The sequence below is a fragment of the Hemitrygon akajei genome, chromosome 14 (genome assembly GCF_048418815.1).
Source record: "Hemitrygon akajei chromosome 14, sHemAka1.3, whole genome shotgun sequence".
Classification (NCBI taxonomy): domain Eukaryota; kingdom Metazoa; phylum Chordata; class Chondrichthyes; order Myliobatiformes; family Dasyatidae; genus Hemitrygon; species Hemitrygon akajei.
The window spans coordinates 94,319,953-95,437,997 of NC_133137.1; the positions used below are offsets into that span (position 1 = coordinate 94,319,953).

The 1,118,045-nt window shown below is 39.7% G+C and overlaps 7 protein-coding genes, 2 long non-coding RNA genes and 1 other non-coding gene across 36 annotated transcripts; 5 read left to right on the top strand and 5 right to left on the bottom strand.

Annotated features, from left to right (window-relative positions):
• The first annotated feature begins 17,194 nt into the window (after positions 1–17,194).
• Positions 17,195–232,028, top strand: lhfpl3 (LHFPL tetraspan subfamily member 3). Its single transcript, XM_073066650.1, has 4 exons — positions 17,195–18,012; positions 174,794–175,030; positions 222,359–222,384; positions 229,653–232,028. The coding sequence occupies exons 1-3, from the start codon at positions 17,610–17,612 to the stop codon at positions 222,373–222,375; spliced, it is 657 nt and encodes a 218-aa protein (XP_072922751.1). The 5' UTR covers positions 17,195–17,609; the 3' UTR covers positions 222,376–222,384; positions 229,653–232,028.
• Positions 149,558–161,149, bottom strand: LOC140738804 (uncharacterized). The gene is made up of 3 exons (XR_012101460.1): positions 161,044–161,149; positions 156,966–157,096; positions 149,558–151,558 (listed from the first exon to the last, which is right to left on the bottom strand). It is a non-coding gene; the product is annotated as an uncharacterized lncRNA (long non-coding RNA).
• Positions 221,106–259,061, bottom strand: LOC140738803 (uncharacterized). Its single transcript, XR_012101459.1, has 4 exons — positions 258,872–259,061; positions 243,073–243,133; positions 226,887–229,733; positions 221,106–225,311 (listed from the first exon to the last, which is right to left on the bottom strand). It is a non-coding gene; the product is annotated as an uncharacterized lncRNA (long non-coding RNA).
• A 444-nt stretch (positions 259,062–259,505) lies between these two features.
• On the top strand, positions 259,506–382,627 carry kmt2e (lysine (K)-specific methyltransferase 2E). Of its 10 annotated transcripts, none has more exons than XM_073066660.1 (27): positions 259,506–259,823; positions 284,873–285,057; positions 301,520–301,634; positions 307,985–308,214; positions 313,031–313,111; positions 313,202–313,260; positions 323,657–323,832; positions 329,067–329,105; positions 337,242–337,481; positions 338,929–339,059; positions 341,391–341,508; positions 343,803–343,912; positions 344,775–345,039; positions 345,193–345,291; positions 350,173–350,334; positions 353,825–354,193; positions 354,762–355,007; positions 355,349–355,499; positions 359,228–359,481; positions 361,344–361,400; positions 364,053–364,616; positions 366,639–366,943; positions 372,811–372,899; positions 378,235–378,378; positions 378,923–378,987; positions 379,740–379,840; positions 380,003–380,138. In XM_073066660.1, the coding sequence occupies exons 2-26, from the start codon at positions 284,987–284,989 to the stop codon at positions 379,797–379,799; spliced, it is 4,200 nt and encodes a 1,399-aa protein (XP_072922761.1). In that variant the 5' UTR covers positions 259,506–259,823; positions 284,873–284,986; the 3' UTR covers positions 379,800–379,840; positions 380,003–380,138. The 10 variants fall into 10 exon arrangements, with proteins under 10 accessions (XP_072922761.1, XP_072922762.1, XP_072922752.1 ...); XM_073066661.1 differs by having other exon boundaries at positions 379,743–379,840; XM_073066651.1 differs by lacking the exon at positions 378,923–378,987 and having other exon boundaries at positions 380,003–382,627.
• Positions 382,628–389,080: 6,453 nt separating this feature from the next.
• On the bottom strand, positions 389,081–590,387 carry LOC140738806 (SRSF protein kinase 2-like). 11 transcript variants are annotated; one of them, XM_073066662.1, is made up of 19 exons: positions 590,320–590,387; positions 590,101–590,161; positions 589,324–589,370; positions 541,658–541,721; positions 500,065–500,204; positions 494,266–494,374; positions 485,829–485,916; positions 476,516–476,603; positions 465,370–465,476; positions 454,175–454,340; positions 444,948–444,973; positions 433,549–433,786; positions 432,634–433,116; positions 417,669–417,769; positions 414,824–414,931; positions 413,094–413,163; positions 408,527–408,619; positions 407,870–407,962; positions 389,081–390,883 (listed from the first exon to the last, which is right to left on the bottom strand). In XM_073066662.1, exons 1-19 carry the CDS (start codon positions 590,333–590,335, stop codon positions 390,699–390,701), a joined length of 2,283 nt encoding a protein of 760 aa, XP_072922763.1. In that variant the 5' UTR covers positions 590,336–590,387; the 3' UTR covers positions 389,081–390,698. The 11 variants fall into 11 exon arrangements, with proteins under 11 accessions (XP_072922763.1, XP_072922768.1, XP_072922771.1 ...); XM_073066667.1 differs by lacking the exon at positions 589,324–589,370 and adding an exon at positions 570,428–570,485 and having other exon boundaries at positions 590,320–590,372; XM_073066670.1 differs by lacking the exon at positions 590,320–590,387 and adding an exon at positions 570,428–570,485.
• On the bottom strand, positions 457,109–457,215 carry LOC140739046 (U6 spliceosomal RNA). Its single transcript, XR_012101555.1, has one exon. It is a non-coding gene; the product is annotated as a U6 spliceosomal RNA (small nuclear RNA).
• A 10,760-nt stretch (positions 590,388–601,147) lies between the features above and the next one.
• On the top strand, positions 601,148–661,453 carry pus7 (pseudouridine synthase 7). Of its 2 annotated transcripts, none has more exons than XM_073066675.1 (16): positions 601,148–601,247; positions 606,323–606,814; positions 609,665–609,752; positions 610,669–610,770; positions 615,372–615,516; positions 627,368–627,479; positions 631,739–631,816; positions 638,573–638,701; positions 643,085–643,210; positions 648,137–648,198; positions 648,300–648,460; positions 648,860–648,986; positions 649,888–649,989; positions 651,680–651,809; positions 659,774–659,865; positions 661,008–661,453. In XM_073066675.1, exons 1-16 carry the CDS (start codon positions 601,240–601,242, stop codon positions 661,142–661,144), a joined length of 2,091 nt encoding a protein of 696 aa, XP_072922776.1. In that variant the 5' UTR covers positions 601,148–601,239; the 3' UTR covers positions 661,145–661,453. The 2 variants fall into 2 exon arrangements, with proteins under 2 accessions (XP_072922776.1, XP_072922777.1); XM_073066676.1 differs by having other exon boundaries at positions 648,303–648,460.
• A 3,982-nt stretch (positions 661,454–665,435) lies between these two features.
• On the top strand, positions 665,436–716,639 carry rint1 (RAD50 interactor 1). The gene is made up of 13 exons (XM_073066674.1): positions 665,436–665,793; positions 673,642–673,883; positions 678,988–679,161; positions 680,682–680,831; positions 682,630–682,786; positions 684,310–684,420; positions 686,249–686,474; positions 688,453–688,590; positions 699,436–699,635; positions 701,856–702,070; positions 706,600–706,780; positions 714,225–714,343; positions 716,241–716,639. The coding sequence occupies exons 1-13, from the start codon at positions 665,584–665,586 to the stop codon at positions 716,452–716,454; spliced, it is 2,337 nt and encodes a 778-aa protein (XP_072922775.1). The 5' UTR covers positions 665,436–665,583; the 3' UTR covers positions 716,455–716,639.
• Positions 716,640–729,540: 12,901 nt separating this feature from the next.
• On the bottom strand, positions 729,541–972,141 carry LOC140738810 (plexin-B2-like). Of its 6 annotated transcripts, none has more exons than XM_073066680.1 (37): positions 971,550–972,141; positions 901,441–901,543; positions 826,347–827,466; positions 818,334–818,513; positions 806,095–806,214; positions 805,650–805,750; positions 803,592–803,718; positions 802,977–803,136; positions 800,800–800,920; positions 799,792–799,900; positions 796,540–796,641; positions 796,358–796,453; positions 790,586–790,667; positions 788,440–788,615; positions 787,938–788,086; positions 784,925–785,030; positions 783,307–783,443; positions 778,039–778,227; positions 771,393–771,495; positions 767,421–767,621; positions 762,739–762,912; positions 761,680–761,816; positions 757,377–757,477; positions 756,633–756,862; positions 754,514–754,692; positions 751,519–751,585; positions 751,279–751,425; positions 750,347–750,503; positions 749,261–749,361; positions 747,796–747,880; positions 746,468–746,619; positions 741,824–741,984; positions 740,526–740,673; positions 740,277–740,341; positions 737,086–737,161; positions 731,084–731,158; positions 729,541–730,399 (listed from the first exon to the last, which is right to left on the bottom strand). In XM_073066680.1, exons 3-37 carry the CDS (start codon positions 827,451–827,453, stop codon positions 730,295–730,297), a joined length of 5,526 nt encoding a protein of 1,841 aa, XP_072922781.1. In that variant the 5' UTR covers positions 827,454–827,466; positions 901,441–901,543; positions 971,550–972,141; the 3' UTR covers positions 729,541–730,294. The 6 variants fall into 6 exon arrangements, with proteins under 6 accessions (XP_072922781.1, XP_072922783.1, XP_072922780.1 ...); XM_073066682.1 differs by having other exon boundaries at positions 972,012–972,136; XM_073066679.1 differs by lacking the exon at positions 971,550–972,141 and adding an exon at positions 971,424–971,543.
• Positions 972,142–1,019,030: 46,889 nt separating this feature from the next.
• dennd6b (DENN/MADD domain containing 6B) lies at positions 1,019,031–1,109,477 on the top strand. 2 transcript variants are annotated; one of them, XM_073066684.1, is made up of 20 exons: positions 1,019,031–1,019,221; positions 1,031,028–1,031,066; positions 1,032,848–1,032,890; positions 1,041,404–1,041,516; positions 1,044,414–1,044,494; positions 1,052,977–1,053,082; positions 1,055,281–1,055,360; positions 1,057,921–1,057,983; positions 1,070,716–1,070,771; positions 1,072,354–1,072,476; positions 1,075,629–1,075,724; positions 1,083,885–1,083,979; positions 1,086,451–1,086,516; positions 1,097,209–1,097,273; positions 1,099,100–1,099,189; positions 1,099,457–1,099,510; positions 1,101,609–1,101,718; positions 1,104,040–1,104,142; positions 1,105,431–1,105,505; positions 1,109,096–1,109,477. In XM_073066684.1, exons 1-20 carry the CDS (start codon positions 1,019,075–1,019,077, stop codon positions 1,109,216–1,109,218), a joined length of 1,728 nt encoding a protein of 575 aa, XP_072922785.1. In that variant the 5' UTR covers positions 1,019,031–1,019,074; the 3' UTR covers positions 1,109,219–1,109,477. The 2 variants fall into 2 exon arrangements, with proteins under 2 accessions (XP_072922785.1, XP_072922786.1); XM_073066685.1 differs by lacking the exon at positions 1,041,404–1,041,516 and having other exon boundaries at positions 1,019,090–1,019,221.
• The last annotated feature ends 8,568 nt before the right edge of the window (positions 1,109,478–1,118,045 follow it).

A 1,118,045-nucleotide genomic window follows, 5' to 3' on the forward strand; every position in this document is an offset into this window, starting at 1 on the left:
GTACTTTGATAATATATTTACTTTGAACTTTAAACAGGAATTTATTCCACTTCGAGCCATGTGCCGTGGAATGTCTTTTTGGAATTATGTTTTGCAGTTGGCTCTTGACTGAATGCTAAAATTGTATTTTACTTGGCAATTGGTGAAATTTATTGGTATTTTGTAATGCCATTTCCATCAAGGTTGTGGCAAAACATCAGATTCTCAACACCTTGGTTTGAATGTCCCACAAGCATATGTTGTAAGAATTAAGTAGAACTGCAACATCTGGATAAATCCTTTAACACACAAAATATTTATTCAGTGCTTCTCCTGTTCTTTGATCACACAATTTCCTATTCCAAATTGACTATGGATTGGAGGCCTTTTAACTTACATAGTTGAATTTCTGCACTACTTCAATGAATGAAACAACTATCAGATTAATAAGTATACAATAAGCTTCAGATTTATTCTCCATCAATAGTGTAGCCTGCTTACCTATTCCTAACAGTGATTTTATGCCTATGCACTTTAACAATAATCCTCTGCTTCCACAGTATTATTTGTGGTATGCAGCATTTCCAATTCCTTCTAAAGTCATGAAGGGCTCTTATTTTCCCTAATGTAATCTTAGACTGCTTATCTATTGTATACTGTTCCATCTAATATTGACTACTGCTGCAAACAAGACTTGTCTGCACTATGTTAAATTATCTCATGTTTCACTCTTTTCTGCTTTCTCTGGTAATTGGCATGTTTTTGTCTCTTACAGTAATTCTAATCACTTTTGCTGTTTTAATTCCTCTTTAAGCATGGTGATTTGCAAGGTTATTCACTCACCAAGCACTCAAAGCAATCAAAGACTTTAAGGTACCATCATTGCAGTTCCCAGCTGCTTCTTTAAAAAAAACTACAATATATGCATTTATTTTTTAGTCCCAATATGGCATTGCTTCTTTTTCCCTCCCATGCCCATTCTCATTAATTATAGTGTATGGGAAGGTGATTTGTGTTCCTTTATTATAGAACTGTTAAGTACTGCTTTAAATAAATTCCAGGAGAAAGCTGTACCGACTGTACAAGATCTTTGTTGCATTCGAACAATAGCTACTGCATATGGTAATGTTGCATATATGTCTAAACATCACATGTACAAGTCACTTATTTTCATATTTAAATAAAGATAAACCACAGGTAGAAAGTGTGTGGTGGAGAGGACACAAAGATTCTGCAAAGGCGTTTGAAGACATTAAGTTACTGGGTAAGAAGTTGTAGTGTGGGAACTTTCACTTTGGTGGGAAGAGTGGCAAACAATGTTTTTTAAATGGTAAGAAAACAATACCTGTGGATGAATATACTGTGACTGTGAATGAAGCACACAGAGATTTGAGCTGTAGATGTAACAGGTCTTTATTCAGTACAGTCGGGAGGAAATCTGGTAAAAGAACATCCTGGATGATCTCTTCATTGATGTCAGGAAGTGGGGCAGAGCACATGCTCCTGTATGTAATGAATGGTGCTGAGTTGGAGATGGTGAGAGCTTCAAGCTCCTTGGTGTAAATAGTACCCATTAGCTTGTCCTAGTCCAACCAAGTAGACACTTCGGCCAAGAAAGCATACTTCCTCAGAAGGCGAAGTACATTTGGCATGTCCCCATTGACCCTCACCATTTTTCATAGATGCACCATAGGAAGCAAGCTATCCAGATGTGTCACAACATGGCATGGCTACTGCTCTGCCCAAGACCTCAAGAAATTGCAGAACCAACCTCCCCTCCATGGACTCTGTCTACACTTCTGCTGTCTTGATAAAGCAGCCAGCATAATCAAAGACCCTTCCCACCCCAGACAGAAGCTTGAAAACGTGCCACCAGGCTCAAGGACTGTATCTATCTCATTGTTGTAAGAGACTTGAATAAACCACTTGTAATGATGAACTCTTAATCTCACAATCTAGCTCAGCATGGACCTTATACCTTATTGTCTACCTGCAACTTTCTCTGTAATTGTGACTGTAAAACTATATTCAGCATTCTCTAGTTGTTTTGCCTTTGTGCTACCTTGATGTAGCTACGTTTTGAAATTGTCCATTGCTAGTGAGGACAAAAATATCTTTGTCAAAGCCCAAGCAATCTTTTCACTTGCTTCTTTCACTATTCTGGAATATATTATCAGGCCCTTGGAATTTATCCATCTTAATACCTTTCAGAAGACCTATCACAACCTCCTCAATCTCTTTTACTCCACTCTCTGTCACATCTAACACAAGAAAAATCACAAACATTAAGCTGAGATTACAAACCTGGATGTCCTACTTTTTAATTCTCCATCTTGTTCCCTAAAATCATTTGCAGGACCTCATTCCTGTTTCTACCTTTGTCATTGGTACCTATATGAATCACAGCCTATGACTGCTCACCCTCTCTTCTCTGAATGTCTTGAATCCAGTGTGCGACATCCTTGAACCTGGTACCAGGGAGACAATATCTTGGTGTCTCATTTACAGCTTATCTATACCTTTTTCTATCAAGTCTCCTATCACTATCACTCTGCCTGACTTCATCCTTCTCCTCTTTGCCTCAATGCCAGGCACAGAGCCATCAACACATCCATTTGCTGGAGTCTGAAAGGCCTCACACCCTACTCCCCAAAAGGGTTATGGAAGGAAATGACCACAGGGGAACCCTGCACTGTCTGCTTTCTCTCCTTATTTCCTTCATGGTCACCTGTCTGTAGCTTACACCTTAAATGTGATCATCTTTCTGTGATGTCCTCATCATTCCAGATGATCATATGTACATCCAACTGCATTTCTAGTTCCTTAACTGAATCTATCAGAAGCTGCATCTGGGTATAATTCCTTAGGTGTAGTCGTCAGGGAAACCACAAAGTTCCCTGACTTCCCAGACTTGCAATGCCCTATCTTCAACATTGTCTACACTAAGTCAAGGTTCATGAATTAATAGGAAAAAATAAAAGCCTTACCTGCTCCTCTCTTGTGCTTTCTCACCAACGACTCAGAAATCCCACTCCTTCATTGACCCACTCTCACAGTGGCCACTCCAGTTGTCCTTACCAGCCTTTTAATGGCTGAGTTGCCTCACATTTAGCCAATCAGAAACAACTTTGGCCTCCCCTCAGGTGCTCTGACTTTAATTGGGCTGCTTCTATTGTTCAGGAAATATACCCAGCAAGCTGTCTAAGTAAAGGAAAATGAGGGGGCATCTGGAGGACTAAAGTATTCAGAAACTAAGTTGTGATGCATGAAACAAAAAGCAATTTGTAAATGAGGATATTTGTAAAGAAAACATAATTTCAATAGGGTCAGAAGATCTGTTCAGCAGGGTGTGTAAAGCATTATTCATGTTGGAATCTGTAATCATGTGGTAAGTCCAAATTTGTACAATCAATTTTACTTCAGTAGTTTCCTGGTGAACCACCATTTAGAAATGGGGCCAGTTTGTGTCAGATTTGCCCTTTTAACTTCAAGGAGATGCAGAGTATTGACAAAATAACCTTACACCTCCAACAGTGAAATAGATAGTTTGTGGTGATCATTTGAGGTACTGAAGGTGATCATTCCCACCCTCCCCCCACCACCACCACCACCACCAGAAACTGAGGAAAGAGAAAAAATGGGAACTTACCCTTAGGAAAAATTATATTTGAACAATATGTTGTTATTATCTTCATTCAGGGCTCCTGGTAGTAATCAAGAATTTTTAGGACTCACCCTTACCAACGAAGACTCTGTGTATTCTCCCGGTTTCCCCTTCCTGAAGACCACAATCAGATCCTTGGTCTTACTGACGTTGAGTGCAAGGTTGTTGTTGTGACACTGTTCAACCAAGATGAAAGGTATAAGATTTTGAAAAGGATTGTTGCTATGGATGCTGAGAATATGATTTCTCTTGCTAGAGAAGCTGAACTAAGAGACATTGTTCCATAACACTGGTTTAATAATTCAGTAGTGAGAAGAGGAAGATTCTTTTAATCAATAAGTTGTAACTCATGTAAGTTCCATACCAAAGAATTATAGATGATCAGCTATTGAGTTACTTGAAACTGAGTAAGGATTCACAGTGAATGAATATCAAGTGGGAAACTGAGCTTAGGGTACAGGATTAGCCATGAATGATAGTGAAGACACAAGGACCACTGTGCTTTATTATGTTTCTGTGACATAAGTTATTTGAGTAATTTTTTTAAACAGCTCTGTCCATAAGGTGAAGGTAAATTTGCAAAGCTGTTAGATAGGAATTTACAGATATTTTGATCAGGCTTCAAGAAAGACTAATTTCTGTCAAAATTGAGGAATGTTTTGGAGATGATGGAACTTTCATATGCCTCCTGCCCTTGGTCCACTTGCTGTTGAAGATGGATTCTTTTTTCATTGGCTAAAAGGCTGCTACCGCAGTTTCAAATTACAGTCCTAAAGCAATTAACTCTTCTTCCATTTGAATGTTAACAAGATGGAGATATTCTCTTCAATCCATATTCACACTTACATATCTCCGACCTTGATCCCATCACCTTTCCTGAAACCATCTGAGACAAATCAGGAAATGTATAACTTTAGCAACTGACAATCATCAGGATCAGTTTTCTTTCTTCTTGTTGCCAAAATCAAATCTTTAACCCCCTTCAATAACATTAACCTGAATTCAAATCTCCATTTATTTTGTCTTGACTTTTACAACGTACTTTCATAACTTCCTCTAAAAGATTTGATTTATCTAATATGCTGCAGGCTTTATCTTCAGCTAAGACATAACCCACTCTCTTATATTCTCCCAGGTTCCACTGGCTTTTCCTGCGCCCCTGATGAGTTCAAAATTATCATCCTTGGTTTCAAATATTCTCCGTTGATTCAGTCCTCCCCACTGGCAACCCAAAGTCCTCATACTCTCTATAAGTTAAAGTTAACATATCACAAACTCCAGTCACCTAAACAATATCTAAATGATTATAAATATGCCAACTTCCCACAATTGCACAAAAGCTAAAGCAAATCAAATTCAATCAGGAGCTTGGATTTTATCAGCAAAGGACCAGTTTGGTGGACCATATTAAAGTGATTTTTTTAAAAAAGCAGAGAATACTGGAAATGCTCAAGAACTTTGGCAACATCTCTGGAAATAGATTCAGAGTTAACTATGTAAGTGAGAAAACAAGTTGGTTTTAAGTTGCAGAGAGGGTGAGGGAAGGATAGATAGGACAAAGAGAATATCTCTGATAGGGTGAGATCATGATTTCTATGTGAAAATGCTATTGATGAAGTGATCTAGTTGAAGGATGACCAAGACCAGTTCAAGAAAAATTCAACAAAGAAAGTTAAAACCTGTAAGCTGAAACCAGTTAGAGTAAACACAAACAAATGTAAAAACTGAAAAATGTCGAACTTGTCAGGAATGCTAAGCAGATCAGGTTGTCCTAATGGTGAGAATGAAACTGAGCCAATATTACAGATAAATGACCTATTTCAGATTCTGATACAAACAGAGTGAGTTCCCTGAAACTTTTGAATTCAATATTGATTCTGGAAGACACAGGTGCCCTGCATGAAAGATAATGTGTTGTTCTTCAAGCTTATGTTGGGCCTTAAAGTCCGAGATAAATAAGTCTGGAAGTATGATGAAGAATGGAAGTAGCAGGAAAGAGGATATTCAGTGTCAGTCATGAAGACTGAATACAGATGACTCTTCAAAGTAGTTGCCCAATCTTCCTTTGGTTTCTCCAATGTTGAGAACCATATTGTACGTACTGAATGTAGTACACTCAATTGGAAGAGGTGCGAGTGTATCATTGATTCACTAAACAGGAGAAAAGGAAGAGGTAAAAGGACAGTTGTTGCATCTATGACCATAAGACTTAGACCATTTGACCCATCGACTCTGTTCTGCCATTTCATTATGGTTCGTTTATTATCCCTCTCAACCCTACTCTCCTGCCTTCTCCCTGTAACCTTTGATGCTCTGATTAATCAAGAACCTATCAACCTCCACCTTAAATAAATCTAATAACTTGGTCTGCACAGTGTCTGTGGCAATGTACTCCGCAGATTCAGCACCTTCTGGTTGCAGAAACATTTCTTCATCGCTGTTCTAAATGGACATCCCTCTATTCTGAAGCTGTGCCCTCTGGTCCTAGACTCCTCCATTAAAGGAAATATCCTCTCTACGTCCACTCTATCCAGACCTTTCAATATTCCATGGGTTTCCTCAACACTACCTGTCCCTCCAACTATCTTTGTATCGTCCGCCAACATGGCTTCAAAGCTATTAATTCCTTCATCCACATCAATGACATATAACATGAAAAGCAGCTTACCACTATTTACTGGAGACCAACCAGAAAAGGCTCCCTTTATACCCACTCTTTGCATCCTGCCAGTCAGCCAATTTTCTATCCAAGCTAATCCTATAATATTATGGATTGTTATCTTGTTAAGCAGCCTCATGTGCAGCACTTTGTCAAAGGCCTTTCGAAAATCTGAACAAACAGCATCCATTGATTCCCCTTTGTCTATCCTGCTTGTTACTTCCTCAAAGAATTCCAACAAATTTTTCAGGCAAGATTTCCCCTTCAGGAAACCATGCCTATTTTATCATGTACCTCCAAGTACACAGAACAGTCATCCTTAATAATAGACTTCAGCATCTTTCCAACCACTTAAGTCTTTCTAACTGGCCTATAAATTTCCTTTTATCTGCCTCCCTCCTTCTCAAAGAGTGGAGTGACATTTACAAGTCTCCAGTCCTCCAGAACCATTCCAGAATTTAGTGATGTTCAAGAGACCATTGCTAATGCCTCCACGTTTTCTTCACCTGCTTCTTTCAGAACCCTAAACCAAATGACTTATTTACCTTGAGGCTTTTCAGCTTCTCAAGCACCTTCTCCTTGGTAATAACAACTACACTCACTTCTGTCCCCTGCCATTTTTGCATTTCTGGCATTCTGCTGATGTTTTCCACAGAGAAGACTGACGCAAAATACTTACTAGTTTGTCTGTCATTCCTTTCTCCCCCATTACTATCTCTCCAGTGTCATTTTCCAGTGGTGCAATATCCACTCTCACCTCGGTGCTGTATCTGAAGTAACTTTTTGTATCCTCTTTTATACTTTTGGCTAGCTTACCTTCATATTTCATTTTTTTTCTCCTTATGGCTTTTTGTAGTTGCCTTCTATTGGTTTTTGAAAGCTTCTCAATCCTCTACATTTGCACTAATTTTTGCTATTTATATGGCCTCTTTTGCTTTTATGCTGTCTTTGACTTCCCTTGTCAGTCACGGTTGACTCATCCTCACTTTAGAACACTCCTCATCTTTGGGATGTATCTTTGCTGCACCTTCTGAATTTGTCCTAGAAACTCCACCAATTGCTGTCCTGCCATCATCCTGCTAATGTTGCTTTTCAATCAACTTTGACCAACTCCTCTCTCATGATGCATCCAATTTTAGCTTATTCTTCTTAAACTGCAGTGTGAATTCTATCATATTATGATCACTGTCTCCTAAGGGGTCCTTTACCTTGCGCTCATTAATCAAATCGGTGTCATTGCAAAACACCCAATCCAGAATTGCCATTCCCCTGATGGGCTCAACCATAAAGTAGGCATTCTACAAATTCCCCGTTGGGATCCAGCACAAATCTGTTTTCCCCAATATACCTGCATATTGAAATCCCCCCATGACTATCACAGCATTGCCCTTTTTCCATGGGACCGCTTCATCAAGCATCTCCAGACCATCTGCCACATTGATCCCCATTCCTGTTCCGATGTGTTGATCCATGGCCTCTTCTTGTGTCAAGATGAGGCCACCCTCAGGGTGGAGGAGCAACTTCTTATATTCTGTCTGGATACCCTCCAACCTGAAGGCATGAATGTTAATTTCTCTCTCAAGGAACAAATTCACCCCCCCCCCCAATCCCTGCCTCTATTCCCCACACTGAACTTTTACCTCATCTCACCTGCTGATTGCTCTTCCCTGGGTCTCTTCCTCCTTCCCTTTCTCCTATGGTCCACACTCCTCTCCTGTCAGATTCTTTCTTCTCCTGCCCTTCACCTTTCCTACCAATCTGGCTTCACCTATCACCTTCCAACTAGCCTCTTTTCCCTTCCCCCACTTTTTTAAATTTTGGTATCTTGCCCCTTCCTTCTCAGTCCTGAAGAAGGGTCTTGGCCTGAAACATTGACTGTTTACTCTTTTCCATAGACACTGCCTGACCTGCTGAGTTCCTCCAGCATTCTCTGTGAGTTGCTCCCATTTTCTATCTTCTGTATTTGAAATACTCCCATAAGAAAGGGAGTGGTTTGTAGATATAGTGCAGTGGACCAAGAAGTTACAAAGAGAAATGTCCCTTTGTAATGTTAACAGTGAAAGATAAGGCAAGATGTGTCTAATCATATGTGACAATCTTTTTTTTCCCAAATTGAATGCTTTATGTGTATCTTTGTAGAAGTGGATGTTTCTCTGATCTGTAAGAGCTCAACCTATGGTGCGGGAGTCTAGGACCAGGAAGAAACTTTTGATATCCTCTTTGATATTGATGGCTAGCTTACTTTCAATTTTCATCTTTTTCACCTCTATGGCTTTTTTAGTTGCCTTCTGTTGTTTTTTAAATTTCCCAATCCTCTAACTTCCCACTCATTTTTGTTCTATTATATGCCCTCTGTTTTGCTTTTGTGTTGACGTTAACTACTCTTGTCAGCCAAGGCTGTGTCATCCTGTCTTCGGGATGTATCCTGCGCCTTTCAGATTGCTCCCAGAAACTCCAGCCATTACTTCTCTGCTATCATCCCTGCAAGTGTCTCCTTCCAATCAACTTTGGCCAGCTCCTCTCTCAACCCTCTATAATTCCCGTTACTCCACTGTAATACTGATACATCTGATTTCAGCTTCTCCCTCTCAAATTGGAAGGTGAATTCTATCATATTATGTTCACTGACTCCTAAGGGTTTCTTTAGCTTAAGCTTCCTAATCAAATCTGGTTCGTTGCACAACACTCAATCCAGGATTGCTGATCCCCTAGAGGCTCAGCCATGAGCTGCTCTAAAAAGCCATCTTGCAGGCATTCTTCAAATTTTCTGTCTTGGGATCCAACACCAACCTGATTTTACCCAATCTACCTGCATATTAAAATCCCCCATGACTATCATAACATTGACAGAATTTTTCTATCTCCCGTTGTAATTTGTAGCCCACATCCTGGCCACTGTTTGGGGGTCTGCATATAACTCCCATCAGGGTTTTTTTACGCTTGCAAGTTTCTTAATTCTGTATAATCATAGCTGTGAGAAGTTGGCCTGGCGAGGACGTGAGGGATATTTGATGACAGATGTTGCCTTCTTCAGGCAGTACTCTATGTAGGTATTGCCAGAGGTGACGAGGGATGTGCTTTTAAGGTATTGGTCTGAGTCCACTACGTTCTGCATCTTCTTACATTTCTGTGCAGTTAAATTACCATTACAGACCATAATGCAACAGTAAGGATATTTTTAATGAAACATCTGCAAAAATTGTTAGAAGAAGATATTGATGCAACTTCCTTGTGATTGTTTATTAGCCTTTGCAGGCAGGGAAAGTAAATATTCATTTTATTAGAATTTGAGCAGCCTGCATCAGACTGCTGTTACCTTCGTCAGGCTACTGTTTATTAATTACAGCTCAGTATTCAACACCATCATTCCCTCAGTGAGAATAAACAAGCTCCAAAACCTGGGCCTCTGTACCTCCCTCTGCAACTGGATCCTTGACGTCCTCATTGGGAGACCATAGTCAGAGCAGATTGGAAATAACTTCTCCTCCTCGCTGACAGTCAATACTGGTGCACATCAAGAATGCAAGCTTAGCCAACTGCTCTACTCTGGCTACACCCACAAACATGTGGCTAGGCACCATTCAAATGCCATCTATAAATTTGTCAATGGCACAACTATTGTTGGCAACTTTCAGATGGTGATGAGGAGACATACTTAAGAACTTTTTAAAAGCTATTATTAATGCTTTTTGAGAGAGTGATTTAGATGCATATCATATTTTTACTGAGTTAAGTATTGTATGTAATTAGTTTTGCTACAACAAGTGTATGGGACATTGGAAAAAATGTTGAATTTCCCCATGGGGATGAATAAAGTATCTATCTATCTATCTATCTATACAGGAGTGAGATAGATCAGCTACTTGAGTGCTGTCTACTCAACAACCTTGCACTCAACGTCAGTAAGAATAAGGAATTGATTGTGAATTTCAGGAAGGGACAGTAAAGGGAAAACATTGAGGGATCAGCAGCAGAAAGGGTGAGCAGCTTCAAGTTCCTGGATGTTACCAATTCTGAAGATCTATCCTGGGCCCAAAATATTGAAGCAATTTCCAAGGAAGCATGGCAGCAACTATATTTTATTAGGAGTTTGAGGAGACTTGGTATGTCACCAAAGCCTCCTGCAAATTTCTATGGATGTTCTGTGGAGAGCATTCTATCTGGTTGTACCTCTGTCTAGCATGGAGGGGCCACTGCACAGGATCAGAAAAAGCTGCAGAATGTTGCAAACACAGCCAGCTCCACCATGGGCATTAACCTCCCTAACATCAAGGACATCTTCAAAAAGCAATGCCTCAAAATGGCAGTGCCTGTCATTAAGAACGCCCATCACACAGGATATGCCATCTTCTCATTGCTGTCATCAGGAGCCTGAAGACACCCACTCAACATTTTTGAAATAGCTCTTCCTCACCACCATCAGATTTCTGAATGGACAGTGAACCCATGTACACTACCTCACTACTTTTTTTCTTATTTTGCTCTCGTTTTACACTAATTGTTTAATTTTTTCAAATATATATTTCTTATTGTAATCTATAGTTTTTATGTGTTGTAATAAACAACATATTTCATGACATCTACCAATGATATTAAACCTGATTCTGATTCTGAGATCAGATTAAGGTGAGAGTGAAGCCTGCTCAGTTTATATCTGTTGTTCATAAGGTAGGTTCAGTCAGAACCAAAGGTTCAGCTAGAACAATGACCTAGAGCAGTGGTCCTCAACCTTTTTCTGCTTGTGGCCCACTTGTGACTTTCATTCACCTCTGTAACCCCTACCTCTGTAGTCTTCATTAGTTCCTGGAGTTTTTTTTGGTCAACAGTACTAATTATTCTAATGTTTCAATATGTTTCAACAAGTATAATTATATGTTAAATATAATGTTACAGGTGTATATGAAAAGCAAAACTATTTCAAAGCTCTAAATAGAATACTCTATATAATATTCTTTTAACCAGCAATAAAAAAAGTGTTCAATATTGTTACTTTGGGTATTTAGTGAGATCTTTGTGACGGATGCAAACTAGTGAGTTTTGAATATCTGGTTGCAATCTAGTTAAAGATAATCCAAGATCACCTCTTTTCACACCTCTTTTGACAGTTACAAGCTTTTGATATCAGGTGAAGAGCTTGACTAAAATCAAGACAGTGTTGTCTTCTCCCAAAGCTGTGGAAGCTTATTTTGATATGGTTCCACTGGTTATCCAGAAATTTTGCTTGCTGCATTTGAATTTTGCTTCTGTTGTTATATCACTCTGTGGCTCAATAAGACATTTCTTACAATGTGGTGTCAAGATCATTCACATTCACCCCATATGGATTCACCACCCAGTCTGGAATATGGAATAAGTCTCTAAAAATTCCGTATCTGTGTGCAGTTCCTGCCATGGTCAAGAAGTCCAATCAGATCATCATCTTGCAATTCTACATGTCTTAAGAGTGGCCAGTGAAGGAAATTGCATAAACTCACAATGTCCAATATTACTGCTAAATGCTTGAGTTTTCCAAGGAAAGCAGTAATAATTTCTTTATGTGGCTGAGTGGTGGCATAACAATCTCTTACTCAACATTAGCAAGACCAAGGAACAGATTATTGACTTCATGAGGAAGAAACCAGGGGTCCATGAGCCAGTCCTTATCAAAGGATTGAAAGTGAAGAGGGTCACAGACTTCAAGTTCCTTGGTGTTATTATTTTGGAGGGTCTGACCTGAGCCTGTCATGTAAGTGCAATTACAAAGAAAGCATGGCAGTGCCTTTATTTCCTTATGAGTCTGTGAGGATTCAGCACGACATCTAAGACTTTGACGAACTTCTATAGATGTGTGGTGGAGAGTATATTGACTGGCTGTATCATTGCCTGGTATGAAAACACTAATGCCTTTGAACAGAAGATCCTACAAGTAAGCACAAGTCCACCACTGAGCATATCTACACAAAATGTTGTCACAGGAAAGCAGCATCCATCATCAGGGACCCCCACCACCCAGGATATGCTTTCTTCTTGCTGCTGCCATCAGGAAGAAGGTACAGGAGTCTCAGGACTCACACCACCAGGTTCAGGAACAGTTATTACCCCTCAACCATCAGGCTTTTGGATTGAAGGGGATAACTCACTCAACTTCACTTGCCCTTTCATTGAAATGTTGGACTCATTTTCAATGACCCTTCATCTCATGTTCTCGATATTTATTGCTTGTTTATTATTATTATTATTATTATTATTATTATTATTATTATTATTATTATTATTATTATTATTATTATTTCTTTATTTTTGTACTTGAACAGTTTGTTATTTTTTGCACATTGATTTAATGCCTAAGTTGGTGCGGTCTTTCATTGATTCTATTGTGGTTATTATTCTATTATGGATTATTCCTTTCTTTTTTTTAAAAGATTTTTTATTGTGTTTTCAAGTAATTACAGAATAAAGGTGTATGAAAAAAATGTATATTACCCATCCCCCCTCCCCTTAACCCCTCCCCCCTAACATCCCTATAGAAAAAAAAGAAGAAAGAAAGAAAGAAACAAAAAGAAAGAATGCCTGGATATTGGAAGATCCCCACATGCTCCATGGAGTTCGTAATAACTTTAGTATATATACTTATTTCTTTCCCCAAATAACCAATTATTTCATCTTCGGAGCACGATTATTGAGTATGACCACAAGAAAATGAATCTCAGGGTTGTATGTGGTGACATGTATGTACTTTGATAATAAATTTACTTTGATATGAGATTGCAGCTTTTTCATTGTAACTATTTATTTGATAAATTCAGATTTTTTAACACAACTGACAGGTAAAATATTTTAGACTTAGACACAACCATTTGTCCTCCAAGCTGCTTATTACTTAGAAATGCTACAATACTATCATAAGAAGCAAACTGAACTTCCTTTCAAAATATGGTAAGTATCAGGGATGTAATGGAAGTTGTATTGGTAGATAGTGATGTAGTGGATTCTTGCATTCTTGCCTCTGTGCAGTTTAGCCGTTTCTTGCAGATGACCCCAATGCAATAACTGCAGCTTGGATGTCACGTTTTATAAGTATTATAATACGCACAGGTCAGTGGAAGGCAAACAGAACCAGCTTCCTGCTACGTACTCATTGATTGGCCTTACTCCAGACAGCCCTGCCCAATCTGCAGTTTGTGATTTGGGGGAGGATGTGGACCAGGATTCAGCAGGCCATCCTGCAGGGTGTGAATGGTGATTTGTACGTGTTCAAGTGGGAGAAGCGATAATGATTGACATGCCGCAACCTTCCCCCCCCCCCCCCCACGCACATTCACAGGCTAAGCTGTTCTGCTGCCTTATTTACATAATCTAGCATATTTTCCCATTCAATTCATTCTGGGTTCTAATTAAATTACATATACTCATTTATTATATATTTTAGTAAATTTCATTAAAACAGTAAACTTATCCTGGCCCATTCAGAAACTCCATTGACTCATAGTTTCTTATTTTTTTTAACTTGTGGCCCCTACAAAATCCAGCATGGCCCCTGGGGGCCAAGTAGCCCATGTTGAGAATCACTGAAAGGAAAGGAATTTCATGACCTGACATGCCAGAAGTTAAACTAACTGACCTGTATTCCAGGAAGCAAAGAAATTCATTAAGCCACACCACTTGAAGATGGGCTGTAAAAGCTCTGAGCATTGTTTATCACAGGCAATCTCGAATAAAAAGATTGTCAAATACTTGTCAAATAGCTGAGAAATTAGTACTAAAGTAATTTGTAAACTCAAGCCTGTTGGTGTTGGTTTACAGTAGTCCACTGAGTTCCCTATGTAACCTTGGATAATAATTTTTAGTAACTTTTGACTACTTGTGACTCAGCCGATTACATTTAATGAATTGCTATTTGTAAACGATAAATGTTGTTTACTGCATGGCCCAAGGTTCAGCATCTTACTTGACAGTGGACAACTGTGAATTAAATCATTGACAAGCTTGGGAATAACAATCAAGTGTTGACAAGCAAAATTAATTTTGGTTCAACCTGTAATCTATCTCAATTAGCATCCATTGATAGATCTCTGCTGAAAGATAAAACCACTTCCAGTTCATGGTTAGTACATAAGAGGAAGTGATAATCTGTTGAGTGCCTTAGTGCATGTTTCCCATTCGCTGTGTCAGCCTTTACACATTGGGGCATAATTGTACAGTAATGTTAGTGATTTTATGTGGCAGAACTGCAGGTGCAGCTGATAACAATTGCAATACCAATAGTTGTTTTATTAACTTAACAACACTAGTTTACAAGAGCACAGGGTACCTGAAAATATTACATTGGGGTATTATGTAACAGATAAACTATATCCCTTATGTGGCTTAATATATATTCCAAGATTTATTCAGCAATTTTGCTGCTGAACTTTGCTTAACAGTGTTTGATGATGAGCAGTTATTTGCTTGAACTTCCATTCAATCAAAACCACTTTTATGAAAATTACTTAAACCATCTTAGTTACAATGGGTGATCTTGAATCAATTTCCCTCAGATTGGTAACCCCAGCCATTAATTGATTACTGATTCCATGTAAAATTTTAGCCTAATACTACCTCATTTCATTGTCATAACTTTTTTCTTCGGTTGTTGACACTTGCTTAGCTGGAATTTAGATTCCACTAACATGTTTCTTAGTTTGATATGCTGCAAGAAAACACTATAATGCAGTTTTCTTACCAAAACTGATGTGATGTTTATAAAGGTTGTTCCAAATGATGCATGTGCATTCACATGCACACATTTATGTATTTATTTTGAGATATAGCACAGTAACAGGCCTTTCCTGACCAATGACCCCACATTACCCAATTACACTCATGTGTCCAATTAACTCACTAAATTGTACATCTTTCAGTTGCAGGAGGAAACAAGAGAACTCGGAGGAACCCTCACAGTAACAGGGAGAACGCACAAATTACTCACAGACAGTGGTGGGAATTGAACCCAGGTCACTGGTGCTGTAATGTGTTGCACTAACCTCTATGCTACCATGCCACCCCACTAAATGCACCATAGGTTGCTTTGAGCAAGTTATCCCGACTCATATGATCTCATTCAGATTGCTGCAGTGGAAATGAATTATTTGTGAGATTATAATAAATCAAATCTTTTAAGGCATGTCTTTATATTTTTGAAAAAAAATGATCTGAGTGATGATTATAATGGATTGTTTTAAATTCTTCAGTGAAAAATCTTCATTCCGTTAGAAACGATCATTGAGATTGGGTTTAGTAAGAAAGTTAATTATTATAGCTATTTAAATAGGATTCCTTAGAAATTTCTCAAAGCTTTCTACTTGGCAGGAAGTGCACGCGTAAAAAGGGATTGAATTGCACTTCAGTGAAAGTAATAATGGGAGCAGCTGTTTAGTTTAACATTTCCTGAAAGCCAGTTACCGAAGATTAAACATGAAAATTTATATATTGTATAAAGTGTGAAGTACACTCTTAAATTGTAATAATTTTATGAAAATCCAGAAGTATGATGTTGAATTAAAAGTGTTTGGATATTATTATCTTTTGCCAATCTGGTAAAGGGATAATGTTGATATATTGCTTAAGAGCAAAATTATAGGGAATGGTCATAAAGCAATCTTCAGGTACTCCAAGGGTAAATTTCAGTTCATGGAGTCACTGGGGTACACTACTAGTTATACACCCAACAGCCACTTTATTATGAACCTCTTGTACCTAATAAAGTGGCCATTGAGTGTATGTTTGTGGTTTTCTGCTACGGTAGCCCATCCACTTCAAGGTTCGATGTGTTGTGCGTTCAGAGATGCTCTGTAAACTCTCGAAAATCACGGGAGATCAGCAGTTTCTGAGATACTCAAACCACTCCGTCTGGCACCAACAATCATTCCACAGTCAAAGTCACTTAGATCACACTTCTTCCCCGTTCTGATGATTGGTCTGAACAACAACTGAACCTCTTGAGCATGTCTGCATGTTCTTCTGCATTGTTGTTCCTGCCACATGATTGGCTGATTAGATATTTGCATTAACAAGCAGGTGTACTTAATAAAGTAACTATTGATTGTATAGTGCATTTAACATATCAAGGAATACCTAAATATTTCACAAAGAGTTTCAAATGATGTTTTTGAGAAGCCAATGGTAACACACCTGCCTTATTTCTAAGTTCTTAAAACTTCTTACCCCATTCCAATAAATTAGAGCACAGCAATCTGGATGAAAACCCGAAATCTGAAGCATCAAAGGTGCTGCCTTTTCAGGCAAGTGATTAAATGAAACCTTCATCAACTCTGTCAGGGGAATATAAACAATAGCAATATTTCAGCAGTATCCCCACATTCTAGCCAATATTATGTGTCTCAAATCAATATTTCCATAAAAAAGATTGGTACTTATCAAATTTTTGTTTGAGAGATAATGCTGCATGCAAGTTAGCTGTTGCATTTCCTACATTGCCATAAGAGGCTATATGTTCTATTTTATTGGCTGTAACTTAGTCTGGGGAGTTTCTAAAAAAAATGCATACGTTTTATTTTTAATTACCAAAGAAATGCATTAGAGCATTGAATAATAGGTCGCTGTATTTCTTTCAGATGCTAAACACCTGTGTTTACCATCAGACACGGCATCGAAGGAGCATTGATATGGATATAGTAAGGTTGGAATACATGCATACACTAAAACTTAATGAATATATGAAGTAGACGGATCAAGGTTTAGAAATGGATTGCATATGGGAATCGAGACCGTTGAGGCTACAGCGTAAGCTCCTTGGTAACTGTTTATTTTTCTAGTATATTGCTAGAAAGATATTTATAATGATTATTTCAATGTCATGCAATGGCCGGTGATCGTTTTATTTTAGTTTTGCAGGAACTACATGTCCCACCATACAGCGCGCTTGATAATTTGTGCTTGTAGGCAGTGATGTTCGAAGAACCGTTTCACACCGTCCTTGGTGCCAGGGGCTTTGCAGATCGCAAGCCAAAGACTATTCTCCACGCTCCAATAATTCTTCAGCACCGGAGCATGAACTGAGTGGCTACCAGAGTGAGGTATGCGTCGCTGATCCACGCACTTTGCACCTACACAGTATGCTCTGTGGGAAGGAAAGAAAATCAGCCTGACGAAAAGAAAATCGGAATAAGAGGTTAAAATCACAGCCCAGAATCATAAACTCCAGAATAACGGAATAATGTCAGATTCGGAAAGACATCAAGTGATACATTTTGCACCAGAAGGTAATCTTTTCTTGTGAAGATTGAAGATTTTCTCTATTGAGTTGGGGTGACGATTTGGAATAGCGAAATGTTGCCAGCTCAGGAAGCAGCTAAAATTTATCACACTAATTATGTGAGGAACTCAAGAGCGATCGGTGTACTGTGGGCTATTTTCACCATTTGTTTTGCTATCGTGAACGTGGTGTGTTTCATCCAGCCTTATTGGATCGGGGATGGCGTGGACACCCCCCAAGCCGGTTACTTCGGGCTTTTCCATTACTGCATCGGGAACGGGCTCTCCCGGGAGTTGACCTGTCGCGGTAGCTTCACTGACTTCTCCACCATTGCGTCCGGGGCTTTCAAAGCCGCCTCTTTCTTCATCGCCACGTCCATGGCGCTCATCATGGGCTGCATCGCCTGCTTCGTGCTCTTCTTCTTCTGTAATACGGCCACAGTCTACAAAATCTGCGGCTGGGTGCAACTTACATCTGGTGAGTGAACACGCAGAGGAGTCAGCACCTAATCACTTTCTCAGTAAATCATAGCGTTGACTCAATGCAAAGATCTTTTTTATTAAGGTCAGCTTTCTTTGCCAGAAATTACAAATTCCTGCAGTGAGAACGTTCCTTTGAAATAAATTCATTTTTGATAGAACCTAGTTGTTTTCAGCAAGGTATTTTGTTTGTGGTCAAACTTTATTACATATACAGTAAAGGATATAACGGAAAGATAACCGGGAGAAGTAATCTAGCATTAGACTGTGCATATTAAAAACAAATAGAAACGCTAAAAGAGCTGATGTCTTATCTTGGTATATCATAATACATTTGGATTCCTGATAGTTACTGTTCTACAGTACATATCTGGACCACTTTAGAGATATAGTTTATCCGCTTCAGGTACATTTTCACGTTATTTACAGGTCTGGATCTTTATTAATGAGCCAAAGCGTCCTTTTTTCACGTACTTAACGCTGAATTTCAATGCATCTAGCGCATAAATAATAGAATGTTTATGATCACATTTGTACCAATTTTAATGTAAAATTTTAATCCGTTGCATATTTAACATTTTCGGAATAAAATCCCGATGCCTTGAGTGACACTTCAGTAGCAGAAAATCCATGGATATCATGTTTTCTAGTTCGAGTTTATCTGTTTGGATCTAAAGGCAACTCTAAACACACGAGTACCTGTACTCAGATGGGGAACTTCGAAAAAAATCGAATGAAGTGTTACAAGTGACACTCCAGGTATAAGTTTAAGAACAATTTATCTTGTTAAAACATAAATTGGTATGACCATTTGATTCAAACTCAAAATTTATAAAAATATTGCAGATCAAATTTGCATATCAAATAAACATAATCATAAGAGGCTAAAATTTATGTGTTATATTACATTTATTTGGTGCAACTTCCTTCATCTAAAAGTTGGCATTTCAATTTAAACGTGCTTAATTCTTAATTCATTATGCGCTTTTATTATTACAGCAGTATAATTTTTGAGTCAGATATAACTGGAATTAGTCACATCCAGATTAATTAATAAGCAGAATGTTCTCTATGGAAATGCAATGTGGCTCCTGAATGCAGGTAAGCAGCTGTACCAGCATTAACTGAAACAAAATGACCAGGGTGTATTGATTCCTGAATGATAAGAAATTTGCATAAAGTCTATAAATTATATGCATGTACAATTGGATGCTGAATCCACAAAAGCTGAAAAACACTTAATTTAATACAATGGGAAATGTAAAGGAATGCTTTGTGTTTCTGTGAGGATTTGTAAATAACAGATTCAGCAATTTAGCAACTACTTGGTTGTGAAGGCTCCATTGTGGAATTTTGTATTGTTCCCCAAAAGTGTCCAATGCTTTTTAAAAGTTAAGTTTTTTTTAAAAAACTTGACATTGGCAGCCAGGTCAGTGTCCAGGTATTAGGTATACATCTATTATCCTACAATGATCAGGCTGCTGAACAGGCATGGATAATTTCACTCACAACTCTGAACTGATCCCACAATCTATGGATTTACATTAGATGTTTGTCAGTCTTTATTTATATTTGATTTTTTTCATAAAGTCTGTTGTACTCTATTTTTCCTCTGAGTGCCTGCAACAAAATGAATCTCACAGTATCTGGTAACGTATGCGTACTTCGATAATAAATTTAATTTTGACTTTAAGAATTAAAGTAGTTGATCAAAGGATTGATGATGAATTAAGGAAAATAATTACTCCAAGAAAAAGTAGGTTCCAGAACTAACCACCTGCAATATGAGTAAAGGGAGAAACACTCCTTACATTCAGAGGAAGTAGATTAGCAGTTTGCTTACCTGAGGAGCTGTAACATGTAGGGCCATGATTTAAGAAGTGGGAATTGTTTAAGCAACTGTTTTTGGGTAGATGGACATGATTGCCAAATGGGAATTTATGGCATAAATGCAGTCAATGATTCTGATGCTACTGAAACAAAGGCATCACGCAGATTGTTACTCGCGGAGGTTTAGTCAAGTGAACTGCCCCCTGAAATATTGCTTCCTCCATAAAGTCTTTGTAGCTCAAACTCTTCCTGATCCATGTAGCTTCTGCTGACTATTAGTCATGCTGTACCCAAAAAGGAAAACTTGATTTGTGCTATAGCCTTAAAATTATTTTAAAATATTTTCACACCATCCCTTAGTGTTCTAAAAAGTGGCGGTCAGGTTTTCTACTGTCCTGCAATTTTAAGGTACACGACAAGCTGCAACTTCACTTTTTGTGTACCTTGCTATAGGCAGCAGCTAATTCATGTCTTGTGTCACTAACATGCCAATCCCATCTTTGTACTTATTGGCGTTTGAGCTGATAAGTGTGAACTTGAAATTAAGTGCTACTGCTTTCACCTTCACTGTCTTGATATTCCTCCACTCCCTGGTGAAGTGACATTTTTATATACTTAAAATCAGTAAAAAGCAATAAGGATAACATTCTTGTGCAGCGGAAGTGGTGAAAGAGATTGATGCTAATGGCAGCTGCATGTTGCAAATCACAAGAGGGTATGTGTTGAAGAGAAGTGGGAAGTGAGGAAGTTGATTGGACACCAGACTGTCAGTGTTGAGCTCTGCGGCTGGTTTAACTACAAGCACAACAGTAATAGTAATTTTTGGAGATGATCAAATTCAGCCTACAAGATTTTTAGACTAATCACCCTTATTGTTCTCTTAAAATTATGTGTGTTTTCTGTGTTCTTCTTGATTATTGCTTTGTGTGGTGTAAAGAATTAAAGCAGAAAATTGGTAAATATACAGCATCATAAAAAAACAGGTTGTGATATTAAATGTAAAGCTTCATCAAAACTCCTCTGCCAAAGCAGAAGTTCAGATAGTAATACATCTGTTTATTTCTACCATTTTTTTTGTTTTACTTAAGACTTAAGCATCACCAGGAGTATGAAGAGTTGGTCATATTTCCATTTTATTTAAGATAAGATCCAAAGCTGCTTCAAAGATGTCTCTAATCCTAAACTGCACTGAATATGTGCATTTACATTCATGTATTCCTAGGCATGATGAAGTGTCTTACCAATTTGTTTAGGTGTCAACACTATCTTCCACAACATAATTAATCAAGTATTTAATAAGTACGATCAGACTTCTGTCAGAATTAAGTTATGTTTGAAAAGAAATTTGAAAACAATTGAACATTGGCCTAGAAAATATAATGCGTCTGAATATATTTTGTTTGAAAAATGTTTATAACTTATTGGTAAGATAAAAGTAATGACTTAAATTATATTCTAAATATTTATAGGAAATAGCTAATGTACAGTTTCTTGAACAAAAATATTAGTGCTTATAGAACCAATTTGCATAAAAGAGAAACTATTTCCTCCATATATATTTAATTTTAAATATTCACAATTAAAGAAAAACAGCTATGTTAATCAATATGTGAGAGTAAAAACCCACAATTAGGAAACCCACAGAAGTAATTAGGAAATGCATGGTATATTCACAGTGCTGCACGGGTTAGGGTGTTAGCTTTTATTATTTGACGAAAGAAGTCAAGATGCCTTACCACAATTATATAGGCCCTTTTATATGGTCACAATTATATAGTGTGACTGCACCTGGAATATGTGGACAGTCTTCATTGCCTTAGTTTAAAAATAATGCACTTGCCACTGAAGAAGTGCACCAATGATTTCTGTCTACCTCTTTCACTCCCCTTCTAGTTCAGATCCAAGCCTCTGGTTTTTGTCACCTTTCCCATACCCCCAAATACATCTTCATCCCTCCCCCCTCCCCTCCCTCCCACTCCTGGTTTCATCTACATTATCCTCACATTTTACCCACTCAATTCCCCCTTCCACAACTTGTGTCGTCTACTCTTTGCCTGCGTCCTAATCGTTCCATTATCATCTTCCTTACTTAACAGATTCGCTATTGGTAGCCTTTGTTCCCACTTATCACCCTCCCACACGACTCCATCTGCTTTTTCTTGTCTGCTTCCTCCTTGCAGACCCCTGCCTCTGTCTCCCACTCTATTCCTCCCCACTGCCGGTCCACCACTCTCAACCTGGCCCTATCTGCCCCTCAGCGGTCAGACAGTCTGAAGTCACCTACTGGCTCCAGTCTCGCCCCTAACCCCCGCCCCCTAATCCCTCTTTTTTTACATTGACTACCTCTCCTCTCACAGTCCTGATGCTGGATGTTGATCTGAAACACAGTTCCTTCCCCCCAGATGCTGCTTCATCTACGGAGTTCTCCACGTGGAATGTTTGTTGCATTGATTTACCAGGCTGGTTCCAGTGATGGTGAGTTTGTTAAATGGAGAGAGATTGACTCAGACCACTTAGAAGGAAGAGAGGTGATCTCACTGAAACATACAAAATTCTGTAGCCGGCACAATGAGAGTAAATGCAGAGCCCTTCCACACGAGCTTCGAACTGGGAGACACGGTCTTACAGTATGTAGCAAGCCATTGAGCAATAAGTGAAGTGGAGATTTTATTTTTCATTCAGAGTTTAGTGTGATTAATCTTTGGAATTCACTATCCCAGTGGGCTGCAAAGCCTCAGTTATTGAATTAATTTAAATCAGAGATGGATAGATATCTGGATAGTAAGAGAAGCAAGTGTTATGGGGATATTGCAGGAAAATGGAGTTTAGTTAGAAGATCGGCTGTGATTTTGATGAATGAAAGAGCAGGCTTTAAGATCCAGAGAACCTACTCCTGTTTCTAGTTCAATGAAAAAAAATGTGATCTAGGCTTGAAGACTCCACCAAATTTTAAATTAAATTTAAAAAAGGAGTAATTTGATTTCTAGCTCAAAAGATGTAATTTGTCCTTCCAATCTAGTACCTTATCTCCAACTTAAATGAGAGAACATTATTTCACTAGTGATTTTTTTTCCTTTTCCCACAGCAGCCAGCCTGTACATTCTATAATTGAAGACATCAGCTCAAGACTAAATTACAGAACTAGGTTCGGACTTCATAAATAATGACTGGTGCAACATTCTGATTAATCATAGGATATTGCTGACAAATGCTTTCTGAAACAGCATGACTGATCATTTGAGGAATATATAGGGTAAAGCTCATGTCAGCTCTTATGGTTTGGAAACTGATTTTCACCCTTTCAGTCTTGGGAAATACAAATAATCAACAGATCATACCACTTTAATAACACTTTTAAGAAAAGCTAGATAAGCCTTTGATTAAAATACACTGAACAACAACTTCATTTTGAAAGTGTCTGCTTTTTCTGTGCATTTCTGTGGAAGTATCATGCATTATGATTTATAATCCTGTTATCAACACATTTTTGTTCTTTACTGAGTTACACAAATACTGTGAATCCAAAACAAGAACAATGAAAGCACTCAGCAAATCAAGCTTCCTCAGAGCATGAGGAAGAAATAGAGTCAAATTACTGGGTTAGCTCAATCTACACAAGGTGGCTCCAGCAGCTTCTGTTTTTGCTTTGAATTTAATTTCAGTGCTTAGTTTTTAAAAATAAACAACAAATTAAAATGCTTCTTAAATGTAGTGATTAAGGTTTTGCTGGTTGGTTCAAGAACCAAATGGTTGAAGGGAATGTTCTTGAACCTGGTGGTGTGGGACTTCAGTCTTCTTTACCTCCTGCTGATGGTAGTTACGAAAAGATGGCATGGTCCATATGGTGGGCTCTTTGGTGATGCATGATGCTTTCTTGAGGCGGCCCTTCCTGTAGGTATCACCAATACTGCAGAGGGATGTGCCCGTAATGCATTGAGTTGAGTCAAGGTTCAAGATTCTAATTTATTTATCACATGTACATCAAAACATACAATGAAAAACATTATTTGTGTTGAACAACCAACACACCGTGCCTTATCCTCCCTCCCACCTCCACACACATACAATCCTCCCAACCCAGGCAGATCATCTTCAGCCTCCAGCTTCCAGCAGACATTGGGTCTTCCCCAGCAGAATTGCAGAGATTCACAGACTTGGGTCCTGGCCAGTGGACTTTGACTTCTGAACTTCTCATTTGATTCTCAGACGTCAATCATTGGTATCGACCCCAAGATCTGCTGATCACTGAACATTAGGCCTCGAACACCAGAATCACCAAAGAAGGGACAGTGAACACTAGGCCTCAAACTCTGATCACAACGACTTTGTTCCTTCTGCCCGCATGGAACTCTGACTTTGAAACCCGCTGACCCATGGTGGGGGGGAGGGCTTCACCAGTCCTTGTCCATGCTGGGCTACTGCCCAACCACCCAACATCTGTCCATGTCTGCATTGCTGGCCTTCGCACATGGTGCAGAGGCTTAGACTCCAGTCTGACCTCGAATTCCCCCCACATCCCTGTCCCTAAATCCTAACCTGATCCCTAACTCCTCCCTCTGTCCCCAAAACTAATCCTACTAAAAATAAAAAAACTAATAAAAATAAAAACTTAATAAAAAACAACAAAATCTGAGCCATGACCTTGACAGAGACCGCATCGCAGTGCCATTTTGAAAAAAAAGATAATGTCCACTGCTCTGTGGCTTCTTTTGTCCCTGTGCATTCTAATTGCTGTACCAGACCATGATATGAACAGTCTCGATACTTTCAACAGTACATCTGTATAAGGTTTGTTAGAGTTTCTTATAATTGCATCTATATTATTAACAGCAAGAAATTGAAGCTCCTGATTTTCTTCACTGCTGATCCCCCATGTAGACTGACATGCTTGTTGTCCTTCCCCTTCCTAAAGTCAACAATAAGCCGAGAGGTAATGTTGCAGCTATATAGGACCCTGGTCAGACCCCACTTGGAGTAGTGTGCTCAGTTCTGGTCACCTCAATGCAGGAAGGATGTGGAAACCATAGAAAGGATGAAGGGGAGATTTACAAGGATGTTGCCTGGATTGGGGAGCACGCCTTATGAGAATAGGTTGAGTGAACTAGGCCTTTTCTCCTTGGAATGATGGAGGATGAGAGGTGACCTGATAGAGGTGCATAAGATGATGAGAGGCATTGATCATGTCAGAAGCTTTTTTTCAGGGCTGAAGTGGCTAACACGACAGGTCACAGTATTAAGGTGCTTGTAAGTAGACACAGAGGAGATGTTAGGGTTAAGTTTTTTACACAAAGGGTGGTGAGGGTGTGGAATGGGCTGCCAGCGACAGTTGTAGAGGCAGATACGATAGGGTCTTTTAAGAGACTCCTGGATAGGTACATGGAGCTCAGGAAAATAGAGGGTTAACCCTAGGTAATTTCTAAAATATGTACATGTTCGGCACAACACCGTGGGCCAAAGGGCCCGTATTGTGCTGTAGGTTTTCTATGTTTCTATAATCTATTTAGTTTTGCTTATGTTGAATGAGAGGTTGTTATTGCGGCACCATTCAACCAGGTGTCTTATCTCGCTGACTCATCACCACTTGTGATCTGTCCAACAACAGCGAATTTGAATATGTCTTTGGGACTGAGGCTACCCACACACTCATTTGGGGGTAAAGAGGGTAGAGGAGGCAGTTAATCATGGCCTTGAGGTGCACCCATGCGGATGATCAGCAAGGAAGAGATGGTGTTACCGGTCCTCTCTAATTGAGGTATCTAGTTGGAGAAAGAGGTACAGAGGCCCAGCTCTTGAAGCTTGATGTTGAGTTCAGATGGGATGGTTATGTTGAATGCTAAGGTGCCGTTGATGAACAGCACCCTGATGTGCATGAGCTCCTTTTGTCTAGATGGGCTGGAGCGGAGTGAAGCCAGATAAATCGTATCTGCTGTTGACCTGGTGTGGTGGTAGGCAATTGGACTGGATCTGGGTCATCTCTGAGGTATAGTTCATTCACGCCAAAGCAACTCAGTTTAGTTGATGTGATTGCCACACAGCGGTAGTTACTGAGGCAGGTCACCAATTCTTCATGGACACCCGTACAATAAATGTCTTTTTGAAGCAGATGAGAACCTCAGGCTATGAAAGTTAGCCACCAATAGTTTACAGCAGAGTTCTCTTCCTGTGATCTGTTTGTAACTTGAACCATTTGCAAATCAGATGTGTGGCTGCAAACTAAGTTCCCAGGCAACAGAAATTTTATTTTTTATTTTATTGGGAAACAGTGCAGAATAGTCCCTTCTGGCCCTTTGAGCTGCCCCATCCAGCAACCCTTATTTAACCCTTGCTTAATCAAGGACAATTTACACCGACCAATTAATCTATCAACCGATACACCTTTGAACTGTGGGAGGAAGCCGGTGCACTCAAAGGAAACCTACACGGTCACAGGGAGAACATACAGACAGCGGTGGGTAACAAACCCGGGTTGCTAGGACTGTAAAGCGTTGTGCTAATCACTACGCTACAGTGCCACTAACAGCTCCATAGTTCCTGACAAATCCATCCTGCCAGTCTCCTGAATGGCCGTACGTATGTATGAGTTGTATGTAAGTTAGGTATTTGTCATATGAGGAGGACCTGCATGCCTAAATGTTCTGTCTATGAATTCTTGTAAAAGTTTCAATTGCAAAAAATGAGACACATTATTACCGACATTGTGGATTGATAAAAAACTTGTGAAAAGCACTTTGACTCACCATAAGGAATTACATGAAATTAAGTCAATAAATGTAGTTAAAATGCTTCATATCTTATAGCTATCTTGGGAAGAGACAAAGTTCAAAGTAAACTTATTAACAAAGTACATATATGTCACCACATACAACCATGAGATTCAATTTCTTGTTGCCATACTCAATAAATTCGTAATAAAGTAATAACTATAATAGAATCAATGAAAGACCTCACTAACTGGGTGTTCAAATATTGTGCAAAAGATAACAAATGGTGCGAATACAAAAATAAGTAATAGATAAATAAGTTATAGGTATCGAGAGCATGAGATGAATGATCCTTGAAAGTGAGCCCATAGGTTGTGGGAATAGTTCAATGATGGGGCAAGTGAAGTTGAGTGAAATTATCCCCTTTGGTTCAAAAGCCTGATGATTGAGGGTTAATAATTGTTTCTGAACCTTGTGGTGTTTGTTCTGAGGCTCCTGTACCTGATGGCAGCAGCGAGAACAGAGCATGCCTGGGTAGTGAGGGCCTCAAATGATGGTTGCTGCTTTCCTGTGACAACACTCTGTGTAGGTGTGCTCAGTGGAGGGGAGGGTTTTACCTGTGATAGACTGAGCTATCTCCACTGCTTTTGTAGGATTTTATGCTCAAGGGCATTGATGTTCCCATACCAGGCTGTGATGCAGCCCATCAATATACTCTCCACCGCACGTCTATAGAAGTTTGATAAAGTTTTAGCTGTCAAGCCAAATCTTTGCAAACTCCTAAGGAAGTAGAGGCACTGCTGTGCCTTTTTCGTAATTGCGATTACATGCTGGGCCCAGGACAGGTCTGCTGAAATGATAACACAGAGAAATTTAAAGTTGCTGACCCTCTCCACCTCTGATAAAGACTGGCTCACAGACCTCTGCTGTCCTCCTCCTGAAGTCAATAATCAGCACCTTAGTCTTGCTGACATTGAATAAGAGGTTGTTATTGTGGCACCACTCAACAAGATTTTCAATCTCCCTCCTATTTGCTGATTCATCACCACCTTTAATTCAGCCTGTGACAGTGGTGTCATTAGCATACTTGAAAATGGCTTTTGAGCTGTGCTAAGCCACACAGTCATAAGTGCAAAGTGAGTAGAGCAAGGAACTAAGCACACAGCTTTGTGGTGCACCTGTGCTGATGGAGATGTTGTTGCCGATCTGAACTGATTGGGGTCTGCAAGTAAGGAAATCGAGGATCCAATTGCACAAGGAGGTATTGAGGCCAAGATCTTGAAACTTGGTGAGTTTTGAGGGGTTGATAGTATTGAATGTGGAGCTGTAGTTGATAAAGAGCATCCTGATGTATGCATCTTCGCTGTCCAGATGTTTCAGCATTGATTGAAAAAGCAATGGGATGGAACCTGTTGAGCTGGTTGGCAAATTGGAGTGGATCCAAGTCGCTTCTCAGGCAGGAGTTGATATGTTTCATCACCAATCTCTCAAAACACTTAATCACTGTGGATGAAAGTGCTTTAGTGTTAGCAGCAAAGTTCAAAGCCTCTCACCAAATACATTTTATGTCAGTGCTTCAATATCTGAAGCCAACTAGTGGATATACTGGTTATCATACTCACCCATAGAAAATAGAACCAATGTCAGAAGCTGTAAAATACCATCATTGATCAACAACTTGAGGAACTGAGTTATGGAGAGAGGTTGATCGGGTTGGGACTTTACTCACTGGTGCATAGGAGAAAAAGGGGTTATATTGTAGAATGGCATAAATAGGGTGAATACACAATCTTTTCTCTGGGATTGGGAAATCAAGAACTCAAACAGATAAGTTTAATAGGAAACGGGGGATAACTTCTTCTCCCAAAGAGTGGCCAGTTTATGGAAAGAGCTGACAGGAAATGGTTGAAGCAGGTACATGAACAATATTTAAAAGGCATTTGGACAGGTACATGTGTAGGAAGGGTTTTGAGGGATACGGGCCAACATGGGCATGTGAGACAAGCTAAGATGTCGGCATAGACCAGTTGGGGTGGAGGACCTGTTTCTGTGGTGCTTGACTCTATGGTTCTAACAAAGTATTCCTATGAAAACATCTTTCCCTCTTCCTTTGATTCTTTAACATTATGATGATTTCAAGGTCATTTTTCTTTCATAACATGGCTGAATAATGCTTTGATTTAAAATAGAAAATGCAACAAATAATCAAGCCAAGCAGCATCTAGGAAGGAGAAATAGAACTAATGTTTTGTATTTCCCAGCTCACATTTACTTCTTTAATCTGTACCTTTTTGCAGATGATAGATGTGTCTATTCCATCTTGATTGTTGTTGGTTTGCTGGGAAACAGTATGAAATACATTTTAAAGTACTGTGTTAATTTCAGAATGAAAGCATTGTTTTTTTTAGGATTTTTCTATGTAAAAATTAGCTTATTTACTATTTGATAAATTCTGCACCAAAAAATTGGCATTTTTAATGACCGGATGTAATTCACAGAACCCAGTTGAACTTGGTTCAGTAAACAGGCATCCACAAATTTAATCCATAGTTTGCAACTACATCAGAGCAGCAAATTTCATTTTATCAGGGACTCAACAGCATTGGTAGACTGCACAGAGATCTTGAGTAATCTAGAAGAGGTTCAGAGGGTTCATTGTTGGCTTCGCAGGTTAAGTCCAAGTACAATTTTGGGAGCTGGTGCTGTTGATGTAACTGTCATTGCTGATAACTAACTGATATAACTGGACTCAGAACACACGTACTCTTACGACTCAAGCATTCTTTTTTATTTTACTTGTGCACAAGGAAAACAGCATGGGCCTCTGTCACCCACGCTGTTCTGAGGTCTGAACAGAAAACTTTTTGTACAGAATTGTCTCATCGGTTAGGATATTGATCATTGTAAATTTGAATTCCTCACTCACAAGGCATTAGTGAGGCCTAATTTGGAGCATTGTGTGCAGTTTGGGTCACCTATCTACAGGAAAGATGTAAAGAAGCTTGAAAGAGTACAAAGAAAATTTATAAGGGTGTTGCTGGGTGTGGAGGACCTGAGTTATAAGGAAAGATTTAATAGGTTAGGACTGTATTCTTTAGAACGTAGAAGATTGAGAGGAAATTTGATAGAGCTATACAAAATTATCAGGGGTATAGATGGGTAAATGCCATTAAGGTTGGATGGGACTACAACCAGAGATCATGGGTTAAGGGTGAAAGGTGTAAAGTTTAAGGGGAACATGAGGGGAAACTTCATCACTCAGAGGTTTGTGAGAGTGTGGAATGAGCTGCCAGTGCAAGTAGTGCATGCAAGCTCGATTTCAATGTTTAAAAGAAGCTTGGATAGGTACATGGATAGTAGGGATATGGAGAGCTATGGTCCCAGTGCAGGTCAATGGGAATAGGCAGTTTAAATGTGAGTAGGCATGGACTAGATGGGCTGAAGGGCCTGGGTCTGTGCTGTACTTCTCTATGACTCTACGATCAATCACTATACACAATTTTTTTTGTGTGTGCCATACTCTGCCACAGGCTCGACAATTACTTTTTTCAAAGTGGTTGTCTTGGAGGAAAGATTCTGTGAGTGGGCCCCCATGTCCTTCTCACAGCGTAGTTTTTTTTTACAAGACTGAGTTGCGAGCTCGACACTCAACCCAGCACGGATGGAAAGCATGTCTGGGAGCGGCCCGACTGGGTTCGAACTCGGGAACCGTCGCTCCGGAGTCCGGCTGATGTCACTGCACCACCAGCCGGCTACTATACATAATAGAGGTGTTAACAGTCGATCAAAACTTCAAGCAGACAGCGGATGATATTTTGAAGTTAGTACAGACAATAGATCCTTAGTTATTGGTTATGATTCAGATCCTGCTGTTGTCTGTTTCCACACTCCCTATCGAATAAAGGGACACTATGTTTTAGGAAGGCCTTTCTGGAAAAGCCTCACTACAGAGGCCTCACTCCTCTGGATTGAGTACACATTGCTGCCTGTAGTAAGCAGAGGAGTCTCCAGGGGTCTTTCTTCAAAGATCTCCCTTTGACCACAACTGCCCAGGTTATCATTGTCTTGCTGCAACTTCCACACTCCCTCCTCTTTGTCCAGTAGAAGACAACATAAATCTTAGTAAATTTCATTCATGCTCAGTGACAGTTTAATCAGGAACTGTTGGCTGTTGATACCAGGGATGTACACATAACACTCCTGGCTAATAGTAGCACAAGTACTACCTCTCTTAGACAACAGAAAGTCTAGTGCTAGATGATTTGGGGAGCCACAGTGTGGATTGCACAATGCCATTGATATCCTGGTACACATGCTAAGGCTGTGTTGTTAGTCAGTTTCTTCAGTAGTGCTGGGGCCATGTTAATGGTTTTTCCAGCAGGTTGCTAGAACGGGAAGGTTCAGTTTCGGGAATGCTCCTTCGATGGTGGCCCTGCACTGTGGAACGTATAAGAGTGTGAGTGTGGTACTATGTAGCCCAGATAACAATGTATAAGAGTGTGAGTGTGGTACTACGTAGCCCAGATAACAATGTATAAGAGTGTGAGTGTGGTACTACGTAGCCCAGGTAACAATGTATAAGAGTGTGAGTGTGGTACTACGTAGCCCAGATAACAACATTTCCTCCATGCATTTGCTTCAGGCCAAGACCCCACTTTAGAAAGGGTGGCCCTGCCCTGTTAGCCACACATCCACTGGTAACAGAATTCAGAGGATCACCAGTGGTATACACGTCACAGGTACTGTTACCGAAATCTAGTCCTGTGCCTTGATGTTATAGTGACATACTTCACCTCTATTCCCACGTTTCAGTTTCAGAGTGGGGTTGTGGAGTTATGCAGTCGTTGTAAGCAGATTGATACTTTACCTGCCCTCCAAACAGTTGCATTGGCACGAGTAATTCCAATGGGTAGTGCAGTCCCCTGCTCCCTTTACAGTTCTAATGCTCTTACCGAAATAAAACATGGAATCAAACTCTCTACAATCGAGGGGTATAAATGCATTGACAATCCACCTTTGGAACGTATAGACGGTCTTTACAGCACACCCAGCAACCTGACGGGTTAGTAGGACTCATAGTCATAACTAAGGCAAAACTTTAGGACTATTAGTTTTATACTATACTTCTGCATTTAGGCAGAAATTAGATGTCCCGATTACCCAAGAATATAATGCATATTGGTTATTTAAGCTGTCAAATAGTAAAGATCAATAGTTCAGTCCGTTAATCTTTATCATCAAGGTTCTTCTGGCCACCTGCTCCCTGGTTCGGTGAGAGGGCTGGTGTAACCTGCGAGGCGTGTATTGACGTCGGCTTTCCTTGGACCTTTAAAGCGGTATATGTGGTCAGTAGCATTTGGAATGGACCTTACCAGCAGGGCTCCAGATAGTTCTTTCCTTGGCAGGCTCTCACCAGTACCCAGTCTCAGGGCTGGTCGGTCTGACACTCTGCAACTGGCAGGAGCTTCTGGGCTTCGAGTACCATGATGGGAACATTTAAGAGCTTGCATTAGTGCAATACAACTCTGCAGCATGTTTTCACGCGTATTATGGATGACCATCTGTTTAATTGAAAAGGGAGGAGCGATTGCCACAAAACTGTCTCTTACGCCGGTAGGCCTGCTGTGCAGTTTGGAACACCGCGCATTGCCGTGAGGGCCAGTGGAAGTGCTTCAGCTGGGTCTGGTCGCACAGTTTAGCTAACCTCCACTGCAGGGCCCTGTTCTTTCAGCTGCCCTGTAAGATTGGTAAGGGCAGGTGAAATGGTGCTTACACCATACGGTTCCTATAAAGTTCTTATGTAACTTTACCCATAAAGTGAGGACCTTTATACTTAAGATTTTATTTGAGAATTTATTCCTAGGTTCGGGGATCCCAAACCTAGGAATACTCATAATAAAAATATCATTATAAACAGTCACAGCATCATTTCTTTGAGTTAGATAACCTTTACCGATAGAGATAACAGACACAATAACAAGTGCATAATCACAGCCCATACATTTAGGTAACTACATAAAGTCCATTTGAAGATGTACAAATGAATTCCGGGGAAGGGCCCAGCTGCTGCAGATACAGATAGTGTATTTCAGGATTGTCTCTTGCAAATCATACAGTCGCTGCCACTTTTCTTGCTAAGGTCGACAACCTCCAATTTTCAGTTATACCCGTTATCCTTCATAATTTTGCACATGGTATGATTGAGTCCATAAAGTCTTTTTCAGTTACTGACGCTCAAGGCTGTAATTTTACTAGTTCATCAAAAGAATTTGGCAAGTCCTGGCAGCCTGATCACACTGGACTGCTATGATCTGCTTTTGCAGCCTTAGCAAAGAGTCAGTTCTTTCGTTTCCTCCAGTTATTTTATGCTTCCCGTTAGTACGTGCCGCATATTTTTATAGTAATCATTGTCCTAAGACATTGGCAAGCAGGAAAAGGCCCACAGTTAGTTCACCGTGTTTTATCGGAGAGGCGAGAAACCGACGTAGCTTCCTTAATTGTTAATTGATCATGCGCTAATCCTGAGACACAACTTGATACAGTGCACCGGCTGCAAAGATGAAGGCTTTTTTTTGTTGAAACAGGAAGGTCCAGCCGCTTGAACAGAACGGGAGGGAAGGGAGTTGTGCCCTGCCGCCCCAGCTGTTATGTGATGTGCTTATATCGCAAATTCATTAAACATTTCCACTAACTTTTTCAGCATCAGATCGGAAGGAAAAGCCGTCAAAGAAAAATTACTCGAGTGGCATTTTACAACGGGCAGAATTTAAATCGTGCAAGTTCTGAAGTAGTGTTCGGAACGGCATTTAAAGTAAACTGAGTAGTCTATGGTGCCAGTGATGGTGGAGGCAGAAACTGTGACCAAAAACACGAGAAAATCTGCAGAGGCTGGAAATCCAAAGCAACCCACACAAAATGCCGGAGGAACTCGGCAGTCCAGGCAGCATCTATGGAAGAAGAGTAAACAGTCGGCGTTTCGGGCCGAGACCCTTCATGGGGATCGTTATCAAAAGTTGTCTTAGCCGGAGGGCATGCATCTTCGAATCCAGTCTGCAAACAAAATAATACGCGGACATCTCCATGTTTACCTCTACCGTCCCATTTCCATGTTTGTTGTATCAAAGAACTGTGAAACCCATTTAGAATTTATTGCGCTTTTAAGATAATACTGTATCTAAACAACCACGCTGTTCGAAACAAAAATTGCCAGTCACCGGCGTACCATGCGTGTACAAACAAGTTTACAGTGAATTTTAAGCAGAAATTAATCTGGTAACGATTCTCCAAAATTTGGTCACTGTCCTTTGGTTAAATATAGTGCAGTACAAAGCTTTAAGTTAAAACAACATTCAATTTGCGCAGGATAGTTCGTGCAATACCCTTAAAACAGTGTACAGCATTGCCCAGAGGCTCTAGTGGAGCAGCCTGGGAGGTCTCACACAAGTATTGTTTCCATTTCCCTTCATATCGTTAATCCTTTGATGTTATAATCGCTTTTGACAATTTTTAGAAACGCTCGCAATTTTCCTTAACTCTCTCATCTTACACAATTAAAGGTATATGTTTTCTTTTAACTTAGGTCGCAAGTTATTTAAAATAACATTTATTAAGATAGGCGACCTCGCTTCTTGTGTTAATCCGGACACATTTGAAAACATTTACGCACGCGTTCTACATATTCATTAACATCATTGTTTCTTGCCTGACATTGTTTTTTATATATCAACCTAGAGTGCGAGGGAAATATTTTCTTAGAGCTCCTACTGTATTGGTTCAAGGCATATTAAAATCAACATTTCGCTCCACCCCTCCGCCTCCGTCGTGATATTGGGAACCGGGTCTGTGGCAGGGCACTAGCTGATGCCGGTCTCACCGAGTACTCCAGAGGCGTCACTTGGCGTGAGCCTTGCTAAAACGTGCCTGGGGAAGGCAGGGGTACGGCATTTAGTTCACACTCAGACTCTGGTGCTAATCGTTTCTCTTCCAACGTTGTTATACTTTGCCTGTTCTCTCAATGCCTTTTCTGTCTTTTAATCACTTTCTCTCCATTTTACAGAATTCATATAAACATTTTTGCATTTCACATCTACATTAAACACAGAGACCATCTTACAGTCTTCTCACATTATCCTTTCTCCAACAACATCTGCAGACAAGCACTTAGTCCGTTCCTTACACTTAGACCATAAGACATAGGAGCAAAATTAGGCTATTTGGTCCATCAAGTCTGCTCCGCCATTCAATCATGGCTGATCCTTTTTTTCCCTCCTCAGCCCCACTCCCCGGCCTTCTCCCCATAACCTTTAATGCGTGTCCAATTAAGAACTTATCAAGCTCTGCCTTAAATACACCCAATGAGCTTGCCTCCACAGCTGTCATGGTAATAAATTCCATAAATTCACTACCCTCTGGCTAAAGAAATCTCTCCCCATCTGTGTTTTAAATGGACACCCCTCTATCCTGAGACTGTGCCCTCTTGTCCTAGACTCCCACACCATGGGAAACATCCTTTCTACACCTATTGTTTCTATGCCTTTCAACATTCAAAAGGTTTCAATGAGATCCCCCCCCCCCCCCCCATCCTACCAAATTCCAGTGAATACAGACCCAGAGCCATCAAACATTCCTCGTATAATAAACCTTTCATTCCGGAATCATCCTTGTGAACCTGCTGTGGATCCACTGCAATGCCAGCACATCTCTTCTAAGATGAGAAGCCCAAAACTGTTCAAAATACTCATGGCGAGGTCTCACTAGTGCCTTATAAAGCCTCAGCATCACATCCCTGCTCTTGTATTCTAGACACCTTGAAATGAATGCTAACATGGCATTTGCCTTCCTCACCACCAACTCTACCTGCAAGTTAACCTTTAGGATGTTCTGCACAAGGACTCCCAAGACCCTTTGCATCTCAGATTTTAGGATTTTCTCCTGTTACGTACCCCGTAACTGGGTCACTTACCAGCAAAGATAGAGAGGTCCGTTGAAGTCTGCTGGTACTATTTTTAACAGTATTTATTGATAAAAATACACAAAAATAATATCAATACAACCATACAGATACTATACGTCGTCAATACTAAATCTAAAAGCGCGGGTATAATAATAATCAATAAGAAATAACTCTGTCATTGTCTAGGGGATAATGTATTGTCCGATGGAAATATAAAAGTCACTCAAGTTCCTTCGAGCTGCAGGCTGCAGCCTTTGGTTGGAGTCAAGAGAGAGAGTTTAAAACTTGCCCATTCCTTTTATGATGTCAATCCTTCGAGAGTCGTTGGGGCTGATTTCTCCTTTGCTTTAGCTAAAGCCGTTCTTCCGTGGTAAGGCCCACCAATTCCGAGGCAAATGGAAAAGGACGCACGTGGGCTTTCCACCGGCGTTCACTATTATGCTGTTAAAGGATTTCGAGCGTTTCTTCTGGTGCTTCTGAAAAGGGGTTGTTTCCCAGACCTTCTTTTATCCTTACTCACGGGGTCTCAGATGTCAATCAGGTTGGGGAGGATGCCATCCCCCCAACCAGCCCACGTTGCTCATTCCTTGAGGGCATCGATGAATAGCACAGCGCTCAATACACAATTCCGTCTCCAAGAGACAATGGCCGGTTCCCGTGGCTTTGAAATCGCTGAGGGCCAGGACATTCCAAACCCCCTGTGGATTCTGCGTCTCTCTCTCTCATTTCCTGGGTCTCCTGACCTGAATTAAGAGCGATCTTGCGATTCTCAAAAAGGAGGGGGCTTCTTTCTACCCTTCGGCCCCTCAGAGTTGGGGCGCAGGCGTAACACTCCCCATTTAGAAAATAGTCTACACATTTATTTCTTCTGCCAAAGTGCATGACCATGCATTTTCCAAATTGTATTTTATTTGCCATTTTCTTGCCCTTTCTCCTAATCTGTCTAAGTCTTTCTGCAGCCTTTCTGTTTCCTCAGCGCTACCTGCTCCTCCACCAATCTTTGTATCATCTGCAAACTTGGCAACTGAGCCATCAATTCCATCACCTAAATCATTGATATACAACATAAAAAGAAGTGATTCCAACACTGACCTCTGCGGAACACCACTAGTCACTGGCGGCCAAACAGAAAAAGATCCTTTTATTCCCACTCACCGCCTCCTACTGATCAGCCAATGCTCTAACCATGCCAGTAACTTTCCTGTCATACCATGGGCTCTTAACTTGGTACGCAGCCTTATGTGTGGCACCTTGTCAAAGGCCTTCTGGAAGTCCAAATATACAACATCTACTGCATCCCCTTTATTTATCCTACTTGTAATCTCCTCAAAGAATTCCAACAGGTTAATCTGGCAAGATTTTCCCTTAAGGAAACCATGCTGACTTTGTACTACCTTGTCCTGTGTCATCAAGTACTCCATAACCTCATTCTTAACAATTGACTCCAACATCTTCCCAACCACTGAGGTCAGGCTATCAGGTCTACCAGTTCCTTTCTGCTGCCTTCCTCTTTTCTTAAAGGGTGGAGTAACATTTGTAATTTTCCAGTCCTCTGGCACCATGCTGGAGTCCAATGATTTTGAAAGATCATTTCTAATGCCATCACAATCTTTAACGCTACCTCTTTCAGAACCCTAGGGTACAGTTCCTCTGGTCTGGGTGACTTATGTACCTTTAGGTCTTTCAGTTTTTTGAGCACTTTCTCCCTTGCAACAGTAACTGCACCCACTTCTCTTCCTTCACATACTGCAAAATCAGACATACTGCCAGTGTTTTCCACACTGAAGACTGATGCAAAATACTCAGTTAGTTCATCAGCTATCTTCTTGTCCCCCGTTATTATTTCTCCTGCCTAATTTTCTAGAGGTCCTATATCCACTCTCATTTCTCTTTTATTTTTTTACATACAGTACTTGAAAAAACTTTTACAATCCTCTTTGATATTTTTTGCTAGCTTGCTTTTGTTGGGCCAAGTATAGATTCTCTGAGATACTGATGCCCCAGGAACTTAAAGCTGTTCACCCTTTCAACCGCTGACCCCTCGGAGTGTGTTCTCCAGATTTCACCTTCCTGAAGCGATGAGGTGCAAAACATAGAGTTGGTTAATCAGACAAGGGTCGGCAGTTACTCTCATGAGTACCTTGTTATTTGAAAGTCTTCTACCCGGTTGTCCATTCCTAATTTCCTTTGGGAATGTGTTGGTGTAGTGTGCTTTTTTCAGCTACTGCAGTCTTCCTGGTTCAGGTATTCTGCTATTGAGGGAGCAGTTCCAGGATTAAACTGGGATTGTATATGAATTAGAGAGGTAATGTGCAGGTTGGGTTGTTCTCCTTGCCCTTGCCCTCACATTGTCAGGAACATTGACTTGGGAGGTACTGTTGGATAGTCAAAGCAATGTCCTCTGGCAGTTTGTACCTTGTATCTACCCCCTTCAGTGTGAAATCTTGCCCCTTCGATCTCCTTTAAATTTCTCACCTCTTACCTTAAAACTCTGCCCTCAAGTTTGAACTGGATTCCTCACAGTTCAAAAACTGTCCTTTAGCAGTAAGTACATTAGCCCTGAATATGCTTGATAATTCTGCATCTTCAGTGTGTTGGGACAGGGAATAGCCCTGAAAGAGATGACATTCTTTCTCAGAGCAACATACACAAAATGCTGGAGGAACTCAGCAGATCAGGTAGCGTAGAGGAATAAACGGTCAGTGTTTTGGCCAAGACCCTTTATCAGGACTGGAAAGGAAGGAGGAAGAAGTGAGAATTGGAAGGTGAGGAGAGGGGAAGCTGACAGACGATAGGTGAAATCAGGTGAGGCTTTCTCATTTTCATCTTAAGTGAACACCCTTTTTTTTCGGATATCTTGATCTAAATCTGAATCTAATCTAATCTGATCCCCACTCTCCTATCACATGGAAACATTTTCAGATTCTTATATTTTTATAAGATTACCTTACTCTTCTAAATTCTTTTATCCTAGGAATCAATCACAAACCTTTTCTGCACTGTCTCTAAGGCAATTATATCCATTTGTAATGAGGCCAAAATGGTACATATTATTTCTGGTATGCTCTCACTAAGACTCGCCTACTCTTACCCTCTATAAGTCTGGTTATGAAAGCCAATATTCTATGTGCTATGCTAAGGTCTTATTTCCCATCTTATTTTCCACATCTCCTATTTAAAGACATTCAGGTCTCTCTGAACACCTGCGTTACTTAGTCTCTCATAATCACTCTTCTAATTACTTTAAGGATCTGAGTGTTGCCAACAGAGTCAACATTTATTGCCCATCCCTAATTGGCCTTAAAAAAATGGCAGTGAGTCACATGAACCACTGAACCCTTTCTAAGGAAGGTACTCCTACAATGCTACACACACAACATGCTGGAGGAACTGGATCCCAGCATCTCCAGTTTATTTTGTGTTTACGACTCCTACAATGCTGTTGAGCAGGGAATTCCAGGATTTAAACTCAGCGGCCTTATATTTCCCAGACAGGATGGTGTGTGAGTTGGAAGATACCTATAGGTATTGAACTTTTATGCCTGTTGCTCTTGCAGGTAGTGTGTTTGGGAGGTGCTATTAGAGTAGCCTGGGCAAGTAATTGGACCGTATAGCAGTCACTGTGCACCAATGGTGAAGGGAATTAATTTTTAGGTTAGTGAATGAGCTGCCAATTAAGTCTGTAATTTTGTGCTGGACGGTGTTGAGAATCTCAAGAGTTTTTGGTGTTGGACTCATCCAAGCCAACACAGGGACTTCCATCACAAACATTTATATCTTGTAGATGATAGCCCTTAATGTGTCAACATTTGCAATACTGGCAGGATCCAGAGTCCCTTGTTGCTATTGGATTATATGGCGAGCACAGTTGACTTTCTGGGCAATGGTGACACCCCACCCCCAGATAATGATCTCAGTGGTGGTAATGCTACATATCCTGTGACATTTGACAATAATTCTCATCAGAAGCTATTAGGGCAAAGAGGTGAATTTATAAGAAACTTTTGAAAGAAGAGAGTATTGAAAATGCAGAATCATTTAGGAAGTGAATATGGGTGCTTAGGGCCAAGACATGGGTTATCAGTGGTGATGTAGCGAGGATATGCAAGAGGCTAGAATTGGGGAGTCATGGAGATATCTGAGGCTTGTCAGGCTGGAAGTGGATTAGATGATAAATTTCAGAGTTTAGGATTAAGTCATTTTTGTAAGTGGGTTGTGTTGACCATCTCTCGTCCACACATCAGAAGTTCACACGTGCCTTGCACAAGGGGCAGAAAGCGCACACCTGCACACCACATCACAAAGTACCCACATGTCCATCCAATCAGGCTTCTCATGCCTCAAGTATGAAAGTCTCAGTTTGGCTTCAACAGCCACCTCTGAACTCACTAAAGTGAAGTTCTGAAATAATTCAAAAAGTATACTTATTATCAAAGTAGATAGATAGATAGATAGATAGATACTTTATTCATCCCCATGGGGAAATTCAACTTTTTTCCAATGTCCCATACACTTGTTGTAGCAAAACTAATTACATACAATACTTAACTCAGTAAAAAATATGATATGCATCTAAATCACTATCTCAAAAAGCATTAATAATAGCTTTTAAAAAGTTCTTAAGTCCTGGCGGTAGAATTGTAAAGCCTAATGGCATTGGGGAGTATTGACCTCTTCATCCTGTCTGAGGAGCATTGCATCGATAGTAACCTGTCGCTGAAACTGCTTCTCTGTCTCTGGATGGTGCTATGTAGAGGATGTTCAGAGTTATCCATAATTGACCGTAGCCTACTCAGTGCCCTTCGCTCAGCTACCGATGTTAAACTCTCGAGTACTTTGCCCACGACAGAGCCCACCTTCCTTACCAGCTTATTAAGACGTGAGGCGTCCCTCTTCTTAATGCTTCCTCCCCAACACGCCACCACAAAGAAGAGGGCGCTCTCCACAACTGACCTATAGAACATCTTCAGCATCTCACTACAGACATTGAATGACGCCAACCTTCTTAGGAAGTACAGTCGACTCTGTGCCTTCCTGCACAAGGCATCTGTGTTGGCAGTCCAGTCTAGCTTCTCGTCTAACTGTACTCCCAGATACTTGTAGGTCTTAACCTGCTCCACACATTCTCCATTAATGATCACTGGCTCCATATGAGGCCTAGATCTCCTAAAGTCCACCACCATCTCCTTGGTCTTGGTGATATTGAGACGCAGGTAGTTTGAGTTGCACCATATCACAAAGTCCTGTATCAGTTTCCTATACTCCTCCTCCTGTCCATTCCTGACACACCCCACTATGGCCGTGTCATCAGCGAACTTCTGCACATGGCAGGACTCCGAGTTATATTGGAAGTCTGATGTGTACAGGGTGAACAGGACCGGAGAGAGTACGGTTCCCTGCGGCGCCCCTGTGCTGCTGACCACCGTGTCAGACCTACAGTCTCCCAACCGCACATACTGAGGTCTATCTGTCAAGTAGTCCACTATCCAATCCACCATGTGAGAGTCTACTCCCATCTCCGTTAGTTTGTGCCTTAAGATCTTGGGCTGGATGGTGTTAAAGGCACTAGAGAAGTCAAGGAATGTAATCCTCACAGCACAACTGACCCCCTCTAGGTGAGAGAGTGATTTGTGCAGCAAATACGTGATAGCATCCTCCACTCCCACCTTCTCCTTATACGCAAACTGAAGAGGATCCTGGGCGTGCCTGGTTTGTGGCCTCAGATTCTGTATTATCAGCCGCTCCATGGTCTTCATCACGTGCGACGTCAAGGCAACAGGTCTGAAGTCATTCAACTCCTTTGGTTGTGGTTTCTTCGGTACCGGGACAATACAGGATGTTTTCCACTGTCTGGGTACTCTTCTCTGCTCCAGGCTCATGTTGAAGATGCGCTGTAGTGGTTCTCCCAGCTCAGTCGCACAGGCCCTCAGTAATCGTGGGGAAACTCCATCCGGTCCAGCCGCCTTGCTGGTACAGATCTTCCTCAGTTGACCTTCCACCTGTGCAGCCGTAATCCTGGGTGTGGGCAAGGTCTCCTGTGAGTGGCTATTTTCCTGTGAGGGAAGTAAGCCTGGTGTGGATTTCTGCGGTGAGGATGAGATTGAGCTGTCGAACCTGTTGAAGAAGTTGTTCAGCTGGTTCGCTTTCTCCACATCTCCACTTCTCCACTACATATGTCATCAAATATAATCCTGAGATTCATTTTCTTGTGGGCATCCACAGTAAGTACAAAGACATACAACAGAATCAATGAAAGACTGCGCCCAATAAGATGGACAAACACCAATGGGCATAAGGCAACAAACTGTACAAATACAGAGAAATAATATTAATAAATAAGTAAGTAAGCAAAAAACGTTGAGGCCTTGAGATGAAGAGTCCTTGAAAGTGAGTTCATAGGTTGTGAGAACAGTTCAGTGATGGGATGAATGAAGTTATCCCCTTTGGTTCAAGAGCCTGAAGGTTGAGAAGCACTAACTTTTGCTGAACCTAGTCGTATTGGTCTTGTGGCTCCTGTACCTCCTTCCTGATGGCAGCAGCAAGAAGAGAGCATGGCCTGGGGTGGGGAGTTCTTGATGATGTTGCTTTCCTGCCACAGTGCTGGGTGTAGATGTAGTCAGTGGCAGGGATGGCTTTACCCATGATGAACTGGGCCATATCCACTACTTTTTTAGGCTTTTTCATTCAAGGGCCTTGGTGTTTCCATACCAGGCTGTGATGCAACCAGTCAATATGTTCTCCACCACACATTTATATAAATTTATCAAGGTTTTAGATGATATGCCAAAACTTCACAAACGTCTTAAAAGGAAAGGCTCTGCTGTGCTTTCTTTGAAATTTCACTTAGGTGTGGGACCTACAACAGATCCTTGAAATGATAACACTGAGAAACTTAACATTTCAGCCCCTCTCCATCTCTGATCTGTTAGTGAGGACTGGCTCACAGACCTTCGGTTTCCTCCTCTTGTAGTCAATAACCAGGTCCTTGGTCATTCTGACATTGAGTGAAAGGTTCTTTGGGTGGCACCACTCAGGCAGATTTTCAGTCTCCCTCCTAAATGCCGATTCATCATCAATTTTGATTCGGCCAACAACAGTGCTGTCGTCAGCAAACTTAAATAGGGCTTTGGAGCTTAGCCTCACAGTCATAAGTGTAAAGCAAATAGAGCAGGGGGGTAAGCACACAGGCTTGTAGTGCACTTGTGCTGATGGTGATTGTGGAGATGTTGTTCCCAATCTGAATTGACTGGGTTCTGCAAGTGACGATGTCAAGGATTCACCTGCACAAGGAGGTACTGAGGTTCAGCTCTTCAAGCTTATTGATTAGTTTTGAAAGGATGAGAGTATTGAATGCCATGCTGTAGTCAATGAAGAGCATCCTGATGTATGCATCTTCACTGTCTAGATTTTTCAGGGTTGAGTGAACAACCAATGAAATGATCTGTTCTGACAGTAGGAAAATTGGAGAGGATCTAAGTCACTTTGTGTGCAGGAATTGATCTGTTGATGTAAGTGCTACTGGATGATAGTCATTGAGGCATGTTATCACGGTCTTCTTAGGCACCGGTATATTTGAAGCCTGTTTAAAGCAGGTGGGTACCTCAGACTGCCGAAGTGAGAGGTCACAGGTCAGCAGGGGCTTTGAGTTTGTGAACGTGCCTCCATATTTTGATGGTCAAAGTGAGCATATAAGGCATTGAGCTCATTTGGGAGTGAAACCTTGTTGTTACCTATGTTGCTTGGTTTCGCTTTGGAGAAGGTGATAGAATTGAAGCCCTGCCACAGCTGTCGAGAACCCTTCAGCGAATCGTTTGATTCAGAATTGCCACTTTGCATGTGAGATGGCTTTCCAAAGGTTGTCGTTGGACCTCTTGTATTTTAATTCATCACCTGAACGCCACTGATCTGGCCCTCTGCAGATTGCAGATCTCATGGTTCATCCAGAGCTTCCGAATGGGGAAGACTCCGAATAGTTTTGTGGGGACGTCCTTGCCTACGACCGTTTTTATAAAGTCTGTGCCAAAACTAAAGCAGAATCAAGTCATCCTGAAGCATTATGTAAAATATCAAAGGAAATCAGGTTTACCTTCTGATTGGGAATTGTTCATATATGAGAAGCTCTTTTTACTTAAATCTCAGTTTGGATCTTGACAGGTAGTTGCTTATCTAACTTGGTTCCTTTGTTTCTAAGTTTTAGTATTCTTGCTTTCAGGAAAGCTAATTTTTGTGATTTTTGGACCAAATTTCTTAGTAAAATCTTCATTTGGACAGTGCTCAGTAATCAACTAAAAAAAAGTAAAAGAACAAAGATTGAGCTAAAATCTTTCATTCTCATTCTCTTCCTATCTGGTGAATTATCATCTTGTTCAGATAGCTGGAGATTAACTGGCCTAATTGCTTACAAAATAATGGACTCTGTTAATGACGTTCTTTCCTGTTTTGCTAATGGAATTAAAGCTAAACTGAAAAGATCAATAGAAGAATATTCTAGGCAGCCAAAAAAATCATTTATGTGGAATAACTAAAGTAGTTTCTTCTACACCGAAGAGATAATATTTGCTGTATTGAAAGGTAATGTAGAAATTCTATATTTGTGTGTAGAATAAATGTTATCATTTATAAAGAAGCAAAATGACCCACTGAGTGAAGAACGTTAACTGACAACCTCTCAATATGCTATTTAGTGTCTTTTCGATGGAAAAAGTGAGCATGAAGAGATCCAGTACTTTCTGTGGAAGGAGAGCAGTGAGGTCATACCAGACAGGCTCCAATGGATGGTAGGTCTGTCAGTCTGGAGGGATTAAATAAGTTCAGCTTTTCTCCTTTAGGGTTTAGAAGAATATGAGTTGAATTCTTTGAAATATATGTAATTCTTAAAGGGCTCCGAGGGGACTTTACTTCTTGGTAGGTCATCATTTCAATATAAGAGGTGAAACTTGTTTGCTTAAAAGGTGATAAATCTTTAGAATTCCCTGCTGTGTTTCTCTGTGGAGGCTCGGTTATTGATTGAATTCAAAGTGGAGATCACCAGGTTTCTGGATATTAGAAGAATTTTAGGATTAGGGCAGGTAAATAATTCTAGAGGTATTCTCTTCATCTTCACTCATCTGCCCCTAACGTGAACCACTGTGTCCATTGAGAGCACTTTTGAAATAAATACTTGAATGGGATTAGAAAACCAATTGAAATAATCAATATAAAAAGGAATAGAGAATTGATTGTTGTATCAATGCAACAAAGAAATTTGTATTAGTTTGTTTCTGGCACTTGGACTGTTCACATCTTGTGTGACATTTTTGATAAATTTTACTGATGCAAGACAAGTAGGTACAAGATAAAGCAGTGGTTGATTAAAGAAGGTTTTTGTTGTTTGAATTTGCTGAATCCATTTCAGATGTATCTTCCTCATCTGTCTTACTTTATTCCTTTCTAATATCTATTTATAGATATTCCATATGCTCTGTTAACAGCTGTATCAACTTGCCTTGCCACTTTCAAAGAATTAGGTACACAAACCTCAGATTTCCTTGTTTTTAAATCTGCTTTACAATGATACCATTTCATTTGACCTTTCCATTTCCTGCCTGTATCAAATTAAATCTGGATTTAATTTCATTTATATTATGTCAACTATATCTCTTCAAAATTCAAGATTTTTCATTTCTCAGTACACCAGAATAAAGGGAACAAAGTGATTTGTTACTCTGGATCCAATGCAGCATTAAAAAACAGTAAGCATAAAAATACAATAAATATAAAAGCAATCCAGTAAAACAGTAAATTGAACTTTAGTGTGGCCATACATAAGTAAGACTAGCTTACTGTATATACAAAGACTGATTTTGTGTACATAAAGTGACGTGAAGTGCAGGATAGCTGAACATAAGGTAACTCTGACGGGAAGTGATCAGGTGACAAAGTGACTCTTGGCGAGAGGAACACTTCTAGATTGCAGCAGGGCTTATGAAACCTGGGATGGTGGGGTGAGTGGGTTAATGGGTGGAGGTGTTGATCAGCATGACAGCTTGAGAGAAGTAACTATTTTTGAGTCTAGTTTTAGTTTGAGTCTGTTTTTGAGCCCACTATGTTTCATCTTCTCGCTAATATTACTGACCATTAGGTTTTTAGTCTGCTTTTTGTTGCATTTCATTTTAAGGTTCTCATTATTTTTAAATACTTCTGTTATCTTAGCTTTCCTCATCCCAGAAACTTCCTATGTCTGAGATAACTTGGTTTCTTCAGTTATAGCCTATTTATTTTATTTTCTGTAATTTTGGTAATTTATCTTTACTTCCTTAGCTCTAGAAATTGCTCTGTAAATTTCTCCACCTCTCTGCTTTCCTTTTAAGAGAGTCTTTAAAATATAGCTGTATACCTAAGCTCTTGGTCATTGGCTGTAATATCTCCTTGTGTATTTTAATGGATAATTTTGTGGGATAATCTTTGCTTTTCTTCAAATATGATGATTTAATGCAGCCTGTGTAGAAGATGAAATTAGTTTAATCTGTTTAGAAGCTTACTTTATACAATTAAGCCATTGGCAATCAGTTTTTTTGTGCAACATGATGGTGAAAATTAATCTTTCACTGCATTCTCAAGGGATTAAGAATAATTGGTTATAATTTATTTCTGCAAATATATCCAGAGCACTTCAACTTGTCAACTTCTTTATGTATATAGAACAATATTATTGTGTGGCTATGGGTATATTTACTCTTGGGTTAAGTATAAGCACAAAAATGCACTGAATTGTGAAAGTGGTGTTAAAGGTACTGGTAATAACCTTATTACATGCACAGTGAACTACGACATTAGTTTCTACTTGGATATTGGAATCAGCTTTAAAGCAAAATAAAATGCAATTACACAATGTAGTGACTGCAGTAAAATGGGTGAGTAATTATATTAAAACATGCTGCCAAAATACAATTTATTTCAATTTCCATGTAATTGCCAACGGCGAAAAGATTTCAAGCATTTTTAAGAATATTTATTTGAATAACTTGTAAATTTTGAATAAATATAATAAAGGTAACCTGGCTTAGAAATCCATGAAATATATTATGTTCTAATATATATTTGTATTTTATATGTAAATATATTTAAGATCCAAATAGGAGTAGGATTAGGCCATAAAACATCTGAGTTTGCTCCACTATTCAGTCAGGTTAATCCTGATCCCTATCAGCCCCTTTTCTCTCTAAAGCCCAGAGTCTTTAATTCCCTTGAAAATGTGAGTTTCTACTGTAAGTTATTCAAAAGACGTTCAGCCTTTTTAAATTAAGAAATGTTTCCTCATCTCAGTGCTATATGGCTGATCCCTTGCACTGAAACCATGTCTCTCAATTTTAGACACTCCAGTCGATAAACAATAGTCTGACATAAATGCCTTTACTGTCCAGGTACTCTACAGGTGAATGTAGGGCCAGGGAGATGGCATCCACACTAGACCCGTTTTGGTGGTAGGCAAATTACAATGGGTTGAGGTTGTCTTTAAGACTGGAGCCGATGTGTGCCATGGTCAGCCACTGGAAGCACGTAGATGTTGGAAACACTGGTAGTTGTTATTCTTATTGCTGGGTACCAGGATGATAGTGGTCTTCTTAAACAGCATGGAACGTCACAGGGGACGGGTGGATTTTCTGTTGTTGGATATCTTGATTGGCTGACACATGCAAATGATGCTAGTTGCCTATCAGCCCAAGTTTTCCTGCATTTGGTTATGCATTGTTTCATTATCTGAGGTGTCACAAATTGTGTTAAATATTGTGCAGTCATCAGCAAACATCCCTACTTTTTACCTTATGAGCAAAGGAAGGTAATTGATGAAGCAGTTGAAGATGATTAGGCATTGGGCTGTCTTCTGGAGAACTCCAATCACTACAACCATCTTCCTAGGTTTGATTAAAATCAGTAGAGGGGTTTCCCCCAATTTCCATTGACTCCTGCAGTTTAATTTTTTGCTCTGTTTTACTGAATTAATTGACCTTGCATTAGGCCTTTCATAATGCAGACTAAATGTGCTAATGATCATTTTTGAACACCATAATTCCAGTCTGAATTTAAGGCTTTTTCCTGCTTTTCCACTGTTAATAGCTATAAAAGAACTACACATGTAGTGAAGTACATGATGCCATGCTAATTAAAATTGAGTTGATCTCTGACAATGTTTTACATATACAATAATTTGTTCAGATTATTTCAGAGGTGCCTTCACAGTACGTTGTTACAAGTTTTTCTACTCTGGCTTGTGAAGGCATAGAAATCAAAGATATTGAACACTTTTGATGTTGAACTTGAAATTTCAACAAACACAGAAACAGAAGCAGAAAAAGTTAACATCACCATTGAATATTTCAGTTGAAAGCTGAATGGAAAAATTCACAGTGATGATCAAACCATCTTTCTAACCCGTCTTGAAACATCTGAGTGATCATAAGGGAACCCATTCTCAGAAAAACCACATGGTGGGCACGAAGTGGAAGAGCCTTTGGTGGAAAAGAATTAAGCTGCATATACTATTCAAACTTTTACTAGTTGTTAGTTGTCCTTTGAAAGTAGAATGATGGAAAGGAGGAAGAGCAGAAAACCGGGTGGCTCCATTCTAAAATTTATCTCAGAACACAATGAGATAGATAGAAGGAGTGTAAACCCTAGTGGGTTGTCAATAAAGGGGCAGAAATGGGTGACAACAACTTTTTTAGAGTAAGGTGGAACTTTCTCCTTTAAATCCCACATAATCCAATGCATATTTGTTTTTGTCCATATAGGGAATTACAATTTAGGATATCCTATAGTCAGTGCTAAAGGATAGGATGGAACACGACAGGCCCATCCACCCGAAACATCTGCGCTGAAAATGGTGCTGATTTAAACTAATTCCCTCTGCCTTTACAAGATCTATATCTCTCTATTCCGTGCGTAATCATGTATTCATCGAACAGCCACTCAAAGGCCGCTTCTAGTAAGGTGGTGGTGCTTTTGGATATAGTGGCCTCTCGAAGGTCCAACCAAAGGCATTCTTTTCCTTGTTAAATGTGTTTCTCCCCCCCCCCCCTGATCACAATACGGTGCTCAGCTCTAAGAGCTTCAGGTGTCGCGGGTCTACCCCATCAGTGAGCTGCTCCTTGATCAGAGGGGCCGGCTTGGGTGTCAGGGGAGCTGGCCTAGGTGTTGGAGGAGCCAGCCTTGGTGTCGGAAAAGTTGGACTGGGTTCGGAGGTGTGGGCCTGGATGCAGACCATGTTGCTGCCTGCTACTTGAAGGGATTGGAGTTGGTGTGTGCAGGCAGTGTGCAGTGTAACTGTGGATGATGTTCTTGGACGTTTCTCTTGAAATCACAAGATCCTGTTGGACATTGGTAACGTAAGATGCCGCAGGTCTGTTTCCCTTGTTTGTGGTGTGACAGGTGGCATGGGAGTTGCGTGGCCTCGGTTGTAATGAGGATGAGACTTCAAGCTGCAGGCTTACCCACTGCTGCAGTCCAGGAGAGAGACATCAGAGGTGGTGTAACATGGTGTCCGTGCTCAGTCGGGGGCTGGCCTCGTCTGTTAGTGCTGACTCTCCAGTGTTCGATCAGTGAAGAGACCGGCTGGTTTGCAGTAGCTGTACATTGGCGGGAATTTGCACAATCAATTTGCAGGACATGTCGCACAAGGACTTGGACTATATATGTGTTTTTTGTGTGACTATCTTTTTTTGCTTGCTATTTTGAATGTGTTGTGTATGTTCTGTACCTTGGCCGCAGAGGAATGCTGTTTCATTTGGCTGAATTCATGTATGGTTGAATGATAATTAAAAAATTTGAATTGAGTATTGTATTTGCCACTTCCTACCCCCCCCCCCCCCCCCACACAGCAGCCCATTCTAGATACCTATCACTCTCTGTGTAAAACAAAACTTGCCCTGTATATCTCTTTTAAATTTTCCCTTTAAAAGTATGTCCCCTGGCACTTGACATTTCTACCCTGGGAGAAAGATTCAGGCTATCCTACCTATGCCTCGTATAAATCATCCTATGTCTCTCCTCAGCCTCTGATACTCCAGAGGAAACAACCAAGTTTGTCCAACCTCCTTTATAGCTCAACCCCTTTAATCCAGGCAGCAATCTCAGAATCGGAATCAGATTTAATATCACTGGCATACACAATGAAATTTGTCAACTTTATCCCAGAAGTACAATGAAATAAATGATGAATAAATATAGAGAAAAAAAATTACATTAAATATATATATCTATCTATTAAATAGTTAAATTAAAATAAGTAGTGCAAAAAAAAGTAGTGAGGTAGTGTTCATAGGTTCAGTGTCCATTTAGAAATTAGATGGCAGAGGGGAAGAAGCTGTTCCTGAATCGCTGAGTGTGTGCCTTCAGGCTTCTGTACCTCCTTCCTAATGATAACAGTGTGAAGAGGGCATGCCCTGGGTGATGGGGGTCCTTAATGGTGGCTGCCGCCTCCTTGACAATGTCTTGGATACTACAGAGGCGAGTGTCCATAATAGAGCTGATTAATTTTACAAGTTTCTGCAACTTATTTCAGTCTGCGCCATTTCCAAGGTCTCTACATTCTTCCTATTATGGGGTGACCAGAATTGCACTCATAAAGTTTAGTGCGGCCAACTTAAGTTTCATATAGCTGCAATATAACTTCCATGGGCTCTAATTAATGAAGGCAGGCCTCCCAAATGTCGGGGCTAAATGAGATAAGAGTGGTTTACCATCACAGAGAGAAGGGTAAATAAGACAGGGGTATGTTTAGGAACAAGGTTCAGTAGGGCATTCTGGAGATGGAGGAGGTAGTGCGATCAGGAACAGAGGCAGGTGCATTGCCAGAAGCCGGGGAAATAGTTAAGTTTTCCTTGGAGCTTTGTACTGTGCTCAGTAATGAGGTAGTCACCATTTTTCACTCCTACACTCTGGCCCAGGCTGACAGGTTGTTCATAGAATGTTGTTTAGTGACAAGTGCAAGAGGAATGAATGGTAGGTGTTGTAGGTAGAAGGGTGGAGAGCAGAGGGCCAAAGGTGAGAGAGGGTAAGGCATGCCCAGTGCAGGGATGGACTACCTTTGCTGGAGCGCTAATATCCATGCAGTAGAGCCACTGCATCAAGTCAGTGCAGTAGTCTGTAATGCTGTCTTTCAAGCGAGATGTTAAACAAAGCTCACATCTGTTCAGAGTCATTACTCATTGCTCTGTCTTGAAGAGTAGGAAGGATAGGTGAATTATTAGAATCTTCTGCACAAAACTTTAAGTGGAAGGCCTGTATAATTCTCAGCATCCTTGCTTAACATTCCTAAAATAGGTTTTCTGGTCTTTATTATTTTGAGAAGCTCGATGTGTAAAAATTAGATGCATTGTTTCCCATAATATAACAATAACTATAATCCAAAAATCCTTTAGTAATTATAAAGCACTTGGCAAAATTCTGAAAAGGAAAACAGTGGTTGCTATGTTAACGTAACCCTTTTCCCTCAGTAGTGCATTCTCAATGTTCTCAGTTGTGACTTGTCACAGTGTCCAACAGTGATACTTAAAGTGACTAAATCTGATGCTTCATTTCACAGTTCATAGGGCCTATTTGTTGCAAATGGTAGAGCAACAAACAGTGAACACCGGAATATGGATCTGTGGAATTTGTGTAAAGGTGCAAATGAGGGAAAAAGCAAGAATTATGCACAGCAAATGGAGACCAACCAGCCCCTCCACCAAGAATTCTCAGTAGTTACATAAATGTTTGAGGTAATTTAGATTCCTTTGATCATCAGGATCAAAGCAGTTCAAAACTTGTATATTTTAATTATGTCATGCATTTATTTTCTTGAAAGTATTTGGAATGCATTTTCATGCATCTTTTATCTTTGATCCAAAACTATACAGCTGGTCTTAAGATGGTAGGATGTGAAAGAAGCAGGAGCCAATATTGTTTTGTAAGGGTGAGATTATCTGTTTTTCTCTTTCCTCTCATTTCTTCTGAGAAATGACTCACATCTAAATGCAGTCTTCCAGAATCAGATCTAAATGGCCATTCTTGAAAATAAAGTATGTTACAAAAGTCCAAGATGGCGGCATGACGCAGCTTGCAGCGGCCACTCCGGAGCTGATTATCTGTTATTTGTGAAGTGAGGTGCCGTGCGCAATCATAATCGATTGAAAACGGACGTGGGAGCACGGAGAAACATCAGGAAATTCCAGGAAGACCTTCTTCGTTGCTGCTGCTGCTGTGAAGTCCGGGACTCTGCTGGGAAGAACAGGCCCCCAGTCCTTGGGGTCACGTTGCCGATGGCCGTTGGTGGGGTCGTCTTAATATGCTCGGCAGAGGATGGTGCTCGGAGAAGCTGTGCCGGAGGGGATGGTCATCAGCTCGGAGGTTCGATGGACTCGGAGTCCTTTCGACGGACTCAGGTTGCTTTCAGTGTGTGCTGCGTCTGCGAGGCTGGTTTCGACGGAGCTTCCATTGTGTGCTGCGTCTGCGAGGCTGAGTCGGGCGGCGCCTTGGAAGTCCATAGCGGGGGTACTCCCTTATGCCGCCGCCGTGGGATGGCGAGTCTGTTGGGACCCTGGGGACTTGTGGAAGCTGTGGTGATTTCTTTTGAACTTACAGTCCTTTAACATCTTGGACTATTTTTACTGTGCCCATAGTCTGTTTTTTTTATCAATTATACTATTGTTTGCACTGTTGTAACTATATGTTGTAATTATGTGGTTTTGTGCAGGTCTTGTAGCTTTAGTTTTTGGTCTTGTTTTTGTCTGGTGGATTTGGAGCTCCTTTCCGAGGAATGCGCTAGACCAGTGGTTCCCAACGTGGGGCGTACACCCCACGGGGGTAATTTGATTTTTAAGGGGGGCAATTTGAGAATGAGTTATTAACAGTGAATTTTTTCTAGTAAGTCTGTGTGAGTATGAGTGTGTGTGCGAGTTAATACATATGTGTATATACAGTATGCATACATAAAAATACTTGTGTGTATGTACATGTGTAATTGTGTATGTACTGTATATATAGTGTATCACCATCATTACAACCATCAAAAGGCTTTCATAATTAAATTAATGAATTGACTGATGTAGGGAGGAACGAATGAACAAGTCCAAACGGGTAAGAAACTCGTACGAGGTCGCGCCAATGCTGCTTTTTGCAGTAGCTTTTGGTTCTTGGTGGTGTGAAGGTGTGTACATTGCGTCATCTCTTTTAAACGGTGTATCTGTCTTTGTATGCTGTAGAAACGAATCGGCATTGTTTTATTTATTTATTATTATTATTTTAATATCACTTAATGTTCTTTTTTTTACAATTTCTTAGTAATTTCTTCCTCAGAACTTTAACAGTCCTTTGGTTCTTTTATTTTTCTCTTTCATGAATGCCATGTTCTTTGGAAGCTTGTTTAAACCAAGTTAATGGTCTTTTAGGCTTCCTCCAGGTGAATAGGAGTTCACTTTTTGAATAATAAGAATTATATATCACCACAGGGGGAATCAGGATTTTAGAGGTGATTAGGTGGGGCATGGCCAAAAAAAGGTTGGGAACCACTACGCTAGATGGTAGCGTGATATTAATACGCAGCAGCCTCTCCGGACTCTGGATTGGGGATTGCCAAACGTTACGTGGATTTTCTGGTGTAGTCTGTTTTGTCATATGCTTTTGTGATATCATTCTGGGGGAACATTGTCTCATTTTTTAACTGCATTGCATTTGTGGTTTCTAAATGACAATAAACTGAATCTGAATCTGAATGTTCAAAGGTATTACAACCTTGCAGTGAATTTGCTCACAAACTTTCTAAATCTGCTGTTACAGTATATGGTGATAGCATCATGGAACCTCTGAAGATACAACTATTTCTATAGATTTCCTCTAACACACATGTACTCCTGATTGAACATTATTTCAGTTTTAAAATTTTCAGCCCTATTATCAAATTTCTCTTTGCTTGACCTTACCACTCACCAAGGGCATATCTACAGAAAATAGCACCTGTGGCAAGCACTGAAATTGCACCCCTGTCCGAACATCTGACACCCACCTTTTAGATAACTTTACCATAATATCATCTCAAAAATACAAGTGAAGCTCGTTAATCTTTTAATTAACAAATTATGGCACTACATGAAAATTATAACTGTACCTTCCTTGCTTTCACTGATGCAAATTGGTGTATGATGGGATCAAAGTCAGTTTTTTCAGTTTCTTCTCTTTCTACACTCAGCAGAGCAAGATCACAGAGTCTGCCTTGACCCATGAGGCTCTCAAATACAAAAGTATTAGTTTTAACTTACTGAATGATCTCTCACAGCTGGGTGATGGAAACTGCGATGGTTAGCATTATCTGAATAGCAATGCGAAGACTGGGGAAGACGCTCTCATCTCCATACTGAACAATAAATTCAAGAAGCTCTTCAGGTCTTGATATTTTCATGTTGACCTGCCTCGATAGCAACATTCCGCAATCCAAAATTTCTTCATATAGCTGCTGTCCATCAACATCAGAGCTGTAAAATTCGCCCAAATTTTCACACTTCTTCTTTAGGTTGTTACTGTTGGTGCCGTAACACAGTCCCCGGACATCGAGAAGGAACCCAAACTTGGCATCAGTGTTGTGCAAACGAGCGAACCTTTTGTCCATTTCTCTGTGAAGATAGTCGAGTGTTCCCTTCATAACTCTTTCCATTTCCTCCTTAGCTGTTAACCCAGCATCTCTCGCGTTCTCATCAGCCATTCATTTCTTTCGTCTCTGATGTCTTTCAACTTCAATATTCCATTTTTGATAGAGATTGACTCCTCCTTCGAGAGACTCACTGACTATCACTTCTCTTTCATCATAAAAATGATCTCAGAGGGCTTTCAAATCCAGGGCAGCATCGTAGAAGTTCATGCTAGGATCCTGCAGCCTCTTTTGAATATGGTCAATGCAAATGACTACTTTGTTCCAAAATCCTAGCAAAATCAGAAAATCGTAACTCAACATGCGGTTGTACAGCTGCCTTGCGTCACTTCTTGTTTCAGTGGTCTCATTTTCGTTGTCTATCATGTCCTGGAGAGCTTGAAGTATCTCCTCAAGGTACTTGTTGACGGGCTTCACTGCTTTTGTCCTTGCACTCCACCTGGTTTCGAACTGCAACTTAACAACCACAGGCACGGCGTTTTTGAGTTTTTCCCAGCGCTGTGTTGAACAAGACAAAAACACGTAGAGAGCTTTGATGGTTCCAAAAAATGTGACCATCATTGTATCCTGCTTGGCTGCATGTACATCCACCAAGCTGAGTGAGTGATTGTCGCAATTCACAAACACTGCCAGGTGGTTTTTCTCACTTATTCTTTGATGAACACCACTTCTGTGTCCAGCCATCACAACAGCGTTGTCATAGCACTGTGACGGACAATCTTGTAGCTCCATTTCATACTTCTCTCGCTGTTTCAAGATGTCTTCAACCAAGCTCTCAGCATCCTTCTGGCTTATCTGGATAAAACCAAGGAAGGACTCTCTAACATGGACTATTTTCCTCTCAAAATCAACTTGCACATACCTTACTACTTCTGACATCTGCTCAAGGTGTGCCTGATCAGGAGTCGAGTCGAACATGAGACCATAGTACTTGGCTTTACGAATGCTTCTCAGTAAACTCTGGCAAACAGTGTATGCCATCATGTGGATGAATTCTTTCTGGACACCCGGTGAAAGATAAGACATGAATCCAGGATGACTTTACGAATGAGTGAGGTGTTCTTTTATGACAGGGTCAAAGATGGCCTGTAGTTTCAATAAGCCAAGGAAATTTCTCACATTGGAGTCATCGTCTAGCTGAAGTGACTCCTTGTGTCCTTGCAAAGTCAGGTTCTGAGTCACAAGGAATTTTATGCAGTGAAGGATTCTCGTCAAGATATCACACCACTTCTGCTTTTCCTTCTCAATCTGTGACTGAAATACCGCGTCAGTAACTCCTCTGTTTCCAGCTAAATTTATTCCCATTTCTTTCCACCGTGTGAAGCATTCCCAATGATTCTTGGCATTTTCATGAACACTAATCCTTTCAGGTGCTTTCCACTGGTTGAATCCACTTTCCTGCTCCAATGAGGATTGATGTTCTGACCGGGAATAGAGAAGACAACAGATACAAAATGCAGACATTTTAGAAGGGGAATAGACCAGCCATGAGCGAGTCACTTCCTCACCACGACCATTTCCCAATTTCCTCTTGAACCAAGTTTTGTTCATTGACCGGTTATTTGTTGGTAGGAAAGGCCCTTCACTGTTCTGGAAATACTTCAAACCCAGCTTTATTATTTCTGTTCTCAATGTGTCTGGCAGAAGTGCTTTTCCAGTATCCTTGTCGATCTTCAGAAGTCCAATGTATTGCTGTTCAATCACTTCTGGTATGACAGTTCGAAGCTCTTTGACACCATCAGTGTCGTCAGCTTCAATCTCATCAGGTAAAATCTCGTCAATAAACTCAACATCACCACCACCACCACCATCGTCTTCCCCTCCTGTCATGCCCACGTTCTCTATGGTAGCCTCACTCTTAATTTTGTCATACTTGGATTTATCAGATTTGACTTTCTCCTCGGCTTGTGATGCATTTGTACTTGATCTACCTTCGGATTCTAACAAATTTGTAGCAGGTGCAGGTGACTCCATGCAACGTGTCGAACTACTTGTCCCAGGCTTTTCAAAGAAGGGCATGAAGAACTTGCTCAACTTCTTGGCTTCCTCCGCCTCCAACTTTTGTCTCTTCTGTCCTTCAGCTCCACTTTTCTTTTTCTTCGTGAAGAAACGTTCCATGGTCTTCTTACACAATGCTCTGAAATAAGGCCATTCTAGTGCTTCTCACCCATGATAATCAAAGACAGATCATACATCTGAAGAAAATTATTTTTTCACTTTCTGAGGATGACTTGTCTGACTTTAATAGAAACTACTCAGTGGCGCCCCCCCTTCAAGTCATGCCCAGGGCATATGCCATACCTGCCATACCTCAGATATGCCACTGCCGCTCACTATGTGTAACTTAGTAAAGGGCTAAAGTCCTTGGAAATATCTGGACTCCTAAACATCTCCAATTTGAATCCTAATGCAGGGTCTCAACACAAAATGTAAGCTCCCTTTGCCTCCACAGATGCTGCTTGACCCCAGCAGTTCGTGTTTCACTCCTAATTCCGGTATCTGCAGTCTCACTTGTGTCTCCAATTTAAATCACTTCAATGTTGGCATGCATGCCTTCACATTTACTCTGAACTTGGAATGTTTTTGGCATGTCCCCATCTCTTTTGTTCTTTGTAATGCTGTGATCTTAGAGTAAACTTCGATCATCTGTTGTAATATCTACTTATGTGGCTTGGTGTCAATTTTAGTTTGATAGAAGTTCTACAAAGCTCCTTGAGACATTGTAATATATTAAAGGATCTCCTTAAATGTAATTTGTTTTTGATGCAGGGGTTTGGGAAAATACCTTATTAGTTTGACCCTAATGTTTTTATTTGGGATAGAACGAGTCCATCACTGCCATCCCAATAAATCAACTAACCCAGAATTGCAGCAGCTTTCATTTTTTAAGCCAGTATCAGCCTGACATCATCCTAGATGCTAAGGCTTTGATCACACAGTCGTACCAGTGAGTCTTGTGTACTCAGGAATGCAAAGGTCATGGGCACATATGTATATAGCTGCAGTGCCTAGGAGTTTTGCACAGTACTGTATTTGATAATGTGGAGAGGAGAGTGAGTTTGTATGTCTGGTGGAAGCAGAAGATGTTGAGAATGGCGAGGGTGGGGTACCATGGAAGATGTGTGAGACAGAGTGCCAGGGTCATGGGGAGCTGCAGGTGGAGACACACCCAACCCTGAAACGCCAGGTGATGTCATTTGATTCCAAACAATTTGTTTATTGATCCTTACAGAAAGTCTCTCTGGTGCTTCCTGCTCCCTCCCCTCTCCCTTCCCCTTTTCCCAGCCATGATTCCCCTCTCCCTGCCCCCTTCCCACTCTCAGTCCACAATAGAGACCCGTATCAGAATCAGGTTTATCATTGCTCACATATGTCTGCAGCAGCAGTACACTGCAATACATAAAATAACTACAGTACTGTGCAAAAGTCTCTTGCACCCCAGCTATATATACTGAATGAGCCTAAGACTTTTGCACAGTACTGTATTTTCATTAGATTTTATGTACATCATGTTTTTGCTTTAATTATTTTGGATATAAAAAAATCATTACAAAGACTAAAGAACAAGCATTTTAAGTTGAAAGGGTTAAGTTTTAAAGAGTCCTGCCGAAGGGTCTTGGCCCAAAACATGGAATTTACTTTTTTCCATAGATGCTGCCTGGCCTGCTGAGTTCCTCCAGCATTTTGTGTGTGTTGCTCGGATTTCCAGCTTCTGCAGATTCTCTCTTTGTAAGTTTTAAAGAGATGTGTGGGGATGTTATTTTTTTGCCTAAGAGCAGTAGGTGCCTGGCGCTGGCTGCCAGGGTGGTAATGGAAGCATTTTAGGAGCTTTTAGAGAGTGGCATGAATATGCAGGGAATGCGGGGGATGTGGATCATGTACAGACAGAAGGCATTTAGTTTAATTTGGTACTTCAGTGCAAGTATTGTGGGCTGTACCTGTTCTGATTTTAGGAACATGAGTTTTGCTGACATAGACAGCATCTATTGCTCATGCTTAATAGCCATTGTGAAGGTGATGGCAGCCAGCTCATTGAATTGCTGCAGTCGTTCTTATGAAGATACTCCACCAGTGTTGTTGGATAACAAGTTCCAAAATACAGACCAAACAAAGATGAAGTAATCAGGGTGATGTGCAACTTAGATGGGAACTTCCAGATTCCCATGCGCTTGTAGCCCTTGTTCTTTTTTAGTGATAGAGGTCACGGTTTGAGAGCTGCTTTACTTACTGCAGTGCACTTGCTACAATGCACCAGTAAAGAATGGAATGAATGTTCAGCATCGCAGATGGATGGCAATCAAATGAGCTGCTTTGATCTTGTTAGACCTTCCCAAGTGTTGTTGGAGTTGCACTTGTTGGGACAGGTAAAGAAAATTTCATCACACTCCTGACTTGTTCTTTTGCTGTATCTGGAGAGGCTTTGGGGTGTCACTACAGAGTACCAATTCCCAGACCTGTTTTTGCAGCACATCATTTATGTAATTATCCCAGTTCAGAGTCCTCTCAATAATGTCCTACAGGTTGTTCAGGGTGGGGACTTGGTCGTTAAATTTCAATTTTTAAAATGGGAACATTAAATTTCATGGGTAACCAGTTAGACTCTTTCCTGTTGGAGATAGCTTTTGCCTGGTGTTTTTGTGGCATAGATTCTAAAAAAAAAGAGGTACATATATCAAAACCATTGTAATGTTTATGGGAGATAAATATTTCAAAAATATTTGATGGTTAGATCGCAAGACTTTTAACAGCCACAAGGCCGAAAGCAGCACCAGTGGGCACAAGAGCATTATGCAGACACACACGCAAATGCTCCCACTTACCCATAAATTTGATGTACACATCAGAGTATATTATAGATGAATTATGTTAGCTTGTTTCACAATTTTCTTTTCCCATTCTAGCAAACACACCCACACTGAGCAAATCTGTATTCCTTGTTCTTCTTTAGATCATCGATGGCAGCGTAACCTCTACCTCAAAAATTTAGGCAGTTTTGTTCCTTTTCCTAACTTTTACAAACATTTAATATTACTGCATTTGCCCTGCTATTGTGCGAGTTCACGTGGACAGTTCTAATTTGTTATTAAAGTGAGCATTATCATTATACTTTGTAGTATTTGTAACATGAACTATTCCTTGAAAAAATGTTCTACGGTTACTCTTTTGCTTGATCCACTCAGTTCTCATATTTATGCAAGCAAAATTAGATTGTTTCCAAACTCAGCAGTTCTGTAGTCACTATGTCTGCATCCTGGACTCAGGGGATCACTAACTATTTGAATCTAAAAGTAGACCACCGCGGAGAAGACAGTGGTGCAACATAAATCAGTTAATGGGACTTGGTTCAGCTCTTCTCAATTTCCATAACAAGTTGATATTTCTCATCAGTGAACCAGACTGATAGTTCCCACTTTGCATCCCCAACTCCACTTAAATATCAGTTTATTTGCCGTTAAAGTTGCCAACTATACTGTTGCTTACCTCCAGACTTTGTACACTATTGATTTTCTGGTTGGCCTTCCACTTCACATTCTCCATAAATAGAAGCTTCAGCAAAATTTTGTTGCTTACATCACAGCCTCTCCATCACTGAGCACATCCCACATGGAGCACTGTTACAGGAAAGCAGCACCCATTGCTAAGGACCAACCACCACCCAAGTCAGGCTGTCTTCTCGCTGCTGCCATCAGGAAGAAAGTGCAGGAGCCTCAGGACCCACACCGCCAGATTCAGGGACAAAGATTCTGGTCCCACACAACCAGAGGGGATAGCTTCACTCAATTCCACTCACTTTCAAGGACCCTTCATCTCGTGTTCTCGATAGTTATTGCTTATTTATTTATTATTATTATTTTTTTTTTGTATTTGCATAGTCTGTAGTCTTTTGCACATTGGTCATTTGTCTGTCTTGTTCGCCGCGTCCTTTCATTGATTCTATTGTGTTTCTTGGATTTACTATGTTTGCCTGTAAGAAAATGATCTCACGGGTTGTACATGGTAACGTATATGTTATTTGATAATAAATTTACTTTGAAGTTTGTTCCTGTACCATTTTCCATTTGCTCTTCTCCCTTTTGCTCACTGACCAATTTTATCTTCTTGTCCACCATTTCCTCGATTAGAAAATTCTCATCTTCATGGTCAGCTCCCACTGTGACCTCACTCTGCCCCTTTCTTCATCTCTACAATTTTCCACCAATTTTGTACAGTATTCTTCCAAGTAATACTAGACCAATCAGTCGGGTTAAGGATTAAGGATTCCAGTCCTGATGAATCCCAAAATGTCATTATTTCCCTCCATAGATGCTGCCTGACCTGCTGAGTTCTTCCAGTTTAAGAATTAACTGAACATGTTGTCTTGAGATAGAGATTTGGAGTTTGATCTGACCTGCTTTGAGCTTTGTATTGACCACTGATAATCTTCACACTTGGCAGACCATAAAATAACCAAATAACCATGAGACATTATGACAAGAAATTGGAAGAAAAGCATTGAAGAATGGAATAGATTGTTCATGGAACTTAATGTCCATGGACTAACAATTAAAATATTTTGATCACACTAAGATAATTATTATAATATGTAAGGGATATCTGTACAGTGCTGTGCTGTTTCTGAATATTGGATTAAAGGGAAAAATGGATCATGTTTTTAAAAAAAAATTAATGCCTTCAATACCATGCAGCCCTTATTGTTGGGGGAAAAGCTCTGTTTAATGAAAGTTGGCACTTCCATTGTATCCTAGTTAATGGACTATCTGACTGGCGGACCACAGTTTGTGTGGCTTCAGAGCTATGTGTCAGACATGGCTATAAGCAGCACTAGGGCCCCACAGGGGACTGTATTGACTCCCTCCTTGTTTACTCTGTGTACCTCAGACTTTAGATACAACTCTGAGCCATGTCATCTGCAGAAATTCTCTGAAGACTCAGTAATAGTTGGGTGTATAAAGGGAGGACGGGAAGATGAATACAGGGCCGTGGTGGAGGATTTTGTTGAATGGTGCAAGCTGAATTATCTGCAGCTCAACACCAGTAAGATGAAGGAGATGGTGATGGACTTTAGAAAGACCAAGCCTGCATTGCACAAGAAGGCCCAGAGTCACCTCTACTTGCTGAAGAGACTAAGGTCCTTTAGAGTATGCACATGTCCTACTAGTCTGTTGTCACCAGTACAATCAACACGATTGATACCAACAAGCTCAATACACTGAAGAGAAAGGCTGGCTTTGTTACAGGAATCTAACAGGGCACACTGGAGATTGCGATAGAACAAAGGACTGTCCAGAAAATCCTGGCAATTCTGGACAATGTTTCTCACCCTCTGCATGCCACCTTGGTTGAACAGAGGAACACTTTTAGTAATAGCCTAAGACAACTGCACTGCTCCAAAGAGTGCTATATGAGGCCATTCTTACTCTCAGCCATTGGGCTCTCTAATGTGTCAACCTTTAGCCAGGGAAGTAGTGAACCCCTCTTGTTAGACTGTTAGTGACCTCTGTTTACCAGAGCTCTCTGGAAGCTCTGTTTAGTTCTGTTTACCACACCCTGCTGTCTCAGAAACCCAGTGCAATACTACCATCACTTCTTATCTGGACAGTGTGAATGTGCACCCATTACTGTATAATATTACAGTAATTCATACACTATCAGTGTGTACTTGGAAACTTTGTAAATCATGTAATCTTTGACTTATAAATCTTGTTCATCTTAATTTTAAGGTAACTTATTTTTTATTCTTTCTTCCTTCTCTATTACTATTTGTATGTCTGTGTACTCGTAATGCCACCGTGACTGTATTTGCCTTTGGAATCAATAAAGTATTTATCTATCTAAATTTTGAATGTCTTTATCTGGGAACTGGTGTTTTATATTGATCTGCGGGTATGCAGGAGTTTCTACACAAGTAAAATGCTCATTTGTAGTTGTCTCACTCTGGATCTCCTGTGCACTTCACCATCATTCCCTTCATTTCCCAAAGGTATTCCTAGTTAAATTAATGAGGAAAATCTGTTTCTCTAAGCTTTTTCATTTGCTATTACATATTATATCAGATACAAACTACCAATGACAATAACATCCATCTGTTAACATTTCTTTACAGCCATTCCCTGTGAAAATTTCACATGTGAAGCTTTCATTTTATGGTAACAAATTGATTTGAACCCTGAAAGAAAATACACTAATGCGATGAGAAAAGAAAAGTTTTGGCTTTGCAGATTTAATTTTCAGAGGGTTTTTTTTGTGTAAATAATCCACATCCCAAAAGCCCTCAGTTTTCAGACATTTATTGGAACGCTGATGTTAGACTCACTGACCTGCAGTTACCTGGCTTATCTCTGCTGCCTTTGTTGAAGATACTTTGACATCATATCTTCTCAACAAAATAAATTTGTTGCACTGGAGGGTTGTGGAACGCGCTGCCAGCATAAGTGATGCATGTGAGCTTGGTTTCAACGTTTAGGTGAAGTTTGCTTAGGTACATGGAAGGCTATGGTCCCCGGTGCAGGTCGATGTGAGTAGTCGGTTTAAATGGTTTCAGAAAGGACTAGTTGAGCCAAAGGGCCTGTTTCTGTGCTGTACTTTTCTATGATTCTGACTCCATGTTGTATTTGATGTCTTTATAAATCTCTGTCAGAGTTCCACAGTCTCCCTCCTTACCTCTCATTTTAGCCCAGAGTTCTTCAGGTCTGGGAATTTATTCAACTTTAAGCCTACAAGACATGAGACATATGAGCAGAATTAGGACATTTGGCCCATCGAGTCTACTCCACCATTCCACCATGCTTGATTTATTATCCCCCTCAACCTCATTTTCCTGCCTTCTCCCCATAACCTTTGACAAACTTACTAATTAAGAACTTTTCAACCTCCTCTTTAAATATACCCAATTGCTTGGCCTCCACAGTTGTCTGAAGAAATCCCTCCTCATCTCTGCTCTAAAGGGATGTCCTTGTATTCTGAAGCTATGCCCTCTGGTCATAGACTCTCCCATTATATGAAATATCCTCTCTACATTATCTAGGCCTTTCAATATTCAGTAGATTTCAGTGAGATCCCCCCCCCCCCCCTCATTCTCCTAAACTGCAGCAGGTACAGGCCCAGAGCTATCAAATGCTCTGCATACAATAACTTCTTCATTCCTGGGATCATTTTTATGAGCCTCCTTTGGATCCTCTCCAATGCCAGTGCATCCTTTCTGGGATAAGGGGCCCAGAGCTGTTCAGAATACTCCATGTGCAGTAGAACCAATGTCTTATAAAGCATCAGCATATTCTAGCCCCGTCAAAATGAATGCTAACATTGCATTTGCCTTCCTTAGCAGTGATTCAACCTGCAAGTTAACATTTAGGGAATCCTGCATGGAGACTCCTAAGTCTCTTTACATTTCTGATTTCTGAATTTGCTCATTTAGAAAATTGTCTACACCTTTACTCCTTCTATCAAAGTGCAAGACCAACAATTCTCTGCACTCTGTTACATCATCACTTTGCCCATTCTCCTAAACTGAGTCTTCCTGCAGACTCCCTGCTTCCTCAACACTAACTGCCCCTCCACCTATCTTTGTATCACCCAAAATCATGGCCACTAAGTCTTAACTTCTGTCATCCAAATTATTGATGTATAATGTGAAAGTAATTGAGAAACAAAGCATAATTGATAGTAGTGCAGTCATTTGATCTAGCATTCCATCAGCTCTGTCTTTGAATTCTCCAATCACAAAGTCCTCCATAAACAACTCAGATGAAAATTTGAAGACCTCACATACATCATTCTTAGATTACAATCATGGCCCTTAATAGGTCAGTGATTTTTTTTTTGTCCAGTCTGTTTCAACAAGACATTAGTGGAAACACCAGGCTGGATAGCCTCTCATAGATTTCTCTTGAATTTCTACTGATCTCTGACTAGAGGATCCTCTGAGAAGCTTCAGGCATCTGCGGATAGCATCACTGTTTCTGCTAATAGAACTCCATCCTGAAGCCTTCTTTGTAACTGGCTGATCAATTGATATGTAGATAGAAATTGATTATTAAGAGTGTATTTCAGTTTACTGACTCAAATTGGTAATTGGTTTATTATTGACGCATCTCCCAAGGCACCTCCTGTGCCTAATAAAGTGGCACCTGAGTGTATGTTTCTGGTCTTCTGCTGCTGTAGCCCATCCACTTCAAGGTTCAACGTGTTGTGCGTTTATAGATGCTTTGCTTTTCTGTACAGTGCTGTTGTAATGCACGGTCATTTGAGTTACAGTGCCTTCCTGTCAACTTGAACCAGCCTGGCCATTCTCCTCTGACCTCTCTCGTTAACATGGCATTTTCACCCGCAGAACTGCAGGTCACTGGATGCTGCTTTGTTTCTTGCACCACTCTCTATAAACTCTAGTGACTGTTATGTAACAGGAGATCAATAGTTTCTGAGATACTCAAACCACCCCGCCTGGTACCAACAATTATTCCGCGGTCAAAGTCACTTAGATCACACTTCCTCCCCATTCTGATGTTTGGCCTGAACAACAACTGAACCTCTTGACCATGTCTGCATGCTTTTATGCATTGAGCTGCTCCCACATGTTTGGCTGATTAGATATTTGCATTAATGAGCAGGTGTGCAGGTGTACCTCATAAAGTGGCCACTGAATGCAGTGTTTTCCAGCTACTGAGAAAGTGCAGTGCAGCCAGACAGTAAGGTCATGATGAGGTAGATTGGGAAGTAAAATAATGAAGAATGAAATTGAAGTAAAAACATATTCATGGGTGCTCATAATATGCTGCTATACAAATGTTAGAAAGGCAACAATTAAAATAATCCAAGTTCATTCAATAGAAATTAATATATTGAAATAGATAAGACTCCTAACAAGCAGTTGTAAGCTATGTGTAAGAGTTGTTTGATTTCATGCAAATCAGTACTGTTGGTCTTTAGTAGGATAATGATAAAAAAATAAGATAAAAGAATCAGAATCAGATTTAATGTCACCGGCCTATGTCGTGAAATTTGTTAACTTTACGGCAGCAGCACAGTGAAATACATGATAAATAAATATGGTCAAAAAATCTGTGTTACATTAAGTGTTACATTAACTTAACTATTAAATATAAAATATTAAAGTATTAACTATTAATATAAAATAGTTCAGTTAAAATAAGTAGTGCAAAAACCAGAAATTTAAAAAGTAGTGAGTTCAATGTCCATTTTGAAATTGAAAGGCAGAGGGGAAGAAGCTGTTCTTGAGTCGCTGAGTGTGTGCCTTCAGGCTTCTATACCTCCTTCCCAATGGTAACAGTGTGAAAGGGCATAAATCTAACATATTATTCATAAAGAACAGACTCTGAAAGACTTTTGGACTTCACTAAAGCCTTTGTCACAAGAATCTTACTCTCAAGAGTCCAGACCTTTATATGAATCAATCTTCAGGATTGCATCTCTATCTTTGCTGGGTTTTCTGTATCCAGAAAATTTGCCACGAACACAGAGTCTGACAGTTTACACATTCTATTGTAGAAGAAACATTAGGTATAATTGAATAATAGCTGAAATTATGATCTGTATAATGACACCATTGTGCTAATGTGTTGTTAGTGTTTTAATGTGATGCTACTTGGTTAGCTAAATACAAATCTTTAATTTTTCACTGAGGATGCAGAATTTCTTTTTAAACCTGTTAGAAGAATGATCATGAAACCACCAGATTGTTATAAAAACCCCATCTGCTTCACCATCTCCTTCACAGGAATGATTTCTGTCACCACATATTTTCAAGTATACAGATATTTTGTTCGCTCTAAGCTGCTTATTGAAATGACCCAACAAGCCATTTAGTTGTTGATGTCTGATTGATGATGCCTGTTACGCCACTGGCATTTAGGGCAACAATGAAGGCCCTCCGTCTCTGGCAGTGTTCAGGGCTTCCTTCATCGTGTCAGAAGCTTCCTCTCTGTCACTATTGTCTGTCATTCAAGTCCTGGGTGGAGACTTAGGAATACTGTCGCACTCAGATGTAGAAGGATTCTTCATTGCTGTTTTCCTAACAGTTTTGTTTTATCAGTCAGGGTTGTTAACCCTGAGCTCAACCTCCCAATTTAAAAGAGCAGTGGACCACTCAAAGTCTGTCCTTTACCCTTTGTCCTGTTTGACACATGGGTGACCCTACCAAGAACCAAAGCATAAAGCCCTGACTCCAGCCAACATAGTTCTCCGGGTCATTAGAGACGCAAGGCTCCAAACCACAACAAGGTTGTGGTCCTCTTTGAGGAATTATTTGTAAGGTCATGGAACACAGAAACAGGCCCTTCAGACCATCTAGTCTGTGCTGAGCCATTGAAACTATCTATGCCAATCAACCTGCACCTGGACCATGCCCCTCCCATCCATGTACTTAACCAAATTGATTTTAAATGTTGAAATCAAAATTGCATCCTCCTTTTTTCCTGGTAGCTTGTTCCACGCTCTCACCACCCTCTGACTGAAGAAGTTCCCCCTCAGGTTCCCCTTAAAGATTTCACATTTCACTTTTAACCCATGACCTCTAGTTGTAGTCTCACCCAACCTCGGGGGAAAAAGCTTGCTTGCATTTACCCTATCTATACCTCTCATAATTTTGTATATCTCTATCAAATCTCCCCTCAATTTTCTACATTCTATGGAATAATGTTCTAAACTATTCAATCTTTCCTTATAACTCAGGTCCTCCAGTCCTGGCAACATCCTTCTAAATTTTCTCTGCACTCTTTCAATAGGAGACCAAAATTGCACACAGTACTCCAAATTAGCCCTCACTAATGTCTAATACAACTAGAAAATAATAACTCCGGCACTCAGTACTTTGATCTATGAAGACCAATGTACCAAAAGCTTTCTTTATGACCCTATCTACCTGTGACACCACTTTCAATGAATTATGGACGTGTATCCTCAGATCCCTTTGTTCTACCACACTCCTCAGTCCCCTACCACTCACTGTGTAAGACCTACACTAGCTGGTCTTACCAAAGTGCAACACCTCGACTTGTCTGCATTAAATTCCATCTGCCATTTCACATCCTATTTTTCTAGATGGTCCAGATCCTGCTAGAAGCTCTGACAGTCTTCCTCACTGTCCACTACACCCCCAATCTTGATGTCATCTGCAAATTTGCTGATCCAGATAACCATATTATCATCAAGACCGTTGATGTAGATGAGAAACAACAACAGACCCAACACTAATCCCTGTAGCACTCTACTAGATACAGGCCTCCAGTCAATGACGCAGCCATCTACTGCCACAATCTGGCTTCTCCCACAAAACCAATGTCTAATTTACTTTACTACCTCTTTAATGCCAGGTGACTGAACCTTCTTGACCAACCTCCCATACAGGACTTTGTCGCATGCCCTGTTAGAGTCCATGTTGACAGCATCCACAGCCTTGCCTTCATTAACTTTCCCGGTAACTTCCTCGAAGACTGTGTAAGATTAATAAGATGTGGCCTACCACGCATAAAGCAATGTCACTGTAATAATGTAAGTATTCACCTAAATATTCCAGCATCTCAAAAAAAAATGCATGGAAAGATGAGGAACTTTGTGAGACTTCTGGTTGGTTCTTCTGGTTCTGGCTTCTGGATGTATTGCCATGCTGCTGCCAACTTTGGTTGCTCCTAAGACATAATTGAATATGTGTTGCACATTTTCATAACTCCAAATTACCATCCAGTAGTCTGTAGCAAGACAAAGCTCTGGATAGTTTCTAGATGGCTGGCAGGCTTAGACTCATTTTGGCTATTTTATAAGGCAGAAGCATTATCAGAGCTCACTGCTATGCCTGTCATTGGATAAGAGGGAGTGGTATGCCTGATTCTGATGGTCACAGACTTGAGGCAGAATCAGATCGTGCTGAGGATTAGGCCCAGGATAATGTAAGAGTAGTGGGGTGGGGGAATCAGAGATAGATGCCACTATCAGAGGCCCTGGTGACTTGTTTGAGATCAGGACAATTTTGAGCGGGTGGTGTTTTTTGAAGTATGAAAGATAAGTAAGGTCTTGTCTCATATTGTTCTTGCTCTAGTGTGGGATTGAGAGTACCATGTTATTCCAAGAATGCTCAACAGGGTGACTCCTGGGACAATGTGCCTACAGTATTGCAGAAGGTTAGCTGTACAGGGAATTGTATTGTTTCTATGTGTACTTGATGGGGAAATCAGCTCAGTGTCTCAAGGGTAACTTAAGCTTGAAAGTACAAGGTGAAATTTTGAAAGTAAAGAAGAAATAGACATTATTGTTCCACTTCAGAAAAAAAATTTCAGTCTTGTATCTCTAAAATTTGAAAAAACACTATGTAGTACTTTTCAGTAAATATTGTAGATATTTTGCTTTAGATACAATAGTGGATGGAGTATGTTTAGTGAAAGTCATGTTTTTTGTTTGTGTAGTGGAGGTCAGGTAGTAAGATCAAGAACATCAGTGAGTTGGGGTCCTTCTTGAGTCAGGTCCTTAAAAGCCATTATTAGGTGTTAAAATGATTCTATTTGACTTCAATTAAGATGCTCCCAGGAATGTTTCAAAATTACAGAAAGTCAGAAATGAAATATGTTATTTTCAGTTTTCTCTCTGGGGACCCATTGCTTTGTACAGGCTGAATGCCTGATTTCAGATGAGATGTTTGTGCCAATCAGCTAAAAAAAATTGGGCTCAAAAGTCAATGAAGCAAAAAAAAAGACATCAAGTAAGACAAAAAAATGAAGCAAAATGGAGGTCTTTCCTTCGACCACAGGCAAATTCCTTTGCAATTCTGAATCCTGAGTGCTCATTTTGAATAGATGTTGTTCTGCTTTTCAAGTGCTATTAGTTTACATGTGAGAATTCCAACAGCATTCGACCTCTGTCCAGTTTTTCTACTAATCCCCTGATTAACATCACTATCACTTCATCACTGTGACCCAAGCAGATCAGTGGGTGATTTCACAGAAGATTTTACAATGTCCTTTTTTTAGGTGTGCCACCAAATCAGAGGGAAGTGCTAGGAAATTGATGCAAAGCTGAAATACAGATACGTGAACACAAGCGATTATGCAGATGCTGGTAAACTTGAGCAACGCACACAAAAAAAAGTGCTGCAGGAACTCAACAAATCAGGCAGCATCCATGGAGAGTAATAAATTCTGATGAAGGTCTTGGCCCAAATTGTCAAATGTTTATCCTCAACCCCCCCCACCCCCATAGATGTTGCCTGACTTGCTGAGTTCTTCCAGCATTTTTTGTGTGCTTCTCAAGTACGGATATACAGTCGGCCCTCCTTATCTGTGGGGATTGGTTCCGGGACCCCTCACGGATACCAAAATTCGCGGATGCTCAAGTCCCTTATGCAACCTGTCTCAATCCGGTGGACCTTAGGACCCAGTGGAACCCCAGACCTTATTTAACCTGTCTCAGTGCAGTGGACATTAGGACCCGGCGCTGTTCACAAAAATAATCACGATTGAAAATAAAGTGGAAATAATAAAGCGATCGGAAAGAGGTGAAACACCATCGGTCATTGGAAAAGTGTTAGGCTACGTTGGTCAACGATTGGATCAGTTTTAAAGGATAAAGTGAGAAAGGCTCTGCCCCGATGAAAGCTACAATTATTACTAAGCAACGCAGTGGGTTAATTTTGGGGTTTTGGGATTTTGGGTTTTTGATCCTCACATCAACCCGGCTTGGTGGAAAGTGCACTTGGGAGCGATCTGTCCCGAGTCCCAAGAACCTCCATTCCCAATCCCGGCGCTGAAACATACATTCTTAAGTGTTTTATATGCATAGAAAGGTAAAATATATACTATATACTAAAACAAACGTTTGACCAACTGACACTAAATATACCGAATGTACCTGTTCCGACTTACTTAGTAAGAGATCTTCCGATTTTTTTTGATCCTGATGCACAATAATCCATGCACATCCTCCAGTATACTTTAAATCATCTCTAGATTACTTATAATACCTAATACAATGTAAATGCTATGTAAAATGGTTGTTATACTGCATTGTTTAGGGAATAATGACAAGAAGAAAAAAGTCTGTACATGCTCGAACAACAAGCGCTGGAAGAGCACTTCCAGGTTTTTGCGATCCGCGGTTGGTTGAATTCGCGCATGCAGAATCCGCAGATAAGGAGGGCCGACGGTACGGTATTTTCTTTCCAACACACTTGTCAACCTCACTCACAGAAAGTTACAGTTCAGTTAAAATATTTTCTACACTTTATATACAAGGTTTATAAGTAATTCACAGTGTATGAAAGCTCCCCAATGCCACTGCTTCCTCAGGAGGCTAAAGAAATTTGGTATATTTCCAACAACTCTTACCAATTTTTATCAATGTACTATGGAAAGCATTCTGTCTGGATGCATAACGGTTTGGTATGGCAGCTGCTTTTCACATGACCGCAAGAAACTGCAGAGACTTGTGGACACAGCTCAGCACATCATTGAAACCAGCCTCCCCTGTATGGGGTCTGCCTATACTTCTTGCCTCAGTAAAGCACAGTAGCGTAGTGGTCAGTATAGGTGACCTGGGTTCAATCCCTGATGCTGCCTGTAAGGACTTTCTATGTTCTCTCCGTGACCAGGTGTGTTTCCTCCAGGTGCTCCGGTTTCCTTCCACTGTCCAAAGACCAATTGGTCATTGTAAATTGTCCTGTGATTAGGCTAGGGTTAAGATCAGACGGTTGTTGGGCAGTGTGGCTCAAAGGGCAAGAAGGGCCCATCCCGTGCTGCACGTCAGTAAATAAATAGACAAGCAGTCAGTGTAATTGAAGATTTGCCTATTCTGGACATTCTCGCTTCTCCCCTCTTCCACTGGCCAGGGGATAGAAAGGTCTGAAAGTGTGTACCAGCTGGCTCAAGGACAGTGTTTACCCCACTGTAATAAGACTATTAAATAGTTCCTTAGTATGATAAGATGGACTCTTGATCTCACAATCTACAGTACCTCATTATGATCTTACACTTTATTACCCAGTTTCCCTCGGGATCAATAAAGTATGTCTGTCTGTATTGTTTCCCTGCACTGCACTTTCCCTACAGCTGTAACACTTCATTCTGCATTGTTTTACCTTGTTGCACTTAAGTTCACTGTCTAATGATTTGATCTGTATGAACAGTATTCCAACAAGCGTTTTACTGTATCTCAGTACTTGTGACAAAATAAACGAATACCATTATCAATCTTGATGCTCCATCTTCAGTTGTGGAATCCTGCAAATCAGTGATTGGAGGGTACATTTTGACATTGGAACTTGCTTCAATAAATAATTACATGTTGAAATCTCAACCTTAAATAACTATAGTGTAAGCCCAAATGAAATTACCAGTTAATAAAGTTCGAGCCGCAATGTTTATAGATGGAAATTCACAAAGTTGATCAGTTGCTTCATTGAAAGAGTTTTTCACAAGTCATTAACCAAATTAAATCTGAACACAGAAATATGCAGTATTATTTCATTTCTAAATAGTGCACACCATTTAACATGTATGTGAGTATATATTCTATAACGAACAAATCCTGAAAATATTCATTAAACAAAAGAATCAAACAACAAGTTGAAACTTGGCTATCAATATTCAGTGTCTGTGTTCAGGTACTGTACTCTGGTGTAAGGTAATCTGGAGCCAGTGAGCGTTTTTTTTTTTGTCTATAGTATTGATTTTTTAATGGCTTAAACCCTTTAGTTTACTTAGTGTAAAGCAAGATCCTTTAACAAAATTAGAATATTAATGAATTTTTTCCCTGCATTCTCTTTTGTTTGATCTGTAGCTGACTAATTTTATGTTTTGTAGGAGTTTGCTGAGGGTTGACTCTTTTGAGCAACAGCACAATTAAAACTTCAATGGAATAGAAGCAAGTGGCCAAATGATAATTAGTGAATAAAATAACTAGAGAAACCCTGATCATGTAGAGACAGAATATAAATAATTAAATTAAATCGTCAGTATAAAAATAAGCTGCTCCCTTCTCCGGGTGCAACCTTGCCTACACATTCCTATAATATCACATAAAGGAAAAACTATCCTTAATGACTCTCTACACATTTTTACCAAATTTGTCATGACTAATTAGTCTGCCTGTTTTCAAGTTTATCCAAGAAGCTGTTCTAACTTAATGATAAAATACATTTGCATTATTCATTTTACTGTCTGTTTTACTAGGAATATAGGTGAATAATACATTAATAATACATCTGAAGTTATTTGGAACAAGAAAATGATGAGTTACTTAATCAAGTGTTGTTGATAATGCACCTACAATTAACCAATCTATTTCATGAATCTTAACATTATGAATCATGTAAATGATAGGATTTTAATAAATTTTACTTTGAACTTTAAACTTTATGGGTGGGATTAACAATGGCACATTTCTTATCACCGTGAAATATGGGGTAGCTTTGCAATGACACTGTACGCCCACAAAATTGTTTGGCTATATTTACGTCTGACTGTCTTGTAGCTTGTCTACAAATAGTACATTTGGGGGTGATTACAGTTATCTCCAATGGCTGATACATAGCATTCCATCATATCCTAAATGTTGTGAGCATCTCTAGATTTAATTAAAGTGTTTCCTTATTAACTTGTGACTATAGACAGGAGCAAAATCTTTCAGTTATCCCATTCCCTTTAGTCTGTTAATTGATTTAATGCTTTTCTGTCTCAATTTATTTACAACCTGCTCCACATTCATGTATGGAAGAAACCAATCAGAAATATCATGTTTCATTGAACTAAATGACGTTTTCATGAATTTTCATACTAATTTTAAAAAGACCACTAATTTCAATTTTCTTATTAATCTACTCATGGCCATTGATTTCAGTTTAAGCTGCATAAAAGTAATATCTTGAATCCTGAACAGTCACTGTTCTCACTTTCATGACTTTTTGATCCCTATACTTATATAGAAATATAGAAAGGTACAACACAGGAGCAGGCTGCTCAACCTACCATGCCCACACTGACCTTGATCCCCAATTCCATTAGTCAGTATCCCTGTCTGTTCACGTATCTGTTCAAGTGTCTCATAAATTTTGCTGTTGTATCTGCTTCTACCACCTCCCCGTGGCAGCACGTTTCAGGCTTCTAATGCCCGTGTTTAAAAAGTTGCCTTGCCAATCTCCTTTAAACTTCTTACCCTCTCACCTTAAATCTGTGCCATCCAGTATTTGACATTTTCACCCTGGGAGAAAGATTCTGACTATATACCATATCTTTGTCTCCTGTAATATTATTTATTTTAAGCAGGTTGTTGCTCAACTTTTGATGAGCTAGAGAAAGCAATCCAAGTTTGTTCAACCTCTCCTCAGCCTGTAAACTCCAATCCGGGCACTGTCCTGGAGAGTCCACTCCAATGTCCACATCCTTGCCAGGGAGGGGCAAGTAGAACTACACACAATAATCCAAATGCATTAAAAAACTAAGTTTTATACAGTTGCAACATGACTTCCCCCAATTTGTATACTCAATGTCACAACCAATATAGAGAAGCATTCTACGCAACTTCTTTATCACCCTATCTATGTGTGTTGCCACTCTAAGGAGGCTGTTGACTTACACCCCAAGATCCTTCTGTACGTAAGTGCTGCTTAGGGTTCTGCCATTTTCTGTGTCCTTTCTTCTTTCATTTGACCTCCTAAAATGCAATGCCTTACACCTGTCCAGGTTAATCTCCATCTGCCATTTCTCTACCCAAGTTTCCAACTGATCAAAATCCTCCTGGATCCTTTGTCAACCCTTTCAAGTATCTACAGCTCCACCAATTTTTGTGTCATCAGTTGGTCAGAAATTAAGTGGCAATCAGGAAGGTCAGCCATGAAATGTTCACAGCATTTAGTTCAAAACCAAAACCACAATTGAAATATTTCAAGAATATCAGACATGCCTGCATAATTTAGTATCTCCAACTATTAAGGCCACGATTCAAAGTATTAGACAACTTATAACTGCACAGAAAAGTGAGATCCAAATTGAAGATGGTCCTTAAGACAGATCTTAACACAAGGGATGATGTAACTTCTTAGCTATCTGTAATTTACATCCAAATTTCAGTTCTTGCAGTCACTCAGTTAAAGGTCAATCTCACTTACTTCAGATCTAGTCATTTTTCAGTATTTCTCTTCATGTCATTAGCTTTAATGCATGTTTCAACTTTTAAGCATTGTTTTTTGATTCAGGTTTTCCTGAGACTGATAAAAAAATGCCTCTCCATAATCTGATCCTGACCTCTCTCTCATCCACACTAGTTAATCCTCCAGTAACAGAATTTGATCACTGCTCTCTGCCAGAACAGTTTTTTGATTTGCAATACCTCATGAATTTATGTGTGTCCTGTACTGTTTTCATATTTCAATCCTACAGGTTCTTCATGTCACAAACAATTGCCACTTTGTGCTTGTTCCTGTGACATAAAATATTTTAATTTACATTAACATTCTTTCTGTCATTTTTTAAAAATCTCTGTTTGGAGCTGTTTAATGAATCACAGCTCATTTTCTGCCTTTTCTTACACCCAAGTCATTTTTTCTGAACACCAAAATGACCCGTGTCCATCCACTCATTTGTAGGTCATTATTATTTCTGCAACAAATGTATTCATTTCTGAAAACCCATCCCATCACCATGGGTGAATTCAATTAGCTTTGTGGTAAGCCTCAAACTGATTTTCCTTTAATTGGTTCCAGAAGTGAATTCTCTATAATTGCTGGTATTGTCTTTAGCTATTGGAAGCCAATTCATGACCTACATTACTTTGTCAAGCTCCTTTCCTTGAGTACCTGTCACCTACAATGGTCAGGGAATATTAGGCAAAAGCAAGAGCGTGTTTGACTGTCTAATCAACCATAATCATATCAAATATTGGAGCAGGCTTGAAGGACTGAATTGCCTACTCCAGTGTTTCTAGTTTCCCATGGGAGCAATGGAAGGTTAAGCTTCAGTTCACATCAGTGTCTCTCATAGCTGTCAATTTCTCAACTTTAGAGTGGCTTTGATCTTTCCATCTATATTAAATGTCACCTGAGCACAGCTAAATAATAAATACACGTTTCTGTCACGACAATGGAGTCTGCTGCAGGGTCTACTTGCCCCCACAGCCAGGCTGCGCAACAGGTCCGGCAATTGCGCACGAGAGCATCCATGTTCCACAAATTACTGTTTCATTATGGCGGTATTTAACTCCCTTCTTTCTGTTGTAGTCCTGTCCAGACTTGACCCAAAGCACATCAGCGTAACACTCCCTGCTTGCTCTCATCCTTGTCCGGGAAGGAGGGCTACTGCTTCGACTGCCTCTGGAAAGGAGCAGTATTTATTCAGCATTTAGTTATTGCTTCTAGCTGCCATGTTGCCATTTGGCTTTCAGCTTGAGAGTTTTAGTTAACGGCCCTGTTGACCTAATGTTTATTGTTTTCCTTTTCCTTTAAATTCTGCAACAGCTCTCATTAAAATCAGTGAACTGTTCACTTGCTTCAGAATCTCTCTCTCTCTCCACTCTTGGGCCATTGCTGAACATTCTGACAGTTTCTTTCTCAAAATCATAAAATTAATTCTGACCACATTGTAAACAATTTCATTCTCTTTGTTACTATTTAGATGTGATGTGTTCAGCAACAGCAGTCTGCCTTCTGTGTTGCCACAGAGCTGGTATATTCCCATATCTCATCCTCTGCAGTAGTTGGAGCATTTCAAACTGCCTTTCTACATTGATTGTAGACGTTTTTCAACAGTACAGTATTTCTTTCAGATGTTACTTTTTTTATAGTTAAAAGATTTACAATTATAAATACATCACTCTAAGTTTTAAATAGAATAAATACTTCCCTCCTTCTCTTGAAATTGTCTTCTGTTATAGTTAAGTGGTTTGTTTTCCACATGCTATAATGTGCAGACCTAAGTTTCCTAACTTAGTTCTTAAGTTTCCTGAATGACGTTAATACAAGCAGTTTGATGTTTATTTTGTATTCTTGATTCCCACCAACATTTACACTCAGTACGTTCAGTCAAAGTTGTCTCCTGATGCACCATCAATAACTCACTCTGAGACGTAAGAAGCGAGATATCGGCTTTTATTGACTGGAAGAATGAACAACACTACATCCTGGAGAATGAGGCCGGGCATCAGGCCTCAATCGCCTTTATACAGGGGTCTGTGAGAGGAGCCACAGAAGCAGTCAGCAGGGTTCTGTGGGAGGAGCCACAGGAGCAGTCCAGACAGGTATATGTAGTTCACCACATCTCCTCAATAAGATTACAGAGCAATCTGAGCATTAAGTCAATATGGAATTGGAAACAAGCTATTTTTCATATCTGGTGCTTCACTTTCAACTTGTAACATCTTTTTTTTAAATAAGTGTTGCTATTTATCTCACTTTATATCAATACTTCAAGAAGTATTTCAATGACCAACATAAACCAGTTTCCTTATTGGAGTCAATTGGTCTTCGTAAGTCCATTCATGAAAGTTGTTGATCCTTACATTGACAGGTACAATGCACACCTCAAGAATTAGTACTGACAGGATCACAAACCAGGTGTGAACCCACTCACTGCATTTCCAGGTTTCAGGCGTGGCTCTGTTTCACCATGTTGGTTGATAACTGGCTCACTTGGATATGGAGGCATTTGGAAATACACAAGCAGTACGTGTCTTTTCAGCGCCTTTGGGAAGCTGCCCAGGTAATCCAATGGTGTTACTTCCATTGCTAGACATGTTATTTATACCCATCACAACTTTTTACAAGTGCTTGCTTCAAAGATGTTACCAGAAGAATTTTGCTGGAGAGCTTCGCCCGTTTTTCTGCAGCTGTGGGATCGCAGAGGGTGAACTACAACTTGGGTTTTCTGCTTTCTTTCTCCTGGGCTGACCTTAGCTCTTTAGATGTCTGTTGACTACTCTAGTGAGGATATCTACACAGTTCATGTTTGTTGGCTGGAGGCACTAGTGTTGGTCCTGTGTTGCCTTTCGGCACCTGGTCACGTTATTTATTTGGGCAGAGCAATTCCATACCTCAAGAGTGACAAACCTTTTCGAGAGCTTATGCCGAAGTTGGCAATAACCTTCAGAAAAATTCTCATGCCTGCTATGGTAATTTCAAGCAGAGATCATCATTGATTAATGAATTAGTAACAACTATTATGGACTTTTTAAAGAAAAACATGAATCCTGACACTTGTTCTACTATTTATACAAGCATGTGAGTAGTTGATTACTGGAGAGGATCTTGTGTGCAGAAATCTGACCACCTTTTCAAGCTCTAGAAATAAACCCACTTAAAGTTGGAGATGAGTGGTCAGTCCAATATTTCTGCTGATCTGTTTACGAGACTGCACTAGTTTTAATCTTAGTACAGATGGAAAGAGAACCACTCTCTGACATCATAAAACTACAAAAGCTGGATATATGAGCTGGTTAATCCTACCGATCTGCCAATTCATTGATCTCTACACTCTCCCCCATGCAGTGACCACCCTACTTGAACAAAGATTTGCCTGCTGGGCTCACGAGATGGATCACTGGTCTTTGGAGAATAGCTGCGATTAGTACTGAAGAGTGAGTCTGCTACAGCTTGAAATAATTATCGTTCAATGGATCTTATTAATCCAAATCCCATTTACCCAAGTGATATTCGTCTTCTCCAAGTGTTTAATTAAGTTATTGGGAAAAATATGCATACACACGTATACCTTTAAACTTCATTAGTTTTACTGAAGGTGTATTTAATGAGTAATAATTAAATATGTTGTTGTATTTAAGTTTCTAAAATGAAATGAATACACACACTATGTGAGTTTTGAACCACATATTAACACAAAGAGAGTTATTCAGAATATTTTTGTGGTTATAGGCACAAGAACAACAAAATGGCAAAATTATTTACAGTTAATGGAGTGAGAGGTGAGATTATGAATTTGTAAATAAAACATTTTGTAATCTAAGTATACAGTGATCTCTGATGAATTAAATTTTTTTAACTTGAAATGTAAATTATGCTCTGTCTTATCAATAAAAAAACGAAACTCTCTCTTGAGTGTAAAGCAAGAGAGTTGTAAAGGCATTTGATAAGATACCCCATGCAAGGCTTCTTGAGAAAGTAAGGAGGCATGGGATCCAATAGGACCTTGCTTTGTGGATCGAGAATTAGCTTGCCCTCAGAAGACAAAGATTGGTTGCAGACGGGTCATATTCTGCATGAAGGTCGGTGACCAGTGGTGTACCTCAGGGATCTGTTCTGGGACCCCTTCTTGTTGTGATTTTTATAAATGACCTGGATGAGAAAGTGGAGGGATGGGTTAGTAAATTCGCTGATGACACAAAGGTTGGGGGTGTTGTGGATAATGTGGAGGGCTGTCAGAGGTTACAGTGGGGCATCAATAAGATTCAAAACTGGACTGTACAAATGGAGTTCAAATCAGATAAATGTGAGGTGGCATACGGTGCATTGGCCTTCATCAATCGTGGGATTGAGTTTGAGTCAAGAATTAATGTTGCAGCTATATAGGACCCTGTTCAGACCCCACTTGGAGAACTGTGCTCAATTCTGGTCGCCTCACCACAGGAAAGACGTGGAAACCATAGAAAGGGTGCAGAGGAGACTTAGAAGGATGTTGCCTGGATTGGGGAAGCATGCCTTATGAGAATAGGTTGAGTGAACTTGGCCTTTTCTCCTTGGAGCAACAGAGGATGAGAGGTGACCTGATAGAGGTGTACAAGATAATGAGAGGCATTGATTGTGTGGATAGTCAGAGGCTTTTTTCCAGGGCTGAAGTGTCTAGCATGAGAGGGCATAGTTTTAAGGTGCTTGGAAGCAGATACAGAGGAGATGTCAGGGGTAAGTTTTTTACTCAGAGAGTGGTGAGTGCGTAGAATGGGCTGCCGGTGATGGTGGTGAAGGTGCCGCCAGGTCCTAATGTCCACCACACTGAAACATATTAAATAAAGTCCAGGGTTCCGCTGGGTCCTAAAGACCACCGCATTGAGCCAGGTTAAATAAGGGACTTGAGCATCTGCATTTTTTGGTATCCGCGGGGGGTCTCGGAACCAATCCCCCGCGGATAAGGAAGGCCGTCTGTATATCCTTCTTCAAGTATGGAGACCAGAACTGCACACAGTACTCCAGGTGCAGTCTAACCAGTACCCTGTATAGTTGCAGCATGACCTCCCTGCTCTTGAATTCAACCCCTCTGGCAATGAAGGCCAACATTCTGTTTGCCTTCTTAATAACCTGCTGTACCTGCAAGCCAACTTTTTGCGATTCATGCACAAGCACTCCCAAGTCCCTCTGCACAACAGCATGCTGCAGTCTTTCACCATTTAAATAATAATCTGCTCTTCTATTATTCCTTCCAAAGTGGATGATCTCACATTTACCAATGTTGTATTCCATCTGCCAGACCTTGGCCCACTCACTTAACCTATCTATATCCCTCTGCAAACTCTCCACATCCCCTGTACAATTTGCTTTTCCACTCAGCTTAGTGTCACCAGCAAATTTTGCTACGCTACACTCAGTCCCCTTTATCAATGTAAATGGTAAACAGCTGTGGGCCCAGCACCGACCCCTGTGGCACCCTGCTCACCACTCTCCGCACCTTGTGGCACATCAGGCGGCAACCTTGCAGTTTCTTTAGTACTTGTCTGTTTTTTTTTACGAGGCCGAGTTGCTAGCTCGATGCTCAACCCAGCCCAGATGGAAAGTGTGCAGGGAGCTGGCTGGATTCGAACACTGGACCACTTGCCTTGAAGTCTGCTGTGGATGCCACTACACCGCCAGCCGGCATTACACTGAATGAAGCAGTTAGATATCTCTTTGTCTATCTGAATCACTGAAAATTACAGATGTGGCTTTGGTTTATAATTTGAAGTTAGAATAGAATCTCTTGCAAAGCATCTTAGAAGTCACCACATCATGTTAAAGACTTGATGTGAACTTTAATCAATCTCTCTCTCTCTCTCTCTCTCTCTCTCTCTCTCTCTATATATGTATATATATATATATATATATATATATATATAAGGCCATTTGGCCCATCGTGTCAGCTCTGTAATTTGATCCATTTTCCATTTCAGCCCCAATCTCCTGCCTTCTCCCTGTATCCCTCCTTGCCTATTTAGAGGTCTCCTGGATTACTAGTTTGGATATATTATGGATATCTTTAAGATCATGGCTGTAAAACATTAAGGCAGAAAATGTGCCATTTCCTGAAGATGCCTAGAAATATTAGAAATAATGGAATACAATGAATACACCTTGAATGCCCCAGCCCTGCAAATAATTCTATTTTTTAAAATATTTCATACCTTTTTACAGTTACACATTGCTTAGACTACCAAGTCCATGAAGAAGCTATAAAAAGATGATAGAAAAATGTTATATAGGAGGTTCAGTTATCCACCTGCATCTGTGACTGACCCCCAAGAAGAGCCTTCTTTAGACCCGAATTGAACAACTTCTTTTTATAGGTTTATGTTTTCTATGATACAGTGATCTTACCTGCATTTTGTGCACTGATTGATTAAAAAGAAACCTCAAGTCCATACAATATAATCAACCTAACTTCCTTGATTCACCTATGTTATGATTTTTTTCAACAAAAGATATCAATCATAGATAGATAGTTAGATAGATAGATAGATAGATACTTTATTCATCCCCATGGGGAAATTCAACTTTTTTCCAATGTCCCATACACTTGTTGTAGCAAAACTAATTACATACAATACTTAACTCAGTAAAAAAAATATGATATGCATCTAAATCACCATCTCAAAAAGCATTAATAATAGCTTTAAAAAGTTCTTAAGTCCTGTTAATCATGTGTGGTAATTCAACAGACAACATGTAAAAACAACTAAATGGGTAGAGAAACAAGTCTCTTTGAAAGGCAGGGTGGGGAAGCGAGATGTACAGAGGTGAGACAGAAACACTGAGGCCAGGAGAGCAATAGAAAGAGGAAAAGATTTGTGGAATCTCAACCATTCCGTGGGCCAAGGATACAGAAGGTTGGTTAATGCTGCCCATTTTTGATATTATGTTTCTAAAAATATTGTTGCTATCATAACTCATTGCTAAAGTAAGCTTTAAATTATTGTTCATTTGCTGAACTAGTGGACACTTGATTATACTAATGTAAAGTTGTGAATTATAGATTCCAGTGGTGACATTTTAGCAATAATTTCACTTTTAATAATTGAAATCATGTTTCCCACCATTAAAGTCATGATTATAAAAGTAAAACAAGGAATTACTTTTGGCCAAGCAATTTCCTCTCTCAATTTTTGTTCTCATGTGAATACAGTGTTCTTCTACAGAAACATCAGTCTCAGAGTTCCTCTCTCATTTTCCAAAACTCTGGTAAGAGAATAAAATACTACCACCTCTGATAGGATCAACAAAATCAATACTGCCTCAGAAAGAATCCTTTCCACTCTGTATGAATGAGTTCCTACTGGGGAGTGATTTTTGTAAGTATGAACACAGATAAAAAAGAACATCATTGTAGAAAACATAAACTCTTTATGTCATGTCCATGCCCTTGGGTTTTCTGTGAAGTGTCTTCCCTTTAGGCTTATGCATGTCAATATTACTAATAGCTGGTTGCTGATTTCAACTGGTAAATGATTTTTGCATTTTCAAGATGCACCAACAGGTTTTCTTGCTTTCTTCAGTGAAATGTGGGAGTTAGTTGGCTCAGATTTTAAAAATAACTTCTGTTTGTCACAGACGGGTCTTCATTAAGACCATACAATAATAAATTAAAAGAAGACTACACAATAATAAGAGTGCTCAAAAATAGGCATAGATTAAAAATCACATATATTAAATACTCTGCAATTCTAGGCTCAAATTTCTGCAAAGTTAGAGTTGCTAAGTATTAAGTTTTGAACAAAATTACTAGAAATTTTCAGAAAAGACAAAGGTTGGGATTTTCCACTTTACCTGCAATAAATCCTCGGCATTATTTATTTATTGTTTACTTACACAGTTTGTCTTCTTTTGCACATTGGTTGTCAGTCTTTGTGAGATTATATTCATTGATCATCTTTGTTTCACTGTGAATGCTTGCAAAAAAAAAGAATCTCAAGGTAGTACAGTATATGATAACATATATGTACTTTGATAGTAAATTTACTTTGAAATTAAATAAACAGACTGGTCTGCTGCAGTGGTGGGCTACGTTTGAGCTTCAAAACATAAACACTAATTATTAATATCAAACATCTCATGAATATTGTTTAAGGCTAAATTCAGATTTTTGTTTCCCCAGGAGCTCTCTCCTTATTTGAATGGTGACATGGTGCTGCTGGATTTCAATAGTTTGTTTCCCATTGTGTCTCTTGTTCTCAGAATGAAAACGTGCATCACCCTCTGAAAACAGTACAAATGTTACATGGATTATGGAACAGTGCAACATGTCTGTGTCAATCATAATGTCAGTCGACATCAATCCCATCAGCCTGCATATTTCCATATCTCTCTGTACTCTGCCTGTGCATGGATCTGTCTAAATCACCACAGACAAAATGCTAGAGGAACTCAGCAGATCAGGCAGCATCCATGGAAATGAGTAGATAGGCGACACTTCTTCAGGACTGGAAAGGAGGGGGAAGACTCTAGAACAAAAAGGTAGGGGGAGGCGAAGGAGGATAGCTGGAAGGTGACAGGTGAAGTCAGGTGGGTGGGAAAGGTAAAGGGCTGGAGAGGAAGGAATCTGATAGGAAAGGAGAGTGGAGCATAGGAGAAAGGCAAGGAGGGGTCCTTTGGGGAAGTGATAGGCAGGTGAGAAGAGGTAAGGAGCCTGAGTGGGGTCTAGAAGAAGAGGGGAGGGGAAGAGAAAATCTTTTTAACTGGAAGGACAAATTGATATTCATGCCATTAGATTGGAGGCTACCCAGACAAAATATACGGTGTTGCTCCTCCATCCTGAGGGTGGCCTCCTCTTGGCATGAGGAGGCCATGGACAGACGTGTTGGAATGGGAATGGGAATTAAAAGGTTTGGCACCAGGAAGTTCTGCTTTTGGCGGATGTAGTGGAAGTGCTGGTTGAAGTGGCCCCGCAGCTTACGGGACTCACTAGTGTAGAGGAGGCCACATTGGGAGTACTGGGCATGACAGACAAATCCAGCAGATTTGCAGGTGAGGTGTTGCCTCACCTGGGAGGACTGTGTGGGACCCTGAATGGAGGTGAGGTAGGGGGTGAACGGGCAGGTGTGGCAGTTTGGCTGCTTGCAAGGATAAATGCTGGGAGGGAGATTAGTGGAGATGGACAAATGAACAAGGGAATCGCTGAGTGGGATATCCCTGCGGAAAGTGAGGGATCACTGAGTGAGATATCCCTGCGGAAAGTGAGGGATCACTGAGTGAGGTATCCCTGTGGAAAGTGGGAGGTAAATATAAGTTTGGTGGTAGGATCCCTTTGGCGATAGCAGACATTGTGGAGGATGGTGTGTTAGGTGCAGAGGCTTATGGGGGTGGTAGGTAAGGACAAGAGGAACTCGTCACTTAAGGCAGCGGGAAGATGGGGTGAGCTTGAATGTACAGGAAATGGTGGAGGTGCGGGTGAGGGCAGCATCAACAATGGAGGAAGAGAAACCCTGTTTTTTGAAGAAGAAGGACATCTCTGATGTTCTGCAAAGGAAAGCCACATCCTGGGAGCAGATGATGTGGAGAAAAAGGAGCTGAGAAATGGGAATAGCATTTTTACGGGAGAGAGGGTAGGACGAGGTACAGCCAAAATATCCTTCGGTATCAGTAAGTTTATAAAAGATGTCAGTCAACAGTTTGTCTCCAGAGATAGAGACAGAGTGATCTGTCTAAATGCCTCTTAAATGTTGCTATCATATTGTATCCGCTTTTATCACCTTTCCTGGCAGCTCTTTCCAGGCATCTACTACGGTCTGTTTGAAAAAAACTTGACTTGATATACCACCTTCAAACTTTTCCCCTCTCTTCATAGTCCTACGTCCTCTTGCATTTGACATTTCCACCCTTGGAAGAAGACTGTGAATGTCTCAAATAACTTTATATTATTATAAAATTATATCAGATTATTATATAGTTTTATCAGGTTAACCCTTAATGTTCTGCACCATTTAGCTAATACAATCCAATCCAGATGAACTTCTTCTGCAACCTCTCCACAATTTTCCTATAGTGTGGCAAGTAGAAATCATCAAAAACAAATTCATATTTATTATAACAATGATAATCTGACCCACAATTCATTAACATTTTAATTAATGACCAGATTTGCAATCAGAGAGGTAAAAAAGACCCTGAGGATTTTGAATTCCATGTGTTTTATATATAAATGATTGTACTTAGCTTCCTTCCACGGCATCTCAGAGGTGTCACACTTGTACCAGATTGCTTCAAACACCGTATTCTGAAAACAGCAGCAAAGCACAAACTGACAGATGGAGAATTTGCCAATGAACAAATGACAGCAAAGAAATACATTTTGAAGTTAGTCATTTCCATTGGTTTCTTCTCACTTTTCATTAGTTTCTAAATTAAGAAAATGCAGATATATAACTCCTTTCAACAATAGTAATTTCCCTTTAAATAAACTCAAATTGTACCTATTTACAGAAAATAGACTTTTCAGTCTTAGAGACTACAAAGTTTGTACTAAACACTAGGAAAAATCTCTGTCTGCATCTGATAGTGTTTTATTTTGTATAGAGCAGTGTATTCACTGATAATATATGAACAGTGTTCTAAACCTTGCTTCAGTAAAAAGTAAAATTATCTATTATCAAATACTAATATGATTTATTGTTATCTTACTAGTCAACAATGAAATAACCTGTGACAACACATTTTTTTGCTGATAAGGAATATTTAGACCCTCTTGTCTGTAAGGTTTCTCAAACTGTTAAAGTGTTTTTTTGTGTGCTTCCCACGGGAAGGTTATGCATATTCTATTGCAGGTTTACTGCATTATCTACTATTTTAGGAGGGAAAGCATGTATTATTTGTTTTTATTCTGGATCGAAAAATAATCCTTAAAAATTGTATTCCTGTAACATTGTAAACAAGGTCACACTCCCTTTACTTTAGAGGTTAATTTATAACACAAGTGTGGTTCAATTTTATGCAATTACTGCCTTTTAAGTAAGGTTTGTTACTGGTTTAGTGCATGGAAGATTCTAATATCAAAATGGGACTGCCAAAAGAAATTACACACAATGGCTATGTCTGCAGCACTTTGAGCTCAAAGGTTAGACTTCCTCTGAATATGAATGAGTTCAAGCCTTCGTTGAAATCTCTGGAGATTTCCTCAGTGCAGAATAGCCTGCTGATGTAATCGGCACAGACATAAAATACAAGCAGTATGCTTTTAAAGGAAAGCATATGTGTACATAAATTAACAAGAATGCTGCTTTTATCATAATGTGCCCGTTCCATCATATTTAGTATTGAAACAATATAGAATAGTATCACACACATATTTTACAATTACAAGTATTCATTCCTGTTTACTCATATGACATTGCTAACAGAGTTTAGAGTATAGATGTTGATTCATTGATACACCCCTTTAACATATGCTGCACTATTCTCTGGCTGTCAGTGAATATATTAGCTTTGTATCTTTCAACCCATGTAACAGCCTGCAGAATCTTTAACAATGAAAACAGCATAATAGTTTCCAGCAGAATGTAAGGTTTCACTCTCCTTTCTAGAAGGAAAGTTTTGCATGAGGCATTAACAGGGCTGGAATGTGTTCTCATAACTTCTCTTTCCTGAGATCCACAATCAATGCCTTGGTCTTAATAATGATGAGTGCAAGATTGTTGCTGTGACACCACTCAACCAGCTGATCTATCTCATTCCTGTACGCCTCCTTGTCACCACCTGAGATTCTGCCAAGAACAGTTGTGTCATTGGCAAATTTATTGCTCAAGTGAAAGTTTCCAGCCAATTTACTGTTGAATACTATATCAACAAGATTACAGTTACAGTTTATGCATCGTCTAACCTTTCCAGTGGATACAAATGATCAAGTGAAAAGGATCCCTGGCTTTGTTCATATTGCAAGCTTCTGACAGGTTCAGAGTATTGTTGTTTACACACTTGTATCCCTGCATGCTCCATATGGAAAAGCAGAGTATTCATAAATAAGGACTGCCAGTCTTTAACAGTTCCACTAGTGTCCGAGGCAGGGGATCACTCAGGTCTTGCTGCAGTTTTCAGAAGAAATCTAGATTGTCAGTGCCCATTTGTTTGAGAAACGCCTGTGTTCTTAGAGCTCCAAAGTGGCATGCTGTATGGTGTATAAACACTCAGAGGTCACTTTATTAGGAGCACCTGCACACCTGCTATTAATGCAAATATCTAATCAACCAATACATAAAAACATGCAGACATGGCCAAGACGTTCAGCTGTTCAGACCAAAGATCAGAACGGGGAAGAAATGTGATCTAAATCACTTCAACCCCAGTTGGTGCCAAGTGGGGCGGTTTGAGTATTCCAGAAACTGCTGATCTCCTGGGATTTTAACAGTCTCTAGAGCTTACAGCGAATGGTGTGAAAAACAACAAACAACATCCAGTAAGCAGCGGTTCTGTGGATGAAAATACCTGGTTAATGAGAGAAGTTAGAGGAGAATGGCCAGACTGGTTCAAACTGACAGGAAGATGACAGTAACTCAAATAACCACGCATTTCAACAGTGGCGTGCAGAAGAGCATCTCTGAATGCACAACACATCACACCTTGAAGTCAATGGACCACAGCAACAGAAGACGATACTGGGCCCCAATCCTGTACCATTATAAAGTGGCCATGGAGTGTAAATTGTTTTGGCATGATTTGTAGTCAACATCAATCAACACTTGCTGGACGAAAGCTGATCAGAAAGGTCATGGCCCATTAGCATTGTTATTTTGAAGCTCATTATTCTTAATATTGATTGAGCACATGAAATTGCAGGATTTCCGCACAAAAATCCACTGCTGTTTAAAGAGATCATGACCTACTTACAGGCCAGCTGTTGAGTTGTTATCTTCTAATTGTTTCTATGATTCTAAAGTAATTAGTGCTTTTGTTAACCTTGTTTCGATTTTCCACTGTCCACATGGAGTACTGTGTCAAGTTTAGAAGGATTTTTTGTGGTCTTCAAAATCTATGCACAGCTTTTCCCAGTTACAAATACAGTAGTGAACAACCTCCCTGGAATATAGCATGATTGGGAGAATAATATAAAATTTTGATATTACAGACCAAATCAGTGATTTAAAGCAACACCAATCCCCTTGCAGTATTTATATAACTTTAGAGTCAATATCTACACCCCCAGATTGATTTAAAGAGCTGTGCACAACTCTAGCCTTCAATGCAAATCACTGCCTTGCCGTAGGACAGAAGTATGTCATTTTTAAATTTGTGGGGCATCTGTGGTTAATTTGTCCTACCTTTCTTTGACTAATTATCTTTTAACTTGTCTTCTCTGTGTTTTAAAATCCTTACACCATTTTTTGTTGTTCTCCTACATGCTGCTTCTCTACACGCATCCACTTCCTTTCATTGACATTTCGTGATTTAACCAAAAGTTGTTGAACTGCTCTGATTGTTTACTATGTTCTTATTTCAAAAATTAGGAGAGGTAAGATAGAGATAATTAGAGTTGAGGTTTAAACCAACCATGCTCAAATTGAAAACTCTTCTTCTTAAGAGGTCCTTTGGGATTGAGGATGACTGGCTTCTACTCTAGACCAAAGAGACCACAATTTTTTCCATGAGGGGCAGGGCATCCTTGGTGATACAGGCAGGAAGGTGGTATGTTCTTTAGAGTCATAGAGAAGCTCAGCACAGAAATAGGCCCTTTGGCCCATCTAGTTCATGCCAAAACCATTTAACCTGCCTACTCTCATCAACCTGCACCAGGACCTTAACCCTCCATACCCCTACCATCCATGTACCTATCCAAACTTCACTTATGAGTTGAAATTGAACTTGCATGCACCACTTGCACTGGCAGTTCATTCCACACTCTCATGGCCCTCTGCATGAAGAAGTTTCCCCTCATGTTCCCCTTAAATTTTTCACCTTTTAACCCAACCTCAGTGGAAAAAACCTGCTTGTATTTACCCTATCTATACCCCTCACCATTTTGTATACCTCTATCAAATCTCCTCTCAATCTTCTACATTTTAGGGAATAACATTTTAGTCCTAACCTTTTTGCCATTTCTGTTGCTTTTTTGTCTGCTTTAGATTGTGTAGATGTTCTCAATGCCATCAAAACCTTGTGGCCCATGATGCTTGGCAAGTGTTGGTGTAAAGGTAATTTTTCAAGTAAGTTTTTGGAACATCCTTAATTCGCTTCCTCTATCCGCCTGATGTGATGGACCTTGGCGTATGTTTATCTTGAGAATCTGGTGTTGGATATGCCAACCACGTGAAGGTGACAAAGTGTGATTAGGGCTCTAGAACTAGCAACCTTGGCCTGGGAAAAGATGCTGGGGTTGGTTTGCTGATCCTGCTACAGGGTTTGGAGGATACCACAGAAATGACTCCTCCTCAATGCATTGATATACCTACTAATGGCTGTTTAAGTAATGGAGGGTAGTAACCACTGTTGCCTGATAGGTCATGAGTTCCAAATGTGCTTTGAGATCCTAAACTTCAAATAACTTGATCCCTAGACAGCAATAGGTTACACTGAAGTACCATGGAGAATTTCACTGTCAGTGTTTGCCATGGTTGGAAAATGGAAAAAGGTCAAATTTTACAGCATTTTGTCATGGAAACTTGCTATCAGAAGTTGGTATTGTAGAGTAGGAACACTTTTTTGGAGGATCATTTTTTGCACATTTTGAGGTGATTTTGGAGAGGAAGTCAGCACCTACTGAAAAGAACACTGAAAACATACCTATAACCATGAATGTGCCCTTAACTCTATCCTTCAGCAAACTGTTACCAACCCTGACGAACAAGAAGTTGAGTTTATGCTAACTAAAAGACAATGGCTTCAGAGCCAATGGTTATAAAACTTTGCAGCGAGGACTCTCAGTCATGAATCCACAATGTCTTCACCTGCATGTGGGAAGAGGAAATGCTATAGTCGTGATCATCCAACTGAGCTAACTGTGTAGGGATCTTCTAGCTGCTGCCACAGAGAAACATTGGTGGTTGATTGATGTCTCTTTTCTTAAATACTGGGGTCATCTTGATCACTGTCCAATTACCAGGAATAATTCCAGAGCCTTGGAAGAATTTTGGACAGGGATAACCAGAGTATTCACTTCTTCAGTGGCCACATTTTTTTAGAACAAGAATATAAATAATTGGCTTCTTAGATTTATCTGCTTAATTTTACTAATCATTTTATTTTGTCCAGAACCTCAGTTTCATGAGGTCCTTAGTTTTCTGGTGGTATGCTCGCTGTGATCCTAACCATGGACTCCACAGCATATCCAGTCTCAATGCATATTGGTGTCAAAAAGGCTGCATCATTGCCCCAACAATTTTTTTTCAAGCTTTTCACTTCAATCTCGAATTTTATCTCAAACAAGCTTCCAGTTGGAGTGGAATGGGAATCTGTTCAACCCACGCAGACTGTACTCTGGAACCAAGCTGGAGCCAGTCTCACCTTTCTATGTTGCCTTACAATCAACATTCTTAAAAGTAGATCCTCACCCTTATCTCCGTTTCCTTGTTGAATCGCACATTCAACTTCTTTTTCATGTGTACCAAAAAAATTAATACAAAGGGCATAAGATGGGAGATGTATTGAAAATTGAAAAGACTTTGCCAAGTGTTGTCAAATGAAGAATGTACACCTTGTTCACTGTCTAATGACCAGGGAATAAATGTAAAAACCTATTATTTACGGCATAAGATGTGTCTCTTCACTTAAGTCATGGAAGGTAGAGATACTATTTCCAGAATATACCAGCTCTTTGTGTATATTTTTCCAATCTTGCGATTATGGATATTATTGACAGAGCCTGCATTGATTGGCTACCTCCGACTGTGAAAGATAGCCTTTCTCTTTTGAATTATTGCATTGTCACAAATATTCTCCCACAATGTTGTTTGCAGCCTCTCATTGGACATTTGAGGATTTTTAATTGAAACAGGTGCCACATCAAAATAAATCACATTTTAATCCCTTGTATATATTAGTGATCCATATTTTTATGATAACTCAATAGCCCTATGAGCAGTTTAGCTAAGTTAATTTTGTTATTTATATTCCTATTTTAATCAGATTTAAATTCCAAATTATTATGACTCATAGTTTCCTAGCTTCTGGGTTAATAGACTGGTATCATAACTGCCATCTGTCCATATTATTGTACTCTACAAAACTGAATTGTCTTTAATTCATTATAATAAATGCAGAAGTTAAGCATAGTCTGTGAGTTTATATCAGACATTGGTTACAGTTGACATGACTTAGTCAAGATGTGGGTATATATATTTGATGATACAGTAGAAGGGAGATAAACTATTTCAATGCAGGTTTTAAACATAAATATAAATGGATTGAGCAACAGGATTTTGGATGGTCTTGGATATCCAGACTCTGTGAAAATGTGAAATATTTAATACCTGTGTAAAAATGTTTCCACATAAAAAAATTTCAAGACAGAACCATTCTTAAAATAGCCTCAGCATATATGTTTCTGAATACCCCAAGGATTGTTGAATGAAACCAGTATCTATTTGAAGCTCTGTTTCTACTATACCATGTTTCGATTATGCGCTGCCCCAAAAACTTTAGAAGGTTTATGAGCAACTCTCTATAAAAAATACATTGATGCTTTAGGTCAGAATTGTTCCCATCAAAGGCACTAAAGCACAAAGGCAGATTAAGGAGGCTAAATAAACTTTGAAAATGAAAAGCAAGATAAAGTTATATAGAAGTTTTTGGAAAATGAGTCACACAACTTTGGGATGTGGGAGCTGTAGAATGGTTATCAGTGGCAGAGCAAATTATACTGGGATTGATGAAAAGGTCAGAATTGGAGAAGTACAGATAACATGGACAGTTATTTGACAGGTGTGAATTTCAGAAAGGAGGTGGGATGGGAGATTACAAGGAATTTAAATTAGGAGGAATTTAAAAACGAGGATGAAAATTTCAAAATCAAGGTATTGTGCAATTGGAAGTATGAATAGATTTATTTAGATTCATTTGTTCATTTGAAATGTCTTGTTTGTGCTAAGAATCAGCATAATGTAAGGATGTCACAAATAAGAGAAAATCTGCAGATGCTGGAAATCTGAGCAACACACACAAAATGCTGGAGGAACTCAGCAGGCTGGGCAGCATCTATGAAAAAAATACAGTTGGCGTTTTGAACCAAAACCCTTCAGCAGGACTGGAGACAGTGGCCTGCTGTTCCTTAATGGGGTCCTGTTCGAGGGGTAAGTAAGAGAAGGTGTCTGAGAGTTGACGCTGGGCCTCAGCAAGGTAGTGGTCAGTACGCCAGACTACTACAGCACCTCCCTTCTCTATGGGTTTGATAGTGAGATTAGGATTGGTGCAGAGGGAGTGGAGAGCTGAGTCTTCGGCTGCGGAAGGAGTGTCCTGCTAAAGGGTTTCAGCCGGAAATGTCAACTATACTTTTTTCTATAGATGCTGCCTGGACTGCTGAGTTTGTGTGTGTTTAATGTAAGAATGTGCTGGGGACAACCCACAAGAATGCTGCACATTCCAGCGCCAACATAATATGCCCACAATGCTTGGCAGAACAACAGAGAACACAACAAGCAACAGAACATCAACTGTAAAATAAGCCCCATTCCTCCCTCCCACCAACACCATGCTTGGACAGGCTTCTGGCCCTTCAGTCTCCAGTCTTCAACTTCTGGACTTCTGATCGACCTTTGGGCCTCAGTCTTCAGTACTGATCCCCAGGCGAGTTGATGACGGACCCACTGACACACCATCCTTGTGCCTCGAGCTCACACGGACATCTGATCCCGGTATCTACCAACCTGGGACAGCCCAACATTCACAGATGTTCTTCCTCAGAAGTCCACATACCTGGCCCTCGAATGTGGAGCAGAGGTGTGGACTCTGGAAGTCCTTTGTCCCATGCCCAGATTGCTGGCTTTTGAACATGGAGCAAAGACATTGGCCTGATTTCTAACTCTTCCACATTCCTGTCCCTAAACCCCAACCTGACCCCTAATTCCTCTCTCTGTCCCCAAAACCATCCCTACAAACTTAAAGAAAAACAACTAAATCTGGCCACGACCTTGATGGAGATTGCAGCCAGGTGCCATTTGACCAGAATAAGGGTGATGGATAAACAAGGATTGGCACAACTGAAGACACTGCAGTGGAGGTTTAGGTAAGTCACATCAAGACCATGATAAGTTGAATATTCAGAAGTCATCTTCTATTGTAAGCAATACATATGATTAGTGCAAAATAATGTGTTGTTTGTACACAACAGATACTATTTGCTTATCAAAGTGTTGTTTACATTGCACGTGCTTACTTCCCGGGCAAATTGGTTGGATGATATCGAAAATATATTAGTGCATGCCTTGAATGTATCAGTTTACTGAATATTTCATGGAAGCTCACACGACAAAATTAGCTTTGGCTAATCAATAGAAATAAATGTTTCTTATATGCTGCAACATCTGTTTGGCTCAGGTACTAACTGTAGTTGCGCACGTAGTCAACCAGCCATTTAACTCTTCTTTACTTTGCAATATGTCTGATCTATAGTGCTACAGATTTTCTGTAGCCCAAGTCAGTCTGTTTGGGGTATGTTTTAAGTTGGGCTCCATTGAATTGGCATCTCCATTGTAACTGATCACTGGCAGTTTCCAGATTTGTAAGTAAACAAACCTTTACTCTGCTCTCCCTGTAATTTTTACGCAATACAAGGAAAGATATTGTTTCTTTCACTTTATGAAAAAGATGTATTCATGATATATTCTTATAAGAGCTGATATCTTGACTCCCACTAAGCTTTGGTTGTATTCTGCAGAAATTCAGGATGAGCAAGAATCAGTCTATTCCAAGTTTAACTGTATTGTTCTGTACTGCTAAATGATTTACTAGCAGCAAACTGTAGCTACATTCCTGGAGGAATGCAGTGGGTCCAACAGCATCCATGGGGTGAAAGGAATTGTCGATGTTTCAGGTCGAAGCAGTGCACAAGGATTAAGAGTGGAGCTAGTACAAAGAGGAGGGGGGGGAACATTGAGACGGGGGTATCAGGTGATTGCTGGAGTGAGAGTGGGTATAGGATGGTGGGCAGATCGAGGCATGTAGGAGAGGATGAATGGTGGAGTTGGGGGATTTGCTGGAGCGGGTGGACGATAGGTAGAGGCAGACAGGAAGGCTGATGGAGCCAGGTGAGAAGAGGTGGGAGCTAAGGCGGAGACGGCGGGGGGGGAGGGCGAGGGTGTTGATAAAGCAGGAACACAGATGCTACCAATGCTGGTAAGGTAGGTGATATACGGTATGCAGTAGCTTTTAATTTAAGACATTGGAATGTTTACATCTTAGAATAACTGGTCTTGGAATGAACAAGGTTCCTGCTTCGAAATGGAGGTGGAATTAATTTCATGTGAGTCTGACTGCAACATAACTTCATTCTTAACACAGCAGGGCTGGTTGTCTGGATTTATCTTGAATAACATTGCATTGCTTCATGCCACAACGGTTTCCTTCATTGCATTCTAAAAGAATACTTTCCTTGCGCTAAAATCTCCAATGTGCAATGTACAGTAATTGTATGGCCCAGTATTCCAGAAGAAATCAGCAGAGCTAATATTTCAACCTTACCGCGAGGGAGATACCTGGAAGCAGCACCACTGTAAGGCCTCTGTAACAAATGATGCAATGCAGTCCAATTGGCAAGCAAAGTAATGCAGTATTTATTAGCTTTTCCCCGTTGAGCTATTCACATTTCCTTGTTCAAACAAGTTCTTTGCTAGTGTAGTGATTTTATGTTCGTTATAAAGGACAGATTTATAATCAAACCTAAATAAAAGAGCACATTCAAAAATTTGCCAAAGTGTAATGGACCAATATCAATAATTATGAAGAAAAAGACAGGTTTTTGATCTAAATATTATTTTTAAGTGTAGCTTGGAAATGAATTTGGAATTTTAATGTAACTGGCTCAGTTGAACAGATATGTAGAGAGCACTGAATGAAAAGTGTGGTAGATCTCAAGTGGAGACACTGAGATTTCATTATCAACTCTTAACCATAGAGAAGTTAATTGAAACCAACAAGATCTTAGAGAGATTTATAAAGTCACAAGGGGCATGGATAGGGTGACACATCTTTTCTGAGATATGGGGTCCAAAACTGCTCACAATTCTCAAAATGTGGTCTGACCAATGCCTTATTAAACCTCAGCATTACCTCCTTGTTTTTATATTCTAGTCCTCTTGAACTCAATGCTAACATTGCCTTTTATCTTTTTTTTAAACTAGTGATTCAGCTTGCAGATAAACCTTCTAGGAACCCTGCACTAGGACTTCCAAGTTCTTTTGCACTTCAGTTTCTGAATTCACCCCCACTTAGAAATTAGGCTATGCCTTTATTCTTTCTACCAAAGTGCATGTCTATACATTTCCCTACACTGCACTGCATTTGCCACTTCCTTGCCCATTCTCTCAATCCGTCTAAATCCTTCTGCAGACTCCCTGCTTCCTCAACATTACCTGCTGCTCCGGCTATTTCTGCATTGTCCACAAACTTGGCCACAAAGCCATCATTTTCATAATCTAGATCATTAACATATAACATTAAAAGCAGTAGACACCACCAGTCACTGGCAGCCAACCAGAAAGGTCCCCTTCTATTCCCACTGTTTGCCCTCTGCCAGTCAGCCAACCTTCTATCCATGCTAGTATTTTGTCTGTAATACCTTGGGCTCTATCATGCTTAGCAAGATGGCTCTTTGTCAAAAGTTTTCTGAAAAACCATGCGAGCAACATCCAGGCTCTTTGTCTTTCCTGCCTGTTACTTTCTCAAAGAATTCCAACAGATTTGTCAGCTAAGTTTTACCCTTCAGAAAACCATACTGACTTTGGCCTATTTTGTAATGTGCCTGCAACACCTTATCCTTAATAATGGATTCTAACATCTTCACAACCACTGAAGTCAGGTTATCTGGTCTATAACTTCATGTCTTTTACCTCCTTCTTAGATATTTAGATCTACCTTCTTAGATATTTGCAATTTTCAAGTCCTCTAGAACTATTCCAAAATCTAGTGATTCTTGAAAGATCACAACTAATGCCTCCACAATCTCTTCAGCTGGGGTGAACCCTGGGGTGTAGTCCATCAGGTCCAGGTGACTTATTTACCTTTAGACCTTTCAACTTCCCAAGCATCTTTTCCTTAGTAATAGCAACTATGTTCACTTCTGCCCCCAGACACTCTTGAATTTCTGGCATGCTGCAAGTGTCTACCATAGTGAAGTGAATCCAACTTGTCTCACTCCCCTAACTTTTCTTCATAGCCCTGGAAATTCCTTTCAACAATTTAACCCAGTCCCATTTGAATGCTATGATGCCGTCTCCATTAATTCCTAATTGATAACCACTCACTGTTTAAAAAAGTCTTCTCTGTTAATTGTTGGTTCCTTTATTACTCACTGTTATTCTGTGTCCAGTGGTTCTTAATCCTTCTGCCAATGGAAATAGTTTCTGGCTCTATTCTGGCTGGACCCTTCATAATTCTCATACCCATTGTTGGCAGAATCTCAGATGGTGGCAAGAAGGCGTACAGGAGTGAGGTATGCCAGCTAGTTGAGTGGTGTCGCAGCAACAACCTTGCACTCAACGTCAGTAAGACCAAAGAGGTGATTGTGGACTTCATACGAGGGAACACAAACCAATCCTCATAGATGGGTTAGAAGTGTTGAGAGTGAGCAATTTCAAGTTCCTGGGTGTCAATATCTCTGAGGATCTATCCTGATCCCAACATGTTGATGCACCCATAAGGAAGGCAAGACAACGGCTATATTTTATTGGGAGTTTGAGATTTGTTTTGTCAACTAAGACACTCAAAAACTCCTACAGATGTACCATGGTGAGCATTCTGACTGGCTGGGTCACCGTCAGTCTGGGGGGGGGGGGGGGGGGAGGGGCTATGGCACTGGATCGAAGTAAGCTGCAGAGTTGTAAATCTTTTCAGCTCCATTATGGGTACTAGCCTCTGCAGCATCCAGGACATCTTCAAGGAGTGATACCTCAGAAAAGCGGCTTCCATCATCATAGACCCCACCAACCAGGCCATGCTCCCTTCTCATTGTTACAATCAGGATGGAGGTACAGAAGCCCGAAGGCACACACTCAGAGATTCATGAATAGCTTCTTCTCCTCTGTCATCTGATTCCTAAATGGACATTGAAACCATGAACACGATCTCACTACTTTTTTGAATTTCTATTTTTGCACTACTTATCTGAATTTACCTATCTTATATATATATATTTACTATAATTCAGTTTTTTAATATTTATCATGTATTGCATTGTACTACTGCTGCAAAGTTAACAAATTTCACAACATATGCCAGAGATATTAAACCTGGTTCTGAATTTTAAGTACCTCTAGCAAGTCCATCTGTATAGTGTACACCAAAGATAAAAGCGACAGAGGTAAATTAAATTGGGCATTACTTCATAATTTAATCATGGAATATTAAAGCAGTCCATTATGATGCATTTGGGTCAAGTAGTTACTTTTTACTGCTGGCTAAAGAAATGTGGGAGCAAGTAAGATTCTGGAGGCCTCAGAATCTTTTATGACAGTATTCTGTTTTTTTAAAGATAGGTAGATTTTCAGTCACCAAACACATTTCAACTGAAAATCTATTTCTTTTAAATCCCTTTTATATAGGAAGCTATTCAATTCAGGTGATAGCAATGCTTTTGGTTTCCACTTAACCCTGAAAGGTAGCATTCACAGTGCACAAGTTAGTTTCCAATTTAATGGTTGACTGGTAAAGGATTGTATTTGGAGCGATATAAATCCTGAAGTGATTGCTGTTCACTGTCTAGCCCCAGTTGTTTATCCAGGAAATAATAATTCTGGTCTTATTCTCTTGTCCTGTGTGTTTTACTGATGAGACTGAACTATTATGTTTTTGTGGAGTCACAAAGAGAGGGTTTATGTCAGACAGTAAGGAAGTCTGCAAGTACCTGCACCAATTAAATAATCTTCAGAAAAATTCTTAAGAATATCATCTAAGAGGTCAAAGTATTTAGGTATTGAGACTGGTTGTACATGTTTTCAGGCTTTTGTACCTTCTACCCAATTGTGGGGTGGGGATGGTGCAGAAAAGAGAGCTAGCTATTTTACCAGGGTAGCATGAAATGTAGATAGAGCATTTGGAGGAGAAGCTGTGTTCAGTGATGTGCTGAGCTGTGTCTGTAATTCTCTGCAGTTTTTTGCAGTTACAGGCAGAACAGTTGCCATGTATCAGGATAGGATTGATAAAGATTGGTAGGAGTTGAAAGGGACAAGCCAGATTTCTTTAGACTCCTGAGGAAGCACAGATACTGGTTAGCGTTCTTGGCAGTGGCATCAATGTAGTTGGACCAGGACAAGCTATTGCTGATGTTCACTCCTGGGAACTTGAAGCTGTCAGTCTTCCCAACCTGTTGATCTTCTTGCTGTAAATAGGATGATATGGAAACCACCACTCCCCACCCCACATCCTGAAGTCAAGGTGCAGCTCTTAAAGCTTGCTGACATTGAAGGAAAGGTTGTTGTCATTACACCATGTCAATAGGCGCTCTAATTCCTTCCTGTACTGTGACTTACTGTTATTTGAGATCTGGCCCACAATGGTGGAATCATTCTCAAGTTTATAAATGAAGGTAGAACAGAATCTGTAAATGTGGTTGTGAGTATGGAGAGTAGAGTAAGGGTTGAGGACGTAGTCATGTGGGGTACCAGTGTTGTGACTGTGATCAAAGTCACCAGAGAGACATTGAAGCTGATGATATGGAAGTTTTTATTTATCACAGTAAGCAGCCATTCTTCTGGAGAACCCCTCAGTAGTCTCACAAGCTCAAAAGTACATCACATTTTTATGCCTGAAAGATGAATGGTAACAGTAAGTGATTCAATAAAATTTCAGTAGTTACAATGACATTGTTTACTTCAATACAATGCACACAAAATGCTGAAGGGACTCAGCAGGCCAGGCAGTATCTATGGAAAAGAGTATTATTGACGTTTCAGGCCGAAACAAACGTCGACAATACTCTTTTTTATAGATGCTGCCTGGCCTGCTGAGTCCCTCCAGTATTTTGTGTGTGTTGCTTGGATTTCCAGCATCTGCAGATTTCCTCTTGTTTACTTCAATACTTTGGGTTGACAATGCTTCCTATTGAATTGCATATCTACAGTGATGTGTGATATTGACCTCTGAGTACTCAGATACCTTTGCCGGGACAAACTAATTGACATGATGGTGAGAGTCTGGTCTGCAAGTTTCCTTGAACTTGATTATGGTGGTGGTGTTTCAGCAAGCTACCACAATCAGCATCTGGTGGTCAGCTGAAACCAATCCCAGGCTGATTTTCACTGATTGATTGTTTGTGTTCCAATCAAGGACTCCATTGTTCTTGGGTAAACCATTTAGATGGCCGTTCCGGAAGTGTGAGTTTGTACTGAGTTTTGAGACCGTTAGAGTTTTCCCCAATAAGGGTGATTTTGAATTCCACCTTGTTTTATTGTTTTGCTTCAGGTCTCATCAGTAGTTATAGACAAGCGAACACAACAAATTGTTGACAAGGTGCTGTATTATATTGACACAGCAATTACAGAAGAAGACATATGCGCAATTCTACAACAGCAGTAATCTCAATTTGAAGTGGCACAGCTGAAGTTAATTGAAGCGTTGATCAGCTGTTTATCAGTGTGTCCATTGACGTTGGTGTCAAACACTAAACAGAACTCATGTGAGTCAGTTTGTTGCGTCCATTTCAAACTTCTACCTTGATGTTGCTTTGGGAGTTATGTCTGAATGTCTTCGAACTACGAAGACATTCAGACATAACTCCCAAGCACTACGAAGATGGATTCTGGATCGAGTCTGCCAGTAAGGACGACTCCTGGAAAATAAGCACTTTGCTCTGAAAATTGGGTACTGCTGAATATGAGTATCATTTCAACTTCATTCTGCCCAAGAACCTGTGGGTCCTGTCATTTGATGAAACTGTTCCAATGCCTAACAAGCATTTCTAGAGAACAGTTGCCTTTCTTCAGTGTTTGCTACTATTGCCTCAGCTTCGTTAAACAAGGCACTGATGACTATCACATATGCTGGCATCGTTAATCGCAGATGTGAAAAGTTCATGTTGGGTAACATGACTAAAGCACAGTTCAAATGTCTGATTTGTATTCGGGGACTTTAGGCACTTGGTGATGCAGATATTCGTGAATGGGTCCTGGCCAGATGGGCATTTGTTGAACCTGAAACCTGATTCCAGCCTGCTCCAAGCTCAATGCAGTGTCCAATGCCCCAGACACCATCACTCAGGAGTTCTCCAAGTGTCCAAATACAGCTTGTTGGAGCTCTGGTGCATGGCATTGCACAAGGAACTACCAATGCAAGAAATACATTTGCAGCAAATGCCGTCACTGTGGTTACAAAGCCCTTCAATAGGTTCAAGGCCAGTGGAACACAAGGGCAAGGAGTTTCAAAATCCACAAGGAATTTAATGGTCACGTTCAAAGTGGGCTTTGCCCCCAAGAGACAGTATTTATCAACAATCAGATGGGCAAGCTACAACTCTACATGATGTAAGGTATTGCCATAATTTCCAAAAACATGTGGCAGTAACTTGGGTTCCCACCACTCAAGTCAAGTCATCATTCCATTTGCAGTGCTTTGGGTGGACCCCTCCAACTCACTGGCAAACTGCACTGCATGGTGAAGCTGAACTGTGATCAAGTCAATGGTGTGTGTTACCTAACAGACCAGCCAGATCTGAATGTCCTTGGCATTGACTGGATGGCCAAGCCTGATCCCTGGAGCGTCCCTCTGGATGAAGTCTGAATGAAGTCATTGGTCGTTCAAATCAGTTGACACTGTACAATTATTAGTATGTGAGACCACACAGCAACAACTGGAACAATGCTATACACCAGCGTTTCAAGAAGCAACACGCACAAAATGCTGGAGGAACTCAGTAGGTCAGGGAGCATCTACGGAAAAGAGTAAACAGTTGATGTTTCAGTCCTGAAGAGGGGTCTCAACCCAAAACGCTGTTTTTTTTGCTCTTTTCCATAGATGCTGCCATTGCCTTGCTGAGTTCGTTTAGTAGTTTGTCTGTAGTCCAACATCTGCCGATTTCTTGTGTTAGTCTTTCAAGAAGGCTTGGGTTGCGTCCGTCCAGATGCAAAGCCAGTCTTCTGTCCCAGAAGACCAGGATCATATACAGCCTTACCAATTGTGGAGCAAGAGCTAGGTTGTCTGCACAAACTGATGTGATCAAAGCTGTCAACTACTTGTGTTGGCTGTTCTTGGAGTCAATATCAAAAAAGCCAATGGCACAGTTAGGTTGTGTACAGACGTCTCAACTGGTGTCAGTGTGGGTCTGGAGACTCACCGGCACCCATTGCCAGTTGCAGCCGATATTTTTGGTGGTTGTTACTTTGCAAAGTAGGATTTGGCTCAAGCCTGCCTCCAGCTAGAAGGGGCAGAAAATTCGCAGGAGCTTCTCATCATTACAGCACATAGGAGGTTGTTTTCCTTCCTCCATCTGTCTTTCGGGGTGAAGGCAGCTCCTTCCATTTTCCAGCAGCTTGTGGACACCGTGCTGAGTGGTATTGATGATGTTGCTGCTTACCCCTATGACATCTCACTGTGATGTGCACAGATCAGACAGAACTATGCCAAAGCCTGGACCAACTTCTGAACAAGTTACAAGACTATGGATTACAATTTTGGTTAGGAAAATGCAGCTTTATGATGTCTTCAATCAAGTATCTGGGATTCACCGTAGGTGAGCACGGTCGTTGCAGACGGTTGGATGTATGTTTTGGCCTCTTTCTGTGCTGTAGTTGTTATATGGTTATGGTTATATTGGGCTGAGTGCAGGTAGGTGGGACTAGTTGAGAGTAAGCGTTCGGCACAGACTAGAAGGGCCAAGATGGCCTGTTTCTGTGCTGTAATTGTTATACGGTTATATGGTATACACTGGGATGCCTTTCTTAGACCGGAAGATCGACACAGTGATTTGTGATCAGTAATGAGAGTGAAGCGTCTGCTATAAAGCACCTTGCAGAATTTATTCACAGCAAGGATGATTACCAAGGCTTCCTTCTCGATTTGTCATTAGTTCCTTTCTGCTGCAGTCAGTGATCTATCTGACTGCATGCATGACGGCTTTTTCAGAACCATCAGGGAAGATATGAGATATGACAGCTTCCACCCTAGAGTTGGACACAGCCGTAATTACTTAAGCTCATGGTTGCTTGGATTGATGCAGGGCAGTTAACATAATCCCGTTGTCTTTACATTTGGCTGATGTATTTGTGAATGTTTCATGGTCACCATCTTGCAAAGAATATCTGTTAGCCTTTTGGCCAGCCTGTGCTCCTCAGACAATATTGTTTATTTGCAAAGTTGTGTTTTTAACTTTAATTTACTGCTTGCAGTTTACAAATTACTTGACGAACTGAAGACTGACTCTTTCTTGAATTAATATCTGCTATTTTCACATAACTCCAGAATTCTCCTTACCACCAGTGTTGAGGAATATTGTGGTGGAGACATTGCTCCCTATCCTTAATGATTGCAGTCTATTGGTCAGGAAAGCAAGGAGCAGTTGCAGGGGGAGAATTGAGTCTCAGGTGTGTGAGTTTGCAGCTGTATTGAATAGGACATAAGAAAAATACCCCGCTTTCACATTTCATCTTGCCCATTGAAGCACATCATTGAAAACATTAACTGATAGGTTTTTGTTTCGCATTTCACTTTACTGAAGAATATGTTTAACTAAGATATAATGATAAACAAATTTTTTGAGAAGGTGTGGCAAAACAATTTTTTGGGAGTATCAAGAACAAGAAAGTGTACTGTAATCTTTATTTTTCATATTGAAACAGAGTAAAATGCGACATTTGCATTAACAACCAACACAATCTAAGGATGCAAAGGGGTCAGTTTTAAAATCAGTACAGTACATGTTAAGAGTGAACTCTGGGAGTAACTTTTCACACAGGAGGAATTGAAATATGGGACTGAATGCCTGTTGAGTTCTCTCACCGCTAAGATAAAAATCAGTGTATTATTTTGGAAAATATGCAAAGTATATTTAAAATAATATAATAATTTATCTATAAGTAAAGATTAAAAATGATTAGCTGTTTGTCACATGTACTTTGAAACATACAGTGAAAATTGTCGTTTGCATTAATGACCAACTCAGTCCAAATATGTGCTGGGGACAGCCCACAAGTGTCACCATGTTTCTGATACCAACATAGCATGCCCATGACTTACTAAACCTTACTAATCCGTATGTCTTTTGAAATGTGGGAGGAAACTGGAACAGCCGGAGGAAACTTACAGGTCACGAGGAGAATGTAGAAACTCCTTACAGACAGCGGTGGGAATTGAACCCTGATTGCTGGCACTGTAAAATGTTACTCCAACTGCTACACTACCATGTTGCCCTATAGGAAGTGATTGAAAAGGAACTCTGTCTGTTCAGGTGATGCATCAAATGCAATCTGTGATAAGTGGAATTAATCAAAGAACTCGCTGTGAGGAATTAACAACTGAAGATGGTAAGAGAGGCAACTTAATTTCAGATGTGCTTCAACTGTGCATGTAAACGTAGATTCTTAACAAAGTCGGCATCAATTATCTTTTCAAGCAGCTGATCCCAATTAATGTCATTGTTATGGAATGCTAATTACACCAGTGATATAAAAGTTATTGGTTTTACATAAGCGTGTTTATAAGTTGGTAAAATATGTAAAATATAAATCATATTTGGTTATGATTTGAAAAAGAGCAAAGTTCAAAGTTGAAAGTAAATGTATTATTACATTCCCAGATACTATCTTTAGATTCATTTTCTTGCAAATATTTACAGGGAAAGAAGAAACACACTCAGTGGCCACTTTATTAGGTACAGGGCGTACCTAATAAAATGGTTGCTGAACGTACAGTAGAATTTTATGAAAAACCACAGTATACCTAAACAGACTGGGACTGACACAACATTGTACAAAAGACGGATTGTGTGAACAAATATATTAAGTACCTCCCTTTTAAAGGGAATTTTAAAAAATACTCGATTTACAATAGAGCACTTTTTTTCTGACTGCTTTTAGAAAATTATTCAAATGCACGTATTCCAGTCAAAATGGCTTCAAGATGGTCCTTCTGAAGGGAATGACAAAATTGACACATTGTGTGCAAAGCAGCCATGAGTTTTATTATTGCACATTGGATTAGAAACACATTATTTAGGTTCCCATAATAAATTAGAAACTGCTGTAAATACTCTGCAAGTCAGATAGTGTTCCAGAGAGATACAGATTGATCACCTTTTATCAGAATGGGTCTTCATGTTAATTCAGGTTCTGTTGGGATTCTGATGAAATGCTACTCAGGAACTTTGATGAAAAAGAATCATTAACCAGAAAGAAGTTATTCCATACCAAGGTGCCATGTTTCAGCGGTAGAGTGGATGGTCTGAGTCTGTGCGAAAGCTTTGGAAGCCTAGTTCTGTCATTCACAAAGCCCAAGACATTGGTAGATTGGCAGATGTCATACTAGAGGTATGATTTTTGCACACACAATCTTCCCTCTATTATTCTATTCCATAGCTGACAGAAAAAACAAGCAGTTGGATGCAGAGGTAGAAAGGGTTGGGTAGTCGGGACTGGATGTGTGGGTGGTTAGATTCAGGAGTATTAGAATAGACCATTGGCAAATAAAGCTGTGTTGTCTCAGTTACAGATCTCTTCTGTCTCAAAACTGGTTAGCTATTGATACTGCCACATGTTCTCACTTTCATATTATTCAGGATTGTGTGAAGTAATGCTGTGTGGCAAGTTGACACAATGTGTCCTAGTGTTGTAATAAAACTGTAAGACTGGAACAGAATTAGGCCATAAGACCATACGCTATAGGAGCAGAACTAGGCCATTTGGCCCATTGGGTCTGGTCTGCCATTTCATCATGGCTGATCCAATTTTCCTCTCAGCCCCAATCTCCTGCCTTCTCCCTGTATCCCTTCATTCCCTGACTAATCAAGAATCTATCACCCTCTGCTTTAAATATATATAACGACTTGGCCTCCACTGCTGCCTGTAACAGAGAATTCCACAGATTCACCACCCTCTGACTAATGAAATTACGACTCTGTTCTAAAAGGAATCACCTCTATTCTGAGGCTGTGTCCCCTGGTCTTACACTTTTCCACCATAGGAAATATCCTCTCCACATCCACTCTATCAAGGCCCTTCACCATTCTATAGATTTCAATGAGATCACCCCTCATTCTTTTGAATTCCAGTGGATACAGTCCAGAGTCATCAAACGCTCTTCATATGACAAGCCATTCAATCCTGGAATCATTTTTGTGAACCTTCCTCGAACCTCTCCAGTTTCAGCACATCCTTTCCAGGATAAGGGGCCCAAAACTGCTTACAATACTCCTAGTGAGGCCTCACCAGTGCTTTATAAATTCTCAACATTACATCTTTGCTTTTGTATTCCAGTCACCTTGAAATGAATACTAACATCGCATTTACCTTCGTCACCACAGACTCACCCTGCAAATTAACCTTTTGGGAGACCTGCACAAGGACTCCCTTGTCCCTTTGCACCTCAGTTTTTTTGTATTTTCTCTCCATTTAGAAAATAGTTAACCCTTCCATTTCTTTTACCGAAGTGCACTACCATACACTTCTTGACACTGTATTCCATCTGTCATTTCTTTACCCATTTTCTTAACCTTTCCAAGTCCTTCTGTAGCCTCCCTACTTCCTCAAAGCTACCTGCTCCTCCACCTATCTTTGCCTGTAAACTTTGCAACAAAGTCATCAATCAGTCACTTTTATCCATGCTTGAATCTTTTGTGTAATACCATGGGCTCATAGCTTGTTAAGCAGCCTCATGTGTGACACTTGTCAAAGGCCTTCTGAAAATCTAAGTACACAACATCAACCGATTCTCCTTTGTTTATCCTGCCTGTTATGTCTTCAAAGAACTCCAAGATTCCTCAGGCAAGATTTTTCCTTGAGGAAACCATGCTGACTACAACTATTTTATATGTGTTTCCAAATACCCTGACAGCTCATCCTTAATAATCTTTTCCAACATCTTCCCAACCACTGAGGTCAGATTGACCGACCTTTAGTTTCCTTTCTTTTGCTTCTCTCCGTTCTTGAAGACTGAAGTGACGTTTACAGTTTTCCAGTCTCCTGGAACCATTCAAGAGTGTAGTTATTCTGGAAAGATGATTATTAATGGCTCCGCAATCTCTTCGGTCACCTCTTCAGAACCCTGGGGTGTACACCATCTGGTCCAAGTGACTGAACTACCTTCAGACCTTTCAGTTTCCCAAGAGTCTTCTCTCTAGTAATGGTAACTTCACACAGTTCATCACCTCTGACACCCGGACCTTCCACCATACTGCTGGTGTCTCCCACAGTGAAGACTGATGCAAAATACTTAAGTCAGTTTGCCCACCATTTCCTTGTCCCCCATTACTACCTCTCCAGCATCATCTTCCAGCTGTCTGATATTCACTCTCACCCCTCTTTTACTCTTTATGTTCAGCCCATTGATTCTGCTTTGCCATTTGATCATAACTGACTGATTTTCTCTCTGAACCCCATTCTCTTGACTTTTGACAGCACTTAACTCAACTGGCTGTGCTTCAAACATACACAATGACTTTGCCTCCACACCTGTCTGTGGCAGTGAATTCCACAGAACAACCACCCTCCAGCTAAAGAAATTCATCCTTATCGCTGTTCTAAAGGGATGTCTTCATATTCTGAGGCTGTTCCCTCTGGTCCTGGATGCTCCTATTATCGGAAATATTCTCTCCCCACACCCTCTGTCTGGGCCTTTTGACTGCTCTGGGCTTGCTGTGGAGCACTCCTTTCAGCTGGAATAAATCCATCATTTATCCCTTGCAGAAAAGCTTTTGCTTAGGTTTACACTAAAGAAAAGTTTGACCCACGTGTCAGATAGAAATTGGTTTGCTGGGAAAAAAGATTGATGTAGTTAGATGATTCCTTGGGGAATGTCAAAGTAATCTGCTGCAATATCTCTTCACTTAGATCTTCAAAGCAGGTACCATAACCTTGCTACATTGGTTAAGACTGTCAGGCCCTTCAGGCATAGACTTGGGGCAACTGTCCTAGGGATATGACCATTGTCCATTGATTTCTGGACTGCATACTTGCCAGGAACATCTGAACAGAGATGCTCTGGTTATCGAATTTCATCTCAAACAGTTGTGTAATGCAGAACAGTCTTTTTTTCCAAGGACATAAGGTGAGTTGAAACCAGCTGCTTTTGGAAAATTATAAACCTGGTGAAAGGTTTCCATTGATTTACTTTGTACCTAAATCTTGCTGATATTGCAGTGGGAGAAGCTGACAGTGACTAAATACACTGAGATTGAGGATGATATGTTGAGGGATGCATTACTGCTGCTGCTACCTGGGCTCTTTGAGGAAAGTTTGAGTCTCTACTGCTATTGCACATTAAGAGATTATAATCATTGTAAACACACCCCTGGCTATTTATCTAAGGAATGTGTTATGTTTGTTCTTAATATTCTTAATAAAGACAAACTTGGTGTGGATTTATGTAGAACAATTTTTTTTTACTGAACTGCTGCTTAACCCAGTGCACGTGCAACCCAGTCACCATAGTAGCTTCTGGTTCTGGGTGAACACCTCCCATTGCTGACTGGGAACTGAAGTTCTTTACTGTACATACATACATAACACGTCTTTCCCCTTGAAAGAAAAACAAACACCATGTCTTCACAAACCTGCAAGGAACAATAATCCTTTCCAACAAAAATATCTAAATTCTATCGATGGTTTCTTTGCTTTCCTTTTTTCAAATTTTCTTCTGTTTGACATTCAGCTTAAATTGTAATGAGCAATTACAGTCCCTTATCCACTCAGCAAATGTCAATCCATCTCTGAGGTGGCTCAACAGTCCTTTTTGTTCTGCTGTTTGTTTCCGAGAATTCTGATCAATGTGTTTATGCTGCCACTTTTGGTGTACTGACAGGTGATGTATCAGAACTATGGATTGGAGCTTGTGGTCATAGATCCATGTGGTTCCTTCTCAGAGGTGTCCCTCACTCCGTCTGGATCTGGTAGGAATGTGGGGCTACTTCCTCTTGCTCATATCCTTGCATGGACCATGTGCCAGAATTGTGATCTTTGATTCGCACTTGATCGCCAGACTTCAAGACTGGTAGGTTTTTAGCAGTTTTGTTGTGATACTCTTATTTTTTTACCTTTTCCTTTAGTCAATTTGACCTTGTGTGCCCCTTTACATGTTAACAGATTTTTGTGCATTGGAAGGTTAGTGCACATCCATCAACCCATCAGCGTTTGGGTTGGTGAGAGGCCATTTGGTAGTGGCACACTTCAGTAAATCATTAATCTTTTGTGAAAATCCTCTCATCCATCTTGCACTGTCTTCATGAGACCCTTCACAACCTTGACTGTTCTCTCTGCTATACGTTAGGTTTTGGGTGAAATCCCTCAAAATCGGCAAAGGACTCACAGTTCAAAAATTGTGGACCGTTGTCTGATACTACTTCACATGGAACTCCATGCCTCACAAGTGCAGCTTTCAGCAAGGTGTTGACTGCTTTTCTAGATCTTGATTGCAGTGTTGCAACTCTGGGTAATTGGAAAAGTAGTCTGTTAAATAATATGACTCTTCCCATTGCAATCAAACAAATCCACTCCAACTTTGAAGTACAGGGTGTGGTGTAAGTGGTTCTGCTTGCTGCTTTGGTCTGTAGATAATGCAAATTTCACATGAAGCAATGGTCTGGCTGATGCCTTAGTTCATTCTTGGCCAGTATATCCCTTCACGAGTTCTATGTTTACATTTTTCCTCGCCGAGATGTCCTTCGTGTATCTTCTAGAGTATTTCCTTCCGTAGTGACATTGGAATCACAAACCTGTTCCCTTTGAAGACCATAACTTTCACTACTGACAGTTCGGCTCTGCATGCCCAATAATCTTGAATACACATCAGACAGTCATTCTTAGTTGCTGGCCATCCTTTCCATATTGTATCTTTGAGTTTTCACTGTTTCATCTGACCCTGCTGCTTGCCTAATCTGTTCTGTTCTATCAGGAGATAGTAGAAGGAAAGTGACAATCATGTCAACATAGGCCTGTATATCTGTATGAAGCTCTTGGTCACTCTTTTCTTTCTTGTCGACTGCTTGAGATGGCGTATCAGCAGCAAACATATTTTTTCCCGGTGTGTAAATCATCTTCATGTCATATTTCTGCAGCCCTATCAACATGCGCTGTATCTTTATGGGGCAGCCATTCAGTGGGTTGGACATAATAGAGACCAGTGGTTTATTGTCTGTCTCCATTTCAAAATCTCGTCCACAGATACACTGATGGAACCTTTTGCATGCATATGTGTTGGCGAGGAGCTCTTTCTCTATTTGTGCATAGTTGGCTTCTGCACTTGTTAAAGCCCTTGATGCCTAGACCACAGATTGCCATGTGCCATCATGCTGCTGCAGTAGTACTGCTCCAAGGCCGTACCAGGACGCACCAGCTGAGATCCTGGTATACCTTTCAACTGCAGCACAGGCTCTTCAGTTTAGACTCTTTTCAGCACCTGGAAACAGGCTTCTTGCTCATGAGAACAAATCCATTCATTTTGCTGCTCAAGGAGTGACCTAGGTGGCATTGACACAATTGACAATTGAGGGATGAATGTAACCAGGTAAGTCTCCATCCCCAAGAAATGTCTCACCTCCTTTTTGTTTTGGGGCCTCTCCATGCTTTCAATAGCCGACGTCTTTCTTGGGTCAGATTTCACTCCCTCCTCAGATCTCCTATGAAAATCAGTATCTTAACACCAAATTCACATTTTTCTTCATTTAATTTCAAATTGACATTCTGTGTTGTGTCAAGCACTTGTTTCAGTTGTGCATCATGTTTATCCCAGATGATGATGTCATCAATCATTGTTTCAACACCAGGTGTGCCCTCAAAGATTATGTGGATGGTTTTGTGCTAGGCCTTTAGAGCGGACAGAATTCCATATGGTAACCAAAGAAAGCAATATCTTCCCTGTGGTGCGTTAAAAATACACCGTCTCGAACTTGCCTCATCAAGCTTCATGTGCCAAAACCCAGATGACACATCGAGCTTGCTAAACCACTTGGCCCCTGAAAACTGGGACATGATCTCCTCCCGTGTTGGCAATTTAAAATGCTCTCTCGATGGCTTTATTGAGATCTCCTGGGTCTAGGCATACCCACATTGCTCCATTTTCTATTGCACAGTGACCAGTGAGCCCTCCCAGTCTGTTGGTTCTTTGATTTTCTGTATAGCGTTCATCTGTTCCACGCATGCTAGTTCTTGTTTAAGTTTGTCTCTAAATGCAAACGGAACTTTCCTGCTTGCATGGACAACAGGAGCCACTGAATCATCTATATGAATTTTGTGTACATCAGATAAACATCCGAATCCCTCAAAAGCATCTGTGTACTTTTCCATGTGTGAAACCACTATGAAAATTCTTTTCACCCAGTTGAGCGTTTCAAATGCATTTAGATCTAATATTGACAATCAGTAGCTGTGACTTTAGCTGCGGCCCTTTGTGCTTACAGCCCCCTTTACTGGAGTACTCTCTCCAGTGTAGCCTGACGCATTTTAACTTCACTGGGTAAATAATCTTGCTCTTTGCTGTGAGAGTCTTGTAGTCATCCATGGATAACAGATTCACTTGGGTTCAAGCTTGAATGGAATTACTGTCTCATTCACAGTCACTGGAACAACCCATTCTGTTTTACCAGCACCAGCGGTTTGAAGAGAATCCACAAAGTCTTCCTCCATTTCCTCATCAACCATGTGAGCCTTTCTCTTGGTAGCCCCAGCTTTGCAACACTTTGCAAAATGACTCTTCTTCCCACAATTATATGACGATCTCCACATTTGCTGTCTGAGTCTTCCTCATTGCTTTGTTTTGGGAAATGCCATGTGCACTGTTCCTCTGTTTTCACAGCATGCACTGTTGTGTTTGCCCTGTGCAGCTCCTTAGCTTGTGCTCATGCGGTCTCTGCTGCCCTACACGTATTCATAGCCTTTTTGAGCAATCAAATCTTTTTCACCCAGCAGTCTTTCTCTGAGTCCATTATCTGGAATTCTGCAAACTATTCTGTCTCTAACTAGTGAGTTTCTCAGCCAAGTATTGGTCAAAGCTAACACGTTGTTTCTGGTTACAGTAAAATAACTTGTATCTCTCAAACATGATGTTCTTATATGGGAAAAATGCTCCTCAAATGTTGTCATTAGAGTGTCCAATGTAAAGGCTGTCTCATCAATTTGAAAGCTGCTTTTGATGTCCAGACCATCTTCACCAATTACATGTAGAAAAACAGAGGCTTTCAATTTTTCATCAGTCCCTCCCGCCCCACTAGCAGCTAAATATATATTGAATTGCTGTTTGAAACATTTCCAGTTGTCAGTTAGATTGCTGGTAAACTGCATAGATGCAGGAGGACTTAGCTTATCCTTGATGGGAACTCTCGGCCTCTCACCTGAACCTTTCTTGGGAACTGCTGAACTTTGGGAACAACATGCTCTCTCGCCTCATTGGCCAGCACCTTTTGTACTCATGCAGCCTCTTAGTCACGCACAGTATTCATTTACCTTCCATGTTCAGACCTCTCACCATCTTCTGACACCATGTTGTGTTTGTTCTTAATAAAAACTTGGCGTGGGTTTTCATTAGAACATTTTATTACTGAACCCTGTGTGCGCGCTCAACCTGGTTGTAGCTTCCAGTTCCATGTGAACCTCTTGCTCTGCCCACTGGGAGCTGATGTTCTTTATTATGCACACATTATAACACAGAATGTATATAATGAAAGCTGAATCTGTGCTGCCATAATGCAAAAATTATGAGTTTTCTGAGAAAGATCATGTGTGATTTTCTTTTTATTTGAAGAGTCATTGTGTCAGAATCAAGTTTATTACATATGGAATTTGTTGCTTTGTGGCAGCACTACAGAGCTATAAATAAAAATTGCTACAATTTACAACAAACAAATAAGTAAGTAGTGCAAAAATTAGGTGAGGTAGTGTTTGTAGATTCATTGACCATTCAGAAATCTGATGGTTGTGGGCAAGAAGCTGTTCCTAAAGCGATGACCTACTAAACATCTGAGTCTTAGTCATAGGATTTCACAGCATGGAAAGAAGCTTCTTCATCCTAATTTGACCAGGCCAACCATAATGACCATCCAGGCTACTTCCATTTGCCTCCAATAGGTCAGTATCCCTCTGCTCCTTTCTTATCAAAGTACGATTGGTTTATTATTGTCACATGCACTGAGATACAGTGAAAAACATGCCTTGCATTTTGTTCATAACAGATCAAATCATTACACAGTGCATTGAGGTCGTACAAGGTGAAACAATAGCAAAATGCAGAATGAAGTGAAACAGTCACAGAGACAGCATAGTGCAATTAAACAAGGTGCAAGATCACCACAAGGTAGACTGTGAAATCAGGAGTTCATATTGTTGTACTAGGGAACCATTCAATTTTCTTGTAACAGTGGGGTAGGAGGGGTCCTTGAGCCAGGCGGTGTATACTTTTAGGGTACTGTATGTTCTAACCACTGGAAGAGGAAAGAAGAGAGAATGCCCAAGGTGGGTACTGTCTTTGAGGACCTGTTCAAATGACAATGTCCTGCTAGAACTTGATCCAAAAGTGATAAATATACTGAGGCGGAGTGACGTTTATCATGCTGGGAAATGCATTTCAACTGGTATTCATAAGAAAAGCTCCATGTGCATGCCAGGTTTGAAACATTTACAACCATTGCTGTACTGTCTTAAGTAGAAGTGCGGTTTGCCATGTGAAAATGTATTCATTATAGTTTGATACTGAAGATGTTCAAATTATCACACTTGGAATGTGTGAATATCATAGGGAGAATCAAACCAGAATGGAGAAGAGCATTACAAACACAAGAAAATCTGCAGATGCTGGAAATCCAAAGCAACACACACGCAGTGCTGGAGGAACTCAGCAGGTCAGGCGGCATCTACAGGAATGTCTAAACAGTCAATATTTTGGGCTGAGACCCTTCTTTAGGACACCTTAATAAGTAACATACACAATATACTGGAGGAACTCAGCAGGCCAGGCAACATCTATGGAAAATAGTAAACAGTTGACGTTTTGAGCCCTGATCCTTCATCAGTTTGTGTGTGTTGCTGTAGAAGAGCATTACAACTGTAAACTGATTATTGCAGTTTAGAAAGGACAGCCTTGAAAAATGGAATAAAACACCATATCATGTCTGCAGTACCAACATCTAATTTGTTTGGGCACATACTTGTTATTGTAAAACTCAGTGTTTCATTCCAGTGCCCTTCAACAAAGGATTAAATCAAGTCATCAAAATAAGTTTGCAGAATGAAAATAAATTTAAATGTTTTTTTGTAATTATCACTAGACTGGTATCTAGCATGACTAAGACCCATTTATTGTGGACTTCAAGAAGGGGAAATAGAGGAAAATTGCGCTAGTCCTCATAGAGGGATCAGAAGTGGAAAGGGTGAGTAGTTTCAAGTTCCTGGACTTCAACATCTCTGAGGATCTATCCTGGGCCCAACATATTGATGCATTAAAAAGAAGACACAGCAACGGCTATATTTCATTAGGAGTTTTAAGGAGAATTGATATGCCACCAAGGCACTCGCAAATTTCTACAGCTGTACCATGGAGAGCATTCTAACTGATGCATCACCGTCTGGTATGTAGGAGTCACCGCATAGGATTGGGAAAAGCTGCCTGCTCCATCACGGGCCCTAGCCTCCCTAGCACTGAAGACATTTTAAAGAAGTGATGCCTCAAAAAGGCATCTTCCATCATTAAGGACTCCATCACCCAGGACATGCCCTCTTCTCATTGCTACCATCAAAGAGGAGATACAGGAGCCTGAAGACACACACTCAACATTTCAGGAACAGCTTCTTCCCCTCTGCCATCAGTTTTCTGAATGGACAATGAACCCGAGAATACTACTTCAGTATCTTTTCTTTGCTTTTGCACTTCTTATTTAACTTAATTTTCTTCATATAACTATAAATGTGTGTGTATGTGCTGTGTGTATATATATGTGTACATATATGTAATTGTGTGTGCTGCTGCAAAACAACAAATTTCATGAGATATGCCAGAGATATTAAACCTGATTCTGATTCTGATAGCCACAGGTTTTCAATGATAATGAGAAATTATTCGAGCATTTCTTTCGTGGTCTGTGTGATAAAGCTAACTGAGTAGGGTGGATGTTGAACCCTGAAGATGAAGAATCTAAATTTGCTGTCCGCTCCCTCCCATTTGTTGTAGGGAAACCTAGGGTTTACAGTTGCTCATCTTTTTCCAGCATTGGATTAGCCATGTGCCACGGGTTCAGGCTACCGCAGACTCTCCATTCGTCCTGCTGCGTGTTTTTGTATTGATATCAGGTAAGGACACGATCAGACTTCACCATTATTTGTTTTCATATGTGTGAAATCGCAACATGTTTGAAGAGGTTAAATACTGGTAAGGAGGAGGAGTGGAATAAAAGTGTCCTTACATTCATGCTTTACGTAACTCTAATGGTGCAAAAATAATTTTACCCCTTTCATTGTGCATTGTGATGGGTTTCTTCTTACAAAATGAATATCTCTTAACTCTCCTATAATCTGTGCTGATCCAAAATTAGAATAATATTTCTATATATGTAAAGCATCTTCTAATCATCCACTTGCACAGCGTAATCAAAAAAAAAGTCTTAAAGCATACTTTGGCGTCAATTACTTGGTTTCAAGTTTGAGAGTACTGTTGGGATGCAGAAATAGACAATGGGTATACATTTTCAGTGAGAAATTGAGCACATCTACACAGAGCGCTGTCGTAGAAAAGCAGCATCCATCATAAAGGACCACCACCATCCAGATCATGCACTTTTCTCACTGCTGCCATCAGGAAGAAGGTATAGGAGCCTCAGGACTCACACCACCAGTTCAGGAACATTAATTGTCCTTCGAACATTAGGCTTTTTAACCAGGGGGTAACTTTACTCAACTTCGCTTGCCCCAAAACTGGACTGTTCCCACAACAGCCTATGGACTCACTTCCAATGATTCTTTATCTCATGTTCTCAATATTTCTTTCTTTCTTTTTTCCTCAAGCCAATTAAACCTGAGGTAAGGGCATAGACAAACACACTTGCTTCTCAATTGCTAGGAACTTTCAGACCATACTAGTGGTGTTTAACAATGTGGCTTTCTGGACAAATACTTAAATATTGCTGTGTAGACATAATTGTTTAATGCTGCCGTGTAGTGACTTTGAGATTATACCAATGGTAGATATTGCTATTGGGACAATGTATACCCTGTTCATGTTCCCTAGTCTTTCAGTTTCCTCTTTGAATTCAGCATATTTCTGGGGGTTTTCACGTATTGATTCATATATGTTAAGTGTGTTTGGAACAGTTATATCTAATTTTTCTTGCTGGTTTATCCTGTATTATTATATCCAGACAGTTATTATGGATTGTCCTATCTATAATAATGGATCAGTCATAATATAATTTGTAGGACTCTGACTTTGTAGGCTTGTATTTATAGTAAGGTGTGGTGTCTTTTATGAGTTTGTATTTTAAAGCAAGATTTGGTGAGTGATGTTAATCAACATAATTGTGATTGTTCTGTGCTACATTAAAAGTTTGATTGACTGGACTACAAGTCACTGTCCATTTGGAATTCCATGCCTTGATAAAACAGAAAGCAATCCTGTCATTTGCACAATTTCCAATCCACTTCAAACAGATGGTGCAAAAATAGATTCTGAATGCAAAATGTATGGAATTCCTTGAGCTCCACCAGACTATCCCACTTGCAACAATTTTAAGTATACTGCTGCAGAAATGTGTCATATCAGAATGTTGGTGCAGAGAATTCATGGTAAAATTTATGCATCTGATTTTCATCCAGCCAGATAGACACGACGTTAATGTACTTAAGAGGTTGCTACAAATAACACTGATTGGCTGCTAGAATTGGCCTCCTCGTTGATGAGATAGGCTCCTCTTTCAAGTATTAGACCTGCCTTCTATGCAGCCAGAGGTCCTCTTTTGCAGCTACAGGTGCTTTAAGGCAAAAGACAGAATGTTTAAGCTCTATACAAGTTAAGACTTCAAGTTTCTTTTACACACTGTGCTCATTAGTTTCATTGTTAAGCGGTCAGGTCACATGACTCTCCTATTTCAGAATATCACAGTATGCCTCTGCAGACTGATACAGAAATTACAGTATGTCCTTGCAAATGGGTATCCTGTAGATTATGGTTAGAGTTCTCAAAGTTTTTTGGGCAGAACATGTCTCGTGCAAGATCCGCCCATCAGTTCCAGCACTGATAGACTGATTCATCCATTCTTTAAGAGAGCTACAGCAACTCACTCCAAAAACAGCCTGGTAAAGTTTCTGGGTTATGTTTTTTAGTAGATTCATAAGGGGTAAGTTCATTCTTTCTATTTCTAATAAAAACACTTCTGGTGGCTAAAGGTTGATAAGTTATTCCCTGTTATACAATCTGCCTTTTTTGTCGTTACATCCATTTTCGACTTTTGCAAAATATGAACACTGAAATTTCTTACTTCAGTCTGGCTTTCAATCAGCGGACATAGTGTTTCTTGAAAATTTCAAATTCAAATCTTGTCTAATCTCTCGAGTCCTGCAATGTTAACTCTGACCTTTCACCTCTTTTTTATTACCAAGAAAATGTATTGTTTACCAACACAATGACCTTTGTTGCATTATGAATGGAAATGTAAATATTCCTTTATTTATATCTTATTGCGATGTGGACCGTGAGAAGAATGCAGGTGGGTTTTGGAGGGAGATATAACAGATGAAATGAATGGGCGAGGGCATGGCAGTAGAATTTGTTGTGGAAAAATGTGAGATTATCCACATTGGTACAAAAAAAGAGTATTTTTAAGAAGGAGACAGACTAAAAAGTGTTGGTGTTGAGATGCACCTGCATGCATTACATAAGTACATGAAATTTCGCGTGCAGGTATATAGTAAGTAATTAAACTCAACAGTCCAGGCAGCATCTATGGAAAAAAGTAAACTTGACTGTTTACTTTTTGCCATAGATGCTCCCTGGCCTGCTGAGTTCCTCCAGCATTTTGTGTGTGTTGCTTTGGATTTCCAGCGTCTGCAGTTTTTGTCGTGTTTGTGAAGTAATTAAATTGTCTGCTGGCCTTATTACAAGAAGATAGAGTATGAGATACCTTGCTTTAGTTCCACAGGGCCCTGGTGAAATTGCATCTGAAATGTTGTGTGCAGGTCTGCTCTGACACAAAACGTCTACTTATAAAAGGATATATTTGAGACAGAGGAATTGAAAACTGATTCCTGGGGGCAGTGGTGTTGTTATTTGAGATGAAATAAAGCATTCTGAGTGACACTCCTGAGTTCAGAAGGATGAGAGGTGATCTTGTACAGAATTCTGACAACGCTTGACATTTCCCTTGGCGGGAGTCTGCAGAACCAAGGGACACAGTCTCAAAAGAAAGGGATCAGATGTTCATAAGAGAGGAGAAATTTCTTCGTTTTTTGGGTAAGTGAGTCTTTGCATTTCTTTTCTGAAGAGGGCCGTGGAGGTTCAGTTGCTCACATTAAAGGATTTTAGGTAGTAACGGAATCAAGTGATACAATGCTAGTGCAGGAATGAAGCCCAAATGTAAAAGAAAATCAGTAATGATCTTAATAAATTATGGAGCAAGCACAGGTACCAAATGACTTACACCAGACTTACATTTTTGATGACAAGAATTTCCTTTGAATTTTCTTTCTACATCAAAAATCTGCGAGGTAGTGTGGTTGCCATAACTATTGCTCTGTTGCTAGGCTACATCATACATGCCAGCAATAATAAAGGTGACAAATTAACTAAAATATGTACCCTCCTGCCCTGCTGTGAAACAGAGTAGGCTGAGAGCACCATCAATCTATTGATCTTAGTATGAACATAATGATGAACTTTACTTATTGATAATACACTGTTGTTTAACAATCTCTTGGTATGCTAAACACAGAAGAGTCACAGCTAAATGAGACAGCATCTGCTTTGATGTCTGTAGCCATCAAATGATAAAAATCAATAGAACAGATTTTCTTTTTATTGTGCATATTATAAAGGAAAGGACACGTAGAGGTAAGAGAGACAGGGGAAATTGCACTAATGTGTTTAATTTCAATGGATGGGGAATTGGGCAGGTCTGGGGCATTCCCTGCCCAAAGCCCTCTATTCATCCTTCATGTTGAGTGGCTAAGCAAAGGGGAATTTACTCCACTATTTCTGTTTTACTCATTAAGTGCTTGCGGTTGTAAAATAAATTATAGTTCCTTTCAAACTGAATTTGGAGCCTGCTGAAGTGCTTTCTTTAAAGCACCAATAATTTTAAATTAAAAACAAAAAAAATGTCTCAACCTGAGGAGAATTGGTATGTCACCAAAGACTGTTGTAAGTATTTGTACAGATGTACCATGGAGAGCATTCTAACTGGTTGTGTCACTGTCTGGCGTGGAAGGGCCACTGTACAGGATCAGAAAAATCTGCAGGATGTTATAAACCAGTTCCATCATTGGCACTGGACTCCCCAACATCCAGGACACCTTCAAAGGTGATTCTTCAAAAAGCTGGTACCTATCTGTAACGTTCTCGCTCGGGTGTAACGAACCCGAATTAAACGTCGAGTTAAACCGGAGTCAATGAAAACAAGGTCGCAGTAAGATTAACCATTTACTGTTCACTCTTCACATTAACGTATGGTGAAAACTGTTGATAAAACAATACAAGATTGGTACAGTGTTTGTTTCCTTCTAAATATCACATTTACATCGTGAATACTTGCAAAGGTAAAACTACAATAACTACATTACATTAAAGTGCAGCATACAGTCAGAATCTACCTGCTCCATTGACTGCTTTAAATACACTTCAACACAAACTATCCTGACTCTTTAACTAACGAAAACATAAACCTTATCGACCGTCGTTACTTTTAACAGAATCGGCGTTAACATTTTAACTCAACATATCGATTATCTAATGACTTACAGCGTTGCTTTCACTGTGTTTTTGGTGCGTAGAGAACAACTGCTTGCGCTGAACTGCCACATGTGAGCACCCCCCACCCTTGCGATAATCCCAAACCGGTATTTTCCCACAAGACGCGGCGAACCCGGATGTGACGTTATCGCAGCCGCGATATATTACAGACAAATGAATTTACTTAAACAATCCTAACTTTAACTAAAAAATGCTAACAAATTACTAAGTGAAAATATTATAAACTAAATAACTGCCATAAAGGCAGCACACTATCATTAAAGACCCCCAGCATCCGGGACATGCCCTCTTCTCATTGCTACCATCACAGGGGAGGTACAGGAGCCTGAAGGCACACACTCAACATTTTATAAATGGCTTCTTCCCCTTTGCTGTCTGATTTGTGAATGGGCAATGAATCCATGTATATTACTTAACTATTTTTCTATTTTCACTCACTTTTTGAACTATTATTTAATATACGTGTGTGTGTGTGTGTGTATGAATATATATGTATATTTTTCTTTTTGTAACTTATAGTGTTTTATTATGTATTGCAGTGTACTGCTGCTGCAAAACAACACATTTCACAACATATGCCAGTGATATTAAACCTGATTCTGAAGTTTTTCATTAGACATGACAGAAAATGCACTGACAAAAATCTCCAGTATAACAGCCTGGGGAAAGGAGGCCCAAAGTTTAAAGTAAATTTATTATCAAAGCCCATATACTACCTTGAGATTCATTTCCTTGCAGGGGAAGAGGTGAACTTTTCTCAACAAATTTTAAAAACCTTGAAGAAAATGTACAAAAGGTTTAAGTGCTGAGCCTCTTCCGGCTTGATACTGATTGTCACCATTTCGTACAAATTTGTTTAACCCTGTCTAGGCCATCTGATCCCGTGGATTAATACCACACATGGCAGCATTGACTATGACTTTTCCATTAAGTTGGGTTTGCACTTGGACATGTAGTCGTTATGTTGCTGGAATCCCATTATAAAATGATTGCTGCAATTGGCATTGGGTTAAAATCAGGACTATTGTCAGGTAATGCTATTAAGAATTTGGGAAGTTTGAGAAAGACAGGCTAAATGTCAGCTAGTCCCAGACCTAGGGAAATATTTACATCAGTATTTCTGACATGGACCATCACTCAGTGAGATGGCTGGGAATTCAGTCTGTGCATTTGGTGGCCACTTGTCCTTAGACCCCCGCTCAGGTGGCCTTGGACCACCCGCTCAATAGTAGTACTTACAGCAGGTTGCTTTTTGTTGATTACAGCTCAACGTTCAACACAATCATCGTCTCAGTACTAATTGACAAGCTTGAAAACCTGTGCTTTGGTGCCCCCTCTGCAACTGGATCCTTCTTCAGTGAGAGACTACAGTCAGTGCAGATCAGAAATAACATCTCTTCATGCTCATGCTCATGCTCATGCTCTTCATGCTGCATGCTCAGTCCACTGCTCTAATCTCTACACACTCATGACTGAGTGGCTGTTGTTGTTGTTCGTCCTTCGGAGTCGAAGACGACCACGACTTCTGTCAGGTGGAGGGTTTGTGACTGTGGGTCCGGATGTAACTGGTGAGGCCAATTCGGGCCCTGAGAGCTCGCCCACATGTGGGGCACATGACGGTAAGTGCTGCAGTGGAAGTGGAGGTTGCTTGAGCCTTGCGCGCGGCGCATTTCCTCTGAGCCTCTGCAGTGCGTCTGATTTCTGCTGCATACGCTCCTTTAGTGGTCCTGCTCCACCAGGTTGGGCAGTCCAGAGCAAGCGATTCCCAGTTACTGGGATTGATGTTGAGGTCTTTGAGGGACACTTTGAGGCAGTCTTTGAAATGTTTCTTCTGCCCTCCAGCTGAGCGCTTGCCCTGGCTCAGCTCTCCATACAGTAGCTGTTTTGGTAGTCGACTGTCAGACATCCTGACGACATGGCCAGCCCATCTGGCTTGGGCTTTCTTTAGGAGGGCGTAGATGCTGTGGGTGCTAGCCCGCTCCAGGACCTCCGTGTCTGGGACTTTGTCCTGCCATCGTATGTGGGGAAGTCTGCGGAGGCAGCTCAAGTGGAAGTGGTTGAGCTGTTTAGCGTGTCTGCTGTAGACAGTCCAGGTCTTGCTGGCACAGAGGAGGGTGGTGAGAACCACTGCTCGGTAGACCTTCAGCTTGGTGGTAAGGCTGAGTCCTCTCTGCTCCCATACATTCTCACGGAGTCTCCCAAAGGCGGCACTGGCTTTGGCAATTCTGTTGCTGATCTCTGCATCTATGTTCACCGCTCGTAATAGAGTACTGCCCAGATAAGTAAAGCTGTCGACTGCCAGTAGCTTCTGCCTCTTTACTGTGATGTGTGGTTCCTGGTAGGGCTTTCCAGGTGCGGGCTGGTACATAACTTCGGTCTTTTTGGTGCTGATTGTAAGTCCGAAGTTGTCACAGGTGAGAGGCAGTCCATTTCTCGCTGCATCTTCTGCTCTGTGCTGGCGTTGAGGGCGCAATCATCAGCGAATAAGAGGTCTCTGACGACGGTCTCCTTTACCTTTGTAACAGCCTGTAGACGCCGGGGGATGAATAGCCCGCCGCCAGTCCTGTATCTGATGTGTATACAATCCTGACAATCGCGGAAGGCATCAGTCAGCATAGCAGAGAAGACCATGCTAAAGAGTGTAGGGGCGAGAACGCATCCTTGCTTCACACCGTTCGTCACTGGGAAGGCTTCTGACTCGTCACCATCATCCAAAAGTTTCACCATCATGCCATCGTGGAACTGCCGAACAATCATGATGAACCTGCTAGGGCAGCCAAACTTCTCCATTATCTTCCATAAGCCATCTCTGCTGACCGTATCAAATGCCTTGGTCAGATCGACGAAGGTCATAAAGAGGTCGCTGTGCTGCTCTTGACATTTTTCCTGGAGTTGGCGTGCAGCAAATATCATGTCGACAGTTCCACACTCTGCATGAAAGCCACACTGGCTTTCTGGGAGGAGACCTTGCTCAAGGTGTTAGAGAAGGCGATTAAGCAGGACGCGAGCCAAGATCTTCCCAGCTATGGACAGGAGGGAGATGCCTCGGTGATTGTCACAAGACTGGTGGTTGCCTTTCCTCTTGTAGATGTGAACTATACTGGCATCTTTCAACTGTTGCGGGACCTTTTCTTCGTTCCACATAGACTGGAAGAGCTCAGTCAGCTTCTGCATCATGAATGGGCCTCCTGCTTTGTAGACTTCAGCAGGGATTGCATCTGATCCTGGTGCTTTGCTACAAGAAAGTTGCCTGATGGCTTTTCTGACTTCTTCTTCTGTGGGGAGGTTGTCAAGGTTCAGGTTGATCTCCACCTGAGGTAGGTGAGCAATGGCCTCATCATTGATTTCAGCAGGGCGGTTGAGGACCTGGTTGAAGTGTTCAGCCCATCTCTCCAAAATCTGCTTTTTCTCTGTCAGCAGCCGAGTCCCATCTGCACTGAGGAGGGGGGAGGAGCCAGAGGACTGAGGTCCATACATAGCCTTCAGAGCATCGTAGAAACGCTTGGTGTCATGACTGTCTGCGTAGCCCTGGATCTCATCGGCCTTATTGCTGAACCAGACATCCTGCATCTCACAGAGTTTCTTCTGTACTTTCCGTCTTGCACTGGCGAAAGCATCTATCTTTGCTTGTGATGTGGGATCGTTCTGGTGCGCTCTGAACAGTTGGTGTTTCTCTGACAACAGTGCCTGTATCTCCTCGTCGTTCTCATCGAACCAGTCTTGATGTCTACAGATTGCTGGTCCGAGGTGTTTGAGAGCGGTAGAGTAGACCGCATCTCTGAAAGCCGTCCACTGCTCTTCAATGCTGGTGTGGTCATCCTGGGGTGTGTCAAGCAGCCTGCTATCTAGGTCTTCACAAAATTTTTCTGCAACTACGCTGCTCTTCAGCTTGGAGACATGAGCCTCTTTGCAGTCTTCTGACCTTGGGGTCTTCTCACAGGCAGGATGCGAAGTTTAAACTTGGACACTATGAGTCGATGATCCGTCCAGCAGTTGGCACCACACATGGCCTTTGTCACTCTCATGTCTTGCCAGTCCCTCTTTCTGGTGATGATATAGTCAATCAGATGCCAGTGCCTAGAGCATGGATGCATCCAAGATGTCTTGTTACGGGTAGGGAGGCGGAATAGGGTGTTGGTGATGACAAGGTCATGCGTAGCGCATGTCTTGAGGAGCAGCAGGCCATTGCTGTTACACTTGCCAATACCATATCTCCCAAGAATCCCTTCCCAGGTCTGGTAATCTGTCCCCACTCTGGCGTTAAAGTCCCCGAGGACAATAAGCTTCTCTGACTGTGGGACTGCTGCAATGAGGGTGTCAAGTTCTTCATAGAACTTATCTTTGATGTCATCTGGGTTGGTCATCGTTGGGGCATATGCACTGATCAGCGTTGCACTCCTCTTATTGCCAAGTGGGAGCCGAAGCGTCATCAGGCGATCATTCATGCCCTCTGGAAGCTTGGCAAGTTTACGAGCGAGGTGGGATCGGATGGCAAATCCAACGCCAGCCTCTCGTCGTTCAGTGCTGCTGCGACCACTCCAGAAGAAGGTGTACCCATGTTCTGTAAGCTGGCCCTTGCCTGCTAGGCGTGTTTCGCTGAGTGTTGCAATGTCCACATTATAGCGGGCTAGTTCTTTGGCGACCAGTGCTGTACTTCTTTCTGGCCTGCCAGTCTTGGTGATGTCAAGCAGAGTTTGCACGTTCCACGTGCCAAGGTTGAGCACCTTCACTTTTGTCTTCTTTGTAGTTCGACCGCTGAGTGGGATCCCCACCAGCCGCAGTGTGCTGGCCAGGGTAAGATGAAGCAGACTATGTTTGAGGCACCTTTTCTCGCCCCTTCCTCCATGGAGGTGAGCAGAGCGATTCCTAAAGAGGACTGCTCAGACACCCAGGGGGCTGCCGAGCTCCACTGCTGCTTTATTCCAGTGGAGAACGACCCAATGCCCTGGGCCACCTGTGTGCAGGTTTGTGACTACAGCTTCCAGTGTATCCACACCTGCTGCTTCGCCACTCGCCCGTCGCCACAGGACTTGAAGTTTTTTAGCGGAATGGGTTTGGAGTCGTGACTTGCGCTTGACTTGGATTAAAGTGAGGGAGAGTTGCACAAATCGTCAGCCTCACTCTCTCGTCCCGACCTATCTGTATCCAGTTGCAAGACGGAGTCGAGACGGCTGGAGATAAATCAGGATGCAGTGGATGACCAGCAGTGTCCTACGTGTCTCACTGTGCCCTGATTGCGCTCCACAACGCTTTGCTGGGTCCGCCTTTCTACTCGTTGGACCGCCGTGGTGGTCTCCTCCGCGTAGTCTGCTGAATTCAGTCTTCACATGCGTAGGTAGACAAGCCCTAACTCACTGAGGTTTTGAGGCCCATCTGCTACCCTCACCAGGTTTTGCCGGCCAGTCGAAGCCGTTGCCCGGGGTGTGGCCACTGTTGCATGCAAACAGCTACAAGGAACCACTGGTGAGAGCTGAGTGTCAGGTGAGGACCAATGCGGACGAACTACTCAGAAGAGTACGACATGTTCTCCGTCAGAGGTACTACCTCTTCCTGACACCCCATACACTGAGTGGCTAGGCAATGCTCAAATGCCTTCTGTAAATTTGTGATGGGACAGTTGTTGTTGGCAGAATCTCAGATGGTGATGGAGGAAGCATACAGACAATAGACAATAGACAGTAGGTGCAGGAGTAGGCCATTTGGCCCTTCTAGCTAGCACCACCATTCACTGTGATCATGGCTGATCATACACAATCAGTACCCCGTTCCTGCCCTCTCCCCATATCCCTTGACCCTGCTATCTATAAGAGCTCTATCTAACTCTCTCTTGAATCCATCCAGAGACTTGGCCTCCACTGCTTTCTGGGGCAGAGCATTCCACATATCCACCACTCTCTGGGTGAAAAAGTTTTTCCGCAACTCTGTTCTAAATGGCCTACCCCTTATTCTTAAACTGTGGCCTCTAGTTCTGGACTCACCCATCAGCAGGAACATGCTTCCTGCCTCCAGTGTGTCCAATCCCTCAATAATCTTATATATTTCAATCAGATCCCCTCTCATCCTTCTAAATTCCAGTGTATACAAGCCCAGTCGCTCCAATCTTTTAACATATGACAGTCCCGCCATTCTGGGAATTAACCTTGTGAACCTATGCTGCACTCCCTCAATAGCAAGAATGTCCTTCCTCAAATTTGGAGACCAAAACTGCACACGATACTCCAGGTGGGGTCTCACCAGGGCCCTGTACAGCTGCAGAAGGACCTCTTTACTCCTATACTCAATTCCTCTTGTTATAAAGGCGAGCATGCCATTAGCTTTCTTCATTGCCTGCTGTACCTGCATGCTTGCTTTCATTGACTGATGTACAAGAACACCTAGATCTCGTTGTACTTCCCCTTTTCCTAACTTGACTCCATTTAGATAGTTATCTGCCTTCCTGTTCTTGCCACCAAAGGGGATAGCCTCACATTTATCCACATTAAACTGCATCTGCCATACATTTACCCACTCACCCAACCTGTCCAAGTCACCCTGCATTCTCAAAACATCCTCCTGACATTTCACACTGCCACCCAGCTTTGTGTCATCGGCATATTTGCTAATGTTACTTTTAATCCCTTCATCTAAATCATTAATGTATATTGTAAACAGCTGCGGTCCCAGCACCGAACCTTGCGGTACCCCACTGGTCACAGCCTGCCATTCCGAAAAAGACCTGTTAATCGCTACTCTTTGTTTCCTGTCAGCCAGCCAATTTTCAATCCATGTCAGTACTCTGCCCCCAGTACCATGTGCCCTAATTCTGCCCACTAATCTGCTATGTGGGACTTTATCAAAAGCTTTCTGGAAGTCCAGGTACACTACATCCACTGGCTCTCCCTTGTCCATTTTCATAGTTACATCCTCAAAAAACTCCAGAAGATCAGTCAAGCATGATTTTCCCTTCATAAATCCATGCTGACTCGGACTGATCCTTCTACTGCTATCCAAATGTGTCGTAATTTCCTCTTTTATAATTGACTCCAGCATCTTTCCCACCACTGACGTCAGGCTAACCGGTCTATAATTCCCTGTTTTCTCTCTCCCTCCTTTCTTGAAAAGTGGGACAACATTAGCCACCCTCCGATCAGCAGGAACTGTTCCTGAATCTTTTGAACATTGGAAAATGATTACCAATGCATCCATGATTTCTAGAGCCACCTCTTTATCAAAGAGTCAGTTATCAAAGATGTGATAACAGCACATTTGGAAAGAGCTGAAATCATCGGACAAAGTCAGCTTGGATTTGTGAAAGGAAAATCATGTCTGACGAATCTTATAGAATTTTTTGAAGTTGTAACTAGTAGAGTTGATAGGGGAGAGCCAGTGGATGTGGTATATTTAGATTTTCAAAAGGCTTTTGACAAGGTCCCACACAGGAGATTAGTGTGCAAACTTAAAGCACACAGTATTGGGGGTATGGTATTGATGTGGATAGAGAATTGGTTGGCAGACAGGAAGCAAAGTGTGGGAGTAAACGGAACCTTTTCAGAATGGCAGGCAGTGACTAGTGGGGTACCGCAAGGCTCAGTGCTGGGACCCCAGTTGTTTACAATATATATTAATGATTTAGACGAGGGAATTAAATGCAGCTTCTCCAAGTTTGCGGATGACACGAAGCTGGGCGGCGGTGTTAGCTGTAAGGAGGATGCTAAGAGGATGCAGGGTGACTTGGATAGGTTAGGTGAGTGGGCAAATTCATGGCAGATGCAATTTAATGTGGATAAATGTGAGGTTATCCACTTTGGTTGCAAGAACAGGAAAACAGATTATTATCTGAACAGTGGCCGATTAGGAAAAGGGGAGATGCAACGAGACCTGGGTGTCATTGTACACCAGTCATTGAAGGTGGGCATGCAGGTACAGCAGGTGGTGAAAAAGGCAAATGGTATGTTGGCATTCATAGCAAAAGGATTTGAGTACAGGAGCAGGGAGGTTCTACTGCAGTTGTACAAGGCCTTGGTGAGACCTCACCTAGAATATTGTGTGCAGTTTTGGTCCCCTAATCTGAGGAAAGACATTCTTGCCGTAGAGGGAGTACAGAGAAGGTTTACCAGATTGATTCCTGGGATGGCAGGACTTTCATATGAAGAAAGACTGGATTGACTAGGCTTATACTCACTGGAATTTAGAAGATTGAGGGGGGATCTTATTGAAACATATAAAATTCTAAAGGGATTGGTCAGGCTAGATGCAGGAAGATTGTTTCCGATGTTGGGGAAGTCCAGAACGAGGGGTCACAGTTTAAGGATAAAGGGGAAGCCTTTTAGGACCGAGATGAGGAAAAACTTATTCACACAGAGAGTGGTGAATCTGTGGAATTCTCTGCCACAGGAAACAGTTGAGGCCAGTTCATTGGCTATATTTAAGAGGAAGTTAGATATGGCCCTTGTGGCTAAAGGGATCAGGAGGTATGGAGAGAAAGCAGGTACAGGGTTCTGAGTTGGATGATCAGCCATGATCATACTGAATGTTGGTGCAGGCTCAAAGGGCCGAATGGCCTACTCCTGCACCTATTTTCTATGTTTCTATGTTTAAGTACCCTGGGATGCAGACCATCAGGTCCCGGGGACTTATCAGCCTTCAGACTCAACAGTCTATCCAACACCGTTTCTTGCCTAATATAAATTTCCTTCAGTTCATCCTTTACCCTAGTTCCTTTGGCCACTATTACATCTGGGAGATTGTCTGTGTCTTCCCTAGTGAAGACAGATCCAAAGTATCTGTTCAACTTGTCTGCCATTTCCTTGATCCCCATAATAAATTCACCTGTTTCTGTCTTCAGTGGCCCAATTTTGGTCTTAACTATTTTTTTGCTATTCACATACCTAAAGAAGTTTTTACTATCCTCCTTTATATTCTTGGCTAGTTTATCTTCGTACCTCATTTTTTCTTGGCGTATTGCTTTTTTTGTTATCTTCTGTTGCTCTTTAAAAGCTTTCCAGTCCTCCAGTTTCCCGCTCATCTTTGCTATGTTATACTTCTTCTCTTTTATTTTTATACTATCCTTTACTTCCCTCATCCACTACGGTCGCCCCTTACTCCCCTTAGGATCTTTTTTCCTCTTTGGAATGAACCGATCCTGCACCTTCTGCATTATTCCCAGAAATACCTGCCATTGTTGTTCCACTGTCTTCCCTGCTAGGGTATTGTTCCATTGAACTTTGGCCAGCTCCTCCCTCATAGCTCCATAGTTCCCTTTGTTCAACTGTAATACTGACACATCCGATTTTCCCTTCTCCTTCTCAAATTGTAGGTTAAAACATGTAATATTATGGTCACTACCGCCTAATGGTTCCTTTACCACAAGGTCCCTGATCAAATCCGGTTCATTGCACAACACTAAATCTAGAATTGCCTTCTCCCTGGTAGGCTCCAGTACAAGCTATTCTAAGAATCCATCTCGGAGGCACTCCACAAACTCCCTTTCTTGGGGTCTAGTACCATTCTGATTCTCCCAGTCTACCTGCATACAGGAGTGAGATAGATCTGCTGGTTAAATGGTGTCACAGCCACAACCTTACATTCGATGTCAGTAAGTCCTAGGAACTGATTGTGGTCTTCAGGAAGGAAAAGTCCTAAAGTCCTCATCAAGTAATCAGCAGCAGAAAGGGTGAGCAACTTCAAGTTCCTATGTGTCACTATATCAGACGATTGGCAAGTTCCTGGGCATCAGCATCTCAGAAGATATGCCCGACATATTGATGCAATCATAAAGAAGGCACAAGAGAAGATATACTTCATTAAGAGTTTGGGGATATTTGGTAAGTTGTTAGAGACACTAGTAAATTTCTACAGATGTACTGTGGAAAGTATTCTGACTGGTTACATCACCTCCTGGCGTGGAGTCTCCAATGCTCAAAAAGGTTGTAGACTCAGCCAGTTCTATCATGGGCACTAGGATCCCCACAGTCGAGGACATTTTCAAAAGGTTGTGCCTCAAGAAGGCAGCATCCATCCCATCATTAAGGATCCTCACCATGCAGGACGTGCCCTCTTCACTCAACTTTCTAGCAACAGCTTTATCCTCTCCACCATCAGCTTCTGAACAGCCCACAACCCTTGGACATTACCTCGCTATTTTGCTCTGTTTTTGCACTATTTTTAAAAAATTTCTTATTGTAATTATTAGTAGTTTTCCATGTATTGCATGTACTGCTGCTGCAAATCAAAAAATTTCATGACATATCAGTGATGACAAACCTGATTCTGATTTTAGATTAGGAAGGTAAAAGTGAGTTGAACCCATCAACTTTTCACTCATGGTAGCAATATTAATGATAATAAATTGTTCAGTCAGAAAAATGGAACAGAATTATGACTTAATAATTACAAAGAGCAGTCATATAGTAAAATAAAGAAAGTTAGAAAGGGTAATATATTTAAGAAAAAAGGACACATTCATTTAAAAGAAACACATCCAAATATGAGTAAGCCAAAGTAATGTGCAAAGTATATAAAACATCATCAAAGAGTTTGTAACACACCCAACTCTCCTCATTTAAGGAAGGAACATATGAAAATGCAGTCTAGGAAGGCTCAGAGGAAGAAATAATGAGAGACTGTAGATCACATGCAGAATAAGAGATTTCAATATCAGGGTGGGTGATCATAACGGGAGCTAATACGATAAAGATTTTGATGGTTTAGGTGTAGGCTAAGTTTACTCCTATAAGGTAGTGAAAACTAGCTGACGTAATAGTAAAGTATAAAAAAGTCGATTCTTATTCCAAGCCATTTTCCTTTTCATTCAAAAGATTTTGCTTGTGTCTCTTTTATATCTTCTATCAAACATATTAAATCTCTAGGCAACACACACAAAATGCTGGAGGAACTCAGCAGGCCAGACAGTATCTATGGAAAAGAATACAGTTGACATGCCGGGCCTGCTGAAGGATCTCGGCCTGAAACGTTGACTGCTCTTTTCCATAGATGCTGCCTGGCCAGTTGAGTTCCTCCAGCATTTTGTGTGTGTTGCTTGGATTTCCAGCACCTGCAGACTTTCTCTTGTTTGGTATTAAATCTTTGTCCTGGCTACTCTCTCCAATTCCTTCATACTTTTGCTGTACCCCCCAAATTTGAATTCAATGCTCCTGTTGGGGGTTGGATGAATGTTTTATGCAAGTTCAGCATAAATGCTTGATATTGTTTCTGTTTCTCTGTAGTAATATCAATTGCTAGTTTTTACATCTTTATCTACCAAACTAAACATCTCTAGCTCTAATTTGCTTTATTAACGGCTTTTTAAAATCTTCCTTTAATCTTCAAGTATTTGTGTGAATGCACTGCCAGGATTTTCTGTTCTTTGGTTCCCTTTAAAAAATGTACATACATTGATTCTCAGACTTCCTGACAAAAAGCCAAAATGTTTCACTCCACAGCTGTCTGCTATGTGCATTCATCTTATAACAACTTCTCGGAGTCTTTCTTACTGTTTTCATCCCTTCTCCCTTCCCCCATCCCCCATCCCTTGCCTGTAATCAGAAAAGGTGCAATTAATCTAGGGGGAAATGCACAACACACTCTAGCTCAAAAAAACAGTCATTCATTGCAACTGTTTACTTGCCCTAACACATGTTTTACATTCATACTGCATTGCCCTTTCTAACCGATGGACTTCAGATTTGCTGATGAACAAATAATGTGGTACTTCATTAAATCCCTTTTAAATGTCAGAAAGAAACTATACATATTTGTTGAAAGTGACCTGGATCGATGTATGTATAAATTGAAAGGTAGTAAACTTTACACCATTATTTAGTAAGGGTACAATGTACAGAGAGCTAACTAACTGATGTTGTCTTTGTCAGGGTGTTTTTGGAGTTGGCACATATAGCAAATAACTTCAGTCATCAATCTTCAGATCTGAATATAATCTGTAGATTAAAGTTAAAATGTAGCTCTGAAAATGGGTTCCTGAGAGCCATGAACCACTGTTAATTGGAAACCCAGACAGTGCTGATTTGAAATTCATTTGGGTGTCTGTAGAGTGGGTGCAAAGAGATAGGTGCAAACGTTGTGTACGTAGTTCAAAGGATGCATTGTAAATATGGAATTGTCCTGTGATGTTTGGCATATAAAATGATGTGTAGTGTTGGGTCAAACAAGCTTCTTCCTACAAAAGGGACTTGATATGATGCCTGCTGTGTCTCATTTTGTTGAATAAAGAGATTACTTCATATCTACCAGCTACTCTCTCCAGTGACTTTGTTCAAGTAACAACAGTCATTTTAGGTACCTGGTTTCATACTTTCAACTAATGCCACTAAAGGACAGTGCACACTTGAGAATTAGGAGGAGCCGAGGGATAGATCTTCAGGAAATTTGGATCCAATAATCCAGAAATGGAAATGGAGTATCACTCATGAATCTGCTTCAAAGGGTTAAATAAGAAAGGCATATGGAGAAGAGATGTGGGAGGCGTTGTGCTTAAAAAGTTCATTGGTGATTATCTTCCAAAATTTCCTTAATGTTGGAATACACAGCAAACTAAAAAGTAGCATATCACCTATTCATAAACGAGGGAAGAAAGAGTACAGAATGTGGACTGTATTACGATATCCTAAGTTAGTATGACATCGTTGATTACCAAATTGCAGGAATTCATCATCCGCTAGAAAAGCACAATATAATTAGGAATTGTAGAGGTAATTTTCTGCAACAATAATTGTGTATGGTAAATCTATTGGAAAATTTTCAAGATCTGAAAAGCTGTGTAGGTGAGACTAACCAATGAATATGACCTAGCTTAATTTTCACAAGGCTGTTGAGAAGATGCCATAAAGAAGCTTGTTACATAAGATAAGGCTCACTTGAGAAGATCCAAAATTTGGACTGTAAGGAATTTGGAGTAGATATTGGGAGAGATTTTTTGTTTGTCCCCAGGTGGTGCGCACGGAAGGAAGTAGGTGAATGCATATTGATCCAAGAAATGGTCATAGACGGCTTTAATAGTTACTGATACGATTTGAGTTGTCACGAGCAGTGGCAGGGCAGTTTTTAAGAAAGATGGGTTTTAAGGTTAATAACGATATATGTAAGAAGTGTAAACTAATTCTGGCTTTGTTCTAGATATAATAATTTATTATTGACACTATTTTCTAGAACTCCAATGATGTTTCTAACTACGTCCAGGAGATTAATCTTGAATCAGAGTCATAGAGCATGACAGCACAGAAACAGGCCCTTTAGCCCATCTAGTCCATGCCAAATTGTTATTCTGCCTGGACCATCAACCTGCACCTAGACCAGGGATTCCCAACCTTTCTTTATGCCATGGACCCTTACTATTAACCAAGGAGTTTGTGGACCCCAGGTTGCCTTAACCTACACCATAGCCTGCTATATCCTTCCTATCCATGTACTTATCCAAACTTCTCTTAACTGTTGCACTTGAACCAACGTCCACCCCTCCACTGGCAACTTGTTCCACACTCATGCTACCCTCTTTAGATTCCCCTTAAGTATTTCACCTTTCACCCTTAACCTATAAACTCTAGTTGTAGTCTCACCCAACCTCAGTAGAAAAACCTGCTGCATTCCCTCATAATTCTGTATACCTCTATAAAATGTCCCTTCAGTCATCTACATTTGAGAGATTAAGTCCTAATCTATTCAGTTTTTCCCTATAACTCGTTCCTTATGCCCCAGCAACACCCTTGTAAAATTTCTCCGTATTCTTTCTATGTTATTAATATCTTGCCTATAGGTAGGTGACCAGAGCTGCACACAATACTCCAAATTAGGCCTCACCAACATCTTATATAATTTCAGCATAACATCCCAACTCCAGTAGCCAGTACTTTGATTTATGAAGGCCAATGTGCCAAAGCTTCCCCATGACCCTAACTACCTCTGACACTACTTTGAAGAAATTATGGATCTGTATTCCTAGATCTCTTTGTTCTCCTGCAGTCCTCAGTGCCTATGATGTGTATCCTACCCTGGTTTGCCCTCCCAAGGTGCAGCATCTTACACTTGTCTGCATTAACTTCCACGTGCTATTTTTCAGCCCAGTTTTCCAGCTGGTTCAGATCCTGTTGCAAGCTTCGATAGCCTTCCTCCTTGTTCACTATGCCCCAATATCTCGGTGCCATCTGTAAATTTGCTGATGCAGTTTACTACGTTATCATCCAAATCATTGATATAAATGACAAACAACAATGGACCCAGTACCATTTCCTGTGACACATCACTAGTCTCATCCCTTCAGTCTGAGAGGCAACCATCCACTGCCACTCTCTGGCTTCTCTCTTGAAGCCAATGTTGAATCCAATTTACAGCCTCATTGTGAATTGCAAGCTATTCAGCCTCCCATGTGGAACTTTGTCTTTGCTGCAGTCCATGAAGACAACGTCCATCCCTTTCCTTCAACAACTTCCCTGGTAACTTCCTTGGAAAATCTCTGTAAGATAGGTTAGAAACAGCCTAACCACTACAGAGCCATGCAACACACACAAAATGCTGGAGTAACTCAGCAGGCCAGGCAGCATCAATGGAAAAAAGTACAGTCAACGTTTTGGGCCGAGACCCTTCAGCAGGACTGGAGAAATAAAGATGAAGAGTAGTTCTAAAAGGTGGGAGAGGGGAGAAAAAAAAGAAGGTGATTGGTGAAACCAGGAGGGGGAGGGATGAAATAAAGAGCTGGGAAGTTGATCGGTGAAAGAGATATAGGGCCGAAGAAGTAGGATAGGTGAGGACAGAAGGCCATGGAAGAAAGAAAAGGGAGGGAGGAGCACCAGAGGGAGGTGATGGGCAGGCAAGGAGATAAGGTGAGAGAGGGAAAAGGGGTTGAGGAATGCTGTAAAGCCATGTTGACTATCCCTAATCATGCCCTATCTATCCAAATATTTGTATGCTTTGACCCCTAGAATACCTTCCAATAATTTGCCCACTACCCACAAATAATGTTCTATTATTCAAGAAGGGATCCAGGTATTATCGTAGAAGCTTATAGACCAGTGAGTCTCACGTCAGTGGTAGGGAAGTTACTGGAGAGAATTCTTAGGGATAGGATTCATGAACATTTGGAAAACCATACCCTAGTTAGGGAGAGCCAGCATGTTTTTGTGTGGGGCAAGTCACGTCTTACTGACTTGATTGACTTTTTTGATGAAATGATGAGGGTGATTGTTGAAATTAGAGCTGTGGATGTTGTCTACATGGATTTTAGTAAGGTCTTTGACAAGGTCACTCATGGGAGGCTTATCCAGAAGATTCGGGTTGCGACAGTAGCATAGCGGTTAACACAATGCTATTATAGGTCAGGGCGTCAGAATTTGGAGTTTATTTCTGATGTCAGCTGTAAGGAGTCTGTATACCCTCCTCAAGGAACGTGTAGCTTTTCTCCAGGTGTTCATGTTTCCTTCCATTGTCTGAAGACGTACCAGTTTGTAGGTTGATTGGGTTATTGTAAATTGTCCCATGATTAGGCCAAGGTTGAATTAGGGGCTGCTGGGGTAGCATGTCTCGAAGGGCGGACTCTGCACTGTATTTCTAAATAAGTGAGTAGATAAATAACTGTGCTTGGAATCAGTGGTGAATTGGCCGTTTGGATTCAGAAGTGGCTTGCCCATTGAAGGTAGAGGGTCATGTTCCAGGGGGCATTCTAGCTGGAGATCTGTGATTAATGGTGTTCCGCAGGATTCTGTACTGAGACCTCAGCTGTTGCTGGATGACCCGGATGAAAATGTGGATTAGTAAGCTTGCAGATGCTATGAAGATTGGTTGTGTTGTGGATTGTGTAGATGATTGGCAAAGAATACAGGGGGATAGATCAGTTGCAATTATGGGCAGAAAAATGGCAGATGGAGTTTAATCTGGCCAAATGTGAAATGTTGCACCTTGGTAGGTTGAATGTAAAGAAACAGTACACTGTGAAGGGCAAAACCGTTAACAGTGTTGATGAACAGAGGGCTCTTGGGAGCCAAGTTTGGAGCTCCCTGAAAGTGGCTGCGCAGGTTAATGGGGGGGGGGGGGGGGGGGTAGTGGTTTTAGAACGCATACCGCGTGCTTGCCTTTACTAGTCGAGCTACTGAGTTCAGAAGTTAGAAAGTTAACGTTGCAGCTTTATAAAACTCTAGTTAGGCCACATCTGGAGTATTGCATACAGTTCTGGTTGCCCCACTACGGGAAGGATGTCAAGAGTTTGGAGAGGGTGCAGAAGAAGTTTACCAGGATGTTGCCTAGATTTGAGTGCTTCTGCTATAACAAAAGGTTGAGCAAACTTGATTTGTTTTCTTTGAAGTGGTGGAGGGTGAGGGGAGATCTGATAGGGACTTATAAAATTATGTGAGGCATAGATAAAGTGGACAGACAGTATCTTTTTCCCAGGGTTGAAATGTCTAATACCAGAGGGCATGCATTTCCAGTGAAAGGGGATAATTTCAAAAGAGGTGCAAGGTTTTTACACAGAGAGTGAGTGTAATGTGCTTGGGATGTGCTGGTAGATGCAGATACATTAGGGACTTTTAAGAGACACTTAGATATGCACATGAATGTGAGGAAAATGGAAGGATGAGGACATTGTGTAGGCATAAGGGATTAAGTTTAGTTCACCATTTGATTACGAATGTATTTGGTTCGGTACACCATTGTGGGCTGAATGGCCTGTTTCTGTGCTGTACTGATCTATGTTTTGATGTCAGGCTCACTGGTCTATCATTTCCCTGCTTACTCTTAGACCCTTTCTGAAACAATGGAACAACATTAGCTATTCGCTCCTCTGGCACCTCACCTCACCTACGATTAAGGATGTTTTAAATACCTGCACAAGGGTCCCTGCAAATTTTGCACTAGCCTCCCATAAGATGCTAAGGGGCACCTCATCAGGCCCTGGGGACTTATTCACACTAATTTGCCTCAAGACAGTAAGCGCCTTCTCTTCAGTAATCTGGATACAGTCTACAACCTGACTACTGTTTTGCCTCAGTTTTATACAACCAGTGTCCATCTCCTGAGTAAATACAGATGCAAAAAAATCCATTGAGGACCTCACCATCTCTTTCATCTCCATAACCACGCTGATCTTCAAGTGGACCAATTTTGTCCCTTCCTGTCCTTCGGCTCTTAATATAAACCGTTGGGATTCTCCTTCACCTTGTCTGCCAGATCAGCCCCATGTCTTCTTTCAGCCTTCCTGATTTCCTTCTTGCCAAAGGTTCTGGAGCAATCCTGGATGTTTGGCATTTAAACTGTCATTTTTGGGTTTGACTTCTCTTTAAACTTGGATAAAAAATAATTAAGGTGTGTGGGAAAATGCAAGGCAGAATTAACTCTGATTCCTTCCCTCTACGTGACAGCTTTTCCTCTTTTCATCTCTTCAAATGAAAACTTGTGAGGGAACACCCTGTGGGCTTTCCTGCAGAGATTGTTATTTAATTGAAATTTTGAGTCATGTATCAATTCTTCACAACCTTCATCATCCTAAACAGTCTGTGTAAAAAATTACTTTTCCTACTGAACACACATGGGTTTTGAAAATTATGTGACTAGTGCAAGATAAAAATTAAAGGAACTAATATTAGTATAATTAATCAGGAATTATAAATAGGATGAACTGATCAGAATCAGGACTGTCGTGACCCAAGTTCTGATGATGCAGACAACAAAAATGTTGCTATCGCTGTAAACATTATTTAGTCCAAATAAAAATTGTATCAATAGAAAACAGCTTTCAACGAGAGATTTAAAAATGACAAAATTACATAGGGATGTGTTTCTTATTAGATTAAAAAAATCAGCAGATATTGCTGTGCAGTCTGCAAGAGACAATATGATCTTCTTTAGTTGTTTTTCTCTGTAATCCTAGCCCCCATACTTCGGTAGCTACAAGATTCTGAAATGTCGTCCCAATTGATTATTTTTGTGATGCCATTTGATCAAATTTCTAAAGCCAATGAAATAGGAAAACTTGAGGTATAGAGGCCTAGTGGTTAAATTACTAGTAATCCCCAGGTCTTTTCTTTTAATAGTTCAGCCCCCCACCCTGATAATTAGGGAATTCATATTTACCTATCTCTGCAGTATAAAATCTACCATTGGCAATGATAAACTTCAAACCATAGGTTTGCGTAACAGCTTCTCAGTTCACTGTTATCCTTCTGGGAAGGAAATCTAACCTCCTTAACAGTCTGGCCTATTATTGTGGCTCCAGACATACAATAATTGCCCTCAGAAATGAATTCCCAAGCTACTTAGTTCAAGAGATGCACAACACATTTTGGCCTTGCTACTGATATGCACATCCTAAGGAAGAATATGAAAGCTACAATTGGCATTCTTATAATAACAATTACTGCTGCAGATCAGCCAGAGCCTTTGGGAGCTCCTTGATGAGCTTGACTGCTAATCTGCAGGAACCTGTAATTTCACTGGTCTTTCAAAAGCAGAACATCTAAATTGCTTTCCGTCCTCACTTTTGCAATAAAGCATTCACACCTCACATTCCCCAGATGAGTTGCTTTAATAACCCTCCCTTGGTTAGGTTTGAGTTGCTTTAATAACCCTCCCTTGGTTAGGTTTACAGTACCCATGCAGTAAGCTTCTTTGTGTTAGATGAAACCTTGAGCTGAGAGGGTAGAGAAAGCCGGTATTGAAAATCAAAAGCTTGAAAGAAACTGGCTGGAAAATTAATTTCCGAGAAGTATTTTAAAAAAGTGAATTATTTCAGCATGTATTAGGTATTTGGTAGAAAAAGCTTATTAACTGCTGGGGTACTTCTGCTTTCCTGTTGCAGAGCAGCATTCATTTAAATTCGGTGAAGGCAAGTTAATTATTTGTAAGATAATAAAGTGGTATTTTAAAACTTGATGTGTTTCTGTAATGTTGAAGTGCTTCTTGAATTTCCTCTTACATTGAGAAAATAATTTTCTAATTATGTTGATTTACTAAAGTGTAGCCAAGGCAAACTGTAATACTCTCATATCATTTGCTTATTAAGTAAACCTCCTGCTTAGACTCTTTCCCTTGTGTAGGAGTTACACCGTGTACTTTTGGCGTTGATTTTTGTGATTTGAGGTAATCTATGTGATGTTTATCTTAACCAGGGCGTTACATATAAAATAAATAGCAAAATTTAATGTTTCTGTATAGTATTTTGGTAGGCAGCAGGAATATAGTTTCACTAGCAGATACAGTATCAATTTTTAAGTAACAAATTGAGAATGGAAATCAGAACAAAAGGCTTCCACTGTGAATAAAAAATGGAGGGATTGTACCAGCTACCACAGTACATGGAGAGGATAAAAGAGCCCACAGGCTTCACAAGTCCATTCATGGTTTAATGTTGTCATTTGAACGTGTGCATATGATTAGCACTATCACATCCAAACTGTTGAAGTTGCAGTTTCATTTAATCTTCAGAATGTGGTCTACAATATGCAAAAGCATTTCTCTTTCTGTACACCTTGGATTATCATTTTTGTAATTATTGAAATCCAGAAAAAATATCTGACCTGATGAGGGTTGTTCACCTGAAATGCTAAATTTGCTTCTTTTTCTAGAGATGCTATCTGGCCTGCTGGTTAATTACATAGTTTGTTATCATAAGTCTTGGGCGCGCGCACGCACACACACACACGCACACACACACACACACACACACACACACACACACACACACACACACACACACACACACCTTCCCCCCCCCCCCCGCCCCCAGGGTGACTGGAACTTCTCCACAGTTTGTAATAATGCCACACTGAAAAAAAAACAAATTTCATGACATATGTGAGTGATGATAAACCTGATTCTAATATGGGACTCTATTATGGACTGAGAACAGGAAGGGTGCAGGGAGAGGAGATTCATGGTTGGGAAAAGGGGAAGAAATGGGAAGCACCGGAGAGACATTTTGTAATGATCAATAAACCAATCGTTTGCGAATCAAAGGACTTTACCTGGTGTCTTAGGGCTGGGTATGTCTGCACCCATGCTACCCCTGCCCTGGCACTCCTTCTCTGCCATTTGTCCCACACCCCACCCGTGCTGCTTGACCCGCACCATTCCTATCATCCTTTGCTCCCACCAAATTTACAAACTCGCTCTCCATTCAACGTTGACAAATACAGTACTATGCAAATGTCCTAGATTTTAAAAAAATTAGAATTGATTTCTTACACAAATTAATTTAAAATACTATAATTAGAGCAAAGAAAGTCAAGGGAAGATTATATGGATTTTAAAAATTTTTGTAGTTTCTTTTTACAAAGAAGAAAAATATTTCTTTTGGTTGGTGAATTGAGGGCGATCAATTGTCATAAATAAAAGGAAGAGTGAGGTCAGGAAATACTTCATAACAGAGGTGTGGGAGTGTGAAAATATTTAAAACACTGTACAAAAAATACATTGTGTGTTTAAAAGTGAAGTGAATAATCAGTTGAAACCTTTGCATATATGGGCCATGGTAGAGGAACAAGATTTATGGAACTCAATTAAGGCTACACTTTCAAAGAGCTGATGGTCTGAAAGTCTGTGACGATAGATTTCTTTGGTTCTGTGTGGTGTGGTTTGTCTCTTATGGCTCAGCTGGTGGTGTTCTTGCCTCTGAATTGGAAAATTTTGGCTTCAAGTTTTGATCCTAAGTACAAAGATTTAGGTTGATGTTGGAGCAGTACGTTTTTAGAGATGCACCTTTGGAGTTTTTCTGATAAGCTTTACCGAGTATTTACTGTTTTTCTTAAGCACACATTAATGTTCCCATAGCACTATTTTAAAAAAAACAGAAAGCAATTCTTCATTAGCCCTAGTGAATACTTACCACTTAGTCAATTTAGTCAAATCTTGCTGTATCCAAATCAGTTGCAATAGTTTCTGAATTACTAGTGACTATGGTTCAAAAGTGTAGTACACCACTTTGACTATGCTAAATTGTATATGAAAGTGTTATATAAAAACAGATCTTTCTTTCTTTTTCTACCCCAGCTTTGATCAGTGGATTATCATAATTTGAAAATGGAATTGAATTTGTCAGTGGAAATTAATTTGTAATTTGAAGCTCCTCTACTGAAGTTATCTGCAGACATTAAAACAATTTATTTCATACATTTATTCATTCAGTTTAAAATACTTCCTTTAAAAGTTGCATTGGAATTTTAAAAATTAACTTTCATTTTATTCCAATCAGGAGAATATTCTCTAGTGTGTATGCTTGGGTTGGCTTTCTATGTTATATTCATGAAATTGGTTGGATTTGAATGAAGAAATATTTTGCTTAAACAAATCACAGTGCCTCTCCAGTTTACTGTCAGGCCTGATCCCACTGACAGCTCCCAGCCTACACATGCAGGCACCTCCCAGTCTCCACCCAGCTAATAGGATTCACCTGCCACTTATTCCAGGCACCCCACCTGCAGCCTATTTAATCCCAGTTCCCATCCACAGTCTGTGTCCACTCATCAAACCAGCTGCCCTCGGCCAGTTGTTGCTACCTTTCAATCTCCCTGCCTAAGGTTTACCTTGTTGCCTGTTGTGTTTAGCTTCTGTTCTCTCTTGTTTTGATGCCCCTCATGGCTTGTTATTTTGCAGTCTACTATGAAAGTAATCATTCACCGCTAAATCGTCTCTGCTTTCGGGTGAAGCATCCTCTACATTTCCTGACAATTACAAAAGTCCAAATTACTCAATGTAAATCCTGTACATACAAGCAAGTGACTTCAGCTGCTTATTTGCCCCAATGAATTGCTCTGGACTGACTTTCTAAATTTTAATGGTGACTAAACTTCTGCTTTGCTTTTTACTGAAATAGTGAGTTTTTGTGCCTGAAGAGATTGTCCTTCAGTTGAGGAAACCCCTTGCAAATGTACAGAAAGATCAAAATTGCTAGCATCAAATCAAATCACTTGAATAGGTTAGGACTTTGTTCCCTGGAGCGTAGAAGAATGAGGGGAGACTTGATAGAGGTATATAAAATTATGATGGGTATGGATAGAGTGAATGCAAGCAGGCTTTTTCCACTGAGACTAGGGGAGAAAAAAACCAGAGGACATGGGTTAAGGGTGAAAGGGGAAAAGTTTAAAGGGAACATTGGGGGGGCTTCTTCGCACAGAGAGAGGTAGGAATGTCAAATGAGCTGCCAGATGAAGTGGTAAATGTGGGCTCACTTTTAACATTTAAGAAAAACTTGGACAGGTACATGGATGAGAGGTGTATGGAGGGATATGGTCCAGGTGCAGGTCAGTGGGACTAGGCAGAAAAATGGTTCGGCACACCCAAGAAGGGCCGAAAGGCCTGTTTCTGTGCTGTAATGTTCTATGGTTCTATGGCTGTCCTTCTACCTGCATACAGGCAAAAGCTAAAGAGCAAGGCTCCAGAGATTGGACAAAGAGTCAGTCGAGGGAGGCAGAGGATTGATTCGAGTCAGTGGACAGGGCCGTGTTCAAAGATTCATCTGTGTATCTGAATGAGTACACCATGGGTGTAATGGACTTTAGTAAAACAGTTGAAGATGAGTGTGTCTCCAGAAGATTATTCAGAAGCCCTGGATGAACCATGAGATCCACAGCCTGTTGAGAGCCAGATCAAAGGCATTCAAATCCTGTGACCAAGAAAGTTACAAGAAGTCCAGAAACCCATCTCACAGGCAAGGTGGCAATTCCTGACTCAACTTGAATCAATGAAGGATGCTCGACGGTTGTGGCAGGGATTGAACACTGTAATCTCTTGTAAAGTGAAATCAAGCGACATAGTCGACAGCAGGGCCTCACTTCCAGGTGATCTCAATGCCTTCTACGTTCAGTTTAACTGTCAAAACCCGGAGGAACCATCAACAAACTCCCACAGCCCACAAAGATCCTGTGATTTCAGTCTCTGAGGCCAATGTGCGAGCAGCCTTCAGGAGGGTGAGCCCACAAAAAGCATCTGGCCCAGGCAGGGTACGTGGCCAAGTACTGAAGGTCCGTGCTGATCAACTGGCTGGAGTATTTACTGAGATCTTTAACCTCTCGTTTTGGCAATCTGAGGTACCCGCTGCTCCAGGCAGGCTTCAGTTATACTGGTGTCTAAGAAGAACATGGTAACCTGCCTCAATTACTATCGTCCAGTAGCATTTACGTCCACAGTGATGTAGTGTTTTGAAAGTTTGGTGCTGAAACATATCAACTCCTGCCTGAGAGGTGACTTGGATCTGCTCCAATTTGCCTACTGGAGCAACAAGTCCACAGCAGATGCCATCTCATTGGCTCTTCAATCAACCCTGGAACATTCAGACAGCAAATATATATATGTCAGGACACTCCTTATCAACTACAGCTCTGATTCAATGTCATCATCCCCTCAAAACTAATCAGTAAGCTCCTAGACCTTAGCCTCAATACCTCCTTGTGCAATTGGATCCCGATTTCTTCACTTGCAGACCCCACTCAGTTCGGATTGGCAACACCATCTCCTCCACAATCTCCACTAACGCAGGTGCACCACAGGGCTGTGTGCTTAGACCCCTGCTCTACTCACTTTACACTAACGACTGTGTGGCTGAGTACAGCTTCAGTGCCATGTTCAAGTTTGCTGATGACACCACTGTTGTAGGTTGAATCAAAGGTGGAGATAAATCAGCATATAGGAGGGAGATTGAAAATCTGGCTGACCAGTGCAATAACAACTGATTATCGAGGAGGAGGAGATCAGAGGTCCATGAGCCAGTCCTCATCAGAGTAACAGAGGTGAAGAAAGTCAGCAACTTTAAATTCCTCTGTGTTATTATTTTGGAGAACCTGTCCGGGGCCCAGCACATCAGTGCAATTATGAAGAAAACACAGCATTGCCTCTACATCCTTAGGAGTTTGCAGTTATTCAGCATCACATCTAAAACTTTGACAAACTTCTATGGGTGTATAGTGGAGAGTATATTGACAGGCTGCATCACAGCCTGGTATGGAAACACCAATGCCCTTCAACAGAAAATCCTACAAAAAGTAGTGGATATGGCCTAGTCCATCAAGGGTAAAGTCTTACCCACCATTGAGCACACCAACATGAAATGCTCACGCAGGAAAGCAGCATCCATCATCAGGGAGCCCCACCACCCAGGGCATGCTCTCCTCACTGCTGCCAATAGGAAGAATGTACAGGATTCTCAGGACTCACTTCACCAGATTCACGGAAAGTTGTTACCCCTCAGCCATCAGGCTCTTGAACCAAAGGGGATAGTTTCACTCAGTTTCACTTGTCCCATCGTTGAAATGTTCCCACAACCAATGGATTCACTTTAAAGGACTCTTCATCTCCTCTTCTTGATATTTATTATTTATTTATTTATTATTATTATTTCTTCCTTTTTGTATTTGCAGTTTGTTGTTTTTTGCACACTGGTTGAATGCCCCAGTCTGTCATTGATTCTGTTATGGTTATTATTCTAGAGATTTATTGAGTATGTCTGCAAGAAAATGAATCTCAGGGCAGTATATTATGACTTGTACGTAATTTGATAATAAATTTTCTTTGAACATTTATTTTGAACTTTCATTATAACTTCTTGAAAACATCTCAACAAATATGATCTTATGAAGCTGTGGTTTAATGTCCTTCTTTGTGTCATTGTTTGTGTGACTGGGTAGGTTGGTAAGTGATGAAAAGATGAATTTTGTCAAATTGAGCAGGAGTCCTTTTTCCTTAATCTTCCTCTCTCTGTCCGGTTCCTGTGTTGGATTTAAGGAACTGTTCGTATAAGGAAGTTGATGGTTATTTGCCCCTTTTCCTTGTTTAGCACTTCAAGGCAAATAGATCTATTGAGTAGCCGACTGGAGAAGGGAATCATCCTGCCATCCACAGTTCAGGGACTCTATGTGGGCATAGAGTCATAGAAGAGTGCAGCATATAAACAGACCACCCAACCCATCTAGTCTGTGCCAAACCATTTAAACTGCCCATTGACCTGCACAAGCACCATAGCCCTCCATACCCCTACCATCCATATACCTATCCAAACTTCTCTTAAATGTTAAGATCAAGCACCAATTGCACTGGCAGCTCATTCCACACTCCCACACCCTCTGAGTGAAGAAGTTTCCGCTCATGTTCCCCTTAAACTTTTCACCTTTCGCCCTTAACTCATGACCTCTGGTCATTGTCCCACCCAACATTGTGGAAACACTTGAATAAACAGTTCATTTCACCATGCCTGAGCAAAAATAGATGTCCCTGCTGTTTGATTAAATCCAGCAGTCATTAATCCTTTCTCTTAAGTTTGTGGTTTTAAATATTTTCTGGTATATGTTCTCCAAACAATGCTGAGTTAATCATATCATTCTGGTTGTGTGACAGATGGTATTTAGCAACTGTATCAGAACCTACAAGGAGGAATGAGATAAATGCGAATCTGTCTCAGCTGATGCAGGAAGAACTCTGAATAATGCCTTGCTCATTATATCAGCAAGCTGACTGGAACTGTCATTGTGGTATAACACAACAGAATGTATTACACATCCTGTCACTCAAGTAACCGAAAATGCAACTGTGGTTAAGAAAAGTGTGAGAACTGGTGATCAGTGTTATTATTACTTGACAAAGCCCACTTGTCCATTTAGGATATAGATACTGAATTATTTTTTTTAAATCCTACTAAATCAACATGAGATGATCAGCCATAGCATTTTGGTTGTGAACTTAGTGAGCGCTTCTAGATGCAGTAGTTGGGGAAACACCAAAGGCAGAGCACGTAACTTTTTGCTGGATGTGGATACTTGCAGTTAAAATTGTTTCTCATTCCACAGATGCTGCCTGACTTGGTGAGACTTCCTAACACTTTCTGTTTTTATTTTAGATCTCCAGCTTCCTAAAATATTTTGCATTTGTATGTTGGGGTTTTGGTGATATTTCCTGTCCTCCCATCAGCAAGCAGTGCTTACTGGGAGGAAGCACTTGGTGCTGTGTATGATTCTGTATGTCTGAATGTTAACAATGTTTTGTACCACAGGGGATGCAGGATCATAGAATTAACCATACTATGAAGCAGTAAGGATTCAACTTCGGTCTATGTTCAGCTAATTGATCTCAGTTGGGTCACAGCAGTGGGCTTATTAATTTGGCAAAATGTAAAGTTTCAGCCATTAGTCATTTTCCCAATGTTCAAAGCAGTGTTCGGCATCATGCTACTTGGGTAGGTACCTAAGACTGTATATAACTGGTACTAAAAGCATTAGGATAGGTAAGTCCCTGAGGCCATTCGAAATATACCCCAGGTTACTGGGGGAAATAAGGGGAGAGCTTGCTGTGCTGTTGCCTTTTGAGTCCTCACTGGCCACCAGAGTAGTACCAGTAGATTGGAGAATGGAAATGTTATTTCTTTGTTCAAGAAAGATAATAGAGATAACTCCTGGGAATTATACACAGTGAAGTCTTACGTCAGTCATGGGCAAACTATTGGAGAGGATCCTTAGAGGCAGGACTTACAAGCATTTGGGAAAGGGTCTGATTAGGGATAATCAGCATAGGCAGGTCATGCTTAACTTTTGTGAGGGATTGATGAAACAAATTGATGAAGGTAGTGTGGTGGATGTGGTGCATATGGATCTTAGTAAGGTGTTCGACAACTTCTCCATGGCAGGCTCAGTCAGTCAGGAGGCATGGGATCCAGGGAAAGTTAGCTTTGGTGATGCCCGATTAGTGATCGGGTGATTTGGTGATTTGGTGATCCAAATGATCCCCCCCCCCCCCCCCCCCAAATCCCTCCTCTGCACAAAAAAAACAAGCAAAAATAGAACAGGCACATCAAACCCCAGATCCCTCCTCCTGCACAAAAACTGAGCAAAACTGACCAGGCACATCCAAATCCCTCCTTCCATGCAAAAGAAATGAGAAGGTCAAGCCAAAAACACATAAATCTATAAGACTGAAAAAAAAAGTCTATGGTCCAAGTCCACGTCCAAAATGCAGAAAAAACCTGGGCAACAGTCTCTGGGCGCAGCCGCAGGCTCTCCCCCTCCAATACATAGCAACCTATCAAAAGGCAAGCAGCCGGCATTCACCCTCTGTGCTCACTTCAATGCTTCAATCTCCCCATTGCTTTAATTGGCAAACAATGAAATGAAGCCAAATATCAGTTTGCAGGCTGTCCTGCAGCCTGCCTCCCAGAATCCTCTCAGAGACTGCTAAGCATTGAAACATCCAGACAATCTCCAAACAGAAAAACACAGGTTTCAGCAGTTCCAGAATCACATTCAAGTTGAGAAGCAAATATAAAAGACATAAAAGTAGTGAAAAAGATGGTTTCATAATCTATCCAGAAGATGTCAACTAAACGATTTAGATGAAGAAGTGGAAGGGTGGTTTGGAAAGTTTGCAGATGCCACAAAGCTGGGTGTTGTAGTGGATAGTGTAGAACAGCCTTTGTCAACCTTTTTGCCCTGGAGGAACCCTTGAAATAATTTTCAGGTCTCAGGGAGCTCCTACATAAAATTATTGTATCTACAGTTCATGGTGCTATAGTGTGGTCAATAAGTTGTAGATATAATCATCAAAAATAATTGTCAATGCTCTTTTGAAAACAACAGTTAAGCTTAGCTTACTTTTCTTGAAACTAATCTCCTTCTTTCCCATTCATAAATTTTAAAAACTCATAAAGCAAACATAATAAATTTCTCAATTCTTGGTTGAACTTGTGCTTAACTCAACTGAAATGAGACTATTTCTATCCTTGATCTTGATGCTTGTTAAACAAGAAAAAGATTGCTCACACATGTAAGAAGTTGAACACTGCAGCAAAATGTTCATTGCTTTCCTATGAATGGCTGGCTACTCTTCTTTCACAGAAAACCAGAACTTGTCCAGGGGCAGGTCAGTAAATCTCATCGAGTGCTCGATCAGAGTGTAGCTCACAAAGTTCTTCCTCTTCTCTCAAGTTCTCAGGCTGAGCAGAAGATTCTAAGAAAGGGTCCCTTACCCAATTATACACTTGCGAGGATAAATGCTGTTCAATTTTGTTCTGCAGTTCTTCCAGGTGGTTTTTAATAAGACTTGAGACTTTCTGATATCTTTCTTCACTCTCAAGCCCAAGCAGCAGTGGAAACATTTCAAGATTTTCCTTTTGCAACATGATTTTTCTAAAGATTTCGTTTATTTTTAAATCCAAGAGTCTTTTCCCTTGAAGTCAAAACATTTCCTCCAGGGCCTTGCAGAGACTTGTTCAACTGGTTCATATGATGAAAAATGTCTAAGTAGGCAAGTTTCTGCAGCCATTCTTCACCTTCAAAGCACTCAGCAAAATCTGGTCTACTATTTTCTTAAAAGTACTTCCTGCGATTCACCTTTCAGCTCAAACACCATTTTGAGAACTCTTCCTCTAGTAAGTCACCATATTTCTGTATGTAGCAGGAAATTGGTGTGCCCTTTGTCCAGGTTTTCATGCAGTTTTTTAAACATTCTCAAGTGAACTGGTTCTAGAGATACTAAATAAATTGCTTCCTGAATCTTTTTACTGACTGTGACTTTGTTTTCAAAAGCTTTAATCTGTGTGTTTTGAGATTCCAATAGTCATTTAAAATAATCAGCACTTTTACGTGTCATACGGCTGTGATTTGTAGTTAAGTGTCTGTTTAATTTTGCTGGAGCCATTGCTAGATTTGTAATTGTTTGCCACAGACTATGCACAGTGGAATAAGACAACTTGGATGACCAGTCCACATAAAACCCATTGATATGTAGCCTTCATTGTAAAGGTGAACTTTTTTGTGTCCGTTATTACACGAGTGCAGAGAAATGACTCAGAAGATTGTAATTCTTTGTCATTAACCTTATCAGAATTGTCCGTAGGCCAAGGCCTAGATCCTCCTCTTCCATCTAAGACCTCCTCTTCAAAAACCACCACACTGGACTGTCTTTGGAATGAAATTTCCCTCCAATTTTCTACTACACCAGCAGAGTTTCTTCAATCCCATAAGTCAGTCAGCAGCATATAAGTGGAAGTTGGGGGAGGTAATTCAGGAGGGAGAGGTTGACATCACAGCCCAAGTTGGGTGAGTCCATTCAATGCTTGGAAAACGCACTTCACGTTCCTCAACAGCCTTCCATCCTCCTCTTTGTGCAATACAGCTCTCATATCAGCCTACCGCCCTCCCCTCCATGCCATACAGTGCTCACCAATTATCAGCAGCTCTCCTTCTCACGTCAAATCAACATGGTCCACCTGCACACTGCCATACTGAGCTGAGATTGTTACCAGGGCTGCTCGGTCACTGTCCGTCACTGTGAGCGCTAGCATTGCGTGTTGCACCAAGTTCAAAACCATTTTTTTTATCACGATCTGTTGCGGAATCCTTAGCAACCTCTCACGGAATCTTCTCGGGTTCTGCAGAAACCCTGATGTAGAAGGTTGTTGTAGGTTACAATGGGACATTGACAAGATGCAGACCCTGGCTGAGAGGTGGCAGATGGAGTTCAGCTTGGGAAGTGTGAAGTGATACACTTCAGAAGGTTGAACTTGTATAAAGTTAATGGCTCTGGATTTCCAGCATCTGCAGAATCTCTTGTGTTTACGATTTTCTGTTGCGTTCCTCCTGCATTTTGTGTTAGTTTTTGGCAAGACTTTTTGCAGTGTGGAGGAACAATGTGACCTTGTGGTCAAATCCTATAGATCCCTAGAATTTGATGGGATAGCTAAGAAGTCATTAGTCAGGGGATTGAGTTCAAAAGCCAAGGGGTAATGTTACAGCTCTATAAAGCTCTTGATGAACCACACTTGGGAGTATCGTGTTCAGTTCTGGTCACCTCATTATAGGAAGGATGTAGAAGCTAAGGACTACTTAGAGTGGATGTGAAGAGGATGTTTCCTATGGTGGGGGTGTCCAGAACTAGAGGGGACAGCCTCAAAATTAAGGAGCAACCTTTTAGAACAAAGGTAAGGAGGGTTTTATTTTTAGCCAGAGAGTAGTAAATCTCTGCAGACTGCAGTGAAGGACAAGTCCATGCATATATTTAAGGCAGAAGTTGATAGTTTCCTGCTTGGTCAGGCATCAAAGGATATGGCGAGAAAGCTGGTGTACAAGGTTGAGTGGGATCCAGGATCTGCCATGATGGAATGGTGGATAAGATACGGTGGATTGAATGACCTAATGCTGCTCCTACATCTTATGGTCTAAGCTTTAGAGAGGCTGCAGAGGATGCTGCCTGGATTAGAGAATGTGTTTTATGAGGAAACGTTGAGTGAGTTAGGACTTTTTTCTTTGGATTGAAGGAGGATGAGATGTAACTTGACAGAAGTGTGTAAGTTGTTAAGAGGCATAGATAGAGGGGACAGCCAGTGCCTTTATCCCAGGATGGCTTGGCTAATTTCAGAGGATGTACTTTTAAGGATATTGGAGGAAAGTATAGGGGTAAGTCATTTTTTTACACAGAACGGAAAGTGCATGGAACTTAGAGCTGGGGGTGGTGGTAGAGGCAGATTTATTAGGGATATTTAAGAGACCATGGATAAAAGAAAAATGAAGAGCTACATTCGAAAGAAGGGTTAGATTGATCTTGGAGTACGTTAACAGGTCAGTACAACATTGTGGGCCAAAGGGCCTGTATTGTGCTGTACTGCTCTATATTCTGTGATCTGCTGTATGTTCTAAGAATCAAACTCTTATTAGATAATTGCAGGCCCTTTTTACGCACCAGTCTTTGTAAATGTCCTGAATAGTGGGTAGTTCACATCCACAGATGTCTGCACCACTCTCTGCAGAGTCCAGCGATTGAGGAAGGTACAGTTCCCATACCAGGCATTGATGCAGCCAGTCAGGATGCTCTCAGTTGTGCCCCTGTAGAAATTACTTAGGATATGAAGGCCCATACCAAACTTCTTCAATTGTCTGAGGTGATTATACACAATCAGGAAACACTGCTGCTCATGGACTGTTTGTCCTTCTCCCATCAGGGAGGAGACCACGCCAGATCCACCCCAGGACCACCACACTCAAAAGCAGTTCCTTTTCCCAAGCAGTAAAGCTGATCTACACCTCCACCCACTAACACACCCCTCCACACCCCGTACCACCAATACCTTATCATTACTGTCAGTGTCACCTTATGTTCAGAGACTCCTGTGCCTCCCATCACTTTATTGACAATTAATCTATGAATATAAGCTATCTTATATATTTATTGTGTGTTCATATTATTGTGTTCTTTATCTTAATGTGTTTGTATTTGTGCTGCATTTGAACTAGAGTAACAATTATATTGCTGTCCTTTAGACTTGTGCACTGGAAATGACATTAAGCAGTCTTGAATCTTAAATCTTGAACCTCACTGTTGTTTCTTCAGCAGTTTCATGGCAATGTTACATTAATTTGAAAAGGCAGATACCTTGACTGAAAATTGTGGCACAGCATTTGAGGGCTGAACCCACAATATAATAACTTTGAGTAAAATGGGCTGCCAACTAAACCATATTGACTTACCGAAAGGCTCAGCAAGTCAATGAGATCAACCACTTATTAAAGTAGTTAAATTATGAGACCCAGGTAAAGTGAATCTCGGGCTTTTAAAAGAAGTGACAGAGGAAATAACACCAATTCTGTTACAGTTTTTCAGTCCTTTTTGTAAACCTATTATGATGAAGCACTGGAGAATGATTAAGTTGGTATTACTGAAAAAGGAACAAAGGACAGGCAGAGTAACTGCAAATGCTCATGCAGATGACAATCAAATTACCAGAGAAAAGTTCTGAGTAAATGCATGGAGAGAAGGAAAGATTCATCACAATTATTGTGGTTTAGCTAAGGAAATTTAATTGAATTTTAGGTTGATATAGATCATTAGATGGGCCCAACAATGCTAAATGGAATTAAATACAAGGAAGTGAGAGAGTATGCATTTTAGGAAGGCATACTCCTTCCTCAAATCATCACATTTTCTGGAACTGCTGTTCGGCTGCCTCCCATATCTTTGTAACATCCCAAAATGATGTGAGTTACATTCTTTGGATCTTGGGCTAAGATGCCCCTTTGAGGATTACAGATATCTTAGACTCAGATTGAAGAATGGTATCTTTTAGGATCCTAGTAATGATCTCGGTTCAATTGCATCTACATTGTATGTTTTTAATTAGGTTGAATTGGTAGGTATCGAGTTCCTCAGCACCTATCCTATCAGTTCCTCACAGGGCTGAGGATCCTACTACTGAAGTATATGAAATTTTTAACTGTTGAAATCTTGGGCTGCATCTGACAAGAATCAGTATTTTTGAAGGCAGTCAAAAATGGTATTGACTACACAAGTCAATTGTGTAGATTGGGGTCAAATGTGGTCAGAATCATATCCATTCTCGGCTGGGTTTTGATTATAGTTGATTTTGCTCAGAAAGTACTCTTGCCTGACAAAACAAGTCTTTTGACCTATCAATCTCATCTCTATTAGGTTTCCATTTACCTGTTATCAGATGTTCATTACTTTTAGAGAGATCATCAGCAACATTTTGTCATCAAAGTACCTACAGTTCCTTGAAGTGGAGTGGAGTACAGTTGTAAAAGTATTTCTAATAACAAGTATTTCTACAACAAGAATTGTCACATAAATCTCTTGTATTTGATTATGTGGCTGAGCAAAGCCATTCCCTGCTGTGGCAACAGCTTAGGCTCTGTTCTCAACTGCTGAAATTAAAAGGTTAATGTTATAAATTAGTGTTGGTTTTGTTACATTCGAATGCTTAAATCTTATAAAAAGCAATTTAAAAATTTTCAATGTAATTGCTGTTCTACAATAGCTTTCATTTTCTCTTTTAAATTTAGTGTATCTCTCCTTTATTAAAGTGGTTCGTGAGCCTTCCCGGGAGTTTCCGATTTCTGATCTTCGATTGTTGAATCTTTCATAAATTGCTAAAAATAAGCACGTTTGAAATTCATGCATGAAAGTCAATCCTTGTTGATGTGTTAGCAAAAACGTTCAAATGCAGCGACATCTCTCTGAAGCTCAGAGATTGCTTGCTTGTTGAGCTGTTGTTGTGCAGAACCAAATATGCTGAATTTATGGACAAGAGGTTTTCTTTTGGATGCCAACACCCTAAAAATATCGGTCACAAAATTACAACAATAATAATAACTTCCATTTGTATAGTGCCTGTGACACAGTGAAACAGTAGAAAAACGATGGCCAGTTCACCACACTGGGCACATCTTACTGAACTGATTGCAGTCATTGCCATTCCATCCAAAATCACCTTAAGCAAGTTTTGAAGCTGGCATCTGACTGTCAATGCACAATACAATGCCATGCCTTCACATGGTAGGTGGTAGGCACTCTTCTCTTCCCCCATGCTCCCAGTTTGAGTAGCTGTAAAAACTCTCAAAGAACTGTGTAATTTGTAAACACTTACTTGAAAAATATTCAAAATCCATTAGTAACAATCATGTAATAAAGTAAAATTATTAAAGGAATTCAACTCATTTTCAAATGTTAAGACCATAAGACATAGGAGCAGAATTTGGCCATTTGGCCCATCGAGTCTGCTCTGCCATTTCATCGTGGCTGATCCAATTTTCCTCTCAGCTCCAATCTCCTGCCTTCTCAAGCTATCCCTTCATGCCCTGACCAATCAAAAATCTATCAGCCTCTGCCTTAAATATAAACAAACACTACACAGTTTCCTGTGGCAAAGAATTCCACAGATTCACTGCTCTCTGGCTAAATAAATTCCTCCTCATCCTTGAGGAGTTTTTCTTTGCTTTCTCTGAGTGAAGCCTCTCTTTGTTGAAGCCTCAAAGGACTTAAGATCACCACTTTGACTATGTCCACAGATGATGGCCACTGCACTTTGCCCTGTCTTCCTTTAATTTGCTCTAACTAATCAATCCAAAATGCCAACTGATTGCTGGTCAAAGCTCTATTATGCTGCCATGACCTGCTCCTGCCTTTTATCCTCGGACAATGGACCTGATTGAAGTTATCTCCTCTCCAAACTTCCGATGTCTGGTTTGGCTGCTGGTCAAAGCTCTATTACATAAATACTAGATAAAACTAATGAATGAAACACATTTAAATTCAAAATAATACTTACTTAACTTAATCAATCCATTAATTCACCTGTACTATTTGGCATGAGGAATCTATTATTGGAGTGCAGTCGGAATGACAGTGGCAAGGATCCCTGCAGAAGTTTAGAGCTTTCATGTTCACATGGAGCAATTTGGGGTTTAAATTTGGTCCTCCCCATAGAAGGTTGCAGATTGCTCATTCGGTTGAATGTCACATGGCATGTCATGGAAGTTCAAGTACTAACTATAAAATAAAGGATTTTTTTAAAACTCTCTCGCTGTCATCGGCATGGCTAGCAATTATTGCTTAATAATTGAACCTGAAGTGGAAGTATTAAACTGTTACCTGAACCTTTGCCATCCTTCTGGTGAAGATATTCCAGGAGAATTAGAATTTCTTTGTTGGGATTACTACCCAGTAGTGGTGAAGGGTGGTTCAAAGGTCAAAGTAAATTTTTATCAAACTATATATGTGTGTGTTTGCCAAGTGGGTGGATTTGCCAAGTGTAGTGGAATTGCAGATTGTGTGTTTTTGGGCTTATTAGGGTATTTCCCTGGGCATTTAGGAGACTGGCAGGATGGATGGACAGATTTGCTGGCTACTGGAAGGCTGCACGATCTTCTGCCGGCTGGAACAGGACATTTCTGTGTGTCTTCTCTCCCAATCAACCCCACCTGCTTCCCGAGCCACGACAATCAGGTGCTGAGTCGAGCTAAGAGAGCTGAGTGCAGTGAGCAGACACATCCACTGAGTCAGTGAGACAAGCTGGTGACCACTCTGTGCTTGCCTCACCCTTTCCTTCCTACAAAAGATCGGCCCAGTACATTGCGGGTAAAACCTTCCCGACCAGTGAGACATCTAAGTGAATCATTGCCATAGACAAACAGCATCCATCATCAGAGATCCTCACCACCTAGGCCACGCTGTTTTCTTGCTGCTGCCATCAGGTAGAAGGTACAAGAGCCTCAGGGCTTGCACCATCAGGTTCAAAAACAGTTACTTCCCCTCAACCATCAGGCTCCTGAACAAAATGGAGTAACTACACCCATTCTGTTTCTGGTGTTCCCACAACCGATAGTCTCACTTCAAGGACTCATTATCTTGTTATTTCATTCTCGTTATTTATTGCTATTTATCTATATTTGCATTTGCACAGTTTGGTGTTCATTGATCCTGTTTACAGTTACTATTCTATAGATTTGCTAAGAATGCCCACAGGAAAAAAATTCTCAGGATTATATGTGGTGACATGTATGTACTCTGATAAGAAATTGTACTTTGAACTTTGTTCCCTTGTCACAGCTATTTCTGTGATTCCCTCATACTACTTTTATTCAATTCTGATTTATGAAAATGTTAGGTTACAAACAATTGGTAATGGAGGAAAGTGCTGAAGAAAGCAGGTGGTACTCTTGGCTTCAACAGACGGAACTGATTACAGGACACGAGATTCTGCAGATGCTGGAAATACAGAGCAACACACACAAAATGCAGGAGGGATGTCAGGCTAGAGCTGGACATGAAGTTGGTGAGATCACGGCTGAAATATTGAATGCAGTTTGGTCATTATAATATGGAAGGATTGTTATTAAGGTAGAGAGAGTGCAGAAAAAGTTCACAAGGATGTTGCTGGGATTGGAAGGCTTGAGATATAAGGAGAGGTTGGATAATTTGGCACTATTTTCCCTGGGGAAAAGGAAATTGAAGAGGGACATCATAGAAGTTTATGAAATCATGAGGGGCATACAGTAGTGCTGGAAAATTTGTGAACCCTGTAGAATTTTCTCTATTTCTACATAAATATGATCTCAAATGTGATCAGATCTTCATGTGTCCTAAAACTAGATAAAGAGAACCCAGTTAAATAAATAACACAAAAACATTTAACTTGTTCATTTATTATTGAAAAAAATGATCTGATAGTACATGTATTAGTTGGAAAAATAATGTGAACCTCTGGGGTAATGCCTTCTATAAAAGCTATTTGGAGCCAGGTGTTGCAATCAATGAAATGAGATTGGAGGTGTGGGTTGTAGAGCTGCTCTGTCCTACAAAAAAGACACACAAAGTCAGGTTACTGACAAAACCTGCTCTTCTCAAGAAATATCTGTTTATGTGCATCATGGCTTGATCAAAACAACTTTCAGAGGATATTAGAAGAAGAATTGTAGAAGTGCATGAAGCTGGAAAGGCTACAAAACCATTTCTAAAGACCTGAGTGTTGATCAGTCCACAGTCAGAGAAATTGTCTACAAATGGAGGAAATTCAGTACTGTTGCTACTCTCCCTAGGAGAGGGCATCCTGCAAAGAGCACAACGTGCAATGCTGAAGGAGCTGAAAAAGAATCCAGGGGTAACAGCAAAAGACCTACGGAAAACTCTAGAACTTGCTAAAGTCTATGTTCACTATAAGAAAAACACTAAACAAGGGAAACACTGCTCTCCAAAACAAAAATTGCTGCACGTCTCAAGTTTGCAGAAGACCACCTGGATGTTCCATATGCTTATGCTACAATGTTCTGTGACAGATGATGCAAAAGTTGCACTCTTTGGCAGATGCACACCAGTATGTTTGAAGGAAAAGGGGCACTGTACACCAACACTAAAACCTCATCCCAACGGTGAAGCATGGTGGAAGGAGCATCATGATTTGGGGCTGCTTTGTTGCCTCAGGGCCTGGAGAGCTTTCAATCATTGAGGAATCAATGAATTCAAAATTGTATCAAGCCATTTTACAGGAGAATGTCAGGGTCACAGTCTGTCACCTGAAGCTTAATAGAAGTTGGATAATGCAATAGGACAATGATCCAAAAGACGTGAGTAAATCAACAACAGAGCGGTTAAAAAAGAAGACAAATTGTGTTTTGGAATGGCTGAGTCAAAGTCCTGACCTTAATCTTGTAGAAATGTTGTGGAAGGACCTGAAGCAAGCAGTTCATGCAAGAAAGCCCATCAACATCCCAGAGTTGAAGCAGTTTTGTACAGAGAAATCACCTAAAATTCCTCCAGGCTGATATGCAGGACTGATCAACAGTTACTGGAAATATTTGTGTCACAAGGGGACATGGAGACTGGACCCCAATGCAGGACGCAGGCACTGAAGTACTAGGGGCAGGACAGGAATAACTAAAAGATAGAACAAGATGGGGAGACCATGGCATGCAACAGTGATCCTGGGGTTCAGAGAGTTCATGGCAAAGGCAGGACCCTGGCTAGGCTAAAGGATGGGTCTATGGGACAAGGAATGCTGGGAGGATAGCCCCGTGGGCGGGCAGCATTACTTCAGCGCAGGGCCTGGCCTCCCAGGCAGGAACACAGGGGCCTGGGCAGGATGCAGGGCACAACCCGTCAGGAGCGAGGGGTAGGAAAGGGTCGGAGTCCTCAGGGTAGGCTGCATAGCTCCTGGGCAGGGTCACCTCCCAGGCAGGAAAACAGGGGCCTGGGCAAGACACGGAGCACCTGGGCAGGTTGCGGGGCACCACCCGTCAGAAGAGAGGGGTAGGAAAGGGCCAGAGTCCCCCTGCCAGGCAACAGCAGTCCAGCCTGCTTACCCAACAGAGGCAAGGGATCTGAAGGGAGCTCGGTCCAGGGTGACTACAAGAACAGACTTACAGAACTAGATGATTAACAGTGGGTACTCCAAGCCAGGGTCAAAACAGGCGAACAGCACAACGGCGCAAACAAGGCAAATCAGACAGAACAGCAGGTACAAGACAAACAGAGGAACAAGACAAAACAGGTTAGGTTCGGTTCAGAGCATGAGCATGAGCCTCCCTCCAACTAGACTCAGTCCCAGAGCCCCTATATATACACCTGCCAGCCGATAGGTGCACCTCCTTAAGCCAAGATTATCCTATTTGGGCTTAAGGGGGAAAGGAGGGACGGCTACAAGACCCGGAGTCCAGAGTCCGCGGACCGGATCAAGACCCAGAATGCAGGCTCCAGACTGGACCATAACAATTTGGTTGAAGTTATTGCTGTGCAAGGGAGTAACACCAATTACCAAAACCAAGGGTTCACATACTTTTTCCAACAAATACATGTAATATTGGATCATCTTTCTCAATAAATAAATGTTTTTGTAAATAAATATGTTTTTGTGTAATTTATTTAATTGGGTTCTCTTTTTCTAGTTTTAGGACATATGAAGATCTGATCGCATTTTAAGTCATATTTATGCAGGAATAGAGAAAATTCTACAGGGTTCACAAACTTTCTAGCACCATTGTAGATAATGTGGCTTGTCACAGACTTATTCCCAGGAAAGGGGAGGATAAATCTGGAGAACATGAAAAATAAGTGAAAATGACTCATGTTATAATAATATTTTTCACAGCCTCAGACCAAACGTAAACTCTTGATAGACAGTGAAAGATTTTTAAAGTGCGGTCGCTGTAAAAGTCTTTTATAAATCTTAAAATTAATAAATACATACCCGTAAGTTACTGTGCTGATTTTTGGTTCATCTCTCCAACCTATCAGCTTATTGTACCACACCACAGTTGTTGAAAACACACCTGCAGGCTCGTCTCTCCCAGATAATCGAGACACATGAAGATGCAATGCCTGCCAATAGAACACAAATGGAAAAGCACATGCTAACGTATACTGCATTGCTAAGTACATTATGTTCGTTCAGGTATAATAGCATGAGCTGGCCAATTTATGAGGTATGAAGCTGAGCCTTACATATGTGCAGTTTGATCTTTCTTTGCATGAAGTTAGCAAGAACGTACCCAGAGCAATGGTGACAAACCTACAGCTGCATTAGTGGCTCCGGATTAGAGAACAGAGAATCAATCTATGCAGCAAGAATTGGATTTGTGTGATTATAGGCAGTGATAGCTGAAATGAGTTTAGTACTAATATCATTCTGGGAAACTCTAGTAAAGATTTGATGAAGGGAAGAGTTTGGGAAGGTGAGGGAAAGCATTTGTGAAACTTGCAAAGATTTTTAAAGTTTTTAAAAAATTGTTGGACCCTGGAAATTTTCATCATCAAAGGAAGTACATGGATCTTCTGCAGTGTGGTCCATGAAAAATCTTCTTCTTGTGAGCCTTCCACTAAAAGTTTTAGTTGCACTCGTGGGCCAGGATGTTATGCACCTCCTTCTGTGACATTGAGAAGTGTGGGATCTGGGACAGAGATACCTAGCAGTCAAAGATTGGGTTGTCAGATCAGGATTAGGATATGGTGCTTTGGTGTTTGTGGCTTGGGGTACTTGTTTGACATCAGTTGCACCAAAATGCATCAATGCATATAAAAATACTGAAGCAAGTCTTAACTGAAAATTTGAGCTATGGTTCCACTTTAATTATAAGCTTCCCAGCAACCTGGATTGTTGTGGATGTGTCCAAGGTTTCCATCTACCTCCAGGGTAGGTGACTTTCTTAAATTTCCATTCAGATTGTGCACCACACCACTGCCTCAGAGCAGATATCGTCTGCCCAAGCACCCCCATCACCTACCTGACCACTGGTCATGTGCCAAGAACATTTCACCTACCTATAACATCTCCTCAAACTCTAGCCAATTCTCGCTTCACTTGAGATAGTGGAACCAGCTACCCATGGACTTCTGGGGCTTGTAGAATATTGAAAGTCTTTCAGTGTGCCAATCCAGGAGTCTTGTGTTATATGATGTAGTCGGTGATGGTGAAGGACTTTTTTTATTGATCACTGCTTATTCGCACTGTTTATTTATGTTTGTAATAAATAGTAATTTTATGTCTGCTTAGTCCTGCAGCTACAAAACAACAAATTTCACATCATATAAGTCAGTGATAATAAATGTGATTCTTCCTTATTTAAGAACTGCGGAGATTGTTGATTTTCTGTGAAGCTTTTTACTCTTTGACGTGCTTTTCAAGCTTTGAGGTGGTACATTTTGGGAGGACAAACTCCAGGGCAGCGTACAAAGTAAATGGCAGGTTACTTGGCAGTGTGGTTGAGCAGAGGGATCTGGGGGTACATGTCCACAGATCCCTGAAAGTTGCCTCATAGGTAGATAGGGTAGTTAAGAAAGCTTATGGGGTGTTAGCTTTCATAAGTCGAGGGATAGAGTTTAAGAGACGCGATATAATGATACAGCTCTATAAAACTCTAGTTAGGCCACACTTGGAGTACTGTGTCCAGTTCTGGTCGCCTCAGTATAGGAAGGATGTGGAAGCATTGGAAAGGGTACAGAGGAGATTTACCAGGATGCTGCCTGGTTTAGAGAGTATGGATTATGATCAGAGATTAAGGGAGCTAGGGCTTTACTCTTTGGAGAGAAGGAGGATGAGAGGAGACATGATAGAGGTGTACAAGATATTAAGAGGAATAGACAGAGTGGACAGCCAGCGCCTCTTCCCCAGGGCACCACTGCTCAGTACAAGAGGACATGACTTTAAGATAAGGGGAGGGAAGTTCAAGGGGGATATTAGAGGAAGGTTTTTCACTCAGAGAGCGGTTGGTGCGTGGAATGCACTGCCTGAGTCAGTGGTGGAGGCAGGTACACTAGTGAAGTTTAAGAGACTACTAGACAGGTATATGGAGGAATTTAAGGTGGGGGGTTATATGGGAGGCAGGGTTTGAGGGTCAGCACAACATTGTGGGCTGAAGGGCCTGTAATGTGCTGTACTATTCTATGTTCATGTATATATCCAGCATGAAAATAAGTGCCAAGGTAGTGTAGCAGTTAGTGTGACGCTACTTCAGCTCAGGGCTGTAATGATTTGTAACTCCAAAACATTAAACTAATTAAAAGGAAAACCACAGAACTGGGGATAACGTGCTCACTTTTGTTCTTTACTTTAGCGAGATGTGCACCTGTGACATGGTGGCATAATGACATATGCCATTCACTTATGTGCTTATATATAAACAATGAATGATGTAAAAATGCTTGATCAATCATGTATATACAATATTACTCAAATATTAAATACAGAATACTCCTCCCTGCTGAGTTGTGAGCACCAACTCAATATAGAATACATATCAACTTATATACATACATATACATTATTACTTATTTCAGTGTACTGTATAATACAACTACTACTGTCTCTAGACATTCACAGCATTGTAGATTTTAAATTGTCCTATTCAGACCTAAAAAAAATTAATCTCTGAGAAGGATTTCTTACTTGTAGGATAACATCTTTCCTGTTAAGGGGGAGTCACTCTGCTTGGCAGGTGAGACTTGAGGCTGTGAAACAATCTCAGGTTCTGGGGCCTCCTCCGTGGTGGTTCTAGAAATTGATCCTGGGACACCTTCCTTCTCTAGCAATTCACTGTGCCAATGCAATGTAGGCCTCGCCCAGAGGTGGAGAGGCACTGCTCTTGGCATCTGCTGGACGTGTTGGCATCCCGAACAGTTCACGGCAAGTTGCTCACTCTGCTGATCTATCCCAGGCCACCAGACTAAGCTTGGACCCAGTGCTTTCATTTTGACCATGCCTAGATGACCGGCAACACTTTAGCTCTTTGCATGGATGGTACAACAACTCTCAATCCCCACTAATGGCAACCCTGTTGAGGGAAAATTCATCCTGGCACTGGTAAAAATGGGGGAACTAAAGTATTCACTGCATATTTCAGCCATTCTGGGTGCCATGTAGACCTGAGACACTGTGGGGTGTTTTCTGGTTTCCCTCTGGGTCACCTCCGCTGTAATAGGGAGACTTTTCATTTGCTTAGGAGAGAATGTGTCAAGAAGAGTGTCTTTTCTAAATTTTTCAGGTATTTCCTCTTCCACGGGTAAGCAGGACAACCTATCAGCATTTCAATAATTAGCTGTCCTCTTGAATTCAATCTTATAGTTGTGTCCTCCTAGAAACAGAGTCCATCTCTGCATTCGTGCTGCTGTTAGTGGATCACACTTCTCGGAATTGAAAATGGATGCCAGTGATCGATATCAGTGTTCTGCCTCTAGAGATGCTATTTGTTTTGTACAAACATTACTTACTGTTTGTAAGTGGTTTTTATTGTAATTTCCTGTGGGTTAATTCAGATTTTGACTTGAAGCACACACAGTAGAAAGACATCCATCTCCTTCCACTCTTCATTTATCCTTCAGACAGCAATACCTGTGAGTCTTAAGCTTTCTTAATATTGGTAAACATTTACAAGATGTGCTTTAAAGGAAGTATTATGCTTATCGTTTATCATTATCAAGCTGTCACTGTAGCCCAGTGATGCCCAATGAGGACAGTTACGAGTCCTGAGAAGGTGTTAGGGAAAATAGAAGGCATCGGACAGATGTTCAAGATTCTTGGGGTGGGGGGGGGGTGGTAAGTGGCACCCTAATTTGAGGCACAAGACCTGACCGACCATGTCAACTCACTGCTGTCATCAACATCCAATAGACATTCCCAATTTGTGTCAATTTTTAATTTTAAATTAGACCTGTTCATGATAGATAAACACTTGCGGCACAGTCTCTGTGAGTCTGAAGGCAGTGAAGCCTTGAATTCTAATCCTGCTAAGAAACAGAAACTATAGAAGGTGAATCCATACAATGTTACGTACCTGGAGTATGGGTTTATTCCATTCCCGTCAGATCAGCAACAACCCCATGTGTCTTATGAGCCATGAAACCATCAAAATTGCAGGAACACTTCCGTCAAAGATGCCCTGAAAAGGCTACTTATGGTATTACTCAGTTCAAGATGATGAAAGAAGAATTTTAAAAGCTTTGCACACTCGAGTCATTTGCCAAGAAAGCTAAAAATGACCTGGATAATGATTTCATTGCTTCTTACAACATTTCCAAAATGACAGCAAAGTGTGGCAAATCTCATACAATTGGTGAAAGATTAATAATACTTGCTGTATCAGAAGTGCTCAGCACTGTCCTCAGAATGGATACCAGTATGTTAAAATCAGTTCCTCTGAGTAATAACTCGGTGGCTCAACATATTGACAAAATGAGTGAAGACGTTGAGTATCAACTATGCACAGAGCTACAAAAAACAGAATTTGGGATATAACTGTGTGAGATGACGAGGCATTGCGAATGACATATGTACGGTTTATCAAAAATGGAAAAGTTTATGAAGAGATTCTCTTATGTAAAACATTAAATACAATTATCAGAGGAGAATCAATCCACAACAAGTTCAAAATGTATATTGAGGATAAAAGTATTTTGATTAGGAACATGATTTCTTGTGCAACAGATGGAGCACCATATATGACAGGTCGTCATGCTGGTTTAGTGGCATTTATAAAAAAAGAAATTCCAAGTCTGTTTGCAATCCATTGTGTAATTCATCGTCAACATCTCACAGCCAAAAACCTCAGCCAGGGACTTTTTTCAAGCATGACTCTTGTAATATCCGCTATCAACAGAATTAAAGCTCATCCATTAAAGAGCAGAATATTTTGTCGGTTATGCCAAGATAACGATGGAGTTTGAACGCTTGCTTCTTCATGCTGAAGTGCGTTGGTTGTCAAGAGGCTGCTGTTTAAACATTTCTTTGATCTTTTTGACACTGTGGTTGAATTTTTGCACAAAGTCAAGAGCTTGGGAAACAAGATTGAACTTCTGCATGGAGATGTGACATACCTAGCCGTTCGGTATGACAAAATGATCATTCTAAATATGAAGCTGCAGGGTGAGAATTTACTTTAATCCACACAGGAAGTGCAGTCTCCACTTGTATCAGAAAATTGGAAATAAATAAGTAAAACTTTGGGAGAAGAATGCTCTCACAGTTTCCCTGTATGGGTAGTATGGTGCTCTCTTTCACAGACGGTGATTTACAAGCGTACTGTTTATACCTGCAGTCACTGAAGAAGGATTTTCAGAATCAATTCAATGATTATTGGATAACTGACCCATTTCTATTCAAAGTGGAAAAGTAGGAAGAGAATTGTAAGAAAAAATGATCAAAATTTAGAATGATGAAGAAGCAAAAATGCTTTTGAAAAATGTTCACTCTTATGGTATGTGGTTACACCATCATATGAAGTTTCCTGGTCTTTGGAGAAGAGCCAAATTGCTCTTCATTGCATTTCCATCCTCCTACCATGTTGAAAGAGGCTTCAGTGCAGTGAACCACATACTCACAAAAACAGAAACTGCTTAGACATTGTTATTTCATGAGGACTTAAGGCTTTTGCTGTCACAACTTGAACCAAATATTTCAACTCTTGCTAAAACCCATCAAGCTCAAGGATCACGTTGATATTGAAACTGCTGTACAGTGCACAGATACTGTGTAAGCTAGGTTTAAAGACAAATAAAAAATTTAAAGCAGAATCATTTTTCTCATGTTAACATATAGTAGGCATGTTTTTACATTATGGGGGTGCCAAAAAGTATATTGTGCCTAAGAGGAGCATTCGTAAGTATGATGATGCTTCGGGGGGGGGGGGGCACTTTGACAAGTATGAAAGTGCTTTAGGGGGGCTTTGGGCAAAAAAAGATCAGGAAACATTAGTCCACATCATAGCTATAAAATGTTGTTTAACGCTGATCATGAGAATTATTGATAATATTAGTATATTCAGGTGCATGACAATTCTGTATTAAGTCTAATACATGTTTTATTTAACTTTCTGCCAGGTCACAAAGTTTTCTTGTTTAAAGCCCTGAAGAAAGTTTCCGGCTAGGGTGATTTCTGAGAAGGTGTTTAACTCGCTGCCTTGCTTTGTACACAATGCACTGCAAGGACAGTGGAATCAGTAAAGATAGTAAACTCTCTCCCATACTAGTTGAAACATTTTACACCTCAGACCAGACTCAAGGCCTTTCTGTCAATCTGTGCATAATTATTCTCTGCAGTGATAAAGGAACATGATGCAAAGGCCATGGGGTATTCACTAACACCACTCAAAGCATGTGACATGACTCCATCTATACTATAAGGCGAGGTGTCACAGGCAAGCTTCACTGGACGATGTAGATGTGTGAGTACAATGTTTAATATTTCCTTTGTCTTTTGTAAAGTCGTCTCACCTAAGAAATAGGAGCAGGAGTCGGCCATCTGGCTCATCGAGCCTGCTTCGCCATTCAATAAGATCATGGCTGATCATGCCATGGACTTGTCTTCACCTACCTGCCTTTACCCCATAACCCTTAATTCCCCTACTCTGCAAAACTCTATCCAACCTTGTCTTAAATTTATTTATTGAGGTAGCCTCCACTGCTTCATTGGGCAGAGAATTCCACAGATTCACCACCCTCTGGGAAAAGCAGTTCCTCTTCATCTCTGTCCTAAATCTACTCCCCTGAATCTTGAGGCTATGTCCTGTCATTCCAGTCTCACCTACCAATGGAAATAACTTTCCTGCCTCCATCTTATCTATCCTTTTCATAATTTTATATGTTCCCATAATATCTCCTCTCATTCTTCTGAATTCCAGTGTGTTCAGTCCCAGGTAACTCAATCTCTCCTCATTGTCTAACCCCTTCATCTCTGGAATCAATCTGGTGAACCTCCTCTGCACCATCTCCAAAGCCAGTATATCCTTCCTCAAGTAAGGAGACCAGAACTGCATGCAGTACTCCAGATGCGGCCTCACCAGTACCCTGCACAGTTGCAGCATAACCTGCCCACTCTTAAATTCAATCCCTCAAGCAAAGGCCAACATTCCATTTGCCTTCTTGATAGCCTGCTGAACCTGCAAACCAACCATGTGTGATTCATGCACAAGCACTCCCTAGTCCCTCTGCACAGCAGCATGCTGCAGTTTTTTTTTTACCATTTAAGTAATAATCTGCTTTCATTTTTCCTTCCAAAATGGATGACCTCACATTTACCAATGTACTCCATCTCTCCATCTGCCAGACCCTTGCCCACTCACTTAACCTATCTATATCTCTCTGCAGACTCTCCGTATCTTCTGCACAATTTGCTTTTTCACTCAATTTAGTATCACCAGCAAACTTAGATACACTACAGTCAGTCCCCTCTTCCAGATTGTTAACGTGTATCGTGAACAGTTGCACTGACCCCTGCGGCACACCACTCACCACTGATTGCCAACAAGAGGAACACCCATGTATCCCAACTCTCTGCTTTCTATTAGTTAACCAATCCTCTATCTATGCTAATACATCACCTTCATTCTCTGCATCTATGCATCACACTGCTTTGTCCATTGCCATTTCTTCCCAATCTGTAGTAATGAGTGGAGGTGGGTGGAGCACAGTAACCAGGTTTGGCAGGAACCTGTTATAGTAATTGACAAATTCTATAAAGGACCGCAACTATGAAATGTCCAGTGGCATCCACCACTGCTTGAATTGTCTCAGTACACTTGTGCAATCCTTGTGCATCAATGGTGTGACCAAAGTAAGAGATGCTTGGTATAAAGAATTCACACTTGATGCATCATGCTCTGAGTCCATAATCATCCAACAACTGGCTTGAGATTTTGGAGATGTTCCTAAGTCTACTTTGCTGAGGTGCCTTCCTCCAGAAAGGTTTGCAAAAATATGAGACCGTAAGATATAGGAGCAGAAGTAGGCCATTCAGCACATCATGTCTGCTCCACCATCCAATCATGGGCTGATCCAATTCTTCCAGTCATCCCCACTACCCTGCCTTCTCCCCATATCCTTTGATGCCCTGGCTAATCAAGAACCTATCTATCTCTGCCTTAAATACACCCAATGACTTGGCCTCCACAGCTGGTTGTGGCAACAAATTCCACAGATTTACCATCCTCTGACTAAAGTAATTTTTCCGCATCTCAGTTCTAAAAGGATGTCCTTCAATTCTGAAGTTGTGCCCTCTTGTCCTAGAATCCCCTATCATGGGAAATAACTTTACCATATCTAATCTGTTCAGGCCTTTTAACATTTGGAATATTTCTAAGAGATCCCTCCCTCATTCTCCTGAACTCGAGGGAATACAGCCCAAAGGCTGCCAGACGTTCCTCATACGGTAACTCTTGCATTCCTGAAATCATTCTCGTGAATCTTCTCTGAACCCTCTCCAATGTCAGTATATCCTTTCTAAAATAAGGAGCCCAAAACTGCACACAATATTCCAAGTGTGGTCTCACGAGTGCCTTATAGAGCCTCAATATTATATCCCTGCTGTTATATTCTATACCTCTAGAAATGAATGCCAACATTGCATTTGCCTTCTGCACAACTGATTCAACCTGGAGGTTAACCTTTAGGGTATCTAGCACAAGAACTCCCAAGTCCCTTTGCATCTCTGCATTTTGAATTCTCTCCCCATCTAAGTAATAGTCTGCCCATTTATTTCTGCCACCAAAGTGCATAACCATACACTTTCCAACATTGTATTTCATTTGCCACTTCTTTGCCCATTCCCCTAAACTATCTGAGTCTCTCTGCAGGCTCTCTGTTCCTCAACACTACCGGCTCCTCCACCTATCTTTGTATCATCAGCAAATTTAGCCACAAATCCATTAATACCATAGTCCAAATCATTGACGTACATTTTAAAAAGCAGCATTCCCAACACCAACCCCTGTGGAACTCCACTGGTAAACAGCAGTCAGCCAGAATAGGATCCCTTTATTCCCACTCTCTGTTTACTGCCGACCAGCCAATGCTCCACCCACACTAGTAACTTCCCTGTAATTCCGTGGGCTCTTATCTTGCTAAGCAGTCTCATGTGGCACCTTGTCAAAGTCCTTCTGAAAATCCAAGTACACCACGTCTACTGCATCTCCTTTGTCTACCCTGCTTGTAATTTCCTCAAAGAATTGCAATAGATTTGTCAGACAAGATTTTCCTTTCAGGAAATCATGCTGGCTTTGGCCTATCTTGTCATGTGCCTCCAGGTACACCATAATCTTATCCCTAACAATCAATTTCAACAATTTCCCAACCACTGATGTCAGGCTATCAGGTCTATAGTTTCCTTTCTGCTGCCTCCCACCATTCTCAAATAGCAGAGTAATATTGCAATTTTCCAGTCATCCGGTACAATGCCAGAATTTATCAATTCTTGAAAGATCATTGTCAGTGCCTCTGCAATCTCTCCAGCTACTTGCTTCAGAACCTGAGGGTGCATTCCATCAGGCCCAGGAGATTTATTCACCCTCAGACCATTAAGCTTCCTGAGCAATTTAGTCGTAATTTTCACTGCACAAACCACACTTCCCTGACACTCTTGAATGTCCAGTATACTACAGATGTCTTCCACTGTGAAGACTGATGCAAAATATGCATTAAGTTCCTCTGCCATCTCTGCATCTCTCATTACAATATCTCCAGCACCATTTTGTATTGGTCCTATATCTACCCTCAATTCTCTTTTAAAAAAACTTTTAGTATCTTCTTTGACATTAGTTGACAGCTTCCTCTCATAATTCATCTTTTCCTTCTGAAGGACCTTCTTAGTTTTCTTCTGCAAGTTTTTAAAAGCTTCCCAATCCTCTATCTTCCCACTAGCTCTGGCCTCCTTGTATGCCCTCTCTTTTGCTTTTACTTTGGCTCTGACTTCACTTGTCAGCCACGTGTCCTTCTTCCCTTTGAAAATTTCTTCTTATTTGGAATATATCTGTCTTGCACTTCCCTCATTTTTTGCAGAAATTCCAGCCATTGCTGCTCTGCTGTCCTTCCTGCAAATGTCCCTTTCCAGTCAACTTCAGCCAGTTCCCCTCTCATGCCACTGAAATACTGACACATTGGATTTTAGTTTTTCCCTCTCAAATTTCAGTGTGAACTCGATCATATGATGATCACTGTTCACTAATGATTCCTTAACCTTAAGCTCTCTTATCACTTCCGGATCATTGCACAACACGCAGTCCAGCACAGCCGATCCCCTAGTGGGCTCAACAACAAGCTGTTCTAAAAAGCCATCCCTTAGACATTCTACAAATTCTCTCTCTTGAGGTCCAGTACTGGCTTGGTTTTCCCAGTCCACTTTCATGTTAAAATTCCTAATGATTATCATGACATTGCCTTTCTGACACTCCTTTTCTATCTCCTGCTGTAATTTGTAATCCACATCCCAGTTGATGCTTGGAGGCCTGTTTACAACTGCCATTAGGGTCCTTTTTCCCTTGCCATTTCTTAACTCAACCCATAGACCCTACACCTTCCAATCCTATGTCATCCCTTTCTAATGATTTAATATTATTTCTTATACACAGGGCCACACCACCCCCTCTGCCTACTAACCTATCCGTCTGATACACCGTATATCCTTGGATGTTCAGCTCCCAATGGCAGCCATCCTTTAGCCAAGTTTCAGAGATGGCCACAATGTCATATTTGCCAATCTGTAGCTGAATTTCAAGATTGTCCTTTTTATTTCTTATGCTATGTGTATTCAAATACAACACTCTCAGTCTAGTATTTGTTGCTTTCTGTTTTAACTGCACCATGTCTCTATTGCCCTGTAACTCATGCCACTGGCTTTGATTCAGCCTCATCTCCTGTCTGTTCTTTCTATAATCTCTGTTGCACACTATCTATCCTGGGCAGAGGATATTGATCTACTTTCAATACTGGATTAATGGTGACCTTAAAGTCACCACAGATCCTGACAGGCCGATTCTTTTTGGCTGTTGGGACTACTGACGTTATCCATGGGTGCCACTCAACTTGAAAGAACTTCTTCAGCCTCTGTGCTATCTAGCTCACAGGCTACTTTGTCACAGATGGTATGAGGAACCAGATGGTATGGCATTTTCATTCAACATTATTTCACCCTTGGTACTGTATGTTTGAACTTTCCAATCTCTCTCCAGTAAGCTGCCTCATCGCCACCTCTGATTTGTCCAACCACAACAGTGTTGTCAGCAAGAGTGGAGGTGGCATTGGAGCTGTGCATGTGCCTATAAAGAGTAGAGCAGAGAACAAAGCACACAGCACTGAGGTGCACCTGCGTTGGTAATCAGTGAGGAGATGTTCAATGTAACAGTGACACTCGCTAAATATCAACAAAGTTAAAGAGCTGATGGTTGACTTCAGGAAGGGGAAGGAGGGTGACCATGTGCAAGTCTACATGGGGGATGGTAATGGAGAGAGTCAGCAGCTTCAAATTCTTGGGTGCTAGCATATCAGATGACCTCTCCTGCGCCCAGCACATAGATGCAATCATAAGGAGAGCATGCCAGCGTCTTTACTTTGTTAGCATATAAAGCGTTTACACATGTCACTGAACACACTTACAAACATCTACAGATGTAGTGTTGGAAGTATTCTGACTGGTTGCATCATGTTTTCGGATGGCAATTTGAATGCACAGAAACATAAAAAGCTGTAGAAAATAATGCTCTCTGCCCAGTATATCGCAGGCACTTCCTTGTCTGGAACTGTTAGCATCTACAGGAGGTTCTGCCATCATCTAAGATTCCCACAATACAAGCTATGCCATCTTCCCACAGCTACCATCAGCCAGGGAATACTGAAGCATGGCATCGCACACCAGCAGGTTCAAGAACAGCTACTTCCCTTCAACTCTCTGGTTCTTGAATCAACCAAAAAAAAAACCCCTAATCATTATAGTTTAGCAATACTTTGCAGTAAAATTAATGTTTTTGTTGTAATTGTATTTTCTCATAAAAATTGTGTATAATTTATGGTTAATTTATGTTTTTCTTGTGAATGCTGCTTCTGTGATGCTGTTGCAATTAAGTTTTTCAAGGGACCTGTTGTCGCGGTGTGCACTGGCAATACCTGAATCCAGGTGCAGAGAGAAACAGACTCCCATGCAGAGACGGAAAGAAGATTTTAAACATGGGAATTCCAACAAAACATCGGTGGCTAAACGGGGTGACACTACGAGACGAGTCATTCTTAAAACAAGGACCCTGCGATAAGTGCTAATCAGGAGTCTGCTTGAAATAATCACAGAACACAAAAAAAACTTGTGTCAGTCAAAATAAACGTAACAGAATTAAACAGAGAGCACAAGGGCTTAATGACTCTAATTAAAACAACAATGAACGAATACAGGTGCTCTAGAAACCTCAGAGCCCAACGGTGTACAGCTCACCACACAGGCTCATGAAACCTATTCAACATGTATTTGTATATACATGTATGACAATATACTCGACTTCAATTTTGACTTTGGCCTTCACTGGGGTTGCTTCTCTGATATGACCCAATACTTAGAATACACCAGTCCCAAATATGCAAATGACTTCACACCCACGGATGTCGTCTCTGGTGGGCATTTAGCTGAAAGTTTCCTGGCATCAAGTCTCATATAGGCTGCACATAAATCAAGAGATACGTTTTGTAAGAAAAATTGAGGAGGATGTTAATAATAGATGCTAGGGGAGACCAAGGCGTATGTACGTATGTGGACGTACATACGTACGTCTTCATCAAGAGCTTGTCTTCATCAGATGAAGAGTATGAGAGTTGGGACATCATGTTCCAGCTATATGCATAATGTTACTGTGAACTGGTAAATACAGAGCTGGTTGAGTAATTATTTTTATCTGTCTGTTTTAATTATCAGTACTTTCTATTTCAAGTAAAAATATATAATACGATTTATTTTTCCATTAGTTAAATATATTTGAAATACTTTTAAATAACTCTGATTATTGGAGAAGTTTACAAAGAGTTGAAAGGATATTGATAATAGAAACTGTTTAAAGGCCATCTTGGCTTCTAACGCTGGCTATCGCAGGATCCAGATCCACCCTCAAATGCCTAATCATAGCTTTAAACTGCATCACTCTTTACGGTGGCTAAACATTGAACTCAATGGTACAGAGGAGTTAAAAGAAGGCAAGTGCAGTCTTGGGAAAAGTTTGGGAACCAAGTGCAGTTAGATTATTGCTGTTTTTATATTGTGTAGTTAGCTAGCTGATGTTGATAAAAGTGACAATTTGTGGTTCAGAAAATAGGTATTTCAAAACAATGTTTTGAATAATACGAGTCTTTAACTTTTATTAAACTTCTTGAGCCTGTTACAGTTTCATTCATTGGGTTTTCAAGGAAGTATTTATGCAACCTAACTGTTTTGTTTTATAAAGCAACTGGGATTTAAGCGAATCTCTAAATGTGTTGTTGTTAGTGCAGTATTTGTTAAGTGAAGTGGAAAATCACTATGTCCAACTGAGGTGTAGAGAAATTCAGAAATCATAAAAATGTGGTTATCCTTTTGCTCAACTCATGAATACATCAATAGAGAGACCCATAACAATTACACTATTTCATGCCAAGACGAATTAGGTTTGGGCCTCACATAATATAACTATTTGACTTTTAGTCAGCTCGGTTTCCTCAAGGGAAAATTTTACCTAGCAAATCTGTTGGAGTTCTTTGAAAAAATAACAAGCAAGATAGACAAAAGAGAATGGGTTGATGTTGTGTAGTTGGATTTTCAGAAGACCTTTGACAAGGTGCCATACATGAGGCTGCTTAACAAGCTACAAGCAATGGTATTACACAAAAAATAATAGCATGGATAAAGCAGTGGCTGATTGGCAGTAGTCAAAGAGTGGGAATAAAAGGAGACTGCTCTGGTTGGCTGCCAGTGACTAGTGGTGTTCCACAGGGCTCTGTGTTGGGACAGATTCTTTTTAGATTGTATGTCAGTGATTCAGATGATGGAATTGATGGCTTTGTTGCAAAGTTTGCAGATGATATGAAGATAGGTGGAGGAGCAGGTAGTTTTGAAGAAGTAGAAAGCCTATAGAAAGACTGAGACAGATTAGGAGAATGGAAAAAGAAATGGCAGATGGAATACAGTGACAGGAAGTGTATGGTCATGTACTTTGGTGGAAGAAATGAAAGGGTAGACTATTTTCCAAATGGAGAGAAAATACAAAATCTGACTAGCAAAGGGACTTGGGAGTCCTAGTGCAGGATTCCCTAAATGTTAATTTGCAGGTTGAGTCTTTGGTGAGGAATGCAATGTTAGCATTCATTTCAAGAGGACTAGAATATAAAAGCAAGGATGTAAAGTTGAGACTTTATAAAGCACTTGGAGTATTGTGAGCAATTTTGGGCCTCTTAGAAAGGAGCACTGAGACTGGAGAGGATTCAAAGGAGGTTCACGAAAATGATTCCAGGTTTGAATGACTTGTCATATGAAGAGTGTTTGATGGCTCTGGGCTTGTATTCACTGGAGTTCATAAGACCTTATTGAAACCTATTGCATGGTGAAAGGCCTTGATAGAGTGGATGTGGAGAGGATGTTACCTATGGTGGGAGAGTCTAAGACCAGAGGGCACAGCCTCAGAATAAAGGGGCATCCTTTTAGAACAGAGATGAGGAAGAATTTATTTAGCCAGAGTACAGCTGTGGGATTCTTTGCTGTAGACAGCTGTGGAGGCCAAGTCTTTATGTATACTTAAGGCAGAGCTTGGTAGATTTTGATTGGTCAGGGCATGACAGGATACGGGGAGAAGACAGGATATTGGGGCTGAGAGGAAAATTGGATCTGCCATGATGAAACGGCGGACCAGATTCAATTGACCAAATGGCCTGATTCTGCTCCTATATCTTATGGTCTTATAGACCTAGGGACTTAAATTGATAGGTGGTTATACTATGGTTGGTGTTGGGCTATTGCATGGAATTCTGTTGTCCATACATCAATCAAGAACTGGATAATTAATATTTGAATGTATGTACTTGGGGCTTCAGGATCAAGAGGTATGAGTTTTCCTGCATTTTTGTCTTTTCTCAACTGGTCTTTAGCATTTTGGTGTGACTGAGATTGTCCTGTACTGGATAAGCACCTAAAGTTTATTTCTGATGATACTTTTTGGGACTTGTACTCCATTTTATGCATCTTTGATATCTTTAAATGTTCTAAGAGCCACCAGAGTCACGCAGCATAAGGACAGGCCTGTCGGCCCATCATGTCCGTGCTGACCGTCAACTACCTGTCTATACTGATCGCATTCACCGGTTCTTGGTCTGTACCTGACAATGCATTAGTTATTCAAGTACCTCTTTAAATCTTCTGAGGATACTCACTACAACCAAACTCCAACTGTCCTCTGAGTGGAAAAATTCTTCCTCTGATCTGCTGGAAATGTTCTACTCCTCAATTTAAGCCTATAGTCTTAGGTACTTCAGCCATATGGAAATGTTTCATACTGTCTAGTTTATCAATGCTGCTCGTAATTCTATGCATCTCCATCTGGTCTCCCCTCTTCCCCACCTGCTTCTATGAAAACAGACTCAGCCTATCCAATCTTCCGTCATTACTAAAATATCCCAATGCAGGCAATAGCCTGATTAATCTCCTCTTTACATTTTCTAGCACAAAATACAATTTCTGTAATGTGTCAACCAGATGTGCGCAGTGTATTCCAGCTATGGTCTAAACAATGTTTTATAAAATTGTACCAACGCTTCCCTGTCCTTACATTCCACCTCAAGTAATGAAAACAAGTATCCTGTATGTCTTCTTCACTGTTTTATCTAACTGTGTTGCATTTAAACAATCTTTGAACATACATCAAGGTCCCTACCATTCATGATATAGGTCCACTGCAAAATGCTTCACTTACACCCATCTGCTATCACCTTACCCATCTAATCAGCTGATCAAGACTACCTACCTCATGTTACATCACAAATTTTCTATATCCTGCTGACTGTTGGGAGGTATGTAGTATAATTGCAGCAAAGTGATTGCCTTTTCTTTATTTCTAAACTCTGTTTATAGTGCCTTATTTGAAGAGCAGTGGTCTCCTTGATCAACAATGCAATGCCCCTTTCTTTTGCATCTTCCCCCATCATGTCTGAAATTCCTGTGCCCTGGAATGTCGAGTTGCCGGCCCTGCCCTTTCAACCATGTGTCAGGGATTGTAAACCTGTCTCAGTGGTCCCATGTGCTAATCAACATTTGATCTTGATAAATTCAAAATAGAAAAGCTTCCACCATCGGATTTGTTTAAACTTGTGGGGACGCCTGTTTGGATGGCTTCAGATCAATTTTCATAATGTCAATAACTCAATAAAATGGTAATGTTTCTTTGAGCCTTTGAAAGTTGATATTGAACTTATGTCTGTTTTGCACTGGTATTTAAGCACCTACACACTCAAACAACGGTCAGAGGGTATTAGCCATAGGAGATCACCAGAGACATCGATGAGCTTTCAGAGCCAGTCGGATGCAGGATACTCCTGATCTTTCATTCAGGTTGGGCAGCTGCTGAAATCCTACTTTTTATAAGCTCTGATTAAACATATTTTTAGAAACTTTGTTCAACAAATAGGATGCTTGAGAATCAAATGGTGGAGCAGTCTTGACTGGCTGAATGCCTAATTCTGCTCCTGTGACGTAGGGTCTTGTGGTGAACTCAGTGGGTAAGGCAGAATCTGTGGAGGGGAATGGACAGTCAATGTTTTGGGTTGAAATCTTCCATCCAACCTGAAATCTTATTTAACGAGTTTTGGATAAACAAGTAGATCTTCTCTTAACTTTAGTACCCAATATTATCAATAATATTCAATGTTATTCCTATGTTAAGACTAACAAACAACAAAAGTCTTGGATTCTAAACCAAATTCCTCTTTTTAAAATTAATTCAACGGTTGTGGGCTTCTTAAGACTGATTTACATTTGTGTGTATGGGCTACGCTGCAGCCTATGCCGTAGCCCTGATTTTCACTTCTGCGTCGCGCTACGCCGTAGTGAGCACGCGTTTGGTGTGCGCCAAAGTGCTAGTTGGTGGTGGGGTTTCTATGCCACTGTGTTGAGTTTCTTCGTGAGAGACATGGATGAGGAAATGCATTTCAAACATTTTCGCATGTCAGCAGGTAGATTTGACAATTTGGTTCATCTGTTCCACATCGGTGTACAGACATGGTGGAAAAGAAGCAACCGGAAATTCGTAGGAGGAAATGCGATGTCACCAAGCGGACCAATCACAGTTGATGCGGTCTGCGTCGCCGTAATGCGTGTTACTTTTTTGGGGAGGTGCACGTCACCCTACGGTGTAGGGTACGCGGTAGCTACAGCGTAGATGTGACGCACATGTATAAATTAGCCTTTAAGCTGAACCAGCATTTAATTATCCATCCCTAATTGCCTTTGATAACATGATGGCGACTTGCCTTCCTGAACCACTGCAGTCCCTGAGCAATGTTGTTGGCAATTCTGACCCAGTGGCAGTGAAGCAATGGCGATATATTTCCAAGTTAGCGCAGTATGTGGCTTGAAGGGAAAATTCCAGGTGGTTATTATCTCAAGTACAAAATTGAAAATTGGAGCAAAAATCTGTGGATGCTGGAAATCCAAAACAAAAGAGAAAATTCTACGAATATTCAATGGGTTAGGCTGTATCTATGAGGTCATTCTCGTCCAAAGATGTGGCATGTTTTCATTCATTGCATCCTGATTTTCTCTTTCAGCCGGCTGTTTAATCTTGGGCTGCATGATCTTCCCAGATGGCTGGGATTCAGATGAAGTAAAGCGGATGTGTGGGGAGAAAACAGACAAGTATACACTTGGTGCCTGCTCTGTCCGCTGGGCCTACATTCTGGCAATTATTGGAATCCTAGATGCTCTCATCCTTTCATTTCTGGCATTTGTCCTCGGCAACAGGCAAGATGGTTTACTGCCAGATGACTTCAAAGTGGATGCCAAAGGTATGATCTTTCTCAGTCACATCAAACAATCCTTTTCTTCAAGAAATCCTATTAAATATTTAAAGCACAGTTAATTTAATATCCCAGATCTAAACAGCAACTTGCATAACTTTGAAAGTTAATTGCTCCATTAATAGTTCTGAATATAATACAGAAGGTTGAGAATATATATAGAACACTTATTTATGAATTTTATTATAACAATAATTGATTTAGACTTGGTAATAAAACTAGCTTAGCACTTTAAGCATTAGATTTTAACAAGGGATCAGTTAGAATTTGAAATGAATGCACCCTGTTCTGCAAGTTTATTCATGTAAAGTACAAAATATATTTCTGCATCTTCAGTGATATATTTAAAGGAATTTCTTTGTGTTATCACCTGTTTTGTAAAGTGAATTTATGACATAATTAGCGAACCTACCAAGTTCTTACAGTTGCATTGTAGGTTACAGGATTGCTTTTGCTGTGCTTCCAAACTATATCAGACTTCTTTAAATACTGATAAATGAAAAATGTTTAAATCCTGGCTTCAGTGGCCAAGGTTTGCACTGATTTCCTTGGAGTCAATACTGGAAATGTAAGCAGTCTGAGGAACAATTGTAGGTTTCTAATCTGTATTTTTGTGTTAGTTCTTAATTATAGTTAATAATTGCCAGCAAGAATGTTTTATTAAATATTATGAAGATTCAAGTCCGTCTCAGGAAATTAATAAATGGATCTGCAGGCTAATAAATAATTCTTACTATATATCGCTTAACATGCAAACTTATGTAGATATTTGTAACTATGAAATAAAAGTATATAAAATATTGAAAATACCCAACAGGTCTTGGTAGTAACATTTCAGGCAGTTGAATTGGAATTTTGTAAACAGACTGATAGGTCACTTGTCTAATAAATACAAATTGTATCACTGTTCAAAGCTAGCATAGTTTCAACTGCTAATCCTTGTTTACCCCTTTTTTTTACTAATATTGCTTATTATGCTCAAGATATGCTTGTTAAACAGCAGTTTAGTTGGCAGCTGTGAGAGGTCTTGAGATAAAGTGTGCTATCATTAGTATGTGTGTGGGTATAATGACATTTCTAACCCTTAGGCAAGGTTTCTATTGTAATTATAATGGCTCTAGGAAGCACCATCCCAGTGTGTGGACAGATACAAATCAAAGAAATCAAAATAAATGTACACTGTTCTCTGCCTATTACTTACTGCCTGATACAGGAGCCAAACCAACATATGCATGAGGATAATGACTTCAGCAAGCCAAGATGATCTATCAGGCAAAACTTTCCAGCAAGTGTTTGCTTCATTTGCATTGTTTTTGCCCTAAAGGCCTGGTTTTTATGGTAAGTGGCAAAGTGACAGTTCCTTCCCTAAAAAAAAGCTATCTACAAAGCTCAAGTCATCCAGGTATAGGGATTTCTCATTTTATGATCTTGGCTGGTGTCAGGTAATCAAGGGAATTCCTGGTGTCCAAGAAAAAGGATGCTGAGATGCAACTCATAACTTCGAATTCTCAGAGACAACAGACCAGGAAATAAAAGGCATAATTTTATCTAATATGTTAACATGTATATCGGATAGAATAATGCTTGGAAGAAAGATACAAAAAAAAACATACATGCAAGTCAAAGCAAAAGCTTAATATCATAATAACTGTTGAAAACCTGATGTTCATTATTCCTAAAATCTAAAATATTTTGCAATACTTATCTCAGGGAATTGCAGTCCACAGATATAAAATTACATTTTTAAACTATAGAGTTTGCCAAACAGTAATTATGATTTTGCATCCCATTAAAATCTCATCTTGAAATCATGCAACAAAACATTAACATTTTCAAGGTAATTTATCTTAAATGGCTCCTAAATAGTTTTAAATTCTAATCAGATCATTGGTTTTCCTTGATTACGTAGGAGATGGCTGCAAGTTGTGGAGAAGTCGTGTATCACCGACAGCACCTTCTGAATTTCCTCAATTCATTGTGCACCTCTCCAACAGTGTTGTGGATTCCATGATTCTTCCATTAATTAAACTGCAGAAATCAGTCATGATTCACTGTTATTTACTTTGCGGTTGTGGTGCAGCCACTTTTTCTGCTTTTCAGTTCCAATAGTCTTGCAGTGCAAGAAGTCACGTATGGATGAATATTAGAGGTAGATGAAAGTTCTTAATCCAGAAATAGCCCAGATAACGTTCCATTAATGATTGGGAACATGGCCTGGTGCACCTGGAACTTGCACTTAATTCCAGCAGAGTTTTCTTCACACAAGTTAGGTCATGATCACAGGGAAGAGAGGTTTGTAGATGAGTTGTGGAAAAAGGAATGGGTTGACAAATATGGACCTGGAGGGTTGAGTTAGGGAGAGTGTAATAATTCTTCTTCCAGTAAAGTTAAATGGTGGTTTGTAGATCTACGTAAGGTGCATTACCACTGCAGCTGAGCTAGATTGTGGAGCAAAGTGACAGGAGGTACACCGCATATAATTTCCCCTCCCCTCAAAAAAAAACTCAGCTAACATCAAGAAGTCTAATACTTGAGGAAGTCAAATATGCACTTAAATATGTTACAATGCCAGTGATGTCCTAACGTATGTTACACTTCGTCTGTCCCAAAGATCTCAATTTAGTAATTAGATGTTTCCTTTGTACCTCATAGGATCTGCATTCAAAGAATATATGCTGCACTGTTTCTTGACAAGTGCACTCCCTAATCTTGCATAATAGTTCTGAACAAGAAATTATTCAACCTAGTATGTTCAATACATAAATGTGTAAATACAACTTCTTCCCTCCTTTTTATACCCATTTCTCAATTGAGTTCCCACTATCCTCTGAATTTCATATAAATGCCATCCTTTCTTTTCCTTATCTCAATTTTGTTGCCACAGTGATCAAATAGACTTTTTAGTTATGGTTCTCCCCTTCCTTTTATGCAAAAGCACCAGTACATTTACATCCTTAATTTTTAGTGATTGCTTGGTTAGGAGGTCTGCCGCCTTGCTTCCTTCAATCCCAACATGGGCAGGGAGCCATAAGACTAGATCCTGCAGCCTTAACAGATGTTGTCCAATCTCAAGAAGAAGGCGTGGCCTACAGTTTTAATAGATGTCAAAACTGAGAAAGAATCAGAGCACAGAAATACTTCTCCAACCCGTTCCAAGACTAAAATGATAGCAACCATCTCAGATGCAAGTACTAATACTTTGTCTGATAACCTTTTCTTAATAGTCACCTAAAACTTTGGAACATAAACAGAAATAACTGAATGACCTGTCACTGGATCTTTTGAGCCATCTGTATAGATATGCAAGAAACCTAATATCTGCCTTGCAGACATTGCTGAACTCCCTGTACCACTGATATGTAATCAATCTTCATCTTGATCTTTTCTTGACGGCTTAAATTAACCGCAGGCAAAGGGAAAAGTCATGGAGGAGTGGCAGAAATGGGTTCACTAGGATAATCCAGATTAAACAACCCAAGGTTTGGTACCCATCCACCCAAATCTGAAGATCTGACAAATGAAGTGCTCCCAACACTCTACCAATGTTAACAATATTGGATGACCAACTTTAGGTCCTCCTACAATAATCCAATAAACCATGGCTATCTATATCCTGCGTAGATATAAAGGTGCTTCACCCATTTCTATCAGTAATGCAAAAATTGAGGATGATTTAATAGCAACACAACATAATCTCAACGCTTGAGCTTGAACTTTATCTAAGACTGCTGGTGATGCTGACCCATGAGCAACACATTCATAATTAATGACTACTACTACATCGACTCAGGCCTAGGGGGTCGGCGTCGGGCATAAAGACGGACTCTCCATTCCTCCCTCTCCCTCATCAGTGTGTTCAGTTCATCTACATTAGCCATGCTGCTATCTTCTAGGAGCGTGTTGACCATAGTCTTGGGAGGGCGCCCAGGGTTCATCCTCCCATGCTTGGGCTCCCATGTGATGACTAGGCTGGCAGGTAGCTCAGGGTGGCGTAGACAATGCTCTGCTAGTTGCAGTCTTCTCACCTCGATTTTAGTAGTGAGCATCGGTAGGTCGTCATAGAGCTCGACGTTCGTCATGTGCTGTTGCCAACTCACGTCAAGAGCCATCCGGAGCTTTCGTGTATAGCAACCATCTAGTGACTTTCGCATGGACTTGGTGAGTGTCCACATCTCACATCCGTACGTGAGAATGGACTCTATGACTGCTATGAAGATCCTCTTTTTGAGCCCTCTGGTCAGGTTCGACCTCCAGATTTCCTTCATATCGTTCATAGCCCTCCACGCCAGCGCCTTCCATATCTTTATGTCCTTCTCCAAACTCATCATTCTTGACCCGAGGTACTTGAAGTATAAGACTTCCTTAATTGTATCATTCTTTACGGTCTTAAGAGTACCTTCATCGCAGTTGAACGCCATGTATTCTGTCTTTTTAGCATTTAGGTGAAGTCCAAATTTATTGCACTCAATTTCCACTTTTGTCAGTAGCTGCTGTGCTTCCTCCTAATATCAGAGGAATATCCTGATATCCTGGTCAGAGAGCAGGACTGTGTCATCTGCAAAATGGAGATCTGTGAGCGTAACTGGTCTGACCCTTTTGGTTCATCCTGGTTTTATGGTAAAACCAAGCTTGTCATGATCTTTGGTAGCTTGATGTAGAGCTGAAATGGACAATACCTAGTTGATTTCATCCAGGAACACAGTCTCATTACTGCCAACTCACAACTCAAGAAGCGAGCTGATGAACTGTGGACATATGAAAACAGAGCCTCCCTCAACAGGAAGCATCTCGACTACATCCTTGTAAGAACAAAATGGTGTAATTGTGTGATCAACACAGAAGCCTACAGCACCTTCAGCTCGGTCAGTTCTGACCACAGAGTAGTGTCAATGCAAGTGAGACTGAGCCTGCGGCAACCCAAAGCCACAGGTCCCAAGGAGAAGATAGGCTGGAAGGCATTCTCCTCACAGCCTATTCTTCAAGCCCAGTGCACTGTGGAAGTGAGAAATCTCTTCGGCCCACTGGAGAGGGAGGAGGAAGAGACTGCCACCGACCGCTAACAATGGCTCATAGATGCACACACAGATGCAACAAAGAGTCTGCCTACTGTGAAGCGAACCAGAAAGAGCCGGATCTCGAAACGTCCTGACATTGTCGCAGCAAGAAGTGTGGTCAATGCTTGTCATACTGAACTTAGAAGGAGCGAAACAGAAGAGCTAAGAGACAAGTTCAAGACAGCAAAGAAGAATCTTTTTGCCACCTACGACCGACTGAAGGAAGAGGAACTAGCTGAGAGGATTAGAGGGGTAGAGGCTGCTAATGAAGACAAGCAGTATGCAGAAGCATGGCACCTAGTCAACGAGATCAGCAGATGGAAGAAGTCCCCATCAGCTCAGATAAGTGGTAGAACGGCAGAGGACTGTGTCTAGACATGGTTTACCCACTTCAAGAACCTGCTGGGCAGCCCTCCAATGATCACGGAAGAAGAGGACATACCCACGATACTAACGCAAGTCGACATCGACGACAGCCCATTCACCATTGAGGAACTGAAGAAGGCCAAATATGCACTCAGACAGGGCAGGAGCGCTGAATCAGATGGGATACCACCAGATGTCCTTAAGAACTGTGACCTGGACAACATCTTGCTGGACATATGTAATACAGCACTGATGAAAAGCAACAAAACAGAACAGTGGTCACTCTCAAACATTATCCCTGTCCCTAAGTCTGGATCCCTCACGAAGGCAGATAACTACCACGGTATCAGCTTGACCTGCATCTTAGCAAAGCTATACAATCGGATGATCTTGAACAGGATTCGCACCACCATTGACCCCAAGCTAAGATTCAATCAGAATGGTTTTCGGCTGAAGCGCACAACAGTAGTGCAAGTACTTGCTCTCAGTAGAATCATCGAGGAAGTCAAGAAGAACAACCTACCAGCTGTGCTTACTTTCATCGATTTTCGCAAAGCTTTTGACTCCATTCACTGAGGTAAAATGCTGAAGATCCAGATGCCAGACCACCTACTGAGAGCAATAGAGTCCAATTATACCAAGACCAAGGTGAAAGTTGTATCACCAGATGGAGAGACAGCAGTGTTTGAGCTCCTAGCTGGTGTGCTGCAAGGAGACACTCTGGCACCCTACATCTTTATAATCGTCCTTGATTATGCTCTACGTCAAGATAATTAATGACAGATCTGTTTAAAACAATATACTTTTGTTTAAGTGATCTCCTCACACCCCAATCACACCCAACTAAGCACCTGGGCACAATAAGGGCTTTTTCAGAGTTTTGCACCATTTTATTCACACACACCTTCCAGGTTAGCCTTGTGTTCATCCACATACATAGAAACTTTACCACTGACTCTTACTCATATATCTTGAGATGAATTGTGGGTGTAATGTTCCTTTTAGAAAAATAAATAACTTGAGTCTGTGCAACAGAAAATTTAAATCCCCACCAACATTCTCATTCTTCTATTTCATTAATAGATGCCTGCATTGCCATAACTATATAATTTATATTCCTGCTGTTCTTCCACACTGCTCCATCATCAGCATATAACAATTTGGAAATATCTGAGCCAACATTTAAGAAAACATCATTAATCATAATGTTAAAGAGGAGTGTGCTACACAGATGCCCCTGTGGAGTCCTATTCTCTATCTCATACTCCTTAAAGAATGTTGTTCCCCACCCCTTCCACTAACTTGTATCTTCCTGTCATATAAAATATCTCAAATCATTTGAACATTCTCCCATCTTTTCACGTTTAAACAGCAACCCTTGTGGCGATAATATATCATAAGCGTTTTCTAGATCAAAGTAAATTGCTACAACTGATTATGTATTAACTGGGGCCTAACAATGATCAAATTCCAAACTTAACACCAAGTCCATGGTCATTTTCCCTTCATGATACTCGAATTGATATACAGCCAAATTTTTACTACTCTCCGCAAAATAAGAAAGCCGTACTATAACCATTCATTCCATTATCTTACGTACATGTGAAGTTAGCGAAACAGGTCTATAACTGTAAGGATCTGATTAATCCTTACTAGGTTTCAACAGTGATAACAACTGCTAATTTCCAGGGAGGAAGAAGTTGTCCATTAACTCATATTGTATTGAAAAATTCCAAAACCAACAAGTTTTGCATCTGATAACCATGTAAGTATACTATAATAAATATCATCTTTCCCAGGTGGATGTCTGATTGCAGTAAGTGTCACAATTTGACAGAGGAGGTTACGTTTGAAATATGGCAGGGTACTGGTTATGGCGCATAGAGGTGCATTGGTGAATATTTTTGAAGGGACCCCACAAATTGCTTTATTCTGACATCAGATTTGACTTATTCAAATGGATTTATGTCACATCTTGCCAAAGAACACCTCATATTCATATGTCCATAAAATGCATTTGTTTGGAGTTCTTAAATATATTTAATATTTATCTGTCAAACTTTTACTTAATTTTTACTTAGGTGTGAGGTGGTTCATTTTGGTAGGTCAAATATGATGGCAAAATATAGTATTAACGGTAAGACTCTTGGCAGTGTGGAGGAACAGAGAGATCTTGGGGTCCCAGTCCATAGGACACTCAAAGCAGCTGCGCAGGTTGACTCTGTGGTTAAGAAAGCATACGGTGCATTGGCCTTCATCAATTGTGGGATTGAGTTTAGGAGCTGAGAGATAATGTTGCAGCTATATAGGACCCTGGTCAGACCCCACTTGGAGTCCTGTGCTCAGTTCTGGTCACCTCACTACAGGAAGGATGTGGAAGCCATAGAAAGAGTGCAGAGGAGATTTACAAGGATGTTGTCTGGATTGGGGAGCATGCCTTATGAGAATGGGTTCAGTGAACACAGTCTTTTTTCCTTAGAGCAATAGAGGATGAGAGGTGACGTGATAGAGGTGTATAAGATGATGAGAGGCATTGATTGTGTGGACAGTCAGAGGTTTTTTCCTAGGGCTGTAATGGCTAGCACAAGAGAGCACAGTTTTAAGGTGCTTGGAAGTAGGTACAGAGGAGATGTCAGGGGTAGGTTTTTTTACGCAGTGTTACGAACCCCGTAACTGGGTCACTTACCAGCAAAGATAGAGAGGTCCGTTGAAGTCTGATGGTACTATTTTTAACAGTATTTATTGGTAAAAATACACAAGAATAATATCAATGCAAACATACAGATAATATACGTTGTCAATACTAACTCTAAAAGTGCAGGTATAATAATCAATAAGAAATAAGCTCTATCGTTGTCTAGGGGATAATGTATTGTCCAATGGAAATATAAAAGTCACTTTAGTTCATCCAGGCTGCAGCTTTTTGGTTGGAGACAAGAGAGGGATTTTTGAAACTTGCCAGCTTTTCCTTTTTATGATGTCGATCCTTTGAAATTTCGTTGGTGTCTTCTCCTTTAGCTAAAGCCGTTCTTCTGTGGTAAGGCCCCAATCCCAGGCAAGGGAAAGGACGCACGCGGGCCCCACCGGCTGTCGCTCTTAAACGCTGTCACGGGATTTCTAGCGTTTCTCCTGGTGCGTCTGAAGGGGTTGTTCCCCAGACCCTCTTTTATCCTTACTCACGGGGTCTCAGATGTCAATCAGGTTGGGATGATGCAATCCCTCAACCAGCCCACTCTGGTCATTCCCTGAGGGCTTCAATGAATAGTACAGTAGTACTCAATACACAATTCCGTCTCCAAGAGACAATAGTCGTTATCAATGGTTCCGCCTCTCTGGGGGCCAGGACACATTCCAAACCCTTGTGGATTCTGTCTCATTTCCTGGGTCCCAGACCCGAATTAATAGCGATCTTGCGATTCTCAAAAAGGAGGGGGCTACTTTGTACCCTTTGGCCCCTCAGAGTTGTGGCACATTCGTAACAGCAGAGAGTGGTGAGTGCGTGGAATGGGCTGCCGGCAACGGTGGTGGAGGCGGATATGATAGGGTAATTTAAGAGACTCCTGGACAGGTACATGGAGCTCAGAAAAATAGAGGGCTATGGGTAACCCTAGGTAATTTCTAAGGTAAGGACATGTTCGGTACAGCTTTGTGCGCCGAAGGGCCTGTATTGTGCTGTAGATTTTTTATGTTTCTATGATAACCTCTGGAATCACTTTTTTTCACTGTGTAGAGTCACAATGGAAATAACAAAAGATTAGTTGCGTGGCTGTGCTCATTGTTCTATCAAGATTATTAATGTGTAGTGTTAATTAAACCATCTTTCTGCTGTTACTAAGCTTACCCAAGGAACAACTTCCATGCAGATTTCTGGAAAAAGTGATTTAGTATTCATGATAGGCTCAGCTCATCTATCAACTTATTAACACAAACTGCTTCTTTTGAATGATTTGATCTTTCATTTAGCAAAAATGGCAATTTTGTAGATTGCAGAGTTGGTTTCAAGGAATATTAGATTTTGTTTTAAGTAGCTTTTGTAGAGAACTGAACTGAATATCCATCTGTCAGCATCCTTTTGTGAATATATGATATATGCAGCTGATTCGGGTTAATTGGGACATATTGTGATCAGAATATTTTGGCCCAATTAAGTGGCTGCTCCAATTAGCCGAAGTTTCATAGAAATCATTAAAAAAGTATAAAAACTGAGTAACAAATTACGTATTTAAATGAAATATAGAACACATTAGAACACTACCAATACTACCTGCAGTGCTATAAAACTGTGTATAAGTTCCTAATAGTTATCGATGGAGGAATTAATCTGCGCTGCATTCTTTTCAGTTTAATATTCATGATTGGCTCAACTCATCAATCAACTCATTAACACAATATGCTTCTTTTGGATGAAAAATTCTGAGCAGACACCTAATGCAGATAATTGTCTGCCTTCATATAGTGCTTTAGATGATTGTATCCTCCAAACCTTCATTTTCACTGTAACATTCAGGATGATTGTCGATACCTTCAAATTCTTCATAATTTCTAACTTGTAGCGAAATCACTTCATTTTCACTCCTGACCACTTCTGGCATCTCCAAGTCTAATGGCTTGAAACCGCAGTGAGCAAAACAGTTCAGCATTATCTTACTGCTTATTTCTCACCAACTATCAGTGACAAGATCACTGCTTTTTAAACAGAAACACATGCAAACTGACACTATTTAAAAACTATTTGCTCAAAGCACGGTATTGTGGAATGACTGCGCTCCCCAAAATTAGAATATATCAGGACATGTGTATTACTGCATCTCAGTTGCAGCACAGCCCAATGTAAGCTTAGGGAACAGCACCTCATCTTCCATTGCCCACATTGTGGGCTCAAAAATTCAATATTGAATTTAATAATTTCAGATACTCTCCTTTTCTCTTTATGTGAGAGCCGTTCCATTCTGCTATAAGATTGTTCATCTGTGGTATTAACTCAGTTTTTCCTCCCTCAAGGTTACTGCCTGCTGTGCAGGGTGTTTCCACCATTTTTATTTTGGTGAAATTAATAGTAGTCTGTGACCTGAATGTTAAACGTTTCCCTTTCTAGAGATTCTGCCTGACCTGCTAAGTGATGAGACTCACAAATTAATTGCTTTTATTCTGACAAGACATTCTGCCTCTTGAGTAACATGCACAAAATACTAGAAGAGCTCAGTAAATCGGACAGCGTCTATAGTGGGGAATAAACAGTTGATGTTTCAGGCTGAGATCCATCAACAGGACTGTGGGAGAAGATCAGAATAAGAAGGTGGAGGGTGGAGAGGGAAGGGGTATAAGCTGGTAGGTAATAGGTGAGACAGGTGAGAAGGAAGGGATGAAGCAAAAAGCTGGGAGGCGATAGGTGGAAGAGGTGAACGGCTGAAGAAGAAAGAATCTGATAGGAAAGTGTGTTTTGCTTTTATTTTCCTTTTAATTTCAAGAGTAACAGCAGCTCTGGCCTGTGTTTCATTGCTATAATATTCCCCTTTGTTTTTTCTCTTTAACTGCCTCATCGATTAGTTAACTGGATAGCTCCAGTAAACTTCAGAGAAAGACTGACTTTACCCTATGAGAGATACTCCCTTTGCTTTACCTATTCTTCTCTATGCTCTTTGCATTTAAAACTAACTTGTTCTTTTATTTCCTTAGTTCTGATGAAGGAGCTTTGACCCGAAACTTTCTTTCCCTTTCCAAAGGTGCTCACAGAATCATAGAGCAGAGAAACGAGTCCTTCAGCACTCTGCGTCTGCACTGACAAACAAATTCTATGCAAATCTTATTTATTTGTCATATATTCTCATTAACATCCCCCTAGATTCTATGAGCTACATAAACACTAGGCCAATTAAACAACCAACCCTTGAGTTTAGAAAATATTCTGCTCCTTTATTCCTTCTACCAAAGAGCATGACCATACACTTCCTTACAAAGTATTCCACCTGCCACTTCTTTACCCATTCTCCTAATCTGTGTAAGTCCTTCTGTAGACTCCTTGCTTTCTCAGCACTACCTGCCGCTCCACCTATCTTTATATTGCCTCCAAACTTGGCCACTAAACCATCATTTCGAATATCCAAATCATTGACATATAACATGAAAAGAAGTGGTCCCAACCGTGACCCCTGTGGAACACAAACGGTCATGATGCGGTGAAATTTCTGTAGCCAGGGGGTGGTGAATTTGTGGAATATGTTCCCACAGGCAGCTGAGGAGGCCAGGTCATTGGGTGTATTTAAGGCAGAGATTGATAGATTCTTGACTGGACACGGCATCAAAGGTTATGGGGAGGTCAGGAAGTGAGGCTGAGGAGGGGGGGAAAAGGATCAGGCATGATTGAATGGCGGAGCAGACTTGATGGGCCAAATGGCCTAATTCTGTTCCTATATTTTATGGTCACTGATAGCTAACCAGAAAAGACTCCCTTTGTTCCCACTCTTTGTCCCCTGCCAGTCAGCCAATCTTCTATCCATGCAAGTATCTTTCCTGTAATACCATCGGCTCTCATCTTGTTAAGCAGCCTCATTGTGGCATCTTGTCAAAGGCCTTCTTGGAGAAAGAATTAATCAAGTAACAAGAGCAGCTTGAAACAAAGATAGTAAGTCCTTACTCTTCATATAGACCAGACAAATCAACTTGACTAAAGTAATTTGAATAATGAGTTTATTGTAACCATTTAAATGCATTTTAGAGATTCTAAAATTTAATTGGCATATCTTAAGTGCTTTATGCTTGAATGGAGGTTTATATTTGTCCCTTCTCATTGATTATTAAGAAGGTTTATTCACAAGAGTAGTACCAGATGACAGGAGAGTGACATTGTTGTTCTTTTATTCAAGAAAGGGAGTAGAGATAATCCTGGAAATTACAGACCAGTGGGTCTTACTTTAGTGCTGAGCAAACTATTGGAGAGGATTCCTAGATATGGGATTTATGAACATTTTGGAGAAGCTTGGTCTGTGAGGGGCAAGTCGTGCCTCACGAAGGTAGAGAAATGGATATAATGTGTATGGATTTTAGTAATGTGTTCAACAAGGTTCCCCATGGTGACTCATTCTGAAAATCAAGAGGTGTGGGATCCAGGGGAACGTGGCTGCACAGATACAGAATTAACTTGCCCACAGAAGGCAGAGGATCGTAGTGGGTGGAACATGTTCTGCCTGGGGGTCCGTGACCAGTGGTGTTCTGCAGCAATTTGATCTGGGACTCAGCTCTTTGAGATGTTTATAAATAGCTTGGATGAGAAAATTGAAGAATGAGCAACAATCATACCAGTGGCCACAAAGAGCAGGGTGAGCTCCCGCAATGACTGTCGCCCAGTGGCACTCACATCTACTGTGATGAAGTGCTTTGAGAGGTTGGTCATGGCTAGAATCAACTTCTGCCTCAGCAAGGACCTGTCCCACCCCAATTTGCCTATCGCCACAATCGCTCTACAGTGGATGCAAACTCACTGGATCTCCACTTGGCCTTCAATCACCTGGACAATAGTAATACCTAGACTGCTGTTTATTAACTACAGCTCAGCATTCAACACATTCATACCCTCAGTTTTAATTAACAAGCTCCAATATTTGGGCCTCTGTTACCCCCACCCCACTGGATCCTTGACTTCCTCACCAAGAGACCACAGTGTGCGGATAGGAAATAACATCTCCAATCTTGCTGACAGTCACCACTGGTGCACCTCAGGGATATGTACTTAGCCCACCGCTCTACTCTCTCTACACGCATGATTGTGTGGCTAGGTACAGCTCAAATGCCATTTATAAATTTGCCGATGTCACAATTATTGTTGGCAGAATTCCAGATGGCGACGAGGAGGCATACAGGAGCGAGGTAAGTGAGCTAGTTGAGTGGTGTCACAACAACAACCTTGTACTCAGTGTCATTAAGACCAAGGAATTGATTGTGGACTTCAGGCAGGGGGAATTGAAGGAACACACACCCCCTCATTGAGGGATCAGAAGTGGAAAGGGTGAGCAGTTTCAAGTTCCTGGGTGTCAGCATCACTGAGGATTTATCCTGAGCCCAACATATTGATACGATTATGAAGAAGTCACGACAGCAGCTATATTTCATTAGGAATTTGAGGAGAACTGGTATGTCACTAAAGACACTCATAAAATCCTAAACATTCTAGAAGAATGAAGAACATTCTAACTTGTTGCATCACTGTCTGGTATGGAGAGCCCACTGCACAGGATCGGAATGAGTTGTAGAAAGTTGTAAATTCAGCCAGCTCCATCATGGGTACAAGCCTCTCCAACATCAAGGACACCTTCTAAAGGAGAAGCCTCAAAAAGCCAGCATCCATCATCAAGGACCCCCATCACCCAGGGCATGCCCTTTTATCATTGCTACCATCAAGGAAGACGTACAGGAGCCTAAAAGCATACTTAATATTCCAGAAACAGCTTCTTCCCCTCCACAATCAGATTTCTGAATCAACAATCTCAGTATTATTTCTTCCGTCTCTTTTTACACTACTTACTTAATTTAATTTTCTTTTTTCTATATCCTTATTATAATTTATAGTTTTTATTATTATGTATTGCAATGTACTGCTGTTGCAAAATGAAATTTTCATGACATACGTTGTGCCAGTGATATTAAACCTGATGCTGATGCTGCATGGGTTAGTAAGTTTGTAGCTGACACAAAGGATGGTGGTGTTGTGGATATTGTAGAAGGTTGTGATAGGTTACAGTGGGATATTGATAGGATGGGCTGGGCTGAGAAGTGACAGATGGAGTTCAATCTGGAAAAGTGTGAAGTGATACACTTTGAAAGGTTGAACTTGAAGGAGAGTACAAGGTTAATGGCAGGATTCTTAGCAGTGTAGAGGAACAGCGGGATCTTGAGGTCCATGCGCAAAGATCCCTGAAAGTTGCTGTGCATGGTGATGGGATGGTTAAGAAGGTGTATGGTCTGTTCTTCATTAGTCAGAGGAATGAGTTCAAGAGCCACATGCAATGTTGCAGCTCTACAAAGCTCTGGTTAGACCATACTTGGAGTATTGTGTTCAGTTCTCATCACCTCATTATAGGATGTGGAAGCTTTGGGGAGGGTGCAGAAGAGATTCACCACAAAGTTGCCTGGATTAGAAAGCTTGTCCTATGGAAAAAAGTTGAAAGAGCTACAACTTTTCTCTTTGGAGTGAAGGTGGATAAGATATGACTTGATAGAGTTGTATAAGATGATAAGGAGCATTGGCATTGGACAGCATATGCCTTTTTTTCCTAGAGCAGAAATGGCTAATGTCAGAGGGCAGAACTTTGAGGTGATTGGAGGAGTGTATAGGATGCCAGGGGTAGTTTTATTTTATACAGTGTACTGGGTGCATGGAGCACTTTGCTAGGGTGGTAGAGGCTGATAAATTAGAGACGTTTAGGAGATTGTTAGATAGGAACATGGACAAAAGAAAAATGGTGGGCTATGCAGAAGGGAAGTGTTACAATCATCTTAGAGTAGGTTAAAAGATTGCAATAGTGTGAGCCAAAGGACCTATACCGTGCTGTACTGTTCTAAGTATTAGGAAGGAATCAAAAGAAAAGTGCAATAATTGTACCAAATCAAATATTGCAGATAGTAGCTACCGCACTTTGCTAATGAGTTAAGATACAGTACATTTTCTGAGTGATATAGGAGGATTATATTTAGAAGATGGATTTAGTACGGCCCTACTTGTTAGTGTTATCATCCAAATTCATCAAGGTATAATACTTTGTGAAATGTTACCTAAATTAACCCCTTTATGGCTGGAAGCTGATTGAAAATTTTCTGCATGCTAAGCTGATAGAATGTATTTCTTGACTGCTGGAGATCCCTTTGATCCAGGTCTTAAAGCATCATTTCTGCTGTTCAGAAGAATAAAAATGGGTGTTGTGGATCAAAATTGTGAAGTAAATGAATATAGCTGGGGGTCATCTGTCTAAGGCAAACAGAGTACTTGAGTTGCATCCAGCTGCTTTGGATCCTGAGAATTTCTTTTGGTTAATATTGGTCAGTTTTTGGACATTATAAACTGACTTTTTAAATATAGACCTTTTAGTATTGAGAAGTTATCATTCAATGCAAATGGGCTTTCAGTAATCAACTCCCATCACAGCCTCCTTCACCCACATCTCATCTCAATTAATGCTAACACATTGATTTAAAATGAACATCAAACAAAATTCAAATACTCTAGACTCAGAATAGCTGGAGGTATTGAGTCTCTAATAAGGTTATTTTTTGGCACCCTATTGGGTGAAAATTGTAGGTTAAGAAATGCAGTTAACTCAAGTGCTCAGCTCATGTTTAGTTAAGATTTCTCATTTCACATGAAAATATACACAGTGAAGTCTTCTGGCAGACAGTAAATGTATTCTCTCGATAAAACTATTTAGAGCTTCTGTAGGTTTTTACTGCACTTGCTTAAAACACGAGGCTCTGAATTCTCCCTCAATGCTTACAGAATATCATACATCATGTATAATTCAAATTGTAATCTCAATCTGTATGACAAGTGAATAAATACAAGTTATGTAAGTGATTAAAGGAAATAGGCTTAGAAATTGTCTTATTATGGGGTAGTTATGCAGTGTACCAACTGTGGCATTAGTTGTGGGCTCACTGCTGCACATTCATGGCATCCTTAAACTGTTATGTCACCGAGGAAAAAAGAATCAGTCCAGTAAGGCAATCTCACCAGCTCCATTATTCTCATCTTTCCTCAATCCAAGGTAACACTTGGGAAGAAAGCTGCTTCTTGCTGAGAAGAGGTGGGAGTGTGGCGGAGAGAGGTACAGTGTTCAGAACCCCTATTAATTTGCAGGAGCTGGGTGCTGGAGTGAAGCTGGAGAGAAAGCTGAGATTAGAAGATAGGGCCCTGGTAGTGATGTGTGGCCAGGATGACTGGTGCCAGAGAATTTAACGTTCAAAGTTCAAAATAAATTTATTATCGAAGAACATGTATGTCACTGTATACAAGCTAGGGATACCTTTCTTGCAGGCATACTCAGTAAATCCAAGAAATATAATAGAAACAATGAAAGATCATACCCAACAAAAAAAAACACAATGTCCAAAAGACAACAAATTGTGCAGGTACAAAAGGAAAAAAAAGCAAGAATAATAAATAAATAAGCACTAACTATTGAGGACATGAGATAAAGTGCTCTTGAAAGTGAGGCCATGGTTTGTGGGGACGGTTCAGTGATGGGATGAGTGACATTGAGTGAAGTTATCCCCACTTGTTCAAGCGCCTGATGGTTGAGAGGTAATAACTGTTCCTGAACCTGGTGGTGTGGGTCCTGAGTTCCCTATACCTTTAACAGCGAGCAGCGAGAAGAGAACATGGCCTGAGTGGTGGGGGTCCTTGATAATGGATGCTGCTTTCCTGTGACAACACTCCATGTAGATGTGCTCAGTGGCGGGGAGGGCTTTACCTGTGATGGGCTGGGCTACATCCATACTTTTTATTGGATTTTCTGTTCAAGGACATTGGTATTTCCATACCAGGCTATGATGCAACCAGTCAATATATTCTCCAGTACACATCCATAGAAGTTTGGCAGAGTTTTAGATGTCATTTCAAATCTTTGAAAACTTCTAAGGAAACAAAGATGCTACCGTGCTTTCTTTGTATTTGCACTTATGAAGGACAGATTATTTGAAATGATAACACTGAGGAGTTTAAAGTTGCTGACCCTCTCCACCTCTGATCTCCCAATGAGTTCTGGCTCATGGACCTCCAGCTTCCTCCCCCTGAAGTCAGCAATCAGCTGCTTGGTCTTGCTGACAATGAGTGAGAAGTTCTGTGGCACTGCTCAGCCAAAATTTCCATCTCCCTCCTATATGCTGATTTGTCACCACTTTTGATTTGGCCAATGGCACATGCGTCATCAGCAATCTTAAATATAGCATTGGAGCTGTGCTTTCCCTCACAGTCATAAGTATAAAGCGAGTAGAACAGGGGTCTAAACACATAGCCCTGTGGTGCACCTGTGCTAATGGAGATTGTGGAGGAGATGTTGCTAATCTGAACAGACTGGGGTATGAAAGTGAGGAAACCAGTTGCAGGAGGACAAAGTTGTGAAGTTTATTAAATGGTCTTGAGGGGTTGATAGTATTGAATGCTGAGCTGTAGTTGATAAAGAGCATCCTGATGTATGCAACTTTGCTGTTCAGGGAGTACCGGAGATCAGGATGTCCTCTGGGAGCATAGGAAGGTTGAGAGATGAGGTGCTCTGGCCTTGAAGAATTGGCGATTGGATTGTTGGGCTTGCACCAGTCATGTTTGGAGATCTGTGTGTGGAAGCAGAATCGGTATCAGTAAGGAGAGAGCCAAAACGACAGATAAATATGAGATTTACCTGAGTGGATTCTCAATCTTACTGTGAAATTAAAATAGATTATTCCAGGAGCAACCAACAAAGCTTTCACCCAGGACAGTGTAGATTAATTTCTCTTGCAAAGCATAGCATGGTAAATATCTCTATCTGATGCAATAATATGGAAGTTGTTTCAGGTTTGTAAGTGCTGCATGTGGGTGAAAGTACTCAATTGCATTTCTAGAGTTATATAACATGATCTTGAGATTGACATTATCATTGTTTCATTCTGTCCAAAGTGCAGTTTAATTGTGCATTATTGAAATAAAGTAAAATGCAATTGAATTTCTAGTCCCCATTGTCCTTAATCTGCACTTTCAAGATTTAAATGTGAGTTGTTCATGAGAAAAATAATGGGATAAACAGTTTGTTGTCCTCAATAAGTGTAGCAAGAACAGTGGACTTGTGCCATTTCTGAAATTTGGCTCTGTTGACTTTAATTGATCAATCTTGGATACTGCTCCTTGCTAGTGTAGTTAGCAGAAGCAGTTAAACAGTCAGAGAGCATGACACCATAGAAACAGGCCCTTCAACTCACCTAGTCTATGCCAAACTGTCATTCTGCTTAGTCCCATCAACCCACACCTGGAGCATAGCCCTCCATACCCCTCCCATCTGTGTACTTATCCAAACTTCACTTAAATGTTGCAATTGAACCCACGTCGCTACTTCTGCTGGCATACTTACACGACACTCTAAGTGAAGAAGCCTTAGATATTTTGCCTTTTAACCCCTAACCTATGACTTATAGTTCTAGTCTCGCCCAACTTCAATGGAAAAAGCCTATTTGCATTTACCCATTCTATACCCCTCATAATTTTGTACATCACTATCTAATTCCCCCCTCATTCTCCTTTGCTCTAGGAAAACAAGTCTTAACCTATTCAACCTTTCCCTATAACTCAGTTCTTTAAATCCTGGAAACATCCTTGTAAATCTTCTCTGTTCTTTTTCAATCTTATTGACTTTTTTCCTGTAGACAGTCGATCAGAGCTGGACATAATACTCCAAATTTGGCCTCACCAAAGTCTTATTCAACTTCAGTATAATATAGCAGTTGTGGACACCTTTCCATCTTTGAGTTTAAATGAAGTGTGAGAAGTTTTAAGGAAAGAGGACCAAAGGGATTAAAAGTATATAAAGTACTGTGCGCATATAAAAAATTCTATGAAACGAAGATGCTTTCAAAAATAATAAATAAAAGGTTTACTGTACTATAAAGAATAGTAAACAGTAAAAAATGAAATCAAATCAATATTTGGTGTGACCACCCTTTGCCTTTAAAACTGCATCAATTCCCTTAGGTACACTGTTGTATAGCTTTATCAGAAAATTGGCTGGTAGGCTGTTTCAAGCATTTTGGAGAACTTGCCACAGTTCTCTGCGGACTTTGGCTGTCTCACTTGCTTCTGTCTCTCCAGGTAACCTCTGAGAGCCTTGATGATGTTGAGATCAGGCTCTGTGGAGGCCAAACCATCAGAAGCCATCTGAAAAATCTAGGGTACCTAAGACTTTTACAGAATGTATACAGTATTCTGCAAAAATCTTAGGTACCCTAGAGAAAACTTAAAAGAAATCCTTATTAAAGTAGCTCTTTTAAATGGATTTCTGATGTTTTCTTTTGTGGATTTTCTTCATTCATAGATACCTAATTTGTATGTTGCCTCCGTTTTGGAAGCAAGCTGGACTTTGAACTGTGAAAGACAAAAAAAAATAGCTTTGTTAAGAAGGTCTTCATTGTACAGAACAGCAGTATATACTAAAATGGAGACACGGCTTTGCTGAGTAACATATGCAAGGGGACAGCTTGGTTTCGGCACATGGTATGGTTTGGGCCATGACATGTTCTTGGAGATTTCTATATGGTGTGAAAAGAGCATGTTTTTGGAAAAGGTTTCTTAGACTGAGGAAAACACATGGACTGGGAGTAAGTATAGACTGGGTGGATAACATTGTTAGGATGCTTATACTCAAATGGTAATCTGAGCTATATTATGAATAGTAACAAAGGATTCCTGTGGTCAAGAGCAGAACATATCAATATACTGGTGTTTCATTTATAGACATATTAAATGCTGCAAAACTAACAAGATGAAAACATTGCCCTTCAAAGCAGAATGGACATGGACAACCGTTACTTGGTACTTGATAGTTCTACATCCATACAATAATTCTTAAAGATTGTGTGGAAAATAGAAGCTTGTCTGGGATCAGAGATTTTGCTGAAATAATGTAAAGGAAGCTTTACTGCACTGGATTTGAATATAGTATACTAAAATCCCTGCCCCACCCCCTGACAACGTATGTGTGTTCGATCCATTCTCTGCCAGCTTCAGATAGAAAACAGTTTCCTTTTGAGGTCCATATGCTAAAATTTTGGGTTTGCCATGAACTCTAACTTCTCCTGTCTGATTTCTATGAAGTTAAAATCGGAGCATGTGATTTTTGTGAACGAAAGGAGACCTGCTGGTGAACATAGTATCAATAGGATATAGTAAATTAACTGCTAATCGAAGTCCACATTGAATCCTGTTAGTTATTTTAATTATAAATTATTTGTGGATATAGTACAGAAATAGTGATTGGCTAATCTTGACTAGTGGAGAGATGTCAGAGTTACAAGCTTTGGGAAGAGCCCGGTATAATATTTTTCATGACAAAGTTTGTGTTTCTAGTGTACAAAATTCATCAAACAACCATGTCTTATTTCAGAACATTACAGTATGCTAAGCAGGTCCAAGATAAGTTACTCAGAAATGTGAAGAATAATAAATACGAAGTGTTTCTTGCATAGCATCTTCATGAAAGCTGGAGAATTCATTGGAAGACAGGCTTAGAATGCATTAAAAAACTGAAACTATTCAAGCTCAGAGAATCCTCGACTTACTGAATTTTTTGTTCAATGATCATTGTTATTCCAAACATGAAAATGTAATAGGCAGCACTTAATTAGATGACTAGTAGTTTCTAAATTATCATCCAGCTGCAGGAGCCATAGAACTTGTCATGCAGAGTGGATTTCCAGCTTCCCTTGGCTTACTTTCTTCTGCTCATTTGAAAATCAAACTTAATACCAATACCAATCAAAACATCAATACCAATATATTGGAAATAGAAAAAGGGGTAAGAAGTTTGAAATGCTTTATCAATGTGTAATGAAGGTGTCAATTAAAGAACATAGTTCAGTCTAATTTTACCAATTGCTTTTTAAATTCATGAGGAATAATACTTGAGCATAAAGGTGAAGCTTTCTCCTGATACAGTCTGCAACAATTGTTGTATAAGCTGAAAATTGTTGCTTCAGCTGAGTTAAGTTTCCACCGTAAAAACTGTAGTCATATAAAATATCAATAAAGGTCTCCCTTGATGATCTATACCCCCCCCCCTCCGCTGACTGTTCCTGTGGCTCCTCCCACTGACCGTGGCTCCTCCCACAGACCCCGGTATAAAGGCGATTGAGGCCTGAGCCCGGCCTCTCTGTCTCCAGGATGTAGCATGGTGGTCAATTGCTGCTTGTTCTTTCTTCCAGTCAATAAAAGCCGATACCTCGCCTCACGTCTCAGAGAGTTATTGATATCAGGTAGTCACCCAAAGAATGTTGATTCAGCTTACTGATCCAGGCAGCAGTATGAGTGGTTCAAAAATTAACCTTAATATTGTATTCTTTTCTTGGGCAATGGAACATAGAGCTGCCAGTGTTTGCTAACTGGCAGGAGTGAAAGAGGATTTGTGGATCTCAAATGCTAGCAGGGACAGCTTGAACCAAATAACTTGCTTTAGTGCTGTACGTGCTACCTAATTCAAAGCAAACGAAAGATGTAAAGCTGAGAGGCCACAATGGTCCTGAGGCACCACAACTCAGTGTCTTAATGAACCGGCTGAAGGTGCATAGGCAAAGATAGCTGCATCACAGGGAAGGAAACCAGTAAAAGGATAGACAGAGTTGCATGAAAAGAAGTGGTCCCTCTCTCCTCCCCTCATCCCAGAATGACTGGCTAGAAACAAAAAATGAACAAACTGACAAGGAGAGACATAGTAAAAAGAAGAGGACAGGTCCTCTGAGATAGTGACACCTAGTAATTTAAAGTTACTGACCCTTTCCACTCTGATCCTCTGATGATTACTGGCTCACGGACCTCTGGTTTCTCTCTCCTGAAGTCTACAATCCTTGGTCTTGCTGACATTGAGTGAGAGGCTGGTGCTATTACATGACTCAGCTAAGTTTTAAATCTCCCTCCTATATGCTGATTCATCACCCACTTTGCAACAGCCCACAACAGAAAACTTGTATCTGGTGTTGGAGTTGTACTTAGCCACACAGTAATAGGTGTAAAGCAAGTAGACCAGGGGCTAAGTACACATCCCTGTGGTGCTCCTGTGCTGATGGAGGTTGTGGAGGAGATGTAAAAGTAACCTATGAAATATGCATTGAAAGGTCATAAAGGAAAATATTTGTATTTAGTGAGTAAGCAAGAAGATAAATGAAGTATATGAGGATTCTGTGAGCAGCTAACCAAACTAAACCTTAAAAAGATTAGTGTGATACTTAAGTGCAAAAATTCCCCTTATTGAATATTGCCTGTTGGCGGGTGGAATGGTAAAGAAACTTATGGAATGTTAGGCTTCATCAGTCTGGACATAGAATATAAGAGTAGGAAAGTTATAGTACAACTTTATACATTATTGATAAGGCTATACCTGAAATATTGTGTGCAGATTTGATTCACAGCTAACAAAGAGTGCAATTGCTCTGGAAGGGGTGCAGAGGAGGTTCACCAGGATATTGCGTGGAATGAAGTGTCACAGTTATGAGTTCAGATTGGATTTGTTCTCCTTGAAACAGAGAAGGCTGAGGGAGACTTAACAGTAAGGTACCAAATTACAGAGGGCATAGATAGAGTCAACAAATGTAAACCTTTCCTCATCTATAACCTTATTTAAGGTAAGGAGTAAGAAGTTCAGAGGGAACAGAAGGAAGACTTCTCTCATCCAGAGGGTGATGGGAATTTTTGAAAGCCCTGCCTGAAAGTGTGATGGAAGCAGAGTCTCTCGTGAGATTTAAGATGATCACTTGAATTTCCAAGGCTCAGAATGCTGCTAGCCAAATACGGGAAAATGGGTTTTATGAAAATGCTGGACATGCACAGATGTGCTAAGAGGCTTATTTCTGTGGTGTATGACTCTATGGAGTGGGTGTACTGGTCAGATCTTGTACCAAAATCCTTTGGCCTTGTCCTATTAAGACTCTTCATTTAGGAACAAATTATTTGTTTGAGACTCTGCCTTGGTGAGCTTCACAGTAGCTTCAAATAATTGCAGGAAGCATAAGAATTGGGAGCAGGAATACACCTTTTGAGCCTACTTCATCAAGCTTTTTTCCTGCTATAACCCCATAACCCTGAGCTTCCTTAACTTTAATGACGTGTACAACTTACATTTTTTGGCCCCCTCGTTAACTTATTGACATCACCTTGAAATTTCTGCTTCACCCAACTGAACTACTGTACTTACTGCCCATTACACTGCTGGCCAGTAGGGCAGCATTGAAGGTCCTCCATCTTTGGTGGTGTTCAGAGCTTCCTCCATCGTGCCAGTAGCTTCCCCTTGATTTTCACTACTGTCAGCCATGCAAGACTCAGGAATACCGTTGCACACAGATACAAAAGCATTCTTCACTGCTGTTTCCGTAACTTTTGTTTTACCAGTCAGGGTTGTTAGCCCTGAGCTGAACCCCCCCACCAAACTTGGAAGACCAGTGGACCACTTTTAGTCTCGCCTCTACTCTTTGACCTGTTTGGTGTTGATGACCCTACCAAGAGCCAAAGCATAAAGCCCTGACTTTAGCCAACATAGCACTCCAAGTTAATGAGACACGCAAGCCTCCAAAGCATGACAAAGTTGAGGTCCTCTTGGAGGAACTGACTGAATTAGTGAATATTTACTGTATTGGTGATGATGTTTATGATGTAATCTATTTATTGAAAAAGTAAATGGAATTTCATTAATCAGGTAAAAATGAGGAAGAATCACACTTCTGGTATTTATCTGGGAAAAAAGAGAGACCATTCAAGATTTACAATGATTTTATAACACATAATCCTGGATATAAAATAAGTCCCCATGCTTCATCATCACATTTGGAACAATAATACCAAGACTGAGTGTGAGAAGATCATTAATTCCAGCTCCAACATTACCCACTTAAGTACCTGAAATCTGAAAGAGGTTACAGGAAAGATAGGACAATTTTGGCACACACAAAATGCTGGAGGAACTCAGCAGGTTAGGCAGTATCTATGTAAAAGCGTAAACTGTCGATGTTTTGGGCCAAGACAACTTCTTCAGGACAATTGTAAGCTAAGCCAATAATTTTATTTTGCAGCACATGCAAATTTCTAGTTCTATGCTAAAAAGGCCTAGTTAAAATACAAAGCTGAATTTTATTAATAAGATGAGGAGAGAAATGGAATGGAACAAGAAGCAAATGAACAAACAGCAAGTCCATTTTGTAACTTAACAACATCCCAAAAGTTTTATTTTAACCACAATTTCTTCTGTACTCAAAAGGGAAATCCAAAGTCTTTATTTCTGGAGAAAGAATATACAATTGAGAGTAATCTTTAATGCATCTTTAATTTTAACTTTTTAAAAATTGGAAGAATTACATAAACTCGATCTCTAATTCTCAACACAAGTAGAACATATTAAATCACGTTTGGAATATAAAGCAAATTTATTAAATGTACAGTACATACAAAAAATGTAACAAAATATTATGAGCCACTGTGAAGATACATACAATAAATATGGGATCTTCTTCAGCTGTGCCACTATCTCTATGTTGCTGTTTTCTCTTTGTCTCTCCTCTTTGAGTCATTTCTCTTTACATATGCTTTTTTTCCTCCTTATTATTCTTTTTCTTTTAAGTTGGGAGTTGGTTGGTGACTTGGCATGATATGCAGTCAGGAAACATCAAGAACTGAATTTCAGATTCGTCAAATTATTCAGCAATTGCCAACAGCTTTTTTTTTAACATAGCCAGTTGAATGTGGGAACACAGAAAAGGATAAGGCCATTCTTTCTCTCTCCGTTAATTAGTTAGGGTGAATCACAAAGTTGACTTGCATTACAGTTCTATTTATCTGCCTTTGCTTTACAGATCCGACAAAGTACCATGCATCTCTGTAGTGAACATTTCAAATGACGTGCCCTTTTGGAATTAATTATTTTCACTACCCTTTGTGTAAACAACAAGGAAGATTTTGACAAACCTGTACTGTACATTTTGCAAATTGAGTTGCAATAGATGAAGCTGAATGCATACTCCAGATGTGTTGCACGAAATGACCCCAATCAAACTAAATCACATCCTGTTGTAGCATCTCAGAATGAAACTTTGACTGTTAATTCCTCTCCATTGATGCTGCCTGATCTGTTGAGTTCCTTCAGCATTTTGTGTGTTACTCTGGATTTCCAGCAGCTGCAAAATCTCTAGTGTTTATAAAGCATCCATACCATTCTGTCTCAGCTGCCTTGAGACAAATAATGATATCCCGTAAGCATTCTTGATCAGATTTAGTTTGTGTTTACTGACTTCATATGTTTTGAGCATTTAGACATCCAAATCTTTTTGCTTTTGCAACCCTCGGTTCGGTAAGCGGCTTAATCGAGGGGAAGACGGCCCTGGCCTGGCCAAGCTTGAGAAATCTTGTTTGTGTGGATGCTGCGTGATGTGTTCCCCTGTTCCAATTCAGTACCACGGAATAACAAGCAGTACACAATATGTAAAGGGCCCATTCTCATGAAACGGTCTAGTGCGCAACGTTGGAGCTCACCATTCCATCCATTTGTTCCCCGTTGACCTCCTCTGAGCATAGCCGACCCTCAGACCCTCGCTCCAAGTCCACCTCATCCGGTGGTCTACCAACTCTCTCCATTCGCGTCTACTCATTTCTCCCCGACAAAAGACTGCAAAATCCCTGCTCCCAGCCCCACAAGAAAGAACAATCTCCCTCTCATTGGATAGCACACATTCCAAAGCCTCCATTATCTCGAATCATAACCCAAACATTGCTGCTGCAGAGAAGCCATTACCTTAGCAGTGTAACATTACAGAGGGGCCATTACATTAGCAATAAAACATTACAGAGAGGCCATTACATTAGCAGTGAAACATTACAGCATGTTACACTTCTTTTGCATATCAATTCAGACCTCTATTAATGTGGACAGCGGGGTATTTATATATAATAAGCTATAATTACATTATCAGGTTATTATAATTCTGGAATGAGGTCACAGAAGCGACCTTGCGGTAAATAGATTTGAGGCCGCAAGAGGCTAGGAAGGGGAGATTCTTTGTTTATTTATTCCCCTTTCTTTAAGGAAAAGGAGGAACTGCGATTTCTGAGCCCTAAGATATACATTGATTTTCCTCCATTTCACCAACCCTTGTGGGTCTCCTAGTCCCACCTCATCTTGCTTTCCTGTATGAGAATTTTTTTCTTTTCAGCATATAGGAGGGAGATTTAATACTTAGCTGAGTCACATAATAGCACCAACCTCTCACTCAATGTCAGCAAGACCAAGGAACTGATTATAGACTTCAGGAGAGAGAAACCAGAGGTCCATGAGCCAGTAATCATCAGAGGATCAGAGTAGAAAGGGTAGGTAACTTTAAATTACTGGGTGTCACTATCTCAGAGGACCTGTCCTCTTCTTTTTACCCCGGTCTGTTCAGATTAGCAACATCTCCTCCACAGGTAATCCCCGTGCTCATGCTGGGTTACCCAATCAGAGATATCATCCTTGCTGCAGCTTCACGAGCAAACACGAGGAAATCTGCAGATGCTGGAAATTCGAACAACACACACAAAATGCTGGTGGAACACAGCAGGCCAGGTAGCATCTATAGGGAGAAGCGCTGTCGACGTTTCGGGCCGAGAAGGGTCTGCTGTGTTCCACCAGCATTTTGTGTGTGTTGCAGCTTCACGAGCTTTTTTTCACTTTTCTGTTCTGATGAATGGTCTGTAACTGAAATGTTGACTTAATTTCTCTTCCCCCAGATGTGCTGACCTGAAAATTTCTAGTAATTTCTGTTTCTCTCTCATCATCTCTCCTTGTTTCCTCATGGGAAAGGACGCTAAACTTTCCCTTAATGATTGGAGACAGTTCACACACTTTCTAGCTGTCAATGCCAAGGCTTGCTAGAATTTTTTATTTTGTATTTTTATTCCAATGAGAATGATTATGTTTGAAATTTGTTCATTGGATTTTCCCCTCAGCCCTTTTCCAATTGAGATTTTTACCCTGTGTATAACAAAATAAGTTTGAACAACAAAATAATTTATTTAAATTTTGATTTTGCAAAACATAATATATTAGGCCCAATTCAAAATTTATTATAATGTATTATGCACAACCATAAATATATGGTATTAGTTGTCAAATAATCTGTTACTAATTTCAGTAAAATTTACCAGATTTTTATCGATGCTCCTACCCAATGTGCTTACAGTCTCGTGTTTTTTCTCTCCAAAGCCTCAAAGGAATTATTCTCTTTTACTACAGTATATTTTGTAACATATCAAAAGCCTGTTAGGACTTGATGGACGTCATCGCTTCCTCTGATGCCACAACAATTCTTGATTCAAGGATTGATTTAAAGATGAAAAAGTTGACAATTTAAAGAAATGGAATTGCAAGGAAAGAGGCGGTTTGTTTTGGTGGTTACAGAGTATAAATCCAAACTGTAGAAAAATGTTTCTAGCATTAGTGATGTAGACATTGACAACACAATGGAACTAGGAAATTCAGCAGAGCAAAGAATTCCACATGGCAGAATTCAACTTATTTTTGCAATTGGGGTTATGTACAGGTTAAAACAAAACAAATTTGTGTAATTTTCTTCTTGTACAGGAATTCATATCAATAGCACAATCAGTGGTTTATCTGAAGAGCTTCATAAGTAAAATGTGGAGTATGTTTATGGTCTTATTCAAAGTAAAGTGGTTTAGGATAATCTGTAGACTCTCACTGTATGTATCTGTGATATTTTGTGTCCCATTAACTTTATCTGTGCCTTCAAATTTTCTGTTCATTGATTTTGATAGTCTGCAAGTTGGCCTGCACGAGCTGACATTCATCTCATTAGCAGCCTGAAATATTATTTGAGGACCTTTGCTCTCGAATTTCATCTGCCCATTTTGATTATTTTAGAGTTCTAACTCCAAGGTTGGGTCTGTGATCAGTACAATTATGATGTAAATTTAAAAACAGATAACGATCCTCAATTTATACTACGATTCTAAAGATGTATTGAAAGCACAAAATTATATATTTCCATAACAGATGGGTGTGTTTCTAACACTTTTAACAGCTTTTGATTTAACACTCTGTTTAATAATTGTGCCTTGATATATACTTAACATGATACTCAGAAACAGATTTCCTTTAAATTGTTAATAGCTTTTCAGAATATTTGTTACAGTTTTGAAGTATGTGTCAGTATAGTTTGCTGCACTTTATTTTTTTTTAAAGAACTTAAGGTATATTTAATTGTATTATGCCATTAGCAGATGTCAAATGACATCCAAAAAATCAATTCATTAATTAGAGATAAAATTCTCTAAACATATCAGAACTATTGAAACAACAACACACACAAAATGCTGATGGAACACAGCAGGCCAGGCAGCATCTATAGGGAGAAGTGCTGTCGACGTTTCGGGCCGAGACAGAGTCTCTAAATCATATTGCTACTAACAAACAAGAATGGAGATTTGACATTTTTCAAGGAAGTGTAAAAATTTGAGAGTAAGGAATTAGGTAATGCACTAGGTACTAACAGAACCATAAAATCTAACTTAGATACGTTTCACTTTCTGTTGGCATTTTCCATTGGCCACATATGACTTGTGAGATTTTGATTTATCTGCTTGTAAGTGTGGGTTCAGCAAGTTTACTTATCAAAGCTTGAGTTAAGAGTTATTCATCCCAATTACCCTAGTCAGCCACCACTTAGAACATTTTGCACTTCTCATCTTAAAATATTAAAAAATTGGTTTTATGATAGTTGGAGGATCTTCAGTGAAACAGCTGAAATTGGTTGCTCCTGGACACACCCCATTGTAATATTCTAGGACATGGATAAATATCCTCCATAAACATCTTTTTAGGTGAATGGCATGACTAGTTAGTTGAGAGTTTTCCTTTGACTCCCGATTTCAATAGGGCTTCTTAATACCAAGTTCAATCAAATATTGTCTCAATATATCAAGGACAATCCAAGTCAACTCTATCTTTTAATGTTTCTTTCTTTTGTCCAAGACTATAATGGTCTTGTCAGAAGCCAAATTCAACTTTGCTTGATCAGGTGATTGGCAAGCTTGACGTTGACTTTCATCTTTTGTTTTTGTGGATCTGTCCAGAGTTCTATGAACTGAAGATATCTGTGTTAAGGTCCTTCCACTGTTTCACCTCTCCTTTAATTCTCAGCCTCTAAATGGTGTGCTGACCCTACTTTCTTTGAGCAGCATACTACAGTGGCACTTGACTTGTAGTATTAATTCATGTGTTACATCCTGCAATCCGTTTGATATGCGTCACTGTGGGACCAATCCTGTGAAGTTGGCATTATTTTCAGTGGTATCGACCATTAGGCCTCCTCGATTTTACTGTTCTTACACAGTGTAACTCTGCAGAACTGGAGAGTTTGATCTGAGCTATCGGTTGAAACATCTAACGTTTCACTGATAAAATCTTTGGGGAAAATAGCTTCACCAAGTATTGTAGAGAGGATTCAATCTTACCTGTTAATCAGAATATAAAAAGATTGCAAAACCAGTTGATCAGTGTATTTATCTGATCACTTAATGAGCTATGCAATCTTAGAGCCTCAATCTTGATGTTTCTAGTTAATACCTCAACAGAGGTAATTTTTAGGTTCATTGGTTAGTGGTGAAAACTTTGAACTTGAACTTGGTATGTCTAAAGCAAGACAAGCAGTTTAGAGCTAATGTTTTCTCGTTTGTTCAGGAACTTTGACACTTTTTTGATTGTAGTAACTTGCTGTATTATCGATGTAGATCCTCTGGATCCTTTCAATATGTAACAATCGTTTTCTCTTCTTACCATCTTTCAAAGAATTTTGTAGGGTATAGAAATACATGGCAGCTTATTTTAGTATTTTGACTCGATCTATTTCTTTGGAATAAAAACCATATTGTGTGCTAAACCAAACAGCAGCTGATTATATATATAAAATCAGTTCTCTGCATTTGAGGATTTTAATTCTTTCCTCTTTCTAAGGTCCCCCTCGACCCTGAGCATAAGAAGGTCAAAGGATATTTTTCACTGAGATCCCAGTTGGTGATGCAGGGCAATGGTGCAGGAGGAGTATAATATCTAATTTCTTTTTCTTTCTGTAGGAATGTTCTTATCTTTTACTTAGTGCTTTGTGCGCAAGTTACCATGGCAGATATGAGCACTCACACAGCATCGTTCCACTCAATGACTGATACTTTTACATTCTATACTATCTGTCAGTATAAAATATTATGTTACAAAATCTCAAGATCAGGCCTTTGTGACGGTGTTTTCCAGAAGGTTCCACTTATGGAAGTATTCAGTGCAACCCCTTCTATCAATATAGCACTGCAGGTTCACTGTAATAGAGAAATAAGCCTGTGAAGAGTAGGCTTATCGTCAAGGCAACTCCAGGGTTTTGGACCTTTTCGGTTGAAAGCACCACTAGCAGCGTACAAACAAATTACAAAGGAAAAGCTCAGATTTTATGCAGGGTGTGTGAATAGAGAAGATTAAGAAATGGGAATGAAGGTGTAGCCTTGGAAAGGTTTTGGACCATGAGACCATAAGATATAGGAGCAGAATTAGGCCATCAAGTCTGCTCCGCCATTTTATCATGGCTGATCCATTTCCTCAGCTCTAATCTCCTGCCTTCTGCCCATATCCCTTCATGCCCTGACCAATCAAAAATCTATCAATCTCTGCCTTAAATATACCCAATGACACAGCCTCCACAGCTGCCTGCAGCAAAGAAATCCACAGATTCACCACTCTCTGGCTAAAAAAATTCCTCTTCATCTCCATTCTAAATGGACGTCCCTCTTTCTACGGCTGTGTTTTCTGGTCTTAGATTCTACATCATAGGAAACATCCTCTCCACATCCATCTATCGAGGTGTTTCAACATTCAATAGGTTTCAGTTCGATCCCACCTCATTCTTCTGAATTCCAGTGAGTACAAGCCTAGACCCATCAATCCTGGAATCATTTTTGTGTATTTCCTATGAATCTTCTCCAATGTCAGCACATCCTTTCTTAGATAAGGGGCCCAAACCTGCTCACAATAGTCCAAGTGAGTCCTCACCAGTGCTTTATACAGCCTCAACATTTCATCTATATTCTAGTCCTCTTGAAATGAATGTTAACATCACATTTGCATTCGTCACACAGAGTCAACCTGCAAATTAATCTTTAGGGAATCCTGGACAGGGACTCCCAAGTCCCTTTGTACTCAGATTTTTGGATTTTCTCTCCAGTTAGAAAGTACTCTATACTTTTATTTCGTCTATCAAACTGCATGACCGTACACTTTCCGACACTGTATTCCATCTGCCACTTTGCCCATTCTCCTTATCTGTCTACGTCCTTATGTAGCCTGTTAACTTCCTCAAAACTACCTACCCCTCCACCTATCTTTGTACCATCTGCAAACTTGGCCACAAAGCCATCAATTCCATCATTCAAATAATGCCAATCTGCCTGCATTTTGAAGTCCCCCATCACTATTGTTACATTGTCCTTTTGGCATACATTTTCTATCTCCTGTTGCAATTTGTAGGCCATGTCCTTACTACCGTTTGGGGGTCTGTATACAATTCCTATTGGTGTCTTTTTACCCTTGTAATTCCTTAACTCTATCTACAATGATTCAACACCTTCTGACCCTATGTCACCTCTTTCTAATGATTTGGTTTCATTTTTTACCAGCAGAGCAAAACCGCCCCCTCTGTCTTTTTGCCTATTCTTTCAATACAATGTGTATCCTTGGACATTAAGCTCCCAGCTATCATCTTTCAGCCATGATTCCATGATGCCTACAATATCATACCTGCCAATCTGCAACCGTTTGTCTACTTTATTCTAAATACTGCGCGCATTAGGATACAGCACCTTCAGTCCTGTATTCACACTTTCTGATCTTGTCGCCCTATGCTCAACCTTTTGATTCCTACCTTTATCTGAGGTCTTACCAACACCTACCTCCACAATCTCTCCACTAACTGTTCTGGCACAGTGGTTCCCATCCCCCTCCAACTCAAGTTTAAACCCCATCATGCAGCATAAGCAAGCCTTCCCACTTGGATGTTAGCCACCCCACCCCCCCCATTCCATTTCAGGTGCAAACTGTTCCTTCTGTACAGAACCACCTTCCCTGGAAGAGAGACCAGTGATCCAAAAATCTCATGCCCTCCCTCCCACACCAAATCCTTAACCACATTTTAAACTGTATAATCTTCCTAGTTCTGGCCTCACTAGCATGTGGCATGGGTGGCAATCCTGAGATCACAACCCTGCTGGTCCTGCCCTTTAACTTAGTACCTAACTCCCTGAACTCCCTATGCAGAACCTTGTTGCTCATTCTACTTATGTCATTGGTGCCGAAATTGACCACGGCCACTGGCTGTTCAGCCTCACTTAAGAATGCTGAGGAATACTTAAGAATACTTGCTTCACCCAAGCCTGATGAGCCAAAGCCACTTCAGCGCTGGCCCACTCACACAATGTCCACTCGGCTTGCTGCTCCCTTTATATTCACCTTTCTAATGAATCCTGTTCACGGATTGGGCACAGTCCCAACTCCAAAAGCGCTGCCTTTTTAATCTTCAGCCACCAACCTAAGTGAAAAAGTAGCTTCCTGTCACTTGCCCCCTCACTGAATGGACGCATTTTAAAATTTGAAGGAATGTTATAACAGGAATCAGTGTAGACCCATGAACACCATGGTGGAAGGCAAATGGGATTTGCCATGGTGGAAAGACACTGGAATGTTTTGAACAGCTTAATTTATGGAGAGTGGCCAAGAGAGCATTGGAAGAGATATCTAGAGGTAACAATGGCCAGGCTGAAAATTCAGTGGGAAGTGAGCTAAGCCAGGGGCTGAGGCCTTCAATGTAATACAGGTGGAAAACAGAGAGTCTTGACTATTATATTTCCAACAATATTTGATATTTGACAGGAGCAATTTCATTTACTGTCTCTTTTGATTAGTTTCTAAGAGATAATGTCAAAATGTAATTACATTTTTAAACACATATTTATGCCTTGGATCATGAAAATGTATGCGGCAAGCTTTAATGCTGTGACATAATTTCCTTTTGTAAGGAAAGTGAGTGAAGTGCATGTTCATATGTTGTTAAATAACAGCTTCTTTTCCTTGTAAGTTGTTAAGAATCTCTTGTCAGAGTATCCTGAACTTGAGCATGTACCTAGCATCACATTTTAAAGTTCAAAGTACATTTATTATCAAAGTATGTATACTATATACAAAGTTGAGATTACAGTCAACCACAAAACAGAGGAACACAATAGAATGTATTTTACAAACACCCAAGTGTGCAGAAAAATAACAAAATGTGTAAAAAGTAAAAGTAGGCAAATAACTGAAGTTCATGAAAGTGAGTCCACAGCCACGAAGCCAGTCCCAGTTGATTCAGGAGCCCGTTACTTGCAGGTCAGAGCCTCAGTTCAGCGCAGAAACAAGTAACTGCCGCAGAGCAGTGAGCTGAACACTGGCCTCAACACCCTGACCTTTTCAATCTGGCTTGGCGCTTGAATCATTCAAACCTCAGGTCATTCCCCACTCTCGGACCTGGGCCTTGCCACTTGAATATGCTCTCGGGCTCGGGCCCAGGCCCTGCCACTTCGATTCGGCCCGTACCCAACCTTTTTAATTTGGCCTGGCCCTGCTGCCTCAACTCTGCCTCGCCTTGGTTCTGCCGCATCGAATTGTCCACTCTGGCAATGGCCAAACATTGTCTCATTTCTCACTCTTGGGCCCGGTCACTGCCACCTGGATTCAGCCCTTACCAGCCACATCACAACCGTCCTGCACCTTCGAGACGTCAGTTCACACCGCAAAAATGCCAAGTCATACAGGTGGTTGAAAAGCTCACCTCTGAAAGGGAAGCTACAGACTGTTGATTGTATCCGAGCAAAAGTGCTTGTAACGCGCTGTAAGGTTTCACTACTAATGTAACAGTTTTCTCTGTAGCAGCAATGTTTGGGTTATGATGAGAGATAACGGGACTTTGGAATGTGGGGCTATCCAATAAGAGGATGTTGTTCTTTCTTGTGGGTCTGGAAGCAGGGATTTCACGGTCTTTTGCCGGGGAGAGATAAGGAGAGCCCAACTTGGAGACTACACCTAGTAAGAGGACTCTGCGGAAACATGGGGTGACTGCAGGGCCCACAGCAGGTGAGGCTAGGCCATCCCCCATCTCTGAGAGGGATACAGATTCATAGGATGAGGGCCTGGATGTGTGGTGTATGCTGCCTTTCGCTAACTCCACGTTGATGGAGGAAGAGACTTTAGCCCTTCTCCCGCTGAGTCAGGTGAAGTGAGGAGTGGGGGGACTATCTGTGGACAGCCTGGGTTGCAGCGGGACCCTGCAAGGGATGAAGCGGGGCTTGGCCACGGGACCGAAGGGTCCGAGTTACAGGTGGGCATGAGTGATAGGTTGGGGGAGGCCTCGCCAGGTAGACTGGAAGTATTCCCAGTGGTGTCTGAACCTGAAGAGTTCGGTGAGGGGGTACAGAGGTCTCAGAGAATTAGGAGACCACCAGATATGCACAGGCTTTTCCTACCAAGGTCCAGAGGGCATCCACGGTGGCCAAAGTGTTATGGAAGAAGTATTTCATTTATTCTGGCCTTCCCAGCGGATACATAGTGATCAGGTACAGGATTTTGAGAGCAGACTTGTCCACGTTCTTCCAAGGTGGATTCCTGTCGGGCCAAAATCACTGTTTAGTGCTTGCATGTAATTGACAGTGTGTCACTATGGATAGAAAGTATTTATGCTAAAGCCATACTCGACACCAGGTTACAGGTCACGTTGTACCGTTCATTTTACACCCAGTATCTGAAGCATTTACCATTGACCCTATTCAGGGCACTGGAGACCTCGGGGCTTCGTGCTAGTGATTATCCATACGACGGTTAATCGTCAGTGAAGTTGGAGTTCTCGGAGGCCGATGTGGGAGTGTCTGAAGTCCTTGATACATTAGTGCTGGTTTGTCCGGACCCTGCTGACTGGGTGCTGAGCAGGTGGTTCCAATGGAGAATCTTGACAGGCCCATTCCCATCCTCTGGTTTCACCCGGAAAACTGGTAGGTTTGGCATTTGACTCTCCACCACATAAGGCTCAGCCGCCCAGCGGGTCCGCCAGCTTATGTTTCCCAGGTAGCCCCAAATTCCTTTTGAGGACCCGGTCTCCAGGCAGGAGTTGGGAGAACCTCATCCAAGTTCACTCCGTCCGTCTGGAATGTGGGGCAATCCGATGAGAGGGATGTTGTTCTTTCTTGTGGGTCTTGGTCAGTATTGGTCAGCTCTTTATTGCACATAGAATTTGCATTTTTAACAAATATTTGCTAAAAAATTAAATTATTAAAAAATACAGTCTAAAATGCTAGTTTTATTTTTACATTTTATATATAATACTGATACTTTTTCACATGAGATTATACTTATTATAGTTCTTCAACATTTACTGATTTTCTGCAGAGTCTGCAGAAACAATCATACACACAAAATGCTGGAGGAACTCAGCAGATTAGGCACCATGTATGGAACTGAATGAAGAGTCAACTTTTGAGGCCGAGGTTCTTCTTCAGGACTGAGAAGGAAGGGGAAAGATGCAGGAATAAAGAGTGGGGGAGGGGAAAGACACTAGCCTGAAGGTGATAGGTGAAGCTAGGTGGGAGGAAACAGTCGAGGGCTGGAGAAGAAATAATCTGGTGGGAGAGGAGAGTGGACAGTTGGAGAAAGGGAAGAAGTGGGGAATAAAGGGTGGGGGGAGTTTGTTCACCGGAAGGAGAAATCAATATTCATATATTCATGCCATCACCTCTGCACATAAGTGAGTCTTCCTGCTGGCCAGACATTTGAATTCTAATTCCCACTCCCGTTCCAACGTGTTGATCCATGGCCTCCTCTTGTACCAGGATAAGGCCACCTTCATGATGGAGGAAGGTAAGAGCAAGAAGGTCATTGTCAATAAATGTAATTCCACTACAGATGGAATATTGTGAGCAGATTTGCTTTCGATATTATAGGAAGAATGTGATTAACACTAAAGGTAGTACAAAGGTGTGCATTTGGTGCTTCAACTTTATGCCAGTCCGCCATATCCAGAATGGTTACTGCTTGGTGGCAGGCCCCACAGGAATTCAAGCCAGATCCTGGAAGATCCATTCCAAAGAAATGAATTAATTCCAAAGAAATATGGATTATCGTGTTCACCTTGAAAACTTCCCCAGTGCAAAAAAAAAACTGCTGCTAGATTACAAATCTGGTAGAAGTGCTAAAGTTGTGCAGGGAATACCACCAATTACCTGCAGAACCAATTATATCCTTCCTTGGGCATGAAAAACAAACCTGGGCACAGTATACCGGGTGGGATAATATGGCTTGCCCTGTCATATTTATAGCAGGATTTTCTTACACCAAATATAGGGCAAAATATTTAGGGAAATTTCATAGGAATTTTTTTGCCATAATCATGATTATGAATTTTCTTGTAAAGATAAACACACAATTCATACCGCACTAATCATGTGAGACTTTATTTTATATGCTTATATGAATAATTGGAAGAATAGCAATTTTGAAAATTTTCTCAGAAAAGCTTCTGGAGAATTATTTACAAATGGGAAAATAGGTCTGCATGTACCAGAAATAAAGTTAAGCGAGCACAAATCCAGAATTGTGAGATACAGATTAAGGACAAATATCTATGTTTTGTGCAGGGCATTAAATTAAGAGCAGGCTTTACAACCTCATTGTTCAATAAAATCATGGCTGATCCTGTATCTTAAATCTGCCAATCCCCTTAGGCCTTGGTTTCCAGTGTTCAAAAGACAATCAGTCCTTGTTTTGATATATTCAGAAACCCCACAAGGTAAGAATTCTAAAAATATGCATTCCTCTAAATATAAAAAAAACCCTGCATCTCTCCCAAGCCCTTATGTTGAGACTATACCTCAAAGTTCTAGAATCTCCAGGCAGAAAAAATGGCCTCAGGCATCCAACTATTCAATCCCTCTCATTTTTTAAAATAAAATTATTTCGTTTTCCTTTCTTCTAAACTTCAGTAAATGCACTCTTCCTACTCAATCACTACAATAGTATGCCCACACTTCAGGAATGAAATCAATCTACCTGCTAGGTAAATAAATTCTTAATAAATTGCACTGCTTCTGAATTACACACTGTATCTGAGCCTCTGCACGTCAACATTCGCACATCTGCTTTCCCCACTGAACAGCAATTCCGTATTCTCTTCCTATCAAAATGACCCCACCCTCCATAGTTTTCATTAGTTGCTCAGGTTTGTTTGGGTCAGCTGTACTAATTATTCTAATACACAATCAATATTTATGTCTCAACAAGTATAATTACATGTTAAATATAATGTTACAGGTGTATGTGAAAAATAAAACTATTTCAAAGCTCTAAATAAAATACTTTATTTATAATATACTGTATATAATATTATTATAATCAGTAACAAAAAGTGCTTAATATTGTTACTTTGGGTATTTATTGAGATCCTTAGTGAATTAGTGAGTTTTTGAATATCTGATTGCAACCTGGTCAAAGATAATTGAAGATCACCTCTTTGCACAATATCAAGACAGTTACGAGCTTTTGATAGCAGGTGAAGAGCTTGACTAAAACCACATTCAAATAGATAAGAGGTGGGAATCTAATTAAAAATAACTTGGCTTTCTCCCAGAGCCATGGAAACTTGTTTTAAATATCACTGGTTATCCAGAAATTTTTGCTTGCTGCGTTTGTATTTTGCTGGAACTGTTATTCCACTCTGTAGCTCAATAAGACGTGTGTGTGTGTGTGTGTGTGTGTGTGTGTGTGTGTGTGTGTGTGTGTGTGTGTGTGTGTGTGTGTGTGTGTGTGTGTGTGTGTGTGTGTGTGTGTGTGTGTGTGTGTGTGTGTGTATATATAATATGTGTGTGTGTATATATATATATATATAATATGTGTGTGTGTGTGTAGTGTACCTTTTTTAACTAGTGCTGCTGCCTTCAGGAAGTCCTTTGACTTGTACACCAAGGCCTTTCTGTTCCTCAGTAATTTCTGGGGTCCTAGTAATCCTTTTAGACCCAAGATTACACACACAAAATGCTGGAGGAACTCAGCAGGCCAGGCAGCATCTATGGAAAAGATTACAGTTGATATTTCAGGCCAAGACTCTTCATCAGGACCCTTGTCTCAGCCCAAAACGTCGACTGTACTCTTTTCCATAGATGCTGCCTGACCTGCTGAGTTCCTCCAGCATTTTGTGTGTGTTGCTTGGATTTCCAGCACCTGCAGATTTTCTCTTGTTTGAGATCCAAGATTAGCTTGACCTCAGAAGAAAGAGGGAAATGGTAGAGGGATGTTTTTCTGAGGTCTGTGACTAGTTGTCCTTGGCACAGATCAGTGCTGAGGCCTCTGTAATGTATATTTGGGTGAGAATGTAGGTTGGACTGATTAGGAAGTTTACAGATAACATGAAATTTGGTGGAGTTGTGGAGAGCAAGAAAGGTTGTCAAAGGATTTCACAAGATATTTATAAATCAGTTGTAAATTTGGATGGAGAAATGGTAGATGGAATTTAATCTTGGCAAGTGTGAGGTGTTTGCATTTTAGGAGGTCAAGTTGCTTGGTTGATCTTGGTCAAGTTGATCTTATGGTTTTGCCACTGGCCTTGCAGAAGTCAATGTAGCCAATTTATCAACTGCATTACCCACATTGACAAACTTAGTTACCTTATTTAAAAACTAGTATTTGGTTAGACAGTATCTCCAATTAACAAACCCATGCTGAGTATTTTTGTTTAATTCCAGTATCTCCAAGTGCAGATAATTCCCCCCCCCCCAAATAATTTCCTGTGCACTAATGCTGGACTCTTGTTATGATGAATCATCTACTTAGTACCTCTGGCTGAATGTGATTGTGAAAGCTTCCATTGTTTTTAAAGCACTCCTATGATGGGCCTTGAATAGGCAGTGACGTTCTTGGAGCCACCTCCTCTTGTTAGCGGTTTAATTGTTTAGGTGTTCAAAGAGTACAGAGTTTTGATCTCAACTTTTAGTTATGAGATTGCTTAGCTCAGCCTAGTGCGGCTGATTTTAAGCACACAGGTAGTCAAGTAATAAGGGAATTTAAAAGTCAATCAAGTGGAGTGGGTTTGTAATCATGGGAGAAGGATGACAGATTTTCTCTCCTAAAATAGCTTTTTGTGACCTGCTAGTAGCTTTTATGGTCATCAGTGCTGTGACTAGTTGGTGTTCCTGCCCACCCTCTCAAACTCCAGGTTATCTACTGAAATGAAATTGCAAATCTGCTATGGTGGGATTGGATCACAAATCTCTAGGTTACTAGTCTGATAGTTTAACTGCTATGTCACCATACATTAGTCATTGTTGTGAAATGCACTGGCAGTTTAAATGAGGCAGAATTAGGAAAAGGGATTGTAGATAGCATCTTACTGCATATAAATGAGATTTCTTTAGATGTTCCTTTTACAGTGTACTAAAATGCTTTCTTTAAGGAAAACACAGTTTTTTTTGATTATCGACAACGTACCATTTTCATTTGTTAAAAACCTTATACCTCACTAAATTTGTGTGCTGAGACTGCCAGAGCTAAATACATCTTTTATCTTGTTCCCTGCTTTTGGTTAACAGCCATTTGTTATAAAATTAAGCTGTAAATTGGTCTTGATGCAATCATGCAATTGATCTTCACTCTTTATAAAGAATATGCAGGAAATCATCGGACTATTCGGCTCAACTGGTCAGAACTGGGGCTTATTCTCTACTTGAACCTCCTCAATTCCTGAAAATAGATTTGATTTTTAAAGCATATTTTCTAACCCTTTGTGGTTCATGTGTCCTTCTATGCCTCTTTTCTGATTCTGTCCAACGGATCAAAACAAATCTATTAAAGGGAAATATATATTGAAAAGCACAGATTAGATAAAAACCCTTATCTTTGGTCTATGTTAATAAAAAGACATCACATTTTGTTACCAACAGGAACAATTCATGTATGACATATGGAATTTGGATTCTTGAATTCAGTATATGAATATGAGTTTACTTAGATTGTCTTTACACACTTGTTTAATGTGAAGGTAACTACATACACCTTGTGTTAGCATTGAATCATGTCTTTCATTTAAAGATTTTAAAATGGAAGACTATGCCACCTTATGGCAATTATCAAAAACTACACTTCAATTTAATTCATTTTAGTAAAGATAGAGAATAATTTGATTTTGGAGCCTTTTCTTTGGCCTTCGGATCTCCCAAAGTCGTTCAGAACCAATAAAGCACATTTAAAGGATAATTAGTGTAGTTTCCTTAGCTGTGATGGCAGCCAGTAGTCGTTTGAAATAGATGAAGAGACATTTTGGTCTAAAAGCGTTATTTGAGGGAGAAACTATGGTCAAGACTCTGGAAAAACTCTCTTGCATTTGAATATTGCTTTGTATCTTCCATTTTTTGTCACCTGCATCTTTCATGAGTTCTAAAATATTTAATTAAAAAGCAATAAAGGGAACAAATATCGGAAAAGCACATTCTAAGGTATCCTAGAAGGCATATTCCAAGTTCACAGCCACAATCCCACACATAAATTTTTGGATTAGCAGAGATAAGAGGAACAGAACCAAAAACAAATGCCTTTGTAGTCATTCCTCCCTCACCACATTTCAGGGCCCCAGACAATCCTTCCAGGTGAGGCGACACTTCACCTGTGAGTCGGCTGGTGTGATATACTGCGTCCGGTGCTCCCGGTCTGGCCTTTTATATATTGGTGAGACCCAACGCAGACTGGGAGACTGTTTCGCTGAACATCTATGCTCGGTCTGCCAGAGAAAGCAGGATCTCCCAGTGGCCACACATTTTAATTCCACGTCCCATTCCCATTCTGATATGTCTATCCATGGCCTCCTCTATTGTCCAAATGAATCCAAATTCAGGTTGGAGGAACAACACCTTATATACCGGCTGGGTAGCCCCCAACCTGATGGCATGAACATTGACTTCTCTAACTTCCGTTAATGCCCCTCCTCCCCTTCTTACCCCATCCGACATATTTAGTTGTTTGCCTGTTCTCCATCTCCCTCTGGTGCTCCCCTCCACCCCTTTCTTTCTCCTGAGGCCTCCTGTCCCATGATCCTTTCCCTTCTCCAGCTCTGTATCACTTTCGCCAATCACCTTTCCAGCTCTTAGCTTCATCCCACCCCCTCCGGTCTTCTCCTATCATTTCGCATTTCCCCCTCCCCCTCCTACTTTCAAATCTCTTACTATCTTTCCTTTCGGTTAGACCTGACGAAGGGTCTCGGCCCGAAATGTCGACAGCGCTTCTCCCTATAGATGCTGCCTGGCCTGCTGTGTTCCATGAGCATTTTGTGTGTGTTGTTGTTTGAATTTCCAGCATCTGCAGATTTCCTCGTGTTTGCCTTGTAGTCATTATATTCTCCAGATTTTACCAGCATAAATTCCCTCTTGTCATCACGGCCCACAAACCCTTCATGCCAAACTTAATGAATCTGGTTGTTGACAACTTCTCTTGCTTTCTCATGGCTTTCAAGACTTTGGTGTCACCTTGAACAGTATATCTGAGACCCTGACTTCTAAACCCTAACAGCTTTGAGAGCTGACAAAACCCACATCCAGATTTGCTGTTAGGGCCTATAAATGTTCCTGAATGTCTTTGATATTGTAACACTTGAAAGCTAAAAAAAAATCCTAATCTGAGTTATTTAAAGAAAAAGTAAAATAAATTAAAAGCTTTAAAAATATTAAACAATGAATGAGTTTTCCCCAAAGCTCTACAGACCCCATTAAACTTAGCAAGGGTTCCTTAGTGTGAATGCTGGGAACCTTAGGAAGTTAGAGCTCTGTTGTTGGACTGTATAGGCGGTCCACAGCAGAGCATGTTAACATTAAATTGGCAACTCATGGTAAGTTTAAGACTCTATATTTGGCATTAAATGGATCAATAGTGTTTAAATGACATTTGGAGCCATCAGCACTTAATACTATTACTGGGCAATTCAGAAATGAATGTATTACATTAGAAAAGGCAAATCAGAAATGAATTCTGCACTTAGGATCAAGAGGGAGCAGAGAGCAGTTACCTTGCCGAATGATTGAGCACTGAAGATACGCAGGCCTTACCGCTCAGAGACTATTTTAATTTACAGTTTAACAAATCGAAAATCACCTGAGATAGCGTACTTTTCAAATGAATATTAATGTAACATGCAAGCACACAAAAGATTTTTTAAAATTATCTTCTCATGAGGTTTGGGTGCCACTGAGAAACCCAACCCATCTCTCCAGAGTTACCCTTTGAGATGGTGGTGATGAGCAACTTTCTTGAACTGTTGCAGATTTTCTGAAGACTCTGTCACAGAACTGTTGTGGGGAGCTTCAGAATTTTTGAGCTAGCGACAATGAAGGAACCGCAAGTGTTCTAATCCTACAGTGCTTTGACAAGGTGAAGCTTGAACTAGTAACACTTGCATGTGGCACTATGGGGGCTGATAATGTGGGGGTCACAACTGAAGAAACTCTGATGAAATGTAACTGTATCTTGTAGAGATACACACTTCGGCAATTCTCCTTTGGTGGAGAAGGGATTAAGTATTTAGAAGGATTGGGTACCTAACTAGTGGGCTGTCTTTATCCTGGATTCTCAGTGAATTTTGCAAGAGGTGCGCTCTTCTAAGCAAATATACTGTATTTATCTTCTTCTTGCTGTTAGAAAAACTGTTGAAAGGGGAGATTATCATATCAGTCTCTTATTTTTTATTTGGACTGGCACTTGTGGGGTGCAGATGTTACTTAACACGGAGGAGTTCTTGCTGCAAAGTTATCCAAGTCTTGCTACATGTGGATGTAAACATCTTCACTAGCTGAGAAGCTGGAATTTAACACACAGATCACTAGAAAAGATGCATACTTCAGACCTTACGGTGAAAGACGTGATGAAGAGATGGGGTCTGGAACATACTTCAGGTAACGTTGCAATCATGTGCTAGGGCTGGCCTCCAGTATTTTCCTTTAAACCACTAGTAAGAGGAGGCTGCTCCAAGAACATCCACATTATGATGGTGGATTCATGAATATGAAGGAAGGATTATACAGGGACAACTATCAATATAGTTGTGGTAATATGGAGCTGTGTTAGGTGGGTCAGAGAAGATGAAGGCAAGTGAATTTTTATTTTGTTTTACTTTAGCTTAGTAGCTGATTCAGCCAACAACATTCTTAGTGATGAGGGCAGCTTGGGCATTACATGTGCTGCTGAGCCATGCAACTCTGAGGGACTTGTGAAGACACCCAACCCCAAAGTAAACCTAGTTCAAGCTATCTTGTTTGCCTTTGTTAACCAGTGCTTCTTCCCAGTGTACTTCATTCTAAAGAACCACTATTAACTGAATGGTTGTAGATGACCAGAAAGAGGTAGCCTCGTCCAGATCTGACTGGATGCTATGAGAGTACAAAATCAGGGATTAATGTTGAGGTTGCTCAGAAAAATGCCATTTTCACTTTACATTCATCCAAAGGGTGTGGGCTTTGTAAGCTGAGCCAGCATTTAATTGAACCTAGTGAACATTAGTGAACCAGGTTTTCATTGGAGTGACTCTGATCTTCTAGTTAAAATAAATCAGGTTCTACTCAATTGCCAGTTTTTACCTATGTACCACAGGAATTCAGAATTTCCAAGCCCCAAACTTCCATTTAGCTGATTGCCACTAACAGGATAACTGCAGCTCCTTTTACCTAAATGTAGTTTCACGGTGGAAAGCAGATTTCTCGACGTCTGGCCCAGCCCAAATCCAACAGCAAAAGCTGGATAGAGAGACGAGCAAATAGGGCAGCACAGTGATAAGTTGCTGCCTCTTAGGTCCACAGACATGAGTTCAAAACTATTGCAAAGTTTGTATGTTCTCCCTGGACCTGCATGGATTTGCTCCATGAGCTCCAGTTTCCTCCATTGATCATTTTAAAATAACCTTCATGTAGCTGAGTAGTGGAATCTGGCGGAGCTGATAAGGGATTTTGGGAGAACTGGACACAGGAAAACCAGCTTCTTTGTCATGGGTAAATATGGAAGCAGGCTAATTACATTGTTAAATTATGTTGATTTTAATTAGGAATCAATTTTTTATATTTTATAAAAGTGTCAATATTTTTATTAATGGAATATCCGAATCCCCTTAACAGCCAATAAATCTGGGGAAGGGACTTAACCAACTCATAAAATGGTGGGAGGGATTGCTGGCTTTGATTGGAAAAACCTTTCTAACACAGTAATGAGCCCTGCCCAATAGCTGGGAAACAGCTTCCTGGTAAAAGGTTACACGTAGGGTTTTGCTCCACAAGATGTCTTTGTTTCTAGGGTATTGGTAAGCTTGGTATGCTCATTGGTCAGGGAAGATTCAGGCCATTATGGTCCAGCAGCTTATTATCTCATTTCATAAGTCATATGAGCAGAATTAGGCCATTCGGCCCTCTCAAACTACAGTAACTGCCTCCTTAGGTTCCTTTACCTTAACATTCCTAATCAAACCTGGTTTATTACACAACACCCAATCCAGATTTGGTGTTGCCTTTATTTATTTATTTATTTGGTTATTTAGTGGGCTCTGCCACAATGTGCTCTAAAAAGTTATCTTGTAGGCATTCTACAAATTCCCTCTCTTGGGATCCAGCTCCAACCTGACTTTTCCAAATTATCTGCACATTGAAATTGCTCATGACTATTGTAAGTGCCCTTTTTACTTTCCTTTTACATATATCTCCTGTTGTAATTTCATTCTTACATCTGGATACTGTTTGGAGTTGTATAACTCCCATCAGGATCTTTTTACCCTGCAGTTTCTTAATTGTACCCAGAAGGATTCTACATTGTCCGATCCTACGTCACCTCTTTCGAAGGATTTAATTTCATCTTTTACCAACAGAGCCACCCCACCCCTCTAGCTACCTGCCTGTCCTTTTGACACAATGTGTATCCTTGGAAGTTAAGCCCCCAAGAGTACATTGACTGTACCCTTTTCCTACATGCTGCCTGGCCTGCTGAGTTCCTCCAGCATTGTGTACATGTTGCTCAGATTTCCAGCATCTGCAGATTTTCTCGTTTGAAATATTCCCTCCTGCCTCCAGATCTCTGGCTTTCAAGTTCAATAATGAAACCACCGTACTATCAATCTTAGCAGTACAGTATATACATGCAGTGCTAGGCAGTGTGTCAATGTGTTAGGAAATAATAAACAGTCAGGCCAAATTTTAATATTCCTTTCAAGGTTGCTGCTTGTAAGTGAGTAGTTTGAGTGGCAGGAGAGCTGAATTAGTCCCACAATGCACTGACTCCAAGAAACACTTTTGACCAACAGATTCAACGAACTGGCCAACATTTCAGTTTGATCAAACACAACATATTAGAAGAAGAAACTTCTTAATAAAGCTAACAGATATCTTTTGAATTTGGGAGTTGGATCTGACTGTTTTATTCTTAAGACCGTCTAATTGATAATTTCGATTCAGTTTAACGGTTAATTGTCTGTATTTTAAGTAGCTCTTTATGTAACAGTTTATTATGTCTCTTAGTGGTCATAGTATGTATTTAAAAAGTTCAATGTGTACCCTAGTAGTTATATTGGTATGATTCTTGGTGTTGCATTATTTGAATAAGAACTATCTCATTGGTTGACTCTTATCTATGAGTTTGAATGGTATTTTTCTTATCCATGGGTATAAAAAGAGCTGTACCATGAGGTCAGCACCATCTTAAACTTAGCAATTCAGTCTCTTTGTCTTGTTACTAGTTACTGCTCCTATCGCTGTTTCAATCTTTGTTCTTTCAATGCTTAAAAAATGTTCATGAAGCAACAAGTTTTCAAAATTCAGAGTTCAAAGTAAATTTATTATTAAAGTACATATGTCACCATATACAAGCCTGAGATTCATTTCCTTGCGAGCATACTCAATAAATCCATAGAATAGTAACCATAGCAAAAATCAATGAAAGACCACACCAACTTGGGTGTTCAACCAGTGTGCAAAAGGCAACAAACCATACAAACACAATTAAGAAATAAAAAATGATGAATAAGTAAGCAATAAATATTAAGAACATAAGATGAAGAGCCCTTGAAAGTGAGCTCAAATGTTTTGAGAACATTTCAGTGATGGGGCAAGTTATCCCCATTGGTTCAGCTTGATGGTTGAGGGGTAGAAACTGTTCCTGAACCTGGTGGTGTGATTCCTGAGGCTCCTGTACATTATTCCTGATGACATTAGTGAGAAGAGAGCATGTCCTGGGTGTTGGGGTCCCTGGTGATGGATGCTGCTTTCCTGTTACAGTGTTCCATGCAGATGTGCCCAATAGTGGGGAGGGCTTTCCCTGTGATGGACTTGGCTGTATCCACAACTTTTGGCCTCATTCCTGACTTCAGATAAAACTATTATGAAAACATCAGAATCCAATATGCAACATGCTATGCAAACATTACTAAGTAAGATGAAGTACCGCCAATCTTTATTTGCACAGGAGTGATCTTGGTGTAGATGGCGACCAGTTTTGACTAAAATCTGATGCTACAGGCAGACTTTTCATTTGGGAGATACAAGAAAGAAGTCAGGGTCAAGCAAGTTTCAAGGTAGTTAATATGACAAGATAGAAGTAAAAAAATACTTATTTATATCACAACAGAAATACTTAGGTTAACATAACAACTAACATGTTCTTAAGTTACCCAAAAACACTTTACAATAAATGAGTCTTATTACATAGTAATGTAATAATGCTCAGTAATTTGTTTTCTAGATGCTGGTTGAACAATAATTATTGAACAGGCTATCATGGATAATTCTTCTTCTCAAATAATGTATTTTTTTGAAAAAGATCTTTTGCATTTAAAATTCAAGTTCATTATATCATTTAAATGTATACTGTACTTCTAGATTTTTCAATCCAATTTATAATAATGGCTTTGTTCTATCATCAATTTAGAACAGCCCTGTTGTTTTGGACTAGCAATGACAATGTTACTGCTGAAGTCAATAAGAGGTTCTGGCTATTTGTAATAATTTTAAAAGTACTATTAAAATTCAGGCTGAAGTTATGGGTAGGAAATAATTAATATTTTATATCTCCTTATTTTGCAGATGATGGAAATGCTTAAGTAATTAAGGTATGTATTTTACGATTTTGTTTCTGTAGGTTTAACCTCAGTTAGAAGTAAATATTGCACTATTTTGCATGTTATCCATGTGATTACTTTCAGTCTGAATGAATGACGGTCTCTATGCCTGGTTCACCATGAATAGAGTAATTGCAAGTGCAAGATCTATTTTGGTAAACTACTGGGATGTCTGAATGATTCATTCTGCCAGAAAACTTAAGGTCGTGTGAGGGCTAATTTGTCTTAGAATTTAAAAAAAAATTTAGGCAGGGTATCTTTGTATGAAACTTAAGTTTAGAACATAAAACATTACAGCACAATACGCTCTAGCCCACAATGTTGTGCCAAACTTTAAACCTATTCTAAGATCAATCTAACCCATCCCTCTTACATAGCCCCCACCCCCCCCCCCCATTTTCTATCATCCATATGCTTATATTTAATTATTCTTAATATTCATATCTGTACCACCACCCAAAAACTTGCCTCTGGAATGCTCTCTCATATTACAAATCTCTGCCTATCCACTCTATGCCTTTTATCATCTTGTACACATCTATCAAGTCACCACTCATCCTCCTTTGCTCCAAGGACAGTAAAGAGTGTTAGGATAGGTAGTATTCTGGAATATATTTTATTATTTGTTAATTGTGGTAATATTCCTTAAAAGTAGCTCACGCAACTTATCATCATAAGACATGCTCTCTAATACAGGCAATATCCTGGTAAATTTCTTCTGCACTCTTTCTAAATCTTCCATACAGGCCATTCTGAACAGTCAATCCACAATCAGGATTGATTGTCAGGAGCTAATAAAAATAAGGCGGGGCAAGCGGAGTGGCCATTCTTGGACAGCATTAGAGTGGTTATTTGGGGCTTTGGCTCTTCAGGGCTTCAATGAAGAGAGGAATCCATTAGAGAAGACAAAAAAGCTGTAGGTAGAATATTCTCTCCCCCCCCCAACAGTTTGTTTTTTCTTCTTTATAGTTATAGAACATTACAGGCCCTTCAGCCCACAATGTTGTGCCGACCATGTAACCTACTCTTGAAACTGCCTAGAATTTCCGTAGCACATAGCCCTTTTTGCATGGAAGTCGTGCCTAACAATCTTAGCGTTTTTCCAAGGTTACCAGAAAGTTGAAAGAAAGGCAGTGTATGTTGTTGACATGGACTTTAGCAAGACTTTTGACAAGGTCCTGCATGGGACGTTGGTCAGGAAACTTCAGTTGCTTGGCATTCAACATGAAGTAATAAATTGGATCAGACATTGGCTTTGAGGAAGAAGCCAGAGGGGGGTAGTAGTTGGTTGCCTCTGACCAGAAGCCTGGGACTAGTGGAGTGCCGCAAGGATTGGTGCTGGGTCTGTTGTTGTTTGTAATCTATATCAACGATCTGGGTGATGATGTGGTTAACTGGATCAGCATATTTGTGGATGACACCAAGATTGGGGTGTAGTGAAGAATGAGGAAGACTATCAGAGCTTGCAGCGGGAGCTGGACCAGCTGGAATTGAATGCATACAGGTGTGAAGTGTGGCACTTTGATAGGATGGGTCTTACACTGTGAACAGTAGGGCACTAAGGAATGCAGTAGAATAAAGGGTTCTGGGAATACACTTCCATAATTCACTGAAGTGTCTGGATGGGTAAATAGGGTCGTAAAGAAAGCTTCTGGCACATTGGCCTTCATAAATCAAAGTACTGAGTACAGGAGATGGGATGTTATGTTAAAGTTGTAAGACTTTGGTGAGGCCTAATTTGGACTATTGCGTGCAGTTTTGGTTACTTACCTACAGGAAAAATGTAAATAAGATTGAAAGAATACAGAGAAAATTTACAAGGATGATGCAGGCACTAGAGGACCTGAGTTATAAGGAAAGATTGAATAGGTTGGGACTGTAATCTTTAGAATGCAAAAGATTGAGGGGAGATTTGATAGAGGTATACAAAATTATGAGAGGTATAGGTAGGGTAAAGGCAAGCAGGCTTTTTCCACTTAAGTTTGGAGAGACTGCAACTAGAGGTCATGGGTTAAGGATGAAAGGTGAAATGTTTAAGGGGAATATGAGGGGAAACTTCTTCACTCAGAAGGTAGTGAGAGTGGTGTATGTGAGCTCAATTTCAATGTTTAAGAGAAGTTATTTAGGTACATAGATGGTAGGGGAATTGAGGGCTATGGTCTGGGTGCAGGTCAATGGAACTAGGCAGATTAAATGGTTTGGCATGGACTAGAAGCACAAAAGGGCCTGCTTCTGTGCTGTACATTTCTGAGTCTATCCTTCCTATAAAGAGGCAACCAGAACTGAATACAGTATTTCACCATTATCTAACTCAGATTTTATAGATCTGCAACATTATCTCACAGCTGTTGAACTCAATTACTGAAGGCCAACTCACCATATGCCTTCTTACCAGCCCTATCAACTTATGCGGGAACTTGAAAGGATCTATGGACATGGACCCGGAAATCGCTCTGTTCCTCCAGACTGCTAAGAATAGTGCGTTAGTCCTTTACTCTGCTTCAAATTCAACCTTCCAAAGTTGAATCACATTTTTCCAAGCTTAATTCTCCATCTGCCATTTCTCAGGACTGACTTTGTATCCTGTCAATGTCCCCCGTGTGATCACAATCTTCTACACTATTCAGAACACAACCAACCTTTGTGTCATCTGTAGACTTACTGATGCACCCTCTTCCAAGACATTTATCTTCCTGATGAATATAATTCATATCCCTAAGATTTAGCAAAGAATTAAGTGAACAGACCCGAGAATGCAGAAATGTCACCTACCATTGATTTTTGAAATGTGAAACAAAAAGTATTTGTAACCTTGACTCCGTTTCTCTCTCCACAGATTACACTTTAGCCACTTTAACTTGGTACTAGAAATACAACAGTAGCTTGGGGTTCTCAAGACCCACTGGAGGATCTGGGATCTGCAGGATTCAAAGTCAAAACACAAGCAATGAACATTGAGAAATATGTTGAGGAGGCGGTGGCCAGTAATCCTGTAAATCTTTGAGATCTGTGAGATCATAGCTGATTTGTCACCTAACCCATTATATCCCCTAGCTTTTCCCCATATATTTTCATAATTTATCAAAATTAACAATTCATCGCACATCAATTATTATTTGCTGGTCTTGCAAGTGACAACAGATTGTATACAGGTTCCTAGCTTCAGCCTTGAAAGCCAAGTTTTGCACTGTCCTTAATAACTTGTAAATTTTTAATTAAACCATGAAATATGTTTAAACTCTAGGTGATACAAATAATTTGTAATCTCTTCTTTGACTTTACCCCTAAGGAGTCCATAACTCATTCTGGATGCATTAATACTGCATTCTTACTAAGACCAAGATGGCCCTCTTGAGATATGGTGCTGGGTGTTACTGCTCACAGAGTAAGCTTGGACATTGAATATGAGTTTGTGTTGGGAGGGTTGTTGGTTAGACCAGAAAAATTCAAATTTTAATGGAGATCCACTGCATTCAGAAATGCAGATTGGATTTCAGACTAGTATCTTACCTACTAACAGCTCAGATTTAATTTTAAATTATCTGGAAGGTCTCAAACCCTGACTTTACAGCAGAGACAAGGCCATTACCATTTCTTTTGATACAGTAATTTTACCAAGTACCTACAGTTCCTTTTACAGACAGTATACAGTGCTGCCAGCATGAGCTGGTAGGGAAGGGAATGTATGATTTGTTTTGTAAATAGGTGGCAGTCACAATGGTTGCTTTTCCCAATGAGGTTTCAGTGTTGCTAAAACTACACTCATTCAGGTAAACAGTTAAGTATTTTATTATGCATATCAATTGCCACAATATGTCTAATTCCTGATCTACTCTTGTAGCCACAATCCTTATTGCATAGCCAATTAAATTTCTGGTGACCTGAAGAATTTGTCACTGAAAATGAATACATGTCTGGCTGTGGTGGTCATTATCCAGTACTTGGGATGTGAATGTTTTGTACTTACAAATCCATATCTAGATTTTGTTTCAATTTTGCTTCTTGATTAGTGCATATATCCTCATTTCTTCCATTATGAGAGGAAGATGACTGATGAAGTAACTGACATCGGTTATGTCAGTGATGCATTGGTTACTGCCACAAGGAACCTATCTCGTGAATGCAGATTTAACTCCAGCAAATCACAATTGTTCTCCTTAATGTAAGATACAAATCCAATCAATTGTTTTTAAAAAGCAAAAAGAAAAACTGTATGGTAGTAGAAGTACGCAGTAGGTCAGGCCTGGTCTGTGTTTTAGGTCAATGCTTTTTACCTTTAAGGACATTTCAAGAGATGAAACTGCAACTTAAATAATTTCTTCACACATACCATTTCTAGAATTTAGTTTCCAAAACTGGAATGACTTCCTTTTTATTCTAAGGGTTAAGTAGCCTGACAGAAGGAAGTTTCAATCTAATTAGTTGTAAATTTCTCAGCTTTTCATTTCTGCAATTTAACACTCAATTTTTAGATACACTTGTACTTCTCTTACCATTGCCCACTTACACATTGCATTGTTTGTATGTTTGCTGCTTGGCTACAATATCCAGGTGTTGTAGTGGCTCACAATAGAGGAAGTCCTTGTCAGCATCATATTAAAAGGAAAGTTAAGGACACTTGTTAAGTATACTATCATGAACACATGTAATTGCAACAGATTGATTGGAAGGGACAAGGTTAAATATATTTATACATACAACTCACAAGCAAGCATAGTAGATTTATCTTCCATGATCTAGCTATCACTTAATGGACACTAATAGTATCATTCCAGAATATAATCTATATCCATTACTTTCAAGACTTCATCCAATGCATTTTATCAGCTAAAGATGGTGCGTAGATTAAAACAAGAAAAAACACCCCAATTTTATAATCTGGTAGAATGAGGCTCAAGAGTTATTCCACCTTCCCTTCTGCTGCCATCAAGAGTCTTGCCTACAAAACAATGGAAGGGATGTGCACACGTTAGCCTGTGAATTGGTCCTCGATTCAGATTCCAGACTTCCCTTCAAATGGGAAGGGACCAAAGTCAATTCCAGTAGTAATTTCAAATTCATACCCAGTGGCTAGGTTCTATCCTTTTGTTTTTAAAAGTGATACAACTCAAAACAACAAATGTTGGAAGCAGGCAACAGACCAGTGATAGTGGAGAAAGTCCATGTTTTTGTTCAACATCATACATCATATCACAACAAAAAAACTTGAGCAAGGAATGACCCAGTTAGGAAGGAATATGAAATGTACTTAAAAGAATTAAAAAGATGGAGGTAAAGAAGATACAGCTTTATCTACATTGGAAATTTAACTATTCACCTTTGCAGCAAACACTTGGACACAGTGAATTGATTTTGTATGCACTTTCAGGAAAAAAAGTCACTAAAAGATCTTGTCATCAGTACATGCCTTGTCATGGAGGGGAGATGTATGCACATTGGCTGCCATATTTTCTACGTTAAAGCACTGCCTACATCAAGTGTTAGAGAGCAGCTGGGACATTGGAGGTTGTGAAACTTGTTGGTCTTCCCTTGGTCTCAATTTCAAAAAGACATGGAATACAGTGAAGTTGTTAATATTTTTTATTACTGATTCAAACAAGTACATTTGTATACATCTGTAACTCAGGTTGCACAGATATTGAAAGAGACATTTACAGACCTTAGATAAAAGCATGACAACTCAGCTCAGCGATGGAAATAAAATTTAACCTCCATCCTTAAACAAGTTGTATAGATATTGTATTGTCAATGACTGCACCTAGATCAGTTGCTCAGTGTTCCATTTAAAAAATCTAAAGTTTTAAAGACCGCCTGAAATTTTTATCCTTAAACATCTGTTTCAGCTTTTGTGGTTAATAATGTTGTCAAATAACATACAGTACATGGAAAGCTGCCCTTGATTAGAAAATTTGATGGATCTTATTAGTGGCAGGTGTGGTATATGTTGCATGTTGAACAATATTGATTATGCATTAAGTGTTTCAATTTTAAACAAGTGTGTATGCATTGTATAAATTACAGCTTTATCCCACTGCCACCCTTGAACACTTCACAAAAGTTACTGTTATGCAGATTCTGCATAACATTGTTAAAAAAGGACTTTGACAAAATAAACAGCAAACCTCCAGATGCAGTGGTTAAATGCATCACTGAAAGTATGAGGTCCAAATGATCAGTATCAGAATAGACAATTGACAATTACAGTGAAACCTCAAATTTCCATACTTCAGATCACAGCATTTTGATGTTTTGATATGCTGTGTAACCTTATGTAATACAAGGGAAGTGCAGATAGTACTGGGGATCAAGACAGGTCAAATGAATAAGGACATGGCTGATGGAATACAATGTGGAAAAAGTGCTATTTGTGGATCTATGAAAAGATCGGTGTCCTAGAGTCCAGGCAGCAGGCTGAAGAACAAGATATAACCCAGTCTTATAGCTCAACACTACCGATTGTTCACGCTGGAATAAAGTGGTAACAGAGTTTAGAAGTAAAAAGTCTTCTAGCTTGATCTCAATTAGTTTCTACAATGAATTGTAAAATGACTATTTTAACCAAAAATAAAACCATGGGAATACAGGGTCCTTGTTTCTCTCCAATCTCCCCCCAAAAAAACTAATTACAGTCGGCCCTCCTTATCCGCAGTTGATTGGTTCTGGGACCTCCCGCGGATACCAAAAAACGTGTATGCTCAAGTCCCTTATATAAAAGGGTGTAGTCCTCCCATATACTTTAAGTCATCTCTAGATTACTTATAATACCTAGTACAATGTATATACAGTTGTTATACTATATTGTTTAGGGAATAATGACAAGAAAAAAGTCTGTACATGTTCAGTACAGACGCAACCATCGTAGCTCTTCTGGGAACGCTGATGCCGCCTTGGCATCAGCCGATGCCGATTCTCCCATGATCTTTAAGTTCTGAGGCTGTAGCGCTTTACATAGCTAGCCAGCCATCCCTTACTAGCCTTAAACTCCTTCCTCTCGCTCACAACACAAGTGGTGAACGAACGAGACGCGAGGCGAACAATGCTCAACTTCTGGGTTTTCCCAATCCGCTGTTGGTTGAATCTGCGTATGGGGAACCCGCAGATAAGGAGAGCAGATTGTACTCAAATGTATTTTGATTGTACATTTCTAAAGACAATATTATTACAAACTACTTTAAAATGAACTGCTACAGGTACATCTTGAACATCCGGTTGATATGTAATGATCAATCTTTGTTTTCTTCTCCCCATGCTAACTTCAGGCAATTAAAACGATAACCGCTTATTTTATCCACACCAAATTAAAAAGGAAGCTCTACTGAAGATCTATCCGTCAACTATTCCTGCAAACCAACGAAAAATGGAGTAAATTGTAACAAGTTCAAGAGTGAACTGTGGATTTGCAAATGTGCTATCAGCTTGAATGCCACAAAAGATCAGTTACTTTGTTTTGAGTTAGAGTCTAGATATTGCAGAGAAACGCTCTTCCAGAAGAGAAAACACACCTACTTCGAGGTCAATTCTCTTAGATGAACAGTGCTGTGAATATTTTGTATACATACAGCAACAAGTTCAACAGATGAAGGTTTGAAATCTAGGTTTTTGCTCTTTTCCAATGATTGGATTTTGTATGGTTGTTACAAATGTCAGAAGATTAACTTCATTGTCTCTTTGTGTAAGTAACCCAATGGCTTCTAATATCACAAATGCATTTACATTACATCCAGTATGTTCTACAATGTAGTTGTATATTTTGGTTTGTCACTCCATGTCTGTAACCTTGATTTTGCTTAAAAACAATTTAGAGATCAGCCTACCTCAATGTATTGTGAAAAATGTACATTTAGACTTGTGACATATTTTGACAAATATTAGAACTTACTCAAATGTAAACATTATAGTGTTAAAAGTTATTCATGTTATTAATGGTATTTCAGAAACATCTATGTAAGCTTTGTAATACAATACAACCACAATTTAAAAAATTTCTACAATAAAAAAGTTTTATTACCAGCCTTAATACTATAGCCATATTTCGGCCCCTTAAAGAACTTCATCTAATCAAGGATGATGCTACACTTACTAGTGCAATAGTTAAGGGAATGTATAAATCAAAGCAACAACACACAACAAAGTGTTGCTATACCAGATCATTAATGGTAGGAAGACTGGAATACAAATTACATGTGAATATTAAAATTCTTTATTCCCACCTTAGCAAAGTTAGCAGCCCATGTCTTCCCTCAAAATATTATGCAATCCAAAAAAAAACTATAAACAATAGACCACTTTATAGAGTTGCCTACAATAGATTATAAACAATTGAAATATAACAAATAAGATAATTGATAGACCCAGATTGTAGAGACTGATTAACTGTGCTTCCAGTTGTTTAATGGGAATTGGCACAAGATAAACTTGTTCACATCTATGTAATGGCAAGCAGAACCAGAGAAAATGTGATGGAAATTATATGAAATTTTTTTCCCAATGCAGAACAAATACACATTACAAAACTTCAGGGCCGTTAACTTTAAATAACATCAAGACTTCTGCTTGTTAGATTCTTAATCTTTCAATGATCATGCCATAACATTTGCCTATTATACAGTTCATTATGATAGGTTGTGTATGTGCTGTTTACTTGTATCCCTTGAGTGACAGTTATAAAAACAATGTTGCTGTTGTCCTGGTGTGATGTGGCAAACTGCTGTATCTTGATCATTAAAAAATTCATTTAGACTAGAATCCATAACTAATTTTCTACTAGAGAGCACATGACTTGACATTGTGGATCTCTTTTGTTGAGATAAAATTAAAATTTGTTGAAGCATGGATAATTAAGAGGTCTTCAAACCCATCTTGCCACCACAGCAACTAATGATACTTCAACTGGGCAGAAAGATTTAAGAATGCATTACAAACCTTCAATGTTCATGTAGTTTAGAATTAATTCCCCCCCCCCAAAAGTAAAACTCATTTAATCTACCACTAGTCAACTTCTTGTACTCAGCTCAACCAAATAACTTTTGCATATCTAATACACTTGAGACCATTGCTTAAAAATTTAAGTTTTTTTTATTTTTAAGTATCATCGTCTGTAATACAAGCATTCAAAGTTGTGTTCATTCCAAAGCCACAAATCATTTTCTTTCTGTACTATCCTGGAGGTCAGGTAATCAATTCATTACAGAATTTAGACTAATAATGCAGATTTTTAGTCCAAATTTAATGTCACATTTAACTTCAAATATCACTTTTGTAAATGGGCAATTAGATTAAGTATATTTAACTAAAAATTAGAAGCCTTCAAAGTTGTGCATGTTTTTGTTTGAAAATGTGGGAAATACCAACTGCTATAATATTGACCTGTAGACATTGTTCTTTGCTGAATGTCTGTTTTTCCAGTGTTTTCTGTTATAAGTAAAGTAATGTGTAGATGAAATCGTGACTGCCATATTACTTTATCGTTTCTTTCTTTGAGCTGCATAAAGACTATAAATTCTTGCTTCCAGCAAAACTGAGGGCCTCCCGACCTTGCCCTTCTCTACATCCATTTCCACCCCCCCCCCACAAGCAGCTTTTGTGCAAATGCAAGATAGTTTATTTAAATGATGAAAGAAATTTGAAGGTGTTGCAAATTTTACCCAAGTCAACGGGGGGGGGGGGGGGGGGAGGAGAGAGGGGGGAAAATAGCATTTAAAGAATTTTAAAAAATCAGGGAACATTCATTCACAACTTCTTGAAAGTTAGTCAAAGACGAGTATGCATGTCAAACATCCTGAATTTATCAGTTATATATATTATTTATGTAGAGAAAGAGGCAAGACAGGTTATCACACTACTGGAAAATGACACTGTAGAGGGGTAATGGGGGGTGTAAACAAAGAAATGGCAGGTGATTCTTGAAAGATCACTACCAATCCCTCTCCAATCTCTTTAGCTACCCTTTTCAGAACCCTGTGGTGTAGTCCATCTGGTCCAGGTGACTTAGCTGCCTTCAGTCCATTCAGCTTCCCAGGTATCATCTTAGTACATACCCAGCTGATCAAAACCCCACTATAATTGTTAATATACTCATTCACCATCAATTATACCAACTATTATCATGTGTATCATATTTAGTGGTGTAGTGGCATCCACACTGGACTTTGAGGCTAATAATCCCAGGTTTGAATCTGACCGGCTCCTTGCATGTTTTCCATCCATGCTGGGTTAAGAGTCAAGCTAGCAACTCTGCCTCAAAAGAAAAATAGACAAAAATTCCAAAAGGATGGCAAGGTTTCCACCCAATGCGCCACAGGCGTGGAAAAGAACAATTTTAGTATCAGAACAGTAGAGCACAAGAACAAGCCCTTCAGCTAAACTAGTTAGTAATCAAATGCACAACTAAACTAATTCTTTCCATTTACATAATGTCTATATCCCTCCATTGTCTGCACTTGCTGTGCAAAAGACTTGTCCCCTCAAAATTAAAAGGATTTATCAAAAATAGACATGCAAAATAATTTTGAAATGTAGAATACAGTAACCTATTGGCTATTGGCTATTAATTACTTCTGTCAATAACCCACATATTAAATTTTAAAATGTTACATGGCAATGTTCTTCTAACTTGTAATGCCTAGTGTGCGCAAAAATCTTGCTGTGCAATTTTTTGCCCAATGACAACACTCGCGCACTGAATTTCTAAGCGGAAGTAAACCTGAAGTTATTCCAAGGATAATAAACTACCGTCTAGTTTGCTGTTCATTGCTTAAAAGAAATAAAATAACGAGTCTTATCTCTCTCATTTCCTAGTTTCAGTATTGTACTTAAATTTATTTCTCGTAGCTGCACATTCCTGACTTCATGAGGTTTTGGTGCAAGTTACTGTTTCATTCAGCCATTCTGCTTTAAATGAACTAGCAGTTCTTTTGCACTTCACGCCCTTTGCTTCTTTAGAATTAGGCAGCGAATCAATAATTTCTTCAATAAAAGCAGTATAAATAAGCCAACTCTAAAATCTGTGAACAAATCATCACAAACTCCACACAGTCAACACCATCTGCATCAGAAACCAGAAAAGGAAATGTAATTGTGTATAATCATGCCAATGAGGTAGAGGGTGACAACCTTGTGTGCAGGTAGCAAAAGATGCGAGGGAACACTGTTACATGGTAATACATTTCTTAGTGAACCAGGTGAGCTTTAATGGAGTGTGGGACTAGTACTAGGAATTCTGGAACACAGCCCAGGCAAGTTTAAAAAAGTGCATAGGAAACCATCTGGTGAGCTAAATGCCAACTATCAACATTTCTGAATGCTTTTGCAAATATTTGAAAGATGCATTGGTAAAAACCCACTATTGGTGTCTAATGTTAAAAGGGTAGCAAACTGCAAAGATGATGGCACATCAAAAGATCAATTTCTTAGTAATCCCTCAAGACCAAAAAATAGTGACTTCCACTTCCCTTGTGGGTTTTGGGTTAGCTGATGATGCCAATGTGCTTTATTTTATATGCTGCACTGCAAAGATTAATAAGATTAGAATTAAACTCATTTTAGTTGATATTTAGAAAAATTGTTGATATGAGAATTTGTAAGCAATTTCACAAAAGGAAGCCTGTAGATTGGTAAATAAGATGAATAAGGTGTATTTTTACATCTCAGTAACATCCCAAAAGTAAATGCAAATCTGGATAGAGATAGAAAACATACAGTCAAGTGAAAGCAAGCTAATGTTGAACTTCTGACAGAAAAGATCAAGTCCTTGTGGACTTCAGGAGGTCTTAAAAAGCAAGTGGGATAGCTTATTTATGTTTCTTTTAATATCCCCTAGTCAGAGAAAGCTCCATTAGATCTTTGTCTTATTAAACAAAGCAGGAAAATCAGTTAGCTTATATGAAGGAAATATTTATTGAATACATTTAGATAGGCACTAGGAAAACTTCATAGTAATCAGAAACCAGTCATTTGACCCATTTATTGGAATTTTTAAAAAATTTTTGTGTTGCAAATGAGAAAGCAGCGGACAAAGATTTACAGAAAATATTTGCTGTATCAGTTGTTAATCTCAGGATAGAAGGTAAATTTGTGTGCAGAGATTTGACCTACAGAAAGCTATAAGCAGTGTTGAGTAGCTTTGGATGGCAAGATCCAACAAGTAGCATGCTACAGGCATTTTTTTAAATCTTACAATTCATATACGTAAATGACAGATGAAGATACTGGAAACTGGGAGGGGCCAAACCTGATTACACTACAGAAGAGAAACAAGTTAAAGAGTGAGCAGAAACTACAAAGAGGATTTAGATTGATTTTTCAAAGATTTTGCAAATAGTTTGTAAAGTTCTAAGATGCAAAGGGATCTGGGTATTCTAGTGTAGGATTTGCAAGAGGCTAATGTTATGGCACAGCAAGCAATTAGGAGAGCTTAATATTTGGTTTGTTGCTTGGGAGCAGAATAGAGATGTAGGGCCATAACACCAGTAATATTAATTAACCAAAATAGAATCCATATTTTCAGTACCTCACATTTAATTGCCCAATCCGTGAAAACTGGGTCACATTAGAGACTTTGACAATGTCCACAGTTTAAACATGGGTATGTCAATTCACACATTTTCCAGCAGATGGTTCTCTATAAACACTGTTCAAAGATTTACAAAAAACAGGCAGTTACCAGTTAACATTTGGCAGGGAGGAAATCCTTTACCAACAGGAGTTCCAGTCTATAAACAGAATTAACAGTAGGCCTAGTAGTTCAATGTTTCATGAGGAAATTTTAAAGATAGACCAAGTTTTGTGTAGCTGACATAATAAATGTTCAATTTATTTTATTTATAATTCCAAAGTTACTTGGACCAAAGCTTTGCCCCATTATGGTGCAGCTTTTCAGTTCTTCATCATATCAAAATATTCTTTGATTATTAAATTTGCATGCAAAAAAAGAATTGACCTAGCAGCATAAAGGAAATTCCAAATGAAACTATAAGTGCTTTTAACATCAAGGCAGCCTGAACCACCCTAAAAACCACAAATCATATAACCATATGTTGGAGGCCTGTTTGAAAAGATGTTTGGGCTAAAGACAGAAAATTCTCTCTCATACTGGAAGCCAAGGCTTCATTTCCCTTTTTGCTGGAATATGCTTATGATAATCAGCACCAAAGACAAGCATGAAGTGTAGTTATCCCCTTTTGTTCAAGAGCCTGATGGTTGAGGGGTAGTAACTGTTTTTGAACCTGGTGGTGTGAGTCCTGAGGCACTTGACCTTTCTACCCGATGGCAGCAATGAGAAACTTGCCCTACATTTTTCCTTTAAGTCTGCACCTCTCATCTGAAATACATGGCCTCTAGTGTTAGACATTTTTACCCCGGGGAAAAAAATGCCAGCTGTCAACCTCACCCTATAGCTGATACCCTCTAGACCTCTTCCTGCACTTTGTCCACAGCATCTACATCATTCTTACGTGGCAACCAGATCAAATGCAACACTCCCAATGTGCCTTGACAAGAGTTTTATAAAGCTGCAACATATCTTACAGATCTCTGAACTCAATTCCTTGATTAAAGCACACCTGGGTGTGCCAAACCATGTCTTTACTGTTTTGTTTTGTAACTTCAAAATGCTAAACTAATTCAAAGGAATATGCAGTGTGCCTGAAATACAGGTATAACTTCATCTTTAATTGCATGTCGTCATTTCACCAACTGATATTTGCACACCTCACTTAATATATTTTACACACATCATTTAAAATGAACAATGCTTAATCAACCAATAGATACAAGATTCAAATTTTAGCAAAGTATTAAACATAACATTTCACACCTTTTTAAACAGTGCAGCCACTTTGAGAAGTATGGACTCAGACCCCAAGATTACTCCGTACTCCATATTATCACTGTTTTGTCCCATGTATCTTAAACTTCTGGATGAACCTACCATGAAAGGTCTTAACCAAATACTGTCCAATAATCCACTCTAATAGTTTCCCAACCATAGTCTTGCCAATCTATAGTTTCCAGGATTATCTCCATTTCCCTCTTGAACAGAAGTGTATTTGCCAATAGCCAGGCCTTTAGGAGTCCACTTTTGGGTAGAGGACAAAGATATACAAAGTTCTAAGCCAGGCATGGGCAAACTACGGCCCGGGGGCCATATGCGGCCCGTTAAGCTTTTTAATCCTGCCCGCAGAACTTGATGAAATTATATTAATAAACCTTGTAACGTTTTTTCCCCGCAATTCTGGCATTTTCCCAATAGATGACACACTCTATATACATTGACCTTTGTTGAGGTGCAGCGTATTATTCCACATTTGTGCTTTACTCTTTGACCTCTCACCCCTTCTGTAAAGATGAGTGGAGCTAAGAAAAGAAAAGTGGATAGAGAATGTCGAGTGTTTAATAAGGAGTGGACAACTAAATATCTTTTTACCGAACACCGATCAACTGCTGTATGCCTGATATGCCAAGAGACTGTGGCGGTTTTTAAAGAATATCAGCTGTCACTTTGCCACAAAACATGCCAACTATGCTAGCAACCAGTCAACGAAAGAACGGGAAGCTAATGCTCAGAGGTTGGCAGCTAATTTACAGGCTCAACAAAATTTTTTTCACCGTCAAACTGCCATTCATGAGTCAAGTACCAAGGCGAGTTTTATGCTGTCATTCAAATTAGCAAAGGCCAGCAAGCCTCTGCCTGAAGGAGAGTTTTTAAAAGAATGTATGGTGGAGACAGCAGGTGTATTGTGTCCGGAGAGCAAAGACAAATTTGAAAAAATCAGTTTATCACGCAGGACAGTGACTCGCCGTGTGGAACTGATAGATGAAGATATAACCAGCGACTTAAATAAAAAGGCAGAGTCGTTCACGTTATATTCATTAGCACTGGATGAAAGCAATGATGTAAAAGACACTGCTCAGCTCCTCATTTTTATCCGAGGAATTAACAATACTTTTGAAATAACGGAGGAGTTTTTGACAATGGATTCTCTGAAAGGAAAGACACTGGGAGAGGACTTGTATGACCGGGTGTCTGCTGTCATCGAAAATATGAAGCTCCCTTGGAGTAAACTTATCAACGTCACCACAGATGGATCTCCTAATTTGACAGGGAAAAATGTCGGCCTGCTGAGGAGAATACAGAATAAAGTGAAAGATGAAAATCCTGACCAGGATGTTATTTTCCTTCACTGCATCATCCACCAGGAATCTCTATGTAAATCGGTATTACAGCTGAATCATGTTGTGAATCCTGTCGTAAAACTTGTCAACTTTATACGTGCAAGGGGACTTCAGCACCGTCAGTTCATCACGTTCCTGGAGGAAACTGATGCGGATCACCAGGACCTACTTTATCACTCCCGTGTCCGCTGGTTAAGTTTGGGCAAAGTGTTTCAACGAGTATGGGAACTCAAAGAGGAGATCGGTGCATTTTTGGAGTTACTGAGGAAGGCCGGCGAATTTCCTGAGCTGAGCAACAAGAGCTGGCTTTGTGACTTTGCGTTTGCTGTGGATATATTTTCACACATGAATGAACTGAACGTGAAGCTACAGGGGAAGGATCAGTTTGTGCATGACATGTACACAAACGTGAAAGCCTTTAAATCTAAGCTGGCTTTTTTCTCCAGGCAAATTTTGAATAAGTTATTCACTCATTTTCCCACACTAGCCACGCTGGAAGAGGCCGGCGCAAATGTGAAAAAATACAGCGAGTCACTGGATGTGCTGCACAGAGAATTCTGTTGTCGCTTTTCTGATTTTGAAAAAATTGACAAGTCACTTCAGTTGGTGGCCTGTCCCGTCACAAGATCCTGAAACAGCACCAGAGGAGCTACAGCTGGAACTGATCGACCTTCAGTCTGACCCTGTCTTAAAAGAGAAGTTCAACTCTCTTAAACTGAATGACTTTTATGCTTCACTTGGTAAAGAGGTGTTTCCAAACCTCCGGAGGACGGCACAGAAGATGCTGGCGTTGTTCGGCTCGACCTATTTGTGTGAACAGGTGTTCAGCATCATGAACATCAACAAAGTCAGCCACAGATCCAAGTTAACTGACCAACACCTCAGATCCATCCTGAGAATCGCCACAACAAAACTAAATCCAGACTTTGATGCGCTGGCTAAAAAGGGAGACCAACAACACTGTTCCCACTGAAATTAAAAATAAGTTTCTTCGTTGTGTTATGTAAAAAATGCATTTGAAAATATTTTTTTCAATAAGCCTTACATGTTACATGTCATTTCTGTTAAGTGATGGACATGAGTAGTGCGCAGGTGCACGTACGTTCTCAAAATAAAAAATGCGCTCCAGATCAAATAACGCGCTCCGCATACTGGCGATCTGTCACTGTTCTGTCCTTGTGCTGGTCGTTGTTGAGTTTTGGCACAGGGGACAATTGAATAAGAAGGAGCAGGACAAGTAGACCTGCATCTCCTACCGTTTTTGAAATAAAGACAGTCAGGAGGAGAGTGATGATGATAATATCTTGAAGGATAACAGAATTTTCAGTGCTTTAAAATGATAACTGTTACTATTAAAAAAAGCCATATTTTATTCATTTAATTTTCAGTGTTTTAAAAGTCATTTCAATAAATAGCTAAATACCATGGGACTTCAAAGACAGCTATTTTGTTGTAATGCATTTGTTCATTTTCAATTGAAATTAAAGCACATGTTTTCTACATATCCCATGATATTTTATTTTCTCTTATGAGGTGTATTACTAAAACACTCCGTCCATCTGCTCCTGGTCTGGCCCCCCTGTCAAATTTTAGAACCCTTTGTGGCCCACAAGTCAAAAAGTTTGCCCACCCCTGTTCTAAGCTCAAAGTAAATTTATTATAAAAGTATGCATATGTCACCATTTACTACCTTGCAGGCCTTCACAGTAAAGTATGATCGATGAAAAACATTCACAGCAAGACAGACAAAACAACAATTTGCAAAAGGAAAAATATAACATTCAGAATATAATATGTAATTTGCCCATCGCCACAATAGGCACCATCTCAATGGCTCTCTACCCAACCTTGGATCACCTGGACAATACAAATACCCATGTCAGGATGCTGTTTATTGTCTACAGCTCAGCATTTAACACCATTATTCTTACAGTCCTAATTGAAAAGCTATACAATCTGGGCCCGATTATCTCCCTCTACAACTGGATCATCGACTTCATAACTGGAAGACCACAATCTGTGCAGATTGGAAATAACATCTCCAGCTCGGTGACTAACACTGGTACACCACAGGGATGTGTGCTCAGCCCACTGCTCTACTCTCTACACCCATGACTGTGACAGGGCATAGTTCAAATGCCATATACACACTTGCTGATGATACAAACATTGCTGGCAGAATTTCAGATGGTGACGAGAGTGCGTACAGGAACGTGTACCAGTTAGTTGCAAGGTGTCGCATAAACAACCTTACAATCAACGTCAGTAAAAGCAAAGAACAATTATACTTCAGAAAGGGTATGTTGAGGGAACTCAAATCAATCCTCAGAGGGATAAAAAGTGGGAAGAGTGAGTAATTTCAAGTTCCTGGATGTCAATATCTCCAAGGACCTAAAGTAGACATAGCATATTGATGCAGCTATATTTTATTATTAGGAGTTTGAGGAGATTTAGTCAACTAAAACACTCAAACTTCTACAAATGTACCATGGAGAGCATTTGGACTGGCTGCATCACTGTCTGGTGTAAGAGTGGGGGCACTACTGCACAAGATTGAAGCAAGCTGCAAAAACTTGTAAATTAGTCAGCATCATGTTGGGTACTAGCCTTTGTAGTATCAAAGACATCTTCAAGGACTGGTGCCTTAGGAAAACTGTCCATAATTAAGGTTCCCCACCACCCTGGACATGCCCTTGTCACTCTGTTACTGTTTGGACGGAGGTACAGAAGCCTGAGGATACACACTCAATGATACACGAACAGCTTCTTTCCCCTCTACCACCTAATTTCGAAATGGACATTGAACCCATGAACATCTCAGTTTTTAAACTGTTTTGTACTACTTTAACTATTTCATATATTTTTATACATGTACATACTTAATGTAATTCAGTTCCCCCCTTATATTTACCATGCTTTTCATTGTACTGCTGGCATAAAGTTAACAAATTTCATGATATAAGCCTGTGATATTAAACCTGATTCTGATGTACAGTCCATGTGCTGTGGAATCAGTTAAGAGGTGACCTGAGTAAAGCTATCTGGATCATAGTATTCACATCTTCTGCTTCTCTCAATATCCCAATAGGCTCAAAGACTTATCCACCTTAACATTTTAAGAGATCCAACACTACCTTTCTTGTAAGGTCATATGTCCCTGGAATATTAACACACTCCACATCTTGCTCCTCAGTAAAGATGAAGTACACAATTTGCATCTTGCCCATGTCTTCCACTCCAAGCACAAAACTCAAAAGTAAAATTATAAAGTACAATGTTAACATATTACCTTTAGATTCATTTTCTTACAGGAATTTACAAGAAAATAGAACTTAGAAAAACTATAAATGCAGACAGACCAACAACCAACTGTGCAAAAGACAAGCTTTGGAAATGAAAAAACTGACAAAAGTTGTAGAGTCCTTGAAAGTTTGTAGCTCAATTAATTCAGAATAGTGCTGATTGAAGTTATCCACACTGGTTCAGGAGCCTGATTGTTGTAAGTGAGTATACATCTAGTGGTATCCAAGGCTTTTGTACTTCATTCCTAATGGTGGTAATCAGAAGGGACCATGGCTTGGATAGTGGGAGTCTTTGATGCTGGATGCTGCTTTCATGTGGGAGCTTCCATGTAAATGTATTCATTGGTGGGGAGGGCTTTGCCTCAGTCCTGTGCTCCCTTTTGTCCTTGACACAGGTATAGAAGAATGCCTTGGGATCTTTTGTCTTACTTGCCAATGACATTTCATGAATCCTCCTGACTCCCAATTCTCCTAGAGCTCTTTTCTAATGCTTCACAAATGGAGAAAGTACAAGCCAAGGAACTACAGGCTGTTCATCCTGACATCAATGTTGGAGAGAGTACTGAAGGAATTCTGAGGGACAGGATGTACTGCAGGGGATCCCAGCATTTATGCCATGGACCAATACCATTCAGGGGTCTGTGGACTTCAGATTAAGAAGCCCTGATCTACTGGCATTTGGACAGTCTGATTAGGAGTCAGTACGACTTTGTGCATGGGAAGTCAAGCTTGATGAATCATTTAGAGCTGTTTGAAGAGATGAAGATAGGATAGTAGATGAAATCTGTTTGGACTTCAGCAAGCCCTTCCAACAAGATCCTACCTACCATGCAGTATCTTGAAGTTCTGGTTTAGAAGGATAGGTCTTATTGTATCCAGGGAAAGCTAGTTAGGGGGAAATTCAAAACTGGCTCAGGATGTGGATGCAAAGGTTGATGGTTGAAGGCTGCTTCTTAGGATGAAGGCCAATGACTATGGTGTGCCACAAGTGTTTTTTTTTAATTATTTGGATGGGATTGCACAAGGCTCAATCAGCAAGTTGCCATATGACAAAATTATTCATTAATAGTAAAGATTACTGTACACTACAGGGGGATTTAGTTAGAGAAGTTGCAAAAAAAAAAGCATTTCAATACAGACCAGTGTGAGATGATTCACTTTGGAAAGTCTATAAATACCAGCATCTATAAATACAAGGAACTAAGGAGTGTTCTAAAACAGAGGATCTAGGAGTACAAGTGCATAATCCACTGAAAACATCACCAGTGTTGAAAAATACAAGACCGCAAGATAAAGGAGCAGAATAAGGTCATTCAGCCCATTGAGTCTGCTCAACCATTCCATCATGGCCAATTTTTTTTCCTCTCAACCCCCATTCTCTGGCTTTCCCTGTTACTGTTGACACCCTGATTAATCAAGACACAATGACTTGGCGTCTACAGTTGTCTGGGGGAATGAATTCCAGGTTCACTACCTGCTAGCTGAGGAAATTCCCCCTCATCTGTTCTAAATGGACATTCCTCCAGTCTGAGGCTATGCCCCCGGTCCTAAACTCACCCACTATAGGAAATGTCCTCTCCACATCCACTCTATTTAGGCCTTTAAATATTTGATTGATTTCAATGAGATCTCTCTCCATTCTAAATTCAGTGAGTCCAGGCCCAGAGCCAACACATTAACCCTTTCATTCCTAGGATAATTCCCATCCTTTTAGACAAGGGGCCCAAAACTGCTCACAATACTCCAAGTGCGGTCTGACCAATGCCTCATAAAGCATCAGCATTACATCTTAGTCCTTTCAAAATTAATAGTACCATTGTATTTGCCTTCCTTACCACACCTCAACTTTAAAGTTAACTTTTAGGGAATCTTGCACGAGAACTTATGTCTCTGCATCTCTGATTTTTTAACTTTTCTCCTTGTTTAGAGAATAATAATCTATAGTATTCCTTCTATCAAAGAGCATGACATACACTTCCCTTCTTTAAAGATTCTCCCAATCCAAATCCTCCCTGCTTCCTCAACGCTAACTGCTTTGCCACCTATTTTTGCATCATATGCAAACCTGGCCACAAATCATCAATTCCATCATCCAACTCATTGATACACCCTGAAAAGAGGTGGTCCCAAGATCGACCACTACAGAACACTGCTAGCCACCAGGAGTAAACCAGAAAAGGGCCTCCTTATTCCCACTGTCTCCTACCAGCCAGCCAATTGTGGGCTCCCATCTTCAGCCTCATGTGTGTTACCTTGTCAAAGGCCTTCTGAAAGACAAGTAAACATCCATGGAAGAAATAACAAGCAGGATAAACAAAGGAAAGTCATAGTTCCAATATTTGTCAGGCAATATTTCCCCTTTTAAAAATGCATAATGTTGACTTTGCCCTGTTTTATCATGAAACCTCATCCTCAAATAAAAGGAATCTTATCAACTACTGATGTCAGTCTGACTGGCCTACAATTTCCTTCCTTCTGCCTCCTTCCCTTTTTAAAGAGTGACATTTGCATTTTTCCAGCATCCATTGATTTTTGACAAACCATTCCAGAATCTAGTAACTCTAGAAAGATTACTAATGCCTCTACAATCTCTCAGCTACCCCTCTCAGAAACCTGGTGTGTAGTTAATATGATCCAGGTGACCAACCTACCTTCTCACCTTTCAGCTTCCTAAGTACCTCTCCTTAATACAGGTTGAGCCCCCCTTATTCAAAATGCTTGGGGGCAGAAGTGTTTTGGATTTTGGAATATGAGATAGCTTGGGATCACCATCATTCTAGCAATCTGTCTTATACCTGTTCACCATATATACTTAACAGAAAAAAATGATATACTATCAACATAAAGAAAATGTGTGTGCAGGGCAACAAAAACAGCATTGGGAGAATACCTGAATCAGCTATTGACCAACCAACAGCAGGCTTTCAGCCTCCACCTACGATGCTGTGGTTTGATTAAAAGGTTACCGAAAACTATTTTACTTTAAGGTTTTATGCAAGGTATATTGGAAAAAACCCAACTGGTATTATAGATTTGTTCTGGTGCTACATTTCATCAGTGAAGATCTCAGCAAATTCAATGAACTTCTCTGCTGCTTTGTGATTAGCAGAGGATTTAAAATTTAATGCAGTGCCTTCTTAAATTTCTGTACCAGCCTGCTAAATATTCACAATTACCTTCAATTTTCAGTTCATGATAGATCTTTGCTTGTTTCATGATAAGCAGCCCATCTTCACTCCAACACTGACAAATTGACTCTCAAAATTATGAGACATTCATTTTTTGGCTTAGTATTTATTTTTAATTATTTTCTCTTCATTACATATGAGGTCACTTCTCAGAACTGTTGCACAGAGACCTGTGCACTGCCTGAGAACCTTCCCAGAGCCTTCTGGAATTTTCCTTTTGTTATGTCATGTATCTATAAAATTTTAGAATTTGAGATAAAGTGTACTCAACCTGTAATGGCAACTATACTCATTTGTTCCGACATTCTCAAATTTCTGGCACACTGCTAGTGTCTAACACAGACAAGACTGATGCATAATAACTAAGTTCATCTGCCATTACTGTCTCCCAGCATCATTTTCCAGTGGTGCAATATCTACTCTCACCTCATCTGAAAAACTTTTGGCATCTTATATTATTGGCTAGCTTTAGGTGTCTTCTGTTGGTTTTTAAAAATCTTACCAGTCCTTTATCTTCCCACTAATTTTTGCTATATGCATACGTGTTTGTGTTTATGCCATCTTTAATTTCCCTTGGTTACATCATCCTTCCTTCACCATCTATTATAACATGCTTTGCATGCTGACCATCAAGGCATTAGGTATGGGAATCAGAACATTATGTGCAGTAGTACAAGTGACTTATCAACTAGACTTCAAGTACTGTGTATTCATACACACTGAGATATGGTCGCCCTGTTGTAGGAAAGACATAGTTAAATGGGAAAGAGCACAGAAAAGATTTGAGGATGTTGCTAGATCCAGAGGGCCGAAATTACAGGGAGAGATTGGTGAGGTTAGATCTTTATTCCTCAAAACGTAGAAGGATGATGGGCAACTTTGTAAAACTATTTAAGACCACAGGACTACAAGACATAGGAACAGAGTTAGGCCATTTGGTCCAGAGTCTGCTCCGCCACTTCATCACTTTCCTTCTCAGTCCCAGTATCATGCCCTCCCCCTGTATCCCTTTATGCCCTGACCAGTTAAGAATCTATCAACCTCTACTTTAAATATGCATACAGACTTGGCCTCCACAACTGACTGTGGCAAAAAATTTCAGATTCACCACTGTCCAAAGAAATCCCTCACTTCTGTTCTAATATGATGCCCCTCTATTCTGAGGCTGTGTTCCATGGTTTGAGACACTCCTACCTTAGGAAAAATCCTCCTACTCTATGAAAGCCTTTTACCATTTAATACGTTTCAATTAGGTCACTCTTCATTTTTCTGAATTTTAGTGAGTACAGGCTCAGAGCCAAACACTTCATATGGCAAGCTGTTCAAACCTGAAATCATTTTTGTGAACCTCCTTTGAACCTTCTCCAGTTCCAGCACATCCTTTCTAGGATAAGGGGCCCAAAACTGCTCACAATACTCCAAGTGAGGCCTCATCAGTGTTTATAAAAGCCCTTGCTTTTATATTTTAGTCATTCATTTGGTTTCTTCACCAGACTCAACCTGCAAATTAGCCTTTGCTGATTCATGTACAAGGACTCCCTAGTCCCTTTGCACCTCAGTTTGTATTTTTTTCTCCATTTAGAAAATAGTCAACCCTTTCATTTCTTCTACCAAAGTGCATGACCATACACTACCAACTCCATATTCCATCTGCCACTTCTTTTCTGATTCTCCAAATCAGTCTAAATCCTTCTGTAGCCCCTCTACTTCCTCAAAACTTCCAGTCTCTCCACCTATCCTGGTGTCATCTGCAAACTTTGCAACAAAGCCATCAATTCCATCATCCAAATCATCAACATATAATGTAAAGAGAATTGGTCACAAAACAGAGCACTGTGGAACACCACTAGTCACCGGCAGCCAACCAGAAAAGGTTCCCTTTATTCCTATTCTTTGCCTCCTACCAGTCAGCCACTGCTTTATCCATACGAAGTCCTCTCTTAAATATAAGGGATGTTAATGTTATGCAATACATAGATAAAGTGGACAGCAAGCCCTTTCCCCACAGTAGGGGAATCCAAAACAAGGGGGTATAGGTTTAAAGTTGGGGGAAAGATTTACAAGGAACTTTGGTGGGAAAAGGGGCAACACCACCCCCCCCCCCGCCACTTCCTGAAGAAGAGGGTGGTGAGTACATTGAATACACTGCCAAAGTGGCTAGGACAGGTATAATTGTATTGTTTAAGAAGGTAAATGGAGAATCAGGGTTTAGAGGGATAGGGGCAGAACACAGGAAGCTTTAACTAGCAGGGTTGGCGCTATGGTTAGCATAGACTTGTTGGACCAAAGGGCCTTTATCAGTGCTGTATTGCTCTACGACCTTGACCCAAAGGATCAGAATTTACAAAACACTTTCCTTTTCTTAACATACAAGATTCTCTTACAAGGGCATCTTTTCACGACTACTACCAGGCAGGATGTACAGATGCTCCAAGTTCAACACCACAAATACTTCCTTCAACCATTCCATTCCTGAATCAGAGATTAGCAACATGGACCACTAAAACAGCCTTTTATTCTATGTGCCCGCCCCTCCCCACATACCTAGTAAAAATTGCTTAATTTAGGCTTGCAACACAAAATGCTGGAGGTACTCAGCAGGCCAGGTAGCATCTATGGAAAAAAAAGAGTAGTCAACATTTTGGGACAAGACTTTTTCATAGATGCTGCCTGGCCTGCTGAGTTCCTCCAACTTTTGCACTGCTTGGATTTCCAGCACCTGCATATTTTCTTGTTTGTGATTAATTTAGGGTTATTTGCTTTCACTTGTGAATGCTGTATACGAGGCTGTGTGTCTGATGCTGCTGCAAGTTAGTTTTCCATTACACCTGTGTATGACCATAAACGTGACTAACTCTGCCCTTCCTCATTGTCCTGTATTCTGTGCAGAAATTTTTTAAGTATCACCCACATGCAAGATATGGAAAAGAAAAAAGCTCTTTCTAATTACTACTACTTAGTTGCTAATATTCTTCTAATTTGCCCATCCTAATTTAATACTCTGGCAAGATCTATATTTATTCATAGCTATCTTAAGGAGCTATAGTCACTGCTTCCTAAATGCTCTCCCACTGAAAGATCACCTGGCTAGGTTCATTTTTGAATACTAGGTCTAATATGGAACCTTCTTCTAGTTGGACTATCTATAATGATTTTTAAAATTCGCTTGGATGCAAGTGGTTGGACTTTGTGTCTTTACTGCCATTCAACAGGGTCATGGCTTAACAGTCACTCTTTCAGAATCTTGTGCATTTCAATGAGATTGTACCCAAAATACTAAACTTTAATTACCAAAATCCAAACCAGACTTTATCTACTGAACTTTGTTGACAAAAGCCCTTCATCCACAATTATATCTAAACTACACAAAAATCAAAGAATAATTGCTTCTCCATTAAAAGGCTGAAATTGCCAAGATCTCATCCCTGCACTCTAGCCCAAATACATACCATTTAATTTCCTGTTTGCTGTACCAGAATGACCACTTTAAATCAGCACAAAAGATCCATTCCCACTCTTCACTCATTTTTCTATTCGTTATTTTTCTACACTCCACTTCTCCATAGCAACGTTCAAAATAAATGATCAAAGTACTCGTCTCCAAGATTAGTTTTCTTGTGGGCATATATAGTAAATCCAAGAAACCCCACACCCAACAGGACAGAGTGCACAAAACACAAGATAAAAAGTATTAATAATAAATAAGCAGTAGAGAACATAAGCCAAGTTCCTGAAAGGGACATCGACTGTAGGAACAGTTCTGTGATGGGGCGAATGAAGTTGCCCCTCTGGTTCAAGAGCCTGAAAGTTAAGGGGTAATAACTGTTCCTGAACTTAATGGTGTGAGTCCTGCGGCTCTTGTACCTGCCTCCTGATGGCAGTGGCAAAAAGAGCATGGTCTGAATGGTGGGGTCCTTGATGGATGCCGATTTCCTGCGACAGTGCTCCGTATAAACGTGCTCAATGCTGGGGTGGACTGTACCCATGGAATGTGCCATACCCACTACTTTCGTAAGCGTTTCTGTTCAAGGGCTTTGCTGTTTCCATACCAGGCAATGATGTAATCAGTCAATATACTCTCTGCGGTGCATCTACAGAAGTTTGTCGGTTAGATGTTATGCCAATTTTCACAAACTCTTAAGTAGAGCTGCCATCCTCTCTTTGTAACGGCACTTACTTGCTGGGCCCAGGATAGATCCTGAGGTGTTAACAGAGAAATTTAAAGTTGCTGATCCTCTCCAAATGAGGACTAGCTCAGAATACTTTGAGAGGTCGGTCATGACTAGACTGAACTCCTGCCTCAGCAAGGACCTGGACCCATTGCAATTTGCCTATCACAATAGGTCAGCTACAGGTGAAATCTGAATGGCTCTTCACATGATTTTAGACTAGTGGTCACCAACCCATCAATCGCGATTGACCGGTTGATCTTTGAGACTTTGCCAGTAGATCCCGGAAAAAAAAGAAAAAGAAATACACAAATACTGTTGAGAGATTGTTTCCTGGTTGTGGGGTTTTAGTTCCATTCTTTCTGCCCAGTGCGCATGCGTGTAGTTCCCCTGCTCTACACTGTGTACTTCAGTGGTCCCCAACCACCGGGCCGCAAGGAAATGATGAGTCAGCTGCACCTTTCCTCATTCCGTCACACCTACTGTTGAACTTGAATGCACGCGAGATCATCAGTCACCTAAACGCAGTGATACCCTCTTGCCAGGGATCACTGGTTGTCCTCAGGCGGCCGGCAGGAAGCGCCGTTTCTACTGGCCTGGAGCGTGGACAGATTGAAGCTGCCTCTAAACCTGTTTAACACACCAAATGTTTGTGGGAACCCAGTGCTATTTGCAGATGACCTAATTCAGGCTCAGGGTTTTGTAAGTAGCAGAGCAGCTACCTCACTGCGATCTACTGAGTCATCCCTCCAGCCAAACTTTTGTCGGCTGATAAGATTCCTACCCCGGGGGGGGGGAGGGGCGCGTCCTGTTGCACTCCTCACTCGATTGGTCGCTCTCTCCAGACTGTGACTGCCCTGGCCCCGGCACGGGAACAGCTGCACCTGGCCAAGGCGTCTGGTGGGCAGAAAGCTGGAGTTCGGGCCCAGGGGGCTGTCTAATGAGGCAATGAAGTACTCAAAACTGCTTCGGTACCCTGAGTCCAAGAACCCTGCACTTAAAGACAAACCCTTTGAGTTTTTTCAGCGGAAAAAAACGTGAGCAAGCCGGACAGAAACTAAGTGCCGAGCGCCACAAAAACTAAGTTGCAGCATAGACTGGACATAAGGAACCTACTTCGAGTATCGCGGTATTCCCGTCGTGTTTAACAACCCCCCACCCCCACTGCAGTCAGCCGGTCCGCAAGAATATTGTCAATATTAAACCCGTCCGCAGTGCAAAAAAGGGCGGGTACCCCTGGTGTTTATACATTATTTCTACTTCCGGGTTGTGGGGTTTTACTCCCGGTCTTTTCTGCCCCGGTGCGTATGCGTGTAACTAATCGATCTGGGGTCGATCTTGCCTTTCACTAAGGCCGAGGTAGGGGATCTTGGGCTTAAAAAGGTTGGTGACCACTACTTTAGATGATATGGACCACACAAACACCTATGTCAGGATACTGTTCATCAACTATCGCTCAGCATTTAATACCATCATTCCTACAATCCTGACTGAGAAATTGACGAACCTGGGCCTCTGTACCTCCCTCTGCAATTGGATCCTCAACTTCCTAACCGGAAGACCTCAATCTGTGGGGATTGGTGACATTTCCTCACTAATGATCAACACTGGTGCACCTCAGGGGTGTGTGCTTAGCCCACTGCTCTACTTTCTATATACACATAACTGTGTGGTTAGGCATAGCTCAAATACCATCTATAAATCTGATGATACCACCACCACTGTTGGTAGAATCTCAGGTGGTAACGAGAGGGCGTACAGGAGTGAGATATGCCAACTAGTGGAGTGGTGTCATAGCAACAACCTGGCACTCAATGCCAGTAAGATGAAAGAACTGTTTGTGGACTTCAGAAAGGGCAAGATGAAGGAACACCTAACAATCTTCAGAGGGATCTGAAGTGGCGAGTGTCCAGCTTCAAGTTCCCGGGTGTCAAGATCCGAGGATCTAAACTGGTCCCAACATACTGATGCAGTTAAAAAGGCAAGACAGTGACTATACTTAATTAGGAGTTGAAGAGATTTGGCATGTCAACCAATGCACTCCAAAAACTTCTATAGGAGTTCATGGAGAGCATTCTGGCAGGCTGCACCACTGTCTGGTATGGAGGGATTACTGCACAGGACCAAAAGAAGCTGCAGAGGGTTGTAAATTTAGTCAGCTCCATCTTAGGTACGAGCCTACAAAGTACCCAGGACATTTTGAAGGAGTAGTGTCCTAGAAAGGCAGTGTCCATAATTAAGGAGCTCCAGCATCCAGGGAATGCCCTTTTCCCACTGTTACCATCATCAGGTAGGAGGTACAAAAACCTGAAGGCACAAACTCAATGATTCAGGAACAGCATTCTTTGAACCCTACCTCACATTTTATATATTATGATTTTTAATCTATCCAATACATGTATATTGTAATTGATTTATTTATTCTTTCTTCTATATTATGTATTGCATTGAATTCTGGCTTCCTCCTCCTAAAGTCAATAATCAGCTCCTTAGTCTTGCTGATATTGAAAGGTTATTGTTGTGGCACCATAACCAGATTTTCAATCTCTCTCTTATATGCTGTTTCGGCCAATGATTCTGGTGTCATCAACAAATGTGAATATGGCCTTGGAGTTGTGCTTGGCCTCACATTCATAAGCAAAAGTAGTGCAGGGAGTTAAGCACACAGCTCTGTGGTGCACCTATGCTGATGGAGATGGTGAAAGTTATGTTTTTGCCAGTCTGGGGTTAGTAAGTTAGGAAATTAGAGATCAAATTGCACAAGATATTAAGGCCTTGCTCTTGATGCTTACTGATTAGTTTTGAGGGGATGATAACATTGAACGCTGAGCTGGAGTTGATGAGTTGATAGATGTGGACAGCAAAGATGTATACATTTTCCGTATTTGAGAGAAGAGCCAATGAAATTCCATCTCCATTGACCTGTTCTGACAGTAGACAAATTGGAGTCGATCCAACTTATTGTCAAGCAGCAGTTGATGTGTTTCATCACCAAGTTCTCAAAGCAGGCCACACTGGATGCAAAATACTGCTGAGTGATAGTCATTGAGTCAGGTTATCACGTTCTACCTGGGCAATGGCATAATTGAAACCTGCTTCAAGCAGAAGTACCTCAGACTACTGAAGTGAGAAGTTAAAGATGTCAGTGAACACTCTGGCCAGTTGATCAGCATGTGTCTTTAGTACTTGGCCAGGTACAGGTACCCCATATGGGCAGGATGTTTTCTGGGTGTTCACCTTCCTGAAAAGTGCTCTCATGTTGTTCTCAGAGACTGAAATCATAGGCCATTAAGGACTATGGGAAATCGTGAAGGGTCTTTGATGCTTTGATGGTCAAAGTAAGCATGGAAAGCTCATTTGGGAGCAAAGCCTTGTTGTCACCCATGTTGCTTGGTTTCACTTTGTAGAGGTGATGGCATTCAAGCCCTGTCAACATTATCAAAAATTCTTCAATGATTCAGGTTTGGTCCAGAATTATCACTTGTGAGATGGCTTTCTGGGAATCATAACTGGACCTTGTGTATTTTACTTCGCTGACAGACCTGAATACCATTGATTTGGCCCTTAGTAGATGATGTCTGGCTCATCCATGGCTTCATGGGGACACATTCATTTGCAACTGTTTTTATGAAGTACACAACATCTCGATACCTCTGAACTCCAGCAAGAGGCAATGAGCAGGACAACTCAAAAACTGCAGGTATATATTCTTTACAAGTAGAAAACAGAAGGAACAGCACCAACTTCGTTGGCCACACCATGAATAAACAGGCTAGTTTTCCAGTTTGCAGTAAAAGAAATGCCCATTGACCCCAGGGCTCAAAATGCAACCAGTACACTGTATGTGACACTTAGATAATAGACAAGGTCAAAAAAGAAAACCGCACTGACTGTCAGCCTTCCTTGATTCAAAAGACAGGAATTTTTGGCAACTGCTCCAAGTCAGAAAGTACAATCTTGGGGCAAAGTGCAAATGACACAGATAGCACACACAAAATGCTGGTGGAACACAGCAGGCCAGGCAGCATCTATAAGGAGAAGCACTGTCGACGTTTCGGGCCAAGACCCTTCATCAGGACTAACTGAAAGGAGAGATACTAAGAGATTTGAAAGTAGTCGGGGGAGGGGGAAATGAGAAATGATAGGAGAAGACCGGAGGGGGTGGGATGAAGCTAAGAGCTGGAAAGGTAATTGGCGAAAATGATACAGAGCTGGAGAAGGGGAAGGATCATGGGACGGGAGACCTCGGGAGAAAGAAAGGAGGGGGGAGCACCAGAGGAAGATGGAGAACAGGCAAGGTGATGGGCAGAGAGAGGAAAAAAACAAACTAAATATGTCAGGGATGGGGTAAGAGGAGGAGGAGGGGCATTAACGGAAGTTAGAGAAGTCAATGTTCATGCCATCAGGTTGGAGGCTACCCAGCCGGTATACAAGGTGTTGTTCCTCCAACCCATGCCTCCTCTACTGTCAAGATGAATCCACACTCAGGTTGGAGGCTCTTAGCTTCATCCAACCCCCTCCGGTCTTCTCCTACCATTTCACATTTCCCCCTCCCCCCACTACTTTCAAATCTCTTAGTATCTCTCCTTTCAGTTAGTCCTGAAGAAGGGTCTTTGCCCAAAATGTCGACAGTGCTTCTCCTTATAGATGCTGCCTGGTCTGCTGTGTTCCACCAGCATTTTGTGTGTGTTGTTTGAATTTCCAGCATCTGCAGATTTCCTCGTGTTGGCACAGATAGAATAGGAATACCCAACTCCAATGCAGTGTTGTGTACCATTCTAGTATCAAAAATATGTTCCATTTTCATTGGCAGAACAGATAAACAATGACATGACATTGGTGGGTAGTCCCTAACAGCTAGTGTTCTGTACTTTGGAAAGTGCTTACCAAAGCTTCAAGACAATTAAATTGCTCCTCACATACATTGTTTAAGGGGTAGGCTAGTAGATTGAACAATTGCTATCTATGCCTTGAACAACACGAATCTTGCAGGTTCTTGAAACTTTACCAACCCAAGAGCATGATTCTTTTCACCCCTCTCTTTGATTTGATGAGATTTTGAAAGATCTGAAATGTTGACTACATAATAAGTAGAACAGACAAACCATTGGCAACCATCCATGGCATGAGGCTGAAGCTCAATTGGTTCTAATGGCCTAACAAGTCTGGTGAAACAAGTCCCCACTCGAAACTTTTCACAGGATAAGATTTCTGGAGAGATCACATCAAGGATCCTTTAAATTCACATAGGGAAAAATAAGTCCCAAATCTGAATTGAACAACTGAGGCAATTCAAAAGTGGCATTCAAGACACCATGGAGTCCTCATGATAGACTAGGCTATACAGACTAAAGCAAGGAGCACTCAATGTCTCAAGACAATAAGACATAGGAACAGAATTAGGCCAGCCAGCCCAGAGTCTGCTCTGCCATTCCATCATAGCCAAACCCGCATCCCACCCAATCCCATACACCTGCCTTCACAATATCCTTTGATGCCCTGACAGAAGAGAAATGTATCAACCTCCACCTTAAATACATACACGGACCTGGCTTCCACCCCAGTCTGTGGCAAAGCATTCCACAGAATGACCACTCTGGGTAAAAAAAAATTCCTCCTTACCTCCATTCTGAAAAGGTCATCCTTCAATTCTGAGGCTGTGCCCTCTAGTTCTGGATAACCCTATCATAGGAAACATCCTCTCCCCACCCATCTATCTAGTCCTTTCAACATTTGGAAGGTTTCAATGAGATTCCCAAAACTGCCAAATGCTCCCAATGTTAACACCTTCATTCCCAGTATCATCCTCGTGAACCTCCTCTAGACTCTCTCCAATGACATCCTTTGAGATATAGGGGCCAAATCTGTTGTCAATACTCCAAGTGCAGCCTAACTAGTGTCTTATAAAGCCTCAGCATTATCTCCTTGCTTATACATTCTATTCCCCTTGAAATAAAGAAGGCAAATACAATGTTAGCATTTAAGAGACTCAACCTGTAAATTAACCTTCTGGGAATCTTGAACAAGGACTCAAGTCTCTCTGCACCTTTTCTCCCCAATTAGATAATAGTCTGCACCATTGTTCCTTTTACCAAAATGCATTATTATACATTTCCCAACACCTTCCTGCCCATTCTTCCAATTTGCCAAAATCCCGCTGTAATCGCAGAGCTCCCTTAGCACTACCTACTCCTCCGCCCATCTTTGTATCATCCGCAAACTTTGCCACAAAGCCATCAATTCCATTATCCAAATCATTAACAAACAATACGAAAAGTAGCAGTCCCAATACTGACTCCCTGAGGAACACTATTAATCACTGGCAGCCAACCAGAAAAGGCTTTTATACCCACTTGTTGTCTTTTGTCTTTAACCATGCCCGTATATTTTCTGTAAAACAGCCTCTTATGTGTGGCACCTCATCAAATGCCTTCTGACAATCTAAGTAAATGGCATCCACTGCCTCTCCTTTATCCACTCTGTATGTTACTTCCTTGAAGAACTCCAACAGGATTTGTCAAGCAAGATTTTCCTTTGCAGAAACCATGCTGACTTTGACTTAAATAAAAACACAATGCTGGCAGAACTCAGCAGGCCAGACAGCATCTATGGGAGGAGGTAGTGACGACGTTTCGGGCCGGAACCCTTCATCAGGAGGGTTTCTCCTGATGAAGGGTTTTGGCCCGAAACGTCGTCACTACCTCCTCCCATAGATGCTGTCTGGCCTGCTGTGTTCTGCCAGCATTTGGTGTTTTTATTTATTTCCAGCATCTGCAGATTCACTCTTGTTGACTTTGACTTACTTTATCACTAGTCTCCAAATATCCTGAAACCTCATCCTTAATATTAGACTCCAACACTTTACCAACCATTGAGATTAGGCTGACAGAACTATAATTTCCTTTCTTTTAACCCCCTCCCTTCTTAAAGAGTGGAGTGACATTTGCAATCTTCCAGTCCTGTGAGACCATGCCAGAATTAAATGACTCTTGAAAGATCCTAACCAACGCACCTGTTATCTCTTCAGCAACCTCTCTCAGGACTCTGGGATGTAGTTCATCTGGTTCAGGTGACTTCGCCACATTAAGACCTTTGAGTTTGCATAGCACATTTTCCATTTTAATAGTAATGGCAAACACTTCTGCTCTGACATTCACGGACCTCTAGCACACTGCTAATGTCTTCAAAAGTGAAGACTGATGCAAATTACCCATTAAGTTCATCTGCCATTTCTTTTCCGCCCTTACTACCTCGCCGGCATCATTTTCTAGTGGTTTCTCTATTTTCTAGAGTTACTATGAACTCTCACCTTTCTTTTACTCTTTATATAACTGGAAAACAAACTTTCAGTATCCTGCTTTATATTACTAGCTAGTCTGCCCTCATTTCATCTTTTGCCTTCTTACAGCTTTTTTAGTTGCCTTTTGTTGGATTTTAAAAGTTTCCAAGTTTGCACTCAATTTTGCTACATTACATGCCTTTTCCCTGTCCTTAACTTCCCTTGTCAGCTACTGTGCCTACCCCTGCCATTTGAGATCAACTTCTTCTGTGGGAAGTATCTATCCTGCACTTTGTGAACTATTCCCAGAAACTTCAGCCATCTCTGCTCTGCCGTCATCCCTGCTAGTATCCTCCTACAATCCACCTGGGAAGTTCCTCTCTCATGCCTCTAATTCCTTTTATTCCATTGTGACACTGATGCAAGTGACTTGTGCTTCTGCAGTTTGAGAGGGAGCACGAATTCAATCATATTATGATCACTGCCTGCTAAGGGTTTCTTTACATTAAGCTCCCCAAGATCTGGGCTATTACACAACATCCAATCTAAGATAGCCTTTCCCTGAGTAGGCTCAAGCACAAGCTGCTCCAAAAAGTCTTCTCATAGGTATTCAATAAATTCCCTCTTTTGCGATCTGACACTAACTGATTTTCCCAATCTCCTTGTACATTGAATTCCATTACAATTGTGTCATTACCCTTATTACATGCCTTTTCAAGCTCCCTTTGCAAACTCAACCCCACATCTTGGCTACTATTTGGAGGCCTATAAGTGATTCCCATAATGGCTTTTTAACCCTTGCAGTTTCTCTTACCACAGATTCTATCCCTTACCTGAGTCACCACCACATATGCTTTCCTGCCTGTCCTTTTGATACAAATACATCCTTCGATGTTAAGCTCCCAACTATGGTTTTCTTTCAACCACGACTCAGTGATGCCCACAACGTCATACTGATGAATCTCTAATTGCACGAGCTCAGCCACCATATTCCGAATGTTATGTGTATTTAAATACAGCACTTTTAGTCCTGCGTTCTTTGCCCTTTTGAATTTTGCCTGTGATACAAATTAACTTTACTCTGTCTGCTTTTGTACCCAATCATCGGCTTGTCCTTACTTACATTCATGTTACTACCATCATCTACTGCTAGCTCATCCTCACCTCCATCATACCGGTTCCCATTCCCCTGCCACATTCATTTAAGACACAACAAACAGCTCTAGTAAACCTGCTCCCCTTTAGATTCAAGTGCAAACCATTCCTTTTGCACAGGTCCCACTTGCTCCAGAACCATGTGTGGATCCCACAAAGAACTTCTTCAATCACCTGAGGAGGAACATTTTTAGCTGAAGTCCAAATGAGCTTTGACCAAAGTATTTCAACAGTTACCCAATTCAGATTTATAGCACCTATTTGAATTTCAGACAGTTTAACCAGCTTTTTTGATAAAGCTCCAATACAACATTAGCGATAAATTAGTGTTATTACGAGTTTACTAAATCAATAGCCACTCCTAAAACACAAGATGGGGCTTTGCTCCTCTATTTTTGCAGATGTTTGGTGAAATCACACCCTGCTACTTTTTTTTAAGCACCAGTTCAGCTCAGGTGCTTCCTAGGTTAGCATCTTAGATCCAACAGGCCCTTAAAAATTAATATAAATGCAGGTGACCAGTTTCAAACAGGAAATGAGAGAAGTGATGGCCAATACCCAAAACTGAACCTAACCGGTCATGGTTACCAGGGGATTTTTGGACATTCTATAAACATACCATTCCAGATTTCTCAAAGAAAATCTTCAAATCAGAAATGTGAGGCAAAAATTCCATGTTCTTAGGTGGGCAAAATTTTAAGAACCTGCAATATTCATGTTCTTCAAGGAAAAGCAGTTTGTTCAAACCCTACCATGAACTGAAACAATATTTATCAACTATTTATTGCTTGCCAAAACTTCAAGCCACAACACTTGTAAGGAACAGCAACCAATTTCACATCATACATCTGCCCAAGTTAGTGGACCTTGCCTCTTGTATCCAAAATACCAGGACTAGAGGAGGGAGAATTTTCATATGAACTTAAAAGTTTTGAATGTACAACAGGCATTGGGCAATAAAAGCTAGCAGTTATTAACATCAGGAGCTCCAAACCTAAAGGGCACATTCAACTATTTATAATTATGCAGCATTAACATATATAAAGCTCTTTAAAAGAAGGATGACTGTTGGAAATTCTGAACAGGTCTCTCAGTATCTGTTGATACAAAGGAATGAATTATGTTTTCTATTAGCATCAGGACTAACCTATTCACCTCCGAAACATGCTATCTAACCCACTGAGCTAGTAAAACATTATGTAGTTTACACTTGAAATTCCACTGATCCCTGTATAATAACATTTACAAATTAGCCGATTTTCTCATTTCAGTTAAGTGCAAGTCACAAAAATACTCCAAATACTAAAATGGATTCACCTCCTCCGAATTTACTACCTTTCATCTAGTTTACTAACAATTGTTTTAGGTACCCTGTAATTTAGCTTTACATGAACTAGTTTTTAAACAAGATCTGCCTGTCACTATTTTTCAGAGGTGATACACTAATTTAAGCAACTAAGGAAAAAAACAGCAAATGTTGGAAACATTCAGTAGAGCAGCATTTGAACAAGGAGTTAACACTTCAAGGTTAATGACCTTTCCAAATTAAAGCAACATATTAAATAGGCCTACTTAACACAAAAACATGGAATTAGTGGTTCAAAATAGAACTCTTAAATACTTAGAAATTAAAATGCAAAAATCAGCTACATAAACATATTTTGCTGTTTAGTCGACACAAGATTACTGTCTTTCGAAAAAAGAATTACAATTCGGACATTGCCGGGAACACAAAAAAAAACTCGAAACGCTCTAGAAAACGCCCAACTAAACAAACTATTCAAGACAAAAACCTAGATTTCAATGCATTTATTTCGAGAGCATCGATTCAAAACTAACATTAAAAATAGCTGCACTACAGAAACAGGAAACCTCCATAAATTTGCACATATTAATAGGGTGGGGTCACCGCTTAGAATGGCAAATTAGGTCCAGCAAAAGTAGTGCTGCTGTTGACAGACCCGAACGTTGAAACCATCTCACAGGTTTCAGAACTGCCGAACTACATTCCGATCTCAAATGTTTCAAAAAACATCTTTTATATATATATTTTTAAAGTGTCATGGAAACTACCACGAAGACGCCAACCTTATTATGCAGCAGAGGAATTTACCCTGATCACGTGAATTATCAATCGCGTAGGGTTAACCTGTGATAAACAAGAGAACTGTCGCCATCTTGTTTTGACGCAGCTTTAAAGACACGAATACCTACTGGCATTATATTAGCTTTTCGTTGGGTTGTATGGTGGTCTAAAAGTAGATTTGTTCAGGAGGTTAGTCTTTCCCGAGAGCTACTAATCAAATTCAGCCGACAGGATTCCCTCACATCACAACGCCCAACTGTGTCTCATAATGGCGCCCACACACATTAACACCATCCTAATAGAATTGATCTTGCGCTAGGCTCCACCTGCATGCAGTGGGGATAACGTCATTAATAGCCAATCTGAGGGGAAGAGAGTGCACCGCAACCAATGGGCTAGTCGAGAAGGAAGTAACTCACAGAAACACATCAAACACGCAATGTTTGTCTCTTTTTTTGACTGGAAAAAATGCGCCATTTTATAGGATCAAATACAGAACCACAGCAACATTACTCCGAAAACAAAAAATAAATAAATAATTAAACGTTTGCACGCGCTTTTACGTTAACACTGATACACGGCTTCACCTCGAACCACAAAGCAGCACCATTTTACGCTAATCATGGTGGAAAGTTTCTTCAGCGCGCTGCCACTACAGCCAAAAACGAAATGCCAATGCCAAGGTCCTTCTCTGGTTCCTCGTGCGCATGCGTGCTGGGCTCGACGCCCTTCACCACCGCCCCGTAAACCCCGTAGAACGACGTTCCGTAGCCGCCATTTTCCAAAGAAGGGGAGTAAATCGTACACAGAGATAGCAACAGATTCCACAGACCGCTCTCAAAAACTAAATTTCTTTTTTTATTATTGTGGACTACGATATCCTGTAACAGCCTATCCTTTGTTTCCGTTGCTAAGGACAGACTGTTAAGCTTGAAGTAGCAGTGAACGCTGCGGTGTGATTAGAAATATAGGACTATTTGTATATTTACGTTGTGTTGGAGATTTACGTTATATTGCATTGTTTTGGTTTGCCAAAACGAGTTTAACGGAGACTTTCTATCGGCTCGGTGGACCTTTCAGGTAAGATGTTGTTATATGGCATCTGTCAAAGGTGTTCTGTGAGGAAATGTCTAGTTTAAACAGAATATGCATTGATTCAATCCCCCCTCTGTGACAACCGAGGTGGTAGGTTTGGTTACTGACTGACAACGCGAAATATGGCGGGTTAGGGAAACCGTTTTTTTAATTCAGGAGATCACAGTTCACAACAACATTTTGCAATACAAATATCTGTACACATATATGTATAAGATACATATCTATGATATGTACATCACGACAGTCTGTTAGGGTTCAACATCATATTTTGAGTCCCAGCTTTCTTCAACTTTGGTTTCTCTAAGTCTTTCATAAATAAACATTTCCGTTTTACTCCATTTTAGTTCGCAAAATGAAAAGAAACGTCTCTGCTATATGTACTCGGTTTAGAACACACTGTCATCTCTCTATTTATGGAAGATATATAGGAAATATTCGAGGTTTAGAAATATAATGCGTCGTTCACGCAAAAGTACTGCTTTTTAGCACTTCTGCGATTCTTATGTTAATGTCTATTGTTTATTAACTAGTTTTATAAAGAATTCTACTGAAATAACAATCACGTAAAATAACTACATTTGACATACACTTCAGGTAACGGATATCGTACTTCGAAATCGAGAGGGAAGGTGGACCAATGCAAACGTGGAACCAAAACATATTGGGGGAGGGTGGATTTGTTTATATTGATGTTTTGGGATGAAGAAGAAACTTTTGTACAATACATTTCACTTCAATTCACAGTTTCTGTAAAGACTTCAAAGAATTCTAAGCAGGCCTCAGTGAACGATTATTCCACCTTTTTCAAGGTGCGCGAAGTGAAATGTCATTATATTTTCATAGTCTTTTATATTTACAATTAAAAAAATGAAACTGAATCAAGAATGTATTACTTCACAACTTTCTTCACGATTTATTAAAATTATATTCTTAACATGTCAACCGATTAGTACGTAGATAAATTTTATTTGCTTCAGTACAGTATTATTCATCCTTGAGATTGGTTGTAAATAATAAATAAGCAAAATGTGTTAATTTTCCCGAAATGTCTAGGGTAAAATTGTCTTCTTAAAGTGTCTGAAGCAACTCTTTTGTCCTTAGCGCTGTCAGAAAAAATGGCGGACATTTAGTATTATAGTAAATGTAATCGACTTGTGTTTCCCACACCCCTTGCCGTGATCGTTTCGTCTGCCCTGAGTTATTGTAATTTTGGAAGTAGATTTTTAAAAAAAGTCTTATAGATTTGCTACAAATTCGGCTCAATCTATATTCCTTTATGAGCTGTAGAAATCTTTTAAAGAGATTTTGCTAACATTTCGAAGTATGTTTTTCAGAATGTCATTCGGAAGCTGGATTCAGTATTTTAGTGTAATTATTTTCTAATAATTTTGCCCATTTTGTTAACGGTATATGCTCGATACTTGAATAAATAGAGAACACAAAAAACTAGTGGTTTAATGCTTAAAGGTCCTTAAGTGGCAAGTGAATCTACAGCACTTCTTTTAAAATAACGTGCTCTAATACAATAATTATAATAACTTGAAAAATAACTTGTATGTATGTTGAGTGTGTATATGTGCTTTAATTGAGTTTTAATGGACCACAGATAATTGCGTGTCATGGTCATGAACATGATTTATTTTGCTCCAAAATGTAAGGAAAGTCAAGGTGGTTTTATTTTGACAGATTAGAGTTGACAATGCCTATGTATAATATTTTGTTTAAAGTATTGTAATGTCCTGTTTTAATGGTGTGTGTATAGAAGTACGTATACAATATGCTATATAGATGGAACAGGGTAATCAAACTTGGGTATTAACCAGTGTGCAAAAGTGAACAAACTGCAATTACAAAAAGAAAGAAACAATAAGTAATCAATAAATATCGAGAACATGAGATGAAGGATCCTTGAGAGTGAGTCTATAGATTGTGGGAAAATTTCAAAGATGGGGCGAGTGAAGTTGTCCTCTTTGGTTCAAGAGCCTGATGGTTGAGGGGTAATAACTGCCTGAACTTAGTGGTGTGAGTTCTGAGGCTCCTGTACCTTCTTCCTGATGAAGAGCAGAGAGCTTGACCTATGTGGTGATCATAAAGTAATAGCTACTCTGTTGAACTGCAGCTGTCCCCAGATGGAACTAAATCTGGTATTAGTGTGAAGTTCAAGGTAGCACATCATTGTAGATGGCAATAGCTTTTGAAATAGGGCTGACAGAGATAAATTGGGTACAAGCAGGAAGTCTCAAATCCTTAAAAAAATACATAAGTGTCTTCAGTGAACAGGAAATGTTTTTAAAAAAACTGCCTGAGACTAAATTTTAAAGTCCTTAGTTTGTGCAATGGTACCCTATTAAACAGCGAACAGAACTGATATTACTTTACAATTTAAATTAGAATTTTATTTATGTATTGTAATATTTTTATTTAATTAGACCCAAATGAGGCACATACCTTCTACTTAAATTACATATTTGCAATTTAATTGCCTATTTGATATGACTTTAGGGGAGAGGGTGTATCATATCTAGCTCCTGCCTGACATCCAGGCACCCATTCCTCAGATTGGAAAATGGATATCAGTCAAGCTGGGAGTTCTAGATTATGTTTTTCCTTCCTGATGTGCATGATTTGGTACTTTGCCAGTGGTGCCTGGTCAACTTGGAATCCCACTTAAAATATAATGGACCATTGGATCTTGCAGCTTTGCTGCAAGTTAATTAGCATTTCTCAATTCTTCTGCTCTAATTAACATCTTTAAATTTGCTGAAGAGTGATACTAAAACCTTTTCTCTTTAACAAAGTGCAAATGACAAATGAAAGCAATAGTAGACATTCAGAACATAAAAGTGAAATATATAAAGAAGGATAAACATTAGGTAACAGGTGGGTTGATTAGCATTTCCTGGGCATTAATCTCATTAACTGGCACTTTTACACCATGTAGTAGCATCATTAGCTTTCACTTTGTACTTAAAGGTGTAAATGCAGGAGTTTCTTGAAATGTTGATTCAGTGAAACCTGTTTATGAGAGGCTGATGCTAGAGGAGAGCAATTTCTCAAAGACAGATTATTTCTTCCTTATGACAAATCGCTTTTTTAAAATCACACTGATAGTGGTGAATACAATGAATTTACCATTATTTTCTTGACTATTTTGGGGACTTTATAATTTTTTTTTTAAAAATCTGCAAAATCTTATTTTCAAAAGATGTTATTTCAAAATTGTGCATTTTTTTTGTCTTGTCACTTGTGGCTTGAGCAGCTGGGATGGGAGGGGTGAGGTGGTTTCAGAACTTGGTCAAGAACAGGTCTTCAGGTATATGAAGTGTAGTTTCAATTAGATAATTTAGTTGCATTTTTATTCAAATATTAGAATGTCAATACTGTCATTCAATCTTAGTCCTAAGGTCAGAGCACAGAAATGTATTCTGGCCTACCATGTCGGTGCTGGCAGTACTGCTCATCTGTATTAATCTTATTTCCCTTCATTAGGTGTGCATCCTCCTATTCCTTGACAATTTAAGCATTTGTCTAGAAGTTTCTTAAACATAGATATTATGTCTGATTCCATCAACTCTTTCCAGCACCGTTCTGTTTATCAGTAAGTCTCTGTAAATAAATAAATAAATAAAATTTCCCTCAATTTCCGTGTGTACTAAAGAAATAAAACTTTAGAGAGATTGGAGAAGCAGTAAATAGATTTGGTTGGGGCATGTTGCATTGTAAGTTTAAAAACCAGGAAATATAAGGCTGATGTGCCTCAAAACTTTCACTGATCTGAGGATATCATACATTTAACAAATTTATATAGTATTTTCCATTATTAAATGTGAATTCATAGTCACAGAACAACAAGGATTATGCAGGCATTTTTCTTATACAGATAAGAGCCAGACAAAAATGTATGAATTTGAACAACTGTAGTTCAGTAGAAAAGATAAGGAAGCCATTCAACTCAATAAGGATGGGTGACTCTTTAGTTGAAAGAGTCATCCACCCTTATTTAACTTTCTTCTATAACAACCATAATCCTAGGGATGACAGATCTTCAGTTATACATCCAAATGTTGTTTGAATGTAATGAGCATTCTGGCTTTACCACTTTGTTAGTGAATTTAGATCCCTGATAAATTCTGGATGGGGGAAAAAAGTTTCCCTTTCCCTCTAATACTTCTACCAATTACTTTCTATTCACTTGGCTTTGAACTTTCTGGTAAAGAAAATTAACCCTATCACTCACTCTGTCCCATTATTTTATGTACTTCAACTATGTCTTCTCTGTTCTTCATCTGCACCCACTGACCATCTCCCCGCCCCACCTTCTCTGTTGCAAATAAAACAACCCTGGATTATCTAACTTTTCTTTTAGCTTCCATTTACCAATGCCATCAGCATTTTTGTGCTGTACATAAATATTGCCTTCAACTTCTCCTTTATAATCTCATTTTTTCTGGCCTAGTAATTATTTAGCTTTACATGCATAAATGTGGGGGAAATGTATGTTTTAGAGGACCATAACTACCAGTAATATAAATTTATTGATGGACTATATAATGATTATTTTTATGTTATTACATACTTAGATATATAGCCAGAATTAGAATTTCATTGTATAAGCTGTTATTTTCCCATGGATGTTTGCAAACATCATATTTTCCAAATATGTTGGATAGGATTGGTTTCACAAGTCAGAGCTTGTCACTTAGCTGACCTACCTCAGAGTTACTTCGTATAAAATTACAAAATACGACATTTTTAATTATTGCTGTGCTGTTTTGCTATCACAGGCTCTTTATCAGTTATATACTCATTCAAGTAATAGCATTATAGGGAAGAATATATCCAAATATGTTAGTAAATATTGCAATTTATAAAGAATTAACCCTTGACTTTCTGAATCAGTTCAATATTTCAGTGAGAGATTCAGTTGGAGATAAAATGAAATTGAATTGTTACTGTGCTTCCATTAAAATATTTTGATTAGATTATGATATTATGGAAGTAAGCATTTGTGGAAAAACATGACAGGTTTTACAGTTAAGTCTCTGAAGTGTTATAAGTTCAAAGTGCAAACAGACTAATAGCAAACCGTTTGTTGTGGCATATTCAACACACTTTGAGAGAGCAGAATTGTCTGTTATTCTTGTATTAGACTGTAAATGAAGAAGTTCACAGTATATTTATTATCAAAGTACATATATGTCACCAGGTACAACCCTGACATTGATTTTCTTCTGGGAAAATATTCAATAAATCCATAATAGAATAATAACCATAATATAGTCACTGAAAGACCACACCAGCTTGGGTGTTCAACTAGTGTGCAAAAGACACAAACTGTGCAAATGCCAAAAGAAAAAAAATATTAGAATAATTAAGTAATACTTGTCGAGAACATGAGATGGAGTCCTTGAAAGTGAGTCCATTGGTTTTTGGGAACATTTCAATGATGAAGTGAAGTTGAGTAAAGTTATCCCCTTTGGTTCAAGAACCTGATGGTTGAGAGGTAATAACTTCCTGAACCTGGTGGTGTGAGGCCTGAGACTCCTGTATGTTCATCCTTGATGACAGCAATGAGAAGAGAGCATATCCTGAGTGGTGGGGCGGGGAGGTTCCCTGATGATGGATTCTGTGATGACGTTTTGTGTAGATGTGCTCAATGTTGGGGAGGGCTTTACCCACAATGGTCTGGGCTGTGCCCACTAATTTTTGTATAATTTTCCATTAAATGGCAGTGGTGTTCAAATACTGGGCTGTTTTGCAGCCAGTCAATATATACTCCATTACACATCTATAGAAGTTTATTAAAGTTTTAGATGTCATGCCAAATATTTGTAAACCTCTAAGGAAGTAGAGGAGCTTCCGTGCTTTCTTTGTAATTGCATTTACTTGCTAGGTCCAGGACAGGTTCTCTGAAATAATAATACCAAAGAATTTAAAATTGCTGACCCTCTCCACCTCTGATTCACCAATGAGGACTGGCTCATGGACCTCTGGTTTTCTCCTCCTGAAGTCAATAATCAGCTCCTTGGTCTTGGTGACATTGAGTAAGAGATGGTTGCTGTTGCACCACTCAGCCAGATTTTCAGTCTCCCTCCTTTATGCTGATTTGCCACCACATTTGATATAGCCCACAACAATCGTGTCATCAGCAAACTTGTATATGGTGTTGGAGCTGAACTTAGCCACATAGTCATAGGTGTAAAGCGAGTAGAGCAGGGGGCTAAGCACACATCCCTGTGGTTCACCTGTGCTGATGGAGATTGTGGAGGAGATGCTTTTGTCAATCTGAACCGAATGGGGTCTGCAAGTGAGAAAATTGAGGATCTAATTGCACAAGGAGGTATTGAGGCCAAGATCTTGAAGTTATTGATTAGTTTTGAGGGGAATATGGTATTGAATGCTGAGCTGTAGTCGATTTGAAAGAAACATCCTGACATATACATCTTTGCTGTCTAGATGTTCCAGGGTTGAGTGAACAGCCAGTGAGATGGCATCTTTGGACCTATTGTTTGGTAGGCAAATCGGAGCAGTTCCAGGTTGTTTCTCAGGCAGGTGTTGATATAGTTCATCACTACCTCTCAAAACACTTCATTACTGTGGATTTCAGTGCTATTGGACTATAGTCATTGAGGCAGGTTGCTACGTTCTTCTTAAGCACTGGTATAATTGAAGCAGATGGGTACCTCAGACTGGTGAAGTGAGAGGTTAAAGATCTCAGTGAATACTCCTGCCAATTAGTCAGTACACACAATACATAAAGTAATATTACCACAAATAAATTAACCAATAAGAAGTTGCATTTCTGACACAAGTTAGAAAGTAAACTCTGTAACTCTGCTGATGCTTCATACTTGATGAAACCTGGTGGCAGGGAGTTCAGTAGTTTCATGACCTGGGGGAAGAAGCTGTTTCCCATCCTAATAGTCCTTGTCCTAATACTACGGAACCTCCTGCTAGATGGTGGAAGGTGAAAGAGATTGTTAGACAGATTGGAGGGATCATTGACAATACTAAAGGCCCTGGGTACGCTGTGTTCCTGATAAATATCTTGGATAGGTGGAGGAGAGACACCAATGATTCACTAGCTGTCGCAGTCCTTTGTAGGGATTTGCAGTCAGATTGTCTTCCAATTCCCATACCAGACGGTGATGCAGCTGGTTAGGACACTTCCAGTGGTTCTCCTGTAAAAATTGGTTAGAATGGGAGGGAAAGGGAACCTTGCTCGCCTCGATCTCCTTAGGAAGTGGGATGCTATTATGCTTTCAAGACCAAACAGGTGGTGTTCATGGACCAGGTGAGATTGTCCATTATGTGCATGCCCAGAAACTTGGTGCTCCTAGCTCTTTCCATGGAGGAGCCATTTGTATGCAATGAGGGGTGGTCTGCCTGCACCTTTCTAAAAACCACAATTGTCTTTTTGGTCTTGTTCATGTTGAGACACAAGTTATTATGCTTGTACCATTCTACCATCTGCTCTGCTTTATCTCTGTATGTTGTCCCATTGTTGTCATTCACGAGGCTAACCACTATTGTCTTAAGAGCGAACTTGATGATTCAACTTGAAGTGGATCTTGAGGGCTATCATGCAACAGCAGTGAGCTGAGCACGGAGCCTTGGAGGGATGCCATTACTCAGTGTGATGGACCTACAGATGTTGCTGACTGACTGATCTTTCTGTCAAGAAGTCCAAGTTCCACTTAAAGAGGTGTTAGGATGCAACGAAGACAGTTTATCCACCGGTTTCTGAGGGATGATTGTATTAAATGCTGTGTTGAAGTTGATCAACAGCATTCTAATGTATTGAGCACCATTTTCCAGGTGAGATAGGACAGAGTGGAATGCAGAGGCTGTGGCATCATCAGTGAACTGATTTGAGCTCTAACTGGAAAGGGTCCGATGTGGCAGTTTTTTTTATAGATGAAGTGTTAAGTGATTGTGATTTTATGAATTTTTTACTTTGAGTATGACAGGTTGAGGTAATTTAAAGCAAAGATCTATGGAATTGGGAGGGTACATTTGAATTGACTTTATTTCTCACATCCGTCACATACATGAGGAGTAAAAATCTTTGTTATGTCTCCATCTAAATGTATAATTTATAGTAATTTGTAATAAATAGTATGTACAACAGAATAGTCAATATAGCATAGAAATATAATTGTATCTGATGGCCTGGTGGAAAAAGCTGTTCCGGAGCCTGTTGGTCCTAGCATTTATGCTGTGGTACTGTTTCCCGGATAGTAATGGCTAGAACAGTTTGTGGTTGGGGTGACTGGGGTCCCCAATGATCCTTCAGGTCCTTTTTACACACCTGTCTTTGTAAATGTCCTGAATAGTGGGAAGTTCACATCTATAGATGCACTGGGCAGTTCGCACCACTCTCTGCAGAGTCATGTGATTGAGGGAAGTACAGTTTCCATACCAGGTAATGATGCAGCCAGTCAGAATGTGTCCCTGTACAAAGTCCTTAGAATTTGGGGATTTATGCCAAACTTCAACAGTCTGAGGTGATAGAGGCACTGTTTTGCATTTTTCATCACACAGCTGGTATGTTCAGACCACGTGAGAAAAAAAAACCATGTGTAAAAAAAAATGTGTTATGCCGAGGAACTTAAAGCTGTTCACCCTCTCAACCTTAGATCCATTGATGTCAATAGGGGTTAGCCTTTCTCCATTCCTCCTGTAGTCCACAACTAGCTCCTTTGTTTTTGCAACATTGAAGGAGAGGTTGTTTTCTTGACATCACTGTGTCAGGGTGATGACTTCTTCTCTGTAGGCTGCCTTGTTGTTATTTGAGATAGGTCCAATCAATATCGTATCGTCTGCAAATTTAATTAGCAGATTGGAGCTGTGGGTGGCGACACAATCAATGGGTATACAAAGAGTAAAGGAGGGGGCTTAGGATACAGCCCTGTGTTGATAACTTGTTGTACTTATCTTTTTCACTGCTGTTTAAGAGTTTGTGAAATAAATTTCTTAGTGTTGTAAATTAGATCTCTGGAATGTTCTCAAGTTATGCTGCATTTTGTTACTTTCATATTGATTTGATGTTTATGATACCTACACACCTGTGGAATAAAATGATGCCATGTGCCACATTAATAAAAGTATAAGTATATGGAAAGTTCATCTGTTAGTAATGTGAAGAGCCTGCAGGTCACTACTTCTGTTGCCCAATTGCAGTTTGACATCAATGCTAATATTTTGGAGCACTGATATCTGGCTATGCCCTCTCTTAATCCAATACAGCTGAATTAATGATAATTTGGTTGGACCATCTCTCTCCTATTGAATGAAGGATAGAAGGATGATTAACTGCTTACAGATGTGTTGCTGGTTTATTTTTCTTTCTGGCTGCTATTATTCTTCTAGTGCTTAATAGGTTATGTAGTTGGTTCAAGTCACAAAAGTCTATAGTGAGTGTTGCTGGGTGCTGGAAGACTGCTTGCTGACATTTGATGCATGAATACGCATTTCACTTAGATTTTAAATTGATTGGGAGAATGAGCAGCCAGCACTCAATTGAACAGCTCCTTTAAAACTTAAGTGAACTTGCCAAAGATAGAAGCAGTTATTCTACTTGAGCCTTAGTGGAGAATAATATGTGAGATATACTTTGACAAGGTTATCTTTATGTATTTTACACCTGTTGTTGTAACATCATTGTAATGTTAGAGTGGGGCAACAATCACATTATTAGTGGATGCTTTTGTGACTGACAAACTTTTTTTCTATGTTCTGTTATTTCCAAAATTAGAGAATTTCCAATTCATTTTTGGGATATAGACACAGCTGGCACTGAAGAAGGACCAACACTGTATTTCTATGACAAATTGTGCAGCTTGAGAGAAAACTACAGATGCTGGCATTGTTCTTGGTACTGGGGTAACAAGGCACATAAATTTGGTGCATACACTGCAGTCATGTGCTCTGGTAATTCAGTGGCTAAATAGAGTGTGAATGGGTTGACAATCATATGGGCTCCTTTGCCCTGCTTTTTGAGCATATTGTCTGTCATTTGGAGCCACAGTCATCCATTCAAGCAGAGAGTATTCTATCATGCTTGTGATTTGTGCCTTGTAAATAAAGGATTTGGACTGCCACTTTCTACTGATACCCTGTCTCTGACCTACCCTTATAGCACAGTGTTTGTGTACTCCAGTAATGTCCTCGTACAATGGTCGGTGATGATAGTAGATCAGTTGTGGTAATGCCATTCAGTGTCAAGGATGGGTGATTAGACTTTCATTGGAAATGGTCATCATTTGGGGGAAAGAGGAAGGAAGTCAAGTGTTCCACCTTCTGTCATACCATTAATATGAGTCTTGAATGTTAGAGGTTAGTCCTGATTGATGTCTAATTAATGGTGAAATGTATAATAAATTCAACAGTGACTGGACATTGGTTAATAAGTTATTGTTTGAAGATGTCTGCACTGATGTCAGATGCCTGTGAACTTCAGGTTCTCTGGGCTTGACTGCTGGGAATAATGTACATTATTAGCTGTTCCTGTATCTTTTGAAAGCCTTTCAGCCATCTATAGATAGTGATTAACTTCTCTATTTTTCACCACGTCCACCAAAGTTCAGATATGGGGTTTGGAAATTTTGGAGTACCCTCTCCTGTATTATACCATTCTGCAATGGTTTCTCAGTCTGAAGACCCTGCTTCAGCCACAAGGCTAGTTTTGACACAGTCAATGTTGACATCCTGTTGATACACCGGCCAGGGAACAGTGTGACTAGGTCCAACTGAAAGCAAAAATCATTAAAATCATAAGGCTAGAGTGCCACTTACGTTGTAAATCATGTGCTTGTTTCAGGAGTTTTTCACTATTGCCTTCCCCACAATAATTTGTATTGAATCATATTAAAGAAAGTGCTTTAAGAATAATTTTGATTCTTTTTTTGTAGAGTCCTGTACTTGAACTTAGCAGCACGGGCACTAATGAGAAACATCATACCTCTGTTTTACTAATACCTTTCTTGAATATCCTTCTACAATCTAATATGTAATGTAGGTAAGCACCGGGCTCCTCGTTTTCAACTTTCTGTATAAAACTATTTCTTTTGCATTGTGTTTTAAATCATTTGCATTTAATGTTTTATCTGCAGCCTTCGCCTACCAACTACATGTTGTTGTTACAACTACTAGTTTCATGTACACTGTCCAATCCTTTTATAATTTTAGAGCCATCTACTCAATTTGTGTTGTAAGTCCTTGTTTGCAATCTCAGTGGTACCCCAGCTGTTTGAAACTGAGGCTGGGGTTGTATATGAAATTCATCCATCAATTACACACTAATTTCTCCCACTTGACTTTTCTGATTATCTGGCTTTTCTATGTACTTGAAAATAAAGTTTTTAAAGAAGTTTCATTTTTAAGTCATTTATGTCTAATACAATGAGCAAAATTATCTATAGAGCGGAGGATGTAGTATCGTTTATTTAAAATCAGAATGAATTTCAAGATGATTTTTTAACAAATCCTTTCCAATGTATCCCATTCCAGCAATTATAAATAATATCAGTAGTATTCCATCTGTGTAAATATCCCCCACAAATCTCCCAATTTCATTTTATCCTGAAAACAGATTCCTATTCCTTTCTCTCATGTTTTTAATATAATTTCCTGTTACAAACCCCATTTCCAGAAAAGTTGGGATATTTTCCAAAATGCAATAAAAACAAAAATCTGTGATATGTTAATTCACGTGAACCTTTATTTAACTGACAAAAGCACAAAGAAAAGATTTTCAATAGTTTTACTGACCAACATAATTGTATTTTGTAAATATACACAAATTTAGAATTTGATGGCTGCAACACACTCAACAAAAGTTGGGACATAGTTTAAATAAGATTGAAAAGTGCACAGAATATTCAAGACTCCACATTAAGCAGGCTAATTGGTAGCAGGTGAGGTATCATGATTAGGTATAAAAGTAGCATCCATCAAAGGCTCAGTCTTTGCAAACAAGGATGGGTGGTGGCTCACCCCTTTGTGCCAAAATTCGTGAGAGAATTGTTAGTTCAAAAGGAACATTTCCCAACGCAAGATTGCAGAGAATTTAGGTCTTTCAACATCTACAGTACATAATATGAAAAGATTCAGAGAATTCAGAGACATCTCAGTGCGCAAAGGGCAAGGTTGGAAACCACTGTTGAATGTGCGTGATCTTCGAGCCCTCAGGCAGCACTGCCTAAGAAACCGTCATGCTACTGTGACAACTATAGCCACCTGGGCTCGGGAGTACTTCGGAAAATCATTGTCACTTAACACAGTCCGTCGCTGCAACCAGAAATGCAACTTGAAACTGTATTACGCAGGGAGGAAGCCATACATCAACTCTATGCAGAAACGCTGGCGAGTTCTCTGGGCCCGAGCTCATCTCAGATGGACTGAAAGACTGTGGAACCGTGTGTTGTGGTCAGATGAGTCCACATTTCAGCTAATTTTCAAAAAAAAAGGGCGTCGAGTTCTCCGTGCCAAAGATGAAAACGACCATCCTGATTGTTATCAGCGAAAGGTGCAAAAGCCAGCATCTGTGATGGTATGGGGGTGTATCAGTGCCCACGGCATGGGTGAGTTGCATGTATGTGAAGGTACCATTGGCTCTGAGGTGTATATTAGGATTTTAGAGAGACATATGTTGCCATCAAGGCGATGTCTCTTCCCAGGACATCCATGCTTATTTCAGCAGTACAATGCCAGACCACATTCTACACGGGCTACAACAGCGTGGCTTTGTAGACACAGAGTGCGTGTGCTTGACTGGCCAGCTGCCAGTCCAGATCTATCTCCTATTGAAAATGTATGGCGCATCATGAAGAGGAGAATCAGACAACGGAGACCACGGACTGTTGAGTAGCTGAAGTCTTATATCAAGCAAGAATGGACAAAATTTCCAATTGCAAATCTACTACAATTAGTATCCTCAGTTCCAAAACGATTAAAAAGTGTTATTAAAAGGAAAGGTGATGTAACACAATGGTAAACATGCCTCTGTCCCAACTTTTGTTGAGTGTTGCAGCCATCAAATTCTAAATTTGTGTATATTTACAAAATACAATTAAGTTGGTCAGTAAAACTATTGAAAATCTTTTCTTTGTACTTTTGTCAGTTAAATAAAGGTTCACGTGCATTAACATATCACAGATTTTTGTTTTTATTGTGTTTTGGAAAATATCCCAACATTTCTAGAAATGAGGTTTGTAAATGCACCATGCTATTCCTTTTAGTTACTTGTAATTTTGGGCTCCCACATCTTATGACTCGGAGTAAACCTACTTTTAATTGAAATTCTGTATTTTTATATTTTATCATGGAATAAAGGTTTGAAACAATTGCCATCAAACAATAATGGACATGAAGCGGAAGAATTGGGATGGAGTCGTAGGGAAATGAGAAGTTTGATTAAAGAATTTGGTTTTAAGAAACTTGAGAAGAAAAATGTGGAGAAGTATTCAAATTTAATGAAGTATTCCCATGTATTCATTGTAGGCTGGTGAAGTCGTGAAGTGATGTGTAAAGAAGCAAATAGGTACATGAACTGCCAGAAGAATGCGGAGTTATGGTGGTTCCAAGATCAGGCCACAAGGAAATGTAAAAATGAGTGTTTTCAATTACCTCACCTGGATCTAGAGTACTTTAGTAATGAAGATCTTGGTATGAAACAGGATGAAGCAGCTCAATTTTGTGTGACCAGACGTTCAGTATTGGAAGGATATGAGGATGTTTTAATGAATACTGAAAAAAAAAGTCCTAGTCACACAAATCCTGAGATTTCTGTTAATTTTACAGATTTCTGTTTTTTGTGAATTAGGAAACTAAAATAAATATTTTTTTTAAATATCAATGGTCTGTATACAGTGCCTTGAAAAGTATACACCCCCTACAACTATTTTCACATTTTACTGTCTCATTTTCTAAATTTAATATGTATTGAAGTAGCACTTTTTGAGCTAATCTATAAAACATTGTGTATCTTGTCAAATCAAAAGAAAAATTCCAAAGCCTGTCAACAATTTACTAAAAATTAAAAACCAAAATAGTGAGGCTGAAGAATATCCATCCCCTTTGTGATTACCATGCTAACTTTTCTCAGGTGCAGTAAACAGTATTACCTTACCAACTGATCCAACCTGTTGATATCTAAAATCATGTTTTCAATGATTTTGTAAGAATAAATACCCCCTTTTTCTGAAAGGTCCAGCTGTATGATAGATTTTCAACAGACCAAACCAAAATGAAAACAAGAGGGCATTCAAGACAAGCCAGGGAAATGATAAATAGAGAAGCACAGATCTGGGGATGGGTACAAGACCATCTCAAAGGCACCAAATTTTCCAAGGTATTCTCCACCACAGTGCAGTAAATCATAAAAAAATGGAAAAGCTATGAAATCACAGTTACACTGCCTAGGTCAGGCCGCCCCTCTAAACTTAGTTGCTGGAGAAGAATGGCACTTGTAAGAGAGGCTGCTGTAACACCAACAGTCACTCTTAAGTGAGCTGTCCAGCTCTATTAGAGATGAAGTTCATGGCTGCACAATTTCTAATGCCTTGCACAAAAAAGGTATTTTTGGAAGAGTGGCAAGGAAGAAGCCCGGGCTAAAAAAAGCATATCCTTGTCTGTAAAGAATTTGTAAAGTGTTACATAGAAGGTACTGTAAAGATGTGGAAGGAGGTCCTGTGGCCAGATGAGGCTAAAGTGGAATTTTTTGGCCTCAACACTAAGCAGTATGTGTTGCTTAAATCTAGTACTGTGCATCAGCCAGGTAACAGGTAACCTTACTGTAAAGTATGGTGGAGGTAGCATCATGCTATAGGAATGCTTTTCTGCAGCAGGAACTGGAAATATAGTCAGGATTGATAAGAAGATGAATGCTACTAAATACAGAGAGGTCTTGGGATAAAATCCTACTAGTTTCTTAAACTGGAGAGGAAGTTCGTCTTTCAGCAGTACAACCCAAAGCGTACTGCCAGAGCTACTGTGGAGTGGCTTCAAATGGAAAAAAAATATTTCCTTTAGTGGCCCAGTCAGATTTTTGACTAGATTGAGCATCTCTGGCAACACCTCAGGATTCCTGTCCACCACCGCTCCTCAGGTTGAGCAATTTTACAAGGAAGAATGGGCAAATCTTGCTCTATCACATTGTGTAAAGCTAATAGAGACTTATGCAAAAATGACTACTGGCTGTATTAGCTGTGAGAGGTGGAACAACTAGGTACTGAGCAAAGGTAGGATGAGTACATTTGAAGTGCTGACATTTCAGTTTTTGAATTTTTAGTTTTACATGCTTTACAATTTTTCTCTGCTTTTTTTTTGGGCTGTACTGTAAAACAAAAAGAACATGATTTACAAATAAAAATTCTCAGTTAAATTGATCAAAATTCCTGGTTGTAATACGCATTTATATGAACAAGGCACTATGCATAATTTGTCATTGGTATAAGAAATAATGAACACCACCAATGGAAATAACACATGTCTATAAGAGTGAAATTTTTGAAAAAAAGAAACTGAACGATGAAGGATTCTTCCCTGAGATTATATCAGAAGTGGAGTAATTTCAGTTTAACTGATTATTTGGAAATCTTCCTACCTCTGGGAAATCAATTACTGCTGAAATAGTTGGTACTCATGTTTTAAAGAGTTCTGTATTGATTGAGATGCCTTAATAATAGTTCATGTAAACTAGGGTATAGTTATGAGATAAGACTTGACTGGCAATGTTTTTAAATAACAATGTTAATCAAGATTAGAATGAAAGACTATTCCAGGTTTATTGGAATAGTCAAGTATAGAGTTGAAGAGCCTCATTAGATGTAGATAGATGTTTGATGAGTAAGGGGGTAAAAGATTACCTAAGTAGCTGGGAAGGAGACATTGATATTACCATCAGATCAGACATGATCTAATTGAATGTTGGGGCACATTGAAAGATTCAATTATTCCACCCTTGCTCCTAATTCCTGTGTTCATAATCCAGCTTTTATGAACAATTCTAAAATTGACTTCACCATCCAAGGTATTGAATTAAAAGACAGTGACTGTACATGTTTATCACAGTTTGTTGCAAATTTATTTTGGGTTTGGCTTCAAATACCATATGGGATATAAGGACATTCTTGTGATACTTGCCTTTAAACTCTTGATTGAGAATGATCTGTCAGTTCAAGTTGCAATAAAATAGATTGAACAAATTTAGGATGCCTGAAGACCAAGCTGCCAGAGTTCTGCTTTCAGTAGTTAGAATGTTTAAGAGTGAAATATTTTTCTAAAATAGTGCATTTTTTACTAACAGTTAGTCATTTATATTTGAATTGAATTAATTCACAATACAGTTTACAAAAGATCCACTTATGTTTTTGACAAACAAAAGGTAGCTTTTGATGAGTATTTTTGATGTCTAAAAGTTGGCAAGCATTAAAGAATTTAGTTAGTGGTCTTGCAGGAATTTGAATATTGTGTTATTTAGGATACAGGGTTGAAGACCATAAAATAGACTGCTTTAGTGTTTATTCACATTCATGTTAAAAGCCCATGTGTATAAGAGTCCAAGTAATTAATATTAAAGGGGAAAGCATATTGCTTTTCAAAATGCAGTCACAAATAAGATCTTGCATACTATTTTACTTAAGCTTTCTGTACTATAGTGAGCCCAGGATTTCCACACCTTATGGCAGATTTACCTTCTAGTAGTGATTTTTTTTGTATTTTGTAACAAATTTTATTGAAAAATGTATTGGCTTTTGTTGTTTTGTGAAAGAATTAAACACTGCAGAGATTCATTTAGCATTGTTAAGTAGCCATGTAAAGTTTCATTTAACTTTGTTAATAACTTTTAAGTCTAATTGTCAATATTTAGGAATTAAATGCTTATTCTTTTATCACTGTTTATTTCTCTTTCACTTTTTTCACATTATACTCTGCTAGCCATGTCTCACCGTGTTTTTTTGCCCCTAATGCTTCCTCCTTTTCTTTATGTTTTTCTTCTTTCGTGCTTTGTGTTTTATTTTTGTATCTCTTTATTGACTTGTTCAGTTTGTATTTGACCACAAGACATGGGAGCACAATTAGGCCATTTGGCATATTGAATCTGTTCCGCTATTCTATCATGGCTGATTTTTATTCCACTCAACTCTATTCTGCTCACTCTCCTTGTAACCTTTTATGCCCTTACTAATCAAGAACTTAATAACCTCTGTAAATATACCCAATGATTTGGCTCACACAGCCATCTGTGGCAATGAATTCCAGAGATTCACCACCCTCTGGCTAAAGAAATTCCACCTTGTCTCTGTTCTAAAGGAATGTCCTTGTATTCTGAGGCTGTGTCCTCAGTTCCTAAACTTCCCCACTATTGAAAACATCCTCTCAACATTCATTTTATTTAGGCCTTTCAATATTTGCTAGGTTTCAGTGAGATCCCCTCCCTTATTTATTCTTCTAAACTCCACTCAATTCAGGCCCAGAATCATCAAACGTTCCAAAGTCAGCACATCCTTTCATAGATAAGGTTCAAAACTGCTGTCAATACTCCAAATGTGGTCTGACTAATGTCTTATAAAGTCTCAGCATTACATCATTGCTTTAATATTCTAGTCCTCTAGAAATGAATGCTAACATTGCAGTTGCTTTCCTTACTATTGATTCAACCTGCAAGATAACCTCTAGGGATTCTGCACAAAGACTCCCAAGTCCCTATGCAGCTGTGATTTCTGAATTTGCTCCTAGTTTAAAAAATAGTCTATCCCTTTATTCCTTCTACCAGTGCATGACTATATGCTTCCCTATACTGTACTCTATCTGTTACTTTCTGTATTTTCCTAATTTGTCCCAAGTCCTTCTGCAGACTCCTTGCTTCCTCAGCACTGCCTGGCCCTCAAACTATCTATATATTGGCCACAAAGCTATCAATTCTGTCATCCAGGTCATTGACATTTAACATGAAAGAAGCTGTCCCAAAATCAATCCTGTGGATTACCACTAGTCACCGGCAGCCAAACAGAAAAGGCCCCCTTTATTCCCACTGAGCCATATTTTATCATGTGCCTCCAAGTACCCCAAAACCTCATCCTTAATAATGGGATCTAACATCTTGCCAATCACTGAGGTCAGGTTAACTGTCCTATAATATCTTGTCCACACTGCTCCCTAACCAACCTGGCACAGCTTGAGAGTGGAGTGATATTTGTAATTTTTCGATCCTCTGGATCCATTCCAGAACCTAGAGATTCTTGAAAGATCACTCACTACTAATGCCTCCACAGTATCTTCATCTACCTCTACTGGTCCAGATGACTCACCTATCTTCAGACCAAGCAACTTCTCCTTAGTTACAAAGTTCAAAGTATATTTTAATATCAGGGTACATGTATGTCACCACGCACAACCCTGAGATCCCTCCTCCTGTGGACATACTCAGCAAATCTATAGAATAGTAACTGTAAACACGATCAATGAAAGATCAAGTAGAGCATAGAAGACAACAAACTGAAAATGCAAATACAAATAAATAGCAATTAATAACGAGAGCATGAAATAACAAGATAAGAGCCCTTAAAATGAGATAATTTGTTGTGGGAACATCTCAATAGGTGAGTGTAGTTATCCTCTTTTGTTCAAGAGCCTGTTGGTTGAGGGGTAGTAAGTGTTCCTGAACCTGGTGGTGCAAGTCCTGAGGCACTTGTACCTTCACCCTGATGGAAGCAGTGAGAAAAGGGCATAGCCTGGGCGATGGATGCTACTTCCCTCAAACATTGTTTCATGTAGATGTGCTAAATGGTAGGGAGGGCTTTACCCATAATGTACTGGGCCATTACTTTTTATCTTTTCCATTCAAAGGCCTTGGTCTTCCCATACCAGGCTGTAATGCATGTTGATGCACTTTCCACTACACATCTATAGAAGTTTGTCAAAATTTTTGATGTCGTGCTGAATCTCTGCATACTCCTAAGGAAGTATAGACGTCATTGTGCTTTCTTTGCAGTTACATTTATTGATGGGTTCAGGACAGTTCCTCTGAGATAGTAACACCTAGGAATTTAAAGTTACTGACCCTCTCCACCTCTGATTTTCTGATGATTATTGGCTCATAGACCTCTGATTTCCCTTTCCAGAAGTCTACTATCAGTTCCTTGGTCTTGCTGATATTGAGTGAGAGGTTGTTTTTATGACAGTACTCAGTCAAAGATTCCATCTCCCTCCTGTATGCTGGTTCATCACCACAGTTGATGCGGCCTACAGCTGTGCTCACTTCTGTCCCCTGACACTCTCAAATTTCTGGCATATTGCTGGCATCTTCCAGAATGCAAAATACTTATTGAATTTATCTGCTATTTCTTTGTTTACCCCCCCCCCCCCCATTACTACCTTTCCAGCGTCATTTTCCAAGTCCAATATCCAGTACTGCCTATATTTTACTCTTTATATATCTGAAAAACATTTGTTATCCTCTTGTAAATTATTGGTGAGCTTATCGTTGTATTTCATCTTTTCTTTCCTTATTTCTTTTCTAGTTGCCTTCTGTTTTTTTTTTAATTTCCCAATTCACTCATCTTCCCGCTTTTTTTGTTGTTGTATTGTTCAACCTCTTTTGCTTTTTGTTTTTGAGTTCCCATGTCAGCCATGGGTTGCCTCATCCACCCTTTAGAATGCTTCCTCTTCGAGATGAACTGATCCTGCATCTTCCGAATTTCTTCCTGCACCGCCAGCCATTGCTGCTCTGCTGTCACCTTTCCAGTCAAGTTTGTCCATCTCCTCTCTCATGCCTCTGTGGTCCTCTTTACTCCACTGTAACACCAATAGATCTTATTTTAGCGTCTCCCTCTCAAAGGGTAGGGTGAATTCTATCATATTATGGTCACTGCCTCCTATGGGTTCCTTTACCTGAACTACCTTATCAAATCTGGTTCATTACACCACACCCAATTTGGAATTGCCTTTTCCTTATTGCACTCAACCACAAGTTGCTCTAAAAAAGCCATCTCGTAGACATTCTACAGATTACTTCTCTTGGGATTCAGCACCAACCCAATTTTCAACCTGCATGTTGAAATCCAGATCAGCACTGTAATACTCCCTTTTTACATACCTTTTTTATCTCCTTTTGTAATTTATACCCCATATCTGGGCTACTGTACTATATCATCGGGGTCCTTTTCCCTTTGCAGTTTATTAACTCTCACACAGGGATCCTACATCTTCTGATCACATGTCACATCTTTCCAAGTATTTGATTTCATTTTTTTTTACCAACAATGGCCACCCTTTGGATATCATGTGTATCCATCCATGGTTGCTAAGGTCCCTACCATGATCTTCTCAGCCTTGACTTAGTGATGTCCACATTGTCATATTTGCTAATTTCTAACTGCACAACAAGATCATCTATGTTATTTCATAAGATAACGGAGAAGAATTAGGCCATTTGGTCCATTGAGTCTGCTCCACAAGGTATTTCATATAATATCTTCAGTACTGTATTCATCATCCTTTTCAATTTTGTCTCCATGTTACCAGAAGTTAAACTCTTACAATTTCTAAACTTTCTCTCTATTGAATTGAATTGACTTTATTTCTTACATCCATCACATACATGAGGAGTAAAAATCTTTACGTTTGTTCTTTGTTCTGGAAACTTCCATAACCTCTCCTTCCCTTTTCCATATCCTTACTTTTGCAGGCAGTTGAACCTTGTTTGCTGCTACTTAGTTTAGAGTCCTATTCACAGCCCTGGTTTATGCAATTGTCTTTTTTACATTTCCTTCAGAATTAGAATCAGAATCAAGGTTTAATATCACTGACATATGTCATGAAATTTGTGGCAACAGTAAATTGTAATACATAATAAAAAAAACTGTCAATTGCAGCATGTCTTGTGTGTGTGTGTGTATATATATATATATATTTTTTTTTAAACTTTGATTAAATAGTGCAAAAAGAGAAACAAAAAGTAGTAAGGTAGTATTCATGGCTTCAATGTCCATTCAGAAATCTGTTGGCAGAGAGGAAGAAGCTACTCCTGAATTGTTGAGTATGTGCCTTCAGGCTCCTGTACCTCCTCACTGATAGCAATGAGAAGGTAGCATTTCCTGGATGGTGGGGGTCTAAATGATGGATGCTGCCACTTTGAGGCATTGCTCCATTTGAATGGTTTAGATTATGTAATTTCTATGTCTGCAAACAGAAATTGAACCTGGATTTTTTTGAAGATGTACAGTACTGTGCAAAAGCACCAGAGCGACATTCTATAATGATCAATAAAGCAATTGTTTGGAATCAAATGACCTTGCCTGGTGTCTTGAGGGCTGGATGTGTCTGTACCTACACTATCCCCTACCCCAGCACTCCTCTGCCACCTGTCCCACACCCCTGCTGCAGCACTCCACCCTTACTATTCACAATATCACTTGCTCTCGCCAGATTTACCAGCTTGCTCTCTCTCCACATTGACACATACTGTAGTGTGCAAGAGTCTTAGGCACTCTAGCTATATATATGTGACTTAGACTTGCACAGTACTGTCTAGCTTGGGAAAATGTCAATCATTGATAATCGGTCTCTAGGTAGTCAATGTCAAAAGATTGACTTTATTACTTTTCTAAACTATATGAATGCCATATTTGAAGTATGAGAAAACAGGTGGTACATTTTCCATGAGCATTTTAACAATATGAGTGGCGGGAAGTGCCATCTAGAAAACATTTCGTATTGTAATTATCTGTAATGCAAAGCCACATAATATGTAAAATATTGCATAATAATGCAATTTAAGGAAAATATTTGATTCATTTACTTCCTGCAAATGCATGAGAGTGAAATTTATTTCATACCTGTTAATCTAATGGTAAAGATTTGGGAATTCTGTAAAGATGAATTTCTGTATCTTGAAGGGTGAAACACAGGGGTTGCCTGTATTGTTATCACGTTTCCAGTGGTTAATGTTATCATTATCTTTTTGTGCTGTTTTTCTGGCATGTGGCAGTTTAAATACAATATCAAATCAGTTTTGCAATGATGGGGTTACTGTTGTTTGTGTTGGCTACTATACTCAGGTCCAGATTGCCAATTTGGATTAACATAAAATTTCTTCACGCTTCAAACAACAGTGGAGTTATCTGGTGTTCTGTGTGAGAAAAAAAAACTACCTTTAAATGTGTGCAATTAAAAGTGATAGTCTACTATTTTTTCTCATTACATGAAATGGATTTGCCTTATGAAGACACAGGAGATTTGTAAATGCTGGAAATCTTGAGCTACATATACAAAATGCTGAAGGAATTCAGAAGGTCAGGCATCATCTATGGAGGGAGTGGAACGGTATACGTTTTGGATCGAGACTCTTTATCAAGACTGAAAGGAAATGGACAAGGGCCAGGATAATAGGGGAATGGGGGGGGGGGGGGAAGAGATCACAAGCTAGCAAGTGTTAGATGAGTCCAGGTGAATGGGAAGTTAAGTGGGTGGGGGGGGGGGTGTTGAAAAGGAATGATGTGTGAATCTAGGAGGTGATAGGTAGAAGAGATAAGGGGCTGAAGAAGAAGGAATCTGATAGGAGAGGGCAGAAGAACATGGAATAAAGGATAGATACTTTATTGACCTCAAAGGAAATTACAGTGTCACAGTAGCATTACAGTGCACAGATACAAATATTAGAAGAGAAGTAGAATAAAGAATTAGTTACCACAAACAATCCAACAGGAGGAGATCATCACTTCCCTGGATATAAGTTGACTCCTAGAGCCTAATGGCTGAGGGTAAGAATGATCTCATGTAGTGCTCTTTGGAGTAGCACAACTGTCTTAGTCTATTACTTCTCTGTTCAGGCAAGATGACATGCAGAGTGTGAAAAACATTGTCCAGAATTTGCCAGGATTTTCCATAGGGTCCTTTGTTCTACCACAGCCTCCAGTGTGTCCAGTTTGACTGCTATAACAGAGCCAGTCTTTCTAATCAGTTTATTAAGCCTGTTGGCATCACCCCTGTTGATGCCATTGCCCAAAACATACCACTGGTGACAAGAGACTGATAGAACATGTGCAGGAGAGGCCTACATACTCCAAAGAACCTCAATCTCCTCAGGAAGTAGAGGTGACTCTGGCCCTTCTCGTACACAGTCTCTGTGTTGGTGCTACTCTCAACTCTGTCGTCCAGGTGCATCCCCAAGTACTTGTAGGAACTAAAGGAAGGAGAACCAGAGGAAATGATGGTACATCACAAGGCCATGGGAGTGTAACAGAAGAGGGGTGAGAGAGCCACCAGAATGAGGGAAAACACATGTGGTGGTGGGAACAGAGAGGAATAGTTACCAGAAGTTATAAACATCAATGTTCCTGCCGTCAAGTTGGAGACTACCAGGATAGAATATGAGGAATTAGTCCTCTAATCTGCACCTGACTTCGTTGTGGAAATAGAGGAGGCTGTGGACAGACATGTCTGTGTAGGAGTATGGTGGAATTGAAATGGATGGCCACTGAGTAATCCTGCTGTTGTGACAGTTGCAGCAAAGGTGCCCAATGATGTCCCCATTCTGTGTCAGATCTTACCAATGTGGAGGGGGCTGCAACTGGGAGCACTGGATGCAATAAATAACTCCGATGGTCTCGTAGACCAGCGGTGTGTATGTTGTCTGACTACTCATCTACATAGGTAGTAGTTTGTCAATTAGCCGAACAACTTAAGTGGCTTCATGATGTGGAAGGAAATGGAAGTACTGGAGCGGTGGTGCGGGGGGAGGGTTGAGAGTGCACAAAAATCCACATGCTTACAAATAGCAGTGAAGGGCAGGGTGAAAGCCAGTCTCGAGCAGTAAGGCATGACTTTTTTTTGAGAGATTGATTATTTTGAAGATGGATCCCAGCAAATACCTAACAAAATTGGCTGCAACTATAGTCTGTGTAGATTTTTCCAGGTGAGATATTCTTAAACAGTCAACAGGATATCCAGGAATAGGTTCTGAATCATTAAACTAATTTAACTGCCCTTTATGTTATCGCTTTATCAAATCAAATATGGGTGCCAGGGTAGTGTAGTGGTTAGTGTGACCCTATTACAGCTCAGGACATTTCAGATTTCGGAGTGCAATTACATCACTATCTGTATTTGTACATTTTCTCCATGAATCGTGTGGGTTTCCTCCAAGTGCTCCAGTGTCTTCCCACATTCCAAAGATGTACTGCTTAGTAGCTAATAGGTAATTGTAAATTGTCCTGTGATTATGCAACAGTTAAATAGGTGGGTTGCTGGGGTGGTGGGCTCTTTGGGCTGGAAGGATGTTCTGCGCTGTATCTCTAAATAAATAACTTAATAATATCTACATTTCCCAAATTTTATGTGACCAATAGAATTGTATACTGTAATATAATTTACAAAAGTAAATTAGCAACATGATAAGTTGGACCTTTTTCCTTTCATAGACTCTGTGAATAAGAAATGATATTGGTGCACCTTCTGTCAATTCTAGCTGGAGAACTATTTCATAGTTGTGAGGGGAGTTGCAAAATTATTGCTGACTTACTTTACTTTTTAATGGTCCCATATTACTATCTGCAAATAATGGGAAGAGATCTAAATGGTACAGGAAAAAAAAATTGCCTTGATCAAAGCAATGAGGGATTACTATTACCGTGAGCAGCCTTCCTTAGAAGGTCTCAGTGATTACAAATACATTTCAGCAGTTATTCCTATAATATGAAATTGGGGAAAATGTGTGTAATTTGTTAAAGAGTCATTTTCATAAAAAAAAATCTGAATAGCGTTTTTCATGTTTTTTAAAATTTAAATGCCATCACTTGAATTCAGTTGAGGGTGTATAGTAAAAAAACATACCACAATAAAATTAATTTCTTCAGTAATTCACGTGAGAAGACACAGTTACTGTCTTAGATCTGATCAAAATATTTCCGACACTGAATTACTGCATTGGAATAACCTTGTTAAGAGCTTGATGTTACTTGGTTTGAAATTTGGTTAAAAGTAATGGAAATGCTGTTAAGTTTAACACTTCTGTGGTTATTTTACAGGTTTTGTGGATGCACTTAGATGTTTGCAATGAGCACTGTGGCTGGCATGCCCCAGTGTTTTGGATGCCAATGTGTAGGACTCCGTAGAAATCGATTGTATCAGCAGCGAACGTCATGAGCATAGTGATCCCAATAGGGTTTGACACAACGGAATCCTTATATTTGGAAATGGCTGCAGGGTCAGAGTAAGCAATTTTATGGTTGACAATTATATATTGTAAATTTAAGAATTGTCATTTCCCTATAACGATTTAAAAATATTACCAAATATGTATGTGCTGAACTATATTTAGTTTATTTCTTAAGGAATTTTGGAATATTAAGTTCTACAAAATTTACTTTTACAATCATAGATATAATTTTAAATTGGTCATTGTCTGATATTTAGAAACACTTGTCAATGTGTCCAGTATGGACTGCTTGTTGTCTTTCTCTATGGAAACGTAACACAATGAACAAAGCTGAAACCTTATTTCATAAATTAATTATGGGAATGATCAGTTTTTATATGTTCTCATTGTTATTTATATTGAGGATGTGCACTTGTACTTAACTTTATTCATAAGTTTGAACCAATATTATTTTTGGTAATAATGGAGGCCATATAGGGATCTGGAATGATTCAGACAAAGCCATAATGTCTGTGATTTGAAGCGTCCGGAGACATTGAGGACATCTTAACAATGGGGCCATGTGTGATATTTGTAAATGTCCTAAGCTCTGCCAGGTCTATTGAAATTAACTACTAGAATTAATTTGGGGATGTGGAAGTGTGAAAAATCCTTGCTGAACCCTGGGGAAGCCTTCCTGACCCTCCAGAGTTCAGACTAAATAGTTGTTTAAAAACCAACCCACGGTCTCTTCTGAACAATGAGTACATAACACCATGGTGCTACCATTTTGCCCTCGAAGATATGTGAGACCCCTAGACCTTTTTTTTAATATGGCTCCAACTTCCTTGGTGTAGGGTAGTGATGGGATCTTTAGCCAAAAGTCATAACCTAGCAAAAATGCAGTGACTATAAGCTAACAAGTAACCTTCCCACTGGAGAGGGACAAAAAGCTAAAGTACACAATGATAGTTTGGTCAGAAATGGTTGAAATTTGTCATCCACTGCTTTGCAGGTGTACAGAATTTTCCACTTGAGAAACTCCCCATTGAAACCAATTTACAAATGTAAATTATACAACCCTCCACCAGGGTGAATACAGAGTTTTAATTAAAAACATAACTTTTCAGCTGTATATTTAGAGGTCTATTACAAGTAGGAATAGTATGACACAAGAAGCTATGCAATGGAGTATCTGTTGAAACGTTACTCATTTTATATATTTGCTCTCAGCGTTTATAATCTCTCTTAGTTCTTAGGTTGTCCAAGATAGTGTGTGCCATATGCAGTGCAAGTAAACATTTTGCATGCCATTGAGTGCTACCACCTCAGGAGACATTCTTGAGCAATAGAGTAATACCAGTGTATGTAATTCAATACATATTTGTTCAAATACAAATGTACAGACAGAAATGGGGTCCATTTGGCCCACCTTGTCCATGCTGCCTGTGGCAGATATTAACTTGCCCACATTAGGCCAGCAACCCTCGACACATTTTCTATCCAAGTACCTTTTCAAACACTTCTTGAATGTAATTATGTCTGCCTTCATTATCATTATGCAAAAAGATTTATCCCTCAGGTCTCTTAAAATTGTACTGTCTTATTTTAAACATTTTCTCTGGGTGAAATGATTCTGACTACTTATGCTATATGTTCCTCCAGTCAGAATAAGCCTAGCCTATCCAGTCTCTCCTTATTTCAGCCCTCCAATCCAGGCAACGACCTTGGTGAATGTCTTTGTATTCTCTACATTGCTGTGTAGTCTGGGGACTAGAAATGTACAGAGTACTCTTATTTTGGTCTAACCAATGTTTTGAACAATGACAATGTGAGAACCACTTAGAATCTTCAGGATTGCAGTTAGAGAATTTGTGATAATTCAGACAGATTGATAATAATGCAATCAATAGAACTTGTATTAAAAACAGCACTAACTAAATAACTCATGACTACTGCTGTTGGTCATGGCAGTGTTAGGGAATCATGCTGTTTTTTTACAATGTTATCAGGTATTGCTGTATAGTGAAATGTTATAATTTATTTGCATTTGAAAAATGGAATATCGGATGCATATTGGTTTATTATCGTCAAATGTATCAAAATACAGTTAAAAGCTTGTTTAAAATACTATTTATACAGATCAAATCATTACATACATAGTTCTTTTGAGCTAGAATAAGGTAAAACAATTACAATGTAGAAAAAAGTGTAAAATCTACCAAAAGGTGCAGTGCAGGTAAATGATAAAGTGCAAGATCATAACATGTCCGTTCAAGAGTCTGATAACAGTGAGATAGAAGCTGTTCTTGAATCTGGTGGCATGTACTTTCAGACTTTTGTATCTTTTGCCCAGTGGAAGAGGAGAGAAGCGAGAATGTCCTGAGTGGGTGGGGTTTTTGATAATGCTGATTATTTTACTAAGGCAGTGAGAAGTTTCAGACATAATGCATATTAGGGAGCTTGGTTGCTGTGATGTGCTGAGCTGTGTCCACAAGTCTGTAGTTTCCTGTGGTCACATGCAGAGCAGCTGCCATACCAAACCATTAGGACGTTAACTGTTAGTGCACTGGAGGCTGGGAGAGTGGATACTCATCACAAACAAGAGAAAATCTGCAGATGCTGGAAATCCAAGCAACACACACAAATGTTGGAGGAACTCAGCAGGCCAGGCAGCATCTATGGAAAAGAGTATCGTTGACATTTTGGACCAAGACTCTTCATCAGGACTGGAGGAAAAAATATATAAGGAGTCAGAGTTAGAAGGTGGGGGGAGGGGTGAAGTAAAAAGCTGGGAAGTTGATTGGTGAAAGAGATACAGGGCAGGCGAAGGGGGCATCTGATAGGAGAGGACAACAAGCCATGGATGAAAGAAAAGGGGGAGGAGCACCATAGGCAGATGATGGGCAGGTAAGGAGATAAGGTGGGAGAGGCAAATGAGAAATGGTGAAGGAGGAGGGTGGCATTACCAGAATTTGTGAAAGCAATGTATCATACACATATCCTTCTGTTCAAAATGTGCATAGAATGTGTTAAGCTCATTGGGAAGGGATGTGCTGATATCGAGCATAGATATAGGACCAATACAAAATGATGCTGGAGATATTGTAATGAGGGATGCAGAGATGGCAGAGGAACTGAATGTGTATTTTGCATCAGTCTTCACAGTGGAAGACGTCTGCAGTATACTGGACATTCAAGAGTGTCAGGGAAGTGAAGTTTGTGTAGTGAAAATTACAACTGAGAAGGTGCTCAGGAAGCTTAATGGTCTGAGGGTGGATAAATCTCCTGGACCTGATGGAATGCACCCTCGGGTTCTAAAGGAAGTAGCTGGAGAGATTACGGAGGAACTAACGATGATCTTTCAAGAATTGATGGATTCTAGCATTGTACCAGATGACTGGAAAATTGCAAATATTACTCCGCTGTTTAAGAGGGGTGGGAGGCAGCAGAAAGGAAATTGTAGACCTGTTAGCCTGACTTCACTGGTTGGGAAGTTGTTGGAATCATTTGTTAGGGATGAGATTACAGAGTACCTGCAGGCACATGACAAGATAGGCCAAAGGCAGCATGGTTTCCTGAAAGGAAAGTCCTGCCTTACTAACCTACTACAATTCTTTGAGGAAATTACTAGCAGGGTAGACAAAGGAGATGTAGTAGAGGTGGTGTACTTGGACTTTCAGAAGGCCTTTGACAAGGTGCCACACATGAGGCTGCTGAGCAAGATAAAGAGCTCATGGAATTACAGGAAAGTTACTAATGTGAGTGGAGCATTGGCTACTCGGCAGAAAACGGAGAGTGGAAATAAAGAGATCCTATTCTGGCTGGCTGCCGGTTACCAATGGAGTTCCACAAGGGTCGGTGTTGGGATTGCTGCTTTTTATGATGTATGTCAGTGATTTGGTCTATGGTATTAATGAATTTGTGGCTAAATTTGTCGATGATACAAAGATAGGTGAGGAGCGGGTAGTGTTGAGGAAACAGAGCCTGCAGAGAGACTTATAGTTTAGGGGAATGGGCAAAGAAGTGGCAAATGAAATACAGTGTTGGAAAGTGTATGGTCATGCACATTGGTGGAAGAAATATACGGGCAGACTATTATTTAGATAGAGAGAGAATTCAAAATGCAGAGATGCAAAGGGACTTAGGAGTCCTTGTGCAAGATGCCTTAAAGGTTAATGTTGACATTCATTTCTAGAGGTATAGAATATAAGAGCAGGAATGTAATGTTGAGGTTCTATAAGGCACTTGTGAGACCACACTTGGAGTATTGTGTGCACTTTTGGGCTCCTTATTTTAGAGAAGATGTACTGACATTGGAGAGGGTTCAGAGAAGATTCACGAGAATGATTCCAGGAACAAAGGGGTTACTGTGTGAGGAAAGTCCAGCACCTCTTGGGCTATATTCCCTGGAGTTCAGGAGAATGAGGGGGGATCTCATAGAAACATTCTGAATGTTAAAAGGCCTGAACAGATTAGATACGGCAAAGTTATTTCCCATGGTAGGGGATTCTCAGACAAGAGGGCATGACTTCAGGATTGAAGGAGGTCCTTTTAGAACTGAGATGCGGAGAAATTACTTTAGTCAGAGGGTGGTAAATCTGTGGAATTTATTGCCACAAGCAGCTATGGAGGCCAAGTCATTGGGTGTATTTAAGCCAGAGATAGATAGGTTCTTGATTTGCCAGAGTGTTAAAGGGTATGGGGTGAAGGAGGGAGGGGAGTGGGGATGACTGGAAGAATTGGACCAGTCCATGATTGAATGGTGGAGCAGACTTGATGGGCCAAATGGCCTACTTCTACTCCTATATCTTGTGGTCTTATGATGATGATGACCAACTTAATTGTGTAACCTTTTATATTTAAGCTCTGCCACAACTTTACTTTTATTGTCACCAAACAATTGATACTAGAGCGTACATTCATCACAGCGATATTTAATTCTGCGCTTCATGCTCCCTGAAGTACAAATCGAAGTAAATATAATAAAAATTTAAATTATAAATCATAATTAGAAAATACAAAAGGGAAAGTAAGGTAGTGCAAGTCAGGTCCAGATATTTGGAAGGTACGGCCCAGATCTGGGTAAGGAACTAATGGCTAGACTGAGACTCATTACATTATCATCTTATCAGATTCCATCACTTGTAGTCTTTGTGTCTCAGCTTGACATGCTCCAAACCCTGTAGGAACGTTTGCCTCACAGCCCTCTGCCTTATACTTTCTCCCCTTCTTGTTTTCTTGTCTGTTTCAACCTATCACCCCTCTGGTTACCTTCTGCCCTTCCTCACTAACTTATCACTTCCTGACTTCCTCACTTATCACTAACTGGTCCCTGTCACCCTTCCCACTCTCCTCTTTATTCTGGATATCTTCCCTCTTGAAGTAGGAACTTGACCCAAAATTATGACAATTCCTCCATATGCCAACAACAACCCCCCCCCCCCCCCCCAACTCCATCAGTGCTTCTTGACCCACTGAGTTCCTCCAGTTAGTTGGTAAAGATCAGTTTATGGATGGAAGTGAACTTAATAATTATGGTTCTGAAATTATTGGTTAAATTGAATAAATAACCAGGAAACTGCTAAATTATTCAGGTGTTATGGTTCATTTCTAAGTGTTATTTTGATATTTTTTTCCAGTTGTTAAAGGCCCCAGGTGTTTACCAGACACCTGTAACAAAATAGCTTAAGTTACAGTACAAAATGTATGGCAGGTAGTAAATGCACAAATATTAATAGCAAGTCTCCTGTGAATTTGCTTAGAGCAAAGATTCATATCTTTTTATGCCATGGACCTAATCCATTAAGTAAGAGATCCGTGGACCCCAGGTTGAGAACCTTTGGAGGACAGTTTCTTGTGGTTATATTGCATTTTCGTCTGTGATCATTTTCTAGATCATTTTCTCTCTTTTGTTCTTGTTGCCTCTCTTTTTTGTTTTCCATGTTAAAACCTCTTCTTTCTATGACAAGCAATTAAGTTTGAAGAACTAACATTGCAAAATAGCAGTGTTTGATATGAACAAAGCCTATCTTGGCAATTGACACTTGCGTTTTGAAGGGCAACACTAGAGCAAGTGTTGCAAGCAATCTTTTTTAATTGTCAAGCAATATTTTTGTTAAATATCTTACAGTTAGTGGAACAAGTGATGAGAAAGATAGTGAACTATGCAGAAGGAGAGGGCAGATGGAGATGGTGGGAAGCAATTGAAAACGTTAGCACCTGCTGACTTGGAATGCCATCCAATAAAAAGCAAGTGGTAGGATTGAATAGTAAGGGACTAGTAATAGGTAAATTAATTCTGTTAATCAATTCTATTGAGGAGGAACTTAATGATTTGGAAAAAATCATCAATGTTTCCTTAGGAATAAACAACCTGCAAGAAAAACTTAGCAGGTTAAATTTGAAGGCAGGGGGCGGGGGGGGGGGGGAGAAGGTGGAGGTTTGGGGAAATAAAATATGTTTTGGGTTGATACCAGAGTCTCCATATGAGTTTTCCTTATATGGAAGGAGACATGATACTGTGTGGAGCAGTGTAAACTGCACCAGACTACCACCTTGTGGCACTAAGTTTGCATTACATCTTGGCTTTTGGAATAGTGCTCTCACCCAGATGACCACCTTTGTGTGTGGTTGCATCAGGCTGTACATGAACCTAAATACGTGGGCACCAATTACCACTGTGTGCCAAGGTTCTACCTGTCCCTAGTGTTGCGAAGGATGGGTCTGACCCTGTTGCTGCACACAGTCCCTGTCAGCTGGACAGTGTCACATTACCTGTCGTTCGTTGAGAAGTTCTTCCTGACCGACACTTTTGATCACAAGGCCATCAGGCAGTGGTCAGCATGGAATGTCCTGCAGACACTGCAGCAGAAGGACTCTGCGCACAATTGGGTGGTTTCCCGAGCAGACTGTCCAGACCTTCTGGCAGAATACCTCATCATAAGGCCTCATCAACAGGCACCAAGACCTTGCCTGCCTGGTGCTGAGAGGAGCCCTCCCACTCAGATCCTTTCTGCTTGCCTGGAGCATCATCAGCACAATCCGCTGCCTGCTGGATGGCTGTAATGGGGAAGAGACACTCACTCACCTTTTTGCAGACTGGTTTTGTGAAGAAGCTGTGGGGAATGATGAAAGGGCCTGAGTCACATTTCACTCCAAGCAGCTTCGTGACAGAGGAGACTCTGATCTATGGGCTGTTCCCAGGGATGCACATAGAGACAAACATCAGATGCTGATAGCAGATCCTCAACTCAGTGAAAGATGCTCTTTAGTCTATCTGAGACTTGTTGGTCTATCAGCACATCGAGATGTCCATGTAGAAATGCCGCTAACTGGCACATTCCAGGCTGCAGGAGTACATGCTGAGGGATGCCCTGAAGCTTGATGCAGCCAGTGCAAGAGCCTGGTAGGGAACGACCACAGTGCAGAGTACTTTTCCTACTGGAGAGGAAGAGGCCAGATGAGGGGAGGAAGCCCCTCAATCATTATTGTATTTAATATAAAACTCCAGAGTGCCACATGAGTGTCAGTAGTGCTAAGACGGTGTGGGAAGCATTGACCATGTATGTAAAGAATGGAAAGGCATGAAATATTCTTTCTTGTAAATAAATGTTTTATTATGAATAAAGTTTATTTTGTTAATAAAAAAAAGTAATGCCACCATAGAATTGTAGATGAAGGTTTGCAGAGGCTGTGATCATAAATGTTAACCTAAAAGTCTAGCTTAAATTATGACACCTATGACATCATGAATAGGAAATAGAGATTTTTGCAAGACATTTAATGTATTGATGCTCAGTATAAAATGGGAAATAATTGCATTATCATGGTATTAAACAATTAAATGATATTTAGTATCAATTATAGTATGTAAATTGGATTTTAATTGGTGAAGCTACTCATCCTTTAAAAGTTATACAATAAACTTCGTTACAAATGGATTGGAAAAAGGATAATATTTAATAATTAAATAATCATATACAGAAGATTTCAGTTAATGGGACACATGGGGACCAGTACATTTACACCCAATTAAGTGGCTGCCCCAATTAGTTGAAATTTATTTCTTTGAACCTGATAATGTGCGCTTGTAGCCAAGGGAACTTTTTGCCATGGCATAATATAAGGCCTGTTTCATCAGCGTTGATACCATCTGCACAAAATTTTTGAAGCAATTCAGGAAGTTTTGTAGATTTACCTGTTTCTGAACTTACAGCAGCAGCACTGTGTGCTTCCTAGAATTTAATGTGATGTCAACGTTTTCATCAAGGCACACAACCATCTGTTGCTTAAAATCTTCATGATCAGCTTCTTAGCTAGCTTCTCTGACTTGTTATTTTTTAAACACTGGTCTACTGACATGAACACCTCGATCAGTTGCAATGGGAAACCATTGATTGAGGTTCACTTCAACATCTGAGTCCTTGCCTTCATGCTTTGGGATGTTCCCTGATGTCCCTCATGTTTATCAAGTGTGTAATTGATAGATTTCAGCATATCGGTTATCTCTGCCAGGTGATGATGAGTGGTGTTAGGCGGATGGCTTTTAATTTGGTCCTGTAGCTAGTGTCAAATTTTTTTCATGGCATCTTGGCAAGGCTCTGAAATTTTTTCAAGTCAAAATACAGAACAAAATGATCAAAAATCACTGATTTTTGAATCAGCATCCATCAGCCCAACAGATAACAAAATATATGCACTCATAACTAATGCTATTTTAAAACTGTTTATTCTAAGCACAGTGTAGTGTCTACCGGCCATACAAGTGCATGCAATTGATGCTAGTTAGAAACTGTTTGGCAACAGTCTCTTGTACCAATTAAGTGGCATAGTGCCCCAATTAAATAGAGGGAACTCTTATCTATTTTCTCAAATAATTGTTTTTCTTAAGGAGTTGTCCCAAATATGCAGTTGCCTCGAGTAGTCAATGACCCAATTAACTGGAACCACTATATTTACTAGTTAAATATTAAGTCTTAATAAACTGCAGTTTTTGTTTGACTCATAATCCTGAATTGAGCCATTACATAGGAAAGATATTTAAATTGCAGCTTGACTGCCAAAATTAGCTGCCAATCTGGATGTGATGGAGTTTGACCTTACATTTCAGGCTTTATACAGTTTTAATCCTTGACAGAATGATTTGCTTAGCTTTAATTAATGTCGTCGTTTTTGAAGAATATTTTGTGTTTTAGCTTCATTTCGGAGTTGGTTTCATTTTTGGTAGTGATCACAGATTGAATGTGAAAATACATACTTATGTTTAACTGATTGTTCTTCAGGTTCAAGGTGGTTTTTAATTTACATGGAAACATACTTATTTAAATATGTGCAACACACACAAAATGCTGGAGGAACTCAGTAGGCCAGGTAGCATCTATGGAAAAAAGTACAATCAATGTTTCTACCCCTACTACTACTTGGTTTTTATTCTCCAATCCTGCTGAAGCATTTCGGCCCAAACGTTGACTACTTTTTACAACTCACATACTTGAAAATAAATAGTTCTAGCAACAATTTCAGATGTTAATTCTGGTTTTCCTTGCACTGAAATCATTCCTAGATGCTTGAAGTTTGTGAAGGTATAATAAGTTTTTAAAGTGTTCTTGAGAGGTGCCCATCTTTGTAGGCATAATATTAAAGTTGTTGTAGTATTGATTATTACATCTGTGGGCTGGCAGACAAGCAGAGACAAAGAAATCTGATTTAGGCAGGTGCTGAAAAGCTACTATAACAAATATAATGCATATCAAATCAATAGCGTTTTATGCCTCAACTGCTTTGAGATCTGTGACTTGAAATATCTATAGTTGATCAAATTGTCTTATAATTATGATTTTTCTTTGTTAGTCATTCTTTATGAATCCACTTGGCTTCCTCTTCTCATATCCGCCTGTTTTTCTTGCTTCCTGTGTTCAATCTCTTCTCAATCTCTTGTTTTCTTGTCCATGCATTTTAAGGTGTTTAATGTTGTAAAGGTAGTAGAACCATCCAGAGGCAAGAAAGTACCCCTAACTATTTTCTCAGCTTAACGTGGTTTGTTGATTTTAAATAGTTGCTAAACTACAGATTAAGAATTTATAATTGCTGCTGATAAAACCTGGACTTTGTACTCTTATTTCTTTCACCATCTGCAACTTTTCGTATAACTAGAACTGAGTTTCTACTGGCTTTTGATCAGTTCTTTGTAACTTCAGGGAGAGTGAAAGGAGCCCTTGCCTAGTTTAGTGATCCAGATAACTTTACAGCCACACTGCTCACGTACCAAACAGAAAGAAATGAGCTGCATGTTAAACCACATACCTTAAATGGCAACATCATTAGAGTGTGTTGCAATTCAGTCTGTAATACAGAACGGTAAGGGTTATTACAGCGGAATCATTGCTATTATACTTTGGTCATTGCATATTGTTTTTCTGAGAATTGATCCAGTTTACAATATTTGTCTTGATTAAGATAAGGCAATGAAAAGGGTGGAGCAGTCCAAACCTAAATAGAAGCAAAAATCATCCTGATTTAAAGTGCCTGCTAAACTTTTAACTTTCAATAATAAAATGAGTAGTAAGAAATAATAGAGTTCTTAAATATCCATTTGTCTTTAATATTAGGGAACTTGCCTTATACATTTATGAAACTTTCATTAGTATATTCTTATCAAGGAAAACAGCATGATGCACTACTTTTTATGCGACAGATTGTGTAATTTTACATTGGGCGGAATGATTTAGTATCGTAAAGGATGTGAACAGTCATGTCAATGATCATAACGAGGTTACTGTGTTCAGTGACATTTGGGTTCATGCAAAGCATGTGCTAAGATAGTTTTCTTCCATGTTGGTTGATTGCTTTACTACTGATAATGTGTTGAATTGGAACATCTCAATTTAATTTTTTCATGTTCTTTGGAGTAAGTAAGATATTTATCCGTTATTTATTTTGTTGAGTTTATTCTATTAGCTTAACTTGCACTTTTTAATTTGCTACGCAACAAATAGAGTCAGCTTAATTGAAGAGGAAATCTTATATAGTAGTTGGCTTGTAGTGTTTTGTCGGCATGTTTTATCGTGTATTTACTCTATGGAGTAAAATTCAGTTTCATGATTCATATTGGGATTGTTTATTCAGATCTTTTTGTTCAGGTTAATTTCTAACAGTTGTTTAAAGAAGTTATAAAAGGAGGAAAATTGCTTTCTTTTTATGTTTCAACCCATGTATTTGATGGAAATAAATGTCAAAGAGGTCTTTTGGAAACAATGATAAATTATAGTATTTCTACTAAAAATGTACTTATTAAAGTTGTACTATTAATGAGGTATTTTGCAATGATCTAGTTAGCTATGTGGTGCAAATGAGAATATTAGATTCTCAGAAACCAGTTGGCAGAAGTTCCTTGAATGTATAGTAAAACATTGAACCAAATGGAATATTAGTTTAAACATTGTCCTGAGTTGTTAGATTTCTGTCAGGATACATAGATATGTTGGATACATAGAAACATAGAAAACATCCAGCACAATACAGGCCCTTCAGCCCACAAAGCTGTGCCAAACATGTATGTTCCTACCTTAGAACTACCTAGGCTTTACCCATAGCCCTCTATTTTTCTAAGCTCCATATACCCATCCAGGAGTCTCTTAAAAGACCCTATCATTTCTTGCTCCACCGCTGCCGCCGGCAGCCTTAAGAATTTCTGGTTTAAGGGGATGTAAGTTAGTTAGGTTTCCATTACTGACCACTGTACATGATTCCTATGAGAAATATGCTTAAGATTAACCTTGATACCTGCATTAAACTTCACACAAAAACAATGGCTAAGGGTCATGGCTTCTGTAGAATGGTATCCCAGCAGGAATTTAGTCCATTCAGAACGAGATAGGAGCTGATTGATAGTGATTAAAATTTCTCTTAAGCACTTTCATTTCATGAATTTTGCTTGACTGATGGTTGTCGTTCATTTATGAAATTAAAAAATCTGGATTAAATAGACTATTGCTAATATGTTGGAACAGAAGGGCATATTCACCATGTATCTTACTTGCTGTCTAGGTAATCGATGACAGATTGGTACAAACACAGTAAAAATGTCACAAAGCATTTACAAAATTATTTTTAATTTCCAGAGTTGCAGAGTGCAATACATCGTTAAGTATTCTGCATTGCGTTATGTAACTGCACCATGACTTGCAAAGTATCTTCTCAAATTCAGGATATCTAGATTTATCTAGTAATTACATAGCATAGAAAAAGAAACTAGTATTAAGGAAGTTGGATATTGGCCACAGAATTGAATATTAAACTAATTGGAGGGATAGGTTCTTTAACCACCACCATGTTGTCACTTCATCAGAGTCAAAGTAGAATCAATTTTTATTACTTGTGACCAGTCTAGGTGTAAGGATTTTGTTGTCAATAGTGGATTTACAACATGTTAAGCAAAAATCATGCTGCAAAAGATGTTGCTTTGCTAGACTATGAAGAAGGTTATCAAAAAATACAGGGGGATCTTGATTAGTTAGATAAGTGGATCAAAGATTGGCAAATGGCTTTCTATTTGGTTAGTGCAGAATGTATTTTGGTGGGATTTGTACAGTAAATTGTCAGACCCTGGACAATTTGAGTAACAGAGGGACCTAACAGTACAACCACATGGTTTGCTGAAGGCAGTATCACAGGGAGACGGTAGTGTGTAAAGTGTTCGACAAGCTGGTTTTCATCAGTCAGGGCATTCAGTTCAGGAGTTCATATGTTATATTGCAGTTGTACGAGATTTTCCTTAGATTGCACTTGGAGTGTTGTGTACAGTTTGGGCTGTCTTATAGGAAAGTCATCATTAAACTGGAAAAAAGATATTTATAGTGGCATAGCGGAGGGTATACTACCGGTTGCCTCACAGCCTGGTATGGAAACACCAAATGCCCTTGAATCGAAAAGCCTACAAAAATAATGCATACGGCCTAGTCCATCATCGATACGTCTGCTTGCAATGCTGTTGCAAGAAAGTATCATCCATCATTAGGGACCCCCACCATCCAGACCATGCTCTCTTCTTGCTGCTGCCAACATGAAGCAGGTACAGGGGCTTTAGGTCCCGTAGCAACAGGTTCAGGAACTCTTTATTACCCCTCATCCATCAGGCACCTGAACCAGAGTGGATAACTGCTTCAACAACATATAAGCTCACTTCCAAATACTGTACAACTTAGGTTCTCAATGTTAATTTTTTATTTTTATTATTTTGTTTTATTATTTTGCTTTGCTTTTTGTATTTGAACAATTTGTCATCTTTTGTATATTACTTGTTTGTCCTGATTTTTTTGTAGTTTTTGCATTGATTCTTTTGTGCTTTTTTTGTATCTGATGTGAATGCCCACAAAAAGTGAATCTCAGATTAGTATTTGCTGACGTATGTACGTTGATAATAAATCTACTTTGAAATTTGGGCAAATGGGACTAGGTTAGGTGTGAACCATGGTCAGCATGGATGAGTTGGGCTGAAGGGCCTGTTCTCAAGAATATACAGTGACATGCAAAAGTTTGGGCACCCCTTGTCAAAATTTCTGTTACTGTGAATAGTTAAGTGAGTAGAAGATGAACTGATCTCCAAACATCATCAAGTTAAAGATGAAACATTCTTTTCAACATTTTAAGCAAGATTAGTGTATTATTTTTGTTTTGTACAATTTTAGAGTGAACAAAAAAAAAGGAAAGGAGCACCATACAAAAGTTTGGGCACCCCAAGAGATTTGAGCTCTCAGATAACTTTTACCAGGTTCTCAGACCTTAATTAGCTTGTTGGAGCTATGGCTTGTTCACAATCATTGTTAGGAAAGGCCAGGTGATGGAAATTTCAAAGCTTTATAAATACCTTGACTCCTCAAATCTTGTCCCAACAATCAGCAGCCATGGGCTCCTCTAAGCAGCTGCCTAGCACTCAGAAAATTAAAATAAATGATGCCCACAAAGCAGGAGAAGGCTATAAGAAGATAGCAAAGCGTTTTCAGGTAGCTGTTTCCTCAGTTTGTAATGTAATTAAGAAATGGCAGTTAACAGGAACAGTGGAGGTCAAGTTGAGGTCTGGAAGACCAAGAAAACTTTCGGAGAGAACTGCTCTTAGGATTGCTAGAAAGGCAAATCAAAACCCCCGTTTGACTGCAAAAGACCTTGATTTAGCAGACTCTGGAGTGGTGGTGCACTGTTCTACTGTGCATCGACACCTGCACAAATATGACCTTCATGGAAGAGTCATCAGAAGAAAACATTTCCTGCGTCCTCACCACAAAATTCAGCATCAGAAGTTTGCAAAGGAACATCTAAGCAAACCTGATGCATTTTGGAAACAAGTCCTATGGACTGATGAAGTTAAAATAGAACATTTTGGCCTCAGTGAACAAAGGTATGTTTGGAGTAAAAAAGGTGCAGAATTTCATGAAAAGAACACCTCTCCAACTGTTAAGCACAGGAGTGGATCGATCATGCTTTGATCTTGTGTTGCAGCAAGTGGTACAGGGAACATTTCACTGGGAGAGGGAAGAATGAATTCATTTAACCACCAGCAAATTCTGGAAGCAAACATCACACCGTCTTTAAAAAGCTGAAGATGAAAAGAGGATGGCTTCTACAACAGGATAATGATCCTAAACACACCTCAGAATCCACAATGGACTACCTCAAGAGGCGCAAGCTGAAGGTTTTGCCATGGCCCTCACAATCCCCCAACCTAAACATAATCGAAAATCTGTGGATAGACCTCAAAAGAGCAGGGCATGCAAGACGGCCCAAGAATCTCACAGAACTAGAAGTCTTTTGCAAGGAAGAATAGGCAAAAATCCCCCAAACAAGAATTGAAAGACACTTTAGCTGGCTACAGAAAACGTTTACAAGCTGTGATACTTGCCAAAGGGGGTGTAGCTAAGTACTGGCCATGCAGGGTGCCCAAACTTTTGCTTCAGGCCCTTTTCCTTTTTTGTTATTTTGAAACTATAAAAGATGGAAATAAAAAAAAGTAATCTTGCTTAAAATATTAAAGAAGTGTGTCATCTTTTAACTTAATGCCTTTTGGAAATCAGGTCATCTTTTACTCGCTTAGCTATTCACAGTTACAGAAATTTTGACCATGTGTTATTTCTGATGACTTAGCTGGCTGATGCTATTTCTGTTGAGATTGTGTGATTTTAAACAATTCTTGTGAATTTGTTCCATTCTTTGTTCAAACAAAAGCATTTTAAAAAGATATTTGATGCAGACATAGTATTTATGTAACAATTAGGGAGACTAACAAAAGTCTAAACAGATGTCGAACTTCCAATCACGAGTGCAGTTTATGCTCACTTGGAGCAGTGAACACACGTATGATAACATACATCGCTTTCTTCTCACATGAACTGTTGTATTGATGCAAGTTAGCATTTTGCTTAAATGTATCTAATCACTGTTAGGTTTTCTGGTTTATAATAGAGTAATTTTAATAACCTTGTTTAGTTGGCACCAATTTTCATGGGACCATCACCCTGCATAGGATAATATTTTATGTATATAGATTTTTGGTATCAGTCCTTGAGAAGTTTTTTTTTATGTTGAACTAAACTGCTGCAGTCCTTTTAGTGAAAGTATTGATAGCGTATTTGGATAGGGAATCACTTAGGCAAAGTGATGATTATGTGTCAACAATCTATTTTCAAGTAATAATGCTGCTCCATTAGGAGAAGTGAACGTGGTGGTATTCCTATACTCCTATCCTTCTTGGTAGTTGAGGTTGTAGGTCTGGGAACTGTTGGTGGAGTAGCGTAGGTGAGCTTGGTGTTTTAGTGTCCCAACAAAGCTACATTAAAGGCAAAGTAAAAGCATTAAGTACAATTTGATTTCATAATTCTAATGGGATCCTTGCTTATATGTCTATATCTGATATCATAAAGTACAGTCAGCCCTCCTTATCCATGGGGGATTGGTTCCGGGACCCCCCGTGGATACCAAAAAACGTGGTTGCTCAAGTCCCTTATATAAAATGGCGTAGTATTTGCATATAGCCTACGCACATCCTCCTGTATACATTAAATCATCTCTAGATTACTTATAATACCTAATACAATGTAAATGCTATGTAAATAGTTGTTATACCGCATTGTTCAGGAACAATAACAAGAAAAAAAAAGGCTGTACATATTCAGTACAGATGCAACCGTCATAGCTCTTCTTGGAACGCTGATGCTGCCTCGGCATCAGCCGATCTTGATTCTCCCATGATCTTTTAAGTTCTTGAGGCCGTAGTGTTTTACATAGCTAGCCAGCCATCCCTTACTAGCCTTAAACTCCTCCCTCTCACTCACAACACAAGTAGCTAACCAACGAGACACGAGGCGAACAATGCTCAACTTCCAGATTTTCCCGATCCGCGGTTGGTTGAATCCGTGCATGTGGAACCCGCGGATAAGGAGAGCCGACTGTATATGTAATTTTTTTTACAGTTGAATGAATTCTTGTGTCTTGCAATAAATCCAGAACATAATTAATAATTCAATGTATTTTCTCTTTTTTTTAGACCGGAATCTGTAGAAGCGAGCCCTGTGGTGGTAGAAAAATCAAACAGTTATCCACACCAGTTATATACCAGCAGTTCTCATCATTCGCACAGTTACATTGGTTTGCCTTACGCAGTAAGTTTTGGAATTTATAGAATAACTGCTTTTCTAGTTGGATATTTTAATTTCAGATGAGCAGTATATTTTTCCAACAATTTTAACTTGGGATTATCTCAGAAAATGTTCTCCTTTAGTCTATAAAGCGTTTATTGCCTATACCTCATTGCCCTTGAGAGACACCAGTAATTGTGCTAAGCTGCCCTCTTAAATAGAGTAGCAAATGCTGTCATATGAGCTTTTTTCCCCTGGACCATATCAAGGCAATTAGAGGGAGTGTCAAAGAAAGTGTATGGCCTGCTTCCTTCATTGTTATGGACATAGAAAAAAAGAGTTAGGAAGTCATATTGCAGTTTTAGTGACAGTGCACTTGGTGGAGTATTGTGGTACAAGAGGGTTGGGAAGTGGTTTGCCTGAATTGGAAGTAATTGCTACAAGGTGAGGTTGAACAGATTTGTATTTTGAATGGAGTGTCGGAGGCTGAGGGGAGATCTGATTGAAGTTTATAAAATAATGAGAGACATAAATGGGATAGACAGTCAGAATCATGGTAGAAAAGTAAAATACTAGACTATAAGCATTCTTTCTTATCTGCAGAGGACATCCACTGTCATTGGATCAGATGCAAGGCAGATTATAATGCAATCTTTTTTATTAGCATATATTTGTGGCCATTTGAAAGTGAAAATACTTATCGTGAGGTCAAGAGCTACTAAATTTGTAATATGGAGATGTGGCAGCCTCTTCCATAACTTTACAAGTGGGGAAGTGGGGCACAGTAGTGTAGTAATTAGTGTAATGCTATTACAGTGCTAGTAGTTAGTGACCCAGGCTCAATTGCTGTCAGTAAGGAACTTGTACATTCTCCGCAACACTGCATAGGTTTCATCTGGGTGCTTCAGACTTCTCTCACGTACCCATGGTGTATGTGGTAGAGTTAGTATGTTGTGGGAATGCAGTGTCGGTGTCAGAAGCATGATGATGCTTGCCGGCTACTCCCTGCATATATTTGACACAAATGGTACATTTCACTGTATGTACACGTGGCAAATAAAGATCATTTTAAATTTCTTTAAGTTATCATAAACCGTAGAATTTTCCCTTAAAAACACGCCTCAGAATGTGATATTTTAAATACTCCAGCTGGCTTACATTCTCACTAACAGTGAATTGAAGCATTCTTGTTATATAGTGACATGAAGAAGCAACGTTGTTATATAGTGACATGAAGTTTACATCTTGGGAATCAGATAAAGACAAAAGTTGTGATTGTGAATATAATTATTTGCCTTTGCACCCTAACATCAGTTTTTCTTCGATTGTCAATCCTTTCAGCTTCAAAAAAAATCCTGTAATATGCATTTGCACATCCTTTAACTGAATCCTATTACAGTCGGCCCTCCGTATCTGCGGATTCAACCAACTGCGGATCGAAAATATTCGAAAAAAAATTCCAGAAAGTTCCAAAAAGCAAAACTTGAATTTGCAGTGCCGCCATTTCACAGATACTCAGTCTCTCTCCAGCACTCGTTGTTTGAGCATTGTTCGCCTCACATCTTGTTTGTTCGCTACTTGTGTTGTGAGCGAGAGGAAGGAGTTTAAGGCTAGTTAAGGGATGGCTGGCTAGCTACGTAAAGTGCTACAGCCTCAAGAACTTAAAGATCACGGGAGAATTGGCATCAGCGTTCCCAGAAGAGCTACTATGGTTGCATCTGTACTGAACATGTACAGACTTTTTTTCTTGTCATTATTCCCTAAACAATACAGCATAACAACTATTTACATAGCATTTACATTGTATGAGGTATTATAAATAATCTAGAGATGATTTAAAATATACAGGAGGATGCGCGTAGGTTATATGCGAATACTACGCCGTTTTATTTTTGGGACTTGGGTAACCGCGGGGGTTCTTGGAACCAATCCCCCACGGATACCGAGGGACAACTGTACTCCCAACATCGAAGTTATTTGCTCAATAATATATAGTGGTACTAGAAAGTTTCTGAATCTTGTAGAATTTTCTCTATTTCTGCATAAATATGACTTAAAATGTGATCAGATCTTCATATATGTAGTAAATCTAGATAAAGAGAACCCAATTAAATAAATGACACAATAAACATTATATTTGTTCATTTATTTATTAAGAAAAATGATCCAATATTACATGTATTTGTTGGAAAATGTATGTGAACCTTTGGTTTCAGTAACTGGTGTGACCCCCATGTACTGTAGTAATTTCAACCAAACATTATTCTGCACATCAGCTTGGAGGAATTTTAGGTGATTCCTCCTTACAAAACTGCTTCAACTCTGGGATGGTGGTGGGCTCCCTTGCATGAATTGCTTGCTTCAGGTCCTTCCACAACATTTCTATAGGATTATGGTCAGGACCATGCCAAAATACAAATTTTCTTCTTTTTAAACAATTTTGTTGTTGATTTACTCTTGTCTTTCAGATCATTGTCTTGTTGCATTATCCAACTTCTATTAAGCTTCAGGTGATGGACTGCTACCCTGACATTCTCCTGTAAAATGTCTTGATAAAATTTTGAATTCATTGTTTCTCGAACGATTGCAAGCTGTGCAGGCCCTGAGGCAACAAAGTAGCTCCAAACCATGATACCCCTTCTACCATGCTTCACAGTTGTAATGAGGTTTTGATGTTAGTGTGCAGTGCCCTTTTCCTCCAAGCATAACAATGTGTGTTTCTGCTAAGAAGTGCAACTTTTGCCTCATCTGTCCACAGAACATTGTTGCATAAGCATGTGGAACATCCAGGTGGTCTTTGCAAACTTGAGACATGCAGCAATTTTTGTTTTGGAGAGCAGTGTTTCCCTTGTTTAGTGTTTTTCTTATAGTGAACATAGACTTTAGCAAGTTCTAGAGTTTTCTGCAGGTCTTTTGATGTTACCCTTGGATTCTTTTTCAATTCCTTCAGCATTACGCATTGTGCTCTTGGTGTGATCTTTGCAGGATGCCTACTCCTAGGGAAAGTAGCAACAGTACTGAATTTCCTTCATTTGTAGACAGTTTCTCTTACTGTGGACTGATGAACACTCAGGTCTTTAGAAATGCTTTTGTAGCCTCTTCTAGCTTCATGTATCTCTACAATTATTCTTCTAAGGTGCTCTGAAAGTTGTTTTAATCAAGGCATGGTGCACATGAACAGATCTTTCTTGAGACGAGCAGGGTTTGGGAGATTTTAACCAGGCCAGTCTGGAAAAAATCACTAAGCAATTACCATCAACAGATCACTTGCAATACCAGAGGGAACAACACTGGACCGTTGCTACACCACCATCAAGAATGCTTATCGTGCTATTCCACTTTGGGAAGTCTGATCACCAAGCTGTACTTCTGCTCACTGAGTATAGGCAGAGACTGAAGACTGCAGCATGAGCTGTGAGGATCAAGAAGGTATGGACAAGGGAAGCACAGGACTGCGCTTTGAATCGGTGGCCTGAACTGTATTCAGGGACTCATCTTCGAACCTGGATGAGTATGCTACAGTTATTTCCGACTGCATTAAAACCTGCGTGGATGAGTACGTGCCCACAAAGACCGTACATTCCCAAACCAAAAGCCGTGGATGAACCAGGAGGTACGTCGTCTGCTGAAGGCTAGATCTGTGGCATTCAAGTCTGGCAACCCAGGCCTGTACCAGAAAACCAGGTATGATTTGCGGAGGGCTATTTCAAGGGTGAAGAGACTATTTCAAATGAGGTTGGAGGCGACATCAGATGTACGGCAACTCTTGCAGGCAGGGCCTGCAAGACATTGCTTCCTACAAAGCGAAACCCAATAGCATGAATGGCAGAGAAACTTCACTACCAGATGAACTCAATGCTTTCTAGCACGCTTTGAAAGGGAGAACACAACTACAGCTGTGAAGATTCCTGCTGCACCTGATGACTCTGTGATCTCTGTCTCAGAGGCTGATGTTAGGGTGTCTTTAAAGAGACAACCCTCGCAAGGTAGAAGGTCCCAATGGAGTACCCGGTAAGGCTCTAAAAACCTGTGCCAACCAACTAGCGGGAGTATTCAAGGACATTTTCAACCTCTCATTGCTAAGGGCGGAAGTTCCTACTTGCTTCAAAAAGGCAACAATTATACCAGTGCCTAAGTAGAATAATGTTAATGACTATCACCCAGTAGCACTCACATTAACAGTGATGAAATGCTTTGAGAGGTTGGTCATGACTAGATGAACTCTTGCCTCAGCAAGGACCTGGACCCATTGCAATTTGCCTATCACCACAATAGGTCAACAGCATACGTAATCTCAATGGCTCTCTGTGCGGCTTTAGACCACCTGGATAACACAAAGACCTATGTCAGAATGCTGTTCATCAACTATAGCTCAGCATTTATTAACCATCATTCCCACAATCCTGATTGAGAAGTTGCAGAACCTGGGCCTCTGTACTTCCGTCTGCAATTGGATCCTCGACTTCCTAACCGGAAGACCACAATCTGTGTGAATTGATGATAACATATCCTCCTCATTGATATTGCACACTGGCGCACCTCAAGGGTGTGTGCTTAGCCCACTGCTCTACTCTCTATATACACATGACTTTGTGGCTAGGCATAGCTCAAATACCATCTATGAATTTGCTGACGATACAACCATTGTTGGTAGAATCTCAGGTGGTGATGAGAGGGCGTACAGGAGTGAGATATGCCAACTAGTGGAGTGGTGGCGCAGCAACAACCTGGCACTCAACGTCAGTAAGACAAAAGAGCTGTTTGGGGTCTTCAGGAAGGGTAAAACAAAGAAACACCTACCAATCCTCATAGAGGGATCAGGAGTGGAGAGAGTGAGCAGCTTCAAGTTCCTGGGTGTCAAGATCTCTGAGGATCTAACTTGGTCCCAACATATCGATGTAGTTATAACGAAGACAAGACAGCGGCTGTACTTTTATTAGGAGTGTGAAGAGGTTTGGCATGACAGCAAATACACTCAAAAACTTCTATAGTTATACCATGGAGATCATTCTGACAGGCTACAATACTGTCTGGTATAGAGGGGCTGCTGCACAGGACCGAAAGAAGCTGCAGAAGGTTGTAAATCTAGTCAGCTCCATCTTCGGTACAAGCCTACAAAGTACCCTGGACATCTTTAGGGAGTGGTGTCTCTGAAAGACAGTGCCCATTATGAAGGACCTCCAGCACCCAGGGCTTGCCCTTTTCTCAATGTTACCATCAGGTAGGAGGTACAGAAGCCTGAAGGAACACACTCAGTGATTCAGGAACAGCTTCTTCCCCTCTGCCATGCAATTCCTAAATGGACATTGAATCTTTGGACATTACCTCACTTCTTTAAAATATACAATATTTCTGTTTTTGCATGTTTTAAAAAAAATCTATTCAATATATATAATTGATTTACTTGTTTATTGATTATTATTTTTATGTTATTTATTATTATTATTATTTTTCTGTCTGCTATATTATGTATTGCATTGAACTGCTGCTGCTAAGTTAACAAATTTCATGTCACATGCTGGTGATAATAAACCTGATTCTGATTCTTCATGAGTAACCTGACTTGGTGTGTCTTTTTTGTCAAGCAGGGCATCTCTACAACCCACACCTCCAATCTCAACTCATTGATTGGACACCTGACTGCAAATAGCTTTTGTAGAAGGCATTGCCCCAGAGGTTGTGTTATTTATTTGATGGATTCTTTTCATTTAGTTTTAAGACTTGCATGAAGATCTGATCACATTTATGCAGAAATAGCAAAATTCTACAAGGTTCACAAACTTTCTAGCACCACTGTAGGAAATGAGTCTGAGCTTAATTTGAGTTTTCCAGTCTACTGCTGATAATACTATAGTAATTTTTAAAACATGCACAGGCAAGCTGTTAAACTATATTTCTGGTGTGGTTGCTTTGTTTCATAACAATATTTCTGTTGATGTCAATTTGATAATTCTCCTGATAGTTCTTGATATAACTTTGATGTAGTGGGTAAACACTAATCTTAACCATTTTGAAGAACAGAGTACAATGATGTATCTGCTGCTTTGGCATCTAATAGAAGTTTTTTTTTACAAAATGGCTTATGTATAGTTGAAGTGGCAGTGGTTGACTTTCAGACCAATGACTGTTTTACTGCAATGGAATAAAATTACCAGTTTTATGTGTTATTTTGCAATTGTTAGCAATTTCAACTTAACTCAATTTGATTGAAACAATTCACAAATTTTATAAGATTTATTGTTACTGCGTTGGGTCCAAGAAGTATTGATGGTGCTGGATAGACACATAAGCTGCTTCTACACAATTTATTAAAATAGTATAGTAAAATAACATTTAGAATTGGGTATCTTGAAATTTAACATTTTCATTTGTAGGACCATAATTATGGTGCTCGACCTCCACCAACTCCCCCAGCATCCCCTCCTCCAGCAGTTGTGATAGGAAAAAATGACGTGAGCATATTCACTACTGCTAATTTTGATGAGACCTCCAGTGCCACCACGATCAGCACTTCTGAGGATGGAAGTTATGGCACAGATATTACCAGGTGCATCTGTGGGTTCACCCATGATGATGGATACATGATCTGTTGTGACAAATGCAGGTAAGACTGCAAGATTTGAAACTTTGTCCTTCATCTGCCTCTTTCCACAGTTTTCTGTTTGAAAGGATTGTTTGGATTCCTTCAAAGGGACTTTTTTTTAGTCACTTAAGACTAAGAATGTGTCCGATTTATGATCTGAGAATTGATCTTTATGATTAGTCTCAGTGTATCTATTTTGTGTAACGTACATTGGAAAATCTCCTGTTTACCATTCAACTTCTGCTGAAGGACAGTAGTCGGTTGATCATTTGCTTTGTTCATCAAAGCCATATGAATGTCTGTACCAGAATAATAATAATCACTTAATTGAAATATTGGCAAAAGGAGAAGAAAATTACTGAGAATGTTGGGAGGTTCACTCAGCAGTTGATGGTGGCCATTCTGATTATGGCTTTGATCGAGATGCAGTCACTGCTCTTGCAGATAACAATATGGTTTTAATCCATAACAATAGAGCAGAGTTTTAGTAATGATGTGTCTAGCATGGATTTGGGTAGCTTTGACATAATTTCTAAGTGAATCGATATATTGGCAGCTAAAAAGGATCAGATTAGTTGGAATAATGTTGACTGTTTCTAATAGCTCATTTATTATACACATCTTGTTTAACAATCTTCCAACTTCTTGTTCTGTTCTGTAAATTAATTTCTCTTGTGCCAATCCACAGTTTGTCTACTTCCAACAACCTTTTGAGACAATGCATTCCAGGCTATTGTCAATCACTGTGTTTTTAAAAAAAAGTTCTTCCTGACAATCCTCTTTATCCCTTGTCTATGTTATCTACTCTGTGTACCTTCAATTAGTGGGATCTATGTTTATTTGACTGGCTTATCCAAGGATGTTATATTCTTGTACACCTCTGTCAAATCTGCAGCTTTATTTACTCCAGTTTACTCCATTTACTTCAATCTGCATTGTAATCTTCAGCTGACGTCTCTTCATTGTTGGCCATTATGGCTTAGGGGAAAGAGCAACAATTTTGACGACACAAATGATGTTGTGAAAATAACTGTTTAAAAAAAAATCAGTTTTTCTCATTGCATTTGAATGCTAAATTTTGTCCAGTACAATGTTGATAACTATGTTGCTACCTCCTTTGGTCTTTAAAATAGTGTTTTGGGATCTTTTGGTTTTACTTAAGAGTCATTTTAGCATTTCATCTGACAGTGCAGTACTTGAACTGTCAACCTAGATCTCTGTGATCATGCCACTGGAGTGGTGTGAAACTACATCCTCCTGATTGAGGGGAAGATAAGCCATATCTGGTTTTAAATTGTTAATTATTTTATATCATATCATTCTTAAAGCAGACACTGCTGAGACCTCCTAGCTTTTACTGGAGCATTAATATGGTATCTGTATTTTTATAAATCTTCACCACTAATAGGACAATCCACATCCAAATTTCATTTCCAGACAGATAATTAAACTTACAAATATTTCACTAGTTGTTTTAACAGAAAATGTTCATTACATAATAATAAAAGGCATAATCAATAGATTTTACAAAATCTCCAGGGATGAAAGAAGCTACAAAATTATTTCAGAGCAATACCTGAACAAAAACATGACTATTAATGAATCAGTAAATAGAAACATAGAAAATAGGTGCAGGAGTAGGCCATTTGGCCCTTAGAGCCTGCACCGCCATTCAGTATGATCATGGCTGATCATCCAACTCAGAACCCTGTACCTGCTTTCTCTCCATACCCCCTGATCCCTTTATCCACAAGGGATCTAACTTCCTCTTAACTATAGCCAATGAACCGGCCTCAACTGTTTCCTGTAGCAGAGAATTCCACAGATTCACCACTCTGTGTGTGAAGAAGTTTTTCCTCATCTCAGTCCTAAAAGGCTTCCCCTTTATCCTTAAACTGTGACCCCTCGTTCTGGACTTCCCCAATATCGGAAGCAATCTTCCTGCATCTAGCCTGTCCAATCCCTTTAGAATTTTATACGTTTCAATAAGATGCCCCCTCAATCTTCTAAATTCCAGTGAGTATAAGCCTAGTCGATCTAGTCTTTCTTCATATGAAAGTCCTGCCATCCCAGGAATCAATCTGGTGAACCTCCTCTGTACTCCCTCTATGGCAAGAATGTCTTTCCTCAGATTAGGGGACCAAAACTGCACACAGTACTCTAGGTGCGGTCTCACCAAGTCCTTGTACAACTGCAGTAGAACCTCCCTGCTCCTGTACTCAAATCTTTTTGCTATGAATGCCAACATACCATTGTCTCGTTGCACCTCCCCTTTTCCTAATCGGCCACCATTCAGATAATAATCTGTTTTCCTGTTCTTGCAACCAAAGTGGATAACCTCACATTTATCCACATTAAATTGCATCTGCCATGAATTTACCCACTCACCTAACCTATCCAAGTCACCCTGCATCCTCTTAGCATCCTCCTCACAGCTGACACTGCCGCCGAGCTTCATGTCATCCACAAACTTGGAGATGCTGCATTTAATTCCCTCGTCTAAATCATTAATATATAATATAAACAACTGGGGTCCCAGCACTGAGCCTTGTGGTACCCCATTAGTCACTGCCTGCCATTCTGGAAAGGTCCCGTTTACTCCCACTCTTTGCTTCCTGTCTGCCAACCAATTCTCTATCCACATCAATTCATACCCCCAATACCGTGTGCTTTAAGTTTGTACACTAATCTCCTGTGAAGGGACTTAGTAAAGCTGTAGTGTTTATGAATTCAAGTATGTGATTTAAATGTTTGCTCCTGTGTATTTACAGTACTGTGCAAAAGTCTTAGGCACCCCAGATCTTTTATTTGGTTTCAGATGGTATGGCCTTCACAGAGCCCTGATCTCAACATCATCGAGGCTGTATTGGATTACCTGGAGAGACAGAAGCAAGCGAGACAGCCAAAGTCTGCAGAAGAGCTGTGGCAAGTTCTCCAAGATGCTTGGAACAACCTACCAGCTGATTTTCTTAAAACTGCACAACAGTGTACCAAAGAGAATTGATGCAGTATTTAAGGCAAAGGGTGGTCACACCAAATACTGATTTGATATAGTTTCTTGCTGTTTACTGCTCTTTATTGTATAGTTTTTTTTATATTTAGAAACTTCCATTTCATTTTTGAAAGCATCTTTGCTTTATAGATTTTTTTAATGTGCCTAAGACTTTTGCACAGTACTGTATATATGTTTAAAATTATGTTTCTTTTAAGTGGTCTTCCTCAGACTGTAAATTCATTCTTCTCAGAGTGTCTACTTTAGAGCATGATAATGAGTTCTTGTGCAAAGTTTAGGGAATATTATTTTACATCAGGTCTTCAAGCTTCTACTTGATTTGATGCTGGAAATTCTAGATGGGAAATATTCAACAATTTACCTATACCTTGATGAATTCCTAGATTTGAAAAAAATTGTTGGGAAAAGAGTGATGTTTATATCAATCCATTAGAAGGATCTTACTGGATTCAGTTTGTGTGGGTTTTTTTTTTGAGATCTGGGTAATCTGCTAAGGTCAGTTTTTATTGTACCCGAGAAGGTAAAGTTGATTGGTGTTCTTTAACTGCTGTAGTCCATTTTATGAACTATATTTCAGGATTTAGATCTGTTAATGACAAAGTAATGGTCAATTTATTTCTAAACTGAGATATTGCGTGACTTGGAGGGGAGCAGGTACATAGTGTTGTTCTTGTGCTACTGAAGCTCTTAATCTTTCATGGTGCTTGAATGTTTAGGAATTGCGGCTTGAGTAGTCTAGGCAAGTAACTGTAGTAAATTATTTTGCTGATATACCTTGCAGCCATAGTGTGTAAGTAGTAGAGGAAGTTTGTTTAAGATTGCCAATGGAGTACCATTCAGTTGGTCGCCTATCTCCTGAAAGATGAGCAACTTGTTGGGTGTTGTTGAATCTGCATTCAAACAGGTATTGGAGTGCATTCAACCACTTGCCTTGTAAATAGTAGCAAAGCTTTGGTGGCAGGAAATGAATTACTCACCACAGGATGTGTAGATCGGTCTTTTTGTATGTGTTTATGAAGTTAGATTAGTTGAATTTACAGTCAGTGGTGACCTCGTGTTATGTATGATCGGGGAATGGGCAATGAATGTTAAGCTGGTAGTTGGCCAACTAATTTGAAAGATAACAAATTAGACTTCCAAAGCAAATTACTGACTTTGTATATTTGCCATGCATTAAAAGTACAACTTAAATATTTAGATGATTAAGTATAAGTTTTAAACTCAATGTTCTAACAGTGAAAAGGTATAATTAATCTTATAGCATAGAAAAAATAGTACAGAGCATACATGAACAGCAAAGTAGAAACCTATTTCTTTGAATTCCATATTTCTGTTATTTTTGGTAAGATAAGTTTACATTTTTCTGCACTTCCCTCATAACTTTTACTTTGATTTAATTACTTTCTTTGTTAAAGCTTTGTTATTTTCTATTATGTTGCAAATCTTGACATTTTTTCTGATTTTAGCTGAGATTTTCTTGTTAATTTATATGTGAATGTTCCTAGTTTTGATTAATATAACAAAGAATGAGAAACTCTGAGAACCCTCTTTAGTTTCTATTTTAAAGCCTAAATTAATACAGTGAATTAGTTTAAATTTACTTTCAGCTTTACACAATGCTATCAGATTGCACGATCATTATTTCACATGTAATATTCTTAATTTTTTAAATAAAAATAACCAATTGATTTGCATTACAGCAGTTCTTATTAAAGATGAAGATAAAGACTTGAAATAAAGTGCCTCCATAATTAACTGTAGAAATTATGTTTTTCATTGAAGCTTTTTTCTCGATTTGATCCTTTTACTTTTTATTTTATGTAGCGTGTGGCAGCATATAGATTGTATGGGTATTGATCGGCAACATATACCAGAAACCTACCTATGTGATCGTTGTCAACCTCGGTATGTATAGTTGATAATATAAAAGATTTTTATACTTTAAAGATTTAATTGATGTTTCAGTAAACTGAAATGCTGTAATTATTATTTCAGGAGTTTGGATAGAGACAGAGCTATGTTGTTACAAACAAGGAAAAGGGAAAATATGTCAGGTAGGTGTGAATCCGTTTCAATATAAAAGAGATCTTTATTAATGGAAAGTTGTGAATCAGCTATGGAACAAAAACACAGTCCGTCTACAAATTGTTTTCACCTGAAATTCAAAGACCATGCGGTGAGATTTCAGAATCATGATTAATATCACTGGCATATGTCATGAAATTTGTTGTTTTGAGGCAACAGTACATTGTAATACTTAATAATAAAAACTATAAATTACAATAAGAAGTATATATAAAAAAATAAAATTTAATGAAATGAATACCAGATGATGATGCAACCAGTTAGAAATCTCTCTGTGGTACATCTTTAGAAATTTACGAGTATCTTTGGTGACAAACCAATACTTCTCAAGCTCCTAATGAAATTCCTGCCCAAGTGGTATAGTGGAATTTCCGTATTTATAGATGGGAAGTTTCTGTTAGATTCGATATTCTGGAAGGGCTAGATCAGTTTAAATGATTGAACTCTGCTTACATGCTGGCCTTGTACTATTGCTGACTTTGCCATGCCTTTAAGCCACATCATCCCAGAAAAATGTAATGATTCATTCAGAAATCAGCTGGCAAGTTGAAAGAGATTGAGGTATAACCCAAGTGATGAAACCTCAGTATTTCCAGTGAGTTTACGTAACTCTGCCACTAATATTTCTTTTATCATCCTGGTTATTTTTCCTTCTTTATCTACTTGGAACATTTGGACATGAATTATTTTTGAACTTGTTGCAGAAAATTATGAATGGATTTTAAAACTTAATACTTATTAACAAATTGACTTGAATTGCGTTCTTAATTAAATACCAACATATCTCTCTTAGACGAGCAATGTGTACTACATTCAGTGGCTATCTTTACATATATTTGTTAATACAGATATCTAATCAGCTAGTCATGGCAGCAAGTCAATGCATAAAGGCATTCAGACATGGTCAAGAGGTTCATTTGTTGTTCAGACTAAACATAAGAATGGGGAAGAAATATGATGATAAGTGACTTTGACTGTGGAATGATTGTTGATGTGAGGTGGGGTGGTTTGAGTATTTCAGAAACTGTTAATCTCCTGTGATTTTCATGCACATCAGTCTCTATAGTTTACAGAGATTGTTGCAATAAACAAAAAACCATCCAGTGAGTGTCAGCTCTGTGGGTGAAAACAGTATGTTAATGAGAGAGGTCAGAGGAGACTGGGTCAAGCTGCCAGGGTAATGGTAACTCAAATAAATAACCACGTGTTTCAACAGTGATGTGCAGAAGAGCATCTCTGAATGTACAGCATGTCAAATCTTGAAGTGGATTGGCTAAATTGGCAGAAGATCACACTGGCTTCCACTCCTGTATCTAATAAAGTGGCCACTGAGTGTATTTTAGCAGTTCATTCTCATTTCTGCATTTAGGGAATTGTCAAGTTTTTAAATTTTTTTAAATTTCTTCCATCTTTCAGTTTTTGTTCATCTATTTTGGTTTTCCCCCCTCTATAAATGATTTTATTTCTGTTCTAGTCTTGATTAAATTTGACTATTATAATACACCATCCTGAATTAACCTCCGATTTCTTTTCTAATCCTTAATTTCTCCATTGTTGGAGATGAGCAAGCTGGTGCCATTGTCCACTAGTCCCAGACTTTCCTATGTCTTTATTGTTTCATTAATTTACCTTTTCATCACATGTGCAAATTATTTGTTTGAACTGAAGGATGCCAAGGAAAGTAACTTGTGTAAATCATGACATAAATATAGAAAATGCTGGTGATACCTAGTAGTTTACACAACATCTATAAAGAGAGTAATAGATGTATATTTTAGGTCACTGACTCTTCGCCGGACCTAGTAAAATGAGAGGATAAAAGAATTCTTGAAGTTGTAGGAAGACTTAAGAATGGAGAGTGTAAACAGACAGACAGACATACTTATAGATCCCGAGGGAAATTGGGTTTCGTTACAGCCGCACCAACCAAGAATAGTGAAGAAATATAGCAATATAAAACCATAAATAATAATAAGTTAATCATGCCAAGTGGAAATAAGTCCAGGACCAGCCAATTGGCTCAGGGTGTCTGACACTCCAAGGGAGGAGTTGTAAAGTTTGATGGCCACAGGTAGGAATGACTTCTTATGACGCTCAGTGTTACATCTCAGTGGAATGAGTCTCTGGCTGAATGTACTCCTGTGCCTAACCAGTACATTATGGAGTGGATGGGAGACATTGTCCAAGATGGCATGCAACTTGGACAGCATCCTCTTTTCAGACACCACTGTCGAGAGAGTCCAGTTCCACCCCCACAACATCACTGGCCTTACGAATGAGTTTGTTGATTCTGTTGGTGTCTGCTACCCTCAGCCTGCTGCCCCAGCACACAACAGCAAACATGATAGCACTGGCCACCACAGCCTCATAGAACATCCTCAGCATCGTCCGGCAGATGTTAAAGGACCTCAGTCTCCTCAGGAAATAGAGACGGCTCTGACCCTTCTTGTAGACAGCCTCAGTGTTCTTTGACCAGTCCAGTTTATTGTCACTTCATATCCCCAGGTATTTGTAATCCTCCACTATAACCACAATGATGGAAACAGGGGTCACCGGTGCCTTAGCCCTCTTCAGGTCCACCACCAGCTCCTTAGTCTTTTTCACATTAAGCTGCAGATGATTCTGCTCGCACCATGTGGCAAAGTTTCCCAGCGTAGCCCTGTACTCAGCCTCATCTCCCTTGCTGATGCATCCAATTGAATATCTGTGATAGGACAGAGACAAAAGATTGTCCATACTTTAGGTGCCGCCTGTCTTACTATGGCTAATCTGTCAGGAACATTGTACATAGAACAGTACAGCATAGGAACTGGCCCTTTGGCCTACAATTTTGTGCTGAATTAAATAAATTAGTAATCAAGTAAGGCCAACTAAACTAAACTAATTCCTTATGTCTACAGTGTGTCCTTATCTATCCATGTTCCTCACATTCATGTGCATAACTAAATGGTTCTTAAAAGTCTCTAACTTATTTGCCTCTACCACCAGCCCAGGCAGAGCATTCCAGGCACCTACTACTCTCTGTAAAAAGATAAATGAGGGGCAAAATCAAACGGTACTTGGAACTGTGGAATATAGTGTTAAAATTCTGAAATAAAATAGAATGCTGAAAACACTCAAGGGATCAGATAACGTGTGAAGAGAGAAATTTTTGAGTTAATGATACAGGTGGATGATCTTGTATCAAACCTGGACAAGTCTAACAAGTGGGGAAGGCTGGTTATTTGAAGTTATTAAACTTATTAAGATGCCTACACCGAGGAGGATAATGCTGTTCCTTGAGTTTATGTTGGCCTTTGTTGAAACATTGTAGAAAGTCAAGTATAAATTGGGAGTAGGATAGAGAATTGAAATGACAGTGTGTTCAGGGTTACCCTTGTATGCAGAATGGATGTATTCTGCATGCAAGTACCTCAGTATAGAGCAAATCAAATTATGAGCACCTATTGGTATACATTAAATTAGATGAAATAAAAATGAATTGCAGTTTCACCTGGAAGAACAAATGGATCTCATTTTTGGATGAGAAGGGTGATAATAGCGAACCAGAGTTTCAAGGAGGGAGTTGACATTTTGGAATGCTGTCACATAGTAGAAGGAAAAATTTTCTTTAATGATCAAATCTTGTTGAAGGTGTTGAAAATTCCTTGCCATGGGTGGCTGTGGAAGCCAAGTTATTAGGTACATTTAAGGCAGAGGTTGATAGATTCTTGATCAGTCAGAGCATGACAGGATACGGAAAAAGGTGGGAGATTGGGGCTGAGAGGGAAATGGATCTGCCATGATGAAATGGCGGCACAGACTTGCTGGGCCAAATGGCTTAATTCTGCTCCTATATATTATGGTCTTATGGTGTAAATTCATAATCTATCCTTGGCCCAGCTATCCATGATAACCACAGAATCCTCCCTGGTTGACCCAGTTGCCTGTATTTGATCCATAACTGTCCAAAACCTTCCTTCCATATAACTACCCAAAAGCCTCGTAACTGTTGCAGTTTTCCCTGTCTCAAACACTGGCACCTCATTCTAGATATTCATTATCCTCTATGTAAAAGAAAATATTACCTCTCAGGTCTCTTAAATCTCTCAATGACTGTGGTCATCCACCATATTCATACCCTTCATGATCTTACAAACTTCTATCAGGTCACCTCTTATTTTGCTACGCTCCAGATAATAAAGATCCAATGTAGCTGAGGTTCTTATAACTCAGGTGCTCTAGTGTCGGCAGCATCCTTGTAAATCTCTTCTGTACCTCCTATTTGAAGATGCCTTTCCTATAACAGGGTGACCAAACCTGTACACAATACTCCCAAGTGCGGTCTCAGCAAGATTTGTATAACTGCAACATAACGTCTGTCTCCTAAACTTGATGTACTCACTGATGAAGCAAGATGGCCATGGTGAACCATGGTGGGCTACATATAATACTTCTAAATATACTTTTGAATTACTCACTGCAATCTACAGTATGTAATTTTCCTTTAAACAATGTACTTTTGAATTGACTTAATGAACTACAGATTTCACAATCTTCTGAAGCACTCAGTGGACTTAACTCTCAAGCAAGCAGGTACAGCATCGTTAAGCAAGCAAAACTTCAGCGACATGGCCAGATGTGAGGCAGGAGTAAGAGACTCCAAGCCAGGCTGAAGCACAGATGAATTAGACCCCTCTACCCAGCATCTTATAGAACCATAGAAAACCTACAGCACAATACAGGCCCTTCAGCCCACAAAGTTGTGCCAAACATGTCCCTACCTCAGAAATTACTAGGCTTACCTATAACCCTCTATTTTGCTAAACTCCATGTACCTATCTAAAAGCCTCTTAAAAGACTCTATCGTATCTGCCTCCACCACCATTACTGGTAGCCCATTCCAAGCACTCACCACTCTCTGAGTAAAAAAAAACTTACCCCTGACATCTCCTCTGTACCTGCTCCCCAGCACCTTAAACCTGTGTCCTCTTGTGGCAACCACTTCAACCCTGGGAAAAAGCCTCTGACTATCCACATGATCAATGCCTCTCATCATCTTATACACCTCTATCAGGTCACCTCTCATCCTCCTTCGCTCCAAGGAGAAAAGGCCAAGTTCACTCAACCTATCCTCTTAAGGCATGCTTCCCAATCCAGGCAACATCCTTGTAAATCTCCTCTGCACCCTTTCTATGGTTTCCATGTCCTTCCTGAAGTGAGGCGACCAGAACTGAGCACAGTACTCCAAGTGGGGTCTGACCAGGGTCCTATGTAGCTGCAACATTACCTCTCGGCTCCTAAATTCAATTCCACGATTGATGAAGACCAATACACCGTACGCCTTCTTAACCACGGAGTCAACCTGCGTAGCTGTTTTGAGTGTCCTATGGACTCAGACACCAAGATCCCTCTGATCCTGCACACTGCCAAGAGTCTTACCATTAATTCTGCCATCATATTTGACCTACCAAAATGAATGTGCAGTCACTGGAGAACAAAACTGAGGACCTGAGGGCAAGATTGCTGATTCAAAGGGAAACGAAAGATTGTGTGTTCTCTGTGTAATCGAGACATGGCTTACTCTCAGCACACTAGACGTGGCGAGCAGACCCAAAGGCTTCTCGATACAAAGGATGAACCGAGCTGCTGATTCGGAAATGGCAAAGGGTGGAGGTGTGTGTTTCATGATAAACACTTGGTGGTGCTCCGATATGGCAGTTTTGTTAAACTCGTGTTTCCCCCGACCTTGAACGTCTAACAGTCAAATGCCATCTCTTCTATTTGCCTAGGGAATTCTCCTGCATGATCCTGACTGCAGTTTACATTGCCCAGCAGTCCACTATAATCAAGTGCTTGAGTTACTGCATGATGTTGTATCCAAACAAGAAACATTCCATCCCGACACATTTTAAATCATAGTCATGGATTTCAATCAGGCTTGTTTGAAGAAAACCCTACCCAATTACCATCAGCATATAACTTGTAGCACCAGAGGTCCCAACACAGTAAACCACTATTATACTAAAATAAGGAATGCTTACCGTTCTATGCCTAGACCACATTTCGGTAAATCTGATCACTTGACTGTAGGCAGAGACTAAAGAGCAAAGCTCCAGATAGTAAGACAACAAAGAGGTGGTCACGGGAGTCAAAGGAGCGGTTTTGAGATTGCTTCAATTTGGTGGACTGGGCCATGTTCAAGAACTCATTTGTGGATCTGAATGAATACACAATGGTTGTCATAGACTTGATTAAAACAGTTGCAGACGAGTGTGTTCCATAAAATCATTCAGAGTCTTCTCCAACCAGAAGCCCTGGATGAACCATGAGATTTGCAGTCTGCTGAGAGCCAGGTTAGAGACATTCAAGTCATTTGACTGTGTGGCTAAGCACAGCTCCAATGCCATATTCAAGTTTGCTGCCGACACCGCTATCATAGGCCTCATCAAAAGTGGTGGCAAATCAGCATATAGGAGGGAGATTGAAAATCTGGCTGAGTGGTGCAACAGCAACAACCTCTTGATCAATGTCAGCAAGCTCAAGGAGCTGATTATTGACTTCAGGAAGAGGAAACCAGAGGTCAATGAGCCAGTCCTCATTGGTGGATCAGAGGTAGAGAGGGTCAGCAACTTTAAATTCATCTGTGTTATTATTTTGGAGGACCTGTCCTGGGCCCAGCACATAAGTGCAATTACAAAAAGAGCATGGCAGTGCCCATACTTCTTTGGCATGCCATCTAAAACTTTGACAGACTTTTATATGGTGGAGGGTGTATTGACTGACTGTATCATGGCCTAGTGTGGAGTGCCAATGTTCTTGAATGGAAAATTCTACAAAAAATAGTAGATACAGCCAAGTCCATCACAGGTGAGGCCCCCCGCACCGTTGAGCACATTTACACAAAGCGTTGTTGCAGGAAAGCAGCTTCCATTTTCGGGCTGCCACCACCCATGTTATGCTGTCTTCTGCTGTTACCATCAAGAAGGTGCTACAGGAGCCTTAGGACTCACACCACTAGATTCCAGAACAGTTGTTGCCCCTCAACCATTATGCTCTTGAGCCGGCAAGGGTGGGGTGGAGGTGGGGCAGGAATGGCTTCATTCAGCTTCACTCGCCCCATCATTGAAATATTCCCACAACCTATGGACTCACTCTCATGCCCTCAATGTTTGTTGCTTGCTTGTTAATTAATTAATTATTCTTTCCTTTTATATTTGCACAGTTTGTTGCCGTTTGCACACTGGTTGTACGCCCAAGTTGGTTTGGTCTTTCATTGATTCTTTTATGCTTATTATTCTATTATGGATGTATTGAATATGCCCACCAGAAAATTAATTTGAGAGTTTTCTATGGTGACATATATGTACTTTGATAACAAATTTACTTTCAACCTTGAAAGCTTGTGTGGCTTTTTCCAGCAAGCTGTGCATGAGTTCTTAGATACTTCTGTTTCAGAATTCTTGTGAGTACCTGCCAAAAACTATATACTGTACATTCTGCTCTAGTGGGAATGTTCAAGATACATCACACCACACTTAGAAAATTGACAACTATTTGCCATTCTTAGCCCATCTTTCTAACCGATCAAGAATGCTTTATAATTTAGTGTAACCTGCTTCACGATCACCAAGCCCCCTGTTTATCATCATCAGCAAACTTGCTAATCTTGTCCCATACATTCACATCCAAATCATTTCTGTAAAAAAAAGAGGTCACACACTGACCCCTGGAGCACCCCACTGACCTCCAGTTGGAAGAGAATCAACTGTCAAACATCACCCTCAAGCTTCCTATCATCGAGACAATTCTGAAGCCACCTCACTAACTTCCCCGAATCTCATATAACATAATCTTCCAGATTAGCCTGCCATGCTGGACCTTGTCAAATGCCTCACTGAAGTCCTTACAGACCATACCTTCATCTATCCCTTTAGTTAACTCTTTGAAAAACTCCAAAAGATTTGTCAAATGTAACCTGCACAAAACCATGCTGCACTTGGTAACAGCAAGTGATGGTAGATGTTGTTACCAAGTGAAAGAATTTGATCCATTGAGGCTGCTGGGTAGAAAGTAAGGAAAGAGAAACCTTATCCTTGCTCTGGCTGGGAGGAGAAGTCAAGGGAATAAGTGCAGGAGATGGATTGAGAGCCCTGTTAACTATGGTCGGAAAACAAAATTATCGAGCACCCCCCCCCCCCCCCCAACAACTTGTGCCTGAATCAGTGTCATTTTCACTATAGTATCACTTTTGACTGTAAGGAAAAGTGCTGCAATATAATTGTTATGGGGTTGGTTTATAATTTTGTTAACTTCATCCTAGCCCCATAACAAGAAACTTGCATATCTAATCCAGTAGGTACTCACATAAAGTTCTAACATCCACAGTATTTTTTATGAGGCCCATTTGTTAGTCTGCCACGTCTTTCTACCTGTAGAATTTTTTTCTTCTCTCGTTTGTTCATTTTACATACTTCTTGCTTTTTTTTCTCCTCTACTACTAAACTAGTCTCTCAACTTGTTTTCCTTGTTGGGGGTGGGGGGCTTAGTGATGGAAATTGGAGTCTCCCAGAAAATTACATTTAGGGTTTGGTTCATGTGCTGTTCTACATGGAAAAGTACTGCTATTATTAAGTATGCCTTATAAAATGCCATATAGAATTCAGTGCCCAGCACTTACATGTGAAGTTTGTTTTCTCTCCACTTCTTCATTACATTTTTATGAAAAAGAAGTTTTACTGTATTATTTCTAGCATATGCTCCTTGCCAAATCTTGTGAATTTAGAAATATCCTGACACACCTGCTCTTGTTCTTATACAGCATGGACCTTAATCTTAGTAGAAAATATCAAAGATTGTAATAATTTTATGTCACAAAAGTAACATTTATTAAATTCCCTTTGTCCCTAAGGCTGCAGTTAAATTAGTTGAGCACTATATCCCCTTTACAAATTATGCCCTTTTAAGTGTTCATTAATTTTATCCTTTATTATGGTTTCTAACAGTTTACTGGCTATACAGATGTGAAGATAACTGGTCCATTGTTGCTGGCTTATCCCTTTCCCCTTTTTTGAACAGAGTTAACATTCACCACTCTCCAGTCCTTTGCTACAATTTCTATTTCCAATGAATTTTGGAAAATTATGGTTAGTCTGCTATTTGATCACTTTCTTTCCCTCCATATTCTGGAATGTAGACCATCTTGGCCTGATGACTTATCAATTTTAATTCATAGTAACTCATCTTTTAAACCAAAAAAATTATATATATATATATCACTTTACTGATTTTACACATCATCTTCTTGCTCTCCCTAACCTCTTAATATAGTATCAACAAGGTTATTGAATACCTTATTTTTTTCATTCTCTTATGTTTTTCCTAATTGATATTCTAAGAGGTGAAACAAGATTATGAGACGAAGGAGCAAAGCTTTCTAAAATAACAACCTGACAGAATTCCATGATGCATTCAGACCTTAGACTTAATAATTAAAATAATGCAAGTAATAACATTTGTACTTCTGGGGTGATATTGAGGTAAAGAACCGAAGGCTTATTTCTGTCTTCTATCAAATAACTTTTTTCTTTTTGGATGTCATGCTAATCTGAACATAGAAAATAGGTATCATTAAATTTTATATTTTGAATAATAGAATAGTCATCTTTTATTTGGACTTTTTGTATGTGCCTGCTCCCACATATCACTGTATATCAGATCCATAATGTTTTTACTTGTTTTCAGATGTCACTGTCAGAGATGTAGAGGATTAAGATGAGTATAAGCTTGATTATCCAGCTTATGATGGCAGCCCCTCTTATAACCTCACTCCTCATCATTAATAGAAATACGTGGATAATTGAAAACGGCAAATGCTCTTGAATTTCGTTCATTCATTACTCATCTGGCGTTGTAGCACTCAACCTGATCAGCTGAACCTTTAGGTTTCTCTTTCTGTGTAGACCAGACTGATGACAGACTATTGGCCACAGCACCTGAATGCACTTATCTAGCTACCAATATGGAGATTTTTGCAACAAAATCACTGACAACATAAATCTAGACACATGCTGTTTAAGAGTGTGCTTACATGGAGGAGTTTTGAGTTGACATATCATTGGTTAATTAGTTGTTTTAGCAGTAGTTACATCAGCAGCTCGGGATGGGAATCCAACTTGTTGAAAATGTTCTTAAAATGTTCTCGGAATTATTTTGAATTTTTTTCATAATCAACAATCCAAAGGATAGAAGAATAGATAATTCAGGCTTTATTTTTATACAAAATATGTTTACTTTGGTTCTTTGTGCAAATTATTAGATATAAGTTGTTTCAAATACGAATATTGTATCAGTGCCAGTTTGTTTCAGATTTTATTTCCTTTTAAGTAGATGGAGACACCAGTGCAACTGAAAGTGGAGATGAAGTACCTGTGGAGCTATACACAGCCTATCAGCAAATCCCTACAACTATCACATTGACCGCTACTCGAGTAGCAAAGGTAACTGAGAAAAAGCGAAAGAAAAGTGGAGAAAAAGAGCAGTTTGCTGCAAAATCAAGAAAGGCAAGTAGGATTTGTCTAATCATAATCTGCTAATTTTACTCTGTTCAACAACTGGAGGGCTGCTCCATCCAGCTTTGAAGCAGAATATACAGAAAAGTTAAAGCATTCAGTTCATTTTGTCTTATAAATCTTAAGTCTATGGATTATATTACATTGACTAAAAACAATATAAGGTATATTATAGTATTATTAATTAATCTTTTAAAAAAGCTATTAAATTATTGACAAATACTTCAAAATCTGACCACCCTTAGCCACTTTCAAATTAAACTTCGAAATATGTACTGACGTTTCTTAGTTGTAAAAGGACATTATTTAATTCATACCAACATTTAAGACAGATGAAATATATCTTTAAGTTTTTGTGGTCTGTACAATAAATGAAAATGTTCAAAATATTAAGAAGCTATGGTGTAAACACAGGGAAGCTACTTTCTGATCAATCTGCCAACCAATTATGGGAATTAGCAGAAGACATTGACATCTTACAGGGAATCTTTGATCTGCTCTCTGTCTGATTGATCACCATGTACAATTCTGACCTGTAACTTTTGAAAAAGTGACTTAACTTAGATTCAAGGTTTGGCAATGAATTTCATCAGAATTATTGCTCTGTGTGTTGACTTGTTTGATTTGTACTATCACAATACAGCTTCTATATTACATATGATGCACTGTTTGAACTGCTAGATTCCTTGTTTGCCCCATCAGATTGGCTAACAAAATGGAAATGACAATGTCCTTCGTACAATGTTGTTGCCATTTCCTGTCAGATCGTGATCGATGAGTGTGAGCCCCATGCCAGAACTGGATTTGAATTCAGAATTTCACTTCACTGCGGTCCTATGGAAATGTTGCATTGCAACAGGTTTCCTGCTTTTGTTAAGATGTCAAAGGTCGCACTTGCCTCTGAAGTGATTCAGGTGGAAGTTAAAATGTGTCAATATTTTGAAGCATGCTCTCACCGATCAGAAACAGTACCACCTAAAAGTAATTCAGGATCAATCCACTAAATACTGCTGCAGGCTGCATACACCTGTCAGTTAAAAAATATAACAATAAAATACTATTTGGTTAATCAAAGAGAGTGATCAGATCAGATGATAAAATATCCCATGAATATGTCAAATCAGATATCCAAACTCTAATGTACTACAGTAAATGTTATTCATTGGGTAATATTTTTAACAGTTAGCAACTTAATACAACTAAACAATGAATGTTTTTTAATTTCATGTTTTTAAGTCCATTTTACACAAGTCTTATGCCTGTATTATTACTATTCTATATTTTGTAGAAAACAAATCATTACACTCTGAATACTTGCATCAGAACCTGCTGATTACTTTCTTGTAACTTTACACTCATTTTTAATACCCATTGTTTGAACTTGTTTCCTGTTGTATACTGTGTATTAAACTCATTGTTAAGGGAAAACGAAGGAAATAAGCTTACTAATTCTTATTTCCAGTGCCTTTCTTAAATATTATCACACAATTGCAATTATTTGATCTGTACATGAGACTACCCAGGATGCTACAGTAACTTTTTATTTCATTAGATCACTTGTGGAGATGTGTCAATTTTGTGGCATAATTGTAAAAGCACTGCACTCAAAATTCTTCACATTAACACTGACAGTGTTACGCAATTAAGAAATAATTTTTATTTCCCTGGAGGGCAATGTGATTATAACTATTTCCATGTTTTTCATTACTCCAAGACTTGGGCATTTCCTGGACTGATTCAAGCCAAATTTCTTGATGTCTTTCTGGCAGTAGATATGGAGCTGTTGTCATCATTAATCATGCAGTGTTAGTTTAAAGCATATTCAATCATAATGACAAATTACATATGCCATTAGTCACTCACAGACCAATCAGTGTTTCATAACAGTGCTATGCTTGTCTGTCCCCATTTAATAGCTGCTGAAAATGTCATACTGCATTCACTTAAGCCTGCAGTGCTTTGCACATGTTGTTCATAAAATTATCACCACAAAGGTCACTCCTCTTATGCCAATAGTTATTACTCGACCTTGCATATGTAGATTAACTAAAATTACTTGTGTTTTGCAGTCAGCTTGCTGAAGGTTTCAAATTCACATGTGAAGTCTCATCCAGTTAATTGCATTACAATGGCATTCCCTGTTATCAGTTAATCGGATACTTTGTAGAGGCATAATGGGCAGCTGTTGATCTCGGAAATGGTAGAATTTATAACCTCAGTAACAAATGGATCAGTGAAATTAGAGAAGTTCAGATAATTAAACATAGTCATTTTTATGTAAATTTAATTTGATTGTTTGCATCTGAGGAAAAAGTCACCTGGGTAAATTTGCTGTTAGGCAGTCTAACGGAAAGGTGAATATATCAAGGCAATTTCTCGGTGTGCTCACCATTGTGTATACGTTTGTGTTTGATCTTTTGATTTTTCTCTAAGAGGAGGTCATAATGATGGAATAACATAGTAGTGGCTCATGCCCAATTCTGACAATTAGATTTCAATATTTTTGTAATAAGAATGGCAAGAGGCTGTGCAAATTGCATATGAGCTGATTTTTATCTCTGAGTGACCTACAAAGATGCATCTTCAATTAACTTTTGTTTCGTCTGTGGAGCTATAGTAATATAGATGTTAACTTACTTGATTAACAGATGGGTTTCCAGATCATTGGTCCAGAAAAGCTCAAATCCAATGTGGCAACTGAGAAATTTAATTACAAAAAATTTAAAAATAGCTATTCTTGCTTAGAGTATTACAATACCATCAGATTGTTGTAAAACCCAATCTTGGTTCAATTGTGTTTTTCATGAAAGGGAGCCAGTTTTTCTTGCCCAGTCTGGCTTGCAAGTGAGTCTAGACTTGCCAATATGATTGATGCTTATTTGCCTCTACTTCAGGTGCAATTACGAGTGGGCAATAATTTCAGGCATTGTCAATGATGACCATATCCTGTGAATGAAACAATTTAAAAAAACTGAATAGATGAGAAATAGCCAGAATATTACCTCCCCAGGATCAGATCGGGTTATTATCACCGACAAATGTTGTGGAATTTGTTTTGCAGCAGTACAGTGCAAGACATAAAATTACTCTTAAGTTACATAATAAATATATAATACTCTTTCTTCGGGTGCCTTGCCATTTGGCATGGGCGATCATGTCTCCATCGATCATTTTCATTAACTGTGCCTCTGCTTCTTTTAACTTCCAGCTTTCTAGTTGTAACTAAAATAATCAGTGTTGGTGCTGTGCAATTGCTCAGCAAAAGGAGGTGTAAGGTGCTCCTTCTGTCCAATAGCCTTACTGGTCACCCTTGGGCCAGGTGTAGTACCTGTTTAGCCTCCCAGTCAGGGTCACGTGAAGCCATGGTTTGCAGGTGGTGGATGGTTTTACAAGCAGATTCTACAATTGGAATTTATGATTGTAAAACTGAAAACACTAGGCAGATGAATCTGCCGATTAGTGGCCAGGGTTACCCGTCCAGTATGGACACTACAACTGAAGAAGGCAATGGGAAACCACTTCAATATTCCTCCCTTGTACGACCATGAACTCAAGTCAACTACGGTCACAGCTCAAAGATGTGAATAAATAATACAAGACATAAATAATGAGGCAGTGTTCATTGGTGTATGGGCCTGATTGCTGAGGGGAAGAAGCTGTGTTAAAGCATTGAGTGTTAAAACTTCCAAGCTCCCGTATCACCTCTCCGGTGGTGGTAATGAGAAGAATCCACATCCTGAATGGGAAGGGTCCTTGATGATGGATGTCACTTTCCTGAGGCACTGACTCTTCAAGATGTCCATGATGACATGGAGGGTTGTGCCCTGATGGAAGAGGCTGAGCCTACAAACTTCTGCAGTCTCTTGTGATCTTGTCAACTGGAGCCTGGATACAAGGCTGTGATGTAACTATCATACATTTATAGAAATCTGCTGGTCTTTGGTGATATTCAAAATCTTCCTAAACTAATGAAGTAGAGCCACTGGGGTACCTTCTTCATGATTGCATCAATGTATTGGGTAAAGAATTGTCCCTCTGAGATATTGACACCCAGGAATTAAAGCTGCTCACTTTTCCCACCACTGAGCCAGCAGTGAGGACTGCTGTGAGTTCTCCCAATTTACTCTTCTGAAGTCCCCAATCTGTCCCTAGATCTTGTTGATGTTGAGTGTGAGGTTATAATTGTGACACCATTCACCCAGCATATTTATCTCACTTCTCTATATCTCCTTGTTGCCATCTGCCAAAAACAGTGGTGTCGCCTGCAAATTTATTAATGGCATTTGAGGTGTGCCTAGCCACATAGTCATGAATGTAGAGAGATTAGAGCAGTGGACTAAACACACATCCTTTGGGCGTGCCTTTGTTGATTGTCATTGAGGAGATATTATTGCTCTGCACTGACTGGTCACCTGATGAGGGCGCAGAGGCTCAGATTTTGAAGCTTTTTGATTGGTACTAAGAGGGTGATGATGTTGTATGCAGAGCTGTAATTGATAATCAACTGCCTGATGCATGTTTTGCTGTCATAAGGTGCTCCAAAGCTGAGTGGAGAGTGAGTGAGATTGTGTCTGCTGTAGTCCTCTTGTGCTGTTAGGCAAACTGCAGTGGGTCCAGTTCCTTGTTAGGCAGGATTTAATTCTAGCCATGACCAACCCCTTAAAGCACTTCAACATAATAGCTGTGAGTGCTAACAGGCAGTAGTCATTGAGACAAGTCACCCTTATCTTCTTGGGTACCTTTTGAAGCATGTAGGACCCGCCAACTGCAGCAATGAGAGGTTGAAGATGTTCTTCGACCAGCTAGTTGGTTTGCACAGATTGTCAGTACCCTGTCAGGTACATCATCAGGGCATGACACCTTGTGAAGTTTCTCCCTCTGAAAGATATTCTGACACTAGCTTCTGAGACAGAGATCATAGGATAACTAGATGTGGGAATTTGCACAGGTCTAGTGTTATTCACCCTTTTAAAGTATGTAGGAAAGGTGTGCAGTTCATCAGGGAGAGAAGCTTCCTGATGAACTGAGCTTCCTGAACTTTATAAATTCATAAAGTCTCATCGTCAGTGTGCCTGAACCTTGCCATTATTGTCTTGTGGTTCAGGATCAACCTTGACGCTGGAGAAGATGCACCTGACATTTTCAAAAAAATAAAGGATAAAGGATCTCAAAGCACTTTAGGCATTATTGCAATTAATTAAGTAGATGTATTTTCAATTTTTCAGCCTTTTCGGGAAGGATCTCGAAAATCTTCAAGGGTAAAGGTAAGAAATTTCAGAACTGCAATAACATTATGCTTGAGTATTTATGGAAAGTGTGTGCACTGCCTGAAATACTTTACAATAAATGTGGTTATGTATATTTAATAAAATTGTAGTTTTGCCCGCAATCTTACAGTTATCATTTGGGCTAGATATTTTACTCTTGATACTTTTGGCATAACTGCTGAAGGATGATGTTTCAATATAAACTATTTATCATTTTGACTCATTTCCTTGATATGGATTGTTGAGTCATCTAGTTAGACAATAGATGTAGGATTTTCATGTTTTGGACTCTTCAGTCATATTTTTCGATAATGTTTCTAGTAATGCCAAAAATACAACTTGTAAGTTTTGTGTTTCCCTTGTTTATTTCTTTGATTTTTAATGTAGAGGTATTAAAATAAAGAATCTTATAATTAAGTAATTTCAACCAACAAAGCAAATCATGGTATGTAGATCATCAAATTTAAAGAAATAATTGATGAATAATATCTTCCCAGCCAAAGTAGTCAAAAACATTCATCTAAGAAAATTAAAAAGATAAATTACTACTAATTTTATTATTTATAAATTATGTAGTGTTTTAGATTCACAATCTATCAGCATTACATCGGAGGTCAGCGGGAGACGCTCATGGAGTGAGTACTGTTTCAGATCCGCTCCATAATCTTTACTTTTTTTAACCTTTGATCACCCTTATTCAACTTATTGTTACCTACACCAAAAGACTTTTGCTACTTTCTCGGGCTTATTGTTAAGATTTTATTGTGAATTTTGGAAGATATGCAAACAGAAATGGCTCTTAGATCCAAAGGACGAGAACCGGGGCGAAACCCGAACGGTAATGGAAAGAAGCCAGCTCAACCGCAACGCACTGAGTTAACTTATGAACTGCTTATGGAGCTTTTGGATAAAAAATTTGAGGAACAACGTCAGGCTTTTCAACGAGATATAAAGGTTTTTCAAGATTATATGGTTAAGACGGATTCAGTAATTAACCAGCAGCAAGCGCTTATCACATTGCTGCAAGAAGATGCTCGGAAACGAGATTTGACAATTGAAAAATTGCAACAGGATTTAATTTCGACTATTAAACTGGTGGAGACACTTAAAGCCAAGAGTGTCGATTTGGAGAATCGGTCCAGAAGACAGAACCTATGCATACTTGGTCTCCCAGACGGCATAGAACAAGGCGATCCTTCGAAATACTTTGCTCAATTTCTAAAAGATGCGTTTCCGTCGGTTTTTCCAGTAAACCCTCCGCTACTTGACCGAGCACATAGAATTTGGAGTCGATCACCGACGGTTTCAGATAAGCCCCCGGTGGTAATCGTCCGATTTCATTACGTACACGATAAAGAACAACTCATTCGTGAAGCTCGAAGGGCTGGGATGATTAAATTTCGTGATTATTGTTTTCGTTTGGTGCAAGATTTCAGCCCAGAAGTTATGAAAAAAAGGCTGCTTTTTAAATCTCTGATGTCTGAATGTTATGAGAAAAATCTAAAACCTGCGCTCTTATACCCGGCGAAGCTCAGGATCTCCCCCCCGAATGCTCCGCGTAAAGTATTTTTGTCTACCTTTGAAGCGAAAAAGTATTTGGAGGAGAACTTCCCTACTGATATAGTTACTACTCTCCATTAAATGAGTGATCCTGATCGTGAAAGATGGTTTTCGATTTCTTAAACCAGGGTTAGTCTCTGGTTATTGGTGTAGGTTTATCCTATACTTCATATTTAAGTTAAAGTGTGTTTTCGTTATATTAATCGCTCTGTCTTATACACTTTAACTACTATACTATATTTTTGTCTATTATTTTTGTTCCCTTGAAGGTATATTTTTAACCTTTCGAAGTGAATTTTTTGTTTAAATATCAAGATAATGGTTTTTTGCAAAGTATTGGTTTAGTTTAAGATGGCGTTATTGTTTCTTTTTTCGTCTTCTTCCTATAATGCATCGCTTATCATAGTTTAAATACTTCTTGATTTGTTTGGGTTATAACCCGATTTATAAACTTTTAATGATTTTATTCCCTTTTTCTTTACAACTCAGCATATTAAGAAGCGCAGTTTTTAGTACTGCGATCATAATTCTTAAAGTTCGGGTGGTTTTTTATATATATCCGTTAAACACGGAGTGGTCTGCCGCTGATATGGGGGTAGAGTTAGTTTCATTTTTTCTTTTTTCTAGCCATATTTTGGCTTTTTTTCTTTTTCATACGGGGGTGGGGGTTGGTCTGTTTTCTTTTTTAATTTTTCTCTTATCAATTTGTTTTAGTTTTTTTACTTGGGCTGTTCTTGAACTACAAATATGTCTACGATGTCGTCACTTCCGGGTCCTCTCTTTATTTTTGTCCCTCTTCCGGATGCATGAGTTTATAACATGGTTAACCCTTTATATACCAAAGGGATGACTTTAGAAACATGGCTCAAACCATTAACTTTGTGTCTTGGAATACTAATGGATTAAACCATCCGATTAAACGAAAGAAGATTTTCAAAGTATTCCAAAGACTTAATGCTCATATTATTTTTGTACAAGAAACTCATGTGAGGAAGGAGGACAAATATCGCTTTTTTAGGTCTTGGCGGGGTCAACAGTATCATTCGAATTCGAATGCCAAAGTTAAGGGAGTTTCAATTTTTATTGACTCCTCTATTGCATTTGTTCAACACGATATCCTTTCGGATCCGAATGGTAGATTTTTGTTAATTACGGGTTTACTCGGTAATAAAAAGGTTGCTATGGTTAATGTTTATGCCCCGAATGTGGATTGTCCTGACTTTTTTAAGTCCTTATTTACTTCTTTACCTAATTTAAATGAATATAAGTTAATAATGGGTGGTGACTTTAATTGTTGTTTAATTCCTTTGATGGACAAATCTACACCTATTCAGACTCTACCCAATAAGTCGGCCACTTGTATTAACTCCTTTTTGACTGATAATGGAGTTTTTGATATTTGGAGATTTCATCATCCTAATGACAAAGAGTTTTCTTTTTTCTCACATGTTTATCACTCCTATTCGAGAATTGATTATTTTTTTATTGACTCTTGTTTTATTCCATCGGTAATTGGTTGTAATTATGATATTATAGCTATTTCTGACCATGCTCCATTAAAACTTTCTATTAATTTTACGGATACAGCTTTAAATGCTAGACAATGGCGATTTGACTCTACCTTATTGCAAGAACCGGACTTTATTAAATTTATGAAGGAACAGATTGATTTCTTCTTTTCAACTAATTCCACGGAGGATATCTCATGCGGAACACTTTGGGACACTTTAAAAGCGTATATACGTGGACAGATTATCTCGTATTCTGCTGGTCTGAGAAAACGCATTAAGAAGGAAACTCTTTTACTGGTTGATAAAATTAAAGAGATTGACAAGAAATATTCGACTACTCCTAGCATGGAACTTTATAAACAAAGGGTTGAACTTCAAATGGAACATAGTTTATTACTTACATCTCCGATAGAAAATCAATTAATGAAAACCAGATCTGATTTCTATATACATAGTGATAAATCAGGAAAACTGTTAGCTAGTCAGCTGAAGAATGTTTCAGTTAAATGCCAGATTACTAAGGTTCGACAGCAGAATGGGGATTTGACAGTTAACCATGATGACATAAATAAGTCTTTTCAAGACTTTTATACCTCCCTGTATAAATCTGAATTCCCTCGGGATCATAATACCATGTGTGATTTTCTCGGGAAATTGAATTTTCCAAAACTATCATCTGATGATCTTTCACTAATAGATACTCCGTTTACGGATGCGGAAATTAAAGGGGTTATTTCCTCAATGAATTCTGGGAAAGCACCAGGTCCAGATGAGTATACAGTAGAATTTTTTAAATGTTTTTCTGATACTCTATCTCCTTGGCTATGCAAGGTTTTTGAAGAAGCAATTAGATTGGGGAAGTTGCCACAATCTTTTTATAGAGCTTCCATTTCTTTAATACTGAAGAAAGATAAAGACCCTACTGATTGTGCATCCTACAGACCAATATCTTTATTGAATGTGGATTCTAAGATTTTTTCCAAGTTGCTGGCTTCTAGGTTGGAGAAGGTATTACCCCAAATTATTTCGGAAGACCAAACCGGTTTTATTAAAAATCGCTATTCTTTTTTCAATGTTAGGAGATTATTGAATATTGTTTATACTCCTTCACATAATACTTCAGAATGTGTTATTTCATTAGATGCGGAAAAAGCATTTGATAGAGTTGAATGGCCTTACTTATTTTATGTGTTGGAGAAGTTTAATTTCAGTCCGACCTTCATTTCTTGGATTAAACTGATATATCAAACTCCAGTAGCCTCGGTGTTTACTAATAATCAAAGATCTCCATTTTTTCGTTTATTTCGGGGCACTAGACAAGGTTGTCCTCTTAGTCCATTACTATTTAACATCGCTTTAGAACCTTTGGCAATTGCCATCAGAGAATCACAGGATATTTTGGGTATTAATCGTGGAACAGATATTCATAAGGTATCTTTATATGCAGACGATTTATTATTATTCATCTCTAATCCTGAGAAATCTATTCCAGCAGTCTTATCATTGTTGGCTCAATTTAGTGAGTTTTCTGGGTATAAGTTAAATCTTAATAAGAGTGAATTGTTTCCTTTGAATAGACAGGTCCCAAATTATGGTATTTTACCTTTTAAATTAGCTAATGATTCTTTTACTTATTTAGGGATTAAAATTACCAAAAACCATAAAGAATTATTTCGGTTTAATTTTTTACCCTTAATTGATCAGATTAAAGGTTTGTTTACTAAGTGGTCACCATTATCTTTATCTCTGATAGGTAGGATTAATGCTATTAAGATGGTTATTTTACCTAAATTTTTATATGTTTTTCAAGCGATACCAATTTTTATTCTGAAATCCTTTTTTACTAATGTTGATTCAAAAATTTCTTCATATATATGGCAGAATAAAAATCCCAGGTTAGGTAAAATATACTTACAGAAGACAAAGAAGGATGGTGGGTTGGCATTACCCAATTTCAGATTTTATTATTGGGCAGTTAATATTAGATATTTGATATGTTGGTTGAAAGAATGGGATGGTCCTTTTGGCCCTCATTGGGTGAGTTTGGAAACCAAATTGGTTTCTGCTTATGCTCTGGGTTCTATCTTAGGGACATCTCTCCCTTTTGCTCTTTCTAAATTGCCGAAGCGAATCGACAACCCGATAGTTAAATATACCTTACGTATATGGTTTCAATTTCGAAAATTTTTCGGGTTGACTCAATTCGTGTTAAATAGTCCTATTGTATCTAATTGTTTTTTCCACCCCTCAATTATAGATCATGCTTTTTTGGCTTGGAAAACTAAGGGATTATTAAGATTTTCCGACTTATTTTTGGACAACTGTTTTATGTCCTTTGAGCAACTAGCTAATAAATATAATTTGCCTAGATTTCATTTTTTTAGATACTTACAGGTTAGGCATTTTTTAAGTACGGTACTTCCTTCGTTCCCAAATTCTCTGTCTTCAGATACTTTGGAAAGTTTGTTTGAATTAAACCCTTTTCAAAAAGGGCTTATATCAAAACTTTATAATATAATTATGAAGATACGTTCAGTGCCCTTTGATAAGACCAAAAATGATTGGGAAAGAGAACTTAATCTTATTATTCCTATTGAGAATTGGGATAGAATTCTTAAATTAGTTAATACATCATCTATATGTGCCAAACATTCATTATTACAATTTAAGGTTGTACATAGGGCCCATATGTCCAAGGATAAATTAGCTCATTTTTATTCTCATATAAACCCTATTTGTGACAGATGTCAATTAGAAATCGCTTCTTTAACTCATATGTTTTGGTCATGTCCACTTTTGAGAAAATATTGGAAAGATATTTTTGATATTATTTCGGCGGTATTGAACATTGATTTACAACCCCATCCTATTACCGCAATTTTTGGTTTACTGATGATGGACTTACTTCACTTATCTCCTTCCGCCTGTCGAATGATTGCTTTTCTCACTTTGATGGCTAGAAGATCTATTTTGTTGAATTGGAAGGAAATTAATCCTCCCACGGTATTTCATTGGCTTTCTCAAACTATGTTATGTCTAAATTTAGAAAAAATTAGAAGTGCTGTATTTGATACTTCTATTAAATTTGAAAAGATATGGAGACCATTTATTCAATATTTTCATATGATGTAATGGCCCTGTGCCAGGCTTATCGGTTTTTTTTTCAGCTTTAATCGTATGTATGTTGAGAGGATCGGAGTTGACGTCATTGATGTTTATGTATGCTCGTGAGATACTATGAACAGCCCTTTTTTTTCCCTCTTTTTTAAAAGTTTTTTTTAGTTTTTTTTTCTTCTTTGTTTTTTTTTTCTTTTTCTTGATACTAGATTAGTAGATTAGCTAACCTTCTTAGATAGATTTTTTTTTCTCTTTTTTATACTATATATTATGGAATATCTAAACTTACCTTGTTCATATATATACTATATGGTTTATGTTTTGGGAAACTTACTTATGCTGTATTCATTGTTTATGTATTTCTTTATGTATAATGGGAGTCTATATATTTGTAATCCCTTACCATTATTTGAATTGTATCTCATTCATAATATTCTAAATATTAATAAAAAGATTGAAAGAGAGAGAGAGAGCATTACATCTAACTATTGTTGATTAGTTCAAATTGTTCTAAGTATTACACTGGAATCACCATTTCAAACTATAGCTAATACTCATAATTTGATCAAAGTTAACTTGTGTAGACAGGAAAAAGTGACTCTGTTGAGTTACATCAGTGCTAATGTACATGTTGGTGCTCTGACTCTTTTTTTGAAAATCTTGATCATTGGCTCCACATTCCTCAATTGTATTTTTAGTGGGTGTATTTTTGATTACTTCAATTTGAAATTTTGTAGACTAAAAATAGACAGTAGGTGCAGGAGTAGGCCATTCGGCCCTTCTAGCCAGCACCGCCATTCATGGCTGATCATACACAATTAGTGCCCCGTTCCTGCCCTCTCCCCATATTCTTTGACCCCGCTATCTGTAAGAGCTCTATCTAACTCTCTCTTCAAAGCATCCAGAGACTTGACCTCCACTGCCTTCTGGGGCAGAGCAATCCACATATCCACCACTCTCTGGGTGAAAAAGTTTTTCCGCATCTCTGTTCTAAATGACCTACCCCTTATTCTTAAACTGTGGCCTCTAGTTCTGGACTCACCCATCAGCGGGAACATGCTTCCTGCCTCCAGCGTGTCCAATCCCTTAATAATCTTATATGTTTCGATCAGATCCCCTCTCATCCTTCTAAATCCCAGTGTATACAAGCCCAGTTGCTCCAATCTTTCAACATATGACAGTCCCGCCATTCCGGGAATTAACCTTGTGAACCTACGCTGCACTCCCTCAATAGCAAGAATGTCCTTCCTCAAATTTGGAGACCAAAACTGCACACAATACTCCAGGTGGGGTCTCACCAGGGCCCTGTACAGCTGCAGAAGGACCTCTTTACTCCTATACTCAATTCCTCTTGTTATAAAGGCCAGCATGCCATTAGCTTTCTTCACTGCCTGCTGTACCTGCATGCTTGCTTTCATTGACTGATGTACAAGTACACCTAGATCTCATTGTACTTCCCCATTTCCTAACTTGACTCCATTTAGATAGTAATCTGCCTTCCTGTTCTTGCCACCAAAGTGGATAACCTCACATTTATCCACATTAAACTGCATCTGCCATACAGTCGCCCACTCACCGAGCTTGTCCAAGTCACCCTGCATTCTTATAACATCCTCTTGACATTTTACACTGCCACCCAGCTTTGTGTCATCGGCAAATTTGCTAATTTTAGTTTTGTTCTCCACCCATTCAGCTCTCTTTTAGTTTTATAGTTCTGTACATTAGTTCAAACTGTCTTACTGCTCTTCCTCAATTTTTTAAGTAGTTAGAAAAAATAAAAAGCATTTTTCAAATTTCAAATGGTTATATCTTCATGATGACACCGTTGGATGATGTTTTCTCCTTGATAATTGCTAATTATGTTATTGGCTAATGGGGAAAGGAGGAAGAAGATAAATGTTCAATTGACACTCAGTGATTTTTGCTAATACTTTCTTGTCCTTAGCAAAATTCAGTATCAGAAACCGATGCTGTTGATAATGCTAATTTTGTGTGGGAGAACAAAATCAAAACATGGATGGATCGATATGAAGAAGCAGATGGGAATCAGTATAGTGAGGATATTCAGAACATCCTTGAAGCACACCGATTAGCATTAGAAATAGGTGATGGACATGAAAAAATGGAGGTCGTCAGTAGATCAGACCTAAGTACCAATCTTGCAGCCTTTAAGCCTCCAGTAGAGGTAAGGAATAGACTTGACAAATTGAAAAAAGTTTTTCGATTGTTTTCATAAAGCATTTTTCTTGCCTCTGTTTACTCACTCTTGTTCTTTTGCTCAGTCTGCTCTTTGATTTCTCTCTCCTTTTTTTAATGTTTACCCTCTGTCCACATTTCTTTCATCTTTTCTCTGTTTTTCTTTCACCTATCCTCTTTCAATTCCCAGTATCCATGTGTTATTAAATTCCTGGTTACTTTCTCATCTTGTTCTAGACCTTTAAATCTGTATTTACCAGAATGATTCAAATTTTCTTTACTCCCATAATTCTGGATAATGTGCTACTTTTGACGTGCTCTCATCTAATTCAATTCAATTAATATCTGCAATGCTTAGTATTTTATGCTTGTATTTTCCATCTTTATAGGAGTGTTATAATTCTACAAAACAGTTTAATTAGCTCTTGACTGTTTTCTGGGAACCTAATGACCTCCACTGTATGAAACAGGAAGTGCATACTCATTAGAAACATGCAATCCACCATGTGTTATTTTGGTAAATGGCAAATATTTACTGTACATTTCCTGTAATTAAGCAATACGTCACATGCATATGTAGATAAGGACATCTGTTTTAGATACTTATTGCAAGACTGGGTTGCTGAGAGTGGCAGTATGTGGTCCAGTGGACAGTCCTTAAACATACAAGCTAAGTTTTTAAAAATATACTTAATTGAATATAGAGTTGCTCTTCCCAAGTAAATGCGCATGGAAGGGTAATGATTTTGCATTTTCCTTTGGTTTTCCATAGAAAAATGTCCTAATTTGTTATTCTCTGCAACTTTTGACATTTCCCTTTCTCTCTTTTTGAGTAACTCCAAATAATTGACATAATTACATAACTGAATGGAAGTAACCCCAAAATAAAGCCTTTAGAATATTGCTACCTGCATCTAAATACTGCTTTAACACTCACTCCGTTTTGTCCAACTAATAGTTCAATCCAGTTTTCTAATCTGCCTAATTCATTTTCTCACCATCTTCCATGTGTTTTCTTGTTCAAAGCTTTTCTTCAGTCAACATCCACTATATTTCTCCTACCTCTCATTTCTTGTTAATTTCTTAAGGGACTTGTTTGCAGTTTCTCACCAAAATATCTGTCTTGGCTCTTCCAAACAGCTGCTATTTTAAACTAACAAAATGTTAATTTCCACTTTATTAAAATAATTTCTGACATGATAGTTTGAGGAACTAATGACTAGAATATTAAAGCATAAAATTTGAGAAGAAATCCAATGTAAAATTTCATATTTTTAATTGGAGAAAATATTAGACATTTTCTGTATTATGGTGGCTTATGTATATTATTATTTAATTGTGATGGGTGATTTTTTTTGTGGCGTGGACTTGATTCAGTTCTATTTTCATATATCACAAACAATATATGAGCTAATAAATGTTATTTTTTTCTTCAGAGTCAAGTGCAGAAAAACAAAAAAATATTGAAAGCCTCCAAAGACTTGCTTCCTGATACTTTCATTATTGAATATCGTGGGAAGTTCATGCTACGGGAACAATTTGAAGCAAATGGTCATTTCTTTAAAAGGCAAGTTTACGAAATGGTGTTCACTGATTTTTTAGAACCATGATGCTCTTTAAACATCTAATAACATTGAAGTGGTTATTTTGATTGGAAATTCTTACATGCTTTCAGTTTCAAGTACCTTTAGTGGTCTGGCCATATCATTTCAAATGTTGAATGTTCACTTTCCTACACTTTTGTATTGTTGTTAGAGCAGCCTCTATAATGAACTTTTTTTTGATATCCAGTGTAGTAATTGAAATTCTGATAATAAGTAATGGATGCTGGAGTAAGCCAATTTGTCTGTTGAACTTGCTCTGCTATTCATAGATTATTATTGATCTAATCTTGGGCTTAGTGCCACTTCTCTCCATACTACTTGATTCCATTCAGTCCAAATATCTATCACTCTGTGCTTTGTATATATTCAATAAATCTACTCCTACAACTGTCTGGTAGAGATTTCCAAAATGTTACAACCCTTTGAAAAAGGAAAATCCTCCTCAACTCTGCCATTAATGAGCAAGCTCTTATTTTGAAATCATTTACTTTTACATACCCCCATCAGAGAAAACATTCACTCAGCTGTGGTATGCTCACATCTTTTGCGAACCCAATTGGGTGGTGGGCAGGTAGTGTTATGGAAGCTGGGAGTCTGCAGAAGGTCTTGAGTAGATTGGCAGAATGGGCAAAGAGGTGGCAGTGTGGGGATGTGTCTAGTCATGCGCTTCAGTAGAGGGAATAAAGGTGTAGACTTACTTTCTAAACAGGGAAACAATTCAAAAATCAGGAGTGCAGAGGGACTCAGGAGTGCTTGTGCAGGATTTCCTAAAGGTTAACTTGCAGTTTGAGCAGGTGACAAGGAAGGCAAATTCAATGATAGTATTCATTCCAAGAGGGCTAAGAGCAAAGATGAGATGTTGAGACTTTATAAGATATTGGTCAGACCACTTAATGCTTGCTTGTTTGTTTGTTTTTTTATTATTTCTTTTTCTGTTTGCACAGTTTGTTGTCTTCTGCTGTCTGGTTGAACGCCCTAATTGGGTGGTCTTTCATTGATTCTGTTATGGTTAATATGAGAATGCCAACAAGAAAATGAATCCCAGAGTTGTATATGGTGGCTTGTATGTACTTTGACAATAGGTTTACATTGAACTTAGAGTTTGGAGTATTGTGAGCAGTTTTGGGCATGCTATCTCAGAAAAGATGTGCTGGCATTGGAGAGGGTCCAGAGGAAGTTCACAAGAATGATTTTGGAAATTAAAGAGGTTAATGTAGGAGGAGCGTTTGAAGGCTCTGGGCCTGTAGTCACAGGAGTTTAGAAGAATGGCGGGGAGATCTCATTGAATCTTGTCGAAGATTGAAAGGCCTAGACAGAATGGATGTGAAGAGGATGTTTCCCATAGTGGGTGAGTCCAGGACCAGCGCAGGCACAGCCTCAGAGTAGAACAGAAATAAGAAGGAATGTCTTTAGCCAGAGGATGATGAATTGCCATGAACAACTGTGGAGGCCAATTCTATGAGTATATTGAAAGTAGAAATAGATAGGTTCTTGGTTACTCAGGGCACCAAAGGTTGCAGAAGGATGGGATTGAGAGAGCTATTAAATCAGCGATGATTGAATGATGGAGCAGACTTGATGGGCTGAGTGGCATAATTCTGCTCCTGTCATATGGTCTTATCTTTAGAATCTTATATCTTTCAACGGGATTACCTCCCACTCTTCTAAGCTTGAGGGCCCAATCTTTATTTATTTATCCCAAAATCACCCTGTGAAACCTCCCTTACACTACCTCTGATGCAAGTATATCTTCCTTAAATATGGAGACCAGAACTCAACACAGTGCTCTAGATGCAGTACACTGGCATCATGTAATGGTGCATCAAAACTTCAGTATTTTTACATTACACTGTAAGTGCAGCCAATTTTCCATCAGCCTTCCCTAATGACTAATGAGATAGGCCATTGTTTTCCTTCTTTATTTAGGTAATGAAGAAGTAAGTTTGGATGTTCATTCTCAATGTACAGATAGAGCTAAAGAAATCCTTGAATGATGTTACTGAGGTATCACATGTAGATGAGAATTAGCCAGGGAAAATCTTTTGAGTCAGCAAAATTATTTTCCTTTCAAAGTATTTTAAGGATTTTTTTTCTCTGCTCTAGCAAATGGTGGAAGATAATTTTTTTGTTTGCCAATGCTGTCTGTTAGTGTATACCAGTCTCTGATAGATTACACTAATCTGTGAACATTTGGTTCCATTGACTTGATTGATGCTGAATGTAGGGAAGTGGTGATCAAAAGGTTATTGTTACACACTATTTAAATAAATGAACAATTATCTCTTTATGTCTAGACCTTATCCCTTTGTATTATTTTATTCAAACTTTCGAGGACTGGAAATGTGTGTTGATGCAAGAACATTTGGAAATGAAGCAAGGTTCATTAGGCGATCATGTATACCAAATTCAGAGGTGGGTGTGTTTGATACGTGTTTCATTAACTAAGGTTTTGATTTTGTGATTAGCATTGCAGCATTGAACAAATACTGCTAACAGTTCATTTCACTCAGCACTTTCTATAGGAAATTTGGAACGTGTGTGAGGAGGGTTAACATCTATATATAGCATTTTGAAATATGGTTAATGAGGCACATAGGGTCAGAGAAGGGTGGTGTCATTCAGTATAGTTAAATCCATGCCAAATCATCCATAGAATGCAAAACAAAAATGGGAAGAAAAAAGAGAAAATCTGCAGATGTTGGAAATCCAAGCAATACAGACATATAATGCTGGAGGAACACAGCAGCCCAGGCAGCCTCTATGGAAAAGAGTACAGTTGACGTTTCAGGCTGAGATCCTTCAGCAGGACTGGAGAAAAAAAGAAATGGAGTAGATTTCAAAGGTGGAGAGAGGGGAGAGAGAAACATGAGGTGATGGGTGGTGTGAAGTAAAGAACTCGAAAGTTGATTGGTGAAAAAGATACAGGGCAGGAGAAGGGAATCTAATAGGAGAGGACAGAAGGCCATGGAAGAAAGAAAAGGGGGAGGAGCACCAGAGGGAGGCGATGGGCAGGCAAGGAGATTGGTGAAAAAGGGAAAAAGAGGATTGGGAATGGTGGGGGGGATTACTGGAAGTTCGAGACATCAATGTTCATGCCATCAGGTTGAAGGCTACCCAGGTGGAATATAAGGTGTTGTTCCTCCAACCTGACTGTAGCCTCATCACAACAGCAGAAAAGGCCATAGATTGACATATTGGAATGGGAATGAGAAGTGGAATCGAAATGGGTGACCACTGGGTGATCGTGCTTCTTCTAGTGGATGGAGCTAAGTGCTCGGCGAAGTGGTCTCCCAATCTATGTTGGGTCTCACCATTAATACAGGAGGCCACACTGGGAGCACCAAACACATTATATGACCCCAACAGACTCACAGGTGACATGTTGCCTCACATGGAAGGACTGTTTGGAGTCTTGAATATTAGTGAGGGAGGAGGTGTAGGGGCAGGTGTAGTACTCGTTCTGCTTGCAAGTCCATCTTCCCCCCCCCCCCCCCACACACACACACACTTTCGGTGTTCCTCATGGATTGCTCCTGTACGACTCCCTTCTCCATTTATCCCTGCCAGCACTTGTCCTTAGAAGCAGAACAAGAGCTACTACACTTGTCCCTACATCTCCTCACTTACTACCACTCAGGGCCCAATAGTCCTTCCAGGTGAGGTGACACTTCACCTGTGAGTCTGTTGGGGTCATCTACTGTATCTGGTGCTCCCAGTGTGGCCTCCTGTATATCGATGAGACCAAACATAGTTTGGGAGACCACTTCACCGAGCACCTACACTTAGTCTGCCAGAACAAGCGGGATCTCCCAGTGGCCACCCATTTTAATTCCACTTCCCATTTTCATTCCGATATGTCAGTCCATGGCCTCCTCTACTGTCACGATGAGGCCACACTCAGGTGGGAGGAACAACATCTCGTATATCATCTGAGTAGCCTCCAATCTGATGGCATGTACATCGATTTCTTGCCCCCCCCCCTTCATTCTCCATGCTCTTTTCCCTCTCTCACCACTCCTGACCTGCCCCTCGCCTCCCTCTGGTGCTGCTGCCCCTCTTTTTCTTCTTCCCTGGTCTTCTGTCCTCTTCTATTGGATTCCCACTTCTCCAGCTCTGTCTTTCACCAATCAACTTCCCAGCTTTCTACTTCACCCTTCTCACCTATCACCTTCTGTATCTCCTTCCCCTCCCCGCAACTTTTAAATCTACACCTTACCTTTTTTGGTAAGGTGTCTTGGCCCGAAACGTCGATTATACTGTTTTCCGTGGGAAGAAAAATAAGATTTGAGAGAGGAGTCAGAATTTTTTTGTTTTGCTTATGTTTTTAAATCTAATGGAATTGTTACGAAGCCACAAGCTTTAGTGCCAAATAGGCTGTTAGCAGAAATTAGAGATCTTGGGTGAATAGTCCTTCTGGTGAGTTTTCAATGTAATCATCAGATAAGTAATGAAACAGTATTATTATTGTTCCTTATACTGAAATGTCATCAAGTCTCTAGCATGGTTTAACTTTGTAATATGTGGAGCTCAAAGTTATCATAGGAGCCTTTGAGACAGTAATTTTCTGAATTCCATACTTAATTGTGCTGTTACCAGTAGTTGTTTGTTTCTTCTTTTTAATAATAGTACCCAGATGATCTTGGTGATGCTTTTTTTTTGTGAAATTCAGGCCAGTAAAATGTTCTGTTTATTTTTTACATTTGTAGGTTCGCCATATAATTGAAGACGGTATGATTCATCTTCATATATACTCCAAGAGAAACATTCCAAAGGGTACAGAAATTACTATTGGATTTGATTTTGATTATGGAAACTGGTAAGTAGTTGAGTGGGGGCAGTAGTATTTGTGATGAAGATGTAAGTCTGGGTGTGTCTGGTGCTTAGGTGTGATCTAATGCCATAAGTTTGAGTGAAGTTGAAAACGAGTAACATTTAAATTTTTAAAAAGAATACAGACAAATATGGATCTTCTAATAGTTACTTTGTGCTTCAAAAAAAAATTTTAGTGTAATATTGAAAAGTTACTTGAATGATTTCATTGCTGTATTTTTTTTAACTCTTACTTGTCCAAGAACTGATGTCTCTTATTTCAATTGAAAATTTGCATAGGCAACGGGAAGAGAATTTTTTTGAAAAAGACAAAAGGCACAATAGAAAAAGGTGTTGAAATTAGTAAAAAGTAAGTTTAGAGTAGGAATATAGAGAAGAGAAAGAAGTAAAGCTGATCATAACTAGTGATGTATGTAAAGGCAGTGATGAATAAGAGCATGGCTAATGTTGATGGGCAAGGAGCACAGGTGAAGGAAGTGGGAAAGTCTACAGTTAGAGGGAGCTGAGAGATGCAAGTGAAAGTAAAATTGAGAAAGGGGTTTAACAAAAAGTGAGGGAAAGAGATAAGCAGAAAAGCACTAATGAGATGAGAAATTTGTGGAAGTAATGTTGAGAGCCTACTGCACATTTTCGCAAAGTGCTTTGAATTTACTTTAATCAATGTTCATTGAAAGTCTGCATGTTATTTGTGAATATTCTTCTTGGTTCATTCCAGTAATCAGTTTCATTATTGAATATAATGAATTGGTATTTATTTAAGGCTGGCCTTTGTTACATGCAAAACTGCCTGAATTACTTTATTCATAATGTTCATCAGAGTATAATTGTTTGTTCATCCCTCCGTACAGCAAATACAAAGTGGACTGTGCTTGTCTGAAAGGGAATCCAGATTGTCCAGTCCTCAAACAAAATTTGGAGCCAACCGAGAACATCAGCATTGGTTATGAAACAAGAAGGAAAAAAGGAAAGAAAGAAAAGGACAGCATAAAAGAAAAGGATGCTCAAAATCAAAATATTTCTTCTGATACTGAAGGAATGGCCACCAAATCTAAAGGATTAGATAACAAACAGAGGAAACTGTCTCCTCTCAGGGTGTCTTTGACTAACAATCAGGTAAAAATGTAGTAGTGCTTGATACAGGAAATAAACTTGTTTTGATGGCCAGCTGTATACCCCAGTAGTGACTAATCTAGCAAGATTATAGTTCTCCATCATCTGTAGAGAGAGTAGTGCAGATCATGTAAAGCAGTCATTTCCATCTTGCAGGAGCCAGATTTTATTGAGGATATAGAAGAAAAACCTCCAGTTAGCAATGAAGTAGAGATGGAGTCTGAGGAGCAGATTGCAGAGAGAAAAAGAAAGATGGTAAGTTGACAGGCAAATAGCTGCTTCATGCTATTACAAGACTTCAGGCACATTAACAGCTTTTAATGATTGCTAAATGTTGCTGCTTTAAACATTAGAATTATCATATTAGTGCTGTAGGATTCTTTTTGCTCGATTAGCTCCTAATGGGAGTCACTGGTCAGATTGTAATGTTGAAGGATGTAATGTCTTTTGGCTATTGCTGCTGGTCTTGCATTAATGTGTATTTGTAGTAGCACAGTTTGCCCTGCTATGCTGCCTGTGATATCTTAAATTATGGCCTTTACTTCTTCAAACCTGTATGTAACTTCAGTAATTATAATTTTCAAGTGACTTTTAGAAATTATCTAATAAGAGCAAGAGTACATTACTTATTGAGGTTATAAGCTTTTTATCAGCATTTCTTATGAATAATATGGAGCAGAGATATCAATGGAGCAATTCCTCCTGTAATCCATGGCCATTTTTTACATATGAGATATTTCCTTCTCCAGTTTCAGATAATCTAATTATTTTGCTAAGGCATGGAATGCTAATGATTAATAGTGTTGCACAAAATTTGTAAAATTTCCTTTAAAACATAATTTGAAATTGGTTAAATAATGTTGGTATTCAGAAATTGTTATTTTTAACTATTAACCAGTGTTAAAATACCTTCCTGCAATCAATTTGTTCTCATTTATGACACATAGGGTATATCACAATGTGGGAGTTCATAAAGGGGAGGGTTTTTCCATTCTTTTACAGAATGTCGACTTGGTTGGCAGACCAGCCAACTCATCATTCTCACTATTACCATTGTGACACTGATGGAAAAATGGATTATATTTCTAAGCTAGAAGGGTGTGTTAACTTGCATATAAGTGGTGATTTAGGAATTATAATGGAATTAAAATTGCGAAATTGTCTGTGAATTATTGGATAGGGCATGCTTAGAGTATTCTGTGCTGCTCTGGCTACCGTACTGTAGGAAAAATTTAATTAAGCTAGAGAGGAACATTTGGACTGGAAGGCTTGAAAAGAGAATGGATGGGCTGGAACTGTTTTCCCCGGAGCAAAGATCCATATAGACACTTATATAACTGAGAGGCAGAGATTGGGTAGGTAGTCACAGGCTTTCTTCCCTGTGGTAGAGGAATCTAAATCAGAGGTTTAAGATGATTCACAGGAGATCTGAGGGGCAGTTTTTTCGTACAAAAGGATTGATGGGTAATGGTTTGAGGTGATGGATAAAGCAGTTGAGGAAAGAACAATTACAATGTTCGAAAGAAAAAAATTCAGACAGGCAGATTGTTTAGAAGGGTCTTGAGGAATAGGAACCAAATTCAGGAAAATGGGGATTCACATAGGTTGACATTTTGGTTACCATAGATCAGCTGAAGACATATTTTCATATTGTATATTTCTGTCACATCCTATAATGAAAGTTTCCTAATAGAACAGCCAAAGTCAGTGCTATTCTGCTGTGCTATCCCCATAACTCCAAGTTTATTTTCTGTTAACGCCTATTAATCTCTACTTGTACAGACTGTTGGGTCTAGGATTGTGTCCTCAAAAATTATTGCAGTGATTATGGATGCTCATCAACCTCAGTCGCCTTCATTTGTGAGAGATGTGATTCAGCCACTGGAGAGATTACACTTTGATTTTCATAAACTTCAGACTTGCCCGGATTCCACTGTACTGCTGCTGTAACAAAACAAAAATGTGGGTCCTGACAAAGGGTCTCAGCCCGAAACGTCAACAGTGCTTCTCCCTTCAGATGCTGCCTGGCCTGCTGTGTTCCACCAGCATTTTGTGTGTGTTGTTTGAATTTCCAGCATCTGCAGATTTCATCGTGTATGTGGGTAGTTAGATGGTTTCCACGTAGTCAGGTAGAAGCCATCAACAACCATGTTTTTTTGCTCATTTAATTCTGGCTTGTGTGGTACGTTTGGATAAAGACTAAGGATTATGCATACTTTTGCAACTACTTTGCTACAAAGTCCTTCATGGTAGATCATTTTGATCTGCCTCATCTTTCCTGAGCTTATCCCATTTAGCACAGTAATAGTGCTCTAGAATCTGATGATGACCTCGTTATGAAGGTGGAACTACATCTCTGCAAATTTTGTAATAATGTCAATCCTGCCATTACTATTATTAATGGGTGTATTTGCAGTGGGTGCATTGATAGGGACAAGGTCAAGGAGCTTTATTTCTTGTGTTATTTCACTCACCTTGAAGCAATCATGTGATACCAAACCACTCTTGATGAAAGGCTTGAAAGCCTCCACGCAGTATGTTTTCTGCCTTGCTTCAAGTATTGTTCATCAAGTTTCATCAGCTGAAGTTTTAGTAGGTATTATCAAAGAAATTCCTTGCCTGTATTTTAAACTAGTACTATGAGACAAAATCCAGAGGCTATATTAAGAAGTCCTGCGGCTACTTCTTCTCAATTGTATTCATCTCTATAACCCTGCAAGATTATTTTTCATCATTGCCTATTCAATTTCTTTCTGAAATCATTGATTGTCTCTACTTCTGTTTTAACTTGCTGAGTGTTGGACAGGAATCAAATAAACCACATGCATGAATATAACCAAATGAAACAGCATACCTCTGGGGTCAAGGTACAAAACTCTACCACAGCACACATCACATTACACATAGCGACAGCAGAGAAACATAGTCACAATAAAATACATAGCCAAAGTCCCAGAGTGGCATGGCCTGTAGATTGATGGTGCATAGGATGTTGTCCTGGTCCATCTTAACTTCCATCAAACAAACATGGGAGGGCAGCACCAATGGGAGAGACCAGTTCCCAACCCAGTACGGATTCCAGTGCACCCATAGAGACCTCTGCTATCTCCCACGCCATCTCTTCCCCTCGGCAGCTGCAACAAGTGATATCGCGGCATGAGGTCCTTGTCCATGTAACAACTGAGGCAACGCAGCTCCTCTGCCATCGATCTCACCAGTGAATCAGTGAACCAGACTTGCAGTATTCTACATTACCAATGTTAATCAAGATCTTGTGATCACAATAAAAACGTCCAGTACAATCACCTTCACCATTTGTTGGATTGTGCACTGCCTTCACACAACGATACACAACAAGTCCAGGCAATAACACAACAGTGCGCAATGTCCAATTTCATTGCTATCAAGCAATTTGCTGATTGGATTGACCTGCAGTACTTGATGTTCTTGATATCCGGTAGTTTCTTACGATTGGAAAAAAAGATGTGAAGGATGAACAATTACACTTTTGGTTGGATCCAGAGAGGCTGCTGTGACTATGTGTGCCGCCATCTTACCATCTAGTTAAAAAAATATATAAAGAGGTCCTGCCACTGTGCTCAGCAGATCCTTCTCAACCTGTTTTTCCTGCCTATAAGTATTAGGGCCATGTTGTGTGTGTATCTTTTTAATATAGCATTAGAGCTAGAACTAGATTTTTGTTAGTAGTGTATCTAGTTGAATAAGACCAAGTGTTATTAGGAAAAGCTAGTACAGTCGTCCCTCGGTATCCGTGGGGGATTGGTTCCAGGACCCCCTGCGGATACCAAAATCCGCGGATGCTCAAGTCCCTTATATAAAATGGCGTAGTATTTGCATATAGCCTACACACATCCTCCCATATACTTTAAATCATCTCTAGATTACTTATAATACCTAATACAATGTAAATGCTATTTAAATAGTTATACTGTATTGTTTAGGGAATAATGACAAGAAAAATGTCTGTACATGTCCAGTACAGGTGCAACCATTGTAGCTCTACTGGGAATGCTGATGCTGCCTCGGCCTCAGCCACTGCAGATACTCCCGTGATCTTTAAGTTCTTGAGGCTGTAGTGCTTTACGTAACTAGTCAGCCATCCCTTACTAGCCTTAAAATCCATCCTCTCGCTCACAACACAAGTAGCGAACAAACGAGATGCAAGGTGAACAATGCTCAAGCAATGAGTGCTGGAGAGAGACTGAGGATCTGTGAAATGGCGGGAGGCTACAGCAGGCCATGTCTGCACATCACTTCATTTGCGTGGATTCAGCGTAGTGCTCGGCGCGAGGCAACTTCAAGTTTTGCTTCTTGGAACTTCCTGGAATTTTTTTTCAAATATTTTCGATCGGTGGTTGGTTGAATCTGCGGATATGGAGGGCCAACTGTATATGTAATGAATTTATGATGTACGTAGACAGGATTCATGATTAAGTATAAACGGAACTGGATTCAATTTATAATTTATAGACAATCTGAATGAAAAAATGCATTACTTATTTATCCACTTTAATATTAATTAATGTTGTAAATCTGGTCAGCTCCATCTTGGGTACTAGCCTACAAAGTACCCAGGACATCTTCAAGGAGCGGTGTCTCAGAAAGGCAGCATTCATTATTGAGGACCTCCAGCACCCAGGGCATGCCCTTTTCCCACTGTTACTATCAGGTAGGAGGTATAGAAGCCTGAAGGCATACACTCAGCAATTCAGAAACAACTTCTTCCCCTCTGCCATCAATTCCTAAATGGACATCGAATCTATGGACACTACCTCACTTATTTAATATACAGTATTTCTGTTTTTTGCACTTAAAAAAAACTATTCAATATACGTATACTGTAATTGATATACTTATTATTATTTTTATTTTATTTATTTTTTCCTCTTCTATATTATGTATTGCATTGAACTACTGCTGCTAAGTTAACAAATTTCATGTCACATGCCAGTGACAATAAATCTGATTCTATTTGAGCTAATGAAGATAATATGTTCATAAACACATTATTAGATGCAATCTAAGAATCTGCGTGTACAATAGAATGTTATATTAACATAATTTGGTATACTATGTTTGGCTGACACCTTTTTATTTTGTCCTATTTTTTAATAGACTAGAGAAGAACGAAAAATGGAAGCCATCATGCAAGCATTTGCAAAGATGGAGAAGAGGGAGAAAAGAAGAGAACAGGCTTTAGAGCGAATCAGCACAGCAAAAGATGTTAAACTAGAGACTAAAGAAACACAAGCAGTAGCCATCTCGGATTCCACACAGGTATGATATTTTTGTTGTTCCCTTAAAGTCTACACTAGCTGCTATTATCTTGCCATTAATGTTATTATCCAAGCTCTTCATTATCCCTTTTTCAGAAATTCAGAAATCTGGTCCACTAGATTCTAGTTTATTAAGTAGCTTCTAGGGCACTTATAAAAGTTGCTGTTAAGTTGCTTGCTAATTAGTATTTTGCAAGCCTCTTCTGTAACAAGTTAGAAACATGATTAATGACTGCTTTTGTTTTGAATTTTTCCCCTTATTATGCTTTCCTGTTATTCTTCAACTACTAAAAGTATTTGACTTTGATATGAAACACTGATAGTCCCATTAATTTGCTACATTTATTACACACATGCTATATGCTTATCATATCACTTCTTGGATTCTTTAACTATATTTTTCAATTGCTTGTTTCAAGTTTTTTTAATGTATGGTATTTCTTCCTGGATTTTTAGTATGTTTTTTTTGTTATTTTCTCTCATGACCAGATACTTAAAATTTTATTTTCGCCTCTGCTCACTAGGCAATCAGTAATCAAGACAGAAATTATTGTAAGGGACTGTATATCTAAGTATTTTGATAGACAGTGCCTGTCTATGTCTTTGTGTGTGGTAGGTCTTGTCTTGCCAGTCTCATAGAGTTTTTGAGTTTACCAGGAAAATTGTTGGAGGGAAATGCAGTGGTTGTTGTCTACATGGTTTTTAGCAAGGCCTTTGACAAGGTCCCCCATGGAGGCTGGTCAAGAAGGTTCAGTCGCTTGATTTTCAGAATGAGGTAGTAAATTGGATTTGACATTGACTTCATGGGAGAAGCTAGAGAGTGGTTGCCTTCTGACTGGAGGCCTGTGACTAGTGGTATGCTGCAGGGTTTGGTGCTGGGTCCATTGTTTTTGTCATCTGTATCAGTGATCTGGATGATAATGTGGTAAACTGGATCAGCAAATTTGCCTGTGATACCAAGATTAGGGGCTTGTGGACAGCAAGGAAGGCTTTCAAAGCTTGCAACAGGATCTAGACTAGCTGGGAAAATGGGCTGACAAAAGGCAGATGGAATTTAATGAAGACAAGTGTGAGGTGTTGCACTTGGAGAGGACAAACTAAGGTAGGACTTACACAGTGAACAGTAGAGCACTGAGTCATGCAGTAGAGCAGAGGGGTCTAGGAATACAGATCTATGATTCTTTGGAAGCAGTGTCACAGGTAAATAGGATGGTAAAGAGAGCTTTGGCCTTCATAAATCCAAGTATTGTGTACAGGAATTGAAATGTTATATTGAAATTGTTGAAAACATTGATGAGGGCTAATTTGGAATCTTGAGTGCAATTTTGGTCAGTTACCTAGAGAAAAGGTATCAATAAGAGTGAAAAAGCCCAGAGAAAATTTACAAAGATGTTGTCAGTACTTGAGGGCCTGAGTTACATGAAATTATTGAATAGGTTATGACTATTCCTTGGAGCATTGGAGAATGAGGGGAGATTTGATAGAGGTATACAAAATTATGAGGGGTAAAGATAGGGTGCAAACAGGCTTTTTCCACTAAAATTGAGTGAGACTAGAATTGAGGTCATAGGTTGATAGTGAAAGGTGAAGAATTTAAGGGGAACCTGAGGGGGAAACTTGTTTACTCAGAAGGTGGTAAGATGTATGGAACGAGCTGCAGCAGAAGTAGTGGATGCAGGTTCAATTTCAACATTTAATAGAAATTTGAATAGATACATAGATTGGAGGGGTATGGAAGGTTAGAGTCCAGTTGTGTGGAATGATGGGACCTAGTTCGCCATGGACTTCGTGTGCCTAGGGGCCTGTAACTGCTGTAGTGCTCTATGACTAAATTTTATACATTTGTGAATGTAGTTACAGCAATGTTGCAAATAGCTATGTTCCAGAGATTGTAGTCTTTGTCTGTGACTTGCCATTTTAAGTATGTACAGATCATATAGAATGGGAGATAGGTTCCTACCTATGGTTTGAATTTACTTTTCTTTGTTACTTTCGAAGAATGTTTTCTTACTGTCATCCCTGCCTATCTGGTTTCTTTCTCTTTTTAGCACTTAACTGATTGGCATATTCATTGAAATTATAGGATTACTGAAATATTTTGACACAAGAAGTGATTTTCTTTCTGTTTTGCCAGTAGAAAAAGAGGTACCTAGTCCCTCCAAGCAGCATTATTTCAGTAGCTCAGCAGTCGTAAATATTTTTTAAGTGTGGTGAGAGCATCTGCCTTTATTGCCATATTGGGCTGTAAATTCCAGACTCTTGCTAGCCTCTGTGAAAAATTCCATTCCCCTTTCCAACAATATCCTTGCACCTTTCACCAATACCTCTTATCCTTCCATGAGTACTTTAAATCTTGTCATTTGATTCCTCTTCTAAAGGGAATAGGTCTTTTTCTCAGATCTTGGCTAAATTTTCCAATACTGGAAACAATCTACTAGGTGTCTTTTTCTAATACAATCATTTTCCTTATAATGTGATGACCAGAGTTCTGGACAGTACTCAAACTGAAACCCAATAAACATGTAGAATCCAGTTATTGTATTCTGCAGCTTGGTTAATAAAAGAAGGAACAGTGGTATTTCTGGTAACCAGGATTTGTTTCCTTTTTTAATGTATTCACTTGAATTGGATTTCTTCGCTCTTCTCTGCTTGACTTTAAAATGCTGATAATGAGTCAGTCCCTTAAAGAGCTGTGTGAAATCTCTCTCAAAATACAAAAAGAGAAACAATGTAGTGATGGTTAATATAGTCCCAATCAAACATGAAATGGCTTTCATTTAAATGATTCATTTTTGCAGGTTAGTTGCTGTAGATTTTTTTAGAAATGTGCAAAAAATAATTGATCTGTCTGTTCCTAATTTATCATATTAATCCATAATCTAGTGTTATCTTGTGTAAGTCTTAGAAAATATAAGTCATATTTAATGAATATACTGTTTGTGGCTGGTAAAAAGACTCTTACTAGGAAATGGTTATCACAGGAGAGCCCAACTTTAAATGCATGGACGAAAATTACAATGGACATTTACAAAATGAAGAAGATAACAGCATCTGTTAATCATTAGCTGGAACAATTTGATTCATACTGGGAAAAATGGTTTAACTACATAATGCCTCATAGGCCTGATTTTATTCTCATAAATCAATGAATATGTTGTGAAAAAAGGTCACTCCCTACTTATACATAGTTTTTTCCTTTTGCTTGTTTTTTCTGTCCACTCTTTTCTATAAGTGTATACCTCAGATAAGTACTATGTGGAGATTTGTGACATATATGATTATATGATATGTATGTACAATGTCTGAAATACATCTTATGGAAATCTTTCTTTGATGATGAACTTCAATTAAAAAAATTACAAAAAATATAAGCCATGTATGTTTTCATATGTTGCTTTAATGTTAAATATTAAATACTGTGTTTCTTCCTCTAGGGGTGTGCATATAAATGACTAATTCTAAATCATTACATTTTTTGTCTATTCCTCTAGGAATCAGTGAAAGAAGAAATCATAAGTAAGCCAAATCCTGCCAAGATAAACAGAGCAAAACAGAGGAAAAGTTTCTCTCGCAGTAGGACTCACATAGGACAACAACGCCGGAGACATAGAACCATTAGTACCTGCTCAGACATTCCTCCATCTTCTCCAGAAGTTGATGTGCAACAGAATGAAGTTGAAAATAATTTTGCTGAGACTGTCCCTAGGTCATGTGATGTTAACATGGAAGAAGAAACAATTGAAGTAGAACCAGCAGCAGTAGCAGCAACGGAAACAACCCCAATAACAGCAGAAGAAACAGCTGGAACCCCATCACCATTTATTAACAAAATTGCAACTAAATATCCCAAAACAAAAAAGGTGGGCATCAAAATGATCTCGATTTTTTTCTATTTTATATTAATATGGTATGTGAGCACATCATCAATAGAAGTAGAGTTTTCATTAATGATGATAGGATTACAGGTTCATGACATAACAGTGCAGCAGTTAGTGCTACTATCTCATAGTTCTGGGGCCCTGGTTTGAGGTACAAGTACAAGGTTAGGATGTTCTCTGTGTGACCACATGAATTTCCTCCATCTTTGGTTCCCCCCCCCCCCCCCACCCCATATCCCAAAAGCATGTTGATATTATAGTTCACTAAACAGCTGCTTAGTGTGAGTTAATAACCAAGGGAATCAAAGGGATGTAATGAGTGTGATTGAGTGAAGGAGATACAGGGAAATGAGTGGGATATGAAAATAATGGAAGATGGCATGGACCCATTGGGCATTCTGTCATTATAAGGGTAATAAGATGTTCTCAGTAATCAGACATTTTTAAAATTCCTATGGAGAATTGGAAACTAAATATTAAAAAGCCTTATAATTAATTAGCTTTAATTTTATGACAATTTAATAGCTTTAAAATTTGTTTTGTTTTTCAGCACTTGGTCACTGAATGGTTGAATGAGAAGGCTGGTAAACTAACTGACAGTCCTTTAGAGAAACCTCTGCGAATAACAACAGACCCCGAAGTTCTTGCAACACAGTTGAATTCATTACCAGGCCTTGCGCACAGTCCTCATATGTATACAACGCCAAAACACTATATTCGCTTTTGCTCCCCATTTTTGACAGAGAGGAGACGTCGGAAAGAAACATTGGAACCGAAGGTTGGATCTTGCAAAAAGGTAAAATATATCAATCTGATTTTTGATGGTAATGTGAATTTGTTTTTATGAGTTAGCATAATAAGTTTATTTAAAACATGTAGATCATAATTTACTGTTTGCCATAATGTGTTGCTCAGAACTGCTAAGGTATTGAGTTTCATAATGAGCAATGCTCAAATATTCATTGCGACTCAATTTGCAATCTAAATGTGAGTTTTTGGGGATTCGTTTTGAAGACAAACATTTTTTTTCATAAATGTAAGGGGTACCAGAGCAGTAGTAAAACACCTGACATAATCAGAATTCTAGTTGTAGGCTTCTATGTGAATAGCATCTAATTTGAATATTTGTTTGTAAAGCGTTGGTTAAAACAGGCCTTAGAGGATGAAACTTCAACAGTTGCTGATGCCTTTGATTCAACTTCCTGTGATGGCTCTCTAAGCCCAGCAATGAGTGGCGAAACTAACAGCCCAGGCACTGTTACACTCAGTGGAAATTGTTGTTTGACAGGTATTGTAACATCACACTCAGCCAAATAATATTGTCATAACATATTAATCTGATTCAAAATTGTAATGGATATCATTCCTCATTTGTTCACCCACCACAAATATGCAATCTTTGTAGATGATGTGGGATCAATAATGTAGGATTAAGTTTGCATTCCCAGAGTGAGCTTAGTTTTTGACAATGTTTTTTGATGGTTTGGCTATGATAAATTTGACCAAAATGCTGCACAAACATGCCATTTATTGATCTCTCTGCTTTTTTCCTGCATCACAACTATAACCTGTACTCGCTGGAATTTAGAAGAATGAGGGAGAATCTCATTAAAACCTATCACAAATATTGAAAGATCGAGATAGATTGGTCGTGGAGAGAATGTTTTCTAAAGTGAGGGAGTCTAGACTGAGAAGACATGCTCAAAAATGAGGAATACCCTTTAGAACAGAGATGAGAAGGAATTTCTTTAGCCAGAGGGTGGTGAATCTGTGGAATAATTGCCACAGGCGGCTGTGGAGGCCAAATCATTGGGTATATTTAAAGTGGAGGTTGATTTGTAACAGCATCAAAGGTTACGGGGAGAAGGCAGGATTGGGATAATAATTGGGAAAATCAGCCATGATAGAATGGTAGAGCAGACTCAATAGCCTAATTCTGCTCCTTAGTCTTATGGTCTTATAATTTATTATTAGGCCATCTCTGTGTCTTACAGAACCACTGAAAAAATGTTGGTACTTTCTGCTACGTTCTGAGGAGCTCATGGGAAAATTGGTCTTTATTTCATAGCTTGTGCTTAATATGGCGTTCTATTCAAATCTTCATAATGGTTCAATTAATTCTTAATACAGTGGATTCCTGTTAATTGAGCCATTGGTTAATCGAGACAGCCACATATTTGAACCAACTGTTAAGGAACTAAAGCTAATCGGGAAAATAGTCAGGATTCCCTTTGTTTATTTGGGACAGGATCCCACTTAACTGGGACAAGAGACGGTTGCTGAGCAGTTTCTGAATAGTGTCAGTCGTGTGCATTTGCATGGCCATTAAACACTACAGTGCTTAGAGTGAAGTTTTGAAATCGCGTCAGTTATGAATGTTTGTGTTCAAAAAGCAGTGATTTTTATCCAGTAAAACAATGCAGAACTGTTTCACTCACTGCAGTTTCAAGCATTCAGGCTTGGAGATACAAAAAATAGCCATAGGTGAAAATGAAACAATTTTATCACATCAACAAGTTAGAACTATGAACAATTTGAAGGTATCAACAATCATTTTGAATGTTACAATGAAAATGAAGATCTGGAAGATGCAATAGTCAAAAGCACTGTATGACAGCAGTCGGTTCTCTGCATTAGGTGACTGCATTGATTTTGTTCATTTACAGTCAATCAAAAGAACATGGCGGCATACACTGGATGAATTCCTCCAGTGATAACTATTGGGAACCAATACTCAGTGTTATAGTATTGTTAGTGTTGTAATTTGTTCTGTATTTTAAGTACGTAATTTATACTTAGTTAAGCTGCAGTTTTATCTTTTTTATACCCTTTAACTATCTCCATGCAACTTTGGTTAATTGGGGCAGTTGCTTAATTGGACCAAAATGTTGATGTGTCCCAATTAACTGGAATCCACTGTAATTATTTTACATTTGCACTAATCCTGAGGCATGTACTGCATTAGAGATCTAAATTTCTCTGGGTTCTGACAAGACTTTATCTTGGGGTTTTAAATTAAGTGGCTAGTGTGAATGCTGATAGATTAATTTCAGATTTTCCAAAATTCCTTAGGTTAAGGAAAAGATTCCATTAGATGGTTTGAAACAGTGCTCCCAGAGTTCAGCATCTCAAAGGGTGTTGGTTTTGATGAATGTGATTCTTTTCATCCAGTTTCATTTTAATATCTATCTACCTCTGCCTTATAAATATTGAAAGACTTTATTTCGACCACCCTTTAAGGAAAAAGTTGCAAAGATTTGCAATCCTTCTGGAGGGAAAAATATTGGCTCGTAACTTCCTTTATAAGTGATCCTCCTCCCTCCCCCACCCCCACTTATTTTTAAACCGAAACCTTTGATTCCAGGTTCTCCCACAAAAAGAAACATCCTCTCCATATCCAACCATAAAGGATCTTACGTGTTTTAGTTATTGTCTCCCACTCTACTGAACTCCAGCAAATACAAGTCTAGCCTGTTCAACTTTTCCTTGCTAGATAACGCATCAGTCTCTCAACTACTTCTAGTTCATTAATATGCTTTCCTAAATAATGAAATCAGTATGGTCTACCATTTTCCAGAACTGATATCGCCAGTGCTTATATGCATGAAGCATATCCTCGATAATTTTATATTCAATTTCTATAGCAATAAATGATCATTTATCATTCCTAATTGATATTCATGCCTTTGTAAGTCATGTACAAAGACATTTGGATCTCTTTTCAAATCAGAATTCTGCAATATTTCACCACTTAGATATTTTTTCCAATTTCCTTCTAACATGGACAGTTCCACATTTCCTGCATTATACCAGATTTGCCAAAGCTTTTCTCATTCACTTTACCAGTGTCTGTCTCTTTTTTGCCATGTTACATCCTCTTCACCTTTCTTTCCTACATTTATTTCTGTCCTTAGTAAATTTAGCAACCATTCTTTGGAGCCTTCATGCAAGCCATTGACATAAAATGTTAAAATATTGAGATCCCAGATCTAACTTTTTGTGCCAAAATTTAATCTCCTACATGAGCTTTTGTTATTTGCATTAAACTTTGATGTAACGCTTTATCAAATGTCTTCTGGAAATCCTGCACATGCAGTTCCATTCATTCATGATTCTACTTCAAAGAACTGCAATAAATCGGTCACTTTGATGTTGCTATCACAGAACCTTGGTAATGTTACATTATTACCTTGATTTTTTTTTCCTAATTCCCTTGTTACTTCATTTTTAAAATAGCTGCTAATACTTTCTCAGTAATAGAAATGTAAAAAAACCACTTGATTGACCCTCTATATTCCTTATTAATTAGCTAGTTCCACTGCTGCGTATAGCTTTATTCATTGATTAAAAGTCATAAAGAAAGATACAAACAGTCACCTTTCCAATCACCCTCCTTACTCAAGTCTCCACTCTCATCAAAGCTGACTCTGGGATCTGCCACTCCAAACCATCCAATAAAATCTTACCCTGACTAAGCAATTTTGCAATATCTAAAATCAATGCATCAGCTTTTCCACTGCCACTTAATTTAAAACCCAAGATGTTGTCTATCAGGTCTCAGACACTTGTCAGCATGCAGCTCTTGACAGTTTGCTCAGTATGGCTTTCCTGATTAACTGTAATTTTTTTCAAATTGCACCCTTTTGATTTACAGTTGTTTCTCAGTGATACTTGAAGTGTTGCAAAATATTTGTTTAGTTGATCTGCCCTTCTTGTTTTTCACTATTAATTGCCAGGACTCACTTTTCAATGAGTCAGTACACACTTTAACCATTTTTTAAAATCAGATTTTATAATTTGTTTTTATATTTCTTACTTAGCTTTATTTTGCATTTCAGTTCTTTATTCCCAGCATTTTAAAAATTTAGTCAATTTTAACCTTTTTTTATTCTGACCACTTAACATTATGCAATTACATAAAGTTTTTTTGTGTTTTTGATACTTTTTGTTCACCGTACATAGTTGGTCTTTTTAGGGAGTGTTTTTTTGCTCTCATCCATTGCCTTTATCTTTCAGAATTGATTACTCCTTTAAAGAAAAGAAGATTACGCCATTTAACTGACTCTGGTTTACATGAGCCCATCACTCCAGTTGCTTCTCCACAGACAACTCCCCCATTTATTGATATCACTGCCTCAGATCCTTCTATGTTTAGTACTCCAACAAAGGGGAAAATAGAAGATGAATCTTGTAAAAATGGCCCGAAACCTGTTTATTCACCAGTGACACCGGTAACGCCCAACATTCATGGAAATAGTCTACAATTTGAAGTAAGTTCTGTGTTAAGTAGGAAATACCCTGGTGTCAGAATTTTAAATTTAGTTTGGTAATATCAGACCTGGAATAATCTGTACAATAACCTGTATCTTCTGTAGCTAAAGAGTTGCATTTTATTTATTTGTGCTTTCATACCTTTTTTGAAGATTTCCCATAAGCTATATTACTCTGAAATAATGATTAGAAAATCCATTATATCCTACGCATTCTATTAGAATAAACACAACGTTCTGCAGAGGAAAGAGATGATAACAACTCATGGATAATGCTAAGTACTGTGAATGCTGAAAGCTAGTCATCATCTACGAAGAGAGAAACTTAACACTATCTGAGGTTGATTACCTTCTAAACTTGTAGAAGTTAGATACAGTTGCAAGAAAAAGTCACTGAACCCCTTGCAATTTACCTGGTTTTCTGCATTAATTGCTCATAAAATGTGTTCTGATCTGCATCTAAGTCACAATAATAGACGCGCACAATCTGCCTAAACTAATAAGACATGACTTTATTGAACACATTGTTTAATCATTCACAATCCAGGCAGGAAAAAGTACGTGAACCCTTGTATTTAATAACTGGTAGAACCTCCTTTAGTAGCAATAACCTTCACCAAACGTTTCCTGTTGGGATGAGGTTTTAGTGTTGGTGTATCGTGCCCCTTTTCCTTCAAGCATACTGGTGTACATTTCTGCCAAGAAGTGCAACTTTTGCCTCATCTGCCCACAGAACATTGTTGCATAAGCATGTGGAACATCCAGATGGTCTTTTGCAAACTTGAGACGTGCAGCAATTTTTGTTTTGGAGAGCAGTGTTTCCCTTGTTTAGTGTTTTTCTTATAGTGAACACATGAACAGAGACTTCAGCAAGTTCTAGAGATTTCTGCAGGTCTTTTGATGTTACCCTTGGATTCTTTTTCAGCTCCTTCAGCATTGCACATTGTGCTCATGGTGTGATCCTTGCAGGATGCCTTCTCCTAGGGAGAGTAGCAACAGTACTGAATTTCCTCCATTTGTAGACAGTTTCTCTTACTGTGGACTGATGAACACTCAGGTCTTTAGAAATGTTTTGAAGCCTTTTCCAGTTTCATGCATCTTTACAATTCTCCTTCTAAGGTGCTCTGAAAGTTGTTTCAATCAAGGCATGACGTACATAAACAGATCTTTCTTGAGAAAAGTAGGCTGTCAGTAACCTGACTTTGTGTGTCTTTTTATTATGGCAGGAAGCCTCTACAACCCCAAACCTCCAATCACATCTCATTGATTGGAACACCTAACTCCAAATAGCCTTTGTAGAAGTCATTACCAAGGTTCACAATTTTTTGAACTGAGACTGATTGTTTAAATTGTGTACTTAGCATTGACGAGAAGAATTGCAATTGTTTGTGTGTTATTAGTTTAGGCAGATTGTGTGTGTCTATTACTGTGATTCAGGTGAAGATCAGTCCACATTTTATGAATAATTAATGCAGAAAACCATGTAATTGCAAAGGGTTCACAAACTTTTTCTCACAACTGTATGTAATTGGTTTTAAGCAGGTATGAAAACTGAATTCTCGTCATATTGATGAAAGGACTAATCTGTAATTCTTACCTGTGATAATTCAGCTATATCAAAAATGTATTTAGATGCTTGCCCAATGGTACATAAAAATGTTAAATAAATTAAGTAAACAATAATAGGTGGCTTATCTGTGGTACTATTAGCTTTAACACTGTGATGAACAGTAAATCACATTCTGATGGCTAGGACAATTGTTTTAATTTGATATGGTTAAAAAGCACTTCTTTTATTCAGTTTTTAAGTGCCATTTGTCTCTATATTGACTTGATCTTCTCTCCTTTGCCCACATCCAAAGAACATTTCATCACCTGAAAGTTCCCCAGAAGTAAAGCGAAGAATTTACACTCATGAGGTAATATAGTGCAATTTATTTTACTGTGTTTTAAATATAGTACCTTTTTGTATGATGAAATGAATGTTAAATCATTCAACATGACATTTTAGGTAGCATTACACCCCACAACATTCAAATTAATTTTATTACCGAAGTATGTATATATCACTATCTACAACCCTGAGATTCATTTTCTTGTGGGTGATCACAGTAAATACAAGAAACATAATTAATGAAAGACCACACCTAAGAGGGAGGACAAATAATCTATGTGCAAAATACAACAAACTGTACAAATACAAAAAGAAAAAGAATAAATAAGAAATAAATATTGAAAACATGAACTGAAGAGTCCTTGAAAGTGACCCTATAAGTTATGGGAACATTTCAGTAATGAAGCGAGTGAAGTTATCCCCTCTGATTTCAGGAACCTGATGGTTGAAGGGTAATTAACCATTCCTGAATCTGGTGTTGTGGGTCTTGAGGCCTCCTCCAGCAGTGAGAAGATACCATGGCCTGGGAGGTCGGGATCCTTGATAATGGATGCTGCTTTCCTGTAACAGTGCTCTCTGTAAATGTGTGCAATGGTGGGGAGGTTTTACCCATGATAGACTGGGCCATATCCACTACTTTTTATAAACTTTTTTGTTCAAGGGCATTGGTGTTTCCATACCAGGCTGTGATGCAACCAGTCAATATACTCGCCACTACACATCTGCTGGGGGTTGTCAAAAGTTTTAGATGACATGTGTAATCTTCACAAATGTATAAGAAAGTAGAAGTGCTGCTGTGCTTTTTTCGTAATGGCACTTGCGTGCTGGACCGGGGACAGATCCTTTGAAATGATAACACTGAGGAATTTGAAGTTGCTAATCTTCTCCATCTCCGAGTCCCCCAATGTGGACTGGCTCATGGACCTCCAGTTTCCTCCTCCTGAAATCAGTAATCACCTCTTTGCTCTTGCTGACGTTGAATGAGAGGTTATTTTTGTGGCACCACTCAGCTAGATTTTCAATCTCTCTTCTATCTGCTGATTCATCATCACCTTTGATTCAGCCAACAACATTGCTGGATGTCCTTGTTACTTTGAGTCAGTTATGCATTATGCAAAACACTATTCCACATTTCCTTGGTCTTGCATAGCAGAGCCTACTGAGGTCTTGATACTGAGGCTGTCATCCTCGAAAAGGGATTGACATTGATTTGAGTATCTTTTCGATAATGAGAGAGAGGAAGAAAAATTAAGGATGTGCTTGAACTCCATCATGAAAATGTTCATAGCCCCACTGACTCTTGGGAATCCTTAACCCATACTTTCCTGAATGGAAGAGCATTCAAAATGGTATTGAGAACCTCATATCCATACACAAAGTGCACAGTAGCCCATTGTACATGGCAGAAGGAGCACAGCATCTCACATTATATCGCTTCTTTTGTGCTATCTGTAGAAGGTCTGCAGTTCCACATAAGCCTCCAATCCTCTCAGAACCCACAAAGTCAGAACTGAAGCAAGTCATCCTTGATCCCAAGGAATTGCCTTGATTATTGTTTTTTAATTTATAGAGTCACAGAGTTATATGCATAGAATTAGGGTCTTGACCCAGCTCGTGCATGCAAACCAAATTGCTTGCCTGACCCCGCCCCATTTGCCTGCATTTGGCTGATTTATTTAAACTTTTCCTATCTGCAGATCTGTTAAAATGTCTTTTAAATATTGCAATTGTACCTGCTATTCCTCTTACTCTGGCAGCTTGTTATCCATAGCCAACACCTTTTATGTGAAAAATATTCCGCCCCCAGGTCCCTTTAAATGTTTCCACCTTACTTTAAGTCTATGTCTTTTTTTTAATGCTTTACCCGAGGAAGAAGACTGATGATTCACCTTCTCTATGCTCCTTTTGGTGCTATGTACCACTAAAAGATATCCATAACCTTAACTTGAGAATCAAGTCTAGAAAATGATAGCAACTTAAGTACCAGGAGGTATGAGAGTATAAAGGTTAAACCACTGAACTAAGAAGGCTGGAATGATGACGGGACTCAAGTGTGGGAATTCAAATCCCACCGTTATGGTTGATTAATTAATCACTTTGTTAAATTATGGAATAAAACAACAATATCAGTAATAATAATAGCCAGAAATGTAAGTGATAGATTGCCATGTTTAAAAAGCTATTTTGCCTAAGTGCTTAAGAAATGGAAGTTTGCAGGGGTTGTAGCCTCCTCATCCAAATCAGGGTGAATAAACATTGACCCAGAAGCATTGAACACAGGTCAGTACTTGAAGATAATAATCCAGAAGCTACAACAAGCAGTGAAAGCTACTAAACAATAGTTTGTAGATTAGCTTTTCCAGAAAAAGAAAATTCAAAGCAACACACGCAGAGCAGCTTGACATCAACCCTCTTTTCTCATCCTTTCATGGAATGCTTTTCCTCCATTGTATCAAACATGCTTTAGGCATCCAGTTTTTAAAAAAAAATGTCGAGAAGCTGCATGTGCATATCAGCTTGTCTATCTTGGCTGGGTTTTAGAAATTTGCGTCTTCAAATAGTAAACCTTTCTTTATCTCATGTAGTAATATGCAGGTGTTGGATATACCACAATAAATCCTTTCCTATAAAAAAAACATTTAACCTAAAGAGGAAAATCTAATTGTTTAATTTGCAGATTTCTGAGAAAGTATCCTCCCTCTTAGCACTGAATTCTTTACGGAGCTGCAACCTAACAGAAGTGGGACTACTTGATGTGAAAACTATTGAAGATGTTAGCCCAAGAAGCAGAACAGAAATTAGCCAATGTATCAGTGGCATGGAATCTGTTTCAGAACTCCATACAGGATTTGAATTGTGTGAGCAGCACACACTGCACAAAGATTTAGATTGCCCTATTCACCATGATCGGACTGATGCAAGCAGCCAATCAGAACCTATTTACAGTGGAATGGGCTCTGTGTACTCTTCATGGATGAAGAGCCCAGAACGACCGAACCTAAATTTCTCGCCGTTGAATTCCAATCTTCGGGATCTTACACCCTCACATCAGTTGGAGATAGGTGGTGGCTTTAGGGCGAATGAATCGAAAATGCTTCAAGATGACACCAGACTGTCATTTCCGGAAGGAACTGGTTATTACTGCTCCGAGGATGGGATGATCAATTTTGGCAAAGGGATTAATGGGGACAGTATAACCGAAGGAAGTTGTACACCACAAAATCCACCACAGAAGAAAAAGGTAAGTGAATAATCAAAATAAATAACAGTTTTCAGAATGTTTACTACAGCCATAGCAGTTGGATCCGTGGTATCATAGCTAGATTAAATTTTAATGCCTGCTTGGGACCACGTGGTTACATAATGATTAGCATAATGCTTTACTGCGCTAGCAACCCAGGTTCAGTCACCACTGCTGTTCGTAAGAAGTTTGTAGGTTCTCCCCATGACTGTATGGGTTTCATCCAGGTGCTTCAGTTTTCTCTCACGTTCCGGTTAGTAGGTTACTTGGTCAAGTGGATGCAATAGGGTGTCGCAGACTTGTTGCAAGTTAAAGTAAATTTATTATCAAAGTACATATATGTCACCATATACAACACTGAGATCCTTTTTCTTGCAGGCATACACAGTAAATCCAAAAAATAATAGAATCAATGAAAGACTGCACCCAACAATCATTGTGCAAAAGGCAAGAAACTGTGCCAATACAAAAGGGAAAAAAAATAAATAAGCAATACAATGAGAACATACAATGAAGAGTCATTGAAATTGAGTCCATAGGTTGTGGGAACAGTTCAGTGATGAGACAAGTTAAGTTGAATGAAGTTCTCCCCTCTGGTTCAAGAGCCTGATGGTTAAGGCGTAATAACTGTTCCTGACCCGAGTGGTGTGGGTCCTGAGGCTTCTGTATGTTCTTCCTGATGGCAACAGTGAGAATAGAGCATGGCCTAGGTGGTGGGGGTTCTTGATTATTTATGCTGCTTCCTTGCAACAGTGGTCCATGTAGATGTGTTCAGTGGTGGGGAGGGTTTTACCCATGGTGGACTGGGATGTATTCTTTTTTTTTAGGCTTTTCCATAGGCATTGGTGTTTCTGTACCAGAGTGTGTGCAACCAGTCAATATACTCTCCACCACACATCTACAGTAGTTCATCAGGCTTTTAGATGCCGTGCCAAGTCTTCCAAACTTCCAAGAAAGAGGTGCTGCTGTGCTTTCTTAGTAATGGCACTTAACAGATCCTTTGAAATTATAACAGCAAGGAATTTAAAGTTGCTGCTCCTCTCCACCTCTGACCCCACAATGAAGACTTGCTCATGGATCTCCAATTTCCTCCTGAAGTTGATAATAGTCTCCTTGGTCTTGCTGACATTGAGAGATTGTGGTTCCACTCAGACTTTCAATCTCCCTCCAATATGCTGATTCATCACCATCTTTGATTCAGCCAGCGAAATTTAAGTTTGGCATTGGATCTGTTCTAAGCTTCACAGAAGTATAAGGTGAATAGTGCAGGGAACTAAGCACACAACCTAAATAAATCACATTTCTTCCCCATAGTGATGTTTGGCATGAACCATGAAACCTCTTGACCACGTCTGCATGCATTTTGGTGCAGCACAGTAGTGTATTGGTTAGCACATCACTTTACAGTGCCAGCGATCAGGGTTCAATTCCTACCAAAGCCTGTAAGGACTTTGTATGTTCTCCCCACGATTGCATGGGTTTCCTCTGAGTGGTCTGGTTTCCTTCCACATTCCAAAGATGTATGGGTTGACAGGTTAGTTAATCACATGGGAGTGTAATTGGGTGGCACGGGCTCATTGGGGCGGAAGGACCTGTTACTGTGTATCTCAAAAATTAAATGTAAAGTTTCAACATTCTTGATGTGACAATGTGTCCTTCCTCAAAGTTTTCTTCCACATCCCAAAAGCTGTACCGGCAATTACAAATGATCTCTTTTAGAGGTGGGAGATTGGAGGTAATTAATAAGCATGTGAGAAAGAATACATTACAGAGGAGTTGAGGGTAGCATTGTTTCGAGGAGCTGAATGGTTGCCATCTAAATGGTAAGGAAATGGATTAATGAGAATTTTAAAGCAGGTTTACACTGCTGAGATTTTTAAGGAACTGAAAATACTTAAATGTTTGGTTTAAGAATCTCAGTGGAGTAATGTACACAGTACATGTGGCAAAGAATGAGGGAAGAAAAGTAATTACATAAATTTAATTTCCAGTAACTGATGATAATTGCTTTTCTTTTTCCAGGTTTCTCTACTGGAGTATCGTAAAAGACAGAGGGAAGCAAGGCAAAGTGGTTCCAAACTGGAAAGCTTCTCTCCAGTTGCTACATCACCACATTGTGTCGGTGGTCGTGGTAATAGTGTGGCCAGCAGCACTGACAATGGCAGCAATGTAAAAGCTAGTGGAGAGATGGGGGAAAGTATCCCCAGTCATCCATCATCTTTGCTTGCTACAGTAGAGTCTGTCAGTCCGATTGAAACTGGCAACAAATCTCCAATTAAGCAACCACCCTTGACAGAAAAGAAAATAGATGAGGCAGATGTTCGATGGTATGTTCACACATAGTTTTACTCATCAAAGTGGATGGGGGCATGGTGGTATTGATTAATATGCAATGAAGTATTTTTGGGTATTTTCCACGATTCTTCATGTAGTATTTCAACTTGAAAACAAAAGAATGATTTCAAGAAAGGCATGAGTTTTTAATGAATATTTAAACACTATTAATCAACTATTCAAATGGAAATACCAACATATTTAGAAGATTCTTTGTCAATGAATTTTGCTGTTATTGGCACATACATAACACATTTTTAGAAAAAGATACAGGAAGACAGTACGCTGCCCAACCTGCTGAGTTCCTCCAGCTTGTTGTACGTGTTGATTTATAGGAAGACTTGTAGCTTTATAAAGAAATTTCTAAATGAAGAGGTATACCAGATATAAATGTTTTCACCAGAGCTGGGGTGAAACGAGGGAAGCACCAGTGCATACTGGACATTGGGCTGGGAGTGATGGCAAAGAAGGGATGTTTAAGCTCTGTGGTCAGAGTGTAAACAGGTACAAGAATTATTAAGTCAATGCATAATGAAGCAGGGAGTTGCTGGATGCTGGTGAGGAAATAGACAATAGAAGCACAAAGATAAACAGGAACACGGCTTCTGTCATTCTTAGATGAGGATTCACTTGTTTTGAAGCTATGTCACCCAGTTCAAAGTACTCTCAGTAGGGCAGAGGTTCATGGTATAAGAAAGGTTGGGAACCCCTGCAGTAGTGGAAAATCCTCTCAGCATTTCCCTGTCAAAGCCTTTCAGAATTTTGTAACTTAGCAAAAAAAATTCTCATTCTAAATTTCTAGTGGTATAGGCCAAGCCTTCTGAATCTCTTTTCATTGCTGTCCTTTAGTACTTTGTATTCCCAACATTTGCAAACATATCCTTACTTAAACATGAAGATCAAATCTTACAATGCACTAAGTGCTCCTCATCAGTGCTTTGTAAGCTTGCATCAAAACTTCTCTGTGCTCTTTGACTACCATTCTTTCAACCTTTCTGAAGTTATATGCTGGCCTTTTATGTTTCATGCATTAGAATGTCCAAATTTCTTTATGCTGCATCCTTTTTTAATCATACTCTTTTTAAGTAATAATTTTGCAGTTTCATTCTTCCTTTCTTCCAAAATGGATAATCTCATTTCCATATTATACACCTTCTCTCAACTTCTTGCCAAGTTATTTACCTATCTAAATCCTTTTGCAGGCTCTTTGTATCCTCACAACTTGCTAACCCACTTATTATCAACATATTTTGGAACTGGTACTCTTGGTTCCTTCAACCATGGCATTAATATAGTTAGTAAGTATTTAAAAGCCCCAACATTTGATTCATCTGGCACTGTACGACTTACTGAATAACAATCCAGTTCTCACAAGTCTCCGTTAGTTAATGAATCCTTTATGCCTGCTGATATAGACACAAAACGTGGATTGAATAGTGTTACTATTACTAATAAAGTGATCAGTAAAAACATTCAGAATATACGATAGTTTAGTACAGGCAATAGTATAAAAATTTGCATTATTTTGTCATGTTCTTTATCCCTCAAAAGAATAGTGAAAGCCTGACAAAAGTTAAATCCAGAGGAAATAGTTCTGGTTTTAAAACCAGCATTATTATTTTGGTTATTACATGTGAAATAAGTAAGATAATGGTTGTTAGAAAATCTAGGCTAATGTATCCTTAAATCATATTAAGTTTTTTTTGTTTGGAAGACCTTGGATCAGGTCCAAGGAGCTGAACTTGGTCAGCTCTTTTGTTGAATTTGCAATATAATAATACCTACTTTATTGTACTCACTGAAATTTGGTCCTGAAGTGAGAGGAACTGTGCATCTGCTACTATGTTGTGCATTTAACATAGCTGACAGACGAATTTATATCCTTTTGAATAGCCCAGCAGTTTGCATAATATTCCTAGAACTGTTAACACTAATCAGGATTCACCATATTCTTTTTCACCTCTAAAGCTGTGTGACTTTTGTCCACCATTTCTGCTGGTAATATATTCTACATTTGTCTTCAGTTCATACTAATATTGATTGTTCTGATCACTTCAGCTTAGAATTTTATCAATACTGATAATTAAATATTTCTCAATGCTGACTAGAACCAGATGTGAATTAACTGTAGGCATTAAGAGCATTGTAGGTATATTGTCCTGTACTGTTCTTTGTTCTTCCCCATTCTTTATGGTTCAGCTCTACTCTGTATTTGAATGTTTGAGTAGATGTTATCCACAACCAGGGGACCAAAAATTGATTGATTTACTCCCATTAGTCTACAACCATTCACAGTTAATTCAGATTTGAAATTTGCAGGTAATAGAGGCAATATTGTGGAAAATATTGGGCAGATAAATGGTAAATTAACATAGAAAACCTACAGCACGATACAGACCCTTCGACCCACAAAGCTGTGCCGAACATGGCCTTAGCTTAGAAATTACCTAGGGTTACCCAAAGCCCTCTACTAAGCTCCATGTACCTAACCAGGAGTCTCTTAAAAGACCCTATCGTATCCACCTCCACCACCATCGCCAGCAGCCCATTCCACGCACTCACCACTCTCTGAGTAAAAAAAACTTATCCCCGACATCTCCTCTGTACCTATTTCCAAGCATTTTAAAACTGTGCCCTGTTGTGTTAGCCATTTCAGCCCTGGGAAAAAGCCTCTGACTATCCAACACGATCAGTGCCTCTCATCATCTTGTACACCTGATTGTTGATAAATTTAGAATGATGCACTTCGATTTTGCAGTGCTTGAAAAAATATTCAGTACCCACAACTATTTTCCCATTTTACTGTCTCATTTTCTAAATTTAAAATATATAGGTTCTCGAGGGATATTGGAACTCTGATAAAGAAGAGAGAGATGTATAACATGTATAGGCAACAGGGAGGAAATAAGATGCTTGAGGAGTATAAAAAGAGTAAGAAAATACTTAAGAAAGAAATCAGGAGGGCTAAAAGAAGACATGAGGTTGCTTTGGCAGTCAGGGTGAAGGATAATCCTTAGAGCTTCTACAGGTATGTTAAGAGCAAAAGGATAGTAAGGGATAAAATTGGTCCTCTTGAAGATCAGAGTGTTCGGCTGTGTATGGAACCAAAAGAAATGGGAGAGATACTAAATGGGTTTTTTGCATCTGTATTTACTAAGGAAACTGTAATGGAGTCTTTGGAAACAAGGCAAACAAGTAGGGAGGTCATGGAACTTATACAGATTAAAGAGGAGGAGGTGCTTGCTGTCTTGAGGCAAATCAGAGTAGATAAATTCCCAGGACCTGACAGGGTATTCCCTCGGATTTTGAGGGAGACTAGTGTTGGAATTGCAAGGCCCTGGCAGAAATATTTAAAACGTTGATATCCACGGGTCAGGTGCCGGAGGATTGGAGGATAGCTCATGTAGTTCTGCTGTTTAAAAAAGGCTCAAAAAGTAAGCCGGGAAATTATAGGCTGGTAAGTTTGACATCGGTAGTAGGTAAATTATTGGAAGGAATATTAAGAGATAGGATCTACAAGTATTTGGATAGACAGGGACTTATTAGAAACAGTCAGCATGACTTTGTGCGTGGTAGGTCATGTTTAACCAATCTATTAGAGTTTTTCGAGGAAGTTACCAGGAAAGTGGATGAAGGGAAGGCAGTGGATGTTGTATACATGGACTTCAGTAAGGCCTTTGACAAGGTTCCGCATGGGAGGTTAGTTAGAAAGATTCAGTCGCTAGGTATACATGGAGAGGTAGTAAATTGGATTAGACATTGGATCAATGGAAGAAGCCAGAGAGTGGTAGTGGAGGATTGCTACTCTGAGTGGAGGCCTGTGACTAGTGGTGTGCCACAGAGATCAGTGCTGGGTCCATTATTATTTGTCATCTATATCAATGATCTGGATGATAATGTGGCAAATTGGATCAGCAAATTTGCTGATGATACAAATATTGGAGGTGTAGTGGACAGTGAGGAAGGTTTTCAAAGCTTGCAGAGGGATTTGGACCAGTTGGAGGAATGGGCAGAAAAATGGCTGATGGAGTTTAATACAGACAAGTGTGAGGTATTGCACTTTGGAAGGTCAAACCAAGGTAGAACATACAAGGTAAATGGTAGGATACTGACGAGTGCAGTAGAACAGAGGGATCTGGGAGTACAGATACATAATTCCCTAAAAGTGGCATCACAAGTAGATAGGGTTGTAAAGAGAGCTTTTGGTACATTGGCCTTTATAAATCAAAGTATTGAGTACAAGAGTTGGAATGTAATGGTGAGGTTCTGTAAGACATTGGTGAGACTGAATTTGGAGTATTGTGTGCAGTTTTGGTCACCTAATTACAGGAAGAATATTAATAAGGTTGAAAGAGTGCAGAGAAGGTTTACAAGGATGTTGCCGGGACTTGAGAAACTGAGTTACAGAGAAAGGTTGAATAGGTTAGGACTTTATTCCCTGGAGTGTAGGAGAATGAGGGGTGATTTGATAGAGGTGTATAAAATTATGATGGGTATAGATAGAGTGAATGCAAGCAGGCATTTTCCACTGAGGCTGGGGAGAAAAAAAAAGAGGTCATGGGTTAAGGGTGAAGGGGGAAAAGTTTAAAGGGAACATTAGGGGGCTTCTTCACGCAGAGAGTGGTGGGAGTGTGGAATGAGCTGCCAGATGAAGTGGTGAATGTGGGCTCACTTTTGACATTTAAGAAAAACTTGGACAGGTATATGGATGAGAGGGGTTTGGAGGGATATGGCCCAGGTACAGATCAGTGGGACTAGGCAGAAAAATAGTTCGGCACAGCCAAGAAGGGCCAAAAGGCCTGTTTCTGTGCTGTAATGTTCTATGGTTCTATTGAAGTAGGTTTTTTTGAACTAATCTACAAAACATTGTGCATCATGTCAAATCAAAAGAAAAGTTCCAAAACCTGTCAACAATGTAGTAAAAATTAAAAACTAAAATAGTGAGGCTGAAAAAGTATTCATCCCCTTTGTAATTACTACGCCAGTTTTCCTCAGGTGCAATGTACAGCATTGCCTCACCAATTCACTGAATTTGTTGATGCAGAAAATTGGATATCATCTGTTTTCCATAAATTCATAAGAATAAATACCCCTCTTTGTAAGGTCCAACAGTATGGTAGATTTTCAACAGACAAAACCAAAATGAAGACAAAGAGCATTTAAGACAAGTCAGTGAAATGTTAATGGAGAAGCATAGATCTGGGGAAAGGTACAAGACCATTTCAAAGGCACTGAACATACCTTTGAACTCAGTGCAGTCCATCATGAAATGACTAATCTGGCTGAAGGGTTTTGGCCCAAAACATCAACTGTACTCTTTCCTAGATGCTGCCTGGCCTGCTGAGTTCTTTAAAATTAAGATTATTGAACAAATTAGATCTTTTTACGAAAAGTAGAAAAAATTAGAAAGTTCATTCAGGAAGTGATTAGATTTTGGAATTTACCACTATATGCACAAAGTATGAGTACTTTTTAAAGGAAACTGCACTAGTTTGTGGAAGAAAAGTGTATAGGAAAATGTGTTGAAAAATACTATCTTTTTGTTAATTTAATTGATTTTAATATACTTCAACTTTTTTTAAATGTCTCGGGTAAATGCAACTACTATTAAAGTATCTTGGGTTGGTTGAGATGTGCATTGGGGGAGGAATTTTGATATTTTATAGCTCTCTGGTCACTATTGACAAATGCTGTGAGTGATTCGAAATCACTTACCGACTTTGTAAGAAGGAAGAAAATTGTTACTCTTTCTGAATGTGTGGCAAATCTTGTTTAGTCAGCTGAATAAATAACTTCTAAAAGATTTTGGAATGTTGCATGGTACAAATGCATTGATGCCATCCAACGTTTTACTTTAAAGGATTGCTTCAACTTCAGTTGAAAAAGTAAGGGAAAGAAGTTACCAGCGAGCACTGCTTTTGAGTGATCATAGAAAAGAAAAAGAAGTTGGTAAGTATTATGAACCATTTCATTTTATTATGTTATATACAAAGAAATTGATGGATTAGCATCCTGTTGCAGTATCTCTCTAAGCATATGTTGCTGCTTTCTCTTGTTAAAGATCTATCACAACCACATGCAATTTGCTATCACTGAACCAGCAGTATGTTTATTATCTGGATGTAGCTGTTGATATGCAGAGTGGTAGTAGAGAATTTAAAGATTAAAATCAAATATTACAGCTTTATTATGTTTCCAAAAACAATAATAATCTTGAAGGGGAAAAAATTCAGAATTCTGATGGACCAAGGCACTGGTAAAGAAAATGAAAGAGCCATAAAAAAGAAAATGCTTCAATGTGTACATAAAAAGATAGGAAAAGCGATTGTGCATACTTTACAGAGTGAGATAGATGAAAGTACAGTGAGGAATAAAGAAATGGAAAATAAATTAAACCAATATTTTGAGTCTCTTCCTGAAATGTTGAAAAACAACAGGTCTTGATTGAAAGAGGAGTTGAAAGAAATTAGCATTAGCTAATGAGAGCATTGGAAGAATTATTGGAATTGAAAACTCTTAATTTAACAGGACCCATGTCCCACAGTTTTGAAAGAAGTCATTTTAGAGATGGTGGATGCACTTTACAGTTTCCAAAATCCTGTGAATTAGAACATGGAACAGTACAGCACGTCAAACCACAATGTCTGTGCTGAACATGATGACAATTTATACCAATCCTATGTACCTGCACGTGGACTACATTCCTCTATTTCCTTCATTCACTCCTCAGTCTGCAATGCTCTAAAGAAAACAATCCATGTTTGTGCAATCTCGTCTTAAGTTAATATTGGTGAACTTCCTCTGCATCCTGTCTGAAGCCAGAACTGAACACAGTAGTACAAATGTGACCTAACCAAACTTTAAGACAGTTGCAACATGACTTCTTGACAATACTCAGTATCACTAGTGATGAAGGCTGTTATGGCTTACACCTGCTTTACCACCACATTCACTTGTGTCACCACTATCAAGGAGTTAATGGTTTTGTACCACTGGTTCCTTCTGTACATCACTGTTCCTAATGGCCTTGCTATTTACTGTATGCTTTCCACTTACATTTGATCTCCCACTGTATAGCACCTCATAGTTGTCTGGATTTTGCTCCTATTTATAATTTTTCTGCCTGTATTTCCAAATGATCTATATCCTACTGTGCATTATCCATTCCTCACTGTCCATAATTCTGCCAATTTTTGTGTCACCAATCATTCCACCTACATTTTTGTCAATGTCATGTGTATATAAAACAGCAGAGCTCCCAGCATTGATCCCTGTAAAATACCATTGGTCACAATAAGAATAACAGTATTATTCCCTGCCTTCTATGACCAAGCCAGTTTTGAATCCACCCTGGCAAGTTGCCATGGACTCCACTTGTTTTAAACTTTTGGATCAGCCTATATTGAGGGACATTATCAGTGCTTTACTGATGTCCATGTCCACTGTGTTACCGTATAAATCACCTTCATCTCCTCAATATAACTCTAATCAGGTTTGTAAGGTAGCTCACTTAAAAACCATGTTGACTATTCCAACTAGATCCATGCTTTTCCAAGTGTGAGTAGATCCTATCCCTGAGAATCTTCTCCATGTAAAGGGAGTTAATTCTGGTTCAATTCCCAACATTTGTGAATGAAGAGAGAGAACACAGAACTACTTTGAACATGCCTGCTTTTATGTTACTTGTAGCCACAGTAATACAGTTGCTGCCTCGCATGTTCATTCTTGATCCTTGGGAATGTTTTCATAGAGTGTGTACATTCTCCTCGAGATGGTGTGAGTTTCCGCCCTGTGTTTCTTCCTTAGTTGATAGGTCAATAGACCACTGTAAATAGCTTGTAGTGCCTGTATAGGTGTATAGTAGATTCTGGGGAGTTGATGGGAATGTGGAGAACTTGAAATAAATTATAGGATAGGATTAGTGTGAATGGGTACTTGATAGCATAGATTTGGTTTGCCAAAGGGCCTGTTACTGTGTTGTATATCTCTATGACTCTGAATGCTCTAGAATTATACTCTACTTCCCAATCTTTATCTCGTGCCTTGGTCCTGCATTAGTTAAAAAAAAATTAGCATTGTAGAAATGAATGGAACTGAAGGGTGATGAATCCCCAAAAGCTGATGTCCTATACTCCTGGGTTATCATCTTCCAAAAATTTATAGAATCCAGAACAGTTCCTGCAGATTTACATGTTAGTAAATGTAAACTCATTAAAAAGAGGAAGAGAAATGGAAATATGAACTAATTGGTTTGACATTAGTCCTAAAGAAACTGCTGGAAAGCATTATAAATGAAGTAGTAATTTTTTTTATTACATGGATTTATGTAAAAAAAGACACATTTAACAAGTGCTTTGGACAGAGGCTGTAACTAGCAGAATAGAAAAGGATGGAACTGTTAATGTGGTGTATTTAGACTTCATAACCTTAATAAAGAGATGGTTAAACAAAATTCGTAAGCATGGGATTGAGATTAAAACATATTGGCATAGATTGTGGATTAGTTAGTGAGTATTGAGAATGGGAATCAACATTCATTTTTGAATTGCAAGTCTATGACAGTAATGATATAGTGATCAGTGCTGGTGTGCAGCTTTGGATGAAGTGATTAAATATTTGATAAATAGCTGAGTGGTAGGTTAGGCTGTAGGGAAGTTGCAGCAAGGCTTTGGGGGAATATAAGTGAATAGACAAGGACAGGGATAATGTGGAAAATGTGAGGTGGAAAAGGAATTCTTATTTTTAAATGGTGAGAGCTTGAAAGCGGTTGGAGTTCCAAGAGATCTATATACCTTTATACTCAAATCTCAAAAGTTAACTTTCAGGTGCAGAAAGCAATTAGGAAAGCAAAAGGCATGTTGTCTTTTAAGAATTTAAAGATATCTTCCTGGGATTAGTTACAACCCATGTGTAGCTACATCCTAGTGAATTGTTCTGGTCTCCTAAGCTAAGGAAGGATTTAGTGATATAAACAGAATACCTAGAAGCTAAGCAGACTAGGGGTATATACTTGAGCTTTGAGGAATGAGAGTTGTTCTCATTAAAAGATAGAAAATACAGGTCAGGTAGAGAGGTGTTCCTTCTCACTTGTTGGAATGTCTAGATTCAGTAGTCACAGAAGTTAAATCACTCAGGGTACAGATGAGACAAAATTTCAATAATCATTGAAATTTTCAATTTAGGTGACAGTGGAGGCCCAGACATTTAATATGTTCAAGGCAAATTAATAGATTTGTAGCTATTATGGAAAAGACGGATATGTGACTAATGCAGGAAAGTAGTGATGAAATAAGATTTTCCACGATCCAAGGGGTCAAATGATCTGCTCCTGCTTCTATTTCTTCTGTCCTCATGGAACAATAGGTGGAAATATGTGGTAAGTGTACTTAACAAGTCAGGAACAAAGTTATAAATTTACAGCAATGAGGCTGAATCACTTATTTTAACAGGTTTTAGTTCTTTGGTGGAATTTGATTTAGGTATTTTCAAATTTCTTCTAAATGTTGAATATGTACTTTAATGCAGTAGGAAATTCAGACCTCTCTACACAGTATACAAGCCCTCAGCGGTATGAAGAATTGACTATCTCATTAAATCTAAACTACATGATATAACAGAAACAGTCGTGTAAAGCCTGCCCAGAGAAATCATTACTATTGTGCTACAAGAAAAGAGGAAATTGAAAATGCTTATTTTTTAATACTGATTGCAAAGCAGGTTTATTATACCATTACAAAACGATAGTTTGCAATTCTCTGCCATCTAGAATATCCCAAGGCAGGAACATCATCGAGCAGATAATTGACAAGCCTGATATTAAGGCAGAAAGTTTGGACAGGGGTCAAATATGGAAAGAGAGGTGAAGAAGCCCAAAGGTAGGCATTGAAGTTCAGACCCTAAACAGTAAACTAAATGATGAAGGGGCCAAAATTGGAGAAGAGGTATGAACACACAGTACAGGCCATTCAGCCCACAATGTTGTGCCAACCTTTTAACCTACTCCAGGATCAATCTAACCCTTCCTTCCCACATAGCCCTTCATTTTTCTACCATCCATATACCTTACAGGGAAATCCACATGACAGTTACTCTGTGTATAAAAACCTAGCTGTGACATTCCCCCTATACTTCCCTCCAATCACCTTAAAATTATGCCAACTTATGTTAGCTATTTCTGCCCTGGGAAAAAGTCTCTGGCTATCCACTCGACCTATGCCACTTATCATTTTGCACAATTCTATCAAAGTCACCTCTCATCCTCCTTCAATTCAAAGAGAAAAGCTGTAGTTCACTCAACCTATAAGACATGCTGTCTAATCCATGCAGTATCCTAGTAAATCTCCTCTGCACCCTCTCTAAAGCATCCATAACTGTCCTACTGTGAGGTGACCCGAACTGAACACAATATTCCAAGTGTGATCTCCCCAGGATTTTAAAGAGCTGCAACATTACCTTGTGGCTAATGAAGGTTAAGACAACATAGGCCTTCTTAACCACCCTGAATGGCCTAATTCTGCACCTATGTCCCATGGTATTCTGAGAAGGATATATGACTCAACACTCTCAGGATGCTGGAAGAGCTCAACAGTTCAGCAGAGGAAAATGAATAGTAAATATTTCAGGTAGGTCTTCAGATAAATAAGGATATATGGCTGCAGAGATTAGCAAAATAGGAAAGGCTGCATCAATTAGATCGATTTTAAAAGTTTACCTTTTTGAAATTACGATGTTGCTTAACTAGGGTTATAGAAGGAATTGAAAGCAAGGAACCCATTTTTACAGTAATGCTGTTGATTACACAATAGTTAATGTTGATCAGGAATGAAGGCCAGCGAGATAAAATGTGAGTAAAGATTGCATAATTTATAAGGTAGACAATATAGGTAAGTCATAATATTCCTGCTACTTGATGGGGTAAAAGATCATCCTCGATCACTCGAGCTGAGCATGTAACATTGCTGCTGCATTCTGTTCTTCAGCAGTTAGATTCTGGTGAAATCAATAAAATGAAGTTCAAACATTGTTAAATTATTTGTTTAGTACAGTTAACAGAGGATACACCTCTACAGTTAACTGAGGATACATTTCTATCCCTGTTCTTTTCAAGATATTTGTATTGTCCAGTAGTTGGCACCATTTATGATCATTAATTCCACATCTGTGTAAGGGTTTTGTTTAACTTTGATAATTATTTTAAGTTAGATTTTAAAGTTTTTTTTCAAATTATTCAATTGAGTTTAGTCTATAGCTTCTAATGGTTTTTTGTTGGGACTTCCATCTGTAGGAACGATTTCACCCACTCATAGCCCAACATCAACTCATTGGCCACAGTCTCATCTCCAAACTCCACCTTCATCCCATTGTACAAAACCCATTCCACGTCTCCAACTGAAGACCCCAGCTTTTCATTCCAGTGAATCTAACCTAGGTCAGTAGAGAAGGCATTCCATAATCATTCCACCATTTATGTGATTTGTAATTATTTTAAAATATATTTTCTAATGTCATAATAAAATTGGACTCCCTTTATTGCTCCATAATGCTTGTACTAATAATTCATTTGAATGTAAACCATTGAATAACTTGGTTTAATTGCTGAATTGTAAATTGATTTTTTTCTAGATCTTTGTACTTAGTAAAAGTGCATGTAGTAAAATGTATAATATGAAATAAAGTGGGTTCATCGTACTTGCGATTTTCTTTTGTATTCTGGAATTTATATTACTACTTCCATTTTCAGTATGGCAGCTAGGTGTATGAATATTGTAAAGCAGATATTGTCCAGTGGTTTGTGCATTTCTGCTGGTAAATGTTTAAAGGAATACTCCACAGAAAGGCTCTATACAAGCCTTGTAAAGACACAGGAAAGATATGGGATGGAAAGGAGTTATTTGCCCTTCAAGCCTGCTCACTTCACCAAGTACAAGTTAAACATCATGCATTTCCCCTGGTTTTTGTCTTACCTCTTGAAGAGGTGTCTGAACACAAGTATAACTTCCAAGAAGAGAACTGTGAAACTTCTATCCGTCTTCTAAAGGTAATTGATCAAAACATTTAGATATTTGTCTAACATTGCAATCTCCATTATTCAGCCTGAGCCAGTTCTCGAAGAATGTTTGAATTGTGAGACTACGTACTAACCATGCCGTAGTCTAGCTGGTTGCTAGGAGACGATGCAAAAAGTCTAGCTGTGGTCACTGATGAGAAATCTAAAGGAATACATTATAAAGTTACTCTAAATTTAAAAAATCCTGAAATTGTATATTCTGATTGTAGAGTATTCCTTTAAAAGCTCTCGTCAAAATATTTAGTTGTTACAGCTCACAAATGTGCATGGATTTAAAAAGTTAGGGAAATATATTTGCTGGACAACTGCTTATTGTAGTTTGTCATGGTCTTATTTGTAAATAGATGTTAACGAAAATCACCAGCAACTTAAAAGTACAACTTTAATAAAATTATTTTGTTCCATTTCTCTAAAGAGTAGGAGGTATTAATTAAGTAAACCAATTTTTTATGCTTAACAAACAAACATTAGGTTTTTTTTCTTGTTGTTGAGGATAAAAGGTAGTAAATTGTGGTTCTATGCATTGATATACTCTGTACATTGAAGATAGGCGCCATGCCTCAGTTATTGCACAGCATTAGCTAATACATCATTTGGATTTAAGATAGTGGAACAAAAATGGCTGTTTTAATACTTACCAATTTTTACATTTGTTTTGCTCTTATGTTGCTTCCATGTGCCTTGTTGCTATACAATAATTAACTTTTGTATTATTTCCACAGAAGTTTCAGAAGCTGAAGTCCCAGACCAAATTTCTGAAAAAGAATGTCCTTCTCCAGTGAGTTCGCAAAAGCCTAATATAAGCCCTACAAAATTAAACAAGGTAAGTTCTTACTGATTATTTTATTATGTATTATGTGTTGTATGATGCATCGATATTTCTATAAAAACTTTAACTTATTAGACAGTACACCAATGAACAATTTGTTCTGTGTCCTGTGTTCAGTTTTATTGATTTTTAAAATCTTGTATTTTAACTCAACAGCCTTGTCCGTCACCGCCTCCAGTTTCCTCCCAATCCCAGATAAAGCTGCAGGCAAAGGCTTCCCAAGCTGAGAGTACAATTAATATAACTGAGACTTCAAATGTAAATCAACCTAAATCTGAGGCACAACAGAAGCTCCATTTTCAGTATGATTCCCAGCCAATAACAAAAAATAATTTTGCCAGCCAGTCTGGAAATCCACATCATTCACAACATCCATGTCCACTACAATCCCAGAATTCTGTAAAACCATCTAGTGTTCAGCCAACTCAGCTTCCATTGAAGACTCAGTGTCCTGTGCTTCCATCACATTCTGAGAAGACTATTAAATCTCCAGCCTCTCACACGTCTGGAATGTCCAGCTACCTTCCATCAAGTTCTCAACCCCAGCCTCATACGCTTCTGCATTCGCCAAAGTCTCAGTCGCAGCACCTGGGATCATCCTACAGGACAATTCATTCACAGTCACCTCAGGTGGGAACTGCACAAGTCACATCACACCGAGGATCCTTTTTAACCCCTGTCACTGTGGGGCAAGTGTACTATCAATCATCACAACCTGGGAATTTAGCACAAAAGCAGCAGACAAATGCAACATTTTATTCTTCATCTACAGCACCTTCAAGTCATCAGCCTGGTCTGAATCAGTTCAGCCAGCAACACTCAAGCAGCAGTGTGCCACCACCACCACCACCACCACCTCCTCCACCACCACCGCCACCACCACCACCCACCTATTATCAAAACCAGCAATCTTCTGGGAACTTTCAAACTTTCAGTCAGCCAAGAACAAATGTTCTCCAGCAAGGAGCATTTTCTCCTGCTCCAAGTTCTACCCAAAATTTGCCTGGATCCAGTTTACTTCCGTCTTCTCCTGTGACAATTTTACACCAAGGTCCTGCACAGTCTCCAGGTTCTGCTTTATTGCAATCTTCTGGGACACAATCAGCAGTAGCTGCTTCTGTACATCATGCGTCATCTACAGGACAATATCCTCCATCTGTGAGTTCTGGTCTGCATCACACTTCCTCAACATCGGCAACACAACCACCTTCTTCAGTGTCTCAGTCACCTGGATCAGGATCACATCTTCTGCCTCTTTCACATCCTCCACCTCAAGGACAGACCCAGCACCCACCACCGTTGCCACATGTAACCAGTACAGTCCATCCAGTACCACCAACCCAGGGGCAACTACTACATGCTCAAACTTCAGGACATCATCCACCACCACCACCACCACCACCTGGGCCAACACCCCATCACCCTCCACCTTCTGCAACTGGACTACAATGTTTACCAGCTTCTGGAACTGCAACACCACATCAACTTGCACTTAATTCCGCACCTCCTCCTCCTCCTCCACCGCCACCACCACCACCGCCACCACCCCCAGCTCCAGTTCATGGAACAGGACACCATGTTACCCCAGGACAAGCATCTCATCATTCAACTTCTCAAGGACCACATCATCATCCACCTGGGGCCCATCAAACTTTGGGTCACCATCCTACACATCATCTAGGATCTGCACTTCCACCTGCAGGGTCAGGATCTCACCATTCACTGCCAAGACAAGGCTCACACCACCAGTCACAAGGAGCAAATAATATTGCAGCACTTGCAAGCCCAGGATTCCATCCTCCATCCCCTAGTGTGGTGTCGCTTCCACATGCAGGTCAAGGACTTAAACAGATCCCTGCATTACCCCAACAAATTTCTGTGCCTAGGCCACAGTTACCACCATCTTTCCAGCAAAATAACTTTCACAGCTCAGGATGGCACTGAAATGGGGCTGTGTAACCCATTTTGAACATAATTCTGTAAAATAAGATGTAAATATTTTATGTAATGTATCTTTTGAAGATACTTCTTAAGACTTGTAAGTTAGAGATTGTAATAAACTTAAAACCAGTGCTCATCCTTGTTTGTCTTTCATAACTGTTCTTGATTCTTAAGAACATTTTACTCCTGTTGGAGTTGTACATATATGTTTGTGAAGCCAGTGGGACAAAAAAAGCATTTTAAATTTTATTTTGTAAGTAGACATTCCAGCCATCCTATCTGATATTGTAGTGCACAGGTTGGCTCAAAATTGTAATTTAGTATTTTATTGTTGCATTTAAAAATGCATTTATTGAATGTTTTGTATAAATTTTTTTATTCAAGTATGTTAAATATAACTGCACTTCGAAGGAGTGTTGGCACTCAAGCAATTTACTTATTTTTGTTCAATTTCTTTCTGTAGTAAAATTTTTTGTATACTATTAAAGTATAGCAGGACAATGCAATATTGGTTTTGAAACATTGCAGTGTGGTTCTTTTACTTTATTGGTTATTTGTAGGAAAGTAATTTAATGTATAGATTATTTCTAATTTCTGCAGATGTTATGTAAATAATTGTGTATTTACTTTTTCCTTTGTAAAAAAAAAACACTCGCCAATGCTTCTGTCCCATTTTTGAATACTGTTGTACATTTGAGTCCCTTTGCAAAAATGTGTATGTTCTTTGTGAGCTTAGTATAAGAATTTTAATTTTTTTAAGATACTGTCACATTGCAGCACTGGGCATTTTAATCCATGTTAATAAATCACAGTAAATTGCATTTTTTTACAAATGACAAATGTGGACTTAGGATTTTGTGTTATATACATTTTAAACCTACATTGTTAAAAGTTTTGTATTAATATGCATACTTAATATTACAGGATAGCAGAAAACACTGGATTAATATTTATTCTTACTTTTGTTTAACTATTTCATTGTTAATTCTTGATCTTGCCACTGCTTAGTTAACCCAAATGAATAGGGGAAGAGATGGCAAATCAAAACTCCAATAAAGGTAATGTGCTGTCAGCAAAAATGGTAAATAACATAGGTTTGTATACACAAGATAAAAGGTTTAAAAAATGATCATTTTATAACTGCCTGCATAAATGAATCTATATATATGTGAGTGCACTTACTTATTTACATATTTATTTCACAGCAATTCTGCCACTGTGAGCTTCAGTAAATGCAGAACATTTGCTGCTTGTTATCAGCAGGTTAAATAGATTTCAAATATCCCATTGTGAATTGAGGTAATATATAAAAGGTAAAAAGAAGATGGTAATTTTGAAGTATGTTCAAGGTAACTTGGTGTAATTGCAGCATTACCAGAATGTAACTGATCAGAGCACTCTTGTATTGAACCAGCATGGGATTGTTGGGTTCTCCCCCATGCTAAAATATTTTAGATTCCCCAAAGGATTAAAAATATGCAAGCTATTCTAAATTAGATATAGCTGTAAGCTGAACTGCAGAATCGTTAAAGAAATCTATCATCCATGAATATAAGAATTAACAAGTTATTCAAATTAATATGTAGAATGTGGTTCATTAACTGAGGAGTGAGTCAAATGAGCATTGCTTGGCAGCTACAGCCATTTGCTTATTACTGCTAGGGCATGTGGGTATGTGTGTGGGGGAGAGAGTACAAGTTCAAAATGCTGTGAAATGTCCATGGTCTTGAATAGCTACCAAAGGTCAAAAAAAGATTTTAAAACGTGGGGATGATGCAAGATGCTTAAAGAATGCAAGTCCAGATTATTTTAGTTTGATTTTCTTTGGCCAAAAAAACCATTTGGATAACATATCCAATGTATTTTCCAGAGTATGAATTGAATATTGGCACTTAATCTCAAGGATATAATATCTTGAGAAATACTCAAGATCATTTTGCAACTGTGTGAAAGGTATTCACTACCAGTGTAGATTCAGTTGAGGTCAGCGTTAATTTCCACAGGATACTTTCCGGGTAAAAATGGATGATTTTTGGGTTTTAAAAAGAAAATAACGCCTTAATTTTGAACTTGCTCTTCAAACTAAAAAATCCATTCAATTCTCAAGTAGTTATTCTTTACTTCAGAAACTTTTATTAATTCTGTATAATTATCTTGTCTTTGAGCTGCTGGGATATTGTATTTTCTACACTAACTTTAAGCTGTGAATTTTAGGTACCATTACTAAGGCACTTACAGTTTCATGTTCTATGATTAAGCTGGTGCAATATAAATTCATTAATTATGTTTTATTACTAAACTTGTCTCACCATTTCGGGGTGGGGGGGGAGAGAAGTCCTGATTCAGGTGAAATGTTGATGGAAAAGAAATCTCAAAAAAAAAGTTCTATGGCAGTATTTACAAAAGGCAGCCATGCAGTAGTGTGATTGATCATCATCTTTTTATCTCAATCTGTATGGATTCTATTTTTTGTCTTCATTAAGTTTGAATATTTTCTATTGCCATAGTTCTCTCTAATAAGTACTCTGCCACCCCCTCCCCATTATACCCCTCTCATTTTATTCTCAATCTTGATTTTTGGTAGCAACATCGTACTAAGTTTTAATATGTCTAACTTTCCTACAACAGATTGCCTTCTGCTACTACTTTAATACTACTCTGTGCGATGAGATAAATGTCTATATAGTATTCTTAATAGGATTTCCTCCCACTTTATGGTTAACAATCTTTTTAATCTGATGTGAAAAGCAAACTACAGATGCTGGAAGGAAAACAAGTTAAGCAAAATCTGTGGAAACAAATAGTGTAAGATGATGTTTGAGGTGAAGACGCTGTACTGGAACTGATGAAAGATTGGTAGTATAGAGGGAAGGGTAGGGGAATAAAGGCTGGTAGGTGATAGGTAGAACGAGGGGGATGGAGAACCACTATACTGTGACTACAAATATACTTTTATTATTTCTGACACTTCCTGTTCTGGATCACTGTGAGCATCCTGGTGTTGTATGTGATACTGCCATCTTCCTTGACTCCCTTTATCTACTTAGATTATACTAGCAACCACCTTGCCTCAGTCGAGGATGCAATTTATTTTTCTCAATTCCTCTACTAGTTAATGGAATTTACACTGATTTCTTTCATATCCCAGAAGTTTGGTCTCACTCTCCCTCAAAATAATGTTTTGTTTCTTCTCCACCTCAGCAGCCTGTGCAATCAACATGCAATCCTTTGCTGTTTCCACCAGCTCCCAAGTAATCCTGCCTTCACATTCTCTTCACCCCCCACCTCAGATTTTTTCAAGGATCATCTCTATAATTCCCTGGTCCACCATTATAGCCACTCACCTTACCTTTTCCCTTGCATTTCAAGGAGATGTAACACTTGCTTCTTCATCCCTCTTCCTCCCCCCTCCCCGAGCACCATTCAGGGACCAAATCACCACCTCCAATTGAGGAAAATGTTTATCTGCACCTCTTCCCACCTAGCCTCCGCTGCATTAATATACCAAACAGATATATGAACATTCTGTGGACTACACAAGTTCTGTCTGTAATGGAAACCTCAAATTTCTGGTTGCATATCATTTTATCTCTTCACTTCAGCCTTTTTCATTGCTATGGAGGCCAAATGCAAGTTGGAAGGACATCTCCTTGATGCCTTACAATTCAATGGCATGAACAATGGTATCTTGAGTTGTAAGATACATAAGGAGACACTGTTGGAAATGGAAAAATTCATACCCTTGATGTTTCCTCACCACACACACATTAATCTAATTCCTCCAATCACCTTCCAGTTTCTGTCCCAGCCAGCTGCTTTCCTTTGCCCATCATCCCTTTCAATTTGATTCCACCCAATCTATCCCCAGGCCCCTCACTCTCATACTGCTTTGCAAAATATCCCTATGTGCTTCATATAAGTTTCATTTAAAAAAGAACACTGAAAACAGATAATCAGATACAAAACAATGCTTGATCAAAGAAGGTAATTTTAAGAGATATTTTGAAGAGTGATTATATGTGGGAATACTGAAGACCCCAGAAATAGAAGATCCTAGTTCAGCCAGGATTACAAAGGAGTTTCTTGAAAGAGGAGGAGCATAGCAGTGAAGCACCATAAAAATGTGCCAATTTTAAAATTGCTATCTTGTAGCTCTTGATTAAGCAATTAAGGGTAATAGTGATAGGACTTGTGAGAATAGACACAAGCAGCATAAAGTTAGAGATGAGGCATCTACCAGCATGTTAATGTGATAGCTACCTAAAATCCACAGAATCTCCTGTTATAAAAGGCTGTTCCAAAAAACAGAATTTGCTCAATTTCTTTCAGCCTTACCAAGCGAAGGCCAAGTTATGTGTACTATACAAAGGGATTCTGATAATGCCATTCCTTGGTTAAATGAATTTATTGTAATGAAATAAAGTTAGGTATAATAATCCTTAAATTGAGCAAAACCCACTAACAGTCTGATCTATAGAGGGAAGAAGGAAGCGCTGTCACATACAGTACATGAAATAACTATCTCATTCTTTTCAGCTCTGTTTCTCTGCAGTTGTTGGTTAACTTGGTGTTTCAAAGACTGCCATTTAAAAGATTTTTAGCAACTGCAGTTTTTTGATTGGAATTGGGTGAAGATATTATAAAGGATTTGTGGCAAATTGCAGACAAGTCAAGTTTATTGTCATTTAATTATTTACATGTATACCGTCAAATGAAATGTTTCTCCAAACCAGGTTGTAAAACACAATAGTACATGTAACATACATATAAACACAATAACTTGGAAAGTAAGGAAAAAATCTGCAGATGAATTATGCATTTTTAAAAAACTAAGTAAAGTGCATAAGGTTTGTCAGGTGATACTTCAAATGTGAGGTGGCAGGGAGTTCAGAAGCCCAAATGGCCTTAGGGAAGAAACTTTCCCATCCTGACTGTTCTTGTTTTTATGCACTGGAGTTTGCTCCCTGATGATAGAAAGTCAAAGAAAATGTTGGATGGGCAGGATCCTTGATAATAGAGCCCTGTGTACGCAGCACTCTTGATAAATGTTCCTAATAGATGGTGGGTAGGCTCCTATGATCCTTTCAGTTCGTCTAGTCTTATGCTCGGCTGGTCCCATGCCAGATAGGAGCACTGCTGTGTCTTCTTGTTCAGGGATGTGATACTGAGGGACCAGATGAACCTGACTGTCTCTACAGAGAAGCTATGTATTTGCAGAGGAGGTTTATTCATCTGCCCCTTCCTGGAGTCCACAATGATTTCCTTAGTCTTCTCCACATTCAGACTTCTTGTTCTCCTCACACCAGTATACCAGACACTCCACTTCCTCCGTGTACTCCAACTCAACATCGTTGTTGATGGAGACCAACCACTACTGGTTCATCCGCAAGTTTGATGGCACAGTTTGAGCTGAATCACAGGCATCAGCAGCAGGCTGAGCACACAACTCTGGGGAGCACCAGTGCTCAAAGGAACGGGACTAGAAATGTTGCTACCACACAGGTAGTGAGAATAACAGCATTAGACGATCACAAAAGCTACAAATTCTGGTTCAACTTAAGGCAGTAACCAAGAAAGTAAGAATAATACTTAATTTGGGGGAAATATAGCTCATTGAATAGTAGCACAAGCCCTGCACAGTGGTATCAGAATTTAAGTGGAACTAACTCCATGTTTAGGCATAATAGGCAGAATGAAGCTAAGAAAGAAACAGCAAAGATGAAATACTAGAGGTGAGGAGGCTGGGAGGAAACCATTTCTAGAGACACTGGTTACAATTAGATATACAGAAGTGAAATGAATTGGGGCAATTTCTCAAAGTGGAGGAAAATGCTGTTTATAATCATCAAATGACTAGAATTTATTTAAATCTTACATCCATCCCGCACATTGAGGGAGTAAAAATCTTTGTGTTATGACACCATTGAAATGTACAGACATGTGAATTTAAAAGTCTAATGGGTTGCAGAAAGAAGCTGATCTGTAGCCTGTTGGTCTGGGCTTTAATACTGCAGTACCGTTTGCCAGATGAAACTGTTTATGGTCAGGGTAACTGGTGTCCCCAGTGATCTTCCAGACCTTGTTTCTTCAGCTGCTGCTATAAATGCTCTCAGTAGAGGGAAGTTCAATTCCATAGCTGTGCTGGGTTGTCCGTACCACTCTCTATAGTGCCCAGTGATCAAGGATAGTGCAGTTCCCATACCAGGCGGTGATTCAGCCAGTCAGTATGCTGTCAATGGTGCCCCTTTTAAAGATCTTAATGATTTGGGGGCACATACCCAACTTCTTCAGTCACCTGAGGTGGAAGAGACACTGGTATGTTTTTTTGGCCACAAAGTCAGTGTGTACAGACCAGGTAGGATTGGTGATATGTTTTCCGAGGAACTTGAAGCTACTCACTCTCAGCTGCAGGCCCAGTGATGTTGATCAGGGCAAGCCTGTCTCCGTTCCTCCTCTAATCCACCATCAGCTCTTTTGTTTTTTGGACATTGAGGGAGAGGGTATCTTGGCACCATTGTGTCAGGATGTTAACCTCTCCTTTGTAGGCTGACTAAGACCAACAAAGCATAACTAGTTAGGATACTGATGTTGTAAGAAGACAAAAACAATTTCACAAGTTTCAACAAGGAAGCAAAAACCATAAGGTACATACACTCACAAAAACCTGCACTGCAACCTGAAATGACACACTGAAAGTAACCAGCAAACGAACAATAGGTAATCCCAAATTTACATTATCCTGAAGGCACAATGTATATATACTTACCTAACCTCCATGCCCTAAACTTTGGAAATTAATCACCTGAACAAAGTAAGTTAACTAATTAAATAGGGAATATGAATGAACTTTGCAAGACATGGAATACTTGAAGAAATACCAGCTTGCTTTTTCAAGAGGATGTCTATCATAATGGGTGAGTCAAACAATGACTGCCTTCTTAACCAGAAGCAAAGAACAAGTGATGAGCATCCCAGCAAGACCATATTACAAGCTAAGGTGAGCTACCAAAAAGCCTATGTTGATGACAAGGATAAAAATGAAAAAAATGGGGCTGTAATTAGAAAAGGGAATGAAATGTTACGAAACAACTGAACTTTTCTGAATATTTTCCCACTGTTGGGTGATGTACTGGGAACAGACCAAATGAAGGCATTATTAGTTTAAATGTCAACAAGACTCTAGCCATTTTGAATTTAAATATTATTCCAGAATCATACATATAGCATTCTATGTGCAGCTAAATAATTTATTGTAAATTATCTTGCCATTGCCATTCCAATAAGCAACACAACTTGTGGAAACAAAACAGTTTAATTAGACAGTCACAAGCACCTCAAAACATTTGCTATTGTTACAATACCAGAATTATTTATCCACAATCTAGTTATTGCAAAGGCAGATGGATAAACCAGCAACTGGTAGATTTAGAAATAGTGGCACCATAATTAAAGTGGACAATCAGAATGAAACTAGTCAGTCTACTTTCACATCATTGACTGTTTAGAGGTTAGTGCACACTTGAAGACCCAACAAGTAGAAAATCTTACTACTGATGAGATAGAACATGCCTGAATTGCAATTTGACCACAACATTTGCTATCTAATAAAATTTTAATTACACACAGCAACTCAAATACTTAAACTAACATTTCAAGAATTCAATGCTTCCATGAATGATTAAAAAAAAATCTCTATTTACATTGTTAATCCCTGAAAAAACTACAAAGACCAGTGCAATTTGTTGTGCCACTGTCTGATGCTGAGAAAGCAAAGCTGTAAACAGACCAAGGTCAACTTTCCTTTTATGCAAATCTGTAGGGTTTGCTATATAGCAAGTTATTTTAAACCAAGTTTTAACATGTTCACTTTTATTTTAATATCAATTAGTATAATTTCTGTACTAACAGCAAAACATTTTAACATATAATCTTTTGTGACAAAATATTAAATCTGCACATAGAAAAATCATGTTTTCATTTTTGTTCCTTTTGCAGCTTAAGTACAGATCACAAATCTTTTCCTTGGCTATATACCCCACAATGCTGAAGCACAGTAAGAAATTAAAAAGGTAAAACTGTGGAGGATAATTTTTTGGGAATTCATAAATAATGATAGACAATTGGGACGATTGCAATGATTACAAAATGGGCAATGCAACCAAGCAATTTGCCTCCTTAGAGGACTGAAATAGGACTAATGTATTTCTGAAAGTCTGGTTAGTTTGCAAAATTACTTACAAGGCATTAGTAAACACACAGTACCCAGCAACACAATATTTAACTCTGAGCCAACATAAAAATTATACAGCCTCATTTGTAAGTAAATAAGCTCCAAAACATGCATTCTCTCAGCACAAGTCATTCATGAAAATATTATAGGTTAAGTCCCATTTCTGTATTATATGGAAAGATATTTTACAAGAAAATCTACAGATTTTACAAGAATAATGCTTCTTTTCCATTGGATACAATTGTACAGCTCTTTGCAATATCTCAGCTACTTCCTTACCTTATATAGTAGCATCTCCCCTCTACCTTATCATTCAATATTAATACTCATCAGCTAAAACAATTTTCATAAATAAGTACAAAAAATATCCAAATGCATGAAAAAAAATCTTATTACTTTCAAGTTAGGAAATTCAACATGAGATGGTCAGGCGACACAAGAAACAAAGCATCAAGACATGTTAAGTGTTTTCAGCAGAGTCAGCTACCTTTCGCTAAAGACAAAACTACCCTTCCCAAAAACACAATGCACAAAAGCAAAAGTTCAAACATTAACTGTACTTGAGTGAAAAATGGCCTGATCTTGGAGGCTTGGAATTACACCCCTGATGCTTCAGAGTTTGCCACTTTGCTGGGTCCATGATAAACATCGTCAGCTCTCTGAAGAAAGTTGTAAATGCTGCTAAGAGCCAAGCCAGGGGTGTCTGAGGCATTCTGCTGCAGAAGCTCGTTTCTCAGGAACCATTTCTAACATGGGCAGCAAGAAGTCAGTGAACTGCACAGCTTCTTCATGAGGCCATCCATATTTCTCAATAAGTACATCAAATAGGCTCCAGGGTTTTAGTTTTGTAATGTGCCGTAATTCACCTGTGTATAAAATAATAAATGTTAAGTAAAAATAACAAGAGCTAATTAAAAATCTTCTGAAAAAAAATCCTGAAATAACTTTTTCTTACAACATGCAAGTAGTTTCTATAACCTGATGCCTATAGCATAATTAATATATAGGTGGAATTTCACATCACAAATCATTTGGCTTTTAACTAAGAAATACATATTAAATTCTTTATGGGTGCTTAACTTTGGCTTTGAAATAAAATGAATGAGCACATTATCAGCCTATGTCTTCAGCTGGTTTTCCCTAAGATAAATTAAATTTTGACAATACTATATTGCAAATTAAGCATTAAAACCCACAGGATATTGAGGATTTTAAACACTCCATCCTTGCATCCTTCTTACTACTTATTTGAATTAGCATTAGGGATCACGTCACTGCTCAGTACATTTAAAATGCTTGAGCATAGACTAGTTACTCATTGATGTACAATGCAGTGATTTAAAACCAAATCTTGGAGAACCTGCTGAAATCAATTTTTAAAGCCACTTACAGAATCACATTTTTTTCTGAAAACCAATTCATCACCTTTGTTCCAATGCAAGAGTCAGTCACACAGCACAGAAATAGGTCCTTTTGACATCATGTAAATACTACCCAACAGGTACCATTCTACATTAATGCAGTTTACCAGTATTAGATCTGTAACTTTCTATGCCTTGACAATTCAAGTCTGTGTGAAGATACTTTTTAAATGTTGAGAGTATCTGCTTCCTCTATCTTGTCAGAAAATGCATTCAGATTGCAATGACCTTCTGTATATTTGGGGGGGGGGGGGAGAACCCCAATTCCTTCTTATCATCTTATTCATTATGTTAAACCCATGCCATCAGTCATAAGTGTAAAGTGCAGGGGGTTTAGCACACAACCTTGTGGTGCACCTACACTGATGGAGATCATGGAAGAGATGATGTTGCCAATATGAACTGACTGGTCTGCAAGTGAGAAAATTGAGGATCCAATTGCACAAGGAGTTATGAGGTCCAGGTCTTGAAGTTTACTGATTAGTTTTGATGGGATGACAGTACTGAATGCTGAGCTGTAGTTGCCTAAGTGCATCCTGATGTGTACATCTTTGCTGTCCAAATGTTCCAGGGTTGAATGAAGAGGTAGTGAGATGTTACCTACTGTTGACTTGTGATGGTTGGCAAATTGGAGCAGATCCAAGTCACTTCTCAGGCAGGACATGAGATATTTCATAACCTACTGCTCAAAACACTTCATCACTGTGGATGTAAGTACAACTGAAAATGATAATCATTGATGCAGGTTACCATGTTCTTCTTAGGCAGTGGCGTAAGTGAAGTAAATTGAATTAGGTCGGTATCTCAAACTGCCAAAGTGAGACATTAAAGATATCAATGAACACTCCAGCCAGTTAGCAAGCAGCACAGATTTTAAGTACTTGGCCAGGTACCTCCTCCGATCAGATGCTTTTTATAAGTTTACCCTCCTGAAAATCTGGATTTGTTTTCCTCCTGGAGCAAAACAAATCCAGCCTATCCAGTGTCTCCTCATTATTGAAAATTTTCATACCAGACAATATATAAATCTCCTCAGCATCCCTTCCATCAGACCCACTACTATCATGTTGTTCCCATTGTGTCTGACCAGAGCTCCACACAATGCTCTAGCTGTGGCCTAACCAATGTTTATTAAACACCATGTTAACCTCCATGCTCTTTATATTCTCTTGTTCAACTAATGAAGCTCAGTATTCCCTATGCTTTCTATATTATCTTTTTACTTGTACTGCTATTTTTAAGGATCTGTAGATTCGTTGTGCACTATAATCCTGTTTCTCAACACTCCCCAAGACCTTACCTTTATGGCATATGATATGGACATATTAACCCTCCAAAATTGCCTTGGCCTTTCACTTATTGAAATCTGAAAGACTGTTCATTTAAATATCAACTGTCAATATAATAATTTCAAACCCAATTCAATTTACTTAAAATAAAACTGAGTAAATCACAGTACCACTGAAGTTTCCATGGAAATATATGCAAAAAGCTATGGTACCCTTAATAGAAAACCTAGTCCCTCTACAGCAAGTGTTCCCAGCCCTTTTTATACAATGCACCCCAGGTTGGGAACCCCTGCTCTACAGCAATGCTCAACTGGAGTAATCAAAGGGACTCGAGTAACATGTCATTTAAAATATAAAACATACAATTCAATTGGATTGTCTGTTGCTCTGGACTCCAGATTCAGCAATGCTTTCTTTCTCCATTTACTATCAGTCAGTTTTCATGGTGCATCCTTTCCCCTTATCTCAGTACATTTAGTTACATCTTATAAACTCCATATCTAAAACATTTATTAAGTCTTAATTTCATAAAGCATCAATTGCATTTACCAAAGGCAAAAGTCTTGTTCGAGATATCAATTGGTTCACCACAAAAAAAACCTACAGACTCACTAATTTTACCCTCAACAGTCAAAGCTTATTTAGAAAAGTCTAGTTATATAAACAGCCCAGATGAACACAAACTGAATCTGTTCAGCCTCCCCTTACTGCACTCACATCTACACTAAACTGCTCTACTAGAGGCTTTCTATTCATCCCTGGGAATTTTCAAGTCAAATCCCACTCCTTAAAGGAAGCAGCCTGTGACATCATCAAGGTATGTGTCTAGAGATCATAATGAAAGCTGTAGCGAACCACCTCTTGGGTTGTTAAATTTATTCATACCAAGTTTCCCCAAGAGTCTCTGTACCAAATAGTTCTTTAAAGTCTACATTAACTTTACTTACAAAGTTGGCCAACCAGTTGTCACCTCCCAACAATTTCAGCGGATTATTGATGTTTAGTATAAAATAATTTTATTGTACAACCTCATAACCACCTCTTAACACTCTCAAAAGATTACATAGAATATTTTTGGGCTGATAAAAATCTAGATAATTTGTACTATGTTTAAAAAAGATGTCCATCAGGCAACTAAGCATAACACAAGAAAGGAGGTTATTTCATTTGAGCCCCTCTTCATAGGAATGGAAAGTTTTCCCTCTCCTACCCTCTGTAGAAGAATCCAAGTTAACAATAAATTGATCCAATCTTAAACCAGATTACTCAAATCTATTATTTCCCTTTTGATCTGTAAAGGCAGATCAAGTTAAAAGTCTAAGAACATGGTATTTTCTATAATTTAGAGATGGAATGTTGTGCCACATATAACAAGACATTATGGAAGTTATGACATGGAAATCTTCAGATCTGTTGCTCAGAATCATTCAATTTATGTGCAATTCAGCAAAGTAAATGCCTCAAGTAATCTGGATCTTTAAAGAAATGTTCCCTAATCTGTCTGCCAGTAGGTTAGTTGGTTACTAGTAGGTTACTATTTTTGGAGAATTTATATTGAAATTAAAATAGCTTTGCAAAAAATATATTTTTAATTTCAGTCAGGTATTTTTAAACCTCAGATTAACTTAATCAATTCATCGTCACGCCTTCTTTCCTGGTTATTGTACAAAGCAATTCCCTGCAGCAGCAATATTTGGGTCTTTAAACGTTTAGATCATTTGCCAATTAATTTTAAATGGTTATCGTGTATGAACATGGGAGTTCACCAGTCAGCATCTTAGGTCTGTACTGCTATTCAATATAATCATGGTTAATCTGTCCCAGTCCTCATCTCCTCTTCTGTGGCACTTCGTCATTGCTATCAATTTCCCAATCTTTCAAAAATCTACCAAACTACTTCTTTCAATATTCCAATGATACAGCCTCCACAATGTCCAGCTACTACAAATTTCCAGTCATTTGTATTTTAAATGACCCTTGAATCTTGCCCTCTTGTTCAAGATTTGCCCACCAGCTGAAACATCTTTGCATGCACCCTAAAGATTTTATATGTTTTACTAAAATAACCCTCCATCCTTCTAAACTGCCAAGAAAATAGATCAAATTTCTTTGGCTACTTGTAATAGGATAACCCTTTCATCCCAGTTTTTAGTCTATTGAATACTGGTTTCAATGCCAATGGACCCCTTCTTAAATAAGGGGACCCAAACATTGCCTCACTAATAATCTCTGATTGTAAGATGACTTCCCCATTTCTTAATTCCAACTCTTGCAATTAAAGTCAATATGCCACTTGCCTTCCTCACCACTTGCTTAAGTGACCTGCAAGCTTGGACAATAAGACATCAGAGCAGAATAAAGCCATTTGGCCCACTAAGTCTGCTCTGCTATTCAATTATGGCTGTTTTATGGGGAGAAGACAGGAGATTGAGGTTGAGAGGAAAATTGGATCAACCATGATGAAGCAGATAGGCCAAATGGTCTAATTCTGCTCCTATGTGTTATGGTCTTATTTATTTCCATCTCAACTCCATTCTCCCGCCTTCTCCCCGTAACCTTTGACACCCATACTAAAAGCTATCAACCTCTGCTTTAAGTATACCCAGTGACAAGGCCTCCACAATTGTCTGTGGTAATGAATACCCCACCTTGCACCAATGACCTGTTCTCTTATCTGCAAACTTTCTCTTATCTCTGCCTGCACCAATGTTTCTCTTCTTCCACCAATGATGCTCCCCTCACCTGCACCTCCTCCATTTCTCAGACATCTGTGCTCTCCCCATCTTAAAAGGGATAGGGTCCTCTCCTATCAACTCATGAGCCCTGCATCCAGAATCAGAATCAGGTTTATTATCACTAGCATATGAAGTGAAATTTGTTAACTTAGCAGCAGCAGTTCAATGCAATACATAATCTAGCAGAGAAAAAAAACTGAATAATTAAAAAAACATGCAATAACAGAAATACCGTATCTTAAAAAAAGTGAGGTAGTGTCCATAGATTCAATGTCCATTTAGGAATCGGATGGCGGAGGGGAAGAAGCTGTTCCTGAATCGTTGAGTGTGTTCCTTCAGGCTTCTGTACCTCCTACCCGATGGTAACAGTGAGAAAAGGGTATGCCCTTGGTGCTGGAGATCCTTAATAATGGACGCTGTATTTCTGGGACACCGCTACCTAAAGATGTCCTGGGTACTTTGTAGGCTAGTACCTGAGATGGAGCTGACTAGATTTACAACCTTCTGCAGATTCTTTCGGTCCTGTGCAGTAGCCCCTCCATACCAGACAGTGATGCAGCCTGTCAGAATGCTCTCGATGGTGCAACTATATAAGTTTTTGAGTGTATTGGTTGACATGCTAAAATCTCTTCAGCTCCTAATTAAGTATAGAAACTGTCTTAACTGCATCAATATGTTGGCACCAGGTTAGATACTCAGATCTTAGAAAAATAGAGGCCTATGGGTAACCCTTGGTTATTTCTAAGGTAAGGACATGTTTGGCACAGCATTGTGGGCCGAAGGGCCTGTATTATGCTGTAGGTTTTCTATGTTTCTATGTTTCCTATCTTGACACCTGGGAACTTGAAGCTGCTCACTCTCTCCACTTCTGATCCCTCTATGAGGATTGGTATGTGTTCCTTTGCCTTACCATTCCTGAAGTCCACAATCAACTCTTTCATCTTACTGACGTTGAGTGCCAGGTTGTTGCTATGACACCACTCCACTAGTTGGCATATCTTACTCCTATACACCCTCTCGTCACCACCTGAGATTCTACCAACAATGGTTGTATCAGCAACAAGTTTATAGATGGTATTTGAGCTATGCCTAGACACAGTGTATATACAGAGTAGAGCAGTGGGCTAAGCACACACCCCTGAGGTGTGCCAGTGTTCATCGTCAGCAAGGAGGATATGTTATCACCAATCCCCACAGACTGGGTCTTCCGGTTAGGAAGTCGAGGATCCAATTGCAGAGGGAGCTACAGAGTCCCAGGTTCTGCAACTTCTCAATCGGGATTGTGGGAATGCTGGTAATAAATGCTGAGCTATAGTCGATGAACAGCATCCTGACGTAGGTGTTTGTGTTGTCCAGGTGGTCTAAAGCCCTGTGGAGAGCCATTGAGATTGCATCTACTGTTGACCTATTGTGGCAATAGGCAAATTGCAATGGGTCCAGGTCCTTGCTGAGGCAGGAATTCAGTCTAGTTATGATCAACCTCTCAAGGCATTTCATCATTGTCGATGTGAGTGCTACCGGGCAATAGTCATTAAGGCAGCCCACATTATTCTTCTTAGGCACTGGTATAATTGGTGCCTTTTTGAAGCAAGTGGGAAATTCTGCCCGTTGCAGTGAGAGGTTCAAAGTGTTCTTGAATACTCCCCACTAGTTAGTTGGCACAGGTTTTCAGAGCCTTACCAGGTACTCCATCAGGACCTTCCACCTTGAGAGGGTTCACTCTCTTTAAAGACAGCCTAACATCAGCCTGTGAGACGGAGATCACAGGGTCATCAGGTGCAGCAGGGATCTTCACAGCTGTAGTTGTGTTCTCCCTTTCAAAGTGTGCATAGAAGGCATTGAGTTCATCTGGTAGTGAAGCATCACTGCCATTCAATGCTATTGGGTTTCGCTTTGTAGGAAGTAATGTCTTGCAGACCCTGCCTGAGTTGCTGTACATTTGAGGTCGTCTCCAACTCATTTGAAATTGTCTCTTCACCCTTGAAATAGCCCTCCGCAAATCTTACCTGGTTTTCTGATACAGTCCTGGATTGCCAGACTTGAACACCACAGATCTAGCCTTCAGAGACGACATACCTCCTGGTTCATCCACAGCTTTTGGTTTGGGGATGTACAGTAAGTCTTTGTGGGCACAAACTCATCCACACAGGTTTTAATGAAGTCGGTAAGAACTGCAGCATAGCCACCCAGGTTCGAAGATGAATTCCTGAATACAGTCCAGTCTACCGATTCAAAGCAGTCCTATAGGCGCTCCTGTGCTTCCCTTGTCCATACCTTGGTCCAACACATCATTCTCCACAACTTCTGCCATCTTCAGTGGGAACTTACCACCAGACACATCTTTACCTCTTACCCACCCACCACTCTCCATTTTCCACAGGGATCTCCCTCTGTTATTCCTTTATCTATTCATCTTTCCCCACTATTCTCCCTCCTGGCACATATACCTGCAAGCCAGAGCAATGCTACACCTGGGCATTCACCTCTTACCCCATGTCCATTCAGGTCCCAAACAGGCCTTCCAAGTGAAGCAACACTTCACCTACAAATCTGTTGGAGCTATCTATTATATCTGGTGCTCCCAATGGCATAAAATGGGGGACCGCTTGTCAAGCACCTCTGCTCCATCCCAAAAACGGAATTTCTAGCTGGCCAACCATTTTAATTCCAATCCCCATTCTCATTCCAACATGTTGATCCATGGTCTCCTCCTCTTCTGCATAATGAGGTTACTCTCAGGGTGGAGGAACAACACTTAATATTCCATCCAGGTTGCTTCCAATCAGATGGCATGAATATTGATTTCTTTTTCTGGTAATTTTTTTTTCTCTTCTCCTCACCTGCCGGTCACCTCCCTCTGATGCCTTCCTTCTGTTTCTCACATAGTCCACTCTCCTATCAGACTCCTCCAGCCATTCACCTTTCCCACCCACCTGGCTTCACCTATCACCTTCTAGCTTGTCCTCGTTACCACCCATCTCCACCTATTTTTCTGATGTCTTACCCCTTTTCATGAAGTCCTGTTGAAGGATCTTGGCTTGAAATATTCGACTGCTTATTCATTTTCATAGATGCTGAGTTCCTCCAGTATTTAGTGTGTGTTGCAATGAATTCCTCAGATTCATCATCCTCTAGCTAAAGAAATTCCTCCTCAGCTAAGCTCTCAAGAGATGTCTTTCTATTCTGAATCTCTGCCCTCTGACCTGGACAGTCCCACTATTATATAACACCCTCTGCACCCATTAAGCCTTTCAATATTCAATAGTTTTAATGAAATCACCTCTCATTCTCCTAAACTCCAGCATCTTAGCTCAGACCCATCAACTGTTCCTCATATGTTAACTTTTTGAATCTAGGGATCATTCTCATCAATCTCCTCTGGATCCTCTCCAATACCAGCATATCCTTCCTTAGATATGGGGCCTAAAACCACTCAAAATGTTGTCTGACTAATGCCTTATAAAATCTCAGCATTACATTTTTGCTTACAAATGCAATACTAACATTGCATTTGTCTTTGTCTCAACCTGCACATTAACCTCTAAGGAATCCTGCACAAGGACTCCCTAGTCCCTTTGTACTTACTATTTCTGAATTCTCTTCCAGTTTAGAAAATAGCCTATGCCTTTATCAGATTTATTTACATGACCACACACTTCCTTGCCACTGTATTCCATGTGCCACTTCCTTGCCCATTCTAATGATCCAAGGCCTCCTGTAGTCTCCCTGCTTCCTCAACACTACCTGCCCCTCCATTTATATTTGTATCATCTGCAAACTTGACAAGGCCATCAATTCCATCATCCAGGTCATTAACATATAATGTGAAAAGTAGTGGACCAACAGAACCCCTGTGAAACACCACTGGTCACTGGCAGCCAAAATGACCCCCTTTATTCCCAATCTTTGCCTTCTGGTAGTCAGTCAGTCTTCTGACCATGTAATAACATAAGCTCTTACCTTGTTTTGTAGCCTTATATGCAGCACTTTGTCAAAGGCCTTCTGAAAATCCAAGTAAATATCCACTGTCTCTCCCTTGTCTATCCTGCCTGTTATTTCCTCAAAGAGTTCCAACAGATTTGCCGGGAAAGACTTCCTCTTAAGGAAACAATGCTGACTTTGACCTATTTTATTGTGTGCATCAAAGTATCCCAAAACCTCATCCTCAATAATGGACTCTATCATCTCCTCAACCACTGAAGTCTAATATTAAGATAATATTCTGTCTTTTGCCTCTCTCCCTTCTTAACGAGTGGAGACATGTGTAATTTACCAGTCCTCCAGAATAATTCCAGAATCTAGTAGATCCTTGAAAGATCACTACTAATGCCTTCACAATCTCTTGAGCTACCTCCTTCAGAATCCTGGGGTGCAGTCCATCTGCTCCAGTGTGTGCAGAACAGCTGTCTGATGTGTTTGTTTACATTTGTAATCACTCCATCTCCCAGTGCGTAGTGCCCCCGTTTCAAATCATCCATCATTGTCCCTGTACCTAAGAAAACCAAGGTAGCTCAAGGGATTGAAGAGGCATTAGTAGTGATCTTTCAAGAATCCACTAGATTTTGGAATTATTCCAGAAAGTAGCATGCCTGAACGATTGGCGCCCTCTTGCATGCACATCATTATGCAAATGCTTTGAGAGGCTGGTCAAGGAATACATCTGCAGCATGCTAGCACCCACATTGGATGCCCTACAATTCACGTACCGACAGAACTAGTCTACCAATGATACCATAGCCACAGCACTACACACTGTCCTCACTACCTGGAGAAGAGGGATGCACATGTTAAAATGCTGTTCCTGGACTACAGTTCAGCAATCATCACCATAATTCCCACCAAGCTTGACAGGAAGCTGAGATACCTCAGCCTGTGCCCTGCCTGGTGCAGCTGGATCCCAGACTTCCTAATGGATCTCTGACAGATGTAAGGATGGGCTCGCAAAATAACAACCTCTCAAAATAGCACAGCCAGAATGTACAGTATCCAAAAAACAAAAAAGATGATCGTGGATTACAGGAGAAACGGAGACAAACTCACCCCAATCAACATCAATAAGACTACAGTTGACAGGGTGAGTAGTTTGAAGTTCCTCAGTATACACATCTCACCAGGACTGTACACAACAGCCGTGGCAAGAAAAAAAACACCAACAGTGTCTCTTCCACCTCAGGTCCTCAAGACCTTCTACAGGGGCACCATTGAGAGCATACTGACTAGGTGCATCACCAACTGGTACAGGAACTACACCAACCTTGACTGCTGGGCACTGCAGAGAGTGGTAAGGACAGCCCAGCGCATCTGTGAAGGCCTAGAAGATCATCAGGGACACCAGTCACCCCAACTATAAACTGTTTCAGCTGGCAAACGGTACCGCAGCATTAAAGCCAGGACCAACAGGCTACAAGACAGCTTCTTTTGACAACTGATTTGAATTGAATTGACTTTATTACTTACATCCTTCACACACGAATAAAAATCTTTACGTTATGTCTCCAACTAAATGTGCAATTTATAGTAAATTGTAATAAATGGTATGTACAACAGGACAGTCAATGTAACACAGAAATACAATTGTATCAGCATGAATTAATCAGTCTGATGGCCTGGTGGAAGAAGCTGTCCCCGGAGCCTGTTGGTCCTGGCTTTTGTGCTGTGGTACCGTTTCACAGATGGTAGTTTGTGGTTGGGGTGACTCGGGTCTCCAATGATCCTTTGGCCCTTTTTTTTCACACCTGTCTTTGTAAATGTCCTGAAGCTCACATATACAGATACGCTGGGCTGTTCACACCATTCTCTGCAGAGTCCTGCAATTGAAGGAAGTACAGTTCCCATACTAGACAGTGATGCAGCTATTCAGGATGCTCTCAACTGTGCCCTCATAGAAAGTTCTTGGGATTTGGGGGCCCACACCAAACTTCTTCAACCATCTAAGGTGAAAGGTGTTGTTGTGCCTTATTCACAACACAGTCAGAATGTACAGACCACATGACATCCTTGGTGATGGGAATGCCGAGTTACTTAAAGCAAGCTGTTAGACTTAAAAATTCACCAACCTGTACACTGCAACAAAGTCATAATGCAAAGATTTTTACTCCCTCACGTTGTGGGGTAGACATAATATTTAAATAAATTCAAATTCAAATTTGAATACCTTCAGATCTTTCAACTCCCAATCAGCTTCTCCTTAGAAATAGATCTTACTATAGACAATAGATCTTAAATAGACAAAAGATCATACTATCTTTTAGCCCCTGACACTCTCAAACTTCTGACATGCTGCTGGTGTCTTCCACATGAAGATGCAAAATACTTAGTCAGTTTGTCCACTGCAACACACACAAATTGCTGGAGGAACTCAGCAGGCCCGACAGCATCTATGAAAAAAAGTATTGTCGGCGTTTCGGGTCAAGACCCTTCAGCAGGACTGGAGAAAAAAAGGATGTGTAGATTTTAAAGGTGGGGGAGAGGAGAGAGAAACACAAGGTTATAAGTGAAACCTGAAGGGGGAGGGATTAAGTAAATAGCTGGGAAGTTGATTGGTAAAAGTGATACAGGGTTGGAGAATGGGGAGTCTGATAGATGGGGACAGAAGGCCATGGAAGAAAGAAAAGGGAGGAGCACCAGAGGGAGGTGATGGGCAGGCAAAGAGATAAGGTGAGGAAAAAGGGATGGTGACTAGTGAAGTGGGGGGGGGGTGGAGTGGCATTATCAGAAGTTCGAAAAGTCAATGTTCATGCCATCAGGTGAGTGGCTACTCAAAAGCAATACAAGGTGTTGTTCTTCCAAGCTGAGTCTGGCCTCATCACGACAGTAGAGGAGGCCATGGACTGTCTTCTCTTGTCTTGTCCATACTGCACCAACTGCCGCCACTGGGCTATAAACGTGCAGGAGCAGTGTGTGGTTAAGTGCCTTGCTCAAGGACACACACTGCCTTGGCTGAGGCTCGAACTAATGACCTTCAGATCACTAGCCCAAAGCCTTAACCACTTGGCCACATGCCAACACACTAATGGGAATGGGAAGTGGAATTAAAATGTGTGGCCACTGGGAGATTTTGCTTCTTCTGGCAGATGGAGCATAGGTGCTCAGCGAAGCAGTCTTTCAATCTATGTCGGGTCTCACTGATATACAGCAGGCCACATCGGGAGCACTGGACACAGTATATGACCCTAACAGACTCACATGTGAAGTGTCACCTCACCTGAAAGCACCAGTCGGGGGCCCTGAATGGTAGGTAGTGAGGGAGGTGGTGTAGGGGCACATATAGCACTTGTTCTGCTTGCAAGGGTAAGTGCTAGGAGGGAGATCAGTGGGGAGAGACAAATGGGCAAGGGAGTCAAGCAGGAAACAATCTCTGCGAAAAACAGAAAGTGGGGAGTGGGGGAGAAAGATGTGCTTGGTGGTGAGATTGATCCCAATGGACATGGCAGAAGATCTGGAGAATTATGTGCTGGACGCTAAGGCTGGCAGGGTGGTAGGATGTTGGGGTAAGAGCAGATATGTATGAAATGGAAGAGATGCAGTTGAGGGCAGCATTGATGGTGGAGGAAGGGAAGCCCCTTTCTTTGGAAAAAAGGAGGGCATCTCCTTCGTTCTAGAATGAAAAGCCTCATCCTGCGAGCAGATGTGGTGGAGACGGAGGAATTGGGAGAAGGAGAGTTTTTAAACGTAACAAGGTGAGAAGTGGTATTAGTTCAGGTAGCTGTGAGTCTGTATGTTTATTAAAGACATCAATAGCTAAATGAGATTGAGAAAGGGGAGGGAGGTGTCGGAATATGGATCAGGTAAATTTGAGGGCAGGGAAGTTGGAGGCAAAGTTGATGAAGGCAACAAGCTCAGCATGGGTGCAGAAAGCAGCATCAATCCAGTCATCGATGAAGCATAGGAATAGTGGGGGATGGACACCAGTGTAGGTTTGGAATATGGACTATTCCACATAGCCAATCAAAAGGCAGGCGTCGCTGCGAGTGAGTGCCTGTGCTCAGTCCACCAGAAGAAGCAGGATTTCCCAGTGGCCATCCATTTTAATTACACTTCCCATTCCCATTCTGATATGTCAATCCAGGGTCTCCTTTGGGGGTGATGTATTAGCATGGATAGAGGATTGGTTAACTAATAGAAAGCAGAGAGTTGGGATACATGGGTGTTCCTCTGGCTGACAATCAGCGGTGAGCGGTGTGCCACAGGAGTTGGTGCTGGGCCCGCAACCATTCACAATATACATTAACGATCTGGAAGAGGGGACCAAGTTTAGTGTACCCAAGTTTGCTGATGATTCTAAATTGAGTGGAAAAGCAAATTGTGCAGAAGATACAAAGATTGAAGAGAAATACAGATAGGGAAATGAGTAGGCAAGGGTCTGGCAGATGGAATACAATGTTGGTAAATGCAAAGTCATCCACTTTGGAAGGAAAAATGAAAAAGCAGATTATTATTTAATTGGAAAACACTGCAGCGTGCTACTGTGCAGAGGGACTTGGGAGTGCTTGTCCATGAATCACAAAAGATTGGTTGCAGGTGCAGCAGGCTATCAAGAAGATGGAATGTTGGCCTTCATTGCTAGAGGGATTGAATTTAAGAGCAGGGAAGTTATGCTGCAATTGTGCAGGGTACTGGTGAGGCTGCATCTGGAGTACTGCATGCAGTTCTGGTCTCCTTACTTGAGGAAGGATATACTGGCTTTGGAGCTGGTGCAGAGGAGGTTCACCAGGTTGATTCCAGAGATGAGGAGAGATTGAGTCACCTGGGACTGCACTCACTGGAATTCAGAAAAATGAGAGGAGATCTTATAGAAACATATAAAATTACAAAACGGATAGATAAGATAGAGGCAGGAAAGTTGTTTCCACTGGTAGGTGAGACTAGAACTAGGGGGCATAGTGTCAAGATTCGGGGTGTAGATTTAGAACAGAGTTAAGGAGGAACTGCTTTTCTCAGAGAGTGGTGATTCTGTGGAATTTTCCACCAGGCTACCTCAGTAAATATAGTTAAGACAAGGATGGATAGATTTTTGCATTTTAGGGGAATTAAGGGTTATGGGGAAAAGGCAGGTATATGGAGATGAGTCCACAGCCAGATCAGCCATGATCCTATTGAATGGCGGTGCAGGCTACTCCTGCTCCTTCTCCTATTTCTTATGGTTCTTATGTCTCTACTCATCTTTTTTACATCCATCCTGCAGAAGGGTCTCAGCCCGAACTGTCAACTGCATTTGTTTCCCCATAGATGCCCCTGGCCTGCTGAGTTCCTCAGTATTTTGTGAGTGTTGCTTGGATTTCCAGCATCTGCAGATTCTCTCTTGTTTGTAGTCTCTCCACCATTTTCTTGTTCCCATTACCAGCCCTCTGGTGCCATTTTCCAGCGGCTCAATGTCAATTCTTGTCCCTCTTTTACTCTTCATGTATCTGAAAATACTTAAAAGTATCCTCATTTATATTACTGGCTTGCTTCCCTTCATATCTCACCTTTTCTCTTTGTTCTTTTAGTTGCCTTCCATTGATTTTTAAAAGCTTTCCAATCCTCTAACTTTCCACACGTTACTGCTCTACTGTATGCCTTCTCCTTTGCTTTAATGCTGACTTTGACCTCCCTTGTCAGCCACAGTTGTCTTATCCTTCCTTTAGGATGCTTCAAGATAAACCAATCCTGTGTTTTCCAAATTATACCCAGAAACACCAGCCATTGCTGCTCCAGCATCATCCCTGCTAGTGTACCTTCCAATCAACTTTGGCCTGCTCCTCTTGTGTCTCTGTAGTTATCTTTACAGACACACAGACAGACTTTATTGATCCCGAGGGAAATTGGGTTTCGTTACAGCTGCACCAACCAAGAATAGTGTCGTTACTCAACTGCAATACCAATACATTTGATTTTATCGTCTCCCTTTCAAACTGCAGGTTGCATTCTATCACATTAATGACCACTACCTCCTAAGAGTTTACTTTACTTTAAGCTTCTTAATCAAATCTGGTTTATTTTACAATACTAATCAGAATTGCCTTTTCCCTAGTGGGCATTCTGCAAATTCCTTCTCTTGGGATCCAGTACCAGCCTGATTTACCCAATATATCTGCATTTTGAAATCCCCCATGACCATCATAACATTGCCCTTTTTAAATCTCTTTTCTATCTCTCACTGAAATTTGTATCTCGCATCCTGGCTACTGTTTAGAGACTTGTATATCATTTCCATCAGGGTATTTTTACCCTTGCAGTTTCTTAACTCTACCACAAGGATTCTATATTTTCTGATCCTTCATCCCTTTTTCGTAAGGATTTGATTTCATCTTGAATCAACAGTCACCCCCACCCCTTCTGCCTGCCTGCATGTCCTTTCAATACAATGTGTATCTTTGAGCTTATTTATGAATTTTCACAAGAACATCTGGACTCTCCTCTACTTTGATCATTTACAGTCTTTGCCTTTAGGTCCCCCTTAATTGTTTCCTCTTGTCTGAATGATCTCACACTTTCTCACATTAAATTCCATTTCCTAAGTTTTCACCCACTCAACCTACCTATATCCAGGCACAGAGTACTAATATTCTTGTTGCAACTTGTCTGCTATGGTCTCCAAGTTATATTATTTTTAGTTATTCTACAGAATAGATCATTGTGTTGGTTCTCAGACAATTTTAAAAAGAAGCAATTCAAAATGTCTGGTCTAAAATTACACATACATTTACCGTTTGCCACACTTTTTTTTTGTTACAACTTATGGGCAATGCCCTTTTCATGGCAATGCTCCTTAAAGTGCCTTTCCAACAACACTAAGCTCCAATAATTTTGTACAATTACCATCAGACAAAGAAAATTCCTGCTAATAAAGAACAACAAAATCAAGGCTTTGCCTCAACGAAGGCAAATCCAGAGAGCCTGACAAATCAGCAATTGAGATTCTGTATATGTGCAGGAAACATGAAAGAAACAAGATATAGGGATAAATGTCCTTTCTCATTGGATGCTTCAGATACAACTTTAGTTACTCAAAAAACAGTATTATTATTTTTATTTTAACTTAAAAATGTTTCTTTTTTAGCTATGCAAATATTTTGCACCTTATTTAAGTTTTATGTCTGGAGGTGCAAAAATTGTGAAACAGAAATAAAAAATGTTCAGATGCTGATAATCTGAAATGAAAACAGAAAATACCTGCACCCAGCAGGTCAGGCAACATCTACATAGAGAAACTGAGTTAATATTTCACATCAAAGTCCCTTATCAACTGTGAAAGAGAAGTTTAACAAGTTAGTTTTAATTTGCAGAAAAGAAGGATGAATAATAGATAGAATAAGGGGAATATTGTAAGGCCAATGCAGCCAAAGGGTAAGTAATGGTTAATGAATTAATAGCAGCAGTTAGAACATGATAATACAAATGAGTGAGAAATGTTATGAGAATCAAGTATGTTGAACACAGTAGAGCTGACTGATAAAAAAAAACACAAAACATGCAGGAAGAACAAAGGATATCCAGCTGGACAACTCTGTCCTTTCCAATTTCACCCTCTCTGCAGCCTAAAACAAATTATTTTTCCCAGTTTTCCTGTTCTCTTGAAGCCACTGGCCTAAAGAATTAAATCCATTTCTGTCTCCAAAGATTGTGCCTCAGCTGCTGAATAATTACATCATTCTTTGGCTATTTCAGATTTTTAACAGGTATCTTTTAGATGTACTTAATATGGCAGAATCTTGCTCAGTACTAACAGAGAGCTGTACCACAGTTATCAAAACATAATCTTTGCTGAAGTTCAATTAACAAGTTCTTTCTTATTCTGGTTACTTATAAAATTGTAAGAAGCTTTACTTATAAATATGTAATCTATACCTACATAGATTAATATATACTTATAAGTTAGGCATGTAATATATATGCCAAAGAGACTTCATTAAAATCTTACATGATTTATTTTTAAATAGACTAAAAGTAAGCAATGCAGCAAACATTTTACAATAAACTTCCAAAACAACATTAAGGCCAAGTGTAAGTTTCAGCAATTTTAAGGTGTTCTTGTATCACCTCTCTGAACTATATTTAAAATTTATTGGGAAAACTGACCACCCTTGCATGTAAATATTGTTCCTAATATACTGATAAGGCACATCCACTTCTAGAAACTTCTTAAATCTGATTTAATTTTTAGACAAGAAAAGCCTGTGTACTGTAACTGAAAAAAGCGTGAAAGGCACACTGCTTTAATCATTCAATTTTTGCCACTCTCTAAGAAATGTGGAATCAATAACTTCATTAGTATCCTTCAGCTTCTTGTAGAATACTTTTCTCTGTCATTAATCACAACTAACATATGTGACCAAAAATTGACAAGTACAATTTTATATTCTCTCCCAGCAAATTACCTCTGAACATTTAATGTACTTGAGTCAGCACTTCAGAACTATTGTTACCTTTTTTGGTGAAAAACTCCTTGGAATACTTTCCAGACATTGCGAACTTTCGAGGGATTTTCCCCAGCAGTTCAATGATCAAAGCTATGTGATCTGTATTGAAGAATATTGCCAGCAAAACAAAAACAGTTTAATCAGTACAATGCATGCATCATGTGATACTAGTCCTGGTACAGACAAGAGTGTTTCCTCCTTGACACTGAAGCAGCCACATAATAACTTGTGTGTAAAACTTTAATATTTAAGGGAACCCATTTTTGTTTTAATTTTTTTTGGACTTCAGCATTTCTAGAAAATGCTGATAAGTAATATATTTTTATAAAATATTTGAATTCAAAAGATTTTTTAAAATGAGACAACATTACCAATCACTATTCATCTCATTTCGCCATGTCTGCCCCTATCATTCATACCACTGTGCACATACAATGGTGAAAGCAGATCATAAGTTAGGAAATAACCAGCCTGCAACAAATCAACTTTAAATTCCATTGTATTTGTTTTCAATGGAAGGAAATTAATTCTTGCTACTCCCACTGTTCATAACAAGCATTTGTTTTAGTTAGTGGGCTGGATAAACATTGTATTCAGTAGCCATGGAAAATTCTCTTCACTTCTGTCTGCGTTACAGGACCTTTCAAAGAGAAGAGGTACTACCTCTGCGATTGAAGAATTCCCGAGAATATTTCCCAGAAAGAGCAAAGTGTCTTGGGATATTGCCTAGCAGCTCTATGATGTGTGCTATGTGGTCTATGAGGAAGAGAAAAAGGGAACCAGGAGTGGGTAAGGCAGGGAAGAAAAGGGGTGGGACATAGAGAGGAAAAGAAACTAGAATTAGTAAATTTGAAAAACAGATCTAACCACTCATGTTTGCAGCAATCCCTGCGAGGTTTTATGTTAGAGTTGGATGCAGCATCAAGATTTGCTGTAAAAATTACAAAACATTATGTCTATGGAGTTACTACAAGGGAGTCTAATAGGCATGGAAAAGAAAAGGTTGCAACACAGAGGTGATCATTTACATCATCTGAAGAGAAATCAAGTCAAAAATACAATATTTTAAATAAAATACCACCAAATTAAGCAAACAATGGTGCTTAAGGTAGAAGTATTTTCAATACTCAAATGTAAATTTACTTTGCCAACATAGAGAGTGCTTTAAGAATGACAATTGAAACAACTTGGTCTGATGTGCAATGCGATCCATTTTAAAATAAACTACTGTACAACAGGTTTTCTTTGATTATTTTTATGGGAAAAGTTAAGCATTTCTATAAGACACGTTTTTAAAAGTCCACCCAAGCCTCCTACTCTTCTTCATCTAAAATAAACAGCATAATTTTCCATTTAAATTTCCTATTTGCATCCAACTTTTTCTAAAACAGACTGTAGCTATGGTATTTACTTCCTTGTATTAGTATCTTGATGTTCTAACCACAATGTTGTCCATTGTTGTTTGTCATCTATATGAACAATCTGAATGCTAACCTGGTAAACTGAATTAGTAAATTTGAGGATGACACAAAAATTGTGGGCGTAGTAGACAGCAAGGAAGGCCATCAAATCTTGCAGTAGAATCTGGACCTGATAGAAAAATGGGCCAAAAATGGCAGATGGAATTTATTGCATATTGTATGAGGTGTCACACTTTGGGAGGACAAAGGAGAAAACCAGGATAGGACTTGCACCTTAAACGGCAGGGCACTGAGGAGTGCGGTAAAACAGAGGGATCTGGGAATACAGATCCACAATTCCTTGAAAGTGGCATCACAAGTAGAGTTGTAAAGAGAGCTTTTGGCAGATTGGCCTTCATAAATCAAAGTACTGAGTAGAGGAGTTGTGATGTTATGTTGAATTTGTACAAGACGTTGGTTTAGCCTAACTTGAAGTACTTGTGTGCTGTTCTGGTCACATACCTACAAAAAAGATATCAATAAGATTGAAAGTGTACAAAGAAAATTTATGTTGCTGGGACTTGTGGATCTGAGTTATAGGGAAAGATTAAATAGATTATGACTTTATTTCCTGGATGTAGGAGAATGAGGCATGATTTGAAAGAGGTGTAGGATTTCGCAAATACAATGTGAGAGTTGTTTTATGTGCCTACCAAAAGCTGCAGAACTTTATTTCCATTACGAACAGACCAAAAACTGATGTCATTACGTTAGACTCCATCTCTTAAAGTGAACGTAACAACTCAATGACTGAGTTTGTGAATTATGTAGAACAGTTTCTATTATGAACAATATGTGTCATCTGTCACCCATTACATTATCCTACAGAGGCATACAGAATTATGAAGGGTATAGATTGGATTAAGTGCAAGGAGGCTTTTTCAACTGAGGTTGGATGAGATTAGAACTAAAGGTCATTTGTTAAGGGTGAAAAACCATATGTTTAAGGGGAAATGACTTCACTCAGAGGGTGATGAGAGTATGAAATGAGCTGCCAAGTGGAAGTGATGGATGTGGGTTCAATTTCAACATTTAAAAGAAGTGTGGATAAGTACATGGATGGGAGGGCTACAGAGGAATATAGTCTGGGTAAGTGCAGATGGGACTACGCAGAATAACAGGTTGACACAGAGTAGATGAACCAAAGGGAATGTTTCTGTGCTGTAGTGCTCCATGACTTGAATTTTCTCACAGATACCCCAATAAACTTGCATCTGACATGAACGGTCATTAATTTTGTCCTCCCCACAGTTAACAGCATTATCTTCATATTTAACCTCTCAAAACTTCCTTGATTTAGAATATGCTACAATTTGCTAATATGTTACTATTAATCTAGAGATCAAGTCATGAAAAAGAGTTCCATGACACTGTACTGAAAAGCACCAGTATGATATTTGGTGACCACCTAACTACTAGATTGTCATTATACCTCATCTAATTTACTCATGTCTTTGGTGAAGGCTACCTGCTTTCCTCATCTAGTCTGACTCTCCGAGATCCAGAACAATGTCACTAACTTTTAATAGCTCTCAAAAATGTTTGACCAAGCTACTCAATTCAAAGAGCAAATTTAAGGTTGAATAATAAATGTTGGTTCAATTATTTTTTCCCCATATGTTCAAGTTATAAAATGTCCTGGTAAGCTTTTAAAAATGCAGCATCAAAATGATAGAGATCTGATGGGATTAAATCAAACAGCAATGAATAAACAACATTAAGAACAACAACACTGAATAAACACCCTCCCAGTAATATCTTGAGTCTAATCTTTAAAACTACTTTTCCAGTTTTAGTCAAGCAACAGGCTGATACTATCACACATATGGAATCACAACTTTAAGGCAATGTCCAGAACCTTACATCACCATCCCTGGATGTGTCCTTTCCCACACCAATTTGGCTCTCTTACAATGGAAGACAGAATTGTGTTCAGTATTTTTAATACGGAATGAGTTTAATAATATCTAACATTACTTTTCAACTCCACCTCTTTGAAAATGAATTTAAGACCTCGCATTGTTTTTGTAGTTTTACAAATGAACACATAATCAAACATACAAATTTGGAGCAGCAGCAGATCACTCAGCCCTGTAGTTTGACTGCCATTCCATGTGATCACGATTGATCTGACTTCAAATCCATCCATCCACCCCCGCCCCACTCCACTTCCTAAGATAGCTAAGTGCATAAAAATACTTAATTTCTGTTTTAAAACTGTTCAAAGGCTCTGCCACCAGCGTTGTTTGAAGAAGTCTGCATTGTCACTTTCACTGACCTCACACATCTATTCTGAAACTTATTAGCTAACTATTAACATTATAATTGCCATATACTCGGTCACAGTATTTGAATGAACTAAATTGTTCTCCATAAATCTTGAAGTTGGACTTGAGTCCCAAATATTATTTATGCAAATAGTGAAGAACAGTCTTCCCAGCACTAAGTCTTGCTGAACACCACTTACTATGTTCTGCCTGTTTTAGAAACTGTTAACATTTATCGATTTCTGCTATGCAGCCAGCTTGCTTTTACTTATCCTCTGTCACTATAACGTATTTAATATTTCAGTAATATTGTAAATATATTGTTTGATTAAGCATTGTTTAAATAATTCATTACAAGTTACATGTAAAAGTATGTGAATGGCATACATCATCAAGCCACCACAGCATAAATATGTATCTTTAAACTAAAGAAATGAAATGTACACATTTCCCTAGTCTCTCCATGTATTTTTTTCCAATTAATTTTATGTTTTGGAGTTAGAAACCATAAACTCCACTTCCCATGTTCAGCCATTTCTAGAAACTGTTAACACTTATTGATTACTGCTATGCAGCCAGCTTACTATTACTTTCCTCTGTCACTGTAACATGCTGATGCAATCAAGAATCTACTGAAAGTTCATATAAATTACCAGCATCACTTTACTTTCGTATTTTGTCTCTTTACTCTTGAATAAGCTTGGTCAAGCATGGCCTTCTCGTTTGAAATTAACACTATTTAGATATATAGTTTACAAATTTTTTTTCTGTAATAAAAAAATTCTTACAAGTGTTATGCTAACTGATCTTTAAATTTATCCCTCTTTTCTAATTGGCATCAAGTTAGCAGTCTGCCAGCTCCCTGGCAGCATTGTCTGATATGCAGGGACAATGTAACATATCCAATGGGAACCCACATTAGATCAATGTGACATTTCCTGGGTTAGAATAACAAGTGGTTTATATGCCCACAAACCCTCCACCCACTCCTACACAAACACTGAATGCCTCCTTGTGTGTGGAATCTGAAGCAATAATCTTTTTATTGAAAATTCAGGGGAAAATCATTAATTTAAGAATATTTCTGTTTTAGTAATGCTAAAGAAATCATCAATTCCTCACAATTCTTCTCCTTCCTTGGTTTATTATTGTGTTCAATACAAGTAAAATGTCTACTCTTTAATAATTCATATCTGTATATCAATGAATAAACTGTGACCATCATTTAATTATTCACAGGAACAACCGTTCATCAATTCACAAATCTTAAGCAACAACCCAAAATACACATTCAAGCAGTAATAGTTTTAGTAGCTGGTCACAAATTAAATCAACACATTTTAAATAATAATTCAGGAATAAAAACGTATAGAAGTGAAAAATAAATGAAGTTGAGAATTAGAAAATGAAATTATATTTGGTGGTGAAATCATAAGCCAGGAACATTCAGAGCAAAGTAAATTAAATTAAAATATTCACGTTTAATATGTTCATATTACTCACCTTCATCCCTTGAATAATCTTCACCAGAATGAGGTTCAAATAAATAATCTCCAGTTGCAAGTTCAAAGGCCTTTTGAAGGATAAAGTAAAAATATAACACGTATAATCAGTAACTATTCATTCAAAGATGCACTTTATCAACTTTTGAAATACTTAAAAAGTATTTAGTAAAATATTTGCAGTTACTTTATGAATACCTTACTAATTATTTACTTCTGCAAGTAGCCAAATAAATCCAGTGTGATATTATAGCTAAAGGAAGATCAAACAGACAGAATTATTTTGCCCTTTAATATATCCTTGGGGCTTTCAAAAAAACTTCACATCAAATTTTGAAATGCAGCCACACTATTATGTAAATACAGTGGCAACCAATGTGAATAATAAATTTCACAACGACATACTCACCCAGGCTTGCTATCGCAGAAAGAGCTTTAGGAAGGCATTGGGCTAAAGAAGGTTGGGAAACACTATACTAAACCAACCTAATACACAAGGATGGATTCTGCAGTTGATTTGCCAAGATGCTGCCAGGATTAGGGAACATATTATATGAAGAAAAGTTGAGTGAGGTATTGATTTTTTCTTTGGAACAAATGAGGATGAGACGCAACTTGATACTGGTGTATAGGACAATTTTCAGCATTGAAAGAGTGGACAGCCAGCACCTTTTTCCCCAGGGTGCCAATTGCTAATACCAGAGGAAAACCTTTTAAGGTGAGTGGAGGAAAGTTTAGGGGAGATGTCAGAGGTAGATATTTTTTTCAGTGTTTTCATACTCTGTCATACAGAATACTGTTTCATGTAATAAGCAGGAAAAAATGAACTGGAAGAACTTCAAAAAAACATTTTTTTACTGTAAAATTCTTAAAAATTCCCCGTAAATGTGCTTTTCTTAGACTAAGTGCAAGTGCTCTTAGACTAAGAGTATGCTAATCCACAAACACTGTTTAATAATATCTTTAACCCCAAATTTTGAATGTTGGATTGTCATTCTATTAGTTAAGTATGTTAAAATTTAATTATTTTTTAAGTTTATGGATAATTCCAACTTAATAACACATGGAATATTCAATCATTTCTGTTCTGTTAAGTATTCAAAATATAGCTTAAAACTTATGACTTATAGTCTCCAGTCCTTGAAAATTCTTTAGATTAAATGTCCATCACTGTTACTACTAAACATTAATGATTCTGTGTCAGACTGTAACATCAACTGACATCAGATAAATCAGTAAACATCAGTAGACATCAGTAAATCAGCACCAGAAAACTGCCAGATTTTTGTTTTCTTTTGGCTAGCTTTCCTTGAGGTCAGGATCTAGTGCTATCACTTCCCTGTTCACAACAAAATCCAGGGACCAAAGAACTTTTCGCTTCTGTTGCTTGTTTTGTTCTGCTAAACATGCTACCATACGTCAGTGCTGGAATGTCTAGTGACACTTGCAGGCTATCCCCAGCACATCCTTAGGTTATGTTTATTGTTAACACAACTAACACATTTCACTGTATGTCTTGATGTACATGAGATTGATAAGTAAATACATGTGCAAGTTTATCAAGTTAAGAAAAACACAACATCTTGAAATATTAAGCGCCAAGAATTTATTTAAATGTTTCATCATTCATATAAATGAATGTAGCAAAATTTAACCTAAGTGTGGTTTTGAAGAAGCAATACATTATGCAATTTTGAAAGAACTATTTAAATTTCAAAATAATAAGCTTACCATACAAGCTGTACTCCATACATCTGCAGGTGTACTGTACCCAGCACCAATTAGAACTTCTATTGATCGATACTGTCGTGTCTGGATATCTTCTGTAAAATGCTTGTGCTGCAATTAATTTTTAAAGTTATTTTCTACACAAGCATAGATTGCTTGTTTTGTCTTACAAAATTCATGATAAATAAACCGGTCGTAAAAAATCAAATAGGGGATTCAAAATTGGAAAGCAAATATAATATTTATTGACAATGAAAACTGAATGATGAAACTGCAAAGAGATCAAGCCTATCACCTTCATATAGATTTTGGAGACGATTTTTGAGAGTTTTATCTCAACTTTTCAAAACAAGTTTTATAACAGAACAAAGCATACTATTTGGTTTGGCCTCTTAAAACCTAACATTAGTTTAACCTCATTTCACTATTTCAAATTTAACATTTTGCTAAAAGAATAAACATAATTGCATAGTTATCTTAGCAAAATTACAATTTTCATTTACTAATCCTTTTTGATTCATAAGAGGAGTTTGGTTTCAGAAACAGCATTAATATCACTAACTTCCTTTGCTCAACTCCTTTCAAAACCTCTTGGAAGCAACTGTCTTTGGAAAATAGCTTATTTTCTTTCCATTTATTTTGAACTGTGCAAATACAGCATAGGGAGATACTTATATTACGTGATAGTAATTATAGCACTAAATGCCAGTAGCACGTGGCTGCTTTCAGTGCTCCTTCTGGCAAAGTGGCTTGATCCAATCTCAGATGATCAACCAACACAGGAAGAAATCTTTTCTCTTTAGAGACTGATTGGGATGGCCAGGTTAATGCCAATTTATACTTATTTTTGAGCTCAGAATCAGAATTTTTATCACTGACTTATCTGACTTGCTGTTTTGCAGCAGCAGTACAATGCAAAGATATAAAATTATTATAAATTACAAAGTAAATAAATTGTGCTAATAAACATAATGAAGTAATATTCATAGGTTCACAGGCAATTCAGAAATCTGATGAAAAAGGGGAAAAAGCTGTTCTTAAATCATTAAATGCAGGTCTTCAAGCTTGTGCATCTCCTTCTTAACAAGCAAGTTTAGTCTCTCTAGCTTAAACTGGACTTGAGCTAACATTCCAAAAATGAACTAATACTACCATTATTCAGTATATTAACCAGCCCTACTTCAATTCTAAACTCAAGTAATTTGGCTGAAAGACAGGACTACAATAAAATTAATTACATTTCCATAAAATATAATTTCTTAGGATTTTTAATTACTGAAATAATGTCAAAAATGTCTTTCCAATATTTTTCCAAAGGAGGACAAGACCAGAACTTATGTGTCAAGGAAGCTACCTCAGAATTACATCTGTTACAGACAGAATTTATATGGCAATAAAAACGAGCTAACTTATCCTTAGACATATGGGCCCTATGAACCACCTTAAATTGTATCAAAGCGTGTGTAGCACACATTGAAAAAGTGTTAACTAGTTGGAGAATTTTCTCCCATTTCTCTATAGGTAAAGATACCTGAAGTTCTCTTTCCCATTCATTCTTAATTTTATCAGACGTACCTAGACATATTTTCATAATCAGATCATAAATAATTGCTATTAAACTCTTCTGATAGAGGTTTAAACCTAAATTATTTTCTGTAATTTCAGTTTGATGTGGTATTGGGAAAAGTAGGTAAAATAATATTCAAAAAGTTTCTAATCTATAAATATCTGAAAAAATGTGATCTAGGCAAATTATATTAATTAGACAACCGTTCAAAAGACATGAGACAGTTATCCATGAATAAATCACAAAAACATGTTATTCCCTTCGTTTTCCATAAAAGAAAAGCTTGATCAGTTCTGGATGGTTGGAAGAAAAAAATCAGATATAATAAGACTTGATAGGATAAAATTATTAAAATCCAAAAAGTTTACGAAATTGAAACCATATTCGTACTGTATGTTTAGCTATTAGATTAGTCATTTGTTTATTCAGTTTAGTAAGTGCAAAGGAAGGCAAGGCCCCTAAAATAGAAGCCAATGAGAACTCCTGTACAGACTCACACTCCAGGTTCACCCATCGTGCCATTATAATATTTTTAATATTATTTCAGTAGTTTTGTGTATTGATTTACAACCTCATCCTATTACTGCAATTGTTGGATTACCAGTGATGGACTCTTGTCAATTATCCCCTTCAGCTTGCTGCTTGATTGCATTTGTTACATTAATAGCCAGAAAATCCATTTTCTTTTAAATGGAAAGATTCTAATCCCCCTACTACATTTCAATGGTTTTCCCAAACTATCACATGTTTAAACTTAGAAAAAATTAGGAGTGGCACTATCGACCCTTCGGTTAAATTTGAAGAAACATGGAGGCCATTCATTCAACATTTTCATATGAAGTAAGGTGACCTTTTCTGAATCCTTCTCAATAACTTTTTGTTCATGTATAGAGGAGCTGAGTTAATGACAAATAATGATTTTAACTGATAAAACATGGCAGCCCAGCTTCGTTTAGTTTTTTTTTGGTGTCTTATTTAGCTTAGGGGGCATTTTTTCTGTATAAAATTTTTTTGAATCTTTTTCATGTTCAGTTATTAAGAGATTGGGAGGCTTAGATTACACATGTTACTAGGAGTCCGTTTCTGTATATGTTAACCGTTATTAATGTAATCCCAATATCTTTGTATCATTATCATTGTTATGTTTATCTATTCAAAACTTAATAAAAAAAGATTGAGAAAGAAAGGATTTTTAATTACTTGATCATAAAACCCAATCTGAATCTTGTGAACAGTCCCGTACCAAATGATTAACATGATAACATGCATTATTGTACTTACAACCCAGCAAGCATTTCCCAGGTCAGCAATTTTAACTCTGATTTTCTCTGCATTTTTTGGATCAAGTGGATTTACCAACAAATCTGCAGCACGAATTTTTACTGCAAAACAGAAATAATTAGAATCTTTAGAGTTATCAAAGTTGCTGTGCAAAGAAAAAGTCAAACAAATTATTTAAATTACAATTATCTGCATAAACAACAAGTTCCAAACAGTGAGTGCACAATAACTTCAACAACAAGTAACATCCCAGATTTTGGAGTACTATTAATAGTAACTCTCTATGTATCTGCTGTGGCTGCAGGGAAAATAGAAACTATGTTCTGGTGTCTAGACACAGAATTATATGGAAATCTGTTCGTTTCTGTGTCTTCCACAGATGGTAATGATGCAACCTATGAAATGGAATCAATGCAGACAAACAGATGAAAAAGTTTGCAGCTATCAAATCAGGAATGAATGAGCTTTTAGTAGTTTAATAAATCACAATTAGTGAAACAGATCTGGGACTAAAAAACAAATAATATTCTACATTTTTAAGACTAAGAAAATTAATGCCGCAGATCTTTTTTAACCATTAATTTTATTTCCTCTATTATTTGTCTCATGTTTAAATGCCCCTCAATCTCCATCGTTTCCTATACAATGGTTTAAACAAAATTACTGTTTTCTATTTTAATTCCTACTCTATCAGTTGTTTAATTTGTCTGTTTCAGTCTGTTCAATTGAAGAATTCCTCAACTGCTTTCCTTCTCACAGAAGCCACAGGTCATCTATAGATGGAGCTGCAATGGGAAGACTGAAAAACAAGAAATCTTCATTGATAAGTCTGTGAAAAATAAATCATAACAACATAACAAGTGAATTTTGGTGAAATTTTATTCCTGCAGAGGAAATTATCAATTTACATGTCAACTATTAATTATTGACTTTAAAACAGTGTTACAATCAAAAGTAAGCTATCAAGAAAAGATTTCCCATATTTAACAGAATTTGAAATCTTGTCCTAAGTTACATTTCAACACCACAAATAAGGTTCCCATAGAATCACTATAAATGTCATAGAAGTGACGCTTAAGTGGCATAAATGCAACCTAGATACTAACAAAAGACCTGCTGAGTTCATCCAGCTTGTTTGTACGTGTTGATTTGACCACAGCATCTGCAGCGTACTTTGTGGATTCTGAAGTACTGGGGAGATATCACAAAATAATCCCTCAATGTGCATGTGGCAATTTTTAGGACAGAACATTCAAGTAACACCTCTGTTTGTCTGCATAGAAGGTGCTTCCTTATATGATAATCAGTTTACAGTAGATAAATGCTACTTTGAATATGCAAGTTTCTTTCTTTATTAATTGAAATAACTCCCAATCTTCTATTAGTGATAAAAGGATTAAAAAGCCAGCATGTTTCTAACCTCGGCTGTCACCCATGGAAATTCTTAAACTTGAGGTTCATTTAACAGTTTGGAATTTATCATGAACATAGGGTTTTGATTATTATAAGCTAAAGCAAAGTCTTTTACAGATCAGTTTCATTGAAAACTACTCTTGCTTTTGAAAAAATTAACTACTGTGTATTTTAAACCACCTTTCTCCTAGCAGGAGATAATCAATTAATAGGGAGAAAGTTTCCATTCTAAGAACTGTCCAAAAACAAATGAGGAATTCAAATGAAGTCTTCTGGCAACACCTTAACAAGAAGAATAAAAAGCAAGAAAATGAATGAATAAAAATTTATTCTAATGCAGTCAGGCTCTCAATTGACTGGAAGTGAAGAAGTCTAGATATTGCTCTTCCACAACCTTGAGCTCAAACTTCTAAGGACGTAAGAAATAACCAAGGAGCAGAAGTAACCATCTAACCCATTGAGCCTGTTCTGCCACTCAATAATCTCATGGCTGATTTGCCTGTGGACTCAGCTTCACCTACCAGACCTATTCTCCCATAACTCTTAATTCCCCTACTAAAGTACAGTCGGCCCTCCTTATCTGCGAGGGATTGGTTCCAGGACCCCTTGCGGATACCAAAAAACGCAGATGCTCAAGTCCCTTATTCAACCTGTCTCAATGCAGTGGACCTTAGGACCCAGCAGAACCCCAGACCTTACTTAACCTGTCTCAGTGTGTGGTGGACATTAGGACCTGGCGGCCAAGCTCAGAATCCCCAGTGTTTATGTTCACGAAAATAAACATGATCATGATTGAAAATAAAGTGGAAATGATAAAGCGATCGGAAAAAGGAGAAACGCCATCGGTCATTGGAAAAGCATTAGGCTATGTCAGTCAACGATCAGAACAATTTTAAAGAATTAAGTGAGAAAGGCCCTGCCCCGATGAAAGCTACAATTATTACTAAGCAACGGAGTGGTATAATTATTGGGTTTTGGGGTGTTGGGTTTTTGATCCTCCACATCAACCAGGCACGGAAGGACAGCGCGCTGGGAAGTTGTCACGGGATCGAACTTGGGAACTTCCCGATCCCAGCGCTGAAACATACGTTCTTAAGTGTTTTATATGCATAGAAAGGTAAAATATATAGTATATACTAAGAGAACCGTTTGACTAACTGACGCTAAATAATACTGGATGTACCTGTTCCGACTTACATAGTAAGAGAAGTTAAGATTTTTTTCAATCACGTTCCACGGTAACCTACGCACATCCTCCCATACACTTTAAATCATCTCTAGATTGTTTTTTTTAAATAAAAATTTTTTTATTGAATTTTCAAATGGTTACAGAAGGAAAAAAAGAATTATCAACCCTTCTCCCCTCCCCTTAACCCCTCCCCCCAACATATCCCTGTAAAAAGAGAAAAAAAAAGAAAGAATGCCTGGAAACCAGAAGATTCTCACATGCTCCATGGAGTTCATAATAGCTTTAGTATTGTACTTGACAGATAGACCTCAGTATGTGCGGTTGGGAGACTGTAGGTCTGACACGGTGGTCAGCAGCACAGGAGCGCCGCAGGGGACTGTGCTCTCTCCGGTCCTGTTCACCCTGTACACATCAGACTTCCAATATAACTCGGAGTCCTGCCATGTGCAGAAGTTCGCTGATGACACGGCCATAGTGGGGTGTGTCAGGAATGGACAGGAGGAAGAGTATAGGAAACTGATACAGGACTTTGTGATATGGTGCAACTCAAACTACCTGCGTCTCAATATCACCAAGACCAAGGAGATGGTGGTGGACTTTAGGAGATCTAGGCCTCATATGGAGCCAGTGATCATTAATGGAGAATGTGTGGAGCAGGTTAAGACCTACAAGTATCTGGGAGCACAGTTAGACGAGAAGCTAGACTGGACTGCCAACACAGATGCCTTGTGCAGGAAGGCACAGAGTCGACTGTACTTCCTTAGAAGGTTGGCGTCATTCAATGTCTGTAGTGAGATGCTGAAGATGTTCTATAGGTCAGTTGTGGAGAGCGCCCTCTTCTTTGTGGTGGCGTGTTGGGGAGGCAGCATTAAGAAGAGGGACGCCTCACGACTTAATAAGCTGGTAAGGAAGGCGGGCTCTGTCGTGGGCAAAGTACTGGAGAGTATAACATCGGTAGCAGAGCGAAGGGCGCTGAGTAGGCTACGGTCAATTATGGAAAACCCTGAACATCCTCTACATAGCACCATCCAGAGACAGAGAAGCAGTTTCAGCGACAGGTTGCTATCGATGCAATGCTCCTCAGACAGGATGAAGAGATCAATACTCCCCAATGCCATTCGGCTTTACAATTCAACCGCCAGGAGTAAGATATATTAAAGTGCCGGGGTTAGGACTCAATGTATTTAAGTAAACTACTTAAGAACTGTTTAAAAGCTATTATTAATGCTTTTTGAGAGGGTGATTTTAGATGTATATCATATTTTTACTGAGTTAAGTATTGTATGTAATTAGTTTTGCTACAATAACTGTATGGGACATTGGAAAAAAATGTTGAATTTCCCCATGGGGATGAATAAAGTATCTATCTATCTATCTAGTATTGTGGCAACCCACTTTCTGCGCAGGCGAACCGGCTCACAAATAGCCAGTGCGCGGGGGGAGACTTTGGTAATGCACCTCTGACGTCATTTCCGCCGGAGAGGGCAGGCGCTAGGGATTTAAATGCCAGTGCCACGAAGTTTGAATAAACTAGTCTCGAAACAACTTACCAACTGTGTGTCGTTATTTCAGCGCTGTGTGTAGCACATCGCTACATTGGTGACCCCAACGGTCCAAACGGGATTTGGACCAAAGATGACCGACTCTTCATATGTTCACGCAGTTTTGCTAAAACCGCCGACTTTCTGGACACTGCGACCACGCGTGTGGTTTAGCCAAGCAGAAGCCCAGTTCCAGATTCGGCAGATATCCTCTGATTCCACGCGTTACTACCACGTGGTGAGCGCCCTTGACCAGGAGACGGCCGCCCAGATTGTGGATTTCATACAGTCGCCCCCGGAAGAAGGCAAATATGAAGCATTCAAGGCGCTGCTCATTGGGACCTTTGGCTTCTCACGGCGTGAGCGGGGTGCCCGCCTGCTTCACCTGGACGGTTTGGGAGACAGACTGCCGTCAGCATTGATGAACGAGATGCTGTCCCTGGCTGACGGACACAAGCCCTGCCTCATGTTCGAGCAAGCGTTCCTAAAGCGACTGCCCGAGGACATACATCTGCTGCTGGCCGACGCAGATTTCAGCAACCCCTGGAAGGTGGTGGCCCGGGCAGACGTGCTGTGGAAAGCTAAGAGGGAGAGCGTGGCGTCCGTCTGTCAGATTACCAGGCCACATGCCCAACAGCAGACCAGACCAGGCCCGGCAAGGGGGTGCACACAACACAGAGGCAGGAGCGAGGAGGCCAGTGAACAGTGGTGTTTCTACCACCAGCAGTGGGGTACAAAAGCCCGCCATTGTCGCCTGCCCTGCAAGGGCCAGGGCCAGCTGCTGCTAATGACTATGGCGGCTGGCCACCAGTACAGCCTCTTGTACGTCTGGGACAAACAGTCGGGATGCCACTTCTTGGTCAACACCGGAGCGGAGATCAGCGTCTTGCCCCCAACGGGGTACAACACCCGCAACAGGAAGCCAGGACCCACCCTGAGGGCCGCAAACGGCAGCACAATACGGACCTACAGCACCTGCACAGTGCAGCTGAAGTTCGGCGCCAGCCGGTTCACGTGGGACTTCACACTGGCTGCGGTGGCCCAACCACTCCTGGGGGCGGACTTCTTGCGAGCTCACAGCCTGCTGGTCGACTTGCAAGGGAAAAGACTGGTACATGCCGAGACTTTCCAGACATTCTCCCTGGTTGAAGCCAAGTTGCCGGCCCCACACCTGGACTCCATCACGCTGTCGGACAACGAATTCACCGGAATCTTGGCGGACTTTCCATCGATTCTGGCACCGCAGTTCATGGCAACTATGCCCAGACACGGGGACCACCCCTCCATGCCCACACACAAAGGCTCCCCCCGGAAAAGTTCCACCTGGTGAAGGAGGAGTTCAAGAGGATGGAGGAATTGGGGATCGTATGGAGGTCCGACAGCCCATGGGCCTCCCCCCTGCACATGGTATCCAAAGCAGCCGGGGGTTGGAGACAATGCAGCGACTACCGCAGACTGAACGAGGCTACCACTCCAGACCGCTACCCCGTGCCGCACATACAGGACTTTGCAGCAAACCTGCACGGGCAAGAATCTTTTCCAAAGTAGACCTCGTCCGGGGATACCATCAAATCCCGGTGCACCCTGAAGACATCCCCAAAACAGCACTCATCACCCCGTTCGGCCTGTTCGAGTTCCTCCGAATGCCGTTTGGCCTGAAGAATGCCACACAGACGTTCCAGCGGCTAATGGACGCGGTGGGACGTGACCAGAACTTTGCGTTCATCTATTTGGACGACATCCTTATAGCCAGCAGTTGTCGTCAGGAGCATCTGTCCCACCTCCGCCAGCTCTACTCCCGCCTGAGTGATTTCGGCCTCACGATCAACCCGGCCAAATGCCAGTTCGGTCTCGATACCATCGACTTCCTGGGCCACAGGATTACCAAAGATGGGGCAACACCTCTGCCCGCCAAGGCAGACGCGATCCGCCACTTTGCCCGGCCCAAAACGGTCAAAGGCCTGCAGGAGTTCGTTGGTATGGTGAACTTCTACCACCGTTTCCTCCCCTCAGCAGACCGTATCATGCGCCCTTTGTACACCCTGATGTCGGGTAAAGGCAAGGACATTACTTAGGACGAGGAGGCCACGGCCGCTTTCGTTAAAGCCAAGGAAGCCTTGGCAGATGCTGCGATGCTGGTGCACCCCAGAACGGACGTTCTGACCGCCCTCACGGTGGACGCATCCGACACAGCAGTCGGTGGGGTGCTGGAGCAGCTCATCGAGGGGCGCTGGCAACCCCTGGCGTTCTTCAGCAAGCACCTACGACCACCCGAACTCAAGTACAGCGCTTTCGACCGGGAGCTGTTGGCATTGTATCTGGCAATCCGGCTTTTCAGGTACTTCTTGGAAGGCAGGCCGTTTGCCGCGTTCACGGACCACAAACCGTTGACCTTCGCGTTCACGAAGGTGTCCGATCCCTGGTCGGCTCGCCAGCAGCGACATCTTTCCTACATCTCCGAGTACACGACGGACATCCAGCATGTCTTGGGAAAGGACAACATCGTGGCGGACGCACTCTCCAGACCAGCTGTCCAGGCTCTGTCCCTGGGGGTGGACTATGCAGCACTGGCGGAGGCGCAGCAGGTAGATGACGAGATGCCCAGCTACAGGACCACAGTCTCGGGTTTGCAGCTGCAGGACTTTCTCGTAAGCCCAGGTGATAAGACCCTCCTGTGCAATGTGGCTACCGGCCAACCTCGCCTCATCGTCCCGGCAGCCTGGAGGCGGCGAGTTTTCGAATCCATACACAGTTTGGCGCACCCATCTATCAGGACAACCGTCCGGCTGGTCTCCAGCAAGTTCTCATGGCACGGACTTCGCAAGCAGGTCAGTGAATGGGCCAGAACGTGCACGCAGTGCCGAACAGCCAAGGTGCAGCAGCACACTAAAGCCCCGCCACAGCAGTTCGAACCCACCCACCAGAGGATCGACCACATTCACGTGGATATCATGGGCCCCCTACCAGTGTCCCGAGGAGCACAGTACCTCCTAACTATGGTAGACCGGTTCACGAGGTGGCCAGAGGCAGTCCCGCTCACCGACACATCTGCCGATTCCTGCGCCCAAGCACTGATCGCAACCTGGGTAGCACGCTTCGGGGTACCGGCCCACATTACCTCCGACAGAGGCACCCAGTTCACCTCCAGCCTGTGGTCGGCTGTGGCCAGCCTGTTGGGAACGCTGCTGCACCACACAACTGCCTACCACCCACAGTCGAATGGACTGGTGGAACGCTTCCACCGTCATTTGAAGTCGGCTCTCATGGCCCGCCTGAGAGGACCTAACTGGGTGGACGAGCTTCCCTGGGTCCTGCTTGGAATTCGTACAACGCCCAAAGAGGATCTGTATGCCTCGTCGGCCGAGTTGGTGTACGGCGCGCCCCTGGCCGTCCCGGGAGAGTTCATACCAGCCCCAAGGGGGCAAGAGGAAGAACCCGCAGCAGTCCAGGACAGGCTATGCGAAAGGCTCGGCAACCTGACCCCCATACCGACTTCACAGCACGGACGGACCCCGACCCATGTACCCAAAGACCTGCAGAACTGTAAGTTTGTGTTTGTACGAAGGGGCGGACACCGGGCACCGCTACAGCGGCCGTACGAGGGGCCATTCAAGGTGATCAACAACAACGGGTCCACGTACGTTCTGGACGTTGGGGGGGGAAAGAAGTTTTCACGGTGGACCTACTCAAACCAGCCCATGTGGACTTGGCGCAGCCGGTCGAGGTTCAGGCACCATGGCGCAGAGGCAGTCCTCCCAAACAGAGGCTGATCCAGACTGTGGACATTGGGGGGGTGAATCGCCGGTTCTGGGGTGGGTTATGTGGCGACCCACTTTCTGCGCAGGCAAACCGGCTCACAAATAGCCAGTGCGCGGGGGGAGAGTTTGGTAATGCATCTGACGTCATTTCCGCCAGAGGGGGCGGGCGCTAGGGATTTAAATGCCAGCGCCATGGAGTTTGAATAAATTAGTCTCGAAATGACTTACCAGCTGCGTGTCATTATTTCAGCGCTGTGTGTAGCACATCGCTACAATATATATATTTATTTCTTTCCCCAAATAACCAATAATTTTATCTTCGGAGCACCTATATATTTAATCCTATCTTTTGTAAATAAGGGTGCCAAATTTTCAGAAATATTTCATATTTATCTCTTAAATTATAAGTAATTTTTTCAAATGGAATGCAGCTAAAAACTATATCTATTTTCATTTTCTTAATGTATGTTAGAATTATTTTTCTTTTCACCGGCCCATTAACATTAAAACTTTAAAAATTCAGTAAATTAGTCATTATTTTTAACAGGGTTACTCCAGTCTATAGTAATACCTAACTTTTTAACTTTCATAGTACCTTGGGGAATCTTTTTAAAATTCTCCGTGTTGCTATGTGTCTCCCCCCCCCGGATTGTCCAGGCAAAGAAAGAAAGATTAAAGAAAAATAGATTATAAAGAAAAAAAAAATAACAAAACACCCCCCTACTAATGTTGTGAATAAAGAAAAAACGCAACATTACCCCCCTCCGTTGTGTAGGTCATGGCAATCACCATGATTACACACGTGAATCCCGTAGCAATCAATCCGAAGTTCCCCCAGCTCCCCCGTAACATAAAAAAGTATATATAAGAGAAGAAAAAATAATATCACTACTCTCGATTAATATTTCTCAAATTTTTACCTTTCTCCCCCTGTATCATATAATTAAGAATATATTTAAATATTCTTCTGTCCTTAAACATCCATCAACTCCATTCACTGTCCCTGTCTTCATCTTTAATCCGTTTCACTTTTAAATCTTTGGCTGTGGTTAGCGAATATTTGGGAGCTCTTGTGCAAATTCTTCCGCATCCCAATAATCAGTAAAAGATCTTCTTTTTCCAGCATCCCAAAAAATTATCAGGGTTGCCGGGTGGAGCAACATAAATTTATAACCATTTTCCCATAAAACTTTTTTTGCTAGGTTAAATTCCTTCTTTCTCTTCAAAAGGTCATAACTTATGTCAGGATAGAAAAGAACTGCTTTCCCTTCTATCATCAATGGCCCGTTTCACTTTCTAGCACGTTGGGCAGCTGCCTTCAGGATCTTTCCTTTATCTTGATATCGTAAGCATTTTATCAAGATTGATCGTGGGTTTTGATCAACTTGAGGTCTTGATCTTAAGGCTCTGTGAGCCCTTTCAATTTCAATTACCGTAGATTCCGGACTACAGAGCGCACCTGATTAAAAGCCACAGGCTCTAATTTTAGAAAGAAAATCGATTTTGTACTTGTACAAGCCGCACCGGATTTTAAGCCGCAAGTGTCCCACGTTGTAATATGAAATATTTACACAGAAAGATATTACACGTGAGGATTTTTTAACTTTTAATTAAATCCGTATGGTAACATAAACAAATACATATTGCAAATGCTTTTTTTCGAACCGTGCCTGTAACACGGCTACTTTTAAATATACATACGTATCGGTAACACACAAATTACGTTGCGTATACTTTTTTACTGAACAGTGCACGAACAACATTCCAATATCTCCTAACGACTGGTAAAAAAAATATATACTGCAGCCTACCAGGAAAAGTTATTGATCGCCTTTAACTTAAAAGCTGCATCATATGTTTGCAGCATTCTCGTGCGGGTCTAATGCGCTCGCCCCCTCCTTTCCGTTTATCGCAAACCGGTATTTTCCCCACAAGACGCGGCGAAACTGGATGTGACGTCATAGCATCCCGGGATGTAGTACAGAAAACAAATATACTTAAAACACTTCTAACTTTAACTAGAAAATACTAACAAATGAATTACTAAGCGAAAATATTATAAACTAAATAACTGCCATAAAGGCAGCACAATGCTTTTCTTCGAGTGTTTTCCATGTTGATGAGGGTGAGTACAAATGACTGATTTACAATAATTTAATTGTGAAAGTGCGCTTGATTTATCGTACAATTTCATTGGACCTCTGTGAACTACTCATCAATTTTATTGGTCTACTGTTACGAGACAAAATGTTTTTGGCGGCATGAAAAAAAACCATGCATTAGCCACACCGTAGTAAAGGCCGCAGTGTTCAAAGCTGTTCAAAGCGTGGGAAAAAAGTAGCAGCTTATAATCCGGAATCTACGGTAACTGGATTCCTTCTTCCATTTCCAAAATTTCCGGAATCCATTTTTGAAAAAAATTTATTGGATTCTCTCCCTCTATACCTTCTTTAAGTCCAACAATCTTAATATTATTTCGTCTGTTAAAATTTTTCCAACAACCGTTTTCTTTCTGATGTCCAGGCAGAAATATTATCTTCCATTTTATTCACTCTATCAATGGTGTCTCCCGTTATTTCTTACAAGTTTTTAATTTTCTTGTCCATTTTGTCCTATCTTTTCATCATTTTATCAAACACAATCTTCATATTTTTAATATCTTTTTATTACTTTTAATGCTTTTAATTCATGCATTATTTGCACCAAAGATTTTTTTATGTCTCCAATATCACCTCCAACCTCTTCCTGTTGCTCTTCTTTGTTTGTCTCTTCATCTTCGTCTGATTTATCCAGAAATCTGATTCCACCTCATATTCACTTTCACTTTCAGTTCCGATCATAGCTGGGATTTGTAGTTTGGGTTGCTCATGTTTGTGCATGCCCCTTCCTTCACACATGCGCAATTCCTGTTGCTCTTTTTTTTGGAAACGGTTGATGTTGCTGCAGTTTCCTGTTCTGTATCGCCGAAGGTAAAATGCACTTGAGCCCGAGGCTCTTTCATGGCGGCCGGCCTTGATTCTTTTCCAACTTGTGTTGTCTTCAAAGTAGTAATTTTCTTCTGCTTCTGTTTAGGAGACATATCTTAAGACAATCCTGAGTAGTTTATAAGTAATTTTTAAAAAGTATTTACTAACTTTTCTTCACTTAAACATCATTTTACTGGTTTTTTACGGGAGAGCTTGATTTCCACCTCTCGATCCTACGTCATCACGTGACGTCCCCCTCTAGATTACTTATAATACCTAATACAATGTAAATGCTATGTAAAATAATAGTTATACTGCATCGTTTAAGGAATAATGACAAGAAATAAAAAGTCTGTACATGCTCGAACAAGTGCTGGAAGAGCACTTCTGGGTTTTCTCGATTCGCGGTTGGTTGAATTTGCGCATGCGGAACTTGCAGATAAGGAGGGCCGAATGTATGACTGTTGGAACTGTGTTTTTCACCATGGCCCCAAAGTAACAGTTTTGTTTGGCGGTATTCATGCGTGGTTGAATGACAATTAACCTTGAACTAGTTATATTCTCATTTACTAAAGGCAGCAACTTTCTTGCCTCTACCCTGTTTAACCCTTCCATAATTTTATATGTTGCCATAAGATTCCCTCTCATTCTTCTGAATTCCAGTGAGCATAGTCTTATGTGACTCAATCTCTCCTCATAGGCTAACCACCTCATCTCCGGAAGCAAATTGGTGAACCTCCTCTGCAGTGCCTCCAAAGCTAGTTTATATTTTCTCAGGTAAGGGGACCAGAACTGCATGCAGTATTCCATACAGGTGCAGCCTCACCAGCACCCATTACAGTTGCAATGTATCCTCCCTGCTCTTAAATTCAATCCCTCTAGCAATGAAGACCATTGTTCCATTTAACTTCTTGATAACCTGTTTCAACTCCGAACCAATCTTTTGTGATTCCTACAAAAGCACTCCCAAGTCCCTCTGCACAAAGGCATGCCACGATCTTCACCATTTAAATAACATGATCTTCTATTTTTCCTTCTGAAGTGGATAACCTCACATTTACCAACATTGTTCTCCATCTGCCAAACCCTTGCCCACCCACTTAACCTACATGTACCTCTCTGCAGACTCTACACATCCCCTGGCCATAATTCTGGGAATTTTAGGTAAATTATCATAAAAGCACCTCTGCTGGAACTTCTGCCATTTCTCACAGTACCCTGGGATGCACTCCATCAGGGCCAAGGGATTTATCTACCTTTAAGCCTACCTCTTCAGTGATGGTGGTTGTTTTGAAGTCCTCACCTCCCACCACATCCATAAACATCTCTCCATCATGAAGACATACACAAAATAGATGTTTAAAATCTCAGCCATTTCCAAATTACTCTGTATTAATTCCTATTTTTCCATCATCCAATGGACACCCTTTTCTGCTTTATATAATCATAAAAAACTTATACTGTTTTTTTCATATTTTACATGCTGGTTTACTTTCATAATCTATATTTTTCTTTTTTTTTTAAGTGGTTCTTTGTTGTTTTTCGAAGTTTTCCCAATCTTCTAATTTCTCACTACTCTTGGCGACTTTGTATGCATGAGCTTTTGCTTTCAAGGCTTCCTTTATTTCTTTATTTATCCAAGGCCATTTCCATCCCCCCAATTTACTGTCCTTGCTTTTAACTAGAACACTTTTGTTAAGCGCATTGAAATTTCTCTTTGACAGTATTCCACTGTTCAACTGTCCCATCATATAGCCTGTGTTCTCAGTCTACGCTTGACAACTTTTAGCACCTTTGTTCCCCTTGCTTAAGCACAATACATTGGTTTTAGATTGAACTGCACCCTCCATTAATATGAGAAATTCAATCATTCCGTGATCAATCTTCTTAAGACGTTTCCAAAATACAAGATCACTAATTTTACCCATCTCACTGCACAGGACCAAATCTATTGTTGGTTTAATTACATGCTGTCAAAGAAAGCAGGCATAAATGCATTGCATGATGTCCTCCTCGGGACTGCCTTGACCAATTAGAATCGACCAATCTACGTGTGTTAAAATACCCCCATGGCAACTGCCATTCCATTCTTATTTTCATCAGATATTTCTTGGTTTATTGCCTGTGCCATTACAATGTTATTATTTGCTGGCCTATAGACAACTCTACCATCTATTACTGTGACAACGATGTTCTACACGGAAATAAGGAATTCCTGCTCTCACTTCTTTGCAAGAAACCCATACTGATTTTAATCCATGTTAGCAAAAACTGCTAGATTTACGACATTCCAGCAGAGGATATTGACATACCACAGTGAGAAAAATAATTGAAATTGATGACCCAACATCAGTATCTAGAATGTGGGGGAACATAGTATTCATTCCGCCAATACACCAAAATGATGCCTGAGATTGATGTTTCAGATCTACAGATGTTGAAAATGTTTGACATATACGTAATGGGTTTAATCAAATACTTAATTCCAATGAGAACTCCTCCCATTCTTTTGAAATTTCAGAATATTTTCTGGCTGGCAATTAACAGGTAAATTAAAAGAACAAGATCATTCCACTGTGCCATAGAACCAGTTTCCTGAGGGTAGAGGAGCCCAAATCAACAGCAAACTCAGCAAGACATAATACCATGCTGCTGAAATTTCTTTTCCATCCTGATGCCTCCCTTCACATGATCATTTTGAAAAAGATAAAATGACCTCAATGTTCATGAACAGCTTAAGAAACATTAACAAGCTGATTTAATCAAGGCAACCTCATGACATGGGAGACCATTTTATTCCTCCCACCCCAAAAAGAGAAAACAAATAACAATTTAGGACTAATCAAAGAAAAGTTCTATATTTCACACAGAGAATAGCAGGACTATGTTTCAAAGTCAAGCAAATTACACGGCATAAAATGCAGGAAAATTAAGAAATTAATCCAAGATTATAGACTATAATACTTTCACAGTATTCTGTAAAGTTGCTAGTCATTAGGTAACATTGACAGCAGGTCACGCCAGGGATTGTGTCTCACTGATGTCAAGGCAATTTAGAAATAATAGTCATAAATAGTTGGAACTACATTACTCTGCCTATCTTGTGAAAAACTGGATTTTCCCATAACTTTGTTTCTGAACATTCAGAAATTTGTCAAGTTGCTTCATAAATATAAATTAGACTAGCCAAAATTGGGTTCGTATTTTATGTCACAAGACCTTATTACACGATTAACAGCTGCTCAACCTCACAATTACATTTCAGGATTAATTTGACTTTTATAGTTTCATTCCTTAGGTCGTAGGTTGTTCTAACAAAGTTTTTGTTTAAATAATGTATTTTTAAATTATTTCCTTTTAACTGTGTTTTTCACCATAAATCTAATTCTTCTTTGTCTCCATTTCTCCCTCTATCTAAGGTGACTCCAACTCATCTATTTCATTTGCCATCATTCAGGATGCAGCTTAATCTTTAATTTTAATTGATTCTGGAGATATTGTGTTGATTAGGCATTTGTAAGGTCTCCTTCACCACTTTATCTTCTCATATTGCCAACAATATGGGGTGCAAATAAATTGGAGCTGAAAGAATAACATCTAACTAATATCTAAGTTCTGCATCATTTCAAAAAGAATTCAAAGGTTGTAAAAGGTTGTAAAATTCAAAGGTCATCTATGGGAAATTTATAAGGATTCTTTCAACTCAATATGCCAGTGTTCTTATTACCATGGTTAAGTTGTTTGTTACATGATATCAATAATCAGACATAATTCTGTTATTATATTATCATACGAAAAATATTTTTACCTAGAACTTCAAGTTATATTTTTCTGATACTGATTGAAAATGTTACTGAGTAATTGCTTGACTTTTATGGATGGTTCTATGTGGCCAGTGCTCAGCAGTGTCAATTCACCACTGTCCACAAATCCTAGGCTTCTTCAGTTTATTACTGTTAAATCAATTTTTCATGTTAAACTGAAAAATATCATATTAATTGGAATATTAAATAAATTCAGCGACATCATTAAGAATACATTATAAGTGTATCTCCTTTATATTAATTTTGTAAAAAGACAAATAATGTGGATACTCACATTTTGGCACATCTCCAGTACTGGATGCAGATACAGTTCTACTCCTATCTTGTGATGGACTACTGTCTTCATGCTCCGTCACTGTTGATCCATCTGATCCACAAGCTGCAGATTCTAAAAGCTTGGAAAATACAGACTCAGACATTTCAGAGAATTGAGACTCTGCACTCTTATTCTGTCCATTTTGTACATCTCCATTAAACTGTCCATAAGGATTATTATAAGTTAAATTCTCAGTATTCGGTCCATCAACTGGACTATCTTCTGTATTGGGACATTCATCATCATCCTCATCCTCCTCATCATCATCTTCTTCCTCATCACAAAATGGCTCAAGTAAAAATGGGCCATTTTCAATGTGCCCATTTGTTTTCAGTGTTTCATCACATTTTGTATCTGTCCTGGTAACTGTATTTTCTACTTCATCTTTTCCCACATTTTCTTTCTCTGTATCTTCTTTTTCTTCCTGATCATCAACTTCATCTAGCAAGTTAATAAAATAAAAGGTTCATGTTAAATCAAACAAATAGATCTAGGGAGCAAACTCCAATAAAAATAAGACATAATGCAAACAAAAATGACTCAAAAAGATTAAAGGATAAGAAAATAAGCGAGTGGAAATATCAGAAAAAAAGTTTATCTTCAAAATGAATAAAATGATGTTCAATTTTGTGGGAGAGAAGTACTGTTTAATAAACTTAACTAATGTAAAGTTCAAACTCACGTCTATGAAATTTGAAATGAGTCATACAAAGTTAACCCAAGATGTTTTTCTAAAAATAGAGATCAAAACAAATTCATAAACTGAAGTTTAAAAATGAAAAATACGAATGTTGCTTTTATATACATACAGAACATTGCAAAGTTTAGGAATGCCATGGTTTTTTTAGAAAAGTCTTTTCTGAGAACACTTACTGCACTCATTATGTCGCTCCACATCTACCGCGGGATCTATCACTGTTTCCTTTAGCTCAACTACCTTCTCTCCTTCTTGGTCATTTGTTGTAACTGTTGTTAAAATCTCTTCCATCTTCTTCCTTTCTGCTTCTCTCTCCAGCTCTTCTATTTCTTGCATACGTTTCTCCAGAAGTTCTGCCTGCCTCTTCTGCTTTTTTTTCAACTTCTTCTTTTTGTTTTTAGACATCTTTCCTCCCTAAAACATACAGAAATTGCACATTAAAACAGAGGAAATGAACATTATACTAAAAATAGCAACATTAAAAAATAAAAATTTGATATGAAATTTAAAAAACGTTTTTACTTAAAATTTTTGAACACTTTCTGACACCCTGCTTCTGTAAATTCTACTGAAGATAGAAAATTAAATGCAGTGAGGTTAAGAGCCTAGAAGAATTCAAGACTATATATCTGATGATAATATTTTTTCTCTAAAATAAACTATGGTAAACCATCATTGAAAATAATGAAGAGGAGAGTGAAGGCAAGGCTGACTCGATGGTCACAAGCAGGTGCATTGCAAAGTTGGAGTGAGGTTAAGGCATGTTCGAGGAGAAGGAGTCACAGCAAGGTCGAGACAGTGGTTGAGACGGAGTTGTGGTGTGCGCAGTGGTGGAATTTTGAAGCCTGCCCACTGAACCGAGAGTGAGGTTTGATTGATCCAAGCGCCAGATTGATTTGTAAAGGTTGGGCACAAGCCGGAATATGGTGGCAGGGTCCAGGCCCAGAGCGTATCAAGTGTCAGGGCCTGGGTCCAAGAGTGAGGAACTACCCGATGTCTGGATGATTTAAATGCAGAACCAAGTGGATTAAAAAGGTAGGGTGTCAGGAACAGATGCGAGGGTCAGGACGGTCTTGCTCGCTGCTCCATGATGTTTGCTCTGGGTCTGCTCCAGATGCTCCGAGCTTTGTGTCTGCAAGCCCCGCAACATTTTGTTCCACTGTGCGTTGAACTGAGGTAGAGGCTGTGGGCCTGGTCCAGCTGCTCCAGGCTTTGTAAATATGGACTCACTTTCGTTCTGAATGCTGTTGCTTTCTTTTACTGTTTGTATGATTTGTATTTTTTTTTCTCTCTCCATGCATTGGGTGTTCGTCGGTCTTTTTTTAAATAAGGTTTATTTTGTGTTTCTTGTTTTGTGGCTGCCTGTAAGGAGACAAATCTCAAGGTTGTACAATTTACACATACTTCGATAATAAATGTACTTTGAACTTTGATTCTCTGTCTTTATCATTTTCTTGAAGTGCAAAGGGAAATTTAAAGACAATACAGTAGTAAGTGGAGCACATGATGTTAACTTAATTGTTTATGAAATTGCAGTTCGAGTGAATGCCACAGTGTTTTATTACTCCTGAAAATTACATCCAGGTCATAACATACAATAAGTTTAATACATCTGGTGCCTTTTTGAATTTCAGGATGTAATTAATGCATTTTTTGGTACTTTAACTGATATAATACAGGGAAACATGCAAACCAATTTGTGCAAAACAAGATCCCACAAATGATCAAATAATTTAATTTAATCATATTGTGGAAGGTCACCAGGACATCTTACCCACCTTTTCTTGAATAATACTATTGGATATTTTGAAAACATTGGAGGAAGCAGGCATTTTTTCAGTTTAACATCTTATCCAAAATTTAGTAATTCTAATACTCCACTGTTTTCTTAGTATTGCAGACATCCCACCTCTCACGGAAGTTCCAGGAGTCTCCTGCATATTGATAGTGGCTCCCTGACGCCCGCAAATTATATACAATATCCCAGAAATCGATTATTTTGAGAGAGGGAGAGGGGAAGGGGAGGGGGGAGGGTGGGAGTGCGCGCACAAGATTTGAAGATGTCAGTGAGTGGCTGTGTCCACTCTGAATATTCAATCTGGGGTGTTGTCTAGTCCAGCAGCCTTGCAAGAGTTGACTCCCTACAAATCCTTTTCACGTCTGCTGCTATTACAGACAATGGGTGTTCACCTGGAAGGGAGGGGTAGCTTTCATGGCTGGCACTGTGTTGCATGCCTTGAAATGTGCATAGGAGGGAGGTGTCATTGGTACAGTCGATGCTGTTTTTCCTTGCATAGTCAGTAAAGCCCTCGATTCCCAGCCACATTGTTATCAGAGAGGTATTCCTGATATTTTGTGCATAAGTGGTCTTTGCTCTTTTGATGCCCAAGATAATGATTTTCCTGGCTACTCTGAGAGCTGTTCCATCACTATACTTGAAGTTAGTGTCCCAGTGAAGTAGGGCCTGCACCTCTGTGTTCAGCAGCACTTCTGGTGGGGCCCTGAGATTATCACTCAAGGTACCAATGTCTTGGATGCACTTGCACATGCAGCCAATGAAAGAAGAGGCATATTCTTCGAGGTCTGTGGTCTGTGTCTTCTCTGTTTGTGGCGGCTTCCTTGAACATCTGCCTGTTCAAAACGGTTCTGAAGCTTAGAGATTTCCTCATAAGATCATACAGTGATGGCCCTTGACTGGTTTCTCCATTTTCAGCTGAGGTCAGTATGCCGGGATTAACATTTTGGAGATTAGGTCAGAGGATCAACATGAGGGGATGGTATGGCTATGTAAGAACTGGTTCTGTTTGTGTAAACATGGTGCATTTTATTTTTACCTTGCAGCCAGGGACTAATGAAAGCCTTTCAGTATAAGCACCATTTCACCGGTCCTTAACATCCTCAATTTAAAGGGGAATTTAATTTTAATTCCACGTCCCATTCCCATTCTGATATGTCTATCCATGGCCTCCTCTACTGTCAAGATGAAGCCACACTCAAGTTGGAGGAACAACACCTTATATACCAGCTGGGTAGCTTCCAACCTGATGGCATGAACATTGACTTCTCTAACTTCTGTTAATGCGCCTCCTCTCCTTCTTACACCATCCCTGGTGTATTTAGTTTTTTCCCCCTCTTTTTTTCTCTCTTTCTGCCCATCATTCTGCCTGTTCTCCATCTCCCTCTGGTGCTCCCCTCCCTCTTTCTTTCTCCCTAGGCCTCCCATCCCATGATCCTTTCCCTTTTGCCAATCACCTTTCTGTCTCTCAGCTTCACCCCACCCCCTCCGGTCTTCTCCTATCATTTCGCATTTTCCCCTCCCCCTCCTACTTTCAAATCTCTTACCATTTTTCCTTTCAGTTAGTCCAGACGAAGGGTCTCGGCCCGAAACGTCGACAGTACTTCTCCCTATAGATGCTGCCTGGCCTACTGCATTCCACCAGCATTTTGTGTGTGTTGCATAAAAATAGCAGATTTGTGTTTTGACTTCAGGGCACTGTTTATGGCAGGGGCCCATGCTGCTCCCCTTGTGCACAAGTAAAATAAGAATGCTTGAGTCGTAAGAGTTCATGTGATCTGGGGCCAGTTATTTCAATTGTTTTAAAGATACCTTAAGGATGTCAAAGGCAGGAGCAGAAGTGACTTGCTTCAAGCGCTCTACCATCATCCCGGTCCCCAAGAAACCCACCATCACAGGACTGAACGACTACAGACCTGTCGCACTGACATCTGTAGTCATTAAATCCTTTGAATGCTTGGTGTTGAACCACCTGAAGACCCTCACCAGCAGCCTGCTGGATCCCCTGCAGTTTGCCTACCGGGCAAATAGGTCAGTAGACGATGCAGTCAACCTGGGACTGCACTATATTACCTGGCACGCAGGGTTGAGCCCGACCAATGAAGGGACCTCTGAGGCCTTTGTCTCAGTTATTCTAAATGCTTTATCAAAGTATGTATGCAGTATACATACATCCCAGCAGCGATGTATTTCCTGCGGCTCTTGAGGAAATACGGTCTGCCTCAGGAATTGCTGCTGCAGTTCTACACTGCAGTCATTGAGTCTGTCCTGTGCACCTCCATCATTGTGTGGTTTGGAGCCGCCACCAAGCAGGATAGAACCAGACTACAGCGCACAGTGAGGACTGCCGAGCGCATCATTGGAGCCTCCCTGCCCTCTATTGTGGACCTGTACTCTTCCAGGTTGAAGAAGAGGGCGGGGAACATCATAAAGGACTCCTCCTATCCTGCGCACGGACTGTTTGATCTGCTTCAGTCTGGTAGGCGCTTCAGATCCCTCCAGACTAAGACAAATAGGCACTGGAGAAGTTTTTTCCCTACTGCGATCACTTTGCTGAACAGTTAACTGTCGGCTAACTATTACTTGGATTGCACTACCTGTATGTATAATCTATATTTTCATTTATATTTATCATTATTATTGTTATGAGCAGAGAGACAACATCTGCTGGAAGTAAATTCCTTGTATGTGCATAGGTACTTGGCGATTAAAGTCTGATTCTAATTCTGATTCTGAAGATCCCATTACCTATTAAATGCTCCCAACTGTGTGTATCTCAAATGTCTCTGACACCATGTCCAGCTTCTTCATGTATTGCTTAGCTACTAAGCCCAGTAGAACAGTTTCTACTGACAGGAGATGGGGCAAAACGCAGGTTAGTAGTGCCTTAAAACCAATTGCTTCAGGCAGATGAGGCTCATCAGCTGTGGATAGCAACCCATGTAGAAGGAAAGCTCTGATTTCAAACTTCCACTGCCTTGTGGTTATATCCACTCATGGAGAAGGCTTCATGGAGATATCTGGAACTGAAGTTGCTAAGGTAGTTCCACATTGAGTTCAACATTGACTAGCAACTTCTGCAATGCTGCTGATACCAAACTGTATCAGTCTCTGCTGCTCCTCTGCATGAAGAGAGGGAGCCTTCTACACGGGCAACAGCTTGTTCGCCATATTGTATTACCTGGCACGCAGGGTCGAGCCCGACCAATGAAGGGACCTCTGAGGCCTTTGTCTCAGTTATTCTAAATGCTTTATCAAAGTATGTATGCAGTATACAACCCTGAGCTTCTTCACCTTCACAGACAGCCACAAAACAGAGAAAAGCCATAGAACCTGTTCACTTTATTTATTATCAGTGATGGCAGTTACTTCGACTCCCTAGTAGCCTTGGTGACATGTTGGTGAAATTTTGGTAAAATGCCCTGCAAGTTAACAATGATTGAAGTCTCCTGTAATTATGAACAGACCTTCCAGATGCTTGTTTTCTACAGAGTTGATGATACTGTAAAACTTTATTTTCTGAGGCTATGCCCTCTGGTACTAGACTCACCCACTGTAGGAAACACCCTCTCCACATTCACTCCATCTGGGCCTTTCAATATTCAATCGGTTTCAACAAAATACCCCCTCATTCTTCTAAACAACAGTGAGTACAGACCCAGAGCCATCAAATGCTTCTGCTATGTTAAACCTTTCATTACCAGAATAATTCTCATGAAACTGCTCTGAATGCTCTCCAATGCCAGCACATCTTTGCTTAAATACTGCTCAAAACTGTTAACAATACTCTTAAGTGCAGTCTAACCAATGCCTTATAAAGTCTTGGTATCTCATCCTTGCTCTTACATTCACTGAAACATAACATGAAAAGAAGTGGTCCCCATACCGAACCTGCCAGTCAGCCAATCTTCTATTCATGCTAGTATCTTTCCTGTATTACCATCGGCTCTTATCCTGTGGCATCTTGTCAAAGGCCTTCTGAAAATCCAAGTACACAATATCCCTGACTCTTCTTTGTCTATCCTGCCTGTTATTTCCTCAAAGAATTCCAACAGATTTGTCAGGCAAGGTTTTCCCCTTCAGGAAAGTATGGTGACTTTGGCCTCCAAATACCCCAAAATGTCATCCTTAATAAGATGTTGATCTTCCCAACCACTGAAGTCAGGCTAACTAGCCAATAATTTCTTTTCTTCTGCCTCACTCCCTTGTTAAAGAGTGGAGTGACATTTGCAACTTTCCCATCCTTAAGAACCATTCCAGAATCTTGAGATTCTTGAAAGATTATTACTAATGCCTCCACAATCTCCTCCACTACCTCCATCAGAACCCTGGGGTGAAGTCCATCTGGTCTAGTTGACTTATCTACCTTCAGACCTTTCAGCTTCCCAAGTACCTTCCTCTTTAGCAATAGCAAATACATTCACTTCTCCCTGCTGACACTCTCGAACTTCCAGCATACTGATAGTGTCTTCCACAGGGAAGTCTGACAAAGAAACATTAAGTTCATCCACCATTTCTTTGTGGCCCATTACTACCTCTCCAGTATCATTTTCCAGTGGTGCAATATCAACTCTCCCTCTCTTTTAACTTTATATATCTGAAAAAACTTTGATATCTTCTGATATTTTTGGCTAACTTACCTTCATATTTCATCTTTTTTCTCCTTATGGTTTTTTTAGTTGCATTCTTTTGGGTTTTTAAAAGCTTCTCGATTCTCTAATTTTCCACTAATTTTTGCTATAACTTTACGCCCTCCCATTTGACTTCACATGGCTGCCTCATCCTCTCTTTAGAATACCTCTTTTGTCGTAACTAGACAGGAGGTTCTTGGAAACTGAAAGGTCTGAAGGTAGATAAGTCAACTGGACCAGATGGTGTACACCCCAGAGTTCTGAAAGGGGTAGCTGAAAAGATCGTGGAAGCATTAGTAATGATCTTTCAAGAATCCCTAGATTCGGGAATGGTTCCAGAAGATGAGAAAATTGAAAATGCCACTCCACTATTCAAGAAGGGAGAGGGGCAGAAAAAAGGAAACTACAGGCCAGTTAGTCTGACCTCCATGGTTGGGAAGATGTTAGAGTCGAATATTAAAGATACTTGAAGGCACATGATAAAATAGGCCATAGTCAGCATAGTTTCCTCAAGGGAAAATCTTGCCTGACAAGTCAGTTGGAATTCTTTAAAGAAATAACAAGCAGGGTAGACGAAGGAGAATCGCTTGATGTTGTGTCCTTGGATTTTCAGAAGGCCTTTAACAAGCAATGAGCCCATGGTATTACAGGAAAGAATCTAGCATGGATAAAACAGTGGCTGGTTGGCAGGAGGTAAAGACTGGGGATAAAGGACGCATTTTCTGGCTGGCTGCCGGTGACTAGCAGTGTTCTACAGGGGTCTGCACTGGGACCAGTTCTTTTTACATTTCATGCTAATGATTTGGATGATGGAATTGATGCCTTTGTTACAGTTTGCAGATGATATGAAGATAGATGGAGGGACAGGTAGCTTTGAGGAAGTAGAGAGGGTACAGAAGGACAGTTTAGGAGAATGGGCAAAGAAATGGTAAATGGAATATGGTCATGCACTTTGGTAAAAGAAATGAAGGGATTGACTATTTTTTCAAAGTGGAGAGAAAATACAAAAAACTGAGGTGCAAAGGGACTTGGAAGTGCTTGTGCAGGATTATTTAAAGGTTAATTTGCAGGTTGAGTCTGTGGTGAGGAAGGCAAATGCTAAGTTAACATTCATCTCCCCTTACTACCTTGTTTGGTATTGTTGCAAATGAAGATATAACTTTAAATACTCCTAACCTACAGGTTTTAGTTTTTACCTCTTTTTTTAGCAAGGAGAGCAATCTTGCTTAAATGGAAGGAGTCTACCCCCCTACACATCTTCAATGGCTACGTGATATGTCTTATTTAAATTTAGAGACGATCCGCTGCTCAGTCTTAAATTCGAAACAATCTTTTTATGATATCTGGGGACCTTTCCTAAATTACTTTTCCAATTTATAAAGTTTAACAGTGCACAGACTTTTATGTATATTTCTATCTTCTCTTCTTAAGCGAATATGTTTTTTTTCTAATTATCTATTATCATCCATCAGCTTTTTTCTTTGGTAGTTGGTAGGGGGTTGACTTTTTTTTTATATAAAAAATTTATTTTATGATGTATGACTTATCTTTAAATTTTTGATTACAGAGTGGTATACCTTTATGTGATATTCTATAACATTTTGATCAATTTTATTACAATATATGAATGTACACAATTTATGTTGAGATGCATCTATGTGTTGCACTCTGTTAATCTTGTTTTTTCTTCTGAATAAAAATATTGTAAAAAGAAAGAAAGAACATTCATTTCAAAGGCCTAGAATACAAAAACAAAGATGTAATGGTGAGACTTTATAAAACACTGGTGAGGCCTCATTTGGAGTATTGTGAGCAGGTTTGGGCCCCTTATCTTAGAAAGGATGTGCTGAAACTGGAGAGGGTTCAAAGCAGGTTCATGAAAATGATTCCAGGATTGAGTGGCTTGTCAATTGAAAGGCTTTTGATGGTGTTGGGCCTGTATTCACTAGAATTCAGAAGAATGAGGGCATGACCTCATTGAAACCTATCAAATGGTGAAAAGCCTTGATAGGCGTGGAGAGGATGCTTCCTATGGTAGGAGAGTCTAAGACCAAAGGACTTAGCCTCAGAATAGAGAGGCATCCTTCTAGAACAGAGATAAGTAGGAACTTCTTCAGCCAGAGAGTGGTGAAACTGTGGAATTCTTTGGCATAGGCAGCTGTGGAGGCCAAGTCTTTATGTATATTTAAGGTAGAGGTTGACAGATTCTTGATTGGTAAGGGCATGAAGGGATATGGAGAGAAAGCAAGAGATTGGGGCAGGGAGGGAAATTGGATCAACCATGATGAAATAGTGAAGCAAACACGATAGGTCAAACTGCTCCTATATATTATAGTCTTGTGGTCTCTTCATTCTTGGGATGTGTCTATCTTGCGCCCTCCGAATTGCCCCCAGAAACTCCAAATGTCATCCCTGCTAGTGTCACCTTCCAATCAACTTTGGTTAGCTCCTGTCACATGCCTCTGTAATTCCCTTTACTCTACTAAAATACTGATAGATCTGACTTTATCTTCTCTCTCTCAAACAGCACAGCAAATTCTGTCTTATTATGATCATTGCCTCCCAAGGGGTCATTTACCTAAGTTCATTACACAACACCCAATCTAGAATTGTCTTTCCCCTATTGGGCCTATTGGGCTCTACAAAGGCATCTTATACACATTCTACAAATTTCTTCTCTTGGGATCCAGCACCAAACTTATTTTTCCAATCTACTTGCATATTGAAATCCCCATGACTATTGTAATATTGCCCTTATTACACATCTTTCTTATTTCCTGTTGAAATTTATATTGCACCTCCTGGCTTCTGTTCAGAGGCCTATATATAACTCCCAGCAGGATCTTTTTACTATTGCAGTTTCTTGACTCTACCCACAAGGATTCTACATCTTCTGATCCTATGTCACCTCTTTCTAAGGATTTGATTTAATTTTTTATCAACCATACTACCCTACCCGCTCTGCCTACCTGTGTATCCTTTCGATACAGAGTACATCCTTGGATATTAAGCTCCCAACTATGATCTTCTTTCAGCCAAGTCTCAATAATGCCCACAACATCATACCCGCCAGTCTCCAACTGCTCTACTCTACTTCATTCCATATACTGTATGCATTCAAATGGAACAGCCTAACTCCTGCATTCATCACCATTTTAAATTCATCACCCTTATTTCACACCTCATCCCACTGACTGCAATTCTGCCCATCATCTGCATGTCCATCCTCATATCTCACTACATACTGCATCAACTTATATCCAACTGCCCCATTCTCAGCCCAATCACGCAGGTTTCCATCACCCTGCCAACTTAGTTTAAACTTTCCCTAACAGCTCTAGCAAACCTCCTACAAGGATATTGGGCTCCTTCTGGTTCAGGCATAACCAATCCTTTTTGTACAGGTCAAACCTTCCCCAGAGGAGATCCCAACGATCCATAAATCTAAAACCTACCCTCTGCACCATTTCTTCAACCATGCAATCATCTGCTAAATCATCCTATTCGTGCCCTGACTAGCATGTGCCACTTGGGAGTATTTCAGAGATTACTATCTTGGAGATCCTGTTCTATAGCTTCTTCCCTAACTCCCTAAACTCACTGTGCAAGGACTTCTTCCTCCTTTCTACCTATGTCTTTGGTGCCGTTGTGCACCATGACCTCTGGCTGCTCACCCTATGTCTTGAGAATCTTCTGCAGTGACTCCAAGACATCCTGGATTCTAGCATCTGGGAGGCAATTCACCATCCTGGCATCTCTTTTGCGGCCACAGAACCTTCTGTCCATCTCCCTAATTATCAAATCTCCTATCACTATCACTCTGCATGACTTTATCCTTTCCTGCTGAGCCTCAGAGCCAGCTACATTGCCACTGACCTGGCTACTGTTGCTTTGCCCTGTTAGATCATTCTTCCCACCCCCACAGCAGTATCCAAAGAAGTATACTTGTTGCTGAGGGGAATGGCCACACAGGAACCCTGCACTGACTGCTTACTCCCCTTACTTCTCCTGGTGGTCACACATCTACTAGCTGAAGCCTATACTCTGGATGCGACCACCTCAGTAAAAGACTTATCATAAAGATTTCAGCCTCCTGGAAGGAAAGCCAAGGAAAAGCAATAGGAAGAGGGGAAAGGAAAACAGATCGAATAGGAAAAGATACAAAAATATACAAAAGGAAAAGAGGAAAAAGATAGCCTACAAGAGAGAGAACAGAACAATTGAACAAATAATATTTTTCATGTCGGAGGATTACCAATCAAATTTTAAAAATTGGAAAGATAAACAAAATCTTGATCAAAAAAAGTGGTTTTAAAGACCATGAGGGAGAAAGGAATTAACAAAAATGCAGAGAGATTTGGTGAAGGATAATACTATCAATTAAAGTTATTCTGAAGATTATTAAGAGGGAGAAATGAATATGAGCGGTATAGCACAAGGAAAACAGGATAAAGAAGAATCTTATTTTTATTTTTGGTCAACTGTAGATATTTAAGTCAGGCAGCACAGTAAAAAATGGGTAAATTTAGTTTTGAGCACCAAAGCCTCAAGTTTCTGGAGAGTGGAACAAGAGAATTCATCAAGGAGTACACTAGAACCATCAAGGTTTGGGATAACAAAAGTGTAAATCAAGTTTTCAGCACAAAGCTAGAGTAGGCAAATGTATGTTTTCATGGAGGAAGAAAACAGCTGATCTCAGTATTTATCCCTTAGCAATGGAGTAGCTAAGTATAGATTGTAGCTAACCGAAGGGAAACAGTGAAGAGTGCAAGTGAAAGGAGAAAGATAACATTAGATCTTAAGTGGGAAAGACAGCAAAAAAGGTGGAGGGACAGCAACAAAGATATCCAGGGTAATGGAAATGAGAGTAAAAAAGATAGGACAATACAAAGAATGTGATCAATTCTGTAGGAAAGAAGTGATTGAGATAGTTTGGAAGAGGTGTACAATACTTGATCCGCAACAGGAAATCACAAAGGGAAAACTTTGAACAAGCCTATCTGTAAAATAATAATATTTTAATGGAAATAAATTTGAAAGTTACAAATTTCTCAATTGTATTTATACCAGGCAAACTTTTTTTGTAAATTCTAATGAGTTGCCATCACTGTAAAGACCCTTTGGATGGGAAAAACAGGAAATTACTCACCAGTTTCTGCTGTGGGGCAGTACTCACTGCAGAAATAAAAAAGAACAGCAAATTGAAATAACATGATACATATCAACTATGCTGTTTACTTTATAGTTTAACATTTTCTCATTAATAATACTGGAGACAAAAGAAGAAATCTTGCATTTTAAAATATATATTTTTAATCAAGTTTGTGATTTTTCAGGTCATTTATCCTGATCTCATAACCTCAAAATTTACAGTAGCAAGAGACCAGGAGTTTTCCAAAGACAGTCCTCACCCTTTCAGAAGAGCCATAAGGTTTGGCTAACTTTAAAAATGCTGAGAAGCTAAACAGAAGCAAAAGTACACGGTGATATACCTATCTCGAGAAATACTTATTATAATGTGGATTTTATATTACTTAGTTGTTATTCTTTATTTGCTCACTTACTCCTTTTTCCCCACCAAAATGAGAATATATATATATGTGTGTGTGTGTGTGTGTGTGTGTGTGTGTGTGTGTGTGTGTGTGTGTGTGTGTGTGTATATGTGTATGCATATGTGTGTGTGTGTGTGTATATATGTGTGTATATGTGTATGCATATACGTGTGTGTGTGTGGGTGGGTGTATGTATGTGTGTGTGTGTATATATATATATAGGAGTACACAGGGAAATCTTTTCTGTGTAATGGATTTGTTCACTGACTTTTATGAATACTGCAATGGGGGCCCTCAACTCACAAATAGAAGGGGTTATCCCCCACAGCTAGACATTTCCTCTAGCTCAACGGAGGGTCATTTACTAGAGACCTCAGCCTTGGATTCACACATTCGTTGTCATTTTTGTTATTATTTGAGTTTCTTGGTTCTTATTTGTTCAGGGAGTAGATCGATTAAGTTTTATTCTAATTTCAATGATACATTGACAGATAAATACAGATGGCTAAGGACGAGGTAAAATTCATTTCTTTTAATGTAAATAGGCTATTAAATCCAATCAAATGTAAGAGAATTTTATCCAAAATGAAAAAAGAACAAGCCCATGTAGTATATTTACAGGAAACACATTTAAGTGATAATGAGCATAAAAAACTAAAGAGAATGGGCTTCAACTAATCTGTTTTCCTCCTCATATAAATCAGGACATACGAGAGGAGTTGTTATTCTTATCTCAAGTAAGCTAAATTTTGAAAAAATATTCAAAATGGGAGATAAAGAAGGCAGATATATTCTGGTAAGGGAGAATATCAATGGCAATTCAGTTACTCTATTGAATATATATGCACCCCCAGGAAGAGATATTGGTTTCTTTCAGAAAATTACTGATATTATGGTAACAGAAACAGAAGGTCTCCTGATATGTGGGGGAGACTTAAATTTACAATTACAACCGAACTTAGACTCTTCCAATAAAAAAACCTCTGAAACAAAATCTTTACATAAGAAAGTTAATACACTTTTTGAGGATGTTGGTTTAATTGAAATATGGAGGGACCTTTTCCCTGACAGAAGGGATTACACTCATTATTCTGCTCCACATTCTGTATATACAAGAATAGACTATTTCATGACATTTGGAAAAGACAAAGACAAAATAAACACCTGTGGAATTGGGACAATAGATGTAAGTGACCATGCACCTATATACTTATCTGTTGATTTTGACCTACAACCAAAGAATACTACCGTAGATGTCGGATTATAAGCCGCTACTTTTTTCCCACATTTTGAACAGCTTTGAACACTGCGGCCTTTACTACGGTGTGGCTAATGCATGGTTTTTTTTCATGCCGCCAAAAACATTTTGCCTCGTAACAGTAGACCAATAAAATTGATGAGTAGTTCACAGAGGTCCAATGAAATTGTACGATAAATCAAGCGCACTTTCACAATTAAATTATTGTAAATCAGTCATTTGTACTCACCCTCATCAACATGGAAAACACTCGAAGAAAAGCATTGTCCTGCCTTTATGGCAGTTATTTAGTTTATAATATTTTCGCTTAGTAATTCATTTGTTAGTATTTTCTAGTTAAAGTTAGAAGTACTACATCCCGGGATACTATGACGTCACATCCAGTTTCGCCGCGTCTTGTGGGAAATACCGGTTTGCGATAAACGGGAAGGTGGGGCGGAGCGGCATTAGACCCGATCGAAAACGCTGCTTTTAAGTTAAAGGCGATCAATAACTTTTCCTGGTAGGCTGCAGTATATATTTTTTTTACCAGTCCTAAGGAGATATTGGAATGTTGTTCGTGCACTGTTCAGTAAAAAAGTATACGCAACGTAATTTGTGTGTTACCGATACGTATGTATATTTAAAAGTAGCTGCGTTACAGGCACGGTTTGAAAAAAAGCATTTGCAATATGTATTTGTTTATGTTACCATATGGATTTAATTAAAAGTTAAAAAATCCTCACGTGTAGTATCTTTCTGTGTAAATATCTCATATTACAACGTGGGACACCTGCGGCCTAAAATCCGGTGCGGCTTGTACAAGTACAAAATTGATTTTCTTTCTAAAATTAGAGCCAGCGGCTTTTAATCAGGTGCGCTCTGTAGTGCGAAATCTACGGTATTTGGAAACTAAATTCAAGTCTACTCAATGATCCGTACTTTAAGGAACAAATTAAAAAAGAAATTAGTCTCTACTTAGAATTTAATGATAATGGAGAGGTTTCACCTCCCATTTTATGGGATACTCTGAAGGCGGTCTTAAGAGGGAAAATTATAGTGATATCTTCATATAAGGAATAAAACATTAGAGGAATTACAAAATAGGCTGAAGGAACTAGAGAAAAAACACAAATTAAATTTGGCACAGGATACATAAGGGGAAATTAAAAGAATTAGGAATGAAATAAATAATTTGGCTACGCAAGAATCAGGAAAAACTTAGTGTTTCTGAAACAGAGACATTTATGAAAGTGGATCGAAATCTATGAAAATACTGGCGTGGAAACTGAAACTGAAAAAAAAAGATAGCTGAAAATACATTCATAGAATTAGGGACCCAAGAACGAAAATGATAAAAAATAAGCTAAGTGAAATTCAAGAAACTTTTGAAGTGTTTTACAAAATGCTATATTCCAAAGTTCCAGGAGGAAGCATATCCCAAATTGACACCTTCTTGAATTCTCTAGAGTTACCCACTTTAAGCGAAGAACAAAATAGAAGGATGACTGCTAACATAACTGAAGTTGAATTAAAAGCTGCAATTAGTAGGCTTAAATTAAGCAAGTCACCAGGATCAGATGGGTATACGGCAGAGTGGTACAAAGAATTTAAAAACGAGTTAATTCCTGTTTTACTCCCCATACCGAACTGGGCTCTAAAAAAGGCACAAATGCCACCCAGTTGGAAGGAAGCAATAATCTCAGCTTTACCGAAAGAAGGCAAGGATAAAATGGAATGCAGGTCATTTAGACCAATATCCGTTCTTAATGTAGATTATAAGTTATTTACCTCCATCATGGCCAAACGATTAGAGGAGTTTCTACCCATACTGATACGTAATGATCAGACAGGTTTTATACGCAACGCCAAACTCAAGACAATATACGAAGGACACTTCACATTATGGATCATATACAAAAAAATACAATCGAAGCAATAGTGATAAGCGTGGACACTGAAAAATCATTTGATTCGGTTAATTGGAATTTTCTTTACAGAGTTTTACACAGATTTGGTTTCCAAGACACAATTATTAAAACTATACAGTCACTATATGAAAATCCTACTGCTTGGATTAAAATCAATGGATATTTATCAGATAGTCTTACCCTAGAAAGGGGCACGAGACAGGGTTGTGCATGGTCACCACTACTCTTCGCGCTATATCTGGAACCATTAGCTCAATACATCAGACAAAATGAAGATATCAGGAGAATTACTATTAAAGGGACACAGCATAAATTGGCTTGTTATGCGGATGACATTTTGATCTATCTAGGGCATCCAACATACTCTTTACCTAATTTGATGCAATCCTTTGAACAATATGGTCAATTATCAGGATACAAGATCAACATAGATAAAACCCAATTACTTTCATATTACTATAGCCCACCAAGAGAAATTGAAAGTCGATACCCCTGGGCATGGTACACAGACTCTTTCAAATATTTGGGCATCATTATGCCAAAAGATTTGGCAAAATTATCAGAATGTAATTATCAGCCTCTATATAAAAAAATTAAGGAAGGTGTGGCAAGATGGAGCCTGATTCCTTTTTTCAGTCTCAGTTCAAGGATTGAGTCTATTAAAATGAATATACTGCCCTGACTGTTATATCTCTTTCAGACCCTACCAATAGAGATTAATCAAAATCAATTCAGTGAATGGAACAAGATGCTATCAAGGTATATTTGGCAGGGTAAAAGGCCTAGAGTTCGTCTCAAAACTTTGCAATTAGCAAAGGAACAGGGGGTATGGGGCTTGCCTTCTCTTAGAGATTATTATTTTGCAGCACAGTTGAGAGCTGTGATATATTGGTGCAAACCATCATATGACGCTCAATGGAAAAACATTGAGGAGCGGGTACTTCCCATCCCCATACAAGCAATTTTGGCTGATAACAACCTGCAAAGGTACATAAATACTATTGATAACCCATGGGTGAAATTGACTCTTAAAATATGGAAAAACACTATAAAATATAATCTAGAGGGAGATATTGCAATTCTTAAATGGTGTGCATATGACTCTGATTTTACACCAAATAAACTGGATGCTAGATTTAAGGACTGGACAGCTAAAGGAATAACAGTTCTTTGCAACATAATGAAAGAAGGAACACTATTCAGTTTTGAAATGCTTAAAGAGAAACACTTATTAGAAAAACAAGATTTTTATTGGTACTTACAGATGCGATAATATGTTAATAAGACGCTTAAAAATGTAACCAAGACAAATACTTGCTTGATAGAGCTCTTTAGAAAAGCATATAATTCAGATAATGGTAGTAGAATCATTTCAAGCATGTATAAGGGGTTGTCAAATCTTAAAATACATTCGACTTCATACATTAAAACAAAATGGGAGAAGGAAGGAGGGATGATTATATCTGAGGAAGAATGGACAACAATATGGAGATATCAATGGAAGTGTACCAGTTCACAGAAATGGAGGAAGTTTGGATGGAAAAACTTGATAAGATATTTTATAACACCCTCTCAGAAATCCCATTATGATGGTAACCTCCCTATTTGCTGGAGAAATTGTGGAAATCAAAATGCAAATCATTATCATATTTTTTGGGACTGCTCTGTTATCAAAAACTATTGGAGGGGGATACACAATGCCCTACAAGACATCTTTAAATGTGAAAAACCCTTGGAGAGTAAGACCATATATTTTGGATATATACCTCAAGAATGGTTGAAAAGAGATAAATATTTAATGAATATACTGTTGGTGGCTGATAAAAAGAATCTTACTAGGAAATGGTTATCACAGGAGAGACAAACATTAAATACATGGATGGAAATTACAATAGACATTTACAAAATGGAGAAGATAACAGCATCTGTTAATCATAAGCTGGAACAATTTGATTCATTATGGAAAAATGGTTTAACTACATAATGCCACATAGGCCTGATTTTATTCTCACAAATCAATGAATCTGTTATAAAAAAAAAGATCACTCCCTACTTGTATATAGTTCTTTCCTTTTGCTTGTTTTTTCTTTCCACTCTTTTCTATAAGTGTATACCCCTGATAAATACTTTGTGGAGATTTTGTGATATATATGATTATATGATATATATGTACAATGTCTGAAATACATCTTATGGAAATATTTGTTTGATGAACTTCAATTAAAAAAAATTACAAAATATACAGTAGCTTCATTAGGACCACCAGGCAGCAGGAGGGTGTATTCAAAGGACTGTTCATCAAACAATTCCCTGGCAGGAAATCTTTTCTCATCTTGAGGTCCAAGATCTGGCAGGCAGAACCCCAGCACATCAAGTTAATGATCCAGGCTGTGTATGACATCCTGCCTAGTCCAGCAAACTTTTTTGCTGCAGACCAAAGCGAGGCATGATCATGTCATCTCTGTGTTGTTAGAAGGATCCTGGAACACATCATTAGCAACTGGCCAAAAGCCTTGGGAGAAGACCCTACAACTGACACTATGTCCAGGTGCTGAAAGCAGTGGCAGAAAGTATCTCATTGGCCATTAACAAAGCAGGCACCTCCACCAACTCAGAAAGCCTTTGTCAAAACTGGAGACCAATCACAGCCTCAGTCCAGATCACCAGCAGGCTTGTTCACATGGTGTCTGTCTGACAATTGAAAGATGATCTTGGCAAGCAATTAAGTTTCCTGACTTCATCACATTATCATCACTGAAGCCTGACAAGGTTATTCTGTCAGAAATCTTGAAGCAGATGGTCATGGTAGAACAGTCAGTGCCTTGGAAGACTGGACTGATGGGGCTTTTGAGAGTAAGAAAGAAACACCAGGAGCTGATAGAGCAGTGTCAGAGACAAGGGTGGAGGGCATGATGCAAGCCTATAAAGATGGGGTGCAGAGTTTTTGGTGGCTGCTCACTATGCAGAATGTACTCTCTCTCCTTGCTATTATGGGGGCTGCAAAAAAGAGAGGCATCAGGACCGTCACAGAGGCTACTGAGCAAGCCTCCAGATTGCTAAGTATTAAGTGGTATGATCCCTGGACCAATACTGCTGGGACACAAGCCAGGGCCTGAATCCTGGCCGAGTCGCTTGGGTGAAGATGTCTGATGTTGAAAGACCCAAAAAATCCCAGATCAGTTTTTTGGTTGACAGCAGTTTCAGTATAGCATTTATAAGAAACAAAATAAAACTTATCACTGCACACACAAACACCTACTTTGAGCCTGTGGGCAATGTTAGGGAATCTATGGCGAAGTTTGACCAAACTCCAGTACTAGCAAGCGATAAAGCACTATTAAACCATAAGTTAACCAATATCCTCTTGACAGTTAACACAAACAGCTTCACAGATTTTAAATAAAAATGTATAAATGTCTTCATCATCTCTGTTTTGCCATATTGTTTGGTATTCTGCACCCAGGAAAGTGAGGTGGGGGGGGGGGGGGAGATGAAATTTGAGTCACTTTGCACCTCTGATTTACTCGCAGGTTTAATCATTGATAAGGAAGGCAAATGCAATGTTAGCATTCATTTCGATAGGACTAGAATGCAAGAGCAAGGATGTGATACTGTGGGTTTATAAGGCATGAGTCAGACTGCAAGCAGCATTGAGAGCAGTTTTGGGCCGCTTGTCTAAGAAAAGATGTGCTGCCATTGGAGAGGATACAGAGGAGGTTCACGAGAATGATTCATGGAATGAAAGGGTGAATGTATAAGGAGCATTTGATGGTTCTGGGTTTATACTTGCTGGACTTCAGAGAATGGGGGGGAGGGGTTGTCTCATTGAAACCCATCAGTATTGAAAGGCTGAGATAGAGTGAATGTGGAGAGCATGTTTCTTATAGCGGATGTGTCTAGGATCAGAGGGCACAGCCTCAGAATAGAGGAACACTATTCAAAACAGAGGTGAGGAGGAATTTTTTTCTAGCCAGAGTTGTGAAATTCATTGGCACAGATGGCAGTGGAGGCCAAGTCATTGAGTATACTTAAAGCCAAGGTTGAGAGGTTCGTGTTAATTTGGCCATCAAAGGTTATGAGAAAAAGGCAGGAGAATGGTGTTAAGCGGGAATCTACAGTATATCAGCCATGATGGAATGGTGGAACAGACTTGATGGGCTGAGTGGCCTAATTCTGCTCCTATGTCATATGGTCTAAATGCCAAAGCGTAGCTATTTCTATCTTCTCTTTCCTTTTCAGGGTTCTTTTGTAGACCCTGATCTGGAGTTACACGACGACTTCGATTCTTTGCAGAAATGGGACCCGCTCTCAGGGCCTCACGACCAGCCACCTTTCAACATGCCAAGGACGCAGCCTAGAATCCTTCAGGGTGCTGGATTTTCGTGGCTCTGGAGGCAGGCAGATTCAAGGCTGGTGCCACAACCTAATATGTGTCATGGGAGTACATAGAAGATTGAAAGCAGCGAGCTGTTGTCGGCTGTATGCCCAGAGAGCCAGGTTCTTTGGACACAGAGCTCGGAAAACGCAAAGCAACAGACTTTTAACACCATAAATCAGCAAGTTATTTTGTTATGTCTCCTCTCTCACTGTGAAATGGGGACACCTGTTTTTCCCTTATTAGGGAGAGAGAGCCTGTGATATATCGAATACTAGGTGAACGGTACTGCAAGTCTGTGTCCTTAATGATGCTTTGCTGCACCCTTGAGTGCTCGGTGAAGGGTGCAGATGCTTTTTTGCTGGTAGGGGGGATTGTTGCTGTGCTGCTGCTTATGCTTGGGAGGGAAAGCTGGTGGGGGATTTGGGGTTCTAACATTTAAGTGCACTCCTCTGTTTTTGTGGACGTTTGCAAAGAAAAAGTATGTCAGGATGTCTATTGTATACATTTCTCTGACATTAAATGTACCTATTGAAACCTATTGAATATCAGTGCTGCAGAAATTAAATGGATGCTTAAGTAAATGCAGAAGAGACCAGAACTGTTGCTGAGCAGAGATTCAGTAGGTTGCAAGGCTGAAGGAAAATACAGATCGTAGAAGGGGAAGGACCATGGAAGACAAAGATAAGAATGAATTTTGAGGATATGTTTACTTAGGAGCCAGGACAACTGAACTTTATATGACCTCAAATTTGCAGACAACAGAACAAGGAAGAATGGCCCACAGTACATAGTAATAGTGAAGGTTAGTGGTATTAAAAGGCAAGGATGAGTGCTTTACCAGCACGAGTTGACTTAGCTATCAGTACTGAGATATTGCGTGCTAAGACAAAAGCACTCAAAATGACAGCATTATGAGGCAAGAAACACAACAGAATCAATGAGACACTAAGATGGTTTAGGTTTCAGACTGATGCCAAGCATAACACTGCAACTGGTGGTCAGGGAATGCAGCTCGTGATGATGACTGATAATGTAATTCTGGCTTTTTTGTTCATTCTGCTCTGATGGTTTGAAAAAGAGCCCAGCAATTTCGAAGCAGGGAAGAGTGCTGAAGGAGGTGATGTGAGCTGCTGCTAAAGTATAAAGGCAAAAAATTAACAACTCATTGCTTTGTTTGTAATGTTACTAACAATCTTGATGCACGACTTTCTAGTCGAACTACTGAAGTGTACAATTTCTAACCACAACAATGTGAAACTGTTTTGAATCATAAATTACCTGCTGAGCCAGAAGGTGGTGGAGCACCTGCTTTCTGCCACTCTGTTGCTTCCACAGCCATCCGTCGAATATAAGATTCATCTACACACATTAAGATATTTTCTGGTTTTATATCTGTATGGATAATCTTGCATTTGCTGTGTAGATAATCCAAACCCTGCAAGACCTATTAGCAAACAAAGCCAAGAATATGATTGGTAGTTTCTCATTTTTGTTAAATACTGAATAAACAAATCTATATTTTTACACTGTTCACCATCATGTTTCAGGAAAAGTTTCATCAGTCCTCAAATGTGTTCACAAGAAGAGCACACTACCAATATCTTCATTTACAAAATGTGTCTTTTATCCCCATAAATACAAAATTTAATTCTGGCATGCTGATACTTTACTGAATTAAAGCTCAATACTTGCATCGACAATACAGTAAACAGACTTGGAGCAAAGTTTCTTTTGCCAGTCATGATTGCAAATTTGCACAGCCCCAGTTGTTTCAATCCAAAACAAAACGCAGTCAAAACAAGCAATAATCAGTGTGAAATGAAGACAAATGGAAAAAGTCCAGGCTGCTCATTTCAAATGCAGTTTTTATTTCACTGGGCAAGTGTTCACCTTAAATTCTTGAAAATAGCTCATTCCAGCTTGATCCAGCCTATCTCCCCAAAAGTCTGCCCAATTTCCACTTGCCAGTATAAGATTTTGTGAACAAAACAAGAAAGTCATTTTTTTAAACAAAAACCTCAGCCCTTTACTTCCACGACAAACTAAAAGCAGTTGCCTTACATTGACATTAGTACATCAGACCCTGTCTCTTAAAGTGAACACAACAATGACAGTGTTTGTGAATTACATAGAGCAGTTTCTACTATGAACAATACGTGTCATCTGTCACCACTTACATTAAACCACATACCCCCCCCAGAATTCACCAAAACCAGTATTAAGAGTCTGTCTGGAGCTCATATAAGCTGGCCAGCTTGGGTCCCTTGTGCCTTGGTTGGAGTAACATCAGGTCTCCCTGGCTTATACAGGGGTGTGCTGACATGCACATGGTCATGTTTTGATGCAAACGGTATGGTAGTGGAACTATCCAAGTCTTGGTGGGCCAGTTTAAGGCAATCTACAGAAAAACATTCAGGTTAACCCTTCCAACCCACAATAAAAGTCTTTTCACCCCATTCCAAAGCACAGAACTTGTCATCTTAAGGGGGCTTGAATGTTTGGTGATGTGCATGTTGGTGGGCCAACAAGGCAAAACACAGGTCAACTAGAATCCAAAAGTTCTGTATGCCATGATGTGAGGAAGGAATAGGTGTAAAAGAACTGAGTTTACTGAGGAGAGTGAAATGCTGCTGAGACACTGACCAGACAGTCATGGCATCAGGAATAAAACCACACCCAATACCCGTAGCAGCTACGGAGGAGTGCAGGTCCTCTTTTGAGGCCATTCTGAGCACCAGCAGGACCCACGGGAGACGATCATGCCCACAACTGTCTGTCAAGGAGACCCAGCCCTCAAGGAATGGTGAAACTGCTCAGACAGGCCATTGGACTGCAGGTGATAAACTGTGGTGTGATGCAATTTAACCCCGAGGTCCTGGACCATTGCAGTCCAGAGGTCTGGTGAACTGGAGACTATCAGAAAAAATATTAGATGGGGTGTTGAACCGAGTGTCCCAGATGTTGAGATAAGTCCGAACCACGTCTGCAGCGATCGCTGACGCTAGACAGATGACCATTGACCACTTGGTCTTCTAGTAGACTCACCACCCTAGCTGCAGTGGAACTAATAAGCAATGCTATAATATTGTAAAATTCGATATTGTCTGTGGTGATCTCTCACAGCACAAACTGGGCTTTTACCATGCAAACCACATGGCAATGTGCAGCTCCGAAAACTCTGGTACCTTCAAACGACTGCATTGGTCTACATGTCATTGAAGAAGAAGAAAGCCCTTAACTCCGAGTGGAGTTAAGGGCATTTTTTTTTTTAGCAGGCTTTCTTATTTTTACAAGGCCGAGTTGCTGGCTCAACACTCAACACAGCATAGATAGAAAGCGTGCGGGGGGCGGGGAGCTGGCTGGATTTGAACTGGGGAGCCTTTGCTCTGAAGTCCAGCACTGATGCCACTATGCCACCAGCCGACCAAATGTTATTGAGTAACCCTGGAATTGTCTAAGAGCATTGGGGTCACAAATGTAAGATTTTGTGAATAAAACATACAAGAGTCATTTTTTTATGTACTTAACAAAAGCCGCAGCCCTTTGCTTCCAAAACAAACAAACCAAAAGCAATCACCTTGCACTGATGTAATTATGTCAGACACTATCTCTTAAAGTGAACTAAACAACTCAATGAGTGTTCAAAGGTTTAATACATTGTCAAAGTACGCGTGTACATTACAACTGATATTTGTCTACTCCAGATAACCATTAACACAGAAAAACCATAGGTGATAATAAAAGATATCAACTCCCCACCCCAACACAATAAAGAAACAAATCTCGAGTTTGTGAATTATGTAGGACAGTTTCTATTATAAGACCGTAAGATATAGGAGCAGAATTAGGCCATTTGCTCATCGATTCTGGACTGCCATTTCATCATCAAGGCTGGCTCATTTCCCTCTCAGTGCCAATCTCCTGCCTTCACCCTGACTAATCAAGAATCTATCAAACTCTGCCTTAAATACACCCGATGACTTGGCCTCCATAGCCACCTGCGACAAAGAATTCACAGATTTACCACTCTCTGGCTAAAGGAACTCCTCTTCATTTCCATTCTAAATGAACTTCCCTTTATTCTGAGGGCGTCTCCTCTGGCCTTAGATTCCCCCATCATTGGAAACATACTTTCCACATCCACTCTATCTTAGCCTTTCAATATTTGATAGGTTTCAATGAGATCCTCCCTTCATTCTTCTTTTTTCTTTAAAAAATATGGAACGCTTCACAAATTTGCGTGTCATCCTCGCGTAGGGGCCATGCTAATCTTCTCTGTATCGTTCCAATTTTAGTATATGTGCTGCCGAAGCGAGCACCCTTCATTCTTCTGAATTAGTCAGTACAGGACAAGAGCAATCAAATGATAAGCCTTTCAATCCCAGAATCATTTTTGTGAACCATCTTTGAACCCTTTCCAATGTCTGCACATTCTTTTGTAGTTAAGTAGCCCAAAACTGTTCACAACACTCAAAGTGGGGCCTCACAAGTGCCTTATAAAGCCTCAACATTACATCCTTGCTTTTATATTCTAGTCCTCTCAAATTGAATGCTAATATTGCATTTGCCTTCCTCACCACTGACTCAACGTGCAAATTAACCTTGAGGGAATCCTGCACGAGGACTCCCGAGACCCTCTACACCTCATATTTTTGAATTTCTCACCATTTAGAAAGTAGTCTACACTTTTATTCTTCTACCAAAGAGCATGATCATACACTTTCCAACAATGTATTCCATCTGCTATTTCTTTGCCCATTTTTCTAATCTGCCCAAGTCCTAATGTAGGCACTCTGCTTCCTCAACACTACCTGCCCCTCCATCAATCTTCATATTGTCTGCAAGCTTGGCCACAAAGCCAACAATTCCGTCATTCAAATCACATTGACATATAACATAAAATGCAGTCCCCACACAGACCCCTGTGAAACACCACTAGTCACTGACAGGCAACCAGAAAAGGCTCCCTTTATTCCCACTCTTTGCCTCCTGTCAATCAGCCAATGCTCTATTCATGGTAGTATCTTTCCTGTAAAACCATGGGCTTGTAAAGTAGCCTCATGTGTGGCACCTTGTTAAAGGCATTCTGAAAATCCAAGTACACAACATCAAGTGATTCTCCTTTGTTCTTCCTGCTTGTTATTTCTTTAAAGAATGCCAACAGATTTATCAGGCAAGATTTTCCCTTAAAGAAACCATGCTGACTTTGGCTTATTTTATCAGGTGCCTCCAAGTACCTCAAAACCACATCCATATCAGCCCAACTACTGAGGTCCAACTAACTGGCCTATAATTTCCTTTCTTCTGCCTCTCTCCCTTCTTGAAGAATGGACTGACATTTGCAATTTTTCAGTTCTTTGAACCATTCCAGAACGCATTGATTCTTGAAAGATCATTATCAATGCCTCCTCAATCTCTTCAACCATTTCTTTCAGAACCCCAGGGTGTAACCATCTGGTCCAGGTGACTTATCTATTATCAGACCTTTCAGTTTCCCAAGCACCTTCTCTTTAGTAATGGCAACTTCATTCATTTTTGTTCCCTAACACACTCGAACTTCCAGCATACTGCTAGAGTCTTCCACAGTGAAGACTGATGCAAAATACTTATTCAGTTCATCCGCCATTTCCTTGTCCTCTAATACCTCCTCTCCAGCATCATTTTCCAGCAGTCTGATATCTACTCCGAAGAACTTTATCCTCTAATATCATTGACCAGCTTACCTTTGTATTTCACCTTGTCCTTCTTTATGACTTTTTTTAGTGGGTCATCTATCATCCATTGCATTACCCTACACCAAGCACTTATCTGGACCACATGCATGAGCCTACATCACTCAGCCTGTGTCCCCATGAGTCCAGCTGTGTGGCCTGCACAGCAACTAGAAGTCTGCAGATAAACAACAAGTGCATCTATCACAGAAAATCCACCTCCAAAAAAAAGCAAAGTTGAAATTGGCTGTATCTTCTGTCATTGTTGTTATACATACTATCCATTATCTATTGACACTTACTTTAAACCCACTGACTCCTATAGCTACCTGGACAACACCTCCTCCCACCCTGTTTCTTGTAAGAATACCATCTCTTTCAGTTTCTCCATTTCTGCTGCATCTGTTCTTGAGACAAGGCTTTCTATTCTAGGACTTCTGAAACATCCACTTTTTTCAGCATTGTAGCTGCTCTTTAGCTATAGCTGATGAAACCTTCTCCTGCACTTCTGTTCTCATGTCACTTCTCCTCCAACACAACAAAGAAAAAGTTCCCTTGGACCTCACCTTTCACCCTATCTGTCTTCATATTTCCGGCAGTTGCTGCACAATTCCACCAGCAGTCACATCTTCCTCTTCCAACCCTTTTCTGCTTTTTGCAAGGACTAATTTGTCCATTGCTCCCCGCACATCTATCCTTAACCCTGCACTACCCCCTGCAACCATACAAGTTGTGACACCGCTTACACCTGTTACGTACCCTGTAACTGGGTCACTTACCAGCAAAGATAGAGAGGTCCGTTGAAGTCTGATGGTACTATTTTTAGCAGTATTTATTGATAAAAATACACAAAATAATATCAATGCAAACGTATAGATAATATACTTCGTCAATACTAAATCTAAAAGCGCGGGTATAATAATAATCAATAAGAAATAGCTCTATCGTTGTCTAGGGGATAATGTATTGTCCGATGGAAATATAAAAGTCACTGTAGTTCATTCAAGCTGCAGCTTTTTGGTTGGAGAGAAAGACGGGTTAAAACTTGCCCATTCCTTTTATGATGTCAATCCTTCGAGAGTCGTTGGGAGTTGATTTCCCCGTTGTAAGCTAAAAACCGTTCTTCTGTGGTAAAGGGCCCACCGATTCCAGGGCAAATGGAAAAGGACGCACGTGGCCTTTCCACCGGTTTTTGCTATTACGGGATCGCTAGCCTTTCTTCTGGTGCGTCTGAAGGGGCTGTTCCTCAGACCCTCTTTTATCCTGACTCACAGGGTCTCAGATGTCAATCAGGGTGGGATGATGCAATCCCTCCACCAAACCCCACCCTCGCTTCATTGCCTGGGGGCTTCGATGCATCGTACAGGATTCAATACACAAGTCCGTCTCCAAGAGACAATAGCCGTTATCAATGGTTCTGCCTTTCGGAGGCCAGGACACATTCCAAATTCTTTGTGGATTCTGCATGTCTTTCTCTCATTGCCTGGATCTCCTGACTCGAATCAATAGCGATCCTGCCATTCTCAAAAAGGAGGGGGCCACGGGCATAACACACCCCTTCTGTCACCAACATCCAGAGGCCTAAAGAGTCATTCCAGGTGAAACAGAGATTAAACTTGTTGGCCAGAAAGAACTACAATCTATTAATAAGTAAACAGTAATGAGGCAAGGGTGGTGGAAACAGATGAAGCAAAAGTCTTGTTCTTGTCATCTGCTTGTAGGAATGGAGGTGGCCAGTTTTTGAGACCATTTTCGCTGCTACCATCAGCTGTCTGGCCTTCTGAGTTCCTCTGGCATTTTGTAAACTGTTTGGTGAACTGATTCATACAGTTAGGGTCTGCCTGGGTCATAGGGGCATTATACAGGGGAATGCTGCACCATTTGCCACCATCTCTCACCGTTGTGGCAAACCTCCAACCGGTCCACTCTGAAATGTTGTCTGCCCATTTATTCCTCTCTGTGTCCCTTTTTCTTTTCCCCTACACCGTTCCCTGAAGGATGGCCTTAGAGAGTCCACTTGATCTTGTTATGAGGCCATACTATCTCAGTTTCCTCTTCTTTACTGTGGACAGTCGATCTTCACGGTGTCTCGTGCTGGGTGATGTTTTTTTGTATTTTGTCATTTGAACATGGTCTATATAGGAAATGCCAAGGAGCCTTCTTGAAGCATTTCATTTCTACTACCTGGATCCTCTTTTGCAGTTCTGCTGTCGAAGTCCATGATTCACATGCATACAAGAAGATGTCCTGATTTTTGATGTGATTGGCTCCTCACTGTTTCTCATCAACTTGGTTTTGTCTGCACTGATCTCCATGTCATATCTGGTAGATGTATCATTCAGGCAGTTCACAAGGCAGGTCATTTCATCCTGACTTCTTGCCAGCCCATCAATGTTATTGACAAACCCAAGGTTGGTTATGATCTGTCCTCCAATCCTGATTGTGCCAATATGATCTTCGAGAGCATCTGCCATTATTTGCTCCAGGAAAATGTTGAACAGTGTGGGTGTAAGGAGGCAGTACTCTCCAACCATGCCATGAACAAGTACCACACTGCTAGCTTTGGTGTAGAACTGCTTGATGGTTTGGATCATCTTCTAGCCCAGGTTACATCTCATTGTGGCCCAGAGTGAATCATGCCCTATTGAATGCCTTCTTGAAGTCTATGAACACATGGAAGATGTCCTGTTGATGTTAGTTGTATTTATCATACAGTACTTGGAGGTTGAATATCTGTTCTTTTGTACTTCTTCCACTTCTGAATCTAGCCTGCTCTTCGGTGATTATTTCTTCTGCCTGTGGTCTGTCTATTCAAGACGACTTTCAACATTACTTTGCTTGCATGGCTGCTAAGACTTATGGTTCCATAATTCTGGCACTGCTCTAAGTCAACTTTCTAGGGGTGATGATGAATTATTTTGTCCAGGGTGCTGGGCATTCCCAGCAAGGCATTTGATAAGGTACCCCATTGCAAGGCTTATTGAGAAAGTAAGGAGGCATGGGATCCAAGGGAACATTGCTTTGTGGATTCAGAATTGATTTGCCCATAGAAGGCACAGAGTGGTTGTAGACAGGTCATATTCTGCATGGAGGTTGGTCACCAGTGATGTGCCTCAGGGTTCTGTTCTGGGACCTCTTCTCTTCGTGATTTTTATAAATTACCTGGATGAGGAAGTGTTGGGATGGGTTAGTAAATTTGCTGAAGACACAAAGGCTGGGGGTGTTGTGGATAGTGTGGAGGGCTGTCACAGGTTACAGACTAGTGGGACATCGACATGATGCAAAACTGGGCTGAGAAGTGGCAGATGGAGTTCAACCCAGATAAGTGTGAAGTGGTTCATTTTGGTAGGTCAAATATGATGGCAGAATTTAGTATTAATGGTAAGACTATTGGCAGTGTGAAGGATCAGAGGGATCTTGGGGTCCGAGTCCATAGGACACCAAAGCTGCTGCGCATGTTGACTCTGTGGTTAAGAAGGCATATGGTGCATTGGCCATCAACTGTGGGACTGAGTTCAAGAGCCAAGAGGTAATGTTACAGCAATATAGGACCCTGGTCAGATCGCACTTGGAGTACTGTGCTCAGTTCTGATCACCTCATTCTCGGAAGGATGTGGAAACTATAGAAAGGGTGCAGAGGAGATTTACAAGGATGTTGACTGGATTGGGAGGCATGCCTTGTAGGAATAGGTTGAGTGAACTTGGCCTTTTCTCCTTGGAGCAGCAGAGGATGAGAGATGACCTGATAGAGGTGTATAAGATGATGAGTGGCATTGATCATGTGGATAGTCAGAGGCTTTTTCCTTCAAGGCTGAAATAGCTAACATGAGAGCACACAGTGTTAAGGTGTTTGATAGCAGGTACAGAGGAGATGTCAGGGGCAAATAGTTTGTTTTTTTTTACACAGAGAGTGGTGATTGCGTGGAATGGGCTGTCGGCAATGGTGGTGGAGGCAGATGCAATAAGGTTTTTAAGAGATTCTTGGATAGGTACATGGAGCTTAGAAACATACAGGGCTAATGGGTAACCCTAGGTAATTTCTAAAGTACATGTTCAGTACAGCACTGTGGGCCGAAGGGCCTATATTGTGCTGTAGGTCTTCTATGTTTCTATTCCCCACTCTGCCAGATCCTACATGCAGCAAAACCTTTGTCTTTATTAAAATTCTTCTTCTCTCATTGGAACAGCACAGTAGTTTTGTGCCATCAAAAGTCACTATGGCCACTGTGAATGCAATGTTTTACTATCGCCAATTTCTCCCGGTAACCCAAATGGATACAGCTCCTGTGCTCCTTGATGAGAGTTTCCACCATTCAACTTGTCTGGCCAATTTATGCTACTCCACATTCACAAAGAATTCTTTAAACGTCAGCCATCCTAAGTTCCAGGTCATCTTTTACCCACATAAGCTGTGACTTGAGCTTCCTTATAGGTTTGTGGATGGTATTAATCCAGTATTTCTTCAGAATCCTGGTAATCCTTCCAGAAACCACAGAAATATAGGAAAGACAGGCATGGCTTTTGGGACTGACTGGTGAAGGAAGCCATTGAAATAAAACTAGAGAAAAAGAATTTTAACAAACACAAAGGTCTCACTCTAAGTAAGAACTGGAGTTCAATTGTAAACAAGGTAGGACAGTGGAAAACTGATTGGACGAGAGCTAACCAATGAGAAGGGACGGGTGACAGTGTACAAATACCCAAATACCACTGGACTAGACATGCATAGGCATCATCCCTGATGAAGATGGCAAAGTTTGTCATTGAAACGATTAAAATAGATACATGTACCCAGCTGGAAGCCGAGAAGAATGTATTTGTCATATACTCTGGGAAAGCCCTGGATCCTTTTTTTAAGAAAAACAATAACTTAAGAAAGTAAGAATCAAATTGACAAAGGAATTACACTTAAACAGAGTGCATAAATTAAATACTGCAGGTTACAAAACAAATTAACCAGTGACACTTCAAATACAATATGTCAGCAAGTTCAGAAGCCTAATCGCCCAAGGGAAGAATTTGTTCCACATCCTGACCGTTCATGTCTTTATGTGTCAGAGTCTCCCCTGCCCAATGTCAAAGAGGATGCTGGATGGTTATGTGGGATCCTTAATAATACTAAGGGCTCTGTGCATGTAGCACTCCTGATAAATGTCTCTGATGGATGGTAGGGATACCCCTATGATCCTCTCAGTGCTCTCACTGTACGAACTTCAGTTCCGATGTTTGATGTTTAGTTGCTCCCATACCAGATGGAGATGCAGCTTGCCAGGACACTCTCAATCGTGTTCCAAAATTTGGAGGGGTGGGGGGGTTGGTAGACTCACTTGCCTCAATCTCCTTAGAATGTGGTGGCACAGTTGTGGCTTCTTGTTCAGTGAGGTGACATTGAGAGACCAGGTGAGGTCATCCATGATGTGAACTCCCAGGAACTTGATGTACTTAACTCTCTCTACAGAGGAGACAAGTATGTGTAGAGGGAGATGGTTCATGTGCACTTTCCTGAAGTCCACAAACATTTCCTTGGTCTTCTCCACATTCAGACATAGGTTGTTCTTCTCACACCAGTCCGCCAACCGTTCCACTTCCTCAATGTACTCTGTCTCAATGTTGTTGCTGAGGCCAACCATTGTTGTGTCACCTGCAAGCTTGATGAACAGTTTGAGCTGAAAGCTGCGACATTGTCATGCACTAGCAGTGTGAACAGCAAGGGCTGATCACACAACCCTGGGGAGTGCAGGGCTCAGCGTAATGGGACTGGAGATGTTGCTGCCCACATGGGCTGACTGGGGCCTTTCTGTTAAGCAGTTCAGGATCCAGTTACAGAGGGAAGTTTTGAGGCCCTGCGAGGACAGTTTCCCCACCAGTTTCTGGGGTATGATGGTGTTAAATGCCGAAATTGTAAAAGTCTATAAACAGCAGTCTAGCATATGAGACACATTTTCCAGGTGGCACAGGACAGAGAGGAGGGCGGAGGCTATTGTATCTTCAGTGGCATGATTCAAGCAATAAGCAAACTGGAAAGGGTCCAATAAGGCTGGGATAAAGGCTTTAATGCACTCCATGACCAGCCACTCAAAGTATTTTATAATGGTTGATATTAATGCCACCAGACAATATTCATTTAAAAATGTTACTGTATGGAGAGCCATAATGCAATACTACAATCAGAAGCTGACACAGGTCAGTCAAATGGCTTTGCACCAATGAAACTGAAATATCAGGGAGTGATCTGACAATGGAAGATTCCATCAAATGCAGCTCTTTGTCATCTCAACAAAATTATTAGGGTAGAAAATTTTATGAAATGTTAAAAATAGAAAACATTTTGATTATGTATACTTTCAAACTTATTTATAAGCCAAAGCACAGTAAGTATGGTTTGGAGGTAGAAATAAATTGATTTAAAAATTAGACGTGCTTCACTTATAACATTACAAAATGTGCTTTCAGATTTATGGCAAATTATAAAATGCAAAGCAAAATATAAATGACTAATAAGACAGCAGTGTAAGATCTGTCAACAAAATGACTACAGTTAAATAATAAAGCATCCGAATATATTCAACTTTTGTGAAAAATTATTGAAATTACTCTTTCTCTCTTCAAAGAATTGTCACAGATTCAAGGTGTGTTTGCAAAAAAAAAAATGTTCAACATAAATTCTGGTCTAATAAAGCTGTAAAAGCTGAATAAATTGAATTATCAAGTGCACCACAGAAATGACTGTCCATTGTTCCGGTTGACATTTTGCTGCCTTACCTGTCGAATAATACTTTTCACACAAAGAATGGGAAGTCCCTGGTAACTGGATTTGATGATCCATTTCAAAAGATGATGACCCAGCACTTCAAATACCATACAGACATCTGTAACGTAGTTAAGGAGGAAAATACTCCGATCTCATTATTTTCTATGCTTGGTTATACCGTACATTAATTCTTCATAGTTACTGCTGATCCTATTTCTCATTAATACGAGGAAGTAACTAATACTCACAATGAAAATATTGATCTTGGAAAAATTACAAACTCTACTGTTCAGACATGTTCTCCACCAAATACCCATCATCTGTTACCGCTGTGGTACATACAGTGCCTATCAAAAGTATTCACTCCCCTTGGAAGATTTAATGCTTTATTATTTTACAAACATTGAATCATAACAGATCTTATTTGGCTTTTTTGATGCCAATCAACAGAAAAAGATTCAAAATGAAAACAGATTTCCACAAAGTGATCCAAATTAATTACAAATATTAAACACAAAATAACTGTTTGCACAGGTATTCACCATCCCCCCCCCCCACTTTAATATGACATACCAAATCATCACTGGTGCAGCCAATTGGTTTTAGAAGTCACATAATTAGTTAAATGGAGATCTGTTATTGGAGACCCATCTGCAGTCAAGGTGTTTCAATTGTCTGTAGTAAAAGCACACCTATATCTGGAAGATTCAATTGCGGGTGAGTCAGTGTCCCGGCAAAAACTATACCATGAAGATAAAAGAAAACTTCAAGCACCTCTGCAAAAAGGATGTTAAAAAGCACAAGTCAGAGATGGATGCAAGAAAATTTCCAGGTCACTGAATATCCCTTGGAATACAGTTAAGTCAATCAACAAAAAAATGGAAAGAATATGTCACAGCTGTAAATTTGCCTAGATCAAGCTGTCCTCAAAAACTGAGTGACTGTGAAAAGAGGGAACTTGTGAGGGAGGCCACCAAAAGACCTATGACATCTCTGAAGGAGTTACAAGCTTCAGTGGCTGAGATGGGAGAGACTGTGCAGAGAACAACTGTTGCCTGGATGCTTCACCAGTTGCTGCTTTATGGAAGAGTAGCAAAGAGAAAGCCACTGTTGGGAAAAAAACGCACATGAAATCTCAAGCAACAAACACAAAATGCTGGTGGAACACAGCAGGCCAAGCAGCATCTACAGGGAGAAGCGCTGTCGACATTTTGGGCCGAGACCCTTCGTCAGAACTAAAAGGAAAGATAGTAAGAGATTTTAAAGTAGGAGGGGGAGGGGAATGCAAAATGATAGGAGAAGACCAGAGGGGGTGGGGTGGAGCTGAGAGCCAGAAAGGTGATTGGCAAAAGGGATACAGAGATGGAGAAGGAAAAGGATCATGGGACGGGAGGCCTAGGGAGAAAGAAAGGGGGAGGGGAGCACCAGAGGGAGATGGAGAACAGGCAGAGTGATGGGCAGAGAGAGAACAAAAGAGGGGGGGGGGGGGGGGGAAATACAAAAACAAAAAAAAAAACTAAATATATCAGGGATGGGGTAAGAAGGGGAGGAAGGGCATTAACAGAAGTTAGAGAAGTCAATGTTCATGCCACCAGGTTGGAGGCTACCCAGCCGGTATATAAGGTGTTGTTCCTCCAACCTGAGTGTGGCTTCATCTTGACAGTAGAGGAGGCCATGGATAGACATATCAGAATGGGAATGGGATGTGGAATTAAAATGTGTGGCCACTGGGAAATCCTGCTTTCTCTGGCGGACAGAGCGTAGCTGTTCAGGGAAACGGTCTCCCAGTCTGTGTCGGGTCTCACCAATCTATAAAAGGCCACACCGGGAGCACCGGACGCAGTATAGCACACCAGCTGATTTTAAGTTTTTTTAAGTTCCCTGGACCCACTGCCTTATTTTCACCATGGACATCCAGACCCTATATACCTCCGTCCCTCACCAGGAAGGTCTCAAAGCTCTCCGCTTCTTTTTGGATCCCAGACCTAACCAATTCCCCTCTACCAGCACTCTCTTCCGTCTAGCAGAATTAGTTCTTACTCTCAATAATTTTTCCTTTGGCTCCACCCACTTCTCCAAACCAAAGGTGTAGCCATGGGCACCCACATGGGTCCCAGTTATGTCTGCCTTTTTGTTGGCTTTGTGGAACAGTCCATGTTCCAAGTCTATATGGGTATCCGTCCCACTCTTTTCCTTCGCTACATTGACGACTGCATTGGCGCTGCCTCCTGCACGCATGCTGAGCTCATTGACTTCATTAACTTTGCCTCTAACTTTCACCCTACCCTCAAATTTACCTGGTCCATTTCTGACACCTCCCTCCCCTTTCTTGATCTTTCTGTCTCCATCTCTGGAGACGGCCTATCTACTGAGATCTACAGACTCTCACAGCTACCTGGACTATTCCTCTTCCCACCAGTCTCTTGCAAAAATGCTGTCCCCTTCTCACAATTCCTCCGTCTCATCTTCTCTCAGGATGAGGCTTTTCATTCCAGGACGAAGGAGATGTCTTCCTTTTTTAAACAAAAGGGCTTCCCTTCTTCCACCATCAACTCTGCTCTCAAACGCATCTCTCCCATTTCCCACACATCTGCCTTCACCCCATCCGCCCACCACCCCACTCGGGATAGGGTCCCCCTTGTCCTCACCTACCACCCCACCAACCTCCGGATCCAGCATATAATTCTCCATAACTTCCACCACCTCCAACGGGATCTCTCTACCAAGCACATCCTTCCCTCCCCCCCCCCCCTTTCTGCTTTCCGCAGGGATCGCTCCCTATGTGACTCCCTTGTCCACTCGTTCCCCCCCCCCCCCCCCCCATCCCTTCCCACCGATCTCCCTCCTGGCACTTATCCTTGTAAACGGAACAAGTGCTACACCTGCCCTTATACTTCCTCCCTCACCACCATTCAGGGCCCGAGACAGTCCTTCCAGGTGAGGCGACACTTCACCTGTGAGTCAGCTGGTGTGGTATACTGCGTCCGGTGTGGCCTTTTATAGATTGGTGAGACCCAACGCAGACTGGGAGACCATTTCCCTGAACAGCTACGCTCTGTCCGCCAGAGAAAGCAGGATTTCCCAGTGGCCACACATTTTAATTCCACGTCCCATTCCCATTCTGATATGTCTATCCATGGCCTCCTCTACTGTCAAGATGAAGCCACACTCAGGTTGGAGGAACAACACCTTATACACCGGCTGGGTAGCCTCCAACCTGATGGCATGAACATTGACTTCTCTAACTTCCGTTAATGCCCCTCCTCCCCTTCTTACCCCATCCCTGATATATTTAGGTTTTGTTTTGTTTTTGTTTTCTCCCCCCTCTTTTTTCCTTTCTCTCTGCCCATCACTCTGCCTGTTCTCCATCTCCCTCTGGTGCTCCCCTCCCCCCTTTCTTTCTCCCTAGGCCTCCCGTCCCATGATCCTTTCCCTTCTCCATCTCTGTATCCCTTTTGCTAATCACCTTTCTGGCTTTCAGCTTCACCCCACCCCCTCCAGCCTTCTCCTATCATTTCACATTTCCCCTCCCCCTCTTACTTTCAAATCTCTTACTATCTTTCCTTTCAGTTAGTCCTGACGAAGGGTCTCGGCCCGAAACGTCGACAGCACTTCTCCCTATAGATGCTGCCTGGCCTGCTGCGCTCCACCAGCATTTTGTGTGTGTTGCTTGAATTTCCAGCATCCGCAGATTTCCTCATGTTTCCCACATGAAATTTCAGCTAGTTTGCCAGAAGGCATGTCAGAGAATCTGAAGTCAGCTGGAACAAGGTTCTATGGTCTAATGGAACCAAAATTGAGCTTTTTGGCTATTATACCAAATGCTATGTTTCACACAAGCCAAACACCACACATCATCAAAAATGCACCACCCCTACCTTGAAGCATGGTGGTGGCTGCATCATGCTTTGGGGATGCTTCACTGCAGCAGGACATGGAAGGCTTGTGAAGGTAGAGAATAAAATGAATGCAGCAAAATACAGGGAACTCCTGGAGGAAAACCTGATGTGGTTTGCAAGAGAACTGCAACTTGGGAGAAAATTTGTTTTGCAGCAAGACAATGACCCCAAGCATAAAGCCAAAGCTACACAGAAATGGCTTAAAAACAACAAAGTTAATTTCCTAGAGCAGCCAAATCAGAGTCCAGACCTCAATTCAACTGAGAATTTATGGCTGTTCCCTCACGATCTCCCCGCAATCTGACAGAGCTTGAGCAGTTTTGTAACAAAGAATGGGGGAAAAACTGCAGTGGCCGGATGTGCAAAACTGGTAGAGACCTATCCATGCAGACTCAAGGCTGTAATTGTTGCCAAAGGTGCATCTACTAAATACTGACTTGAAGGGGGAGAATACTTATGCAATCAATTATTTTGTGTTTTATATTTGTAATTAATTTAGATCACTTTGTGGAGATCTGATTTCACTTTGACACAGAAGTGTCTTTTTTCTGTTGATCAGTGTTAAAAAAGCCAAATTAAATTCAATGTTATAAAACAATAAAACATGAAGACTTCCAAGGGAGATGAATACTTTTGATAGGCACTGTACCTGCACTGGCACTCAATCCATCAAGATTTTTAATTTAAAATTCTTATCTCAAATCACTTAATGAACAAGTCTTTTCCATCTCTCTGTAATATGCTTGAAAAGACTTCTAAATAGGCAATTACCCTTTATTATGAGATGTCTGTAAGGCTGCTATTGGAGGCAAGGTAAGATATTACCTTAAAAAAGTTTATACCTGTAACAAATCTGTAAAAACTACAATTTCTCAGATTTCTATATTTTGTAGATACAGGTGAGGTGTCAAGAGGTCAATAAATGTGGAATTCTATTCAAGAAAGGCAGCAGAAATAAATTGTGATAATTCTGAGGATCAAGATTAAGCTGTATTTGGAGTAGTAGGAATGAATCAAGGATAGTTAATGTGAATTTATTATGAGAAGGATCCTACCTGATTAATTTCATTGACTTTTTAAGGGAGATAACTAAGTGTGTAAGTGAGGATAATGGAGTTGTAGTCTACATGAACTCCAGTAAGGCCTTTGACAAGGCCCACATGGGACACTGGTCCAAAAAGTTAAAGCCTTTGGGATCAAACCAATTTGGCAAACTAGATCTGAAATTGGCTCTTGATTGGAAGCTGAGGATAATGGATAAGGATTGCCTTTTGTGACCTGAAGCCTGTGACTAGTAGTGCTATAAGAGATCAGTGCAGAGACCCCTTTGTGTATACTTCAGTAATCTGGATTTGAACGTTAACAGTATAATTACTAAGTTCTGAAATGATACACAAATTGGTGCTGTTAACTGTGAGGATTATCATCATCTACAAAATTATATTGATGACTTGATAGGATAGGGAGGAAAATGGCAGAGGGAATTTAATCATGCAAAAGTGTGAGGTGATTCATTTTGGTAGTTCTACTAAGCATCGATATACATAATGAATAGTAGAAAAGAGGGGCCTGGGATATATGTTCAAGTATTCCAGAAGGCAGCAGTCCTACTAGTTACAATAGTTAATATGACACAAGGAGTATTTGCCTTTATTAGCCAGGGCTTTGAATACAACAAGGTCATTATATAACTTTTATACATCAATTAGGCCACACTGCATACACTCTGTTCAGTTCTGATCACTGGATAGGGTACAATAGGAAGCACCAGGATATTTTGGGATAGAATGCTTCAGGAATATGTAGAAGCTGGCTGGACTGGAACAGAGAAGGGGAGTCTGACTGAGGTACATAAAATAAGGAAAGGCATATACAGACTAAAAATATAAAAAAACTTATCTGCTTCGCAGAGATGTCTATAACCAGAGGCCATAGGATTTTGGTAAGGGCTGTGAGACATGGCGTACTTGGGAGTTTTTTTTTTACTCAGAAGATAGTTGAAATATGAAAAACACTACAAGGGTGGTGGAAATGGTACTCTCACAACATTAAAGTAATATTTAGATGAACATTTGAAATGCAAAGGCATAAAAGGTTCGGTCTGAATGCTTTAAATAGGATCAGTATAGATAGGTACATGACAATTGCTTGGTGGTAGATAGCAGAAGGTTGATTATTAACTAGTTAACCAGGAACAATAATTGTAGGTTGCTGTTTTACAGTGGGATGGCACTTACGGGATTTGCTTTGAAAGTTTACAAGGCAATCTTTTCTACTAATATTTGATCAAATTACAGCCAAATTAAAATCCATTTTTGGCTAATTAAAACAGTCCTTTCTCTTCTCCCTACAATTCAATCAAAATTCCCTTGCCTAAACACGGGTACCCTTGGTAGCTTTACTATTGAGAGAAAGACTTCCTGCAGGAACACATTCCCAGTTGGATCATGAGTTTGATTGGGAAAAAGGATTGAAGTTACAAAAAAAATAAAATCACAGTACAGTTTTCTTGGAATGCAACCCCTCAGTAACATGAAGGTTTATTATATTCAGACAAATAAGCAAAGCAAACACAGACTGGATACTACATTTCTGTCTGAACTGTACATCCCCACTTATTTAATCATTTTAACTCTCTTTATGGTGTGACACATGAATATTTTTTTAAAAATTAAATACACTTGTGTTTTAAACTTAAGTCTCAAAAATATTGTACCATTTGATAAATCTACAATTATCCCCACTTCCAAATACATTCCATACATTAGCACAAACTCAAAACCATAGTCTTCTAAATATTTCCAACACCATGGATTCCAGTTAAGTGGGCCATCAGTTAATTGGGGCAGCTGCTTATTTGGAACCACTCTTAAAGACCAAAAGCACATTGAGAATATAGCCAGGATTCTAAGTCATTTAATTGGGGCAAGAAGACTGTTGCCAAACAATTTCTAACTAGTGTCAGTCACATGCACTTGTGTGGCTGTTAAAACACTACAACATGCTCAGAGCAAACATTTTTTAAATAGTATCAGTTGAATGTACTTGTGTTTAAAAAAGCAGTGATTTTTGTCACTGATAGTTGGCGAGAAATAAGCAGCACGACAATTCAGAACTGTTTTGCTCATGGTAGTTTCAAGCATTCAGGCTCAGAAATGCCAGAAATGGCCGGGACTGAAAATGAAACTATTTCAATACTTTAACAAATTAAGAACAAAGAATTTGAAAGTTTCAACAATCATCTTGAATGTTACAATGAAATGAAGATATGGAGAATGCAGTCATCCAAAGCATTACATGAAGGCAGTCCATCTGCATAAATAACTGCATAGTGGCAGGACAGTGAAATGCAACCATTTGTGAGGAAACAGTGGAGTGCTGCTGTTTAAACTACAGAGTAGCTTTTGGCTTGTTTAATTTAATGTATATGTATGCCCTGGTTAAGATTTTTAAGCTGTAGGTATTTCATTTTAACAGTTCCTTAAGAGCAGTCTGTTCTGCTTTTAGCATGTTTGGGTTTAAACTAATGATAAGGGGCTACATTGTTCAATTTTGGAATGTTGTGTCAGCCAATCAGGATGATGGAATTGGGAGAAGATTCTAGAGAACACTAATGTGGGGTCCTTTTGGCGGGAGCTGGGAGAGGATAGGAGGGAAGATGGCTGAGGATGCCATCCCTGTCGCACAAGGTGCTTGGTGCAGATAAGTGGCTTCAAGCAGGAAGGACCAATACTCGCAAGGGGGAGTCCATTTGTTTGAGGTGAATTCTAGAGCGGTATTTCGAAGGTGGTGCGTGCTTTCATGCAGACCATGGGTCCAGCGTGCAAGTTAACGAAAATTTCAAGATGAGCTCCAACTTATGTGCGCATTTGGACTGAGTTAACAGTTATGGGCACTTTTTATATTTTTTTTCCTACTAACTATTTGACAAAGCAGACGTTTGTAAGTATACCTTCCTTATGCAGTGTATGATCTGTTATTTCTTGCCGACAGCTAATTGCATGGGGGCAGTATTTACACAGTGTTCACACAGACTGGGGTTTGGGTGGTTGAGACGTCCCAACTTCCCAGTTTTGGTGGGACCCAAGTCATACTGATCCTGGATGTACGGAGTTTGAAAAAGGTGGCTTTCTCACCACTGAGTCCAGTGGCTGTTAGGTCAGGTATCGGTAGCTATAGCGAGGGACTAACAAGTTGCATCTCTAGAGACACCAGAAAAAAAGGGTTCTCATATATAACATACATAATATTTAAGGACATTGAAATATCCAAATTAACCAGAATACAATCTGATATCCTTAGGGGAATACTCAGCAAGGCAATATGGGGTTGCCACCACCCCCTACATAGATAGCAGGAATTTGAGCGGCAAATATATATGAAAATTAAAGACAATTGTAGGAATAGTAGTTTGTACTCGGCAGTGATTTAATACTGGGATCACTAAGAGTTTAGATGAGATAGCTAAAGTGCATCCAGATGTTTTGTGAAACTATATATATAGTCTCAACAGAGAATGAGTTACACTCAATCTCATCTTAGAAAATGAAGCTTACCAAGAGGGTGATGCATTAGCAGGTAAACTCTTTGGAACCAATGACCATAATTCTATCAGTATCAAGACAGTTAGGAAAAAAGGACTTGTCCCAAATTCACATCATAAATTGGGGAAGGCAAATTTCAATAGCATCAGAGAGGAATTCACATATTTTCTGAGTTTGCAGGTAAAAGACCTTCTACCAAGTGGGTGGGTTTGAAAAATAAGACAGGAAGAGACAGGGCCAGTTGGTTCTTTTTCAAGTGAAGGGCAAAGCCTGCAAGATTAAGTAACCATGACTGATGAAGAATATGAAGAGTTTGATCAGGAAAAAGAAAACATGTCAGGTATAGGCAGCTGAAATCAACTGGAGGAGCGCAAGGGATGTAGAAATACATTGAGGGGAATTAGGAGGGCAAAATGGCCCATAAGGTACTCCTCACAGATAAGATAAAGGAGAATCCTAAAAGTTTCTATAAATATACTAAAGGTAAAATAGTAGCTGGGATGAGAGTAATTCTCATTAAAGATCAGTGTGGTAATCTATGTATGGTAACATGGGTATTGCAGAATATTTCTTGTCTGTAATTAGTGTGGCGAAGGCAACTGAAGTTATCAAGTTGCGGAGAGGGAACACTGATAACCTGGAACATATAACATTATAAAGGAGGAGGTGTTGGTTGTTTTGAAAGGCATAAAGGTGGATAAATCCCTGAGGCCCAATCTGGTATGCTCTAGGACATATATGTCAAACTCAAGGCCCGCGGGCCAAATCCGGCCCGCGGTGGAATTATCTTTGGCCCGCGAGATAATATCTAATTACTATTAAAGCTGGCCCCAGTAATCGAAGCGTCTATGGCTTATGATATGGCTAATGCTGAGTTTATTCAGGTACCAGGTTTTCAGGGTTCTTAGTGTTTATTCGGCAGTCTTCTTCATAAGAAACGGAATTTGTAAAGTGAAACACTTTGTAGTTATAGCAGAGACTGAGACACATGAGAGGAGGCTGAAAAAACGGAGGTAACGAAAGCTGCGTTCGCAGGCTTCCGACTGATCCGGCCCGCATGAAGCTGCATTTTGCTCAATCCGGCCCGTGACCTAAAATGAGTTTGACACCCCTGCTCTAGGATGTTGTGTGAAACAATGCAGGAGACTGTTCTACCTTGGCAGAGAATTCTCTATCTTTGTTAGCTGTAGGTGAGGTACTGGGAGACTGAAGGATAACTAATGCCATGCCCTTTAATTAAGAAGAGCAACAGAGATAAGCCAAGGGAGCCTTATATTAATGGTGGGGAAACCACTGTAAAGGATTGAGGGACAGAACTTATTTACATTGAAAAGGCAAGGACTGGAATGGGTCAGTCAGCATGGCTTTGTGTGGGGGAAATCATGCCTCAAAATCCCACTGAGCTTTTTTTTTGAAGAGGTAACTAATTGCAGTCATGAGGCAGGGCAGTAGACACTATCTACATGGATCTTGGCAAGGTCTTTGATAAGGTTCCACACAGTAGGCTGATCCAGAAGGTTAAAACACATGGGATTCAAGGCAAGAGGGTTGTTTTGTAGGTTGTAGGCCTATAACAAATGATGTGTCACAGGGATCTGTGCTAGGTCCTTTATTCCTTGATATACATATTAATAATCTAAAAGCAAATACAGATGGCATCACCAGCAGTAGATAGTGAAGAAGATTGTCTATGGTTACAAAAGGATGTCAATCAACTAGAGTATTGGGCAAGGGAAGGGCAGACGGAATTTAATTCTGATAAGTGTTAAGTGATGTATTTTGGGAAGTTAAACCAGGGGACATCGTACACACTAAATGCGAGTCTTTGCAGACTGTTGATGAAGTACGTAGTTCCCCCAAGGTGGCAACACAGGTAGATAAGATACTTGTCTTCATCAGTCAAGGTACTGAGTAAAAGAATTGAAACATCACATTACAATTGTATAAAATGTTGGCTAGGCCACATGGCAGGAAAACTGAGATTACACTAGAGAAGGTGCAGGTTCACAAGATATTGCCTGGATTGGAGGTGTTGAGTTATCAAGAGAGATTGGATAGGCAGGGTCTGTTTCCCTTGAGTGAAGGAGGTGAGAGATGACACCAAATAGGAATATACTATTATAAGAGGTATGCATAATGTAGACAGCCAGTGAAGATTTCCCATGGCAGAATTATCTAAAGCATAGACTTCGGGAGAGAGAAAATTTCAAGCGGTAGTTTTTTCATACAAAGACCAGTTGGTATCTGCATTGAGCTGCAGAGGATGGGTGGGAAGCATGAACAATATTAATGTTCAAGAATCATCTGGACCAATATTTGAATGAGAAATACATGAAGGAAAATGGAACTAATGCAGCCATGTGGAAGTATTATAGCTGGGCATGCAGGACGGGATAAACACTGTGGGCTGAAAGGTGTTTCTTTACTGTACATTTCTTTTTAAAACTATAAAAGAATTTTATAATTGACCCTTCAAATGTACCATCAATAGCCATAGACAAAGGCTTTTTGTGAGAGAATGGTACACAATTCAAAATATTCTATCTAATGTTCTGTTTTGATTATGACAGAACGTTTAAGGCAAGTTTATACAAGGCAATTTAACAGAATATACAAATATAGTAACGCTATATTTAACTCAAAAGATTTCTGAAGGACCTTTACAAGAATGCTATGATATTTTGAACCAGAGAAAGTAAATCACAAAAGGATACGTATTCCATTCATGCCAGAAAGTTTGAAATCATCAATTAATTGCACCACCATGTCCTTATTTGGATCACTGGGATCACTTTCTCGTACCTAAGAACATAAAAACAAACAGGATACCATCTGTTATACTTAAACATATTGAAAATATAACTTATTTAGTCACATACTAATTTATACTTGGAAAATTACATATATATTATTCTTCTAATATAAAAACTTACTTCATAAATTCTTAGGGTATTAAGTTCACAAAATAATCTAAACATCCATAAATAAATAGAAGATCAAATGCAATACAATTAGAGGTAAAACTGTTTGAAATAGCTGTTAGTTTTATATCTATAGCCCTGCTATACTCTCATTAGAATCAGATACATTGCAAAAATCAATGCCAGTTTATGTTCTTAATTTCAATAAAATTTAAATACCAAAGGAACTTTAAACTCTTACACATGAAAAAGATACATAAAGAATACACTACCTATGTAATATCACACTTTTACTGTTTTGATTTGTTGCTATATTTTCATTTGTCTGCATCATATAAAAAGAAACACATTAACCTCAAAAATTGATGTCATATTTAATTTCATTATTGCAGAGCACTGTGAAATTGTCCAAAAAGACTTTAAAAATGTGGTTTTGACAATAAAACAAGACCTACATTGTTCCTAATAGGAACATTCTTTAAGCTATCAAATAAACTGCTGCTTCAAATCATAAACATGAGAAAGTCTGCAAATGCTGGAAATTCAAAGCAACACACATAAAATGTTGGAAGAACTCAGCAAGTCAGGCAGTACATATGGAAATGAATAAACAGTCGATGTTTCGGGCTGAGACCCTTCTTCAGTCCTGTGTAATCACTAGATAATGGATTTCCTGACAATGAGTTAGGAGAATAGCAAGCTTTTGACCATGTTGCTGCTGCAAACGCAACTAATTTTGAATTTGGAAAAGAGATTGTTTTAGAGTGTTGTGTATTTAATATTTCAGTGATATTTCAGTAATAGTGTAACTATATTGTATTGTTAAATTAAACATTGGCTGTTGTTCACATAATGCATTGCAGGTTATCTGTACAAATACGTAGATGGCATACATCATGCAACCACGTGATACGTGCGTGCCTCACTCGAAGTAAGAATGAACTAAAACACATCTCTCAGCTCCCTTGTTTTCCTTTTAATTAGTTTTTGTTTTGGAGTATAGAAACAAAATGTGAGTAACTGTCAATTCTTGTTCACTTTGTTGGAACATTTGAAGCTTCTAGTGCTGTCTGTGAATATGGATTCAGTCATATGAATTCAATCTAATGTAAATTCATAAACCAACTAGAACTGGAACATTTGGATGATCTAATGAGGATTATAATGCATCTTTTATCTGGATACAAAGTTAATCTGGACAGATTACAGACAATGAATTTGTAATAAAGACAGATGAGAAAAAGTTTATGAAATGTGAATAAATAAAATCAAAATATGTGATTTATCAGCTTTCATTCTCAATATTCATAGATGCAAATTACAAAAGTAATCACTGAAAGTGCCGTGCAGTTTTCCTGCTCAGAGCAATAGTTGGTCTGCATCACTGTAAAAAAAAAGGAAATGTTGCCCCAGTGGCACAGTATTTCATTTTACTCTATACAAGTCTATGGCTGAATAACAATACATTTGAACTTGAACATAAAAAGCCTCAAAGGAGCTTGCCTGGATGGAGTGTGGGGGGAGGAAGTAAGAAACTAAATACAAGCATCGACTCCAAAGACCAAAAATCTCAAAACAAGATATATAAAAAATACTTTATTACACAGAAAGTATGAACCAGTAGGCTCTAGAGAGATAATAAAGTTGATAGCATCTTAATAATTTTGAAAATCTGTATAAATGTAATTAGGTTTAACAAGTTTAGAATACCTTTCAAAATCAGTGAAGCATACAACCTTCACCTTGTGTCAGTCACTAAATGTGCAGTAACCAAAGTTAATTGGAAGTACAACATTTTTAATTCCACTTATAGGACCTGGCTGTCAATGGCAAGACCAGCATTTATTGCCACTCATTCAAGGACAAGTAAGGAAGAAAGGTAATGAGCTGCCTTACAGAATGACTGTAGAATGACAACAGACTTAACTGAAAAACCAACACCATGGCTATTTACAAGAGGATGAGCAGACTCTGTTTCCTATGGAAGCTGAGATCCTTCAATGAGTGCAACAGAATGCTGGAGAATTTTTACTAGTCTATTGTAGCGAGTGCAGTCTTCTTTGCTGCTTTATGTTGGGGGAGCAGCATAGGTGCTGGTGATGCAAAAAGACTAAATAAGCTCATCATGAAGGCAGGATCCGTCCTTGGCTACAATCCGGACTCTTGAGTTAGTGGAGGAGGGGAGGTCACTAAACAAACTGCTTTTCACTTTGGACAATCTCAGACATCCATTCCATAACCTTCTGAATAAGCAGTGGAGCACCTTTCCAAACAGTTTCATACAGCTTCACTGTCATAAGGATCGTTACAGAAATTCTTTCCTACCAAATGCAATAAACATATACAGCAGTTCATCTCTGTGCGACAGGAGAACACACATCATAGTGCAATAGTCTCCGCTTTATTATTTCATACATTATTATCGTACATTAGTGCATTATTGTGTATATTATTATTCTGTACATTATTAATAAAGTCTGCATGCTGCTAAGTGTGTTTTTAAATGTTGCTGTTGCAACAAAAGCATTTCCCACTCAGGATCAATAAAGTACTTTTATTATTATTATTATTGTTTAATTCTTTTGGTGAAGGTGCTCCCACAATGCTGTTGGGCAAGGGGCCAGTGTTTAGATCAAGTGGCAATGAAAGGCCGGCAATATGGCCTCTTCTAATTACTACTATCAAGGAGTTGCTACAGGAGCCTGAAGACTCAATGTTTCAGGAACAGTTTCATCCCCTCCACTATCAAATTTCTGAATGCAAAATGTACCCATAAACACTAGTTCAGTATTTTTCCTCTCTTTTTTTGCATTAATTTAATTTTCTCTTCTTTTTCAAATATACTTACTGTAATTCATAGTTTTTATTATTATAGAAACATAGAAAATCTGCAGCACATTACAGGCCCTTCAGCCCACAATGCTGTGCTGAACAGGTACTCAGAAATTAACTAGCGTTACCCATAGCTTTCTATTTTTCTAAGCTCCATGGTACCTTTCCAGGAGTCTCTTAAAAGATCTTATTGTATCTACCTCCATCAGCATTGCCGCCAGCCCATTCTACGCACTCACCACTCTCTGCGTGAAAAACCTACCCCCGACCTCTCCTCTGTACCTACTTCCAAGCACCTTAAAACTGTGCCCTCTCGTGTTAGTCATTTCAGCCCTGGAAAAAGCCTCCCACTATCCACACGATCAATGCCTCTCATCTTACACACCTCTATCAGGGACCCTCTCATCCTCCATCGTTCCAAGGAGATAAGGCCAAGTTCACTCAATCTATTCTCATAAGCCATGCTCCCCAATCCAGAGAACATACTTGTAAATCTCCGCTGCACCCTTTCTATAGTTTTTACATCCTTTCTATAGTGAGGTGACCAGAACTGAACACAGTACTCCAAGTGGGGGCTGACCAGGATCCTATAAAGCTGTAGTATTACTTCTTGGCTCTTGAACTCAATCCCACAGTTAATGAAGGCCAATGCACCGTATACCTTCTTAACCACAGAGTCAACCTGCGCAGCAGCTTTGAGTGTCCTATAAACTTGGACTCCAAGATCCCTCTGATCCTCCACTCTGCCAAGAGTCTTACCATTAAAACTATATTCTGCCATCATATTTGACCTACCAAAATGAACCATCTCACACTTATCTTGGTTGAACTCCATCTGTCAATTCTCAGCCCTGATTGAATCCTGTCAATGTTCCGCTGTAACCTCTGACAGCCCTCCACACCATCCAGAACACCTCCAACCTTTGTGTCATCAGCAAATTTACTAACCCATCCCTCCACTTCCTCATCCAGGTCAGTTATAAACATCATGAAGAGAAGGGGTCCTGGAACAGATCACTGAGGCATATACGAGGAAATCTGCAGATGCTGGATAGTCTTACTATCTTTCCTTTCAGTTAGTCCTGACGAAGGGTCTCGGCCTGAAACATCGACAGCGCTTCTCCCTATAGATGCTGCCTGGCCTGCTGCGTTCCACCAGCATTTTGTGTGTGTCACTGAGGCATATCACTGGTCACGGACCTCTATGCAGAATATGACCCATTTACGACCACTCTTTGCCTTCTGTGGGCAAGCCAATTCTGGATCCACAAAGCAAGGTCCCCTTGGATCCCATGCCTCCTTACTTTCTCAATAAGCCTTGTATAGGGTACCTTATCAAATGCCTTGCTAAAATCCATATACACTACACCTACAACTCTACCTTCATCAATGTATTTAGTCACATCCTCAAAAAATTCAATCAGGTTCGTAAAGCACGACCTGCCTTTAACAAAGCCATGATGACTATTCCTAATCATATTATAACTCTCCAAATGTTCATAAATCCTGCCTTTCAGGATCTTCTCCATCAACTTTCCAACCACTGAAGTAAGACTCACTGGTCTATAATTTCCTGGGCTATCTCTACTCCCTTTCTTGAATAAGGGAACAACATTGCAACCATCCAATCCTCCTGAACCTCTCCCATCCCCATTGATGATACAAAGATCATTGCCAGAGGATCAGCAACCTCCTCCCCTCACCTCCCACAGTAACCTGGGGGTACCTCTCATCTGGTCCCGGAGACTTATCCAACTTGATGCTTTCCAAAAGCTTCAGCACATCCTCTTTCTTAATGTCTATATGCTCAAGCTTTTTAATCCACTGTAAGTCAGCCATTATTATCAGTCTCAAGGGGAGAAAGAAATGGGCAATAAATGGCTGCATGCTGAAAACTGAATAAATCAATAGATGAATGAATAGACTTCAAGTTGATCTCTATCAAAGCAGTGATGTATTGTACCTGAAGGAAATGTTAGAAATTGTTCTACAATTAAATCTATCCTGGGAAAGAAGGATGGGAGAGTAGGGCCCCTGGTCCTCTGGTGACTCAAAGAAGAGGGTCTCTTCAAACATATGACTGAAAAGCAGTGAGCAACATGGAGAAGGATTGATTTTTTTTCACAACAATGGGAAAACCTAGTAAATGCACTATAACATGTCATACATTGCAAGTCCCTCTGTAACTTTTTAAACAGAGGCTTTTAAAAACAGAGGTTTTTTTCCCAGGGCTGGAATGGCTAGCACAAAAGGGCACAGTTTTAAGGTTCCTGAAAGTAGGTACAGAGGAGATGTCAGGGATGTCTTTTTTTTAAATGCAGAGAGCAGTGAGTGCGTGGAATGGGCTGCCAGCAACGCTGGTGGATACAATAAGGTCTTTTAAGAGACTCCTGGAAAGGTACATGAAGCTTAGAAAAATAGAGGACTATTGGTAACCCTAGGTAATTTCTAAGGTAAGGACATGTTGGGCACAGCTTTGTGGACCGAAGGGCCTGTATTGTGCTATAGGTTTTCTATGTTTCTATCCCTACAATCGCCAAGATCCTTTTCCGTAGTGAAAACTGAAGTATTCATTAAGTATCTCTACTATATCCTCCAGTTCTATACACACTTTTCCACTGCCACACTTGATTGGTCCCATTCTCTCATGTCTTATCCTCTTGCTCTTCACCTGTAGATTGCCTTGGGATTTTCCTTAATCCTGCTCGCCAAGGTTTTCTCATGGCCCTTTCTGGCTCTCCTAATTTCATTCTTAAACTCCTTCCTGCTAGCCTTATAATCTTCTAGATCTCTATCATTACCTAGTTTTTTTGAATCTTTCGTAAGCTTTTCTTTTCTTCTTGACTAGATTTTCAACAGCATTTGTACACCACAGTTCCTGTACCCTACCATCCTTTCCCTGTCTCACTGGAACGTACCTATGCAGAACGCCACACAAATATCCCCTGAACATTTGCCTCATTTCCGTACATTTCCTGAGAACATCTGTTCCCAATTTAACTTCCAAGTTCCTGCCTGATAGCTTCATATTTCCCCTTAGTCCAATTAAACACTTTCCTAACTTGTCTGTTCCTGCCCCTCTGTAAAGCTATGGTAAAGGAGATAGAATTGTGATCACTATCTCCAAAATGCTCTCCCACTGAGAGATCTGACACCTGACCAGGTTCATTTCCCAATACCAGATCAAGTACAGCCTCTCTTCTTGTAGGCTTATCTACATATTGTGTCAGAAAACCTTTCTGAACACACCTAACAAATGCCATCCCATCTAAACCACTTGCTCTAGGGCGATGCCAATCAATATTTGGGAAATTAAAATCTCCCACCATGACAACCCTGTTATTATTACACCTTTCCAGAATCTGTCTCCCTATGTGCTCCTTGATGTCCCTGTTACTGTTGGGTGGCCTATAAAAAAAAAACACCCAGCAGAGTTATTGACCCCTTCCTGTTCCTAACTTCCACCCACAGAGACTCAGTAGACAATCCCGCCATTATGTCCTTCTTTTCTGCAGCCATGACACTATCTCTGATCAGCAGTGCCAAGCCCCCAGCCCTTTTGCCTCCCTCCCTTTCTCTTCTGAAATGTATAAAGCCTGGCACTCTATGTAACCATTCCTGCCCCTCTGCCCCCTCCTCCATCTCTTCTGTTTGGTTCCCACCCCCCAGCAATTTTAGTTCAATCTCTCCCCAAAAGCCTTAGCAAACCTCCCTGCCACAGTATTGGTCCCCCTAGGATTCAAGTGCAACCTGTCCTTCTTGTAGAGGTCACGCCTGCCCCATAAAAGGTCCCAATGATCCAGAAATCTGAATCCCTGCCCCCGGCTCCAATCCCTCAGCCACGCGTTTATCCTCCACCTCACTTTATTCCTATACTCACTGTTGTGTAGCACAGGCAGTAATCCCGAGATTACTACCTTTGAGGTTCTGCTTCTCAACCTCTTTCCTAACTCCCTATAGGCTGTTTTCAGGACCTCCTCCCTTTTACTACCTACGTCATTGGTACCAATATGTACCATGACCTCTGGCTGTTCACCTTCCCACTTCAGGATACTGTGGATGCAATCAGAAACATCCTGGACCCTGGCAACTGGGAGGCAAACTACCATCAGTGTTTCTTTCCTATGTCCACAGAATCGCCTGTCTGACCCACTAACTATAGAGTCCCCTATTACTGCTGCCTTCTTTCTTTCCCTAAGCATCTGAGCCACAGGGCCAGGCTCTGTGCCACAGGTGTGGCCACTGCTTCTTCCACCAAGTAGCACCCCCCCCCCCACAACAGTACTCAAACAAGAGTACTTATTGTTAAGGGGGCAGCCATAGAGGTACTCTCTGGTATCTGACTCTTGCCCTTCCCTCTCCTGACTGTTACCCACATCTGCCTCCCGAGGTCCCAGTGTGACTACTTGCCTATAGCTCCTCTCTATCACCTCCTCACTTTCCCTGACCAGACAAAGGTCATCAAGCTCCAGCTCCAGTTCCAGTTCCCTAACCCAGTCCCTAAGGAGCTGCAGCTCGACACACCTGGCACAGATGAGGCCTTCCAGGAGGCTGAGAGACTCCCAGACTTCCCACATCTGGCATGCAGCACAGAACACCAGCCTCAAAGACATACTTCCTGTTTCTACACTTCACAGGTAACCTACCTCGCCTCGACCCATTATCGCTGAAGCCCTGTTGACCCAAAGCCCTCCTACTCTGTCGCCTGCTTTTCCAACACCCGCTCTAAAAAGCTGTCTCCTTTTAAACTCTTCACGCTGGTCTAACTTGCTGACGTCCATGCGCTTGCGCAGTCATCCCTTAATTAAAAAATGATCTACTGCAATGCACTGCTGCTACAAAGCAACAAATTTCATGAGATGCTAGTGATATTAAACCTGATTCTGATTCAGTATCTTTCAAAGTCAGGATAGTGTACAGTTTGGAGAGAAACACTGCACAAGGTGTTATCGTCATGTACTTGTTGCTGTCCTTCCTAATGGTAGAAATTGAAGGTGTGGAAGGTGCTGGAATACTGCAGTGCATTTTGTAGATGGTGTTCAACTTCACATGAATACTGTGCATTCAAGGAGGAAATATTTGACATACTCCTGACCTGTGCCTTGTAATTCACGACAAAGTGTTCAGTAATATGATGCGATTTACTTGCCAAAAGTTAGCCAGACTATGACTGTTGTAGTCACAGTGATCATGTGGCTGGCCCAGGTGACTACAGAATAATGATAGTGAGGGACTCAATAGTAAATGTCGAGGATAGGCAAATAAGCCCTCTCTTCTTGAAGGTGGTCATTTTTGGCGCTTTGGTCACTTCTACACCTATGCCCAAATTGCTGCCTGAGTCTTTCTGTATGCAGGAATGGGCTGTTTTCTTTGCTGAAGAGTTCCATTGGAACTAGATAATGGCAACCTCAGGGAATATCCCTGACTTTATGACGGTATTATGGCTTCTGACCTTATGATGCAAGAAGGCCATTAGCAAATGCACAATTAACACAAACTCCAGACAAAAGAAAAACATGAGCAATGATTTAGAAGTCTATTGCTTCAGAAAAAAATCAAAATTCCCCGTATAAAATAAATCAGTTCCCAATTCAATTCAAAAATCACAATTAATAGGTAAACTGAGGATTGCCAGTCCTGCTTTGGAGTATCCTGTAATTAATCAATGTTACGTTCAAACAGCCAGAGAAAGACTGTTAAGCAAAAGAAAATCTGCAGATGCTCGGAAGGCAAGTAACTCATACATAAAATGCTGGAGGAACTCAGCAGGCCAAGCAGCATCTATGGAAAAGAGCATAAATAATGCTCCTGCCCAGACCGTTCATCAGGACTGGAGAGAAAAAAACAGATGAATCTTCAGCATCTCATCATTTTTTCTCTGGTCCTGATGAAGGGTCTTGGCCCAATTGTTAACTATACTCTTTTCCAGAGAAAGATTGTTATTTCCTTGAACAATTCTGTATTAGTTGCAAAAAATAAGAAAATAGAAATAAATTTCCATTTGATTAACGATCAAAAAATCATGCAATGCAATGTGAATGAATAGCTTTTGTAATTCAAAATAAAAATTCATGAAACATGCAGCACAGATTCTGATTGTTAGCAGGCCTATCAGTGGGAAATCATATGGTCTGATGTCAACAAAAACATGCAACTGGAGTTGACATGTACCAAAATATCAATTTATGAAGTCCCCAAATTATAAAATAGTAAGCTAGCTACATCAAATGCAAAAGATTATTTGTTTCAATATTACTAATGAAGTCATACTTACACACTTGAGTAGCTTAATTTCATCCAAAGCTGTTTCTGTGTAGTGTTGGGCACTCTTTACCACTTTCATGGCAACAAATCGTTTTCCACTATAAAATCAAATGAAAAATCAAGCTTAAAAATGGAACATTCTGTCAAAAATACAGGAATCCAAAAGCAAAATATTTAAAGACTGGAAATCTGAAATCAATCTAAGAATGAAAAATCAACTTGAAATGTTAAATCTGTCTTCTTTATAGCTGATGCATAATATGTGGAGTACTGCCCGCTTCTGTTGTTTTTATTTTGGAAAATATTTAATATTCAGTCATTAGAATTGTTTTGTAAATGAAGAGAATGAAAGGATATTCTCTGATTTTAGAAGAATCAAAGAGAAAATACAAGAAACACTCACATATGGATCACCAAGAAAGTGAACTGGTGAGTAATTTGACACCAAAAAAGAATATTTTTTAAGTGACAGATCTAGACAAGTAGTTAGTGTTGATCAACAAGTGTATTTTTGAGAATGAAAATGACTGGGTTCTAGTTAAAGATGAACAAGAAACACTGAATGCTTTGAAGGAGGTGCTGGTGAAAAGAAAGCTGAGCAGGTTTAGGCACAATGTTACCAACATTTTCATGGAAGCTATCAACCTAGGATTACTCTGGGTAAACACAGAAACATAGAAAACCTAGAGCACAATACAGGCCCTTCGGTCTACATAGTTGTGCTGAACATGTCCCTATCTTAGAAATTACTAGGCTTACCCATAGCCCTCTATTTTACTAAGCTCCATGTACCGATCTAAAAGCCTCTTAAAAGACCCTATCGTACCCTCGATACCGGAGACTTGAATGAGTTTTTTTTTTAAAGTCCTGAAAAGAAAACAAATCTATTTTGTCTCATTCCACTAGTGTTGTAGTGGCAATGCTTTCAGTTTACACAATGGCCTTGCTGTCAGGATGAAGAATAATTCACATTTTACAATGCCCTTGTGAGGCTGCTTCAAACTTTACATTGGTCAGTTTGTTAGGATTAAAAAAACATGCACTAAGCGGGGGGCTGGAGCACCCAAAATGACTGCAAATATCCATACTTCATTTTTTGTGAATTTGTAGAATGGTCCTCCAATCTGAAGAATGCTTCACTATTTGGTATTGGACCCAACCCAACTCCACTCTCACATGGCCCTTCCCCTCAATGCCTCTCAACAACAACGGCTTCTACTTCCCAAACTCTCAACCACTGGTCGCTTGCCATCCTCCATGCAATATTCTCTTTCCTCTTGTTATTATTCTTCAAATAAAGAGAACATCCTCCCTATCGTAATAATCCACTGGATTTCATACCCAGCAGCCCAACAACCTGGCAATTAACAAGGTCCTTTCATTACAGTTGAAAAACTTACACATTTTCCTAGCTTGTTCCCCATACATATTTTAAATGATATGATAGAGACCAGAATGTAATGTAGAGGAAGAAAGAATAAATTCTTTGAGAAAATATTAGAATTAATAGGTTGGAAGAGAAATAACTGCTAAAGGAGCTCTGCACAGGCATTTTGCTAAGCTAAACAATGGATTCCAGACATTATCGGAGGATAGTCTGGCTGCACTGAGATAGAAAGATAGAAAGACTGATTACTAATATTTTTTCAGTCCTATGATGCAATAAAAGCCTGAGATTGAAAATTAATATGCCTGGAGAAAGATCATCTAACCTGACACACCAATGTTTTTCTCTCAAGCCACTAAATAGTTCTAGTATCAGCAATTTTCTGCTTTTCAACAAACATTTTGACCATTGATTTAGAAGTGGTAGGTAGGTGGGAGCAAAATCTTCAAGTCTGTTCAGAACCAATCCAATGCAATTTCTTTTTATGTGCATAAATATCTTCCACTGACAGAATACTCTATACTTCACTCCACAACAGAACTGGATGCGCAAATGCACTTTTTATTGTGCGTGCATTCAGTTGAGTAGGAATGTGCATCGGGTGGAGCCAGCAGGGGTACTTCCAAAAGAAGTAAATTTTAAACACTATTTAATCTTTAAATGTGAAGAGCTGTTGTAGCAGTTTTGCAAATCTTTTACACGTGCTCAAGCCAGATAAAAATTTCTAACCTAACATGAGTGTGTCTCTTCCACAATATAGAGTTGCAATTAAAAGTAAATATCAGTGTTGTGTTATATGTCTGAATTAACATATTATTTTATTATATTTTTATTCATATAGCTACGCATTGCCTTTTTCCATTGTCTGGAATCTTATTTATTTATTTAGAGATATAGCATGGTAACAGGTCCTTCTGGCCCAATGACCTTGCGACCTTGACTTCTAGCCCACACACCTTTGGAACGTAGGAGGAAACCTGAGCACCTGGAAGAAACCCACACGGTCGTGGAGAGAACATACAAATTTCTTACAGATGACAGCAGAAACCTAACCTGGATCTCTGGTGCAGTTCCAGCATTATGCTAATTTTCTAATCTATAAATCAACAAGTGAGATACGCTGCTTCTCACTTTCAAAATCAACATGAACATTAAAGGGCAATTTATTCTTATTTTTGTTTTTTCTTTTTCTACAGTTTTCCTAAATGAGTCAACTGTCATCAGACATTTACCACAAGAATCATAAAACTATAACAGGGCACAGTGCGACTGCAATATTCATGCTTCCAGAATTATGGAAACATGATTAACATATGCTCTGAAAAACAATTACCAAAACAGTTACATGGTATTCTACATTTGGAGATGTACAATATTTTCAATAAGTTCACTTGAAAAGACTTGTTCGATCAATTCAAATGTATGCACTTTTTAAACATCAGATTATTACCCCACAGAAAAAGTAGTTTGTCTGCAACTACATGGTAGGTCTCATTAGTAATTCACTGAAGAATTACTTTTGATGTCTGGGTGGAAGTGAGGTTAACAAAATCTGGAGTTCTAGAGGGCTCAGAGCATGTGTATGAATCAAATCAACAGGGATTAACTGAAGATAGCATCAAATGTCACTTTTTCTACATTAACACTCCCCAATATAGCGGAGAATGGATTAAAATGCTCTGCCAGGAGTCAAGTTCTGTCTTTTCCATCTTTCCGCATTGGAGGCCCTTCAGTCTGACCTACAAATGCTCAAAGAAGTCACAAGATAATACTCTGTGCAACTATAATTGCGCTTTTGCCTCATTTTATTACATTCACATCACCTTCAACATTGCTGACCACTCCAAATATCCCGATTTCCTCCTATGCAGCCCATTTCCATGCCACTATCTTACCTACATACAGATGTATTATTTAAATCTTTCTTCTCTGCTCCTTATTACTCTCAATATAAAGATGCACTATATCTGTTTAATTTGCATGCAGACAACACTATCATTGATCTAAATGTGATTGCTATGATCAAAATTACAATCTTAAGCAAAATTCTCTACAGCTTAATGTCAATAGATTGTTATGATCCCTGCCACTGTGGAGTGTGGGAATAACCACAACATCTGTACTACAGAAATGGCCCTTTTGGCTCATCTTGTCCTTGCCCTTTGTGATTCCTATCCACGTTAATTCCATTTGGTGTATTCTGCCCTTCCTATCCAAGTATCCTTTTAATGTTATAATTGTATCTGCCTCCACCACCACCTCAAGCAACTCATTCTACATATTGACCACCATGCATATAAAAATTTAGCTGTTAGAATCTTAAATTTTTCATCTTTCATCTTAAACCTTTGCCTTCAAATTCAAGGCTCCTCTGGTCCAAGAATCCAATGGAAACAGTCCGTAACACTATAACTTCCAAATAACACTTTTTAACTTTTTGGACTATTATCTCAAGCCAAGTCAGACACTGTAGTACTTTAGCATATTGATTTATTTATTTAGTAATAGAGTAAGCACTTCCAGCCCTTCGAGTAGCATCGATCCACCAACCCCCGACAACTTTGATTTAACCCTAACCTAATCACGGGACCAATTAACCTAACCAGTACATCTTAGGACTGTGGGTGCAAACCAGAACACTTGGGGCAAACACTCCTTACAGAGGCCGAAGGGTCTAAACTCCAAACTCCATTGCCCCGTGCTGTAGCAGTGTCGTGTGAACTACTACACTAGTGTGGTGCCCATGGTAGCAATGTAAACTTAAACTAAAGTTGACAACAATAATGCTAAGAATTCAGGAAACATGGATTTTCAGTTTTTTTAATCCACAATTGTGATCAAACAGAAAAAAAAGAATAAATACAGGATAAAATGTTAACATCCCTCGTGCCAATGGGTCATGAGCACTTGCTTGAGTCTGCCTTGATGTTGGGAGTGGCACAGGGTTGACACACAGGGGTTTTCAAATGGGCAATTTAACTGCACTTTTCAAATGACCAAACCTAACTAACATCATTGCCAGACTCTCGAGATCCTTTTCCTCAAGCTTTCTTTGACCTGCTACATAAGATTCTGCCTGATTCCAAGTCAGCAATGAAAAACTTTGAGAACATTATGTAAAATTCATTCCTAATTCCCCCAAATTTTTAATATTGTTGATCACTTAATTGTCATCCATTTCCTTCCCCCCCACCCCCCCCCCCCCCCCGAGGAAGTTTCTCACATATTGAGCCTCTGCAATACAGATACACCAGGTCAATTCCTGGGATGACACGTTTCTCCACTAGAGAGAGGGTTATCTGGAGGAAGTCACTAAGTTTCAAACTAGAGATTATAATAGTATTTGACAAGATACTCAAAATTGTTTTCTCTGTCTCTAGAGTCTGGAACTATGACAATTAAGTGATTGATAAACATGAGATCCTACAGATGCTGAAAATCCAGAGCAATACATACAAAATGCTGGAGGTACCAGCTGGTCAGGCAGCATTTATGGAAACGAATAAACAGTCGACATTTCAGACTGATAATCTTCATCAGGACTGGAAAGGAAGGGGGAAGATGCTATAATAAGGAGGGATGAGGGGAAAGAAGGCAAGCCAAAGGTGATAGGTGAAGTCAGGTGGGAGGGGAAGGGAGGACGAAGTAAGAAGCTGGGAGGTGGTAGGTGGAAAAGGCAAAGGGCTAGAGAAGGAATCTGATAGGAGAGGAAGTAGATCATGAGAGAAAGGGAAAAGGGGCAACCAGGAGGAGGTGATAAGCAGATGAGAAGAAATAAAAGCCCAGAGTGGGGAAATGAAGAAGGATGGGAGAGGGTAAAAATTACCCAAAGTTGGAAAAATCAATATTGGCCATTTAGGACTAGTACAAGGAGGAATTTGGGGAATCTAGTCACTGGGGGAATTTGTGATTTTTTCAACCTTTCTCAGAAGGTTGTGGAGGCTCAGTTTCTGAGTCTGTTCAAAGCCGTGATATATAGATTTTTCCAATTAAAAGACAAGGAAGTAGATCAGCTCAAGGCACCACATGACTGAATGTCATGCACCTTATTTTCTTATGTGATAATGATTTCAAAATTGCCAAAGCTAAAATCTTTTCCATTTTATGTACACATCATCATATTCTTTATACCAGATCACCTTTATATGCTCATTTCCTTCCAATCCAACAGCATGTTAGACCAAAAAGATTTAGCCATCTCAGTGCACCCAATCTTACAAAGCCCTTGCAAATTTTTCACCTGTATCAATGATTACATGCTAAAGATTCCTCCCAATTTCTGCCTGATACCAGAATCTCCTCTGCTGCCACCTTATAGCTTGTTGGGAATTTTTTTGTTTTGTATAAACAGTTGATAGACTTGAATGATTTGCTTTTAATGGGTGTGGAGCTAATCTTCAGAACTAATGGAAAGTTGTTTAATCTATGGCACCTACACTCTAGAACCAAAGTTATCCAAATGTTGGCAGTCATATACAGAACGCAAACAATACTTGCCTTTGTAAATGATCAGTACTGCAGATTGTTGTCTTCTGCATTCTGGTTGATCTTTCATTGATCCTGTTATCGTGACTAATCTATAGATTTGCTGAGTTAACCGGCAGGAAAACAAATCGCACCAAATTGTATATGATGGCATATATATACTTTGATAATAAAACATTTACTTACTTTTGTTATTGGTTCTGGTGAAGCATGCAAAAGGAGGGACCTAATACCCAATATTTATATGGCAAAAACATGCAACAATCTACCCCTTGCTGCAATACACTGCCCTCCAACAAAAAGCCTTACAGTGAGACCTGGAAAACATATCACTTCCCAAATTTCACCGTCATTCTCGGCAGGGTGGGGGAAGGTGTTAGGAGGATAGATGTTAGGATGTTTTCCTTGAAGGGGACAATTTCAGAAAAAAAGTTACCTTGATTCGACAGAGATGAGCAAGAGATTCTTTTCTAATGATTAGGAATTTCTTAAATTTTTTCTCCAAGGATCTACAACAGCTGAATAATCAGAAGCAAGATGGACAGACATGTCAAGCATTATGGGGAACATTCAGGCTACATCCACACTACGCCGGATAAATCTGTAACCAAAGCTTTCTCTCTTTGTTTTCACCCTTCGTCCACACTAAAATGGCGTTTTCATCCCCCGAAACCGGAGCTTTTCAGAAATGCTTTCCAGGGTGGGTATTTTTGAAAACGCTGCTCGGGCAGATCAGTGTGGATGGGGTAACCAGAGACTTTTGAAAACACTAGCAGACGGCAGCGCGCTATTTCATTGTTTTCTTGAACGCAACAATTTCATAACAGACGGCAAAGAGACTGAAGCCAGAAGAGTTAGAAATGTACTCACCAAATACTTTGACCCATAACTTACTGAATAAGTATACTGTACTCACTTTGCCCTGTTTTCTGCCCTTGCTCGTTTGAAGGTGGTTTACCTATTTACGCAAGTAGTTCTCTGACAATAGATGTGTAACAGCCTAATGTAACATTGTATGGAAATACAAGATAATACTGATGCAGACATGTTTTATACATTTAACAAGGTGCTTTATTAATGCAACAGAGTTAGTCAGCTTTTCAATGTTCGTCGTCAGCCGGGTCAATCTGTCCGTGAACGCCCTGTCGGTTGCCACTGTACGCTCCAGTATTCATTTTTTTTTGTTTTTTTAAGTTCTCCTGCGCGAGAGCCAACAGCTGTCCATCGTTTTAAGTTTTTCTAGTCTGTAACTACACAAACACACACTTTTACGGCGAGATTCGACACCAAACATGTCACTTGTTTTCAGTAGATGTGTCCTACGCATGTGCAGGAGGAAGAGATTGGCCGAAATTTCCGTTTCAGTGTGGATAGAGATATTTTCAAAAACACATAGTGTGGACGCCTATCATTTTTACACGAAACCGGCGTTTTCAAAATTATCCGGTCTGGTGTGGATGTAGCCTCAGTAAAGTAGAACCAAGATAAAGGAAGGTTAATTAGGTTGACAAAATGGATGACAGAGATTGGTGTCAGCTGAGAGGAGATGGTAATGGCAGCTAATCAATCTGTAAGAGGTGTAAATAGATGATTACTTGACAGGAGTGAAATAACCAAAGAATGATGGAAGGACAATATACAGAACACACTAGTTGCTGCAAATCTGAAATAAATCATTTCAGTTCTAGCAGTTACTTATTTTTTTCAGTTGCTCAATTATTTTCCTTTTAAACAGATTAGCTATTGACAAACCTTTATCATATTTTTTCAGTCAACATCTATTGAAATTAATAGATTAGGTTATTATTGTCACACGTACTTAAGTATGGAAACTCTTGCTTGCATAACATACCATCCAGACAGATCAACTTATTACAACAGTGCATTGAAGTAGTACCAGGTAAAGCAATAACAGAGCGCAGAATGAAATGTTACAGTGCAGAGGTGCAGTGCAGGCACACAGGTGCAAGGTTACAACAAGGAATATTCAGAGATCAAAAGTCCATCTTATCATAGCAGGGAAACATTTAATAGATTAAAATAGTTGGAAAGAAGCTGTTTTTGAGTCTGTGGTAGATGCTTTCAGACTCTTGTGTCTTCTGCCCATTAGGGGTGGTAAGAAAAGAGAATGTGGGCGGGATCTTTGATTATTCTGGCTGCTTTACCACGGCAATGAGTCCATGCAGGGAAGACAGCTTTTCATGATGTGTTTAGCTGCATCCACAACTTAGCAGTTTCTTGTAGTCAGGGGCAGTCACCTATTTTCCCTTCAACTCTAACCTAAGGCAGTCTTCGTACTCTCCTCACTCTTTCTCCTTCGGCACAGCTTAAAACACAAGTTTTCTAAATTCTCCCTAGTCCAGATGGAAGGTTATCAATAAGAAACATTAACTCCACTTCTTCCTCCATAAACGCTGCTTGAACTGCTTAATATATAATATTTTCCAGTCATTCTGTTCATAGTTGCTAATGGCACTTTTGTAAAAGGGAAATAAAAAGGAATTGAAATAGAGAACATTTTAAGTTCAATTATGAAAATTATCTGTATAGTATTTGCAAAACAATGTTTACTTACTGAATGTCCCAGCACAGCCATACTGTTGAGAAATGTCCCCATCCCAGCTTTCTAATTACATGGTATCGTGCATTGAATAGATCACCAATTTTCACAGCATGGTAGCCACCTGAAAATTATGGGGGGGAAAAAATGAGTTGGCAGTAATGAAGGCAAATGTAAAGTTAGCATTCATTTCAAGAGGACTAGAATATAAAGGCAAGGATGAAATTCTGAGGTTTTATAAAGCAATGGTCAATCCACATCTGGAGTATTGTGAGCAGATTTAACCCCTTTATCTAAGAAACAATGTGCTGGTATTGCAGAACATCCAGAGGAGGCTTACAAGGAAGATCCCAGGTATGAAAGAGTTAACATGAGGCACATTTGATGGCTCTGGGCTTGTACTCACTGGCATTTAGAAGAATGAAAAGGAAATCACATTGAAACCAACACAATGTTGAAATGCCTAGAAAGAGTGGCTAGAGGATCGTTTCTAATAGTAGAAGAGCTTTGGACCTGAGGACACTATCTCAGAATAGAACAGGAGAGAAGCATGAATTTCTTTAGACAGAGGGTGGTGAGCATGTGAAATTCATTGCCACAGCTAGCTGTAGTTATTCCGTATGTACCCAACTCAGTGGATATATTTAAAGAACCGGTTGATAGGTATCTTAATTAATAAGGGTGTCAAAGATCATGGGGAGAAGACTGGCAAATGGGGTTGAGAGGGAAAATAAACCAGCCATGAATGAATGGTGGGGCAGACTCTAATGGGCCAAATGCTTTAATTCTACTCTGCTCCTATGCCTTTTTTAATTTTAGCCATACAGCGTCTGGTAGGCCCACCTGGCCCTTTAAGCCTCACCGTTCCAGGAACCTCCAACAACCCCAATTCAACCCTAACCTACTCACTGGACAATTCACAATGACCAGTTAACCTACTTGGTTAAGTCTTTGGAGTGTGGGAAGAAATTAGAGCCTCTGAGGAGAATGAGGGGGACATAAAGACTCCTTACAGATGATGTCAGCAATCAACTCCAATACCCTGTAAACTGTAAGTATTGCACTGACCACTATGCTAACATTGTGTATGATCTATATTCTTAACAATCAAGATAGCATCCTCAAATATGAGGAAGATGCACTTTTAATAAGTTAAGATCTTGAAATTAAACCAATTTTACTTGAAGACAGGTCTTCCTTAAAAGAAATAGCTACCGGTAATCAGTTTAGGCATTACAATACATGATTTCTTGTTGTTCTTTTTATTACTACTATTTTAATGGATTAATGTAGCCGATAAATTGGTACGTAGCAAATAAAATGTATGATGCTAAAAGACTATCTCCTGGTAAAATGAATCATTTGAAAATTCCTTAGCAAGTTTCTATGTAAATTTTGTCCCTTGAGCTTTTGCTATTTTGCACTTTGTAAATTGAATTCATAGCCACCAAAGCACCAAGATTAGATTCATATCTAGCTTTTTGTTCCTCCTCCCCGAGAAGATTAGAGAGGCAAAATCAATTCACTATTTGTTTTCCAAAAAAAATTAATGTCTCATTACTGCCCTATCCTCTAGTGCTGCAAATGACCTCTGAAACTAGAAATTCATTAATACTGGTGTCAAGTAACATCTGAACAGTGTTACACTGTTAAAATGGTTAATTCAATGTCAAATTATTTCACAGAAATGAGAAAAACAGAATTGAGGGGTATAATATTTTTAAACATTAAAGTATGTCTCGTATTTTTAAATTGAAAATCTAAAGAGCAATGGTGGAAGGGTTAAGAGTGTTGTGATAAGTACTCAAATATTTTGGCTCAGGCTAGGCAAGAGAGTTATATACATTTGTGTATTTGTAACCTACATTAGTACTTAAATAGATAGTATGCATATCATGACTCAACACTTCAAGCTCTGAATGTCTTTATTTCTCATTCTCGCTTCCATGCTCCCTCACATCATGTGTTGCTCTGTCCCAGACTGATGACATCATCACCATAACTTGATAAGTGTCAAACTACATTAATGAACCTTACCATTTCAATACATGGCATATACCATTTTATTTACTTAGGCACAGACTAAGATAATTGAGAAAGTACTCAACAAGAAGGGTAGGGAACAAAATTAAGCAGCTCCTTGGAAACTGCATTGAAGGGCCTACTTCAGCTAAAAGTTTGATAATCGCTTTGTCATACAAATTCTGTTTAAATAAGGTTTTAGAAGACAGAAGATTTTAATCTCTAGAAATGAACTTTGTATGCTAGGCTCACTCCATTAAGAATACAGCAAATTGTAAACCTCCAGATGAAATCTAATTCCGGCATAAAATTTATTTCTAACTTTTGAAAATTGATTTGGGCTGTAGCCAGTGAAATGCAGAATAAAACTTTTAGAAATGCATGGTTATTTCTTTCAGAAAGAAATATTTTAACCGAGTAGCTTAAGTCACTTACTACAAAGGATAAATAAAGAAATAAAATGGGTCCAATTTCCTGCTAAGATTACATCCACACATATATGCTGGTAGAAAAGCCTATGATCAACTACAGGAAGTTTGGGCAGAAACTAACTCCCAAGGGTTGTAACATGCTTCATCAGAAGATAATGTGTCTTTCCTTAAGCTCTAAGTAGGTGTAGTTGGAGCAATATAGGAGACCACAGATAAAAGTCAAAGATGCTGGGAAGAAACATCATAATCCAAGAGAAGGTAATTCCAGAGAAATAAGAGGTCTGCCCACTTTGGCTTCAACGCTTCTTCATGGAAAAAACAAAAAGGACCTAGGGTTTTCAATAACATTTATGGGGACACTGCACATGGTAGAATTTACTTTTTCAATAAATGCAAGTTTTATTGATAATGGATAGTGTGTATAATCATGGATCTTTTGGGTTCTCTGGTCAATTATAAAAACAGCTAAAATACAAAATTAGAAAACAAATTAGTTCTTAAGCTTGCAAGTCCTGCTTTTTAGTTTTTACTAGGCAAATATTGATTAGATTAGATTCAACTTTATTGTCATTGTGCCAAGTACAGATACAAAGCCAAATGAATTGCAGTTAGCATCTAACCAGAAATGCAAAGAATAGTGTAATTACAAAATAACTGCAAATAAAAAGTAAGTGCTACAGCACACAAATATAAAAGTACGGAGATGGTACAATATGGGTGCAATACTGCTTAGCGCTGTGATGTGAGGTTTAGCAGGGTCACAGCCTCAGCAAAGAAGCTATTCCTGTGCCTGCTGGTGCGGGAGCGGAGGCTCCTGTAGCGCCTACCGGATGGGAGGAGAGTAAAAAGTCCATGTTTAGAGTGAGATGCATCCTTGATAATGCTTTTTGCCCTGCCTAGGCAGCATTTATGGTAGATGTTCTCAATGGTGGGCAATTGGGTGCCAATAATCTGCTGGGCAGTTTTCACCACATGCTGGAGTGCTTTGCAGTCCTATACTGGACAATTGCCATACTACACTAAGATGCAGTTGGTAAGTGCGCTCACATTGGAGAGGGTCCAGAGGAGATTCACGAGAATGATTATGGGGGATGAAAGGGTTAGCGTAAGAGGAGTGTTTGATGGTCTGGACCCTTTTCTGCTGAATTTTAGAAGAATGGTGGGGGTGGGGGGTGAATCACATTGAAGCCTACCAAATATTGAAAGGCCTAGATAGAGTAGATATGCAGAGGAGGTGTCTCAGACTAGAGGGCACAGCCTCAAAATATTGGGACGTCCATTTAGAACAGAGGTGAGGAGGAATCTTTTTTTAGCCAGATGTTAGTGAATTTGCGGAATTCACTGCCACAGATGGCTGTGGAGGACAAGTCAATTTAAATTTGAGGTTGACAGGTTCTTGATTAGTAAGGTATCAAAGGTTACAGGTAGAAGGCAGGAGAATGGGAGTAGAGCGGGATAATAAATCAGCCAAGATGGAACGACGGAGTAGACTCAATAGACCAAATGGCCTAATTCTGCTCCTATGTCTTATAGACTAATATCCTACCGTAGATTCCGGATTTTAAGCCGCTACTTTTTTCCCACATTTTGAACAGCTTTGAACTTTGCGGCCAATAATCCGAAGCGGCTAATGCATGATTTTTTTCATGCCGCCTCGTAAACATTTTGCCTCATAACAGTAGACCAATAAAATTGATGAGTAGTTCACAGAGGTCCAATGAAATTGTACGATAAATCAAGCGCACTTTCACAATTAAATTATTGTAAATCAGTCATTTGTACTCACCCTCATCAACATGGAAAACACTCGAAGCATTGTGCTGCCTACTTAGTTTAAACTATATTTGTTTTCTGTACTACACCGCGGGATGCTATGACGTCACACCCGGTTTCGCGGTGTCTTGTGGGAAAATGCCGGTTTGCGATAAACGGAAAGGAGGGGGGGAGCGCATTACGCGAGCGGCTTTGGATCTGAGCGAACTTTGCTTTTAAGTTAAAGGTGATCAATAACTTTTCCTGGTAGGCTGCAATATATATATTTTTTTACCAGTCGTTAGGAGATATTGGAATGTTGTTCAGTAAAGAAGTATACGCAACGTATATTTAAAAGTAGCCGCGTACGGGCACGGTTCGAAAAAAAGCATTTGCAATATGTATTTGTTTTTGTTACCATATGGATTTAATTAAAAGTTAAAAAAATCCTCACGTGTAATATCTTTCTGTGTAAATATCTCATATTACAACGTGGGACACCTGCGGCCGAAAATCCGGTGCGGCCTAAAATCCGATGCGGCCTTTACAATTAAAAAATTGATTTTATTTCTAAAATTAGAGCCAGCGGCTTTTAATCAGGTGCGCTCTGTAGTCCGGAATCTACGGTAATTCTAACCTGAATGAATCACAGGGAGAAAGTAATAAAGCTACAATGTAATTGGCCTACAGCAGGGGTTCCCAACCATTTTTATGCCATGGACCAATACCATTAAGCAAGGGGTCTGTTGATCTGAGATTCGGAGCCCCTTGTCTATAGTGATGTAGTTGATATTGATGAGAAATTGAATTTATATGAGATTTAAACCAAAGACCTAACACTGTATGTGTACTAAAAAAAGGGTTCTCTCAATATCTAGGGGAACTTCCCATCCTCAAACATCAACATTAAATACTATCAATCTAGAAAACTTATGATTGGTTAATTAGCTTAAACCAATTACCAATTCAGTTAACACTCTTTCTAAATGCTTAAAAATTTAATATCCATCATTGCAAGATCCTTAAAGACATGCAGACATATTAATCTTGAATTCAGCATATAAAAAACTTCTTTAATGTGAAACCTTAAAATGCCAAAAAAAAAGCATTCTATTGACCAATTCGTGAAATCCTTGACATTTAAAATAAGATTTGTAACATTGTTATTTTTTTCTTCAAATACTAACGTAGGGCTCTCAGTACCATTAAATGTGATGTTAACTATTCAGGCCAACAAAATGGTTTCTCTGTAATGTTACTTAATGTTGAAATGGGTTTCTGTAGCTGGAACGTTTGGGTTATAACTGCAGATGGTGGTAAATTGGGGGCGCGGATGCTACTCTTACTTTTCTTAGATAAAAATGTGAAACAAAATAGCTAAATTTGAATGTTTTATTCCTTCCCCTCTTGAAATACTATCATGAAATCTCAGCAGCATTTCAATTACATTATTCACTACTATTCTAAACTTTTAGCCAAACTGTATACATTTTTGTACACATTACCCAAAGTAGCCACACAAGATGAAACACAGATACTAAACAATCGAAAAAAGGCTTCTACCTGCACTAATCAAATTGTATTACCATAGATGTAGTAGACTTAGTACCTTTACAATAATCGGCAGGGTCTTCCTGCTCTTCATCATCGGATCCCAGGATTTCCTCCTCCTGCTCAGGAGGACACGGCTCAGGTAAAGGTGGTGGTGGAGGAGGAGCAGCTGCCGCAGCTTTGTGATAAGCCTCTGGCCTTGAAAAGGAAGGAAAAATCAAGGATTTAATACAATACATTCTGATGAGTTTTGCAAAAAAATTGAACTTCATGAAACCTTACAATCCTTCCACTATTCATTTAAAATTGGTAACTCTAAAATCTTTTTCAAATGACTTCGCATAGAAAATTAAGTTTGATACAGTTCAACATTTTGTTCTTTGAAACATACAAAGCAGGGGAGTCACATATACAGACAATGGTCCATATTTTTTAGCTAATTGGAAATAGACATAATAGCTTGATAGAAAATCAGAATTTTAGCAATCCCAAACTCACTCCTTTCATATGATTCAGTAAACCACATCTGGAAGTCCACCAAGCTACTTATATTAAAAAACGATAATAAGGTCTGGTTACAATGGCTCTTTGCTTGAAGACTTTGGTGACAGGAAGCCTCAAGAAGAGCCACTTTGTTGCATGAATCTGCACTGCAAACTTAATAAAATCTAATTAAGTAAATTACTCAAATCTGGAAAGGTGAATTCTTAAAAAACTTATGGAGCAAAGCAGAGTTGCTGTTTCTAATCTCCAGTGACAATGGCTTATCCTGCACATTCTCCCAGTCACCATATGGGTTTCCTCTTGGTTTGCCTTTCCTCTTATAATCCCAAAGACATGCAGGTTGGTAGGTTACCTGGCCACTGTAAATTATGTCTTTTGTGCAGATGTGTGACAAAGTCTTTGGGGTGAAGGAATGAGAATGTTTGGAGAATAAAAACTGGATTAATGTAAGAACAGTGCTAAAAGGTCATCAAGTCTTCGGTGAGCTGAAAGGCCTTTTTCTGTGCTGTACATTTCTATGAATGATGGCAGCAGAAGATGGCCACAGGTTCTGAATCAATCCAGCATGTCAACTGGTAATTTACAAAGTAGAATTCAATGTTATTCCTGAGATTTCAATAATGTAAAATGATTGACTTTGCATAAATTTTTTTGGCATTTTTCACCATCCCATAAAAAACAGGAAATAAAAAAGGTAAGTACCGGTAATAGGAGATTACTGAATACAATAAACAGGATACGGATTTGAATGAAGTTAACTTTCTTATAAAATTTAGTTACAAGTACTGCTTGCTCAATTTTTAACCCATCTCTATCTTATATACTCATGCTTTGGTTTTATGACAATCCAAGCAACCTCACCACAGAAGAAACATGGGAAAGACTGCATCTCATTAGCCACATGGAATGTGAGAACACTTGCCCAAGCAGGGATACTGCAGGAGCTCACATACGAGCTAGTGAGGTAAATCCGGCACGTCGTGGGATTCTGTGAAGTCAGGTGGAAAAACCTCAGTGAACATCTCACTGAGGAAGGCCATATACTATACTACAGCAGAGAATTTGACAAACATGCCAATGGCATAGGATTTCTTGTCAATAACAGCATCAAGAACTCAGTACACATGTGCTACCCAGTATCCAGCAGACTTATTTCCATCTACCTTAAATCAGCACCTTTCAGAATCACAATAATACAGGACTACGCACCAACAACTATGAAAATGACCAAGTGGAGGAATTCTACACCCAACTCCAGGGCATCATTGACAAGGTGGACAAAAAAGACATTCCAATCATCCAGGGGGACTGGAATGCCAAGGTGGGTGTAGACGCACTGAAAGACTAGAAGGAACTCTGCGGCTCCTCCTGTAATGCTGTAATCAACAAGCGAGGATTACACCTACTTAAGCTCTCCGGCTACAACATGGTGCTTGTGAACACTCTTGGAGAATACAAGGCATCACAGCGCTGAACCTGACATGCACCCAATAGCCAGATACATCATACCCAGATCGATTACATACTGGTGCAGAACTGATTTCAGTCTGGGATCAAGAGAACCACAGCAAGGACATTCCCAGGTGCTGATATTGTAAGTGACCACGACCTGGTGATAGCGAACTTTAGAATCAGGCTGAAAAAAGTCAAGAAGCCCAAGGACATCAGAATGAAATTCAACTTGGACAGACTGAAGGACCCATCCATTGCAGAAACCTTCAGGTGGTGGTACATTTGCACCACTGCTGACGCTTGACAAAGATGCTGAAACGTTGACAGCCAAGTTCAATGAAGTAATAACAGAAACAGCCAATGAGATACTTGGAAAACCCAACCCTGGGTAACAGAGGAGATCCTGGAAATGTGTGACACCAGAAGAGACCTGAAGAAAACTAAGAACACAACACCAGGAGCTGTAGCATACAGAGAGATCAACAAGGTCAGGAAAAACATCAAGGCCAAGGAAGAATGGATTGAGAGACAGTGTACAGAGACAGATGACAGCCTGAAAAGAACAACAGCAGGTGAGCATTTCGAATTGTGAAGTACCTCACTAAACAAAGAGTGTTATGATTCAGTACCATCAAGACAAAGAAAGAAACTGTCTCACAGAATGAAGACATTCTCAACAGACTAAGTATTATTCAGACCTTTACAACCATCAGACCCAAAGGGACCCCAGTGTACTCGCAAGCCAGGACTCGTCAAACGACAATGACTTTCCAAATTCTGCAGGAAGCAGAAGCAGCCATAAGATCACTGAAGAATGGGAAAGCTGGAGGAATAGACAACATCCAGCTGAGCTGATAAAACATGGAGGCAGACAGTGATATACATCTTCAGCAATATCTGCAACAAAATGAGTCAGACTGGGGAGTGGCCAACACCCTGGACAAAATCACTCATCGTCAATCTCCTCAAGAAAGGCAACCTACAGTGCTGTCAGAATTATAGAATCGCAAGTCTTCTCAGTCATGAAAACAAGAAGTGATATTAAAAGCCATCTTGAGGAGACTGAAATAACAGCAGACGAAATAATCACTGAAGAGCAGGCTGGATTCAGAAGTGGAAGAAGTACAAAAGAACAGACTCTCAACCTCCATGTACTGTGTGAGTTATACAACATCAACAGGACATTTTCTATGCATTCATAGACTTCAAGGAGGCATTGAATAGGATGTGGCATGATGTACTCTGGGCCACAATGAAAAGATACAACACGGGCCAGAAACTGATCCAAACCATCAAGCAGCTCTACACCAAAGCTAGCATCAGTGTGGTACTTGTTCAAGGCACTTTTGGAGAGCAGCTCCACACATCAATTGACATCCGACAAGTCTGCCTCCTTTCACCCACATTGTTCAACATTTTCCTGGAGAAAATAATGACAGATACTCTGGAAGACCATATCGGCACAGTCAGCATCAGAAGGCAGACCATAACCAACCTCACATTCGCCGGTGACATTGATGGGCTGGCAAGAAACGAGGACGAAATCAGCGCAGAGAAAATAAAGCTGATGAGAAACAGTCAGGAGGCAATCACAACAAAAATCACAGTCAGTGGACAAAGCTAGAGACTGTCAAATGGTTCAAGTATCTTGGCGCCTTCATCAACCAAGGATCAAAGCCTGAAGTCATTGCAAGGACAGCCCAAACAATGGCAACATTGGCTAAACTCCAAACCAATCTGGAGAGACAATAACATCGCTCTCAGATCCAAGTTGAAACTTCTGCATGCATAGGTGCTTTCCATTTTCCTGTATGCATACAAATCATGGACTTTGACAGCAGAACTGCAAAAAAAGATCCAGGCAGTTGAAATGGGATGTTTCAGAAGGCTTCTAGGCATCTCCTATACAAACCACGTCTCAAACAATGAAATACAAAGAACCATCACCCTGCACATGAGATACTACGAAGAGCTACTGTCCACAGTAAAGAAGAGAAAATTGAGATGGTATGGCCACATAGCAAGATCAAAAGGACTCTCAAAGTCCTTTTCAGGGAACGGTACAGGGGAAAAGAAAAAACAGGCACACAGAGGAAGAAATGGGCAGACAACATTACAGAGTGGACCGGAGAGAGCTTTGCTGCAGCCCAGGCACTCGCCTAGAACCAAGAGAGATGGAGGCAACTAGTGCAGCACTCATCTGTACAGTGCCTCTATGACCCAGGCGGGCTGCAGGTTCGTAACTATAACCATAAGAACATTCCTGAATAACTTGAAATGTTAATTCCATTTCTGTCTACAGATATTGTCTGTTGCCTTAAGTATGGCCAGCACTTTTTGCTTTATTCCAAAGAATGAATTGACTAATGAGTTTCAAAACAAAATGATGCTAGTGATGACAGAAGCAGATTCTCATATATTAAATCTGTTATAATATACAACGGAAAAATACTTCAAACAGATACATTTCAAAGCTAATTCCTGAGGAATTATACTACATTCCAGTGTACTAGATGGATACTGCATCAGAGTACCCATGTCAAAATTATTTTCATAAATGGGTTAAAAAAAAATCACAGAAATGACAATGCTTATTAACATACTATAATGCCATTTGGAGATTTTTTAGTATCTGTAATACTTAAATTATCAACAAGTTATGCTTCAATAGTATAGAGAAAACAATTTCTCAGTACAGATTTAAGTGAATTAAAGTAATAACCAAGCAGATTCATCTGAGTTTAATTGCTGACTACAAGTTATTTAAATCGGTACAAGAGAGTTTTATGCGTTAGGTTTGTCAGCTCTTTCATTTCCTAATTTGTTAACGGTTGTTGAAGACAACATATTTGATGCAGACAAAACACACAAAATGCTGGAGGAACTCAACAGGCCAGGCAGCACCTACGGAAAAAAAGTACAGTTGACGTCTCAGGTCTGAAATGTCCACTGTACTTTTTTCCATAGATGCTGCCTGGCCTGCTGAGTTCCTCCAGCATTTTCTGTGCATTGCTTGGATTTCCAGCACCTGCAAATTTTCTCTTGTTTGTGATATATGATGCAGACTTGACTTCTTGAGCTCTTATGAAAGTAAGCAAACAATAAATGAATGTGCTCACAATTAAAGTATCAGCCTTCTTAAAAAATGGTACCATGCATCAGTGTGCTTTGGGATCAAAGTACACTCTGTAGAACATGAAAGAGATGAAAGTTTGTACGCTAATAAAAATAAAAGAGAAAATGAACTGATTTTCATCCCATATACGAAGCCTGTTCTGATGAGCACTTCCAGCACTTTCTATTTATATTTTAGATAAATATACATCTGAGTACCATTCAACATTTAACACTGCATGAATAAGAACACTAAATTGTTTCCATAGAAACAGATTTTGCATTTATGAATAGGGCACAGGGAATGATCATTAGTAAAATCACTGCCAACAGTGCAGCAATAAAAATAATAAATTTTGCAAAGCAATCAATTACATGATACAGGCTACAAAGTGAATTTTAAGTTTGTTTTTTATAAAGTCAAATACAATTTATTATATGCTACGTATTTCCACTTTAGTGGAATTCCAATAATAAATGCACACTTCACTACAGCATCCAAAATCACTTTTCTTTTTTGGAGCCATTTTGAATGACAAGCAAATCACCATTGTCTGTCAATACCTACATTCAAAATTACAAAAATGCTATGCAATTTAAAGTAATTTGAAAATACACCTTTGTTAATGCTTTGTTTTCTATCAGTCAAAAGAACAGTGAAATATGGTGGATTCCAGTTAAGTGGGAGACATGAAGACCAGTACATTTTTCCCCCAATTAAGCAGCTGCCTCAACTAGCTGAGGTTTCATGGAAATAGTTAAAAGGTATTTAAAAAAAAAGACAAACTACTGTTTAACTGAGTAACAATTTATGTATTTAAATGAAATACAAAATATTAGAACACTACATATACCTTTACAGTACTACGGTTCCTTAGTCATCGGTAGAGGAAGCATCTGCCATGTTCTTTTGATTGACTGAAAATGACCAAAATCAGTGCCAACACCAAAATCAGTGCAGATACTGGACTGATTTACTCCATTACATCCTCTAAATCTTTATTTTCATTGTAACATTCAAGATGATTGTCAATACTTTCAAATTTTTCATAGTTTCTAACTTGTAGTGAAATAGTTTCATTTTCTCTCTCAGCCATTTCCAGCATCTCTCAACCTAAATGCTTGAAACAGCGGTGAGCAAAACAGTTCCGAAGTATCTTACTGCTTATTTCTTTCCAACTATCAGTAACAAAAATTACTACTTTTAGAACACAATCACACACAACTGAGGCTATTTAAAAACTGATCACACCAAGCACAGCAGTATCTAACGGCCACGCAAGTGCAACCCACTGATGCTAGTTAGAGACTGCTACGCAACAGTCTCCTGCCCCAATTAAGAGGCACAGTCTCCTGCCCCAAATAAATTAAGGGAATCCCAGCTATTTTCTCGATTTAGTTATTTAAGAGTTGTCCAAAATAAGCAGCTGCTCCAGTTAACCGGAATCCACTGTATACACTGCTTGCAGTTTAGTAATTACTTTCAAGTTTCAAAGTGCTTTTCATAAAATTGTACTGAATATTCAGTTCATCAATTTTTCTGCACAAAAATGTAAGCATATATTGCTGTCTTGGCTCTTTAACAAATACAATTCTCAAGCCAGATAACAAACTGTTTAGAGAAAGACATGTAGCTACAATATATTGAGAGAGAACCACAACTAATGCCACTGCAGACAGACAGGTTAAATTGTATAGTCAGTCCTAACTATACGAATTTGTAGCTGATTTATGGGGGAAAGAAAGTGTCTGCACTTCCCTCATTTGATCAACACTCTGTGTTCCATTAAGATGCCCACCACAGTGGCAGGCCACCTGCACTACAAACAGAAGGGAAACACAAGTTCTAACTACCAAGTTGTTGAAAAAATTGTCTTCAAAGCCACATCTCTTTCCTTAGCCAGCTGGAAGTCAATTAGCCTATTTGATTGTTTCTCTGATCTGTAAACATTTAAAGATTATCACAATTTTTTTTAAATCACCAAAAGTTTTGAAATATTAATTAGAAAACTTAAACAAGCTCAAGAATTAGAACTTAAAAACATGAATTCTCAGTCACACCGTATAAGCTACTCTAGCAGCTAAGTGGTGAGAACTGCTATAATTTTGCATTCCATTCTGTGGGCACCATAGCACTAATATCAGCTTTGTAGAGGTAGCTACAAAAGTATCAAACTTGCGAATTAAGTATCAGCAGTTCACTGTAAAATCTAACCTATTGCTTTGTATCTGATCAAGAAAAACAAGATTTCCACAGATAATATTGCACATAGGTTTCTCACAATAGGAAATAATAAATTTCCCATGAAGAGCTTGAATTTTGTGTATTTAATATTTCAGTAATATTTGAGTAATATTGTAAATATATTGTTTACGCATTAATTAATTACCGTAGATTCCGGACTACAGAGCGCACCTGATTAAAAGCCGCTGGCTCTAATTTTAGAAATAAAATCAATTTTTTACTTGTAAAGGCCGCACCGGATTTTAGGCCGCACCGGATTTTCGGCCGCAGGTGTCCCACGTTGTAATATGAGATATTTACACAGAAAGATATTACACGTGAGGATTTTTTAACTTTTAATTAAATCCATATGGTAACAAAAACAAATACATATTGCAAATGCTTTTTTTCGAACCGTGCCCGTAACGTGGCTACTTTTAAATATACGTTGCGTATACTTCTTTACTGAACAACATTCCAATATCTCCTAACGACTGGTAAAAAATATATATACTGCAGCCTACCAGGAAAAGTTATTGATCGCCTTTAACTTAAAAGCAGCGTTTCGCTCAGATCTAATGCCGCTCCGCCGCTCGCCCCCGTCGTCCCGTTTATCGCAAACGGCATTTAAAAGCAGCGTTTCGCTCGGGTCTAATGCCTCCTCCTTCCTGTTTATCGCAAACTGGTATTTTTCCCACAAGACGCGGCGAAACCGGGTGTGACGTCATAGCATCCCGCGATGTAGTACAGAAAACAAATATAGTTAAAACTCTTCTAACTTTAACTAGAAAATGAATTACTAAGCGAAAATATTATAAACTAAATAACTGCCATAAAGGCAGCACAATGCTTTTCTTCGAGTGTTTTCCATGTTGATGAGGGTGAGTACAAATGACTGATTTACAATAATTTAATTGTGAAAGTGCGCTTGATTTATCGTACAATTTCATTGGACCTCTGTGAACTACTCATCAATTTTATTGGTCTACTGTTACGAGGCAAAATGTTTTCGGCGGCATGAAAAAAAATAATACATTAGCCGCTCCGTTTTAAAGGCCGCAGAGTTCAAAGCTGTTCAAAATGTGGGAAAAAAGTAGCGGCTTAAAATCCGGAATCTACAGTAATTAATTAATTCACTGATGCCTGTTGTACATACTATTTATTACAAATTACTATAAATTGCACATTCAGATGGAGATGTAACGTAAAGATTTTTACTCCTCATGTATATGAAGGATGTAAGCAATAAAGTCAATTCAATTCAGTTGTAGGTTATAGGTAAAGATATTTGAATTGCATATGTCATGATGCTACCAAATAATACATGCATCTCACAAAATAAAAACATGAAGTTAGACTTGTATTCCCAGCTCTCTTGTTTTTCTTCCAATTAGTTTTTTTTGTGCTTTGGAGTTACAAAGCTTAACAGTGAGGAGGTTTTAAACAAACTCAAGACGGCTATCTACCTGTTGAAATACAGCAAGACAATAGAGTTAAAACAAAAGTGCAGCAAGAAACAGTTGAGTAAAAAAAAATGTGCAGCATGTGCAGCGGCAATCAAGTCTTTTTTTAAAAAAAAAGGACAGAAAACAGGTTCCTAAACAGTGAGTACCAAGTGATCATAATCATAAAAAAGCAGAAATGGCTGGCGACATCTGAAAGATTGACGTATTGAAAGTATTTTAAAGAAAATGGAATAGCCAATGAAAAACAAGTATCAATTTTGCTCAGTGCATTGGATTTAAAAGCATACAGTTTGCTTAGAAGTTTAATTGCTCCAACCAAATCAGTGAGCTTTGCTGATAATGGCAAAGTAATTCAGGAACATTTAGAACCAAAAGCATTGTAGATTGCTAAATGCTTTTTGACTTACATAAGCAGAATCAAAAGGGAGTCCATTTCAGTGTTCAGGGCTGAATTGAAGAGACTGAGCATTGACAGTTCACTAATGGCTTAACGATGTACTGAGAGGTTGTTTAGTTTGTGGAATCTTACAAGAAAGCACTCAAAATCAGCTTCTAATTGATGCACAACTTACATTTAAAAGAGCAGTTGAAATCGCTGTATCAAAGGAAATAGCAGACAGAGACACAATTGAGTTGCAGTCAGGAATGAAAGTGAGCATGAACAAAATTGGAACGTCTAAATAGAAACCAACCTGGCTGAACAAATTGTACTACCATTATTGCAGGGGCTCATATACACAAGATTAATGCAGGTTTAAAGGTGAAACTTGCAAAAAGTGGAACAAAGTCAGACAGACAAAAATAAATGGACTGCACAAGGAACAGAAGAAGATAAAAAGTCAAGTTGCAGTTTCAAAAAGAGCACTAATCTGCATACTGCTGATGAAAAATCTGATGACAGCGGCACAAGTCTGAGTAGCCTTGAGATTTACAGTGTGAAAACTACTAACTGGCAGACAACACGGTTTACACCAAAAGTAAATGGCAAATCACTTAAAATGTAATTGGACACTGGCTTGGCTATTCCAGCTATTCCACAAAATGAATTTGAATGCCATTTCAAAGATACTAAACTGAAGCCTGCAGATATCCAACTAAGAACTTACGCTGGAGAAAACTCCTGTGGGAATGACATTCGTAAAAGTGAAATACAACAACCCACATTGGGCTTGTGTATGATTTAAACAGGACAGCCAGCATTATGGGCATGAGCGGCTGAAACACGTACAACTTGATTGGAGATCAATCTACAATTTGCATACCACATCTCCTGAAATAGAGCCAATCAAAAGCAAATTAAGATACTAGATGATGCCACAACTGTCTCCTTACTGTAACTATGGGCAACAGGTGTTGGTGCCAACCTCTGTGCTTCTGGTTGGAAAGCATATTGGACCAAGGAAGGACCATGCTGCTCAGAGAAAGTGTGAAAGTGACAAAAGCACTGGTCTGACTACAACGGTTTCTTCTGCAGGCAATATATCTGAGAAAACCTCTGATGTGTTAATCAGGCAGTTACTTGCGAAGTGTGACCTGGGTTTAAGCTGGAAGAGAATTCAAGGAGCTTCAGGAAAGTTGCAATCATTCATCTTTCATGAGTATAAAGAACCAGAATTAAGAATTAATTATCCAGCATTAAGGTTACTGCATGAACTTTAAGTGGGAGACAAAAAGCTGCTTGTACAAGTAGATGCAAAGACCAAAGGCCAGCTAGATGAATGGAAGGCCAAAAAGAAAGGAGTCAATGGAGATACAAAACCAGAGGATTCATCAGATAATGTTTTGGATGAGGAAACTAAGAGGAGAGATCAGATCGTAAAGTGAGCAATAGAAGGATTAATGACAGAATACTCCAGTGAACTAAATGCACCTTCCCAACATAAAGACGCACATCTTAAAAAGAAAAAAAATGAGAAAAAGACAGTCAAGTTGCAAATAAGAGGAGAGAAAGAATGTGAGTGAAAAAGAGAAAGGTTTGAAAGAGAGGAAATGTGAGAAAGGAGGGAGGAAAAAAGCCTCAGACAGAAGGATCAAAGTAGATCCAGAGAGAAAAGCTGAAAAAAGGAGAAATGCGTCCAGAGCTATCAGAACTACTTTTTACAGACTCAGAGTTAACTTCTACAACCATCATGGAGGAGTCTCCAGAACACAGAAACACAGAAAACCTACAGAATCATACAGGTCCTTCAGCCCACAATGCTGTACCGATCATGTACTTTCTTTAGAAATTACCTAGGGTTACCCACAGCCCTCTATTTTTCTAAGCTCCATGTACCTATCCAGGAGTCTCTTAAAAGACCCTATTGTATCCACCTCCACCACTGTTGGAATGGGCCGGCAACCCATTCCACGCACTCACCACTCTCTGCGTAAAAACTTACCCAACATCTCCTCTGTACCTGTTTCCAAGCACCTTAAAACTGTGCCCTCTCGTGTTAGCCATTTCAGTCCTGGGAAAAAAGTCTCTGACTATCCACACAATCAATGCCGCTCATCATCTTATATCCCTGAGGTTGTTTCACAGCCACTAGTCTCACCTGCCAAGCAGAGTGATCCCCCTCATTAGGAAAGATGTTATCCCACAAGAGTAAGAGAGTCTCCACAGCAATTAAACCTTTAGAGCTGAATGGGACAATTTAAAATTTACAATGCTGTAGATGTCTATATATAGTAGTTGTATTATATAGTATATACTCTCTATTGAGTTGGAGTTTATAACTAAGCAGGGAGGAGTGTTGTGCATTTAATTTCAGTAATATTGTAAATATACTGTTTGATTAAGCATTCTTGTTCATTTAAATAATTCATTACAGGTTATATGTAAAACTACGTAAATTGCATAAATCATGACACAACCACATGATATGTGCATGCCTCGCTTAAAGTAAAACATGCAGTTAGACTTGCATCAGCTAGAATAAGCTCTTATCACAGGAAGCACCTAGACCCAATGCAATGTGCACAATAGGTGTATGGGAGATGCAATCTCACTGGCTCTCCATGCAGCCTTGGATCACCTGGATAATACAAATACCTATGTCAGGAAGTTGTTTATTGACTACAGCTCAGTGTTTAACACCATCCTTCCTACAGCTCTGATCAAAAAGCTCCAGAACCCTGACCTCTATACCTTCCTTACCAACTGAGTCCTCGACTTCTTAACCAGAAGACCACAATCTGAGCGGATCAGAAATAACACCTCCATCTCACTACCAGTCAACACTGGCGGACCTCAAGGTTGTGTGCTTAGTCCACTGCTCTACTCTCTCTACACCCATGACTGTGTGTCTCGGCCCAGCTCAAATGCCATCTATAAATTTGCTGATGATACAACCATTGTTGGCAGAATCTCAGATAGTGATGAGAGGGCATACAGGAGTGAGATATACCAGCTAGTTGAGTGGCGTCACAGAAACAGCCTTGTACTCAACCTCAGTAAGACCACAGCACTGATTGTAGACTTTAGAAAGGGTAAGATGAGGGAACACACATCAGTCTTCATGGAGGGATCAGAAGTGGAAAGAGTGAGCAATTTCAAGTTCCTGGGTGTCAATATTACTGAGGAACTAACCTGGACCCAACATATCAATGCAGCTATCAAGACAGTGGCTATGTTTCGTTGGGAGTTTGAGGAGATTTGGTATATCACCAGAAACACTTGCAGATTTCTACAGATGTACTGTGGAGAGCATTCTAACTAGCTGTATCACCGTCTGGTGGGGGTTGGGTGGAGGAAGTGGGGGTTACTGCTGCACAGGATCAAAATAAGCTGCAGAGAGCTGTAGACTTCGTCAAGCCCATCATGCGCATAAGCCTCATTGTATCCAGAACATCTTCAGGGAGCGGTGTCTGAAAAAGGCAGCATCTATCATTAAGGACACAAATCACCCAGGTTATGCCCTCTTCTCATTGCCACTATCAGGAAGGAGGAACAAAAGCCTGAAGGCACACATTCAATGATTCAGGAACAGCTTCTTCCTCTCTCCCATTTGAGATCCGAATGGACATTGAAGCCATGAATACTACCTCACTAGGTTTTCTCTTTTTTTTACACTATTATTTAAGTAAGCTGTTCATTCACAGTTTTTCCTCTATTTTCTATGTATTGCATTGTACTACAGCCATAAAGATAACAAATTTCATGACATATGCGAGTGTTATTAAAACCTGATTCTAATCTTTCAGCTCTCGTTTGTCTTCCAATTAGTTTTTATTATGTTTTGGAGTTACAAAACATAAATTTAGACCAAAAGATTACTTTGATATAAAAACTCTTGTGATACAGTGTACATGTCAAACTCTGGTGTCACAGTTTGTATTCTAAACAGTGATATGACATTAAAGGCTGCAACAAAACTTGATGATCCACATCTAACAAATATTTAGTAGCCAATTGTGGCCACATGTATACGCTGAAGACTGGTAGTACACCCATTTCCTTGATTATATGTATCTGCTTTTGAACAAAATATGTATAATATTGCCTACCTATTTCTGAAAACATTTGGAAAATATTTACCATGTCTAAGCACTCAGAATCTTTTCTGCTTGGATAAGGTATCTTACCATCTTTTCCTATATTTAGCTTAAATACAAATCAAAATATTCCTATATTTAGCTTAAACATAAATCAAAATAAAGTCAAATTATGTGCATGTTTTCTGTACATCTGGTTTAAAATCATAATTTGAATGGCAATATTAACATTCATATTTTGTTATACTAGCTTGATACAAGCTACATTGTCAAGATTGAAATGTTATGTTTAAAATGTCTTCCTGCCAAATTGCTTTGAAATAGTAGGCAAACCTACAATCAGGTCTACTTCAATGAATACAGCAATAGCATTTCACATGAAAATACATGTGTCGAGACGTTACATAAGCCTTATATCACAAATTGAGATGTTGCCTGAAATACATCTCTAAGAATCAATATTTGAATGAATGTTGTGAATTACCTCAGTGCCATATGCCTTCTGATAGATGTAGGTTCCTGGAAAAAATACAAGTTTTAGCAGTACTATTTCTGTTTTGGAATCTTTCTCAAAATATTTTGATAGGATAACACAATACATCTAGTCAATCTGCAATCCGAGGCACAGCGACAACTCTCTGATACCTCCTCTTATTTACCCTTTGATCATGACCCCACTAAGGAGTACCAGGCCACTGTCTCCTATACCATCACCAACCTTATCAGCTCTGCATATCAGAACTCATTTCTGCATACCTTGACACTGTTTTCTCCCCCCTTGTTCAATCCCTTCCCACCTATGTTCGTGACACTTCTCACACTTTGAATTTTTTCAATTATTTTCAGTTTCCTGGCCCCCACCACCTTATTTTCACCATGGACGTCCAGTCCCTATATACCTCCATCCCCCACCAGGAAGGTCTCAAAGCTCTCCGCTTCTTTTTGGATTCCAGACCTAACCAATTCCCCTCTACCACCACTCTCCTCCGTCTAGCGGAATTAGTTCTTACTCTCAATAATTTCTAATTTGGTTCCTCCCACTTCCTCCAAACCAAAGGTGTAGCCATGGGCAACCCGCATGGGTCCCAGTTATGCCCGTCTTTTTGTTGGCTTTCTGGAACAGTCCACGTTCCAAGCCGATACGGATATCCGTCCCCCTCTTTTCCTTCGCTACATTGACTACTGCATTGGTGCTGCCTCCTGCACGTATGCTGAGCTCGTTGACTTCAATAACTTTGCCTCCAACTTTCACCCCTGCCCTCAAATTTACCTGGTCCATTTCTGACACCTCCCTCCCCTTTCTTGATCATTCCATCTCCATCTCTGGAGACAGCTTATCTACTGATATCTACTATAAACCTACAGACTCTAACAGCTACCTGGACTATTCCTCTTCCCACCCTGTCTCTTGCAAAATTGCTATCCCTCCTCACAATTACTGCGTCTCCACCGCATCTGCTCTCAGGATGAGGCTTTTCATTCCAGGACGAAGGAGATGTCTTCCTTTTTTAAACAAAGGAGCTTCTCTTCTTCCACCATCAACACTGCTCTCAAATGCATCTCTCCCATTTCCCGCACGTCTGCCCTCACCCCATCTGCCCACCACCCCAATCGGGATAGGTTTCCCCTTGTCCTCACCTACCACCCCACCAGCCTCCAGGTCCAACGTATAATTCTCCGTAACTTCCACCACCTCCAATGGGATCCCACTATCAAGCACATCTTCACCCCTTTCTGCTTTTGCAGGGATCGCTCCCTACGCGACTCCCTTGTCAATTTGTTCCCCCCCCCATCCCTTCCCACTGATCTCCCTGCTGGCACTTATCCTTGTAAGCGGAACAAGTGCTACACCTGCCCTTGCACTTCCTCCCTCACCACCATTCAGGGCCCCAGACAGTCCTTCCAGGTGAGGCGACATTTCACCTGTGAGTTGGCTGGTGTGGTATACTGCGTCCAGTGCTCCCGGTGTGGCCTTTTATATATTGGTGAGACCCGACGCAGACTGGGAGACCATATCACTGAACACCTATGTTCTGTCCGCCAGAGAACGCACGATCTCCCAGTGGCCACACATTTGAATTCCTCATCCTATTCCCATTCTGATATGTCTATCCATGGCCTCCTCTACTGTCAAGATGAAGCCACACTCAGGTTGGAGGAACAACACCTTATATACTGGCTGGGTAGCCTCCAACCTGATGGCATGAACATTAACTTCTCTAACTTCTCCCTTTCTTACCCCATCCCTGATATATTTACATTATTCCCCCCTCCTTTTTTTTCTGTCTTTCTGCCCATCACTCTCCCTGTTCTCCATCTCCCTCTGGTGCTCCCCTCCCCCTTTCTTTCTCCCTAGGCCTCCCGTCCCATGATCCTTTCCCTTCTCCATCTCTGTATCCCTTTTGCCAATCACCTTTCTGGCTCTCAGCTTCACCCCACCTCCTCGGGTCTTCTCCTATCATTTTGCATTTTCCCCTCCCCCTCCTACTTTCAAATCTCTTACTATCTTTCCTTTCAGTTAGACCTGATGAAGGGTCTCGGCCTGAAACGTTGACAGTGTTTCTCCCTATAGATGCTGCCTGGCCTGCTGTGTTCCACCAGCAATTTGTGTGTGTTGCTTGAATTTCCAGCATCTGCAGATTTCCTCATGAATGATATAGCCTAGTTGGGTTATAAATTTACATGAAACTGCAATAATAACCCTTAAAAAAAAGCCCCAGTACAGCTGATTAACATTTTTGGCTAGTATGTTGAACAACTATTATCTGGCATTATGATTAATTAACTCAAATACATTAAAGCAATCATTAGAGCTGCTCAGGGTATTTGTACACACCCACATCAGAAATAATGCATTTACAATAGTCAAGTATATTGATCAGCAAAGAAACCAAAGCATCTTTTTTTTTGCTTAGTCCTCAAATGTTTGGATAAAGGTATCACTTGCATGTCCATCATGTTAATTTGTTCATTTTCCAAGACCAAGGCACTGCTATCAAAATCATGATTTGAGAAAGTGATTGTTAGCTGCTGCAGTCCTTCTGGTGAGATACATCACAGTGCTTAAACCCAGTGATGATAAGGACTGGTAGCATATTTCCAGACCACAATCATGGGAGACTTGGAGGAGATTCTGCAGTGCACCAACTGCCCTTGTCCTTCTTGGTAAAAGAGAGCTCAGGGTTGAGTTACCACCAGAACATCCAGGCAAACAGGCTGAGTATTTTGTAGATGGAAAACACTGCAAACTTTGTGCACTGCCAGTATATTTAAAATTGGTGGATGTGGTGCCAAGAATGGAGATTACTTTATCCTGAATTGACCTTCTTAAGAATTTTTTGACTTGCACCCATCCAGAAGTGGAGAATATTCACCGCGCTTGGATTATGCCTTGTGGACTACAAATGTACTTGTGCAGAATCCTTTGTTACGTACCCCGTAACTGGGTTTACAGACCAGCAGAAATAGAAGAATCCGTTGGAGTCTGGTGGTGCCGAAAACTAAAGGTGCTTATTAGTAAACTACACAAAACAGTATCAAAAATGCAAATATACATATAAAACAGGTTAGCAATAATAAACATAGAAGTGTAGAAATAATAATCGACAATAATAAACAAGCTCTATCAATGTCTAGGGGTAAATGAATTGTCATAAGAGAATATAGAGTTCAGTTCAGTTCATGTGTGCTGAGACAGTTGCAGTTGTTGTATTGTAATTTGTTGGAGAGAGAGAGAGAGAGCGAGCAAGATGTAACAGCTGCAGCAGGCAAACCTTCCGTTGTCTTCTTATTCCGTCGTACCGTTGTGGTCATTCGGTTATGACCCCTCCGTCCTCGGCTAGACCGTTCTTCCGTGGTGGACTCGTCACTCTGGCATGAGTGGACACACACAAGCCCCCACCGGTCCTGCCGTCACACTGTAAGCTTTGTTGACCAATCTCCTGATTCGGTCCTCAAAGCCCCCACCTTCCTGTGGGTGCACAACACTCGGTCAGTGTCCACTGGTGTGTCTAAGGGTGTCTCCCCACACCTGTCTTTTATCTCCATGGATGGGGTATCAGCCATCCATCAACTCCACATGTCTATGTCCATCAAACTAGGCCACTCCTGCTGTCTCCACAGGAATGTTAATGAGCAAAGAAGTGTCATTGCAGCGAAAGGTAAATAATCAGTGAACAGCCAAAATACATAAATCAACTATGTGACTCTCTCTCTTATCTGTAGCATAGTAATAGTTCATAGTTCTCAAAGGGGGGAGGAATGGTTAACTCTGCACCCCATTTCAATCAGGTCTGCTCAGCACTCATAACAATTTCATCACCTTTGCCACCAACTTCCATCCTACCCTCAGATTCACCTGGATCATCTCTCACACTCTCTTTTCTAGATCTTCATCTGAGATGGTCTTGCCCCTGATATTTCCTATAAAATAACAGAAACTCTTCATTACCTAGACTACACCTCCTCCCACCATGACTCATGTAAAGAAGCTACCCGTTTTCTTAATTTTTCCAGCTCTGGTGAATTCATTCTCAAGATTAGGCCTTCTGTTCTGGGGCATTTGAAATGTCCTTCCAGAAGTATGGTTTTCACTCTACCATAGTTAATGGAGCACTCAAATGAAACCCTCCATTTCCTGCATTACTGCTCCCACCCCAATACCCTCCTTGCTGGACAGAACAACATTAGAGTTCTCTTGGTCCACACCTTTCAACCCCAATCAACACATTATTCTCTGCCTTTTTGGCTAGCTTCTATGTGATCCCACCGACAGTTCTATCTTCCCTTCTCCCCATTTTTCTGCTTCACAGGGGAGGGAAAGCAACAATGGATGGGAGTGACGACTGAATCAGAAGGGAGTTCCCATCATCCTTCTCCATCCCCTTGCTGCTTTCCTCTGCAGCCATAACAGGTGTAATATCATTATCATTTAAACTTTCTTTCCCACTCCTTCATCAACCTGCCTGTCCTTTAATTTCTCCAGCTCTGATACATTCATTCTCAAGATGAGACATTCTGCTCTTGGGCATTTGAAATGTCCTCCTTCCAGAAGGATGATTTCCATTCTGCCATAGTTAACAGAGCATTCAAATGAAATCCTCCATTTCCCCTCCTTCCCAGATAGAACAGCAACAGAATTCTCTTGATCAACACTTTTCATCCAAATCAATACATCTATTGCTAAAGAGAAGACAAATGCAGTTTTTAAGAACAAAATCTCAATACTCTGCTTGGGTGTAAACACTGAATTTTTCTTACTTTAAAGGTAAACAGAGTGGCAGGTATGGAGTTTAGTTGGGTTTGCTTTGACCCATATCGTGTGAAGCTTCTAGTTTTATTGGAGCTGCACTTATCTAGACAAATGCAGAATATTCTGTTTGTCTCTGGCTTAAGCCCTTGTGGATAGTGGAACACAAGGAAGGAATCAGGTCATAAATTATTTGCTGCAGGATAACCAATCTTTAGCCTCCTCTTGTAACATGGCAATCTAGTAAAGATACTGATAATAATAAACCTTGGGTAAGTTTGTACCAAGGTTGACATAATGTCCGGAGCCAAATGTTGTTATCATTGTCCAAGTTGCATACCAATGACATAGTCAGAGTACAATTTGGCTGCACAGTCAATGACATCTGCAATCACTTATTTGCTGCTGATTTTGTGCATAGGTGATAGCAAGACAATTTTCCACATCATCAGGCAGACCCAACTGTCCTTGCTATGATGTAGCAAATATGCCAGAAAAAGGTGAAGCCAGATTTCTTGATATTAAGCAAGTCAATGGATATGCACGAAAATGGCAGTCATGAAGAAGAGCCATTTCTCATTGCTCTGTTTTCTAAGGAAGATAATTTCGCACAAAGATTGTGATGCACAAAGTACGAACATAAAGTATGATTCCATAATTAAGACTACATTAGGATTTTGCTTGACTAGCCTTTAAGATAATTTTCCTTGTTTAGCTAGAGGTAGCCAGTGCAGATGGGAATGACTCTTCAGTTAGCAGTCCAAATTCAATGCCTAGATCTATTGCTTTGTTCTGACAAAGCCCATTTCAGAAGACTTTTTCAAAGCACAATTAAAGAATCAACTACTTTGCTGTGGGTTTGACATCAGATGTAGGTTGAATGAGGTAAAGATAAGTTTCCTAACAGGAGTGAATTAAGAGTTCTAAAATAATCTTACATTTTCCATTTCTGAAACTTGTACATTATTAAAAATCAATTCTTTAAACTGAATATAAAGTAGCTAGCTAATGTGCATAATTTGAAAAAATATCTGGATCATTGGTTCAGAATCACCAACCAAGTAACACAACAACAGCGCACCTCTTCCCATCACTGCCTTTAATCTATAATGTGTCAATATTGGTCCTTCCTCACAGTCCATCATCCACAATGCTGAAGGCAGGTGATTTACCAGTTATCATAGCATTGGTAAAATACTTGTATTCTAGCAAAATTCAAATTATCAAGCTACTTGCTAGCTGAAGAGAACAGAGAGGAAAGCAGGACAGGACTAGAGACAAAAATGATAAATTAGAAAAAAGGATCCAATGAAAGGTGGCAAAATAAACAGAATGGTGTCATCTTTCACCTCCACAAAGATAATGTGAAATGCCATTCACATAGAACTTAAAGAACAGCACTGCATCTTGGATAGTAACTTGCAGGTTGTCACTTTTAATCAAATGTGTGCTACCCAGATGTTGCTAATTGATTTATTTTCAAATACTGTGTGTATGGTTAGCTTCAAGACAAAGAACAAACAGGGTTTTATTTTGATTCAAATTTCCATTATCTAAGCCTTGTGTTACTGCTGTTAAAAGCGCTGCAAAAATGTGTTCATCCTGGAATGTTATTTTAAAGACTGAAAATTAGATATCTGAACTTCAAAATAGCTGCAATCTTCACTAGTATAATTGATACAGAGATTTAAATTAGTAGGAGGTTATTTCCATAACAACTTTCTCAATATTATATATGCTATATTCTGTAATTTATCTATGTCCCTTTTATTCCAAATACTAATCAGCCAAAATGTCAAGGACTAGAAAAAAACTACATTGACACAGAGCTACAAACTTTCAAGTATGACATATGGTACTCATACATTCCAGGGCAATTCAAACATAAGGGCACAAAATGATCACAAATGGACGAAATGCTCATTTCAATCTCATACAGGGATGTGCCCACTGCAGCTAAATCAAAAGCACAAATCCAATAAGCTATTTCTAAACAATAAAAGAATCCACCAAGCATCATTTGATCGTCTACAGCTGAAGAAGCGTGAACAAATGAAACTGACACCATTTCTAAGCCTCATGCTTTTCCACTGTTAAAGTGCAATATGTTATTAAATGCTTTCTGAAAAAGCCAAGCTTTTATACATCAGTTTATTACAAGAGCAGATGCTTGATTTCTTGTCTCTTAGTTCTGTGCATATTATTTTTAAATAATCTTTATACTCATAAAATTAACAGCCCAAAATTGCTTAACCCACTGTCACTGCAACCACAAAGTCTGGATGCAAACAGCTGGAAGAGCGGACCACCCTCATTTCCAAGAAATGCATGGTGAGGTATAGCAAGGCCTTAGGTTCACCACACAGCAAAGCCCATGAATCTTCACACATAATTCATTTTTTAAAAATTCTGCAAGACAAATAAAACTTAAAATTGCTTTAAATAATAAAAAACTAATAATGCCATATTGAAAATTATTCAAGAAAGATACAAATAACTGAATATACTTTTTCCTTCATTTCCAGCATGGGAATTACTATTTTAATACATGAATGCAGATTTGGTTACATATAAATTCAAGTAACAGAGAGAATGACAGATCTGCTGATTCTACTCATCCTGGACTCATCAAGAATCCCAGGATTGAATGATGTGAATGATGAAGAGGATCTTTCAAAATTGTCAGTTATGGACAGTTTGAATTTCCACAAAAAATTAATATACACTAAACAGCCCAATTTGATTTTAGCCTCACAATGTCAAATATATAAATATTCCTGGATTTTTCACTTCTACCAGTACACTATCTATACAACGAAGCTTTGCCAGCAAGGATGAAAGAATATTGTAACATATTTGATCTACTATGCAAAAAAATCTAAGAGGCATCACATAACAAAGATATCATGCTGGTTTCTCATAGCACACTATTATATATTCATGGGACCAGCAAAATATTTCCCTAGACTTTTACTGGTCACATATTCATGCTCTGAATTGCAAAAAGATACAAACATACCCTGCAGTTAAATCCAAACCTTCTCACAATAAGCATGGTGAAACAAAAGGGGTGTAATCAAATTTCAACCCTTAACTTGAAAAATACAAAACTGCCAAAGTGCATCCTTCAAGGGTCACATGTTAACAGTCTCCTAGCATAGTAATCCGTTTCTGAAGGGTTATTGCTCAAAAAGCTTTAAAGTGGACCAACTGTACTCAAATGTACAGTTAGTTACACCACATTCCTTTCACCTGTAATTGAGTTTATGGCAAAGTGATTACATGATGTCTTTTTGATGGCTGTAAGCAGAAAAAGCAAGTGATATGCATTCACTTTGTTTCAAGGACACAGTACTGGATCAATTCAAACACGTAAACAACTGAACATGCAATGGATTATGACTAGAGGGTGCAGACATTGAGGAAAAGGAAGCCACAGGATGGGTGATGTCAAAAAGATAAATAATATGGCTATTACAGTTTGTGCCATTCTTCTGAAGTAAGGCACCTCATTTGGCCCACCTTACTAAATACACAAGCAAATAGTTATTGCTAACAAATAATTACAAGAATTTAATGAAGGGTAAAGGTATAATTGAAAATACCTATAATATTTCAAGATTTTATAAAATTTCATATACAGATTAAGAATCTGCAATTTAACTACCAACTGGTATTCATGAATGCTTATTCAAGGTTGAGTACCCCTTATCTGATATTCCAAATTCTGAAAACCTCTGAAATCCAAACTTTTTTAAAGTGCTGACATGATGATATAAATGGAAAACTCCACAAGGTACTGGGAAGGTTCCCAGGCGACGCAGATAGTTCTGAAAAGTGATCTCAAATACGTAATAAACAGAAGATAATGAAAATAGAAAAAATAAATCTTGATCACATAATAAAAGAATGGATTTGTCAAGTGTTGGAGTGAACATATGCCACTTTATGGTATGTTAGTTATGAAACAACAAAGATCTATCATGACGAACTGCAAATTGAAGGCAATTGTGAATATTCAACAGGCTGGTTGCAGAAATTTAAGGCACAGCATTAAATTTTTAACAATTTTTAAAAGTTTAAAGATAAAGCATCTGCTGATCACAAAGCAACAGAGAAATGCATTGTTGAGTTTGCGAAGATTCACTGATGAAAATCTTAAAAACCAGAACAAGTCTACAATTCTGATTGTTTTTATAACCTAAATAAAACCTTAAAAAAGTAAACTACAAATACAATGTACTGTAACCTTTTAATTAAATGACAGCATCGTAGATGGAGACTGAAAGCCTGCAGTTGATATTTGCTGCAAAACAGCTGATTCAGGTATCCTCCCAGTGCTGCTGTGCTGTTTTTATTACCCTGCACATATATTTTCATTATATTAAAGGTATGTAATAATTTTTAATGTTAAGTACATTTGTGTGTTATGGTAATCCCAAACTACCTCATAAATTCCAAAAATCTAAAACACTTCCAGCCCCAAGCATTTCGGATAAGGGGTACTCAGCCTGTATAATGACTCAATCAGGAGCAGTGCCACACCCAAATGGCATTACAAATAAGAAAAACAGGAATGCTTAGCAGAAAAAATTTATAAAGTTGTGTACTACACTTCTGGGTGAGCATTTCCATGACCAAACAGAACATATAAAAAAAATCAAAACTAGTTTAAGATACATGCAACGTTTCATACCACAAACTAAGAATGGAGACATACTGTAAGTTTTTAAGCTATATCCCTTTACAAGTTCTCACCTGTATTGGCAATGCCTCATACCATCGTAACTAGTTTATAGCTAAAGCACTTAACAAGAAAACACTTGTCTATTTTGAAATGCCCTTTAAAAAGAACTTCTTCCTCAGTATAAAAGGTCAATTAATCTGATGCAAAAATAATATCCTCCTAAATTCAACCAAGATTTTATCTTAAATTAGATACAATTACCAAGCAACTTCATACATTGCTTTCAAATTCTGATGTCCTAAGACCATTCAGGTAATATGAAAGTGTATTAGTTTTGATTTCCATCAGGGAAGCCACAATGGCAGGTAAATTAAATGCAAAAGTTGACCATTATTTAATCCCCTTTGAAAACCACTTGGTAGGTTTAGTTCAAAGTCACAGTAAAATTATCAAACTACACACACACACACACACACACACACAATATACAACTTAGAGATTCACTTTCTAGCAGGAATCCACAGGAAAACAAAAAAATCAATACAATCCACAAAAGAACACAAACAATGACCAACAAACATCCAATGTGCAAGACGACAAATCATGCAAATAATAAAAAAAGCGAACAAATAATACATAGAAAATGAGCTGCAGAGTCAATTCAGCTCTGAGGCAAGTGAAGCCCGATGGTTGCAGGCAACTTCTCCTGAAAATGGGGCCCAAGAGGCCGGCACCTCCTGCCCAATGGTAGTAGTAAGGAGAGAGAGAGAGACGGGTCAAACGTAGGCAGATGGCACGGGCTCAGGAAAGGGACCTAGGCTGGCAGAAAGTAGTGAGGCTGAACTACTTCAACCCCACTCTCAGATCACGAAATTTTAATCTGGATTGAAGTTTGACCCAACAAAAGCCAAGCTTCATCTTCAAAGGTCCATACCTGCATTCTCAAGAATCAAGTTCATTGAACCATTCAGGTGATGAAGGAAATCTTGAAGGTGAATACTTCAAGGTTTAGTGGTGACATTCACTGATGAGGTCTAGTTGAGGTAGTTAATACAGTGGAGGATTAGTGTGTCAAGAAATGCTCAGGAAGCAAATCTTTAATTTGCAATTCAATAAGTAGAGTTGAACAATAAATTAATGATATAAGCATAGACTATGTCAAAGGATCACAGTGGCACCAACTGTAAGATCCTTGGTGATCAGCCCTCAAGATGAAGAAAGCAACTCATAATACTAAAGGAAGACCGGCAGGCAAAACAGACCACCAAACAAAAATAGAAACCCGGAAGTAAGTGAACTTTGTTACAGATCAAATGCAAAAAAGGGGTAATATGTATCGCCTGACTCAAAGATGAAAATGGAGGCAGCTGATTGCAAAGAGCCTACAGGTAAATTGATACCAATAACAAGATATGATAATGTTAAGAGGGATAAATTTTAGCATTCATTTTTGATGTTAGTTTGGAGAGTGTTGCAAAAGCTTTTGAATAAATACAGGCAAGATGAGAACTTAGTAGTTCAAGTTCAACTGTTGCAATGTGGTAGTTGAGGACACACTGAGAATGATGAAATCATTTTGTGCTATGTCATGAACAGGAAGGAGGAGGAAACAACTCACTAGGTACAGCAAAGTAAACATGTTTGGAGGCAAGGTAGTTAACAGGTACAAATGAACGTACATCCATAGCCTTTTGTACGTCGATAGATGTTCTATGCAATTAAATGCAAGGTTCAGGGAGAAAGCTTAAACATAGAACAATGAAAGTAGGGGTACAAGAAAACAATGAATTAAAATTGGGGAAAAAAGTGTAACTGGTAACTAAAGTAGTACATCTTGAGGGAGAGAAATTCATTTTAGACACGTTGAAGGGGTAGGGAACATTTCTACTGTTATAAAAGTGAAATCAAATAACAATTTTGCAGTTATTGGACAAGTTGATGTAAACCAATTTCATATTACCTATTGTGTTGACTAACCTATGCTAGGCAACCAAGAGAAAGAGTGGACAAATTTGTTAAAACTCCAGACTGTTTCTAAGAACATTTTACTTTAACTAGTATTAAGTTATCAATATTGAAGGGGAAATTTTTTTCTGGAATGCACGGACAGAGCAAAAGTGAAGGGGGAGGAACACCAGAGGGAGGTGAAGGGCAGTTAGGAATGTGAAAGGCAGGTGAGGAGAGAAGGTGAAAGAGGGAAACAGAAACAGGGAATGGTGAAGGATTTGGGAAGTTTGAGAAATCCATGTTCATGCCATCAGGTTGGAATCAACCCAGACAGAATACAAGGTATTGCTCTTCCAACATGAGTGTGGCCTTATCACGGCAGTAGAGGGGGCCATGGACTGACATACAAATGGCATGGAAGTATAATTGAAATGAATGGCTACAGGGTGATCTGGTTTTTCTGGCACATGGAGCACAGATGCTTGGAGAAGCAATCTCCCAATGTATGTCGAGTCTCATAGAAATACAGAAGGCAACACTGGGAGCACCAATACAATACATTTCCCCAACAGACTCACCTGTAAGGACTGTTCAGGGCCCTGACTGGTAGGGATGAGGAGGAGGAGGAGGAGGAGTAGAGGCAGGTGTTTCTACTTCTTCATCCAGGTCAATTATAAAAATCACAAAGACAGTTCTGGATAGCAAAGGGTGGTTGCAGATGGTTGGGATTCTGCATGGAGGTTGGTGACCAGTGGTGTTCTGCAGGCCTTCTGTTCTGTCCAATCAGATTTGCCACTCTCCAGCTCTTTAACTCTTTCATCAATCAACCTCCCCTCCTCCCGGTTTCACCTATCACTTGCTACCTAGAACTTGCCCCTCCCCCCACCTTCTTACTGATTTCTCCCCTTCCTTTCCAGTCCTGATGAAGGACGTTGGCCCAAAATGTTGAATGTTTACTGTTTTCCATGGATACTGCCTGGCCTGCTGAGTTCCTCCGACATCTTATGTGCATGCTGCCTTGCCATTAATGTTGCTTGTTTTTTCTTTGTAGATGGAGATAGCCCTGCCACAGTTGTCAAGCATCTTTCTATGATTCCAGTTTAGTCCAGAATTGCCACTTTGTAAGTGAGGTGGGCTTCCAGAGGTCATACCTACATTTCTCGCATTTTACTGATTCACTAACCCTGAACACGATTTGATCTAGGCATCAGCAGTTTGCAAATCTCCAGGTTCGTCCAGGGGTTGTGTTCAGGGAAGACCAAAAGATTTTTGTGAGGACAAGCTTATCCATACGTGTCTTTATAAAGTTGTCACAATGTGGCCTTAGATTCCCTTGTGTCCTTGAACATGGCCCAATCCACCAACTCGAAGCAGTCCCTTAGCCGCTCTTCTGCCTCCCATGACTACCTCTTTGTCATCCTTATCCCTGGTGCCGTGCTCTTTCGTCTTTGCCTTTATTGCAGTAGGAGGAGGACAGCTCGATGATTAGATTCCCTGAAGTGCAGTCAAAGGATGGTATGGTAGGCATTCCTGATGACAATTTAGCAAGTCTTTCTTCAGTTGCATGCATAATTCTAGGATGTTGTGTTGCTTCCCTGCTGCAGGGCCAAGGATATGACTGAGTAGCAGCAAAATATGTTTTAGGGGGAAGTGAACAGAGCAGGCCACAATCCATATCAGTAACAGTATTGGTAGAAAAAGGACGTTGATGTTAAGGAGTTAAGAAAGAGATAAAGCAGTACTTTAAAAACTTAATCTCAATACCATACACCAGTGACTACAGGAATAGGAGAACAGTGAAGCCGAATACTTCAAACTTTGAACGGTGCAGCACAGTGCAGACCCTTCTACCATTTAACCTACTCTAAGGCCAATCTCCCACATAGCACCCCACCCCCCATTTTTCTTTCATTCTTCTACATGTCTAGGAATCTATCAAATGTCCCTGATATATATGCTTCTACCACAACCTCCAGTAGTGTGTTTCATTCACTTGCCAATCTCTGTGTAAGAAACCTACCTCTGACATCCCTCCTATATCTTCCTCTAATCACCATAAAATTATGCCCTCTTACATTAGCCATTTCTGCTCTGGGGAAAAAATGCTGGCTGGCCACTCTATCTATGCCTCTTATCATAGATTGCATTTTTAACAAAAGGTGACTTTTACTTATTGGAAGAGATGGTGCACAAAGAAGAGCTTTACATTTTTAGGATATTAGGACCAGTTCAGGGGAAGGCAGGATCTTTATAAGATGACTGGTACCGTAGTACGCCTGCTACAGGATCTTTTCACATTATATGTTAATGATTTGGATGACAGAATTGATAGCTTTGTGCCCAACTTTGTGGATGATACAAAGATAGTTGAAGGGGCGGGTAGTGTTGCAAGAGCAAGTATTTAGATTGGGAGAATCAGCAAATAAGTGGCAGATGGAATATAGTATAGGGAATTGTATGGTCATGCACTTTGGTAGAAGGAATAAAGACTTAGACTACTTTCTCAAGGGGGAGAAAGTTCAAAAATCAGAGGTTCAAAGGGACTTAGGAGCCCTCATGCAGGATTCCCTAAAGGTTAACTTTCAGATTGAGTCAGTGGCAAGAAAGGTACCGTAGATTCCGGACTACAGAGCGCACCTGATTAAAAGCCGCTGGCTCTAATTTTAGAAAGAAAATCAATTTTTTACTTGTACAGGCCGCACCGGATTTTCGGCCGCACCGGATTTTCGGCCGCACCGGATTTTCGGCCGCAGGTGTCCCACGTTGTAATATGAGATATTTACACAGAAAGATATTACACGTGAGGATTTTTTAACTTTTAATTAAATCCATATGGTAACATAAACAAATACATATTGCAAATGCTTTTTTTCGAACCGTGCCTGTAACGCGGCTACTTTTAAATATACGTTGCGTATACTTTTTTACTGAACAACATTCCAATATCTCCTAACGACTGGTAAAAAATATATATACTGCAGCCTACCAGGAAAAGTTATTGATCGCCTTTAACTTAAAAGCAGCGTTCGCTCAGATCCAAAGCCGCTCACGTAATGCCGCTCCCCCCCCTCCTTCCCGTTTATCGCAAACCGGTATCCCACAAGACGCGGCGAAACCGGGTGTGACGTCATAGCATCCCGCGATGTAGTACAGAAAACAAATATAGTTAAAACACTTCTAACTTTAACTAGCAAATGAATTACTAAGCGAAAATATTATAAACTAAATAACTGCCATAAAGGCAGCACAATGCTTTTCTTCGAGTGTTTTCCATGTTGATGAAGGTGAGTACAAATGACTGATTTACAATAATTTAATTGTGAAAGTGCGCTTGATTTATCGTACAATTTCATTGGACCTCTGTGAACTACTCATCAATTTTACTGGTCTACTGTTACGAGGCAAAATGTTTTTGGCGGCATGAAAAAAATAATGCATTAGCCACACCGTATTAAAGGCCGCAGAGTTCAAAGCTGTTCAAAATGTGGGAAAAAAGTAGCGGCTTATAATCCGACATCTACGGTAAGTGCAATGTTAGCATTCATTTTGAGAGGACTAAAATATAAATGCAAGGATAAAAATGCTGAGGCTTTATAAGTCACTGGTCAGACTGCACTTGGAGTACTCTGAGCAGTTTTGGACCACTTATCTAAGAAAAGATTTGCTGGCATTGGAGAGGGTCCAAAAGAGGTTCATGAGAATGACTCCGTGAATGAAGGGGTTAATGTATGATGAGCCTTTGATGGTTCTGGGCCTGTACTTGGAGTTCAGAAGAATGAGGGATGATGTCATTGAAAACTTTCAGATATTTAAAGGCCTAGGCAAAATGGATGTGGAGAGGATGTTTCCAAGACTGAGGGAGTCTGGGACCAGAGGGCACAGCCTCAGAATAGAGACAAGTCTATTTAGAACAGTGATGAAGAGGAATTTCTTTAGCCAGAGTGTAGTGAATCTGTGGAATTCATTGCCATAGACGGCTGTGAAGGCAAGTCACCAAGTGTATTTAAAATGGAAGTTGATAGGTTCTTGATTAGACAGGGCCTCAAAGGTCACAGGGAGAAGGCAGGAGACTGAGATTGAGAGGGATAATAAATCTGCCATGATAGAATGGTGGACCAGACAATGGGCCAAATGGCCTAATTCTGTTCTTAGATCTTATGGTATTAGGTATCAATAGCCCAGCAGGGATATTTGCTGGTTCTATTGGGAAAGACTTAAACCAACTCGACAGAAGAATGTGAAGTTCAGTATAGATTCATAAGTAAAGGAATTCTGGAAGTGGAAGACAAAAAAAAATTTGACAGCCTGAAAGGCAGAATAAACAAAAGCAAAATAGAAAAAGGAATCTGGCTGTACTTAATGCATCTTATTGCAAGAAGAACAAAGAATAAAGCAGATGAGTCAAAGGCAGAGATAGTAACATAGAACAACATTGTTTTACTTCTTACTAAAGTACTGCTTACATGATTTACGAACATGATACGGAGGAACGTGATGATAACAACAACTAATAAATAATTTTAGCTGTAAAAGAGATGTAAAAATTGAAATAAGGTTTCTGCCTTGAAGTAAAGAACAATAAAAAGACAATTACACAGCAGGGAGTGCATTATTAACTTCCAAACAGTACAATGAAGACAGAAGGACAAATCTGTAGGTAACTTTGTCAAGTACAAAATCCATAGTTCAGAAACACTGCAGAATTTCTATTACCCACAAATTAACTGAAATGTAATCAGTGTGAAGGGTGCAAAGCATACACAAAAATATCTAAAATATGACTTATGTATGTAACTGCTCAAAGAGATGAGGGATGGGTGGGAGTGATTTAGTTTGAGGGAAGCAAACCGGGTGGACAAGAAGGTGCATTTCTGGAAGAGCAATTTTTTGGTAATAGTCTTAATTTAGTTAGATTTAGCTTAGTTATGGGAAAGTATAAATATATAGTATGGGTCTAGAAACACTGCCTCTAAGAAAGGTATTATATGCAGAAACTCTCTTCACTTTAAAAATTACTTGGATGTGTATTTAATAAACTGAGATGTGCAGTTCTATTGCTGGGTGGTGGATTTTGACTGGCCTGGATGCAATGAGCTGAATAGTTATCTTTTGTAAAAAAAAAAATTGATTTCTATGCAGTAATTATAAATCCTTTTTCTGCTATGTCTATGTTTGCTCCCTTCTCACCTACCATCTTCTCACAGATACTTTTATATCTTGCTGAAATTATGAATATATTAATACCTAAATAAACTCTGCCTACCACTTTTCATATGCTTTATACCTTGAATAGATGGTCACTCATCATTGTCTATGGCCAACATACTGTTTATGAATCGTAAGTTTAACAGCAAAATCCCTCAAATAGCTCTCTCTTGTCCTTTAAAGACCATTTTCAACTGACAAGTTTTCATATACTGTCTTAAAAGGTTAATAAAATACTTTCCAATCCATGTGCCTCAATATTAATGGTAAATTTTGTGTCTAATACTCAAGACAAGTTATCACCAAACAGTTTACATTTTGCAGTTACGTAGGAACAAATCCTAACACCCAGCTAGCATCTCATACACACAAACTACAGCATTAGTAATAATAACTAATGACAAGATAGTCAAAATCAATTGAAAAATGAATGTAGTTTTCATCAACTCTTCAGATACTCTTATTTATCTTGTTCTATTGGTGGAGTGTGACAACTTCCTTGAAACATATTACACACAGACCATATTAAGTAACAGGGCTCTAAATTCACAAGAAATGTCTAGTGCAGGAGCTGGCTGAAGAAAGAAAATTGTGTGAAAAGCTTCTTAAATGTTAAATGATTAACCTGCATAAAGATCCTGAAGGATTGCAGATTATTATCTTTTATCTATTCTGTTACAAGATTAATGTAGAGTGCATTAAGTCTATTTTGAGGGGAGACAGCAATATTCCGACAAGCCATATATTTACAATGTACGTACTTATAAATAAAACTGTTATATTAATTTCCTTAGCCTCTTTTCCAAATGAAGGTTGCTTCACTAATTACATAAACAAAGATTCAAGCTGCTTGACTACAAGTCTCAGTCAATGGAAATAAAAGGGAAAAAAAAATCACCTGCAATAATTAAGGCTATCCTAACATAGCCTACCTAAAAATTTCTCCCAAATTAGGCAGGCCCTCAACAAATAAATTAGACAGCACATTAATAATGTCAAAGAATCAAACTAATATACAAACAAATATGCTTATTTTTATTTTATATGCATAATTTTGTTTGTGTGAACTAGCTTTCAGAGTTCCTTTCACTTCCTGATTTCAGCCTCATTAATCAATTTACCATCAAACAGAAAAATTGAGGATCAGTGCACCTCTGTCCCATGTACAAACTTCCAAAATAATCTATACGAAGAAATCTTAGTAGTTCTGTCGAAAAGCCCAGAAATTTGAAATAGAACAAAAAAAAATTAAATATCTCGCAGATAAAGCATCGTCTCTGAATAGAGAAACAAACTGAACATATTAGGCCGATAATTGGTCAGCAATGTAAACAAATGGAAATTAAATATACTATGATTTGTTAAAATTCCAATAAATCATACTGTATTCATAAATATTCATAAATATTTCAGATTTTTAGCAAAAGCAGAAATTTTGCTTTTAGGAGTATGAAATGTAAACTCTTACACAGGAATATGCAAATAAAAAATATAAACCCTCTATGGTCCTCAGATATAGCGGTCTTGTCATATTCTTGTTCTTCCAACCTGGAGCCTCTAATGATTAAGTGCCTTCCATTCTACTCATTCTACTTACTGGGAGAGTTCTCCTCTGTGACCCTGTCCACAGTTTACATGCCATCAAAGGCCAATGTTATGCAAGCCCTCGAAAATAAACAAGAAACAGCCTATCCCAATGCCTTTCAAATTGTTGCTAGGGACTTCAATCAAGCTAGCTTGAAGAAATCTTTGCCTAATTATCATTATACCACCTGCAGCACCAAGGGTCTCAACACATTCAACCACTGCTACACTGCCATATGAAATGTCTACATTTCCAAGTTTAGACAACTTTTTGGGAAATCTGATCACTTAGCTATCCTCCTCCTACCTCCATACAGGCAGAGGCTAAAGAGCACAGCTCCAGAAATAAGGACAATGAAGAGGTGGTTGCAGGAGGCAGAGGGGCAACTACGGGACTGATTTGAGTCAGCAGACTGGGCCATGTTCCAGAACTCAGAGGATCTGAACCAAATAACCAAGTTTGTTATCACAAACTTTATAAAGTTAATTGTGGACGAGTGTATCCCCACAAAATCATATTCCCCCAGCCAGCAGCCCTGGATGAACCAAGATTCACAATCTGCTGAGGGTCAGATCAGAGGAGTTAAGGTCTGGCAGCCAAGTAAAGTACAAGAGGTCCCAGGTATTGAGAATGTGAAGAGGGTAAGGGGTACGTGTAGAAGGGGTGGGCGAGGGGTAAGTGTAGCAAAATATGTAGACAGGACCAGGGAGAGGATACATCATTGTGGAAGTGTAGGAGGACAGGGAAGAGGTAGCTAAAATAAGATGCCAGACAGCATGTAGCAACCACATGTTGAGGAAAAAGAGGAACCTTGCGACCACAAGACAATGTGTTCAGCAAAGTATTTTGAGCTATATACCTATTGAGTGTTTTGCTTGCGTCCATACCCATTCCAAGTATTACGCTTGCGTCTATGCTTATTCCAAGTATTTCACGTGCTTAGCTATGCAATAGCCAATCAATTGATGAATTTGAATCAGTAACCATATTTGCAAATGTAGTACCCTGCTTTTGGGTATAAGTATGACCTTTGTAAACCAACAAATTGGGAGTTGGCTACCTTACGCCCGAAGTGCGTGGGGCTGCAAACTCCTCTCTGAATAAAAACCGTTTCAGAGGTAATTTTGTGTCTCTGGTGTTTTTCCTCAACTGAGCAGGTTAATAATTTCAGGTTAACAGTATGACCTCCAGAAAGCCACCTCACATGTGAAATGGCAGTTCCGGACAAAAATGGAATCATAGAAGGATGCTCATCAGGCGTGGCAGGGCTTTATGGATTAGACTGTAGCTTAAACTAACTGTAGTTCATATCGGCCTCTGATTTCAGTGTTCTCACCCAATCTTTCTTGTTGCGGATTAGCAAACTGGAGGTTTGGGTCATCTGTTAGTTTTTGTTTGACGGTGTGGCAGAGGTATGACCTACAAAGTAAAACCAAGCAACAAATGTGACCATAAGATTTCACTCCCAGATGAGCTCAATGCTTTCTATGCTCACTTTATGCTCACAAAACATGGAGAAACCTTCACAAACTCCCACAGCTCCAGACAACTCTGTGACTTCAGTCTCCAAGGCTGATGTGACAGCATCTTTCAGGAGGATCTGGCCTAGAACTAAAGAACTGTGCTGATCAACTGGCAGGCATGTTCAGTAATATTTTTAACCTCTCACTTTTACAGTCAGAAGTACACACCTGCTCCAAGCAGGCTTCATATTTATCAGTGTGCAAGAAGAGCATGGTAACCTGCCTCAATTACTATCATCCAGTTGCAGTTTCTGGTTAAGATGGTGCCACCAAACAAAGATTCCTCAGGCAACATCTTCCAAGGGGCAATGATCAACTACATTACTTGCCAATTAAAGTGTCAAGGTAGATTGAAACATCAAGACAAATACGGAGGAGAGTGAGTAATACTTGGAGGGGCTGCTGTGTCCTGATGCTCATGGAGATGTTATCAAAATTGTGAGATTTATGGATTAGACTGTAGTTTAAACTAACTCTAGTTCATATTGCAAACACGAGGAAATCTGCAGATGCTGGAAATTCAAGCAACACACACAAAATGCTGGTGGAACGCAGCAGGCTAGGCAGCATCTATAGGGAGAAGTGCCATCGATGTCTCGGCCCGAAACATCAACTGCGCTTCCCCCTATAGATGCTGCCTGGCCTGCTGCGTTCCACCAGCATTTTGTGTGTGTTGCTCTAGTTCATATTGGCCTCTTTCAGTGTTATCGCCCAATCTTTCTTGTTGTGGATTAGCAGACTGGGGGTTTGGGTCATCGGTTAGATTTTGTGCAATGGAGGGGTTGGGGGTGTTTGGAGTTTGCAAATTTTAGTCTATTTTTCATTTCATGTGGGGGGTTGTCTTTCTTTCATCTACTTATATGGTTTTCTGGATTCTATGGCTATCTGGAAAAGAGACACATTTCAGAGTTGTGTTATGCATACATACTTCCATAATAAAATGAACCTTTGAACCTTACATCCACTGTGATGAAGCGTTTTGAGAGGTTGGTGATGAAACTCCTGCCCAAGGGGTTCTTCATTCGACCCTGGAACATCTGAACAGTGAGGATGCATAAATCAGGATGCTCTTCATTGACTTACAGCTCTGCATTCAAATATTATCATCCCCTCAAAGCTAAACAATAACCTCCAAGACCTATGCATCAATACCTCCTTGTGCAACTAGATCCTCAACTTCCTCACTTACAGACCTCAGTCAGTTCAGCAGTTCAGTTTGGCAACAAGATCTCCTCCACAATCCCCATCAGCACAGGTGCACCACAAGGCTGTGTGCTTAGCCTCCGCCACCACCTTCTCTACTCGTTTTATACATGACTCAGGCTAAATACAATTCCAATGCCATATTTAAGTTTGCTGATGAAAACACTGTTATTGGCTGAATCAAAGGTGCTGGAAAATCAGCATGCAGGAAGAAGATTCAAAATCTGGCTGAATGGTGCCATAACAACAATCTTTTACCCAATATCAGCAAAATCAAAGAGCTGATAATTGACTGAAGGAGAAGGAAACCAGAAGTCCATGAGCCAGTCCTCATCAAAGAATCAAAGCTGGAGAGGGTCAGCAACTTCCTCAGCATTATCACGTTAGAGCAGGGGTGTCAAACTCATTTTAGGTCATGGGCCGGATTGAGCAAAATGCAGCTTCATGCGGGCCGGATCAGTTGGACACGTGCGAACGCAGCTTTCGTTGCCTCCGTTTTTTCAGCCTGCTCTCATGTGTCTCAGTCTCTGCTATAACTACAAAGTGTTTCACTTTACAAATTCCGTTTCTTATGAAGAAGACTGCCGAGCAAGACTGCCGAATAAACACTAAAAACCCTGAAAACCTGGTACCTGAATAAACTCAGCATTAGCCATACCATACGTCATAGGCGCTTCAATTACTGGGGCCAGCTTTAATAGTAATTAGATATTATCTCGCGGGCCAAAGATAATTCCACCGCGGGCCGGATTTGGCCTGCGGGCCTTGAGTTTGACATATATGCGTTAGAGGATGTGTCCTGGGTCCCAACACGCAAGTGCCATTACAAAGAAAGCATGGCATGTTTGTGAGGATTTGGCACAACATCTAAAATGTTGACAAACCACCTACATATGCATGGTGGAATGTCTACTGACTAGTTGCATCACAGCCTGGTACAGAAACCCCAATGCCCTTGAATGGAAAAACCTACAAAAAGTAGTGGATACAGCCCAGTCCATCATAGGTAAAGCCCTCACAAACACTAAGCACATTACAAGGAACACTGTCACAGAAAAGCAGCATCCATCAAGAACCTCACCATCTTGGCCATGCTCTCTTCTCGCTACTGCCATCCGAATGGAGGGACAGGAGCCTCAGGACCAACACTAATAGGTTCAGGAACTGTTATTACCCCTCAAGCATCAGGCTCTTGAACCAGAGGAGCTAACTTCACTCACCCCAACAGTGAACAGTTCCCACTACCTATGGACTCTCTTTCAAGGAATCTTCATCACATGTTCTCAATATTTATTGCTTATTTGGTTATTTATTTTTGTTATTTTGTTTTTCTTTCTTTTACTATATATTTGTAGTTTGTTGCTTTTTGCACATTGGTTATTTTTCCGTCTTACTGTGTGTAGTTTTTCATTGAGTTTATTCTGTTTCTTTGTCTTTACTATGAATGCCCACAAGAAAATGAATTTCAGGGTAATATATGGTGACATAAATGTACTTTGATTATGAACTTGTTTGAACTTGGATGTTTCAACAGTACAAATAATAGTAAAAAATTAAATCAGATAAAATGCTTATGAAGCATGAATCCATTTAAAAATGAATACAGCTGGAATAAGGATTTATACAGAAGGCAATATCTTGTTAAGTGTTCATTCATCTCATTTGTTGTTTGGAGAATATTGTTGTGCTTGCCAAGGTAAAATGAGAGTTGATACAAGTGGAAATCCGTGAGCATTTCATTAGTAACTGAGGTAATCCTCCCAACTTTTATCTTTGTGCTAAAATATCTCTGCAAAGATTAAAATAGTAACAGACCATTTTCAAATATGCACTAACAACTTTAAAATTAGGTCAGTTGAAGTCAAAATTATTAAGCTTTATAGAATCTTATTTTGCTATTTATAGGCAATTTAGGATAAATGGCATACCTCAACATCATTTAATTACTGCTTTCTATTATAGATAGTCAGTGCACTAACCCAGTAACATAGAAACACTGTCCAAATAATCTGCTTTAAAATAAAATTAAATTTGAGAAAATTCATCTTAATTTTATTGATCTGGTTTAGTGACTTCAAATAGTAAAATCTGCTCACAGGCCACACAGTCTCCTGGAACGAGACTGATGAATATCTGAATATTTCCAGGTACCCTTAGTTCTAACTTCCAAAACATAGGTTTAAAAAAATGCAACATTCCCAGATAATTAAAAATGTGTTTTTGCTTATTCATGTTGTGGTCTTCAAATTATAAAAAGGTAGAAATTCATTCTGGTTGCTTGTTATTAAGTGTGCATATGTAGTAGGGATCACAAGTACCAAACTGCTTCCAAAATTTACCTCATTATGTAAATTGTGTTCAAAATATAACCGATTGAAAACTGCAAGCCAAAATGTTTTTCAGCAGACATATCTAGGAGCACTCCAAAACTCAAAATTCAATTTTCCCAATAGGAATTATTTCCCAAAGGCTTTAATCAAGGATGTAGTAGCATCCGACAATCTATAAACACCTCTCTTCTCAGTTGTCAGATGTCATTACCAACCCACCTAAACCGAAATTTAAGTTCAGACTTGAGAGTGCCTTCATCAGCATATGTACACAATGGAATTTCTGCTCTAATATTGGTCTTATAAGTTGTATTATTTCTGTTCAAAAAGCTGTAAGCATGATGATAAAATCTTTGTACAGCTTCTCCAAGCCTCAGCTTCCAACTACATGTTTTAGAGGGGATTCATTCATTATGGAATACTGCTTTTTTTTAGTGCATCACTGAATAGATGTCTGCTGTATCTGGGTTTTTATTTTCTTAGCTGTTCTGGTTAATTTGGAATATTCTCTCTCTTTACAAATACCTTTTGATCTGAATGTGGACTGTCAGTTAACTTCTTGCCATATAACAGCTCTGGATATTTCAAGTAAATCTTGTTATACTTTGCATAATCGCTGAGTATTTGACCAAATGCCCCGATTAACCCTTTGACTAGATAAATTGTACAATTTATCCTTCACTGCAACCTAGCAGAGATATTTCCTTTGTCCAATACACTGTCTTGTCTCTTGTCTGAACTTGAAACAACTTGTTTTCTCTTTAGCAGTTCTGATAAAGGAACGCTTATCTGAAACATTAAAGTTTTTTCCCCCATAGATTCTGTCTGACTTGATGCTTCCAATATTTTCATTTTTAATTTTGACGTTGTTAAATACTCACATAATCTTAAAAACCTTAATCCAGTCTCTTTGAAGTCTCATCTTTCTAATAGACAGTAGGTTTAAATTCCCAAGCAAATTCTCCAAAACTGTTGACTCTGCACTCAGGGGCAACTTTATTTGGTAGACCTGTTCACCTCGTTAGTACAAGTATCTTACCAGCCAATCAGTTCAGACCGAACATCAGAACAGGGAAGAAATGTGTTCTACATGACTTTAACTATCATATGATTGTTGGTGTCAGATGGGGTGGTTTGTGTTTCTCAGAAACTGCACATCTCCTGAGATTTCCACATGCAAGTCTCTAGAGTTTACAGAGAATGGCGTGCAAAATAAAACTACATCCAGTGAGCAACAGTTCTATGGACAAAAATGTCTTGTTAATTAGAGCAATCAGAGGAGAATGGCCAGACTCATTCAAGCTGAGAAGAAGGCAACAGTAACTCAAATAACACTGGCGTGCAGAAGGGCATCTATGAATGCACAACACATGAAACCTTGAAATGGATGAGATACTGCAGAAGATCACACCAGGTTCCACAACTGTACCTAATAAAGTGGCCACTGAGTGTATATCCTCGTAACATTCAAGTTTAGCAATTATCAATTTTGAACTGCATGAAACACAAGGTTACTGACATATTCCTCTACATTAACTTAATGTTTCCTATTTACAGTATATTCTTTTCCTTCATTTAACTGAATAAGCTCCTGCCTGAGCAAGGACCTGAGCAATTTACCTACTACCACAACAGGTCACAATCTCCATGGCTCGCTACTCTGCTTTGGCGTGCCTAGACAACAACAAAATATATGTCAGTATTAATCACCAAGCTTATAACCCTGGGCTTCTGGTATGGAATTCTTGAAGACTTCCTGAAGACCACATTCAGTACAGATCACTGACAACATCTCCTCTTATTGGTCATCAACACAGGCATACCTCGCTACCCTACTATCTCTACTCATTACTGTCTGGCTAAGCACAGCTTAAATGCCATTTATAAATTCACAGATGACACCACTGCTGTTGGTAAAATTTCAGATGGCAACAAGAATGTGTACAGGAGTGAGATAAATCAGCTGGTTGAGTGATATCATAACAACAACTTTCCGCTCAACATAAACAAGACCAAGGACTCAATATTAGCGATTCTTCTTTTTTGGGAGTTTGAAGAGATTTGGTATGTCACCAAAGACTAGCAAATTTCAAAACATTTACAGTGGAGAGCATTCAGACTGGTTGCATCACAACCTGGTATGGAGGTTCCAATGCAGAGGATTGCAAGAAGCTACAGTAAGTTGCAGACTCATCTAGTTCCATCGTGGGAATGACTTTTCCCACGATCAAGGATTTCTTCTCGAGAAAGTGCCTCAAGAAGAAAACATCCATCGTTAAGGACCTTCACAATACTACTGTCAGGGATGAAAAGCAGCTGGAAGAACAACATTCAATGATTTTAGAGCAGTGTTTTCCCCTCTGTTATCAGATTTTTGAACGGTACATGAACCCATGAAAACTACCTCTTTTTTTTTGCTCTTTATTTTGTACAATATATTAAGTTTATGCACTGTTGCCACAAAACAGCAAATTTCACATAATACCAGTATGAGACAGTGATAATAAATTGGATTATCTACACTACCGCTATCCATGAAGAATCAAGGTTTAACTGTCAGCATGAAAGGAATTTATGAGTGTACAGCCACTGGGTCATTCAGCACACTGTAGCTGTTTGATGAAAATACATTCCATTCTAGACAATATTACACCAAGTAACTAATAAGCATCATATTCCTTATCAAAGTACAAACATAATATTGTCATATAAATTTCTTGAACATAATCATGGCCAATAAAGGAATGACAACATTCTGATCTGCACAACCTTCCCATGTGAAGGGAGCACTGAAGAGGGAAAGAAAAGAATCAACCTACAAGTTTGACTCCTGACTGTCGGAAGCCACATATGAAATGAAGATTAGAAAGAGTAATTAAAAAGTATTCTGAAGGAAATTGCAAATAATATAGTCCAAGGACCCTGCTAACCCTGTCAAACATTTTTCACAGCTTAATTCACTACCTTATAAAGAGTATTGGAATTTGGAATTAAAATAGAGTCTGTTAGAAATATGCATTAAAATCAGACTAGTATAATTTTCCAAAGCATTATGATGGTACCTAAATAGAAATACGGAAGTTCCCATTTACTTAGAGTTAATCACCCAAGTGGGGAGAAAGGTTACAACACGAGTTGCTACAGAGAGAAATAATCTGAGTTTTGTATGTTTTTATTCCAAATGAAAGTTGCCAAATGCATCTAAATGGGTGATGTAGATGTAAACATATCAATGTAACATCAGGTTTACTTATAAAGCATAGTCCTGCTGTAAAAGTCCTATTTAATTTCTGTAATGGCTTCCCTGGTACATTCTGTTTGTATCACCATTACTGCTATGAAACATTACAAACTTATTTTGAGCAATGGCAAGAGAGAAACACCATCTATAAAATGTTTACAATAAAGTAGAGAAATACTGTGAAATACTTTTGTCTTTTTGAAACTCTGAATCCAAAGAGGAAAATAGCATTAAAGAGTTCAATTAATTTAATACAGCAATTTTCAAAGCGACCAAGTAGCAAATCAAGAAATGCACTGCATATTCTAGCACTGATCAGCCAACTCAAGTCTCTCTTAAGTCATAAATAGCAAGTTAACTGGTAGTAAACCTCAATGAATTCCTTTTCTTTACTGGGTGATTGGTAAGTTTTACAAATCAGCCACTTCTATTACATTTAAATGTACATTACCCTGCTAATCACAAATACATAATTAAGCTTTTAAGTTAATAATAATTAATTCTCCATTACTAAACCTGTAATTCCATTTCAATACAACATTTTGCTGCAGTACTCTCCAAAAGCAATGAATGCAAAGTTTTGTCACAGCAGAGTAGCTGTCTGATACTCAGTCCATAGGTTTTCTTCCCTACAACCTCATAAAGCTGTACATTCAGAAATCTTGAGCATGGCTTCATCAAAAATGTGCAATTAGTAATCATGGCTGACTGAAAAGCAAATGTACACCTTAACATTTTATTTTTCCTAATCTCTTAATAGAAGCTGTTAATTACTGATGCAAGATGGTAAATTCAACCATTTAAAAGCCCTTAACTGAGTAAATTACATTGACGTTTTACAACCTCCATTTGTTAATTCTTTCAATTAATATTGATTTTTGTTTGGTAAAAAGAACAAGGTATGGCTTTATAAACGTTACAAATCAGTTATCTTCACATAGGTATGAAACATTACTGCATCAGATAAATATGTTCTCATAGAACAGAACCATTAAGCAGCAGCATGTCTGCCTCATTGACTAATTTGTGGGTTGGTGATTTCATGTCCAAGAAACAGACACTCCTTTTCAGAACTGGCTCAGGCTTAAAAGGCATTATAGTAAGTGGGATGTTCTGCATTAATGTTCTGTGCATGTCACAGCAGGAGGAAAAAAAACTTACATTAGTATAATAATATGCAGCACATTAATGTTTGCTATTTGATTTAAGTAATGCAGCTAGTTAGCATAATACACAAATGAATTAGCCTCAGATACCCTCAATAAAAGCAACAAGCCTCCAGAATAAAAATAGATACTGAAAAATGTACGTTAACCAATGCAGTGAAGCTTTCTTAGCTGACGTTTCAACATCGGCAGCTCCTTTCTCCTTCCCTCCCGCCCTCCTTCAGATTTCCCACTGTCTGCCTTTATCATCAATTCTGGGTGCAATGGATGTTTGCTGTACCTTTCTGAAGAGGACGACTTCCCAGAGTTAACTGACATCAGCAGCTCAATCTTCTGCTTGGTTTCTGGAAAAATTAGAAAACGTTCAGAGCCAAGTACCTCTGGTTTCTTTTCAAAAACCTTATCTTCAAAATTTAGATATTCTGGCTAAACCAGACTGAGGCCACAGGTTTCAAATGCTTCTGCGTGTACTGTAATTCACTGCTTCTGAAAAATAGAGGGAGGGAGGGAGAGAAAGCTCCAGAGGAATCAAGCTTCACTAAAATGTGCACATGACCGTTTATGAAAACAGGAAGTACAGTACCACTTTTTGCAATGTAGGGGTAGCTTTCCAGGCTGTACCAACATACAATTTATGTCACACCAGACAGAGTAATAATGGATCAGCAGAGCTTTTTTTTAAAGCTGCATCAGATGAACAGTGTATTAAAATGTTTTCTCACCAAATAAACTATTTTATATCAGTTCTCTCTCAGTGATGCTGCAAATATTACACTGTGCCTTTGCTAGTAAATTTTAGCCAGCTATTCTATTTACTTCTTAGTTACGTAATGCTGTTGCAAAGCAATTTGAATTGCCTAATTAAAAAGCTAAGACATACGTAATAAATGTTCAAAATTTTACAAAAGCAAATTGAGATCAGAATACCTAAAATGCTCAATTATTTAAACTTGTGTTTCTTTGGTTAGTGTAATTGTACACCTGGGTACAATAATGTAGACCAAAGGTAATTCATGCATTGTTATATCAAAATTTAAAAAAAGGAAATATTGTTAAACTGCAATAAAGAAAAATAATCCAAACAAACAGCAACTCATTCACTATATGATACCTTTCCAGTTCAAAACAGGTTAACATTTCATGTGAGATATCTTTATCAGAAATGAAATATAGCAGATTGACCATTGACAAAATAAGAAGGAAAGAACAAGTAAAAGATATTTGCTTTAAGTATTATATACTAGTATAAGCTGGCAACTAAAGTGCTTAACAGATGATGAAACCAAGCTGACAAGATTAGTTAGAAATCTAAAATATTTTATCTGCAAAGAGACTCAATAGCTCTCTTTACAGATATTGCTGTTTTTGAAATCTGCCTTTGTCTCAGACTTCTAACAGCGTCAGCATTCACTTTTGAAAAGAGCAATTGCTATGATTGCTTCTGAGAAATAAAGTGAGAAAAATAATCAATGAAAAGAACAAAATGGTTGAAAATTACATCTATGGGGTTGGAGGGGATGCAAAATTACTGAAAAGTAGAGATAATTAAGAGATAATGCATAGGAAGGGAAATTTCTGTAATCTAAGGAACAAAATCATTTTTAAAAACCTCAACTGAAAAAGTTGCAATGAGCAGAGGAAAAGCAATGGGCAATGTTTACATGTGGTAATTTAGTCTGTACATTGTCATTCAGGTTAATTGTTACTCATCAATAGAATGATGAAAATAAAGTATACTTTACAAGGGGACTAACATTGTAACTAACAATGATAAATAAAATTTGTAATAAACTGCAAAGAATTGAAGAGGAATGGAAAAAGTTTTATAAAAGTATTAAAAATTAAAAATTAGTGAAAATAAGATTCATTAGAGATGAAAGAAGAAACCTGGAGGCAGTGTGATGTTGTGTAGACATACACACCACCCAGATTTTCCCCTGACAAATGTTAATCCTGATGCAGATACTGCCCTACATACCTATCCGCTGATTTTAGAAAGTTACGCTCAGTTGTCCCTGAAGTTTAGGCCACCTAATAATATGTTCATGATACTATGATATCTTCTCTATAAATTGTAGATGGCAATAAATAATCAGTTAACAAAGCACCACAATGAATTCTCTTCTAACATATCTCCAACATTGCCCAACTTTGTGAATCCCGATTTACTTGGTACATTTTTAACTGACTACAGAATCAACCATATTGACTTACCCATAAAATCCCAAAGGCTTCTACAGCTAGCTTAAGAGGAAGAGAACAGTAAGGGCAAAATTGGTCCTCTTCAAGATCAGTGTGGTTGTCCATGCATGGAGCCAAAAGAGTTGGGGGAGATATTTGTTTTTTGCATCAAGAGATAGACGGATTTTACAGACTGAGGCAAAAGAGCAGTGATCTCATGAACCATATCCAGATTGTGGAAGGGGAGTGCTTGCTATCCTGGAGTGAATTAGGTTGGATAAATCCCTACGGCTTGTCAAAATGTCCTGCTAGACCTTGTGGGAGCATTGAAGAAATTGCAAAGGCCCTGGCAGAGCTTTTTAAAACAGCTGTGGGTGAGGTGTCGAAGGATTGCTAATGTCATTCCATTGTTCAAGAAAGACTCTAAGAATAAGCTAGGGAATTGAAAGCTGGTAAACCTGTTGTCAGTCATGGGTAAAATATTGGAAGGTATTCTAATGAACAAGATATATTAAGTATTGCATAGATAGTGCCTGTTTAGGAATAATCAACATGACTCTGTGCATTGCAGGTCACATCTACCCTATCTTATAGAGTTTTGAGGGCACTATCAAGAAGGTTGATGGAGGAAAGACATGTGGACATTGTCTACATGGACTTTAGATAAGCCTTTGACAAAGTTCCATATGACAGGCTGGTCCAGAAGGTTAGATCTCTTGGAATTCAGAATGAAGTAGTCAATTGGAATCAACATTGGCTTAGCAGGAGAAGCTAAAGAATGGTAGTAGACAATAGATGTTGAAGTTCTATAAGGCATTTAAGTATTGTGTGCTGTTCTGGTCATTCACTGACAGGAAAGTTATTAATAAGTTTGAAAGAGGGCAGAAAAAATATTCACAAGGATGTTGCCGGGACTTAAAGACTTGAGCAATAAGAAAAGGTTGAATAGGTTAGGAGTTTATTCTGGAGCGCAGGAGAATGAGCATAGATCTGCTAGAGGTATACAAAATTATGTGGGACACAAAAAGGGTGAATGCATCCAGGCTTTTTCCTCCTGAGGTTGGGCAAGACAAGAACAAGAAGTCTTAGACTTAGGGTGAAAGGTGAAATCTTTAATGGTAATCTGAGGGAGATCTTCTTCACCAAGGGTGGTGCAAGTATGGAACAAGATGCCAGCAGAAGTGATATATGTGTGTTCAATTCAAACACCTAACAGAAGTTTGGATAGATATAACTAGCAGAATACCAGGCTGGCACAAACCTGAAGGGCTTGTTTCTGTTTTGTAGTGCTGTAGGACTCTACTTAGTCCTTTGTTGGTATTAACTTTGATCATCTCAGGATCTATTAGTTGGCACCCTATTTCTCATTTGTAAGCTGTTCCTGGGTTACACCACAGCCTCAATTTTTACGTGTATGCTGATGAAAACCAGCCACTTCACCACTGGCTGACTCAACACTCTTCACTAATTTTAAACAACTGAGTGTTTAAGCCAATCCTGGTAATGGTAAATACCTGAAAAAATATTTAGTTGCTATGAAAATCATCAACCCTGCCGTTCTTCCTCAAAAGATGCCTGATCCACTAGCTACATATTACTTCATATTTTGAACATGTATCTTCTTTGGAATTAGCAATCACAAATTTAGATTTTGGCAAGATTTTTCTTGATCTGGGTTTTGAGATTAATTAACAACAAAATTGGGCTGCCTAGTTGTGAACAAGAATAATGATTTAAACTTAATTATTACCTTTCTTTTTTTAACATGCAGAAATATCAGATGACTTTTCTACTATATTCAAGTTAAATATTCTCCAGATCTTCTATCAACACGTAGCAATGTTCAACGATCTCAGAATGACATATGATTTATGACACAGACCATCTAGCCTATACCATCCATGCTCATCAGGCAAGTAATACAGGCCTATAATACTGCAGTTCACAGCTCTTCAGGTTCACATCCAAATGGTTCTGAATGTGCTCAAAGCATTCTTGATAAATATGCAACATATCCACTGACTCTGAGGAATCCTTGACCAATGACCTCTCAAGTACCTCAAGGTGCTGTCCAATTTATTCAATTCAATTCTTAAAATTATAAGGGAAGTAGGGTCATTGCTGACCAATACATCATGAATTTGAAACCTTCAAATATCTTCTGTAATCAACCAACAGCAATGCTGCTGCGTTGAAGATAATGGTGAATTTTATTGTTAAGCCCACCTTTCTCAAGTGTTGGCTATGAGATATAGGAAGTAGGGGCATGTTGTCACAGAGAAAACACAACTGAGGATATATTCTGTGGGTAGCTGAATTCAAGAAAAATATACCACAGACCATCTGAATGATGGAGTTAAATACTTTAATAAGGTTGAGAAAAACCATGTATGGTGCCTTGTCATTTCCCCTGCATTTTTCTTGGAGGTTTTTTTTGTGAAGATCAAGTTGACTGCTCCTCCAGATGGAAAAATATATTATAAGTTGAGGATCAATTCTTCAACCACTGGAAGGTGGTATCCTCAGGGCACACTCTTCTGAGGACTCTGGCAAATATCAGAGACCCTCTGTAGTTACCACAATTGAATTGTCTCATTTCAAAGATGATTAGGAATATGGCATTTCTGAAGTATGAGGTTATTGATTCCTGTCTGCAGCTCTTCATTGACAAATATTAGGATCAAAGGACTTCTTAAAATTTGAAATAGTGCCCTCTCAATATTCCTGTTGGCATTCCTTTTGGCCAAGATATTACAGCAAATCTGGTCCAATCCCTAAACTGTCCAGCATCTTGGACTGAATGAGTAAATGCTCCCTGCAATTAAAATTTGGGAAGCTACTAACTTGGGCTCTACTGCAAACTGCTTGTTACCTATGGACTCCATTCCTATCCCAAGCAGTGGCCTAAAATTGAACTATTGTTTGAACTCTTTGCTGTCATTTTTTGATCTTAAGGTACATTTTGAGCCACCTGTCCACAACATTGCCAGAACTGTCTATTTTTACCTGCACAGCTACTCAGCTCTGCTTTACATGGGTTACTTCCTGTTGCCTTTGATACCTTCCAGCTTCTTGGTCAGGCACAAAATGCTGGAGGAACTCAGCAGGCCAGTTAGCATCTACGCAGAAGAGTAAATAGTCGATGTTTCAGACCAGAATTCTTCTTCAAGACCCGAGTCCTGAAGAAGGATCTCAGCTCCAAACATTGACTTTTTACTCTTTTCCATAGCTGCTGCCTGGCCTGCTGAGTTCTTCCAGCATTTTGTTGAGCTTCTTGGTCAGCCCCACTAAGCCAATCTTCATAAATCTGAAGACACTCCAATTTTTCATTATTTGCAAGTACATAGAGACCTGTTCACCCCTTACACCTGATTTTGTTGACCCACATATACTTCCGGTTAAATAACATATCTATTTTAAAATACATACCATTGTTTCTATATCCCTTTTAATATCATCTTTCCTATATTGGGTAATCTTATCAGCTTTATAATCCTTTGACATAGCTGCTCTCCACCAATTCTTATCATTATATCATCCCTGAATTTAATTATTCCTCCATTGATGACTCAGCCTCTTGCTTTCAGCTGTCAGGGTCTCCTGAGATTTCCTATGTCAGTTTCTACATCACTCTACTTCCCCCCAATAAAGCTTCCAATCTAATATCCCCATATGTTGTTTGATCAAATGTTGATTGATAATGTTCCTGTGAAGTTTACGAAATTACTGTGTTTATGACTCTAAATAAATACATTGTTATTGTAAATATGTAGGAATTTTAAAAATATCAAGCTTGAATTGGGTATTGCTTGAATAAGACCATACCATTTCTTTCCTCCCTCTATTTGCAAATTATCTCAAGGTCTGTTTGCCTTTGGATTTAATGGTATTTTGTTACAAATAGATTGAAGATTTTATATTTCATTATATAATATACGTAGTCAGAATCTTTTGAGGTTATCTTTATATTACTATGAAAAATTAGATTCTGTGCAATAAAGCTCTTGCAATTCATGGCTGTTATGTTTTGATGAATGTATGTATCTGTCTATTTTAAGAAAGAGGCTATTGTGTTATTATGCCATTCACTGACTGCTAATCAAAGGTCAATTGTACTGCTGAAGCCAGATGAATAAGATAATGGGACACATATCATTTAAAACATTATTCTTTTACTTCTAACACTGAAAGAAATATACAAAGATATTAATGAACCACGACTACTGCAAAAGGTTTTTTTTATTTTAAAAAGGAAGTGGAAGATTAGACAGGAAGAAAACTGAAAGGGCCTTTAAATGTTCTGTTCCAGTGATTTTTTTAAAATGGAGAGACAGGGTTCAGGGTGTAGTCCCAAGCAATAATACTAGGGCAATTTGAAGGGTCTGAGACAAAAGCTCTGCCTTGAGCCAGGAGAGATTACGTCATCTTTTGCAGATCTTGTTTATTTTTCATTTGGAGGCACTAGCAGTTTTATTAAAGGCTTTGAAGCATGTTCATTTCTTTCATTTAAGGAATACTTTAGCAGTCTGGCAATGCAAAATGGTCATGGAAAAATAAAAATTCAATAGATTATTTATCAACTGACAAAAATAATAGTAGTAACATCATTTTGAGTGCGTAGAGGTCTCTCTGCATGCATACTTCCGAAATTTCTGTATGGCCCTTTGCTACTTACATGAGCTAGCTCTTCACATACAATACTTTGAAGACAACCAGTTCACTGCCAGCTTTTTTGGACTTGTTTCTATAACTCACCATGAAATTCCCTAATTTCATCAGTCATTCTTATACAGACATCAACAGCAAAAGGATAACTTGGGAGAATGTAGGCCCAGTCAACAATAAAGGAGGGACCATGTGCTTTGAAGTGGAAGGCATGGGCGATGCCCTAAATGAGAACTCTGTATCCATAAGTGGAGGTGATGGAGCATTGTGAGATCAATGTGCAGCATGATAATACCATAAAGCATTGTGGTGCTGTTATAACTCTTAAAAGAACATTAAAGTGTATAAATCCGCAGGGCCTCATGTGATACGATATAACCTAGATTATTAAGAGAGGCAAGAGATGAGGTTGCTAGGACCTTGACCAAGATCTTTAGCCACAGGCATGGTCTAGTAAGCAGCTAATGTTGTTCAAGAACAGAAATTGCAATAACCTTGGAAACAAAAACCAGTGAAACTATCAGTGGTGGGAGGCTGTTGGAGAGCAATAGACAGTAGGTCTGTGATTCACTGTGATCATGGCTGATCATACACAATCAGTACCCTGTTCCTTCCCTCTCCCCATGTCCCTTGACCCCGCTATCTATAAGAGCTCTATCTAACTCAATCGCAGAGAAAGGATTTATGTGCATTTTGAAAACCATGGTCAAATTAAGAACGATTCCATTTTGGACAGCAGCAGTTCATGTCTTACTAATTTGACTGAGCTGACAAATGTGATTGATGAAGATAGAGCTGTGGACCTTGTACATGCATTTTTAAATATTTAACAAAGTCCATCATGGTAGGTTCATCGAGAATATTAAAGGTACCAGGATTCAGGATCCATTTGGAAATGTCTGGGAGCTTTGCTGTTGCTGATAGAAAGAAATGTTCTGGATGAAAATGTGAATGGATGGGTTAGTAGGTTCAGAGACAATACGAAGATTGACGTTGAGGATGGTTAGAAGATTGCTAAAGGATACACAGGATATAGTTCAGTTGGTGTTAAAATGTAGAATGGACAGTCACTTCTACAGGACAATTAACAGTATTGATGGACAGAGGAATCTTGGGGTCCAAGTCCATAGCTTCCTGAAACAAGCTGTGCTTCATTAATAGAGTCACTAGTTCAAGACAGGCACAACTCAAGGATTTATGCTTTGCCCATTGCTCTACTCTCTCTACCCTCATACTGCATAAATAATCACAGTTCAAATGCCATTGATAAATTTGCCAATGACACTACTGTTGGTAGAACCTCAGCTGACTAAGAGAAGGCATACATGAGTGAACAGATTGGCTGGTTTAGTGGTGCTGCAACAATAACCTTGCTCTCAACATCAGCAAGACCAAAAGATATATTGTGGACTTTGGGAAGGGAAAATCAGGATGACGCACACCAGTACTCTTTGAGGGGTCAGCCATGGAAAAGGTAAGCAGCTTCATGTTTCTGGGCCTCAACATTTCAGTTGATCTATTCTGGACCCACACATTGATGTAACTACAAAGGTGAACTAGCAGTTCTATCTCATTAAGGAGACTTGGTACATCATGAAAGACACTTGCAAATTTCTACAGATGTACAGTAGAGAGTCTTTTTACTATTTGCACCACCGTCTGGTATGGATGCTTCAATGTGCAAGATCAAAAGAGGCGACAGAAGTTTATAGACTCAGCCAGTTCCATCGCAATCCTCCCCACCATCAAAGACATTTTCAAGAGACAGTGCCTCAAGGAGCCATCCATTATTAAGGACCCTCACTATCTGGGACAAAGCCTCTTCTCAAGAGTGAGTATTGACTCCTCACCTTCAGGGAGGGGGACAAGAACCTGAAGATCCAATAACTTAGGAACAGATTCTTCCCCTAAGCTATTCGATTTCTGAATGGTCCATGGGCACCAAATTATTCTTCTTTTTCACTACTTTTGTAATTTCTTTCATATCCAGCACTGTACTGCTACCACAAAACAATAAATTTCACAGCATACATCTGTGATCAAAAGTGAAAAATAATAAGTTTTCCTTTTTTTTTTTGCACAAGATATTCCGATGTGAATTTTGACTAACACATCATTGAAGTCCTAATCCAGTGCTACAACTGCATACATGTTGTTTAACTTAAGAGGACAACCAGTCTATCAGAGGAAAATGACAGTTTAAAAAACAAATTAATTTCAACTTATAGCAACATCCTCTGCTGCCCATCAAGTACTATTCTGCTTAACTTTGTGATTAATTTCCTTCCACATTCATAAGTTGTGAGGTCAGACAGACATCATTGCAACTCTAACTTAACTCATCTTTCCAAAATTGAATGGCGTCAGGTTTCTGTTGAGATTTAGGGATTTGTTAAAGTATCACAGAAAACTTGCTAAGGAGCAAATCATGACACATCGATAAGACTTGAATTAGAATGAATTTTGCTAGCTAACAAAGCTAAAACAAACATCTGTTTTTCAGCATTATCCTTCATTAAGTCTCAACATTTTCTTCAACTATCATACCTGCAATGATATAATTTTAAAAATTTACATAGCTACATAGCTTAGCAGTAAACTTTTTTTTAAAAGACCATTGGTTGAGTGGCAAAAAATTCAGGTAAATACATTCTAAAATCATTACAAGTCAGTTTTTGTTAGAAATTTGCTTGGCACTTAGTTCTTCCTCCGATGCAAAAGTTACTGTAAAATTCCAAAAGGAACTGATAGACTTTCAATCTCATTTACAAAATGTTAGAATGGTCATACAGCACAGAAGATCATTCAACCTAGAGTCTACACCTCCTTCTTCTTCTTGGCCTCCACTGGTCAGGGTCAACTATGGATGTTGCGTTCTAGCTGTCCTAAGTTGATATACAAGACAGTATATAAGCCAAGGCAATACTCCAGTTCTGACCTAACATGCATTTTTATATGGGTTTAATACAACTGTTCTTGACAACTATATTTCAGCCCCATGATCCCATATGTTGTATCAATAGGCCTTCCCATTTATGCACAAGTCTTGGCACTTCTGTTCCTGTACACCTTTAGAACTGCCTCAGTCAACACTGTCCTCCTTTAGTTTTTCTCCCCAAGTACATCATATCGCACTTTTGTGTGTTAAATTCCATCTATCATTTGTCACCCATTAAGCCAGCTAGTTTTGTTGCAAGCCTCAACTATCCATCTCACTATTTACGACATCTCCAAACATTTGCAAACTCAGAAAATTAAATTTCAAGTTGACATAATTTAAGTCAATCATTTTTGTGGTCACACGACCTACAAGAAGATTAGATGAATGCTTGAACTCACAATCCATCGCATTATGATCTTGCACCTTATTGTCTACCTATCCTGTACATTCTCTGCAGCTGGTGAACCTTGTGCATTTTGTTATCGTTTTACCTTGTACTATCTCACTGCACAGTGCAATGAATTGATCTGTATGAACAGCATGCAAGGGAACTTTTTCTCTATACGTCAGCATAAGTATTAATAATAAACTAATTTGACTAATTATGCTGTCAGCTTCCAAATGCATCATTCAAGAGGTCAAGTGAGAAAATTGTTGAAGAAATTTATCAGCTTTTAAGCCTGTTTGAATGCAAGATCATCAAGTTCACAAATAACAAGCATCACAACATTAAAAAAATATAATTTTGATTATTTCAAGCCCAAGTTTTCAAACCGGCAGCAGACCCTCACCGGGGGGAACTATTGTATATACGATCGCGTGTCCTCATGAAGAGCGAAAAACAAACCGATGTTTGGCTGATTTAAACACCAAGCCAGATTAGAAAGATCAAGGCATCAAGGCCAACGGCGAAGGATAATTTGATGTTCAGCTCATTACTCTGAGTGGTTTCCTTATCACAGCTTTGAACTGGCTCAGTAGCTGTGGACTCACTTTTGGCAACTGTGGTTCATGTCCTGTTATTTGCTTACTTTTTGTTTGCATGATTTTTCTTTTTTTCATACATTTGGTGTTTAACAGTCTTTGTTGTGTGGGGTTTCCTTAATAGGTTTTATTGAGTTTCTTTGTTTTGCAGTGAAACTTTACAGAACGTTACATCTGGAACTCCAGCATCTTAAGAATCTCGTGTTTATATATAAATTTTATTCACCATTTAATATAGGATCAAAGTCAGATGACAAAGATACAGAAAAATAATAAGAAATACTGTACTAAAGCCAAAAAAGTTAGGGAACCTGACCTGAAATGTTACTGAATACTTATAGAAGTATGTACTAGAATTATAGTCAAATTACTCCAAAATAGTCATCGACGTGGGAATCAGAAATTAGAATCAGGATCAGGTTTGTTATTGTTATCATGTGATACATTTATCTACAAGATCTTTTCCCAGGATTGAAATGGCTAAAACAAGGGGGCATAGTTTTAAAGGTACTTGGAAATAGGTACTGAGGGGATGTCAGGGGTAAGTTCTCTCACATAGAGAGTGGTAGGTGCATGGAATGTATATAAAAAAAAGTTAAAAATAGTAGTGCTAAAACAAAAATAATAAAAAAAAGTGAGCTAGTGTTCATGGGTTCAATGTCCATTTAGAAATCAGATGGCAGAGTGGAAGAAGCTGTTCCTAAATTGTTGTGTGCGTGCCTTCAGGTTTCTGTACCTCCTTCCTGATGGTAACAATGGAAGAGTGTATGTCCTGGGTGATGGGAGTCCTTAATAATGGATGCTGCCTTTCTGAGGCACCACTGCTTGAAGATGTCTTGGATACTACGGAAGCTAGTACCCATGATGAAGCTGACTAATTTTACAACTTTCTGTAGCTTCTTTCAATTCTGTGCAGTAGGCCCCATCCCAGACGGCGATGCAGCCTGTTATAATGCTCTACACAGTGCATCTGTACAAGTTTGTGTTTTAGGTGACAAACCAAATCTCCTCAAACTCCAAATGAAATATAGGTGCTGTTTTAACTTCTTTATAGCTGCGTTGATATGTTGGGACCAGGTTAGATCCTCAGAGATATTGACACCCAGGAGCTTGAAATTGCTCACTCTCTCCATTTCTGAGCCCTCTATAAGGATTGGTTCGTGTTACTCATCTTAGTCATTCTGAAGTCCACAACCAGCTCTTTGGTCTTACTGATGTTGAGTGCAAGATTATTGTGCGACACCACTCAACTAGCTGGCAAATCTCACTCCTGTACACCCTCTCATTTCCACCTGAGATTATGCCCCAACAATCATCAGCAAATTTATAGATGACATTTGAGCTATACCTAGCCACACAGTCATGGATGTAGAGTTCAGCAGTAGGTTAAGCTCAAATCCCTGAGGCGCACCAGTGTTGATTAGACCAATTCAGCCCATGATACATTTATCTACATGATCTTTTACAAACTTACTTATCGCCCTTAACACCTGCTGGCATTTAAGGCAGCAATGAAGTTTCTTCCATCTCTGTCTGTCCTTGGTAACCTTCTCTATTGTGTCCTAGGTGTGATTCAGAGTCCTCATTTCTGCCTCTATGGTCCTGCACCAAGTTGTCTTTGGTCTCCCGCATTTCATCCACCCTTCAGGGATCCAGTGAAGTGCAGTCTTGATGATGGATTTTGCTTCTCTTCTCATCATGTGCCCAATCCACCTCCAACCCTTCCTTGTGATGACTGTGGCCATATCTTCTTGTTGACACTGAAGGAGTAGGGCACGGTTGGACATCTTTCTTGGCTGGAAGATACAGTGGATCTTCCAGAGGCTCATGGTGTGAAATGACAACAGCCTGGCAGGGACATTCAGCATTCTGACCGATACAAGAGTGTGGACAGAACACAGCTCTGGTACAGCTTCAGCTTGGTGTCAATGCTGTACTTGGTTGCCCCTTGATCTAAAGACATTTCTAGCTTTTCTAAGTCTGCACTTCACGTTTCCTTTGGTCCCATCATCCCACTGAATGATGCTGCCCAGGTAAGTGAACCAGCTGGTGCAGAGTAAGTCAATGCCGTATGTCTTGATGGGAGAAAGAGACTCTACATTGAGGGTCATGGTCTCAGTCTTTCTCTGGCCGACTCTGTCCAACCTGCACACCAAAGGTACACAGGTGCTGAGTTTTCTCTTGCACGTGTTGGAGTGAATGTGATAATAATGCGAGGTCATCTGCAAAGTCAAGGTCTTCTAAAGTAGAGAACAGAATCACTTAATGCCCTTCTGCTGATCTTTCATTGTTTGCCTCACAAATTAATCATTCGCCAGGTTAAACAATATCGCTGACATCGCACAGTCTTGTGACATATGTCTCAACTTCAAAGGTCACGTTGTGGTCCCCAGTTGTACATGTGAAGTTAGCAAAGCAACTTTGGATGTGCTGGACAATTTTGGAAGCAATCTCGTATGATCTGAGAGTTCACAAGAGGCTTTTTCCCTGTGGATGTTATCAAAAGCCTTTTCAAACACCACAAAATTTACATACAGTTGTCTCTGCCACTCTGTGCACTGCTACATAACATTACAGTGTGAAGATCTGATCGACACAGCCCGTTCTTCCTGAAGCCAGCTTGCTCCTTCATCAAGCACACATCGACAGCATCTGTAATCTGTTGAACAATGATTTTGGCAAGGATCTTACTGGGCACTGACCAAAATGTGATGCCATGCCAGTTGCTGCAATCACTTAGTACTCCTTTCTTAGGGATCCTAACAATGTCTTCCTTTGTCCAGTCCTTGGGTACTTGTCCCCATTCCCAGATTATAGTAAACAGTATTTGCAGGATAGCTGCTGCAACTTTTGGTTCAATTTTGAACAGCTCACCATTCAAATTGTCATGTCCTGGAGCTTTGCTGTTCTTTAGTGACTTAATTGCAGCAACAATCTCTTCTTTCTTGGGTGGATATCTATTGATATCAATGTTCTCTGCTGCTTCTTCTATGTCAGGTTCTTCACCTTGTGGTGGTCTATTCAGTAATTCTCCAAATACCCTTTCACAAAGTTGTTTTCTAATTCATTTAAAGGTTATGAATAACAACTTTTTTTTTTAATATGTTTTATGCTAGAAGCCAACTTTCGACTCCAGGTCAAAACAAAATGAAGCCATAAACATAACTTCATTTCTAGTTCCATGGCATATTCATAAACATGGTCTGTGCTTTATGAGTGGCAATATCTTCCAGTCAAAAAGGCAATTACCTGTGGTCTCAATCGACATCACGGCTCCAAATTAGTTTTTTATTGGTTCATAGGGATGGCTTTGGGGACCAAAAGGAGTTGGGGATCAAGTTAGGGTTTAGGGAGAGCGATATGGTGGAATTGGAGGAAAAGCTGGAGTCTTTGAGGCTCTGCGTCACACTCTGCTTTTCATATTTAAAGTCTAGTGACTTAGACGTGTACTGTCAGGCTGGCAAGCGCTGTGATGAAGACCAGCAAGGACAAGGTGGCTCCCCCTCCGCCAGGTCATGAGTTCTCCCAGGTCAGCAAATTCTGGGATCATAGATCTGTGCAGGCAGGGGCACAAGGGCCAGTGACTCCTTAGGTCAACAAGTCAGTGAGTACAGGGTTCAAGGACTGGAGTTCAGAGTCCAGTCAACAGCAAGTTTGAGGCCTGGATTCCTGGGATCACAGACTAAAGATGGAAGACCGAATTCAGCAAGTCCAGAGTAAGGGTTCGATGGCCAAAACTCTGGGTCTGCAAGTCCACTGGGGGCAGTCAAAGTCCAATGGAGGCTGGAAGCTTGAAGTCCTTGGATTGGAGGATTATCTACATGTGAGTGGGTGGGTGGGTAGGAGGAACGAAAGGGGCTTGATTTGCTTTTGTTGTTGCTCGTGTTGTTTTGTTAAACATTGTGAGCATGCTGTGTTGGCACTGCAATGTGTGACAACACTTGAGGGCTGCCCCAGCACACCCTTAAGTTGCATTGGTTGTTAATGCAAATTACACATCTCACTACACGTTTCAATGTAAATGAGATAAATGAAACTGAATCTGATTCATCAGTCAGACAAAACTTACTTACCAGCCAACTCTCCACAGGAGACTATTACTGCCAATAAATGGTGATATATCTTTCTGATCACTAGGTTAAAATAAACCAGAGCCCAAGCCATTACGACTTAAACATTTTGTACTTGACAGATTGCAAAATGAGAAATTGTTTTGGTAAGCATGCTAGCAGTAATAAGAGTTTTAATTTTAAGAAATCAAAAGGAGGGAAATGCATAGAACTAAAGTTTGGGGAAGTGGAAGGAGAGAGAAAGACAAAGGAAACCAAAATGCTGGGCATAGGGCATGAAGAATTACGTGAGATGGTAAGGAAACTACAAAACACAGGAGGCCCAAGATATCCTTACACTGCCACCTTGTGTTTAGTGTCTTTTTGGAACTTCAGCTCCAAAACCAGTGAGACAGTATAAAACTAAATGCTGAACAATGCTAACAGTTAAAACAAATGTCCATTGATGATCTGAGCATTTCCTAATACATTTTAAAAGGAATTATTACAATTCATGTAACATTTTTAATAAGTGTGATTGTTTCCAGATCAACCCCAGTTTTATTTTAGCAATAAAATCTGTATTACTTGATGCTAAATATAAATATACCGTGAAATTAGCTTTATTCCTTTTCAAGCAGCTGGAGAGAAACAAGTTTTCTTCTTTTCTAGGAAGCATTTCTGACAAGGTTAGTCAAATGTTTCAGCCATTTATGATCTTGTGTCAATCGAAGTTGTTATTACTTGGGGATCTTGCACAAATCCAAATGAATGCTGCTTTGTTTTCTGAAATATTACACAAATTTACCAGGTGATGACTACGTGTCATGGATGCTTCAACTATGTATTTTATTTTGCATCATCAATTACTCAGTTAAGTATCATTTTATGACAATTGTAAGATTAAATGATGCAATGTTAAGTAATACATTTTTTGTTGTTGGAAATAAACAACATATTGGGTAGAAGAAGAAATATTAAAACCAAATATATAAATTAAATTTCTACAGCATTAGATGCTTTTCATATTGATTTTAATCTTCACATTCTATTCCTTTTTGCATATCCAGCTTGTCAATCCTTTGGATCATCTATTTTCCGCACAGACATGGTTTGTACTGGTCTTTTTGGCATAATTGTCTTGTACTAGTGAACAAACTCCATTCTTTATCAGAATGAGATTTAATATCACCAGCTGCCATACATTACAAAGTAATAAAAACCATTAATTACAAACTATATAAAAATTTAAATAGTGCAAAAAGGAGAAGTATGAAAAATACTGAGGTGGTGTTCATGGGCTCATTGTCCATTCATAAATCTGTTGGTGGAGGGGAAGAAGCTGCCTCTGAAAAGTCTCTAGCATCTTGTATTCTCTCCTTGATGGTAGCAATGAGGTGGGTGTGCCCTGAGTGATGGGAGTCCTTAATGATGCATGCCACCTTTTTGAGGCATCGCCTTTTGAAGGTGCCCTGGATGCTATGGAGGTCAGTGCCCAAAATGGAACTGGCTGAGTTGACAAATTTCTGCAGCTTTTTCCAATGAAACAATATCCAGCACCTGCAACTGCACATTTTCAAACTCCAATCTTTTGATGGTAAGTACTTGCAAATCATAAGGAATGAGAGGAAGTTTATTGAAATAGTCAATTGTTAATGAACAGTGTAGTTAGCATCTTAGAACAAGATTAAGAGACCATGGCTTTCTAATAACATTGGATTTTGGAGGTTGATACTGCACTGTACACTGATAGCTTTAATGGTTAAAACTGCATGACTTGAGCCAAATGTACTATAGCTGTATATAAAATGCCATAACTTTATATTGTAAAGAGTATGGGTACTTTGGAAGAATGCTTGAACAGGAATCCACCACTTTAGAAGAGGTAGTAAATTTTATTTAGAAACAAATGGATGTAGTCATGATTAAATTAGAAGCATATGACATTTGCGGGTGTTTACTGGGCTCTTAAAGATTATATCATAAAAATGCAACTAGAAGAAATGGGCAATTGGAAGAAATAGAGAAAGTCTGGTTACAAAACTGGCAGGAGGTACGTTCCTCAGCTGATGTGCAGTATCAGTCATGCCAGATACAATGTTTTACGAAAGCGTCAAGTCAAAAATGTGGTCCTTTAAGAATTGTATTAGGTATAGAAGCTATCAAGCAATTCTAACAAAAGATGAATTATATATGCATCTTACACTTTCAGAGATAAAAAGATAGGCTGGGCAACCAATAGGCTGGAGTAACTTTAATAAAAAGAATTTCAATATAATAGTAATATCACAAACCTTGAAGGATCTGTAAAAATAGGGATCTTCAAAAGATTTCCACAGGCCTCAGGTTCATCTGTTTCCACTTCTTCCCCCCCCCCCCCCCCTCCCCACCAACTCCATCTTCCCATCTTGCTTTTACAGAGCCAAGAATAACCTGTTCTTTGGGGAGGGGAGGTTGGAGGTTGATGTTAGGCAGGAGAATAATGTGGTTTTCACAATAAGGTCAACTTAGTGCAAGTTGGGATTCAGTGGTACAAACCCCTTACTTGGGAGAGAATGTTAACGTTATAATCGCTTATTCTGCCAATGGATTTATAGGAAAGCAAGAACAGGAAGGTGGTTCTGGTGATTCAAATGCACAACCAAGGTATTTAACTACGTATGTGTTAGTGGATTATAGCTTTACAGCAATCCAAGTATCAGAAATGTATCTGAAGGGATCACTGTTATGCAGCACACCATGAGTTTTTTTGCCAAGTCTGAGGTACTGATATTTGAACAGCCATTTCCTCAGATGGTCAAATAATATACCAATATACTGAAGATAATTGTAAACGCCATTATCAATACCTGCCTTTGCTGAAAGGTGGCTCCACTTTTCTCAGGGCTCATTATACATTGTTATTGTCGGAGAGAATAAGCTAACCTGCCAAATCAGATGAGATTTACAAAGTTTTCTAAGTATCTGAAAAAGTGTGGATGCTAATGTCAATGGAAGTAGAATCAGGAAGTCCAAATAAATAAAAGGAGCTCTATCATAATAATATATTGTCATATCCATGCAAGTTCCCCCTCCATTTATATTTTATTTATATAAGGAAGAGTCCCCAGCAACTTCACAGGAATTATACCAAATAAGTGACTAAAATTTGTCATAAGGCCAAATTTTAAGAGATTTTGAAAAGGGAAGCATATTAGCATGGATTGGAAAGGCATTCAACGAATTTAAGGAATTATTATGATGATCACTAGCTTTGAATAATTCAGAATCTAGGACTATGTATATAAAATATTGAAGAAACCAGGTGACAAATAATCAGTTAAATTTATTTTTCCTCTGATATTTACCGATCAATGAAATCAGAGGAAAATCCTTCTCTTATAGGCAATTTTTGAAATCCACCTAAAATTTAGAGCTACACGTCTAAACAAGGTGACAACAAAAGGCATAGTTGCCTTCATCAGTTAGAGCACTCAGCATACAGTCAGGATGTTGCACTGGTATAAAACTTTGGTGAGGCTGCATTGGGACTATTGTGTGCAGTTCTGGTTGCTCATTATAAAGGATGTTAAAGCTCTGGAGAGAATGCAGAAGAGGCTTACCAGAATACTGCTTGGATTAGGAAGTATGAACTACAAGGAGTGGTTGGACATGTCTGGATTGCTTTCTCTGGAGCACTGGAGGCTAACAGATTACCTGATAGGAATTTAGAACATTTCGAGAGGCATAAACAGGGTAGACAGCCTTTTTCCTCACAGTAGAAATGTAATTCTTTAAGGTGAGACAAAGGAAGTTTAGAGATACAAGGGGGAATTTTTTTTTAATTAAAGTGGTAGGTACCTTTTAAAAGAGGCATTTAGACAGGCAATGAAGATCCAGGGAACAGAGGGATAAGGATTGCATGAAGGCAATTAGGATAGTTTATTTGGAATCAATATCAGCACAGACATATAGAGTGCACAGCTTGCTCCTGATTATACTATGTTCTCTCACTCATTTGATAGGTCTTGGTGAGAGTGAAGGTCGATGAGTGCATGATAATCAATTTATTCACAATTCATCAGATTAAGAAGCAACTCATACCTACAAATGACATAAATCCAGACTCAGGCCAATTTGTGGCAAGTAACATTCATAAGAGGCATGAACCAGACAATGACCCTTCCCAACATGAGAAAACATAAGAATCTCTCCTCATAATTTATCAGTTGAGGTATCAAGTACCTGGAAGTCATGCTGCAGTCATATAAAACTTTGGTTAGGCCACATTGAAAATATCATGAGCAGATCTACTCACCCTATTAGTTTTGGTACTCAAACTGCAGTACAATGATGACACGGAGTTAGGCTATCCTGACAGTAGAGAAGGCCAAAGATGAACACGCCAGTGTGAGAATGGGAAATTGAGCTGAATTAGTATGCAACTGGGAGCTAAGATGACCACTGTGGATTGAGCACAGAGTGACTGTTTTACAGAATCCATTAGGGTGGATCACTGCTTGTCATAAATACAATCAAATACACAATGATCAATAACTCAAATAAACCCAACCACTCTGTTCCTACTTCTCCCTAAACTCTACTAACATCGCTCAACTACCTGATTTTGAACATATCCAGGAAGCTTGTGCGTCAGATTCAAAGTACGAACCCAGCTTAGATCAATGGAAGGAAAGGTTATCAGAAATGATACAGCAGAGAGATAGGAGGATGAATGTGGGAAAATGTCCCAACTACAATGAACTGTGAACTCAATTCTACAATCAAAACTCTGAAAGTCATGATCAGGCCAAGGTAACTTGATAATCTATGAATCTACCTTGTTCCACTTGTAATAAAAGAACTTTCTCAAGCAATACACTATTACGACCTGAAACGTACTGCCTCATATGGTCAAAAAAGACAATCAACAGTAGTTCTCAAATGAAGATATACTTGAAAAAGTTTAAAAAAAATTAAGACCTCCAAAACCAGAATGTGGATGGAGTAACTATATGGTTAGTTATTTCAAAAAGCCAGTACAATTCTGTGTTCTGATGCAGCAGGTTGCCAAGAGGTTAACTAAGAAGGTGCACACAAATTAAACTTCTGGTAGGTCATGGAAGGAATTGAAATTTGACAGATAGAGGAGGTAAGTTTGTTATGAGTAGTATTCACAGAAGGGAAAATTACCATTGATGCAACATTTACATTTCCATCATGCACATATAGGTGCCAAAATAGATAATACATATTTAATAGATAAACAGATAAGATAAAAAATTAGATGCAATAAATAGGAGCCAAAAATTAGATTTTAAGCTAAAATGTAGGTTTAACTCATGTTTCACACAAGATTTTATCTTGGTAATGAAGCCTGAAAAGCAAAAATAAGAGATGCTGGAATTCTGGAATGTGGATGATCACCACTTTGATTAACGGTTTTTCATGACACATGCAATTATCTTTAAAGAACTTAGTTTCAATTGCTACTTAAAGGAATACTCGTCACTTGACATTAATTACTTTCATTGCAGTGATGGATTCCTCAAATACATTGGGGAAGCTTTGCCATGAATCAACCAAGTTTTCAGTGGACCACACAAGTACTATACTACTCCATTAAATAAGCCTGTTTAGTAATGCCAGACAAATTCAAAGTATGGTGATCAGCAATGATGATCAAAATTGTTGCTAGATTTCAACCTTCCACATTTAAGAGCCATTTTTCATCCTTTGGTCAAAATAATTAATATGTGATCCACCTCATTACAGAACTTTAAAGGATACCACATAAGTACACCCAAAACAATATCAGCAGAGAAAGTCATGGTGAATTTAGACAAACATGGAAAAATGCTTCATACATCACCAACTAATTTATTTTAGTCAGTCTTGAAAAGTTAGAGCTGATGTTTTGCAACTTCAGAGGAATAAACAGACAATGTGACATGTAATTCTCAGGCTAAGAACTTCTGTTTAAATTTAGTAATCACAACAGGTGTCTTTCATTGGGCCTTTCTCACACGGGTTTTACATCAAATCTGTTTTTGAACAAACAGAAGTATTAATCCTATTAACTCGGAAACTTATATCCAGAGTAGGTTTACTTTACTGAAGGAAACCAAGCCCTATGCATTACAAATATATCCAAATCCATTTCTCAAAGCAGAATTATGTTGTACAGTACATGGATACATTATGGTTAAAACAAGAGGATTTTAGAGTCTCTACTATTCAAGAATTTCAAAACTGTTAGAATGATATAGGTGTGCATTCCTTAGAGCAATTTGCTACTGCTCCTATTTAGATCAGTGCTTCACAATTACTTAAATACTGCATTATTATAAATCACAACTACAAGTGTTTAATGCACTATAATAAATAAGGGTGGGCCAACCTAAATTTGGAAAACTCAATATTCATCCATTGGGTTTTGGATTAGTCAAGTGAAATATAAAGGTGTTGTCCCTCCTTTTTCTGTTGAGCCTTATCCTGGCAGTAGAGAAGGCCAAAGAAGAACAGGCCAGTGTGAGATCCTAGCAGTAGAGAAGGCCAAAGATGAACACACCAGTGTGAGAATGGGAAATTGAGCTGAATTAGTCTGCAACTGGGAGCTAAGATGACCGCTGTGGATTGAGCACAGAGTGACTGTTTTACAGAATCCGTTAGGGTCGATCACTGCTTGTCATAAATACAATCAAATACACAATGATCAATAACTCAAATAAACCCAACCATTCTGTTCCTACTTCTCCCTAAACTCTATTAACATCACTCAACTTGTAATTCAATTCACATTCAATCTGATCACTACCCATCACTTTACCACTTAATTATTCCAATATCCTTCGCCGCATCATAGGTATTTTTTAAAATCAGGGTCTGAGTATAGCTCTGATACTGCTGTATGCTGCTGATGTGATAGTTAAAATTTTTGAAACATTTCCAATTATTGATTTGTTACCTGTACTGGGATCCAGGAGCAGAGAATGCCAACCTCAACTTGGGATATCGTTCCAGAAAATTAGATAAAACAAAAGCACATTTTGCTATTCAAATCAGATATGTAAAACCAAGGACCAAAGCAAATGAGATATTTACTCAGTTTAAAATAGTGCAGAATGGGCACCAGAATCAGATTGTAACAGCATACAGGTCCTTCTCCAACTACCTCAGCAGAAAGAATTCAGCTTACATCTTCCACCCAAGTTCCAAGTAGCTGTTGATAAACTGGTCTGGCTATTTCAATATAAAAGTGAATGGTGCAATACTGTTTTGTTCAAGTCCTCATTCCATGATTGGGGCAGACATTTGTAATATAACTGATAAAGAAATTTATGAGGAATTGTAACTGATGCACCCAAAACAAACACGAATTGAGGAAGTGGCAATGAAGCCTTTTAAGGGAATGTTTCCTTGAGGCTTATAAGCAAAAGAAATTCTGAAATAAATTGCACAGTTATCATTTAAGATATTCAAGAGATTTTGTGCATACATAAACATACTATCACACCAGAGTTCATTTCTCTGTCAGAACTACACAAAAGACCCTCAAGTAGTAATCTTTACATTGAACTTCTTCCAAGTCGACAAATTCTGAACCTTCATAAGGCAAGTGAGAAACAGCAAAATCAGACACATAGCCTTAACTAATTTTTTTTTTGTAATGAACTCCTCTGATTGCTCAATTACCTACATAAATAGTCCACGTCAACTACAATCCATATTCTTAGATTAAATACAAGTGATCTAACCAGCTAATATGCTTTCAAACATGTCCCCCCCAAAATCACAAGAACTAGCAACTATTTAAAAATCTGTTGAAAGAGAACAATTTCCACTTTACAGCTGCTATGTAATAAAAGCTCATTTTGTCGCCATATCAGATACCTTCTTTTACAATTAACATTTAGTTACCAGTTGACAGGTAAAATAATAGAACACTGTTTTAACAATATTTTTAGAAAACATCCATAATAATGAAGGATGAAATCCAAATTATTTGTTCCACAATTAATGTCTGAACAGTTTTCAACTGTAAACTACTATGATTATAGTGCTAAAATCTTGCCATAGAGATTTTGTGAAAAGAGAAAATGCCACTTACATCTAACATTACTTTTTAAATGCTGGTTATCATAAACATAATTAACTGCACAATCACTAATTCAAATAAAGAGCATTACAAATCAATGGTTATCTAGATAATGAAGTAGAGTTTCATACTACAGTCTTGCTGCATAAAATGAACAAAGATTAATGGGGCAAAAGTTTGCATGGGGATCCATAGGATAAGAAAAGCTTAGATTTTCTTTATTTAAATTTTTAAATGAAATAAAGAAATTTTACAAGGTTTCCAACTAGAACTGACTTTGCAGGCATAACTTGAGGCAGAGTGAAGTTAAGATGGTGTTAAACGACGACTCCTTTGTTTGCATCTTCAGAAACAGCTCTTTTTCCATCTTTAATGTCTTTATTTTTCCCTTTCAGGGTTCTTTTGAAGAACAAAAGAACATTAACCCTGGAGTTACACGCTGACTTTGGTTCTTTGCGGGAATGGGACCCATTCACCGGGTTTCAGGACTGGCCATTGTTCAGCACGCCAAGGATTCGGCCTAGAGAGATCAGCTCGAATTCAGAAGCCTAAGATCTTGGGAGTCTGGAGATGAGCGGATCGAGGGTCAGTGTCATGGCAGGAGACCCGTGTTGTCGGGGGAGTCAGGATATCTACTATGGGCCCGAAGACCCAGGATCTTTGCGATCTTCAGGCAGAGCTTGTAAAAAGCGATGTAACGGACTTTTAACATCGTAAACCAGCGAGTTGTTTGTTATGTCTCCCCGTTCACTGGGGGAAAAAAATGGAGACACCTCCTCCTCCCTTATTAGGGAGAGAGAATCTGTGGTATGTCGAATGCCAGATGAAACACGAAGTCTTTGGAGTAACTGTAAATCTGTGTCTTTGCTATTGCTTTGCTCACACTGAGTGCTCAGTGGTGATACCGATGCTTGTTTTGTTTTTGCCGGTGCGGGAGGCGGGAATTGTTGATCACTGCTGCTTACGTGCAGGAGGGGAGCTGGGGGTGGACTTTGGGTTTCTTATGTTTATCTGTCGTTCATTCTTTGGGGCACTTCTCCATTTTCGTAGATGTTTGTGAAGAAAAAGAATTTCAGGACATATATTGTATACATTTCTCTGACATTAAATTGGACCTTTGAACTTTTGATCTTTGATAAAGAATAACATAACTTAAATTTAATTTATCTATTATTTTAATGAATATCAAACAATGACTAATTTTTTTAAAAATCACTAATGTATAACAATTTGCTTCACTGCTTATGCTTAGCTACATTCTGCAACATAGTAATTACATATGACTTTTTTATATATTGAATTTTCTACATCAAAATATACTGATGTTTTATCACATTTGACTCATGAAGAAGAATAACACTGGAAGCCTTATTCTTCTCTTCCTTAAATCATGCCAGATACTTTGGGATAAGAAAAGAGCAAAATAAATTATTTCTAGTTAATTTTAAACAAACTGTCATGACTTTAACAAAATACAGAAGGAGCAAATGACTGCAATAAATGAAAACTATTAAACTATGCTCTTATACAACTGAACATAATGTGATGCAGCAGCTTAAGTAGGAAAAATAATTTTCAAAAAGATTATTTCAGATACTTAACTAAAGAATCTCTCTTTTAATAAAAAGATGTTTTAACATATTATATACACAACCCAACATGGTTATTTTCAAAAGACCCTGTAAATCATAATAAAAGCTGTATCACTCTCCCCATGGAAAACATACTGTATTTACTTGTTACTGCTGGAAAAGCTGATGTTTTCCTGTTATTGTACTGACATGATATTTCAATTTATTTTATGCATTGCTAAACTTAGAAGGAAAATATACTCAAAATAAAAACAAAAAATAACAATGATTTGATGGAATATAAAAATTACTACAGGTAACAGAACAATCATGGTTTGCATTCCATAACACTGTAATCCAAGAAACATGCACTCTTAAGCAGATTGTTTTTTTCTTACTTACAATTTTATGTAAAATAACCAATAATGATTTTTTCTCTGCTGATGTGAATAGTCTATAGAAAGCTGACAGCTGAGTCTTTGTCTGATCACTACAATGAAAGTTATGTAACATTTAATATAAAGCTCATCTGCTTATAAAGTCCTTTGAAAGGCAATTACAAATGTTTTATATGCAAGATAAAACCGTATAATGAACTTTAAAAGGCTAAATTATTGGGTAAAATTTAAAGTTTCAGTTATTGTATTACAATACTGGATAGAGTTATGCCATCATTAAAGTACAATTCATTTGTTACTGAAAATATAAAAATAATCCATATTACCCCAGTAAATGAAAACAAAACTTTTCATATTCAATGATTTTAGCAACTTAATGTTTCTGCAAGTGAAAATCACTAACTTGCTAACAATTTTGAAATTCAGTCAGGCTTTCAACCTAAATCAGCAATCAATATATTACATGTTCCAATAAGTTCCTTGGTTGATTAACATACAAGTTATTTAATGAACATTTTATACAATCCTAAAATAATTGGAACTTAATCTATTAAACATCCATTTAATCAATGTCTCCCAAATCTGATGCTTACTTTCTCCCCCAAGTATACTGACAGTAGTAGTACAGTACTATACACTGTCCTTACAATACTGCTAAACATCAGCACTCAAAATCATAAAGAATTAATTTATATTTGCATTTCAGTTCACTTCAAAATTGAATACTTTCATATTATTGTACAAAGATCTAGGGTGAATAGCAACTTTGGATTCAGTACTGGCTTGCCTATTGTAGACAGCGGGAGCAGAAGGCTGTTATTCTTGATTAATCTCCATGACCAATGGTGTCCGGCAAGGATTGGTGCTGGGACCTCTGTTGTTTGCGATATATATTAATGATTTGAATGTAAATGCAGATGGGTAGATTGGCAAGTTTGTGGATGATACCAAGATGGATGGAATTGCGTACAATGCAAAAAAAAATCTATCAAAGAATATAGTCAAATACAGACCAGTTACAGATACAGGCAGGGAAATGGCAGATGAAGTTTAATCTGGGTAAGTGTGAGGTGCTTCATTTTGGGAAATCAAATGAAAGGAGGAAGTATAGAGTTAATGGTAGATTTCACAGATACAGAGGAAAGATTTACTGTCTTGAGGTGGTTCTGAAGAGGTACACCAAACTGATTCTGGAGATGGGGAGGGGGAGGGAGGTTAGCTTATGAGGAGAGGTAAGAGTAGCCAGTGATTATACTCACTGGAATTCAGGGAGGATAAGAAGGGATCTTATAGAAAAATGCAAAATTATGAATGATAAATAAGATAGAGGCAGGAAAGTTGATTTTATTAGTAAGTGAGACTAAAACTAGGAGACACAGCCTTAAGATTAGGGGGAATAGATTGAGGACAACGATGAAGAGAAACTGCTTTTTCAGAGAGTAGTGAATCTGTGGAATTCTCTGCTCAGGGAAGCAGTAGAGCCTGCCTCATTATATTAAAGGCACAATTAGATAGACTTTTCCATAGCAGAGGAAATGGGGGTTATGGGGAAGAGGTTGGTAGGTGGAGCTGAGTCCATGGCCAGATCAGCCAAGGTCTTATTGAATGCCGGAAAAGGCTGGTCAGATCAGGTGGCTTACTCCTGCTCCTATATTTTTTGTCCTAATACCCTGCAGTCCAGGTCCGTAATTGTCTGAAAGAGGGTACAGAATGGATAAAGTGGTAAAGGTGGTACATAGCATGCTTGTCTTCATTGGTAGGAGTGTGGAGTATATAGGTAAGGAAGTCGTGCTGTACCACTTTAGTCAGACTGTCCCTCCAGAACTGCATGCAGGTCTGGTCATCCCACTATAAGAAGGATGTGTAGACTGTGGAGAGGGTGCAGAAGAACTTTACCAGATGCTGCTTGAATTAGAAGCTATGAGTTATAAGATCGGACAAACTTGTATTGTTCTCCCTAGAGTAGGGATTCCCAACCTAGGGGTCTACAGACTCCTTGCTTGTCCATGGCCTCCTCTACCGTCACTCCGACATGTCTGTCCATGGCTTCCTCTACTGTCAAGAGGAGGCCACACGCAGGTCGATGGAGCAATACCTTATCTCCCACTTAGGTAGCCTCCTTCCTGCCAGCATGAACATCCAACTCACTGACCTCCGTTGATACCCCGGCCCCCCACCCTTACCCCCATCCTTATCTATTATTTTAGTCTGGTTCTCTTTCTCTCTCTTTTTCCCCCCTCACTATAATCTCTCCCCCCAGCCCTACCTTTCTTTCTCTTTTATTTCCCATAACTCTCCACCTTCCCCCTAGCCCATTTCCCTCCAGCCTATCACTTCCCAGCTCTCTACTTTATCCCTCCCCCCACTTCTTATCCCTCCTCGACCATCCCATGTTACTTCACTCCTGATGAAGGGTTTCGGCCCGAAACGTCGTTATTACCTCCTCCCATAGATGCTGTCTGGCCTGCTGAGTTCTGCCAGCATTTTGTGTTTTTTTATTTATTTCCAGCATCTGCAGATTCACTCGTGTTGCCTTGCTTAATGGTATTGGGCCATGGGATAAAAAGAGTTGGGAACCCCTGTCCTAGAGTGTCGAAAGCTGAAGGAAGGCCTATTGTGGTTTTCAGAAGTATGTGAGGCACAGTTAGTATAGTCAGTCAGAATCTTTTCTCCAGAGCAAAAATGTCAAACACCAGAGGACATGCTTTTAAGGTTAGTGGAGAGAAATTTAAAGGTGAAGTAAGGGACAAGTGTTGTTTAAACCAAATGCATAAAGCTGGTAGGTGCCTGGTAGCAGGCAATCCAGAAGCGTTTAAGAGGCTTTTAGATAAGCATATGAATATGAAATGGAGGGAGATGGATGATACATTGGACATTCAGTATAAATTGGCATCAAGATTGGTACAACATTGTGGACTGAATGACCAGTCTAACATTGTAGTATTCTATGTTTTATTTTTCTTGTTTTGTGTAAATTGGTCCTTCTACTTTCTTGACATCTTTTTGACCAAGATACTTCTCAAACAAGCTTTAAGTATAATCATTCTATTTGCATTCATTTTGAAATACTGCCGATGCTAGTGACTTCAAATATTGTTTACAAGTAAAACAATTTTTCTAAAATCCCCGGTGCTTGGCTTGAGGAACATATTAAATTACTTTAACTGCTTCAATTTAAAACACTGAATACTGCAAGACCTATTATATAAAATAATACATGAAAAGAGCTCTATGTGGCACTATGGGAATAAAAGTTCTTTTGTATGATGATATTTGAAAAATAGAGGAATCTGATCCTTTATTGTTCAGCAATGGACTATAAACCCACACGGTATACCCAGCTGTTTGGAGGTCATTGTCAGAGATTATTTGAAAAAGCAATTTTGCAGAGTAAAATACTTATTTTGAGTAAAGCTCTATTCATACAAAGAACATCCCACATGCCTTACTTCTGAAGCAACTACGGGAAATTTACTAACAGTATCTGAAGTACTTTTACTTACTTTGCAAAGTATCTCAAAATCTTACGTTAGTAAGTATGTTCCAATAATTCACAGGTTACTTAGCAAATAATATTTACACAGAACAAATCTATCCAAATTTTATTGCAAATGACAATGCTCTCCAGCCAAAAAAACATGCCATGGTAGCAGTTCAGAACAATTTTTTGCTCTAAGTCTATTTCATTTGCTGCAAAAAATTCTAAAACAGGTCTCCAAAATGTCAAGCACATGCATTAAAAATGCAAACAATCATGAAGCAGCAACACCGATCTGAGGCTAGAAACAAATCGACTAAAAAAAAAATCATACTAAAGGTTGTGAAAATTGTCCTAGAGGAGTCATAATAAGGATTATTCCTAGTGCCCAATAGTAAAATTTAGCTGTTTATTACAACTGTTCTGACTGCAGGGTGCAAGGTTCATAGTCTGACACATAATACTATTTGACAATAAAAAGGCCGATCATTACTTCTTTTTGGCAAGCTTAAAGATACTACAGCTACTAGCCAGTCAAATAAGATCAGTTTCTTTAGTAACTTTACAAAATAGAGCATATGCTGTCAATATAAGGCCAAAATATCCTATTATTAAGCTTTTATTGTTATAGTTCTATAGGAATAAAGTTAAGCTAGATTAGAAACAGATGCAGACATTGACAACATCCCAGACTGCCTTCACGCACCTCCTTATCATCAGGAGCCCAGCCTCTTGGTGAGAAATGGTATCTAGTCATGGGACATCTAAAGAAAGGGGGAGAAAAAAAAACACTGTACCAATTTTCTCTGACCCTGTAATAAAACCTTAACTCAATCTAAATCACTGTTAATATCAAATAACTACTACTAAAATTAAATCAGAGACTCACCTCATTGATTCTGATTTTTTTTTCAATACAGAAGTATTTTGTAATGCATATAAAAAGTTTTGTAATATATATTTTAAACACAAAAATGCAGATGCTCAAAATCTGAAATAAAAACAAAATACCAGACATACAGGTCAGGCAGCATCTGTGGGAGAAGGAGGAGTTAATGCTTTATGTCCAGTATTTTTCATCAGAATTAAGTGCTGTGTATTTCCACCACTCTGTTTTCATTATGTTCATAACTTGCTTTTCAGGCAAGGAAGTTCATGTTCTAGCAGCAAGTTAACTTTCAACAACATGACATACCAAGCACAGTCAAAATATTAGTTTTGACCTAAAATCAAGTTCTTACTTTATATTTGAAAGGAATATTAAGGTGATTTTTCTGCTAATATGGGAGAAGGTATTAATAATTATTTAAAATATCCATAAAATAATTGTGGCAACAAAAATGATTGAAAACATTAAAGGACTGCCAATTGCAATGCTCACCAGAATAATATTATATACAAGAACACCTCATAGGAAATCCATAACAGGATCCAAAGTAGTTCACGGCTAAGATTATGAGGTAGTGAAAACCACATCTCAAGAACCCTTCTTTCTATACTCAATATTATATGTTAATTAACAGTATATTGGTTTCATTTATGTATGAAAAAGATGTCCCGTAATAACAAGAGAAGGTTTTTCCAAAGAACTGAGATCCTCAGAAATTGGCAGCATTTGTAAGTCATTTTTCACCTAGATAACATTTGAAAAATAAAGTATATATCCCACCATAATGACTGCAATAAAACCAATAATGGACATGAGGAAATTAAATTGAAATTGACTTTATTGTGTATATGGAAAAATTAACTAACATATGAATGATTCCATTAATACACAAAAGAGATCCACATTACAAAGTATGCATTAGAAATCTAAAATACTGAAATCATAACTATTAATAAGTACCATATATCCAAAGGCTGGAGAATCACAATCACAGCTGCACCAAGATTACATTAATCTAACGCACCCATTAAGAAATTTCCAATGAAAAAGGAACTTCAGCCAAAATAGCTTCAAAGTTGTTAAGGAACATCTATATTAAGTTTGGACATTAATAGGAAACTATTCAAAGACAGGAAGAATAAGCATATTGACCTTAATTCAAATCACTTTTAATGTTTCAGTATGGAAAACCAAATTGTTTGTCCCCATGGCACACATTTAAATGTATTCAGTGAAGAACAGAAGAGCCAAAGTGACAAGTTTTGTAAAGGTATACCATCTACTACTCAGATAATGAAGTAGTCCCATTCAAAGAAATTGCCTTCACTAAATCCCCTGACAGCAAGTTAAACTGAGTAGAAACATTCACAATGTACCTGTGAGGATGGTTCAGAGGTAACAGTATATGGAATCTTCTGACTCCAAAGTATGGATTACTCTTCCGTTATCTGTACCAGTCTTAAAGCACTCAACTCATGCCCACCTGGAACAAAGCAATCCATGAGTGATATCCTGTTGATCATCCTAAAGCACCAGTATAAAAGAAAAACGATGCACTACAGCATCTTTGCAAAGTATCTTTCTCAAAGCCTTTCAAACCTACAATTTCTAAAACTTGAAAGGGCAAAGGCAATAACTGCAAGGGAACACCATCACATACAAGTTCTTCTCTGTATCACATTATCATCAAAACTTTAAAGTATTGGCATTCCATCACAACAATATCCAAGGGTGACTTCAAGACAACTAAAGAAATTCAAGGAAGCTGACCAGCAGCGTGTTGAGGGTCGAATTTGATGGGCAACAAAAACCGTCTTTGCCAACAACATCCAAATTTTGAGAGTGATTTTCTTAAATGAGTTACTTAAGGAAACTTCCTGTGCACATTTGTTATTGTCTTTCCTGCAATACTATGTATATTTAAAAGGAAACACTATCGGCAATGAAAAGCTTTAGGGCTTTGCAGTTATCAAAGACACTAATTTTTGACGTTCACCAAACTGAGTCCATTAAATGATTTGTAGTTTCAAGTGCAGTATTATGGTAAATCAAGGAATGATAAATCCTGAAAAAAATTAGTATTTTTGTTGAAATTCCTTTTATCTATACATAAATTCTATCTGCAAATTTACAACAATCATAAAATGATTGATGCATACTTCCTGGAACTTACACTATTGAGAACATTCCTCACAAATTGGAACGCAAACATGAGGAAATCTGCAGATGCTGGAACTTCAAGCAACACACACAAAATGCTGGTGGAACGCTTCAGGCCAGGCAGCATCTATAGGAAGAAGTACAGTCGACGTTTCGGGCCGAGACCCTTCATCAGAACTAACTGAAAAAGATAGTAAGAGATTTTTTACTATCTTCTTTCAGTTAGTCCTGACAAAGGGTCTCAGCCCGAAACATCAACTGTATTTCTTCCTATAGATGCTGCCTGGCCTGCTGCGTTCCACCAGCATTTTGTGTGTGTTGCTTCACAATTTGGAAATACTTTACAAGATCATGCGGCCTTCTCTCAACTCCATGTGGCAATGATTTGAGATTTAATATTTATATAAAGCTTTCTACGCTTGATTTAAAAAAAATTAAAACTTGCAGAACTTTGCTCAAGCTCTTGGCATTAGCGGCAGACCAATCGATTTGGAGAGAGAGAGAAGTTTAAAAAAGGAGCATTTCATGGGGATCAGCACATTAGCTGCGGACCAATCGATCTGCGATTCATTAGCAGAAGCAAATGAAAGTAAATCAGGTCAAAGCAGAACAGCAAGGGCTTTTGGCCTTTAGCTCTCTTATAGCTAGGAGGGCGCTTTAGTTCAAATGGAAAGATGTTTTTCCTCCTACTCATGCTCAATGGTTATGCAACGTTATGTCATGTTTATATTTAGAGAAGATTCATTGTTCAATTTCTGACTCTCATCAAGATTTTCAAACATTGTGGGGACCTTTTCTGAATTATTTTCAATACCTTCAATTTGTTGTTTAAACTCAGATGTTGGCTATTATTTTTATTATATGAGAAGGTACTTTACCTTCTTTTCTCCTTAATGAACAGCTTCTGTCTTGGTAGGGGTTAGATTCTCTTTTTTTGTAATGAATTAGTATAGTTCAATATAATTATTGATTAACACATGAATAAGAGGTAATGAGATTGTTATTATGAACAGATATAATGTAATTGGTAGTTCTTTTAAATCTTTTTTGACCTTTTATATACACTTTCTTGTACTCTGTATTCTTCTATGTAGAAACTAATAAAAATATTGGAAAAGGAAAAGCAAGGACATTAAGGGTGGGGAGAGCCAGCCTTGGATAACTAAGGAAATAAAAGAAGGCATCAAACTAAAAGCTCGTGCATACAAAGTCGTCAAGAATAGTGGGAGACTGGAAGATTGGGAAAACTTTAAAAGGCAACAAAGTACCACTAAGTGAGCAATAAAGAAAGGGAAGCTAGATTATGAAAATAATCCAGCACAAAATATAAAAAACATTTAGTAAAAGTTTTTAATAATTATATAAAGCAGAAAAGGATAGCTGAAGTGAATGTAGGTCCCTTGGAGGATGAAAGAGGGAATTGATATTGGGTAATCAAGAAATGGCCGGGGTTTTGAATTACTATTTTGTGTTGGTCTTCATGGTGGAGGACACATATAACATGCCAAAGACAGATGTTATGGATGCAATGGGAGGCGAGGACTTCGATATAATAGCTATCACTAAAGAGGTAGTGCTGAGCAAACTTGTAGGCCTAAAGATACACAATTCTCCTGCTCCTGATGGAATGCATCCCGGGGCACTGAAAGAAATGGCAGAGGTTATAGTAGAGACCTTGGACTCTGGGCTCTAGGCAGGTGCTGCCGGATTGGAAGGTGGCAAATATCATGCCACTGTTCAAAAAAGGATGTAGGCAAAAGGTAGGTAATTATAGGACAGTTAGTTTAGCATCTGTAGTTGGGAAAATGCTTGAAGCCATTATTAAAGAAGAAACAGCAAGGCATTTGGAAAGAAATGGATCCATCAGGCAGACGCAGAATGGATTCAGCAAAGGCAGGTCCTGTTTGACAAATTTATTGGCATTCTTTGAAGATATAATAAGTGCAGCGGATAGAGGGGAACAGATGGATATTATTTACTTGGATTTCCAGAAGGTGTTCAATAAGGTGCCACATAAAAGACCTATCCATAAGATAAGGATGCATAGAGTTGGGGGTGATGTATTAGCATGGATAGAGGATTGGTCAACTAATAGAAATCAGAGAGTTGGGATATATGGGTAATACTCTGATTGGCAATCAGCGGTGAGCGGTGTGCCGCAGGGGTCAGTGCTGGGCCTGCAACCGTTTACAACATACATTAATGATTTGGAAGAGGGGACCAAGTATAGTGTATCTAAGTTTGCTGATGATTCTAAATTGAGTGGAAAAGCAAATTGTGCAGAGGATATAGAGAGATATAGATAGGTTAAATGAATGGGCAAGGGTCTGGCAGATGGAATACAATGTTGGTAAATGTGAAGTCATCCATTTTGGCAGGAAAAATGAAAGAGCAGATTATTATTTAAATAGTAAAAAATTGAAGCATACTGCTGTGCAGAGGGACTTGGGAGTGTTTGTGCATGAATCACAGAAGGTTGGTGTGCAGGTGCAGCAGACTATCAAGAAGGCAAATGGAATGTTGGCCTTCTCTGCTAGAGGGATTGAATTCAAGAGCACAGAGGTTATGCTGCAACTGTACAGGGTATTGGTGAGGCTGCACCTGAAGTACTGCAAGCAATTCTGGTTTGATTACTTGAGGAAGGATATACTGGCTTTGGAAGCGATGCAGAGAGCATTCACCAGGTTGATTCCAGAGATGAGAGGGTTAGACTATGAGGAGAGATTGAGTTGCCTGGACTGTACTCGCTGAAATTCAGAAGAATGAGAAGAGATTTTATAGAAACATAAAATTATGAAAGGGATAGATGAGACAAAGGCAGGAAAGTTATTTCTACTGATAGGTGAGACTAGAATGAGAGGACATAGCCTCAAGATTTGGGGGAGTAGATTTAGGATGGAGATGAGGAACTGCATTTCCCAGAGAGTGGTGAATCTGTGGAATTCTCTGCCCAATAAAGTGATGGAGGCTACCTCAGTAAATATATTTATGACAAGGTTGGCCAGATTTTGACCTAAAATCAAGTTCTTACTTCATATTTGAAAGGAATGTTAAGGCAATTTTTCTATAGGGGAAATTGAGGGTTATGGGGAAAAAGGCAGGTAGGTGGAGATGAGTCAGATCAGCCATGATCTTATTGAATGGCAGAGCAGGCTCGACAGACCAGATGGCCTACTCCTGCTCCTATTTCTTATGTAAAATATCATAAAGACTTGTAAAGTATTATTAAATATACAGGTAGTCCTTCAGTTATGAATGTCTGACTTACAAACAACTCATACTTACAAACAGCCTGCCATAAAGCCTATTATATTAAAAACTCGTCGGCGTTCACCATTTTAAGTCAGATCACATTGCCATTAACACTGTGTTGAGTGTGTAACTTTGTATTTGGCTTAAATTTTTCTTAACATGATTCACCCTGACCCCCCTTTTCAGTCAGCACCGCCCCCACTTGTCCCATTTAATGTCTCTTTCTTAAGTGTTTTATATGCATAGAAAGGTAAAATATATACTATATACTAAGACAAATGTTTGACTAACTGACACTAAATACCAGATGTACCTGTTCTGACTTACATACAAATCCAACTTTAAGACAGACTCAGGAACGGAACTTGTTCGTAACCCGGGGACTGCCTGTATTGCAAAGTAACCATTTGACCCATACTGGTCAATGATAAACCTTGTGCCAGGCAAATAGCTCAACAAGACAAGAGATAGTTATCAAATTTCAGGATAACTCGCACCACTCTTAACATTAGTGGCACAGCAATGGAAACGGTGAGTAGTTTCTAACTCCTGAAAATAAACATCTCGTACAACCTCTCATGGTCCCAGAACACATTCCACACAATCAGGAAAGCTCATCAATGCCTCCACTTTCTGAGGAGGCTGAAGAGTGCTGGACCACGTACATCTATATTCATGTCATTCTACAGATGCCCAGTAGAGAGTATCCACATATGCTGCATCACCACATTGTATGGAAACTGCACTGCAGCAAACAAGAATCTACATGGGTTAATCAAAACTGCCCAACACGTCACCTATACAGGTGTCCCCCCCCCCTTTACAAAGGTACAGTGTTCCTATGAAACCTTTCTTAAGCCAAAATGGCGCAAAGCGAAGAACCATTAATTTATATGGGAAAAATTTTCTTAAAAGCAAAAATCCTCTTTGTAATGCGAAAACAGGTTACTAACGTAGGTCTTTTGTAAAAGCGAAGTGGTGTAAAGCAAGCATTTGTAAAGCGGGGGAAACCTGTACCAGCCTATCCACCGAAGAGATACATACAGAAAGGTGTCATAAACAACCAGTAACATCATGAAGGATCCCATCCACCCTGTTCATGGACTGTTTGCCCCACTCCCATCAAGGAGGAGGCTATGTAGCATCCACATTGGGGCCACCAAACTCAAAAACAGTTACTTTCCCCAAGAATATCAGAGTGGGGGGAATTATTCATAAACACATTTACATCCTAAAGAGGAAAATAAATTTACAATGGATTTAAAAAAGGCAATGAACGCCAAAAGGAAGAACAAGGAAACATCCATGTTTCAGGTTTTGGCTGGTATTTAAAAGAAAAATATTCAGTTGATCAGGAAGAATCAATATTGATTTGAGAGGTTGGGCAATGCCTGATAAGCATGACTCAAGTGTTTGAGGAGACAGCTAAAAAAAAACCAGTTGGGTAGTTGTCAACAATATTAATTTATATCAATGTCCAGAAAGCATTTGATGAATTTCACTCCCCCTCCCCTTGCAAAATTGTTAGCTAAAGTTGAACCTCAAGATTTAATTAAGTTATTAACCTGGCTAGGAAATAGTCTAATAGCAAGAAATAGAGAAGGGATAAAAGGCAGGAATTGAAATTGGTAACAAGTGAAATTGTTAACAAGTGGGGTTCGACAATAATCTATGCTGAAATTGCAATTATTCATTGTTAGTTTGCCATTGACAAAAGAATAGGTAGTATTTTAGGCAGTGTGCACAGTAGTATCAAATTAAGTGCTTTTAGTTCAAGTAAACGAGCAAACCTGTGGCAAATAGATTTCAACTGGACAAATATGAAGTAAAAGCTTAGAAGAACTCAAATGGTCACCAACCAGAACAACTGAGGGTAAACTGCATTCAATTATGTCTAATCTTGCTGTGTACCACTTGGAAGTAAAAAATGCTGAGAGCAGCTAGGATATCTACTTCCAGAATCTTTGACAAAATAGAAAATGTAGACTACAACCTACAAAGTGATAAATATATAACCAAGCTTTGGAAGCAACTAATTCGCAATGAATGAGTATGTATGGCACAGCTCAACAAGAATTTTACTTAGAGATACAGCACAGTAACAGGCTCTTATGGCCCAGCATCTAATTACACTCACGTGACCAATTAACCTAGCAACCCGTACATCTTCGGAATATGGGAGGAAACCAGAGTACCTGAAGAAAACCTGCTCAATCACAGGAAGAACCTACAACTCCTTTCAGGCAGCCGGTTGTTGGTGCCACAATAGCATTATGCTAACCTTTACACTACCATATCCTCTTAAATTATGCTGTAAAATTTTGTACAGAAAATTTAACACAGAATCACCCAAATACAAAACACATTACTTAAAAAATTTTTGAACAGTGATGAGTTCTTGGAACAAGTAGCCTTGGTTCTATGACTTGCAAAGGACTCTGCACATCTGGATGCCTCTGGATCAAATGACTGCCCTGATTAGCCATTATAATTATACAATGCAAATGTCAGAGTCGTAGGAGAATGAGACAGAACTTGCTCAGATTTTGTTTAATAATACCACTGCTCTAAACTGCTTTATGGTGTTGAAAGACAAGAGTAAAAACAGAAAATGCATTGCAATCAATATCCATCACCAGGATAAAAAATATTTCACTTCATCATAAAATGCAGTATTAAATAAGTTATAAGATTTTATATTGCAGTATCTTTAGGTAACATTTTTTATTCTTTCACTGTGGCTATGTAATAAAGATTAAATTTACCTTCCAATCATTTTTATCAAAAGGATTTCTTTTATCGTAATGTCCTACACCTTTTTTATATAATGCTCCATGAATTGGGATAAAATCAGATCAGGCTTTATTATCACTGTCTTATATGATGTGAAATTTGCTGCGTTGATGCACCAGAACAGTGCAATGGAACAATAATGTCATTTTCAAGGACTGTTCAAAAATCAATGACGGGGGAAAAGTTGTTCTTGAATCACTGAGTATGGGTCTTCAGGCTCCTGTACCTCCTTCCCTGATGGTAGTAATGAGAAGAGAGCACACCCGGATGCTGAGTGTCTTTAATGAATGATGCCACCTTCTTCAGGCACATCCTCGATGGTGTGGAGGAATGTGCCGTAATAGAGCTAGCTGAGTCAACAACCCTCTGCATTTCTTCCGATCTTGTGCTGTGGAGCCTCATATCAGGCTGTGATGTAACTAATCATAATTCTCCCCATCAAAGAAACTTCCAAGGCCCTTTGGTGACATAACAAAACACCTCACAAAGAATTGATGGTGTGCCTTCTTTATGACTGCATCAGTGTCAAGGGCCCAGAACCAATCTGTGAAATGTAGACACCCAGGAACTTAAAGATGCTCACCCTTTCCATCACTGACCCTCAATGAGGACTTGTATGTGTTCTCCCATGCAAAGTTTTGTTAAAAGAACACCTCAGTCTTAGGAAAGACAAATTAACAAACCCTCAAGTCTACAAAGAACTGTTCTTCAATGAAGTGGTTAGGCATAATTTGAAAGGAATACACTAGTTACATACACTCTACTGTATGTCATGTGACAATGTTATAAAACACCATACTGTATTCTCCAGCTTAATGTGAGAATGCCATTTCAAATCTGCTCATATTTTGTAAGTACCACTTTTTTTGATAAAGGCAAAAATAATTCACACTCAAATTTCCCCTTAAAATAGTTCTCTCAGAAAGATTACTTATCTATCAATCAGCAACTTCAAAGGAACCCTGGTAATACACTCACTATATCTCAAGTCAAGGACACAGAGGATTATGCAGATGTTGGAAATCCACAACAACACACAAAATGCTGGAGGAACTCAGCAGGTTAGGCAGCATCAATGGAGACGAATAGAGAAGTCCTGATGAAGACTCTCGACCCAAAACATTGATTGTGTATCCCTCTCCATAGATGCTGCCTGTCTTACTGAGTTCCTCCAACATTTTGTGTTTGCTGATCTAAAGTCGAGCATTTCTGAGTGTAGGCAAGAAAAATTGAGCCCAAAATTAGATCATGACAGTGCAAGCTTGAGAAGCTAACTTGCCTTCTCCTGCTCCTGCAGCTAATGTTCCACTAGTTATGAAGCCTTGAAATCAAATGTTGCTCTTTTTCAATGCACATGTATTCAAGATCACTGAAGCTTTTGTAATCTTATAAAAACACATTTAAAAGCAACTTCTATAATAATCCAATCTTTAGTTAAGTCAAATAATTCACATAACTTCTTTAATTATTCTTTGATCAATTGATGGCGCACGCATAAAAATTAAAATCTATTTTTCAATTGCAAATGTCTAAGATAGAGCACTGCATAATACATTAATACCTGACCATATATCATTATATGCATCGTGCATAAATTAAGTAAAATAACTTCTTAAAAGTAAATCTAATCACACCAGTACCATGATAAAGCAGATTTGGAGGAGGATAAAGTTTCATCATGGAAAAGTATAGAACAAGAGCTAATGGCACCAATAAGGTTGAAGGACTTTCTCCTTATAGGTATGTCTACCAAAGAATGTGATTTATATTACGGTCCAATTTTAACGCATATGCTACCAGTGTTTAGAGCAGCAGAAAAATTCCTAAAATTTAAAAGCATATGGTGCAAATCTTCTCCATTATGGAACAATAATCATCTTCTATCTGGGGGGGAAACCATTCACTAACAGAACTTGGGAGGATAAAGGTATTATTACTCTTCAAGATATTAATGGGGCAAGTACTAACCTTAGCTTTCAAGAACTGGTATCTCGATATAACATTGATAAACACTTTCTCTTCTTCTACTTTAGAGTAAGATCAGCTTGTAAAGCCCACGGGGTTCCCTGGGGGTCAGATTTAAAGGACCATCCCATTTTAATTTGGATACAGAGTGCTCTAGGACAGATAGTGTCATATATCTATGATAAATTAAACTCCCAGAAATATATGCCCACATCAGGAATGAAAGCCTGGGATAGAGACATTTCTGAATTGGGACAAGACTTAGACTGGGATGCGATTTGGGATAATGCTACCGATGCTTTGAAAAACCCAAATTATCGGTATATACACTTGAAATTTTGTCATAAAGCATACTTAACACCGAGAATTAGACATCAAATGGGACTGGTTCCTGACCCATATTGCTCATTTTGCCCCCACGGAACTGTTGGCTCTTTTATACATGTTGTATGGGAATGTCCAGGGGTTTTTGGTTTGTGGGGGAAGATTATCAGTACTCTTATAGAACTAACAGAGGTACAATTACCAATGGATCCCGCTGTACATCTTCTAAATGATGACTCCCACCTTTCCCTTATGAAGAAAACATGCAAAGTCTGGCTGGCAGGCCTAACTACAGCTAAGAAGATTGTAGTCTAGCATTGGAAACCTCACCATGATATTTCAAGTACCCACTGGTTTCGCAGCTTTTTGGACATTTCTTACCTGGAATTATCATCAGCAAAAATAAATGACGCACAACCAAACACAATCTTAATGTGGACAAATTTGATATCTGAGTTAAAAGATCTTCTGTTAAAATAGTAATGCTCTGTCTGTGTATGCACTACTATTCAGTTGGTTGGTGGAGGGGAGAGGGGTGGGGGGAGAGAGGGCGGAGGGGTGGAGAGGGATGTGGGGATGAGGGATGGGGGGAATGGAGATGAGGGTTGGAGGGTGGCTGGGTTAAACAGTCAAAATGTAATCAGCAAACTAGTTGTATTGAATGTAATTTGTTGGTATTGCAATAAAAATTTGTAATTTTTTTAAAAAAAGCAGATTCGGTATGACTGTAAATTCCGGTGTATAGGCCAAGAATTTGGCCCTAAACCTTGGTCCTAAAATTAGGGAGTCAGCTTATACAGAGGGTGCCAACTTCGGAAAAATGAATACACGAAAGACAAGTCGTATTTATTGGCTATTTTTGAGTCAAATTCGTTCTACTGTCGACGCATGAATTCTTTGAATGGTTTGTTTAAACTCACATCTAGTGGCTGGAGCACAGACATCAAACCACCAGGGATGACTGCAATGTCCATATTTTCAGCTTTCAATGTTGCTTTTGTCTCACCTGAGAAGTGTGCTTTGAACATGTCCCAGACAAGTAGCGACTTTTTCTTCCTGAAACCTTCGTGACGTCGACGCCACACCTCTTTAACCTATTTCAAGCAACCTGCTTCATCCATCCAACAGCATTCTTGAACATAAACAACACCCCGCTGGAATTTTCAGAGCAATCTTTGTTTTTTATCTCAACACAAGATCATGTCTATTCATAAATCGGGTGCACCAACTTCGCGTAGCTTTGAAATTTTTGCTGACCTCACGGTGTTTTTAGTTCCATTTCAACACTTGAACTCTAATCATTTCTCTGGTAACAATGTATCCAGACTATCGCTGGTGATTCACTTCTTCTTCCAGTTCTAGCCACTGGCATTGTCAAGTCACCGAGATCTTGTTCTTCTTTGAAGATGTGCAGCTTCCCCACTTGAAAGGGATTTAAGGTGCCTACTCAAAGGTTTTTTAACCAGATTCCACTCAATGACCAAACAACTTTTCCTTTTTCCTCCTTTTATTTTTCGCAAGTGCGGCAGTTTGATAGTTCCGTTAGTTCCATCAGTCATTAGTCCTTAGTCACTAGTCATTAGGTGAAAAAACTGGCTGCCTCTCGAACTTTGTAGACGAATTCCAACCTGCACAGTCTCCGTTTCTCTAATGGACCGTTATGGTCTCCGACTGTTATGTTTTCAAACCGGGTGAACCTTCCCAAAGGTTCGGGAGCTCTTCTTAAACCTCACAGCGTTTCTGAGAAGCGCCTGAGCGTGATGATCACTGTGACATAGCTAGCACTAACCCAAACGCAGTGACAGCAGTGCTCTTTTCCATGAAACAGTCTCTCAAGTTATTTAAAGTTCGGCATCTTACGGCAGATTCCAATGCTGCTCCCGGATTGCTGCTGTGATGCTGCGGGGTCTCCAAATGTTCCAGGCAGAAACAGCACTCAGGCAGCGGGTTCCATTCGGTCTATTAGTGGATTCTTGCTATTACTTTTAAATTTTATTTTCCTTTGCCTCTAGGTCCCAATACTTTCTAGAAACTCAAGTTTGACTTGACAGGCATGTTTTCCCACGGTTTGCACATTTCGTCTTTGGCATTTCCCTCAGCGTGTCCTCTGCCTTTCTCCACTCTCTCACTTGTTTCTGGTTTACACTAAACTTCTTAGCAGCTGCAGAATTATTTGTTTCTTTTAGCAAAATCAACAACCTTCAGCTTGAAGCCAGCATCATATCGCATTTGTTTTAATCTTTTGTACACGGTGATCGCAAACTCAATACTGAGTATACATACTGATCCCGCCACCCCGTTATGTTTTAATGAGATTACGATGGGCGCTAAATGGTTTCACATGAGTTACATTTCAGAGGATTCTTTTCCATTGGAAACTTAACCCAAAATTTCCCTCCCTGATTTATTTATTAAGAATTCATATAACACCCTACAATGTGTAGGCCTGTTTTCTTAGCAGGTACCGGTTCACAGAATTTTCAGGTTCCAGATCTGGCAAAGCATGTGAGACCTTGTGATCTTTTCTGGTTAAATCAAAAACCTCTACAAAAGGGGTCGGCTTATACAAAGGTAACATGAAAAAGTTACTTTTTTAACCTTGAAAATGGGGGTCGGCTTATACACCGGAATTTATGGTATTTTAATTGAACTGAATTGATTCAAATCATTGAAATATTCTTGTAGCTCCCCAGGGTATAATAAAGTTCATTTATAAAAAATGTTTGGCCTACTATATAATGAAACAGTTTGAAATTTTTTTAGTCATTTGCCTAATATGCCCAATATTTTTATGCCAACAAATTAACTGTAATGTGAACACCAATTTTTTTTGGTGAATCTTGGTGTCCTGTAAAATGCAACTCAAAACCAGAACCAATAAAATGATTGAAGACCAAGAGATAGCATTTTCTTGAAGTACTGCTAAAAAAAAGCAAGCATCCAGAAACTTCACAAACACCTTAAAAACATCATGTACAACGAGTATTTATTTCCTGTAACAGCATTTGACCAGAAGAACAAACAAACTTCAGATTAGGTTTATTATTATTGACATATGTCACGAAACATGTTGTTGCATAGCAGCAGTACAAGGCAATTCATCATAAATAACCATAAGTTAGAATAAGAAATTTTTAAAATAGTACAAAAAGAGAGCAGAACAGTGAGGTCACCTTCATGGATTATTCAGAAATTTGATGGCAAATGGGAAGAAGCTGTTCCTAAATCATTGAGTATGTGTCTCCAACTCTAGTACCTCCCCCCGATGGGAGATATGAGAAGCAAACGTGTCCCGGATGGTGAGGGTTTTTAATGATGGACACATCCTTCTTGACACACTACGTACTGAAGATGTCCTTGATGGTGGAGAGGCTGGTGCTCACGATGGAGATGACTACGTATACAACCCTCAGCAGCCTCTTTTGATCCTGTGCATTGGAACCTCTATACCAAGAGGTGATGCAACTGGCCAGAATGCATTCCACAGTACATCTGTAGAAACTTGCTCATCTTTGGTAACATTCTAAATCTCAAACTCCAAATGAAGTACAGCCACGAGTGTGTATGCCTTCTTTATGATTGCCCAGGATTGATCCTCTGAGATGCTGAAGTTCAGGAAATTGAAGCTGATTACCCTATCTACTGTTGACCCTTTGATTATGGACTGGTGTGTGCTCATTTGACTTCCCCTTACTGAACAATACAATCAATTCCTTGGCCTTACTCACAGCTGTTGCAACACCATTCAACAAGCCAATCCATCTCATTCCTGTACACCTCCTCATCACCATCTGATAACAGTTGTGTCATCAGCAAATTTTGACACAAGATGTTTGAGCTAAGCCCAGGCCACACAGCAACTTTCCTTCAGAAAATTGCCTCATCGGTGAGAAGACAAATAAGCAGGTTTTGTATTTCTGAAAGTGTGGATTGAATTAAAGAATAGCGCTATTTCCAAGTAGTTCCAAGGATTTTTTTTTGAAAAAGCAAGAGAGTCTGCCCAAAATATTCACTTCCAACCATGCTGTGCATATTTACTTCTGATATGACAGCTCAACTACTTACTTAAATTAAAAGCAAGTCTTTGACCAACAGCCTTCTGTGAAGATAGAACAAACCCTTGTATGGGATGGTATTGATCTCAAACAAATTCAATTGCACATTAGTTACTGAAACAGGAATATTTTTCTCCTTGCTTACATGTTAAGTAAGAGTTCTTTCCAGAGCACAGCTTCTATACAGACACCAGCTACTTTCGCGAATACTACATGTAAAGCAACTGCAGTGTTCAAATGAAAAGAATTTGGAGGTGCATATAGCAAGGCCAAGGGAATTGGATCAATTTGCCTTCGCTGACTTGGTGCTAACTATGAACTGAACTGGCTCTTTATCTCCTTTTAAGTGTTCTATAATTCCTTTAATCCGTAAGTTTGTAATTTTGTGTTTGGAAAAAGTAGCTATATTAAGTCCCAAGAGAATAGGCTATTATAATTGAGGCAAAAGCACACAATGGAAGTGCTACAAAGTTACTAAGTATCTACCATGTTTCTGATATATTGTAACAGTTTGATTGTTCAAAGAATGATTTCTTTTTGGGAAATACATTTCTACTAAGATAAACAGTGCCTCTTTCAGCTGATTACACAGCATTAATAGCATTTTATCCAATGAGTAGCTGAACTGTGCAGACGACAAAGGGCATATGTTCAATTAAATTCTGTGGAGTGCATAATCCAAGACAGCCAAAAATGGAAGTGGATATTAGCAATAAAGTACATGGACAAAACCATGACAAGTGCATTTGAACACTGCAAAGCCTGCCAGACCCTTTCATAATTTAATATCTCCTCTCTTCTCCTCAGCTCTAAAGAACTGTTCCTTGTACATTAAACCACCATTCTTGCAATCAGTCTAATGAAACTTTGGTACTCACTTTATCTTTTGCACAAAAAAAGGTTGCTCTCTCTCAGATTCCAAATTGGTGGACCTTCCAAATGTCTGTTCACTCTCCACCAGCAAAAAACATCTATCCACCTTGTCAAAGTTTCAAATCCTCAATAGAAATCATCTCTTAAAATTCAATATTCTAAGTAACACAAGCCTACTTATGTAATTAAGCTCTTCCTAAATGCCAATTTATGAAGTCCTTATTTGTATTGGAGGGGTCGTGACTGTCACATGACAGCACTGCCCATTACCTGGTCAAAAGACATGCCACCTGCCAATCAAGGTTTGACCCCTTCTCACCCATCAATGCACACCTAACCATTGGCCTCTTTAATTAGCCTTGTACTTGGCCTCGGGCAAGTGGCCTTTGTAATCAGCTTAACTCTGCCGGCACCAAGCCACTGGCCTTCCTGTGAATTACCTGGGTGGGACCCTCCAGTCCGCTGCACTATAAAGGGTGCTATGTGTGCTGGACCCTTTCTCTTTTTTGCAATCCCTAAGGGACCACCCCGCTTCATTCCAGGCCAAGAACCATAGCGACACTGGAAAAACTATTGGTGAGTTGGGCATTGAATAGGATTGGGAGCGTTGATAGTTGTCCCCAGTAGCATAAGAGCCATGCCTGCACAGAGTCAAGGGGGGGCTGGTATCATATTGACTCTTCCCTTGGGGGAGTGTGTCTGTGTACTTTGTTCCCATACAATTTTCCTATGTTCGTTAGTAATTGTCCCCATGTGTTTTACTGCCGATCCGACTGCTGTAAATTGTGCACGTGTGCATGTTCCTTCTGTTGCCATTTTCCCATGTTTGCCTTCTGTAAACAAAATCCTTTACTACCAAGGCTGCGTGTCCAGAATCCTTGTCCTTAAGACCTATCAAATCTGTTTCCTCACTTACAACATTATTACATTTTGATAATTTGTACAGCACTGTCAAAAGCCAGGACTTCCTTACTCAGATGCAATTCCAGATTTCTTCAGAACAATTTAAGTGTGGCTTATCAGATGCTTCATACAGCCACAGCAAACTTTCATTTAAAACCAACATTCTTTAAGGTTTTTTTAAAAATCCCATTTTGGTCCTGACCTGAGAGTTCAGATGTTATTACATAAATCTCTGCATTTGATTTGTGGCTGCCATTTCATAATTTAAATACTATTTGAATTTATTTCCCCTTCTGCAAAAAAAGTGATGACCCGCTTCTTCTTTTTATACACCATTTACACTCACAATAATAGCAATATTGTTGGTAGGAAACAGATAAATATTTATTCACTACAGACTATTCTCTGCCTTCCACTCAAAGTGTGAAGACTATATCCTCTCATACCACTCCATATACAACTACAAATAAATTAAGTTAGATATTAGACATTCTAAAACAACACTACCTCACTGTCAAATAATACTTCTCAAGTTCTTATAGATTACAATATCTTCCCCAAAAGATTTTGGACCCATAGTTCCAAAGCAAAATACTGCAGTCACTTGAAACCTGAGTCAAAGAAGTAAATGGAAGCATTCAGATCAGATGAAATCTATGGAAAGCTTCAGACTGATGACCTTTCATCAAAACTTATTAATAAATCCCTTGATTTCTTTCCTTTTGTTGCCTTTCTAATGTATTGGAATATATCCAATGTTTTAATCAAAAAAAAGAACAATTGAATTAGGGTAAAGCATTGACAATTTCCTTACCAAACCCCTCTAAAACTTTGGGATAGATCAATGTCTTTTGTGCTACAATTTTTTCTAATAATGCTGACAACAATCATCCAAATTTAACTTAAACCATACCCCAAAACAATCAGCTGTTTAGTAAAGCTAGTCCTGAGCTCAGTAAACCATGCTAATGATCTACCATCTAATTCAGGCCTATTGTTTGCTATCAATCATTTACTCACTGTTTTGTCATTAACTGCTTAGGTGATTACAGAAAACTTACTAGAAAGTACATATCATCTAAACCAAAATTCAAGCTTATTCAGTTTGGTACAGAAAAAAAAATTGAGGCAAAGCTCAACTCTGGACTGTTAATAGGCAAAGATTTGCATTTTAAGCTGTTGCCATTGTTCAATGTACAAAAACACAAACCAACTGCAATACTGAATTGTATCAGGAGTCTGTGTATCCATGACTCCAGAAGAATAATATCACTAAAGGCTCATCTCAATACTTAACACTACAAAGGAAATACTAGCAAGACAGTGATATTCTGCTTTTCACACTTCAGCTTCTTCACACCAAGGTTCCTAAACACAACTGTGCTGGCTAAATGTTGTTAAAAAAAATTGTCCAGCACGTTAGTGAAAATCTGAAATGTAGGGAAAAAACAAAGCAAAGTTTTAAAATACTGAAGGTCTTGACATGCTGTATGACAATCATTACCCAGTTGTAGCACACATCAGGGCACCAGACCTGAGATATTGCGTCTTTCTCCACAGATGCTGCCTTACCTGCTGAGTGTCCAATTCTGTTTTTATTGCACACTGACCAAATTGAATTAGAAACTTCAGAATTTGAAACAAGATTATTAATTTTACCTCAACTGGCACAAAGAAAACTGCTTTTTAGTTATTCCAGATAATTAAAATATCATATTGCTTCACATTATGCGCAGTGCATCCAGTACTACTCTTTGAGAAATTTCTCCACTTTCCACATTCTGCAGTATATATTGTTTCTTGATTAATGATAGTCATTATAGCAAGGAACACCTCCATTCAAGATCTAGTGACAAACATTTCTTTACAAGATCTAAACTAATTAACAAGAAATTACTCAAATCTACAGTTAAATATTAAACATCCCAGAGTTGCAATGTTTCCAGAATTAGGATTGCCATTTGGATTTCAAATCAGTACATACATGTCAAAATACACTTAATATGAAGATCTTCACAACACTGTGAATCAAATTGACTAAAGAATTGATCATAGAACCATAGAATTACATTTTAAGAGCCAACTAGGTACATCAACACTGTGCCAGTTTTCTCCAACCAGTTTCACTTCCTAAATACTTTCCACAACTTCTTTTCAAAGAGGTTATTATCCATACAGCTGTCAAGAATAGGACTGAGCTTTGGTATTTCAGTTCTAGCTTACAATCACTGGGGTTGTTTTCTTATTTTTTGCCATTGATAAATAAAAACAAAACATCCCAGACATGAGGATGTATTACCCTAATCAAGCAACACACAATATATATTACTGTGTTTTCATGAGAGTAATGTGCCATCATTTTACTATAATTCCAGTAATACTTAATACCTCTGTTTGGACAATTTTGTCCACCCTCTTCGTAGATGATTCTTGGCCTAATATACAGAATGGACGAAAAAGTTGAAAGGATAAGCAACTCATCAGCATTGAAAACCTCATCTGTTCGCAAAGAATTAGTCCAATTCATTCATATACTACAACAAAGAAATCCCTCCTTGGTTTAGAAAACACTCACGGATACAGAACAAACAGCTATTCAAATATTACCCAAAACAAACAATACAATGCAAAATTAACAGAAGCCATCATGCTTTTGGGAAAGCAAAGCCTATCAAGTACTGTTACCAAAGTGACATTACATGCATATTATGGAAGCCTCACATGCCGAAACTGTTCAAGAAAACCAATTAGTTTATCAAATAAAAATACCATTCTACAAAGAATACACACATCAACTCAACAGAAATTTTTTTGGCAAATTCTTGAGAAAATATTTTAAAGCAATATAACAACAAATTATATGTACTATTATCAAATTAAGCCAAGCACACTTTCTACAAAATAACAATGAAATGCTAATATCCCTCAAAATGAACATTAACATGAAAGAAAACGTTAAACAATACAACGGATGCAATAGTGCATAAACATAAGCAAACATTAAATAATTTTGAGAGATTATGCCACTGTTTTGCACCATCAGCCAGTAAAAAAAACCTTCTTTCTGCCCAAGCCCAAACCAGCGTTATACGAGATCCAGCAACAGCAGGGGGAGGAGCAGTAGTATTAATCGGACAAATACACACCACTCTCTTATCCACTCACTTTTTATGAGCCTTCTCTTTCTTTCCTTTCGGCCTCCTCTTCCGAGCTTGAATGGCTAGGACTGACAAGGCAAGAAATACAAGAACATTTTTTTTTAAAACATGAAACTAAAAAAACTGCTCTCTCAACTGTATTGTATCGGACTATTTGTAGTTGTACGTTTAATAGACTGCCTGGTGTTTAAACTGACAGACGGACAACCTATTTCCTTTTTTTTACCTTTCCTGGAACTCATTTTTCCAGCCGGGATTGTCCTCGCTGAGCCGCGCGCAGGCGCAAGCGTCAACTTCCAGGCGCTCGAGCGCAAGTCAGCTCGGTTGACCGGTATACAAACGACGTCACTTGCCTTACATGGAAGGCAGTAATTAAAAGGCCAATATCAAAGATGGATTGGCTCCTCACAATTAAACTTTCCTTAAAGATCATTCCCAATTATGCTTTTAAATAAAAAAATACAAATATATAATATTCTCTTCAAATGTTAAGACTAAAAATAAAACGTTAAATAATTCATTCATTCATGTTCAGTACATTGAAGGTGTGCTGATTAACTTGTTCACTTGCTTTCTTAACTTCCTGCTAACATACCGTTTGTGAAAGATGAAATCCATTTACTTAGGCTCAAGTGTTTATTGTGTGCATATTAATGATCAATTTGGTATTTAGTTGCATTGTGATCTGCACTGCACAGGCCTATAATTGCAAACTGATATCAGAACTGATCTTTCAAAATATTTACAACTCTCCCAAACTGTTTCTTCCAGCTATAAACATATCATTGTCGATCCTTCTCCCCTTTGTGCTTCTCCAGCTTCCTTTGAATGTAACAAAGAAATATGTGAATCATACAGATTGGAACAGTTGTATATCAAGAATATTTCCATCAATGACCTTAGTCATTCTATTTTCTCTTAAAAATATTTTAACTTTATGAGAGGCTTTGACATCTTCCATTGATGCACCATCAATAACTCACGCTGAGACGTAGGAAGCGAGGTATCGGCTTTTATTGACTGGAAGAATGAACAACACTACATCCCGGGGAATGAGGCAGGGCAGGGCAGGGCAACAGAATCCCTCTGGGATTTCTTTTCCTCCAGAAAAAAATGGCTCCCCCAACTCTATAGTGGTTATTCTGCACAATACCAGAGCTAGTTATTTATGAAGTGTGACAAAATCCATTACTTTCTTATCCAAATTATGCCTCCATCTGCTACCACTTGCACTTGATTAAAATTCAGAAACTTTACATGTGTTTACTGACCTCCACACCATCCTATCTTTGTCCCTCACACTCCTAACCCCTCCCTTTCTTCTTTATCCACTTTCTCCCTACCTTAACCGCTAACTCTTCTTTATATCTTTCTCCTGTTCCAAGTGTCTCAAAACCCTTCCTTGCTCCTCTACATTCCCTGCTTCCCATAATACCTTATGCTTACCCTCATCTGCCATCCTTACCACCTGCTTTTCATCTCCCACCCTATTCCAACACTCCCCCTCAATTTCTCTTTTTGCTTTCCACCATTTCCTCACCTTTACTCCTCTCCATCTCTACCATTCCATTCATCTTGGTTCTCCTTTTGCTCAAATTACTCTTCCACCAAATTACCCCACCCCAAACACCCTCCTCATCTCAAATCATCCTCAACTCACTCCTCTCTTACATCCCACCCCTCCTTTCCTCCATCCTATCCCCAAACTGCCCTTCTCCACCACCCTCTTACACCTCACCTCCCAAACCACTTTCACAACATCTCCCTCCCACTCCAAATCCTCCTCTCAACCCCACCCACAAGCCCACACGCTATTCCTCCTCCCCAACCCACATCCTTCTCCTCTAACTCCACCCACCTTTCTGCTTCACCCAACACCCTTCCTTAACCAAATTTCTTCCTTAAACTCAATCTCAAACCCCTCATCTCTCAACCTGAAGCCCCATTTTCATTCCCAACCCCTCTGGCCCTACCTCAGCATTTGTACTTGCCTTAGCCCTACTCCCTCACTCCCACCCATCCCTTTAGATCTTCTTTCTCCTCAGTTCCCACCTCTAACCCCTTTTGCTCTCATGCATCCCCTCACTCCAAACCTACCCCTTCACCCCAATGCCTGACAACTTTACCCTAACCCCTCACCCCCAACTCCTTACACTCCTTTACCACTCCCAACTCCATCTCCTTCAACCAATCCCTGTCACCTCCATTCCATCATCCCAACTCCAACCCCTCCCCCTATAATCCTTCAAGTACCTTCACACCTCAAACCCCATCTCCCCAACCCCGAGCCCCATCCCTTCACCTCCATTCCCTCATCCTCTCCCCAACAACCGTCATCCTGTCTCCTTGTCTCCACATCCCCTTCAACCCAAATCGCACTCTCATCCTCTCAATCCTCATTGCCTCCTACCCAAAACACATCCCCTTACCCTCTAACCCCGTTATCTCACACCCAGGCTCATGCCTTGCCCCATCCCTCTCACCTCATTCCTCAACTCATCACCCCATTAATGTCAATTCTCACACCCCACACCATCACCTCACCCCAAAACCCCTCACTGTACCATATCCCTATCCTTCAATGCTTACCTCCTCTTCCCCATACCACTTCAATCACTCATCTCCACTTCCATTCCTCACTTTTACCATCACCTCATCCCCAACCACAGCTTCAGCTGAGGATAGGAAAATACAAGTGGAAAAACATTCTCTGAGGAGTATGAGATAGAGCATGGGACTCCACTGTGGAGTGTGTATAGCCTATTCCTTAATATTATGATTAGTTACATTTTCTTAAATGTTGGCTCAGAGATTGCCAAATCCCTATATGCTGATGATGGTGCAGTGTGGAAGAGAGGCAGGAATATAAATTATATTGTTAGGAAAATACAGACAGCTATTAATGAAGTAGAGGAATGGAGATGTTGATGAGGGTTTAAATTTTCTGCTGTGCAGATTCAAGTTAATTGTTTTTCTAAAAGGAATATTATGCCCACAATTTTCCTTAAATTATATGGTAAATCTCTTAAACAAGAGTCAGTGGTAAAGTTTCTAGGTATGTGGATAGACACAAGGCTAACATGGAAGGTGCATGTAAACAAAATTTTAAAGAAAAGTAAAAAAGCATTTCAGGTGTAAGTAGGAGGTCACTTAAAGAAATGTATACTGCTTTAATCAGATCATTCTTAGATTATGGATGTGTTGTTTATGGGTCAGCACATACAGCCCTGAGGTAAACTTCAAGATCAAGCATTGGGAATCTGTTATGTGGCTATTAAATCATCCCCAGTTTCATACTGGTAGAAATAGGTGAAATACCTTTACATCTATGCAGATTACCGTTAACAATGGTTTATTGGGTTACTGTAAGAGGACATAAAGTTGGCCATTCAATGTTGACAATATTGCAGTAGAAGTGTTGGGAGCACTGCATCCATAAGGTATTCCATTTTGGGTGGATGGGAAAAAAAAGCACACAAAATCTTGGGTTGTTCAATGTGGAATATAGTCCCAGTGTATCTTTTCCTCCTCGATTTCTCTGCTTGTGTTTGATTCAAGCCTTTTGAAAAAGACCATGATGAAGATCAGTGAAACAGGAAGTTCAGCAATTTCTGCAAGGCAGATATTATGGCTTTCTGCATATCATTTCAAAAGATCCAGTGATAAGTCATGTGAGTGTTTCTGTTTATGTTCCAAAGTTTCAGTTGAATATTAAGAATTTTGTATTTTTATGATTATGTATGTTTGTGCTCTGATTGTTCTTGGCTTTGATATATATTAAAACAGGCACTGTATTTCAAATTGTAGGCCAGGCAATCTTCTTGAGATTGTTGAGTTTGCAGGGTCCCGGCTTGTGTATTTCTTATGGTTCCCTGCCCATACTGAGGTTTAAGGAAACAAAGTGGAAGACATTCTAGATAAGCAAATACTTAAAATTAAGGATGTACATGTAATGGTGTCTTTGCATCAGGGGGAGATGAAAGCCATAATTAAAAAGTTTATTCAATCACTGTGGCAACAAAGTTGGGATATGGAAAAAAAGGGACAGCATTTATATAAAATTCAGAGATGGTGGGAACTCTTCTGGGATATAAAAGGAGGCAAGAAGTTATACTTACGGATTTGCATATTGGACATAGCAGGTTGAATAGTTCCTTGATCAGAATTCATATGTATGATACAGGCTTTTATAGGGAGTGCACTTGTCAAGAAACTGTGCAGCATATATTGTTTGAATGCATTTTTTGTGAGGTGTAAATGAAACGTCTAATTGCTAAATTGAGATCTTTGGAACAGACACCGATTAACATGAAAAGTTTGTCAGTATATAACTATTATCTTAATGTATTTAAGTGCATATTTGACTTTCTGAAAAGCATTAGACTTCTCCAATTTAAGCAGCAACTCTTGTATCCATATCAGAAGCCTTCTCTACATCAAAGAAAACTGGTACCACGATGCTTAACTTATAAATATTAGATTCCAAACATAACACCAAGTCCACGGTCATTCCCCCTTTATGAAATCCAGATTGGGATACAGCTAATTTTCCACTACTTTCCACAAAATAATGAAGGCTTGCCATAACCACTTGTTCCATTATTTTACATACATGTGAAGTTATGGAAACATGTCCATAACCAGAAGGATCTGATTGAAGCTAGGTTTCAATATAGTGATAACCACCGTTAATTTCCTGGAAGCAGGAAGCCACTCTTCAACCCATATTGTATTTAAGAATTTCAAAACCAACATAAGCTTTGAATCCGATAACTGTGTAACAAAAATCATCTTTCCCTGGTGATGTCTGACCAGCACTACTAATACACCTTTTAATTTCAGACAATGTAAATTGACCATCCAAGCAGGAACTGGAACATTCCTGAAGAGGGAGGACATCCTGAAGAGAGAATTCAGGGAGTTAGGTAGTAAACTGAAAAGCAGGACCTCCATGGTAGTAACCTCAGGATTGCTGCCTGTACCAAGTGCTAACGAGCACAAGAATAGCATGATCAGGCAAATCAATGTATGACTGAGAGACTGGTGTAGGGCCTCGGGTTCCTGGATCACTGGGGCATCTTCTGAGGGAGGTACGACCTGTACAAAACGGATGTGTTACACCTGAACCCAAGGGGTGCAATATCCTAGCAGACAGGTTTAATAAAGCTGTTCGGGAGGGTTTAAACTAATTTGGCAGGGGGAATGGGAACCGGAGTGATGGGACTGAGGAAGGTGAAAACAGAAATAAATCAAAAATAGAGTGCAACAGAGATGATAGAAAGGACAGGCAGGAGATGAGGCATAATCGCAGCCAGTGAGATGAGTTACAGGGCAATAGAGGTTAAAATATAAAGCAACAAATACTAGACTGGAAATGTTATATTTGAATGCACATAGCATAAGAAATAAAATGGACGATCTTGAAATTCAGCTACAGATTGGCAAGTATGACGTGCGGCTATCTCTGAAATTTGGCTAAAGGATGGCTGCCATTGGGAGCTGAATGCCCAAGGATATACAGTGCATCAGAAAGATAGGTTAGTAGGCAGAGGGGGTGGTGTGGCTCTGTGTACAAGAAATAATATTAAATCATTAGAAAAGGATGACATAGGATTGGAAGGTGTAGAATCTCTGTGGGTTGAGTTAAGAAATGGTAAGGGTAAAAGGACCCTAATGGCAGTTGTATTCAGGCCTCCAAACAACAGCCAGGATATAGATTACAAATTACAGCAGGAGATAGAAAAGGCATGTCAGAAGGGCAAGGTCATGATAATCATTGGGGATTTTAACACAAAGTGGATTGCGAAAACCAGGCCAGTACCAGACCTCAAGAGAGAGAATTGGTAGAATGTCTAAGGGATGGCTTTTTAGGACAGCTTGTTGTTGAGCCGACTAGGGAATTGGCTGTGCTGGATTGGGTGTTGTGCAATGATCCAGAAGTGATAAGAGAGCTTAAGGTTAAGGAACCCTTAGGCAACAGTGATCACAATATGATCGAATTCAATTTTAAATTATAAAAGGAGTAACTAAATTCCAATGTGTCAATATTTCAGTAGAATAAAGGAAATTACAATAGCACGAGAGAGGAACTAGCCAAAGTTGACTGGAAAGAGACACTAGCAGGAAGGACAGCAGAGCAGCAATGGCTGGAGTTCTGTGAAAAATTAAGGAAGTGTGAGACAGATATATTCAAATAAGAAGAAATTTTCCAATGGAAGAAGGACACTGCTATGGCTGACAAGTGAAGACAAAATCAAAGCAAAAGAGAGGGCATACAAGGAAGCCAAAGCTAGTGGGAAGATAGAGGTCTGGGAAGCTTATAAAAATGTGCAGAAGGAGATTAAGAAGGTCATTAGGAAGGAAAAGATGAATTATTAAAGGAAGCTGGCAACTAATTTCAAAGAAGATACTAAAAGCTTTTAAGTATATAAAGGGTAAAAGAGAGTTGGGGGTAGATATAGGACCAGTACAAAATGACGCTGGAGATATTGTAATGAGAGACGCAGAGATGGCAGAGGAACCGAATACGTATTTTGCATCAGTCTTCACAGTGGAAGACATCTGCAGTATACCAGACATTCAAGAGTGTCAGGGAAGTGAAGTACTGTATGTGCAGTGAAAATTATGACTGAGAAGTGCTCAGGAAGCTTAATGGTCTGAGAGTGGATAAATCTCCTGGACCTGATGGAATACATCCTTGGGTTCTGAAGGAAGTAGCTGGAGAGACTGTGGAGGCATTAACAATGATCTTTCAAGAATCAATAGATTCTGGCATTGTACCGGATGACTGGAAAATTGCAAATGTTACTCCACTATTTAAGGAGGGTGAGAGGCAGCAGAAAGGAAACTATAGGCCTGCTAGCCTGACATCAGTGGTTGGGAAGTTGTTGGAATTGATTGTTAGTGATGAGATAACGGAGTACCTGCAGGCACATGACAAGATAGGCCAAATCCAGTGTGGTTTCCTGAAAGGAAAATCCTGCCTGACTAACCTACTGCAATTTTTTGAGTTAATTACAAGCAGGGTAGACAAAGGAGATGTAGTAGACGTGGTGTACTGTACTTGGATTTTCAGAAGGCCTTTGACAAGGTGCCGCACATGAGGCTGCTTAGCAAGATAAGAGCCCATGGAATTACAGGGGAGTTACTAACATGGGTGGAGCATTGGCTGGTCAGCAGAAAACAGAGAGTGGGAATAAAGGGATCCTATTCTGGCTGGCTGCCGGTTACCAGTAGAGTTCCACAGGGGTTGGTGTTGGGGCCGCTGCTTTTTACAATGTATGTTAATGATTTGGACTATGGGATTAATGGATTTGTAGATAAATTTGCCATTTATACAAAGAAAGGTGGAGGAGCGGGTAGTGTTGAGGAAACACAGAGCCTGCAGAGAGACTTAGCTGGTTTAGGGGAATGGGCAAAGAAGTGGCAAATGAAATACAATGTTGGAAAGTGATGGTCATGCACTTTGGTGGAAGAAATAAATACAATCATTTAGATGGGGAGAGAATTCAAAATGCAGAGATGCAAAGGGACTTGGGAGTCCTTGTGCAAGATACCCTAAAGGTTAACCTCCAGGTTGAGTCTGTGGTGAAGATGAATGCAATGTTGGCATTCATTTCCAGAGGTATAGAATATAACAGGGATGTGATGTTAAGGCTCTACAAGGCACTCGTGAAACCACACTTGAGTATTCTGTGCATTTTTGTGCTCCCTATTTTAGAAAGGATACATTGAATTTGGAGAGGGTTCAGAAAAGATTCATGAGAATGATTCCAGGAATGAAAGGGGTACCGCATGAGGAACATCTGGCATCTCTTGGGCTGTATTCCCTGGAGTTCAGGAGAATGAGGGGAAAATTTCATAGAAACATTCAGAATGTTAAAAGGCCTGAACAGATTAGATATGGCAAAGTTATTTCCTATGGTAGGAGAGTCCAGGACATGAGGGCTTGACTTCAGGATTGAAGGACGTCCATTTAGAACAGAGATGTGGAGAAGTTACTTTAGTCAGAGGGTGGTAAATCTGTGGAATTTGTTGCCATGACCAGCTGTGGAGGTCAAGTTATTGGGTGTATTTAAGGCAGAGATAGATAGGTTCTTGATTAGCCAGGGCATCAAGGGTATGGGGAGAAGGCAGGGGAGTGGGGATGACTGGAAGAATTGGATCAGCCCATGATTGAAGGGCAGAGCAGACTCGATGGGCCAAATGGCCAACTTCTGCTCCTATATATGGTCTTATTCTTTTTTCATCAGCAATTTGAGGATTGCTTCCCAAAACTGTTTCTCTAGAAGATTTCTCTTCTTTTCTTAAATTTGACCAACTATGTACACTGACGTGTGTTTGTTAATAATCCTGCTTTTTTTTTTTAGAGTTAGTAACTGCAATCTTTTCCTCACCATACAAAACCAGTAATGCATCAAGTTTTCTAACTCTGCCCATTTTCTGTACCAAACCCCAAACTTCGCTTACCTGGATTTCTTTCCCCAATGCTATCACAGCACATTCTCCAGTAAATTTTCTGCACCCTTCCCACTACTTTTCTAACTGTAGTTTGAGCTATTTTGTAAGATGAATAGATGTAAAACTGCCTAACTTTCCTAACAGTTTTATTCCACTCTTTCACAAATTTCCAACCACAACTGACTCATGAACAGCCTCAATTTCCATAACTCTCTATGCAATCCCATTTTTTCAAAGGTAGCCACTCCTCCTCCATTACCCATGTTCCAATCGCGTCTTGTATCAACATAACCTTGTATTAACTTAGGCAAGGTTTCAACCAAGCTTCCTGAACATATAACAGCAGGTTTATTTGCTAAATCTTCAGTAAATTTCTTAAATTCTTGACCATTAGCAAACAAGCTTTTAGCATTCCATTGCAAGATTAGAAAAACATTCCTTTGAAGTCTGAACATTATTTACCAGGAGTTTGAAGAGATTTGGCATTTGGTTTGTTATCTTAAACACTCAGAAACTTCTATAGATGCACCTGTGGAGAGCATTCTGACAGGCTGCATCTGTGTCTGGTATGTCGGGGGGGGGGGTAGGGATGCGGCTACAGCACAGGACCAAAAGAAGCTACAGAAAGTTGAAAAATTAGCTAGCTCCATCTTTGGTACTAGCCTCTGTAGTATTGAAGACATCTTTAAAGACCCCCATCACCCAGGGCATGCCCTCTTCCCATTGTTACCATCAGGAAAGAGGTACAGAAGCCTAAAAGCACACACTCAATGATTCAGGAACAGCTTCTTTCCCTCTGCCATATGATTCCTAAATGGATATTCAACCCATGAATACTACCTCATTTAAAAAAAATATTTCTGCTTTTGCACTATTTTAATCCATTTAATATACATATATACTTACTGTAATTGATTCTTTTTTTTCCTACGTCTCACGTATCGCATTGAACCACTGCTGCTAAATTAACAAATTTCAACAAATGCCAGTGATAATAAACTTGATTCTGGTCTAGAATTAAGTCTTTCATCCCTAGATGTTTTTCTATAGCTTTTTATATACTTTCATTCTTTTTCTGTCCTACTTTCAGTTTGTGCTGTACGATTTACCACATCTGCCATGAACGTGACAAATTTAATTTATCAACAAAGAACCCTTTGTTATACATCATGCACTTTACATACCATCTTTAATCTATGTTTTCCTTATATTAACAGGTTCCTTTGACACTTTTTGCAGAGCCTCTGCAGAAGATAAGCTCATTTCCTAGACAGTAGAATACTACAGCACAGTACAGGCCCTTTGGCCCTCGATGTTGTGCCAACCCATATATTCCTTAAAAAAGTACTAAACCCACACTACCCCATAACCCTCTATTTTTCTTTCATTCATGTGCCTGTCCAAGAGGCTCTTAAATATTCCTAATGTTTTAGCCTCCACCACCATCCCTGGCAAGTCATTCCAGGCACCCACAACCCTCTGTGTAAAAAAAACTTACCCCTGATGTCTCCCCTAAACTTCCTTCCCTTAACTTTGTACATATACCCTCTGGTGTTTGCTATTTGTGCTCTGGGAAACGGGTACTGCCTCTCATTATCATGTTCCATTTGAACATGCTGCACTTCCACAAGTTTATAGTACACCCTGCATAAACAGAACTCATGTTCTCCTCTATAGGTGTTACATTTTAGCCTAACACCTTCTCCACATTTGCCAAAATCATGTTTTCCACCAGACCTACCACACTGTTTTTTTACCCACAGGTGCTACATAATCCAAACTTCTGTCATTGAAAACATCTCAGAGGGGGCGGCACAAAAACTCGAACCATATAACCTAAATTCATCCTATCCGTCAAACTTTTTCCCATCAAATTTAATCAACACCGATAAGTTATCTGTTCTTACTCCACCGCAAAACACTTTTAAATGTTTATTATCCACAACTTTTCCCTCGGCTAAATTATTTTTAACTTATTGAATGGATACCTCTCGGGAGACTCCAGAGACTCCCAAAGCCACCAACATTCAATATTATTCCTTGGTGATACTTTTCTACCTCCCACAGCTTTTAACCTCAAAGTTTCTCACATTGCTTACTATATTTACAAAATACTAAGAGTGCCCAATCTCTTAAAAGGATTTGTGAAAGCAATTTCAACAAATGCGTTCTTTTCAAATCTTTAGGTAATCTAATTAGATTGATACCAGAAACATCCAAAATCTTCAACTCTTCCCTATTTTATTTAAATCCTGTACACTGCCTTCATCACTAGACGATAAGCCACTGCAATCCTCAATCGACTGTTTTATTTTTTTCCCCGTTTGTCATTTGCCTGCCTCTGTACAACTGCTAGCACGCAGTACCACCGCACGTTCGCTACCTCCGTCTTTCTGTCTTCTCTAACCGCCCCCGACTGGCAGCAAATTTCAACAACAGGCTCAGTCCTTCGCTCCAACACCCCCCTTCTCTCCCAAATCCCCAATCTTTCTGCTCCTCGCACTCCCTAATCAACCCGCTGGAACCGACAGTTGGACGTTAGGGCAAGGCCGGATGTTCCGCTGACGTCTCTAGGCGATGGCCAATGAGTGACCAGGAAGCGCAGGGGGCGGGTTGGGGGGGGGTCGTGCGTTCGGTTTAGGCGCCGCCGCACGTGCTTCCTGTGCGTGGGTCGGCAGTTTGCTGCATGTTGTGGTGAGTAATGAGAGATTTACTTTTTCAACTCTAACTTACAGGGTACCTCATTGCTGGTGATTAGATATCCTCGAAAATTTTTATAATATGATATCGGGCGATGAGCTGAGGCCTTGTTATAAATCGCACAGTTTGCAGCCTTCATTCCCAGTCAGGCAACAGCAGGTCTGAATCTACTGTCAAAAAGGACTGCTTAAGCGGTGTAGTGAAAGCCACTTCTTTCCTCTCATATTTTACACTTTATAAATTATATGTGGACTCTACAAGCACTGACTCATGTTGCAATATCAGAAGTATTGTTAATATGCAACTGGAAGAGTCCTAATTTTGGAGATTTGAGAAACGAGAACAGATGGGTTGTCTAAGAATTGTCTAGCAGAGCAGAAAATGGGAAATGATTTCCTTTCAAAGTGGAGTTTTGCATACAAAGGAAGTACATCCTATAAGGAATATTTTGCTTCTAAGGAATCTGTCCTTTTAGGATTTAAAACTGCAATAACATAAGGTTCCTTATCTGACATATCAAAACTGACCAGGTCTGATGTGAAATTGGAGAGCTGGTTATCTGAAGTTGTTAAATTGAGTCACTAATAATATGTGGAAGATAGCAAAGAAAGAGGTACCTATCTAGTTTCTCTGAAATATAGAAAAATGATTCATGATGACTGAGTGCAATACATGAAATTAAAGTATGTTTAAATGAAATTACAGTAGTTATTAACAGTGTTTTGGGGCTGTGGGAGAAATAAACAGAACTGAAACCTGCTCATTCATAGAGATAACATGCATCCGAGATCAACATTGATCCTGGGTCTTTGAGATGGTGAGTTTATTCTACTGCACACAGGTCAAGACATGCTGGCGTTAATACAGCATTAAATCTGGATCACAAAATGCAACTAGAAAAGTCAAACAGGAAATGATGACTAGTTTGAGTATACCTGTGAACATGTGTGGATCTGAAATGTAGAGGGTAGAATCTCATTTCGGATCCACATGAAATAAGATGAGATTGGAGACATTTGCTAAGGAAACAGGTAGCTGTGGAGATGAAAGAAGAGCAGGTCCCTGAAAGAGAAGTAGCAGTGAATTAAAGTAAATAAGAATTTGGTTGAGAAAATATTGGAACTGATGAGGGACAAAAAAAAGCTATATCTTGTAAAGGTGGGGAACATGCTTGAGGCAGTGGAATCGATATCTTGTACATTTGGGAGCTTAGTTACCGATTTCATTCGAACTGAGAATAACACATTTTTGGATAATAAAGGAATTAAGGGTCTGGGATAGGACAGGTAAGTAATGTTGAAGTAGAAGATAAGTGCTGTATGATTCAATGACTTGTCAATCATAGAACAGTGTAGCACAGGAACAGGACTTTGGCTCACAGATTATGTGCTAACCATGATTGATGCTAATTTAAACCACTCATTTTCCCACACATGTCCTATCATCCATCCATTCTCTGCTCAAATGCCTTTTAAATGTTACTCTCATATCTCTTTCTACCATCTCTTCTGGCAGCACTTTCCTGGCATCTACCACGCTATAACTTTTAAAAAGTATGTAAATCTCTTTAAAATTTTTCTCTCACCTTAGAGCTCTGTCCTCTATTATGTGATATTTTCACCCTGGGGAAAATTCCTATCAGAAAAAGATTTATTATCACTGTCTTGTATAAAGTGCAGTTTGTTGCTTATAGTACAGTGCAGACACAAAAATCTATATATTACACAAATAATACAAAAAAAAATAAGGTTGTGTTCATGGGCCATTCAGAAATTTAATGGCAGAAGAGAAGAAACTGTTCCTAAATCATTGAGTGTGGGTCTTCAGGCTCTGAAACCTCCTCCCAGATCTAAAGAAAACAATCCTAGTTTGTACAACTTCTTATAGTTAATACTCCCTACTTCAGGGAACATCCTGATGAACCTCCTTTATACCCTTCCTGTAATGAAGTGAATAGAACTGTATATAATACTCTAAATGTGTTCTAGACAGAATTTTATTTAGCTGCAACATATCTTCCCAACATTTAGACTCAGCCCCCTGATGAACTAAGGCAAGTGCCTTCTACATCACGGTATCAATCTGTGTTCCACTTTGAGGGAGCTTGAAGTGTATAATGGTGTGTAATTTTATGTTTTTCTTGTGCATCTGGTGTTCTATGCCCATTATGCTGCTGTAAGTAAGTTATTCATTGAACCCGTGCATCACCAACACAAAGCAGGTGATAATGGACAACCTTGTTAACTGAAATGATGTTGAAATTAGCTGAATTAATTAGAACGGACCCTGATATTATGGGTTTCAGAGTTAACCAGGAAGAATATAAGATTAATTTATTTGCTGACGATGTTTTGCTTTATTTAACAAACCCATTGTACTCGCTGCGTAAATTATCTTCTAGATTGGAAGAATATGGGAAAATATCAGGCTACAAAATAAATTGGGATAAAAGTGAAATTCTACCCCTTACTAAAGGAGATTATAGTCAATGTCAACTAATAACTCTATTTAGATGGCCGATAAATGGTATAAAATATTTAGGTATAAGAGTTGATAATGATATAAAGAATTTATATAAATTAAATTATTTACCATTATTGAAAAAAATTCAAGAAGATCTTGATAAATGGATGACGTTACCAATAACATTAGTAGGCAGAGTAAATGCTGTAAAAATGAATATATTCCCTAGATTACAATATTTATTCCAAACACTACCAATACAATTACCACAAAAGTTTTTTCAAGAGTTAAATAAATGTGTGAGGAAGTTCCTTTGGAAAGGTAAGATGTCAAGAATATCGCTGGAAAAATTGACATGGAAATTTGACCTAGGAGGGTTACAACTTCCAAACTTTAAGAATTATTATAAAGCAAATCAACTTAGATTTATTGCATCTTTTTTTGATGAGGATAAACTGGCATGGATTAGAATAGAATTAGATAAAATAGGACAAAATATACCAGAAGATTTTATATATAAATGGGAATTTAAATGGATATGGGAAAAGAAAGAATCTCCTATATTAAAACATTTGATTGATTTATGGGAAAAGATAAATGTTGATGATGAGATAAAGAAATCTTTATTAGCAAAGAGACCTTTAATTCAAAATAAACTTATTCCTTTTACGATGGATAACCAACTTTTATACAATTGGTTTCAAAAAGGGATTAGATATATAGGAGATTGTTTTGAAGTAGGTATATTAATGTCATTTGATCAATTAAAGAATAAATGCAAAATATCAAACAACACTTTTTTGTTATTTCCAATTAAGGGCTTATATAAGAGATAAATTGGGTCAAACAATGTTATTGCCGAAACCTAATGAAATAAAAACTTTAATTCAAAAAGGAAAAATTTAAAAAAATACTTCTTGTATGTATAGTTTGATTCAAAAACAGGCAATTAAACAAGGAATTCATAAGTCAAGACAAAAATGGGAAACTGATTTGAATATTAAAATAGAAGAAACAAGTTGGTCAAGACTATGTCTTGACAGTATGACAAATACAACAAATGTCCGGTTAAGATTAGTGCAATATAATTTTTTACATCAATTATATATTACACCACAAAAAATAAATAAATTAAACCCAAATTTATCTGATCAACGTTTCCGATGTAATCAAGAAATTGGTACTTTTTTTACACTCTACTTGGTCTTGTTTTAAAATTCATCCTTTTTGGACAAATTTAAGAATTTTATTGGAACAAATTATTGGAACACAACTTCCACATAATCCAACATTATTTTTACTAGGCGATATTGAAGGGATAAAACCAAAATCCAAACTGAATAAATATCAGAAAGAATTCATAAAAATTGCATTGGCAGTAGCCAAAAAGGCTATTGCAGTTACTTGGAAATCGGATTCATACTTAAGTATAAATCGTTGGAAGAATGAAATTTTTAGCTGCATTCCACTCGAAAAAATTACTTATAATTTAAGAGATAAATATGAAATATCTCTGAAAATTTGGCGTCCTTATTTACAAAAGACAGGATTAAATATATAGGTGCTCTGAAGATAAAATTATTGGTTATAAATAAATATATATACTAAAGCTATTATGAACTCCATGGAGCATGTGGGGATCTTCCGATATCCAGGCATTCTTTCTTTCTTTTTCTCTCTTTTCTCTTTCTACAGGGATATGTTAGGGGGGAGGGGGGAAGGGTTGATAATTTTTTTCCCTTCTGTAACCTATTTGAAAATTCAATAAAATAAAAAAAATTATTAAAAAAAAGAACCCGTGCATAACTGTGTATATGTGCTCATGTCTGTAAATTTGACTTTGACTTTTATTCTGGATTTGCACCCTAAGATCCCTTTGTACATCAGTTCTCCCGGGGTTCTGCCATTTACTGTGTACGTTCTCCTTATAGTTGACCTCCCAAAGTCTCTCACTTGTTCAGATTAAGCTCTGTCAAGCAGTCATGATCTTTTGAAAGGTGGATCAGGTTTGGAAGCACTGGCTGACTTCAGCTCCTGCATAAGATAATACAATGCTGCTGTTGAGGAATAAGGTGGAAATACTGTAAAACTTTGATTAACAGCATCTCGTTTTATGGAAATCCTGACAGTTCAAAATCTGCCTCACTCATTGGAGTGCAAACATGGTGTAGATCAAAGTTGGAATCTGGAATGTGGGCAGGGTATGTGGCCAGAACCAGTGTTAGAATATGGAACACAAGGTGTCAGGAATGTGGGTAGATTTGTGAACTGGAGAATTTATATGTTTCATCACTGGAAAATTCACTGTCTACATATTTAAAAATAAACAAGTGAAATAAAAGTGTGTGGGGTATTATTATGATTAACATCCAATAGCCCATAAAATCTGCAATTGTTACTACTAAAGTGCAGAAGGTGTATCAGCAGAAGCTAGAAAGGAAGTGCTAAGTTCCCCTGTGTATTTTTTTTAATCCCTGTGCAATTTGAAGTGACTCATGGATATTTTCTAGAGAAGACATAACTCTTACCCACTTTAAGTTGGGAAAATAATCACATTCTTGTTGCTTAATATAATATGTTCTTAATTTTATTTTTAATTTCTTTAGGGTTTCCTCTTTCTGTCAAATTTTTAGAAATGGTTTCTGTCATTTGCCTCTGAAAGTCTGTCAGTCAAGAAAAGTATGGACTACCTTTGAGAAAGGTAAACTTATGTCTACATTGTTTAGCAACATGGAAGAGGAGGAACCAACTAATCTTTCCACAAAGCGTCCTTGCCCAGATCATGCGGATGAGCAAACTGAGCAAGAATATCATAAAAGGACCAAATTTTCAGAACCTAGTGCATCTCTTAATCAGTCTGTTGTATGTAAACACACTGAAGGAATTGAAAGTGGTTTGCAGGCTTTGTCTTCCAGAAAAGATGAGAATGATGAAAAAAAAACCGTGGAAGAAACAGATGATGGTGTACTTCAGGAGGATGAAGAAGGTGATGGAGACAGCTTTGCTGATATGATGAAACATGGCTTAGTTGAGCAGGATGTTGGAATCATCAAGTTTGTGAGCACACACGAAGGTTTCTCAGGAATTTTGAAGGAAAGGTAAAACTAACTATAGGACTAAATAGAGATGAAATTTAACTATGGTGAAATTAAATTGAGAAAACAGCAAATTCAGCATATATTTTGCATAAAATTGCTGTCACTTTGCTTTTTAAAATTTGTTTAAATGTCCATTCACCATCTAACTTGTTATTGTTCACACTTAGTTGAAGTTATATAATAAACATTTTCATGATTTTTTAATTTCTAAAATTCTAAATTCTGATTTTAATGTTGAGTAGAACGTTGCTTCTGTTATTTGCATGACTCCATTACAATATTTGTATGTGGTTCAGGGGTAGAAGATTTGCTTCCAGAATAATTCTCAAACTAGTTGTAATTTTAAAGAGAACTCACCCGATAACAATTAACTTAGCCGGATGTGAATAAGAATCAGAATCAGAATCAGACTTTAATCGCCAAGTACCTATGCACATACAAGAAATTTACTTCCGGCAGATGTTGTCTCTCTGCTCATAACAATAATAATGATAAATATAAATGAAAATATAGATTATACATACAGATAGTCCAATCCAAGTAATAGTTAGCCTATAGTTAACCGGCAGTTAACTGTTCAGCAAAGTGACCGCAGTAGGTAAAAAACTTCTCCAGTGCCTATTAGTCTTAATCTGGAGGGATCTGAAGCGCCTACCAGACGGAAGCAGATCAGACAGTCCGTGCGCAGGATGGGAGGAGTCCTTTATGATGTTCCCTGCCCTCTTCTTCAACCTGGAAGAGTACAGGTCCACAATAGAGGGCAGGGAGGCTCCAATGATGCGCTCGGCAGTCCTCACTGTGCGCTGTAGTCTGGTTCTATCCTGCTTGGTGGCGGCTCCAAACCACACAATGATGGAGGTGCACAGGACAGACTCATTGACTGCAGTGTAGAATTGCAGCAGCAATTCCTGAGGCAGACCGTATTTCCTCAAGAGCCGCAGGAAATACATCCGCTGCTGGGCCTTCTTCAGGATGGAGCTGATGTTCTGCTCCCACTTCAGATCCTGAGAGATGGTGGTTCCCAGGAACCTGAAGTTCTCCACGGTGGACACAGGGCTGCTGAGGACTGTGAGGGGAGACATAGCGGGAGGATGTCTCCTGAAATCCACTATCATCTCTTTTGTCTTGAGCGTGTTCAGCTCCAGATTGTTCCGACTGCACCAGAGCGCCAGTTGGTCCACCTGCTGTCGATATGCAGACTCATCACTATTCTGAATGAGTCCGATGACGGTAGTGTCGTCTGCAAACTTCAAAAGCTTCACATAGGGGTTGGTGGAGGTGCAGTCATTGGTGTAGAGGGGGAACAGCAGTGGAGAGAGGACACACCCCTGGGGGGCGCCGGTGTTGGTGATTCGAATATCCGAGGTGACCTGTCCCATCCTTACCTGCTGACTTCAGTTGGTCAGGAAGCTGTAAGTCCATTCGCAGAGGTCAGGTGGCACAGTAAGGTGAGACAATTTGGAACAGAGGGTATGAGGGACGATGGTGTTAAACGCCGAACTGAAATCCACAAACAGCATCCGAGCATAGGTCCCAGGACGATCCAGATGTTGCAGGATATAGTGCAGTCCCAGGTTGACTGCATCGTCTACTGACCTATTTGCCCAGTAGGCAAACTGCAGGGGATCCAGCAGGCTGCTGGTGAGGGTCTTCAGGTGGTTCAACACCAAGCGTTCAAAGGATTTCATGACTACAGATGTCAGTGCGACAGGTCTGTAGTCATTCAGTCCTGTGATGGTGGGTTTCTTGGGGACCGGGATGATGGTAGAGCGCTTGAAGCAAGTCGGAACCTCACTCAGCTCCAGAGATCTGTTAAAGAGCTGAGTGAAGATGGGAGCCAGCTGATCACCACAGGCTCGTAGACAGGAGGGGGAGACCCCATCTGGGTCTGGAGATTTTCGGGTCTTAAGTCGCTGGAACAGTCGACATACTTCTCCTTCGCTGATTCTAAGCTGTGATCCAGGGGGGCTGGGCAGAGATGATGGGGAGGTGATTGCAGAGATTGGGGGATGAGTGCCAGTGAGTGATGGTCAAGGGAAGGCAGGAAGAGAGACCTAAGAGGGGGGAGGTACAGGTGTAAGATGGACCCTCTCAAATCTACAGTAAAAGGTATTAAGGTCGTCAGCCAAAGCTTTGTTAACCTCAGCGGGGGGGGGGGGGGGGGTGGATGCAGGGCATCTCCTGTAGCCAGTGACCTCCTGCAGGCCTCTCCACACCGACAATGAGTCGTTAGCTGAGAAATTATTCCTCAATTTTTCGGAGTAGAACGGCTTGGCCACTCTGATTTCTCTGGTCAGTGCATTTCTGGCCAGCCTGTACAGGGCCCTATTCCCACTCCTGTGGGCGTCCTCCTTAGCTTGGCAGAGATGTCTGAGTTTGGGGGTAAACCATGGCTTATTGTTGGCGTTTATGTTATAAGATGTAGTTTATGCCCTTTTGCTTTTCGGTATTGATAAACTTTTTATCAATTAATTTTCATTATATATCTAAAGTGCATTGTATAAAAATTGTATAATCTATTTCTGTTAGTTCAATGTGGGTGCTGCTTGGGGGAATTATTTCAAATTAAGTACTGTCAATATAAAGTAATTTTTATCTATGTTTATATTTTATTCATGTTATGGTAGAACGATACAATGGTTTTTGGTTTCTGACTTCAGAACATGTCTTTGTGCACTCACTAAAGCCTCAGAAAAACTGATCTCTTACAATTGGTTAAGTGAGCTTCTGAACATTTGCATTTCCTGTCTAACTGAAAAAGGATGCAACTCATTATAATGAAGAGAATCTTCAAAGGAAATCAGTAAAATTGAAGTTTATTTCTAACTACTTTGCGCTTTTATCTTATAGGTATTCAGATTTTGTTGTGCATGAAATAAACAAGGAAGGAAAGACAGTTGTTCTGGATGATTTATCTGTACCTGATGATGATGATGAGGTAAGGACTTTTCAGCCCAGGCATTGGATTTGAACAGTGATAATTAGTGAATGTGCACAAGAGGACACTGAGTGCATTGATAAGTTTGTTTAACTGCTAATTTGCAATACTAATCACTACAGCACAGTACAGGCTCTTCAGCCCGTGATGTTGTGCCAACCTGTATAAACCTGCTCCATGTCTCCTTTCTACATAGCTCTTAACTCTCCAGTTTTCTTTCATCAATGTGCTTTTCGCAGAGTCTCTTAACTTTCCCTCAGGTCAGTCTCTATCACCATCATCCCAGGCACTTTGTACAAAATAAACCTTGTGACATCTCTCCTAAACTTTCCTCCACTCACCTTATAAGGATGTTCTGTCGTTGCTGATCTGGGAAAAAGATACTGGCTGTCCACTCTGTTTATCCGTCTTCTAATCTTAGACTAGTCACCTCTTACACTCTGCTCCAAAAAGAAAAGCTGTTACTTGCTTAAGCTTTCCTCATAAGATGTGATCTGTGATCCGGGCAGCTTCCTGGTAAATTACCTCTGTACCCCACTAAAGCTTCCACATCCTTCCAAAATGAGGTGACCAGAACTGAACACAATACTCTGAGTGTGACCTAACCAGGGTTTTATAAAGCTACAAAATTACTTAGTGGCTCTTGAACTCAATCACCCAGCTAATGAACGGCAACACCCCATACGCCTTAACTACTATCAACTTGCACAGCAACTTTGAGGGATCTGTGGACTTGGACCCCAAGATCCAGTTAGCCACAGAAGCAGGAAACCATGAGGAATCTTAGAAGAAATTAGATGCTGAGCAAAAGACATTTCTATTTTATTTCCTAATTTTCAGTGGTTCTTTTTCTGTAGATTGCAGGGTAAATTTTGGTTATATAAATTATTTTGTGACATTTTTAATAATCTTTTAGGAATCTTCAGATGATATTTTTTCAGTATTATCAACTCAAGATAAAGAACGTTTGGAAAATCTTCAGCTTTTTAAAAATAAGGAAGATTCTGTGTTGATTGAGGTATGTACATACGTTATTTCAGAATTAAAGGAAATACGGGCTATTCAGTCAACTGTTTTATGCTTGTGTCTATAATTTACACATCTCACTTTGCATTGACATTTTGCAGTATTTCATAATTTTCTGGTCCTTTTCCTATTTATTTAACTTACATTCAAAAGAAAACACATTTGCTTCAAATATTTCCTGTGGTATTTTATTTCACATCTCAATCACCTGAAGAAAATACGTCCTGTATTGTGGGTTGGATTTATTTATACCTTTGTGTTCTTGGATTCTCCCACGGATAGGAACGTGTTCACCCTTCACATCCAGCCTACTTAATCATAGGAAAGAGAAGGCAGCAAACCTCTCGCATATTAATTTGTAAACTCTAATTTTTTTGGTCTGTGTTTTGATTCTATCCTTATATCTGAAAGAATATAGATCACAAGATTACTATTTTTTAAATTGTTGTTTCAAAAAAAAAGTTGCTGTAATGTGATTATATTCAAGGATTGTTAGAAGTTGATAAATTGAAGGAAAACTAAGTAGGCAAAATGCAGAAAGATCAGATAGATAGATAGATACTTTATTCATCCCCATGGGGAAATTCAACTTTTTTTCCAATGTCCCATACACTTGTTGTAGCAAAACTAATTACATACAATACTTAACTCAGTAAAAAATATGATATGCATCTAAATCACTATCTCAAAAAGCATTAACTATTAACATTAACATTAAAAAGCATATGGATTAACTAAGTGGAGCTATGGAGTAGCTACTTGGTTTCTCAAGCCTGCTGTACTATTTAATAAGGTTGATAGCTATTCTGATTGTAGCTTAAACTTGGCATTCCGGTTACCAATGAAAACCTTTTATTTCCTTACTCTCAGTAGCTCTCTGTAACCTTTTTAAGGATGCTGATTCTGTTGGCCTTTGAGAAAATGAGTTCTAGAGACTCGTGACCTTCAGAAACTTTCATTTCATTTTTGTCTAAAATGGGTAACATTTTTAAATGATGACCCTCTAGTTCTAGATTGGAAAATGAAAACCTACAGCAGCTGGAAGACTGATATAGAAAAAGAAAACATAGCAGGAAGCAGCAGGAAGGATGGCATCTGTGGAAAGAGAAACAGTGTCAAATGTTTCAGGTGAAGATTGTTCTAATAAAAGGTCTTTAGCCTGTAGCATTGATTCTGGTTCTCTATCCTGGCCTGCTGAATGTTTCTACCATTTTCTGTTTTCATTCCAAATACCGTCCAGTAAACCTTTTTGTAACTGCCTCCAACTCAGAAGCATCTTGCCTTAAATTAGGAGATAAATACAATAAACACCCCTTACTTAAATAAGGAGAGCAATACTGTAAACTAAACTCCAAACTTGGTCAATTCAATGTTTTTTTATAACTGATCTAATCTTCCTACTTGTATTATCAGTTCCCTTTGCAGCACGTTGTCAGATGCCTCTTGAAACCACAAAAGTATATCCACAAGAATCACAGTACAGTGTTATTTATTCATAGAAGTCCAATAAATTGGTAAATATGATTTCCCTTTCATAAAACCATATGCAGACTTTTATTTTGGGAGTTTCTTAGGTGTCCAGTTGTAATGTGTGTGATGATGATTTCTGACTTTTTCCCAATGATAGTTATTAGGCTAACTGAAGAATAGTTTCTTTCTATGTTTCTCCTTTTTGAGTAAAGTTGTTACATTTGCTATTTTCCAATTTAATGAAACCTTCCATAAAACTCAGGAAATTAAAACAATCGTATCAACTTCCTAACAGCTAACACAATTCAATTGAGGCAACATGCTGGTGAAACTGTATTGTACCATTTCCCAAGTCTCTACTTTTTTGCTATACACTGCACACAATAATCCAAATGTGGCTCCACCAACATTTTACACAGATATAACATGTTTCCAACTACTATACTCGATATTCTGCTCAATTGAGGCCAGCTGTGTAGGGAACAGTCATGTGTTTCATGCATGGAAATCCCAGTATTTCCTGAGGTATCGTAAGATCACAGCAGTAGCTTCGTTTGGAAGCAAGGACTGTTATGAGGCGTGATATAGCCCATTAGGCAAAAGAAGCAATAGATTAACATAGCATTGTGGTTAGCAAGACACCATTACAGCTCATGGCATCAGAGTGTGGAGTTCAATTCCGGCACTGTCTGTAAGGAGTTGTACGTTCTCCCCATGAATGTGTGTGTTTCCTCTGGGTGCTCTGGTTTCCGCCCACTGTCCAAAGATGTACCAGTTAGTAGGTTAAGTGGTCAGTGTGAATTGTCCTGTGATTAGGCTAGTGTTAAATAGGTGGGTTGCTAGGCAGTGCAGCTCGTTTTGGCTGGAAAGGCATGTTCAATGCCTCATCTCTAAATCAATCAGCCACTCAATCAGTAGAATTAGAGAACATGGTACTTGCTGGTCAGCTATGCTCAGACTTGGGCACAGTGTGATTATGTAAGTTTTCTCTTGTTGCTAACAGCTATATTTGACATTACCATCAAAAATAATAATTTTCTCCATGTTTATTCAACACCAATTGCTCTTTCTTCATGTGTGGTCTGCATGAACAAAGTATGAATTCAATTGTAGCAAGAGACAAATGGATGTTCATTGGAAGGGTTGCTGCTTTGCTGTTAGATTTGTTTTCTCTGGTTCATTTTTCATGTTTTACCATTTATTGCAATCTAATATATTTTATTGTGTTATTTTCCCTTTATCTTTAAAATATTAATCAAAATCTTATAATTGCTTGTATAACTTTGTTTAAAATCTGGGAAATTCTAAAGGTGTTAAGCTCATCCATTGTCTTTAATAAAATATGTTAGAACTTTATAAGAACCAGTTTACAACAAATATATATTCCTTTTAAGTCACAATAAAAACAGTTCTTTATTGTCCTGGACTGGAGAAGTAATATTAGGGAATGGTAGAGAAATTGAAACATATTTTGCCTCTACAAACAACCTCTTTGAAATGGTGGAGACCATGTGATCTAGAGACATTGGGGAGCTGAGAGATGTTATTGTTAGTTTTAAAAAAAATGGAAGAGGTGAATATGACTGAAAACCAATAATTTCTTAGGACTGAGGTGCTTGCATCCCAAGATTTTGAACTGGAAATAATTGATGTACTGGGTGTCATCTTCCAGAATTCCCTAGATGCTAAAATAGTTCCCACTGTTTGAAAAGTTGCAAACGTAATCCCATTATATTCAAATGAACAACATAACTTAGACCAGTTAACAAACAAGAGAAAATCTGCAGATGCTGGAAATCCAAGCAACACACACAAACTGCTGGAGGAACTCAGCAGGCCGTGCAGCATCTGTGGGAAAGAGTACAGTCCACGTTTTGGGCTGAGACCCTTCAGCATGACTGGAGAGTAAAAATGATGAGGAGTAAAGTTAGACTAGTTAATCACAAGTTATTTGAGAAAATGCTTCATTTTATTGTTAAGAACCAAATGCTGAGAAAATAACAATGTTGGAGTCAAGGTGGATTTACAAAAGGGAAATAATATTTGACAATTCTTTTGGAGTTTTGTGAGGAAGTAACGAGAATTAATTGGTTGATCTGGTATATTGGATCTTTGGAGGACCTCAGAAAAGGTCCTGCACAAGTGGTTATTAATCAAGACTTTGACACAGAGGGGATATATACTGGCGTACATAAATAATTGATTAGTGGCCACAAAACATACACTAACAATGAATAGGCCATATTTTGGGTTAGAAGGATGTAATTAGTAAGATGTCTCAGGGATAGGCACAGGAGTCTCAATTACTCTCAGTCTGTATCAATGATTTAAGTGAGGGAACCAAGTTTAATCTATTCAAGTATGCTTATGATTCAAGCTGGGTGCCATTCTGCCTTAGATGGATGATGCAGAGAGGCATCAGGAAGTGTACGTACAGGTTAAATAAATGGTTGAGGACATGACAGATGAAATATATGGAAAAGTATGAAATGATCCACTTTGGCCTCTGGAGGGTTCTAGATGTCCTTATGAATTTGAGAATGTTAATGTGTAGATGACAGTGGTTAGGAAAGCAAGTTGTACATTGTATATTGGTCTTTATTGCAAAAGGATTTGAGTGTATAAGCAATTTGATAGGGCTCTGGAGAGAGTGCACGTGGAATATTATACACAGGTCTCATTTCCTTAACTCAGAGATAGAATACACTTGTCCTAGAGGAGTACAGCAGAGATTCCCCAGATTAATTTTTGACACGGACAGTGAATTTGCAGGGATGATGTTTGTTTGGCAGAGGTGTTACCATGCCTGGCCTTCTTTTCAAAATAAATAGTCAGCAATTTGGGATAGAAAAAAGTTTCTTCATTAGTTGCAAATAGATTTTTGGATATTTAAGATGGTAGTGCAGGAATTGTTATTGAGGTAGAAGATTATCATGATCTTATTAAATGACGGAGCAGCTACAAGTGGCAATGTGGATGACTCTGACTTCTTACACACGTGCTTATTCCCAAGTACCAGTGCAGAAAATGATTGTTGTTTTTACTATAAGGAGATACAATGGAGCCTTTTTTATTGTTTTACATTCTCTTACTCTTTAAAATATCAAAGATCTTTATAATTAGGTTGTTGAAGATACTAAAGAAAAAAGAACAATTATTCATCAAGCTGTGAAGAGCCTCTTTCCTGGACTTGAGACTAAAACTGAAGAAAGAGACGGAAAGAAATTCATTGTAGCTTACCATGTTGCTGGGAAGACTGCATTGGCAAGTAAGTTTTATGCGGTGACGGATCTTAATGGATTTGCCTGGAGGAGAAATAGAAACGTCACTTTTGGGAAATCTGAAGTAATTGAAACAAGTGATGTCCAAAATATATTTACCGTAAACATTAATTTTGTCTTTGTATTGTGAACATGATTTGCTAACTAGGACTATTACACTTCTGTCACTGAGTTTTTATTTTATTGGATGCTTTTCAACAATATATTTCGAACATTAATGGAATGTTTTTGTTTAATCTTGAGATAATATGTATGCTGCATCTTGTAATGCATTGCAGTTCCTTAATTTTGCTGGAATCCAAGCTGCTAAATATCTTTAACTGCTTTTGCATGTAACATGCATGTATTTGTTCTCATGATAACGCATGTATGTTTTCAAATAATATACCATATCCCTGGTGAAGACATGATGTATTTGCAAATCTACTTTTCCTACTTTTAAGCAAAAAGCCAAATGCTAAGTATTAATAGGGCCTTGCACAGAGAATCTCCAATTTAAAAAAAATTGTGGAACATGTGCATCAGCTCAAACAAGCTGTAGTTCCTTCAGTCCTGAAGAGACAATATTTAGTTATGAGTTTGGCATTTAATGTAAAATGCACCATGAAGGCTCTGGAATGACAACCTTTGTTTCAAAATTGCATATCCAAGTGAGTCAGTTATCATGGTTTGTTGAAAGTAATTTGACTTTAGCCTTTTTAGTCTTATAAATATGACAGAAAGATAAAACTTAACTCCTATCATTAGAGTGGAACTGTGCGTTTGTCTTCTATGAATTTTTGTCCAGTGTATATTCTACAATTGTAATTGATTGTCAAGCTAGTTCTTGCAATTTAACTGTGTTGTCTTTAAGGGAGTTGCAGAGTAGTGCTTTTGTGAAAATTGGAATTGACGGCATAACTTTGTCCTTTGAAGTTTCTAAACATGTGGAAATGATCCTAAAGCTATATTGGATCAATACATTTAGGAAATTGGCAGAATGAAGCTATTTTTTTTCTTTTTGGGGATACAGTGATGTTGATGAATTGGCCATATAGTTAATGCCTAATATGTTGTTGGATAAATCCATAAATATGAGTCGAACCAAGTTGTATAATTAATTAGTTCTTTGAACTTGATCATAGGATTTTAAATTTGAAGTATATTTGGGAATATTGACAGCCAGGTTATCTGAAGAAGGTCTGTGTGACACAGTGGCACAAATGTTAGTGCTGCTGCCTCACTCACATTAGCTATTACTCCAAGTGGTAATCAAAAAGATAAGATCATGTGAGGCAGAGTAAGATGCAAGTTAATAAGGAAAGTAAGAGAGGGAAAGAGATTGAAGGCATTGCTCTGTTAGAAACTGGCATGGACCTAATTGGTCAAATAATTGCCTTGTATGTTATGGTAAATAACCTGCCACCCAAGAACAGCACCTGGGACATGGAATTTAATATGAAAAATATCGTTCAGGGTGGCTTCAATTAAAAATTAAGCAAAATGCTTTCATTTGTCCTGGCAGTAGTCATTTAACTGAGAGTTGCTGTAGTGGTTATTTGGTATCATTAGTGTTAAGCTGCTTCCTAAAAGAAGATTATAAAGCTGTTGGTCAGAAATATTAATGAGTACAGAATATGAAATATTAAAAAGAGCTATTGAGTTGGCAAGTTATCCTTTTAATTCCTTTCCTACCATTCGGAGATGTTTTTTGAAGTTTAAGAGGATCAAGAATGTGGACTCCTTTTAATTGACGTCCTTATGACCTTTTGTAGATTAGCAAGCAAATTCTTTACCCACTTAGTTTCCATGTAAACTTCTAGTTCAAATTTTGGAAATTTCTATATCTTAAACTTTATCTGGAATAAATTATGTGCATTGGCCAATGTTCATTCTAAGTATAGTGTGCTGGGTTACATTCCTAATGTTGTATAACAATGTTGATTCTTGTTTTGTATTTTGTTAAATTTCCACTCTGTATTCCTTGCAGTATGTATTGTACATTTTGAAAACAAGTCTTACTAGTTATCACAAGCTGTAGTTACTTCAGTTTATTTACTGAAATCTTTCATGAAATAGTTTAATATTTTTAGGCAAGCTCTGGAGTTTGTATTATTGTATGAGAGCCATGTTGGAAATGAGCATGAAGCTTGGTACAATATTTGAAATGGGAGATGGGAGCCTGTAATTCTGAATCAGGTCAAAAATAAAGCTGCGGTAAATTGTTTTAATATTGCCACATGTACCAAGGTGCCGTGAAAAACTTGTTTTGCATCATACTGTTCATACAGATCAATTCATTACAAGTGCTTTGAGGTAGTACAGGTAAAGCTTTAACAGAACGCAGAAAAAAATGTTACAGAGAACGTGCAGTTCAGGCAGACAGTAAGGTGCAAGGTCATAACGAGGTAGACCATGGTCAAGAATTATCTTAGTAGGAACCATTCAGTCATCTTATAACAGCAGGATAGACAATATCCTTGAGCCAGGTGGTCCATGCTTTCAGGCTTTTGTATCTTATGCCTAATGGAAGAATGAAGAGGGAATATCTGGGGTAGATGGGAACTTGATTATGCTGGCTGCTACGAGGCAGCAAGAAGTGTAGACGGAGTCCTTGGAAGCAAGGTTGGTTTCTGTGGTGTGCTGAGCAGTGTCCACAATCCTTTGCAATTGTGAGCAAGAACTGTTAGCATATCAAGCCGTGATGTATCCGGATAGAATGCTTTCTCTGGTTCATCAGTAAAAAATTACTGAGGGCCAAAGGAGACATGTCAAATTTCTTCAGCCTCCTGTTTATGGAGAAACATTCATGACCTTTCTTGGCCGTGGCATATATGTGTTTAAATGAGGACAGGCTGTCAGTGATGTTCGCTCTTGGGAACTTAAAGCTCTTAACCCTCTTGACTTCAGCACTGTTGATGTAAACAGGAGTATACGCACCACCCAACTTCCTGAGGTAACTGGTCAGCTCTTTTGAAGAGACTGAGAGAGGTTGTTGCCATGACATCATGTTACTAGGTTCTCTATCTCCTTCCTGTACTCTTAACTCATAGTTATGTGCAAACTTGAAGATGGAGTTAGAGCAGAATCTGGCGATGTTTTCATGAGTGTGTAGATAATAGAGTTAGGGACTGAGGACATAGCCTTGTGGGCACCAGTATTAAGGGTGATTATGGCAGAGTTGCAAAAGGAGGTGTTAAAGTGCCAGATCTAGGAATATGGAATAGAGTTTGCTTGGAATTATAGTATTGAAGGTGGAGCTGTAGTCAATAAACAATAGATTAATTAATACAATACATTAACAACAGTACAGTACATTACATTAATCAATAAACAAAACATTAGTGGATGTTAGAGCCACTGAGCAGTGGTCATTAGGTAGACAGATTGATACTTTATTAATCCCAAAGGAAATTACAATGCCACAGTAGCATTACAAGTACACAGATATACAAATACTATAAGAGAAGTAAGAAAGAATAAAAAAAAAGTTACTACAAACAGTCTAACAGGAGGGAGTCATCAATTCCCTGGCTGTAAGTTCACTCATTATAGAGCCTAATGGCCGACGGTAAGAATGATCTTGTATATCGCTCTTTGGAGCAACACAGTTAATGTTTGTCTGTTATTAAAAGTGCTCCTCCGTTCATGTTACAAGGCATTTTACCATGCTTTTCTTAATACTGGAATTATAGTGGTGTTATTAAAGCAGATGGGAAGCTCAGACTGTAGTAGGGAGAGCTCAAGAATGTCTGCAAATACCACCCCCCCCCCCACCACATTTGATCTGGACAGGGTCTAAGGATACAGCCAGGGGTACCATCTGGGACAGATGCTTTCTGTTGGATTCACTCTGAATGATAGATTTTTATACCCACAAAAGTGACTGTGGGTTCAGTTGCATTAGAGGCTGTCTTGGTGGGTGGTGACATTCCAGTCGCTTTCTGTTCAAAACATAGAATGCATTAAGCTCACTGGGAAGATATGTGATGCTGTCTAACTTCACTTTGTAGTCTGTTATAGCATGCGAGCTCTTCTGCAGCTGCTGGTTGATCTGAGACTTTATTTTGGACTGGTATTGTGTCTTGGCATCCTTGATATCTTTACGGAGGTCCTTCTTAATTACTTGTATAAGTCAGGATTGCCTGATTTGAATGCTGTCAAGAATTCTGCATGGTCAAGAGCTATAATAGTGGTGTAAACGAATATCAACTGAATCTTTCCATCAGTAGGCTTCCTTGCAACAAATTGAAATATGCAGAAGAATTAGGTCAAAAATTCAGATTGCTAATAATGCATATTTTCTATAAACTATTATTTTTCTTCTTCAGCTGAAGATCTTGAAAAATAATAGCTTATGGCAGTTATGCGCGATTAACATAGCTTAATCAAAAGGTGGTACATTTAAGATTTTATTGGTAAGCTACTTAAAAGGTAAACTATTGGGAACTGAAAAGCCGAATGCTGCTTTCTAATTTAATTCTGCAAAGAAGCATTTAATCATGTTGCTGGGTTTATTCCTCGGTACTTGAATTAGAATTGCTTTTCATTTGAGTTGACTTTTATTTTGGTTTTACAAGTGTTATATTTATGCTTATTCTGTGATGTTATATCTGAGAAATAGTGGCAATTGTGTGCAGCTTCTAATATTTGAAATAGTAAAACTGCCCAAATTACAAATAATTTGGTATTTTTATTTTAAGAGCAGTTAAATTTTATAGACAATATGTCACAATTTTTTAAAATAAAAAGTGATCAACTTTATTGATAAGTACATTTTTTCAGATTGGGTGATGGTGAACAGAAGAATCCATCTCTCATTGATGGGCTGAACCTTGAATAATTAATCTGAAAATATCCTGTTAGGTTCTTAATGAAATAAAAGTCACCTGCTTTTAAAGAATCTTCAAAGCTTGCAAATATGACAAAAGATTAATCAGGCTTAGGCTAAAACTACTTCATGAAGAATGCTCCTGTACTTTCTCATGACTACTTTAGGGGAGGAGGTACAAGAACCCACACTTCTTCCCCTCCACCATCATATTTCTGAATGGCCAAGAATACCACCTCATTATTCAGTTTGGTTTTGAACTATATATTTATTTTTGTAATTTTTGATTTTTTTATATAAGCCCATTTGGTTTAGTTGGTAGGAAAAGGAACTCACAAAGGGAATAGTCTATGCAAAATACTGAAAGTGGAGGATGTGTCTGGTGCTGGGATTTCTTGGAAGGTGGTGCTCTTGTGGAGAATGATCTGATGAATGCTGGGCTGGAAGATGGGGATCAGGGCAACTCTAAGTATTAGAGCTCACCTCTAATTGTTTTATGTGCAACTTGTTATGGGTCCAACTCATTCTCAGCACAGGGCAAAAGTTTCTTTGTTAGAATCAATATGATAGAGCTTGAGAGCATTCCATCAAAGGTAAAATTACTTTTCCTTGGATGGGAGTGGGGGCACTTCTGTTTTAAGTATTTCTTCTTCTTAAGCCTGTCACCCCTACAGGCTGTTGACAACAGGTTGCCAGAGTCCTCTGTCCTAGGTCAGTCTTTCAAGTTTTCCCAGGGGTAGCCCATCTTCTTGGTGTATCCCTCCTGTCCTAGGGATGAGGACTTTGGAACTTCTGTTGCCGTTTCTGTTGTACGAGGTTTTTATGGGATGGGGTTGCTAGCCTCATGCCCAACCCTCTTCCTTCACAGTCCAGCTTGGGTCCGTCCATGATGGAGTTGTTTAGGTAGTGCAAGGAGTGATTAGGAGTTGGGGCAGGGGGTTTACCTGTTTAAAATGAATGTTTTCATGTTTTTTATCTCAGAGTGCAAATTGGAGAGCAAAGTTCAAATCTTGTGTTTGTACCTTGTGATTTAGATTTAAGTGTTGCTTGTAGTGAATATGGCCCAGTCCATCACGGATAAAGCCCTCCCCACCATTGAGTACATTAACACGAAGTGCTGTCACAACAAAGCAGCATCCATCATCAAGGACCCCTAACCTTCCAGGCCATGTTCTCTTCTAGCTGCTGCCATCAGGAAGAAGGTACAGGAGCCTCAGGACTCACACCTCTAGGTTCAGGAACAATTATTACCCCTCAACCATCTGGCTGTTCAACCAGTAGAGCTAACTTCACTTCACTTGCCCCATCACTGAACTATTCCCACAACCTATGGACACACATTCAAGGACTCTTCATCTCATGTTCTCTATATTTATTGCTTATTTATTTACTTACTATAATAATTATTTATTTTTTCTTTTGTATTTCCACAGTTAGTTTTAGCTTGCACATTAGTTGTGTGTTCTTCTTGTTATTTGTGTTGTATTTCTGGATTTTTCTGAGTGCGCCCTCAAGTAAGTAAGTAAGTGTGTGCGTGTGTGTGTGTCTTTGATAATAAATTTACTTTGAACTTTGGTTGGGTAAATAAGAATGTGAACATATTAATGTTGTTATAAAAATAGTGAAGCCAAAAATATTGATGAAAGTAGGATTCTTATGAAATATTTTTATTAGTTTGCTGGCGGATTTCACTGATTTCAGATTTTGTGAGACAGGAAAAAGACAATTCTAAGTGACATAACAGAGCATTCAAGAACAGTGTTTGAGCTGTTTAACAAAGAGAACTTTTGAGGCAATAATGCCCTTGAGTAAGGCAAAGTTGAAATGTAATCTGATGATTACTGGCAGCTTTTGTAAGTTTGCAAATCAACATGAAGGCAATTGTTTGAAGACAAAGATTATTGATAAAATCTACAGTGTTTATTACTCCTAGTGTTTGACTGAAAGTACATTAGAAACTGCAGTCATGTACTTTTGCTTTGTAGATTTCATTTCACAGAAAATTGCTTGAGGTCAAACTGGAATGTAGCATTTTTGGAACTGACAGGCCCTTGTTGGTTGATATTCATTGGCTGCAAGAGAATTGAATCTGATTAACTTCAAATGTATGCGACGGAGATAACAAAGTTGTTTCCATTCACTGAATTGGATTGTAAGGTGTTTAGTGGATGCTATCTACAGTATATACAGCAAACTTGGTGCTTGTAATTAGTGTGTTAATCACTTGGACAAATTATTGTATTTTACTTTCTTAACAAGCTGCATTTGAACCATGGTGTATGTAAATTTGCAGTAGCAAGATTTTCTAGTAACTCATCCTTGTAATTATGGATCAGAGTTGGCTATTAATAATACAATCCAAGCTTGTGGTGTTGTGACAGCAAAACATACTAATCTGTTCTTACCAGTTTTTTTGTGTTCATCACATAACTCAGCAATTTTTGTGGTACTTTTATTTTAAAGTGAGTGTTTATGTGTCCATAAAATTTGTTTTTTGTAAATTTTCTTTCCCTTTCTATTCTGAAGGTATCAAATGTAGGGGAATACTTTTACATAGGAGCAAAGACTTGTCCGAGTAGTCATTCTTTGAATGTGAGATCAGCAGATTACAGTGGATTCAGGTTAATAGGAGCACATCGGACAAGTACATTTTGGTCCAGTTAAACAGCTACTCCAATTAGCCCAAATTTCATGGAACTAGTTCAATAAATATATAAAAAAAGACAAGCTGCTATTGAATAACAAATTATGTATATAAATGAAATACAGAACAAATTAAAACACTGTCAATACTACTGTAGTACTATAAAACTGTGTATTAGTTTCTAAATTATCAGTGGAGGAATTCATTCAGCATCTGCTAGTACATTCTTTGGACTGATTGTAATTGAACAAAATCGGCTCAGGCACCCAGTGCAGATAATGGACTGCCTTCATACAATGCTTTCGACAATTTTATCCTCCAAATCTTCATTTTCATTGTAACATTCAAGATGATTGTCACCTTCAAATCTTGATAGTTTCTAACTACCTGAAGTAGTGAAATTGCTTAATTTTCACTTCCAGCCTTTTCTGGCACCTCCAAGCCTGGATGCTTGAAACTGCAATCAGCAAAATAGTTCCAAGTTATCTTACTGCTTATTTCTCGCCAACTCTCACTGCTTTTGAACACAAGTACACATAACTGATGCTAGTTAAAAACTGTTCACTCTAAGGATGGTGCAGTGTTTTAACGGCCACACAGGAGCACATGCCTGACGCTGGTTTGAAACTGGCCAGTTACAGCCTTCTGTCTCAATTAAGTGGCATAGCATCCCAAATAAATGAAGAGAATCCTGCCTATTTTCTTGATGAGTTTTTGTTCTTTAAGAGTTGTCCTAAATAAGCAGCTGCCTTGATTTACCATTGACCCAATTAACTGGAATCTACTTTATTTGGTTACAATAGGCTGAATCAATCCTCAGCCCACTTTTCAGCCTGCAGTTGATTATTGAGTTGGTGAATAGTTGAGTGGAATCTGTTATTTTTCCTTGCTTTATGTTGTTCTCAGTTATATCATCAGTAATTGGCTACAGTATTCTGAGTTACAGAGTAGATAGTCATTCATGCATCTGCTTGCAATCCACTGTTCTATCAGTTGGTCTGAGCTTGTGTGGACACAGGATGATATCAACTTCATGCTTTGACTACTCATTCTATTCCCTTTAATCAGTGGCCTCACACCTTTGGTTTTGGGTGCAGGACATGGTCTAATATTTCCAAATTGGAGGCAAAAGTATGGAAAACAAGCTTATGTGCACAGCTTGGTGGTTTGCACACTTTATTTAATTGTAAATGGGACATGTTGTTTGTCCAAACCTTCTTTATTTGCTCAGTCATTCACTGTCTTAGACAGTAAGCCATCAGCCTTTTGATCTAGAATGTGAGCTTTAGTTTTCCATTTGGTCAGTTTCAAACAATGAGTATGGCTCTTAAATTAATAAGTCTAATTAATAAATCTGGATATAAATAGTAAAAGGATCTCATTCTTTGAGAAGTAGTTTCAAGCTATTCATAGAAGAAATATTTCTCATTTTCTGAGAAAGGAAGCATAAATCTTTTTAAGCAAGTTGGTTATCATTGAGCCAATAAGTTGACCAATGTTGATATTCAATGATTTATCAGAACCAGGAAAATAAAGCTAATATACAAGTCATAATAGGATGGTAACAGATTAATATTTTTTCTTAGGATCACCTATCTTCTACTAGCCACATACCTTAGGAAATGGCCAATTTGACAAAACACATTGTGCCAAGTTTTTGAACTTGGACGATCCGTCTTTTTTATAAGCATAACTAATTATTTTTATTTGAAAACTGTGTGATTTAACTGAACTATAGAATTAAGCATTGGTCTCCGCAAATGTCTGGGATTGAGATTTTAGTAGTGTGACTTTCTGGATGATTAATGCACTAAGGTAATAGGGAAAAGCTTGAATTACAGTAATGGTCTGCCGAATGACCTTTCTTCTGACATTATTTTGCACATTCATAGCTGCAATTCCTGCATGGCCACCTGCAATACACCCACTCTAGGATGTTGTTCTACAAATTGAATAATGTTCTGTTTATACTTCTTATGCTTTTCAATGGTTGGACAGAGGTCAAAGCAGCAGGTAAGATGCTTTTCATACCACTGAAAAGAAATTTCAGCCATTCTGTGCAGTGTCCCAAACTGTCCCAAAGATTGTGATATGAGGTTGACAGTTAGAAATTCTATTTTATGTAGTTGACCCTTGTATATAAAAATTACTTTCTTCCACAACCATCAATACACAGAGCAAGTGGATGACTATCAATTATATTTGTAGCATATTTTGGTGGATTGTTTGTGCATTACAGATTCCTTATAATGTTTTGACCTGATGTTGCTGAGAAATGTATGGCTCTAGGTAAATAGAACATTTAGTTGCTAAGGTGCAACTGCTTTTTGTCATAGAAGGAGGTAACACAACACTCAATTGAAAACAGGTGATTAACATTTGTTGTACAGTCGAGTTGAATTACAATCTATTATTAAGGAACACAAAACCATCTTTATGCTTCACTTTGAATGGACATTATTTCAAAGAATGTTCGATAATTCACTGGAAAATTTAATTTTCAACCAACCACTTTACTTTCAATAATGTTCTTAACAGATTTCCGTTGGATTGCTAATTGAAAATCTGTCACAGGTGAATTTCATCAAACTAAGTAAACCTTATTGGATTTAGGAAAGAAAAATAGCAGGACTGAATATAAATGCACTAAGTTTTTAATTATTTCTGGTTGGCAAATGTTAATTTTCTATGTTGTAGTTTTTAGGACATTTGTAAAGTGTTACATGTATATATATATGCTCTTTGTATTTTGAAACTTAATTGGTTAACTCAAGTAGGACATTTTATCATATTAATTTAAGTCACAAGCATGTTATTTCTGGTAACTGTCAAATATTTTTGAAAAATTTAGTTCTCATAAAGCAGCACTAAGGGAGTTTTCTTTTTGGTGGTTGGAGTTTAAAGAGCAACATAACCCAAATCCTAATAAGGTCTGGTTTTTTTCTACATTTACCTGGACCACAAAGAGTAGCATTATGGTTCAACATCTGAGTTTAAAGAATAGTTGCTCAGACATTGCACCATTCCCTCAGTACTACACTGTAGTACTATGATCCCAGAACTAAACTCCTGGAATAGATTTGAATCATTGGCCTTCTGACACAGGCAAGGGTACAAATTGATTACATTATACCAAATACGAGGAAATCTGCAGATGCTGGAAATTCAAGCAACACACACAAAATGCTGGTGGAACGCAGCAATGCTTCTTCCTATAAATGCTGCCTGGCCTGCTGCATTCCACCAGCATTTTGTGTGTGTTACATTACTGTACACCAAATAACAGCTTCCACCTATTGGAGCCTCTTTCATGTAGCAAAATGTATAAATAAAGGGACTATTGTGAGATAAGATTGTTCATAATAAAAAATGAAAATTACAAATTTCATGACATTTCAATGATAATAAATGAGTCTGATTATGGTAAATATTTTGCAACTTACTACAGTTTTTGTTCTGGTAAAATATGATAGAATCTTCAGAATATGTACCTAAACGACATAAAAACTTTCTTGCAATGAGCAGTACCCTACTGCTAAAAAAAAGTTAATGCAAATCAACTGCAGTTAATGCAAATCAAAGAACCCAGTTTCTGGAAATCTGAAATTAAAACAGAATTTTACGAACACACAGGCGGCATCTTTGAGAAACAGATAATTTTCAGGTATGACCAGGGGCCGAGACTTGAAGCATTAACTGTTTCTTTTTCCCCCACATGCTGCCTGACCTGCTGGTTGTTTACAGTATTTTATTTTATTACTACTACTTCATATTTAAAAAAAAAAATATTTTGGAAGTTTTGACTGGTGTACAGGCTCAAGAATTGGAAAAACAAGAACCAACTAATGTACAGACAAACTATGTTTGGGTCGTTTCACCAAGAAGTTAAAAGAAGACATTTGAATGAAAGGAAAGCATCTATGAAGAAAGAATCAGCATCTGACAGTGCTATCAGAGCTATTGGTCTATTGACCAAGTGCAGTTTATAACTGTTATTCTCTACTGCTATGATATATGCGCGAGGCTGCCAATTAATGAAGTTCAAGGAAAAAGTAGAATAATTCAGAGAATTCACTCCTGAATTAATGTCCAAGAATTCTGAATTCCAGAATTTGACTTTAATTGTCATAAATCAGATAAAGCATGATTAATGAACTCTAAATCTTGTAGTTACTTAAGAGGGCATGCTTTTAATTTCAGGTTGCAAGTCAAACTTGGGAAATTTATTAGGTTCTTCCTCAATTCCTTGTGTAGTGTTAATTACTTAATGTGTTTGTAGTGTGACAACTTGAGGAGAGAAGAAAATGAATGATTTTTCAGTGATGTTTCTCGGTTTAATGAGCAACTTTTTTTTTAAACCCACCCCTCCCCTCCCCCACCAAAGATCCAAGAAAACATTCATGGCCCAAAAACAGGGGAACCTACTGCCATTTTGTGCTGTATAAGGAAAACAAAGATACAATGGATGCCATTAATGTGTTGTCTAAATTTCTGAGGTATGTTGAGTTGTCTGTTGTAACATGCCTTTTTTTAGTGTTTTATACATATTAATGAAATATTTTGCAGTTCTACTTTTGGTTAAAGTATCTTAATTAAAATAGATTAAATAATTCTAAGCATACCTTCATTGGTTTGAAGAGGTGGAACAGGTAGAAAGTTTGGATTAAACAGGATTACAGATTGAGAGAACAGTTGGAGTAAAGTTGAGTTGGATGAAAGGGGAGACATTTAAGAATAGCTGACAAAGTAATGGTGAATGGAGACAAAGGGGATATTTAAGGAGAAGAGAAAAGAAAACTAAACCATGCTAAGAGAACTGCTGCCACCTCCAACGGGATTCCGCCACCAAGTGCATCTTTGTCTCCCCTCCCCCACAACTTTCCCACTTTCTGCTTTCTGCAGGGATCGCTCCCTATGCAAGTCCCTTGTCCATTCATCCCTCCCCACTGATCTCCCTCTTGGCACTTACCCTTGCAAGCAGAACAAGTACTACACCTGCACCTACACCCCCTCCCTCAGTATTATTCAGGGCCCTAAACAGTCCTTCCAGGTGAGGCAACATTTCACCTGTGAGTCATTTGCTGTGAGACCAAACGTAGATTGGGAGATCATTTTGCTGGGCATCTGCGCTCGGGTCTGGCAGAACAAGCAGGATCTCCCAGTATCCATCCATTTTAATTCCACTTCCCATTCCCATTCCGATACGTTCATCCACGGCATCCTCCAGGAACGTAAGTTGCAGGAACAACACCTTATGTTCCATTTGGGTAACCTCCAATCTGATGGCATGAATATAGCTTTCTCAAACTTTGGATAATGCCCCCACCCCCCCACTCTTTCTCCTTTTCCCTCTCTTACCTCATCTCCTTGCCCTCCCATCGCCTCCCTTTGGTGCTCCTCTGCCCCTTTTTCTTTCTTCCATAGCTTTCTGTCTCTTTCACCAATCAACTTCCCAGCTCTTTACTTCATTCCTCACCCTCCAGGTTTCACCTATCACCTGGTGTTTCTCTCTCCCCTCCCCCTATCTTTTAAATCTACTCCTCAGCCTTTTTTTCTCCAGTCCTGCCGAGGGGTATTGGCCTGAAACGTTGACCGTACTTTTTTCTACAGATGCTGCCTGGCCTGCTGAGTTCTTCTAGCATTTTGTGCATGTTGCTTGGGTTTCCAGCATCTGCAGATGTTCTCTTGTCTCTAACCATGCCAATGATTTTCCTGTAATACCATGAGCACTTGGTAAGCAGCCTCATATGAGACACCTTGTCAAAGGCCTTCTGAACGTCCAAATATACAACATCCACTGCATCCCCTTCATCTATCCTACTTGTAATCTCCTCAAAGAATTCCAGCAGGTTCATCAGGCAAGATTTTCCCTCAAGGAAACTATACTGACTTTGTCCTATCTTGTCTTGTGTCTCCAAATGCTCCATAACCTCATCCTTAACAATTGATTCTAAGATCTTCCCAACTACTGAGGTCAGGCTAACGGGTCTATAATTTCCTTTCTGCTGCCTTCCTCCTTTCTTAAAGAATGGAATGGAATTTTCCAGTCCTCTGAGTCCAATGATTTTTGAAAGATCATTACTAATGCCTCCACAATCTCGACCACTACCTCTATCAGAATCCTAGGATGCAGTTCATCTGGTGTGAGTGACTTACATACTTTTAGGTCTTTCAGCTTTTTGAGCACCTTTGAAGATTGATGCAAAATACTCATTTAGTTTATCTGCCATCTCCTTGGCCCCTGTTATTACAGTCGGCCCTCCTTATCCGCGGATTCAACCAACCGTGGATCTGGAAAACCCGGAAGTTCTCTCTACAGCACTCGTTGCTTGAGCACGTACAGACTTTTTTTCTTGTCATTATTCCCTAAACAATACAGTATAACAACTATTTACATAGCATTTACATTATATTAGGTATTATAACTAATCTAGAAATGACTTAAAAGTACAGGCAGTCCCCGGGTTATGAATGAGTTCCATTCCTGAGTCTGTCTTTAAGTCGGATTTGAAGTTGGAACAGGTACATCCGGTATTATTTAGTCTCAGTTAGTTAAATGTTTTTCTTAGTATATAGTACATATTTAACCTTTCTATGCATATAAAACACTTAAGAAACATACGTATTTCGATAATTAAACTACTGCGTTGCTTAGTAATAATTGTAGCTTTCATTGCGGCAGGGCCTTTCACATTCTCCATTAAAATTGTTCTGATCGTTGACCGACTGTAGCCTAACGCTTTTCCACTGACCGATGGCGTTTCACCTCTTTCCAATCACTTTATTACTTCCACCTTATTTTCAATCGCGATCATGATTATTTTTGTGAACAGAAACACTGCGGATTCAGAGCTGCGCCGCCAGGTCCTAATGTCCTCCGCACGGAGACTGTTAAATAAAGTCTGGGGTTCCGCTGGATCCTAAAGACCACTGCATTGGTACATGTTAAATAAGGGACTTGAGCATCCGCGAATTTTGGTATCCGCGGGGGGTCCTGGAACCAATCCCCTGCGGATAAGGAGGGCCAACTATATTTCTCTTGCCGAGTTTTCTAGCAGTTCTATATCTTTTATTTTTTAAAATATTCTTGAAAAAACTTTTACTTTGGTATTGTTTGCTAGCTTGCTTTCATATTTCATCTTGTAATGATTCTTTTAGTTGCTCTCTGTAGGGCTTTAAAAGCTTCCCAATCCTCTACCTTCCGACTAGTTTTTGCCCTGTCTTTGCTTTTACATTAGCTTTGACTTTCCTTGTTATCCACCTTGTACTGTTTTGCCATTTGAGTATTTCTTTGTTTTTGGAAATCATCTATCTTGCACCTTCCTCATTTTCCCCAGAAACTCACCATTGCTGCGCTGCTGTCCTTCCTGTCAACATCTTCCAATTTGCTTTGACCAACTCCTCTCTCATATCACTGTAACTTCCTTTACTCCACTGAAATACTGCTACATCAGACTTTACTTTCTCCCTATCAAATTTCAAGTTGAACTCAATCATATTGTGATCACTGGTTCCTAAATGTTCTTTTACCTTAAGCTCCTTAATCACCTCCAATTCATTACATAACACCCAATCTAGTATAACTAATCCCCTAGTAGGCTCAACGACAAACTGATCTAAAAAGCCATCTCGTAGGCATTCAACAAACTCAAATCTCTTGAGTTCAATTTCTAATCTGATTTTCCCAATCAACCTGCATGTGGAAATCTCCCATGACTGTCATAACATTGCCCTTTAGACACACCTATTCTATTCCCTGTTGTAGTCTGTGGTCCACATCCCAGCTACTGTTGAGAGGCCTGTAGATAACTGCCTTCGGGGTCCTTTTACACTTACAGTTTCTGAACTCAAACCACAAGGATTCAACATCTTCAGATCCTATGTCACGTCTTTCTATTGATGTGATGCCATCCTCTACCAGCAGAGCCACTCCACCCTCTCTGCCTACCTTCCCATCCCTCCAATACAACTTGCAAGTTTGGACATTTAGCTCCCAACTACAGCCATTCTTCAGCCATGATTCAGTGATGGCCACATCATCATACTTGTCTGTAATAGTGCAACAAGATCATCCACCTTATTTCTTACACTCCCGTATGTAATGAAGCAAACAGCCTATATATATATGTTCCTAGGATTTAAGTCCAAAATAAAATTATGAGAGCTACCAATGTTTAGGGTTTTAGGGGTATTACTGCATATGTACCACAGTATGTGTTCAACTTCAGAATTTGTTTACATCAATTTAAAATAATCTGATCTGCCAACAGTTTCTTAATTAACAATTTTCTATGGTAGAACCAATAAATCTTTAAATCATTTGTACTGCAGTGAAACCAAGTGTAATAATTTGTAGAGTAATCACTATTTGGCCCTTGCATATAGAAATCACAACAAACCCATGCTGTCTTACCTTTGTGGCTCCATTTTTTTAAATTCCTAGAATATGGAATAGAATTGCAAGCTTGAAACTGCAGAGAAAAGTTCTGAAATCCGTTTGCAAGTTGTGAAGTAGTCCTGCAAACTTTAGTTCTCAGTTTTTATTATTTAAATCAAGTTCAAAGCTAGAAATTGGTTTGAAGCAAGTCTGAGTTGTTGATATCCTTTGCCCTAAAACAATAGGGAGATTTGTGAAAGACCTATGTTTATTTCAATCTAAATTTGAAAAAGAATACCTTTTATGAAACTAAAATGTAACCTTTCAGTTTTGTTTTCCTATTTTATCGTATAAACATTTTCTTTACTATTTCTGCAGAGTCAAACCAAACATATTTTCATACATGGGAACCAAAGATAAAAGGGCTATAACTGTTCAAGAAATTGCAGTTGTAAAGTAAGTATTAGCAGATAATGATTAAGATGATTAAGACATCATTAAGATGTCAGAACAATAAACCTTTCAATCACTTAAACACCATTTCTTGTAGAATGTGACTGGCATGTGCTTGTTTTTAGAAATGTTTCTTCAAAACCTTAATGGTAGCCTTTTCTTCAGAACTTGTTGCAAACTGGTATTTATTTCCAGGGCTTTATGGTATGGTTACACTTATAGACACTGTAGTTTAATTTAAATGATGTACACAGAGCCACTTCCAACCAGTTTATTAATGGTGAGCCTTATCAGCAGTTTTTGAACATCAGTGACTGGTGACATTTAAAAACATTTGAAAATACTTAGAACTGATCATGTTGTTAAATAAGTTGAGTGGTTAAAGAAAACAAAACATTTAAATTAATACACACAAAATGCTGGAGGAACTCAGCAGACCAGGAAGCATCTGTGGAAAAGAGTAAACAGTTGACTTTTCAGGACTGGACAATGAGATGAGAAGTCAGTATAAGAAGGTGCAGGAAGGGGAGGAAGTACAATGTAGTAGGTAATAGATGAGGGGGAGGTAAAGAGCTGGGAAGTCGATTAGTTGAAGAGATAAAGGGCTAGAGAAGGGGGATCTGATAAGAGAGGACAAAAGGCCATGGAAGAAAAGGCAGGGAAAGGAGCACCAGAGGGAGGTGATGGGCAGGTAAGGACATAGCTGAGAGAGGGAAATGGGAATGGTGAAGAAGAGGAAAGTGGGGCCATTACCAGAAGTTTGCAAAATTGATGCTCATACCATTAGGTTGGAGGCTACTCAGACGGAATATAAAGTGTTGCTCCTCCAACCTGAGTGTGGCTTCATTGCAACAGTAGAGGAGGCCATGGACTTACATGTCAAAATGGGAATGAGAAGTGGAATTAAAATGGATGGCCTCCGGGAGATCCCGCTTTTTTCTGGCAGATGGAGCAGAGTTGCTCATCAAAGCAGCTTCCCAATCTGCTCAGGTCTCACCGAGATACAGGAGAGACAGAATGCATACCGGAAGCACCGAATGCAGTGGATGACCCCAAAAGACTCACAGCTGAAGTGTCGCCTCACTTGGAAGGACTGCTTGGGGCCCTGAATGGTAGGGAGGAGGTGTAAGGTCAGGTGTGGCACTTATTCCGCTTGCAACGATAAATGCGTGGAGGGAGATCAATGGGGAGGGACGAATGAACAAGGGAGTCAGGTGGGGAGCGCTCCCTGTGGAAAGCAGAACTTCAGGGACGGGGGGGGGGTGCTGGAGATGTGTTTAGTGGTGGGATCCCATTGGAGATGGTGGGAACTCGCGGAGAATTATGTGCTGGATGCGGGAGGTGGTAGGTGATGACAAGAGGAGCTCTATCCATGATGGTATGGCAGGTGGATGGGTGAGGGTAGCGTTGAATGTGGAGGAAGAAAAGCCTCTTTCTTTGAAGAAGGAGGACATCTCATTAGTTCTAGAATAAAAAGCCTCATCCTGAGAGCAAATACAGTGGAGATGGAGGAATTGAGAAAAGGAGATGGCATTTTTACAAATGATAGGATGGGAAGAGTTATAGTCCAGGTAGCTGTAAGAATCAGTGGGTTTAAAAAATATATCAGTCAATAAACTGTCTACAAAGATAGAGAAAGGGGAGGGAGAGGTTGGAAATGGACCAGGTTAATTTAAGCACAGGATGGAAATTGGAGACAAAGTTAATGAACTTAACGAGCTCAGCATGAGTGCAGGAAGCAACACCAATGCAGTTGTTGATTTAGTGTAGGAAAAGTTGGCGAGTGATACCAGTGTAAGCTTGGAACATAGACTGTTCCATGTATCCAACAAGAAGGCAGCATAGCTGGGACCCATGCGTGTGCCCATGGCTACACCTTTTGTTTGGAAGTGGGAGGAACCAAAAGAGAAATTAATGAGAGCAGGGACCAGTTCTGCCAGATGGAGGAGAGTGGTGGTGGAAAAGAACTGGTTAAGTCTGGTGTCCAGAAAGAAATGGACAGCTTTGAGGCCTTCCTGATGGGGGTGGGGTGGTGGGGGGGGGGGGTGAATGTGTATAAGGACTGGATACCTCAAGTGAAAATGAGATGATCAGGTTCAGGGAACTTGAAGTCATTGAAAAGATCACGAGCATGTGAAGTGATACGGATGTAGATAGGAAGAGACTGAACCTGGGGGATAAAACACAGTCAGGGTATGCAGATATAAATTTGATGCGGCAGGAACAAGTAGAAACAATGTGTTTACCTGGACAAGCCAGTTTATGAATCTTGGGTAGGAGGTGGAGACAGGAGGAGTGGGGTAAGGGAACTATGAGGTTGGTGGTAGTGGATGGGAGATCCTCAGATTTAATCAGGTCAGTAATGGTGCGGATAACAATGGCACGATGCTCCTGGTGGGATCCTGTATTCAAGGGATAAGAGGAGTTGTCAGAGCTGTCGCCTGGCCTCAGCAAAGTCAAGGTCAGTCCACCAGACTACAGCAACCTTCTTAGTTAAACATTTAATTTAATTATTAAAATACTAATTATCCTGCCTTGTGCATTCCTTCCTATTGTTTTAAGTGGTTTCACCTAAGCTATGTGCATTCAATACACAGATTTGCCAGGAAAACGACTGATAAATGGAAGAGAGTTGGTGCTCTGTTCCTGGGCTCCCCAAGGACTTTTCAGGAATTTAAGGACTTCTGTTTGCACAAATAGTTTTCTTCTTTTATTATGAAGAACAAACATTGTACATCACTATTTTAATCCCTGTTGGAGAGGGGAGGGTTGAATTTTCACCATGACTGCATCATACAGTCATTAATCAATAAGAAACCATTAATTATACCTGAGTAAGCTTCTATTATTAAAGATACATTGGTATAGCCAAAGAAACAAATGTCTCATTCAGACTTCCATTGGAAAGTCAATTCATTTACTGAAAGCTTATTAACTTTAACAGTTTGTTGAGATTGAAATTTGTGTTATTACTTTAAGTGCGCTTTCTTTTGGGCACCCCTGCTCAAAATTTCTGTTACTGTGAATAGCTAAGCGGGTAAAAGATGACCTGATTTCCAAAAGGCATAAAGTTAAAGATGACATATTTCTTTAATATTTTAAGCAAGATTACTTTTTTATTTCCATCTTTTGTAGTTTCAAAATAACAAAAAAGGAAAAGGGCCCAGAGCAAAAGTTTGGGCACCCTGTATGGTCAGTACTTACTAACACCCCCTTTGGCAAGTATCACAGCTTGTAAATGCTTTCTGTAGCCAGCTAAGAGTCTTTCAATTCTTGTTTGGGGGATTTTCGCCCATTGCAAAAGGCTTCTAGTTCTGTGAGATTCTTGGGCCGTCTTGTATGCACTGCTCTTTTGAGATCTATCTGAAGATTTTCCATGATGTTTAGGTCGGGGTCTGTGAGGGCCATGGCATAACCTTCAGCTTGCGCCTCTTGAGGTAGTCTTGTGGATTTTGAGGTGTGTTTGGGATCATTATCCTGTTGTAGAAGCCATCCTCTTTTCATCTTCAGCTTTTTTACAGACGGTATGATGTTTGCTTCCAGAATTTGCTGGTATTTAATTGAATTCATTCTTCCCTCTACTAGTGAAATGTTCCCTGTGCCACTGGCTGCAACACAACCATATAACAATTACAGCACGGAAACAGGCCATCTCGGCCCTTCTAGTCTGTGCCAAACACTTACTCTCACCTAGTCCCACCGACCTGCACTCAGCCCATAACCCTCCATTCCTTTCCTGTCCATATACCTATCAAATTTTACTTTAAATGACAATATCGAACCTGACTCTACCACTTCTACTGGAAACTCGTTCCACACAGCTACCACTCTCTGAGCAAAGAAGTTTCCCCTTGTGTTACCCCTAAACTTTTGCCCCCTAACTCTCAACTCATGTCCTCTTGTTTGAATCTCCCTTACTCTCAATGGAAAAAGCCTATCCATGTCAACTCTATCTATCCTGCTCATAATTTTAAATACCTCTATCAAGTCCCACCTCGACCCTCTACGCTCCACAGAATAAAGACCTAACTTGTTCAACCTTTCTCTGTAACTTAGGTGCTGAAACCCTGGTAACATTCTAGTAAATCTCCTTTGTATTTTCTCTATTTTGTTGACATCTTTCCTATAATTCAGTGACCAGAACTGTACACAATACTCCAAATTTGGCCTTGCCAATGCCTTCTACAATTTTAACATTACATCCCAACTCCTATACTCAATGCTCTGATTTATAAAGGCCAGCATACCAAAAGGTTTTTTCACCACCCTATCCACATGAGATTCCACCTTCAGGGAACTATGCACCATTATTCCTAGATCACTCTGTTCTACTGCATTCCTCAATGCCCTACCATTTACCATGTATGTCCTATTTTGATTAGTCCTACCAAAATGTAGCACCTCACACTTATCAACATTAAACTCCATCTGCCATGTTTCAGCCCACTCTTCTAACTGGCTTAAATCTCTCTACAAGCTTTGAAAGCCTACTTCATTATCCACAATGCCACCTATCTTAGTATCATCTGCATACTTACTAATCCAATTTACCACCCCATCATCCAGATCATTAATGTATATGACAAACAACATTGGACCCAGTACAGATCCCTGAGCCACACCACTAGTCACCTGCCTCCAACCTGACAAACAGTTACCCACTACTATTCTCTGGCATCTCCCATCCAGCCACTGTTGAATCCATTTTACTACTTCAATATTAATACCTAACGATTGAACCTTCCTAACTAACCTTCCATGTGGAACCTTGTCAAAGGCCTTACTGAAGTCCATATTGACAACATCCACTGCTTTACCCTCATCAACTTTCCTAGTAACCTCTTCAAAAAATTCAATAAGATTTGTCAAATATAACCTTCCACGCACAAATCCATGTTGACTGTTCCTAGTCAGACCCTGTCTGTCCAGATAATTATATATACCATCTCTAAGAATACTTTCCATTAATTTACCCACCACTGACGTCAAACTTACAGGCCTATAATTGCTAGGTTTACTCTTAGAACCCTTTTTAAACAATGGAACAACATGAGCAATACGCCAATCCTCCGGCACCATCCCCATTTCTACTGACATTTGAAATATTTCTGTCAGAGCCCCTGCTATTACTACACTAACTTCCTTCAAGGTCCTACGGAATATCCTGTCAGGACCCGGAGATTTATCCACTTTTATATTCCTTAAAAGCGCCAGTACTTCCTCCTCTTTAATCATCATAGTTTCCATAACTTCCCTACTTGTTTCCCTTACCTTACACAATTCAATATCCTTCTCCTTAGTGAATACCGAAGGAAAGAAATTGTTCAAAATCTCCCCCATCTCTTTTGGCTCCATTCTGATTCTCTAAGGGACCAATTTTATCCCTCACTATCCTTTTGCTATTAATATAACTGTAGAAACCCTTCGGATTTATTTTCACCTTACTTACCAAAGCAACCTCATATCTTTTAGCTTTTCTAATTTCTTTCTTAAGATTCTTTTTACATTCTTTATATTCCTTGAGCACCTCATTTACTCCATGCTGCTTATATTTATTGTAGATATCTCTCTTTTTCCAAACCAAGTTTCCAATATCCCTTGAAAGCCGTGGCTTTCTCAAACTTTTAACCTTTCCTTTCAACCTAACAGGAACATAATGATTCTGTATCCTCAAAATTTCATCTTTAAGGGTGAAAGCCCAAAGCATCAATCCACCCCTGTGCTTAACAGTTGGAGAGGTGTTCTTTTCATGAAATTCTGCACCTTTTTTTTCTCCAAACATACCTTTGTTCATTGTGGCCAAGAAGTTCTATTTTAACTTCATCAGTCCACAGGACTTGTTTCCAAAATGCATCAGGCTTGCTTAGATGTTCCTTTGTAAACTTCTGATGCTGAATACTGTGGTGAGGATGCAGGTAAGGTTTTCTTCTGATGACACTTCCATGAAGGTCATATTTGTGCAAGTGTCACTGCACAGTAGAACAATGCACTGCCACTCTGGAGTCTGCTAAATCTTCCTGAAGGTCTTTTGCAGTCAAACGGGGGTTTTGATTTGCCTTTCTAGCAATCCTACAAGCAGTTCTCTCAGAAAGTTTTCTTGGTCTTCCAGACCTCAACTTAACCTCCACTGTTCCTGTTAACCGCCATTTCTTAATTACATTACGAACTGAGGAAATGGCTACCTGAAAACACTTTGTTATCATCTTACAGCATTCTTCTGCTTTGTGGGCATCATTTATTTTAACTTTCAGAGTGCTAGGCAGCGGCTTAGAGGAGCCCATGGCTGCTGATTGTTGGGACAAAGTTTGAGGAGTCAGGGTATTTATAAAGCTTTGAAATTTGCATCACCTGGCCTTTCGTAACGATGACTGTGAACAGGCCATAGCCCTGACAAGCTGATTAATGTCTGAGACCTTGGTAAAAGTTATCTGAAAGCTCAGATCTCTTGGTGTGCCCAAACTTTTGCATGGTGCTCCTTTCCTTTTCTTCACTCTAAAATTGTAAAAAAAAACAAAAATAATACACTAATCTTGCTTAAGATGTTGAAAAGAATGCTTCATCTTTAACTTTATGACTTTTGGAGATCAGTTCATCTTCTACTCACTTAACTATTCACAGTAACAGAAATTTTGACAAGGGGTGCCCAAACTTTTGCATGCCACTGTATTAATATCATTTCAATTGAAATGAGAATCTGAAATTTTATAACCTGTTTCTATTTGTATCATGTTGATGCTATGTTTTTTAATTTCTTAACAGAATCACAGCGCAGAGACTTTCTCATCTAAACAAATGTTTAATGAACTTCAGGCTAGGCAATTTCAGTTACAAAAAATATCCCTTGAAATTGGGAGAATTGCAAGGAAATCATTTTACAGTTGTTCTAAGGTAAGATTATTGTGGAAACGAGAAATCTGTTGTAACTGCATTGCTAAAGTCATAGTATCATGGGTATAGTGTGTTGGTGCCAGAAAGCGTAGTAACACTTGCAGGCTGTCCCCAACACCCTCTCAGGTGTTTTGGTTGTTAATGCAAACAACACGTTTCATTGTATGTTTTGATGTGCAGGTGATAAATGAATTTGAATCTTGAATTTTGATAAAGTCAGTTGTCCCATGGTAACATAACAGTTAGCATGGCTATTACAGCTGTGGGTGTCAGAGCTTGGAGTTCAATCCCAGCACCCTCTGCAAGGAGTCTTTACATCTTCCCCATGGAATGCTTGGCTTTTCCCTGGGTGCTTCAGTTTCCTCCCACAGTCCAAAGACACACTGGGTAGATTAATTCATCATTGTAAATTGTCCCGTGATTAGGTTAGGGTTAAATCGGGTTCGTGGAGGGTAGCTGGATTGCTCAAAGGGCCAAAAGGCCTACTTCATGCTGTATCACTAAATTAATTAATAGATAGATAGATAGATAGATAGATACTTTATTCATCCCCATGGGGAAATTCAACTTTTTTTCCAATGTCCCATACACTTGTTGTAGCAAAACTAATTACATACAATACTTAACTCAGTAAAAAATATGATATGCATCTAAATCACTATCTCAAAAAGCATTAATAATAGCTTTTAAAAAGTTCTTAAGTCCTGGCGGTAGAATTGTAAAGCCTAATGGCATTGGGGAGTATTGACCTCTTCATCCTGTCTGAGGAGCATTGCATCGATAGTAACCTGTCGCTGAAACTGCTTCTCTGTCTCTGGATGGTGCTATGTAGAGGATGTTCAGAGTTATCCATAATTGACCGTAGCCTACTCAGCGCCCTTCGCTCAGCTACCAATGTTAAACTCTCCAGTACTTTGCCCACGACAGAGCCCGCCTTCCTTACCAGCTTATTAAGACGTGAGGCGTCCCTCTTCTTAATGCTTCCTCCCCAACACGCCACCACAAAGAAGAGGGTGAATGACGCCAACCTTCTTAGGAAGTACAATTGACTAAGTCCTAATACAAACGGGCATTATTTCTTAAAAGTCCTTGCCTTTCTACGACTGTGCAGGGTGGAGGTTAATCTGTTAAAAGTTTCTCTGTCTTTACCTGCTGTAACATTGTGCGCAGATCTGTGTTATGTGTATGACAGGGTCCAAATGATGCAATATAGCAAGTGTCTCCATGTTCTAGACGTCTAATTTTGTTGGCAAATCTCATCCTGAATCCGAAGGGGTGGGTGTAAATTGGTGACCTCTATCCATGTATTTGTTTCTTCATTGTCAAACAGGAGAAATTGTACTGGGGATAAGGAATCGGCAAAGAAATTAAATAGTTTGTTCCCATCTTCTCAGAAGAGCCATAAATCTTGTGAGAATGCATAGCTGAAATAAATGAGCATCAGTAAAAATAGTGAAACTGTAGTAAAGAAATTAATGAGACTGAAAGCCACCTGGTGCTTTCTGAAAGTCCTCAATAGCTGCATCCTAAGGTTTGGAAAAAGCAGAATATTGAGACACTGGAAGCACGTTCCAAAATCTGTAACAGATAGCATACAGTATAGGAATAAAATACTTGTTTTCAGATTGAATGGTTGTGACTACTAGGGAATGGGAAAGGTTCCAATTTGGGCATCCACTATTGACAATCTCTTATTAATTTGAATGAGGGGAGCTTAGTGTAATATATTAATGTTTGCCGACAATCAAAGCTTAGATACATAAAGGCTTCGAGCAGATGTAGATAGGTTTGTTGAGCTGTCGAGGACGTAGTAGGAAGATGGTAATGTAGAAGTATGGAATGTCATCCACTTTCACTTGTTACATACACCTGTTAGGGTGCATTCTCCAGATACCTTATGAGGTAACCGTAGCCTTCAGCCAGGAGCATATGTCATCAGGTGGTTTCCAACCTTCATAGAGTGTTTCAACCCTTAACTATGACACTCTCCAGTTGTTGGGCCAGCACTGGTGGCCAAGTCACTGCCCATCTGCTCCTGGCTTCTAGCTTTCCTCCTCTCGCCTACTCCAAATCCAACAAGAGGCTTGTTCTGCCTCTTCCCCCATCCTACGAGCTGGTTGTTTTTTCCCTTTTGTCCAGGCCCAGAGCTGTCAACAACCACCACACTGATTTGGCTGGGAAACCTCTGCAGCCGATCTCCACAGGGAACAACCATGCCTGCCATCCCTTGTCTTTGCATCCTGCACTAAGGGCTGGTACTTCAAGGCCTTTCTTTCGTGGATTTCATCCCATCCCTCCTCCCATGGCACCATCAGCTCATCCAGATTTGATTTCCGGTCTTCAGTTGACCACAATACAATGTCCGGGCAAAGGCTTATGTGCACTGCCTCCGGGAACTGCAGCCTCCTTCCCACATCAACCCTTGTCTCCCAGGACCTGGCCGTTAGCAGCAGATTTAGCTTTGGTTGTTTGGTTACGAAAGGCCTGGCTCCCTCTTTGATGAAGGTGATGGCCTTCCTCAAATCTGTGCCTGCCGTCCTCTTCTTGCATCTCTCTCGCTCTAGTGTGTCAGCAAGAACCAGCAGCACCTTATCATGGCACCACCTATACCACCCTTGAATTAGAACTGTTTTACACCCAGACAGTGTATGAGCTAGTGTCTCCTTTTGACCACAGAGCTTACAATTTGGGTCCTCTCTCATCCCCCATGTGTACAGATGTATTGGCGAAGGAAGGGTGTCATACACGGATCGCAAGAGAAAGGAAATACGGAAGGGCTCCAGTCTCCATAACTCTGCCCATGAGATCTTGTGCTTGGGCAGATCCCATTTTGTCCAGGCACCCTGGGACGCTTGTTCCACTGCCTTTGACATCTGCTTCTCTTCCTCACGGATCTGTACTTCTGCCTGTACCATTTCTCGCCTGTTCCGTGTGCTTGCGTTTCCCCACTGCCGGAAGTGAACTGAGCCGAGGCCTTGCCCCCCGACGCAGGGGTTGCTGATGAGAGAAAACAGTGTACTATTTTTAAATGGTAGAAGATTGGAAGGTGTCTGTGATCAGAGGAATGTAGGTGATCTTGATACAAATCTCTTAAAGCTAACATGCAGGTAGAACAAGCATTTAGGTCAATAAATAGTGCATTGGTTTTATTGCAAGTGGATTTGAATTAAGAATAAAAATATCCTGTGTCATTTATATGTGGAAATGATGAGACCACATTGGGGACATTGTGCACAGCTCTATTTAATAATATACCCTATTTAATAATGATATGTCTGCATCTGTAGTGTATGTTCACCTGATTGATTCTTTAAACTGGGGGTTTGTTCGATGTGGATTGTCTATCCAGAGTAGACCTTTCACCCTTGGGGTCAGAGTAGACTTTCACCCTTGAGGTCAGAATAATGAGAAATTATCTCATTGAAATGTACAAAATTCCAATAGGGTTTAACCAGGTAGATTAAGGGATATGTTTCTCTGAGCTGGGATATCCAGAACTAGGGATGACAAGCTCAAAATAAAAGCAACTGAGATGAGAAGAATTATCTTCACCCTAAGAAAAGTGAATCTTTGAACATTTCTATCCAATGATTTGCGGAGGCTCAGTCATCCAGTATTGCTGTGATTACGTGTGATATATTTACTCATGTTAAGATAATTGAGGGAGATTGTATGAGAAGGTGGCATTGGAGTAAAATACATTCATGGTCATGTTTGTAGTGGAACAGATGCAGGGGGCCAAGTAATCAACTCTTACTATTTATTTGTTATTCTATCCTCAAATGAATTTGTAACCTCTTTGTTCTTTTGAGCATTAAACCTAGAAGAAGAAAATGAAGGGAATTTGATTTTAAATCTCAATGGAAAACTAAGTCTACAGTCCAGATGGTGTGATTGGTTAAAAGTAGATGTTTGGATATTAGCTTTAACACAGCGATTTCTCTTTATTAAAGATAGCCTATATTTTGGAACAGGATTTGATAGACATTGCTTTGCTAACTACACTAACATTTGATAGTCAACGAATATACTATTGTTCTTGAGACAAGAAACAAAATTATCAATTTGGGAGCCTATCTTAACTGCACATAAGATGGTTATAGAAATAGTTACTTATCTCACATTTGAATGCAAAAAAAGACAGCATACAAGCATAAAACTAAACTTTCATTATCTTTTTTATCATTGAAGAATGGAAGAGGCTCCATTTAGCATCACAAACTACTGATCTTTGGCAGTGAATTGTTCAATAAACTGTTAAAAGGAAAAGGGAAACCACAAGGGTGTGTTTAAATTGACAAGTCATGTTGACAATCTTGCCTGTTAAATTTTGTAATCATGTGTTGGGAGCTGTATTTATGGTTTGGTTTTAAATTCTATTAGGAATATCACCGGATCAGATTTGCAAGTAGAGCATGCCATGACTTCACTCAGGGATATCGGATTTATTAACTACTATGGAATGCAAAGATTTGGAACAACAGCAGTTCCTACTTACCAAGTGGGAAAGTAAGTTGTACCTTCATTAAGAATTGTAGAAACTGCAGAATAAAATATTGCTCTGAAAATAAAAACAACAGCTAATTATTCTTGGTTCAGTTCCCAGAGAAAATAAAAATGGTAGATCCTAAACATGGCCCCCAAATTGATTGCTTGACTTTGTTGTAATTGAAAATATTCTTGATAACTGAAGCTTATGCATCTCACCAAACAGCCAAGAAAATTAAAAGAGCTTGCATCAATGTAAGAATTTTTCATCTCCTAATATCCAAGGGTGTTTCACAACAAGGAGTACTTTTGAAATTGAGCCAATGTGAATAAATTGGTGGATAACCTGTATTCAGCAAAGCTCTAGAGAGACAATGAGATAAAAGATTGATTTTACTCATGTTGATTGAAGGAGAAAAGTTCAGCAGAAATCTTGTAGTTTTGAGGATCTTTCCAAGTTAAACTACATGGGGTGCCATGGTAGCATAGCAGTTATCATGACACAGTTACGATTTGGGCGTCAGAGTTCAATTCCAATGTCCTCTGTAAGCAAGGTTGTATGCTCCTTTCCATGTACATGTAGGTTTCCTCCAAGGCTCCAGTTTCCTCCTGCAGTCCAAAGATATACCAGTTAGTAGGTTAATTGGTCATTGTAAATTGTCCTGTAACTAGGCTAGGGCTAAATCAGTGGGTTGCTAGGCAGCACAGCTCAAAGCACCAGAAGGGCCTGTTCTGCGCTGTGTCTCTAAATAAGGTTATTTAAAGAAAGTGGTTAAATAGGTCCTCATCCAGGAAATGGTAAATCTGATAAGCAGAGCTCAACAATGCATTGAAAAGTCTGCTGAGATTATGTGTTCATAATGTGATTGAACACCTGAACTTCTAACTTGGAGGTTGGAGTGCTATAGCTGAGCTAGTTCTAATCCTCAAACTACCTCGGTGTTAGAACCAAAACATTTTTGACTCTTATTCTGACCAAATTCTGTTTATTTAAGTAAATTTTTAAACTTATTTCACAAGCTTTCAATGTTCTTGATTTAAAAAAAAGATAGTTTCAAATATTAAAATTAACTGTCTTCATTTCATATTAAGTAATACCATTATTGACAAATAAAATAGTTAAATTATTAATCTTCATTGAAGTGAATTTGGTCCAAAGTTGTTTGATGTAGTTAAAATCCACACTATAAGAAAGACAAATGTCAAATTAAACCAGGGTTTTACTTGTTTCTGTCTGTCTGTCTTAATATATTTGTCAACTGTCAATTTATCTATACTATCCTTTGGCCTTAACAATAACATGCTTACAGATACTGATTGCAACTGCCAATTTCCTGATGTAGAATGGTGTGCTTGAAACAGGCTGTTACTTTTCAGAAACACTCTGCACTCATGATGGATTTGGCAATTAAGTCATAGTTTGCTGAGTACTTCAAAAAGATTCCCGCTGCTGCCTGTGAGCAGGCAGTTTGTACTTTCTCCCAATGACCGCATGGGTTTCCTCAGGGTGCTCATTGCAAAAACGAATCGGTTGGTAAGTTAATTGGTCATTGTAAATTGTTCAGTGATTAGGCTAGGGTTAAATTGGGAGTTGCTGGGCAGTAAGGCCGAAAGGACCTACTCCATGCCATATCTCAATAAATAAATAACTGCTATTTTCACACCTTGATTGTCATTCACTTTTGCATTGCGTAGCCTGGGTTCTGAAAACTCCATTGAGGTGGTCTTCAATTGTGTTACTAAAGAAAAAGTGAAGTAAGATTTACAAAAACAAATTAAGTGTTAATAAAACAAGTAGGCCAGAATAGATCATAGGAGAAGAATTGGCCTATCTAGCCCATTTCATCATGGCTGATTAATTTCCCTTTTAACCTCATTTTTTTTTACACAGAGAGTTGTGAGTGCCTGGAATGACTTGCCAGGGATGGTGGTGGAGGCTAAAACATTAGGGGTATTTAAGAGCCTCTTGGACAGGCACATGGATGAAAGAAAAATAGAGGGTTATGGGGTAGTGTGGGTTTAGTAATTTTTTTAAAAGGATTATATGGGTTGGCACAACATGGAGGGCTGAAGGGCCTGTATTGTGCTGTAATGTTCTATGGTTCATTCTCCCCATAAATAATAGAAATTATAGTACCTTTCTGTGTAGGTCTCTTTAACAATCCTTATACTACCATGATTGCATGCACATTTGGTTACGTAATACTAGTCACGTCAGTTTTTTGCTTTGGCTGATCTCATTGGTTTGTAGATCTTCAGTTCTCTAATGGCCTTTGTTGTTTCGTAGTGCTACCCAGTCAGGTAGGCTACGATAGTGGCCAGGCACTTCAGACTTGGATTATGATGACAATGCATCTTGAGAGCTGCCACAGAGCTAATAACAAGAGAAACATATCTTTAGATTTTCCTTTCTTGTCACACCATTTTTTTCTTTTTCTTTCTTTATCTGCACATTTTCTTTTAAAAAAAGATTCCTTAAGATTGTTACAGCCAGGGGCAGGGGGTGGGTGGGGGGAGAGTAGTGGAGATAAGTTCCCACTACCTATTAAATGCTCCCAATGCTGTGCATCTCAAATAGCCCCTGACAACCAAGTCTAGCTCCTGGCCTTCACATGTAGTTTAACTACTAAACCTTGCAAAACTGTTTCGACAGGAAAAGGGGCAAAGACGGGTTACTGGTGCCTTAAAGCTAGTCACTTTGGGCTGATGGGGCCCGTCAGCCATTTTTTTGCAGTTCATCTAGGAGAAGGAAAACGCTGATCTTAAATCTTCACTACCTTGCAGCTATATCCACTCATGGTGAAGGTTTGGGGAGTAAACCCTGAGGAAATAACTGGAACTGGAGTCCCTAATGCAGTCCTACGTTGACTGGCATCTCCTGCAACAACACTGGTACCAAACTGTATTTGTCCCTATCATTCCTTTGGACTCATCAGCTGCATGGAGAGAGGGAGCCTGCTACATGGGCAGCAGTTTGTTCTCCATATTATACTTTTCTGGCTTGTGTACAGCTGGGATGCAACATTCATGATCGACTCCAACCAAGGGAGGGCCCTTCAAATCTCATGGTTTCCTCTCATTTGAATTCAAGCTGCACGTGCATCTTGCAGGAAGAGAATTCATCGCCATGCCGTAGAGCATTTTAAAAACTATGCATCTATTTCACTTTCTAGCCCAAACTAGTGAAAAGGCTGTCAGTCGTTTATTGCATATTTACAGAGATAATGTCAAAGCTAACAGAAAAAGAAGTACATTCTGAACTTTGTGCATCACTGGGCTAGAATCCAACTTCAGCCAAAATTTGAACACCAGAATGTGGTGACTAGCATTGGCTCAAAACTAACTATAAGAATAACAGTGGACCTAATATTTCAGGCAGATGTTTATATCCAAACTACTGGAGTGCTTTCATTCACAGGCATTTTTGCAGTTGTTCTAGGAAAACCAAAATTTAATGCCTTGGAGGCACCATTTTAGTCAAAATCTTACGGATTTTGGGTTTTGCCAACAGAAACCAATTAAATTTTCCACAAAAGGTTACAATTTGCCATTTCAGTCTTAGTATCAAATGATATGTAGAAAGTTAATTACAGCCTGTCATTTTCAGTGGGAATGAAAGTTTACAATTTTAAAAGAGAAGTAACATTTCTATTTTTAATGTTTATTAACCAATCTTTTAATGCAATGGGGTGGCACGATAACCCACTGGTTAGCGCAACTGCTTTAGCACCAGTGATCACATCAGGGTTTGATGCCTGCTGCTATCTGTAAGGAGTTTACACTTGACTTCCTGTGACCACATGAGTTTCTTCTGGATGCTCTGGTTTCCTTTCACATTCCAAACACGTATGGTTAGGGTTAGTAAGTTGTGGGTATGCTTTGTTGGCTCCAGAAGCGTGGTGACAATTATGGCTGCCCTGCAGAATCCTCGCCGATAAGATGCAAATGAAGCATTTCACTGTATGTTTCTATGTACATGTGACAAATAAAGCTAATCTTAAAGATCTTTATCTTTAACTTTTCCCTGTCTTTTTGTCTTTCTTGCTCTCCCTGTAATACATTCTTCCTGTATCTAATTTGACACTAATTTATACCAAAGTTGCTTTATTCAAACCTTGCACTATATTTCACAATCCTTCAAAGTATGGAAATAGCAGTTAAATGCCAAATGCCCTACATAAGATCTGTGTCATCCCATTTCCATCGATTTGCAGGGCAGAGTATATTCAGTATTAAATGGGCAAGTGAAATTTTTAACCTAAGTTTCCACTTGTATTTTTTTATTGTTTGTTTTCTGATATTTGTGTAGTTTCTCATAAAGCCATATTGAAACACATAATCTCCCGTTTCTTTAATTTCTTAAGAACACAACCACTTTGTGGGAATCAAAAATCCTGACTGAATCTTACATGAATCTATATAGTAATGAATTACTTCCTCATTCTCTTCGTACCACACCCCCTGGACAACCAAGTATGAGTGTTATGCTGATTTTAAAGAAATTAAGTATGTTCGTGAAATCCAGTTCCTGAATTAAGCTTTCACCAGTGAGCTTGACTTGCTCATAGGAATGAAAATCGTTTCACTTTTACAAAGTCATTGTATTTTTATGACATTGCAAATAGATCTATTCTTCAATATGTTATTGGCAATTCCGGACCTTGTGTGTGTTAGTCTTTTAAATTAGTTTTCCAACTGTACAGTAGATCTCTGAAAGCAGCATAATCATTATTACTGTTTCACTGCACTTGAGGCCTCCTGCATTGTTGTGTGCAAAGAGGGAAAATCTAATATATTTGAATTCATTAAAATAATCAAATTCCATCAAAGTAAGTACGTTCATTCAAAAGTATACTTGTTCTTTTACTTTGATTCAACTATTTGCAGGTAGAAAGTCTGTTGCTGCTTTTTTATTATATATTTTGATCATTGTAATTTGTTATTTAGAGCAATTTTACAAAACAATTGGACTGAAGTTATTGATCTGATCTTGAAGCCGCGGCCAGGAGGTAGGAATAATTTGTTGGTAAGCAGATGCAGATTTTAGTAGTCCACACACTAGCTTGGAAAAGTTTGGAAATGTTTAATACTACTTTTGTCTTACCTTTAGCAGAGAGAGGATATCTGGTGAAATGCAGGGAAGAATGGGCTCAAACTAAGGACCCTGAAGCTGCATTAAAAAAGCTTCCTGTGAAAAGGTGTGTGGAAGGACAGTTGCTCCGAGGTCTAGCAAAATATGGAATGAAGAACATTGTCTCTGCATTTGGAATGGTAAGTTTCACCTACATAGTTAGATGGATTATTAACTGATGGTTAAATGGTTTGCTCATGTGAAACATGTTTTTTGAATATCTTTTATCAGTTCATAGAAAGTTATTTTGTTGAGTTTTGATGGAATTTAAGTTTATCTTAAGGAAGAGTATGATGTATTATACTATAGTTAAAAGCTTTTCTTTGATTTTAGTAAAGCTTATGATCCTCTTTCTATTATTGATTACATCTACTCATAAATAATTTTGGATGTCAATTTAAAACAAATCTACATCAAAATTAGGGAAGAAAATTTTTCTTTATTATTTACTAATGTCTTGGATGTCCTTTTTTTAAAAGACATTTGTTATAAATCATTTTCAAGATCTGCTTGTTTAACCCTTTTTTTTTGTTTTTTAGATTCCAAGAAATAATCGATTAATGTACATTCACAGTTATCAGAGCTATGTGTGGAATAACATAGTGAGTAAACGGATTGAAGAATATGGACTTAAAGCAATTCCAGGAGATTTGGTACTGAAAGGAGGTAAATGGGATATTCCTTTAGATTTGCACCAATACAACCCACCAGAATCTGACCTGTATCTGCATGATATACACAGCTAGAAACCAAGAGTCATGCTGCTCTGCTCTGTGCGCCATAAGGTTAGTGATTGTTTGTACACATAGAGCACTTCCAGTCTTGTGTACATGAAGAGTTCTGTTAAATATAACAGTAATTATAGTTCTTTTCATATTTCTCTCATGGCATAAAGAAAGACCATGCAGAACATTCCCAAAGTACCATTTCCCCATTTATTTTCTCACAACCTATTTTATCTCACGTTCATCAGTGTTCCCCTAATCCTCCTTCCATTCACCTCCATGAGGTAATTTACAGTCACCAATTAATCTACTAATACATCTTTGGGAGGAAATTTATGTGGTTACAGGTAGAATATGCCAACTCCAGAGAGACAGCACCTGAGGTCAGAATCAAAACTGGGTTGTAGGAGATATGAGGCACCAGGACAATCTGATGTGCTGCTATGTTATCTAGTGTTAGCAAAGGTACTGCTCTTTGCATAAAGGCAAATTGGTATGGGACTGAAGACATACACAGTCCAGACTTTAAAAGGAAGTAAATTTTCCTAAGGAAAGTCATTGAAACAATTTATAAACTTCTACTGAGTCAGACTGGTCATGTTAATAAGACTTACACAAGGTTGATACATACCATGTCTTAGGTAAGCGCTACCTTCTGATACTGATTTCGTATCTCTTTCTGTAATAGTTTCAAGGGTCTGTTGCCCTTTTCTCCAAATTGTGCAATAGTTTTATTAATTTCCACCTTAAAGTCAAATTGTTATATTTTTAGTATTATCTGGAACCAAGAACCAAGCTGTAATATGTAGGAAATAAAAACTGTTTGTTTTATTGATCTTCAGGAACAGCAGTTCCAATTCAGGAATCTGATGTACAGAATTATACCATACATGATGTGGTGTTGCCCTTGCCTGGATTTGATGTTCTCTATCCAAAACACAAAAGTAAGTTATTTGGAAGACTTAATTCCTTTGTATGTGTTTCCACCTAATGATAAAGTACAACTTTTAGATTTCGCCAAAAAGCTGTAGTTTGAATAAATTGGATAAATCAATGTAATTGATATGCCCCTTCCACAAAATGAGAGTAAATACTGTACCTTCATTTTCTTAGCTTCTGGTTTTGACTACAGCATTTAGGGGGAATTTTTCTTCAACTAATAAAGCAGAAAGATAATAATCTTCATGTCACTGTATTTCATTTTGTTATATTACTATTTTTTAAATTTTTTTCCACTTACAGAGGTGATTCTCTGAAATCCTCGGCCCTAGGGGTTGTGAATGCTAGATCACTGGGGGAATTTGAAGAGGAAATAGATAAAACTTTGAAAGATTAGAGAACTGAGGGCCATGGGGAATTGGCACAGAAGATGAAATGACACATGAAGCAGATTAGCAAATCTATCCAAAGTTTACATGAGATTACTGACATTCACAGTGTTACTGCTGCAATCATAGAGCCAGGGACTTTACCAACTATTAGCCCACTTTAATCTACCCACTCTCGGTTACTATTTGTAATTTGCTGCTTTTTGTTACCATGTATATTGCCAATGTTAATACAGAAGGAGCCTTTCCTCTGTGTGAGTGTGTGGGAAAGAGGGAAAGTAAAACTAGTGGAAATCTATTATAAATATAGCCTGACAGGCACATTGTGGTAGTGAATTCTTTGTAGCCTGACCAAACATAGAGATTTTGCTGTTGGAACAGCATTTGGCAGTATCAAACATTTTCCTTTTTTATGGATTTCCTTTTGAACCATTCTTGGGATGTGGATGTAGTGTTGGATTCTGGAGTTTAAATCCAAGTTTCTTTCAGAAATCAAGAAAGAGGCACAAAACTTGTTGCTTCACAATCATTTTATTAAGAGTTGATAGAACAAAGAGAAATTGAACTGATAATGACAAAGAGAGAGACTGCAAAGGTGGCACCTAGCCTTGAACAGCTATTTTTATACCACAGAAATGAGAGACATCCCATTCAAATCTACAGATAAGTATTAACGAATTAAAAAACACATATTCAATGCTGCAGTGCAAAGAAGCTTCCAGAGCTTTCCAGAATTATACTTTATATAGCCACTAGAGGCAAGCAAATATTCAAAAAAGGCGAGTAACAAATTCAAAGAAGCATATTCACTTTAAAAAAAAAACATATATATAGTCCAAGGCCCTGAGCGACAATGTCCGACAATCGATGATACAGGCTCTTGGCACTATACAGACACATACAATCCAGCCTGTTATTCCACCGCTCGAACACGGGAGGGCAGCACCAACAGGCGAGATCAGGCACTACATAAAACACAAGCAGATAATTAATTGTTAAACTGCAAAGAAAATAACAATTAAACAGTCTAAGAATTAAACAGTTGAATGCAACAATACTGATGTGGTCATGCATACGGCCCATTGTTGGTTGAAGGGTGTGTTGGTGAGCGTGTAAGTTTTGAAACTCTGCAGTCATTGTAGCAATCATATTTGCAAAATGCTATTTAAGTAGGAATATTGCCTGGTAACAATTCAGGTTTAAGAGGCTGGATGAGATGTGACTTGGAGAATGTTAGAGTTGATTGTGTTGCTATTCTTGTGCGTTTCCAGAAGTTACATATATGTCTGTATATTTATATTTGAAGTTGGGAAAGCCTATGAAGAAATGATGGCTGCTGATAGCTTGGATATAAATAATATGAGACACAAAATTAGAGATTATTCATTATCAGGAGCATACAGGAAAATCATTATTCGTCCTCAGAATGTTACCTGGTGAGTATAAAAATTGAATACATTTTAATAAAAAATTACAGCAATGCCAAATGTCGAATAACTGATCTTGCAATCATTTATAATGTTTGAAATGCACAACGTTGTTATTCCTTCCTATGCTAAACAAAGTTTAGTCATGTGCATTTAGACTTAATAGGATTTCTTATCAGCAGATTCCCTGTGCCTTTGCTCATAGTAAATCAACAGAGTGAGCTGGAAAAGAATTATAGGAATTAATCATGACAGTTATAGGAAATACCTACCATATACAATACTCCAAATGTATTGCAGCAGATACTCTGATTATGTCTCTCTGACGTTTTTAAATTGAAAATGCCAAAAGTAGAAATTGTCAAGAAGATACACTGCCATTAACTTTGCATGTCACCTTTATGGTTTCCTTTACGTCACAGAACATCATAGCGCCAACTGCCAACATGCCCATCATTTTGAAATTAAAGCTGTATCCATGTCCGAGCCTCTTAGAATTTCTCATTGTCTTAAACCTTTAGGCGGTTTTGTAATGCCTGTAATATTTAGGGTGAATCCATTTCTGTTTGCTCTCCATGATTCATGTAACTAAGCACCTTAAGGAAGGTTAAATTTCAGTCCCTCCCCACTGGAGAACTGTCTTCAAACAACTATATTTATATCTGTCAAATTCTATACACTGGTTTTTCACAATATATAAATCTTTTCAGAATTCTTCTGGGTTCACTTTTGTTCATTAGTGATAACTAATCATTTCCATTTACTGTGAACTGAAAGAATGCTTCTATTTACACAGCAGCTTTAATGTAGCAAAATATCCCAGGACTTTCACATTTGTTAGCAAATTGAATACTGAGCTGCAAAATGGGTAAAAGAGTCTGATGTGCGTTAACAGTATGAGAAGCAGAGTTCTGGGTAATCTGAAATGTACAGTTGGGCTGGGATTGGGTGGAATAGACCTATAAGTAGATTATAGTCATCAAATCTGAAGATAATTAAAAAGTGGAAGCATTAACATGAGATGGGGGAAGGGCCAAGTTGGGTAGTGCTGAATTAGAAATGGACAGTCTTGGTGATGATGTAACTACTTAGTCTGAAGCTCATTTTGAATCAGATCTCATATCAAGGCTGGAAACAATCTGGAGCCAAGAAGATGGATTGTTCAGCAATGAGAGGTGAGACAAAAACTAGCATCTTCATGTCAAAAAATGGTGGTGCGCTTGGACAGATCAGCTACTCCAGCTCCAATCAACAGTGAAATTTCTTGTCCTGTCCGTCTTTTCTATGACCAAAAAACACTTCTGATCATAAAGAACCTCTTCTTTGTGGTGGCGTGTTGGGGAGGAAGCATTAAGAAGAGGGACGCCTCACGTCTTAATAAGCTGGTAAGGAAGGCGGGCTCTGTCGTGGGCAAAGTACTGGAGAGTTTAACATTGGTAGCTGAGCGAAGGGCGCTGAGTAGGCTACGGTCAATTATGGATAACTCTGAACATCCTCTACATAGCACCATCCAGAGACAGAGAAGCAGTTTCAGCGACAGGTTACTATCGATACAATGCTCCTCAGACAGGATGAAGAGGTCAATACTCCCCAATGCCATTAGGCTTTACAATTCTACCGCCAGGACTTAAGAACTTTTTAAAAGCTATTATTAATGCTTTTTGAGATAGTGATTTAGATGCATATCATATTTTTTACTGAGTTAAGTATTGTATGTAATTAGTTTTGCTACAACAAGTGTATGGGACATTGGAAAAAAAGTTGAATTTCCCCATGGGGATGAATAAAGTATCTATCTATCTATCTATCTATCTAAAATCTCCAATGCCACCTCACAGGTGAGCACAAGAACGGAATAACTCGGAGAGCAGGCCCTCGCACTGTTACCTACTTCAGCTACTCGGGGAAGTCAACAGTACCGGTGCGTGAGAGTGCAGAAGTGCAGTAAACGTGCTGGTATTCAAGTAAGACAAAAGTGGATCCCTGCAGGCCTGCACGGCCAACGATTCTACTCCCTGACATTTGATCACAAGAGACTAAGATGGATTACCTGCGTCTGCATCTGAACCGGCGGGAGATGAACTGCTGCACACTTGTGCTGAGTGAAACGTGGCTCCAGGACACTACTCCAGCTAGAAGGCTTAACCTTCTTTTGGGCGTACAGAAATGCTGCAACCCCTGGCAAGACATCAGTAAGAACTGGTGTGTGAACGCCTTGGTAGTTACAGCCTGCTGCTCACTGCAGATGGAGTTGTTTATGGTAAAGTGGAGGACCTTCTACTTACCAAGGAAGTTCACTACCATTGTGATTATTGCTGCACTTCCCCCACCCCCCATGCTAGTGCTGGGGAAGAGTTGCAGGAACCTTACAGCAGTATCTGCAACCCTGAAGCCACTCACTCCAATGGTGACTTCGTTGTTGCTGGTGACTACAATCATGTCAACTTAAAAATGGTCCTGCCAAAGTTCTGTCAGCATGTCAACTTCAAAACCAGAGGAAAGAACATATTACACCTGGTTTAGACCAACATTCATGGAGCCTACAAGGCTGTCTCCCGCCTTCACCTCAGATACTCAGACCACATATCCATTTTGCTAATCTCTACATACATACCACTGGTTAAACAGGAAGGTACAGGTCAACCGCTCTCCATTGCACATCAATGGCTCTGTCGTGGAGGGAGTGAAGAGCACAAAGTTCCTTTCTGTGGAAATTGAGGCATGAGAGGCCCCCCATCCCCATTCTAACAACTTTCTATAGGAGCATCATTGAGTGTCCTGTCTTGTTGCATCATTCTGTGGTACAGAAACTGCAAAGCATCAGACCACAAGACCCGACTGAGGATAGTAAAAACCTCCAAGAGAATCTCCCCTTTTGTGATATTTTCAGGTGTATTGCGGACAAGGCCCAAAGCATTGTTAAGGATCCCTACCGTCCATCCCACAGTCTCTTTGACCCAGTACCATTAGCAAGGAGGTACAGAAGCATCAAGACTAGGATTGCCAGACTGGGTTACAGCTTCTTTCCTCAGGCTGTGAGACTAATGAATACCCTGCTACTACCGAGGTCTTGTCATTAGGACACTAGGCTGTTTACAGTTTACCTGTGCTGCCCATTAGAAGATTTTGAATTAGCTTTTTATTTATGGTGATATTTTGGTGTATGTGATGTATGTTTTCAAATCAAATCAAGATTAATTATCATTCAAGTCATACATAAATCACTGAATGCGACAGCGTTCCTTTGGGGGCCAAGGTGCAAAGAATTCAAAAATAGCAAGCAAATATTCAAAAAACAAGTGAGTAACAAATTCAAAGAAGCATATTCACTTAAAAAAAAACATATATATAGTCCAAGGCCTTGAGTGACAAAGTCCCAATCGGTGGTACAGGTTTCCTGGCAGTGTTCAGGCACATACAATCCAGCCTGTCATTCCACCTATCGAACACAGGAGGGCAGCACCAACAGGCGAGACCAGGCCCCAGCCAAGCTCAACCATGCTGTTGTGCTTTTGCATCCCTCACCTGGTCTGCAGCAGCAGGCAAGCCCAAGGCTTTTGGCCTGGTTAGAAACATAGAAAACCTACAGCACGATACAGGCCCTTCGGCCCACAATGCTGTGCCAAACGTGTACTTTAGAAATTACCTAGGGTTATCCATAGCCCTCTATTTTTCTAAGCTCCATGTACCTATCCAGGAGTCTGTTAAAAAACCCTATCGTATCCGCCTCCACCACCATTTCTGGCAGCCCATTCCACGCACTCATCAGTCTCTGCGTAAAAATAACTTACTCCTGACATCTCCTCTGTATCTGCTCCCAACCACCTTAAAACTGTGTCCTCTCGTGTTAGCCATTTCAGCCCTGGGAAAAAGCCTCTGGCAATCCACATGATCAATGCCTCTCATCATCTTATACAGCTCTATCAGGTCACCTCTGTCACTCCAAGGAGAAAAGGCTGAGTTCACTCAACCTATTCTCATAGGGCATGCTCCCCAATCCAGGTAACATCCTCGTAAATCTCCTCTGCACCCTTTCTATGGCTTCCACATCCTTCATGTAGTGAGGCGACCAGAACTGAGCATATGAGGTGCAAGTGAGGTCTGACCTATGTAGCTGTAACATTACCTCTCAGCTCTTAAACTCAATCCCACGTTTGATGAAGGCCAATGCACCATATGCCTTCTTAACCACAGAGTCAATCTGCGCTGCAGCTTTGAGTGTCCTATGGACTCAGATCCCAAGATCCCTCTGATCCTCTTCACTGCCAAGAGTCTTACCATTAATACTATATTCTGCCATCATGTTTGACCTACCAAAATGAACCACCTCACACTTACCTGGGTTGAACTCATTCTGCCACTTCTCAGCCCAGTTTTGCATCCTATCGATGTCCCACTATAATCTCTGACAGCCCTCCACACTATCCACAACACCCCCTACCTTAGTGTTATCAGCATATTTATTAACCCATCCCTCCACTTCCTAATCCAGGTCATTTATAAAATTCACAAAGAGAAGGAGTCCCACACCACTGGTGACCGACTTCCATGCAGAATATGACTCGTCTACAACCACCCTTTGCCTTCTGTAAACAAGCCAATTCCGAATCCAGAAAGATTCTGCCTCTCAGAATCTTCTCCATCAACTTACCAACCACTGAAGAAAGACTCACTGGTCTATAATTTCCTGGGCTATCTCTGTTCTCTTTCTTGAATAAGGGAACAACATTCGCAACCCTCCAATCCTCTGGAACCTCTCCTGTTCCCATTGATGATATAAAGATCATTGCCAGAGGCTCAGCAGTCTCCTCCTTTGCCTCCCACAGTAGCCTGGGGTACATCTCATCTGGTCCTGGAAACTTATCCAACTTGATGCTCCAAAAGCTTCAGCACATTCTCTTTCTTAATGTCTATATGCTCAAGCTTTTCAATCCGCTTGTAGTTCTTACTCCAGCCGAGGCTACATAGTTCCCATGTCGACTCTCCCTCCACCAGACAAGGGTAACAGGCCTGCAGCAGCTTACATTGTCACTGTCCAACAATGTCTTGTGATTGCAAGTGAAATGCCTGAGACAATCTTCCACGGTTATACTGTGCCAACTCAGATGCAACATGGTCTACAGCCAGGTTAGCTCCTCCGATATCCCAACCATCTCCTTTCCCAATATCCCGACTGGCTCCTTTGACACCTTGGCTGGCTCCTTCTCCTCCATCCCAGCCTTGGCCGACTCCGCAGTTGACACCAGTCCAGCTACTCCAATCATTGAGCAGCTCACTGATGGAGTAGCCCTGCGGTTCCTGATGTTCTTGGAGTAGAATTGTCTTTGGATTCTAAAAACAAAACATATTTTACAAAGATAAAAAGCATCCATGATTGGTCTCTGAGAGACCTCTGTATTCACATGCGCCTCCATCTTACCCAGAAATCCAGTGGTCCAGAGGAATGTTATTTCATTTGGTTATATATATGTACAGTCAGATGACAATAAACTTGAACTTGAACATTAATGTTCTCAGCATATGGTCTGCAGAAATATTTGCTCATCTAGTAAATTGGATAAGTATTAATTGAGAGACACTGGGGTAATCATGGTAAGTTAGAGCTAGGTGTTGAAGTCTATATTGAGAATCTGGGTCTATGTTTATGAAATAACTAATTACTAATTATGGATCCTTGAGGCTTACTAGAAATGACTGTGGATGGGGGATGAAAAGCTGGGCAGCGTATTGAACAGCTAATAGAGGTGCTGCCTCACAGCTTCAATGACTTTATTCAATCTATATCTCTGGTGCTGTCTGTGGAATTTGCCCACTTCTCCCTGCACTTGTGTTTCTTCCAGGTGCCCTATGGTTCTTCACTTGTCTCAAAGACATGCAGATTTCTAGATTAATTGGCTGTCAATCGCTCCTAGTGTATAGGTGAACGGTAGCATCTGTGGAGTGTTGAAGTGCCTGTAGAGAGACGAAAGAGCTTATGATAAGTATAAATAGAAGCGTGACTTTTCAGTGCACATTTGGTTTCCAAAGGCTATGTCACTCTTTATAACACTAATAGTGATTGAAAGCCATCTGCTGCTATAAACAGATGAAATACAACAAGTATAGTAATGTTCAAAAGTTGGTAACAGTGAAGTAATATGGGAGAATGGTGTATTCAGTTTGTTGCGGCTAGATAAAGAGGAATAGCCACATAATTGATCTTTGGCCACCCACCTCCTCAATGGGCAACATTGCTGCTGCTTGTTCTCTGTTCCACTGTTCTGAACGTTGCACACCCAACTGCTTTGGTTGTCCAATCTATAATAGCAGGTGACGGTTATTCTTGTATCAGTTTATAATGAAAGGAAGCTGTAAATTTGGCAATTTTAATACTAAGAGGCTAAAAAGGTGCACTTCATCAATAGAAGTTGCAGTTCTGTCCCTCTTGGCCTAGAGTCCATATTAGTACAAGGTGCAAGTTAATTAGTTGCAGGCTGCCTAGAATTTGACAAATGGAGCTTAGCCAGTGTACCTTTGGAGGTTAAGGATGCATTTTAGAATCTTAGTTAAACTGGCCCCAGGTTTTCTTAGGACATACAATGGTATAGCACAGGAAAAGATTGAGCTGTACTAATTAAATTAGTAAGTAAATGCCCAAATAAATTAATTCCCTTTGCCTACTCAATTAACCTAAGACTTTTGGTTAAGATCATGCTTGCTGCCAAATGCATGCGATAGTTCACTGGAAGTTCAAATGGAAAGAAATTTGACTAAAACATCACTAAAGGCACCTTTTCTGGGATAAATTGTGTTAAATTATCACTGCATACAGTGAGGAGAGGTCAGGGCAAAGGAGTTCTGATGCCTGTACAACTGGCTTGGGTGTAAGGTTGGATTGCTCTGGGCGCCAAGCTGGTTTGAAGAGCTTGAGAGTCGATTTGGGCTGGCAGGTGAAATCTGGGTCCAGAGCAATCTGCTGGGTTGTGTGACTTCAGTCCTGAGCCCATTTGTAGCGGCCGGGTCCTAGTGAGAGGCATAATCTGCTGCTTAGACATCTTAAATGCCAGCCCATATTGAAGGCGAGAGCTCTCCACAATGTTCAATCTTTTCTCCGGGCCACCAGAGCCTTTTGCTACAGCGGTTCCCAGGTTCAGTGCGAGGTACGATCCGTTGTTTGACCAATTTAAACACCGACCAGATAGACTGAAAAGACAGGGTGTTGGGATCCAAGGTGAGAGCAGATCTCACTTGCTCTCTGCAATGGCCACTCCCCTCTTCAAGGCACTGCCCTGGCTGCTGTTCTCCATGCCCTCTAATATGATGAACTGATAAGCAAGGCTTTGGGCCTACTCCGGGCCCAGATCTGAGGACTCAGTTTGGTTCAGGATGTTGTTTGCATGATATGTGTTTGCATTCCCTTTCTCTTGTGCATTGGGTCTTTTTATTCATATTTTTAAAAAATTGGGTTTCTAGCTTTGTGGCTGCCTGTAAACAAACAAATCTCAAGATGTATAATTTATACATTCTTTGATAATAAACGTACTTTGACAATGTCCACCCACATTCATGTGCCTATCCAAGAGCCTCTTTTAATTCTCTATCATATATGCCCCTGCCACAACCCCAGGCAACACATCTCGGGCAACCAACACTCCATTTAATCTTAAATGCATAAATTAGGTATCTTAACCCTGGGGAAATATGATACTAGCAATCCACTCCTAATCGTATAAACCTTTATTGGAGCTCCCCTCACCCTCTGCCATCCAGAGAAAATAACCCACATTTGTTGAACCTCAAAACTCCCAAGATTTTGTTTATTGTCTCTCTGAAGAGATAAGAAAGAGACAGAAATGGAGTGCAAAGCTGTACCACTGTATATGTAGTGGGCTTTGTTCTTTTTATTAATATTTATAGAATACCTCAAGCTGCAAAATTACTTTCCTATTTTCTGGTTACTGAAACAAATTGTTTTGGGAATTTTTACTTCATAGGGAGATTCTAGCCTATGATGATAAAAAAATTCCTTTGGTTCAGACTGATGTGGAAAAGCTGGAAGGTGTACCTTTGCCAAAATCTTCCGAAGGTATGTTGAACATTGACTTGGAAATGGATCTTGATATAAGAATTTAAATAATGTTCAGTGTATTCTCTAACACGGAAAGGCAAAAGGCTTCTTTTTCTCATTGCATCTAATTCCTCATTGCTGATGTTCTTGCATTTTTCTCAGCTTTAGCACTATGAATGTTGCTCTGTGTTTAGTCTATGTAATCACTGACAGAAAATATTTGGATCTAGAACATTAAACTGGGCTTATTCCTATACTCATTCAGTATATACACCCTTAGGTGATATTTGATTCCAGTCAGAGTGGGTTCTCTGATCTGTTTTCTTATTCCAACCTGCAGACACAAAAAGGCCAGTTTTGTATTCCAGTGGCTAGGATTTTTTTTTTGTCTTTGCTGTGCAACTATAAGTGGACATACCCAGATGGTCTAAGACAGAAATCATTTAATTGAAGTATGTTCATATCCTATATCTACAGTCCATCAAATTTAGAAAGAAACACTGGTAACAATTCATGATAGAAGAACAGATTGAGTGTCTGAATTTAGTGCAAAGAATAAATCCCCACCTGTCAACCAACACCCCTCTTCCAACCAAACAGAAATAGAAATAAACTTTCTAAATATGAAAGGTAAAAGTAAAAAATGTGATGGTGCACTGACTTCTTAACTGGATGAATGAAGCTTCGACAACATTCAATTCACTTTATATGTCATGCTAAATATGTATTTCTTCCACCAGTGGCAAACATTGGTTTATTACCATCAACAAACTGCACTGCAGATTCTCACTTCACAGTATTTTCAAAAACATGGACTCAGGTAATGAGAAATATATGGGCAAAAAGGAAAGGGACTGGATCCAAGTTGTTCTCTAGATGCCAAATTTTCTGACTTGAAATTAAATTGCTCTACTTTCATTGTTGCTGGGTTTGGAGTCCTGCAACTTCCTACATGGTCAGTGATAACCTGAGAGACTGCAATAGTTCAAGAAGACAATTTACCATGATCTTCTTGAGGGCAGTGAGGGGTGGGAGGTAAATTTTACCGCCGAGGAAAAAATCAAAGGGTAATAATCAATGTTTCAGTGGTTTCAGATCATGTGACTGAGACTTCTGTGTTTTTTTAAAATAAATTTAATCATAATTATTTCTTATTGCAGATGGTAAATTCAAAGCATTGAAAATGGATTTCTCACTTCCTCCCTCTACTTATGCGACTATGGCAATTCGAGAGGTACTCAAAATGGATACAAGCATCAAAAATCAAACTCAGCTAAACACAGTCTGGTTACGATAACCTGGAACATATATCTATATGGTTTTTTTAACAGCCACTGAAATGTATAAGGAGGTTCTACTTTTATTTAGCTTGTTATGTGACTGAAAATCTTTTAGATTTGTTTTATTAACCTTCAAGGGTTGATTTTATTTTTCACATTTGTAAAACTTAACGACTTTTAAGTGCAAAATGACATCGATCAATAAATATTTAGTATTATAACAGCTTGTTTTCTTGCAGTTTTATTTGTAATGATTGTATTTTCTGTATCAGTATTAAAATAAGCAGTTTTAGATATAATAAATTAAAATGATTTTCAAGGTATAATGTCTGGATTTTTAATCATACAGCAAGAAGAATTTTGAAATAGTCCAGCAGCCATTTATCTGGTCTCATTCCATTGTTATCTGCAGCTAACCACTGAGAGCTTGTATAAATGAGACCTACATGAAAAATTTGAAAGACTTTCTGTTCTTACCATGAGACAAATACCAGACCCTATACACTACAATCAGTTTTGAGAAATGGATTTGTAGGCAGTGAGATGGTGCATTGCCAATATGTTTTAGGTCTATGATGAAGATTAGTGATCTTGACTCTTCGCACAATGGGTAATTCCAAAACTTCTCCAAAATTCAGAAATGATAAACAAGCGTAGAGAAGTGGATTACGGTTAATTAGGCCATTGGTTAATTGGGGCAGCCACTTATTTGGGACATCTTTAAAGAACAAAAGTTAATTGAGAAAATAGCTAGGATTCCTTTTGTTTATTTGGGACACTATATCACTTAATTGTTGCCAAACGGTTTCTAGAAAGCGTCAGTCATATACACTTGGGTGGCGTTAGACACTACATCATGCTTGGAGTGAATAGTTTTAAATAACATCAGTTGAGTGTGCTTATGTTATCTATTTTGGCCAATGGTACCGATTCAAATCGTAGTGAATTTTGATAATTTTGTATTTTGACTTTAAATCAAGTTTCAGACCTTTGCGAAGATGCCATGTAAAGATTTGACACTAGCTGAAAAAATTACCCTACTGCACCAAATGAAAAGCCATCTACCTAACACCATTTATCATCAGCTGGCAGAGATAACTGGAATTCTGAAATCTACAATTGCATCCTTGATACATCAGTAAGATAAACTGAGAGAGGAATGGGCATTACATGACAGACAACAGGGAACATTATCCAGACTAGGTGTCTCTGCTGATTTAGTCAATCAAAAGAACACAGCAGCGTAACGTACATTGGATGAATTCCTCCATCGATAACTATTGGGAACTAATGCACAGCTTTATAGTACTGTAGTAGTATTGATAGTGTTCTAAGTTGTTCTGAATTTGTTTAAATATATGATTTGTTACTCAATAAAATAGTAGTTTGACTTTTTTATACCTTTTTAACTACTTCTGTTAATTGGGGCAGCTGCTTAATTGGGCCAAAATGTACGCTCCTGGTGTGTCCCGATTAACCAGAATCCACCATATCTGTAATGGAAGGAGTGCGATGAAGGCTCACCATATTGACTGCTAGAATATTGGAAGGGGTGTGGGGGGTGTTATATGGACAGACTAAGTAAAATTTTACCTCCTTGAGTTCAGAAGCATGACAATGCTGAGTATTTAAAAGACAGAGTAGATGGTTACATATTTAGATATAGAGGGGTGTGGGTTCAGTGCAAGAAAAGGGGTACTAAGACTCCAGACTTTTTAACCCCCTGAGAATTTGGTAGTGAACTGTTGTATTGCACCCCTTCAGCCTTTAACGTGAAGTCAAGAGTTAGTAGAGTTCCAGGATTTAGACCCAACAATGAAAAGCAGCAAAATATTTTCAAAACAGGATGATGTTGTGACTGAGAAGGGAAGCTTCAAATGTTGTTGTTCTCATGCACCTACTGACTTCTCATGCAATTCCTGATATTATATGGACTGAATTGAACTGACAATAGAGTTAGCTTCTGTAATGTGGGAATTTAAGGAGGAAATCAAGATGTATTAACCACTTGATATATCTTGTTGAACAAATGCTTTGTTCTTGTCATTAGCAATAAAATGCTGGATCGTTGGGGATCTGGATATTCTTGGACTCAGAGGAAGTTGTTAAAATATCTGATTTGAGGTATTTAAACTACTGATAGAGTGACACTCTTGGCCACAAAATTGAAGGTAATTCATGAAAAACCAAAGTGAAATGAATTGTCTTTATGCAATGGTTAACATCTGGAATGCACCACTAGTGGATGTGAATTCAGACATTGTATTGCAACAGAAAACTGATAAGTACCTCTGGTAAGATGGCAGCATGTTCAGACACAGCAGCTTCTATGTGGTCAACCAAAGGTGTTACTGTCCTTTTTTAAAGTGCATATATTATGATTGCAAGAGCCTGCTAGACATTAAAAAGTTAAAGTACTGCAGGTCTACTCCCATCAGCGAGTTTCTCATTGGAGGAGAAACTGAATGAGCTGGACTTGATAAGGACCATGATGCTGCCTGCGACAGAGGTGTGCAGTCTTAACAGTGAGTGCTTGTCTCGGTTGTTTTTCTTGTGATCGCAAGACCTGTTGGGCGTTGGTGGTGTGGAATACTGCAAGTCCAATTCATTTGTTTATTGGCGAACAGCAAGGGAGCTGCATGGCCCTGGTTGTAGTAAAGACTTGGCCTTAAGCTGTGGTGTTCCCTGGTTGCACCGGCACAAGGGAAGGCATCAAATGTGGGTACTCTGCCAGAGTGCTGGAGGTGGTGTGGTGTCCATGCTGCAGTTGTTGCTGTCCCTCAGTGTTCACTCAGCAGTAGAGTCTGCAGACTACTGCAACTTTCATGGAGTCAGACTATAATTTTTTGTGTGACTATTTTATTCCTATCTTATATGTGCCTTATGCTGTGTATGACTGTCAGTACTGTGTTTTGTACCTTGGCCCCGGAGGAACGCTGTTTCATTTGGCTGCATTCATGAGTATTCATGTATGGTTGAATGACAATTAAACTTGAACTTGAAAGTTAAAAAAAATGCAAAACTAGGTAGTAGAGTGAATAGGAGTGGAACTGCTAAATTGCTTTTGCACATTACCAGCACGAACTCAGTCAGCCACATAATGTTCTTCCATGTTATGAACTTCTCTGAGATTCTATTTCATATTGGATGTGTCATTTAATACATTGCATTAATGATATGTTTTTGTTATGGGCTTGGTCCTAGTTATTACACTGATCTTAATTATGAAAGAATTACAGATTCAAATATTTACTGTGACAAAAAGACTATTTTGTTGGTTTGTATGAAAATAAATGTCCAGTCACTAAAGCCCAATATTCAATATGCTTTTCCATAATTTGAAGATCAGAGGCGAGTGTATAGTGTGCTGATAATTACATTTTGAAGAGAATTTGGGAGAGTATGTAAGAATACTTAAAGGTGAAAGCTCTTATGCAAAGACATAATCTACTCTAGGAATGTAAAGGTGCTATCCTAGGAATCTAAAGCTGAGTGGTGAACCTGGTTGGTGGGGCAGGTAATAAGAACGTAACATTTCTGTGGGCAATGCTGGTCAAATTCAATCAAGACCGAAGATATGCAAATATGTTTTTCTCCCTTTACCCATCAAACAATTTAATAATCATTTTAATAAAGTTGAAAAAATCTTTCCCAGCTTATTAAAAACATCACTTGTGTAATATAGACGAAAAGATGGCAGTGTCGCCCATCGAACAGCAAGGAAAATGAATTAGCCACCAAGCATTCTAAAATAGAATATGTTTGATATGACATCAGAACACAGAAAGAAAAAGAAGCCTGTAAGTCTTTTTCAGGTGGCCAGAGATTAAAAATTCAACTGCTAATAGAGGATCCACCGAAATGAGGAAAAATTTAAAACAAATTCATGAATGTTTATGTTATTCCTTATAGCCAGGAAGGATTCTAAAAATAATTTGTCTTATTATCATCTACTTTATCAGCCTATTAATTTTCTTGGAAATTTGTAATATTAAACAGATTGATTTTTCTCAAAAATTTGTATCCAATGTGGAGGGTCATAGAAACTTGGGCATTCTGGAGTTCTGATAAATTTATATTGTTCTATTTATTGGCACGAGTTAGTGAATACAGATATATTAGAATGTTAATTCTTTAGATGTTAAAGATTACAAATTACAACCCGATGTCAGAATTAGGTTTATAATATTGCAAAACCAAGCATATATGCGTAAGATTTCAAAATACATATTTAAATTGCTGCTACCTCATACAGGCGCCAGGAGGCGGTGTGCATCCCCACCTCTTTCTGGGGATCGTTGCAAAAACAAAATGTGTCTTTCTTTTGCTCTGCGGATTTGCCAAAAAAAAAAACAGTTGGTATAGAGGAAAAATTGGTGTGAGCGATTAATTCTTGTTTTTACTCAGTAGTCTCGGTCTCGTTCATTTTTTTGGCTCGGAGCTGCCGCTGATCTCCATGGTAACCATCTGGGTGCCCGGATTTGGTGATGCAAACGTCAGCGCAATGGCCGCGGAGGGCGATTTTGTGGTGAACGAGAACTGCGAGATAACGCAATACGTAGCCGAGTTCGTAAAGAAAGAGTTGGGAAATGATCCCAAAGCTTTAAAGAAACTCCCTCAAATAACAGAGGAACTAGCGCGGTACAAAAAAACTCTGGAGGAACAGGTACGATGCCCAGGCCTCGGCCTCTGGATTCATTGGGGTTCTGCAGCTTCTCAGCGCTCCATCCCCAACATTCATTCATAAAGTAACACCCTTTGAATAATGTAAACCATCAGTAACTAACAAATGAAGACCATTAAATAGAATCACGGTTATAAAAATACTTTAAGTGTGTCTGTAACAACACACACAAAATACTGGAGGAAATAAGCAGGTCAGGCATTATCTATGGAAATGAATAGAGAATCGATGTTTCAGACCGAGACCCTTCTTTAAGACTGAAAAGAAGGGGGAAGACGCCAGAATAAATAAGTGGAAGAGGGGAAGGAGGTTAGCTAGAAACTGTTAGGTGAAGCCAGGGGGTAGGAAAAGGTTTGGAGAGGAAGGAATCTGACGAGAGGAGAGTGAACCATAGGAGAAAGGGAAAGAGGGAGGGTACCCAAGTTTGTCCATAGTTGTGTCATGAAAGGCTTAGAAATAACAGTGGTTTCATTTGAGAAAGATTACACAATTCTAATTTTCTACATATGAAGGAAAGAACAACTTGTTGATAAACGTTTTTGTATTCATTGTATGGAGTTTGCATTATATATTGAGCTTATATCGGAAAGATACATTATTCAGAACAAACAGATTCTGGTATTGAATAGAGAGCAGAAAATGGTCGGAAATTCACCTTCATCTGTGGAAAGATAAATAGCCAATACCTTAAATTTGCATGAATGCTGACCTGAGTTTTTGCAATATTTTCTATTTTAGTTCCATATTTTCAGTTTCTCTCTGCAGTTTATTTGATTTTCATTAATGGGCTTTGAATAAATTTTCACTAAATCTCTCAATATGTGCTTTTCACTTTATGACCCTAGAATGATTCTTTAGAAAGGAACACTATATTTATGCGGTGATTCTTGGCTTCCTTTTCAGGAAGTGCTATGTTATATACAGGCACCGAAGTACTTATGAATTGTAATTTATAAATGACATTCCTATATGATACACATGTGATAAAGACCAGATTACATAGGTTCAAGGATAAATAATGGGCAGGTTAGCAACCCCTTAACTTGTGCATAATAGTAACATAGGATTTATATTTATTACCGCTGTAAGTCAGCCTCATCTAAGTCAGCATTTGGGGCACAGCACTCCAGTATTGCAATGGAGTGTTGAGTAAGTATTATTGATAGTATTTGTATAAATATTTGTATAAAAACTTTGACAAATGGAAGAAGACATGACAAAGTGAGCCAATCAAACATAGAGGAAACCTTAGGGCTAATATATCCACAGTAACTCCAAATCCACTCCCCAGATCAACACAGCAACTTATTTTGCTTCCTGGTTCCTTTGCTGGACTCCGCTTGGGTTATCTGATGATTCTCTACATTGTCAACACCAGCATTGAATTAGCTCTGTTGACTGGGCAGCTGTGAGAAATTTCTCCCAAATCTCTGTCTTTTTAAAATGTTATTTGTCATTATTGATACACTGGAGCTTTGAATTTCCTCATTGTGAATGGCTATTAAATTACATAATATATATCCTTCAACAATAATTCCTCATTTTTAATTTTTAATTTTTAATTTAAGATGTAGATAGTGTATCTGATACCTATCTTGTCAATTGTTTGTTTAAAACCAAAAGAATTATTGATCATTGAGTCACTTCAGTCATCTTGCAGAATCAAACAAGACAGATTGGAGTAAGCTTTTTCTCTTCGTTTTTACCCTCCATCCACACTAAAATGGTGTTTTCGTCCCCTGAAACTGGAGCTTTTCAGAAACGCTCTCCAAAGTGTGTAATTTTGAAAACACCGGATTGGCCGGAGCAGTGTGGATGGGGTAACCAGAGAAATCTGAAAACGCTGTCAGACGGCAGCGCGCTGTTTCATTGTTTTCTTGAACGCAACCTAACAATTTCAGAACAGATGGCAACGAGACTGAAGCCAGGAGAGTTAGAAATGTTCTCACCAAATACTTTGACCCATAACTTACTGAATAAATAAGTATACTCACTTTGCCCTGTTTTCTGACCTTGCTCGTATGAAGGTAGTTTACCTATTTATGCAAGTACTTCTCTGACAATAGATGTGTAACAGCCTAATGTAACATTGTATGGAAATACAAGATAATACTGATGCAGACATGTTTTATACATTTAACAAGGTGCTTTATTAATGCAACAGAGTTAGTCAGTTTTTCAATGTTCGTCGTCAGCCGGGTCAATCTGTCCATGAACTCCCTGTTGGTTGCCTCCGTAGTCTCCAGTATTTTTTTTTACTTTTAAGTTCTCCTGTGCGAGAGCCCACAGCTGTCCGTCATTTTAAGTTTTTCTAGTCTGTAACTACACAAACATGCACTTTCATGGCGAGATTTGACGCCAAACATGTTGCTTGTTTCGGTAGATGCATCTACACAGTAGGAGGAGATTCGCCGAAATCTCCGTTTCAATGTGGACAGAGATATTTTGAAATACGCAGTGTGGACGCCTGTCGTTTTTATGCGAAACCGGCTTTTTCCAAAATGATCCAGTCTAGTGTGGACGTAGCCATAGTTTACAGCGAGCTCTTTCCTTTAAAGAAATATGCAGAAAAGGCTGCATAAAATCAAAAGGTGGAAAGAGTGAAGAGTTAATGCTTTTGTTTGATTTTATTTTCATGCAGCAGATGAACCTATTGAAACCTATTAAAATTGAAATCAAATGTTGTTTACAAAACTTAGTTTTTTATTTGTTATTTCTCTTCTCATACTTATTTCTGGTTTGGAAACTGGCATGGGATTCTAAACTAGTTTTGAATCCCATGCTGTTCCAGTCCTAACACTGTCATACCTCACTTAAACCTCCGTGTTTTAAATACATAGTGTCAAATCTGCTTGTTAGATGAGTATATCTAGACCCAGAGCATATTGCTGCTAGTTCGGATGATTTAAACATCAGCCCACATTAACTGTAAAGGCAGGGTGTCTGATCTGGAGGCGAGGGTTGGGCTGATTTTGCTTGCTGTCATGCAATGTTTGCTCCTTTCTCTGCGGCACTGAGTCCATGAGACTGCTTCTGCTGTTATGAGCTTCGTGTCTGTGAGCCTCACAGCGATTTGCCCACTAAATGATGTACTAGGACCAGGGCTTTTGGCCTACTCCGGCTGCTTTGAAGATTCGGGGTCTATGGATTCAATTTGGTTCGGAATGCTGTTGCTTGCTTCTATTGTTTGCATGATTTGTGATTTATTGTTTTTCTCTGTGCATTGGATGTTGGATTTTCTTTTTCAATCGGGTTCTTTCAGGTTTCTTGCTTTGACGCTGCCTGTAAGCAGACAGATCTGAAGGTTGTATAATTTATACTTTTTTGTATCAATAATAAATGTTCTTTGACTTTGATCCTATTTAATTGGTTGTGATCTGGACATAATGTATTTCAATTCATTTAGTTTTCATTTGTTGATGCATTTTGTGAGCCTGAGAGATATTTGTGTGTGATAGAAGTCATAGGAGCAGAATTTCTTCTTTGCTATTACATTATGACTGATCATTTCCCTCTCAAACCCATTCTCCTGCCTTCTCCCCATAACCTTTCACATACTGACTAACATGAATCTATCAACCTTGCCTTAAGTACACTCAAAGACCTAGCCTCCACAACCGCCTGTGGTAGCAAGTTCCACAGATTCATCACCCTGTTGCTAAATAAATTCTTCCTCATCTCCGTTCTAAATGGACATCCTTCTCTTCTGAAGCTGTACCCTCTCGTCTTAGGCTCCTGCACTATAGGAAACATCCTTTTCACATCCACTGTCTAGGCCTTTCAACATTCGATGTTTTTAATGAGATTCCCCCCATTCTTCTAAATTCCAACAAAACAGGTCCAGAGCCATTGATTGCTCCTCATGCGTTGCCTATCATTCCCAGAATCATTCTTGTGAACCTCCTCTGAACCCTTTCCAATGTCAGCACATCCTTTCTTAAATCAGGGGCCTAAAACTGCTCACAATACTCCAAGTGAGGCCTCGCCAGTCCTCTTAAAGCCTCAGTATTACATCCTGGTGTTTATACTCTAGTCCTTTCAGAATGAATGCTAACAATGCAATTGCCTTCCTCATCACCGACTCAACCTGCAAGTTCACCTTTAAGGAATCCTGCCCGAGGACTCCCAAGTCCCTTTTGATTTTCTCCCTGTTTAGGAAATAGTCCATGATCTTATTCCTTCTACTAAAGTCCCTGACCATACATTTCTCGAGACTGTTTTCCATCTGTCACTTCTTTAACCATTCTCCTAATCTGTTTAAGTCCTTCTGCAGCTTCACTGCTTCCTCAATTCTACCTGCCCCTTCACTTATCTTTGTGTTATGTCATCCAAATCATTGACATACAATGGAAAAGGAAGCAGTTGCAACCCCAACCCCTGTGGAACACCACTAGTCACCAGCAGCCAATTAGAAAAAGCTCCCTTTATTCCCACTGTTTGCCTCCAATCAGCCAATGCTCTATCCATGCTAATATCTCTCTGTGTAATACCATGGGCTGTTATCTTGTTAAGCAGCCTCGTGTGCCGCGCCTTGTCAAAGGCCTTCTGAAAATTCAAGTACACAACATTCACTGAACCACCTTTGTTTGTTCTTGTTATTTCCTCAAAAAATTCCAACAAATTTGTCAGGCAAGATTTTCCTTTAAAGAAACCATGCAGACTCTGGCCTATTTTATAATGTGCCTCCAGTACCCTGAAACCACATCCTTAACAATTGACTCCAACATTTTCCCAATCACAGGGGTCAGACTTACTGGCCTATAATTTCCTTTCTTCTGCCTTCCCTCCCTTCTTGAAGATTGAAATGACATTTGCAATTTCTCAGTCCTCCCAAAGCCAACCGGAATCTATTGGTTCTTTAGTAATGCCTTCACAGTCTCTTCATCTGTATCTTTCAGAACCCTGAGCTGTAGTCCTTCTGGTTCAGGTGGCTTATCTACTTTCAGACCTTTCAATTTTCCAAGCACCTTCTCCCTAGTAATAGCAACGTCACTCACTTCTGCCCCCCTGACACTTCTGAATGTCTTTCACAGTGAAGACTGATGCAAAAATACTTATTCAGTTCATCTGCAATTTTCTTGTCTTCCATTACTACCTCTCCAGCATCATTTTCCAGCAGTCCAATATCCAGTCTCACCTCTCTTTTACTCTTGAACTTTTGGTAACCTATTTGATATTATTGGCTAGCTTACCTTCATGTTTCATCTTTTCACTCCTTATGGGTTTTTTAGTTGCCTTTTGTTGGTTTTTAAAAGTTTCCCAGCCCTCTCATTTCCCACTAATTATGCTCTCTTATATGCCCTCTTTTTTGCTTTCATCTAGGCTTTGATTTCCCTTGTCAGCCACGGTTAGAAAACTTCTTTGGGATGAGCCTATCCTGTGCCTTCTGAATTGCTCCCCACCATTGCTGCTCTACCGTCATCCCTGCTAGTATCCCCTTACAATCAGCTCTTCTCTCATGCCCCTGTAATTCTCTTTACTCCACTGTAATACTGATACATCTGACTTTAACTTCTCCCTTTCAAACTGCAGGGTGAAGTCTTACCATTTTATGATCACTGCCTTCTAAGGGTTCCTTTACCTTAAGGTCTCTGATCAAACCCTGCTCATTACGCAGTAGGCAATCCAGAGTAGCCTTTCCCCTAGTTGGCTTAACCACAAGCTGCTCTTAAAAAGTTATCTCATAGGCATTTTACAAATTCTTTCTCTTGACATCCAGCACCAACCTGATTTTCCCAATCTATCTGCAGTTTGAAATCCCCCACGACTATTGTAACATTGCCCTTTGGCATGACTTTTGTATCTCCTCTTGTAATTTGTTGCCCACATTCTGGATACTGTTCGGAGGTCTGTATATAACTCTCATTAGGATCTTTTTACCCTTGCAACTCTCCCCACTAGAATTCAACATCTTCCATGTTAACTCTCTAAGAATTTGATTCATTTTTTCCATCAGAGCTATGACATCCCCTCTACATAGCTGCCTGTCCTTTTGATACAGTGTGCATCCTTGGATGTTGAGCTCCCAGGTGTATTCTTCTTTCAGCCATGACTCCATGAAGCCCTCAACGTCATACTTGTCAATGTCTAACTGTGCTACAAGATAATCTCTTATTCCATATACTGCATGCATTCATGGATAATGCCTTCAGTCCTGTATCTGTCACCCATTTTGATTTTGTCTGCCTTTGACACTACAGCTCTTCTCACTGATTGCAATTTTGACCTATCACCTGCCTGTTCTTCCTGAAAGTCTCACCTCATATGCCTCTCCTTATAAACTAACAGCTCTGTCTTCAGCCCTATCACTCTGTTTTCCATTCCCCTGCCAAATTAGTTTAAAGCCTCCCCAACAGATCTAACAAACCTGCCTGCAAGGATATTGGTCCCTCTCGGTTTTAGTTGTCACCTGGCCCTTTAGTACAGGTCATACCTTTCCCAGAAGAGATCCCAATAACCCAGAAATTTGAAACCCTGCTGCCTGCACCAGTTTCGCAGCCATGCATTCATCTGCCAAAATCATCCTATTCTTATCCTCGTTGGTGCATGGCACAGGTAGCAATCTAGAGATATGCTGATGGTCCTGCTTTTCAGCTTTCTAACTAGCTCCCTAAAGTCTCTCTTCAGGACCTCCTGGCTTTTCCTACCTTATTAAATGAGTAGAACTTTTTGAATTGAGACCTAAACATTCAGTGTAAATCTAAACATAAGCAAAACTGTCCCATTAAAAGTACTTCAGAGATATTAAACATTAGTATAACATTGAAAGTGGGAATCTTAACATAATGATAGAGATGTGTGCTGCCTGCCATGAAAACCCCATTTGACGATTCAGTCTGGCCTGCTTAGTGGTGAACAGCTCCTAGTCCAACACTTGTAATGAAATCTGTAATGAAAACTTCATTCTTGAGGTTGGCTCTTCAGGTTCCTTCCAGTCAGGAATTTGTGTATATTTTTATTTAGCTTACAACTTGGAGTTGGCCCTTCGAGCCTTGCTGCCCCAGTCACCCCTGACAAACCCAATTAACTCTAACCTTGACAGTGATTGATTAATCTACCCGATTTATCGTTGGACTGTGGGGGGAAACCAGAAGACCTGGAGAAAACCCACACATTCCACAGGAAGGATGTAGACTCCTTAAAGAACGGTGCTGGAATTGAGCCATGTCACCAGAATTGCTTTTGCAGCTGGTAAAGCCAGATACATGCTATATCTAATTTGGCACAGATTACAGATGCTACCTGACCTGCTGAGTTCCTCCAGCAGTTTGTGTGTGTTGCTGCCAGAACTTACTTCCCAGCACAATCTACTAGAAATTAAAAATAAATTGACATTCTACCATTGAATGTGAAACACGGGCAGTTTCAGTCATGGAAATCTTCCAATAACTTCAGTGTTTTGACAAGTACTCAGGAGTGTTCGGGAATGCAGTTAATTTCTTCTCGGAAATGTTGCATACTGGTACTGCATCCCCAAATTAAGTGCAGATGGCTTGGAGTGAGAGCCGCTTAATTTTTTTTTGTCTCTGGAAAATACACACCCTACACTGTTATCATCATTCCTTGTCTGGATATCTTCCTGAAATTTAGAATGGAGTCTCTGGGTGAAGGTGCTTTTGTCCCAAGATGTAGGTGAATTTCTGATTTTAAAACAGTGATGTGGAATTTTGCCCTTTGTATATGCCTGTGAGCAAATTCCAATCCTTGCAAGGTTAGCCCAAAAACTATATTTGGAATTCCATGCATTTTTAAGCTGAAGTGAAGATTTATAAAACACACATCTCTAATGTCATTTACCTAATTTTAACTTTTGTGTTAAAATTGATATAGGTTCTTACTGTCTCATCTGAAGTGCCAAAGAAAATTGAAAATGCTTTCAAGAATGCTGAAAACTCCAAGAAGTTACTAAGTGGCATTCTTGAGAAAAAGGCAGCCTTAGCTGAGTCTATCAACAATCATCTACTTAGAGCCCAGCCTTTAATGGAAGAATTGACAGTATTGATTGGACAGATTGAAGAAATTGAGCGGCACCTCTGGTATTTGAAATGGATTTCACAGATAGAAGAATTAAGGTAAATATGCCTGAGAAACTATGAGAAAGGATCTTTGACTTAGCGTTTACAAGAATTCATATTTATGAAATCCTGTTCAGTGTGAGATAAAAAAAAAGATAATAGTAGATGTATAGAGTGAATGTCAGGGATGCTGTTTGAATAACTCTATGATGACCTGATAGTGCTACTTTTGGCGATATTGTCAACTTGTCTCACCTCTGCTTCACTTTTTAGGTTAACATAAAGACTAATACTGTCTGCAGTGTTACTGAGTATTAATTGCCTATTGTATTTAGTTCAGTTCTCTCCAGGAGTCTGGCTCTTTGCTTATGACAGATTATGTGCAGAAGGAGGCCATTCAACTCATAGTGCCTGTGTTAGTACTCTACCAGTATAACAACTCTGGTTGCTCCCACTGGCCTTTTCTCCCAAGCCTTGCATTTTTTTTCTCCACCATATCCACTATATTCAGATCTTTCTTCATTTTTATATCTCTACTAAGTCTCCCTTGAGCGTTCTCTTTCCAAAGAAAATAGTCCTAGCATCTCTCCAGACCTCTATAATGTGCCCTCTCACCTCCCATAATGTGGTGACCAGAACTTAAACAGGATATTTCATTTGAAGTCAGTCCAGTGTTTTATGAAGGTTCAGTTTATTGTTATACTTCTTGGTTGATCAAATTCTGAAACAAACTTTTCATCACTTTTCATATTTTTTTGTGACATAGCCCATCCAGTCTATGCAAACTCACAGAGAAATCCCAGTTCCCCACTAAGTTTCTCAATAGCATCTTTCCCCACATTCCAATTGATCCCTCCAGGGTTCTATCACTCACCTACGTGCAAGGTAATTTATAAGGCTAATTATGCCTACCATACTTTTGGGATGTCGGGGGAAACCTGTGCAGTCACATGCAAACTTCAAAGATTTCATTGGAGATCAGGATTGCCAGTTGGATTTGTAGAATGTCTAAGGGATGGCTTTTTAGAACAGCTTGTTGTTGAGCCCACTAGGGGATCGGCTGTGCTGGACTGGGTGTTGTGCAATGATCCGGAAGTGATAAGAGAGCTTAAGGTTAAGGAATCATTAGCGAACAGTGATCAGAAAACAATCAATTTCACATTGAAATTTGAGAGGGAGAAAAATACTGTAAAATCCAGTGTGTCAGTATTTCAGTGGAATAAAGGAAATTACAATGGCATGAGAGGGGAACTGGCTGAAGTTGAATGGAAAGGGACATTTGCAGGAAGGACTGCAAAGCAGCAGTGGCTGGAGCTTCTGCGAAAAATGAGGGAAGTGTAAGACAGATATGTTCCAAATAAGAAGAAATTTTCAAAGGGAAGAAGGACACTACTGTGGCTGACAAGTGAAGTCAGAGCCAAAGTTAAAGCAAAAGAGAGGGCATACAAGGAAGCCAGAGCTAGTGGGAAGATAGAGGATTGAGAAGATTCTTAAAAACTTGCAGAAGGAAACTAAGAAAGTTATTTGGAAGGAAAAGATGAATTATGAAAGGAAGCTGGCGACTAATATCAATGAAGATACTAAAAGCTTTTTTAAGTATATAAAGGGTAAAAGAGAGTTGAGGGTAGATATAGAACCAGTGCAAAATGACACTGGAGATATTGTAATGAGAGATGCAGAGCTGGCAGAGGAACTGAATGCATATTTTGCTGCAGTCCTAACAGTGGAAGATGTCTGCAGTATTCCAGACACTCAAGAGTGTCAGGGAAGTGAAGTTTGTGCAGTGAAAATTACGACTGAGAAGGTGTTCAGGAATCTTAATAGTCTGAGGGTGGATAAATTTCCTGGACCTGATGGAATGCACACTTGGGTTCTGAAGAAAGTGGCTGGAGAGATTGCTGCGGTGTTAACGATGATCTTTCAAGAATCGATAGACTCTGACATTGTACCGGATGACTGGAAAATTGCAAATGTTACTCCGCTATTTAAGAAGGGTTGGAGGCAGCAGAAAGGAAACTATAGACCTGTTAGCCTGACATCAGTGGTTGGGATGTTGTTGGAATTGATTGTTAGGTATGAGATTACGGAGTACCTGGAGGCACGTGACAAGATAGGCTAAAACCAGCATGGTTTCTGAAAATCCTGCCTGACAAACCTACTGCAATTCTTTGGGGAAATTACAAGCAGGATAGACAAAGGAGATGCAATAGATGTGGTGTACTTGGATTTTCAGACCTTTGACAAGGTGGCATGTATGAGGCTGCTTAGCAAGATAGGAACCTATTGAATTACAGGGAAGTTGCTAGCATGTTTGGAGCATTGGCTGGTCGGCAGAAAACGGAGAGTGGAAATAAAGAGATCCTATTCTGGCTGGCTGCCGGTTACCACTGGAGTTCCACAGGGGTAAGTGTTGGGACCACTGCTTTTTACGATGTATGTCAATGATTTGGACTACGGCATTAATGGATTTGTGGCTAAATTTGCTGATGATACAAAAGTAGGTGGAGGAGCCGGTAGTGTTGAGGAAACAGAGGGCCTGCAGAGAGACTTAGATAGTTTAGGGGAATGGGCAAAGAAGTGGCAAATGAAATACAATGTTGGAAAGTGTATGGTCATGCACTTTGGTGGAAGAAATAAAGACAATTATTTAGATGGGGAGAGAATTCAAAATGCAGAGATGTAAAGGGACTTGGGAATCCTTGTGCAAGGTACCCTAAAGGTTAACCTCCAGGTTGAGTGGGTTGTGAAAAATGTGAATGCAATGTTGGCATTCATTTCTAGAGGTGTAGAATATAAGAGCAGGAATGTAATGTTGAGGTTCTATAAGGCACTTCTGAGACCACACTTGGGGTATTGTGTGCAGTTTTGGGCTCCTTATTTTAGTAGGGATATACTGACATTGGAGAGGGTTCAGAGATAACTCACAAGAATGTTTCCAGGAATGAATGGGTTACCGTATGAGGAGCGTCTGCCAGTAACCGATCATTAACCCTGTACTCAGCCTTCTGGTTTGTTCTTCCAAAATGCATCACCTCACACTTACCCGGATTGAACTCCTATCTGCCACTTTTCTGCCCAGCTCTGCATCCTGTCTATATCCTCTTGTAGCCTTCGACAACCTACAGCTCCATCCACAACTCCACCAATCTTCGTGTCATCCGCAAACTTACTCACTCTTCATCCAGGTCATTTATAAAAATCACAAAGAGCAAGGGTGCCAGGACAGATCCTTGCGGCTTTCCACTAGTCACCGACCTCCAGGCAGAATACTTTCATTCCACTACTACTCTCTGCTTTCTTCCTGTAAGCCAACTTTTTATCCAAACAGCCAAGGTTCCACTGATCCCATGCCTCATGACTTTCTGGATGAGTCTCATGGGGGACCTTGTCAAATGCCTTGCTAAAGTCCATATAGACCACATCCACTGCCCTACCCTCATCAATTTCTTTTGTTATCTCTTCAAAAAACTCAATCAGGCTCGTGAGGCACGATCTTCCCTTCACAAAACCATCTTGACTATCCTTAAGTATACTGTACTTCTCCAAATACTCGTAGATCCTATTCTTAAGAATCCTTTCTAATAGTTTGCAGACAACCGATGTAAGACTCACTGCTCTATAGTTCCCAAGATTCTCCCTGTTAACTTTTTTAAACAAGGGAACTAGATTTGCCATTGTCCAATCCTCTGGCACCTCCCCTGCAGCCAAAGAGGATTCAAAAATCATAGCTACTGCTCCAGTGATCTCTTCTCTCACTTCCCACAGCAACCTGGGGTATATCATGTCTGGCCCTGGGGACTTATCAGTCTGGATGTTTTTAAGAAGGTCCAACACTACTTCTTCCTTAATCTCCACATTGTCCAGCACATAGGCCTGTTCTATTTCGACCTCACCCTGATCAAGGTTCTTTTCACTTGTGAATACTGAAGCAAAGTAAACACTTAGGACCTCCTCTGCCTCCAGGCACATGTTGCCTTCTTTATCCTTTAGCAGCCCCATCTTCATTCTTGTCATCCTTCTGTTCTTCACATATGCATAGAATGCCTTGGGGTTCTCCTTAATCCTACATGCCAAGGCCTTCTCATGCCCCCTTCGAGCTCTCCTAAGTCCTTTCTTAAGCTCCTTCCTGGCTACCCTGTATTTCTCATGAGCCCCTCCTGCTTCCTGCTTCTTACATGTAACATATGCTTCCTTTTTCCTCTTGATGAGTTGCCTCACATGTTTCGTCAGCCCCAGTTCCCTTTAATTACCATTTTTCCCTTGTCTCAGTGGGACAAGCCTATCCTGAACTCAGCACAAGTGGTCCCTAAACATCCTCTGCATTACTTCTGTGCTTTCATCCTTCAAAGCACTTTAGTCAGAGGGTGGTAAATATGTGGAATTTGTTGCCACGAGCAGCTGTGGAGGCCAAGTCATAGGGTGCATTTAAGGCAGAGATAGATAGGTTCTTGATTACCCAGGGGTATGGAGAGAAGGCAGGTGAGTGGGAATGACTGGAAGAATTAGATCAGCCCATGATTGAATGGCGGAGCAGACTCAATGGGCTGAATGACCTACTTCTCTTATATTTTATGGTCTTAATTCTATCACTCAGCTGCTCTTCACAATTCACAGAAGTATATTCTTAATTTAGAGTACCTCGTTTATTGTGTTCATATTTCTTTTGATTAATAATCCAGTAGAATTAACCTTTGGCTCAGTGGAATCTACTGTGCTTGGTAAGTTAATGTTACCTATATCTTTAATATAAGGTACTCACCTTACAGACATAAGTCCTGTGCAGTTGTACTGGGCTTGGTTGGCAACACACCAGAGTAAGTGCACATTGTTTAGGTTTCTGGACCTAAAGAAGGATCTATGTTTGAAGTTGTGGATTCTCTGGATTGATGCTGAGGGCAAGGCATTGTCAGTTAAGCAGGGAGGCTACTACTATTTATTTCATTCTTATTTAACAGAGGCTCTGTTTGTTGGGTTATCTCTTAGTATTAAATCCCATCATTTTGAAAAGAGTTGAAGTTAGGCAATGACTTAAATCATCCTTCACTATACTTCTGGCAAGAACATGAATTTTCTCAAGTTCATTATTAAATTTATTCTGTGCATCTTTTTTTTGTATTTAACTTGTAAATACTATTCTTAAAATATTATATTTTTTCTCCAGTGATTGCATTCAACAGCACCTAATGACAAATAGTGTCTCAGATGCTGCCAGCACTCTAGTTTCCATGGCAGAATTAGACATAAAGCTTCAAGAATCATCTTGCACTCATCTGCTCAGTTTCATAAGATCCACTGTCAAATTTTGGCATAAAATTCTCAAGGACAGATTGACTAAGTGAGTATTGAAAAAAATGAAATATTGGTTACTAGGGATAAAATCAATTATCAATTTTGATGTTGGATGTAATAGAATAAAACATGATGTGAAGTTTCTGAAAAGCAAGTGGTCATTTTTTCCTTTAAATGTTAAATATCTACAATTATCAATTGTTAATATTTTCTAGATTCTCTAATATTTTTAATGTAGAATATAAGAAAAAAAAGAGTAAGCTATTTGGCCCTCAAACTGCTCAGCCTTTCAGTAAGATCATTGCTTCCTTGTCAATTTCCCTTTTCTCTTAATCCCCTTAATTTCCAAGACCCAAATATCTTGAATATTTCTGCTTATGTAGTCCCAAAGGACTGTGGATGAATTGCTTCTGATAAAAATATCTGTGTCATAATTAATACAAAATGAGTTGGCTGTTGCAAACCTGCTGCTGCACAGTGCTAATAGTGCAAGCACTTTATCCAAAAGCAAGGAAGTCCAAAACAAGTGGATAAAAGGCTCTGCTTACACTTGCAGATATATAAATGTAAATATGCATTCATGCATATCCCAAGCAGACAGACACAATGATCACTTAAACATATGATCTTACCTGCATCATTTTCCTGCAAACACTTTCCCATCAGTCTTCTTACTGTTCCCATTTTCTCTATTGCTGCTCTGTCTTCCTCCTCTCTCTCTATTGTCTTCCCCCATTAAAAATAGATATTTTTTGGTATTTGTGTTGTATTTATTTAATTTCTTTGAGAAGGTCATGTGCTGAATCCCACAAGTTGTGGAGCTTAAACTCAGAAACACCTCTCATTCAAAACTCAGTGTATGCCACTATACTGTTTAATGTCATCTCAAAGGACAAACTCCTGACACAGAAATCAATCTAGTAAACCTTGCATTTCCTGTACTGTAAGCATACCCTTCTTTATGTAGGAAGACTAGACCTGTTCACAATATTCCAGGTGCAGTATTACCAGGGTCCTATATAATTTTGGTAAGATGTCTTTATGATAGCTGTTTGTTCTCCTAATAGCTTGCTGTACCTGGATGTTAACTTTTATTGTTTTATGTACAAGTACTCCAGATTCCTTTGAACAACATATTTTAAAATCATTTCTATACTGTGTATTTAAAAAACATGTTGTTATATACCTTTTTTGAACTCTGCAACAGAAATAAATTATTAGGGAAATGGATAAGAAATTTATTTACAGTGGTAGAGTGCAAGATACTGTAAAATTTTATGCATTCTTGGTAATATTCCTTCTTTCACTCCTAGGTTCTGCAGAGGCTTCAAAAACTAGCTATTTTCAACTGTAATAAAGTTTTTTTTCTATATTGTTTATAAGGAAACTTAAGAGACCTACATGTCCTTGTAAATAAATCACCAAAAGTTACTGCAGTTTGGGAGCAAGATCACTGCTGCATTTGGTTATGTTTTTATTATACAGTATATAACTCGTCATTATATATAAATTTTTGGAAGAGAGAAATCTGTTTGAAAAGATTCATTGACTATTTCTTCCACATAGTGATTTTGATGAAATTCTAAAGCAACTGCATTGGCCTTTCATTGGACCCCAGCAGTCCCAGACTCTCGCACTGGCATCAGTGGGTAATTCAACAGAACTCAACAACAACTTAGAAACACTATTCATTCAGCTCCTCAAGCTGCAGACATCGTATCCTTTTTTCAGTTATGCTAACAAAATTATCTTACTTAAATATGGAATTACTTCCAAATCACAAGTTGCTGGAAAAATATAAAAATACCGTAGATTCCGGACTACAGAGCGCACCTGATTTTAAGCCGCTGGCACTAATTTTAGAAATAAAATCATTTTTTTAAATGTAAAGGCCGCACCGGATTTTAGGCCGCACCGGATTTTCGGCCGCAGGTGTCCCACGTTGTAATATGAGATATTTACACAGAAAGATATTACACGTGAGGATTTTTTTAACTTTTAATTAAATCCATATGGTAACAAAAACAAATACATATTGCAAATGCTTTTTTTCGAACCGTGCCCGTACGCGGCTACTTTTAAATATACGTTGCGTATACTTCTTTACTGAACAACATTCCAATATCTCCTAACGACTGGTAAAAAATATATATACTGCAGCCTACCAGGAAAAGTTATTGATACCTTTAACTTAAAAGCAGAGTTCGCTCGGATCCAAAGCCGCTCGCGTAATCCGCTCCCCCCTCCTTTCCGTTTCATCGCAAACGGCATTTTCCCACAAGACACCGCGAAACCGGGTGTGTCGTCATAGCATCCCGCGATGTAGTACAGAAAACAAATATAGTTTAAACTAAGTAGGGTAGGTAGCACAATGCTTCGAGTGTTTTCCATGTTGATGAGGGTGAGTACAAATGACTGATTTACAATAATTTAATTGTGAAAGTGCGCTTGATTTATCGTACAATTTCATTGGACCTCTGTGAACTACTCATCAATTTTATTGGTCTACTGTTACGAGGCAAAATGTTTACGAGGCGGCATGAAAAAAACCTTGCATTAGCCGCTCTGGATTATTGGCCGCAAAGTTCAAAGCTGTTCAAAATGTGGGAAAAAAGTAGCGGCTTAAAATCCGGAATCTACGGTAGTTCTATTACATTTTGTTATCATTAAGAACTAACTTTTAAGTTCACAATTAGGTAAACTAATGTGAGTACAAGGGTGCTCTTTTGAGATTTGTCTTGTGCCAGATGAGCTTCCATATTTCACAGTTCAAACTGACTCCTCAGTCGAACAGACACATGTGAGATACTTGAAAATCAGCAAATTCTATCTACTATGAAGGTGGAATAGGAGAAAAGATGTAAATATGCCTTATTAAGAGTGCTGCTTACATATGCAGAGCAAGCATGGGAAATGTAATAACACTTATTTTGAAAATGTTCAAAAATGTTAACCTATGTTTTAGCTAATTTTCAAAATTGCATATAGTTGAAATTGTTAATAGGACCAGCCCAGAAATACTTATTTTGATTTTACTCTTCATGGTTTCTGAAGGTTACGCTTTTCTGATGCAGCAACTACTTTAGACCAGGAGATGGTGATAAATATTTGTCAGTCATATCGTGCTGTTGCCGAAAGCTTGTGTTGGAATTTCTTGAAAGTCAAAAAAAAATGCAGATGTTGCGAACACTAAGCATCTGATTGCTTAGTTCATCATAAATAATGCCCAAACAGCACTTTGGTCTCAGGTTTTGGGTTTTATTGGTTGCCTTTTATTTTTCAGTTTACAGTATAAGAAGAGTCATTTTTCTGCTTTATTCAACTGTTAGATTTTATTGTTATTTATTAACAACTGTAGTGCAACTATCTTTAATGAAGTAATTATATATAAGCATTTCTGGAAAAATAACCTGTATTTTTGCAAGTACACGGTGCCTTTCACTGACGTTTTTAGGAGTTTTTAAAAATATCCTTTTTGAATTGGGCTGAAATTAACCTTAACTTATTGATGCAGAGATGAACTAATAACTAAACAGAAGCAGTTACCAGAGAAGTATGATATTCCACCGTCTCTGCCTATTGCAATTCCCATTCAGCTTATGTTACTACCACTACAGAAGAGATTTAAATACCATTTTTCTGGCAACAGACAAACAAATATGCTAACTAAGGTTTAAAATTTTTTGAAACTTATATTTGATATAAAATAATGTAATGAATTCTATTATAGCCAGAATTACCTCTTTCAAATTTTAAATTTACTATCTCCATCTGTTCTTTGTGAGGTTATAATTTTTGCCATTTGAAGATCTAGACAAGGTGCTCTTAAAAATTCCTACCACCAAGTACATCTTTACCTCTGCTTTCTGCAGAGATCACTCCTTCCACGATTCCCTTGTCCACTCATCCCTCCCCACTTATCTCCTTCATGACACAACCCCTGCAAGCAACAGAAATCCTACTCCTGCGCATTCACCTCCTCCCTCACTTTCATTCAGGGCCCCAAGCAGTCCTTCCAGGTAAGGCAGCACTTCACCTACGAATCTGTTGGGGTCAGTTACTGTATCCAGTGCTTCTGATGTGGCCTTCTCTACATTAGTGAGATCTCCCATAGCAGCTTTATTGAACACCTGGTTTCCTAGTTGCCAAGCATTTTAATTCCAATCCCCATTCCCATTCTGACATGTCACTTCATGCACCTTCTACTGCCATAATGAGGCCACTCTCAAGTTGGAGGAGCGACACCTCATATTCTGCCTGGGTAGCCTCTATCTTAATGGCACAAACATTGATTTCTCTAACTTGCGGTAATTTTTCTCTTCCCCCTTCATTTTTCTTCCATTGGCCACCCCCCTCCCCACACTCTGGCTCCCCTTTTACTCCTACTCTTCTCACCTACCTGTCACCTCCTGATGTCACTGCTCCATCCTTTTCTCCCATGGTCCACTCTCCTCTCACAGCATTTCCTTCTTCTCCAGCCATTCACCTTTTCCTCCTATCACTTTGCAACTCATGTTCTCACAGCCCAAAACTAAACCAACAGTTTGGCAGTTTTCAACTTATTAAATGATACATTGGTCTCTATCAACAAAATTCCACTTGGTAAACTGTTCCTTTCTCAACAGCTTATAGGGAAATAAGTGCAGAAATTGTCTGAGAACTGACATAAACTTGATGGACCAAATGGCTTCATTTTGTGTCATTACAGAGTATGTAAAAAATGAAATGCAAAATGAAGATTTGACTAATATTTGTTTCACGAGTCACTATGTAAACTTCATTCATTTAAATAAAAGCTTGGATTTCTTGTTCACTGCCTTTGCTTCAGTAAATGTTCCAATAGCTTACATTTTCCTCGAGTCAATATGCAGAAGAAAATACCGTCATTTTTGGACATATTTCATAAAAAATATTTCTACATTAATATAAATGTACAGTGCTGATTTATATTTGTCATTATAGTACTTTAACTAGTTATTTTGAACTGAGTAACTTTCAGTAAAGTTAATTCCAGTGACAATGTATGGAATTTTTAACCTAGCTTCTACTGAGAACTGTATGCTGCTTGCTTTTGAATTGTGTTAACCCACATTCTAAAAGTTGTGCTAAGTTCGAATCTTAATATTAAGTGTATTTTAAGCATCAGGAATATTGTTGGAACTGGTAAAATACAAGTTACTTTCTATTTCTGCAGCCAGAGTGGTATCTGACGCAGGTGCTAATGTGGATTGGAAACCATACCAAGTTTTTGGAACAGAAAATTCAGCCCATTATAGATAAAACAGGCTCTTCTTTAGATGCCAGGGTAAGTTTTTATATAGTTTTATATAGAGAATTAAGATTTCTAGCCATCAGTTATATTGGAGTTATGAATTTTTAAAGCACCAAAACAGATCTTTCAGTCCACCAGTTCCATGCTGAGCACAGATAACCATTTGCACTAATCTTGCATTGATCCTATTTTATTTTGCCAACATTCCCATCAACTTCCCCGAGATTTCACCACTCAGCTACACACTTGGAAAAATTAACTTATGAATGGGCCTGTCCTTGGAGGGCACTCAGAAATCCCCTGCAATCACAGGGGAAGTGTACAAACACCACAGAGCACCAGAGGTCAGTATTGAACCTGCATTATTGGAGCTAAGAGGCAGGTACTGTGGCGGATTACTGTTAATACCGTTTTTTATAAAAATTATCTTAAGATTTTTAAGCGTATAAACTAGATGTTACACAATTTTATTGTTGAATGACAAAGGAAGTATATGATAAAAGTTAGAAAATGAGTTGTTTGAGTTATGGAAAAGATAGTTTATTCATTTATCCCTTAAAAATTCTCTTCCAAGATATTTCAAATTAGTGAGAATGTTCTGTGAGGATAATTTATTTCTCAATCCAGCATTTTATTTCCTTTGAACCTTTGCATAAACGTGCTCCAACCATATTTCTGTTATTAAATTCTTAGAAACACGTTTTATAAAAATTATTCTGAATTTGAGTACTTACATTATGAGGTCTTCCACGAGTTGGGGTTGACCATGAATATCGCATCCTAGCTGTCTACGTGATATGTAAAGCAGGGCAGTAGGATATAAAGAGCAAGTTGTTCCCCATGTTGCAGGCTTCCTCTCTTAATGCGGCTGGTGAATTCAAGGGAAGGGCAGCGGCTGATACAGTTTGGAACCAGTGGCATCACCGGAGTTGCCTGTCAACATTGAACTCAACATCGGATTGCCTTGGGGACTCCAGCTCCCGATCTTTACCTCTAGGTTTACTCCCGAAGCCTTTGCTATGAGTGGGTATAGCCACAAGGAAGCGGAGGTTTAGGATGAGCATTTTCCTTCTAGATGAGCTGCCAACCAGGGCTGACGAGCCCCATATGCCTGAAGAGACTCGTATTAAGAAACCAGTCACCTGCTTTTGCCCCTTCTTCTGCCTGTAGAAATGGTTCCACCAGACTTAGTGGCTTAGTAGCTAAGCTACGTACGAAGGCTAGGAGGTGGATTTGGTTGTCAGAGGCTATTTGAGACACACACCATTGGGAGCATTTAATAGGTAGTGGGAACTTATCCCCACTATTCCGACGGCTATGACAATGTAAAGGAACCACTTTCTTTAGCAATATTTATAATATGCTTAATCACCTGAACAAATGGCAGCCTTTGAATTGATTTTCAATTATTCATTTTTTGAATAATGAAGTCATTATTCAAATTTTGAAATAAAAATTGAAAGAGATTGGTCAACTGAATTGGATTACATTACACTTGCAGGAAGAGAAACAGAGTAAATGTTTTAAGTTGAAAAAACTTTGTCAGTTCTAACAAAGTATCTTCAACTTAAAATATAAATTCTATTTCTCATCCCGCAAACGTGGGCTGAGTATTCCCAGCATTTTCTGTTTTTATTTTGGGTTTCCACCATCAGCTATTTTTTTTCTTTATTTTTATTTTCCATTGGTGATGCTTTTTTAAATAATACATGTTATTTACACAGCTATAAAAATAGTATATAAAAATCTACAATCACATAAAGTATTATCAGGTTACTGTGTACTTTAACCTCCAAATACTTGGCAGTATTTAGTCTTAATTTATTCAAATAACATGTTTCCACCTGTCCTTGTTATTTAGCTGGAGTTCTCACGGGGTCTTGTAATGCTGGTTTTGGAGAAGATGTCTGCTGATATTCCAAGGCTCCTCTATGATGATAGCCTATTTTGTCACATGGTGGATGAAATATTGTTATTTGAAAAAGAACTGCGTAGTGCCCATGGCTATCTTAGCAGCCTCCCAAGCTGTATGCACATCCTCTCAGAAGAGACCTGCTTTCAGAAATGGTTGACAGTGGAAAGAAAATGTAAGCATTCACATGGACTGTTGTAGAAGAGTAATTCTCTTTTTTCCCATAGGACATTTACTATATTTTGCATGATAGATCAGTTGAATGATAATATAATTGATTTGTTGTTGTTTGTAACTACTGGGAGATAAATTTGAAGCATTGTACATGAGTCTGCAAGACATTACTTCCTACAAAGCGAAACCCAATAGCATGAATGGCAGTGAGGTTTCACTACCAAATGAACTCAATGCTTTCTATGCAGCTTTGAAAGGGAGAACACAACTACAGCTGTGAAGATCCCTGCTGCACCTGATGACCCTGTGATCTCTGTCTCAGAGGCCAACGTTGTGCTGTCTTTAAAGAGAGTGAACCCTCCCAAGGCAGAAGGTCCTGATGGAGTACCTGGTTAGGCTCTGAAAACCCGTGCCAACTAGCTAGTGGGAGTATTCAAGGACATTTTCAACCTCTCACTGCAACAGGTGGAAGTTCCCACTTGCTTCAAAAAGGCACCAATTATACCAGTGCCTGAGAAGAATAATGTGGGCTGCCTTAATGACTATCGCCCAGTAGCACTCACATCAACAGTGATGAAATGCTTTGAGAGGTTGGTCATGACCAGACCAAACTCCTACCTCAGCAAGAACCTGGACGCATTGCAATTTGCCTAACGCTATAATAGGTCAGCGGCAGACGCAATTTCAGTGGCTCTCCACACGGCTTTAGACCACCTGGACAACACAAAACACCTACGTCAGGATGTTATTTATTGACTATAGCTCAGCATTTAATACCATCATTCCCACAATCCTGATTGAGAAGTTGTGGAACTTGGGCCCCTGTACCTCCCTCTGTAATTGGATCCTCAACTTCCTAACCAAAAGACCATAATCTGTGCGGATTGGTGATAACATATCTTCCTCGCTGATGATCAACACTGGCGCACCTCAGGGGTGTGTGCTTAGCCCACTGCTCTACTTTCTATATACACATATGTGGCTAGGCATGGCTCAAATACCATCTACAAATTTGCTGATGATACAGCCTTTGTTGGTAGAATTTCAGGTGGTGACAAGAGGGCCTGCAGGAGTGAGATAAGCGAACTAGTGGAATGGTGCCACAGCAACAACCTGACACTCAATGTCAGTTAGACAAAAGAACTGATTGTGGACTTCAGGAAGGGTAAGACGAAGGAGTGCATACCAATCCTCGTATAGGGATCAGAAGTGGAGAGAGTGAGCAGCATCTCAAGGATCTAACCTGGTCCCAACATATCGATGTAGTTATAAAGAAGGCAAGGCAGCAGCTATACTTTATTAGGAGTTTGAAGAGATTTGGCATGTCAACAAATATATTCAACAACACCTATGGTTGAACCGTGGACAGCATTCTGACTGGTATGGAGGAGCTACTGCAAAGGACCGAAAGAAGCTGCAGGGAGCTGTAAATCTAGTCAGCTCCATCTTGGGCACTAGCCTACAAAGTACCCAGGGCATCTTTAGGATGCGGTGTTTCAGAAAGGCAGTGTCAATTATTAAGGATCTCCAGCACCCAGGGCATGCCCTTTTCTCATTGTTATCATCAGGTAGGAGATACAGAAGCCTGAAGACAGGCATTCAGTGATTCAGGAACAGCTTCTTCCCCTCTGCCATCCAATTCCTAAATGGGCATTGAACCTTTGGACATTTCCTCACTTCTTTTTTAATATACAGTATTTCTGTTTTTGCATGTTTTTTAAAATCTATTCAATATTCGTAATTGATTTATTATTTTTTTCTCTCTGCTAGATTATGTATTGCATTGAACTGCTGTTGCTAAGTTAACATATTTCACGTCACATGCCAGTCATAATAAACCTGATTCTGATTGTCTAAAGTAGTAAGTCATACTGAACTGGAAAATTGCATGTTTTGCTTGCTTTTAGAATGAACTGCGTGTCACAGGCACCCAGTGCTGATTGAACACAATTTATAATCTAATCAATCTTGACTTTCAGTTGCTTTAGAAAAGATGGATTCAGTGTTGTCTTCAGAAGCTGCATGGACATCCCAGTATAAGGACATTATGGATGTAGATGAGATGAAAGCTCCAGATTGTGCTGAAACATTCATGACACTTCTTTTAGTGATTACAGGTAAAGAAGTTACAAATAATATACTATATAAAATCAACCATTTTATGCCAGTGTTGATGTTGCACTTGAGTCTCATCCAATGCTGCTTTATATGAATAAAAAGGAGAAACCTTTATTCCCTTCTTCCTGTTAGACTTTTCTAGTGTCCTTTTAAGAGCCTCTGTATCATTTACCTTGACACCTACCAGTAGAAACAAGTTCCATATTCTTAATCATTTTAAATGAAATTTTTGTAACTCCTTTTGATCTTTTGATGACACCCTTCTATTGATAGACTTTGGATCTCCTTCAAGGTTGAAATATTCTGTTGTTCAAAAAGTTTCATTACTTTAATAATTTATTACATTTTACCTCACTTTTTCTCTCCAAAAAAATGAAAATGCCATAATGCCATTCTTCCATACCACTTATTTTTCTGCCAATTTTGTACGTGTTGTGTAACTCTCCACTGCCTCTATGCATTCAGTAGTACAAAGACCATTAAACTATACACTGTACACTACAGAATTTACACGTTATAGCAAAATTCTGATAATTGACTAACTGATCATTGTAAAATCCTGGCAGCTTGGAATCTAGTTCACTAAATAATGTTTGCTGCATTGCATGCCATTTACCAGATTCTATTTGCTGCATTCTCTGTCCACTAGCCGGGCTTCAGTTGCTGTGCTCCTAATCCACTAGCCAGAACTCTAGTTTATGTGCACCACGTTCATTTGCTGCTGCCTGCCTGGTTGCTTTGCTCCCTATCTATATGCAGCAGCACTGTTGTGCTCCCCACTCACTAGCCTCCCTGACCACTAGAAAGAATTCTGGGCTTTAAGTCCATGAGTGTTCACTTGCGCCAAATTTCCCACACCCCCTTCCACACGCGGGGGCCCCAATTCCCACCTCCCCTTCCACTCACTGGTGCCCAATTCCCACTGTGCCTTTAGCTTATGTTCTGTGAATTGTGCTGCCTTAAAACATACTTGGTTCTATTCTTCATGCTCCCTTCAAACTTCCAGTTTCATTGAAATATGATGCAACATCCTAAAATTGAAAGAAGTAGTTGTCTGTTAAACTATTTAAAAAGCAATCATCCAACAGTTTCTAATATTTGTTTGTCTGGTAAATGTGTGGATTAATGAATTTTACCACATAACAAAAGTCTAATAGCTTTTCAGTATTGAAATAATCATTAATGATTTGTTTTATGCAAAGTTAATTACAGGCATCACAGCTTTCAGTGAGTCATGTATTTGTAACTGGGAGGGTCATTTTTCAACTTCATCCGATTTTCTAAGTAACAGTGTTACTATGAATAATGTGGTCGTTTTTTTTTACCAAAATGCTTAGTTATGCGCTGAAACTGATTAAAGCAAGGTTACATTTATCTCCATCATAGGATGAAATGATGTTCGTTTTGCTGCTTTGTGTTATTCTGAGCCCAAGATGGTGTTCAGAAGGAAATTTCCAAAGTTTTGATCCAGTGACAAATTTAAATCTGAAGAGTGGTCTGATGTTTTTATTAAATTGCTGCCCTTGTGGAACTGAGAGATTGTGTATTAAAGTTGGTGGTCAAGCACTCTGCTTGACTTTGAAGGTTTATAAATTTTTTCCAAGGTATGGCTGCACTCATCTAGGAGTTGATAGCTGGTGGTGCTCACTTGAATTTTGCATGTGATTAAGGAGGTTAGTTCCAGGCACTGAAGGGTGACTATTCTCACTGATTTTTCTTCCTCAAAACATAAAAAAAGAAGCACCAATATGTCATTTGACTCCCTCCACTCTTCCCCATTCCTATTTAATTATGACTGATCTTTTACTTTGGTGACACTTCCCTAATTGAACTCATATGTCTTAAATCTTTAAATATCTGAATGTATTGAATATCCTGAACAACTGATCCTCCATGCTCGCTTGGGTAGAAAATTCCAAAGATTTACTGCCTTCTGATCCCTTATTTCGAGACTGTGATCCATGGTCTTAAAGACTGCAGCTGATAGAAGTATTGTTTCTGCATCTACCCAGTCAAAACTCATTTGGATTGTGTGTGTTTTGGTGTGATCACTTCTGATTCTTAAGAACTCCAGAGAGTTGTAGAGCCATTATGGTTAACTACACCCGTCTCAGAAATGAAGCTGGTGAATTTTGGTTGCACTCCTTCTGTTGCAACAATCCTTCCACACATCAGGAAATCAGAGTCAGGTTTATTATCACTGGCATGTGACGTGAAATATGTTAACTTAGCAGCAACAGTTCAATGCAATACATAATCTAGCAGAGAGAATAATAATAAATAAACTAAAAATTATAATAATAATAATAAATAAATTAATTGCATATATTGAATAGATTTTTAAAAACATGCAAAAACAAAAATACTTTATATTAAAAAGGAAGTGAGGTAGTGTCCAAAGGTTCAATGTCCATTTATGAATCAGATGGCGGAGGGGAAGAAGCTGTTCCTGAATCACTTGTCTTCAGGCTTCTGTACCTCCTACCTGATGGTAACAATGAGAAAAGGGCATGCCCTGGGTGCTGGAGATCCTTAATAATGGATGCTGCCTTTCTGAGACACCGCTCCCTAAAGATGCCTTGGGTACTTTGTAGGTTAGTACCCAAGATGGAGCTGACTAGATTTTCAACCTTCTGCAGCTTCTTTCAGTACTGTGCAGTAGCCCTTCATACCAGACAGTGATGCAGCCTGTCAGAATGCTCTCCACGGTACAACTATATAAATTTTTGAGTGTATTTGTTGACATGCCACATCTCTTCAAACTCCTAATATAGTCGCTATCTTGCCTTCTTTATAACTACATCGATATGTTGGAACCAGGCTAGTTCCTCAGAAATCTTGACACCCAGGAACTTGAAGCTGCTTCTCCACTTCTGATCCCTCTATGATTTGACCTGTATGGGGTACTGTTTGATTCCAGTAAGATATCTTTGCTCTTATATCCAAATGATCTTGAATAAGGTCAATACTGTTTGCCTTTATAATTTCTTGCTACAGCTGACTATTAACTGTGAGTAATTCATATATCAAAATCAGTGTTCCATCTAAGGAAAAGATCGTGTGCTCACACACTATCTTTTGCTACTACTGCACAAAGGAATTTAACTGCTCACAAAGTTGTCACCCTCTACCTCATTGGCACATTAAGTATATTTCATGATCATACGCAATCACGTTTCTTTTTCTTAAATTTTTATTTATTTATTAATTTTTAAAGAGAATTACATAAAATGAATAGAATATTAGAATAGTGAAAAATTAATATTGGCCCTCCCCCCTCCCCTTAACCCTCCCCCCCTTAGATCCCTATCTGGAAAAAAAAGAAAAGAAAAAAAACGAAAGAAGAAAGAAAGTAAAAAGATAGAAAGATTGCCTGGATATCGGTGGATCCCCACTTGCTCCATGGAGTTCAAAATAACTTTAGTTTTTATTTTCCCCAAATAACTTATAATTTTATCTTCAAAGGACCTATATATTTAATCCTATCTTTTGTAGATAGGGGTGCCAAATTTTCAAAAATATATCATATTCATTTCTTATAAGTAATTTTTTCAAGTGGAATGCAGCTATATATTTAATTATTCCAACGATCCATAGTTAAATATGAATCTGATTTCCAACTTTTTCCGGTTTCTGATGCAGATGTGTTGACAGTGTGGAGTTTGTGATGATTTGTCTGCAGATTTTAGAACTGGCTTTTTGTTTTTATTGAAGAAATTATTGATTCATAATATCAAATTCTAAAGAAACAAAGGGCATGAAGCACAAAAGAACTGCTAGTTCATTTAAAGCAGAATGGCGTAATGAAACAGTAGAAAATTGCTACACCGAAAACTCATGAGGTCAGGAGCATGCAGCTACGAGAAATACTCATGTACAATACAGAATCTGGTGTTAACTACGTGTATTGTCATGATGCAAAAGTTGCTGGAGAATTTTCAAGTGGGAAGAAGTGGAGAGGGATTTGGAAACTCTTCATTTTAAAGCGTCATTTAGCAAGCAGATCACATATGGACAGTGTACAGAAGCTCCAGCGAGAAAATCCTTCATTACCCACCATTTTGTGAGACTGTGGATGAACCGGAGTGAAAACAATTAAACCCAGAGGAAATCAAAGTTCTTATTGACAGTGTTTTGCTCGCTATTAAAATGAGTACAATAAATGAATATAAATTTTAGTGCATATTTGTCACTGGGCAAAAAACTTGCAAAGAACAAGATTTTTGCTCACACTGGTCATTACACGTTAGAGGAAACATTAATCAAGACCTTTAGGTTCAGCTGAACACCAGCATTTTTCAGTCACTCACCATTTTAAAGAACACTTTGCTTTCTTGCTTTTTTCCCCACTAAAATGGATGCCTTTACAAATTTCCACATTGTTTTCCATTTATGATTCACTTTACAACTGCGTTCTATTTGCACAACGTACACTGCCATCCAGCATTGCTTCAAAGGCAATCTTGGATATATTACAAAATGTATTAATCATTGATTATAGATTATGAACAACTGGAGCACCAACACTGATTTTTGCAACATTCCACAAGTCCAGCCTCCCAATCAGAGAACAAACTGTTTATCCCTGCTGTTTTCTTTTCATTAACCAATCTATTGCCAGTGTGTCACACCAATACCATGTGCTCTGATTTTGTTTAATAATGTCTTAGGTTGGAAACATAATAGAAAACCTTCCAAAAGTTCAAATACACCACATCTGCCTGTTCCACCTTATAATCTTCTGGTAGTTCCTATGAAGTCCCTAAGATACAGTATGTCAGTCATGAATACCTGTTGCCTGTGATCAATTCTATTGTTATTTCTGGAAAACCTTTTACTATTTCCTTAATAATAGGTTTTAGATTTTTTTTCTACTACTGATGTTAGGTGAATGTTCTGTAGTTTTCTGAATCATTCCTTTCTTAAGTACTGGAAACTCAGTATGGGAATTTGAGGCAATTTGGTATGTCACCAAAGACCTTAGCAAATTCCATAGATGTGCAATGGGGAGCATTCTCAATCGTTGCATCACAGCTTAGTATGGAGTCTCCAATATGTTGGATTACTAGAGGCTGCAGATGGCTGTAAACTCAGAAGGTCCAATACAGGTACACCCCTCCCCACCATCGAGGACATCTTCAAGAGGAGTGCCTCAAGAAGGCAACATCTACCATTAAAGACCCGCATCATCGGGGCACGCGCACTTGGCCTTACTGCCCTTGGGGAGGAGCTACAAGAGCTTGAAAACCCCATATTCAGTGTTTTAAGAACAGCTTCTTCCCCTCCACCATCAGATTTCTGAATTGTATATGAACTTATGAACGACCTCATTATTCATCTTTTGCATTATTTATTTAGTTTTGTAATTGTCTTGCATTGTACTGCATCGCAAAACATATGTCAGTGGTGATACACCTGATCCTGAATTCTGGGATTCTTTACAACTATGTTTCATTAATGAGTATCAAATCAATACCATTTTGTATTTATATGCAATCAATTTTGCCTATCTTCATCTTGGCAATTACTCTCTCTTCTACCCTCTGGCATTCACAACTCAGTGCTTCTGGGAACAATACTTAACTATAAGAGTGCAGGTGAATGGTGAAGTTCTGTTACTGAATGACTGTTGACTAGACGGAGGCTCTTTGATTACAGTGGGATCTAGGTTACAACAAGATCTGGGTTAACTGGGAAATTGAGCAAAGAAATGGCAGATGGAATTTAATTCAGTCAAGTTCAGAGTGATGCAATTTGTAAAGTTAAAGGGATGCAGCATACACAGTTTATGACAGAGGCTCAGGTAGTGTGGAGGAACAGTGAGACCTAAGCGCCAAAGTATATAATTCCCCTGAATGTGGTAACGTGTGACAAGCTGATGAAGAAAGTGAATGATAGATAGATACTTTATTCATCCCCATGGGGAAATTCAACTTTTTTCCAATGTCCCATACACTTGTTGTAGCAAAACTAATTACATACAATACTTAACTCAGTAAAAAATATGATATGCATCTAAATCACTATCTCAAAAAGCATTAATAATAGCTTTTAAAAAGTTCTTAAGTCCTGGCGGTAGAATTGTAAAGCCTAATGGCATTGGGGAGTATTGACCTCTTCATCCTGTCTGAGGAGCATTGCATCGATAGTAACCTGTCGCTGAAACTTGCTTCTCTGTCTCTGGATGGTGCTATGTAGAGGATGTTCAGAGTTATCCATAATTGACTGTAGCCTACTCAGCGCCCTTCGCTCAGCTACCGATGTTAAACTCTCCAGTACTTTGCCCACGACAGAGCCCGCCTTCCTTACCAGCTTATTAAGACGTGAGGCGTCCCTCTTCTTAATGCTTCCTCCCCAACACGCCACCACAAAGAAGAGGGCGCTCTCCACAACTGACCTATAGAACATCTTCAGCATCTCACTACAGACATTGAATGACGCCAACCTTCTTAGGAAGTACAGTCGACTCTATGCCTTCCTGCACAAGGCATCTGTGTTGGCAGTCCAGTCTAGCTTCTCGTCTAACTGTACTCCCAGATACTTGTAGGTCTTAACCTGCTCCACACATTCTCCATTAATGATCACTGGCTCCATATGAGGCCTAGATCTCCTAAAGTCCACCTCCATCTCCTTGGTCTTGGTGATATTGAGACGCAGGTAGTTTGAGTTGCACCATATCACAAAGTCCTGTATCAGTTTCCTATACTCCTCCTCCTGTCCATTCCTGACACACCCCACTATGGCCGTGTCATCAGCGAACTTCTGCACATGGCAGGACTCCGAGTTATATTGGAAGTCTGATGTGTACAGGGTGAACAGGACCGGAGAGAGTACGGTTCCCTGCGGCGCCCCTGTGCTGCTGACCACCGTGTCAGACCTACAGTCTCCCAACCGCACATACTGAGGTCTATCTGTCAAGTAGTCCACTATCCAATCCACCATGTGAGAGTCTACTCCCATCTCCGTTAGTTTGTGCCTTAAGATCTTGGGCTGGATGGTGTTAAAGGAACTAGAGAAGTCAAGGAATGTAATCCTCACAGCACAACTGACCCCCTCTAGGTGAGAGAGTGATTTGTGCAGCAAATACGTGATAGCATCCTCCACTCCCACCTTCTCCTTATACGCAAACTGAAGAGGATCCTGGGCGTGCCTGGTTTGTGGCCTCAGATTCTGTATTATCAGCCGCTCCATGGTCTTCATCACGTGCGACGTCAAGGCAACAGGTCTGAAGTCATTCAACTCCTTTGGTTGTGGTTTCTTCGGTACCGGGACAATACAGGATGTTTTCCACTGTCTGGGTACTCTTCTCTGCTCCAGGCTCATGTTGAAGATGCGCTGTAGTGTTTCTCCCAGCTCAGTCGCACAGGCCCTCAGTAATCGTGGGGAAACTCCATCCGGTCCAGCCGCCTTGCTGGTACAGATCTTCCTCAGTTGACCTTCCACCTGTGCAGCCGTAATCCTGGGCGTGGGCAAGGTCTCCTGTGAGTGGCTATTTTCCTGTGAGGGAAGTAAGCCTGGTGTGGATTTCTGCGGTGAGGATGAGATTGAGCTGTCGAACCTGTTGAAGAAGTTGTTCAGCTGGTTCGCTTTCTCCACATCTCCACTTATGTTCGCCCCCCGCTTTGCACCGCATCCGGTGATGATCTTCATCCCATCCCACACCTCCTTCATGCTTTTTTTCTGCAGCTTTTGTTCTAGCTTCCTCCTATACTGCTCCTTTGCCCCCCTTATCTGTACTCTTGAGTTCCTTCTGAACTCTTTTAAGCTCCAACCGATCACCATCTTTAAAGGCCCTCTTCTTCTGGTTTAGGAGGCCTTTGATGTGACTAGTGATCCAGGGCTTATTATTGGGATAGCAGCGAACAGTTCTAACAGGGACAACTGCATCCACACAAAAGTTAATATAGTCCGTTGTGCATTCAGTGACCTCCTCAACGCCCCCACAGAGCCCCCCTTGCAGTACATCCCAGTTAGTAGTACCGAAGCAGTCTCTCAGGGCCTGTTCAGCTTCAGGAGTCCACTTCCTAAAAGAGCGTGTGGTAGTGGGATGCCTCATCACAATTGATTTATATCTGGGCTGTAACAAAACCAGGTTGTGATCAGCTTTCCCCAATGAAGGCAGTGGGGATGCACTATATGCCTCCTCTACGTTTGCATACAGTAGGTCAATAGTCCTATTACCCCTGGTGTAGCAATCCACGTACTGGGAGAAAGCAGGTAGTTTCTTGTCCAAAGTCACATGGTTGAAGTCCCCTGTAATTATCACCAGTGCCTCAGGGTGCTGTGTCTGAAGCCTAGCAACAGCGGAGCTGATGATGTCACACGCTACCGTTGCGTCGGCACACCCTGGTGAGTTATCCACCCAAATTTGTCTGAAGACAGCAAACACCTCCTCCTTTGTAATCTGTATAGGGTCCATGACCATGCTGCAGCTTTGCCTTCTGTCTGTCTTCTGAGTAAATAGAGATACAAAAATCCATTTAAGACTGGGGTTCCCAACCTTTTTTTATGCCATGGACCAACATCATTAAGCAGGGGGTCCATAGACCCCAGGTTGGGAACCCCTGATTTAAGACCTCCCCCATCTCTTTTGGATCCATGCATAGATTACTATTCAGATCTTCCAGAGAACCAGTTTCGTCCCTTGCAATCATTTTGCTTTTAACATATTTGTAGAATCCCTTAAGGTTTTCCTTCACCCTGACTGCTTGGGCATCCTCATGCCTTCTTCCAGCCCTCTTGATTTCTTTGTTAAGTGTTCTCTTGCATTTCTTGACTACATTAATACCTTATTTGTTCCTACCTGCCTATACCTGCTGTGCACCTTTTTTTTTCTTAACCAGAGCCTCACTGTCTCATGAAAACAAAGGTTCCCTAAACCTGCTGTCTTTATCTTTTATTCGACCAGGCACATAGAAGCTCTGTACTCTCAAAATTCATTTTTGAAGGCCTCCCATTTACCAAGTACACCTTTGCCAGAAAGCAGCTTGTCCCATTCCACACTTGCTAGATCCTTTCTGAAACCATCAAAATTAGCCTTTCACGAGGAAATCTGCAGATGCTGGAAATTCAAACAACACCACACACAAAATGCTGGTGGAACACAGCAGGCCAGGCAGCATCTATAGGGAGAAGCGCTGTCAAAGTTTCGGGCCGAGACCCTTCGTCAGGACTTAGCCTTTCTCCAATTTAGAATCTCAGCTCACAGACCAAACCTATCTTTTTCCATATTTACTTTGAAACTAGTGGCATTATTTTTACTAGATGCAAAGTGTTTCCCTACACCAACATCTGTCACCTGCCCTGTCTCATTCCCTAATACGAGATCAAGATTTGCATACTCTCTCTTTGGGACTTCTGTGTTCTGATTAAGAAAACTTCCCTGAACTCATTTGACAAACTTTTACAGAATGGGAATCCCAGACAATATGTGGAAAGTTGAAGCTACCTTATGTTTCTTGCAACAGTCTGCGATCTCTCTACAAATTTGTTCCTCTAAATTACACGGACTGTTGGGTGGTGTATAATGTAGCCCCATCAATGTGGTCATACCTTTCTCATTCTTCAGTTCCACCCATAAAGCCTCACTAGATGAGTTCTCCAGTTTGTCCTGACCAAGCACTGCCGTGACATTTTCCCTGATTAGTAACTCCACCCCGCCCCTTCAATCCCTCCCGCTCTGTTGCATCTAAAATAACGGAATCCTGGAATATTGAGATGCTAGTCCTGCTCTTCCTGCTACCAAGTCTCAATAATGGCAACAATGTCCTAATTCCATGTGTTTATCCATGCCCTGAGCTCATCTGCCTTTCCTACAATACTTCTTGCATTGAAATATATACAGTTCAAAACATTAATCGTACCATGCCCAATCTTTTGATTCCTGACTTTGTTTGATGTGATGTTAATGGAAAGAGGGATGATTGCTCACTTAGCAGAAGGTACTTGGAAATTTCAGCTTGCCTTGCTGTTACTCCAAGGATAACCATGGGGGAAGCATTGGCCTTTCTCTTTCTGTTGTGTCTTTGTCCAATACATTTCTGCATTGAACGTGCTAATACAACAAAGTCTTTTCTGAGTTCTTAGTTCTGGGACTCTCTACCTTTAACTCTAGTTTGTGATGTTTGAGTTTCAGCTTTAGGTAGCCACGATGTAGTTTCATTTTAATGAATACTTGACATTTCTGCTAACTTGACTTCCTACACAGTCAAATGAAAGTTGCATTACTGGTTTGATGATAGTGAAAATATAAGAGGTACCCTGGGATGTGAAACCATAGATTATGATGTCATACAATTTTGCACCCTTTAGCTCATGGTGCTTTATTTTCCCAGTGCTGGTCTGTTAGATCTGTCACATATAGCATAGAAATAATTCTGCTCCGCAGCATGGCATTCTTGTTGATCAGGGGAGCCCTTTCTTCAAGTACTTGCTGTGATTGATCATATAATACTATTAGTTAGGCAGGGTGATGAGTATGAGGTCAAGTAAATTGTTTTCATTATATTACTTAGAAACTGTTACAAACTAATAGTTTATTTTTATTTCACAAACTTATTTTTAGTTAATTTTCAATAAGTGCATTTTATATTTAACTTAATCTGTTAAAAGGCAACATTGTCATTTAAAATTCTGCTGGGTGAATCTTTTGGTGACATTGGATAAGCCTTTTAATTTAAATTAATGTTGGTAATAAATCTGTATATTAAATTAAAATTAGAAAGCATGTGAATATATTAAATCCAAAGAACCTAACTTGAAGTTATTTGGATAGTTGATATCTTCTTTCCATTTTTTAAAAAACAGTTGCTAAATAGCTGCATTTTTACATTTTATCTTAACAGACCGATATAAGGGTCTTCCTACAGATGGCCGAAAACTTCAGTTTTTGGAACTGCAGAAGGAGCTTATTGATGATTTCAGGATTCGTCTGACTCAAGTGATGAAGGAAGAAACCCGTTCTCCACTAGGATCCCGATACTGTGCTATTCTAAATGCTGTCAACTATATAGCTGCAGTATTGGCAGACTGGGCAGATAATGTAGTAAGAACATTCATATCTCTCCAATAATTGTTATGAAAATTTGTGTTTGATAGCAAGAAAGAATACATTTGTTTCAAAATAATAGTTATAGTTCTTCAGTTTGCTAATAGAGTAAAATAGATTGGGTATCGGTTGAATTTAGTATTATGATATTGTGTAAGGCTTAATTTGTTATCATTCCTAATCATGTTCATCTTTCAGTCATTATGTTAACCTTCAATGTGGCAGGTGCTTACACATATGGTTCTGTAAATAGTGGATGACTGGCTAGTTCATTATTGAATCAATTAACCTGTAATCCTTCAGTGTTACCATAAATCTATGCTCTTGTTATTGCTGTCTCTGTTAAGGTCAGTAGTCCCTAAATCATCCTTTTATTGCCAATTCCACATTGCCAGGCTTCCACACTTTGGGAAAGATCATCAAACCAGCTCCTGGTCTCCTGCCTCAGCTGCTATCAGGTTCTGTGACCTCCCCTCAAACATTCCCAACGTGTCCTTTTCTTCCATCCCTTGTGGCTGTTTCCATGGCAGTCTAGATAAATCAAACCAATAATTTCTGGGAAGTTCTGTAACTACTCAAGTTAAGCTCTATTTAAATGTTTTAAAGTATTTTCTGTATTTTAATCTGCATTGCCCTCACCTCTCTCTGATCTACAGAAATGCATGCCTACTGACTTTGTGTGTAATTACTCATTATCACTTTTTTTACACTTTTACATTTGTCATTTGAAACTAAGCTGCATTTTAAACAATGTTCATACTGCAATTTATGTTGGACTTATTAATGTTTAACATATTTAACCATCTTATTATTGTAAATTATTTTAATATATCTGTCATCATTTTCTGGATAATAATGTTATCACATCTTTCTTCTATTTTGGTGTCTAGAATTTCAGACACTTGCTGTTACCTATCTAGTGTTTTATATGCTTAACTTCCTGCTGCTATATTCTGTGCTGTAGTCAATGAAAGAAAATATCCCATTTACCATATAACTTTTTATATACCTTATGGCATGTTTGGGCATGAACTCCAAGTTCTTCTGTTGTCAACATTCCTCAGAATTTTTTTTTACCTTGGCATGATGGTTTCTATATAACTTGCAGCTTTACAAGTTGAATATTATCTGTCACTTTATTTCCACCTGATCAGTTCTTTTTCATGAATCAGCAGTAAACTTCTTAACCATGCCTTCTGCATTTAACTCTTTAGATAGATAGATAGATACTTTATTCATCCCCATGGGGAAATTCAACTTTTTTTCCAATGTCCCATACACTTGTTGTAGCAAAACTAATTACATACAATACTTAACTCAGTAAAAAAATATGATATGCATCTAAATCACTATCTCAAAAAGCATTAATAATAGCTTTTAAAAAGTTCTTAAGTCCTGGCGGTTGAATTGTAAAGCCTAATGGCATTGGGGAGTATTGACCTCTTCATCCTGTCTGAGGAGCATTGCATCGATAGTAACCTGTCGCTGAAACTGCTTCTCTGTCTCTGGATGGTGCTTTAGAGATGATTGTTGATGAGAGTTCACCAAATATCTGAACAGGCAGGAATGATCTTGATTTAATACTCATTTGGAAGGAAACCCCAATAAACTATACATTTAGTTAAGCATCTGTATAGATCGTGTGCTAATTATTAATGCAATATTTTAAATGTATATTTGTTAGTCTCTAAACACAGTAGGTGGGGAGGTAAGAGGAGGTATGGGAGGAAGGTCTCTGGTGCAATCAAGAGACTGTTGGACTTACAGTCTTTCTTTTTAATCAATCAGTCAAAAGATTTGATATTTTAATTGAATGTAAACTGTTGGTGGAACTCAGTGTGCCAAGTAGTATCTGTGGTGGGAAAGGAATTACTGATGGTTTGGGTTGACACTGCATCAGGTCATGCAGGGTTTTCACCTGAGACCTTTCCCCCTGCAGATTCTGCTCATACCACTAAGCTGCTCTGACAGAATTTCCTCCTGATTCTAGCATCTGGAGTTTCTTGTATCCTCATGAAAATTTAAAATTGCAATTAATATGATTTTTTTAACTAGACAGATTCATTTCTGTGTAGTAATTGAGTGACAATAGATTGCAATAAATATTGAGAAACATTTGAATTTTTAATTGCTTAAGATGGGATAAGTCGTATATTTATGGTGGAATTCTATCAGAGATTATTCTCCGTGTTCAGAAATGTTTTTCCTTTTGTCTAGTTCTTCCTCCAGCTTCAGCAAGCAGCACTTGAGGCTTGTGGAGTGAATAACAATATGACTGAGTTGCAGCTTGGCCAGCTAGCATCATTTGAAAGTTCTGTCTTTGATAACATGATTGACTTGCTAGAACGTCTCCGACATGATATGTTGACAAGACAAGTAGAGCATGTCTTCAGGGAAGTGAAGGACAAAGTAAAGCCTTACAAGAAAGAAAGGTGAGTACTATTATAATACATTTTCAAGCGTATCAGGGAAAAGACTGTCACTTGAGACTTTGGAAAAGATGCTGAATGTTATAAGATAAAGTTGATATATGTAGCAGAGAGTTTATCAAAAATGTTAAATTCTCTCCCATCTGTAGTCAAGGAGCAAGTGCATAAAAATCAAGAGTTTGTGGGCATTTCTCTTCCATTAGGTGAAATGGTTAAAAATGTGTTTGCTGATGTCTTGGAATCATCTGGTGCTCGTAACAAACTTATTTAGGTCAGGGTAAAGCTGATATTCGTAGAAAGCTACACCGTACCTTCCCCCACCCACAACTTCACTATATTCTGTATCATAAATCTCTTTATTTCTGATGACATTGTCTCCACGGGCTGCTGGGGATTCATCCAGGTTTGCTAGTTTCCAAGAATGAACCTAGATATGCACTGTTTTAGTCAAGTATCATTTTTTGGCTTTGTCCTACATACTTATGTGTACTTTCCAAGTCAGAGTACTGTGTTTGGAGTGTGCCAAAATTGGTTAACTTAATGAAGACTACAGATGAACTTTGGAGACTCAAGTTTTACATGCACCATGACCTTGAGGCAACATAGTGGCAGCCACTCACTCACTGAACCTTTGGTGAAATTCACTTTGTAGCCCTGGAATTTACAAAGAGTATGTAACAGAGTATGTAGTCAGATTTGGGAACAGCTTCTTTCCAACTGTGATAAGACTGCTGAACGGATCCTGACCCGGATTTGGGCCGTACCTTCCAAATATCCGGACCTGTCTCTCAGGTTTTTTTTGCACTGCCTTACTTTCCCTTTTCTATTTTCTAATTATGATTTATAATTTAAATTTTTATTTTATTTACTTCGATTTGTACTCCAGGGAGCGTGAAGCGCAGAATCAAATATCACTGTGATGATTGTGTGCTCTAGTATCAATTGTTTGGTGACAATAAAGTAAAGTAACATCAATAATGGAGAAAACTATGACAGCAATGGAGTTTTAATTCGGAGAAATCGAGATGTTGCATTCTGAAAGGTCATATCAAAGTTGGATTTTCACAGTGAACAACAGGGCTCTAAATATTGCAGAACAGAGGGATCTTGGAATTCAACTGCTTGGTTCCCTGAAAGTAGAGTCACAGGTAGGCAGGCTGGTGAAGAAAGCTTTTGGACATGGCGCCCTTCATAAGTCTGGGCATTAATTATCACCACAGTAGTGTAGCAGTTAGTGCAATGCTATTACTGCTTGGGGTGTTGGAGTTCAGGGTTGAATCCTGGCATCCTCTGAAAGGAGTCTCCTTATGTCTTCCTCATAGAATGTGTGAGTTTTCTTCAGGCCCTCCACTTTCATCCCTCACTCCAAATTCATATGGTTTAATAGGTTAATTGGTCACACCGTTGTAACTGGGCAGTATGGGCTCGTTGGCGCGGAAGAGCTTGTTACCGAGCTGTATCTCTAAATAAATAAAAATAAACAATTGACCAATTGAACACTGAGGTCCAGCAATAGTCATTGTATATTCTACTCCTCCACAAAATGCCCCATTAAGTACTTGGCTCAAGAGACTTTATGGGGTAAATTTGCTTTTCTGGTTCTTTCACAACACAAATCTCAGAGGAATCTGGAAAAGCTGAGTTTGTAGGTCTCCACTGCCAAGCACACTAAGTTTGAGCAGCAGTCAGATAGCTGAATGTGAACTCTGTTGAAATTATTTCAAAGATTTCAAAGTTTGGCATGGTTAAACTTGACATAGCATTAATCAGTTTATTAAATTGCAACGATTGTTCTATTTTGTATCACAGACAAGATCATTACACAGAGAACTTTTAACAATAATGCTTTTAGACATCTAACCTCAGCTATTAACAGCAATACTGCAGCCCTCAGAAGTTACATGAATCAAGGAAAATGAAATCTGTCCATCTGCTAGGGCTTGATCATGTTCCTCAGTACTACTTTGAATGTCATACCTGCTTGATCTATTACAAAGCAAATATAGCTCTATAGATTGGAAAGGATTTTGTGGCAGATGTGTTCATGGTTATTACAAACATTGTGTGAAGTTATTGCAGAAGATCTGTAGTTTTGCTATTCCTTTGCATACAAAAAATACTCTCCAATGTGCTTATGTCTTCAAGAATAGACCACATATAAGCTCAGTGTTGACTCAGAAAAGGGGATATCAGATTGGTGCATTCCATTTCTTCTGAAGCAATTACAGTGGATTCCTGTTATTTGGGACATTTTGACTCAATTAACTGCTGCCCAACTAGCTGAACTTAATGGAAATAATTAAAAAGGTATAAAAACACAAACTAGTATTAACTGAGTGACAATTATGTATTTAAATAGAATACAGAACAAATTAGAACACTACTAATACACTACAGTACTATAAAACTGTATTAGTTCCTAATAGAAGGAATTGTATGCTGTTAGGTTGTTTTGATTGACTGTAAATGAACAAAATCAGCACAGACACCTAGTGCAGATAATGGACTGCCTTCATACAATGTTTTTGACAATTGCATCCTCCAAATCTTCATTGTAACATTCAAGATGATCGTTGATACTTCCAAATTCTTCATAGTTCCCAACTCGTCGAAGAAGTGAAATCATTTCAATTTCACTCCTACCCATTTCTCACACCTCCAAGTCTAAATGCTTGAAACCACAGTAAGCAAAACAGTTCCGAATTGTCTTATGCTTATTTCTCGCCAACTATCAGTGACAAAAATCACTGCTTTTTGAACACAAAGACATCCAAATAATGCTGCTTAAAAATTTATCGCTCTAAGCACGGTGTAGCATCTAATGGCCATGTAAGTACACACAACTAACTTTATAGTTAAAAATTCTTGAGCAACAGTGTCCTGTCCCAATTTGGTGGCATAGTGTACTGAATAAACAAAGGGAACCCCAACTATTTTCTTGATCCATTTTTGTTCTTTAAGAGTGTCCCAAATAGCCTTGTTGAATTATAAGATTATAAGATTAAGATTATAAATGTTGCTGTACATCTATATCAGCCATAAGTAACACGTTTTTGTAACACTAACTAGTGAGAAAATAATTAAGACAGAGCCGGAGTAAACCAAATAGCCCATTGTATGTTTAAAGTAATGATGAGGGTCAGCACTTTGCTACCTGATTACCCCTTGTTCTTTTATACAAAGGACTGATAATCCAAAATTTTCTCTGACTGAATTTCTCTGCAAATTCTTTTGATATTTTACTATGTCAAAATTCTAAATAAATGCAAGTTATCACTGAGTGGGGAGAGGTGACAATTGCTACTTTAAGCACTTCCTTTGGCAAAATATTCAATGCTCTAATAATTTTGTGTGTAAAAGAAATTTATCCTAGAATTATGCAAATTGAACATGTTTATACTGCTAAAATACCATTTTACCACTAAACCTCCTTCTAAAGAAATGAAAGTAGTTTTTGTAGTCTCCAACACACAAAAATTATATGTTCCATGGTTACCTGTTGAGCTTTCTATTTACATAGCACTTGCGTTGGAGATTTTGTATCTTGTAAACTGTTAGAATCAGTCATACTACATGGAAGCAGACTGTTCAGCCCACTCATTGACACCAACCATCAGGTACCCCCTACACTAATTCTGCTTTTCCTTTCACATCCCTATTAACATCTCCAGTTTGCACTAATGCTACCTTTGAGGAAACGTTTGGATGCAAGAACAGATTAAAACATCCAACAGCACTTGAGGTCTTCAAGCTGTAAGGTAGCAGTGCTGAATCCTATGCCATATGCTATCTTGTATGATGAAATCCGTGCATCTATCAGTTTTTTTTTGCTCTGCCTCTGTCTGTCTTCCCCTTTCTACCTCCCTCCCCCTCCCCTCCCCCACCTCTCTTCCCTCCCCTCCTCTTCCCCCTGGCCTCTCTCTTCCCTTCCCCATGCCTCCCTCCTCCCCTCCCCCCTCAGATCTCTTAAATCTCTCCTTTCTTGTATCTGTTAAATTCCAATCACAAGTGAAATTCCAATCCAATTCCAATTATATTTCCCCCTCATCACTTAATTCTCTTCCATCGTGTTGTATACTTTACACCACTTGATGCTACTTATTTGATGATACTTGTATTCTTTTTGTTAGTTTACACATGAAACCAAGTGCGATTACTCATATATACATCACAGTTATTTTGAAATGTTATATACAATCCATTTTTCAAGGTCCTATTTTTGATACAACTGTTTTGCAGCTCAAATAAATGCTAAGTATTGATCATGGCTGTATTAACTGAGTGATCCCAGATCTGGTCAGATCGGACAATTACAGTCACTTAGTTTTGCTTTATTTAACTAAATTGCAAGCTGTTGCTGTCAGTGTTTGATCAGATGCAAAGTATCTGTGTTATTTTGTGAGCATTAACTGTTTCACTGGATTAGGTTTGTAATCTCGAAGGAATAGGCATTTAACATTATTTGATTTTGTGTGCATTTATGTATATCATCTGCATTATGGAATCACTAAAATAAGTTGTTTGTGTCACAGGTGGTTGTTTTTGCCATCTCAGCTGGATCAAGCAGTGATGTCCTTGTCTAGTTCAGCCTGCCCAATGTTACTGACTCTTCGAGACCTATTACTACGGTTGGAGCATGAACTCTGTTATTCACTCTTTAAATCTTTTTGGCAAATGCTTGCTGAGAAGTTGGACTTACTCATCTACCAAGATGTAAGAAGCTCATTTTATTTGAAAGACAAATGAGATGCTATGATTACAGCTTATTTAAACTTGCTTGACTTAATCGAATCATAGGTAATTGAAGGAAGTAATTTTAATCTGTGCTTTAAGATTTCAGGAAAAAAAACAGTTAAGCACTTTGTAAATTGTTTCAGTGACTGCTTCTGAGCCAGGAAGTGTCTGTCACTCAGTGCAGTATTACCAATGAACAATCTATTGAAAGGTCACTCTCGCTCAATGAACCAGGTCATTTGGCTCAAACAGTTTGCTGTAGCCATATATTTCTCATACAAGTAAATAATCCTGTTTTCATCATCATCCAACCTCTTTCATTTCATCAGCCTATCCAATCAAACTTCAATTTTAACATACTGTCTCATGCGTTAATCTTGGAAGTGAAATCTTTTTCCTTAGAGCTTTCCTTTTTATTTAATTATCCTTATCATCAGAAGATTTAAAAAAAAACTGTTTTCATTAACTGAGAAAAACCTTAGTGAAGCCCAGTGCAAACTAGAGAAACAGTACATCATATTGCACTCATGTAGCCTAAAATCCAATAATGTGAACATTAGGTAACATTCCCCTCCAGTGTTTTTACTCCCTCTCCCCTTCCGATCCTCTTCTGACCATGCATTTTGTCCCATCTCTCACCCCACCCATCTTCATCTCTTCTCCCTTTCCAGTTCCACCTACCCACTACATTCTTGCTTATCACCTCCAGTAGCTGTCTCTGACCTTCACCATACTTCATTAACTTCATGTTTTTATTGTCTTTGTCTCCATCTATCCTCCACTGTCACTGTCTCCCAACTCTACCATCCCCCTCCCTCCACTTCCCTTCCTGGGACAAACCTTCCTGTTATCCTTCAACCTTCCTCATTCAACCAGTCACCTTGGGGTCCCATCTCACAACTCCTTCTCTCTTTATACTGGTCATCTCTACTCTTGGTACTGTCGCAAGCATCAATAATTCCTCCTCCAAACCCCTCCTGCCCTCCTCCCCCACATACTGAAATGAAACTCAACCCACTGATTTCCTCCAGCAGATTGTTGCTCCGTATTCCAACATCTGCAGTCTCTTGTGTGTCCAATTTAACTGTGGAAGTAGGCAATTCTCAGGGGCTTTAACCTTTATTTTAAATGAGGCACACATTAATTAGTGATGCTGATTTCAAGCAAAATCATGTCAATGAATGTTTGAATACTTTAAGGAAATGACGAGGAGGTTTGATGAGAGCAGTATGTGTGAAATCCTCTCCATGGGAGTCACAGATTGGATCCGGGTCAGCTGCATGGCAGAAAGCAGAGGGCAGTTGTTGGCAGGTTATTGTGAATGTAATGTTGTTAGCTGGATAATCTATTCCATTCTTGTCATATATATTAATGATTTAGGCTTAACTGTGGGAGACAATAAATATGTTTGCAGACAACTCAAAGACTGGCTGTGTGGGGGTTAACAGGAACAAAATATAAGAGCAGAATGGAAACTGGAATAATAATAATAACTTATAGAGTACTTTTTGTAGAGACAATTTAATTCAATTGTGCTTTACAATGGGATAAGGATTACAATGGGATCCTCGAGCAGGATTATAAAACAAAAGTGTTTCTGTGAAATACTCCATTAAGAGCTTTAAAAACAAGTAGGAGAACTTTAAATCAGTTATAAACGAGACAAGAAGCCAATCAGAGTAGCCAGCACGGGAGTGATAAACTCCCTCATCATGGTTTTAGTTAAAAGTCTAGCAAGGACATTCTGAATGAGCCAAAGTTTGTTAATAGGTTGCTTTAGAAGGCCAGTAAAAAGTGCATTGTAGTAATCTTGTCTATTTGATATAAAAGCATGAATTAGTTTATCAGCTTTATTATGTAATAGAAACTAGCATACCTTCGCAATATTTCTTAAGTATGGAAATGCTGCTCTAGTCACTTTCTTTATGTGGGATTTAAAATTCAAATCTGAATAAAGGGTAACACCTAGGCTTGTACTTCTGATTTTACAAAGGGATCCAAGTTCCCAAGTTTATCAGGAAGTTTGTCTCTTTTGGCTTTGGGACTAACCAAAAGTATTTCAATTTTATCTTCATTTAGTTTTAGGAAATTATTGTTCATCCATTTGTTTATTGCAACCATACAGGAAGTCAGAGGTCGGTCAATTGGTCCTTCAAGCTCCCACTGCAATTTAATATAGCCCTGACAGATCATCTCCAGACCTTGTTTCCTCTTCTGTGTTGGTTAACCCTTAGCTCTCAATTCTCTGATCTTTCAAAATTTGTCTACTGGCTCTATAAATAATCCCAATCATCTGGCTACCACCACCATCTAGGATAAAGAATTCCAGAGATTCGCCAGAGAAGGAAAATTTTAGATTCAACATAGATGTAAATGGTCAAGTCATTCAAGCAACTACATTGCAAATAGATTCACTCCTGAGAAATGTGACAAAGTGCATAACAAGAAAAGGGAATACAGTCGGCCCTCCTTATCTGCGAATTCCGCATACGCGAATTCAACCAACCGCGAATCACGAAAACCCGGAAGTTCTCTTCCAGCACATGCTGTTCGAGCATGTACAGACTTTTTTTCTTGTCATTATTCCCTAAACAATGCACTATAACAACTATTTTACATAGCATTTACATTGTATTAGGTATTATAAGTAATCTAGAGATGATTTAAAGTATACGGGAGGAAGTGTGTGAGTTATCGTGGATCGGGATTGAAAAAAATCGGAAGTTCTCTTACTGAGTAAGTCGGAACAGGTACATCCAGTGTTATTTAGCGTCAGTTAGTCAAACGTTTGTCTTAGTACATAGTATATTATTTACCTTTCTATGCATATAAAACATTTAAGAACGTATGTTTCAGCACTGGTTCGTCCAGTGACAGACCGCTCTCGAGTGCGCTCTCCACCGTGCCGGGTTGATGTGGAGGATCAGAAACCAGAAACCCAATAATTAAACCACTGTGTTGCTTAGTAATAATTGTAGCTTTCATCAGGTCAGAGCCTTTCTCACTTTATCCTTTAAAATTGTTCCGATCGTTGACCAACTTAGCTAATGCTTTTCCAATGACCGATGGCATTTCATCTCTTTCCGATCACTTTATTATTTCCACTTTATTTTCAATCGTGATTGTGATTATTTTCGTGAACAGAAACACTGTGGATTCAGAGCTCTGACGCCGGGTCCTAATGTCCACTACACTGAGACAGTTTGAATAAGGTCTGGAGTTCCAATTGAGACAGTTTGAAGAAGGGACTTGAGCATCTGCGAATTTTGGTACCTGTGTGGGATCCCGGAACCAATCCCTTGCAGATAAGGAAGGCCGACTATACATGGTAAATAGGAAGATCTGAAGACTGGAGCATTCTCAAAGTTTGCAAAATTTAAAAAAAATTTAAAAAGTTAGAAACACTCAGCAGATCAGCTTGCATCTGTGGAAAGATAATAGGTTAATGTTTCAGGTCCAAGAAATAGAGAAAACAAACTTATTTTGCAGTTGCAGATAAGGTGGGATAGGATTACAGAGCAAAGGGAATATCTTTGATAGGGTGAGACCAAACACTTCACTATTGCATTTAAGAGCCAGGGTGCTGAATCAAAAGGACATTAGGACTGCATGTGTCCTTTGTTTCATGGAATCCTGGTTAACCCCTTCCATACCGGATGCAGTGATCCAGATCGACGGGTTTACTGTACACTGCCAGTATAGATCTATAGAGTCTCTCAAAAGCAGAGGTAGAGGACAAGGAAAGCACAAGGGAACCTAAGGGACTGCTTTGAATCATTGGACTGGAGTATATTCAGGGATTCCTCTTCAAACTGGATGAGTATGCTGCAATTATTACCGACTTCATTAAAACCTGTGTGGATGAGTGTGTGCCCACAAAGACTGACTGTACATTCCCAAAACCAAAAGCTGTGGATGAACCAGGAGGTATGTCGTCTGCTGAAGGCTAGATCTGTGGCATTCAAGTCTGGCAACCCAGGCCTGTACCAGAAAACCAGGTATGATTTGCGGAGGTCTATTTCAAGGGCGAAGAGACAATTTTGAAAAAAGGTTTGAGGCAACATCACATGCACGGCAACTCTGGCAGGCTCTGCAAGACAATACTTCCTACAAAGTGAAACCCAATAGAATGAATGGCAGTGATGCTTCACTACCAGATGAACTCAACGCCTTCTATGCACACTTTGAAAGGGAGAACACAACTACAGCTATGAAGATCCCTGCTGCACCTGATGACCCTGTGATCTCTATCTCAGAGGCCTATGTTAGACTGTCTTTAAAGACAGAGATTGAACCCTCACAATGCGGAAGGTCCCAATGGAGTACCTGGTAAGGCTTTGAAAACCTGTACCAACCAACTAGTGGGAGAATTCAAGGACATTTTCAACTTCTCACTGCAATGGGCATAAGTTCCCACTTGCTTCAAAAAGGCAACAATTATACCAGCGCCTAAGAATAATAATGTGGGCTGCCTTAATGACTATTGCCCAGTAGCACTCACATCGACAGTGATGAAATGCTTTGAGGGTTTAGTCATGACTAGACTAAACTCCTGCACCAGCAGGGACCTGGACCCATTGCAATTAGCCTATCACCACAATAGTCACCACAATGGCGGATGCAATCTCAATGGCTCTCCACACAGCTTTAGACCACCTGGACAACACAACACCTACATCAGGATGCTGTTCATTCACTACAGCTCAGCATTTAATACTCACAATCCTGATTGAGAAGTTGCAGAACCTGGGCCTCTGTGCCTCCCTCTGCAATTGGATGCTCGATTTCTTAACCGGAAGACCACAATCTGTGTGGATTGGTGATAACATATCCTCCTTGCTGCCGATCAACACTGGCGCACCTCAGGGGTGTGTGCTTAGTCCACTGCTCCACTCTCTATACACATGACTGTGTGGCTAACCATCGCTCAAATACCATCTATAAATTTGCTGACGTTACAACCATCGTTGGTAGAATCTCAGGTGGTAACAAGAGAACATACAGGAGTGAGATATGCCAACTAGTGGAGTGGTGCTATAGCAACAACCTGGCATTTGTGTTCTTCAGGAAGGGTAAGATGAAGGAACACATACCAATCCTCGTAGAGGGATCAGAAGTGGAGAGTGTGATTTGCTTCAAATTCCTGGGTGTCAAGATCTCTGAGGATCTAACCTGGTCCCAACATATTGATATAGTTATAAAGAAGACAAGACAGCAGCTATATTAAGAGTTTGAAGAGATTTGACATGTCAACAAATACACTCAAAAACTTATACAGTTGTACCATGGCATCCTGAGCATTCTGACAGGCTGCATCACTGTCTGGTCTGGAGGGGCTACTGCACAGGACTGAAAGAAGCTGCAGAAGGTTGTAAATCTAGTCAGCTCCATCTTGGGCACTAGCCTACAAAGTACCCAGGGCATGCCCTTTTCTCACTGTTATCAGTTAGGAGGTACAGAAGCCTGAAGATACACACTCAGCAATTCAGGAACAGCTTCTTCCCTTCTGCCATCCAATTCCTAAATGGACATTGAATCTTTGGACACTAGCTCACTTTTTTTAATAATACAGTATTTCTGTTTTTGCATCTTTTAAAAATCCATTCAGTATATGTAATTGATTTACTTGTTTATTATTATTATTATTATTTATCTTTTTTTCTCTCTGCTAGATTATGTATTGCATTGAACTGTTGCTAGTAACTTAACAAATTTCATGTCACATGCCAGTGATAATAAACCTGATTCTGATTTTGATAGTAGATTATGTTTCTTTATCTGGGTAACGTATGGGACCTGCTCTGTCTGCTAGATTATACAAACAGAAGAAATATTAAGCCAACATAAAGGTAGATATAAATGGTTACTTCTGATAAAAGGCAAGAGCAAGTTACTTTAAGCTGAAAAATATTTGATGTGAAGGCTACAGAACTGGATGATAAACTAGCTAAAAAGACATATAGGATACTGGCTCCTTTTGTCTAAGACATAAAATATAAAAGCAGCTGTTATGCTATTACTGTTTATAATGCCAGTTAGATCCTAGCTTGAAATCTGTGTACGATTCTGGTCACCATGTTACAGGGAAGATGTGATGGCACTGGAGAAGATGCAGAGGGGATTTGCAAAAATGTGACAGGACATGGAAAATTATAGAATTTATGTTTCTTAGAGAAGAATCAAGAAGTTGGGATAGGTTCAGAGAAATTGATAGAAGAGCTAGATAGGAGATGAGGAAAAACCTTTCACTCAGTGACGGTTGGGGTTGTGTATTCACTACCTAAAAGGGTGGTAGAAACAAGCATTAATTACATTTTTTTTAAAAAGTACTTGTGTGTACAAAGAGTTGTGATGTACAGAGCTATTCCTCTGGTGCTTAGTAAGTGGGATTAAGACTATAGCTCTTTTTGGATTAATGCAGACATGATGAAACAAATGGTTGTGATGCATGTTGTAAACTTCCTAATTGTTTCCTTATCATATTCTAACAAAAGCGATTCGTCTTTTTTTTATGCTTCTTGTTCTTTCTGACAAGCATACTGAAATTGTGGTATATTACGGCAACTCTGAATTTAGTAGGCTGTGATCTTACAATACTTTTTATCCCTTGACTCTTAGCTTCGATATTCTAAAGCTTTTGTAAAAAAGAACTAATTATTCAATTAGTATTTCCAGAACTTTACCAAATTGACACAAATCTTCTCTTAACTTCATAGCCATGGCGGTCACAATGTATTTTACAAGTTAATGTACTTAAAGTTACAAGCCTAATAAGCATTGCACCATCATCTTTCCACTCAATTTTCTAATTTGATCCTTTATTGGAGTTGGTAAATTTGTGCTCATTATGTGTGATTTTCAATTATGTTGAGTACTTGTCTTCAATTACAAAGCATTCTTAATGCTATCAGTGAATTGTTTTCAGTTTGTATCAGCAGGAGCTGAGTGAAAAATTCTATTGCTCATCCATTTGATCTCAATTTCAAATTTTGAAAATTAAGTAACTTCTCTTACTGAATGTACAGCCATAGTTTTCAATGGGGGAGTTACATAACTGCCCTCACAAAACTTCAAATGGCTGGAGCCTTATTGACATTTGTTGCAACGTTGACACTTTTTTGTTTTAATTAGTTTATTTTTACAGTGGGCGGCACAGGAGCCCAACTGTTACGCTCATTTACTGTGTCAGCAATCACTAATCGGGGTATGATTTCTGCCACTGTTTGTAAGGAATTTGTACATTCTCCCTGTGGCTTTTTTTCTGGATACTCCAGTTTCTTCCCACATTCCAAAGCTATACAGGTAGGGTTAGTGAGCTTTGTTGTTGCTGGCAGCATGGTGACATAACCTGCTCCCAGCACAATCTTTGGACAGCTTTGGTCATTGACACAAAAAAGTAATTACTTTATTTTTAATTGCACAGGTTATATTGGCAAATCACTTCAATGAAGGTGGAGCAGCACAACTGCAATTTGACATGACACGGAATCTTTTCCCACTGTTTGCTCACTACTGCAAGAGACCAGAAAATTACTTCAAACTGTAAGTGAACTTGAGTGTCAGTTCATTATTTCCTAGCAGTATTGATAATATTGTATGGTATATTTTTGTGTCAAAACCACTCCAATTAAGTCATTGATTTTGCTGTAAGAGGTGAAGAGGATACAGTGGGAATATTGTTTATGTTTCACTGATAGACATTTATTGTTTCTCTTTAATCTAACTTGAGCCACCTTCGTGAACTGTTTTTTTCCTTCTGGTAAAGTATTCCCACACAGCTGTTCAGACATTTGAATGGCAATATATTTCAAAGTCAGAATGATTGGGAACACCCAGTTGTTGGAGTTTCTATGCACATGCTTTCCCCATCCTCCTTGATGGAAGAGACTAAGGGAATAATACTTGCTGCTAGAGTACCTGCAGTAAATTTTGGTGGTGGTACACACTGGAACGTGAATGGGGTGTCAAATATCTATTGATATATTTGAGTGCATTGGCAGGTTTCATTTATTCAGAACAAATAGAGAATATTCTATCATAATCCTATCTTGTGCCTGCAGGTAGTGGCAATTAATTAAAATTCAAAATTCAAGTTTATTGTTGTCACAGGATGCCATGAAAATTAGTTTTTTCTTGTAGCAGTACAATACGAGGACAGTTAACATAAATTACACATAACCTGTGTATGCAAAATAAACAGTACAACATCAGAGCAAAATTGAGAAAGAAAGAAACAAAAATGCAGAGGTAGTGTTGTGTAAACAACCTTTATTTTGCAGGAGGTAAGGCACTTATGTGGATTTTATGTAGTTTATCTAACTTCTGGACATCGGTGATTCCTAGAAAGTTGATGGCAGACAGCTCTGTGATGATATTGATATTAAATGTCAAGGGCAGGTTATTTTGCTGGGAGGTGCCTGGCACTTCCCTGTGATAATATTGATATTAAATGTCAAGGGTAGGTTATTTTAGTGGGTGGTGCCTGGCACTTCCCTGGGTGTAAATGTTACTTGCCACTTCATCAGCCGAGGCAAGACTTAACAAGTGGCCTGCCTGTTGCCTATCAGAGTTGCTGCAAATTGTCCATCGTATGAATGGCCTAGATCTTCTATCTTCCCTGAAACTGAATGTACTTGTGGCAAATGGATTCACATATGTTATCACTGAATGTTGCCTTTTTTTGTTATAATCCTGTTTTCATAATAAATAAATGTTAAGATGAAGATAAGTCTTAGTTATATATTGTGAAGAACTGCTGCAAAGTACATCTTTCCAAAGTAAGAACAATCATTCATTCTTTCTATCAATAGAGCCTTCCCTTATCTAGATATTTCTTTAATTTTTAGTTGATATTATTTCCTTATGTTCTATTCTACTATTGCTTCTCTATATTTGAAAAACATGTAACAGTGTTCCTCCTATTTATACTGAAGGAAAACTCTTTTAAACCAAATAATCGCTATTCTACCATCTGTTCAAGTGCTTCAATATTAATACATATAGAAAAGTTACATTGTCAATTAATGAAGCAGCCAAGTCTTTTTAAGTCGTCAGGTTTCCATCTTTCCATTTTGAGTTCCACTACATTATCTTTTGTTTTGCTAATAGAAGCCTTCCTTAGTGTTTCTTTTGTCAGCCTTATATTTTCTATACACTTTGTGTTTCTGTATTTAATCTTATTATACTTTTTTCTTGGCTTTCATAATTTGTGACTTCTTGATCACCATTAGTTCTATTGCAATTTTAGTTAATTAGAAGACTCCATTAATTGTTTATACCATCTTTTATTGTTCACTTTACTGGTTTCATTTATAGAACATAAACACATGAACAAGGCTGTGACCTGAAGATATTTTCCTTAATTGTAAATTGTGATATCATAATGAAAATCTGTATTAATTGTACTGAATAAGATCAAGACTTATTTTTTTCCCTCTAGGGTGAAAGAAGCTTGTATCATCCTGAATCTAAATGTTGGTTCAGCACTATTATTGAGAGAAGTCCTCCAGACTACTTCTGGTTCCATGACTGGTTCCATCGAACAGCCCACTGCTATTGCAGCTCTGAATGAAATTGGAGTTTATAAACTGGCCCCACAGGATGTTGAGATCCTTTTGAATCTAAGAACAAACTGGCCAAGTTCAGGCAAATGAGTGAACATTTCAAGCTTAATAGTAAAATAACTCTGCCTTTCTCTGCTAATGTGCAGGCTGTGCATTGTAAACAGAAGTAAATTTGTTAAGTAAGTTATGACTCAAATGCCAGCCAAGATTGTTGTCTGAAATTCCATTAAATGTAAAACAATTGTATTAAAACAAAAGGAGAAAATGTATTTAAATGATGGACTAACCTGTGTACATAATTTGTTCATTTTAAACAGTTGTTAGGAATTCGGAGAAAAAAAATTGGCCCTTCAGAATCTATAAAAATGATGGAATATTTTAAAAAACTATTCCAAGATCATTCAAGGCTAAAGAATGTATTCCAGAATAACAAAATGCATGTGAAAAAATATTTTTTTCTTTAAAGTTTATACACAATTATCTTATGGAAGTTAATATTAATAAATAATATGAATAAAAGTTTCTATTGCTGAGGAAGGTTAGTTAGATATGTACCAATTCCACTCTATCATTAACAAGAGAAAATCTGCAGATGTTAGAAATTCAAGTAACACAGAGGGTCTCAGCATTTTGTATGTGTTGCCATTCTATAATTGCTCACTTATAAACTATTTTAGTCAGATTTTCTAATTCAAAGTGAATTTATTATCAAAGTACACAAATGAAATTCCTCCTTTCCAGGCAGCCATGTAACCAAGAAAGAAAAGAAACATGATCACCAACTTCCAAATCTTCCCTTCCTGAATAGAAATGGAACAAGGCGCCAAACCGGGAAATCCCCCCCCCCCCCCCCACCGGCACAAAAACAAAATCAGAACAGGCACATCAACCCCCAAGTCTCCCCCTCCCCCCCCACCACTCCTGCACAAAAAACAAGAAAGATCAGCTAAAAAACACAGAACATAAAAAACCACTAGACTGAAAGAAGTCCACATCCAAATTGCCGAAAACCTGGGCAACACTCTCTGGGTTCAGCAGCAGGCTTTCCCCTCTACTGCAGTATAGCAGAGCGATTTCAGCGATCAAAAGGCAGGCAGCCAGTGCCTACTCTCCGCACTTGCCTCAATACTCCAATCTCCCTCGTCGTTTCAATCGGCGAACAATAGAAGCTTTAATCAACAAAATGGAGTTAAATATGTCCCATCCCACAGCCTGCCCACACAAGGTTCACACAGGCTGCCTCTGCCTCCCAGAATCTTCTCAGAGACTGCAGTGCTAAAGTACCCAAACAATCTCCAAACTTCCACATTCACCTCGATGTTTCAATCTCCTTCATCGCTTTAACCAGCCAAATGGAATCGAACATGAGCTCGCAACCTGCCCACCATGATAGTCACACATACTGCCTCTGCCTCCCAGAATCTCTCTCAAGAGACTGCAGTGGTCTGGTGTACACAGACGATCTCCAAACAGCAAATCACAGACTCCAACTGTTCCAGAATTACATCCGTGACAAAAAACAAATGTAGAGGATATAAAAGAAGTGAATTATATGGTTTTATGATCTAACGTGAGGATGTCAACCGAAGGTGCATTGTTCACAGGCACCAGCTTGACCGGAAGTGCTGAGATTCATTTCTTGCAGGCATTCATATTAAATACAAGCAACACAATAAAATCAAAAAAGACCATACCCAACAGAATGGACAAACAACCAATGTGCAAATAATAACAAAGTAAAATGAAATAATAGATAAGCAATATGAAGAACATGAAGTGGAAAATCCTTGTAAGTGAGACCATAGGTTGTGGGAACAGTTCATTGATGGGTCAAGTGAAGCTGAGTAGTTATCACCTCTGATTCAAGAGCCTGAAGGTTGAAGGGTAATACAGGTAGCCCCTGTTTCTCGAACGTTCGCTTTATGATACCTCACTGTTACGAGAAAGGCAGCTCCTCCCCCGGAACTGCATTCTAGCTGCCATAGCTTAAACTCGTGCCTGTGAGCATCTGTGCTTTTATGTCGATTTATTTTGTGCATCCGTTAGCAAGATGAGTTCTAAGGTATCGGAAAAGCCTAAGAGAGCTCGTAAGGGTGTGACACTTAGCGTAAAACTAGACATAATTCAATTTTTCGATCGTGGTGAACAAAGTAAGGACATTGTCTGCGCGTTGAACTATTCACACTATTTATACGCAGAGAAAAAGACTGTTGAAAGCTGCCGATGTTACTGTCAGTTCTGCTCATAGCAAAGTGGTCTCTCTTAGTCGGCATCCAATAATGGATAAAATGGAAAGTCTGTTGCTTGAGTGGATTGATGGGTGTACAAAGCGTGGTGTTCCATTAAGTTATACTTGAGGAGAAATCAGTCAGTTTTTTTAATAAGCTGAAGCAGAAAGCACTGGACGATGGTGATGAATGTGTTGCAAAAGTGGAATTTAAAGGTAGTCATGGGTGGTATGATCGGTTTCTGAGGTGAAGGCAGCTTCATTGTTTAACGTTTACTGGAGAGAGTGCTTCGGCTGATACTGAAGCTGCCGAAAAGTTCCGAGCAAAAATTGCCGAGCAAGACATTTATTTCGATAGAAGAAAAGCAGGCTAAGGGACACAAGGCATCGAAGGCCAGGTTTACCCTAATGCCTATAATTAACACCACTGGTGATGCTGTCCTTAAGCCTCTACTAGTGTGCTATTCAGAAAATCCGAGGGCACTTAAAGGTGTTGATAAGAAAACACTTCTCGTTGTGTTCTGTGCACCCAACCTCCGATGACTCACACACCATCATCAGTGTGCTTGCTGTCTTCCCGATTCTGGTAAATGAAACTACACTATACAGTACATACATTATTTCTACTTTGTATAGGCTGTGTATTTTTATGTGGTATTTGGTATGAGACTGTTTCCACTATGTTAATAGCGCTAAATAGATTTTCGCTACGCTAGACAGTGCTGCAATGATTGCAGAAAAGTATTTCTACTTTATAGAGGCTGTGTATTTATCATATCATTCCTGCTTTTACTATATGTTACTGTTATTTTAGGTTTTATGTGTTATTTGGCATGATTTTGTAGGTTATTTTTTGGGTCTGGGAACGCTCACAGATTTTTCCCATATTAATAAATGGTAATTGCTTCTTCGCTTTGTGACATTTCGGCTTACAAACGGTTTCATAGGAACGCTCTACCTTCGGTTAGCAGGGGAAACCTGTAATTGTTCCTGAACTTGGTGGTGTGAGTCTTGAGGCTCCTTTACCTCTTCGCTGATGGCAGCAACGAGAAGAGAGCATGTCCTGGATGATGGGCATCCTTGATGATGGATGCTGCTTTCTTGCAACAACACTGTAGAGATGTGCTCAGTGGTGGGGAGGGCTTTACCTGTGAATGGCTGGGCTGTAACCACTACTTTTGTAGGATTTTCCATTCAGTGGCGTTGGTGTTTCCATACCAGGCTGTGATGCAGCCAGTTAATATACTCTCCACCACACATCTATAGAAGTTAATCAAAGTTTTAGATATGGAATCTGCAAACTTCTAAGAAAGTGAACTTGCTGCAGTCCTTTTTTCATAATTGCACTTAGTTGCTGGGCCCAGGACAGATCCCCCTCTGCACCTCTGACCCACTGATGTGCACTGGCTCATGAACCTTTGGTTTCCTCCTCCTGAAATCAATAATCAGTTCCTTGGTCTTGCTGACATTGAGTAAGAGGTTGTTGGTGTGGCAGCACTCAGTCAGATTTCCAATCTTCCTCTTATATGCTGATGCATCACCACCTCTGATTCAGCCGGCAACAGCAATTCCATCAACAAACTTGAATATGGCATTGGAGTTGTGCTTGGCACTACAGTCATAAGTGTAAAGCGAGTAGAGCAAGGGACAAAGCTCACAGCCTTGTTTGCACCTGTGCTGATGGAGATTGTGCAGGAGATGTTGCCTAACCAAACTGACTGGAGTCTGCAAGTGAGGAAATCAAAGATCAAATTGCACAATATATCTCGAAGATTATTGATTAGTTTTGAGGGGCTGATAATATTGATTGCTGAGCTGTAGTCGTTGAAGAGCATCCTGATGTATACATTTTTGATGTCCAGGGTTGAGTGAAGAGTCAATGAAATGACATCTGCTGTTGACTTGTTGTGATGGTAGGCAAATTAGAGTTGAACTGAGTTCCTTGTCAGGCAGGAGTTGATATGTTTTCATCACCAATCTTTCAAAGCACTTCATTACAGTGGATATAAGTGCTACTATTCGATAGTCAATGAGGCGAGCACCGGTATAATTGAAGCCTGCTTGAAGTAGGTGAGAATCTCAGACTGCCGAAGTGCAAGGTTAAAGATATCAGCACTCCAGTCAGTTAATTAGTACTTGGTTAGGTATCCCGTCTCGGCTGGATACTTTCTGTGGGTTCACCCTCCTGAAGGATGCTCTTATGTTGGCCTCAGAGACTGAAATCACAGGGCTATCGGGGGCTGTGACAATTCATGAAGTTGTCTCCATATTTTGATATTTAAAGCAAGCATAAAAGGTATTGATATCATCTGTGAGTGAAACCTTGTGATCACCTACTATGAAGGCGCTCAGCCTGAAACATTGGCCATTTACTCTTTTTCATAGATGCTGCTTGGCCTGCTGAGTTCCTACAGCATTTTGTGTGTGCTGTTTGGATTTTCAGCATCTGCAGATTTCCTTGTATTTGTATCACCTCCTATATGACGCTTGGTTTCAGTTTGCAGTAGGTGATAGCATTCAAGCCCTAACACAGCTGTTGAGTATCCTTCAGTGATTCAAGTTTGGTCCAGAACTGCCACTTTGCATGTAAGATGGCTTTCTGGAGATCGTACCTGGACCTGAATGCCACTCGTCTGGCCCTCAGCAGGTTGTGGAACTCCTGGATTTCCAGGACATCTGGTTGGGGAGGATTCTGGACGATTGTGGGGAAACACTTGTCTATGACTGTTTTTATAAAGTTCATGACAACTGTGGTATTTTTATTCATACCCTCTGATGAGTCCTTGAACTCTGCCCAGTGCACCAACTCAAAGCAATCCTGTAGCTGTTCATCTACCTCCTGCGACCACTTCTTTGTTATCCTTACTTAGACCATAAGATATAGGTGCAGAATTAGGCCATTTGGCCCATCAACTCTGCTCTGCCATTTCATCATGGCTGATCCATTTCCCTCTCAGTCCCAATTTTCTGGAAACTTGCTCTTTTAACCTCTCTCTGTATGCAGCCAAGTGATCAGATTTCTGAAAATACGGTCTAGGGATTGAACAGAAGGCATTCCTTATGCTAATATAGCAGTGGTCATGCATGTTGGATCCCTTTTCATTGCAGGTGATATGTCGACAATAATTGGTCAGAAGTTTCTTCCAACAAGCCTGATTGAAGTCTCGAACAATGATTTGAAAGGCGTTGGGGTAGGCTGTTTCTTCATTTTCAATCTTTTTTTATTGATTTAAAAAAATATAAGAATAAATACAACTCAGAAGAGAAGTTATATCAAATACATATTTCAATAAAAGTACAAAGACAGAAAAGAATATACACTGTCAAAATTATGTATAGAGTAGTATTGAGCTAATATATAAAAAGAACCACAACTCCTCTTAACAATTCATAAAAAAGACTCAAAATTTCTATTGTTGAGAAGAAAAAAAACCCCACTGAATGAACCTAATACAAAAAAAAGTCTGGACAGTCCATTTGAGGATATAATCACAAAAAAAAAGGGAAAAAAACCTGGTCAAATCTGAAACATCACAGAGAAGAAGAAAAAAAATTACCTACAGAAGTAAAAGAAAATTTAAATCGTATGAAAATACTGAATGAAAGGTCGCCAGGTTTGCTCAAATTTAAAAGATGCATCAAACGTCCGACTTCTAATTTTCTCCAAGCTTAAACATGACATAATGGAGGAGAGCCACAAAAACAAACAGGTGGATTAGAATCTTTCCAATACAACAAAATAGCTCTCCTAGCCAATAAAGTTGAAAAAGCTATAGTACGTTGAGCGGAAGCAGGAACATTTCCTGCTTCCTTCGGAGTGATCCCAAAGATTGCCGTAAGTGAATTAGGTTGTAGGTCCAAACCTATGACTTTTGATAACGTTCTAAAAACATCTCTCCAAAAATTATTTAACTTTATACAAGACCATATGAGTTAAGGTAGCCACCTCAGCATTACATCTATCACAGGTGGGATTTATATTAGAAAAAATATGCGCTAGTTTATCTTTTGACATATGCACCTTGTGCACTACCTTGAACTGAATCAAGGAGTGACGGGCGCAGATAGATGAATTGTTAACTAAATGATAGATTTTATTCCATTGATTATCTGAAAATGACTCCTGAAGTTCCAGTTCCCAAGCACGTTTAACCTTATCATTAGACATTGTTCATAAATTCAGGAGCCATTTATATATAATGGCTATAAATGGTTTACGCTGAAAAATAACATCTATCATATTTGGTAATGAGCAAATGGATAATTCGGTAGCAAATCTTGTAGAAAATTCCTAACTTGTAAATATCTAAAAAATTGCGTGTTAGATATATATGTATCCACTAGCTGCGAAAAAGACTTTAAACAATTCTCTAAAAACAAATCTAAAAAAGTTTTTATTCCCTTAGTTTTCCATGTTAAAAAGGCCTTATCCAGAATTGATGGTTTAAAAAAATAGTTAACATGGATATTACGAGAAAGAACAAAGTTATTTAAGTCAAAAGATCTATGAAACTAAAACCAAATTTTTAATGTATGTCTAACAATGGGACTAAAATCTTGTCTACCAATCCTAGAAAACAAAAAAGGAAGAGGAGCTCCGAGTAAGGAAGCCGAAGAAAAACCCCTTACCGAGCTCTCCTCCAAGTCCAACCATGAAGGACAGTCCTGATTATCTATATCGTAAATCCAAAAAGTAATATACTGAATATTAATTGCCCAATAATAAAATCTAAAGTTTGGTAACGCCAATCCTCCAACTTTTTTCAATTTTTGCAATAAAGGTTTACTCAGTCTAGAACTCTTATTATTCCAGATATATGACAGGATCATAGAATCTATTCTATCAAAGAATGTTTTTGGGACAAAGGATGGAAGAGCTTGAAATGTATATAGAAATTTCGGTAAAATTACCATTTTTATAGCATTTATTCGATAAATTAACAACATCGTCATTGGCGACCATTTGGAAAGTGTTTGTTTTGTATATTCAAATAGAGGAAGAAAATTATACTTATATAAATCTTTAAAATTTTTAGTAATTTTAATACCAAGATAAGTAAAATAATTTTTAGCAATATTAGAAGGTATTTGATCATAGTAATCAGAATAATTATTAATAGGAAATAATTCACTTTTATGTAAATTTAATGTATATCCAGAGAAATACTAAATTCGGTAAATATGGATATCATAGAGGGAATAGATTTCCTAGGGTCTGAAATGTAAACTAATAAATCATCTGCATATAACAAAACCTTATGTAATTTATCCCCTCTCTTAATACCCTGAACAGAGTTAGAATCCCTGAGAGCAATAGCAAGTGGTTCTAAAACCAAATTAAATAATAAAGGGTTAAGAGGGCAACCCTGACGAGTTCCTCTATATAATCTAAAATAAGGAGATTTTTGATTGTTAGTTATAACCGCAGTCATCGGGGCTTGATAGATCAGTTTAATCCAGGAAATAAATCCCGGACCAAAATTAAACCTCTCTAAAACCTGAAACAAATAAGGCCATTCCACTCTGTCAAAAGCTTTCTCTGCATCGAGAGAAACAATACATTCAGATTCTTTGACTGAGGGAGAGTAAATAATATTTAACAATCTTTGAATATTAAAATGTGAATACCTATTTTTAATAAATTCAGTTTTATCATTTGAGGTAACAGTAGGCAAAATAATCTCAAGTCTATTGGCTAAAATCTTAGAGAGAATTTTAAAATCCACATTCAATAGGGAAATTGGTCTATAGGAGGCACATTCAGATAGATCTTTTCCTTTTTTAGGAATCAGTGAAACTGATGCCTCATAAAAAGTTTTCGGAAGATTCCCGGGGATATAGAATCAGTGTAAGTTTGACAGATGTGATGTAAGCATTTCATTAAAGGTTTTATAAAATTCCACTGTATATCCATCTGGTCCTGGAGCTTTCCCTAATTGCATAGAGGATATAGCCCTAGCTATTTCCTCTTGTTTAATAGGTGTATCTAGTATATTAATATATTGAATAGAAATTTTAGGTATATTTAATTTTTGCAAAACTCTATTCATAATAATAGTATTATCAGAAAATTCAGATTTATAAAGATCAGAATAGAAATTCATAAATATCTTACTAATTTCATAAGGGTCTAATATTTAAGTTCTATCTGATCTACGTATTTTCAAAATCTGTTTTCTGACCATATTTGCCTTTAACTGACCAGCCAGCAGTTTACCTGATTTATCACTATGTATATAAAATTGATGTTTAGATTTTAAAGTTTGCTGCTCATTGGGGAAGGTCAAAAGCAGATCATATTGCGTTTGGAGTTCAACCCTTTCCTTATATATATCTTCACTAGGTCTTACTGAGTACGCTTTATCTCTCTAATTTTATTAGTAATCACTAAAAGTTCCGCTCTGGTTTTCCTTCTTAAACCTGCTGAATATGAAATTATTTGTACCCTGAGAAAGGATTTCATCGTATTCCATATAACCAAATTTGACATACCTTCAGTTGTATTAAGTTTAAAAAATATAGAAATTTGCTCCTTGGTAAAACTAACAAAAGCTGGATCCTGTAACAATACGGGATTCCATCTCCACCGTGACATTTTCAAAAAATTATCAGAGAGCTTCAGAGTTAATTTCACAGGCACATGATCTGACAGCACAATGATGTCATACGCACACTCGGCAATGGAATATAACAACCATGTATCTAGGAAAAAATAATTGGCTGTTTCTTGTTTGCTGATTGCAGCACTCACTACCTTGAGGGCCAGGCAGCATCAATGGAAAAGATTTAACTGTTAACAGTTGGGGCCGAGACCTTTCATCAGGACTCAGGTATCATCAGTGAATATGGTGGGTCTTGATTTAGCCATCTCTCCATTAAACACTGAATGCGGCAATCCCTCATTTTCCTCTGATGAAACAACTTTGCCCTTACCTTCTCAGTCTTGTTCTTCAGTGACTATAGATTTGCTAACAGGATACTGGATAGAAAAAGTTTTATACCCCAGTGTTTTAGTCTGCCTTGGAGTCCTCCCCTTCTCTCTCTCTCTTCTCTGTTTAAACATGCCATACCTTCATTCTTGAGAGTTAGGTCTGCCGTATCCTTTAGAGGATTATGAAATTGTTTGTTTGTTAAAATGGTTGAAAAGTACAGTACGTTACTTAAAGGGAAACTACAGGCTGCAGATTGCAGTGAGAGTAGTTCCAAAGTGTAATTAGAAGTTTTGTAAGCTGCCTGCAAAGTGTTGTGGTTTTGCACCAGCACCATCTTGTCTTTCTTTTTCCTTATGTGCTGGTTTACTGAAATTTTTGTTCTACTGTCTGATTGGACCATTAGTGAAGTTCTCTAATTTTTCATGCACTTAGATGTTGGTATGTGGCACTTAACAGGTCATCAGGAGGAGACTTTGGGAGTTTTCTGAAATGTGTGAGACTGCAGTAGTGGAAAATTGCAGTTTAATGGGCCATATGTATGACAAAACTTTCTTTTTTCTAAACAATCCAAAATAGTCTTGGTGTGTGAATTTTAATTGAGTATGTTTAACCTAATGTGCCTGGTGGGAAGCTAATGCAATCTAAAATTGGCTAGTATGTGATGTGAGCAATCTGTCGGTTTATGGGCAGCTGGGGAAATGATTGCACAAAAGTTAAGATTGCTCCTGTGCTTTCATTCTTTTAGCATTTGCCCTTGACCTTTGATCTTCTTTACTTTGATTTTTCACTTCCCAGCCAGTCCTCGTCCAGATGAACTCTTTCATGTTTTACTCTTAGCTGCATATTTGTAGCAGTTTTAGGGAAAAGGGATAGGATAAGGAAAAGGGGCACAGCTATTCTGTCCATGGCCCAGATGCCTTACACTGTTGGAAAATAAATATGGTCTATATACGAAAGTAAAACATCTTGTAGGAAAAGAGGAGCAGCAGAGTACAATGCTTAGGCAAGAAGTAAAAACAAACAACTTATTAGTAATAGTCTCAAGAATGCATTGCAATGAATTCCTAAACCATAATGAAAAGGGCTGTAAAAAAGCCAGTCCATCACAGGCACAAACCTCCCTACCACTGAGGTCATTTTCTAAAGGTGCTGCCTCAAAAAGACAGCATCCATCATTAAGATCCTTCACCATCTTGTACATGACCTTTTCTCACTACTACCATTGTGGAGAGACCATACCTGAAAAACTACACTCAATGTTTTAAGATCAACTTCTTCCCCTCTGCCATCAGATTTCTGAATGGTTGAAGACCCCATGAGCACTACCTTGCTATTCCTCTTTTACACACTATTTTTATTCTAGCTTAAATAATTTGTTAATGCCTGCACTGTACTGCTGCCACAGAACAAATTTCACAACTTAGGTCAGTGACAATAAACGTGATTCTGAAACTTAATTAAATGCAGGACAACCATCCCCATGACAGCCCAGCAGTGAAGTGACTTTAACTGTTGTTAGATTTTAATACTAAACTGGCAAAGATTAAAACTGCATCAACATTGTTACTTTTCATTAATCAATCAAAATATTTATGAATCCAAAAGACTGACTGTATAATATTCCACTTAACTGTCTTGGATTCCAAACTGTTTGCCTTGGCGTGCTATACGACCAGGGAGGTAGCAACTAGGCTGATAGGGAGCAGCTGGATTAATCTGTGTGAAATTATTGGAGCAGCCTCTGTGCCAAAATAACATAGACAACACTTTCCCAATAAAAATGCAGCCCTACAAGCAAAGCTATTACTATAATTCAGAAAGTTTACTATCAAATTCTGGAAAGTAGGTAATAGAAATTACACTATATTGAACGCAAGTATTTGTAGGTTTTAGTCAAGTAAGAGCTGTGGAACAAACTTAAAGGGCTGAATGGCCTAATCTGCTTCTATGTGTTATGGTCTAAGAGTTGCTGGAACACAGCCAAGTTCTTTACCCAGGACCAGCTCTAACACAGTTTCTTGGAGATTAATGAAGCAAATTAACTTGAAAATGGAATACTTGAGAAATAAAACTGAAATCCAATTCCTCCTTTTAAAAAAAATGAAAAAAAACTCAAATTTCAGAATCAACAAATATTATGTCAAAACGTTAAGTTCTGCTGCTGTATAATACATAGCTGAGCTAGTCTGCACAATAACAAGGACCTACAAAAGGGCAGGCCTAACGTCAAGCAGTTATCCCTGGAAAAAACACAAATAGTCTGAGTCACAGGGTCTGAACAGAACCAGTTTGAGATGAACAGGGCAAATGGACAACACATAAAAATGAAAACAAACAGCAAAGTCAGCACAAGTGTTTAGCCAGAGTCTGAGTAAGACTAGAATGCAAAACCTAAATTTTTAAGTCCCTGAGCTTTACGATAGCAGCATAGAAACATAGAAAACCTACAGCACAATACAGGCCCTTCAGCCCACAAAGTTGTGCAGAGCATTTTTGTGTTTCTGCTATTAAGAGTGCAGGACTGGTCAGGAGAGGAAAACTAGGGGCTCAAACCTTCTTACAAGGAATTTGTGATCACTACTCCTACTAAACCTGTGCTTTCTTGGAGTAGCTCCCCTAGAAGGAACTTCTTTCTGAAAGCCAGATCCAAAATTATCAGCAATACTCAATGCTGCACAGGCCTTTTTACAATGGACTTTGACAAAAGACCAAATGGCTATCAAAGGTATCGTAGACTATCTTACTGTTTACAATCCATAAACATTCAAAAACTACTAAATCAAAGCTCTTTGCTTTTGAGAAAAAAACAACTTAATATACTTAAAGACAATTAAAAAATGACCTTATACAATATTTACCCTTCATTGCTGCAACAGGAATAATCAAGGTCCAAGGTACAGCACAGTGGCTCTCTCCAGTCCAGGCCAATTAACTATATTAAAATCAGGACTTGAATAAATGGCTCACCTTTAAATGAAATACTTGGAACATGATTTCATATTTCCATCCATGAGCTGGGTCAAGGCTAGAGCCCAATAAAATAATCAGTAAAAACCAAATGTGGAATTAAGATAAACATTTCAAGAGATAGATGAAAATATGGAACCTGTCACTAGTTGTTCAAGCAAATAGTAGAAATTCACTAAAGAGAACAAACAAACAAACAAACAGTGCAGCAGGGAGAAGAGAAGAGACAGATGAGGAAACCTGAGCAAAAGTCTGATCTTAAGGAGCCAAATGGTCTACTGAGCAGTGCATTAATGCAATTTATTGTAAACTTCTTAATTTTGAACAGTTAACCAAGATAGATTCTGACTATATATCTCTTTTTACTGAAACTTGTGGAGGAAAAAAAAGCCATGCGGATAAATATTGAGGTGACAAGTCTAATGCAGAATATATATACTGAATTCAAATAACTGTCATCATAATCGGCAGCTTTGAATTATTCAATCCCACTTAAGTCTGTCCATTTAATAAATAGTGCAATAAGGTTAATAAAGGAATATTATTAGCATTAAATCTGCCAGGTGAATCTTATGGTTATAGCTATAACATGTAGGAGAAATGGCAACAAGAGTAAGTATCCTGCATGACAGTCACTGAAAGATTGGAATTACATTGAGTCATAATCAGCAGTTTGCATGATTCAAGTGATGCATAGGCTTAATAATCGGTGCAGTCTGCAATGTATCTTATTTCTCACATGGAAGCTAAGTCTTTGATTGGGCCAGATCATGCTGATCAAGCCTGGACTTGTTTCAAGACTACAGTCAAACATTGTGCGGCAGGTAACCTTTGGCTGGGGATGCACAGAGCTTGCACAAAATGCTCTGAAACCAGCCAGCTGTCAGTCAGCATGGATATTAATACAGACTTACCCAGCCCTTTATACCCATACTGAAGCTACACAATGGATATCAGAATAACCTATTGTCACTTTTTGGCAGCTGAAGTATTGTTCAGTGTTCTTTTATGATGCTTAATTTATAAATGAAACCTCTTGATCACAAGGAATAAATAAAACGCTGTATTTATTTGCCACACCATCTCCCAAATTATATCAAAAATATCAAAGACATTTCAGTAGTCACTAGCTCTATTTGTAAAAAAAACTTCTAAAATGTCATTTTAACATAAATTTACAGGCATTCTCTACTTGGTCTGTTTTACATACAATTAAGAAATGATTTTGCATTAGCATTCCACAGTTTCTATTCAGTCTCAATGTCAAAAGCAAACAAGATAAAATGATAAGTATAAAAATCATGCCATTTCTTTTGTAACAATCAACTAGAAAATGTATCAGAATGCACATAATAAATGGCAGTACTTTTAATAATGGTCTAATGAGTTGTTTTGAAAAAACTGCTCTTAATAGTGAAGCATTAGATGATAAGAAGAAAACACTGTACTGTACAAGGCTCAACCCACCAGAACAGAATAGAGTAGAGTGTGGGCCAAATCATAAAAGCAGTTCTAGGGCTCAGATAATTTATACTCTTTGAAATAAAATGTAGTTCAGTACAAGACATCCTTATTTCATCAACTAAGTTGTTTACATTTTTACGACAATTCTCCACAGGGTTTTATAGACCAAGTTTATAATACAATATAGAATATTAGTTAATTTACAAAATAATGGACTTCAAGCTTTGAATTAATTAAGAACTGCAAAGGTGATCAGCAGAGTAAAAATAACACTATTTTCTTCTCTAGGTAATAAAATTTAACATCTGAGCTTCCATTATGCATAACAGCCGTGAAATGGTCAAAGGTCCGTCGTTTTATTCTCAAGTGCAGCTGCTATTTGCTGCAGTCGGACAGCGAGCTGCATCTTCTGTGCTGCTGGATCTTGTTCTAAGGCATTTATTATCTGTAAATCCAAAGAGTGTTGCTGTGTTAGTACTGAAATTAAACTACAGAATAAAACACTAATTTCTGTTTTTTTCCCCACACATTTAACCTTGTGTTGAAATTCAACATTAAAGATAACTACAGTAATTTGAGCAAAATTCTAATAAGTATCAAAATATTTAACATCCAATCTGCCCAATCTGTATATTTTGATGCAGTTACTGCGAATAAATAATACTAAATTTGTAAGTAAATTATACGATATTAATCACTATAAGTAAACAAAATTGGTATCAAATGCTTAAAAGTACTCTTGACAATTACAGGGCAGCACTGTCTCAGTGCCCTGGGTGCTGCCCTGTGGAGTTTGAACATTTCCTTTATGACCTCCTAGGTTTGCTCCAGAGGCAACAGGTCCTCCCCATCATCAATTTGTGCTGGTAAGTGAAATGGCCACCATAAATTACCCCTAGCATTAGAATCAAAGGGGAGTTGATGGGCGCATGTGAGAGAATGTAAGTAAGCAGATGAGCAGGGAAATGAACAGGAATTAGACTAACGGGATTCTTCCCATTTTCAGATATACAGCAATGCTTCATTATGGCTCCTCATAAACTTCTTCCTGGAGGCCAGTATGAAGCCAATGGGCTGAACCTGTGTCACAATAGATACAAGGGAATGGGAGTGTGCAGCAGAAACTCACCTGATCGTAGTATTTGTTGGTGTATTGATATAACTGATGTAGTGCTACCACAGTATTCAGCTTGTCTGTATGAGCCTGAAAAATAAAACACAGAGATAACATTCATGAAAATACTATGCTTTTATAATAATTATTACGTAACAATCTTGAGTTAAGTGTCATTATGATAGAACTAATGAGGCACCAGAACAACAGATCGCCCCTGGCCTGCACGATCTCCACCGTTCTGAAACAAGCACACACAAACACTTCTGAAGGTGAATCTACTGGCAGCCAGTTTTGTAAGCGCGCTATCATATCTATCCACGTCTTATTAATTACTTCACTGCCTACATGCGTTCAACTCATCTGCTTGTCTTGCAGCAGTCAGTCATCTCAACATCTTCATCTCAAAATTGGACAGCAATTGAGAACTTGTGCTTAATATACATGAGGGTACAGGAGGCTCATTGTACAACCACCTAATTGCCACAACAATTTCAACAGACCCCAACGTTGAAAGGTGGTTACTGGAGAGGATTCTTCGGGACAGGATTTATGAAGATTTGGAAAACTATGGCCCCGTGGAGCAAGTTGTAACTTACTACCTTGACTGAGTTTTTCTGAAGAGGTGACAAAGGTTACTGACGAAGGTAAAGTTGTGAATATTGTATACTTTGGCAATCAAGTCTACTCCACCATTTTATTATGGCTGATCCATGTTCCTCTCAACCCCAATCTCCTGCTTTCTCCCCATATCCCTTGATGCCCTAATTAAGAATTAAGAATCTATCAAACTCTGCCTTAAATATACCCAATCATTTGGCCTCCACAGTCACCCGTGGCAAAGAATTCCACACATTCAGAACTCCCTGGCTAAAGAAATTCTTCCTCATCTCCATTCTAAGTGGACATCCCTTTATTCTGTGGTTGTGTTCTCTAGTCTTAGACTGACCCACCATTGGAAACATCCTCTCCACATCCACTCTGTCCAGACTTTTCAACATTTGATAAGTTTCAATGAGATTCCTCCCACCCACCCATTCTTCTGAATTACAATTAGTACAGGCCCAGAAACATCAAATACTCCTCATATAATAAGCCTTTCATTCCCAAAATCATTTTAGTGAACCTCCTTTGAACCCTCTCCAATGTCAGCACATCCTTTCTTAGATAAAAGGTCCAAAACTGCTTCCAATACACCAAGTCAGGTCTCACCATTCCTTATAAAGCCTTAACATTTCATCCTTGCTTTTATATTCTAGTCCTCTCAAAATGAATGCTAACATCACATTTACCTTCCTCACCACCAACTCAACCTGCAAATTAACCTTTAGAGAATCCTGCACAAGAACTTACAAGTCCCTTTGCACCTCAGAGTTTTGAATTTTTTGTCCATTTAGAAAATAATCTACGCTTTCTTTCTTTTACCAAACTGCATGACCATACACTTCCCAACATTCTATTCCATCTGTTATTTCTTTAGCCATTCTCCTCTGTAGCCTCTCTGCTTCCTCAAAATTACCTGCCCCTCCAACTATCTTCATATCATCCACAAACATGGCCTCAAAACTATCAATTCAAGTCAAATTTATTTTCATTTAACTATATACATGTATATAACATATATAACCATATAATGCATATAGAAATGAGACAAAGTTTCTCCGAACTAGGGTGTAAAGCATAGCACATGGTAACTTATGAAGGTAAGGATAAAATCTACAGATGAATCACACATAAATAACAAACTAAAGTGCATTAGTATTAAATATTGTAATACTAATTAACCAGTGACAGTTCTAATACGATGTGGCCGGGAGTTCAGAAGCCTACTACCTGGGGGAAGAAACTGTTTCTCAAACTGACTGTTCTTGTTTTTATGCATCAGAGTCTCCTGCCTAACGGTAGAAAGTTAAAGAGGATGCTGGATGGATGGGTGTTGGAGGATGCTGGATGGATCTCTGTTAACACAGCGCCCCTGATAAGTATCCCCGATGGATGGTAGGGAGATTCTTTTGATCCCTTCAGCTGTTGTCACCATCCTTCGCAGGGATTTCTGGTCGGATGCTCAACTGCTCCCATGCCAGAGAGAGATGCAACTTGTCAGGACGCTCTCAATGGTGCTCCTGCAAAACACAGTTAAGGTGGGGATGGGAGGAGCCTTGCTAGCCTCAATCTTCTTAGCAAGTGGAGGCACTGCTGTGCCTTCTTGGTCAGTGAGGTGATATTATGGAACAAGGTAAGGTCATCTGTGAAGTGAACTCCAAGGAACTTGGTACACTTAAGCCTCTCTGCAAAGGACCCATGTATCTGCAGAGGGGGATGGTTTGTCTGCACCTTCCTGAAGTCCACAATGGTTTCCATTGTCTTCTCCACGTTGAAGCTAAGGTTGTTGTACTCACACAAATCCACCAGCTAGCTCCACTTCCATCTCATCATCGTTCTTGATAAGGCCGATCACTGTTGTGTCATCCACAAACTTGATGATACAGTTTGAGCTGAACCCTGTGAGACAGTCAGTCACCAGCAGGGGCTAAGTACACACCCCTGGGGAGTGCCAGTGCTCAGCATAATGGGATGAGAGATGTTGCTGCCCACACGGACTGACTGTGGCTTTACTGTTAGAAGTCCAATTTCCAATTGCAGAGGGAGGTGTTGAGACCCAGCACAAACAGCTTCGCCACCAGTTTCTGGGGTATGATGGTGTTGAACGCTGAAGTGAAGTCTATAAACAGCAGTCTGGGATATGAGATCCATTTTCCAGGTGGGATGGGACAGGGTGGAGGGCGGAGGCTGTTGCATCGTCAGTGGATCGATTTGAGCAATAAGCAAACTGGAAAAGGTCCAATGTAGCCAGCAGAAAGGCTTTAATGTGCTCCATGACCGGCCACTCAAGGCTTTCCATAATGGTTGATGTTAATGCCACTGGGCAATAGCTATTTAGGCAGGTTACTGTTGCCTTCTTTGGCACTGGAAAGTTGGCTGCTGCCTTGAAAACTGAGGGGACAATGGACTGTTCCAGAGAGTTGTTAAATGTATCCATTAGCATCTCCATCAGCTGGGCTGTGCAGCCTTTCAGAACCCAACCTGGTATATTACTGGGTCCTGCAGCTTTGCGTGGGTTGACTGGCCAGGATCTTCCTCACCTCAGCTTCAGCCGGATGGAGTGTCTGCTCCCCTGGGGGGAGGGCTGCCTTCCTCACCAGTGCTTGGTTCTGCGCATCAAACCAGGTGCAGAAGACATTCAGCCTCTCATGGGGGGTCGGGGGGGAGGAAGCATCCTGGTCAATGATGTGCAGGGTGGACATAGTCTGTAATCCTCTGAATTCCCTGCTACATGTGCCTCGTGTCTCTGGTATCACAGAAGTGTCAGCTCCATCATCCAAGTTACTAACAAAAAGAATCTGTCCCAACACAGACCCCTGTGGAACACCGCTAGTCACTGGCAGACAACCAGAAAAGGCTCCCTTTATTCCCACTCTTTGCCTCCTGCCAATCAGCCACTGCTTTATCCATGCTAGAATTTTTCCAATAATACCATGGGGTCTTATCTTTTTAAGCAGCCCCATATGTAACATATTGTCAAAAACCTTCTGAAAATCCAAGTAAACAACATCCATCAATTCTCCTTTGTATTTTATCATGTGCCTTCAAGTATCCCGAAACCACATCCTTAACAATCGACTCCAACATCTTATCAACCAGAGGTCAGACGACCTGGCCTATAATTTCCTTTCTTCTGCCTCTCACCTTCCTTGAAGAGTGGAATGACATTTGCAATTTTCCAGTCTTCCACAATCATGCCAGAATCCACTGATTCTTGAAAGATCATTAGTAATCACTTCACAATCTCTTCAGCCACCTCTTTCAGAACCCTGGGGTGGTCCATCTGGTCCAGCTGATTTATCTACCTTCACACCTTTCAGTTTCCCAAGCACCTTCTCCCTAGTAATAGCAACTTCACACACTTCTGCCCCCTGACACTCTCGAACTTCCAGCATACTATTAGTGTGTTCCATAATGAAGATTAATGTAAAATACTTAAGTTCATCATACCAGTTCCTTGAACCACCATTAATACCTCTCCAGCATCATTTTTCAGCGGTCCAGTATAAACTCTTGCCTCTATTTTGTACTTTATTTGCACTTTATAAATCTGAAGAAACTTTTTGTATAAAAGGCACTTGCCTTTATTAATCAAGGAACCAGTTCAAGGTTTAGGAAGTTATGTTGCAGATTTATAAAACTCTAGTTAGGCTGCATTGGGAGTATTGCATTCAGTTCTGACTACCCTATTATAGGAAGGATATTGAGGCTTTGGAGAGGGTGCAGAAAAGCTTTACCAGGATCTGCCTCGATTAGAGGGCATGTGCAATAAGGAGAGGTTGGACAAGCTAGGGATGTTTTTACTGTAGTGGTCAAGACTATGGGGGGGGATCTGAGCGAGGTTTATAAGATTTTGAGAGGCATAGAGTAGAGAGTCAGTACCTTTTTCACAGGGTTTAGATATCTAATACCAGAGGGCATCCATTTAAGGTGAGTGGGATAAGTACAAAGATGACGTGTAGGACAATTTGTTTTACACACACAATGGTGGGTGTCTGGAATGTACTGCCAGGGGTGGTGGTGGAGGCACATACAATAGAGGTGTTCAAGAGGCTCTTAGGCACACAGATGTGAAAGGAAATGGACAATGTGTAGACAGAAGCGTTAGTTGGGCATTAGATTTCTAACTTAGTTTGGCACAGCATTGTGGGCTGAAGGGCCTGTTTCTGTGCTACATTGTTCTATAACTATGACAAGCAGCCGATACCCTCCCTGGGTTTCACACCACCAACCAAGATGAATTCCTTCCCAAATGTTTAGGCTGCAGCCTCCTCCAGGCAAGGTCACACACTGAACCAAACCCAGAATTCAGCCCTGAAGACGAGCTGAAATCAAACATGTTTTCACCAAGAAGATGTACTTACAGCATTGCACCTGTTCACCTTCCCAACTCATCCCTTGACCCACTGAATTCTAATCCAACCCTCCATCCTTTTCAAACTTAATGATTCTGCTCGTTAGCACCAGCTTGTGTTACTTTTTTGGATTATCATTCCATTCTTCATAAACTTGCAATGGATTTGCATCAACCAGAACTTTGTTACCCATAAAACCTTTCTCAAACCTTCCTCACACCACATGAATTCAAAATCAGCCTCTTGTGCGTTCCTTTGCTCCAATCCATCATTAGTCAGCCATTTGTGACCTTTCTCTTCAATCTTACAACCTTTTCTGAGTCATTTGGTCCATTCTGATGTTGATGACCTTTTCTCATCTTATTACTTATCCAATCAATACACGTTTCTCTTTTACGGATAATTCAGCACACTCCTTTTATGAAGTGTTAATTTGATCCAAGTTTTTTTGATCTGAGGAGTCAAAAGCTAACTGGATGCATCGTTCTTTTGCTCATTTAGTGGGTTGGGAGTTTTAACTGTTTTAGAAAGCTGCCTGTCTGTCTCATGGAGTTCAACTGATACTGGAAGTATTTAATCCAGGATAAACTGCACGAAAAGAATCTCTTTAAGGGCAGGAGGAAAAAAAAACATTATTTATTTTAACCAAATTAGGGCAATGCCACAACATATTGACAGAAGAATTTCCTAGAATAGAGTGAGGGCACTGTCAGATGTATTATACTGGTTTCTTTATAAGCACGTGCACTGAACTCCACCATGATGCAGGGTTTCAACCTGAAATTATGACATTTCACCACGCAGACATTGCTCAACCCAAGTTCCTCCAACAAATTGTCTAAACTGCAGCATTTGTGCATCTTCTTCCCTCAGGGATCCAGTACCAGATTTTTTTTTTTTAAATATCAGGAAAACCTACCCTAATATTTTGAACCAACCTGAACCGATTTAAGAGAGAATTAGTATGAACAAGATCGGACAACATTGTGGGCCAAATAGCCTGACCAATCCTGTACTGTTTTATGTTCTTAGTATAGATCAAAAACAAATACAACTCACCCTTGAAACCTCAGCTAAGTGCGTATTCATATCCTGATCACTGACTTGCACCATCTGACGAATACCTTTGTAATAGCTGTTAAACAAAGAGCACGTAAAAAATTGACAAATATGAATTGAAATATATAATTAAATTAAATCCAAATCGGCCTTTCACTAACATGCTGCAAATGTCTCACAGCAATGTAAGAATGTATGAATTTGGAACACCGTCTTAACCTTTCAACATTTCTGCTTCATTTCAAAAGACAAGCAGTCATTTCCTATGCTAAGAGCCAGCAAGCAGTGTTTTCATGACATTCCCGATATGCTTAGTTCTGAGAACCCCCATGATACTGAGGTTACCGCTGCAACTAATATTACACTGAGCAAGTAACCTAGAACTGTACAGGAATTAATCTCGTGGGAATAACTAAAGAGGTTTTTATATTTGTTCTACTCACATAAGAAAACTAGCTTAGTTAAAATAGAGTCTATAATGCCAGGCATTCTTTGCTTTTGAAACATTTTATGAATTCTCCACATTTCTTCATTTGCCTTAACAGCATCGTCATTAGGAAGATCTGCCTTTTCACTGTCAAAGTTACTTTAAAAAAGTGAACTTTGCTGGTTAAATCACACTCTTCCTAGATGAAGAAAGTAAATGAACATCTCAAATGCAACAAAGAAAGAATTTCAATGAGAATTTTTTGAAACTCCAGGAAGTAAATCGAACACTAAAGTGAAATACTAAAGAATACTAAAAAAAAATTCACATTTTAATATTCAAAGACTGTTAAATATTATTTATTCTCCCTCAGTTAAAGAATCTGAATGTATTGTCTCTCTCAATGCAGAGAAAGTTTTTGATAGGGTGGAATGGCCTTATTTATTTCAGGTTTTGGAGAGATTTAATTTTAGCCTGGAATTTATTTCCTGGACCAAACTGATCTATCAAGCCCCGATGACTGCGGTTATAATTAACAATCAAAAATCTCCTTATTTTAGATTATATAGAGGAACTCGTCAGGGTTGCCCTCTTAGTCCTTTATTATTTAATTTGGTTTTAGAACCACTTGCTGTCGCTCTCAGGGATTCCAACTCTGTTCAGGGTATTAAGAGAGGGGATAAAGTACATAAGGTTTCGTTATACTCAGATGATTTATTAATTTACATTTCAGACCCTAGGAAATCTATTCCCTCTATGTTATCCATATTTACTGAATTTAGTACTTTCTCTGGATACAAGTTAAATTTACATAAAAGTGAATTATTTTCTATTAATAATTATTCTGATCATTATTATCAAATACCTTTTAATATTGCTAAAAATTATTTTACCTATCTTGGTATTAAAATTACTAAAAAATTTAAAGATTTAAATAAATATAATTTTCTTCCTTTAATTGAATATACACAACACTTTCCAAATGGTCGCCTCTGACGATGTTGTTAATTGGTCGAATAACTGCCATAAAAATGACAATTTTACCGAAATTCTTATACACGTTTCAAGCTGTTCCATCGTTTGTCCCAAAAATGTTTTTTGATAGAACAGATTCTATGATCCTGTCATATATCTGGAATAATAAGAGCTCTAGAGTGAGTAAACCTTTATTGCAGAAATTTAAAAAAGATGGAGGCTTGGCTTTACCAAACTTTAGATTCTACTACTGGGCAATTAATATTTGTTATATTACTTTTTGGATTCACTGTATACATAACCAGGAGTGTCCTTCATGGTTGGACTTGGAGGAGAACTTGGTATGGGGGGTTCTCTTTGGCTTCTTTACTGGGAGCTCCTCTTTCCTTTTGTTTTCTAGGATTGGTAGACAAGATCTTAGTCCCATTGTTAGACGTACATTAAAAATTTGGTTTCAGTTTCGCAGATTTTTTTGACTTAAGTAACTTTGTTCTTTCTGGTAATATCCATCTTAACTTTTAACTTAACTTTTAGATAAGGCCTTTTTAACATGGAAAACTAAGGGAATAAAAACTTTTCTAGATTTGTTTTTAGACGATTGGTTAATGTCTTTTTCGCAGTTAGTGGATAAATATGATATATCTAATGCACAATTTTTTAGATATTTACAAGTCAGGAAATTTTTACGCGATTTGTTACCAAATTACCCACTTGCTTACTTATCAAATATGATAGATGTTACCTTTCAGCTTAAACCATTTCAAAAAGGATTAATAGCCATTATATATAAACGACTATTGAATTTACGAATGATGTCTAATGATAAGGTTAAACGTGCTTGGGAATTGGAACTTCAAGAGTCACTTTCAGATAATCAATGGAATAAAATTTGTCATTTAGTTAACAATTCATCTATCTGCGCCCGTCACTCCTCGATTCAGTTCAAGGTAGGGCACAGGGCACATATTTTTTCTAATGTAAATCCTACCTGTGACAGATGCAACACTGAGGTGGTTACCTTAACTCATGTTCTGGTCCTGCATAAAGTTAAATAATTTTTGCAGAGATGTTTTTAGAACGTTATCAAAAGTCATAGGTTTGGACTTACAACCGAATTCATTTACGGCAATCTTTGGGATTATTCCAAAGGAAGCAGGAAACGTTCCTGCTTCCGCTCAAAGCATGATAGCTTTCTCAACTTTATTGGTTAGGAGAGTTATTCTATTGTATTAGAAGGATCCCATCCACCTACTGTTTTTTGCTGGCTCTCCTCCATTATGTCGTGTTTAAGTTTGGAGAAAATTAGGAGTCGGACGTTTGATACATCTTTTAAATTTGAGCAAACTTGGCGACCTTTTATTCAATATTTTCATATGATCTAATTCTTTTTACTTTTTCAGTTAATTTTTTCTTCTCCGTGAAGTTTTAGATTTGACCAGAAGGATTTTTCCTTTTTTTCTAACTGTATCCTCAAAGTGGACTGCTCAGTCCCCCTTTTTTTTGTTTTAGATTAGTTTAGTGGGTTTTTCTTCTCTCAATAACAGAAATTTTTGAGTCTTTTTTTTAATGAATTGTTAAGAGATGTTTTTTCCTCTTTTTATTAGCTTAATACTATATATGATTTTGACAGTGTATATTCCTTTCTTTGTACTATTACTGAAATATGTATTTGAGTTAACCTCGCCTCTGACTTGTATTTATCGTTATTCTTTTAAATCAATAAAAAAACATTGAAATGAAAAGAATTTATACTTATTTTCTTGAAAAATATCAAATTTATCCCACTTACTCCTCCACCATTTTCTTGTACGTATAAATTTCTCTCGCATAGAGTAACTTGTTGCTTGGAGAGTCCTATGAAAGTAAAATTATACACATGAAAAACTTGAAGATAAATCTGGAGATGCAATTTTAATCTCTAAACTTAAGCATTAAAATCAGGAAAAATAAATTCACTACAATTTCTAAAATATAATCTGGAAACAAAGCTCTTCCGTTGTTTAGATTTTAGCTCCTTTGCATTTTTTTTAAAACTTACCCTGCTCAACTTGTATTCAGTCTTTGTACATGCATCCATGAAGGTCTGTGCAATCACTGATAATGAAGCATCTACCACTTCATTAACTTTCACGTCAAATATGAAGTGCGGATTTTTCAGTATGTTTACCCAGAACCTCAATGGCAAACTGTGGAAAATTGCAAAATACGTTAATAAACAATAATCACTTGAGAAAGCTCAATGGACATTTAAAGGAAACTGATAGTTTTTTACGAAGTTGCATTAGTTTAATGTAGTATCCTCATTGTTTGTTCTTCCCCAATTCAATTCCACTCTATATCACACTGTGTTGTTCGAATACAAAACTTGTACACTCAAGATGTAAAATGCAGGCGAGTCCTTGGATGAAAGATTGGATCCCAAATTACTGAGCTTAGAAGTAGAGGAACCTCACAGTATTCTGTTGATTACTGTCATGATTGCCACTCCACAATTTATGCACATTAACATTTCTTGCTCTCGATTTCTTTATTTCTCTGGGGGAACCATGTTTTTTATATTTCAAAAATATACATTATTAATACCACAAATACATACAATGGAAGAAACACTACATGACACCAGCACGGTTGCAATCCCATCCTAACTTAATGAATAAGTCACCACAATGTTTACTTAGGTTGATGAAGCTCATTTCAGGTGTTAATGGTAAGTTGAATTCCATCCACTCCAATGCTGGAATACTTATAACAATGGTTCAGCTTTCTTTCGCTACAGCTGGCTCCCGAAGTACTCAAGCAAATCATGTCACCCACAAACCACTGAAAATCTTTACTATAAACTCTGGTGTAGGCATTTACTGGTTTTCAACTCAGCTCAGAGCCACCGTAAAAAGACAGAAAATGACAATAAGAAAATGTTCAGAACCCAGTCTGTGAAGCTATAAGCCAAACCTTCTTGGTATTCAGTTATTTAATGAGCTTGCCTCAAATGGAATATGCACCAATTTTTAATGAGAAAAAGAATCTTTTAATCTCCCTGTCAATATTATCTTATTAATAGAATTTTTAAAAATACATATGGGAATCATGGGATAGGCAGAATTACTCAGTTTAAATGAAATGCTAGGAGGTGAAATGCATCAGTATCACAAACACATTATGCTTTACCTGGCGGAGTGTGATGTGAATGAAAGGACTGCGTGCCAGCAACGGAACCTGTTTGATTGTACAAAGGAAAAACTCGGGAAGGACCCACCCCATCCTAATCGTGGAGATCATCAGCATCCAGCTGGTAAAGAAACAGTAGCGACAGTAACCTAGACATTTGAATCCTACCTGTTAGTTTTCCAGATGTGAATGGTTTCTTCATCCGTTATTTCATTCTTGTGTGCTTGCTCATCAAGGAAGTCAAAGTAATATTTCACCGCCGTTGGAACAATTTGATTTGTACTGAGAACACTTTGGAAGAAATTATCTACGAAGTTTTGTAGGGTCCCCTGTTTTAATTCAAACCAAACATGTTAAAATGCTCTCTCCAGGAGGTTGTTTTATATCATGGGTATAAACTACTTTGCATATTCTATTCTTTAGTACTACATACAATAAACATACAAGTAGCAAAATTAGTCACACCATCACAATAGGATTTTTAGTCTGCAAATATATTCTTAATTGAATTCTATGGGTGAGCTGTACAAAATAAGTGATGCATTCTGTTAATTGGCAGAATATAGAAGGAGGGATTCTTGCTTGCTGTGGAACACAATTATTCCCTTTTAGATGTGTTTGTAATTTATTTATATTGTACAAAGGAAGGAGTAATTTGCCTATACATGTATAGCCAGTTAGCCTCTCAATAATCATATTACAAATGAACAATCAGTGGGCAAACATGGGGGGACAAGCAACACATGACCATGAATCCAAGCAAGCATTTAAAGAAAGTGAGAAAAACTGTTCAGCGTTAATAAAGAGATGTTTTCTCAGGAGCGAGTAAGGCCATTCTGCTCATCAAGCAATACTGGCTCCTTGTCCAATATCAGTAACCCTGTAATTGTTCCATGCCTGTAAAAATCACTTGTAAAATTATTTAGGGAGCAAACCTCCAACTATATTCAGAGAATAGAACCTCCCATCTCAATGATTCAACAATGTATTTAAAACCCAGATTATTGCTCAGTTCACCAATGGAATTCCTGACCTCCAGCAATTTCAAAACATTTAACAGTCAAAAGAACATGGGAAATAGTAGGTAGACCATTCAGCTGCTATCACCAATCAATAAGATGCCAGTCCATCATTTACCTCATTGCCTTTTCTACACTGCTAATCTCATATCCCTTGATTCTCTTACAATTGAGTCATTTTAAAAAATCTTTATATTTTGAATATACTCAGCAACTGAGCATCCAGAGACCACAAAATTCCACAGATTCGTGATCCACTGGCTAAAGTAGCTTCTTATCCGAGTCCTGAATGGGAAATCTCGTTTCAGGACTATAACACCCCCCCCCCCCCAATACTAAATACCCCAGCTACTGGAGGCATTATCTCAGCAGCCAGCCTATCAACCTGGTAAAAAAAATTATATTTCAATGAGATTACCTCTTACTTTCCTGAAGAATGTATCAAAAATATATGATTAAAACCATATGTGTAATCTTCCATTACATGACAACCTCCAACTCCATAAATAAATCATTTTACACTCCATCGATTTCAGATTCATTGTTCCTTTGGTTGGAGATAAGACCTGAAAATAATATTCTTGGCACAATTTCATCTTGGTGCTGTGTAATTGCAGTGCGACATGATTACACTGCAAGCCTCTTGCAATACAGATGAACATAATATCCGCTTTCATAATTGCTGTACAGCATGTGGACTTCGTGATTTGTCTACAAAGACACCTAGGCCTCTCTTAGCACTGATAACTTTCAATCTCATACCACTTAACAAACACTTTTATAACCAAAGTGAATGGCCTCACATTTCTCCTGGTTCAAAGTTCAAAGTAAATTTCTTATCAAAGTACATACTTGTCAGCAGCTTTACATAATCAGCAAACTTTAATATAATCCTCGTGCTCATGTTAATAATGTCCATGGTGAACAGCTGGGGCCCTGGTAGCCCGTCCCAAGTTACAATCTCCCAAACCACAAAAACACTTCATATTCAGTGTTCAGGTTACACCAGATCCAGGTGCTTTAATTTTTCTTAATGAGTTATTGTGTGGCACTTTACTGCAGTTCCCCTGAAAGTCCAAATTAACCACATCCACTGTCCCTCCATTATCCATTTTGAGCCACAGAATTACGTTACATGAAAGCAAGCCCTCCTGACCAACATATCCACGTTGACCAAGGCATCTTCTTGAGCTAGACCCTTTTGCCTGCAATGGGCATTTTATCCGTTATCTGTCCAGATATCTTTTAAATATTGTAATTCTATCCTTCTCTGCCACTTCCTCTGGCAGCTTCGTTCCATTTACCCACCACTCTCTTGTGGGGAAACATGAGGGATGGGACCAACTTTAATGGGTATATTGGCCAGCATGGGACAGTTGAGCTTAAGGGCCTGTTTCCAGGCTGTACGATTCTTTGACTTTACCTATTCCTGAATATTGATACTAACTTATTTCCTCTTCTTCCCAGTACCAAGGAGACCAAGGTTTAATCTGTAACACCAACTCTTTTTCTCTTGCCATAAAGGCTCCCTGATCTGCTGAGTGCCCTTAACAGTTTCTATTTTTATTCCTGGACTTCATTTCCTCTGGTTAATGTCTTTCCAATCTACATTTGATTCAACAGTAACTACCACTATCACCACTTTTAATCACATGCCATGGAAATTTGCTCATCTTACTCTGTGGAGCTCAGAAAATGAAAAATAATCCTGGCTTCATAACAGTTTACCCCTATTTTTCAGATCAAACCAAATAGATTCACTTCTGAAATCACTTATTATATCTTTTCTATTTAGAAGTAGATCATCCTTAATTCATAATTAATACTGTCACTCCCCAGCCGTTTATCCTTCTCTATCCACACAAATTATTTGGCACCAGAAGATGAAGAAGCTATTCCCAATCTCATTTGATCTTTTTTTTCTATTTTTGTCAAAATCTCATGCAGATATTAATGCTTGCAACTCACCTACACGACAGAGATTTAACAACTTTTGCTACTTACCCCAATTTCGACTGCAATTTTTGAGATACTTCTTATTTCACTATTGTTTATCTTTCTTTGCCTTCTGAACTCATTTTGGTTTCTTTTTTTTTTGCTATAGTCATAGTTCTTCCAAGCACCCACTCTTGAGAAATATTCTCCAATAATGTATTAAACTTTAGTGTGGACATTCTCCTGGCAACTTTTCAGGTGCAACCCTTTCACTACCAGTTCTTCCTTCCAAAGCCCCAACATCATGAAACCCTCTTTTATAAAACACATCTCCACCATACTTTTACCCACACAATCTGCTTGCTTCTACATTCACTAACTCACATCACGAGGAGTGATCCTGAAAATGTAGTCCTTGAGGAATCTCCATTATCAGACCCCCAAAATGCTGCATGAAGGACCACGATCACAAGACCACCTTCTCCCTGCCCTTACCTTCACCAAAGTCTCTTGTACCTCCTTAGTGATGTCCCTTCCTTGAACCAGGGAGCTGAATTACCACTGGGGATATGTCTACAGTAATAGTAATTCCAGTTTCTGCTCTCATTCCAATTAAATGAATATAACTAAACTTTAATCTTCTGTCATTACTTTAATGCAATATTAAAATTTAACATTAAGGAAAAGGATGCACCATTTAAAAAGGTGAATGGTTTGCAGTGTAGGAACCTCTATGAAACACAAACTGAGCAGCTGGAAGACACAAATCGTATTCCTATTCATCAGAGGATGTAGTTTCAATACAAACCTTAACATACATCTATGAACACTAAATTGTAACAAAATCAAGAAAGACTTTACTTAAAAATTGAACAGATTACATTTTATGTACACTATTTTGAAATGGAAGCTGCAGGTGCTGATGTTCCACATGCCTTCTTCATGGTAGAAGCTGTGGGTTTAGGAGGTGAGAGTAATCTGGGCAAGTAACTACAGCAAAATTTTCTCCCCACACACATGGTAGCCACCATATGTCAGTGATGGAGGGAATGAATGTTTAGAGTGGTGAATGAGGTGCCAATCAAATGGACTGCTCTGTCCATGATGGTTCTGTACTCCCGGGCACTTGCCCAGGCTTGTAAAGGGTCATGTTACCGACTTGCGGTGCAAATGGTGGAAAGGCTTTGTAGCATCAATTGAGCCACTCACTGCAGAACACCCAGATTTGCTCCCAGAGCCACGGTCTTTAAGCATTTGAACTAGTTGAGTTTCTGATCAACACTGACTTTCCCAGGATACTGACAGTGACACAGAGTATCAAGTGGAGTTGGTTACTCTCACTTTTGTCCAAGGTGGTCAAATAATGGGCACCTTTGTGGTGTTAAATACAACTTGCTTTGATCAGCCCATGTCTAAATGTCATCTAAGTCTTGCCGCACACAGGCGCAGGTTGACTTGAGCACCACTCACTGATCAACACACACAAAATGCTGGAGGAACTCAGCAGGCCAGGCAGCATCTATGGGAAAGTGTACTTTTTTCCACAGATGCTGCCTGGCCTGCTGAGTTGCTCCAGCATTTTATATGTGTTGATCAGTGAATATCCAGCATCTGCAGACTTTCTCTTGCTTGTAACTGTTCACTAGTTGTTACTTCCAACCTTACTTTGGAAGGAAGCCATTGACGGAGTTGTTGAGGATGCTTGCACTGAGGACACTTCCCCAGGGAACTTGTGCAATGGTGGCCTGATGCTAGGATGACTGACCTCCAACAAACACATCATTTAAAAAATAAACAGATTTTTGACAAATCTTAATTGTCTTGTTATAAGTTATTACAAATGCACAGAAAATCTCACCTTTACAGACAGCAACCTAGTCAAATATATCTCTGTAATCGCTTTGGTCCTCTCTTTCTCTTTCATGCTGCCTCGCTTCGATTTACTTTCATCTACTTCATCTACTTGTCGCACTAAATGCCACCTTCTATCTTCTTCTAATAGTCCACTTTCTGCAATGACCAAAATTGAGGGAGAATGGATTATCATAACAGTTCCAACAAGGCGCTTGCTTCAATATCTTTCAAGACAGATACACAGTGAGAGATGCATTTAGAAAGCAGATGGGGTGAAATCCGTCTTGGGCAATAAAACAAGAGAGCCAATATCACAACAGCTTTATGTCACACTCAGTTCTTTTCTATTCAGGTCAATGGAGTGGAAAAATCAGGCAGGGTTAAGGCACTTGGCCATGTGATATGGCTCACTTTGTGTTACTGCTGTCATGCAAGGGAACTTCCATGGAACCAGATGACAGAGGGAGGTGCAGGAGAATGATGTGATCAGCAGTATTAACATGGAACTATCACACCACACTGAGTCACAAAGAATGTATCTTGTGACTTGGCTCTGGCATTTGGAGTTTATTTGGAGGGCAGGACTAACAGTAAGGATTTTAGGAGAGATGGGCATGGAAATGGGAAGGACTGATGCATTCCAGGATCTTAGCAAACAAAGGAAAGTTTGAGGTTGGATTAACTGAGCGTATCAAAATCCAACGCTATATACCAGTATCTCTACAGAAAATGCTCAATTTAGGCCCTTATAAAGAAAATGGCATTGGCAAATAACATGCCTGTTCCAAAGCGGTTTTCTCCTTCCATACACAGACAGGGCAGGTTAGGCTGGGTTCTTCATTCCTTGCAACTTAGCTGATACAAGTCACAGAACTGTCCAATACTCAGCATAATAGTAACAGAAAAGCAACTATGAGAATAATTTTGGAAAATGAATTAGTATATCGATGGTGTGCCCAAGATTAACTTGAGGGAAACAAGGATAGGTATTTCATTCAAAATCCTGTCTATTCCCAAAATGCCCTTGGACAATGTAGCACTGAATATCAAAATATCATTGCTCTCCGTTTCTATAGCTCATTTCATATTAAAACAGCCAATAACTTATTCCCAGACATAGTGCATTGAAAAAGTCTGAACAACTTTAGCAGTTAATTCGTTACAAAGCAAATTAAAGAACATTCCCTTTAGTTTAGAAAGACAAATTATAATTTACAATCTGATTCCTGATTGACTACATATTCTGAAGCAGAGAAAATTATTAGCACTATTGATTAACATAACACTGTATTTTCTGTTTATCGTTAGCATATTGAGAGGAATTGTACTGACTTTCACCGTGGATAATCTGCTGATGGTCGTCAGGTTGCTGAGCATGCGAAGACCTTACTAAAATGACAGTGGAGAAATCCCGCACCTGTGAGGTCAACAAAAGAAATTCTCCATTAGATACCTCAGTTCTGGTAGAGATTAATTTTTGATGTGCTAACTCCATTAAAGTTATAATCATCATTAAAAATACCACAAGTTGTGAGGGCAAATTTCTACCTTTAGGTTTTGTCTGCTTTGCAGCTGGGCAAAGACTGGTGGCCCGATCCTGATAGTGAAGTGAAGGGATAAATTGAATAAATTGGGAACGAAAATAACACATGGAGTTCCTCTGTTCATACAATAATAAGCACTGAAGTAATGAGTCAAATACAAGAAGTTGATGGGGATAATTGGTATTTCCAGTGTGTCACGCACAGCAACTCTTCTCGACCTGGTTAATGATGCAGCAGAGTGTTGTAAAGTGTCTGATAATTGTCAGAGAGCAAAGTCTGTGCTCCAGATTATTCATCAGGGGCTGAAAGACAAGCTGTGACATGCATGATTCAATCTGATCAACAGATCAGAATGTGCACAGATGCGGGAGAGCCAGAACCTGTTGCATATTCAGCAGCATTTTAACCCACAGTTGCTACCTTACCACAAGAAGTAAATGAGAGCAAAGGTCACATCAAAATGCCTTTATACCAATTAGATCCTTTCGTGTGACGGAACTGCAGAGAGAACTTTGATTTATTAAAAGTGGTTTCACCGTGTAATTATATGAAATGGTCAATTTGAAATCTGTTTGTTTTGAGTGCATGAGATACCTTGTAGCTAAACTGCAACAACAAAATATCAGAAATAGGTCAAACACGAGGAAATCTGTAGATGCTGGAAATTCAAACAACAACATAGACAAAATGCTGGTAGAACACAGCAGGCTAGGCAGCATCTATAGGGAGAAGCGCTGTCGACGTTTCGGGCCGAGACCCTTTGTCCTGACAGGCTTGACGAAGGGTCTCGGCCCGAAACGTCGACAGTGCTTCTCCCTATAAATGCTGCCTGGCCTGCTGTGTTCTACCAGCATTTTGTGTGTGTTGTTATCAGAAATAGGTGAATGCCTTAACATCACTCTTGACTGACATTTGAGTATTTCATCAAATATTATTATGATTTATGCTCTTCATTAAACTGCCAACATATTCCACTGCACGAGGATTGATTTAATCTACTTTCAATTTTTTTTTCACATTACAATCTGTCTTCAGATGTGTCATTATTTATGTAAGACTCACATCATTGTCCCTCTACAAACTAAAATAGTTAATTCTTCAAAGTTTAGATTTTAAGGGGGAATTGTAATCACCATAAGTTTAAGAATTAAATCTGCAAATCACTGATTTGACAATATACACTAAACAAATCTGAAACACAGTAATTCTATCTGTGTATTTTAACAAAATAAAAGCAGGTGTATGGTACTCACATTATAATGTTTTAAAGTGTTTATACGTCTCCACTTCCCTTCTCGTTCTGAAGTGACATCCAGGTCCGAAAGGATTTGACCAGTAGAGCCTGGACGCCATTCTGTAAGTAGTTAAAGAAAAAAGTGATGTTTTCTCTATTGAAGCAAACTTTCTCTTCAAAAGCACTCGCCCAAATTGTACATACCATTGGCTGGTGGATTGGAAGAGAACTACCAGCAGACAGTGCACATCCTGAACCAGCGCATTCACAGTTTCTGCACTTGTACATTGCAGTGGGCAAGTACAGCATGCACTGAGAGTCAGGAGCCAGCACGGAATCCACAAGTCGTACTCAGCCTGAACTAAGGGCAGACTTGGTTTGTGGATCCAAGACCCACTCTCAGAAAAGTCACAGCAATGGATGAGGTGTAGAGTGAGTGATCATTCTGCAGAGCGCCTACACTCTGTTCACAGCACTCATGTTGAAATTCCAGTTGTATGCCATTGCAATTCCTCTTCCCGTTCCCTCACCAACCATGTCCTGATGCAGGACCTTGACCCGAAACGTCGACATTTTCCTTTTGCCTCCACAGACACTACTTGACCTGTCAAGTACTTACAGCATTTGACTTCTTTCAAAGTTCTACATTCACTGGTCAATGCGTCGTTCTCTCCCTATCTATTGCACCCCATATCCTTCAAAAATTCATCAGTAGTTGGGATTATCACTAAGTGATGAATTTTTGAAGGAGAATCTTATTAGGCCATTTAATAACTTCACTCAAACCAGTGACTGGCTAAACTATACTGAGACACAATCACATCAGCCATAAATTATGTACCTAGTGTTTGATTTTGACTTAACCGATATGGATGGCAAATAAAATATCTTTTTTTAAATGAAGGAAAGTCAATAGATTTGTAAACTGCCATTACTGAACTTTATTCTGGGTTTATTTAACCACCTGCTTTACTAGGACTAGTCCAGTATTTAACTAAAAGTTGGACATGTTAAGAAGTTTGGGGACATCTTCACAAGGAATTAAAAGCAGAGGCAGCTCTGGAGGAGAAAGGGGACAGAAACCAACATGATTGAAATAACTCACCAAGGACAACGCTCTCTCGTGCCGGCCTTTGTGAAAATGGGATGTTTCTGTATACTTGATCAAGGATTTTTTCTTTGACTTGAGTGATACTGTCGCAGTTTAAGACTTTTACTGGCATTGATTCTCCAACATCTCCTTGTACAGTTACATTCAAAGTCTGAAAAGACATTTTAAGTACAGTGAACAGTTCCTCAGAGTTGCACAGTGCTCCACTAGCATTATCTTGTTTAGACACTTGGTGCTTACGGTTTCTTAACTTAGTTGCTCAGAGTTTCAAATATTGTAACCATTTGTTCTTCTTGACTTGAGATCTGATCCTGGAACTGGCTGGTTATCACAAGAAATCAGGAAAGAATTATACGCTCTTTCCAAGTGATACCATATCAGTATTCAGTATTTCCACTAACTCTTAGATAATATTTAGATCCTGGGAGGAATTATTAGAGTAGAGTTGCTCTCAGATGGCCTGGTCCTCATGCAAGTCTACCTGTTTTTAAGCAAATATATCTTTCCAACCCCATTCACTATTGATTTGGCACCTTCTTTCTGTGAATGTTCTGTCTTCAACACTGGCAACAACTGTTGCTTTTAAGTACAACTTGCAAATGCAATATTTCAGGTAATAATTGACTTCAACTCAATCTAAGCAGTTATAAAGTGCTTTCACTTTAAGATGTGAAGGAGGACAAACACCTTTTATCACCAATGAAGACACCTTAAAGTTTAAAATGCATTGATTATTCCATGTGCAATCCCAGGGAATACCAACTCAGCTTTAATCTGAGTTAACATTTCTTGAGTGGGCTGTGTTAGGAGACCAGAACAGCCCATAGAAGGTCTCCCTGATAAGGTGGAGAGCTGAAGGTAACACTCCTCTCCTATGTGAAACAGCAGAACAGTTCCTTTAGTAAAGCAGGAGATTGGAGACTTACTAGGACATGATATTCCACATCTTCTCCCAAGAGTCCCGTGTCATTTAATGTGTATTTGGCCTTTTTCAGCTCTGCATCGACTGGTCCTTTTTCTACTTGGTGCTTAAGTCCTTTGAAAAGCCTGTACAGTGGCTCGCCAGCAGAATCCTTAATTTTGTAAGTGAAAAACAAGAACCCTTTAGGTTTTGGATAATATTAACCATGGCTAGAACATGAGAGTGAATAAGTATAAAGAGTTACCTTCAGAAACTGGTACAAGCAGATAGACATCCAATTGGAAAGCATTCGCTCCACAACAGTCTCACTTCTGGCGGACAGAATAGAAAAACTTATTTCACATTCCAACACCATTTAACAATTTGGTTTAGTTTCCAATTCCCAGTGTACAGTGGTCAAAGGGCCCTAAAACTGTGGCCTTTCCAATAGATCCTTCACAGGTGACTGCACCAAGCTTTAGTGCAGCCCTCAGAATGTAGTCCTAGACTCTGTTATGTACCAATTTCTTGCACTGGAACACCAGTTTGTTTTATGATAAAGGGGCATGTCTTTCACTGAGCTGACAACCTTTCGACAGTAGTTGGTGCTAAATCTCCATCCGCGCCCCTGAGAACCATTCACACACCAGAGTCTTTTGTTACACAACTGTGGGTTTCATCCTTACAGACCACAGGGCCATGTTCCAGGCATTCTTGTCACTGCACCCTTCCCTCTCCCACAGCCACCGAGAGGTGGGAAGTGACATCAAGATGTATCTGACTGGGCTGGGAAGACTAACATCAACCAAGCAAAGTCTTATTGGTGATGAGGCTTCTTGCCAAATGACTTGGGTAACCAGCTAACAGGATCCATCATCTCCTTTTTACACAATGACATTAGTACAGATCACCGAATGGGGAAGATTTTCATCCTTAAGGAACATTAATGAACCAAATGCATTTTCATAACAAAAATGGATGCTGGCAGAGCAGAACTCAGTGAGTCAGGCACCCATCTGTGGCGACAAAAGGTGTAACTTGACGATTTGGGTAGAGATCCTTCATCTGAACAGAGAGGGAAGAGAAATCACTACCGTATGAGGCGGGGGGCGGGGGGATATAAGCAGGTAGGTGATTGGTGGAACTAAATGGGGTCCTGCCTACTTGATCAGTTGATCGAACGAGGTGAGAAAGGGGGAACAAGATGGCACGTGACAAAGGAGAAGAGATCTCCCTGGATCTGCATGGGAGACTAACACCAGGGGCGGGGGTTACTTAAGATTTCAGCTACCATAACCCCAACTCATTAATTTACTAAACACAAAGTACACTGCAGATGCTGGGGTCAAAACACACGTACAAACAAGCTGGAGGAACTCAGCAGGTCGGGCAGTATCCGTTGAAACGTTGACTGCTCGTTTCAACGAATGCTGCCTGACCTGCTGAGTTCCTCCAGCTTGTCATTTATTTACTGGAGCTAATTTGCGCAAGTTCTACGAATTCTAATAAAAGGCAGAACACTGGACACACTTGAAGTCTGAAAAAAAATATAAAAACACAGACACACAACATCTCTGGAGAGAGCCAAACATTTTAAAAGAATCAGGAAACACCAGGAAGGGAATGGGGTCCAAGGAAGGAGGAAATTAAAATAACAAGACACAGAGAACAAAGCAAAAAAAATCACTACAAACCTAGTCAAACACTGATTTGGTTAGGATCTGAATGGTGTGTCCACTTCAGAATGTTACAATGCAGGAAAAATGTAAGGGTCTTTGGGAGAATGTAGAACAAAATCATTAAAACATTTCTAGGGAAAAGTTACTTTTGTGTTGCAACAGATGGAAAAAAACTTGAATTGTTCTCCTTGGAACAGAGGTAGTGAAACACTCCCATAGAGGTATTTAAAATTAACAAGCAGATGGACTGATGAGTAGCAAAAACCTATTCCCATTGGTAGAAGGCCCAGGTTTCAATGGCTATAGAATGAAGATGACTAGCAAGAGGACCAAAAATAACAGAAGGAAAACTTATTTGCAACAGTAATTATGGTCTGGAATACACTGCCAGAAGAAATGGTGGAGGCTGATTCAATTGTTGCATCGAGGAGAGCTGGGCAGGTTTCTGAAAGGAAATATTTGCAATTCTCTGTAGAGAAGGCTTGCTCTTACATTCAGCCAGAACAGACAGTACAAGCCAAATGGCCTTCTTCCATTCTGTGAATGTAAATTTCCAATCTGCCTGTCAAAGACCTTTAACTACTTTACAAGAAAAATAAAGATTTTGTTAAATGATATACAACTTCTACAAAACAGAAAATGTAGAACAGTACAGGCACTTCAATCAACAATGTTGTGCTGACCTCATAACCTAACCATTCCCTCCTATAGCCCTTAAGCCTCCATTTTTCTTTCATCCATCTGCTGAAGAAAGAATTTCTTAAGTCCCTAATCTATCAAGAAGGGAAGAAAGAAGGGAAGATGTGAATAGCAAATAGATTTATCCAAAATAAAAGGCAAGAAATTGGGAGAAATTAAGATGCTGGCAATGGGAGACCAGCCTTGTAAAATAAAAAAACAAGCCAACCTCAAAAGTTTGAGAATCTTTTCTCTACTGCTCTAGCTACTAATGTTGAAGGATTTGAGAGTCATCATCACTGAAGATCACTACATACATTCCAGTAGCAATGAACATGCTGCCCTTTATGTCAGACACTGAAATTCAAAAAATGTTTAGCGACCTGGCCTAATCCCAATCCCCGTGTGAATTCATTCAGCTGCGAGCATTTTGCAACAGAAACATGCATCAACCTTGAAAAACAACTGTCTTAAATAACAAGAACAGTTTTGTTTCATTCTTTGACAATTCAGGTAACGTTTTACCATACAGGTTGTCCCTGAGTTACAGATGCCAAACGCACGATACAATTACAGGCGAACAAATTCCAATACTATTATTAAATTTAGCAGTTCAATCTATATACATATAGTACCTTCATTTTTATGAATGACCGAAATAGTTTTCATTGTCTATCCATTTGTAATAAAGGTTCTTTCTTCTCTATCTTATGTACTTATTATGCAATTCATTACAATCCTGTGGAGGTATGGTTCCCGTATCGAGATTTTTTTGTGTATTTTCCAACTTAATGTAAAACTTATTGGCAAAAATCGACTTGTGGACATCTGTAAAAAATGGAACGCACCAGTTTCCTGGGATGGCCTGTATGTGTTCCAAGGAGAAGTGAGCATTTCACATACCTTCGGAGCATCAGCTTTGGGTTTTTAGCAACATATTGTTCCATGAGCTCCAGGAGCAGAGTCCTCATGATGTCGGTGTAGTATTCGAGCTTTCCGTGCAAAGCAATAGTTAGCAAAGACGCGAAATAAACTTTCTCTCTTGCAGAGAAATCTTTCTGACTCTCGAGAGTGTGAACAAACTATAATTTAAAAAGAAAAGGCATATGAGGGTTTCATGAGTATCGACATAAAATGAAGAACAACTAGGATGAGACTAGATTCAAATTTCTCTAACGAGACAGGTTACAGGTCTCACTCATCTTCAGCAGCAACTCCTGGGGCAGGAATACAAATCAGCCCATTAAGGAATTATAGAGAAGCCTTTTATACCTGCTGAGTGCCAGCACTGGAGCCACACTGAAGGTGCCTCAATCCTGTTGCTAACATTGTGTACAGGTAGTTAGTGTGGATATATGGAATGCTCTCTAATGAAACTGAAAGCAATTGCAAACTCTCACAGCAGGGCACAATAAACCACTTCAACAGACAACTGCTCACATTCTAACAGACCTAACAACAACGTTAAAAACGAAGGGAAACAAATCACGAAAGAACACAACAATACCAAGTATTTAATTTTCCAAGATCCTGGCTTTTGTTCTGGAGACATTTCGTGAGTTGAACAATATTATATCCTAAACCTCACACAGTTAGCCTGCACACTTGTTATGACAGCTTTTTAATACTCTTGTGACTGATTCAAGGAAGCAAAACTATCCTCACCCTCCAACATCATTTAGCATCTAATGTTACTTTTCTAGTGGCCTGTTCACAGGGTTCGTGAAGGGTACATAATGGTTACCATCGAAATAGGCCAGCTATCTTTATGGGTCAGACTGGCGTCCTAAGCCAAACATTACCTATAGTTAGGTCAGTTCACTGGCAGGAAGAAATGTATGCAAAATTGGCAACAACCACTAGAACCTTAGGTTTGCACTTCTTTGGAGGGTAGTGTTCAAACCTACAGTCGTCTCCCTGCCTATTCCTTTAGGATAAATCAATCTGTGCAGGGCTGGGCACCAGGGTAACTTAATCCTGCACAGTCATGCACCTGGACTTCAGACAGAAAAATAAGGTACAGTGGTGTGTTGGTCTCATTTCATTGCTTTATAACAAGAAACATGAGAATTTCTAACACAACGAAAGTAGGGGTCACATTCCCCTTCCTTTCTGCTCTCCACTACGCCAACAAACCCGGTACTTCCTGGGTGAAAACCAGGGGAAAATCTCCACCTGACTCCTCGCTGGCTACAGTTTTCTTGCACCATGCTCTTTTACTCTAAAAGCATTTCGAAGTAGCAGACCACATGAACACTTTACCCTACTTTACCACTAATCTACGCCACAACTCCACTAACTGTAAGGCATAGGGGCAGAATGAGGCCATTCAGTCCATTGAGTCTGCACCATCAATTCCCATAACATCAAAAAAAATCTATCAATCTCAGTCTCATGCATTCTTGACCTCTAAACATTCACAGAGTCTTATTTATGGACGAATGAAAGTAGGATTGAAGGGGGAACACACTCCCATTGATCAGAGGAAAATTTAACCAGTCCTTGAGGTGAAAGAGGTTCAATGCCCCTTCTTATTGAAGGCTGTGCCCATTTTAATTTCCAGATACGAGAGTTAATTTTAAGGGGCTGCTTGGCATAAAACCAGTAGCAGTGATCCAGAAATGACTTATGCTCTCTTTTACAAAGTCTGTTCTTCACCAGTGGGTTGATGAATAAGATTCTGTCAGAATTGATCAGACAGCTGCCAGTTAAAATCCAATGTTGCTGCCTGATTAATTGCAAGAAGAACCTGGTGTTGATAAAAGATGGTTAACAGATATTGTGCAGAATTCAAATGGCTTGTTGAAACGGAGCAACATTGGCTGACCTTTCACCAGTAGCCAACATTAAGTTTTTTTAATTCCCATCAGTCTATATGCTAAGCAGCTTACCCAGAATATTATTCATTAACCATACAAATAATGGAAGAGTTCCAATGTACATATAAAGACAGATTTGGTTAAAATTCTTCAGCTTTTCCCAATCACAAAAATTAACCAACTGCTGGTCAAATTAAACTCACGTGAATCAAGAAAGATTTGCTGTTAAGCAAATTTGAAAACTGGTTGAGAGCCACCTCCACTGTCTGTCGCCTCGCCTCAGGAATGTCCAGTTTACCAGTAATCATGACGTCATTTTCTCCATCCTTCGATGGCAAGAAGAAGACACGATCGGTGTAGGTCTTATAATCCAGAAAAGGAATGCCAACATCATTTACATCATTCGAATGATCTTCCATTTCAGTCACAAGATCTGGGGAAAAAAGAGAAGATATCCTTTAAAGGAGCGAAGAGTCACCGTAAATCAGAAGATTCTTAAGTATTCTGCCATTTTTACTTGAAAGTGAGTATCAATCACTACAGATTAAAAATTATTGGCAATGATACACAAGCCATCTCATTACAGTACTGCGTGTGAATTTACAAGGTCAGCTTGCAGCAGTGGAGTAGATTAGAGTGATAGAGATGAGTGAGACTTTACAGGTTTAAGTTATAAACATTACATTAGCGCTTCAATGTAATCATCAGCGGCTGATTCAGAGATGGCTGCGGACAAAGGAGGAACATTCAAGTCACAACCTGTCAACCTGTTGATGTGCCCATGAATCCTTCCACTACTTCACTCTATTCTCCAAGGGGAGAGTGTGAAGATACAAATGAAAACAAACCTGACAGCCGAATTAGGGCAGATGTGACATTATCTAGCCTGCTTATATGATACAGCAGTTTGCAATAACCATTAGAAACTGGAGCAATTTTTTTTTTACCAGTGAATTCTTTCTTGCATCGATCTCTCACACTTTCCTCAAGGCTCTCCAGTTGCAGTTGAATCTTCTTGTATTCCCTTTCTGCTTGTTGGCTCTTACGTCTAGAACATAAATAATCACACTTTACTGAAACCTCATTCTCCTTTGTTAAAATACTGTGGATTCCAGTTAATTGGGACACATTGGGACCAGTACATTTTGGCCCGATTAAGCGGCTGCCCCAATTAGCTGAAATTCCATGGAAATAGTTAAAAAGGTATTAAAAAAAAGACAAACTTCTGTGTAACTGAGTAACTAATTATGTATTTAAATTAAATACAGAACAAAGCAGGACACTACCAGTATTACTAGAGTGCAATAAAACTGTATTAGTTTCTAATAGTTGTTCTTTTGATTGACTGTAAATGAACAAGACCAGCGCAGACATCTAGTGCAGATAATGGACTGCCTTCAAAGAATGTTTTTGACAATTACATCCTTCAAATCTTCATATTCATTGTAACATTTAATGATTGTTGATACCTTCAAATTCTTCATAGCTCTGAACTTGCTGAAGTAATGAAATTGTTTTATTTTCACCCCCAGTCGTTTCTGGCATCTCCATACCTGATTGCTTGAAACTGCGGTGAGCAGAACAGTTCCGAATTGTCCTACTGATTATTTCTCACCAACCATCAGTGACAAACATCACTGCTTTTTGAGCACAAACACACGTAAATGACACTATTTAAAAACTGCTCACACGAAGGACGGTGTAGTGCCTAACGGCCACACAAATACACACGACTGACGCTTGTTAGAAACTGTTTGACAATAGTCTCTCATCCCAATTCAGTAGCACAGTGTCAGAAGTAAACGAGCAGAATCCCAGCCAGTTTCTTGATTAGTGTTTGCTCTTTAAGAGTTGTCCCAAATAAGCAGCTGCCCTGATTAACCAATTCGCCGAATATACTGTATACTCAAAGCTTAAATTTGGATTTATTTACTTTGATAGAACATTGTTCTATGAACAAAATATTTTGATTCTGCTACTGATCTACCTTACACAACCAACCTGGTTTCAAGTCAAGCACTACAACAAGGCAGCTCATCCTGGGGCAGATGCAACAAATGTTAACAGGATTTTGGAAGAGAAACACTTGGTTGTTAAGCTGTAAAGTAACTCAACAATGGACTGGGATCAAACTAGATTTAGTTACAGTAAGCATCAACAGCCCATCAAACTCAAAGGGCTGCAGGGATTTTTTTATATGTCTGCTAACCAATGAAGCATTAAACTTCAAATTTAATTTATTATCAAAGAACATATATGTCATCATATAGTACCTCCAGATTTATTTTCTTACAGGAATTCACAGTAAAACAAAGAAAGAGAATAGAATCAATTAAAAGCTGCACACAAAGACCGACAAACAACCAGTGTGCAAAAGAAGACAAACTGCGATTAAAAAATCAATAATACAGAGACCACGAGCTGTAGAATCCTAGATGATGGATGCTGCTTTCATGTGGCAACACTCCATGTAAATGTGCTCAAAGGTGGGGAGAGCTTTAATAATTTAAAAATTAATAATTTAAGTAGCATTTACTTTATTGCTTCTTCACAGCTGGCACGTTTTCAGTTTGTTGGTAGCAGTCCCATTGGAGAGTCAGAAGGTACAATTTCAAACTCTTGTCCAGACAGTTCTGGTGGCAATTTTTTTTTGGTGGGGTAATCACACAATACATATGAACAATGTCACAGTCACAAGTGCATTAACATTGAGCATAATAGTCATAACTTTAGACACTTAAATGTATAAGAAATAGCAAGTGATAAATAGGATAAATTTAAGATGCAATGTGGGAGAGGGTGGAGCAAGGTGCATTTTACACTTCTTGAAACAATCGATTAGATATGAGGTTCCTCACTGTTCCTTCCCTGAACCTCCAAGGCTGAAATGCAGGTAAAGATAATAAAACCTCGTCTTAAGACACAGATTTCCGACTGCAAAACACTGCACCAATCCCTTCACATTAATGATATAAATCTGGCAATTTCACCACAAACTTTAATAGGAAGGCCTGCAACAAGATGGTTGGTAACCATTCCAACTTTAGCTGCATCTAATCGCCCAGCCGTGCATGTGGAACAAGGAACATAGAAATCTACAGCACATTACAGGCCCTTCGGCCCACAATGTTGTGCTGACCATGTAACCTACTCTAGAAACTGCCTAGAATTTCCCTACCAGATAGCTCTCTATTTTTCTCAGCTTCATGTACCTATCTGAGAGATTCTTAAAAGAGCCTATGGTATCCACCTCTACCACTGTCACTGACAGTGCATTTCACGCACCCACCACTCTCTGTGTGAAAAACATACCTCTGACATCCCTCTTGTACCTATTTCCATGCACCTTAAAACTATGCCCCCTCGTGTTAGCCAATTCAACACTGGGAAAAAGCCTCTGGCTATCTACCTGAACAATTTAAAAAGCAGATTTTAAAACATTTTACATCTTAATGCTAAAGGTAAAACATTTCAACAAATGTCAAGCAGCTCAGTGAATCAGGTTGTTGTTCTAAATCACCAGAAATCTGAAACTTTCTGCCTGATCCAGTTAAGCATTCGATTTTTGTTTTACAATAATTTTCACAACAAAAGAAATGCTACAAATAGCACGTCAGACAGCATGTTTAAAATATCTGCTTTCTAAATACTTCCAGTTCTAAGTGAGACTCTTCACAAACGTTGCTGGGTAACCCTGTTTTTATTTCACCTTTCCTGTAACGACACAGTAAGTTGGGAGAGTTGAGGCTTCTTGATGTTAGGCAACACGTCTGCAAATCATCCTGAGGTATGCGAGGGCGTGGGGACGCCCTGGGTTAACTCACTCTGTTCCTGGGAGGCGTTCTCACCACCTCAGGTTTCTGCAATTCATTCACAGGATGCTGGTGTTGCCGACTCGGCAGCTGTTAATTGCCTGAGAGAGAAAATGTTGCCCTGACGCCCAAGTTTGGTGAGTTTGCAAGGGCGTAGGGGAGGAGGGCTAACCCCACAGGCAGCGTAATAACTCCCTGTAGGGAACCCAAACCTCACCTACTGAATTGAGTTGGGGGTGGGAACTTGAACACCCATTATCGGGGTCACCAGCCCAACATCCCCTCCCTCCTCACCCCCGGGCCGGCCGTGAACTCGGATGGGGAGGTGGGGGCAGAAATTGGAGCTGGGTGGCCTCGAATAGAGTCTATGAGAGTTTTCCCGGTAACTTCCATGCACTGCACGGTCCCGTAGGACTTTGCACTGGGACCATCAGAGGCTGATACCTGGTCGTGGAGAAGGAAGGAGCATTCTTGTTACAGACTGACACTTGTTGATCTTCCTGTGAATCCTTCTCGCCCTATTCTCCAGGGGAAGAGTGTGAAGTTACAGATAAAAACAAACCTGGCAGCTGGCCCAAGGATGAGAAAGCTAATGTGACATGATTATTAATGGATTAATGGAAAGCAAGAATCACGTCATTACAAGCTTCTTTTAAAATACACAGCTGAACAGAGTAAGAAATGGCATCTTCCACTCTCTCTCCAACCTCATAATCTTGTACCGTTCAAGTGAAGTTAAACGCAGTCCTGAGAAACAGCATCTAAGCTTTCCAAACTATGGAGTACATCGATCTCAGAGTTAAAGTAACATTCACTTTTTCAGAGCAACCATTCTCATTTACAGCTCCCCTAGACTAATATCTTCCCTATATGTGCCATTATCATCACCTTTTGCAACATCCTCCCTTTCATGCACTGAGTCACAATATTCCCCCTTTCTCCCCTTCATCTGATTCCACGCTTCCTTTGATATGTCCCAAAGAAGGGGGTCAACCTGAAACATCAACTGTTTGTTCCCCTCAATAGGTGCTGCCTGACTAGCTGAGTTCCTCCATTTTGTGAGAGATCACGCGCAAGAGTGCGAGTGAGAATGTGAGCGTCGCTTAAGATTTCCTGCATCTGCAGAATCCCTTGTGCTTATTATTAACCTTATTTTCTGGTTCTGAAATAATAATTTTCTCTCCACTGATACCAACCTGACCTGCTGAAAATACCCAACAATCATTTTAAAATTAAAACAATTGTTGCGTTTCATTTGCATTATTTGCAATCACAACAGTGGTTTGTGAACTGATGCATACTGGTTTCTATTCTGTGTTGCTTCTGTCATGTTGCTCCATGCCTGTGAATTGCGATGGATACCAGCCTACAGATATTAATCACACCCTAGGACTAACCTTTTGTTGTACTTCAATAAAACAGAAAGCATTCAGCATACCTGTAGCAGTAAACAGAGACGCCAATAATCAACAGCATCGGAATGAGCACAAGAGGTAAAATTAAACCTAGAGGCAGCTCTGCAGGAGTGTCATATTTTACTTTTCCCAGCATGTATTCACGGTATCCCATTTTAACCTGGCAATAAAACAGTTTTCAGTTTTAATATTATTCCACTTAGCATAGTTAGAAACAAAATTAAAAATATCTTAATCTATATTTCTTCGAAGGGCAAGAATAGCAATCAAAGATCTTCTGTTCTTCCTTCAGAGTGCAAAATAAAAGTAAAAGCAATTGAGTTAGATTTTGAGCATGCAGCCATAGGACCGTGGCCTTCAAAAATGCTGGAGGTAGACTGATTCTGTTGATAGCGATTCAAAAAAAAACTAAATGGTATTCAAATCAACACATCCTGCAGCATTGCTGAGAGCAAAATAGACTTTTTTTTATTCCTTCCTTTATTTTTCAGGATCTAAGTCTTGCTGGCAGGCCAGAATTTATTGCCCACTGCTAGTTTCCCCTGAGACAGTCATGGTGAACTACACGAAGCGGTACCACCAATTCCATAACACAGGCTTATACTTCTCCAGTTCCTCTCAACATCTCTTAGATCCTTCCACTCATATTTTTTTTTAACCGTTTAGAAGTATTAATCAATGGAAATGGATCAATTTTTTTTAAAAAAGTTAAATTTTTTTGCATACTCTGTGTGCAGAAAGCATGTTTTGTATGGTGAAGTCCATTCTGTTTCATACGGTTTGTTTACACTATATTTACAAGGAACGTAAAGGATCTGGCCTCCTTGTAGAAGGGAACAATTAAAAGATTGTCCTGCTGGCTTTCAGCCAGGTACAGGCACTGCCATAGATGGTCAGCATTAAAACCCAACTATTTTCACTGATTCCAAGAGCACGCAACTTGTCTAACTTGAATAATCAATTGGACCACCAGCTCCACTCTTGGTACTGTGATAGAAAATAAACCGTGTTTTTCATAAGCCTGTTACTATTTGTTAACCTTGACTTGAACTGAATTCCCATTAACAACTGAAAGTACACACCACAAATTCCGGAAGGTCATCATTTGTGTCCCTCTTTACTCTCCTGGGTGGGGGCTGTTTTTCTGGAGGGGTACACACAAAATCTTTCACTGAAAGTGTTGTGACTTTACATTCTTCTGTTCCAACGTGTGCTTTCACCTCTTCTGCGGTCATGGCGTTATTTAGGCCAGTCCCCTACAACATTAAAGAGTGGAAAACTTGGTTGAAGGACAAGAATTGTAATTTATTCAAGGTTGATCATAAACTGAGCTGTGAATACAATTTCCTTCCTCGATTTACAGTCTTGGTGCAGAATGCATATTGGCCTCAATACAAATCCTCCCACGATGTGTGGGAATGAGTCAAGACAGGTTAAAAATACAAAACATATTCTCAACTAGCGGCACGCACAAGCACTGTATTATGGTGCTGGGAGACCAGCGCAGCTCGTTAATACATTCACAGTGTACAGGCAATCTCTGCGTCATGGCTGTTTGAGTTTAATACATTTGTCCTTACAGGATTCACAAATTACCTAAAGATTTGAGATGCAGAATAAGATTTGCTCTTGTGGAACACGAATCCCCTGTGGCTTACGAGGAGGAAGCTGTTGGCTTTCAACCTGCCCACTCTTTCATCAATCCCTTGGGATTTTTGGATCCTTTCCCAAGTACTTCCTGATGCAGGTTCCTCCTCCAGCCACAAGCCTGGCTGTTAGTTTGATTGACTCCAAAGTAACAACTCATCACACCAGTTGTTTTCAAAATCCTAGCGTTCTCTGCGCTGGCGCTCCATGATTACAAATAAACAAACTTTACACAGAGCATTAACCAGTACAGCCACTGCCTCACACCTCCAGTGGCCTGGATTCGATTTGTGCTGTGTAGAGTTGGTAAGTTTTCCTTGTGACCATGCAAGACTCCCTTGGGTACTTTGATTCCAGATGTGCAGGATAGTAGGTTAACTAGTCGTTTTTTTCGTTGTTTTGTTAGCCTCCCCTCTCACTGTGACACCGCTCCGCTCCTTTATTTAGGAGACAGAGCCAGTTGGCTTTTGTCGTACTGCAGATAATGGTACCTCCTGCAGGCTCTGCTACTGCCTGCTTGCCAGGTGGTGGGTGCTGATGCTTTCCTGCTGTAGCAAGGGGAGGGGGAGAGTTGACGCTTGCTCCTGCTGCTGGTGCGTGGGAGGGGGGAGTAGGGGGCTTTGGGATTCTAATGTTTTTACTGTCACTCATTCTTTGGGGTGCCCATCTGATTTTGTGGACGTCTGCGAGGAGCGAGAATTTCAGGTTGAATATTGTTTACATTCTCTGATGGGAATATTGAACTAATTGGCTACTGTAAATTGCCCTGAACAATTAGTGAACGCTATGATCTGGGGCACATAATAGGAATGTGGGGGGTGGGGGTGGAATAGAATCAGTTTAGAATTTGTGTTGGGAGGCTGTTTGCGATCAGTGTGGATTTGGTGGGATGAGAAGCATATTTCTGCGTGGTATGACTCTACATCTCTTCAAATTACATTAACGAACAACATGTGAATTAGAAAAGTGGAAGGCTACATGCAATTAGTAAGAGGTGACATTCAAATCAGAAACTTGGTGCAATAGTGATGCGCCTGGACTATACACCCACATTTAAGCAGGATTTCTTAGAGACAAGAAAGATACTGTCAGCGTTTCACTGTCAATGAATTGATTTTAAAGAGCAACCACTTGCAGTGATGGTTGCCATGGCAATAGCTTGCTGAGTGAGGTTTCATAAATAGCAATGAAGAAAATGACCAATTACTCAGTTTTGGTGGCACTGGCTGATTCAGCTAGAACACAGAACTTGCTGTTTTCCCTTGAAAAATCAATATTGCTTTTATATTTATACCAAAATAGGGAAATCTGAATAATATCACATCTCTTGGGCAGCAATTTTGTGAACACTGCACTTTAGCATTGTCGCATCACAGCTCTAGGACAAACTTAGTGGCGTCATGGCTAAAGACCCTCCCCCCAATTATTTGTTTTGGTTAATTTTAAGATGCGGGTGAATGACAGGGCAGGATTAGAAGAAATAGAAAATGAAAAGGTTATAATTAAACATAAAGATATCAGAAACAGCGAGGCTGCTTTTCAGAATGGCAATCCGATGCATGGCTTATCTTTAGTAACCACCTGTCAGTGTGCTGGTCCGATCTAGTTTTTCAGTCATCCTTCAGTTATGCATCACAGGGAAATTTCTGGCTTAAATTGGCAATGCCTAGATATGAATCCTTCAGTCGCCCCATGTAAGCAAATGAAGTTACAGTACTATTAATACCGTTATTGTAACTGTAAAAGGGCAGCTAAGGAGGCACTAACATTAGAGTCACCTACGTGTGGAGCTGCTGAAGATAGCTGAGATTTTCAACAGCTATTTATCCTTGGTGTTTACCAAGGAGATTATCATGGATGCCAAAGAAACAAGGGTCACAAATAGCGAGGTCTTGGAGCACATGCATATTACAACAAAGGAGCTATTTGTAGCCTTGAAGCGCATTCAGGTGGGAAAATACCTGGGGCCTGATCAAATGCAATCCCTTAACGGGATGGGAGTGGGGGGGAGCAGGGAAGAAATCACAGAGACCCTTTAAGAGATGCTTGTTTTATTGCTAGCTGCTAGTGAAGTTCCAGAAGTTGGCTAATGTGGTTCCGTTATTCAAGATGGATAGCAGGGACAGGCCAGTGAGCCTCATTTCAGTTGTATGGAAGTTACTGCAGGGAATTCGAAGGGAAGAGGGGTGGTAGATATTTGGATAGCCAAAGATGGATCGAGAATAGTCACCACAGTCTTGTGCATGGGAGGTCATGTCTGATGGGGTTTTTCAAAGAGGTAACTAAGGGGATATATAACGGGAGGGTTTTTGAAAGGCTTACTGGAAGGGTTGGGTCACACCGGGTTCAGGGTGAACCCACTGAGGTGGGTTCAAAATTCACTTGATGATCAGAAGCAGAGGGTGGTGGCCAAAAGTTGATTCTCTGACTGGAGGCTGGTGACAGGGTGTCCCAGGGGAACCCTGTTATTCATTATGTAAACTGACTTATATGGCACAATTAACAAGCTCGCTGATGTTACTAAATTCGGAGGTCATATTGACAGTGAGGCAGGTTACAATGAAGTGCAAAGAGATGAATGGAAATTTGATTTCAACTTGCCTCAGTGCTAAACAATGCATTTTGGACACTCAAACCAGGGCAGGACCTCTACAGTGAATGGCAGGGCACTCATGAGTGTTGTGGAACAGAACGAACTGGGAGTACAAGGTCATAGTTCGCTGGAAATGACTGCACAAGTCAACAGGGTGTTCAGCATGCTGGCCTTTGTTAGTCAGGGCATCGAGTTTTGGAGTAAAGACGCAAGTCATTGGTGAGACTGCACATGAAGTACTGTGTACAGTTTTGGTCACCCTGTTATGGAAAAGATATTGTCAAGCTACAGAGGGTGCAGAAGAGGTTTATGAAGATGCTGCATGAACTAGAGGTCTGAGTGATTTGCAGAGGCTGGCCTTCTGCTTTTTTATTCCTTGGAGCAGAGGAGAATGACAAGTTTATAAAATCATGAAGTTGTGGATAAGGTGGACGGTCACAGTCTTTCCCTGGGTTTCAGGGTCCAAAACTCGAGAGCACAGATACCAGAGGGGAGAGATTTAAAAGAGACCTGAGAGGTAATTTTTTTATCCAGAGGGTAGTGACTACCTGGAATGAGTTGCCAAGGAAGTAGTCAAGGCGGGTACAATGACAACATTTAAGAGGCATTTGGATAATGGAAGGACTTGGGTTATGGACTGAATGCGGGCAATTGAGATTCACAGGCAGGATGCTGTGGTCAGCATGGGTGAGATGGGCTGAAGGGCCAGCTTCCATGCTGTATTACCCTAGAGTAAGGAACTGCTGAGAATGACAAGACCTTGAGGAACAGTAACTCCAATGTCACCAGGCACTGGTGTAGACTAATACTCCATTACAGGCATGACTATGTAAGTAACGCAGTTAAAAGCAACAATGCCTGCCGCCTGTCGGCAACCTCTCACTTGCAACAAGCTGCTACAAACAGAGGGAAGAACTTGAGGATGCAGTGGGAGTGACCATTGTGGGGACTAGAGATCTACATCAATCATATTTGTACAAGATATTGCAGTAACACTGATCTGCTTTTGTGCTGACCTAATGTTTGAGTAGCCACTTTTGTGTGGGCACTGTTAGGGAGGTGCCGTATCTGATACTGCTTTAACATAGTGATGAATTTCACACTGTATGAGTCTTTACATTCTTTTTTTCTGAAAAGGTGGACTCAAGCAGCTTGAGAAACACATTTCATCAGGATGACAGGAATGACAGGGAAATACATGGACATCTGACTCCATTAAAAAAGGTTTGAATTTTGCTAAAATTAAATTTCAAACTGTCAGAAATTTCTGCAGTGACTCCAAAACCAAATTAGAAAATTGGATGAGCTAAACAAATAAAGATCTGATAAAAGAACCGCCAGGCATTTCAGGGACAAAATTTGTCAATTTAACATTCAGTAATTGAATGAAACTAAATTGGAAAATCTATATCTGTAAACTAGGAGTGCGAATTAATGCAAAGCACACTACAAAAGAAGAAAGATTATAATGTAGCATAAAAATAGCAAGTAAACAAAACAAAACAATACTTTAAAACCACTTACCTTTACAAAAATTGGTGGCTGTTTCAGAACAAAAACACCTTTTGGAAAACGTTCAAAGAGTGGATCATTTACATATTGAAGCTGTTGGCGTTTATTAAAATTGTCTAATATGATAAAGACAGTAACATTCTCCTGGTTTGCAGGAGGTGAGGGAAAGATAAGCATCGTATCATTGGAACTCTTTAATGCTTCCGTTTCATTCTGTAAGATAAAAGACATTATTTCTTCCTGCTAACTGCAGTATTGAGAATACATGTGATGATTGCGAAACAAATTATTAAACATTTTCTACAGAATTACCCAAATATATTTACATTGCGTGATATTTTTTAATAGCAACAGATCTCAGGAATGCAATGATGAGATTAAATATACACAACAGGTTCAGGAGTTAAAATATTGCTCATGTTTTGACCTTTGACCATTGTTCTACAGATAGAAGCAAACAATCATATCTAATTCTGCACTGGAAGGTCAGTCTGACTGCCCCGGATCAATTAATCCATAAATATTTAAAACCTTTGAGAGTATTCATTACATCTGAAGGCAGAAGGCCCTGCACCCCCACACCCTCTCAGCAACACAGAAAGGAACAGACTGAGTTCACGCTGCTTTTCTGATCAGGTGTCAATCTGCACACTTGCCTTCTTCAAATACCATGACACTGTAAGACACAGGAGCAGAATTAGGCCATTCGGCCCATTAACCCATCTCACCCCCATTCTCCTGCCTTCTTGCTGTATCCCTTCATGCCCTGACCAATCAAGAATCTGTCAACCTCCATCTTAAATATACATACAGACTTGGCCTCCACAGCCACCTATGGTAACAAATTCCAGAGACCCAACACTCTCTGGCTAAAGAAATGCCTCCTCATCTCTGTTCTAAAAGGATGGCCCTCTATTCTGATACTGTGTCCTCTAGACCTAGACTCTCCCAACATAGGAAACATTTATTAGAACATTAGAGAGCTTTTGACAAGAACAGACTATTCAGCCCAACAAATCTTGCCAAGTCCCTATTGACATAATGTATTGAAATAATTCTCTCCACATCGACCCTATCAGTGCCCCTCCACATTTAAAAATTTTCCTTTAGGTCACCCCTCATTACCACTGATTTAGCAGAGCCATAGCAGCTGAAAAAAATATCATGTACAGGGGCCTCGCAGGTTCTCAATGACCTGACTTACAGAAATCAGACTTGTCTCATACATTTGTAAAGTTTTTTCAAGATAGAATTAATAATGATAAACTGTTTTGGCATTTTCATTTCTGAATGAATACTGTACATATTCCCTTAGTTTAATTATGAGCATGGTTAGAGTGAATACTTAATGAAATGCCATTTTGGCTATGTTGCCATAGAAAACTGACACTCCTGACCTATGGAAATATTGACTAATGGTATTCCTCAGGAATGGAACTACAATGTATCCCGGAGCATGTCCTATCACGGACAATCTTCTGTCTGCAAGGGGGTTCTTCCCCACTCACAGTAAGAAAATTAATGAGCTATTAGAAGTCACACATATGGTTACTAGGATAGTATTTAAATTATATTGTGTCATTTGTGATGTGTTTGCAGAATACAACTAATTAGGTGTAATGCTGGCATTGGAGAGGGTCCAGACAAGGTGCATGAGAACTATTCCGGGAATGAAAGGGTTAACATATGAGCCCTTGTACTTGTTTAGAAGAATACGGGGAGATCTCTTTGAAACCTATCGAATATTAAAAAGGCCTAGATAGAGTGGATGTGGAGAGGATGTTTCCGATAGTGGGTGAGTCAAAGACCAGCAGACAGAGCCGCTAAATAGAGGGACATCCATTTAGAATGGAAAGGAGGAGGAATTTGTGGAATTCATTGCCACAGATGGCTAAGGAGGCCAAGTTATTGAGTATATTTAAAGCAGTGATTAATAGGTTCTTGATTAGTCAGGACATCAGAGGTTACAGAGAGAAGGCAGGAGAATAACAAAATTGTGGAGCTGACTCAATGGGCTGAATGGCCTAATTCTGCTCCCATGTCTTATGGTCTTATAATTGCTGTTTTCAGTAGAAAAGTTTGAAGCCAAAATGCACAGCAAGGTCCCACAGATTTCCGAAACATTCACCTCTAGATCATCTCTAATACAGTTGGAAAAATAATTAATCCTGGGGAATCAGGAGAACAGCTGCATCTCTTTAGTAATATCATGCCGCCTTTTACATTCACCCAATATCTTATCATGTTTCCGAAGCTGGCTTGAACATCAACCAGCAAATTAAGTCCCAGTGGAGATTCTCCAGCAACCATGCTGACTTAACTCAAAGGTCTAGGACTTGCAGCCAAGGTCTATTGACTACTGGTTGCCTTCTCTCCCAGCACACTCACTTATTTCACAATAACATAAGAATGCCATCCCATTTTCAGGGGGGGAAAAAACACAAGGGTTTTAAGTTTCTATTTATCTTCTTTTTAGCCAGCCTCTTGGGATTGAGGGTAACTTCTGCTCATGTTTCTCGGCTGGTTGTCAAGGCTAATTTGAGAGTCACTTTACAGCCATAAGTGGGCAGAAGGTGTCTTTCTGGCTGGGTGAGTAGGTAATTTGTGAGGTGGCACACTATTTCTGCCATTTATACTGAAGAGAAAAGGCTCTTAGTGCCACCCGAAGCAATACTGCTCCACTTTGAATCATCGCGAGACAGAGATTCCCATGAGTGGATTAGAGTGTATATTAGGCTCCCCACAGAGAATTTTTCTTAACTTTTTTTTTGCCCTGTCTGCCTGCAATTAACCTCTTCCTGTGACAGAGGTTGCATTGTGAGTCTCTTTATCAGGAACTGGGTTATAAAGGGCATAACAGGCTCAAGGTAGCTCACTGAGTGCAATGGGGTCTTAATGCAAGGGATGGTGCTTGGGAGGAGAACATTGATGTTGGACTGATCTTATTGGTGGATGTGGAGGACTTTGTGGAGACAATGTTGGTGGTATCAGGCTCAATGTCATCGAAGCAAGCATGAGGGGCAGAAATCACTGCCTGCGGGTGAATGATAAGTTTTGTGCTGTTTTTGAGTCCAAGGCTGATGCTCTTCAGGTAATGGGGCATCTCATCATTAACCTCAAACTTCTCTGAGAGTTGCCTCTCAGGCTATGGGAAGTTGTTCAGAGTGCAGCGTCGCAGAGGGGAGGAAGGCGGTTTTGAAAATGCCAAGTGTAAGAGTGCCTACCCTCTTATTTGCTTCACTGATCACATTGTGCATGATTGAACTCCTGCAAACACAGTAGTAATCCTGTAATAAACAGACAATCCTGAGGTTGGGGGCACCTTGATGGTGAAGTTGGGGCAACGTAGGCTGCAGTATTGCCTCAGTGATCTTTTTTTAAAAAATTCCTCACTGCACTTTTGCAGCAGACCTCCGAAAAGCCCTCTGCTGGAGCGTAGGGAAAATGGAATCTGCTCGCCCCGTGTCACCTCCATGTGTACAGTCATGCCCATTAATAGAGCAGATATGATCTAATTAGTCGGAGGCACAAGAGATAGACTGCAGTTGCTGTAATCGAGAGCAACAAACAAAAAGCTGGAGGAACTCACGTCGCATCGATGGACCCAAATGAGCAGGTGATGGAAAGGTCTCAACCAAAAATCATCTCTCCATCTCCCTCGATAGATGCTGCTTGACCCACTCGGTTCCTCCAGCTTTTTGTGTGTTGATCAAATTAGCTGGTGGGCAATCATTCACATCATACAAGTACAACAAAAAACAAATAAATGTCTGAATGGAAACGCAAATTGGAGATCTCATGTTTATACTTAGAAATTTCATATAATAAGTAAATTAATCAGCCTTGGATGCAATTTTGGTAGGCCAAATTTAAAATGTCAAGATCTCAAATAATTTTTGCTGAGCAAAAATGAATTCATTATATATTTTGAATTACTCTTTTTAAAGTGACTAAATGCCAGCGCCAATAAGAAATAAATATTACCTTATCCACAAACGATCCGTCACCTTTCTCTATTCTCACTCTCATGATACGTTTCTGTACAGCATCAAATCCTTTTCCAATCACTGTGATGTTTCGACCCCCACTACGTCAAAAAAGCAACAGAATAGCGTTTGGTACAATCTAATTTATCTTGCTTAACATTCTTTAATAAAAGTCATGAATATTCATGTCAGAGACACTGTATACATCAGCAAGATTTAAAAAGTGAAAATGGTGTGAACGGATTTAATTTTCAGGAAATCATTTTGTTTATTTGTTGGGATGATTTCCAGCCCTTTGAGCAGTGCCACCCAGCAACCCCACCCCAAATTTAGCCCTCGCCTAATCACAGGACAATTTACAATAACCAATTAACCTATGTATTTGGAATGAGGGAGGAAATCACAACACCCAGAGGAAACAAGCATGGTCACAGGGAGAACGTGCAAACTCCTTACAGGCAGTGGCAGGAATTCAACCTGCATCACCTATACTGTAAAATGTTGTGCTAACCACATTTAATTAAAGCAGAGAGATTCAGGGAAAGGCAATGGACTTGACTGTGAGTAATAGCAAGGAAGATGAATTCATCTTCAAGGAAGACAACTGACAAATATTCAATGAGTAAAATTATATCAACCAAGTCCATATAAATAAATTGTAAGACTCCAGTTGGGTAAGGTGATTTTTTGTGTTAATAATTTGCAATGTTTGAGCAGTCACTATAACAACAAAACCACCCAAGTTTAACTGGGCTTCTCTTTTCAGTTTTTGAGTCGAGGGGAAAAAGAAGGTTCAAAGATCACTTCACATCGGATATTAATTGAAAAATATGCACTTATAGCTCCTATGGAGTGAACTGTACAAGTTTATCCCTCTTTGGAGGAGCGCAAGTAAATTGACAAATCAAAGAAAATACACTTTGGTGGGCAGTAGCTGATTTTGTTGTTCATCCAGATTCTGTGGATTACTCCTCAAACTCTCTCAGGGGTGCAGAAAGCTAACTGGGGAGCAGTTCTGTGCTGAGATACATGTGCTCCATCGGGTCAAATTCCACATTAGGTAGAAAAGGTGAAGAAACAACTGGTTTCTTCCAAATGTAAACAGCAAAGTAAACACAGTCTCCATTTTCTCACTGGGATCAATTTTAGGCTGAACAAACAAATGTTTTCTTGATATGGCCTCTCAGTTTTTGGACTTATTGTGATCAAACTCAAATCAATGGCTGAGCTTGAAAGTTCGATCACCACTTTCATACCGACTTACACAAATCTGAAATTAATGGAATTTCAACTCTGACCCTGAAATAAGAGTTTTTCAGAATCTCAGTATTCCAGAAGGTCAGATATACTGCCAAACCCGAGAAGGTGCCAGCAAGTCATTTTCTAGAACAGGTGCTGTCACGAATGGAGTTTGAGGTTTGGTTCGGAAGTGTAGAAAATTTTGAGAGAGAGGATTAATAATCACTGAGGAAACAAAGAAAGTTGAAGGCAGATCCTGTTTGACCGATTTGACTGAATTCTCTGAAGAAAAGGGTATAGATGAGGACAGGGCAGGGAGAGGGGGTTTATATGGACATTAGTGAGGTCTTTTACAAAGCCTGGTTTGAAAGGTTAGGAGCCATCGTATTCAATGCAAGATGGTCAACTGCATTTAAAACCAGCTCAGCAACAGGTGACACAAAGCAGTGGCAGAGGATTGCTTTTTTGCAAATGAGTGGCAGTGACCACTCATGCCTTGCCAGGATTGGTACGAGGACCCTGACTATTTATATGTGAATGGCTTGGATGTGGATGTGGGCGACAAGATCAGTAAGCTTGCTGATGACAAAAAGATTGTCGGATTTATGGATGATGTGCCATGGTAATCTGAGGCAGCAGAGATGGTGCTATGTTGGAGAGACCGGCTGATCAATGACAGGCGGAGTTTAACCCAGACCCATATGAGATGACGCACTTTGGGGGCACTCATAACATCAAGACATACGAACTTGGAATACAAATTCACAATTCCTTGAAGGTGGCAACAAGGCAGTTAAGATAGTTAGACACTGAATACAGAAATAGGGAAATTATGCTCACACTGTAAAACTGTGTTCAGGCCTCAGCTGGAGAAGTGTGTATAGTTCTGGTTACCACAGAACAGGAAAGATATAATAACACTAGAAAGGGTGCAGAGGAGATTCACCAGATTGTTGTCTGGGTTGAAGCAGTTCAGTAACGAGGAAACCGTGGAGATGCTAGGTCTATTGGTGGAGGGTAAGAGGCAACATGATTGAGGTATACAAAGTTATGAAGGATTTAGTTAGGGTAGATTGCAAAAATCTTTCCCCCCACCACCTCTTATTAGAGGTGAGGTAAAACCAGAGGATGTAGGTTTCAGTAAGAGCTAAAGGGGGGTATGAGGTGAACCTTCTTCACCTAGAGAGTAAACATGAGTGAAGTATCTAGATGGACATTTGAATTGGTTTGGCAGAGCAAAGATTGGTGCTGTTGTGGATAATGTAGAAGATTGCTAAAGATGCAGTGGGATGTGCATCATTTGCAGATATGGGCCAAGAGATGGAAGATGGAAATTAATGTGGTCAAATGTGAGGTGTTGCACTTTGTGAGATTAAACGTAGAGCAACAGTACTCAAGCTAATGGCAAGACCCTTAAGAGTGCTGATATACTTGGGTTCCAAGTCCACTGCCCCTGAAAATGGTTGCTCAGTTTGATAGAGTGGGAGAGAAGGCATGTAGCACCCTTGTCTTTATTAGCTGAACCATTCAAGAGCCAGGAAGTTATATCGCAGCTTTCTAAGGCTCTAGTTAGGCCACATCTGCAGCACTGCAAACACGAGAAAATCTGCAGATGCTGGAAATTTAAGCTGGCTTTTCATCTTTTTATCCAGTCCCGCTGAAGGATCTCAGCCCAAAACATCAGCTGTTTGCTCTTTTCCACAGATGCTGCCTGGCCAGCTGAGCTCCTCCAGCAGGGGAATTTAGCAGGATGCTGCCTGGATTAGAGGGCACATACCATATTAAAAGTGAGATTAGCCTTACGTATTTGTCCTATGCATAACTGGAACATACAGTGAAATGCGACATTTGCATCGAGGATCAGTTGAGGGGCAGCCTGCCTGTGTAGCGACACTTCTGGAAGTTCCGAAGGAAACCCACGTGGTTATGGAGAGAATGTACAAACTTCTTAGAGACAGCGTTAGGAACTGAACCCTGATCCTCCAGCTGCATTGTAAAGCATACATGCCGCAGTGAACTGACGGGAGTGGGAAAGAGGAAACTGCCAGGCTACGAGTTTACAGGCTTTAGTGGCTCTCTGCTATAAGGAGCATTTGGACCATCTTGGGTCGTTTTCTCCGGAGTGGCAGAGACTATGGGGAGATCTGACAGAGCCTTATAAAATCATGAAAGGGATAGATAACTTCTTTCCCCAGGATTGAAATATCTAACACTAGAGGGCAGGTATTTAAGCAGAGAGTTCAAAGGAGATGTGCAGGCCACATTGAAACAGTACGAAGGAGGCAATTAAGAGGCCCTTAGGTACATGAATGTGCAGAGAATGGAGGGATATAGACAGAAATTATCAGTTTAGTTAAGCATTTAATTACTAGTTTAATTAATTTAGCACAAAGTCATGGGCCGCAGGGCCTGTTCCTGTGCTGTAGTTACAAGAAAACAAATTGTGAACCCTATGCAATTACCTGGTTTTCTGCATTAATTACTCACTAAATATGGTCTGATCTTCATCTCAATCACAATAATAGACACACACATTCTGGCTAAACTAATAACAAACAATTGTACTTCTTCTCATCAGTACTAAGTACACCATTTAAACAATCAGTCAAGGTTCAAAAACATACTTGAACCTCTGGGGTAATGCCTTCTACAAAAGCTATATAGAGTCAAGTGTTGTAATCAATGAGATGAGATTGGAGGTGTGGGTTGAAGAGGTGCTCTGCCCTATAAAAAAGATACACAAAGTCAGGTTACTGACAAAGCCTGCTCTTCTCAAGAAAGATCAGTTTATGTGCACCATGCCTCGATCAAAGCAACTTTCAGAGGACCTTAGAAGAAGAATTGTAGAGATGCATGAAACTGGAAAAGGCTTCAAAAACATTTCTAAAGACCTGAGTGTTCATCAGTCCACAGTCAGAGAAACTGTCTACAAATGGAGGAAATTCAGTACTGTTGCTACTCTCCCTAGGAGAAGGCATCCTGCAAGGATCATACCATGAGCACAACGTGCGATGCTGAAGGAGCTGAAAAAGAATCCAAGGGTAACATCAAAAGACCTGCAGAAATCTCTAGAACTTGCTGAAGTCTTTCTTCGTGTGCCTACTATAAGAAAAACACTGAACAAGAATGGTGTTCATGCAAGGACTCCACAGAGAAAACCACTGCTCTCCCTAACAAAAATTGCAGCACCTAGCAAGTTTACAAAAGACCACCTGGATGTTCCATAATGCTTCTGGGACAAGGTTCTGTGGACAGATGAGACAGAAGTTGAACTTTCTGGCGAAAATGCACTTTGCTATGTTTGGAGGAAAAAGGGCACTGCACACCAACACCAAAAACCCATGACAACAGTGAAGCACAGCGGAAGGAGCATCATAGTTTATGGGTGCTTTGCTGCCTCAGGGCCTGGACAGCTTGCAATCATTGAGGGAACAATGAATTCAAAATTGTATCAAAACATTTTACAGGAGATTGTCGGGATAGCAGTCTGTCACCTGAAGCTTAACAGAAGTTGGATGATGCAACGAGACAATGATCCGAAACACAAGAGTAAATCAACAACAGAATGGTTTAAAAAGAAGAAAATTTGTGTTTTGAAATGGCAAGCCAGAGTCCAGACCATAACTCAATTGAGCTGCTGTGGCATAACCTGGAAAGGGCTATTCATGTAAGGTATCCCAGAAATATTGATGAACTGAAACAGTTTTGTATGGAGGAATGGCCCAAAATTCCTCCTGGCCATTGTGCAAGTCTGATCAGCAGCTACAGGAAATATTTGGTGGAGGTTATTGCTGCTAAAGGAGGTTCTACCTGTTATTAAATACAAGGGTTCACATACTTTTTCCAGCCTGGACTGCGAAGACTGTTCAATAAAGATACGGAAAATACAATTGTTTGTGGGCTATTAGTTCAGGCAGATTGTGTTTGTCTATTATTATGACTTAGATGAAGATTAGACCATATCTTGTGAGTAATTATGCAGAAAACTTGGTAACCGCAAAAGGTTCAGAAACTCTTTCTTGCAACCGTGTGTTTAGAGTTGGCCACGGACTGAAGGCTGCCTACAGTTCAGCGTTGACAAGTTGGGCTGAATCACACATTTCATGGCCTCTGCATGATTCTACTATTCTGTTATTTAGATTGAGAGACAATAAGGACCGTCTTTGTGTCAGGAGGCGAGTCTGCAAGCCAGGGTATTGTCCTGCAGTTACTCCCCTTACCCTTCTTTGTGGTAGAGGCTGTGGCCTCGGAAGGTCAGAGGGACTGAGATGAGTAATGATTGTGCACTTTGTAGGTGCTACACACAGTAGCCAAGGTGAGCAAAGGGGAGAGAGAATTGATGTTTGGGGGCAGTGATGAGACGCTAATCAAGCAGAGGCTGCTTACACTGTAAAGATAGAAAACCATCATTTTTATTCGTGCTAGCCTCCGCACAACTCAAGCCACAAAGCAACATGGTTGGTGCCAAAATAGCAAAACAAGCCATTCGGGTATGATGCACAAAATCCTGATCAGCAAAGATCCCTTCAGTTTAGAATCATACAGACTTCCAGAATAGAAGGCAGGAGTTGGCTGACCACGCTTGAACCATCTCTGCAGGAGTTGTCCACTTCCTTTCATGTTTTTTGTTTTTGATGTGATGATTGACACCAAATATGTTGTGTAAGTAAGAGGGGTAGGTATAATAAGCTGTAGCTTCAGCCTACACCCTTTCAGTCTGTTTTAAAGAGTATCTATGCTTTTTGTTGTAATTTTGCCCTATGAAATCATCATTGTAAATGTGCTTTTTGTTATGTTTGTACTGACCGAAATAAATTAATTTCATTCATTCATTCATTCCTACGATGGTTCTACATTTTAACTTCCTCATGATTTTTGGAAGAATCATAGAAAATTTGGTGTGCAAATGACGAAATACAAGTAGAAATGGAGAAAAAAGAACAGTTTCACTCTATACATGCCTTAACCCCAGTATCCTGCATAATTGAGGAATGGTATCTGGGAAAGGTCGGAATAGAGGTCAAGTGGGACAGCACAGTGACACACAGTCGGTGTTGCTCTTGCACAGATCTGCTTCAATCCTGAGAGTTTTTAACATTCTCCCAGTGACCACATCCAACATGCTCCTGTTTCCTTCCAAAAACTTCTAGCATGTCCATCTCTGGTGTAGGAGGGTGGTAGGAGGATCATGGGGAGATAATAAGCATGCGTGAGAGAACTGACACAGTAAAACCAAGTGGGAGCACGGGACTGAAGGAATGCTCCACTTGGGAGTATGGGACTGATGGGAATGCTCCAAGTGGGAGTACGGACTTGTTCAGACAAATGGCCTCCCCTGCAATGAAACAGGGAAAAAAAAAATGAAGAAGTGTTTTTTTAAAGTATTGTTTGCAGAAGAGAATTACCTAAAGATGCTTTTCTTTGGCCTAAGATCATTGATTAGGGGATCCGGAACATAGGAAAACATCTGATGCTGAACCTCCTTTACAGCTTTTTTTCCATACCAGACAGAAACAGTGACGTTTTTAGTGTGGGCTGGAGAGGTTGCAGTATAAAGGCCTGTGATGCAGACTAGGCTCTCGTTAAATGTTGTCCTGTCAAAAACAAAAACAAACATGTCACTAGAATCTCAACTAATACACCACGCACACAATCTAGCAGATTTTAAAGGAGAAGCTGACAAAAGGTACCCATTAAGAAATTTAACAATATTAATGTCAAGATCAGTAATAAAATGACCCTGTAGGTACCACAAACAAGTATAGGTTGAAGCCACTTTCCTGCCTTGCTGTTGCAGCAAGTTTCAAATGAGATTTTAAATCTTCTACTTGGTTAAAAACAGAGACAATAGCTACTAATCAAAGAAACAAGTCCAATTGACAAAACACCTTAAGTCATGCTGGGACCACATCATAATCACTTGCTCGGAGGCTAATTAGTCTAACAGCAGGTCTGCTGCTGTTGTGATAGTAATGAGAGCATTTAGCCCTTGCTTAAGTAGATAGATACAATTTAACATTATTAATAATTGCTTTAACCTCGAGGAGGACTACAGCCCTTGTTGTGGTTTGGAGGCTTGCCTGACTCAGTGACTCAAGAGAGCTATGCCAGCTGGAGTCAGGGCTTTGTGTTTTGACTCTTGGTAGGGTCACCCATGCCAAACAGGTCAAAGGGTAGAGGTCAGACTAAGAGTGGTCCACCGATCCTCCAGGCTCAGGGGTTCAGCTCACGGCTAACAACTCTGGCAGGTAAAAGAAACTTGTTACGGGAAACTATCTGCATCTGCGCGCGACGGGATTCCTGAGTCTCCACCAGGAAAAGCAAGAAGAAGCTACTGACACATCGAAGGAAACCCTGAACATCACCAGAGATGAAGGACCTTCATTGCTGCCTCAAACGCTAGTGGCATAACAGGTAGCAAGTCATAAATGCTCTAAGTGCACAACAATCCAACAGATTACGTCTCAACAGCGTCAAAAGATGCACGGCAGTCTCTCATTTTAGTATGGTGGCTATCTGAACCTATCCACAACACTGCTGGCCCTACCCTACAACACACCTCATCTCATGTACACTGGTGGTCAGTTATGCAACATCTCCACTCCGAAGTTCTCAGCCCGGATTTCATATCCTCCTGTGGTCATAGACCCTAGTACTTTTACTATCTTCTCCACAACTCCAAGGTAGTTCTACTCATCTACTTGTGCTCTGCAAGTTTTTATGCTTCAGCAAACTTTAGCTCTCCTTGAACCATTTGCCTCCTTATCTCTTCTGAGGTACTGGTTAAATCTAACTCTAACTCCCACTTAGTGTTTATTGTTCCATTTTACTTGCAACATTGTGGGATGTTAAGGTTCTGATGAATTGCAAATTGTTGGTTGCCAGAAAAAATGTGCATGTGGCAAACCAAGGGGAATTATAAACACTGATGACCTTCAAAGCACCACCACCAACACAAGTAAATCAGCAGCCTGAAGTTTTGCAGTGGCACGGGTGGTAGGATACCCCGCACGCCATCACAGTGAAACTGATGGCACTTCTGGCATTTCCACGTGTGGGTTGCTTGAATTTGAAATCATAAAGTTATGGCCAATGACTCACCAGTCCTCCCCTACTCACAAAGTTTACAGCATTCTGCAAAGGAATCACAGCAAATTGACTGAATTGACAGAATTTCATGGATTGACAAACAGCTCGGCACACAATCAATCACTGTACAATTTTTCTGGAATACCAAGCCACGATGAGTGATCAGCAGACTCCCTGGGCTGAGAGTCAGCGTCGTACAGCAAGAGAAATGGGGCCAAAGGCCCATCACACCTATGCTGACCCATTTACCCATCTACTCTCATACTGATGCACCATCAATAACTCTCGGAGACGTGAGGCGAGATATAGGCTTTTATTGGCTGGAAGAAAGAACAGGCAGCAAGTGATCACCACACTACATCCTGGAGACTGAGGCCGGGGCTGTGTCTCCAATCGCCTTTATACCAGGGTCCGAGGGAGGAGCCACAGGAGCAGTCAGCGGGGGGGCGTGTCCAGACAGGTATATGTAGTTCACCACACATACCAATTGTCTTCAATACGTCTCTATCCTTGCCTATTTAAGGGCCTGTCAGAACACCTCCGAAACGTAGTGATTACATCTCATTCCATCATCTCTTTTGACAGCACATTCCCGATATCAACACTCTTGGTACAAAACAACATCCCCTTAATCACTCCTATCTATGACTCATCATCTTTAGAAAGGCTACCTCTCAGTCTCCTTTGCTCCATAGCAAACACGCCAAGCCTCTCCAATCCCTCCCCATAACTAATGTCCTTCAATCCACAGAAATCTCTTCCACCTTCTTTCCAAAGCAATTACATTCTTCCTTTAATATGGTGACAAGAACAGCACACAAAATTCCCAAGTGTAGCCTAACTCCTGCTTTGTAAAATTGCAACATCACGTTTCAACTGTTATTTTCCAGGCCCTGATTTACAAAGGCAAGCATGCCTCCTTTGTCATCCTAACCACCTGCATTGTTACTTTCAGGGAACTAGCACCTTGAATTCCAAGGTTCCTCTATTCATCAACATTTTATGAAACTAATTTTATGGATTTGGATTGTGGTCTCCTGACAAATGTTTCAAAACATAATGGATTTTTAAGTGAATTATTTATTAGGAAATCTATTTAAATGCATTCCTTTTTTTTCTAGTTTTCCTATCAAAGTGATTCATCTCAAATTTCCTACCTAATGTTTGTGTTACCTTTTTGCCCAATCACTAACTCACTGAAGCTGGTGCACTCTCTTGCCGATTATGCTCTCCACACATTCGCTTTCCTGTTTAATTTTTAAGCTCCTCTTTGATTTTCTAAACGTTTCCTTATTCTTTATCCTCATGATATCCCTCTCAGTACACCAATTTTTTCCACCATTCCTTTAAACACCCGTTGCCTCTCAATGCTGCTAAACATATTCTTAAAACAGAATATGTATCAATAAATTGTTCTGAACAATACGTTTAAATGATTCCCACTGCATTTCTACACTGGTTTATCAACATTGTTCATCATTTTATTTTCTCGACTCTTATTCTCCTCCTCAAAAATCTTGCTTCATTTGCAGCTATTAAACCCCATATTCCTCATTTTATCCCCACTTACCATCTTCAAGTGCATTAGATTCAGATGTATTTTGACCATTTATGACCAGTGACTGGATATTACCTTACTTTTGCTGTTCTGTTTCATTCCTCATTACTGGATCCAGTTTCAATTCTCCTTTTACCAGGTTTCTAAGATGATAGGTTAGAAACAAATCCTACAGGGACCGAATTCCCCAATCTCCTGATCATCTGGCCAATTAATTCTGGAGTTAAGTTTTAAATTCACCCATGATTATTATTATTTTTAAGGTATCCATTTTCCTACTTTATGTATGTTTACTTAACAAAATTATACAAACATTTCCAATATCTTAATTCATTTTAATGAGAACAATACGTATACGATCATGACTAATTACTTTTGTGGTGGGCATTTTTTTTATGACATGAACTGTCAAACTGCACAAAGCAATGAGGTGCATTGCAGTTTTGGATGCAAGGTAAACTTTTGGCAGACCACTGGGAGAGTCTCCTTCTCCTCCTCCAATACTGTCTCCAGGTCACTTGTATTTAACTGAAGAGCACACAGCTTTTTGGCTCAATGTTGCACCTTCCATTGTGCAGCAAGCACCATAATACTGAAGCAACAACTTACACAATGGTCAGAGAATTCCAGATTTGTAACTTGCATCCCAGAATCTACCGATTCAAGAATAATGGCCAGCGCCAGAGCATGAAGACTGCTTATCCTTCTAAATATTCTGGGGGTTTTTTTTTGCTTTCAGACACTGCTTAAGGAGCACATGTAAAATCTGGTAAATAACACCAAGCAGCCAATCTTACTCTTTCACAAAACTCTTTCTTCCCTTGTTATTCTCTTTCTGAACGCTGATTCTATATGTATAACCTCGCCCAACACTTCCCAACGTTACAAATGGGTGCACAAATATACTTGAGAATGGAGAGAATTCCTTGCTTTTGGAATTAAGTGTGCCTGACTCACTTTTAAACTGGGAAGCTGATAGAGCTCTATTTTCGATACAAACAACAAGGGTGTATTTGGACTAATCAAGCAGGAGCCGTGGGCTTCACTGGCTTGTTGGAAAACGTATGTGAAGTTTTGACATTAGGAGTGTCATTACTTTAATGGATACTCAGTGTTGGATTAGCTAAAGGTGAACCGAGTAGAGGTATAAATAGAGCAATTGCACAACTCATCTGAGGAAGTGGAAAAATAAGGAACAAAATGGTTCATTTCACATGTTATACCTACAGGAAGGGTTGTGTGGAATTTCAGGTAAATACAGGATTAACTCCCCCAAGAGGACCACAACCTATTTGCAGGGTTTGGAGGCTGACCCTGTCAGCTATGTTGGCTGGAATCAGGGCTTTATGCTTTGGCTCTTAGTAGGGTCACCCATTCCAAACAGGTCAAAGGGTAGAGGGCAGACTAAGAGTAGTCCTCCAGGTTTCTGGGGTTCAGCTCAGGGCTGACAACCCTGACCGGTAAAACAAAATTGTTACAGAAACAGAAACGAAGAATCCTTCTACATCTGAGTGTGACGGTATTCCTGAGTCTCCAACCCGGGACTTGCATGACGGACAGGAGTGAAAACGGCGAGGAAGCTACTGAAATGACAATGGAAGCCCTGAACACCGCCAGAGACGGAGGATCCCCATTGCTGCCCTAACTGCCAGCAGCGTAACAGGCAAAACACACACACTGGATTAAATAAGGAAGCAAGATGATTGAATTGCTTGCCAGTGCACTGGAGTCTGGTGTTTGCATAGGAACAGTCAAGTGGATGAAGTATCAGTGAGATATTATGTCTGCGAAGTTGCTCAGCAGGACTTCCAATCCTGATGTTAAGAAGTGAAAAGGCCAAAGATTATATACAAAAAATAAAATGGGAAAACACAGCTGATTTGACACACAACGAAACATTGTTCACCTTGAGAACTTAGACTTACATCCACACAGTATCAAATACAGTGCAAACCAATGACACAACTATCACCATGTTTTGTTTTATTGTCCCTCCCCAACACCACGGTTCTTTCCCCCCACTTACAGAGTACACGGAACTTTGCCCAGCAACACTTTTATGTCCTCCTGCTTTCCTGTGGTTAAGTGCTTTCCCGTGATTGTTAGACTCGTTCCTCCAGCATGTATCCCTCTTGACGGAGATATTCCAGAAGGCTCAGGGTCCTGAACAATTACCAACATTAAAGTTAACTGTAGGAGCATTGAGTTTCTGCATTTTATCAATCAATTTTCCACATGCATTTACTAAGCCATCACAATTGCTTTTTTTCTTTCCAGACCTTATTTCTTTCCACATTACATTTTATAAAGCAAACATAAATTGGTAAACCAATTTATTATTGTCACACGTACTGAGGTGCAGTGAAAAACTTGTCTAACATACTGTCTGGACAGATCACTTCATCACATCAGTACACTGATCCAGTTTGAGGAAAAACAACACATCCATATCTCCAACGCCACTACTTTATCATTTCCTGTCACTTGCCTTATGTACAGACACTCCTGTGCCTAGCACCACTTTATGGGCATACTATCTTATCTATAGAAGCTGTCTTGTGTATTTATTTTTATTTGGTTTTTTGAATTATTATGTTCCTTATCTTATTGTGTTTCTTTTGTGCTGCATTGGATCAGGAGTAAGAATTATTTTGTTCTCCTTTTACACATTAAATTAAACAATCTTGGATCTTAAACAGAAATCAGAATAAAGTGTTACAGTGCCAGAGAAGTGCAGTGTCGGTAGACAATTAAGGTACAAGGCCGCAACGAGGTAGATTGTGAGATTGTCAAGAGTCCAGTTTATCATGCAAGAAGAATGCTCAATAGTTGTATGACAGCGGGATAGAAGTTGTCCCTAAGCTTGTTGGGACACGCTTTCAGGGTCTTGCATCTTCTGCCTGATGGGAAGGAGTTAAAGGAAGAGAAAATGTCCCAGGTGGGTGGGATCTAGAATCACGCTGGCTGCTTTACTAAAGGGGAGAGTCCGTGGATGGGGTGTAGAGGAGTCCGATCTCCCCTGACGTGTTGAATCGTGTTCACAACTCTCTGCGGCTTCCTGCAGTCATGTGCAGAGCAGTTACCATACCAGGCTGTACTGTATCCAGATAGGATGCTTTTTAATGATGCAGTTGGTGAGGTCAAAGGGGTATGCCTGAATTCTTTAGTCTCCTGTTGAAAGATGAGACACTGGTGTTCTATCTTGGCCAGGACATTCAGTGGTTGAATCAGCACAGGCTGTTGGTGATATTCACTCTTAGGAACTTGAGGTCTCTTGACCTCAGCACTGTTAACGAAATCAGGAGCACGAACCCCACGCCCCTCCTGAGTCCACGACCAGCTCTTCTTGTTTTGATGACATTGAGGGAAAGGTTGTTGTCCTGAAACCATGCCAGGAGGCTCCCTCATCTCCTTCCTGAACTTCAACTCACTACTTGAAATACAGACCACTGTGGTGCTGCCATCTGCAAACTTGTAGATTGAGTTCAAGCCGAATCTGATCACAGTCGTGTCTGCATAATGTACAGAGCAGGGGGCTCGTTGTTATTGTTGAGCTATTGGATAAAACTTTTACTTTTTGTTTTAAATTAATGTAGAGGAGACAAATCTATGAAGGTAAAATTCTGTAGGCAGTGAATACTCACAGTGTATGTGAACTTAACGGCAGATATACCAGTTTTGTTATTTCTTGTCACAATCTGTACCAGTTTATCTTGTGGTTCTGTAACTTCACCTAATGTACAAACGACCCTGTAAATATAAATAGAAGATCATGTTAAAAATCACATATTTCTATTAGAATATGATGTATTTTAATTTGACTAATGCATTCAGAAAACTAAACAAAAACTTTGCTCTCAAAAGAAAGCAGCTCTTCACATCCTGTGACAGCAAACAATTCACACTCTCCTAAATCAGATACGTGGACATGTTTCATTACCCTCATACTCGTACGTAAGTGCACTCGGTCCTATCACTAACAAGGACAATATCTGAGAGATAGCCAGGCAGGGAGAGCAATCCAGGCTGCGTCTATGAAAAAGAGTAAACAGTCGATGCTTCAGGCCGAGATTCTTCATCAGGACTGATTACGGGTCTTTGCCCGAAACGTTGACTGTACTCTTTTCCGTAGATGCTGCCTGGGCTGACGAGTTTCTCCAGCATTTTGTGTGTGTTGCTTTGGATTTTCTTGTGTTAGGGATGGTAATCCTCTCAATCTTACCGTTCAATGTGCCTGAACAAGCCGCTTGAAATTACATTTGACATCATTGAGAAAACTATGGTCATCACAACTGTAATCCTGGTCCATACAGATCAACCTCTGACACCAGTGTAGCTGAACTATGAAAAACAGGAGTAAAGACCTGGGTTTTGACCTGGGCACTGTTCCTTGGGCTACCACTGGTATTAACCTGGGTACAGTGTGGACTGTGATATTAGATAAAGAGGTGAGGTGTTTCAGTGGTTTTCTGGCCTCTTCCGTGTTCTCCCAGATCCAGCAGACTTTCCATCAGCTCCCATTATAAAGTACTACTCGAAGTGAGATGACTGATCTGCAGGTTCCTGGGAATTGTTGGCAAGCCTACAGCTGGGGCAGCTGGCTCGGCAAACACCCCAGATGAGGCAAAAGGTGACACCAGAGGGGCTGCTGAGATGCCAAGTGCCCAGAGTTGTGAGCCCATCTCATGGGCTGTGCCTGGTTCATACGCTGTTCACCAGCAACATGAGTGTAAAAGCATAAAGAATGGGAAAATTATGCTGTAGGTCCTGGCAACAGCTCCACATTTCCCTTTTCCACGGGGACAGAAAGAGCAGCCAAACAGCCAATAACAGCTACAAAGAAAAGAAATATCCTTGGCCAAGTTTCATATGAGACCAAAAAAAACCCACAAAACTCCATAAATACTTTTGGTAAAACAAGGAACCATATTCACCCCTGAGAAAACAGATAATGACATTGTAAAAGTTAATAAAAAAATACAGTGAGCACTGATAATAACTGTGTTAGCTTTTGGCCCCAGAGGAAGAGGTAAACATTCCAGACTAATCAAAGAAACTAATATTGAATCCGACAGTGATAACAAATAGATATTCCACAAAGCCAACGTGAGAAGTGAAATATAGAACACAGAGGAGTACAGCATTGTATGGGACTTTCAGCCCGTGTACTGTGTTGGCCCATGTAAACCTACTCCATGATCAATCTAACCCTTGCCTCCTACACAGACCATAATCCTCCATTTTCTCTTATTTCCATGAGCCTGAGAGAATCTTAAATGTCCCTATTGTATCACCTTCAACCACCATCCCTGGCAGTGATTCCAGGCTGCGTACACCTCTGATATCATCCCTAAACTTTCCTACACTCACCTTAAAAGGATATCCATTCTATCTATGCCTCTCATGATCTCGTACACCTCTGTCAAGTTGCCCCTCATCCTCCTTTGCTCCAAGGAGAAAAGCCTTAGCTCACTCAACCTTTCTTCCTCAGACTGCCCCAGCTCAGTCAAACTTTCCTCATAAATGCTGTGGAACATAGTCAAACCCATGAGATTTGTAGAATCTCAGTTGGAGGAGCAACAAGCAACAAGAGGAGCTTTTTTTGACTGAACCAGACGGATTGATTTCAGAGGTTGGAGCCAATAACCTGCAGAGCAACAACGCCACAGCCCTTGGAGAACCATGACAAGTTAGAAGCACGTCAGGAAGGACTGTCCATTGATTTAAATAACTCAAGGACTTTGTGCCAAAGTAAGGCATGTAAATACCATGTTGTTATTTGGATGCTTCTGATAACATCAAGAATATATCAAGCGGATACTGAGAGAATATCAATGTTCAGCCAAACTTTTTTTTTTAACAAATCAGATGATATGACCAATCCTTCTGGTCTTTTTTTTGCTCCTTTCTTCATTATGATATTGAGCCATTAGGTCTTCATCACCTTATCACCCAAGCAGACTATTGTTCTCTGAGCAGTGGGCACTGGGGCAAGGCTAGGCCTCAAAGCCGCAGGTTGCCTAGTGGGTGTCAGGGACCGGTCAACAGAGAGTATCAGTGGGCTGGAAGGTCTGGATTATATATATACACACACGCATATTCAGTGGTGTTGTATTTTTTTACTGATATTCTATATGGGTTTGTAGACTTGTATGTGCGAGGACTGTGCATTGAGTCGCAGGGGCCTGGCAGGATTCTTCTTAGGTGAGAGTGATCTTATGTGTATTTACTGTATGTAACTGTTGATGGTGTGTCTCTGCACCTTGACCCCCATAGTAACCCGGTCTCATTTGGCTGCATTCGTGAGAATTCATATATGGTTGAGTGACAATTAAACTCGCGTTGAATTAAGGCAGGCTTTCTTGACCATTAACAGACTGATAACTTAAATATATTTATCCATGTCTGCTGCACCAATTTAAAATTAGGTCAAAATTTTGCAACCGTGGAAAATCTATATCCAATCTAAAATAAGCAATGTGCTTGTGACATAGCTTCGTTAAAGCATCGTTACGAATAGGGTGTTGGAGGTAATTTTCAGAAGTATAAATGGATCATCAAACCTTACAAGATTGAATGAATAAATCATAGTATTCACACCTTATCTTGACGCTATATTGAACTACCACTCATGCTTCACAATAAGTTTCATTATACCTGACAGATGTGGAGTATTGCTCCTTATCTTGATCGCAAACAGCTTTTCCAACTTTGATCTCTTTGATATCATCAGCTGTTTTTCCAAGGTTTGAGCCCTTAATGGTCAGAAGAATTCCTCCTTTGAGTGGCCCATTAGTTGGGTCCAACTGAAGAATGAAAGGATTTAATCATGGTTAACTTTGTGAATGCAATTATGTCTTTGTTTGTTCTGACAGTTCTGCATATACTGTACAATTTGATAATTAACAAAAAATAGAGGTCCAGATATTTAATTGAAACACTCATACCACTCACTGTTATATATTAAAAAAACAATTTTAATGAAGTTTCTGCTTCATTGTGTGCTGCCTTTTTGAGAACAGTTTACCGACTAAAAATGTCTAATTACTTAGACAAAATATACATTTGGATTCAGACTTTTTTAAAAAAAATACAAATTATCAACTATTACATCTTAAAATAGTTTCTATGCAAAAATATATTAAACAATGTTACTTACTTGTGAAATAGTTGGGGCCGGACAGGAATTCGCATTTTCAATAGGAACTTTACAAAGCTCCCTATAAACACATTTTTTTGTATCTGCATTGTTGCACCAAACACAATTGTATTTTTGCTCTGCACTGAGGCACAGACTGCAGTCAGTGTTGCTGTATTCACAATTGTGGAGAGTCACTGAAAATTAAAATAATTGATTTCATATTATAACCATAAAATGTTTTCCCTATCTATGATAATTACCGTAGATTCCGGATTATAAGCCGCTACTTTTTTCCCACATTTTGAACAGCTTTGAACTCTGCGGCCTATAATCCAGAGCGGCTAATACATGTTTTTTTTTCATGCCGCCTCGTAAACATTTTGCCTCGTAACAGTAGACCAATAAAATTGATGAGTAGTTCACAGAGGTCCAATGAAATTGTACGATAAATCAAGCGCACTTTCACAATTAAATTATTGTAAATCAGTCATTTGTACTCACCCTCATCAACATGGAAAATACTCGAAGAAAAGCAAGACCCGAGCGCGTCAGACCCGATTAGACCCGATCGCATTGCGCAAGCGCGTCAGACCCGATTAGACCCGATCGCATTGCGCAAGCGCGTCAGAGCCGATTAGACCCGATCGCATTGCGCAAGCGCGTCAGACCCGATTAGACCCGAGCGCATTGCGCAAGCGCGTCAGACCCGATCGCATTGCGCAAGCGCGTCAGAGCCGATTAGACCCGATCGCATTGCGCAAGCGCGTCAGAGCCGATTAGACCCGATCGCATTGCGCAAGCGCGTCAGACCCGATTAGACCCGAGCGAAAACGCTGCTTTTAAGTTAAAGTCGATCAATAACTTTTCCTGGTAAGCTGCAGTATATATATTTTTACCAGTCGCTAGGAGATATTGGAATGTTGTTCGTGCTGTTCAGTAAAAAAGTATATGCAACGTAATTTGTGTTACCGATACGTATGTATATTTAAAAGTAGCGGTGCGGCCTAAAATCCGGTGCGGCCTTTACAATTAAAAAATTGATTTTATTTCTAAAATTAGAGCCTGCGGCTTTTAATCAGGTGCGCTCTGTAGTCCGGAATCTACGGTATAATGGAATAATAATTCCAGTTAGCCCAGACAACTTTTATAAATGTTTACTGATTGCAACACAAGTCAAGTTGTACACAAACCACGATTTTGTGTAAGACTGTTTCCTGCCCCATAACTGACTTAAGGAACCATCATTTGGGCAAGAGCAAAGAACTGATAGATCTTGAAAATATAGCACTGGAGAGCCCAACATTATCTCTGGTCAGTATCAGCACATGCTTAAATCCATGAAAAACTTGGAACAGGAGTCAATTTCTCATTTTTAACAAATGTCTCTGTGGTTCCAAACCTGCTGCAGCATACTACACCTGGAACAGTTTGATGTCTTAACCGAATGAGCAAATCTGTGCCGACTCAGCTAAATTCTGATCCCAGTTTGGTTAATATGGCAGAGCTTTCCCAGAATCCTACAGCTAGGTAATCATCTTCCCTTTCTGGTCTGAGGCCAGGCATATGGAAGCAGTTAACTTCAAAAGAACACAAGCAGCACAGCCACAGACAGGTAACAATCTTATCTCCTTTCCAAGCTGCCCAGCAGAAAACCAAAGAGCAACAAACTACACCTGTCCATTATTTCACTGACTAGTTTGATTATCTAATTAAAAACCAAAAGCAGTGAAATAAATCACCTCCATCCTGGATCATGCTGATTAAAAGAACTCTTCAGACATTCATTACAAATATATTCATTTAATAATTATCCAGCCAGCGCTATTTGTAATCTTGAACTATCTAAACCACAAAGGAACATGCTGCACCCAGTATTCATCAGCAACATAAACTGATTTCCTTCAAGTTCAGTTACCAGCTGCTCAGATGGCAGCATTACTGAGAGTAGGTTACTTCATGAAGAGAGTGGATCGACTGAAATATCTGGAATCAGTTACAATATATTACAACCACTTGCAAAAGTGGAGGAGGCAAGAAGAATTTTCAGGAAGATATTAAATATTAGAGATAATACCGATTTTAATACTGTCCTTTCAAATTGCTGCACATTCTTGAATCTAGTTTTCCAATTTCTGAGAGTTTCCTTAAAATATCTCTCACTTACCATCCAATCTACTATCAACAGCCTTCCCCTCTACTCGTACGGAGAAACGAAGGGTAAGTGTGTCATTTTTGTCGTAGTGAAGCTGTATTGGGAAAAAAGTTGAACAATTAACACTTATAGGAAGGAGGTTAGTTAAATTTCAACAAGTTATTTCATGACATCCCTTCAGTTGCAGGGGAAAGGGCTTTCTCCCATTTACCCTTTACTCGCAGTGAAGAAATAAAGGTTTTTTTCGGGGGAGGGGATATGGCTTGTGAACATGGGGAATGTAGCAGGTGAAGAAACACAGACATAAACGCACTCTACATTGCAGCTCGATACTAGAAAAACAATAGACTATTCCTGTCTGATAATCACACATGCAGAAAACTGGGAAGTTAGCAGGAATACAGTAGTCTGCATATAACCATATAACAATTACAGCACGGAAACAGGCCATCTCAGCCCTTCTAGTCCGTGCCGAACGCTTACTCTCACCTAATCCCACTGGCCCACACTCAACCCATAACCCTCCATTCCTTTCTTGTCCATATACCTATCCAATTTTACTTTAAATGACAATACCGAACCTGCCTCTACCACTTTTTACTACATCTTTGAGAAAAATACATTTGTGCGGGGTTTTAAAGCATCCAGGATTTCCCAAATATTCCTGGCATTTGGATGCCATTCAACGTTCCAACCAAAGTGCCTGTGGGCCGGACTCCTGCTGTGAGTCGCCTCAGAACCTGATCTGAGATGTGCATTGCTGGGAGGTGGTCAGTCATGCAAAACAGCCATTGTGCAAGCACGTTACATTTGAAGAACAAAGATCAAACTTAATCAACTCTGCAATTATTGGTTATGAAATAACTCACTGCTGCTAACAGTATATCTGGTTTCTTTAAAATAAGATCTCTCACAACAATCGGTGATCTGAATGTCCCAGGATCAAGATAAGTAATAAAGTATTTAATAATAATACAATGTGTGCAGCCTTCCGAACCAAGACAGCTAATGCTGTTGCTTCTCTCGTGTAACCAGGCAGACATTCAGGGCTTAATCATTTCTCTCTGCTGCCTGGAAGCTCGTGTGTGTGTTACGCTAGGATTTAATATGTTACTCTAGAAAAACTTCAGTACATCACTCAAGGGAATAAAATTCATTCATGTGATAAATTACAATAACAAACAGAGGACTTTTACCAGAGTACATTAGCCAATCTTAAAAGCAGCACACAGGTAAACAGTACATTTTGGTGTTACACAAGTTATCATTTGGACTGTTCTTGGGTCTATTGTATGGCAAGGTTCCTCCACTTCATCAAAAATTGTAAGCACCAGAGCATGAGAAGCATTCACCAAGAAACATTCTCAGGCCTTGCTTATCTAATGCTTTGACTCAGGACGAGGCAAACAGGGTGAACTGAAGCTGTGACAGTCTTGTGCAGCCAGAAGGTGGCCTGTACCTCCCTCCGCTTGTAAAAAGTGTGGTCTTGAGTTCAGTTCTAGTCGCCCCATTACAGGAATGGTGTGAAAACTTTAGAGAGGATGCAGAAGAGATTTACAGATTTACTGTCTGGATTAGAGAACAAGTCTCATGAGGAAAGGCTGAGCAAGCTCAGACTTTCTCTTTGGAGTGAAAGAGGATGAGAGGTTCCATGATAGAGGTATAGAAGATGATAAGAGACAAAGATAGGGTGGACAGACAGTGCTTTTTTTCCCCCAGGGATGAAATGGCTAATACAAGAAAGCATACTTTTAAGGTGGTTGAAGGCAAGGATAGGGAGATATCAGAGTTATGATTTTTCTTTACTATACAGAGTGGGACGCACTGCCAGAGGTGGTGGTAGAGGCAGATTCATTGAGGACATTTTAGAGACTCTTAGACACGTAGGATGAAGAAAAATCGAAGGTAGCGTGGGATAGAAGGGTTAGATAGATTTTGGAGTAGGTTACAAGGGCAGCACAACATCATGGGCTGAAGGACTTTCACTGCTCTTTATTGCTCTATGTTCTATATACCAGAGAGCTTTCTGAAAGTACATAGATTGTCCTACTAAAAGGAGGAAAAGTATTAGACTGAGCCTTAGAGAATGATGTCAGACTAGACATTGAAGAACCTGTGAATTAGTATTTGGGCACTGTAATTTAGTGAGGCATGGAAAGGAACGAAGGGTTGTCCAGAAATTAAGGCGCTGAATTAGGGGAAGGACAATTTCAAACATGAAACAGTACCTGGCAGATGTGCCCCAAAAGCTGACAGCTGTCGGCAAAGCTACATCCAAAGAGTGGGAGTCTCTTAAACATGAAATTATCAGAGTTCTGAACTAATGTATTTCTGTAATTGTGAAAGGTGGGAAAGGCAAGTCCAGGGAGCCCTAAACATCAAGGATTATTGAGGGTTTGACAAAGAAAAAAGTATATATTACTGAAAAAAGGCGAGGCCTTTTCAAAATAGAATGTATGGGGGCTATCTAAGTAAATTAGGAGGGCAAAAAGATGCTGCAGAATATCACTGATGGAAAGATTAAGGAAAATCTCATGATGGTTATAAATCTATTTAAGAATGAAAGGATATCCAGGTAAAAAGAACAATATTTGTATGGAGTCAGAGGATCTGGATACACAGCATTGCACACATTTCTGATTGCCACTGCACTGAAAGGACATGATTACAACACAGAGGAAATTTACCGAAATGTTGCCCCTACTAGACATTTTAGACTTCATGATGAGAGACTAGATTGGCTTGTTTCTTTTCCTTTGAGCAGGAAAGGCTGAGGGAGCACTGATAAAGAGAAAGGTTGCTCTGCAGGTTTTGAACACCTGGCTTATCAACAGCTGCCTTGGACATCTGTGGAGTGGATGATAGATTTGATGGCTGCTGTGGGCATCTTCTGCTGGATGGGAATGGGGCGTTCTTGCTTGCCTTCTCTTCCTCCCTCCCACAGCCCTGACTCCTCCCACCCCCCCACTGACCCATGACAAATAGAGGGAGTGAAAGAAGCTGAGCAGAGATGGATGTGCTCACTTGCTCCCCTAGTCAGTAAGGCAGGCTCTTCTTGTGCTTGCTAATTCTTCCCATTTAGAGGTGTTTCTCCAACCCACTCCAACACACACTGTTGTCCATTCCTGACTTATGAACAGTTTGGGTTAAGAACAATTCTCAAAAACAAAACCTGGGGACTGCCTGCACACAAAAATGATGGACATGGACAGGTCGTCATCCTAACAAGGATACCTTAAAGCAGAAGACCTAGGTTTAAGGTGAGGAGTAAGAGGATTCGTAGGGAACTAAAGAAAACAAAAGTTCACCCAAGTGTGATTGCAATCCATGGTGCACTATCTAAGAGGATGGAGAAGGCACAACATTTAACAAATACCTACTCAAGTGGTTGAATTTTCAAGACCCAGGAGTCAATGATACAAATGCTGGGAAAAGGGATTAGTGTAGATGGGCACTTGATGATCAACATCGACATGTTGCACTAAAGGAGCTGCTTCTGTATTGAATGACTATGAATTATTTATTTATTACATGCATAAAATTACAAAAATGTTGAGTTCACCTAAGGGTTTATGGATTTCTTAATATTTTATATATATATTTGATTGATTTTGTTCTATATAATGTTCTCATTGTTACCATCAGGAAGGAGGTACTGCAGTCTGAAGGCACACACTCAATGATTCAGGAGCAGCTTCTTGTCCTCTGCCATGCTATTTCTGAATGGACATTGAACCCTTGAACACTACCTCATTACTTTTATTTCTATTTTGCACTATTTATTTAATTTATCTAAAAACAAATACAGTGGCATGCAAAAGTTTGGGCACCCCTGGTCAAAATTTCTGAATAGCTAAGTGAGCGAAAGATGACCTGATTTCCAAAAGGCAGAAGTTAAAGATGACATATTTCTTTAATATTTTAAGCAAGATTACTTCTTTATTTCCATCTTTTATAGTTTCAAAATAACAAAAAAGGAAAAGGGCCTGGAGCAAAAGTTTGGGCACCCTGCATGGTCAGTACTTAGTAACACCCCCTTTGGCAAGTATCACAGCTTGTAAACACTTTCTGTAGCCAGCTAAGAGTCTTTCAATTCTTGTTTGGGGGGTTTTCGCCCATTCTTCCTTGCAAAAGGCTTCTAGTTCTGTGAGATTCTTGGGCCGTCGTGCATGCACTGCTCTTTTGAGGTCTATCCACAGATTTTCGATGATGTTTAGGTCGGGGGACTGTGAGGGCCATGGCAAAACCTTCAGCTTGTGCCTCTTGAGGTAGTCCATTGTGGATTTTGAGGTGTGTTTAGGATCATTATCCTGTTGTAGAAGCCATCCTCTTTTCATCTTCAGCCTTTTTTACAGACGGTGTGATGTTTGCTTCCAGAATTTGCTGAAATTAATTGAATTCATTCTTCCCCCTACCAGTGAAATGTTCCCAGTGCCACTGGCTGCAACACAAGCCCAAAGCATGATTGATCCAACCCCATGCTTAACAGTTGGAGAGGTGTTCTTTTCATGAAATTCTGCACCTTTTTTTCTCCAAACATACCTTTGCTCATTGCGGCCAAGAAGTTCTATTTTAACTTCATCAGTCCACAGGACTTGTTTCCAAAATGCATCAGGCTTGTTTAGATGTTCCTTTGCAAACTTCTGATGCTGAATTTTGTGGTGAGGACACAGGAAAGCTTTTCTTCTGATGACTCTTCCAGGAAGGTCATATTTGTGCAGGTGTCGCTGCACAGTAGAACAGTGCACCACCACTCCAGAGTCTGCTAAATCTTCCTGAAGGTCTTTTGCAGTCAAACGGGGGTTTTGATTTGCCTTTCTAGCAATCTTACAAGCAGTTCTCTCGGAAAGTTTTCCTGGTCTTCCAGACCTCAACTTGACCTCCACCGTTCCTGTTAACTGCCATTTCTTAATTACATTACGAACTGAGGAAACAGCTACCTGAAAACACTTTGCTATCTTCTTATAGCCTTCTCCTGCTTTGTGGGCATCATTTCTTTTAATTTTTAGAGTGCTAGGCAGCTGCTTAGAGGAGCCCATGGCTGCTGATTGTTGGGACAAGGTTTAAGGAGTCAGGGTGTTTATAAAGCTTTCAAACTTGCATCACCTGGCCTTTCCTAACGATGACTGTGAACAAGCCATAGCCCTAACAAGCTAATTAAGGTCTGAGACCTTGGTAAAAGTTATCTGAGAGCTCAAATCTCTTGATGTGCCCAAATTTTTGCATTGTGTTCCTTCCCTTTTTTCCACTCTAAAATTGAACAAAACAAAAATAATACACTAATCTTGCTTAAAATGTTGAAAAGAATGTTTCATCTTTAACTTTATGACTTTTGGAGATCAGTTCATCTTCTACTCACTTAACTATTCACAGTAACAGAAATTTTGCCCAAACTTTTGCATGCCAGTGTGTGTGTGTGTGTGTGTGTGTGTAATTTATATACACACACATACACACTTGCTGTAATTCACAGTGTTTTTCCTGTTATTTTGAATTGCATTTACTGCTGCCATAAAGTCAACAAATTTCATGACCTGACTCTGGTTCTGTTTTAACTTATTATTTTTTAATTCTGTCCCATATTTTTCTGACTATATTGATTTATCTTTAAAATCTATAGAAAGCAATGTGAGCCTGCATCTTCCTGTATAAAAGGTGCTACATAAATCATTATTACTAATACCATTATTAATAGCTGCAAGCTTAATTACATCAATCTACAGAATGTAAGTCAATCTAAAATTACATCTATCTACAAGTAGCACATTGAGTTGCATTACTAACCTTAATAGCACTGGAAAAGGTATCTGATGTGGTTTTGTTCACCCTAAATGTCTTGTCTCTGAACTGATTAGTAATTACCAGTGTCATCGTCTTCTCCTGTGTGAATCAAACACATTGAAACTGAATTGCCCATCTCCCATTTCGCAAACGAAATAAACCAAACATTTTCTTCTTAGACTTACCTGATAGAAATCTAAATTTTTTCCTTTAAATGTAATTTTTCCCTCTACGTCCACTGGAATTAACGATGGTGTAGGATCTCCAAATTGTGGACACTTTTCAGCCTACAAACAGCACAGAACTAAACTTTTAAAAAAAATGTCAATTCTACAACTTGGAAAATGAGTAGTTACAAAAACATTAATGTTGACAAGGTCTTTGGAAGGATATCTGCCCAAAATATCGACTGCTTTCTACTTCAACTAAACAGCTTCACTTGTATAAAATTTCTCAATTTTTGTTAGTGCATTTTCATTGGGGTGGGGGGGAGTCTGAACCATCCCAACAGCAAACTTCATTTGGATTAAATAATGACAAAATAAGAAACTGTAAGAGGACAGATTCCACTTCAGGAATACAATCTAACGCAGAACAAAGAATTAACCTGATGAAACAAATTCTCCACTGACACACCAGTGCATTAACAAACCAATACTGCACTTTTCTTTGGACAAAACATTACACTGAGGTCCCATTTACTCTATAGATGGGGAAAAAATGCTCAAGATCCCATTCTGGTCAGCAATGGGCCTTTCTTTAGAAGTCTTTCCCTAAGATTTTATGGGAGTTGACTGCCATATTTCTGGTATAGTATAGCAAAAGGGACAATATATAAATAATACACTTGTTGGTTATGAGGACCTGAGAGACATCACTGCTTCTGTAATGACCTACTTGCTTTGATGACCAAGATACATTCCAGTATTTGGTTGGTTTTATTTTGATAATTTGTAGATCATAAACTAAAATTTATTCAACCAGTATACATTTTGTCTGTAAAAGACACTTTCTAAATCTGTATGAGAACAATAAGCAACATAATATCTGCCTTTCCAATAAATTATTCAAGTCTGGAGTCTTTGGCCATCAGCTTGGTAAACAATATTGGCAAGTCCCATACCATCACTGAAGCAAGGCCTGGATGATTTACATTCTGGGTCTTTTAGTTGTTATTGTTTGGCTGCCTACTCAATACTCCTTTGACCTACTCCTTTATTAAAATCTATAGTTCCCTTTCTTCAATTACATCCCACTACAACAACCATACAAAGCATAAAACAATTAATTTGTTATATCAAACATGCATAACTCCTCGTGTTTATTCTCACAGCTTACAGTATAAATACAATGCTCTTTTAACATCCCTGTGCCTGAGAGGTGAACAGCCTACAAAGGGGCCTATCCCTACTCCTTTCTCATGCTTGAATGTTCTGGAGTGTGGAATACATTCTTGCAATGGAATATTAGAAGCAACTATTTTAAGTTCACACTCAACACAATGTGAACACAGGAAAATATGAGAAAGCCACTCGGCCTCTCACAGGTCACCCACCATTCCAGATAATTTTGGATGATTGTCCAGGGGCTCATCTCTTACTTTGTCCCAGTTCCCCAAAGCCTCCAATTCCCTGGTCACTTAGCTATTTCTCCTTTAAATATACCCAATGATCTGACTTCCACAACACCGTGGAGTACAGATTCCCAAAGATTCACCATCCTCTGCAAGAAATTCTCAAACATCTCCTTCTTAGGTAACTATCCCCTTAATTCTGTAATTTAGTTGCTACTCTCCAACTTGTGGAAACATCTAAATAGCTGTGCCCCCAAAAGCTCTTGTATAATTCAACAAGATCACCATTCATTGCTATGAAGGAAAAGATCTAATTTATTTTGCTTTTGATATAACAACTCTCATGTCCAGGATTAGCCTCTAATGCCAGCATATCCTTTGCTTAAACACAAGGACTATAACTGTACATGGTACTCCAAGAGTGGACACCCCAGTATCCTATACAGACAGACAGACATCCTTTATTGATCCCGAGGGAAATTGGGTTTCGTTACAGTCGCACCAAGAATACTGTAGAAATATAGCAATATAAAAACCATAAATAATTAAATAATAATAAGTAAATGATGCCAAGTGGAAATTAGTCCAGGACCAGCCTATTGGCTCAGGGTGTCTGACACTCCGAGGGAGAAGTTGTAAAGTCTGATGGCCACAGGCAGGGATGATTTCCTATGACGCTCAGTCATAGATTGTTGCATAGGGTTGCAACAAACCTTCCCGACATCTAACTTCCAACCTTTGTAAAAAGAGCCAATAAGCCATTTGCCTTTCAAACCATTCAGCAGCTGCCAGCTAACCTTTTGAGATTGCTAACCAAGGTTCCAAAAAGTTCAAAGTAAATCTATTATCAAAGGATGTACATGTTACCAGATACTACCCTGAGATTTATTTTCTTGCAGGCATTCACACAATCATAATTTCTGCAGTGCCAAGCCATTTTGTTCTTCCCCTAGCACCCAGCTAAGTGCGTAATTCTCTCTCAATGTCATTTATTTCTTAAGAGCCACTGGTCATCTTCCAGTTTTTATCATTTTGGGTAAGGCATAATGGCAGGAAAGAAAGTCCAGCCCAGGGCACGAAGGACAGATGGGCAAATATACTAGTCCTTACCACAGCAAGCACAAAACTCCAGACTTTACTGAGCTCCAAATGAAAGCAATATTGATTAAAGGCAGAAAAGTTGAACTCAGCTGGGCACCAACAAGTTCACAAGATCATTGAATCCTGAAAACCATGGCTTGCCTCTTATTACCTTTGTAATTTTTATTCTCAAGATAAAATTCACCCTCAGCACTCATTTTCTGGCTCACATATAAGCAATTATTTTACAATGAAGCTGAAGATCACCAGTTCTCATCAAAACGGGTGAATGCCTTGAAATAAGAATTCAACTCCATGCAACCATCTTCTATACAAGTGTGTATTTTTACATTTTAAGTGGTCAAATTAAGTTAAATAATATGGTGTCATAAATAGTTCAAATGTGAGGCAAGCTTCCATGGCATTAAAAATGGGAAGTCAAATATGTTAAATATGCAAGACCAAAGTGCTTTTAATCTTGCTTTATTTAAAGTCAGGGGAACTAATTAGATCAAGAAGCATGGATGCAATCCAGTTCCTTCCTTAAAGGTTTTACTTCTTCTATTTGTGTTTCTAATATTAAGTTCTACTTTTGCTTTTATAATGAAAACTATGTGAAATTATTATTCTTTAATTGTATCAGTCCACCAAAAGCAAATAGCTGCTCTATAGTAGCTCGATCTGGATATTTTATCAATTGGTGAAATATTTCTTTATTGAATCACGTTTTTTTTTTTGTTTTCATTTGAGTTTATTGCAGTTTGGACAACAAGCCAAATCTCACCATTTTACTTTTAACAATATTGGGTTGCTCTTCTCCACTGCCATCTTTGCACATATTCTCAGCCATATCCCAATGACAGGTCCAATTGCTCCCTACACAGGAGCCGCACCTAAAAAATAAATGTGCCATGTATATTACTAACTCTCAACAACTATCAAGTCCCTGATTAACACTATTGTTTCTAACCTGAAGTGAAACATCTCATTAGCACCACACAGTAAATGAAATTGATCAACATTTCATGGAAAATAATCTCTCGGCAAAACATTGTCACTGGCTTATTGGTACAATAATATTAAATTATAGCGAAAATATGTTGAAGTTGCTCTGAAATGACGTAACCCCAATTTCAACAATGCGGTTGACTCTCTCCTTTAAAAAAATTATGAATGAACATAATGAACAGTGAATGGTGACACTGGCAGCAATCTCCAAATAAGCGGAAAGAGGGCATATTTAACCTCCTTAGGAGACAAGGAAAGTTATGAACATTGCATACCAAATTAAACAAATTTGAAGACAAAAACATGCTCTTAGATAGAGCCCAAGCACCATTCTATAATAAACATCTTCTTTCATTTACTGACAAGAATGTGATGGATTTAGTTATCTCATGTTTTAACAGTAGAGCTTTGTCTGAATCAGTAACAGTAATACAGGCAAGAAATCTGTAAGTTACCATCTAACCGTTAAAGGAATCAGACTTGTGTATGAGGTTTCAAATCTCAAGCTGAATTTTTCAGTTATTTTCCTTCAAGGACTGATGAGACTTCCTCATTCCTTTCCATCCTCCCCCTCCCTTATAACCTTCAGAAATGATGTTCTTAAAGCACAGAATTTCTGCCTACGTAATGCTTACTTTGATACAGCCATAGAGCAATCTATTGTGTAAGTATTAATAACCAGTATTCCCTAAAACACACTGTTGAATAAAACAATAATGCTTTAAAGTGATGACACACATCTTAACTAGTGTGCTCAATTACTTTAGAACGGGGAAGTACTCACGGAATATTTGGAAACAACTTCATGGCAGCATTGCAATCATAAAATGAATAACTTGTCCTTGTGAAAGATACGTTTTTTCTTCCACTGACATACTGCAGATATACTTGAACAACAGCATAATCTACAGAGGAAAATATATTAATGCCATTTTAGTTCTACTTTATGCTCAACATTTTAAAAAACATGTATGTTGTAATGAAAACTATTTCCAGTTTTGCATTTCAGGTTGAAGAGAAGAATAGTATCATGTATTACAAGAGAGGGAATCATTATCACCAGCTGTGCTCTTCAGTTCAAAGTTAAATGACTAAAATTTCTTGAGAAATTTAGAACATAAATCTACAGCACATTACAAGCCCTTCGGCCCAAAATGTTGTGCCAACCATGTAACCTACTTTAGAAACTGCCTAGAATTTCTCTACCATGGAGCCCTCTATTTTTCTAAGCTCCGTGTAACTATCTAAGAATCCCTTAAAAGACCCTATCGTATCCACCTCTACCACCATCGCCAGCAGTGCGTTCCGCGCACCCACCACTCTGTGTGTGAAAAAACTTACCTCTGACATCCCTCTTGTACCTACTTCCAAGCACCTTAACCCCCGCCCCAGTGGTAGCCATCTCAGCCCTGGGGAAAAAAGCCTAAGGCTATCCACAAGATCAATGCCTCTCATATCATGAAAGTTCTTTCACGTTATCTCCATACACACGCTCATTGAGGAATTAACCAAAATTGAGAAACTTTATGTACATCATTAGAAACAATAAAGAATATTTTCAAGATAACGCCAAGCTGCTGTCTCTATCAAGATCATAGCTCAGACCTAATAGTTTATTTTAAAATCCACAGGAATGGTTTTGGGGTGGAGGGGAGTTGGGGGTCAGTTTATGGTTTAGGGAGAGTGATGTGGAGCAGTTAGAGGTCAGATCTCCATTCCACTCTCAAAGACTAGCAACATAGACAGGCGACAAAGGATGTCCGGAATTGAGGCCTCCGCTCCACGCTCGAAGATGTGCGATGCAGATGTGGGGATGAGGGCCACTGCAGTCCAGGCTCCACTCTGTGCTTAAGGGCCAGTGAGGTGGACGAGTGTCAAAGGACAATAGTGGATGCCGGGCTGTACAAGGTCCCCAGGAATGGAAGGCCATGTGAGTCGGCACGCCCAGAATTCAAGCCTGGAATTCAGGGTCCCGTCACTGGTTAGTCCGGTTGTCAATCAGAGGTCTAGAAGTCAAAGCCCAATAGCCGAAGCCTGGAGACTGGAGGCCTATGTGGGCAGGTGGGCAGGAGAGAGGGAGAAAGGGGTCTTGTTCTGCTGTTGGTTGCTATGTTCTGCTGAGCATTGTGGGAATACTGCATTGGTTCCAGAATGTGTGGCTACACTTGCAAGCTGTCCCCAGCACATCCCTGGTCACGATGTTTGCTAACGCAAACAATCTATTTCAATGTTTTGATGTACATGTGATAAATAAATCTGAATCCGAAAAAGTAACAATTAAATTCAGATTGAAAATGCTGCAAACGGAATGTAGTTTGATATGCAGAAAAGAAATAAAAACGACGTAGCCCCTCAAGCAAAATATTAATCTATTTCTCCAGTTCAGGTAATGATCAGGAGTGAATTTCCTAAGTATACTCTCAGTTACCTTAACTACAGTATCTCTTGCAAACTCTCCCTGGTAATAATTGTGTGATAAATAATGTTTTCAATATATTTCTCCTGTCATCATACACAATGTTATTATTGCACTTAATTTAAATCTGATTTCCTGTATTAAGTCAACTCTCCAAACTATAACAATATACAAGCAACAATGGTTCACTAATATCTGACGGTGACCTCTGACAGGAGTGGTGAAGCAGGCACGATAGACACACTCTAGTAGTTCTGCAGCATCAATCTTTATTGAGCTTCGTTCCCCTGGAGTCACTAGGTTGCAAGGATACAAGTATTTCCTAATTATGTAAGTAAATTAAAAACAAAGACCTTTCTTCTGTGACTGATCCAAAGTACAATAGCTATAGACAATTCTTTATATTTTCATTAAGTATAATGATTGGTACTTTTTAAAAAAGCAGTCTTGGCAACATGTTCTTAACATACTTAAATCCAGAATTCAAATGTTCAAAGTATACTTTTAGTCTCCTTCGACAAGTATCCTTCAGTGTGAGAACTCACCTTGACCCGGAGGTGTAGGATTGATACTACCCACAGGAGGAGATTGACAAGTAACAGACCCTTCTGTGTAGTTTATTACAGCACTGTTAACACCACCAAAAATACACTCAATCTTGTCATTGCTTGTCAGAGCAGGGAAAGGGTCAATGTTCAGTTGTACCTGATTAAAAAGATACAGAATTATGTTGCATGGTTTGTAAATTGACGTGATCTGAATACACAACAATCAGAACAGATGCCTCAAGTTTTATTTAAAGATAATACTGGTTGTAACTGCAAACCACTTTACAAAGTCCCAAGATGCAAGAACTTGATACAGTTCTTTGAAGAAATTACAACTCTGTCCAACAGAATGGTCAGAATAAATGTATTTGTTTAAAAATGTAATTTTTATTGGCACATTATTTTCTGGAACAACTTAATGCAGTTATCATGAAAAACTGAAGCAATTACCAGGGACAATGGACAATTATCAAGCACTCTTAGAATTTCTTGAGAAATATTACAACTAGAATGTTTAAGAACTTAATCACACAAACAGGATCATAAAATTAGTCATTACCTCCAGGACATTATCTAACATTAAAACTTTGAACTACAAGTAATGATGCTTACCGGGCCTTGAGCATTTCGACTCATACTCTGAGGAATGGCACTAATTACTGCCACACAGCTATTGTTCAAACTCCACAGCCAATGGTCTTTTTCATCACCTTTGGGACAGTGCGACTTCCTTGAGCAACTGATAAACATGTTAAAAGCGTTGGTACATCTGAAATTACTGGTCTCAACATATTCAGAATTTCAGTTACACAGGGCAAGATTGCTGGAGATACCATATTGTGCCCTGGTCTTCTTATTTAAGAGTGTTCAGGGAAACTTACTGGACTAATACCTGGAATGGGATAAGCTAAGGTTGTGTCCACTAGAGTTTAGAAGACGGAGATGGGTTGTGATTGGAATTCACAAGAGATCCGACAAGGTAGATTGTGGAAAGGATCTTTCTTCTTGTGGAAGAATCTATAATTGGGGTCTCTGTAAGTAAGGAGTCATCCATTTAAGACAAATATGAGATAGTTTTTTTTCTGAGCAGTCTGGGACACTTTACAACTCTTTTCCTCAAAGGCTGGTGAAAAATGAGTTTGATATTTTGTTCAAGGCGGGCGCAGATTCTTGATACATGAGGCTATTAAAGTCTGCTGTAGGTAGACACTGTTTATGGATCTGAGGCTGAAATCAGATTATCCATGATTTTATTAAATGGCAGAGCAGGCTTGATGAGACAAGTGCCCCACTCTTGTTCTCAATACACTGATTCATGAATGAAAATACCATTTGCTGGGCTGAACTACAAACTCTGCCATCCCAACAGTTTCGCCATGCTGAAATCAAGACTCAGACTTACATTAAGACCTGGACAAAACCAAAAAAGCAATTTCTCCTCTAACTTCTTCATCGATATTCCATGGTGCTCTCTGCTATGCATCTAATCATTACATCCAATTTATCACTTTTAATTTCCTCTCCCTTGGTACTTCTCGCCCCATTTAAAAAAATTAATCTGATGTTTAAATAACTGTACATGATTCTGGCATCCAAGGCATTCTGAAATTATTTGAATAAATAAACACTTCAATACCAATCTGTGCAAACATTATTAATAGATTTGTAGGAAGCTGGTATAAATTTAATAAAGAAGCACTATGTTGACAGCAACTTCTGTAAAGAAAGTAACTTTGAATACTGTACTATTGAGGTTCTAAACAAAGAATGGAATTTGTTTCAATTTTAATACAAGAAACTGCAAACATGCTGGTAATAGTTTACATGTTTGTTTTCAGTTTGTTAAATTTGTCTTACCTCAACAATTAAAAAATGCAAGGCAAATAATCTACTGGACACAGAACTACTGGTGCTTCAGACATACCACAGTAAGATTGACCACGGCCTCACAGCCCATTCAGTCACCGAGAAGGGCTGAATTAGGAGGGGCAGAATATCTGAAATGTTGTGCAGATAATAATGTGGATACAAGGCTGTTTAATTATAACTTTAAAATGTAAAATCAACCTCAGCCAAGGCAGAAGATGGGAAGAATATTTACACACATGCCTGTGCAGGAAACAATCAGCAAGAAAGATGATCCAACGAAACCCTTCAAAAATGCAAAATAAACCAACTGAAACAAAAGTAGTCCTAGGATATACACGTGATTAGCATCTGGATAGATGAATTAATGTTTCAAACGCAACTCTGTCAGAAGGAACGCAAATAAAGAAGGATTGGGGGTGGGGGAAAATCTTGAGAAAATATTTTGTAGTAGCAAAGGGTGTGTTATTCAGCCATGAGTTGTTGAAGCAGAACTTAAAAGCTTACAGTCTTAGTTAAAATTTTCTGAGTAGCTTTCATCTTGCATATAACAATTCAGTAACCTCATGTGCCAAATGAAATTTATCGGTTTTCTCAGCAGCTGTCATCTAATATTTTATTACTTGTAATTAGAGTAAAATGAGCCATTTCATTCAGGTGCTTGGCCTTCATGAGAGAAAGCGATTTGATCTCAATTAATTACTTCCAACTGCTTCCACAGTCTCACTAGAAGGTCTGGGTCATAGATTAACCACAGCTGACAGCATCACCCCCCCCAAAAGCATCAAGATCGGCGGCACTTACATTCCTTCAGCTGCACACCACCCACAGTAAGGATCATTGGACGCAATGCAAAGATCACAAGTTGTGTGGTTGGTGCATTCCTGTACAGGAAGGCGGGTGACCTGAAAGACGAGTTTTTAACAAAATAAAAATGAAGCCTTGCTCATTTTAAAGTACAGAAATTGAAGTCATTAAACAGAATATTGTCTGTAAAGTAAATCTGCAGCAACAAGACATCCTGTAGCATTATTCCAGTCTATTTCACAAAAGATACACGTCCAAAAAGTCAGCAACAGCTTCAGGTTACATATTTTAAAAGTTGGCTATCTTTTAGTGAACTGAATTTTAACCGCATATGTGCTTTGACAGAAGAATCAATACCATGAAATACAATGTTCGATGCTTACCTTTCAGTCTAACATTTGGTACAGTAAATTGGATATAATTAATTCACAGAATAAATTACCTCTTTATCTGTCATGACATACAGGTGATCTCTTTTTGCATCGAAAACAAGGTCACTATTCACTGGGCTTGAACTCATATGAATAGTTTGATATTCTTCTGCTTTTATATGCAAAAATACCTGTTGAATAGTGAACATTGTCACTGCTGTACATGAAACAATGCAATACATAATTCCAATATAATTGCTGAATGAATAGCACAAACATACAAGTTGCTTCTAAATTTTGAGAACACCAAATTTTAGAAAAACACCTGTCTTGAATTTAAAATAAATTTCTAATTTGCTCTACAAACTTTGGGACTATATATATTTTTGTAAACATTCCATTCAGGTTTCAACTGTTAATAAGACCATAACACATAGGAGCAGACATTTGGCCTATCGAGTCTGCTCCACCTTTCCATAATAACTTATCTACTTTTCCCCTCAGCCCCAAATTCCTTACCTTCTCCCTGTACCCCTTCATGCTCTGACTAATCAAGAATCTATCAACCTTTTCCTTAAATATACATAAAGACTTGGCCCCCACAGCCACTAGTAGCAACGAATTCCACAGCTTCACCACTCACTGGCTGAAGAAATTTGTCCTCATCTCCATTCTGAAAGGATACCCCTCTCTTCTGAGGCTATGTCCTCTGGTCTTAGACCGTCCCACCATAAGAAACATCCTCTCCATGTCCACTCTATCAAGGCCTTTCACCATTCAATAGGTTTCAATGAGGTCACCCCTCATTCTTCTGAATTCTAGTGGATACAGGCCCAGAGCCATCAAATACTCTTCAGATGACAAGCTATTCAATCCTAGAATTATTTTCATAAACCTTCTTTGAACCCTCTCCAGTTTCAGTACATCCTTTCTAAGATAAGGGGCCTAAAACTGCGCACAGTACTCCAAGTGAGGCCTCAGAAGTGCCTTATAAAGCCTCAACATTACATCCTTGCTTTTATATTCTAGTCTTCTTGAAATGAATACTAACATTGCATTTGCCTTCTTCACTACAGGCTCAACCTGCAAACTAACCTTTAGGGAATCCTGCACGAGGACTACCAAATCAATTTGCACCTCAGCTATTTTTTGTATTTTCTCTGCATTTACAAAATAGTCAAATCTTTCATTTCTTCTCCCAAAGTGCATTGCCATACACTACCGACACTGTATTCCATCTGCCATTTCTTTGCCCGTTCTCCTAACCTGTATAAGTCGTTCTGTAGCCTCTCTACTTGCTCAAAGCTATCTAACCCTCCACCTACCTTCATATCATCTGCAAACTTTGCAACAAAGCCATCAATTCTATCATCCAAATCATTGATATTTATCATAGAAAAAATCAGTCCCCACACAGACCCCTAAAGAACACCACTAGTCAACAGCAGCCAACCAGAAAAGGCTCCCTTTATTCCCATTCTTGGCCTCTTGTGAATTAGCCAGTGCTTTATCCATGTTAGTAATACCATGGCTCTTAACTTGTTAAGCAGCCTTATGTGTGGCATCTTGTCAAAGGCCTTCTGAAAATCCAAATACACAACATCAACTAATTCTCCTTTGTTATTTCTTGTTATTTCTTCAAAGAATTCCAACAAATTTGTCAGGTAAGATTTGCCTTGAGGAAACCATGCTGACTACTACCTATTTTATCATCTGCCTGAGACCTCATCCTTAATAATTGACTGCAATGTCTTCCCAACTACTGAGGTCAGACTAACAGGCCTATAGTTTCCTTTCTTCTGCCTCTCTCCCTTCTTAAAGAGTGGGGTGACATTTGAAATTTTACAGTCTTCCAGAACTATTGCAGAATCTAGTGATTCTTGAAAGATCATGCCTCCACAATCTCTTTAGCCACCTCCTTTAGAACTCTGGGGTGTACACCACCTGGTCCAGGTGACTTATCTACCTTCAGACTTTTTAGTTTTCCAAGAATCTTCTTCCTAGTTATGATAAATTCACACACTTCAGGACCCCTGACACCTGGAACTTCCACCATACAGCATGAAGACTGATGCAGAATACTTATTAAGTTCATCCACCATTTCCTTGTCCCCATTACTACCTCTCCAGCATCATATTTCAGTGGCCAATATCCAGTCTCGCCCCTCTTGTACATGTTGTGTACCTTAAGAAACTTTCGGTATCCTCTTTAATATTATTGGCTAGCTTACTTTCATATTCCATCTTTACCTTCTTAATAACTTTTTTTGAGTTGCTTTTGGTTGGCTCTCAAAAGCTTCCCAATCCTCTAATTTCTTACTAACTTTTGCTTTATTAATATGCCCTCACTTTGGCTTTCATGTTAGCTTTGACTTCTCTAGTTAGTCACAGGTGTGTTGTCTTCCCTTTAGAACATTCCTTCCTCTTTGGGATGTATATATCCTGTACCTTCTGAATTGCTTCCAGAAATTCCAGCCATTGCTGCTGTGCAGGTATCCCTGCCAGGGTTCTTTTCCAATCATTCTGGCCAACTGCTCTCATGCTGCCGTAATTCCCTTTATTCCACTGTAATACTGACACATCTGACTTTAGCTTCTCCTTCTCAAATTTCAGGGTGAATGTTATGATCACTTGCCCTCAAGGGTTCTTTTACCTAAAGCTCTCTAATCAATTCTGGTTCATTGCACAACACCCAATCCAGAACAGCTAATTTCCTAGTGGGCTCAATACAAGCCAGTTGCTCTAAAAAGCCATCCTGTAGGCATTCCAGAAATTGCCCATCTTGGGATCCAGGACCAACCTGATTTTCCCAATCTACCCTCATATTGAAATCCCCAGTGACTATTGTAACATTGCCCTTTTGTTATGCATTTTCCATCTCCCATTGAAATTTATAGGCCACACCTTTACCCCTGTTTGAGGGGCTGCATACAACACCCATCAGGGTCTATTCTACCCTTGCAGTTCCTTAGTTCTATTCGCAATGATTCCAACTCCATGTCACCTCTTTCCAATGAGGTGATTCCATTTTTTTTAATCAACACAGACATACCACACCCTCTGCCTTCCTGCCTGTCCTTTTGATACAATGTGTATCCTTGGATGTTACACTCCCAGCTATAATTTTCTTTCAACCATGATTAACAGTGCCCACAACATCATACATGTCAATCTGTAAACTGTGCTACAGAAGTTCATCTACCTTATTCCATATACTGCATGTTTCCAAATATAACAAGGGTGCCGTACTCACTCTTTTTGATCTTGTCCGCCTTTTGCAGTCAACAGGATGAGCTGCAATGTAATTTTGCCCTATTATCAGCCACTCCTTGCTAGGAACCTCATTACCCATTACCTTTGTAAACCAACTACCTCATCCTCAGCACTATCTCTCTGCTTCCCATTCCCCTGCCAAATTAATTTACTACATTTAACAATTCAGTTCAGCAAAATCTGAACAATTCAAGTTCAGTCAAATATGAAAATACTGATATAATATAGTCTTTTGAATAATAAATGCATAATTTGAATAAGCTTGATTCTATTAAACAAATACATCAATGCACATTTCAACTCATACAACATACCATGACACCCCAGGATATTTTTCAGCTTTTTCCAAAAAAAATACCAATTAAGTATATTTCTTTTTCGGCTTTAATTGTACTTACCATCAATTAAAGCAATCTATTTATGTGACTAGGTGTCTTGTTCTCTGATTAATATTTCTACATTTAAAGTTAAAGTCCTGTCCCGAGCCTTATAGGCTCATCAGGCCAGTGCTTATGCCGGTTTCCGTGGAGTGAAGCGACTGAGAGTACGAGACTCACCCCCCCCCACCCCCCCAACCAGATAGGACGCCAGTCTATCGCGAGGTTATTTCTACTTTTGATAAAATGTAATTATTGTATGCTGTGCAAATGCACCTTTAATGTCTTCCTAAAACTTAGTGAAACTTCTTTCAAATTTCAAATTACTCACCTTGAAAGAACTCTCAAAATCTATGATCATCTGAAGCTTGCATACCCGCACTAACTACTTCTTTCAAAGATCCTGGAAGAATGTTGGTGACAAATGAAACAAAAAAGGATTGCTAACCTTTTGATCAGGTAGGCCTCTGACCATTTATAACCATTATGCACCAAGTTTCCCAAATATCCTTCCATCAGAGGACAGTTTTGAAACTTCCTCTTCCTCCAGCCGCACTGAAGGATATAATTCGGCTATATTACCTTTAATGTTACATTGTCCTTCTATTAATAATGGTCTAGGCAGGAACTAGGGAGAATAATTTAGAAACAGCTATTTTTGGGCAAGTCTACATCTGACATGAGGACGGTCCTTAAAGTCAAAGTGCACAGAGTACAGAACAGGTATGTTCTAGTAAGAAGGAAGGACAAGACTGGCAAGATGAGGGAACCTTGGATAATGAGAGAGGTAGTGAAGATGGTCAGGAAGAAAAAGTAAGTGTATCTAAGGTTTAGAAGACTAAAATCTGAGCTCTTGAGGATTGTAAAGAGAACTCAAGAAGGGAATTCGGAGAGCCAGGAGGGGCCATGAAAGGTCCTTGCAAGGTAGAATGAAAGAAATTTCAAGAAATTCTGTACATTCCACTCAACAATAAAGGAGAGAACATATGGTTAGAAGTGAAGGATATGGGCAAGGTCCTAAATGAATCCCTCATATCTGCATTTACAAAGTGGAAAGATGTGGTGGACAGGAAAATTAATGGTAATGTTCCAGCGCATTGTGAGATTAAATGTAAAGGAATTGAGTTTCTTGAAGAACGTCAAGTTGGATAAGTCCACGGGGACCTGATTGAATATATCCTAGGTTATTGAGAGAGACAAGAGATGAGATTGCTGAGACCTTGACCAAAGTACTTTTATGTTTTCTAGCCACAGGCAAGGCCCTGGAGGAGTGGTGAGTAGTTAATGTTGTTCTGTTGTTCAAGAAAGGAAACAGCTCCAGTCCTGGAAATCATCAACTGGTGAGTCTCACGGCTGTGTTAGGGAAGCAATTGGGCACAACATTTGAAAACCCACGTCGTAATTATGGACAATCAGCATGGCTTTGTGTGGGGCAAAGTGTGTCTTATTAACGAGTTTATTTTTGAGGAAGTGACCAAGGTGGTTGATGAAGCTTATGCTTTGTATGTTGTCGGCATAGATTTAGGTAAGATGTTTGAAAAGGTCCCCATGTTAGGCTTACCCAGAAGATTAAGATCAATGCTACTTAATTGTTTGGATTTGGAATTTGCTTGCACAGGGAAAGTAGAGGGTAGTGGTTAAGAAATGACAGATCAAATTTAATCCAGCCAAGCGTGAGGTTCAATGTTCAAGATCATTTAATGTTATTTCCCGTACACAAGTATAAAGGAGAACAAAATAATTGTTACTCTGGATCTGATGCAGCGTAGAAAAAAAAAAACACAAAATAATATAAAGCAAATGATAATAAAAGAACATTACAAATATAAATACAGTCAATCTATGTATATAAGCTATCTTGTGTATGTCCATAAAGTGATGCTAGATACAGGACCACCTGCACACAAGGAGACTCTGGCAGGAGATGATAAAGAATGGTGGTGGGGTTGTGGAGGGCTGGTTTGGTGGATGGAGGTGCTGATCAGCCATACTGCTTGGGGAAACTAACTGCTTTTGAATCTGGTGGTCCTGGCATGGATGCTACGTAGCCTCCTCCCTGAAGGGAGTGGGACAAACAGTCCATGAGCAGGGTGTGTGGGATCCTTCATGTTGTCACTGGCCCTTTTCCAGCACCTTTCTGTATATATGTCCTTGATGGTGGGTAGGCTGGTGCTGGAGATACATTGGGCAATTTTGACTACCCATTGCCGAACCATATTGGGAGATCAAGTGTAAAGGATTTGTACATAGTTGATGGCAAAACCTTTAACAGTGTTGATGTACAGAGGGATCTTGGAGTTCAAGCCCATTATCCGCACAGGTTGATAAGGGGGTAAGAATGGCTTATGGCATGCTTTATTAATCGAGCTAGTGAGTTCAGGAGTGAGAAAGTTACGTTGCAGTTTTATAGAACTCTAGTTAGGCTGCATCTGAAGTATTGTCTTCAGTTTTCATTGCCCCATTAGAGGAAGAGGGTGCAAAGAGTTTTAACGCGATGCCAGCTAGATGAGAAGGTATGTGTAATAAGAAGAGGTTGGACAAACTTGGGCTGTTTTCTCTGGAGTGGCAAAGGCTCTGGAGAGATCTGGTAGGAATATAAAAGATTATGGGAAGGACAGACACAGTAGTCAGCCAGTATATTTCTTCCATTGTTGGAATGTCTGAAACTGAAAGGCATGCATTTAAGGCGAGAGGGACAAACTTCAAAGGAGACGTGTTTGACTAGTGTTTTTTTTTGTTTTTACATAAGGAATGGTGGCGCCTGGAATCCAGTGCCTGTGTAGTACAGGAGGCAAATACAAGAGCTGCATGTACTGTAGATAGGTTTTCTGGCCTCTAGAGGCATGTTTTGTTTTGTATGAAGATCACTTCTTGTACATAAGCTGCCTTTTACATAATTTCTGCACAGGTAATTTGGATTCCAACTTGAAGCAAACACGGCAGAAAGGCATCCATCTCCATTCACTCTTTATTTGCCCTTGAAACAGTGAATTTCAAAGTACATTTATTATCAAAGTATGTGTACTATATACAACCTTCAGATTCATCTCCTTACAGGCAGCCACAAGATAAAGAAACCCAATAGACTCAATAAAAAAAACCTTTATACACCCAAAGTGCAGGGAAAAAAAATACAAGTTGTGCAGACAATAACCTTAAGCAAAAATCATTCAGAACAGAAGTTCACAAAGGTGAGTCAACAGCCACAAAGCCAGTCATATGGGATCCAGGAGGCCATTAGATGTAAGTTGCAGGTTCAGCGCAGAGATGAGCAAACACGACCCATCCTCTCCTCTGGCCTTCAAACCCTGAGCTTTTCAATCTGGTCTGGTGTTTAAATCAGCCAAACAGCAGGTCATTCCTCACTCTTGGGCCCAGGCCCTGCCATTTCGATATGCTCTCAAGGAATCCAGCCTGGCACTCTGGGGATCGTCTCCAAGTCTGCTCCTGCAACGGCCAAGCACTGGCTTGCTCCCCGCTCTCGGGCTCAGGTTCCACCACCTCGGATCCGCCCATACACACCACGCCGCAACTGCCCTATATTAAGAAAGCTTAAGAATCAGATAAAATGGTGGTGCCAGTAAGTCGTCGCCGTACTTCACCAGCACCATTTTATCTGATTCTTAAGCTTTCTTAATATTGGTAAACATTTAGTAGGCATACTTTGAAGGAAGTATTATGCTCATCATTTATCAGTATTAAGCAATCTTGCGCCACAAGTTCACTCTGGTCTACACTAATAGTTATGGAATGTTACTTATGTGTGCTACCTTGGTTAACACTGGTTGTGAGAATAATCAATAATGCAAGTTGAGCACTTTTATCTAAAACGCTTGGGGCCAGACGTGTTTCAGACTATGGAGTTTTTTGGATTTCGGAATATATAATGAGACAGCTTGGGGCTGCCATCATTTTCAACTCTGAGTTTACTGGGAAGGAGACTGTCTTACACCCGATTCATCACACGTATGTACTGATGCAGCCATTCAGTGTGTCACATTTTCATCAGCGATGATCTTGGCAAACTCATCAATGAATTTCTCTGCTGCTTTGTAATCAGCAGACGCTTTATCACGACAAATCTTTAAAAATTTAATGCTGTGCCTTTTCTTAAATTTCTGCAACTAGCCTGCTGAACATATACAACTACTTTCAATTTCAGTTTGTTCCGATAGATCTTTGTTTGTTTCATGATCAGCATACCATAATGCGGCTAATGTTCAGTCCGACGCTGATTCCAACACTCTTTCAGTACAAAATTACCATCTTAATTTTTTCACTTTCTGCAGTGTTTTTCTGTTTTTCAATCACTTCTGTTCATTATGTATGTGAGGTCAAATTGCAGACCCACTGTGGTGCACAGCAACTTGCACATTGCCTGGAAATCCTCCCAGCACCTTTTGGAATTTGGATAAGGGGTGCTCAACCTATTAGTATATTCAGGTGCGCAATCTTTCTGTATTGAATTTAACATGTTTTACTTATCTTTCTAATGGTTTCACAAGTTTTTATTATCAAAAACCTTGAAGAAAGCTTACAGTTCAGGTAATTTTTGAGGTGCTTAACTCCCTAATAAGCTCTGTACACATGCACTATGAAGGCAGTGGGTATATGAATGTACAGAGAATAGAGAAATATTGACCATGCGTAGGCAGCAATATTAGGCATTTAATTAACTTTTTAATTAGTTCAACACAACACTGTGTGTTGATGGCTGATTCCTGTGTAGTTCTGTTCTATGCCTAACCGTTACAACCAAATGTACTTTCATCTTTCCCCCCCTTGTCTGAGCACTTTTCTATGGCAATCATTAAAGTGTTTTCTTTTGATTGCCAGCATCTCTGACATAGAGCATCGACTGTCAGAGTAGTTCAGAGCCACTTAATATAAATCTACCTTAAAACCAAACACATTCTGTTCCTAATCATGCAATTACACCCAGGTCAGAACAATCTTATGCAAGAATGTAAGGAACACTGATTTTGAAGCATCTCATCCCTGAAAGCATTCTTAAGTAAACAGTTTTTACTCAAACTGTCAACATTATAATCTATGCAAATAAGGTTACTGAAAAAGATTGTCCTCTACTCTACCATATTTGTTACAAGTGATGCAAATGTCATCCTTCCTTACTGAAACTACAGTTGTAGGACTGGCTCAGGAATTTGTTCACTGTCAATCAGGAAAACCGACTGAAATACCAGAGGTTTTGTTCACGGTAGACTAGCCTGGTATGCACTATGGAGCTGTCACCAAGACTTGAGTTTTTGATGACTATTATCAGATCTGGCGATGGTAAGAAATGAACCCCAGTTTCTGCATCACTTTTCATTCTCCATTTCGTTGAGCTGAGTTCTGTTTATTTTGGACTCTGGTTCCTTTCAACGTTTTTATGAGCCTTGCTTTAAGTTTGTGGTCTGAATTAAAACGAAACATCTGTGACTTACAGCCATTTTCAAAAGTCACTCTACCAGAGGGAAGTTGCTTTGTTTCCCAAATTGTTTTGAACTGGTTAATAATTTCACTTTCACCATTCAGTCGCTTGCATAGGGCATGTAGAGAGGCTGATACACAGTGACATGCAAAAGCTCGGGCACCCCTGCTCAAAATTTCTGTTACTGTGAATAGCTAAGCGAGTAAAAGATGACCTGATTTCCAAAAAGGCATAAAGATGACACATTCCTTTAATATTTTAAGCAAGATTACTTTTTTTTATTTCCACCTTTTACAGTTTTAAAATAATAAAAAAGGAAAAGGGCCCGGAGCAAAAGTTTGGGCACCCTGCACAGCCAGTACTTAGTAACGCCCCCTTTGGCAAGTATCACAGTTTGTAAACGCTTTCTGTAGCCAGCTAAGAGTCTTTCAATTCTTGTTTGGGGGATTTTAGCCCATTCTTCCTTGCAAAAGGCTTCTAGTTCTGTGAGATTCATGGACCGTCTTGCATGCACTGCTCTTTTGAGGTCTATCCACAGATTTTCGATGATGTTTAGGTCGGGGGACTGTGAGGGCCATGGCAAAACCTTCAGCTTGCGTCTCTTGAGGTAGTCCATTGTGGATTCTGAGGTGTGTTTAGGATCATTATCCTGTTGTAGAAGCCATCCTCTTTTCATCTTCAGCTTTTTTTATAGATGGTGTGATGTTTGCTTCCAGAATTTGCTGGTATTTAATTGAATTCATTCTTCCCTCTACCAATGAAATGTTCCCCATGCCACTGGCTGCCCAAAGCCTAAAGCATGATCAATCCACCCCTGTGCTTAACAGTTGGAGAGGTGTTCTTTTCATGAAATTCTGCACCCTTTTTTCTCCAAACGTACCTTTGCTCATTGCAGCCAAAAAGTTCTATTTTAACTTCATCAGTCCACAGGACTTGTTTCCAAAATGCATCAGGTTTGTTTAGATGTTCCTTTGCAGACTTCTGACGCTGAATTTTGTGGTGAGGACACAGGAAAGGTTTTCTTCTGATGACTCTTCCATGAAGGTCATATTTGTGCAGGTGTCACTGCACAGTAGAACAGTGCACCACCACTCCAGAGCCTGCTAAATCTTCCCTGAAGGCCTTTTGCAGTCAAACGGGGGTTTTGATTTGCCTTTCTAGCAATCCTATGAGCAGTTCTCTTGGAAAGTTTTCTTGGTCTTCCAAACCTCAACTTGACCTCCATCGTTAATTACATTACTAACTGAGGAAGCAGCTTCCTGAAAATGCTTTGCTATCTTCTTATAGCCTTCTCCTGCTTTGTGGGCATCATTTCTTTCAATTTTCAGAGTGCTAGGCAGCTGCTTAGAGGAGCCCATGGCTGCTGATTGTTGGGACAAGGTTTGAGGAGTCAAGGTATTTATAAAGCTTTGAAATTTGCATCACCTGGCCTTTCCTAACGATGACTGTGAACAAGCCATAGCCCTAACAAGCTAATTAAAGTCTGAGACCTTGGTAAAAGTTATGTAAGAGCTCAAACTCTCTTGGGGTGCCCAAACCTTTGCATGGTGCTCCTTTCTTTTTTTCCCACTCTAAAATTGTACAAAACAAAAATAATACACTAATCTTGCTTAAAATGTTAAAAAGAATGTTTCATCTTTAACTTTATGACTTTTGGAGATCAGTTCATCTTCTACTCACTTAGCTATTCACAGTAACAGAAATTTTGACCAGGGGTGCCCTAACTTTTGCATGCCACTGTATAGTTTGAACAATGTCTTTGCCATGTTTTTAGAACAAGGGCATTTCCTTGAATTAATTGCTAGTCCTTTAATTAAAAAATCATTTAGAGTTCCGATATATATGCAGAACAGTATTTACTTTATCAATGCTTTTTGATTTGTACATCTTCAGATGATGAAACAGTCCAGGTCTGCATACTGTAAAACCTTATCAAAATTCAGACTTATGTTAAGTGAGTAGAAATATTCAAACTAAATGATTTATAGTTATCAGTCACTCTTACAGGGGAGACTATAATAAACTCCCCTGCTTTTTAAAGTTAAAAAAAGAGAAGTTTCCTCCTGAGTCTTGGCTTATGATTTTCCCCTACATTGCCTTAAAAAAGCAAATGAATTCTTTATTTTCTGCATGATCCTGGAGGCTACAAGACAGGTCACCGGTTCTTCTGTGGCAAGCGGGTTATCTCCAAATGTCAAAGCCTTTTCAATAGCCATGCATGTGAAAGGTGTGATGGAATGCCCTTCAGTGACCTGGGGGAACCAGCTCCGACGATATTCCAGTCTCAGTTCCATTCAGAGAAAAGAAACAAGACTGACTGTCAGTTATCCACAACTCCTGCCCTAGTGTTCCCTCCCAACCCTTACCATATGTATTCTTTGACTGCTGCACATACTGCCTACAAAATGTAATGTAACAGATGTGCAAAGGCATCTTCAACTATAAATCCCAGACCTTTGGCCCTTACTGCTTAAAAAGACATAAAGGTAACAGGTAAAAAGAATAACCAGCACCCTGCTAATCCCCTCCAGACCATGCACTATGCTCAATTGCAAAGGCAATCACTCACTCCTCTCTATTCTCAAAATTCTTACTTAACAGCAGCTCCTCCAAACTAATTAAAGACGGATATCTTATGTTGAGTTTACCGGGGACATTTAGATAAATAAAATTTCTTTGTTTTGCTTTTATTTTCTTTTTCGGGAGGTCCAACACTTTCTCACACGGCTTCGCTGGAATGTTGTCGCTACCAAGCAGTTTCATATGCACCTCACCTTGAAGATCCTTGTATATATATCAACCATGAATTCAACATCACATATGAATGCTTCTCTATATCTGATCATTAGAGGCCAGTCCAGTTCCCCAAGCTCTGTTGTGTGTTTGGTCTAACCACAATCAGGTTCAGGTTCATACTCAAGAAATCAATAGTCTTTCCTTTCTACACCACAAGCTGTAAGGTTCCTGACTTAGATACAACTTTGGTAGCTAGTGTGCATTATTGACAATTAATCTTTGATGAAATTGCTGTATTTTCAAATTATCTTAATCTTTTTCCATCTAATAAAACCAAAACTAATCATTACCCCAGCCAAATTAATGTTACTCGAAGCATAAAGAACCGATTCTGCTTTCATTTTAAGCTTACAAACCAGTAGTCCAAGTTATACAACGCATGTATCTTTATTTTTGATTGAACAAAAGAAAGTTTCATCATAAATCTTACCTTGTGAATTTTTCCAACTGTGCTGCCCAAAAAGACAATTGTATTGCTATTCTCCACGGTCACAGCTATCGCTGATAAATTGGTGTTATATTCTTTCTGTGGTTTAGCGAAAATACCCTTGCTACTTGCGATGGGATATGGGAGATGTTCACCGCTGCAAGGATATCCCGCTACTTGATTCTGGTGCAACAATAAACAACAGAATAAAAGTTAAATCTAATTTTCATAAATGAAGGGGAATAAATAGAAATATTCTTTCATACCAGTCATAAAAAATACCATAAAATTATTTACTATTTATTTTAGCTGGCTTCTTGAAGAGCATTGCAACTTAGAGAGCACAGTAAATATCATTCTAGGTCACAATGTGTTTGAATTTTGTGAACTGTAACTAACCAATCAGAACCATCTCTGTTGAGCAGAAGTTAGAGAACATCACACTAAACACTCAGCATACTTCAAACTAGATGCTTACATTTGGCCCCAGTGTATCAATGATGCTCTGATGCCTAAAGTCACAATAGCCATGGATATCTAACCAATACTCTACCTTTAATGAACCACTGTAGTACTGTAATTTCACTTTCAATACCATTTCTCAGCATTTCTGATGCCTGATGTTCCCAATATTTACACAGTCTATATTATCTGCTTTTGACATTTGACCCAAATATGCACAGAAACAAGCCATTCAGCACACCTGATCTGTACCAAACCTATCGACCTGTACCTGGAGTCTAGACTTCCCATCCATGTACTTACCTAAATTCTCTTAAAGGTTACAATCGAACCGACATCCACCACTTCTGCTAGCAGCTCGTTCCACACTCTGGATTGAAGTAGCCCCATCTCAAGCTCCTCTTAAATATTTCACCTTTCACCCTTAACCTCACTCTTAAGAAAAACGTGCCATCGGAAAACACAGCACTGGAGTTCAGTGCATAAAAACAGATCTATTTTCTCCTCACATGTGGCTGGAATGGGATAATATTACCCGAACAAGCATACACTCACTTCTTATTTAAATAAACCATCTGATCCCATAACTTGGATCAAGCTGAGCAGTACAGCCTCAAAGTTGCAATATCACTGTAACAATATCTCATGGAATTTCTGCCTAATGTTCCGGATTTCAGCACCAAAATGGGAAGGGCCAGTCTCCACTTTGCTAATTCATTTTATGTAACCAGCTTAGTGACAGCGTATCTTAATTATGACAGCTCAGGAAATAAATTAATTCAGCACCATCAATCACAGCCAAGACTCTTCATCCATCATGACGAAATATTGCTGAACATTTTCCAATCCAGCATACCACATTTAAAGTTGGCTGAACACTCAGTATTTTTATGGATTCGTAAGGACTTTGCAAAGGGTTCCAGAAGTACAACTTCAATACTCAATTTCCGAACATAGGTAAGAAGTAGGTCTTGTAGCTGCAAGCCAGTTCCATTAACTTAGTTACATGTTACATAACTTAATTACAATTACCTGATGCTTCCAATCTATACCGTGGTATAAATTTACACTGGTTAAAATGATCTCAAAATAGTAATATCACTCAAATCAACATGCAGTTTTTTTTTGATCAGCTGGTTTATAATGTACGTGGAGAACAAAATTCTCTTGACGTCGTCTTACCGCTTTAGTGTTGTGCTGTTTGGTATTTTTACATCCAAAGTGTATAACCTGACAATCTTCCTGCTATATAATTTGGTGAAACTTTGTTTGTCAACTTTCTGCCATTTACTTCTTGATTGTGGATTTTTCCCCTCAATTTGAGAATGAGAATCCTGACTTAGTTGAGGAAAGAATTCAGAGACTCATACTTCCCTGAGCACAGGAAGAGATGGCTGATAAGAGACAACTTTACTCTGTAACATTGTCTTAAGGTCTGACATATCCCAGATCCAAGGATCAAATGGCAAATGAGGAATAGGTGCCCAAGTTCCTTGGAAGAAATGATGAATACATGCAGCAAAATGAATAAGTCATAAATTCTGGAATCTTTGGAAAAAGATGGATGTTTTGATGCAGCTGAATGGTTACAGCTAAAGCTTTATTGATGAAATTGATTAGCCTGAACAGACTTCTCATACTAAATGTTAATCTCTTTTCATCAAACAAACCCAGCACACCTCCGATCATCCAGAGAACTCAGCAGTCACAGCTTGCAAATACCATAGTTCACATAACACGAATATTAAAAATAGAGGTAGCAATAGATCATGTGGTCCCTTAAGCCAACTCCTTCATTCAGAAAGATCAGGGCTGATCCATTCCATGATCCACCTTCCTGCCTGATCCCTATACAGTTTGAATCCTTCAGCATCCAACAATTATTCTGAGTCTTGGATATAATCAGTGACCGAGTATCCTCTAGGATAAATTCTAATGGTTTACAAATCATTAATGAAAAGGATCCTCTTCATCTCTAAGAACCCGACCCGGTATCCTGAGACTTGCTTTTAACATCTCTAGCCAGCAGCCTCACTCAGAATTTTATGTCTTGTTGAGATTATCTCTTCTAATCTTTAGTGAGATCCAACCCTAGCCATACACATCACTCGAAGAATCTTATCAGTGAATCTACACTGCATCACCTTCATCAGAAATACATTGTTCTTTGGGTTCAGACAGCACCTAGCCCTCCACATTTGAGCTCATAACAGCCGTGTAAAACATCAGCAGGATTTACTTCTCGTTGCAGTCCAATTTCTTTGCAATAAAAGCATGTACTGGTTAGGCACAGGAGTACATTCAGCCAGACACTCATTCCACCGAGATGTAACACTGAGCAGCATAGGAAGTCATTCCTACCTGTGGCCATCAAACTTTACAACTCCTCCCTCGGAGTGTCAGACACCCTGAGCCAATAGGCTGGTACTGGACTTATTTCCACTTGGCTTGATTAACTTATTATTATTTAATTATTTATGGTTTTATATTGCTATATTTCTTCACTATTCTTGGTGCGGCTGTAATGAAACCCAATTTCCCTCAGGATCAATAAAGTATGTCTGTCTGTCTGGCATTATTTAATTCCAAGCTGCAAACAGAGCCTTGATATTACCTGGCAACACACGCAAAATGCTGGGGGAGTTCAGCAGGTCAGGCAGCATCTTTAGAAAAAAGTAGTGGACGTTTCACGCTGAGACCCTTTGGTAGGACTGCCAGTCTCAGCCGGAAACATTGACTACTTTTTTCCCCCTATTTGTGCTGCCTGGCCTGCTGAGTTCCTCCAGCACTTTGTGTGTGTTGCTTGGATTTCCAGCATCTGCTGATTCTCTCTTGTTTGTGCCCTCATATTACCTTGCAGGTTCATCATCGAATAGCATTTAGACATATCAAACTGTCATAACCCTTAAAGATGCTGAGTTCGTAAAGCAGTTATAACGTCAATATCAAATATCTCAAGTACTATCTTTAATTTAAAGAGTTTCATTTATTTTTGCCTCGGAGTATATTAACTGCACATTTGAATATAATTTTTCTTCATTGTGTAAGCTGCAGAAAGAAATTAGCCATATATCAGATTCTTACGACCGAGCCCATGAATGCAGAGAAAAGCATCTTGCATGCAGTTGAGTTGTTTATCTAAAACAGCTACTGCAACACAGCATCAGCACCTTCCTTGCAACAGTGTCTTTGAAGATGCATGCACAATAAAATCGGTGACAAAAGACTTGGAGGGTGAGGGGAGGAAAGGGATTCAAGAGAACAAAACAACACAGCAACACGATTGTTTTTCTCTCTTTCTTTCAAATAAGCCAATTAATACCAAATAAACCGACCCCTTTTCTTTAAATCAAATTACATCTTTCAAATATAATTCAATCTTCTTCTTTCAGCGAGATCTCAGTGAGACCTATTGAATACTCAAAGAGTGGAAATGGAGAGGATGCTTTCTGCAGTGGGAGAGTCTAGGACCAGAGGGCACAGCCTCAGAATACAAGGACATCTCCTTTACAACAGAGATGAGGAGAAAGACACACAATATGCTGGAGGAACTCAGCAGGCCAGGCAGTCCTGCCAAAGGGTTTCACAGCCTGAGACATTGACAGTACTCTTTTAGATAGATAGATAGATAGATACTTTATTCATCCCCATGGGGAAATTCAACTTTTTTTTTTTCCAATGTCCCATACACTTGTTGTAGCAAAACTAATTACATACAATACTTAACTCAGTAAAAAATATGATATGCATCTAAATCACTATCTCAAAAAGCATTAATAATAGCTTTTAAAAAGTTCTTAAGTCCTGGCGGTAGAATTGTAAAGCCTAATGGCATTGGGGAGTATTGACCTCTTCATCCTGTCTGAGGAGCATTGTATCGATAGTAACCTGTCGCTGAAACTGCTTCTGTCTCTGGATGGTGCTATGTAGAGGATGTTCAGAGTTATCCATAATTGACCGTAGCCTACTCAGCGCCCTTCGCTCAGCTACCAATGTTAAACTCTCCAGTACTTTGCCCACGACAGAGCCCGCCTTCCTTACCAGCTTATTAAGACGTGAGGCGTCCCTCTTCTTAATGCTTCCTCCCCAACACGCCACCACAAAGAAGAGGGCGCTCTCCACAACTGACCTATAGAACATCTTCAGCATCTCACTACAGACATTGAATGACGCCAACCTTCTTAGGAAGTACAGTCGACTCTGTACTTCCATAGATGCTGCCTGGCCTGCTGAGTTCCTCCAGCATTTTGTGTGTGTTGCACAGATTTCCAGCATCTGCAGATTTTCTCTTGTTTGACAGATCACGAAGAATTTCTTTAGCCAGTGGGTGGGGAGTCTGTGAAAGTCATTGCACGGATGACTGTAGAGACAGCCATTGAGTATACTTAAAGAGGTGGTTGACAGGTTCTTATTTGGAAAAGGCATCAAAGGTTACTGAGAGAAGGCAAGAGAAGGGGTTAAGGGAGATAATAACGCAACCATGTTAGAATGGTGGAGCAGGCACAATGGGCCAGGTGGCCTAATCCTGCTTCTATGTCTTATTGTCTTATAGTCTTTCAGAAAAGAGCAACATTCTCTCTCCATGCCTTTATAATGTCTATTTTCATAAATGTCCCCAATGACCTTATGCACAATTCTACCAGAGATTCTGCTGAACTCTGCTTTTTTATGCTTATTCTCCTCCTTGATCAGGCAAAGTCCCTTTTGCAAATGACATGCAATAAATTCATTAATGATAATAATACATATAATACTAATATTATTAATGAATTTAGGAGCCAAGAAGTAATGTTGCAGCTATATAGGACCCTGGTCAGACTCCACTTGGAGTACTGTGCTCAGTTCTGGTCGTCTCACTACAGGAAGGATGTGGAAGCCATAGAAAGGGAGCAGAGAAGATTTACAAGGATGTTGCCTGGATTGGGGAGCATGCCTTATGAGAATAGGTTGAGTGAACTCAGCCTTTTCTCCTTGGAGCGACAGAGGATGAGAGGTGACCTGATAGGGGTGTATAAGATGATGAGAGGCATTGATCTTGTGGATAGTCAGAGGCTTTTTCCCAGGGCTGAAATGGCTAACACAAGAGGACACAGGTTTAAGGTGCTGGGAAGTAGGTATAGAGGTGATGTCAGGGGTAAATTTTTTACTCAGAGAGTGGTGAGTGTGTGGAATAGGCTGCTGGCAATAGTGGTGGAGGCAGATACGATAGGGTCTTTTAAGAGACTTTTGGATAGGTACATGGAGCTTAGAAAAGTAGAGGGCTATAGGTAAGCCTTGTAATTTCTAAGGTAGGGACATGTTTGGCACAAATTTGTGGGCCGAAGGGCCTGTATTCTGCTGTAGGTTTTCTATATTTCTATGTTTCTAATACTGTAGAATAGAGAATAAGCAGACATATGAAACTGGGCTGTATATCCTGATGAATAACTAGCAGTGGAACAGGGTCAAAGACGACTACATAAAGAAAACTTTGCAAGTATAAAAATTAAAAACATTGAATGTTAATTTGGCAATATTATTCTTTCATCATGTTTCATTACTTTCTAATAGCGTCATCTCAGAATGTAGCTTAGAAGGTGCATGAAGCCCAGGAACTTCATAATTAACAATTTGGATTATATGAGATCATCATACAGATACTATCTACTGAAAATATCAGTCACGTGGGCCCAGAAGTTCTTCAGCATCAGAAAGGTACAGTCAAGGGTCAAGGCTATATTCCATTGGATGAAAACAAATGTCTTGGGAAGAGCAGGGCAAGTGATAGAGCATGCAGTTAGAATTGGCACAATCTGACAGGGAGCTCCAAACAAAACACAGAGAAAACCCACCTGCCTCAGACAGCAGCCGATAACAAAAGCATGGTATTTGCTAACTATCGCCAAATTCAGACCACAAAACCTCCAGGTCAGGCCTACGTCAATACAATCCATTCACACTCTTCACGAGGCTTTGTGTACACGGCATCAAGGTGTGTGTAACGCACTGTTTAATGTAAATAAGCGTGTCTGATGTCCTCAGGGTTACTTTGCAGAACAAGTCTTTTCTAAGTGGGTGATGCAGATGACTGGGTCTTAAATTAAATTGCTTCAGAAAAGCTGTGGATATTTCTTATTAATGGACATTATTGGCGTGAAATTATTTCATGTAGAATAAAAAATATTTCTAGCCGTGGATTTATAAATATGCATTAGGAAGAGTGGAAGGATGGAGTTGGGGTGTAACACTCCTTGAAAATAAGATGACAGAGGTAAAAATACTTCTCCAAGTGTGGTGAATCTGTGGGATTCATTGCCACAGGGCAAGTCATTGGGTATATTTAAGGTAGAAGTTCTTGATTGGTCAGGGCATGAAGGGATGGGGGAGAAGATAGGTGATTGGGGCTGAGAGGGAAATGGATCAGCCATGTTTAAATGGTGGAACAGGCTCAATGGGCCGAATTAACTAATTCTACTCTTATATCTTATGATCTAATAGAGCGTATCAACACAAGAAAACAGGAACATGAGTAAGCCATCTGTCCCCTCCAACTCACGCAGCCATTCAATGCAATCATGCTAGATCTGCTGCAGGCCTCGATTTTTGCTTCTCTTCCCCATGGCTCTCAGTTCCTGATCGCTCAAAAACTTATCCACTTCTTTTTTAAACCGTTCCTCAAGAGCAAAGGATAACCATACTTAACGAGAAGAAAATTCTATGGACCTTTGTTTTAAATGACCAAAACTTAATTTTGCAGCTACCGTACGTCCCAATGATTGAGGCTACCCCTCGTAGACAAGCCTCAATACCTCCCCTGCCTTGCCCCTTTAGGATTTCACAGGTTTCAATAAAACTACCCCTCATTCTTCCAAGCTCCCACGAATACAGATTCAATGTCAGTTTTGAATGATGGAACAACTCTCTAATCCCAGGAATTGGCATAGTAAATAGCTATTAATAAATTCAATTAGTTTTTAAAAGGAAATTGTCTATTAGATACTGACACTAAAGGATTTGTAAAGAGAGCTGTTCCTATCAGGTAGTCACAGACTGAGTGATATAGTAGTTCACCAAGTCCCACCAGCCAGGGTCACTCCTTTCCACATATGATTATCCCATTTTATTAAGTTCCATTACTTTATAACTAATTATTTTCCCAGTGCATAACATAGAGGTAGATCTCGAGACCGGGATGTCCACATTGGACAACGTGGGTTTCAGGACTTCAGACAGTCATCAACTCCTCCAGATTGTACCACTCGCACACGTACTAGTTGCCATTAACAATGCCCAATTAAGTTATCAAGCCAGCATCTTTGGAAAGTGGGAAGAAACAGGAGCACGTGGGAAAGCAGAGAGGAAAAGGTGCAAAGACCACACAGCAGAGAGCCCAATGTTGTAGCTCTATTAGCTGCACCACTCAGCTGTAATGACCAACTTGAGAATGACCCTATCATTTACTGACTATAAAATTTTTAAAAATAAAGTATTTCAATACACAACATGCTATGAAACATAGTGAAAAAGTTTTAAATAAAAAAAACATCGAGTAAGTGAATTTTTAGTTCCAGTTACCTTGTTCATCGTTAAACAATTGGTTGTCTGACCAGATTTGTAAGGGTTATAAATGATGGTATCTCCATTTTGCATTCCTTTGTGAATATAGCAGATATCTCTAAATTCTTCAATTTTTTCATTTATCTGTCTCAAGGAAAACATGCAGAATGCAGAATGTTTAGGGGAGGCTGTTTTCTGGTAACCTCTATTAAACACAGCAAAGAGGACTTTATCCTGTTCAGCCAAAGTCCCATACTCTCCTGTTTCATTCATGTGCTTAACGAGATCTTTTCCAGGACTTGTGATGTAGGCAGATTGCACAAGATTAAATTCACCACACTCCAGGACCATTTCAATGTAAGAATAGTAGGAAACATCAGAAAGGCAAATACGTGATATGTAGGTTTTAGGTTCATGCTGCAATCCATCTGTTCGAGAAAAAATGAAATAAACAAACTTTTCATGTTTAAAAGAAAATCTGAAGTCATGTCGATACTGTAAATGAGAGTCTGGTTTCACAGTCGACGTATCTTGAACAAGTTCAAAAAAAACTAACAATCCCGTAGGAGAAAGCGTTCTGGTGCTAATTATTGCACTTGAATATGTTGCTTGAGATTTTCCTATAAAAATCACCTTGGATTTATTATCAGCTTCATTCATGAAGGCTATAAGTCCCACAGTTGAGTCATTACTTGCAACAAATGTAGCTTCTCCGCCGTTCACATTTTCATAAATGACTTTACTGATGTTATTCAAATGCCACAGTGAGCAAATTCCTCTGTATATACTGCCACATATTACAAGGCTGTTGTTGGTCTTGTCTATTAAAAGAAGTGTATTATAATTATCTGTCTTTACTGCAGTTTTGCAATTACTATTAATTGGTGGGACACAAGTCGGATCATCATCTTCTGGACCAGTTTTCAATTCCTCTTCCTTTTGGAGTTTGTCTGTCAACTGATAGAGGTAATTCACTGCCCCGAGGTACACTCGCCCAGTGGTGTTATCTACGGCTAAGTGGAGCAGCTTTGTGACACTGTTAAATTTATCATATCCTTCAATCCCACACTTCAAACATGTGCTCAAGACTCCAAATGCACACAACATCCAAGTCCAAGGTGACATTTCCAAAACTGAACTGCAAAAAAAAAACACAAATATAAATACACACAAATATGCACATTAATGTTTCTTTCTATTCCAAATATATAAATTGTTGTTCAAGTGTTCAATCTGCTCAAAGATACACATGTTGTCTTCATTATTGGTAAAGTCTGATAACAAATAGAATTATTTAACTGAGATTGTTTTGAGACCAGATTGTTCAGCATGTAATACAAGTAAACTGAAGGCAAGAATTGAATAAATCGGATTACTGTATCATAATTAGATCAAAAACAATTTTCATTTGATCAATCTAAAGTCCAATGATCTATTCAGTCTACATCATAAACATTATAAATATATATATTCACAGAGAGAACTACCATCTCAAACTCTATTAATTTGGATAACAGCATAAGATATAGGAGCAGAATTAGGCCATTTGGCCCATCAAGTCTGCTTCACCATTTCATCATGGCTAATCTATTTTCCCTCTCGGCCCCGATTTCCCGTCTTCTCCACTTACCCCTTCATGCCCTGGAACAATCAAGAATCTATCAATCTCTACCTTAAATATACATATAGACGTGGCCTCCTCAGCTGCCTGTGGCATTGAATTCCACAGATTCACTACTCCCTGGCTAAATAAATTTCTCCTCCTCTCCATTCTAAAACAACACCCCTCTATTCTGAGGCTGTGTCCTCTGGTCTTAGACACTCCCACCATTGGAAACATCCTCTCCACCTCCACTCCATCAAGGTCTTTCACCATTCAATAGGTTTCAATTAGGCCATCCCTCATATTTCTCAATTCCATTGAATACAGGCCCAGCGCCATCAAACTCTCTTCATATGACAAGCCTTTGAATCCTAGAATCATTTTCGTGAACCTCCTTTCAACCCACTCCAGCTTCAGCATATAATTTCTAAGACAAGGGACCCAAAACTACTCATGATACTCTAAGTGAGGCCTCACTTATTCCACATGGCTTTACACCACCTGGACAACACAAGCACCTACGTCGGGATGCTGTTCATCGACTATAGCTCAGCATTTAATACCATCATCCCCACAATCCTGATTGGGCCTCTGTACCTCCCTCTGCAATTGAATCCTCGACTTCCTAACTGGAAGACACAATCTGTGCAGATGGTGATAGCATATCCTCCCTGCTGACAATTAACACTGGCGCACCTCAGGGAAGTGTGCTTAGCCCCCTGCTCTGTTTTCTATATACACAAAACTATGTGGCAAGGCATAGCTCAAATACCATCTATAAATTTGCTGATGATATATAGATAGATAGATACTTTATTCATCCCCATGGGGAAATTCAACATTTTTTCCAATGTCCCATACACTTATTGTAGCAAAACTAATTACATACAGTACTTAACTCAGTAAAAATATGATATGCATCTAAAATCACCCTCTCAAAAAGCATTAATAATAGCTTTTAAAAAGTTCTTAAGTAGTTTACTTAAATACATTGAGTCCTAACCCCGGCACTTTAACATATCTTACTCCTGGCGGTTGAATTGTAAAGCCTAATGGCATTGGGGAGTATTGATCTCTTCATCCTGTCTGAGGAGCATTGCATCGATAGCAACCTGTCGCTGAAACTGCTTCTCTGTCTCTGGATGGTGCTATGTAGAGGATGTTCAGGGTTTTCCATAATTGACCGTAGCCTACTCAGCGCCCTTCGCTCTGCTACCGATGTTATACTCTCCAGTACTTTGCCCACGACAGAGCCCGCCTTCCTTACCAGCTTATTAAGACGTGAGGCGTCCCTCTTCTTAATGCTGCCTCCCCAACACGCCACCACAAAGAAGAGGGCGCTCTCCACAACTGACCTATAGAACATCTTCAGCATCTCACTACAAACATTGAATGACGCCAACCTTCTAAGGAAGTACAGTCGACTCTGTGCCTTCCTGCACAAGGCATCTGTGTTGGCAGTCCAGTCTAGCTTCTCGTCTAACTGTACTCCCAGATACTTGTAGGTCTTAACCTGCTCCACACATTCTCCATTAATGATCACTGGCTCCATATGAGGCCTAGATCTCCTAAAGTCCACCACCATCTCCTTGGTCTTGGTGATATTGAGACGCAACCATTGTTGGCAGAATCTCAGGTGGTGACGAGAGGGCATACAGGAGTGAGATATGCCAACTAGTGGAATGGTGCCATAGAAACAACCTGGAACTCAAAGTCAGTAAGAGGAAAGACCTGATTGTGGAATTCGGGAACGGTAAGACAAAGGAACACATACCAATCCTCATAGAGGGACCAGGAGTGGAAAGAGTGAGCAGTTTCAACTTCCTGGGTGTCAAGATCTCTGAGGACCTAACCTGGTCCCAACATATCGATATAGTTATAAAGAAGGCAAGACTGGGGCTATACTTTATTAGGAGTTTGAAGAGATTTGGCATGCCAACATCTACATAGAAACATAGAAAACCTACAGCACAATACAGGCCCTTCGGCCCACAAAGTTGTGCTGAACATGTCCCTACCCTAGAAAATACTAGGCTTACCTATAGCCCTCTATTTTTCTAAGCTCCATGTACCCATCCAAAGGTCTCTTAAAAGACCCTATCGTATCCGCCTCCACAACCTTTGCCGGCAGCCCATTCCATACACTCACCACTCTCCGAGTAAAAAAACTTACCCCTGACATCTCCTCTGTACCTACTCCCCAGCACCTTAAACCTGAGTCCTCTTGTGGCAACCATTTCAGCCCTGGGAAAAAGCCTGACTATGCACACGATCAATGCCTTTCAAGATCTTATACACCCCTATCAGGTCATCTCTCATCCTCCTTCACTCCAAGGAGAAAGGGCTGAGTTCACTCAACCTATCCTCACAAGACATGCTCCCCAATTGAGGCAACATCCTTATAAATCTCCTCCGCACCCTTTCTATGGCTTTCACATCCTTCCTGTAGTGAGATGACCAAAACTGAGCACAGTACTCCAAGTGGGGTCTGACCAGGGTCCTATATAGCTGCAACATTACCTCTTGGCTGCTAAATTCAATTCCACAATTGATGAAGGCCAATACACCATACGCCTTCTTAACCACTGAGTCAACCTGCGCAGCTGCTTTGAGCATCCTATGGACTCAGACCCCAAGATCTCTCTGATCCTCCACACTGCCAAGAGTCTTATCATTAATACTATATTCTGCCACCATATTTGACCTACCAAAATGAACCACTTCAAACTTATCTGGGTTGAACTCCATCTGCCACTTCTCAGCCTAGTTTTGCATCCTATCAATGTCCCGCTGTCACCTCTGACAGCCCTCCACACTATCCACAACACCTCCAGCCTTTGTGTCATCAGCAAACTTGCTAACACATCCCTCCACTTCCTCATCCAGGTCATTTATAAAAATCACAAAGAATAAGGGTCCCAGAACAGATCCCTGAGGCACTCCACTGGTGAATGACCTCCATGCAGAATATGACCCATCAACAACCACTCTTTGCCTTCTGTGGGCAAGTCAGTTCTGGATCCACAAAGCAATGTCCCCTCGGATCCCATGCCTCCTTACTTTCTCAATAAGCCTTGAATGGGGTACCTTATCAAATGTCTTGCTGAAATCCATATACACTACATCTACTGCTCTTCCTTCATCAATATGTTTAGTCACATACTCAAAAAATTCAATCAGGCTCGTAAGGCACGACCTGCCCTTGACAAAGCCATGCTGACAATTACTATACCTCTCCAAATGTTCATAAATTCTGCCTCTCAGGATCTTCTTCATCAACTTACCAACCACTGCGGTAAGACTCACTGGTCTTTAATTTCCTGGGCTATCTCTACTCCCTTTCTTGAATAAAGGAACAACATTTGCAACCCTCCAATCCTCCAGAACCTCTCCCATCCCCATTGATGATGCAAAGATCATCATCAGAGGCTCAGCAATCTCCTCCCTCACCTCCCATAGTAGCCTGGGGTACATTTCATCCGAGCCCGGCGACTTATCCAACTTGATGCTTTCCAAAAGCTCCAGCACATCCTCTTTCTTAACACCTACATGCCCAAGCTTTTCAGTCTGCTGCAAGTCGTCACTATTATCACCAAGATCCTTTTCCATAATGAATACTGAAGTAAAGTATTCATGAAGTACCTCTGCTATTTCCTCCGTTCCATACACACTTTCCCACTGTCACATTTGATAGGTCCTATTCTTTCACGTCTTATCCTCCTGCTCTTCACATACTTGTAGAAAGCCTTGGGGTTTTCCTGAATCCTGCCTGCCAAGGCCTTCTCATGACCCCTTCTAGTTCTCCCATTTTCCTTCTTAAGCTCCTTCCTGTTAGCCTTATAATCTTCTAGATCTCTAACATTACCTAGCTCTCTGAACCGTTTGTAAGCTTTTATTTTCTTCCTGACTAGATTTATTACAGTGGGACCTCACATGTGGGACCTTGTCAAACATATCAAGTTAAACAGTAGCATGATTAAAAGCTCCTAACATGGAATTGATAGCTGATCATCTAGTCTTTTGAAAAACGTAAGGTTCATAGGCCAGTCCTTATTATTGGGTCGAAAGTGGAGAGGGCCAGTAGCTTTAAATTCCTTGGCAACAGCGTATTAGAGGGTCTGCTCGGGGACCAGCACATAAGTGTTGTTACAAAGACACAACAGCACCTCTACTTTCTACCTACATCAGATTCAAAATGTCACCAAGAACTTTGACAAACTTCTTTAGATGCACAGTGGAGAGTATCCTGACTGGTTGCATCATGGGCTGGTATGAAAACACCAATGCCCTGGAATGTAAAAGTCCACAGAAAGTGGGGGTATGGCCCAGTCCATCACAGGCAAAGCCCTCCCCACCACTGGGTATGTTCATATGGAGTGCTGTCACGAGAAAGCAGCACCCATCCAAGTCCACCACAGAAGTTTTCGGTCCCTCACCACAAGATTCAGAATCGGTTATTACCCTACACCCATCAGGCTTTGTATCCTTTCTATTGTCTGCTTTAACTGGGGCACTAAGTTAAAACAAAACATGATTTAAATACAGTATGTGCTCTCTCCACAGAACTCAGCAATCTGGAAGGATGAAATGTTAGTGAAGCACCTCCTTCTACACTACCTAACGTTGATTAAATCCACCCCTAATTAGTTATTTCTTCTGCTTCTAAGCGATGCACGTAAAGCATTAGTGCACGATTCACACTTTTCAAGAGGGAAGAGGATAAACAGAGGAACTGATAAGGGGCAAAGTACAAAACTGTTACTGATCTGTGTGGCACCATCCCCACTGGATTGGAAGATGCAATTTTCAAAGAAGCCGTTCTCTTCCAAAGAACCAATTTGTGTTAATAAAAAACAATTCTGCAAGACTATGAGAGTGTTAAACTGCTCAGACACAATACCATAAACAAGGTAAAACCCCTCATATATAAAAGACTGTTTCGTTGCAGCACCATAAAACACAATCGGCACGTACTTTTTAAAAACAACCAGATGTCAACTGATTTTAATTTAATACACCCTTAACAGGGATTTTAAAATGTTGAATTCTGCTGATTCAGAACAAGAACCAATTTGCTCTGATACAAAAGCATCACGATTTGTTTTAGCCACTTTTCATCCTCATGACAAAAACCAGTAAGTATTTTTGGAAAAATGGCCAAAATGTCCCATGATATTAATAAAAATGTAACATAAAATCCAGCGTGAGGAACTCACTTGGCCCATTGTGCTTGAAAGAGCAGTAAATCTCACTTTTGCCTCAGTAGTGCAAATATTTTCTCTTCAAATAATTTCAATTTGAAAGTTATTATTCCACTTGCTTCCTTTCAAATTATTCGATTTTAAACACTTCTGAACATCTTTCAAATTCCTTTACTTTAAACAATGACCCTAGATAGTTAGCCTAATGCAAATTAAGTTTCTCAATTCTAGTAAAGCTACTTCATCTTCTGCGAAGCCTTAGCATAATTGCCTTATTGTACGTCTCTGAGTTGGTCCCAACACTTCAGCTGGTAATTTTCAAAAGCTTACTGTAACTTTGCTTTTGTACTCTATTGTTTGTTTTGTGCCAGGTCCTATAACATAGGCAATTGTGGTCTTTCCATTTGTCCTTGGCAAATATTTTGAAAGAAGTGATTTGCCATTGCTTTCTTCTACAGTGTCTTTACAGGATGAGTGGCTCCATACACTAATAATACTGGTCAGAAATTGTCTGCCTGGTTTCAGTGGTCACATAACCAGGACTTGTGATCTACACCAGCTGCTCATATGACCATTCATCCATCATCAAACATCCTCACCACCCAGGCCATGCTCTTTTCTCACTGCTGCCATTAAGTAGAAGGTGCAAGTCTGTCAGGACTCACACCACCTGGTTCGAGAACAGTTGCTACCCTTTAACCTTCAGGCTCTTGAACAAAAGGGGATAACTACATTCATTCTATTTCTGGTGTTCCCACTCACTTTGCCTTATTATTTCATGCTCTCTTTATTTGTTGCTACTGATTTATATTTACATTTGAACAGTTCATCATTCATTGATCCTGTTTACAGTTACTGTTCTATAAATTTGCCGGCAGGAAAAAGAATCTCAGAGCTGTACGTAGTGATGTGAATGTAGTCCAATAATAAACTTGACAGTACTTTGAACTCCTATGGCTTCACGTGACCCTCATCAGGGAGTGGAGGGTGGCTAAGCAGGTACTACACTTTGCCCAATGGTGATCTGCAGGCTAGTAATGAGAAGGAGCACCTTCCACCTTTGTTGGAGATGCATCTCCACCCAGCCACTCTGAGCCTGCTTTAAAAGCCAACATCTCACTATGCCTTCTGTGCAGGATCCCTAACCCAAGCTGCTGGGAACAGGCTTATAATTCATATGAGTTATATCAATACAGATAGGACACTTGATCCTGCAGCAACTTAAAATTGTATTATTTACTTTGTACTACCGTACTTCCTTCTTTCTACTTCAGTGCCTCATCTCACATTGTGTCCATGGTATATTTACCTATTTTAGACAGTTCACCTTCTCCAAAAGTTTGTTACATTTGAGCATTGGGTCATCTGCAAACTGGAAATTATAGCATGTGCTCAGAGGCACAAGTCAAAAAAAACTCTTACTTTATCTCTGAGCTAATTTTGTATTCATGCTGGAACCATCTCTTTAACCACCACCCCATGTCTCTAACTTTTGCAGTACTTCACCAAAGTTCTATTGGCTCACCTTCAATCAACAGCTCCAATACTCCATAGCGATTAACTTCAGCAAACAAATTTTGTCTTTCAAAAATCCATTCAAGCTGTCATATTTTTCAAGTGACGATTAATTTTGTTCTCACATGATCTCAGTTTTTATTTCATTAATGAATCTTTGTTTCTTGGGTTCATTCCCATTTCTTTGAACACATTTTTTCATTCTTAAAACTAGTCAGTTTGGAAGAAATTTGACTTAATGCTAAGGATGTTTTTGCAACTGATTTTCACTTTCATTTCAGTAATTTAACTTTGTGTTGTGTATTTAACATTTCAGTAATATTTGAGTAATTGTGTGTGTATATGTGTGTTTATGTATATATATGTATATATACATATACATAAAACTTGTTTGATTAAGCATTCATTGTTTAAATAATTATGGGTTATATGTACAAAGTACATGAAAGGCATATATCATCACGCTACATCGTATGCACGTCTTGCTAAAGCAGAAACAAAACTAAGACACGCATTTCTTTCTCTCTGTATTTTTTCCCCAATTGGTATCATGTTTTGGAGTTACAAAGCATAACAGTCATGACAAGGAAGTTTTAAGTGAACCCAAGACAATGACCCACCTGTTGAAGTGCAGTGAGACATTTGAGGGTTTTTTTTAAAAAGCACCACAACATGTGTCTCTTCAGGAGGAGGAGGACAGAGAGAGATATATATGAGTTAAACAAAAAGCAAGAAATGGTAGAATTTATGAGTTCATAAACAGTGAGTACCAGGTGATAATAATCATAAATAAAGAAGAAAGCAGAAATGGCCAGCTACATCACAAAGATAAACACATTCAATTGCACAACAGATAACTGCCTCATGTATACTGAGCAAAGTGAGCAGTATTTTGAAGCAGCCAATGAAAGCATTCCCAGTTCTACAGAGTGCTTTGGATTTAAAGGCAGTTTGTTTAAAAGTTTCACTGCTCCAACCAAATCAGTGGAAATGAGTTTTACTGATATTGTAGAAGTAATGTAGGAACATTTAGAACCAAAACCATTGTTGATTGTAGAGCATTTTTAGTTACATATGCGTAATTCATTTCAATGTACATGGCTGAATTGAAGAAGTTGTCTGTCTGGACATTGTCAGCTCAGTAATGGGCTTAATGATACACTGAGAGATCACTTAGTTTGAGAATCTTACAAGAAAGCATTCAAAGTCATATCCTAACTGAAGCACAACTTACATTTAAAAGAGCAGTTGAAATCACTGTATCAATGGAATCAACAAGGAGAGATGCAATTGAGTTACAGTCAAGAATGCGAGGGAGCATGAATAAATTGCAATCTCTAAACAGAAACTGGCCTGGCCAAACAAAATGTGTAACCATCCTGGCAGGGGCTCAGATACAACAGACCAAAGCAGGTTTAAAGGTAAAACACAGGAAATGCAACAAAGTAGGTCATGTACAAAGAGTACATGCCCAATAGTAACAGGGATATCGAAGAGCAGATAGGGAAACGGATCCTGGAAAGGTGTAATAATAACAGAGTTGTCATGATAAGAGATTTTAATTTCCCAAATATTGACTGGCATCTCCCTACAGCAAGGGGTTTAGATGGGGTGGAGTTTCTAAGGTGTGTTCAGGAAGGTTCCTTGACACAATAGGTAGATAAGCCTACATGAAGAGAGGCTGTACTTGATTTGGTATAGGGAAATGAACCTGGTAAAGTGTCAGATCTCTCAGTGGGAGAGCATTTTGGAGATAGTAATCATAATTCTATCTCCTTTACAAAAGCATTGAAGAGAGATAGGAACATACAAGTTAGAAAAGTGTTTAATTGGAGTAAGGGGAATTATAAGGCTATCAGGCAGGAAATTGGAAGCTTAAATTGGAAACAGATGTTCTCAGGGAAAGCTATGGAAGAAATGTGGCAAATGTTCAGGGAATATTTGTGTGGAGTTCTGCACAGGTATGTTCCAATGAGACAGGGAAGTTATGGTAGGGTACAGGAACCATAGTGTCAAAGGCTGTAATAAATCTAGTCAAGAAGAAGGCTTACAAAAGGTTCAGAGAGCTAGGTAATGTTAGAGATCTAGAAGACTATAAATCCACTAGGAAGGAGCTTAAGAATGAAATTAGGAGAGCCAGAAAGGGCCATGAGAAGAGCAGGAGGTTCAGACATGAAAGAATAGGACCTATCAAGTGTGACAGTGGGGAAGTGTGTATGGAACCAGAGGAAATAGCAGAGGTACTTAACGAATATTTTGCTTCAGTATTCACGATGGAAAAGGCTCTTGGTGATAACAGTGACGAGCTGTAGCAGACTGAAAAGCTTGAGCATGTAGATATTAAGGAAGAGGATGTGTTGGAGCTTTTGGAAAGCATCAAGTTGGATAAGTCGCCAGGACTGGATGAAATGTACCCCAGGCTACTGTGGGAGGTGAGGGAGGAGATTGCTGAGCCTCTGGCGATGATCTTTGCATCATCAATGGGGACGGTAGAGGTTCCAGAGGATTGGAGGTTTGTGGATGCTGTTCCTTTATTCAAGAAAGGGAGTAGAGATAGCTCGTGAAATTATAGTCCGGTGAGTTGATAAGTTGATGGAGAAGATCCTGAGAGCCAGGATTTATGAACATTTGAAGAGGTGTAATATGATTTGGAATGGTCAGCATGGCTTTGTCAAGGGCAGGATATGCCTTATGAGCCTGATTGAATTTTCTGAGGATGTGACTAAACACATTGATGAAGGAAGAGCAGTGGATACAGTGTATATGGATTTCAGTAAGACATTTGATAAGGTATCCCATGCAAGGCTTATTGAGAAAGTAAGGAGGCATGGGATCCAAGGGGACATTGCTTTGTGGATCCAGAACTGGCTTGCCCACAGAAGGCAAAGAATGGTTGTAGACGGGTAACATTCTGCATGGAGGTCGGTCACCAGTGGTGTGCCTCAGGGATCTGTTCTGGGGACCCTTACTCTTCGTGATTTTTATAAATGACCTGGATGAGGAAGTGGAGGGATGGGTTAGTAAGTTTGCTGATGACACAAAGGCTGGAGGTGTTGTGGATAGTGTGGAGGGCTGTCAGAGGTTACAGCGGGGACACTGATAGGATGCAAAACTGGGCTGAGAAGTGGCAGATGGAGTTCAACCCAGATAAGTGTGAAGTGGTTCATTTTGGTAGGTTAAATATGATGACAGAATGTAGTATTAACGATAAGACTTTTGGCAGTGTGGAGGATCAGAGGGATCTTGGGGTCCAAGTCCATAAGACGCTCAAAGCAGCTGCGCAGGTTGACTCAGTGGTTAAGAAGGCGTATGGTGTATTGGCCTTCATCAATCTTGGGATTGAGTTTAGGAGCCGAGATGTAATGTTGTAGCTATATAGGACCCCGATCAGACCCCACTTGGGAGTACTGTGCTCAGTTCTGGTCACCTCACTACAGGAAGGATGTGGAAGCCATAGAAAGGGTGCAGAGGAGATTTACAAGGATGTTGCCTAGATTGGGGAGCATGCCTTATGAGAATAGGTTGAGTGAACTCGGCCTTTTCTCCTTGGAGCGACAATGGATAAGAGGTGACCTGATAGAGGTGTATAAGATGATGAGAGGCATTGATCATGTGGATAGTCAGAGGCTTTTTCCCAGGGCTGAAGTGGTTGCCACAAGAGGACACAGGTTTAAGGTGCTTGGGAGTAGGTACAGAGGAGATGTCAGGGTAAGTTTTTTACTCAGAGAGTGGTGAGTGCGTGGAATGGGCTGCCAGCAATGGTGGTGGAGGTGGTTATGATAGGGTCTTTTAAGAGATTCTTGGATAGGTACATGGAGCTTAGAAAAGTAGAGCATTTCAAAGATACGGAACTGAAGTCTGCAGGTATCAAGCTAAGAACTTCTACTGGAGAAAAGATAACTCCTGTGGGAATGACATTTGTGAGAGTGAAATACAACAACCAACAAGCCTGTATGTGGTAAAAATGGAGGGCCTGCTTTGCGGGGTCACAACTGGCTGAGACAACTACAACTCGATTGGAGACCTATCCAATATTTGCATAACACATCACCTATAATAGTCAACTGAAAGTGAATTAAGAAAGGTACTGGATGATGCCACAGCAATGTTCAATGATGGCATCAGAAAACTCAAAAATATCAAGGGTGAAACAGTGTTAAATGGAAACACCACTATCAAGTTTTACACTCTGCCAAAAAGCAATGGACCAGGCTCTGCAAGGCTGCCCAGACTCTCAGTGCTACCTGGATTGACATCATTGTTACCAGAAAGGCTTTCCAAAAGGTGCAGGAAATGGTGATGGCATAGATTGTACTTGCACATTACACACACGCACAGTATATATATTCCCATATGCAACCCTGAAATTTGTTTTTTTGCAAGCATACTCAATAAATCCATAGTGGAATAATAACCACAGGAGAACCAATGAAAGCTCACACAAACTTGGGCATTGAACCTGTGTATGCAAAAGTCAAAAGAAATAATAGTAATAAATAAATAAGCAATAAATATAGAGAACATGAGATGAAGAGTCCTTGAATGTGAATGACCTTTTGTCTCCTCCATCTTCCTGCAATAATCCCATTTCTTAAGTTCTCACGTTGCGTGCTAAAATTTAATGGCATGTCCTGATAATGGTGGCTTGAGTATAGAGCTCCAAAGATTCACTATTTTCCAGTTAAAAAGATTCCTGAGCCTCCTTCCTAAGAATGTGATACATCAGTTTTAGATCCTTCAGCCAGATGAAATCCCCTTGCAGCATCTAATCAGTCTAGCCGCTTGTTCGCTGTTGTTTCATGTAACAGCTTCCCAGATGGTGAGACACGATAATGGTCAAGTTATTAGACTTGAAGCTAACAGCAAGGATTATTGGGCTGTAGATACGAGTTCAAATCCTACAACAGCAGATGGAGACTTTAAATTCAAATAATTAAATGAGTGAATACTGAATGAAAAGTTAGTTTGGTAATTGCAGAATTGTCAGAGTTTCATTAAAATCCCAGCCCACAAACTGCTTCAATTATGAAATCTGTTACACAGAACATAGCAATCTACAGCACATTACAGGCCTTCCAGCCCACAATGTTGTGCCAACCATGTAACCCACTCTAGAAACTGTTTAATATTTCCCTACTGCATAACTCTCTGTTATCCTTAACCATGTGACTTCAAAAAAAGGGGAAAGGGAACAAGAGGACTGGAACAGGAAAGTGATAGTAGAGGGAGGAAAATCACACACAGAATCATCCCAACATAATCTTTGGCCCTCCAGAATCCTGCATCATTGTACAGGAATTTGGGCTGCCGATTCAAACTTTGTCATACGAAATGAGCGCCACAGGAATGTGTAGCAGTTAGTGCAATGCTGTTCCAGCTTGGGGCATCAAAGATTGGAGTTCAGTTCTGGTGCAGTCTGTAAGGAGTTTGTACGTTCCCCAGTGAATGCGTGGGTTTCCTCCGGTTGCTCTGGCTTAGACCACAAACCCATAAGACATGGGAGCAGAATTAGGCCATCTGGCCCATCGAGTCTGCTCCGCCATTCAATCACGGCTGATCCTTTTTTTCTATCTCCTCCTCAACCCCAGTTCCTGGTCATCTCCCCGTAACCTTTGATGCCAAGCTCAATCAAGAACCTACCAACCTGGCCTCCACAGCTGCATGTGGCAACAAATTCACCACCCTTTAGCTAAAGAAATTTCTCCGCATCTCTGTTTTGAAAGGGCGCCTCTCTATCCTGAGGCTATGCCTTCTTGTCCTCGACTCTCCCACCATGAGAAACATCCTTTCCACATCTACTCTGTCTAGGCCTTTCAACATTCAATAGGCTTCAATGAGATCCCCCCTCATCCTTCTGAATTCCAGCGAGTACAGACCCAGAGCCATTAAACATTCCTCGTATGATGACCATTTCATTCCTGGAATCATCCTTGTGAACCTCCTCTGGACCCTCTCCAATGCCAGCACATCTAGACCTCTTGAAATGAATGCTAACATGGCATTTGCCTTCCTCACCTGCAAGTTAACCTTCAGGATGTTCTGCACAAGGACTCTCAAGTCCCTCTGTATCTCAGATTCCTAGATTTTCTTCCCATTTAGAAAATAGTCAGCACATTTATTTCTACTACCAAAGTGCATGACCATGCATTTTCCAACACTGTATTTCATTTGCCTCTTTCTTGCCCATTCTCCTAATCTGTCTAAGTCCTTCTGCATCCTATTTGTTTCCTCAACACTACTTGCCCCTCCACCAATCTTCATATCATCTGCAAACTTGGCAACAAAGCCATCAATTCCATCATTTAAATTATTTATATGCAGCATAAAAAGAAGCGGTCCCAACACTGAGCCCTGCGGAAGACCACTAGCCACTGGCAGCTAACCAGAAAAGGATCCTTTTATTCCCACTCGCTGCCTCCTACCAATCAGCCAATGGTCTAACCATGTTAGTAACTTTCCTGTAATACCATGGGCTCTTAATTCGGTAAGCAACTTCATGTGTGGCACCTTGTCAAAGGCCGCCTAAAAGTCCAAATATACAACATTCACTACGTCCGCTTTATCTATCCTACTTGTAATCTCCTCAAAGAATTCTAACAGGTTTGTCAGGCAGGATTTTCCCTGAAGGAAACCATGCTGACTTTGTACTATCTTATCCTCTATCACCTCATCCTTAACAATTGACTCCAACATCTTCCCAAGCACTGAGGTCAGGCTATCTGGTCTATAAGTTCCTTCCTGCTGCCTTCCTCCTTTCTTAAAGAGTGGAGTAACATTTGTAGTTTTCCAGTCCTCTGGCACCATGCCGGAAGTCCAATGATTTTTGAAAGATCATTTCTAATGCCATCACAACCTTTAACGCTACCTCTTTCAGAACCCTAGGGTACAGTTCCTCTGGTCTGGGTGACTTATGTACCTTTAGGTCTTTCCGCTTTTTGAGCACCTTCTCCCTTGCAACAGTAACTGCACCCACTTCTCTTCCTTCACATACTACAAAATCAGACATACTGCCAGTGTTTTCCACACTGAAGACTGATGCAAAATACTCAGTTAGTTCATCAGCTATCTTCTTGTCCCCCGTTATTATTTCTCCTGCCTCATTTTCTAGAGGTCCTATATCCACTCTCATTTCTCTTTTATTTTTTTACATATACTTGAAAAAACTTTTATTATCCACTTTGATATTTTTTGCTAGCTTGCTTTCATATTTCATCTTCTCCCTTCTAATGATTTTTTAAGATGCTTTCTGTAGGTTTTAAAAAACTTCCCAATCCTCTATCTTCCCACTAATTTTTGCTTTGCTGTATGTCCTTTCTTTTGCTTTTAAAATAGCTTTGACTGCCCTTGTCAGCCATGGTTGTACTATTTTACCATTTGAGTATTTCTTCATTTTTGGAATACGTATCTCCTGCACCTTCCCCTCTTTTTTCCAGAAACACACACACCATTGTCGCTCCACTGACATCCCTGCCAGCAGCTCCTTCCAATTTACTTTGGCCAACTCCTCTCTCATTCCACTGTAATTTCCCTTACTCCACTGAAATTCTGCTACATCAGACTTTGTTTTCTCCCTATCAAATTTCAAGTTGAACACAACCATATTGTGATCACTGGTTCTTAAGGGTTCTTTTACCTTGAGCTCCCTAATTGTCTCTGGTTCGGTATAACACTCAATCCAGTATAGCTGATCCCCTATTAGGCTCAATGACAAACTGCTCTAAAAACCTATCTCTTAGGGATTCAACAAACTCACTCTCTTGAGATCCATTACCAACCCGATTTTCCCAGTTGAACGGCATGTTAAAATCTCCCATGACTACTATAACATTGCCCTTTTGACTTGCCTTTTCTATTTCCTGTTGCAACCTGTGGTCTTTCTCCCAGCCACTGTTGGGAGGCCTGTAGAACTGCCATCTACGTCCTTTTACCCTTGCAGTTTCTTAACTCAACCCACAAGGATACAACTTCCAATCTTATGTCACAAATTTCTACTGATTTGATGCCATTCTTTACCAGTAGAGCCACACCATCCCCTCTACCTACCTTCCCAGCCCTCTGATGCAATGTGTAACCTTGGACATTCAGCTCCCAACAACAACCATCCTTCAGCCATGATTCAGTGATGGCCTGGTGATTGCCAGTGATACCTGGCAATCTGTAATATTGCAACAAGTTCATCCACCTTATTTCTTATACTACGTGCATTTAGATAAAACACCTTGAGTGCTGTATTTGCTGTCCTTTCTGACTCTGCATCCCTAATGATTTGATACTCAGCCTGTTGGCTGGAACTAAGTCCCATCACCTGCCTGCCCTTTCTGAGAATCTGACTGCACACTCTCTTTACCTTTCGACCATCCGTCCTATACCGAGTTCCTTCACTCCAGTTCCCACACCCCTGGCAAGTTAGTTTAAACCTTCCCCAACAGCTCTAACAAACCTGCCCGCGAGAATATTTGTCCCCCTTGGGTTCCAGTGCAACCTGTTACTTTTGAACAGGTCATATACCTTGCCCAAAAAAAGATCCCAATTATCCAAGAACCTGAAGCCCTGCCCCAGCATCTCAGCCACAATTTATCTGACAAATCACCCTGTTTCTATCCTCACTGGCTCATGGTACAGGGAGCAATCCAGAAATTACTATCCGGGAGGTCCTGCTTCTCAGCTTTCTACCTAGCTCTCTAAATTCTCTTTTCAGGACCTCATTGTTTTTCCTTCCTATGCCATTGGTAGCAAAATGTACCAAGACATCTGGCTGCTGCCCCTCCCTCTCCAAAATGTTGTGGATGCGATCTGAGACATCCCTGACCCTGACACCTGGGAGGCAACACACCATCCGGGTGCCCCGTTCACATCCACAGAATCTCCTGTCTGTTCCCCTCACTGTCGAGTCCCCTAACACTACCGCTCTCCTCGTCTTTCTCTTTCGCTTCTGCACTACGGACTCATGCTCAGTGCCTATGCCACAGCGACTGGGTTATTCTCCTGGGAGGTCATCCCCAACAAAAGTATCCAAAGTGCTTTACTTGTTTTTGAGAGGAATGGCCACGGGGTGGTCTGTTCTAAATGCCTACTCACATTTCCATTTCTCCTGACGGTCACCCAGCTACTCACCTCCTGCAACTTCAGGGTGACTGCTTCCCTGTAACTTTGATCAGTGATATCCTCACTCTCCCGTACAAGCCGAAGGTCATCCAGCTGCTGCTCCAGATCCCTAACACGGTCTTCAAGGAGCTGCAGCCGGATGTACTTCACGCAGGTGTAGTTCCCTGGGAGATCCTGGGACTCCCAGTTCTCCAACATCTGGCACGAAGAGCACACCACAACAATTTAAATGGTAGAGTAAGAGAGGGGGATGAAAACCTAAAAGGAAACCTAACAGACGTTTTACACAGAGCCGAAGCCTGGTTTGAGCCAAAGCCAGTCGCTTCTACTCTGGCCACTGGCCTACACCCAACCATGGCTGCTCTGCTTATCCCTCTATACCTTTATTTAGTTCGTAGAGCTCTGTCAACGTCACTGAGAGGCCACATACAATGGACAAATGCTCTCGAAGCTCCCTTTTTAAATAGCTGCCGCCGACCTGCGAGAAGCCCCTCTTGTTAGAGTTCTGTTGATGCCATTGATAGGCTTCCTCCCCCATTCCAAAGATGTATTGGTTAGCTGGTAAATTTGTCACTGTAAATTATCCTGCAATTAGTTTGGGGTTAAATTTGTGGGTTACTGGGTGTTGTGGCCCGTTGGGCTGGAAGTGTCTATTCCACGCTATGTCTCTAAATAAATAAATCTACAATACTGCATCAGTAAAGTGTGAATTGAGAAAAACACGAACATCTGTTCTCTTTAATACTACCCCCCGCCTGGCAAAATGTCAAAGTCGATATGAAACTAAATATCCAAAATTACTCACTTCATTGAAAGTGAGTGGAAGGGCAAACAAAATCACTGTTTTAAATTAAAAGCCTTTAATTTTGGTAATTTTACTTTCATATTTGTATTAATTTCAATGGTGTTTATTTCATGTGTGAACCAAGCTGCAATTAAGCAAAGTTTCTTGATCTTGCAATCAATCCAATGCAATTACCTATTGTGTAACTGGAGCTTTTTTTAAAAAAAATGTAAATAAACGTGCTTTTATCCTTTGTCTCATGATCTGTATGCTTTAGCTAATTGTAGGATGAAAGTGAAATACAATTATGGAATTTCATATCTCATGTTGATGAGCTTCAAAAGGGAGAGGTCAAAGATCAATTTCATCCTCTATTGGGAAGATGCTGCTGCGTTTCCAAGGAGATATAGAACTGATGCTTTATCTTTTTGTTCAAGTGGATATAAGAAAACTTCTATTCATAAAGAATCCCTCAGATTCAATCAGAAAAGGATTAATAGATGTTACATCTCATTTGCTTTTTGATGGATCTTACTATGTGAAACTGATTGCTACACTTGCCATTATAAGCAGTAGGCAGACTTCCAATGTAATTCTTCAGAAAAGGCTTTGGAATATTCAAAAGTGTGTTTAATGCTTAATTAATTGAAGTGTTACACAAGGATAAGAAAACTGATTAGATATTGAATGTATTAGGAATATGAGAGAACACTGAGAAACAAAAGATGTTGGCAGCTTTATATTATTACAAACATGAAACTCATTTTGAGATTTGACTGAATTTTTTCTTTCAATAGGAAAATGAACAGATTCTGTGCAAACAAGTTGTAGCAAAACAAGATACCCTCTAGACAACACTTCAAATTGGAATTGTTGCCATAGAAAGCTATAAACCAAATTTCCAAGTGGTTATAAATTTCTGTTACAGATCTCATCCCTTTCCTCATGTATATCAGCTGTTACTTGGTAATAGAGCCAAGTCATTATAATACCTTTGTACCCAATTTGTACAAATAACACCTTTGTACCCAATTTCTCTCTCTTTCAAAAAGCAATCACCATTTCCATTCACGCTTTTTAAAAATCACATGGTGTGACTATCACCATTTTTCTCCATTCACACCAAATAGCTGCCATGAATCATCTAGTCTGACCCGCTGATTAACAACTTATCCTGATATATGTCCCTCGAAATAACAGACAAAAATAATGGCTTGTATTGATTCTCACATTAATAGATCTTGATTCAACAGACACCAATTGAAGCAAGTCTCAGCAGTGGCTTGGTGATTCAATTTCATCTCTGGAGAAGAAAACTCCAGCTCCGCTCCAGAGCTTTTGGCACCCAGGTTTTGGCTGACTTTTCAGTGTGGTACTGACAGATGCTATAATGTCAGAGCAAGGCCTTACATGGAGGCCAAGACGGTTCTCTCATACTTTGATACAAAGGGACGGCAGCCCGAGCTGTTCATCCACGATGAGACTATTCGAGTGCAGCCTCTTGGGTGCACTGGAATTACTAGTCACATATGGTTCCAGATCATAGTCAAGTCATTGTGGCTGCGACGTGGTGCCCAATTATTCCAAGGGGTACACGTAGAATATTCTATGAATGGCAACAGGACAATTATAACCCAGTCATGACCAACATTTAACATTTAATCAACATTTCTAAAACAGATCATCTGCCCATTATAACAATGTTTTTCTCTAAATGTGTTTGCTGTAATTAGCCTGCTACTCTTTAAGGAAACTTCCTGAGCATAAAATGGCTGCCATATTTCCAACAATACAACAATGCTGGTACATCGGGAGATCAGAATAACAGGCCAGCACACAGTCAGTGTTGATTGGAAATAACATCTCCTTCTCACTAGCGGGCACACCTCAAGGATGCAAGCTCAGCCCACTGCTCTGCTCTACACTTTATGACTCTGTCGCCAGGCACAGCTCAAATGCTATTTACAAATTCACCAACAACACAACTGCTGTTGACAGAATCTCAGCTGGGGACGAGAAGGTGTACAGGAGTAAGATAGATCGACTGGTTGAGTGATGTCGCTACAATAACCTTGCACTCAAGTCATTAAGACCAAGGAATTGATTGTGGACCTCAGGAAGGGAAAGTTAGGAGGACACACACCATTCCTTGTTCAGGATTTAGAGTGGAAAGGGCGAGCAGTTTAAACTTCCTGGGTGTCAACACATCAGAGGATCGAGACTGGGCCAAAAATATTAATGCAGTTACAAAGAAGGCATGGCAGTGGCTATACTATTGGGGATTTAAGGAGATCTAGTTTGTCCCCCAAGACAATTTCTATAATGCATGGTGGAGAGTGTTCTGACGGGTTGCATCACTGCCTCATATGGAGCTCGTAAGGAGGGGGGGAGGGAGTGAGAAATTGAAGAAGAGAGAAGGGGGAAAGGGGAAAATTGACCAGAAGTTAGAGAAAACAATGTTCATGCTCTCCAGTCGGAAGCTACCTGGACAGAATGAGGTGATGCTCCTCCAACCCAAGGGTGGTCTCATTATGACAGTGGGGCAGGCCATGAACCAACACGGCAGAGTGGGAATGGGGATTGAATATGGTTGGCCACCAGGAAATCCTGACTTCTGCAGTTGATGGAAAGGGGCTCGACAAAGTGGTCCTCCAATCTACAATGGGTCTCACCAATGTAGAGGAGGCTGCCTCACCTGGAAGAACAAAGGTGAGTGAGGAGGTGAATGAGGTGTAGCACTTCTTCCACTTGCAGAGACAAGTGCCAGGAGGGAGATCAGTGGGGAAGGATGAATGGACAAGGGAATCACAGAGGGCAAGATCCCAGCAGAAAGTGGAGAGATGGGTGGGGGGGGGGGGGGGAGGGAGTTAAAGATGTATCTGGTGGTGGAGTTCCACTGAAAATGGCAGAAGTTGTGGAAGATGAAGTGCTAGATGTAGAGCTCATGGGGTGGAAGGTGAGGAGAAAAGGAACTCTATCCCTGTTAAGGCGCTGGGAAGATGGGGAGAGGGGGATGTCCGGGAAACGAAGGAGATGCAGGTGAGGGCAGCATCACTGGTGGAGGAAGGGAGGCATCAGTCCCTGAAGGAGGGCAACAGCTCTGAAAGCCTCATCCTGGGATAGAGATGCGGTGGAGACGAAGCAGCCTTGGAAGTCAGTAGTTTTATGAAAGATGTCAGTAGTCAAGGTATGTGGGCACACATTCAGTGGTGCAGCAGTAGGCAGAAACAATGTACTTGGACAGTTAGGTTTGTGGATCTTGGGGTGGAGGTTAAAAGTAAGGTTGGTGGCAGTGGAGGGCAGATCTCCAGAGTTGATGAGGTTGGTGATGGTGCCAGGGACCTCAAACATCCTGATGGTCCTGAGTGGGAACCTCAAGTAAGAGGAGGCATCCGAGAGCTGCCAACTGTGCTCAGCAAGGTGGAGGTCATTCTGCCAGACTATGACAGCACCCCCTACGTCTGCATATCCAATGGTGAGCTTGGGACTGCTATGGACAGAGTGGAGGGCAGTGCATTCGGACGGGGTAAGGTTCAAAGAGGAGGGAGGAGTACTGAAGTTGAAACCGTTGCTATCTTGTCAGCAGTTACAGATGAAAAGATCCAGAGCAGGCAGAAAGCCAGGGTGGAGTGTCTAAGAGGAGGAGAAGGAGTCATCGGCGTGGGGTGGAGAATGAAGTGGGCTTGGAGACAGAGGTGACAGAAGGAGAGCTCAGTGTTGTGGTTGGTTTTATATTCCTCATTGTAACTTACAGAAGTTTCTATGTACTGCTCTGGATGGCTGCTACACTGAAACATCTATGACATATGTCAGTGATAAGACACCTGATTCTGAAGGGAGACTGGGCATTGAGAACTCTGTCAATATGACAAGTTGTGTGTGTGGACTATAAGTAGTGACAATAGGCTGGAACACCGACAAACAGGTAGCACTGCTGGCAACCCAGGTTAATCTCACCTCCACTGACCCCAATGTGATCCAACTTCCTCACACAGGCCAAAGACACTCTGTTGGTTGGCTAACTCGCTCATTTAAAACACCTGCACTTTAATTGGGCGATGGGGGTAATAATGATTGATTTGATGACTACGAGAATGAGAATAAACTACAGAGGCCAAATGGCCATCTTAACAGGACTCCAGATGAGCTCTCATCAATGTTCTATGGAACTGAAGCAAAATCTCCCTGGTCAGTTCCGCTCTCAGCTTCCTGCTTCTGGTTGCAACCTAACACAAGCTTTAAGAAAAGCACCTGATCTTCCATCTGGTACATTGCAGCCTTTTGGATTCAGTACCAAATTTAACAATTTGCAGTAACTTACTCTCTCTTCCGGCATCAAAACAGGGCAGTTCTGCTGTTGGTCATGAGTTTGCAGTCTCAATATCACCAAGACCAAGGAGATGGTGGTGGACTTTAGGAGATCTAGGCCTCATATGGAGCCAGTGATCATTAATGGAGAATGTGTGGAGCAGGTTAAGACCTACAAGTATCTGGGAGTACAGTTAGACGAGAAGCTAGACTGGACTGCCAACACAGATGCCTTGTGCAGGAAGGCACAGAGTCGACTGTACTTCCTTAGAAGGTTGGCGTCATTCAATGTTTGTAGTGAGATGCTGAAGATGTTCTATAGGTCAGTTGTGGAGAGCGCCCTCTTCTTTGTGGTGGCGTGTTGGGGAGGCAGCATTAAGAAGAGGGACGCCTCATGTCTTAATAAGCTGGTAAGGAAGGCGGGCTCTGTCGTGGGCAAAGTACTGGAGAGTATAACATCAGTAGCAGAGCGAAGGGCGCTGAGTAGGCTACGGTCAATTATGGAAAACCCTGAACATCCTCTACATAGCACCATCCAGAGACAGAGAAGCAGTTTCAGCGACAGGTTGCTATCGATGCAATGCTCCTCAGACAGGATGAAGAGATAATACTCCCCAATGCCATTCGGCTTTACAATTCAACCGCCAGGAGTAAGATATGTTAAAGTGCCGGGGTTAGGACTCAATGTATTTAAGTAAACTACTTAAGAACTTTTTAAAAGCTATTATTAATGCTTTTTGAGAGAGTGATTTAGATGCATATCATATTTTTACTGAGTTAAGTATATAGATAGATAGATACTTTATTCATCCCCATGGGGAAATTCAACATTTTTTTTTCCAATGTCCCATACACTTATTGTAGCAAAACTAATTACAACCAATACTTAACTCAGTATTGTATGTAATTAGTTTTGCTACAATAAGTGTATGGGACATTGGAAAAAAAATGTTGAATTTCCCCATGGGGATGAATAAAGTATCTATCTATCTATCTATTATAGCTTAGGTTTTTCTTTCTCCAATAACGCGGCCTGATTTACTGATCATTTCCTGCATTTCTGATCTATTTCACAGCTCTTTTGCATCTGTTTTCTCTCTCTAATCGCCCTCTATCAATTAGATGGTTTTATCAATAGTTATCACCGTCCTATCCCTAGACTCACTCGATCGGAGATCTGTCCCATCTTTCCCCTTAGTAATTCACACTATCGAAGATATTCCATCCTTCCTCTTAGCAACATAAAACCAATTCCTTTCGAGATCTGACCATCATCAACCTGTAACTTTAACATTGTTTCTCTTTCCACTACTTGAATGTGTTGTAATTTTATAGATCTATGATCAAAACAAAGTGCTGTGCCATTTCATTTCTGATCAATTGCCAGAAACATTTTATTCCAGAACATCCTACAGTCATAGTTGTGGGTCTGAGGAATAGACTCTTCACATCACTGCACTTATCCTGCCGATCTATTCCAATCCCACCTGCCCAAATTCCATATCTCTCTGTGCCTTCCAAAGACCCCCGCAGATCTGTTCCTGCCTCCACTACCTCCTCTGCTCGTTCCAGATACCAACTAGTCTTTGTTTGAAACATATACCCCTCAAACCTTTAAACCCCCTCCCTCTCACCAAGGAGGTCAATGAGGACACTGGTTAGCAAGTGGTTAACCCCACAAAGATGCACACTCTGAAGCTGAGGAAAATTACACTTTCTGATGGAGCTTTGGATTGCAAATAACCTACATGTACAAGATAGAATAACCAACCTAGCATTGTACTTTTCAAAATCTTCCATAACTGAAAATCAAAACTGCACATGCTAGAAATCTGAAGTAATAAACGATAAAATAATAACTCTGGAATAATAAATAATTAGTGCTGGGAAGACTTGACAGGTCAGGCAGCAACGTTTCATCTTGAAGGCCCATCATCAGAATGGATTGTTCACAGATTCTAATTATCATGTTTAAGACAGGGTGAGCAGGATCTAATTGCGTTTCTTTCCAGTTCTGCAACCTTTTCATCCTCAGTCAGAATTTCACTGCAGGCTCATTTTCAAACATCAGTCAGTAGCAGGACACAGAAAATGTTGGAGGAGCTCAGCAGGACCTGATGAAAGGTCTTGGCCCGAAACATCGACTGCTTAACTCTTTTCCATAGACGCTGCCTGACCTGCTGTGAGGTCCTCCAGCATTTTCTCTGTGCTTTCCAGCATACACAGATCCTCTCACCTTTATCAGTCAGTAGCTACCACTTAAAAATACTCAGTTCTGTATTATTCATTGCTGTATAAATAAATCTACAATTAGATTTTGTTCAGAGAAGTTTCAAAGGTTGGTATATTAAATGACTTCTGTAAATTATCCCTCGTGTGTTTGTGAATGATAAAATCTGGTGGGAATGAAGAGAATGTGGGGTGAAAAACACACCAGATTAGTGTGGGATTGTGGTTAGCATGGACTTTGTGGGCTGAATAGCCTGAAGATTTCAAGAATGACACAATCAGATTGACTCTGCTCAAATATTTTATATCTGCCTGGTGAAGGTCGTGACTCTGACTTTTTTTAATGAGAGAGGTTGTATGACTGTTGCAACCAGGGAATGCAGAAACAGAACAAACAGACCTTATGAATCAAATGGCAGAATTTCATTGAGGTTTTTCTGACCAAGAGGATGCCCACTCTTTGGGAAACTCTGTGCCACGAGAAGGACGGTGGTTGGCAGAGACAGAATAATGGCCCAGAGAACCGTGATCTCTCGAGCTGCCAGCAGAAATGGTGGGTGCGGATCCAATTTGAAAAGAGAAATTTAGATGGGAGGGGTGCGGAGGGCTATGCTCCAGATGCAGGTCGATGGGACTAAGCAGATTATAGTTTGGCACGGACTAAATGGGCTGAAGGGGCAGTTTCTGATCTGACATGTTCTATGACTCTATGACTTCTTGGAGAAAATTGCTGAGAGACAGGATAAATAGAGGGGGAGGTGTAAAAACTTCATAAATATCAAGCCCAATACTTTTAATACATGGATAGTGATTACTGCTATCGGACAGAGTGTCAGGATTACAGTCTGCAGAGCATGGTTCATTCTGCTGCTCTCTCTGGCTGTCAAGTCAATTAACGGAGAGCACTCACAAGCTTGTACTGTTGGAATTGACGTGTCCAGACTGAAGTGTTCTGAAAGTTTGCAACTTCAACATTTAATTTGGAACAAGGTGGCTGAGTAAATTAGCTTGGGGGGAAGGCGCACTAGGAGCAGGGGAACAGATTAGCACCACTGCTTCTTTTGAGCCAGAAACAATGCTGGATCCAGCCTCTCTCCTGCCTTCAGCTGCAGGTTTCTCAAAGCCCTGAGAAACAAGCCGGAAAAGATAATAAAAGCAGAAAATATTGGCAACATTCAAAGTTTTAAAGTGCATTATCAAAGAATGTATGAATTATACAACCTTGAGACTTCTTTGTTTACAGGCAGTTGCAAAGCAAGGAACCCGAATGAACCCCATTAAAAAAAGACCAACCTCCCAGTGCCCAAAGAGAAAGAGGGAAAAAAACAAAAGAAACCATGCAAACAGTAGAAGCGAACAACAGCATTCCGAACCAAACTGAGTCCTTAGATCCAAATCCCCGGAGCAGCCTGGAGTAGGCCCAAAGCCTCAGTTCATCATATTAGCAGGGCAAATCGCTGCGAAGTTCGCAGACACAAACCACAGCAGAGGGGGCAGTCTCACCGCCTTAGCTTTTATGGAGAGAGAAAGCCCCCAGACTACCTGGGCCAGCATTTAAATTGTCTAAACCTCGCACTGCGACCTGGGCCCTGCTGCTAGCAAATCGCTCCAGGCCTAGATTTCGCTGTCAAAAGGAGCCATTCTCAACCTCTGCAAATCATCCTGTCCCCCAGAGTGATCCAACCCTTGAGACACCCGGCCTTTCCCGTCTACATTGGCCAGCATTTAGATTGCCCAAACAGCAGACTGTACCTCGCATTGGGAACCAGGCCTCGCCAAAGCGAATCACTCTGGGCCTTCAACACACTGCCCATCTATTCTCTTCAGACCTGGATTTTGCTGCCGTAAAAGCTGTTCTCGACTTCTCCGATTTGGCTCACCATTTAGAGCAATCCACCTTCATACCCGGGTTGGTTGGAGGAGCATTGGAACTCCTGCGTCCCATCTTCTCCCCTCCGAATCACTCACTCCAACCCGCACACCTCCAACTCCAAGTGTGTCGATTTTGCAATGCATCGGCAGGGCCACACCATTAATTTGCTTTGCCTTTGCTCACTTCTTCTTTGCTTGCGGTGATAGTTTATCACAAGTTACTTTACTTTTCAAGAAGTGTTATTGATAATGGTTTTAATCAAATCAAATTCAGGTAGAAGATGCTGCCAGACATATTGTTTCTCTTTCCATAGATCCTGCCTGGCATACTTCAGGTTTACAGCATGTTCTGATATTATTTCAGAACCTACAATTTTTTTTGATTTTCATTCTTTCACACATTGCCAGTACACCTCACCAACCAGTCTTATTAAAACCAAGTGGGTTAAATTTTTAAACAGTCACCACAGGGTTCAAAAGTCCTTCATGCTTTTTCTTTTCTTAAAGTCCAAAAGCTGAGCTGCGCAATAGGAACAACACATCGTTAGAGTCAGAATTCCTTCAGGCTACCTGAAGCTGTGGTTGCCTTGGACATATGGGAACTCGGTTCTAAATGCCACGGGCATTTACCTTAGTCCGACGGGAAAGAAAAATTCCAGATTTCAACATCTTCAGATGATTCAGGGATAAGTGTGGGAAAAGCTACGCCACAAGCCAACAGCAGTGAGAGAGGTATTTGCAGATGGAATGTTATTTCTACTTGCAAAGCTATTGCATCCACATGTTGGAGTTACTACTTGCTTGAGAGCATCAGCTCCATACGATACAGGAAATTTTAAGGGGCCACTTCCTTCCTGGCTGCAGTACAAATCATGTTTTTCATTGAAACAGCCCATTGGGAGACCAGATGCTTGCTCATATTTAACAGACAATTTTGGAAATCGAAATGGTGCTATTATCAGTCACTTTTCTTTCACCTCTGGGATCTACGCAAATCAAATTAATGGGATACGAATGAAAGGACTGTTGTTACTGATATATGCACACCTAGCTTTGGCAATTTTATAAGTTTCTGACACTGATGTCATTTGAAAATGTAAATGTTTAATTTAAACAATTTTTAAGATACACATGTAAAAGTAAAGACATCCCTGTCAACCCAACTTTGCAAAACCAACAGGCAGTCAGTATGACCCATACTATTCCACATTATACAGGGGTAGCAAAATTAAATTTCTGGAGTTATTCAAAAATAAGTCTGAACTTCTGTACAAACTCTGCACATGCAGCACAATTAAGGGTTAATAGGCACACCGATTAAAATCAGCTTTGTGGAGTTGCAAAATTCCCTTCTGCTTTTTCTGTAAATTAAATATTTACTTTTAATTATGTATCATAGCTTGAAAATGTGGCTCTCGGAAAGAATGTTGAAGCATAACACATTGCAACTGCACTCACTCATCCAGGTCCAAGTTTATCAACCGTTCAGCTAACTCACAGCTGATGTCTAGCTTATCTCCATTGCTTTTTGCATTGAAATACCTGAATACCCAGGCTGAAGAAATATCTGTCTTTCAAACAGGTTCCCAGCCTCAACAGTTTTTTCAAGTGAATTCCAGATTTACACAATACTGTCTGGAAAACTTGGAGGCTATCACAAACAACCTGGCTCTTTTTTTTAAGGTCAAGTCTCCTTGAGTTCTGGGCTTGTACTTGGACGAAATTGTTTCTCAAAATCTAACAAAGCCCTTAATCAGTTTAAGCACCACGGTTATATTGCTACTTAATCTTCTGCACTCAAGGAACACAATCCTTGGTCCTCTAATTTTACCTCATAATTTAGCTCCTGGCAGCATTCAGGTGAATTTCTAATTTAATCCATCCAAGGTCAACATATCCTTCCCAAGAGGCTGCACCAGAACTTTGTTTAGGCCTCAACAGTTTACACAACAGAGCATTGCTTCAATCCTTTTGTGTTCCAGCATCCCTGACCTGAACACTAACACACTATTGTGCTTGTTGATTTGTACATTTGAGTGACTTCTGCGCAAAGACCCATAAATTCCCTACATGAACTGGGTACAAGAAAGGCTGCCCGATTTGGCAATTCATGTACCCTTTCTAAAGAACAATATGCCTAAGCTTATCACACAGGCGTAGCCAGGACAGCAGCCACGTCCAATGGTTTGTGACATACAAATGCCTTTATCTAGCAACATGTATAAGAATGCAGTCAACCGGGAAACATTGAGGTCTTTGCCTCCATTTTACAAGGAAATTAATGAATGGTTTTGTTAATTGGGCTTCATACGTGAACTGTTAATTTGACATGGATTCACTAGTGATGATGTCACATCACTTGAGGAATGTTCTCGCTTGTTAAATAAAAGACCAGTAGTCAGCTGATGGAAAAAGAGGGATTTCAAAAGATTCTTCTGAAGATGGCTAGTGCAAGAAAGAACAATCAAAGCTCAAGCCTGGACTTGTGAGATGGAGACGAACTACGTGAATTCTGATAGATTATGGATGAAGGATAAAGATGAAAGTTGCTGATGTAGCTTCATTGCCAGGTATTCCTCTCACGTCTTGACCATCCACTGTAAGGCCGCTCTATAAAACATCAGGAATTGAAGTAATGTTTCTTAGACTCTCTAGTTGACATTTGTAGAAGCACTAGTAGAGTTCTTGGAGTCATTATTATTTGCTAACCTACCATTCCTTTTAACGTCCCAAGTTGTAAAATATGGATTCATAATGGCTTAGGATTGGCAAGTATCACCAGCCAAAAAACCAGCTCAAGTATTGGACATGCAATCTAAAAGTCTCTCAGCAATTAGCGTAGCTGTATTCAGAACAGAAAAACAAGAAAGGATTGGCATATTCATAGCATCAGGACCAAAAATAAATAAGGTTAGGTAGAATGCATGGAATGAAGGACAAGAAAACAATCCACAGAAACTATGAATGATATTCATTTGATGTAGTCAATTCAACCAAGTAGTAGAAAGAAGCACAAGGGCCGTTACACCAGGAGCCTCCAGGAAAATAGAAAAGGGACAGCAAGTTTAAAAAAAGGGGAGTTGAGCTTGAAATTTCCACAGCAGATGCAGTATAGATAATGGTATAAATTTTCTAATTCTGCCAACTCTGGTGCAAAACTCCAGAATGGAGGCTTCCTGTCTGAATGTGAACTTTTGACGGGGAATCTTTCAGCATTCAGATTTAGGACAAGCAAGCTGATCAACGAGACAGAAAAAAAAATGCTCCCAGATGAGGGATGAAGCAAGATGCAATAAACTTAAAACACGCTCCTGTTACCTATGGAAATTAAAGTATTGAGTGGAATTGATACATGGGGCACCAGGAATAAGAATATAAAATATGATCTCAGGGTCAGAGAAGTTGTTCAGTTGAAATTCTAATTCAATGGTTCAAAGGTTCATTTTACTGTCAAAGTATGTTCAATACAATTCTGATATTTGTCTTCTCCAGATAGCCATGAAATAAAGAAAAACAACAGCATTAAATCCCCACCCTTCCCCCGCAAAAAAAACAAGAACAATGACAATCTCCAACTCCCTCACTCACGGGGAAAAGAACAGCAACAATAACAATCCCCGACCCCTGTCACTGACCGGGGAAAAAACAGCAGCAACAACAACAACAACAACAACAACCACCGCCATCCCCCTCACTCACCAGGGATAAATAACAGTGTCAATAACAATCTCCGATCCCTGTCACTCATGGGGAAAAGACAGTGACAATAACAATCTCCGACCCCTGTCACTCGCAGGAAAGAACAGCGACAGTAGCACATGCTAGAATAAAACAGAGAACCCAATGTCCTTAGGACTTTGGTAGTTGGTAGTGGTGGACTCAGAGAACTTCTGTCAACACTCCAAAATGCTTCTACTTCTTTTTATGTTTAAATATACTGCACAGTTATACAATAAATATTCCAGTAAACCAGTGAGTTTATAGGGAAGAGAAATCAACAAGCACTCTGAACCACAGCTTCAGCAGATAACGTGCCATGTTCCTGATCCCTGGTGTTCTAGACCTCAGCTCCAGTTTTGGCCACAACCCAGCCGACAGTCCAGATCCCGGGCTCCCACTGCACAATCTACTCATACTCTGGATCCCAGATTCACATTCCTGATAAATGAACCAAGTGTCAAATGATGCCAAAGTGTCAAGATCTTCCATCAATCGGATGGATGCCTTACTTTATTTAAAATTTAAAACTAAAAAGAGTTAAATTCCAATCGGGGACATTTAGTTTAGTGCTGTCATGCGATTCCTTTTGTGAAGAATACCCTTTGGCAGGTACAGCAAAGTGAACCCCTTTTAACTGTGCATATGGAAGTCAGAAGTCACCGTCAGTTTTCCCAGAAATAACACCAACCACATAAGTCCCACCACTATTTATTACTACAAAACCTGGGCCAAAAGCTATAGTATGCATTATAATGTTGTAAATCTTCTCAAGGGTTTCACAAGAGCATTCTTAAATGAAACACAAATCGTGCAACAGAAATGACTGCAGATGACCAAGAAGTTTTAAGGAGCTGATATAAAAAAAAGTGGAAAATAGTGCAAGGGAAGGAATTTCAGAGTCAGGGTCTCGGATTAACTCACTGGAGGGACAATTGAAATTGGCGACGTTCATGACAGCGGAATTGGAGGGAGCAGATATCTTTCAGAGCCCTAGGCAGGAAGAGATTGACGACAGGGTAAAAGGCCTGGGGGGATTTGAAAGCAAGGATGAGATTTATGAAAGTGGAGAATTCCTCTTCAGTACAGAATGATAAATAAGCACAACCTTGTCTGATGAGGACATTCCTTTTTTAAATGATCTCTGGTGTGCAAGCTGACAGAGGTTCACTGGTACAGCCAAGCCCAAGGACATAAAAAAGGTATGCGCAAGCATTTCAGAAACATGCACGCAGGTGGGCTCGAGTGTGACCGTGAAGGTGGGAAATGTTATTCTTAACGATGACACTGAACTACACTTGAAGTCCTATCAGGAGCAGGGTTGAGGATCAAAGGTTCCACTCTCTGACTGAACAAATGGCAATGGATTTGTTTTTCTGCAGCTGGAAGAAATCTCTGCTCATCTGCAACTACACATCAGATCATTTCGAGCAGGGGTTCCCAACTTTTTTTTAAATGCCTTGGACCAATATCGTTGAGCAAAGGGTCTGTGAACCTCAGGTTGGGAACCCCTGACTTAAGAGACCGCAGCAAAGTCGGGCCAGGGTCGTGGCAAGGTTGAGCTGGTTGTTCTCAGCCTACACACGCCAGATTTTCTTTCAAACAATCTTCCCAGGAAAAGTTTAAAATGGGGGGGGGGGGGGGGGAAGAACAACCTAGATTAAATCCAGATATAACCATGCAAAAACAAAGAAAACAAACTGCAAGTGATTTAAAATAATAGCAGAAAATGAAAGAAACAGTCAGTAGATCAAGAAACATGTGTGGGGAAAAAAGACAAAGTTAACATATCATGTTGAAGATCAAAGATGCAGCCTGACCTGCTGAGTATTTCCAGCATTTTCTGGTTTCACTTTAGATTCCCAGCAACAGCAGATGAAGAGACATCTGGCTACAAATGGATAGGAAAATGGAAGCTGGTGAGCATTGCTGGACCACAGTAAAAAAAAAGGTAGAGGAGGATGGTCTGGCCAAACATGCCCTCAGCACGTCTGCAGCCTTGACACGAGAGGCGAGATAACTTTTGTCACAATCAGATTAGATTTAGCAGTGACTTAGACAGGAGACATCTTGCTCGCAATGTAAACCCGACCGGGTGCACTTAAAAAATGATTTCCCAGAAAGAAAACTACAAACTTACAGTCTTTAACATACAAGGAAGATTGAGGATGGGAAGTATTTTGCAATGGCAGAAGAGTTAAGGGGTTGCTTTTTGAGGAGAGCGGTGTTGACGGCAGAGAAATAACAACCCCCCCCCCCCCCCGGGGAATTAGAACCATTAACCACATGAGCTAACAGTGGGGACAGGAAGGGAATCAGGGTATTCAGCAGTTTAGTGTAAGTGGTGGAGAAACACTGTGAACAAGGGTGCTCAGAGCAGGCAAAAGGTGAGATATGTCCAGAGAAAGGTGTAGGTTTAAAGCTGAGGCTGAGAGAAATTCTGAAGTTTAGTGAAGGGAAGACAGTATCAGAGGTTGCAGACCTGTTGATCTCAAGTCAAGTCACTTTTATTGGCATTTCGACCATAACTGCTGGTACAGTACACAGTAAAAATGAGACAATGTTTTTCAGGACCATGGTGTTACATGACACAGTACAAAAACTAGACTGAACTACGTAAAAAAACAAGACAGAAAAAAAAAACTACGCTAGACTACAGACCTACCCAGGACTGCAGAAAGTGCACAAAACAGTGCAGGCATTACAATATATAATAAACAAGACAATAGGGCAGTAAGGTGTCAGTCTAGGCTCTGGGTATTGAGGAGTCTGATAGCTTGGGGGAAGAAACTGTTACATAGTTTGGTCGTGAGACCCCGAATGCTTCGGTGCCTTTTCCCAGACAGCAGGAGGGAGAAGAGTTTGTATGAGGGGTGCGTGGGGTCCTTCATAATGCTGTTTCCTTTGCGGATGCAGCGTGTAGTGTAAATGTCCGTGATGGCGGGAAGAAAGACCCCGATGATCTTCTCAGCTGACTTCACTATCCACTACAGGGTCTTGCGATCCAAGATGGTGCAATTTCCGAACCAGGCAGTGATGCAGCTGCTCAGGATGCTCTCAATACAACCTCTGTAGAATGTGATGAGGATGGGGGGGGGTGGGAGATGGACTTTCCTCAGCCCTCGCAGAAAGTAGAGATGCTGCTGGACTTTCTTTGCTATGGAGCTGGTGTTGAGGGACCAGGTGAGATTCTCTGACAGGTGAACACCAAGAAATTTGGTGCTCTTAATGATCTCTACCGAGGAGCCATCAACGTTCAGCCCAGAGTCACTGAAATCCATAATTATATTATTGACACCAAGTGCAACAACCTCATTTATCCAGTACTCTGATGCTACCAACAGAAAGATTCTAATTGTAATTTGACTCACTGGGGTGGGAAGTTATTTTGTTCATCTGATAGCTCCGTCAATCTACAACACTTGTGTTTTGTAAACAGTGCTGTTTTTCTCCTTTCAAAATTGACAAGGTTACTCCAAAGTTAAGAAGCAGAAATGCATTTCGATGACACAGAAACAGAGAACAGAAATACACACGGCAAGAAAAAGTTGAAAATGGTGATACTCCAATGAAAAGAATTCAACATTGGTTCCTCAACAATAAATGACAGTAAATTGCAAAGTTCACAGCTACATTTCATTAGGAGTTTGAGATTTGGCTTGACATCTAAAACACTCGAAAATTCTACACATGCACCATGGAGAGCATTCTGACAGGCTGGATCACTGACTGGTAAGGTGGTGGTAGGGGGGGGGGGGGGGAGAGGTTACTGCACAGTAAGCTGCAGAAAGCTGTAAAATTATCATGGGTGCTAGCCTCCATAGTATCCAAGACATCTTCAAGGAGTGGTGCCTCAGAATGGCAGCATCCATCTTTAAGGACTTCCACCACCCAGGGCATGCCCTTTTCTCACTGTTACTATCAGGTAGGAGGTACAGAAGCCTGAAGGCACACACTCAGCGATTCAGGAACAGCTTCTTCCCTCTGCCATCCGATTCCTAAATGAACATTGAACCCATGAACACTACCTCACTACTACTCATTTAACAATTTTATACACACATATTTACTGCAATTATATTTTTTCTATATTTATCATGTTTCGAAGTTAACAAATTTCACAACATATGCCAGTGATATTAGACCTGATTCTGAAAAGTTCTTCCTGAACTCAGAGAATGAAACAACTGTTTAAAAAGTGCCTTGAAATGCATAATGAAACTTGACAATCCCGATTTCATTTTATATAACCAGTATCTTTTTAAGTGTTCAGGAGACACATGCATCTCAGGACCAATGCGAGCAGAAAAAACAAATTCGTTTCATTAAAAATTAAAAGTCATGGAGGCAATTTATGCACAGAACATTAGTGTACGATGTACGGTTGTTTTTTTTTTAAGAAATTCTCATGCAACCAGCATATTCAAGCAACTGAGAATGTGTTATGTTATCATTGCCACCACTACCCTCCAAAATGCCCCCCACTGGTGCCTGACGGCTGAGTGGAGGGTATACTGAACGAAGGCGTCAAGAGAGCAGTTTATGATGACAGCTTGCAGCAGAGAAAAACAGCTGGGAAATCTGGTAGGAAACTGAAACAGTGAACTGTTTTCCTGAGCAGAGACAATCTGATGGAATTGGGAATTTGTCAAAAGATTTCATACAAGTTTTCCACCTTGAAGATTATTTCACCTTCTTGATGGCAGAATCTTAAAACATTTGATGTAATATGGAGGAGGGAAGTTCACTTTGACTTAGTGAAGTTTAACAACAATCACTGAAAGAGATTTATTCTAAATTACTCTTTGTGAACACAAAAACATTTGGAAGCTTCAAAATTATTCTCCATAAGGAAATCAAAACATAAATAAATTCATTTTCACAGTGTGATGTATTTCTTTTTATTTTAATTTTTTTCCCCAGTTAACACTGTGCTCATAGCACTTGCTGAATAAATAATTTGGCGATTCAACCAAATACAAACAACACCCCAGGCTGAGTACTCAGGGGATGTGCACACAGCTCACTGACAATTTCAATGCTCGATTCATCCAGGCTGCTGTCCCCACATGCTTCAGATCAGCCACCACCACCCCTGTACCAAAGAACTCTACAACTTCAGAACCAGGTGGTACTGATGCCAATTATCATGAGCTGCTCTGAACGGCTGAAATTAAAAACACAAATTAAAAACTCTTCTCCTGCCACATTGGACACTCACCAAAATGTTTACCAAGAGAACCACTCTTCCACAGATACCAAAGTATCCGTCTTGCACCTTGCCCAGACACACCTAGAATGCTGTTCCTGGATTTCAGATCAGCATTTAACACTATTGTCCCACAGACCCTGGTGAACAAACTCCTACTCCTCGGTCTAAATACACCACAGTGCAATCTTGTACTTCCTAATGAACAGACCCTCAGACTGTCAGGATGGACCACCGCCCCTCCCTCCTCATCATCCGCAATGTAGGTGCCCCCCAGGACTGCGTGCTGAGAGTCCATCGCTCACACAGGACTGCAGGGCCAAACACCCAAGCAATCACAATGTCAAGTTCACTGATGACACAGTGTGATGACCTACAGAGAGGAAGTGGAAGAGCTCAAGGCCTGGTGCCAGGCAAGTAACCTTGCCCCTAATGTCAGCAAGACAAAGGAGATGGTCATCAAATCCAGGAAAACATGCATTACCCAGACACCCGGCAGCACAGCAGTTTTAAAACACTGGGAGCACACATCAAACACAAACTCTCATGGTCTCAGAACACACCCTACACAGTGCCGAAAACTCAGCAAAACACCTCTGCTTTCTGAGGCGGCTGAAGACATACACATCCATACTCACGTCATTCTACAAGTGTGAAGTCAAGGGCATCTTGACATGCTCCATGACTGCTTGGTATGGAAACTTCACCTCAGTAGACAGGAAGGTCCTGCAATGAGTAGTCAAAACTGCCCAATGCATCACTGGCACCAGCCTACATGTCATCAAGAACGTATATACAAAACGGAGCCGGAAAGGGGCTAGTAACAACATGAAGGATCGCACACACCCTGCTCATGGACTGTGTACTCTCCTCAGGGAGGAGGCTACGTAGCATCCACGCCAGGACCACCCCAGGACTCGAAAACAGTTGCCTTCCCTAAGCAGCAAGTTTGATCAAAACCTTCACCAACTAACTCCATCACCACTTTATTATTTCCCCAGTCACTTTATCTACAGTTTTGAATCACTTTATGGACAAACAATGCATCTATACGTATGCTATCTTATGCATTTGTATTCATTGTATGCTTTAAAATTATTATTATTGTGTTCTTTGTGCTGCATCAAATACAAAGTAACAATTATTTTGTTCTCCTAACACTTGAGCCCTGATGAAGGGTGTTGGCCTGAAACGTTGACTGTTTATTCAATTCCATAAATGCTGCCTGACCTGCTGAGTTCCTCCAGCTTTTTGGATTTCCAGAATCTGCAGACTACCTCATGTTTATGACTTCTGTACGGGAAATTATATTAAACAATCTTGAATCTTGGACTACACCAATATTTCTTCACCAATGTAACTCACAGAAAACATTACACAAGATCACAACTTAAATCTTTGAAAAGCCTGTGATAAATAATTAACAATAACACTGGTACTGGAGCACTGCCGTGAGTACCAGAGCTTTGCAGAAATCAACAAAAATAATCCTACATGCTCTGAGCAGCCAAGATTTTGAATCTCTATCCAAAGTTGGGAAATCTTTCCTTGCAAAACCTCCAAACTAGGAATTTCCTGTAAACAACAAGCTTAGGTCACCGAATATCAAATGTTACCAAGAATTCTCAAAATTAAATAACCTGTTATAAGGAATTGTCAATAGAGAAAAAAAAAACGAGTCCAAAAGCACACTCCCAATTATTGTCCAAAATTTCCAAAAAACACTCAGCACTCTCAGGAATATTTATGAAGAAAGCAAATTCATAATCCATGACCGATCTGAATCAGCTATGCTACAATGCATAACATTAACTCTAAAAGTACAAAACAGCTCAGGCCAAATGAAAGATTTATTAACTTTAAGGACAGGGCTTTCAAGTGCTGATTTCATCAACTTTGCCTTACATCATTCTTCTTTTGTTCTTCTTGCAACGAGGCTCCTAAATTCCTGTTTCTTGTCCCCTCTCGTCAGTACTTATTTCCAAGATGGCGGCGCGACGCAGCTTGCAGCGGCCACTCCGGAGCTGATTATCTGTTATTTGTGAAGTGAGGTGCCGTGCGCAATCATAATCAATTGAAAACGGACGTGGGAGCACGGAGGAACATCGGGAAATCTCCAGGAAGACATTCTTCGTTGCTGCTGCTGCTGCGAGGTCCGGGACTCTGCTGGGAAGAACAGGCCCCCAGTCCTTGGGGTCACATTGCCGATGGCCGTTGGCGGGGCTGTCTTAATATGCTCGGCAGAGGATGGTGCTCGGAGAAGCTGCGCCAGAGCACATGGTCATCGGCCTGGAGGTTCGACGGACTCGGAGTCCGCTGCAGTCAGGTCGCTTTCGGTGTGTGCTGCGTCTGCGAGTCTGGGTTTGACGGAGCTTTCATCGTGTGCTGAGTCTGCGAGGCTGAGTCGGGCGGCGCCATGGAAGTCCATAGCGGGGGTATTCCCTTCTGCCGCCGTCGTGGGATGGCAAATCTGTTGGGACCCTGGGGACTTGTGGAAACTGTGTGGTGATTTCTTTTGAACTTATAGTCCTTTAACATCTTTGGACTATTTTTACTGTGCCCATGGTCTTTTTTTTAATCAATTATGCTGTTGTTTGCACTGTTGTAACTATGTGGTTTTGTGCAGGTCTTGTAGCTTTAGTTTTTGGTCTTGTTTTGTCTGGTGGATTTGGAGCTCCTTTCCGGGGAACGCGCTAAGACGGTAGCGCGATATTAATACGCAGCAGCCTCTCCGGACTCTGGATTGGGGATTGCCAAACATTATGTGGATTTTCTGGTGTAGTCTGTTTTGTCAGATGCTTTTGTGATATCATTCTGGAGGAATGTTGTCTCATTTTTTAACTGCATTGCATTTGTGGTTTCTAAATGACAATAAACTGAATCTGACTATCTACCTTCAGAATAGTGGATCAAAATCAATATTTCAGCATTTCAGTGGAGAATGAGCCTGTGATAGGACTGTCTGAATCTTCTCAAACAGCACAGGGTTTCGGCAGTCCCCAAAAGCTATGCTGACGAGTAATTACAAGGCTTTTCCTGTTTTAAAAGTAAATAAAAATCCTAATCTTCCTTAAACAGAGGTATGGCAGAGACAGAAGTGATGTTCATCACACAACATTTAAAAACTCCAAAGTAATAAATGCTATAAGTGTTCAGGTCAGAATACACGAGTATAGAGAGAAAAACAGTTAACACTTCAACAACTGTGTTGCCTTTATGGCATTTGTTTAGTTTATAATCTTTTCGCTTTAGTAATTCGTTTGTTAGCATTTTTTAGTTAAAGTTAGGATTGTTTAAAGTAAATTCGTTGTCTGTGATATATCGCGGCATGCGATGACGTCACATCCGGTTTCGCTGCATCTTGTGGGAAAATACTGATTTGGAGAAACGGGAAGGAGGGGGCTCACATGTGCGAGATCAGCGCAAGAAAAGTTGTCTTTCTATGCATTAGAAACATAGTGAAGCAACGCCGTAAGTTCATGAGATAATCGATGTGTTGAATTTAAATGTTAATGCTGATTCTGTTAAAAGTAATGACGGTTGATAAGGTTTGTTTTCGTTAGTTAAAGAGTTGCGGATAGTTTGTGTTCAAGTGTATTTAAAGCAGTCAATGGCGTAGGTAGATTCTGACTGTATGCTGCATTTTAATGTAATGTAATTGTTGTAGTTTACTTTTGCAAGTATTTACGATGTAAATGTGATATCAAGAAGGAAACAAATACTGTACAAATTTTGTATTGTTTTATCAACAGTTTTCACCATACGTTAATGCGGAAGAGTGAACAGTAAACGGTTAATCTTACTGCGATCCTGTTTTCATTGACAACGGTTTACCTCAGTGTTCAGTTCAGCGTTCTCTTACACCTGAGCGAGAACACTACAACAACCTTTCATCAGAAACATTAGAAATATATATAAAAAAACATTTTAAGCTTAAGATGAGGGATGAGGAGAATATGGCTGAGACCAAGAGGAAATCCATAAGAAACAGCGTGGGTGCAAGCCAACAGAAGACTGTATAAACTTGTTAAATGCAACTGATCTGTGTGTGGAGGAAATGTAACTAGAAAGAGATGTACGAGGTTACAAATGTTGCAGATCATCAGCGAAGGAAAATGAGTTGTGATTAATCCATTGTCTGAATCCTCTCAAACAGCACTTGTTCTCAAAAGACCTCATAAAGCTACACTGAGAAGTAGGGGCCCATCACAAGACCAGACCAGGAGAATGGATGTTATTGGGCACCATCACAGAGCAAGCTTCTGACAGAACTAGCCTGTTCTGATGAAAGGGCAATAGCCTGTGGCATTAAATACTTCTCCCTCAAGAGGATCACAACCTTGTTGTGGTTTGGAGGCTTGTATGCCTCAATGAACTGAAGAGCGATATTGGCTGGAGTCAGGGCTTTATGCCTTGGCTCTTGGTATGGTCACCTGTGCCAAACAGGTCAAAGGTTTGAGGCCAGACTAAGCATGGTCCACCGGTCCTCCAGGTTCAGGGGTTAAGCTCAGGGACAACAACCCTGACTGGCAAAACAAAATTGTTATGGGAACAGCAATGAAGAATCTCTCTACATCTGAGTGCGACGGCATTCCAGAATCTCCATCTGGGACATGCATGACTGACAGTAGTGAACACCGAGAGGAAGCTACTGGCACGATGAAGGAAGCTCTGAACACCACCGGAGATGAAGAACTTACATTGCTGTTCTAAACGCCAGCGGCGTAGCAGGTACTACGAAATGAATTTACTCTCTCTTCAGAAATACTGCACGACATCGAGAAGACATCAGTTACTCGAGAGACAAGAGGAACAAGTGGAGATGTTTTGAAGATTATTCAGGGAGCGGTATTTGTGGCCAGACAGCGTGTTAAGGTGGATAAATCCACTGGGCCTGACAAGTGCACCTTTGGATTTTCTGGGAAGCTGTTGCAGAGATACCTGCTTCATCATTAGCTACTGATGAAGTTCCAAAAACAGGAAAGTGGCTAATATTGTACTGTTGTTTAAAAGGGTACCAGAGACAAACCAGGGGTCTACAGGCCGGTTAACTTGACATTAGTGGTGGGCAAGTTACTGATGAGAATTCTCAGGGACACGATCTACCAACATTTGGATAGAGAGTCTGATGAGGAGAAGTCCGCATGACTTTGTATGTGAAACATCAAGCTTTACAAACTTTTCTGACAAGGAGCTGAGGAGGGCAGAGGGATGCATGGAAGTGCAGGAGATCCAACAGGACCAAGGATTTGGGGACCCTTAACATTATGTGTGAACATTTACAGTAGCCAGGGGCTATTTCAAGATTCAAGGCAGTTACTTTTCTTCAGTCATTTGGTTCCTGAACAAGCTGGTACAACCCTAGTCACTGGAGTTTAGTAACACTATGATAACTTGGCCATAAAATGGATCTTTATGTTTGTCCTGGTAAAAATGTTTAATCAATGTTTTTCTTGTGAAGGCTGCTTATACTAATGCTACATGTCTGTGATCCTGCTTTGAATTGCACCTGTGTAGCCATGTACTTGTGCATATGACAATAAACTTGACTTTGGTTTCTGTTTCGGAACCAGTTGAATTGACCGACCTGAGAGAAAATGCAATGGGAACAGTTTTCACTACTATTTCAGAATAGCCCGGGGAGGGGGTGGGGTGGGGGGAAGTGACAAAGGAAATAATGAAGTCAAGGGTTGCAAATAATTACAGCAGAAAGAACGCCAAAGGCTCCCTCGAGAGGCCATGACAGTTCCTGATACAAACAGCCTACAGGTTTGCTACTAAACTTACTTGCCTTCCAGACGTATTAGCTCCCAATTTTATTCTACCACAAAGAAGATGTAATATACTGAGGAATCAAAAGGAACCTCATCAGTAAACAAGCAAATATTGAAGAAAATGACACAAATCTGGTCTCCTCTGCCAATTCCGTCATTGAACCTGAAGGTTAACCATTAACATATTGCTTTAGAAGCAGCACTTGTGAACATGGACATGTTATTGCCTGCACTTCAATTGAACTGAACCATGTGGTAGAGGCTTAAACAAATAACCTGGCGCCCGCAAGCCAATATCCAATATTCCACAGAGATGACTCAGATAAGCAGGTTATTCAACTTGTTTTCAATGATCAAACTGGAACATGCCAATTGAAAGCAACATACAGTGTGTACATTATGTAAAATCAATACTGAATGGATGAGAAATTACAGTTTGTGTTGAGAAAAAGTCCCTCAGGCGAGCTAGTTTCTGTCATCCAACATTTTGAATTCTTTTCTTCCCGCACTGTAAGGACACTTTTAGCAAAGTTCTGTGACTCATGTTTCCAAACTCCAAACATTATTTGTCAAGGAGAAGCTCTAGCCAGTCAAATCAAGCATTAACAAGATTCTGGATTATCAAAGGACAAATTAAAGTCATAGAAATATAGAAATACCACTTTGGTCAGCACCAAACAACACTTTCTTTTTAAAACACAGAGTACACTGCAGATGCTGGGGTCAAAGCAACACGTACAACAAGCTGGGGGAACTCAGCAGGTCAGGTAGCATCCGTGGAAATGTGCGGTCAACGTTTCGGGCCAAGTCCTGACGAAGGGTCTCAGCCCGAAACGTTGACTGCTCATTTCCATGGATGCTGCCCGACCTGCTGAGTCCCTCCAGCTTGTTGTACGTGTAACACTTTTTTTGTTCTTCTAGGTGGAATTAGTACAACATTTACACAGAAAAAAAATACAGACAAAAGTAATTCATTAATAAAGTATAGATCAATTAGAGGGAATAATAATAATAGATTTAAAGACAAGAATTTTGCCACATGGTCAAATCCTAAGAGCTACAGTACCCAAACTGCATATAACTTCTGAGTTCCCAGCTACACTGGGAAATACACTAGCATACTCTGAATTCCTTAAAAAAACATTAAAATCCTAATTTGATTGCTGACTTAGTGTGGAGATAAATATTGTCTAGAACAATGTAATTATGATTATAAAACTGTAACAACTGATGATACAATGGTGCAGCTTTCTAGAACTCTGGTTAGGCAAGATCTGAGCTACTGCACTCAGTCTGGTCACACCTATTATAGGACAGATGTGAAGGCTTTACGAAGGATTCAGAAGAGGTTTACCAGGTTTTTGTTTTCTCACAAGCAGAGGAAGTTCAGAAGCTGGAAATTTATAAAATTATGAGAGGCATTGATAGACAGACAGTATTGTTGTCCCAGGTTTAATCCCTGTCGCTGTCTGTAAGGAGTTTGTACACTCTCGCTGTAACTGTGTGGGTTTCCTTTGGGTGTTCTGGTTTTCTCCCACAGTCCAACGATGTATCTGTTCGTAGGTTAATTGGTCTTTGTAAACTGTTCCACGATTAGGCTAGGGGCCTTCTGGCCCTTTGAGCCATACCGACCAACATCCCCTTGATTTTAATCCCAGCCTAATCACGGGGCAAGACACAATGACCAATTAACCTACCACAGTCTATTGAAAAGAGTACAGTCAACGTTTCGGGCTGAAACTCTTTGGCAGGACTGTGGATAAAAAAACTGTGGAGTAGATTTAAAAGATGGGGGGAAGGGAGAGAGAAAGACAAAGTGATAGGTGAAATCTGGAGGTGGAGGGATGAAGCTGGGAAGTTGATTAGTAACAGAGACAGAAGGCCATGGAAGAAAGCGAAGGGGGTGGAGCACCAGAGGGCAGGCAAGGAGGTAAGGTAAGAGAGAGAGAAAAAAAGGGGATGGGAAATGGTGAAGGGGAGGGGGTGGAGGGCATTACCAGAAGTTACTTGAACTTGGCAGGAATTGAGCCCAGGTCACTGGTACTGTGAAGCATTGTGCTAACCACTACACTTCTGCTGGGCACAATGCACAGGACAGAGACAGTCAAACTTTGAATAAATTAATTCAAAATGTCTATTTTTTGTGGCCGAGACAGCACTGGCTAGTTCAGCATTTATTGTCCATGCCAAATTTGCTCTTGAGAAGTTGTGGCCTTGACAACAAATAAAAGTGGGCCTATAGTCAGTTGTCAGCCAGACCAGGCAAAACTGGCAGATTTAAACCCCTGAAGGACATGAGTGAGCCACTTGGATTTATAAAGACATCCCACTAATACCAGGTTATTAATTGAATTAAATCTACACTGCTGTTATGGCAGTAATTGATCTTGGGTCTCTTGATTACTTGTTCAGTTATTCAACTATCCCACCATCACCATACCTATCAAAGCTTGCAAAGAGTAAAAAAAAAACGAAAGTAGACTGCTTGCGGCGGTAGTCAACATGAAAAGGTGGAGTTAAGAGCTCTTGCTGGTTCACAGAAAACGTGGGTGGGATGGCAAATCAACAGGAGGTTCCTGCTGTGCAAATTCTGACTAAGCACTCAGAAATGGTGCAGCTAACAATTATTTTATAGACAGGGCCTATATTTCTTTATTGGAAAGAATTATGCCCCAGCTATGCCCTTTCCAGCTTTTCTTTTTAAAGGCTTAGAGATGGTTATGAGGTTGAAACAAACCAAAGTGGTGTATTGGAAGGAAGAGGACTTGGTTACCAATACGTAATGGAAGCCAGGTGATGCCAAAAAGCACAGTGAAGAAAGACAGGGAGAGATGGGGGCCAATTTAGGAATCAAACATGTTCACCTCCTCTGTCTCTGCTCCCTTGCACTTCTTGAGAGAACCTTTGCCCAATTCTACTTCATCTGTCATTGTGGAGACAGTACTCCTCCAGCAGCAGCTTTTGCTCCAGTTGCCTGAAGGTGCCAAGAGGGAATAACACACTGCCAAAATAAATCAGGGAATCAGGATATTCTCTGTGCTGTAAGCAGGGTAGGAACCAAGATACAAAAGAGAATTAAAATAGAGCTGCAGGATACGAAAGTGGCAACGGCATTTTCCAGAATGGAATGAACTATGTCAGACAAAACAGGCGTAATATCAAACCCCACTGTTCCTACTACCCCAAGTACGCAACTAAATTTAAATTGTTCTAAATAGTGAGTTTTCCCATATAGGAGCCTGACCAGGAGTAAGGTCATCTTCAGGATATAAATAATCTTCTCATTTAAACAGCACTGCCTTCTTTTCAGGTCAGGCAGCTTCTACAGAAAGAAAAAGTTAGAAGAAAGAGAAAAACGAGTTAGTCCAGATCATAGAAAGTACCTTTGTACCCCCCACCCATTTTTTCCCCTTCTCCCACTATCTAGGTGAACTGCTGAGGGTTTCCAGCTACCGTAGATTCCGGACTACAGAGCGCACCTGATTAAAAGCCGCTGGCTCTAATTTTAGAAATAAAATCAATTTTTTACTTGTACAGGCCGCACCGGATTTTAGGCCGCACCGGATTTTCGGCCGCAGGTGTCCCACGTTGTAATATGAGATATTTACACAGAAAGATATTACACGTGAGGATTTTTTAACTTTTAATTAAATCCATATGGTAACATAAACAAATACATAATGCAAATGCTTTTTTTCGAACCGTGCCTGTAACGCGGCTACTTTTAAATATACGTTGCGTATATTTCTTTACTGAACAACATTCCAATATCTCCTAATGACTGGTAAAAAATATATATACTGCAGCCTACCAGGAAAAGTTATTGATCGCCTTTAACTTAAAAGCAGCGTTTTGGCTCCGCCGCTCCCCCCCCCCCCCCGCCGTCCCGTTTATCGCAAACCGGCGTTTTCCCACAAGACGCGGCGAAACCGGGTGTGACGTCATAGCATCCCGCGATGTAGTACAGAAAACAAATATAGTTAAAACAGTTCTAACTTTAACTAACAAATGAATTACTAAGCGAAAATATTATAAACTAAATAACTGCCATAAAGGCAGCACAATGCTTTTCTTCGAGTGTTTTCCATGTTGATGAGGGTGAGTACAAATGACTGATTTACAATAATTTAATTGTGAAAGTGCGCTTGATTTATCGTACAATTTCATTGGACCTCTGTGAACTACTCATCAATTTTATTGGTCTACTGTTACGAGGCAAAATGTTTTTGGCGGCATGAAAAAAAACCATGTATTAGCCGCTCCGTATTAAAGGCCGCAGAGTTCAAAGCTGTTCAAAATGTGGGGAAAAAAGTAGCGGCTTAAAATCCGGAATCTACGGTATTTTGATTTGGTTTCAAATTTACAGCGTCTGTAGTTTTGCTTTATTTTCAATTCAAGGTGGAACTTGGAAGAGCAGAGACTAAATAAATAGTGCAGGAATAATTGGGAAGAGGATATTCCTTACGAGGATCAGAGCAGCATTTCTCATCCCTGCTCACTTCCTCTGCAGGCTGCGGTGTGAAGGCTTCCTGTTAGGATACCTTTAAAGCTGCATATTGATCCTTCTCAGGTTCTGAAGTCCCACAGAGCAGAAAGGCCCCGAATGACTTTGGATAACTGTACCATCTGCCCAAGGCAATACATAAATAGCAACAATCAGCACTCAGTGGTTTCAAGGTGGATAATCATTTTACTTAAAAAGCAAAAAGAGATCATTCAGTTACGAATAACAGGAAGTGCTCGAAACACACAGCGAGTCAGGTAGTATCTTTGGAAAGAGGAACAGAATTAAGATATGACCATGGGAATTCCTCCTTTGATTAGAGATACTCCAAATGCACTTTTCCAACAAGGCCCCAATGGAACAGCACCTTGACTTCTAACTGGGCACATTACAGCCTATGGGCCTCCATATTAAATTTAACCATTTCAGGAAGCTTGATTTTTCTATTTGTGTTAGAAGTGGAGGGTTCTGCTATAAAGAATTGCATCTGTAATATTTCCTGCTCTCCGCAGACCGTACCGATCTGTTGGGGATTCCAGCACTTCTCCTATTGCAGGTTCAGCAAGAGCTCTACACAGACACTCAGAGCTTCACCATGTCCTTTCTGTCTGTCGCTGTCTTTCTACCTTCTATCATGCATCTATTAAGCAGACAGCTCCAAAATACCGCTGATGCTGAAAATCTGAAATTTTTTTAAAAAAACAGAAAATGCTGGAAACACTTCACATGTCAGGGAGTATTAGTGGAGAGAGAATCAGAATTAAACTTTAAAGATCTGAGACCTTTTGACAGAACTGGAAGAGAGAGAAAGACTAATTAATTTTTAATAAGAGGTGGGTGAGAGACTGGTAGAACACGGGAATCTCTCTGGAAGGGCGAGTCCAAATAGGTTAATGCAAACGAGAGATGGTGGAAATCCAAAGCAACACACACAAAGTGCTGGAGGAACTGAGCAGGTCAGGCAGCTTCGTTGGAAAAGAGTAGAGTCAACGTTTTGGCTGAGACCCTTCACAAACACATTACGCTCCTTTGCGTGTTTAATGTGCCGTTTATTGCAAAGCTGTGGGGCATGCTGCAAAATGTAAGATGATATGAACAGAATAAACACTAAGCTAATTTGATGTCAGGCAAAAATAACCACTTTTCATATGGGGAGAAAGTAGTTGAATGACCTATTGAAAACTTCCAAATTAAATCCAGAAGGCAGCAACATGCTCGAACAAAATATCCTGTTCCTCCAGCTTGCTTTGAGACTCACTTTTACAACACCATAAACATTGCACTCACCTCAGCAATCCAAGCCTTACCAGTGATACTCCCCCTATTCTATTATCCTCCCCCACCCCCACCCATCTTGCTGCCACAGTCCTGACTGAACAGCAGCAGGCATCCAAGTTTCAATTCCCCAGAGTATGGCGAGCTGTTGCTGTCCCTTTAAGATTCAGACTGCCAATTATGGCCTGCCAGATTCCTTCATGGGAAAAAAGCCCTCATGCTGAGCACTCAGTGCTCAACCATAGGAGTTTCATTTCTAGTACTACTGTTTGTGATCTCACCTTTGGATTTCATTTGTGTCATCTTGTTTATTTCAAGTCTGAGTCTGAGTTAATTCTAGACCTCAGTCTGCACCCGGGTTCACCATCGTCTGTAGCTCTCTCGTTATATCTACAACTTAAAACAAACTTATTTTCTCACTCTCCCAGTCCTAGTGAGTGATCTTTGAGCTCAAAAATAACTCTGCTTTGCTTCTTAAGGTTGAGGTTTCATCTACTCAGTGCTTCCAGCATTTTTTATTGTTTTATTTCAGATTCCTAGCACTTGTAGTTTAATGTTACCATTAAAATGATCCTTGTTAAAATTATTTTCCATTAGTTTCCTAATGTACTTCAGAGGTGTTTTTGTCTCTACTTGGTACTAGTGCAGTCCATCTCTCCTGAACCATCCCTTTTAAGCTCCCAGTTTTCAATGGAAATAACATGATGCTACACACAGAAGTGCCTGCCTTCCACTTCTTTACACAATCCTAGAGACTAACTTTCAATTCCTATACTGGAAATAATCTGAAGATCAGTTTGTATCTTTATCTTTAAATCAACTAGATATAGGTGGTTTAAATTATTTCCCACTAGGTCACTCATGAATGCTCGTTCAATAACTTATACCTGTCCTCCACAGAATCCTTTCTGATCCATCTTGGGAAACTGTTCACCATCTCACAAATGTATGTGCCTGAGCGAAGATTTGCAAATACTTTTGGAAGTGCAACAATGGTCTGTAATTAACTATTAAGGACTACCCACTAATTTGCAGTTCCTCAGAAGAAATTTGGTTCCTATTTTCTACTTCTCTCTGGTATTAGAACTGTCATCGTTAATCATCAGACATCTATTCCACTAGAGTACATAAGCAGCACAGCTTTAACATACGATTCACAGCAACCCCCACCGAATGCAATCATCTCCTGTCGTGGTGCATTTCTTGTGCTTTGGCTCGTTTTGAGCACAATATTTCGCAAGTGTTAAAAATTGAGTTCAAATACTGAAAATCTATCATTTGCCAAAATTAGTTACGTTTTCCTTGCACTGAAACATTGCTACATCACAAACTCAATTCATAAAGAATCAGGGCTGCTCCAGCCCATCTAAAAGCAGTGATTAAAGATGACTGTTAAATTGTATCTCTAATTTTACAGGAGGAAGGGCAGGTTCATTGCCCGTGTTCATTAATTCGGTCTCTACACCTTCACAGTCATAGGCTGCAGATCACCTCTTACTCTCGAGCGGGGGGGGAGTTAACGCCATGGATCCCAGTCTGAGGTCCATGGCATTAAAAAATGATTGGGAAACTTTGCTCTAGAGAATGCTGCATAAAATTCTAGTCCAGCACGGCACTGAAGTCTTACATGGTTGAAAAAATTTTCTGCTTCATCAGATTTTAATCCAAGGTCACAGTTGCTCCCTCAGGTACATGTTTAAATTAAGTCCCGTGATACAAATTTCCAAGAGCACAAGGAATTAGTCCTTCAAGTGATTTCACAGTAACAACTGACAACCTGGTAACTGTCACAATGTGATTGCTGCCACCTTTCTACCCACAGACATGTTGTCCTCATCTCCGAGGTTAGCATAATTACATTAGAATCCAGGAAAGAGCGGTAGAAGGCCACTTGGCCCATAGCACATGTTCATCTGTTCTCCACAGGACTGATATTATATCTAAAAGTCTAACTGAATTTTGAATATATTCATTGACTGAGCCTCCAAGACCTTCTTGAGTAGATAATTCCCAAGGCTCTCCGTGGGTCAAGAATTCTCTTTTCATCCCAATCCTGAATGCCCTGCCCTTTATTATAAAACTGGAGCTACTGGTACTAGAGATCGCAGCCAAGCAATCATCACCTTTCCATGTACTCTGTTAACCCTGTAAGAATTTTGTATATTTTAATGAGGTCCCATCTCATTCTTCGAACTTGGGAATATGCTGTAATATAACTAAGTCAGTATCCCCGGAACCAATTCAGTCATTCAGTCAGCCTTAGGCTGCATTCCCTCTCTTGCAAAAATGTATTTGTTTATGCAGGATGTGATGACCTGTACCCGGGTTATTTTGAATATCAATACAGAGATTGGGGGGGGGGGCACTTTGTGCAGCTCAGGAATGGAGAAAGAAGAAAATCTGCCTTTGGACCAACTGCGCAATGATGCAAAAAAATGCATCATGACTCTAGTATGGGCTTGCAGAACATCCATTTTTCCTACACTCTCTTGTATATTCTTAAAAATAGGCACTGGCATGATACTCAGCAAAGTACAAATTAACATGGCTGATTATCAGATGAAGGAAAACAAAATTAAAAGATCCCAATGTCCTACAGCAAAATAAAAATCAGACTGTTTTCCTGTACTTTGTAAAAAGTGTTCCTGCCCCTCAGTCCCTGAGAAAGGTAATCCATTTCTAAAACAAATTCCATTCACTGTCAGATTAGCCACAATTTTGGTCATTCTGATGAAGTACAAGTTTAATTGAAATCTGCTTTGTTACAAGTGTGGGCATTTGCCAAGAGGATTTTGAGAAGCATCCATCAGTGTCTGTAGCATTTTCAGTTTCTGATGAGATCCTGGAACACTTATTTTTAAACATGATCTTATGCATCTATATTGAAAAGGGATGGATATTATTTTACATAGATCATTACTTTAAGATGCTAAAAGGATAGTGGAAAGAACATACCTCCATCCACTTGTCTGGCAGCCATTTTTGTAACCTACATTGGGGATTAGTTGTGAGATTCTTGCTTTCTATCATGTTTTCATCAAATGCTGCATTGGTAATAAGATTGGATAATGACTTCTCAGAAAGTAATTATTAAATTCAACATGCCCCAAGGTTGGACACGAGATACCACGAACAATAGAGGCCTCCATCAGTGAAAGGCTTGCGGGATCGCCTTCCGCTCCTGTAACAACACGGTCAACTGTTTGAGAGCATTCCAAAAGTCAATAGACTGACCTGGAACTGCATATGATAGACGTAATGTAATCCAAAAAGGTACTGAAAGTAATTATCAACACAAGAGATTCAGCAGATGCAGGAAATGCAGAGCAACATACCCAAATTGCTGGAGGAACTCAGCAGTTCAGGAAGCATCTATGGAAATGAATAAGCAGTCAATGCTTCAGGCCAAGGTCCTTCTTCAGACTGGAAAGGTAGGGGGAAATGAAAGGCCATAAATGTGGGGGGTGGGGGAGGGAGGGGAAAGGAAGACAAGCTGGAAGGTGATGGATGAAGACAGGTAGGATAGGAAGGAACCTGATAGGAGAAGAAAATGGAATAAAGGAGAAAGGGAAGGAGGAGGGGCACCAGCGGGAGGTGTCAAGCAAGAGAGGAGCAGAGGTGCAGAATAGAAGAGGGAGAGGGAGGGAAAAATTTACTGGAAGGAGAAATTGATGTGCATGCCCTGAAGTGGAAGAATATGTGGACAGAATATGAGTGGTGCTCATATGAGTGGCCTCATCGAAGAAGTAGAGGAGGCTATGCACCGACATGTTGGAATGGGAATGGAGATAGGAATTAAAATGGTTGGCCACTGGGAAATTACATTTTTTGCAGGTGGAGTGGATAGGGGGAGGGGCTCTACAAAGCAGTCCTCAAAATTACAATGGATCCCACCAATGTAGAGGAGGCCACATCAGGAGCACCCAATAGATTGTCAGGTGAAGCACTGCCTCACCCGGAAGGACTGTTTGGGGCACCGAATGGAGGTGAGGGAGGAGAGGAAGGAGCACTTTGGCCATTTAGAGGGATAAGTGCGTGGAAGGAGAATAGTGGGGAGGGGCAGATGGACAAGGGGAGCGCAGAGGGAGCGATCCCTACAGAAAGCAGAGAGTGGGGGAGATAAAGATGTGTTTGGTGGTAGGGTTCCTTTGGAGATGGCGGAATTTCCGGAGAATAGTATCCCAGATATCCTGGTAAGGAAATCCTCACCCTGGAAACAGATGTAATGAAGGTGAAAGAATTGAGAATAGTTAACAGCATTTTTACAGGTGACTGGGTGGGAGAGGTTTAATCAAGATAGCAATGGGTATCGGTAGGCTTATAAAAGATATTGGTAGACAGTTTGTCTCCAGAGATTTGAGAAAGGGGAGGAAGATGTCAGAAATGGACCAAGTGAGTTTAAGAGCAGCAGGGTGGAAATTGGAAGCAAAAATCGATAAAATTGACAAGTTCAGCACGGGTGCATGAAGCTGCAACAATGCAGTCAATGTCCCGCAGGAAGAGTCTGGGACCATTACCAAGGAAGGCTTGCAACCTGGACTTTTTTTACATAGCCAATGAAAAGGCTGAAAATAATTCACCAATTTAAAATAAGAAAAACAGGGATTTCAATGGATCTTCCAACTTAGAAGGTCATCTGCTCTACCCTCAACAGAGTTCAACTCTTAAAACCACTGCAATCCACCAATCTACTATTATGTGGAATTGTAGTAACAGGTCTTTATAAACAACTTTAGATTCAGATTCAGTTTATTGTCATTTAGAAACCACAAATGCAATGCAGTTAAAAAATGAGACAATGTTCCTCCAGAATGGTATCACAAAAGCACATGACAAAACAGACTACACCAGAAAATCCACATAACGTTTGGCAATCCCCGATCCAGAGTCTGGAGAGGCTGCTGCGTATTAATATCGCGCTACCATCTTAGCGCATTCCCCGGAAAGGAGCTCCAAATCCACCAGACAAAACAAGACCAAAAACTAAAGCTACAAGACCTGCACAAAACCATAGTTATAACATATAGTTACAACAGTGCAAACAGTAGCATAATTGATAAAAAAAAACAGACCATGGGCACAGTAAAAATAATCGAAAGATGTTAAAAGACTGTGAGTTCAAAAGAAACCACCACACAGTTTCCACAAGTCCTCAGGGTCCCGATAGACTCATCATCCCACGCAGGCGGCAGTCCCGCGATGGACTTCCATGGTGCCACCCAACTCAGTACACAATGAAAGCTCCGTCGGATCCAGCATTGCAGACACAGCACACAGTGAAAGCGCTCTGACCGCAGCAGACTCTGAGTCCGTCAAACCTCCGTGCCTCCGACCATCCCCTCCTGCACAGCTTCTCTGAGCACCATCCTCTGCTGAGCGTATTAAGACGCCCCCCCAATGCGACCCCGAGGACTGGGGGCCTGTTCTTCCCAGCAGAGACCCGGATCTCACAGCAGCAGCAGCAACGAAGAAGGTCTTCCTGGAGATTTCCCAATGTTCCTCCGTGCTCCCACTTCCGTTTTTCATCCGATTATGATTGCACACGGTACCCCACTTCACAAATAACAGATAATCAGCTCCGGAGTGGCCGCTGCAAGCTGCGTCGCGCCGCCATCTTGGATATTATTTCTGTTTATAGGAACTTTACATTATTGTGACTTGATGACAAAGACAAAGGAATAATATGTAGTTGTTCATTAAACCGGAAGAAGGGCGAAGGGTCTCGGCCCGAAACATCAACAGTGCTTCTTCCTATAGATGCTGCCTGGTCTGCTGTGTTCCACCAGCATTTTGTGTGTGTTGTTTGAATTTCCAGCATCTGCAGATTTCCTCGTGTTTGCCCATACAATTGAAGCTTCCTTAAAACTAGTTAAGATTGAATACTTAATAAAATGATATATTCATACTACATAATAAACTAACAGTTATCTGAAAAAAATTATGTAGGAAACAATGTTTAAAGCCAGCAAAACAAAATCAAATTATAGAGATAATAGATTCCCTGGTTGTTCTCTTCCAAGATTCCACAGACGCCAAAACATTTTCCAGACCTTCTTCCTCATTTTTGGACTGTTAAATCTCCATACTCAATAAATCATCCACTGCAATTTCTCATACCACCGACATAATGTCACCACCAAGCACAACTTCCCACACCTTCTAGTTCAACATGAAAATAAGTTTGTTCCATTCTTAACACTTCAATTTACACATACATTTCCAAGAAAACAGCAAGAGTCATACTGCAAGGAAATAGGCCCTTTGACACAACGTATCCGTAACAAACAATGAGTCTTCCTGAGGTGATCCGAATGCCTGCATTTGGTTCATATCCCTCTGAACCTTTCCTACCCACATACCAGTCCAAAGGTCTTTCAGATGTTGTAAATGTACCCAACTTCCTCTGGCAGCTCATTCTCCAAACCCACCCCACTCTATGAGAAAATATTAAACCTTATATCCTCTTCAAATCTTTCCTCTCACCTTAAATCAATGCCCTTCTGATTTAGACTCTCCAATCCTGGGAAACAGAGTCTATTTCATCCATGGTTCTGAAAGTTCTCCCTGGCAGTGTCCTTTGCTCCAGAGAAAAAAAATCCCAGCCGATCTAGCCTCTCCTTGTCAAAGGCGGATCGACCCGATGCAATAGCGAAAGGTACCGCGAATTCAATGAAACCATAAAACAAGCGATACTTCATCAAACTTCACTTTTTATTCAGAGCATGCTATGGGGGAAGTTACAGACTGATCTCCCAAAGAGACAGTCCGGACACTGCCCACCCCCGAACACAATTCCACACAATTTATTAAATTGATTACAGGAAATATTATAATTACGCAAGTTGATACAGTTTTAGAATAGTTTCGATCACATGCTAAGACACAATTAGATGTAAAATCATTATTGGTTAGTTGTAATTATTTCTGCCAAGACTAACCTGGTTACAACTTTTTTTTTTGTTATGCTCTAAGATGCCCCTTCAATCATACTATACCCATATTTATTTATGCTTAGCACTTTTAGACAACAATGTCTAGTGCATTACCCGTTGCCAGGTAGAGTTTCTTTCTGACTGCTCAATAACATAAGACAATTGATCATAAGCTAATCATACCCCTTAATCCATTCCCCCATCTACCTATCCCCTATCCCTCTACCTAAGCTTACCCTTCTCTTCATCATCCTCATAAGTCAAATCCCGTAGTCCCAGCAACATCTACATGAATTTTTCTGTACCACCCCTAGCTTAATTTTATTTTTCCTATAGCACAGTGACCAGAAATGCACGTCCTGCTGAAGGGTCTTGGTCCAAAATGTCAACTGTATTCTTTCCCATAGATACCGCCCAGCCTGCTGAGTTCCTCCAGCATTTTGTGTGTGTTGTGCAATATTCTAGGTGTGGTCTCACCAATATCTCATACTGCTGCAACATGACAACCCAACTCTTGACTTCAATGCACCATTTGATGAAGGCAAGTGAGCCACATGCCTTCTTCACACAGCCCACCTCACGGCAGTCATTCACTTGTACACACTGCCCTGGTCTAATGTGCCAAAATGCATCACCACACTTGTCGAAATATCTGGTACTCACTTTCGCATGAAGGATGATTTAGATCTTGTGGTAGTCTTAGACAATCTTCTTCACTGTTGACCACACTACCAAATTTGAAATTTGGAGTCAATCATGCCATTCACATTTTTAACCAAATCACTAATTTATATGAGAAATAACAGTGAACTCAGCAACAATCCCTGGTCACAGGCCTTCAATCTGAAAATCAACCATCCACTACCACCCCCTGCCTCCTTTTCACTAAGCAAATTTTGTATCCTGTTGGTTCACTCATCCTGGATCCCATGTGATTTCGCCTTCCAGTCCAGTCTACTTTGTCAAAAGTCTTACTTTTCAAAAGTCCATGTAGACAATGCCTGCCACCCTGCCTTATCAATCCCCTTGGTCAACTATTTATATTCTATCCCCCACATCTGCAGGAAATGCCGTGCCTCTCTTTCATCAACTTTCTCCAGCACTCCAATCATCCTTCCACAAGAAAAGCAATGTACTTAGTTCCACTTGATCAACTGTGGTTGCTGCTACACATTTTGTAGAACAACTCCAATCAGAGCACAAGAACAATTCTCATCTCCCATTCACCCGTCACTCAAATTTCCCCTGACATTCATCATTGCTCCAATGCAAGCTTTAACAATTAAATACCATATAGCTTTCCAGATTCAATCATTTTAGATACTGAGTACAACCTTCCATTTTAGTTTTAGGTTGCAGAGAGTAGACCACTATCACCTTTCGCTCAGATTACACTTCACTCCACTTTCTCTACTCTACTGTATGCCCTATCATCAACCATTGCTGTTCTTCTCCCATGCTCTCCTCCTTTTCTTTACATCTTTCATTAGAACGGGGTCCTTGCATTTTTGTCGATCTGCACTTTCTCTGTAACCAAAACACTGAATGTCACGTTATTTTCTCTTCACTTTTGAACTACCCGTGTACAGAATGATCTACCAACAACGATCCTTCTAATATTTTATTTTCCAACAGTGTGGACTAACCATTACTCTGAGCAGGAAATTGTCACATGGCCTGAAAACTGTGTGCCACTTCATATTAACAGCATATAAAATAAAATTCCAGTCGCATGGCAACAAAGGCTACGTGTGAGGGAGCATTTCAGTTACTGTGCGGCCATGCACCCGCGTAGCTTAGAGGGAACACTGGTATGCAACAAAATCTCTTCCCTGTATCCTAGTACCTGACAATAAGAATGACCAAGAAGTTCCCAACTTTGCTTCACCTATTGATGATGCCTGATTTACTGCATTTTCTCTTTTCAGCATTCGGATGATTTGCTTTTGCAAGACCAAGCAGGGTCAGTGCCATCCCAAGGTAGCTACTAATCCTCAAACTCTCCAGTTTTGGCGTGGTCAGCTTTTGTGACAGTAGAAATGCTTTGCCTTGTAAAAAGGCATTATACAAGCCTAAATTGTTTATCTAATAAATGAGTCCTGAAAGGATATAACAAATTAAAAGGCTGCTGAATGCTGTATGTTGTATTTGTTTGGTACTAGAAGGCATGTGCTTCACAGAACTATTTGAATTGACTTCTTGAGGATTTTGTTTTGCAGTATGAAATGACAGTGGAATCTATCTTTGATTACAGGCCAACATTTAAAAATAACAGCTGTATCTTATAAAAGTTCAGTCACAAGCAATGCAATGGAGCCACTACAGAGCAACTATGTAGATGTAGACATTCCATGTGTTTAGATAAAAGTGGATAATCTATTTTAAATCTGAACTGTCTCCAGATCACTATGTGTGGGTGGACAGCAGTCATTTTGGTTTGGAAAACACTGTTTTAATGCCATGCAGCCGAAACTGCAACAGCTGCAGCATGGGGTGCCTCTTCATCTTGTCGAGTTCCCTGCAGCACTGAGGAGGCAATAATTAGCTATTGGCGCCTTTGTTAATTGGCTGATTGTAATTACATGCACGATCTGGGGCCAATTAACAGCTCATAACACTCATAAGAGGCTTGTACATGTTAGGTATTAAGTAGATATTGTAGTTTGGAGACTTCTTTCGCAAATGTGAATTTGGAAAGTGAAAGGAATGACAGACTGGATTTGATTGGATTAATAAAGCCCAACATCTCAATGATTAAAGGTCATTGCAAAATGTGTGTATATATATCAAGACTCAATTTCCATGATAGAAATGTGGGGAGATAGAGGAAATAATCACTCAACACAACAGGGAAGATTGTGCATTTCAATATTTTAATTACACAATTCTACGATTCTAATTACATTACTCAGGATTACCAACTTTCACAATGTGAAGCCTCACATGAACCAGAGTGATAACCTGCACAGATCATATCAAACAGTTTATTTTGAAGAAAAAGTCACACCTACAAGTTTGTCGGATTCTCTGTTGTGCAAACAGAGTGATTGAGTGTTCAATACAGATGATTCTGGATCAGTGAAACAATGTTTGCCGAGGCAGAAAACTGCCAAAAGCAAAATAAGAATGAAGACAATTTCCTGGATAAATAGTTCAGGCTGCCATGAAGAGAAAAAAGTTGTCAATCATGAAAATAATAGCAGAAATGGAATGTGAACAATGATAGAAAAATTAAACTACTTCCAAAAAAAAATAGGGCAAAGGGAATTCCTGCAGTCTTGATGAAGAGTCCTGGACTGAAATGTCAATATTTCCCTTCATTGATGCTGCCTGACCTGCTGAGTTCCTCCAGCATTTTGTCTGTTGCTCCAGATTTCCAGCATCTGTACAATCTCTGGCGGCTACATAGGGAATAGCTCTAAGGTGAGAGCATAGTTGCCATGGTGATGTGGTTTATGAAGTCATCTATTTGATAGATTAATGAGGGCAGTTAGCAGAGAAAAACAAATGAATATGTTAAAAAATGTGAAATGCAGGTCAGAGAACTGAAGATAAAATAACATTAAGAATAACTAGCACATCACACAATGTCCGTGGATCAAGAAAAGTTAGGTTAATACTACAGGCAGATGTATCCACTTATAGCAGACTGGCCACTTCTGGTACAAAATGAAAAGGTAAATTAGAAACACAAGAGGCTGTAGATGCTGTAATATGGAGCGAAAAGAAACCTCTTAGAGTTGACAGAGTTTAACAGTAAGCATAATGCAGAGAAGAGAAGGTGAGTTACTTGAAATTGTTGTATTCAGTGCACACACTCAGTGATTCAGGAATAGTTTCTGCCCCTCTGCCATTCGATTTCAGAATGGACACTGAACCCATGAACACTACCTCACTACTTTTCGATTTCCACTTTTGCATTACTAATTTAACTATATACAACTAATTCATGTTCATTTTTCTATTATGATTAATTGCACTGTACTGCAAAGTCAACATATTTCACATCTGCTGGTGATACTAAACCTGGTTCTGATGAACCCAAGTGAAAGGTGAGGTGATATTCCACCAGCTAACAATGGGCCTCCAGACTACAGACGGATAGGTCAGGGTGGGAGAGAGATGAAGAAATAAAGCAAAAGGCATCTGGAAGTTTATGGACATCTCTGTGGATTGAATGAAGGTGCTCTGGAAAATATTTGTCTCCTCCAACATCAAGTTGACTACACTGTAAACACCAAGTACAATTCTTCAGCTTCATCCGGAAGGAGTATTTGGGTCCCTGGATAGCAGATTATTCTGTTAATATCACTGAGCATTTCTTTTTGCACTGCTTCAGATTGCACGAGAACCCTTGCATCTTCCGCCGTTTTGCACTTGCTGTATCTATTCACACCATATATACTATTCACTCATGAATTTCATTGCACCTTGATGTGTATGACGATAAACTGATCTGAAAAGGAAGAGGTAAATGAGCAAGTGCTGCACTGAAATGTGCCACAAGAAGGGGTGTGGTTGAAAGAAGTGACCAGGGAGCTGCGAAGAGAATCTTCCCTTCTCATTGCTGAAAGGAGGAGGGAGAGGAAAAATATGTATTGTAGAGAAACCTTATTGAAGATGGCAGATACTGCAAGGAATAATTTGTTAAGTGGGGAGGCCAGTGAAGTAGAAAGCAAATCTCAAGAGGCAACTGCATTGAAAGTCTTGTCTATGAAACAGATGATGGGGAATGGAATAGACACTGAAGGATACCAGAATAATAACCTGACTACTTTGCCTTGAAAGATTAATCTGTTTCTGTTTCTATTGCCAAAGGTGAAGTTTAACCTGCTAAATATTTCCCGCATTTACATTAGATCTCCAGCATCTGCAAGTTTTCTTTCTAAAGGAGGTAATTATAATGGAAATAATGGATGAATGCTCACCAGTTTCACCCAGCACAACTGTGGGCCATAATTAAAAATATAAAATGTATTTTAAAGAGATGGACTGTTCTTTGCATTATTTTTCTCCTCAGTTCCCCAAGGCTACAATGCTCTCAGAGAAAGAGACCAGACTACTAAACTACTTCAGCCTTTGGCTATTGTTGAACAAGTCACCTTAGAGCTGCACGAATCACCTTCCATAAGAAAATGGCAAAAGTAAGCCATCAGGCCCTTCAAGCCTCGCTTGTTATTTAATGACTGATCTGAACTGACCTCCACTTTTCTGTACCACTTTTCCATACTCATTTCTCTCAATCTAACCAATATTTGTCCAATTCTACTTCAAATATTTCTGATGTTCCAGCTTCCACCATCTGCTGGGGCAGAGAATTCCAGAGAGCCTCACCCATAGCAAGAAGAAATTTCTACATACCTCAGTCTTAAAATGATCAGCCTCTCACCTTGTTATGTCCCCTTGTGCGAGAATCTCCCACTAGTGAACGTGCCCTAACTTTCTCCCTGTCCCCCCCTCCCATAGGCCTTTGTATGGGGATAACTTCACTCAACTTCACTTGCCCCATCATTGAAATGTTCCCTTATGATCTCACTTTAAGGACTCTTCATCTCATGCTCATGTTATGTATTACTATTTATTTAAATTTGCATTTGCATTTTACATCTTCTGCGCTCTTGTTGACCTTTCAGTGATTGTGTTATAGTTACTATTCTATAGATTTGCCGAGTATGCCCACAAGAAGATAAATCTCAGGGTTGTATATCTACTTATATATCTACTTTGATAATAAGATTTACTTTGAAGATTTAAATGTTTTACATGTTCCATCCAGCTTTTCCTCCCCTACTCGAGGCTGGCAGAGTACGGGAGTAAGCATATGACAAAGTGAAGAAGGAAGGCTCTCGTCCTCCTGCTTCCATACTTCACTTTGCTTCAGTCTATCAAATTGATCTACTGCAGCTGAATCAAGCTTTCACGTCTTTTTTTAAAAATCAACAATGAAGCCTAGATGGTTTTCAGAGAATGCAGAGAAGGGGGTAAGAGGAGCAGCACTCGGCAAATGCTACTGTAGCAGCAATTAGAGTTGGCTTCTTGCCAGCAACTTTAAGAAACAAAGAAATGTTCAAATTGGCAGGCAAATTTAAGTAAATTAATCAGCGCAGTTTTTCCATCGTTGTTCTAAAGCCTACTTCAGACAATTGTTTTGACATTTTAATCAACTTGACATTGTAGGACTTTTCCTTAAAGCCTTGAAGGGGGATGGAGCACATTCATTTGATGATTGAATTGTTAATTTGTGACCGAAAATAACTGCAAGCCTCCATGAGCTACACAACGGGAATCACTTGGTAAATTCAGCACAGTGGCAGATGGAAGAAAGTTGACAGTCATCTTCTTTGTAAGCACGAAACCTCAGACTGGGCTTGCAAATCTTTATTAAGCATATAAATGAGAGCTTAAAATTAGCAACAAGTCTCTGGGGATCTGTAAAGAAGTCATATTTCAGCTACAGTCTCACTGAACTTGTGTCTTTGCAAAGTTGAGCTGTCAGCATTGAGCATCGACGGATTCAACGGTGCAAACATTCAAACAAAAAAAGAGTTTGGATATGTAACCAAAAGTTTTAAAGATTTGCCTTGAAGTATAACTTTAGAGGGCAAAAATATTCACACGAGCTCTTCATTTAAACGGTCAGTAAAAGACATTTATTTACTTGTAGCAGAGGGAGAAAACAAGTAAACCAGAGTACATGTCCTGAAGGTGAGATGGGGGAGGGTGTAATTCAATAGGGATGTGAGGGGTAAATTTTATTACTCAGAGAGTAGTGGATACCTGAAATGCATTTTCTGCTTTGGTGGCAGAGGCAAATACATTAGAGGGTTTTAAGAGATATTTGGATGGGTACATAAATGTCAGGAAAATGGAGGGATATGGACATTGTGTAGGTAGGGGTGGATTAGTGTTGGGTGTCTTTGATTTGTGGTTTAGCTGGTGCGGCACAACAGTGTGGGCCGAATGGCCTGTACCTGTGCTGTACTCTTCTTTGTTCTATGATCTAATGGATCATTTCTAAACAGTAGAGACACAAAATTGAAGGTCCAGGGTCCAGGATGTTACAGTTATTTTGTACATTGCTATTAATTTTAAGTACTTTAAAGAAAACAGAACAACCAGGCTTCTGCTTGGCCACACACCTGGTTTTCTCCAGGTGACAGATTACCGCTTTCAGACCTCACACATGGTGAGCCATAAACCATTTCTAATTCTCCTTTAAATTTGCTCACTTCCTCCCAGCAAATCCATTTCTAGACCTGTGACTATTTAGTTCCTCCCTAGTTGATTGTCATTGCTGGCACTTTTACCTACTTAAGATTAAAGATGTGTGCAAGGTTCCCTGCTCCATCTTGTTTTCATTGGCCATAATCCCATTTACTTGATGCTGGAGGCAGGAACTCTCACAGAGTTTACAGCTGAGTCCACTGCCATTAGTGGCACAGGAGAGAGGGGCAGCCTTTCTTAATCTTAAATATTAACAGCACGGAGAAAAGAAGGCCGAGTACGAACAGCAGAAGAGTAACAAGAATATTAATTGGGACACGAGTTCTGAGAGAAAGAAAAGTAAACCTCTGGTTCAGGTGGTTTTATACAGAAATTAGCATAAGTGGCAACGGGCTAGGCTTACAAACCAGGTTTCCATTGAATTAAATTCCATCCCTCAAAACATTACAGAGTCTTCACTAAAACCAGAAGATGTATTGCAAAGTAGTCTCCAACATTTCATTGCGTTAGAGAAAGCTGTAGATCTTTGTGCTTGAAGCAGATGGTGTACTGCAAATGCCAGACTGAGGAAAAACACCAGAAATGGAGGAAACAAGTATAATCCAAAAAAAAACTGCATCTAGCATAGCTACTTAAGAACAAAATTTATAAACAGAAACACTTCGCTGGGAGAGAACAGACAATACCAGGTAAAACCAGAAGGCTCATTACCACTTGAAGGGATTAAATTTACATAAATGTAGAGCGCTCAATCCAGTTCTAAGCATGATTTCACAGCATGTGGCTGCCTAATACAAAGTGATACCTGCATTCACAGGGGCCACGAAATTACAATGCAAATCTGGAAAAAAACCCTATCTTTCAATACTAGACATGAGAAAATCTGCAGTTGCTGGAAAACCAAAGTAGCACATGCAAAACGCTGCAGGAACTCAGCAGGCCAGGCAGCATCTACGGAAAAGAGTAAACTGTCGCCGTTTCAGGCTGAGGCACCTCATCGAGGCTGGAAAAAAAAGATGAGAAGTCAGAGCATGGAGGTGGGTGGGGGGGTTAGGAGGAAGTGCAAGGTGGTAGGTGTTCAGTCAAACAGGGAGAGGGGTCTACGGGCTGAAGTAAAGAGCTGGGAAGTTGATTAGTGAAAGAGAAGGGCAGGAGAAGGTGGAATCTGATAGGAGAGGACAGAAGGCCATGGAAGACAGGGAATGGGGAGAAGCACCAGAGGGAGGTGATGGGCAGGTAAGGAGGTAAGATGGGAGAGGGAAATGGCAATAGGAGAATGGTGAAGGAGGGCGAAGGGCAATCACCGGAAGTTCGAGAAGTCAATGTTCATACCGTCACACTGGAGCACCTACACACCCTTACTCAGTGGGAACTGCACTCAATATTGACATTTAGGAAATAATAGCCCAGAACCTATACGCCAGACTCTTACCTCAAATTGCCACCTACCATCTCCCCCATGACTTTATTCACCTATATTGTTTATGGGGGGGGGGGGATCAAGTCCAATTGAATTCACTCCAGGAGCATGGTCTGAATGGGGACAAGGCTTCCAGCAGTATGGCAAGAAAGGAAACCTACACTGAAAATGCCACCAAAGCCCTGTCAAAAGTTCTACAGGCGTTAAAGACAGGTTTAAAAACTACTGAAAGCAAATAAAAGAAATGGTTAATAAGTAAATAATTAAACACTAAAGTGAAATAATTGAAGCATACCTCCCCACTCTTCCTCCTAACCCAGAATCCTATCATCCACAACAGCTGAGATGGTGTAAATTCAAAGAAAATGTACCTCAACTTCTGCATCTGGGAGCTCAGGCTCAGTATGGACTAATGCAATTTAAATATCTAAACATCAGCAGTTCCAGTGGTCAATGACATCTCGTCCATTGTTCTACTCGCCTTCAACACAGAACATTCCTTTTAAAATATATAAAAAACATTCAGCTCAATACTGAAGTGAAACGGTTTCTTAAATCTCCTATTTGAAGTCAAAAATAATCAAAAGAATATTTGAATAAGAAAGCTGATCCAGAAAAGCCGTTCATAAATCACTTGATGCATGAAGACTGTAGAGAGGATCACATGGAATTTACTGCACAGAAACAGTCTGTGCTCCACATAAGACGAGTTCTTAACATGTTCATCTGAAATTGCTGTCTGCTGCTTTACAGAAAACAATAGCACGTTTATTTAATCCGAGTAAATGCCGCAGCTAAAGTCACTGCATGGAATTCACATCAGCTCATTAAGCTTCAAACAAAACAACATCGATAACCAAGAACTGTACTGAAGTTGAAAATGTATTTCTGAATTGTGATGTTCATGAACAGCCAATAACACTGTTAACACTGAGAAGATTCCAACCACAGAAATACGGTACTTAAAATAAGTTTGTAGTTGATTAATACTAATTGGGAACATCAGAGAGCAAGAGACTACAACTCTGTTTATCCAGACTTTTTGGTCATCAGTGGACAGCAGAGTTTCCAAAAGAAAGAAACATTTTTAACTACAAATGTAGAAAACTCAAGTTTGCTTTACAGTTTTCATGCTCAAAGGTCCTTTCTTTAAAAAGCCATTTGCTGGTGTATTTTTATGTAAAAATATTTCTTGACTTTTTTTTTATAACTGAGAAGAATAGATGATCGACAGGCCATCTCAGGATGGAATCAAGAGTTATGAAGAAACTTGACTTGTCAACTACCTTTCCCTCTGTAACCAAGCGAAGAATTTATTTACATTTTAAACTGCAGTTCACTGCATTTACTTCTAAAATGCACAATGGCAAACAAATTAATCACTTCCTCCTAACATTGGTTTAATGAAGTTGTTGCCTTCTGCCAAAAGCTGTTTCTTGTATGCAGTTTTGTTATGTCACTGAACTTCTGGCCCCAAAGCAACTTTAGATTTTATTATTTTTCAGGTTTCTGATCAATCAGGATTTCCAAATCAAGAACCAAGAACCCTCATTCAATTCAAGGTAACATTTCCTGATAATGATGGGAATTAGTGTAAATGGCATACAGCAATGAACTCTACCATTTTCCAATACGTACTCCAAATTTCAATGTGTAAAGTTAAATTCCATGAAACATTTACCTTCACACATATCAACATACAAAACTAGTAGAAAAGGTAAAAAATAATCAGCTCAAATATTAACAGTGAGGGCCACATGGTATATTGTAGTATCTTTTTCAACAAAATGACCTTCCTGAGAAAATACCCTTCCCTTCTTTCTTTCTGAGTGTGTAGTAGTCTCCAAAATTTTTGCCATCTTATCTTTTCTTTGAACCCACCACAGTTCAGGCTTCCACCACTGACAGTTGTGAAAAAGTCCTCATCAAAATCAACTTCCTGTTTTGTGTCAGAGATAACCTGGCTATTTTTAACTCTTACCCTTCTTGACCTGTTTGGTAATCTTCTCACACTTCTTCACTGTTGTCCAACTGGAAGAGACCAAATTCACCTAGCCCCAAATCTTTCCAATTGTAACCAGCAAAGTCACAAATTGTTTCTCATTACCACTAGTGTCCCTCAAACAAATATTCCTTCTCTTTTTCAATTCCATGTAAACCTTCGGTGACTTACTGAGTTCACTGTTGGTTTCCAAATGTGCTCTGGTAACACTTGGGTTCACTTTACCACCACGACTCCCAGTTTCACCAACATCTCTAATGTGTCCAACTGCTTGTCTGATATCCAGCAATGAATGGAGAAAAAAAATCTTCCAACGAAGAACTGGGAAAATTAAAGGCTTTGTCCTTGGATTCCATTGCTGTTCCCTAGCCATCAACTGTATCCCAAATCCTAAAGACAGTCAGAAATCACAGCGATCACTCATCTCTACTCCACATCTTTGAGTAACTCCTCCTCCGCTGAAATCCTCACTCTCATGTCCTTTCTCAGCCCAAATTGTGGACTGTTTCAGTGCAGTCCTGCCTTGTTCTACTCTCAACATACTTAATCTTACTCAAAACTCGGCTGCTTATGACTTAACTCTTACAATATTATTCAGTCTGCACTTGTTACCTACACTTCTTAATTCATCATTGCCGTGTGTGTGTTGACAACCATCTACACATGGTGGTAGGTTTGGATTTGCACAGGCACGATGATAGAAATTAGTGCTGACGCAGTGGTTGATTTGGAGAACAATGATGCTCAAGATATTGTTCCTATTTTCTGCAAAGTTCACAGCCAATTAGATTCAAGCTAATTGGAGATTTGTAGCTGTATTATCAGTCCTCTAAAGGTTAACATTCAAAATCCACCTTGAATGCCAGCCATGCATGTTTGGAATTGCCACAGGCTATGAAACCAACTTCTGGAACACGAGTTCTGAAACTTTCCAGTGCCAGGAACTTACAGCAAATGTCTGTTCGCAGCCCCTTAAGTCTTTCCAAGCTATCCTTTCTGCCAACCAAATACCTCACGTTTAACAAGATGCATAATGATATCTTACCCAAGCACTAAGCCTGCCATTTCCATTTTCTCAGTTAATAGAATAGGTCTGTCTCCATCTGTGCATTGGGATATTAAAGGATCTTCTTTTGTTTGCACCTTCTGTGGCTGTGTACACGTTGTACAGCGCCAATACACGGATTTCTGAAAGTTCCTCAGCTTCAGCCACTAGATATTTGATCAGAGCTGGCATTTAAATGGGTACCCAAATTACATGGGCTAGAGAAAAGATGCACGATACATCGAGTAACTCTCCAATGTCAACAGAATGTATTACCTATGTTTACAGTCCCTCTTTCTCCCATAACTTAAACCATTCTGTATGACTAGTTAAATGTAGAAATGTCAGGTTATTTAACTTGCATACAATTTAATCAAACGGCTTAACCCATTCCAGCTCCAGGAGGCAACAACAAAATGGCACCTAAAACTCATGTCAATCTTCTTTACAAATCCAAATGGACTATAGACAGCTGAGCTTAATCTAAAGCAACCCCAAAACCCATACATAGGATAGCAGTGACTAGACAGTAACTTGGAAAGGAAATACTTTCAAAATCTCAGGGCACAAATATCAATTTCTGTACTTCATCAAATGCTTTAATTGTCTAAAACCTCAGAATGAAGCAGGAACTTTTACAAATGTACCATGGAGACATTTCTGACTGGCTGCATCACTGTCTGCTACATGGGGGGAGGAGGGGAGGGGCTGCTACTACACAAGATCAAAAGAAGTTCAGAAACTTGCAAAATTACTCAGCTCTATCATGGGTGGTATCCAAGACATCTTCAAGGAACAGTGCCTTTAGAAGGCGGTGTCCATCATTAAGGATCCCCACCACCCAGGACATGCTCTTGTCATCGGGAAGGAGGTACAGAAGCCTGAAGGCACACTCTCAGTGATTCAGGAACAGCTTTTCCTCCTCTGCCATCCAATTCCGAAATGCACATTGAATCCAGGAATACTATCTCACTACTTTTTAAAAAAATGCCTGTGCATATATAAACACACACTTAATTTAACTTAGTTTTTTCTCTATATTTATCATGTATTGCATTGTACTGCTCCTGTAAAGTTAGCAAATTCCACGACATATGCTGGTGACATTAAAGCTGATTCTGTATCAAGGTGTGACATTTCTTAGAGTGCATTACCCATTCAGATCACACGTGTACATAAACAAAACCGTGTACAACAGCTCTCTACACCATTTCAGACTGTACCAATAAAACCATGAAAATTACATATTAACATAATGCCATTAAGGAAGAGAACTGTTTTCACATCTTCTGCGTGTAAAATATTCTATTCCCAGTGGTCTGTAAGAATATGAAACCATAGAGACCAGTTTCATCTCGGCACAGAAAAATTAAATATGCTCATTTTCGTCAGTCACACATACATGCAAAACATCTGCCACACATGGAAAATATTTGTGAACCAAAAAAAAATCCAAGTTCTGAAATGGAAGGAACAATGATATGATTTGAATAATGCTGGGTGCCTGCCAAACAGATAATAAAACTCAGGCACTGCAATTTTGTACTTTGCTCACTATTCCTTCCACTTGTGGGATTAGTATCTGCCACTGCTGCCACACCTAGTTTGAACTTCCACACTCTCCCCTTCTTTTCCAGTTCACAACTTTACCCTTTCTGCCTCAAGTAACATTTTGCAATAGTTGCTGGGTCAGAAGCTAAAGAACAGAGGTCAGGACAACACCAAGGGAGAAATATTTTCTTATTGCATGTAAACATGATTCAAGAAACAATTCAACAGCACTATTTCAGAAAATGTTGCAGCTGTTGAATTCTACTGTGCAGTTGTCCCTCCTTCTTTTCTTCACCATTACATTATACTTTGGCTGCATTTCTACAATTGTAGAGTTCGGAAGTTAGTGAAAGTATTATTATTTAAATTGCAGAAATAATAAATTTCACTGTAATGTCAATGCTCCCACGTTCAAGGACTCTCACTGTTTGGTCAAACTGCAAGCAGCAACATTGGATGGCCCACCATCCTAAATTCTCCGGGAAAAGTATGGAAGAAATGTGGCAAATGAAGGAAGGAAATTCGGAGAGTCAGAAGGGGTATGAGAAGACCTTGGCAGGCAGGATTAAGGAAAACCCCAAGGTATTCTACAAGTATGTGAAGAGCAAGAGGATAAGACGTGAAAGAATAGGACCTATCAAACGTGACAGTGGGAAAGTGTGTATGAAACCGGAAGAAATAGCAGAGGTACTTAATGAATACTTTACTTTGGTATTCATTATGGAAAAGGAGCTTGGTGATTGTAGTGATGGTTCGCAGCAAACTGAAAAGCTTGAGCATGTAGATGTTAAGAAAGAGGATGTGCTGAGGCTTTTGGAAAGCATCAAGTTGGATAAGTCACCAGGACTGGATGAGATGTACCCCAGGCTACTGTGGGAGGTGAGGGAGGAGATTGCTGAGCCTGTGGCAATGATCTTTGCATCATCAATGGGGATGGGAGAGGTTCCAGAGGATTGGAGGGTTGTGAATGTTGTTCCTTTATTCAAGAAAGAGAGTAGAGATAGACCAGGAAATTATAAACCAATGAGTCTTACCTCAATGGTTGGTAAATTGATGGAGAACTCCTGAGAGGCAGGATTTATGAACATTTGGAGAAGTTATAATATGATTAGGGGTAGTCAGCATGGCTTTGTCAAGGGCAGATCGTGCCTTACGAGCCTGATTGAATTTTTTGAGGATGTGACTAAACACATTGATGAAGGAAGAGCAGTAGACGTAGTGTATATGGATTTCAGCAAGGCATTTGATAAGATATCCCATGCAAGGCTTATTGAGAAAGTAAGGAGGCATGGGATCAAGGGGACATTGCTTTGTGGATCCAGAACTGGCTTGCCCACAGAAGGCAAAGAGTGGTTGTAGACGGGTCATATTCTGCATGGAGGTCGGTCACCAGTGGAGAGCCTCATGGATCTGTTCTGGGACCCTTACTCTTTGTGATTTTAATAAATGACCTGGATGAGGAAATGGAGGGATGGGCTAGTAAGTTTGCTGATGACACAAAGGTTGGAGGTGTTGTGGATAGTGTGGAGGGCTGTCAGAGGTTACAGCAAGACATTGATAGGATGCAAAACTGGATTGAGAAGTGGCAGATGGTGTTCAACCCAGATAAGAATGAAGTGGTTCATTTTGGTAGGTCAAATATGATGGCAGAATACAGTCGGCCCTCCTTACCCGTGGATTCCGCATGTGCGGATTCAACCAACCGTGGATCGGGAAAACCCGTAAGTTCTCTCTCCAGCACTCGTTATTTGAGCATGTACAAACTATTTTTTCTTGTCATTATTCCCTAAACAATACAGTATAACAACTATTTACATAGTATTTTCATTGTATTAGGTATTATAAGTAATCTAGAAATGACTTAAAAGTACAGGCAGTCCCCGGCTTACGAACTAGTTCCGTTCCTGAGTCCGCCTTTTAGTCGGATTTGAAGTCGGAACAGGTACATCCAGTATTATTTAGCGTCAGTTAGTCAAACATTTTTCTTAGTACATATTTTACCTTTCTATGCATATAAAACACTTAAGAAACATACGTATTTCAATAATTAAACACTGCGCTGCTTAGTAATAATTGTAACTTTCATCGGAGCAGGGCCTTTCACATGCTCCATTAAAATTGTTCCAATCATTGATCGACTGTAGCCTAACGCTTTTCCAATGACGGATGGTGTTTCACCTCTTTCTGATCGCTTTATTACTTCCACCTTACTTTCAATCGTGATAGTGATTATTTTTGTGAACAGAAACACTGCGGATTCAGAGCTGCACCACCAGGTCCTAATGACCAACGCATGTTAAATAAAGTCCGGGGTTCCGCTGGGTCCTAAAGACCACCGCACTGAGCCAGGTTAAATAACGGACTTGAGCATCCGCGATTTTTGGTATCCGTGGGAGGTCTTGGAACCAATCCCTCACGGATAAGGAGGGCCAACTGTATAGTATTAATGTTAAGACTCTTGGCAGTGTGGAGGATCAGCGGGATCTTGGGGTCCAAGTCCACAGGACACTCAAAGCAGCTGCGCAGGTTGCCTCTGTGGTTAAGAAGGTGTACAGTGTATTGGCCTTCATCAATCGTGGAATTGAGTTTAGGAGCCGAGAGGTTATGTTGCAGCTATATAGGACCCTGGTCAGACCCCACTTGGAGTAATGTGCTCAGTTCAGGTCACCTCACTACAGGAAGGATGTGGAAGCCATAGAAAGGGTGCAGAGGAGATTTACAAGGATGTTGCCTGGATTGGGGAGCATGCCTTATGAGAATAGGTTGAGTGAACTCGGCCTTTTCTCCTTGGAGTGACGGAGGATGAGAGGTGACCTGATGGAGATGTACAAGATGATGAGAGGCACTGATTGTGTGGATAGACAGAGGCTTTTTCCCAGGGCTGAAATGGTTGCCACAAGAGGACACAGGTTTAAGGTGCTGAGGAGTAGGTACAGAGGAGGTGTCAGGGGTAAGTTTTTTTTACTCAGAGAGTGGTGAGTGCGTGGAATGGGCTGCTGGCAATAGTGGTGGAGGCGGATATGATAGGGTCTTTTAAGAGACTTTTGGATAGGTACATGGAGCTTAGAAAAATAGAGGGCTTAAGGTTTAAAGGCATCTGTTAGCCTCGTGAGACCATGGATTTGTGCCTTGGAAGTTTTCCAGGGTGCAGGCCTGGGCAGGGTTGTATGGGAGACCGGCAGTTGCCCTTGCTGCAGGCCTTCCCCTCTCCACGCCACCGATGTTGTCCAAGGGAAGGGCACTAGGACCCAAGCAGCTTGGCACCGGTATCGTCACAGAGCAATGTATTGTTAAGTGCCTTGCTCAAGGAAACAACACGCTGCCTCAGCTGAGGCTCGAATCAATGACCTTCAGATCACTAGACTGATGCCTTATCCACTAGGCCACGCGCCAACACCGGGCTTAAGGTAAGCCTAGTAATTTCTAAGGTGGGGACATGTTCGGCAGAACTTTGTGAGCTGAAGGGCCTGTATTGTGCTGTAGGTTTTCTATGTTTCTATGTTTGCCCCATTTCTCTGCTGATCTTGTGCTCCTAACCTCCAGTGCAGCAAACCTTGCCAATGGTAACTTCGCTCAATATTATAGAACAGCAGATTAAACAAATGTTCTAAACTTGACAATCTATTCCCCCCCCCCAACCAATGCCACATCTCTCTTCCATTCTCCCCCCCTCCCCATTCATCCCAAAGACTCAGATTTTACGTCATGGTGCGTGACATATGTTCTTGTCGTATTGCCTGCAGATGTCTTAATGTAACCTTGACAGACCAACATAAGAAAACACCCAAAGGCTCTTTTCTTCCTCTCCCAATTGAATTCACTTCATTAAACTTGTAAAGAATCTGATACCCTTAGAAAAGAAAAACACATGGCTTTGCTCAAGAACTCCCACATTCCAATCTAGGCTGCTTCATATTAACCAGTCAGTTTCCCAATAAACATATGCGTTCTCTTCTGAGTAGTTCATCACAACCCAGGACTGTCAAAAATCTCATTACAAAGTTATTAGCTGCCATTTGGATTCAAAAGGGAGAGGGTAGGGCTATGTATTATACTTTGACAGGGCTGTTGTACTGCAGTTAAGTAGATCTCAGACCAATCGTCACTGAATTCATTTGAAGTTTATTTATTACACTGAGATTTGGATAATATGATCCAATAGAAAATGCTGCACATACAAATATGCTTCTGGCATTTTAGGGCTGAACCATCTGCAATCCCAAATGTTTGTGAAGTTTTCAATCTAACAAGCCACTGAGTACTTAGACCAGATTTGACACCATATTGTAGTTATACATCCAACTTTAACACAACCAGACCTTCGAGTGGGAGATGTTGAGAATTAAATTCAAAGCAAAGCTCCTTGGCAATGACACTTGAGTTAAAGTACAAAATGCACCCTTTGATAGCCAATCACTTTGGCAGATCTTATGGGCAAGTTTTCACTTGCAAATAAAACCTAGCAGGGTTATTTTGCAAAATGAATACTTGGCTTTTATCACATTGTATAAATCATCAGAGTAATGCTTCACAGCCACCTTGCTCCATTAAGTTACTTTTTCCCCACGAGGTACAAACTGCTCACCCATCTACCCTTCTCTAAACTCCTGAAGTGTCCACAAAGACAGTTTTCTGTTCCTCCTCCCCCCTCCCCCAATCATTTCAAAAGAGAACCGTGATACTGAAGTATAACATCTGATTAGAGGGGAACATTATAAATACTTTATAACGTACTTTGAATTTCATAATCAGAACATTATGATTCAACAAATGTGATCTTTTCCACTGATTTTGTTACTTTAGCTTCCCTAATCAGTATTAATTTCTTCAGATGTGCTCACACTCACCACACTCATCAAGCTCTAGTAGTGGTCTTATTGTCTAGCTCTACATTAATTATGCAAGCTTAATAAACCCACTTATGCTAATCAGTTAAACTCAGCATTCAAAAGCTGGATCATGCCCTCTCTCAATGTTGAGCCTCAATCAGCACCGCGCTTTGGAATCTTAATTTCACCTTGATTTATTTGTATAATAAATTGTATTCCCATAAAAGAGATTCATATTACTATTATATGTAAACAATTTTGTCAAAATTGCATAATGGAGCCAATTTCAGCAACACGCAACTGAAAACATTTATTACATTTCACTGCAGGAAAAAAAAACGACCATTTCACTTCATTCTGGAAACTTGAGATTGTTCATCGAGCCACATGTCACCTTTGACCCCAAACCATTTCCATGTCAAAAGCACGCAGATATCCCAAGAGAACCAAGTAACTGCAGCATCAAATTATTTGGCAACTAATTATTTTAAATATTTTGGGGCCCTCCTTCAGACTGCATCAAGATTGCAAACCCTCCCATCTCCTATCTCCCAATTACCCAACAACCTTTACTCTACCATTCATCCACCTGCAAATGTCCCAACACCTATCTATCATCCTCTTCTCCAAACCTATTGTCCAACTGCCCATTGCACCCCTCTAATCAGCACCCTCATTTCCAACCTCCCTCATTATCTAAAATGCCTATGTCCACATCCCTCCCCCCACCCCTCCCCAGTACCATCCCCGGGCAATCAAATGACCAATTCTTTACCTCTATCTTCCCGTACATCTCACCATTAATTCCAGAAACAGCAATGGCCCAAGTTGCACCTTTAGCTGCCAGTCAGCCTGAGCCCAGACTCAAAACATGGTACAGTGCTGGGCACACCAGTGACACTACGCATGTGTAACATCTGAGCAGCTAAGCCCATTATGATAAATTTTCCAATTAATTACAACAACTAGTGTTCCACAGCTAACTCAGAACTAGAACCATTTGTCACAGAACAGAGAATTCACAAGCAGTATTTGAGAGAAACTTCAAGACAATGTAATCAGCTTATTGTCAAAGGATAATAAATACACAATTTACTTCATGTGGTCATTCAAGGCAAAGATTTCCAGCCATCGCCACAAATCCACTTTCAAAACATTACATGTTGCACCCATAAACAAGGCTACAAAAACTTTCTTCCTGTTTCTGAATCATGAAAGGTTGATCCAGAATCATGTTAGAACTAACAAAGACTACATACTGGTAAATAAAAAGATCAAAATCCACTATAGCTTGGCATTGACAAGAACAAAGGTACAACACCTCAGGAGAAGAGTGGTTCGGAAGTGAAGTGGAAATTACTGGGGTATGGGGTGGTGGCGGGAGAGGAGTTGGGGGGAGGGAATGGCACAGTAAGTGGTCAAAGTCAGCATTCCACCTAGTATGGATGCAGAAAGTAAAAGTTTAGAAATCAAATCTACCCTGTGGTATGAGATTTAAAGCAAATGAAAATAAATGGAACAAATTTGATGTCACTGATAAATGAAGACCCAATAATGAAGCGCAGGAAAAGCTGCAGGAAACTCTGCTAACAATTACGACCAAAATTCTGCTTGGGAATAACTAGCAAGTGAAATACAAATCCTCCAGGCAGACAACCTTGTCTTGGGTTTGGAGGCTTGCGTGCCTCAATGTCCCGGAGAGCTACATTGGCTGGAGTCGGGGCTTTATGCTTTAGCTCTTGGTAGGGTCACCCATTGTGGTAAACCGTGTATACTTGTCTGGAAATGCCCCTCTGCTGACTGCTTCTGTGGCTCCTCCCACAGACCCCGGTATAAAGGTGATTGGGGCACTGCTCCTCCCACAGTCATCCAACATGGTCGTGCTCCGTTTTCGCTGTTAATAAAAGCCTATTGTTATTTACTCTACTTCCAGTATCCTAGAGTTATTGATAGAGCATCACCCCCATGCCAAACAGGTCAAAGTGAGAGGCCAGACTAAGAGTGGTCCACCAGTCCTCCAGGTTAGGGGGTTTAGCTCAGGGCTAGCAACACTGACTGGCAAAACAATGAGGAATCCTCCTACATCAGAGTGTGGCGGCATTCTTGAATCCCCAACCAGAGTCTCCATGACTGACTGTGGTGAAAACCAAGCTACTGACACGATGAAGGAGGCCTTGAACATCGCCAAAGATTGAGGGCCTTCATTGCCACCCGAAACACCAGTGGCATAACCGGCAGTAGAGTAGAGTAGAGAGAGAGAAAGAAGTAGAAAATCTGAGTTGTCCATATTACAATTCAACAAATATAGAGGCATTCATATTGTAAGTTATCGACCTCATGAATACATATTCACTTGTAAGTCCATATTCAATGTTTTGAAAATTTTCCACATCACCATAAACCTCAAAAGTGCAAGGAATTAATGGAATTTAGAAATTACTTCATGCTTAAATAACATGCAGCTCTTTATTTATCCAAATCATGCTAAACACTGACAAAACAAATATTACACGGCAACTTTGTCCATTCCACTTTGAAATGGAAAAATCTTTCTTCCACTGTGAAGGACACGGTAATTGACAAAACCTATTTTGGCGTTAGTGGATCCTGTAAGGAAAACTAACTGTGGTGTGACTCCTTTAAGGTGAAGGAGGGGCTGAGACAGAAGAATGGACTTGAAGGACACAAAAATGGATTTATGAATCTGAAATAGTAAATACTAAATAATGTTTTGATGTGAGCAGCTTCCCCTTTGCTTCCTATGAAGTTTTTTGGCTTAATTTAAGAGATTAAGTGGCCATCCTATAATAAATATTTAAAAACTAAAATAAATGCACAAACATGAGCAATACACAGAACACACCATAGTAATTTAGTTATTTCACTCGCCTGGATATATAGCTCTACTTTTAACTCCATGTGCATGCACAATTCAATGCCTAATGGCTCCTAACCAGAATATATTAGCAGTGCTCTGTAAATTAAATAACCAGTCACGACGTAACTTTCATACCTCTAATTAGCCTTAAAATCCTAATGTTGAGCTTGTATTGCAAGACTCTTCTGGAGTTACTGGATATCCGTGATATTATATGGCCACATTGGTAACAAACCTCCTGGAAGACAAAACAAAGAAATATTAAAATCAAAATAATACTTAGTGACTACATCTAACATTTTCACCTCACAGTGAAGTAAATAAGGAACTTATTCTCAGGTGGCTTAGCAGCGAATAATCCTGTGGGAAGTTTACGGGAAACTACAATAGCAATACCCATCAATTTTGCAGCATTAGGAATGAACACACACAATGGCCCCAGCAAACCTGAGCTCCTGCATGTGATCTTATAGAACTTAACTGTAGTGAACTGGAATTAGCTAGGAGTAACACTCATCCTTGCATACATCTTGCCAGGATATTGTGGCAAGTTTAGAGCTAGTCTTTTGATCAAGCAAATCTAAGTGGGTGCTGGAAATATAGATTTAACATTCAGGAGTTGGCTGGTAGGGTGCCCGTGACAGTGTACTTTTTACTTTAATGATTTAGATTACGGAATTGATGGCTTTGTGGCCAAGCTTGTAGACGATACAATAACAGGTGAGGGGTAGGTAATGTTGAGGAAGCAAAGAGTCTAACAAAGGGACTTGGACAGACTAGGAGAATGGCAGATGGAATACAGTGTCGGGACGCATATGGCCATGCAGTTCAATAACTAATTCTGCTCCTCGGTCTTGTGGAATCAGCAATAACCAGACCATGGTAAATAAGTAATCTCCGGTACACAGAGAATTGTTATACATTTTATGCGATTGAATAACACAATGGGAACTGCCAATTCAGCAATAAACACTGGTAGCTCAGAGCTTCTTCCATATGGCCCTTGAAATACCAAGCTTCTCGTGATGAGAATCAGGACTGGGTATGTGAGGAGTATCTCATAAACTCAGTATGTCTGGCAAAATAAGCCAACTGGATAATGATTTCCATGTTAGAAAGTTACAAAAATTGTACTAAACATTAAACATGATTAACATAAAATTAATCTAACAACGTAGCCTTCATATAAAATTGAGATTGACCAATATAAAGCTTTTTTTTCTCCTCTTCTATATTATGTACTGGCATTGAACTGCTGCTGCTAAGTTAACAAATTTCATGTACATGCTGGTGATAACAAACCTGATTCTGATTCAAATGCAGTCTATAAAAGTACTGGGGCACTTCACTCTGATTAAGATGTTGATCAGATGGATTGTTTGTGAACTACTGTACCTGGATCAGGTGACTGTATCTGACAGTACACTGTACCTGGATCAGGTGACTGTATCTGACAGTACACTGTACCTGGATCAGGTGACTGTATCTGACAATACACTGTACCTGGATCAGGTGACTGTATCTGACAGTACACTGTACCTGGATCAGGTGACTGTATCTGACAGTACACTGTACCTGGATCAGGTGACTGTATCTGACAATACACTGTACCTGATGACTGCTTAGCAGCAAAGTCAGAGAGTAGAGGTGTAACACATGAAGATCCATTTAGAGATTTTTCATTTTCAAGTGTAAACAATTCAAGCAGAAACACAAAAGGATATTTCTAGACCATGATGTATTTAAATGCCAAATCAAAGTCATAATATTAAAAATAAATGGGTTTAGCTGAAATATTCTTTGAGATTACCTTGAATTCTTCAGAGGGTGAATGATAACCTGAAATGTTAACTCTACATTTCCTACCACAGTTGATTTTTGACCAGAATTTTCTTTATATATTAGTGACTATTTTATATATGGCCCTAATTCTACTCTTTCACACAAGCAGAAACATAACCTCTGTCTACAGCTTATCTAAGACTAAACATAAAGACCTCAATCAATTCACCTTTGACGTTTCTGTACTCCAGAAAAATCCAGTCTGATCAGCTTACCCCCCACCCCCCAGAGGAAAGTTATCTGGCTCCCCCTCATCTTTCCCCTTTGCACAACCTTGCAAATTGAAGAATGGAATTACATGATTTTAAGAATACAAATCACAGTTTGCTTGAACAGGCTTCTCCAGACAGAACACAGTGCTTTGCAGAATGGGTTGAATTGCACTAGCTGTAGCCAGCAGATCTGAATGGACCCACTGGCATTCTGCCACTCAAAGGCCCAGAATTATACCCATAAACTACTAAACATGTAAATTTGGGATTTAATGAGAGATTTGATCAGATCTGGCACAAGATCTGAATCCATTAATCTTAATGGGATTTGCAGTCTCAAGGAGAAGTGTTGCGGGCAAAAGCTACTACTTCTCAAAGTGTAATTTGCTTAAAATTTAAAATATTATGAATAAACCTTTCTGTAGTTTTAATTAAATTTTTATCAAAAGGGTTAGCCTCTTTTTCATTTAATACAGGCATACAGAACAGAAAAAGCACAGCACAGTACAAACCCTTCAGCCCATAATGTCGTACTGACCCATATACTGTAAACTTAATCCACAATCAATCTAACCATTCCCTCCTACACAATCCATAGCCCTCCATTTCTCTTACATCAATGAATCCCTTTTGTATCAGCCTCTATCACCACCCTAGTAGTACATTCCAGACATCTACCACTGTGTTAAAAAAATCTACCTCAAGACATCTCCACAGGTTTTCCTCTACTCACCTTAAATGAACGTCCTCGGGTATTGGCCTTTGCTGCCCTAGGGAAGAAGGCGCTGGTTGTTAACCTTATGAATGCCACTCAAAATCTTATACACCTCTGTCATGTCACCTCTCATCCTCCTTGGCTCCAAAAAGCAAAACTCTAGCCCGCTCAACCTTTCCTCATAAGACGTTTTCTAATCCAGGTAGCATCCACGTAAATCTCTACAATTTCTCTAAAGCTTCCACCTCCTTCCGATAATGAGGCAACCAGAATTAAACACAATATTCCAAGCAACACACACAATTTCCAGGATCTGCAGATTTTTTCTTGTTTGTGACAATATTCCAAGTGTGCTCTAGCCAGAGTTTTATAGAACTGCAACATGACCTCGCAGCTCTTGAACCAATTTCCCCCGACTACATGCCGCCTGAACACGCCTGCATGGCAACTTTGAAGGATCAATGGACTTGCACCCTAAGAAGCTTCTGTTCCTCCACACTGCTCAGAATTCTGCCGCTAACCTTCAAGTTCAATATTGCAAAGTGAATGACTTCACACTTTTCTGGATTGAACCACATCTCAATTTCTCAGCCCAACTCTGCATCCTGTCGACATCCCTTTGTAACATATGACAACCTTCCACACTATCCACAACACCACCACCTTACTATCCCATTATTTCACTCCCTCATTTATAAAAATCAAAAAGAGCAGGAGGTCCTAGAACAGACCCCTATGGAACACCAGTAGTCACTAGTCTCAGCAGATCTCTGGAGAACACCAGTAGTTACCAGCCTCAAGGCAGAATACAGTCCATCTACTACCACCCTCTGCCTTCTGTTGGCAAGACATTTCTGAATCCATACAGCCAGTTTTCCATGACTTTCTGGATGAGACTTGTCAAATGCCTTTTTAAAATGCATACACACCACAGTCACCACTCTACAGCATGATCTGCCCCTGATAAAGCTGTACAAACTATACCTAACGAGACTAGGCTTATCCAAATGCTTGTAAATCCTGCTCACCACACACCTAAAACCTGTTAGTCTATAATTCCTAATATTATCCCCATTTCCCCTTTCTAAACAAAGGAATAACATTTGCCATCCTCCAATCTTCTGCAACTACCTCTGTGACCAGTGAATCTCTCTGCTCACTTCCCACAATATTCAGAGTTAAACCCTGTCCTTCTCCAGGACTTATCTATCCTAATGCTTTTCAGAAGCTCCGACAACACCTCTTTCTTAACCTTGACATACTCCAGCACATTAGCCTGTTCTACACTGACATCACTTTCGTCCAAGTCCCTCTTCTTGGCGAGCACTGAAGCAAAGTTTTTATTAAAGGTCTCCCTTATTTGTTTCCACTCCAGACACACACCCCTCCTTTATCCTAGAATGGTTCTACCCTCACTGTAGTCATCCTCCTGTTCTTCAATTACATGTAAATACCTTTGGGTTTTCCATAATCCTACTCACCAAGATCTTCTCATATCCCCTTCCAGCTCTCTTGTTTCTTCTTTGTTGGCTACTTTATAACTCTCAACAGCCCAGTCTAATTTTTGCTTCCTAAACTTTAAATATGCCTCTTTCTTCCTCTTGACTAGGTATTACACCTCTCTTGTCAACTACGGTCCCTTCACCCTAACATCCTTTCCCCATCTCAGTGGGCCAAATCTATCCAGAACTCCATGCAAGTGGTCCCAAAATAACCTTCACATTTTTGCTGTGCATTTTCCTCAGAACATCTGTTCCCAATTTATGTTCCCAAGTTCCTGCCTAATAGCATCATAATTTCCCCACCCTCAATTAAATACTTTCCCATATCGTCTGTTCTTTTATCAACTGCAAAAACTGGTGGCAGCAATTCTAGTCAGGGTGCCTGTTACAACATGACCCAGTCTATGCCCTTAGCCAAGACAAACAGACAACGTTGGCTGTACACAACAATTCAACTCCTTAATCAGTAGCCTACTCATCTACATTGAATGCTGTTGTTATTTATTGTAGGGACACATGACTAACAACCTTTTCATTCTTCCTATACAAACCATTTGTTTTCCCAGCTGCTTTGATAACGGCAATTTCCGCAGTAAGTAATGTTTCTGAGGTGTCTTACTCAACCATGGTTTTCACTTCCTCACAGTCGATTTTCCCTCACAAACATGTGTACTTCAGGTCTAACATCTCTACTCCCCTCCAAAACAAGGAGTCCCTTTGCATTCATCCTCCATCTCAATAACCTGCACTTTATCCTCTAATTTGTTTTCTATTATGCCACAGTAGGCACCATCTTCCCCTATTCCCCTCCTTCACATCTCACAGACTCAGCCTTTTCCCTCCTCGTTCCCTCTCCCGTTTCATGACAGCTTCCCATTCAACCATAGAAGATGCAGCCTCCAGCTTTTACTTCTTCATTTCCTGCCCAAATACCCAACAACTTTCCCTCTTGAGAAGCAGAACATCACACATATTATTGTGTTATTACCTCTGTTGGCCACAATGTATCAAGTATGAAGATCATTTGAAGAAATGCATTAGTAATTCAGAAGTTATCAGAGTAGTATGACATGTGTGAAAGTGCAAACTATGTAAACAGTACATCACTGAACATCAAGCAAAGGACAGAACCTGACAGTGAATTTAAGGTTATATATGACTTCCGTGGACCTCTTGATATGAAAGGTTAGATTGCTACCAACTCTAAAAATTTACACTACCTTTAATTATCATACAGTATCAATGAGTAATCCATTTTGGCAGGCTAGATTTACAGAACCTGACAGTCTGCAAGGCTGTCCTGACTAACAGCTTTGTGCCACTTTAATTCTCCATCTTCCTCCCAATCTGATCCTCTTTAAGCTCTTCACTGTTCCAACAAAGCCTAACACATGCTTGAGAAACAGTATCTCGCCTTGTGGCGAGGCACATTACAACTCTTGGGAGTCAACAATTTCAAATAAACCAGTCTTTCCAGTTTGTATCACAACCGAGACCCAACGCAGACTGGGAGACTGTTTCGCTGAACACCTACGCTCTGTCCGCCAGAGAAAGCAGGATCTCCCAGTGGCCACACATTTCAATTCCACGTCCCATTCCCATTCTGATATGTCTATCCATGGCCTCCTCTACTGTCAAGATGAAGCCACACTCAGGTTGGAGGAACAACACCTTATACACCGGCTCGGTAGCCTCCAACCTGATGGCATGAACATTGACTTCTCTAACTTCCGTTAATGCCCCGCCTCCCCTTCTTACCCCATCCCTGACATATTTAGTTGTTTGCTTTTTTCTCTCTCTCTCTGCCCATCACTCTCCCTTTTCTCCATCTCCCTCTGGTGCTCCCCTCCCCCTCTCCCTAGGCCTCCCGTCCCATGATCCTTCCCCTTCTCCAGCTCTGTATCATTTTCGCCAATCACCTTTCCAGCTCTTAGCTTCATCCCACCCCCTCCGGTCTTCTCCTATCATTTCGCACTTCCCCCTCCCCCTCCTACTTTCAAATCTCTTAGTACCTTTCCTTTCAGTTAGTCCTGACGAAGGGTCTTGGCCCGAAACGTCAACAGTGCATCTCCCTATAGATGCTGCCTGGCCTGCTGTGTTCCACCAGCATTTTGTGTGTGTTGTTTGAATTTCCAGCATCTGCAGATTTCCTCGTGTTCAATCTGTGAGGCTTGCTTTTATTCCACAACGATCCATTGGAAGTTACTTGTTTGTCAGCTCAAGGTCAACTACGGAATGAACTTCTTCATTACTAAGCTGCCCATGGCTTGGCACAAATTTGCTTCAATGGGAAAGGAAAAGAGAAGAAATAGAAAATCTGTTCTGGAGTAATACTGGATTCTCTTCTTTGGGAGGAGAAGTGTCTCATTGTTGATCCTTTAGAAAGACACAACTCTCTACTCATTGCACGCTATCTACTCCTGTGGGGTTTCAATGTATGTTATGAATTCAGAATGTGATCATCATTCATAGCAAGCTTTCTAGACGGAGCACAGACAGCAAGTGTCCATGAGTCAAACAACTTGGGATACAGTCGCGGCTGGGTTCAATTGATAAAGCTTACAGTACAGCATATCGACTTCTCTGTTACAATATGCGCTCAGTAAACTAAAGTGCATCAGGTTGCTTTTACAGGGCGTTTCAGGCCCAGGTTTAAAAAAAACGAACTTAAATTTTGGACTGTTAGGGAAGGGTATGGAGAGAATAGGTACCTATAGAGAATATCAGAGCTGCTGCTGCTGCCTATGTTTTGAAGGAAATGAGTGAGATTTTTTAAACAAATAGAGTAAGACTCCTCAACGATTAGATAGATAGATAGATACTTTATTCATCCCCATGGGATTATGTAGGGGGAAAAGAATCAAGGTTGTTTAAGAGGAAGGAGAAACAAATGGAGATATTTGGGGGAGGGGGAAACCACACACAAAATGATGGAGGAACTCTGCAAGTCAGGCAGCACCTATGGAGGGGAAGAAACAGTCAACTTTTTGGGCTGAGACCCTTCATCAGGTCCTGGCAAAAAGAGTTCAGTACTGTTAAGTGTGAGGTGATGCATTTCAGAAAGTCAGACCAATGTAGGACTTTGTACTATGAATGGCTGGGGACAAGGTGGTGTGAAGGAACAGTAGGAACTAGGAGAACATGTGCAAAGTTCTCACATCAGCGTCACGGGCAGACAGAGTGTGAAAAAGGTGCTGAACACACTGGCTTTCATCAGTCATGTCACAGAGTACAGGAGGTAGGAGATTCTGTTGCACACCAAGTCATTCATCAGCCCCCAATTGGAGTGCTGTGTAGAGTCTGGTCACCCCATTAGAGGTTAAACTGGAAAATGCCCAGAGAAGATTTACAAGGATGTTGCCAGGACCAGAGTTAAAGCGAGAGGTTGGCCAGTTTAGAACGTATGATCATAAAGGGTGACCTTACAGAAATATTCAAATATTCAAAGTTATGAGAAGCACAGAAAAGGTGGGTGGTAACAGTGTTTTCCCCCAGGGTAGTGGAGTCCAAAACTAGGGGGCCATAGGCTTAGGGTGAGGACAGGATTTAAATGGGACCCGAGGAGCAAAGATTTCACGCAGAGGGTGGCGAGGATGTGGAAGTGGTCGAGGCTGGCGTATTGGCATAACTTAAGAAACACTTGGACAGGTATATGGAGGGGCGAGGTTTAGAGAGATATGGCCCTAACACAGGACACTGGGAGTAGATGGGCAGGCACCATGGTTGAAAGAACCATGGGGGCTGTATCTGTGCCGTGTTGCTCCGTGGCTCCAATGTTTTCTTTGAACATGGCTTTCTATTTGACAGCAATATAACATCACATCAGGGCACAGGTACAACTAGTGCCTGCCGTCGATGTCTATAAGCACATCACCACATGATGCAGGACCGCAGGACTCCACAAAGAATTGTCAGGGCTTCTGAGAGGATATTCTCTCTTCCATGTGAGATATTTATCAGGAGCACTGCGTGCATGTCAAGGGTCCCTCCCAAATGTCCCACAATCTGTTTGAGCCCCTATCAGGCAGGAGATAGGACAAGAACTGTTAGAATGGGAAACAGCTGCTTCTTTCCGACTGTGAGAGTACTGAACTTCCTGCCAGTGCCTACGTCCCATCACACATGAAGCTCCAGTAGCATCATACTGTTTACTTTGTAAACTTGTATCATAAACGTGCCTTGAGCTAATTATCAATCTTCTGGAATATATTTTATTATCTATTTGTATTAAAATTACTCTGCGTTGCGTATGTTGTATGTATTGTGTTGTACACCTTGGTGCAGAGGAACACCATTTTGTTTGGCAGTATACATATATATGGTCGCATAACAATACACCAACTTGAACTATAAATTCCCTTATGGTTCACTGGTAGATTCCTTTTTTTAAAAACTTCTTAATAGTGGTATAGTGGTATACAGTTTTTTTTAAAGAAAATTTTACTATTCAGTTAATGTCTGCTTTGGACATTTGCTCTCCAAGCACACTTTAGTTCATACCTTCAATGTTTTCAGGCATTCTGTCCTAGTCATTCATCATCAGTGTTAAGATTCCAGTTAAAATCCACATTTCTCAAAGTTTATTACCGCCAGAAGTTACAGGAGATAAGCAATAAAGGAATCTACAAATAATCTTTCAGTCAAAGTCCTTTCGGGGTCAATAACAAACTCTAAAGATTAAAACAGCATTGCTCATTGTGCAGTTAAATGTGGTCCTTGGCATTTACAACTATTTAACTTCACAAAATGAAGGCTTGTGTTCACCAAATGATGGAAAAAGCAACCGTTTTGATTTATGGCACATCACTTATCTCTATGCAGGTTCAAATTCACCTCCTCTCATGTTACCTGACCACAACTCAAATGTAGAAACATTAATCTCACTGCAAATAGATTAAAATCTTATTCTCAGCTTTCTCAAATTTTTAAATACTGAAATTTTAAAAAGTCAAAATTGTTTTATAATTTGAAAACTCGTTATTCACAGAAATCAAATCAAAGGGCCTTTTATAGTCTCCCTACCCGTAGCTTGCATCAAGGATGGGGATGCATTCCCCATTTCCAAGTACCGTAGTTTCTGCTGCCACTCCTAACTCCAGAGATAACCCTTTGAAGATGTGATGGAGGATTGTTAGAACAGAACTTGTAGTGATTGTATATTCAGATTTCAAAAAAATTGTCACTGACAAGGTGCCAAATAAGAGGCTGGTGTATAAATTAAGAGCCCAAAGTATTGGAGGAAGTCTGTTGGCATAGATTGAAGTTGGCTGTCACATAGAAAATAACTGGCAATAAATGGATCCCTCTCAAGCTGGAGGAACATAACCAGTTGAGTATTTCAGGAATCAGTTCAGGGCTTCCAACTGCTTACGATTTATATTAATGACTGGATGAGGGAATGAAATGCAAGGTTTGAATTTGCCAATGATACGAAAATAGGCGGAAGAGAAGATGTGATGAAGACATTGTGTTCTTACATTAGGATATAAACAGATTGAGTGAAAGAGGAAAAATCTGGCAAATGAGGTTTAATACTTTGGTCAGAGGAACCAAAAGGGGAGAGGTTGCATATGAATGATTTTCAGAGGGATCTAGCTGTTCTAGTGCATGAGTCACCACAGTTTAGCAGGTGGGCCTAACAATTAGCTAAGCGTGTCAACAGCATGTTGGCCTTTTCTTGTGAAGGGGTTGGAGAAAAGGGAGGCTCCGTTGCATTTGTCAAGGCGTTGGTGATGTCACAGCTGGAATACTGTCCAAGGTTTGGTTACCCTGTCTAATTTTTAAAACATGGACACAGTAAATCATGAACACAAGAAAGTCTGAAATGCTGGAAACTCTAAACAACACTCACAGAATGCTGCAGGAAAAGCCAGCATCTATGGAAATGAATAAACAGTTGAAGTTTTGGGCTGAGACCCTTCTTCAGGAACCCTGAGTTTCTCCAGCATTTTGCATGTGTCGCAAAGGAAACAGTAGTTTTGGATATAGTCCAAAAAGGATTCAGGAGGCTAATTCTTGGGATGAGGCAACTTTCGTACCAAGAGAGATGGTCTGTATTCCTCAGTAGGTTAAATGAGAGATGACCTTATTCTAAACATCTAATAACATAAAGGGACTTGACAGTGAGGTTGAGATGTTTTCACTGGTGGGAGAATCACGAACAAGGGAAAGCAGGGCAAGGCAACTAAAATTGACACGAGGAAATCTGCAGATGCTGGAAATTCAAACAACACACACAAAATGCTGGTAGAACACAGCAGGCCAGGCAGTATCTATAAAGAGAAGCACTGTCGACGTTTCGGGCCAAGACCCTTCGTCAGGACTAACTGAAAGGAAAGATAGTAAGAGATTTGAAAGTAGGAGGGGGAGGGGAAAATGTGAAATGATAGGAGAAGACCGGAGGCAGTGGGGTGAAGCTGAGAGCCGGAAAGGTGATTGGCAAAAGGGATACAGAGCTGGAGAAGGGAAAGGATCATGGGACAGGAGGCCTCGGGAGAAAGAAAGGGGGAGGGGAGCACCAGAGGGGGATGGAGAACAGGCAGAGTGATGGGCAGAGAGAGTGACAAAAAAAAGGGGGAAAAACTAAATACATCAGGGATGGGGTAAGAAGGGGAGAAGGAGCATTAACGGAAGTTAGAAAAGTCAATGTTCATGCCGTCAGGTTAGAGGCTACCCAGCCAGTATATAAGGTGGATTGAAGTGTGTAGAAACTTTTTCTCCAAAGGCTTTAAGGAAGTTTTACTCTATCCGTGAGCTTGGCGGACACCAGATCACTGGATATACATATGGTAGAGATAGATGAATATTTGAAAGACAGAAGAATCAAGAAACATGGGTAAGTGGCACAGAAGAGGAGTTGAGGTCTGCTTGATCAACCATGATGATATGAAATGACCGGTCAGGCTTGAAGACTCTGGTGACCTAAGTGCTGAGGCACGTCGGCACAGGCTCGCTCAGTCAATGAACGACGAGGTCCTACAGTGAACTGAACTAAATTGACTATCCCGAGGACTCTGCAGTTGTTTTGATATTCTGTGTGTCATTCGCTCGCTTTTTGCCGTCTGCAAGACTTGTTCCCCCCCCCCCCCCCACGTCGGGCACTTGATGTTTTCTTTGAACGGGTTCTGTGGTGACTCTTTGTTTTGTGGCTGCCTGCAGGAGGACAGATCTCAGGGTTCTATACTGTAAGCCTACTTTGATGATAAATGCACTTTGAATTTTCAAACATTCACAGTGTGGGTCTCTAAAAGACGGTGGATTAGAGATTTGTCTCTCTGGCAGATGTTTCATATGCCGTGAATTGCAGTTTTATTGTAATAATGATCAGACATAACCCAAGCTCAGTTTCAAACCTTTAACAATTAGCCAAATGAACCAATGGCCTTTTTGCCAATCTACTGTACTGACGGTGGTTCCCGTTTGCCTTTTGCACTAGTACAGCACTCCAACTATATGTCACTGCAAAACACTGCACTTTAACCTTCCCGACAATGAAGATGAAAGTATAAACTATGCCAAGGCACTCCAATTACTATTTGTAAATGTACTAACCCATATTTTTTATTCAGTGCTTCTCACCCAGGAAAGTAACAAAAAGGGAATTAAGTCAGTTTACTATATATGGGAAATGCCTATTGTGACAAAGGTTCAAAGAAGCCTGCTTACATTATTGTAGAATGCTAAATTATTCAGGCTTGTTTCCATAGTACCCCTGCTTAAAAACACACAGAACAAACCCCAAAGCAAATATTTCCTTTGATTGGGAATGATAAAGGTTTCCAAACGGCAAATGCAAAGTGATATGAATAAACTAAAATCTACCAAAGGGAACATCGTACAAGCATTTCATTGATTGTGTGCGGAGAATAATCACTACTTTGTCACAGCTTGGTGCAGGCCAAGGTCTGAGCTGCTCTGTGGAATGTTTGCAACAATAATAAAAAAAAGCGTATTGTAAAGAGAGTTGCTGGTAATTCATACAAAGAATCATTTATTTTTAAATCTCAAAATCATTCAGCGTCACTTATAATCTCGAACATATGACCTTGCTGAACACTGGTGTTGAGAGATTTCTGCACTGTTAGAGAGTTGCAGACATTCGTGCAGTGTATATATAAAGAGGGATTTTGTTCAGCACAAGAAATATGAGGAGCGATTGTTCATTTAGCCCCTCCAGCCAGCTCTATTATTCAACAACATCATCTACCCCAAACATCATCTTCCTGTCACTTTCCCCATATCCCTCGAGTCTTTTAATATCCATAAATCTATTGACCACAGTTTTTCATCCATGGGACACCAGGATAGAATTCCAAAAGGTGAAGAAATGTTTCTGCTTTACCGTCTTAAGTGGCTCAGTGCTTATTTTGACACTGTCACCACGTTCTCTACAGATTTTATACGTTATGATGAAGTTACCACCCATTATCCTGAACTCCAGAGAGCAGATTAGCTTACTCACCACCTCCTCAGGTGACAGACCCACCATCAGGAATCAGTCAGCTGAATATTCACCATGTTGGCTTTTTAGCAAGCGCAAGTATGCTTAATCAGGCAAGGAAATCAGAAGTGTATGGACGGTCAACATGTGGTCTCACTAAGACCACACAGAACGGAAGCAATAACTTCTTAACTCTTAAACTCAAATCTTCTTGCAATAAAGACTAACATATTATTTGCCTTCCTAATTACCTTCCTAATTACTTGTAGTATCTCAAGATTCAACAAAGACAAGAAAATCTACAGATGCTGGAAACCCCAAAGCAACTCTCACAAAATGCTGGAGGAACTCAGTAGGCCAGGCAGTATCTGTGGAAAAGATTAAGTCCTGACGAAGGGTCTCGGCCCGAAACAACAACTGTTTAATCTTTTCCACAGATGCTGCCTGGCCTGCTGAGGTCCTCCAGCATTTTGCGTGTGCTGCTCAATATTCAAAATTGCTTTATATCATTTCCAATCAACACATATAAAGAATAAAATCATTGTTACTCCAGATCAGATGCAGCACAACAAAGGTAAAAACACAATCAATATAAATACATAAGCTAGCTTATATACATAGGCTGATTGTATGTCCATAAAGAGATGACAGGCCACAGGACTGTACATAGGTGACCAACAGGAAATTATAAAGTAGTGGGTGGAGGTGTTAATCAGCATTACTGCTTGTGGAAAGTAACTGTTCTTGAGTCTGGTGGTGCTAGTGCAGATGCTTCGTAGCTTCCTCCCTGATGGGAGTGGGGCAAACGGTCCATGAGCAGGGTGGGTGGGATCCTTCATAACATCGCTGGCCTTTTTCTGTATATACATCTTTGACCGTGGGTTGGCTGGTGCTGGTGATACATTGGGCACTTTTGGCTCTCCATTGAAGAGTCTTCCTGACTTCCACAGTGCTGTTTCCTTACCATGCGGTGACGCCGCACGTTAGGATGCTCCCTACTGCACATCGGTAGAAGATCATGAGTATTGACATGCATGGTCCAGCACTCTTCAGCCTCCTCAGAAAGCAGAGGCTTTGGGGAGCTTTCACGACTGTCTCGGATGTGGTCTGGGACCATGAGAGGTTGTGCGAGATGCGCTTTCCCAGGAGTTTGAAACTGCTCACAATTTCCAGTGCTGTGCCACTGATATAAAGAGGGGTGCGTGCGCTTTGGGCTCCCCTGATCAATAACCACCTCCTTTGCCTTGTTAACATTGAGGAAGAGGCTATTTGCCTGGCACCAGGCTTCAAGCTCTTCCACCACATCTCTGTAGGCCATCCCATCATCGTTGGTGATGAGCCCAAGCACTGTCAGGTCATCAGCAAACTTGACCATTTGATTACCTGGGTACTGGGCCGCGTGTGAGCAGAATGTACAGCAGTGGGCTCAGCACATAGTCCTGAATGCCACCCATGTTGAGGATGATGAGGAAAGAGGAGCGGTTGTGCATCTTGACTATCTAAGGCATATATGTCAAACTCAAGGCCCGCGGGCCAAATCCGGCCCACGGTGGAATTATCTTTGGCCCGCGAGATAATATCTAATTACTATTAAAGCTGGCCCCAGTAATCGAAGCGCCTATGGCGTATGATATGGCTAATGCTGAGTTTATTCAGGTACCAGGTTTTCAGGGTTTTTAGTGTTTATTCGGCACTCTTGCTCGGCAGTCTTCTTCATAAGAAACGGAATTTGTAAAGTGAAACACTTTGTAGTTATAGCAGAGACTGAGACACATGAGAGCAGGCTGAAAAAACGGAGGCAACGAAAGCTGCGTTTGCACGCGTCCGACTGATCCGGCCCGCATGAAGCTGCATTTTGCTCAATCCGGCCCATGACCTAAAATGAGTTTGACACCCCTGATTAAGGTCTGTTGGTTAGGAAGTCCAACAACCAGTTGCACAGTGGTATAAATTGCCTTGAAAAAGTATTCAGCCCCCAACCCTTTGTTCACATAAATGAGTATTACCACTATGGATTTCGATCTATTTAACTGAGAATTTTTATTTGTGAATCACATGCTCTGCTTTTTCCACAGTAGAGCCCCAAAAAAACAGAAAAAAATTGTAAAGGATTAAAAAATAAAGCTTCAAAAACTAAAGTCAGTGGTTCAAAAGTATTTGCTCTGTTGAACCACCTCTTGTAGCCATTACAGTCAGTAGTCTTTTAGGATAAGTCTCTATTTGTTTTGCACAATGTGATGGAGCAAGATTTGCCCATTCCTCCTTGTAAAATTGCTCAAGCTGTATCAGCTTAGTTGGGGAGTGGCAGTGGACAGCAATACCAGGGTCTTGCCAGAGATGTTCAATCAGGTTAAGGTCAGGATTCTGACTGGGCCACTCAAGGACATTGATTTTCTTAATTTCAAGCCATTCCATGGTTGGTCTGGGTCATTGCCCCGCAGAAAGAAGATCTTCCTCCTCAGTTTAAGCTTTCTGGCTGAGGCTAGCAGTTTTTTTAAATTCACATTCTCTTTGTAGTTATCTTCCAATCAATCCTGAACAGATTTCTAATCCCTGCTGCTGAAAAGCATCCCCATAGCATGATGTTACCTCCACCATACTTTACAATAGGAATGGTGCTTCTTAACTGGAGCACAGTATTAGATTTGCACCTCACATACGAAAGTGTTCCACAGTCGTCTCATGTGACCAGAAGACCTTCTTCCACATCTTTCTAGCATTTTCCTTCTAAGTTACTCATTTCAAAGAGTTTATGGGCAAAGGATATGCTCTTTTTTTTAAACCTGGGCTACTTCCTCAACACTCTTCCATAAATACCCCATCATTTGCAAGGCTTTAGAGACAGTGGAGCCATGAAGGTAAACTCTCTGGCAACTAAGTTTAGAGGGGTAGTCTGACCTATACAGTGTGGCTGTGGTTTCATGAAGGACTGCACTGTGTTCTGACACACGTTAAGTGCCTTTGAGGTGGTCTTGTACCTTTCCCTAGATTTGTGCTTCTCTGTCATCATTTCCCTCACTTGTCTTGAATGCTCTTTGTCTTCATTTTGGTTTGGTCTTTTGAAAATCTACCATACCTTACAGAGAGGAGTATTTATTCTTATGAATTAATTGAAAACAGGTGCTTCTCCAATTTTCTACATCAACAAATTTGGTGAATTGGTAAGGTAATACAGTATATTACACCCATTGCACCCGATGAAAGTTAGCGTAGTAATTACAAAGGTGATGAATACATTTTCAGCCTCAAAATTTTGGATTTTAATTTTTGGTAAATTGTTGACAGATTTTGGAAGTTTTCTTTTGATCTGACATGATGCAATGTTTTGTAGATTACCTCAAAAAATCCTACTTCAATGTAATTTAAATGTAGAAAATGAGATGGTAAAATGTGAAAATTGTTGGGAGCTCAATAGGCACTGTATTTAAAGCCTACTTGTTGGTCTAAACAACCGGAAGGTCTGTGGGACAGCTTTCTGACACACGTGAGCTCCTTTTCTAGGCGTGTCAAGGTCAGGTGCATAACAGATGCTGTGGCACCTGTACGGTAGTTATTAGTGACTTCTGTACAATTGATCCAGATCCCTTTGAACATCAGCATTTCCCATTCTCTTACCACTTGAAAAATATATTCCAGATTCCCATTTTTTTCAACAAGTGGGCAACCTTATGTTTTTCATGTTGCACTAAAATTACCACATTACTGTCTTCTCTCTGAGCTTGTCCACATCCCCTGTTAGCCCCTTTGCTTTCTCCTCACATTTCTACTTAGCAAACTTAGAAATATATTATGTTTGGTCCTTCAACCAAATTATCAGATTGCACCCTGTGCAACAATCCCTGCCAAACCTCTCTAATTACCTGCCAACCCAAAAAAGCTCTGTTTATTCTTATTCTCTGTTAATTACGTCACAATGCACTCTCGCATATTTAACGTCAGAGATCTTCTGAAATTCCAAATGCACCACATCCACTGCAGCACCCTCCCCAATAATGTAGGATAGTCAAATGGGATTTACCTTTCAAAAATGCAAATAGCTATAACTTTTATTAGAAATTCCACCATGTTCCCTATAAGGTTAATAGGTTTAACCTTTTTCAGTGATACATTACAAATGAAAAATTGTTGTCATTCCTTTGGCACATCAGGCGACAATCTGGCCATTTCTTTAGCATTTATCTTTTTTTTACGAGGCCGAGTTGCTGGTTCAGTGCTCAACCCAGCCCATATGGAAAGCATGCTGGGAGTAGGCCCGATTTGAACCCTGGGACCACTCGCTCCAAAGTCTGGTATGGGTGCCGGCCGGCAGACATGAAAAATAACATGCCATTATTTGAAGAAAAAGGTGGTAGGGGCAAGTCTAGCCAAAATTTCAGTCAACAAGTACAAATAAATTATTTTGGCCATTCCTCTTATCACAGTGGGCTTCTACAATGGAAAATAATAGTTTCCACTTGTGTGTCAATATTCCCAGCAGTCCAAACAATTTAATGTACGTGGTTTAATTATGTGAGACATAAAACAAATATAATAAAGCTAGGACTAGTCTCTTTATTGAAGACAAGTCAACTGCTTGTTTGAGACAATTACTATGCATACCATTTAAAAAGTATGCAGATATGGAAAGCATTTGACCTTCTCAGATGTTTCAGGTGAATTAAGAACTGAAGTCTGACCTGGGTCTGGCTCATACGGATATTCGTCTGCACTTACATTGGTGACTTGACTTATAACAAGTGAAACATAACTGATAAGTAGATTTCTCATTCACTTGCAGGCTACATTTTTGGGAGAAACCAAGATAGAGATGCAAATATAGAAGAAAGAATCAAAAGACAATAATGGCTTGGTTGACAGAACCACAAATTCTACATTAAAAAAAGGATTAACTTGGCTGATCATGTCTACTCTAGTTGAAAAAGAGTTACCCAGTGTTATACAGTGTTCCACATTACGCATGCTGGAAACACTCAGGTCAGGCCACATCTGTGAGGACAGAGATAGTAATGCTTCTGGTCAAAGACCATTACTTGGACAAAGGGAGGATAACAAGCTTCACGAGCTTCTATGTTGACCGTGCCTTTGCAAATGGGTTATTCTGCCATTTGGAAATTATTCCAATAATCTGTGCTGTGCTGAAGAACTTAACGTGGGGCTACAATTTTTCTGTTTTACCCTGCTCCTTCTTCGAATCCTCCAGCACAACTCCTGAAGCCAGGGAAGACTGAAACATGGCCAGTACCTTCCAATTTCCTCTCTCCTTTTAAAAGCCTAATAAATATTTCTTCAGGATATGACAAACTATCCACTTTCAAAGACGGATAGCCTATTAATACTCCCTTCTTTAACATGTATATTCTATTCCGCATTTCACACTTCCTTTAAATGCTAACATTACCTCCTCATCAATGAAGACTGTTGCAAAATAATCATTTAAAATCTTATAAAATATATATATATCCTGAGCACTAAAACAACCAAAAGATCAAACAGCAGAGTGGATTCTTTTAAAACAAACTTGTGGAATGCCGTCTGGTAACCATATGGGTCAGAACACGAGACATACTCTGGGCTGTATTCACCGTAATTAAAACAGTTCAGGAAAATAAACAATAACAAATTCTCTGTTTAATTAGTCATCCTTTGCTTAATCATACACACTCACATGAGTTAGATGGTAGGAAATCTTTGACAGCCTTGCCTATTGCAGGACACAGAAAGGTGGATGCCTGTCTGGTCAGTGATCTTCTACAGAATTACATGAACAATATGCTCTTCAAAATGGGCTATGTGAAGGGAATCTGAAAGTGGATCCAATTGCTCTGTATGAGTATCTGCAGTGCAGGTCAAATTAATGAGTTGGAGAAAGCCAGCATCCCCATCAAGTCTGGAACCCTTTGTCAAATCCATCAGTAAGGATGAAAGCACAAGAAGGGTGACGTTGTCAGGCAGTGGAGTGTCGGGGTCAAACCACACCGCATGTGGATGATGGATCTCCCAGTGGCCACACATTTTAATTCCACGTCCCATTCCCATACTGATATGTCTATCCATGGCCTCCTTTACTATCAAGATGAAGCCACACTCAGGTTGGAGGAACAACACCTGATATTCCGTCTGGGTAGCCTCCCACCTGATGGCATGGACATTGATTTCTATAACTTCCGTAATGCCCCTCCTCCCCTTCTTACCCTCACCCTTATTTATTTATTCCCCCCTTTCTCCCCTTATTTTCCTCTCTCTGCCCCTCTCACAATCACTCCTTGCCTGTTCTCCATCTCCCTCTGGTGCTCCCCTCCTCCTTTCTTTCTCCCTAGGCCTCCCATCCCATTATCCTTTCCCTTCTCCAGCTGTGTATCCCTTTTGCCAATCAACTTTCCAGCTCTTAGCTTTATCCCTCCCACTCCAGTCTTCTCCTATCATTTTGGATTTCCCCCTCCCCCCCACTTTCAAATCTCTTACTATCTTTCCTTTCAGTTAGCCCTGACGAAGGGTCTTGGCCCGTAATGTCGACTGTACTTCTTCTTATAGATGCTGCCTGGCCTGCCGCGTTCCACCAGCATTTTGTGTGTGTTGCATGTGGATGATGCTTAGATCCCCAGCCAGCTTGCATTGATCAGCATTTCTGATGAAGTTGGACAACACTGGGAGGGCCAAAGTCAACCACAGGAAAAGCAAGGCCATGCTCTTCAGCAAATGGCCCAACCGATTCAACATCCCCTTCACTGTCAGGTCAGAGTACTTGACATTGCTGAGGATCTGATTTGGAGGAGCCGAGGCACGTAACTGGAATTGGCTGGAGTAGATTGGAGATGTCAAACAAAAATTGGGCCTGCTGTCAATTACTGGGAAGACCATGGTCATTAGGTGTAACTTGCTTTCAGTGCGACAGCATATGGTGCTGGTGGTAGCCTATTTCCCAATCCTCACCTCAGTAATCACCCAGGCAACTTTCCAGTTCATCTGGGGGTCTAAGAGGAGTGAATCTGATGCATTAAGATGCACAAGTCCCTAGTGAGTAGGGGCAAAATTATACCCAAAGTTGCTCTCATCCTAACGACCACCTTCATGTGGGCCACACCAGGCCACGTGTGGAACCGTACTGAAGCCAAACTACATGCCAGGGTTCTATCTGTCCCTGCTGTTGAAGTTAGATCTAGTCCTGTTGCTATACCTGAACTTTGTGGAAGAGTTCTTCCAAATGAACATCTCCAACCAGAGGTCCATCAGGTAGTGGTCAGCACAGAAAGCCCTGCACACTAGAAACAAAGACTCTGGGTACTGTGGGGTGATTCCCTGAGCAACTGTCCAAACCATCTGGCAGAATGCCTCAACACCAGAGCTCATCAGTAAGTACCAAGACCTCACTTGTGTGGTGGTGAGAGAGGCATTCAGCATCAGATCCTTCCTGGACAAATGAAACATCATCTTCGATGCACACTGCCCGCAGGATGGCTGTGATGAGGAAAGGGCAGCCATCCATCCCTTTTGCAGACTAAGGATTTGTTAAGAGGGTGTGGAGAAGGATGCATGGATCTCAGTTCACCCCAAGCAGCCGTGTACCAGACCTCTCCTCTATGGGCTGTTCCCAGGGGCATGCACAGAGACAGACATCAAGGGCTGCTGGGAGGTTATCAACCCGCTGAAAGACACCCCAAGGTCTGCACAAAACTCATTGGTCTTCCAGCACAGTGAATTGCCTCTTTGCTGCCAACTGGCACAGTCCAGGCCACAGATGTACAAGCTGGGGCATGCAATGAAGCTTGGTATGGCCAATGGAAAGGCTTTGTGGGAAAGACCACGATCTGGGCTCCTCCCACTATTACACACGGAGAGCTGAGTGAGATGGAGGGGTGGGGGGAGTCCCTCAAACATTTAATGGGTGTATCACCCCAGGGAGCCACTTAAGTGCCAACAGTGCCATGGATTTGAAAAAATAACATGACTGAATGTATTGACCACGAGTGCACAAGTTTTCTATTGTTTCTGTATCACTTAAAATCATGAATAAAGTTTATTTTTGACATTAAAAAATGGAGTCTGATGTTTTAAGTGACTTGGTATTGCTCCCATTTTAGTTTGGATTCCAAGAAGCTGCTCTCGGATGCCTATGCTTATATTACTAAGTTCAGCTGCCTTCTTGTAGCTTTCTTGGAAAGTCTCTGCATTCTGAATTGACTTTAAATTTTGGGATGAAACTAAAAGAATTGAATTTAAAGAGTCCTAGGTTTGATTCTACTAAAATGCTCTCAAATCAAAGCAATGCAGGAAATCAAGAAATGCTCCCATTTCCAGTATTGCATTTTTTTTAAAAAAAGTACTGAATCCCTTCATAATATTCTTCACATTATTGCAAGACGTTAATAACATGAATATTATAAAGAAGAAACAATCTCATGCGTAAACAAACATTTTCTATTGACAAAGGCTTACTACTGCAGGAAAGGGATAGGGGAAGAGAAAAAAGAGGAAAAGATAGATGGGACTGAGAAAACAATTAAACAAAGGATTCTCCTTACAAGGATTAAAGTCTTAAGGCTCAAGCACATATAGAATAGTTAACTTTGCAAGAAATATTGTTCAATACTTGTCACTCAGTTAAAAAAAAGAGCTAACCTTCTGTGCAGCGTGTCGAGCATGCTTCAATCGTTCAAATATGCAATACCATTCCAGCCCATGCGCTTTGATGTCAAACTATCTTGGTCAGATATCTGGGAAAGCCTGGTACAAGAAAGCTGTGAAGGAGCTGGGAAACTCTTTAAAAACCTCGAAAATTTAACTGTGCATGGTTGATGAAGTTACACTTTAGCCCACCATTATTTTTCACCTAAAATCTGCACCATAATGCCTAAAAGTATGCTCCTCTAACCTGTAGGTAAGTATGTTAAAGGTAATTTCTAATCATCAACAGGTAAATAAAGAATCACACGTTTTAAAAGACAACAGCTTTATATTTTAAAAAAGCAATACGCACAAAATGCTGGAGGAACTCAGCTGGCCAGCCAGCATCTATAGAAAAGAGTAAACAGCCGACTTTTCAGGCCCAGACCCTGATGAATCCATGGATGTTACCTGGCCTTCTAAGTTCCCTCAGCATTTTGTGTCTATTACTTTAAAAAAAATCATCTTTGAAAAATGATCTCTGGACAGGTAAGAGAACAAGAACAGGTCAAAGAGAAATGAAACACAAACCCTGTGGATTAGAAACCGAACCAGTAATTTCCTCATGTCATAAATAACAGATTTTTAGCTTTCCACATTCAAAAATAGTTTGTCTTCTAGAATCATGGCTAACATTAGACTAGAATTCAATCTGTAGTGACTCATAACCAATTATTCCATTAACTACTTCTATTATCTTAAAATTAAATACTTGATGGAGAATTATGATCACAATCGTCAATTATTTAGTACTTATCAAAATTATCCAGGAAGGCTCAACATAATATAACTTGAAGACAAATAACTGCACCTCTAAATCCTCTTGGGGAAAAAAACATTAAAATTGAACATCCCCCAAAAGTAATAGCAGACACTGAGGATAGAGCTTATAGCGCCATGAGAGCCAAATCATTAGACAGTAGCCAGCTTCCTGAACCATTGATCTAAGGGTACAAGTTTAATCACACACTGGCAGCTTTGGGATTTATTTTCAAGTAATCAAATAAATCTGGATCTTGGAAAATAGCCGTCTCAGTAACAGTGGGAATGAATCTTCTGGATTGGGGTAAAAACTCGTTCAGCTGACTAACGTCCTTTAGATAAGGATATCCAGCCTTAGTGTGGCTCTAGATTTGCCCATGTGCAATTCTAAATTTCTTCCCACGTTCAGCAGATTAGGGATAGACAAAAACTGCCAATGTATAAAAATAGAATGAATTGCAACAGAACAGAAAAAGTTCTGTGTGGCAGAGAGCTAACAAAAAACACAAGTATAACTTATGCAAGGAAAAACAGGAAGCAATATTAATCAATGCAGAAATGGGGGAAAAAAGATTTATAAACTAAGAAACAAAGCTTCAATCCCTGCCATGGTACCAACATTACTCTGCCCAATCACTAATGACATCTTTTGTGATTGTCATCTCTGATATGCCAGCAACTTTTGAAATAGTGGATGAAACCCTTCTCCATTTCGTCATACGGGTGCATTCTTGTCTATCTAGTCATAACCAGAGTAATCAGTAACTGCTTTTCTTCCAGTAGGTTTCAATGGCTTATCCTTAGTGGTTGTTCTATTCTTCAATTTATATGCTGACCCATCCAAAAAGCGCAGTATTAAGTTTCCACATGGACACCGTTGGCCATTTCACCCTTAACCGCACCAAGGTCAATGACTTTTTAAGTTTTTCTCCATCTGAAAGTTGGGAAGGTTGCAGCTTTGCGTTTGGTTTTCATCCCCTGTACTGTAGCTCTATTCTTCTCCCTGGCAACCACCTGACACGAAGCGAGGCTGTTCTGCACTTTGGTGTCAAGCTGGCTCCAAGACGAGTTTTGAAGCACACGTGCACATGAAGGGTTTGACAGCTACCCCTTCTGTTTTTATCTCATAACATTGTCCATTTCTACCATTGCTTCAGCTCATCTAATCATAAAACACCATCCATTATCTAGTTTTAATTATTCCAATTCACTCCTGGCTGGCTTGTCAAATTTCTGCTCTTTATAAAGTCAGGATTATCACCAACTCTGCTGCCTTAATCCTAATTCGGCCAAATTCCATTCCCCTATTACCACCATGCTCAGGGGCGTATCCACAGAAAATAGCACCTATGGCAAGCACTGATATTGCGCCCCTGTCCAAACATCTGACACCCATCTTTTTAGATAACTACCATAATGTCAGCTCAAAAATACAAGCTTGTTAATCTTTTAATTAACAAATTATGGCACTACATGAAAATTGTAACTACACCTTCCTTGCTTTCACTGATGCAAATTGGTCTATGATGTAATCAGTCAGTTTTTTCAGTTTCTTCTTTCTCTACACTCAGCAGAGCAAGATCACAGAGTCTGCCTTGACCCATGGAGGCTCTCAAATACAAAAGCATTAGTTTTAATTTACTGAATGATCTCTCACAGCTGGCGATGGAAACTGTGATGGTTAGCATTTTCTGAATAGCAATGCGAAGATTGGGGAAGACACTCTCATCTCCATACTGAACAATAAATTCAAGAAACTCTTCAGGTCTTGATATTTTCATGTTGACCTGCCTTGATAGCAACATTCTGCAATCCAAAATTTCTTCATATAGCTGCTGTCCATCAACATCAGAGCTGTAAAATTTGCCCAAATTTTCACACTTCTTCTTTAGGTTGTTACTGTTGGTGCCGTAACACAGTCCCTCAACATCGAGAAGAAACCCAAACTTGGCGTCAGTGTTGTGCAAACGAGCGAACCTCTCGTCCATTTCTCTGTGAAGATAGTCAAGTGTTCCCTTCATGACTCTTTCCGTTTCCTCCTTAGCTGTTAACCCAGAGTCTCTCGAGTTCTTATCAGCCATTCGTTTCTTTCGTCTTTCAACTTCAATATTCCATTCTTGACAGAGACCGACTCCTTCTTCGAGTGACTCACTGACCAACACTTCTCTTTCATCATAAAAATGATCTCAGGGGGCTTTCAAATCTAGGGCAGCATTGTGGAAGTTCATGCTAGATTCCTGCAACCTCTTTTGAATACGGTCAATGCAAATGAGTATTTTGTTCCAAAATCCTAGCAAAAATCAATCGTAACTCAACATGCGGTTATACAGCTGCCCAGCATCACTTCGTGCTTCATTAGTCTCGTTTTCATTGTCTATCATGTCCTGAAGAACTTGAAGTATCTCCTCAAGGTACTTGTTGATGGGCTTCACTGCTTCTGTCCTTGCACTCCACCTGGTTTCGGACTCCGACTTAACAACCACAGGCACAACGTTTTTGAGTTTTTCCCAGTGCTGTGTGGAATGAGAGAAAAACATGTAGAGAGCTTCGATGGTTCCAAAAAACATGACCATCATTGTATACTGCTTGGCTGCATGTACACCCACCAAGTTGAGTGAGTGATCATCACAATTCACAAACACTGCCAGGTTGTTTTTCTCACTTATTCGTTGATGAACACCACTTCTGTGTCCAGCCATCACAGCAGCGTTGTCATCGCACTGTGACCGACAATCATGTAGCTCCATTTCGTCCATCTCTAGCTGCTGCAAGATGTCCTCAGCCAAGCTCTCAGCATCCTTCTGGCTTATCTGGATAAAACCAAGGATTGACTCTCTAACACGGACTGTTTTCCCCTCAAAATCAACTTCCACATACCCCACTACTTCTGACATCTGCCAATGGTGTGCCTGATCAGGAGTCAAGTCGAACATGAGACCATAGTACTTGGCTTCATGAATGCTTCTCAGTAAGCTCTGGCGAACAGTGGATGCCATCATGTGGATGAATTCTTTCTGGACTCCCGGTGAAAGATAAGACGTGGATCCAGGATGACTTTCCAAATGAGTAAGGTGTTCTTTTATGACAGGGTCAAAGAAGGCCAGTAGTTTCAGTAAGCCAAGGAAACTTCCCACATTGGAGTCATCGTCTAGCTGAAGTGACTCCGTGTCCTCGCAAAGCCAGGTTCTGAATCACAAGGAATTTTATGCAGTGAAGGATTCTCGTCAAGATATCACACCACTTCTGCTTTTCCTTCTCAATCTGTGACTGAAATACCGCGTCAATAACTTCTCTGTTTCCAGCTAAATTTCTTCCCATTTCCTTCCGCTGTGTGAAGCATTCCCGATGATTCTTGGCATTTTCATGAACACTAATCCTTTCAGGTGCTTTCCACTGGTTCCACTTTCCTGCTCCAATGAGGATTGATGTTCTGACCAGGAAAAGAGAAGACAACAGATACAAAATGCAGACTTTTTAAGAAGGGGAACAGCCTCACCACGAATATTTCCCAATTTCCTCTTGAACCTAGTTTTGTTCATTGAACGATTATTTGTTGGTAGGAAAGGCCCCTCACTGTTCTGGAAATACTTCGAACCCAGCTTTATTATTTCTGTTCTCAACATGTCAGGCAGAATTGCTTTTCCAGTATCCTTGTCGAACTTCAGAAGTCCAATGTCATGCTGTTCAATCACTTCTGGTGTGACAGTTCGAGGCTCTTTGACACCATCCAGTTCACTGGGTTCAGTGTCATCAGGTTCAATCTCGTCTGGTAAAATCTTGTCAATAAACTCAACATCACCATCACCACCACCGTCTTCCCCTCCTGTCATGCCCACGTTCTCTGTGGCAGCCACACTCTTAATCTCGTCATACTCGGATTTATCTGACTTGACTTCCTCCTCGGCTTGTGACGCATTTGAACTTGATCCCCTTCAGATTCTAACAAACTTGTAGCAGGTGCAGGCGACTCCATGGAACTTGTCGAACTACTTGTTCCGGGCTTTTCAAAGGGCATGAAGAACTTGCTCAACTTCTTGGCTTCCTCCACCTCCAACTTTCGTCTCTTCCGTCCTTCAGCTCCACTTTCCTTCTTCGTGAAGAAACGTTTCATGGTCTTCTTACACAATGATCTAAAATAAAGCCATTCTAGTGCTCCTCACCCATGATAATCAAAGACAGAGCATACATCTGAAGAAAATTCTTTTTTCACTATCCGAGAATGCCTTGTCTGACTTTAATAGAAACTGCTCAGTTGCTCCCCCCCCTTCAAGTGGCACCCAGGGCACGTGCCATACCTTAGATACGCCACTAATCATGCTCGCTATCCGATTTGAATTCATGGTTAAACAGCATCTCAATCCTAAAATGATTACCCCTGCCCTTCCCCCACCTCTTTTTTAAATTTTGCTTAGTCATTTAACCTTCTGAAGTATGCATTCCACTCACTCTGGTCTCTAACTGAGACCGATAATTTTTAAAAAGTCACTGCACCTTTTTAGTTGTGCCTTTTGTTGGCAAGAACTGGAGCTCTGGAATTCTCTCCCTAAACTTCTTCCTTCTTATTCCCTCATTTTCTTCCTTAAAGTGCAACACTTTGACTCTCTGCCCTAAATGTTACCTGGTGAGGTTTGGAAAAATTATGCTGTGTATACAAGTTGCCATCTGTCCTTCAGAGGATCAGACAAATTATAACTATAAATAGGCAAAGCAGATCAAATTCCAAATGCTTTTAAATAAGTCTTCTGAAGATTAAAGATTAGCTTTATTTATTACATATACAGTACATCGAAACATGTGCTATTTGCATGAGCAACCAACACAGTGTTGCTGTGGACGCCATGCTTTTGGTAATAACATAGCAGTCCACTTGCTAACCCATATGTCTTTGGAAAGTGGGAGAAAACCGGAGCTCCTGGAGGAAGTCCAGGAAATCGAGGATAAGGTACAAATTCTTTACAGAGGTGGGAAATGAACACCATTCGCCAGCACCGTAAAGCGTTACACTACAGGACCACCCACTGTGAGTTCATCCCGAGAGTAGATTGTTCTGATAGTTTGCTGTCCATCCTTGTCTCCTTGCTCCATCAGCAAAAGCCCTCAGAGAATCAGTATAAATATTTGGAAAACAAGCAAAAAGAAACAGAGGAGCTGACATTTAAATCAAAGAATTATAAAACTTGGCAAACAGACAGCAGTTGAAGCAAACAGCTTAAATGCACTCAACTGGAAGACCAGTTTGGGAGGGGAAAAGAGAAACAGAAACTTAAGCTTAAAGTAATAAAGTGACGTTGCTAAATGAAATGAAAGGAGACGTGCAAAATATACAGCCTGGCATAGACCACAAGGGCTTTTGAATTAAACAGAATTATAGCACAATGCAATGGTGGGCTTAATTAATAACTTAAATTAAACTCAATTTTTCTCTTAAAAATATTCCCAGATAATGCATTACTCATCGCTAATAGTCACCAATGCATGAAAGATCTTTCTTCCTCAGAGATTAGAATAATTCTCTCTGCTCCAGCTTTGTGAATTACAAAGTGACTGACAGGATCAATGTGGGATCTATAGCCTGTGTCCCCCTGGGATAAGAAATGGACAATTTCTAAGTTTTATCAATTTTATACAATAATATTGGTACTTTCAAATCTCAGTCACATGTCCACTGGGTTAAAATGTGATTTAAATGCAAAGTAGTCCCAAATTACACCAAACTTTGATCAATTTTTACTAAAATTAGCAAACCAATACAAATGCAACCCTACTTCAAATGAGTCATCTTAAAATACTTTACATAAGAAATTCCCATCAGGATAAATACAAGGTTGCTTAAGAACATGTTTAGCTTTGATCTGAAGCTAACCAGCACTTGAACAGCTTGTAGCAGCTTATCAATAGAGGCTTCTGTGGTGCCAAGAAATAACACAAAGAGGAAAAAAACAGGGGGGAAATGGTCTGCTTTCGCCATTCTGAAGCATTCAACTCACGATGACTCAGCTTTTAGCTCAATTTTCAATGGTCATCATTCTGCTCAAATTTCTCCATGGCCCAGCTCTGCTAAGGTCAGTTCCTGGACCCACATCATACAGGATGTCCATGCTCTTTCTATTCGTTCCACTGCTCTCAGCCTTAGCATCAGCTGCCACAAGTTCTACAACTTCCTCCTAATATCAGCACCTTTTATTGATAAGACTCACTTCTAAAACATCTTAATAAAGGCACAATGATCTCAAATTCCACCTAATCCTGTGAAGTGTCCTTGGCTAATTTTAACAAGTCAAAAAGAATTTCAGTTATTAAATGACCAATTTGAAAACGTCACTGAGAACAAGAAAGTAAAAACATTTTCAGAAAAGTTGGAACTAACAGTTTGACTGTTGTCTTCACTTTCGTCTTGGAGTCATCAAGGAACATGGAACACCAGCACAGTACAAGAGCAGACTCTTTGGCCTATAGTGTTGCACCGAATTAAGTTAATCAAATGCCAACTGAACTAATCCATTCTGCCTACACAATGCTCATATCTTTCCACTTCAGACATATTCCTGTACCCATCTAAGAGACTCTTGAATGTCCCTGTTGTATGCTCTGGTTCTAATCTGCCCACCAAACTAGTCCTTTCAAGTGGCACTAGGAAACCTGGCAGGGATAAAGATTCCTCTCCAGCTATGATGCAACCTATCCCTCTAGTACAGATCACTCTAACCCCATAAGATGTTCCAATGATCCAAGAACCCCAAACCCTGCCCTCCACACCAGTTTCTCAGCCACTCATTCATCTGTTTCTATCTTTCTATTCCTGCCTTGACTCGTTCAGAGATTACTAACTTTGAGGTAATGCTTTTCAAACCCTTTCCCAACTCCTTATACTTACTACACAGGACCTGTCCCCCTTTTCTACCAATGTCACTGGTACCAACGTGCATCACAACCTCTGGCTGCTCACTCTCTTCCTTGAGAGTATTCAAAAGCCACACTAAAACATCCTTAACCCTACTAGATGGGAGACAATAAACCATCCTGGTGTCTCTTTCTCTTTCCCAGCCCGAGAACCTTCTGTCCACTTCAGTAAAAAATCTGATCAATGAAGCTTTCAGCCACCAGGAAGATCCTGAGTACATCTAATTTCAGCTCCAGTTTCTTCACCTGTCAGAATCTGCCATTGGTTGCACTTCCTACAGATATCGTCATCAGGGAAACCGCAAGGCTTCTCACATCTTACAGGAGGAGCATTCTGTTGCCCTAACTATCACCTTACTAACACAGTGATGTCAAGAAAACAACCTCTCCCTCAATGTCACAAAAACAAAGGAGCTGTTGTGGACTACAGGAGGAATAGAGATGGGCTAACCCCTATTGACATCAATGGATCTGAGAGGGTTGAGAGGGTAAACAGCTTCGAGTTCCTCAGCATCCACATCCCCAAGGACCTCACGTGCTCTGTACACACCAGCTGCGTGGTGAATAAAGCACAACAGCGCCTCTTTCACCTCAGACAGTTGAGGAAGTTTGGTATGGGCCCCCAAATCCTAAGAACTTTCTACAGGGACACATTTGAGAGCATCCTGACTGGTATGGCAACTATACCCCCCTTAATCGCAGGACTCTGCAGAGAGTGCTGTGGATAGCCCAGCACATCTGTAGTTATGAAATTCCCATGATTCAGGACATTTACAAGGACAGGTGTGTAAAGAGTAGCATCATTGGGGACCCAAGTCTCCCAACCACAATCTATTCCAGCTGCTACTATCAGGGAAGCAGTACAGCAGCATAAAAGCCAGGACCAACGGGCTCCGGGACAGCTTCTTCCACCAGGCCATCAGACTGATGAACTCATGCTGATTTGAGTGTACCCTACATTACACTGACTGTTCTATTTATTATAAATTACTATGATTGCACATGGCACATTTCAATGGAGATGTAACATAAAGATTTTTACTTGAAGGATGTCAGAAATAAAGTCAATTCAATCCTGCCTAAAGGGATCCCAGTAGACCACGATCCAACAGTTCAAAGACCTCAGCCAGTCTGTGGCCTGAAAGTCAGCTCATTGCACCGAAACATTGTGCAATACATTCTTAGAGACATATGCCACAGAAATGACCAGATTACAGAAAAACACAATTAATGGGAAGGAAGTATGCAGTGCAATTGCTGTAATTTACAGAATTTGCTTCCTTTTCAAACAAAATAGAAACACTGATTTGCACACAAGAAAATTCCATGACAGGACTCCATATTTTGTAAGCAACGTATCACAGCAAGAACCCACTGACAGCAATGTTTCGCTCAGTGTAGAAAACAACCTTAAATTCTTTCTCTTTGCTAACCTCCTCAGCATGTTTAACACAATCTATACAAAGATTAAAGCTTCCCATGATTGTTTTGTGTCATTATTTCTTGAGTTATACCTTTTCCAAGATGGGTTCACAAACCACTTGTGGGGTCTTTTCACTACTCCTACCAGTGTCTTTCCCTTGCTGTTCCTAAACTCCACTTTTTTTCAAGGAGTTTTTAGTTTAGCAGAATATAGGTTACTGAGATTTTCAACTTCATGAAATAACCCCTGTTGTATAGGAGCCCTTTACACATATGCTCAGTAAGAAAAGAAACTGGCAATGAATTACCAAGATACACTGACTGCTGTGCAGTGTGCCCAAGGCATTGTGAACAATTCTTGTGTAAGAAAATGCCTTTCCGATTGTTTATGATATAACTGAGTTCATCCAAGCCGAGGAGTGGGTCAGCAATCAGAACCAGAAGCACTTTATTGCCAGAGTGTGAAAGATACCAAAATTGATTGTGGCTCAGTGCCACGCATAAAACATAGGACAATACCATAACAGAGAACACAATAGCAGCCAACAATTTACAAAAGTGCAAACAGCCACAAGCAGTTAACAATTAGGCAAAATGGTCACGTCCACAAACATCAATAATCCAACTTAATGTGACGATATGAACAGACTCAGTAATTATCAAATGGAAGGAGGAGAGCAGGAAAGCCCATTGAATGGATGTTGTGCAGGAACAGCCAAGGATTAACAATGATGGATAATTAGAGGGTTGAAGGCATTCTGCCCAGCCTTGTAAATCAGAGCTACAGGCCTATAGAGTGTAGAACGGTAGTGATCAAAATTGTGTCAAGGGTCATTCCGGAGTTGGGAATTCAATAAGGAGATCTTCTGTAAGGAGATGATACATTTGTCTCATGAGTACACGTATTTCCTCCGGGTGTTCCAGTTTCCTTCCACAATCCAAAAACATACCAATAAGTGGGTTAATTGGTCATTGTAAAGTGTCCTGCGGCTAAGTTAGTGTCAAATAGGTGGGTTCTATGCATTGCAGCTCGTTGGGTCTGTTCTACACTGCCTCTCTTTCACCAATCAGCTTCCCAGCTCTTTACTTCACCCTTCCCCCTCTCCTAGCACATGCCAGCTTGTACCACTTCCTCCCCTCCCCCCACCTTCTTGTTCCGACTCCTTCCCCATTCCTTTCTAGTCCTGATGAAGTGTCTCAGCCCAGAGTGTTGACTGTTCATTCCTTTCCATAGATGCTGCCTGGCCTGCTGAGTTCCTCCGGCATTTTGTGTGTGTTGCACTGGATTTCCAGCATCTGCAGATTTCCTCGTATTTAAGATCTTGACCTAAACAGTCCCATTTGCCCACGCCCGACAAGTATCCTTCTAAACCTTCCCTACCGAGGTAACTATCCAATGTGGTCTTAATATATCTGCCTCAACCACTGCGTCTAGCAGCTTTCTCCATACAAACTATATTCTGCATGAAAAAAAACTTCTCAGGTTTTAAAATTAGATTTTTCACCTCTCACCACATGCCAAGTGAAAGCAAGATTCATCAGCTCCTTGAAAGATACATATGCTATGCAGGCCGTGTATACACTATCGAAAATCCACAGAATACATGTGTCTGAACATTTATGCATGCGTCTGGGGCACTGTATGCATTTAGTAAAGAGAGAACTTAGTGCTGTAACATGAACAAAGTCACCGGAGAGAAACTGAAGTTTAGTGGATACAGAAGTGTTTTATTCAACAAAATGAGACACTTTTGAAGGAAGAGGCCCGTTTGACCCAATATCACATGGCATTTTATATGCCGAAGATCAAAAGGCAGCAGCAGGACAATTCTATTGTTACAATGTATCTGCAATGCTCCCTTTGAATCACATATAATTTTCACACCTCCTTCTTCGCACCCAAAATTAACATTAATCAGCATTGTCTCGTTTTCAATTACAGGTAACTGCAGTCCACAGCTCCAGGAAACTGTTGTCCAGTGCTGCATTTTTAATTTAATCTACAATCCACATTCAGGTCTAAAGATTGGTTGCTGAAGTTAATATTTGCTGCGAACCCTAACTCTAGAATATACCCTGACATTGAGAACAACAGGAAACCTCCACATCCCAGCAGTCAAGTTGCTAATTTTTGGCCTTTTTATTGACAGCAATTGGACTGCACAGCACACAGAGAAACACTGAGCCACGCAATTAAAAATCGAGCCATACATTCCTAATGGTAAGCACAAAATTCAGAAAGAAAGGCAAGCTGTATCTTTAGGTTGGGAACTCTGGAATTGTTCAATCTACCCACAATATATCATCTGTTCCAATGTTAGAGAAGACGTGCTTTTATCAGGAAACCGCTCCTGGCAATGTTTTGTGGAATTGGTTACTAGTAAAATACATTTCCGAATATGCCACGCTGCACACGTTTGCTCCGTTAAGTAATATTATCAGGGATCAACCTTACTCACCACAGACGTTTACACGCATTGGGAATTCGTTGAGGTGTGTTGGCACAACATGCAATGAAAACAACATTCAACAATTATAAAGAATATGTTATATAAAAATAAAGTTAGAGGTTAAAGGATGGCTATGGAAAATAATGTGCGTAAATACATAAACACCAGCATGTACGTTCTGATGGTTTCCCATGCAACAATAATCCAAAGTTCTATCATCAAATTAGGAAAATGTAGATGGGGGCTAAATTGCCCTTGATGTACTTCACAATGAGCTGAACAAATGGCCATTCTACTTGGCATTCAGTAACTCCAACCAGAAATGCACATGGGCAACAGGCAAGGACAAAATTGGTCGTGAGTAAGTTGCCTTCGAGCTGCACAGCTGGTTGAACTCCTGAAACCATCACTGCAAGGGGTGAGGAGTGGAATATCTATCTAGTGGTAGAATCCTGTTGGAACTGGCAGAGAATGCAAAGGATGATCTACTGAATGTGGAGGCTTGTGGGGTGGAAGGCAAGGACCAGGGGAACATCATTCTAACTCTGTCCAGGAAGAGAAGAGACAACAGAAATAGACTATTATAGAGGGATAAAGCACAGTTAAGGAAGGAGGGCATTTCAGAGACATCTCAGCACCAGAGCAAATGTTACAGAGACAGAGAAACCGAGATAATCCAATGAAGCCCTTATAAAGTGGGCAGGATGGGAGGAAGTATGATGACGTAGCTACGGAAGTCAGTGGGCTTTGGTACGTTGCAAATTAAGTTCTCTTCCGCTCTTTTCGAAACACGTTTTATATTTTGGATACTGGCCTTTATCTCAGCATTGAGAGGAACAAGGATGTGTGGAAATAAAAAGATCTAGCAGGTTTGTTCCAGAACTGAGTCTTGCCTATCAAGAAAAAGCAAAGAGAAATCCAACTGTGAATCAGAAAAGTATCTCTGTGTTCTGGGTAAAGAATAGATCCTGGAATGGGGAGTCAAAGGCTGAAAGCATAGATGTATTTTGGTAGACTAGGTAACCACAAGGAAGAGATTACAGTGGTACAAAAATGAACACAACACTAGCTGTGACATACTGAAGGACTTGTTTCAGAACATATATTCTATTCAGCGTCCTGATTATTAGCTTTATAAACAAAACACATCAGATTCATAACAAATATTTTGCAGAGTATTTGAGAAGCAACAAACCCCATGGGCAGCAACACACACAAAATGCTGGTGGAACACAGCAGGCCAGGCAGCATCTATAGATGTGTGTGTTGTTGTTTGAATTTCCAGCATCTGCAGATTTCCTCGTGTTAACCCCATGGGCAGATTGGTATTCTGACTTATCCACACTGCCAAATGTATTCATTCACAGACAAATCTTAAGAATGCATAATTTTAGATATTTTCTTCTTTTAGTAAGTTGGTATGTAATTAAGAACTAGACTTTTTTTTAACCCTTTGCTGAATTAACTCCAAGACAAGCATTAAAGTTTCATTATGCAGTATACTAGTATACAGCTTGCTCACCAGGACAAAAAAAAATTAAAAGAGCAAGTCCATGGGTACGCTTGCTTTGAACTTACTTCACATCATGCTGGAGGAACTCAACAGGTCAGGTAGCATCGATGGAGGGAAATAAAATGTCAATGTTTTGGCCAAGACCTTTCATTTTCCAGTCCTGATGAAGGGTCTCTGCCCAAAACATTGGCTGTTTCACTGCATAGATGCAGTGTGATCTGCTGAGTTCCTCAGGCATTTCATGTGCTGCTCAAAATTTCCAGCAACTCCATAATCTCTCAAGTCTTACTTCACAGCATGCTGGCCATATTATATAATTGCAATAACATTTTAATAAATTACCCAAAAATAATTCTTGATTCTACACTTCTTCTATTTGACACTCCACTGTATATTATCTAAATAATTAAAAGTCATTCCGAATAACTTAGTCACAGAAACAAACTCTTTAAATGTATCAAACGATCCTGCCTCGGTCACAAAGATTAAAGAAAATCACAGATTTTTACTTGCAGCTACTTGTCACAGATATGTATCAACAGGAATTTCTTTCCCCTGAACATGTGGGTGAATGTCAAACCACCTCAAGTTCAAACAGGTCATATCTTCTGGGGGAAAGATAGCAACATGAATACACTGACTTGTAGAAGAATTCAGCCCCCAATTCTTTGTTTACATAAACGAGTATTTATTACAACCAGGGATTTTGACCTAGTTAACTGAGAATTTTCATTTGGGAATCACATGCTCCTAGAGCCACCCTCCCCCATTAAAAAAAAAACAGAAAAATTGTAAAGCATGGAAAACTAACATTTCCAAAACTGATATATCAGTTATTCAAAAATATTCATCCTTTTTGCTCAGTACAGGTGTTCCCCATTTTTCAACAACTCGCTGTTACGAAAGACCTACATTAGTACCTGTTTTCGCCAACCAAAGAGGATTTTCGCTTTTACAAAAAAAAGATGCCCGCTTTATACGTATGTTTACCTCGAGAAAGACTACAATGACCGTGAAGCCTTGTCCAGGCAGTTGTTTGCGCATGCGTGTACGTGTGTAATCATGTGGTACGTGCCGATTTTTTTTCCAAAATTGATTTTGGCTCGCTGTCTTCCGGATTTTGATAAGTGAAACTACACCGCACATACAATATTTCTACTTTATATAGGGTGTATATTTATCATATTATTCCTGCTTTTACTATACGTTAGTGTTATTTTAGGTTTATGTGGTATTTGGTTTGATTTGGTAGGTTATTTTTTTGGGTCTGGGAACACTCAAAATTTTTCCCCATATAAATTTATGGTAATTGCTTCTTCACTTTACGACATTTCAGTTTACAAACGGTTTCATCGGAACGCTCTACCTTCGGATTGAGGGGGAAACCTGTACTTAGTTGAAACACTTCTCACAGATATTCCAACCAATCATCTTTTTGGGTAAGTCTCTATTAGCCTTGCACAATGTGATGGAGCAAGATTTACCCATTCTCCTTGCAAAATTGCTCTAAGCTGTGCCAAGATGGTTGGCGAGCAGTGGAGGAAATCAATCTTGAAGTCTTATCAGAGATGCTCAATCGGTTTAAGGTCAGGACTCTGACTGAGCCACTCTCGGACATTGATTTTCTTCACTTGAAGCCACTCCATGACTGCTCTGGCAGTGTGCTTTGGGTCTTTGTCCTGCTGAAAGACAAACTTCCTCCCTGGTTTAAGCTTTCTGGCAGAAACTAGCAGGTTTTTATCCAGGATCTCTCCATACTTAGTAGCATTCACCTTCCCGTCAATCCTGACCATATTTTCAGTTCCTGCTGCTGAAAAGTGTCCCCATCACATGATGCTATCTCCACCATACGTTACAGAAGGGATGGTGCTTCCTGGCTGATGCATAGTATTAGATTTACGCCAGATGAACCGCTTAGTGTTGTGGCCAAGAAGTTCCACTTCAGTCTTATCCAACCACAAGACCTTCTTCCACATCTTTACAGCATTTCCTAAGTGACGCTTTGCAAAGTCTTTATGGACAAGGTATGGTTTTTTTTTTTAAAGCCAGTGCTTCTTCTTTGCCACTCTTCCACAAATACCCCTTTTTGTGCAAGACCTGAAAGATTGTGGAGCCATGAACTTCATCTCCAGCTGCAGCCGCTGACTTCTGCATCTCGCTCAGAGTGACTGTTGCCGTCACATTAGCTGCTCTTAAATGTGCCGTTCTTCTCTGGTGACAAGGCTTAGAGGGGCAGTGTGGCTGTGGTTTTAGTAAATTGTTGACAGAGTTTGGAATTTCTCTTTTGATTTGACATGATGCACAAATGTTTTTTTTAGATTAGCTCAAAAGATTCTGACTTCAATATATGTTAAAATTTAGAAAATGAGACAGTAAATGTGAAAATAGTTGTGGAGGATGAATACTTTTTCAAGGCACTGTATAAAGAGTTTTACATTGAAATAAAGCCTTATGGCTCACAGATATTCAGCAACACAACACCACCTATGGAGTGGAACAAACAACTTTTGTTTTGGGCTATATCCTTCTTCAGGACCGGAAAGGAAGGGGGAAGAAAGTGAAGAGGATAATAGGGAAGAAGTACAAGCTAACAGGTGATAGGTGAAACCAGGTAAAGGGGGAAGTGTGGATGAAGTAAGAAGTTGGGTGGTGATAACTGAAAGGGTTAAGGGGCTGAGAAAAAGAAATCTAAATTGGAGAGGACTATGGAAGAAAAGGACAGAGAAGGGGACCCAAAGGGAGGTGAGAAGGGTTAAGAGGGGTACACAAATGTGGAATTGGAAAAAAAAAGGGGGTGGGAAGGGGTAAGGAATTACTGGAAGTTGGAAAAATTGGTGTTCATGCCATCAGGTTGAAGGCTAACCCAGCAGATTATGATGTGTGCTTCCCCCCCTCCCCCAACCCGAGTGTGACCACGTTGTGGCAGAAGAGGCGCCCATGGACAGATGTCATCATGGGAATGGGAAGTTGAATTTAAGTGGAGACCCAGCCTTTTGTGGTGGACGGAGTGAAGATGCTTGATGAAGAGGTCCCCCCAATCTACATTAGGTCTCAGCGATATAAAAGAGGCCACACTCCAGGGACTGAACAGATACAAAAGATGGCTCCAACAAACTTGCTGTTGAAGTGTCGCCCCAAGTGGAAGGAATGTTTGGGGCCCTAAGTGGTGGTGAGGAAGGAGACGTAGGGGCAGGAGCTCCACCTGCAAGGGTAAGTGCCAGGAGGGAGATCAGTGGGGAAGGATGAGTGGACAAGGGAGTCGCATATAGAGTGATCTCTAAGTAAAGCAGAGTGGGGTGGGGGTGGGAAGGGGAGATTTGTTTAGTGGTGGCAGAAGAATATGATGTGCTGGATTGAGGGATGTATGGAGTGGTAGGTAAGGTCAAGGGGAACTCTGTCCCCTGTTATGACTGCAGGAGGATGGAGTGAGGGTAGATGTGTGGGGAATGGAGATGTGGGTGAAAGCAGCATTGGTACTGGTGGAAGGGAACCCCTGTTTTTTTTTGAAAGAGGAGGGCACCATGAATGTTCTTAAATGGAAAGTCTTATCCTGAGAACAGATGCTGTGGAGGTGGAGGAACTGAGAAAAGGAAATGGCATTTTTACAGGTGACAGGATGGGAAGAGTTATAGTCAAGGAACTGTAAGAATCAGAAAAAGATATCCCAAGATGGAGACAGACAGAGATCAAGAAACTGGAGAGAGGTACAAGGGATAGACTAAGTAAATTTACGGGCAAGATGGAAATTAGATGCAAAGTTGATAAAATTGATGAACTCAGCATGGCTGCAGGAAGCAGCATCAACGAGAGTTAGAAAGAGTTGGGGAGTGTTACCAGCGTAGGCTTAGAACATGTACTGCTCCAGGTAGCTGTCAAAAAGGCAGGTATAGCTGGGTGTCCACTTTGGGTTTGGAGAAAGTGGGGGTGCACTCAAGAGAAAATGTTCTGCCAGGTGGAGGAGGATAGTGGTGGGCGGGGGGGGGGGGGGGGGAAATGGTTAGGTCAGGTGTCCAGAAAGAGGCAGAGAGCTTTAAGGCCCTTCTGATGGGGGATATAAGTGTAGAGGGGCTGGAAGTCCATAGTGGAAATGATATGACCTGGGACAAGGAACTGAACAAAATGGAGTCGAGGTATGTGGATACAAGATCAGTGGAGCATAAACAGACTGGAAAAAAAAAATGGGCTTAACAGGACAGACAAATTAGAGGATCCTTGAGTTTCACAGATACTGTTTCTTTAAATAATTTAACTCTAGGATTTTTAGAGTTTTCCTTTCATCCAACTAATAATCACAAAAAGGATGAACCTCTTTAAAGCTCCATAGCCTGGATTATTAATCTCCCATATTCATACTGATGACAGAAAGTAGAAAATATGGAGCAGAAACTGAATTCAATCTTGTAAACAGTTTAGTCTTTGAGTAGACACACTTCAATCTGTGTGCAGGGCTCATGTTACAGAATGCTCCCGTTAATCACAAAAGATTAAATTATATTACATAATTGAGCCTCAAGGCCAGAAGTATCCACTAAATTGACTGAAATTCGATTTGAGAATAGATGTATGCATGTTACACTGTGCATTAAACTGTCTTAGTCATTGTTATTTTTCAAATCCAATTATAGAGAATAACTGTGAATGAAACAAAGGATTGACACCATAATACAGCAACCAAATCATTTAATTCGACACGTTTTAAAGCAATATTTGCAATATAAAGTTAGCACCATTTCCCTCAGAATAGCCCATAATTATTTCATATCCAGAGCAATGAGCCAATGTTCATACGTGGGCTGAGCATAATAAGCACTCTTACTTAATGAAGAGCAGCATGATTCCCATAACAGTCTTTTTATTTCAGAAATAACAACAGCTTTTTAGAAATTTTGTGATCTCTGACTGCTTCAGTCTCATCACAGTACATAACTTCAAGTTGGAAAAATATCAATGTCTGAGGAAGAGATACAGACAAATTTCCAGCACTAAAAGGCAGCTAAATTGCAAAACTTACAAGGGTTACTGAAGGAGAAAAGGGGTTAGCTGAAGAGAAAAGGGTTATAAAAACTCCTAATTGCTGTAGAGACTTTATGCATGGACTAATTTGCATCAACCAGCAATTCAATACATATGCAAAATAGTATTTGAAGTTTGCTCTGGATACAGCGTATTATATAGGAGTATATGTTTGAATGCTACCTCTAACTAAATGTGTTTGAAGTTCTGAAGAAAATTCCCCTGTGGTAAAACTATGGAGATTATCCTCTACTAATAGGAAGCTGGTTGCTTAAGGAAAAAAGGGGGAAAAACTGCATTCTGAAGGGAGACACCATTAACTAAAAATCAAACAATATATAGCTTCTGTCAGCTTGTCAGAAACCAAATGAATTCTTCAAAGAATACTTTCATTAATTTCACTATGGCAAAACTAAAAAGATGAAATTACTGTATTGAATTAGCCATTCCAGCTGGATATTTTAAAGTTTCCATTTAAAGCAGGATATTTGTGAAAATGATTTGGATTTAATTAATATTACCAGCCCAAAAGTTTAAAAAAATGGATGCTTGACAGAATATCAGAAATAATACTTCCTCCAAAAACATCTGATGCTCATGACTAATAGCCAATTCATTTTATTTCAGCGGACTCAATTAGATTGCTTGGCACTCTGAATGCTGGACTGCAGCAGTTCCAATAGCTTATACAATTCCTATCACAAAACTTCTGTTACAGTGCTTGATAAATATTTGGAGAAACTCTTGCACATTTAAAGTTCAGATCGGAGGGGAGTTACATTCGCCAAGTTAAAATATTTTTTTTAAATGGGAAAAAGTTAGTTTCAAACGATAGCATCCGATTTTAGAAACTGATCAACACACTGGCAGAATGTAAAAATATTTTCTTTGTTGCTGGCTCAGAATTTTTTCATGCTGTCATTATTTCACTGTATGATATTTCAATGAACAGGTATTTAATGCTACAGATATTATAATTGCAAAATAATAATTTTAGGAACACAGACATGCTTGTACACAGACATTGATCAACTTGTACATCAGACCTATAAAATCTGCAAGCTGTGATCTTCCACATGAAGGGCACCATTTTCATTTGGTCTTACTTCCTTTTAGCTTTTCCAATATGCACATTCCTCTGCTCAATTATTTCATAATCAGTGCAGTGTTACACGCACCAAAAATATTATTTCTGATTGTGCAAGAAATGCAATCCTAAAAAAAAAACCCACATGTACCAGACACGGCCAAAATAAAAGTTACCGTATCAGCAGGTCTGCTGACCGCAGGTCAACTTTCGGTCAAGTTAAATGGATCTAGACTATGCATTATGCGCTTCAGCAAGCTGTATCAAATAAAATAATTTGCCATCACATAATGAATAAGATGAGGCTTGTGAATAGAAGCTACCACAGTGGGATGAAAGAGCAAATTTGAAGCAAGTGAAGTGATAACGGCTTCAGCTCAACAAGCTGGCTCAGTACTTCTTCCCTTTAAGAATTCAGAATTATGTGTTACTGAAATAGCAAGGCTTGAAAGTCACAGGCGATTGAGTCACGCAACACAAGATGCCATGCATACTAGAAGTGATCACAATCAATCACATCTAGAAATGATCACAATCAATAATCATATGGTTATAACCCCAAGCTTTCTTGATGCAGCTCTGCTGTGATCTTCCACATGAAGAGCACCATCTTTGTTTGGTCTCACTTCCTCTTGATTTTTCCAGTGCGCCAGAGTACTTCAATTATTTTATAATTTATTAATGCAGTGAACAACTTTAACAGCACAGCTAGATCAAGAAAACCTGGGTTTATAAAACTGGTCACTTCATACTTTGTAATAGGTCGCCACACCCATATCATTCCACAGTTATCAGCACTTAACCTTGTCAATCTGCCAGTGCTTCAAAACTTCTCCGCCATTACTCTTATAAAGTGATGCTGTACTGCCATCACGGAGCTCAAGTTCATACGTACATCGAGAGTTCTAGGAACCTGTCTTGGCCCAGGTGCCAACCCTAAAGACAAAGGTAAATTGAGTGAGTGCATAATGGGTGTGCCAAAGCATACTAATTCTAAAATTACTACACCACTCCCTTAGTAAAGGGAATCTCAAACAGGAAGTATTTTGAATGTGCAGGTGTATTAGATGAAGGATTTTGCCATTTACTTTCACACATTTGCCAACATAACCAATGACACACCCATTGTGAACCTTGTTTGTAAGTGCTACACTAGACACCTAAGCAACTATTATTAAACAGGTACAATGAAAACAAATTCATGATAAAAAAAAGTAGTAACATAAAAGTCTTTCTTTTCTATATCCATCATACAGACTCAAATCTTAGATTAGTACATCACAGCTAAAAATTCATAATAACTCAGGATCAATCCATGAGGAAAACCTAACATTTTTTGTTAAAAAATAACATTTAAAAATCAATATACATAAATCCAGGAAGGAAAGAAAAATGATCTTACCATTACCCACAGGAGCACAATCCAGTTTGTTTTCATCAACAAAATTTCAAAATATTCCATGAGCATTTTCCCCAGCTGCAGAATCTATTGATGACCTTACTGGGGAATCTACACAGTGGATCACCCCGGACCACTTGCATGGAATTCACTATCACTTTTCTCGTTATTTCAGTGCTTATTTTAACACATCCCAGCATTTTGTTTTTCCATGTTAGATTAACCTTTTGTTGCCTCGTCAGCAGGTCACGATTTCTTCAAATTGCTTAATATGTTAATTGCTCAAAGTAAATGTATTATCAAAGTACATCTATGTCACCATATACAACCCTGAGATTCATTTTTTTGTAGGCATACATAATAAATCCAATAACCATTATAGAATCAATGAAAGACTGGACCAATTGGATGTACAACCAGTGTGCAAATGACAACAAAATGTGCAATAAATCATCATTATAAATAAATAATAGTTACAGAGCCTCTACATCTTCAAGAACTTCCTTTCATTTATTCTTTATGAACAGACCATCATGGGCAAAGCAACCATTTACTGCCCTCCCTCAATTGTCCTCAAATGAGGTGAGGCATTGTCAAGTCCACCACATGGAATGGGTAACAAATGGAGATCCACCAAGTACTGCATCCGCACCAGGGTGAAGCCATACCAGAGCCGTATTCTGTCCACACTCTTGTACGAGTGCACAACAGTGAACAAAGTTGCCAAGTTGGCGTCATTACACAACATTAGCTTCCAGAAGGTTCTCCATATTTTCTGGCCAAGAAAGATCTCCAATCACACCCTACTCCTTCAGTGTTACCAAGAGGACATGGCCACAACCATCGGAAGGAAACACTGGAGATGAATTGGACACGTGATGAGAAGAGAGGCCAACTCCATCATCAAGACAGCACTTCACTGGACCCCTGAAGCGCAGAGGAAACGTGGGAGACCAAAGACAACTTAGCACTGTACCACAGAGGCAGAGATAAAGACTCAGAACCAGACTTGGGGCAATACAGAAGATAACCAAAGATGGGCAGAGCTGGACGACCTTCATTGCTGCCCTAAATGCCAGTGGCATAACAGGAAATGAGAGAGAGCACACAGAATGGATCTGGGATCACGTACAGATCATGCATATAGGACTAGACCAAGAAGCATCACATCATCCTCAACAATCAAGCTGAGCACTACTGAGCATGACCAGTTAGCTCTGTGAAAATTATGCAAGCTCTGATAACAAACAAACAGAGGAATGAAGTTAACTGTAGTCCAAAGAAAATCAAATGTGTTCAACATGAGTTGTGGTTCAACTGAAACCTTCTGAACATCAAGAGATTATCAGAATGGAAATAACTGCTGTTCCACTGGCTTTAATCCAAAGAGCCCAAGCAGTTTAGAAGTACTGAAAGTTTCAAGCAGCCCATCTGAATAAGACCATAAGACATAGGAGCAGAATTAGTCCATTCTGCCCATTGAGTCTGCTCCACCATTCCACCATGGCTGATCCCAGATCACACTCAACTCCATACACCTGCCTTCTTGCTATATCCTTTGATGCCCTGACTGATCAGGAAATGATCAGCTCCAGGCTTAAATATACACACAGAATTGGCCTCCACCACAGGCTGTGGCAGAGCATTCGATAGCTTTACTACTCTTTGGCTAAAAAATATTCCTCCTTACCTCTATTCTAAAATGTCACCTCTCAATTTTGAGACTGTGCCCTCTAGTTCTGGATACCTGGAGTGTGCAAACTTAAAGCACATGGTATTGTGGGTATGGTATTGATGTGGATAGAGAAGTGGTTGGCAGACAAGAAGCAAAGAGTGGGAGTAAATGGGACCTTTTCAAAATGGCAGGCAGTGACTAGTGGGGTACCGCAAGGCTCAGTGCTGGAACCCCAGTTGTTTACAATATATATTAATGATTTAGACGAGGGAATTAAATGCAGCATCTCCAAGTTTGCGGATGACACGAAGCTGGGCGGCGGTGTTAGCTGTGAGGAGGATGCTAAGAGGATGCAGGGTGACTTGGATAGGTTAGGTGACTGGGCAAATTCATGGCAGATGCAATTTAATGTGGATAAATGTGAGGTTATCCACTTTGGTTGCAAGAACAAGAAAACAGATTATTATCTGAACGGTGGCCGATTAGGAAAAGGGGAGATGCAATGAGACCTGGGTGTCATTGTACACCAGTCGTTGAAGCTGGGCATGCAGACACAGCAGGCGGTGAAAAAGGCAAATGGTATGTTGACATTCATAGCAAAAGGATTTGAGTACAGGAGCAGGGAGGTTCTACTGCAGTTGTACAAGGCCTTGGTGAGACCGCACCTAGAATATTGTGTGCAGTTTTGGTCCCCTAATCTGAGGAAAGACATTCTTGCCATAGAGGGAGTACAGAGAAGGTTCACCAGATTGATTCCTGGGATGGCAGGACTTTCATATGAAGAAAGACTGGATCCACTAGGCTTATACTCACTGGAATTTAGAAGATTGAGGGGGGATCTTATTGAAACATATAAAATTCTAAAGGGGTTGGACAGGCTAGATGCAGGAAGATTGTTTCTGATGTTGGGGAAGTCCAGAACGAGGGGTCACAGTTTAAGGATAAAGGGGAAGCCTTTTAGGACCGAGATGAGGAAAAACTTCTTCACACAGAGAGTGGTGAATCTGTGGAATTCTCTGCCACTGAAAACAGTTGAGGCCGGTTCATTGGCTATATTTAAGAGGAAGTTAGATATGGCCCTTGTGGCTAAAGGGATCGGGGGTATGGAGAGAAAGCAGGTACAGGGTTCTGAGTTGGATGATCAGCCATGATCATACTGAGTGGCGGTGCAGGCTCGAAGGGCCGAATGGCCTACTCCTGCACCTATTTTCTATGTTTCTACCTCCACCACAGGAAACATCCACTCTACATCCACCCTACCTAATCCTTTCAACATTTGGTAGGTTTCATTGAGATCACTGCATTCTTTTAAATTCCAATGAGTACAGACCCAAGCTGCCAAACACGCCGCATATGTTAACCCCTTCATTCCTGGAATCATCCTCATAAACCTCCTCTTCAATGACAACACATTCTTTCTAAGATGTTTCCAAAAACTGTTGACAATACTCCAAGTGCAGCCTGACTAGTATCTTATAAAGAATCAGCGTGATCTCCTTGTTTCTATATTCTATTCCCCTTAAAATAAACGCCAACATTACATTTGCCTTCTTTACCACAGACTCAACTTGTAAATTAACCTTCTGGGAGTCTTGAACGAGGACTCTGAAGTCCTTCTCTGCACCTCTGATGTTTGAACCTTCTCCCCATTTAAATAGTCCAAATAGTCTGCATTATTGTTCCTTTTACCAAAATGCATTATCATGCATTTCCCAACACTATATTCCATCTGCCACTTATTTGCCCATTAGTCCTTCTGCAATTTCATTGCTTCCTCAGCACTACCTACCCCTCCACCTATTTCCGTATCATTTGCAAACATTACCACAAAGCCATCAATTCCATTATCTAAATCACTGACAAACAATATGAAAAGCAGCAGTTCTAATACTGACCCCTGAGGAACACCACTAGTCACTGGCAGCTAACCAGAAAATGCCCTCTAATTCCCCTTTGCTGCCTCTTGGCTGTCAGCCATTCTGTTATCCATGCCAGCATCCTTCCTGTAATGCCATAGGATTTTATCTTGTTAAGCAGCCTCACGTGTGGCACCTTATCAAATGCCTTCTGAAAATCCAAGTAAATGACATCCACTGCCTCTCCTTTGTCCACCCTGCTTATTACTTCCTCGAAGAACTCAAAACAGATTTGTCAGGTAAGATTTCCCTTTACAGAATCATGCTGACCTTGACTTATTTTAATGATTAGTCTCCAAGTACCTCGAAACCTCATCCTTAATAATAGACTCCAACATTCTCCCAGCCACTGCAGTTAGGCTAACAGGCCTATAATTTCCTTTCTTTTGCCTTCCTTCCTTATTTAAGAGTGGAGTGACATTTGCAATCTTCCAGTCCTCAGGGACCATACCAGAATCAGATGATTCTTGACAGATCAGGACCAATGCATCCATTATCTCTTCAGTAACTTCTCTCAGGACTCTGGGTGTGGTCCATCAGCTGACTTACCCACCTTAAAACTTTTTGAGTTTGCTTAGCACTGATTGTAGTCTTAATTTGCAAGATCCTAGGACAGAAAGGAATTTCAATATGGAACAGGTTGTCATGAGGAAGATGGGGTAGGGAGGGGTTTAATTTTGTACATGACAATCTGGTTTCATAAATCACATTGTTTTGTTTGAAGTTACAGGTGATTTCATTTTAGCTGTATGGCATTGCTGTATATACACACAGATGGTGATTCCATTCTTGTGAGAAAACCTGCTCTTGTTTTTGGGATCATAGTATATTTTCAGATGCAAGTATTTTATGTGCAAGTTGTTGTTTGATGATCTCACTAAAGTTAAACATGACCGTTGGATTCCTGAACTTTAAAGCAGTGGATATTTGTGTGCTGGAATTTATGCTACTAATTAGTTTTCAATGGACCATGCTAGAAATGTGCATGTGAATATCAGAGAAGAGAATGATTTGATTGTAATGAACCAGTAGATGAAAAACAGAAATAATAAATAACAGCTGTTTCACAATACCAAACACCAATGAGTTCCTACCCTTTTCTATTTTTGGTAGCTGGGAAAATTGTACATCCAGAGTAGAACAAATACTTAATATGTTTCCTTACTGACATTTCCTTGTGAGGACATTCAGCTCATCTTATCTATGCCAGCTCTCAGGTAGTCTCACCGCTCCAATATTTCTCCACATCAACTCCACTAGTCATCTATACTATTTTACAGTAGCTAGTTAACCTACCAACTACCACATCCCCGAGATACGGGAGGAAAAAGCAGAACCAGGCAAAACCCATGTAGTCACAGAGAATTGATATAAATTCCACACAGGTAGCAGCCAAAGTTAAGATCAAATAATCCATCGTGGTGACATTGTGCCAGCCCTCAATTTCAAAATAATATCTGAATAATGTGGCTACACCATCTACCTGCTAAAATAATCGAAGAGATTGAACCTAAACTGGTAACAACCAAGAACGACCACTGAGATATTACCAGGTAAATATTAACTAGTTGATTAGCACATGGCACAAGCACACTCTGCATTATTTGTCCAGGTTGGTTTGTAGTTCTCATCTCACAAACCTTTAGGGAAGAGAATACAAATATCCAAATAGTAGATACTCTCTCTCCATCACTGGACCCAAACTGCCAAGATGTTTCAACACACCCAGAGTTGCTGAATCTTCCAAGTGCCAATGCCATTTCCTTTCACTTGCATCTTGCCAAGGCTGCATAAGAATAGTTGGCCATTAGAGAATTGTTAAGTCTTTTCAAGTTTTTTCATGATCTCACATTAGGCAGCAAGATGATAAAAATCAACTACACAATGTTAGGATAGGATTATCATAACCTTCCTAATCAAAGCATCAAAAAAAAACTCAGTACTGCATTCATCAACAGCTCCATTCTATATGAACTAAATAAACAATAAAAAGTCCCTGTGGCATTACAAAGTCAGAATTTTAAATTGCAAGGGAAAATAGACAACAGGTTCCAAATGGGAAAAAAAAGCTTTGAAATTTATTGAATTAAATGCCTGAAATATTAAACTTCACTGTGTTTTTTTTAAATAAATAAGGAAAGAATGTCCTTAACCAGTCCATGGATTATACAAGAACTGCAGATATCTGCAGGAGGTTATTTGAACTAGAAGAGAATTTTAATTGGCTCTACAGTCTCTTACAGCCAAGCTGAAATGAAATTGCTTTGGGAGTGTATAAAACTCACATCAATGCAACATCACAAACCCTACAAGGCACATGGGTTCACACGCAGCTTGAATTTTCTAGTGTAAATTCAAGCACACAATTACCGACTCGAGATGTTTGAGGATTTATTCATGAAGTTAAACTAATCCAAGTAAATCCAAAGGTATCCAGAGTTCAAACATGCTGGACTGCATAAACAGCTCTTCAACAAAAGAAAATCATCTGTAAGAACCCACTGTAAACAGAGAACTAATCTGCAATATCAATTTTCATCAATTTCAGACAGCACTTAAAAGAGAAAAGTGGCCCAAGAGGACATTTGTTGCTATCAGTTTCTGCAAACTGCATAATAATCAATTGCAGCCAAATCCACCTTGCATCCCTCTTTAGGCAAAGAATTGCTGTTCTGTGTCTTAGCATTTATTACCTGCCCAAAAAGATTACTGTACCTCTCAACACCAAGTGTAATATTGTAAATAGCCACACGTTACAAGACAGCAAAAATAATTAAAAGAAAATGTTGTGCAGCTTAGGAGTAAACCTGGAGGTGGTGGTATCTCTTTGTACTTTGTAAAATACTTTCCTCTTCTTTTAGACTGTGCTTTTGCAAGATTTTATAGAAATCCTTGGTGATCTGCTGTGTCTGGTGGTACACGAGTTGTGGAGAGAGTGCATGCTGAAAATGGAGATCAAGCGGGTTGCTTTGCCCTGGACTATGCTGAGTTTTGAGTGATGCTGGAGATCTTTTACACCACGTTTGATTAGTAGCCTGTAGATTGACGAATGACTTTGGAGCGAGAAGTTACTGCATTATTTATCCATTTAGGCTTCTGGTTTTTGGGTCAATGCTCTTGTTTTAAATATCCACCCTTAATTTTGATCTGTGCACAAGATAAAATTTACAAATTTATGAATGACAGGGAACTTGGAGGGTGATAAAAAGAGAGGGGAATAGAAACAGACTGAAAGGTAACTGATGACTGAATAGGGAGACAAATGGCACTTTAATTTTTATAGAGAAGTATGTTTGGAAAAAAATTACATAAATTTAAATTCTGGACTAAAGATATAAAGGAGGTACAAAGGTTCTTTGTTAAATAAAATAGTTATTAAGATTTGTAAGTCACAAGCATGAAGGGCATGAGAAAGAAACCAAATCAGTGTCTTTAAAAGAGAACGGACAGGCACTTGAGAGAACAGTTTGTGGGATCACAGGGTAAAAACAGGATGGTTTAAAAGGCCTCTGTGTGCCACACAACTCTATGATTCCACCAGAACTCCATTTAAAAATGATGTTGTGGCTCCGACTTAATTTTTTCAGGTTTGTAGTGTTGATTTTGGGGACAGCACCAGAGTTAAGGGTCAGGTTAGGATTCAGGGTCAGGGCTGAGGGAAAGTTAAGAGGTCGGGGCAATAATGATGAATCAATGCAGGAGCTACTGTCCAGAATCCACAGTCTAAGGTCATCAAACCCAGACGTCAATTTGGCAGGCGCCAATATGATCAGTCATCTCCAAATCCAAGACCAGAGATTAGTATGGGTGGGTGTCTCAAGGGCCAGTGACCGACCCACCTCCACCCTCCCCGCCACACAGGTCACAGGAGGCAGAGATCCGTGCAGTCCATAGGTCTAGGCCCAAAGGTTAAACCCGTCATTGGAGAGTCCCGGGGTGGAGGCCCGAAAGTCACACTCTTGATCAGTGAATCCTGGGGAGAGCTGTGTATTTAATATTTCAGTAATATCTGAGTAATCTTGTTTGATTAAGTATCCTTTGTTGTTTCTATACTGTAATTCACATTGGTTATATGCAAAAACACTTGAATTGCAAACATCATGACTTTACCACGTGATGCATGTGCACCACGCTTAAAGTAAAAAACAAAATTAAGACTTGCATTTTGAACCTTCAGTCTTTTCCTTTAAATTAGTTTAATGTTTTGGAGCTACAAAATATAACAGTGGCAATGAGGTATTTTTAGAATGAACCCAAGACAATTACCCACCTGTTGAAGAGTTAAATAAGGCAGAAAACTGATAAATTCACAGGTTCATAAACAGAGTACCAGGTGATAATAGATAATAGATAATAAATAAAAAAGAGCAGAAATGGCTGGCTACATCAGAAGACTAGACACATTTGATTGCTGAATGGGTAACTGGCTCATGTATACAGAGCTAACTGAACAGTATTTTGAAGCAAATTAAAAAGCCAATAAGAAACAAGTATCAATTTTGCTGAGCGCATTGGGTTTAAAGGCATATAGTCTGAGTGCTCCAACCAAACCGGCTGAAGTGAGTTCTGCTAATGTCATGAAAGGACTGCAGGAACATTTAGAACTGAAACCACTGTTGATTGCATAATACATTAGGTTTCCTGAGTGACATCAAAAGGAAAGGGAGCCCATTTTAGCATACGTTTGTGAATTGAAGAAGTCGTCTGAGCATTGTCAGTTCAGTGATGGGCTCAATGATACACTGGGGGATCATTTAGTTTGCTGGATCTTGAAAAAAAAGCATTCAAAAACGGCTCCTAACTGAAGAACTTACATTTAAAAGAGCAGTTGAAATTGCTATATCAATGGAAACAGCAGATGGAGACACAATTGAGTTGCAGTCACGAATGAAAATGAGAGTGAACAAATTTGCAGCATCTAAATAGAAACCTGCCTGGCTGAACAAACTGTGTTCCCGTTGTGGCAGAGGCTCACATGCACCAAACCAATGCAGGCCGAAACGTGAAACTTTCAGAAAATGCAACAAAGTAGGACACAGAGAGAGCATGTCAGGTGGACAAAAATAAATGGACTGTACAGGGAAAAGAAAAAAAAAAGAAAAAGTGCAGTTGCAGTTTCAAAGAGAGCATTAATCTGCACTCACAAAATGCTGGTGGAACGCAGCAGGTCAGGCAGCATCTATAGGGAGAAGCGCTGTCGACGTTTCAGGCCGAGACCCTTCGTCAGGACTTAATCTGCACTTCTCCCTGCTTAGCTATAAACTCCAACTCAATATAAATTGTATCTCACCTTATACACAACATAGTATATAACTACCATCCATACTTGCACTGTATAAAAGTTTTAAATTGCCCCATTCAGGTCTAAAGATTTAATTGCGGTTGAGGCTTTCTTACTCATTTGTAATAAAAGGACCAGAAATGCTGTTGATGAGGCCTTCAACCTTGCCCATTTCTTTGTGTTTCTTCAAAAGAGCTTGGGACAGTTCATCTTGAAACTCTCGCTGTGAAATTTCTGCTTGGTAGAGACCTTGTGTCTGGTTGGTATGCTCACTCTTGCCATGTTGTCAGAATTGATGATTTGAAGGTTAAACTGTCACATCTGCCACACCCTCACCTTTCGTTTGGTTGTCCTTCACACACTTTGATTCCTTCTACACCCATTTCTGTTTCAGTTAACAAGTTTTGTTCATTCAATGCATGATGATTATCATTAGCACCTGGTTGGTATCTTTGTTTAATCATGCACTGGGCCATGTACCAACAAAGTCATCAAGTTTTATTTGAAAAGTGATCTATTACTTAATATGTTACTTCCTTTAACAAAATACAAATTGTTTTTGGAAAATCAATGTTTGGAAATCTAAAATATGCTCCTTTCTACTGACACTAGTGCAGAAGACAAAACAAAACCCAAGACAAAATTTATATAAAAATTCTAGGGTGCCAATGACTTTTGCACAGCACTGTAAAAGGCAAAGTTAGACTCACATTTTGAACTCTTAGTCTTTTCCTTAGTGTAATGTTTTGGAGTTAAAAAATAGGGAGGAGGCAGAAAGATCAATCCCATGACCTTAGTCTGCGTGCCTGGGCCAGGGACCGGAAGCTCAATGTCTCTGAGCCCGTGAGTCTGGGGCCAGGGCCTGGAAGCCTGAAGGCAGCCTGTCCTGGTGTTAGAGGCTTCTCCGTGTGTATGAATGGGTGGGGTGATGGGAAAGGGGGTTATTTTGCTCATGGTTTTGTTGCTGCTGACAGTGTTGTTCTGCTGAATATTGTGGCCATGGTATGCTGGGCTGGAATGCGTGGAGGCACTTGCGGGCTGCCCCAGCACATCCGGGGGGGGGGGGGGGGGGGGTGTCAGTTGTTAATGCAAAAGACACTGCATTTTTCAATTACAAGTGATAAATAAATCTGTATCTGAAACAGAATTCTAATTGGTCACAACAGTTCTCCTCCTTCGACATTAAAATCTATTTTTCTTCACACAAGGTAGATCATGCATCAAACTTACACAATGGAATTTAAATTCATATGCAAATAAAGTATACCATATGGCATTATTTATCAGCGCATGAAGTTCTCTGATGGGGATCAGAAACACCTGGAATTGTACATTGTCAACATTTGAACAACAATCTGGTCAGGGATTACTGCCTTTATCCTCTTCCCTGTACACATGGAGGAACACTCCTTTTGCGAAGAAACATCAGAGCTCACAGGAATTTTTATTTCCAGACAGCACGAAGTAAATTATTTATTAGATGTCACATCATGCAAACATGACTATTTTCTATCTTGAGTCCTCTTCCTGTTTTCCATTATTTTGAAATTCTACTGTCCTTTGATCAGGTTACACTTTTCTGACTGTGAAGCACATCTCATGTGCTACACTTGCCTTCAGAAGGAGCAGGAAAAGCTCTGAGGAAAACAGGCAGAAAGAAAACAGAATTTTAAAAAAAATGAAAAGTGTAAAATTTTCATCTACCAATTGGAATAATGTAGGAAGCTCTTGTTGCAAGGTTCAAAATGGTGTTAAATTCAGTGAAGTGAACCAATTTGTATATGACTGGTACTTTAAATAGGCAATTCCAAAACACAGCTTGATTTTGCTGTGAAATTAGAGCAAGTCTGGAGAGATAAAGGGGAAACGCATGTTAGATATGAAAGCTGAACAAGAAGCATATCGACTGACAATTCCTAATATTAGGATAGAAAATACAAGCAAAATGTAATAAAACACGGTAGTAATCATAAAGCTTTCTTTAAAATATCCATCACAGTCACAAGAGCAAAATCACTTCATTCCTAGTAATTAACTCAAATTGTTTCTAACAAAGACAATCCAAACTTGTAGGTCAACCAAACAAATTCATAAATGGCATTGATTAAACCTAGTCTGCATGATTCCCCTTGCAGCTTTTCATGGAATTTGGGCACCCTACCATTTCCATCTACATCTATGTTGCTTATCCAATCATTGTCACATAATCACCTGGACTACATGTATCTACATTTTACATTCCTTTGTTGTCACTTTGGGGAATTAGACCAGAGTTAATTGCCCATCCTCTGTTGGCCTCAGGAAGCCAGTGCTAAGCATCTATCCCCTTGAACTGAAGTCCTTCTTGGTGTCATACAGGGAGTCAGCATGGAAACTGCCCATTTCTGTGATGTGCTTTGCTACTTCCACAATGTTGTTGGACGGATGTTCCAGGATTTAAACGCAACAACAATGAAGGGACAACAATATTTCCAGATCAGATAGCATAAAGTTGCCATGCGCCCAAATCCCTTGAGCTTCTTGATAAGAAACTGTGTGTGTGGAAGGTGATATTGTGGTAGGTATATCGCTCTATTGTATTTCATATTTCACACACACTGTGTATCAGTGATATAAAGGATGAATATTACCGAAACATGCCAATCAGGCAGACTGGCTTGTCCTGCATGGTGCTGAGTTGCGTGTGTGTTCCTACAGCTGTACTCATCCACACAGGTGGCGAATAGTCCATTACGTTCCTGGCTTGGCTTGCAAATGATGGAAAGACTTGAGCATCAGAAGACAAATCACTCACCAGTGGAAACCCAGCTGCTTTCTTGCTCTCATAATCACAAGACTGATATGACTAGTCAATTTGAATTTCTGGTCAAAATTAACCCCCTTTGCAAAGGGATCCTGGCAACAATGCTGTTATTGAATATCAAGGAGGTTAAACAGTCTCTTGTTGGAAATGGTCATTACCTGACTCTCTTGTGGCGTAAACCATTTCTAATTACCAGCCCATGCCTGAAGGTTATGTCAGTCTCACGGCATGCAAGCATGCATTGCTTCATTTGTTCAGTTGTGAGTGGAATTTAACATTGCCTAGTCATCAGGGAATGCATCCACTTCAGATGTCGATTAAGTTAAAGCTTTTTGGGCCCGAGACACTCCTCTGAGGAACTCCTGCAAGTGATACCCTGAGTTTGAATGAATGAACATAACCAACCACCACCATCTCCATTTGTGTTAAGTGTGATGTCAAATTCTATCTCCTTATATTTCCCTACGGACATTAAATCAGCTGAATCTGTCTGCTAGCATCACTATTTCCACTTTCTTTCCCTGTCCTGCTCCTGCCTCATTGCCAGACTAGTGTGAAGCTCATCTAAGACTGACTCACCAGCCCTCAGAGGGAGCAGAAGTGGAAAGAGTGAACAATTTCAAGTTCCTAGGTGTCAATATCTCTGAGGATCTATCCTGGACCCAATATATTGATGCAGCTACAAAGAAGGCACAACAGTGGCTATACTTCCTTAGGAGTTTGAGAAGATTTGCTATGTCACCAAAAACACTCGAAAATTTCTACCAACGTACATTGGGCATTCTAGCTGGCTGCATCACCATCCTGGTATGATGGGGGTGAGCTGCAGAGAGTTGTAAACTTAGTCAGCTCCATCAGGAGCACAAGCCTCCAAGACATCTTCAAGCAGCGATGTCTCAAAAAGGCAGCATCCATCATTAAGTCCTCTGTCACCCAGGTCATGCCCTCTTCTCATTGCTACCATCAGGAAGGAGGTACAGAAACCTAAAGGCACACACTCAACAATTCAGAAACAGCTTCTTCCCCTCTGCCATCCAATTTCTGAATGGACATTGAACCCATGAACACTACCTCACTACTTTTTTATTTCTATTTTTGCACTACTTATTTAACATTAACAGTATATAGTAATTCAGTTTTCTTTCCCTTTTATTATCATAAAGCACATTGTACTGCTGCTGCAAAGTCAACAAATTTCACGACATATGCCAGTAATATTAAACGTGATTCTGAACCACTTTTCTGTGCTTGTACTCAAGCTAAGATTAGTATTCCAGTATTTAGCCTTTCATTGCCCATTCTCAACAATAAGAACATTTACAAACTCTGCTGCCATTCTTATCTCCATCACACTTATGCTCATTGAACAATACTAGCTCTCAGTTTAACAATGACCACACTTTGAAACTTCAGACTGCTTGAATCCATCTTGCAGACCCTCCAACTCTCCCAAAAACCCTTCATTTCTCTTATTCCATTTCAGGTGTCTTCCCCAACCTTCTTTCCTCAGTACAGGGAAAGTCAAGTGTTAAATGGTTATGACAAGGAAATTCATGTACATATGGGTCGAATATCATGATCTTCTTTAGATGATATTGCTAAGGGGCAGTAGATAGAAATAAGGAAAACATGGAGACAGAGGAAATGGCGACCAGGGAAACCCTGAAAGATCAGTTGCATTAATGCCATGATAGAAAGAGGGTAATTAATCAAGATTATCTGGCTACAGAGTGGAACCAATTGGACAACAAAAATAAGCTTTGGAATTGGATGAGGTGGTCAACCATGTCAAAAGGTCTAGAAAATAATGAATGCCACGTTCACAACCACTATAAAATGTTTGTTATGACTGATTGGGATTACTGCAGTGTTATAATGACGTTAGATTTAATTCACAAGAAAGATCAACATTGATTTGGAGAGATGACAGCATTTTCAAGGCCTTGGGATGGGGCAGTTATTTACATGATAGAAAGGCCTTTTTTGTTTGGAAAGTATCCAATAGGACAGAACAGTTTGCAACTGCATGTAGCAATAGAGTTGGGTTTAATTGTAATATAGGACAGAATATGATTGTTAAGTTCAAGATAGGAGGATTTTTTAAAGGGAAAATGCTGAAAAGGCTACCAAGTAGTGACATCTCATGCAGTCCTATTCCTTCCTCCGGCCTTGCCTTCACTTGGCACAAAAGGAGGCTTTAAGGAGTCACCGAGAATACTTTGTACTCCAGGATGACTCCAGAGCAGTGAGTAGTTCTCAAAGATAAAAAGTGGAACTCAGTGGTACTTGATATGCTGATAATTACACAATTAATTGCCCACCATTTCTTCCAAGTCACAGACGACTCAGATTTTAGTTGGAACTGCTGATCTGCAATTATCAAGTATGGAAAGAGCCAAATCTAGTCATGTCCTGATCTTTCTCCTAGCTACCAGCCTCTATTCCACCCCTCCCTCATAGCATAATGTAGCAGGAACCTTTCCTCTTCACCCTCAGGAGCTTAAACAATGACTTATACCTTTTGCCTCCACAGGTGATGGTTGGCCCACTGGGTTCTTCCAGTGTTCTGTTTTCCAAACAGAAAATCTTTTCTGGCTTAGATGCTTTTTGATAATGTACCAGAGGCGATGCTGTAGCAATCTATCAGCACTTGTAACTCCTTTAAGCTGCCCCAACATTAAATGCCAAGACTCTTAGCAGCAGAACTTCAAGTGATATAATAGTCACGCCGGTGGGCCAGAACATGCCCTACCTGAAAACACTTGACAGCTGGCTAAGTCATGCACCCAAGCATAGTTAAACAGCCAACCTGTCATAAATGTTATATCTATTATTCAGGTATTAAATAAAATAATAATTAATTTAAATATTTGAACGATAAATAAAACTAAATAAAAACACACAAACTCAAGAAAATGTAACTTCTAATTGCCCTTTGGCTGTATGTAATATGATTTAATAATTAATCTTGTCCATTGCAAATACTCCTCTCCACTGAAGCAAACAGACTCATTTTTCTCATACCAGTTCTTTGTTGTCACTGGTTCAGCGAACAGATTCCAGTACTGGGAACCAAACTATGGAGTTCAACAATGAAATGCAGACATGAGATAGCTAAAGCTGGAGATTCCCGAACTTGATAGGACCCAGGAGTGGAACTGTTAAGGCACAATGCCAACATTTCCCAACAAGTTCCAGCATAATGGCCTTTAATTATTCTGTACAATTTACTTGGTTTCTCCCCCCACATACCGTTCTTAAAGCATGCACAGCAATAAATGTTGCCAACACTTTTCCACCAGCATTTCTACAAGAAAGATCAATATTCAAATTGTTATGGTGATGCACATATAACATTAAGTGGCGGTCTTAGCATTAAAACAGTCAGTCTCAGAGAACAGAAACAGGCCTTTGACCCATTATGTTGGTGCTGACTATCATCGAATCTCATATTCCAATAGAAGGTCTGTAGTTCACTATGCCGTGGCAATTCACATCTTCCTCCAAATGCTTCTCTAATATAGTGAGAGTTTTTGCCTCCCACCACCACCTTACACAAGTTCAATCAACTTCTGGGTGAAAAGAATTTTCCTCCTCAGATTCCTGTAAATTTCTTACACCTTATTTCAAACCTGAACCCTTTGATCTCTGCCATCAAGAAAAAAATTCTTTGTTAACTACCCACCACCCCACAAGTTTATAATTTTGTACACCTCTATCTGGTCCTCCTTCAGTGTCTGCTTCAATGAAAGCAAACAGAGCCTCTCCAATCTCACCTTACAATTTAAATACTCTGATCCAGGCAACACCCCAGTGAGTTCCCTCTGCACGTTATCCACACGATTATATCCTTTCTCTGGTAATGGCACCAAGAACATACATGATACACCAGCTACGGCCTAATCAACGGTTTGTAAAAAATAAGAAAGTGACCTGGGAATGAGATTTACAGTAGCACCCTGCAGATTGATGATAGGGCTCTCAGCCCTGTACTGCATACACTCATGGCTCCCCAAACTTAGGGAAAAAAAATCTATTTGGGTTGTGAGCTGGGAACCTATCACAAACCCCTGCCCTCCATTGGCTTTTCTGCAACAATAAATGACCGCATAGCTTGGTGGGGACAGAGTGCCTCGCAAGCAGTGTGGCCATGAGTAGCTGGATGTGAGGCTCGAGAATCCCAATGATTATGAGTCATTACTGGATAATGGCAGCAACTATACCAAGTGTTGACCAATTACCATTGTTCTGCTGCTGCATTCGCTTATCTCCTGATGGAAGCTACTGCCTCCCTCTCCCTTTGTGCTTTTCATTTAAATGAACAGCTCTCCCTTGGTTTCTCAATGATAACAAGTGCACATTGTGCATACAAAATGGAAAATGTTGAACACTGATTCTACCATTGGTCTTTAAATTCTGAAGGCAATGTTACAGAGCACTATCGCGAAATGGAGAAATGAGAGAGCTACATTAAATTGTACTCCAGATCACAAGCTTTTCACACAATTTAACATACAAAAATGAACTGTATCACAAAATGTCCGTGAAGGGCAAAATACCAAGTGTCAACTGAATAAATTTCAAGCATGGTGCACCGGTTTACATTCCAGCATCTGGGTTACACTGAGATCAACTCCACGATATGGATGCAACAAAGAATCAATCAAAACAGTTAGAAAGACATCACAAGATCAAAAAAAACAACTCCTGACTTTTAAACAACCCATTAGCTATTTCTGTTATGTTCCGGTGATCTCTATCTCCTTACATTCAGTAATATCCAGCTTAATTAAGGATATGGGACAACATCATCGGACACCAACTTTGGTACAGTGTTCTCCTAGGATCTCCTGCCTCATTTCTCATTGGACTGCATCACTCTTTGGAATACAAAATTCAAATCGGAATTTGACAGAGGAAAAAAAAACTCAAATCCCCGAATCATTGAATAAACAGGGAAGATAAAAATCAAGTCCAAAGTTCTGCTCAAGTTCCAATGAGTTGCTACCAACATAAACACTCCGATGAAAACGCTATTCCAGTTTCCACCACTAAAATTAACTATTTCCGTAGGGACATTTTTGCACAATAATTTAGCCGCTAATTTCTTCTTTTGCATTAAGTGATGCAGACAATGTAAACACACACATCAGTAAAGTTCAACCAACTACCCAAATTTAGAAGCCAGTTAATCCTTCAATGTTTGGATAGTCAGGGCCTGATTAGAGATAGACAACATGGCTTTGTGCATGGTAGATCGCATTTACCCAATCTATTCAAATTGTTATGGTGATGCACATGTAACATTAAGTGGTAGTTTTAACATATAAAGTCAGTCTCAGAGAACAGAAACAGGCCCTTTGACCGATCACATCAGTGCTGACCGGTAAGTATCTCTGCAAACTGATCTCATACTCCAGTACAAGGTCTGCAGATTACTATGTTGTGGTATTTCACATCTTCCTCCAAATGCTTCTCTGACATAGTAGGAGTATCTACCTCCACCACCAGCTTACACCATTTGTTTTCAGGAGGTCACCGAGAAGGTTGCTGATGTGTGGGAAGGGGAGTGGACATTGCATACAAAGTAGTAAATTGGATTCAGCATTGGCTTCGCAGGAGAAGACAGAGTTGTAGTAGAAGATGGCCTCTCTGGAGACCTATGCTGCAGGGATCGGTACTGGGTCAGCTGTTGTCCACCATCTTAAAGAGGTCTACAAGCCTACAATGAATCCGTGACTCTAAAAGCCAACTTCAACAGGAACATGACATGTTGAATTATTCCCTAAATTCTTAGCCATGGGGGTGGGAAAGGCCATTGCTGTGCCACTGCTTGTGCATGGGGGGGGGGGGGTGCGGGGGGCTTTGGGGTTCCAACATTTTAACTGTCATTCATTCTTTGGGGCACTTTTCTGTTTTCGTGGATGGCTGCGAAGGAAAAGAATTTCAAGATGTATGTTGTATACATGTCTCTGATATTAAATGGAACTCATGAATATTCATAAATCTACATGAGGAAAAAAATATGAAATACAATTAACTTCAGCATTTACTAAGAGGACAAGAGCCTTTTAAATTTCTTTTAATTCACCCATTCCGAACCGTAAAAGGACGTGGGATGTTTTTGCCTCATTGGTCCCTGGAGGCTCTAGTTCTGAAGAGGCAGAGCGCCCACTGTCAATTGAGGACTGTGTTTTTTTAATATATAAAAGGTCCAAAACGTGCTAAAGCTGCAGAAAACTGATAAGATTCTAAAGAATTCAGTTCTAACCACCCAATCATGTGTCATTTCCTAAAAACAATATAAATGGGCATTTTTGAAATTTAAAATTTGAAATAATACATCAACGTAAAGAAACATGATACACTGGCTCATTACAAATCAGATTACTAAAAAATTAGATAGCCTTTAAAAAGCCAAAGCACAAAAAGGGCACTGCTAACATCTAGACTCTAGTATGCCACATGCTTCTAATAATTTTACTTTATCATATCTACAATTATGCACTTAAAAAAACAAAACAGCCCCTAACATTTACTGTCAAAACAACCATGAGGCTGTAGTACCAGGGAGATATCGCACTGTTTCCAGCCACAGATGTGAGCAGCTAAATGGAGCATTAGGAGTTTGCAGACCACAGGGTCTCAATAAAATCAAGCTTTGTGAAGAGAGCATCCTCCTTACCTGGTTCACTACCAAAAAGCATTTAAATAACCTGAAGCTGCTATACTATGACCAAATTAAACTTACCACATAAAATTTTAGCCATTCCACGTTACTAACATCATAAGCATTAATTACTTCCAGTTAAACGTTGTACACTGGAAGACAGCTATTACTATTGTGAAATCTAATCCATCAGGTTTTAATTGCTAGAGAATATTTTACAAATTACAAACATTTCCCTTCCAAAAAAAAATCAAAACTGATCAAAATGTCAATTTCATAATGCTCTTAATCATATCTTCCCATCTCTACTTTTCAAAGTTCAAAACAAATTTATTATCAAGGGATACTTATACCTCACCATATATAACACTGACACTCAGTTTTCTCATGGGCACACTCAGTAAATCCAAGAACCATAATAGACTCAATGAAAAACTACACCCAACAGAATGTTTCTTTTTGGACCCAACTCCACATTGCAATCACCCATCAATTTATACTTCCTTCTGCCATTTGCACCGAAGATAGAAAGAGAATATGGGGAGATATACTACTCTCCCGAATTCTGTTCTTCCTATATCTTATTCACAAAATGATTTTCAGTTTTACTCTCAAACCTACAGTAACTCAGCAATTCACATTTGATTTGAAGGTTACTGTGACATAACCTGATAGATCAGTTGTAAAATACACGGGAATCCGGTCAAAAGGCTCATCAGTTAATAGGAGCACCCACTTATTTGGGCTAACTCTTGAAGAACAAACACTAATGGAGAAAATAGCTGGGATTCCCATTGTACATTTGGGACACTATGCCGCTAAATTGGCAGAAGACCATTGCCAAACAGATTCGGTTACTAATAGTTGGAGAGAAATAAGCGGTAAGACAATTCATAACTGCTTTACTCGCTGTGTTTTCAACCATTCAAGCCTGGAGACGCCAGAAACAGTCGCGAGTGAAAATGAAATCATTTCACTACTTCAACAAGTTAGGAACTACAAAGAATTTGGAAGTATCAACAATCTTAAACATTACAATGAAAATAAGATTTGGAGGATGCATTTGTTGAAAGGTTTGTAGGAGGTCAGTCCATTACCTACACTAGGTGTCTGCTCTGATCTTGCTCTCATATAGTCAATCAAAAGAACACAGTAGTGTACACTGGATAAATTCCCCATTGATAACTGTTAGGAACTGTTAAGCGCTGCCTGCCTTTTGATCACTACAGGAGGAGGAGTCTGTGAACGACCTTTAACTGTGTGGTTTGGTGTGGCAGGCAGGTACGACTCTCTGCCTCATGTGATGTCCCTCCCTTTCGATGAGTATCACGATATCGTGGCCCTGCGTTTAGATTGGACTGTTGTGTATACAGACTGTGAACTCTTTCAGACTCATGGTTTTTACATTCTGTGTTTTTTTTTTAATTGCCCATTTCTTTTCCATTTCGTTGTGCAAGGGGGTAGATGTTCTGTTAGATTTTTGTGCGGGGGGTACAAGTTCCCGTTCTATTTTGTGCAAGGGGTGGCAAATTTGATGATTGGGATGCTGTTCTTTTTTTGTACAGGGGAGGTACAGAGGATGTTTCTCTCTGAATGACTTTCATGCTCTTTCTTTGATTCGTGGCTGTCTGGAGAAATACAAATTTCACAGTTGTATATTGATACAAGTTTTGATAATAAATGAACCTTTGAATTTTTATAAAACTTTTAGTTTTATAGTACTATAAATAGTATTGATAATGTTCTAATCTGTTGCTTTTCATTTAAATACACAATTTGTTACTCAAACAGCAGCTTGTCTTTTTCATACCTTTTTAACTATTTCCACAAAGCTTCAGGTAATTGGGGCAGCAGTTTAATTGGTCCCAATGTGTCCCCAATAACCAGAATCCACTGCATAACCTGTAAACCTATCAACAGTATTGCTACAAGAAAGTTGTACATTACAGAGCTATTCTAACTCATGTCAAATTTCTGATGTCATATCAAATGGTCAATTAATATGCTGGGAACTGGAAATAATTCAGAAAACATGTAGCTTGGGTGGCTGATGGTTGGGTTGAGTTGGTCTCTGATCTTGGCAATTTACCTGAAAAGTTTTCGAAATCATGTGGGGAGACATCATCACTGCACTGACTCCTCACGTAGTGACAAAATGTTTGCAAGTAAATTTGCCAAGATCATAGAACAACTCAATGCAACACTGGGAATTTCCAGCGTCCCCAATAAATACATTTCAGAACAGCTTTCCTGCTAATGCAGCTGCAAGAGAACTGACAAGATATAGGTTGATACCATTCTTCTCAGCATTTTCAAAATGTTATCAAGTTGCATAGAAATCCAAACAGCATTGAACATTTGTTTCCCCAGGAGAAAAGTAACTCCTCAGAATTGGTAATAATACTCAAATTTAATACCATTTATCTCAGTGAAATCCTCTTTCTCTTAGTTCAAAAGGAGCTGAGAAACAGCTAATACTTGTCACTGTATTTCAATGTTAAAATATATATTTATCCATCGTAGGAACAGGAAAACGACATCCAATCTCTTCAAACACGAGGAAATCTGCAGATGCTGGAAATTCAAGCAACACACACAAAATGCTGGTGGAACGCAGCAGGCCAGGCAGCATCTATAGGGAGAAGCACTGTCGACGTTTCAGGCCAAGATCCTTCATCAGGACTAATCTCTTCAGTCATTTTAACACACTCATTTTGATTAGTAACTTAGTCATCTTGGCTTTGTAAGTCAAAGAACTTGTACTATAAGTGAAATTTTCAATTGATCCCCAGCCTTGACTGTATTATAAGCGGAAGAACTTATCAGATGTCAATTACTTCTCTAAATATCACACCAAGCTGAATCCTGCCCAGTTATTCTGGATTTCCTCACAAAAAGCAGCAGCTTCTTCAACTTTCAGAATCACAATCAGCTTTGTTATCACTGACATGTCATGAAATTTGTTATTTTGCAGCAGCACAGTGCAATACATAATGAAATTATTATATCCCTATATCCCTTGATCTTCCATACAGGGTACAACACCAATATAGTCTTGAGAGCTTTTGGTCCAGACACATGATCCGTGTGTGCAAAACTAAAATATTTCTGCATTTTGTCTCCAAATTATACGTGTAAAATCTGGTTCTGAGAACACCATGTTGCAGTAGGGGGCACATGGCACCATTTTTCCTTCCTCAGTTACTACACATACAGAGTTGTTTTCTGGAAACAAAATATGATTATGATTATTCCTGAAGCACCTTGCACATCCTGGAAGCACATCATGTATTTCCAGCTGCAAATTGTGCTTAAACCAATAGCTCATTTTCAGATCACACTGAAACATGTATTACTGATGTACACCCATCATGACAAAATGCAACGGATGTTTAATATAATCACATTTTTTTGCAGTAAAGTAAAAGGGAGCCTCCCTAAGCAACCCGTCTCTGGCATCCTTGAATTTACTTATTTTAAGCCTCCTAGTCCACAGGGCCCCCTCTCCTCTCTCACCAACCACAACCCACCACCAACACTATCCTGACAGCTCCCAACTTACAGGCTCCTATTCACAGTTCCCCTAAACTCCCAAGCCTCTAATAGGCTGCTTTCACCACCTAGCTCCTGCACACCATCAAGCTACAACCAAAATTAAACTATCACTTTTCTTTGCATGGTTTGTGATGTCAATGGCTTCAACATCTCGCAAGAATGGATTTATGTGTAATCATTAAAAGAAGTTATTGACTGGTACTAATGAGCCATCAAACTTGCACAAGCAATCTGCACAACATTGAAACATTGACCAGAAATAGACCAAGTTTATTGCACACATGAAAATCAGAATCAGGTTTAATATCACTAGTACATGTTGTGAAATCTGTTAACTTTGCAACAGCAGTATAATGCAATACATGACAAAAGAAAAAAAACTGTAAATTACAGGAAGTGTGTATATATGTTGAATTAAATAAGTAGTACAAAAATAGAAATAAAAAAAGTGTTTGTGGGTTCGATGTCTACTTAGGAATCGGATGGCAGTGGGGAAGAAGCTGTTCCTGAATCATTGAGTGCGTACCTTCAGGTTTCTGTACCTCCTTCCTGATGTTAGTAACGAGAAGAGGGCATGTCCCCGGTGATGGGGGTCCTTAATAATGGACAGTGACTTTTTGAGACATTGCTCCTTGAAGATGTCCTGGATATTAAGTATGTAAAGCTTCATAAAGATACAGCAGCTTTGAAATTTGGTTCTTTCTTCTTGACCCCAACATTGCACACATGCAAAAATGAAATTCTACACAACATGGTTGTTTTGTATGGTACTGAAAGTGACATTAATATCACTCCTGGGAATCAACAGAAATAAATCTGTATTCATGAACATGAAGAGGAAGGGAAGAGACACCAATACTAAACCAACTTACCATACAGTTTCAACCACTATAAGTATTCATGTGTGGATCAGTTAAAAATAAAGTGACCAACTTCCCCAAAAGTAGAATTGCAATGCTTTTTCTGATTTGAGCTACATTTGCAGAAGAGACTAAGAGAAGATCATCAAACCACACATCGTGATAGGCTGTACCATGCCATACACAGAGGAAAACAGGCAGGATAATCTACAACTTGAAACATTATCTGTTCCTCTTTCTATACTTGTTGTCTGAACTATATCTGTTTCAGATTTCTACAATCTGATTTCCAGCCCGTCTCACTTGCTTGGTATTCTTATCTGGCCTAAGATGAAGCACCCTCTACCATCATCCCTGACCACAGATATTCATTCATCTCCTATTCCCTGTTGCTCCCCCAACACCAACTTCCATATAATAGATTGAGACCTAGCGGACTTGATATGTTAAATAAAATTAGTGACATTTCAATCCATCTATTAGAACAAAAATGTTTACAATAGAACTTACAGTAATTTCCATTTAGCAAAGCAACATATTTTATATGGCTAAAGCAAATTATACCAACTTAGGAGACCAATGAAAATAAATAATGTGTATCACTGAGTTACAATTGTTATTACTAGTGTGAACTACTTGTCAAAAGCTGATTCTTAAAACTTGACAACATCAAATAAAATTAAATTTTTAAAAGTGAACTTTTGTTCTTACAGTGTGGCAGAGCACCTTACACATGACCCCCACCCCCCCCCCCCCCCAGACTGAACAGTCATCACACAAACTCCACAAATGTACAGATGCAGACCTCAAGAACACCATCACAGGAACTTATCAAGGGCAAAATAGGCATTCTTGCACAAAACAAATAAAAATGAAGTCATTTTTCTACTCCTTTATTACATCTAATTCCAAACTAGAGCAAACAGAGAGTTGTCATGAATTGTGATACAGCAATCAAAATAATTTTAATATCTGCACAGGCGAGGGAAGGCCCCACTTACAATTTACTATATGATAATAGATTGACAAACCATTAAAATCAGACTCTGATTATGTTTGGCAATAAGATAGCAAGAGGCAGGCTGCCAGCCACCAAGTCCAATACAGGAAAAGTGGAAAATAAAAAAGACAAGTTATTTTAATCAACTAAATACAAATCCTAGATGCCCAAAACAGTTTAAAATGTCATGAGCTAGGAAAAGTAAATGCTTGACCTTCAAGACTTGGTATGTCCAAAAAAGCACCCACAAGTTCAAATTGTTAATAAATAATAACTAACAATGTATAGGAAATGAAAGATTTTGCAAAACACAGAGTCACTGAATTTACCAGAAAAAAAAGATGCCCAGTCAATGTGTTGGGTGGGCAGAAGGCGGGGGGGGGGGTGGGGGGGGATCTCAGACAAGGGTATTTATATTTCTAAAAGGAAGTCAAATAAAAATAAAATTACCAAACCAACATGTCTCATGAGAAATTGAAACAGCATCTTAGCAGAGGGTATGGAGTCAGTGGAATTTTACAAAGCAATTGTTCAAGGATGAACTAGTAAACCGATATCTGCGCACATTCAAAATAGTTTCAGACATATCTCCCTAACAGCTACTGAATTATAAAGTACAGCAGAAACAACATGCTAAATCTGTATTTCAAATAAAATAATGAGCAAACTTTTGTATGAAAGCTAGCTTCCTTTTAAATGCCTGAGGGGGTGGTGTGTGTGCAAGGATGTGCACAGGGCAGTGAGTAAGAGATGCATTCTAATAAATTCAGCAAAATTAAGTTCAAGCAGAACATAAAGTACAAACTGGTCAGTTGGAATCAGAATCAGGTTTAATATCACCTGCATATGTCATGAAATTTGTTAACTTTGCAGCAGTAGTACAATGTAATACACAATGAATAAACAAACAACTGAATTGAAGCAACACACACAAAATGCTGGTGGAACACAGCAGGCCAGGCAGCATCTATAGGAAGAAGCACTGTCGACGTTTCAGACTTGACTAAATGGTCCTGACGAAGGGACTTGGCCCTTTTGTGTGTGTTGCTTGAATTACCATCATCTGCAGATTTCCTCGTGCTTGCTCTAACTGAATTAAAGTATATATATGTTAAATAGTTAAGATAAATAGTGCAAAAAACAGAAGTTCTTAAAAAAAGTAATGAGGTAGTGTTCATGGGTTCAATGTTCATTTAGGAATCAGATGACAGAGGGGAAGAAGCTGTTCCTGAATCACTGAGAGTGTGCCTTCAGGCTTCTGTACCTCCTACCTGATGGTAACAGTGAGAAAAGGGCATGCCCTGTGTGGTGGGGGGTCCTTGATGGTGGAAGCTGCCTTTCTGAGACACTGCTTGCATGAAGATGTCTTGGATACTATAGAAGCAAAGTAGACTGCAAAGTTTATATAATTTAAGGTTAAAATGAGGAAAGTTCAGTAAGCTTGAGTGTGACGAATAGCTGGATGATTCCAGACGTGCACATTATTTGGATGGCAGTGTTGGTAGGGTAAGAAAGAGGATTATGTCAAGAACGTTTCAGCTTACGGTTAGAACCACAAGCACGTCTAATTACAACAACCTGGATGGATCCAGAAGCTCTATTGAAATTGGTCTAGTTTACAAATGAAAATGGAAATTTACTGGTTGGAATTGTGAAATTGCAAGCTCAGAACACGGTATGCAGGCAACAGTTGTCAAGAGCCAGCAATGCAAGAAGCACTGTTGAGGGCATCAAAATACCCAAAGAAAATATAAAACAGACCCAGGAGTCTGAGTAAATCTGTCGTAACAGATCTAACTAACATGAAGCAGTGTCAGCAAAAGCAATAATATGTTAAACCAATTAGCCGAGATAGGAAAATGCTACAAAGAGCACATTCAAGGATTGAAAACCATGCCACAAAGGACCACAAGCCATATATGAGTGAGTAATGAAGAATTAACTGCAAACTGAGAACTTGGTATTTTTCAGTTTTGAAAGCCAGTTTAATCTAAAATAAATACCCAATATACCATCTCAAAATGCTTTATTTTATATACAAACTGCAGGCATAGATAGAAGGTGAAAGCAAAAGGAATTTTTTTGAAAATCAACTGCACAACTAAGTTGTGTGGAAGAGAAGGGAATTCTTGCTGTTCTGTCTAATGTAGCAGATCTCAAGTTATCTAAAGCATTTCAAAACCAATAAAGTACCTTTGAGGTGTGATGTTTGTCAGGATACAGGAAACCGCTGATTTTTACACAACAGGATCTCACAGACAGCAAAGGTATAAGGGCCAGATAAGTTATTCTAATAATATTGGTATTGAATAAATATTAATCAAGGTTCAAGATCATCTGAGAAGTCATGGTTTTCAAAACAGTGCCACGGGATCGTCTAAGTTCATTCAATAAATCAGACAAAGTCTAATTTTAGATTACCATCTAAATGGTTGCACCTCAGCAGTGCACTGCACTGGGATACCTGGTGAGAATTTTGGTGTTCAAGTCTCTGCATTCGATTTTCTAACATCCAGTTCAGAGGGAATAAATAAGTGCTTCACAACTCTTTCACACAGAAAGATGTTTTCTCTTTATCTCTTTCTGTCCAATTCTCCAGACACATCCAGATTTGTGTTAAGACCAAACTCATGTAAGCAAGGGCAGCAAGTAGCCAAGCGATTTCCCAGTGGGATTTCCCTCACTCCCTATAGTCATGTCTGGCCCTCTATACAGCCTCTTCCTGGAAGACACAATATTCGGTGATACCACGAATTCTACTGCATGCTAGATCAATGCAACACATGGATACAAACTGGATGTAACTTCACCAATGTCAGCATCCAAGACACAAGCAATATAATGCTAATTCATTACTGGAAGATTCACTGTTTTGCAATAAAATAATATTGGTAATCTCACAATACACAATCTTCTAATCAGGAACACTACCTAGAAATGACCGAAAATAATACGAATACGTCATGATTACTGTGATTTATATCTGTTAAGAGCTAGGCACACCATGGGCACATAAATTTCACAGAGGTCCTTATGAATCAATTTGTTTTCAAAAGAAATATAAAGTTCGCTAAAAATGCCACTAGAATACAAGTTCACACCAATTGTTATGCTTGTTTGACTAGTGACAAGATATTTTCTTCCTCAGTACACTTGATAGAACTTGTTGAAAATTACAAAAGAAAACGAATTCAACGTAGAAGCTCAATGGGAAAAATAACGAAAAAGTTTAAATATTGACTAAGAATTATTTTGTACAAAAAGTCGTCATTTATCCCATCTAGACTGTGCCAGCTCCTGGGAGAGCAATTCGCTCAGTCTTCTTCCAACACATACACCCCCTTGTACCTGTCCGATTCCTTTTCAAAGCCCTGATTGATTCTATTCCATCACCCTCCGGGCGGTGGGTTTTATTACCTGCTCATAACCCGCAAACTAAGTTCCTTGCGTGGTCAGAGAAACATATGAAAAACATTTATCTCCTCACTCGTGCCAGCAAAAGGCAAGCTTCCCACTGGGAGTAGGCTAGCCGCCTCCAACAATAAAGGCTGCATAAGACCACGGAATTTCTTTTCAATAGATGTTGTACGAAAGAGCTCTTCCATCAAAGGGTTAATACCAGAAAAGTTCTCGTCGGGATGCTGTGCAGAATTTAATTAGCTTTAGATTTTAATAATCGATTCTAAATCCTCAAAAACAAAAAACAAGATCACTAACCACACCCAACTATTGAATACCTCGCGTTACCATAAACACCGCGAAGAGCTGATGCAAACGTATTTTCCTTAATAACAACCAGCCGTACCGTACACATTTGACACATTCCTCAGCTGGAAATGTTAACACTTGGGGAGGGGGGGGGGCATTGAAAAGATCCATCGAACATTAGCGATACACACCCAGCAAAGAACGGTTAAAGGCCATCCTGACGTCGGGTTCAAACTTGCAACCAGCCACTCGGAGCTCACCAACTCCCTTTCTGTTCTCAGTTTGCTGCCATTCGTCCCTTAGTTGCCCAGTTTGTTTCCCCCCCAAACACAAAGGAGGGAGGGACGCGTCAACAAGACTGAGCGGTTGTTCGGCTCTCTTGTTAGGGCTGGGCTCGCAGACAGGAGTCGGATTCATCGGAAGCCACGACTCCCCTAAGCAATCCCTTCAAAAACCAATTGAACTGTGGCAAATACAAGCTTTTCTAAGCCTCGCTTCCCTCGACAGCCCTTCGGCACAATGCAACAAGGCAGCAGCCTGAGAAGTTGCAACCTCTAAAAGTTCAAAGCCCAATCCGCGATCGCGCCCCAACTTCATTTAACTTTTCTCCGCGTTCCTTCCGTTTAATCTTTTGATAAAAACCACCTGGGAAGGAGGGAGGGGTGAGGAAGAAAGAATTACACAGAGCAACAAAAAATAATCGATCTACTTGCTAAAGCCGAGATAGTTTACCTTTAATATCGGCGTGAGGCTCAACCGGAGAGACTGGAGGAAGGTGACTAACTCACATGACTCGGTGTTTAATCCAGCGGAGAGAGAGAGAGGGATAGACAGAAAGGGAGGGGTGGAAAGACTCACCTGTGGGCGATGCACATATCCGCTCTGAGTAACAACGAGGAACAGGAAGCGGAATCGTCCGATTCCTTGCGAATAATGAGGAGGAGAATGCCTCCCATCGCCTCGCGGCCAGGGCAGAGAAGCCGAGGTCGCGGCGCACTGCTCGGCGAGCCCCTTTGTTGTTGAAGGACGGCTGCCAGGCGAGCGAAACTCGGTACTTTTTACGCTGGCGGTAGAAATGCCACACGAGCGGAGGGAATGCTTTCCCCGCCACCCGCTCCAGTCCGATCCTTGGCACAAGTTGACGTCTGGCCCGCCGGCGCTTTGTTGCGATTGTAGCTCTCGTCGAGAATGACTGGATTAAAGTGCGCACACACACACACAGGCTCGCACTCCAACCAGCTAAATGTGTGTTTATTCTCAATTAATTTATCTTTCAAGGTTTTTTAAAAAGCAGAATAAAAATGGCTTTTCTTCTCTTACCCCGATCTTCCCCAGAGCCCTTCACTATGTGGTCGGTTATTTTGGTTCCGAGACGGAATCGACGTGAGTTTTTCGGGGGATCTGAGGATTAGTGGAAGTTCATACGTGAAATGAAGGGGTGATCCAGTAAATGGTTTGAATTACAAATTGAGGAGGAGGGGTTTGGCTTTCCCCGCGAGTAATCTGGGAGTGCGTGGGCGTTCAGTGTAGCGCTGGTCAGAGTACACTTGGATATTTGCGCTGTGGACGTCGCTGCCATTGCCGGTGCTTATCATCTGTCCCTTTGTCCCTGAATTGAGGAAGCAGTTAATTATCAACATTATTGGCCGAGTAGGAGCAGGCAGGCCTCAGCTCTGCTTGAACACTCGAGCCCCGTCGGTTCCTGTTGCATAGCCGCCCCATGTTGCCAGGTACCTGGTCGTAGCAGAATACCTGGCCTATATTCTGACCTCCAACCACACGTTCTTCATCCCTGACTTTGAAGATCAAGACTTCAGGCCTGCTCCAAACTTGCAGTTTACTGGACAGCAGCAATCCCTGCCCTATATGCTTCTAAGATCTGGGTAACTTACAGTAGGTAGCTCAAAGTAATTGAAAGATAATAGTCATACAGCATCTGACACAACTGATTCATGCCTACCAAGTTTCCCGCCTAACTAATCCCTTATACTCATGTTTGGCTCTTTTTTTTCTCTAAACCTTTCCTATTCATATACTGTACCTGTTAATGTATCTGCCTTTCCTCTGGCAGCTCATTCATTTACCGACTACTGTTTGGGTGAATGAGTCGCCCCCTCAGGTCCCTATTAAATCTCTCACCTCTAACCCATTCCCCTTAGCTCCTGATTCTCCAATCCTAGGCACAGGATAGAGCAAATTCATCCTATCTATGTATATACCTATAAGATAACCCCTTATTCTCCAATTAATAAAATCTTAACCTGCTTAACATTTCTCTGTAACTCAATCGCAGCATCATCCATGTAAATCTCTTCATTCCTTCCAGTTTAATGACATCATCCCTACAGTAGGGTGATCAAAACTGAATACAATATTCCAAATGAGGTGTCGCCGAGGTGTAACTACAACATAATGTCCTAGCTTCTATATTCAGTGCCCTGAATGATGTAGACAACCATGTCAAAAACATTCTTCATCACCCTGTCTACCTGTGACACCGCTTTCAGAGAACCATGTACTTGTACTTCCAGCTCCTTTTGTTCTACAGCACTCCCCAGGACACTAATATTCACTGTGAAAGTCCTACCCTCATTTGTCTTTCCAAAACGCAACACTTTGCACTGATTCAAATTAAACTCCACTTGCCATTCCTTGGCCCACTTAGCCAGCTGATCATGATCCCTCTGTAAACACTGATAACCATCTTTGCTGTCAATGATACCACCTATTTTAGTGTGATTTGTAAATTCTGATCCAAGTTACTGATTTAGATGGCAAACAGCAATTCCTGCCAAATGCTTCTAAGACCTGAATGCCTTACAGTGGGCAGGTCAAGGTAATTGAAAAGTAATGATAGAGTCATTATATGGAGCCAGTGATCATTAATGGAGAATGTGTGGAGCAGGTTAAGACCTACAAGTATCTGGGAGTACAGTTAGACGAGAAGCTAGACTGGACTGCCAACACAGATGCCTTGTGCAGGAAGGCACAGAGTCGACTGTACTTCCTTAGAAGGTTGGCGTCATTCAATGTCTGTAGTGAGATGCTGAAGATGTTCTATAGGTCAGTTGTGGAGAGCGCCCTCTTCTTTGTGGTGGCGTGTTGGGGAGGAAGCATTAAGAAGAGGGACGCCTCACGTCTTAATAAGCTGGTAAGGAAGGCGGGCTCTGTCGTGGGCAAAGGACTGGAGAGTTTAACATCGGTAGCTGAGCGAAGGGCGCTGAGTAGGCTACGGTCAATTATGGATAACTCTGAACATCCTCTACATAGCACCATCCAGAGACAGAGAAGCAGTTTCAGCGACAGGTTACTATCGATGCAATGCTCCTCAGACAGGATGAAGAGGTCAATACTCCCCAATGCCATTAGGCTTTACAATTCTACCGCCAGGACTTAAGAACTTTTTAAAAGCTATTATTAATGCTTTTTGAGATAGTGATTTAGATGCATATCTTATTTTTTACTGAGTTAAGTATTGTATGTAATTAGTTTTGCTATAACAAGTGTATGGGACATTGGAAAAAAGTTGAATTTCCCCATGGGGATGAATAAAGTATCTATCTATCTATCTATCTATCTATCATTTGTCACCTGTCCCTTTGTCCTGGAATTGAGGAAGCAGTTAACTATCAACATGCACAGAGCCCTGGGGAATAACACCATGCACAGGTCTCCAAACCAAGAAACAACTTACCACCATCATCCTCTACTTAGCCCATAAAACCATGAGACATAGGAGTAGATTAAGGCCAGTCAGCCCATCAAGTCTGCTCCACCATTCCATCATGGGTGATCCCAGATCCCACTCAACCCATACACCTGCCTTCTTGCCATGACCTTTGATGCCCTGAGTGATCAGGAAATGATCAACTTCTGCCTTAAATATACCCACAGACTTGGCCTCCACTGCAGTCTGTGGCAGAGCATTCCACAGATTCACTACTTTCTGTCTAAAAAAAATTCCTTCTTACCTCTGTTCTAAAAGGTTGCCCCTCAATTTTGAGGCTGTGCCCTCTAATTCTGGATACCCCCATCATGGAAAATATTCTCTCCACATCCACCCTATCTAACCCTTTCAACATTTGGTAGATTTCAATGAGATCCCACCTGCATTCTTCTAAATTCCAGTGAGTACAGACCCACAAAAGTATGTTCCAGTCTTGCTGAGATGCAGTCCTGCCAGTTAGTATAAGACCTACCTCCCTCAGAACAAATTCTAATTTCTAAGAAATCTAAAGCCCACTGTCTGGCAACTTTTGATGATTATTTTCGAGGTTCTGATTTTTAACCGTAATTCCTAGCTTCTGACAAGGTCACATTCTTAAAGGGAGCAGGTAGACAGTGTACAGTCCGCCTGTGGCCATTCCCACAGGCATAGGTACACCCTTTAGATACTTTGTGGGGGGAGTGGGTAGATGACCTTTCAGAGGCCAGAAGGATTAGTCAGATTAGTGGTACTGTGCCTGGTACTTAGTCAGAAAGGGGAAGGATGAATTCAGAGACTGATAATGATAGGGATCTCAATAGTTGGGGGCATAGATAAGATGCTTTTGTGGCCACAGCTGAGACTTCAGGTGTATTGTCTCACTGGTGTCCGAGTCAAGGACGTGTTGTAACAGGTGCAGGGTTTTCCAAGAGGGGAGGTGATCAGCCAGAAGTTGAGCTTTATATAGGGATGATGAGATAAGCAGGAGAGATGAAGTCGTGCAAAGACATTTTAAGGAGCTAGGTAGAAAATTAAAAAGCAGGACTTCCAGGGTTATAATTTCAGGGTTACCACCCATGCTGCTTGCTGGCGAGGTGAGAAACGGCTACATAAAGCAGTTCAATAAGTGGCTAAGAAGCTAGTGCAAGGTGGGGGGCTTCACATTACTGGATGATTGGGCTTTCTTCTGGGGCAGTTAGCCCCTGTACAGACAAGGTGGTTTGCAGTTGAATTGGAGGGGAACCAATAGTGGGAGGTGTTGGCACGTGGCCGAGTGGTTAAGGTGTTAGTCTAGTGATCTGAAGATTGCTAGTTCAAGCCTCAGCTAAGGCAGGGTGTTGTATCCTTGAGCAAGGCACTTAACCACACATCGCTCTGCAATGACACCAGTGCCAAGCTGTATCAGCCCTTGATCTTCCCTTGGACAACATCGGTGTCTTGGAGAGGGGAGACTTGCAGCACGGGCAACTGCTGGTCTTCCATACAACCCTGCCCAGGCCTGCGCCCTGGAAACTTTCCAAGGCGCAAATCCATGGTCTCTCGAGACTAACAAATGCCTATATATCTATATATAATAGTGGGAGGTCCCAGTGCTACTTGGAAGGGTTTAAACTAGAGTGACAGGGGGATGGGAACCACAACAACAGTACAACAGATGGTAGGGTTGAAAACAACAAAGATGAGAACTCAGACCAAAAGGAAGGACAAGAAGGGACAGCCTAATAAAGGTGGTTGGACTGATGGGCTGATATATGCTTATTTGAATGCCAGGAGTATTATAGGTAAAGAGGAAAACATTTGGAACTTGGATCAGCATATGGGAATTACAACGTTGCCATTACAGAGACCTGGTTTTGTGAGGGACAGGAATGGCAGCTCAATGTCCCTGGGTTTCATTGTTCACCGTAAAAGAGGTGGAGCAGTTGCACTATTGGTAAGGGAGAATTTCACAACAGCACCCAGAGACGACACATTGGAGGGTTGATTGACAGAAACCATTTGGGTGGAGCTCAGAAATAAGAAAGATGCTAATGGGCCCCCAAATCACCACTGAGAGGTGAAGGAACAGATATAAACCATAAGACCATATGACGCAGGAGCAGAATTAGGCCATTTGGCCCATCGAGTCTGCTCTGCCATTCAACCATGGCTGATCTTTTTCTCCCCTCCTCAGCCCCATTCCCCGCCTTCTCCCACTGACCTTTGATGCCATGTCCAATCAAGAACCGATCAGTCTCTGTCTAATATGTAGACAGATTATGGAAAGGTGCAGAAACAATATGGCTGTCATAGTCAGGGACTTTAACTTCCCCATGATTGATTAGAACTTCCTTCATACAAGAGGCTTAAATGTGGCAGGATTGCTTCTGTACATCCAAATGGGGAATTTTAAACAGTGTGTGGGAGAGCCCGTTTAGAGAAGAAAACACACTGGAACTAGTTTTGGGAAATGATCCAGGCCGGCATGGTAGCGGAGCAGGTAGAACAACATTTTACAGCTCAAACTGTAAGACAGGGGTTCAGTTCCTGCCTTTGTCTGTAAGGAGATTACACATTCTCCCCTGAGCCATGTGGGTTTCATCCGGGTGCTTCAGTTCCCTCTCACATCCCAAAGATGCACAAGTTAGTGATAGTAAGTTGTAGGCATGCTTCCGTTGGGGCCAGAAACATGGCAACACCTGCGGACTACCCCCGCTACGTCCTCGATGTAAACAATGCTTTCCAATGTACATATGACAAGTATAGCTAATCTCTGATTCATTGGAATAGTGACCACGACTCACTATGTTTTAAGATATTATGCTCGGGGTAAAATTGGATCTTGCGGGAAGGTACTAAGTTGGGGGAGGGCCAATTATTACAGGGTAAGACAGGAAGTAAGGGGTGTTGATTGGGACCAGTAGCTGTTTGACGTTTAGTATAATTTGGCATCAAGATTGGCACAACTCTGTAGGCTGAATGGTTTGTCCAGTGCTATACTATTCTTTGTCTTATGTTAATACCTGTAGTATGTCACTCATCGTGGTATAGATTGTAACTGTTTACTCTCACCTCATCAGAATTTTCTGCAGCCTCTAAGAGACGTCCTTGACCATGATATGAAGGAGTCAACTGTTGTGGTACAAGAGCTAGCTATCTAGCCACATAGCTATTGAATCTCTTACTTCTGTAACATTCCCATTCATTTTTCTCCAACCCCTTACAGCCTTGTCACTTGCAGTGGTATTATTTTCTCCAGTATTAAGAGCTGAATATCGAGGAGACTTCCACTTGCTTACCCATTTATTATCTATGCCTTTCTGCTTGCATATTTACAAACATTAGTAGATTGTGGATTCATTAAATCCTGAAATACGTTTTCTACACAACCCACAGCCTCATGAATTCACTGCAGTGACTCCAGTTGCTGCTCCAACTCCTAAATATGGATTTTTAGCTTCTCCATTCAAGTACATTTCTATAGGACTTGAGAAATCCTCTGCATTTCTACTAAACACAGATTGTGCCTCTATGTACTAAAACAAGAGTAAAAAATCCAATAATTATCTACGGTCAGCACTTTCTTAACAGTAGGCTGATTATTCAATTAATTAATTGTTACCTTCTGAAGATGATTTAATTATATTTATTTTCAGCATAGAACATTATGTACACCGTGGTAGCATAGCAGTTAGCACAACACACTTACAGCTCAGGATGTCGGAGTTTGGAGTTCAATTCTGGCACTGTCTGTAATGCCTTTGAACATGTGGGTTTCCTCTAGGTGCTCTGGTTTCCTCCCACAGTCCAAAAACAAATCTGTTAGTAGGTTAATTGGTCAGTATAAATTGTCCTGTGATTAGACTAGGGTTAAATAGGTGGGGTGCTAGATGGTGTGGCTCATTGGGCCAGAGGGACCTGTTTTACACTGTATCTCTAAATAAAATAAATAAATAACTTGTATATTCCTGTAGCTCAATTTCTTAAACCATATGGTTATCTTAGAAATACAAAAGAAAATAGTGATTCTCATCAATTCCTTTTCTGCTAACCTCTGGTGGTTTGATCTAGGCCTCAGGCCTCAAGCCTGGAGCTTTATTAATGCATTTTGTTGCTTGCAATTCCACTCGTAAGTTATTTCTGCTGCTGTGTTCATGTAATTTGATTGACTATTAGCATTAAAATTGTTTTTTTTTATTTCCTTCCATATACGCAGTTGCAAGTCAAGAATTGTTCTACTTACTTTTTGTCCCTGGGAAAAATTAATTTCCTGCTCTTTCAGAAGCATCCTTTTAACCACCTACCTTATTTTTGATTCCCAATCTGCACTTCACCAGCTTGGTACCTGAAACAATTCAACAGTCCTGGAACTAGTCCACAGTTGCCATGGCTCAGATTTAACACTCAGATGATCTTCCATCCACTGCTTTTTCATAAAACTCGCAACAAAATGACTGCCAACACCAAGCTTGATTGCATCCACTAATTAATCAGCCAGATGATTGATTGCCAGATCTGACAGCTGTCCCGTTTTCACAGCTGCAAGAACATCCTGGGGAGTAGAATAGAATCACTCCAAGATTTCTCTACTTAGCCTATTCAGGTGCTTTCATCCACAAATATAACTCCAGCTTATTACCATCCAGGGTAAAAGGTTCCATATGGCTGTTTTTGTCTTCTCTGATGTCTTCTTTCTCCCAGCTCCTGAGCTGACAACCTTTCCACCTGCTGTCCACCCAATTATACAGTTTCTGTACATCCTCTCCCCAGCTCTTGTAATTCTCAATTCATATTAAGCCACACTTTTTTTCTGTACTTCTCTCTTTAGCATCTTCTTCAAAGCAAACTGTCCTTCCTTCAGCCTAGCATCATCAGCCCAGATCTATTCTTCTACACCATCTCTACCTCATCCTGTAACTCTTAATATAATATTCCTGCTCGAGACTGCTTCTTCAATTTCACACTCTTCCACAATCAATAGCTAGTGCTCTTCCTGACCCACCAACATTTGAGATCAAGCTCTGTTCTACAATCTAAGTACATAACAATTTCAGAATTTTTGTCTGCAGTATATATGCCATGTGATAAGATCCTAAATACTTGGTTTATCTTTCAGCATCAACAAAAATAAGAGCGATCCATCATTCATCTCATAACATTCGTTGAATATTATGTGCAAAACATCTATAATGTTTGCCATTAAAAGTAAATGAATTTCAATGTCATTTATCGTATAAAACTCTAGAGACAATTCTGGAAAAAGTACAACTGTAAGCACTAAATAAATAAAAATCTGAAAATCATCAGACAGAAAAGAAAAATTGAACTATCTAGCTCTCTCTATCCACTGATATTCTAAATTTTCTCTACTACTTTATGTACCCACAATAATGTTCAGTTATTTTTGAAACAATTCTTGTTTTTGTGTCCATCATTCTATACATTAATTTATTTCATTTACAGATTACATTTTGCATGCAGAATTTCATTATAAGACCTAAATGTACAGTTCTCTACACTGAATCTATGGCTCTTTGTTCTACTTCAAGCATTTCCTATAATTATATCAACTTAACTTTTTCTACAGCCTTAACAATCTTTACAGCTCTGTAAGATAATCTCTTAGAAAACACATTCTAGGCTAGAGGCCAGCATTTCTCCAGGCTTTTTGCATCATATGTTTCTGACCTAAGTGATAAACTTTATACAATTACAACATCTGCAATACTTAAATGTTTCATTTTTTAGTTTTCTATATTTGAGGTATAGTCCAAATTAAATATCATAAGCAACACACACAAAATGCTGAACAAACTCAGCAGGCCAGGCAGCATCTATGGAAAAGAGTAAACAGTCAATGTTTCGGGCTGAAACTGTGTGTGTGTGTGTGTGTGTGTGTGTGTGTGTGTGTGTGTGTGTGTGTGTGTGTGTGTGTGTGTGTGTGTGTGTGTGTGTGTGTGTGTGTGTGTGTGTGTGTGTGTGTGTGTGTGTGTGTGTGTGTGTGTGTGTGTGTGTATTGCTTTGGGTTTCTAGCATCTGCAGATCATCTTGTGTTTGAATATCATATTGTGTGCCTTCCTAATTTGCTTTCTCTGATGGAAAGCTTGTTTCAAAAATAATCATGTCATCTCTCTGCTGCTTCCAGGATTCTGTGAAAAGTAAGAAAAAGTACTAAAATGGGAGAATCACATCATATATCTTGAGCAATTGAAAGTGATCATAAAATGATAAAAGATGCATCCAGAAAACCAGGTTTTAATTTCCTTACTTGGATCAGAGGCTGACTGGAACCAATAAGGTTGTCTAACATTTAGCCTCAGACACATTCTGCTTAGAAAACATATACTAAGATAATGCTATGGTTTCATCTGGTAAGGTGGCAATATGGCATCACAGATTCCAAATATAGAGTTTTATAAACATGACTTTTCCCTACATCCACAGGGTGCTTTTTCTTCAGTCATCTCCTGTGTAAACTCTCCATTTAAAAATAATAGACTGAACTACCAGTTTTAAAATAGAATAGAATCAACTGAAGAAGGTTCCCTTCATGGCCCTTAACAGCTTCTGAATTTGAAAGAGTTGCATCTTTAAAGGTTTTTACTGGCACTGAAAATGTACTAGCTTTTATGAGTAAACGAAGGGTGGAAAGAAAGAAAAATCAGCTTTAAAATAAGACCATAAGACAGAGGAGCAGAATTAGACCATTTGGCCCACCAAGTTTACTCAGCCATTTGATCATGGCTGATTTATTATCCCACTCAACCCTATTCCCTGCTTGGTGGTGTAATAATATCAGCGCTGGACTCCAGAGCGAAGGTTCCCGAGTTTGAATCCAAGTCGAGTTGAGCATCGAGCTACCAACTCGGCCTCGTAAAAACAAGAATAGCTTGCTACAGAAACACCATCATGACGGTGCCCCGGTAACTCCACTGCTGAGTTAAGGGCTATTCTTCTTCTTCTTCTTCCCTATTCTCCTGCCTTTTCCACATAACCTTTTATGCCCCTTCCAATCAAGAGCCTATCAACTTCCGCTTTAAATATAGCTAATGACTTTGTCTCCACAGCTGTCTGTGGCAATGAATTCCACAGATTCACCACTCTCTGGCTAAAGAAATTCCTCCTCATCTCTGTTCCACCTTCTATTCTGAGACTGTGTCATCTGGTCTTAGACTCTCCCACTATTGGAAAATGTTGATACATGGTACATAAAATATCAGATAGTCTAGAGGAAGTTACTGATATCATCAATAAGAAGGAGTTTCGTCATGTTTCAAAGCAAATGACATATCCTGCCTTTGCAGCAGCTGATTTACTGCTGCAGTAAGGTGTTTAATTTGGCCTTTTCTAATACTACTGCATTTGTCTTTGAATATTTACTACTTTTCACCCATTTGTAGGTCAATGGACAAGGTTAGAAGTTGGAAGAACTAAGGCTTCAATGGTGGGGTATTGATAAGGCAGGGGGTGGTGGGGAGACAGAGATTATCAGGAAAATGGAAATTCTGGTAATTCAGACACTTCAGCAGCTTGATCTGCAATCATGCTTTAATTTAGTTGAAGAGCTGAGAGATCTACAAATCAAAACTAATTAGTGTTGAACGTACACAAAATGCTGAATGAACTCAGCGTCCCAGGCAGCATCTATGGAAAAAAGTACATGCGATGTTTCGGGTGGAGACCCTTCATCAGGACTGGAGGGAAAAAAAGCAGAGGAGTAAATCTAAAAGGTAGAGGGAGGAGAGAGAGAGAACACAAAGTGATAGGTGAAACTTGAAGGGGTAGGGATGAAGTAAAGAGCTGGGAAGTTGATTGGTGAAAGAGATACAGGGCTGGAGAAGAGAGAAATCTGATAGGAGAGGACAGAAGATCAATGAAGAAAGGGGGAGGAGGAGCAGAGGTAGGCGATGGGCAGGCAAGGAGGTAAGGTGAGAGAGAAAAGGGGATGGGGAAAGGTGAAGGGGGGCATTATTGGAAGTTCGAGAAATCATCAGGTTGGCGGCTACCCAAATGGAATATAAGGTGTTGTTCCTCCAACCTAAGTGTGGCCTCATCACAACAGTGGAGGAGGCCATGGATAGACATATCGGAATGGGAACGGAAAATGGAATTAAAATGGGTGGCCACTGGGAGATACCGTTTTTTCTCATAGATGGAACATAGATGCTGTCGAAGCAGTCTTCCAATCTACATCGGGTCTCAGCGATATACAGGAGACCACACCGGGAGCACCGGACACAGTATATGACCCCAATAGACTCACAGGTGAAGCGTTGCCTCACCTGGAAGGACTGTTTGGAGCCCTGAGTGGTAATATGGGAGGAGGTGAAGGTGCAGGTATAGCACCTGTTCCACTTGCAAGGATAAGTGCCAGGAGTGAGAACAGTGGGGAGGGACGAATGGACAAGGGAGTCGTGTAGGGAACGATCCCTGCGGAAAGCAGAAAGTGGTGGGGGTGGAGGGGACAGAAAGATGAGCTTGGCGGTGGGATCCTGTTGGAGATGACGGAAGTTACGGAGAATTACGGAGTAGGTATAGTGTTGAATTTTGGATTGGTGGGACAAATACAAGTAATATCTAATCATTAATTAAAGGTTAGTTTAATTTAGTAAGTAGTAATTTTATAAAATCAATGATAGAATATTTTACTGATATTGACTAGTATGTGGCTGGGTCTCCAGAACTAATAAAGTCTGAAAAAAAGATTTCAAGCAAATTATACCTTCATAATTCTCTGCACTTTAAATTCAGAAACTATCATGAATTTGCTATTGTTTAATAAAAGTCTGAATTTGAAACTAGATTGTTATTAAATTCTAGCATATCTCCAAATCATGACTAAAAGTATTAGTATCTGGTCGGAATGAGTTTCATATGACTGGTTTCAAAAGTGATTTGAATTATCAACCTGCTCTTCCATGTAAAAAGTTGTGCACTATTGGAATATAATAAAATATACTCTGAAGATCCCTGGGATTCATCAAAGTAAATGAGAATTTAAATTGTTATTAAAATAAGTTTTAATTTTGCTAACACTGGAAGCTACACAACACAGTTCAGTTTTTGGATCCAATCTAAGTCTTTGTAATGAAAGCAGAAAGAAAACTGAAAATACTCTGTTGGCCAGATAGCATTCATAGGGTGAGAGACAGAGATAACAGGGGGAAATAAAACTTATTAACCTCCAAATCACTGACCAGCTACTCATGAATCATATTTTATATTCTAGAGTGGACCTTTGCTCTCTTTTTCCCTAGGAGCCTTGGCCTCAACATGCAAGAGCACTGACTGTAGTATAGGGACTATCTGAGCTCTTACAGGTTACTGTACTCACAGAACACTTTTGACAATAAGTTAGTCTATGTCCGTAGGCTTATCTGCTGTCAAACCTGACAGTTTCAGGAGTCATTGCATATATGTAATGTCTTCAGCATTCTCAATCATACTGGATAATAGAAAGTGGTTTTAAAAATTATAATTAATACATTAAAATATATATTCACATTCTAAAAGAGAAGGTATGTTGAAAATACCTTAAATGCATAATAAAATACCAGTTTCTTTATCCCAACAGCTAAATCCATCAATTCTTTTGTAATGGTACAGTGGACAGATTTCTCAGACCGAAGAGTAAAAACCTGCAGATATTTGCAACACAGCACAGAAATTTCTGAAAAGTCCAATAGAACAAAGCAGCTACAGCCCAAAATGACACTGAGAGTAACTTCATGTTTGTATTGTAAACCAATGCAACTACATAGGCTTTGTGGGCTCCATGCAAAATGTACAATTTTCCGAAGTATCCTCTGGATGGTCTAAATTGCAAATCAAAGTTCAAAGTAAATTTTATTTTCAAAGTACCTCACCATATACAACCCTGAGATTCATTTTCCTGCGGGCATACTCGATAGAATAGTATCTGTAACAGGATCAATGAAAGATCAATCAGACTGCAGAAGACAACAAACTGCGAAAATGCAAATATAAATAAAATGCAATAAATAATGAGAATCAAATCTGCAATGTGGCGTGTGGCCAACTGGTTAAGGCGTTGGACTAACGATCTGAAGGTCGTGAGTTCGAGCCCCAGCTGAGGCAACGTGTGGTGTCCTTGAGAGAGGCACTTAGCCACACATTGCTGCAGCTGAAAATGGTTACCGGCAAAATGCTGGGGGTCAACCTCGCGATAGTCTGGCGTCCTATCTGGGGGAAGAGTCTCATTCTTTCAGTCGCTTCACGCCACAGAAACCAGCATAAGCATGATGAGCCTATCAGGCTCGGGACATACTTTAACTTTAACTAACTAAATCTGGCAATGGGTTTGCAAATACAGTTTTGTCATCGATTGTACAAGAATCCTACTCTGCCTAATCAAATTCTATGCCTTTTAAAAGTATCACAAATGCATTGCAACTGAGTAGTTTTTTGTTGTTACACAGCAAATCTTCTCCATCTGTAAGCTCTGACCTCAAGATATTGTGACCGAGGAGTTTTGGATAAAGGTACATCCATAGAATTGGAGAATAGTTCTGCTCTAAATAACCTACCATCTTATTCTTCTTATTTTCTAGACAACAGGAAAGTACTTAACATGCATTGTAGTTTTCCAAAGTGCCGAATGAGGCTTATGAATGAGAGTGCTAAATTGGCAGGCGAATTGTGAAATGAGTTCTACGCTCTTATTCCCAGCTAAAAATTGATTTATGCCAAACTCCAGGACTTCAAGAAGTTGGCAGTTTTTCAGCTGGTAAGAGGTGTTCACAAATCTGTTTATTTATTTTATGTTTTTCTGTGAAATGCTTGAGTGAGAGAAGTATAGACAACTATTTCCTGTCAAATCTTTTGGAAAAATTGCCTCAGCTCTGCACCCTGGGACTCTGCTAAAAACTCCCTCTGTTTGCTTTTTCTGTAAAGCACTAAGAAAAGCCATATGAAGGCAATAGCAGTAGAGTCTAGCCAAGGAATGTATTGCTGTGTTTACTCCATTCTGAATTGCTTCTACAGGATGATCGTATAGACTAATTTAGTGTCAGCTGTATCAATGCAGTATTTAAAATATTTGCCCTTGGCTTCCTTGGAACAACCTGCTGCCCTTGTTTAACTGTCACGTACTCATTAAACTCCTTCTTATCTTCAATAATAAACAGGATAGTAGAACTGAGGACAACATTCAGCGCAGATTCAGCAAAGCTAGACACGTCTTCAGATCAATGAGCAATATACGGGGATCAGCTAAGTACATTGTCCACACCAAGGTGAAGCAGTACCAGAGCTGTATTCTGCCCAAACTCTTCTATGGGTCAAAATGTTGGCACATGATACAGAATGTCTTTGCAAAGCTCCACACTGCGAGCCCCTGTATTTTCTGGCCAAGAAGGATCTCCAACCACACCCTCCTCCTTCAGTGCCACCAAGAAGATATGGCCACAATCATCATGCGGGAACGTTGGTGATGAATTGGGAACGTGATGAGAAGAGAGGCCAACTCCATCATCAAGACAGCACTTCATTAGACCCCTTGAAAGGCGGAGAAACGCAGAAAACGAAATACAACCCGGTGCTGTACCGCAGAAGTGGCAGTGAGCACCCTGAACCCCACCTGAGGCACAACAGAGAAGATGGCCAGGAACAAACAGAGATGGAGGACCTTCATTGCTGTCATAAGCACTGGCAATGTAACAGCCAGTAAGTAAGTATCTCCAATAATCAGATAGCATGATCTTCCTCAACAAAATTGCCTTCAAACTAATCTGTAGCAATCTGCACAGTGCAAGGCCATCATCGAATAAAATACCCAAAACCTTTGACCGCTATTGAAGCCATAACCCCAGAATGACCAAGCTGACAATGAGCTTCAGTATTTGGGAATGCGTGTGACTTTCTCAAAAATTAAGAAACTTTTAAAAATATACTGTGAAAGACTAAAAACATAAAATTAAAATGTACTAGAAAAGGCAACAATAATTAATACACACATCAAAAGGTTACTCCAGTCAAAAAACTTAATTATTTGAAACATACCTCTCTCCAACAGAGCAGTTCTTCGACTTTGAAATAAAGATGCTAAACTTGTGCCACATCACCCCCCCCCCCACTTCAATGCAGTGGTTTTGTGACAGTAGATCAGCAATGTTTATGAAGTGAGGCTTGCACAGGGGTCAGTAAACTTCCTCTAAATTCTAAATACAAACAGCCCCATGTGTTGTTGTTGTTCCTTTCGGTGACTTGTGGCAGATCGGGTGGCAACGTTGCCATTTCCAACTCACGCATACACATTATATAGTTTTTGAAATTCAGCCCAATCATCACTAGGAATCTCGTCCACCATTGGCACACAACCTGTAGCATGCATCCTCTCAACATGGCAGGATTCTGGTATACGGTGCATTATGGTTAATTGGGCCATCAGTTAATTGGGGCAGCTGCTTATATGGGACAACTCTTAAAAAACAAAGGCTAATCAAGAAAATAGCCGGGATTCCCTTTGTTTATTTAGGATATTATGCCATTTAATTGGGACAGGAGACTTATTGCCAAAGAGTTTCTAATTAGGTTCAGTTGTGGTGCTAGACACAACACCATGCTTCTAGCAAAAAGTTTTTAAATACCTTCAGTTACGTGTATTTGTGTTCAAAATGCAGTCATTTTTGTTTTTTATTTATTGAGATAGAGCGTGGAATAGGCCCTTCTGGCACTTTGAGCCATGCCGCCCAGCAATCCTCTAATTTAATCCTAACCTAATAACGAGACAATTTATAATGACCAATTAACCTACCAACCAGAATGTCTTTGGAATGTGGGAGGAAACCGGAGCACCCGGAGGAAACCGCCGTGGTCACGGGGTACAAACTCCTTACAGATAGCGGTGGGAAATGAACCCAGGTCACCTGTACTAACTACTACAGTACATTTTTGCTCACTGTAGTTTCAAGCATTATGGCATCGAGATGCCAAATTGAATTGAATTAACTCTATTACTTACATCCTTCATATATATGAGGAGTAAAAATCTTTATATTACATCTCCATCTAAAAGTGCAATGTGCAATTGATAGTAATTTACAATAAATAGTATGTACAACAGGATAGTCAATATAACATAGAAATACAGTTGTGTCTGCATGAATTAAGCAGTCTGATGGCCTGGTGGAAGAACCTGTCCCAGAGCCTGTTGGTCCTGGCTTTTATGCTGCAGTACTGTTTCTCGGATGGTACAGTTTGTGGTTGGGGTGACTCGGGTCCCCAATGATCATTTGGGCCCTTTTTTCACTCCTGTCTTGTAAGTGTCTTGGATAGTGGGAAGTTCACATCTATAGATGTGCTGGGCTGTCTGCACCACTCTCTACAGTGACCTGCGATTGAGGGAGGTACAGTTCCCATACCAGGCAGTGATGCAGCCAGTCAGGATGCTCTCAACTGTGGCCCTGTAGAAAGTCCTTAGGATTTGGGGGCCCACACCAAACTTTTTCAACCGTCTGAGGTGAAAGAGGTGCTGTTGTGCCTTTTTCACCACACAGCTGGTATGTATAGACCATGTGAGATCCTCGGTGATATTTATCCCAAGGACTTAAAGCTGTTCACCCTCTCAACCCCGGATCCATTGATGTCTATAGGGGTTAGCCTGTCTCCATTCCTCCCGTAGTCCACAACCAACTCCTTTGTTTTTGCGACATTGAGGGAGAGGTTGTTTTCTTGACACCACTCTGTCAGGGTAGTGACTTCTCTGTAGGCTGCCTCATTATTATTTGAGATTAGGCCAATCAGTGTAGTGTCATCAGCAAATTTAGTTAGCAGATTGGAGCTAATCATGGGTATACAGAGAGTAAAGGAGGGGGTTTAGTACACAGCCCTGAGGGGCACCAGTGTTGAGGGTCAGAGGGGCAGAGGCAAGGGAGCCCACTCTTACTACCAGTCGGCGATCTGACAAGAAGTCCAGGATCCAGCTACACAAAGCAGGGTGAAGACCAAGGTCTCTGAGCTTCTTGTCGAGCCTGGAGGAAATTATTGTGTTGAATGCTGAACTGTAGTCCAAGAACAGCATTCTCACATAAGCATCCCTTTTCTCAAGATGTGTAAGGAAAGTGCGTAGAGCTGTGGCTATTGCATCATCTGTCGATTGGTTGTGTTGATAGGCAAATTGTAGGGGGTCCAGTGTGGGTGGTAGCATGCTGCAGATGTAGTCCTTGATCAGCCTGTCAAAGCATTTGTTTATTATTGAAGTGCGTGTGACAGGATGCCAGTTGTTCAGACATGTTACCTTGGTCTTTTTAGGTACAGGGACAATGGTGGATGTTTTGAAGCAGGAGGGCCCTCTACACCGGGAGAGGGAGAGATTAAAAATGTCTGTAAACACACCTGCCAGTTGTGCCGCACACATCTGGAGTATTTGCCCTGGGACGCCGTCCGGTTCCTCAGCCTTGCGACTATCCACTCATTGGAAGCACCTGCGTACTTTGACCTCAGAGATGACCAAGTTGCCGGTCACATCATCTGCAGATCTCCTCAGGGGCTCAGTATTAGCGACATCGAATCGAGTGTAAAAAAGATTTAATTCATCTGGGAGAGAGGCAGCGATGTTGGAGACTCCACTGCATTTAGTTTTGAAGTCTGTAATGGTGTGCAGACCTTACCATAAGCTGTGTGTGTTGTTTGTGGAAGGTTGTGTCTGGATCTTGTCCCTGTATTGTTGTTTATGGCTGGGAGTGAAAATGAAATGATTTCACAACTTCAACAAGTTAGAAACAGTGGAGACTCTGAAGGTATCAACAATAATCTTGAAAGTTACAATGAAAGAGAAGATTTGGAGGATGCAGTCGTCAACAGTGCAAAGAGAGGTTTGACCATCATTTGCAAGGAGATGGAATGTATAGTTGTCATAAAAAAGAGAGAAAGAAAGAAATACAAACTGAAAGTGAGCAACAAAACAATTAAACAAATATGAAAAACCACACAAAATGCTGGAGGAATTCAACAGGTCAGGCAGCAACTGTGAAAATGAATGTTTTTTGACTTCATCTCAGCATGACTTCTCGTTTTTTTTCCTAGTTCTGATGAAGGGTCTCGGCCCAAAGTGACAACTGGTTATTCATTTCCATAGAGATTGCCTGACCTGCTAAGTTCCTCCAGCATTTTGTGTGTTTTGCTTTGGATTTCCAGCATCTGCAGATTTTCCTATGTTTGTGAAACAAACATGGTAGTTCAATTACTTAGTGAGCTCATAACATTTGATGGTAGGGCTGATGTTGAAATCAGACGAAGGATTAGGAATGCTAAATGCATTTTGGAGCATTTGATCAAGATATTAAAGAATATCATAATTTCCTTAGGCACAAAATTTCTGTGAGTGTTGTGGTGCTACATTCATTCCACATTAACATATGGAAGCAAATGTCGGGCAAACTGAGCTCGGACTTGAAACTGCAGGATTGTGAATGATGAAAATATCATGGAAGGACAGAGTAACAAACAAAGAAGTGTTGCAAAATGCCAGAATAAGAAGAGAGCTGAAGTCATCAGCTGGAATTTCTGGGGGAGGTACTGAAGAAAAAGAAGCTCAAAAAACTTGCAGTGACAGGAAAAAATTGATGGGAAAAAATTTGCGGTCAGTGAACATAACATTCATGAGTTACATCAAAGGATGGACAGGCAAATGTTTTGAAGAGCTTATTCAGATTTCTCAGATTAAAGACAGTGGAAGACCTTGATCGCCCACATCATAATACAGCACATAATGTTGATGATGATGTTGAATCTTCAACAGCATTGTATGAAGGCAGTCCATTATCTGCACAGATGTTGCTCATACAGTCAAAAGAACACGACTTGGATGAATCCCTCCATTTATAAATATTAGGAACTAATACACAGTTTTATCGTACTGCAGGAGTATTGGCAGTGTTCTAATTTGTTCTGTATTTCATTTAAATACATAATTTGTTACTCAGTTAAAAATAGTTTGTTCTTTTTATACCTTTTAACTGTTTCCATGAAATTTTGGCTAATTGGGGCAGCCACTTAATTGGGCCAAAATGTACTGGCCCCAATAGGTCCCAATTAACCAGAATCCACTGTAGCTCCAATTTATAAAACTTGGAGCCTACAGTGCATCCATCTACGAACCACTAAGAGCCAAAGAAATATGAACCAATAGAATTCAAAGGTCAACTGAAGGGGTAGCCAATCAGGACCAAGGCAAGCATACGGGGGTGGGGGGAGGGCTATATAAACATAAGCACCCCCAGGGAGAAACACCAACAACTGTGTACTGAGGATGTCACCTCGACCACGATGAAACATCTGCAAGCTAATTGCCAAGCTCGGCAAACAGGGCAACATCAAACGTTTCTTCCTTTCCCTGTCCTCTTTGAGTCCTTCTCACCAGCACTCTGTGCCAGAGTCTCCCTGCCCCCTTTGGCAGCTGGATGTAGCCAAACTACTCCAAAAGCATCACAAGGCCCGTAAGGTGAAAGGGTATATTCAGTTCCAAACCCAACTCCCTTTGACTTAGGCAGCATCAAAACAATTAACTTACTAACTTTGCTTTAAAACAGGGGTTCCCAACCTGGGGTCCACAGACCTCTTGGTTACTAGTAAGATTCCATGACATAAAAAGGTTGGGAATGTCCACTTTAAAATAATGAAATATCTGGATATTCATTCACACATTAATCTACCTCCTTTCCTTCTGTTACTTAGGTAGTCCTCAGGATGAAGCATGACTTGCTTCCGCAATGGTTCCAAGACGGCTGATAAGAACAATGTTGGAATTAAAATGTTCCACAGAAAACAGAAGGTGGCTAATTAGACAGTAGGCTGTAAGGTGGTGCACTTCTTCACCACTTATACAGGACTTGTGCGTGTCAAGGTTGCTGATGCCATTCAGAATCCTTCTTTTCCTGATAGACTTGATCTATCATGAGCAAGAGATTCTCAAATGTCTGTGGGGAGGTTGCATTTGTTTTCAAAGAGTGTTTAGCATATTGTTGAATTTTTTTCTTCTGTCTGCCTGGTAATCTGCTCCCTTGACAGAGTTCAGAACAGAGAGCCCTATTCAGGAATCTAGGGAATGTGAAAGATGTGACCTGCTCAGCTGAACCAAATAGGGTCTCAATGCTGGGAATATTGGATGGAAAATGATTTGCTTATTCTTGCTGTGGTATTGAATCTTTTTTCAGGTACACTTTTGGTGGAATCTTTTCAGTGCTTTGGACTGCCTGCTTTAGGTAGTCCAGCTCTCAGAGGAAAGTAGGGGACAGAGAATATTCAAGCAACACACACAAAATGCTGGTGGAATGCAACAGGTCAGGCAGCATCTATAGGAAGAAGCACAGACGACATTTCAGGGCGAGACCCTTCGTCAGGACTAACTGAAAGAAAAGATAGTAAGAGATTTGAAAGTGGGGGGGGGGGGGGAATCCGAAATGATAGGAGGATCGAAAAGTTGAAGGGCCAGAGAAATTATAGATGGGGAGCAGTGAGAGAGGGTTTCACTGAACTCCTGTCCGAGAAGATTTAAACTTCTTCAGTGTAGGCATCACTGGCAGAGGCTTCGCTGCCTGTTGATCAGGAGTTTTATGTTACTGTGGTAGTAGAGGTTAGATTTGGATTATTTTCCTTAATCAAGCAAAGGTTGAGCAAGTATATTGAAGGCAATGGTGAATTTCATTGTCGATGTCTACCTTCACCAAGAGATGGGAAGTGGCCTATGATTTCCAGGGTCTCGCCATGAACCTTTACTGGTAGACAGCAATGTGATGCAGTTGTGGATATTGAGCATAAGACCTGACTTCTCTGGTGCTTCAGTGTATAATTTGACACTACCTTAGAGCTCAGCCTCTTAGAATGCACATTCATCTGCATTTTGCAACTCGAGTACCAACTTTCTTATTAAGTATAGGTACAGAGATTGAATAACACTGGACAGCAAATTTCAGGCTACTTGTATCATATGGGAATTTGGAGAAAAAAAGAAATGAACATTTATTGAATATAAGGTGTTTAATTGCATAACAGTGCTGATGCTTTACAATAGTTCAACAAAACAGGAAATGTTTTGTGGGTGATTTTAGTGTCTGACAATAATTAAGCAGCACTGATGGATCCAGTTGCCCTGATACCATTTCTCTATGACCGCAATGTCCTGGTGAAACCTTTCACCATGCTCATCACTGACAGCACCAAGATTTCCAGGGAGGAGTCTAAATGGGAATGCAGAAAATGAATCTTTAGTGACATGTTGCACTTCATAGTTTTGAATGCTTGCAGCATGTTGTCAACCAATTGCACATAGTTTGGAATAGTTGCCAAGAAAATTTTGAATAACATCCTTGAATGACTTCCATGTGATTTTCTCCAGTTCTCCAGTCCCACTAGAAGTTCTTTAAATTGCCTGTTTGATTTGTGGACCAACAAAAATGCCTTCCTCAAACTTGGCCTCAGTTATTCTGGGAAACATCTGCCACAAATATCAAAATCCTTCACAGAAATATTTGCGCCTGATGGGAGCAGATCCCATTCTTGCAGTCTTGAACCCAGTAAATCTGCTTCTGCTTTTGACAAGCCCAAGTACCTGACCAGGTCATTTAACTCAGATTGAGCTATCAGATGAGACTCATGACAAAAGGGATTTGAAATCTGTATCAATATTAGTGTCCTTTTCCATTCCTGGCTCGTGCATCACGGCATCTTTATCTGCTTCCTCTAGACTCCATATCTTCCGGGACTTGAAAGCAATCAGCATGTGGCACAGGTCTCAGGGCTGAAGGGAGATTGTGGTATTTAATAGATTTCTTGTTTTTAGCTGAGAAACATGATCAGACAGAAGGAGCAGTCTGTCACATGATCCTTCTGCTCTCGTCATGTCATCAGGACAGTGAACAGTAATGACTTCTGAGTACCTCTGAGCCAAGTTTAAGACTGACAGTGCCTGTTGTGCAACAAATGTGGGGAGCCCAGGCTTTGACTTTGTCTCCAATTTTACACCCAAAGTAGAGCTCATAGGCTTTCTTAATAAGAGGTGTCATGCTCTGACTTTGAGGTTTAAGCGTACTCACCACAGATATACCGGTAACAGTAAGTATCACAAGTGTTGCAACATTGGCAAGACGTGGAGGATGATTGCGCCTAATGGAGTCTCCTTTGCTTGCATCTTTGGAAACAGCTCTATTTCTATCTTTGATATCTTTTTCCCTTTGCAAGGTTTTTTTGAAGATACTGACCTGGAGTTACATGCTGACTTTGGGTCTTTGTAGAAATGGGACCTGCTCTTAGGGCCTCATAACCGACTGCTTTTTGATAGGCCAAGGACGCGGCCTGGAAGGCTAGCGTGCCTTCAGGGTGCCAGATTTTCGTGGCTCTGGAGACGGACTGATTCAAGGCCGGTTCAGCCGCCTGATGTGTGGTGGGAGTACATGGAAGACCATAAGCAGCGAGCTGGCTGCTGGCTGTGTGCCCAGAGACCTGAATTCTTTGGGCACAGAGCTCAGAAAAAGCGATGCAACAGACTTCTAACACCATAAATCAGCGAGTTGTTTTGTTTTGTCTCTCCGCTCACTGTAAAACGAGGACACTTCTTTTTCCCTCATTAAGTAGAGAGAGAGAGCCTGTGGTATGTTGAATAGTGAGTGAACGAGTACTCTTTGGGGTACTGCAAGTCTGTGTCTTTATTTATGCTTTGCTGCACGCTTGAGCGCTCAGTGGGGGGTGTCGATGCTTTTTTTTGCTGGTTGGGGGGGGTGGTTGCTTTGCTGCCTCTCCTGTGTGGGATGGGGGTGTTGGGGGGGGCTTTGGGGTTCTAACATTTAACTGTCATTCATTCTTTGAGGCTCTTCTCCATTTTCGTGGATGCTTGCAAAGAAAACGAATTTCAGGATGTATATTGTATACATTTCTCTGACATTAAATGTATCTATTGAAACATTTTGCTGTCATGAATACTCCTGAAAATATGATTATTATAATGAGTACACATAATATGTCATGCTTGTAGAGCATGTGTTTTGTGATCGCAAACCGATATACATGTAAATGCAATGCATAGAACGGTGTGTGTGTGATGCTTTTCTAGCCTTTCTAAAACCTGTCCTGCCATGCAGCATCCACCCTGCCTGAACATGCCCAGGCATGTCTGGACAAAATAGAAAACTTTTCAACTCACATTGCGGGCAATATTTTAATTGACTTGAATTATGAATTGTAATAACAAATATAGGCCATTTCAAAAAATGGTGCATGATAGGGAAATTTCATGGTGATTTTCATGATCACCAGCCCAAAATCCATAAGATACACCCAAGAGTATTCAGGAAGCAAAATCTTTGCTGTCTGGTGTAATTAACCATTAGTCTGACAGTTAGCTCCACTCCCAGGGGAAGTTTTCTGGAGGTGAGATGCAATGTCACAGGAAGAAAAATTGAGAAGAATGTGTGGGGCAACGACATAGCCTTGTTTGACACTAGTCCTCACTGAGATTGGCTCTATTTTAGATTCATTAGTTAGGATCGTGTCTTGCATGCCATCATGGAGCACTGTAAAATGAGATGAGCTTCTGCAGGGAGCCGTGTTTGATCAATGATGAGGCAGAATGTGTTTTCAAAAGCAGAGGTAATTAGTGGCAAGGGATGGATCTGTAAACATTTGATTTCCTATAAAAATAGTTACAATTGGACTTCTATGTTTCCAGCTGAAATTTCTCATATGGACATTGGGGAAAGTAATGATGGAGCTTGATCTATGTAGCAAATGATGTCTTTCAGAGTGCCACAGAGTAGGGGTCATCCACAGACTCAAATAAAACCATAGAAACATATGGGCCAATAATAAGTCTAAATCTATTGTACTTTGGACTAGACCTAGAAGGGTGGCATAGCAGAACTTCTGTTGAATTTTACAGTAAGACTTTATTGTAACCTTTTACTTCCCAGTTGCTAGCCAGGCTGAGTGGCTAGACCGTAAGATGAAGAAGCAGAATTGGGTTATTCAACCGATTGACCAGAATTTGAGCATTTGATCATGGCTGATTTATTCTCCCTATCAATCCCTTTCTCCTGCCTTCTCCCCCATTTTGATACCATTACCAATCATTCGATCAACAGATTGAACCAGAGGTTACCTGGTTCACCTTTCTCATTGTGGGCGCTTGCTGTGTGAAGTTTGACTGCCATGTCTCTTGCACTGCTATCACACGTCAGAAAGCTCTGAAATAGTTGGAATCAGAATCAGGTTTAATATCACCAGCATATGTTGTGAAATTTGTGAACTTTGCGGCAGTGGTACAATGCAATATAGAAAATATACTGAATTTCAGTATGTGTATATATGTATACTAAATAGTTAAATTAAGATAAGTAGTGCCAAATCAGATTTTTAAAAAAAGTAGTGAATTAGTGTTCACAGGTTCAATGTCCATTTAGAAATTCAATGGCAGAAGAGAAGAAGCTGTTTCTGAATCATTGGGAGTGTGCCTTCAGGCTTCTGTAACTCCTTCCTAATGATAACAATAAGAAGAGGGCAAGGTGGTGGAGGTCCTTGATGATGGAAACCGCTTTTCTGAGGCACTGCTCCTTTAAGATGTTTTGGATACTATAGAAGCTTGTACCCATGATGAAACTGACTAATTTTATAACTCACCCTGAGGTCAGGGAAGTCGTCATATAAATGCAGATCTTTCTTTCGGTTTGTGGTCTGAATTGCATTAGTCAGTTGGATTTGAATGTCAGTATCCCAAACTTGACTTAAAAATCCAGCTCCAAAGTGTGATAAGTAGCAAACTAGCTGATAAGATTAAAACAAAACAATGCTTGCTAGCTTAGTCATAGTCATTCTCAAGTGATTCTTTGAAATTTGGACAGCTATCTTAACCAAGCACGTAAATAGTGTATATCTGGGAAAGACTGCTGTTTAAAATAAATCTATTGTTTTCTTGATTAGCTCTTGAGCCTCTATTACCTTTGGTTCAAATTGTTAATAACTGGCAATGAATATTAAAATTATATTGTAGCATTTTGATATGCACGCTAAACTATAAAGGCAGCCAGAAAGCAGGTTGAACAAAATCACAAGGGACAATTTTCTTCTTGTGTTGCAGCCAGTGAGGAAGTCAGATAAACCCATGCTATCTTGATAACTACAAATACCACTCGCAATGCAAGCGACAATTTGTGTTGGGGCATAGGCCATCGATAACCTTCCGTTTCCATCATCCTCTGTTCTGAGCCAGTTTCTCGAAGGCGGAACAAGAATATCCTCATCATCTGATTTCACCTTGACATCTCTCCTCCATGTGTTCTTTGGACGTCCCTTTTTCCTTTTACCTTGGGGATTCCATTTTAATGCCTGCCTGGTGATTGTTATTGGTTGGCTTCCTCAAGGTGTGGCCAATCCATCTCCATTACCATTTGCATATTTGTATCTCCATGAATTCCTGGTTGGTGTTTTTCCACAGTGTCTGGTTGGTTACTTTGTCAGTCCATCTGATGTTTAGGATCCTTCTCAGGCACTGGTTGATGAAAGCCTACAGAATTTGTAGAGTCTTCTTTGTTGTTCTCCAGGTTTCAGAGCTATCTAGGAGCACTGTTCTAAAATATGAGTTGAAGATTCTGATTTTGGTTTTCTTTGATATGGTTCTGGATATCTACACTTTCTTCAAGATGTTGAAAACTACTCAGGCCTTGTTGATCCTGGCTTTGACATCTTCATCTGTTCCACCATATATGCTCACAATGATTCCAAGATAGACAAAGGAAGTCACTTCTTCCAGGGCTGAATCTCTCATCATTGTGGATCTATTGCCAATGTAGATTATCTTCATCACTTTCGTTCTATTTACATTTGGACTTAGACCCAGCATGTTGGAGTTAGTGGTCAAGAGCATTGATTCTTCTTACATCTGTTGGTTAAAGATAGACAGTAGGGTGATGTCCCCTGTAACTCTAGGTCATCAAGTTGCTGCCACATAATCCATTGGATTCATTTTGTTTTTCACTTGTTTGTTTCAGAATCCAGTCTGTGGCCAACAGGAACAGGAAAGGAGCCACCAAATATCCCTGCTTTACCCCAGTGTTGATGTTGCAGATTTCTGCCAGTTTTTCCACGTTGCATTTTTCTTTCAGTGTTCTCCTCTTGTTGATTGTTTCCATTGTTCCTGGTGTAATCAACTCCTTATGATCAAAGGTTCTTTCTCTCAGCACTTCCTTTCAAGTTTCATTTATTGCCTCTTTAACAGCAATCCGTTCGTCTTTGTTATCAAGGTCCTCAAGTGGAACCTGTTGGAAAGAGTGAGGACAAATCTCTGAGCTGTTTCTTTCTCTGTCAGGTAGCTCACATTGTACTTCAGTCACTGATTGGGTGGCGCGGAGCTTCTTTTTAGCTTCATCTGTACTTTGGTGATCAGACGATGGTGGTCTGGTCCTGCATCTGCACCACGTTTCACTCTTACATCATGAAGAGATCTTCAAAGCTTTGACATACATGCATGGTTGATCAGGTTCTCTGTTTCCTTGTCTGGTGACATCCACTTTGTCTTGTGTATTTGCTTGTGTGGGAATAAGCTTCCTTCAATAACTAGCTTGAAGTTTGCACAAGTTTCAGCAAATCATTCCCCATTTTTGTTCATTTCTCCAAGATTGAGTTTCCCATTGCTTGTTCATATCTTGCATTATCCCTGGCTAGTTTGGCTTTAAAATATCCCATGACAGTGGTCAGGTCTTTTTCTTTCCCTCTGCTGATGACTCCACTGAATGTGTTGAAGAACTTGTCTGCTTCATTAGCGTCGTTTGTTGGTGTGTAACATTGGACAACTCGAGCTGCTATCTTCTTGTGCTTGGTTTTAAAGCTAGCAGTGATGATTTAAAACTGATGCCTTCCCATGTGATCATGGCTCTACATAATTCTGGTGTCATCATGAAGGCTGCATACACCCTCTGAATGTGGTGCATCATTGCTCTGATAGCCTGAGTAGATGGCATTTATCCCATCTATCAGTCGAGTCTCTCCAGATGACATCCATCTTGTCTCACTCACTCAGTCCAAGAGTTGACAGCTTGTACCTTTTTGCTATAATGGTGGAATTCCCTGCCTGGTACATGGATCTCACATTCCAGGTACCCAAAGTAGATATGAACTATGGTGACAGAAGAGTTGTCAGCTGTGCAAGATCCTGATGATGTCCCCTGCACAGTATCATGTGCTGACTTGACAATGAGTCACCTCTCACAAAGTTGATGGTATGGCTGCATTTCATCAATGTTTCTGTAATCCATTGTATCCACTGTACAGGGGATCAGCCTGTACAGATTCACCAGAGCCCTGTTGGCCAGCCTTGCTCGTTTCCACCTCTCATTACGGGGGATGTGGGGTTGGACTTTGAGAGGTGAATACACTTAATTATTTGGTTAAACAAGGGCCTGGTCAAAGAAATATGTTACGAAAAGACTTGATGTGGAAAAACTAAGAATCAGAGAAGCAATTTAAGATCTTGATTAATGTGCTGCACCCCAAGATTAAAGGGTTTAGCTCGTGAAGTAGTCCATTATGTGATGGAAGATTTTCATAATCAAATATTATCTTTAAAACTCATCAATATGTGTGCATGGAAGTATTCTGTTAAGAGCTTGGGCAATCGTCAGTTCTTGGACACAACATGTGTTTACTTTTGTCTCTTTTGTGGGTTCAACCATTTTACTGTCATGCCTATATAACAAATACCATTGGAAGTTTAAATCTGGTTGTCAGTGTATTTTTTACTATGCACACAAGAGTTAGTTACGCTGTTTGTTTTCAAAGATATTTTATGGATTTTTGCAGCTTAACAGCAGACTGGTAAATCCTAGTTTGATGTTGTTGAAGTAGTAAATATGACTGCCTCCGATGCTGCTTTATCCTTTTTAATGTAAGAGAACCAAAACTGTGCACAGTTTTCCAGCTGTGGCCTTACCAACACACTGGACAGCTCTAACAAAACTTCCTTTCTTTTTCATGAGCCCCTGCTCCTTCACAATGAAGGCTAGCATGTCATTTGTCTTAACTACTTGTTGGACCGACTTGGTAACTTATTGTGATGCATGTACAAGAACACCTTCACTCATATGCAGTCTTTCTCCATTTTAGATAATAAACTTTTTTGTAATTTCTTTTACCAAAATACATTACTTCACCCTTCCTGGTATTAAACTCCACTTGCTGGGTTTTCACCCAGTCACTCAGTCTATCCATATCTTGTTGCAGGATCATAACATCTCATTACAATATGCCCTTTCACCTCTACGTTCAAAGTAAATTTATTATTCACGTACATATATGTCACCATATAAAATCTTGAGATTCATTTGCTTGTGGGCATACTCATTAAATTCAATAACCATAATAGAATCAATGAAAGGCTGCACCAGCTGAACATACACCAGTGTGCAAAAGACAATAAACTGTGCAAATACAGATAGAAATAAATATTAATAATACTAAATAAATAAGCAATAAATATCAAGAACATGAGAAGAAGAATCCTTGAAAGTGAGTTGATAGGTTGTGGGAACATTTCAGTGATGGGGTAGGTGAAATTGCATGTGTTATCCTCTTTGGTTCAAGAGCCTGATGGTCGAGGGATAATAACTGTTCCTGAACTGGTGGTGTGAGGCCTGAGGCTCCTGTACCTTCTTCCTGATGGCAGCAGTGAGAAGAGAGCATGATTTAGGTGGTGGGGTTCACTGATGGTGGATTCTGTTTTCCTGTGACAATGCTCCATATGGATGCGTTCAATGCTTGGGAGAGCTTTACCTGTGATGGACTGGGCCATATCCACTACTTTTGTGAGATTTTCCATTCAAAGGCATTGGTGTTTCTATACCAGTCTGTGAGGCAACCCATCAAAATACTCTCCACCACACATCTGTGGAAGTTTGGCAAAGTTTTAGATGTCATGCTGAATCTTCACAAACTCCTAAAGAAGTTGAGACACTGCTGTGCTTTCTTCGTAATTGCACCTACATGCTGTGCCCAGGACAGGTCTGCTGAAATGATAACACAGAGAAATTTAAAGTTGCTGACCCTCTCCACCTCTGATAAAGACTGGCTCACAGACCTCTGCTGTCCTCCTCCTGAAGTCAATAAGCCAATCCTTGGTCTTGTTGACATTGAGAAAGAAGTTCTTGTATCATTGGTAAACTTTTAAACCTTACTTTTCTCCCCTCCTCAGGTGATGGCCAAAAATTGTTCCTTGGAGTATTCCACATGTTTCATTACTCCAGCTTGAAAATGGCCTATCCAATATATTCAAACCCTTTGTTTTCTTTGTGGCAGTAATTTTCAATCCATGCAAACACACATCCTCTTATATCTTGTATGTCACCAGCCAAATAACTTGGCACCATGTCAAATAAATTTTGAAAATCTGAATACACTTCATCTCTAAGTTCCCTCTAATTCACCTTGTTAAATCATTAAAGAATTTGAATAAATTTGTCCAACAGGATTTGCCTTTCATAAAACCATATTGACGAGGTTTGCTTGTATTTAGCTTTTCTATCTGATTTCTATCTGTGGTGCCACATAAGATGCTAGTGGCATGAGTCCTGAAGAAGGGTCAGGGCCCAAGGCTTGGGCCATTTCCATAAATACTGCCTGACCTGCTGAGTTCCTCCAGCATTTTGTGCGTGTTGCTCTAGTTATTTCCTTTTTGATAATAACTCCAGTATTTTACCAACAATAAGTATTAAATTAATAGCCTGCAGTTCCCCATCTTGTGTCTTCTCCTTTTTTTGAACAAGGAAGTCACATTGGCTGTTATCCAATTATTTGCTACTCTCCTGGAATTTACCAAGTTTTGAAACAAGATCACTATCTCTGTAGCCAATGCTTCTAAGATTTCTGGGTGCCAGTGATATGTCTGACTTTAGTTGCTTTTGTGTCAAATATTTAACTGTGTATTTTATAACTACTTCCCTGTTATATGATATTAACCAATCCATTATCTTTGGGATATTTGCAGTTTCCTTCATAGCAAAGACCGATGCAAAAAGAATTAACAGACAGTATCTGTCATTTCTTTGTTTCCTGTTATTAATTCATTGGCCTTGTTCTCTAGAAGTCCAACAGTTACTTTATCCGCCTTCTTCCTATTTATTTATCTACAGGAACTCCTGGAGCTGGATTTGGTATCATACACGCTTTCTCTCAAAATCAGTTTTATCCTTTCTTATTAACTTTGTAATCTTAAACTGTTAGGTCCTAAATACCTCACAATCCTCTGTCCTTTTAGAATTCATCAGGTAGAGAAGATATAGCATGCTCTGTGGCAGTTGCATGGAACCCAAGAGTAAGGTATTTCTGTCGCTGTATATTTTTGTTTCTATGTTTGCACTGAAAAGAGAAATATATTTCCACTATTTCACTCCACCTGCAAAATGTAAAGGGAAGAATAGACGTAGGAAAATCTAGATAAAATCTGCAATCTAAGTCAAAATGTAAGTCAGCTGAAGTCAAAATTAAACTTCCTCTGGGATCTTCTGGTCACAACTAATATATTTTATTCTTGTCATTTCATACTTAATTCTTAATTGTACCATTACTACAAGTTATTCAGAATGAGACTACGTTTTCACCAAGTAATCCTGCTGGGAATTTCAACACACTTTTGAAAAAAACATGACCTTAAGCACGGATTTTGTCTGCCTTGTTCAATGATGTAGCCAGTTGTTAAAGATCCCAGACTCCAAATCGCTTTGCTACATATTAAAGAAGTTAAGAGTACTGTTTTCACCCTAAAGCTGTTTCTAAAGATCTTATGTTGTGGTGATCGCAGAGCAGTGTTTGTTTTCCAGAATAATGCAGTGTTTGGTATGGGGGGGGGGGGGGGGGTGGCTACTGCACTGGATTGAAGAAAGCTGCAGAGAGTTTACAATTAGTCACCACCATCATGGGTACTAGTCTCTGTAGTATCCAAGACATCTTCAAAGACCGGTGCCTCAGAAAAGTGGCTTCTATCATCAAGGACCCCCACCATTCAGGACGTGCCCTCTTCTCGTTGTTACCATCAGGAAAGAGGTACAGAAGGCTGAGGGCACACACTCAGCGATTCATGAACAGCTTCTTCCCTCTGCCATCCGATTTCTAAATGAACATTGAACCCATGAACACTACCTCACTACTTAAAAAAAAAAGTCTCTTTTTGCATGACTTATTAATATAATTATCTAATATACACATATATACTTACTGTAATTCAGTTTTTTTTCTATATTTATCATGTTATTGCATTGTAGTGCTGCTGCAAACTTCACAACATGTGCCGGTGATATTAAACCTGATTCTGACGCTCAAAGTCAATATTAGCGTTTATTGTTAGATTTGCCTATGGCAACTTTTCCTAGCTACTGATATTTAGTCAAGAGCTGCACTCTCAGCATCCGGCCCTTAAGAAGCATAAACAGCAATGCTCTTAAAGCAACCAGGGTGTGTTGTTGCTTACAGTGTGGCTGCAGCAAAGCCAATAGATGAGAACAGATGGTGGATGGAACAAGCAACGGGGTTCAGTAATATGCTTCGACATGGCTGGGTTCTTCAGCACTTCTGAGCTATCAGTGGCCTATTTGCCCGAAGGCCTCAGCCAACGAGAGCCAAGAATGGAATGGAACTTAATAAAGGGCAGACCCACTCCTCAAATACACCTTTCATTTCATCTCATAGTAGCACTTTCAGATCACTTATCACCACTCCTGATCAAAAAGAGGTTTAAAAGGCCATATCCCAACCAGTCAATCAATAAATAGATAGACAGATAGATAGAGAGCAAGATCTCTGTACACTGTTTTAAAGCTCATTGCTGAAGAGATTTGGATTTGGGTACAAATCAGAATCAAAATTAGGTTTAATGTCACTGGCATTTGTCGTGTAATTTGTTGTTTTTGCGGCAGCAGTGCAAAGCAATACCTAATAATAGAGAAAAAAAGACTGTAAGTACGCAGTATATATATTAAATAGATAAATTAAATAAATAGTGTAAAAATAGAAATAAAAAGAAAGTAGTGAGTTCATGGGTCCAATGTTCATTCATAAATCAGATGGCAGAGGGGAAGAAACTGTTTCTGAATCCTTGAGTATGTGCCTTCAGGTTTCTGTACCCCCTCCCTGATGGTAGCAATGAGAAGAGGGCATCCAAAATCACATTCTCCACAACTGGGAACGTTAAGAATATACAATATGGTATGTAAAGCTGTAATTGTGATGATGTTAAATAAAGATACAAGTTCAATATATTAACTATAGAGGGCTCTCATTGTTGTCTGTTAAAAGGAAATCCTCAGAGCAAATCTACAGGACCAGAGGGACATCAGGAACTGTTGTTTACTCTGCTTCATAGACACATGGCTGAACCCCCACCCCCAGTACACTGGACACAGAGCTTTACTTCAGGGCCTCATTATCCACTGAACAGTAAAGGTAGAGGAGGCACCATTTGCTTATTGCTTCATAATTAACTCTTTGGGGTGAACAAATGTGGATGTTCTGTCTCAGTCTTGCTCCCCTAACCTGGAACATCTGGTGGTCAAGTGTTGTCTGTTCTATCTGCTGAAGGAATTCTCTGGTGATATACATTTCAGCTCTAGCAATCATTAAACTGGCCCTGGAGGAGGAGAGCACGTGGTGAACAGACATGGAACAGTGCGCCCTGTTGAGTTCCCGATCATTGTGAGGGACTTGTTACTACCATCAGAGAGGAGGCACATCAGGCTGAAGGTCCACACTTAATTATTCAGAAACAGCTTCTTCTCCTTCATTATCAGATCTCTGAACACCCATGAACCTATGAACCCATGAGCACTACCTCGTTATTCCTGAGGGTGAACTGCTGAAACCATCGGGTCCCGATGGCTTCCTTGGCCTTGTCCTTAGATCCTGTGCAGGGGTATTCACAGCCATTTCTAATCTCACCCTGATTCAAGCTGTGATTCCCTCCTGCTTTAAGAAGACCACTGTCATCCTGGTACCCAAGAAAAACAAGATAACATGTCTTATCAATTACTGCTCTAATACTTTGCCATCTACCATTATGAAGTGGTTAAAACATGCATCAGCTCCAGCCTCCCAGACAACCTCGGCCCACTGGAGTTTGCCTACAAAACAGGTCTATTTCCCTGGCCTTACATTCTTCTCTGGAGCACCTGAACATGAAAGATACCTATGTGAGACTACTGTTTATTGACTACAGCTCCACTTTCAATACTATAGTTCCAGACAAATTTCTCACTGAACTCCCGACCCTGGGAGACAATGCCTCCCTGTGCAACTGGCTCCTTGACTTGTGACCAACAGACCCCAATCAGTAAGGGTAAGCAGTAAGACCTCTGTTGCGATTATTTTAAATACTGGTGCTCCACGAGCCCCCTACTCTGCTCCCTGTACACTCATTACTGATTCTGCTCTAAGTCCAGGTTTGCAGATGACACCACTATGGTGGGCCATATCTCAAGTAATGATGAGCCAGAGTGCAGTAAGGAGATAGAATGCTTGTTGACGTGGTGTCACATTTCCCTCAATGTTAACAGAACAATGTTATTAAAAATGACATGGGGGAGGTAATTCTTGTCTGTGTTGGTTGAACAAAAACATATCAATCTAATGTCACCTTCAAAGTCTAGGCCTGATATCAGGAAGTGAGGCAGTGCATATGCTCCTGTCTACAGCAACAGTGTTGAGACTGAAAGGGTTGAGAGCTTCAAGTTCCTGGGAGTAAACATCACCAATAACCTGTCCTGGTCCAAACATGGCTAAGAAAATTCACCAATGTCACTACTTCCTTATCAGCCTAAAGAAATTTGGCATGTCCCCATTGACAATAGAGAGCATAAAGCTCCATAGAGGACATAATATTTGGATGCATAACGACCTGGTAGAGTAACTGCTCTGAATGTGTCTGCAAGAAACTGCAGAGTTGCGGACACAGCTTGGCACATTGAGGAAATCACTCTTCCTCCTCTGGACTCTGTCTGTACTTCTTGCTGCCTCAGTAAAGCAACCAACATAATCAAAGACCCAACCACCCTGGAGATTTTTTCTTCTCCTCACTCCTATTCAGCAGAAGATATACCAGCGGGTTCAAGGGCAGCTTCTATCCCACTGGTATCAGATTCTTGAACAGAAATCCTGGCCTATTTGCTTAAAGCCTTCTTGAAAAATTGCAAGTACTTAAGAAATCCTGGCAACACACACAAATGCTGGAGGAACTCAGCAGTCCAGGCAGCATCTATGGAAAAAAGTACAGTTGATGTTTCGGGCCGAAACCCTTCAGCAGGACTGAAATGTCAACTGTACTTTGTTCCATAAATGCTGCCTGGCCTGCTGAGTTCCTTCAGTATTGTGTGTGTGTTGCTCGGGTTTCCAGAATCTTCAGATTTTCTTTTGTTTGTAAGAAATCCTGGCATTTAGCAGCATGACGAGAACCTCAGATCCATGAAGCAGGAGCATTAAGAACCCCTTCATAATAGCAGAAAGAGACCATCACCTCACAGACTACTCACCTGTCTGGCCTGATCCGTGGAAGAAACTGCAGATTCCAGATTAGCCTCATCAGTTACCTCAGAATTTCCAAAGCTGATGTAGAACATTCTTAATCTGAAGGGACCACTTAAGATCAAATACACAACATAAACTTCAGTTGTTTAAAATCACTGCAATAAATACTTGTAAATCAAATTATATATTTAATAAAAATGACATGGGGGAGATAATTCTTGTCTGTGTTAGTTGAAGAAAAACAAGTGTACCTAATGCAACCTTCAAAGACTAGGTCTGTAACCCCACAGGTCACAGTTAGAGTATTAGAAAACACCAGCACAGAAATACAATTTTCAGCTCATCTAGTCCATGCCAACCAATCTTCTGTCTAGTCCCATCTACCTGCACCTGGGCCATATTGCTCCATACCCTTCTCACCCAAGCTTCTCTTAAGTGTTACAGTTGAACCCACTTCCGTGGCAGCTTGTTTCACATTTGCACTACCCTCTGAGTGAAGAAGTTCCTCCTTATGTTAAACATTTCACCTTTTACCCTAATCTTATGACCTGCAGTTTTAGTTTCACCCAAACTGAGGGGAAAAAGCCTGCATGCACTCACCCTATCTCAAAGGCCCATAAGTTTGTCTATTTCCCTAACACTTCCCCTCATTCTTCTTAGCTCCAGGGAATTAAGTCCTAACCTATCCAGTCCTTCATTAAGTTCAGGTCCTCAAGTTCTAGTAACATCCTTGTATACTCTTCCTGCACTTTTTCAAATGTTTTGATATATTTCCTGTATGTAAATGGCCAGAACTTCATGCAGTACTCGAAACTTGGCTTCACCAACATCTTTTACAACTTCAACATAACATTTCCTGAATTATGAAGGAAAATGTGCCAAAAGCTCTCTTTATGATTCTATCTACCTGTGCCGTTAATTTCAAGGAATTATCAACCTGTATTCCTAGATTCCTTTGTTGTACTGCACATCGCAAGATTCAAGATTGTTTAAGGTCATTTTCAGTACGTAAGTGCAGAACAGAATGAAATAATTGCTACTCCAGATCTGATGCAGCACAAGAAACACAGTAAGATAAAGAACACAATAAATATAAATACAGAAGATAGCTTATCTACGTAGATTGATTATATAGCCATAAAGTGACGGTAGGAATAGGAATGTCTGTACATAAGGTGATTGACAGGAAATGATAAAGTAGTGGTGGTTGGGGACGTGGAGGGGTGGATTCATGGGTGAAAATGATAATCAGCCAGAAAATAATGGTTTTAAAGTCTGGTGGTCCTGGTGTGGATGCTACGCAGCCTTCTTCCTGATGTGAGTGGGATAAATAGTCCATGAGCAGGGTGGCTTGGATCCTTCACGATGTTACTAGCCCTTTTCCAGCACCTTTCTGATGGTGGGTAAGCTGGTGCTGGTGATGCATTGGACAGTTTTGACTCCCCATTGTAGAGTCTTCCTGTACACTGCAGTGCAGCTTCCGAACTATAGTGATGCATCTTGTTAGGATGCTCTTTACTGTGAATCTGTAGAATCACCTGAGTAGAGACGTGTATAGTCCAGCTCTCTTCAGCCTCCTCAGAAAGTAGAGGCATTAGTGAGCTTTACTGATTGTGTACAATGTGTTCCGGGACCAGGAGAGGTTGTGCAAGATGTGCACCCCCAGGAGTTTGAAACTGCTCTCAGTTTCCACTGCTGTGCCGCCAGCGGAAAGAGGGATGTCAATGCTCTGAGTTCTCCTGAAGTCAATAACTATCTCCTTTGTCTTGTTGACATTGAGGAAGAGGTTGTTTGTCTGTCGCCAGGGCTCAAGCTCTTCCACCTCCTCTCTGTAGGCTAAGCACAGCCCAACATTCACTATGCAAGCCTTACCCTGGTTTGTCATCCCAAAGTGCAACACTTAACACATGTCTGCATTCTTCAAATACACATCCAAATATGTTTTATACATGATTAATGTTTTTGCCTTACCTTTCGGGCATTTTCAGATAACTGTCTTCATTAGGTCAGAAAATTCTTTTCTCATTTGTGCTCTTAGTTTCTTCCAATTACTTTATGCCCCCACTAAAGAAAATAGGTCCTTCCCACTTACTCTAAGATCATCATAATTCTATTGCCTCGGTTAAATCTCCTCCTAACAAATCTGGCTTATTCAGAATTTCCTCACCTCTGCAATTTTTTTCATGTATTTCCTCTGCACACTCTCCAGTGTAATGACAGCTTTCCTGTAATGTGGAGACCAAATCTCAAGCTGTGGTTTAACTGGCCATGATGGACAGTTCCAGAATGAACTCCCTGCTCACTTATTCTGTGCTGCTTCCAACATGAAAAGCTCCCACTATGCATTTTGAACTATTTCAATGATCTACAGTTGTACTCGGTTCTTCCACATCAATGTCCTCCCTAAATCTATTACCTCAGACTTTTCTGAATTAAGTTCCATTTGCAAATTTTCTGCCTCAACAAACTTAACCATTTATATCTTCCTGCAGGCTAAAACTCTTTTTCTCCCTGTCGACTACATAATTGTATTGCCAATAAATTTCTTTTCTATGTCACTTACAGTTAAGTTTGGATTATTTTTATTGCAGAAAATAAGGGGCAAAATACTAGGATTTGTAGGAATCCTGTGGTAATAGTCCTCTAATCATTCATTAAATCTGAACCCTTTGCTTCATGCAAACCTAACCGGTTTTTGATCCAATTTGCCACTCATCATTGGATCACATGGACTTTTATAACCAGCCTGCCGTATGAGACTTTGTCATGAAGGTACATGTAATCCCCGAGCACTGATTTGAATAATTTGTCCACTATCAAAAATAAAATGGTTCACAGTTTTTCAGTTTATTCCTTCCTCTGTTTTTAACCAACCAGGATTGAGCAAAATAATGGTAATGGCTGCTGAAATTGTCCCCCTTGTTTTTCTGGGTCTGGGATATATTTCATCCTGACCTGTTGACAACTACTTTCAAGGCTACTAAAACTTTGAATAATTCATGTTTTACTCTATTTATCACATTCATTATTTTGCAATTGTTCTACTTAACGTCAACATTGGCATCTCCCCCCTAGTCCAAATACAGCTGCAAAGAATTCATTAGGAAGTTTATCCTTTTCTTCTGATGCACAGCAGGTTACTCAACATGCATTCAATTTTTTTAGGTATTCTGCTGTGTCTCATGGAAATTTCCCTTGTTTTTGCCGTAGCTTCCCTCAGTTCCCTTTCTGTGGGAACATATTAACCCTGAACCATTGAATCTCCGTGAAGTCTTCCATTGGCTTGATGTCAATTGTTCAAGTAGCTGTTTCCACTCAAATTCTGCTAATTCACTTCTCAAACTTATAAACTTGGCTTTATCCCAGTTTAGAACCCTTTCCCGTATTTTATCTTTGTCCATTCTCATGATGCAAAATCTAACTCCTTCATCGTACCTACTACAACTGCTCATTCTATTTGCCCAGCCTAATTTCCTAAAACAACCACTGATTTGGCTTGCCACATCTAGGCTAAAAATGTAATCTGGGACTGTGTACCTCTTATTCCTTTGCCACATAATGTACCTAATATTCCTCACTATTACAGCCATAGTTTTAGAAATTGTGATATATTTGCCTAACACCATTGATCTTCTATCTCCCTTAGACTGTTTTCATGTTTATGATAGACTTCCACTAGTTTTATTGTCCCTTTATGTTCCTTAGATCAACCACATAACTTCTTTTAATAATTCTTCTAAACTTACCCCTTCCAGAACTGATTGCTTTTCTAAACCAAAATTGCAATCCCCTTTTATTAAATGTTCCTATATCATCTGAAAGCCCAGTAACCAGGAATTCTAAGCAGCCTATCTTCTTCCTTTTTAAGCCATGGTTCACAAATAGTTTATCTGCCTCATTCAGTCTACTCCTTGTATTTAGCTATATCTCATGATGTTTGGTGAGTTGCTTTCTTACCTCTTTTTTAAGTATTTGTTTGCTCTGTCTTCCAAACTCCCCTCACTGAACTTTAGTCTTCTACTTCCTATTCTGATGGACCTATCATATGAGGAAAGATCACACTGTTCAAAATTCAAAGTATATCTATTATTGCATGCTCAATAAACAAAATACCCATCATAGAGTTAATAGAATTAATGAAAAATCACACCAATTGGGTGTACAGTGTGTAAATTACAATAAACTGTGCAAACACAAAAATAATAACAATAACTAAATAAGCAATAAATATCGAGAACATGAGATGAAGAGTCCTTGAAAGTGAGTCAGTCCATAGGTTGTGGCAACAGTTCAGTGTTAGGGTGAGTGAAATTCTGTGAAGTTATCCCCTCTGGTTCAAGCCTGATACTGAGGGATTATAACTGGTGGTCTGAGTCCTGAGACTGCTGTGTAGGGTAATCTAATTGGTGGAAATGTACATAATCCAGCCACCGAGTGGAGGTTCACTTTAAGATGCTGGTCTGACGTGATGATGTAATTACATAAAGTACTTTTACCATGCTTTGTGTACAGTGTTTGGAGTACAATCAATGAGTTGTTATGGTTTTTCTTAAACATAAAATGCCTCTGCTGTTTTTATTGAGAAAACCTACATCGGTGATCCTGATGTTTCAGGACGATTGCAGAGTTATTAAACATATCAGCCAAGGCAGTCACTTTGAAACTGTTGCACCTTTGGGAGCAAAGTGCCATTGTTTAGTTTGTACAAGCCACCGCCCAAATCACGTTGTGAAAAATCTCCGCCAATGATAACAAATATTTCTGTGTGGTAGCGTTGATCAGTAACTCCACAGCTCTGGAAGTGGTGAGTCTACCAGAACACCCACCTGAACACGATAAGTACCAAACACTGAAAACTCACTTTTTACAGGTTTCTGGACTATCAGAGTCTGAGCACACCTCAGCAACACTAAGCCATCAGAGCTAAAGGACTACATGCTGTCTCTTCTGGGACATCACCATCCTTGTTCTATGCTTAAAGAACTCTTCATGCAGCAAATGCCTGATTCAGTTTGCATAGCCCTCACTAATGCACCCGTGAAGGGATATAGGGAGCTTGCTAAAATGGCTGATAGTCTACACTCAGCCAGGCAGCGAGGTGTCATTTCTCCTCCTTTCACTGCCTCAATAAGACCATAAGACTTAAGAGCAGAATTAGGCCATTCAGCCAATCGAGTCTGCTCTGCCATTCCACCATGACTGATCCCAGATCCCACTCAATCCTGTACTCCTGCCTTCTCGCCATAACCTTTAATGCCCTGACCAATCAGGAAACTATCAATTTTCACTTTAAATAAACCCACGGTCTTGGCCTTCACAGCTGTCCGTGGCAGAGCATTCCACAGATTCACTACTCTCTGGCTAATAAAATTCCTCCTTACCTCTGTTCTAAAGGATAGCCTCTCAATTTTGAGGCTGTGCCTTCTTGTTCTGGACACTCCCACCATCGGAAACATCCTCTCCACATCCACCTTATCTAGTCCTTTTAACATTTGGTAGATATCGATGAGATCCCCCTGCATTCTTCTAAATTCCAGTCAGTACAGGCCCCAAACTGCCAAATGCACCTCATATGTTAACCCCTTCATTCCAGGAATCATCCTCATGAACCTCCTCTGGACTCTCTCCAACGACATCACATCCTTTCTGAGATATGGTGCTCAAAGCTGTTGACAATACTCCAAGTGCGGCTTGACTAGCATCTTATAAAGGCTCAGTGCTATCTCCTTGCTTTTATGTTCTATTCCCCTTGAAACAGATTCAACCAGTAAATTATCTTCTGGGGATCTTGCATGAGGACTCTTAAGTCCCTTTTCACTTCTGATACTTGAATTTTCTCCCCATTTAGATAATAGTCTGCACTTTTGTTCCTTTTACCAAGATGCATTATCATACATTTCCCAACACTGTATTCCATCTGCCACTTTTTTGCCCATTCTTCCAATCTGTCTTGTTCTTCAGCAATTACATTGCTTCCTCAGCACTACCTACCTCTCCACCTATCTTTGTATCATCCACAAACTTGGCCACAAAGCCATCAATTCCATTATCTAAATTATTGACAAACAATCTGAAAAGCAGAAGTCTCAATACTGACCCCTGAGGAACACCGCTAGTCACTGGCAGCCAACCAGAAAAGGCCCCTTTTATTGCTACCTCCTGCCTGTCAGTCATTCCTCTATCCATGCCAATATCTTTCCTGTAACGCCATGGGATTTATCTTGTTAAGCAGCCTCACGTGTGGCAGCTTATCAAAAGCCTTCTGGCAATCCAGGTAAATGACATCCACTGCCTCTCCTTTGTCCACCCTGCTTGTTACTTCCTCAAAGAACTCTGGCAGATTTGTCAGGCAAGATTTCCCTTTAAAGAGACCATGCTGAATTTGATTTACTTTATCATTAGTCTCTGAGTACCCTGAAACTTCATCCTTAATAATGGACTCCAACACTTTCCCAACCACTGAGGTTAGGCTCACTTGCCTATAATTTCCTTTCTTTTGTCTTCCTCCCTTCTTAAATAGTGGAGTGACATTTGCAATTTTTTCAGTCCTTCGGAACCATGCCAGAAAGATTATCACCATTGCATCTGCTATTTCTTCAGTAACCTCTTTCGGAACTCTGGGATGTAGTCCATCTGATCCAGGTAACTTATTCACCTTAAGACCTTTCAGTTTGCTAAACGCTTTTTGCTTTGTAATAGCAATGGCACTCATTCCTGCTTCCGGACACTCACGGTCCTCTGGCACACTACTAGTGCCTTTCACAGTGAAGACTGATGCAAAGTATTTATTAAGTTCATCTGCCGTTTCTTTGTCCCCCCATTACTACCTCACCAGCATCATTTTCCAGTGGTCAAATATCAACTCTCACCTTCCTTTTACTCTTTGTACAACTGAAAAAAACTTTTAGTATCCTGCTTTATATTACTGGCTGGTTTGCCCTCATATTTCCTCTTTTCCCCTCTCATGTTTTTTTTAGTTATCTTTTGTGGGATTTTAAAAACTTCCCAATCATCCAAGTTCCCACTCACTTTTGCTACCTTATATGCCCTTTCCTTGGCTCTTATGCAGTCCTTAATTTCCCTTGTCAGTCACAGTTGCCTACCGCTGCCATTTGAGAACTTCTTCTGTGGGACATATCTATCCTGCGCCTTGTGAACTATTCCCAGAAACTTCAATCATCTTTGCTCTGCTGTCATCCTTGCCAGTATCCCCCTCCAACCCACTTGGGCAAGCTCCTCTCTCACACCTCTGTAAAATTCCCTTATTCCACTGTGGAACTGATGCATCTGACCTATGCTTCTTGCTCTCAAATTGCAATATGAATGCAATCATATTATGATCACTGCCTCCTAAGGATTCATTTACATTAAGCTCTCTGATAAAATCTGGGTTATTACACAATACCCAGTCTAAGATAGCCTTTTCCCAAGTAGGCTTGAGCACGAGTTGCTCTAAAAAGCCATCTTATAGGCATTCAAAACATACCCTTTCTTTCAATCCGGCACCAACCTGATTTCTTAATCCCCTTGCATATTGAACTCCCTCATTACAACTGAGATTACCCTAATTACATGCCCTTCCAGCTCCCTTTGCAATCTCAACCCCGCATTTTGGCTACCATTTGGAGGCATATTTATGATTCCCAACATGGTGTTTTTTGCCCTTGCAGTTTCTTAACTCCACCTACAAGGATTCAACATTCTCCGACCCTATGTCACTTCTTTCTAAATAAGTAATTCCACCTATTACCAACGGAGCCACACCATTGCCTATGCCTTCGTTCCCGTCCTTTCGATACAAAGTATATCCTTTGATATTAAGCTACCAACTGTGATCTTCTTTCAGCCACAGTCTCAGTGATGCCCACAATGTCATACTGAACAGCCTCTAACTGCGCCTCAAGTTCATTCACTTTATTCCAAATACTACGTGCATTTAAATACAGCACCTGCAGTCCTGCATTATTCACCCTTATGAATTTTAAATTGGTAGAATTTAACTCTTTGCTCTGTCTGCATTTGTACCTAATTATTTGCTTGTCCTTCCTTGTGTTCATGTTACACCCATCATCTACTTGTAAACTTGCTGGCTCATCCTTACCTCTATCATCCTGGTTCTCATCCCCCTGCATATTATTTTAACCACTTCCAATACTATAGGCATCCGTTAGTCTCACGAGACCATGGATTTGCACCTTGGAAAGTTTCCAGGGTGGAGGCCTGGGCAGGGTTGTATGGAAGACCGGCAATTGCCCAAGCTGCAAGTCTCCCCTCTCCATGCCACCAATGTTGGCATTAGGACCCATACAGCTTGGCACCGGTGTCATCACAAGTCTGCTCACAAGGATATTGTTTCCCCCTTGGATTCAAGTGTAACCGAACAACACACACAAAATGCTGGTGGAACACAGCAGGCCAGGCAGCATCTATAAGGAGAAGCACTGTCGACGTTTCGGGCCGAGACCCTTCGTCAGGACTAACTGAAAGGAAAGATGGTAAGAGATTTGAAAGTAGGAGGGGGAGGGGGAAATGCGAAATGATAGGAGAAGACCGGAGGGGGTGGGATGAAGCTAAGAGCTGGAAAGGTGATTGGCGAAAGTGATACAGAGCTGGAGAAGGGAAAGGATCATGGGACGGGAGGCCTCGGGAGAAAGAAAGGGGGAGGGGGGTAGCACCAGAGGGAGATGGAGAACAGGCAAAGTGATGGGCAGAGAGAGAGAAAAAAAACCAAACAACTAAATATGTCAGGGATGGGGTAAGAAGGGGAGGAGGCTCATTAACAGAAGTTAGAGAAGTCAATGTTCATGCCATCAGGTTGGAGGCTACCCAGCCAGTATATAAGGTGTTGTTCCTCCAACCTGAGTGTGGCTTCATCTTGACAGTAGAGGAGGCCATGGATAGACATATCAGAATGGGAATGGGACGTGGAATTAAAATGTGTGGCCACTGGGAGATCCTGCTTTCTCTGGCGGACTGAGCGTAGGTGTTCAGCGAAACAGTATCCCAGTCTGTGTCGTGTCTCACCAATATATAAAAGGCCACACCGGGAGCACCGGACGCAGTACACCACACCAGCCGACTCACAGGTGAAGTGTCGCCTCACTTGGAAGGACTGTCTGGGGCCCTGAATGGTGGTGAGGGAGGAAGTGTAAGAGCAGGTGTAGCACTTGTTCCGTTTACAAGGATAAGTGCCAGGAGGGAGATCGGTGGGAAGGGATGGTGGGGGATGAGTGGACAAGGGAGTCGCGTAGGGAGCGATCCCTGTGGAAAGCAGAAAGGGTGGGGGAGGGACAGATGTGCTTGGTAGTGGGATCCCGTTGGAGGTGGCGGAAGTTACGGAGGATTAAATTTTGTGTGTGTTGCTTGAATTTCCAGCATCTGCAGATTTCCTCGTGTTTGCTCAAGTGTAACCAGTCTGTTTTGTACAGGTCATACCTACCCGAGAAGATCCAGAAAACTGAATCCCTACCCCCTGCTCCAATTCTTCAACCACACATTTATCTGCCACCTCATTCTATTCCTATCCTCATTGCCACATGGCACAGGCAGCAATCCCAAGATTATTACCCTTGAGGTTCTGCTTCTCAACTTCCTTCTTGACTCACTGTATTCTATTTTCAGGACCTCCTCCTTTTTTCTACCTATGTCCTTGGCACCAATATGTACCATGTCTTCTGCCTGATGATCCTCCCTTTTCAGGATATTTTGGACACGTTCAGAAATATAGCAGACACCGCCACCTGCGAGGCAAACTACCATCCATGTTTCCTTCTTGCGTCCACAGAATCACCTATCTGTCCCCCAACCATAGAGTCCCCTATTACTGCTGCCATCCTCTTCAGTTCTCTACCCTTCTGAGCCACAGGGCCAGAATCAGTGCCAGAGGCACGGCCACTGTTGCTTTCCCTAGGTAGGTTGTCCCCTCAACAGTACTCAAAATGGAGTACCTATAGTTGAGGGGGAAGGCCACAGATGTGCTCTCCACTATCTGACGTTCTCCCTTTCCTCTCTTGACAGTCACCCATTTATCTGTCTCCTGTAGCCTTGGGGTGACTATCTCCCTATATCTCCTGTCTGTCACTGCTTCACTTTCCCTAACAAGCTGAGGGTTATCAAGCTGCAGCTCCAATTCCCTAACATGGTCTCTAAGGAGCTGCATCTCGATGCACCTGGTGTAGATATGGCCATTGGGGAGGCTGGAAGTCTCTTGGACATTCCACATCTGACACCCAGAACAGAACATTGGCCCAGTAGACATAAACCCTATTCTTTCAAGAGTTAAATATGGAAAAGAAATGACAAACTTACCTACATACCCTGCTCCGTATGTTCTCACCGAAGTCTGAGTTCACTCTGACCCAGACCACTCCCTCAATGACTGCTCCGCTAGACAATGCCTCTCTTTTATGGAGAATAATCTTGGTCAGCAAAGTGCTAGCGTAAGGACGCCCGTAGCTATGTAACAGACAACACTGGATATGTGTTTTTGCCACGCTTGCTTTGGTATGAAAGCTTGTTCTGTTCTGGGTGTCAGACGTGGAATGTCCAGGAGACTTCCAGCCTCCCTGATGGCCACATATACACTAGGTGCATCGAGATGCAGCTTCATCAGGATATAAGAGGTCTGTGAACAAAGAGCATCACATTTCCACAACTGGCCCACCAGTCTATGCCCGTGCTGAGCTTGCCAACATGGAAAGACTTGGCATTGTACACCAGCTGAATAGCCCTGGGCTTCTCCCTTCCATATGGTCCCTAAGAACAATGGTGGTTGCCACCCATGTGGCAATTGCCGACGCCTTAATGATGCCTCCACCCCCAATTATTACCCAGTCCCACACATCTAAGACTTTTCAGCACGTTTAACAGTTAAATTAATTTTTTCCAAAGTTGGTTGAATTAGAGGCGACCATTAGGTGCCCATGTGTTTGGAAAACATTCTCAAAACGACTGTGATAATCCTGTTTGACCTCTTTGAGTTTCTGTGCATGCTGCTTGTGTTGTAAAATGCAGCACATATTTTCTAGTAGCTCTTGGACTCTGTATTAAAAGACTTAGATTTTCTTGTTGTTTACCTGGATGACATAGTGCATCCAAATTTGTATACGTATCTCATCACCACACACTTTTTGAGCACTTAAACCAACACAGATTGATTATTAACTCTGCTAAATGCCAGTTTGGGTTGTCAACTATTGATTTTCTCGGCCATCACATCTCCGCAGGAGGTGCAAAACCCCTCCCATCAAAAGAAGCAGCTATTACTGATTTCCCACTGTCCTGTATTAATAAAAAACTACAGGAGTTTTTAGGAATGGCGAATTTCTATCAACACTTCATTCCACAAGCTGCTGAATTTATGCTCCCCCTACAGTGTGTTTAAAGGCAATACCCCTAATCATGTCCTTGACTGGCCAGTGAACATGACGGATATGACGATTGGTCAGAGACGTGTGGCAGTCGCGCGCCTTTTTCAGCTGGCGGTTCTGTCCCCCTGAAAGGATGTACAGCACATTTACCATGAGCTTTTCAGTCTCTATCTGGCTGTCTACCATCTTTGCTTTTTCTTAGAGGGTTGCCATTTCACAGCGTTCGCTGACCACAAACACCTTATGCATGGCGATGGCCAAAGTATCAGACCCTTCATCTACATGACAGCAACACCACTTGACCTACATATCAGAGTTCACAACCTATCAAGGGGAATGTTAATGCCGCGGCTGATTGGCTCTTATGGCCAGCTGTTGAAGCCATACACATAGGGGTTGACTATGCTAGTATGGCAGCTGATCAAGCTACTGACCTAGAGGTCCAGGCTTACCAAAAAGCAGTCACAGGCCTGCGGTTTGCTGACATTAATTTCAGGAAAGCCAGGATTTCTCTCCTGTGCGATGTCTCAACCGGCCCCCATCGCTCCAGTCAAACTGGAGTTGGACTGTTTTTGACTCCATACGTGGCCTCTCGCATCCAGGCCAGAAGGCCTCACATAAACTAATTCCACTAAAGTTTGTGTGGCATGGCCTTAGAAAGGACCGCGTTATTGGGCTGCTGCCCATGTGGAGTGCCAACAGGCAAAATATTAACCATAATATTCAGGTGCCATTGGTACCTTTTGAGTTCTCTGAGCAACAGCTTGACCATATCAATGTGGACCTTGTTAGTTGTTTTCCTCCCTCATGACTTTCCTGCACCTCCTTACCATGGTGGACCACATCACCAGGCGGACAGAGGTAATCCGTCTAGCACTGTTGACAGCCGCATTCGTGACTCAGGTCTTCATCAGCACCTGGGCCGCTCGGTTTGGCACCCCACCTGCGTAGAGTAATGTGATTAGTGTACATAATTCTCAGCCCCCAACATTGAATTGGGGTTCACTTTAAGAGGCTGGTCTCACGTGATGATGTAATTATGTAAAGTACTTTTACTGTGCTTTGTGTTCAGTGTTTGGAGTATTATAAATGAGTTGTTATGGTTTTTCTTAAATGTAAAACACTTCTGCTGTTTTTATTTGTGAACATCTACACCTGTGCCTTCTTCCTGAAGGCAGCAGTGAAAAGAGATCTTGGCCTGGATGGTTGGGGTCCTTGATAATGGATGCTGCTTTCCTGGGATACTGCTCCATGTAAGTGTGCTCAGTGGTGAGGGGGGCTTTTCCTTCATTTTAGGTTTAGGTTAGATGTCCATTCTCTACAGTTTATAAGAATGAAGGTGACTTTAATGAAGCATATAGAATATTAAGAGGGCTAGACAGGGACGATGTCTCCCACAGTTGAGAGAAGCACTAAGGAGAAATTTCTTCCCTCTGATGGTGTTAAATCTTTGGAATTTTCTACCCCAATGAACTGTGAAGGTTCAGTCGTTGACTACATTCAAAACAGAAATTGGAAGATTTATTAATATTCAAGAGGATTGGCAGGAAACCAAACGGCCTACCCCTGTTCCTATTTCTTTATGTTTTTGTGAATACGCGTTTTTTCTCCATTATTCGGTCCAAAGGTAGATGATGTCTAGAATTGCTCAGGATCATAGATAACAAGTCCATCAACCGGCATTGTTTCAGCGCCCCGATAGCGAGTGCGCAAGCGTGAAGTGGCTGTTCGGTTGGAGGATGTGCGCATGCGGCAATGCCCGAGCTTGTCCGGAATGATTCGCCATCAGTGCGCATGTGTACGCGCTGGAAGGCGGCGCGGTTGTCATGGAGCTTTTGGAGTCGGAGAGTCGGTTGCGGAGAGTGAAGCATTTCTCAGCCTCCGGCTCCGCACTTCCTTGGGATAGGTTCTCCGCCTGGCTCGAGTGCATCTGTGTGGTCACATTTGACTTGGAGCTCGGTCAGGCGATCGAGGTGAGCTGATCATGCTGAAAGCGCGGCTTGGAAGGGTCGGACACGGGCGGTGGAGGGTGGAGCCGAAGGAGGGCGGTGAGCTGCTGGGTAAAATTTACAGTGCATGATATATAGCATTTAAATTATATAATTTGCATTGGCATTGTGCAAGCTTGGCCTCTTGTATTGCCATACACATCACACTGTAACGTGATATGAAGATGAAGTATCACAAGTACGCTGACGATACCTAGTTCTGTCTCAGCATCTTTGTTCACCTGACCTAGTTAGTGGTCATAGTTTTTTTAAATTTAATAAATCATCAGACATGTAATTTTCTAATTAAATATTATGTAAAACAACATCTTCGGCCTGTGACAGACTGTGTGCATTCGCGAGGATTGTTGCAATGTGTCAAATGGTATTATTGTCATTATGGTGCCGGTGTAGTAAATTAGATGCCAGGACAAATTAGGCGAGGTGATGAATTTGAAAATCACCTTGAGAGTTGTGGAAATTAAATTCAGTCTACAATGACACGGTCACTGTAATTACTGGAGGCCTGGCCTATCAAATCTACAGAGGCTTGTGTTCTTTAGAATGTCATTTAAATTGACGTAGCAAGTCATTTAGTTCAAGGGCAAATTCGAGTTACCCAATGAATGCTGGCTTTTCTGGTGAACCGATTTCTGTGAATGAATGAAAAAAGACTGTATTGTTCAATTTTGTCCTGAATTAGGTTTTTATCACTGGAAAACAATCATTAGACTCTGGAGTTCCATCCTAGATGTCCCCTCTTCTATTTCTTTTAGATCCACTTAGAACTTAAATAGACCAATACAGCACAGAATATTGTTTAATCTTACTTGCCAAGGAATTTTCATGGACCCTACAATAATTTCTTTATTGGCTTCTTTATAATTCTCAAGAGCTCTTTTTCATCTTAGTTTTGTAAACCTTATATAGGCTTCCTTTTTCTTCTTGACTAAATTAATCTTCTCTCTTGACAACCAAGATCCCCTGACCTTGCTGTCCTAACTGTTCATTCTGACTGGAACATATCTGTGCTCTGTAGTTGGTCTATAAATACCTTGCACATGTCAGATGTGAACTTCCCTAAAAGTAGCTATCCCAATTAACTCTCCCTAGTTCCTGCCTTATACTCTTTTAATTTGCCCAGGGCCAATTTAGTGCTCTCGCACAGTAAATTTATTATGTTCAAAGTAAATATATTATGAATGTACATCTATGTCACTAGATACAATCCTGAGATTCGTTTGCTTGCAGGTATACTCAAAAGATCCAAAAACCGTAATAGAATCAATGAAAGACTGCACCCAAGAGGGTGGACAACCAGTGTGCAAAAGACAACAAGCTGTGCAAATACAAAAGGAAACAAAAGCAATAAATATTGAGAACGTGAGATGAAGAATCCTTGAAAGTGAGCCCGTATGTTGTGGGAACATTTCAATGACAGGACAAGTGAAGTTATCCCCTCTCGTTCACAAGCCAGATGGTTGAGGGGTAATCACTGTTTCTGAACTTGGTGGTACAAGTCCTGAGGCTCTGTACTTTCCTCCTGATAGCAGCAGTGAGAAGAGAGCATATCTTGGGTGGTGGGAGTCCCTGATGATGGATGCTGCTTTCCTGCAATAACACTCTGTGTAGATGTACTCAGTGGTGGGGAGGGATTTACCCATGATGAACTGGACTGTATCCACTACTTCTTATAGGATTTTCCATTCAAGGGTGTTTTCATGCCAAGCTGTGATGCAGCCAGTCAATATACAATATACCATAGAAGTTTGTCAAAATTTTAGATGTCATGCTGAATCAAGGACACCTCTTTTTCCCTTATTAGAGAGAGACAGGGAGCCTGTGGTATGTCGAATTAACCGGGTGAATGAGTACTCTTTGGGGTTCTGCAAGTCTGTGCCTTTATTTATGCTTTGCTGCACACTTGAGTGCTCGGTGGGGAGTGCTGGTGCATTTTTTTGCTGGTGGGGGTGTGCCATTGCTTTGCTGCTGCTTATGTGTGGATGGGGGGAGCTGGGGGGCACTTTGGGGTTCTAACATTTATTCTTTGGGGCACTCCTCTGTTTTCATGGATGTTTGCAAAGAAAAAGAATTTCAGGATGTATACACTTCTCTGACATTAAATGTACCTTTGCAACCTTTGAATCTTAGCAAACTTTTAAGGAAGTAGAGGTGCTGCCATGCCTTCTTTGTAATTGCACTTATGTCCTGGGGCCAGGACAGGTCGTCCATAATGTAAGACAGGAATTTAAAGTTACTGACCCACTCTACCTATGTTTCCATGATGAAGACTGGCTCATGGATTTCCAGTTTCCTTCTTCTGGTCAATAATCAGCTCCTTGGTCTTGCTGACATTGAGTAAGAAGTTGTTGTTATGGCACCACTCAGCCACATTTTCAATCTCCTCCTACATGCTGATTCGTCACCACCTTTGATTTGGCCATTAACAGTTGTGTCATCCGCAAACTTACATATGGCATTGTAGCTGTGCTTAGTCGGAAGTGGAAAGCGAGTAGAGCAGGGGATTAAGCACTCAGCTTGGTGATACACCTGTGCTGATGGAGATTGTGGAGGAGATCTTGTTGCCAGTCTGGGGTCGCCAAGTAAGGAAATCGAGGATCCAATTGCACAAGGAGGTACTGAGGCCTAGGTCTTGAAGCTTGTTGATTAGTTTTGAGGTGTGATGGTATTAAGTGCCAAGCTGTAGTTGATAAAGAGCATCCTGATATTTGAATCTTTGCTGTCCAGATGTTCCAAGGTTGAGTGAAGAGCCAATGAACTGGCATTTGCTGTGTACCTGTAGTGCTGGGAGACGAATTGGAGCAGATCCAAGTTGCTTCTCAGGCAGGATTTGATACATTTCATCACCATCAATTCGTCACAGTGGATGTAAGTGCTACTGGATAATAGTCATTGAGGCAGATTACCACGTTCTTCTTAGGCACTGGTGTAATTGAAACCTGCTTGAAGTAGGTGGGTATCTCAGACTGCCAAAGTGAGAGGTTAAAGATCTCAGTGAACACTCCAGCCAATTGATCAGCACAGGTCTTTAGTACTTGGCCAGGTACTCTATCTGGGCTGGATGCTTTCTGTAGGTACACTCTCCTGAAGGATGCTCACATGTTGACCTCAGAAACTGAAATCACAGGGTCATCGGGGGCTGTGAGAGTTCGTGATGACTCCTCCATATTTTGCTGGTCAAAGTGAGCATTGAAGGCAGTGAGTTCATCTGAAAGTGAGGCTCTGTTGTCACCTATAGTATGTTGCTTGATTTCACTTTGTAAGGGGTGATAGCATTCAAGCCCTGCCACAGCTGTCGAGCATTCTTCATTGATTCAAGTTTAGTCCGGAAATGCTTCTTCTCCCATTAGTTGGCTTTCTGAAGATTGTACCTGGACCTCTTTTAACTTTCTTGAATGCCTCTGTCAACAGATTGTGGATCTCATGGTTCATCCAGGGCTTTTGGTTGGGGAAGACTCTAAATAATTTTGTGGGGACACACTCATCTATGACTGTTTTAAAGTCTGTGACAACTGCGGTGTATTCATTCAGATCCACAGATGAATCCTTGAACGTGGCCCAATCCACCAACTCGAAGCAATTCCATAGCCGCTCTTCTGCCATTTTGTTGTCCTAACCTCTGGAGCCTTGCTCTTTAGCCTCTGCCTGTGGGCGTATTGGAGAAGGACAGCTAAATAATTAGGTTTCTTGAAATGCGGACTGGGCATGGAAGGATAGGCATTCTTTATCTTATTATAGCAGTGTACCTTTGGTGCTAGAGGTTATATGATGATGGTAATTGGGCAGCAGTTTCTTCAAACATGCCCTGATTGAAATACCAGACTATGATTTAAAATGTGTTGGGATGGACTGTGTCTTGTTTGGTGATGGCATTATGCAATACCTCAAGTGCTTGATTATAATTTGTCACTGGTAGAATGTAAACTGCAGTCAGGATCATGGAGGAGAAATCTTTTGGTAAATAGAATGGTTAGTATTTGATCGTTAGGTGTTCAAGGTCGGGAGAACATGAGTATGACAAAACCACCACATTGGAACACCATGGAAAGTTTATCATGAAACTTAACCCCCAACTTTTGCTTTTTCTGAATCAGCAGTTCAGTCCGTCCAGTGTATTGAGAAAAAAATTCTGGTCTATTCGCCATATCTGGCATACTTTGAGTAAGCCACACCTCTGTAAAATGCAGAACAGAAAAATTCCTCATTTCCCTACAATACAGCCATCTTGCCCTTAGGTTCTCAATTTTGTTCTCCAGTGACTTTACTTTTGCTAATAAGATGCTGTGTAAAGAGGGCCTCATCCCTTTGTTTTTCAACCTGGCTTAGAGCTCCCACCCCTTCCGCAATTCTGATCATGGCAATGAACCTTCGTTTGCTTAAAGGTGCCATATCAGTTTGCTTGAGTCTTAAGTTGCCAAGTAATTCAGAAGATTCTGAAGACGTAGTTCATTAAGTCAGTTCAAAAATATGTTGCTTAAAGGAAAATTACAGGATGTAAATTGCAGTGAGAGTAATTCAATGGAGGTATATTTAGAAGTTTTATACGTTAATTCGCAGAATGACGCCGTGGTTCACTGGCAACATCTCATCAAGATCCATATTTATCATTATCTATAGCCATTTTAAAACTTAAGGAGTTGTGATCACTGTTCCCTAACTGTGCTCTTACTGAAGTGTCATTATCCAGTGTGACATACTGTTGGATTATCTACATAGCAATTAAGGAAATCCTCCTGGATGCCCATAACAAATTTTGCCCTGTCTAAATCTCTTGCACTAAGGAGGCCCCAGTCTATGTTACAGAAGTTAAAGTTAGCCACTGCAAAAACCCTCACAAAATGCTAGCGGAACTCAGCAGGTCAGGCACCATCTATGGAAATGAATAAACAGTCAATGTTTCAGGCTGAGGCCCTTTATTGGGACCAGAAAGGAAGGGGGAAGAAACTGGAATAAGATGTTGGGGGGAGGTGATAGGTAGGTGAGGAGAACAGGTAAGATGCCAGAGTGGGAAAATCCCTCCTCCTTCCCTTTCTCCCATGATCCACTCTCATCTCTTATCAGATTACTTATTTTACAGCCCTTTGCCTTGTCACCTCCCATCTACTTACTTCACCCCCTTTCCCCCACTCTTCTTATCACCTTAAACTATCATGTCCATCCTCCCCACCCCCACCACCTTCTTATTCTGGCTCCTTCCCCCTTCCTTTCTGGTCCTGATGAAGGGTCTTGCCTGAAATGTTGACTAATTATTCATTTCCATAGATGCTGCCTGACCTGCATTTTGCACCAGCATTTTGTATGTGTTGCTCTGGATTTCCAGCATGTACTGGATCTCTTGTGTTTATCCTGGATATATTTGAGTTATTGTCTGTTAACTTTTTAAAAAATTCCTTTTCTACCTTGCACGCAGCAGTCTGCTTCTCTGTTTGAGGTAGGGATTTGAGTAGTAACAAATTACTTTGTGACAGTTATGTGCTTAAGATTTACAGATTAGTTAGAGAGAAATTATGGTCTTTTGTTAGACATGTTCTTCTGGTAATTCATCTGTTGTAAATACGAGCAGAAAATCATTAATAAGGCAATGGAAGATTTGATGTATTGCACTTTCAACCACATGGCTGTGGCCTTCAGCTTGAGGTTGTCAATTCCCTTTCAACAACAGTCGACCATTTAAAGGGGTATGGAATATCACTTTGATATTTGGATCTTCCATTTCACAGGGAGATGGGGACAGTAAATAGTCATATGGAGACCATGCAAATTTTCTACAGACAGCACCATAACTGAGGATTGAATCTGAGTAACTGGAGCTCTGCCATTGTCCACCTAAATGTGCTATTTATGAAGTTCTTGCCCTTATGGATGTTCCATAGTGATCCCAGTCACTGTGCTGGCTTTGAAACATGAAATTTAGTCTACTGCAGCTGCAGTGGTTTCCTGTCATGTGGTTATCTACGCTATTGGAAGTATCTATGATTTTCCACATGGCACAGAATGCACATTCCTCTCGGCTGAGCTGCCTTGTCATGCCTGATGTTCATCAATAGCTTCAAGAAGTAGAAGCCCTTTGACCCACCAAAGTCACCATTCTGAGAATCGTTATTCCAAGGGTTGCTGTGCTCAAACCAAGTTTAAAATTTTTTAAAAAAGAAATCAACAACTTAGTGGAAAATTTCAGGATGTTATAATTTGCTTCACTTAAATTCGTTTTACTTTGATTGAGGTAATAAATAATTTACAACATGTCTGGCATGTCTGCTATATATTTGTTAGAATCCTGAAATTGTTACCAATTAAATGAAATAAAGATTCCATCCCCCTCACTGTAATATCTGAGCCAACTTTATTTTTAACTTAATGTTGACAACACCATGGGGGTATATACATTTCTTTTTAGTTCTCCAAGTTTTGTCTTTTTTTTTCTATCTGTACTGTTAGACTGTTTGAGGTAACTGATTTTTTATTTTTTCTTACTTCTCTTCTATTTGTATATTTGTATATCTGTGCACATGTAATGCTACTGTGACACTGTAATTTCCTTTGGGATCAATAAAGTATCTATCTGTTCTTTCTCTTTTGGATTAATCAGTTCATCTCTTTTGTGTTAATCTGAGTGTTGCAATATCTGACTCATCTCCCTTTTAGGCACTTGTATTTTCACTGCTTCTCTTCAGTCATCTCACAAAATCAATGTGCTACTTGCAAGACATCATAAGCTTTTCATTATCTTCATTCATCCATTTTCTTTTTTTGTCTTGGGAACTTTGTAATTCAAAGCAGTCTCCAACAGACTTGCCCATCCAATTTACAAAATTTTTTCTTTGAAGATAAATCTTCAACTGTATATATTTAACTTCCTGTGTTGCAACTCCTATTATGGTTCACCCTATAAGTAAACTTCACCATGCATACAAACTGTAGGCAATTGTAAATATTTTTTAGTAATTTTCAGAGAAAGTGATGATAAAACAAATGATATTTGTTATTTTAACAGGAGATTCAGGCAAGAGGAGATTTTTTATCGAGCAAGAATAATTTGAAATTGCTGTATGAAATGTGTTGCTTTGCAAAATCACTTCAGGTATTCCCCTGCTTCTGAACCCATTACTTCTATACAGCCCATATATATGAAAAAGTATTTGGGAGACTGGCAAGATGGATTTGATGGCTGCTGTGAGAGGCTGTGGCATCTTCTAGGAACAGTTCACAGTAATGGAATCCTGCCATTTAATGGGGAGGCCCTGTATCTTACTGTTATGAAGTTCCTGTAGCTGCATTGAAAATTCAGACTAAAGTTATCAGAAAATTATATTTTACCTATTTCAGTCTTGGTCTCCTTTTAAGTACAATATATCAATTACTGCCAGTCAACTTCTGATTGTGAATAGTAACTATCACAACTCGGAATGTTTTATTAGTTTTAATTCACAGGAGATTATAATATAGGTTTCCCCCGCTATCTTAAGGTAGAGCATTCCTATAAATTTGAGCGTTCCCAGACCCAAAAAATAACCTACAAAATCATGCCAAATAACACACAAAACTTTAAATAACAGTAACATATAGTAAAAGCAAGAATGATATGATAAATACACAGCCTATATAAAGTAGAAATAATGTATGTACAATGTAGTTTCACTTACCGGAATCGGGAAGACAGCAAGCACAGTGATGATGGTGTGTTAGGCTGAGTCGTCAGAGGTTGGGGTGCTCGGCAATTTTTTCCTATAAGTTGCAGTTTCATCACAGCTAAACACTTGCTTATACGAATAACCACCTTCTGCAATTATTTTCTTCAGTTCTGCTGGGAACTTTTCGGCAGCTTCAGTATCAGCCGAAGCACTCTCTCCAGTAAATGTTAAACTATGAAGTTGCCAAAAAGTTCCCAGCAGACTAAAAGAGATCACTTCGCTACGAGCAGAACCAATAGTAACATCGGCAGCTTTCAAGATTCTTTCTCTCTGTGTGTAAATAGTACGAATGGTGGACGCAGGCAAGTTCAATGTGTGGGTAATGTCCTTTCTTCATTGACCACAATTGAAACGCTTAATTATGTCCAGTTTTACGCTAAGCGTAACACCCTTATGAGCTCGCTTAGGTTTTTCTGATACCTTAGGACACATCTTGCTAACGGATGCGCAAAATAAATCGAGATAAGCACAGATGCTCACAGGCACGTGTTTAAGCTATGGCGGCTTGATGCTGAATGGAGTTCTGGAGGAGAAGCTTGGCTGCTCGGGGAGCGCGCTGCCTTTTTTAGTAAAAGCAAAAATTCTTTGGTTAGTGAAAACAGGTAACTAATGTAGGTCTTTCGTAAAAGTGAGGTGTCGCAAAGCGAACGTTTGGAAAATGGGGGCCATGTACTTTTTTTCCTTTCACTTTTCTTAATTTCTCTTCATGTGCTTGAGTTATAGAATCATAGAACACTACAGCATAGAAATAGGCCCTTCAGCCCATCTAGTCCATGCCAAATCATTAATCTCCCTAATCCCATTGACCTGTCCCCAGACCATAGCCCTCCAAACCCCTCCCATCTATGTACCTATCCAAATTTCTCTTAAATGTTGAAGTCAAATCCACATTCGCCACTTCCACTGGCAGCTCATTCCGCACACTCATCACCCCCTGAGTGAAGAAGTTCCCCCTCATGTTGCTGTTCAACATTTTACCTTATATCCTTGACCCATGACTTTCTAGTTGTAGTTTCACCCAATCTCAGTGGAAAAAGCCTCGTTCCAGCAACATCCTTGTCAATTTTCTCTGCAGTCTTTCGATCTTATTTACATATTTCTTGTAGATTGGTAACCAAAACTGGACATGACACTCCAAAATAGGCCTCACCAATGTCTCTTACATTTCAACATAACATCCCAGCTGCTGTGCGCAGTACATTGATTTATGAAGGCCAATATGTCAAAAGCTTTCTTTACAACCCTATTTATCCATGACTCTGCTTTCAGGGAATTATTCTCAGATTCCTCTGTTCTACGTCACTCCTCAGTGCCCTACCATTTATTGTGTAAGTCCTACCCTAGTTTGTCCTCCCAAAGTGCAACACATCACACACCTGCATTAAATTCCATCTGTCATTTTTCAGCCCTTTTTTTTTATCTGGTTCAAATCCTGCTGCAAGCTTTGGTCTTCCTCGTTGTCCACTACACCCTCCAATCTTGGTGTCTTTCACAAATTTGCTGATCCAGTTAACCACATTATCACCCAGATTGTTGATATAGATAGTAAACAACAATGGACCCAGCACTGATCCCTGCAGTACACCACTAGTCAGAGGCTTCCAGTCAGAGAGACAACCCTCTATGAAGCCAATGTCTAATCCAATCTGCTACCTCATCTTGAGTGCCAACCAACCCTCTTGACCAACCTCCCATGTGGGACCTTGTCAAAGGCCTTGCTGAAGTTCATGTAGACAACCTACACTGCTTTGCCTTCATCCTCCTTCCTGGTAACTTCCTTGATAAACTCTATTAAGATTGGTTAGGTACAACTTACACGCACAAAGCCATGTTGACAATCCCTAATCAGATAGATAGATAGATAGATAGAGAGATACTTTATTCATCCCCATGGGGAAATTCAACTTTTTTTCCAATGTCCCATACACTTGTTGTAGCAAAACTAATTACATACAATACTTAACTCAGTAAAAAATATGATATGCATCTAAATCACTATCTCAAAAAGCATTAATAATAGCTTTTAAAAAGTTCTTAAGTCCTGGCGGTTGAATTGTAAAGCCTAATGGCATTGGGGAGTATTGACCTCTTCATCCTGTCTGAGGAGCATTGCATCGATAGTAACCTGTCGCTGAAACTGCTTTTCTGTCTCTGGATGGTGCTATGTAGAGGATGTTCAGAGTTTTCCATAATTGACCGTAGCCTACTCAGCGCCCTTCGCTCAGCTACCGATGTTAAACTCTCCAGTACTTTGCCCACGACAGAGCCCGCCTTCCTTACCAGCTTATTAAGACGTGAGGCGTCCCTCTTCTTAATGCTTCCTCCCCAACACGCCACCACAAAGAAGAGGGCGCTCTCCACAACTGACCTATAGAACATCTTCAGCATCTCACTACAGACATTGAATGACGCCAACCTTCTAAGGAAGTACAGTCGACTCTGTGCCTTCCTGCACAAGGCATCTGTGTTGGCAGTCCAGTCTAGCTTCTCGTCTAACTGTACTCCCAGATACTTGTAGGTCTTAACCTGCTCCACACATTCTCCATTAATAATCAGTCACTATTGGTCCAAATGCTTATATATCTAGGGCTCACCAGCGTATAATTTCCTAGCTTATTCTTAGAACCTTTCTTAAACAACGGAAAAACATTATTCCACAATCCTGCGGCACCTCACCTGTGGCTAGGGATGTTTTTAAGTATCTCCCCTGGGCCTCTTTCAAGCCTCCCACAGGGTCCAAGGGAACACCTTTTTAAGCCTTGGAGATTTTTCCACTCCAATTTGCCTAAAGATAGCAAACACCACCTCCTCTGTAATCTGTATGGGGTCCATAAACTTGCTGCTGTATTACATTACATCTATAGACTCTGTCTCCATCTCCCGAGTAAATATGGATGCAAAAAGTCCATTTCAGATCTCCCCTCTCTTTTGGGTCCATGTATAGATTACCATTCTGATCTTCCAGAGGACTAATTTTGTCCCTTATAATACTTTTGCTCTTACTATATCTTTTTCTATATTTACTTTGAAACTAATGGCATTATGATCACTAGATGCAAAGTGTTCCCCAACACAAACTTCTGTCACCTGCCCTGACTCATTCCCTTTTAGGAGATCCAGTATCACACTCTTTCTAGTTGGGACTTCTATGTACTGATTAAAGAAACTTTCCTGAAATCATATCCCATCCAGCCGTTTTATAGATTGGGAATCCCAGTCAATATGTGGAAAGTTAAAAACAACTATTATCGCAACCTTACATTCTTGCAACAGTCTACAATCTCTACAAATTTGCTCCTCTAAATCTTGTGGACTGTTGGATGGTCTATAATATAATTCATTAATGTGGTCCTGCTTCTCTTATTCCTCACTAGATGAGTTCTCCTGTCTGTCCTGTCAGAGCACTACTGTGACATTTTCCCTGACTAGTAGTGCCACCCCCCTCCTTTAATCCCTCCTGCTCTGCCAGTCCTGCCCCTTCTGAAACCAAGTCACACTAATGGCTACAATGTCATAATTCCATGTGCTGATCCATGCCCTAATCTCATCCGTCTTTCCACAATACTTCTTTTAATAAAAGATAAGCACCTCTTGGATCCTGTGTCTGACCAGAAACTAGGGAACCTCAACAAAATTTGACCCATCATGTGGAACACACTGACAGATCCTTCTCCCCTCTGAATGTCTTGGCATGTCATAGACTTGCATGTTTTGCAGCTCTTGTGTCAGTTTCATCTGTTGAGCACAGGCAGTTTGAAATGAATTGTCACCATGCAGTCTGTTGCTCATTATCCTAGTTTATTCTCCTTTTGCATCCCCTCAAGTATGAAAATGCCATTAATGTCTTGCAATAACTTCTACAAAAATCAGAATAACCTGATGAGCTACTATATTAATGCAACCTGAATATTGGATATTCTTTGTTGGATAATGTGCCATTTATAACTGGCCATGTTAAAGAACATGGTATGGGTACATAAATTATTTGCTGGATAGGATTGAACCTGTTGTGATAATTTATTTTGTTCTTTTTATAAAATGCCTTCTGTTAAGCTGTTTATATATTTTTGATTCCTCAGCTTGTATATCCCCATGATGTGCGGCTCACAGAGAAAGAGGTAAGATATTAAATTAATAGAATTACTATTTGTTTAATGGCTCCATTAACAGTCTTGCATGAATCTAACAAACTTTCTGAAGTCTGAAATGCCTTAGAAAGGAAAAGATTGTTCAAATTGACGTCAGTTGTCCCTTTCTCAGAGATCATCCCAACTCACTAACTTCTCATACAGCCAACAAAGAAGTAAATAATTTTTGTTGGGGTGGTGAATTGAAGTTGGTGAAAAAGAAAATTTTGCCTTTGATATAAATAAAATCCCCACTCTCAGTTGCTTGGTTATCTCATGAACTCCATTGGACCTTGTGCTAATGTAGATTTTATTAAAGCTAGTGTGAGGTTGGATTATTGCTATTGTTCCCCTCCCCCCGCACCCCCCCACTCCAGAGTCAAATTGTCATGTGCTTGAAGGCATTATAGGATCTGAGCACATGATCTAGACTGATATGCAAATGCATTATGAAGTAAATATTTGAAATTATCATCTTGCTTTTATCTTTTTGATGAGAGGACAGATCAGGTGATCAGGTGGACAAGATAACTTTACATTTTTTGTTATTCTGGCCAGCATTTATCCCTCAAGCAAATAGGTAAACAGTTGTAAGTGGTCTAAAATACAAACAAAAGATGGTGGAAATGCTGAGCAGACAGGGTAGCTTTCGTGGAAAAGAAACAAAATTGATGTTAAATGATATCTGTCAGATTAATTGATTATTTAGTTTACTACAGTTTGTGGAGCTTCAGCTTGATAATTAAGCCAACACATTTTCCGACTAAGAAATGACATTAGGTTTATATTCCTTATTCTTTGCATGAATATGCATGGAATAGATGAATGTAGATCAATTACAGGTAGAAATACTTGTACGGTGCTGTACTGTACCATTCCATGTTCTATTTTAACACTTTTGGCTAATGACTAAGTGAGCTTTATTAATGATTTACTTTCCTGTCAATAGATTTGTAATTTTGTCTTAAATGCCACTACTTAATATAGAAAAGCTCCAATAATCTGCTGTCAGACTATTGAGAAATCATTAAAGTTTGGTGTCTGGCTGCCCTTCCCCTGATGCATTAGGGCACTGGTTCCTGCCCTCCCTCTGATGCATTGGAGCCCCGATTCCCACACAATTGAGAGTTGAAGTGAAGATTAAATTTTGATAAAATATTCTTGAAACATGAATTATTTTTCTCTTCCCCCCAATGCTGCTTGATCTGCTGAGTACTTCGAGCATTTTGCATTTTCCATTTTTGTTTTGGATTCCCAATCATCTGTAGGTTTTATATTGCAAAGATTAAACAAAGATTTATACTGCTGTTCAATTACATTCAAAAGGGAAATATGAAAAGAAAGCACAAATCTGATGGGATTTCTATTTAATTATCTTAGAACACACTTTGAAACAATTGTGAAATTGTGGTGAGGAATGAAATTTGTGCTCCAAGTGTTGAATGCTGAATAATCCCTGAAATTCCTCTTCCTCTTTCTTAATGTACTGTTATACCTGTACAGATGGAAAGAGGTTTTGTTTGTGGGTATATGGAATGGATTGAAAATAATCATGTTTTTCAAGTTCCATTTAATGTTCTTTCACTTTCATCTTTTTGAATTCATTCTGTTTTGTGGCCATTAGCATAGAAGTCAATAAGACTTTTTCAGCTTCAGTGACAGAGACATTTATTTCAAGACTGAAATATTAGAAATTGCTTCACTTCTGGTCAGGCTCATTAACTTGACATTTGTTTTATCTCTCTTTTTGCTTCTCTCTTCCTAATTTTCAGAAAACCAGCATCTGCTACCTCTCTTTTCCAGATTCCTACTCTGGTAAGAAATTTACTCAAATGAGGCTTTTATTTTCCTTTGACATCTTTTCTAGAAAGCACCATTTCTATATTCATTTTATATTGCTATTATTACATTTCTCTTTTTAAAAATCACTACTGGTTTGTTTGGAAAGAAATCCAGAGACAATTTAACTAGACACATTTAGGAAGGATAGCATCTTAATATATAAAACTTCCTTCCAAGTAGTTAATGCACACATTTCTTGTGTTAACAAATAGTTGACAATATCATAAAGCAAATATCCAGCATCTTCTTGCATTTTCCATTTTTTAAAAACCTGAGACGTACAATTTTAAGAACAAAAAGAATACCTAGAAATCCTGGTGGGTGCAAGATTGCTGGCTCTTTTCCATATCTTCCATAATTTTTGTTGTTTCCTTTCCTTTGGTTGTTGTTGCTTGGGTTGTTCTGCTGAATATTGTGGGTGTGCTATGTTGGCACCGGAATGTGAGGCAACTCTATGAGCTGTCCCAAGTACGTCCTTAGGTTGTGTTGATTGCTAGCATAAATGATGTATTTCACTTTATGTTTTTATATACATGTGATAAATAAATGAATCTACATCTGAATTTGAATATGAATCTGAATAATGTTGATTGCACCTGGGTAGTAGCTTCAGTGGGAAACTTGAGGTGTTCATTGGTATACTTGAATTCTTTAATGGTTGTGAACACCATGGGGCCTCTTTAAATAACTTCTAATGTGATTCAGCATCTGTCACATATTGGGGATTTGCTAAGAGGTTTCCTGTAGAATAAGGATTTCTTTGGTTTTTGACTCTTAAGATATCCCAGCACTGTTATTACTGGTCTGATCAAAGTAAACATGTCAGACTTTGGCAATACAGTATACAAAGAGGAAGTACTCAACAGGTCAGATAGCTTCTGTGGAGAGAGAAAAGCATTGATATCGGTTGATGACTTTACGTATCAACTAGCCAGTTACAAACTGGAAACCTTGGTTACCTGAACTGTTGGAGTATTGTTAAGTCCTGTGGTTTATCATGTATCTAGGCAGAACATGAGTTTCTGTACATTGACCTCATTTTGACCTTTGTTAGAGCATTTAAGGTGCCAAACACAGAGCTATTAAAATGGGACCAGCATGAGCAACTGGAAGTTCAGGGACATCTTTGCCAATTATATGTCAGCAATTACATGAGAGAAATGAGTTATGAGGACACAAATGGATGTATTTCCTGTTTAAAGCCAACAGTAGGATACAAAGTTGAGGAGGTGCGCAGCAGCATAGTTGGTAGATCTGTGACATTATACATAGCTCTGTGACCAGGTTCAATCCTGAAGCTATATGGGTGGAATTTGAACATACTTCTTGTAAGTTTAAGGTGGGGCTACTGAAGGTGTGTGACAGCTTACTGGTAATTAGAAAGGCAAGGAATTCAATTACAGTAAAAACATTACTTGAGGAAGGCTTCAGCGATACTTCACCCGTGGCAGTCCCGAAACAGAGGTCAATGGGCAACCTTGCCTCGCGCCCAAACATCAGATAATGGGGCGAGTATGCAGTAGCGTTATTACATGTACAGTTGTAACAGTGAACCAGATGTGCAATATGTTGACTCCATTGACTCTTTTTGTTGATTTCCAGAGTTCTGAGCATGTCTAGCAGGGTCCGATTAAACCATGGACGAGCCCCCACAAATGTAGCATCCGTGCCCCCAATTTACCCCCATTCACTTAGGGTGAACCACCGTTGCCCCGCCAATAGTGCAATACTTCGGTGTAAATACGGTGTAATGCCCTCCCAGTACACGCTCGCACACAAATAGTAAGCAATACACCAAAGGCGAGTAAATAATTTCAACTTCATAGTTATTTCTTGGTGATGTGTTAGTGGAAACAGATAACCTAAAGGTGCCAAATCAGTAAGTTTATCAGTTTGTGCACATAGTATTTTAATATGTTGGAACTCACGCCTCCGGTTCCATCCACAATGACCTTCTGAGCCTTTGGCCACCGTCCAAATCTCTGACATCCAGTATCCGCTGCTCGGGAACCGCCGTCCGCTCCTCACACGTCCAACCTCCTAGCTCACCTCCCGAAAAAGACAGTGAACTCCCGCTCAGCTTACACATACAACATAGCATAACAATTGGTTAGTTCCCCCCTTATCTGCAGTCATAACCTAAACATTCCAGACACAGAAACCCATTACAGCATTGAATAACATTACAAAGAAGCCATTTCATTATAACAATACAGAGAAGCCATTTTGTTAGCCTGAACAGTTAACACCACAGTTACTGGTACTGAGAGCCCTACGCTTGTAACATCTTTACTGAAGCAAATTGTGGTGAACTAGTGAGGAGACAGGTGGAGGCGAGGCTGGTTTGAGGGGTGAGCCATGTTGGGATATTGCTAGGTGCAACATGTTCAAGCCTTGGGCGCATACGGAGTTAGTATCACTGCTGGAGGTAGAGTGAGCAATTTGGAGAGGAGTAGATACGGAAGAGTTTTGATGCCCGCCCACCTAACCAGGATGTGAGGTTGCATCACTCCAAGCGCTGAGCTGATGGGGTGAGATTGAGAATGGCTTTGGGCTAGGCAACCCAAGCATATTGTGGTGTTAGGGCCCAGGTCCTAGAGTGAAGCACTACCTGGTGCTTAGACAATTTAAGTGCCGGTCCAGATAGACTGGAAGCCTGCGTGTCGGGACCAGAAATGAGTGTTGGGCTAATTTTGCTTACTCTTCTGTGAACATTCAGTCCTTTCTCTGTGGCACTGAGGCTGTGAATTAATCTGGCTGCTGTGCATTTTTGCCCTGCTGGTGTGATAAACAGCGACCGAGGGTTGCGCCTACTCCAGCTGCTCTGGGAGTGGATCTGGGGACTCCGTCTGTTTCAGAATGCTGTTGGCTTGCTTCTATTGTTCAAATGATTTGTGTTTTTTTTATCTGTCTCTTTTTCTGTGCAGTTGTTTTTGATCTTTTTTTTAAAGGTTGGGTTATTCAGGTTTCTTACTTTGTGAGCAGACAAATCTCAAGGTGTATAATTTATACATTCTTTGATAATAAATCTGCTTTGAATCTTAACCATGAAGTTTCTTTGGATGCACTGTTCTTTTGCTCACGTTCTGAAGAGCTATGCATTAGTAGGCTAAATGGCCTCTGGAAATTGCTTTCAGTGTGTAGGATCTGGGGGTGTTTGATTGGAATGTAGCAAGAATCAATTTGGACTAGCATTGGATTTATGTAAATAGTTACTTAATGTTCACCATGGATTCATTGGGTTGAAGGGCCTGGTTTCTACTCCATGAGTCTATGATAATCTCAGTTTCAAAAGGAGTTATCATTGCTGTGAGATTATAAATGAGTGTGGTATAATCATGCATATTTAAATATAGTACTGTTTATCACGTACATCAGAAGTTCGAGGTACAGTAACTTTGCTGTTTGAATTTAGAATTGGCTTGTCCATATAGAAGATAGGGGGTAGTGGTCGATGGGACTTCTGGCTGGGACTGTTGACTACTGGTGTTCCACAGGGATCTGCACTTAGTCGGCTGCTGTTTATGATGTGTGTAAATCAACTGGATGACTATGTGGATGGGTGGATTAGTAAATTTGCAGATGATTGCTGGTGCTTTGGATAGTGTAGAAGATTTGCCAGGGGATACAATGGGATATTGATCAATTATAGATATGGGCAGAGAAATGGTCAAATGTGAGGTGTTGCACTTTGGGAGATCAAATATAAAGAGACAGTATGCTATTAATGGTAAGACCCTTAACAGAATTGATGCACAGAGGGATCTTGGGACTCTGATCCCTGAAAGTGGCTGCACAGGTTGATAAGGCAATAAAGAATATGTATTGCATGCTTTTCTTTATCAGTTGAGACATGAGTTCAAGTGCTGGGTCATTTATGCTGCAGCTTTATAAGTGTCGAGTTAGTCAGAATCTGGAATATTGAGTTCTGATTGTCCTATTATAGGAAAGATGTGGAGCTTTTGGATAAGGTATAGAAGAGGGTTACCAGGATGCTGCCTGGATTAGAGGGCATGTGTGGTGAGGAGTGGTGTGACAGATTTGAGTTGCTTTCTCAGTAGTGGTGGAGGTTGAGGGGAGACCTGATAGAAGTTTATAAGATTATGAGAGAGAGGGGTAAACTGGTATCTTTCTCCCAGGGTTGAAATGTCTAAATCTAGACGGCATGCATTTAAGGTGAGAGTGAGTAAGTTCAAAGAAGATATGCTGGGCAATTTCTTTTTTACAGTGTGGTGGTTGCTGGGAATGCACTGCTGACAGTGCCAATGGAGATAATCACAACAGAGCCATTTAAGAAGCCCTTGGATAGGCACATGCATATGCAAAGAATAGGGATATAGACAGTCTGAACGCAGAAGAGATTAGTTTAATTAGATATTCAATTACCAGCTTAATAAGTTCAGTACAACAACATGGGCTGAAGGGCCTGTTCCTGTGCTATACTGTTCTAAGTTCATATTTTCCCTTGAGTTTGAAACATTGGATAGTGCCATGGTATCCACTCTTAAAGGACTTTGACCGTATGTCACTGTGAACTGCTTTGGTGTCGCAGCTTGACATGTTCATGTTCTGAAATCAGGTTGAATTGTTAGATTTTGTACTCTGAGTGTGCTTGCACCACTGAGACAAACTGACACTATGCAATAACTTGTTTGATGTTGGAATTTCAGTATCTTTTTCCTTACCAAGTGCTGCTCACTAGCCACTTCTAAAGGAGCTCCCTGTCTGAAGAACTTTTAGCTACAATTCTAGCCCTTGCTTCATACCTTTTCTTTGCCCGGTCTCAAGTTTATCTCTGTAGACACATCGATTCTGACCTGTTTTCTCTCCTATACTTTGTTGACATTAAGTGTAATCATTTTCTTTAAAAAAAATTTTTTTTTAAATTAGTTTTTCAAAACATTTTACAAATTAAAAACCCCAAATCCCAATGAGGAGCATTAATACAGTGCAAAATTAAGCATACAATAACAATATGCTACAAAGGAAGAGAATTTAACAAAAAAGCACCTACATTAAAGACAAGTGAGCTTAGTGTCCTCCCCAAACCCCACAACACAAGAAAAAAAACAACAACAACTCCAGACAGACCACAACACAATATAAAGAGTATAGGTCAGGACAGTCAAACTCCCAGACTGTGAATACACTTAGCAACAGAGGATAATAATGCCTACTACCAGAAAAAAAAAGGGAGCTGAAAGCAAGGGACCAAAAAGAAGAAAAAAAAACAAAAAAAAAAACCCTAGTCAAGAGGAAGGTTATGAAAGTACTCGATAAAAGGTCCCCAGACCTTATGGAACTTTAGATCCGAATTAAGAACTGAATAATGAATTTTTTCGAGGTCCAAGCAGGCCATAATGTCGTTAAGCCATTGCACATGAGTGGGCGGGGCAACATCTCTCCATCTAAGGAGGATCAGGCGTCTAGCCAGGAGAAAGGCAAAGGATAGTATTCGGCATTTGGTCGGACCCAGACATAAGTCTGTCTCGTCCCAAAAGCCGAACAGAGCAATTAAGGGGTTTGGTTCTAGGTACTGATTCAGAATACTCGATAATGTAGTGAAGACATCTTTCCAGAATTTCTCCAAGCTAGGACAGAGCCAGTACATATGGATGAGAGAGGCCACGCCCCTCTTGCATTTATCACAGAGCGGACTAATGCCAGGGTAGAATCGAGATAGTTTAGATTTAGACATATGGGCTCTATGAACAATCTTAAACTGTAAAAGGCAATGGCGAGCACAAAGAGAGGTTGAGTTAACTGATTTGAGAACTGAGTCCCAGCTCTCCTTGGATAAGGAGATATTTAAATCCTGCTCCCAGGCCATTTTAATTTTATCCACAGGGGCCTGTCATAGGGCTGCTAGTTTATCTCGGATAATTGATATTAAACCTTTACCTAGTGGATTAATGGAAAGAAATAGGTCCATAGCATTTTTTGCAGGCATTTCAGGAAAGTTAGGAATTAAAGGAGCAATAAAGTGTCGGATTTGGAGATATCTGAAAAAGTGAGCGTTAGGCAGGTTGAACTTAACAGAGAGCTGCTGAAAAGAAGCGAAGCGATTATCAATGAAGAGATCTTCAAAATGTCTAATGCCCTTCCTATACCAAACATGGAATGCTGAATCGTATGTAGTAGGTAAAAAAAAGGTGATTATGTGCGACACGGCTAGAAACGGAAAACCCCTGGAAACCATAGTATTTCCTGAACTGAGCCCATATACGCAAAGTGTGTCTAACCAGAGGATTAGCTATTGATCTGGGCAGACTGCTAGGGAGTGCAGAGCCAAGAAGTGCAGATATAGATAATTCTTTAGTGGAGCTCAACTCCATTGCCACCCAGTTAGGGCACTCGGGTTGGCCGTGGAAGAAAGACCAGAAGGTAGCACAAAGTATATTAGCTGCCCAATAATATAAGCGAAAGTTAGGTAAAGACATGCCACCCTCTTTTTTAGATTTTTGGAGGTGGATTTTATTAATTCTAGAGCGCTTATTCTGCCACAGATATGACAAAATAATAGAGTCTAAGGAATCAAAAAAAGATTTAGGAATAAAAATTGGGATAGATTGAAATAAGTATAAAAATTTGGGGAGAACATACATTTTAACAACATTAATACGACCTACCAAAGACATAGATAGAGGTGACTATTGTACCAGACTCTGTTTTATAGCATATGAAAGATTGACAAAGTTTTCACGAAAGAGATCTGTAAACTTCCTTTGTGACTGTAATTCCAAGATAAGTAAATTGATTATGGACTACTTTAAAAGGGAGATCACGAAATATTAGTTCTTGTGCTTCTTTATTAATTGGGAAAAGTTCACTCTTATGTAAATTAAGTTTATAGCCAGAGATCTAGCTAAACTGGTCAAGAAGTGAAAACATTAGAGGTAAGGATGTAGACGGATTTGAGAGAAAGAGTAATAAGTCATCAGCATAGAGAGAAACTTTATGCTCAACACCCCCTCTCCAAATCCCGGTCAATTCAGGACAGTTTCGAAATGCTATCGCCAGAGGTTCTATAGCCAAATCAAAGAGAAAGGGACTTAAGGGGCATCCCTGATGGGTGCCACGTTTGAGATTAAATACTTGGGATTTCTGAAAATTAGTTAAAACAGAAGCAGTAGGACACAGGTACAGCAATTGGATCCAAGAGATGAAACTTTGGCCGAGGTCAAATTTTTCTAAGACTGCAAAAAGGTAGTTCCACTCTATACGATCAAATGCTTTCTCCGCATCGAGGGAAATAACACATTCAGGAGTCCCAGTTGGAGCTGAGTATAAAATATTAAATAGATGCCGAATGTTAAAAAAAGGGAGATGGTTTTTAATAAAGCCTGTTTGGTCATCAGAGATAATGGAGGGAATAACAGCTTCTAATCTATGAGCCAACACTTTAGCTAAGATCTTTACATCGACATTGAGCAGAGAGATCGGCCTGTACGAGGAACACTCTGTTGGGTCTTTGCCCTTTTTTAAAAGAAGAATAATAGATGCCTCATTGAAAGAGGGTGGCAATTTGCCGTAATTAAACGAGTCAGATAATACTGAAAGTAACTGAGGAGAAAGGAGTGAAGAGAATGATTTATAAAATTCTACAGGGAACCCATCAGGTCCAGGAGATTTCCCTGAGGACAGTGCAGAAATTGCAAAAGATATTTCTTCTGATGATATAGGCGCATTGAGTTTGGCTTTGAAATCAGATGAAAGTGAGGGGATATTCAGATTCTGTAAAAATTGATCAACAGAGATATTGTCATTCAGAGATTCAGAGGAATAAAGCCGAGAATAAAATTTTTTAAATGCGTCATTAATTTCTAAATGATCCGATGTAAAGTCTCCGTTCTCCTTCCGGATCTTTGTAATATGTTGTTTGGCTTTGGAACGCCTCAGCTGATTGGCTAGGAATTTACCAGACTTATCCCCATGAATGTAAAAGCGACTCTTGCTGTCGAGAAGTTGGCGTTCGACAGGTTGAGTGGACAGAAGGTTAAATTTAGTTTGGAGTTCAACATGCTTCTTGTATAATTCAGGGTTCTTAGTTTGGGCATATATTTGATCCAAATCTTTAATCTGGTTAATGAGGTCTGATCGATCTGCACGGGATCTTCTGTTGAGATTTGCTGTGTAAGAGATTATTTGACCCCTCAGATATGCTTTCATGGCATCCCAGACAATCTGGGATGGCACTTCAGGTGATGTATTAGTGTTAAAATAAAAGGTTATCTGATCCTTAATAAATTTTACAAAATCATCATCCGATAATAAAGTAGAATCAAACCGCCTGTGTTTATTCCCCTGAGGGAGACCAGGAAAGTAAGTGTAATCATTTTCTGTAGTCATTTTCCTTTGTCATCCTTGTCTTTACATCTGTGGTTCAATATCTTTTTGTATGTGCAAAATCCAGTTTAATCCCAAAGTTTTTTGGAATGTTTCTGTGTCTTTACAATTATGAGCCGTTATTGTTACTGACGCTTTAGGTTGTCTTGGAGACACACAGTTCAGCTTTCGAATCCGACAGTCAGTGGGACACAAACTGTCTGCGATTGGAGATGAAGAGAAGTACAATCGAGATGCCCCAGTTGTTCTTCAGGTGTGTTTGGCAAAATGTTCAAATCCTCTGTTTTCCAGTAGCAAAGACCTCGATCATCCATTTATAAAAACATATAGTGACACAAGGCAGAATAATCTGAAGCTGCACTAAGTTTTATCCAGGTTCCTGATCAACCCTACTTCCCCTCCCTGCATAACCCCTAATCACTTCCCCTTCCCCAAGTTTACTCTGTTACCCTCCATGGTCTGTCCTCTGCTTCCTTCCATCTCTAGTCTACTTTTTAATTATATCTTAAAATAATGTGAAACATACTGAAAATTATTCCACTGTTTAAAACCACTGACTGCCAATTAATTTTATGTTTTTTCACCACTGTTTAAACACATCCTTCAATTTCTTTAAAGGACACCTGGCGAGGATAATTTAAAAAGGAAGTTATGCTAAAATAACTTTTACTGGGTATGTTGATCAAGGAACATAAAGATTGATATAGGAGTGTGGTTAACATGTGAATGATCTAACAAAACACCATGGACAAAGTAGTGCATAGTACATCGAAGCTATTGAGATTGAAAGGTCAATAGCAATGCGGATATGAATTTGGCTAAACAATAGAGGTGAAGAGAGTTTTTTTTCCAAGATTGGAGGGAAAAGTATTTTAGTGCTTTCCAGGTGTCAGTACAGGTTGAGTACCCCTTATCCAAAATTCTGAAATCCGAGAACCTCCAAAATCTGAAAAAGTTTTTGAGCGCTGATATGACATCACAAATTGAAAATTTCACTAGGTGCCAGGAAGGTTCCCAGGCAATGTTCTGATTTCTGTGCACTACGACAGTTCTGAGAAGTGACCTCACATATATAATGAACAGGAGTTAATGAAAAATAGAAAATCACTGGGTAATGCGAGAAATGAAGTTCTTATTCGTATTGAAAGAGTGGGTTAATCAGTGTCGGAGAGAACATATGCCACTTAATGGTATGTGCTGATCATAATACAAGCAATGATCTCTCACTACAAACTGAAAGTTGAAAGTAATTGTGAATATTCAGCAGGCTGGTTGGAAAAATTTAAGAAAAGGCAGAGCATTAATTTTTAAAAGATTTGTGGTGATGAAGCATCCGCTGATCATGAAACAGCAGAGAAATTCATTGATGAGTTTGCCAAGTTTGCCACTGATGAAAAATCTGACGCGCTGCATCAGTACATATGTGTGATGAACAAGTGGAAGACTGCAAACCAGTGGCACATTATTTCAGAGTTGGAAACTCAGAGTTATCTCATTATATATTCCAAAATCTGAAAAAATCCAAAACACTTCTGGCCTTAAGCATTTCAGATAAGAGTTACTCAATATGTATTCTGATTATTGTTCTTTTTAATATAAAGTACTTAATTTGATTATAGGCAATACAGTTTCAAAGTTTGCAGATTATGTGAAAACCAGAAGTCCTAAGGAGTGAGAAGGAACTTGCTTTCTCTTCTAAACGATCCTTCCAAAAATCCAGCTGCTGTCTTTTACCATGGCCTTAGGAAACTCGGTGGGCCGACTCTAAAACATACAAACAAAAGTGAAGTCTGAGCTGTCAGCCTCAATAAAAATATTTAAATTGACATTTCAGCTTTTTTAAAAATCCATTCATCCATCTAATTCCAGCTCAGTTGTTTTGTTTTCCCAAATCTATCTTTGCTTGTAATCTCCCCAGAGTTTCTACTGAACCAATGTTGTTTGTTTTGAGCAGCTGGTGTTGTAGGATGGATTTCAAAGATTAAGGAAAGATTTGATAGAAGCATTTGTAATTAAGTACAACATTGACAAGAACATGAAAAACGAGAGCAAGAGGAGGTCACAGGGACTTTTGAGTTTGACATAGGTTCATGATTCTTGTACCATTTCCCTGTCCTGATGTTGTATGACTTGATTGCTTAAACCCTCCAAGGATGTATTGATGTCAGTGTTGACTATATTCAAAGAATATGTATACACCACCCTTTTTATAGAACATTTTACAAGACTTAAAATGATCTGAGTGAGGAAATTACTCCTCAGTTTAGCACTAAATTGTCATCTGTTTATTTTGAGAGTATGCCTAATTTTAGATCTTTTACTTAGGAGAAACAGTTCTTTCTCCTCTACCCTGTCAAAACTCTAATGTTTCAGTGAGATCACACTGTATTCTTCAAAAACTCCAAGGTACTAGGGCTCATTGAGTGAAAATTCATCTCATAGGGTAATCTTGTAGTCCCTCTAAGGCAGGCAAACCTCCAGTTGATAAGAAGTAAACTAAAGACAGTTCTCCACATCTGTTTCATGGGAGCACTATATAACTGTAAGAAGACTTTATTATTCTTGTATTCCAAACCATAAAACATAAAAGATAGGAGCAGAATAAGGACATTCAGCTCTGTGATTCTGCTGTGCCATTCAGTCATGGTTGATTTACCTTCTCTCCTAACTCCATTCTCTTGCCTTCTCCCCATAACCTTTGACGCCCTTACTGATCAAGAACCTATCAACCACCATTTTAAAATATACCTAATCACTTGACCTACACAGCTGTGTGTCTCACTTTGTACCAAGTATTCCAGGTTGCTTGCTTGCAGTGTTGATGTATTAAGTTTTTATGTTATGTGTGCAAAAGATACTCAGATCTGACTGAATAGCAACAATCATTCATTTCTTGCCTTTTTAAAAACTAAATTCTTCTTACCTATTTTTGTATATGTGTGAAATAATTTTTACATTTCTCTGGGTGATATTTTGTCCCATTTAATGCTTTTGCAACTCTTGCATCATTCAGAGAAGCTGCAGGAAAATGGATAAAGAGCAGCGGATTTGATTAATTGAATAGATCTTTCAAAGAGTTCACCATGATGGACTCTGCTACTATTACATGATATGTTTCGTATGCTAATAGACTGAAATTACATTTTTCAGTGGGATCGAGCACATTACTATGGATTTGTCTACTTCCGACAAGTCAAGGATAGTACAATAAAACGGGGATATTTTCAAAAGGTAATCGCATTTCTAAAATAAAATTGATTTGTTTATTTTGTGGATTGGGTTCACCACTTTAATAAGAATATATTTTGTTTGGTTAGATTTATGCTAATGAGAAATGGTTAAGGGACTAAAGGCACTAAGTTTCATTATTTATTTAATGACCTTGTCCTAAGAACCTTTGCCTGTCTTATTGAAAAATAGTTTGTTTTCAGTTCAAGCATTGTGCAACTTTTCAGCATGTCACATGCAGTATGAATAATGTTATCTAATATGAACTCTGCAAAGAGTACTTCTTAGTACTTTTTGGGCAGAACATGAGCATTGTAGAAATTTTTCTGTGACATCACTAGCAGTGCTGGTTTTTGTCAGCATGCAAAGCAATTCTGTCAGTTGGTCCCTTACAAAATAAAGATGGTGTTAACCATGATGAATTATTCCATCCTGTTCCAGAGGTAGAACCCATTTTCATGATGCATCTTCAACGTAGCAGATAGCATTCCAAGAAATGTTAATAATTTTTTTAAATGGTGCTGAAAAGCTTAAAGAGAAATTAAGGTATCTGAGCAAAATCTTGGTTTGAGCAGTAGGTCATAAGGAATGTATCAAAAGAGGAAAGAGATAGTTTGTCAAAAGGTTTAGGGAGGGGTGGTTGAGATTCTGATGACTGAAGACATGATATTTAGAAATACATATGTCCAGAATTTGAATAACATGTACCTGTCTGAGAGTTTAAGTTTGGATAAAATTACCAATCTTATGCAATATATGGAAGGTTTTGATTAGAGAGATAAGAAATTTTAAAACTAAGTTTTGTTAATTCTGTCGTAGTGTAGGTAGGCAAACACGGGAGTTAACATACAAATGGTCGTTTGTATGATATGGGCAAAATAATTTTGAATGAACACAAGCTTAGAGTCTGGTTGAACTTCAGTTACCAGAGTGTGGGACCGTATCCAGCAAACAGTATGGTGAAGGATTGTGAAGATGGTGACTTTGATCTTCCCAATAAGCAGTGCAAATATTTGTTTAATAATGGACTTTATCACAATTTAGAAACAATAGACTGATTGAGAAAAGTGGTGGTAAGATACATTTGTAGATCATCAATCTATATACAGAAGCTGATAATGTGCTTTCAAGTGATGTTGCTTTGGGTTTTCATGTTGATGATAGATCCTTTAGAAATACCTGAGTTACTGCTGGCACCGGAAGAGAAGTCATTCCTGGCCATTCATTTGCAGAGCCTCTCTATTTCTCTTTGCAAATAGGCTGTCTCTCCTCAAAGCCCACTTTCCCATCAAACTCTCAACAACAAACTTCATTATTTTGCACACTATCTTTTCATCTGTTGTGAACTGTGTAAATTGTGAAAGGCTGAGAGACTAAGATTGGTCATATCCCATGAGTAAATTTGCCAACCTGAAACCAAACACTTATTTTGGATTTTTTAGTCTTTTAACAATAGTCATTTATCTGTCCTTGTAACTTTAAGTTATTACACTAAACAATGTTGTTGTGCCTTTCTGTGCCAAGTGGCACATCGGGTGACACATTTCTTCTTCTTCTTCTTTTTTTAAAATTAATTTTTAAATTAGTTTTTCAAAACATTTTACAAAATTAAAAACCCCAAATCCCAATGAGGAGCATTAATACAGTGCAAAATTAAGCATACAATAACAATATGCTACAAAGGAAGAGAATTTAACAAAAAAGCACCTAAATTAAAGACAAGTGAGCTTAGTGTCCTCCCCAAGCCCCACAACACAAGAAAAAAACAACATCAACTCCAGACCAACCACCACACAATATAGAGAGTATAAGTCAGGACAGTCAAACTCCCAGACTGTGAATACACTTAGCAACAGAGGATAATAATGCCTACTACCAGAAAAAAAAGGGAGCTGAAAGCAAGGGACCGAAAAGAAGAAGAAAAAAAGAAAAAAAAAACCCTAGTCAAGAGGAAGGTTATGAAAGTACTCGATAAAAGGTCCCCAGACCTTATGGAACTTTAGATCCGAATTAAGAACTGAATAATGAATTTTTTCGAGGTCCAAGCAGGCCATAATGTCATTAAGCCATTGCACATGAGTGGGCGGGGCAACATCTCTCCATCTAAGGAGGATCAAGCGTCTCGCCAGGAGAGAGGCAAAGGATAGTATTCGGCATTGGGTCGGACCCAGACATAAATCTGTCTCGCCCCAAAAACCGAACAGAGCAATTAAGGGGTTAGGTTCTAGGTGCTGATTCAGAATACCCGATAATGTAGTGAAGACATCTTTCCAGAATTTCTCCAAGCTAGGACAGAACCAGTACATATGGATGAGAGAGGCCACGCCCCTCTTGCATTTATCACAGAGCGGACTAATGCCAGGGTAGAATCGAGATAGTTTAGATTTAGACATATGGGCTCTATGAACAATCTTAAACTGTAAAAGGCAATGGCGAGCACCCTTTCCATTTCTTTTGTATTTTTGTCTTTTTTTTTACGAGGCCAAGTTGCTAGCTCAATGCTCAACCCAGCACGGTTGGAAAGCCTGCAAGGAGCTGGCCAGATTTGAATCTGGGACCACACGTCTTGAAGTCCAGTGTGGATGCCGCTACACCATTGGCCAGCTAACACTAAAGGATTATTACATATCAAATTATTTTTTTTTAAAAAGGACAGGACACTGGATTGCCATTTTCCCTCAATAAAACCATAATTATGATTTTATTGGTACCATGTTGCAATGTTTTTAAGGATGAGTTTCAGCGTCGGAGCGGGCAGCGGAGTGAGAGGCAGCAGAGTGGTAGGGCTTTGGCTCAATGGACTTAAGTGGTAACAGGATGAAGTGATGTAGGTTTACCTGTGTTATTTGTGGAAAGGAGGAACTGTGTGTGAGGCCAGTTTTTCTGTGCTCGGTGTCAGATGTGGGGGCCCTGGAGTCTCCTAGCCTCCCGGACGGCCATATCTACACCAGGTGTGTTGAGCTGCAGCTCCTGAGGGACCGAGTTAGGGAACTGGAGATGCAGCTCGATGACCTTTGCCTAGTCAGGGAGAGTGAGGAGGTGATAGAGAGGAGTTACAGGCAAGTGGTCACACTGGGGCCACAGGAGACAGATAAGTGGGTCACAGTCAGGAAGGGGAAGGGGAAGAGTCAGGTACTAGAGAGTACCCCTTGACAATAAGTACTCCTGTTCGAGTACTGTTGGAGAATACAGCCTACTTGGGGGAAGTGGCAGTGGCCATGCCTCTGGCACAGAGTCTGGCCCTGTGGCTCAGAAGGGTAGGGAAAGGAAGAGGATGGCAGTAGTGATAAGGGACTCTATAGTTAAGGGGTCAGACAGGCAATTCTGTGGACGCAGGAGAGAAACTCGGATGGTAGGTTGCCTCCCAGGTGCCAGGGTCCGGGATGTTTCAGATCGTGCCCAAGATATCCTGCGGTGGGAGGGAGAACAGCCAGAGGTCGTGGTACATATTGGTACCAATGACATAGGTAGGAAAAGGGAAGAGGTCCTGAAAAAGACTACAGGGAGTTAAGAAAGAAGTTGAGAAGCAGGACCCGCAAAGGTAGTAATCTTGGGATTACTGCCTGTGCCACGCGACAGTGAGAATAGGAATAGAATGAGGTGGAGGATAAATGCGTGGCTGAGGGATTGGAGCAGGGGGCAGGGATTCAGATTTCTGGATCATTGGGACCTCTTTTGGGGCAGGTGTGACCTGTACAAAAAGGATGTGTTGCGCTTGAATCCCAAGGAGACCAATATCCTGGCAGGGAGGTTTGCTAAGGCTACTGGGGAGAGTTTAAACTAGAATTGTTGGGGGGTGGGAACCAAACTGAAGAGACTGGGGAAGAGGAGGTTGGCTCACAAATAGAGAAAGCTTGTAGACAGTGTGAGAGGGAGGATAGGCAAGTGATAGAGAAAGGACGCGTTCAGACCGAAGGTTTGAGATGTGTCTATTTTAAAGCAAGGAGTGTTGTGAACAAAGCAGATGAGCTTAGAGCAGGGATCAGTTCTTGGAGATATGATATGGTGGCCATTGCAGAGACTTGGATGGCTCAGGGAAAGGAATGGTTTTAGATGTTACAGAAAGGACAGGGAGGGAGGCAAAAGAGGTGGGGGCTTGGCACTGTTGATCAGAGATAGTGTCATGGCTACAGAAAAGGTGGATACCATAGAGGGATTGTGTACAGAGTCTCTGTGGGTGGAGGTTAGGAACAGGAAGGGGTCAATAACTTTACTGGGTGTTTTTTATAGGCCGCCCAATAGTAACAGGGATATTGAGGAGCAGATAGGGAAACAGATCCTGGAAAGGTGTAATAATAACATAGTTGTCATGATGGGAGATTTTAATTTCCCAAATATCAATTGGCATCTCCCTAGAGCAAGGGGTTTAGATAGGGTGAAGTTTGATAGGTGTGTTCAGGAAGGTTTCTTGACACAGTATGTAGATAAGCCTACAAGAGGAGAGGCTGTACTTTATTTGGTATTGGGAAATGAACCTGGTCAGGTGTCAGATCTCTCAGTGGAAGAGCATTTTGGAGATGGGTATCATAATTCTATCTCCTTTACAATAGCATTGGAGAGGGATAGGAACAGACAAGTTAGAAAAGTGTTTAATGGGAATAAGGGGAATTATGAGGCTATCAGGTAGGAAATTGGAAGCTTAAATTGGAAACAGATGTTCTCGGAAAAGTACGGAAGAAATGTGTCAAATGTTCAGGGGATATTTGTGTCGAGTTCTGTATAGGTACGTTCCAATGAGACAGGGAAAGTTATGGTAGGGTAGAGGAACCATGGTGTACAAAGGCTGTAATAAATCTAATCAAGAAAAGAAAAGCTTACAAAAGGTTCAGAGAGCTAGGTAATGTTAGAGATCTAGAAGATTACAAGGCTACTAGTAAGGAGCTTAAGAAGGAAATTCGGAGAGCCAGAAGGGGCCATGAGAAGGCCTTGGTGGGCAGAATTAAGGAAAACCCCAGGGCATTTTACAAGTATGTGAAGAGCAAGAGGATAAGACGTGAAAGAATAGGACCTATCAAATGTGAAAGTGGGAAAGTGTGTATGGAACCAGAGGAAATAGCAGGGGTACTTAATGAATACTTTACTTCAGTATTCACTATGGAAAAGGATCTTAGTGATTGTAGTGATGACTTGCAGCAGACTGAAAAGCTTGAGCATGTAGATATTAAGAAAGAGGATGTGCTGGAGCTTTTGGAAAGCATCAAGTTAGATAAGGTGCTGGGACCAGACGGGATGTACCCCAGGCTATTGTGGGAGGCGAGGGAGTAGATTGCTGAGCCTCTGGTGATGATCTTTGCATCATCAGTGGGGACAGGAGAGGTTCCAGAGGATTGGAGGGTTGCGAATGTTGTTCCTTTATTCGAAAGGGAGTTGAGATAGCCCAGGAGATTATAGACCAGTGAGTCTTACCTCAGTGGTTGGTAAGTTGACAGTGAAGATCCTGAGAGGCAGGATTTATGAACATTTGGAGAAGTATAATATGATTAGGAGTAGTCAGCATGGCTTTGTCAAGGGCAGGTCGTGCCTTACGAGCCTGATTGCATTTTTTGAGGATGTGACTAAACACGTTGATGAAGGAAGAGCAGTAGATGTAGTGTATATGGATTTCAGCAATGCAGTTGATAAGGTCACCCATGCAAGGCTTATTGAGAAATTAAGGAGGCAAGGGATCCAAGGGGACTTTGCTTTGTGGATCCAGAACTGGCTTGTCCACAGAAGGCATAGAGTGATTGTAGATGGGTCATATTCTGCATGGAGGTCGTTTAGCAGTGGAGTGCCTCAGGGAGCTGTTCTGGGACCCTTACTCTTCGTGATTTTTATAAATGACCTGGATGAGGAAGTGGAGGGATGGGTTAGTGAGTTTGCTAATGACACAAAGGTTGGAGGTGTTGTGGATAGTGTGGAGGGCTGTCAGAGTTTACAGCGGGACATTGATATGATGTGAAACTGGGGTGAGAAGTGGCAGATGGAGTTCAATCCAGATAAGTGTGAAGTGGTTTATTTTGGTAGGACAAATATGATGGCAAAATATAGTATTAATGGTAAGACTCTTGGCAGAGTAGAGGATCAGAGGGATCTTGGGGTCCGAGTCCATAGGACACTCAAAGTAGCTGCGCAGGTTGACTCAGTGATTAAGAAGGCGTACGGTATATTGGCCTTCATCAATCGTGGAATTGAATTTAGGAGCTGAGCGGTAATGTTGCAGCTATATAGGACCCTGGTCAGATCCCACTAGGAGTACTGTGATCAGTTCTGGTCGCCTCACTACCGGAAGGATGTGGAAACCATAGAAAGGGTACAGAGGAGATTTACAAGGATATTGCCTGGATTGGGGAACATGCCTTATGAGAATAGGTTGAGGGAACTTGGCCTTTTCTCCTTGGAGCGACAATGGATGAGAGGTGACCTGATAGAAGTGTATAAGATGATGAGAGGCATTGATCGTGTGGATAGTCAGAGGCTTTTTTCCCAGGACTGAAATGGTTGCCACAAGAGGATACAGGTTTAAGGTGCTGGGGAGTAGGTACAGAGGAGATGTCAGGGGTATGTTTTTTACTCAGAGAGTGGTGAGTGCATGGAATGGGCTGCCAGCAATGGTGGTGGAGATGGATACCATAGGGTCTTTTAAGAGACTTTTAGATAGGTACATGGAGCTTAGTAAAATAGAGGGCTATAGGTAAGACTAGTAATTTCTAAGGTAGGGACATGTTCGGCACAACTTTGTGGGCCGAAGGGCCTGTATTGTGCTGTAGATTTTCTATGTTTCTATTAGACTGCATTGTGTAAAAGGGTCAGATTTCCTTTCATAAAGGTCATTGTTTTATGACAATCTAATAGTTACATGTTTTACCATTACTGGTGCAAACCTTTTATTTCAAACTTATTTATTTAAATTTGAATATCCCCTTTGTTGAATTTGGATGTGAAGTGTCTGCAGATAGACTCCTGATCTCTAAATAATTGTCTACGTAACTTAATCTCAATGTTATCAGTGCATTCCTTGTGATAGCATATGTCATGAATTCCTGAGTTTTGATTTAGCAACAGTAATATACACACAAGTCAGGATTTGTAAGAAAATTAAGTGCTAAGAGTACAAAGTTTGCTGTTCTTGTTTTCCTACTGGTAGAAACCTTGTGAGTGCAGTTGCTCTATTTGAAGTTAATTCTTGTTATGAAGGAGTGCATGTTGTACCAGTCTCTGTCTTACTCAAAGTACATTCATGCCATCAGCAAAGTTACTTCATACAAAGGTCAGCAACGTTACTTTTAATCTTTAAATCTGTATGTGTGCCATTAATATGAGAAAAACAATTTATTATTGGGCAGGATTTGGTGCCCTCTACTGTTTTGTAGAAATACAGCTTTCAAGACTGCAGAGTAGAACCTCGCTTAGTGCATGGGATACACTTTCCATTTATTTATTTATTTGTTTGTTTGTTGAGACCTGGTGCAGAACAGGCCCATCTAGCCCTTCGAGCTACACCTCTAAGCAATCCCTGATTTAGCTCTAGCCTAATCATGGGGCAATTTACAGTGACTAATTAACCTACCAACTGGTACGTCTTTGGACTGTGGGAGGACTTTTGACCGGAACATCTGAAGGAAATCCATGCGGTTACAGGGAGAACGTACAAATTCCTTACTGGCAGCGGAGGGTATTGAACCTTACTTTATTGTTACCAAACAATTGATACTAGAGCGTACAATCATTACAGTGATATTTGTTTCTGCGCTTCGCGCTCCCTTAAGTACAAACCTGGGTCACCTATATTGTAAAGTGTGCTAACCACTATGCTACTGTGCCACCAAGAATGAAAGAATGAATGAAATCAGCAGTAAAAGAGCTCATTGCAGAATCTTGTGCAGAAGGGTGTGTTACTGATATTGCTGCTGTGTGTAGGACTTGGATTCTAGGAATTTGACATGAATCCATTTAAGCTAATTGTGGAGAGGCTGCTCGTAGGGCTAGTGTTAGGTAAGATGGGGCATGCTGTGCCACCCCTCATTGTTGAGGTGAGGCATTAGTCTGACCCAGATTAGCACATTGAGTGTAGTTCAGTCCAGCTGAAAGTATTGAGAGACGATCTGATCTGCTGGCATGGAGCAGATGCTGTCCATCCTCAGCAATGGCCCTTGCATACATACCATCGTGGGTATAGCCCTGAGCCTTTGGTCACCTAACAGCCATTCTCACATGCTATATTGCCACAAAAAATGATTCATTGCTGGATTTGGAACAGACTTCTGCACAGCTGTGTGCAACAGCATGAATGGACGTGATTCATGCCCAAGTCCCTGGCACCACAGCGTGCAGATGAGTGGATGACTTTATCAAAGTACTGAGGGTTATATACCTGTGAATGTTCAGACTCCAGAACTAAGAGCACTGTGGTGAATTGCCATTGAGGAGGGTATGAGTGTATGTTTTAATTTATTCTCAAGAAGTCTTGATTTGCATTGTAATGTGCTTTTTTTTTCTTCTTCAGTCATTGGTTCTTATTTCTCGACTTCCTTTTGTGAATCTCTTCCGCTCTCTCCTACAACTTGTTGCACCTGAATACTTTGAAAAGCTGGAGCCTTGTCTTGAGGCAGGTTAGAGCCTTCATTAGAATGTTAGAATTATGACAAACTTCTGGAAATTACAGATGAATATCCAGAAGCTAGTGTGTTTTAAAAATATCTGATGATTGTTGGAATAAAAAGCTTTGAAAACTGGAAAAAACATCTGGAAAACAGCTAAAATATCTTTAAATTAAAAATAAATCTTTGTGTAATTTACCAAAATCTTAACTATGTGCATTTCTTTTCTACAAACTTTTATTCCTGCTATCACCTTCTTATGGTTAAAAGAAAACTTTTATATTATAAATAACTATTGCCATCCTTGTGTTGAATGGAAGTTCCCTTGGTGAATTTGTGATTTTATAATTGTACATTCTAGATGCTTGATAATAATGTGCACGCCATTTGAAAATTTCAGTTACAGTATATACTTTCAGGTATTGGACAAAGATATATTTTTAAAAGATGTTTTAGCTTTAAAATCAATTTTGATTTGAAATCAGAGGATCTTAGTTCAAATAAAGTCTATTGGATCATTATACCTGTCAGTTCGGAATAGGTAACTATTTGAGTTCCATACACTTTCTCCACAATTTTGCATGTTATCCTTCTACAAATATGGTACATGTTTAATTGTCCTTTTAAAGTTCATATGAAATCAGGTACCAGGTCCAGATTCTAAAAGGCACATGCATGAGAAACCTATTTTCCCTTCATTTCTTTGCCAGTTATTTTAAGTCTGTGGCTACTAAGTGCTGAAGATAATTTTCCATTCCTTACTCTATCAAAAGCCATAATAACTTAAAACTTTTGCCTCCTCTTCTGCATTACCTCGGGGATACTGTATGAGCATTATATTTCCTATTATCTTGTCCTGAGACTTCTCTTTTATGTTTCTCTGAAACCTCACAGCACAGACAGAGAAACACAGAGAAAAGTCAAGGAGAGGAAGAGGGGGAAAGAAGTTAATGGAGTAATGGGTTTTCTGCTTTGGATGGAAAAACTTCAGGAATTTCATTCTGTCCTTTGTACTCACCAATGAATGATCTGTGTCCCTGTTGGTAGATGCCTGTAATGAAGATGCTATTACAAGGGTTATTTCCAGTAATGATCATGTTCATCTGGTACCCATAGTAAAGCACTATGTGGAGCACAAGCACTTAGATTAACTTGCTCTGTTTGGGTTGAAAGATGGGTAGAAAGAAAATAGTTAAAGCAATTTATAAGGGTCCTATTTTTGAGAGCAACTTTTTTTTTCATGTTCTTCATCTGAACTTTTCCCTTGCTAGATGAATTTGTAATGATCTCCTTTTAATAATCAATTATCAACATGTACTATCTCTCATATGGAGGGTTTGTCAAAACTCTGGGTGGTCCTGACATTACAGCTCTTCAGTCCAAGCCCTGCCATCTTTTGCATTTCTGGTAGGTTTAGTTTATTTGTTCAACAAAAATCCGAAATACCATGCATCCAATGAAAAAAGAGGACTGAGGTGGGTCAGCACTGTACTTGTCGGGAGCTGAGTGGGTTAAGGGCTAAAGGGACAAAGGTCTGCGACCTCTTACACTGTTTCAGTGAAACTCAACACAAGCTTAAGGAACAGTAACTCATCTTATGAAATAGGCAAGTTACAGTATTAAATTCTGAAGACTGAATTGAACTATTTCAGATCATCTATCTGTACAGTTTATATCAAAATTGGCCACTTGTGTTCAAAGGTGAAGAGCCTGTAACGTTAACTCATCATTTTTCTCTCCACAGATGTTGCTTGACCAGCTAGGTACGTAATTCCAGTAATGGAAAACACAAAAAAAAGTCTTTAGGCTTGAATTTGAAACAAAATCAGAAAATATTAGAAAAACTGAGCTAGTCAAACAGCATCTGTGGAAAGAGAAATCAGTTATCATTTTGGGCCAGTGGCCCTTTCCCTTAAGTAATTTATATGATTGTTTCAAAAGTTATGGTTACATTTCCTTTCAGGAAGCACATTGCTGATTATGGCAACAACTTGTGTAAGAATATTTCTCCTTATTATGCTTCTGGTGAGACTGGGAACTCTCTTGATGTAAAAAGTTCCATTCAGTCACGCTTGTATCATTGATTTAATTATTTGGTTTATTATGGTGTTAAAAATTCTAAGTGAAATGTGTGGTTAAGAAAATAATTGCAGAAGATTGTATGTTATTTTTTGAATTCTGAATACAGTCATGTTTCTTCTGTTTTCTAGTTTGCAATGAGGTAGACCAATGGCCAGCACCAGTCCCTGGCAAAACACTTAGCCTTCCTGTCATGGGAGTGGTCATTCAGGTACGAATAGACAAAGCATTAGAATATGGATGTTTGGCATTTAATGGAAAGAAAATCAAATGTATTGTAGTTGTTTGAAGCACAGAAGCATAGTGAGAGGATATTGTGTTCACTCTTTGAAACAAAAACAAACATTTCTCTGTGGTGTATTAGATGAAGAAATTCTGAGGTGAAAGCTTATTATTTAGTTTCACCTCTTTGTTCAACCTCATTTTTAGAAATTTACACAGCAATATTCTTCTCCAAACGTGCAGGATTTTAATCTATTCTTATTTTTCTCCTTTGGTGTTCCTTAATCTGCATTTGAGTTTATGGTGTCTGCAGTTTTTTTTTTGGATTTCGTTCAACTCCCAACAAGAGAGAGAATACATATATACATATTGTATAATGTATAATATGATTAATCAATATTCTTTACAGTATGACCATATTAATTTGAAATTTCAACAATTCCATGACACTTAGCTCTTTGTCAGTGACTTACTACTGTAGTCATCTTTGCAATGCAGCACAATGGTGAGAATTTTTGTTCATGACAGTTTTGGTCCAAGATGACTAGAAAGGAAGGACACATGCACATCAGATATGTAAGCCAGAATTCTGCTCAGACTAACAACATTTTATAGAGGCTTCTTTAGAGAATTAAATGAATAGACAGAATATATAATTGGTCTTTTTACCAATACTATTGATCTTGGGCTGTGTGCCCAACTATCCATCATCGGATATTGTCTGATTTTGTCAATTTGAGTAAAATAAGATGCCTCATATGGTTGAATTAATCTTCTCTAAATTGTGAGTTGTTAAGTGCATTGAACGAGTAAAGGGAATGCAAAAATTGAAGTTATAAAGGTAGATAGTATTGGACAGTTTTTGTCATGTTTGCAAGCTATTGTACTGATTTGCATATATAAAATCCTGATAAAGCTCCCCTGAACAAATTTTCCTTTGACTCCTCCCACTTTCTCCAAACTCGAGGGGCAGCCATTGGCACTCACCTGGGCCCCAACAATGCCTGCCTCTTTTCTGGCTACATAGAACAGTCCATGTTCAAAGCCTTCCTTGCTTATACTCCTCAACTCTTCCTCTGCCACATTGATGACTGCATTGGTGCTGCTTCATGCACCCATGCTGATCTCATCAATTATCAACTTTGCTCTAACTTCCACCCTGCCCTTGAACTCACTTGGTTTATCTCTGACATCTCCCTCCCCTTTCTCAATCTTTCTGTCTCCAGAGATGGAGACAAACTGTCAACTGACATCTTTTATAAACCTACTGATTCCCACAGTTATCTTGACTATGTCTCTTCCCACCATTTCTCCTGTTTTAAAAAAAAAAGTTTCTTCACCTTCACCACATCTGTTCCCTGGACGCAGCTTTCCATTCCAGGACATCAAAAATGTCCCCCTCCTTTAAAAGACCGGGTTTCCCTCCCTACACTATTGCTGCTGCCCTCACCCCTGTGTCCTCCATTTCTTGTATATCTGCGCTCACCTCATCTTCCTGCTGCCTTACCAGTGATAGAGTTCCTCTTGCCCATAACAACCACTCGATCAACTTTTGCACCCAACACATTATCCTCTGCAACTTCTGCCATCTCCAAAGGGATCCCACTACTAAATATATCTTTAACTCCACCCACACCCACCCCAGTTTCCACAGAGATCACTCCCTCCACGATTCCCTTGTCCATTTGTCCCTCCTGACTAATCTTCCCAGCATTTATCACTGTAAACAGTCTAACTGCTACACTTGCCCATACACCTACTCAGGGCTGCAGACAGTCCGTCCAGGTGAGGCAACACTTCACTAGCAAATCTGCTGGGGTTGTCTATTGTGTTCAGTGCTCCCAATGTGGCGTCCTGTGGCCTTGTTGTAAATTGGAAGGCCACTTTGTCAAGCATCTCCACTCCATCTGCTACAAGCGGGACTTCCTGGTGGCCAAACATTTTAATTCCTATTTCTATTATCATTCCGATGTGTCGGTCTTGTGCCAAGACTAAGCCAACATCAGGGTGGAGAAGCAACACCTTATATTCCCTCTGGGTTGCCTCCAACCTGATGTCATAAATATCAATTTCTCCTTCTGGTAAACAAATTTTCCTGCTTTTCCACCCCCTTCCTCTTTTCCCCACACTGACCTTTTACCTTTTCTCACTTGCCTGTTACTTCCCCTTCTCATATGGTCCACTCTCCTCTCCTAATCAGATTCCTCCTTCTTCAGCTCTTGGCACCTCCCACCCACCTGGCTTCACCTATTGCCTTCTAGCTAGCCTCCTTCCCACTACCCCTCCCCCCCAGACCTTTTTATTCTGGCATCTTCCCCCTTCCGTCTTAGTCCTGAAGAAAGGCCTCGGCCCAAAATGTTGACTATCTGTTCATTTCCATTGATGCTGCCTGAACTGCTGAGTTCCTCCAGCATTTTGTTGGTGTTGCTTTGGATTTCAAACTTAAGACTTTCTGGTGTTTATATGAATCTTTGTATAGTTTGGAAGTTCTGAAAACATTATTTTTTATAATGCATTTAGGATTTTTTCCTTTGCCTACACAACTACAGGTACGGATACCATCTAAGAATGACAAGATTGGAACAAGTCCTCTCAAGCAATCTAACCAAGAGGTATGGCAAAAGTGCATACTATTATCTATTCTGATGATCTATCTCCATACTTTTTACTTGAATAAGTTTTGATAGTTAAAAAAACTGTTAAAATTGTTCAGCTTGCAGGACAGGGTTGGTATAAGTATTGCGACTTGAGCTTTTACCTAAATGGATACATAAAGCAGTGGCAATGTGTTTTTATAAGCCCCTTAAGCATAGTTGCAATTCTTGAGATATTTTCAGGTACACTATCAGAGAAAAAAAAAATCAAAATTTTTTTTGGGACATATTAAGATAGATGGGTAAAGCTTGATTGAGGGAGGTTTTTAAATGTGCTGAGACAGAATGTCCTGAAATGTAGGAGAAAAATCTATAATTTAGCCAGCTTCAGGTGTGGCTGTTGATAATGAAAGCACAGAAATTAAGGATGTACAAAAGTCTAGAATATCTAAGACACTCTAAGATAGTCACATGCATGAAAGAAAAATGAAAGGTATGTGGGAGAGAAAGGTTAGATTGATCTTGGAGTAGATTAAAAGGTCAGCAGAACATCGTGGGCTGAAGGGCCAGTACTGTTCATATTTCTCTGGTTTTATGTCTTCCCAATACAGCAGGACATTCTGCCCTCAATGTTGTGCTGATCTTGATGCCAATTTGTATTAAGTGTCCTTTCTATGTGTCATCCATATCCCTCCATTTCCTTCATGTTCATATGTCTATCTAAAAACTTTTTAAACTCCACCAAACTGTCTGTTTCTACCACTACTCCTGGTAACCCATTCCAGGCACTTACCACTCTCTGTGTTTTAAAAAATTCTAACATTGTGATTGACATTTTATTCCTGAAGAAAAAGTTCTGACTGTCAACTCTTATCTATGCTTCTCAGTTTTAACTCCTCCACCCTCAGCTATCAACGCTCTAGGGAAAACAACCCAAGCTTGTCCAACCTTTCCACACAGCTCACACTCTCTAATCCAGGGAGCATCCTGGTAAACCTCACCTGGATCTGAACCTCATATCCACAGCCTTTCTATAATGGGGAAACTGGAACTGCAAGTGCAGTTGACTAAAGTTTTATATAGCTGAAGCATGATTTCCTTACTTTTATAACTCAGCATCCCTATCAATCAAGACAAGCATGCAATATGCCTTCTTTATTACCATATCTGTTTGCATAGCCACTTTTAACAAGCATCAAAAAATGGGTCTCTGTATTTCTTTCTGCAACTGGATCCTCAGTGGGAGACCACAGTCAGTCCAGGTGGGAAATAGTATCTCTTCTTCACTGATGTCAATCTTGCACTCAATGTCAGTTAGACCAAAGAATTGATTGTGGACTTCAGGAACGGGAAGTTGAGAAAACACATACCAGTCCTCATGTCAGAGGAAAGGGTGAACTACTTCAAGTTCCTGGGTGTGAACATCTCTGAAGAGCTATCCTGGGCCCACTAGACTGGTGCAATTACAAAGAAAGCATGCCAGTGGCTATATTTCATTAGGAGTTTGAGGAGATTCAATATGTTACCAAAAACTCTAGCAAATTTCTACAGGTGTACTGTGGAGAGCATTTTGAGTGGTTGCATCATTATCAGGTATGAAAGCACCAATGCACAGGATCAGAAAAGGCTGTGGAAGGTTGTATACTCAGCCAACTCCATCATGGACATTAACCTTCCCACCATTGAGGACATCTTTAATAGGAAAGGTGATGCCTCAAGAATGCAGCATCCATCATTAAGGATCCTCACCATTTAGAACATGCACTCTTCTCATTGCTCCCATCAGGGAGAAAGTATGGGAACCTGAAGACACCCATTCAATATTTCAGGAAAAGATTCTTCTCCTCCGCCATCAAATTTCTGAATGGACCACTCTTTTGGAGACTACTTCACTTTTTGCACTACTTATTTATTTATTTTTTGCATTTTTTATTGCAACTTTTAGTAATTGTTTTATGTTCCCACAAAACAACAATTTCATGATGTATGTCAATGATGATAAAGCTGATTCTGATTCTGTTTCTGATCCTATCTGCAAGTATCTACTTCAATCCACTACCACTAACTTGACACTCACTGGCCTATACTTCACTGGCTTGTCCACTTGAGAACAAAGGCACAACATTTTCTCTTCTCTGATTCTCCAGGAATCAGAGCTTGTTGCTAGTACTTGTTGCTTGTTGCTAGTGAAGACACAAAAATCTTTGTCAAAGTCCCAGCAATCTCCTTGCTTGTTTGTTTCAATATTCTAGGATATTTATCATCAAGCCCTTGGGATTTATCTGGCATAATGCTTTTCAGAAGACTTAACCTCCTTAGGTTCTTTTCTCCCCCTTTTGTCAAATCTAAAACAACAAAAAGCAGAAACAGTCCTGTCTCCTATGGAGCAGATATCCATAATGGTAATTACAGCTAAGCTTAACTTCATCCTCTTTTCCCATAGTACTCTTAGTATTGAAATTAACATGTTTCAGGTCATCAGTCCCACCATATTTATTCGCCTGCCACTTGCTGTCCTCCCTTTCAGCCTTACCTGTCATTACATCTTTCTTGCACTCAACCAGGATGTTGTGCTGCTTCCCTGGAGCAAGAATATCTCATAATGGGTACATGGCATCCTGAGAAAGGAGGGTGAGCAGCCAAAGGTTGTGGTCCATTGATGTACCAAAGATAAAGGCAGGAGCAGGGATGAGGTTCTGCAAACGATTTTAGGGAACTAGGTGGGGAAAAAAGGTAGGATTTCCAGGGCACCCATTGCCCTGTTCTGATGGCTCCCATTCTCTTGCTACGCTAGATTTAACCCTTTTGAGTAGAACCAGCAAACCTCTGGGCAAGGATAATGGTTCCACTCCAGTTCAGATATACATCGTCCTGTTTGCACAAGTCCTGCTTGCCCTTGAAAAGAGCTCAATGATACATAAATCCTCCGCACTAGTTTCTTAGCCACGTTTGGAACTGCAGAATGTGTCTATTTTTCTCCTCACTAGCACATGGCACAAATAGTAATGCTGCAATTACAACCCTGGAAGTCCTGCTTTTTAAAATTTTCTACTTAGTTCTCTAAAATCAGTTTGCAGAACCTTATCCCTGCTCCTGCCTTTCTCACTGGTACTCTGGACCACAACCTCTGGCTACTCACTCTCCTTTTTCAGACTGTCTTGTATCCATTATGAGACACCCTTGATCCTGGCTCTGGGGGGGCAATGCATCATCCTGGAGTCTCAGTTACAGCTGCTGAACAGCTTAATACTCCTTTCTATCAAGTCGCCTATCACTATCACTCTGCCTGATTTCACCCTTTTCTTCTTTGCCTCAGTGCTGGACACTGTGCCACTGACCCATCTACTGCATCTGAAAAGTAACCACTCCCTAACAGTATCCAAAGGGGTATACCTATTACTGGGAGGAATGGCCACAAGGGAGCTCTGCATTGTCTGCATACTCCCCTTACTTCTTGTGGTCACCAGCCCATCTGTAGCCTGCACCACAGATGTGACCACCTCACTAAAACATGTTATCTGTGATGTGCTCAGCATCCCCAATATCCTGAGTACATCCAACTGCACTTCTACTTCCTTGACCCAGTCAATCAGAAGCTGCACCTGGATGCACTTCCCACAGCTGTAGTCATCAGGGTGACCATAAGATTCCCTGACTTCCCACATCTTACAAGAAGAGCATTCAAGTGCCCTGTCTTCAAATTTGCCTACACAAACTCAAAGATCACAGATTAACAGGAAAATAAAAGTCTTGCCTGCTTCTCATCTGTGCTTCCTCAGCAAAGCCTCAGAAATTCCATTACCACTTTGGCCCACTGTCACGATGGCCATTTCAGTTGACCTTGCCTTCCTTTTATTAGCTAAATTTTCTCACATTTAGCCAATCAGAAACAATTTTTAAAAAGCTGCTGGCCTCCCCTCTGCTGCTCTGGCTTTAATTGAGATATTTCTGTTGTTTAGGAAAAATGTCTAGCAAGCAGTCTAAAAATTCAGAACAATGGAGATGTCAGTAGAGGTGATGAGAGAATTGGATACCATCAAAGTGCATTTGGGTCCTGATGTGTTATTGAAGGCAACATGTAGATGAGAAATGACCCCAAATATATTTGAGAGCATATACAGTGCAAAGAGGAAGTAGTGCTTGAGATTTGCTACCTTTGGCTGGATGCACAATAATTTGATTGGACAAGGACAGTCATACTCGAAGACACTGGAGAAAGATGGTGCTGGCAATTTGATAAGGATTAAGGAGAAATGGGTTATCATGCTCACAGTCATTTAAGTGATTGATGAGCGCTGTGGCAGAAGTCAAAACATGCACAAAGTGTGACAGATAATTCAGTAAAGGAAAATGAGGGGGCCATCTGGGAGACAAAGTGATTCGGAAGCAAACATAAAATGTGATGCACGAAGTAAAAAAGCAATTTGTAAATGAGGATATTTGAATGAAAAACGTAACATAATTTCCATATGGCCAAAAGATTTGAGCAGAGTTCTAATCTACAACGTGTGCAAAGCATTATGCCTGTGGTAAGTCCAAATCTGTTCAATCAATTTTGCTTCAGTAATTTCCTGGCAAACCATTTAAACGATGGGGCATGTTTGCCCTTTTAATGTTGAAGGAATGTAGTGTATTTACCATACTCACCATATTTTTCCAACAGCCAAATAGATATTCAGTCATGGTCATCTGAGGCACTGATAGTGATAGCATCTGGAGCTGAGGAAAAAAAAAAAGAAATGGAAACTTACCTTCAGGAACAATTATATTTGTACAATATCTTGGTGTTATCTTCATGCAGGACTTCTGGTAGTAATCGAGATGCTTTCGGATCCTTTAAATGAAGTGGAAAGCATTAGCCTCTGGTAATAGCTTCTGTCCTCAAGAATGTAACATACTGCATGAAAAGAAGATTACTGAAGTCAAAAATCTGAAATAAAAATAGGAATGCTGAAAATATTCAGCAGTCAGGCAGCTTCTGTAGAAGGAGAAAGAGAGTTAACCTTTAGGGCTAAATACCTTTCATCACATGCTACACCATGGGTAGCATGTCAGTGTTTGCTAATGACACTAAATTAAATGGAATAGCAAATTGTGCAGAGGATGCAGACAGTCAGCTCATAGCTATAGTTGGGTTAAGTTAGTTGGCAGGAGTCTGGCAGATGGAGTTCAATGTTGATAAATGCAAGGTCATCCACTTTGGAAGGAAAAATAGAAGATCGGATCAAACGATGAAAAATTGCAGCATATTGTTTTATGGAGGTACTTGGGGAGCACTTGTGCATGAATCACAAAAGGTTGGTTTGTAGATGCAACAGGTTTTTAAGAGGGCAAATGCAATATTGGCCATCATTGCCAGAGGGGTTGAATTTAAGAGCAGTGAGATTTTGCTGCAATTGTGCAGGGAAGCGCCAGCAGTACAGCATGCACTTCTGGTCTCCTTACTTGAGGAAAGAAATACTGGTGTTGAAGGCGGTGCAGAAGAGGTTCACCAGGTTGATTCTGGAGATGAGGGGTTTGACCTCTGAGGAGAGATTGAGTCACCTGGAACTATCCTCACTGGAATTCAAAATAATGAGAGGAGATCTTGTAGAAACATAAAATTATGAACAGCCACTAAGAAGCCATAAGGAGGGAAAAGATGAACTATGAAGGTAAGCTAGCCAACAATACCAAAGAGCATGCCAAACATTTTTTTCAGATATATAAAGAGTAAAAGAGCGGCAAGAGGTAGTAATGGGGGACAAGCTAAATAAGCATTTTATATCCACCTTCACTGTGGAAGATACTAGCAGTATGCTGGATGTTCGAGAGTGTAATTGCTATTACTAGGGAGAAGGTGCTTGGGAGGCTGATACAGATGGACCACACTGCACCGTTCTGAAAGAGCTGGCTGGGATGGTTGTGGAGGCATTGGTAATGATCTTTTAAGAATCACAAAATTCTGGTATGGTTCCAGAGGACTGGAAAATTACGAATGTCACTCCACTCTTCAAGAAGGGAGGGAGGCAGAAGTATGGAAATTATAGGCCAATTAACCTGACAGTGTTTGGGAAGATGTTGGAGTCGATAGTTAAGAATGAAGTCTCAAGGTACTTGGAAGCACATGATAAAATAGGCCAAAGTCCGCATGATTTCCTTAAGGGAAAATCTTGCTTGATAATTCTGTTGGAATTCTTTGAAGGAGGATAGAGGATTGGCTGACTGGCAGGAAGCAGAAATAAAGGGAGCCTTTTCTGATTGGCTGAGTGACTAGTGGTGTTACGCGGGGTGGTGAGGGCACCACTTTTTATGTTATATGTTAATGATGATGGATTTGATAACTTTGTGGCCAAATTTGCAGATTATATGAACATTGGTGGAGGGGCAGGTAGTGTTGAGGAAGCAGGGAGGCTGTAGAAGGACTTAGACAGTTTAGGAGAATGGGCAAAGAAGTGCTAGATGGAATATAGTGTTGGGATGTATATGATCATGCACTTTGGTAGAAGGAGCAAAAGTGTACACAATCTTCTAAATGGGCAGAAAATTCAAAAATCTGAGGTGCAAAGGGACTTGGGAGTCCTTATGCAGAATTCTCAAGTTTAACTTGTAGGTTGAGTCGGTGATGAGGAAGGCAAATGCAATGTTAGCACTATTTTGAGAGGACTAGAATATAAAAACAAAGATGTAATGCTGAGGTTTTATAAGGCACAGGTGAGGTCTCACTTGGAGTACTGTGAACAGTTTTGGGTTCCTTATCTAAGAAAAGATGTGCTGGCATTGGAGAGGTTTTAGAGGAGGTTCATGAGCATGATTCTGGGAATGATGGGTTATCATATGAGGAATGTTTGGTTCTGGGCATGTACTTGCTGTAATTTTAGAGGGGGGATCCCTTTGAAACCTATGGAATGATGTGGGGAGGATGTTTCCTATAGTGGTGGCGCCTAGGACCAGGGTGCACAGTTTAAGAATAGAAGGATGTCCATTTAGAAAGGAGATGAAGAAGAATTTCTTCAGTCAGAAGGTGGTGAAATTGTGGAATTCATTGCACAGGCAGGTGTGGAGGCCAGGTTATTGGGTGTATTTAAGGCAAAGGTCGATAGGTTTTTGAATAGTTTTGGCATGAAAAGTTAAGGGGAGAATGGAGTTGAGAGAGAAAATGGATTGGCCTTGATGAAATGGCAGAGCAGACTCAATGGGCTGAATAGCTTAATTCTGCTCCTATCTCTTATGCTGTTATGGAAACTTGTTTCCATAACGAAGTCCATGGCCAGGTCAGCTATGATCTTATTGAATGGTGGACATGATTTGGACATGAGTACTAAAGGTATGGTTGTTATCTGCCTAACTTTGTGACATCAGTAAATTTAAGAAGATATAGGGAGACTACAAACAAAAATGTTAGCATTGGTAATCTTGGATCTTGTACACAAGTGATTGGACATAGAATTGGTAAATGATGTATATAGTGGATCCATCTGATCTGGTAACTTTTGACAGGAAAAATTGAAAAAAATATTTCCAAATAGTGCGAGATTGGAGATCTCTGAGATGCTGAGGGATCTCTGTCCTCATACATAATCAGCAAAAGGTTCCTTTGCAGGTGCAGCAAATAACAGAATGCTGTTGTTTATTTCATGTGGGGATTAAATATGAAAAGGAGGTGAAGCTTCATAGTGAATACACATTTGGAGCACAGTGCTGGTTTCCTTATTTAAGGAAGAATGTTAATGTGTTGGAAACAATTCAGAGTTGTTTTTTTAGGCTAATACCTGGAATGGGAAAGTAGTCTTATAAGCAAAAGTTAGACAGGTTTAATTTGTATAACATAGAAGATTCTTAGAGTCCTAACAGGGTGAATGTTGAAGCCATGTTTCCTTCTATGTGAGGACATACAAGTAGTCATAATTTTAAAATGGTGAGGCAACATCTTTTCTCTCAAAGAGTCAATTGTCTTTTAAACTCTTGCCCTCAAAGAGCAGTGGAAGCATAGTCTTTGAATATTTTTCAGGTTGAGTTACCTAGATCCTTGTTAAGCAAGGTGGTGACAAGGTACAGCAATACATAGAAATATTGAGATAAATTTTATCAACTTCATCTCAATATCAAATTCACTATGTTTTCATTGAATGGTAGAGGTTTCAGCTCATTTAAATGTGAATAGTATGCATATGTTGTAAGTGGTATAAAAATAAGTATAGAACATTATTTCAAATTAAGCTTCAAATTAAAATTCAGCATGGGGCATGTATGTCAGCAGCATCTTTGTCCAACATGGAATCTACTTCCAGGTCTACAGGTTGTCCACAGAAAAAGAAAATTACAAAGTACAAGATAAAATGCAGAGATATACCAAAAATAGAGAGAACTGCAGAAGTCTTAGCAGCAAATCCACAAGCCATGATTGAATTTTAGTAGCAGAATGAAAATCTTATATGGTAGATGTTGGGGAACCAGACATTGGTTGAGGTCAACTTAGGAGCAGTAATGGGCAAGCAAGAATGAAGAAAAATAAGTGTGATTAGCAGCAGATTGGAACAACAGTAGTTTGTAGTTCATACAAAATGGGGGGTTCACTCGCAGAATAATCATATAAACTAAAATTACTGCAGGTGCTGGAAATCTGAAATAAGAAACAGAACATGTTGCAATACTGTATAGGCCAGGCATATCCATAGAGAGAGATAATGTATAATACTTTCAAATCAAAGAAACCCCTTCACATGAATGTCATCCTTCTGAAATATTAATTCTTCCTCTCTCCTTGATGTTGTCTGATCCCTGGAGTATTTCTTACATTTTCTGATGTTAATTTATGCTCTTTTCTGGGCTTGTGATAAAGTCGAATTGCTCAATGGAAGAGCTGTAAATGGACAACTTGAAGGAAATGGAATGGAACAGGGGAAAGGGAGAGAGAATTTAAAGGGAGGTGAGGAGGATAGAACAGAGTTTGTTGTTTGTAGGAAAAGACGCCAGATGCATAGAAGCAAGGTCAATATGTAATTTTGTGTGGTGTGCAGATTGATAAGCAAATAAGGTGAGTGTAGATTTTGAAATCTATTTGATAAGTTTCAACTGAGTTATAAAATTAGAGATATGACTTGCAAATCCAAATGAGGCCATATCACAATGTCAGTTTTAGTTAACATATTTTATGAAAATTGAGAAATGTAAAATTCAAATGGAAAATGGAAGCATCACCTCAAATCACTCTGAAATCAACGACACATTAAGAAAATTTTACTCATGACTTTACACCTCTGAATCCCTAAATGATAACATTTTGGTCGAGAATTTTTTAAATAGCTTAAATATCCCTATGCTCTCTCCTGATCTCAAAATGAGACTGAATGAGCCAATATCATTAGAAGAAATATCCTCAGCTGTCTCGTCACTGCAGACTGGTAAATCTCCAAGACCCGATGGGTTCCCTGTAGAATTGTTTAAATCATTTTCGTCACTGCTCTCACCTCAACTAACCTTGGTTTTATCTGATTCGTTTAAGCAAGGTAAACTGCCAGCATCATTTAATGAGGCATGCATCATTCTTCTAGCAAAGAGAGGCAAAGATCCAACAGAGTGCTTCTCATACAGGCCAATCTCTCTGTTAAGTGTTGATGTCAAAATCTTAGCTAAAGTTCTGGCCCGTAGATTGGAGAACATCCTACCCTCTATCATTTCTGAAGACCAAACCAGTTTTGTAAAAAAATCGCCTCCTTTTTTAACATACGCTGTTTTTAAAATATCTTATTCTCACCTTCAGTTGGGATTCCTGAATGTATTATCTCCTTAGACGCAGAGAAAGCGTTTGACTGTGTGGAATGAAATTACCACCTTTGCTGTTCTAGAAAAACTTGATTTTGGACCAAGTTTCATCACGTGGATTAAACTATTATAATCATGTCCCACTGCCTCTGTTTTGACCAACTCTCAGCAATCCCAACCTTTCAATCTCAAATGTGGAACCACCAAGGGTACATCTTAAGCCCATTACTTTTCGATCTGGCCATAGAGCCACTGGCGATTGCATTCCGCAGTTGTGCGGATCTGACGGGGATTTGGAGGGAGGGAGTTGAGCACAAAGTCTCCCTTTATGCTGACGACCTTTTACTTTTTATACCAAACCCAAGCACCTCCTTACCCCCCCATGTTCTCACTCCTTAAAAAATTTAGCCTGTTTTCAGGATATAAACTTAATTTATACAAGAGCGAACTTTTTCTAATAAATGGAGAAGCACAAGTGTCAAAGTTTCAAAACCTCCCTTTTAAGGTAGTGAATAACCAATTTACTTACCTTGGTGTCACAGTAACAAGGAATTATAAGCGTCTTTTTGAGAAAATTTCACTAATTTGTTAAATCATACAAAACAGAGCCTAGCACAGTGGTCACCCTTGTCCATGTCCCTGATGATCCGAATTAATGAACATACTTCCTAAATTCTTATACTTTTTTCTTTGACTCGCTAGACTCAGTCATATCATCCTAATTATGGAAGGGTAAGTGTCCTCGACTGAATAAAGTCCATCTTCAAAAATCTAAAAGGGTTGGGGGCATGGCTCTGCCCAATATCCGCTTATTTTACTGGGCAGCTAATATACGCTATCTCATCTTTTGGTCTCATTTCCACAACCAATCTGACTGCCCAATATGGGTGGCAATGGAGCTGAACTCTATATTTCCCCACTTCTTGGATCTGCACTCCCTTTTCTTACGCCTAAACCAATTGCTAATCCTGTTATCAGGCACACCTTGAGAGTATGGTTTCAGTTCAGAACGTTTAGTGGTCGCTATGGCTTCTCTCTTTCAAGTCCTATTCTACATAATCACCTCTTACAGCCTTCTATACATGATCCAACATTTCAAGACTGGTATAGAAAGGGCATCAGGCGCTTTAAAAATCTTTTTATAGACAACTGCTTTGCATCATTTGAACAATTGTCTGCAAAGTTTAACTTACCCAACACTCATTTCTTCAGAGATTTCAGATATTTGCAAATTAGACATTTTATTAGCCCTTTGTTATCAAACTTCCCTGAGGTACCTGACACAAACGTCATTGATAAGTTTCTCTGCATGAATCCATTGCGCAAAGATCTAATATCTACTATTTATGACAAGGTAGCAGTCTGAGGCGAGCCCCCCTTGACAAAATTAAAACTGCCTGGGAGCAAGATTTAAATTTTTCACTGTCAGACGATGTATGGGATTCAGTTCTCAAGTTAGTTATCTCAACCTCTTTATGTGCCTGCCACTGCCTGGTCATACACAGGGCCCATATGTCTAAAACTAAATTATCTTGTATTTACCCAGATGTTAATCCCTGCTGCGACAAATGCAAAAGGGGCGAGGCTTCCCTTTTTCACATATACTGGACATGCCCTACCTTGGAAAAATACTGGAAAGATGTTTTCCAAACTCTGTCCCAAATACTTAATTACAATCTGGAACCTAACCCTTTGATTGCTCTTTTCAACACCTCTGGAGAGGGGGACACGCACCTAAGTCCAACCAAACGTCACATACTGTCTTTTGCCTCTCTTTTGGCCAGGCGCGCTGTTGGAGGGATGCTGCCCCGCCCAACAACGCTCAGTGGCTTAGGGACTTCATGTACAGTCTATACCATGAGAAGATCCAATATTCAACTCTCAATTCAGACATAAAGTTCCAAAAGGTGTGGGGACCCTTTCTTGAATATTTTCAGAACTCCCAGCCAAACTAAAGGTTCATCCCTTCTTCCTTTCCTCAGCACATAACTCCCTGACTTTCCGCATTCTCTGGTAAAATTCTATGAACTCAGATGTGTAAACATACAACAGTTTACGAGTTAGGAAAATACACATTCTCTATACCGATGCAGCTCTGTGGGGATAAAGGTTCTGTTTAACCCTTTTTGCTAATGCAATGATGGCTTGGAGATGGGAATTGGGAGGGGTAGGTTGGGGGCAGGGAGGCAACCAAAGCATGATTGTACTGGGCTGCATCTCTTTCATAGATGTGAATTGTACATTTGTTACATTTGTTATGTACTACAAAAACCTCCTTTGTAGTATGCTTTATTGATTTAAAAAAAAGAATAAAAATATTGCTGAGAAAAAAAATTGAGAAATGTTTGGAAGTAAACAATATGGGCGATTGATGAGATAAATTCAAAGAGTTTTGAAAGAAAATGTGAAATGTATGGGACATGCTTTTTGATGAGAGGCTTGGAATGTTGAAACAGACCTGCAGTCATGTTCAGGAAAGAGATAAGAGATAATAGACAAATTTTAAAAGGACCAAAACCAGATAAGAAACCAATTTATAATTTACAAGACTGTTTAGGGTGGAATAATGATTAAGATGCCGAAGAGAAGTGTGGAAGGGTAAGCCTGGTGAATTAAAGTTATGATTCTCTATTTAGAGTAGAGGACTCACGATTGTCCAGCTGGAAATTACTTCTGAATGCTGAGTCACAGAAACCACGGTATCTAAATAACTGTTATAAAGGATGTTGAGGTAGATATTTGTTTTAAAGCTCATATATTTTTAGTGACTAGTACAAGCATGATGAACTTTGCTTCTAAAATTCAGCTCCGGTGATGTCAACGTGCTCACATTCAGAGGTGGAAAGAGGTTGAGTTTAACTTGTATACTCTATTGGGTGTGGTGAAGGATATTGGATGCAAACTTTAGAGAAAGACGTTATCTCTGAAATTTTTTTGACATCCTTTTCCACACTGGTATTAAAATTGTATTATTGTGAATACTGAGTTTTTTTAATTCTCCCTCAGAATCTGCTCCCAGCACCAATGGTCATTCCTACAGTAAATGAGCTGGATCTTTTCAGGCAAGTGATCTTCAGTGTAGCAAGTGAACTTTGTCGAATATTTTGATGCTGCTGTATAAATATCTTGTAAATATTGACTGTAAAAAGAAAAGCTCATAATACCCTTCCTGCAACACACACAAAATGCTGGTGGAATGCAGCAGGCCAGGCAGCATCTATAGGGAGAAGCACTGTCGACGTTTCAGGCCAAGACCCTTCGTTAGGACTAACTGAAAGGAAAGATAGGAAGAGATTTGAAAGTAAGAGGGGGAGGGGGAAATGCGAAATGATAGGAGAAGACCGGAGGGGGTGGGGTGAAGCTGAGAGCTGGAAAGGTGAATGGCAAAAGGGATACAGAGCTGGAGAAGGGAAAGGATCATGGGACAGGAGGCCGAGGGAGAGAGAAAGGGGGAGGGGAACACCAGAGACTGGGAGACTGTTTCGCTGAACACCTATGCTCTGTCCGCCAGAAAAAGCAGGATCTCCCACTGGCCACACATTTTAATTCCACGTCCCATTCTCATTCTGATATGTCTATCCATGGCCTCCTCTACTGTCAAGATGAGGCCACACTCAGATTGGAGGAACAACACTGTATTATATACTGGCTGGCTAGCCTCCAACCTGATGGCATGAACATTGACTTCTCTAACTTCCGTTAATGGCCTTCTTACCCCATCCCTGATATATTTAGTCCCGCCCCATTTTTTTTTCTCTCTCTCTGCCCCATCACTCTGCCTGTTTTCCATCTCCCTCAGGTGCTCCCCTCCCCCTTTCTTCCTCCCTAGGCCTCCCGTCCCATGATCCTTTCCCTTCTCCAGCTCTGTATCCCTTTTGCCAATCACCTTTCCAGCTCTCAGCTTCACCCCACCCCTCCAGTCTTCTCCTATCATTTCACATTTTCCCTTCCCCCTCCTACTTTCAAATCTCTTACTATCTTTCCTTTCAGTTAGTCCTGACGAAAGGTCTCGGCCTGAAACAGTTGACAGTGCTTCTCCCTATAGATGCTGCCTGACCTGCTGCGTTCCACCAGCATTTTGTGAGTGTTGCTTGAATTTCCAGCATCTGCAGATTTCCTCGTGTTTGCTTTTTAAATTGCCTTCCTGGTTGTTTTACCATTCATCTAGATCAGGGTAATTTACTTAATAACAGAAGGTCTCTGGGATCTGGGAGGAATGTAGAACACCTGGGCGCAGGAAGAATCTACATAATTACAGGAAGGAAATGCAAAGTCCATATCGACATACCAAAGGTCAGGATTGAACCTGGTTTACTGAAGCTGTACTGCCAACAGCATCTCTTTGCTGCGCTAACAGCCACCTTAAACTGGGGCAAACAAATATTTTCTCTTTTGTTAATTAATTTCTTTTGGAAAGATAGCATTAATTTATTAAGTGAATAATATAGTGAAGCATGCGGCTATTTTAATAGCTGAACAGATGTGTTTTGGGAAGAGCAATTGTAATTTTCAAAATGAAACTCTCTCGAGAGTATTGGAAGAAATCAGAAACAGTAGCTTTTTATTTGACCTTGTCTAAGAACAAGATTACATTTTTTGCTTTTCAACCAAATCTATTTCACTAATGAATTCTTTGTCTGACAGATGTTTCCAACAAATCCTAATTCACATCCAAATGGTTTGGGAGCTAATGTTGCTTGGAGAGCCAGTAATTGTTATGGCAACCTCTCCCACAGTTTCTTCAGATACTGTGCTAGCACTCATAAGGTGAGTTGAGAATGGTCTACATTAAATCTGTTATACCTTAAGGAACATTTTAAAGATTTTTTTTACACTGAACTTCAACTCGTGCTACTCACACCCCTCTTTAGGTCAGTGCCACAGCAGTGTTTATTTACTGTGAATAGTTTCAAATTCCTGCAAGTGAATATGTTGCACTACCTTCCATGGTGTCAGAACACATTCTACACAATCAGGAAAGCTACCAATGCCATAAAGTTCTGAGGAAGTGGAATTGAACTGGACTATGTACATCTATAGTCACTTCATTCTACAGAAGCGCTGTGGAGAACATCCTAATAAGCTGCAACACTGTGGCAAACAGGAAGGTTCTACAGCAGGTAGCAAAAACTGCCCAACATATCATCGGCACCAGCCCACCCACTATTAAGGTCATATATACAGTAACATCATGAAGGGTCTCTTTAACTCTGCTCGTGGACTGTTTGCCCCCCCTCACATCAGGAAGGAGGCTACAAAGAATTCATGCCAGGTCCATCAGGTTCAAAAACAGATTCTTTCTCTAAGCAGTAAGGCTGATCAACACCTCCAATCTCTAACCCACCCCACCACATCCCCAACCACTACGTTAACATTTCTAGTCAGTCACCTTATGTACAGACACTCCTGTGCCTACTGTCACTTTATGGACATACAGTCAATTTATTTATGTAAGGTATTTTATGTATTTATATTCATTGTGTTCTTTATCGTGTGTGCATGTGTGTGTATTTTTGTGCTTCATCAGAGCAGGAGTAACAATTATTTCATTCCCCTTTACACTTGTGTACTGGAAATGACATTAAACAATCTTGAACTTAGGGGAAGGTGAATTAATTGACTGAATGTGAAATTTGGCTTTGGCACTATTCAGTTAGACCAGAGCTTATGCAGGATTAAACTAGACAGATCTGATAAAATTTAATCCTTGTGCCTTGACCCTGCAAACTCTGAAGGTAAGCAATTCCATTAACTACTGTCTCCTTCAATGAAATAACATTATCTCTACTCATTTCTGCCTATACTTTTCCCCATTGCGTCCTGTCAAATCTTAACGTTCTTGGTTGATGCAATGAAGTGGAGGGATCAGATGAAGAAATCCAGATGAAGTGTCTTGACCTGAAGCATCAACTGTCCAATTCCCTGTCTGACCCACTGAGTTCCTTCAGCACCTTGCTTGTTGCTCCAGAATCCATTGAGACTGTACTGAATTTGGATGATAACTTATCATTTGTGGTAGATGGCAAGAAAATGTGAAATCTGTTCTGGGGACTATGAACAATCTAATGCCACACTCCACTCAGCTCCTAAGAGCACTGCAGCTATTCTTGCAGTTGCAGAGTGCAATAAGACCAGATATCTGGATTGAAATGATAGAAGAAATTGCTTCTATTTTTCTGAAGAGCCAGTAACTTCTTCCTCCATCACAGCAGTTGAAATAAAGTCAAACAGTCACAGAGTCATAGTACACAAAAATGGGACCTTTGGCCCACCACACCTACATTAATTATGCTACCCACCAATAATCTTATTTGTCTATATTAGGTCCTTATTCTTTATTGCCCTGCCCTTTCAAGTGTCAATATAAATGCCTTTTAAACATCGTAATTATATCTGTTTCTACCAGTTCCACTTACATTAAATTCAAAACTATCAACTACTCTGTAAAAAAAAAACACACACACACACTTGCCCTCAGATCCACTTCAAAACTTTTTTCCATTACTTTAAACCTATGTTCTTTAGTTTTTAATACCTCGAACATGGAAAACAGATTTTGACAACCTACCTATCTCTGCCTCTCGTTAGTTTATATACTTCTGTGAGGTCACCCCTCAGCTTTCTTTGCTCCAGTGTAAACAAGCCTGTCCAATCTTTCCCAGTAATTAGCATCCTCAATCCAGAGAACATCCTGTAGAATCTGCTCTGAACTCTTTCCAAGTGCATGAGCTGTGGATTGTCTAAGTTATCGTGGCATGAGCACCCTGAACATAGGTCTTCTATATTGTTGATAATAGCACAACACCTGTATGTTCAGGGTGTAAAGATCTTTGCAGTTTACGAAGAGCTACAGATTCAGAAGCTGCAGTTAATCTGCAATCTTGGTATACTAGCTCTCTGTTCAAAATGAAGGAAGCTAGCTCCCCTCTTGAATAGGGAGGATTGATCTTGTTTGATTTGTCACAGGGAGAAGTCTGAAAAGTTAAAAATGTGACTTGGATTGGTCACTGTGCAATAGAGTGATCTAGGGACTAAAATGTTCAGGGTTACTCTGCTTGAATCCTGGGTGGAAGGATTCAGAACTTGGTCATTATGTCTGTAGAAGTATTAGCCTCTGGATGCATAGCTTCTTGAGGAGTTGGTGTGACAGTGGCTTCCAGAGTTTCTGGGGATAGGCTGTCCCAGCTACAGCCCTTTTGTGCCTTCTCTTTTTGACTTCTCTAGTAGGTATCAGGTCCTTAACACTTGGCATAATATTACCATCGATGCAGGAAGCCCAATAGGACTGCATCCTGAACAGTATACAAGGCAATCTTGAGCTACGTCTTTCTTCAGACCCAGTGTGTGACCAACAATCACAGTCATGGATTGAAGTGAACTTAGCTTCAGCTGGCTCACCAACGGGTGATGATCCATTTTATACAATATGTTTGCAAGCATAAGACATGTTGTTGGCTTTGAGTTCCTTTCCTGTGTATGGTTTGCACCAAGCCTTAATTTCATTTTCAATATTGTATTTCTCTAGGTGGCTGACAGTTGAACAATATATGTGAATAGAAGTCCATACTTCATTTGCAGTGTGTGGATATGTCATGTACACAGAAATGGTCAAATTATTACAATATGTGGGCTTGAAAGTTTGCAGTTGTGATGTGTAATAAAATTAAATTATATGAGACTTAGAAGATGTGCTTTAATTCTTAGCTCTTTGTCTCAATAACTTATTATATGCTGAAGATCATTGACAACAGTAAATACAACAAACTGATTTAGCATTAGTAAAATATATCTGTTAACTACCATACTGTATATTCCACAACTTTTGGTAAGCATTTCCATATACCGTAATTCTTCACATACATTATGTACCTCAGCAAGGAACACAGATTTGTATATTGTATATTTGTCTTCTCTTGTAGTTGCATTGCACCCCTGAAATACTGCTGTGACTATCGGCCATACTTCACCATCCATGATAATGAATTTAAGGAGTATACAACGCGGACACAGGCACCGTAAGTTATAGAAGCAAAAAAATGCTGTGTTGAAGTTGTGGGTTGGAGTTTAACAGTTTGCATATTCAAATGAAAATTCCCATAAATTGATAATGGTGAGGGAATTTCTTTGCCTTTCTCCTGAGCACAGAATAATACCACATGCAATAAACAAGACCAACGCAAAGAAATTCCTTCATTGTGCAAGTTTCAGCAGTTGCAAACATACTAAGTACCTTTATCTTCACAGTCAATTACCTGAATCCCTGAAGGAATCCCGAGTCTAGAATGTAGGAAGGGAAAAGTGAACCTTTATTAAATCAAGATATTTTCTTTAGTTTTACAATGGAAAGAGGGAATAACTATAAACAGGACTTGCATTTTAATGGCAATTTTCACATTAGGATTTCCCAAACTACTTTAAAGTCAATGAAATATTTTTGGACAGTTGTCATTTTTCACTGTGTGTAACTTGTCATGCAATTTTAGGATAAGGTCCTATAAACAACATTAAATTGTGTTACTTGATCATGTGGTGTTTAATGATGTTCTTTGTGGTGTAACTATTGGCTTGGACACCAGAGCAGGTCAGTATTTTTCGTACAGAGTATTACATGATCTATTGATACTTTCTGAGACTGCAAGAAATGCCTCAGTTTAATATTTTGTATGAAAGTCAGCCCCTTTGATGACAGAGCAGTATTGCCCTTTGATGATGAAGCACTTACTACTGTATCCAACGGTGCAGCAGTTTCAACAAACCAGTGCTTCCATGGCAGTGCACTGGATTTTATAAATTCTAATATGAACTTGCACTTGACTAAATAGATAATAAGGATTAAATAAATAAATGACCAGGGAGTCAGCATGGTGACTAATTAATTAGCACCTCATAATTTTTCAGCTGGGAAATTGTTATTGTGCATTGTCTTTTGAAATAAGGTAAGTTGCCTTTGTATTGCTTCCCCAATCTTACAGTATACTGTTCATGTTTTATTTTGCTGAAATGTAAAATTATTTCATTTTTCAGACAACAAGAGAAAATGTTCAGGCTTAGTACAATAAAATAGCAGAATCTGCTGCTCCTCTTCAGGAGTCTTGCTTGGGGAAAAAAAGAATCTTAACTTGTATTCTACATTCCAGTCTTCTGATTTTAGGTATTCAGTCTATCTCAGTTTCCATTCAGAATCAAGTTTATTATCATTTTCTTATGTGAAGTGAAATTTGGTCTTGTTTGTGGCAAAGACATGAAATGATTATAAATGATAAAATAAACAAAATAGTGCAAAAAATATAACAATGAGATAGTGTTCATTGGTTCTTGGGCCGTTCAAAATTCTGATGACAGAAGGGAAGAAACTGCTGCTGAATTATTGAGTGTGGGACATCAGGCTGCTGTACCTCCACCCTGACAGTAATAACAAAAAGAGGACAGGTCCCAGATGGTGAGAGTTCTTTATGATGGATGCCGCCATCCTCAGGCACTGCCTCTTGAAGATGTCCTCAGTGGAGGGGAGGATTGTGACCATGAGTGAGCCTATGCAGCCCCTTGCAATGCTGTGCTTTGAAGCCTCCGTGTAATGCAGCCGGTCAGAATGCTCTCTGTCACTCATCTATAGATTTTGGCAAGACTTTTGTGACATACCAAACCCTTTCAACTCTTAATGAAGTAGAGTCACTGAGGTACCTTCTTCATGATTGCATCAGTGTGTTGGGGCAGGACAGGTCCTCGGAGATGTTGACACCAAGGAACTTGAAGCGGCTCACCCTTTCCACTGCTGACCCTTCAATGACTTCCCCTTCCTGAAGTCCACAATCAATTAATTAGTCTTGCTGACACTGAGTGTAAGGTTATTGTAACACCACTCAACCTGCTGATCTATCTCACAACCGTACGCGTTGTTGCCGCCTGAGATTCTTCCAACAACTGTGGCATCATTGATAAACTTACAGGAGGCATTTGAACTGTGTTCAGCCACACGTTAGATCAGAGCAGTGAGCTAAGCTTGCACACTTGAGCTGCTCCTGTCACCTGTGAGTCTGTTGGGGTCATATACTGTGTCCAGTGCTCCCAGTGTGGCCTCCTGTACCCCTACAACTCTCCCCTCACTACCATTCAGGGCCCCAAACTGTCCTTCCAGGTGAGGTAACATTTCACCAGTGAGTCTGTTGGGGTCATACACTGTGTCTGATGCTCCTGGTGTGGCCTCCTGTCTATCGGTGAGACCTAATGTAGGTTGGGAGAACATTGTGCTGAGCACCTAAACTCCATCCACCAGAAAAAGCAGAATCTCCCATTTTAATTCCACTTCCCACTCCCATTCCAATATGTCAATCTGTGGCCTCCTCTACTGTCGCTACGAGGCCACACTTAGGTTGGAGGAGCAACACCTTGTATTCTATCTTGGTAGCCTCCAACCTGATGACATGAACACGATTTCTTGAACTTCCGGTAATACCACACCTCCCCCCCCCTGTCCTTCACCAGTCCCCATCCTCTTTTTCCCCTTTTCTTTCTCTCACCTTATCTCCTTGCCTGCCTGTAACCTCCTTCTGGTGCTCTTACCCCCTTTTCTTTTTTCCATGGCCTTCTATCCTCACCTGTCAGACTCCCACTTCTCCAGCCCTTTATCTCTTTCACCAATCAACTTCCAAGCTATTTACTTCATCCCTCCCCCTCCCAGTTTCACCTATTACCTTGTGTTTCTCCCCCTCACCTTTTAAATCTATTCTGCATCTTTTTTTTTTCTCCAGTCCTACTGAAGGATTTTGGCCTGAAATGTTGACTGTCCTTTTTTCCATAGATGCTGCCTGGCCTTCTGAGTTCTTCCAGCATTTTGAGTGTGTTGCTTTGGATTTCCAGCATTTACAGATTTTCTTTTGTTTGTGAGGTACTGTCAATGAGGAGGAGATGTTATCTTCCAATGTGGAAGTTGAGGATCTGGTTCCAGAGGGAGGTACAGTAAATGGGCCCAGGTTTAGAACCTTGGTGATTAATACTGGTTAATATAAAGTTAGTGGCAGCATACAAGGCATCCTCAGTCAACAACTGCTTTTTATCTTAATTGTGTATCTGGAACTATTAGAGCACGCGATTTACAGTTTGGAGATTGATTGAGTGATCTAGTACTTCGCTATCTCCAAGAAAATTCCAGGAAGCAAATGCTAGCAGCCTTGAGGCGAAGAAGCTTAATGACGGGTTGTGAGCCTGTGATTGACTCCATTTCATCGACTGAAGTGTCCATTAATTGCCGATTAAAGCATCAAGAAAGATTGAAACATCGAAGCAAATACTGAAGACGAGTGAGGGTTCAGCGCCAAATACTGGCCTCTTGATTGCTGCTGACAGATCTCTCTGCTGCTGAAGAAGGAGTCTTGTGTGGTAGCCTATTGCTCACTGTTGCTGGAGGGAAAGCCTCTGCATTTGATTGGTATCTCTGTCTCTCTGGATACTGTCAGAGGATGCTACCGAAGTTCTACAATTTATGGATTAGATAATGGACTGTGGACTCTTTATATGGTTTTAATTTCTGTGTTTTCACCAGTTCTGCCTTATTGCCATTTGGGGAGTCTGTTAGTTTTTTTTGAGGAAGGAGGTGGGGTTTAGGGGTTGACGTTCTGTTGCCATTTGGCAAGTCTTTTTTTGTGCAAGGGGTTTAGGTGTTGATGTGTTGATGCCATTTGATGAGTCTGTTGGAATTTTTTGTTGGGGGGTGGCTTGTAGTTGATGTTCTTTTGCCGTTTGGTCAGTTTGTTAGTTTTGCGTGTGTGTGTGTGTGTGCGCGTGTGCGTGTGTGTGTTTGTGTGTGTATGTGGGGTGGGGTTGGGAGTTGATGTTGCTGTGTGACTCATTTTGTTAATTTTTTTTGGACAGGAGATATTGGAATTGATGATCATGTTGCTACTCTTTGTATGGGGGAGTGGGTTTGATGTTTTTCTAGACTTCCACGGTTTTCTTTGTTTCATAGCTAGCTGGAGAAGATGAATCTCAGAGTTATATGCTGCATACATACTTTGATAATAAATGAACTTTTGAACCTTTATATTACTATACTGCTGATGATATAGAACATCAGCAGCCTGATGTATAAACACTTCATGGGCTTCCAGCCGGGTACAGGTATTAATTACTACCAATGTTTCGATGCCAAGCTCTGTCATCTTCATGAGGGTCGATGACTGTGCATGTCTAGTCCGGAGGTATTTATACCACTGTGGTCCATCCCTCCTGATTGGTTTGTCCTCATCCAATCAGGTTTCCACTCTCCCTCCTTGTTTACAATTGAATGTCATTTCTTACTTAGAGTAAGACCTTCATCTTTGTTAAAATTATTTTCCTCTAATTTTATTTCAATAGCTTGCTTTACTAAACGGTCCCAAAGGCCATTGGCACAGCACAATAGTTTTGTGCCGTTGAATTCAATCCTATGGCTATTGTGATTTCTACTGCTGATTTCTCCAGATAACCCAAAAAGATGCACCTCTTGTGCTCCTTGATGTGGGTTTCCACCTTGCGTCCTGTCTGGCTGACATACTCTGCTCTGCATTCACAGGGAATCCTGCAAACGCCAGCTGACCTGATTTCCAGGTCATCTTTGACCCGTATAGCATCATGGGTTTGTGGATAGCATTAATCCGGCATTTCTTCAGGAACCTGGCGATCCTTCCAGAAACCATGGAAATTTGAGGAAAACAGGTGGTAGCAACAGATTCCTCCTCATTGTTAGGTTTCCTGGTTTTTTTGTTGGCCCTTTTAGAGTCCAATTGATTTCTGTCACCTTGTAGCCATTCTGTTGGAACATCATGCATAATCATCTTATTTCCTCTGGGAAACTCTCTGGGTCCAAAGTAATGTTTGCACAGTTGATCAAAGTAGAAAGAACTGCTCTACGTTAGGAGTTGTGATGGTGGCTGATATTGTTGAGGTAAAAGTCTGTATGAGTGGGCTTCTGGTAGATGGCATATCCAAGGCGACTGTCTGGTTTTCATCATATTAGAATGTCCAGGAATGGGAGGCAACAATTCTACTCCATCTCCATCGTAAGTTGAGTGTTTTGATGTGTACTGTTCAGATGGTCATGGAACTGTTGAAGTGCCTAGAGTCCATGAGGCCATACTACGATGGTGTCATCTTTACCCGGAGAAATCGCCGGTAGCAGAACATTGCATACACAATGGCCATAGGATTGACTTTGGCAGCTCAAAACTACAGTGCTATGCCTATGATTTTTGGGACAGTTTGGTAAAGGAAGCCATTGAAATAAAACTAGAGGAAAAAAACTTTAACAAAGACAAAGGTCTCACTCTAAGTAAGAACTGGAATTCGATTCTAAACAAGGTGGGAGAGCAGAAGCCTAATTTGATGAGGACTAACTAATCAGGAGGGACAAACTACAGGGTATAAATACCACTGGACTAGGCATGCATAGGCATTATCCCTGATGAAGATGGCAGAGTTTGACACCGAATTGTTGGTTATAATTGAAATCTGTACAGCAGTTGGAAGCCTGAGGAGAGTTTATTTGTCATATATGCCGGGAAAGCACCAGATCCTTTTTCAATGATTTATGTTTTGCTGTTGTCTAGGTGCTGCAAATCAGAGTGGAGTGCCAATGTAATTGCCTCTGCTGTAGGCTGTTGCTGCAGTAAGCAAATTGTAGAGGGTGCAGGTCCAGGTCCTTCCACTAGTCATAACCCACCTCCTGAAGCACTTCATTATGGTAGATATGAGTTCAACCAGTCGGTAGTCATTCTTCTCTTCTTGGGCACTGGTAGGGTTGCTGCCCTTTTGAAACAGATGGGAACCTCAGACCACAGCAGAGTGTGTTCAAAGATGCCCTTGAACTCTTCAGGCAGTTGGTTGGTATATGTTTCCAGAACCCAGCCAGTTACACAAATCAGAGCCTTATGCCTTGTGAGGGTTCACCCTCTTGAAGTATATTCACATAACTTCTGGTGAGATTTTTGAGATGGGAATTGCAGGTATAATACTTATGAGGTATTTGTCAATTACCAGAATAGAAATTTGAATTGCTGGTTGTTTTTAATGCCTATTTTCTAAACATTTTAACTATCTTTTACTTAATGATATTTATATATACATCATTAACACCATTATCAAATAGCAACTTCGTTGCTAAAATACTTAAATGAAATTTATAAATGTATAAACATTATAATGCATATTCATTTTCCTTAATCCTCAGACTCATGAAAGATGTCTGAATGTGACCTGTTGTGAAAAACAAGGGTGTCATGTTGTTTTATGTTGAAATGTAACAAGAACAAGGCAATGAGTTTAATTGGAAATAGGTAGATGAGTTGTTTTAAAATGATGTAATGAACCTGCAATTTGATGGGGTTAGTGGTTCAATGCTTGAGATTAGAACAAAAATATTTAAATTTCTTCCCAGTGAATATTGAAGGTGAGGGTGGAAAAAGTGGGGTGAAATTGTTGTTTATAAGTAAAAGGAATTCAGGAGTTCAATCCTGCCAAAGGGTTTTGGCCCAAAACATTGACTGTACTCTTTTCCTAGATGCTGCCTGGCCTGCTGAGTTCCCCCCAGCAATTTGTGTGTGTTGCTAGGAGTTCAGGATTGTTCTGTCTTGCAAGATGGTCATAGAGTTGCAGAAAGATTTGGCTATTGTAAGAGAAAAATGACCACCAACTCCATCACAACCTAATTAAAATGCTAAGTCTTAACCTAGAGCATGAATGATCAAAAATTGATCATGTCAATAGTATTTTCAAATATTCAAGTGTTTACTCTTATGCTTAATATAGGTGGCTAGTCTGTAATTGTATGTGCCTTAGCAGTGCTTCCTGTGAATTACATTCTTAGTATAACCCCATCCTATTACCGCAATTTTTGGTTTACCTTTGTTTGAACATAGTTATTTATCCGCCTCAGCTCGTCGGATGATTGCTTTTGCTACATTAATGGCTAGAAGATGTATTTTGTTAAATTGGAAAGAGTTTAACCCTCCTCCTATTCTTCAATGGTTTTCCCAAACTATATCATATTTAAATTTAGAAAAAATCTGAAGTGTCACTTATGACCCTTTGGTTAAATTTGAAGAAACTTGGAGACCATTTATTCAACATTTTCATATGATATAACTTGACCTTTCTGCATTCCTATTATCAACCTTAAATGTATGGATAAAGGAGCGGAACTAACGACATTACTGATTTTATCCGATGTAATATAATAGCCTAGCTTTGTTTAGTTTTGTTTAGTTTAGCATATTTTTTTTTCCTTTTTCAATTTGGGGTTTTTTTCCTTTGATTTTTTTTGCTTACTTTTTTTATCATGTTTAATCTACATTAAGAGTTTGGGAGGCTTAGTATATTTATGTTATTTCTAGTTTATATTCGTATATGCATTTATCAATGATGTACTCCCACTCTCTTTGCACTATTAATGCTGTTATATATATATGAACTTGAAAATTAATAAAAAGGTTGAAAAAGAAAGAAAGAATATAAGTGTAGTTACTGAAAATCTGAAGAGGGCAGTTTAGATGTTCTGCAATGATACCCTTAAGAAGTTGTAGGTTGTGTTGATTGCATATCAATGTACCATCACTGGATGGCATTCAGAAGTCCAGGCCACCTGGCTGACAAGTAACTGCAAAGGAAATGGTGGGGCAATTTCTTATTTAGTTTGCCCACTGCTGAATAGCTGAGACCCTATAGCCTTTTGCACTGAGGAGATGTTATGACAGTCACCTAAGCTTTGCTGTAGTTCTTCATCACTTCATGGAAGATACCATTCATAAAATGGCTCCTCTTAGTGTTCCAGTTATTCCATAGAATACATTTGACATTACATGCCCTTGATTGGGGATAAACCTTGACCTCCTTTATCTAACACTAAATAATGTTGGTTTCCATAGTTACACATTGCAATTGGGCATCAGACCCTAGCTGGAGAGATTGGCTTCCAGGTGATCCATTAATCTAAGGACGAAGCTCCATCTCAAATAATATTTTTAAGCCAGTTGTCCATTGCAGCAACCATTTAGTTTGACAGACTCAAAAGTTGCCTTCTAATATTGGTGCTGCAAAGATTTCCTCTATCTTCTCTGTGCTGCAGCTAGAATGTGTTCTTGCCAACAAGATTTTTTTGTTATTTCTTGTAGTCCATATCAACATGGTGCTGTGATTTTGTTTGACAGGCCAAATGTTGTTTTAGGAGTGACCAATCCTTTTTTCATCAAAACATTCCAGCACTGGCCACATATTATTCGTCTTGGAGAAATCAAAATGTCAGGTAAGAAAAGAATGATTATTACAACACAAATATGTGCAGGGTGCAGTGTTCAAGAAAAAAGGGGTTAGCTTTTTTTCACCAAGCACAAAAGACCTTCAAGAAAAGATCCAACATTCTCCCCTTTGTCGAACCTTCTTTTCCAAGGTGCCACATTTAAGTGACATCACACTGCCCTTTAAATTATCTCACAAATGACACTTCTGAGTCAGAGAGGTTCAAGACACAGAAATCTATATATCTACATCTGTAATCTTTGTTGAATGGAATAGTTTTGTCATACACATAATTCCAAACGTATAGTAAGTAGTTCAAGCCATAACCTTATATGGATATCTAATCTATATTTTCTACTCCATCCTGTTGACAATTTGTATGAACATGTATAATATAATAATATACATGTAAAAGATATTAGTTACTGTTCTACCTTATATGAACTGCATTGACATTGTGGACAAAAAGCAACAACTCCTTTTCCCTCTTCACTGAATTCCTCTGTGACCAAATTCTGAAATTTATGTTCTGCTTGTATTGGACTCAATCTGATATCACTTTGTACATCAGCACGAACTGTTCTTTTTCAACCCAAATCCAACATACATAAAGGGATTCAAATTAAATAGTGAGGACTTGGGGGTAAGGTGAGATGGAAATGTAAAGGGTTAATGAAAAGGATAAGATAATGGGGTAGTGTAGTGTATGAACTATAACATACAGAGTATGACATGAAAGGGCATTTTATATGCTCGTAATAATGCAACTGCAAATGGAGTCAAGGTTGGGTAAAATTATTAAATTCAAAATAAAATTCACACTTTATTCAAAATTGATAAAAACAAAATGGATGAATTTATATTGCAAAGAATGATGTGTCTTTAATAACCTCTATAGGTTACACGATGACCCAAACTATAAATTGAATATTTGATGTTATTTTATATTTTGCAAGGATGAACAGAATATAAAAGATAGGGAGGAGTTAAAGTGTTGGGGATTGTGGTACCTTTGTTAACTTCAGAACAATAAGCCTCTGGTTCACATGATGAAGAATTAAAATCACTTTTAATGGAGGTTAAAAAAGGACAAAGAGGAGAAAGTGTTAGCATCCTGTAAAGATACCTAACTGTTGGAGAAAGTAGCAACTAAGAAATAATGGGAGCTTGTAACAAAGATAATACAATAATTTTGAGCAAATCAAATTAACAAAGGTAGTCTTCAAGACAAGATCGTGGATTCATTCAGGACTTTTCCTAGAACAATACATTAGGGATCCAATTAGGGAAATGGCTATTTTAGACTTAGTCATATCTAGTGGGTCAGGAAAAAAATTATAATTTCATTGTAAACGATCCCTTGAGGAAGAGTGGTCATAGACTGCTCAGATTTTGCTCTTACTTTGAGAATGACAAACGTAAGTATTAAATAAAGGTGAGTGGCAGTTTGACTTAAGAAAAATTAAAATGTATATTTCCTCAAGACATTGAATTAGACTATTTGGCCATTGAGTTTTGCTGGTTCTGAGTAATCCCAGGATCCCACTTGTTCAAAAATTTATTGAGATTAAAGATTAATCTTTAGCTCTATTTGTCGTATGTACATCAAAACATACAGTGAAATTTGTCATTTGCATCAAATCAAATCAGTGAGGATTGTGCTGGGGGCAGCTCACAAGTGATACCATGCCTCTGATGCCAACGTAGCATGCCTGCAGCTTACTAACCCTAACCATACGTCTTTGGAATGTGGGAGGAAACTGGATCACCTGAAGAAAACCCATTCAGTCACGGGAGAGCAAACAATGAATCCTTACAGACAGCGCCAGAAAGCAAGCCCCTTATTGGTGATTTCTGGCACTGTATGTGATTGTGCTTACTGCTAAGCTACCGTGTCATCTTTTATTTCCCTTTTGAGAATAGATTTCCCTTTAATCTATTCTTTTAAGCAAAAGGAACGCATGGGACCATAGGGCCTGTTTCTGTGCTGAAGACTCTCCAAAATGTACCCATTGGTATCCCCAGTTCCCTACAATACACCTTTTCCAGTGGAACTAATGTGGCAGAGAGTGGAGCAAATAATAAACACATGCAATATTCAACACAAACAACACTGGAGGTCAGTATCAAATCTTAGTGCTGGAACGGTGAAATAGTTGTACTAGTGAAACTGCCATTGTGCCAACCACATGCCGTTATGAATATATGCAGAGTCAGATACTTAAAGTTTTGAAGAGTATATAAAGAATTAAGATTCCTTGTCTTGTTAGTGCTTTCTTATGATCTGTTGTTACAGAACTAGGATGTTTAGCTCACTGGATTTCTTAATGAAATCTGTGCTTGCCTTCCATTTTCTGTGTGACACTTGATATCTTTGGTCAAATATCTAGCCTGATTTAAGCTCGTGCTGCTTTTTCCATCTTCTCTATAGCTGCTAGAATTAAAGCTTCTGCATTTTCATTAGACTGTGTTTTTCAGGTGATTTACCAAAACAAATAAAAGTGAAGAAATTGACGAAGATTAGGACTCCCGACACAAAACCAGGTACTGGATAGTTGTCACTTACTTTGAGATCCTTCTCAATTTGAATCTTTTGTTTATTAGTTTGAAGGTGGATTATGTGTGTCAAGAGTTTGAAAGAATTTGACAGAAAGGCGTAGTTTGTTTCCTCAAGTTTGTATTCAAATCCCTTCAGATGCAGTAGATAAAGATCTGGGACTGAGTAGTGTGCAGTGAGACCAATGCTATCTAGTTTGACTCTCAAGTCTGTCTCTGATTGGTCTGATTTTTCATTGTATTCTAGTAGTTGAACCAACAAGAAGCAAAAGGGCTAGAAACAACAGTACACAGAATTTAAAGACCGTAGGACCATAAGATATAGGAGCAGTATTAGGCCATTTGGCCCATCGAATCTGGTCCGCCATTTCATCATGGCTGATCCATTTTCCCTCTCAGCCCCATTCTCCTGCCTTCTACCTATATCCTTTCATGCCTTGACCAATCAAGAATTTATCAATGGCATATGGAATAGTACAGCCCTTATTCTACTATGTCTATGCCAAATTAAACTAATTCCATCTGCCTGCATAGGATTCATATACCTCCATTTTCTGTATGTTCATATGCTTATCTAAATTCCTCTAAACATCACTATGTTTCTACCACAGTCTCTGGTAATACATTCCAGGCACTCTCAGTGATTTAAACAAACTTATCTTCCATATTTCCTTTTAAACTTTCCGTCTCTCATTTTATTCATACTATTTATTTATGTCTCTTATAATTTTATGAACTTATATCAAGTCTCCCCTCAGCCTCATGCTCCAGAGAAAATAATTCAAATTTCTCTAACCTTTACTTACAGCTAATAATCTCTAATTTAGATGACATCCGGGTGGCAAAAGAGACTGCAGATGCTGGAATCTGGAGCAAAATAGAGAATCTGAAAAAAAAAACTATGTAAGGAAATGGATAATTGACATTTCTGGTCGAAACCCTTCAAGTACACTGAAGATTAAGGGAGATGGTTTCCTTAAGGGAAAATCATGGCTGACAAATCTGTTGTAATTCTTTGAAGAAATAACAGGCAGGATAGACAAAGGAGAATCAGTGGATGTTGTGTACTTGGATTTTTAGAAGGCCTTTGACAAGGTGCCACACATGAAGCTGCTTAACAGGTTAAGAGCCTGTGGTATTACAGGAAAGATACTAGCAGGGATAGAGAGTTGGCTGATTGGCAGGAGGCAATGAGTGGGAATAAAGGGAGTCTTTTCTGGTTGGCTGCTGGTGACTGGTGGTGTTCCACAGAGGTCTGTGCTGGGACCACTTCTTTTTATATTGTATGTCAATAACTTAGATGATGGAACTGACAGCTTTGTGGCCAAGTTTGTGGATGATACAAAGATAGGTGGAAGGGCAGATGGTTTTGAGGAAGTAGAGAGGCTACAGAAGGACTTCAACAGATTAAGAGAATGGGCAAAGAAGTGGCAGATGGAATGTTGTGTCAAGAAGTACACTTTAGTAGAAGAAATAAAAGGGAAGACTATTTTACAAATGGTGAGAAAAATTCAGAAATCAGAGGAGCAAAGGGACTTGGGAATCATCATGAAGGACTCCCTAAAGATTAAATTGCAGGTTGAGTTGGTGCTGAGGACAGCAAATGCAATGTTAACATTCATTTCAAGAAGACTAGAATATAAAAGCAAGGTTGTGATGTTGAGGCTTTATAAGGCACTGGTGAGGCCCCTTATTGTGAATAGTTTTGGGCCTCTTAGCTAAGAAAGGATGCGTTGACATTGGAGAGTGTTCAAAGGAGGTTCATGAAAATGAGTATGGAATGAATAGGCTTGTCGTATGAGGAATGTTTGATGGCTCTGGGCTTGATGATTCATTGGAATTCAGAAGATTGATGGGCGACCTCATTGAAACCTGTCGAATGTTGAAAGGCCTTGATAGAGTGGATGTGGAGAGGATGTTTCCTATGATGGGGGAGTCTAAAACCAAAGGACACTGCCTTAGAATAGAGGGACATCCTTTTAAAATGGAGATGAGGAGGAATTTCTTTAGCCAGAAAGGAGTGAATCTGTGGAATTCATTGCCACAGGCAGTTGTGGAGACCAAGTCATTGGGTATATTTAAGGCAGAGTTTGATAGATTCTTGATTAGTCAGGGCATGAAAGGATACAGGGAAAAAGAAGGAGATTGGGTCTGAGAGGGAAATGGATTAGCCATGAAGAAATGGTGGAGGAGACTTGATGGGCCAAATGGCCTAATTCTGCTCCTATATCTTATGGTCTCATGGTCTTACAGCCAGTATGGAGGGAAGGGGTGGAGCAAGAGCTGGCCAGTGATTGATAGATCCAGATGAGCAAGGGAGATTGGAATTAGAGATAGAAGCTGGGAGATGATTGATGGAAAAGACCAAGGGCTGAAGATAATGGAATCTGTTAGGGAAGGAAAATGGAGCATGGAGTTAAGTAAGGGAGGTGGGTTTGTCAGATGGGAACAGTGGGAAAGGGGAACCAGTAGGAAGTGTGTGTGGATGATAGAGTGGGGCTAGAGTGAATGTGGGTAGAATTGGATGGGTCAGGAAAAGAGAGAAAAGAGTGACAGTGGGGGGAACAGTTTAAGTGCAAAGTTGAGGAACAGCATATCATAGTCCATCTGGGTAGTCTACAACCTAATGGCATGAACATTGAATTCTTCAACCTCTGGTAAACTGCTGCTAAGCAGCTATTAGTAACTCAATTTCATTTGTCTTTTAGCTAATTTAGTTTCAGACTTGGACTTTATCTTATTTTCACTTTTATTTACAATTTTGTTATGTGATACTTTATTCAAGCAATAAAATAAAGTTTATTGGGCATGATTTGTCTTAAATAAAAATCTTTTACTCTTTCATGTACCATATAGTATCTGTCAGGATTATCGTCCTAAAAGTTCTTCCACAATATTGGCTGTTGTATGTTTCCTAGATATGTAATTTCTCTCCCGTTTGACATTTAAAATCCTTTCTGGCATTGTAAAATAAAGTTAAGATTGCAAGATTGTGGCTAGAGCCTTTGTAGTTACCGTGCTTACTGTCGTATCTTAGGATAACTTGGTGCTTGGACCAGTGATTTTTCAACTTTGAGGGACGCTTAACTACTTGTTTTGATCCTAATCCTCTCCTTATCTATACATTCTGGGCATCCTTAGTGAAAGTAGATGTGAAATGCACATCTATTACTCCAGCTGGACCTATATTGCCTATAAAAGATTTCCAGTTCTGATCCTGGTTTTGCTATTTATCTTTGTAATAGTCTTGTGTTTCACACATTTTATTATTAGTGATCAATCTGTTGTCATGCTTTTTTTTCTTGATTAGATTGGCTCTGTGTTGTTTTCATTGATTCTATAAGTGCAGTGTTGTCCTAACCTGGCACCATTGCAGAAATTGCAGATCTTGCAGCCTCAGGCCTCTACTTCAGTGGCCAGATTATTTAACCTACTGAAACAGGACTTCAGCTTCGAGTGGCTCAGACAACCATCTCCCTCGGTTCAGTTCCATCGCCCCTGGCTTTTGGCCTTCATCTGGATTTTCCCATGCCCTTCATTTCTGCCAACCATCAACTTTGTTCACTGCCTGTGCAATTTTGGAACCCAGACCCTACCCATCCTTGCTACAGATTTTAGCAAATCATAACAATAGAAAGCAAATATTGTTATGTCTTTCTTGTCCATAACTCAGCTGCAATTTTATCAAGTTCATCCTACAATTTAAATAGGGGTTATTTGAGTATGAAATTAACTGGAATAAACCTCCTTTTACTATTTGATTTTAACTTCTCTGAAGGAGAAATTTAACAGTATGTAGTCTTTTCTTTCTAGACATCACTAAAGCTTTGACAGGCATATACTTATGAAGAAGGCATACAGAACTAAAATTAATTTAAATGCCATAAATGAACTCTCCAGCAATAACTATATAAAGTGATCGTGTACATTAGTTGCTGGAATATTTCTTCTCACTTTTGGTGTAATTCTGTACATTTCTACATACTTATCCAAAGGTTCAAGTTGCCAGTAATGGTACTGCAAGTGCTGAAGATTTGTTGTGGAAATAATAGCTTGTAGACATTGGTAACCTTCTCTTGAATTGGAGATAGCAAACCTACTTAGAAGAAGGAGAGGAAGAAATGCTCCCAAAAGAATTTCTGCTAGAATTTTGAGGATTTTTAGAAACATCTTAGTTGTTGGCCAAAACTTGAAGAAATGTAGGCAAAAAATTGTGAGTAACAATTGTTTCAGCTACCATTTCCAGTTTTGGAGCAGGGAATTGAGCCTGTTTGTTTGGCTGTCAAATGATTTGGCTGCTCCTAGTTTGCTACTGGAGACAAAGAATTGGGGCATCAGGTTATGACTGTACAAGATGATGATGGGACCACACTTGAAATGTTGTGCACCTTTTTGGTTGCCTACCTATAGGAAGGATGCCAATAAGCTGGAAATGGTGCAGAAAAGATTCTTAAGAACGTTACCAGAACTGGAGGGCTTGAGTTACAAGGGAGACTGGATAGGCTGGGGTTATTTTTCCCTAGCATGTGGGGGGCTGAGGGGTGAACATGTAGAGGCAAACTTGTAGAGGCATACAAAATGTACATTGCACATTTAGATGGAGATGTAACAAAAAGATTTTTACTCCTCGTGTGTGAAGGATGTAAGAAATAAAGTCAATTCAATTCAATTCTAAAACTAGAGCACTGCCAGTCTTGAGGCTGCATATTGTGGCAGAACCACTGCAACTGACAGCTGATAGTCTGATGAATGCCCAGTTGTAAGCTGCCAAATCTATTTTCAATCTATCCAAACTGGCATGGTGGTAGTGCCACACTACACAATGGAGGGTGTCACAAATGTGAAGAGAGAACATAGCCTCTGGTAGAGTTTAAAATGATTAATCTGCAAATATGTAGATATTAGCTGCAGCCTTACTAAGCAGACAGATTATTTATGGTACTTAATTACATATCAGAAACACCACTCGGGAAAGTTAAAGTGATTCCAGTCTGAGACAGGTAGGAGAACTGGCAATTATTGTATTTTCTTTGTTTTTTTACTCTCTTTAGACCATGACTTTAAGATTGGATCTGTGAGGCGAATGCCAGATACCATGAAACAATGTCCAAGTACCTAAGCCTCGATCTTAATGCATGACTTTCTTGCCTAATCCAGCCATGAAAAATTGACAGTTTATTTTGAATGTTGTCAGTTACAAGATGTTCCTGTTCTTATTAAATGTTTTTACTGCTCACTTCAGCTAATTGCTTCTGACCTTTAACCAGATATTTGCTAGTTGCTATGGTCTTGTTAAAGCCTGGCAACATAGCTCGGCTTTGACAACACCCTTGGGGTGTTGTCCTTGGAGCAGAGAACTCTCCTCTCTGCACCAGGGTTCCTGCATGAGTCCAAAAGCTTACATCCGCATCTCCAAGACACTTTGCTGTGATCGGCTAGCCTTTTTAGACTTATTTTAAGACCAAATATATTATTTTGTTTTCAGGCAGTAACACATTTTCTTAATTATTAACCTGCTGGTAGAGTAGTTTGCCAATAATACAAGCAGCCCACAAATGAGCTTTAGTTTTTGATACTAGTTTTTGAATCTAGTTAATTTACATTGTATGTTACAGTATTAAACAGGGACTATGTTTTGTAATTTGGAAGCATGATATTGTTCCAACACTGACTAAGCCGTGGTTGGTATGGATATTGAAATCCTGAATGACTTTCTGCACTTCTGCTTCTTTCAACGTTCAACAATGGAAGGAAGGTGATAATCAGAAAGAGACACCCATCCTTGTCTTTGATTTGTTGCCACCCCTGCTCTCAACTCCATAATTTTGAGGGATGAACTTACAGAAATTGTACATTCATTTTCCATTAAATCAGTCTTTTAACAATTTAATAATTGTTGTTGCAATTCCAATCAGTCTGTTTAACTGAGATGTTTAAGCCTTGTTCTTGCAACTAATTGAGGTTGGAAATATTGGAAGTTTATAACTCTTAATTTTTTTTAACCATTCTATCTTTTGATTTCTCTTTCTATATTTAATATGACTCTAATTCATTCTATTTTTATCGCCAATATTTACAGTGTCTAAATCCCAATGATTAAGTAGATGAACAGTTGCTTTTGTCCTCCATCCAGGACCAAGTTACCATATTGTTCTTACCAAGCTTTTTTAGCTTGCACTTTCAGCAATTAATAGCACAAACTAAAAGATGCAGAATGAAGTGCTGGTAGCTGCATCATTCCAGTGAGATTTGGGCCCTTATACTGTATATTAGGACTAATTCAAAAAAATAGCTGAATTGAGAAAATGACTTCATGCTACTTTTAAGCAATATTCATAAGTAATGCAAAGGATTATTCATAAAGAATCAGTCCGTAATTATGCCTGGAGTAACAGTGTGTCAGCACCCTGTTTTGCAAACCACTGCAATGCTGGACGACAGTCTTAACTCCTTTCAGGCCAATGCTCCATTGCAACAAATCTGCATTTTGTCACTAGACAACAATAACTATATTAAGGCATTCAACTTGGAATATCTTAAATGAGGGTGATACCCCTGTAACATCATCTGGTTTCATTTTTTATGATAAGCCCACTATTGTGGAGAAGTGTTAGTGCCCTTCATAAGAGTCCCTTCATAAGACTTTTAGGTTTAATTCCAAGATGTATATGAAACGTGATGAAAACTTTGACTATTGTTGGAAAAAGTGAGTGCATAGTTCATGCCGGATATTTTTAAACCTTCAAAATGACCTTTATTTCTTGGCTGATCTGAATGTTTCACTGCATTTCACTTTGCAAGTTAACCCAGTTAACAGTGAATAATTGTTGCTGTTTTACTAGGGAATATTTGAACGTGATCATGATGGGGTCTGTCATTACTTGATCAAGTCTTTATCCAAGTACAAAACCATAACCATTTCATTGTTGTATTTTTGGGTGTCATCAGTCTTGTTTAACTGGATTAATGCTCTTATGGCATGGATGAAACATTCTTCCTTCCCTGTGCCCAACTTAAGAGTACTAACTGATCAACATATGCAATGATAAAATCACCATCCCAATCGGGAAAGAATCTGCCATCTGTGTGGTTTGTTGCATATGTGAAAGGGTAGGTGTGTAAACATGGATACCTTTTCCAAGCCTGTAGTGAGATTATCAGGATCAGGTTTATTATCACTGACATGTTGTGAACTTTGTTGTTTTGCAGCAGCAGTACAGTACAATAAATAATAAAATACTGTAAATTACTATAAGAAATATATAAAGGATAAATAGTGGAAAAAGAGAGCAAAATAGTGAGGTGGTATAAATGGGTCAATGTCTGTTCAGAAATCTGATGATGGAGGGGAAGAAGCTGTTCCTACAAAGTTGAATATGCACCTTCAGGTTCCTGTACCACCTCCCTGATGGCAGTAATGAGAAGGGGGCGTGACCCTAGATGATGAGGGTCCCCAATACTGTAATGGATACCGCCTTCTTGAGGCACCATCTTTTGAAGATGTCCATGATGGAACTGGCTGAGTCTAAAAGCCTCTGTAGTTTTTTTTCGATCCCATGCTTTGGGGCCCCCATACCAAGCAGTGTTGTAACCACTCAGAATACTCTCCATGGTACTTCTGTAGAAATTTGCTAGTGTCTTTGGTGACATACCAGATCTCAAACTGTTTATCTATACTGCAAATTACATGCAATTGAATTATATTCTATTAATTTATTGATGGTAATATTTTGGTTTATGTGCTGTGAGTGATAAATGTTTTCTGGGTGCACTGTGGTCAGGAAAAGTGTTTCCTTTGGTTGTGTGAGTGTGTAAACACATACACACACATACAATCAGCTGACAATAGACTTGAACTTGCTTCTGGTGTGCCTTTTGTGTGATTGGATCAATATATTTTGTTACATTTGTATTTTGTTCCCTACCTGACAAACCAATCCCACTGAGCTGAATTTCACTTAATTTCCATAAGATCACAAGCCACAGGAGCAGAGTTAGGCCATTTTGGTCCATCGAGTCTGCTCCGCCATTCAATCATGGCTGATTTTCTTTCCCCTCCTGAATCCCATTCTGCAGCCTCCTCCCCATTACCTTTGATGCTGTATCCAATCAAGAACCTATCAATCTCTGCCTTAAATACACCCAATGACCTGGCCACCACAGCTGCCTATGGTAATAAATTCCACAAATTTAGCACCCTCTGGCTAAAGAAATTTCTCTGCATCTCTGCCTTAAATGAAAACCCCTCTATCCTGAGGCTGTGCCCTCTTGTCCTTGACTACACCACCATGGGAAGCATCCTCTCCTCATCTACTCTTTGTAGGCTTTTCAACATTCAAAAGGTTTCAGTGAGATCCCTCCTCATCTTCTAAATTCCAGCGAGTATGGACCCGGACCTATCAAATGTTCTTTGTATAATAACTCTTTCATTACCAGAATAATCCTTGTGAACCATCTCTGGACCCTCTCCAATGCCAGCACATCTTTTGTTACATGAAGAGCCCAAAACTGTTCACAGTAGTTAAGGTGAGCCTTCACCAGTTGCTTATAAAGCCTAGCATCACATCCCTGGTCTTGTATTCAAGATATCTGGAAATGAATGCTAATGTTGCATTTGCCTTCATCAATATTGAATCAACCTGCAAATTAACCTTGGGAGTCCTTGTGCAGAACACCCCAAAGTCCCTTTGAATCTTAGATTTTTGAATTTTCTCTCCATTTAGAAAATATTCTGGGCATTTATTCCTACTACCAAAGTATGTAGATTGTTTATACTAACAATGGATTAATTGTATAAGTGGGATAAACGGTCTCCTATTTGTGTCAGGTTAGTCTGCAGCAGGGCCAGTGATCCAGGTGGAGTGTGTTCTGATTCCTAGACCATTTACCAGATTGAGGATTCCAGTGTAAGATGAACAACTGGAGACTATGCAGAGCAATTTCAATGTTGTTGCAAGGGGTTAATTTGCCTATTTGCTTGAATGCCTAGTGTGTGGAAAATAAGACCAGTGAATTTACACCAAAACCATTGCTAGAGTTCATGACATTGTAGCGATTTGATCTGGCCTATTTAAAGTGGAATTAAATATTAGTAGTTAAAAACAATGTCAAAAGATACCATCATAAGGAAAATGGATTATAGAAAACATATTTTCTCTGGGGGGAGAAAAGGCATCAGAACTCCCCGAATGACTAAAGATATGATGTCTAAAATGAAACAGCAAAAGGCAGCCTTTGATTAATATTGGTTACTCTTTCAATAGAAAGTCAAGTTATAATGTGAAGTTCCAAGAGTACAAGGGAGAAATAAAACGGTATTAATGAAAAATAGATCAGCAGATAACACAAAACAAAATACAGAAATCTTGAGGCAGAAGGTATGATTAAGATACAAGATAAGTATTTTCTGCCTGCCTTCACTAAATAAAGTGTGGTACCATAATGGTTAGGTTAAAGAATGAAAAGGAGGAGGTACTTGATATCCTGTTATAGGAGAGTCATCTAGTGCTGATTGATTGTGCTCCAGAGAGCAGAGGAATAAGGGTAGAAATTCTGGAGGCTCTAACCAAAATCTTCTGATCTTTTTTGATATAATGGAGTGTCCATGATAAGTGAAATATCGGAAAGGGCACTACACTATTCAAAAGGGGTGAAGGAAAAGCAAACAACTATAGAGCATTAAGTTTTGCAGAAACAGAAATAGAAAAAACTTAGAGCTTACTTGGAAAAGTGTGGGTAATGATGAAATTCAGACCTAATTTCTTAAACACCATTCCTAATTGACTAACTTAATGTAGATTTATTGCACTATAAGAGTTCTGAAGAAGTTAGTGCAGTTGATGTGTATACTGGCTTACAAAAAACATTTGATGAAATAGCATATAATATATCCATAAGCAAAACTGGAGCCATGGATTAATGGAGAAGTGACTTCATGCTCATAAAATTGACCAAAAGGAAGAAAGTAGTGAGGAATTGCAAACGTATTTCAGATTAGAAATATGAAGTGTGGTCCCTGTGGGTTGCTTTGGTAACAGTAATCTTTTTGAAATGTATAAATTATCTGGGAATGTATAGGTTCGAAGATTGCAGATGACTTTTAAAGGTGCTAAGAGCAGATTTCAGGCTAAAGCAGATTTCAAGTTAAGCATGTGAAAAGGGAAGACGTAGATTTAATTTTATGTTGAGAAGAATAAAGAGGGAAAATAGAATAAGCAATATGAACCATTTTATAGAAGAGGGATATGAAGAAGCTTTATTTGAATGGTATCTGGAAAGGAAAGATAAATCTGTTGTTCTATCCCATTTACTTATTCTTCCAGCCATTACTGAGGTCATTTTGATAATTGAGAATCCAATCTGCAAAATTGTGTTTAAGATGATATATCCTATATAGATACTTTGATCATTTTAATTTTCAAATTTAGTTTAATGCTCTCCCTCAATTTTGACAGGATATTTCTGAGACAGAAGTACCCTGTCACTGTCCAGGCCTCAGGTAGTCTATAATCACACTTAAGGTTTTATAAGGACAAAATCTATTACACATGTGGATACTGGAATCAACAGCAGGAAAAAAAATATGAACACTATTACAGGTTGTGACAGTGGGTGATCAGATTTTGCTCACTCAAAGTGAGCACCAAAGAAAGATTTATTAAATTTCTACTTTCTGTGCAGGTATCTATACGTCTTACAGAACTTTTCTGCACAAGGACAAGGCATTTATTAAACGACTTTTAAAGGTAATTGTTTAAATTTGAGGAGGTAGGTTAGTAATCTTGGGTTGAACCATGAATTCCTTTGTACAGAAATGAAAATCATTATCTGTTTTAATATATTTCCTAGCCAGGATGAAATAAGGCAGTTGTGCTCCTATCACTGTTCTGTAAAGTGAAAAGAGACTTGGGGACTATGTGATTAGGCATAAGTTGGAAGATTGAGATTAATGTAAAGGTGGTTGGGGGGGGGGGGGGAAGATAAGCCTCTGAATTAAGGATGAAACAAGACATTTTGAGACTAGAAATTGTACAGGAGGGAAGGTTTCTTTTACATGGCTAACTAAAGACCATGCAGAGCCACAGAACATAAAAGACTTTAAAATTGGAAGGAATTAGAATCCAAAACAAGGCAGTTGAGCTATTAGGGAATGAAATGAGGAGTCAATTTTATATACAAAAAACAGTTGAAATCCAAATAAGTCTTAAAATGTTTTAAATCCTGAATTAACATATTTTAAAAACTAAAATTGTTAAGATATTTGCTATGTTAGGGTAGCAAGATAAATGACATAAAGAAAAGTAAATACAGATCAACCACAATCCAGCAGAATTCCACAGCAGGCTTGAGATGCTGAAAAGCCTCCTCTTTTATCTTCTAATCAAATAGATTCTGCTTTGCCACCTATTCCTTCGTCATTCTTTGCATTTTAATGAAACATCAAGATTATTTTCTTCTATTTTAAAAATATATCCTTGCATGAAATTTGCAAATAATTAAGACCTTCTAAAAGTTAGCATTAGTGGTGCAGTATATTTGTCATGTGCACTTCAATGCACAGCAGATGTGCAAGTTTAGGATTTATATCATTAGAAGGAAAATTGTATGTACATTTCAGTGTAAATAATTTGAAAGGCTTTTACTTGTGTTATAGACATCTAGCATGCAACAGTGGGAAGCCTTAAGCTGTGGCCATTTCTAATTTATTTTATGTGGTAGCTGCATCATGCTTGCAATACAACCTTGGTTAACTAAGCTGCAGTTTGAAGTGTTGCCGACATTGTCCCCGACATTGCAAAACCAACTAGTTTTAGGCAGACCAAAGAGTGCCTTTACTGAGTTTTCAAGAAGCTGCTGTTATTTCCTTTGGTCTGTGTTGTGTACTTCTTCAGATTGAATCTTGCTAGAAACTACTGCATCCTTTCCAAGCCTTTTGCAAGACATGTCCCAGTAGAGGATGGATGACTGACTTATCTCTGCAGCATGTTGTGCACAAAAAGTTTGGCATTGTATGAAGGATCTGATGAAGTGGGCCTTTCCCTTCATCTGCCAGGAAATGTCTTGATGTTTGATTGAAAATTCTGGTGATGTAGCATTTTGCCATATGTCTTTGATAGTGTATTTAGGGAATCATTTAACGGGATCCAACATGTTTTGTTTTTGTATGGTCTCAGGTACAGTCAGCAAATGTAGACTATATTTTGCTTCATAAACAGAGGCATATAACATCAGGGCTTTCTAATCAGTTATCATTTGAAATGTTGTTTCCAATTTTGAGACACCATATTTTGGGAAAGCTGACAAAGCTTGCAAGTATGGTCAGATTTACTAGAATGGTGTGTGAAGTTTTATTTAGATTGAGAAATTGCTGAGGTTAGGTTACTTTTCTTCCTGTCAAGGAAAATCATTTGTAATTCAAAAGATCCCTGAAATGCAACATTAGAAAATCAGACATTTTCATTCCTAATTACTGTTTGCTCAGTTACAAGATGTTTTAGATATATATGTCTTCATTTTTTTAAACAGTGCTAATTTCCAAGCACTGACGCTATATTTGCTATTCTTTTCCCAGGGCATTCAAAGAAAGCGTCCATCAGAAGTACAGAGTGCCATTGTGCGTCGCCACTTATTGGAGCTTACACAGAGTTTCATTATTCCCCTGGTAAACATTTTGTTTGTTTTTACAATTTGAAAAATCTGAAAAGAATTTGCAAAAGAGAAGTCTATATTTTGTTTTTAAAGTAAGTAACTAATCTTCGTCCCAGGTGTCCCAGCCGTAGTACCATGAAAACTTTTAAGATGCCATCAATGACTTATAAGAGTTTTAAACCAGTTAAAAAGATGGAAGCTTATGAATGGGGGTTTAAATAATCTGTGGTGAAATGGAAGCTTGTACAGTCTTTCATTATTTTCGTTTCTTTCCTTTCAGGAGAGATATGTTGCCAGTCTGATGCCCCTTCAGAGAACTATCACTGCGTGGAAGGTAAAACAGGGTATTGCTGATAAACTGTGGTGCTCACATTCCATTTATTGTGTTATATCAAACTGATGACATAAAGAAGATTGATAACTTTATGTTTCTATTCCAGTTCGTTGAATGTGGGCTTTGGTAAATCAAACATTTATTCATTATTCCTAATTATTCTTCAGAAGGTAGTAGTGAGCCCCTGCTTGACCCTGATGTTTAACTACACTAATTGCACTTGCCTTCATTGGGTTTGAATAGTGAATGCATTCTGCAGTGTTATCAGTAACATGTTCCAGGATTCTGACCCAGTGACAATGAAGTCATGGTTACACATTTTCAAGTCAGGATAATATATGACTTGAAACGGAGTTTGCAGGTAGAGTGTTCTCCTGTAGCATCTTCTCTTCTTTTGGGATTTTGCAGGTTTGAGATCATCATATATCTGTATCTCAGCTCCATTGACATGCCTTGTTTCCACAACCCTTAATACCTTTGATTAACAAAAGCCTACAATTTTAGATTGAACATTTTCATTTGGACTCGCCCAAAATAGCCTTTTGGTTAGAGGAATCAAGATTCACATTATCTTCTTATGTGAAAATGGTTATTGTCATCAGCTATGAATGGCTCAGCTCTAACTCTTTGTTTTGGACTCTTCCTATCAAATGAGTCAATACCTTTTTAATGCAGGCAATACACACAAAATGCTGGAGGAACTCAGCAAGCCAGGCAGCGTATGTGGAAAAAAATACAGTCGACATTTGGGGCCGAAATGTCAACTGTACTTTTTTCCATAGATGCTGCTTGGCCTGCTGAGTTCCTCTAGCATTTTGTGTGTGTTGCCTGGATTTCCAGCATCTGCAGATTTTCTCGTTTGTGATCTGAATACCTTTTAATCTCTTAACCTTCTAAACTTGGATAAATATAAAACTTAATTGATGCAACCTACACCCTAATTTGTCTGATCAGATTCTGATTAACTGTACAACTTCGCACAACTTCCACAATTTTTCATTCTGTTCACTTTGAAATAAATGCCAACATCCCATAATTATTTGTAATTTGTATCTGTCCAGTAGCTCTTATTGTTTTCTATATTTGGGCCCCCAGATTTCTCTACTGCTCCAATTAATCATCATTTGGAATGTACTCTGAAACTGTTTAGTTGATGATGCCTCGTTTCCCTATATTGAACCACTTGGATAGTTTTGCCCACTTAGGTTAAATTATCACCATCTCTTTGCAATTTACTATTCTTGATCACATTAGAGTCATCAGAAAACTTAGGATATATAACTCTTTATACCTTTGTTTATTATCAAAGCTTAAAAATGCAGCCCCAGTACAGATCACTGGGAGAGCATCTTTAGGGACATCCTACCACTGAAAACATATCCCCATTGTATCTAATTTATTTCCCTCTTCCTAATCAATTCCATCATGAAGTTGCTCTTACTGCAAGGATCTTTTATGTGATGCTTTATTAAGTGCATATGAGGAACATCCATCACCTGCTTCAGTCTGTAGTTCATGTTCAATTTATTCTGGTTCCATTTGACCTAATAATATTTCTTCAGACACTCAGCATTGTGTTCCCAATGGAACTCAAGTAGATGCAGCAACGCATGTGTATCAGAGTCAGGTTTAATGTATGTCGAGAAATTTGTTGCTTTAAGGCAGCAGTACAGTGAAATAGATAAAATAGCCTATAAATCACGAAAAGAAATACATTCTATATATACTGGAAGAAGAGAGCAACATTAGTGAGGGAGTGTTAATTGTCCCATTTTGTGTGACACTAGTTTGGTACACTAATGCATTCAGTGATCTACACTGAAATTTGTGGCAGCAATACATACTGTGATGCTTCAGGGCTAATTGATGTAATGAAGCATGTAGGAACCTCCATCTGCTGTGTTCTTGATGAACTGAACCAAAAGTCTTAGGATGGAATATTGCTGAACTCTTCCCTGTCTGATGAGAAGACTACCATAGGAAAGTGTGCTGTAATTTACAATCTCAAGAATTTGAAAGATTTCTTAAGTACAAAAGGAAATGTGCTTCGCAACAGGAGGTAAAATTACTTTATTCTTTTTCCCGTTTTTTTTTTCAGAATCCACCACAGATCCGGCCCTTTATCCAAGAGGAATTCATGAAGACTTTGGAGCATACAGGTCCACAACTGACATCTGTGCTGAAAGGAGATTGGGTGGGATTATACAGGTAGAGCATGAATATAACTAAAAATATGCTTGGGGGAATTGTGAAGTATTTTGTTTTGGGTAATGCTACTTCACACTAGTTTGAAAATCAATAACTGGACCTCTGACAAAATGTCCATCTTCTGATCCAGTTTTTTTCACATATCATGTCAAACTCAACCCAGCGATGCATAACTTTGTTCACTAGTTGTAGCTTGAGTTCAACTAGAAATCCTGCATTCTTTTGACAGTCTCCAAACTTTTGCTCCAATAATGTTCCTGCTGCTTCTTGGAGCCTTTCACTCTTTCACTCAGGTTGATACTGATGTCGTGAACTTTACCTTGCATAAACATAAACTTATCTGAGCTGTTGATAGCAGGTGATCTATTACAGAAGGTCTGAAAATTCTGTCTTTCTAATCTACTCTTCTGAATGATGATCTTGAAATAGTTTTTTCTAAAATCCTTCCTTGACCTTTCTACTTAAAAGTTACACAATTTCTCTCTTGTATCAGATCACTACCTTTGTTGTCCAAATACGGATCTGCTGTATTTGACACCACATTCCCAACATCAACACTGACTAATTCCCAGCTGTTTTTCCCAATCTTTTTAATCTCTTTTAAGACCTACTCATGACATGCCTCCTGTAACACCTACTTCAGTGGTTCCTATTGCAATCGCTGTTTTAGGGAGAGTAAGTAGTAACCATTGAATATAAAGAACAAGAACTTCATTAGATAATTCTATATATGCTTATATGCTATATAATATCTACATATTTTTCCTTTACCCATCCAAATCTGGTAATATTGTGATTGTTATTTCCTAAATGCTGATCCAATGCCCCTTTTCATTCCAGAACCAATGCAGAATCAAAGAGTATTTCAAAGAATCATAAAATTGTATATCACCAAAACATATTCCATCAACCCACCTCATCCTTGCTAATCCTGATCTCTATATACACTTGGTTTTATTAGTCCTGTATTTACCTCTACCTTTCCTTTGCAAGTACCTGTCCAAATCCCTTTTAAACATTCTAATTGTATCTTCCTGCACCTCCTCCTCTGGTAGCTCATTCCAAATATTCACCACCGTCTGTGTGGGGAAAAACTTGCTCCTCAGATCTTCTTTAAATTTCTTTCCTCTCACCTTAAACATCTGCCTTTTAGTTCAAGATTTCCTGATGTAGAAAGAAGATTGTGAATATCTATTCTTTTTATACTTCTCATAATTTTATAAACATATTTAAAGTCAACCCTCATCCTTCTACTTCTCAGTGAGAATAAATCAGGCCTATTTAATCTCTCCCTATAACTCCAGTCCTTCATTCCAGTTAACATCCTGATGAATCTCTACTGTACCCTCACCATTACTACCACAACTTTCCTGTAGGGTGGTGACCAGAACTGTACATAATACTCCAGATACGATCTAACCAATGTTTTTCACAGCTGTACATACTTCCTTTTGAGCTTTGCTTGTGGGAAATGTAGTTATGATTTTTGTCATGAAAATTTTCCTCTTCTTTGCTTTTAACCTTCATGTAAATACCAACTGGAAAATGAGAAGTCCTGGATTATTATTGCTTTCCAAAGTGGTGGACAAATGAGAATTGTTCAACCTCTGTCACTTTCTGTCCATAACAAAGTCAACCAAGATTGAGTTGCAGGATGCAGACTACGAGTATAATTTGTATGTTTGGAGGCCAAACTCCCAAGTCATCATGAAGAGTGGGCCTTAAGGGTTAGCATTGGGAAAACAAAGATATTTACTAACTTGGAGCTACATCAACATCCTCTGAAGTAAAAGTCCACAATTAAACTCTGGAGTATGTGATTGCTTCCCATTTGTCATTCAAGACGAAGCTTTTGGTTATTGAAAGGAAAAGAGTGTTAAGATCAAGACCTCAAACCCAGCACAAAGCTAATGGTCTACTGGGTGGCAGTGGTCTCTCTTTGCCCCTACTCTACATCCCTCTCTCAGTCAACCCATGCTTTTGAGATAAAATCTACCTACAGTAGATATTTCAGAGCACTGGAGACATATCACTAACACTGTCTCTGTGGAATCCATTATTATAATAAGTGAACCAATGTCAGTGGCCAGGCAAAACAAACTGTCTATTTCAATAGTGAGGCTATGTTGCTTACGTGCTCATCATGAACCTCCTGAAAAAGTTACTCTTTCCCACACTCTGTTTACACTGAGAGATTGCAATGTGGGTTGAGCTAATGATTTGGAATGTTCTCAAAATCTATTTTAATATAAATGTGTCTATTATGTTTCAAATAAGTTAGGCTACTGGTCTGAACAGTATTTCTTTTCTTGGATTGACAGACGATTTATTAAATCACCTAACTTTGATGGCTGGTTTCGTATGAGACACCAAGAGATGTGCAAGAAGCTGGAGATGCTTCACCTGGAGGTGTTATGTCAGGCAGTAAGTACATGCCAGTGTCAGCAGTTCAGAGATTACAAGATAGGTTTACATTATAATTGTTGCTCACAGTAACCATAGCTTTTTTCCATTGCAGCAATAAATCAGTAAATCCAAACTAGAGGTTCCTAACAAAATCATAACCGATCTTCTATAACATCACTCTCAAAATTTAGACCAGGACAGGATAAAATGCCATATATTGCTGTTTAATGCCAATACAATGGAACTGCAGCAACAAGCACATGGGTTGAATTTCTGTGGAATTCTCATTAAATTTCAGTAACTGCCATTAGAATCTTAAAGCACTAAAAATGTAATTTGCTCCATGGTGCCTATATAGCATTTTGATAGTCTAACTTAACCAAGATTTTTCTCAAAGACTAACTAATTTTAATTCTTTTTTTAAAGCGACTATTAAATCATCTTATGTCAACTTTCTGTTCCATTTCAGTTCAACTCATGGTGTTAACTAAGATCTTCTCATCAACCCTTTCCTTCTTTTGGAATTGTTTTAATCTGTCCTCAGGCAATAGAAGATCCTGCTCCCAGAAACATTTTCTCATTTCCTCATCAAAGTTGTTTAGAATTCTGAACAGTTTCATTAAATCTCCTCTTAATCTTCTTTGTCGTGAAGTAAGGAGTCACAGCTTTTTTACTCCACCCACAGAAGTGCCTATCATTTTGTACATCTTGATTGTACCACATCGTACCTCAGATTTTATTATCTTTACTAACCAGAATTTCAACTTGGGTTTATCTGATGTTTTCTACTCTGTAACTCTCTGTAGAAAGCCTAGGATCATTATATTTTTAAAAATTTCAACATATTGACTTGTCTTCAAAGAATTTAGTCCATGTAGACCCCTTTAAAATTGTTTAATTAAATTAGTATTTCCTCCCTTTGTTCGTTCTATCAAAATACATCACTTCACAGCACTAATATATATTTCATTTCCCAATATGCCATTTTACCTCTGTAAATCATCCTGGAGTCTGCCATAACCTCCTCAGTGTTTATATTTCATCCATTAACTTTGAAAATATGTGCTACATACCCAAGTACAAGTCATGAACAAATGTCGCAAAGGTAGTGATTCTGAGAGTGAGGCATTTCAACATTATTGCATTCCATATCATAATCAACTTAACAAAATTGTTTAAAAGGACTCAATATCAAAAAATTAATTCAAGCACTTGAAATTCAGAATTGAGGATAATTCAGGACAGCTTTTTAATTGAACAGTGAAAATCCATCCAGTATTTTATTACAAGCCTTTAAATTTTCTAGGATCTACTCATGTGGATTCGGGAAAAGTCTGAAGTGGAAATAGTGGACCTCGTTATAAAACTACGTGAAAAACTGGTAATGCTTCCCTTGCAATTTTACGTTTCTGTTAAATGAATTGTGTTTGTCTCTGTGAGTTAAAACATAAGACCATAAGACATAGGAGCAGAATTAGGCTATTTGGCCCATCGAGCCTGCTCTGCCATTCAATCATGGCTGATCCTTTTTTCCCCTTCTCAGCCCCACTCCCGGGCCTTCTCCCTGTAACCTTTGATGCCATGGCCATTCAAGAACCTATCAGTCTGCACCTTAAATACACCCAGCAACCTGGATTCCACAGTTGCCTCTGGTAAAAAAAAATTCCACTAATTCACCATTCTCTGGTTAAAGAAATTTCTCCGCATCTCTGTTTTAAATGGACGTCCATCTTAAGGCTGTGCCCCCTTGTCCTCGACTCCCCCACCATGGGAAACATCCTTCCCACATCTACTCTTTCTAGGCTTTTCAGCATTCAAAAGGTTTCAATGATATCACTTTCATTCCTGGAATCATCCTTGTGAACAACCTCTAAAGATTCTCCAATGCCAGCACATCTTTTCTGAAGTAAAGAGCCCAAAATTGTTCACAATACTCCAGGTGAGGCCTCAACAGTAACTTATAAAGCCTCGGCATCATATCCCTGTTGTTACATTCTACACCTCTTGAAATGAATGCTAACAATGCATTTGCCTTTCTCACCACTGACTCAACCTGCAAGTTAATCTTTGGGGTGTTCTGCACAAGGACTCCCAAGTCCCTTTGCATCTCAGATTTCTGGATTTTTCTCCTTGTATAGAAAATAGTCTGCACATTTATTTATTCTACCTAAGTGCATGACCATGCATTTTCCAACATTGTATTTCATTTGCCACTTTCTTGCCCATTCTCCTATAAGTCCTTCTACAGCCTACCTGTTTCTTCAACACTACTTGCCCCTCTACCAATCTTCATATCATCTGCAAACTTGACAACAAAGCCATCTATTCCATCGTCTAAATCATTGATACACAGCATAAAAAGAAGCAGTCCCAACACCAATCCCTATGGAACACCACTAGTCACTGGCAGCCAACCAGACAAGAATCCTTTTATTCCCACTCGCTGCCTTCTTCCAATCAGCCAATGCTCTAACCATGTTAGTAACTTTCCTGTAATACCATGGGCTCTTAACTTTGGCACCTTGTCAAAGGCCTTCTGAAAATCCAAATATACAACATCCACTGCATCTCCTTTATCTATCCTACTTGTAATCTCCTCAAAGAATTCCAAAAGGTTCATCAGGCAAAATTTTCCCTTAAGGAAATGATGCTGACTTTGTCCTATCTTGTCCTGTGTCACCAAGTACTCCATAACCTCATCCTTAACAATTGATTCCAACATCTTCCTAACCACTGAGGTCAGGCTGACTGGTCTATAATTTCCATTCTGTTGCCTCCCTTCTTTCGTAAAGAGTGGAGTGACATTTGCAATTTTCCAGTCCTCTGGAACCAATCCAGAGTCTAATAATTCTTGAATGATCATTACTAATGCCTGCACAATCCCTACCTCTACCTCTTTCAGACCCCTAGGTTGCAGTTCATCTGGTCTGGTGACTTATACACCTTTAGTTCTTTCAGCTTTTTGAGCACTTTCTCCGTTGTAATAGTAACTGCACTTACTTCTCTTCACTCACACTCTTCAACACCTGATACGCTGCTAGTGTCTTCCAGAGCGAGGACTAATGCAAAATGCTCATTTAGTTCATCTGCCATCTCCTTGTCTCCTGTTATTATTTCTCTGGCCTCATTTTCTCAAGGTCCTATATCCACTCTCATCTCCCTTTTTATTTTTTGAATATTTGAAAAAGCTTTTTCTATCCACTTTGATATTGTTTGTTAGCTTGCTTGCTATTTCATCTTTTCCTTCCTAATGATTATTTTAGTTGTTTTCTGTAGGTTTTTAAAAGCTTCCCAATCCTCTATCTTCCCACTAACTTTTGCTTTGTTGTTTGCCCTCTCTTTTGCTTTTACATTAGGTTTGGTTTCCCTTGTCAGCCACTGATGTACTATTTTGCCAGTTGAGTATTTCTTCATTTTTGAAATACATCTATCCTGCACCTTCCACATTTTTCCCCAGAAACTCAAGCCATTGCTGCTCTATTGTCACCCCTGCCAGTATCTCCTTCCAAATTACTTTGGTCAACTCTCTCATACTACTGTAATTTCCTTTACTCTACTGAAATGCTGCTGCATCTGACTTTACTTTCTCTCTATCAAATTTCAAGTTGAACTCAATCATACTGTAATCACTGCCTCCTAAGGGTTCCTTTACCTTGAGCTCCCTAATTGCCTCTGGATCATTACATAACGCCATCTCATAGGCATTCAACAAATACACTCTCTTGAGATCCATTCCCAATCTGATTTTCCCAATGGAAATCTCCCATGACTATCATTACATTGCCCTTTTAACATGGATTTTCTATTTCCCATTGTATTGTGTAGTCCACATTCCAGCTACTGTTTGGAGGCCTGTATATAACTGCCAACACGGTCCTATTACCCTTGCAGTTTCTTAATTCAACTCACAAGGATTCACCATCTTCCGATCCTATGTCATATCTTTCTAATGATTTGATGTCATTCTGTACCAGCAGAGCCATGCCACCCCCTCTGCCTACCTTCCTATCCCTCCAATACAATGTGTAACCTTGAACATTCAGCTCCCAACTACAACCATCCTTCAGCCACGGCAGAACATAGAACATTATAGTGCAGTACAGGTCCTTCAGCCCACTGTGTTGTACTGTAAATGTTGTCACCACACTCTAAGAAAACCCATTGAAGAAATAATTATTTATATTTTCTGTACATCAGCATCATTGCATTGATTAAATGTAGAATAGAACCAATTGGGCCTGTGCCATACTGTTTCCTCTTCAATTATTCCAGACCAGTCACTTGTTTCAATCTCAACGTGGGTAGTTTAATGTTATTTCCGTTACTCTTCCAATGTTAATCGTGCTCTGTTGTCTTTTTCCTGAGCACTTTATTAAGATTGATATTGGCCTTAGGGGTCTTTATTTTAATTTCAGGGTCTTTTTATTAAAACATTGGTTTGTTAGTTGAATTGGAACTAAAGAAAATTTATGTTGTCCATGTTTTCCAGCTATGAACACTATTGGTCCAACTTGTCAACAGATCACTTAATCCTTCTTCTTCAGCAGACTTAGCTTGAACCCATTTCCCTGTAATTTACCCACTAACTTGATCGCCCTTTATTTGGAAATGGACAGCAAGGACTGCAATTGGAAAAAGGAGTTAAAAGATAATGCGTGTTGGGAAAACACTATTTACTATAGGAAATTCATTTGACCATTTTAGATATACAATAATAAAGTTAAATAAAAATATTGTCTGGACTTAAAGAAAATGGGAATTATAGAGGAACAACAAAATTAAGTAATTCTTGTACATAAATAATTCAATTCTAATGGGCAGGATCAAGAAAGGATTAAAAATGGGTTCCTCATTAGTATCCCAAAAATTTTTACAACAACTAAATTCTTAAAAACAAGTTCATCGGTTTAGTTTAATTATATTTTACAACTTTAAAAAAAAATCTTTAATGGAAAGTGTTTGTTTATTCAGATAAAAGCAAGAGTCTATCGGCTGCCAGTCAGAGAAGACTTGTTGGAGAAGCTGGAGTTGTATGTGGAAACTGTAATTAGCTCCTTACCTGATGATCTACAGGTAGTTCTGCATCGACACTGATTGGAACAAGCAGGTGATCTATAGCTCAGCCTTTTAGAGAAGTCACATCAGATCCACCTGCTTTCCACATCCTGAATCATCCATTGTCAAAAGACACCCAGTGATGCCACTGAATATTAACAGAAGTTTCCACACAACAGCCAGATTTAATCAAATGATGAACTAAGATGCCTGTGATATGGGTTGGTTTCCATAACACATTTATTACTGTCATTTTTAATTAAAAAGATGCCACCTGATTAAAGTAGACTGCTTTAAACCCACCGTGTTGTTGTTTGTTTGTAAAATCTTATGATCGATTAGTAAATGTATGAATATAATTTGCACAGCAAGACTGTACGATGATTTTTGTCTTGTGATCCAGTCTGTTGAGATTGCAGGAAGCTCTTTCTTCTCAACTTAATGGAGTTGTGTAGTTTGACATCAACTCTACAAGGCTGGTAGAACAGTTTTCCAGTTTGTACTGATACATACTTCAATGTAAATTGGAAGAAAAGCTTTGGGTAATCACCAGAAAAAAACTATTATTAGTTTGTTTCAACAGGAAAGTAACAGTAGAAGTGAAGAGGAAGTAGAGCAGTTGGATAACTGGAGCTGAGGAAAAATACTGAAGGACTCAAAGAAAGTAGAAGTGCTAAGGTGATAACCTTTTACCTGAAGGACACCTAAAGCAATGACCACTTTATTTCTTGAAAACAGCACGGACTTAACATTGTGACACTAAATCAGATGAATGCAAATTGGGCACCTCTACTCAAATACTGTATAATGAAAGAAATCAATGATATTTTCAGACTACCACTTTGTCATAGTACCATGTAATTGGATGAAGTGAAGTGATTATAATGAGGTGCCATGGTAGCGTAGTGGTTAGCGTAATGCTACTGCATCTTGAGGAGTCAGAGTCAGAGTTAAATTCTGGTGTTTTTCCCGCGTATGCCTAGGTTTCCTCCAGATGCTCTGGTTTCCTCCTACGGTCCGAAGACATACCAGTTAGTAGGTTAATTGGTCATTATAAATTGTCCTGTGATTAGGTTAGGGTTAAATTGGTAGGTTGTTGGTGCCTGGAAGGGTCTATTCTGTGCTGTATCTCTAAATAAATAATACAAAATAATATTTATATCCTCAGCCAGGCTTCTTTGATGAAAATCCTGCCCAATTACCATCAGCATATAACCTGTAGCACCAGATGTCCCAATGCACTAGGCCACTGCTAGACTAAGATAAGGAATGCCCAACCCACATTTCAGAAAATCTGGTTATTTAGCTGCCCTTCTCTGACCTGCATACAGGCAGAGGCTAAAGAGCAAGGCTTCATTGATTAGGGGAAAAAAGAGGTGGTCGTGAAAGGCAGAGGAGCAGCTACAGGATTGCTTCTAGTTGGTGGACTGGGCCATGTTCAAAGAATCATTTGTGGATCTGAATGAATACCCCATGACATCATGGACTTTATAAAAATAGTCATAGATGAACGTGTCCCCAGAAAATCATTGTGAGTCTTCAACCAGAAGCCCTGAATGAACTATGAGATCTGCAAACCACTGAGAGCCAGATCAGAGGCCTTCAAGTCTTATGACCAAAAAAGTTACAGGAGGTCCAGGTATGATCTCCAGAAAGCCTTCTCCTAGGGAAAGTGGCAATTCCAGACTAAACCTGAATCAACGAAGATGCTCAACAGTTGTGGCAGGACTTGAATACAATCACCTCATTGTCACTTGATTTAACTTTATGAAAGTGACAAAGACAACAACAGAGATTCACTTGCAGTTGAGCTTAGAACCCTTCTTTGTTCTCTTTGACTGTCAAAATATGGAGGAACCATCACAAACTCCTGCATATCCCAATGATCCTATGATTTCAGTCTCAGATGGGTACCTGGCCAAGTACTAAAGACCTGTGCTGATCAACTGGCTGGACTGTTCACTGAGATCTTTAACCTCTTTTTCAGTGTGTGATACCCACTTACTTCAAGCAGGCTTCGATTATACTGGTACTCCAGAAGTGCATTGTGCCCTACTTCAATGACTATCATCCAGTAGCACTTACATCCACAGTGATGAAATGTTTTGAGAGGTTGGTGATGAAACATACCAATTCCTGCCCGAGAGGTGACTTCGATCCACTCCTACTTACCTACCAAAGCAACAGGTCCACAGCAAATGCCATTTCATTGGCTCTTCGCTCAACCCTGGAACATCTGGAAAGCAAAACTGTGCTTAGGCCCCTGCTCTAATTGCTTTACACTTATGATTGTGTGGCTAAGCACAACCTGGTATGGAAACACCAATTCTCTTGAATGGAGAATCCAACAAAAGGTAGTGGATATGGCTCAGTCTGTGAGGTGTAAAGTCCACCCAACCATTGAGTACATCTATTTGAAACGCTGTCGCAGGAAAACAGAATCCATCATTTGGAGCCCCCCACCATCCAGGGCATGTTCCCTTCTCACTGCTGCCATCAGAAAGAAGGTACAGGAGCAGCAGGACTGACACCACCATGTTCAGGAACAGTTTCTACCCCTCAACCATCAGGCTCTTGAATGAAAGAGGATAACTTCACATGTCCTATCATGGGAATGTTCCCATGACTAATGGATTCACTTTCAATGACTCTTCATCCTATGTTCTCAGTATTCATTGCTTATTTATTTATTGTTATTATTTATTTTTGTACTTGCACATTTTGTTACCTTCTGCACTCTGGTTGAAAGCCCAAGTTGGGTGGCCTTTCATTGATTTTGTTAAGGTTATTCTATAGATTTATTGAGTATGCCCACAGGAAAATGAATCTCAGGGTTGTAAATGGTGATATATATGTATTTTGATAATAAATTTGCTTTGAGCTTTGAACTTTTGGACATGGTCAATGATCAATTACATTTATATTAATATATATCAATTTTTAAATATATATATATTAGATAGCAAAATGTGTCAGACTTAATGGAGTTTTCTTAAAGAAATGATATAATGAAGACATTGAATCTGAAATGGAATTTTGCAGGGAAATTGCAATACTCTTAAAATTATCCCTGATATTATAATTTGAGTTATCTAGCATAGAAGTGGCCCTTCAGCCAAGCTTGTACATGTCAACCAAGATGCCCATCTTGTTTTTTTATTTGCCTAAGGTTGGTTCATATCCCTAACTCTTCCTATCTGTAAAATCTATACAAACTTTTTAACTGTTTTAATTGTACTTGCCTCATATACACATTAACTTCTCTTGTCTCAGATCCCCTTTAAATCTTTCCTCTCTCACAAACCTATGCTTCCTAGTTCTAGAATACTTTACCCTTGGAAAAAGGGAGTCCAGAACCCCATATATATACCTCATAATTCTATAAATCTCTCTAGTGTAAGCAGCAAGCCACCCTACTCCAGGAAAAACAGACCCTATTAATCCAATCTGACCACATTAACTCAAGTCATCTTGTTCTGAATCTTTCTGCACCTTCTCTAGCTTAATCACATCCTTTATAACATGATGACCAGAACAGCATGCAATATTTATGTGCATTCTAACTAATGTGTCATTGACCGTAAGCAAACCATGTGCCTTCTTCACCAACTTGTCACTATTTCAGGAAATTTTTCTAGGTCTCTCTGTTCTGCAATGCTCACTAAGGCTCTGCCATTTACTGTGAAAATCCTGCTCGATTTAACTTAACGAAATGCATGACAAACAATAGGGGACAGAGCACAATCCCTGTAGCACACCACTCGCCTCCAATCTGAAAAGTAACCCTTCACTATTAATCTATACCTCCTACTAACAATCCAATTTAGTATCCAGTTAGTTAGATTGTGCTGTGTACCATGTTTTAGCCTTCCTGACTAACCTACCAGATGGGACCTGAGTTGACATAGAAAACATCCACTATCCTACCCTTGTCAATCCTCTGGGTCATCTTTTCAAAAAAAAAATCTCTTTTCTATTCTCAAAGCCCAGAGGCAAGGTACTAGAAGAGCAGAGAACAGCCAATGTTTTTTGCTTAAGGAAGGCAAGTGGGCCAAGCCAGGAAATCATAGGCTGGTGTGCCTTATAGGAGAATCAGTGGGAAGGTTTTTAGGTCACATAGAATGGTATAGCACAGGATGGGCCCTTTGGTCCATGATATCGTGCAGACCTTTTAACCAACTCCAAAATCAATCTAATCCTCACACATAGCCCAATTGCAAACAAGATAAAATCTGCAGATGCTGGAAATCCGAGCAACACACACAAAATGCTGGAGGAACTCAGCAGACCAGGCAGCATCTAGGAAAAAGCGTACAATCGATGTTTCAGCCCAAAACATCAGCTGTACTCGTTTCCTAGACACTGCCTGGGCTGCCGAGTTCCCCCAGCATTTTGTGTGTGTTGCTCCCACATTGTCCTCCATTTTTCTTTCAACCATGTGCTGATCTAAGAATCTCTTAAATGTACCTGCCTCTACCACCACCCCAGCAGTGTGTTTCTTGCACTTACCACTCTCTTTTTAAAAACAAAACTACCTCTGATATCACCCCGTTGTTTATTTTAATCACCTTTAAAGTATGCCCTCTCATGTTAGCCATTCCCTGGTAAAAAGACACTGTTCAATCTCTCATCATCTCTATCAAGACTCCTCTCATCCTCCTACACTCCAAAGAGAAAAGCCCTACCTCACTCAAGCTATCCTCATAAGGTATGTTCTCTAATCCTGGTAAACCACACTTCCACATCCTTCCTATAATGAGGCGACCAGAACCAAACATGTGGACTTAAATGCATAGAGCTAAGTATAGTCTGGTGGAGGTTCTGTCTCACATATTTGATTGAGTTTTGTAAAGGGAATTGTTGAGGGTAGGGGAGTGAGTGTTGTCTACATGGAATTTTTTAAACATTTGGCTGTGCCCCTTACAACAGGCTGATCCAGATCATGTCTGACGAGATTCATGGCAAGTTGGTAAACTGGCTTGGCTATAGAAGAGTGGGTAATAGATTAGGGGTGTTTTCTGACTGGAGGTCTGTAATCAGTGGTGTTTCTGAAGAACCAGTGTTGTGAACTCTGTTGTTTTTCATATATGAAAATGATCTGGGTGAAAATGTATGTGTGCTGATCAGTATGTTTGAAGATGACATGAAAATTGAGCTGTATAGAGCAAGAGCGTCGTATATATGATTATAGATTAGTTGGAAATTTGGGCAAAAAATAATGGATGGAGTTTAATCTGGACAAGTGTGAGGTGATACATTTTGCAAGGTTAAATGCCATTGGAAAGCATAGAGTACATGGTAGAATCCTTAGGAGAATTCATGTGCAGATGAATCTTGGAGTGCAAACTCCAAACTTCCTGAAAGCAGCAACACACGTGAATTTGGTAGAAAAGAAGGCATAAGACATGTTTTCTCGAACTTCCAGTAGCTATTCCCCCCACCCTCATTCACCATTCTCCTTTCCTGTTTCGCTCTCTCATCTTATCTCCTTACCTGAACATCACTCATCTCTGGTGCTCCTCCTCCTCCACTTTCTTCCATGGTCTTCTACCCCTCTCCTCTGCCGTCAGACTTCCCCTCCTCTAGCCCTTTACCTCTTTCACCAGTCAACTTCCCAGCTCTTTACTTCACCCTCTCCTGGTCTCACCCATCACCTACCATCTTTCTCCCCTCCTCCCACCTTCTTACTCTGACTTTTCATCTTTTTTTTTTCCAGTACTGATGAAGGGTCTCAGCCCGAAACGTCAGCTGTACTCTTCTCCATAGATGCTGCCTGGCCTGCTGATTTCCTCCAGCATTTTGTGTGTGGTGCATATAACTTGCTTGTCTTCAATACTTGGATCATTGCCCCTGAGTATAATTAATATGAAGTCATGTCACAGCTGTCCACTTGGTCATATTTGCAGTACCGTTTCCAATTCTGGTTAACATATTACAGAAAGAACATAGAGGCTTTGGAAAGGATGCAGAAGAGGCTCACCAGGATGTTTTCTACATTGGAACATGCTGTACAAGCCATTAGGAGAGATGTATTTATCCCCATGGTGGGAATGTCATATACTGGAGGGCATATTTAACATGAGAGAAAAAAGTTTGAAGAAGCTTTACGAGGTAATTTTTTTTACATAAAGAGTACTGTAATAGATGCACTGTCATGGGAGGTGAAAGAGGTAGATATGATAGCAATGTTTAAGAGGAATTTATGCAGAAAACACAGGCAAGGAATAGAGGGATACTAAGTGGACATTAGCAAGGCTTTAAACAAAGTCCCTTAGAATCCAGGGAGAGCTGGTTAGGTGGATTCAAAATTGGCTCAGAGGTAGGAAGCAGAGGTGGTAGCTGATGGCACTTTCACATAATGGAGGCCAGTGACTAGTTGTATGCTGCAGGGATCAGTGCTGGGTCCATAGCTATTTGTGTAAATGATTGATAAGTAAATTAGGAGCTGCTGTTGATATGTGAAGGTTATCGTGGATTACAGGGGGATCTTGGTCAGTTAGGAAGTGGGTCAAGAAATGGCAAATAGATTTCAATATGGATAAATGTGAGGTGATGATTTTGCAGTTGAACCAGCATTGAACTTGTGTTATGAATGGTAAGGCACTAGGGAGTGTAATGGAACAGAGGGACCTAGGAGTCAAAGTCAATTGTTCATTGAAAGCAGCGCCACAGATAGACAGGGTGATGAGAAAGGTATTTAGCGTGCTAGCCTTCATTAGTCTGGGCAATGAGTTTTGAAGCTGGAACATTATGCTGCTGTTGTATATTGTCATATAAGTGAAGCTGTACTTTTGTAAAGTTCTGTCACCCTGTTATAGGGAAGATGTAGTTAAACTGGAAAGAGTATAGAAAATATTTCCAGGGATATTGCTAGGACTAAAAGGCCTGAGTTATGGAAAGAGGTTGGCCAAGCTGGGTCTTTATTCCTTGGAACATAGTAGAATGAGGAGCTATCTTAAAGAAATGTTTATGATTATGAGACACATTCATAAGATAGACGGTAAGAGTCTTTTAGGGTAGGGCAGTCCAAAGCTGGGATGGATAGGTTTACAGTGAGAGGGGAATCCATGGAGTAACTTTTTCACGCAGAGTATGCTTAGAATACGGAATAAGTAGCTAGAGGAAGTGGTTGAAGTACATTCAATGGTATCATTTAAGAAGTACTTAGATAGATACCTGGAAGGATTGGGCTTACAGAGGGAAATGAGCTGAATGCAGAAAATTGGGTCTAGCTGGGTGGACAACATGTTGGTATTGACTGGTTGAGCTGAAGAGCCTGTATTTGTGCTTTATTGCTCTATGACTCTATGTACGGGTAGACGAGTTTAGATTGGTATCATTGTCAGCACAGACAAGGTGGGCTGAAGGGCCTGTTCCTGTGCTGTACTTTCCTATGTAAGTGCAGCATGTAATAGGAAAGTCTAATGGGATGATGGTCCTTCCTTCAAGAGGGTTGTAGTATAAAATTAGGAAAAGTCTTATTGTAACTATATAAGGCATTGATGAGACCAAAAGAGGAGTGTGAACAATTTTGGTCCTCCTTCAGAAAACATTATTTCATTGGGCGTGGTTCAGAGAAGGAACTTGGGAATAGAGGGTTTGTCCTACAAGGAAATATACTGAGATTTTACGAAGTAGAATTCAGGAGAATGAAAGGTGACCTAGTTGTCTTTGAGTGCTGTTGACTCATGGTGGCCCTAAGCATAGTGTAGTTGTCCATAGGGCTTTAATGACAAGAGACGGAATTAGGTTGCCAGGCCTTTCTTCCGCACAGATACTGCTGCGGCATAGGTTGGGACCAGGCTGGATTTGAACTCAGGACCATCTGCCTCTTTAAGTCCAGTACTGATGCCACTACACCACTGGCCAGCCTGAAGTGACCTTATTGAGACATAAAAGATTCTTAGGAAGTAAAACAGGGTATCTACTGAAAGGATTCTTCCTCAAATGGGAGGGAAAAATAGAGACATTCCTTCCTAAAAAAAAAATGAGGGATGTCCATTTAAAACTGAGATGAGATTGAACTTCTCTGAGGGTTTTGGGAAATCCTTGCCACAGAGAGGTTTGGGGCAGGGATCCTTGTGCAAAAGGACATTTCTAATTAGTAAGCGAATCAAGGATTATGGGGCAAGGGCAGGCAAGTAGACATGAGGAAAGTTGATTTGGCCATTATCTTAAGTGAATGGCAGAGCAAACACAAAGGGTTGTATGACCTTCACCTGTTCGTGCTTCTATGATCTTCTCTATATTTGTTGAGAACATAATACAAAATGTTAAATCCATCGATTATTCTAAAGCCAAAAAGACTACAGTACCATGAACTTTACTAACAATGCCAAAAATCATGAGAAATATTGTAAAGGGTAGTCATCTCCTACCCGAGCCCCTTGACTGAATAACAACTTCCAGTCTGCAAGATGCTATGTTTTTCTTTTTATGGTGCATCTGAAAATCAGCCATATAATTTTGTAAAATGTCCTAAGGCAAGACCCGCATCAACAATTGATTCATATTTTGCTCAGGTTTCTCATGTCTGGCTTCCTAACTTTTCCTCAGATAATCAGACAGCATTAATTAAATCATGGAGTGAAATCCTAAAAAGGTGAAAATTCCAGATCTTTCTTTAATGAGAATTGACCCAGCTTAGACAGTGTTCTTTGAGCAAATAATTACTGGCACTTACTATTTACAACAAAAGTTCAACTGCAGGTGAACAATTTGCTCATTGTTTAAAGGGCACAGGAACAAAATCTATGCATACAGTGAATAAAATGGAAACGTCAGAGAGTTATTGATCATTCCATTTTATAATAAGAACCACACTGGCAACTAATAAAATGATTTTCTCAATAAGCTATTTCACAGG

Coding starts and splice junctions, on each gene's coding strand:
- LOC140738806 (XM_073066662.1), bottom strand. Junction 465,477..476,515: donor TTCTGGCATGAATGGAATAC/GTATCCTTTTGT, acceptor ACTACGTTACAG/ATGTCTGTATGGTATTTGAA. Junction 444,974..454,174: donor ACCACCTTCTGGCTCAGCAG/GTAATTTATGAT, acceptor TTATTTCTGCAG/TGAGTACTGCCCCACAGCAG.
- LOC140738810 (XM_073066677.1), bottom strand. CDS start 852,887: ATGGGCAGTGTGTTGAAGGCCCAGAGTGATTCGCTTTGGCGAGGCCTG. Junction 762,913..767,420: donor AGCCACCAATTTTTGTAAAG/GTAAGTGGTTTT, acceptor TTAATGTTGTAG/GGGACTGGCCTAAATAACGC. Junction 754,693..756,632: donor GCAAATCTTTCTTGATTCAC/GTGAGTTTAATT, acceptor TTTAAATTATAG/TTTGTTCACACTCTCGAGAG.
- dennd6b (XM_073066684.1), top strand. CDS start 1,019,075: ATGGAGCTTTTGGAGTCGGAGAGTCGGTTGCGGAGAGTGAAGCATTTC. Junction 1,031,067..1,032,847: donor TGCGGCTCACAGAGAAAGAG/GTAAGATATTAA, acceptor CCTAATTTTCAG/AAAACCAGCATCTGCTACCT. Junction 1,099,190..1,099,456: donor AGAGTTTCATTATTCCCCTG/GTAAACATTTTG, acceptor CTTTCCTTTCAG/GAGAGATATGTTGCCAGTCT.
- pus7 (XM_073066675.1), top strand. Junction 606,815..609,664: donor TCAGGAATTTTGAAGGAAAG/GTAAAACTAACT, acceptor TTTATCTTATAG/GTATTCAGATTTTGTTGTGC. Junction 615,517..627,367: donor TGGGAAGACTGCATTGGCAA/GTAAGTTTTATG, acceptor CCCCCACCAAAG/ATCCAAGAAAACATTCATGG.
- kmt2e (XM_073066651.1), top strand. CDS start 284,987: ATGAGCATAGTGATCCCAATAGGGTTTGACACAACGGAATCCTTATAT. Junction 337,482..338,928: donor CCTTTAAGCCTCCAGTAGAG/GTAAGGAATAGA, acceptor TTTTTTCTTCAG/AGTCAAGTGCAGAAAAACAA. Junction 343,913..344,774: donor GATTTTGATTATGGAAACTG/GTAAGTAGTTGA, acceptor CCCTCCGTACAG/CAAATACAAAGTGGACTGTG.
- rint1 (XM_073066674.1), top strand. CDS start 665,584: ATGGTAACCATCTGGGTGCCCGGATTTGGTGATGCAAACGTCAGCGCA. Junction 673,884..678,987: donor TCACAGATAGAAGAATTAAG/GTAAATATGCCT, acceptor TTTTTTCTCCAG/TGATTGCATTCAACAGCACC. Junction 699,636..701,855: donor CAGACTGGGCAGATAATGTA/GTAAGAACATTC, acceptor CCTTTTGTCTAG/TTCTTCCTCCAGCTTCAGCA.
- lhfpl3 (XM_073066650.1), top strand. CDS start 17,610: ATGTTGCCAGCTCAGGAAGCAGCTAAAATTTATCACACTAATTATGTG. Junction 18,013..174,793: donor CTGGGTGCAACTTACATCTG/GTGAGTGAACAC, acceptor TTTCTCTTTCAG/CCGGCTGTTTAATCTTGGGC.